This window comes from Microcaecilia unicolor, chromosome 11 (genome assembly GCF_901765095.1).
Source record: "Microcaecilia unicolor chromosome 11, aMicUni1.1, whole genome shotgun sequence".
NCBI classification, from domain to species: Eukaryota; Metazoa; Chordata; class Amphibia; order Gymnophiona; family Siphonopidae; genus Microcaecilia; species Microcaecilia unicolor.
Window position 1 is genome coordinate 41,648,971 of NC_044041.1, and position 1,153,433 is coordinate 42,802,403.

The 1,153,433-nt window shown below is 44.1% G+C and overlaps 3 protein-coding genes across 3 annotated transcripts; 1 reads left to right on the plus strand and 2 right to left on the minus strand.

Moving 5' to 3' along the window:
• Positions 1–30,338: 30,338 nt before the first annotated feature.
• On the plus strand, positions 30,339–72,183 carry RFLNA (refilin A). The gene is made up of 4 exons (XM_030219587.1): positions 30,339–30,518; positions 31,221–31,579; positions 64,034–64,143; positions 69,355–72,183. The coding sequence occupies exons 2-4, from the start codon at positions 31,361–31,363 to the stop codon at positions 69,686–69,688; spliced, it is 663 nt and encodes a 220-aa protein (XP_030075447.1). The 5' UTR covers positions 30,339–30,518; positions 31,221–31,360; the 3' UTR covers positions 69,689–72,183.
• A 64,611-nt stretch (positions 72,184–136,794) lies between these two features.
• On the minus strand, positions 136,795–165,165 carry LOC115479674 (nuclear receptor corepressor 2-like). The gene is made up of 6 exons (XM_030217749.1): positions 165,106–165,165; positions 164,776–164,921; positions 161,598–161,651; positions 155,496–155,723; positions 142,177–142,356; positions 136,795–139,371 (listed from the first exon to the last, which is right to left on the minus strand). The coding sequence occupies exons 2-6, from the start codon at positions 164,918–164,920 to the stop codon at positions 139,196–139,198; spliced, it is 783 nt and encodes a 260-aa protein (XP_030073609.1). The 5' UTR covers position 164,921; positions 165,106–165,165; the 3' UTR covers positions 136,795–139,195.
• Positions 165,166–165,301: 136 nt separating this feature from the next.
• LOC115479673 (nuclear receptor corepressor 2-like) lies at positions 165,302–832,954 on the minus strand. Its single transcript, XM_030217748.1, has 41 exons — positions 832,672–832,954; positions 675,039–675,248; positions 641,971–642,098; positions 590,925–591,108; positions 527,318–527,497; positions 512,054–512,167; positions 486,081–486,137; positions 479,820–479,872; positions 464,471–464,537; positions 453,123–453,295; positions 437,597–437,690; positions 432,280–432,458; positions 412,212–412,266; positions 407,029–407,127; positions 359,641–359,753; positions 349,854–350,026; positions 324,501–324,563; positions 292,324–292,466; positions 268,050–268,197; positions 240,130–240,622; positions 227,306–227,426; positions 225,283–225,505; positions 221,172–221,336; positions 220,627–220,766; positions 220,316–220,421; positions 215,859–215,963; positions 211,036–211,139; positions 207,364–207,514; positions 198,573–198,728; positions 195,759–195,845; positions 193,770–194,053; positions 188,819–189,185; positions 186,324–186,551; positions 184,980–185,228; positions 183,179–183,325; positions 177,856–177,990; positions 172,994–173,156; positions 172,138–172,670; positions 170,027–170,185; positions 168,729–168,868; positions 165,302–165,505 (listed from the first exon to the last, which is right to left on the minus strand). The coding sequence occupies exons 2-41, from the start codon at positions 675,141–675,143 to the stop codon at positions 165,308–165,310; spliced, it is 6,582 nt and encodes a 2,193-aa protein (XP_030073608.1). The 5' UTR covers positions 675,144–675,248; positions 832,672–832,954; the 3' UTR covers positions 165,302–165,307.
• Positions 832,955–1,153,433: the final 320,479 nt, after the last annotated feature.

Genomic DNA, 1,153,433 nt, shown 5'->3' on the forward strand with positions numbered 1-1,153,433 from the left:
CAAAAAATGGACTGCGCTAGTGTAGGCGCGTGGTTTGGGTGCGAGCAGATCCATTTTTCAACGTGCCTGTAAAAAGGGCTTTTTAAACAATTTTTCCGGGCAGTAACTCCAAATTGGCATGCATTGGGCATGCGTTGGCGCATACGCAGCTTAGCAAAAGGACCCCTAAATCTTATTTCCCCAGAGCATTGTTCCCTCTAAGCTGAATGTGAGTCCTCCACCTACAGTCCTGCCACTGGGAGGTGCTGTTTCACTATCACATTTTCAATAGTGAAGGACAGGCAAGCTCTGCAGGATTCCAGGGAACCTGTCTGTCTCAAGCAAGGAGGTTTAATTGACAGGAGACTGCGGGAGTGTGCTTGGCCCATTATCTGGCCTGAAACCAGTAAACGTAGCTTGCCGCCATACAACATAATGTATTTTAAGTGTATAAAGATGGCGGCAGCTACATAGGGAAGCACTTAAACCTGCTTGGGTGTAGACAGCTTTAGCCTTATCACATGATGCCATCTCTTGTCAATCAAACCATCTCTTGTCAATCAAAACACAATATTGAAGCACCACCTCCCACTGGCTGCAATGTAGTTGGAGGACTCCTGCTCAGCTTAGAGAGAACAATGCCCCAGACCCTGCATGAGGAGTCTCCATTGGCCTGCAGAATCATAGTAAACATATGTTGTGTTCAAGGTAGTTCTTTAATATATACTTTTTTTTTTTTTTGCTGTTGCTTTGTCTATCTAGCACAGGAAATGAGTTGGCAGGTCTCCCTTCAATCAAGGTACCTGGATTAATGAATGAAGGACAGCAGTATGGCATGCTGTGTCACTGAGGCTCAGGAGAGAATCTTTCTAATCTATTCTGTGACCACAAAACTTAGTGGGGCAGGCTGGGCATTAGATTTACAATCCTTGAGTAAATCAGGCAGCAGTCAGAGCAGATTATTTTAAAGCAACCTAACACATCTGATTCCCTATAGATTTTTTCCATAGATGGGGGAAAACTTCTGATGACATAAAATCATTTGTCTTTTAAAGACTTTTTTCATGCTAGGAAAAATATTTTCTGTACTTACTCTTCAGTAGAAACACCACATGGCTGTGTTTACTCAGTGAAGCTAATCTTTCAGGGTTTTCATTCCAGACTATGCAGATTTTTTTTTTTCTGCTGAAGTATTTTTAATTCACAAAACCACAGCACTTATACGTATTAGTATCCTGACTTGGTCGGATGTCAAGGAAGGCGTAACTACTGTTTGTCTTAAAAACTGATTATGTCAGAGATCACCGTTTCAGCCAAATATTTACAGAAGAGGCACTAAAGGAATTGCCATCCTGCGAGGCCTGTATTAAGCAAACTACGGTATACCTTAGTACATGGGCGTAGTTTGACTCTTTTATTTGGGGGGGGGCAAAGGATGGGGCGGAGCTGCGACTTCGGGTAAGAAGATAAGTCGTAAGTCGTTTGGGGGGCATTTGCCCCCCCCCCCCCCAGTCTATGCCCATGCCTTAGTACAGGGGTAAGTAACTTCGGTCCTTGAGGGCCGCAACCGAGTTTGGTTTTCAGAATTCCCTCAATGAATATGTACTAGATCTATTTGCATACAATGGAGGCAGTGCATGCAAATAGACCTCATGCATATTCATTGGGGAAATCCTGAAAACCCAACTGGGATGTGGCCCTCTTGCCCACCCCTGCCTTAGAAAGAAAGCCGCTGCATAAAGAAATGGGTGAAGCTGTATTTCTGTACTAGCAGGCATCCCTTATGTCATATTCTTTCTATACGTAGCACCCCTATAAGGTAAAGGAGAATATGTATCTCCAAGGGAGGGAGCTAGCTGGCAGAGAACTGCTCAAGATGCTTCTGGCGCACTAGCCCAGGTTGTAAAAGAAAAGGGTTCTTGTTGTCTCTAAATGTCAAAAGTCCATAACCCAAGCTCAAGCTTCCCTGGAGTGTGTGGTGGGCCAGATTGACCCTGGGGGTAGAACGTTATAAGAAAAATGAACACCAGACTTTCCTACAGGCATCGCTTATGAACTATGTATCAAATCAACACAGTTGAATAATTACAGAAAGGAAATCAAGTTAATGCATATGAACAGCAAGACCAAACGTAGCATTTCAGAGTTTTTTTTTCTTAATCAGAGTGGTGTGTTGTGCGCCCTGCAGTCCTTACAGTCTGCTCTGATGGGTACACATCAAAGCAGGCAACCACCAATTCAAAGTCTCTATGGGGTCCTTTTACTAAGGTGCGCTGAAAAATGGCCTGCGGTAGTGTAGACACATGTTTTGGGCACACGGAGAATTCTTTTTTTTAGTGCACCTACAGAAAATGCCTTTTTTTGCCGAAAACGGACATGCGGCAAAATGAAAATTGCTGCGCGTCCAATTTGGGTCTGAGACCTTACCGCAAGCCATTGACCTAGCAGTAAGGTCTCATGTGATAACCGGGCGGTAATGGTCTACGCATGTCAAATGCCACTTGACATGCATAGCTGCCATTTGCCAGAAAATAAAAAATATTTTTCAGATTCGCATAGCGGATGCGTGCCAAAATTAAAATTACCACGCAGTAACCGGGCGGTAACTTCAATTTGGTGCGTGTTGGGCGCGTGTAGGCGCCTACGTGGCTTAGTTAAAGGGCCCCTATGTGTCTCCTCAGCTTCTAGCCCAGAGCCTGGACAACTCAAAAGCAAGGCTGGTGCAACCATCAAGCAGGGCTAGGCAGCTACCTAGGGCTACAGCAACTGCAGTAAAAGCAAAACAATAGGTTTTGACAACCACATAAACTCAGAGAAAAGAAAGAAAGTACTTTTACCACAGAGAGGTTGGGCGGTATTCAAATAGTTATTCCAAGAGGGCTGGTGCTGGGGTGACCATGATCCTTGAGGGTCCAAAGGGCTAAATGTTAATGAGGAAGGGAGGGTAATAAGGCTGAAGGGTTGCCTAGGCCATCCCCTTGCTCTGGCCCTGCTTCAAAATTTATTCTGTAGGGAGAAATCACTGACTTAGAATCCTTGACTGACCATAGCAGTGATTAATGGCTACTTACACAGATGAGGGCTTTGGGAATTCACTCTTTCAGTTGTGGACCTGAAGTCAAACTGGTGGGTGGTTTCCCTTTAGTTTCCTTACTGGAAAATCTCACACCTAGAGCTTCAGCCCTTCCTCTGTGGATTTCTGCTCCTTGGCATGATGGACTGTCTCACTTTCTTTTTTTCTGTTCATACCCTATTCTCTTTGGAGAAAAGTAGATCTCCTGTCAATGCCTTCTCCCAGGAGCGGACTAAGAGTACTTTGCGCCCCCGGGCACTGAGACTACTCTGCCCCCCCCCCCCACCAAGCTGCTGCTGCCCTGCCCCTGTCATGCTGCTGCTGCCCCCTGCCATGTTGCTGCCGCCGCCACCACCAATGCCCACACCCCTGCCATGCTGCCTCCCTCCCACCATGTTGCTGCTGTCCCCCCCCCCCCCACCTTGAAGGGCCCTGTTGGTCTAGTGGCTGTGGCTTCTTCAGGGGCAGGAAATAAATCCCCTCTTTCCTGCCCACCTGCTGCCTGTACTCTGCCCGGCATGGCACCATGTTTACAAAATGATTGCCGAGACTAGACCACCAGGGCCCTATGGGGGCTGTAGTGTGTGGCAGTGGGCAACCAGGCAGAGCCTCTGGGCCCCCTAGAGTCTCTGGGCCCTTGGGCACTGCCCAGTTGCCCAAATGGTCAGTCCGCCCCTGCCTTCTCATGGTGAAAAGGAAAAGCTTCCCTCTGTGCATTGGGTTAAGCTCACACTTGATTGGCTTATTCAAAGACTGGGGGCATGGGTGGAGGAGAAAAAAGCAAACAAAAAATATATATATACACACTTGAACTGGAACAGTACTATGTGTCAATAGCAGTAGCATACCAACGGGGAGGGGGAGAGTATGGAGGGATCCATTGCCCCCTTGCACCAGTTTGAGGGGGGCACTGAAGGGGGAGCTGAAAGGTCAAAAAAGAAAAGCATGGGCCTTTATGATGTAGTATGTGTTGGGTGGGGGAGAGAGTGGAGGAGTGGCCTAGTGGTTAGAGCACTAGTCTTGCAATCCAGAGGTGGCCAGCTCAAATCCCACCACTGCTCTTTGTGATCTTGGGCAAGTCACTTAACCCTCCATTGCCTCAGGTACAAACTTAGATTTTGAGCCCTCCTGGGACAGAGAGAAATATCCAGTGTACCTGAATGTAACTCACCTTGAGCTACTACTGAAAAAGGTGTGAGCAAAATCTAAATAAATAAAATAAATAAGGGGTACAAATGTAAACATTAGCTCCAGAGTACTGGATATCCATGGTTTGCCACTGGTCTGTAACGGTGGAGTCTGTATCAGCATCCCACTACCAGTCTCTGATCCCCACAGGGATCAAAGTGCACAGTTTGGAAGTCAGCATGGAGGAAACTCAATCAGGACAGATTAGCAAGGTCTTCTTGGCCAGAGGCTAGGGCAAACAGCTGTGTCATTTGTGTGGACTTGAGGGAGGGTGGAATAGGCCAGCAGTGTGGGAGGGCTGGAGGAATGACTGCTGGGGTCAGACTGGGAAAGATCTATGCAGCTATTCATTTCCTTGCAAAAGATTTGTTTGTGTCAGTCTGATTTATTGCCCCAGGGGGAAAGCATAACCCAGAGGAGGGAACCACACTGCTAAAAGATAAACATGGAGGGTATTAACATCCCTTGGATATCACGCTCTTGTCCCAAAGGCTAATAAATTGCACTGACCAGTGTGAACAGGAAATTTCAGACTCTCTGTTTAGTTGTATCTTAAATAAACTACAGGCACAATACATTCAAGCTCTGAATGTTGCAGAACCGAGCTGTCCTTTGAACAGGGTTTCTGCAAAAGAGCCTGCAGCTGCAGGCCCTGTCAGGTGAACATGAGCCGGAAGTGAGACCCGGCTGCCAAACAGAGGAAAACATCTGGAATCATAACAACCTGAAGCTGGTAGACAGACAGAAATAATGAGCTCAGGGAGAGATTATTCTCTGCTTGATTAAATTCTGGATGGGCTACTTATATGGGGAGGAGGGGGGATGTTAACTTCTGTTTCAAATTTGTTGTCAATAGAAATCAAACAAAATAAAACATGGAAAAGAAAATAAGATGATACCTTTTTTATTAAACATAACTTAATACATTTCTTGATTAGTTTTCGAAGGTTGCCCTTCTTCGTCAGATCGGAAATAAGCAAATATGCTAGCTGACAGTGTATATAAGTGAAAACATCCAAGCATTACTATGACAGTCTGACAGGGTGGGAGGACGGGGGTGGGTAGGAGGTATGCATGGGGACATCAAAGCATATCATTGATATTCTAACAGGATGGGTGTGGATAGGTGAGGGGTGGGGTGATCAACAGAGACATACAGCTTTATGGTTTATAATGGGTTAGGAACCCCAGATCCTTGTTAAGTCCTTTCTGTTGGGTGTTAAAATATTCAATCATTCTGACTTCAAAGGTCTTGTTGTCAAAAGCAAGTAAGTCAGGTTTTTTTTTTTTCACTCATTCCTTAAGATCATCTTAATTTTGTAAGTGCTTTGCTCTCCCTTTGGTATGTGGGTGGGATTTGGATTTAGCTACCAGTAGTTTATGATGAGTTAAACTCAGGTACAGTAAGTATCTTCCTGTCCTTGGAGGGCTTTACAATCTAAGTCTGAACTTGAAGCAATAGAGGATTAAATGACTTAGCCACGGGTACAAGGAGCATCAGCAGGATTTGAAGCCAGCTTTCCTGGTTCTTAGCCCACTGCTCTAGCCATTAGGTTACTCCTCCATTCCGATGTACGTTGTAAACCTTCTACTGTCAAAACTTGACCAACTTCAATAAAATTTGGGTATGTCATCCTGAGTACTTTCGCAATAAGCCTACACTCACGCTGGCCACCTCACCTAAATCATGTCACTTTACTACCTACTGCATCAACTGTCACAATGTTTTTTTCAGTGCAAAATGATCCCTGCTGCTTCCTGAGTGGTGATCAGTTGAGCCTGTTTCTTGCAATTTCTTCTAAACATTCTACACTTACCCTCTTCCATCTCTTTTCTGAAAACTTGTGCACCAGTCTATGAGCACCATAACCTTCCTCTAGATACAAATTTTTAATAAGGATCAGATCCTCCTGACTGAAAACCATGGTAACTGTTTATGTTTAAAGCAGAATGGTGCCTGCATGTATCATGATGATAATTGCTAGTTGGTGGTGATGTCTTTAGGTGAGGTGGCCAATGTGAGTGTAGGCTTACTGAAAATTTATTCAGGATGATCTATAGCCCAAATTTTATTGAAATTGGTTAAGTTTTGGCCCATCCTGTATAGCCTGCCAAAAAAGTTCAGTGGCAGCTACCTCGCTTTTCTCTCTCCTGCCCCTGGATCCAGTATTTGCCCTTCACCCCTTGCACCCCTGGCTACGACCACAGCCCATCAACTCCCCTCTCCCTCTCCAATCTACCTTAGTATTTTTGCTGGCGCAGCAGTGATACATATCCACTGCCTGCGTTGGCCCCACAGGCTTCCCTTTGCTGCGTCCAGCCCTTGCTGACATCACTTCCTGTTTTCTCTCTGGTAGGAAGGTGCAGAGGCAAGCTTGTGAAGCCAGCACAGGGAGCGGATGTGTGTCTCATCTGTGTCAGCAAAGATGCTGAGATATATATATATATATTTTTTTTTTTTTTGCATTTGTATCCCACATTTTCACACCTATTTGCAGGCTCAATGTGGCTTACATAGTACCGTGATGGCGATCGTCAATTCCGGTATGAGAAATGCACTCTTCTCGACCCTCATGATATCTGATACACATCTTCCTCATTCGACCACAACATGTAACTTTGTATTTGTTTCTCAATCGGACTTGGCGAACGCCTTTACGGTACTATGTAAGCCACATTGAGCCTGCAAATAGGTGGGAAAATGTAAGGTACAAATGTAACAAATAAATAAATATTTGAGGGAGGGAGGAGTTGATGGGCCACAGGTAGGGGAAGGGCTAGAGACAAATGCCAGATCTGGGTGTGGAGGAGAGGGAGAGAGATGCAGGACAAAGTGTGTGTGATTGGGGGGGGTGTTAGTTTTGGAAGGCCTGGCCTTCTTAATTGTGGGCCTACCCAAAATGATAGGTCTAGCTATGCCATTGCAGCAACGGCAAGAAGCCATTTGTGCAAGCCTGCAGTTCAGTGAGAGATATGCCTTCCATGCAGTGAAATACCTATGGGTAACACAGCAGATGGATTCAGACTAGATCCTGAAAAAATAGCTTTGAATCTGAGTTTAAGGAAGGCAGGTGCATCACCTTGTACATTAGAGCAAAAGTACTTGTATTTTTAGGCGTGTTTTACTTAAGCGATAGTGTCTACTAGGGAGGGTCCATCCATCTGCCTGCCTGTCTGTTTGTCCATCTCCATCTGTTTTTCTGTGCAAATGTAAGCAGATGTGTAGGGCACTGCAGATGAAGAAAGAACAACAATGAAGAAACCACAGGTGGTGGGGAAGGCAGACCCTGCCACTGAACAAGGAACTGAGCCAATGGAGGAAAGAGAATGAAGTCATGGTGTCACAAACTATCCCCAGGAAGTTCCCCTCACATAGGAAGCCACATTTAGCCTGTAAAAAGGTAGGAAAATGTGGGATACAAATTCAATCAATCAATAAATAAATAAGTAAACCGTGGCTTCCTCCTGCCTTTTATGCTGCTCCTAGTGACAGCCTGATGATGCGAGTTGCTCTGATTGGCCCATGGAGGATGCCCTTTGGCTTGACTGGTTATTAGGAATGCTTCTTCTCTGATTGGTTCTTACTGGAGTTTCCATTCTATCTCACCTTGAACAGAAAAGGATTTTATTGGTGAAAATGCAAAGCCTAGGCCCAGGATCCCTGGTGTTCCTCATGGTGTTTGACCTGACCATGACACATGTTTGGTGAGGAGACCAGAATTTGCTTTTAAATGAGAACTGTGGGAAATATTGTTCTTAATTGTTATAATTGCTGTATTTTATAAACTTGTTGTGAACCGCCTTTAGGGACAGTTGGTATATGAAACTGAGATATATTTAAAGAAAGAAATAAGTTCTGCATGGTACTTCTTGTTTGATGTGCAAACTGTCATCCTGATTTCTGGGTTCTCATATTCATAAAATGTATCAGAGGGCAGAGTGATGGGTTAAAAGTCCTCTGGTCAGGTTTGTTTCTGTATGCACAGAATTTATTTTCCAGCTGGGCTTCTGGGAGAAATTATATATGTACAATTGATCAATGTTCCTAATCCAGATGTGCCTTCGACTACTGGCAACCACACGGTGAGAGACACCTTACCAGTTCCTTCTCCTAAGGCATGGAGGGTTAAGTGACTTATCCAGGACAAGCCTAGTGGTTAGTGCAGTGGTCTTTGATCCTGGGGAACTGGGTTCGATTCCCACTGCAGCTCCTTGTGATTCTGGCCAAGTCACTTAACCCTCCATTGCCCCAGGTACAAAATAAGTACCTGTATATATGTAAACTGCTTTGAATGTAGTTGCAAAATACCATAGAAAGGCTGTATATCAAGTCCCCATTTTCCTTTCCCATCCAAGGTCACAAGGAGCCACTGTGGAATTTTAACCTGGGCCCTCAGGCTCTAAGCTCACTTCTCTAACATTTAGGCTATTTCCTGCTCTTGATCACTGTTACAGTATATATGGAGCCCTTTTACAGAGCGGCGGTAAGTCCAACATGGGCATGGGGTGGAGGAGTGGCCTAGTGGTTAGAGCACCAGCCTTGCAGTCCAGAGGTGGCTGGTTCAAATCCCACTGCTGCTCCTTGTGATCTCCAACAAGTCATGTAACCCTCTATTGCCTTAGGTACAAACTTAGATTGTGAGCCCTCCTGCAACAGAGAAATATCCAGTATACCTGAATGTAACTCACCTTGAGCTACTACTGAAAAAGGTGTGAGCAAAATATAAATAAATAATAAACTCTGTCTGGTGTACTTGCAATTAGATGGATAGACATTAGAGAGAGATGAAGAGTCAGCTCAGGCTTTAAAATGAAATCTTTCCTCTCCATCAAACATTTATATCCATGGATTTCACTGAAGTTTCTGAATGTGAAGAATGAGCCACAGTTGAGGGTAAAAGGTGAGGGTGACTGATGACCATTTGAAACAATAAAATCTTGACCCTCCACAGATTTTATGGGGCATTTCAGCGAGAATCTTAAGGTCTTGCAGGAACTAGAAAAGTTTTATTTCTAGCAAAGACATGGAAAGCTTACAGAAAATTTTCTTACCTGATATCTAAATGTTTGTGGATTGCGGCAAGAGTAGATTGTGCAGCTGGAAAGGCTCAAATTTAACACCCCAGTTATTGGTACAGGTCAGCTACAAGTATACATTTTCTTACAGCAGCAGCTGTGCAAACTCCTGCTGCCGGGGTTTTACAAGGCTTACGCAAAGAAGTCTCACAGACAGTGCCCCTTTTGTCAGCTGTGGCTCCACCAATCCCTCACAACTTCAGGGCAAGTTTCAAAAAGGAACTGGCCTCAAATGGGTCTCCCACCACAAACAGATGTATTTCAGCTTGTCTAAGGCAGCATTCACTGCACCATAAAAAGGAAAACATTATAATCTAGGGTCACCCATCTGTCAGACAGGACTCCAGATAGTTTTGCATCTCAAATTGTTAACAAAGCAGCTCGCTAGCACACCTTAAGAAAAAGGTCTAGAATAAAACAACATATGTTGTGGGAGGACAGTTTTTAAAGCCTTTTTTTCCAGGTAAGAAACGATTTACCCAAGCAAATTGCTATCTTGAAAACTGCCCTCCTCAAGCCGTCAAAAAGCATACACAGGATTCCACAGTGTACATGTGTTTAGCTGAGTTCAGGGGATGCTTCCCCAGAGCTGTGTTTAGGATAGACTTGGAAAGCAACCTATGCACACTTCTTTCCAGCAAAAATCTGCCCATTGAAAAAGCAGGTACAAAGCCCATGAGTCTTTTATACCCATGAGCAAGTGTCAAGAGGAAAGATACACATACTTTTGAAAATTAGACATTAGGTTCAGTATTTGTGAACATTGCATCTAGATGGGCTGTGTGAAAATTGTCCTAAAACCCCAACTATCTTAGGCCTTGATATTTTATAATGTTTATGCAGTAAGAGCCGATATCAACTGCATAAGTTATTGTTAGTTTTTACCCTATATAATAATTCTCACCTCCAACGTTCTGTCTTGCTGCCTGTGACTGTGGCTCCTTCCGAGTTGGTCTGCTAGGCTCCGTAGATCAGGCTGACATCACCGTAGCCATTATGATGTCAACTTCAGAACCCGGGGAAAAAAAACATGCCTCACAGCTGATCCATGTCCACAGGAGGGTCGCTGGACATGGGTGGCTGTAGGGGGAGCAGGGGAGAGAGGAGTGTCGCTGGACATGGGTGGCTGCAGGGGGGCAGGGGGTCATTGGACATGGGTGGCTGGAGGGGGGCAGGGGAGAGAGGAGGGTTGCTGAACATGGGTGGCAGGGGAGAGAGGAGGGTCGTCGGACATGGGTGGCTGCAGGGGAGCCAAAGAAAACTGTGCCCATTTCATTTGTGTCAGAAACGGGCCTTTTTTACTAGTTTTAAATAAAACATTTATCCCCTTTCTATGCATAACTAGAGGCATAGACAAGGCCATCATGGGTTCTATGCACAGAAATGCGTTGACTGGAAGGTAGGTTTGGGGTATGCCAAGTGGTATATTGTTGGTCCTATTTACACCACATTTTCAGGACATCAAGGGATCCAGGGAAGTCTGGACTAGGCACAGGCCTGAACTACCATTCTTCTTGAATGGCGAACTGAACGTGAAGTGTCCAAGTTCAGGAAATATTTAAAGACACTATTGTTTCATGATGTTTTGATTGCTGTCTTCTGTGTGTTATCTTAAATAACTTGCTAGTGAAACTGAGTGGGAGTGCAGGTCACATGGAAGGGCACATCTAGACGCTAAGCTAACTTTTTGTGTTATGTGTCCAGTTATTTCAAATGTTATTTCTCTATATAGAATTTTAAAATAAGGATAGTTATACATGCAATGGTGAAATGTAACTGCTCTGTATGTAATTTCAACACATAAGTATGTATGTTGCTTTCTACTCCACCTGGAGTTGTAGATAGTTGGGGATTCATAATATTTTAAATAAATAAATAAAATGTCCTCAAACCACAAAATATTTTGATTGCTATTAGAAACCCCACCCCTTCTGAGGGTAATTTTATAATAGGTCACCAAGGTGGGGAGATCAAATAGGCAGCTGTTACAAGCTTAATTTATAAAGTGGAGGAGTGGCCTAGTGGTTAGGGTGGTGGACTTTGGTCCTGAGGAACTGAGTTCAATTCCCACTTCAGGTACAGGCAGCTCCTTGTGACTCTGGGCAAGTCACTTAACTCTCCATTGCCCCAGGTACAAATAAGTACCTGTATATAATACGTAAGCTGCATTGAACCTGCCATGAGTGGGAAAGTGCAGGGTACAAATGTAACAAAAAAAAAAAAAGACACCTCAGTGTGTATGGTGCTCATTTTCAAAGCACATAGATGTCTCAAAATGTCTATCTGCCAAAACTGTCCAAATAACACAATTTAATAGAATAATGAGCCAATTAGTGGCTTTTTAACAAGTGATTAGTGGCATAAATTAGATTTAATTGTGGATTACTTGTGTAAAGTTAGACATGAGATTTGCGCCTAAAATTTATGCATGGCTCAAAAAAGGGGCCACAGAGATGGGAGGGTCATGGGCATTTCGGGGTGGATCAGGGGCATGGTTTGAGTTATATGTGTAATTATAGAATAACGGTGCTGTGCACATAAATTTGTGTGCGGGGCATTTGCACCACGTTTTTGTCGGTGCAAATGGCAGTGCCTAAATTTACGTGCAACCTGTCCGCCAAACTTTAGGCGTGGCTTATAGAATACCACTTAAACAGGGTTTTTTCAGCACTGATATTATAGGCGCCATTTATAGAATCTAGCCACATGCCACTTTTGTGAGCTGTTACAGAAGATCCCTTAGGACCCCTGCTAACACTTTCATAGGTAAGTATACACTTATGTGGGAATGTGCAATTATTCTGTAAATTTACCGGTATACATGCAAGGGATAAGTAACGTGGGCACCCAGTTATAGAATTGCCCTTGCAGTATATTGGTCTTCTCAGCTTGATCCCTCAGAAACTGGTTATGAACATGGCATCCAAGCACGGAGTTAGGTTTTTTAGCATACCCCCTCTTGATGTCTAGCATGCCGCCACTCTTCCTCTCCCCAATTGGTCCTGCCATCATCACCACCTTACCTCTGCCCAGGCCTGGAACAAATCAGAGCAGTGAGGGGCCTTCTATTACAGGTACTGCAGTGTCCCAGCCCTTTGAGAGCTTCCTATTAAAAGGATGGGACACGGCAGGTCTTGAGCACAGCCCTGGTGCTGCCATGGTAAGCAAGGTAAGCGTGGTGGGAGACTCTGTTCCTGCCTGGCACCTTCTCCTGCTGTTGTGCTGGCCCTGATGGAATTCTTATCCCAGCTTGCTATGTCTCTTGCAATACCAACAGAATTAGATCATGTCCTATGAGTCCAACGTGTTCTATTCCTGTTGTACCCATGACTGCAGGACAGGGGACAGGCTTAAGTGGTAGGAAATGGGTTACCCTGAACCAGCATTCTAAAGGGTTCAACATTGGCCATCTTCTTCTAGATCTTCTTCCAGCTGTGGAATACACTACCTAAAATCCTAAAATCAACTCAGAACCATCTAAATTTCAGGAAATTATTGAAGACCACCCTGTTTAAGAAGGCTTACCTTCCTGACCCAACCCAACGTACCTCTACTTTGATACAGCAAAATCCATGGACCTTATCATCTTTTTCATTTTTTCTATCTTTGTTGTCCAATTTGATACCTATATGTTTACTATTTTACTATTAGATTGTTTAATTGTATTTTTCTGAACTGTAGCCTACCTACAGTCTTGTGTAAGCCACATTGAGCCTACAACTAGTGGGAAAATGTGGGGTATAAATGTGTTAAATAAATAAATAAATAAATCTCACCCTTCCCACTAGTCAATTAGATGTTTAGCCAGTATAAAACAGAACTGGCCCAAACCTGGCTTGGAGTGTCACTGAACAAGCTTTTGTTTTAAACTCTGATTCAGCTGTAGTCTTTGGATATGCCCTGTCTTATAAAAATCAGGACTTTAGAGCTAAAGATTCCTTAGAAATAGCATTAAAGATACAACTGAATGTCTTATAATGTGATACAATTCAATATTTGACTTATGTGGTAACCATGAAAAAAGAATTAGCATTCCCTCTCTTCCAGCATTTCAGGTACGTGCTTTGGCAATGATTCATAGAAGCAACAGAATAGGGATTGGTAGCCACAGAAACCTGGCACTTGTGTTTGAACCTCATTTCACTATGTTTAGCTCCCTATTTACTAAGGTGTGGTAAGGTTTTACAGGCACTGTCTGGTAATTGCCAAAACTAACATGTTGGAACTGCAAAACCTTTGTATTAAATGTTGCAGGTCTTCCTGCTGCTATGCATTTAATGCAGAGATGTAGCTTCCCTACATTAACTGCAGAGCAGATAATGCACATACAGTTAGGTGATCTGTTGAGGTGGTGTTAACTGCTTTGTGTTAATATAAAGAGTAGTCCCCACCCATTTCCAGTCCCCAAATGTCATTTTCTGCAGTTGTTGTTTAATATGAGGATTAACATGACACATAGGCCTCAGAAAGGGGAATGATCACATGGTACCTGCCTGGTCTAGGGTTACCATATGTCCTCTTTTAAAAGGACACGTCCTCTTTATGGACTTCTTCAGATATGTCCACCAGGATTTTTAATTTCTAGGGAAATGTCCTCTTTTTCTTTTTATGTGCCTATGACCAACACATGTACCCATATAATGAGAGAATCCATTTCTGGCCTATTAGTCGGTCTGGACACATGGGAGTGGTAAAGAGAGAGAAAAGCATTGCTGATCCCCTCTCTGTTCCCCTGCTGGTTGAATCTGAATGTTGTTTGTGCGGCACAACTTTATGCATATGTCATGCAAAGACTTTCACAGGTATCTCCGAAATCAGCCAAAGCTGTTGAGGAACATGAGCTCTTCTGATAAACACACTTGGACTCAGACTCGGTCAAACTCAAACCCAGAAGTTTTTGAAAAATAGATTATTGTCTACTGCTGTACTATAAGTGAGTCACTCTTTGATATGTGTTCATTAACTAAAGGCTACGATTAAATATTTCTTTAGCAAAGGTAGCAACTATTTTCACTTTTTCTGTCCTCTTTTCTGTCTCTATGGTAACCCTAGCCTGGTCCCACCAAAATGTTCCTGCTGGCTGCTCCCTTCTCTTATCTGCAGAGTGATGGGAGCTTGTCTTTCCTCTGTTGCTCTGCCTGTCCTTGGCTGACTCTTGCCGCCAGCATGGTGTGGTGATTAAAATCAGAAAAGCATCTCCTTCCTGTTTCTCATGAGCCAGATGCTTCAGAATACCATTTCTCCTGGTTCTTAACTAATGGATTCCTTAGGTCCTAACCATAGAATACCTGTTTTTCATTGTATTTTTTGACCTTGCCTTTGGGTCTCAATATATGTCATTTCTTTTGCTTTATATGCCCATTTGAAATTACAGTTCGTCCACATGCCTTGTTCTTTTTTTTTTTTTTTTTTAAATCCTCTTCAGTAGTCTATTTCTCAGTGGTTCATCCATTGCATGTATTAACCTGCATGGGGCTTTGATAAGGTTCGGTGGAGCAGGGCTGTGGTTTACTTAGGTGTTCCTGCCACTGAGAACCTAAGTGGGAGCTTACAGATCTTTAAAAGCTAATGTTTCCTTAGGAATGTAATCAGTCTGCAAGATTGAGATGAAGTCTGTCTGCAGAAATTGCAGGTAGAGCTCTGTTAATAGCATCTTTTGTTTGCCTAGAGTGCTCTTTTTGATGGCAGACCCCGTGAACTTAAGTTCTCAAAAGTTTACATTGTATCTTTTAGCAAGCGCACAACAAATTTTGTGCTATATCCCCTGTTCACATGCACATTAAAATATTGTCAGAACGAGGAAGTGACGTCACGAAACGGCATGGCTGCATGCTAGCTGAGCTCCGTATAACCCGCGGAGATCTACAAGCTAAAAAGCCTGTTTCAAGCGGCGAAATTATTGCAAAACGCGAGCAGAGGAGAGCGCAACACAGCGGGATTAAACTCCCGATGCAGACGGAGACGGAGAGAGTGAATTTCTCCCGCTTCGCATTTACATCGTTGGCGCGCGGAGAAAACAAAATGGCGGCCGCAACATTGAACCGCCCGGAACGGGCGATCGTGGCAGCGGAACTTGTAGAATCAGCACCCTCAGGGGAAACACACACCAATAAAGACCAGGAGGAGCCCGAGGAAGAAATGGGTCCGGAGTGGCAGAAGTGGCTGCAGGAGATTCGGGCAGACCTGAAGGCAATGCGAAGTGAGCTGGTGACTATGGGGGCAGATCTCAAAGGTGAAATAAGAGAGCTAGGTTCTCGCCTGGAGGAGGCAGAAAATCGGCTTGATGCCCAGTCAGACGCACTCGAGACCTTAGATCAGCGAACCACGGAAAGCCAGCTAGCCCATCAGCAGGTCCTCGACAAGTTAGAGGATCTGGAGAACCGTAGTCGCAGATGCAATTTGCGGTTTCGTGGCCTGCCGGAGTCCCCTGCCTACATTGACTGTGAGGATACTATACAAAGGCTGACAAGTGATCTGCTAACAGCTGGAGGCACAGCAATAGAACCAACCGCGATCCTCATTGAGAGAGCTCACCGGGCATTCAGCTCTCCACGAGCCAATCTGCCTAAGGACATAATAGTGTGCTTTAGAGACTTTAAGATGAAGGAGCAGGTGGCAAAAGCGGCACGACAGACCCCAAATTTTAAGTGGGATACATACACAGTGGAAGTGTATCAAGATCTGGCAGCCACTACATTGAAGCGCAGAGCGGAACTCAAACCAGTCACTAGAAGACTTCAAGAACTGGGGATCCGGTACAGGTGGAGGCATCCATTTGCGCTAGTATTTTATAAAGAGGGTAAAATGCAGCACATAAGAACACTTGCAGAGGCGAAAGAAGTGCTACCAGAGGAAGTCGAGATGGAGACATCAACTCCGACGACAGCAGCAAAGAGAGGCCCAACCCGGGTGATACCGCCTAAATGGCAACGAGTAGGCAATGGTCAGCGACGCCTAAAACGCCAACAGTCGGCAACAAAAGTGACCTGAATGAGAAGCACTTCACTGGGAAGCCTCGGTTAAGGAGCAACTGTTGAATCAGCAAAAAGACAGAAGTTGATTGAACGTGCGCTCAGTGGCAATGCTGCAAAAAAAAAGTTGGACCTTAGGAAGTGATTGGGTGATGTATTTTGTTTTGTTAATACTATGCAAACACCTGTTATGTTGTTCTGTTGTCACTTAATTTTATAGAAAGGTTAAAATTGCAAAGAGACAAGGCTTAACTCAAAGATGCAGGAGCCTCCGCGGAAATATGGACTGAACAGCTTACACTTCCTTCTAGAATGCCCTTAGTGATATACAGGGGCAGCTTTCTAATGAGGGGAGGGGGGAGGGGGGAGGGAGGGAAACCCTGGGATAGGGACAAGAAAGAGGCCTATCAGGATGTTAAGGGGAGGGCTCATCAGAGGAAACCAATAGGAAATAGGCAAAGAAGCATAATGACTCAGAGATTAGCAGGCAATAGAGCAACTTATTATGACATCTCATGGCAGATATTAACCTACTACTGATTAATGCCAGAGGGTTGAATATCCCGAGAAAGCGACAACTCCTGTTTAGAGAAATGCTCCGTTTGCGAGCAGATGTGGTCCTAGTGCAGGAGACCCACTTACTATCCAGACATGAATATTTGTGCTACCATAAGAAATATCCCCATATATATTTTGCGTCCAATAGCGACAACACAAAGAGTAAAGGGGTAATGATGGCATTTGTGGGTGATAAACCCTGGAACATACTTAAAGTGACAAGAGACAAGGGGGGAAGATACCTCCTGGTAGTGTTGTCGCTATTAGGACAGATCTTTACTATAGTAAACGTGTATGGGCCGAATGCACAGCAAGAAGGTTTTTTCTCAGAGTTAGACCAACTGCTCCAGAAACATGTAGAGGGCTCCCTATTGGTGGGGGGGGGGATTTTAACCTTACCATGCAGGCTCATCTAGACAACTCCTCGAGTAGCATACAATATGGCCGAAGAGATAGAGCAAAATTGCACGAATTTGTGAATCATTGGCACCTAATAGACCTGTGGCGGCAAGTACACCCAAGAAAGCGTAGCTATACCTACTACTCTGCAGTACACAAGTCATCCTCCAGGATTGACTACTGGCTAGGAGAAGCAGCGATAGCAGGATTGGCAGGGACACAGCAGATTTTACCTAGAACCTGGTCAGACCACTCTCCGGTTCTGATGCAGCTGACATTACCCAATACGCGAGGGAGACAGAAAAGCTGGCATCTGGATGATGCTCTTTTGCAGGATCCGGCTAATCTAGTTAGCATTGAAACCAATATTAAAGAATATATCCAATTCAATGATAATGGGACAGTTTCACCGATAATAGTCTGGGAGGGATTTAAAGCAGTCATGCGGGGTCACCTCATAGCGCTGAAGGCACACACTAGGAAACAGCGGATGTTAAAAGAGGCGACTCTCCGGAAACAACTAGAACAGGAAGAAGCCAGGCTTCATAGTGGTGGACCGGAACATAAGCAGGCGAGCTTAGATAGAGCTCGCCGGCTGCGGGATCAAATCTGTGATTTGGAGCTAGCGGATATCTCCGAGAGTCTTCAGAAGGCTCAACAGACTCACTACGAATTTGGCAATAAGGCTAGCCGTCTTCTGGCCTATAGGCTAAAACAGCAAGCGAACCACAACATAATTGCGAGCCTAAGGGATGAGGGAGGGGACACCCACACAGACTCTGATTATATAGAGTTAGCATTCAAAGACTTTTATGAGAAGTTATACACCAGAGGCGAGGAGACAGATCACATAGAGATAACAGATTACTTAGAGGGGTTAGAGCTTCCAAGACTGACATCTAGTGCCACTCAGATGCTAGCGCACCCCATTGAAATGAAAGAGGTTATTCACGCTATTAAGGAGCTCCCGGCAGGTAAGGCTCCGGGACCCGATGGCTTCACTGGCAAATTCTATAAAACATTTGGGAAGCTTCTGGCCCCATTGCTATTGCAAGTGTTTAATTCCCTAGAGGACAGTCCGGGGCTCCCCCCAACCTGGAATTTGGCTAATATTACGGTCATCCACAAGCCAGGGAAGGACCCACAGCTCTGTGGATCTTATAGGCCTATCTCACTGTTAGGGATAGACTATAAGATCTTCACAAAGATTTTGGCAACACGACTGCAAAAACATCTACCCTTTCTAGTTCATGAGGATCAGGCAGGCTTCGTGCATGGGAGACAGACATTCGATAATATACGTAGAGCACTACATTTGGTATACCATGCACAGGACACGCGGTCTCCATTATGCATTCTGTCACTAGATGCCGAAAAGGCGTTTGACAGAGTGAGCTGGTCCTTCTTGTTTGGAGTGCTAGATAAAATGGGATTCACTGGGCGTTTCCTCCACTGGCTTCGTCTAATCTATAAAACCCCTCAGGCCTCCATTAGAATAAATGGCAGACTGACAGAGCCCTTCAATTTATATAGAGGAACAAGGCAGGGATGTGCAATGTCCCCCCTGCTTTTTGCCATTGTAATGGAGCCGTTGGCGGTTAGGCTTAGGGCACATCCAGAAGTAAAGGGGCCACGATTGGGTAGAATCGAAACGCGGACGCTTCTCTTTGCAGATGACGTCTTGCTGATGCTAAAAGATCCTGAGACCTCCTTTCCGAAAATACTAGAGATGCTAAATGCATACGGGAAAGTCTCGGGGTTTAAGATTAATCTAGACAAATCTGAAGTGCTTGACATAAATATTCCCATTGAACAAAAATCCCGTCTACAGCAGGCAACTCCGTTCCGATGGGCATCGCGATACATTCGATACCTGGGGGTTAATATTCCCAGAGACATCAAGGAGTTATACCAGGTTAATTTCCCCGAGATAGCGAAGCGTTTGCTGCAAGACTTGCAAAGATGGGGGGGTCTACAGTTGTCCTGGGTTGGGAGGATAAGTGCAGTAAAAATGGTAGTACTCCCAAGGATACTGTATCTTTTTATGGCATTACCAATTTCCATCCCAGATAGCTTCTTACGAGGCCTCCAGAGGGACATCTTCTCCTTTATCTGGAAAAAAAGACCACCGCGAGTTAGAAGAGAAGTTATGTACCAACCAAGGCAGCAGGGAGGGATGGGGGTCCCCTCTATTACCCTATATTACCAGGCGGCACATCTTAGAACAATAGCGGCTTGGTTCACAGACACAGAAAAATTGAGTGTCAGGATGGAGCAGGGCTGGGTGGGCCCCTTCCCGCTTAGGGCTATTCCATGGCTAGCTAAACAGGAGTTAGATGAACTCATCAAGGGATGTCCGCCGCTGATGCAGTGGCCCTTGCACACCTGGAGTGGGGTGCGAGAACAGTTTTTTCCAGGACGTAAGTTTTTTCGGCACATGTACCTTAGATTTGCTCCACACTTTACACCAGGAAGGCATACCACGGCCTACTGTGGCTGGGAAGATATGGGTCTGTGTACGTTGGGCCAAATGTGGGAAGAGAATACGACAATAGCGTTTGAAGAGCTCTGCAGGGAACATGGTTTATCCTCCTTACAGGCTTTCCAATATTACCAAGTACAGGACTTTATAAAGCGAAGGGCAAGAGATGAGCTTAACTTATCAGAAACTAAGATAGAAATGTGTATGATGAGAGGGGGAGGTAAGGGGAGCATATCAAGACTCTATGAAGCATTGCTTCTATACTCCAACCCCGTAGAACATTATTTAGCTATATGGAATGAAGCCTTGAAGGAAACATATACTTTTCAACAATGGAAATTAGCATTTAAATCTCTGCTTAAGGTCTCGATTTCTAGCTCTATGATTGAGAATGGACATAAGATATTATACTGCTGGTACTATACCCCGCATCGCATTGCAAAGATGTTTAGAGGATGCTCAGCTACATGCTGGCGACAGTGCGATGGAATAGGGGACATGTTCCACATCTGGTGGGCCTGCACACACGCTCAGACATACTGGACAATGCTTCTGAAATTTCTGACTGAGGTCACTGGGATAACCTACCCAATGAAGATGGATTACTGTTTGCTACATTTTAAACCCGAAGGAGTTCCAAATCCAATACATCAGTTTGCTGGACAACTGTTTGTGGCAGGCAAGCTGGTATTAGCAGCGGCTTGGAAACAACCATCACTGCCGGGCCTTCATAAAGTCCTGCAAAAATTAGACTACATTTGCCTTATGTCCAAACTCACAGCATTACGGAATGGACATTTAATACAACATCAAAAGACTTGGCAGCTTTATGAACAGTGGTTGTCCTCCCGAGACACTAAGAGACAGTAAATGTTAGGCACGAATGAGTAGATCGAGCGGGGGGGGGGGGGGGGGGGGGGGGGGAGGAGAGGAAGGGAAAGGGTGGGAGGGGCTCTGAGAAATTGAATGAGTGGAATTAGAAATGGGAAACAGTCCAGGCAAGGTGTCAAGCAATATGGTTGTATTAAAATTATTCTCTGTTTTGATATGTTTATACATGAAAATAATAAAATAAATGGTAAAAAAAAAAAAAAATATTGTCAGAACAAGCTTTAATGCATAGGTCCCCTGAAGTTCACTTGGTCATACTGCATTCCTGGTCCTGTAAGGTGCCAGCAGTGGGATAAAGCTTGTCTTGATGCAAAAGGTATTTAGTGCTGTCTTGAGGTAAGCGGGCATTGCATTCTCCCTCCACATGCTAATTCACAGAATGCCAGCTCTACAGGTGGTGTGGCGTGGCACGCTTGAAGTTATGGAAACTGTGACCTTTAAGCCTTCTCAGGAATTCTCAGATAGACGCAGCACAAGAAGAGAATGAAAGATCCCACTGTAACTAGCTTTAAATCACTGGGCCAGATGATTTGCTAGTTTCAAGGAATGGGTCAAAGATACTTATTAACAGAGGTTACTGTGTGGGTAGCTATTTTGACATTTGTGCGTCAGCTTTTTTTCCCAGCTGCCTATAAATCTTAGCCATTAATCTGTATAAGGGCTTTGCTTAGGCCCAGGGTGGGTGTGACCCTCCTTGCCCTTCCATGTGACCTGCACTCCCACTCAGTTTCACTAGCAAGTTAGTTTAACACTGCATAAACTAATTCTCTTGCCTGAAGGGGTATGTGGAGTATTGTTATTCATTCACTGAGATACCATTAAGTTAATAAGTTACAATTACTAATGCACTGGACTAAAACTGGCATCTCTTCGTATTACATAGCTTAGCCTTGTGTATTTGGCATGGGCACTTCAGCTAGTAGAACTGGAATTTATTTAAAATCGATCTCCCTTTACCACCGAAATCATTGCCGAGTCCATGGCACCTCAACTTGAAATCGCTTAATTCAGAATCCAAAACAATACACTACACGACTACTTAAATTGTGCCTTGTTTTACAGACCTCCAGGCAACTGGAACGAAGGCCAGACCAACTTCTACTACTACTACTACTACTACTACTACTACTACTATTTAGCATTTCTATAGCGCTACAAGGCATACGCAGCGCTGCACAAACATAGAAGAAAGACAGTCCCTGCTCAAAGAGCTTACAATCTAATACACTTCATTTCAAACATATGTGTGTCCAACTCCAATTTACTAGTACTAGGAGACATCAACATAGTAACATACATACATAGTAGATGACGGCAGAAAAAGACCTGCACGGTCCATCCAGTCTGCCCAACAAGACAAACGTATGTGTATACCTTACCTTGATTTGTACCTGCCTAATTCAGGGCAGACTGTACAAGTCTGCCCAGCAGTACTTCCCGCCTCCCAACCACCAGTCCTGCCTCCCATCACCGGCTCTGGCACAGACCGTATAAGTCTGCCCTCCACTATCCTCGCCTCCCAACCACCCACCCCTCTTCCCCCCACCTGCTCCATCACCCAATTTTGGCTAAGCTTCTGAGGATCCATTCCTTCTGCACAGGATTCCTTTATGCATATCCCACGCATGTTTGAATTCCGTTACCGTTTTCATCTCCACCTCCTCCCGCGGGAGGGCATTCCAAGCATCCACCACCCTCTCTGTGAAAAAATACTACCTGACATCTTTCCTGAGGCTGCCCCCCTTCAACCTCATTTCATGTCCTCTCATTCTACCGCCTTCCCATCTCCGGAAAAGATTTGTTTGCGGATTAATACCTTTCAAATATTTGAACGTCTGTATCATATCACCCCTGTTCCTCCTTTCCTCCAAGGTATACATGTTCAGGTCAGCAAGTCTCTCTTTATTTAGAAGGCCCTAATGCAATCAACGCACAAGAATGTAAGGAATTCCTTCACCTATGGGATCTCAAATGGCCACAAATGCAAGCAACTCACGTTAAAGGGCACACACTTGATCTCATCTCACACAAACTTTCAACAGACCAGAACCTAACAATAACAGACATTAAATGGACAGAAACACCCTGGACTGATCATTACAAACTAAACCTATCCCTACACTGGCGAAAGAAGGGAGCACACCAAATCCAAGAGCACACATCATACACATCAAGAGGGCATGTAGATGCAAAAACATTCTGGCAACTGATATACAACAATGAATGGACAGCACAAACAGAATCCACAAACTACCTCCTAGAATGGGATAAAAAATGTAAATGCATACTAGATGAAATAGCAACCCTATGAACAAGAACATCACGCAAGCACAGCTCGATACCATGGTTCAACAATGAACTGAAAAAGTTAAAAACACAATTTAGGTAATTTGAACAAGCATGTTAAAAAACAAAAGACGAACACTCTCTCAACACATGGAAACAATCACAAAGAAAATACAAATATGCAATAAGACAGACCAAAAGATCATACTACAAAACTAAAATAGGAACTGATTACAAAGACACAAAGAAACTATATCAACTCGTGAACAAACTCCTAGATACCAACCAGGTCACTGCATCGAACACAGACATCCTATCTGCAGACAAACTTGCTAAATATTTCAATGAAAAAATTGTAAACCTACACAACGCGCTACTCCAAGGCAACAATGACATCGAAAACTTCCTAAACGAACTGGACCCAACCATTGGACAACACCCGGCTGACCGCACCTGGCTAAACTTCTCCCCCTTACCATCGATACTGTAGCACGGGCACTCAGGAGGTTTGCCAACACTCACTGTACACTAGACATCTGCCCCAACTACCTACTGAAATCTGCCCCTGACCGCTTCATAGCAGATCTCACATCCCACCTAAACTACATGCTTCAGCAAGGTCTCTTCTCGAAGGAAAAGGACAATATCCTACTCACCCCAATACCAAAAGACACCACAAAAAAAAGCAAATTAAATCACCAACTACCGACCAGTAGCATCCATCCCGTTAAACTGATGGAAAGCATGGTAACCAAACAACTAACAGACTATATAAACAAATTCTCAATACTACATGAATCACAGTCTGGTTTTCGCCCGTTACACAGCACAGGAACAGTACTACTCACTCTCCTAGCCAAATTCAAGCAGGAAATAGCAATAGGCAACAACATCCTCCTCCTCCAATTCGACATGTCTAGTGCATTCGACATGGTAAACCATAACATACTAATAAGATTACTCGACAAATTTAGGATTGTTGGCAACATACTCAACTGGATCAAGGGCTTCCTAACCACAAGAACATATCAAGTAAAGTCAAAAACAAACATATCATCACCGTGGAAAGCAGACTGCGGAGTACCACAAGGATCACCACTATCGCCGATCTTCAACCTAATGATGACCGCATTAGCCAAGACCTTATCCAGCCTAGGCCTTAACCCTTTCATCTATGCAGATGATGTCACTATATACATTCCTCACAGATCTACATTGACAGAAATCGCTAACGAAATCAAGATCGGCTTGAATACTATGGACTCCTGGGCAAATGCATTTCAACTAAAACTCAATAAAGAAAAAACCCATTGTCTCATCCTTTCATCCCAACACACCACAGACAATCCCACAACTATCAACAACCCAGACACACCCTCCCTGTCTCTGACAGCCTGGAAATCCTCACTACTACTACTACTACTTATCATTTCTATAGCGCTACAAGGCATACGCAGCGCTGTACACCATACACAAAAAAGACAGTCCCTGCTCAAAGAGCTTACAATCTAGATAAGACAGGCAGACAGACAGAACAATTAAGGGTAAGGGAATAAAGAGGGGAGGATAAAAGGACAGGGCACGTGAGCAGTGGTTAGGAGTCAAAAGCAGTGGTAAAGAGGTGGGCTTTAAGTTTGGACTTGAAAACGACCAAAGAGGGGGCTAGACATACAGGCTCAGGAAGTCTATTCCAGGCGTGAGGTGCAGCAAGATAAAAGGAACGGAGTCTGGAATTAGCAGTAGAGGAGAAGGGGACAGATAAGAGAGTGTTACACTGGACCGCAACATAACACTAGAGAACCAAGAAAAACTCACAACAAAGAAAATGTTCTACTCAATGTGGAAATTCAAACACCTGAGACAATTCTTCCCAAGGGAAACATTCCGTCACCTGATACAATCAATGCAGACTATTGCAATGGAATTTTTACAGGATGCAGAACAAATCCTAAAGAATCTTCAGATCGCTCAAAAGACGGCAGCAAGACTAATCTTCTGAAAAACAAGATTTGAAAGCGCAAAACCCCTCCGCAAAAAACTACACTGGCTCCCAATCAAAGAACGCATCACCTTCAAAATCTGCACTACGGTTCACAAAATTATCTACGGTGAAGCACCGGGATACATGACAGACTTGATCGACCTACCAACAAGAAACACATCCGAATCAATACGAACGTACCTAAATCTCCACTACCCAAGCTGCAAAGGACTCAAATACAAATCAACTTACGCATCTAGTTTTTCATACATCAGCACACAACTATGGAACGCAGTACCAAAAGACTTGAAAACCATATACGACCAATCACACTTCAGAAAATCACTTAAGACCCACCTGTTTAAAAAGGCATACCCTACCGACCCAACATAAACACCTGATCTCAGGGACACAACAACACTAAAGTTCATAATAGCCATCACACAACTCCTCTGCTGTACGATACCTTTACGTGGTCCTACAACATGAACCTTATCCTTCCACAACATCACCTTGTATTTGTTTACTCCAGAGTCTGCAAACAGCTCTCCGACACTATGTAAGCCACATTGAGCCTGCAAATAGGTGGGAAAATGTGGGATACAAATGTAACAAACAAACAAATAAATTAATAGTCATAATAAATAGGGAGTTATTCTATTAAAAATGTACCAACATTTAGGGGCCCTTTTACAAAGGTATGTAAGGGCCTATGTGCGTGTACCATGGGTCAAATCGGCATTACCGCCTGGCTAGTGTATGCACCTGGCTGTAATTCTGAGTTTGGTGTGTGTCAAAAACCATCAATGGAAAATAATTTTCTATTTTCTCTCACGGGGGCATTCCTGGTAGTAATCGTCAGTTGGCGTGTGCTGAACGGTTACCTCACGGGTAATGCATGAGCCCTTACTGCTAAGTCAATGGGTGGCATTAAGGGCTCAGGCCATAAATAGACATGTGCTGGTTTTCATTTTGCTGCATGCCCATTTCCTGGTCCCCCCCAAAACTCCTTTTTTTCCAGATTTGGTGGAGAAATGGTCCAGCGTGCATCCAGTATACGTGCCCACACTACTGCAGGCCACTATTTGGCACACTTTTGTATAAGGCACCAAAAACAGGCTTGCTGCCCAAAATACCAGTACAAACAAAGAAGTACCAAGGGCCTTCAAGGTTAGGGCATCAACTCGGTTATCAATAGAAATCAAACAAAATAAAACATGGAAAAGAAAATAAGATAATACTTTTTTATTGGACATAACTTAATACATTTCTTGATTAGCTTTCAAAGGTTGCCCTTCTTCGTCAGATGGGAAAAAAGCAAATGTAGTAGCAGATAGTGAAACATCCAAGTATTGTTTTGACAGTCTGGCAGGGTGGGAGGGAGGGGGTGGGTAGGTGGTATGCATGGGGACATCAAAGCATTTCATTGACATTCTAATAGAATGGGTATGGGTAGGTAAGAGGAGGATGATAAACAGAGAAATACAACCTTATGGTTTATAATGTGCTAGAAAACCCAGATCCTTGTTAAGTCCTGTGTGTAGGGTGTCAAAATATTCAATCATTCTGACTTCAAAGGTCTTACGTTCCTGTATTGTTTTAAAGTTACCTTTCAAGATTCTTACTTTGAAATCACTGGTGCAGTGTTCTGGTCCTGTAAAGTGTTGTCCCACAGGGGTGGGCACCCGACTGGCACCGGCTGTCTTCATGTGGTGTCTGTGCAAGTTAAATCTTGTCTTAAGCATTTGGCCTGTTTCTCCAATATAGCATCCTTCGTTACATTTTTTACACTGACTGATATATAACACATTGGAAGATGCGCATGTGAAAGATTCTTTTATGTTGAATATTTTTCCCTTATGAATGACTGTGGGGTCCTGTGAGATGTTTTGGCATAGCTTGCAGCTGGATCTGTTGCAGGGAAATGTGCCTTTCGCTTTATTTTCAGTCTGTGTTGGGAGTTTACTTCTGATAAGCTTGTGTTTTAAGTTGGGTGGCTGTCGGAAGGCCAGCACTGGTGGGGATGGGAATATCTCTTTCAGTAATTCATCTTCCTGGAGTAGAGGCTGTAGGTCTCTTATGATTTTCCTCAGCTTCTCCAGCTCTGGGTTGTATGTCACTACAAGAGGGATTCTGTCTGTGGCTTTTTTTTTCATTGTACTGTAGCAGATTTTCCCTGGGTGTTTTGAGGGAGGAGGCAATATTCTTGGAGATTATTTTGGGGTTGTAGCCTTTCTGTTTGAAGGATGCAGTCAGGGTTTTAAAGTGTCTGTCTCTATCCCCTGGGTCCGAGCAGATACGGTCAAAGCAATACTTGGATGTTTCACTATCTGCTACTACATTTGCTTTTTTTCCGATCTGACGAAGAAGGGCAACCTTCGAAAGCTAATCAAGAAATGTATTAAGTTATGTCCAATAAACATAGTAACATAGTAGATGACGGCAGAAAAAGACCTGCACGGTCCATCCAGTCTGCCCAACAAGATAAACTCATATGTGTATACCTTACCTTGATTTGTACCTGCCTTTTTCAGGGCACAGACTGTACAAGTCTGCCCAGCAGTATTTCCCGCTTATTTTCTTTTCCATATTTTATTTTATTTTGTTTGATTTCTATTGATAACCTTTAAGAGTGGACTAACACGGCTACCACACCTCTCTACTTAAGATGGCATCAACTCGGAAATTTATTAATCAAACCTGACACTGGTCTGTGTTTCAGCAAAGCCGTCTGCATCAGGGGTCTTACAGTAGTCACAAGGTACAGTTGTAACAATCCTTCAAAACAATTTGCCAATTCTTGAGTTATGCAAGGGCGCCAACAAAGGGCGCAAGTGTGAAACTACGAATAAACTCAAGTGCGATACACAATCTGCTCGGATAATGCAGAGAAAGAGTTTGGTGTTTCTTTGGTGTGCTTTGGATTCTCTCTGTCATAGTTTCAGAATAGCAGTACATGCAGCGTAAATGTTGGCACATAATTTGAAAGTGGGCAAACACATGGATGGAGTCTGGGCAGAGCATGAGCAGGGCATACAGTTATATGCATATAGTAACAGTAGAACTGTACATCTGGTGTGTTCTCACAGAATTCATAATCTAAACGATCACCTGATGATGAAAATATCTTAACAGAACTTCAGCGGTGCAGCTCCCAGTGTATCACAGTTTATCTACTAGAGACTTTCTTAGCTGAATGAAAGTACTGAGACGGCAAGACAGGTCAGGCTGTGTATGTGGGGGTTTTCCTTGAGGCAGCTGAGGCAAAACATGGCGCATGTCGGAAAAGTATCCACCCCCCCCCCCCCCGAGCCGGATAATGATACAATCATTAATACTATCACAACTAGACTACTGCAATGCAGTATATGTAGGATTCAAGGAAAACACACTAAAATCGCTGCAAAACACGGCAGCAAGACTGATATTCAAGAAGTCGAAATATGAAAGAGCTACTCCACTGCTCAAAATACTACACTGGCTACCATCAAGGCAAGGTTAACCTTCAAAGCTAGCAGCCTCATTTACAAGATTCTATTTGGCATGTCCCCTGAATACATGCTAGATATGATTGAACTATCCCCAAGAAATGCAAGCCCAGAAACCAGAGGCTATTTACTCCTCCACCTACCCAACTGCAGAAACATAACCTACAAAACCATATACACAGTGAGATTTAGATACCTGGGGTCCAATACCAAAGGTCATAAGAGGCATCAGAAAGGAACTGAAAACCTACCTCAAATTTTCCAAAGCCAATTACATAAACTATTGACATCCTTTCTATAAGATGTCAATGTCCTTTCTACTTTCAAACTGTAAACAAGGGCAGAGTCAGGATGGACATAGAAGATATTGGGCTCTTATTCAGTGTCTGTGCCCACATACCTAACTAGATAGATAGGACTGTACAAAAAGCACTTTAAGGACACTTTCAGTCCACCTAGTCTGCTCTGTAATCCCTCTAACCCCACTGTGCCACCGTACACCCTGTGCAGCCTCCAGTCTTCTGCCTCCCTTGCCTTCACTGCCATTCCCTGTACGTCTCCCATGGTTAGGGTTTAGGTAGGATGGCTATTCTATGGTCCTAGAAAGCAAACAGGTAAGTGATCCACAAGATCCAGAACAGCTAAAAGATAGGGCAAACAGTGTGTTAGAATTTAACAAAATGTATTCACCACAGATAAATAAAAACACTCTCTATACACCCAACATGGCCATGTTTCACCCACACAGGGGCTGAACACAAACTGTAAAATAGATACATAGAAGACCATCAATATGGATAATGTTGCTAGTGGAGGAGTAGCCTAGTGGTTAGTGCAATGGACTTTGATCCTGGGGAACTGAGTTCAATTCCCACTACAGCTCCTTGTGACTCTGTGCAAGTCACTTAACCCTCCATTGCCCCAGGTACAAAATAAGTACCTGTATATACTATGTAAACCACTTTGAACATAGTTACAGAAAAGCAGTATATCAAGGCCCATTCCCAATCAACTGGGCAGACTGGATGGACTACACAGGTCTTTATCTGCCATCACATACGATGTAATTGTGCATTTATATAAATAGTGGTTATCAATAGAAATCAAACAAAATAGAAAATAAGATGATACCTTTTTTATTGGACATAACTTAATACATTTCTTGATTAGCTTTCGAAGGTTGCCCTTCATCATCAGATCGGAAATAAGCAAATGTGCTAGCTGACAGTGTATATAAGTGAAAACATTCAAGCATTACTATGACAGTCTGGCAGGGTGGGAAAATAGGGGTGGGTAGGAGGTATGCATGGGGGCATCAAAGCATATCATTGATATTCTAACAGGATGGGTGTGGATAGGTGAGGGGAGGGTGATCAACAGAGACATTAGTCAGAAACTGAGAAATGAACTTATACATCAACTCTACAATATACATTGTCAGCTAGCACATTTGCTTATTTCCGATCTGAGGAAGAAGGGCAACCTTCGAAAGCTAATCAAGAAATGTATTAAGTTATGTCCAATAAAAAAGGTATCATCTTATTTTCTTTTCCATGTTTTATTTTGTTTGATTTCTATTGATAACCTTAAGAGTGGACTAACACGGCTACCACACTCCTCTACTTATAAATAGTGGGAAACCAAGGTTAGTAAGGACTACTCTGATTTGAAACAATAGGACAATTATTGTGGTGATTTTATTCACGTTTTGCACCTGAAGATAATGAGATTTTCTTTTCATTAATAAAAGTAATGCAGTTTTTAAAAAAAATAATTTTAAAAAGCCTGAATAAAACTGTTGCAAACCTTTAATAAAACGAGTTCCCTGCTCTTTCTCAGTTGCAGGCTTTTTCTACCCCTAAGCTGTGTCCCAGCTTCTCTTTTTTTTTTTTTTTTTTTTTCGCTTTGGTTCCTCTTTGCCGCTGTGAATGAAAACAGGAGCTCTCCCTCCCTCCCTCCCTCCCTGCTGGCTGGGGCTGGAGGACTGCCAGCGACCACTGGGTCCTGGCTCAGCTCCAGGGGGAGGGAGGGAGAGCGCGCATTAGCCAGCAGCTCCTTGATTCATAGCGAGGTGCTTGGGCTGAGCGTACACAGAACTGCAGAAGGCTCGGTGCCTGTTCCTGGGTCCTCTCCGTCCCGGCAAAGCGTAAGTGGAGTTTTGCTGTATTTCGGCCTCTTCTTTTATCCTCTAGACCCCCCACAAAATCGGCAATATTACGGGGTTTTTTTGTTCTGAACTGAAACGAATGTATTAATATTTTTTACCCTAGGATTTTCTGTCTCTTTTCTGTACTCAGCTGGCTTCTCAGATCTGGGGTCACCTTTGGTGCAGATTCATTTCTATTATGGATGTGGCACCCTACCTGCAAAGCTTTTCCTTAGGAATTTTTGTAGTTTGCAGAAAGATGTATTTGTGCATTCTTTTGTAAATTGCTCTAAAACCGCTTTGGGGAACTAGAGAGGTGGTATATAAGCCCAGAAATAAAAAAAATAAACTTGGGGTGTTTTAGTCCTGGCTTAAAAAAGTGGTGATAGGTTACTACTGGCTCCTAGCCTTTTCTCACATTACTAAATGCATTTTCTCTTTCTTATCACTCTGCCGGTGCCCGACCAGCTTCTCCATCTCCTCCTTGACTGGTTTCCACTCCCGTTCTCTCTCCAGCTCTGGTTGAAACTGGAGAATAGTTTGAAGGAGTTGCCAGTCTGCAAGTTTTTTTGCATATTTTTTTCAGAATTATGCGCTTCCCTTTTTCCCTCCTAACCTTGACATTTTTATTTGAGGAGGGGGGTCGTATCGAGCGGTCTTAGGTAGCCACAGATTTCATTTCTTGCATTTTTCTCTCTGCAGGAACAGAGAGGCTCCTGGAAGATTCCCTTCTGGAAGTCGCTTGGGGCAGCTGACAGAGCAGGGTGCTCTAATACCTTCTTTTGCCAGGGACCGGAAGCCCCTGGTAGATTTTTTTGAACTGGGTCCTACTGGTGCTAGCAATGGTAGGTCACCTGCACTTACAAGCGATGGAAGACAGCTTGAAAGAGAAGAACCGGGAAGGCTTGCTGGATAGCCCGGACTCCGGACTCCCTCCCAGCCCCAGTCCGCCTTTCTACGCCATTTCTCCAGGTCTTCTAGAGGGCAGAACTGGAGGCAGCATCAGTGCCCTCCATTACCCAGGGCATGGCTATAGGAAAGAAGCAAAGGAGGGGAAATTGGTAAGAACCTTTGAGTCTTCTTCCTGAAATTGCTTTGAAAATCTGCTAGTCATTCCTTAAGGAGAGAAAGAATAGAGGTCTTTGGTGTGCCCATATGATGCATGTGCCAGATAAGATGAAATGCACCTGCCCAATAAATATGCTTCTTTGTGTATCGGGGGTTATACTGAAACTTCCCAAATCTGTCCAGTCAGGATTTTAGGATATTCACAATGAATATACACAATATAAATCTTTGCGCACTGCTTCCATTGTATGCAAAGTAATCTCACGCATATTCATTGTGGTATCATTTCCATAAATCTGAAGAGTTTTACAACCTTGGCAGATTGTTGTAATAAAGATTAGTTAATACAGTGATTTGGAGAGATGTGCATGAACTCTGGGTATGGAACAGTAAACAGGGGTCAACAGGTGTGTACTATGCACTGCATAGTTTTAAACCCAATGGGGCATTAAGCAATGGGCAATAAATACTGAAACGGTATTATAGATTGCATTTTAATCTCTGAGGATCAGTAGCCCTGGGTGGTGACCTTCGTCCAGTAAGTAGTGATTTGGGTATGGTGTACTTGGCACTGATCTTTGAGAAGGAATACTGTGTACTACACTGGGTAAGACTGGTAGACCCTGTGCATTTTTTTCTAGCAAAAAAGGTGCCGGTACTCAAATGCTAGGCCACCCTTCAGGGGTGGGGTGATCACCGAGGGACCCACCCCACAATAGCCAGGCCACCTGCAACCGGGCACAGAATCTATGACAAAGCAGAACTGGTGTGTAGAGCCTGAGCTCTTTCATGAAAACATGGGGTCCATGGATCAATTTTAGCAGACAATGGAAAAGGTGCCGGTACTTAGTACCCCCAAGTACCCCCTCAAAAAAGCCCTGGGTAGACCTTTCACATGTAGAGTCTGATTTATCTAGACTCTACATGTTGTTGCAGCAAACTGTAATGTGATTGCCATATTAGTCCATCCTAATAATGTAGGAATAAGAGTCCACAAATAAGCTGAAGAGCAAACCTTTTTGCGGGACAAACATAATATGTCTGTGAATAGCATCCAAGGGTTATATTCCCTTCCTCAAGTTGGTGATGTGTATAAGAGAAACTTCAGCTAACTGAAATCCCTGCTACGAAATTTGGTCAACCTCAAGCAGCATCTTCATCACTAATTACACTGTGGTTCTTCCAAAATTTACAGTGCACTGCTGGCAGTCTTCTTGAACGGAGAGAAAGAAGCAGAAACCTATTTGGTGCACTTAAAATAAAAATATCATGCCTTTGTTTACTTTAAGTAAAGACTGTGATGGGAAAAATAGGAGATGAAGAGGAGGCAGCAGCCCTAGTAGGCTCGATAACACATGTGTTTATTCCCATTGTTAGTGTTGACCCGTCAGGTATGCAATATGTGTAGTTGGCGGGTTTCTGCTGTGAACAGAGAACACTGCAATTGTTTAGCAGGGTGGTGTGTAATGAACCTGGATCCAACATTACGGTTTTTCTTGTGCTTGGTTGTTTGCACTGCAGAAGACTGTCTAGATGCCTCCAGTTTAATAGAATGAATCTGTACAGTTTCAGTTTTACGATGTTGACAGCATTCTTGATAAAACCATGGATTTGAAGCAATGTGTGTGAGCTCTGGGTTCTGGGTAGTAATCAGAGGGTCAACACACAGGTACTATGCACTGGGTGGGATTAAGAGCAGAGAGGCAGAGCGATGGAGCGCATAGCTGAGGACCTGGAGAACAGATTAATTTTCCTTATCCCTTATTGATCTTGAACAAATCACTTAGCAGAAACATTGACTTGGATATGGATTGGAATGGAGCTTGTGTGGCTGACAGCTGGGATATATCCCCAGAGCAATATAGACAGAAATAACCAGACAGACAAACTATAGGCCAGTAGGTCCACATCTCGCATCCTCCACCGTATGAAGACAGAATCAAAGCAAAACTTAAATCACTTTCACACTTTAAACAGGGAATAGATGGGTGTAACCTACAGGGAGCAAGAGCTACTACTCTGGCTGCCTTGCTGGGCAGTGGATGGACCTATGCTCAGATTTGGTCTACAAACCTTTTAGGTCCAGGATATTGTCATCATGTGATTTATCATGTGCAAAGCATGCTCTTGTCACAGTGTAAATTAATGAATATGCAAGCCCGGTCAATGAAAGGTTTTCATAGGATTTTTGTCTTGGATTCAGTCTCCTACCAGAGAGCCCATTTCAAAAATAGCGTCTTGTTTACTCATGTGAGTCAATAAGTTAACATGCAGTATAATACATGTTAAATAATTCAAGCCCCATTATTATCAAGAGGGACTATTTACTAACTCTGTGCTTAACACAAATCAATGCACATTCATCTCCATTAACACACATTCATAGTTGAGGCCCTTAGTTTAGAGTTTACGGCCAAAGGTCTCGTGAGACACCAGGTGCATTTATTAAGGTGTCTGCAGGGCTGGTGTTAGGGGGTGGAAACAGGACAATTGAAGAGATGAGTTCTATGGATACATGCAAGTTTTTATTTTCATGAATTCTAGCCAACCTAAGAAAATGTTTCCACCGAATATCATTTAACTTATGAATAAATGCCTTATAATGCAATTTTTTACACGCCCTATGGCTATCTGTAAAGGTAGTCTGTTTCCAGTATGAACTCATTTTTCAAAAAAAAAAAAATGCACTGAACAGGTTTTGGAACTCACCTGCAACTGCCCGGGGCTCCCATATCATAAGGGTTCCAAACCTACTTACAGATGAAGGAAATACAGCCTGCTGGTGGGCATTGGAGCCTGTGCAAACTTTCTGTCCTGGGACTCAACATGTTTAACACTGGCCCTGTATGTCTGAGCGTACAAGTGAAATTAGTAAATATATGACATGTTTTGTTATGCTTTATTTCATTAACATAGAACTGTGTTTTGGGCTTTTATTGCCCAGCAGTTGCCATTTGCTGCTTTGGACGTCCATCTCAATCAGAACCAGCCTCTGTTGGGCAATAGTGACATAAGCCTTCATTCATAAATATCCAGGGGTTTGCCCCTGTTGTTGTATCCATGCCTTTCTCCTCCTAAACCACTAGATGTCATCAATGAGCAATGAGTGAGATTCCCTGCCCCTCCCCCTAGGCTATGAAGGTGGCCTCTGCAATAGAAGTTATCCCTATTCTTGTAAAAACACATCTTGAATCTTTTATATTAGCAATGCCTTAGGAAAAAATATCTTTCAAGATGAAAACTCAGCATTCTGCAACAGCCACATCTACTTCACATTAAAGTTAATAGGAACCAGTGCTGTGGCACAGTGCAGGCTCTGTGCACTGCCTTGAGGAGAATCTGGGATCAGCTCCCAGCTCAGGTCCTCTTCCAGGCTGAGCAAGGCTGAGGATGTTATAAAGGCATCATTCCAAGTCCCTGCTGAACAGTTGGGGGGGGGGGGGGGGAGAAGCAAGGGAGCCTTAGTCAGGCAGTATGGTCCAATAGAGTCCAGTGCTATGAAGCTGAAAACCCAACTTCCACCCTTCACACACACACACAGCACTTCTAGTCTGGGATTATGCAAAACAAGACTGGAGCACAGTATTCATTCCACTGAGCAATCTGAACAAAAAATATTATTATTTACAATAATATTAAGTTTCGTTTACTTTATTAAAGTATTTCCTTGATCACCTGAAGGCAGTTTACAATATAATTAATTAAAAAAAATAACAATAATAATAATAATAAAGAGTCAAATATAAAATAAAAGATGAAACAATGGAAGAAAAGAAGAAACAGATAAAGGTGTAAATGTCATGATAGAATTACTTCATTTTTATCGTGACTTTATTGAGAAGATGTGTTGACCTGTTGAGATCAGGTTACACATTATGACATTAGAGGACCTAAAACTTTGAGATTCTTGGGCAGCAGAGGGTATTTTCACCCTCTGGTGAAAATACTCTTGTGTTTAACTATAGATATTGAAACATGGTAGAAATCAGCTGGCAGTAAACACCGAGACGCCCATTATATTCCTAAGGGCATCTCAGCGTTTACTGCCAGCTGATTTCTACCGTGAGCTAAAAATGCTACCGTGGCTTTGTAAAAGGATCCCTTAATTTGTTCCCCTTTTATCAGCTGTACTTAGAATCCTAAGAATGTCTTTTTAGAAGTGCAGTGCGATGTTTAAACATGTAAATGGTGTTTTAAGAAAGCCACTATTTATACATTTAGATACACAGTGTGTGCACAGTTTGGAAGGGGGTGTGTTGTGGTTATGGTTTGGGCGGGATGGAAAAGTTGACATGTTATTTCTGATTTTGGAAATGGCAATACACTCATACCTAAAACACCTTAGAGGTCAGCATTTACAACTTCTAGAAGGCAGCTAACTGCTTGTTTGGACCTGGGGATTGCGTCAGTGATTGATGGAGCAATTGTGTCCATCTCTCTGGTGTTTTAGACCATTTCAAAACCATATCTTTTTAAAAGTTTTTTTTCCCTCTTGGCGCCTTAATTGGCTCTTCCTGGATGTTGAATTTTTACGTAATATAGGTTGTAAAAATCAGTATTTACATGTTCAAAATCCCAAGCAGGGGCGTAGCCAGACAACAAATTTTGGGTGGGCCTAGGCAAGAAGTGGGTAGGCACCAAGTGTCCTCCCCCCCTTCCAACCACCACCAAAAAAAATGTTTCCGCTGGCAGGAAGTGGAGAGTAGCGTTTTTGTTACCATCAGGGGGAAGTCTACAGCTGGCCGAGCTTGAGATCCCCATCAGCTACTGCTAAATGTGTGCTACTGTTGGGTGGGCCTGAGCACTAAATGGGTAGGCCCCGGCCCACCCAGGCCCACCTGTGGCTACGCCACTGATCCCAAATGAGGCCACTCTTTTTGAATGCATCCTTTCTAACCAGGCTGTTCCAGCTATACCAGCTGCAATTGGCACGTGCATTTCCCACATCCTTACACGTATTCTACAAAAACCTCTGCACTCAGTGAGCCTTGTGTAAAATCAATCGGAAATTGTGCACGTCACAATTGCTACCTAGATGCCCTAAGTAAATCCAGACTTCAGGTTTTCAGCAGATAATTATCCTAAATTTAGGATTCTAAAAGTTATGCTCTTAAATTGAGCCTGTCATTAGGTGTCTGGTGCTAAAAATCAGTGCTAAGCTCCTAAATCTTTTCCTTCAAGCTAACTCCACTCCCACTTCTATTTTTAGATTCCAAAATTCAAGCCCTCAGCCCTAATAAATTATCAAATAAACCAATTCAGGAGCCCAGCTTTCAAAATTAGAAGCCGAAGCCTTGTGGGTCCAATATTTAGCCCATGGTGGTAAGTGGCTGTTGAGCTGCTTCCAACCACAGGCTGAGCTAACCATGGCTCTGAAATGCCAGGCCATGCATGGCTCTGGGCACTGACTGCCAGCATGGACGTTAATGGGGCACTGGACGATATTCAGACTGGTGCTTGGTTAACTTGCTGTTTTGCTGTCCTAGCTTTATGCATTTACTTGGCCAGTTACAGACTGAAAATTGTTGCTAACTGGTTACCGTGTAGGTAATGAGCGTCAAATCAGTCCTACCGTCAGGGCAGTGCAGCAGCCTGGCAGTAGTTCCAAAGTTGGCGCATGCAGTTTTCCGTGGTAGAAAATAATTTTCCATTTTCTACCATGGGGGGCCATTTCCACACATTGCCACACTCTGCCTGATTACCATGGGGTTATTGCATGAGCCCTTCCCACCAAGTAATTTGGAGGCAGTTAGGGCTCATGCAGTAAAGCCTGGCCATTATTGCTGTAAATAGAATATCAATATCAAAATCCACTATAAAAAGTCAATCCCTCAATGATCTCAACAGGTTTGGAGGGGCATACACCAAAACGTTGCTTTACAACTTTTAATTATTTATTTGTTTGTTTGTTTGTTTGTTTGTTTGTTGCATTCGTATCCCACATTTTCACACCTATTTGCAGGCTCACCGTAGTGGCGTTCGCCAGTTCTGGAATGAACAAATACAGGTGTTATTGTAGTAAAATAGGTTCATGTAAGGTAGGTACATTAGGGGAACTTTAGGGAAGGTGCCTTGTTGAAGCATGAAGTTTAAGTGGGATGTGAGATCTATTATGAAGCGGTGGGGGGTGGATTTTATTAGGTGGCTGGGGCAAGTGTCCAGTTGACAGTGGCTGTTGGAGTACCTCTTGATCGCCTGGGTAACTGTATCGGTGGTGAGGATTCGGTCCGCAGGGTGTTCATCAGGGGATGGTTCCAGTTCAGTGATGTAGTTTTCGATGTCCGTGTTGTCCTGAGGTAACGTTTTGCGTAGGTTTGCAATTTTTTCGTTGAAGTGTTTAGCAAGGTTGTCTGCAGATGGAATGTCAGTATTGATTGTGGTGATCGGCGTTGTTTTTAGTAGTTTGTTCACGAGATGGTATAGTTTCTTCGTGTCTTTGTAATCCGGCCCTATTTTAGTTTTGTAGTATGGCCTTTTGGTTTGTCTTATTGTGTATTTGTATTTCTTTTGTAATTGTTTCCAAGCGTTGAGTGTATGTTTGTCTTTTATTTTTTTCCATGCGCGTTCCAATTTCCTGGATTGTGTTTTTAATTTTTTCAGTTCTTCATTGAACTACGGTATCGAGTTGTGTCTACGTGAGGTTCTTGTTCGTAAGGGTGCTATTTTGTCTAATATGTGTTTACATCTTTTGTCCCATTCTGAGAGGTAGTATATGGAGTCCGTTTGTGTTGCCCAATCGTTATTGTATAATTGTTTCCAGAATGTTTCCACGTCTATTTGGCCTCTCGTGGCTTAGGATGTGTTTTCCTGTATGTGAAGAGAACCCTTTTTCCGCCATTTTAGGGATAAGTTTAGTCTGTAATGGTCGGTCCATGGTGTTTCTGTCCATTTAGTTTCTGTTATTATTAGATTCTGCTCTGTGGACAGTTTGTATGAGATGAGGTTGAGAGTGTGCCCTTTCGTATGGGTTGGTTGCGTGTGTGGCCATTTAAGATCACATAGATGGAGGAAGTCTTTGCATTCTCGTGCATTGGTAGAGTTTGGGTCTTCTAGTTGAAGGTTAATGTCTCCTAGTACTAGTACATTGGAGTTGGGTACGCAAGTATTTGAGATGAAGCCCATGAAGTTTGACTGGCTTTCATTCCAATTGCATGGTGGTCTGTAAAACAGCCAAGCATACAAAAAGAGAAGTCCAAATCTCCCGTGAAGACAAAACAAAACACAAAAAAAGGCGGAAGACAACCCAAAACAGACCAAAAACAAGGGAGTTAGAGCGCCAGAAAAGTTTAATAGGACCCTACACGGTCCGTGTTTCGGCCAGCAGGATGGCCACGTCATGCTGTTTTCTTTTAAATGACAGCGGTTTTAGCTGCTCTAGTTTTTCGCCAGTACATATGCTCACGCTCGCCATTTGACAGCATACAGCATTTTGTTTCATGAATATCTTGGAGGAATACCTGTAAACATCAGATTCAGGACCCCTGAGGAAGGCCTGCTGGCCGAAACACGGACCGTGTAGGGTCCTATTAAACTTTTCTGGCGCTCTAACTCCCTTGTTTTTGGTCTGTTTTGGGTTGTCTTCCGCCTTTTTTTGTGTTTTGTTTGGTCTGTAAAACAGGACACAGTTTAGGTGGTCGAGCAAGGTTTTATGTTGGATTCTGATCGAGGCTATTTCGAGTTGGGTTGTTATGGATTCAGCTGTGGTTTCGATGGTGAAATGGGATCGGTATATTAGCGCTATGCCTCCGCCTCTCTTTTCCTTTCTGGTCCAGTGAGTGATTTTGTATCCTGGAGGGCATAGGTTTAGGATGATTGGGTCCTCTTGATTATGGATCCAGGTTTCGGTGATAAAGAGTAGATCAAGTTTTGCTGACATGATCCAGTCTGCTACTGTTGTTGTTTTGTTTACTACGGATCTGGCGTTAACATAGGCTACTTGAATATTGTGGTGTGGATCTTCAGTGTTCAGTGTTATGTGGACTTTTATCAGTTGTCGTTTCATAGTTTGTGAGGGTTTTTTGTGATCTTTTTTTTTCCTTCTGTTGAGGGTGACCATCAGGGTGTGTTCTTTCTTCATTATGGTTGGTATCGGTGTGATGAGGTGTGGTGTATCTGTTTAGTTTTTGGTAGTTATGCAGTATGGGTATCATGTTAATTTCTGCGAGTGGAGTGGTGAGTGTTAGGTGGATTAGCGATAAGGAGTAGATTATTAGGAGTAGTTTGACTGTGTTCATTGTGATTTCGGTTCGTTTGGAGTACAGCGTTGGAAGGTTTAATATTTTCTGAGTCTTGCTCCAGGCGTCTTATCAATATAATTGATCATAATTGTCCATAGTCAATGTCGAGAGATGATGCCCCGGGGTATTGAGATTCCTTTATTCTGAGAGCTGTATCGCTGGTCTAGCAAGGATCATGGGAGTGCAGTTCAGGGATCAGGGAGCTGAGAGCAGGAACAGGAGCGAATAAGCAAAACCAGTCCAGTGAACAAGCAGGTTTTCAAGGTTTTGCATATAAAATAACAATAGAATTAAAAATAAAGATTAAAAAATATAGATAAGAATAAAAATAAGAATAATTCTTCATCATGTTACTTACAGTTTGTTGATTAACCAGTGTTCATCATTTTTTTTTAATGTATGATTTTCTATATGTTAGCAGATCCACGTGTGTGGTTGGCGAACGAGCCGCTCGTCCTTTCGGGCGGCATAGCACTCACTGCCTGCTGACCTTCCTGGCGTTAGCTGCATCGAACAGGTCGCTCGTCCCTCCGGGCGGTGGAGCACTCACTGCTCGCTGTCCTTCCTGGCGCCAGCCGTGCCAAGCCCACGGGAGCGCTCCTCAGGAAAACTTGGGCGCCCCGTTCGATTATGCCCCTCTAGGTTTCCTTAAGTTACACCAACAGGTTTTATTTATTTTTGTTTGGACACACACTAACGTTAGTATTTTGATTAAAATTGTATTTTCACAAAAAATGGGGAGACACGTAAAGAGAGTAGAAAGTGATGTATGGAGCGTGTTAGTGAGGCCGCTATGCGGCCAGACTCACTAAGATCAGCTCGGCTGTGGGAACAGCCCATACTGAACTCTCTGGGCACCCCTTCACTAAGTATCAATCACTAATTAAAAGGTTAAAAGCAACATTTTGGTGTATTCTCTTACAAACCTGTTGAGATCATTGTGGGATTGACTTTTTATAGTGGTAAATAGAACATTGGCATTTATGCAGACATGCTAAGAAATAGCCTGAGCGTGTGGGAAAATCATGCGCTAAAAGTAGCGTGTCTTTGTAAAAGGACCCCTAAGTGTCCGCTCCACTCTAACTCTGCCCTGGACTGCCCACAAACAATCTAGTTTTGGCATAGGCAGTTACAGGGGATATTTAACAGCAATGTACAGTTAAGTGCCTCTAAATATCCCCCAGGTAACCCTGCACTAAGCAAAAGAAAGAATCCTTCCACAGGCAATGAAAATGGAGAACCAAGTTCTCCAGCTAGCCAACCAGAGACACAGTTTATTTTCAATTAAAAAGCAATATACAGGATGCGCTTGACATGCAAATCCTTGTCTTGGTGCCTTCCACTTTTGGCTTTCCATTCAAATCACTTTGAGTATCAACCCCTTTAAATATTGGCTTCATAGATTTTAATTACACAACATAGAAGGAAGCAGAGTAGAATTTTGTATGTTTAAATTGGAAATTGCTCACAGACTCGGAATCTTAAGCAAAATTTGTCCAACATACACATTCACTGGTGGCCATTGTCTGGAGGTGGAGCAGTGCTGGACACAGCTACTGTCTGCAGTGGTTGGAAAGAGAGGCAGCCTTTGCAATAACTGCACATCAATAGCTTCTCTGTATGCAGGTCTCTATGGGCTGGGGAGACGGTCACTAGTCGGAGATGTAAAATGTAATCCTAAGGGTTTTATTGGGAAAGAAAAACACTGCTAAATATTTGCATTTAGAAAGGGAGAAAAATCCCACTGCAGAAAAGATGCTTACGGTGGTGCGACATGCCTTCAATTTGGGGGGTTTCTGCCAGGTACTTGTGACCTGGATTGGCCACTGTTGGAGAGCAAAACAGAGAGAGTTCGAAGCACAGAACACAATTCAAAACACAAAAAAGCACCAAAAGCCTTCAAAAACAGGACAAGTCCTTTTATTCCGCAGAGTAGAAGAATCTTATATATCAAAGACTCAATCTTGTACATCAATGACCCAATACAGGCCATGTTTCAGCACACAGCGCCTGCGTCAGGGGTCATTTCATATCAAAAGTCCAATGTGACCATGCCCAGCATCCAAGCTTAAGGCAAGAAATAGGAACGTTTTTCACTCTCCTCCGGGCTTACATTGTTGTGGCAACCTTCTTGCCACACTCCGTGATCGCAATTTCTCTGTTCTCCGAAGACTTCGAAGTTTTCCCTTCCCCTTCTCTATGCTATTGCCACTTTTTTGTGTTTTGGCCACTGTTGGAAGCAGGATACTGGGCTAGATAGATGGGCCATTGGTCTGATCCAGTATAGTTCTTCTTATATTCTTATGTACCAAACTCAAGATAACTGGCTGATTTGAGATTTCTCTTTAAAGGTCAAACTGATCCCTCCTCAACATTGCTCATCAGGTAAATCTCTCTGATCTGTACCCATCTCCTCCACTGCTAACTCCAGACTCCATTCCTTTTATCTTGCTGCACCATATGCCTGGAATAGACTTCTTGAGCCGGTACGTCAAGCTCCATCTCTTGCCGCTTTCAAATCTAGGCTAAAAGCCCACCTTTTTGATGCTGCTTTTAACTCCTAAATCCTATTCACTTGTACAGTACCCACATCTGTTTTATCATTCCCACCTTAGTAATTCCCTTATCCCTTATTAGTCATGTTTGTCTCTCCTGATTAGATGAGCAGGGACTGTCTCTTCATGTTCAAATGTACAGTGCCGTGTATGTCTAGTAGCGCTATAGAAATGATAAGTAGTAGTAATAGTAGCAGTGATTCTCTAGTAAGACACGATTCTTGTGGGCTCTCCTTGCACGGTCACCATCCAAGTGATCTCACGATTGCTATTGCAGAGTCTCTAGATGTAGCTCTATGTGTTTTCCTTGTGCTACAAACACTAGGCCAAAAGGAAAGGACAACATGTGTCTTATGTGTTCTTCTCACAGCTTCCCTGTAATATCCCTCAAGTCTCTCCATTTTTTCAGCAGTATGAGTGACAGATCCATGTATATTTCAAGTGGATACGAATCCCAAAGGAAATTATTCTGTTTTCAAGCTGCTTGGTAAATTGAGTCTTTCATGGAGTAACTGTGGAATCACATTATTATATTCTTAGGCACATTGAGACACATATTTCCAAGCTCCCGGTGTGCTCAATCAATTTTAATGTCACTGACACTCCTGACCAGTGGCGTACTAAGGGGGGGGGGGGCGGTGGGGGCGGTCCGCCCCATGGTGCACGCCGCTAGGGGGGTGCTGCGCGTCTGTCGGCAACTCTCGTTCTCTGCTCCCTCTGGCCCCGGAACGGGTTATTTCCTGTAACGGGGCAGAGGGAGCAAGGAACGAGCGTTGCTGACAGACGCACGCCACCACCCCCCCCCCCCCAGCAGGTAAAGATGCACCGGGGGGGTGTCGTTTCGCTGGGGGGAGCTGCCCCTTTCTCGTCCTGTGTCCCGCCCCTTCCATGCCCTCACCTCCCCCCTGTCATCTCTCCTCCCCCTCCCCTCCCCTTACTCTGCTATCCCAATCCCTGGTGGTCTAGAGGTACCTCTTCGGGGCAGGAAAGAGCCCCCTCTTTCCTGCCCGGAGCTGCTAGCTGCCCTGCATCCTCCTGTCCTGTCTCGTGAGGCTGCTTCAACTCTCGGCGGCCATATTGAAACGCCAAGAGCCGGACTCACCAGGACAAGAGGATGCAGGGCAGCTAGCAGCTCCGGGCAGGAAAGAGGGCGCTACACCCGGGGGGGGGGCGCATCGGCGATCCGCCCCGGGTGTCAGCCCCCCTAGGAACGCCACTGCTCCTGACTTTTCTAGTAGTGAAGAGGAAATCTTCTGAATCACTTTCATGCAGTCAGTGTACTCTGGGCTTTCTGGGACACTTCTGAAACGAAAGTTACTTCTTCTGTGTTGGTTCTCCAAATCCTCCAGTTTATCCGACCGATCTATTTGCTGTTTGGTAAGCTCTGTGGTTTTGAGATCCAGCTCCATTACACTGGCCACCTGTTCCTTCATTCAGAGTTCAGTTTGTTCCAGCTGTTTTTCCAACTCTATCTTGTTAGCCTGAAATTCCACCCCTAGGGCCTACTACATTTACTACTGCTAATAATAATAATAATTTCTATAGTGTTACTAGATGTATGCAGCGCTGTACACATTATATGCAGGTTCTTTCTCTGTCCCTAGAGGGCTCACAATCTAAGTTTTTGTACCTGGGTAGCCCAGGTTCCTACCATTTTGGACTTAGGACCAGATGCACAAAACTTAACGAGCCAGCAATGTGGTTTTTACACTGGTTCTAGCCAGTTTAGCAAGCACAGAGTACAGCAAGACATGCACAAAAGGGTTCTCTGAGCTCTTTTCCTATCATGGTAGCAGCTAACGAAAATTGTATGCAAAGTTATTACAATGAGCTAATTACTATACAAATGTGCATGCAAAGCGAAGCACAACCATTTTCCGAGCAATGTACCCAAACAGCCCCTACCTTTACTATGGAAAATTTAACAGGAGGTCTGGAGCTATCGGTCCTGAGAGTTCTTCATTGTTGCACGTAGGAGAAGGGGAGAAACAAGATGCACCAGAGCAACTGACCATGGCAGTGAAGTGTGGGCTGGATCCGAGGCTTCCTCCTTCCGCACCCCTCTTTCATTGCAGTGAGAGGGGGCCAGTGTCCAGCACAGCAGCAAGCCAAGCAAAAGAGACCAATTGGCAAACATTTCCGCCCAGGACAGATGTGTTTGGACAAATGTCAGAATCTGTTCCGAAGGAGAAAAGCAGTCCAAAGTTGCAAAATGCCTATCAGTAAAGTTATCAGCACAGGATCTCAATACCAGACACTCCCTAAGCAAAGTTTTACGTTAGTTGATCAATACCAGGTGACAGCGGTGATTTCTTTTATCCGACTAACTCAGTGTAAAGACAGTGTCACACTCAAAGTGCCGACGCACCATTGTGAAAATGCTTTGACCAGTGGAAAAGTCTCAGCTCGGCACTCTTTAGTCTCAGCTCGGCACTCTTTAATAGAAGTCATTTCCTGCCTCCACCTGAGTCCTGGAAGCAGCTTCTTCATGAAACCCTTGGCATCGGTCCTATGTGTGATACAAGGTGGAGTTTTGAATCATTGTATTTAGTGACAGGGACTATTCTTGGATCACAGCCAGTGATTTCTGGTGGTCCAAAGAAGTTTTAATATCAAAGTTGCTATTTTGGTGAGGGCGCCGATTCTACATTTCAGATGTGCACATGTTTTTAGATTTTGACAAAGTTGATATTTCTAGGGGGACCTTTATTTAATGCAGAGCTTTAAAACTAAGAAATGGCGGATGCTCAGTAGTTAAAAAGGTTAACCACTATTGGATAAAAGCAATACTTGAACCCTATTGAATCAAGCAAAATAAGAAGGCTCAAACATGATTGTTAAAAACAGGCTATACAGAAGAAGAAAACAAGGGGGGGGGGAAGCTGAAGACATTTTTTAAAAATGCAATGATGGATTTGAAAGTACTTAAAAAAGGAAGGAGAGGAGTTTATTAATTTGTGAAATGTGTTGGCATTTGTCTATTCTTGAATCATCATTCATTTTTTACCACCCCTTTATTTTCTTTATTTTTCTCTTGGTAATTTCCAACCGAGCTACATAAATTCCCCTTTTCGCGTTATATCACCAGGTTGTTATTTTTTAAACATAATAGTGTTTATCGTTCCAGTGTTTTAGCACCTTTGGAGTTTATCTCAGTACCTTTATTTATACTCATGGCATGTGTGCATTTTTCTGTTACTGTACCCAGTGGTTCAATAATATTATCAAGTCACATTATAGTCTATTGTTCATTGTATTCATGTTTTTTAAGTGAACTTATTTTTTTTTAAGTGTTACGTCTAAAACTTATAGAACACGTGATTATGTTCTTATTTATGTATGTATCATTTTATATTCTATATTTATGTTGATATTTATATTCGTTTTATTTTTATTGTAGACTTCTGAGGCAGGCAGGATGATTCTGTAATATGTGCCAACGAGAACGTAAAATGTATATAAATTTAGAAGATAATGAACTATAAGGCATAACATAAGCTAGGGTATCCTCTTGAATGGGACGCTTATCTTGTAGAAGGAGTTCCTTCTGTGCATAATGTTGAAAGCGAAGGTTGTGGAACTGGAGTTGGATTTACAAAAAATGATTTCCCGTGGAAGAATTTAACAAACAGATCACAGAGATGCAGCAGTCCCTCCAAAAATTCAAAGAGACAGTTCGACAGACTTCTTAAAAAAGAAGTTAACGTGTGAGCACTTATTGTCTGCGGTTTAGGCATTAAGTGCTCCCGCATTGACTCTGCATCAGCTCACGCTGATTATAACACTCTAGCCAGTCCAGACCTCCTCAGAGACATGTTCTTAAAAATGCAATACTTTGCAGTTTAGTGCAAAGAAATAGGAAAAGTACCACAAAATGCTTTCATGCATTTGTGAAGTAGTCTATTGTTGTACACTAAGGACTAGAATCTATATATGACCAGGAAAAAAACACACTAAGTGCTATTCTATAATTAGGCGCAATTTATAGAATATGCATAGCACCTGGACTCATGACTAAATGTAGGCGCAACTATTTATGCCAACTAAAACCTGGTGTTAATGCCCGGGCCTAACTTAGGCACGGATCAGGCATATTCTATAATAGTGCGCATAAGTTCTAGAAACATCCACAACCCACTGATGCCACTCCCATGGCCATGCCCCCTTTTGAGATCCATGCATTAGAACCAGCACTCACCACTTTACAGAATACGCTTAGAAAATTGTGCACGTAAATTCTAATTAGTGCCGATAAATGTTTGTTATTGGCCAGTTATTGATGCCGATTGGCTTGTTCAATAATTAAGTTGTGTGGGCAGTTTGGCTGCACTGCAAATTATGCACATACAACTTTAGTCACCATATACAGAATCTGGGGGTAACTGCACATTAAGGGCTTACATCCCTCTAGTAAAAAGGTCTCTAAATCTAGTTTCCCTCTGCATGCCTCATTCCTCGAGTAATTAGCCTGATGTAATAATGTGCATGTCCTATTCTATACATTGAAACCTGTAATACACGCCACATAGTAATGCAGATCATTACATTGTACCATTAGAGTGAAAGCTCTTCGAAGAAGGGAACACGTTTTGCCATTTTATGTTTAAAGAACTTGATTAATGACACTCAGCCAACAACAGAGAAAAATACATTAAACAGCTGAATACCCATTTTCAAATAAAACCTCAACCTCCTCCCTACCATTCATGTCCATTGGCAACAAACAAAAAACAGCATGTTGACCCCTCTATAGAACAAAACAAACAAAATTAAGTATTTGATATCCTACTTCGGATTACCAAAGTCAGAGAGTCCCAAAATGGGGACCATATCAAGAAAAAAGCCTTCCCTCTAGAAGAGGTCAAGTCCTGCATTCCAGTGCACAAAGAAGAATCATAGCAGAACGGCATTGCATCAACATAGGCACATTCATGGTTATCCAATGATGCAAAATGGCCTTCTTAGCAAAGACAACTGCAAGTTTTAAAAAAGGACACAGGCCCCTGGGCAAAGATGGGGAAACCGCCTTTTACCATTGTATAGCCATCCATGAAGCCTAGGGCACCAGCTTCAGGGGAGGGGGCAGTGACAAGCAGCTGTAGTCAAAGAAAAACAGATTCTGAGAGCCACACAGACTCAAAGAACTAAGTACACACACACACACACACACACACACACAAAACAAAGTGTAATACGAGTGATCAATTATGCATGTTTACAGGACTGTGGTGTTGGCATGAGCATGATTGTTGAGTTCTATTCTGAAAGTCTTGTTTGGGGGCAGGGCAGGCAGCTGCTTGAAGGTTATTTGAAAGGAGGAATGATGCCGAAAATTTGCCTAGGACATCTAATACTGTTGCGCTGACCCTAATAAATGGGAGCACTTACTTTCAGGCTATCTTTGTGCAAATATTGATGAACAGAATCAATATCTTTTATAGTAAGACGTCTACATCTTTCCCTTTTACTTTAAAGGTAATGTTTGAGAGAAGAAAACAAGAAGCTAGGTAACGTGAGGTAGCAGATGAGTGGCCTAGTCCAACTGAAACGTGTGGGCGTTATTTCCTCCTAGCAACCTACTACTGTTACAGATCTGCCTGCGACAATGGTGCTTCATTAACTAGAGAAAGATGTAACGTGTCGTTATCTATTTCTAATCAAGTACGCAGTTGACCTTTCCTTCCTTAATGCCTTGTGTAAAATCTGGGTGTGCCTTTCAGCTGGTGTAAAACACGAAGGGCAATTCTTTTCCCATAAACGTCTATTTCCTTTGTAAAATGTGGACTATATGTGTAGATTTTTGTTCCACCCAAGGCACACCCAAACCCCTGCCACACCCTCTTGAAATCTCTGTGTAGTGTGGATATTCATGTGTAAAATTAGCTTTTTAAAATCACCACTTACACATGTACATTACATTTAATGCTTATATGCTGCATGTACCAAGGATGGATCAATCCACATATATATTTGCACCTGGAGATGCATCTACAATAACCCCCTTTATGGCCAAAGTTGCCTCTTTTAAATTAGGAAGGGATGTGGGACATCAGGATCACCAACCCCTCCGAAAGATCCTATAAGAACACATGTTTGGACATCAGCCAGTAAATATTCAACCAACAGAGGCTAGAGTTTTTATAAACGCTGACCGTCACTTGCTAAATGAGCTCCAGATATTCAATGCTTCACCATGTTCGGGCACCGGCATTGAATATACAGGGCCCTCCATATGGATGGCTGACCTCTAGCGGTAGTATCATGAAACTAACACTACAGTGTGGCCACCATTTTAAAGCAGCAGCCACTAGGGGCAGGAGCAATTGAGGTTTGATCCTGCCCCAATGACCCACTTGACCACCAGGATCTAAAGGTATGTGAGGAGGGGGAGGCCTACTTACACATGGGGAATCAGAATCGGGGAGGGGAGGAATACCTGTAATGATGTCAGGATCCTGTGGAAGGATCAGAATTTAGGAGGAAGGATTCGGTGGTGTGGGGCAGGGTTTCATGGTGTCTCAGGAGAGAGGAGAACATGTGTGTGAGAGCTAGGACGCCACTGACAGCTTCGAGTATGCTGGTTGATATTCAGTGCCGGCACCTGAAAAGATAAGTGACCAAAGTTAGGACTGCTTTTATGTAGCCCTGTTTGGTCATTTAGTTATGTGGGTACTGGCAATGAATATTGCTGGCACCTGCACAGCTCTTGGCTCCTCCCTACGTCCACCTCCAGGGCACCCCTCTCCTGTCCACTTTTCAAACAATTGGTCAAAGCTGATACTCATCAGCACTGCCCGGATAAGTGAATATTGGCGGCCGGCCCGTGGAGCACAATTTAAGCGGGCAGGAGCAATTTTGGAGGAGTGGCCTAATTGTGGGAAGCTAGGTTTAAATCTGTGTGTGTTTTTATCGTACCCTGTCTAGGCAGTTGACAGGTTAAAAGTGGATAAATAAATAAATTCCACTGCTGCCCATTGTGACCTTAAGCAAATCACCTAACCCTCTATTATCTCAGGTACCTCCTTTTGGGTACCCTGATGCCCTGCTATGACCAGCCTATTCTATAATTGCATCTGAACGCCCAGATTCCATTCTAGAATACTGGCATAACCTGGACCTGATGTGCCTTACATTTAGGCGTCCACAATTACGCCAGCCATAGACCTACTCTAATGGCAGGTGACCAAATGCAACAATAGCAAGCTTGATTTACAGTATTCTCTATGTTATACGTGTACCTGGAAGCCCCGCCCATGAACCCACCCACATTCCTCCCACATGTAGTTGCATGCTGTAGCACTTAGGTATGCTCTTACAGAATAGCGCTTAGGGTGCTTATGCAGATAAGTGCTACATGTGTCTGAATTTACATAAGCAAGGAACCCATGACTATGAGGACCTAGTTCTAGAAGTTTCCTTCACGATTGTAAACCTTTCAGGGACAGGAAAATACCTTCATACCTGAGGTAATTTGCCTTGAACTACTACTGAAAAAGGTGTGAATTAAATTCAAAATCCCTTTCCCTTCTCCCTTCTTGGGTTTTAGTTTGCATGGCACTTTGTATCCTTCCACCTCAGTATATACAGCTGGTTTTGAGCCTTCATTACAACAGTGTTCTTGTCCTTCCTTTCCTTGCAAAAGTTGCCATGTAGATTATGTACCAACCAGGGCAGACCTGCCATTTTGGGTGGGCCCAGAGTTAACCTGGGTGGGCCCTTCCCACCCCCACTCCTACCCCTGTACATACATACAACATAGAATATAGTGTTTTTTTAATGACCCAACGTCTGCCCGTTTCTCTCTGAACCTCCTCCCCCAGTTCTACCTTAGAGCCATTGCAATTCCTATAGGCAACCTGCGCCGGCCGTGCAGGCTTCTTTCTACCATGCCCCTGCCAAGGAAACAAGAAGTGACATCATTGAGGGCAGGACATGATAGAGAGGAGCCTGCAGGGCTGGCATAGGATGCCTATAGAAACTGCTGGGGGGGGGGGGGGGTCCAGAGAGAGACAGGCAGATGCCAGTTCACGAGCGGAGAAGAGGGAGAGAGAGAGTATTGAGGCACCGCCACTGAAGAGTTTTGGGTGCCTCATGGGCTGCTGATTGGGTGGGCCTGAGGCAAGAATGGGTGGGCCTGTGCCCACCCAGGCCCACCCTTATCTACGTCACTGGTACCAACATTTAGTAAACAGTCTTCCTCCTTGATGCAACTGTATTTCTGAGCTACTCTAAAACACACTAAGAAACTTCTGGATGAAAAGTGCATGCAAAGATGAAAGAAAATAAATTGAGATCTGATTTTATGAGCGCAGCTGAATGCAGTCATTGACTGTCTTCTGATTGTGTCAGTAAAGGGTAAGGGGACGGGATTTGATATACATAGGGTTACCATATTTGCGGAGACAAAAAAAGAGGACACAAAAAAATAAAGTGATGCCATAAATGAACAGCATCTTGACATCCTAGGAATAAGTGAAACCTGGCTGGATGAAAGTGGGGGTTTACCACTGGCTGAACTATGCTCAACAGGTTTCAACATCCAACATCCACCAAGACCAGGAAGACAGGGTGGAGGAGTAGCAGTATTAATTCGGGACACAATCAAACTGCGCACAATAACCGACCCCCAGCTAAATGGATCAGAATCTCTATTAGTCCAACTTGAAGAGGAGAAGCCAATCTAGCTGCTCATGATTTACAGAGCACCTCGTAACAACACGTTATCTGTGCAAGAACTCCTAGACCTGATTACTCAAGTGACCCTGAATTACCCTAGGCTGGTGATCATGGGAGACTTCAATCTACACATCAAAACCCCAGATACCACCACAGCTGCCTTTCTGGATACAATGACAGCACTAGGATTTACACAGGTGATCAATTCTCCAACCCACGAAAAGGGTCACATACTAGACCTGGTATTCTACAAAGGGGTGGATACCCCAGAATTCTGGCATAACAGTATTGAAATAACACCCCTATCATGGTCAGGCCATTTTCTAATTAAATTCTCCCTAAGTGACCACCTGAAACAAATAGCACCTCCCAGAGTTTGGAAGGAAATCAGAGACAAAAAAAAGCTGACCGCTGAGAATTTCCTAGAGGCCTTGGACTATCCGCATGTAGATGAAAAGACAACAGTGGCAGAACAATTTGACATCTGGAATACACACCTAGCCAAGACCTTAGAGAAAACAGCATCACTAAAAAAAGGTCTTATGCCCCACTCACAAACGCTCACCTTGGTTTTCTCCAGAACTTCAGATCCTTAAATGCAGAGGAGTGGAGGAATGGCCTAGTGGTTAGGGTGGTGGACTTTGGTCCTGGGGAACTGAGGAACTGAGTTTGATTCCCACTTCAGGCACAGGCAGCTCCTTGTGACTCTGGGCAAGTCACTTAACCCTCCATTGCCCCATGTAAGCCTCATTGAACCTGCCATGAGTGGGAAAGCGCGGGGTACAAATGTAACAAAAAAAAAAAAAAAGGAAAGGAGATGGCGCAAATCTCACCTGAATGAAGACAGGCTAAAATGCAGGAAGCACATGGTAAAGTACCGCCAAGACTTAACAGCAAACAAAAAACAGTATTTCTCTCAATGCATTGCACAGGCTACCAATTCAACCAAGCAGCTGTTCAGTATAGTAAACAGCCTACTGCAACCCCCACAACAAAACCAGCCTGCCCAGTCTAAACTGAACTGCAATGATTTTGCTGCATACTTTGCCAACAAAATTAAAAGTCTCCACCAGGATTTACAGGCAATCCCACCTTGAACCCAACCAGTCAACCAGGCGTGCACAAACTCACCCCCTCCTAACAGAGACAGATGGAACACATTTAACCTAATGGTAGAGGAGAGCCTTGACAAAATCCTAAGAGACCTTCGACCAACTACCTGCTTCCTCGATTCCTGCCCATCAAAGATAGTGCAGCAGGCAAGTATGGGCCTTGTAGAAGGAGCCACAAAAATTGTGAAAACCTCTCTTTCTAATGGGCAACTACCAACAGCATTAAAAAGGGCAGTGGTTCGCCCTCTGCTGAAGAAAAACAACCTTGACCAGGAGAAACTTGAAAGTTACAGGCTAGTATCCAACATCCCGTTTCTAGGGAAACTCATAGAACAAACAGTTTGTGTTCAACTTAATGAATGGCTAGAAAAGAGTAACTGGCTAGATTCATGTCAATCTGGATTCAGACCTGGTTATGGAACAGAAACGGTCCTTGTATCCCTGCTAGATGATCTTCACAGAAACCGAGACAAGGGATTTGCCTCGATGTTAGTACTGCTAGATTTCTCAGCAGCTTTTGACACTGTGGATTATGATATCTTGCTAGCACGACTGACAGAAACAGGTATCAATGGAACAGTACTTGCCTGGTTCAGATCCTATCTATCAGACAGGCAACAATCCATAATGATTGACAGCAACTCATCACCACCATGGACACTTACCTGCGGGGTACCACAAGGATCGATACTGTCACCTATTCTGTTCAATATCTACCTCAAGCCACTAGCTGAGCTGATTCGGTCAATGGACACTTAGTTCTACATCTATGCGGATGATGTGCAGCTACTCATACCCATTGAACCTGAATAAACTGATCACTTGTCTAACATCAATTCAAGCATGGGCTAAACACAACAAACTTTGCCTGAACCCAAGTAAAACCGAGCTTCTCTGGGTCCCTAACACAAGTGGATACACACCTGACATCAAAATCCCTTTTGAGAAGTATGAACTCCCCCTCAAATCACAAGTCAGGAATCTTGGAATACAGTTAGATTCAACACTTACTCTGATTCCCCAAATCCAAGCAACCTTAAAGAGCTGCTTCTACTATTTGCGACAGCTACGCTGCCTCTCTCCTTACATCGAGAAGGTAAATCTTATCCCAGTTGTGCATGCCACGGTAACATCAAGATTGGATTACTGCAATGCACTATACGATGGTCTAACTACAAAGGGCCTGCACCAGCTCCAGTTGATTCAGAATGCAGCAGCAAGACTCATAGAAGGTTGCAAGCGACGTGACCACATCACACCATTTTTGCAAAAACTTCATTGGCTACCAGTACAATACAGGGCTAAATTTAAAACTCTATGATCTTCAAGGCCCTGAAAGGAAATGGCCCTGAGTATCTGAAGAATAGGATGATCCTCCACACACCGCCAAGGACACTAAGGTCCTCCCAAGGACTTTCACTAACTACACCCTCTCCAAAAGATATTACACGATGTGATACCCGCACGCGAGCCTTCTCCGGAGTAGCCCCTACACTCTGGAATGCATTGCCTGAAAGGCTCTGCTTAACACAAAACTACCTCTACTTCAGGAAGCAGGTGAAAGCTTGGCTCTTCAACCAAGCCTTTAATGGAAGAAGTAACTAACTTGTTGGTCTCAGTCACACACACAAGGATTGACTCGGGCTGCACATACTGCAGCGGGACATGTTTATCCACTCCTACCCTAGCTGAGATAATATTTAACCATCTCTCTGACCTCACGTGCAACTTTCTTCAAATCAATCACCTTACTTTCTAATTCTTCCTACTTTCTTACTCATCTATATGTTACAACTTTGCCTTACTCTTTACTACCAATTATAATGTTCTAGTACATATTGTACTATACCATGCAAGTAGTATACCATGCCATACTTTGTATTGTTGTTCGACTATTTTTACTACTCTAATTGCCTATTGCTCATGTTTGATCTATTCTTACTGTACACCGCCTTGAGTGAATTCCTTCAAAAAGGTGGTAAATAAATCCTAATAAATAAATAAAGTTGTCCCACCCCCGCTGCGCTGTGCCATGCCACACAGTCACCTTCTTGACCTCTCAAGAATGCCAGATTCTATAAGCAGTGAAAAAACTGGTAAAAGTAACAAAAATGCATTTTCTTCCGTACTCTGCAAAATACAAAATTAGAAAAATCAAGCGCCCATGAGAAGCATATCTCTCTTTCCTTCCCTCCCATCCATGAGCAACATGTTCCCCTTTCCTCTCCTCTCCATCACCTTTTAGCTATGTGCTGTATTTCCCCTCCCCCCCATGTACGTCCCCCTCACCAATCTTTTTTCCAGCCCCCCTCCTTGCACCCAGACTCCATCCACCTTTCTTACAAATAAAGTCTCGCAAGGCCGCTGCTTGAAGTCTCGGTAGCCATTTTGAAGAAGCAGCAGGCAGGAAAGAGTGGGTTTCTTTCCTGCCTAGAAGAGGCCATTAGACCACCATGGCATGTTAAGGTACATTCAAGGAGGGCACACTGGGGCTCGAGGGGGGGGGGGGGGCGGAGGCCAGCCCGCCCAGAAACCAGGACAAATGGGCAGGCTGGAAAAAAACTCCTGCCCTGGACCCCTGAAAAGGAGGACATGTCCAGGGAAACTTGGACATTTGGTAACCCTAGATATACAGCCTTTCCATGGTTACAATCAAAGCCCTGATGACCAGCAAGCAGGTACTTATTTTGTACCTGGGATGAATAATGGAGGGTTAAGTGATTTGCCCAGAGTCACAATGAGCTGTGGTGGGAATCGACCCAGTTACCAGACCTCACTAACCACTAGGCTATACCTCCACTCATTAAGCATTCAAGTACTATAGTCCAAACAGAAACAGAGCTATGCTTATCCCCCCCCCCCCCCCCCCCCCCATGTTAGAAAGGGCTCTGGTACTACTTAATCTATAGACCATATGGTAGATGTTTCTCCTGTCCAGGTCTATGCTCCAGTTACAGATGAGGCTAACAGGATCCTGTTTGTAGGTTATTCAGACCGATCTACTTGTCAATGTAGGAATGTATTGAGAAATATTTTACCCTTGGCAGTTACATGTCCACCTTGTCTGAAATACACATTCCGGGAAGGACGGGGGTCATAATTAATACCCATCAACTGTACCTGCAACACAGCTGCAGGGCATCTTTCTAATGACATCTATTTAGTTGTGTTTATCATAGCTTTACATAGCAGGAGAAGTTATTTTACCTATAGAGCACAGGAAGACCTAGGCCTGTTTCATTCAATAGGACAGCAGTCACTATGTATTATAACTCCTGTACAATATCTAAAGGAAAGTGAAGTTTACCAGTTCCTCACGTTAATCAAATAATTGCTGGGATAATGGGATATGTAATTTGAAACAGGAAATAGTACTTATTAATACCAGGTATCTGCCATCAGTTTTTGCCTTGAATGCCCAAGCAACAGATCCCAAATGAAATACTGTATTTAGTCAAACCATCTGGTCATTATTCCTTTTGCTTCAATTAAGAACAGATTTCTTAACAGAAAGCAGTCTAATTTTAGCCAAGGAAGGGGTGAGCCCCTTTGCTTGAAACAGTAGTTTGCTTACTTCTCCCAGGACCAGTATTGGGCACCCTAAACGAGCTTCAGCCTTGCACCCCCTTCAATTAAATATCAGGCCCCTATCCTGTCACCCCCCCCCCACCCCAAGGTTTTGATAATTAAACCCATCCACAACAATCCTATAAAACACATACTTTTATTAAATATAAAAATTTGTTGCTCTTTGTTGCCCCTCTCCCCAGAAGCTGACACACTAGGAGCCCGCCTAGCCTTGCCTAGTGGTTAAGCTGCCTTTAACTTTTCCCCTTTGCTCTCTCCAACCAATGGGATTGATTCAAAATAGAACAACTTAACACCACCCATTTCAGGCATTTAGGGGTGGAGTTATCAACGTGGACTACCATTAAGACGTTATTTTACCACTAACTTATGCTATTTTAGCCCAGGACTCATTTTATACAGTGAGACCTAGTTGCTAATAACTTTGGTTAATAATAGCATGTCTTAATGTGAGTCCATGTTAAAGGCTGAATGAAACCGAGATTGAGACAGACATGGGAAGCAACTGCTTGCCCTGGGATTTGTAGTATGGAGTGTTGCCACGATTTAGGTTTCTGCCAGGTACTTGTGACCTGGTTTGGCCACTGTTTGGAAAACAAAATACTGGGCTAGGTGGACCATTGGTCTGACCCAGTATGGCTACTCTTATGTTCTTATCACATAAATGTTAACATAATTTTTTTTCTGAGGCTGTAACAGAGCTCAGTATCTCTTGCAAGTTTGGGTTTCAGGGGGATGGGGGCAGGAGCAGATCCCCACAGCCCACACGGTCCAGACCCAGGCCCAGGGGCCCAAAGGTCTGGAGGGTGGGACACTTCTCATTATCAAGGCGGACTTTGCGTAGCAGCCTACCTGTACAGTCCAGTGGTTATGTTTTTCAGGAAAATGATAAATCTGTTTATAAACTCTGCTGAAACCCTGATGTTTACCATTTATTAATTCTCTTGTCAATACCCTGTAACAATAACAATAACCTAATGTTGTACTTGTGTAAATTTAAAACAGTTGCACCTATATTGTGCTTCTTGTGAGATGGATAGTAAAACTATGTACTTGGAAGTTGCGGTGGGAAGGGGAGGACCTAGGACCCAATGATCAGTTTCCCCACACTGTTCCTCCAGACCCCCCAACCCCCCCCCCCCCCCCCAGACAGAGGCCCTGGTGGTGTAGCGCTCCCCGATCTCTGACCCCCTCCCCAGCAGAGGACCCAACCCAACCCCTCTGACAGAATAGACGGCTGGAGTGGTCTAGTGGTCCCAACCCCTCCCCCCCCCCCCCCCCCCCCCCCCCCCCCATATCTTAAGATGATGTGGGAGTGTGTAGCACTCCAAAATGGTGGGACTTCCCTACCTTAGGATCTTATTTTATACATCAGTACCACCAAGGAACTGAGAAAGCTGACTTTTGTTTGATTTCATATACCTTGCTGAGGGATGATTGTGACACTCTATTCTTTAGGCTGTAATAAAATTTGGAAATCACATCTCAGCGTTAACAGTGTAAGGAATATCCTGGGAGCAGATGTGGAAAAAGGCCTTTGAACTTGTAAAGCTGTGAGTTTGATCCTTGCTGCAAGGACTCATTAACCCCACAGCTATTGACGAAGGAGAGCATTAATTGTGGAAAAATTCTGTTAGGAGGTGTGCTCACCTGAATTGTCCTTCTGCCTGGATGGGCGGATCACTTCCCAGGTCTTTACATGCCTGAAAGAGATGAAATTCGTGAGTACTGTAAAAATGTCATCAAACAAGAAACAACGTCTTTCATGCTTTTTTTTAAATTTGTTTTTTACAGGAGGGAGGAAGAAAATGATACTCTAACCTGTTACTGTCACATAAAAATTATGTATGTGTGCCCTTTCGCTAAAGTGCTTGGTGTGAAATGTAATTGTATCTTCACGGTCTGGGTAGTTGATACTTGAAGCACCTTCTGGAGCAGGTGCTGGAGACGAGGGTCAGATGCACTAAACTTAACAAGCCAGCAGCACGGTTTTTAAACCAGTTCTAGCCAGTCTAGCGAGCAAGTCATAAAACAAGATATGCACAAAAGGGTTCTCCGAGCCATTTTCCTGTCACGGTAGCAGCTAACGAAAACGGAATGCAAATGAGCTAATTAGTATTATAATGGCAGATGCACAGCCATTTTCCGACCCATGCACCATTATAAACCTAACGGGAGGTCTGCACCTCTCATTGGAGCTGCTGTGAGCAGGACTCATGGAGAGGAGGACGCCCATCGCAAATATCGGAAGAAAAATAAACGTCCAAGTGCTCGTCAGGGACATCCTTTCAAGTGCCTAACACTTGGACGTCCTTCACTCAAAAAAAAGGACGTTGTTGTTGAGCACTTGGATGTTTTTTTCATCAGATTTTGTGATGGGTGTCCTTCTCTTGGACACTTTTTTCTTACGACCACCACCGACCCGAAATGACCAAAAGAGGGAGAGAGCGGGACCCTAGAAAGAGAGAATCGGGGATAAGGACATGCGAGGACATCCAAATCAAAACTATTTGGACGTCCCTTTTGATTATGCCCCTCCAGGTCTCACTGGTGTCAGCTAAATGCGCTGTGAATGGCTGAGAGAGTTTTGATTTGGGCGTCCTCGCATGTCCCGATCCCTGATTCTCTCTTTCTAGGGTCCCGCTATCTCCCTCTTTTGCAGAATGCCCGGCAATTTATTGGTTGTAGATGGCTATTATACACGCAGCTTGTCTGCATGTATGAAGCCGTCTTTGGCATGCGCAGAGCAGCCAGCATAACGCTTGGCTGCTCTGCGCATGCTCAGCTGGCCGACTGGCTTCCCCTCCTTAGGAAGGAAATCGTGTGCAAATGAGCTAACAGCGAGCAGCTCATTTGCATGCGATTTCCTTCATGCATGCCCGTTTTTTACTGATTCGCTAAGGGATCGGTAAGGGAAGGGCTCTTTCCGTGGAGTTATTAGGACTAGGGGGCATGCGATGAAGCTACAATGTAGTAAATTTAAAATGAATCTGAGAAAAATTTTCTTCACTCAATGTGTAATTAAACTCTGGAATTTGTTGCCAGAGAATGTTGTAAAGGCGGTTAGCTTAGCGGAGTTTAAAAAAGGTTTGGATGGCTTCCTAAAGGAAAAGTCCATAGACCGTTATTAAATGGACTTGGGGAAAATCCACTATTTCTGGGATAAGCAGTATAAAATGTTTTGTACATTTTTGGGATCTTGCCGGGTATTTGTGACCTGGATTGGCCACTGTTGGAAACAGGATGCTGGGCTCGATGGACCTTTGGTCTTTCCCAGTATGGCAATACTTATGTAGTGCATCTGGCTGTCAGCCAGTAGTAGAGTTTAAGAAAGTGTAGGATAAGCTCCTTCTGCATGTGAATATATACAGTACTTATGTGAATAAGTATACACTTAACTGCTAAAGTGCCTGCAGGGTGCCTGAGTGCTATTCTGTAATGTCGCATGTAATTTACATAGAGAGAAAATGCAAGGGGGCGTACGCATAGGTGGAGCTTGGACAAGGATCTCATTTACATGTATAACTTACAGAATACCAGTGGTGGCCCTACCATTAGGCCACCTGAGATGGGGGCCTCAGGTGGCACGCTCTAGGAATGGCATTCCCCTTCCCTCCTCAATCCTTTACCTTATTTTTTTTTTTTCAAAAGGCAGCAGCGGCAGCGATTCCCATAGGCTGCCCTGCCACCGGCACCAGCCTCTTCTCCCACTGTGGCCTGCCTCTTGACGTAACCTTCCTGTTTCCTCAGAGGTGGGACACAGTAGAGAAGAGGCTGATGCTGATGGAATTGTTGCCACTGCTGCCTTTTGGGGAAAAAAAGGTAAATGCAGGAAGGAAGGTTGAGGAGGGAAGGGGAGGAGATGCTAGACCAGACTCGGGGGCAGGCAGTATCTCATCCCTGCCTCGAGCGGCAGATTGCCTTGGGCCGCCCCTGCAGAATACTATAAGTTACTCGCATCCCTGCTGCATTTACATGCCTGCAGTTACAGCAGGTCTATGGCTATTGCCAGCTGTAATCTCAAAATGGCTGACACGACCATGGCAGTGGAAAGGACATGGGCAGGGGCGACTGGACTTTGATCTTGCCCTGATTACCTACTGGACCACCAGGAGATGGATGATAGGCCCGGGGGGGGGGGGCTTGTTCTGGGCATGGGGGGGGGGGGGGGAACGGGGAATCATTTTGTGCACGGGGGAAGAGGAGGGAGTGGTGGCTCATACCAGTTTCAGTTTTGGCTGAAACCGAGCGGCACATTTCGGCTGCAGATTCAATTTTTTTCTGAAACCAGTTTCAGTTGTCTAAATGAGGCGTCCACTTTCAGAATTGCCCCCATTTTGTGTGATTCTAGGCACTACTTCTGAGCACCTAAAATACTGTTCTACATGCTTGAATGACTTATACATTACCCCCCCCCCCCCCCCCCCCCCCCACCCCCCCCCCCCCACACACACACACACACATACCCTGGAACATTAGCCACCTTCGTTCTAAGATTCGTTCTAAGATTTGTTCTTAATCCCCCCAAAGAAGAAATGAAGGTCTAGATTGTAAACTCTTTTGAGCAGGGACTGTCTTTTCTTCATGTTCAATTGTGAAGCATTGCATACGACTGGTAGTAGTAGTAGTAGTAGTAGTAGTAGTAGTGGAGATATTATTTTACTTGTTACAAAGAAGGTATGTCAGCCCAGACATTTGCCCTGAAAGAGAATATCTGGCAGGGTTTTTCTAATATTAGCAGAATCTTACAATAAACCCTTTCATCTGGGTAAGAGGCACAGGAGGCAGATCTTTCCTACACTACCCTCCACAATCCCTCACACTCACAGTCTAAACGCTACAGGGCAGGCGGCGTTGCCCAGTTTGCCCTTGAGTGCTTTTCACAGTTTTAAATGATCTATTTGCTAAATGAGACAGCTCATTTCCACTTCTTCAGGGTTGTTACTTAGCTCTGGCTGCAGTTTCCAAAGCCTGTGAAGCAGTTTTCAGTTTCACAACTGTGAAAAGTGGTACAACAGCACAGAGAAGAAAAGAAATAGTATTATTCAGTTCCTCTGCAAGTGAAAGAAAGGCAAAATGACTGCATGCCAGTATCCATATTGTTCTGCTACTAGAGCGGGCATGTCACGTTTTTCAATAATCCTGTATTATATGTCTTATTGGGGTAATTTTGGGCCCCTGAAGACTGTTTTCTGCTTTAGTTACGCTAGGGCCAAGCCTCTTGCATTGTGCTCAGTTCAGCCTGTACAGTGTTCCTTAAATTTATGAGAAGGCTTTTCACCTAGTGAGAGGCCATTAAACTGAGTCCAGAGGCTATCATATTTCTCCCTAAAGGGACACAACATGTGCTTTGATATGGCCATAAATTAAACAAAGGTGGAATTTGCTACTAGGACTGGAATGTGCATTCCCAGCTCCCCAGGCGAGAGTTGCAAGAAAAAAAATGCAGTAACAGCTTGGCTAACTGGAAGCTGCCCTTTGCTGCCAGCAGTAAAAAAAAAAGGTACCAAGTTGGGGGCAGCAGTGGAGGAGGAAGCCCCACCTTTTTGACTCCAGCTGCAATGGAGAATGTGAAGGAAATTCCAAAACATTCCTGGTTGATGGCCTGTAATGATCTGGCTCAAAATTACCGCAGATGGCCACATGTACTCTAATATGGTGTCATGGCTTAAGACATTACAGCCTACAATAGTTGATCGCCAATGGCTGCTCTGCCATGCATCAGCGGAGCACAAGGGAAGCTCCTATAGAAATGTTAGCTGTGCTCAGTAGACAGACAGACAAACGGCCAAAGAGTGGAGGAGTGGCCTAGTGGTTAGGGTGGTGGACTTTGGTCCTGGGGAACTGAGGAACTGAGTTCAATTCCCACTTCAGGCACAGGCAGCTCCTTGTGACTCTGGGCAAGTCACTTAACCCTCCATTGCCCCATGTAAGCTGCATTGAGCCTGCCATGAGTGGGAAAGCGCGGGGTACAAATGTAACAAAAAAAAAAAAAAAAAGAGAACACAAATTTGTAATGTTCTGCTATGAGGCAAACAATCTATATACATCCCCTACAAACATGATCTATCAGAAATCACCAATGAAATCAAGCTCAGCCTGGAAATCATGAAATCATGGGCGGATGCATTCCAACTAAAACTTAACGCAGACAAAACACACTGTCTCATCCTATCATCCCAATACAACATGAACAAATCCACCTATATAAACATCCCAGACTACACCCTTCCTGTTTCAGATAGCCTGAAAATCCTCGGAGTTATAATCGACCGAAATTCACACTAGAACACCAAACGAAATCTACAACAAAGAAAATGTTCCACTCAATGTGTAGAGGAGTGTGGTAGCCGTGTTACTCCACTCTTAAGGTTATCAATAGAAATCAAACAAAATAAAACATGGAAAAGAAAATAAGATGATACCTTTTTTATTGGACATAACTTAATACATTTCTTGATTAGCTTTTGAAGGTTGCCCTCAATGTGGAAACTCAAAAGAATAAAACCTTTCTTCCCGAGGGAAATATTCCGCAACTTGGTACAATCAATGGTACTAAGCCACCTAGACTATTGTAATGGAATCTACGTGGGATGCAAAGAACTAATCATAAAGAAACTCCAAACAGCTCAAAACACCACAGCCAGGCTTATATTTGGAAAAACAAGATTCGAAAGCGCCAAACCCCTTCGAGGAAAAACTGCACTGGCTCCCAATCAAAGAACGTATTGCGTTCAAAATTTGTACTTTGGTTCATAAAATTATCTATGGCAAGGCCCCAGGATACATGACATACCTCATTGACCTACCAACCAGAAACACAACAAGATCAACATGCACATACCTAAATCTCCACCACCCAGGTTGCAAAGGACTCAAATACAAATCAACCTATGCTTCCAATTTCTCCTATTTAAGCACGCAATTATGGAACGCACTACCAAACGCCGTGAAAACAACGCAAGACCTATCAAAGTCGTTAATTCGCGAGAGGATTGTGAAAAATTACAGAAGGACCTTACGAGACTGGGAGACTGGGCGGCTAAATGGCAGATGACGTTTAATGTGAGCAAGTGTAAGGTGATGCATGTGGGAAAAAAGAACCCAAATTATAGCTACGTCATGCAAGTTTCCACGTTAGGAGTTACGGACCAAGAAAGGGATCTGGGTGTCGTTGATAATACACTGAAACCTTCTGCTCAGTGTGCTGCTGCAGCTAGGAAAGCGAATGTTGGGTATTATTAGGAAAGGTATAGAAAACAGGTGTGAGGATGTTATAATGCCGTTGTATCGTTCCATGGTGCGACTGCACCTTGACTATTGTGTCCAATTCTGGTTGCCGCATCTCAAGAAAGATATAGTGGAACTGGAAAAGGTGCAGCGAAGGGCGACAAAAATGATAGCGGGGATGGGACAACTTCCTTATGAAGAAAGACTAAGGAGGCTAGGGCTTTTCAGCTTGGAGAAGAGACGGCTGAGGGGAGACATGATAGAGGTATATAAAATAATGAGTGGAGTGGAACAGGTGGATGTGAAGCATCTGTTCACACTTTCCAAAAATAGTAGGACTAGGGGGCATGCGATGAAACTACAGTGTAGTACATTTAAAACAAATAGGAGAAAAGTTTTCTTCACCCAACGCGTAATTAAACTCTGGAATTCGTTGCCGGAGAACGTGGTGAAGGCGGTTAGCTTGGCAGAGTTTAAAAAGGGTTTGAAATGCTATAAATAAATAAATAAACAAACTTGCTAACAACCCCCTCCCCCCTCCAAAAAGAAAAGAAAGAAAGAAAATGAAACAAAACATATTTCAGTGCGCACATACCCCTAGTATGGAGAGTGACTTTGCTTGTTATTGTACCACCATGAGCAATACGATAGATATTGTGGGTACTGAAATAGTAACTAAACTATATTGATGAACTGGACTCTGGTATTGGAAAGCTCATACCTCAGTAAATTGGATAGTCTGTAAGGTGCCACTTGCCTCTGTCAAAACTATACTATATAATTCAATTGTTTTATGCATCGTATTAACGCTTTATCTATTATTCCGAATATGACCTTTGCATACTGATTGCTTAATTCTATTATGTCACCCATGTTCTTTATGTAATACTAATTGTATCTTTTACTCTGTAATAGTGACTGCCATGACAGAACAATGTTAGCCACATTGAGCCTGCAAATTGGTGGGGAAATGTGGGATACAAATGCAACAAATAAATAAATAAAATCCCAAATGCCTTCAAACTCAGTATTTAATTGTTTTCTTGTAGATTCCTTACCTTCTTCTCAATTCCACTGGACCTGAGATAAGACCTAGAATGCACCCAGTGTTTTTTGGGGAAAGTATTGAAGTTAACCCTGAGCCTATACAAGAAATTAGGTATGTATGTTATTTATACTAATTTTTTTCCAAAGAGTTTATACTGCCCAATATTCAGTGCTATTTAATCAGCCAGTAAATAGCCTTAAGCTGGCTAAGCACTAATATTCAACGGGAGATAGCTGGCTATCTCGGCTGAATATTAGCGCTTTGTGGCTAACCTGGTCACTGGCTATGTTGTGCAACACAGCCAGTTAGCGTCAATATTCATGGGCTGACCAGCTGAGTTTAGCAGCCAGAGAGACCTGCAAAAATAACAGGTCTATCCTTGGCCATTATAAGTTAGCCAGTCGGTGGCCAAAAAACACTGGAGATTCAATGCCAGTTGACGGATACGGCCCGGCATTGAATTTCCAAGTTCACTGTTGACTGGGGGAGATAGCCAGGCTGCCTTCCACTGATGTTGGCCCCAGTATGTTTTCATAAGGTCCTACTATTCATTTTTACTTAGATTATGGAAGATGTGATCCCTGCTTTCTAAAATTGTTTTTTCTCTAAAAAGCTTTCAGTTTGTATTAGTGTTTCTTTCCCCGGCTCTTCTGTTACAGGAATGTAGATGAATCTGAAGTGTCTTGTCATAATTTTCACATTGATCTTCAAAGTCTGCCCAGAAATATTCTGTCTATGATGTGCAGGGACCACTGACACTTTTCTCCTCACTAGATACACTCCACCTGCTTCCTGGTTTGGACCATATGGGCCCTCATAGCCTGCTGGCTCCATTCAAAAAGGGAAGATAGTAACGTGAAGGGGCATAATCGAATGGGGATGACCATCTCTAAGGGCGCCCATTTCTAAGGTTGGTGCCGCGAAGGGGCGGGGCAACCCGAATTATCGAAACAAGATGGACGTCTTTCTTTCGTTTTGATAATACGGTTGAGGACGCCCAAATCTCAACATTTAGGTCGACATTAAAGATGGTCATCCCAGGACACCCATCTCAAAAACGATCAAACGATCAAATCCAAGGCATTTGGTCATGGGAGGAGACAGCATTCGTAGTGCACTGGTCCCCCTTACATGCCAGGACACCAACCGGGCACCCTAGGGGGCACTGCAGTGGACTTCAGAAATTGCTCCCAGGTACATAGCTCCCTTACCTTGGGTGCTGAGCCCCCCAACCCCACTCCTCACAACTATACACCACTACCATAGCCCTTAGGGATGAAGGGGGGCCTCTACATGTGGATACAGTGGGTTTGTGGTGGGTTTTGGAGGGCTCACATTTACCAGCACAAGTGTAACAGGTGGGGGGGGATGGGCCTGGGTCCGCCTGCCTGAAGTGTATGTACTGCACCCACTAAAAACTGCTCCAGGGACCTGCATACTGCTGTCATGGAGCTGGGTATGACATTTGAGGCTGGCATAGAGACTGGCAAAAAATGTTTTTTTAATTTTGTTTTTTTGGGTGGGAGGGGGTTGGTGACCACTGGGGGAGTAAGGGGAGGTAATCCCCAATTCCCTCTGGTGGTCATCTGGTCAGTTCGGGCACCTTTTCGAGACTTGGTCCTGACAAAAAAAAGGACCAAGTAAAGTCGGCCAAATACTCGTGAAGGACGCCCTTCTTTTTTTCATTATTGGCCAAGATTGCCCATCTCTTGACCACGCCCCCGTCCCGCCTTCAGTACACTGCCGACATGCCCCCGTGAATTTTGGTCGTCCCAGCGACGGAAAGCAGTTGAGGACACCCAAAATCAGCTTTCGATTATGCCGATTTGGGCGACCCTGAGAGAAGGACGCCCATCTCCTGATTTGTGTCGGAAGATGGGCGCCCTTCTCTTTCAAAAATGAGCTGGATAGTAACATAGTAGATAACGGCAGAAAAAGACCTGCATTGTCCATCCAGTCTACCCAACAAGATAAACTCATATGTGCTACTTTTTGTGTATACCTTACCTTGATTTGTATCTGCCATTTTCAGGGCACAGACCGTAGACGTTTGCCCAGCACTAGCCCCGCCTCCCACCACCGGGAAATGGCTGGGGCACTCCTACTGAGGAGATGGGTATAGGTAGTCATCCATAAACCTTAGAAGGAACAATATCATCCAGAAAACCCCATGAAATGACAGTGTGGGACAGAAGTGGAATGTTTCTGATGTGACATATCATGTGATGATAAGGCTGATGTCTGTTGTTTATTGTGAGTAACATCCTTCTGGTTAAACTGATGCTGGTACCACCAGAAGAGTCAGGGTTATAAGCAGAACTTCCATTTATTTTGCAGAACAAATGTTGATTACAGGATGAACTTACAGTCTGGTATGTAAGAAGCAAGGATGACTTCAGTTCACTATCTTCCTAATTCTAGAAACTTGCCCATGTTTACGACTAGCATGCAAATTTATAAGTTGAGTGCTCAAACGCCAGAGCAGGCAACTTTGAGGGGGCGTGGGTGGATTGGGAACATGTCAGGCAGTTGTGCACACTGGTTATAGAATACTAGGATTTAGGCGCCTAAATACGTATAGTTAGGCGCGAGTATTTCTACCAGCCATTGAACTAGTGTAAGTGCTATGCCTAAAATTAGGCGCGAAAATATGGACTTATTCTGGTATTCTATAATGGCAGTTCTGCACACAACTGCCGTTATAGAATTCATGCTTAGCACGCATCATCCCGGCGCCTAATTTAGGCGCTCTGTACAGAATTACCATTTATAAGGACAGTTCTATAAATGGCACCCAAATTTCAATGCACAAAATTGCGTGAGATCCTGAGATGCATGCACAACTAAATTGGCTAACAACCAATTTGTGCCAATAATTGGGTGCTAACAGTTATTGGCATTAATCGGCACCAGTTTGGATTTGCATGCATATCTTGCTAAGTGCTGTTCTAGAAATATCCATGTGCAAATCTTATAGCGTGCAACTCAAAAGGGGGCGTGGCCACGGAAGGGTCATGGACAGGTCAGTAGTGTTCACAGTATTACTGAATACCGATGATCCACGCCTAACTTACATGCCTGGATTTATACCAGGTTTCAGTTGGTGTAAACCCTCACTTCCAAAGTTTGCCATGGAAATTGGCTTTAAACGCTATAAACAGTGTGCAACTCAGAGCGTTCCATGTGAATTTTAGAGAATAGCGTCCCACATGAACTTTTTTCGGCACCCAAATTTGGGTTCCATTTACTGAATCTACTCCTAAACGTGGATCTGCTCCCTTTGATAATTCTCCAGAACTCTACAAAGAAACATTCCACAGGACTGAGCCTCAGATAACTGTAACAGTATGGAATGGTGATTTCCAGGCACCTGTGTAATAAATTAAGTTATGAAGCTCAACTTAAGTTACAGGTAATGTCTTCTGACAGACAGAAAAGGCTTTAGATCTGATTACTCTTCTTTGAAAATCCAAACTTGAGGTAATTTGTGTGCAGGTTCAGCAGGTATTTCTCTGCCCAGATAGTTTATAATCTAAAGGTTACATTTAGTAACTAGCATTACGATGCACATTATTGATGAACTGGCTCCATTGCCGATAATGGAAAATGTATTAAGGTGCTTATGTTAAAAATGCTGTTTCAGTTTTCGACATGCATAAATCAGCATCTAGGCATTTAGATTGCATAAAGATCTAAATCCTGATTTTATAAAGTCAGGAAATAAATATCTGAATCTGAACAATGTACATCTGGAAAAGGTGCATGGTTTGGGCAGAGCTAGGACAGGCCTAAAAAAGGTGTATTCCTCATTTGAGAAGGAAGCGTAACCCGGGTCTCATTGCACCACTAGCTCAATTCCAAACTTCCGACCCAGGTCACCACAAGAGATTTCTTTTTGCTCACACCACTGCTCTCACTCCACACTTCCCGTACTAAACAGTCCTTTCTAGCCAAGAGGTCCGGCAGCAATGGGGAATGAAGTCAGGCTTCAAAAAGGGTTCTCTAATAGTCCAGGGAACGAGCGTACTCACTCCCTGCTCCAAAGAACAACACAGCACTCCAAGGATTATGGGGTCCTTTTACTAAGGTGCGCTGAAAAATTACCTGCGCTGGTATAGACATGTGTATTCGACATGCGCAGCTTCATTTTTCAGCGCACCTGCAAAAAAAAGCCTCTTTTTTTGGGGGGGGGGGCTGAAAATGGACGTGCGGCAAAATAAAAATTTGCGTATGTACATTTTGGGCCTAAGACCTTACCGCCACCCATTGACTTAGTGGTAAGGTCTCATACGTTAACTGGGCGGTAATCGTCAGCACGCGTACACTGCCGATTACCACCCGGTTAGCGCCATGCTGTAGAAAATTAAAAATATTTTCTGCGCGTATCGGTTGCACATAAAAAATGGAATTACCGCCCGGGGCTCGCGGTAGTTACAAATTGACGCTCGTTGGAAATTAGTAGGCGCCTACACACCTTAGTAAAAGGGTCCCTATGTCTTTAAACTTTCTAAAACCGCCAGGTAAATCATTTATAACTTCTTCTGTTCATTCAACATTTGGTCACAACAGTCCTCTTGTCCATTTAAGATTGTGTGATGCATGCAACCTCAATCACTTTCCAACTTGTTTCACTTAGTATGCCCAGTGTATTTACATTTTTATAGCTCCACCTGTCCTTTACCTGTCCTATTGGGCTAGCAATAATCCAAGGCTGCTCCTGATCACAATCCAGTTCCCCTTCAGGAACAGACTCTTTTGGCTCTTCTCCTTCTAGCAATGCACTTCTCAGAGCTGCACTCTGGCCTTGAAAAGGCTTCCCATGCTCTGGTTCCTGCTCTTGGGCTGGATTCCCCTTACCCACCTGGAGCTCCTTACTCCTTCTCAGTTGCCACTGATAGGGGCAGCAACTCTCCTTAATTCGCAAAAATTAAAAAAATTAAGACTTTTAAGGAGACCGGTGACGTTAGGAGCGTGGCAGCTTAAGATTACAAGGCTCTACAACTCCGCTTGACTGAGGTCTTCATAGTCTACAAATTAAGATTTACATAACATATAAGCATTTACATTTGTGGTATTTGTGAACCGTGGGAGTTAGCCATGCTCCCTCCCGTGGTGTTGAATATCGGGCTCCTTGTGTATAGAAGGTAGTACCATGACGATATAGATTGTCCTTAATATAAAGGTTTAGGACAATAGGAAAATAATAACAAAGCAAGTGTATCCTTAATAAAGGTGTGTCACACGTGCTGCTTTTTTTTTTTTTCCTGTAGTTACAGATAACTAACATGTTTTTATTATCTGATATTGTTTTGCTGCTTACAGATGCAACTCAGAAATTAAATACTATTCAGAAAAGCGCTACAGAAATCACATCTTCTACGTGCCCGTTCCCACAGTCACCTCATACAGCGAAACGGTCATAGCCACTCCTAACTGCACATGGCGGAACTACAAGTCCCAACTGATTTTTGAACCTCGACAGAAGCCCCGGAGGTTTCAGACCACTACCATCATCTTTCCCAAACACGCAAAGAACATTTTTAGGACAACCTTGAACTACAGCTTGGGATGTTCCAAACGGTGGTTTGCATCGAGCGTGCAGCTGGCATTGTGTGAGGAAAGCAACCCATGTGCTATCTACACGGAGAGCCTTTAATTTATTTCTGAGACCACTGGCGTCCCCCTGTATTGACATCCAAGTGGGGTGAAGGGAGGAGGGGCTGCACCAGAGACAAAGATTTGACTGAGAACCTCCTGGCAAGGCGACACCCTTTGGTCTGAAGGAGCTGCATTTGTGCAAATAAGCAGAGATGCATTGCTACTTCAGAGAAACCAAGTGCATTCATCTCACGCTGGTTTCAATCAAAAATAGATTAAATATTTCTTTTCTTGATGCCCGATTTGTTTCTTGCAAAACCTTTGGTACCTTTTGTAAATTGTTTCAGATACTCGACTTTTTATTCACAGAATATTGTATATTTTTACTGCTTCCTAGGCTTGTAGCTTAGCATGCCATGTTATTACCATAGATGCGAGTTGCTCTTTAGCATACACAGTCGTTTGAATGTTGAATCACAAGACTTCTGCACAGTGCTCTGTAGGCCCTCAAACGTATAAGGTAGCAACCAAACCAAACTGAATACGACAAACAAAAGTGCCTGGTTACAAATACAAATGCTTCTTACAAAACAAGCATTTTATAAGATTCACTCTAAAGACAGGAAAAGAGCTCAGATGCTTTTAGGCTGGCAACACTTTTGTTTGAAGCCAGGGCAAAAATGTATCTTCCATTGGTCTAAAAACCTCCCAACATTTGTAAAAAAAATACCGCCGCACAAGACAGAAGAAGTCAGCGGTGGTGCAAGAAAAGCAGCTGCACGACAGAAAAAAATCAGCAGTGGTTCAAGGAAGGCAACCGCACAAGACAGAAGAAGTCAGCGGTGGTGCAAGAAAAGCAGCTGCACAAGACAGAAAAAAATCAGCAGTGGTTCAAGGAAGGCAGCCGCACAAGACAGAAGAAGTCAGCAGTGGTGCAAGAAAAGCAGCTGCACAAGACAGAAAAAAATCAGCAGTGGTTCAAGGAAGGCAGCCGCACAAGACAGAAGAAGTCAGCGGTGGTGCAAGAAAAGCAGCTGCACAAGACAGAAAAAAAATCAGCAGTGGTTCAAGGAAGGCAGCCGCACAAGACAGAAGAAGTCAGTGGTGGTGCAAGAAAAGCAGCTGCACAAGACAGAAAAAAAATTAGCAGTGGTTCAAGGAAGGCAGCCGCACAAGACAGAAGAAGTCAGCGGTGGTGCAAGAAAAGCAGCCACACAAGACAGAAGAAATCAGCAGCGCTGCGAGGAAGGCAGCCACATGAGTTAAATGATGCCAGTTTGGCAGCAGCAGTTATTTGCAGAATCAGACATGCACATATCCCCTGATGAAGCCTATGGGTGAAATAGAAGGCCCGTTGTTTTGGTTTTTTTGATAAAGATAAACGCTATCACTGTTTATTTTCTAATGAAGATAAGTGTACTTTGCCATTAATAATTATTTTTTGTACTCACTGTGGGGAAAGGAAACATAAGAATTTTTTTTTTTTTCAAAATATCGGGAAGTTTTTAGACCAATGAAAGATACCTTTTTGCCCTGACTGAAAACAAACCTCCATGTTTACTAAGCCTTGCTATCATCTGCTGCATGGCAATCCTGACATAGCCCATTCAAAGTGAATGGGCTGTGTCAACATTAGCGCACAGCAGCCGCTAGTGCGACTTAGTAACCAGGGGGGGGGGGGAGTGTTGCCAGCATAAAGGCATCTGAGTTCCTCCCTTTACAGTGAATCTTAGAAAAATGCTTGGGTCTCCACTATGACCTCAGTTCTATAATTTCCTGAGTTGAATTAATTGTCAACTCTCTGGGGATATTAAGCTTGCGTAGCTTTTTTTTTTTAGCACCTTTTTAAAGGAAAATATGCTTATGTTTTTAGTTTGTTCTTCTGTTCATCAGACTGTGACACATGACGTTACAGGCAGCAGCTGGTGGACAGCAGCCAGACAAATCCACAACATGAGCCAGGTGGAAGGGGCACCATTTGCTGCTCCACTGCTCTTTCAGCCCTTCCCACATCAGCTCAGGTCTCCCTTGCTGCTCCGCCATCCATCCTGGCCAGAGGGCAGAGTGGCATTTAATACCATGTTAGCAGGCTCTGCCATACTGGTTGAGTCTTTTAGTATGAGCCAGGGATCAGTGCAGGTTACACCACAAAACTCACTCAGCTTGCCAGAGGGAGCCAATGTTGTATGAAATGACAATAGGGATATGCATGGAAAAATATTTTTTGTTTGTTTTTGGGTCATTTTATGACTTTTTTCCTGAATTTTCAGACTTTTTTCAGTTCATTTCAAACTTTTTTTTAAATTTTGCATTGACTCTGCACAAACTCATTTTCCTATGGCACATCCCTGAGTGACATTCCCATAGCCGCCGAGAGGGGGGCGGGGGGGGGGGGACAAAATTCCCCGGGCCCGGGCCTCCAAGGGGAGCCTGGTACCGGGGTCTCTCTTTTTCTCCTGCTTGGTCTGGACCCGATTGATCGCATCCCAACAGGAGCAGGAGAGAGAAAACTCCTGCGCTGCGGCCGGGCTCCCCTTGGAGGCTGGGGAGGACCCGGAGGAGCACCTCAGCGGTGCTCTTCTGCCCAGCTGAGCGGCTGCTTTTCCTCTCAGGTGCATGTGCGCCTGAGAGGAAAAGCAGCCGCAGGGGCTGAGGCAGGCAATTGGCGGAAGAGCAGCGCTGGAGGAACACGTTTTCTGCTGGCAGGGCCTCGGGATCCCCGCCAGCAAACCTGTTTAAAAAGGCATACCCTACCGATCCAACTTAAATGCCTAATCTCTGCAACACAACCAAACTAAAGCACGTAATGGACATAACACAACTCTTCCGTTTTCCGATTCCCTAATGTGGCTGTGCCACATGAACTTGATCTTACCGCAACACCCTGTAATTGTTCACACTGGAGCCTGCAAAGGCATCTCTGGTACTATGTAAGCCACATTGAGCCTACAAATAGGTGGGAAAATGTGGGATACAAATGTAACAAATAAATAAATAAAATAATTGGATTGTGGGGATGGGGGTGGGGGGGTGACAGCAATCTGGGAGAGTGCAGCAGCGATGGGAGGGGGGGCGGCAGCTCTGCCCCGTTCAGTCTCTCGGTGGCCCTGGACACTCCTCTTGCTAGCCAGAATGGATGGTGTATTGGAAGGGAAGTCCTGAACTGGGGTTTGCTTCTGTTGTGAAAAGAGGTGGGGATGTGGTCAGAGGGGCAACCCCCCCCCCCCCCCCCCCCATATCTGTATTTCTTCAGGACTTGGGCATTTTACAGGGAAGAAGAGTAGAGGAGCATGAGTTTGAAGTGTAGGGGGTATGAGGCAGAGCAAGAGAGAGAGAGAAAGTGCAGGGAGCGTAAATGAAGTGCCCGAGAGGTGGGGGTGTACAGGAGATAGAATTGGAGGGGAAGGGAGGGGATACTGTGAGATATGAGGTGCAAAGGAACTAGGCAGGTTATACAGGAGATGCAGTTGAGCCATGGGGAGGGGTATGAGAGAACTGGGGGTTATGGATGGTATATGAGAAAGGAGGGGGAATGTAAGGGGTAAGAGAGAGTGCTAGGGAGGCAGACTAGAGAGAGCAGAAAGGGTGCAATATTTATTAATAAATTAACTTCCTTTAAGTTGCTACAATTTTAAACTTGTATTTTCTAGACCTGCCAAACTAAGGAAAGGTCCTTGTTGGTCATGAAGTTAACCAGCTGTGCTCTGTGGAAGTTTACTCCTTTACATGCGATTTTGTACACCTTTCCATTTTACAGAGTGGAGAAGGAGGTTTTAATAATGGAATAGCAATGTCACTCACAATTATATATTGAACAGAATCGGCTCCAGCACCGATCCCCGAGGCACTCCACTACTCACCTTTCCCTCATCTGAGCGAATTCCATTAACCACCACCCTCTGGTGTCTGTCTGACAACCAGTTCCTAATCCAGTTCACCACTTCGGGTCCTATCTTCAGCCCATCCAGTTTATTTAAGAGCCTCCTGTGGGGAACTGTGCCAAAAGCTTTGCTGAAATCTAAGTAGATTATGTCTATAGCTCGCCCCTGATTCAGTTCTCCGGTCACCCAATCAAAGAACTCAATGAAATTCGTTTGGCACGATTTCCCAAAGTCACAAGGAGCTGCAGTGGGACTTGAACCCAGGTTGCCAGGATCAAAGCCTGCTGCACCAACCACTAGGTTATGCAGCTGTCCCTGTGGATCTTCAATTTTCTAGATTTTAATTCTTTCATCTCAAGTGCGAGTAGTAGTGGGGCCACATGCTCTTACAGAATATACTCTTACCATGCAGCATTGGGGTGCCTAAAAAGAGGCACCCACATAGAATTGTAAGCCGCATTGAGCCTGCCATGAGTGGGAAAGCGCGGGGTACAAATGTAAAAAAATAAAATAAAATAACCTTGCTCCACAATGTGGGCCCTGCAGCTGAATGTTCAAGCTACCACTCGATCAGTGCATAAACTGTTTGCAAAGCTAGTACATTTTGTCAAAAAAGCAGAATATTCACCAATATGGTCTATGCTCAGCTGACAATATTTGCTTTTTTCAAATCTGAGCCCAAGGCAGCTTACAAACAGATATATAATTTAAGCTGTATCAGAGGAGTCAGAAGTAACGTGCAAGGAGTGTCAGTAGGATTTGAAGCCTGGCTTCCTGGTTCTTAGCCTGCTGCTCTGATTACTAGGCTACTCCTAATACTACCAAAGATTGTGAAAACGATTTACAACCATCTTAACTTCAGGAGATCATTAAAGACTTACCTGTTTTGCAAGGCCTATCCCACCGACCCTACTTAAATACATCAACTCTGCAACACAACATAACCTTAGATCGTATTGGACATTATATATTCCTTATTATCGTTGACCCTTATTGTACCTTATACCCTAACCTTACCTGACCCCTACTTCAGTCTATATTTGTTTACCCTACCGGACTTGGCATTCGCCTTTACGGTATTTTGTAAGTCACATTGAGCCTGTTAATGGGTGGGAAAATGCGGGATACAAATGTTACAAATAAATAAATAATATGTTCCTACCCAGAGGAACCCAAAATGGCCACTCTCTACCCCCCATCTGCCATCCTTTAAAAGAAGCAGCATCAAAAACAAACAAATTCCCTCTCCTCTTATGCCTGCAGCTGACACTACAGTAAAATTCCCTGGTAGGTCCTTTTCCTCCCAGCCTCGTGAAAGGCTTCTAGGGAACCCTAAAGTCTCCAGTGGGCTAGGAATCAATCTGTCACATAAAGGGGGTCTCCTGCACCTTCAAAATGGTAAACTTATGCCAAACCAAAAAAATCTTGCTTCTTCCTTTTGTCCTCCAGTCTAGAAAAAGTTTAGCCAGGCAGGTGACAGTTTTGATAAGGGGTACAAAATTCATGCTTCCTACAAAGCTGGGCATGGTGCTATGTTGTGATCACGAAATGCTGGTTTGTGTTTTTTGAAGAAAATAAAGAGAGCAGTAGGGCAGCTAGAAGTCTCAAAACAGTTTATTAAAAGCAATCAATATAATGATAAAAAGGAGGTTCAAGGTGTATATATGTCCAGACTTTAAATATGATCATTTAACCAGCCCAACGTAAGTACATAAGTACATAAGTACATAAGCATCACCATGCTGGGACAGACCAAGGGTCCATCGAGCCCAGCACCCTGTCACCGACAGCGGCCAAAAGAACAAGCAATTTGTCCCGCCCATCCTAAAAATACTGCATTATTCCCTCGTCCATTCAATAACATTCTATGGCTTTTTCCTCCAGGAAGCCGTCCAACCCTTTTTTGAAGTCCGCTAAGTTAACCGCCTTAACTTTTTCCGGCAGCGCATTCCAGAGTTTAACTACGTGTTGAGTGGAGGAAAGTTTCCTCCGATTCATTTTAAATTTACCACACTGCAGCTGTTTTGGAGTCAGAGTGCCTCCATCAGGGGCAATTTCAAATTAGTCGGACACTCACATATATATCCACCTTATGAGTAGTACCACCTCAAAACAAAAGTAATATATAGACCTCTTATTGGTAATGCTTAAAAGCAGCTTTTTCAACACACAGCAATGTGACAAATCTATTCTATTTATACGTTTCAAAAGGGTAATATTGCTTTTTAAATATAATAAAATCAGGTTTTAAGAAGACTTGGTAACTAACTAAATAAATAAAATCATCAGTTATTTATATTACAGGTAAATTTACAGCCTCTGTATTGCTCCATGGTGCAACCTCCCCTCGAGTTTTGCTTTCAGTTCTGGTTGCCGTATCCCAAAAAAGATGTTGCAGAATTAGAAAAAGCATGATTCAGGTCTACAAAATCCTGAATGGTGTAGAACGGGTAAAAGTGAATTGAATTTTCACTCTTTTAAAAAGTACAACAACTAGGGGACACTAAATAAAATGACATGGAAATACTTTTAAAACAAATAGGAGGAAATATTTTTTCCCTCAACGAATAGTTAAGCTCTGGAACTCACTGCCGGAGAATGTGGTAATGGCGATTAGCATATCTTGGTTTTAAAAAAAGGTTTGGACAAGTTCCTGGAGGAAAAGTCCATAGTCTGATATTGAGATGGACTTGGGGGAAAACACTGCTTGCCCCGGGATTGGTAGCATGGAATGTTGCTTGGAATTCTGGAATCTTGATACTCTTTGGGGTTCTGGAATGTTGCTACTAATTGTGTTTCTACCAGGTACTTGTGACCTGGATTGGCCACTGTTGGAAACAGGATACTGGGCCAGATGGACCACTGGTCTGACCCAGTATGGCTATCCTTATGTTTTTACTACCTAGGATGTTTCTTTTTCCTTCTAGGCAACTGGCGATTTCTGTTAATTACTTATTTCATATGCTGTATCTTTGTCAAAACTCTTTTAAGCAGTGTATTCAGTACATTGCTGTCAATAGGAGTTAGTTAATCCATTTGGGACAGTACTTGTGAAGTGCTAATCAGAATGTGGATATAAATAATCTTACAACTGGGGAAACAGCTTGAGTTTTGCCAGTGCCAAGTGGCAAGCAACTTATTTTAGTATGGACTTGCAGGAAGGTTCATTTTTCAGCTTTTCAGCTTTGAACCCAGTCAGAAAAACCAGCTTAGAAATAAAACAGTTAAAACTGATGTTGGATCTTAGAGATGGAGTCCTTTCATAATGGTACAAACTGTTGTGTTATTGAGAACATCATTAGTTGTTTTTCTGCATCATGCTGTATTACAGATGAGTATAAATGCCCCAATCCTGAATCATAGTCAGAAACTGTAGTTACGTTGGGGTTGATATTCAAAGTGATTTCACTGGGCAGGAGCTATCCACTGACATTCAGTGGCACTTAATTAGATAGTGCCAAGAAATATCAACATTAACCGCCAAACAGGAAGCTGGCAATCTCGTGGGCAGCCTGGGGGTGCAGAGTCAGCACTTAACTGCCTAGGTTAACCAGGAAAATCAGACCACATAAAACATAGGAGCTGATATTCAGACCGGGGGAGGGAGCCTGGCTAAGTCCCACGGTCGGCGGTCAGCATTGAATATCTGGTTTATTTTTAGCCGGTTTAAACTTAACCAGCTAAGTCGATAGTCAAAGAGAGCTGGTTAACTTTAAACAGGCTAAAGCTATACCAGTTATTAAAGCAGCCCAATGTAGCTGCTTACAATAGCCGGATATGGATTGAATATTTGGGGATAGCCGGCTATATTGCGTGATATAGCTGGTTATCTCCTAGGCAATAATCGGGAATATTCAACGGGGGATAACCGGCTATCCCCTGCTGAATATCACCAGATAGCTGGTTAAGTGCCATCTAACCAGCCAGGTACTGTTCCTGGCCAGTTAAATGGTTTTGAATATAGGGGGATAGTCCTAGCTTTGTCTGATTTCACATAGACGGTTAAGTGCTGACTATCGCACTTAACCGGATGAAGGATAGCTGGCTACAGAAACCTGGATATTCAATGCTGGTTCAGAATTTACCCCATTGAAAATATTTGGTCTGTGGGGTGGGGAAGGTCTATTCTTCTAATCTCCTCTAATGACTCTGTCATCCCCACCCCTTCCAGTGGTTCAGGGCTGGGCAGGGCCGCCAAGAGACATAGCTGGTCCCGGGGCAGAACTGGACCTCCACAAGCTGCCCCCCCCCCACTCGCACCACCTCTCCCGTACCCTTATCTTTCTGTCTTTGCCTCCAAGGGGGGGGGGGGCCCGGACCCGACACCGGCTAGCCGCTTCCTACATTCCTGTTCATGCCGGGAGTCAGGACCCGGATGATTGCGTTAACACAATAACACACTAATGCAATCATCCGGGTCCTGGGCAGCAGGCAGAAGCAGGGAAGGACAGACCCTGAAGCAGGCAGCAAGAAGAAGCTTGCTGGCACCGGGCCCAGGCCACCTCTTGGAGGCCGGGACCAGGGAATTTTGCCCCACCTGCACCCTCCCCCCCTCTTGGTGACCCTGGGGCTGGGTAGGTGCTTCTTCAAAGGTGCAGGCTATGACCTCAGTGTGTGCTTGAACACCTGCAGTTATTTTGCAAGGTTGTCTTATATGTCAGGTAGGCTGGTAGGAGCCACCGCTGCGCTGGTAGCCATCTCCCTTCCTCCAAAGACCTTTAAATAAGATGTATTTTGTAGGATGGATCACTTTTGAAGGTCTTTGAACTTTTGAAATCTTGAGCGAGGCAAAGGATGTCACACATGCGTTAGCCAATAAGTAAGCAATCAAACTGATTGCCACACAGCCTATGGATCTGTGCTTGTTCATTTGGCCTAATGCATTTTCCATACTAGACTCTCACAGCCCTCATGTGGTATCACTTTTAGCTGTGGTGATAATGAGCAGGAAAACATATGATGTAATTTTAAATAGTCATTTTGGCATTTATTGCTTATTTAAAGGTCTGGGACGTGAAGCTACAAGGTGGAGTTGGGGTATTTACTGTCATTAATTGCCTGAAATTAATGCTTTTCAAGCCAACATCAGTTTGTTATTTACGGTTTTTCATATCTTCACCAGACACATGGTGTGTTTGTATTTATGAAATTAGACTGTCTAGAAATCAACACTCCTTGAACTGCTAACTGCCCATTAACTCCCAGATTCATAAAGGTTGCCACGTTGGCTCACCCCAAATTGGGCTCAATTCTGATTTCCACATGCAATTCAATTGGTTAACAAGCAATTAGCAGTCAATAATTGGATGCTAATTAATTAGTGAAGTTAATTGGCGTCAATTGAGATTTGCCTGTGCAGCTCGCTGGGTGCTATTCTATAACACAGGTCATGCAAATTCCATAGTCCAAAAGGGTGTGTGGCCAAGTGTGTTCTGACCATTTGCACACTGTGTTATAGAATTCCACGAAAGAATGCGGCACACAAGTATTAGACCAGGTTTCAATTGGTGTAAGTCTTCATGCCCAAAGTTAGATACAGGAATACGTGCAAAGTGCTATTCTGTAACACAGGTTGTGCAAATTCGATAGCACATAGTCCAAAATGATGTATGGCCAAGAGCGTTCTGGCCATTTACACACTGTGTTATAGAATTCCACAGAAGCTTGTGCAACTGACACACCAGTAGTTAGATCTGGTTTCAGTTAGTGTAAGTCTTCAAGCTCAAAGTTTGATACAGGAATACGTGCTATTCTATAAAGAGCACTCAGTCTGGCATGGCCTTTATAGAATCGTGCTGAACGCAAATTTTTCCCGGCACCATTTACTGAATCCGACCCTAAAGGTCATGTCCTTCTTTTACTCTAATTGTATGGAAGTATACACAATCTTTACTCATTCAACCAATGTGTCATCATTCTGGCTTGCGATATAGTTCTTTCTGCGTTCAGTTACAAAATGTAATCTGTCTCTCAGTCGAGTCCAAAAATAAGTGCATAAAACTATCATTCAGTTGTTGTCAATATAAGCCGGGTTCATGGGCTTGTGACTCCTAAGCTAGTGGAGAGCAATTTGATAAATGGGCAACTAGATTTAGGCAGCTAAAAGGTACCTATTTGAAGCTTATTCTATAAAGGAAAGTAGACGCTTGGTTTCCTTCATAGATTGCTAGTGCAACCAGGTATATACTTGCATATAAAAAAAAAGTCACCCATGTAAGGGTGCAACCTGCCCAGATTCCACCCATATGAATACCCACCTGCAAAGTACTGTTCACACTATCAAAGATATGCATATGCTTGTAGCCAGATTATTATTTACACATGTATGTGTTCTTATACACATGTAAATGACTTCAGTACTTGCCATCTAAATCATGCATTTCCTTCTATTTGTGTTCCTCACGTAAACAAACTGGTAGACTGCTGATATCATTGTCCATACTCTTGAAAAGATCATTGGATGTTGGGAGACCTCTGATTACCCTTGAGTGACACTGGCTCTTTCTTTGTGCTGTGTTTTGTTTGCTGTGCAAACTCTTAAATCATTAGAAATGCAAACTGAATTTGAAAAAAATGACCAAACAATGTCTTATTGTTTGTTGCTTGTATTGGGTCAACATGTATCATTTTGCTTTGCTTGAAGAGTTCAGCAGATGCTCCATGGATTCTAAAGAAATGTCAAATTATTTGTACATGAAAGCACACACTCTTGAAAATAAATCCTAACAGAAACAAATTATAACAGCAGCGAGGACTATCTCATCTGTTCAGTTTGTTTCCTTTTGGTGTGCTGCAGATTACAGCTGACGTCTGCTCATTGAATCATTTTCAAGGTGCAGTTTTTGTAGGTTTTTCTTTTGCTCCTTAATATTGTGCTGCTGTGGCATTTATTTCTTTGGATACCAAGAATGCAAATGACCTTGCCAGAGACTTTAGCACCACTGATCCAAAATCCAAATTTCCAACAACGGAAAGGGACTGTGCAAAGACTTGGCAGAATGAGTTAAAGCATTAGAAGGTGTGTGTCGGTCCGAATGTGTACTGTATAGTATTTCTACTTTATTGTTTAGGATGCTGATTCAAAATGCCTTTGTGCTGCCAATCTGCAGCTCATTCATCTTGATCTCATTTTGTCAGACGAATAGAACTTGCCCAACCCGATTGGCTGATTCAGCCTTTTCTGATAAACAAAGCCAGATGCCTGGTCGTAAATCAGCCATGAAATATGGTTTGATTCAGGACACCAAATTTCTGTTTATAGCAACTTGAGATCAAAGTGGGAAACTAGTGTTTCCCTACTAGAAGCCCTGCACAGCATCTCAAATTTCTCACACAGCTGGCAATGACTAACTATGGGGCCTTTAGGCGTAGTACTGCCTAATGCAGCTTAAAATGGCCTCCCGCGGGATCCACTCAGGTGTCCTGTGGTAACTGCCAAATATGCACAAGGGCCAGATGCACTAAACAATCGTTAGAGCCCTTCCCTTACCAATTCCCTTAGCGAATAGGTAAGGAACGGGCATGCATTAAGGAAAGGGAACGCAAATGAGCTGCTCGTTGTAGCTCACTTGTATTCTCTATTCCATCGTTAAACAGTCGGCCAATCGGCCGGTCGAGCATGCGCAGAGCAGCCAAGCGTTATGCTGGCAGCTCTGCGCTTGCCAAATACGCCTCCCTGTGCCGCCCGAAGATGCCGCGCTGCTCACCCCCTCCGATGCGGCTCGATCCAGAGGACAGTGCAGTTGGCTGTCATTCGTATTGTAAGCCACACTGAGCCCGCAAAGAGGTGGGAAAATGTGGGATACAAATGCAATAAATAAATAAAGAAAAATTCCCCCCCTGCAAAATTAAAAATGTCTTTTTTGGCAGTGCTTCACTCAACTGAGAGACCAGGAAGTCTCTGAGCCAATCACAGCACGTTTAGCTCGGCTGAACGCGTTGTGATTGGCTCAGGGACTTCCAGGTCTCAGCTGAGTGAAGCACTGCCAAAAAAGACGTTTTTATTATTGCAGGGGGGAATGACAGCCAAAATGGACGTTTTTTTTTTGGATGGGCCATCATCCCCCCCCCCCCCCCCCCAGCTTGGTAAAAAAGTTTTTTGAGGGGGTGTGTCAGAAGGCAGAGTGTGGGTGTTCCCTCGTTAACCAGTTGGAGCAGTTAAATTACCGCATTCTAACTGGTTAGCATATGGATAGCATTTGAGTCTTTGTAGACTACAAATTGGGTGGTGGGAAGAGCACATGTGCTAATTTGACAAAATGGCTGCATGCTAATGGCAACATTAGCGCATGGACCAAATAACACTCAAGCAAGAGACTAAGAGGTCCTTTTACTAAGCCGCCGTAAAAAGTGGCCTGCAGTAGTATGAGTGTGTCTTTTGGGCATGCGCTGGGCCATTTTATACCATGTCTAGGAAAAGGGCCTTTTTAACGGGCCGGAAAATGGAAGTGCGCTAAAATTGAAACCAGCGAGTGTCCATTTTCAGCCTGAGACCTTACCGCCACCCATTGACCTAGCAGTAAGGTTTCACACGCTACCCGCATGGTACCCATGCAGCGTGCACCAACTGCTGTTTACTGCTGGGTAAGTGGCCCGTGGTAGAAAACAGAAAATTATTTTCTACTGCAGGATTTGGCATGCGCCAAATTTGGAATTACCGCCCGGCTCACTTGCTAGCCGGTCGGTAGTGCACATAGGCCCTTCTGTGCCTCTATAAAAGGGCCCTTAAATATCAGAAGAATCACAGAAATGTCTCTTAGAACCACTATCCCCCAAATTCCAAATGGCCTGTCTCCTGGTGTGTGTTATGTCATCAGGACAGGAGAATCTGCATATAGTAGTTCAAAGAGACATTTCCGTGAGTCTTCCAACATTAGGACAAGGCGAGGAGGTCTACCAGAGTGGACGAACACCAAAATCCCATTAAAAAACAATAAATGTGAAGAAAAGTGGGAAGTGGACCAATGGCTCAAGAGACCGGGACAACTGACTATAATTCAAAATGTTTTATTATGGACTCGACACAGATCTGTGTTTCGGTCACAGGCCTGCTTCAGGAGTCTCCGTTATCTGCGTAATGGAAATCAAACTCCGGTAGAGACACTGATGGTTTTGAGAAAAACCTTTGGTAGGAGTAAAGCTGAAAGGCACTGTAAGCATATAGCTGTTCAAGAAGCTAATGAAAACATTAGCACATGGCTATTAATACAAAAAAATAGGAAAAAGCTATTTTTACAGCCAGGACCGCCAAGAGGGGGGGGGCAGGGGGGACAAAATTCCCCAGACCCGGGCCTCCAAGGGGGGGCCTGGCGCTGCAGTCCCCGGTCTCACCCACCCGCCCTTGGCTCCGTCGAGAGCCCCTCTCCATCTGCCACCGGGCCCCCTGCATTCAAATTGATTCAGCAGCACCTCACCTCTGTGTGAAAGAGCAGCGGCAGATCGCCTCCCTTTGGCCCTTCCCTCCCTGTCTCCCGTCCTCGTCTGATGTAACTTCCTGTTTCCGCAAGGGTGGGACACAGGGAAGGAAGGCCCAAAGGGAGGCGATCTGCCGCTGCGCTTTCAGCTGCCGAATTGATTTGAATGCAGGGGGCCCGGTGACGGATGGAGGGGGGCTGTCGATGGGGCTGGGGGTGGGCGGGTGGAGACTGGGGATTGCAGCGCCAGCAGCCTGAGTAGCGATTGGGGGGGCAGCGGCCTCGGGGGCAGCAGGGCCCCAGGGGCGGCCTTGCCCCAGGCCCAGCTCAGTCTCTCAGTGGCCCTGCAGTAAAATTGGCCATAGCATGCAGGAAAGACCCACATAAGGGTGCAAAAAGGCTACTTTGCACTGCAGCTTAGTAAAAAGCCCCTATGGTTGTTAAAAATAAAAAGAGGGGAGGATTATTTTTACTTTTATAATTAAATATCAACGTTCTATTAGCTTCTAATGCTATATAGAATGTGCAAAGTGAGGCATTATTCAATCATTAGATTTCTAGTTGGTGTTTGGATATGTTCAGGTTTATAAAATCATGAGGGGTGCGGAACAAGTTAAAAAGGAGTGATTATTTACAATTTACCCTTTCAAACAGTACTAGGATGTAGGAATATTTTTTTTTTGTCCAGTCATCACACAGGAAAGCTGAGGAATTTGTTGCCGAGGATCCAGTAACTGATTTTATTCAAAGTTTGGACAAGTTTCTGGAAAACAGATCCAATAACAGTTATTGGGCAGGTAGAGGTTCACCACTTCTTAGGTCTGGGAGTGAGAATGTTTTCATTGGGACCTACCAGATACTTCCATGTGACCCAGACTGACCACCGATGGGGACCAGGATGTTGAGCTTAATGAACCAATCGGTCTCACTCAGCATGGCATAAATGCTTCAATTCATGCATCTCGGCCTTAGAAGATAAAGATTGAAGAGAAACACTTTACAGGAAATGACAGAAAATGGCAAATAAAATAGATTTGCTTCTACTTTTTTTTTTTTTTTTGAGAAAATACATAATCCATAGAAGCTTGAAGTGAAATAAAATAAGATAAACCTTAAACAAAGAGGAGAAGGTATTCTGTATGAAAAAGGCATAAGAACTGTGTGCAAATATCACTTTGGGACTTTTACTAAAACTTAGCAAAGGTTTGTGTGCGCTCATTTCCATTAGCATGCGCTAAAAGCTAAGAAGCCCATTTTATACCTATGGATTCTTAGCATTTAGCTAAAAAAGCCACTTTGACTGTTGGCTTTGGTTAAAAGGGGTCACACGGCACTAAGGGATCCCTTTACTAAGCTGTGTTAAAAGGGGGCCTGTGCTAGCGTCAGCACATGTTTTTGATGTGTGCTGAGGCCCCCTTTTACTGCAGCGGGTAAAAGGCTGTCTTTTTATTTTTTTTAAATGGCCACACGGTAAGTGGCCATTTCAGGGGGAGCACTTATTGCCACCCATTGAGGTGACAGTAAGGGATCCTGTACTAACTCGGCGGTAGCCACTGGGCAAGCACAGGCGCTACAAAAATAGAAAATATTTTTGTACGGCCGTAAATGGCACGTGCTGGAGGTGGGAACTACCGCTGGGCTCCTACAGTAGCAAAAGGGCCCCTCAGTGATCCATTTTGAAATGTTCACATCTTTTTCAGTGCCATCTACAATATCTAAATCCATCACAGCCATACATGAATGGAATGAGATCCAGCTGGTTCATCAGTATGCATGATGTGGACGGGGATTTTTTGATATGTCGTCTAAATCTGACTTTGAACATTTTGCAGAAAATGTCCAAAAATTCAGTATTGAACATAGCCATTTTTTAACCTGAAAAACGGCTATCTTTTTTTTTTTTTTTAATGGTCATTTGCTAAATGTTGATGTGTTCAGTGCGTCTATCTTTTTGGACCATTTTTGGAAAAAAAAAATGTCCATGTGAAAAACGCATAAAATCAAGCAATTGGGATGAAGAAGGAGCCAGCATTCTTAGTAAACTGGCCTCAAAGACATACTACTACTACTACTTAGCATTTCTATAGCGCTGCCAGGGTTACGCAGCGCTGTACAAGTTTAACATGTTTAACAAGTTTAACATCTCAGCAGAGCTGTGGGGCACCGTAGGGGGGACTGCAGTGGACTTCACATAAAAGGTCCATAAGTACATAAGTAATGCCATACTGGGAAAAGACCAAGGGTCCATCGAGCCCAGCATCTTGTCCACGACAGCGGCCAATCCAGGCCAAGGGCACCTGGCAAGCTTCCCAAACGTACAAACATTCTATACATGTTATTCCTGGGATTTTGGATTTTTCCAAGTCTGTTTAGTAGCAGTTTATGGACATCCCAGTACACATCTCACCATTACCCCCTTATATTATATGGTGAGCCCTCCAAAACCCACCAAAAACCTAGTGTACTCACCTATACATCACCAACAATAGCCCGTATGCCTGCAAGTGTCACCTATATATAGGTACAGTAGGTTTGGGGGTAGGTTATTGAGGGCTTATACTTTCCACCACAAGTGTATCAGTTAGAATGGATTATGGGCCTGGGTCCCCTTCTCTACAGAGCATTGCACCAACCACTAGGCTGCTTCAGGGACCTGCTTGCTGCTCTAATAGGATTGATCATAACATCTGAAGCTGTCATAGAGGCTGGTATGTTCTGTTTCTTTTATATCTTTGGGGAGTGGGAGGGGGAGTCAGTGACCACTGGAGGAATAAGAGGGGGTTATGCTGTAATCCCTTCAGTGGTCATTTGGGGCATTGTTTTGAGACTTAATCATTATTAAAACAGGTCTAGACCAAAAATAACCAACTTTTAGCCCTGAATATTTTTGCTTTGTTTCATTATGGCAGAAAAACATCCAAATGTTAGGAATGCCCAAATCCTGCCCCCAACATGCCCCGACACAACTCCTTGTGATTTGGATGCACTTCATACAAACTGCATAGAAAAACATCCTAAAATGAGTTTCAAAAATAACAATTTAGATGTTTGCTTCAGTTTTCAGCCCAGGAGAAAAGAGAGAGAGAGGTCTCTTTGCTGAAGCTCTATGCCCTGATCTCCTCAGGTACTTTCTAGAAGTATGAAAGCATTTAGTTAGTGTTATAATTGATCCATATTTCAGTTACCTGCTATTGTTTGCCAATTGCACTATTTTGTTCTACTGTTCATTATTTTTTAAGAGAATAAACACAATTATTTGTTCGCCCTGTTTGTCTGGACTACTAAAGCATCCTGGTGGTTTTTGTGTTGGGGCGTCTTTAGCTGATAATCGAAAAAAAAAAAAGGCATTTTTACCGCGATTTTGGGTCACTTTTTTTTTTACCCTTTTTTTTCATGAACAAGTCCCAAAAAAGTGCCCCAACTGCCCAGATGACCACTGGAGGGAATCGGGGATGACCTCTCCTGACTCCCCCAGTGGTCACTAACCCCCTCCCACCAAAAACACCTCACTTTAAAAACTTTTTTTCCGGGGGCGTGTCAAGATGGCGCCGTGACCCGCCGTGAGCGGTTGTGCTCGAAGCAGTCTCCTGCCTTCCTTGCCGAAAAATTTATATATTCTTCTTTGAATTAGATATGCCGCACACAAAACGCAAAGGGACGGTCCGGGGAGTTCCCCTACCTTCCGGGTCATCCACTCCGGCGAGGATAGGTTTGGAGCGCTTCTTCCCCGCGGTTTCCCGTGTTAGCGGAGCGGAGTCCTTAGCGGGGGGAGCCGGTGAAGCGGTTCTCCCGCTGGACATAGAAACATCATTATCCCCGCTATGCTCTACAACTCCTCCTTGCCCAGCAACGCTTGCCAGTCGAACGGGGCTTCCTCTTGGACCCGGAAAGGGTGAATTTGAGGAGCCCACAGGGGAGCTTGACTTGACGGGGAGATCTGAAGCTGCTGGAGAGACGGAGGTGAATCTAAGTCAGATCTGGCAGAAGCTATTAGAAATTGAAAAGACCCTGAAACAATCTTCAGATGAGGTAAAGACTCTTAATTTTTCGATACAGGAAGTGAAGAACTCTATGGAAATTGTTAACCAAGATTTCTCAAAGAAAATTGAGGCCTTACAGGCAGACTCTAAGCAAATGGAAGAATTTAAAGTGGCTGTGATTAAAGATAGTATGGAGACTAGAAGAAAAATGGAACAAATGGAGAACTATAATAGGAGATTAAATCTCCGATTACTAAATTTTCCTAGAATGATGGGAGTCTCTCCAAATGATATGTTTTGCAGATTTTTGAAAGAAAATCTGAATTTTCCCCAAGAAATATTTCCTCCTTTGAATAAAATTTATTACATTTCAAGAACAATGAATAAAGTACCAGGAGAAGACTCAGTGGATTTACAAAATGTCACAGCCATCTTGGAACAATCAACTACAAGTGCGAGTGAAAGAGGAACGTTGATAGTTTCTTTTGTTTTCCAACAGGATTTAAATGCAGTAATGAGACTTTACTTTAAGTCAACTAATCGTATTTTTATAGGCCAAAAAATCTGGCTTTATCCTGATGTGACTAAAATCACTCAGGAGAAAAGGAAAAAGTTTCTGTCAATGAGATCAAAAATTTTAGAAATGGGTGGTTCCTTCCTTCTTGTGTACCCTTGTAAATGTGTTATCAGGATAAATCAAACAAAATATATATATTATATGCCTGATCAGCTTCAGAACTTCTTAGATACTAAACAAGCTTAGAGATAAAAAGATAAGAAGAATGGGAATAACGATGTCATTATTTTTCTAGTTTAAATATGTGAAAATGTGTTAAAATACTTCACTAATTCCTACCCCCCCAAATTATTATATTGTGGTCTAAGGAAGCCAATAGTAAATAATTGAATATAATTTTATTTTTCCTAAGTTTGTAAAGTTATTACAATTGTGGCTGTATTACACTTTGCAGTTGAACTTTCTGTGTAAGTATATGATAAAATAATAAAAATTCTTTAACAAAAACTTTTTTTCCAGCCTCTATGCCAGCCTCAAATGCCGTACACACCTCCATGACAGCAGAAAGTGTTCTATCCTCTGACAGCCTTTCCCTGGTTCTGATGTGGCTCTCAGATGAGTGTGACACCTTTTCTGTTATGCGACTGCAGAGTCACATCAGCAATGCATTGTGGTGGGTGTAGGGTATTGGGCTCCGTAATTCCACTAGCTTGTGGCAAATGCTCACGATGTTGGTAGTTGGTAGGCTGTACTCCCATGGTGATTTTCCCCCTGCTAACTGGGCCAGAGGGTGTCCAGTTTTGTTTCCGGTAGTCCATGAGGTAGTGGCCATTTTTGTAAGCCAGTTTTAGATCCCTTTCATGTGTTAGCCACATTACAGAACTTAGTTCTTACCTTGAATGTTGCTGAAAGAGGGCATTGTACAGCATTCTGCCAGCTCGGACCTACTGCTAATCTCAGTACCAGGGAGACTCGTTGCCAGTGGGCCACAACCTCTGGTCTGCAGTTAACTGTGAGTAAACGTGCTTATTCAAATAAAGGACGTTTTCGGAGAGATTAGTCTTCAGGTGTAAACTGGTGTGCCAATGTTATACAACAGCAACAAGTCCTAGAGGCCTGCGTGTATGCAGGTCCCTGGAGCACTTTTAGTGGGTACCGCAGTGCATGTCAGCCAGGTGGACCCAGGCCCATTCCCCCCCTACCTGTAACACTTGTGCTGGTAAATGGGAGGCCTCCAAAACCCACTGTACCCACATGTAGGTGCCCCCTTCACCCCTAAGAGCTATGGTAGTGTTGTACATTTGTGGGTAGTGGGTTTTGGGGGAGGGGGCTGGGTGCTCAGCATCCGTGGTAAGGGAGCTATGCATGTGGGAGGTTTTTCTGAAGTCCACCGCACTGACCTCTAGGGTGCCCAGTTGGTGTCCTGGCATATCAGGGGGGACAGTGTGCTACGAATCCTCGCCCCTCCCAAATGGCTCGGATTAGGACGTTTTTGAGCTGGGCGTTTTTAGTTTCCATTATCGCTAAAAAAAATAAACGCCCAGCTCAAAAACATCCATTTTTTCAAAAATACGGTTCGGTCTGCCCCTTCACGGACCCGTTCTCGGAGATAAACACCCATGGAGATAGGCGTTTGCATTCGATTATGCCCCTCCACGAATGTATTTACTGTTTGAAAGCGAAGATGTTTTTGAGGTGACTAGACAAAATAAAGATAAGACCTGGGTCTTGGAGAGATTCCTGTAGCAAAGTGGCGACTATAATTTCCTGTGAAAGAAACCTTGGACTTCTGTTTTTTAAAAACATTTTAGATATTGTGTTCTGTATTCCATAACATTCAGATAGTATTTTTCCATTTTATGTAAACAATAAAATAAGACAGAAATTAGCTGAGAAGGACAGAAAATAGCTCAAATTGCAATGTTGTATTATTTGGGAGGGAATTTCCATTGTGCAAAAGAGTATATAAGTGGCTGCTGTGTGGTTTTTAGACAGAGGCTCAGATGATCAACTGAGTGACTCTTTACCACAGTGGTCTCTCTCTTCCTTTCATAACAAATTGCTATTTGTTATTGCCTGCTTGCCTGATTGCTTTGTTATTATCTAGATTGATAAGTAATAAAAACTTTCTACTTTGGAAGAAACATAGCTTCTGTCTTCTCTGCTTTCTCTGTCTTCTTTGTTTCCTCTGCCCCCTGTATCTTGGGGTGGGTGTAAGGAGGCAGAAACCCTATTTGCCCCACAGGGCCAAATGGTATATTTCCTATGGTAAGTAGAAATATATCATAGAAGGAATTCCCATATATTATAGCCCTTCCCTGAGACTAGGTAGTTATCATAGGGGACCTTGGACTCCACTATAAACAGAGCACTTATTACCTCCTATTTAGGAAGCACTAAATGCTCTGTCATTAACTCTGCATTAGTCAGGGCTAAATTCAGTAAATACCACTCAAACATCGGCATTCAATGTTATTCTATAATGGGCACTCAACAATGAGCACCCAGTATAGAATAGCATTGAGTGCCAATTTCAGTGCCCAAATTTCAGTGGCAGGACTTATGTGTCTCCGTGGCATTAATGGGCAGGAGATGAGCCATTTTGAAATGAAGGAAAACTCTAGAATGAGAGGGCAAAGGATGAGGATAAGAGGTCATAGGCTCAGGAGTAATCTAAGGAAATTCTTTTTTATGGAAAGGGTAGTGGACGTGTAGAGGTGGTGGAGATAAGACCTGTGTATGAATTTAAGAAAGCGTGGGACAGGCATGTGGGATCTTAGGAAGAGGAAGAGATAGTGGATGATGAGGAGGGCAAACTGGATGGTCCATTCGGCCCTTATCTTCCATGTATCTATGTAATTCCCGGTGCCCAATTTGGGCACACATCCCTGGTATTCTATTATGCTTTGCTCAAATTTTAGGAATGCCCCTAACCTGCCCAAGCATCCTTCCATGGCCATGCCCCCTTTTGGGTTGCATACTATGGAATTTGGCACATATTGTTATAGAATTCTTGGCTCTGTTAGGCTCACATCTAGATTGGCGCCCAAATATCGGTGCCCGATTTTGGGCACCATATATAGAATCCAGGGGTTAGTGTGCATTAAGTATAACACGTTAGCTGGTTAACGCTTCCATGTCCACTCTCTGCCCATGACATGTCCCCTCCCAAAACTACTTCTTAAAACTTGATAACGCGTGGGTTAGCGCGGGCAAACAAGCAATATGCTGTAAAATGCTTTAACACATTTCTGTGATAGTCTGTTTGCATTACAGTAAAACGGCCCTATTGTAACTTAGCACAGTATTTTGCCTCAAGGTACAGTTGTACAGTACATAAAACTAGTCTATGACTCTGGGTACCCACCCTGCATAAACTACACTTTGGACTCTATAGTTAAAATTGCAGCTGTGGCAGAAGAAAAATATATATAACACAGCCCGGTGTCTTTCATATTGAAGAAATGTCTGTGTCTGACACTGGTAAAAATGTAAGGTCCTGTGTTATTGATGTGGTTAAACTTAAAATGAAAAACATCAGTTGAGTGTTTCCCATAAACTAAATAATTACTTTGCATCCTTTGATGGTACCTATAAAAAGCCCGAAGAGTCCAGAAGCTGAACCGTCTTTTGTTCCCATCCCTGTGCATCCATATGGAACCTTTCTGTGAAGACTTTATTGTCTTTCTCCATGGCGGTTGGGCTTTTGCCTTCCTGTTTATTTTACCACTTAGTAGGACAAATGGCTGAAATATGGGGAAAAGATTTGGCCACAACTCAGGGATCTGCTCTTTCAGAAGCATTGTCCTGGCCTTCCAAATTTAGGGTCAGCAGCTGGCTGTAGGTTTTCAGGACCTGGAGCCACTATGGCAGAGGTAGGCAACTTTGGTCCTCGAGGGCCACAATCTAGAGGTTTTCAGGATTTCTCCAATGAATATACATGAGAGGGGAAATTCTATATATGGTGCCTCAAAAATCAGCAACTGTAAAACCACGCGGTTAGCATGATTCTATAAACTACGCATAGTTAGGGTTATCATATTTGGTCCCCCCAAAAAAGAGGACACATACCCCGCCCCACCACACTCCTCCCCACCTCTTTCACACCCTACCCCACCCCCTGTCACATATCGCTCCACCCTCCCCCGCCCCATCACACCCCCATAAGGGTGTCCTATCCTCTCCTCTCCTCCCCTTACCTTACTCTACTGCCCTGGTGGTCTAGTGACCTCTTCAGGGCAGGAAAGAGCCCCCTCTTTCCTGCCCGGAGCGCCTGCATTCTGTACCCCTTTCAATGCTGACGGTCCCGGTGCCGATTCAAAATGGCCGCCAAGAGTTGAAGAGTAAGAAAAGGAAATATTGTGCATGAGACCTACTTTACCATTTATCTTGCATTTACAAAAATATTTAGGTGGCAACTTTGCAACTTGGTGCCTCAATGGGGGGGGGGGGGGGAGTGCCAATTCTATAACAGCGTCAGAGCGTCCTATGTAGACCCGCATTGGTGCTCCAAAAAGAAGGCCTGCCTAGTTATGCCAAGTCATGGTAGGCGTAAAAGGATACACCTAGATCAATCAATCAATGCACGCATCAGATAGTATTCTAAAAGATGCGCATGCTGATAAGTAACACTCCCACGTTCTGCTCATGCTCCTCCCACATGTACTTTCCGTCCCTTTTCGATTGCACGATTTTCCACTTACACATGAGCTTCACAGAATATTGCTTTGGGTAAGCACGTACATAAATGATGCCTATTCTGCATTTACACACATCAGCAGGGCTTTTTTTGAGGGGGTACTCGGGGGTACTAAGGACCGGCACCTTTTCCAGTGTCTCCTAAAATTGACCCAAGGACAACAAGTTTTAATGAAAGAGCTCAGGCTCTACACACCATTCTGCTTTGTCATAGATTCTGTGACTGGTTGCAGGGGGCCTGACTATTGTAGAGTGAGTCCCTCAGTGATCACCCCACCCCTGAAGGGTGGCCTGGCATTTGCATACTGGTATCTTTTTTACTAGAAAAATTGCACTGCACATCAGACACACCTAAACGCAGACTCACCTTATGTAGAACTGCTCTCTTAGCAAATGTGTTCCCTCTGGTTATTGTACTGGACCGTTTACATTTTTAAACACTCTTATATAACACTCTCACAATGTCCTGCTAATCCATACCGTCCACTCTGCTTTTTCATTATAATTTATATTTCTCATAATGATATCTAAGAACCTGGCTGAGATCCTGGTAGCAAAACAAGCCAACCATAAAGAGTCTGGTAATCATGCCCTGTTAATAGATTTCACATACGTGCAATAGTTATTTGTCATGGCAGGTGATGTGGCAAATTCAAGTGACATTATTTGAGAAGCAATTGATGTTGCCAGCCAGTCTTCTTAGTTACAGAGTTCACTATCTCCAAATTGTACATAAGTGCATAAATAATGCTACACTGGGAAAAGACCAAAGGTCCATCGAGCCCAGCATCCTGTCCACGACAGCGGCCAATCCAGGCCAAGGGCACCTGGTAAGCTTCCCAAACGTACAAACATTCTATACATGTTATTCCTGGAATTGTGGATTTTTCCCAAGTCCATTTAGTAGTGGTTTATGGACTTGTCCTTTAGGAAACCGTCTAACCCCTTTTTAAACTCTGCTAAGCTAACCACCTTCACCACGTTCTCCGGCAATGAATTCCAGAGTTTAATTACGCGTTGGGTGAAGAAGAATTTTCTCCGATTTGTTTTAAATTTACTACACTGTAGTTTCATCGCATGCCCCCTAGTCCTAGTATTTTTGGAAAGCGTGAACAGACGCTTCACTTCCACCTGTTCCACTCCACTCATTATTTTATACACCTCTATCATGTCTCCCCTCAGCCGTCTCTTCTCCAAGCTGAAAAGCCCTAGCTTCCTTAGTCTTTCTTCATAGGGAAGTCATCCCATCCCCGCTATCAGTGTACCCTAATCTCCCCTTACGCTCCTACCCGCAACCTCCGCTCACAGGACAAATCCCTCCTCTCAGTACCCTTATACTCCACCGCCAACTCCAGGCTCCGCCCTTTCTGCCTCGCCTCACCCTATGCTTGGAATAAACTCCCTGAGCCCATACGCCAAGCCCCCTCCCTGCCCATCTTCAAATCCTTGCTCAAAACCCACCTCTTCAATGTCGCTTTCGGCACCTAACAATTGTACCTCTATCCAGGAAATCTAGACTGCCCCCAATTTAATTGACTGCACTTTTTTGTCCTTTAGATTGTAAGCTCCTTTGAGCAGGGATTGTCCTTCTTTGTTAGATTTACAGCGCTGCGTAACCCTGGTAGCGCTTTAGAAATGTTAAATAGTAGTAGTAGTAGTAGTAGTAGTCGCCCTTCGCTGCACCTTTTCCAATTCCACTATATCTTTCTTGAGATGCAGCGACCAGAATTGAACACAATAATCAAGGTGCGGTCGCACCATGGAGCGATACAATGGCATTAAAACATCCTGTTTTCCATACCTTTCCTAATAATACCCAACATTCTATTCGCTTTCCTAGCCGCAGCAGCACACTGAGCAGACGGTTAAGTGTATTATCGACATCGACACCCAGATCCCTTTCTTGGTCCGTAACTCCTAACGTGGAACCTTGCATGACGTAGCTATAATTCGGGTTCTTTTTCCCCACATGCATCACCTTGCACTTGCTCACATTAAACGTCATCGGCCATCTAGCCGCCCAGTCTCCCAGTCTCGCAAGGTTAGTTTTGTGTATTCGGTATAAAAAAATTTGTTGAGAACCAGAAAATTAAGTTATCCACCAATACAATATTTGCAGTCACGTCTTGGAGTGATTTCAACTATATTCAAAAAATGACTGTGTAATAAGCCATCAATAATAGATGGAGAAAACAGACCTCAGAGACCCCTCCTGAAACCAACATAAAACTTTCAGGGTTAATATCTACGATCATCTGTCCAAGCAATGCCTTTCAGTAATCTTAAATGCTCATGAATAAACACTTCTCAGACAATTATTTAACTTAATATAGTTAATATTTGAGATATTCACAAAAAACGCCCACTTGTCTTTTCAAAAGACGCTCACCAGAGGCCTTCATTTCGCGCTAAGGGGCCCTTTTATAAGCTGTAGTACAAGGAGCCTGCGCTAGCGGCTGTGGCCATTTTTGCCGTATGTTGAGGCCTTTTTTTACCACAGCAGGTAAAAAGGCCAAAAAAAAGACATGGCCGTGCGGTAAGATTTCACTTACTGTGTGGCCATGTTGGGGGGGGGGGGGAGCAGAAGCACTTACCGCCACCCATTGATGTGGGAGTAAGGGGTCCCGTGCTAACCCCACAGTAACCGGTAAGCGCATGGCACTGCCCAATTACTGCCAGGTAATCCCTGGGGAAATGTTTTTCACATATGTCCGCTGTTGCCCAATTCTGCAATCTGAGGGTGGAACTACCACTGGCTCCCACGTTGGGAAAGCGGTAGTTCCGGAGTCTTGCGCTGTAAACCCACAGCGGGCTTACCATCGCTTAGTAATAGGGCCCCTCGTAGGCGAGAGGAAAAGATCTAAAGTGCTCCATTTCTGAAGACCAGATTGATGGCCATGCATAGAAGGCAGGACAGTCTGCTCATATTTTTTGTGGAGTAAAATCCAATTCCACCAGACAACAATGTTAACTTGAGAATTGTCCTTCCAATGTGATATTATGAGTTTCAAGGCAACAGAAACCAAGATGTCAAACAGTAGTTTATCATTTTCTCATTAGTGTTTGATCTTCTACCGCCACCTGTTATGTAGGCAGTAAGGGCTCATGTGCTAACCATGCACTAATCGGTTAGCACACAGCAATGTAGATATGCTAAACAAACCTACTCTCTATCCCGACCCACCTCCAGCACTAAAAATAGACTCTATTTTTTAGCGCGTGGGAAGCACTCACTGATGCTAATATTACCATGGGATCAGAAGCGGAGCCAGATTGAAGGTGCGGGGGGAGTGGAGAGAGGACCTCCCGCACCAGCGCATGTTTTAAATGTGACAGATCGCATAACAATTAGGCACCTGTGCTGGCAAAATTGTGTTTGGGGGAGCGACTGCTCCCCTGGTACCCCCTAGCCACACCTCTGCATGTGATGCCTGACCATGCCCCACGGTAAGGCATTTTAAGCTGTGGAAAGAGCGTGTTAGGACCCCTTAGATTCTGAGCCCTCCATTGACAGCTAATACTGAAAAAGGTGTGAGCCAAATAAAATACGAAATAAAGAGCTTAAAAATGTAGTATCAATAACTTAAAACATCAGACATATGATAAAACACAGCATGGCCCCATTTTGCCTACAGGCTGCATCAGGGACAACAAATCATCATTATAACACACCACATCCCTATGGAGAATGCTTTCAATTAGCAGAAAACCTATGGAATGAAATCAATTTATTCATATTAACGGGCCCTTTTAGTAAAGTGTGCTAGATTTTTGCAGCTAACATGCTTTTTAATGCAAGAAACTAACATGTGTTAAATTCAAATCATGGCAATTATTTATTTAATTATTTTTTAATTTAAAAAGTTTTTATTCCACACCATTGCACAGTTCTAGGTGGATTACATTAAAAAAAAAAACATACATAATAAAATACTCAAACTTCACATAAAAGAAAACAATCTATATATCCCAATAAAAACAAAATCCTGTTAACTTATTAAAACAAAATAAAACAACACAATTAAAAACAATAAACATTAATGCAGCAAAACCTCCAGTTCACACATCGGGGGGGAGGGGGTGCCCAGCATTTCACCTGCACATCCCACATTAAAATGTCCATTAGCATATGATACTGAAGTAGCAGGTTAATGTGGAACCACCCAGCGTCTCCTCTTTAGGACGCACTAAGTGGTCCTGCGCTAACTGAACGTTAGTCAGTTAGGACTAAATTGTATAAAGAGCGCTTCTCTATTAATAGTGTAGTAAAGAGAGGGAGCAAAATACAAACAAAAGTCCAAAAAACAAAACAAAAAGTACCAGGGGCCTTCAAGAAGAGGGGAAAATTAAACCTTTAATCATGTGTTTAGATAAGACAATCCTTGAATGGACCCGACACGGTCCGTGTTTCGGCGCCCAGCACCTGCGTCAGGGGTCACAAAGTCTAGCAGAGTGAATACAGCTGTATTTTATAATACAGAGTGTTTGCTGGAAGCAATATACTGCGCCGCCTCGCTGTCCCTTCACGTAAGATCAAGCAAAGAGATACTCTCGTGAGCGAACTACCTTCGGTCACGTAATTTATTTTATTATTTTATTTATTGCACTTGAATCCCACATTTTCCCACCTATTTGCAGGCTCAATGTGGCTTACAGAGATCTGTTATGGCATCGCCATGACAGGGTGAAAGGAACTAATTGGTGTTATAGAGAGATCAATGATGACAGAGAAGAACTAAGCAGACATTTAAAGAAAGACGTCGTTTAAAATTGGGTGGGGTGGTGAAGTGTTATAGCTAAGCTACGAGTTCTCATGGTAGGCCTTGTTGAAGAGATAGGTTTTCAGAGATTTGCGAAAGTTAGTTATTTCGTTAATTGTTTTCAATTTTGTTGGTAGTGCATTCCACAGTTGTGTGCTCATGTATGAAAAGCTGGTCGCATGTGTTAGTTTGTAGTTTAATCCTTTTCAGCTGGGAAAGTGTAGATTAAGAAATGTGCGGGCAGATCTTTTCATTTCTAGGAGGTAGGTCGACGAGGTCTAGCATGTAGGTCGGGGCATCTCTGTCCTACATGCTAGACCTCGTTTACCTCACTGATTACGTGACCAAAGGTAGTTCGCTCACGAGAGTATCTCTTCCAGCAAACGCTCTATATTATAAAATACAGCTGTATTCACTCTGCTAGACTTCGTGACCCCTGACACAGGCGCTGGGCACCGAAACACGGGTCCATTCAAGGATTGCCTTATCTAAACACATGATTAAAGGTTTCATTTTACCCTCTTCTTGAAGGCCTCGCTATTCTATTAATGGCATACAGAACTGGGTGCCATTTGTAGAATATCATTTGGAGCCATTCAGTTAGAGAATGAATGGTCTAAAAAAAAAAAAAATTAAATGGTTGCATATGTGTTTTGCATGTCAAGTGGTGCTTAGATGGCAACTCTGTCTGTGTCAACTAAGGCTGGTGCTGGGCTAGCTTGTACGGTCTGAGTCCCATATGTAGCAATTCGGTTTAGGATGGGCTGGAGAGAGCTTCAATGGAACATGAGGACAGGGCCGGGCAGACTTTTACGGTCTTGTCCCGCAAAAGACAAGACAGATTCGGATAGTTTGATGGCAACTCCAGTAGTTAGAACATAAGGACAGAGCCAGGCGAATTTCTACAGTCTATGTCCCAGAAACAACAAAGAAAGACCATAATCAAGTATATAATATCACGTTCAATGTTAATTTCATTTAGAACTGAGAATGAATGTGACTGTTAGGCAGACTGGATGGACCATTTAGGTCTTTATCTGCTGTCACTTACTATGTTACTATGTAGGATCTGCACCCAATTGTGGGTGTGAGGATTTACATCAACTAAAACCCGGTGCCTTCTCATGCCTAAAGAAGGTGTAGATCTCCCTTATTCAGTACAATTGTGTGCAAATTCCAGGAATGCAGTGGTGTACCAAGGGCGGGGCGGTGGGGGCAGTCCGTCCCGGGTGTCAACGGGTGGGGGGGTACTCTGCTGGCGAGTCCCTACCAGCTCCATCCACCCGGCAGCTGTGTGGTGCGGTGCCTTGCGTCTGCGCTGCTGTAAGAGAAGAAAATCGCCTAATCGGCCCTTTCCTCACTCTGTCCCGCCCTCGAGGAAATAGTACTTTACATCAGAGGGCGGGACACAGTGAAGGAAGGTCCAAGGAGGCGATTTTCTTCTTTAACAGCAGTGCAGAGTCACGCGAGGCGCCGGCTAGACAAAGCTGGTAGACAGGTGGGGACTGGGTCGGGGGGGTTGCCATGTTACGCTGGGGGGGGGGGGGTGCTGTGTTATGCCAGGGGGGGGGTGCCGCTGTGTTATGCTGGGGGGGGGGCCGTGTTGCCCTGCAGCCAGGGTGGGTGCAATCCACTCCAGGTGGCAGTGAACCACAGAACGCCACTGCAGGAATGCCCCTGATCCTCCCTTGCCTACGCCCCCTTTTTGGATCCACGGATCCCAGCATCAAAAGATGTGCATGTGAATTTTAATTAATGCCAATGAGTGCCAATAATTGATTATTAGTGCCCAATTATCAATGCTAATTGCCTCATTTATTGATTAAATCATGTACCCAAATTTGCATGGTCCGTTCTGAGCACCATCTATAGAATTAGGGCATTAGCAAGCAGAAAGTGCAGTGCATTAAAGCACCAAACACTCTCCATGCCCTTTCTCCCCCCATGCCCTGCCCAGTTCCACCACTTCAAAAAAAATGGCCTTAGGGGCCCTTTTACTAAGCTGTGGTAAAAGGGGCCCTGGGCTAGCATTGGTGGCTGTTTTTGCCATGTGCCATTGCAGCGGGTAAAAAGCCTCAAAAAAGAAATGACCATGTGGTAAGTTACATAAGTACATAAGTATTGCCATACTGGGAAAGACCAAAGGTCCATCGAGCCCAGCATCCTGTTTCCAACAGTAGCCGGTCACAAATACCTGGCAAGATCCCAAAAAAGTACAAAACATTCTATACTGCTTATCCCAGAAATAGTGGATTTTCCCCAAGTCCATTTAATAACGGTCTACGGACTTTTCCTTTAGGAAGCCGTCCAAACCTTTTTAAAACTCCGCTAAGCTAACCGCCTTTACCACATTCTCTGGCAACGAATATCAGAGTTTAATTACACGTTGAGTGAAGAAAAGGTTTCTCCAATTCGTTTTAAATGTACTACATTGTAGCTTCATCGCATGCCCCCTAGTCCTAGTATTTTTGGAAAGCGTGAACAGATGCTTCACATCTACCCGTTCAACTCCACTCATTATTTTATAGACCTCTATCATATCTCCCCTCAGCCGCCTTTTCTCCAAGCTGAAGAGCCCTAGCCGCTTTAGCCTTTCCTCATAGGGAAGTCATCCCATCCCCTTTATCATTTTCATCACCCTTCTCTGCACCTTTTCTAATTCCACTATATCTTTTTTTGAGATGCGGTGACCAGAATTGAACACAATATTTGAGGTGCGGTCGCACCATGGAGTGATACAAAGGCATTATAACATCCTCATTTTTGTTTTCCATTCCGTTCCTAATAATACCTAACATTCTATTTGCTTTCTTAGCCGCAGCAGCACACTGAGCAGAAGGCTTCAACGTATCATCAACGATGACGACACCTAGATCCTTTTCTTGGTCTGTGACTCCTAACGTGGAACCTTGCATGACGTAGCTATAATTCAGGTTCCTCTTTCCCACATGCATCACTTTGCACTTGCTCACATTAAACGTCATCTGCCATTTAGGCGCCCAGTCTCCCAGTCTCGTAAGGTCCTCTTGTAATTTTTCACAATCCTCCCGCGATTTAACGACTTTGAATAAAAGGGCTCCCTTGAATGGCCACATGGCCATTTCAAAGTGAGCCCTTACCACTACCCATTGAGGTGGCAGTAAGGGCTCCTGTGCTAACCCCAATGGTAACCAGGCAGCACGTGGCACTGCCTGATTACTGCCTGGTAACCCCAGCAGTATTATTTTTTAGGGAAATCTGCTAGTGTCGGAAATAGCACATGCTAGGGAAGGCCCGGCAGTAGTTCCAGGTTGCAGTGTGGGAACCCTTTAGTAAAAAGGCCCTTTAATGCATAACTTACCTGCACAAATCTGAAAAAATGCCTTTGTGCGTCAGCTGATTGCATGTGCCAACCTGCACATTGGTAGCCTATCATACTTCAGCAAAAGGGCCCCTGAATTTGTGTTTTATTGTTTATTGTGTTATTTATTCTTTGCTCCCCTGTGGTGCCTGCATCTCTGCTTCTATTTGTTCCAAAGACCACCTCCTTCTGGCATTCATAGGGATTAAATATATGGTTGGAGGTTCTATTCAATCAAGAAAGAGGGGCCCAATGTAATCAGAACAATTTCTACCATCTTGCTGCCATTTTCTTGCTTCATGTTCTGACCCCGACTCTTCCCTTTCTCTCCTGCATGGAAGAGGTACCAGCCATCGCTGCCTTTTCTTTTCATAAAGGAGACTTACTTGCTCAGCCCTTGGGATTTACAGTCCAATGATTTTACTCACACAGCGGTAATAATGAAACTGCAATACCCCATTTATCATGTTCTGTAGATGCTAAAAATGTCAGCAGAAGATTAGTCATTTCGATGTAGTGCTGAAACCAATCCGTTTCCTTTAAAAATACTTTCTCAAGAAATAATAAACAGTGATGTGTTCTTTAATTGCTCCTAAGGTTTTTCCTCAGTCTATAAGAATTCTGTAAAATAATTCCACACAATTTTTTTTTTTTACTTTTGTTCTGTGCAAGTTAAATCACTGGAGCTTCTGCTCTTGAGAGAGGAAGATGCAGAAAATATAATGCTTCAGTGAATTTTTGCGGCCAACAGACGGTTCTTTGTGTTCTCTGGTTAGTTTTGCTAGACATTAACATCTGAGAAACACACTGTAGAAATGTTTTTTTATTGACATGGCACACCACGTGTGCAGATTTTGGGGGCGATCGCTTTCCATCTTTGCTAAATTCACTTAATGCTTCCCTGAGTCAGATGCAGACTGGTCTCAATGGCACCCATTATGTGCTCCTGACATTGCCAACCCCCTGGAGTTGCATAGGGAACAGTCAGTCTGCAGGCACATTCATGCACTGTTCTTCCCAGACAGGGGCATGTTATAGCCCTAGATTCCTACTATATTTAGGAAAGGCACCTGGACACCATCTGGGAGCTGAGGAAACTTGAAGCAAAATATATTGCTGAGGGCCTTTAACATCTTCATTATCACATTATGTACCTGTTCGCAAAGGCAAGAAGGTAGAGGGAAACTTGAAAGAACAAGACATTCCCAAGGAGTTTAAACAAATCCCAAGGAAAGGCCATTCATTATGGGGTACTTTTACTAAGCCACGGTAAAAAGTGACCTGTGGTAGTGCGAGCATGTCTTTTTGGTGCAAGCTGGGCCATATTTTAATGCTAGGAAAAATGGCCGGAAAATGGACCTGCTCTAAATTTGAAACCAGCACGTGTCCATTTTCAGCCTGAGATCTCGCCGCCACCCATTGACCTAGCAGTAAGGGCTCACATGCTACACGCACAGTGGCCAGTCGGCACATACCAACTGCCGATTAATGCTGGAAATGCCACTTATGGTAGGAAATACAAAATAATTTGTCCAGGTGTTATGGGCGTGCACCAAATCCAAAACTACCACCAGGGGGGCACGCTAGCCTTGCAGTAGTCTCATTTTGGCACATGCTGCATTTGCATAGAGCCTACCGCGCCTTTGCTAACTACTTTAACGAAAAAATAATAAAACTATGCAGCACACTTCCTCATCACAATACTGACATCGAAATCTTCTTCAACGATTTGGACCCATCCTCCGAAGGATACTCAGCTGACCGTATTTAGACAACATTTAATCTCCTCAGCACAGAATCAGTTACACAAGTGACTCACAGGTTCGCCAAGACCCACTGCAAACTGGATACATGTCCCAGTCATCTACTCAAGCCTGCTTCACAGCAGACCTTACATCCCATCTAAACTTCATGTTACAACAAAGTCTCTTCTCTGAGGAACATGGCAACATCCTACTCACCCCAATTCCAAAAGACGCCAAGAAAAGCACAAACGATATCACCAATTACCGCCCAGTTGCGTCTATCCCATTAGTAGTAAAAATGATGGAGAGCTTCGTGACTAAACAGCTTACAGAATACCTGGAAAAGTTCTCAATACTACATAATTCACAATCAGGATTCCGATCCCACCATAGCACCGAAACTGTCCTAGTCACCCTCCTGGCCAAATTCAAACAGGAGATTGCCACAAGCAAAGGCATACTTCTCCTCCAGCTAAGTTTTAATATTGTATTCTTAAGTTGAATGTAATGGATTTTGTTTGTTTAAATTCCAATGTATTTTTTAATTATATCCTATTTTTTTCTTTGTAAACTACTTTAATACTTATAGTAAAAAGCAGTATATCAATTCAATTAAATCAGATTATCCAGCTATGTGTTTTTTTTTTTTGTTACATTTGTACCCTGCGCTTTCCCACTCATGGCAGGCTCAATGTGGCTTACATGGGGCAATGGAGGGTTAACTAACTTGCCCAGAGTCACAAGGAGCTGCCTGTGCCTGAAGTGGGAATTGAACTCAGTTCCTCAGGACCAAAGTCCACCACCCTAACCACTAGGCCACTCCTCCACTGTTGCTACTATTTGAGATTCTACATGGAATGTTGCTATTCCACTAGCAACATTCCATGTAGAAGTCGGCCCTTGCAGATCACCAATGTGGCCACGCAGGCTTCTACATGGAATGTTGCTAGTGGAATAGCAACATTCCATGTAGAATGTCCAATAGTATCTATTTTATTTTTGTTACATTTGTACCCTGCGCTTTCCCACTCATGGCAGGCTCAATGCGGCTTACATGGGGCAATGGAGGGTTAAGTAACTTGCCCAGAGTCACAAGGAGCTGCCTGTGCCTGAAGTGGGAATCAAACTCAGTTCATCAGGACCAAAGTCCACCACCCTAACCACTAGGCCATGCCTCCACTCTGTAATTATTATGTAATTAAGCACATATCTTTGATAGTGAGTAGTTTGCAGGTGGGCATCCACATGGGCAGAATCTGGGCAGAGCTTGGGCAGGGTTCACACTAACAGGGGTAGCTTATAGAATATTATAAGTTGGAGCCAGACTGAAACTAGGATCTGATTTTTTGCCGAAACTGAATTTGCGACTGAAACTAGCCACTTGATTTTTGCAGAAACCAAAAATAAAATTGCCCCCAACAGCAGGGCCGGTCAAACCCGGTAAGCGGGGTAAGCACCGCAGGGGGGCGCCTGCCTTCAAGCGTGCTGCTGCAGCGCTGCACCACTGTACCGCGCCGCCCTTGGTGCTTTAAATCTTTAATTTACCTCAGTTCCAGCAGCCGCATCATTTGAAAGCCCTGCCCCATCTCTAGCCTTCCCTCCCTTCGTGAGTTCGTTCCGCAGTCCTGTCTTCTGACGTCATTTCCTTGAGGGTGGGACTGCAGAACAAACTCACGAAGGGAGGGAAGGCTAGAGACGGGGCAAGGCTTTCAAATGATGCAGCTGCTGGAACGGAGGTAAATTAAAGATTTAAAGCACCAAGGGCGGCGGGGGATGGGGGCGAAGGAGAATCGCTGGACAGGGGCAGGGTGGGAGAAGAGAGAAAGGAGATGCTGGGGGGGGGGCGTGGGCACGTGGGTGCCGGAGGGGGGGCGTGCGGGCGCCAACTCATAGTCTGCAGGGGGGCACCAGAGACCCTAGGACCGGCCCTGCCCAACAGCTCCAATTCCCCCTCCACCTAACCAAAAAAGTCCCCCTCCTGAGCCCACCTACCCAGTGGCAGCCCCCTCCTGGGTCTGTCTTGTTGTTGTTTGTTAGTGGGTGCAGAAGCATCCCTACTCAGTCCTGCTCACGGCCAGTTCCAGTCAAAATGGCTTCTGAGACTTCCAACGGGAGGTCCTAGCAGCCATTCTGAATGGAACCAGCACAAGCAGAAGTGAGTCTCCTGCCCATGCTGGTTCCATCTCAAAATGACTTGCTGCACCTCCCACAGCAGCCATGCTTGATTGCCATGGGAAATTTCTACTGAGCAATGGCACCGAGCAGGAATGAGTGGGGTTTGTTCCTGCCTCCGAAGAGGCCACTAGACCACCAGGACTTCTTAAGGTAGGCTTGAGAAGGGCCTGCTGGTGTTTGGGCAGGATGGGGGAGGCAGAGAGTGACAAGGAGGGAGGGCAGGGGGAGGCATAACTTACACACATACTTCCTGATTCTAGGTGCAAGTATTTACACCAGTTTTATGACTGACATTAGTGTTTGCGCCTAAGCACATTCACGCATATATATTCAGCTATGCTAATATTCTATTCAGGAAAGTAGGTACCTAAAGTTCCCTTATAGAATAGGATTCATATAGGCCCGCTGTTTATAGAATTGCCTTCCACATGGCATCCCAATTGTTGAACGCTTGGTTGAGATGTCAATCACAGTTTATAACATTCTCCAGTATAATATTGAAGACCTTTCCTTTTAAAAGAATGAACTACTGAACAGCAGCAGGCAGAAGAAACCCTTCTGTATGAGAAATGGATTGCTTTATGTCAAAGGTCATGTGCTACTAAGCTGGGCTCCAAACTATTTTTCAGGGTAGTAATTCTCAAATCCAGTCCTTGAAACCCATAGCTAGATCATGTTTTCAGGAGATCTCCAACAAACACGAGTGGATATACCATGAAGACTGTGCATGTAGATATATTTCGTGCATAATCCTTGTGTAAAGTCTGAAAACCAGACCTGATTGTGGCAGCAAAGAACTAGGCTGGCGATCCAGTGGCTTAACAGACAGAGCAAAGGCAGCAGCCAAGCCCTGCTTAATATAGCTTCTGTTTCTGTACGATCACATTAAGGAGGTAATTCTATTACAGGGCACCACTTTTACATGCTGCTTGAGCAAATAAGTGTATAGAATGAACACTTACATACTTAAGTAACGGCAAAACACCTAAGCACTATTCTATAAGGGCATTCATAAGTGGCATAGCATGTAAATGCAAGGGAGAGGAGCGTGGGAAAGACATGGGTGGGGCAACCACATAAGTGCATAACTTATAGGTTAAGAAGGCTCATAAATGGAAGATGTTCAAATGCTGCGTTATGACAGTATTCTAGAATGGAATCTGGACACCCAGATGCCATTCCAGAAGAGGCTCTTACTGCATGGCATTGGGGTTCATAAAACGAGACACTCACTCATAGAATTACCCCTAAATGCTAAACAGCATCTACTGTGATCTCAAGTGTCTTTGCTCTGCCTGAATTTCCTTACAATGTCACTCTAGATCAGTGTTTCCCAGGTCCTGGAGTATCCCTTGCAAGTCAGGTTTTCAAGATATCCACAATGAATATGCATGAGATTGATCTGCATACACTGAGTCCATTGTATGCAAATCTCTTTTACGCATATTTATGACGGATATCCTGAAAACCTGACTGGCAAAGGGGTATTCCAGGACCGTCTTGGGAACACTGATCTAGAGAGCAGTGATTCCCAAACCTGTCCTGGAAGAACCCCAGCCAGTCAGGTTTTCAGGATATCCACAAGGAATATTCATGAGATCTATTTGGTATGCAAATCGATTTCATGTATATTCATCGTGGATAGCCTGAAAACCTGACTGGCTGGGGTTTCCCCAAGACAGGTTTGGGAATCACTACCTTAACCTACATGCCAATGTTGCTTGCGAGTTTAATTCTAGCAAAGATTTGTTACATGAGTAAGCCTGCACAGTGTTTTTTTTTACCAGACAATCAAGGGTTCAGCAAGGCTGATGGCACTTTTATTCTGCTTGAACTCACATAAAGTTTTGATGTGCTCATGCCTCACATTCCAGGTTTCAGTCTGAGGAAAGTGATTTATTCTACCTTTTCTAGATGAAGTACTGAAACAGTCACATCCAGTGGCTTAGCCACAGGTGGGCCTGGGTGGGCCAGGGCCCACCCACTTAGGGCTCAAGCCCACCCAACAGTAACACACGTTTAGCAGTAGCTGGTGGGGATTCCAAGCGCCACCAGCTGAAGTCTTCCCCTGATGGTAACCAAAACGCTACTCTCCACGATACCGGCACCTGCGCTTTCTCAGTTTTCAGCACATGCCTGCTGCAGAGTGCTAAGGTGGAAAGAAGCATTTTCACGCCAGCTGAGATATTTTTTTGGTGGTGGTGGTGGTGAGGGGAGAACACTTGCTGCCCACCCACTTCTTGTCTAGGCCCACCCCAAATCTGTTGTCTGTTGTGTGACTCACATCATTGGGTGTGTGATGTCAAAATGAAAAGTTTTTAAAAATTCTGTTTTTCAGTCATGAAAACATTACGGAGTTTCAACATTTACAATTCTTTCAAAAGTGTCTTGCTTCACAACTGGGTAAAACCACATGACAGAAGACAGTGTGTTTGGAAACTACTAATTGTTCGAAAGCATTGCTACTTTAGAAATGCCATAGCCTGATTCCCATATAAGGTAAACTCTGCTGACTTATATTTAAGTATATTTGGAACAAAACAAATGGTAATAGAAATAACTTGTTTTCCAGTCTCAGCTTATTTACTTTCTTATCTGTGCTAAGGTATTTCTGCTGATTTTCTGGGCCTTGTCCTTCCCTCCAACTGCTTGGTCCACAATCAGAAACACCATTAATGGTTATCTAGAGAATAGAGTTTCCTGTGGTAAGGATCCAGTCTTGAACCTGTTCTTCCATACAGTGAATTGCATAACTTTTGGATATCTGTTGAGTTACCGTTAGAGTTTGCCTAACTCCACTGACAGCTATTTATGATATGGAGGAAAGTCTATAGCTGAGGCCATAGGTCTTTATTCAAGGCTGCCTAGGTCCCTCTCTTGCCTTTCATTTAGGCCTCACTCTGTTTCCACAATCCAGTCATGACAATGACAGTGACAGTCTTTGGGGGTGTGCGTCAAAGCCTGGTCATGCTTCTATTTGCTCATCCCTCACATGGCCGTTACAACATCATGTACCCAAATCTAACTATGACAGCACCCATCCTAGAGGAGTGCCAGTCTTGCAATCCAGAGGTGGCCCGTTCAAATCCCACTGCTGCTCCTTGTGATCTTGGGCAAGTCACTTAACCCTCCATTGCCTCAGGTACAAACTTAGATTATGAGCCCTCCTGGGACAGAGAAATATCCAGAGTATCTGAATGTAACTCACCTTGAGCTACTACTGAAAAAGCTGTGAGCAAAATCTAGATAAATAATAGCTTTATACAAACATCTAAGGATCATATGCAGGACCAGTAAGCATGGGGAGGCTGGATATTTTGGACAATGGCTTTGCTAATTTTGGCAGTTGGGTGGTTTATTAAGATGTGGAAAGGGAATTGGGTGTTAGATTTTAGTGCTGGTGTCATAAAAATCATAGAGGAAGGTGACAAGGCTTCAAATGGCCTTCTTAATGAAGGTGGTGCTGGTCAACACTATAATTTAATCTAAGCATACTTGGGACTGATATGGAAGGCAGTGGTTTGAAGAGGCTCGGAAGTTCTCGTAAGAGACGTGTGATATGGGGAGCTAGTGTGAGGCTGAGTGGGAGAATGCAAAGGCTCATTTAGCCAAACTGAAAGATTTGCAGCTGAGCAGGCTAAATCACCAGTTGGGTCTTTCTGTCGTCATTTACAGCGTGTACATATGGATGTTGATACATACATTTTCCAGCTCTGCACTATTCTTAAGTACACATTAATTTTTGATGATCCTACTTGGCAGCTTGGCATGCACATGAGTGGAAGTTGGGCACAGCATGTGCAGGGCACACAGTTATGTGCATCTATTATAAAATATTGTAATACACGCATGTTCTGCAGCAATCTAAGCTCAAACATTTACACCAGCTCTATGGCTGCTGTAAGTGCCTTCACCTAAAATATAGGAGTTGATGTGTGCAAAAGAAGGATAAAGTCCCCACGTATTTAATACCAAAGTGGAAAAGTGAGGCAATAAAACAAAGACAATCCAATCCAAACAACAAGAGATCTTTAATACTATATTCATCAACTAGAGTTTGTGACACTAACAGATGGACTCGACACAGCCGTGTTTCGGCAAACAATGCCTGCGTCAGGAGTCCCTTAGTTCTAAGAAATATATCACTGACAGGAAATGGTGATGAACAATTATGAACAGCCAAGTCTGACTGCTGCCCAGATACGAAAAATCAAAATGTCAGTTGCAATTACAGGCTTCTACCCTGTTTCCCCAAAAGTAAGACATCCCCCGAAAATAAGACCTAGTAGAGGTTTTCCTGAATTGATAGATATAAGGCCTCCCCCGAAAGTAAGACCTAGCAAATTTTTGTTTGAAAGCAGGGCCATCAAGAGCCGGACAAGGCCGCCCCCGGGCCGCCCCCCCCCCCACCCGAGGTCGCCGGGCCCCCCCCTCCACCCACCCTCCGTCGCTCCTGGAACTAACCTTAAACGCCTCCTTTCACCTTCGCAGCAAGCAGCAGCAGGGCAGACCTCTCCTTCCTTCCGTGCCCCGCCCTCGCGGACGTTACGTCAGGCGAGGGCGGGACACGGAAGGAAGGAGTGGCCTGCCCTGCTGTTGCTTGCTGCGAAGGTGAAAGGAGGCGTTTAAGGTTAGTTCCGGGAGCAATGGAGGGCGGGCGGGCCAACCCCGATCCAACCCCAATGTTTCCCAGAAAAATAAGACAGCCCCTGAAAATAAGACCTAGCGCATTTTTGGGGGCAAAAATTAATATAAGACAGTGTCTTATTTTTGGGGAAACACGGTATTCTATAAAGAAAAGCAGGCGTCTAATTTTCCTTATAGAATAGGTACCAAATAGGCAATTTCTTGGCACCTAATAATAGGAGCTTTGTTGTTGAATTGCCCTTCACATTTAAAAATAAAAATGACTCCCTAGAATGATTCCGTTGTGGGATCCGCAGCGAAAGCTTTGATTCTCACTTCAAATTGTAGAGTTTTCTCACACGATAGCAAAACATGACATTTGCAATAGAAGCTTGTAGTTCCCCATTCTTGAAGCAAGAGCTCCCAGCTGCACCCAGGCCTCTTTTCTGAGGTCATTAATGGCTCCAAAAGAATCTTGATGGCTCACAGCGCAGCTGGGAATGAAGATGAAAGGTCCATGAATACAATCTCTCCAAAATTACACAATAATTACAATCATTTTTCTTCCTGAAAGGGGTGCATTTTGTTAAAGCATTAATGTAAGGCATGGTGCTAACTGTAGACTGGGTCTTGGGTTTTCATTGAAAAACATTCATACTAAAAAAAAAAAAAAAATCTGTGGCCTGTGCCAGCCCTGTGGCTTAGCTACAGTTCTATAGGAAAGAAAAGAGTGATTTGAGAGCCTTGTCGTTTGGGGTTGGGGAGATTGGATACATGGTAGCAAAGATAGCTGAAGCCTGAGAGAAAGGGGAAGGACTATTATGGGAAGGATTTCAAGATCTGTACAGTATGTGTGTGGGGGGGGGGGGGGAGTGAGGGAGAGTGTGTGTGTGGGGGGGGGGGGGGGAGATTAAGTCCTAGAGCAGACTTTCATTACAGGCCTTGGTCAACAAGAGATCATTTGGTTCCCGGGCAATCATCCTGGAGAAAACACAGAATTGTGCATCACAGCCAAGCTCTCCTTTCAGTAGCACATTGTGGTGACACAATTCCATGGTCGTCTTCCTGGCAATCAACCAAGACAGCACAAGAGAGGGCCTAGAAGGACTATAACTCCCCATTCACAGAAACAGAAAGCACATTCAGGGGAAAGGGTAAGGCAGCGATGAACGCCAGCTCTGCCACCCCCATGCACTGAATTATTTCAGATTTAAGGATTAACTACACAACTATTAGTGGGGTGTAGACAAAAAAATCAAATACTTGAAAATTAGAAACAATTCTGTCCACACAATTAACCACCTTGTACATCCATTAGAAGGTATATTAAGAGCTGAATAAACAACAAGCAACCTGTCCACTTCCTGCACTCTAGCACAGCATGCAGTTAATGTGCAAATTAGCACATGCTATCATGCCAGCATGGTAACTATTACTGCATTTGTGCATTAAAAGTGTGTGCAAATTAGTACATTAACCCTCAGATCTCTGGGCGCCCAAATTTGGGTATGCTTCCGAGATGCATGCGCAACTTAATTGGATATTGAGCAGGCTAACAACCAATTATTGACATTAATTGACACAAATTAGGATTTGCACGTACATCTGGCTGCGTACTATTCTATAATGCTGGGTGCCTAAATCCCATAGTTTGCAACCCAAAAGGGGTGTGCACATGGGAGGGGCATGTAGGAGTCATGAATGTTCCAAAAAGTTGCATGCAGTGTTATAGAATATTGGGTTTCTGTGCCCATCTTGGGCACCAGGATTTACACCAGGTTTCAGTCTATTGCCCAGAGTTGGGCGCAGGAACCTTTGCTAAGTGCTATTCCTTAAAGTTTGCATTCCCTTTACAGCAAGCACTTAGAGCTAATCTTTTCCGGTGCCCATTTTTTAGTGTGATTTATCGAATTTCCCCCTGTTTTACTTTAGTACAAGGGCCCCTAGGTGTCTTAGCTGGCTTAGTAGCAGTCACCATCTCTCTGTCCATGGTACTGACTGCGTCACCTCCATATAAGAATAACCAAAGGTCCATCAAGCCCAACATACTGTTTCCAACATTGGCCAATCCAGGTTACAAGTATCTGGCAAGATTCCACGATATTCCCAGACTGACTGGCCCTAATGGACCTTGAAGCATATGACTAACCCAGTGCACGAGCATAAGGACAACACAGGCTCTTTTTTCCAAACCTGGTATCTTTCAAAGGACCTATGTGGCATCTAAGGCTTATTACTATAACATATTTACAATAATATCACTTTTGTCGATGAAGGATAGATAGATATATAGATAGATATATATACTAGCAGCACATTTCCCCTTCTAAGATGGGTTTTGCATTTCAGCCCCTTCCTTTCCTACTTAAAAGGACACCAAAAGTGAATTTCTTGATTCCTGAATATTTTTCCAATAACTTGTCACTGTTGAATTTGGATTTTAGATTTAAGTGCTCAATTTTTCCAAGTTAAATTCAGGTGCATAGAAGTTTGGTTTGGGGGTTTTAACAGAAAGGCATCTATTCAGATTTTTAAATGCTGGTGAACACCACTAGTGTAATGTTTGTTCAGAAGAATGGGATAAAATGAAGGGGAAACACTCCAGTTAATGCACTTTTTTTGCCTTTGATGTGAAGATTTTCACACATTCTAAATCCCAAACCTGTGCAGCATGCAGACACTTGGAAACTCTTCAAAGAGCAGGGCTTGGAATGAGCCAAAGTTCGAAACCTCAGCCTCCCCATCAGGATACAAACAAAGAAGCAGTGACAAACCAGAAAAAGACACAGAGACCATGAAAGTTCCACAAGGAGTACCAGACATATGTGGTCAGGTTCAGCAAATGATGCCAATATGATCCGTCATAAGCTAGTATTAATATTATTATTATTAACATTTGTATAGCGCTACCAGACACACGCAGCGCTAAACACCTGACACAGAGAGACAGTCCCTGCTCGATAGAGCTTACAATCTAAAAACACAGACAGACAAGACAACCAAAGGCGAGGAAAGCACTGGGTGAGAAGGAACAAGGATAGGGGAATTGAGTAGTGGTTAGCAGCCAAAAGCAGTGGTGAAAAGGTGGGTTTTCAGCATAGATTTGTATTCTGTAAAGGACGCTCTGTAGATTTGGCCCTGAACCCCCCTGCCGATGACCCTCTCGACTCCCCTCCCGCCACCTACCTGCCGTCACCTACCTTTGCTGGCGGGGGACCCCAGCCCCTGCCAGCCGAGGTCCTCTTCTTCCGGCGCAAGGCTTCCTTCTGTTTCTGAGTCTGACGTCCTGCACGTACAGCAAAGATAGGCGATGGCGGGTTGGCGGCGGGAGGGGGGTCGAGAGGGTCGTCAGCAGGAGTGGGATCAAAGTTGTTGTTGGTGGTGGTGGCGGCGGCGGGGGTGGGGTCGTCAATGGCGGGGGGGGGGGGGCGGCACGGGGGGGGGCTAAAATGTGCCCCCTCACCTCGGACTCTGGACCCCCTCCCGCTGAAGTCTGGCTATGCCCCTGGCTGGGAGAGCTTCTTGTGCCTAATTTTGGGGGTGAGCTTTTACGCCTCTTAAGAGCTGCTGCAAATGCTTGGGCCCAACTGATCGTAGTTAGGTGCACAAATGCAGGTATTATATAACATGGTGCCTAATTTCTGGGAATGCCCCTGATCTGCCCAGGCCCCTCCCATGACCACGCCTACGTTTGAGTTGCAAGTTATGAGATTTAGGCACACATGTTATAGAACAGGGTGTAAGGGCAGATCCATGTATAAATCCTAATTACTGTCAATTAAGTGCTTGTTAACACCTATGATTGTTAGTTCTTAATTGGCTAATTAGTACGTTCGCAGATCTGGGATCTGCACCCAAGTTTGGTTGCCCAACTTTGAGTAGCCTATACAGAATCTAGTGGATTTATCTCTGCAATGCATCCAAATCACAAGAAGGTGGGATGGGGGCGGGATCTTGGCGATCCCAAAACTTGGATGTTTTTCTGCCACAATGGAACAAAACAAAAATGTCCAGGGCTAAAAGTTAGATGTTTTGGTCTAGACCTGTTTCAATTATGCCTAAGTCAAAAAGGCGGATGTTTTTCTGGTTTGAAAGTGGCCATGATCGCTACAGGATTTTTGGACATTTCTCGCAAAATGTCCAAAATCGGATTTAGACATCATATTAAAAATGCCCCTCTTAATGTTTCGAACGGCACTTTTCAACCTTGTTGTGAATCCCTCTCCCTCAAAAGTCCAAAACGCACTAGACATCTTTTGAAAGGGAACTTCAGAAGGGTTCAAATTTCATTCAAATTTCCCTGAAATCTATCCAAAAATAACAGTTTCCTGTCCTGTGTGATTGAATAACTGCACTCATATACCGTCATGACCCAAATGCTTTAATGTTTCCTGCCATTTTTCTTAACCTGCCAATCAAGTCATGCTTGTGGAACTTCTATAGAGCAAATGCAGTCATTGAAAGTCACCCTTTGGGTACATCTGGATACCACAGGAAATGGAGTTGGTGAGCTCAGGTTTAGAGCCAGACAGGAAACAACTGTCCTGGCATGGTATTAGAGGGTACTATGCCGATGACCATACTACTGTTTCATATGAGACATGTAAGGGACTAGTGTACAAAAAATTGTTAATGCTAATGTGTATTTAAATCACTCTAGTGTGTTACTTTGTGGTGGAGTGGAGTAGCCTAGTGGTTAGTGCAGCGGACTTTGATCCTGGAGAGCTGGGTACAATTCCCACTGTAGCTCCTTATGACTCCAGCAAGTTACCTAATCCTCCATTGCCCCAGGTACAAATAAGTACCTCTATATACTATGTAAACCACTTTGAATGTAGTTACAAAAACCACAAAAAAGCAGAAAATCAACGTGTAATTAAACTCTGGAATTCTTTGCCAGAGAATGTGGTAAAGGCAGTTAGCTTAGCAGAGTTTTTAAAAGGTTTGGACGGCTTCCTAAAGGAAAAGTCCATAGACTGTTATTGAATGGACTTGGGGAAAATCCACTATTTCGGGATAAGCAGTATAAAATGTTTTATACTTTTTTGGGATCTTGCAGGTGTTTGTGACCTGGATTGGCCACTGTTGGAAACAGGATGCTGGGCTTGATGGACCTTTGGCCTTTCCCAGTATGGCAATACTTATGTACTTATGTACATTTTTTCAAGTTCCATTCCCCCATAATGCTTACATGGAGTTAATGCAAACAAAATGTTGAGCTGCATCGTGTGCAAAAAAAAATCATTAATAATATAATCAATTACCACCAAAATAGCAAGAAATGTAGAAGCAGATACACTAGTTGACATCAAACATAAGTGCACATCATTAACTGCAAAACACCATCTGTGCTATTGATTCAAACACAAAAGTCAACAGTAAAGGGGATAAGCGGCATTATAATCAATATAAAGAAAGGAATAGCATTAGCTTTGGATTAGAATATAATGCCCTGATTCATCCCAGAAATCCATGAGGTAAATGAAACTTATTTAAAGTATCAAACATAAAAAGTAACTAATGTCTAAAGATAGAAAACAATTTCCAGTGTAATTTTATCAGATCATTTACATTATCACCCCCTCATTCTGCACGCTGGGTGAGAAATTGCTCACATGTTATATAATACCAGCAATTACACGCACAACTTAAGTACTATTCTATAAAATACACTTAAAGTTAGGCACAGTTCAGAGAATAGCACTTATGCCCAGGAACTGTGCCTAACTTTAGGCGTGGCCACTTGCACCAACTAAAACATGGTGCAAATACCTGTGCATAAATTTAGGCCCAGATGCCCTTATTCTCCAACTACAAGAGCAACTTAAAGGAATGCCCCCTGATCCACCCATGTCCCCTTTTTTGACCTGCATGTAAAATTGAGGTGCAGATCCCACACCAAAATGTACACATTTACATTTCAATTAAACCTACTGAGTGTCAAGAATTGCTTATTAAAAAGCCAATTATTGGCACTGATAAGCTCATTATTCAATAAATTGCACGCATGGCCCAAATTTGCATGCACAATTTTTAGCCATGTCTTTTCATAAACCCTGATTGAGCAGGGCAGAAACAGAGTCATTATTTTTACCAGTCACAACTGCAAACTTTTGACATTGAAGCTGATTAAAGAAATTGGCCTACATGGCTGTCATTTTTCTGTATTCCTCTCTTTTGGGGATTAACCGTCAACAACCTCTAGCAAATGGCCTGAGAATACATCCAAACTTTGCAGATAATGAAAAAGTTCTTCAATCCAAATACTAATCAGGCCAACCCTGCTTAGCTTCCAAAATTAGACAAAATTAGACAAAATTGGGCGCGCTCAGAATGGTGTGGGTGTAGGCATAATGAAAGAGTTCTAAGAGGAAAGGGAATACCACTGAACCTGATACTTATATCACTCTATTTGATATCCATCTGGTCCTGGACTTGCACCCAGCAGTAGAAACATTATAACTTTACATAATTTAAAAGCCCTTTTATCAAGCTGAGGGAAAAAGAGTCCTGTATTGGCGGCAGTGGCCGTTTTTCCCACACAAAAGGGTCCTTTTTACTGCAACACATGGCCATATGATGGGGATCCCTTACCGCCTCTCACTGAGATGGTGGATAAGGGCTCCTGCGCTAACCTTTAATACGACATACCATAAAGACTTTTAATTGGAACTGTAATTCACCATCATTTACCTAACAATAGGATTACTCTCTCCCTATACCGTATTGTTTAATTTTAATAAGCAATCCATGTTCAATATGTGAAACCATTTGTATATTTTCCCTTTTTTTGCCCGACTGTTCATTTAGCATTCATGTTCTATATACATACCAATTGTATATGTGTTCTGAAATGACATAAGTCATGACGGCAAATTGTAAGCCACATTGAGCCTGCAAATAGGTGGAAAAATGGGGATACAAATGTAACAAAAAAATAAATATTCTGGGCAGTAACTGGACAGCAAGCGGCAATGCACAATTACCGCCGGGTTACCACCACACAAGCCATTTCCAGGGGGTTTCCTTTCCCCCTTGAAATGGCGTGCACTCAGGGCAGAACTACCGCCGGTGGTCTCATTGGGCTGGCGGCAGTCCCAAAGAGCGAGCTATAAGCCCACGTTGGGCTTACCGCCTCTCTGTAAAAGGGCCCCTCAGAGATTGAGACTGGTGTTTTAGTGCTCTTTTCACTGTTTAGTGACCACGGGAAGAAAAATTTTATTTAAATAAGTTTGAACTTGTGTCTCGCTTTATCTTGCTGACACTATTTCGTTTCTCCAGTTTAAGTTTTGTGCGTGACAAAATTTGTGCCTATTTTCAATGCATTGGCATTGATAGGTCTTATTCACACATGACAGGATGCTTTACCATCAATTGCGGTGTTGACAGGACCCCTGACGAAGGCCTGCATGCCGAAACACAGCCTGTGTGGGCTTTTACTTGTCAGCGCATCCTGTATACTGTGCCCTGAAAAGGACAGGTACAAATCAAAGTAAGGTATACACAAAAAGTAGCACATATGAGTTTATCTTTTGGGCAGACTGGATGGACCATGCAGGTTTTTTTCTGCTACTGTGTTACTATGTAAGTATATGGTGGTGATTTCCCCCCCCCCCCCCCCCCACACACACAGAAAATGGCCACGCGGAAAGTGCTTCACTTACCACATAGCTATTTTTTTTAGGAAGAAAAGACAACCTTTTATCTGCTGTGGTAAAAGGGGGCCACAGCGCAAGTTAAAACACACACTGATGCTAGCGCAGGCCCCCCTTTATAGTAGCTTAGTAAAAGGCAGTGGCGTACCGAGGGCAGGGCGGTGAGGGCAGTCCGCCCTGGGTGCACGCTGCTGGAGGGGTGAAGAGCAGCCACGCGCCTGTCGGCTCCGCTGGTTCTCTGCTCCCTCTGCCCCGGAACAGGTTACTTCTTGTTCAAGGGCAGAGGGTGGAGGTGGGGTGGGTGGGGTGGGGGGGTTGTCGCACCGGGGGGATGTCATTACGTCGGGGGGAGGTGTCGTGCTGCACCCTGGGGGGACGGACGCTGTTCTGTCCTCCGACAGCCTCGCACTAGTTTATAACGTGATCCTAAAATGGGTGTAATGCCTTTACTGTTATTTTCAGTCCTAAGGACCATCATTGCTGCAGTTTCTCACTGCAAAGATACACAAGCAATGCACTGTGGGTAATGTAGTTCACAGGCAGTGCAACCACACTTGCTTGGCTGTGTAAGAACTGTTCCACTGGTTGTGAGGCTGCCCAGACCTCCTTTCTCTCTCTGCCAAGCTTGGCTCTTTTGTCTTCCTGCTATCATTTCCTGGCCATTCTCACTATCTCTGACCTGGGAGGTCAGCCAGGTATGACCTTTCCCTCCAATCAAGAGCCGTCCTCTAGGACCACCCCTTGCTACCCGATGACAGGCTCTGTCACCATTGGTCTCTATCTGCTCTTCCCTGAACCCGTGTGAAGCCTCATCACCTCTTTGTCCTTTCAGCCATGAAGCATTCCAACACCATCTAGCCAGAGACATGGAGCATGGATCATTTCATTCTAGACAGCTCTGTCCTGCTGAAACTCCCTGTAGCGAACCTGTTTTTTTTACCTTGAAAATATCTCCTCTCTAATGAGATATTGCACATTCCAGTCACCCAGCTTTGGACCATTTCTACCTGTTCACCTATCCTTCCCCCCTGCAATATATCTACTTCTCTTCAGATCTCCACCCCCAACAGCTCTCAAGTTAAGGAGTCTCTGTGTCCTGGAGCAGCACCTCTGAACATCTACCTGTGAGTAAATTATCTGTGATTTATTCAATAAAAGACACTTCATAAAAATAATAGAGACTTCGGGTGATTGGTGTGCCAAGGTTATACTCCAAGATATTGGGGCTTCTAGTTATCAAGCCTTAAGAATCTTGAACAGACACTGCTGCACCCGGGGGGCGGGGGGTGCGCAGCGGCGATCCGCCCCGGGTGGCAGCCGACCAAGGATCGTCACTGGTAAAATGACCCCTCAGTTTGGCAACACAAAATACACATCAAGGATCTGAGTCACTAAAGCTTCTCTCCCACACTGTGCCCCTGAAAAGACCTTGATGCATCAGGCACTAATCTGGAAAATCATGGCATGGAATGAGTTCTTCTCATGGCTCTAAATAAAGACTGTAACCACTCACAGAAGGGAAACTTGAAAATCCATGAAAGATTCATCTTGTTACTCATATTATTTATTGCAACAATACTTGCATTTTTTTTTTAGCCGTTTAGCAAGGTTTTCCATGAAATCTGGAATAAAGAAGCATGGTTGCTGTTATTAGTCCACACTGAGGGGGCAGTTTACTAGACTGTGGATGTGCAGTAAACGCAGGAGGTATAGCAAGCATCTGCACAGAATAGACACATTAACGGTTATTCTATCACCTAGGAATTCACATTTCTGCACACATTACACATGCAAATATTTAGAATACCAGTACTAATCCCTGTGATTCTATAAAAGTCACCAAGAATTGCATGTGCAAATTTAGGTGTGCTTCCGATTTGTGTGCACAATTTTTTGTTTGTTTTTTTTTGTTACATTTGTACCCCGTGCTTTCCCACTCATGGCAGGCTCAATGCGGCTTACATGGGGCAATGGAGGGTTAAGTGACTTGCCCAGAGTCACAAGGAGCTGCCTGTGCCTGAAGTGGGAATTGAACTCAGTTCCTCAGTTCCCCAGGACCAAAGTCCACCACCCTAACCACTAGGCCACTCCTCCACTCCAATTTAATAGAATGAGTCAATTACTGCCAATAATTGGCTTTAATAAGCAATTATTGCCACTAACTAGATTTAATTGGGACATCCGTGCCTAAAATTTATGCCTGGCCCAAAAAAGGGAGCACAGAAATGTGAGGGTCATGGACATTTATGGCAGTTTGAGGTTGTGGTTTTGAGTTGTGTGCATAATTACAGAATAATGGTGCTCCATGCATAAATTTAGGCATGATCAAATAGATAGGAGAAAAAACCTTTGATGTGCAGGGACCTTAAAACGTGCCCAAAATTATCCCCAGCATCATACACAACTCATATAGCTTTAACTACTTTGCAAAACATATCATTTCGATAATATGGATCTTCAGAAATAACAACAGAGGTACTGCAGAATCAACTTATCTTAAGCAGCGAAGTGTGAATCATGATTGACCCAAAATAATTTTTCAAGAATCTTTTAAAAATAACATTGCAGGAAAAAGCGAATGCTACATACCTGTAGAAGGTATTCTCCGAGGACAGCAGGCTGATTGTTCTCACTGATGGGTGACGTCCACGGCAGCCCCTCCAATCGGAATCCTTACTAGCAAAGTCCTTTGCTAGTCCTCGCGCGCACCGCGCATGCGCGGCCGTCTTCCCGCCCAAAACCGGCTCGAGCCGGCCAGTCCAGTATGTAGCAAGACAATACAAGGGAAGACACAACTCCAAAGGGGAGGCGGGCGGGTTTGTGAGAACAATCAGCCTGCTGTCCTCGGAGAATACCTTCTACAGGTATGTAGCATTCGCTTTCTCCGAGGACAAGCAGGCTGCTTGTTCTCACTGATGGGTTATCCCTAGCCCCCAGGCTCACTCAAAACAACAACCATGGTCAATTGGGCCTCGCAACGGCGAGGACATAACTGAAATTGACCTAAAAAAATTTACCAACTAACTGAGAGTGCAGCCTGGAACAGAACAAACAGGGCCCTCGGGGGGTGGAGTTGGATCCTAAAGCCCAAACAGGTTCTGAAGAACTGACTGCCCGAACCGACTGTCGCGTCGGGTATCCTGCTGCAGGCAGTAATGAGATGTGAATGTGTGGACAGATGACCACGTCGCAGCTTTGCAAATTTCTTCAATGGAGGCTGACTTCAAGGGGCTACCGACGCAGCCATGGCTCTACATTATGAGCCGTGACATGACCCTCAAGAGCCAGCCCCGCCTGGGCGTAAGTGAAGGAAATGCAATCTGCTAGCCAATTGGATATGGTGCGTTTCCCTACAGCCCACTCCCCTCCTATTGGGGTCAAAGAAAACAACAATGGGCAGACTGTCTGTGGGGCTGTGTCCGCTCCAGGTAGAAGGCCATGCTCTCTTGCAAGTCCAATGTGTGCAGCTGACGTTCAGGCAGGGCAGGGAATGAGGACGGGGAAAGAATGTTGGCAAGACAATTGACTGGTTCAGATGGAACTCTGACACGACCTTTGGCAAGACTTAGGGTTGAGTGCGGAGGACTACTCTGTTATGATGAAATTTGGTGTAAGGGGCCTGGGCTACCAGGGCCTGAAGCTCACTGACTCTACGAGCTGAAGTAACTGCCACCAAGAAAATGACCTTCCAGGTCAAGTACTTTCAGATGGCAGGAGTTCAGTGGCTCAAAGGAGGTTCATCAGCTGGTGAGAACGACATTGAGATCCCATGACACTGTAGGAGGTTGACGGGGGGCTTTGACAAAAGCAAAACCTCTCATGAAGCGAACAACTAAAGGCTGTCCTGAGATCGGCTTACCTTCCACATGGTAATGGTATGCACTGATTGCGCTAAGGTGAACTCTTACAGAGTTGGTCTTGAGACCAGACTCAGACAAGTGCAGAAGGTATTCAAGCAGGGTCTGTGTAGGACAAGAGCGAGGAGCTAGGGCCTTGCTGTCACACCAGACGGCAAATCTCCTCCACAGAAAGAAGTAACTCCTCTTAGTGGAATCTTTCCTGGAAGCAAGCAAGACGCGGGAGACACCCCTCTGACAGACCCAAGAGGCAAAGTCTACGCTCTCAACATCCAGGCCGTGAGAGCCAGGGACCGGAGGCTGGGATGCAAGAAGCGCCCCCTTCGTCCTGCGTGATGAGGGTCGGAAAACACTCCAATCTCCACAGTTCTTCGGAGGATAACTCCAGAAGAAGAGGGACCAGATCTGACGCGGCCAAAAAGGAGCAATCAGAATCATGGTGCCTCGGTCTTGCTTGAGTTTCAACAAAGTCTTCCCCACCAGAGGAATGGGAGGATAAGCATATAGCAGGCCCTCCCCCCAGTCCAGGAGGGAAGCATCCGATGCCAGTCTGCCGTGGGCCTGAAGCCTGGAACAGAACTGAGGGACTTTGTGGTTGGCTCGAGATGCGAAGAGATCCACCAAGGGGGTGCCCACGCTTGGAAGATCTGGCGCACCACTCGGGAGTTGAGTGACACTCGTGAGGTTGCATAATCTTGCTCAGTCTGTCGGCCAGACTGTTGTTTACGCCTGCCAGATATGTGGCTTGGAGCACCATTCCGAGACGGCGAGCCAGAGCCACATGCTGACGGCTTCCTGACACAGGGGCGAGATCCGGTACCCCCCTGCTTGTTGACATAGTACATGGCAACACTGGTTGTCTGTCTGAATTTGGATAATTTGGTGGGGACAGCCGATCTCTGAAAGCCTTCAGAGCGTTCCAGATCGCTCGCAACTCCAGGAGATTGATCTGTAGACCGCGTTCCTGGAGGGACCAGCTTCCTTGGGTTGTGAAGCCCATCGACATGAGCTCCCCATCCCAGGAGAGACGCATCCGTGGTCAGCACTTTTTGTGGCTGAGGAATTTGGAAAGGACGTCCCAGAGTCAGATTGGACCAAATCGTCCACCAATACAGGGATTCGAGAAAACTCGTGGACAGGTGGATACGTCTTCTAGATCCCCAGCAGCCTGAAACCACTGGGAAGCTAGGGTTCATTGAGCAGATCTCATGGAAGGCGGGCCATGGGAGTCACATGAACTGTGGAGGCACATGTGGCCCAGCAATCTCACATCTGCCGAGCTGTGATCTGCTTGGGACGCTCGCACCCGCGAGACGAGGGACAACAAGTTGTTGGCCCTCGCCTCTGGGAGATAGGCGCGAGCCGTCCGAGAATCCAGCAGAGCTCCTATGAATTCGAGTCTCTGTGATGGGAGAAGATGGGACTTTGGGTAATTTATCACAAACCCCAGTAGCTCCAGGAGGCGAATAGTCATCTGCATGGACTGCAGGGCTCCTGCCTCGGACGTGTTCTTCACAGCCAATCGTCGGATATGGGAACACGTGTACCCCCAGTCTGCGAAGTGCCGCTGCTACTACAGCCAGGCACTTTGTGAACACCCTGGGCGCAGAGGCGAGCCAAAGGGTAGCACACAGTACTGGAAGGTGACGGGTGCCCAGCTGAAATCGCAGAGTACTGTCTGTGAGCTGGCAGTATCGGGATGTGTGTTGTAGGCATCCTTCAAGTCCAGAGAGCATAGCCAATCGTTTTCCTGAATCATGGGAAGTAGGGTGCCCAGGGAAGCATCCTGAACTTTTCTTTGACCAGATATTTGTTCAGGGCCCTTAGGTCTAGGATGGGACGCATCCCCCCTGTTTTCTTTTCCACAAGGAAGTACCGGAATAGAATCCCAGCCCTTCTTGCCCGGATGGCACGGGCTCGACCGCATTGGCGCTGAGAAGGGCGGAGAGTTCCTCTGCAAGTACCTGCTTGTGTTGGAAGCTGTAAGACTGAGCTCCCGGTGGACAATTTGGAGGTTTTGAGGCCAAATTGAGGGTGTATCCTTGCCGGACTATTTGGAGAACCCACTGATTGGAGGTTATGAGAGGCCACCTTTGGTGAAAAGCTTTCAACCTCCATCCGAATGGCAGGTCGCCCGGCACTGACACTTGGATGTCGGCTATGCTCTGCTGGAGCCAGTCAAAAGCTCGCCCCTTGCTTTTGCTGGGGAGCCGCGGGGCCTTGCTGAGGCGCACGCTGCTGACGAGAGCGAGCGCGCTGGGGCTTAGCCTGGGCCGCAGGCTGTCGAGAAGGAGGATTGTACCTACGCTTGCCAGAAGAGTAGGGAACAGTCCTCCTTCCCCCAAAAATCTTCTACCTGTAGAGGTAGATGCTGAAGGCTGCCGGCGGGGAGAACTTGTCGAATGCGGTATCCCGCTGGTGGAGATGCTCTACCACCTGCTTGACCTTCTCTCCAAAAATATTGTCCCGCACGGCAAGGCGATGTCCGCAATCCGCTGCTGGAGTCTATTCTCCAGGTCGGAGGCACGCAGCCATGAGAGCCTGCGCATCACCACACCTTGAGCAGCGGCCCTGGACGCAACATCAAAGGTGTCATACACCCCTCTGGCCAGGAATTTTCTGCACGCCTTCAGCTGCCTGACACCTCCTGAAAAGGCTTTGGCTTGCTCAGGGGGGGAGAGCATCAACCAAGCCGCCAACTGCCGCACATGTTCCGCATGGTGTATGCTCGTGTAGAGCTGGTAAGACTGGATTTTGGCCACGAGCATAGAGGATATGGTAGGCCTTCCTCCCAAAGGAGTCTAAGGTTCTAGAGTCTTTGCCCGGGGGCGCCGAAGCATGCTCCCTAGAACTCTTAGCCTTCTTTAGGCCAGATCCACAACTCCAGAGTCGTGAGGCAACTGAGTGCGCATCAGCTCTGGGTCCCCATGGATCCGGTACTGGGACTCGATCTTCTTGGGGATGTGGGGATTACTTAGTGGCTTGGTCCAGTTCGCAAGCAATGTCTTTTTCAGGACATGGTGCAAGGGAACAGTGGACGCTTCCTTAGGTGGAGAAGGATAGTCCAGGAGCTCAAACATTTCAGCCCTGGGCTCGTCCTCCACAACCACCGGGAAGGGGATGGCCGTAGACATCTCCCGGACAAGGAGGCAAAGAACAGACTCTCGGGAGGAGAAAGCTGTCTCTCAGGAGAGGGAGTGGGATCGGAAGGAAGACCCTCAGACTCCTCGTCAGAGAAATATCTGGGGTCTTCTTCCTCTTCCCACGAGGCCTCACCCTCGGTGTCAGACACAAGTTCACGGACCTGTGTCTGCAACCTCGCCCGGCTCGACTCCGTGGAGCCACGTCCACGATGGGGGCGTCGAGAGGTAGACTCCCTCGCCAGCATCGGCGAAGCTCCCTCCGCCGACGTATGTCGGGGAGCCTTCCTGGGAGGTGGCCGCAGTTGGCACCGCACGCAGTGGTACCGACGCGGGAACTCACCCGGGCGATGGGCCAGCCGGCGCCACGCTCGACGGTACCGGAGGCGCAAGCACCGCCGGTACCGGAGGGGTAGGGCGCAACAGCTCTCCCAGAATCTCTGGGAGAACGGCCCGGAGGCTCTCGTCAGAGCGGCTGCAGAGAAAGGCATGGAGGTCGATGCAGGCGTCGACGTCAGAACCTGTTCCGGGCGTGGAGGCTGTTCCGGGCTTGTCCAGAGTGGAGCGCATCGACACCTCCTGAACAGAGGGTGAGCGGTCCTCTCGGTTGCCGATGCCTGCTGGGTGCCGACTCCCTCGGCGACCCAGAGCTCTCGGTGCCGACGCGGGGAGGAGACCGGTGTCGATGCTTCTTCGACTTCTTCCGAAGCATGTCACCGGAGCTCCCCGGCACCGACGAGGAGGACGTAGAATCCAGCCGTCACTTCCTCGGGGCCGAGGTCGAAGGAGGTCGATCTCGGGGGGGCTGTACCGCAGGAGCCCTCAGGGTAGGGGGAGACCCACCCGAAGGCTCACCGCCACCAGCAGGGGACTGGACAGCCCTCACCTGCACTCCTGACGATGCACCACCGTCCGACGACATCAGCAGACGAGGTCCCGATACCACCGACGCCGATGCAGCTATCCGATGTCTCGGCACCGATGCAGAGGGCCGATGCCTCGATGCACTGGCGGCCGAGGATGAAGGTCTGGACGCTGACGATGTCGATGCACTCGATGACCCCGGTGCCGATGCCGACGAAGAGCCCGAGAACAAAACGTTCCACTGGGCCAATCTTGCTACCTGAGTCCGCCTTTGTAACAGGGAACACAGGCTACAATTCTGAGGACGGTGCTCGGCCCCCAGACACTGAAGACACGAAGAGTGCCTATCAGTGAGCGAGATTACCCGGGCGCACTGGGTGCACTTCTTGAAGCCGCTGGAAGGCTTCGATGTCATGGGCGGAAAAATCACGCCGGCAAAATCAAAATCCGAAATGACGAATTTGAGCACCAAAACTTTGAGGGAGAAAAAATCTCGACCGAGGCCGAAAAGAGGCCTACCCCGACGACGAAAGAAAACTTACCGGGGCAAAGACTGGAAGTACGGGAAGGGGCAAGCGAAACCCAAGAGGGTTTGCGGAGCACTTTCCGAACGAAAAGAAACTTTTCTGAAGAAAAAACACGTCGATTTGACAACGGACGCGCGAGGTCGACTCTCCGGGGCTCGACACAGCAAAAAACACAGCCGTACCGAGTGCGGACGAAAGAAGACTGGCCGGCTCGAGCCGGTTTCGGGCGGGAAGACGGCCGCGCATGCGCGGTGCGCGCGGGTGCACGAGGACTAGCAAAGGACTTTGCTAGTAAGGATTCCGATTGGAGGGGCTGCCGTGGACGTCACCCATCAGTGAGAACAAGCAGCCTGCTTGTCCTCGGAGAATATAAAGCTACTTAGCTTCAAGTTTCAAAAACAGTCAGAACCTCTGCAGAGGTTCTTGAAAATTATTTTAGATCAATGATGATTCATATTTGGCTGCTTAAGATAAGTTGATTCTGCAGTACCTCTGTTCAGTGGCGTTCCGAGGCGCTCACACCCGGGGCGGATCGCTGATGCGCCCCGCCCTCCAGGTGCAGCGCGATACCCCCCCGGCAAAGGGACACCGGCAAAAGAACCCCCCCCCGGGTGCACACCGCTGGGGGGGGGGGGGGGGGGGTGTGCTGTGCACCGGTCAGCGTCGTTGGTTTCCATGCTCCTCTGCCCAGAACAGGAAGTAACCTGTTCCGGGGCAGAGGGAGCATGGAAACCAACGACGCTGACCGGCATCGCACCTCCCCAGGGGCGTGCACCCGGGGCGGACCGCCCCCACCGCCTCCCCCTTGGTACGCCACTGCCTCTGTTGTTACATCTGAAGATCCATATTATCAAAATGATATGCTTTTGCAAAGTAGTTAAAGATATATGAGTTGCGTATGATGCTGGGAATAATTTTGGGCATAAATTTAGGCATGGCCATTTGCACTTTTTCACCGGTGCAAATGGTGGCACCTAAATTTACACACGACCTCTCCGCTTAAGCGTTATTCTATAAACCGCACCGAGCTTTAAGAGGGGTTTATACGATACCACTTAAGCAGATTTTTTTCAGTACTGATTTTTTATATGACATATATAGAATCTATCCATATACTTATGCACATAAATATTAGTACATGCTAGTATGGCACCTAAGCCCTATGTGCAAATACCTACTTAATCAACATAGCACGTATTTGCAAGGGGGGGCATGCACAGGGGTGGGGCTCCCACTTGTATGCATAACTTACAAAATACTATAAGTTACAGGGGTACCTGCCACACTCAGACATAGGCAATTACACCAGCTCTATGGATGGCGTGAATACAAGAACCTAAAGGTTAGGCACAATGATAGCCACTTACACAAGTATTCTATAATGGAACTCAGGCACCTAGTAGCCATTGTTCAGACCACTTGCAGCCTTATATCAGTTGTGCTGCAGCATTCTGAATTAGTTGGAGCTGATGCAAACTCTGGGCCCTGTTTACTAAGCCGCACTGTTGGCGTGTTAACATTTTAAGGAATATACGGGTGTCTCAAGGCATTAGTGCATGCTAAATTTTAGCACGCACTAAAAATGCTAGCGCACCTTCGTAAACAGGGCCCTCTTTTTGGTTTGGTCAGTGAACAAGGCATTACAGTAGCCTAGTCGTGATGTTATCATGGCATGGACCACTTGAGAGAGATTTTGTAGCTGCCGCAGTTGATCGAGACAGTTTTTATAGGTTGTTTGAATTTGTGGGATCAGGGTGAGTGATGAGTCTGCAGTGTCCCAAGATTCCTGACCTGTGATTTTAGGGGGAATTCTTACATCCCAAAAGATATTTTGAAGTCAGGTGTTTGTCCATTTGTGTTAGGTACCCTGCTTGGGTTCAGGCAGTTTGTTGTTGTTGTTGTTGTTTGCCCATTCCTGAGTTGTGGTTAGACAAGCAGTCAGTTTATTCAAGGCTGTGGGTAGATTTGGTTCAATGGGTATAAGTTGTTGTCCATCGACCGAAGCAGCTCAGCCAGAGGCTTCAGGGAGACGGTATGGATCCCTGTGGCACTCCACAGTTCAGTGCCCAAGGTAATGATATGCTGTTGTTGAACAGAACTGATTGTTGTCTGTCTGAGAAATAGGATTTGAACCATGTAAATGCTGTGCCACTGATACCTATTTCTGCCAGCCTTGTAAGCATAATATTATGATCCACAGTGTTGAAGGCTGCTGAGCAATCCAGCAACACTAGAATTGAGGCAGATCCTCTGTCACAGTTTCTGTGCAGATCAAGAAGGGATATAAGAACTGTCTCTGTTCTGTACCCAGGTCTGAAGCCAGATTGACATGGGTCTAAGCAATTGTTTTCAATTAGCCAGTTTTTGAGTTGAACACAGACTGTCTGCTCTATAAGTTTTGCCAAGAAAGAAATGTTAGAGACTGGCCAGTAATTTTCGAGCTTGACCTGGTAAAGGGAGCTCTTTTGCAGTAGGGGGCGCATCACAGCTCTCTTTAGTGTTGTTGGCAGCTGCCCTTCCACCAGAGGAGTTAACAATTTTAGTAGCCCAAGGTCTATGCTCACTTGTCTTACTATCTTTGCTGGGCAGGGGTCAAGAGGGCAGGTTGTAAGCCCTAGACCTTTCAGGAGCTTTCTCTATGACCTGGTTGAGTCCCAGATGGTTGTGCATGATGGGAGAGAGGGAATGTGCTCCTTCTTATCTGGACTGTCTGTAGGTCCTGATGGAAACCTTTAATTTTGTTGGTAAAGTATGTGGTAAAATATTTGCTGGTTAGTTGTGACTCAGAAGGCTGGTTCTGTTGTGGGGTTTGCAGTAGGCGTTTAGTATCCTATATAGTTGTTTGGTTTAATTTGCAGCTTGTTTAATGTGTTTAGAGAAATATGGGGCTGTTTTTGTTTTTGGCTGTTTTAAGGCCTGGCGGTATATTGCCATGTGTTTCTTACAGTTGGGCATGTCTTAATCAAGGTGAGATTTTCACCATTTTCTTTCAATTTGGTGTCCTTGATGCGTGAAGTCTTGCATGCTCAGTGTCACTAAAACCCAGCATGCACGCAACGTGAGAGGAAGAAGGGCAGGCAATGCGCAGAGAGAACAGTGCTGGAGAAAGGCTTCAGCTGGCGGGGGGGTGGGGATCCCCGCCAGCCAAACCAGGGAACCCCGGATACAATTTGGGGGGGGGGGGGGTCCCAGGCCCCCCATAGCTACGCCACTGCTGGTAAAGAACTGAAGTGTTTAAAAGAAAAAAAGGGAGAGGGAGGGGTTGAGATGTAAGATCACCTGCAGGGAAGGAGAGGGAGAGGTGCTGGGAGATTTAAAATGGCAGGGCTTGGGGATCCACAGCAGCCACATCACAATGCACCCCTTTATTGCCTGCACCTGAGGGCAGATCATGCCTACTGCCTCACCCTTGACATGCCACTGTAGTGGATGGCATTTTTTTTTTTTACAACTATGGGACAGTAGCAAAGATATGCAAATAGGAATACTTTTGTTGTTGAAGTTCAACTCCAGCAGCCGATTCCTCTTTGCCCATTTCAGTCTGGCTGTCATCAAATATCAGCCATTCCCATTTTACAAATCCCCTTGCAATAAACATATAGAGACAGAAAACAGAACCCCAGCCTCAGATGTTGACATTTCAGAAAAAAAAAAAAATACAAAACTTTCCTGAACAGTCTCCTTTAGGCAAGCACTGCCATCTAGAGGTCCAAACGAGATAATAGGCGTAAATAAGCTCACATGCACCTTGACTTCTGATAGTAAGATGGAATAAGCGTTTTAGAAAGGATGTCCAACTCAAAATAAGGACATCCAAGATGGTATGTCACCCGGTGGTGCTAGTATTTTAAAACAGATCTGTCAATGTATTTTAATAAGAACATCGCAACAAGTGCACACTTTTATATGTTGTATTTTGGATGTTAAAAAATGGTTTGATTTCCATATGTTTGTTGTTTGTTCTTACCTTTTATCATATGTTTTTATGCATTTATCTTATACATATTTTTAAATTTTTATTTGTATATGTATGTTTTTTTATAGACTCCTGATGCAGGCCTGACGGCCGAAACACAACAGTTGTGTCCAGTCTTTTTTAACAAATAAATAAGCATTTCCAAGATCTTCGTCTCCAGGATTTGTTTTTCCATGGTCAAACATCCCACTTTTACTTGCACAGCCTGTTCTGACATACATGACAAATGTCCAGCATGCACATCCATTCTATAGACTGAAACATTCAAACTATGAATTGGGCAAAAGACATGGACATCATTGTGGCAGCATAGGTTATAAAATGGTCACACAGGTGACCATGTGGAGGAGTAGCTTAATGGTTAGTGGGCTGAGACCCCAGTTCAAATCCCACTGCAGCTCCTTCTGATCTTAGAAAAGTAAACTCTCCATTACTTCAGATAAAAACTTTAGACTGGGAGCCAGAAACATGCCTACTGTACCTGAATGTGCATTGCTTTGATAGCTTGCAGGTGGAGTAAAAGAAAATAATTTAAATAAAATGTTTTGAGTACCATATATCTCTTGACAGTTTTGCACTGGTTGGAGGAGGGAGGGGGAGACACAGTAAACCACTTGGGGATTATTGGGGTGTCTTCCCCTTAGTCCCTCCAGTGGAGAACTACTCAATTGGAGCACACTTCTGTAGCCTGGAAGTGCTGGATTCTAGGTCTGAATACCAACATTCACTCTTTGGATATAGACACCCCTTCCCCATCCGAAACCAGAGATGGACTCCCATATTATTGATCCTCCTTTATCCCACCTAACACAAATGAAGACCATACCCCCTTGCTATAAGGACATACTGCTGTTTTTCAATATCCGTATTCTGGCTTTATAAAATCAGGATTTGGACATCCATGCAATATGGACATCTAAATGTTGGTTTTTGGGTGTCTACAATAAGGGGCACTGTAACATAGTAAATGATGGCAAATAAAGACCTGTATGGTCCATCCATACTGATTATTTACTAAACAGCAATTCATCCACAGGAGAGAATGGGAGACTCATTTGGTTTCTCAACCAAATAACACAAATTTATTCAGGAAGTAATTTACAGATAATGGAGTAATTCATTCCAAAAAATGGTATTCTCCATGAATTTAAGCGCTTTCCTTTGGGATATCATTGGATTATATTATACTCGAGTTTTTCTCAAGGAATTCTATCAAACTTGGGTTCTATTTGGCCAGTATATGTCATTCATATGTTTATTCCCATTATTTCTACTACCAAAATATAAATATAAAAACAGAGATGTGATGCCAGATAAGGAATCATGAAGCTAACTAGTCAGCTCACTTTCATTCTTGGTGTAAACCACCTAAGATGATTTCAAACGTTTCCTTCAATTCATTAGACATCTTTGATCTACACTACCTATGATCTTAACAAAGATGAATTCTAAATTAAACACTAAGTTTCTCAATTTTAGAAATGCATGTCAGCGATTTCAAATATGATAACCTTTGTTAAAAATATATTTAAACATCCTTCTTTGCTCATGGTTGTAATCGTGTTCTCCATGGGGCTGGGTATCAAAGTGTTAATTCCTAAAATACAGGTTCTCGGTCTTAGTCAAAAGGCCAGGAGATATCCCCCATTTAAAATCCAGATCTTATATGCTTGGATCTTAGCCAAAATTTATTTATTTATTGCACTTGTATCCCACATTTTCCCACCTATTTGCAGGCTCAAGAAGGGTCATTCATCTTTAGCTGATAGCCCTGACTGTAAGGTTCAGCAATGATATGATCCAAAGTCATAGAAGAATAGTAATCTTCAATTTCACTCTTACATGCTCAACATGAGTAGAACTAATTATCTAATATAATAAAACGCACCCTCAACGTTCTGAGGACAACGTTCTGTGAAGCCATGAAGCCATCTGACGTCACTCCCAGGCTGAAGGGTTTGTGGATTCGTGGTGTGAAGCCTTCAAGCCAGCCAGCCGTCTCTGCCCCGCCCTCACGTCAAACGTCATGACGTCGAGGGCGGAAAAAAAAACCCAAACAAATCCGGCAGCGAAGCGTCAGGGAAGGAGGCGGCGCTCCCGACGTCTAGCCTTCCCTTCGCTGTGTTCCGCCTTCTTCTGACATCAAGGATGACGTCAAAAGAAGGCGGAACACAGCGAAGGGAAAGCTAGACGTCGGGAGCGCCGCCTCCTTCCCTGACGCTTCGCTGCCGGAACCGCCACGGAGGTAAATTTAAAAAGAAGAAAAAAAAAACAAAAAGGGATGTTGGGGGGAGAGAAGAGGGTGGCCAGTAAAGAAGAACAATGGGAGCGGGAGGGCAGGGGAGAAACGACAGCATGGATGCAAAGGGGAGGGCATGGATGCGAAGGGGGGGGGGGGGGGGAAAGAGGGCGGGCCAGGCTGGGACATGGGAGAGAGGAGCATGGATGCGAGGGGGGGGTCATGGAAGGGAGAGAGGGGACTTGCTGGAAAAGGATGAATGGAGGCGGCAGGGGACAGAGGAACATGGATTGGGAGGGCAGGACTCAGGGAGAGAGGGGAATTGCTGGATAGGGATGAATGGAGGGGACAGATGGGCATGGATGGATATGGATTGCAGGGCAGGCCTCAGGGAGAGAGGGGAATTGCTGGATAGGGATGAACGGAGGGGCCAGGTCACAGAGGAGCATGGATGGGCATGGATTGGAAGGGCAGGACTCAGGGAGAGGGGAATTGCTGGATAAGGATGAATGGAGGGGACAGATGGGCATGGATGGATATGGATTGGAAGGGCAGGCCTCAGGGAGAGAGGGGAATTGCTGGATAGGGGTGAATGGAGGGGGCAGGTGACAGAGGAACATGGATGGGCATGGATTGGGAGGGCAGGGCTCAGGGAGAGAGGGGAATTGCTGGAAAGGGATGAATGGAGGGGGCAGGGGACAGAGGAGCATGGATGGGCATGGATTGGGAGGACAGGGCTCATGGAGAGAGGGGAACTGCTGGAAAAGGATTAATGGAGGGGGCAGGGGACAGATGGGCATGGATTGGGAGGGCAGGGCTCACACTCTCTCTCATATACGTCTTTCTGACTCTCACTCTCACACACTCTGTCTCACACTGTATCACATTCACTCTCTATGTGCCACACAGTCACTCACACACTCGCTTGGTCTCATACACTCACTCTCACAGAGAATCTGTCTCTCACACACACTCTCTCTCGCCCACACACACACACTCTCTCTCACACTGTGTCTCACATACACACTTGCACACACTCTCATTGTCACACACACACTCTCTCACAAACACACTCACACCCAGACTCACTCTCTCTCTCTCACACTTTCACTCTGACTCTCAAACAGTCACTCTCACATACACTCTCCCAAACATACACACTCCGAGGAAAACCTTGCTAGCGCCCGTTTCATTTGTGTCAGAAACGGGCCTTTTTTACTAGTATACTATAATTCTTATACAGTACCTGCTGATCCTGCAATGCACAGAACTTCTGCACATTCATTTGTGGAAATCTAAAAATATCTTTGCAACATGAGAAACACACTAAAATACACTATCGTGCAACACTGTGCTTAGAAGGAAACACTCTTATATATACCATGGTCCAAGTAGCCCCAAGGACTACAGCGAGTATGGATTTTTCTCCTAAATATAAGATGTATGTATTTTGATGCAGATTTGAAATGTTGGCCATGCTGGATCGCATTAACCATGAGCAAATAAAAAGGCACATGCACGCGTTTGTCAGCAATAAGCATTTATTATTTAAACAATACAGCAGTGTTTTTACACTGCTGCCCACAATACTTGCTTTTGGGCATGTTGTGTTAAAATAACGGTGAAGAAAACCTTCACCTTCAGTAGAAGAAATCCAACCTTTCAGCAAGCTCCATAAATATTTACAACTCATCCATTTTATATACAGTCCATCCTATCATACAGCTCAAGTCAAGACAGCTATGCACAATTCAATTGTATAAAAGATAGAGGCTTCTCCTTGTACAGTTCAAACAATACATTGTCTTTGTTGTTGTTGTTGTTTGCTAGTTTGTACAAATTACAAAACTGGTTTTAACACTAACTTCAATTTTTTTGTTAATATTTATATATATATATGTATACATATATATATATATAGTTTAAGTTACCCTTATGACTGCACAATGAAGAAAATTATAGCAGATAGCCACTATAAACTGACACACGGCATATGAACATCATAAGAAAGTCTTTCTTGTAAGCTAACAGTAAAAAAAAAAAAGGAGGTGAAGGAAAGCGTGACCTCCAAAGAGAACTTTTAACTGATTATTGGTGAACCTGACTCACCATATTCCAGGGTTTTACATATAAACACTTTCTATGTTTTCTTCATATGCAGGAAGGTGAAAGCAACAGGTGCCCAGTCAGAACTAAATAATCCTTTAGCGTTATTTAGGTGCATGTAAGACCAGAGGTGCACATATATTTTGCATACAGGCACATGAATACAGATATTAAGATGTAGGCACGAGGAAATGTGACACTTTCTAGAATAAAAGACATTTCAGTCTTACACGGAATGTGCATCAGCGTCCTATTCACCAGCAGAGAAAGACATGTAAACCGTGCACATTCAAAAGGTGGCTGAGACAAAGAGCTTTTTTTTTTTTAAATTGTTCTTTACATATTTTTAAAAATGTATTTCTAAATCAATAATTACCCTGTATTGTTTTGTTTGATTATCTTGCATATGCTTTCTAATGGTTTCATTTGTCAGTGCTCTGCCTGGACTTGTTTGGCAAAGCCCAATATAAATAAACAAACATTGGACAGTACTAAAAATCAGCATATTATTTACAGTTCAAGAGACCTCTTCCATATTGTACCACATCAGCATGATACTGGCAGCCAACAAACATTAAGCACAGAGTTTATTCAACTCAGATCGTGATCGTGTGCAAAGTACTGTATTCTCCCATTATAAAAACTCCTAATTTTTTTAAACAACAACAAAATACTTTAAAGAGTTTATTTTGCAAAGGATATGGGAAGCTAGAATTAAAACTCAGCAGTATGAAATCTTCTAGTCCCGTTACAAAATGGTGTACACATCATCTGTTTCTCCCAACATGCACACGCGCACACGCGCACACACACACACACGTATATCAACCAGTTTATGCCATGCAATTACCTGAAAGTAAGGATTATAATACTACAAAATACATTTATGGACCTTTCAGTGATCCCCCTACCATGAGTATAAGATGGTTGCAAAGAGGGCCAAACTGCACTAAATAATACCATTTATTTCACCCCCTTCTTTTTCAAGGTTGTTGCCCTTTGGTGGCAGATTTTTGCTCGTCCATTTTGTATCCAGTTGTGCCATAGTGAAAATTCTGTAGTGCAATATAGTTAGTAACTGGCTATTAACCCCACTGGTACACAAATTATTTTTAGTTAATTACTCGCTTACCTAATATGCAAAAACAAACAAAAAAAAAAGACTGAAGTGGGCATGTACGGTCAGCAGTTTTAAAGAACGTTTCAATATAATGTCTTCTACTAGGCACATAAGAGATATGCTTCAATCCATGGGAACAATGATGTGTGGTGCCCTTTATATATTTAGGTTTAGAAAAACCATGTCTTTGTACAGAGTATATAGTTTGAGTTCTGACTTATAACCCAATCTAAGAAAAATAATATTTATTTTATTTGTAAAACCACTTTGGTCTGCAATGCAGTTAACGGCAGGTATATCAAGAATAAATACCTAACCTAATATGCCCATACCAGCAAAAGTGGTTAACAGAAATCCTATATGTACTGTATCTATAAAGCCAGGTACAATGTGGCCAAGCAGTACACACATGCTTTTCTCTCCTCACTAGCGCCCCCACCTCTAGAAGTTCCACGCCATAAGAAACAAGCACACAGCTTGGTTTTACCCTACTGAATGCAAGGACTCAAGAAAGGCAGGTCTATTTTAGACAAATGACAAACTGATTCCACCCAGTGGCAGGATCGAGTATGACAATAAACTTAACAAACGGATCTGATACAACTAAAATTTGAACAAAATCGAGTGAAAATGGTGAGTTTGGAAAGCTCCTGTTTACATGTAGAGATTTCAAGGTGGTGTGGCTTGGGCGAGCAAAAAATTCAGATGCTGTGTTTATGCCCCATCCTAAACAGGGAATACACATCTATGTTAAAAACAAATGCACCTATTGGTTTGTTCACCAGCTCAGAGGCATGAACAGATTTTTATAAAGTGCCCGTTTTGCCCAGGCCTTTAAATGCAGGATTAATTCTCCTCCTCCTTAAGCCCACTGTTTATTTTTGCCTCCAAATATATCTATATATATATATAGCAATTTTACAATTTAATTGGTGGCACTTAGAAATACAGGTTTTCAAAGTGGGATCAGCAATATGTGCAAGCGTTGACAGATACACACAGAAATTTCAAAATTGCTGCTTCCATATGTATGTGCCAGCACTTACACATGGAAAACGTCGAGTTGATGCGGCACTCTTTGTGCAGATGTAAACCTGTAAAATGGTTCCTTCCCGCTGTACATACCAGCAAATCAAATGCACGCCTGCACTTCCTTATATGAATTTTACAAAAGGCTCCGCATTCAGCAGTGCCTTCTGTATAACACCACCAGAACTGAGCATGTCCTCTACCTGGTCATCTGAATTTCTATCTCAACATTCTGTATAAAATGAGCCTTCAAGTCAGCTCTTTTTTCCCTAAAGTCCATACACAGCACCTTCAAGTTTCTAATATTGTGCGTTAAAGAACATGCAATAAACCTAACACCTACACATTAAACTGTACACTAAACTGAATTTATATTACCTGCCATCTGCGCAGAAATAGAACCAAGAAATGAAAAACTAAAAAACAAAAGTTGCTGGTAGTGTGATCATGTGCCCTTTTTTTTTTGTATACATGTTGCCATGCAGAAATCTTTCCCCTTCTAAGGGGTCTTTTTTTACTAAGCTGCGGTAAAAAGTGGCCTTAGCTCACCCTTACGCAGGGTCTTTCCCGCAACCTAAGGCCATTTTTACTGCATTCATAAATATGGCTTTTTTTTTGTATTAATGGTCCTGTGCTGTTATCATTAGTGTGCAGCCATTTTGAAAAATTACTGCATGCGCACTTACCGCCACCCAGTTTGTAGCCAGTAAGAGCTCATGCGCTAACTAGGTAGTGTGCGGTAATATAGCTGTACTGATCAGTGTAGCAATGCCCACTCTCCGCCCCCCTGACATGCCCCCTCAAAAAAAAAAAAAATTTTTGCATGTGGTCAGTGCATGCGCATTTGGAAGTTATTGGACTGGGCACATACCGAGGTACGCCATTTTAAAGCACATATTAGCACCTAATACAGCTTAATGAAAGATCCTAAGAGATAAGACACACCTGGGAAGGTTATCGTCCTGGTCTTTTGCCTATGACGCACTTCACCCTTTATAATGCAAGAAGTTGCAGTGACTGGACAGCAGTCATTGTTTCATGACCGATTGTAACTGATATGCTACCAAGCAAAAGGAAAAATGACAACGAATGACTGTGGTGTCCTCCGTACAAAAATATTCAGAATTACCTTGACTTTTAAAAAAATGTTTTTCTGGATAACAATTACGAAAAAAAAATTAGCTGAAAATGTTTTCTTCTAAAAACCTTCCCGTCAAATAAAAAAAATTCTATTTAGATAATTTTTTTTACTATTGATTTTAAATATGAATAATACACACAACAGTAAAAAATTAGGGCATCCTGTCATTGTGCTGATTTATTTTTCTGTAAAAATAATCAGCCATTTCCTCCATGTTTATTTGTACTGCAGACTTCACTAAACAGCTTACTGTTAGGCCAGATTGTAGGTGGCAGCAGGTACTGTCACCCAAAATGGCTGCGCGGCAAGTACAAACTTACCGCATGGCCATTTCATTTTTGGCCTTTTTACCCTCTGTGGTAAAAAGGGCCTCGGCGTGATTCAAAAACACACGCTGCCACTAGAGCGGGGCTCCTTTTACCACAGCTTAGTAAAAGGGCCCCTAAATTTTTTCTCCCGCCAGTAAATCAGGCCCTGAAAATGGACTATAAAACTCCTGTGAAGAGAAATGGTTTCCACATGTAACCTTTAAAATCGCAGAACCCCTCCAACTCTGTGGTTCATATGTTTAAACAATATCCTTTCCATGGATATCGGACCTCTCTTGACAACGCGTTGCTAATATTTAAGTCCATGCTAGGCGTCTCTGCTTCTTACCTACTTCAACACATTTCCTTGTGAATGATGAATGTTGAAATTCACAGCACAGTCCTCCGTCTGTCAGCTAAATCTTCACTGGCTTGTTGGACATTTTTAAAAGCATATCTTAAGATTTTTGAACATTTGCGGGGTTGACTTGTTTCACACATAGATAAAGGGGAAGGGGGGATACAGTTGTATTAAAAACAATGATGGGGCTATTGGACAAGGTTTTTAAGCCATTTCACCTACTGGATACCAGCCAATGTACAGTAACTGCCTGTGTCTGTAAACATGCAGACAGCATTCACCTATGTACAGTATATGAGCTGAATTCTAAACTGAAGCATTGTTGAAAATATCAAAAGAATAATGTGCTGTGTAAATTATCTATGCATCTACATACATCTAGCATACGATGCAACCAATAAGACAGATTTGCATACCATTGAGGTCGTGTGTGTGCAAATCTCTTTCATGCATACTCTTTAGGGATATCCTAAAAAAAAAAAAAAAAAGATCTCCAAGGACTGGACTTGCCCACCCTTGCCTAAGATTACGAGATATGAATTAATAATAACTTTCCCACTATGGGAATTTCTGATCTCCAGCTAACTTCCTGCCACTTCTGCACATCTCTCTCTTGGTTTGAACTGTGCTGAGCCCTGTAGCCTAATGGGAGGTTCAAACTGTGGGAGAGCTGGGAGCCCCCACCAGGGTGTTAACTACCTGAGATCCTTGTGCAACTTAGTAGGAACTAGCTATGGATGGGGAAGTGAATGGCTGGCTGTAGTGAGGAAAACAATTAAGCGACTCTTAGTGCAATTTAAGGATTACTGCAAAGAGCCAGGACTTTAATGGCACTTCTATTTCACTGTCACACTGAAATGCTGATATTACCACACTACTGCTACTGCTGCTGCTGCGTAGACATGCAACATGTTTAGGAGACACAGAGGGTGCTTGTTGTTAATACGCCTTTGCAAGCACTGGAGAAACGTTCTTGTAATTCAAAATATTCTCCAAAACAGGTACTTCTTCCTGAGCAGGTAAACAGGCTTAAGATTTTCTAACACGTAGGAGGCTCTTGTGGACAATTCTTATTAAAACTCCATTGTACATACTTTAATATACATCAGTACCAGTGATCTTGTAATATTATCATGGTATCCAGTATTTAGCAATATGGATCTGTGGTTGAACAGGAAAAAGCAAACTACCAACAGCTACAGCATTCTGTGGGAATCTCTGGGTAGCTCCATGCAAACCAGTGGTTTTCTGTGGGCACCCACAAGCTGTTCATGAATTGCCCCATCCCAACCCTTACTTCACCTCCCAATTTCTCCAACTGAGAGTCTGCAGCTTTTAATGTCTTCCTAGGACACTGAATATATTTTTATAATACCAACATGCAATCTTGGTCTGCAAACCTGCAGCAATTTCAGGTGATTCACTGTAATCTTCAACCTTGCACGGGTGGGGATAGGGGGAGGAACTGGGACATGACTGCCGTAGCGCAGAGCAGGTAAGGTGGCATGTCAGCTGATTCCAGATGATAGCAGCAGCTGGTAATTACTCTCCATAGCAGATTTTGTGCAAACTGACAGAATACTCATCAAAATGATCTGGTACACAGCGGGAAAACTTGAATTTCGGCCAAAATATGAACCCTCTGAGAAGGTACATGTGTCCAAAATGACATAAGGATGTTGCATACACAAAGGAGACACGTATAACTGCTCACACCTCCATCATCCCACAGGGATTTCAGCTTTCTTAACGCACTGAAGGAGCAGCAAGTGGATTATGTCCCCTGAGTAAATAAACTGAAATTCAAAGACCGGTTGTAGCAAGGCTCCGGACCCTTCCAAATCAATCTTCTGCTGGAGGTTGTATCCAGTGATCCTGACACTAGAAGTGGGGAATTAGGCTGGGTTTCATTTTAAGGCTTTTTTTTTTTTTTCTTCCTGTTTCAAGATCCTCTAGACTTCCAGTGAAGAGAATCAAGTTAGGTCTGAAATGCTGCTTCTGGCTCAGCTATAGGGACCAGTTCGCTGGGTTCCGTGGGCAGAGACACGTGTAGTCGGAGCTACCCTGCCCAGCCCTGCTATCCACACCGCACTGTTTTCCATATATGTTATTCGCTGTCTGAGAGCGTTTCATACTGTGAGCATAGCAGAGGCTTTGGCTCCTCCTCCCAGCCCCTGTGCTGACTGCTGGAGTTACCTTGTGGAATGGATGCTGGGGACTGGGCAGTAACTAATCCCGTTGCAAGTCTCATTGTTAATGGATTACATGGAAAAGGTGTTGAACCTAAAGGATAGTAAAAAGAAATAGGTCACTAGAAAGAACCTGCTTCGGTGAATGTACAGTAATAAACTGGTATTGTACAGAGGTGTGATAATCTAGGCAGAGACAAATCTTTACTCGGTTCCTGTAGCCATCACTTTATCTTGCAAAAACTTTTCAATTAGCTTGGGGCTTGGATCTTTTACAAGACTTCTACTTTATGCATTTCATGACATCTGCCCAAATGAAAGAAAGGTTAAACAAGGGAGTTCACTGACTGCCCACACTCTTTAGAAGGGCACCAATTCCCTTGCTTTCTAGGGCGTGTAGCAAAAAAAAAACCAACCTTTTGTATCATTTTGACTGTATTTTTTTCCTAAATTTATTTAATTTTTTAGTGTGTGCTATTTGAAAGTAACACATGCTATTAAAAAATTAAACTAAAAAAATATGAATTTCAGTGGGATGTTTTTTCCTTTCGAAGTTAAAAAACAAAACAAAACAAAACAAAACAAGTTTGTTGTTTTCCATTTCATGACAAAATGAATGCACATCCCTGTTTAGGGAATGGCTTCTTGCCTCTCATAACATGGGTCACAGGTTCTAAGACAGGCATAGTTTCAGCCGGCTTCTGGCCGTTTTGGAAGGAAACACAACGTAAAAATACTGTATCAATATCTATCCTTAATTCACCTTTTGTGATTAATGAATCTCAAAATGTCATTTTGCAAATTTCATAATAATGTACAGAAATAAAGGCTAACAAAGTTAACAATACAAAAATTAGGTGACACCTTTGAAATAGACTAACAATTAGAAAGTTAAAAGGGGACAAAAATTTCACCCATCCCCAGTGGAATTAACCTGTACCCACCCATACCCGCTGAAGAGCCATTCCATCCCCACCCATTCCCATAATTAATCTCCTCCATCCTCACTCGTACCCGCAGGAGCCGATGCTATTATTTATTTCCTCGCAGCCCTCTGTTTCCTCCCAACTCCAACAGCCTCCTGTGGTTTTTTGGATGGTATTCACTATTCAACCAATGAGTGTACCAAGCCTCAGTCTTGTGTTCTAGCTGCCTCTCTGGCATTCCAAGCCTCATTCTGGTGCTCCAGTTGCCTCTCTCAGGGGCCCTTTCACAGAGCAGTGGTAAGCCCAACGCGGACCTACTGCTCACTCCTTTGGGACTACCGCTGGACCAACGCAGCTGTTGGCAGTAGTCGCATGCCATTTCCAGAGGAAAAAGAAAATCCCCAGAAATGGCTTGCAAAGCAGTAACCTGGCGGTAATCAGGCATCATCACGTGTTACCCGGTTAGCGCCGGGTTAGCGCGGGAGCCCTTATCGCCACTTCAATAGATGGCGGTAAGGGCTCCCCATCACATGGTTATGTGGTAAGAGTACGCATGGCCATGTGTGCCTGGGGTCTTTTTACCCACTGTGGTAAAAAGGGCCCTGGTGTGCAGGAAAAACAGCCCCCCGCCGCCAATGCCAGGCCCTTTTTCCCGCAGCTTGGTAAAAGTAAAAGGGCCCCTCAGTGCATTCTAAGCATCATTCTGAAGTCACCAGAGATTTTGAATACACTCCTGCAGGAACCGCATGGCAACTTCTTCCATGCCAGCAAGAATCCCATGGCAACTTCTTCCATATCTGTAGGAATCCCACGGGTTCTGCAGGATTCCTGTAATTTATTTATTAGGATTTATTTACCGCCTTTTAGAAGGAATTCACTCAAGGCGGTGTACAGTAAGCAATCCCCATTGCCATGCAGCTAACAATAATACATTTCTGGACATGGGGGCCCTTTTACAAAGGTGCGGGAGGGCTAATGCACAGGTAGCATGAGTCAAATCAGCACTACCACCGGGGTAGTGCTTGTGCCTGGCAGTAATTCCGATTTTGGCACGTACCGAATCCCGTGGTAGAAAATATTTTTCTATTTTCTACTGCCGGGGGGGGGGGGGGGGGGGGGGAGCTCCTTGCAGTAATCAGCAACGCGGCCACATTGGTGACCACACGGGTAGCAAGTAAGCCCCTACTGTTAAGTCAATGTCTGGTGGGTAAGGGCTCAGGCCATAAATAGGCTCATGCTAGTTTTAATTTTTGCACACCTGTTTTCCGGCCCATTAAAAAAGTCTTTTTCCCAGCTGCAGTAAAAAGTGGCCCAGCGTGCCCACAAGATGCGCTTATGCTACCAAAGGCCACTTGCTACCACGGTTTTATAAAAGGACCCCTCAATGACGACATTTTTACAACAGAGTATCTGGTTTAAGAGAACAAGTAGGCGCCTACTTTCAAGCAGATTATTCACGTATGCACATAGATTACCATATTTTGTAATATGCTCTACCCAAATTCCCTCCCTGTACACGCCTACTGGCAAAGTATGCGCCATCATGTCATCATGTGTACTCTTACACCAGTGGTTATTTTCTAAGAGGTCAATCATGCATGCATGTGACCAGGTGCGTGAAAATTACTTTATAAAATTACTCTCAACTTGTCAGAAATGTATTTAGACCAATAAAAAGTTTTTTTTTTATTAACTATTTATCTGTATTCAATTGGATTTTGGTTTGCTAATTTTTATTTTCAAGCACTGAAGTAGAGCAACTTGTAAACCAGGGCACTTTATTCTTAGCTAACATGGATAAGGCTCAAAGGGTAACGCCATTAACATTAACAGAAGTGACTGGGGGAAGGGTGGGAGGGCAGAAAGTGATGAAACCATCACAGGTTGCGTTACTTAAGACACTATAAAATTTAAGCCCTCTGCCTTTCAGACACTGAAGTAGTCCTGGGGCTCTATCTGAGGCATTGCTTTACCTGTGGAGGAAGGCCTGTCCTCCCATACACGACTGGTCAAAGGAGTCTTCCTGTTACAATCTCCCTCAGAATGGACTGAAGAAACAGATGGGGGTCTCTCTCCAGAGGACAGGCCCATTGCTGGAGACTTGGCCTTTCTGCCGTTCGGTCTTGCAGCTATTTTTGGCTTTCTTCCACCCCCTAAAATAGAAAGCATTTCTACATATCAAATGAGTGTTGACTGCGTAGCCTTTTCATTATAGTAATAAGATAGCAAGCTGTTATTTCTCCATGCATTACTGTTCCTTTCCAGGAACCAAACAATGAGAAATTTTGTTAAAATGAAGGGTTATACACCTGGCTGCAGATATTTTATAAGACTTGCGGCAAGTGAGCAAAGAAAAAGGGCCAACGGGCTTCAAACATAGGTCTACAGTGTTACTAATGGAATTGTATGTCACCAGGATTTGTTGGCCAAGTTCTAGTTGCCTTAAGCATTTTGTTCTTTGGAGGGTAACAATCTTACGGCTAGATATACTGAAAGACACTACCCCATTACAACACACTAAAATGCATTAACGTGCATTTTTTTTTACACAAGTCCCAATTCAGCGCATTAACAGCAGTATCTTACTTCAATGTATCTAGCCCTAAGCTTGCAACATGCTGTATCTGCAACAGGCTTGTTCTCAGTAAGTCTGCAAGCCAGTTTGCACTTCTGGAAGGAAAGGATGAACTGCAACAGGATAGGAGTTAAAAAAAAAAAAAAAAAGATCCAACAACTAATAACAATAAGCTCAGACCAGTTATAAAATCCCAATTTCACCTCCTAAATGAGGAGCAGAAACATCTAAAGAGAAAAGTTGCAAAGAGGAAGAAACCACAGATCTTTAAAACAAAAAAACAAACCCACAGAAAAGAAGCAAAGAATGAAAATTCTGACATTTTAAAGTTAGTTGGTGCTTTGTTTTCAACTTGTTTTCTGTTATCCTTTTGTTTCTATCTCTTGACCTCATTTAAGGCTGAACAATCGCCGTTTCTTGATGAGGCAAACTGTTGCACACCAAAGCACACACTCTGGAGCAAAGATAGGAGAGGAAGATGCTTGTACAATTATTTTTTGAGCAAGGAGTAGAGGCTAACCTATAAATCTGGAAAATGATCACAATAAAGGCTAATTCTATATAGTGTGCCCATATGTTAAGTGCCAATTAGGCACGGACATTGCAGACAAGGGAAGTTAAGAACCAAAAAGGGACCGTGCTATTCTAAGACTGGGTGCTTAAGTGTTCTCACCCATAAAACTGCAAAGGTGGCATTCCCCTGGGAGTGGAAAAGGTGGATAATGGTGTTCCCATTTTTCTTATGCGCACTTTTAAGAATTCTCGCATTTACACACTCAACTGCTGCACTAAAGACACAGCCATTTACACCAGCTATAGACATGGCATAAGTGGTTGCAACAAAAGTATTGGCGCCTAACTGGGAACTCAAGGCTGGTATTTTATAACAGATTTGGCGCGCAAATGTGCCACTATAGAATACTAGCGTAGTTCCCAAATTTTTGGCACCTAGCTTTTAGCACTCTTTATTGAATCAACCCGCTAGGGTATACTAGGAGTAGCCCAGGGGTTCTCAACCCAGTCCTCAGGACACACCCAACCAGTCAGTTTTTCAGGATACCCACAATGAATATGCATGAAATAAATTTGCATGCACTACCTCCATTCTATGCAAATCTACCTCATGCACATTCATTGTGGGTATCCTGAAAATCTGACTGGCTAGATGTGTCCCGGGGACTGGGTTGAGAATCCCTGGAGTGGCCTAATGGTTAATGGGCTGAAAACCTCAGGAACTGGGTACAAATTCCCACTGCAGCTCTTTGTGACTCTGAGCAGGTCACTTAACCCTCCACTGCCCCAGGTTAACCCCCCCCCCCCCCCCAAAAAAAAAAAAACCCTTTAGATTGTGAGCCTGCTAGAGACAGAGAAGTACCTGCATATAATAAACCACTTTGACTATACCACAGAAAGGCCATGACCCTTTACACTCTAGATGTAGAAAGGGGCTCAGGACATTTTGCTTAGATGTTTATGGCTGAGTAATGCTTAAGACCTAAACAAGTAAAATTAAGGTCACCTATAAAAAATATACAAAAGCAATCACCAAAATTTCCTTTTAGACATGTTCATAACTTTTTTCAATTTTTTTTCTGTTGCTTCTTTTGATTCAATACCTCAATATAAACCCTATCAGGAGAAAAAAGGCCTCAGTAGTCACAAGCTAATGATATGGAAAGAAACAAAGTCAAGTCACTAAGACAAGAATACCACAGCAGCCCGTTGACTAAGACCAATCATTGACAAAAACCTCCCAAGGGCATTTTATTGCAAAACTTTTTTTTATTATGCGCACTTGCAATTTTTCTCTCACGTGCTTTGCAATTAAACACTTGCTTGTAACAATATACTTGCTCTTAACAATATGCTTGCAGCGAAAACAATCAAAATCCTGTGCATAACCTTCAATGTACGAGGACAAAATATAGCAGCTAAGTCTAAAAGGAAATTTTGGTGATTGCTTTTGTATTTTTTTCATAGGTGACCTTAGTTTCACTTGTTTGGATCTTGAGCTTTGCTTTATTAGTGGAACTGTTTTTTGGATTTTGTATGGCTGAGTAGTGCCATTCCCCCCCCCCCCCCCCCCCATGAACTACCAGGCAGTTTGGGGCAGTTAAAAAAAACAGCTAAAATCAAGAAGCACAAGGAACCTTCGAGAGTGGGAGCGTCACCTCAGTATTTTATTGAACAGACCTGACACTGTGTTTCACAAAACCGCCTGCGTCAGGGGTCTTTCACGCTGAAGCAGTGTCGAGTCATGTTTACAGAGGTAAAGGACCCCTGATATAGGTGGTGTCACCAAAACATGGACCGTGTTGGGTTTGTTCAATAAAATATTCCACTGATGCCCCCATTCTTGAAGACTCTTTGTGTTTCTTGTTTTTCGCTCTTCTGTGAGTGTACTTCGGATTCCCTCTCCTGTGCTTCCGGTTAAAAAAGCTGCCATCTACTATAGTTAGGTGATCTACCAGCCACCTGGGCTTCCAAGTCTGGTGAATTAAGATCCTGCTCTGCCACAGGATTCTGGCAAGCAGTTTTCTTGCCTAATGCCTCAGATGTACATATCTTTTATAACAGCCAAGGGAGCAGAGTCTGAGCTCAGACATCAATTCAAGGTCTCGCCCAAGGCAGTGCATACATAGCACTGCTGCCGTGACATAAAAGATGGTTTTTAGGTTATATTTTTTCCTAATGGAAAGGAACCTTCTGCTCTGGGTCAGTTTTTGTGCCTCTGTCATCTCTTTCCTGGTTGCTGTCGATGCAGCTTTGCATGAGCACATCTCCTCTGCAAGAGTTTTGCATCTCTGGGTTCTGTTTTGCTATCAAAGCAGCTCTGGAACCCAGCTGACTGAAAAGCCAGCCAAATGGAAAGACTCCCTAAGGGTGTATAACACTGAAATAAAGCAGAACAAAATCCTCTGGAGCGGAAAACAGCCATGAAACAAAAAGAACCGTCTTTCCTCTAATTCTTACACTCCATTAGGCAGATGTTCAGAAAAAAAAAACGCGGGCACCAGAGTACAATAGTGCCAGCCTACTGCCCGTATTTACGAGCGCACTATGTTCAGAGGCCCTCACCACGGGAAATGAGCGCGGGCAAGAACACAGCACATAGCATTCAAATACAGGCAGAACGACGTATCATCTCCCATTCCCGTCCGATGATAAGAGAACAGCGCACCTCACAAGGGCACTCTTTCCATTGTAAACTTTTACACCGGCTCAGAGCTGACGTTAGGGAGCCTGGAGTACCCAACCGGCTGGAATCCGCTGGACATGAATAAGCTTGCTAGTGGTTTCTCTTGGTACAGACAGTCCCTGCACCCGCTGCCAATCTCCCTATGGGCTTCTCCCACCTGTCGAGCCAACTGGTGAGCAACCAGCCACCACATTCTGTAGCAGTATTTCCCTAGCCCTTGCACTAAATTGCTGGCTCTGGTTACAATTTAAAGTCAGCAGCGAGTGGCTTCCTCTTCACTGTTGGGCAATCGGCACTTCTTCTTCCTCCTTCCCTCCTCCCCCTCTGGCATTCTGGGCATGTGCTCAAGAGCTGCGCTTAATGCACAACTCTTCAGCGAAAGCACCAGGCACCATCCTCTCCTTAGCTTCCAAACAACTTTCTACTGCTCAACAATAAGAGTGCACCTATATTTACATCTCATTAGCATTGAACATTAGGGAGTTGTTCTGATGCGCTGTTCCGGCGCTGTTCACTACAGCACTGGAGTTTTGAGTATTGGGGCCCATATGCATTATGAACTCTTTGTTCCTTCCTTGGTGAAATACTCATGGGTAGACCTCACAGGAACACTCCCGTAGAAACTCCCTAACACAGGCAGAGGACAGTAGGGTGTACAAAATCCTGAAAAAGCTCTTAAAACACTGACAAGTCAATTGCCAATAAACTTGTGGGTGAGAAAATAACTGGATAATTTTACAAGGCGTTATCTTTAGCTGAATTTTCAGCTGCACCTAACTGGGTATATGTTTGTAACTGAAATTTGCTTACATCTAGCCAGTCAAACTTTGCTCAGCTAGATTCAGGCCAGCTATTTGTGTGATTGGAGGTATCTGTCTAGAAAATCCTCTCTTGACCAGTTAAATCCAAAACCTGCCCCCTCTTCTGACTGACTACATTTGGGTTCCCTGTGAATTTGGCTAATTTAACAGGACAGTAGGGGAAACTTTTCAGTGTCAGATATTTACCCGAGGACAAAAAGGTAAACCTTCAGAAAACCGACCCCTTTGAAAATAGCATAATAAAAAATAGTTTCTCCTCATTTATTACATTCAGTTAAATTTCCTGGGTGGATCACAATAAAGCAAGTACTGAACTTTACACAAGACAAACCAACAAGACTTACAATCACAAATTAAAAACCATACTGTATATTAAACACACAATAAGACACAGGAGTTAATAGTCAGTAGGATTTGAGTACAAATGACTCCTACGTGCATATATCCCATTATCTAGTGTCATTGAAAATCCACCAGCTTGGTACTATCTGGACAGTGATGGGATGGTCCAGGGAGGAAAGTTACCCGGTTAGCAGCAATATTCAGTCCACTAACCAGGTAAATCTGGATAAAGTTAGGACACCGCTGTCCTTCTTCCCAATAGTTATCCTGGTCCTAGTCTGCATATCACCAGTACTCAGCATGTAATATCCAGGTATAAAACGCAGTGTCCGGTGTTTTAAAAAATGATGACTGCCAAAGGCTGAATATAAAATATAACCTCAAAGGCTAATGAAAACACAAAAAAAAGCTTGATCTTTTTTCTGAAGTATGTCTCATAATGCATTGTGACACAAACGAGGATGATTGCAATCTAGGGGATGTCTGATTGGTGACGAAAATTTAGACTATTGGGTTACCTACATTATGGCTGATGAGTGACCTCCATCTCATTTTCTCAATGGTTAATTTCTTTTCACATCCCCCAACCCTTTGTTACTGAAGAGAGAAAATACAATAACATGTCTATAGTGTCCTTCCTAACACCCTCAAGTAACAGGATGGCAATAGACTCTGAAAGAATAGCTTTATAAACAAGTCACCTAGGTGGGAAATCCAAGCAGATGCCTAATTTACAGTTACTTTACAAAGACACATAGAAGCCTATGTACTTATAAAATACCCTCACAAAACCTGCACAATTGTGCTAAATGCAAATTTGGGTCTTAAAATACAAGAAGAAAATAGGTCTTACCTGATAATTTTCTTTCCATTAGTCCTTCCCACTATTCCAGAACTTGTGAGATAGTTGTGTCCATCAACCAGCAGGTGGAGATAGAGAACTGAAAACTGAGCTGAGACATATCTCTCTTGCCATCCCAGTGCAGCTGCTCAGTATTTACGTACCACAAGCAAGCAGTAAGAATACTCAGAATAAACACAACAACCTTAAACAACTTGCTAACCCAGTCATTTTCAACCTTTTTCATCTCATGACACACTGACAAGGAACAAAAATTGTCAAGGCACACCATCAATTTTTTATATGTGTTTAAAGTTCAGTAACTACATTTTTAATCATTGTTTTATTTTTATAGCTGAATATTTTTATTGAAGACACAAGTTAGCAAAAGGGCAGCAATACACTTCAAAGATAATGAAATTAGCCAAAAATAACATGCATTCAAAAACATGGAAGGCACCATTCAAAAATATTCTGATCCTCATGTCATCTGAGCTATACCAAAATAAATCTCTTTGGCCCAAAATCTCTTCTTCTCTCATCCCTCCATTCCTGCCCTTGTGGTCCAACATCTTGCTCCCACCACTCCACCGTCTGGTCCATCATTTCTCTTTCTTCCCCTCTACTCCTTGGATCCATCATTTCTCCCCTCCCTTCTGTTCCCTCTGGTCCATGGCTTTTCTGTCTTTCTTCCTTAACTCCCTTCCATTCCCCAGGTCCAGTATTCTTTTCTCCCCCCCCCCCCCCCCCAATGGGTCCAGCATTTTTTCTTTTTCTTCCCTCCCTTCCCTTCTCACGGTTACAGCATTTGTCTCTTTCTTCCTTTCCCCCTCCACCCCCCCCCCCCGGTTTACTTTAAATTGCATCTTCAAGGAGGTTCCTTGTCAGAGGCAATAATGCACAGCTGCTGTTTGCAGCCTGCTCAGAGCCTCTTTTCTGTGAAGTCTGCTCCTGTGTAAAAAGGAAGTTGCGTAAGAAGGGGGTGGGTCACAGCAGAAAAGAGACTTCAAGAAGGCTGTAAGCAGTGGCTCTGAATTACTGCCGCTACCACAGAACCTCCTTGGAAGACACGATTTAAGGTAGACTGGGGCAGGACGTAGGGAGGAGAGTGGGAGAAATGCTGTTTGAAGGGGGAGGCACTGGACCCCTTGGTGCTCTGGATCCTTGGGCAATGCTTGGTTGCCCGCAGAACAGTAGTTGGAAAATACTGTGTTACCCTAACACTAACCAGATAAACAAACATGGGTGGACCTCTCTCATCTCTGGTCAAGCTGTAGAGAACCAGAGATATGCAGGAAGCACCATGCAAGGTGACAGTTGTTATTTGGCTCATAACTTCGCACTGACTAAACATCTCAGAAATCTCAAGAAGGCCACAGGAATACTGGGAAGGATTAATGGAAAGAAAATTACCTAATTTCTCCTTCCATTACGCAGTTTCCTACTATTACAGAATCTGTGGGATATACAAAAGCAATCCCTCGAGTGGATGGGATCCTTGCACCGCAGTCCCGAGGACCGAAGCCCAAAAACTGGCTTCACAGCGCATCACAACGTCTACCCTGTAGTGCTTGGAAAAGGTATGCAGCGTCAACCAAGTCGCCATATTCCAAATATCCACAATATCCACTGGAGATGGTAAGGTAGTCTCCACCCAGGATGTTACTGTACGCCTCATACAATGAGCCGGCAAGGCCTGAAAAGTCTGCTTCCCTGCAAGCAAATAAGCTGACATGATAGTCTCCTTCAGCTATCTAGCAATTGTGGGCTTGAAAGCCATGAAGCCAAGCTATCTAGCAATTGTGGGCTTGAAAGCCATGAAGCCAAGCCTCTGTTTCCCAAAAGGCACAGTCTGTACCATCTGTGAAACTCATTTGTGACTTTCAGATACACCATAGACGAACAGGGACAAGGCCGATAGGCCTTGGTTCCCTTTCGATAAGGAAACTTCAAGAAGAGAGAAGCGATTGGGTGGGATTACTCTAACTTGTAAGAATATCCAGAACCCACTGGTCTGATGGGATTTTGGTCCACTCCTCCAGAAACTCCTGAAGATGTCCTCCCACCAGAGGAAGAGAAGAGTGGATCAGCCTTGCATCATTGTGAATCTCGAGATACATTGGGCACCCTAGTTGACTGAAAGAAGGACTTCCTGTCTGAATGAAAGGAAGACTGGCTTGCTTGAAAGTGAGACTTCCAACCATATTGCTGATGACCAGGCTGATACTGTCTGCTGTCTCAAAATGAAGAGCCCCCTGAAGATGAGAACCAAAGGTTTTCAGTTTATCCTCCAGCAACTGCTGTGGCTTAGTTTCCCAAGTTCTTTCACCAAGCTCTTGAGATCTTCTCCAAACAGTCACTTAACTAGACATGACTTTGATGCTGCATCTGCTGCCCAATGCCGCAACCGAGCTGAAGAAGTGCCATGACAGTCAATGACATATTGCGGGCCTTAACATGTAACATGTCATAAATAGCACCTGCCAAGTAGGCAAATCCCTCTTCCAGCTGGGTGTTATAGCACCCACCTTGTGTTGCAGACTGATGATACCACTTTAGGCATATTCTTGCCATAAACGAGCTGCACATTGTTACTTGAAGGCCCAAAGAGGCCACTTCAAAGACTTGTTTCAGTGAGTCTTCTAGCTTCCTATCTTTCCACCAGCAAGGTGGTCTACTCAGTCACCACTCTAACAAGGGAGTCCATCCTGGGAAGCTGCAATTTCTCTTTCTCCTCTGGAACCAATGGGTAGAGGCGAACTATGGCACTTCCCACTCCCAGCCCTGCGTCTGGTGAGACCCATTCTGCTGTAATCAGGTCCTGAATGTCAGGATGCATTGGGAAGGCCTTAGAAGAACCTCTAAGTCCATTAATGATGAAGAAGCAGAAAGCTTCATATGCTCACTCCTAGAAGTCTAAACAAGATCTCTTAGGAGCCAGAGAGGCAGCGGGGCGAGAAACTGAAGCACCCTGCAGCAACTCCAACCGAACCTGCTTCAGTCAATAGGCCTGGAGTAAGAGCAATATAAATTCCAGAGCAAAGATCCCGAAGCAGCTAACTGCTCTGTTAGGCCCTGAAGTTGTAAAATGGCAGATGTGCTCCATGCGTGATTAGATGGAGGCTGTTCTTCACTGCTTGTCGGCCCTGACAAAATGGCTCTCCTGAATTAAAGTGTGCGTGGCCCTGCTAGAGAGCCCGAAGTCTCTGGCATATTCGGATACTATTCGAAATCCAAAGACGTGCTGCTGCCAACTGTTTCCTCCGCATCCCGTGGTATTCCCGGCTTGCATGCAATGCAACACCCTGATGCCAGTTGGTGAGTCCCAAAGTGGGCACACCACTTAACAGCTTCTGTGGGAGTCGCCATTCATCCCAATTGTCACCATCGCCACACCACTCTGTCCCAAGCGGTGAAGATCTTCCCAGTACTAAGTAGAACCTGCAGCCCTCTAAATGGCTCTGAATCAAACTTTAGTCGGACTTACCACTGCAGGCTGCTCTGCTCAAGCTGAAAGTCTCCACAAAGCTTATCCCAGATGAAAAAGTATCAGGCTGTCACAGAACGCCTAGCACCCACCTGGTGCTAACCCTACAGCCACTTAGAGGGTCTACTTTCAGCACTGCTAAGGTCCACCTGCTGCTTGTGCTCTACACTAGCACCCTCCTTCCACCAACTGAGTCCTGCTCACCTCTGGGCGAGTTTCCCACTCTCAAGCTATTCCCTGGTGATTTCCACGCTACTGGGGCCACACTCTCAGGGGTCCCACATTTCCTGGAAAGCACCCACAAACCCAACACACAAACCACTAGGATTCTTAGTCAGTCCAAGACAACAAAGCCAATAAACTAACATGTTTATTGTCACAGTAGAACAGCGAACACTTGAAAAACAGGTGAAAAAGTACAGCAAGCAATAACAGATAACCAAAACAAGGATCAATATTAAAACTATCTAACACTTGTTACTACTTGGGTAGCACCTGGGGAGTTTCATGAAATTAACTGCTCACAAGTCTGGAACAGGGTCTCCGGGCAGAAATGTTCACCCTCTGCTATCCCTGAGACTTGGGAAAATCCAGTACCTCCTGGCTAGATTTGTACTCCAGGGCCAATCAGAGTCCAGGGTACCAACTTTGAAAGTATCTGGGCAATCGTACTGCAGGTTGCCTTTCCACAAGCTTAAGTTGAAAAAGAGAACAGCTTTATCTGCAGCAGCTTTAAAGCACAAAACAAATGCCATCTGCTGGCCAATTAGGAGAAATACACTTCATGAAATTATTACAATTCACAGTCTTGAAACCCCACTGTTTCGTCACACAGGCCTGATACTCTGTCGCACGCTCTCCAGTAAACCTCTTTCCTTCTTCTTTCTTTCAAGGTTGTTGTGCTGGAAAAGGAGAGCTACACAGGAAACGGGAGAAGTGAAGGGAAGGAAGAAGTAAATTTACGAGACACCAGAGACAGGGATCTGAAAACCTCCAGATATGACTCTGAAGATTCAAGCCACCTGCAAAGCTAAACTGGGGAACAGTTGACCAACTGGACCAAGAGCAAATCACTCAGAACTAGAGGATGAAATATGTTTCCATCCACCTGCTGGAGACAGAAAATATGGAGGAGCTGGACTGGATGCCAAGAGAGATATGTCTGAGCTCAGTTTTCAGTTCTCTATCTCCACCTGCTGGTTGATGAACACAACTATCCCAAGGTTCTGGAATAGAAAGCTACATAATGAAATGTCTTTTGGCATTATATAGGGGATTATTTTCAAACAGCCCATAGCGGGAAAAAATTAGAGTACTTTTGTGTTCACACTTGTTATGGGGATGAAGTATCTGCAGGGTTGATCTAAAAAAGAAGGATAAAATCCCCATACAAACAATAGTTAAGGTAGAAAAGCAAGGGAAGTAACCAAACAAAGAAAGTCCAATCCAATCGTAAAACTGGCACTTAACCGGCTAACCACGAATATTCGCGGTCAGCGTGTAACTGGCTAGCCGCGAATATTCAGTGCGTAACTCGAGCCTCCCAAATAGCAGACCTATCTTTGGCCACTATAAACTTAACTGGCCAGTGCTGAATATTACATAGCCAGTTAAGTTTAAGTTGGGCAAAAAACCTCCAGGATATTCAATGCCAGTCACCAGAAATGGCCCAGCACTGAACATTCGAGTTTAGCGCCAACATTGGGCAGACAGCGCACTGCCTGGCGCTGGCTGAATATCAGCTGGAACATCTTTAATAAATGAACACAATATTTATTTTATTAGCCTTTTACAACTGGGTTGGAGTTTCAGTATCTACAGATATTTTCACCCGCTTTCTTCTGTGGGTACTTTTTTTTTCATGAAAAATAACGAGTGCAGGCTTGAAAATACAGTCAATATATAGTATGTACTTTCTATTGCCTAATCTAAACATAGCCCCCTGGGAACGACTTCACTCAGAGTAGCTAGATGTGCACGTGCTGTGGAATATGCAACCTGTTAGTTGCACTATGGGGACCAGTTTTTAGACCGCCAAATTAAAATGGTTACCGCACTTTTTATTCAAGCAAATTACTTTGAAAATTGCTCAGTTAGAGAGATAAACTGTCAAAGCACTGCTAAGAGACAAAGTTAGCTGATTAACCAGTACTTGCACCTGAATGTAACTCACCCTAAGCGGGTACTGAAAAAGGCATGATCTAAAATTCAAAATCCCTTCCCTTTCCCTCTGCATATTCCAATGCAGCTAATTAGCTACAGATACAGCTCAATATTCCGTTAAGTCAAACCAAGGGGCCCTTTTGCTAATGCTTAGCATGAACTAATGGGGAAATTCTATAAAGAAGGCACTAAAATTTACGTGCCAACCACCCAATAAATTATTAGAATACTGCCATATACATGCATGTTTGTACACGTGTATAAATGCCAAAAATCCATCTAAACACTATTCTGTAAATATGGTCATGTCTTACATAGCATGTATTTTACAGTTGGGCGTATATGCAATTGGAGTCTGGGTAGTGAATGGAACATAAGAATATCCATACTGGGTCAGACCAATGGTCCATCTAGCCGAGTATCCTGTTTCCAACCGTGACCAATCAGGTCACAAGGTACCTGGCAGAAACCCAAATAGTGTCAACATTACAGAACCCCCAAAGAGTAGCAACATTCCATGCTACCAATCCCAGGGCAAGCAGTGGCTTCCCCCATGTCTATCTCAATAGCAGACTATGAATTTTTCCTCCAGGAACTTGTCCAAACCTTTTTTTAAACTGCTAATATTATATCCTCTGGCAAAGAGTTCCAGAGCTTAACTATTCATTGGGTGAAAAATATTTCCTTCTATATGTTTTAAAAGTATTTCCATGTAATTTCATTGAATGTCCCCTAATCATTGTACTTTTTGAAAGAGTAAAAAATCGATTCACTTCTACTCAATTCTACACCGCTTGTGCAAACAATTTATAGAATACTATAAATTGCATGTGTGTCTCCAGCAACCAGGCATGAGCATTTACACAAGCTCTAGCATTGGCGTACATGCTCACACCTCAGCACACACGCACTTATATACCCAGCCACTCAAGCATTCTACAAAAGAAAATAGGCATCTACTTCCCTTTATAGAATAGACTCCTAAATAAAGACACATTGCTATAAAATTGTCCCCTATATGCCCACACGGCCCACAGAAATAAAATGGGCCACAGTGGCAGATAGCACGAGGTAAGCATCAGTAAAATGACCCCTAAAATTTGAAAATTCTTGCCCTGTCCCTTTTTTGGTGCAGCAAAATCTGCACAGGATTTTGTGTAGATAGATCTTAGCCAGGTGAGAGATAGGGTGGGTGATAAGAGATTTTTTTTTTAACTTTTTAGATTTATGCAATTAAAAGTTGATTTAAGCTGCATAAATCTATTGAAATATCAAGCCCCAATTGTACAAAATGCCCTTTGGATTTAGCATTTTTAACTCGTCATTGCCTCAGGTACAAACTCAGATTGTGAGTCCTTTATGGGCAGAAAAATACCTACTGTACCTGAATGCACGTCGCTTTGATTGATTGCTTTTGGGTTTGCAAATGATATCCTTTCATCTTTTATCATTTGACATACAGCAGCCAAATATAGGTAAACCACATATCTTGTTTTTATAAAATGACTTGTTTCCCTTGGGGAGCGGATGACAAACCATGCTCAATTTCACCTCACTCGTGAATCCTGCTGATCTGGTTGGGTGTGCCAGCCGAGCAGCCTTCGCCAAGAACACCAAAAAGCCCTCCCCGCACCAAAAACCACCTGTACATTTATTGCAATTTTTTTTCCACTTGTCTTAGGAAGAGAGGAGAAAGGAAGAAGAGCAATGTGAGTGGTTTAGGTGAAAATAAAAAAAGGCAGCAGCACCTTTCAGGCAATAAAAACATACCGGGATTAGCAAACTTAAATCATGAGCTTGGAAAAGAGAAAAAAATAATAATTAATGACATTAAGAAACAGCATAGGCGGGAAGGACTGCAGACCTGGCAAGGAGTGAAGCTCCTCATTCCGTTCTTCAGCAGCGGTTATGGGGACAGCAGCAAGCAAACTTGCACTGGCATTCAAAGAGTTAAAAGCAGTGGCACTGAGAGGTGAGCGCTCTTCCCATTGTTCATCATATTTACCCATTAGGGCCTTCCTAATAATTGCCTCCAACCCCATGTTGGTACTGGAATTTTCTTGAACCGCCTGGCTTCTACAACTGATTGGCCCTGGGAGACAGGAAGTAGGAAGAGGAACCAATAGGAAGAGAAGAAAGGGAGAGAAGGGGAGGGAAGAAACAAACAGTCAGCGCATTCTTGTGAGCAACAAAATGGTGTCATATGTTTTAGCTTCAGGGTGCTATCAGGCCAGGACCGTGCAATAGAGGGAGCCTATGGAAACAAAACAATTTATTGGGGGAAGGGGAGGGGGGAAGGGAGGATGTTTGCTCTTAGAAATACAAAGTTTTCAAGTTCAAGATGCAGGTTACCACTTGGGCTCAGTGTGCTCAACTTTAACAGCCTACCACACTTACATACAGCTAATACAACTGAAACAATACAAAATAAGTTTTAAAAAAAGCACAAAAAGTTGAATTAATTAACTGGTTTGGACAACTTGTGGAAAACTGTCTGGGAAAGGTTTGGAGTTTTGATATTAAAAGCATACTTGACAACAGCAGAAAAGTAGAAAGATTTCACTGTTGCTTGAAGAGCCTCCATTAATCACCAAAGGCAGTGTCACCACACAGGATGCACTGTAATACTCCCCCATAGTAACAAGCCATCAGAACTACAGATAAGCATGGCATCTACTAGACAAGAGAGGAGAAGCCTCTTTTGGCTAGAACGCCATAGTATATTTGGTTCTTGGCTGAACATTTTTCCATCTGACCTTGAAGATTGGTAAGTTAGTGGAGGGAGGGGGGCAGCTGCAGTACATCTTAGCCAGATTGTGGAATTCTATGGTTAAACTTGACAAGGCCAATTCAATCAATCATCTTTCAGATAAAAACAAAACAAAAACATAAAAGAAAAAAAGAACAGCTGAATAACTTAACCATATGGGGGAAAACCTTTAGAACAAAACTGTTGGATGAAAACACTGTCTCTCTCTCTCCCTTCACACTGTCTTGCCCTTCAACCCTGCTCAGTGTCTCTGATGCAAAGTTGTTTTTCTTCCCTTTTTTCTCTTCTTGTCTGGTATCAATCCCAGTGAAAACCCATCCCCTCTGCTTAAAATGCAGCTGTGTTTATTCCTCTTTCTTCACCACTGAAGCACCAACAGGAAATGTTCCAGAAGCAAAATGCATTAAAGAGTTTCACCCTCCCTCTGTTCACAGGGAAGGCCAACTTCATGCAGCCGTGAACTCTAACTATGGCATAATGCATTTTTTTTACAGCTTTCCTTATCAGGTGAGCATCCTCACAACTAACGTCATGTGTATAAGGTGCTGTCTTCTTGCGTACACAAGATTAGACGTAAAAGGCAACTTCTGTAAATGCTTGAACTCCATAGAAGAATTTTTCTTAGCAATGGAATACATTTTTGAAAGATCATGTTTCTACACTGTTATCCACTAAGGGGGTCGATATTCAGCTGGCAACGCTCTGCATTATGCCTGGAAATTCAATAGCAATCTATATCTGGGCTTTGGCCTTGAATTTCTGGGTCTTCGGAGCTGGCTATGACATAGCTGGTTAAGTGCAACATTCAGCACTTAAACGGCTATGGGACACTGCATAAAGACAGGACTGATTTTTATGTGGTCCTACTTATGCAGTTAGCTTGGCTGGCTAAGTGCTGAATATTGGCACTTAACCGGGCAAGTGCCGACTCTGCTCCAGCAATGCTCCCAAGATATCCAGTTTTGAGTTCAACGCTAACTGGTCATTTTCAGCATCACTAACCAGTTAAATGCTGTTGAAAATGAGCAGTTAGACCCCGAACAGGTGATTTAACTGGTCAGGAGCTATTTTGGACAGTTAAATAGTAACATAGTAGATGACGGCAGAAAAAGACCTGCACGGTCCATCCAGTCTGCCCAACAAGATAAACTCACATGTGCTACTTTTTGTGTTTACCTTACCTTGATTTGTACCTGTCCTTTTCAGGGCACAGGCCGTATAAGTCTGCCCAGCACTATCCCCGCCTCCCAACCACCAGCCCCGCCTCCCACCACCGGTTCTGGCACAGACCGTATAAGTCTGCCCAGCACCATCTCCGCCTCCCGCCACCGGCTCTGCCACCCAATCTCAGCTAAGCTTTCAATATCAATCCCAAGGTTTCTAAAATGCAAAACTAAAAGACTTATAGGGGGATACTACAGACATTTCCTGTTGGGAAACACCTAAAGGGCAATGGTGTTCTTGGAAGCAACAAACAAGTTAATTCAACTATTAGGACATCTGTCATTGGAAGAGTGTGGCATAGGCAGGAAATTTTAACAGTGGATGCATCTCCAGCGTGCCCCTCCTCCCCATCACCTTAAAATCTCTGCTCCAGTCTTTGCCTGGGCAGTGGCACTAGTAGGCTGCCTGCGGCCTGCATTGGGACTTCCTCTCTGAACCGTCCCGACCTTCACAAAACAGGATGTTGTGTCAGAAGGGTGGGACAGTTCAGAGAGGAAATCCCAATGCAGGCCTCAGGCGGCCTACGACTGCCACTGCCTGGGCAAAGACTGGAGCATAGATGATTTTAAGGTACAGGCGGTTGGGGGGGGGAGGGGGTCTGACAGAGGATGCATACGCAACACTCATACCTTGAATACGCACTTGTGGAAGAATAGGAACCTCAAAGGTCTACCCCTTGCAGCCATGACCCAAATATCTGGGGCTTTCACTGCTATTAATGCAGCTGTCGTGGACATATAAGGACCCCTTGACTCACTCAGTTCACTCACAGGCAGATGTTCAGAACAAATGAGAAAACTAGAGGCCATTAGCACCAGACTAGTGCCCACATTTGCTACTGCAAAATGTTCTGAGCCGGCGAGTGCATGAAACAATGAACTCGCTGGCTCTGAATGCAAATTGCATGCAAATGCATGCAAAACAGGGTCTCCAGCATTCCTACCTAATACTGAGCAGGCAGGGTGCTTATATGGTTAAGCCCTTATATGGTTGCTAAGCCCCAGCTAGTGCATCCCAGGGTGCTGCCATTTTGAGCTGGCGCCTGGAGAGGAGGTAGGGAGTGCTAGTCCCTCCTCTTTAAGGTATGAGGGGAGGGGGTTGGGTAGGGAAGAGGGTCACGTCAATGGTCCTGCTGGACCACCAGGGTATTTTCGGTGAGTGGGTGAGCCACGTCGAGGGTCCCACTGGATCACCAGGGTATCTTCAGTGGATGGGGGGGAGGGGGAGGGACCTGGAGATCCTCCAGGCCTTGTGATTGGCGGGGTGGATTATATATTTGGGGGAGGTTGGGGGGTCTGGGGGTCCACTGGACTTCTAAGCCCTTGTTTTTAGCAGGGTGGGGGGTCTGGAGGTCCACCGGACCACCAGGGCTTTAGGTCTGACAGTTCCAGGAGAAAAACCTGGACCTGTCAAACCTCTGCTGGAGGACTGTGCCTGGGCTCTTGAGCGCATGCCCAGGCACAATCCGCCCGCTTTACTTCCTCATGCTGAAAGCTAACAGGATGCATATCATTTGCATACTATTACCTTTGAGCATGAGGACGTTGTTTCTGGGCGCTGTTGTAATTCAAACATGCGTGGGATATGCATAAAGGAATCCTGTGCAGAAGGAATGGATCCTCAGAAGCTTAGTCGAAATTGGGTGGCGGAGCAGGTGGGGGGAAGAGGGGTTGGTGGTTGGGAGGCGAGGATAGTGGAGGGCAGACCTATACGGTCTGTGCCAGAGCCGGTGATGGGAGGCGGGACTGGTGGTTGGGAGGCGGGAAATACTGCTGGGCAGACTTGTACGGTCTGTGCCCTGAATAAGGCAGGTACAAATCAAGGTAAGGTATACACATATGAGTTTGTCTTGTTGGGCAGACTGGATGGACCGTGCAGGTCTTTTTCTGCCATCATCTACTATGTTACTATGTAATGCCAAACTCTGACACTGTTTTGTACAGTGCTGTAGTTTTGAGCATCAGGGCCTCAGTTAACCATGCCAAGTGTCTCACCAAAGGCTCCACCTTGGGTCAACTTCCTGCTTTTATCCACTGTCCTCCATAGTATCTCGAATTTCTCTATGGTCTCAATTATTTTACTTTTCTCCATGGCTTGGTCTATACCATCACAGAGATGATTATTTTTATGTCACATTTCAAAGGTTTGATGCTCTCTTTAAAATGTTTTGGTAAAAATAAGCAAACTGTTTCAGCTGGGGAGGAAGAGGGCACTTCCAAAAACAATAGCCCTGGTGTAAACATGCCGTCATTGTTATCGGTAACAGGGTTCTGACATTTTCACTGGCTCTCATTTTCAGAGTAACCATTCGGCCAGGGGTTCTCAACCCAGTCCTCGGAACATACCAAGTCGGTCAGGTTTTCAGGATATCCACAAAGAATATACATGAGATAGATTTGTAAACAATAGAGGTAGTGCATGCAAATCCTATCTTTTGCATCTTCATTGTGGGTATCCTGAAAATCTTACTGGCTGGGTGTGTCTCCAGGACTGGTTGAGGACCCCATGGATTTGGCCCTGGACCCCCCTGCCGACGACCCTCTCGACCCCCACCTCCCGCCACCAACCCTCCCCCGCCGTGGGCTACCTTTGCTGGCGGGAGACCCCAATCCCCACCAGCCGAGGAGGTCCTCTTCTTCCCGCGAAGGCTTCGTTCTGTTTCTGTGAGTCTGATGTCCTGTACGTACAACGTGCAGGACGTCAGAAACAGAGCAAAGCCTTCGCGGGAAGAAGAGGACCTCCTCGGCTGGCGGGGATTGGGGTCCCCCGCCAGCAAAGGTAGGCGACGGCGGGGGAGGATTGCCGGCAGGAGGGGGTCGAGAGGGTTGTCGACAGGAGTCATCAAAGTTGGCGGCACCGCTGGGGGGGGGGGGGGGGGGGAGGGGTGGCGTTGTCGATAATGGCTGAGGGGGGGGGGGGGGCTAAAATGTGCCCTCTCACCTCGGGCTCTGGACCCCCCTCCCGCCGAAGTCTGGCTACGCCCCTGGGGTGAAGCATCCTGGGTCTCACCAGCTTTCACTGAGCATTTCTCAAAGATGCAGGGTAATTCTGGGTAGGTTGTTACAGCCAGTCAGATTTTCAGGATATCCACAATGAATATGTATGAGATAGATCTGAAAACCAATGAGGCGGTGCATAAAAATCTCTCTCATACATATCTATTGTAGGTTATCCTGAAAACCCGACTGACCAGGTGTGCCTCGAGGACTGGATTGAGAAACATTATCTTATCTTATTTATTAGGATTTATTTACCGCCTTTTTGAAGGAATTCACTCAAGGTAGTGTACAGTAAGAATAGATCAAACATGAGCAATAGGCAATTACAGCAGTAAAAATATTCAAACAACAATACAAAGTATGGCATGGTATACTACTTACAATGTCAACACAATATGTAATAGGTTATAAAGTGATTTTAATATCAGAATAAAAATAATTACTGCTACAACTGGCAATTTATCTAATGAAACAGATTTCCCTAATGAGATCACATCAGCAAGATCCCTATTGTACAAGAAGCAAATGTTGCATGAGAAAAGCCCCCTAGGCACATGTTCTAAAATGCCCTAAATTCCAAAATACATTGTTATTAAAGATACATTGTTACTGAAAGCAGAAGTAGCCTAATGGTTAGTGCAGCAGGCTTTTGATCCTGGCAACCCGGGTCCCACTGTAGCTCCTTGTGACCTTGGACAAGTCACTTAACCCTCCCATTGCCCCAGGTACAAAACCTTAGGTGGCGAACGCTCTAGGGACAGAGAAGTACCCGCATATAAGTGTGTACACAGCTGCGTACATCTAGTAGCGCTATAGAAATGATTAGTAGTAGTAACTTAAGCTGACGAGGACCAGATTTCATGCACGCCACCAGACATCAGGAAAACTGTGTTAAGCTTTGTTAAAAAGAAATGCAGACCTACTCAAGCACGGAGAACTCAAAAGTCAGAACAGCACTAAATGAGCGAGTTACCTGCTCCAGTAGTTGCTGGCATATTGAAAATCTCAGTCCCAGGCTGTCCTATATCTAGGGAAGGAAAAGAGAAGGCAGGCCAGGAGGTGAGCTTGCGGTTCTGAAATGTCCAATTTACACCAGCTAACAGGTCATTTTATCAGGCTATTTTCAAGTGTACGTGGCTGCATACATGTGCAAATGGCCTCTTATAGATCACCAACCAGGATAAAACTACGAGTAATGCCGATGGCATGTACTCTGGCACACAAAAGGGCAGTTCGGGTGGAGCACAGGCAGAGATCATAAGTATGTGGGTGAAATATAAAATACATTAAACTATTCACATACTTGCATAATCTAGTTGAGGACATTTACACCTGCCTGATGGGCTGATGCTCAGAACCAAACATGGGTGGCTAGAGGCAATTAGCGCCAGACTAGCGCCCGAATTAGTGAGCGCAGAATGCTCAGAGGCTCTAATGCGGGAGACAATCTGCGCACCAAAGATTAAGGTTAATAGCATGCTAATGTAGTCAAACGGATGTTAATGAGGCCATTTCCCATTCCCTCCAAATGCTCAGAGAACAGCACACAAAACAAAGCTGCCCTTACCGCTGAAGAAGTAACACCAGCTCAGAGCAGGTGTTAGGGTTGTTTGAAGAGAGGATTTCTCATGATTCTTTCTTTAAAATCTGCTGGTTTTTATTTAGGGGTCCTTTTACTAAGGTGTGCCGAAAAGTGCCCCTGCGCTGGTGTAGACATGTGTATTAGATGCGCGCAGGCCCATTTTTCAGCGCACCTGCTAAAAAAGGCCTTTTTTGAGGGGCAGAAAATGGACGTGTGGCAAAATGAAAATTGGCACGCGTCCATTTTGGGCCTGAGACCTTACCGCCACCCATTCACTTAGCGGTAAGGTCTCACGAGTTAACAAGGTGGTAATCGTCAGTGTGCATACAATGCCGATTACTGCCCGGTAAATAAAATATATTTTCCAGCAAACATAAAAATATGAAATTACCGAGTGGTAGTTCCAAATTGGAGCACGTTGGGTGCGCAAAGGCATCTACGCGGCTTAGTAAAAGGGTCCCTTAATTTGGGAGCAAAAGGAAGCCCGTGCAAGCCCCTAAGCGCTGGTAGTAAGAGACAAAATGTGTGGAGTCAGAGCAAACCTGAAACTGAAAGCACACATTGGCGCCTGTTTCCTGCGTTTAAATATAAACGTTCCAAGCTATAAAAAAAAAAAAAAAAAAATTGAAACGCTTATATTTAAAGGTGCAGAAAGCAGATGTCAGTGTGCGCTTCACTTTTGGGTTTGTTAGGTGCATGCGCACAGAAGCTGAGCTTACTCTTCTGCTCATGTGACGAGTACGTTCCCCCACCTTGCTTTCACTGTTACAGCACGCATATAATTTGAATACCTTTTCTTTTGAGCACTGGTGAGCTAGGTTTTTCTGTGCTGTTCTAGTAGTATTGGTTTCTGGGGCGCTGTTGGCTTAATGCAGGAGTTCTGAGCATCGGCCCGTGACAGCTGGTGTAAGAGTTGTGCTTGCAATGTAGGCATGATTTTGCTCCCCTGTGTTAGTATTTTACAGGGACACATATGCACTTAATGTTTTAAAAATTTTTAAATATCACCTATATAAGCACATACCTGCCCTCTTACACCAGGTGTAAAATTCCCCAGGGCCCGGCACCGCAGTCCATGCTCACCTGCCCACCCTCGGCTCCGTCGACAGCCCCCCTCCGTCCGCCACTGGGTCGGGCCCCCTGCATTCAAATCACAGCGCCTCACCTCCGTGTGAAAGCACAATGGCAGATTGCCTCCCTTCGGGCCTTCCCTCCCTGTGTCCAGCCCTCGTCTGATGTAACTTCCTGTTTCCACGAGGGCGGGACACAGGGAGAGAAGGCCCTAAGGGAGGCGGTATACCACTGCGCTTTCACACGGAGGTGAGGCACTGTGATTTGAATGCAGGGGGCCAGGCCTGGTGGTGGACAGAGGGGGGCTGTCGACGGGACTGGGGGGCAACCTCAGGGGGGGGGGGAGGGGGCGGCGGGGGGCCACCGGGCCCGGCCCAGTCTCTTGGCAGCCCTGCTCATATCTGGGGAATTCTTTTCTTATTTTATATCTCCTCAATAATCACTAAGCTCAATAACTGCAGCAAAAGCCTTTGGCCCAGGAGCCAAGCACCAGAGATCCTTCTGGATACTTGCAATGATAAGGCCCTAAAAGAGTACTACATTTCACCATTATGCAGTGATTAAGACCCCCCCCCCCCACTCCCAAGAGTCATCAGTTACTTACACCAGCAGCGTAGCCACGGGAGGGAGGGGGGCCTAGGACTTCTCCAATTTGGGTTCAAGCCCCCCAAAATTGAGGCACATCTGCTGCTGAGGCTGCCGGGGTCCCCAAGCCCCCTGCCAGTGGATACGCTCCTCTGTCTGCAGCCTGGTAGTTGGTCGCGCTTTCCCTGGGCTGGTGCAGCCCTCCTCCCCCGCAAGCAGGATCGTTTTTTTTTGCGAAACCAACCACATGTGGGTGAGGCCCGTCCTCTGCATATGTGCGGAGGGTGGGCCTCTTTCGCACATTCTTAGTTTTGCAAAAACTGAGTGTGCTCATGGGGGGGGGGGGGGGGGGGACTGTAGCGGTGGCCAAGGAAAAGTGTTGCCAATTGCCAGGCCGCAGGAGCACTTCTGCAGATGGGGCATGGGGACCTCCACCAGCTCAGGTATCTGGGGGGTCACTGGGGGGGGGGGGGGGGGACGAGGGCAAACTTTTGTGCACCCCACTTTGGGCTCAGATCCGGAAGTTTGGCTACACAGCAAACCTACACAACAACCCCAGCTGGTCTGGGGAACAGAGCATCAGAGCTGGGAATCAAAGCTAGCCCCTCTGCACAGCAATGCATAGTATTTGAGCCACTGGGCTGGCCTGAGCTCTGCATCTTTCAAGCATGAAGACCTGAGAGAGTATGATGCTCAGAACTTTTGTTTTAATGCAGAGAGCAGGTGCAAGGTGCCCTTTCCCTGACACTTTTCTTAATTTTAGAAACTTGGGGCACCTATTCAAGTACGGCCCACATTTTCCACTTTCTTTTGGGAATGTTTTTAAAGCCATGGAGCACAGAACCCACCTGACCCCCCCTCCAACCTCCTCATCCAATTAGTGCCGTGGTAGAAGAAACCTGGAAAGTCTTACTGTACTCTGGCTCGCTCCTGTTGGCTGAACTAAGCTTTTTAGTGATCTCCTGTTTCTTGGACTTAACCATAGCTGAGTTGCTCTCAGTCAGCTTACTGAAGAAGGCTGGAGGCTGTGTGTTGTTTCCTGGGGATTTGGACTCCATTCTGCAAACGTTGGACAACAAAAAAGAAAAGACATAGAATCCCCAGATCAATAATACATAGAGGGTAATGTGATTCTTACTGCACATGGATTGCTGAAGTTGTTTAAAGCAAATGGCTCATAAACAGAGAGGAAAAGGGATAAAGTTTTGGTCAGTCCACCTTCACTGGTTCCTACATGGTTCACCTTTGCTCGTTCTGCTCTCCTTCCCTGTGCAGATTGGAATAGGTGGCATTCCTTGCATACTCAGACGTTTCGCAAAACGTCCAAAGTCGGACTTAGATATATCGAAAATGCCCCCTCCATGTGTCTCAGTAAAAAAAATATCTTCTGCTAAACTATGCCTTTGAACATACATTCACTGGACTGTATCGGGTGCTCTGTTCTCTTACCGCTTGCCTCCATCATTCTTTGGGGACACTTTTGCAGCCAGTCCAAGCTCTTGCTGTTGGAGGAGACCATCGCTGGGAGTCCTGCGCAGGTCCAGGATGGGGCAGGGGGCCCCTGGAAATGAGTAGAGGGGTGCCTGCATCTGATGATTTATCTGCTGAGGGTGATTGCGCGTGTAATCTTGGGTAATTACCTCCTGCAATAAGAACAAATCTTAGAGAACTCCCACAGAATGCAGGGTTCTCTCATTTGCAATTCAAATAAGCAGAAAGCCAAGCTCATGCAGAGACTAACCTGCTTAATACAAGTGCGTCTGAGAAGTGATTTGGGAAATTCTCCGCCAAAATGAAGGCACCAAATTACAGAATTGCCACCTACATGGAGAGCTGGGAGGGAGGGGTTGGGTTAACCCAGCGTGGGGCCAGAAATCCACATAAATGTGTATTTGTGAGAGGGCAAATACATCGGCGGGGTTTTCACTTACCCATGTAACTTACAGAATACTGCAAGTATTTAAGCACTCACAGTTATGCCAGTTCTAGGGCTGGTGTAAACACAGGTGTCTAGACGTTTGGGACACCAATTATTGCTAACTTAAGCTAGTATTCTACAATGGAACCTAGGTGCATTGGTTACATTATAGAATAAGTTCTTACTGTGTGGCCTTGAGATGCCCGGTTATAGAATTGCCCTCACATCATGGATTTTCAGGGTATTATACATCCAGCTTACATACCGAAGTCCCAATTTTCATCAATTCTACTTATAAGGGCACCAGCACTTATACACAACAGGACTCGATATTCAAAGCGATTTAACCGGACAGGAGTCGCCTGTTCAGGGTTAACCACTAATTTTCAGCGATATTTAACTAGTTAGTGCCACTGAAAATAACTGGTTAGTGCCAAACTAAAAACTATTTCAGGGGGGGGGGGGGGGGGGGGGGGGGGCTTCCAGGGGCACAGTTGGCACTTGGCCAGTTAATAAATAGGATGGCATAAAAGTCAGTCCTATCTTTGGGCTCCTTTTCCAAAGGCGCACCAGTGTTTTTAGCACGCCCTAGAAATACGTGTGTGCTAAATGTTAGATGCCTATATATTCCTATAGGTCATAGGAGCTAACTTTTCAAAATGATTGGGGGTGCTGAAATTTTTTTTTTTTTTTTTACAGGTGGTACATTCCCCCCTCCCCTGACCCCCCTCCTCCTCGTCCCCTGTTCCCCTCACCTGTCCCCCCGTCCCCCCTCCCTCATCCCCCCTCCACCTCCCACCAAGTTCCAGGCCCCCTTCCCTCCCTCCCAGTTCCAGGGTCCCCCCTCCCTCCCTCCCTTCGAGTTCCAGGCCCCCTCCCTCTGAATTTTAAAAGTCATCTATCTTACCTTGTTGGGGTTAGGGTGGCAGCAGCAGTAAAAAGCATGCAGGCTCGACCGCTGCTGCCGCCCTAACCTCGATGAGGTAAAATAGATGACTTTTAAAATTTGGAGGGAGGGGGCCTGGAATTCGATGGGAGGAGGGAGGGAGGGAACAAACTTCCGGTGGGTGAAATATTGGGGGTGCTCGAGCACCCACCCACAGAGTCAGCAACTATGCTATGGGTGGTCTCTAGCATTTAGCATGTGTTAATGATTAGCAAGCACTACAAAACGCTAGTGCGCCTTTGTAAAAGACCCCCTTTATGCGGTAACCTACAGCTGGTTAAGTGCTGAATATCGGACTTAATCGACTATGTGTTAGCCAGCTCTGCAAAACCAGATATTCAATGCCAAAGCATTGGTCCGGTATTGAATATCCAGGTTTAACCGCCAGTGACGGTCAACAAAATGCTGATAGCCAAATTTCAGTACAAACAATAAAAGAAGAAGGGGGTAGACCAATATTGTTTCCAAAGCAAGTGGTTTATTATCTGTTGGCAATAAAAATTTTGAAAGCTAAAATCATTTTTACTGAGAGCAATGGTGGCAAAAGTAAGAATCAAAAAAAGTAGGTATTCTGCAATATGAAGACCTCCCTTTTAAGGTATTTTCCATTACTGATAAAGCTAGGAGTTGAGGTATGTTTGTGTACAAAGAATAAATGTCCACGGTGACAAAGAGAATATCTGATAAAGTGCCATCTAAATTATCTAAGATGTTAATGAAGTGTGTAGAGTCCCTAACATAGGAATCAATTAATGTAACGTTTGGATGAAGTAAGCAATCTACAGATTTGGACAAAGGCTCCGAGATAGAGCCATTGTCAGAGACAATGGGTCTCCCTGGTGGATAGTTAACAGATTTATGTATGTAACATTCGACTGTTTTATTTGTGTGTGTATATATATATTTATTGTTGATATTTTTACTATTATTTTGTATAATCTTTTATTATATTCATTTTTATGCTATTTTATAGAAATCATATAACTGACTCCTGAAGCAGGCACATGAGACGCTGAAACGCAGGTCTTTGTCAAGTCACTTTTTGCCATTACCTTTTAATAAACCACTTGCTTTGGAAACAACATTGGTCTACCCCCTTCTTTTTGTTGTTTGTATTGTGATTTGTTGGTAGGGGGATACTTCTGCTTTTTGATAGGTGAATTTCTACAGGCATATTAAGCACGACTTGCTATACGTACAGCATTACTGAATATAGGAATAATTTAAAATGTCAAGATTAGATGTTTTACATTATTCCATAGACATTCTACTGAACTCTGAACTGATTATTTACAAGGTCATTGCTCAAAACAGCCCAGTGGTGTGTAAGAGCCAGTTCACACCAGCTCGCGAGAACCAAATTTTGAAGAATCGTGGGAGCTGATTGTTAAAGTAGGCCCTCTGTGGCTACTTTGACAAATCGGCTCCCAAAATTTGGTTTTGGACCTCTCCTGAACTCCTTTTTACTTTGCTGATGGAAATGCTGAGCCCCACTAGCCTGCTGCTGCTCCCCGCTGCTTGTTTCCAGCTCTGAGCAGCATGCAAGAACTTTTCACATATGCTCTGAGCATGTGTGAGAAGTCCTGGCATGGTGCTCAGAGCCAGAAACAAGTAGCGGGGAGTGGTGGCAGTCCATTTATTTGGCTGCAGAGCCCAGCATCCCTGCCAACAAAGGTATGCCTAGTGCGTCCACACTGGGGGGGGGGGGGGGGGGAGGAGAAAAAGGAATGTTTTGCCCCTTCCCAGTCCACCCTGGAGTCCCCTCCCCCACCACACCCGAAATTGTATGACTGGCTATGCCTGGAGCACACATTGTTAAAATTTTATCAGCACACCACTGAAACAGCCACAGAAAGTGTGTGGTAGACATGGGTAAAGAACAACAGATTGGAGGCTCTAACCAATATATTACATGGTCAGGCTGGCCCAGAAGATTTTAATTAACACTGATGAAAGTGCCCCTAGCATTGCTTCTGTGAAAGACATGAGACAAGATAATTACGCTAATGTGCTGAGCCAAGGTCACAACTCGCTGTTGACCTCTGCCGTATTGCGCTGACTGCTGGGTGTGGCACGGTGACTGCTGACCCTCAGGAATCTGATGGATAGGGTGCATGTGGCCATCTGACAACTTCAGAGACACTTAAACAAAAAAAATAATAATTATTGTTAGTGCTTCTGTTCTACATTCAGTTCTGTATTAAGTGTGCATGTGCTATAGCCCCAAACGCTGACAACCGGCAGAGACCCCTCCCAGGACAGGCAGGATTCAGGAAACTGCTCCCTTTCTGCATCATATGGGGTTACTGGACTAAGTTAGGTGGGCTTTTGCTGAGGTTATTAGAGGAGGCTGGGTGTAGGGTGGTGTGGGGCCAAAACATCTGGCAATATTGTGTCACAGTTTCAGAGTTGTTTTGTGCTTAAATAAAACTAATAAAGTTGTGAACTTAAAGAAAAAAATAAACAGGACAGGCAGGATTCAGGAAACTGCAGCAATTTCACTCATGGAGCCTAAACACACTAAACATTTGCCCACAGACCTAAAATGGAAGAAACCATTTGATGCTCCTTGTGACCTTGAGCAAGCCACCCAACCCTCCATTACCTCAAGTTCAATCTTAAGATTATAAGCCCATAAGGAAATATACACTGTATCTGAATGCAATTGAAAACGTGTGAGTTAAACCCAAATAAATAAATATTACACCCAATCCTGCTGATCAAACTGCAGTTTGGTAGCCCTGGGCTGAAGCTGAGTACAAAACAGATTCAAGGGCAACTCCAAGAGATCAAGCTCTTATAAAACAAATAGGAGGAAATATTTTTTCACTCAAAGAATAGTTAAGCTCTGGGCCTCGTTGCCAGAGAATATGGTAACAGCGGTTAGCGTATCTGAGCTTAAAAAAGGTTTGGACAATTTACTGGAGGAAAAGTCCATGGTCTGTTATTGAGACAGACATGGGGAAAGGCAAGCCACTGCTTTCCCTGGGATTGGTAGCATGGAATCTTGCTGCTCTTTGGGATTCTGCCAGGTACTTGTGACCTGGATTGGCCACTTTTGGAAGCAGGATACTGGGCTAGATGGACCATTGGTCTGACCCAGTATGGATATTCTTATGTTCTCTTAGGCGTGTGTTTCCTGTTTTCCCTGCGTCTGTTGCATTGCAGTAGCACTACAGGCCCACTGTGTTAGCATCACATTAATAGTTAGCTAGAAGATGTCTGCTCCATTGATCTGAGTGGATGCAATATTTTATAGTCTGCATGAGAGAAGCATGGGCCAAAATGCAGAAACCAAACCTGCTGTTTCACCTTGCTGCTTCTGCATCACGTCCTGTTCTGCGAACCCTCTCTCAGACTCTAGGATTGCTGCTTTAATTCCTTTCTCGTGAGAAACGTTAGGAGATTTTACAGGGCTTAATCTCTCCAATCCGTCAGGACTGTATCCACCAGTAAACCCTAGAACGGAAAGAATAAACATTTAATTACCTTGGCTCTGGCTCATCATAAGAACAGCCACAAATTAAAATAAATCAGGAATACCAGATGACAGCACAATTCAGTTATCAGAAAATATTAGGTGTCTGTATCTCAGGAAAACTCTGATGTGCAGAACTAGAACTTAGGGTTAACACTGACAAAACTCAATAATGACCCTTAAAATTGTTTTTTGGTAATAAACTTTATCCAATAAAACCCCTACTAGTGTACAGGGTAAAGAATCACACTGCTTTTGCCCTATTACATCTCACACTGTAATGCGCCTACAGAAGGGTTTGTCAATCCTCTCCCAGAGGCACACCTAACCAATCAGGTTTTCAGGGTTAACACAATAAATATGCATGAGATACATTATCATACAATGGGTCTCTAATATATGCAAATCTGTTTCATGCAGGTTCATTCTGATAATCCTGAAAAACTGACTGGCTAGGTGTTATCTCCAGGAAAGGGTTGAGCATCAACAATTTACAAAACAGTGACACTTCCATGTCATATGAACATAAGAATAGCCATACTGGTCAGGCCAATGGTCCATCTAGCCCAATATCCTGTTTCCAACAGTGGCCAATCCAGGTCACAAGTACCTGGCAGAAACCCAATTAGTAGCAACATTCCAGAACCCCAAAGAATAGCAAGATCCCGGAATCCCAAGTAGTAGCAACATTCCATGCTATTAATCCCAGGACAAGCAGTGGCTTCCCCATGTCTACCTCATAGCAGACTATGGACGTTTCCTCCAAACCTTTTTTAACCCAGATATGCTAATTGCTGTTACCAACATCCTCCAGCAATGAGTTCCAGAGCTTAACTACTCGTTGAGTAAAAAAAATATTTCCTCCTATTTGTTTTAAAAGTATTTCTACGTAACTTCATTGAGTGTTCCCTAGTCTTTGTACTATTTTGAGAGAGTAAAAAATCTATTTGCTTCTATTCGTTCTACACCACTCAGGATTTTGTAGATCTCAATCATATCCCCCCCCCTCAGCCATCTCTTTTCCAAGATGAAGAGCCCTAAAGTCTTTTGAGAGACGTTCCATCCCCTTTATTGTTTAATCAATTTGGTCGCTCTTCTTTGAACCTTTTCTAATTCCGCTATATCTTTTTTGAGATACAGAGACCAGAAATGAGTTCATTCTGACTTCCACTCAAGGTCCCATACTGCAGACTGTTGGTAAGATGTAGATCCATGAGGGAAATCTGCCAATACCTGCATCAGCAGTGTGGGAATGTTCCATTGTTTGGTGGCATCTTTTAAATTCAACACCAAGTTACATAACCTTCGTTCAAAAGAGTGCATACAGACAGAATGCTGGATAAGTTGCTTCGCTCTATAAGTACCGACATTTCTTGTGTCATACAGCAAATCGTGGAAAGAGGCAGTAGTTCTGCTCCAGTCAATGGAGCCAAAGCAGTAAATCCATGCATGTGAAAGCAGGATGTCGTTTACTGATGCATCACAAAGCCCCTCATATTTCACTTCTAGGTCCCCATTATATCTAAATAAACTCATATACAAAACATATGTTAAACAAGACTGGCAAAGAGTAAATGGGGAAAAAAAAAAAAGAATTCAACCCCCCCACAACAATTAGATGAAAAGAAAACAAAAACCCAAAAAACAAAAACAGACCAACTAAGGAAGGAAGTTAACAAAAAGGGTTAATGTTAAGAAGTGTTATTTTACTGTTGATACCTGTAGTAAAATAGCACAAACTAGTGGTAAAATAACACATCTTAATGGTAGTCCACCTTGATAACTATGCTCCTAAATGGTGGGGAACCCCCCCCCCCCCCCCCCAAGAAGCTGAAAAGATATATTCCCTGAATGCGTGACTTAAAATTTAAAAAAAAAATTTTTTAATATAATGTAGGCCACAAGCTTAACTACTAGTCCCCAAATTTCTTACCATCGCTAGTGGAGGTGGCATTTAGCGAGCTTCTTTCTCGCTTCCCATTATCGCAAGAAATTTGACGCATGATAATCACGTCTATGAAGTTGGCCGCAGTCATGGTGGTCTTACCGAGTGCTCGAAGCTCCTGCTCCTGCATTGAAAAGGATTTACTCTGATTCTTGTCCCTAGTGGGCTGCTCGCTGGCTGAGGCCACGGCCTGGTCCAGGGGCTGGTGCTGCTGGGTTCTCCCCTGTCCGCTGCCATACTGGTGAACAGTGCCCGGCCCCAGGGGCGAGAGCAACCGGGATTCTGCAACTTTACTGGGTGAAGCAGATTGTTCTATGCCTGCCCCGCCAAGCAATTTGGAGGGCAAATGACTGCCATTGTCAGTCCTAGGGCGCTCTGCCTTGCCTTCCTGTGCCCTTAAATTCTCCTTTGGTAGAACAGTGTGATCAAGCATTGATGGGTAACTGTCCGTTACAGCCACGGAACGATGCAAGGATGGTGGAAGCCCCGTTGTCCGCATTGGGGAGGTTGTTGAAGTAGACCTTGAAAATCAAGGGATTAAAAACACCATTAAAAATCAGAAATTTTCCAGAAATATCTCATCTTAATGCAGCTAAAAGTAAAATGCCAAGCTACATTGAGGGAAGGTAAGTTTCAGACCATCTACTTAAACACATCAATGGCTTTGACGACTGCCTTTAATAAAGTATATAGGACATGCTTTCAAATCTAAATTCAAGCTGATCTCTCATCTCTACATGGTATGTCTGAATGTTCCTGCATCACATCCTCAGAGCACGTGTCTCCAGCAAGGACACAAAACAGCCCATGGTGGTGAAAGAAAGGACAAAAGAAAAGTAAATACCGCAGGACAGAGGGATTGGTGCTTTCCATACATGTGATGACATTCTTCATGCTGGTGTTATGCAGCACACTGGGACGCTGTTGGATGTTTTCATGGGGACGGGGAGAGGATGACGTATGCTGGTGGCTCTGAGACTGGGTCCGGCTGCTGGTCTGCTCTGTGCCTGAAAATGGACAACGAGGCATGTCAGTATAAGGCTCTACAAAGTCCCAGGCTCACACCTGACAGGTTTACTTCTGTTATTGTAAAGAATTTTCTGAAAATCCTTTAGTCAGGAAAGTAAGAAAACAAAAACAGAACAGCCATAACCCATTGCCACAAGCACCTAAAAATGTCACTTGTGGGCAGTCACCAAAACTTTGCTCACAGGATTATGGGAGGTGTGGGCAATCACACACCTTGCAAACACAAGCCACATTACTGTGGGGCAGAAACAAGGCACACAACAGCAAACAGCACACAACAATGTGAACACAACACTCAACAGCAACCAGTGCACACCATAATATAAACAAACTGCACAAGAAAAACATTACGAGCAATAAATGACAAAACACCATAAACAGTACAAATAATGAACACAACACACGTAAAATGAAAACAGCACATCATAACATAAACAGTGCACAAAGTAACAAACACAGTGCATAAGAATGTGAACACTGCATGTGAGGGGTCACGTGATGACGCAGTGCTGAGCGGCAGCTCTCTGCCTCGGCTCCAAACCTCTCCAGGTTATTTTTTTTATTAAATCCCTCATATCATGCCTGTTGGAACCAGACTGTTTTGGACGAATGGTCCTATAAACATATCGGGAACCTGATATCAAGAAGAACCGGGGCATCTTTTCATGAGCGAGGAGAGTTACGCTCATTAAAACTCAGCGGTCTGTGCGGGATAAATGTGGCGAGATGACCTTCAATATGGCAAAAGCAACACCTGCGACACTGCCTATATTCACACTGCAGGAGGAAGCAGTACAAGAACTTACTAGAAATATCTCTGCAGTTATAGATAGTAAGTTGTCATGCATCGGTGGATAAGATTAGAGACAGCCTTGAGTGGCAGGAACAAAGCATAAAACCATATGGAACGAGTGATGCAGTAGGATGATAGATTGGGCTTTCTCGAGGACTGGCTTCAGGAGTTAGAAAGCCAATGTAAGACATTTTAAGTGCATCTAGAGGATTAAGAAAACAGGGGACACAGGAACGATTTGAGGATTGTTGGTGTCCCAGAATTTGTCACAAATGCGGAGCTGTAGCCTTTGTTAGAAACCCGTATCCCAGAGAAAGTAGGCCTGGGTGTGGGAGGTAAGGTGGAGAGAGCACACCGTGTGGGCCCAAAAAGAGATGAGGCTGCATGACCTAGGCTGGTCCTTGTCTGTATTCTGAACTATGAAGAGAAAGATGAAATTTTGGTCCTGTATCGAAAAACTTGCAGACTGGAATACCAAAGAGGAAAGGTATTTTTATTTAATGATTATTCGGCGAGTGTTACAGCTAATCGCAGAGCCTTGGCACCATATTGTTTGGAGCTGTACAATAGAGGCATCAGGTTTGCCATTCAATATCCTGCAAAAATGAAGGTGCTTGCTGAAGATAGTACCAAGGTGTATGACTCAATGGAGCAGGGGCGTAGCCAGACACCCAATTTTGGGTGGGCCTGGGCCCAAGATGGGTGGGCAGAAGAACCTCGCCCCGTCCCACAGGTGATTTGGTCTCTCCTTCTCTCGCCTGCATGCCATATGGTCTCTCAAACATCCCCCCTCTCCCGTATACCTTTTAAATAGCAGATTTTCACCAGCAGCCAGCAGCAACTAATACACACTGCTCATGTTGGCCCCACACCCTTCCCTCTGATGCAACTTCCTGTTTCCGTCTAGGCAGAAATACATCAGAGGGAAGGCTGTGGGGCCGGTGCGAGCAGTATGTAAGTCACTGCTCACTGCAGGCGAAGATCTGCTACGTACAAGGTATGCAGGAGGGACACTTGTTGGGAGTTTTCGGCTGGTGGGGCTTGGGGATCCCTGCCGGCCAGATCATAGGTATGCTGCTACTGGGCCTGAACCCAAAGTGGGTGGACCTGGGCCCACCCAAGCCCACCCTTGGCTACGCCACTGCAATGGAGGACTTAAAAGTATTTGTGCATTTGCTCCCACGTTCCTAAGGATCTGATTTTTTTTTACATTGTGATTGTTAACGTTCTGGGTTTTGCCTTACGGGAGTGAGGCCGGCATGGAAGATGACTAACATTGAGATCGCCTTTGTTTTGCTACGCTTTGTGCTTCACATGGATGCGCCTAGCCTCATCTTTAGAGATTTCTATTCCGCGCAACGGTTTTCCACCAAAGGGAAACAAGAGCATGTTTCTTCTTTCTGATGCACACTGTATGTCAGGACTGTAGTATGCTACAAGAAATGCAATTCAAAATACTGCACCAAGCATACTTAACAAGATATCAGGGGCAAAAGTGGGCTTTTAGAAGGGAGAGGCGTGCGCGAAATGCAAATGTCAGAAAGGCACACTGATTCATATGTTGGTTGAATGTGTTGAAGTGGGGGCTTATTGGAGATGGATTATGGAATCATTTAACATTATTCAACAGTCTATACAATGGCTCTATGCAGTGTTGATTCTTGGTCACGTCACCCCTCTGGAAGATCAGAACTTGTCTCCAGAATGTTGTAAGTTTTATCTATTACACTTCTGCTGACAGAAAAAGGGTTATTATGTTTATGGATGAAAGAATCTTCTCCAAATTTGCAGGCCTGTAAACAGAACACAGGAAGCGATGTGACTTGAGAGTCCGAAAAGCTGAGTACTGGAGATTTTGGCACTGCTGCTTAACCTTCTGATTTCTGTTTCAAACTGTTGAGGTGAACTAGCAGTGGGTTTGGGGGTAGGATTGGAGGCAACTAAATTAAAGTTGAAATAGTCAACACGAACTGATTCTAACTGGCCTCATGCTAACCCTCCACCTGCAGACATCGAAGAACTAGTCGGCGGGGCTGGGGGTTATGGCAGTGACCTGATTACATGGGATGTGTTTCTACAGATTCTTGGTCTCTTGCTCCTGCTCCATGTTACCAAGATAGTAACATAGTAAATGACGGCAGAAAAAGACCTGCATGGTCCATCCAGTCTGCCCAACAAGACAAACTCATATGTGCTACTTTTTGTGTATACCCTACTTTGATTTGTACCTGTCCTCTTCAGGGCACAGACCGTATAAGTCTGTCCAGCACTATCCCCGCCTCCCACCACTGGCTCTGGCACAGACCGTATAAGTCTGCCCAGCACTATCCTCGCCTCCCACCACCGGCTGGGCTCTGCCACCAATCTCGGCTAAGCTCCTTAGGATCCATTCCTTCTGAATAGGATTCCTTTATGTTTATCCCACGCGTGCTTGAATTCTGTTACCGTTTTCATTTCCACCACCTCTCGTGGGAGGGCATTCCAAGCATCCACTACTCTCTCCGTGAAAAAATACTTCCTGACATTTTTCTTGAGTCTGTCCCCCTTCAATCTCATTTCATGTCCTCTCGTTCTACCGCCTTCGCACCTCCGGAAAAGGTTCGTTTGCGGATTAATACTTTTCAAATATTTGAACGTCTGTATCATATCACCCCTGTTTCTCCTTTCTTCCAGAGTATACATGTTCAGGTCATCAAGTCTCTCCTCATACGTCTTGTAACGCAAATCCCTTACCATTCTCATAGCTTTTCTTTGCACCGCTTCAATTCTTTTTACATCCTTCGCAAGGTACGGCCTCCAAAACTGAACACAATACTCTAGGTGGGGCCTCACCAACGACTTATACAGGGGCATCAACACCTCCTTTCTTCTGCTGGTCACACCTCTCTCTACACAGCCTAACAACCTTCTAGCTACGGCCACCGCCTTGTCACACTGTTTCGTCACCTTCAGATCCTCAGATACTATCACCCCAAGGAGGCTTGATGTGACCATATGTACGGCTCCTTGTTCTTTAAGTCTCTCCTTATGCATTTGCTTCAATTTGTAATTTATTTGCTTTAAATTTGTTTTTATGTGTGTTTGACAGTTTTTTTTTTTTACATCAACAAATATATTTTTTTTAAAACTGCATGCAGTAACACTCTGGACAACAGAAATATAATTAACAACATAGTTCACAGCTTCACTAATAGCCCAATAACTTGAACATGCACACACATTAACAAGAGATCACAGTAAACAGCAGACAACATAAACGCACAATGCATAACTCCTCAAGCAGTACACAATAAAATAAACACAATAAAGTAAGGACAGTGAGACATAAAAGAGGCACAAAGCACAATCTGATAGGAAAGCACAAAGGGACTTATTTTTGCCCACAGCTGATGATGACTGGTCAGGCTGCAAGTGAAGATAGGCTTAAATTTAGTGGGTAAAACATAGCTGTTCAGATTTAACCCAGCTATCCCTGCCAAGGAGTGCCAGCTCTGTGGGTGCTTGGGCATTCCCAGTACTGAGCAAACTCCTTCACTGTGTCCGGGGAGGGGTAATTTGTGTTGAATTTAGCACTCTCAATCACTTTAAAAAGTTGGCTTCTATGACCCCTGCGCTTGGATATTACTGGCCAACTACTGTCTCACAACTTAACCATGGCAACGGGACTGGTCAAAATTTGAGCAGAATACGTAACTACATTCAGTGCTCAGTGATGTTAGATGCTCAGAGGAACTTATCTAATTGTCCAGCTCCTGAACTTTGAAGTCAGACCTTTTCAAAATTTAGCCAAGTATCATAGCTCCCATAATGGTGTGAATGCTGCAGAATAACCTCTGCAATGGAGCACATTTCATAATATCAAGACATCAATAGTCGAGATGTACCTGGTCGCCATATTGGAGCATGCTCGATGCTAGTTCCTGCAGTTGACAGCATGGCCTTCTCTCTCTCACGCTCTTTTTCACGTTCCCGGTCAGAAATAGAAGCACCTGACTGTTTGGTCGCATGTGTGGGGCCTCCTGTTATGAAAAGAACCCCATAAAATCAGCTGCCATCTCAACTGATCCAAAGCTAAGCATGTGTGGTTCTTCCTCAGCCCAAGGAGAAGGCGGCTCTTGGTGCCTGACAAACAAGATATCTATTGCTCTTATGGGGCAGCAAAGCACTATTAGTGTCACACACACACATACACATGGTAGCAGCATTTTCAACATATGAAGCATATTGAGTTGACAAAATAGAAGAGTTACTTTAAAGACGACATCTGCATTACTTGATTTCATTAATGTGCCTTTAATCATAGGGCTACGTTCACCAAAGAATAACATCTCTAATGGACTGTGGTCGCCATGTTTGTCTGCTTCAGCATACTCCACGATCTGATGAAAGAAGCATACCTCTTGAAAGCTAGTCACAGATGGATTACTTTGGATTATTTGCATATTTCTTTTGCTATGAAGTGAAGATTTACTGTGGGGCAGTTTTGAGCACTTAAGGTCCCTAAAGCAGAAGTCGAAATTAGGACCATAGCTGAACTATAGCCACGTCCCAGCTATTTTTCATTGAAGATTTCAGATATAGATAAGTCATTCATTTCATTGTGATTTTATGAACTGTGGGTTGCTGGGCACCTTGTGAGACACTTTTAGTCTGAACTACACTTCCGACATCGATTGATGGACATCTGGTCAGCACTTTGTTATTTAGGAATTTGAGATATATGATGTAGGTACTGATGTTTGCTGTTTTGGGGACATGGGTGAACTCTTGTACAGCTCAGCATGGTACCCATTGTTACGGTGCTGCACATCTTTCATACTGAATATCTCTTTTTCACCATTAATATTAATACAGTTTGCTGACCAAATTCTACTTCTTGGTAGTAGTTAATTTATCGAAGTTGAGAGTACTTTGAACACACATTAGTATTTTTCCCTTTGGAATTCTGTGGTTTGGGAAGTTTTTTTCAGTGGTAGTTTATGGCCAGTTACATTCAGGTGCTGAAGATACATTCCTGTCACCAGAGGGCCTTACAAATCTAAGTTTGTACCTGAGGTAATGGAGGGTTAAGTGACTTGCTCAAGATCCCAAGGAGCCGCCGTGGGATCTGAAACTTTACTTCCCTGGTTCTCAGTCCGTTGCTCTAACCATTAGGCTATTTATTTATTTCATAGACCGTACTTCAAACCCAAATAGCTATCATAGTGGTTTCCAAGACCCTAACTGCCAGAAAATAATCACAAAAAAACACAGATACAGAAGTATCATGGACAGGCAGATGGCACAGTTCCCCAGCATTATCAGTTTGCTCAACACCACACACAGTTTGAAAACTCTGCCTTCCGTCTTATATGCCAACTGTGTCCTTTCCCTCGCTAGATGTCCATGCCCCCATTACCTGCTGTGAGGGGTGGAAGCATATAGGACTAGATTCTATAAAAAGCGCCTAAAAAAAAAATCAGTTCTGAAAAAACCCATTTAAATGGTATTCTATAAGCCGCGCCTAAAGTTCGATGCGGTTTATAGAATAAAGGCTTAAGTGGACAGGTTGCGCGTAAATTTAGGCTCCACCATTTGCACCCATGAAAACATGGTGCAAATGCCCACGCCTAAATTTATACACGAAGCACCACTATTCTATAATTAAGTGTATAACTCAAAACTACATCCCTGAACTGCCCCAAAACGCTCATGACCCTCCCATTTCCACATCCCCTTATTCGGGCTGCATGTAAATTTGCGGGATATAAAAACTGGAAATGGAATGGAATAACTTAATCTAATGAGAGTATGGCTGATTGTAATCCCCAATTAAATATAATTAGTGCCAATAATTGCTTGTTAAAAAGCCAATTATTGGCATCAATTGGCTCATTATTCTATTAAATTGTGCACGCAAATTTCAGCGTGCAATTTTGGGCGACCTTTTTAGAATCAGGGCGATAAGAGGGTAAAACTATAACTGAGTGACACAATTTAGGTGCCCTTTATACACAACTATGAGCCTTTTGTATAATGGGAAATGAGACTTGCTATACCACCTTTCTGAGGTTTTTTTTGCAACTACATTCAAAGCGGTTTACATATATTCAGGTACTTATTTTGTACCAGGGGCAATGGAGGGTTAAGTGACTTGCCCAGGGTCACAAGGAGCTGCAGTGGGAATCGATGTCCCCAGGATCAATGTCCACTGCACTAACCACTAGGCTACTCATACACATGCCATTAATGCGCATAATTGTTGCTTTAGAATACAAGTGTAAGTTGGCATCCATGTGGCTTCATTTGGGGGCACCCGCTTATGCCAGACCTATGGCTGGCATACATGGACTCACCTAAATGCGGCACTTATGAGCATTACTTAAAGTATTCTATAAGTTACATGTATGTTGGACCCACCCAAGCCTTGCCCAGGCCCCTCCCCTGTGAATGCCTCTTGCATTTAAGTACTGATGCCCCCCCCCCCTCAAATGGCTGCGCAGCAAGTGGTTCACTTACCACACGGCCATTTCTTTTTGAGAAAAAAGAACAACCTTTTTACCCTCTGTGGTAAAAGGGGACCTCAGCGCATGTCAAAATTACGCACTGACGCTAGCGAAAGCCCCCTTTTACTGCAGTTTAGTAAAAGGACCCCCCCCCCCCCCGAGTGATTTGCAAGCTTAAATTAAAGAATAGCACTGACAGGCAGATGATCAAAAGCAAACGCCAGCGCTAGAGGCTGTTAACACCATACTAGTGCTGGCTTTTGCAACCACCCCATGATCAGAGCCCTCGAGCGCGTGAAACAACGTGCTCGAGGGCTCTTAGTGCAAGTAGCCTGCAAATGCATGCTAATCAGCGCTTAATGCATTCATCCCCAATGATCAGCATCTAGCGCGCCAAAGATGGGGTCGCTGGCTGCGACAAATCCTACGCCAGCTCCGAGCTGGCGTTAGGGTTTGCAGATCATTGGGAAGGAATGGTGAGCCCTGTCCAGCATGCATTTGCACGCTGGCAGGCCCCCATTCCTTCTACAGCAAACCTGCCAGCGAGGGCAGTTGAGGACGTCCAAAATTTGGCAGTTTCTGTGACGGGGCAGTTGAGGACGTCCAAAATTTGGCTGTTTCGGCAATGGGCAGTTAAGGACGTCCAAAATTGGATGTTTCTATGAGAAAGACGCCTTTCTCATAGAAACATCCAATTTTGGACGTCCTTAACTGGCCATTGCCGAAATGGCCAAATTTTGGACGTCCTCAACTGCCCCGTCGCTATACCTCTGACACCCCCTTGAAATTTGGCCGTCTCCGCAACAGGGCAGTTGAGGACGTCCATCTTCCGATTTAAAGATGGACGTCCTTCTCTTTTCATTGGTCTCCAGCCCAGACCTGTCAAACAAGTGCAGGAGAATTGTGCTGAGCGCATGCTCAGTCACAATTCTCCCGCACTTCTACCCCATAATCAGAGATAATTGCGCCGTTTAAATTTGAATGCATTATCTCTGATCATAGGTTTAATAGCGGCCCGCGCTGTTCCTGCGCTATTTTAGAGCGCTGTTTGGAACAGCGCGGGGCTTTTGATCATCTGCCTATGAGCGCATAAGTGTGAATGAAGTATGTCTGTTGTTGTAACAGTACTCCACCTCAAAAATGCATGAGTTTGGTATAGGTGAGTGCTGGGGTGGAGCTTGGGCAAAGCACGGGCAGTCACAATTTATGTGCTTATTTTACAAAATATGCATGGAAATAAATTTAAACCTATTCTCTAGTAGGCATAATGGCTGCACCTTCAATGCAGATTTGATTACTGCTGGATTGATGCTAATATTTTATGAAGATGCACAGATGTGTCTTTATAAAACAATTCATTTATACAACAGGCTTCCCAATCCAAAAAATCCTAATACCATTTTGATTCCACTTAATCTAGGATTTTCTTTTAGTTTTGTTTAATTTCTGGAATGTTAGAATGTGTTAAAATAACAAAGTGACATTTCATTGTGTTTTGCATCGCTCTAGACTACACATAAGCATCTTTTTTCCCTTCTCAATCTGGGCAGCCAGTTACAAAATTAGCCACAAAAATTCCCAGGACTAAAGTGGTAGCTAGTGTATCTCTGCATGAGGACAATGGTCCAAACCTTTTGTATCAGAGTTAAAATGCTGGACACAGATACTGAGGGGCTGATGAACAAAGCATACCGTGCTTGCAACGTTTGCGGTAGACTAGTTGTAGCCGGTCTAAAGCAAATGTTATTTAGCGTCTAATGCACAAAGGAGTTCGGTGTCCTTTTTACTGTTTGCCATAGCAGTTACTGATAGCTGGCAACTCCAGGGCTTACCCACTGTCCAGTTCCCTTCTCCCTTCAGCCTCTGCTTCCCGATCACCCCCCCCCCCCCCCCCAGACTGGTGCAGAGAGCCCTCTCCTCCTGGCACTCTGCTCACCTTTATTTCTCCTGGTTCAGGCTTCAGCTTCAAAAGCACCCGAGCCCCCTACCGCTGTCTTTATAAACTATGATTGTCCCCCCACCGCCACAGACAGCCGCTCGTTTCGTGAGTGCAGGACAATCCTGTTCTGCACATGTGCTAGGCACTTCCAGGGGCTGATGCACAAAGGTCGCTGATAAATTTCCGAGCATCTCATTTACATGTTGACAACCTTTGTGCATCGGCCCCTCAGAACTGTAGTAACTCATTGTTTCCTGTAGAAATGACACTGAAGTAATTATTTTCCTATGCCAAATAAGTAACACCAGCTCTGGAACCACTATATCTGAGTTGTCTGCGCTTATTAGAAGTCAAAAGACAGAGGGAGTGACTGGCTGCCACGGAGAAAATTAACCAGCTTCGCAGTGATGTCATTTCAACTGGGGTTCACTTTACCATCTGTTAAGCTATGAAACTTAAGAAAAAGACTGATTAAGGCATTCCTTCCCCCGCACTCCTACCTCTCCCTCCCACCCACCCCCTGTTGGTTAGATAAATAAAATCATTTGTTCAAGGACTGGTAAAATACTGCTGCTCAAGACTTTTAATACATCTAACATAAGAACATAACATAGTCAATGACAGCAAATAAAGATCAAGATGGTCCATGTAGGGCTGCACCTGCTGCTCCACATCAGTCACTCCTTCCACCCACCATCTTAAGGTTATAGAGAAATTCGTAACAGGTTCTGTGCATCAAAAGAAAACGTCTGTTGTCGAAAAATCAGTCACTCCAAGTTTTACCTGGGGAGAGTGGGGAGTTGCCGTGTCTGCTGCTGAAAGCCTGTGGGGTGCCAGGGATGTATGTGATCCGGTCCATGGAGGCAGCAGATGCACCAGTCTGGGGTACGAGGACAGGCAAATGGGGCACTTGAGACAGGTCAATTATTCCTGGGGGGAGGAAAAAAAAATGAAACGGGCTGTTAAGACAACCAATAACAGAGAAAGTGTCTAGAGCTCAGTCAACATAAAGAGATCAATGTAGGCACAGCAGGTTGCCAAGATCAGACTGTACATAGGCATGTGTTAACAGGGATGAACAGCTGTATTTGGTTTGTTAAAGCAAATAGAGATCATGGATACCCTTCCTCCTCTGATCACCAGTTAGGCTGCAAATTACAACTAAGTCAATGTACCGAACGAACGACATTTCAAGGAATTGCTACAGAACTGGTTGCAGATGGATGCTCATTTTTTTCTTCTTTTGTTTTCCTCCAGGTTACTACTTCGGGGATGAAGTTAAGAAGTTAGAAAGAGGCTGGATTTGATGGCCCTCTGAGTTGTCTGTTGACCTATGTGACCTACGGCTTTTGACTTATGTCACTACTTTTATGAGTAAGCTAGGTCTATCCTATCTTATAATGGAGTTCCTTTTTCTTTTTTACTGCAAACTGCCATGATCTGTTAAAGCCTGGCAGTATAGTAAATTTTAAGTAAAATATAGTCACGCATAGACTATCACCAGCCTAATGCACAGTACAAAAAGGATGTACAAGGTAAAAAAAAAAAAAAAAATCCCAAAAAACAAACCTTGTATTTTTGTAATTTGGAATGATTGAATGCTGTTCTTGAATGGCTGTCTTTCCTTTCAATATAATAGTGTTCCCTTCTGAAATTATTTTTAAACAGTAAACCACCTAGACCTCTACTCCAGAAAAGGCAGTATAGAAACTCTAAATAAATCATAAACCACTTTATTAATTTACTTCCTGCTTTCCTTATGCCCTTCACGCTCTTTTTTTATTCAAATTTCAGCTTCCCTTGGCATTTCTCTCTTGCCTATCAACACTAGGGTGCAATTATTAGCGTGCCTTAAAAAATTCAGTGCACAAAAAATTGATTTGTGTTAACCAATGAATTAAAGAATGTTAAATTTGTGTACACTGAAAAATGTGTTATTAAAATGAATGTGGGAAACAAACAAAAATGTTTAAAAAAAAATCAGAAATAAAGGCCACATCAGCCAAAAACAAACCAAAATCTTTGCCCTGTGCATATTATTAATCAACATATTTATGCTTTTGATAGAGAGAATCCTAATCGTTGTGAAAGGAGCCCTGGGGCAGTCCAGCCAAGGCTCGTCACTGAGAATACTGAAATGAATTAAGTTGAGAAGAGCTATAAAATACAGAAAAGAATCTCTGAGAAGCTTTGGAAGAAAGTTTATTACGGGATCCCGGCACTCACTTAATTGAGTTGGAAACCTAAAGGTACAGGAGGAAACCGATGGCTCAAAAAGTATGTTTAAATCATGCATTCTTTTACTGACAAACAATGGCGGACTTTTATCATTTACACAAACTTATAAAGCTCATTGCATGCAGACAAGAGTTAAGCTCTAAAGATGATCCTGTCTACAATTTCTGCGAGAAGCTGCAAGATTTATACCAGGTGGGCTGCCATTACTTTCACCTCCTGCAGTAGACCAACAACCAGACAGTGTGAGTGGAAGCCAAGTGTAACAGTGTCACACAACAGGGACCTACATCATTCTACTCAAAAAGCAAAAACACAAAAGCCGGAGAATGATGGCTAATTCTCATACTTTGAGGACCTGCTGTGTAGTTGAGAGCCAGGGACTGTTCACGAGGCGAAAGACCCCGGAGAATGTCTGCTCTCTGGGCCATGGCTGTGGCAGCGCTGTGGTGCATCTGTTGAGAGGTAATGTAGTCATTGATGATGGTTTGCCTGTTCTCCATGGCAGTAGTGTCTGGGTATCCTCGGATGAGGTAGGGGGGGTACAGATGAGGATATGTAGGGTTTGGAGTAAGATGCCTAGGCAGGTAATAAGCAGCTGGAAGAGAAAACAGGAATGAAAAAAGTCAGTGGTTGTGATCTAATTCTACACAATGTTTGAATTATTTGATATTTTTTTAATTTACTTATTTTTATTCATTTTCAGCACGTGATATACTGCAAGTGATCCCTGAGGTGACTATGCGGTTTACAATTTCTATTACAGGTACTTTGCACTGTCGCTAATAGGCTCACAGTCTAAGTTACATATTGTACCTGGGGCAATGGAGGGCCTCATGGTCTACAGATATCAGCATGAATAAAAGTGCTATTGAACGTCAATGGTAGACACTGCAAACTGTTGTGGCGCCCATTGTGTCATACTTCAAGTCGTTCTACCTTTCACATTCATTTCTTTTAGTGATACCTATATAAGGGGCCCTTTTTACAAAGGTGCGGGAAGGCTAACGCGCTGGTAGTGAGTGCCCAATCGGCACTACCGCCAGGGTAGCGTGTGCGCCCGGCGGTAAACCCAATTTTGACGGACGCTGAATCCCGCAGTAGAAAATATTTTTCTACCACAAGGGGTGTTCCCGGCAGAAACTGGCAGCGCAACCAAGTTGGCACGCACTGCATGGTCATCACATGGTTAGCGCGTCAGCCCTTACCGCTAGGTCAATGGATAGCGGAAAGGGCTCAGGCTGTAAATAGGCGTGCGCTAGTTTTAATATTAGTGCAGAGCCATTTCCTGGGCCATTAAAAAATTGCCTTTTTCCCCAGCCGCAGTAAAAAATGGCCCCAGCGTGTGCCTAAAAGACGCACCCACATTACCGCAGGCCACTTTTTACCAAGGCTTTGTAAAAGGACCCCTAAGTCCCTTAACAGCTCATCAAGATAAGAAATCCAAGTATGACTGCGGTAATTAAGAAGTCATGTACAAATAGAACTGAGACGTCCAGGTCAGGATGTCTCAAGTTCCATTAGTATTTTAGAACAGGTTCTGCTGACATAGAGCCTGTTCTAAAATACAAGGAGAAAGTGATGCTTATGTGCCATTTTAGAACCATAAACATCTTAAAATAACAATGGGGTCGGCAAGGCAACATAAACATTTATGACCTGGCACAAGCATCGGAAAGAACAGCTGCTTTACCTGCTTCAAGTGGGATTCCCCTGGAAATTCCAGAGGGGTCAAAGGCCAATGGAATGTGTCCACGGTATAAGTCAGCTCCACTCACACCTCGGAGCAAATGTTCATATGGGGACATGGGGTGATGATGGTCTGGCAGGCTGGTATGAGGAGACTTGGAATTGGTTAGTTCTCTTGGTGTGGGTGTGGTCCTCCTCTCCTGGGACACCGACTTTCCAGCAGTTATGTTTCCTATACGGAGGGTACCAAATTAGTCAAGTAAGCAACTGGAAACCAAATTTGAAAAACAAAGGATACTATCTGGGCATGACTTAAGAATTTTTCTTAGCACAAAAGAGATTTCCACACCTTTTCTTTTGTACAAGGTAAGAGTACTCTACCAAATGACAGTACAAGCTTCAAGTGGTGTAAAATTCCTGATGTGGTGGGTTCTAATTCAGCTGGGAATAGTGTTTTCCTGAGCGGCAGTTGAGTACCTCTCCACCCAGCAAAGGAGCCGCTTGGGCAGAATATACATCCACACATAGCAAATGACAACAGAAAAAGACTAATATGTCCATCCAGTCTGCCAAATAAAATGATTAGGGCCATTGCTGCAGCTCGGTCTTTGTTTAGGATTGTAAGTCACCCTTGCTAGTAATCCATGTATGCAACAGGGTAAAAACAGAATGGGATTAAATTGTACTCCCTCAGGGGGGTCAGATGATAACCCTACATTAAATCTTAGTAAGTCCTACATATACTCCATATATACACACCGCCAAGGACACTAAGGTCCTCTCAAGGACTACCACTAACCACACCCTCTCCAAAAGACACTACACGATGTGATACCCGCAAGTGAGCCTTCTCCGGAGTAGCCCCCACACTCTGGAATGCATTGCCTGAAAGGCTCCACTGAACACAAGACTATCTCTACTTCAGGGGGCAGGTGAAAGCTTGGTTCTTCAATCAGGCCTTTAATGGAAGAAGTAACTAACTTGTTAGTCCACACAAGGAGTGACATGGGCTACACAAACTGCAGCAGGACATGTATATCCACTCCTACCGCAGCTGAGATAATATTTAACCATCTCTCTGACCTCATGTGCAACTTTCTTTAAATTAACTTCTCTTACCTATCTATATGTTCTATCTTTGCTTATACCCTTCACTATCAATTAAAATGTTCTACTACGTACTGTGTTGACATTCAGGGGCATAATCGAAAGAGAAGGACGCCCATCTTCCGACACAAATTGGGAGATGGGCGTCCTTCTCTCAAGGTCGTCAAATCAGCATAATCGAAAGCCGATTTTGGGCGTCCTCAACTGTTTTCCGTCGTGGGGACTACCAAAGTTCACGGGGGCGTGTCGGCAGTGTACCGAAGGCGGGATAGGGGCGTGGTTAAGAGATGGGCGTCCTCAGCCGATAATGGAAAAAAGAAGGGCGTCCCTGACGAGCATTTGGCCGACTTCATTTGGTCCAATTTTTTTCACAACCAAGCCTAGAAAAGGTGCCCAAACTGACCAGATAACCACCGGAGGGAATCGGGGATGACCTCCCCTTACTCCCCCCCATGGTCACCAACCCCCTCCCACCCAAAAAAAAAAAAAAAATTAAAAACATTTTTTGCCAACCTTTATGTCAGCCTCAAATGTCATACCCAGTTCCATCACAGCAGTATGCAGGTCCCTGGAGCAGTTTTTAGTGGGTACTGCAGTGCACTTCAGGCAGGCGGACCCAGGCCCATCCCCCCCTACCTGTTACACTTGTGCTGGTAAATGGGAGCCCTCCAAAACCCACCCGAAACCCACTGTACCCACATCTAGGTGCCCCCCTTTACCCTTTAAGGGCTATGGTAGTGTTGTACAGTTGTGGGTAGTGGGTTTTGGGGGGCTCAGCACCCAAGGTAAGGGAGCTATGCACCATGGGAGCAATTTATGAAGTCCACTGCAGTGCCCCCTAGGGTATGTGAGGGGGACCAGTGCACTACGACTGCTGGCTCCTCCCACGACCAAAGGGCTTGGATTTGGTCGTTTTTAAGATGGGCGTCCTCGGTTTCCATTATGGCCGAAAACCGGGGACGACCATTTCTAAGGTCGACCATCTCAACATTTAGGTCGACCATCTCTTGAGATTTGGGCGTCCCTGACCGTATTATCGAAACGAAAGATGGCCGCCCATCTTGTTTCGATAATACGGGATGCCCCACCCCTTCGCGGGGACATCCTCAGATATGGATGCCCTTAGAGATGGGCAATGCCCCTCATTGTCAGTAGTATACTATGCCATACTTTGTATTATTTGAATATTTTTACTGCTGCAACTGCCTATTGCTCATGTTTGATCTATTCTTACTGTACACCACCTTGAGTGAATTCCTTCAAAAAGGCAGTAAAATAAATCCAAATAAATAAATAAATAAATGGGCTGTCCACTGATTCAGAGTAACACAGGCCATGCTGTGTATGAGTTATTTAGTAACGTACATAATGAGGTTTAATGCATGGTATTACCTTCGTGTTGACGGTGTGCAATTTCCCTCGTAGATACTGGGGACCCTCTATGCAAATGGCTGCCAAAGGCTGCCCCATGGGCTGCCTGATGATCCTCATAGGACACTGGGCTGTGGCGAGGCTTCCCTGGCTCAGGCACAATCACAGGCGCACCTTTTGTAATTGAGCATCCAGAGTTTGTGACAGGGCTGGGCTTGTTCTTCAGGCTCTCTTCATAACACACCCTTTCCAGAGTCCGAGGATCCTGCATGACATCCAAGTGGTGCAGTGTATGAAAGTTCCTCCCAGGGCTGCCAATGATGGATCGGACATCATGCTTTTTGCCACTTACTGCTGAAGAATTTGCATCATATTTTAAAGGTGTACCCTGGAAAAGACCCCATCCCCAGAACAGAACATGTTACACGCATGTACATCAAATGCCAACCTCCAAACAAACTTATTGCCTTACAGGCATGCTTTTAGTTTGCCTGCACTTCATCATATTCATATAAAAAGAAGAGTTTTCCAGCATAGAATATATACCAGTTAGTCAAGTAGGTATCCTGAATTGCACTGTGGGTAAGTCAGGTAGCCATACTCTCATTAGATTAAGTTAGTCCATTCCACTTCCAGTTTTTATATCCTGCAAATTTCCAACAGGAATCATTGCGGGTTACAATAAATTCAATCAAAATGTAGAACTTTTCATAGATCAAAATACTTATCAAATAGAAAAGTTTTCAAAGCTCGTCTAAACTGAAAATAAAGTAAATCTCTAGCACTACTGTAAGCTATCATTAAAACATGTTATGTTATATTTTACTGTTAACACCAGTTATTAGTAACTAGGTCTCATTGCATAAAATAGGATCTGTGCTAAAACAGCACAAGTTAGTAGTAAAATAACAGGTCTTAATGGTAACTACACCTCTATATAAGTAAAATTACTCCCATGGAAGGTAATTGTATAAAGGCATTGTGCATACATGTAGGTGTGTTCTGGGACTAACTGCCAAATGAACTAAGGTCCCCCTAAAGAATCGCTCTGTATTTCCACCTCAGTAAAATTTGCAAATTTTGAAATACAGAGGGATTCCAAAACAAATCACATGCAAATGAGCTGCTTGCTGCGTTTGCAAACAGCTCATTTGCATGCGATAGTGGGAGAAGCCAGTCGCTTCTGAGCATGCACAGAAAAGCCAATTGCTAAGCGTGGCAACTCTGAACATGCTACAGATGGCTTTCACACACGTAGTCAAGCGTATATACATTTTTTTTTGTAATGAACTTTTCAGCCACAGCCGGCTTGAGAATCCGTAGAAGATTAATCTGCTTTAAACATGAACACAAACGTTTCAGCTGATAATTTCTTTTTGCAGCAGCACAGTTAAGTTTCGCTGCCTTCGGGGAGGGCTGAAAAACGGCACATCCTCCTTCAGTTTTCCTTCTGCCGGGGAGGGAGACAGCTGGCTGCACTCCCTAGGAGTGGAGGAAATTAATACGTCGCTGCTGTTAGAGATAGGTTGCCAGCTCTGGGAGGCATATCCGACAAGTAAAGAGAATGAAGAACTGTCAGGACCGACAGCTCCAGACCCCCTATTAAATTTTCCATGGTAAAGAAAGGGCCTGCTTCTGTGCATTGCTGGGAAAATGGCTGTGCATCGCTTTGAATGCATATTTGTATTGTAATTAGCTCATTATAATAGCTTTGCATACAAACCTGCTAGAATCAGTGTAAAACCCATGCTGCTGGCTCATTAGGTTTTGTGCATATGGCCCTGAGTGGAATGTGAGTGGAGTTGCAATTTCTGCAAGTACATTATAAAATAAATGTGTTCATGCATATAGCATGAGTAGTATATGGGTTTAACCATGATTTCTGCAGGACTTGTGCTTATAGTTTATAAAGACACCTGTGTATCATTATAAATTAGACTGCAAACAGGTGCCTTTTTGCCTTTCATACATAAGGTGACCTTTTATAAATGTACCCCCTCATTCTATAATCACAGCACCTAAATGTAAGTACCAATTGCATGGTAAGATTATAGAATTCTAGCACTTATACATGTGATTTTAAAGCGGGATATAAATTCATGAAAATAAATAAAGTGTCAATTGGGCACTAAGCAGTGTTCTGCAAATTTGGCATGCAATTGCAAGGGTGGGGGGTGGACACATGGGCGGAGCCCACACTTATGCATATAAAACTTATAGAATACTATGGGGCTCATTTCTGAAACAGGAAAGTGTCCAACAAGCAGCACATTGACTTTTTTTTTTCTCCAAAACTTCCAAATGGCTATTTTTGAAACTCATTTTAAAGATGTTTTTCTATGCAGTGAGTCTGCAACACGTCCAAATCACACGGTGGTGTGTCGGGGCGGGATCTGGGTGTTCCCAAAACTTGCACATTTTTCTGCCATAATGGCACTAAACAAAAATGTGCAGGGCTACAAAATTTAGGCATTTTGGTCTAGACCTGCTTTTATCACGGCTAAGTCACAAAAAGGTGTCCTGAATGATCAGATGACCACTGGCAGGATTAAGGAATGACCAACTCTTACTCTCCAGTGGTCACTGACCCCCTTTCACCTCCCATTGCTGTGAAAGAAACAGTACATACCAGCCTCTATGACAGCTTCGATGTTATGGTCAGTCTATCAGAGCAGCAAGCAGGTCTCTGGAGTAGCCCAGTGGTCGGAGCAGTGCACTGTACTTAAGGGGACCCAGGCCTATATCCCACTGGGATACGCTTCTGGTGGAAAGTGTGAGTCCTCCGAAACTCACCAAAAACCTAATGTACCCACATATAGGTAACACTGCAGGCATAACGGCTATTGTAGTGGTGTACAGTTGGATACAGTATGGTTTTGATGGGTTTTGGAAGGCTCCCCATACAACAGTGAGATGTGCACCTGGGACCGTTTGCATGAGGTTCATGGCAGCGCCCCTAGGGTGCCCCACTGCTCTGCTGGGAAGTGTGGGTGGCCAATCTACTAAGAATGTTGATTCCCCTCCCCCCCCCAACCATGACATCCCAATGGCTTGTTTTAGTGTGTTTTTCCCTGAGACCTTTTTTAAAAAAAAAACGGTCACAAAGGAAAAACGCACTGAGCACAACCCCCCCCCCCCCCCCCCCAATATTCAGCACTATTTAACCGGCCAGAACAGCTGCTGACTGGTTACATACCGCTTAACCGGCTATCCCCCACTGAATATCCCCAGTGAGTGGCTAGCAGATAACCAGTTATATTGCCTGACATAACTGGCTATCCGCCATTTTTAACGGTAATATTTGGCCACATGAAAATGTGGGATATCTTTGGCCAGTTTAAAGATAACCGGCTACGTCTGACTTTGCCGGTTATCTTTAAACTGGCCAAAAATAAACCGGATATTCAGTGTCAGTCACCGGAAACGGCCCGGTATTGAATATCCGGGCTCAGAGCCGACATTGGGAGTTAGCCAGCCTAACTCTCATGGTCTGAATATCGGCCCCAAAACATCTAGGAAATGCCTATTTTTGAATCAAAAAAGGTTACCTTTCTCTTGTTCAAAAATCACTTGAGTTACGTGGTAACATAGTAGATGACGGCAGAAAAAGACCTGCATGGTCCATCCAGTCTGCCCAACAAGATAACTCATATTTGCTGCTTTTTGTGTATACCCTACTTTGATTTGTACCTGTGCTCTTCAGGGCACAGACCGTATAAGTCTGCCCAGCACTATCCTCACCTCCCAACCACCTGCCCCTCCTCCCAACCACCGGCTCTGGCACAGACCGTATAAGTCTGCCCAGCACTATCCTCACCTCCCAACCATCTGCCCCTCCTCCCAACCACTGGCTCTGGCACAGACCGTACAAGTCTGTCCAGCACTATCCCCGCCTCCCAACCACCAGCCCCGCTGCCCACCACCGGCTCTGGCACAGACCGTACAAGTCTGTCCAGCACTATCCCCGCCTCCCAACCACCAGCCCCGCAGAGGGAGCAGGGAACCAGCGGAGCCAACACCCGGGGCAGACCGCCCCTCCCTTCCTACGCCACTTGTGCTGATAATTCTACACGAGCCCTTCCGGTGTTAGTGACCACACGCACCATGGGTACAATTTTCTAACAGACGTCATAGCTGTAAACTACACAGGGTGGTTTTAGCCCATGGAATTTATGCAAACTTTCAAAGAGAAACCACTCATGTTGCTTCTGTTTGAAAATTAGCAGGTATAGAGCATGCGAGGTAAAGGCCCCTGCTTACTTTGCATCAAGCTGTGCCAGCAGAGGTGAGAAAGGGAGGAACAAATGGCATATGCAGAGTTGGAGATAAAATGCACATACGCTGTTTTCCTCGCCCCACTTCAGCAGAATCTATGGGAAATGCCACTGAAAGTGGCAGTGCTACGGAGCTGTATTCGAGAGGGGCAATTTTCAGTAAGATTTTACTGAAGGGCAAGGAAAATCTAAACACTGTAAGAAATGACATGCTACGATACCACTGGCAGCGAAGAATGTGGATCCTTACAAATCCTGTCTCCTTTCCTGACCCTTTACACAATGTTTTCAAGAATACTCTAGTTCCTTCCAGGGGCTGAAAGAGCAATGTTATTATATTACACTGTAGAGCCATGACCAATAAGGAAGTTAGTTCTGGGAGTCAGGCTTCATGGATATATACTCAAATGTCACAGGTAACCACCAGCAGGAAGGAAGGCAGTCCAGCTCAGTTCAGTTCACTTCCCCACTCATTACTACCTCAAGATCACAGTTGCAGGCTATCACCTCTCTCCTGCTGGTATTCCTGAAGTTACACAAACCAGAAAAGATCTCAAAACTCATCTCATTTCTAAACACAAACCTGACTTTTCAAATGGTGCTCACCTGAAACTGGGAGGCAGTCGCACCCCCAAAGGGTGCACAGATCCTCATATTTTTTCCCCCTTGCTATTTATGAGCTTTTGCCTCTTCTGTACCTGTGTAATTGAGCCTTCCTTCAAGGGCCGTGGTGCAATGGGGGCATCAGGCGCATGTCTCAACTCTCCACTAGGAATCTCGTGAATGGATCTCCCTGCTTCCTTCACAGTAGCTACCAAGGATTCATGAGGGGTTTTCATTTTTAAGGGGCCTGGCAGGCTTTCATGAGGCCTAACTTTGTAGGTTTCCACAAGGCCTCGTGGTGGAGTGCTTTCTCGCTTCAGCTGTTTGGCTTCTCTTCTGAGGTAATCTTCATGAATCTCCACATAGGATCGAGGGATTCCTGTAACATAACCAAACAATCACTTTTTCTCAATAATATGTTTCATTTATTACTACTGCCTTTTTGAAGAGATTCACCAAAGTTGGTGTACAGCAAACAACATAAGCAATAGACAATTACGGCAGTAAAAATATGGAAATAGCAGTACAAAGTGTGACATAGTTTTGCTATTTACAATGTCAACATAATACACAGTAAAACATTTTAATAGAAAGAATAGGTGTAAGCAAAAGTACAATGTCAACATAATACACAGTAAAACATTTTAATAGAAAGAATAGGGTGTAAGCAAAAGTGGAACATATAAACAAATAAGACAGAGTAAGAATTCACATAGATACTTTTCTCTTTGAGGATTATTTAACCCGTATCCCCCAACAACAGATACTTGTGGTTAGAACTACTCATATTATCGTGATTCCTGATGCAGGCAGTTGCACCAAAACATGGCATTGGGTCGAGTAATTCTGAACTTCCAGTGTTTGGGGAATTTTTCTTATATAGACCTGACAATCTAGTTTTTATTATAATAAAAATCTGTGTTTGCCAATTCTTGACTCCTAGGGTCTTTTAATTATTTATTTTTTTATTGGTCCATCCCTACTTCTTTTTCGTTTATAAAATAAGCAGCAAGAATGCTTGGAAATGCAAATGCACTAATTTACACCTGCTCCAAGGAAGGCATAAATATGAGCACATATTCCACTGATGTACATGCTTATTTTATTAAGTATATGCAATTCTACCCCAACGGGATGCTTACATAAGTATGCGCAAAATCATCAGCACATGTATTAATATGCAAGTATAAACTTGTGTGGTTTTAGAAAAGCCTCTTTTCAGTGTGCAAAAACAAACAAACAAACAAAAAAAGGCTTTACACATGGCTTTACACATGGAAAACCCTTTCTATCTTGAAACAGTTTGTATTCAGTTTTCAAACAAATACACTTCTCAAAAGGGGGGGAAAAACCAGAACAATAAATCATATCAACCCCAACCAGAGGTACAAAATACTTAATTCTCCCACCTCAAACTATCTCCAAACTTACTCCCCCCCCCCCCCCCAATACCCTCAGCCCTCTTACCTAGTGGAAGAACAAATGGAACCATTATCCAAGGGGCCTGAACTCTTACAGCCCCCAGGACTGCAACCCCCCCCCACCCCAAAAAACAAAAAAACAAAAAAAAAAAACAGGGATGTACAACCTCAATGATTGCTCTGCCAGTCCCATCTCAGAGAACACACAAATAGACCTCTACAACTGCTCTGGAAGTCCAAATGCAGAAGGTTCACCAGAAAACCACTGCACAACCATTCCTTTCCCCCACATGGGGACATGTTTAGAAATAAATTCAAAATAATATTACTGCATCAGCACCCTTATTTATTATATCCATGGCGTCAACCTGAGCCACATAGACTAGAGCAGTGGAACTCTTCACGAGCTTGTTGAGTTTTCACGATATCCTTAATAAATTATGTATGAATTACATTTGTGTACACTTCTTTCAATACATGGAAATATACCTCATACATATGCATTACAGATATTCTGAAAATCCAACTGGATGGGGAACACAAAGACTATTTTGAGCAGTTATGTGGCTTTTCATATAAAATATAGAAGACACCATTTCCATCAACAAAATGTGCCTCTTCTGGACATGCAGTGCGACAAGACCATGCAACATGTTCTTTTACCTTGTGTGATTGAGCCCCGCATATGGTGATGTTCCTTTAAGTTATGAGGGCTATGCCTATCTGCAGGAATGGCACGACCCATGAGACCTAAGATGGACAGAAAAACATTAGACTGTGTGAAATAAGGAGAAATTTAGATCTTACCTGATATATTTTCTTTCCATTAGTCCCTCCCACTATTCCAGAACCCATGGGATAGTTGTGCCCATCTAGCAGGAGGTTGAGATAGAGAACTGAAAAGTGAGCTGAGATATCTCTCTCTTGACATCCAGTGCAGCTCCTCAGTATTTACGAAGATAAGCAGTATGGAAAATTCAAGATAAACACAACAACCTTAAACAACTCAATAACCTACTCAATAACCTAACATTAAACAGACGAGCAAACATGTGGACTTCTCATCTCTGGAGAACTTGTAGAGAATAAGGGATATACAGCAAGCACCATGCAAGGTGACAGCCGTTATTTGGCCCATTACTTCGCCCTGACTAAATCTCAGAAACCTCGGGTGGGCCTCTGGAATTGTGGGAAGATTTAATGGAAAGAAAATTATTAGGTAAGACCTAAATTTCTCCTTCCATTATGTAGCTTCCCACTATTCCAGAACCTGTGGGATGTTTAAAAAGCAATGCCTAGAGTGGGTGAGATCCTGCTGCAGCTATCCTGAGGACCACAGCCCCAAAACCAGCTTCTCAACATGATGCAACATCCACCTGTAGTGCTTGGCAAAGTATGCCGCATTGATCACATGCATCCCCGCCTTCCAAACATCTGCCAGAGACAGTAAGGTAGTCTCTGCCTAGGATATAAATGTACGCCTCCTAGAATGAGCTCGCACAGCCTGAGGAGCCTGCTTCCCTACACGAAAATAGGCTGATGTGATAGTCTCCTTCAGCCATCTAGCAATTGTTGGCTTGGAAGCCATGAGGCAAAGTCTCTGTTTACCAAAAGGAACAAACAGTCTTTCCGCTTTGTGAAACTCATTTGTGACTTCTAGATATCTAATGAGGACTCTATCCATATCAAGTAGCTTCAAAGAAGTACTGAGCATCTTCCATCTTCTCTGTGAAAGGACGGAAGCTCCATAGATTGGTTGAGATGAAATGCTGATACTGCTTTCAGAAAAAAAGAAAGAACTGTGGGCAGGGAGACTCCCACCTCCGAAAAGCGAAGAAAGGGATCCCCCTAGAGAGTGCTTGAAGCTCTGAAACCCTATGTACCGATGCAACAGCCACCAAGAACATTGTCTTTGGCGTAAGATCTTTCAAGGAGGCCTTCCAGAGTGGCTCAAAAGAAGGCTTCTAAAGAGCCCGAATGACTAAATTAAGGCTCCACTCTGGACATGGTGTATGAAAGGGAGGCCATATGCGGCCTGCTCCCTTCAAGAATCGTACAATACCCAGTGTGCTGCAAGAGATGTCTTCCGCAGTCAGCCCCTGAAACAGGTCAAAGTTGCAACCTGAACATTTAGAGATCTCAACGCCAATCATTTCCAAAGGGCTGCCTGAAGAAATGCTAGGATATGCGTGATCTGAGCAGAGGAGGGAGATGTTCTGAGCTCAGACTACCCACCCACGAATGTCCTCCACACTATCGCATACACCATGGATGTAGAGCATTTCTGAGTCTGAAGCAATGTAGCAATGACCAAATCAGAATAACCTTTCAACACACACCCTACCATGGGCCATGGAAAAAAGACATACAGCAGATGTGTCTCTGGCCAAGGCTGCAGTAAAGCATTGATCCCCACTGAGCCCACTTCATTCCAACAGTTGAAGAACTTAGGCACTTTGGCATTCCTTTTTGTTGCCATCAAGTCCAGAAACAGAGAACTCCATCGGTCCACTATCAGTGACAACCCCGGCTGGATAGTTGGGTCCAAGGAGTGCTTGCTGAGAAAGTCCACATCCACATCGATGTGAGCTGCTGACAAGCAGAGAAGATCTGGCAACCAGTGTCCAAGTACATGTCATTGAGATCGAGGGCAGTGAGAAATTCTCCCACTTGAACCAAACTATGACTGCTCTTAGTGTCTCATTGCAAAAGCAGGACACTCAGAGGCAGCGGTTTAGACTTTTAAGAACAACGACCGGACGAAAGGTGCTTTCCTTCTTTGGGACAAAGAAGCAGAGTATCAGCCTTTGGACTGGGGAATTGGAACAAGGTTCAGAGCACCAGCAAGGAATTGATAGTGGCCTGCACCTCGACCGCCTTGGCTCCCTTTCATCAAAGAGACTGCAAGAAGAGAGGAACGACCAGATGGGAGAACTCCAACCTGAAAAACTCAACTGGGGACCATTGACTAACCAGACTACGAGCAAAGCACTCAGAACCATAGGCTGAAAAGTGTGTTCATAAACCTGCTGGAGAAAGAAAATACTGAGAAGCTGGACTGGATAACAAGAAAGAGATGTGTCTGCTCAGTTTTTGTTCTCTATCTCCACCTGCTGGTTGATGGCCACAACTATTCCACGGGTTCTGGAATAGCAGAAAGCTACGTAATACAAAAGGTGCTGAACTCATATCTCAAAGAGCAACAGTAGGAAGCCATGGTGCCACCAAAAAAAAAAAAAGAAAGGTTGAAATAGTTCAGATGATTAAAAAATGGAACTATCCCTCTTACACTTTCCTCCATCTTGGATTGTACTGTGTTACTAAGATACTAGCAAATTTTAACATTTTTGAAAGCTCTTCCTACGAAAGCTCTGCTATCACTCTGAATCTAACTATATGGGACACTACTGGGAAAGCGTAACAGTAGGTAGCCCACAAATGAGCTTCTCTGATGGAAGGACCTACATTCTGACTCACCTTCAATGCCAGAAGACGAGAGGTCACGGACCGGTAAACCCCGCGGGATCCTCCCTTCCATCACATCGTATGTACGTTTTGTACCACCACCACCTTCCTGGAAAGTACCAGAGACTCTGCTGTCCTCCTTGCAATTCTGAGTGGCTGCGACTCCACCTGAAAGAGACACAGATGTATCAGATCCACAGGAAGGAGAAAAACTGAACTGAATGAGTGTTGTGGTTATTTGGAACCAAAGATACCGAGTTATTTTGACAAAAAAAATATTAAATCACAGTTTCCTTTGGAATGAATAAATGGGTGTGGCAATATCGTCTGCTAAATCTAGTAGGTGCTGGAAGTCATGTGACTTTTGGGTGAACCTAATGAAAGCAGTGGAATGCCCATGAATGGCCTTGTTGGCGCAGGGCCAGCCCAACCATTAGGCAACAATAGGAGGTCGTCATGGGTGCAGGACAGAGTAGCTCATGTTAAAGCAAAACAATAGGTCCTGACAGAAACACAAACTAAAAGGACCATCAGCACATACTGTGTGTGACCTGTAATTTGAAAGGACGTTTGTGGGATTATCATTATTGTTGAGTTTAATTATCAAAATCCTGGGGAGGCGGGGCTGCAGGCTAGAGGCCTGAAAGTTAACTGAAAGGGGGGGGGGGGGGAGGTAAAAGGCTGAAGGTTTGAGGGCTTGCACTGGCTATTCTGTAGTCAGTCCCTAAAACAGACCAAAGCTGCAATGTGAACTTTTAGACAACCCAGTGCCAATCCTTTCTGAAGACCTGCTTGGAAATAGAAAATGCTGAGGAGGAGCTGAACTGAATGTCAAAAGAGATATCTCAGTTACCTCTGCTCAGAAGACAGCATCAAGAAAAAAACATTTCAAAATCAGATAAATATACTAAGTATTTTTTTTGTTTTAATGCACACTGTGTTGGAGTCAGACAAACACACACACGGATACAGAACGGAATGAAACTAAACAGCACAGAATCTGAAGCTTTGGCTGGGCAGACTTTCCTTCCTACTACCTAATCAGTAAGTCCTCCAAACCACAGACTGCTTTCCTCAGAAGGGCAACACACACTGTGGATCCATCAGGAAGTTTATGGAACAGCTGAATGCCCTGTGTTTATGTAACGAGCTCGAGCAGAGAAAGCTGGCAAAAGGATATAAACACAGGGCCCATCCCTGGAACAAGCATCATCCACAGTGCCAGGAACTGTTGGCGTCCAGATCCTCCTTCACTGGCACACGATGACACAGACAACTAGGGCAAAAGTTAATCAAATGCCAAGTGCTTCAGTAAGGGAACAACACTTCTCTTCTGTGAAGAATTAGCTAGAGTCGTGGAGTGAGGCAGAGACCGCAAAGGAAAATGAAAGGTATTTTTGTCTTCAGTCCAGTCCTGTTTCACAAGGTGCTTCTAGATTAAAGAAAGACTTGGAAAAATGAAGGTGCAAACCTTGGAAGGTGGTGGGCGAGTGAACTATGGGGTTGTAACAGTCTATAATACATTTATTTTTTAATAAGATTTATTGACTGCCTTTTTGAAGAAATTCTCTCAAGGTGCTGGACAAACATAAGCAACAGATAATAATAGCAGTAAAAATAAATATGGCACAGTATACTATCAGGCTTATTAACGAAAGAGAAGGGCGCCCGTCTTTCGACACAAATCGGGAGATGGGCGTCCTTCTCCCTGGGTTGCCCAAATCGGCATAATCGAAAGCCAATTTTGGGCGTCCCCAACTGCTTTCCGTAGCGGGGATGACCAAAGTTCACAGGGATGTGTTGGAAGCATAGCGAAGGCGGGACTGGGGCGGGCTTAACACATGGGCGTCCTTGGCCGATAATGGAAAAAAGAAGGTCGTCCCTGATGAGCACTTGGGCGTCTACTTGGTCCATTTTTTGTTACGACTAAGCCTCAAAAAGGTGCCCAAACTGACCAGATGACCTCCCCTTATTCCCCCAGTGGTCACTAACCCCCTCCCACCCTCAAATAAATTCTTTAAAAATATATTTTTCCAGCCTCTATGCTAGCCTCAAATGTCATACTCAGGTCTATCGTAGCAGTATGCAGGTCCCTGGAGCAGTTTTAGTGGGTGCAGTGTACTTCAGACAAGCGGACCCAGGCCCATCCCCCCCCCCAGCTGTTACACTTGCGGTGGTAAATGTGAACCCTTCAACACCCACCACAAATCCACTGTACCCACATCTAGGGGACATCTAGGTGCCCCCCTTCACCCCTTAGGGCTATAGTAGTGGTGTACTGTTGTGGGTAGTGGGTTTTGGGGGCTCAGCACACAAGGTAAGGGAACTATGTACCTGGGAGCAATTTATGAAGTCCACTGCAGTGCCCCGGCATGTCAGGGGGACCAGTGCACTACGAATGCTGGCTCCTCCCACGACCAAAGGGCTTGCATTTGGTCGTTTCTGAGATGGACATCCTTGGTTTCCATTATCGCCGAAAATCAGAAATGACCAAGTCTAGGGACGACCTAAATGTCAAGATTTGGGCGTCCCTGACTGTATTATTGAAACGAAAGATGGATGTCCACCTTGTTTCAATAATACGGGTTTCCCCGCCCCTCCACTGGGACGTTTTGCGAGGATGTCCTCAGCAAAACTTGGGTGTCCCTTTCAATTATGCCCCTCATTATGTCCTTCTTAACACATAACAAAAGTACATAATGTAATTAAGAATAGAATGTATATGATTTTCCTTCTATTTGCACAATTGAGCACCATTTGGTTTCTACACTGGAAGTTTTTGACTGATGATTACTTTTTCATCTGTGGATATCAATGCAATAAAAAAAATATTGTGCTTCACTGCAGATTTCTGAGGTCTTTTCCTCCAAAATTGAGTGCTTAGATTTTCATTCATTCCACTTGGAGGTGAGTACATGTTACTTTTTTGATATTTTGTGAATGAGTTTCTGTGTTGGAGTTATTTAACGTAATCAACATGTAAGGCCACCTAATTAATACAGCAAAGGGTATTTGACATGTAAGTCCACAATTATCTTATCAAAGCGTTAAGAAATGGGCTTAGCATATTTTAACGCAGGGCTTTCCTGTGCGCTATGCACATTTCTAATGTGACCCAAAAATAGAGCTTTTTCTTTTTGCAGATCCCACGCTAATTTTTCCATTAGCTTTAACACGTTGTGCGGTATGCCTTCCCCCCCCCCCACCCCCACTTTCAGTGTGCATTAGCAGTACAGTGTATTTTATTTATGCATTCAGTTCACACCTTTATTCAAGGCTAGTTCCATTCAGTACTAGAGGTATTTCCTGGTCCCTTGAGGGTTCATCAAGGAATTCTTTGGTTTGTGCCTTTGGATGTAGATAGATAAAAATGAATAAAAGCAAAAAAAAAAAAAAAAAAAAGGTAATGTCTTACAGTTTATTTTACCTTGATGCAGGCTCTATTGAAAAATGGCTATACTGGCTTTTATGGTTTGTTTGTTTTTTTATTTGATTAAGGTTTTATTCATTTTTATGAATTTCGTGGCCTATTGTATTGGACACCTAAGAGTACATTTGAGCTGCAAATCATTGTGTATAACTTCGTGTCCTCCGTCCTCCTGAATAGAAGAACATGTAAGGTCTCTTTTTTGGTTCGTAGTTGTTACTTCTCTCTTGAAATCAAAAGATCACACCAAACACTCACCAACACCAACAAAAAGCATCCCACCATTACCATCACAATGACCTGATGAATCTATGACCTGCCACACAAACCTGGCAAATGTGAGTACCTGCATTTCCTCTAGAACCTCTAATTCCTGTTATTACTCTATTTGTAGCTGGCTAGACAGATCCAGCTGCTAATTCTTTTTCCTCTGCCTCTACTTTTTTTTTTTTTTTTTTTTTGGCAGCTAAGGATCCTCCTTGCTTATTCTATTACTTGTTGAAATCCATTACCATAAGCTTCCACCACCCTCTTCTAGGAGATATTCGCAAGCATCCATTAGCCTTTCTGAAAAGAAACACTTCCTGACACTGCTCCTAAATTTACCTCATTGGAGCCTCAAGTTTTAATCTCTTGTTCTAGAACTTCCTTTCCAAAGCAAAAGGTTTGCATTTTGTGCACGACCTTGCAAGTATATGAATCTATAATATCTCCTCTGTCTCGTCTCTCTTCTAGGGTCTATGTTTAGTTTCCTAAGTTTTATTTTAATGGATCTTTTGTTGTAGACCCTCCAGTAGTTTGGCAGCATCTCTGCTTTTTATCTTTCTGGAGATAGAGCCTTCAGAACTGGACCTGTACAATGGCATTTATCATCTTTTTCTTCCACCACTATTTACGACTTGCTCCGTACAGCCCAGTACTTATTTGGCTCTGGCCATCACCTTGAAAATCATTGGATATATAATCACCCTAAGATCTTTTTCCTGGTCTATGCATATCAGTAACTCACCACTCTTCTTTTGTACAATATTCTTTCATTTCTCACCCAAAATGCATAGCTTTGGAGAAAAAGAATGAGGGAGCAATTCTTGAGTGCATGACGTAGTGGTCTAGATTTTTGCTGACCTTAGATATGACTCCCAATAACCAGGGCAGCCTGATCATCAAACCTCCACCCCCCCCCCCCCCCCCTCCACTCTGGGGTCCACAGGGTTCTATCTTGTCACCAACTATATTCAATATTTTTCTGGCACCTCTCCTTACCATTATCCAAGACAACTCCTGCATTCCTTTCTGCTATGCTGATGACATTCAGATTTCTGTAGGGTTACCGATTCTTCTTCTATTCAGCATCTCAACTCCTGTCTATCCAAGGTCTCCACTTGTTTAACGAACAATCTTCTATACCTCAATACCACTAAATGCAAGTCTATTTTCTTCCCTTGCTCTGGTGACACTCTACCTGCTATCCCAGTACTCAATGGGTCCTCTCTTCCCCTTACAGATTCTGTTAGAATATTACATAGTAGATGACAGCAGAAAAAGACCTGCACGGTCCATCTAGTCTGCCCAACAATTTAAACTCATATGTGCTACTTTGTGTGTAACCTGACCTTGATTTGTTTCTGCCATTTTCAGGGCACAGACCGTAGAAGTCTGCCCAGAACAAGGACCACCTCCCAACCACCAGCCCCGCCTCCCCCCACCGGCTCTGCCACCCAATCCCGGCTAAATTTCTGAGGATTATATTAGGTGTTACTTTTGATTCTGAACTTACTTTCAAACCCCAGATTGACTTTGTGCTCCGTTCACCAATTTTTGCCCTTCATAGACTTTGCTCAGTCCATCCACTCTTACTTGCAAGCCTCCTGTGCCTCCTCATTCTATTCCTGGTCATTTCCCACCCTGACTACTGCAACTCCCTCTATGCTGGACTGCCCCCTCCCTACAATGCCTCCAATTAGTACAATCCACAGCCGTTAAACTTTTGAACAACGCTTTGATCATGTCACCCCCTTCTTCATTCTGAAAACTGGCTCCCCGTCTCAGCTTGCATTTGTCTTCAAGACTCTCCTCTTGATGTACAAATCACACTCTCCTTTCGCCCCAGCATACCTCAACAAGCTCCTGATCCCTTAACTCCCCGTTCTGCTGCCTTCACTCTGCCAATAACTACTGCTGGTCTTACCCTCGCCATCCCAACTCCGTCTGATCACCACTCGTCTCCTCTGCCTTCTGTTACAACGGGCCCAAACTATACAATAAGAATCAACCCTCTGTCACTGCTTTTAAACAAAACCCTTAAGACACCATCCCTTCTCTGTTTTTTTTTCCCTAAAACTTCTTAATTGCTAAATTGTTGTAAATGCTGCCTCTAGCTGTGCTGTGTAACCACTGCTACTGATTTTGTACGCTGCTTTCGCTTTTTATGTAAACTGCTCAGATGCCTATGTGTAGGCCTTGCAGCGGTATATCAGAAGTCCAAAATAGATAGATAAAATAAATCTGATAATTTTCATGGATCAAAGTGTCAGATTGGAGGAACAGTGAGGCTTATATCACTCCAATTTGTGCCTCAAGGGGAAGGGGCGGAGGAGTTTTGGTGGTGGTAAGATAATGTTTGTCAGATCAGGGTTCCCGTACGAATGAAGGGGTGAACACTAGTGCTGGGAGGTAGTATCAGCCAGATCAGGGCTGATGTGGAAGCTAGGGAATGAGTGCTGCTGCTGCAGGGGGGTTGAGTTGCTGCAGGAGGTTGGGGAGGGATTGGACCCTAATTCACACGCAAAGATTTACACGAGGTTTCAGTTGCTGTAAATCCACTCTAAACGTGGATCCCAGCGCTACATGCTATTCTATAAATGGCCCCCAACTCAAGAGTGCTGTTTATTTTTTTTTCCACACCCAAATTTGGGTGCCATTTACTGAATTTAGTCCATACTGTCACACAAATTTATACCTGCTTCAAAACAGTGTGCATGTATCTAAGTGGGTACACATCCTATATAATAAAACGCACCTCCAACATTCTGAAGCTGACTGCATGGCTGAGGCATTCCTGCTCTCTGTATCCATCTCCTGAATTGACATCATGTACTTCCGGGTTCGTCACAAGCAGAAGTGACCAACCACACGAGGTTTCTTGGATTCAGAATGTTGGAGGTGCATTCCATTAAATAGGATTGGTCAGTTCCTTGAAGCACAGCCAGAGCTCAGCGTCCTGCACAGTAACGCTCAGACACCAGAGAGAGGGGGGGGGGGGGGGGGGGGGGGGGGGAAGTATCTCTGTCACACACACTCTCACACAGTCAATGTCTTTCTCTCTCTCTCACTCTCACACACTGTCTCTCACACACTCTATGTCTCACTCTGTATCACATTCACTCTCTATGTGTCACACAGTCACTCACACACTCTCTTGGTCTCAAACACTCAGTCTCACAGAGAGTCTGTGTCTCGCACACACTGTATCTGTGTGAAACACACTCTCTCTCTCACACTGTGTCTCACATACGCATTTGCACACGCTCTCATTCTCAGTCGCACCCAGACTCTCTCTCTCACACACACACACACACTCACACATTCACTCTCTCTCTCAAACACAGTCACTCTCACGTACACTCTCTCAAACATACACACTCCGATGAAAACCTTGCTAGCGCCCGTTTCATTTGTGTCAGAAACGGGCCTTTTTTACTAGTGTGCTTTATAAAATGCACACAAAGATGCCTCTGCTCCACCCAGACTATGCCCCCGGCAATGCCTATGTGTGATGCATGTATAAGTATATACATTTAGGCATGCAAATTTTATGAGAGACCTTTTTTGTGCATAAAACAAGCTTTACAAGCCGAAAATGCACCCCTCTGCAAACATACCTCTCCCCCCCCCCCCCCCAAAAAAAAAAAAAAAAAAAAAACTTACATAGTCCTCTTAAAGGGCCTTTTAGTAAAGTTTAGCATGCGCTAACAGACATTAGTACGCACTTAGTGCTATGTGGCCTATAGGTATAAAATAGAAGATGCAACATTTCATTAGCATATGCACTAAACTTTAGTAAAAGCGCCCCTTAGGGCCAGATTCTATATATAGCGCCTAAAAAAAACTTGCAGAACTAAGCGTATTCTATAAAATTTAGGCACGGTATATAGAAAATGCTTACTCAATAATGCAGCGCCTAAATCTAAGCGCATGCATTTACACTAATAAAAACCTGGTGTAAATCCATGTGCGTAGATTTAGGCGCACTGACCTGCATTCTGTAAATACATGCGGAAATTTTGGAATGCTCACGAAACGCCCATAAACACACCCCTTTTAAGCTACGCATGCTTATTTTGAACTTTGCGCTTTGCAATTTAGGCGCAGTTCTTTACAGAATACACTTAGCGATTTCCGCACATAAATTGCAATTATTGCCAATTAGTGCTTGTTATTGCTCGTGAAGTGCTGTTAAAAATGCTGATTATCTTGTTCCGCCAACTAAGAAACACACGTATCCAGTTGGACTAACAAGGCAATGACTCGTACGTAATAACACTTCAATGTCATGAAAATGCACATGGTGGGTGGGGGTGGTTAACTGTTGATGAAAGTTATGCATTACAGACCATAAAATGCAGCTCCAGTTATCCTGAGCTAGGGATGAACATTCATAGGCTCATATTTTGCTCATTAACATGTTTTGGTGTATATAAAATTAATTTAGTATGCAAAAGTCTATGAATGAATGCATGTGTAATCAATATGCATGAGTTAAAAAGTTTCAACAAGCATTTAAAAAGTTATTAAAATATGTGAAATGACCTTGAGCTACTACTGAAGAGCTGTGAAAAAAAAAATATATATATATAGAGAGAGAGATAGATATAATCTTTAGTTGCATGATCAGTTTTTCTTAGCAGATAATTGTAATGTCCAAGATACTATCCTGAACTATATTTTTGTTTACCCTTCCTTGCAATTAAGTAAATCTTAAAAAAAAAAAAAAAAAAAGAGAGAGAGAGAAAGTTGCGTCTTTCTGTGTCTTGAACCTTGTGTTCTAAAGCCATTGGCTACAGAGACACTCAATCATGCTCTATGAATGCATGCAACCACAAACTGATCCAAAAAGAGGCACTGAGGTCACAAGGTGAGTAATTTTCCATTTCAGTAACATCTGAATGCGTTGATGGTAATAGATATCTGGAGATAAGTTTTAATCTTAGGTACAAGTGCCCTGAACATAACCCCACGGAAAACCTTTGAAGAAAGATTTATGACTGCTTTCAGCCAGTGCAACCAGCAACATACTCAAAAACTAAAAGCCATGATAAGGCATTTCAGCTCACAAAAACATCAAATAGAAAAAAAGCATCCTAGCTCCAGACTTACCATCGTATGACAAGATGTGACCTTTTTTGCCCTCGTAAATGACGTGTCCTTTGGGAACAGCCTCCTCTCTCCCTCTCTCTGCTCTGCCAGGGCTGTCTTCTCGGATTATCCTGGTGATGGTTCCTTTATACAGCACGTCAGCTGGGGTGCCCTTGGAAAATCACCAGATCTAGATGTAATACTTGTCACAAGCAAACAGCAAGATGGTTGGGATGAGGGAGGGGGCAGTCATAAGCAAAAACATTTAATTCCAAAACGGACCCGTTTGCAGATGATCCATATTCCTGAGTCAAGACCAACAGCTAAAACCTGCAGCTTTAATTATTTACACACGCAATTACAGAGAACAATCGGTTGCATATTACAGCGGAAAGCTTCCAAATCAGGTGAGAAGGTAGAAATGCAAAAGACAAGACATAAAAGCAAGAGGCCCCTACTGCGTAGACAGTAGAAATGGAAAAGTCACTTTAGCTCGGCTCAGCTGGACTCCTGTTTATTATGGATCTGGTGAACTGTCCCCAAATTCCTGCAAGTCGACTTATTTTGGTCTACGTGCAGTGCACATGTGAATACATACATTCTTGTCAGAATGCACAGATATAGACATATGTGTACCTGGCCATGCAAATCTTACAAGACCCCTTTTCTGCCTGTAAAACAGGCTTTACTGTGTGGAAAATGCTTTCTCATCCCTCTGCAAACATACACCCTGCTGCTCCCCACCCTCCACCCTCACAGTACTCTTTATTGCTTTTGAAAACAAATGCCACTCTTCCAATGCAACCTGTACCTTACTTGTATGTCTGGGCAACCTCCTTCCACACAGCCCACTGTTCCTGCTTATTAGCTGTAGTGAGGTGGGCAGGGCACCCAGAGGGCTAACATAGGATACAATTACAGCTTGCTAAGGTCCTGGATCAAAGCTGTGGTTTAATAAAAAGCTAGATGGAAAATAACTGTTCTGCTGTAAATTAGGAATACCAGTGAGGAAAGGGATGGATTTTTTTTGGAAGCTTTTCCAGTTGCTGCCCCTCAGTTCCCCAGTAACAAATATAAAAATCATACTTGCACCTCAATGTATCATTTCACACAGCTAGAGGTAGATTAATTTCTATTAGGTGGTGAGTGGGATAGGCACAGTTAGTCACAAGAAAACATAAAGACATTCATTAAATCAGATAATCAGTAAAGATGTGAATGAAAAAAAAATAATCTTTTCATTTAGGAGGCCTTTTAAAAAGCTGCCCTAAAAAGTGGCCTGCATCGCTTTTAGCTCATGGGTTCCCACGTGCTGAGGCCACTTTTAGCCCAGCTATCAAATAATGTCTGCAATTTCTTTGTTTTCATTAATAGCCAGGCGCTTATATCCCAATTAGCACATGGCCATTACCTTGTGAACCCTTACTGCCACCTATGTTGTAGGTGGTAAGGGCTTATGAGCTAACCCAACTACTACTATTTAGCATTTTTATAGCACTACAAGACATACGCAGCGCTGCACAAACATAGAAGAAAGACAGTCCCTGCTCAAAGAGCTTACAATCTAATAGACAAAAATAAAGTAAGCAAATCAAATCAATTATTGTGTACAGGAAGGAGGAGAGGAGGGTAGGTGGAGGCGAGTGGTTACGAGTCAAAAGCAATGTTAAAGAGGTGGGCTTTCAGTCTAGATTTAAAGGTGGCCAAGGATGGGGCAAGACGTAGGGGCTCAGGAAGTTTATTCCAGGCGTAGGGTGCAGCAAGACAGAAGGCGCGAAGTCTGGAGTTGGCAGTAGTGGAGAAGGGAACAGATAAGAAGGATTTATCCATGGAGCGGAGTGCACGGGAAGGGGTGTAGGGAAAGACGAGTGTGGAGAGATACTGGGGAGCAGCAGAGTACATTTATAGGTTAGTAGAAGAAGTTTGAACAGGATGCGAAAACGGATAGGGAGCCAGTGAAGTGACTTGAGGAGAGGGATAGTATGAGTAAAGCGACCTGGCGGAAGACGAGACTGGCAGCAGAGTTTTGAACCGATTGGAGAGGGGAGAGGTGACTAAGTGGGAGGCCAGCAAGAAGCAGATTGCAGTAGTCTAAACGAGAGGTGACAAGGGTGTGGATGAGGGTTTTGGTAGAGTGCTCGGAAAGAAAGGGGCGGATTTTACGGATGTTGTAAAGAAAGAAACGACAGGTCTTGGCGATCTGCTGGATATGAGCAGAGAAGGAGAGAGAAGAGTCAAAGATGACCCCAAGGTCATTGGCAGCGTGCGGCAATTTGCCTGTGTTAACCGATTAGCGTAGGACATGCCTACTCTCTGCCCCCAAACACGCCCCCATGCGTGCCAATCCCAGAACTACCACAAACACCTGAGCGTGTCCTGCGATAGTGCCTTTTAGCGTGCAGTAAGCATTTTTTGTGTTTTTTTTTCCTTTTGTTTGATTTTTACCTGCCATTTTACAGTGCACGAAGAAAACAAGACACAAAATGACATTTGACTGTTTTTCTGTCATTGCTGCCCTGTTTTAAAGTGAGAGCACATGACTAGTAGTGAAGACACTGTTTTTCCCCTTAAAGTGATTCTCTTTCTTACTGAAAACAACATCTTGCTGTGACCTACAAAAGGAATGAGGTCATTCTACTGTACATAAGAATGGTCCAAACAATGCAATGTTCTGCCAGATCTCAAACACTATGGCGTAATCCTGTAAAGAGCCACATACATGAAATGTCCTTATAGAATACTAGCATAAGTTTGCAGTTTCACTCACGACATGTCAAAGGCTGCTGTAAGTATTTGTGCCTAGCTGCTGGCCATTAGGCGCATAACCCCTAGTATTTTATAACCTGTGTGCGTAACTCATAGCCACACCCATGATCCATTCATGCCCCTCCCACTGCTATGCACCCTAGAAGTTGCATGTGACAGATTCTATAAGGTCAGTTGCACGTGCAACTGTCAACTGGTGTCAATTAACACTAATTAAAGCTGACAATTGGCTGATAACTCCAATTAACAGCCAATTATTAAAGCTGCACGCACAACTGAACTTATTGCATAACTTTGCCCACTAAGCATACAGTTGAGTACCCAAGTTTATAGAATTAGGGGGGAAACCTCTGGATTCTATAACTGGTGACTAAAGTTGCGTGCACAAATCAGCACGCATAGCCGATCTGTGCATGCAATTTAATTGCTTAACAAACTAATCAACGCTGATAATTGGCCACTAAAGCAATTATCGGCACTAATTAGAATTTATGCGTGCAACTTTCTACGCGTATTCTGTAAAGTGGAGCACATAAATTCTAATACACGGATCTAAAAATGGGTGTGGCCATGGGCATTCCTAAAAATTACATGCACTGTTACAGAATATGCCTGATCCGCACCTAAATTAGGAGTGGCCATTTACACCAGGTTTTAGTTGGCGTAAATGACTGCACCTAAATTTTTGTCGCGGGAGCGGGCACTATGCGTATTCTATAAACTGCGCCTAACTTTAGTAAGTGCTCATGATTAAAAGTATATGAACATGCGTATCCATCTATGTTAGTATTCTATAAAGGAAAGGAGGCATCTACTTTTATTTACAGAATAGATTCCTATTAGGTGCCTAAATATAGCCAACCCTTTACATCATTGCCCTTTAACATACCATTTTTAAAATTCAGGTCGCAGTTTATATAAACTTACATGTGTGATGGATCCTCGGTAGTTAATCTGCGTTTCCAGAGGTGCTCTGCTACTGGGTATCCCTTTGGTGATACTGCCCCCTGTAGGCATGCCCAGAGATGCCCCTGGAAAACATACTAGAATCAGCTGTATTTTCAAGGCTAGGTTGAGCCACATGAGAGAAATTTGAAGGTCATTTACATGACAAAGCCTTTCAGTGTTTGTTTTCTAGTAACACAATAATACAGTAGATGATGGCTGATGCACCAAACCTTCCAGTTTGCCTTCACTTCTAGTTCTCTACTACTTTTTGTAGGTAAGTACATAAATTCCAATACTTAAAACCAAAATCAGCTCCCTGTATATCTTCTACCTAACCTCTCAATCCTGCTCTTTGCGTGGCCCTCTGTATCTGTCCCATACCTATTTAAATTCCAATACCATGAGGCCTCTACTACCTTCTCTGATAGGCTACTTTAAGCCTCATAATCTTACTTTTTGATTCTTACATTTCATACTTAACCCAGGCACTCAAGCCCTCTCCAATATTTTACCCTCAAATTTTGTAATAATCCAAACAGTCACCAAAACAAGTGAAGCAGTTGTCCAAAACATCTGGACTCCTCATGGTCATGGATAGTGTTGTTACAATCCTGGCTGGTTACCCCAGTAACTGTTAGGGATGTAACCACAGCCACTCTCTAGGAATAAAACTGATACAGCTGTAATGCCACTCTCTGTCCAATCATTGTCTCTTTACAGTGAGTGGAGGGGTAGCCTAATGGTTAATGCAATGATCTGAGAACCTGGGGAACTGGGTTGAATGCCCACTGCAGCTTCTTATGACCAAGGGCAAGTACTTGCATATAATATATGTAAACTTTTTTGGTTGTACCATAGAAACAGGCAGAATTATCAAATCCATGATCCTCTTTACAGTTCTATATGACTGAACACACATTCAATTCCCCTCTCTCTTTCCAACGCATCTGTCATGTTTTGGTTGCCACTGCTCCTTTGGTAAGCTGTTCCAGACTTCTACTCCCATGATATTTTTAAAAATCTAAGAGCCAATATTTAAAACAATTTAACATACCAGAAATGGCTCCTGGCCAATTAAAAAGCCTGTTTCGGACTAACTGATAATTTTCAGTGGCACTTAACCAGTAGTGCCACTGAAAATAACCGGATGGTGCCAACCTAAAAACTGGCTTTTGGGGGGGGGGGGGGGGGGGGGGGGGGGGGGGAAGAGAGAGACATTCTGGGGATAGAGTCAGCGCATTGCTGGTTAAGTGCCGATATTCAGCATTCCATATCTTACTTGAAACATAAGCGACAAATAAAGTACCAGAATCCAAATTACAGGTGTGCATTCGCTGACTTCTATTTGGTTCATTTGGCCGCCTAAAATATTTCTGGTGCAAATTGTTTGTGCAAATGTGTGTACATGAATTAATTTGTAGGTCCATTGGTTTGCATGTGCAAAAAAACCCAACCAACCAACAAACCCCGAAGGGAAATAGCAAAAACTTTTGAAAATGAAAACTAAACAAACATTCTTTTTTGGCCCTTAATCCAAATGTCTGGAAACATTTATGGCCACACAAGGACTCTCAATAAGCAGAACCAGTATCAATGGACTTCATTTTCCCAACTTTTATTAAGAAAATTTTAAAAACAAACCTCCTCATTTTATAACAGGTTGTCTAAATTTAAGCATCTAAATTTACAGAATACTAGCATTTACATGTGCAAATATACACTTAAGTGCATAAATGGCAGTAGTGTGACTAATTGCTACACTATAAATAAATAGTAAAATATCTTGGCAAGTAATTGCTTGAAGGAGTAGCCTAATGGTTACTGCAGTAGGCTTTGATCCTGGTGAACTGGGTTCAATTCCCACTGCAGCTCCTTGTGATCTTGGGCAAGTCACTCTTACTAAGCTGCGGTAAAAAGTTGGACTGTGTTAGCTTAGGTCCGTGAAATTGGCACACGCTGGGACATTTTTTTTTTTACCATGGCTGGTAAAAAGGCCCTTTTTTAAATGAGGCAGTAAACGGCCATGCGCTAATATTAAAAGTAGTGTGTGGCTATTTACTGCCTGAGCCCTTACCGCCGGGAACGCTCCCCACTACAGTAAATAGAACATTATTTTCTACCGCAGGAAACTGTGCATGCCAACTTCGGGACTACGGCCAGCCGCACGCACTACCCCGGTGGTAGGGTCGATTTGGCACGCGATATCCCTAGCACAGCTTAGTAAAAGGGCCCTTTAACCCTCTATTGCCTCAGATACAAAATCCTTAGTGGTCCTTTTACTAAGCTGCGAGAGAAAGGGTTCTGTGGTAGTGGCGGGGGCTCTTTTTTCACGTGCACCAGGGTCTTTTTTTTAATGCAGTGGGTAAAATGCCCCCCACACAAAAAAAAATGGCCATGTAGTGGAGTACTATAATCCAAATGTTGCATTTAGGTGCTAACATTTATGCCAACTGTAGATGTGGTGTAACTGTTATCACCTAAACTTTGACACATTGGTCCCGATTTACACTAGTATTCTGTAACGGCCATTATGTGCCTAAGTGCCCTAAGGGGAGCTTTTACTAAAGTTTAGCTCGAGTTATCTGCAGGAGTGCCCATAGGAATAAAATAGGCCCTACTGCAGATAACTTGAGCTAAGCTTTAGTAAAAGAACCCTTAATAGAATAAGTTAACAGCCTGTGTAAAGTGGCTGCAAAAATTGTGGCATTCAGTTACAGAATTGACCCCCCCCCCCCCCAATATTCATGGGATTCTCATAGAGCAGTTGTTCTAAATCTGTCTTCTGTTCTGACACACCTGACAGACAACGTTCCATCTATGTGACACACCGAACACTAAGATTCACAACTGAACAAGGCACGCCTACATATTTCATTATTTAACTGGAAGTTTAGTATGAATTTGCCTGTCCTGTATCAAAAGATTTTAGGCAACACATCTGTCCCTGATTTCTCACTTGTCATACAACAAGACAAATATACCGTATTTTTCGGAGGAATTTGGGAGGAAAATGGGGGGTGCGTCTTATAGTCCGAAGGTAGATTTGGCTGGCTGGCTGGCAGGCCGCCCGCCCTCCAAGTTCCGGATCGCCATCAGGGTTACCTCCTCCTCCCCCCCCCCCCCCGGCCCTGTCACCACTTCTCCCTACTCACGCGATCTTCCCTGGTGGTCTAGTGACGTCGGGGCAGGAAAGAGCCCCCTCTTTCCTGCCCAGCGCGCTGCTCTCCATCCTCCTGTATGCAGCCTGACGGTCTCGGCGAGATTCAAAATGGCCGCCGAGACTTCAATTCTCGGCGGCCATTTTGAATCTCGCCGAGACCGTCAGGCAGCAATGCATACAGGAGGATGGAGAGCAGCACGCTGGGCAGGAAAGAGGGGGCTCTTTCCTGCCCCGACGTCACTAGACCACCAGGGAAGATCGCGTGAGTAGGGAGAAGTGGTGACAGGGCCGGGGGGAGGGCGATCCCGAACTCGGAGGGAGGGATTTGGACAAGACGCACCGGAGCACCTAGGTTTTAGAGGAGGGAAAAAGGAAAAAAATTTTTTTTTCCTATTTCCCTCCTCTAAAACCTAGGTGCGTCTTATGGTCCGGTGCGTCTTAAAGTCCGAAAAATACGGTATATAAATATATACAAATATATATTCAAATTCTGGTGTCCACCTCAGTAACAGCAACACAAAATCCCTCCACTGCCAGAAACTGCGAAGCAATACAAAAAAACTGCCAAATACGCTACTCAGAAACTATGTAGCAAGCAGAACCTGCGGACAGCAGACCTGCAACATTTTTAGTTGAGGCTGGAGGTAGCAGTTGTTATTGGGAGGTAGTGGGGAAGCAGAAATAGGGAACAGTTACAGGGATTTGAAGAATCTGACTCTCAAGATTGCTGGTCTTCCCAGCTTGTAGGCACTGATGGCTATAAAGGAGACACGGGGCTTACTGTCTACACCAAATTTTTTTGACACACATCTCCTACATCTTGGGGACAACACTGGTTGAGAACCATTGTCCTACAGTAAGGTTTCCATGAAAAATTATTACTTTTTTTTTTTAAACAAGTAGAGCAAGTGGTCTCATTATACTGTAACTAGCCGTTAAGCCCGTTAAAACGGGCGACATTTCCAGTTACCCTCCTCGCCGCCGCTCCCTCCCCCCTCCGTGCCGGGCCCCCTGCACTGACCTGACAGCGCCTCTCACCTCCGTGTGAAAGCGCTGCAGGCAGCAGCAGATCGCTCTGCTGCTGCTTGCAGCGCTTCCACACGGAGGTGAGAGACGCTGTCAGGTCAGTGCAGGGGGCCCGATACGGAGGGGGGCGGGAGCGGCGGCAGGATGGGGGGGGAGCGATGTTCGTTTCCAGGCTCCAGCGCAGCGTCCGACAGTCCGACTCCGTTTCCCTCTCTGTCCCGCCCTCTGACGTCATCACGTCTTGACATGAGGGCGGGACAGAGAGGGAAGTCTCTACTGCGCATTTGCAGGTGAGTCGGTCACTTGCCATTTATATGTTTAATAGCATGTGATTATGATCAATTTTTAAAAAATACTAATGGATGTGCACATGTGGGAAATCCTTCAGCATACACACATGCTTCTCAGTCACAACTGTCATGATCCACAGGCCAGTGTGGTTTTAAGGTCATATACGTGCAAACTAATTGTTTATTTGCACACAGTGAAAATATATGTGTTGCACATTCTTTGTGGGAATTCTGAAAACCAGACTAGCCAGTGGGTCCCAAGGGTTGAGGCTGATAATGACTAGAGTAGAAAAGGTCATTGCATTTCTCTTCCTTGTAATTCTTACCTCTGAACATGCTACTTTCCGGGGAGGTTTGTATCACCAGGCTTTCTGATTGATTGGACAGACTTCTTGGGGAGAGCTGTTCTTGTTTTACTCCAGGGAAAGGCACTGCAAATTATTAATTTTAGAAGACAACCTTTATTATTTACATAAGTGCATTAATAAGTACATAAATATTGCCATACTGGGCAAGACCAAAGGTCCATCAAGCCCAGCATCCTGTTTCTAACAGTGGCCAATCCAGGTTACAAGTACCCGGCAAGATCCCAAAAAAGTACAAAACATTCTATACTGCTTATCCCAGAAATAGTGGTTTTTCCCCAAGTCCATTTAATAATGGTCTATGGACTTTTTCTTTAGGAGGCCGTCCAAACCTTTTTTAAACTCTGCTAAGCTAACGTTCTCTGGCAACGAATTCCAGAGTTTAAATACACATTGAATGAAGAAACATTTTCTCCAATTTGTTTTAAATTTACTACATTGTAGCTTCATCGCATGCCCCCTAGTCCTAGTATTTTTGGAAAACGTAAACAGACGCTTCACATCTACCCATTCAACTCCATTCATTATTTTATAGACCTCTCTATCATATCTCCCCCTCACTTGTACTGGAAAACAACCATCTGAATTTTTGTAGGGGTTCGATTTTGTTCACATGTATTTTCCCTGGTTTGTACTACTAGCTACTAAGGGGTCCTTTTACAAAGGCTACCTGAAAAATGGCTTGCGGTAGTGTAGGCGTGGGTTTTGGGCATACGCCAATCCATTTTTCAGCACGCCTGTGAAAAAGGCCTTTTCTTTTTTTTTTTTTTTTTGCTGAAAATGGACGTGGGCCAAAATCAAAATTGCCGTGCGTCCATTTTGGGTCTGAGACCTTACCACCAGCTATTGACCTAGCAGTAAAGAATCCGGGTGGTAATGACCTGGCGTGCATACATTGTGCATGCCCGAAAATAAAAAATATTTTTCGGATGCGCACCAAAAATGAAATTACCACAAGAGCCACGCGGTAGTCAGGCAGTAACTCCATTTTGGTGTGCATTGGGCACGCAGAGACATTTACCCGGTTTAGTAAAAGGACCTCCCTAAGGGAGGCAAACTCCCAAAATGTTTTGAGGTTCCCTCTCTGCTGTAGAGTTCACAACATGTGATGGTCAAGGCCAAATTGTAGGTTTCCACCTGTTCACGGTTCACGACATTTCACCAGACACAGAAAGGAAGGAGGAACTGAATAGCACTGGAAGTGTCCATTGTCCACTTCCTCAGAGCTCATCAGAAGATACTACTTTGGCCCACGCTGGAATTAAATATTTACTTTATTCAGATCATGTTAGTGCTGTGTTTGTACAGTGCTGTGCAATATATTTTCCTTTGGAAAGCTCCCACTGTATTCTTAATCAGTTCTGAAATGGATAAAAGAATGACTCCACGTCACACTGAATAGAGATGTGCAGCCTGATAGTCAATGGATTTATGCTCCTAACTTTGAGAGTTATATGCTTATAAATTGGCCTCTCTGAAGATTTACTAGGGCTAAGTTCACACATTTTTACTCACAACTGCATTAAACACCTAAATTTAGGAGCATTAAAAGAAGGTAAGCAACAAGTTAAGAGTTTAGCGCTGATTTTCATCACTAGGCTCATAAATGTAGGCATCCGAATAGCAGGCTTAAATTTATAACTTTTAAGCTTCTAAACGGAGATAAATAATGAGCTGAAAAGTTAATCACCGAAGTTTGGCGGAATGTAGGGCACAAATTTAGGAGCCTGACTTAGGAGCATAAATTCAGGCGCTCAGCTTTTTCTGAACATCAGGCCCTCACTTTTCTTAAGGCCATTTGAACATCCTATACAATAAAACTCACCCTCAACGTTCTGAGGACACTGACGTCACTGTCAGGTCCTCCGGGCACTTCCTTCCGGTTCGAAGCCTTTGTGGTGGTGAAGCCACCGAAAACAGTGTTGGGGCCCCGCCCTCGTGTCAAACGTGATGACGTCGAGGGCGGAGCAATGTCAGCAGGTTGAAGGTGGCATGCCGAGGTCCGCAACAATAGCAGACAAACGCCGACGGGGTGAGTAGGAAGGGGGTGAGGTCCGGAAGGAAACCGTGCTAGCGCCAGTTTCATTGCCGCAAGAAACGGGCATGTTTTACTAGTGTCCACATAACCCCTTTGCCATCCTGAGCCAATGATCAGAAGAAAGCAGGCAGCCAGAGCACTGAAGTGAATTTTTCAAGGCAATCTATATCTTCCGGTAACATCGCAAGGGATCCCAAACAGAGGATGCAAAAACTTTTCCACTGCTGCTAAAGACTAATTATTCTCGGTGGAATCTACCGTGGTTAATAGAAAGCACTTTGGGACTGCAAAAACACAAGCTGCCTCATCTGAGTGTTGAAAAGCCTTCCATCAATGCTCCATTAATGTAATTACCTGCTTTTCTAATTGGCACCCAATACTTCTGCACTATAACGAACACTCAACCAGTCCATGTAATGCAGAAGGCATGGAAGCTCATCCCCCATAAAGGAAGCACTCCTGCTTCCTTCATTTTCTGAGTGTAAGGGGTGTCAGTCAGCTTCAAAGCATATTGCATTATGAAATCCTGACACTGGCCAGACAAATTCCTTTCATACTGTTTATTTTTCTTTTGTTTTACAAATGCATTTTCATTGCTTTTCTCAGTACCACAAATTTACTGTCACAGGGAGGGCATTATTCAAAGGGAATTAGACAGGTAAATCCCTGGAGTGAGAAAACTGTTGTACGCTCATAGCTAAATTTAGCCACAGGGAATTCTGAAGTAGAAGACAAAGAGGAAACATAACTGCAGATTTCATTTTCAAGTCCCTGGATAAAATTTTCCTATGTGGATTTGGCCAGGGTTAAAGCAGGTGCCAAGTAACTGTGGAGGTCACAGAACCTCGTTTTCAAAAAAGAAACAACCTGTACAATTTCTCTGTAAAAACTAGCTTGAAGGTCTGTGGAGACTAATCTTCAAACTACCCACACCCTGCTGAGAGTAACTTCCAGTATGCACATCAGGAAGAGGAAAAGCAAACAGAGAATCCTTTGACCATGAATTTCAAGTTCTTCATGCCTTTCAAATGCTAACGCTACCCTGCAATACTCAGTGGTTAGATTTAGCTAATGAGTGGATGGCAGTTTTCTCGCCCCCAGGGATTTACCCAGGTCTAATTCCCCTTGAAAACTCTGCTCCCTAGAACTGTACATTTGTGGTACTGAGAAAAGCAATGAGAAAGTATTTATAAAAGAAATATAGTAGATGACGACAGATAAAGACCTGTACGGTCCATCCAGTCTGCCCAACAAGATAAACTCATAACCAGCAATCCGCCGATTTTCAGCCCCACTTTAGCAGCTACATTTGGCAGCATGAAGAGGTGGGATATCTTTACTAGCTAGATGATAACCAGCTAAGTTTGAATATCAACATAGCTGGCTATCTTCTAACCTGAAAAATAAACAGTATGAAAGGAATTCGTCTGGTCGGAGTCGGGATTTCCAAGTTTCAAGTTTATTAAAAATTTGATACACTGCCCATAGGAATGACCACCTGAGCGGTTTACAATACAATAATATAAAAAAAGTAAGAAAAGAACGCCAAAACTCCCAAATAGGAAAGAACCAAAAGATCATAAATATAAAAACAAACTACCACACAACATAAAACCAACAAATTCATATCATATCATCTCTTATCATATAGTATCATATCCAGTGCTAATCAATCGGGCCCCAACTGCTGAGCCAGCGAGAATTTAGGGAGAAAAATAACATATATATTCTGGCAAAATTATGCTTCAAATGCATCCAGAAATAAATAAGATTTAAGTAATCTCTTAAATGCATTTAAAGAGCTCTACAATTGCAGATATAACTTGTAAAAAGCTCTGAACTTAATCGAGATCCCATATACAAAGGAAGATAAAGAAAGCCACAGACCAGTTGTACATAACTTATCTCACTGTGAACAGAACTCTTCTTCAGTCTAGCCACCCACATTTTTTTTATCCCAACACCTTGATCTTACCTATCTTGTCTGCTGCCTATTAAAATGTTCCATTTGTACTGAATTGACACTGAGTATTATTTCTGCTATATGAATGACCCAATGTGCTCTTTAAATGTGTCTGGTACTATTGCTAAAATTTTATCTATTCACAAATTTACCTCAGTGCTCTGTGTATTAAAAGCCGGCATTTGGTCATTTTACTGTAGCTAAACTGTTACTACATTGTAAGCTCCCTACACTGCCTTGCAGATGCACTGTCAATTGGTTGAATGTCTGGATGATAACAAAGAAGTACTCAGATGCCCCCATGGAAGGAACCAGCACTGTCAGCCAGTAATTTGGTGAAAGGTCTGAGTATTGTGGGACGCAGGTTCATTATTGCTAAAACAAGCCGCACTAACACGATATCACCTAGAAACTCACCCAGTTTTTTGGGGTCCATGTTTAGTGGCAGACCCATCATGACTGACCCAACTGGAGCTTTTGCATGCTCAGAGGTGTATGGAGTATGTAGCTGTATAGGCAAACCCTAGAAGAGGAAAAAGGGAATTAGAAATTAAACAGTGAGAATACTAGGGGGTCCTACATACAGGTCCAAAATAACTGCCTTTGCGAATTACAAATTCAGAAGGAACATTTCCTGCTGGTGTGGAAGTGGAGGAACTGTAGCCAGCCCAAGGTCTCACATCTTGTTGGAATCGTACCATCATCACCTTCCTCCCTTGCTCAAGTACCTGGGAAATGGAGCCCACTGGCCTCTCCAGAACAGCAGGATGCTTGGTAGATGAGATGAGAGGGGGAGGGCTGGCTATGTTGGGTAATTTTGGTGCCCCAGACCGAGTGCTTTCATGTAAGTTCAGTGGAATCGGATAACCTGTGCACAAAGATAGTTGAAAGGGGTCACAATGTATCTGGGAAAAGAGTAGCTTGCTACTAAGAGTTATTTCACTATGTTGGAAGATCACAGGCCCTGCCATAATTGTGTGTGACAAAACAAGAGAATATCCTAACAAATACACACTGCAAAGAAGAAAATATTCAAAACAGGTGGACTGTCACTTCTCTGTTTCACTAAACTACCATCATCACTGTGGATTTCATAACTGCAGAACAAGATATATGACTAGACCTTGGTGACACCAATGTCGCTAAGAAGCAACTTAGATTAGCGATGCACCTGGAAGCTTGGTCACTACAACAAAACCCAGGAAAAAAAAATCACCACATCAATGAACACACAGGAAAATCGGTCAGAGTGTGGGCAGGTCCAGAAGCTCACCTGGGAGATTATACTGAAAGATATGGGGCTCCGAGAGAACAGAAGTTTTTATCACATCTCGTGGAGTCATATGGTAGGGTAACACAGAGGGCCACGCAGAGACGGCAAGCTGTTCTCCACTTGGTTTCTGTCCATCAGAGAATGATGTTAAATGCTCTGGTTTCTCTACAAGAAAACAACACCACACATATAAAAGAGTACTGGAGATCCATGAAATATTGAGGATAATATTAAAAAGGAGAGGCGCCTACTCTTCTTTTTAAAATACTAGTGTAATGTAGTATAACCCATGCCTATATAGAAGGCATGGACATTTACACCAGCCCTACAACTGGAGAAAATGCCTGTACCTAGATTTCTAAAGAATGAGAATAAATGATAAGAGGTCAATATTCAGCCATCGGTGTTGACTGTGTTTGCTCACTGCCGACGGCATTATTCCCAGATATTCAAAGCCGGGACCTGTGCGGGGTCCTTTCACAAAGCCACGCTAGCGTTTTTAGCACATGCTAAAAATAAGTGTGCACTAAACGCTAGACACGCCCATATATTCCTATTGGCATCTAATGATTAGAGCATGCTAAAAATGCTTTCGCCCCTTTGTAAAAGGCCCCCTAAACTTAGCCACCTAAGAGCTGAGTATCAGCGGCAAACTGCTTTGAGTTTGTCACTAACTGCGATTCAGCAGTACTTAGCTGGTTAAGAGCCGCTGAATATTATTTAGCCCCAACCAAGTGATTTAATCAATCAGCAGCCAGCTAAATCACTTTGAATATCAGGCCCAAGATTTTATTATCTACATGCGTAATTGTGACATCGATTCTCTGCGCACACTTATAAAATTGTACCCTGGGGAACACAGCCCACTTACACGCGCACGTGACAGCATACCCATGTAAATGACTAATTATCACAATTTACGTACGTTCTTAGCGACTCCATAATAAGTAACCTCATTAAATGCTGGGATCACAATCCATTTTATAATGCAATACATCTGAGAAGCATTACTTTGCAAAAAAAACAAAAACAAAAAAAAAACAACCCCAAACCATCAGAAAAAAAAAGCCATATTGAGGTCCAAGTTCAAAGCGAATTAACCTGGGAGGCTCCAGTCTCATTAAATCACTTGTGCAGGACTATCTAGTAACATTCAGCAGCACTTAACCGGACAGTACTGCTGAATATTAGCAGTAACCGTCACTCGTAGCTGGCAATTTTGTGGGTAGTCCAGGGACGGAGTCAGCATTTAGCAGCATAAGTTAACCGGATAATTAGGACCCATATAAAACACAGTCCCATCTTTGTCCAATTTCACTCATGCGGTTAAGTGAGATATTTATAATGAATATCATAATGACTAATAATAGTAACTACAACACATCACCACTTTACCTTATACTCAGAATGTTTTCTTTCTATACCTGATTGATTACTTCTTTTATGCCATTCATGTTTTGTATGTAATACCAATTGTATCTTTTTATTCTGGAATGGCGAATGCCATTATGGAATATTGCAAGCCACACTGAGCCTGCAAATAGGTGGGAAAATGTGGGATACAAATGCAACAAATAAATAAAATATTCAATGTTGGTGCCTGAACACGGCCTGGCATTGAATATATCGGCATAACACCAGCAACGGGCAAAAAAAATACTGACTGCTGCCAGCTGAATATTTTCCCAGTTTTATGTATGCAGAGCATTTTAAGCCAAATTGTAGAATTTAAGCAGCAGGAATGAAACGAATTTAGGTAGGTAAATACCTGTATCTTTAGCTGTGCCAAAGGTGAGTGGGACCAGGAATGAGGCTGGGGTGGGCACAGGTAACCAAACCCTGCATGCACTTTTAAGTTGGGGTTTTACCCCCCGTTTGCCCGATTCTGTATCGGTTGACCAAAAATGGGCATGCTAATTTGGACACAGATCCCAGATCCACATGTAAACTAATTAGGTGATAAACTATTATTACATAAGGACAGAAATACTGGGTCAGATCAATGGTTAAGGTTACCATAAGGCTCCACAAAAAAGAAGATAGAATTGAGCCAGTCAGGATTTTACTTCCACTGAAAGCAATGGAAGTAAAGCCTAGACTGGCTCAATGGTCCAACTAGCCCAATATCCTGCTTCCAACAGCAGCCAATCCAGGTCACAAGTACCTGACAAAAACCCAATTAGCAGCAACATTCCAGAACCCCAAACAGTATCAAGATTCCAGAATCCCAAGGAGTAGCAACACTCCTTGTTACCAATCCCAGGGCAAGCAGTGGCTTCACCCATGTCCATCTCAATAACAGACTATGGGGCTTTTCCTCCAGGAACTTGTCAAAACCTTTTTTAAACCCAGATACGCTAACCTCCGTTACCACATCTTCCGGCAACAAATTCCAGAACGTAACTATTCTTTGAGTGAAAAAAATTCCTCCTATTTGTTTTAAAATTATTTCCATGTAATTTCATTGCATGTCCCCTGGTCTTTGTACTTTTTGAATGAGTGAAAAAAATCGATTCACCTCCACCCTTTCCACACCACTCAGGATTTTGCAGACCTCAATCATATTCCCCTTCAAAAGGCCCCCAACCTCTTTAGCCCTTCCTCATATGGGAGCAGTTCCATCCCCTCTATCATTCTGGTTGCTCTTCTTTGAACCTTTTCTAATTCCACTATCTTTTTTGAGATGCTGTGACCAGAATTGAACACAATACTCAATTATTGGTGTTAACAAGCACTTAAGGGCAGTAATTAGGAGTTACATGTGGATCTGCCCTATTCTATGTGTGCCTAAATTTCACAGTGCACAACCCAAAAGAAGTGTAGCTATGGGCAGGCCTGGGACGTACCCAGAAATTAGGCGCAATGTTATAAAATACCTGCATTTGTGCACCTAACTGCCATCATTTGGGTACGAGCATTTACATCAGCCTTTGGCAGGCGTAAATACTCATGCCCAAGATTAGGTGCAAAATGCACGCTAAGCTATTATTCTATAAAGGACGCTCCATGCACAGCACCCTTTACAGAGTACTAGCTCAGTGCAATTAATCCCAGTACCTAACTTTGGGCACCAATTCTTGAATTCCCCCCAGTGTGAAGGCTGACCCCAGTTTTCAAAGGGGCCCCTATCCCAGGGGAGTGTCCTTGTGAAAACCAGCTTGCAGGCTTTTAAGAGCAAAATATTTGCAGGGTTTGATTACTGTCTTTCCCTAATGGGCAGTACTTTTAGGAGGCTAACTGTGTTCCTTCTACAACATTGGGAAACCACATTTAAAAGTAAAATGAATTAATTCAAGAAGATATAAAAGCCTGGAAGATCCTGGGCCCGATATTCAACTGGCGGATATCACCGGTTTGGTGACCACTGCTGGCATTATCTCCGGAAATTCAATGCCGGGCAAGGTCTCTGGAATTTCTGGGTATATGGGGCCAGCAGAAATATAGCCAGTTATCTGCGATATTCAGCAATTAACTGGCTACGGTGAACTGCATAAAGATAGGACTGACACAATCGCACCAGGAAATGCCCCCAAAATAGCTAGTTTCGGGTTCAGCACTAAATGGACATTTTTAGTGGCCCTTTCTGGTTAATTGTCACTGAAGGTGCCCAGTTAGCCCTGGATAGGTGATTTAAATGGCCAGGAGCCTCTCCTAGGCATTTAATAGCCATTTATTTAAAATATCAGGCCCTCCGTTTTTCAATTCTGACTCACTGAGAGGTCTGAATGAGGACAGCTTGAAACACACCAAAAGCATCAACTGAACAAGCTGGCAACACAAACACATCCCATTGTCATTTTGGAGACTTGTAGAAAAGGAGGCCAGTAGAGAGAAGAGAGGAAAAATTCACTACAATTTTCTTCCACATTCTGTACGGAGTCGGACTAAATACCAGGTGAGAAGTGTCAGAATGAAGAACAACATTCCAATCCTCTGACCTCTGCTTGCTCTTCTGAAATGTTTAACAAGACCTGGACTACTTTAGTTAATGGAAACAATAAATTAGCCAGGCCTACGGAAGTGTTTGATGCTCCAAGGAACTGTTACAGATCTGTTCGTGTTAACAGCCTGGGAAATAAAAGCTATATGCACAGGCTACCCAAGAGCTTACCATCTCTCTCATCAATGACTGGACTATTGCTTTTTCCTTCAGGGCTGCTGCTTGGCTGTGGCTCCTTTTCCTGCTGCTGGGACTGCTTAGTGTGAGCTGTGCCTTCCAGTGCCGACTCATGGGCCTTGGAAATCTGCTGTTCATAGAGAGCCAAGGCATGATGAGGAACCTGTGGCTTCACGGCTCCGCTCTGTAAGGATCCCTCAGTGAATCCCTCCGCTATCTACAGAGTGAAGAGAGGAATAGGTCATCCCATTTACTGACCCTGTCGTACTCAACCTTTAATGCGAAGCATATAATAAGCTCCCTCTACTGGTAGGAGGCAAGAACTGCAACTGAGGAAAATGGCCTAGAACAGTGCTTCCTAATCTTACTGGGCCTGTGACCCCATGATTGAGTTCAGATAAAATTTTGTGTCCCCTGGAGGTGCTGAATAATAATACACCTATGGAGAGATTACTAGGTCATGACCCCAAAAGCAGGCTGTGACCCCATTTGGGGTCCCGACTCACAGTTTGGAAAGCTGTGATCTAGAGTTACCAATGGAAAAATTTCCTTCTGGCCTGTCAAGGAAACTGCTGCTTCCAGACTTACAAAAGTACTAGAAGGGACACACTTCTGAACACATAAATCACTTTAGGATGCATCCACTTGGCCATATTAAATTTCATCTGCCATTTGGATGCCCAGTCTTCAAATATCCTAAGGTCATAAGTACATAAGTAATGCCATACTGGGAAAAGACCAAGGGTCCATCGAGCCCAGCATCTTGTCCACGACAGCGGCCAATCCAGGCCAAGGGCACCTGGCAAGCTTCCCAAAAGTACAAACATTCTATACATGTTATTCCTGGGATTTTGGATTTTTCCAAGTCCGTTTAGTAGCGGTTTATGGACTTGTCCTTTAGGAAACCGTCCAACCCCTTTTTAAACTCTGCTAAGCTAACGGCCTTCACCACATTTTCCGGCAATGAATTCCAGAGTTTAATTACACGTTGGGTGAAGAAAAATTTTCTCCGATTTGTTTTAAATTTACTACACTGTAGTTTAATCACATGCCCCCTAGTCCTAGTATTTTTGGAAAGCGTGAACAGACGCTTCACATCCACCTGTTCCACTCCACTCAATATTTTATATACCTCTATCATGTCTCCCCTCAGCTGTCTCTTCTCCAAGCTGAATAGCCCTAGCCTCCTTAGTCTTTCTTCATAGGGAAGTCGTCCCATCCCCGCTATCATTTTAGTCGCCCTTCGCTGCACCTTTTCCAATTCTACTATATCTTTCTTGAGATGAGGCGATGCAAGCTTCACAATCTGCATGCGTTTTAACAACTTTGAATAGTTTTGTGTCATCTGCAAAACTGAATCAACTCACTTGTTGTTCCCAGTTCCTGATCATTCATAAATATGTTAAATAGTACCGGTCCAGTATAGATCCCTGGGGAACTCCACTATTCACCCTCAACTAAAAGAAATGGCTATTTAACCCTACCCTCTGTTTTCTATTAAACAGTTCCTAATCCAAAATAGAACATTGCCTCTTACCATCGGTCCCCTTACCCTTTTCTATCTAACTCCTGTTATTCTATCTTATCTGTTTACACTCTATGCTTTCTTTTAAGATGTCTTATTGTGCATTGTGTCAACACAGTAAGTAGAAGACTATGCCATAATATGCACTGTTATTTGAATTGTGTATTTCCTGGGTCCAGATTGTTCTTGCTGTACACTGCCATGGGTGAATTAAATAAATCAAAAAATAAATAATTTACCACAGTGGATCTTATCAATCATACACATTAATGGTGTTAGGGCACATTAATGCAGTGGTAAACTTTAGCCCTCAATCATAGCCCTATACAGACATGTTCATGTGTCCAAATGTGATCAAAGTTCTCTTGTCTGGCTTATGTAGTTACTACTTATTAGAGTTTTTTTTATTTTTAATATTTTATTATTTAGAGATCAGTTGATGTTAATTTTATGTTTATATATTTTAATTTGGCAGTCAGGTGCTGTACTTACAATGGGAGGGATGTATGCCGCTCTCTGCTTCAGCTGTTTTAGATCCAGCGGTTTTTGAGGTGAAGAGTTTACCCTTCCGTCATTGGCAGTATTCAGCAGGCTGGGCCTTTGACACAGCACTCTGGACAAAAACACAGATAGACAATTTTATTTATAGGTCCAAAACCATAGTAACTTCACCAGCAAAATATTTTTAAATGAATCTTACTAAAATCTTGGTCAATTTCACACAATTTCTTAATTAAGTGATGCTCATGATATTCACAATTAAATTACATGAGATATATTTGCATGCACAGCCCCAATATATGCAGACAGACTTCATGAGTATTCATTGTAGATATCCTGAAAACCTGACTAGCTGTGCTGGACCTGAAGGCCAATTTGGGCATCATTATCCTAAATAAGGGGTCCTTTTATTAAGCTGTGTTAGCTGCTAACACAACCCTAATGCAGCAAATAATGGAGTACTGCGAGACGTGCTCAGGTGTCCAGTGATAACTTTGAAATCTGCACGTGTGCTAAACAATTTTTCAAAAATTTTTTTGAGGGGGCATGTCAAGAGCATTCCTGCGCATCTACATTACCATGCGCAAACGGTCTAGTACACAAATACCGCACGAGTCTTTACCATCTACAAAATAGATAGTGGTAAGTATTCACATGGTAATTTTAAAAAAATGGTCATGCACTAATGGCAACACTAACATATAATCATTAATGTAAAAAATAGAAAAAAGGTATTTTTACGGCTGCGGTAAAAATGGCCTTAGCACAGGGGAAAGACTTTTTACAGCAGTTTACTGAAAGGACCCTTAAGTGCATTATACCCATGTAACTAGGATTTTCACTGAAATATATGAGTCTGACCTTGATATCGCTCATATCAGTATTCCATCAGAGTTATCTGAAATACAGTCAGGTTTATGTTTTGGGAGGGATGGGAGTACGAGAAGCCTGCAAGTCAGTTTGCAAGAACAATCCTCAAATGATGCCATTTTCACCCAAGGGTTTAACTTCTTGCATTTTGCATAAAGGGAGAACAAGTTCCACACAAAACCAAGGGTGGACTGACTGTGATCTGGGCCCCCAACTTTGTTTTCAGCACCCCTCCCCTGCACACTACAGCCCCCCCCAGGCCTACCTTGAAGAGCCCTGGTGGTCTAGTGGCCTCTCTGGGGAGAAGGAAAGAACTCATGCCTGCCACCGGTGCTCCACCTGGCACCGCCACTTCTCTCAATGGCTGCTGAGACATCCTGAAGCAGTCTTGCAGGTCTCGGCAATCTCGGCAGCCATTTTGAAGACGTAATAGTGCCGGACAGAGCAGCGCAGCAGGCAGGAAAGAGTGAGGTTTTTTCCTGCTCCCACAGAGGCCACTAGATCACCAGGGACCTTCAATGTAGGCCTGAGGAGGGCCCACTGAGGCTCGGTGGGCTGTAGTGTGCGGGGGAGGGGGGGGGAGAAGGGAGACACGCACTTGGCACCCCAGACCCTCTGGGCCCTCAGGACTGTCTGGTTGCCCATATGATCAGTCCGCCCCTGCACAAAACTTTGCACAGGCAAAAAACTTGTACATTGTGGGACTTTTGCCTCATCCTTAAATCTAACATTTTTATTTGGGGGGGGGGGGGGGGTTCCTTCTCTTGCTGAAGATGCAGGAAATTAATGGCTCCTTTTACTAAGGTGCGCTAATGGATTTAGCGTGTGCTAATAATTAGTGCATGCTAAATGCTAAGAAACCCATTTTATTCCTAAGTCCGTTAGCACACCTTAATAAAAGGAGCCCTAAGTACCTGAAAAATAATGTTACAGTACAGTCTCAATTATCCAATGTAAACAGAACTGGTCCATTTTCAGATAAATGAAAAGTCGGATAACACGGAACACATTGAAAATGCATAGAAAATGTGTATTTCAAGTGCTGAAGTGAAAGCAGGATCTCAGTAGTCCGCAAAGCCAATCATTTCTAAGTGTTGCAGTGAAAACAGGGACGTTAAGTTGTATAATATGGCTTGCACGCTATGTCATATATGTAATTGGATTTTTTGGAGGGCAGAGTACACTCCAATACATGTGGAGGGTGCGCTGTGTTCACTGATACATCTCCAGTATGTGCTGAATGCAAGACCTTCATCTTTGCCCATTCATATTCGTGTTTTGGAGAGCCCACTGTGTGCACTTTGGCGGGATTTGGTGAAGATTTGGGCTTTTGATACCCACTGTTGCAGTTTTTTGCCCATTTGGGGGAATGGGGATTTTTCTCTGGGTACAGACAATTTACGGTTCTTACAGAATCCTTATTTTATCATCCTTACTTTAATATTCCCTTATCTCTTGTTTGTCCTGTTTGTCTGTCCTAATTAGATTGTAAGCTCTGTTGAGCAGAGACTGTCTCTTCATGTTCAAATGTACAGCGCTGTGTACGTCTAGTAGCACTTTAGAAATGATAAGTAGTAGTAGTAGTACAGTGGAAGGAGAGGGGGTTTACAAATATCTGATGACATCAACAACCTCAAGAAGGAATTGGCTAAAATTAAGGAAGCATCCAGGATTACTCAATTCCCAGCCAACTTACCACCACCACCACTGCCACAGAGAATGAAGCAACACAGGAATAGATGGGTCACAGTAGGCTCAAATAGATTAAGACCTGTGATACAGAAGCATTCATCCTCCCAACCTTTGCCCCTGCAAATTCAATTGCTGCACTGGATCATTATGATGTTGAGAAAAGAAGTACTGAGGTGGAACCACAGGCAAGGAAGGTAGCACAATCCAAGAAACATCCCCCAAACAATGACAATTTGGTGCAAAGCAGAAAATTCTTACTGCTAGGAGACTCCATTATCAGAGGAATTAATTTAGGAACACAGTTCAGTTACAGCACAGAGAGTGTTCCAGAAGCTCGGGGAGGGACTGAAGTCTTTGGTTCAGACTGCGGATTTTTTGTGAAGTAATTCCTACATGTGGGAAGGGAGAGGAAAGACTACGTAAAACAGCAGAATTCAATAAGTGGCTTGAATCTTGGAGTAAAGAAGAAGGTTTTAGATACATAGGAGGATGGGGTAATACATGGAAAATAATGCGAGTATGGGCTACATCTTTCTGTGACAGTAAAAAGGATCCTTTGGGACAAATTCAGAGGGTATGTTTCTAGACATTTAAACTAGAGGGTGAGGGTGACAAAAGGAAGCAAGGGAATTCAGAAAGTCACCCCCAGAATAATCACGATGCAGAGGGAAAGGCCGTCTAAATATAGAATCACCTAGCACATGGAAAGCAATGAGCACAAATGCCCATAGTCTAAGTAAAAAGGCTCAAGATTTGCAAACCCTGATGTTTGAAGAAAACTTGGATATTTCATTCCATGTATGCAATGATGGGATAGGTGAGTGTGACCCTGGTTGGGTAGCACTGGGTTCTGAGCACACATCATCATTTATATTAAGAATTAGGTAGATACATTTTTCATTTTACACCCAGATCATTTTTTTTTTTTCGGTTGATCTGGTGCATTTAACTTTTGAACCCTGAGGTTTTTTTTTTTCCTTTTTTTTTGATACATATGTATACTATAAAGGACAATAGATGGAACAAATAAGCAAACTTTATGCATATGGTATTTATCTGTTGTTACTTTCTCTGTTTCATTATATGGACAGTATTGGGCCTTTAACAGGGATTTTCATCCAATGTTTTATAAAATAGCTCCCACAGAAAGTTATTTTCCGAGGCAGGAATAACTTTGTCCATGTAGGAGCCAGTAAAAAGTGGAATATATACTACAAATATTCATATAAGCCCTGATCCCATCCTCATTCTGCCAATTCTACACCCCAGGAATGTCTATTAAGTAGAAAAAGTACTTTGGGGTGGGCATGGGGGGGAGGGGCTAATTGTGAGTACTAATGGCGAAATTGGTTGATGTCTCTCAACAGTCAATATGACTTCCTTTACCTCTCCTCTTGCACCCTCATGTATCCTTCAGGGCAACTTTTTTTTTAAATTTTTAATTCAACAAGGTTTTATTCATCCACACCCTTGTCACCTCTCGTTTAGACTACTGCAATCTGCTTTTTTGCTGGCCTCCCACTTAGTCACCTTTCCCCTCTCCAGTCGGTTCAAAACTCTGCTGCCCGTCTCATGTTCCGCCAGGGTCGCTTTACTCATACTACCCCTCTCCTCAAGACCCTTCACTGGCTACCTATCTGTTTTCGCATCCTGTTCAAACTTCTTCTACTAACCTATAAATGTACTCACTCTGCTGCTCCCCAGTATCTCTCCACACTCGTCCTTCCCTACACCCCTTCCCGTGCACTCCGCTCCATGGATAAATCCTTCTTATCTGTTCCCTTCTCCACTACTGCCAACTCCAGACTTCGCGCCTTCTGTCTCGCTGCACCCTACGCCTGGAATAAACTTCCTGAGCCCCTACGTCTTGCCCCATCCTTGGCCACCTTTAAATCTAGACTGAAAGCCCACCTCTTTAACATTGCTTTTGACTCGTAACCACTCGCCTCCACCTACCCTCCTCTCTTCCTTCCCGTTTACATTAATTGATTTGATTTGCTTACTTTATTTATTTTTTGTCTATTAGATTGTAAGCTCTTTGAGCAGGGACTGTCTTTCTTCTATGTTTGTGCAGCACTGCGTATGCCTTGTAGCGCTATAGAAATGCTAAATAGTAGTAGTAAAAACAATAGAGTAATGCATAAGAAAAAACTTGCAGATAACATGGCACAAAAAGAGGAGAACAGCTTACAACCACAAAGCAAAGAAGAATATACTCTGCTAGAGCAAATGACAAAAAAAAACCCAACAACAACAACCAGAAACACAACCTCAATTTTATAATTTTACCAGGAAACACCCCTCCCCGGCCATCCCTTCCTCCCCCACCTTCAGGGCAATTTTATACGCACATACTTGACCATGTCTAATGTAGTTCTATATGCTTAATTCACTTATAAAATTATCCCCACTATTGCGCTAAAAGCTATGTTGTTATTTTCACTGGATTACTTCTCTGCCTCTACTTCTGATCAATGCAAAACCAGCAGAGAAGACTGGAGAAGGGCCTGCAGGGCAGCTAACCAGGCTCGTGCATCAAAATGTTTCTCATAAATAGCCATCACAGGAATACTGAAAGCAAAAATGTACTTGCTTCATGTCTTTTGGCACAACTGTCCTTTGTTCCATTGTTTAATTTGGCAGAAGAGTGAAGACCTGGCAGATTTCACTGTTTTCCAAGTTCACTCCTTTCTAGGTCTCTCACTAATTGGCTAAAGCTAATATTTCTTGAACTGGTGACTCCAGTGCGTTGCTCTCTATAATTTTTTTATTTATTTAGTTCAAATCTTTTCACTAGTGGTTCATGGCAGGAGAGGAAAGGGAAAGGGAAATGGGACTTTGATATACTGCCTTTCTGAAGTTTTTGCAACTACAGTCAAAGCGGTTTACATATATTCAGGTACTTATTTTGTACCAGGGGCAATGGAGGGTTAAGTGACTTGCCCAGAGTCACAAGGAGCTGCAGTGGGAATTGAACTCAGTTCCCCAGGATCAAAGTCTGCTGCACTAACCACTAGGCTACTCCTCCACTAGCAACATTCCATATAGAAGCCTGCCCTTGCAGATCAGCAATGCGGCCGCGCAGGCTTCCGTTTCTGTGAGTCTGACGTCCTGCACGTGCATTGCTGATCTGCAAGGGCAGGCTTCTACATGGAATGTTGCTAGTGGAATAGCAACATTCCATGTAGAATCTCAAATAGTAGCAACAGAATCTCAATAGTAGCAACATTCCATCTAGAATCTCAAATAGGGAAAGGGAAAGGGAAATGGGACTTGATATACCGCCTTTCTGAGGTTTTTGCAACTACATTCAAAGCGGTTTACATATATTCAGGTACTTTTGTACCACGGGCAATGGAGGGTTAAGTGACTTGCCCAGAGTCACAAGGAGCTGCAGTGGGAATCAAACTCAGTTCCCCAGGATCAAAGTCCACTGCAATAACCACTAGGCTACTCCTCCGCTCCAGTGATCTAGGCCCCCGGGCAATAAGGGTCAAGGGACCCTAACAACCTATTAAAAGTGATTAAATGAGATTGGGGGCTACGGGAGAGTGAGTCCCCTACTGCTGAGGGGCCCTCAGGCACTGACCAATTGTCCCAATGGTCAGTCCACCTCTGGTTCATTTCTAATTACATTTAGAACTTTATTGGTGGACTGGGTTCGATCTTTATTCTCATTGGGCCTATTTCCATAAAATTTAGAAGAAATTATTTAATTACACCTTTAATGAAAAATCCTAAGGAATCAAGTCTTCTGGTTTCTAATTATAGGTTAGCAGCATCCATACCTATGTTTACTAAACTCTCAGAAGGCATAGTTTGTGCTTAATTAAACATTTGCTTGAACACAATATTTTACATTCATCTCAGTCTGGGTTTTGAACTGGGCACAGCATGGAAACAGTTGTGGGTTCAATACTGGATAGAGTTAGATCTTTATTGAGCAATTATCATAGGGCCCTTATATTGCAATTCTATCTTTCGAGTGCATTTGATTTAGTGGACCATGATATCCTGTTGTGTGAACTCAAGAATATTGGTATTGCTGGTAGAGTTTTAAACTGGTTCAAAGGTAAACAGAAGGAATTTTTTTTTTGTTTTATTTTATTGAAAAAAATGTGTTTTATCATACATAGACAATAAAGATAATATGCAAGAAAACCATTAACAAGGAAAAAGAAGAACATTATTTTCTGATGAATGGCATAATCAGAGCGGGGGTGGGGGGGTGCCTCAAGGATCACCTTTATCCCTGTCATTATTCAAAATTGTTTTGTACAACTTGGGTTTAGAATTAGAAGTTCAGGGGTTTGTTAGTCACATCTATGCGGATGATATTATTCTGATGATTCTGGTTTATCAAACACTGAATCGGGTGACCATAACCGTGGAGAAATGCTTAGGTCTTATCGGTTCCTAGATGGTGAAACTCAAGCTTAAATTAAATGCTGAAAAGACTAAATTTTTGCTATTGAATAATAAACCTCATCTTTTTTTTTTTTTTATCAGATTAAGTACATTTTTTTTCTCCAGTGATTAAGGGGTCCTTGTACTAAGGTGCATAGAAAAATGCGCTAGTGTAGGTGCATGTTTTGGGTGCGTGCAGATCCATTTTTCAACGCGCCTGTAAAAAAAAAAAAAAAAAAGGCCTTTTTAAAAAATTTTTGCTGAAAATTGATAAAAAGCAAAATAAAAATTGGCATACGTCCATTTTGGGTCTGAGACCTTACCACCAGCCACTGACTTAGTGGTAAGTTCTCACACGTTAACCGTGTGGCAATTGTCTACGTACACAGAATGATGATTACTGACCGGTTTCTGTCGCGTGCCAGAAAATGAAAATCATTTTCCGGCGCATGTAGCGGACATGCGTCAAAAATGAAATTACCGCAAGGACCACATGGTAGCCAGCTGGTAACTCCCAAATTGACGCGTGTTGGGTGAGCATAGGCGCTTATGTGCCTTAGTAAAAGGGTCCCTAAGATCTTAGGGGTCTATGTGGATCAAGTTCATTCTTCTTATTTAAAAAATTGAGGCCTGTTAGGAAATTATTTTGGGAAACTTATCAATTTAGATTATTGGTCCAGGCTCTATTATTGTCCAAGTTGGATTATTGTAACCTTATTTATTTAGACGGTACTAAACAAATGCTAAAAAGACTTCAAACAATTCAGAATACCGCTCTAAATAAACATGATAGTATTTCAGGGTGCATATAAGATTACAGTGGCTTACCATAAAAGCCAGGTTTCTTTTTAAGTTCTCATGTCTCTTCTTGAAGGTTTTAAATGGTGCTTGCCCAGAATACTTACTTCCCCAATTTTAATTTGTTCCTCTTTCTAGAAATAGAAGAGCTATTAACAAGTCGCCTTTTATCTTTCCTTCTGTTAGAGGTAGGAAGAGATTTAAGGTACATGAGATGTTGCTAGCTTATCTGGCTCCTAAAATTTGGCAAGAGACTTCTGTACGTTTTCATCAGTTTTACTCTTATCAGGTTTTTAGAAAACAGACTTTGCCATTTAAGGAAATATGTTTTGAGCTAAAATCTTGTCCATGTCATATTGCACCATTGTTGTACGATATTTTCTGTAATTCCCACGAGTATGACCTGGTATCTTTGGATTAGGAATTGCTTAGAACCCTATGGTAGTAGCAGTGTACAAGTACCAATATTAGGTTAAGTTACATTCAGGTACAAAAAGCATTAACTCTGTCCCTGAAGGCAATAGAAGGTTAAGTGAATCTTATGACATGATGCATACAGAACAGAAAGGTTCCTGGAAGTCTCACACAGTCCAGACTATGAGATTGTTCAGCATAGATCAAACCACAAGGTTATTGCAGCATGTCTACAATTAGAATACAAGCCTTGGACATCCCAGTGGACAAGCACACATTTAACAGCAGGGATAACAGCAAGGATGGGCAACCTGCAGCCTACGAGACCACGGGAAATATACACAGAAAACAGAGTTCTAGCAATTTTAAATACTGTATTTCTCAAATATTTTCAGAATAGCCATTCTAGCAATTTCCATCATTTTTAGTTAAATTTCTACTTATTTATCACAGGTCTGTGGCGCTCTGTGCATTTCTGGCTGGCTCTGACATTATGTAATGTTGCAGCCCGCCAGGGATAGTACGGATATTCATGTGGCCCTCTCTGTATAAAGGGTGTCCAGCCATAGGGATTAAGTGGGTGGTGAGGTGTAGCTGTTCGTAACTAACAGATCTTCACAGTCTGTGGACTTCTGTCAGGTATTGTGTTACGCCACCTAGAACCAACCACGAACTCCCTGCAGATCCTTCCCACTCTGCTATAACATTGCACTGGGGTCAGAACAATCCACCGACGATATGGTACACGGTTTTACTGGGTAGCAAACTATAGAGGCCTGGTTATACACAAACCTTTATAACTCTTAAGTTTTTTTGCCTCTGTGTTCAGTGCCACAACTGAGGTGCAGAGAAGTCTTGACCCAAATCACGTTACAAAAACCTGATAGCCAAGCTGAACTTAGGGGCCCTTTTACTAAGCTGCGTAAGCGTCTACGCGCGCCAAAATGGCGTTACCGCACAGCTCTTGAGGTAATTTCATTTTTGGCATGCGTCCACTACGCATGCCCGAAAAATATTTTTTATTTTTCTGGCGCACGTCAGCTATGTGTGCCAAGTGGCATTTGGAGCGTGTAGGTCATTACCACCCGGTTATCGCGTGAGACTTTACTACTAGGTCAATGGCTGGTGGTAAGGTCTCAGACCCAACGTGGACACATGGCAATTTTCATGTTGCCGCACGTCCATTTTCGGCAAAAATAGAAAAAAAGGTGCACTGAAAAATGATTCTGCATGCGCACAAAACATGCATCTACACTACAACAGGACATTTTTCAGCACACCTTAGTAAAAGGACCCCTTAAGCAGCTGGCTCTTTTCTTACAGATGACCCTTCTTAATTCTGAACTCTATAGAATTTAATAGTTAGTCATCAGCGTTTCTTTAAACGCAGACGGCCACTGCCAAAATTACGTCCGGATACTCAATGTCAGGCCATGTCTGGGTACTAGCATTAAATATCCGTGTACGTACAAGCTGCCACACAGAAAACATTTCCACCTAAGCTTATTCTATAAGTGGAGCCTAGATTTAGGCATGGTATACACTTAGTTGATATCCCAGCACCTAAAACCACGTGCCTCCATTTACACCAATGAAAACATCGTGTACATCCCAGTGCGTTGATTTAGATGCACTGAGCCATATTCTATAACTGCACATATAAATATTAGAACACCCACGAAATGCCCATTTTCCCTACCCCTTTTTGCCTGCGCGCATTAGAATTTAGGTGCAGAGCATTACAGAATACGCTTAGCAAGTTATGCACACAAATTCTAATTATTGACAATTAGTGCTCATTATTGCTTGTTAAGTGCTGTTAACAACGCTGATTGGCTTAAGCCAAGTTACGCACGTTGTTACAGAATACGCTTGGATTTTGCCACGGAACGAAAGGCGCACTATATAGAATCCGGGGGGGGGGGGGGGGGGGGGGGGGATAGGTACTTCTCCGGTTATGTGCAGACTCCGTCCAGACCACCCACATAATAGTTAATTCGGCTTTAGCAGTTAAAGGGGATAATCAGTGACATTATCTAGGTAAATGCCGCTGAATATTCCTCTCCAGGTCCTTTAAGTGCCAGTTAACCAGGCAAGAGGGTCTCTTACCCAGTTAACTGACTTTGAATATCGACCCCTGTGATGATGTACCTCAAGCCCAGAACATGCTGGAATAAACAAAACCTGGAGGTAACCCACAGCAGATATCCTGAGAACGTGCTGAGTCTTTGTTGAGTTCTGAATAACTCTATCATTCCTTCAACCTTCCCCCCAGGCCAACACCCTCACTCTCAATACATACAAGGAAGGAAAAACAAAAAACAACAACAACCCCCCCCCCCCCCCAATTGCACCTATAATGAGCAGATATGGGTTAAAAATATCCAAGCACACAAACCCACAGTAGAGCACAGAGTCTCAGAATGCTATTTATGCCAATGTTTGGACACCATGCATTTAGTATTCCCAGAAGAGTAAACAATAGGCAAAGGTGGTGGTGGGGGAGGAGGGCTAGTTAATTTTTAACCTTGACCAAAAAAAAAAAATTGCTGAAAGAGGATGGACATATGGTGTTCAGGCTGCAGCACTAATATAAACCCTCACTTAAGAGCTTGCTAATTGATTTCAGCAAAATTGTCAAATAGCGGGTTTTATATGGTTAATAATTAATGCTAGTTCTTTGTTAAAGCTTGCATTCTCACAGCTTTAAAACAAGCAGAATGGGTAGTGGGGTCAATCTCTTCATCCCCACCCCCTTCCAGTCTTTGCAGGGTCAGAGTAAGCAAGAACTTTCTTTTCATGCTCTAATCATTCTCTATATGTTTGTTTGTTTGTTTTTTAAATAACAAATCTTCTCACTATTTTATGTAAGTTGATGCCCTTTGGAATTCTTGCCAAGAGGTGGCCGTGCATTTATGAGGAACAGTCCCTTATTTTGGTTAAAAACTGGCCACCCAATGCAATTGGTTCCTAAGTGGACGAGTAAATTTCACACGCACAAACCCCCCCCCCCCCCCCCCATTTCAGTGCAGTAAAGGGTCAAGGGTGCAGTTTTTACAGCCTAGCCTACTTCATTCCATTGACTGTGGAAATTTGTCTCCTCTGCTCCTGCTCTTGCACAGAGCAGAAGGCACGTCTAAAAAAAACGAAAAAAAACCAGGTGGCCAATAAAAGCGCACCTGGGCAGAGTTACCGGCGTCTTGCATAACTCTCTCCCCTCCTGAACATTCTGTTCGGCAATGTCGAAATGTGTGTGAGAGAGAGCTTGTTCCATTTGACTTATGTTCAGCTCCACTGAAAGGGTCACAGAGGGGCACAGTCAGACAAACAACACGTGACAGAACATCACAGCAGCGGCTGCTTTTAGCTTATCCCGCAGGCGGGCGGGGGAGTGTGCGAGCAAACCAGAATGTCTCACACATGCTACCATGGTGAGGAACAACTCATGCCTCAGACGCATTGTTTGTAAGATATTACAATCTGTCTTTCCCTTGCAAGCAGTCAGCATGACGTACTGTAAGGCCTATGCACATTTATAGAACTACAGATGCAACAGACATGCAATCAATTGAGTTACTCTATGCAATAAATCTCACGCTGGCTGTCATCAGGAGGGAGCTTCCCAGCCTAATACGTGATTAGACTCCACCGAATGACCCTCAAGTATTCTCAGATGTAGACATCACTGTGTATCGCGCCTTCTCTCTGTACTGTAAACCACTGCAGCAAGATTTGATACAACTACCCTACAATTTACTGGCAACACAAACAAGGGGAGACAAGAGACCCTCACTAATGAGAGGTGATTTCAGAAGGGTTAGGTGCCACATAAATAGCTGACAATATATGTAAACTGGCACATACATTGACAGGTACAACCCTAAAGAAAGGCGTAGACAGAGCAGCAGGCATAACCCTAACCACCTTAAAAAAGCAAAGTGGATGAGCCATGCTGGTCTTTCTTTACCTGCCGTCATCTACTATGTTACATGTAAGTAGCAATTTCAGAAAAGTTGCTACTTATGAATGTCTGGTGGCAGCAGCAAGTATAGTTTTGAAGATAGCATGTTCTGAGCTTGGGCTGGTAAGACATTATTCCACATTTTAAATTAGCAAAACATCTCAGAAAATACCCCCTGAGCTTTTTACATCTGTTTTGAGTCACAATTAACCGTGGGCTGACTTCTTGAACTTGGAACAAGAACCTGAAGGGTGGGGTGAAATTAAGCTTAACATCAGCACTGAAAATCACTTTGCAAAATTAGAATTTTGGATGATGGCTCCTTAACTGGCTCCTCTGAACTGAGGCTTTGCAAAATACGTCATTTACAAAATACTGCTCACAGGTTTTAAGCAGCATTACTTACACAAGCAAAGGCCCAAGAGGGGCTGCCCTGTTTTGTACAATTCCCTTTAATAAAATTGATTTTACTGATATGCATCTTGCCAGATACACACATTTTCCACATTTGTTTTGCCATTTTACTAGTCATTAAAAAGAATTTAGTGTACCTTAAAACTGTTTAATATATACTAAATTACTGAACCCCATGACATAAAACAAAACAAGTTTTGATTGCATTTTTGTTTCATTTGAAAATGACAACCCAGGAGCAGATTCTGCACCATTTTACCTGCTCTTGTCTTCGCCCTCATCATCCTCATCTGTTTCATCGGCACTGCATGTGGCACTAGAGTCGCTGTCTGCATGCAGCCCTGTATTTTTGCTGGAATGTTTAGCATGCTTCTTTTCCATTTTCATGGTGCCTTCTGCCTTCTCCATGCTGGTTTCTGCCTTCGGTTCGCTCAGCTTTATCTTTTCTTTGCAATCTTCCACCTCTTCTTGTTTAATTTGGCCCGGGCTGGGCTCCTGAAAGGGCCCGTCTGCCAGCTCTGGTTCTTTTTTTATAGCATCCACCACCAATTCATCTGATGGCCTTTCCTCCATGGAGGCTTGGTCTGAAGCCTCTGGAGGTGGAACAGCAGCATCTTCAGCCATGGAAGCAAGTTCAGGGCAGCTGCTGCTTCTGGGTCCAGCTATCGATTTTGACCCATCTTCTCCGCTCTCTTTGGTTTCTGCTCTTGGAGAGGGAACACTCTCGGTGTCTGAGCTGTTATTTACAGCGCCTGAAAGAAATGAAATATATTACACTCTCAATTCCACTAAAAAAAATAAACAAAACATTAAACAGAAGAATTTGTACTGGATGTTAACATGTCATAAAATGGAAACTGCTCACAACCACTCTCTACAGGTACCATTGCTACTTCACCTACACCAACCCAAGAAGACAGCTCTAGTCCCGAGTTTGCCCCAGTGCATTCAGGGCCCCTTTTACTAAGCCACGCAGGTGCCTACGCACGCCGAACACGCACCAAATTGGGAGTTACCACCTGGTTACTGCATGGCCCTTGCGGTAATTTCAATTTTGGCACACGTCCACTATGCGAGTCTGGAAAATATTTTTTAATTTTCTGGCATGCATAACGGACACGCGCAGGTCATTACTGCCCAGATTCATTACCGCTAGGTCCATTTTCGGAAAAAAGAAAGAGAGACTTTTTTACAGGCATGCTAAAAAAATAGATCCCAAGAAGGCATTTTTCAGTGCACCTTTGTAAAAGGACCCCTCAGAGAGATGACGCTCCAACTTTTTGTTAGGGAAATCAAAATTACAAATCCATTCATGCAAAGATGTAAAAAAAAAAAAAAAGAATTGGAGCAATCACTTTGTGTTGACATGGATGAGGTGGTAAACTCAACTAAGAGTTGGGTTGTCAACTCACCAGGATTGTTTTGGAATCTCCAGGAGAAATCCTGGAGAAAACTCCAAGTGAATACTCAAAAAAATATATATCACAAACTGCTGAATCAGATTTATCCTGCTTCTAACTTTCTCTTTAGTTTCATATATTCTTGGAAATCACCTTCCACCCAGTGTTTGCAATGTGAAGTCTGAGGCAAAAGACACTAGGAACAGAGATACGAACTGCAGCAAGCCAAGAATTTGTGAGCTAAACATAAAAACGCATATTGTTTTTAATGGGATTAATGCATTCTTTAATCACATACTATTTTGTGGGTTGTTTTTTTTTTTAAAGATGAATAGAATTACGCACACACCTCCGCACATTCATCATCACCATGAATGTCACAGTAAAACAACAGTAAGGCTCCCAGCATTACCAGTGACTTTTATTTTGTACTGTAAGGATTTGCATTTAATTATTCACCTTTCCAAATCCAAGCTCAAGGCGAATTACAATGATTTCTCAATACTGTTTTGTTTATGTAACGAGCTTGAACTTTGTGTTCAAGAAAAATCTCACACACACACACACACACACACACACACACACACACACACACTTTCTACTGGGGCAAACAGTGAGTAAGCTGCTGTCTCGCTACCATATTAATTACAATAAACTAGGTCCTTACCAGGAAAAATTTCAAAGCTTTCCCTGCGTGAGGGGAAAGTCCATGTGCAGCTCTCTGTCTGAAAGACCTCATGCAGATTTTCCATGGTTGCATTTGCACCTACTTCAAAAGTTCCTACTAGAGCCTGTTCCCTGTTAGCCCATGTGGTGTTCCCCTTTGAAAATGTGCCTGTAGACTACAGGTAATTTAAAATTTGATTCCCAGGAGAACCGTTTTCAAAACATTTTACATGGTTAAATATTACTTTATCTGTGTACAACAGGGTTTCAAAAATTGGCCAACTTTACTGCAGGTACAAACGGATGTTCCCAAGGATACAGGGAGGTCAGGAGAGTTAACATATGATGTTCAATCCTATGGGCCCGACCCACATAAAACAGCAGATGCAAAGTCTGATTTTCAAAGATAAATTCCTTTTGGATTTAAATTATTTGCCCCCATAAAGGCATTAGATCATGTGATAACAATTTACAGGAACTGGTATAACCAGATCTTGAAGACCTAAAAAGGAGGAGGAGACAGCATTGTGCTTAGTAAGTGAACGTTTAGCATCTGAGTCAAAATCTCCCTTTACTGCTGACTTTTGAAGGGTGCATCATAGTCACGCTTTCCCTCTGCCTCAGGTCAAACTACTAGTGGAAGGGGGTGAGAACTGATATACTACCTTTCTGTGGCTACAATTGGAGAATGAGACGGGGACAAAGTTTGTCCCCGTCCTCACCCTGCTCCGTGGGTTCTGTCTCCATCCCCACCCCATCTCCGCAGGTTCTGTCTCCGTCCCGTCCCCATGGGTTTTGTCCTCATCTACAGAAGCCTTGAACAATTATGATTTTATATTTAAATCTTATTAAAGTATAAAAAGGAACAATATGATGTGCAACGATTGTGTATAAATTACAAACAGAAACAATAATAACAGCAAGCAGCTATAATAACCCTCCTCTCCACCCTCTACCTTTCCAGCTAATTTCTACTACCCAAAGGAATCCTAATTCACCCTGTTAAAATGTCCAGGGGTACAAAACACAACCCATTCTGTTTGCCCTAGAGGGGAGAAATATGTCCTATGTAGCACTGTTATGACTTTTTAATCTGTGGATGAATAAATCATCAACAACCTCAGGATTCAGCCTAGCTCTCTTGTCTTCCACAGTCCTTCCTGCAATAGAAGATGTCTTCTCAGAAGATGTGCTGGTAGCAAGATATACAGGATCCCCCATGCAAATTTTGCAAGTTGTGGCCTGAATGTTTGCTTGTTTTTCCAAAAAATCAAAATCAAACATGACACGGGGACGAAGTTGTTCCCATCCCCGCCCCGTCGGATCTGTCCCCACCCCGCCCCCCACAAACTCTGTTCTTGTCCCCATCCCCACGGTTACTGCTGGTCCCCGTCCCCATGTCATTCTCTAGTTACAATCAAAGCGGTTTACATATTATATAAAGGTACTTATTTTGTACCTGGGGCAATAGAGAGTTAAGTGACTTGCCCAGAGTCACAAGACGCTGTAGTGTGAACTGAACTCAGTTCACCAGGATCAAAGACTTCACTTCTCCACTGTAACAGGTGAATCACTAATAACATCATTGCTTGACTTCCAATATTAAAAAGTAATAATTGGATTAATCTGGATTATTTACAGAAGATAATTGGGTTAATTTGGATAATTTACAGAAAAAGTATCTTAACTACATTATCCCAACTGCAAAGGACTAAAATATAAACTAACATATGCATCTAGTTTCTCCTACATAGACACGCAAATCTGGAATGAACTACCAAAAACCATAAAAACAACCCACGACATAATTAATTCCCGTAAATTATTGAAGATCAATTTATTCAAGAAAGCTTACCATAATAACGCACCCTAATTGTCAATTAACAAGATGTACACTGGACTTTCACAATATTTAATTCTTTATTTCCTATCGCTCATATTAATTTTGACGTTTAATATTCATGATTGTTTCAAACTGAGTTATCCCGATTTTTATTATAAGATGAACTTTCCTTCCTGAATACTTACTCCATTCTGTCTCCTCTACCTTAACTATGTATTTCTTTTTTCCGGAACTGGTAATCACCATTACGGAAATATGTAAGCCACATTGAGCCTGCAAATAGATGGGAAAATGTGAGGATACAAATGTTGTAACTAACTAACTAACTAAATAAATAAATTTGCTAGTAACACGAGTCATGTCAGCTGCACATACTATAGCAGAACATTTTTATCCACTCCTACCCTAGCTAAGATAATATTCAAGCATCTTTCTGATCTCATTTGCAACTTTCTCTAAATTAGTACCTTAGGGCCCCTTTACCAAGCTGCGGCAAAAGGGGGCCTGCGCTGGTGTCGGCGTGTGTTTTGGACGCACGCCGAGGCACCCTTTTACCGCAGCAGGTAAAAGGTAGGTCTTTCTTGTTTTTAAAGAAATGGTTGTGTGGCAAGTGAAGCATTTTCCACTCGGCCATTTCGGGAGGAGCCCTTACCGCCTCCCACTGAGGTGGCAGTATGGGCTCCCATGCTAACCCGGTGCTACAAAAATATATATTTTTTTTTGTAGCGCCGAATATGACAACGTGCCAGGGGTGGGAACCACCGCCAGGCTGCTACAGTAATTTCTTTGAGTGGTAAGCCTGCATTGGGCTTACTGCCACTTTGTAAAAGGGGCCCTTATTGTCTTACTCCTGTTACTCTATCATATCTATCTTTATGTTCCATCTTTGTTTACACCCTACATTATTAAAACAATTTATTGCGCATTGTGTTGGCATTATAATGCAGTATACCATGCCATATTTTGTATTGTTGTTTGAATATTTTTACTGCCATATACTTGTCTATTGCTTATGTTTGATTTATTCTTGCTGTACACCACCTTGAGTGAATTCCATCAAAAGGAATCAAGCAATCAATAAATAAATAAAAATAGACACTTCTCATATATGTTCATTAGGGATATCCTGAAAAACTGGTCTGCTTGCAGCCCTTGAGGACTGAACTTGGACAAGCCTGCTGTTTTCTTAAAGTATTACTTACTAGAAAATAATAAAAAAAGAAATATTAAAAAAAAAACTACACCAGAAAACCTTTGAAACTGGGAGACAAAGTATCTAGCAAAATTATTACTGATTCAGTTTTGCCTTTTACATTGCACTGGTGAGTCTTCAGGTTAAGTCTTCTCAGGCAGTTATTGTTCACTGAATCTGAACCATTAACTAGCAAACCAAATTAAGCATCAGGATCCCTGCTCTGGTACTATGGCCTTCATTTATTTATTAGGATTTATTTACCGCTTTTTTTGAAGGAATTCACTCAAGGCAGTGTAAAGTAAGAATAGATCAAACATGAGCAATTGGCAATTACAGAAGTAAAAATATTCAAAAACAATACAAACTATGAAATGGTATACTACTTACAATGTCAACACAATACATAATAGAACATTATAACTGAAGTGAAGGGTAAGCCAAAGTTGTAACATATAGATGGGTAAGAAAGTAGGAAGAGTTAGAAAGTAAGGTGACCGATTTGAAGAAAGTTGCACATGAGGTCAGAGAGATGGTTAAATATTATCTCAGCTAGAGTAGGAGTGAACAGACGTGTCCCACTGCAGTATGTGCAGCCCAAGGCATTCCTTGTGTGTGTGAGTAAGACTAACCAAGTTGTTACTTCTTCCATTAAAGGCCTGGTTGAAGAGCCAAGCTTTCACCTGCTTCCTGAAGTAGACAGTCTTGTGTTAAGCGCAGCCTTTCAGGCAATGCATTCCAGAGTATGGGGGCTACTCCAGAGAAGGCTCGCTTGCGGGTATCACATCGTGTAATGTCTTTTGGAGAGGGTGTGGTTAGTGAAAGTCCTTGGGAGGACATTAGTGTCCTTGGAGGTGAGTGGAGGATCATCCTATTCTTCAGATACTCAGGGCCATTTCCTTTCAGGGCCTTGAAGATCAGACATAAGAGTTTTAAATTTAGCCCTGTATTGTACTGCTAGCTAATGAAGGTTTTGCAAAAATGGTGTGAAGTGGTCACGTCGCTTGCAACCTTCTATGAGTCTTGCTGCTGCATTCTGAATCAGCTGGAGCTGGTGCAGGCCCTTTGTAGTCAGACCATTGTATAGTGGATTGCAGTAATCTAGTCTTGATGTTACCATGGCATGCACAATTGGGATAAGATTTACCTTCTTGATGTAAGGAGAGAGGCAGCATTAGCTGTCGCAAATAGTAGAAGCAGCTCTTGAAAGCTACTTGGATTTGGGGAATCAGAGTAAGTGTTGAATCTAATTGTATTCCAAGGCTCCTGACTTGTGATTTGAGGGAGCACACAGCAGAAGGCCTCAGAGTGCTGTTGGGAGTCCAGCAATGCTCTGCTGACTGCTGCATGAACAGCACCAAGAGCAGCAATGTGCAAGAGAACAACTAAGGAAGTCTGGATCAAAAGATCAGCAAATCACCCTAAAACTCCTCAAAATCTCATTCCTTGAATCTCTGGAGGACTTTGGTCTCCCCAGCTCATCTATCCTAGAAATGCTGATCTCTTATTTTTCTCATTGAATACCCTTGTACATGAGATTGTTTTACTTGTGCATCAGATGTAAGGCGATTTAATGTAATTTAACTGTAATGTAATTACTGAATTTATCAACCACTTTTTCATTCTATGGAATGGACAAGGCAATGTAGAGAGACAGGATAATAAAATACAGAATTCAAAAATAGTTATTCGAAAATTTACATGATACAACACTCCCCTCCCAAAAACCAGACACTGAACACATCAAAACAAAACTTTAACACACACACACACACACACAAACAAACAGTAAATGAAAGATAAAAATTGAACCTACTAAAACCAACCTCTTCAACCTGACTAAAACCACTGGGGAACAGCGGAGAGCCCCGGTAACTGCAGGCACTAGTCTGGGCGCCTTGCTGGGAATCGGTGACTTTGGAAGCCCTGCTCATACCATCAAACATATAAACGGCGAGTGACCGTACTCACTCGCAAATGCGCAGTAGAGACTTCCCTCTCTGTCCCGCCCCCGCGTCAATACGTGATGACGGGGGGGGGGGGGGGGGCGGGACAGAGAGGGAAACTGCGCCGCCGAGGTTGCTACTGCTCCCCCCCCCCCACTCGGAGTCGCCGCCGCCACCCCTCCACCCGGCCCGGGCCCTCTCTTCCCTTCTGAACTTACAGATCCATTCGCCGAACGCAGCAACGCACATCAGCTGAGCTGCAGTGAGCCCTTCCTTCTTTGCCTGTGGCCACGCCCTCCTGTGACGTAACGTCAGCGAGGGCGGGACACACACAGGCAGAGAAGGAAGGGGCAGCTCAGCTGATGTGCATTGCTGCGTTCGGCGAATGGATCTGTAAGTTCAGAAGAGAAGAGAGGGCCCGGACCAGGTGGAGGGGTGGCGGCGACGACTTCGAGGGGGGGGGGAGCAGTGGTGACTTCGCGGGGGGGGGGGGGGGAGGGTGGTGACCGCGGGGGGAGGAAAACCTCTATACCAGCCCATTTTTACGGGCTCAACGGCTAGTCTATTTAGAGGCAGCCCTTCCCACGGTACGCGGCAGCGGTCACGTGCTGAAAGGGTGTGACCAAAAGGGAACGCCCCTTTGGAGCACCTACGAAGCGTGCAGCGTAAGATTCTGCTCCACTCCAATGGAGAAGAGGAAAGGAGGAGGGAAGAAGACTGCTCCAGTGCCAGTACTAGTTAAAGGCCCTATGAATCTGCATTTACCGGTTCATCTAATCATTAACAACGACTCAGAAATTACCTCCTACCAATCTTCTTACCCTCCATGCTCTTCCCCTACCTCTTCTTCATTGCTCCACTTCCTTACCTATCCCTATCCTCTCTCTCATACCTCTTTTATCCCATTTACCCTTGTTCATTTGTCCTACCACATACCTCCTTTGGTGATACAGATACTACAGATTGTATTCTCTTGCTACTATGTAAGCCGCATTGAGCCTGCGATGAGCGGGAAAGCGTGGGATACAAATGTAATAAATAAATAATTTGCACCTGGCAATAGCAATGGTATCGAACAACATTGTTTCTACTACTGAGAGTACTCTTTTTTTCCTTCCGATGTTTCTCTTTTGCCTGGGAGCCCTACCCCACCCCCTCAACTAGCTCTGTTTTCAGAAGGTAACAGTACTCCGGTGAAGGAGACGATTATAGCTGCTTCTGAATTGCCTATTAACACAGCTGCTTTGGTTGATAAAGTTGGAAGCATTCAGAACTTGGAACCCACTTCAGTTAACATACCAACTCCTGTGACATTCTCGTATCAACCTATGATTGATTCTTCTAAATCTTACCAGGATATTTCTTTAAAAGATGTTTTTGAGACCAGAACCAGACTGGATAAAAATTTGTATGATAACCTATGTTTAGCAAATTTTCTCATGAATTTGTTGATAAATGGACCGAACATGAAGAAAGGTTTAATGTTCTCCAAAAAGTGTGGAGAAATTTTGGAGACTCAAATGGTTTTTAGTCAGGCAGTAGCTGCTTCATCAATTACTGATGCATACTCAGAAAATCTAGAAAAACTCTGCTAGAGCTAATAATTTGGGGAAATTGAACTTTCCAGTTACTCATTATCTTTCTTCTATGGAACTATTTAGAAGTATATGAAAGAAGTGTTGCTGCAGCCTATGTCAGATTCAGATGTTAAGATTATGTATTATATTCCTGGAAGATTGAGAGTAGCTAACCAGGAAGGTGATCTTGATAACTTAAATACACAAGACAATCTGGATCTTACTAAGTTTTTGGAATCTTTCAAAGACAATGTTGAGAAACGTGCTACATTATTGATTTCCTTCGTTTCTGTTGATAAGAAGATGTGGAGGGGCATAATCGAACGCGAACGCCCATCTCCATGGGTGTCTATGTCCGAAAACGGGTACGTGAAGAAGCGGGACAGACCGTATTTTCAAAAAAAATGGGCGTCCATCTTTTGTTTCAAAAATACGGTTTGGACGGACCAAATGTCATGGATTTGGTCCTTTCTGGGCTGGGCGTTTTTTTTTTTTTTTGCGATAATGGAAAATAAAAACGTCCAGCTCAGAAACATCCTAATCCAAGCCGTTTGGTCGTGGGAGGGACAAATGTACAACACTGCCATAGCTCTTAGGGGTGAAGGGGGCAACTACATGTGGGTGCAGTGGATTTCAGGGGCCTCCCATTTACCACCACAAGTGTTACAGGTGGGGGGGGGGATGGGCCTGGGTCTGCCTGCCTGAAGTGCACTGTGGTACCCACTAAAAGTGCTCCAGGGACAGGACTTGTTGCTGCTGTATAACATTGGCACACCAGTTGACACCTGAAGACTAATCTAGCTGAAAACGTCCTTTATTTGAATAAGCACGTTTACTCACAGTTAACTGCAGATCAGAGGTTGTGCCCCACTGGCAACGAGTCTTGCTGGTACTGAGATTAGCAGTAGGTCCGAGCTGGCAGAATGGTGTACAATGCCCTCTTTCAGCAACATTCAAGGTAAGAACTAAGTGGTATAACGTGGCTAACACATGAACAGGATCTAAAACTGGCTTACAAAAATGTCCACTACCTCATGGACTACCGGAAACAAAACAGGGCACACTCTGACCCAGTAAGCAGAGGGAAACGCACCATGGGAGTAGAGCCTACCAACTACCAACATCATGAGCATTTAACACAAGCTAGTGGAATCGCGGAGCCCAATACCCTACACCCACCACAATGCATTGCTGATGTGACTCTGCAGTGCCCTTAACAGAAAAGGTGTCACACTCACCCAAGACCCACATCAGAACCAGGGAAAGGCTGTCACAGGATAGAACACATTCTGCTGTCATGGAGGTGGGTACAGAATGTGAGGCTGGCATACAGGCTGGGGAAAAAAGTTTGTAAAGTGGGGGGTTTTTTGGTGGGAGGGGGTTAGTGACCACTGGGGGAGTCAGGGCAGGTGATCCCCGTTCCCTCCAGTGGTCATCTGGTCAGTTGGGGCACTTTTTTGGGACTTGTTCGTGAAAAAAAAAAGGGTCCAAAAAAAGTGACCCAAAAATCGCGGTAAAAACGCCATTTTTTTTTTATTATCAGCTAAAGACGCCCATCTCTCCTTGGCCAATAACCACGCCCCAGTCCCGCCTCCGACACGTCCCCGTCAACTTTATTCGTTCCTGCGATGGAGTGCAGTTGAAGACGCCAAAAATCGGCTTTCGATTATACCAATTTGGGCGCCCATCTCCCGATTTAGGTCGGAATATGGGCATTTTTCTCTTTCGATTATAAGGTGGATAGGGTTTTGGCTGCAGCTGTCGCATTTTTTCTTAAATTTCCTTGGCTAATCAGGGGAACAACTCATATATTTTCCTAGATCCTGCTCATTTGGAGAGCTTGTGTCTACTAATGCAGTTGTATTACCTTGAAATTGCTGGTTTCATATAGGGTTTTATTTGAAGTTACCAAGCCTGCACTTGAATAGAATATACCTTATTTTTATTTTGTTTGTTAATTATAATCTCTTAACTGTTCCCAATAATATGGACTTGATGCTCCTTTTCTTCTTTTTTTTATTTCTTTGCTATTGTCTATGTTTGAAATTCATTTGCTATTATTTACTTTTGTAATTAATTTGAAATTACAAAATTTAAAAAAACCCACTGAACATCAGCATTTCTAATTATTGATGAAAAACACAAATAGTTACAGTAAGCATTTTGCAGTATTTTGCTTGTTTGGGCACATTAGCTATTTTTCAAAATATTTTTTGGAAGAGGCATGCAATGGTCAGAGAACGGTCGTGGACGCATTAACCAGGTAGTGAATCATTAGTGCATGCTAACTGGCTAATGCAGAGTTAACGCAGGAGCCCTTACCATCTCCTAAACAGGAGGCAATAAGGGCTCCTGCATATTTATACTTGTCTGACTGTACATTTGTCCTTTAGATTGTAAGTTCTTTGAGCAGGGACTGTCCTTCTATGTTAAATTATACAGCGCTGCGTAAGCCTAGTAGCGTTTTAGAAATGTTAAATAGTAGTAGTAGAGAGAACATAGAAAAAAAAGGTCATGAATAAGGGGGGGGGGGGGGGGGGGAGGAGAAGACAAAGAGTTGTGTCTTAAGAGCTTGCTTGAAAATAGAAATTGTGGGTTGGACTCGAATGTGGTGTGGCAGATCATTCCAAAATTTGAGCCCAAGGTAGCTAAGGAGCCATTTTACAAAGCAGCAGTACGCCCACCGTAGGTTTACCACATGGCAATCTGGAACTACCGCTGGCCCAATGCGGGCACCAGCGGGAGTTCCACCCCCAGCATGTGGCATTGCCAGCACTAGTGGAAATATCTGAAAAATATTTCTTCAGGGGGTTACCCGGCGGGAAGCACCACTTGTGGCCAGTTACCACTGGGTTAGTGCAGGAGCCCTTACCACCACCTCAATCTTAACGCATGACCATTTCTTTTTTTGGCCTTTTTACCTTGCTGCGGTAAAAAGGGCCTCAGTGCGCAGAAAAAAATGGCTGCTGCCGCTAGCACAGGACCCCCTTTTATCGCAGTTAGTAAAAGGGCCCCTAAAAGTGGAGTCACAGGAACTATTAACACGAAGAAGCGAGGGTGGGGGAAGATAAAGGAGGTTTTTGTCAGTAGAACCGAGGCAGCGAAGAGGAGAGTAGGGAATGAGGAGATTATTAAGGTAAGAGGGGGCAGTAGGGAACCTGGATTTGTAGACCAACAAACATATTTTGAATTTAATGCGGGCCGAGATAGGAAGCCAATGTTCTTTATGCAGGAGGGGAGTGACGTGGTCAAACCAGTGGGCATTATGTGAAAGTTTAACTGCAGTGGACTGAATTAGCTGTAGACGTTTAATTGTATCGATAATAAGACTAACTAAGATTCTGATTTTCTTGCTCAACCAAACAAGAAATTATGGCAACCTAGATTCATACAGACACCTACAATTACAATTAACACACATACAGCCTCCTCTGGTATATGGAATGTAAAGCAGCATACTTCTAGTACCAGACTGTATGAAGGCTCCCAAAAGCGGCAGAGGACTAGAGTCATCAAATAACATGAGGCTGCGCAGGACAAGAGAGAGTCATGAAACTCCATTAGTAAAAAATATTACAGAATTACTTGTACTCTCTGCAGAAAGGTGCTGAAATGCTGCACTTCAAGGGACATGCGCTCTTGTAAACCAAAGAACAATCCTGGAGGTGTCAACAAGATTCTGCTTTGGATAAACAAAGAATTACTTGTTAGTATAATTTCCATTATTTTACAGACTATACTGGGAAGTTGGAAAAAATGGAAGCAATTTAAGCCATACCTTTTGGTGGCACACTGTCCCGGGGATTCTATATATCGCATTTCAGTTTCCATGCGGAAATCGAAGCGTATTCCATAACAATGTGTATAACTTAATTAGTTAAGCTAATCAGTGCTGATAATTGGATGTTATCAATTATCAGACCTAATTGGCATTAATTAGAATCTACGCACAATACCTGCTAAGCGTATTCTGTAACGTGGTACGCATAAATTCTATGTCACATAGTTGAAAAGTGGGCATGGTTATGGGAAGTGGAATGGGTGGTTGTGGGTGTTTCTAAAATCTATGTGTGTTGTTATAGAATACACCTGCTCCACGCTTAATGTGGGCATTGGAATTTATACCAGGTTTTAGCTGGCGTAATTGATCGTGACTACATTTAGTCATGTGCAGCAGCACTCAGAGTATTCTATAATGTATGCCTAAATTAAAGCATACTTTAGAGAATATGCTTTGATTTCCACTCGGAAATCGAGGCACGATGTATAGAATCTAGCCTGGTTATGTTTAATATATAAATATGAAGTCAAAGTTATGTTTAAAAAAAAGCTGTACAAATATGGAAACCTCTAGAACATTTTCTTTCAAAATAATGGAGAAGTTTCTATATATGGCACCTAAAAAAAAAAAAATCAAGTGTAGACTAAGCATATTCTATAAGCGGCACCTAGATTTAGGCACGGTATATAGAATGCACTTAGTGATATCACAGTGCAGAGCCTAAAATTATGCACATCCATTTACACCAATGAAGATGTCGCATAAATTACAGCACAGAGATTTACACATACTGGGCCAAATTCCATAACTGCATGCGTAAATTTCAGAACGTCCATGAAATGCCCATTTCCCCGCCCATAACCACGCCCCTTTTTGCCTGGGCAAGTTAGAAGTTTGGTGCATTTTGTTACAGAATACGCTTAGCGAGCTGTGCGCCTAAATTTTAGTTATTGCTGATTAGTGCTCATCATTGCTTGTTAAGTGCTGTTATCAGTGCTCATTAGCTTGTTAAGTTACGTGCGTTGCTAATAGAATCCACTTGGATTTCGGCACAGATCTCTAGGCACACAGAGAATCTGAGGGAACATCCAGTGACATAAGGAATATATATGCTATTTCAAAAACTACATATATTTATTATATTCAAATCAATTCTATTCCATGGATTTATATTCTGCCCCATTCCAAATTAATTCTGAGCAGATTACAAATATCAGTTCAACTTCATACAGCTAGAATTTACATTAAACAGATATCTGTTTAATGTAAATTTTAGCTGTATGAAGTTGAACTGATATTTGTAATCTGCTCAGAATTAATTTGGAATGGGGCAGAATATAAATCCATGGAATAGAATTATATATATTGCATTTGTATCCCACATTTTCCCACCTCTTTGCAGGCTCAATGTGGCTTACAATACATCATGAATGGTGGAATCAAACATATAAACGGCGAGTGACCGTACTCACTCGCAAATGCGCAGTAGAGACCTTCTCTGCCCCGCCCCCACGTCAATACGTGATGACGGGGGGCGGAACACAGAGGGTCTGTACTGCGCATTGCTGAGGGAGGGACACCGCCGTCTAACGCTCCCCCCACCCGAGTCGCCGCCGCCACCCACCTTCTACCCGGTCGGGCCCTCGCTCCACTATTGAAACAGCGAGGGTCCGGGAACGCAGCACTGAGCTCTGCTGAGCTGCCGACATCGCCCTTCCTTCTTCTTCTTCTCTGCCTCTGTCCCGCCCTCGACGACGTTACGTCACACGAGGGCGGGACAGGCAGCTGCAGGCAGAGAAGAAGAACGAAGGCCGACGTCGGCAGCTCAGCAGAGCTCAGTTCTGCGTTCCCGGACCCTCGCTGTTTCAATAGCGGAGCGAGGGCCCGGCCGGGTGGAAGGTGGGTGGTGACGGCTCGGTGGTGGGGGCGCGAACTCGGAGGGGGAGGGGCAGCGGCGAACTCGGCGGTGGGGGCGGGCCTTTCAACCCCCCCTTCCTATAATAGCCCGTTTTTACGGGCTCAAAGTCTAGTTGTATAAGAAAATAGACATTTAGTATTACAGAAGGATCTTGGGTAACATTATAATGATAAAGCATGATAGTAGTATAACAAGCAAATATTATAAGACAATTCTGGATGTGTGTGGAGGAGTTTACATTTGTTGATCTTTGTGGTATACCTTGTTAAAGAGATGTGTCTTCAGTAGTTTGTGGAAGTTTGCTAGTTCATAAATTGTTTTTAAGTTGTGCGGCAGCGCGTTCCAGAATTGTGTGCTCAGGTATGAAAAGGTTGACGCATGCATTAGTTTGTATTTTAGACCTTTACAGTTGGGGAAGTGAAGATTAAGGAATGTGCGGGATGATTTTTTAGCATTCCTGGGTGGTAAGTCTATCAGGTCTGACATGTAGGCTGGGGTGTCTCCGTGAATGATTTTGTGAACTAGGGTGCATGTTTTGAACATGATGCGTTCTTTAAGTGGGAGCCAGTGTAGCTTTTCTACATATAACAATTTAGGGACTCTTTTACTAAACCGCTCTAGTGATTCCCAGCGCGGCAATGCCAACAAAGCCTATTCACGTCATCCACATTGCCTTGCAGGAATTGCTAGAGCAGTTTGGTAAAAGAAGACCTTAAATATCTAACTCTGCGAAAATGTCAAAAATAGGTGCCATGGTTCTCATCTGCAACGGAAGATCATTCCAAATTTTAGCCCCTTGGTATAAAAACGAGAACATTCCAAAATAATTTTCAAGCGGGTCTTCTTCATAATCAGAGAACTCAAAGTTACTATAGTGGGTAACAGTGTGTCGCGTCTTTTTGCCAGATGAGAAATCAGGTCAGTTGAACACATGCCACACAGTATTTTAAAAATTAAACATGTTACTTTAAATTTAATGTGTGCTTTAAATGGCAACCAATGCAATATTACCATCAGAGTAGAAACCCTTATCATATTTTCTCATACCAAAAACTATTCTAGCAAATGTTTTTGCAATAACTGCAGTCTATGCTGTAGTTTTGCTGAAATTCCTGAATTTAAAAGAATTACAATAATCATCAATTTGTGGTAATATGATAGCTTGGACAAATTCAATACTCTAACATTTTGAGGGTTAAAACTGACCTAATAGCACACAGCTGACTAATCTAAAAAATGTTCTTTTCACAAGGAAGGTCTCCTGCGATTCTAATGTTAATTTTGAGTCCAATACTTGGGATTCCCTTTCAATTACTGAAGTTTCACCTGAATGTAAAACAATATCAGAAGGAACATTAAACACTGCAGATCACCCTGGTTTTCTGTTTGTTCAGCTTTAACAAATATCTGAGTCCTCTGTTCCACCAGATCAATACCACCCCTTAATTTAGACAGGGGTCCTTCTACTAAGCTGTGGTAAAAAAAAAAAAAGGCTTAGCGCATCCTAACATGGCACTTTCCTGCAGGCTAAGGCCAGGAAATAGGGCATTTTCCATTTTCTGCAGATCGTGTTTTCTAATATTATCATTAAAATACAGCAACTGCAAATTATTAATCTGAGAACACATACTGCCTCCTACTTAGGAGGTACATGGCCAACTTCCACGCGCTACTCAATTAGTTAACAAGCCTATTAGTGTTGATAATTGGCGGATAATGACCAGTTAGCAACACTAATTGTCAATAATTAGAATTTACAGGCGTACCTTTTCAGGTATATTCTAAAAAGAGGGGTGCGTAAATTCCAGCGCACGTAGCAAAAAAAAAAAAAAAAAAAAACGGGTGCAGCAATGGGAGAAGTGTGGGCGTTTCAGGGCAACAAATCTACGCACGTGGTTATAGAATTAAGGTGACCGTGCCTAGATTTAGGCGAAGGCATTTACATCAGCTTTTCACTGGCATAAATGGCGGAGCCTAAATCTAGTAACCACAAAAAGAGGAAGGCTACTGTGACTCTAACTCAAAAGATGATCATCAACAAGTGAAGAGTCCACTGTAAATGTCTAAATATATCAACACGATGTATTAAAATTCCAGATATTCCTTTATTCTCAAATATTATCTTCTTTTGTATATATAAAAAATAGTTGAGCATTTAGCTATGGCTCGACGGTGGCCAAACCCGTTTCACTTTACATGCTTCATCAGGAGCCATGCATCAATTTTGTTATAAGAACGCTGCATGAAAGAATTGGGGTTTGATAAGATGCAATGTAATCACAAAAATATGTGATACCATCTTGTTTGATATTATAAGAAAGTTGATGCACGGCTCCTGATGAAGCATGTAAAGTGAAACGGGTTTGGCCACCGTCGAGCCATAGCTAAATGCTCAACTATTTTTTATATATACAAAAGAAGATACAGTAGAACCTCGGTTTTCATTGACTTTGGTTATCGTCAGTTTCGGATTTCGTCAATTTTTTCTGCAAAAAATTAATCTCGGATTTCGTCGGCGTGCCCACGTAACCTCGCTGCTAATTTTGCAAAAACAAAGGGCAACTCACGCGTTCTCCTGCTCAGCGTGGAGTTGTTTCTCGTTGTGTGAGCATCATCCCGCGCGTCTAACCAAACAATTCCATTGCTTTCCAGTGTTGATTCATATGGAAATAAATTGCCTTGGTTTTCCTCGGTTTCGGATTTCGCCGATTGTTTTCGGACGGATTACCGATGAAAACCGAGGTATCACTGTAATATTTTGAGAAAGTGAATGATACATACCTGTAGCAGGTGTTCTCCGAGGACAGCAGGCTGATTGTTCTCACGACTCGGTGACGTCCGCGGCAGCCCCCACCAACCGGAAAAAGCTTCGCGGGACGGTCGGCACGCAGGGCACGCCCACCGCGCATGCGCGGCCGTCTCCCCACCCGTGCGCGACCGCTCCCGCCAGTTGAATGACTAGCAAAAAGATGAAAACGCAACTCCAAAGGGGAGGAGGGAGGGTAGGTGAGAACAATCAGCCTGCTGTCCTCGGAGAACACCTCCTACAGGTATGTATCATTCACTTTCTCCGAGGACAAGCAGGCTGCTTGTTCTCACGACTGGGGTATCCCTAGCTCTCAGGCTCACTCAAAACAAGAACCCAGGTCAATTGAACCTCGCAACGGCGAGGGTATAACAGAAATTGACCTACGAAGAACAACTAACTGAGAGTGCAGCCTGACCAGAATAAATTCGGGTCCTGGAGGGTGGAGTTGGATTTACACCCCAAACAGATTCTGCAGCACCGACTGCCCGAACCGACTGTCGCGTCGGGTATCCTGCTGGAGGCAGTAATGTGATGTGAATGTGTGGACAGATGACCACGTCGCAGCTTTGCAAATTTCTTCAATAGTGGCTGACTTCAAGTGGGCCACTGACGCTGCCATGGCTCGAACACTATGAGCCGTGACATGACCCTCAAGAGCCAGCCCAGCCTGGGCGTAAGTGAAGGAAATGCAATCTGCTAGCCAATTGGAGATGGTGCGTTTCCCGACAGCGACCCCTAGCCTGTTAGGGTCGAAAGAAACAAACAATTGGGCGGACTGTCTGTGGGGCTGTGTCCGCTCCAAGTAGAAGGCCAATGCTCTCTTGCAGTCCAATGTGTGCAACTGACGTTCAGCAGGGCGGGTATGCGGCCTGGGGAAGAATGTTGGCAAGACAACTGACTGGTTAAGATGGAACTCCGACACCACCTTCGGCAGGAACTTTGGGTGGGTGCGGAGCACTACTCTGTTGTGATGAAATTTGGTATATGGAGCATGAGCTACTAGGGCTTGAAGCTCACTGACCCTACGAGCTAAAGTAACTGCCACCAAGAAAATGACCTTCCAGGTCAAGTACTTCAGATGGCAGGTATTCAGTGGCTCAAAAGGAGGTTTCATCAGCTGGGTGAGGACGACGTTGAGATCCCATGACACTGTAGGAGGCTTGATAGGGGGCTTTGACAAAAGCAAGCCTCTCATGAATTGAACGACTAAAGGCTCTCCAGAGATGGCTTCACCTTCCACACGATAATGGTAAGCACTAATCGCACTAAGGTGATTCCTTACTGAGTTGGTCTTGAGGCCAGACTCTGATAAGTGTAGAAGGTATTCAAGCAGGTTCTGTGCAGGGCAAGAACGAGGTTCTAGGGCCTTGCTCTCACACCAAACGACAAACTTCCTCCACTTGAAAAAGTAACTCTTTTTAGTGGAATCCTTCCTAGAGGCAAGCAGGACCCGGGAGACACCCTCCGACAGACCCAACGCAGCGAAGTCTACGCCCTCAACATCCAGGCCGTGAGAGCCAGAGACTGAAGGTTGGGGTGCAGTAACGCTCCGTCGTTCTGCGAAATGAGAGTCGGAAAACACTCCAATCTCCACGGTTCTTCTGAGGACAACTCCAGAAGAAGAGGGAACCAGATCTGACGGGGCCAAAAGGGCGCTATCAGAATCATGGTGCCGCGGTCGTGCTTGAGCTTCAGTAAGGTCTTCCCCACCAAAGGTATGGGAGGATAAGCATACAGGAGGCCGGTCCCCCAATGGAGGAGAAAGGCGTCCGATGCTAGCCTGCCGTGTGTCTGAAGTCTGGAACAGAACAGAGGCAGCTTGTGGTTGGTCTGAGAGGCGAAAAGGTCCACCGAGGGGGTGCCCCACTCTCGGAAGATCTTGCGTACCACTCTGGAATGGAGCGACCACTCGTGCGGTTGCATGACTCTGCTCAGTCTGTCGGCCAGACTGTTGTTTACGCCTGCCATGTATGTGGCTTGGAGGAGCATGCCAAACTGGCACGCCCAGCGCCACAGCCCGACGGCTTCCTGACACAGGGGGCGAGATCCGGTGCCCCCCTGCTTGTTGACGTAATACATTGCAACCTGATTGTCTGTCCGAATTTGGATAATTTGGCAGGACAGCCGATCTCTGAAAGCCTTCAGCGCGTTCCAGATCGCTCGGAGCTCCAGGAGGTTGATCTGCAGATCCTTTTCCTGGAGGGACCACAGACCCTGGGTGTGAAGCCCATCGACATGAGCTCCCCAACCCAGGCGAGATGCATCCGTCGTCAGCACTTTCGTGGGCTGCGGAATTTGGAATGGACGTCCCAGGGTCAAATTGGTCCGGATGGTCCACCAGAGCAGTGAAGTGCGGCAACTGGTGGAGAGGCGGATGACATCTTCTAGATTCCCGGTGGCTTGGAACCACTGGGAAGCTAGGGTCCATTGAGCAGATCTCATGTGAAGACGAGCCATGGGAGTCACATGAACTGTGGAGGCCATATGACCCAGAAGTCTCAACATCTGCCGAGCTGTGACCTGCTGAGACGCTCTGGTCTGCGAAGCGAGGGACAGGAGGTTGTTGGCCCTCGCTTCGGGAAGGAAGGCCTGAGCCGTCTGGGTATTCAGCAGAGCTCCTATGAATTCCAGAGACTGGGTTGGCTGGAGATGGGACTTTGGGTAATTTATCACAAACCCCAGCAGCTCCAGGAGTTGAATAGTGCACTGCATGGACCGGAGGGCTCCTGCCTCCGAGGTGTTCTTGACCAGCCAATCGTCGAGATATGGGAACACGTGCACTCCCAGCCTGCATAGGTATGCCGCCACCACCACGAGGCACTTTGTAAACACTCGTGGGGCGGAGGCAAGCCCAAAGGGCAGCACACAATACTGAAAGTGCCGTGCGCCCAGGCGGAATCTGAGATACTGTCTGTGAGCTGGCAGTATTGGGATGTGAGTATATGCATCCTTTAAATCCAGGGAACATAGCCAATCGTTTTTCTGAATCATTGGCAGAAGGGTGCCCAAGGAAAGCATCCTGAACTTTTCTTTGACCAGGAATTTGTTCAGGCCTCTCAGGTCTAGGATGGGACGCATCCCCCCTGTTTTCTTTTCCACAAGGAAGTACCTGGAATAGAATCCCTGCCCTTCCTGCCCGGGTGGTACGGGCTCGACCGCATTGGCGCTGAGAAGGGCGGAGAGTTCCTCTGCAAGTACCTGCTTGTGATGGGAGCTGAAGGATTGAGCTCCCGGAGGACAATTTGGAGGCAGGGAGGCCAAATTCAGGGCGTATCCGCACCGCACTATTTGGAGAACCCACTGGTCGGAGGTTATGAGAGGCCACCTTTGGTGAAAAAATTTTAACCTCCCCCCGACCGGCAGATCGTCCGGTACGGACACTTTGAGGGCGGCTATGTTCCCGTGGATCCAGTCAAAAGCCCGTCCCTGGCTTTTGCTGTGGAGGCGCAGGGGGCTGCTTAGGCGCACGCTGTTGATGAGAACGAGCGCGCTGGGGCTGTCCCTGTGCCTGACGAGGCCTTCGGGCTGGCTGGTTGTACCTACGCTTTGCAAAAGAATAGGGTGCAGCCTGCCTGGCCCGGGAAAAACGTCCACCTGCTGAGGCGGATGCTGAAGGCGCCCGGTGGGAGAGCTTGTCGAGGGCGGTTTCCCGCTGATGCAGTTGGTCCACCAGCTGCTCGACCTTCTCACCAAAAATGTTATCCCCCCGACAAGGGACGTCGGCCAGTCTCTGCTGGGTGCGGTTGTCCAGGTCAGAGGCACGCAGCCATGAGAGCCTGCGCATCACTATACCTTGGGCCGCAGCACGAGATGCCACGTCACAGGTGTCATAGATACCCCTGGACAGGAACTTTCTGCACGCCTTCAGCTGCCTGACCACCTCCTGATAAGGCCTGGACTGCTCCGGCGGGAGCTTATCGACCAGGTCCGCCAGTTGCTTCACATTGGTCCGCATGTGAATGCTCGTATAGAGCTGGTATGACTGGATGCGGGTTACGAGCATGGAGGATTGGTAGGCCTTCCTCCCAAACGAGTCCAGAGTGCGAGACTCCCGCCCCGGGGGCGCCGAGGCGGTATCCCTTGAACTCCGTGCCCTCTTGAGAGCAGAATCCACGACCGCCGAGTCATGGGGCAATTGTGGCCGCATTAACTCTGGGTCAGAGTGGATCCTGTACTGGGACTCTGCTTTCTTGGGAATGGTGGGATTAGTTAATGGTCGCATCCAGTTCCGAAGCAGTGTCTCCTTGAGGACATTGTGCAGCGGTACCGTGGAGGACTCTCTAGGTGGTGATGGATAGTCGAGGACCTCGAGCATCTCAGCCCTCGGCTCATCCACAGAGACCACGGGGAAGGGAATGCAAATAGACATATCCCGCACAAAGGAGGCAAAGGAGAGACTCTCAGGAGGCGAGAGCTTCCTCTCCGGTGAAGGCGTGGGGTCCGAGGGAAGGCCCGTAGACTCCTCTGAGGAGAAATATCTAGGGTCCTCCTCTTCCCCCCATGAGGCCTCATCCTCGGTATCGGACATAAGCTCACGTAGCTGTGTCCTGAACCGGGCCCGGCTCGAAGTCGAGGCACCGAGGCCTCGGTGTCGTCGAGCGGTGGACTCCCGCGCCGGCGGGGACGAAGCTCCCTCCATCGACGTCGACGGGGACTCCACCTGCGTGGCGGTCGAGACCGGCGCCGCAAGCGGCGGCGGTGTCGACGGCCTCGGCACCGGGCTAGAGCTCACCGGCGCCACAGTCATCGGCCGCCGGCACAGCCTGGCGCATCAGCCCTTCCAGGATCCCTGGAAGGATGGCTCTGAGGCACTCGTCCAGGCCCGCTGCCGGGAAAGACGGTGGGGCCGGTAGAGGTGTCGGTGCCAGAATCTGATGGGAGCCAGGAGACGACACCGAAGTGCCGGGACCCTGTCGCGTCGATACCTCCACAACCGACGGGGACCTCTCCTCCCGACGCAGACGCTTCGGCGTCGACTCCTCTCCGATGTCCGGATGCATCGAAGGCGACCGGTGACGGTGCTTCTTAGTCTTCTTACGATGCCCGTCACCGGTGCCGGGTGGTACGGAGGAGGAGGAGGACGATCCCTCTCGGTCTCGAGGAACCGGATCCGACAGGGTTCGGTCCCGTGGGCCACGGGCTGAGGGAGTGACCGGGGCCGACTGCCCACGCGGCCTCTCACCCCTACCCTCGCCGGAGGACCGGCGGGCCGACGGGACCTGTTCTCCTGGGGTCGATGCCATCGGTGCCGATTTCTCGGGCATCGATACCGGTACCGAAGGACCGGGCGTCGATACCGATGCCGTCGAGGTCGACGTCGAGGGGCCGGCGCAAGTTCCAAAAAGACGGTCCCGTAGAACTTGCCTCGCAACCTGAGTCCGTTTCCGGAGACCGAGACACAGAGAACACGACTTGATATTGTGCTCCGGCCCGAGGCACTGGAGGCACCAAGCGTGGGTGTCGGTCTGCGAGATTGGCCGGCCGCACCGACCACACTTTTTAAATCCACTCGGGACCTTCGAGGACATCGACGGAAAAATCGCGTCGGCGAAGTTAAAGTCGTCGATGGTGGCGGAAATCACACCTCAAAAAAGGAAAATCGACCGTGCGGCCACTAGGCCGCAACGCGGCGCCCCCGCTAGACACGAGGGAAAAAGGAGCGCGTGCTCCTACTTTTTTTTTTTTTTTTTGGAAAGGAAAATCGGAGCACGCGGTGTACAATAAACAAATAACAAATAGAAATAAACGAATCGCGTAAACGCGAACGGCTTTCCGTCGGCTGAAACAGAGAGAGCGGCGAAGGCACGACTCTCTCCAGACGCGGAAAAAAAGGAACTGGCGGGAGCGGTCGTGCACGGGCGGGAAGACGGCCGCGCATGCGCGGTGGGCGTGCCCTGCGTGCCGACCGTCCCGCGAAGCTTTTTCCGGTTGGTGGGGGCTGCCGCGGACATCACCCAGTCGTGAGAACAAGCAGCCTGCTTGTCCTCGGAGAATAAAGGAATATCTGGAATTTTAATACATCGTGTTGATTATTTAGACATATACACTGGACTCTTCATTTGTTGATACGCGCCTAAATCTAGGCACGTCCACCTGGTTTAGATGCAGTTCTATAAACCGCATCTGAATGTAGACGCAGCTTACAGAATGCCACTAGCCTCATAAATCGGATGCGCCTAGATTTTAGTCACTATATATAGAATCTAGCCCTTGGCGGCTAATCAGGTACATCACGTGATATAAACAGCTATCTGCTAATATTCAGCACATTGCTAGCTAAGTTTCTTGGCCAAATCAGTCTGCCCAAATAGGCCTATCTTTAGCGGTTATAAACTTAAACGGCTAATGCTGAATATTGGTTTGGCTGCTTAATTTTAAACTGGCCAATAATAAACCGGATATTCAACGCCGGTTACCGGAAATGGCCCGGAACTGTGGGCTGCCTCTCGCGGTCCGAATATTGGCCCCTACATGTATAAATGTCCCCAAACCAACAAGAAATGTGGACTTTTCTTAAAGTTTAAGGTTGATATACTCTTTAAATCAGTGATAAAGGATGTATGAGTGTACCCCGTCTCCCCACAACAGTAGCAGCAGAATTTACAGCAGCTGCAGGGAATTGTTTTCAGCATTCCCATGAACTATCCACTGTAAGCAAATGGGTCCTCAGTATCCAGTCGGTTTAGGCAGGATTTAAAGGAACACTTTGAAGATTTCACTTTCCATGCCTGCTTGAACTTTGATTTGTATTTACAAATGAATTCCTCTGAGACCTAATACAGTTTATATGCTGAGAACACTGGCTGGGAAAGCAGCAGATCTACAAACAAGACATGACATCCAGGCCTGGAGGACGAATAGCTAGGTTAATCCGTTCAGCTTCAATTAACTCTGCATTTCTTTCATTAGAGATTTACAACTTGCATGCATGGCACTGACCCTTAAAGAATTCCTAAGAGCTATTAATTACCATACCCACTAAAATCATTCCAAGCTCTAGAGTACCATATCCACCTTTGCCTATACCATCAGGGACCTAAGAGGGCAACAAAAGCAGAAAGAAGCTACAGAACAAACCTCAAAAATGGTGGCCCAATACCGAGCCAGTGTGCTCGTTTTTTTTTTATTTTATTTTAAAAACTGGATATTCAGATAGTGGCCGGGACTGAATATCTGGATAGAGCACTGACCAGTGGCATTACCCAGACAATGTCCAGTCTGCTAGCCAGATAAGCATCAGCACAACTTAGGTCTTTTTGCCACAAACCGGATAACTCTGGGGACCACCCCATGTTCTACTCTTCTCCACCTCAGTGTTATGCAGATAGTGCTAGGGTCCTCAAAATGATTTTCAGCAGCACTATACAAATAAGCCTTAATTCTTTAAAATTTTCCAAACAAATTGACGCTTAGGACTAGATTCTATATTTTGCACCAAAGCAAAATATGCCTAGGTGTATATTATAAAGTATGCCTAAATTTAGACACACTTTACAGAATAAGCACAAATTTCTTTGCGGTTTATACAATACGCGAGTGCCCATCTGTGAGACTAACTTTAGTCTCGAGCAGGTACACCAAGTAAAACTGGGGTAAACCCCAACGCCTAAATTAGGTATGGACTGGGTGTATTCTATAACAATGCACATAGATTTTAGAAACACCCAAGACCCGCCCATTGAACACCCATGGCCACACCCCCTTTTCAACTACGCAACTTAGAATTTACATTTATCACGTTATAGAATACACTATAACTATTACGACAGCCCTGCACGTAATTCTAACTAATGCCAAATAGTGTCAATAACTGCTTAAGTGACAATTATCAGTGCTGATTGGCTTGTTAACTAAGTCGTGCACTCAAATCCAGAATGCGACTGGATTTGCACACGCAACTTAAGTTGCGCTATACAGAATCCGGGGGTTAGTGCGCAAAGTTCTGCAAATTATAGAATAGTACCAGTTATGTGCGTAACTTAATTATTGAATTAGCTGCTAACCAGTGTTAACCAATAATTGGCTATAATTGGCACTAATACTATTTTGCAGTAATGCATGCAACTACCCTTAGTAGGTATTCTACAAAGTGAGAGGCCCTTACCACCACCTACAGTGGGGGAAATAAGTATTTGATCCCTTGCTGATTTTGTAAGTTTGCCCACTGACAAAGACATGAGCAGCCCATAATTGAAGGGTAGGTTATTGGTAACAGTGAGAGATAGCACATCACAAATTAAATCCGGAAAATCACATTGTGGAAAGTATATGAATTTATTTGCATTCTGCAGAGGGAAATAAGTATTTGATCCCCCACCAACCAGTAAGAGATCTGGCCCCTACAGACCAGGTAGATGCTCCAAATCAACTCGTTACCTGCATGACAGACAGCTGTCGGCAATGGTCACCTGTATGAAAGACACCTGTCCACAGACTCAGTGAATCAGTCAGACTCTAACCTCTACAAAATGGCCAAGAGCAAGGAGCTGTCTAAGGATGTCAGGGACAAGATCATACACCTGCACAAGGCTGGAATGGGCTACAAAACCATCAGTAAGACGCTGGGCGAGAAGGAGACAACTGTTGGTGCCATAGTAAGAAAATGGAAGAAGTACAAAATGACTGTCAATCGACAAAGATCTGGGGCTCCACGCAAAATCTCACCTCGTGGGGTATCCTTGATCATGAGGAAGGTTAGAAATCAGCCTACAACTACAAGGGGGGAACTTGTCAATGATCTCAAGGCAGCTGGGACCACTGTCACCACGAAAACCATTGGTAACACATTACGACATAACGGATTGCAATCCTGCAGTGCCCGCAAGGTCCCCCTGCTCCGGAAGGCACATGTGACGGCCCGTCTGAAGTTTGCCAGTGAACACCTGGATGATGCCGAGAGTGATTGGGAGAAGGTGCTGTGGTCAGATGAGACAAAAATTGAGCTCTTTGGCATGAACTCAACTCGCCGTGTTTGGAGGAAGAGAAATGCTGCCTATGACCCAAAGAACACCGTCCCCACTGTCAAGCATGGAGGTGGAAATGTTATGTTTTGGGGGTGTTTCTCTGCTAAGGGCACAGGACTACTTCACCGCATCAATGGGAGAATGGATGGGGCCATGTACCGTACAATTCTGAGTGACAACCTCCTTCCCTCCGCCAGGGCCTTAAAAATGGGTCGTGGCTGGGTCTTCCAGCACGACAATGACCCAAAACATACAGCCAAGGCAACAAAGGAGTGGCTCAGGAAGAAGCACATTAGGGTCATGGAGTGGCCTAGCCAGTCACCAGACCTTAATCCCATTGAAAACTTATGGAGGGAGCTGAAGCTGCGAGTTGCCAAGCGACAGCCCAGAACTCTTAATGATTTAGAGATGATCTGCAAAGAGGAGTGGACCAAAATTCCTCCTGACATGTGTGCAAACCTCATAATCAACTACAGAAGACGTCTGACCGCTGTGCTTGCCAACAAGGGTTTTGCCACCAAGTATTAGGTCTTGTTTGCCAGAGGGATTAAATACTTATTTCCCTCTGCAGAATGCAAATAAATTCATATACTTTCCACAATGTGATTTTCCGGATTTAATTTGTGATGTGCTATCTCTCACTGTTACCAATAACCTACCCTTCAATTATGGGCTGCTCATGTCTTTGTCAGTGGGCAAACTTACAAAATCAGCAAGGGATCAAATACTTATTTCCCCCACTGTATCTATAATCAATTAATAATCTAAAACTTGAGCCTGCACACATGTGGGAAAATGTGGGGTATAAATGTGATAAATAAATAAAACATATATACATACATATATCGTATAATCTACTACTCTCATTGGTGTACAATAAAAAATCTACATTATAAAACACACCAACAAGCAAGCAAGCTGTGAAACTCACCAGACAGATTCTGCCAGGGTCACTTATACAGACAACTCTGATATCAAGATAACTGCTCTTAGATATTGACCTGAAGGTTTTGGAAATATGCTTACTGAGGTAGATCTAGAAATTATTATCTCACAAATGAAATATGCCCAATAAGGAGCCATACTGCACAAGAAAACTACATTCAGATTCTAAGCATGATACAGATTTTGGATTAACCACTGGACCTTCACTCTCCTGGGCCAGTGGAAGTCATGAGTGCTATAGTAACATCTGTGAGATGAATACCACGATCACTACCTGTTCTATCACTACCTGTTCTGAACCGCTGTGGCAACTCTTCTCTCAGAAAAATCACCTGCTAATCTAGGGGTGGGTAACCATGGCCCTTGAGGGCCACAACCCAAATCAGGTTTTCAAGATTTGCTCAATGAACATACATGGGATTGATCTGCATGCACTGCTTCCATTGTATGCAAATAAACCTCATGCATATTCATTGAGGAAAGCTTGAAAACCTGACTGGGCTGTGGCCCTTGAGGACCATAGTTATCCACCCCTGTGCTAGTCCATCCTGGGGTAGGAAACTAGTTTGCCATATCAGGGGACCTGCATAGCAAAAAGAGGTTGCCTCTGTACAAAAATATTTAAAAGTCTACTAAAATAGACAGGACATAAAGAATGAGGCAAGTCTACAGCAGACATCCGTAAATATTACAATTTAAAACGTACACTATTTACTACTGCTGCTAGCAAACAAGTCAACCTTTTTCATTAATATTCTTTTGAAAGGAAATATACTCAGTCACTGTCTTTATCATATTTGCACCTGTCCATTTCCACTAAAAAAAAAAAAAAAATCTGAGCTGCAGACTTTGGCTTTCCCAGAGGAGAAGCTTGCCTGCATCACTGTCAGAGGGAATTAGGGACATCAGAAAATTTAGTTGTAGAATTACCTACTATGAAAGCAGAGCTTTCCCCTTGGTACAAAGGACCTTTATGTTGGCCTGCCAAGTCCAACTCAGAACTCCATCATCACCAAGGCAAAATTCAAAAGCTCAGCTTACCAGCAACATCTAATAAGTCTCCTGAATTCCTTATCCATCTGGCTAGTGGAGTTAATAGATACAGGAGTGGCTATGAACACCAGCCAGTACCAACTTACCCTCAGCCTCTTCTGTCATTTCTTCTTCGTTCCCACTTAATCCCGATACTTCCATGTCCTCATCTTCCGTGGCAGGAGGGAAAGCAGTTTCTTCATTTTGTACAGCCGTTGTCTTTTTCTTCTTCCGCTTTGCATTCCTTTCTTTTTCCTAGGACACAAAATAAGAGACTTGTTAGACAGAATCAGGCACCCCAAAACAACCAAGTGGGCATCTTTGCTTTTCCAAGGATACAGTACTTCTCTGGTGTGGGCATTTATGGATATTTATGTCCTACCAAGTCACAGTGAAATACAAGCTATGGTTTTGAGGATTATGATAGCTGGAATAACAAGAACACACCCAAGGTGTGAAACACACTCTGCACAGATACGTCTTGATCAAAAGCTGATAGCTGAAGTAGTTCCTTCCTGTACTAGCACTCCTGTCATGGTTACAGATTGCCATACAAATAGAATTTTACTTGGACTAAGTCACAAGTTACATAAAATACAAAAGTAAAAGGGGAAATTTTATAGGGACCTTATACTAAGCTGCGGTATACACTAACACATGCTTACCACAGCAAAAAATGGCTTACCATGGGGTGCACTGAGGTATCCCGTGGTCATTTTTGGATGCGCACGCGCTACCCATGTGCTACAAATTATACTTTTTTGCGCTGGGGATGGGTCTGGGGGCAGAGAGTGGGCATGTTTTGCGCTACTTGGTTAGTGTTCTGGGTCAGTTAGTATTTCTCATGACAAACAGAAGGTAGAATTAGAATATAAATACTTCTCCTTCCTCTGAAAGCTCCTGAATGAGGAACACAGAACATGTCCTGTTAAACTGCAGAGCTGGGAAACAACAAATCTAAATGGAGAAATAGACTGAAAAAGCGATAAGGCACGTCTAGGGTGGGGATTTGGAATCATCTGCTGTGACTAAAGGAAAGAAAATTATCAGGTAAGATAAATTTTTTCCTTTGTTGTCATCAGACGAAGATGAATCCAGAGACTTATCGGATGTAGCAAATTGGTCCTCAAACAGGGCAGGAATAGGAAACACCTGCACCTGCACTGATGCTCCAAAAGAAGCTTCTGTCTGAGCCAAAACATCCATGCGATAATGTTTGGAAAAAGTATGCAAAGAGGACCACATAGCTGATTTACAGATCTCTTCTAGTGAAAAGGCACAAGACTCCACAACATGGCAAGAGTCTGGCTGAATGAGCCTTGAGGAGAGCTGGAAGCAGTTTTCCTGACAGCATATATGAGGAAGGAATAGATTCCCTAACTCAACAGGCAATGGTTGCCTTCAAAGCTGCATTTCCTCGATTTGGACCTGCAAGGAGGATGAAAAGATGATCAGATCGCCGAAACTCATTGGTAACCTGAAGGTACTAGAGAAGAGAGCACAATGGACATCCAGAAGATATGGATTCAGCAAATTCCTTCCCATAACCCTATCTCTTAAAGGAGGGAAAATACAAAGGTTTATTGACATGAAAAGATGATATTACTTTAGGGAGAAAGGAAGGAACAGTTCAAATGCTAACCCCCGCTTCAGTGAAGCGGAGGAACGGATCTCTACAGGACAGCGTTTGAAGCTCAGAAATCCGTCACAAAGAAGAAACTGCTAGCAGAAAAAAATGATTTAGAGTAAGATCCTTCAGAGTAGCTTTATGAAAGGACTCAAAGGGTGGCTTCTGTAGTGATTTAAGTATCAGATTAAGATGCCATTCAGGAAACACACAACATCAGGATGTGCAACCAGAGAGGAATTCATAAGTCACCTGTGGTAGCAAGCTAAAGCTGCCACTTGCACCCTAAGAGAGTTGTACGCCCAACCTTTCTGAAAACCATCCTACAGGAAGGTTAAAATCTGTGGTAAGGACGGGTGCAGGGGAGAAATAGCCCTGTCCAAGCACAGAGTCTCAAAAATTCTCCAAACTCAAGCATAGGCGGATGAGGTTGAATGCTTCCTTCCTTGTAGCAAAGGTCACAATCACCTGATCCTAATAACCTGTGTTCCTTAACCTTGACCTCTCAAGAGCCAAGCCATCTGAATGTGACTTCGCAACAGGAGTCCCAGATGAGGAAGAAGATGAAATGACTGTCTACCAGCAGATGAATTAACAAATGAACAAACTTTTGGAAAAAGAAACAAAAGTGAACAGTCATCTTTACTTTCTGACAATCTGCAAGAAGAATGACATCATTCTCAAAGGACTGAGGATCAAAAATCCTTTGGCTACTACTTACAATTCTGACTATGCAGAGAAACTCTGCAAACGCACTAGTCAGAAACTAAGAAATGATGCTTTGATGTCCCCATGCATACCTCCTACCCACCCCCATCCTCCCACCCTGTCAGACTGTCATAGTAATGCTTGAATGTTTTCACTCATATACACTGCCAGCTAGCACATTTGCTTATTTCCGATCTGATGAAGGGCAACCTTCGAAAGCTAATCAAGAAATGTATTAAGTTATGTCCAATAAAAAAGGTATCTTATTTTCTTTTCCATGTTTTATTTTGTTTGATTTCTATTGATAACAATTTTAGTGGAAATAGTAAAGAAAACTCTACCAATAAGGATTAGAAGGCTTGAAATGAGATTCCAGAACTATTACTACTAATTATGGGGTTGAAGTAATTACAACTCTTGGGTGTGACGCAGGTATCCCAGCTACCTTAGAATCTAAGAAGGAACTTAATTGTTTAGGATCAAAAAATACATACTTCATTGAGTTTAGATTTAATACACATTTACAAATTTAACCAGAAAAGGGCGCCCAATTGTAAAATTTTTGGACGTAATTTAAGAAACTCTTGGCGTTTCCTTTGAGTTACTTTAGACATGTCTGGGAACGTTCTTACAGTTCAAAAAAAGTTGTTCTCTATGAAGGAAAAATTGCTTCAATATCCAATCTCTATCGGGCTGTAATATAAATGTCACTATTAATGTTGCTGCTGTTAAACCTTCATTATCATCTTCAAGTGTTTGAGTTATATTCAAGTCCAAAGTCTCAAAGGGCACTTCCGTCCCTACTTCTTGTTCAGAATCCTTTTTTACATAGGGTAACAAATAATAAATTTTTGAAATCGGAGGATATGCCTGTTCTGGAATTTTCAGAATTTCAGTTAAGTATTTTTTTAAAAGTTATAAGAGGAGCAATTGAAACCTGTTTCGGAAAATTTATTAATCTCACATGATTACGATTTCTTGAGACACTTCTCTTTTCTTTAATTAAAGAGGGAAGTTAAGATGTGTTATTTTACTATGAACCTGTTATTAGTAATTAGGTCTCACTGCATAAAATGGAACCTTTAATAAAATAGCACGAGTTGGTGGTAAAATAACAAGTCTTAATGTTAACTCATGTTGATAACTACACCCCTTCCTGAGCCCCTACATCTTGCCCCATCCTTGGCCACCTTTAAATCTAGACTGAAAGCCTCTTTAACATTGCTTTTGACTCGTAACCACTCGCCTCCACCTACCCTCCTCCTTCCTCTACACATTAATTGATTTGATTACTTTATTTTTTGTCTATTAGATTGTAAGCTCTTTGAGCAGGGACTGTCTTTCTTCTATGTTTGTGCAGCACTGCGTACGCCTTGTAGCGCTATAGAAATGCTAAATAGTAGTAGCCCACATTGTTAACTATGCCCCTCAGTCATTTAAGCTAGAGACATCTTTAGCACATGCACACTCTGACCTTTTTGACCACAAGATATAACTAACTCTAAACTACATTGCTACTGTAAAGGGTATGATACATACCTGTAGCAGTTGTTCTCCGAGGACAGCAGGCTGATTGTTCTCACGACTGGGTGACGTCCGCGGCAGCCCCCACCAACCGGAAATAAGCTTCGCGGGACGGTCGACACGCAGGGCACGCCCACCGCGCATGCGCGGCCGTCTTCCCGCCCGTGCGCGACCGCTCCCGCCAGTTGAATGACTAGCAAAAAATATGAAATACACAACTCCAAAGGGGAGGAGGGAGGGAAGGTGAGAACAATCAGCCTGCTGTCCTCGGAGAACAACTGCTACAGGTATGTATCATACCCTTTCTCCGAGGACAAGCAGGCTGCTTGTTCTCACGACTGGGGTATCCCTAGCTCTCAGGCTCACTCAAAACAAGAACCCAGGTCAATTGAACCTCGCAACGGCGAGGAAACAACAGAAATTGACCTACGAAGAACAACTAACTGAGAGTGCAGCCTGACCAGAATAAATTCGGGTCCTGGAGGGTGGAGTTGGATTTACACCCCAAACAGATTCTGCAGCACCGACTGCCCGAACCGACTGTCGCGTCGGGTATCCTGCTGGAGGCAGTAATGTGATGTGAATGTGTGGACAGATGACCACGTCGCAGCCTTGCAAATCTCTTCAATAGTGGCTGACTTCAAGTGGGCCACTGACGCTGCCATGGCTCTAACACTATGAGCCGTGACATGACCCTCAAGAGTCAGCCCAGCCTGGGCGTAAGTGAAGGAAATGCAATCTGCTAGCCAATTGGAGATGGTGCGTTTCCCGACAGCGACCCCTAGCCTGTTAGGGTCGAAAGAAACAAACAATTGGGCGGACTGTCTGTGGGGCTGTGTCCGCTCCAAGTAGAAGGCCAATGCTCTCTTGCAGTCCAATGTGTGCAACTGACGTTCAGCAGGGCGGGTATGCGGCCTGGGGAAGAATGTTGGCAAGACAATTGACTGGTTAAGATGGAACTCCGACACCACCTTCGGCAGGAACTTTGGGTGGGTGCGGAGCACTACTCTGTTGTGATGAAATTTGGTATATGGAGCATGAGCTACTAGGGCTTGAAGCTCACTGACCCTACGAGCTGAAGTAACTGCCACCAAGAAAATGACCTTCCAGGTCAAGTACTTCAGATGGCAGGTATTCAGTGGCTCAAAAGGAGGTTTCATCAGCTGGGTGAGGACGACGTTGAGATCCCATGACACAACAGGAGGCTTGATAGGGGGCTTTGACAAAAGCAAGCCTCTCATGAATCGAACGACTAAAGGCTCTCCAGAGATGGCTTTTCCTTCCACACGATAATGGTAAGCACTAATCGCACTAAGGTGATTCCTTACTGAGTTGGTCTTGAGGCCAGACTCTGATAAGTGCAGAAGGTATTCAAGCAGGTTCTGTGCAGGGCAAGAACGAGGTTCTAGGGCCATGCTCTCACACCACACGACAAACCTCCTCCACTTGAAAAAGTAACTCTTTTTAGTGGAATCCTTCCTAGAGGCAAGCAAGACCCGGGAGACACCCTCAGACAGACCCAACGCAGTGAAGTCTACGCCCTCAACATCCAGGCCGTGAGAGCCAGAGACTGGAGGTTGGGGTGCAGCAACGCTCCGTCGTTCTGCGAAATGAGAGTCGGAAAACACTCCAATCTCCACGGTTCTTCGGAGGACAACTCCAGAAGAAGAGGGAACCAGATCTGGCGGGGCCAAAAGGGCGCGATCAGAATCATGGTGCCGCGGTCTTGCTTGAGCTTCAGTAAGGTCTTCCCCACCAAAGGTATGGGAGGATAAGCATACAGGAGGCCGGTCCCCCAAAGGAGGAGAAAGGCATCCGACGCTAGCCTGCCGTGTGCCTGAAGTCTGGAACAGAACAGAGGCAGCTTGTGGTTGGTCTGAGAGGCGAAAAGGTCCACCGAGGGGGTGCCCCACGCTCGGAAGATCTTGCGTACCACTCTGGCATGGAGCGACCACTCGTGCGGTTGCATGACTCTGCTCAGTCTGTCGGCCAGACTGTTGTTTACGCCTGCCAGGTACGTGGCTTGGAGGAGCATGCCGAACCGACACGCCCAACGCCACATCCCGACGGCCTCCTGGCACAGGGGGCGAGATCCGGTGCCCCCCTGCTTGTTGACGTAATACATTGCAACCTGATTGTCTGTCCGAATTTGGATAATTTGACAGGACAGCCGATCTCTGAAAGCCTTCAGTGCGTTCCAGATCGCTCGGAGCTCCAGGAGGTTGATCTGCAGATCCTTTTCCTGGAGGGACCACAGACCCTGAGTGTGGAGCCCATCGACATGGGCTCCCCACCCCAGGCGAGATGCATCCGTCGTCAGCACTTTCGTGGGCTGCGGAATTTGGAATGGACGTCCCAGGGTCAAATTGGTCCGGATGGTCCACCAGAGCAGTGAAGTGCGGCAACTGGTGGAGAGGCGGATGACATCTTCTAGATTCCCGGTGGCTTGAAACCACTGGGAAGCTAGGGTCCATTGAGCAGATCTCATGTGAAGACGAGCCATGGGAGTCACATGAACTGTGGAGGCCATATGACCCAGAAGTCTCAACATCTGCCGAGCTGTGACCTGCTGAGACGCTCTGGTCTGCGAAGCCAGGGCCAAGAGATTGGTAGCCCTCGCTTCGGGAAGGTAGGCCTGAGCCGTCTGGGTATTCAGCAGCGCTCCTATGAATTCCAGAGACTGAGTAGGCTGGAGATGGGACTTTGGGTAATTTATCACAAACCCCAGCAGCTCCAGAAGTTGAATAGTGCACTGCATGGACCGGAGGGCTCCTGCCTCCGAGGTGCTCTTGACCAGCCAATCGTCGAGATATGGGAACACGTGCACTCCCAGCTTGCGTAGATACGCCGCCACCACCACGAGGCACTTTGTAAACACTCGTGGGGCAGAGGCGAGCCCAAAGGGCAGCACACAATACTGAAAGTGCCGTGCGCCCAGGCGGAATCTGAGATACTGTCTGTGAGCTGGCAGTATCGGGATGTGAGTGTATGCGTCCTTTAAATCCAGGGAACATAGCCAATCGTTTTTCTGAATCATTGGCAGAAGGGTGCCCAAGGAAAGCATCCTGAACTTTTCTTTGACCAGGAATTTGTTCAGGCCTCTCAGGTCTAGGATGGGACGCATCCCCCCTGTTTTCTTTTCCACAAGGAAGTACCTGGAATAGAATCCCTGCCCTTCCTGCCCGGGTGGTACGGGCTCGACCGCATTGGCGCTGAGAAGGGCGGAGAGTTCCTCTGCAAGTACCTGCTTGTGAAGGGAGCTGAAAGACTGAGCTCCCGAAGGACAATTTGGAGGCAGGGAGGCCAAATTCAGGGCGTATCCGCACCGCACTATTTGGAGAACCCACTGGTCGGAGGTTATGAGAGGCCACCTTTGGTGAAAAAATTTTAACCTCCCTCCGACCGGCAGATCGTCCGGTACGGACACTTGTAGGGCGGCTATGTTCCCGTGGATCCAGTCAAAAGCCCGTCCCCGGCTTTTGCTGTGGAGGCGCAGGGGGCTGCTTAGGCGCACGCTGTTGACGAGAACGAGCGCGCTGGGGCTGTCCCTGTGCCTGGCGAGGCCTTCGGGCCGGCTGGTTGTACCTACGCTTTGCAAAAGAATAGGGTGCAGCCTGCCGTGCCCGGGAAAAACGCCCACCCGTGGGGGCGGGTGCTGAAGGCGCCCGGTGGGAGAGCTTGTCGAGAGCGGTTTCCCGCTGATGCAGTTGGTCCACCATCTGCTCGACCTTCTCACCGAAAATGTTATCCCCCCGGCAAGGGACGTCAGCCAGTCTCTGCTGGGTGCGGTTGTCCAGGTCAGAGGCACGCAGCCATGAGAGCCTGCGCATCACTATACCTTGGGCCGCAGCACGAGATGCCACGTCACAGGTGTCAAAAATCCCCCTGGACAGGAACTTTCTGCACGCCTTCAGCTGCCTGACCACCTCCTGATAAGGCCTGGACTGCTCCGGCGGGAGCTTATCGACCAGGTCCGCCAGCTGTTGCACATTGGTCCGCATGTGGATGCTCATATAGAGCAGGTAAGATTGGATGCGGGTCACGAGCATGGAGGATTGGTAGGCCTTCCTCCCAAATGAGTCCAGAGTGCGAGACTCCCGCCCCGGGGGCGCCGAGGCGGTATCCCTCGAACTCCGTGCCCTCTTGAGAGCAGAATCCACGACCGCTGAGTCATGGGGCAACTGGGGCCGCATGAGCTCTGGGTCAGAGTGGATCCTGTACTGGGACTCTGCTTTCTTGGGAATGGTGGGATTAGTTAGTGGTCGCACCCAGTTCCGGAGCAGCGTCTCCTTCAGGACATTGTGCAGCGGTACCGTGGAGGACTCTCTAGGTGGTGATGGATAGTCGAGGACCTCGAGCATCTCGGCCCTCGGCTCTTCCACAGAGACCACGGGAAAGGGAATGCTTATAGACATATCCCGCACAAAGGAGGCAAAGGAGAGACTCTCAGGAGGTGAGAGCTTCCTCTCCGGTGACGGCGTGGGGTCCGAGGGAAGGCCCGTAGACTCCTCTGAGGAGAAATATCTCGGGTCCTCCTCTTCCCCCCACGAGTCCTCATCCTCGGTATCGGACATTAGCTCATGTAGCTGCGTCCGGTACCGGGCCCGGCTCGACGTCGAGGCACCGAGGTCTCGGTGTCGTCGAGCGGTGGACTCCCGCGCCGGCGGGGACGGAGCTCCCTCCATCGACGTCGACGGGGACTCCACCTGCGTGGCTGTCGAGACCGGCACCGCAAGCGGCGGCGGTGTCGACTGCCCCGGCGCCGGGCTAGAGCTCGCCGGCGCCACAGTCATCGGCGCCGAGGGCGCAAGCACCCCCGGCGCCGGCACAGCCTGGCGCATCAGCCCTTCCAGGATCCCCGGAAGGATGGCTCTGAGGCACTCGTCCAGGCCCGCTGCCGGGAAAGGCGGTGGGGCCGGTAAGGGTGTCGGTGCCGGAAGCTGCTGGGGGCCAGGAGACGGCACCGAGGTGCCGGAACCCCGACGCGTCGGTACCTCCACCACCGACGGAGATCTCTCCTCTCTGCGATGACGCTTCGGCGTCGACTCCTCTTCAGGGTGCACCGAGGGCTCCCGGTGACGGCGCTTCTTGTCTTTTTTCCGGTGCACGTCACCGGTGCCGGAGGGCATGGAGGAGGAGGAGGTCGATCCCCCTCGGTCTCGGGGTACCGGGTCCGACAGGGTTCGGTCCCGTGGCTCACGAGTTGAGGGAGTGACCGGGGCCGACTGCCCACGCGGTCTCTCTACCCCACTCTCGCCGGCGGACCGGCGGGCCGACGGGACCTGTTCTCCTGGGGTCGCTGCCATCGGTGCCGATGTCTCGGGCATCGATACCGGTACCGAAGAACCGGTCTTCGATACCGATGCCGTCGAGGTCGACGTCGAGGGGCCGGCGCAAGTTCCAAAAAGACGGTCCCGCAGAACTTGCCTCGCAACCTGAGTCCGTTTCCGGAGACCGAGACACAAAACACACGACTTGAGATTGTGCTCCGGCCCGAGGCACTGGAGGCACCAAGCGTGGGTGTCGGTCTGCGAGATCGGCCGGCCGCAGCGACCACACTTTTTAAATCCACTCGGGACCTTCGAGGACATCGACGGAAAAATCGCGTCGGCGAAGTCAAAGTCGGCAATGGTGGCTAAAATCACACCACGAAAACTGAAACCGACCGAGCGGCCACTAGGCCGCAACGAGGCGTCCCCGCTAGAAAGCGAGGGAAAAGAAGGAGCGCGTGCTCCACACGCGCAAAATTCTTTTTTTTTTTTTTTTTTTTTTTTTAATAAAAGAGAAAGAAGAAGAAGAAGAAGAGGCCGAACAGGCCAAAAGCGACGATCCGCGTAAACGCGGTCGAAAAAATCCGGCGGCTGAAAACGAGAGAGAGGGGAAAACACAACTCTCTCAGTCGCGGAAAAAAAGTAACTGGCGGGAGCGGTCGCGCACGGGCGGGAAGACGGCCGCGCATGCGCGGTGGGCGTGCCCTGCGTGTCGACCGTCCCGCGAAGCTTATTTCCGGTTGGTGGGGGCTGCCGCGGACGTCACCCAGTCGTGAGAACAAGCAGCCTGCTTGTCCTCGGAGAAGGCAGGTTACACCAAGCAAGAAAATAAAACTGGAACAATACCTTTGGTGCAAGTAGTCTAATGCCAAGGAATTACACAAATGTCCATGCACTACAAAAATCAATAAATGTAGAGGCCTCTTCACCTGTACTGGAAGTCATACCCTGCAAATGTATTTGCAACCTATTTGAAAAGAAGCTCTTTCATTTACAACTAAATACACTACAGCTAGCCAGGCCCACAAACCACGCTAAGCTGCTGTATTAGTCAGAATCTAGTGATATAGCATCACCAGTTCAATAATGGCTCTTCTGATCTGAAAATGGTGGTACTGCTTTCGAAAGCTAATCAATAAATGTATTAAGTCAGTCAAATAAAAAAGGTGTCATCTTATTTTCTGCTCTTTGTTTTATTTCTATTTATTAAAAAAACAAACCTAAAATTTAAATAATAATAATAATAATAAATTTTCCTCCAAAGAAAAGCAAGACATTAGAGGGGCAATTTTCAAAGTGGCTTATGTGGGTAAAACATTATCAGGCTCATTTTTGAAAGCGAAGGATGCCCATCTTTCGACACAAATCGGAAGATGGGAGTTCTTCTCACAGGGTCGTCCAAATTGGTATAATCGAAAGCCGATTTTGGGCGTCCCCAACTGCTTTCCGTCGCGGGGACGGCCAAAGTTCAAGGGGGCGTATCGGTGGCGTAGCGAAGGCGGGACTTGGGCGTGCCTAACACATGGACATCCTCGACCCATAATGGAAAAAAAAGGGGCGTCCCAGACGAGCACTTGGACGACTTTACCTGGTCGTGTTTTTCTTACGACCAAGCCACAAAAAGGTGCCCGAACTGACCAGATGACCACCGGAGGGAATCGGGGATGACCTCCCTTTACTCCCCCAGTGGTCACTAACCCCCTCCCATCCTCAAAAAATATCTTTCAAAATATTTTTTGCCAGCCTCAGATGTCATACTCAGGTCCCCCTACCTGTTACGTTTGTGGAGGAAACAGCGAGCCCTCCAAAACCCACCAGAAACCCACTGTACCCACATCTAGGTGCCCCCCTTCACCCATAAGGGCTATGGTAGTGGTGTACAGTTGTGGGGAGTGGGTTTTGGTTTTTTTGGGAGGGGGCTCAGCACACAAGATAAGGGAGCTATGTTCCTGGGAGCAATTTATGAAGTCCACTGCAGTGCCCCCTAGGGTGCCCGCTTGGTGTCCTGGCATGTCAGGAGGGCCAGTGCACTAGAAATGCTGGCTCTTCCCACGACCAAAGGGCTTGCATTTGGTCGTTTCTGAAATGGGCGCCCTTGGTTTCCATTATCGCCAAAAATCAGAAACGACCAAGTCTAGGGACGACCATCTCTAAGGATGACCTAAATTTCAAGATTTGGGTGTCCCCGACCGTATTATCGAAACGAAAGATGGACATCCATCTTTTTCGAAAATACAGGTTTCCCCGCCCTTCCATCGGGACGTTTTACAAGGACGTCCTCAACAAAACTTGGGCGTCCCTTTCGATTATGCGCCTCTATTTGACCATGTTAATAGGCCATCAGAAAACTGCTCTTCCTCAATGCAGCTAAAAGCAAATACATGCTTCACTAAGTAAGAACTTTTGACCAGAACGCGAGGAGGGGTTCTCAAGGGTGTGCTTAGGACAGGGAGAAAATAACAAGTGTAGACGGCACATCATTTCCTATGAAAAATATACTCATGCACGAAGCATGTACAAAGACGTTGTGCTTTCTATCCACCGTGAGTTTCAAGGGAATGTCCTTGTCTACTTTCCTTTTCAGACTGATGCAAAGCCATTAGCTAAAAAGTACTCTCTGACTTTGTGCCAATGCAGGCTGCTCGCAATACAAACTGCACCCTATGCTTCGAGCTTCATCTCTCTCTACCTCATGACTATTGATTTTGGAGACCACCATGGTGACCAGTTTTTAAAAGAGAAAATTCTGAGGTTCAGAGGGCAATGCTTAGGCAGGCCTCACATTAAATGGAGTTGAAAGACATACTCTTTCCCCTTCCTCAACAGCATAGTAGGGATAGGCTTTCATTAGCACACACTGAAGTTCGTTAATGCAGTTTAAAATTTAGTGCACATAAAATCAACTGAACACATACTAACCTGTGAATACCTGCAAACATTAAAAAGTTCTGTTGCTCATGAAAACATTTTATTAAAATCAATGTCTGAAACAAACTGAAAAAACATCTGCAAATCAGGAAAACATCCAAAAACAACCCACAATTTTTCAGTCTGTGCACACATCCCTACAGGATATCTACATGCCAGAAATATCAGATTTCTTTACCCCCCCCCCCCCCCCCCCCGGGTCTTCTGCTTTATGCATTCTAAAGCTTCTTGTTCCACTAGAAAGCAGCTTCCAGGGCCTAACATCACACAAATTCATGCTCCAGGAGACAATTAGAAGCCCTTGAGAAATCAAGATCTGGGAGAACCCAGAGAGGAAGATCTACCTCTCAGAAGCCCTTACTGGCACTTATGTTAACCTTCCCTTTTTTCTGATGTTCCCATTGCTGCTTTGTTTTTGCAGCCTGGTTTGTGGGGAGCTGCAACTTAAAAAAAAAAAAATGCAGCACAATAATTACGTCTTGTTTGAGAGAGGAAAGACAGAGATATTTTTAGCATGGAATAACAGTGATACAGAGGCAAAGAACGCACGTTACTATGGCAAAGGTCTTCTTCACCTCAGAGTCTTTGCTCTCTATTCATGGCTCACACTGACTGCACACAGGCTGTGTACCGTGAGAAGGAAGAGAAGAACTCACTACACAGATCCAAACCACATCTGGCATCCTCTCTGCCCCCCTCCACCAGCAACATCCTCTTAAAAAGAGTAAGAAGTCATTTATAAGGTTAAAAAAAAAAAAAAAAACTTTTGCATATCTAGAAGTGATGTAAGCAATGTCATTAATTCTCTTTTTTTTCTCATGATCCTCATCAACTCCCTTAACCCCCCCCCCCCCCCTTTCAGGTCTTTAGCACCCCTACCGAAAAGACGGACCACAAAAAAAAAAAAAAATCAAAACCATACAGTCTTAGAAACATAGAAAACTTTCACCACCACCCACGTCAAACCATCTGGCTCTTTTTCATCAGTAGATGTTAAATAGGGTTAATCCCAGTTATTTGAGTAATGAATTGGAATTGGGAAGAAGGCTGAAATGTGCAGTGATAATCATTTCTGATTTCCTAGTGCTGCCCAGCCTTGTGTAGGGAAATGCGACTGCACTCATGCCCCGATGCTCAGAAACAAACACCGGTGCTAGAGGCCATTAGCGCCGGATTAGTGCCCATATTTGCTGGTGCACTGTGTTCAAAGGCTCTCAACGTGGGGAACAGCGAGCACACTGAGGGACAGCGCATCAAGCATGAAAATGCACGCTGATGAGCTATTCCTAATTCCTCCCCAAAGCTCAGCGGGCAGTGTGTCAAACAAAGGCGCTCCTCCTGCGGCAAACCCTCGGAGCTGGCGTTAGGGTTGAAAAGAAATCACTTTCCTCCACCCCGAAAGATGTGAGGGCCTGGTGGTCCAGTGGACCCCAGAGTCCCCCCCTTCCCCAAGGATGTGAGGGGCCTGGTGGTCTAGTGGACCCCAGACCCCTCAAAAATAAAGCCCTGGTGGTCCAATGGGATCTCTGGCCTGGAGCCCCCCCCCCCCCACGAAGACTTGCACCTGTGGTCTAGCAGTGGCCCAAACCCCTCCTACCTTGGGAGGAGGAACTAGGACTCCTTCCCTCCTCCTGCTGGGCATGTCCTCAAAATGGCGGCACCCTGCCCAGTGCATCCTGGGATGCAACAGGCAGGGTCTAACTACCATATAAGGGAGAAACTATTTATTCTCAGGGGGTGGGGGTCTTGGTTCTATAGGACCACCGGGCCCTCATGTCTGTCGGGTTGGGGGGGGGGGGGGGGTCCACCAGACCTCAAAGTTTGACAGGTCAGGGCTTCTAGGTTTGTTTGGTTGTTTTTGACAGGTCAAGGCTCTCCTATGCATTTGTCTGGGCATGCACTCAAGAACTCGAATGCATTCCCAAGCACAATCCTCCCGCAGTTGTCCCTCATGCTCAACGCTATGACCATATTTAAATTTGCGTGTCATTAGCGCTGAGAATGAGGGAGCTGCTCAGATACGCTCTTTGGGCGGTATTTCATTGGTGCTGTTCAGAGTTTTGATCACCCTGCTGTTTTTAAGCACTCCTCTGGGATACCTAACAGTTAGCAAGTATCTATTTTGTTTCATTTCCCTGGTCATTAGCTCTCTATGCCTCCGTCCCCCCCACCTCGGGTATATGGTGCTATTACTGTCTGAATATGATAACCTCCTCTTGAGGTAAAGCCAGATTTTCTTATTTCTGACCCAAATGTTCCCTCCCGATTTTTTCCATCTCATTCAGAAACAAGGTTGAGATCCTGCAGCCACGATCCTTCACTCTCAACTACCTGGTGATTTTTCTTCTCTGTTATAATCCTCCTGTTCTGGTAATTGTAGTGATGGCCATACGAACTGAAGCACTGCCGTAATGGGATGGACCAAAAGATCCATTAAGCCCAGTACCCTGTTTCCAACAGTGGCCAATCCAGGTCACAAATACTTGGCAAAATCCCATGAGTAATAGATTTCATGCTGCATAGCCCAGAAATAAAGCAGTAGATTTTCCTCAAGTCCTCCTTAATAATGGTTTATGGACTTTCTTCCAGGAACTCATCCAAACTTTGTTTAAACCCTGCTACACTAACAGCTTTTATTACATTCTTTGCCAATGAATTCCAGAACTTAATTATAGATTGAGTGAGGAAACATTTTCTCCAATTTGTTCTAAATATACTACTTAGTAACCTCATTGCATGCGCCCTCCCTAGTCCTTGTGGTTTTGCAGAAAGAGTGAACAAGCAGTTCACATCTACACATTCCACTACACTCATTATTTTATAAAACTCTATCATATCTCCTCCTTAGCCATGTCTTCTCATAGGAGAGCTGTCCCATCCTCTTTATCACTTTGATTGCTCTTTTCTGTAACTAATTCAGTAGCGATATCTTTTTCGAGATGTGGTGACCAGAACTGCACATAATATTCGAGCAAGGGGCCATGTCCCATGGCTCCTTCCAGAAACCTGCAATCAGGGGGTGTTGACTCTGACCATCAATATGACATCCTTAAGCACTGAACATGGAAATCCAGGGCTGTGAATGATGCTTCTGTAGCACTCTCCTCCTCCACACCAACCAGCCAAAGCGGCGTAAGACCCAGTTTGGGGGTTGAACCAAGGACCATCTGAATGGCACGTGAGATGGTCCAAAACTAAGGGCCCTATTTACTAAGGTACGTTAGGGTTTTTAGCTCGCCTACACTTAGCGCGAGTGTGTTAACCATGTAGGTGCCTATAAGGATATTGTAGGAACGTACATGGTTAGCGCCTATAACACTGCTTAGTAAACAGGGCCCTAACTTTTGAACAAAATATTAGTTTGCTTTTGTGTGTGCAAAAGGCAACATATGGCAGGTGATATTTGGTTCCTTTCCATGTCTGTCAAACCCTTAGGTGGTCCAGTACTTCTGGACAGGTACTTACTAGTGAATAAGAGATGTGGAATGAAATATCTGCACCTGGCGAGCTTCCCAAACGTACAAACATTCTATACATGTTATTCCTGGACTTGCGAAAAACCCACAATTCCAGGAATAACATATATAGAATGATTGTACGTTTGGGAAGCTCGCCAGGTGCCCTTGGCCTGGATTGGCCGCTGTCGTGGACAGGATGCTAGGCTCGATGGACCTTTGGTCTTTTCCCAGTGTGGCATTACTTACGTAACGAACTTTCTCTACAGGTAGCTATACCAACCCACTATAGGCTTCTGATGTAAATTGGCATAGCAGAATCCTCCTTAACCATCATTATGAAATAAAAAAAGCCATGAAGGACTTAAGATAGTTTCTTACAGTTGTCCTCAACAACCAATGGGTAGAAGAGGATGGGAGAAGATGACATTCTGGCCAAGCAGGAGGAATTTTTGGAAACCTTAAACAGCAATACTGTCTCAGCACAAAAAGGGACAGGAGGGAGGGCATAAAGATTTGGTACGTCTTAACTTCAAAATGATCTAGGGGTCCTTTTACAAAAGCACGGTGAAAAATGGCTTGCGGTAGTGTAGACGCAGGTTTGGGGCATGCGCTGATCCATTTTTTTTTTAGTGTGACTGTAAAAAAAAAAAGGCCTTTTTAAAATTTTTGCTGAAAATGGATGTGCGGCAAAATGAAAATAACCGCATGTCCATTTGGGGTCTGAGACCATACTGTCAGCCATTGACCTAGTGGTAAAGACTCGTGCAGTAAGTGGGCGGTAATGACCTACGCGTGCAAAATGGCACTTGTCGAGCGTCCGTTACACGCGTCCAAAAATAAAAAATATTTTTCATATGCACGTATCGGACGCGCGTCAAAAATGAAATTACCGCAAGAGCCACACGGTAGTCGGGTGGTAACTCCATTTTGGCGTGCATAGACATTTACGTGGCTTAGTAAAAGGGCCCCTAATTTATTTCCTCTTTTCCTAGTTCTGCTTCCTTAACTTTCATTGTTTATATATATTGGAGATAAAATCAAGAGGAAAGAATCATAAAACTATCTACACTGCTTTATATAGAGTCAGCCGAAATGTATTTTGGTCTAAGTAGAAATGGCGCTACGAAGTGTGTAAAGCAATAGCAATTAACAATCTGTGCTGTTTTTAATTTAGTCATAATCACCCGCCTTCAAGACCTCTCTGCTTCTCCCACTCATCTGGCTCCTTATCGGGTGTCAATTCTCAGTCCCACACACCACCATCTGGCTATTACCCTCTGCCATATCCCCTCATCATTGCAGCCCAACCTGAGAAGTAACTGTCTGAAATATCAATCGTTACCAGACATAGGAGTAACATCACCAGAGCTCTGACACACTGTCAGACTTCTCAACCTCAGGACTCACTAACGAACGAGACTTTTCTGTGACTTCAATCGGTTATAAGGAGGTGCTTTCACAGAAGGCTGGTAGGCGAATTATTATTAATTTTTGAGCAAGACAGCAACCGTCTTTTTATGATGGCACATGTAAAGTGACACACTATGGCATGACCTTCCTGTTTGCACCTTCTCTCTCCAACCATAAGCCAAAATGATGCTGAGATGCCTTTTAATAGCAAAAATAGGAAGTGGCACATTTCACAGATTTTACAGCTACAAATGCAATGCCAAAGGTAAGTTATAAACTAAAATCTTTTGCAGTGGTGGTTTTGTGCTTTATCTCCTGTCCCACTTGCAAGGCTCACAGGTCTCATTATGAAGACACCTGGATTGGATTGGACTTATTAATTTTATATACCAAATATCTTAGGGGCCCTTTTACTAAGGCACGCTGCAAAGTGACCTGCGCTGGTGTAGGCGCGTGTTTTGGACGCGTGCAGGTCCATATTTCAGCACGACTGGAAAAAAGGCCCTTTTTTTATGGCCGAAAATGGACGTGCGGCAAAATTAAAACTAGCGCAAGTCCATTTTCAGCCTGAGACCTTACCATTGACTTAGTGGTAAGCTCTCAAATGCTAACCAGGTGGTAAGCGTCAGCACGCGTAAACTGCCACTTACCACCGGGTATGCTCCACGCAGCAGAAAGTAGATAATATTTTCTACCGCGTGTTTTGGACGCATGTCAAAAATGGAATTACCACCCGGGGCACGCGGTAGGCGGGCGGTAGTGCCAATTTGACGCGTGTTGGACACATAATCCATTATAATAAAATCTCCAACACCTTAATTAAAATACTGTTGAAACAACCAAGTTTTTTAAAGTTTACGAAAGGCTAAGTAAGAAGAAACCTTTATGAAGTTCCTCTGGCAGAGAAGCGGTCCAGCATATAAACACACTGTTTTTCTAGTTGTTGTACTCTGCCCCCTAATTCTATAAATGTGCCAAAAACATAATTGAATAACAAGCCAATCGGTGGCAATACTTGGCTTTTTAACAAGCAATTATTGGCACTAATTAACTTAATTGGCATTTATGCACGATCTGAAAAAGGGGGCACAGAAAAGGGAGGGTCATGGGCGTTAACAGAGCGTTCCTAAAATTAACACCCGTTTGTTATGGAATAACAAGGATACGCACGTAACGTAGGCACATATATTTGCACCATGTTTCAGTTGGCACAAATGACCGTGCCTAAAGTTAGGTGCGACTCCCAGGCGTAAGCGCTATTCTATAACCCGTGCCTTTCAGTGTGGCTTACAAAATAGCGCTTTTTTTTTTGTGCCATATATATAATCTAGCCCTAAACAACATCAAAACCTGGGGGTTGAAGACTCTTTTGTGACAAGAGTAGTTCCTGCTGAGACACGTATTTTAACAACTTTCCAGAAAGATAAACTAGATATCCCAAATGATAAGACTTATATACCAGACACAGTATGGTGGAGTGGAGTGGATGAGTGGCCTAGTGGTTAGAGCACCGGTCTTGCAATCCAGAGGTGGCCGATTCAAATCCCACTGCTGCTCCTTGTGATCTTGGGCAAGTCACTTAACCCTCCATTGCCTCAGGTACAAACCTAGATTGTGAGCCCTCCTGGGACAGAGAAATATCCAGTGTACCGGAATGTAACTCACTTTGAGCTACTACTGAAAAAGGTGTGAGCAAAATATAAATGAATAAATATATGGAATGTTGCTGCTATTGAAGATTCTGCATGGAATGTTGCCACTTTTTGAGATTCTGGAATGTTGCTACTATTTGAGATTCTAGATGGAATGTTGCTAGTGGAGGAGTGGCCTAGTTAAGAGCATCAGTCGTGCAATCCAGAGGTGGCCAGTTCAAATCCCACTGCTGCTCCTTGTGATCTTGGGCAAGTCAATTAACCCTCCATTGCCTCAGGTACAAACTTAGATTGTGAGCCCTCCTGGGACAGAGAAATATCCAGTGTACCTGAATGTAACTCACCTTGAGCTACTACTGAAAAAGGTGTGAGCAAAATCTAAATAAATAAATAATATGCACTGCCACAGACAACAAGTGCAGATAGTACAGTACTGGTGTAATATGCTGACTGTGTAACAGTGCCCCTGCCTTACTGAATTCCTGCCGCTCAGCGCAGGTATTTCTGGGGGTGTCTCGTCAGTGAAAACAGCTAAGTGCAGCAGAACGAAAAGATTTAGGTGAATCTCTCAGCCAATACAGCATCCTCATAAAGGAGCCCTTGTACTAAGGCGTGTAGCCACCCATGCACGCCAAACTGGAACTACCCAGGCAGCAATTCCATTTTTGACGTGTGCCCAAAACACGCGGTAGAAAATATTTTCTATTTTCTACTGCGTAGAGTTTAACTGGTGGTAATTGGAAGTTTACGCGTGCTGGTTGCTTACCGCCCGGTTAGCGGAGATCTTACCGCTCAGTCAATGGGTGACGATAAGGTCTCAGGCTGAAAATGGAAGTGCGCTGGTTTTAAATTTTGCCGCACGTCCATTTTTGGCCACAAAAAAAAATGCCTTTTTTCCCAGGCGCACTGAAAAATCGACCTGCATGCATCCAAAACACGCGCCTACACCAGCGCAGGCCACTTTTAGGTGCGCCTTAGTAAAAGGGCCCCATAATGATCAATATAGTGAAGTATGACAAAAGCAACAGAATCATTTTGTGTGTTAAAGAACTGCATCACCTATCGCAAGAAGTTCATGCACACTCACAGTACCGTTAATGCATGTAAGCTAGCTTGCTTTAGTACTACTGCAAAATCTGTATTAAAAAAATGAAAAGGGTATGCAATTGCAAAGGCCTCAAATACAAAACCTACTACGCATCCACCCAACTTCTCCGTTATAGGCAGCAAACTCTGGAACACAATACCTCGACACATCCGAACAACCAATGAACATCTACCCTTCCGAAAGCTGCTGAAAACTTACCTCTTCAAACAAGCCTACCCAAACAACCCAACTTAATTCTCGAACCTAACCCACACCACTAGCACTACCCATACTCCAATCCTCTCCCCCACGTCTCTTCCTATTGTCCTACTCTTTATAACTGGGTTATCCTTGTGATACTTTGTACAATACTTTGTATTATCTCTGTGATACTTTGTACCATACCTTGTAAGCCGCACTGAACCTGCTATCGAGCGGGAAAGAGCGGGGTATAAATGCTATAAATAATAATAATAATAAAAATATCTTAATTACCTAGTAATGCAGCGAAACAGTGCATTAACTGAATTCTTGCGTAACTACTTTCCTTCCTATCGTGGGCCATCATAGTTCTTGTGGACTTGTTAACACTGATTGATTGTTTGTTAGTTGCTATTTATCTGCTACTTACTATTGGTTATTGAAAACCGCTTTGATATTGCTTTGAAGAGCAATATACCAAATCCTCAAAACAAATAGCATACAAATTATAACAGCAATCCGTTAACATTAAAAACAAACAAAAAAACCTTAACTACACATTAGTGCGGTCCAGTTCTGTTTTGTTGTTATCGTCTGCATTAGTGTGAATACACCCATGCATGGCAAACAAAACAAAAGAGGCACTAGGTGTCTGCAGCAACAAAACAGAACAAAACCCAAGCACACTGTAAAGACCAAAACAAGTCTTTATTCACGCAAATCACGATGTGGCTACGTTTCGCCAATAAGGCTATATCAGGGATTAAGATAAACAACTACCCAGGGTTTCACAGCCTTTGCCCTGGTAACGACACTAAACTTCCAAGACGACTTGGATACAATTTCACCGTTCTATTATTCCATGATACTTATTCCCATAGATAAGCAGTCACTTTCCTCACAGTGATCATAATAAATGTTTATGGACTTTTCCTCCAGGAACTTGCTCAATCCTTTTTATAACCCCAGCTATGCTAACTGCTTTTACTGTCTGTTGTAATGTTGTTCCCATTTGTAACCTGTTCACATTACATATTAATATGTGCCTTAAACCATTCACTTATGTGTGTTAAAGGACAGTGTTAACATAGTTTAGGATGCTGGCCCCTTATCAAGTGTATCAGACAGCCCAAGACTCTGTAAGGCTCCAAGAAGACTTTTTTTTAAGTCTGACCTGCAAATCTCAGCATAATCTCCTTCAAGCAACTAATATCAATTTTCTAAAGCAACTCTTTGTCACCAGAGGTCAGAGAACGTTTAGACACATTGCCATCTGACAATGGCTTCCAGGCCAGTAATAACATCATTAACCATAGGTGGTGAAGAGCTAACTATTAGGGGAGGAAAAAATTAAAACAGCAGGGGACTAAGTGCAATCACACAACTCATTTCCATAGACAAGGAAGGGCAGAACGTCACCCTCCTTCCCAATTCCAGAACTCGAATAAATGCAATTATCATCCACTGATGAAAAGAGGCCTACACCAAGAACATCGGAGAACCCTACCACGGCAAGAGAGAAGTCCAAAGTACTCCTACCATAGCAAGAGAGAGAGAGAGAGGTCCAAAATACTTTGCACCAGGGAGCTCCACATCCGAAATCACTTCCTTTTTAAGTAAAACATGAGAAGTCAAAGCCCTGCTGAAGCGGTTTGTGTTGAGAAGCTGGAGGCAATGCACAGTGATAGCAGTTCTCAGGAAAAATGTGTTCCACTTATTATAACCGCTGGCAGTGTTCCTGCCCCTTCTGTGCTTATTTTTCAAAACTAAAGTGAAAAAGGGAAAAAAAAAACCCTCTAAAATTGGGAACAAAGTCAAATGTAGGAAAACATGAAATCTTGCCACAATGTTTGTGCCTTTCCATGCTAGACAAAGCAGAATGCAAGGAGAAATCTCACCCCCCACCCCCAAATAAAAAACAAAAAAAACCAAATCCCTTGATCTCTAGACTAGCCACTGCATATAAAGCAATCCCAGCTATTGTAAAATAGTACTGTCAGAGAAAGCTGTTTCACATCTATAAGACGCTGTGGATACTGTTCAAATAATATACTCTGTTCTGCCTTTTATGACTTCCAAAGTCCAATATAAATTCATCTTTTCCAAATTTATCTCCCCAGCTCTCTAACAGTCTTCACTGGCAGCTTAGAACTGCCCCTCCTCTCAAAATCTTCCATACCCATTCTATGCAAAAGGCACCACTCTTCACCCAAAGGCAAGGATGATCATCATTACAGCTCAAGGTCTGCAGAGAGGTTTGATTTTCAGGATATTCACTATAAATAGACTGATGCAGAACTTGTCTATGAACTGGGTTTGCTGTCCCCTTTTTTTTTTTTTCTTTTTAACTGCCTACAGACTAGCTGGGCATGGGTGTATGAAGATTTACAGCACTCTACAGCATGAGACTCTTGATCCAATGACCATCTGTATTTATAACACTTCACCTTACCTACATACAACGTGGGTAAAGCAACCCGAGCATATAAAACAGAATCTTATACAGCTAAAATTACCATGCATGCATACATAAAAGTAGGCATTAGGAAAAACATTAGCATCTATCTTTATTTGATGTACGTGTGGCATCCCCAGGGATGAGAGTGAAATTATCTTATGGAACACATGCATAAGGGCTAATTTTTATTACCGCACACACATGCACAAAGTTACTTCTGCCAAGGGCTATTACACAAAGGTACCCCAATGACCCAGATTAATTCCTATGAATCTATCTATCCATCACATATCCAGGAGACAACGATAATGACCTAGACTACATCTCCCGCCACATTCTCCCCTACCTATCCACTGCTCTATCCCCTCATCCACCACTCAAATTGCTCACTTACCCTTGCTCATCCTTGTACTACTCCCCCCATCCTTGCATCTCTACACTCTCATTCCTTCTATTACACCGATAATACCCAACTTATTTCTCTTCATCAACATTTTGTAATCCCAATTACTATGTAAGCCGCATTGAACCTGCTTTGAGTGGGAAAGCGCGGGGTACAAATGTAATAAATAAATAAATATGTAGGTGCATATCTTGCCTTTATGAACTAGATGCAGTGTATGTGATGATCTCCCAAATTCTATAAATGGTGCCTAAAGTTAGGCGTGCACTTGCACACCCAATCATAGAATGGGGTCAGTTCTGTGCTATAAAGCAGAAGCGGGACACACCCTCTATGAGACGTCAAAGGACAAAATCACAGGAGCAAAGGGTGACAAAATGAAAGTGACCCGACATGAGCTCATGTTTTGGCAGACACAGGGTGTCATAAGAAACACTCTATGTTCATATGGTCGTTTTGCCCTTCATTGTGACTGTGCATTCAGAGCTGTTTCATGAGAGACTGTACATCGTACATTGAGTGCAGTTTGTTACCTTGGAGTGCTCATTCATCTGATGCACCTGGTTTAAACATCACCATATGAACATAGAGTGTTTCTGGTGACCCCCTGAGACACGCAGCTGTGTCCGCCGAAACATGGACCCGTGTCGGGCCATTCTACAGGTGCTTTATAAATAAAAGACTTTTGAAGATCTCCTCCTAGGCTGGAAGTCATTTTGTTGCCCTCTGCTCCTGTGTCAGCTATGCTAACATAACTTAACATGAAGGATTGGCCTAGTGGTTAGAGAACCTGTCATGACATCCAGAGGTGGTCGGTTCAAATCACAACTGCTGCTCCTCGTGATCTTCGGCAAGTCACTTAACCCCTCCATTGTCTCAGGTACAAACTTAGATTATGAGCCCTCCTGGGACAAAGAAATACCCAGTGTACCTGAATGTAACTCACCTTGAGCTACTACTGAAAAAAGGTGTGAGCAAAATCCAAACAAAAATTAACTGCCTGCCGATTAGCCAGTTATTTTATTGGAGATAAGTACAAAGATCATTTTCACCATAACCAATCTGTGTTGAGGTGATCATTTTTACTCCTGCAAACCATTAAAAGCAGCTGCAAGTATAGTCTGATGGTGCAGTACAAGAGAAGAGGGAACAGAGAAGCCCCCATGAGCATGCACAGCCAGGGCCGCCAAGAGGGGGGGACGGGGGGACAAACTTCCCCGGGCCCGGGCCTCCGGGGGAGGGGGGGGCGGTGCCGCCACCGCCGCAGTGTGGCCCGCCCTCCGTCGCTCCCTGGCATTGAATTTAAGCGCCTCACCTTTGAAAGCGCAGTAAGCAGTGGCAGACCACTCCTTCCTTCCGTGTCCCGCCCTCGCCTGATGTAACTTCCGTGAGGGCGGGACACAGAAGGAAGGAGTGGTCTGCCGCTGCTTGCTGCGCTTTCGAAGGTGAGGCGCTTAAGCAGTGCAGAGAGCCTGGGGGTGGACAGAGGGCCCTGTCCCAGTCTCTCTGCGGCCCTGTGCACAGCTGGAAACACTACTGTGCATGCCAACCTCCATATATGACTAGGAGGACCATGTTAATACTGGTGGAGCTACGCTGCACAGCACTTTAGTATATTATGTGACAAGGATGGAGGACATGCAATGGTCGCTTACCATCTTTAGTTTGTGTTGCTGGAGGATTCCATCCAGATTCTGTCTTTTCTTATAGTTGAAGTAAAAGTTTTTGCACTGTGATACAGTTTTAGAGCCCACCATTCTGGCAATGGCCGACCAGTTCCGCCCATGTTCAAGGAGACCTTTAGCAAACAAATAAATAAATGATGAATATGTGACTTATGCAGATATGAATATTACACTACTATTGTCTGAGAACACATGATTCAAAGTCTCATAAAAATTAATAGAAAATTCTCTCTCAACATTATTTGGTGAAGGGAAGGCAACAATTTATTAAACAATAATGTTTACAGGATTTACAGTCCCCCCCCCCCCTTTTTATTTATTTGTTGCATTTGTATCCCACATTTTCCCACCTATTTGCAGGCTCAATGTGGCTTACACAATACCGTGATGGCAATCGCATTAAGGATCAATAAGTGATAAGGTACATTGGATAGTCAAGGAGGAAGGGTTAAGTTTTGTACAGTTCTTGTATGAGTTTCGTTGTGTTGTGGGGTTCCAGTGTTTAGGTTGGGTCGTTATGGTATGCCTTTTTAAACAAATTGGATTTTAATAATTTCCGAAAGATTGTTAGGTCGTGCTTTGTTTTCAAGATGTTTGGTAGTGCGTTCCATATGTAGGAGAAGCTGGATGCATATATTGATTTATATTTTAGTCCTTTGCAGCTTGGGTAGTGGAGATTTAGGTATGTGCGTGATGACCTTTTTGCATTTCTGGTTGGTAGGTCAATGAGGTCTGCCATGTAGATCGGGGCCTCGCCGTGAATGATTTTGTGAACCAGGGTGCAGATTTTGAACACAATTCATTCTTTGATTGGGAGCCAATGTAGATTTTCACATAGGGGTTTGGTGCTTCTCGTTTTTCAAAATATGAGTCTGGCTGCGGTGTTTTGGGCAGTTTGGCGTTTCTTAATAATTTGTTCTTTGCATCCGGCATATATTGCATTGCAGTAGTCTAGATGGCTTAGCACCATTCATTGTACCAGACTTCGGAATATTTCCCTCGGGAAGAAAGGTTTTACTCATTTGAGTTTCCACACTGAATGGAACATTTTCTTTGTTGTAATTTTCGCTTGTCTTCCATGCATCTCTCTTGTTTGATAATCAACTATGGACCCCCTTTTACATGCTAGCGGCTATCGGTGCGGTAAAGCTGACACAGCCCATTCATTTTGAATGGGCTGTTAGCATGGTCGTGTGGCAGCTGCTAGCGCAGCGCTGTAAAAGGGAGCCTATAAGAGGTAGTTACCCTATTTTCTAAAATGGCATTGCAACTCTCACAATTCCCACCTCTCTCTTCCCCTACCCAATTGCTGAAATGTGGATAAAGGCTTGGGAAGGGGATGAGAAGGGAGAAGATTCCACCACAGGGCTTTCAAGTGGTTTACCAGTCCCTAGTCAGGTTGCATCTGATGCCGTCACCTCTTCTTACCTCCTTTACAGTTAGCTTTCACACCCTGCCAGCTAATTTGTTCTCTAAAGTGGCTGAACCATACAGGGCAACCAGGACCTGACTGCTATCAGAAACACTGGCAGTTTTCTGTCAGTGGGGGGTGGGCAGAGGTACAAAAGGAAGGATGAGTTGGTAGACATCACAGTCCCTGCAGCTGCATCTCTCCATCCCGATACTTGGGTTTCCTTTTGAAAGAGGATATCTAAATTACCGTACCAGACCTGCTCCTCCACAAAGTGAAATAGCATATACAGCTAAATATTTTTACACCACCAAGTTATTGCCAACACACCTTCATATCATCTGCCTCAAATCAATTTTTTTGAGTTGGATAGAGAATAGCTCATAAAAAGGCCTTTATGAAATCAGTTTGCATTGTAGCAACCCTTCATGATACCACGTAGGAGCGCACAGCCTGCTTCCTGGACTAAGTCTTTGCCCCGCAAACCTGACTGGTGAATCTGCGGAAGTGGTGTTTACAATAAGGATCACTTAGTCATCACTGTATTAGAGTGAGGAAAGCCACTGTACATGACGGGATTCCTACAATTTTGCAACATTTGAGGAGCAGGATAAAAAAAATAACAAAATGAAGGAGGAGGAGCTGGGGGTGATCATATCTAATGACCTTAAGGTCATCACACAGGAAGATAAAGGGGTGGCAAAGGCCAGAATGATACCTTGGGGCATTGGGAGAAGAACAGCATGTAGGAAAAAGGAGGTGACAGTGCCTCTGTACAAATCTCTGGTGAACATAGCAGGAAACAGAAGGACAGCAACCCTTGCAGATACACAGGCCAAATGAACACAGCAAGGGTGGCAATAGAAAGGGCAGACGATGGTCAAATCAATCTTCTTTATTATAATATCCAAGACTGTACACGAATCGTGTTTCGGCCTAAAATGCCTTCCTCAGGAGTCTTCTGTGGTTATGTCTTGATACTTAGCTAGACTAAGATAGACTGCAAATGATATCAGATATCTGAATCCTTCGGTAGAAAGCTTGCCAAACGCTTGAACTCTCTTGAGTAGAAACAAAAAAGAGCTCAAGAAGATTGATTTGACCATCGTCTGCTCTTTCTATTGTCACCCTCTGCAGTGTTCCTTTGGCTTGTAAAACTCCGGTGAGACATTATTTAGTGGGCAAAAGGATATAAACCAGTGGAGTCAGTCCAGAGGGCAGCTTCTAAAATGTCTGTCATAAAACATATGGGAACAGACTTAAAAGATCTGAATATGCGTACTCTGAAACGCCATGCCATTACAGTTACATACTGAGCCGTCTTTCTCGACATTTCAAGATTCAAGGTTGTATTTATTTGATTTGGGTAATGCCATCAAAGCAATTTGCATATATTAAAACCTCTAAGTTACAACAGAATACAATGTGTCTAGGAAAATTACAATATAAACAAGGAAAAGCAGAGACAGGTAAACAACTAAGACAATAAAAACAAACCCACTGCAACTCACAGGATCCTAAGGCTAAAGCAGTCCAACAATTAGAGAGGAAAACAAAAAGGTTCAGCTAATAAAAGCTGATTGAAACAGGTGTGTTTTAAGTAAAACCTTAAATGAGGAGAGGGAGGGCTCTGTATGTAAAAGTATGGGCAGATTGTTCCAAAGTATAGGTCCCACTACACTAAACATCACCTTCCAAAACGTGGAGAATGGAATTACGCGCAGGTCCCACTACACTAAACATCACCTTCCGAAACGTGGAGAATGGGATTACGCGCAGCGACGCAACAGACAATAGTGACTGTTAGCTGGAATGCAAACCTCGTCCGGGAATATAGGGCTGTAAACAAGGTGACAAAAACTCAGGTAACCCTGTAGGAAAGATTTTAAACACCAAAAGCAGAATTTTATATTCTACCGTCAACCAATATTCAACTTTTCTCAACAGAGTCACACGATCATATTTTGTAGCATGAAAAAAAAGTAACTTCACGGCTACATTTTGTATCAGTTGCAGTCAAAACTTTCCTTTTCAAAAGGGCCTATGACAGCTGAAGCCAGAGGCGTCGTGCGAGGGGGGGTGCAGTCAGACTCCGCGTTGAATTCTGTGTTTGATCTCTCGTTTCTCTTTCTCTAATACAATTGGTGTTTCCCTTCTTTTCCATTCCTGAATTGCTGTGTAAACTACTTTGCTATTTACCAGTGACAGGTGGTATATAAAGTCCAATAAACCATAAACCACAGCGAAAACATGATAGAGATGTTTAAATATCTCAGAGGTATAAATGTACAGAAGATGGGCCTCCTTTAATGGGAAGGAAGATCTGAAACATGGGGGTCATAGAATGAAGGTTAATAGGGAATAGACTGGGAAGTAATTTAACAAAATAGTTATACACAGACCCTCAACTTCTATGTAGTGCGACCTAAGCATACACAACTTAATATGATTAAAAAGCCAATCAGCACTGGTAATTGCCACTAATTGGCTTTAATTAGAATTTACACACACAACTGTCTAAGTGTATTCTATAAAGTGATGCATATAAATTCTAAGACATAGATCTGAAAAGGGGGCATGGGCATGGCCATGGGAGGGGCATGGGCAAGTTGTGGACGTTCCTAGAATTTGCGCACAGTGTTACAGAATATACCTGTTAAACGCATAACTTAGGCATCGGCATGTATACCATGTTTTAGTTGGCGTAAATGGCTACAACTAAATATAATCGCAGGAAATGGGTGCTGGGCGTATTCTATAAACTACGCTTAAATTTGGGCATATTCTATAAACTGCGCCTAACTTTAGGCATAGTTTATAGAATACGCATAGACATATTTTTTCGGCCCCAATTTTTTTTAGGCGTCAAAAATAGAATCTAGCCCAGGTGTTAAAAGATGTCTCGAACAGCCTCACCAAGGAGATGGCGAAGACAAGGACAGTATCTGAATTCAAGAAAGCATTCGGACAAACACAGAGGATTTCTGAGGGAGAGAAGGGATTACAGAGCTGAGCAGTTGGTGTGGATAGATGGTAGGACAGCCCATATGACCTTTTCCGCCGTCATGAGCTATGTTTCTATGTTTAGGCCCTCATATGATAGTACAGAAAGGGCCCTTCTTCAAATCTCCAAAATAAAGGGAGAGAGATATGTGCTATGGAAACTCCTCTCAAATTTCTGGGAATGAAAACAGGAAGAGGAAGGCTTGGTATGAAAAATAATACTGGCCCTGCAGACCCAATAGAGACAGTAAAAGTTGGTAGTGAGTTTGAGTGGGGAGGCAAATCAACCAAAGGGAATAATTTCAAAGAAGACAACCCCACTTATAACTTTGAGATCCACTATTAACTACAAAACACAGTCTACAATATTTCAGCTGTGTTCGCTGAATCACATTTCAATTCCCCCTCCCCGATATTCAGGACTATTTAACCGGTCAGCAACAGCTACTGACCACTTCAATAGCATTCCAGCTAACTGCGAATATTCTGCAATGAATTTCCGGGTTCAGCACCAGCAGTGGGCTTTAACCATGTTGCCCACCACCGGCTGAATATCGGCCCCAATTAGTTTATTTGTAATAGCAAATGATATTATGCATCCTGGTTTCTATTAGCCTCAGTGATAATACACTAGTACTGAAATAACAGTTGCATCAATGTAAAAGATTCAAACAGAGAAAACTGTGTGGCATTAAATAAAATTGCTAGACTTCGATTTCCAATGAATATTATGTAAATACGAGCCTATGCGCAATGCCACAGCAGGGAAGGTGATAGAGTGGGAATGAAATATAGATTGTGCAGAAAATCACATACACCTTGCCTACTCACATATCCCCCTTAGTACACTGCATCAGATGCCAATTTCTCCTGAAAAACAACCTCCCCACCCCACACACACACAATTTCAACCACAACACAAAGTCCCCTCTGTTTTTACAGTTCTCATAAAGCATTTTTTATTCAAACATAATTCCTAAGGGGGCCAGCCCAATTTGTACTGCTGTGTATCATGGCGTGAACTTTGTCAGAAAAGGTAGGACAGAGCAAAATGATTGGCTGATTTGGCCAGACTGCCCCAGAAAACAAGACTACCAGCAGTATAGACCTTGTACCAGAGGCTTTTACTTGGAAATGTCTCCCCATTTCTCTGAGGTAGAAAAATGCTGTTATTTACACTGCAATAAGCCATCAAGCCATCACTGATTTACTCCACAGAGAGAGAGAGAGAGATCTAGCAAGCCCTGGATAGCTGGGCACATGGATTGTGATCAATGTGGTGTTGGTCTGTCGGAGCCCCCGGTCCAGCACTCAGTGGCCCCGAGTGCTTCTAAGTTCTAACCCATGAGACTTTGCTCAGAATTTTACCAGAACATTCAACCTCCTGAAACTTCTTAAGTAAAATTTCCACAGAAAAAGCCAACATAAATGGGAGGAGGTTTAAAACAGGGAAAAGTGGGGAACCACTGCCAAGCTGCAGAGTAACACATTAGATGAGAGCAGAAAGATCAACTGCACAATCCAGTCTGCCCTCATAATCCTGTCCACACAGCCCTAGATGTACCCAAATTAACAAACTAGAGAGACCCTTGCAGAATACTGCTCCTTATCCAAAATAGTTTTGTCATCTTCCTCCTCAGTACCTCACTATTTTGTGCAGATGAACATACAAGATCCCCTATTTAGTTCACACTCCGCATCCCTCCATTCTCTATCCAACCACAAGGCTCCATAATGATCTAAAAGCTCAAATATCAACCTCTCAAGGCCTCACTGTTTGTTATACACAGTCGATTAGTCCGCCAGACAGATCCAGCTACAGATACCTTCTTGACCGACACTAGTGACCCCCTTATTTGTGGCCTGCGACACCAACCTGGCCATTGTCTTTTTTTTTTCCTTCATTTCATTACTACTACTGAATTTTAGCTTATGGGGCCCAATCCTTTTAACCCCATTATCTATAATTTTGCTTTATCATGCTTCTGTTAGCTTATATAGAAGTTGAGCCCCGCCAGTGCCACCATTTTGAGGCAGCACCCCAGCCTAGCAAGAGGAGGGAGGGAGTGCTAGTCCCTCCTCCTTCTTGGATAGGGTTGGGAGGTTCACCACTAGACCATCAGGATTACTTTTTACATCTTTGGGGGTCTGCTGGACCTCCAGGCCCTTCCATGTTTAGGGGGGTGGGGGGGGGGGGGGTCTTGGGTCTACCAGACCATCAGTGCTTTAAGTTTGGCAGGTCCGGGCTTTTCTCCTGCAGGAGAAAAGCTCAGACCTGTCAAACGTCTTTCTGCAGGATTGTGCCTGGGCTCTTGAGCGTATGCCCAGGCACGATCCTCCCGCAGAAGTACCTAATGATCAATGCTAACACTATGCATAAAATTTCATGTTACTAGCGTTGATCATTAGGGAGTTCTTTCCCCGCGCTGTTCTGGCAGTATTTTTACACTGCTATTCAGAACAGCACGGGGAACTGAGCATCAGGGCAAAAATGTAATGTTTCTTATGTGCTCTTCTGACAGACCATTCAAGAGTGCACAATTTTCGCAGAGTGCACACTTTTTCCTGATCATGGACTATTGAGAAACAGCACATATTCAACATAATTTAAAAAAAAAAAAAAAAAAAACACTAAACAAAAATGAACATTCCTGGCATTGACAAAAAAAAATGAAAATTTTCTGTACACCCCCTACTGGTTTGTTATCCTCTAAGACTGCATCCTTGGTATAGTCTGTGGGAGCTAATGCTAAAATAAATGCAGGGCCCTTCATTTGGGTTGCAAAAAAAAAACAAACAAAAAAACACAAGGAATGATGCAACACATAGGTGAAGTTCTACGCAACAAAGTGTGGGATCTGGGACTGTTTACATCATATAGTGGCAACCCAGGTAGATAAGATAGTGGCAAAAGCCAAAAAGAACGTGTGGGTAGAAATGGCCAGGAGGAAAAAGGAAGCGATAATGACCCCTGTATATATGTGAAACTTAATCTGGAGTACTGTCCACAACAATGGAGACCATACTTTCAAACGCATAAACTGGGGAGAGGTGGACCGGAGGCCAGCTACAAAAGTGGCCAGTAGTCTTTGTCATAAAGCTAAGGAAACTTTTTTTTTTTTTTACGGAAAGGGTGATGTAATAACCTCCCAGTGAAGGTGGTGCAGACGAGAACTGTATCTGAATTCAAGAAAGCATGGAACAAAACACAGATGATCTCAGAGAGAAGAAGGAATTGTAGAGCACAGCAGTTGATGTGTATGGGCAGACTGCATAGGCTGCATGGTCTTTCACTGCTATCATCACGTTTCTATATAACTCATAAGTTACCGCATATTAAACCAATTTAGCATGCATTAAATTGTTACCAGGTGCACTAATGAATGCATATAACCACCCAGCAGTTTCTTTCCTGCTCTGTGGTCAGCATCCTACCTCCCTTCATCATGTACCTGGGCCCCTAAGTGTCTTTTCTCAAACACAGCTTTACAGGGTTAATTCAATTTACTTTAGCAATGAAATGACACAGGAGACTGATATATGCAGAGACATTATTTACGGCAGCTCCGATATTCCCCCGGGGGGGGGGGGGGCGGTCTGACCTTGCTGCAAGCAGGTGCCACGTGCTTGTACCAACCCCCCCTGCTGTTTTAAAGTTTTTTTTTCAGCACAGTCAGCAAATAAAAATACTCCCTGTCCTAGCCTGTTCCCTGCAGATATCGCAGAACATATGGAGAAGGGCAAACTGCCTTACAATTTTATGCAGTGAACTGCCTTAGTTTCATCCATATGCAGTAGGTAGAAACAAAAAAAAACAAAATAAAGGGGACACCTTTTATTGAACTAAACATATTTTTTTGACTAGTTTTCGCAGGCAAAACATTGTTCAGCTCAGAAATGAGCAAAAAAAAAAAAAATGACAAAATATCAGAATGTGACCATCAAAGAGTTCCAATGATAGACTCACAGAAAGGTAGGGTCGGAGGGGGGATGAACGGGTGATCAGAAGGTGACAAAGCAGTATAATTTTATAGTTTGATGATGATGTGATAGGAAACCCAGATCTCTGTTACGACCTCTTTGGTCTCTCCTGTTTCTTACCACCTCTATTCCTATCTTTCCCTGGGAGACTGTCATTGGAATGCTTTGAGGTTTAAGTAATACATTCTGAAATTGTCATGTCTACTCATTCTTCTGAACTGTTGAAAAAAAGGTTCTGGCTTTTGAAAGACAGTCAAAAATGTATTTTTAGTCCAATATAAAAAAGGTATATTTTCTTTTCTTGTTTTGTTTCTATTTACCTTTAAAGTGGGCTAACATGGCAACCACACTATTTCATCCATATGTACAACTGTTTCCTAATGTATCAGCAACAGAACGTCTATACCGGTATTCGAGATGAGAGTAGGTAGACGCTGTTTGCTGATAACTGTCAAACGCTGGTGGCAAGCCGCCGTCTGTCTCCTGTCTATCTTGTTGCTTTTTTTTTTTTAAACCCATAGCCAGCAAAAATGCATCAAATGACAAACTCGTGCCAAATGTCCTTACTTCCAGCACTGCTAGAAAACAAGATCAACACAGCGGTTCCACAAGCCACATATCCTATTTGTATATCTGCTTCCTCGAGGCTTGTACCTAGGCCAGCATGCACATGGGTCTGCTCTGGACCCTGGCCAATGGCAAATCTCATCCTGCCCATCTGCTCAGTGACAACAGTTCCTAACTCCCAATACTCAAGTGACCCCTGGTCCTACAGGAAATCTTTAGCAAGTGGTGAAGCTCTATATAACACTGCCTGGCTCCACAAACAGTACAGTGTAATAGCAGCAGTCACAAACATTGTAAAATGACAATCCCAACGCCTCTCAGAAACTTCCCACTTCCTTAATATATATATATATATGCAACTCACAATTAACTGCCTGAACAAAGGTGCTGAAAATAGTTCCTCTTGCTTTCCCCTTGTAATGCTTATATTACAAATTACACCGATTTGACCTCAGCGGCACTCCCCCCCCCCCCCCCCCCTCCCCAGTTTCATTCTCACATCGACTTGTTTGAAGTCTACGCAGGTAAACAGAGGAACAAATGCCGCTTCCGACTTTTTCCCGGCTCACAGGCCAGCAGCTGAGATCGCGCCGCCCGCACGGATTCCAGGCAGCCCTTGGATTTGCATTCCCACGCCACGGCCAAACATCCTCTGGTCTTTCCAAAGATGAAAGAAAGCGAGATCCACGGCTTAAAAAAAAACAACAACAACAACAACTTTGCACGCTACGGTGTAACGCAAGTGCGCCGTCAACGACAGAGACTTCTAAGCTCAAGTTTAAAAGCACAGCATGATGATGGCAGGTGTCCTCCTGACAGGCGGAGAAATTGCCAGGAACTAAGCTTATCTCCGATTTCCTGCCTTTGCTAGATTTCCTCCCCCCCCCCCCCCCCCCCCCCCCCGACCTGCAAGCAGCAACTCCGATCTCCTCGCCCATGAAGGAACACTTTGAGACCCCTTTCGATCTGTTGAGGAGGAGGAGGAGGAGGAGGCGGCGATGGGAATTACGAATTGTCCGCCTACCTCTTCCAGTGCAGCTCGTGGCTCCAGGCGATTTCTACGGATTCCCGGCGAGGCTGCCTGTCGTTGCCAAACGCGGCACATAAAAACTCAAAAGAGAGCCGTCCGGAGCAGCTGCGCTCCTGCCGGCCGAGAGACCGATGCGCTCTTGCTCCAGATAAATGAGCTCTAGTCTCTTCCCCGGGTGACCCACTGGCTCATCGTGTCTGAATGTGACCTCCAGACGGAGCATTAATAAGCAGCGTGGCACCGGCCCAGGTTGACAAAGGGCGCGGCCAACTTGGCACTCTTTCCAGCTCTCTCTCTCTCCTCATCTGAATGTCAGCAGAGCCAGCGCGCGAGCCAAGAAAACAAAGCTTTGCAATTTCATTTGCTTTGAAGGAGTTATTCACATGTACCAAAAAGAATAGCTCATGTTTCCCCCTGCAGCGCTACAGCACTGTACAAGGTTCGCTCAATCGACCTCAGTTGGTTTAATAGGTCAAACTTGTCCAGAAACCTGAAGTCATGTTAAGCCTTTAAATCTTTGTGTGCAAACCCTCTCCCTCCACCCCAACCCAAATCGTCTTTTTTTCTTATCTCTCTTTTCCTAACCCTTTCCTCACAGGCTACTATAGGGAGAGTTCTGGGCTGTTATTGCTAATAAGTATTTCTAAAGTGTACATAAGTATTGCCATACTGAGACAGACCAAAGGTCCAGCAAGCCCAGCATCCTGTTTCCAACAGTGGCCAATCCAGGTCACAAATACCTGGCAAGATCCCCCCCCAAAAATACAAAACATTTTATGCTGCTTAGCCCAGATATAAAGCAGTGAATTTTCCCCAAGTCCATTTTAAAAATGGTTTATGGACTTTTGCTTTAGGAAGCCATGCTAATTATACAGACACAACAATATGGGGTAATTTTGTAAACGATTTTTCATGTGCATAATTTTATAAAAGATTTTTATGTGCATAAACACCATTTAAAAATGTACCCCCCCCCCCCTCAAGGACATGCAGAGCTGACAGTACTTTTACCCTACTAGCATTTAGGCCTATTGGGGAAGGGGGGCATAGTTTGGCTAGTCAAAGTACATGCATAGGTTTAAAATACACTGGCATGCACACACTTCGGTAACATATTTACACCTGATCCTCAGCCAGTGTTAATGTAGGCAGTTGGCATTTTAGCTGTGATTATAGAACTGCTTCACAAAAGCTGCGCAAAGAAATATAGGCACGATGGGGGCAACTCTACAACTGGGGGCCTCCATTTAGGCACCTCCAGACCACACTGTAGGAGCCTATTCCATCTGTTACAAAACACTAGTGGAACCCAGTATCAGGTTGCCTAACATTTACATTAGAGCACAGGGTTCTCAACCCAGTGGGACACATCAAGCCAGTAAGGTTTTCAGGATATCCACAATGAATATGAATCTCAATAAAAGACCACTTAACTATCAATTACAGCAATTTTATTAACAAGTCTCTTATTTAAAATCTTGAGCTTTGACGTGTTGGAGCAGTATGGATTTTAAATGGAGTGCGCATAACAGAACATAAGAGTAACCACTGCAGTGGATTTTATAAAATGGACCCAGGTGCACATCTCACCATTGCTCCCTTAACTTGTCTGCCGAGCCCCTCAAAACCCACTACCCCCAACTGTACACCGCTACCATAGACCTTATGGGTGAAGGGGACACTTATGTGTGGGTACAGTGGGTTTCTTGTGAGTTTTGGAGGGCTCACAGTTTCCTCCACAAGTGTAACAGATAGGGAGAGGCATGGACCTGAGTTCACCTGTCTGCAGTGCACTGCATCCACCACTAGACTACTCCAGGGACCTGAATGCTGTTCTAATGGACCTGAGGTTAGCATAGAGGCTGACAAGTAATGTTTTTAATCACATTTTTGGGGGGTGGGAGGGACTTAGTGACCACTAGGGGAGTAAGAGTAAGTCACCCCTGATTCCCTCCAGTGGTCATCTGGTCATTTTGGGCACCTTTTTGTGCCTTATTCGTTATAAAAAGAGGTCTAGCTCAAAACGTCTTAGTGTTACATCTTGGACGGTTTTGTTCTGTTCCACTATGGCTGAAAAACGTCTAAGTGTTAGGAACGCCCAAATCCCACCCTTAGCAGGCCTCTGACATGCCCCCTTGTGATTTGAAAGCACTTCTGACGGACTTCATAGAAAAACGTCTAAAAAAAATTAGTTTTGAAAATACCGATTCAGACGTTTTTCTCAGAAAAACATAAAAAATAGATTTATGCCATTTTTTGGAAGTTTTTCTCCTTTGAATATGAGCCCAAAAGTGTACTTGCCATGGCAAGTGGCACAGCCCTGTGTTATATACCAGCACATGTGTAGGTGATCAGAAGATACATCTAACAGATTCTCCCTCCTCCATTAAACAGGTCTTGGAGGGGAGGGAATGGACCGCTAGACCACCAGGGTGGGTTATATAGCCCACTGGGCCACCAGGGATTTTTTTTGTGTCAGGGGTAGGGGGCTAGAGATTCACTGGACCTCCAGTCCCCCCATGCCCTTTTGTTGGGGGAGGGGGAGGTCCACTGGACCTCCAGCTCCCTTTGTCATTGTCCCTGAGGAGTGTGGGGGCTTGGGGGGCACTAGGCCAGCAGGGCCTCAGCCATTGGAGGGGCCAGGGGCCAGCCCGCGCTGCCTAGAATGGATTGGGGGGCGGGGAGGAAGAGCCTTAACCCTAATACCAGCTCTGAGCTGGTGTAGGTTTAAGGCGCTAATCAGCCCGTACAATTAGAGTGCAGTGCTCTGATCATATGGGCGGAATACCAGAGAGCTCATCTATATAAATAATTCTCACCTCCAATTCTTTTTTTTTTAAATGTTTATTTATATTTATTGAACATGCACAAATCGCATAGAAATAATTGTGAACAAACAGTATCAACACTTCCCTCTGCTACATCAACATTAATTTTTTGCTTTGTTTCCATTACTCTGTAATCCCCTTATATACCCCTTACCCCCTCCCCCACCCTCTACCCCCTTCCTCCCACTTAGTTAATTGTCAAGGCAGGGTCCGGCTGCGCCGACCACTCAATATATGAGTCCCATATTCGATGATACACTACCAGGCGACCTTGTCGCATCGCCGTTAGCTTAGACATTAGGTGAATGTAGTCCAGTTTCCTTATAACAGTCCTGAGTCCCGGCAGAGTTTGTTGTTTCCATGCCGCTGCTAGCACCAACTTACCAGCCACCAATATCTGGGTAGCCAGCTGATACATATATTTTTTGGACCCCTGGGGTCGCATATGCAGAAGGCAGAAGTCCATTGTCATTGGAAAGTCTGATTTCGTTATGCTTATGATCAACCTCACCACTCCTGTCCAGTACTGTTGAGCATGAGGACAGGCCCACCAAATGTGAGCCATATCTCCCAACATTTCACATTGACGCCAGCAGAGAGCCGACCCCCCTTTAAACATTTTAGCTAATCTCTGTGGTGTGTAGTACCAACTATACAATATTTTGTAGCCATTTTCTACAAGAGCATTGGAAATTGACACCTTAAGCAACGAAACAAACACTCGTTCCCATACTGAGTATTCATGAGAGACCCCCAGTAATTTTTCCCATTTATGTGTATAGTATAGAATTGGCTGTGTTTGCAATAAAAGTGCTTTATATAGCCTAGAGATTCCTCCTCTACCCCCTCCTCCGGCCATGGCCTTCTCTAATTGCGTTTCCTCCAGACTCAACTCTTCCTTTGCTCTCCTCATAATGTAATCCCTTAGTTGGGTATATTGAAATGCATTAGACGTTGGGATCCCGTATTCCTCTTGTATTTCTGCAAATGGTAATATTTCCCCCTCCTCCCACATCTGCCCCAGCTCCCACAAGCCTCCCCGCTCCCAATTCCTGTAACGCGAATCCATAGATCCCGGTGTGAATCCTGGTGCATGACGTATTGCGGTATGTAAAAAGTGTATGCGTCCTCTAAAAAATCTATTACGTATATTACTCCAGGTTGTGAGTGGCCACCTAATAATCGGTGGCATTTCTTTTATTATCTCTCTGATCTCCCGTTCAGAGAGCCAAGGGATAACCCTCAAGGGGTAAGAGCCGCACCAAGTCTGCTCCATAGCCTTCCAGGCCTTCCCACCTCCCTGCAACCACTCTGCTAAAATGCGAAGATGAGCCGCCTGGTAATAAAGCAAAAACGAGGGCACCCCATACCCCCATGTACTCTCGGCTGATGCATCACTGACCGACGCACCCGTGGCGGCGTCCTTTTCCATATGAAGGAGAAGACTCTGCGCTGCAACCCCTTAAGAAACTTGTCAGGTAGAGAAATAGGAAGCGCCATAAATAAGTAGAGCAGCTTCGGCAGCAAGATCATTTTAATCGCATTTATCCGACCCATCCACGAGATTGTTAGGCCCTCCCATCTCTCCATTTCCAAGAAAAGTTCCCGTACCCTTGCAGGGAAATTGGCCGCATACAGGTCCTCAAATCGCTTAGTAATATTCACCCCTAAGTATTTGATACTTTTGGAGGCCCACCTAAAGGGGAAAGTGGCTCGCAACCCTGTTACTTGGTCCCTTGGTATGGAGATGTTCAACACCTCGGATTTCTCCATATTAACCTTAAATCCGGCCACCCAGCCAAAATCCCGCAATGCCGCCCCAATAATTGGAAGTGATGTGCCGGGGTCTGTTAAAGTAAGGAGAATATCATCCGCAAATAATAGCACCCGAGTTTCAGTGGTTCCCATCCTCAGTCCACGTATGTCAGGGTGTGATCTAATGTAAGCCGCCAAGGGCTCCACGACCAAGGCGAAAAGGAGTGGTGACAAGGCACATCCCTGTCTCGTCCCCCTCCGCAGCAAAAACGGTGTGGACTGGCTCCCATTGACCTTAACCGAGGCCGTGGGCGCTCGATATAGTAGATGTATCCAGTGCATGAACCCTTCCGGAATACCCACCCGCTTCAGGGTTGCAAACAAAAATGGCCAATGCACCCTGTCAAACGCCTTTTCTGCGTCTAATGAAAGGATACATAGTGGCTGCTGTTTTATATGTGCAAATTGGATGAGGTGGAGCGCCCTTCGAATATTATCAAATGTTTGACGCGCCCGCACGAACCCCGCTTGGTCTTCGTGGACTAATTGCGGCAAATACTGCTGCAGACGGGATGCCAGGATCGCAGTAAAGATTTTATAGTCCACCCCCAGAAGCGAGATTGGCCTGTAAGAGCCGCACAGCCGTGGATCTTTGCCTGGTTTGGGCAGGACTATAATATTCGCTTGATGCCAGGTCTCCGGAAGAGACCCTTGTTCTCCCAAATCATTAAACGCCTTCAGCAGCATCGGAGCTACCAGGGACCCAAAAGTCTTATAAAACTTGTTCGTAAATCCATCAGGTCCTGGTGCTTTATTGGGTGCTAGTTCCTTTATTGCCTGTAAGACCTCTACTAACTCAATTGGTCTGGAAAGTCTCAGCTTGGCACTCTCTGTAAGTGTGGGCAGTACATTCCTATCCAGGAAGGCCTCAATCTCAACTTCCTCTGGACTGATATCCGGAGTATAAAGTTTTTCATAGAAGCTCCTAAAGGCTTCTTGTATGGCCTGAGGATCCGCTATGCGGTCCCCCCTGTCATTTCTCAACTGAGTGACATGCGCTTTTTTTGCCTGTTGCTTTAATTTGTGTGCCAATACCCTGCTGGCCTTGTTGCCAAACTCAAAATGAGTCTGGCGTGTCCTCTGCAGTTGTTCAGATAGATCCGCCAATTGGAGCTCCCTAATCTCTTGCCTTATCTTATGCGCTTGGTCTAGCAGAGTTTGTGCTGGGCCTCCCTTACCCTGTCTACTTATTAATTTCTCCACCTGTGCCAATTGCTTGCGCCCTAACTCCTCTGCCCGATTTCTTTCCCGTCGCACATGTGCTTTCAAGGCAATAAAATGGCCTCTCATCACAGCCTTGAAGCCCTCCCATAGCACCCCAGGGGTCACCTCCCCATTATCGTTAAATTGGATATATTCTTTAATTATCTTCTCCAATTGAAGTACATGAGTCACCTCAGCCAGCAATGCATCATCCAAGCGCCACTGTGGGGCCTCCCTCCTCCCCTCTTGCATATGTAGGACAAGGGTGACCGGACTATGATCGGACCAGGTTCGCGGCTCTATGCATTGATCTTTAACCCTACCACTCGCCACAGCATCCCCCAGCCAAAAGTCAATACGAGAGAGGGAGTTATGAACTTTGGAGAAGCATGTGTAATCTCTTTGTGTTGGGTTGGCCTGTCTCCACAAGTCACTCAACTGCCACCTTGCTATAAATGTATGAAGTAGCTCCCGTCCCTGTTTAGCATATTGAATTGATGTAGAGGAGTTATCCAGCTGTGGGTTGGGAGTAACATTAAAGTCTCCTCCCACCAGCACGGCTCCCTCTCCATGTGCCAGCAATATCTGATCTAGTCGTTGAAAAAATTCCCCATGGTCTGCATTGGGCCCATAAACATTAACTATGGTGTAGGTCTGTGTTCCCAATTGGATAACTAATAAAATATAACGACCTTCCTTGTCTCTACTGATCTTTTTAATCTGCCATGGGTGGGAGTCATTAAGTGCTACCATGACCCCCCTACTTTTGGTGCCTGAATTATTCGATGCAAAGAACACATGCGGATACTGGCGATGCCTACATAGTCTCTCATGTTGCTTTTTTAAATGAGTCTCCTGAATCAGGGCTATGTCTATTTTTAAGCGGATCAGCTCCCTAAATAGGAGCTGTCGCTTCATTGGCACATTTAAACCTCTGACATTCAGGATCGCTAGTGTTACATCTTGCATTCCATCACCTCCCATGGGCGCCCTAAGCCAGCCCGGATATGGTCTCCCGCCTTGTCATCCCTTTGTTCCTCTCCTCTTTTCCATTTGCTCCCCCTCCCCCCCGCGCCCTGTCCCTCCCTCCCTTCCACCCCCCTCCCTCTATGTTCATATAGATCCTCTCTCATATATGAAAGAGTATCCCGTAGAGGAAGTACCTCACCCCTCCACTCACCCTCTTAGTGCCATTGAACAACATAACAACTGTTCTCCCGCTATATATCAATCAAAACCATTACAAACCAGAACCAAATAGCTCTTGCAAGCCTTACATTCTGAACTTCCATTGGGCCCAGACCCAACACGTGTTAACACATCATTTATGCCCCCCTTACCCACAGTCATGTAAGGTGGCCAGCCGACTGCTGACGTTGCAATCTCTTCTGCCCCTTACCCACTCGCTGCCATTTCGAGTGGGATGCCGGGGCTCTATCACGTCTTGTTTTCCCCGGGGTCTCCGGCGGGCATTCTTGCTGTATTTCTGGGAGAACCGCTCTAGCTTCAGCTAGGGATCTTGCTTGGTGCATGCGGCCTTCCTTATAGAATGCTAGTGCAAAGGGATGCTTCCAGCGGTAGCGAATTCCAAGCTCCTGCAACTTCCTTGTTATCGGTTTCAGCTCCGCTCGCCGTTTTAAAGTGGCCAGTGCCAGGTCCTGGTAAATTTCCACCTGATGCGTGTCCCACTTGACACTTTGTAGGCTTCTAGCCGCCTGAAACACCTTCTCTTTTAATTTGTAATCCTGAAAGCAGGCTATGATGTCCTTAGGCAAGTTGTTCCGGGCTGGGCCCAGCGTTCTATGAGAACGCTCAAGCACTACTGCAGTTGCTTCCACTGGGCTGCCAGCCTCTTTCAATATAGCACACACCACCTGCTGCACTACTGTCTCACAGTCGGCGTATTCCGGGGTTTCAGGAATACCCCTAAACCGCAAATTATGCCGCCGACTCCTGTTCTCTAGATCTTCCATCTTGTCAGTCAGCTGTTGCTGGCCCAGCCGGACGTCCGCGATCGCTCGGTCTAGCGATCCCAGTTCTTCCGTATGTTCTTCCACTCGAGACTCCATCTCCTCCATCCGATTCCCCAGCTCTCTAATTTCACCGCGGAGATCGGAGCCTAGTGTCTCCAGCTCCGCCCGGACCGCCTTTACATCTGCACGGATCTCCAGTAGCCATTCTTTTAGCTCTGCGAGCGGGTCCGCTACTGTCCGGTCTGGGTCCTCACCAAAGAGGCAGGGGCTCTGCTGCAAATCGCCGTCTGATTGTTTGCCAACCCGCTCGGGCTGGATTTCCAGGCCCGCCACGCGGTTAGCCGTCTTTCCGCCTTTAAAGCCAAATTGGCTGAGTTCTGGCTGCATATTTATCGCCGCCCGGAGCGCCACCGGTTCCGTGGGTGCTGCGAATCAAAATCGCACCGGGAGGACACGATCAGCGGGAGAACTCACGCTTTTTTTACTACGGTGAGCGGGAGCTAGCTGTTTAAGCCTCCATCTTTATTGGTGACGTCACTTCCTCTCCTCACCTCCAATTCTGAAGCTCACTGTGTGGCAGGGAAACACTGAAGCCCTGTACTATTGTAGGTTGTCAGCACCTCTCACTCTCACTCATACACCCGCCCTCAGCCACGCCCCATCAGGACATAATTCGCAACTCCATTCTAATGAAGCCCCCAAGCTCCACCCACTTCCGTGAAGGGTTCGTAACTTCATGGTGGTGAAGCCTCTCCACAGCCCATGTCTCTGTCACGCCCTCGTGTCGAACGTGATGACGTCGAGGACGGAACAATTTCGGTGAAGGAAAGGAACGCGAGAAGAGAAGTTTGCCTCCGTCAGCAGAGGCTTCGGGGGAGGTTTAATGGACGAAAGGCTGGTGTCCACAGGGTCGCGCCACGGGGGGAGGGCCAGGCAGTAACACCAAGGGGGGGGGGGGGGTTCGCAACTTGCCACGGAGGGAGAAACGGAGGGACAGAGGGGGTTATGGAACTCGGCAGGGAGGGAGGATGCGTGGGGATTTCCCTTGCTAGCGCCCATTTCATTGCGTTTCGAAACGGGCCTTCCTTACTAGTTTAAATATAATTTAAATGAGCTCCACTGTATTCCCTGTGCGCTGCGCCAGACGCCCTCTGATCATCAGTGAATAGTAAATGCTGGCGCTAGTGGCCTCTAGTGCCCAAAACTTACTTTTGATCATCAGGGCACTAATGAATCTAAGCAGGATAAATTATTAACTGTGATATTCCTATCATTATCTAAATGTGTTTACATCCCTTAACAGCAACAAATGTGAAAATGTTACAGAGTACTGAAATATAAAATCAGTAAAGTACTTTTGAACAGTAGCCCAATTTCCTGGTGGCCTATCTCTCTATATAAAACGCACCTCCAACGTTCGAATGAAGCCTCTGTTAGCCAAAAGTGAAGGGGGTGAGATCGCATTGTGTCTGCCCCGCCCACGCGTCAAACGTGATGACGTCGAGGGCGGAGCAATGACACTCATCCAATCGCAACGCTCGGCAGCGAAGCGTCAGGGAAGGAGGCGGCGCTCTCAACGTCTAGCCTTCCCTTCGCTGTGTTCCGCCTTCTTCTGACGTCAAGGATGACGTCAAAAGAAGGCGGAACACAGCGAAGGGAAACCTAGACGTCGGGAGCACCGCCTCCTTCCCTGACGCTTCGCTGCCGGAACCACGGAGGTACATTTAAAAACAAGAAAAAAAAATCAAAACCATGTTGGGGGGAGCGAAGAGGGTGGCCACAAAAGAAAAACAATGGGAGCGGGAGGGCAGGGGAGAAACGACACCATGGATGCGAAGGGGGGGGGGGGGGGGGAAGAAGAGGGCGGCCCAGGCTGGGACATGGGAGAGAGAGGAGCATGGATGCAAGGGGGGGTCATGGAAGGGAGACAGGGGACTTGCTGGAAAAGGATGAATGGAGGCGGCAGGGGACAGAGGAGCATGGATGGGCATGGATTGGGAGGGCAGGGCTCAGGGAGAGAGGGCAATTGCTGGAAAGGGATGAATGGAGGGGGCAGGGGACAGAGGAGCATGGATGGGCATGGATTGGGAGGGCAGGACTCAGGGAGAGAGGGAAATTGCTGGATAGGGATGAATAGAGGGGACAGATGGGCATGGATGGATATGGATTGCAGGGCAGGCCTCAGGGAGACAGGGCAATTGCTGGATAGGGAAAAATGGAGGGGCCAGGTGACAGATGAGCATGGATTGGAAGGGCAGGACTCAGGGAGACGGGAATTGCTGAATAGGGATGAATGGAGGGGACAGATGGCCATGGATGGATATGGATTGCAGGGCAGGCCTCAGGCAGAGAGGGGAAATGCTGGATAGGGAAAAATGGAGGGGCCAGGTGACAGACGAGCATGGATGGGCATGGATTGGAAGGGCAGGACTCAGGGAGAGGGGAATTGCTGGATAGGGATGAATGGAGGGCACAGATGGGCATGGATGCATATGGATTGCAGGGCAGGCCTCAGGCAGAGAGGGGAATTGCTGGATAGGGATGAATGGAGGGGCCAGGTGAAAGAGGAGCATGGATTGGAAGGGCAGGACTCAGGGAGAGGGGAATTGCTGGATAGGGATGAATGGAGGGGACAGATGGCCATGGATGGATATGGATTGCAGGGCAGGCCTCAGGCAGAGAGGGGAAATGCTGGATAGGGAAAAATGGAGGGGCCAGGTGACAAAGGAGCATGGATTGGAAGGGCAGGACTCATGGAGAGGGGAATTGCTGGATACGGATGAATGGAAGGGACAGATGGCCATGGATGCATATGGATTGCAGGGCAGGCCTCAGGGAGACAGCGGAATTGCTGGATAGGGATGAATGGAGGGGCCAGGTGACAGAGGAGCATGGATTGGACTCACACTTTCACTCTGACTCTCAAACACTCACTCTCACATACACTCTCCCAAACACACACACTCCGAGGAAAACCTTGCTAGCGCCCGTTTCATTTGTGTCAGAAACGGGCCTTTTTTACTAGTAAACTAATAAAACCCCTAGAAACAATGGGACAGATATATCAGATAACTGACAACTGCATTTACAAGTGAATCTAATAATTTAAGATGGAAGAAAACTTTTATATTTTATTTCAATCCCAACACCTCTCTTCATTGGTTATACACTATCAGGCTTATTGTCAAAAGAGAAGGACGCTCATCTTTCGACACAAATCGCAAGATGGGCGTCCTTCTCACAGGGTCGCCCAAATTGGTATAATCAAAAGCCGATTTTGGGCGTCCCCAACTGCTTTCCGTCGCGGAGACAACCAAAGTTCCCGGGGGCGTGTCGGAAGCATACCGAAGGTGGGACTTGGGCGTTCCTAACACAAGGGTGTCCTCGTCCCATAATGGAAAAAAAAGGGAGTCCCTGACGAACAATTAGACGACTTTACCTGGTCCTTTTTTCCTTACGACCAAGCCACAAAAAGGTGCTCGAACTGACCAGATGATCACCGGAGGGAATCGGGGATGACCTCCCCTTACTCCCCCAGTGGTCACTAACCCCCCCCCTCTCACCGTGATGGTAAATGTGAGCCCTCCAAAACCCACCACAAACCCACTGTGCCCACATCTAGGTTCCCCCCTTCACCCATAAGAGTTATGGTAGTGGTGTACAGTTGTGGGGAGTGGGTTTTGGGGGGCTCAGCACACAAGGTAAGGGAGCTATGTACCTGGGAGCTTTTTCTGAAGTCCACTGCAGTGCCCCCTAGGGTGCCCGGTTGGTGTCCTGGCATGTCAGGGAGACAAGTGCACTACGAATGCTGACTCCTCCCACGACCAAAGAGCTTGCATTTGGTCGTTTCTGAGATGGGCGTTCTTAGTTTCCATTATCGCCGAAAATCAGAAACAACCAAGTCTAAGGACGACCATCTCTAGGGACGACCTAAATGTTAAGATGTGCGTGTCCCCGACTGTATTATCATAACGAAAGATGGACGCCTCAGGAAAACATGGGCGCCCCTTTCGATTATGCCCCTCCACGTGTGATTTTGTATTCTGGGGGGAAAACATCCAAAATTACTGGATTATCCAAGTCAGTCAACCAAGTCTCTGTAATAAATATCAATCCTACATCACTATGACTAATTTAGGGCCCTGTTTACTAAGTCGCGAAGTAGGTGCGCTAACCTTTTAGCCCGTGCTAACACTAGAGACACCCATAGGGTGTCACTAGCATTAGCACACGCTAAAACGTCAGCGCACCTACAGCGCAGCTTAACAAGGCCCTAAATCTCTTGACAAATCCTTCGTATTACAAATCGATCTATCATTAAAATATAAGCAAGGCACCAGTTGAACTAAATCCCTCCCTTCAATTCATAGGTTCCAAAACAGCCACAGCAATTTTGTAAGCCTTGTTTCAAATGGTACACACACACACAAAAAAAAAATCAATCAGAAAGTGTTCCCCAACAGGCTGCAAGACCCAACATAGTCTTCATGCCTTGTTAAACAGCTGCTTCAAGAATCTGTTCACTTGACTTCATGGTGGGAACCAGACTGTATCTATACTACCTCCAGGAAGTTGTCCAAATTCTTTTTAAAACCAGCCTTGATCACATCTTTTGGCAATAAATTCCACCACTTGATTGTGTACTGAGTGAAAAAAGATACTTTCTCCAATCTGCTTTAAAGCTTTTACCTATTAGTTTCAAAGCATGTCACCCAGCATTAACACTCTACCCTACTTGCAACCCATTGCACTACCTCTGAGGCCCAGGTGCACAAAACCTAACGAGCCAGTAACGTGATTTTTACACTAGTTCTAGCCGGTTTAGCGAGCAAGGAGTAAAGCGAGACATGCACAAAACATTTCTCCAAGCTCTTTTCCTGTCATGGTAGCAGTAAGCGAAAATGCTATTATAATGAGCTAATTACTAAACAAATATGCATGAAAGCGATGCACAGCCGTTTTCCCAGTGACGCACAGAAGCAGCTAATACCTTTACTGTGGAAAATTTAACAGGTAGTCAGGAGCTGCCGGTATTCCCTAGAATGACAGCTATAACAGTGGAGGGAAGGGGTGGAGGAAGAATCCTGCCCGTCAGAGCTTTGAAGATCCGGACCCTCACTGAACTGCCTCCTCATAGTGCTTCCAGCCTAGCACAAAGCCCCACCTGGCCCTCCCTTTCTCTGCTGGTTTTTCTGGAGGGGGTGGCCCGATGATCCAAAAGCACGCCAGCTCCTAATAGAAAAAGTTTTCTGCAGTGTCAGGGCAGCCGGTGCAGAGAGAAGAGGAAAGGAAGAGGAGAGATCCCGATTTCCCGGGCCTAGGATCAGGTGCCCGGCAGGGAGCAGCATGTGGGACCAGTGCAGGACACAGAAACAGCGATTCAAGGGGAACCTGTGGAGGCTGCAGGGCGAGCTGGCCTAGCAGAAGCGAACCTACCATTGGGTGCACTGGGAGGCTCCCTGCCCGGAGAAGTGAAGAGAAGATGAGGGATCCCAGGAGAGGCCAGGCCAGTACTAGGGCACTGGGAGAAAGAGTGGAACACTAATAAAAACACAAAACAAAAGGATTTCATATACGCAGCTTGACTGCGTGTATAAAAGCCATCTGTGGCATGCACAGAGCAGCCACTCTTAGCAATTGGTTGCTCTGCGCATGCTCAGCTGACTGACTGCCCTCCCCCCCCCTCCCCATGGAGGAAACTGCATGCAAATAAGCTAACAGCAAGCAATTCATTTGCATGCAATTTCATTCATGCATGCCCAGCTTTTTAAAAATCGGTTAGGATCGGTAAGGTAAGAAGTAATCGCGGGGAGTTTAGTGCATCTGTGCCCGAGTGTGCTTCCCTGAGCAACAACCTCCTACCCTCACCCCCCAATCTATCCAATTTAAAGGACAATGCATACAAAGCTCTTCTGGTATCCAGTCCAACAGCTTTTTCGTGGCAACATATTTTAATGCAGTCAAGGGAGAAGCCAAGTTGGGAAAACAGCAGATGCTAGAATTTGGCACATTTTCTACCTTAATGAGGTATTAATTCTTGCTGCCTCATTATAAAAGAAGCACTGTAAAATTAAAATATAACAGAAAATATGATGGGGCTCATTTTCAAAGCACTGAATACAAAGTTCCATAGTAACCTACGGAACTTTGTAAGTCTAAGTGCTTTGAAAATACACTTCTATATGTCCCTTAACAACTCTCCCTATGAGTTCCACAAATTTGCAGTACATTTGGGACACATCTGCATCCCAGATGTGAATGATCTCCCCTATCCCATTGGGGAATCAGGGTGACAGGTTTGAAAATATCACACTGCAAATTATCCATAACAAAAAAATAAATAATCAAGAAACCCATGGTTTAAAAAAAAACGTTTAAATCTTTCACTCCAGCTGAGGAAATCAGTAAAAGGTACCAAAAGTTAGGCAAATTCTCAGAAACACATGTACACTAATTGGCTAAATTGGTGATAACCGTCAATAAGTGGCCATAACAAGTCCTAATTGGCAGTCATTGGAAGTTATGCACATATCTGTCCTTTGCCTCTATTCTATAACCAGCACACCATAGCGTGCAATTCCAAATGGGGCCTGGCCAAGGGCAGGATATGGGCAGGTTAGGTTAGTACATAGATTAAGGGACACTCAATGAAGTTACATGGAAATATTTTTAAAACAAATAGGAGGAAATATTTTTTCACTCAACGAATAGTTAAGCTCTAGAACTCATTGCTGGAGGATATGGTAACAGCGGTTAGTGCATCTGGATTAGAGAATGACACGGAGACAGGGATGGGGATGGGGACAGAGCCCACAGGGACACAGACAAACTTTGTCATTTTCTACTTTGAAGCCTGTTAATGAACTGGACAGTTATTTATGTTTGAGTGATGCAGACAACGATATTTTGATTTTTTGGAAAAACAAGCAACCATGCTGGTCACAACTAGCAAAATCTGCTTGGGGGATCCTGTGCATTCCTGCTACCAGCACATCTTCTAAGAAGACATCTTCTATTGCAGGAGGGACTGCGGAAGACAGGAGAGCTAGACTCAATCCTGAGATTGTTGAAGACTTCCTATTTATCCACAGATTAAAAAAAAAAATCATAACAGTGCTTCATAGGGCATTTTATCCCCTCTAGGGCATACAGAATGGGTTGTATTTTGTAACCTGGACATTTTAACAGTGTGCATTAGGCTTCCTTGGGATGGTAGAAGTCAGCTATTGTTGGGGTTGGAAGGATAGAGGATGGTGGTTTTGGTGGGAGGGTTATTATAGCTGCTAGTTATTATTGTTTTCTATTTGTAAATTTATACACAACAGTTGCACAGCATATTGTTCCTTTTTATACTTTAATAAAAAGATTTAAATATAAAATCATAAGTGTTCGAGGCTTCTCCAAATGAGAACAAAGCCCACGGGGATGGGATGGGGAAAGAACGTGCGGGGATGGAGACAGGGCCTGCAGCGAATGGGGTAGGGACAAACTTTATCCCCGTGTCATTCTCTAATCTGGATTTTAAAAAGGTTTGGACAAGTTCCTGGAGGAAAAGTCCATGGTCTATTGAGAGAGACAAGGGGACGCCACTGCTTGCTCTGGCACTGGTAGCATGGAATGTTTCTACTATTTGGGTTTCTGCCAGGTACTTGTGATCTGGATTGGCCACTGTTGGAAACAGGACACTGGGCTACATGGACCACTGGCCTGACCCAGTATAGCTATTCCTACGTTCTTATTTAGGCCCGGTGTTATAGAATAGATGCATTTGCATGCATAACTCACAGTAGTTAGCCATCTTGTCCTGCCTGTTTATGTATCTTAATTGTACTTGCCCCATCAGTCACCAATTAAGATGTTGAGTAGGACAATCAAAAAGCCTTTAATAAATTGACCCAACATGGATCGTGTTTCAACGTGTATATGGCTGCGTCAGGGGTCAACTGTGATCAAGGCACTTGAAAACAAACAAAGGAAAAAAAAATCTAATTTCAAACACAGACAAAGATACCTAACTGACATCACTTGAAGTAAATCCAACAAAAGACACTTGTAGAATCAAACATCTGCAGACACCATAGTTTTCAGCAAAAACTACCAAACAAAGCTTCGGGTGAATCTCTTCGGAGAGGCGGTTAATAAATCCCAATAAACAAACAAAATAACGATTTGACCTCCTTATTCCTGATAGAGCTTCTATTTTTAGGTTTTAACCAATAAGCAATAAAACAACTCCAATGCAAAAAAAAAAAAACAAAAAAGCACACAAAAATCCCCAAACCTCAAACCAAAATGTTTATTGGATAAATACACACTAGAAAACCACATCTCTTAGAACTCTCTCACAATTTCTGTCCCTTTTCTGCACTGACTCCTCCTGAGCTGCACAAGTTTTTAGCAGCTAATGGGTCTCCATTTCCCCACCTGCTCCTCTTGCTAGTTCCACTGCACAGCTGGTGCCAACAGTAAGGATCGGAGCTGGTGGTTAGAGAACAGAGAGTGGCAGGGACAGAGGTGGGAGAACACTGAGGACAGACTTGTGAGGATTCTATACATGGCGCTTAAAAAAATGTGCGTAGAAAATATTTCCGACAAGCGTATTCTATAATCTGTGCCTAGATTTAGGCATGGTATATAGAATAAGTTTAGGCGGCAAATATAGAGCCTAAATCTATGCGCCTCCATTTACACCAATGAAAACATGGCGTATATCCCAGTGCACAGATTTAGGCGCAGAGGACCATATTCTATAACTGCGCGCGTAAATTTCAGAACACCCAAGAAACCCCCATTTCCCCACCCGTAACCACACCCCTTTTTGTCTGCATGTGTTTTAGAAGTCCGGCACAGTGTGTTATAAAATACGCTTAGTGAGTTGTGTGCATAAATTCTAATTACTGCCAATTGGTGCTCATTATTGCTTGTTGAGTGCTGTTATCAACACTAATTAGCTTGTGAAACCAATTAAGTTACGCGCGCTGTTATAGAATCTGCTTGGATTTTGGCACAATCTCTAGCTGCACTATATAGAATCCGGGGGATTAAGCAGAGTTTTTATGTACAAAACTGGGGCTTTTGAAAATTGTTCAACACAACACAGGCACGTATAGATGGTAATTCTATAAGGTGACAACTACTTTTAGGTATCGGTGATGCGCATAAATGACGGTATGCTAGTCATTTATGTATATAAATGACTTGGTATACAATACTGGACTAGCAGAACAGCACGCCATGTTTTGATGGCATGTACTTGGCCAGTGGACATATGCGTGGGTAATGCAAACAAATACACACACAAATTATAGTATTCTATAGTCTATATGTGTTTCAGCTAACACCTAGGCACAGGCATTTACAACATCTATAGGGCTAGTGTTAGTGATCACAACATAAATGTAAACACAATTTCTGCTGATGTTCCATAAAGAAAAGTAGATATCTACTTTTCTTTGCAGGATTTATGTGCTTGGGAGTGGAGTAGCCTAGTGGTTATTATCAACCAGTTTATTTGATCAGCGAGACACGCCACTTTTTCTCTTCAGGCATAAAGGTCTTTCTAAAGACCCCTTTCTACACGAGGACTCCACAACCGAGCTTAGACTATTAAGACTCCTGAGGTAGGCCTGTGGCCGAAACACAGATCTGTGTCGAGTCTGTAATAAGGTTTGATTTGTTCACCTTAGTTACCCCAGTTTCTGGAGTCATTGGTCCACTTCCCACTTTCTCTTTGTTTGTTTGCAAGTCACTTAACCCTCCATTGCCCCAGGTACAAATAAGTACCTGTATATACTATGTAAACCGCTTTGAGTGTAGTTGCAAAAACCATACAAAGGTGGTATATCAAGTCCCATTTCCTCTTACCCTAGGTGCCTTTTAATAGAATTACCTTCAAAGAGATAAATTTTATAAACATTGGGCCAAATTCTAGAAATGGCACCGAAAAACCATGCACTTATCGCGATTCTACGAACTACGCCTAAAGTTAGGCGTAGTTTATAGCATAGGCTCACATGCTGTTCTTGCGACTAAAATTTAGGTGCACCCATTTAGGCCACCTTAAAACCAGGACTAAATACCTGCGCCTAACTTAGGCCCTTATCGGGTGTACTCCATAATAATGTACATAGTTTTTTGAAACAACCACGACCTGCCCATTCCATGCCCCCTTTTCGGTTGCCCACATTAGAATTTATTCACACCACGTTCTAGAATACACCTAGGAAGTTGTGCGCATAAATTCTAATTAAAGCCAATCAGTGCTGCTAATTGGTTGCTAAGAACCAATTATCGGCACTGATTGGCTTAATCAATTAAGTTGTGTGTGCAGCCAAATTAGCATGCACAATTTAAGGCGCCATTTATAGAATTTGGGGGATTTTCTACACGTAGAGTCCTGTTGTTCACAAGTAAAAGGGGCTTTTATAAAATCACCCCAGGAGTTACAGTAAAAAAAAAAAACCCCAATGGGGGTCTGACGATAACCAAAGTCAACGAAAACCGAGGTTCTACTGTATCTTCTTTTGTATATATAAAAAATAGTTGAGCATTTAGCTATGGCTCGACGGTGGCCAAACCCGTTTCACTTTACATGCTTCATCAGGAGCCATACATCAACTTTCTTATAATATCAAACAAGATGATATCACATATTTGTGTGATTACATTGCATCTTATCAATTCTGGTCGCCGCATCTCAAGAAAGATATAGTGGAACTGGAAAAGGTGCAACGAAGGGTGACTAAAATGATAGCGGGGATGGGACGACTTCCCTATGATGAAAGGCTAAGGAGACTAGGGCTTCTCAGCTTGGAGAAGAGACAGCTGAGGGGAGACATGATAGAGGTATATAAAATAATGAGTGGAGTGGAACAGGTGGATGTGAAGCGTCTGTTCATGCTTTCCAAAAATACTAGGACTAGGGGGCATGCGATGAAACTACAGTGTAGTAAATTTAAAACAAATCGGAGAAAATGTTTCTTCACCCAACGCATAATTAAACTCTGGACTTCGTTGCCGGAGAACGTGGTGAAGGCAGTTAGCTTAGCAGAGTTTAAAAAGGGGTTAGACGGTTTCCTAAAGGACAAGTCCATAAACCACTACTAAATGGACTTGGGAAAAATCCACAATTCCAGGAATTACATATATAAGAATGTTTGTATGTTTTGGAAGCTTGCCAGGTGCCCTTGGCCTGGATTGGCTGCTTTCGTGGACAGTATGCTGGGCTCGATGGACCCTTGGTCTTTTCCCAGTGTGGCATTACTTATGTCTTTTATTTATTTATTTTTTGTTACATTTGTACCCCACGCTTTTCCCACTCATGGCAGGCTCAATGTGGCTTACATGGGGCAATGGAGGGTTAAGTGACTTGCCCAGAGTCACAAGGAGCTGCCTGTGTTGGGAATCGAACTCAGTTCCTCAGTTCCCCAGGCCCAAAGTCCACCACCCTAACCACTAGGCCACTCCTCGAGTTATCTGCAACAGGACCCATAGGAACAAAATGGGCCCTGCTGCAGATAACTCGAGATAATCTTTAGTAAAAGACCCCCCCGAGTGTGCTTCTACCTGACATATGTGTTGGGGTGTCCTGGGGCAGAGTGCAAGCAAAGTTGCAAAGTATGCATTTTCAATAAAAGGACCAGTGTTATGGAATAATTTACCTGGTTACTTAAGGTTCAGTACATCTGTGCAGCAGTTCAAAAGAGCATTGAAAACATTTTTTTTTTTTTGTTCAGGCCTTCTCTACTAACTAGTTTGAGGATACGAAGTTCATTGCTTACTCAGCATACACTGCTTACTGAGAACAATATTGCAGCAGTATGAAATTGTGGTTTTAAGTGCGTTTGTATTATTGATTGTGTATATTTTAAATTGTAAACTGCTTAGGATTAAGCGGGTCATAAATTTTATTAAATAAATAAAATACTTGTGTACATGCATACTCTACACACTAACATATTACGCCTGCTCTCAGCCAGGTGAAAGTGTACGTGGCTTCAATGCAGTCTCAGTTTCTGCAGGTTTGCCCCTAATATTTTATAAAGACACACACGACACCTATTTAAAAAAAAAAAAAAAGGCTCCTTCTTGTCCTCCAAAGCTAGATGACCTGTTAAAAAATTAAGAGGAGACATTCTTTGGGCTAGGGCTGAGAAGGTACTTGCATATGTACTTTTGATTTTCCAAAGTATGAGCATACGTTTTCACAGAAAATGTATTTGCTCAAAAACAACAGGTGCAGATTCATCCGAGTCCTTTTCTCAAGTGAATTTTCAATGGGAAAAGTTTCCCTTGGAAAACTGAAATAAAATCTGTGCATAAAAAATACTTGCATAATGGACTAACTTAACACACTTGTAACCAGCTTTTACTACTACTACTATTAAACATTTCTATAGCGCTACTAAACTTACGCAGCGCTGTACAAATTAATATGAAAAGACAGTCCCTGCTCAACAGAGCTTACAATCTAAATTGGACAGACGACCAGACAGCTAGGGGTGGGGAAATTGCAGTGGTAGGGGTGATAAGTGAGGGTGTTGAGTAAGAGAGTCATGGTTAGGAGTCGAAAGCAGTAGCAAAGAGGTGGGCTTTAAGCCTAGACTTAAAGACAGCCAGAGACTGAGCCTGAGGTACTGGCTCAGGGAGTCTATTCCAGGCATAGGGAGCAGCGAGATAGAAGGAACAGAGCCGGGAGTTAGCAGTGGGGGAGAAAGGGGACGACAGGAGACATTTACCCAGCGAAAGGAGTTCACGGGGAGGAAACTTTCTTAACTGTGTCAACAATAAGTCATAAGGGTTCAAAAGTCTGAAGAGAGTTCCACATGCTGGAGACATTTTTTTTTAACCCTTAAAACACCTTTCACTTAGCTTCAGAGGTAGACAAACCACTTTTATCTAGGTGTAATAAAATCAGCATCTCTCCATGACCCTTGTGCAAGGACTCTGAAACTTTTTAACGTTTTAAGGATTAAGTATTTCAAAATCCAAACAAAAATCCAGTAGCTATTTCTTATGCAACAAGAGAGAGAGAGAGCAAAAGTCAAGTATTTTATCCAGGTGTAAAAAAATGGCATCATTATGTATCTCCTGTCCACATCCTCAGTTTGCTAAAAGAAAAAAGCTCTTTTGAAATTTCAGTGCACTGTCGACCTCTAGGGCTATTTGTTACTGTGACAAACAATATAAAAAGAGAATTTCTCCACAAAGATGGAAATAGCTTTGCATTTCCTACTGTAGTAATAGCAAGCACAGAACTTGCTTCCAATTGATCAACGGAGGACTGAGAAAGTTAGGTTAACCTTCTGGAATCCAACTGCCACAGCTGATCTCACATTGTCCCAAAAAAATAACATACATTTAATTTCTCAGAGAAAACAAATTTTCTCCTCTTGCCTCTGCTGGAAGTGGAAGATGATCCTTTTCCAGTAATAAAAACTAACAAAAAGTTAACTGTAAAGTTACCAATCGTAGCATGAACCAATGATAATGCACCTATTATTGAGACAAAAGAGGAGGGTGCCATTCCATCATCCTCGTTATTTTGCTACAGGAAAGCAGCAAATTATATTCATGCTTTTTCTATTATTGGACAACTAGCATTTTGATCCAAGATGGTTAATCAGCACCAAGTCAGTAAGTTTAGGTTACTAATTCTCAATAAGAACTGGAATCTAGTAAACTCTGGTAATACCAGTATGGCAGAAGCAAATGGGATATGCTCATACCTCTGAAAATACCCAGGATTTAGGAGGTAAGCTGGGGAAGGCCTGAGGGTTGAGCTTGCTGAAGGGGGGGGGGGGGGGGGGGGGAACCAGTTTGCAAAAAAAAAAAAAAAAAAAGGGGGGGTTAGACCTAAGAGCACAGGGAGCAGGGTTTAAACAGTACTACCTTTTTTACAAATTAAATGGTCAAATGGGAGAACAGGGGGTAGTTCAGTCTTGCAGGCTCTTTGGTACCCTGGGAGCATCTCCTAATGATGGGAGAACAGGGGGTAGTTCAGTCTTGCAGGCTCTTTGGTACCCTGGGAGCATCTCCTAATGATGTTCGGGGGGGGGGGGGGGGGGGGGGGGGGGAAGGTACAGGGGATACTTGCTGAACTTCTTAAGCAACACTATGTTTTGGCATGGCAATGAGCTACTTTGTATACATTTGCACATGACACAGCCGATTACCATAACCTTGCTGTAATTACGCTCAGAAGTCTGCAATAACAACAATTCCTCCATGTTATTTACATTTTGCACAAAGGCCTTCTGGAAAGGGATGCCATAGGGCACCGTGACCATATTTTCACATAGTACTATGTAAGGTGAACAAACTAAGGCCAGTATTACCTTTCTTAGCGGTTTCCATCTCTTCCTCAGTCCATCGGGAGCTCTCATTCATCTCGAAGGCAGCTGAAAAAGAAATGATCACCATAAAACAAAAGAAGCATATTAGAAACTGTTAAGAGGTAGACATTCAAAGGGCTGATAAGCAGCAAAGTTAACTAGCTCATTTTAACTAACTTTGGCCAGATAATGACTCAAGATGAAACCAAATAGTTAAAACTAGCTGTACAAAACTTGAATGATTAAATGTATTTAGGGAAGCTATTTGTGTGGCTGCACTTGGAGGGGACATTTAAGGGGAAATTCTATACACGGCACCTATAAAAAAAAAAAATTTGACGCAGAAATCAATGCCAAGTGCAATCAATGAACGGCACCTAGATTTAGGCACAGTATACAGAACAGTGATGGCGAGCCTAGGGCACACACAGCCTTCTCTGTTGGCACGCGAGCCGTCGCCTCAGCCAGAGTCGCAGGCTCGGCCCTTCTCTCTCTCTCTCTCTGAGCTCTGGTCCCGCCCTCATTTCCTGTTTCTGCAAGGATGGGACCAGAGCTCAGAGAGAGAAGGGCCGAGCCTGCACGCATTTTAGCGCTGCTGCCGGCCGCCGTAACCCGTCCCTGACGAGGTAAGTCAAGAAATGACTTTTAAAATTCGGAGGGAGGGAGGAAGGGAGGGACGACGACTCTGGAACTCGGAGGGAGAGGGGAGGGGGACCCTGTGGAACTCGGAGGGAGGGGGACCCTGTGGAACTTGGAGGGAGGGAGGGGACCCTGGAACTGGGAGGGAGGGAGAGGAGAGGGGGGACCCTGTGGAACTCGGAGGGAGGGAGGGAGGAAGGGGGGACGGAAGACCCTGGAACTCAGGGGGGATGGAGGGAGGACCCTGTGGAACTGGGAGGGAGGGAGGACCCTGTGGAACTGGGAGGGAGGGGGGATGGAGGGAGGACCCTGGAACTTGGGGGAGGACCCTGGAACTCGGACCGAGGGAGGGAGGTGGCCTGGAACTCGGATGGAGTTGGGGGGGGAATGGCACTTTGTAATAAATAATTAGATTTTGGGTTGCTGTTTGGGCACTTGGTCTCTGAAAGGTTCGCCATCACTGATATAGAATATGCTTAGTTGATATTTCAGCGCCTAAAACTATGCACCTCCATTTATAGCAATGAAAACATGGCGTAAATCCCAGCACACTGGGCCATATTCTATAACTATGCGTCTAAATTTCAGAACACCCATAAAATGCCCATTTTCTCACCCATAACCATGCCACTTTTTACCTGCATGCATTAGAAGTTAGGTGCACTGCATTACAGAATGTGCTTAGCGAGATGTGCGCGTAAATTCTAATTATTACCAATTAGTGTTCATCGCTGATTAGCTTCTTAAGCCAATTACGTTACACACGTTGATCTAGCATACGCTTGGATTTTGGCACATATCTCTAGGCACGCTATGTAGAATCCGAGGGTTAGGGGTGAATTCTATAAATGGCGCAAAAAAAAAAAAAAGCACTATTCCTGCACTTAAAGTTAGGCATAGTTTACAGAATAGCCCTTATGCCCAGGGGTTGCGCATTAATTTAGCTTAGCTACCACCATCAACGAAGGAGTCGTACACATTTCCACACCTAAATATACGCATGGAGCCCTCATATTCTATAATTATGTGTGTAACTCAAAACCACGTCCCCGATCCATGCCCCCTTTTTTGAAATGTAGGATTGGATCTCAAACCTAAAATGTATGCGCATAAGTTCTAATTAAATCTAATTAGTGCAAATAATTGCTTGTTAAAAAGCCAATTATTGGCGCTAATTGTCTCGTGTACTTAAACTGCACACACAAATTTGCACATAGAATTTTTATAGAATTTGGGGGCTAGTCAGGTGGAGAGTAATTCTATAAATGAGCACCTATATTTAGGCACCAAGAACACCTTTATTTGGAGCCTATTCCATAAAGAAAAGTAGGCGCCTATCTTCCTTTACAGAATACTAGCAAAACAGGTTATATATATATATATATATATATATATATATATATATATACACACACATATACATACATACATACACACATACATATACTCACACACACACACATTACACACACACACATATGTATTAGACATAAGCATTTACATCGGCCAGAGAGCAAGGGTAAATGATTGTGCCTAGATTGTGAAAATATGCATGCAAACTGTAGTATTTCATAATTTACGTGAATAATTGGGCACCCTGCCCTGTTCTGCCCAAGCATTTCCCATGTGAATGCCCAACTACACAGTATTCCACGGATTCTATATATGACGCCTAGATTTGTATGGCTAAATTTGGGTTCGCTCCAGAGATGTGATGCAAATTATGGACTATAACATAGGTGATAGCATTTATATACCAATAGCATTTATATACCAATTACATGCATAAATGTTTCAAATAATGGAATTTACACACCTATGTACATACATACGTGTGTATATGCCAAAATTCTGCCTGAGTGGGGTAGATTGTAAGCTCTTTGAGCAGGGCCTGTCCTTTTATGTTAAATTGTACAGCGCTATAGAAATGTTAAGTAGTAGTAGTAGTAGTTATCAAGCTGCATTAGGGCTGTAACCCGTGGTATTTGCCCCTTAATGCCTGTTAAAGGGCTGTGATAATTAGGTCACCCTGTGTTACATAGTACTGAGATGCAACATATGCAAATTCAAGTAAAGTAGGATATTACTAAGTAAAAACTATACTGCAGCTTGCAGTGTGCACAAGCTGTGGTACAGCTGGTAAAACACCCCCAGCTTTTAATTTCCTGCCTAGGAGCTTCAGACTTCAAGTAGCCGGCACATATCAGCCATAGCGGTGGCCAGAGCGCCACCCCCCTCCCTCTCATACTGAAAACCCCTTGGGCTCCTCCCACTCCAAATCAGGCCCCCACCTAGTGGTGCCACAACCACTAAGATAACAACTGCCTTAGCTGCAGCTATCCTGGGATGTTCAGTGGTACTAACCAGATAGTGCTGTTGAATAGCCTTACAGACCATCTCAACACTAAGTGGTGAACACATGACACAGAAATCAGTGCTACTCACTATCTGGATAGCGACACGGAATACCTATATTTTATTTAACCATAGCATCTAGCGTTCCAAAGAAATGCTTGACTGTAGTGGCTGAATATTGTTGACTCGTGTGAATTTCTGATGCTTTTAAAGGCATTTGATAAATAACAGGACTATTGGGGTCAATGTTCCAATGGGGGCAGTGAGGTCAGTACAAAAACATAATAATAATAAAATTTATTTATAACCCACATCATCATAAAAATTCTAAGTGAGCAACAAATCACATACATAATAAAAATAACATCACAAAAAATAAATAATATCAATCACATCATCAAGACTTACAACAACAGCATGTATTTTATCATGTGAACTTTTGTTCACATGATATTGTTCCATTGCCCATATACTTGAAGAAAAAAGTAAGTTTTCAGTTCCTTCTTGAATAGTGTTATATCTTTGTACAAAGTTCAATAGGTAATAATAATAAATGCATTCAGTGTCACTACACAGATACATTTAGCAGCAGCAACTGCCTTATATGTATTTTCAGTGCAACTGCCTATGCCCTTCTGACCATTGACCCAATTAATTATAATAGCACTGTCGAGAAGCAAGGATCAGCCTCACCAAAGCTGAGCAATTGTTGGTGTCTTTTGATACCTTCAGTTAATACTAGCACTCATGTGGAAATGCCCCAGCATCCTCAAGAAGCTCTCTACAATATTCTAAAGTAGAGCTTCCCAAATCTATCCCAGGGACCCCACAGCCATTGAGATTTTCAGGGTATCCACAATAAATATATACAAAATCAATCTGTGCATACTGGTAAATGCAAATTGATCTCATGCATATTTATTATGGACAACCTGAATAACTGACTGGCCATGGGGTCCTCAGGCAAGGGTTTAGAAGCTCTTCCCAATAGGACACTCTCAGCAGAAACATATATATCGAACAATGCCGCTATAAATCGAACAACAGCAGCTAGGTTTGCAGTGACATGTGGAAGAGTAGGAGACCATCCTGTCCCAAGCTCGGCAAGAAATCCTGGTCTTTTTCCCTTGGCACATATTTGGCTCTTGCAAAGAAAGGGAGATGAAAGCTGAAATACATGGGAGGTGGTGAAACAAGGATGGAAAATTAGTAAACTTACAATCAAAGAAGAATGGAGCTTGACTGCATATCAGTGGATTATTTATGCCAGTGGTGGGCAATCACAGTCCTCAAGGGCTACAACCTAGTTAGGGTTTCAAAATTTCCATAATGAAAATGTATGAGGTTGAATTGAATGTGCTGTTTCCAATGTATGCAAGCGGATCTCATGCAAATTCATTGTGAAATCTTGAAAACTCAACTGGATTGTGACTCTCGAGGACCATGGTTGCCCACCCCTGGTCTAAGGTCACACTCGTGCCTCTAGGCAGGAGTTCTTTGTCCCTATGTCATCTCACAGAAGTGTTTGTCTAATGAAGATTCAAAATACCTGAGCTTAGGTTTCCCTTTTTTACTCCCCTTTTCACAGAACTAACAACTAGATGATCAAAAGCCCTGCGCTGTTCCAAACAGCGCCCTAAAAATAGCGTCGGGACAGCGCAGGGCTTTTCTGCATCGATGATCAAAGATAATGCATGCAAATCTAAGCAGCGCTATTATCTTTGATTATCATGTTTAAAGTACGGGAGAATTGTGCCGAGCATGCGCTCAGCACAATCCTCCCGCACTTGTTTGACAGGTCTAGGCTGTCAAACGCGTCAAACAGCATGCCGAACGAGGCTGCCGCCGCCGCGCAAACAGTCTCCCACCCTCCCAGCGACGGGGGGGGGGGGGGGGGGGGGGGGGGCTGGAGGATCAGTGGGTCTCCAGCCCCCGAAACCCTCAGAAATCGTTGATTGGCCACCTCCGGCCAAAGGATCTCCCACTGTGATCCATCGACGGGGGGGAATCCCTTACATGGTCTGTAGCCCCGCCCAGTGCATCCCAGGATGCAGTGGGCGGGGCTGGGCACCGCCATTTTGGGCGTCGACTGACTAGAAGAGGAGGGAGGCAGGCAGGCTGCGTTCCTCCTCCAACAAAAGGTAGGGGGGGTGTCACGACACCACAGCACACCACGGACCACCAGGGAATCTAAGGACACCACCGGACCTCCAGCCCCCCCCCCCCCCCGTCGATGGATCACAGTGGGAGATCCTTTGGCCGGAGGCGGCCAATCAACAATTTCTGGGGGTTTCGGGGGCTGGAGACCCACCGATCCTCCAGTCCCCCCCCCCCCCCGTCGGTGGGTGGGAGGGTAGGATAGTGTTTTTCGGGAGGCGGCGTGGGTTCAGGGGTGCTGGAGACCCACCGGATCTCCAGCCCTCCGTGAACATGGGGGGGGGGGGATCGTTGGGGGGAACCGGAGGTCCACCGGACCTCCAGCCCCCCGTTCGCGTTTGCATTGGTGGGGAAGGGGGGCCTGCCAGCATGCAACTGCATGCTGGACAGGGCTCATCATTCCTCCCCAATGATCCGCAAAATCTAACGCCAGCTCGGAGCTGGCGTTGATTTTGCTGCGGCCAGTGACCCAATCTTTGGTGCGCTGGTCGCTGATCATTGGGGATGAATGCGTTAAGCGCCAATTAGCATGCATTTGCAAGCTAATTGCGCTAGAAGCCCTGTTTAGCATGCATTTGCATGCTACTTGCGCTGAGAGCCCTCGAGTGCGCTGTTTCAGGCGCTCGAGGGCTCTGATCATGGGTCGGCTGCAAACTCTGGCACTAGTATGGCGTTAACAGCCTCTAGTGCCAGAGTTTGCTTTTGATCATGAGGGCCTAAGAGAGGAGGTGGAAAGACTAAGAAGCATCTGTGACAACCAGAAATTCATCCCGGAGATGAATATTGAAATACTGGGGATCTCCAAAGGAAGAGGAGATCTTGTGCAGAAAGGGAACAGCTGGATACAGGTCACCACATCCTGCAAAATCAACCCCCCAACTTCATCTTCTGTCTCTGCTGAAATGAAGAATCGGTTCGCAACCCTGGAGGATGAAGAACTGAAAACATCGATCAAAAATCCCAAAGCCACTGGATTGGTGGCCAATAAGAAACGAAAGGTAGAGGTGATTGGTAATTCTATCCTGAGGGGTACTGAGGCATTCATCTGCCAACCAGACACATACCCAGGGAGGTGTGCTGTCTGCCTGATGCTAAGATTCAAGATGTAGCAGAAAGTTTGCCGAGACTCATCAGGCCTAGTTAGCACTATCCTAGGCTGCTCATCAAGCCTAGTTAGCACTATCCTAGGCTGCTCATCCATGTTGGAACAAATGATACTGCTAGGTATCCTACTGAACATAACAAATGTGACTTCATGGCTCTAGGTCAGAGGTCCTTCCTGTTGAACGTAAAGGCTAAATGAGGGAAGCTCGCATCTTGGAGTTGAATGTGTGGCTGCGTGGATGGTGCCAATGCAGGCGCTTCAGTTTTCTAGACCATGGGATGATCTTCCAAGAGCTACTGAGAAGTGATGGTATCCATCTTTCAAGGAAGGGACGAAGTGTCTTCAGTAACAGATTGGCTAATGTACTAAAGCAATACTGACTGAACTATGCTGCATTTGTTATTTCGCAGAAGATTGGGATAAGGATTTCATTTCTTGTACCTTTGGCTGGAAAGCTTTTTATTTAGGATTTTGGATTACATATGACCCCTGAGGCAGGTGCTTTGTGCCAAAACACAGCCTGTGTCAGGTCATTATGTGATTGATCAACGTTGTACAATTAAAGATATTTGTAGGCCCTTGGTGCTTTTTTTATGTTTTGTAGAATGGAAAACAAATTTCTAGGTTGAGAGGCTACAATGATAGAAGCCAACTTGGATTCAGTGGCGGTCATTGAAACGTTCAAGGAGAACCATGACTGGGATATAGTTATACCTGGCTATAATCTATTCAGGAAGGAGAGGGTAGGAAAAAAGGATGGAGGAGTGGCATTATATGTTAAGAATAGTATTAAAGTGACAGAACTGCAAGATATATGGAGTAAGGAAGAAGCACTGTGGGTTAAACTAGTAAGAGGGAAAGGAAATATATTTACATTGGTGTAATATACAGGTCATCTTCAGAGTCAGAAGAAATGGACTGAGACTTGATTGATGACATTCACAAGATAGCTAGGAAAGGGGAAGTACTACTGATAGATGATTTTAATATGCTAGACGTCAATTGGGGCATCCCTGCTGAGGAGTCCTCTAGAAGCAAAGGGATCTTGAATTCTCTACAGGAAGAGTTGTTCCAGCAGTGGGTAACGCAACCAATGTGTGACTGAGCAATTCTAGGCCTGGTGCTTACAAACGGGGAGAATGTTTCTGATGTTTTGGTGGGAGATCATTTGGCATCTAGTGATCACTGAATGGTGTGATTCAATATCAAGACACAGGCGGACAGGGCTTATTCAAGATTGAAGGTCCTAGATTTCAAAAGAACTAACTTTGCCAAGATGGGGAAATTTTTCAAGGAAGAGTTAGTTGGATGGGAATAGATGAAGGAAGTAGAACATCAGTGGGCAAAACTGAATAGGAGCTATTTTAAAAGCAACGAACCTTTATGTTAGAAAAATACATAAAAGTAAGAGGAAAAGAAGGCCACTCTGATTCTCAAACGCAGTAGCTGAAAAGGTAAGGGAAAGAAAGTTAGCCTGCCCCGGGCCAAAAGGAGGTACAGTACCTTGGCCATTGTGTAGGTGGGGGGTGGGGGGATTAAGACCCATGCCCTTGGAAGAGGAGGCTATTCAAAAAGTACAGGTGCCCAAAACCAGGGTACACTTTCAGGTAGGTATACACCACGAGAAAGGGGATATGATAGAGATGCTTAAATACCTCAGTGGCATTAATGTACAGGAGATGAGCCTTTATCAAATGAAGGAAAACTCTAGAATGAGAGGGCATAGGATGAAGTTCAAAGGAAATAGGCTTAGGAGGAATCTAAGAAAATACACTTTCACAGAAAGGGTGGTAGATGCGTGGAATAGCCTTTTGATGGAGGTCGTGGACACAAGGACTGTGTCAGAATTTTAAAAAGCATGGGACAGGCACATGGGATCTCTTAGGAAAAGGAGTAGTTAATGGGTACTGAGGATGGACAGACTGGATGGGCCACTTGGCCCTTATCTGCCGTCATGTTTCCACTACCAACCTTCCATCCCCCACCACCATCCTAGTACTCTGGAGGATACTAAAGCTTAACCAGGTTTTTGTTATGTTTGTGTTCCCATAAAACAGTTTATTTTGGGGGGAAAAAAAACTGCACAAGCAAGCAAGGAACCCTTCTTTACAGAAAAGGTAACTTTCAATTACTCCATATCAATTTAACATGGCAAGTCAATTAACATCTGTCACTAGGGAAGATGAGTTAAAAGCATGAATTGGATAAATCCCTTAAGACTGTTTAGGGTGACAAGAGGTTCATGATAAAAAGATCACAGCTGTGAGGCTCAGGGGCTGATGGATACTGTACAGGGGAAATTACAGGTGACAGGAAGGAATTTCTTTCACAGCTGACTGAGCTGAGCAGCAATTTCCATATGTATGCAAGCTGTCAATTCTTCCAGAAGGAAGATACTCCTGTGGGTTATGCAGCCAAAAGACAGCTCAGCTTGTTGAAAGAGCCTCAAGAGCAACACCTGGAGCTTTCAAATCAATTCCTTATAAATGTTAAGCAACAGGACATTTTGTAGTAAAAGCACAGTGACATGACAGACAATCTAACTTGTACACTACTGCAGTGGTTCTCCACCCAGTCTTCAGGACACACTCAGCCAGTCAGGTTTTCAGGATATTCATAATGAATATGCATGAGATAAATCTGCATGCACTACCTCCATTGTGCCATGTACCTGGCTCCGGCTCGGTCCGAGGGTCTGACGGCAACGCGCGTGACCGGGGTGGCACAGCTGTGGCGGGGCTCTTCCTTCGGCGTCTTTACACAAGGCGTGTGCGTGGCTCGGGCATCCTTCGGCAGGCTTCGTCCTTCCTGGCTCCCCCCCCCCCCCTCCGTTAGAGTGCGTCCTCCATGACATCAGATGCCTTCCTCTCTTAGGGGAAAGCAGGCTTCTGGTTCAGGGCCTCAGCTACTTTTCTGGAAGTAGCACTGGTGCATTTCTTGTTATTTTTTGGTACACTGCCTACCTGACCTGAAGCCTGAATGTTGCCTGCCTGACCAATAAGCCTGAACCTGACCATTCACCTGAACGTCACATGCCTGACCTGAAGCCTGAACCTGACCATTCGCCTGAACGCTGTCGGCCTGACCTGTAGCCTGAACCTGACCTTGCTGTCTACTTGCCGCCTGCCTGTACCTGTTATCCTGGACCTGACTCTCCTTTCTGCTTAGCTAGTTCTGTTCCTGCCCAGTCCCTCCTAAGTCCTATCAGCCGCCAGAATCCAGGGGCTCAACTGCTGGGGAACGGAGGCCATCACAGGTGAAGCTCTGGGCTTTCCGACCGCTACTCCAAGAATAGAATCCACAGGCTTCTGGCCTGATAGACCTGTTCTTGGAACAGCATAAGAGCTCGCAACCAGTGGCCATCACTGGGACCAGCGTGATCGACCATGACACGTATGCAAAATTATCTCATGCATATTCAGTGTGTGTATCCTGAAAACCTGACTGTATAGACGATACAGAATGGGCATCTCACCTTCTGCTGCATTAGACAACTTCTCCCAAATCTCCACTGCAAACCCAGGCAACCAGTAATTTTCACCACTATCAGTCCAGAGTAGACTCGTCAAACTTCCCTTAATATCTGTATATGGTGCATTCTACAGCAAAGTCCCTGGACTGGCTCAGTTGAAACATTCATTTCAGCATGGATTTAATGCCATTGTCCACCTCAAATGAAAGCTCTTGTCAGGGAGGGTGGCAAGAGGTTTTACTGAACATGTAGCCTTCTTTATAAAAAAAAAAAAGAATCCACTAAACAAATTACTGGTGGTGTGTTGAACGCTGCCCTGGAGAGCTCTGTGTGTGTCTCATTTTTGGCCTGAGACCATGAAGAAGCAGCGAAACGCTGGCCATCATCGGCTTGGAGCAGGAAGTGAAGGATTACACAGCACAGAGCAGCTTAATCCATTAAGCACCACTTCTAAAAAGATAAGTGTAATTGTGTATAATGGGTACTCCATAGTGACTTAGTAGTGATCTACATCTACAACATCACTTAGAATAATTTTCAACAATAGATACTAGAAGAGGATTTAGATCTGTGGCATTATAAGGTTTTTTGGCCAGTGATGATAAGCTCCGTGAGATAGATATTAATCTTGGAGCTCTTTGAGGCCATTTTCCTTTAAATAAAGTCTTCTTTGATTTAGTGGAATTTTCGTTAATTTTTGAGCCTTCTTTTATCATCCATACTACCAGGAAAACAGATGACTGTTTTAAACTGAAAATTAATAAAGAAAACAAACATTACCCCCTGGAACCACATTCATCCTCTTGTCGGTAAGGCTGGCAGAATGACCCCAGTCTACTTTATAATCAAGCAATAACGCTTTGATGGGTAGTGCCCCAGATTCTATAAATTTGTGCATCCAAATTTATGCCTAACATACAAATTTGTGCATGGAAGTTATAGATAAGGGCAGTTGCATACACAACTTAATTTCATAACTGGCTGTTAATTGGAGTTAGCAGCCAATTATTGGCTTAAAATGCTGTTAATTGGCACAAGCAACTGCTCTTAGTCATTATTCTAGAAGTTGTGTGCCCCAATTCCATCACGTGTAACTTCCAGGAGGGTGTGAATGCGGGAGGGTTTGGGTATGCAGTTTACAGAATATAAGTACTAAACCAGCTTTTCACATGGCGTAAGTGCCCGCGCCTAAACTGTGTACTTACACTAGTATTCTATAACAGTAGTTCTGCGTGGAACTGCCATTATAGAATTTATGCTTACAGGGGGAATTCTATGTATACCCCCCCTGGATTCTATATAGCACGCCTAGAGTTAAACACAGTTCTGCGCGTACATCTAGGCGTATTCTATAACTACACACGCAGATTGTTTTAACAAGCTAAGCATTAACAGCTCTTAGCAAGCCATAACGAGCACTAATTGACAAAAATTAGAATTTGCATGCGTACATTGCTAAGCATATTCTGTGATGTACTGTACCTAAATTCTAACGCACACAGGCAAAAAGGGCCGTGTTTAGGGGCATGGAAATGGGCGTTTCATGGGCATTCCAAAATCTATACCTGTTGTTATAAAATATGGGCCAGTGTGCGTAAGTGTATGTGCAGAGATTTACACCAGCTTTTCGTTGGTGTAAATGGACTCACGCAGATTTACACGTATGAACCACGCCTAAGCGTATTCAAATACTGCACATAGATCTACTAACAGTAATTAGAATAAGCTTAGGTGTAATTGCCTAACACGTGTTAATTTTAGGCACCTAATATATAGAATTGGGCCCATGGCATGGAACTCTGGGTGCGCTATACAGACTCCGGTGGTTAGTGCACATCATCCAGGCACCTAAATTTTGGTGCTCTTTGGAGGCAATTCTATAACTGAGCACCTCCATTTAGGTTCCCCAAGGGCATGCGGTAAGTCCCTGTTATATAACAGAACCTAGGGCCCTGTTTACAAAGGCGCACTAGCGTTCATGTTCACGGAGAGGGTGGTGGATATGTGGAATGCCCTCCCGCGGGAGGTGGTGGAGATGAAAACGGTAATGGAATTCAAACATGCCTGGGATAAACACAAAGGAATCCTGTTTAGAAGGAATGGTTCCGTGGAATCTTAGCGGAGATTGGGTGGCGACGCCGGTAATTGGAAACAAAACGGGTGCTGGGCAGACTTCTACAGTCTACGCCCTGATCGTGACTGAATAGATAGGGATGGACTGGACTGTAAATTTTAAGGGGCTTCAACATTAGTTTCAGAACTTAGTACAAGAACAGTACTGGGCAGACTTCTACGGTCTGTGCCCTGAGAAAGGCAAGGACAAATCAAACTCGGGTATAAAGTATCACATACCATGTAAAATGAGTTTATCTTGTTGGGCAGACTGGATGGAATTTACAGGTCTTTATCTGCCGTCATTTACTATGTTACTATGTACCAGCTCAGGAAGTCTATTCCAGGCATATGGTGCAGCAAGATAAAAGGAACGGAGTCTGGAGTTCGCAGTGGAGAAGGGTTATCTGCCGTCTTTTACTATGTTAGTGCACGCTGTGTTGGTGCCCACAATATTCCTATGGGCACCTACACGTTAGCGTGCGCTAATTTTTAGCACACGTTAAAGAATGCTTGCACGCTTTTGTAAACAGGGCCCCTAGCAGCCTAGGTTCCATTATTGAATCCTAGCATAAGCCAGTATCGGCACACCTAACATTTAGGTACCTACACTTATGCCAGCCTTAGAGCTTGTGTTAAGGGCGGACACCTAAATGTGGATAGAATGAATATAATTTACAGTATTCTATAAGTTACCTGCTAAATGGGAGCCCTGCCTTTATCCCGCCCATGCACCTCCTCTGTGCATGCTGTTTGCAAATACCGCTTGTAAGTTAGGCAGGTAGATACAGAATAACACTCAGGCCTATTAGTGACATTTATATAAGTACAGTGCACATGTGTTGGTATACCATACATTTATGCATGTAACCCTTCCCCTAATTCAGCTGCCAAAATTTGCATGTGTAAATTTGGGCACGCGTAATAAAACTGAATGAGCCAATTAGTGCCAATAATTGGCTTTTTAACATACAATTATTTACTTTAAAATCTTATATACCGCCTAAACCTAAGCGGTTCAGAAAATACAAACATAGCTTAAAATCACAAAAAACAAAAAATTTCAATGACAAAAATACACAAAAGTGGTACTACTCTGACCATCTCAATTCAAGCAGAACATTGAATACGGAAACTAATGCCACTTGTAGTCCCCGCCTATAGGCAACAGCATCTTTGCATGAAAGCCTCCACAGTTGACACTTCAACAGTTCTTTTTAATTGAAGTGCACCAGCACTTAAGCGCAAATGTCCTGGAATCAATTATGACGTATGTGCTTAAATTTACACACGTGATCCACACCTACATTCTATGCGCATCCCAAAAAAGGGAGCATGGAAATGGGAGTCAGGAGCGGATCGTGGGGGTGGTTTTCGGTTACTTGAGCAATAAGGGGGGTTCCGTGTGTACCTTTAGGCAGGAGCATTTGCATCATATTTTCGTTGGTGCAAATGGACGCACCTAAATTTTCACATGATCTCTGGAACTTTAGACGCAGCTTATAGAATAGTGCAGTGGCTCCCAAACCTCTCAGCCAGACAGGTTTTGAGGATATCCACAATGAATATTCATGAGAGAGACTTGCATGCACTGCTTCCACTGCATGCAAATCTCTCTCATGAATATTTGTCGTGGATATCCTGAAAACCTGACTGGCTGGGGTGCCTCCAGCACCAGGTTTGGGAACCACTGGAATAGTGCTTAAGTGGTTTTTTATTCAGTGCTGATTTTTTAGGCGTGATTTATAGAATTCACCCCAACATGCACATTATTTTAAGTGCCTGGTTTATAATTGCCCTTCTCATGGATGAGCTTAAGGTGCTAGGTCAAGTATCATGCCTTTTTACCTCAGTGCTAAGTGGTTAATACCTTGTCTTCCAGTGAATCAGGTTGCTTTGAATGTTACCCAAAAATCTATTTGACCTAAGATAATGTTTGTATATAGACAGGTTGCACACAATAAGAACCTTTCTTATCCTCTGATTTTTATTATGTGTACCCAGTGATGTGCTGAAGCAGGCTCTCACAGGCTCTCGAGAGCCGTTTGTTAAGTTTTTAAGAATTTTGGGAGCCGGTTCTCCATGGCTACGTTAACAAATGGATCCCATAATGTGGGCTTGGGCCCCTCCTGAATTCTCTTTTACTTTGCTGGCGAGAGAGAGCCCACTGTTAATTTACCAGCACACCCCTGTGTGTACCTGAACACTAGATGAACAACTCATCTCTTCCCACAGAAAAACAAAGCACCAACCAACCCAAAATGCTAGAAAAAGAAGACTGTCTTTTGCAGCTGCGTGTTCTCAGGTACTGTTCAATATCTTTCAATGCATGCACTGCAGATCGAAATAATAGTAGAATATGCTAGAGCCCTCATCTAAAAGCTCCGATTGCAATCAAGCACGATGGATTATTGCACAGTAAAACACGCCTCACGGTGTTTGCATTTACTACGGCTACCTGCATAATTTTATACTCAAAATGCTCTACTGGCTGAATTAATGGCTACACTGAGCTAAACGGGTATTATATTGTAGCACACAGTAATAACATCTGTAACAAAGAGCTCTTTTTTCTTTTGTAAAATTTCAATAAAAAGTTTTTTTTTTTTAGGAATTTCACTATATTCCTAAATTTAGGAGCATTGAGTGGAAACTATGCCGGTTTTAAGGCAGAGAAAAAAAAAGTCAGGAGCTTAGTACTGATATTCAGCAGTAATTAGGCTCATAAATCTAGGCAAATAATAGCAGACCTAAATTTATAAGAATAACGTTTAAGCTCCTAAGGGGTCCTTTTACTAAGCTGTGGTAAAAATAGGCCTCAGCACACCCTTACTTGGGTCATTCCCACACACTAAGGCCATTTTTACAGCAGCTGTACAAATCATGATTTTTCCATTAATGGCATTGCTGTAATGTTGCCATTAGCGCACAGCCATTTTTAAACATTACCACAGGAGCACCTACTGCCTCCTATATTGTAGGGATTAAGGGGGTCTTTTACTAAAGCTTAGCTTGTTATCTGCAGCAGGTCCCAATTTTATTCCCAAGGGCCTTGCTTCAGATAACTCGAACTAAGCTTTAGTAAAAGACCCCCTATGAGTTCCTATGTTATCCATGGACTAACCAGTTAAGGCGCAGTAAAGTAGATGCATTAACTGGATAGCACAGAACACCCACCTTTCCACCCCTGACATGCCCTCTCAAAAAAGTACATAAAATTATTTAGCACACTGTTAGCAATTCTGCAGTGTGTCCCATGGTAGTCCATTTTTGCTGCATTAGGCACATGTTAGCACCTAACATAGCTTAGTACAAGGGTCCCTAAATTAAGATGAATTTTCACCTGAAAAAACATATGCTCTTGTTTGGCTGAAAATAGGGAACAAATTTAGGAGCTTAGCTTTGTTTTTGTTTTAAATATGGGGTCGTGAATGGGGTGTATGTCCTGTCAAGAGAAGGACCCCAGACTAGGAAGAGTGCTAGAACTGGACTTGGATTTGAGGTTAGTCCCATGGGCTGCCCACTTAGTTAGGGTGAGGACGTTGAACCCTGCTTGGGAGTTAGAAGCTGATCAGGGAAAGGTGTGCGGGTGGTGGCAGATAGGGACTAACCCTTCTAGGATCTATTTATATAATTCCCTGAACACTGGGAGCGCAAGACATCCATCCAGAAGCTGTAATAGCAAACTCATTTAAATAGGATTTGCGTAGGCAGATAAACTATGGACATTCCTTACAAATAGGACCGGAGAAAGGAGAAAAGGCCCCTGTTAGGCAGAAAGGAGGAATATCTGTTCTCCCCAGGATATTCTAGGACCAATAGGTGATGAACTGCTGGGGAATTACCAATTCACCCTTACCGTAAAGGGAGATCCATTTAAATTGTTTTGAATATCAGCTGAATTTTTAGCAGAGACATTCCCAGAGACACACTTAGGAGGACAGGTCTGCAACAAGGTGCATACTTTTGTCTTTTCAAAAGTACACATATTTTAGTAAAAAAAAAAAAAGAATCTACAGGAAGGGAAGTTCAAGTGTCTGTAAGGCACTTTTCAAAGTGAAAGTACGTATGTGCTTTCAGTTTCAAAACTGGTGCAAATTCTTTGAGTAACAAGTAACTGACTTTGCAGTTATGTGGGAGGTAAGAAAACTGCTTCATATCTCTTTCAAAAGTAGGCTGTGGGGCTTTAAACAAAGAAACAAAAAATCCCACAAACGTATATACTGAGTGCTGCTATGTGGCTGGGATGTAATTCTGGTGTTCTACTTCTGACCCAACTCTTGCACGAGAGTTTATATGGTGTCCTACCTCAAGACTGGTCTTCAAGACCTACAAATTGAGGGTGTCTTTTACTAATGGAGTGAAGGAGTGGCCTAATGGTTACAGCACCCCATCTTGACATCCAGACCTGGTCAGTTCAAATCCCACTGCTGCTCCTTGTGATCTTGGGCAAGTCACTTAACCCTCCATTGCCTCAGGTACAAACTTAGATTGTGAGCCATCCTGGGACAGAGAAATATCTAGTGTACCTGAATGTAACTCACCTTGAGCTACTACTGAAAAAGGTGTGATCAAAATCCAAAATAAATAAAATAATGGGTCTTATGGCAGATAGCACTAACCTTTAGTACAAGACCCCCTGACTTTCTTGGAGCAATACTTAGCTCCCACTAATTTGAGGGCTGCTGAGCCAAGCAAGAGAACCTAGTGGGAGATTTGGAAATTTCTGAAATAAGTTACATGTGTGTTTGTTGACTCAAAGTGGAGGAGTGGCCTAGTGGTTAGAGCACCGGTCTTGCAATCTAGAGGTGGCCGGTTCAAATCCCGCTGCTGCTCCTTGTGATCTTGGGCAAGTCACTTAACCCTCCCATTGCCTCAGGTACAAACTTAGATTGTGATCCCTCCTGAGACAGAGAAATATCCAGAGTACCTGAATGTAACTCACCTTAAGCTATTACTGAAAAAGGTGTGAGCAAAATCTAAATAAATAAATAAAGGAGAAGAGTACGTCTAGATCAGGGTTCTTAATCCAGTCCTCTGGACACATGCAGCCAGTCACATTTGCAGGATACCCACAATGGATATGCATGAGATAAATCTGCATACGATGGAGGTAGAATATGCAAATTAATCTCATGCATAATCATTGTAGATATCCTGAAAACCTGTCTGGCTGGGTCTGTCCCAACAACTGGGTTGAGAACCTTGCTATAGATACTGACTTTGGACTGCACCCACGTGAGTAATGTAAACTAAACTTTCACATATGTCTGCCTGGAACTGAAGCCCCATGTTGTGTGTGAAGTCCTTTGAAACAAACAGACTCATGCTCATGCTACAACCCCGCTACCTATAAGCCAGGACTGTACTGTTATGCTGCTGTTTTGAAAAAAAAAACAAACAAGCTTGAAACACAAAGTCTGTGGCTTGCATTAACAGAGGCTCCTGACACTTATGCAGCTGGATTGGACAGTCCTCTCCTACTCCCAAGATGTATAGTTAAAATATAGGTCTATGAATTGGTTGTAATTCAGAGAATGTTCCTCCCCAGCTTCAAGATTCCAAATGGCAGTGAATAAATAAATAAATAGAAAATTGCACCTCCCAATTGATATAAAGTACCTGCTGGTACTCCATTGCCCCAGGTACAAAATACTGCTTATACTGTTTGGAAAGGCGGTATATCAAGTCCTATCCCCTTTCCCTTTCATCTGGGTACCAGCAATAGACTGGCACCCAGATAAGTTAGGACAGTCTTTCTGCTGTCCTAGCTTTATCTGGATAGTTACAAATACAAACAGGCAAAATACCGCAACACACAAACAGGCAAAATACCACAACACATTTTAATGCATTTCTGCAGTAGCCTGTTTTTGCACTAACTGTGCATTAACCCCCTAATCCTAAAAAAGTTGCCAAAAATTGAGCGTGCAAATTTGGGTGCATGCCCATTTTGCAAAGGCAATTTAACTAAATAAACTAATCAGCAACAATAACAGGCTTTTTAACAAGCAATTATTGGCACCGATTTAATTGGAACTTACGCGCCTAAATTTTACATGCGAGTAATAAAATGGGTGTGGAAATGGGAGGGACGAGGGCGTTCCTAGCGCTTATGCACGTTGTTATAGGATATGGGGGATACACGCCCAATTTAGGCACATATATTTGCACCACATAGTAACACAGTAACATAGTAGATGACGGCAGATAAAGCCCTGTAAGGTCCATCCAGTCTGCCCAACAAGATGAACTCATTGTTATGTGCTACTTTCTATGTATACCTGACCTTGATTTGTCCTTGCCATTTTCAGGGCACAGACTGTAGAAGCCTGCCCAGCACTAGCTTTGCTTCCCAATTACCGGTGTTGCCACCACGCTTCAGTCGATGCAAATGGCCACACCTAAAGTTAAGCGCGTGTTTCTAGCATAAGTGCTATTATATAAACCTCACCTAACTTTCAACATGGCTTATAGAATAGTGTCTTTTTCAGCGCAATATATAGAATTCACTCCTAAGGGCTTAACACCCTATATCCTTATAGTCGAATAAGATATATTTCCAAACAAGCGTTACTAAACAACTGAACAGAAACATGAACGTTTACATCTTAAATTCATATTTTAAAAAAATCCAAAAGATTCTACCATCATCAATCCACAGTTAATGCTGCATTTCACACTAATCATAACATAAACCAAAGAAAAATTACCTGTAGTGAAGACGATTAATCACAGCCACTTTGGAAAGCATAAATGTGCACTCCCACTAAAAAAAGGAGCCTAAGGCTGAATCTCCATTGTCTTAACAGTGCTGGGAACTTGGAAACCACGCTCAACCAAGCACCAAACAATCACTGTTACTTAATGTACAGTCCATGCAAAAAATAAATTATATACCAAAAAAATAAACCTACTAATGTGTTTTGGAAATGGCTGTCAGGTTTTAAAACAATTACTTTCTCAGGCCACGAGCCAGTATACAGATGAGGAATAACATTCAGCCCTACCATCACAGGGAAACCAGATCCAAACCTTTCCCATGCGCAACTGAGTTCCGATTCCAAAATATGATGCAGTCAAAACTAAATTCAAACAGAGGTGAGGAAACTCATCATAATATGGTAACCAGCTAGAGTATAAAAGTACTGGCATAAAGCAAATATCAGGGAGTGAAAAAAGGCGGAGGAGGTGGGGGTAAACTACAGCAGCATGGCTGCTAGGAGCAACCATGGTCATAAACTAAATTCAGAGAGAACAAGGTGGCCGTATGTTTCTGACTCATTAGTTTTGATGGTTGTGTTTCTTAGAAAGCTTGGTGACTGTATTTCCTAAAAGGCTTGGTGATGAGACAAGGAAGCAGAGTTGACAAATCTGCGGTTTTCCCACCCAATCGGGTAGGTGTTTAAAAGCATCTGTGGGAAATTTCAACCTGTCGCAGATTTTGGACTACTTTCTTACACTCCCATGGCCACACACTGGAGGCCCTCAGGGTTGCCAGGTGGAAAATATTTTTCCAGCCTAAAGGAGCCCAAAATCCAGCCCAAAACCCGCCCAAACTCAAACCCCGCCCCTGACACCCCCGCCCCCGTGTCATCACCCCGCCCCCGCCGTCATCAACCCCGCCCCCGCCGTCATCGGCCCCGCCTTCCCCGTCACTAACCCCGCCTCCCACGTCACTAACCCCGCCTCCCACGTCACTAACCCCGCCTCCCCACATCACTAACCCCGCCCAAAAACGTCACTAACCCCGCCCACCGCGGCCGAAAAAGCCACCTAAAAAAACCGCCCGAAGCACAAAAACCAGCCCAAAAAAACGCAACCCGCCGCGGGCAAAAATTTCCAGCGGCGGGTCGCAGAAAACCGCCCAATTGGGCGGTAAAACCGCCCACCTGGCAACACTGGAGGCCCTGGAGAAGAGAAACAAAACTACTGGACATCCAGAATGAGGCTTGAAATGAGTTTCGAGCCTCTTACTGGATGTCCAATGGGAAAGGCTGTGATAGGTGATGTCACGCTAAGCCTGCTTGTTGTGCTCTTACACAGTATATACAGTCAGGTCCACTCGCTGAGGAGTAGCCATGACGAGCACGTGGGCCACGCCGGAAGACAGAGACAGATCACACTGGTGCAGACTGGTTAGGGGTAGGCATGGTGACACAACAAGGTTTTAAGTTCGGTTTTAAATTGGGCTACTGAGGAAAAGTTGGCACAGGTAAGGTGGGAGGGCTTTCCAGAGTTCTGGTCCCTATACTGAGAATATAGAATGTTGTGAAAGTTCATGTGTAGTTAGTGGGGACGTGTAAGTGATGTCATTGCGCAGATCTGAGAGTCTTGCTGGGGTAGTATGGAACAATGTATCTAGAAAGGTAAGCCGGTTCATTCAAAGTGTGAATTTTGAATACTAATAGTAGGATTTTATATGTCATGCGATATGAAATTGGAAGCCATTGTGCCTCTTTGAGAGAAGGTGTAACATGATCAAACTTCCTAAGGCAGTAGATGAGCTTAATGGCAGTAGGACAGTGTCACACAAATGTTTACGGTCTGTACCCTATAAATGGCAAAAGAAAGATGAAGATTCGGCAACTCCAGTAGTTGGGAACTAAGGTTGGTACTGGACAGACTTCTACAGTCTATATCATGTTGTTGGATAGACAGTGCAGGTCTTTATTTGTCATAGTAACATAGTAGATAAAGACCTGTCTGCCCAAAAGTCACATTCATTATCAATTCAAGATTAAATTCACATGGAACTTAATATTATATACTTGATCATGGTCTGTCTTTGGTGTTTCTGACACCTAGATTGTAGAAGTCCGCTTGGCTCTGTCCTTATGTTCCAACTACTGGAGATGCCGTCAAAGCCCACTCCAGCCAATCCAAATCCTTGTCATTTGTGGGACAAAGACCGTAAAAGTCTGCCCAGCACTGTGCTCACATTCCAAATTACTGGAGCTTCCGTCGAAGTTCTCTCCAGCCCATCCTACAATCAGACTGAAATATGCAGGACTCAGACCATACAAGCAAGCCCAGCACCAGCTTTAGTTGATATTGCCAGAGTTGCCATCTAAGCATCACTTGACATTCAAACATATATGCAAACCTTTAAGCTCTGTTTTTTTTATATCATTCATTTTCTAATTAGAGAGCCTCTGTTAATCCCACACCTTTTAGAATTCCGCCATAGTTTTTTTTTCTCCGCCATCTCCCTCAGGGGGCATTCCAGGCATCAACCACCCTCTCTGTGAATTTTCTGATATTTATTTTAAAAATTTTATAGACCACCTAAAACTAGGTGGTTTCCAATAATATAGTCATATTACTCCTGAGTCTACCACCCCGCAACCTTAATTCACGTCCTCTAGTTTTAACATTTTCTGTTCTCGGGAAACTGTTTCTACATTAATACCTTTCAAGTTTTTAAATGTCTGTATCGTATCTCCTCTAGAGAATACATATTCAGGTCTCCCAGTCATCTTTTACTATGTTAGTGCATCCTTTTTGTGGGGCTAACTTTATCTGGGGTCTTACTTAGTCAGAACAATGCATTTTAACACTAACCAGGTAAGTTCCAGAGCCCCTCCTACTCCACCTACAGACCAGATAGCGCCATGGTGGTCACAGCTGATGATCAGCTGCATTAACATTGGACACTAAAGGGGGTTAGTCTCCATCTCTTATTTCCCCTCTAAAAAAAGGTTTGTTTTGTTTTTTCACTTCTAAATGCAGCAAGTGGTTTTCATATCAGCCAACTGAATAACATGGTAAACATCTGTCGGTACCACAGCTGTATTTATTTTTTTGTTATTTTTTGTTATTTTTGTTACATTTGTACCCCGCGCTTTCCCACTCATGGCAGGCTCAATGCGGCTTACATGGGGCAATGGAGGGTTAAGTGACTTGCCCAGAGTCACAAGGAGCTGCCTGTGCCTGAAGTGGGAATTGAACTCAGTTCCTCAGGACCAAAGTCCACCACCCTAACCACCACTCCTCCACTGTTGCTACTATGTGGCCGCGCAGGCTTCTGCTTCTGTGAGTCTGACGTCCTGCACGTACGTGCAGGATGTCAGACTCACAGAAACAGAAGCCTGCGCAGCCTTCTACATGGAATGTTGCTAGAATTAGGGGGTAAGTGCTCCCACTTTAAATCCCAGTAGTTACTGCGTACTAAGGGGTACATTAATGCACAGCCTGCATAAAACATACCCTCAAAAAGAAAAGTGTTAGATTTGCAGTTAACATGCACTAAAATCTGTGTTAATTTCAAATGCTAACTCCCTTTAGTAAATATGCACCTATATCAACACTGTTTTTACTATACAAAGCTTGCTTTCTGCATAACTCTGTCAAAACTTGACCAATTTCAATAAAATTTGGGATACATCATCCTGAATAAATTTGCAATAAGCCTATATTCACTCCCGCCACCTTACATAAATGATATTACCACCACCTAGCGATTATTATTATGACACACGCAGATGCCATTTTGATTTGAACATAAACAGTTACTATGGCTTTCAGCAATGACATGTTATAGTATTTATATTCCGCCAACTTCCCCCCCCCCCCCCCCCCCCCACAAAAAAAAGGTTCAAACCCAATTACAAGAAATCAATATATAACAAACAATGATCATACAAGTCAATAACAGAAAATTATATTTTCTAAATAAATACGTTTTCAAGCAGGAAGACAGTAAATCGGGAGGATCCAATCCTTTAAGCATTTGTATCTGGAGAAAGGTTATGTTTCTCATAGGCTGGTGCAAGGGTTTCCAGAAAAGAAGTGGAAGACAGTAAGTATAGAATATGACAGTGCAACACCTCTTCGAGTGAAGCTTCATTGGCTTCCCTTTAGAGAAAGAATACATTTTAAAGCCCTCACTATGATTAATAAGATAATAAATGGAGAATCCCCTAACTACATGAACAACCTAATCGACCTCCCAGCCAGAAACAGAACATTGTAATCTCGTACCCACCTCAATTTACACCTCCCAAACAGCAAAGGTATTAAATATAAGACCTCTTATGCATCCAGTTTCTCCTTCTTGGGCAGCCAGCTTTGGAATGCTCTGCCTAGATCCATCCGAAAAATCAACCACCATTTACCCTTCAGGAAAATATTGAAGACCCACCTCTTTAAGAAAGCTTACCCGACTGACTGTACTTAAACTTTTAAACTTATCCACTTGATCCTGGGTCCTGAGGACTGTTATACCTCGGACTTTATCTCCCAATAATCTTTCTTTACCATCCTTCCTATTTTTAACCCTCCCCTATCTCTTTTCCTTTTGATTTTCTATCTTTGCTTGCCTCTAATTTTTAACTCACATCTCCTCAAAACCTCACAATTACGTTTACTACAACTTGTAAGAATCTCATCTAGACTTTGTAACTGTATTTACTATGTAAGCCGCATTGAGTGGGAAAGTGCGGGGTACATTTGTAATAAATAATAATAATAATAATAATGTTTTGAAGAAATTGCAAAAAACAGGCTCAACTAATTGCCAGTCAGGAAGCAGAAGGGAACAATCAGTTTTGCAATCAAGAAAACGTGACAGTTGAAGAACCAGGTAGTAAAGTGATGTTGTTTAGGTTAGGTGGCTAGGGTGAGCGTAAGCTTACTATAAATTTATTCAGGATGATATATCACAAATTTTATTGAAATTAGGTTTTGACAAGAGTTATGCAGAAAACAAGCTCTGTATCATTTTTGTTTTAAACAGGGTCTATAAGAACATAAGTGCTGCCATACTAAAACAGATCGAAAGTCCATCAAGCCCAGTATACTGTTTCCAGCAGTGGCCAATCAGGTCACAAGTACCTGGCAAGATCACAGAACAGTAAAACAGATTTTATGCTGCTCATCCTAGAAATAAGCGATGGATTTTCCCAAGTCTATCTTAATATGGGCTTATTGACTTTTCTTTTAGGAAATTATCCAAACCTTTTTAAAACCCTGCTAAGCTAACTGCTTTTACAACATTCTCTGTCAATGAATTCCAGAGTTACATTACAAGTTGAGTAAAGAAATATTTTCTCCAGTTTATTTTATATTTACTACTTAGTAGCTTCATTGTGTGCCCGCTAGTACTAGTATTTTTGAAAACAGAAAATAAGTGATTCACGTCTACCTACTCCACTCTACTCAGAATGTTATAGACCTCCATCATACCTCCCCCTCAGCCATCTCTTCTTTTTCCTAATAGGGAAGTCATCCTAGCCCTGTTATTACTTTCATTGCCCTTCTCTGTACCTTTTCTAATTCCACTATATGTTTTTCGAGATGCGGTAATCAGAACAGGCGCCGGTTTCTGTCTCTCTCCTGCTCCTGACAGGTCTCATGTGATCAGGTCCCGACAGAAGCAGGAGAGAGAAAACTCCGGCCCCGGGCCCCCCTTAGAGGCTGGGGAGGAGCAGACACAGGTGCTTTGGTGCCTCTTGTTTGGCTTTTGGGGGTCCCCAAGCCCCGCTAGCAGAAGCCTTCCTCCAGCGCTGTTCTCTGCTGCATTGCTTCTCCTGCGGCTGCTTTTCCCCCTCACATCGCACATGCTCAGTTTTGATGAAACTGAGCATGCATGACATGAGGGGAAAAGCAGCCGCAGGAGAAGCAATGCAGCAGAGAACAGCGCTGGAGGAAGGCTTCTACTGGCAACCCCCGCTAGCCAAGGTATGTGGAGTTGCAGCGGGGAACGGGGGGCAGGGAGGTGGGGCAAAATGCCCCCCCCCCCCAAAAAAAAAAAATTTTTTTTTAAGTGTGGCTATGCAACAGTCCTGGGGGGGGGGGGTGCCAGCAGCGGCAGCACTGCCTGGGCCCTGCTCAGTCTCTTGGCGGCCCTGGCTCAGAATTGCACACAGCATTTGAGTTGCAGTCATTTGGCCAACTTTCCTCTTGATTTGCTGCTAAAATATTCCACCAGTGTCGTTATGCTCATATTAGCCCTCTCCTCAAGTCACTTCACTGGCTTCCTATCCGTTTCCGCATACAGTTCAAACTCCTCTTATTGACCTATAAGTGCATTCACTCTGCAGCTCCTCAGTACCTCTCCACTCTCATCTCTCCCTACATTCCTCCCCAGGAACTCCATTCACTGGGTAAATCTCTCTTATCCACCCTTCTCCTCCACTGCTAACTCCAGACTCCGTTCCTTTTATCTTGCTGCACCATATGCCTGGAATACACTTCCTGAGCCGGTACGTCAAGCTCCATCTCTGGCCGTCTTCAAATCTAAGCTAAAAGCCCACCTTTTTTATGCTGCTTTTGACTCCTAACCCTTATTCACTTTGTTCAGAAACCTTATTTTATCATCCTCACTTTAATATTCCCTTATCTCTTGTTTGTCCTGTTTGTCTGTCCTAATTAGACTGTAAGCTCTGTCGAGCAGGGACTGTCTCTTCATGTTCAAGTGTACAGTGCTGCGTACGTCTAGCAGCGCTATAGAAATGGTAAGTGGTAGTAGTAGTAATGCTCTTCGTTAGGTTAAACAGAATCTCATGAAACATACCTAGGTCTGCATTCTGCTGTGGCCCTGCAGATTCCTCACTGTTAGCCTCATTTGCCATTGAGCGAGTGATCCGTCCTTTGCGCCTGCCCTGGCTATTTGCTGTTTTACGACCCTTACAGGCTAGAGCTTCTTTTTCATCGTTATCCTCTCCAGAAGTATCTTCGTTCTTTTCCCTAAATTAACAGAAAGAAAGGGAAAATTACTAATTTGCAGCGGTCAGTTTTTAACAATATATCCTCTTCTTTATTTTTGCAGATGCATGCAAATCCACCACCAGCAAGTTCAGAGATCAGTGGGAAACAGGTTTTAAGACAAGACTATCCAAATTCATCATAACCGCCTGTTAATTTATCTTACTGAAAGGGATCTGCTGGGGGAGGTCTGGAGAGCCTCTGTACAATGAAGCCAGATGTTCTGTTTAAGCCATGCATTTAATTACAACCATTACAGGCATCATGTTAAAGTGATTAAAAAAAAAAGTTACTAGAGCACACGCCCTGTTACCAATAAAGGGAAAGGAGATTAGCAAAATCAAACGTCTGTCTCTTTCAAAAATTACATTGTTTAAGTATTAAGAGAGACTTTTATTCAAAAGATGAATCAAGACATTCCTTCAAACAAAAAAAAAATGTCATTAAACTGCAGTGTGATGTACAAAGGAATGATGAAGCTATGAACATCGGTTTTCAAACTGTTGATGTCAAATTATCGTGATGAAGAGATCCCTGCAAAGGTCTCAGTGGTCAGCACCAAAGGAGTTTTACAGGAAAGTTGTTGGGTTTGTTACTGGGGAAAGACTGATAAATGTGTCATTTGCAGCTCTATTCAGAAAGTTGTGTTACTGGTTAATGTGAAAATACGCCTGTTATCCCACTAAAACTCTGCTTCCCTATGGTAATAATATAATACATGAGGCAACTGTCAAAAGAGACTTACCTGGATGAATATGCATTTAACTAGTCGGATTGCACTAGCTGAAAATTATCTCCCTCACTATAGCTAAAATTGTAATTCAACTTCCAAACTGTTAATGTTAACCACATTAAAAAAAAAAAAAAAAAGAGGAGGAGTTCTTAGGAACAGGAGAGTGCTTAAGCCAGGGAATGAAAACGGCATGCAAGAAGATTTGGTTTTCAAAACTACATGAACTATTTTAGCCTCTATCAGTTGCCTGCAGAAATTGCACTTGCAAACGTGCATGGCCCAGTGTGTACGCCCATATCTGCAGTTAATTGTTACTATATGGACAGGGAGGCAGCACACTTGTAAGATGACAGTCATTACATAAGTACATAAGAAATGCCACACTGGGAAAAGACCAAAGGTCCATCGAGCCCAGCATCCTGTCCACGACAGTGGCCAATCCAGGCCAAGGGCACCTGGCGAGCTTTCCAAACTTACAAACATCCTGTACATGTTATTCCTGGAATTGTGGATTTTTCCCAAGTCCATTTAGTAGTGGTTTATGGACTTGTCCTTCAGGAAACCGTCCAACTCCCTTTTAAACTCTGCCAAGCTAACCGCCTTCACCACGTTCTCCGGCAACGAATTCCAGAGTTTAGTTATGCGTTGGGTGAAGAAACATTTTCTCCTATTTGTTTTAAATTTACTACACTGTAGTTTCATCTCATGCCCCCTAGTCCTAGTATTTTTGGAAAGCATGAACAGACGCTTCACATCCACCTGTTCCACTCCACTCAATATTTTATATACCTCTATCATGTCTCCCCTCAGCCGTCTCTTCTCCAAGCTGAAAATGCCTAGCCTCCTTAGTCTTTCTTCATAGGGAAATCGTCCCATCCCCGCTATTATTTTGGTCGCCCTTACTGTAGACTAGTGGCTCCCAAATTAGTCCTCAGTGGCCCTCAGTCAGTTAGGGGTCGTTTTAATAAGAGTGGCCTGCGCTGGTGTAGACGCGTGTATTGGGCACGCACAGTTCATTTTTCAGTGCACCTGCAAAAAAAGGTCTTTTTTTTGGGTCAAAAATGGATGTGCAGCAAAATGAAAATTGGCACACGTCCATTTTGGGCCTGAGACCTTACCACCACCCACTGACTTAGTGGTAAGGTCTCACATGCTAACTGGGCAGTAATCGTCAGCACAGGTACAATGCTGATTACCACCTGGCAGTGCCGTGTGCTGGAAATTTTCCGGCGCACGTAGTGGGTGTGCGTAAAAAATTAAATTACTGCTCGGGCTGAACGGTAGCCGGGCAGTAGTTCCGAATTAGCGCACATTGGGCACATGTAGGCGCCTACGTGGCTTAGTAAAAGGGCACCTCAGGGTTCTGGTTTTTTCACAGTGAACATTCATGGCAGAAATCTTCAATATCTGGAGTAGTGTATGCAGGAAATTACTGAAGACCACCCTGTTCAAGAAGGCTTATGTTCCTGACTCAACCTAATTTTACCTCTTCTTCTGTCACAGCAAAATCCATAGACCCTTTTCATTTTTATTCACCCTTATTACATCTGCTGTTTTATATGATACCTTTACGTTCATCATTTTACATTGTATATAATGTTTAATTGTACTATTCTGAGCTGTAGTTTTCCCTACGGTCTTGTGTAAGCCACATTGAGCCTGCTTCTGATGGGAAATTGTGGGGTATAAATGTGTTAAATAAATAAACTATAGGTCATCCATATTCACTATGGATAACCCAAAATACAAATACAAATGCAACAAATAAATAAAAAAAAACTCCCAACTGGCTAGATGCTCCCGAAGACTGGTTTGGCATGGATTAATCGGACAAAGCCAACATGGATTTAGTCAAGGGGAAATCTTGCCTCACCAATCTGCTACGTTTCTTTGAAGAGGTGAATAAACATATGGATAAAGGTGAGCTGGTTGATCTTGTGTATCTGGATTTTCAAAAGGCATTTGACAAAGTAACTCATAAACAACTCCTGATGAAATTAGAAAGTCATGAGATATGAGGCAGTGTTTGTTCTACTGTGGATTAAGAACAGGTTAAAAGATAGAAAAAACAGGCACTAGGGTTAAATGGTCAATATTATCAATGGAGAAGGATAAAAAGTGGGGTCTCCCACAGATCTGTGCTGGGACTGCTGCTTTTTAAAATATTCATAAATAATTTAGAAACAGGAATAATGAGCGAGGTGATTAAATTTGCTGATGGCACAAAGTTACTCAAAAAGTTGTTTAAATCACAAGAGGATTGTGAAACATTGCAAGAGGACCTTATGAGATTGGGAGACTAGACACCCAAACGGCATTTACTCCAGGATTCTATATATCGTGCCTCGATTTACATATGGAAATCGAAACGTATTCCATAACAGTGCGCATAACTTAATTAATAAGCTAATCAGCGCTGATAATTGGATGTTAACAAGCAATTATAAGTAACTGACATTAATTAGAATTTATGCTCACTACTCGATAAAGCATATTCTGAAACGTGGTGTGCATAAACTTTACGCTGCATAGTTGAAAAGTGGGCATGGTTATGGGCGTTAAATGGGTGGGTCGTGGGCACTTGTAAAATGTATGCGTATTGTTACAGAATACATCCGCTCCATGCCTAATTTAGGCGTCTGGATTTACGCCAGGTTTTAGTTGATGTAATTGACCATGACTAAATTTAGTCACGCGGAGCAGTATTCTATAACGTACCCTAAATTAAAGTGTACGTTATAGAATACGCTTTGATTTCTGCATGGAAATCGAGGCGCAATATATAGAACCTAGTCCTTAATGTGCACAATTGCAAAGTGAAGCATGAAAGAAAGACTACATGATGCAAGTCACTGCCCAGGAAAAGGATCAAGGTGTCATCTTTGATGATACGTTCAAACCCTCCGCTTAGTGTGCAGCTAATAAAATGTTAAAACAAATGTGAAAAAATATTTCTTCACTCAACGTGTAATTAACCTCTCGAATTCATTACCACAGAATGTGGTAAAAGCAGTTAGCTTAGCAAGGTTAAAAAATGGTTTTGAACAATTTCCTAAAAGAAAAGTCCATAAACCATTATGAAGACGGACATGGGAAACCACTGCTTATTTGTAGGATGAGCAGTGTAAAATTTGTTTTACTTGGGATTTTACCTGGTACTTGGACCTGGATTGGCCGGTGTTGGAAACAGAAAATTGAGCTTGATGGACCTTTGGTCTGTCCCAATATGGCAATGCTTATGTTCCTATACCCCCAAAGACAGTTCGGGCATCACTTGTCTAAAGCAGATGTTCTTAACCCAGTCAGGTTTTCAAGATACCCACAATAAATATGTATGCAATAAGTTTTACATGCAGCTCTCTCTCATGCATATTCATTGTGGGTATCATGAAAACTTGACTGGCTAAGTGTGTCCCAAGGACAGGGTTGAGAACTCCTGGTCTAACACAACGTCAGCTGAAACACATACAGCACCCCTTCCCCCCCTCCCCACCCTGACTCCAGACCACAGCAACCAGGAACACCTCATCTATATTAATAATGCTCACCTCCAATTCTGAAGCTCACAGTGTTGCAAGGAAACACTGAAGCCCTGTACTGTTGCACCCTGTCAGCACCACTCACTATCACTCATACACCCGCCCTCAGCCACGCCCCTTCCGGACATAATTCGCTACCTGAATGTTCCATTGAGGCCCCAAGATCCTGCAACTTCCGTGAAGGGTTCGTGGATTCATGGTGGTGAAGCCTCTCCACTCACCCTGTCTGTCTGGCACGCCCTCGCGTCAAACGTCGTGACGTCCGGGGCGGAGCCATTTCGCTCGATCCGTGACGTCGCGCCCACAGCCCTTTCCACATGAACAACAGGAACGCAACCTCTGGCCCTGCCTGACAATCACCTCCCACTGCGCCGGCGATACACAAATGGCGCCCGACACGACCTTCCAAAACGCCAGGGAATGAAACTTGCAGATCTTGTTTGCCCTGGTATGTTACGTGCGTCGCCGTGCGAACAGGGGGGAGCAGCGGTACTGACGACCTCCGTAGGGGTAGAAAGGGGCTGCAGTGGGTGCGCACACTCGAAACGTCTCTCTCCAATCCCCTTGCTAGCACCCGTTTCATTTCGCCCAGAAACGGGCCTCTTTTACTAGTTATTTCTAAAGCAGTAACTTTGTACCTATTTGGTTTGGGGTCAATAGTCAAAGAGAGTTAATCAACTAGAAGTGGCTCTTACACAGTTAACTCCCACCGATCAGCTCCTGGACAGATATTCAGCGGCACTTAAACAGATAGTGCCACTGAATATCTGGTCCGACCTTCCTCAGAACTAGCCAGATAATGCCAGGGCAGTCTGGAGCCAAGAGTCTCCATATTCAGTGTAATTGCCAGATAGCTATTTGGGCATGTGGGCTGGATAAAAAGCTATCCAAACGTGCCAGGATAGCTCTCCACATACCGGAACTGAATACTGGCAATATCCGATAACCTCTAGGAGTCGCTGAAGAAGTACTACAGAGCAGTGCTCAATATCCTGGGACAGAAACAACACACATCCCCAAATTCCATAAAAAACACTACAAATTGCGAACACACAATTTACTTGAACATGTCAATTAGCACCAATAATCGAGATCTTAACAAGCAATTTATTGGTGCTATCTGGAATTAATTAAAATTTACACATGGGTTGAAAAAGGGGGCACAGCCATGGGAGGCTCAAGAGCAGATCAGGAGCGTTCCTTTAATTTACATGCATTGTTATAGAATAAAGGGAATCTGCGCATACCACAACGATCCATCCTAAATTCCAGTCAGCGAAACTTATACCAGAACTGGACACAACCAAACTCCATATACCTGATTGTCTTATCAATTGTTACGAATGAACTTTAACGCTACAACACTATATCTCTGATCCTGATAATGAACTCTTTATAATCTGCTTTCCTCTTATGAACATTTAATGCATTACCAACTTGTATTTCCTCATACCGGAAATGGCGATCGCCATTACGGAATAATGTAAGCCACATTGAGCCTGCAAATAGGTGGAAAATGTGGGATACAAATGCAACAAATAAATAAATTTAGGTACTGGGATTCACTGGTGTAAATGGTTGTGCCTAAATATAGTCGCAGTTCCTGGCACAAAGCGCTATCCTGTAAACAGCGCCTAACTTTAAGCACCATTTATAGGAGTAGCACTAAGCGATATATATATATATTTTTTAATTTGTATGAAGTCTTTATTAAGTATTAAAAAATCCCTGTACATAGGATACTACAGAGAAAAAGTATTTGCATAAAAGCAGGTGCAAATCTCTATACAAAGGGGTGAATTCTATAAATCACACCTAAAAAAAAAAAAATTGGCGCCAAACCTTCTGCTCCCCCCCCCCCCCCACAAGCGCTATTCTACAAGCCATGCTTTACAGAATAGCGCTTAAGCACAGGGGTTATGCGTAAATTTAGGCATGTCTACTTGCACCAATGAAAACGTGATGAAAATGCCCATGCCTAAATTCACGTGGAACCCTCTTATTCTATAATTGCGCATGTAACTGGAATCCATGCCCACACTCCACCTCTAAACATCCATGACCCTCCCATTTCCGTGCCCTCTTTTCCAGGAAGTGCGTAAAATTTAGAAGTGGGATCATGCACCTAAATTTACACATGTACATGTTAACTGATTTCAATTAGCACTGATAATTGCTTGTTACAAAGCCAATTATTGGTGCTAATTGGCTCGTTATTCAATTAAATTGCATACACAATTTGCGCACACAATTTTTAGCACTTTTTATAGAATTAGGAGGAACTGCAATTTTCAAAGGAAATGTGCACTCTTTGCCTTAGAGAATTAGTACAAAATCTGCTCCTACAGATTTGAAAATTGACCCAATAATACCCAACCCTCCATTAAATGATCAATTTTCAAAGACTTGGCCTATGCCAGGCACCTAATTTTCTGCTTAAGTGGATTTCAGCTGCCTAAAAGTAAGTACAAACTTTAACTTAAGGAGAGTCAATTTTCAAAGGCATTCAGTACTTAATTTAGGGGGTCAGGCATTTAAATTGGCCTTTTTGAAATGGACTAGGACAGTTCTTAAACTTAGGTCTCTTTGAGGGTGGCATTTGGGGGACAGGGGAAGAAAGGTTCATCAATTAACACTGATTTTCAGTGCCAATTGCTACCTAACGTAATTGTTAAATTAGGCGCCAACTGGCCTTAAGAACCAATAATAGCCCTTACGTTAATTGATGCTAATTTGCACTAATTTGTAATTACCTGCAGAACTGTACTTAAGTGCTATTCTATAAACCTAGGGGCCCTTTTACTAAGCGGCATTAAGGCGACCATGGGCTTACCGTATGCCAATCTGGCTCTACTGTCGGCCCAACACGGGAGCTGGCAGTAGTTCCACCCCCAGATGCGGCATTTCCAGCGCTAGTGGAAATATTAAAAAATATTTCTGCAGGGTTACCAGACGGTAGTCGGGCAGCGCCATGCTACCCGGTTTCCACCAGGTTAGCACGGGAGCCTTTACCGCCACTTCAATGGGTGGCGGTAAGTGCTCCCCCCCCCCCCCCCCCCCACACACACTCCATGGCCACATGGTAAGTGCAATCTTACTGCATGGCCATGTCTTATATTGGCCTTTTTACCCTCTGTGGTAAAAAGGGCCTCAGAGCGTGGCAAAAATGTACCTGCCGCTAGCGCAGGGCCCTTATTACCAAAGCTTAGTAAAATTTTGTCCCCGTGTCATTTTCTACTTTGAAACCTGATAATGAACTGGACTGTTTATGTTTGAGTGATGCGGACAATGAAATCTTGATTTTTTTGGAAAAACAAGCAAACATGCTGGCCACGACTAGCAAAGTTTGCATGGGGAATCCTGTACAATCCTAATACCAGTACATCTTCTAAGAAGACATTTTCTATTGCAGGAAGGACTGTGGAAGACAGGAGAGCTAGACTGAATCCTGAGATTGTTGATGACTTATTCGTGTACAGATTAAAAAATCATAACAGTGCTTCATAGGGCATATTTCTCCCCCACTAGGGTACACAGAACAGGTTGTATTTTGTACCCCTGGACATTTTAACAGAGTGGATTAGGATTCCTTGGGGTAGTAGAAGTCAGCTATTGTTGGTGCTGGAAGGCTCGAGGGTGGTGGTGGTGGTGGTGGTGGGGGGGGGGTTATTATGGTTGCTTTTTGTTATTATTGTTTTCTGTTTGTGATTTATACACAACAGTTGCACAACATATTGTTCCTTTTTATACTTTAATAAAAAGATTTAAATATAAAATCATAAGTGTTTGAGGCATCTGATGATGAAGACATAGCCCATGGGGATGGGACAGGGGCGGGGACAGAACCTGTGAGAACAGGGCGGGGACAGTACGGGGAACAGGACCCACAGAGATTGGGTGGGGACAGAGACAGAACCCACAGGGATGGGAACAAAAACTGTGTCCCCATGTCATTCTCTAATCCAAAGCACACAGTACACAATACAAGAAAGGAAGAACTAAGAAACTTCAAGTCCGGAATATGTCCTTTAATCAACAGATGTTCTACATTGTTGGGTCTGCAATGTACAACACATATTGATTAAAGGACCTAGGACCTGTTCCGGACTTGAAGGCTCTTAGTGCTTCCTTTCTTGTAAACATTAGGCCCATGCATGCCAACTTTTGTTCTATTCTATAATGGCAATTTCATGCACAATTGCCGTTATAGAATTGGGACTTGGACCATATTTTTGGTGCCCTTTCTAGAATCTTCCCCTTAAAGCTTAGGCACCTAAGCAGTTTTTTTTGAAACCTAATCCCTTAGAAACAAGGCACTCTGGTGGGGAGTGTTTCAGGCACGTGGTAGGAAACTACACAAGCACATTTCATTTTCAAAACTGCATGAGTGTAGCAGCAGTCATGTCTCTAACATGACTACTTTATGTTATTATTCAACACCACTCCTGTGTGTGTATTTGGTTGGATTTGTGCAGGCTGAAAAGTAGGTGTAGATGTTTTGAAGTTACAAGCCCCACTAAAACTACACCCTTCAATGCCCACCATAATTTACCTCTTTGAGTGGGAATACAAATGGAAGAGGCTTGCTAGATTCTGATTTTTGACCTACAAGTTTCCTTCAGCTCCTTTCATCTTCCAGCTCATTCAGAGGCAGGACTGGGATTTGGGGCCATAAGCCTTCATCCATATTTGGGATTTCCTCCTCCTTTCATATCTCCTCTTAACTTGCTGCAGTAACACTTTACAGCCAGAAGCAATGAACCAGAACTTCTCAACACCACCATCATAGACCCTGAGGTTGGTCATTGCAGAACAGCGACACCTTGTGATCATGACTCCTCCTTTTTCCTCCCAGGGACTGTGAACATTACTTCCACAGTATTCCAACCCCAGCCAACCCAGAGAATGGAAGACCTGAGCTGAGAATTGAACCCAGTCACTCTACTGAGCCACTGGGCTTGCTAACTTTCAATATGATGAATGAGGCTTGGCATGTTCACATTTCTGCTGCTCTTCACATTAATCAGCAACCACAAAAGAGAATGAACAAGAGATTTCCAGAAAGTGAAAAAGTTAATTTATTCCAAGAACACGTTCAACTCATTATGTGCTACTGTCAAAGACAAGCAGACTCAGCAGCTCAAAGGAACTTGCACCGAGGGTCAACCTGCACTGGGAATGGTGCCAGGCTCGGCTGGGAGACACCCACATCTCCATCATATAGTGAGGAATCACAAGGCACACGACTGACCCTGACACCACATTCCCCTTCTCCTTAAGAGGAAGTATGGGGTAGGCAAGGATGAGCAAAGAACGAAACTTACTTGACTAGATCATCCTTTTCCGGTTCTAGCTCTTGCTTGTCTTCTTCCCGCTCCGCTTCCTTCTCCTTCTCATCCTTTTCTTCTTGGTTACTACGGAGCATCTGCTGCTGTTGCTGAAATTAACCGAGAAGGTGAAAAACATTGAGATGAGAAAGAACATGGCATAATACTCAGAGTATGGGTTTCTTTCCAACACTCTGCATGGAAAACACATGTATGTATACATATAAGGAGAATTTTCACACAGTTCCACTAGTTGCATGGTAGACACATCCTGTGTTTTATTTCGTCTCCCACAATGTTTTACAGGTTTTCTAATTTTGTTTTGTGTGTTTTTTTTAAACACATTCTTTTTTTGAGGTAATTTCGTTAATGGTGCATGCCACTGAAGCAGTGATGTGCACTAATGACATTACAGGAAAAAAATGTATTTTTCCTGTCATTTTGGGTTAAAAACAATAGGAAATAACATGAAAAATGTCTTTGCCATTTCCCGTGTCATTTCAAATGAATTCACATCCCTATTACACAGTACACAAGTATACCTCCTAGTTAATTTCCAAAGGGAAGTTGCAAATGGGGGGGGGGGGGGGGCAGGGAGGTTTCCCTTTGAAAACTGCCTGAAGGTATAAAACATCCAAGGAGTTTGTACCTGCTTTATTTGTAGGCAAAAATTTCTGGGAAAGACATTATTGATCTGAAAATACCAGAACACGGTTGGGGGGGGGGGGGGGGGGGGGGGGGGGAGAGAGAGGTGATGCTGATGCAAAAGTTGGCTCAAGGCATCATCAGTCTCTTGTGCCAGCCTTAAACAGAACATTGCCTCCAGGCCCATGACTTAATTTTTTTTTAATTTTCTGAGTAGCCTCTCATAAAGAGTCTTTTAACAGATACCTTCAGAAAATCCAGATATGCTACATCAACCATGCACCTTTATCCACGGGAGGGGGGTCCTTTTTGCCAAGCTGCGGTAAATCGCTTAGTGCAGCTTACATAGTAACATAGTAGATGACGGCAGAAAAAGACCTGCACGGTCCATCCAGTCTGCCCACGATAAACTCATATGTGTATACCTTACCTTAATTTTACCTGTCTTTTTCAGGGCACAGACCGTATAAGTCTGTCCAGCAGTATTTCCCGCCTCCCATCACCGGCTCTGGCACAGACCCCGTATAAGTCTGCCCTCCCCTATCCTAGCCTCTCAACCACCAACCCCTCTTCCCCCCCCCCCCACCCAATTTCAGCTAAGCTTCTGTGAATCCATTCCTTCTGCACAGGATTCCTTTATGCCTATCCCACACGTTTGAATTCCGTTACCGTTTTCATCTCCACCACCTCCCGCGGGAGGGCATTCCAAGCTTACTGTGGGACAGGTGTCCCACAGTAATTTTATACCTCTGTATGTGGACACCACACGCTAAAAAAACATTCTTTATTTTTTTTGAGGGAAGGGGCATGTCTGGGGGTAAAGAGTGGGCATTTCTAAGCTTACCAGTTAGCATGTCATCCCTTACTGGCTTCAAAATAGGTGGCGGTAACACCTCACGTGCTAATCTGTTTTTAACGGCCACATGCTAATGGCAACATTAACATGTGCAAGTTTCTTAGGTTTTTTTTGAGACTAATGAGGAAGCCTGTTCAGCAGAAAGTTTGTCTTTAAGTGGAGACAATAAGCTGAGCTTCTTTAGCCTTTTTCTTCCCTATTGTTAAAAAGGTTTTGATAAAGAAATTTGTGATTTTGGACTTAAGTTATACTAAGAAACTTGCAACTGATGTATTTGGAGTATTCATTCTAGCAAGTTTATTGCCAACATACATTATCAACATTAACGTGTGGCCATTAATGCTGGAAATTGGAAATCAGCCATTTTCCGGCTGCGGGAACAAATGGCCTTAGTGTGCAAGAGAGACCCGTGTAGGGGCGCATTAAATCCATTTTTCCTGCACCTTTGTTAAAGGACTCCATGTTTATTTATAACTTAAAAAAATCTTTTTAATGAATTGGTAAAAGGCAAGACCACTCTTTGCTAAAACCATGCTGACTCATTTCCATTAAGCATGTCTGTATGGTCTGTTATTTTGTTTTCACCCTGGAGCGTTTTTTTAAAATTGGTATTAGATTGGTCACTTTCCACTCCTCAGATCCTGTGCCCATTTAGTCACTGGATTATGCTACAAATCCACACTGAGACATACAGCAGGCTCTACTTTGTAATACAGACTTGCACAGGAACGGGGTTTGCGGGGTTCCCATGGGGACGGAAGCCGTTCCTGTGGGGTTCGCATAGAAGCGTTTGCTGTACTTGCGCCAGCCTCTCACTTACGGAATACCAAGTTCTTTGAGTGCTGTCTTCCTCCTCCTCCTTGCTTTAACAGCACAGATGCGGAAAGTCTCCATTAAGGAGGTGGTAGAGATATAAATGGTGACAGAATTCAAAAAGCCATGGGATGAGCACAGAGGATCTCTAATTAGAAAATGGAAGTTATAAAAAACCTAAAAACTTAAATGGCTGCATGTGTGTGGATGTGTCGAGCGACGCTTAGATGGCGACTCCGGCTGTGATGAACTAGGGCCGATACGGGGCAGACTTGTATGGTCTGTCTCATTTCTGACCTACAAATGCACTCAGTCTGCTGCCCCTCACTACCTTTCTACCCTCATCTTCCCTTACGTTCCTGCCCGTAATCTCCATTCACAGGACAAATTCCTCCTCTCAGTACCTTTCTCCACCACTGCCAACTCCAGGCTCCGCTCATTCTGCCTTGCCTCACCCTATGCTTGGAACAACCTTCCTGAGCCCTTACGCCAAGCCCCCTCCCTGCCCATCTTCAAGTCTTTGCTTAAAACCCACCTCTTTAATGCTGCGTTCGGCACCTAACTCTTACCGTTCAGTAAATCCAGACTGCCCCAACCTGACTGCCCCTATCGGACTGACCGTTCACTTGTCTATTAGATTGTAAGCTCTTTGCGCAGGGACTGTCCCTCTATGTTAAATTGTACAGCGCTGCGTAACCCTAGTAGCGCTTTAGAAATGTTAAGTAGTAGTAGTATATGGCAATCTGGTTTAGGATGGGCTGGAAAGGGCTTAGACAGCAACTTTAGTGGCTGGAACCTGAGGACAGTGCTGGGCAGACTTTTACGGTCTGTTTCCCCGCAAATGAGAAGACAAAGAGGCGAAGTGGGCTTTGACGACAACTCCAGCAGTCGGAACATAAGGATAGGGCCAGGCGGACTTCTAAGGTCTATGTCCCAGAAACATCAAAGAAAGACCATAATCAAGTAAATAATACGTTCATTGTTGATTTAATTATGAATTGATAATGAGCGTAACTATTGGGCAGACTGGATCATTCAGATTTTTATCTGCTTACTATGTTACTATTAATCCTTTCTGCTCCTGGGCTGATAAGCAGACCTCAGCTCTGACATAGGCACGAGCATCAGATATCACCTGACCTATTGGTGCATGCATGTGGCGACCTCTCAGCATACACTGCCAGTGAATTAGAGACAAGTCTTACATGCGTGCACCAGAGTGTTCCAAGTTACAGCTTCTGTTCCTTTCTTGCCTGCAGTGCTGTGGCTCGAACCCAGAGAGAGACAGAGAGCCGACCAGAATTTTTTTTTTTTTAATGTACCATCAAATGTTTGCGGGGACGGGTGAGAACGGGTTAAATTCCAGAGGGGACGGGTAAGATTTCTGTCCCCATGCAACTCTCTAGTTTGTAACACTCAGTTATGTTGGTAAGTTGGTAAATTACTTAATCTGTTGGTGGCTTTGTCAGGGGTGTTCCCTTGCTTGCAGCAGAATTTGGTCCAGAATTTTGGATTATAAACCACAAGTGACACGTTGAAGAATGTGGCTCTGTGCCCTGAGGGCACTGGGTGCTAACTACAAAAGTTTGTTGCTTTTAAAATGTGCCACTGGCGAATGGGTAAGTTTCATCCATATAAGTTGACAGAGAACCAAAATGTATCTGTATAAGTTGAGTGGGACCAGGGATGTTTGAAGGGCAGGGACAAAGGTTGTGTGGATAGTGATGACATAAGTAGAAAGCATAAATAGCAGTCCTAACTTACAGTGGATAAATTATCCAATTAAGCTTAGCACCACATATTCAGTAGTCCAACTTATGTGGAAGGCTGAGTGAAATCCGCATAAAAGTTATCAAGGACAACTTATCTAGTTATCTTTATGTGGCAGCCGTTCTACTAAATATTGATCCCTCTGCTGCCAGTCCACTGGTTTTGAAATTTTTATAAAGCGGTCTCATCCTCTTTCCTTCACCGAACTTGAGTGGAAGAATAGCCTAATGGTTAGAGCAGAGGGCTAAGAACTATGATTCAAATCCTACTGCTATTTTCTGTGACCTTGGGAAAGTCACTTAACCCTCCATTACCTCAGGTACAAACTTAGGGGCCCTTTGTGGAGCAAACCCAGAAAGACAGTTACGCCTCCAAGACTGCACTCTACAATTTCCTCTGGATTCTATATATGGTGCCTAGATTTGCATGAAAACAAAAAGTGAGGACGAATGGAGAAGGAAATCCAAAATATTTTCTTTATTGGTAATCAAATAACGACCCGACACGGCCGTGTTTCGGCATCAGAGCCTGCATCAGGGGTCAAACAAATCTTCTTGGGTTGTCACTTGATGAATACCAAAAAGAATAAGACATAGGAACTTCCTTAAAACGTAAAGAATTTTAAAGTCAACTATGAAGTGCCTGAAAGGCAATACACAGAAATGATGTCAATATTGCCTAGATTTGCATGCCAAAGTTGGGTGCACTGCTAAGATAAGCTGGCAAATTAATTGGCTAATGAGCCACTGTCAATAATTGGGTGCTAACAACCAATTATGGAAGCTAATTGGCACCCATTAAAATTTGTACACACATCTGGCTGCGTACTATTCTATAAAGCATGGTGCCAACTCCAGACTTCGCTCCTTCTGTCTTGCTGCGCCCTATGCCTGGAATAGACTTCCTGAGCCCCTACGTCTTGCCCCATCCTTGACCATCTTTAAATCTAGATTTAACATTGCTTTTGATTTGTAACATTGCTTTTGATTCGTAACCACTTGTATCCAGTCGCCTCCACCTACCCTCCTCTTTCCTCTACACATTAATTGATTTGTTTGCTTTATTTTTTGTCTACTAGATTGTAAGCTCTTTTGAGCAGGGGCTATCTTTCTTCTATGTTTCTGCAGTGCTGCATACTCTTTGTAGTGCTATAGAAATGCTAAATAGTAGTAGTAGTAGTAGTAGTAGCCTAATTCTATCAGAATGTAAGGAGGTATTCAAAACAATTTGCATGCACAGTTACAGAATACTGCCTCGATGCGCCTAACTTGGGTGCCAGCATTTACAGCAGGTTTCAGCAGGTGCAAATCAGGCACCCAAAGTTGGCATGGCAATTGGCGCTAAGCACAATTCTATAAAGTGCATGCAGTTTTTTACAGTGCCGAATTTTAAGTGTCATTTACAGAATTTCCCCCTTTCTGCCTCTAGAGAGAGATGCTATCCTAAGGGTTCCATCCCTTCCCCCAATCTGTAAAGCTCAATCCTTGCTGGTCCGCACTCAGCTATATTCAGTAAATTTAAGTGCCCTGCTCTTCCTGACCACAATGAATCTAGCTATCTGTGCTCTGCTTCACCACTGAAATTAGTTACATTTCAACCTTATGTTGGTTGCATGGTCCACTGGTATATCAGGAAACCTTGCCAGAGAATTAAAGAAGCCGCCTGGGGCGATCTCAAAAAGAGACTGAAGAAAAAGCACAGCTTCAAATAAGTCTCAATTAATCAGAATTTTTAAAAAAAATCATCTTGTCATTTTCCCCCTTTTCTTGATTCCATTATGATTTTGAACACAGGTGTATTTGTGGCAACGACATGAGAACCTAGAAATGTCAAGTCTAAAAACCTAATCCATGGTAGCTGTGTGTTCTGCTGTAAGTGTTATCAGGCTAGTTGGAAACATATTAACTAAATTACAGGGCAAATAATTAGTCTTCTAAAAATAAACAGCTGTTACAATTCTTACAAAAGTATTTCCTTTATAAACAGGTACACATTAGAGCATGTCCTTTCAGTTACTCGTAGCATGTTTTAAACAGAGCTGGGTTAATATTGTCAATAATTACTTTAGGGGAGGTGCATGTGTGGGTTTTTAAACAAAGGTACTTTGTCAGTGTTACTAATATAGAAAGGATCACTTGCCTCTGCTGCAGAATTATCTTGGAAACACAATCAAAGAGAAATTTTGAAAGCACACAGTGCAAAACAGGTATGACACTGACTTATGCTATTTCCCAACAGCAGGGGTTCCCAACTCTGTCCTCAGAACACATCCAGCTAATCAGGTTTTCAGGATGCCCACAATGAATATGGATGAGATAAATTTGCATACATGTCTTCACTGCATGTATAGCCATCTGATGCGTATGCATTATGGGTATAAACCAGACGGGCTTGGTGTGTCCAGAAGACTTGGTTGAGAACCCCTGCCCTAGAATCACAAAATGAGAACCCTTAAGTCAAAGCCTGGAGTGAACCACTGGTAGGAGTTTGCCAGACCATTTGATCTAGACCTGGCTTTTTACCCCCACTGCATGCCTAGAACTGGGCCTTTGGGCTATTCTGAGGAAAGTCACAACTACAAGTCTAAGCATGCACTATGACAAAATCAAAACTAAAAGCACCTATCCGGGGGGGGGGGGGGGGGGGGGGATGAGTCAGCTGGTAACCATTATAGAGATATTTGGCTTTGGCTGTTTGGTCAGAAAGATAGCTTATAGGTCTGCCTAGTAAAGTGTTTAAGATGACAATTTCCACCATGTGCAAGTTACCCCTATGCTTTCTGTTTAAACGCATTGGAGGGAATTCAATAAATGGTGCCGTCAAAAATCTTGAGCGCTAACCCCGGGATTCTATATATGGCACCTAGATTCTGCGTGGAGATATGCGCGTAACTTGCAACACTTAACAAGCAATAACGAGCATGGCAATAATTACAATTTATGGGCGGAAATCGCGAAGTGTAATGTATAAGAACTGCGCCTAAATTGCAAAGCGCACAGTTCAAAATAAACGTGCGTAGCTTAAAAGGGGTGTGTTTATGGGCATTTTGTGGGTGTTCCAACATTTCCGCATGTAATTACAGAATACGGGTCAGTGCACCTAAATCTACAGTACATGCACGGATTTACACCAGATTTTTGACTGGCATAAATGCACATGTAGATTTAGGCGCTACAGTACGACTAAGTGTATTCTATACACTGCGCCTACATTTTAAAGATTACGCTTAGTCCCACGCAGAATTTTTAGGCGCCATATATAGAACCTGGCCCTAAGTGCTATACAATAAAGGGAGCGTGGATCCTGTGCCTAACTTTGGGTGCCGTACTCATGCGTGTTAAAAGCAGGTGAAAATGCCAGTACCCAACTTAGGGTGAATTCTGTAAATCTGCACACCACGTTTTGGAATGCTCCTGACATGCCCCTGGGCCATGCACCCTTTTCAGATACAAGCGATTGAAGTTAGGTACCGTGCTTTATAGAATAACGTGCAGCGAGATGCACGTGCAAATTTTTAAGTCTGCCAATTAACATCAATGATTGGTTGATGGCACCCAATTATTGACGTTTCCTTGCTCACTAGTCAATTTATTTGCGTACGCATCTCCGACGGGCACACAAAACTGGACATGGAAATTTGGGTGCAATATATAGAATCCGGGGGATTGGGGGGCAATTATATAACTGCAGAACAAAGTTAGGCACTGAGCACAAATTCTGTCATGGAATTTGGGCGGCCAGATTCTGTTACAGAAAACTAGTGAAATCAGCATCTATTTACCCTACAATTAGGTACACTGCTTATACCATGTCATAAGGTCATATAACACACCTTAAAAGAAGACACTAACCTTCCCCCACGATATGCAGCAGGCAGTCCTTTTGCTGTCTGCTGCCACTGTTAAACCCCTCAATGCTGGGCCATTTCTGGTGACTGGCATTGAATACCTGGTTTCATTTCTGACTGCAGCAACTTAACCGATTGAGCCAATATTCAGCGCTAACCGGTTAAGGGCCTCAATTACAAAGCCGTGCTACCGATTCCCCGTGCAGCAAATGAGAGGACGTCCATTCAATTCCTACAGGCTTCCTCTCATTTGCCATGCAGTTTTGTAAAAGAAGCCCTAAGTGCTTAGCGGTTAAAGATAGGCCTGAGATTTATGTGGCCTATTTTAACCGCTAAATGTAGTTTGACGCTGAATAGTCACGCCTAACCAGCTATGACACACAATAGAGCGGGTTAGTGGCTAGCTGCTAACTGCGGATATTTAGCGGGAGAAAATATCTGTGGTTAGGCACTAAAACATTATTTAAACTGCCAAGAGCCATTCCTGGCTGTTAAACAGTTTTGAATGTTGGGTCCTTAGGACATAACGGTGGTTGACACTGGACTCCTCAAGACCACTAAGAGTTACTCTACATAGTAACATAGTAGATGACGGCAGAAAAAGACCTGCATGGTCCATCCAGTCTGCCCAACAAGACAACTCATGTGTGCTACTTTTGTGTATACGCTACTTTGATTTGTACCTGTGCTCTTCAGGGCACAGACCGTATAAGTCTGCCCAGCACTATCCCCGCCTCCCACCACCGGCTCTGGCACAGACCGTATAAGTCTGCCCAGCGCTATCCCTGCCTCCCAACCTCCAGTCCCGCCTCCCACCACCGGCTCTGGCACAGACCGTATAAGTCTGCCCCGCACTATCGCCGCCTCCCAACCTCCAGCCCCGCCTCCGCTGAAAAACACATATGCCCTTACGATAAAAGATTGAGCGTGCCCCTGATGCAGGCAGTTTGTTGCTGAAATATACTGGGCTTTAACACATGGCAGGACCATACAAGCATTTTTTTTTTTTTTTACTGAAGATTGCTTTTAATGAATTTCAATTGACTTTTCAGCCACTGGCTGCTTTTTTCTTGTTCCCTGGATTGCTGCTGCAGCTTTGTTGTGCCTTGCTTTTTTTTTTTTTTTTTGCACCCTCAAAATACAACAAGTAAAGCTGTCTGGTAAATTCCAGCTGGCTTATAAAATCATGAAACATGTAAATTATAATTACTTTATTTCAGTGGTGTGGCCAGAAGTGATTTTCTGGCAGGGCTCTCTAGTCTTAAACAATGATGAGCATCCAGGCAGCGTGGATGTAGATACTGCTTCCAATTCTTCTGTTATTGGTCTGGGTCACTGCTGCTGACTGGGTGAAGCCTGACTCCAAATCGGAGGGGCCATGGCGCAACTCTGGCTATATCCCCGTTTTATTTGCGTTGACAGTTATTCACTGCCATCCAAGATTTACAAGAGGATATTCTGAGTACAAGGGCTGTTCTTTAGCTTTCACCCCCTACATTCTATTATTAAGCATCCCGTTAATGAGCAACATCTGCTCACTTTTGCCCTCAGTCTTTTAAAAAGAATTCTGCTCAGCTTTAACAAGAATAAAAAAAAACTATGTAGTTAAAACAAATAAAACGGATATCCCAAGAGGCAACTAAGTAACGTTTAAAAAAAAAAAATCCTCACGTATTAAACTTGGTCTGCTGTAATCAAGACAAGTTTAGCATAGCAGTTGTCTGGGTCTGCCAGAATGCGGTTATTTAAAAAACAACATCAACAACCAAATTCTTACAGTTCTGGGCTGTTTTCACCGTTAATCATCTCAAAACATTTATCTCTTTTTCAGTCAAATCATCTCTCTTTGGAAGGGTCCTGAAGACGACTCAGACACTACAGCTGCTTGTTTCTGCTGTGCCACTGGCATGTGGAGCAGAAAAACTGCCATCAGAGTTTAGCAAAACATTCCCCTCCTTCTCACCAGGCTTTATAGTCAGCCCTGATCCCTGCTTTTAAAATTTTCTTCTTCTCTGCCTCCCAAATAAGGTTGCTTAATTGGAATAACTTGTATTTTAAATTTGCCATGTGCTTTTTCAGTAGTAACCACAAGTCATGTTTTTCTGTCCCTGGAAGGCTTACAGTCTAACTTTGTACCTGAGGTTATATGGGTTAAGTGCCTTGTCCAAGGTCATAAGGAGCAGCAGTGGGTTTTCGACTGGGCTTTGCTGGACCCTCACTTTAGGGGAAAGTTATCAACGTCGGCTAATGTTAAATGTTATTTTACTGTTAAACCCCAGTAAGTAGTAACTAGGGCTCACTGCTTAAAATAGGACCCGTGGCACTAATAGGTGGTAAAATTACACGTCTTAAAACAGTAGCCCATATTGATAACTATGCCCCTCACTCCCAGTGCCTAAAATTAGCCTCTTCCTCTACAAAGAAAATGAAAACAAAAACATCCTCCTCCTCCCTCCCCCCCAAACCAACCAACCAACCAACCTTCCTGGGATAACACACAGAACAAACTATTCACGGCACCCCAGAGCCATCCTGTGGCAAACCAAGGCAAGAAACAAAACAAGTGCAGGGGGAGGGGGGGGGGGGGGGAGTCCACTTCCCAGTGCCTCCGCGCCGCCAGCATTTCTTTCCATCCCTCATCGTCCGTCGTCCCTCCACGCCACCTTACCTTTCACCTGCGCTTTTGCTTCCCTCCCTCGGGACTCTCCGCTCCCACCATAGTCCAGGGCTTTGACTTTTCTAGTCCGGGGGGGCTCGTGCTAGGGCTCCCCGCCGCCGCCTCCTCCTCGCGGCCGCCAGCTCGAGTGCTGCCCTGAGATTTGCATGAAGCTGCGGCGCGCGCGAGCGGCCGGGCGCGCGCTACCCAGAGCGGAAAGATGTTGCAATCGCCTGCCGCCGGGCCGCGTGAATCATGATCTACATAAACCGCGCTCTTCGTCAGCTGCTGGCAGCGCGAGCCGCCCTGACTAATCCCCGGGGAAGCCGATACTTGAGCCCGCCAGCGCACCGCTCTGTTATTTATGGTCCCGCTGGCACTGGGACGAGCCCGCGCCGCTTTCTTTTAGGCAGTTTGGGATAAACGGAAATGGCCGCCAGGACGGGCTGCTCGGCTACTAAAGTTCAAGGGTGCAGCAAGCACAGTTCTGGGAATGGCGTAGGAAACTTTTATGGAATGGAAAAAAGAGAAACGCGTTTGCACAGTGCGAGGGCTTCAGAGGAAACCTCGCACACTCACTGCAATTATGGAAGAATTTAAGAAAATGATGTAGAATACACATATCAGGCACCCCACCTACCATACACGAGAAAGATCACTTTTGCGTAAGTTTGGTGCAATTAACTTTTTTTTTTTTTTTTTAATTTACTGGACCAGGCACTATCTTTCCGTTCCTCCAGCTCCCCACACACGTATATATGCCTCCCAAAGGCCACCGAGAAAAGGCACAAAAGTAGCCTGGAACAAAACTCTGCGGTTTATTGACATGAATGAAAGAAAATACTGCTGTATTGCACAGGCTGAGGCTGCCTGTGCTCAAAAGCACCGCGATCATTACAGAGGCCGACTTAGACATTCGGATGTGGGGTGCTTTATTTATACGTATCCAAGCTGACTGTCCCCAAAAACTAGAGGGATAGGTCTGGTGTCTAAGGCTATAAATCGTTTACACTCAAATAAAAATCCAGTCTTGTACACCTGCATTCATTATAAAACAGATTTGCTAACCTCTTAGCCTTTTCTTTTTTTTTTTGTGGCAGGTACAATGAGTGCCCAGTGCAAAGGAATGATAACTATGCACTGCTATTTATCTGTAAAACTCTGGGCAGGGGGATGTGTAACAACTGCAAAATGACCCAGTCGTGGGCTGTGGTACATAATAAAGCAGACAGAAACCATCAACTCATGATGAACTGTATCATTTCAGGCAACTGCCCCCCCCCCCCCCCCCCAAATTACAAAACTCAAAGCCACCAGCATTTTTGTGGGGGGGGGGGGGGGTATGAGAAATGTCTCAGTGTCTTAAAAAAACCAAAACACACACAAAGAGGGGGGTTGAACTCATCAAGCAGGATTCAGGCCTTAATATAACTTAAATGACCCTAACTCTGCTTGACCAAAAATTCTGAAGCAATATTTAAGCTGCTACAGGTTAGGTAGTAATAAGCTGCAAAATATGAAAATACATGTTTTGCAGCTCATTACTACAACTTGGAATACAGCTATTCAACTGATCTATTGTCTTAGTAGATTTAATAGAATTCAGTATTATGCTGAATTACACTGGCTTACATTGAGATAAGAATCACATTTCAGTGGTGTTGCTTAATATTTTCAAATTACTCATAGAATGGCCCCTTTTTTATATGATGGATTTGATTCATATTACAAATCAAGCGTTAAAATGAGCTGCTAGAAGAAATGCATTAAGGTTGACTTTCCCAAGTCCAAGAGGAATGAAACTATCCAAAATTTATGTCTCTTCTTTATATTTGGCAGCGACACAGAATTCTTTATCCATAAAGATAACCTCAGAACCAAATTATTTTCTTTTAAAAAAAACACAAAGTTTTATTCTTGAATTACAATCTGTATAAGAAATGTGATATCAAATTTAAGATTTATGGTTATATTAAGTTGTAATTTCCAGGGTAATTGACCTTGCTTCTGATTGTAATCCACTTTGAACTCATCTTGAGAGAATATTATTACTATACACATCCCTAAAGTGAGTTGTGATGATAGCATTGGGGCCCAAACATCATGGTAAAATAACCCCAACTTTTTGCTGGGGTTATTTTACTGACAGGGGCATCAAGCCAGCAGAGCTGCCCCCCCCCCCCCCCCCCGGCTTCAAGACCGCCCTGCCCCCACCCCAGGGTTACCATATGGCTCCAGAAAAAGGAGGACGGATTGAGCCAGCCAGGTTTTACTTCCATTGCTTTCCATTGAAAGCAATGGAAGTAAAACCCGGCTGGCTCAATTACTTCCATTGAAAGCAATGGAAGTAAAACCCGGCTGGCTCAATCCGTCCTCCTTTTTCTGGAGCCATATGGTAACTCTACACAGGGGCTACCTTTTCAATTGATGGTCTGGGTTTTTTTTGGGCAGAAGCAATGTCCAGTTGCTACTGCCCAGACCTGCAATACCTTCACAACAGCAGCCCTAGCAATAGTTGCATGATATGATACTACCACTAAGGGCCCCATTCTGAAGGCAGCGAAGGACTGGTCATTGCTCCCACCCGAAGACCTCCCCTGGATGATTGTAAAGGTAGGCCTGGGGGGGAGGGGGGGACCCGGCTTTGCAGCCCGATACTCCCAGGCCACAAAAATAATGATGCTTGCAAGATAGCTCACAAGCAGCATTATTCTCTTGATCCTGGATTCAGCAACCTGTGGTACCTAGAATCAAGATGAGGTAACATAGTAGATGACGGCAGAAAAAGACCTGCACGGTCCATCCAGTCTGCCCAACAAGACAACTCGTGTGTGCTACTTTTTGTGTATACCCTACTTTGATTTGTACCTATGCTCTTCAGGGCACAGACCGTATAAGTCTGCCCAGCACTATCCCCGCCTCCCAACCACCAGCCCCGGCACTGCTTAGTATCAGCATTTAACTGGTCAACTGCCAACTCTGCCCCTGGAATGCCTTCAAAATAATCAGTTTTCAATTTGGCGCTAACTGGTTATTTTCAACCGGTTAAATGCTGCTGAAAATTAGTAGTGAACCCCGAACAAGTGATTTAACTGGCCAGGAGCCATTTCTGGCTGGATAAATTGCTTTAAATATCAATCTGTTAAAATTGTATATCAAACAAAATGTATTTGAGTGTTCATTATCATAAGCAATGCATTTTGGATTTAGCTCACACCTTTCTAGTTGTAGTTCAAGATGAGTTACCTTTGTACCGTGGGTATTTTCCATGTCTCTAATGAACTCGCTATCTAATTTTGCTCCTGAGACAATGAAGACATCAGTGGAATTTGAACCTTGGTTTCTGGGTCAGTGCAAGGCAGGGGCGTCGCTGTTATGGGGCCAGGGGCCCCGTAGATTTGGCCCTGGACCCCCCTACTGATGATCCTCTCGACCTCCCGCTCGCTGTTGCCTAAAAGACGAACCTTTACCGCATATTGATAAATTTCCCCTAAATCTACTGAAGATTTATTAATTCTCCCTTCTATTAACTGTTCACTCAGCAATCACCTGCAATCTGCAGGTGAAATAACCTCAAGAATACTACTAACGCAGGGCTAGCTTAACCATTATAGGAATAGGCTGTCCCCTAGGGCGGCAGCTTCATGGGAGCAGCAAACAGATGCAGTTGAAACAAAGCAATAGGAGTAACTTTCACAGTGTGTGAGTTTTAAAATAATGCTACATGTTGAATAGTAAGCTGCCTAAAATTTTGAGATGGGCTGGATGTAAACATTTTTAAAATAGATTAAAAAAAAATTGTAAATGCAAACAAGGTGCTTTAAGAAGGAATGTGTACGATGCATGTTAAAAATCTTTATTGGTTTTATTATTATTTATTATTATTGCCTCACCCTATGCCTGGAACAATCTTCCTTTACCCATACGCCATGCCCCCTCCCTACCCATCTTCAAATCTCTGCTTAAAACTCACCTTTTCAATGCTGCCTTCGGCGCCTTACCACTCTAGAAATATGAAATGGCCCAATCTATCCACCCTATCAGATTAACTGTTCACTCGTCCTCTAGATTGTTCACTTGTCTTTAGATTGTTCTCTTGTCTTTTAGATTGTAAGCTCTTTGAGCAGGGACTGTCCTTCTATGTTTAAATTGTACAGCGCTGCGTAACCCTAGTAGCGCTTTAGAAATGCTAGTTAGTAGTAGTATTATAGTAAATCTGCTTTGATGCCTGCACATGTATTCAAATGCAACTAATAGCCTATGGTATGGAGGAGTAGCCTAGTTAGTAGTGCAGCGGCCTATGACTGAGGGAAGCCAGAGTTCAAATTCCATTGGGGCACCTTGTGACCTTCATGGTCTACATTTGCTTAACTCTTACTATATGAAATCAATGCAGTTTATAATTCTTAAAACTATTTTTTTTAAATCACGAGCTACAGCTAAAAAAGCCCAAACTGAAAAAAAAGAATGCTCTTACAAGGTAAGAATTGGCCCCACTACTTAAGAAGAGAAGTCAACAAGCTAACAGTATGGTTTGAGGACAAGCTTGAGTTCTGGTTAACCTACAGGCTCAGCTGAAAATAGCAAAACGTTGGCGTTCCAAAGATCCCTAGTACTGACAGGAAGAGACTAACAAGCCTACATCACACACCCAATATGAATATTTAGCATATTCTCACCCCATCTGTGCCAGACACCCTAATATCGCTAGTCAGTAATGGAAATAATAAAAGCATGGCACCTGTGTAACAGTACAATCGTTTTGAGATCGTGCTGGTGTTTCTAAGCCAAAGCTGCACAAAGTAATCTGTTGATAAACAAGTAAGTTATAAGATCAGGAAATGAAGTGAAAAGTAAGAAACAAATTAGCAGAGATACCTGCTTCAAAATAAGCTCTCGGAAGCACCACTATGAAATATGCAGGTGCTTTTGTAACTGTGAATCTTGTGGCTAGCTACAGTAGTGTAAATTTTCCCAAGTCTCTCCCTCAGTATGGGTGGCCCAGTCAAGAGGGAATCCCAGCAGACCCCCCACTGCAAAGGCAAGACAAAATGTGGCAAACATTACTTCTGACAAAGCTGTCACCTAAGGCAGTACTGAGCTGGAATCATGCCCTGTGCAAATGCCTCCTGGTGCTCCTGCTCCACCCACTGCACTGCAGCCAAGAGAAGGAAACAATGGATGGGGATCAGTTTGGGCACCCCAGTGGTGTAGCGTTTGGGGGCCTGGGCTCCCTCCAAAATTGTGGCACCCATGCTGCCTGAGCAGTAAAGAAGTCAGTGGCATGCTTCTGCTGCAGACGCCAGCACTCCCATGCATGCTCACTTCAGCAGGACTAAGCATGCGCGGGAGTGCTAGCATCAGTGGCTGAAGCAGGCTGCTGTCTTCTTTGCTGCTCAGGCAGTGTGGGCGAAAGCTTGGGCAGCAGGCTGGTGGGGCTTGAGCATCCCCACCAGCAAAAGTGCAATTTAATGCTGGGGGGGAGAGAAGAAATGAGAAGGTGCCTCCCTCATGCTTTGTGTGCTTGCTCTGCTCACACCACCCTTACTACAGCCCTACCAGCCTTCTTTTAATTAAATTATCTGAACCATCCACCAGCAACTGGAGAAGCACTTAAGCTCATCATCTCCCACTGCAGTTAAGATCATATGGCTGCTACTGAGAGAATTCAGCCCAGCCAGCAGGAGGTGAGGCACTAAAGCCATTGCGGAAAAGGAGCAACTGACTGTACCCTTTCCTATTTAAGGACCGTTTTACTATGTAAATGGGCTTAGCACATCCTAGCTTGGGACTTTCCTGTGCGCTAAGCCCATTTCTATCATTTCCAGTAAAATAGGCCTTTTTCCATTTGCTGAATGTCTGATTCTGATACCCCGGAAGGGGGTAATAAGGTAACCTGGGAATAACTCAGCCAGACAAGGGGATATAAATGTGAAAATAAATGTTTTATTCACCTAAGCCCTGGGACCTGTTGCTTCACAGGCCAGGAACACCAGATGCAACAGTTTCTCTGATTGAGTAAGTCTTGAATAGGCCTCTAGCTAGTAAGCCAAGCAATCTATGGCTGGTGGGGCTGCCCCACCCCAAACACAGCCTGTAAGTTCTCCATTCTTCTGAAACTCAGGTATGGTCTCAACCAGACCTCTGCAAGGCTTGCAAGTTTTAACAAGAAGCAAAGTGGACTTACCTCAGACAAGTCACTGTAGCTAAATGTATTCAGCATAGGCTTGGGCTTCAACTCTTCCTTTCCTGGGCCTCTCTAACCTCAGCCTGACCCTGTTTTTTAAACTCCCAGATATTGACTCCGCCCCTCCTGGCTCAGTTCTTCCTGTGGTGGGACCTGGCCATTTAAGGTGGGCCAGGCTATCGGAGGGACTATTCTTAAGGGTGAGGGGCAGTGTTCTATAAACGCCCATCATATACCCTTCCCCTCAGCTCAACCATATCCGGTTGAGTACCTGCCATTTCAGGGTTCACCTCTCTGAACAAAAAGTCCACACTAAGTTTAACTTTATTAGTATAGCATGCTCTTAGTCTGCCCAACGGTTCACCTGATAGTTAAAAGGTTGAAGGCTGAGGAACCACCACATTACACGTGCATTTGACTCCTTATGCCGAGCCATCCACTGCAGGGTTTGATGGTCAGTGACCAGCAGGACGTTTTGGCCCAACACATAGTACTGGAATGTTGCCAGGACCCACTGAACCACAAGAGCCTCCTCAATCACAGCATAGTTCTCCTGTCTCAGGAACAGCTTCCAGCTAATATATGCCACCAGGTAGTCTTCCCCATTCACTTCCTGGGCCAGAATAGCCCCAAGCCCGACCTCTGACACAGCTGTCTGTACGATAAAGAGCCAGTTAAAGTCCGGGCTGACCAGCACAAGCTCTGAGCAAATAGCTCTCTTCAGAGTTTAGAAACTGCTCCCAGATGACAACTCTTGCGATCTCCGGGCCTGTTGTCCCTACCAGTTCCAGCCATCTCCAGGCGACCTCGAGTCGTCTTTTTTTTTTAGCTTGCAGGGAACCCTTCCGGAACCGATGCTGATAGGCCTCAGGGGTGCAGCCCGCCTTCTCCAAGATGGCTGCTTTTACCTCCCTACAAGTGGCCGTCCCTGTGGGATTAACATCTTGGAATGCCATCTGGCTGCTACCGGGTCAGTAAATTTCCCAGATATGCTGTCCATGACACCTCTGGTCAACCAGCAAAGCAGATGGTGCTCTCAAAATTGGTCATAAAATAATCCGGGTCATCTTCCACCACCATTTTCTTTAACACTGAACTGGAGGGGTCATTGACAGGCTGAATGTCTGGGCAGCTATCCCTGCTTGGGCCTGAGAACCCTGTTGTAGCTCTAAGAGATTCTGCAATACTTGCTGGTATATCTGTGGTTGCTGCTGTTGCTGCTACTGCTGCTCGAAATGTGCCTGATTAAATTGTTGCTGCTGGCAATCCACCAAGGCCTGGAGTAACCTTTCCATGTTTTTACTGTAAGTGGCCCGGACTGCGCAATGCACCAGAAAACAAAATAAAAGCTTGCCAGTCTGGCACTAGCTATACGCCCCCCCTAAATAGGTTAGGGCTAATCCCTTTTGCCCAGAGTCCCAGCATGGTATCTTCAATAGGCCTAGCACTCCGGAGGTCAAGGATCTGGTTTCCTCAAGCAGGATAAGCTCAAGATCCTACTCCTGACACCACATGTGGTAGTCTGTGAATAACTCAGCCAGACAAGGGATATAAATGTGAAAATAAATGTTTTATTCACCTGAGCCCTGGGACCTGTTGCTTCACAGGCCAGGAACATCAGATGCAACAGTTTCTCTGATTGGGTAACAGTCTTGAAAAGCCTCTGGCTGGCAAGCCAAGCAGTCTATGCCTGGTGGGGCTGCCCTGCCCCAAGCACAGCCTGTAAGTTCTCCATTCTTCAGAGACTCAGGTATAGCCTCAGCCAGACCTCAGCAAGGCTTGCAAGTCTTAACAAGAAGCAAAGTGGACTTACCTCAGCCAGGTCACAGTAGCTAAATGTATTCAGCAAAGGCATAGGCTTGGACTTCAACTCTTCCTTCCCTGGGTCTCTCTAACCTCAGCCCGGCCCTGTTTTTTAAACTCCCAGATATTAACTCCGCCCCTCCCTGCTCACTTCCTCCTGGGGTAACATATAACATAGTAACATAGTAGATGACGGCAGAAAAAGACCTGCACAGTCCATCCAGTCTGCCCAACAAGACAACTCATATGTGCTACTTTTTGTGTATACCCTACTTTGATTTGTACCTGTGCTCTTCAGGGCACAGACCGTATAAGTCTGCCCAGCACTATCCCCGCCTCCCACCACCGGCTCTGGCACAGACCATATAAGTCTGCCCAGCACTATTCCTGCCTCCCAACCAACAGTCCCGCCTCCCACCACCGGCTCTGGCACAGACCGTATAAGTCTGCCCAGCACTATCCCCGCCTCCCAACCACCAGCCCCGCCTCCCGATCTTGACTAAGCTCCTGAGGATCCATTCCTTCTGCACAGGATTCCTTTATGCTTGGGGTGGGACCTGTGCTCTTAAGGTGGCCCAGGCTATTGGAAGGACTTTTCTTAAGGGTGAGGGGCGATGTTCTACAAACCCCCTCACACTGGTCATGCGCTAATGTTTGCACTGGCGCACAGCCATTTAAGAAAACGTGGGAACACTTAGGGCTAGATTCTATATATGGCACCTAAAAAAGTGGTATTCTATAAGCCATGCTTAGGTGCAGTTTATAGAACAGTGCTTACCCCCGGGCGTCACACCTGACTTTAGGTGCGGCCATTTGCACCGACTGCAATGTAGTGCAAATGGATGCGCCTAAATTAAGCGCATATCCCTCCCATTTCCGTGCCCCTTTCTTTTTACTCACACGTAAAATTTAGGCATTCCAATTAAATCTAATTAGTGCCAATAATTGCTTGTTAAAAAGCCAACTATTGGCATTAATTGGCTTGTTCAACAGTTAAATTGCATGTGCGATTTTTGGCTACTTTTACAGAATTAGGGGGTTACTGTCTCCTATTTAGGAGGTGCTGAGAGCTCCTGCGTTATGGACATGGTAACTAGTTAGCACAGCGGCGATGTCAATGCGCTAGCTGATTAGTGCTTCCACGTTCATTCTCCACCCGACACGCCCCTTCCCAAAAGTTTTTTTGAAAAATACTGCGCAACAGAGAATGCTTTAGCACGTTCTGAATTAGGCCATTTTTTCTGCATTAAGCACAGGTTGCACTTAACACAGCTGAGGGCCCCTTAGTTTGTAAACCACTTAAAGCTGTTTGCCAGATGAGGCGGTATAGAAAAGATTTTATGTTTCAACATTTTTATTGATGGTACAACCAACTTGACAGTCAACATTCTCAATATACAACCAGTGGAGAACCAAACAGACCGGTTGATAAATGGATAACAAATACACCATCATACATTTTTACATTTTCTCCCCCCTTACTCCCCTCCCTTGGGCTACTCATACTTTAAAGCCAAATATTGCAACATTTCTCCCCCCCCCCCCAACAACCCCCCCCCCCCTTTACCAAATTGAACTACCCCCCCCCCCCCAAAAAAGACAATATCGTTGTCTCGCAGGGTCTTGGCACTTATGACCCTCACGAGATATTGCCCTAACAGATCAACAAAACCACTTCCCCCACCCGCTCCTCAGCCCTCCCACCTTCTATATTCAACATTGTTATTGATGGCAATTCAGGGAAAACCCTGTGCAAATAAGAGATCTCCAAAAAAAATTTTATTTTAAATTTAATGTCCTCCTCCGTCCCTATAGATTATTAATGATGAGACTGTGCCCACAAGAAGGGACTGTCTTTTCATGTATGGTGTACAGCGCTGCGTATGCCTTGTAGCGCTATAGAAGTGATAAGTAGTAGTAGTAGTAGTAATATAAGCAAAAATGACTTCTTTCATCTAAACGTTCCCTTTGCCTCCCAAGAGATCAGAATATGTATCTGATTCCTCCAATGCCAATAGGCTGGAGGGTCTGGAGAGATCCAGTATTGCAAGATAACTTTCCATGCCACTAGACATAGCTTGCGGCTCAAGAGAGTAGCGGCCCTAGGTAGAGGACGAAAAGCTCCCGGGACATCCAGCAAGAATTGTTCTACCAACCCCTGGACATCCCGGCCCAACAGTCTGGACAAAAATCTCCTAATCTGTTCCCAAAAGTGCCGAACCCTTGAAAGCCCACCTCTTTAATATTGCTTTTGACTCGTAACCACTTGTAACCACTCACCTCCACCTACCCTCCTCTCTTCCTTCCCGTTCACATTAATTGATTTGATTACTTTATATATATTTTTTTGTCTATTAGATTGTAAGCTCTTTGAGCAGGGACTGTCTTTCTTCTATGTTTGTGCAGCGCTGTGTACGCCTTGTAGTGCTATAGAAATGCTAAATAGTAGTAGTAGTAGTAGTATAGTAGGGTGCGGATGCCCACACTTTAGACAAGATGAATCTCCTCCAACTCCCATATGAGCCACCTGGATGTTGGGCATAAATGCTCTCAAAATTACTCGAAACCCACACTCTCTGAGTCTCGCATCAGTAGTTAAGTTATAGATCCCCTTAGGGGAAGCCAATACATCCCAGTGATCCAGCACAATCCCCAAATCCATCCCCCATCTAGCTTTTATAGGAGAGAAATCTTTCAGGGTCAATTCCCTCACCAGAGCTCTATGGAGTTGTGAGATTGATAGTCCTCGAATCTCCACTTCAGCAAAGAACCACCTAATCAAAACCCCCACCTTGATCTCTAGTAGGGAACTATCCAAGGAAGAGATGTAGTGTTGCAATTGCGCATAGGTTATCCCTCCAGGAACCACCCACCCGACCTAACAAATACTCCAAAGAGAGCATCTTCCCTCCTTCCCCTACCATATGCTCTAACAGGGAAATCCCTTCTCTTTTCCAAGCTTCGAAAGTGGAGTTATCCATCCCAGGGGAAAACCACCCATTCCCCCAAATGGGAAGTTGATCTGTAATATTGATATGCCCCCCCCCCCACTCTTCCCACAGGGTGCCCAACAGTACACTATATCTAAATTGCCCTGGCAAATGTGCCATCTTGCAGTGCAACAGATAATAGAAAGAGTAAGGCGCATAAAACTCTTCCTCCAAATCCACCGGAGTGTGTTCCTGAGTATCTCCAAACCAATCCCCCATATGGCGAAGCAGATACGTCTGGTTATAAAGTTTGAGATCAGGAACCCCCATACCTCCCTGTCTCCAGGATCCCACCAAAAACACCATTTTCAATTTTGGCTTCTTCCCCGCCCAGCAGAACTTACTAAATAACCGGTATACACTTTGTAAATCTTTTTGAAGTAACCTCAATGGAAGCACTTGAAGCACGTATAACCATCTGGGAAACTGAACCATTTGCAGAAGACTTATCCTCCTCATCAAAGACAGTGGAAGATCCTTCCAGCCTGCCAACACCCGACGGGTACCCTCCAATAAACTCCCCACATTTAATCTATACAGTTTCCTAGTATCAGTGGCTAGTTTAATTCCAACATAGGTAAAATAATCTACTGCCCACCTAAGAGGGAATATCTGTCCCCATAACTCTCGCACCTGGGGCGAGGATGGCAAGGCCTCCGATTTTTCCAGGTTCAGTCGAAGCCCTGCAAAGTCCCCATATTCCCGAAAGGAGTCCAATAACACAGTTAGAAATTCTCTTGGGTTTGTCAGATGTACCAGGATGTCATCGGCAAAAGCCGCCACTTTAAAACATTGTGCCCCCATCTTAATTCCCTGAATATCCGGGTTCATCATAATCTCTCTTATAAGAGGGTCTAAAGACAAAACGAGAGGGCATCCCTGTCTCGTACCCCTGCGCATCGAAAAAGATGACGATTCCCTCCCATTCACCAATATTCGTGCCTTAGGCTCCGAATATAATGCCCTAATAACTGACAAAAACTGGCCCGAGAAACCATAAGCCCTGAAGGAAGCAAACATAAAATCCCAATGAACCCTATCGAATGCCTTTTCTGCGTCAAAACTAATAAGAATTGACGGAACGGCGTGGCGTTGCATAAATTCCAAAGATGCTAAAATTCTGCGGAGGTTTTTTGTAACCGAGTGACCCTGCACAAATCCCACCTGTGCCTCGTGAAGCAGCTTAGGGAGCACCCGAGCCATTCTATTCGCCATAAGTTTTGCTAATAGCTTAGCCTCAAAAAACCATCACTAGACCCTACCTGTCCCTCCAACCGCCCCATCTCCCTCCTACCCTTCCTCTCCAAGATACTTGAGCGCGCAGTCCACAGCCGCTGCCTTGATTTTCTCTCCTCTCATGCCATCCTCGATCCGCTTCTTCACTCGACAGAAACAGCACTCTCTAAAGTCTGTAATGACCTGTTCCTTGCCAAATCCAGAGGCCACTACTCCATCCTCATCCTCCTCGATCTATCCGCCGCTTTTGACACTGTCAATCATGTCTTGCTTCTTGTCACACTGTCCTCATTTGGGTTCCAGGGCTCTGTCCTCTCCTGGTTCTCCTCCTATCTCTCCCACCGCACCTTCAAAGTTCACTCTCATGGATCTTCCTCCACCCCCATCCCCTTATCTGTTGGTGTTCCCCAGGGATCTGTCCTTGGACCCTTTCTCTTCTCAATCTACACCTCTTCCCTGGGCTCCCTGATCTCATCTCATGGTTTCCAGTATCATCTCTATGCTGATGACACCCAACTGTATCTCTCCACACCAGACATCACCGCGGAGACCCAGGCAAAGGTATCGGCCTGCTTATCCGACATTGCTGCCTGGATGTCCAACTGCCACCTGAAACTGAACATGTCCAAGACCGAGCTTATCGTCTTTCCACCAAAACCGACTTCTCCTCTTCCTCCACTTCCTATCTCAGTTGATAACACCCTCATCCTCCCCGTTTCATCTGCCCGCAACCTCGGAGTCATCTTTGACTCCTCTCTCTCCATCTCTGCACATATCCAGCAGATAGCCAACACCTGTCACTTCTTCCTCTTTAACATCAGCAAAATTCGCCCTTTCCTCTCTGAACACACCACCCGAACTCTCGTCCACGCTCTCATTACCTCTCGCCTGGACTACTGCAACTTACTCCTCACCGGCCTCCCACTTAGCCATCTATCCCCCCTTCAATCTGTTCAGAACTCTGCTGCACGTCTCATATTCCGCCAGAACCAATATTCTCATATCACCCCTCTCCTCAGGTCACTTCACTGGCTTCCGATCAGATATCGCATTCAATTCAAGCTTCTCCTTCTTACCTACAAATGCACTCAGTCTGCTGCCCCTCACTATCTTTCTACCCTCATCTCACCTTACGTTCCCGTCCGTAACCTCCATTCACAGGATAAATCCCTCCTCTCAGTACCCTTCTCCACCACCGCCAACTCCAGGCTCCGCTCATTCTGCCTCGCCTCACCCTATGCTTGGAACAACCTTCCTGAGCCCTTACGCCAAGCCCCCTCCCTGCCCGTCTTCAAGTCTTTGCTTAAAGCCCACCTCTTCAATGCTGCGTTCAGCACCTAACCCTTACCGTTCAGTGAATCCAGACTGCCCCAATTTGACTGCCCCTATCGGACCGACCGTTCACTTGTCTATTAGATTGTAAGCTCTTTGAGCAGGGACTGTCTCTCTTTGTTAAATTGTACAGCGCTGCGTAACCCTAGTAGCGCTCTAGAAATGTTAAGTAGTAGTAGTAGATAGGCCTATAGGATTGCGGCAGCAGCGGGTCTCTGCCTGGCTTAGGTAGAACTACAATATTCGCCCACGCAGGAGAGGGAGGCAACACCTCCAAGTCTATTACCTTGTTAAAGAAATTTGTTAAAGGGGAAACCACCTCCTCTCCCACTAGTTTGTAAAATTCCACCCGAAACCCATCTTCTCCTGGAGCCTTGAGCAACGGACTGTTCTTTATTGCCACCATCACTTCCTCCTCCTCAATCTGAGAGTTCAAGAGATCTCTATCTCCTTGAGTCAGAGAAGGAAGAGTCATATTATCTAGATACAACTCCCCAGGTAATCTCTCCTCAGCAGGAGTGGTATACAGCTCACGATAGTAATCAAAACCTCGCCAATGGCCTCATCAGAGTGCACTCTCTGCCCTCCCTTATCTTGAATGGTCAGAATCCTTGAAGACCCTCCCTTAGGGCGGGCTAACCTAGCCAATAACCTACCCGTCTTGTTTCCTTGTCTGTATATCAAATATCTATAATATGTCTGAGATTTAAGCACTCTCTGATGTAACAATGAGTTCAGCGCCACCTGAATATCTAGAACTTGTTGGCGATGCCTCCCCCTTCTAGAGAGGCCCCAAAACACTGCCGCGCACGACGCAATTGCGCACCCAATCTTAAGATCTCTCTGTCCCTAGCTTTCTTGACATGATAGGAGTAGCTGATTATCTCGCCCCGTAACACCACCTTCGCAGTTTCCCAATAGAGAATGGGGTCTGACCCATGGGCAGCATTAGTGTCTACTAACCCCTTCCAACAGCTTACCAAACTTTCCCGAAGGCCCGGGTCATTGTATAGGTCCAGGGGGAATTGCCATCTATATCGGCCACCTCCCAGAGGTCCCAAGGACCACTCCATCCACACCCAAGCATGATCAGAAATAACATAGGGTCCCAACTCTGCTTTTACTACTTTACTAAAATCCTTTTTCGAAACCATAATATAGTCTATCCTGGCCTGTGTAGAGTGAGCTCTAGATAAGTGAGTATAGTCTGACTCCGTTGGATGGAGCTCCCTCCATACATCAACCAAATCCATCACATGCGTCAGTTGTCTCAGTCCTTTATTAGTGTGATAGGACGCTTGTGGGTTTGGGTTAGATCTATCCAAAATGGGATCCCACACCGCATTAAAGTCCCCTCCCACTATCCAGGAAGCATTTTGATGTTGTAAAAGAAGGTTAGTCACCCTCCTATTGAAAGTTTTGCCATATTGGTTAGGGGCATAGACATTGCAAATTAAAAAGGTATGTTGTTTCATCGTCACCTCTGCTAAAACAAACCTCCCTCCTGGGTCCATCGCTATTTTCTGCACCCTATCCACCACTCCTTTCCTAACCAGAATTGCCACCCCACCCTTCTTCCCTTGGGCATCCGCTGCCACACAATACCCCACCCACCAGGTTCAGAGCTTAGTGTGTTCCAAAGTCTGCAAATGTGTCTCTTGCAATAGTGCAATATCTATACGGTTTCGCTGTAGGTGTTGCAGGATCTTTGTTCTTTTAATGGACCCATTTATGCCTCCCACATTCCACGACACTATCTTCATCATGGATGATAACAGTAAGAAACGGCCCATTTACAAAGCCCAAATAATTCCACCTGTCCCGCTCCCCGATTGCAGATTCTCACCATCAAAGAAAGAAAGAGAGAGAAAGAGAAGGACGAGGGGGGGGGGGAACCCCTGCCTCCCAGCCCACCCCCCTCTCCCTCCTCTCCCCTCCCTCCCCCCTCTCCATACCCACACCCCCCTCCAATATTAGTTCCCCCCACAGGAACAGTCACAACGCCACCCCAGCGATTCCAGCTCTGAGCAGATCCAACCCCAAGTATGAACCCTCCCATCTAGAAATGCCCACGACATCCTTACTACTCCTAGTATTCATTATCCACCCCACTCACTCCAGTCTCAAACTTCCTCAAAAACCATACCAGCCGCTCAAATGATCACGCTCCCGCCCCACCTAGACAGAATCCCCAGTCCACACAGGGATGCCTCAAAGCGGAAAAGTCATGCGTTCTCAATCCAATCAATCCTATTCCTCCTTTTCTCATTGTTATCATGAACCAGCAGGCTGTACCCTCTCCACCATAGATAAGAATTCCTGCGCCTCCTCCACTGTCCTGATAGTTTTCGATGATCCATTATGTGAGATTTTCAGGATAGCAGGGTACACAAATTTCACTTTCAGGGCAAACAATCTGGAACATACTGGAGCAAATGCTCTGCGCTGCGTTGCGACCCCAGTTGAATAATCTTGAAAACATAGGACCCCGTGGTTGTCATACATCAGTGCTTTCCCCGTACGTGTTGCCCAAAGAATGGCTTGTTTATGCATGAAGTCCAACACCCTTAAGATGACCACTCTCGGTCTATTTGAAGAGCTCTGCCGAGAGCCCACTCGGTGTGCGTGTTCAATCCATAGCAGGCCCCTGCTCCTTGATATCTGTAGTTCCTTAGTGAGCCATTCCTCTAGAAAATCAATCAAATTCTTATCCATTATGGACTCTGGTAGCCCACTAGTCTCAGATTGTTCCGTCTCGATCTGTTCTCAAGTTCCTCCAATTTTGCTTCCAGCGCTGTGACCTTTTTTTGTAAAAGAGATTGCGTCCCCTCCACCTCCGTGACTCTGTCCTCCACTGCACTTGTACGGGTTTGAAAAGCTACACACTCACAGGAGAATTCATCCAGCTGGAGTTGCAGTCGTTCAAGCTTAGAGTCTATCGGGGAAAGCGCTGTTCCAGCAGATCCTCCAGAACCGCTGACATCTCCTCTGTTATCTCCGCCACCCATTCCGACAAAACTGAAGGGCTCGCGGAGCTGGAGGGTGCCGCCATTTTGTCTCCGCTGCTTTTGCCACGTGCCTTCTCTTTATGTGCTGTTTTTGCCGCCATTGCTCACTCTCAACCTAGCCAAAGTGAGCCAGAGGGTTCCCTGAGTGTCTCTGATGCACAATTTTTAGGTATGTCTCGACGGGTGCCTTTGTAAAGAAGCCAAAAAGTGCTTAGGGGTCCGGAGGAACTCTGCCTAGAAAAGACCTCCATAGAAAATATTTTAATAAAAATAGACATATCTTACAATGGTCATTCTCAATGGCTGGTAGCTGGGATATGTCCCAAGCAGTGCAGACTGGATGACCTGACTGTTATCATTGCTTCATTTTTTGCTTTACTACGTTGACAGAAATATGGTTGAAAGGTTCAAAGGTAATCAGAGCTGATTTTATAAATTTAATTTCCTTGTAGGAAACTAAGCTAAAACTAGTTAACTTAGGAGTTGATACTGAAAATGTTTGTCCAACTAACCTTGGGAGTTAGTTGAACAAACCTTGACAGTTCAAATTTCTCTCACGAGCTGACCATCCAATTTTTGTCCAGGCAACCTTATGCCCAGGTGGCATGGTTAAACGTTAACTGGATGGCCAAGCTTACCCAGGTAATTCTGGTTGTCCCAAAATCAGGCCTAATATTAATTGGATAATCTTAACCAGTCATCTTTATGCAGATTAAATATCCAGATTAGGTTAGTCAAACAAAATTGCCCAGTTATCTTATCTGTTGAGAACCAACCAAATGTCGGCCTCTTAGATAGCAATGTTTCCAATTGATACTAGATGAGTATAATTGCACTACAATGCAAAACAATTAAAATAGGACTTGAACGGATAAACCCTGGAAAAACACTACTTCCTCTAGTACTCTGTCACCACCCCTGGCTTGCATTGTATTCGTCCCCTTTTCAACACTGACAACTAGTATGTCTCCTGAGACGGGTAAAGAGGGCAAAAGCCACCCAAAGAAGCATGGGAAGATACAATATGTAAAAATAAACTTGTGGTCTACATATACATATAACACAATATAAAAATAGACCTTAGCATTGCTGTATGTGCCACGTGGCCCATAGGAATAAAACAGGACGTTCAACATTTAGTGCGTGCTAACCTTTAGTAAAAGGGCCCCAAAGTGTGATGAAGTACTAAAGTGCAGTAAAACCTGGGTTTAGCAAATTCTAACCTGGGACTTTCCCATGTGCTAAGCCCAGATTTAGGGGCCCTTTACTAAGATGGAGTAGGCCTAATGCGGGCCTACCATGCACTAAAAGGGCATTACTGCGAGATGCACTGAGGCGTCCAGTGGTAGTTTTCTGCTCAGCACACACTAATCCTGCAATGGAAAATATTTATTTCCACCGCAAGAGGCATGCCCATGGGCGAGTAGGCGTGGCCTGTGCTAATTGGGTAACATGGGCACATTGCTGCACATTAACCGATTAGTATCGGAGTACTGCGGGAGCCCTTACCTCATAAATAGGTTGCGGTAAGGGCTCCCGAAGTACTGGCCACACATTAATGGGGAAATTCGCACGTGGCCATAGGCTCCCGCGATTCTGGCCACACATTGATGGGGAAATTAGTGCATAGCCATGGGCTCCCACAGTAATGGCCACATGGTAATGGGGAAATTAGCGCGTGGCCATTACAAAAAAATTTGGCACGGTGGCCATTTTATTGCCATGCTAAAAGTGGGCGCAGCATGCAGAAAATCCATACGCTGAAACTAGCGCCAGCTACTTTTTAGCATGGCTTTGTTAAGGACCCCTTAATGTGGGCACTTTGTAGGGCATTTCTTCCCTTTCCTTTATGCAGGTCATGCTCTAATATTATTAATGGGTGGTACCTGCAAAAAATAAATATGGGAGCAATTACCGCCTCCTTTTCAGGAGGTGCTGAGTGCTGCCGTGTTCCGCGTTAAACCTGTTTTATCCAGTTAGCACGCACTAATCCTAATGTGTTAGCTGGATAACGCAGGAATGCCCATGCTCTCCACCCATGACATGACCCTCCAAAAAATATTTTCATAAAATCGTTAGCATGCAGGATACCACACACTAATAGGCAAAACACCCCAAAACGCTTCAACACGCTTTTTGTGGTAGGCTGTTATCTGCACCAATCGCACATTAAGGGCTTAACTTTCCTACCTCATAACTCTAAAGGCACACGAGGGGTCCCAAGGGGAGGGGGCAGTCAGGCAAGTTCTGGGGGACCAATGGTGGGGAGGAGGCACTTGGGCCCCTGGGGTATTTTTGGAGGGGTTGGAAGAAGGAACTGGGAGGTCCACAGGTTTCTAAGGAAGTCTTTATGGTGGGGGACGGGAACCAGGTGCCACAGACGCCAAGAAATCTTCAAGGGGGCAGAATTCAGGGACATGTGGACTCTGGGCCCTCAGGTATTTTTTATGGGGTTGGGGGAATCAGGGGTCTACAGGGGTACCAAGGTCAGGTTGGGAAGATCCATAAATTCTGGCCTGTTATATAATACATACCCCTTTCTGTCAATCACTGCATCTTACTGTGGCACTACGTGTTTTTTTCTGACAGTGCCCACTTGTTATCACAGTGGTAATTCGCATGCCATTAGTACACTGCGCCAAAAGCAAAAATATTTTTTAGTGAATGTATTAGAATGTTGTGCATGAAGCTTGTCACATGCTGCGAGTAAGGGTGCTGTGCAGCTCGGATGGAGGGGAATACATCTGGATTGGTAAGTTGAATACTATCAGCGATACTTGGCATCCTGGTTATAACAACCAGATATAATTCCCATCATGTTTGGCTGCCTATATGGTTGGCAAGGTGAAGACAACCAGCATTTAAAGCATGGGTAATTGGGGCCCATACAGAGTGGCAGGTGCAGCTCTGGCCACCTTGTCGGGCAGACTGGATGGACCCTGCAAATTTTTATTCTGCCATCATTTACTGTGTTACTGCACTGAGGCCAGAGACAGTGAAGGTAAAATTATGTATAATCATACCTGATAATTTTCTTTCCATTAATCATAGCTGATCAATCCATAGACTGGTGGGTTGTGTCCATCTACCAGCAGGTGGAGATAGAGAGCAAACTTTTGCCTCCCTATATGTGGTCATGTGCTGCCGGAAACTCCTCAGTATGTCGATATCAAAGCTCCATCCGCAGGACTCAGCACTTAGAGAATTACACCCACGAAGGGACACTCTGCCCAGCTCACCACCGCCGAAACGGGGGAGGGGAATCCGTCCAGCTCATCCCCGCGGAGCGGGGGAGGGACACCACACCCGCCGATGCGGGGGGATCTGGCTTATCCTGCAACCGCAACCGCGGGAGGAGCTGACTGACCCTAACACCGCCGAAGCGGGAGGGGTACAAAACTGCCCTACAGCCGCACGAAGCGGGAGGGAGTGCCGGCAGAATTTTAAGTCTCAATCCAGCCCCGTAAAACGGAGGGGAGAGGAATGCAGCAGCTCACTGTAACACAAACTCGTCTTAACTCTTGAAGAATCCAAGTGAAAAAACTTGAACACGAAGTCTTTCTGAAGTAACTGAAGACTAAACTTGAACCTGAAATGCAACCAGAATAAAAACAATACAGATATCTGGGAGGGGCTATGGATTGATCAGCTATGATTAATGGAAAGAAAATTATCAGGTATGATTATACATAATTTTACCTTCCATATCATCAAGCTGATCAATCCATAGACTGGTGGGATGTACCGAAGCAGTACTCACCCAGGGCGGGACATAGAAATCCCTGACCGCAACACTGAAGCTCCAAACCGGGCCTCCGCCCGAGCAGCCACAGTCAAGCGGTAATGCTTGGAGAATGTATGGGCCGAAGCCCAAGTTGCCGCCTTGCATATCTCTTCCAAGGAGACGGAACCGGCCTCTGCCATCGAGGCCGCCTGAGCTCTTGTAGAGTGAGCCTTCAGCTGGATAGGCGGCACCTTCCCCGCGGCCACATAAGCCGCTGCAATGGCTTCCTTGACCCATCTTGCCACTGTAGGCTTAGCAGCCTGCAGACCCCTACGAGGACCTGTATACAGGACAAACAGATGATCCGATTTCCGGAAATCATTGGTCACTTCCAAGTATCTGATGATGACTCGTCTCACATCCAGATATTTAAGAGCAGAGTACTCCTCTGGGTAGTCCTCCCTACGAAAGGAAGGGAGACATAGCTGCTGATTCACATGGAAGCGAGAAACAATCTTGGGCAGGAAGGAAGGCACTGTGCGAATAGTCACTCCTGCCTCAGTGAACTGTAGAAAAGGCTCTCGACACGAGAGCGCCTGGAGCTCGGAAACTCTTCTGGCTGAAGTGATAGCCACCAAAAAGACTGCTTTCAACGTCAGGTCTTTCAGAGATGCCCTTGACAAGGGTTCAAACGGCGGCTTCTGCAATGCTCTTAGCACCAGGTTGAGATTCCACGCAGGCACCACTGAGTGCAGAGGAGGGCGCAGGTGATTAACCCCCTTGAGAAAGCGCACCAGATCTGGCTGCGAAGCTAGGGAAGCACCCTTCAGGCGGCCCCTGAAGCAAGCCAGAGCCGCTACCTGGACCTTAAGGGAACTGAGCGACAGGCCTTTGTCCAGACCTTCTTGCAGGAACGTCAACACTGAAGAAATTGGAGCAGTGAAAGGAGAAAGAGAGCCTGCTTCACACCACGCTGCAAAGATACGCCAAACCCTGGCGTAAGCAGTAGAAGTAGAGCGTTTCCTCGCTCTCAGCATAGTGGCGATGACCTTGTCTGAGAAGCCCTTCTTCCTCAGACGCTGCCGCTCAATAGCCAGGCCGTAAGACCAAAGGGGGAGGGATCCTCCATCACCACGGGACCCTGATGTAACAGGCCCTGCTCCACTGGCAACCGCAGAGGATCGTCGACTGAGAGCCTGATCAAGTCCGCATACCAGGGACGCCTGGGCCAATCCGGACCCACCAGGATTATCCTGCCGGGATGCTTTGCCACCCGGTCTAGTACCCTGCCCAACATGGGCCAGGGCGGGAACACATAGAGAAGCTCTTGTGTCGGCCATTGTTGGAGAAGAGCATCTACTCCCAGGGATCGAGGGTCCCGTCCTCTGCTGAAGAAGCGCGGCACTTGGCAATTGGCCGATGACGCCATCAGATCTAGGCTCGGCTGGCCCCAGCGCTTCGTGATGTCCAAGAACGCCTGAGCAGATAGCTGCCACTCTCCGGGCTCCAAGGTATGGCGACTGAGAAAGTCCGCCTTGACATTCATGACTCCGGCAATGTGGGCCGCTGACAGCTGTTCCAGGTTCGCTTCCGCCCACTGGCATAGACTCATAGCTTCCCTGGCTAGAGGGGCGCTCTTGGTACCTCCCTGGCGGTTGACATAGGCCACAGCCGTGGCATTGTCCGACAGGACCCGTACAGGCTTGAACACCAGTACCGGGATGAACTCCAAAAGCGCCAACCGAATGGCTCTGAGTTCCAGGAGGTTGATAGACCACTTTGCCTCTGCAGGAGACCAGAGCCCCTGCGCTGTCCTTCCCAAGCAGTGGGCTCCCCAGCCCGATAACGAGGCGTCCGTCGTGACGACAATCCACTCTGGGGACACCAGAGGCATTCCCGCAGACAACTTGTCTGTCTGCATCCACCAGCTCAGCGCCTTGCGCACTGCTGGATCCAAGGGAAGACGCACAGCATAATCCTCCGACATCGGAGTCCAGCGCTGCAGCAGAGAGTGTTGTAGTGGTCTCATATGAGCCCTGGCCCAGGGCACTACTTCCATCGTGGCCGTCATAGAGCCCAACAGCTGCACATAGTCCCAAGCCCGAAGAGGAGAGGCTACTAGGAACTGGTCCACCTGAGCCTGAAGCTTGACAATCCGATTGTCTGGCAGGAACACTCTGCCCACTTGGGTGTCGAATCGAACTCCCAGATACTCCAGGGACTGAGTCGGGCGCAGCTGGCTCTTCTCCCAGTTGATGATCCATCCCAGGGAGCTCAAAAGAGCAACTACCCGGTCCACAGCTTTGCCGCACTCTGCATAAGAGGGGGCTCGGATCAACCAGTCGTCCAGATAAGGATGGACTTGTACTCCTTCCTTTCGCAGGAAGGCCGCTATGACCACCATTACCTTGGAAAAGGTCCGCGGAGCAGTAGCCAACCCGAACGGGAGGGCTCTGAACTGGAAGTGTCGGCCCAGGACTGCAAAACGCAGAAAGCGTTGATGAGGAGGCCAGATGGGAATATGCAGGTACGCTTCCTTGATGTCCAAGGATGCCAGGTACTCCCCTGCCTTCACTGCCGCTATAACAGAGCGGAGAGTCTCCATGCGAAAGTGCCGCACTTTCAAGGCCCGATTGACCCCTTTGAGGTCGAGGATAGGCCGGACCGAACCTCCTTTCTTTGGTACCACAAAGTAAATGGAGTAACGCCCCTTGCCAAGCTGACTTTCTGGCACCGGAACGACCGCACCCAGGCGGATCAGATTGTCCAAAGTCTGCTGCACTGCCACAGCTTTGACCGGAGACTTGCAGGGAGAGAGTACAAACCCGTCTCTTAAGGGTCGGCAGAACTCCAGCTTGTAGCCGTCTCTGATGACTTCCAGCACCCAAGCGTCTGAAGTTATTGTGGTCCACTCGCCCAGAAACGAGGACAGCCGTCCTCCAATCTGCACTGGGGCGTGGACCAATACCCCGTCATTGGGTACGAGACCCTGGGGGAGGACCGGAGGGAGCACCTCCGGGACGGCGGTCTCTGCGAAAGGAATGCTGCTTGGGGGAGAAATTCCTCTTAAAGGAAGTGGGGGCAGAAGCACCCGACCTGCCCGGGCGGTACCGACGGGCTTCCTGAAACCGTCCTCTGGAGGTACCGGGACGAGCACTCGCCCGAGCCCTGACCTCCGGCAACTTCTTGCCCTTAGACGTGCCGAGATCAGTCACGATTTTGTCCAGCTCGACCCCAAAGAGCAGCTTGCCTTTAAAAGGCAATCTAGCCAGGCGGGATTTTGAGGCGTGGTCAGCAGACCAATGTTTCAGCCAAAGCCACCGCCGCGCAGAGACAGTCTGAGCCATGCCTTTAGCTGAGGCTCTCAAGACATCATACAGCAAGTCTGCCAAATAGGCTAAGCCCGATTCCAGGGCTGGCCAATCATTCCTCAAGAAATGATCCGAGGGGGAAGCCCGCTGCACCATAGTCAGGCACGCCCTGGCCACATAGGAGCCGCAAACTGAGGCCTGCAAACTTAAAGCAGCCGCCTCAAAGGACGACCTTAAAGCCGCCTCCAATCTCCTGTCTTGGGCGTCCTTTAGGGCCGTGCCACCTTCCACCGGCAATGCCGTTTTCTTAGTCACCGCAGTGATTAAAGAATCCACGGTAGGCCACAGATAGGCCTCACGTTCACTCACAGCCAAAGGATAGAGGCGGGACATAGCCCTAGCCACTTTAAGGCTCGCTTCTGGGACATCCCATTGAGCCGAAATTAAGGTGTGCATGGCATCATGCACGTGGAAGGTTCTAGGCGGGCGCTTAGTCCCCAGCATAATGGCAGAGCCAACAGGGGCTGAGGGAGAGACGTCCTCCGGAGAGGATATCTTCAAAGTGTCCATGGCCTGTAACAACAGGTTGGGCAAATCCTCCGGGCGAAAAAGCCGCGCTGCAGAGGGGTCATCCGCTCCATCCGAGCGGGGATCCGACTCCACCAAGGAATCCGCAAAGGACCGTTGGGAGACCTCAGACACGCTGCCCTCATCTACATCGGAGGAGACAAATTCCTCCAAGGCCTGGGAATCAACCCGAGGGCGTTTACCTCTGGGAACCTCAACCTCTTTACCAGAGGAGGGAGCGGGGGCAGCGTTGTGCATGAGGAAGGCCCGATGCAGCAGCAAAACAAACTCGGGGGAGAAACCCCCCAGACTGTGCACCTCCGCAGCCTGGGCAACAGCCCTAGGCGCGCTCTCAACCGGCGCTCGCAGCGGGGGAGAGACATGCTGCGCATCCAAAATGGCGTCCGGCGCGAAACTCCGCGAAGGAGCCGCGCGGGAAGAACGGCTCTTAACTTTAGCCGCTTCTGTGCCGTCGCCCAAATTAAGGGCGTTCATGGCATTAATGTCTCCAACCTCAAGGGCGGCCCAAGAAGAAGCCGTCCGAGCCGCGTGGCCGGCCAAAATGGCGGAGGCGAGGAGCGGGGGATGGGCGTTTATGGCGGGAAAAACCGCCACGCCGGAGGAAGGACCGGGACATGCATCGGTCGCGAAACTGTCACCCACCAAGGGCGAATCCGGCTTGAAGACCCCCGCATCCCCTCTAGAAGCGCTCGAGCGACCCGGGGAGCGACCCTTTGCGCCCTCGCCCTCCGACGCCATGAGCCACGAGGAGAAGAATCGGGGAACCCCCGCCCGCTATAAAAAGGTAAAATTACCTGCTGTCCGCTCCGAGTTGTAACGACCTGGTGTCTCAGTGAGTAGCTGCAATAGACGCTTAAATAAACGTCGAAATAAACGCCTTTAAGGCCGTTCAAAATTTTTTTTTTTTTTTTTTAACGGAGCCAGCGGGAGGGGGGAGAAAAGGAGGGACCTGGCACCACCAGGTTTGCACTTGCTCAAAAGAGCCCTCAACCCCAGGCACTCAACAAAACCTAAAAATTAGGCTTGGAGGCCTAGCCAGAGCTGCTGCTGTGTGTGACCACCACCTGCTGAGATAGAGAACATACTGAGGAGTTTCCGGCAGCACATGACCACATATAGGGAGGCAAAAGTTTGCTCTCTATCTCCACCTGCTGGTAGATGGACACAACCCACCAGTCTATGGATTGATCAGCTTGATGATATGGAATCTCTTTTGTTTGATTTGCTGCCCCCTTACTTTGAATTCCCTCTGATGGATATTTCATTGGATGAGAGAAATAGAGCAAACCAATGGGACTGCCAAAGAGTATGGCTACTGGCAGGACAGAGGAAAGGTAGCATCTACTTTCAGAAGCAGAAGGACAAGCATTTGCTTCTGTGGTGAGAGAGCTAGCTGGTATTATATTTTCAGGTGGCTTACTGTAGAGCTTCTCCCATTGCTGCTGAATTCTGGAAGCCTGGGCAGGGCGAGCTTAAGCCATCAGGCAAACTAAGCAGTCCCATAGGTTGGCAGCTTCTTGGCAGGGGTGGCAGAGAGAAGCTGCAGTAGAAGCAAAACAATAGGTTCTGACAACTAGACAACTCAACAGTGGTGTATCCATTCAAGGCACGCGTGTGCCTGTCAAACAGTTGATATGTATTCTCCCTCTTGCCCTCTGCGCACAGTCTAGCATCTGTCACTTCCCTTCCTGGCTCCACAAAGCTGTGCAATTCTCTAACTCCCCCCCCCCCCCCCCCCCCCCACTCTCGTCCATGCCTTAAAATCACCTCCACTCCATTTTTTTGCCCAGGCAGCAACACACATAGGCTGCTTGCGGCCTGCACCAAGACTTTCTCTCTAAACCATCCCACCCCTTCTGACGCAACTTCCTGTTCTGTGATGAGCGAGACAGTTCAGAGAGAAAGTCCCGATGCAGGCCACAGGCAGCTATAAGTGCCGCTGCCCAGGCAAAGACTGGAGCAGGGATGGGGGACTCGAGATGCATCTCCTCTTAAAAATTCTTGGCTACGCAACTCAAAAAAAGCTATAAGTGCATACTCTTACACTTTTATGCATATTTGCAGGCTATTTAGGAGTGGTGGTACTGAAGTGATCATTTAACTGTTAGTAAAATTATCAAAATCTCAGGGAAGGAAGAGCCTGCAGGCCTAAAGGTTAACTGAGGGAACACAAGGTTCTCAACCCAGTTCTCGGGACACACTTAGCCAGTCAGGTTTTCAGGACATCCACAATGAGATAGATTTGCACAGAATGGAGGTAGTGCATGCAAATGTATCTCATGCATATTCATTGTGGATATCCTGAAAACCTAACTAGCTAGAAGAGTCCCAAGGACCGAGTTGAGAACCCCTGGCATAGAATGTTGAATAGGTTTGCACCATTCCTGAGTATGGGGGTAATGAGCATATGCATAGTTTAACAGAGCATGAACTGGTGCACCATAAGGCCTCTGGGTGGTATAATCTTCTTTGAGGGCCTGCAGCGAGGATTATTCTATGGGAAGGGGGAAGGGGAAAGAGGGCAGTTAGCAGGAGTGTGCTCAGATGAAGCAAATCTGTTGTTGAAACAATTCATTTTGCTCTTCCACGGAGCAAGTAATGCATAGAACAGATCCACAGGGTGCATTTTTTTTGGATGATTATATAGCAGCACCGTTTTAAATTATAATCTCAGGAACACCAATGCAGAAGCTCACGTTACAACTTACAGAGGGATATGACATCTACGCTATGTTAATAAGCTGAATGTGTTGATAAAGCAGAAATATATTAAAGCTTGAGTTGCTTTTCTCAGTCTTGACTGGTTTTATGTGCTGGCAATTTGAGTGCTATAAATGAAATGTAAGTTTGAATTCCCACAACTATTTAAAAATCTGGCATAAGGAAGGAGGAGGTGAGAACCTGTTCAATTCTATTTCACAAACCTAACCTTTATAGTTTAATTTTTTTTTAAGTTAAATCTTTCAATCATGTTGCTCAAAATAGCCTGAAATTCCTCCACCATTAGGTTTAATTTGGTAACTGAAAGTCCCTTCCAGGGATTAAAAAAAAAAAAAAAAAAGTCGCTCTTTAAAATTCAAATCAACCTTGCATAAATTTCAAAAGAGCTTTTCCTAGGAAGACCATGCTTAGATGCATCTCTCCAAATAATAAAACACATAGAAAAATCTTGATGTCAAGATAAATCCCTCCTGTCGGTACCCTTCTCCACCACCGCCAACTCCAGGCTCTGCCCTTTCTGCCTCGCCTCACCCCATGCCTGGAACAAACTCCCTGAGCCCATACGCCAGGCCCCCTCCCTGCCCATCTTCAAAGCCTTGCTAAAAGCCCACCTCTTCAATGTCGCCTTCAGCACCTAACCACCATACCTCTATTCAGGAAATCTGGACTGCCCCTACTTGACATTTCGCCCATTAGATTGTAAGCTCCTTGGAGCAGGGACTGTCCTTTTTCTTAATCTGTACAGCGCTGCGTAACCCTAGTAGCGCTCTAGAAATGTTAAGTAGTAGTAGTAGTAAAGCTTCAAAGATATATTATACTTCAAGACTAGAGAGTGACATGGTAATGCTTACCGCAGTAATCCTACGGTTACCGTGATGATTACCGCAGCAATGGGAGAATATTTTTTAAATCACACAGCACTACCACAGTAACAGTAAAACGTTTCACAGTAGCGCCACAGGGAATGGGGACCGCAATTATGTTTATCCGACAGTAATGCAGATAAAGGCTGGCCGTCCCTCCTCGCCTCAGTGGGCCCTCCCCAGGCCTACTTTAACGCGCCCTGGTAGTCTAGTGGCCGCTTCCCATTCCCACTGCTCTGCACAGTGCAGGCGCTTCTTCAAAATGGCTGAGACACTTCCACTTGAAGAGAAAGGGGAAATGGAAATGAGACCGCATTTCTGTGGTTTTTGCAACTACATTCAAAGCGGTTTACATAGTATATACAAGTACTTATTTGTGCCTGGAGCAAAGGAGGGTTAAGTGACTTGCCCAGAGTCACAAGGAGCTGCAGTGGGAATCGAACCCAGGTCCCCAGGATCAAAGTCCGCAGCACTAACCACTAGGTTAGAAGTCTCAGCAGCCATTTTGAAGAAGCGTTGAAACTGGGCAGAGCAGCGGCAGCGGGCAGGAAAGAGTAGGGTTTTTTCCTGCTCCAGAAAAGGCCACCAACCAGCCACAGCAAGAGCCAGCCAGCCACAACCAAGTTGGTATGTGACATGTTTCAGCATTAGAGAGTGTGTGTGCTCCTGACAGCAACAGCTAATTGATTAATTTTTGCTAAAAACTTTAAATGTTGTTTCACTTTCAATACTAAACATTGTTATTTCTCCTTTAAACTATAGGGCTAAAATGTTTATTTGCAATTCCTGTTAGGCCCATAAAATGTAATAAAAGCTCCCTATCTGCTTTGAGCGAGGAGATGTAGGGAAGAAAATTAAGACTACAGGGATGGCAAGGGGACAAAGATGGAGAATGCAGGGACAGTGAAGGGATAGAGTTGCAAAATCTGCTTCACAGCAGGGATGGGGTGAGAGAATGTGGGAAAATTAGGGCCGCATCTCGGTTATAATTTTTAATCACGATTAAAAGGCAGGGCTTAACCAGCATTCGGGGGAGGGCATATGGATGGACTGGGGAGCATGCATTTCCTCTCCCTCCCCACCCCCCACATTAGATATCATATCTTTGCTGGTGGGAATGCCAATGCCCTGCCAGTTGAAGAAATCCACTGCCAAAGAGACCCCCTTCCTCTTTGTGCTGCCTCAGGAGCGAGGAAGTCAGTGGGGTGCCTCCAGCCACCAATGCCAGCACCAACTGAGCATTCTTGGGGAATGCAAGCATTGGTGGGTGGAGGCACCTCGCCAACTTCCTTGCTTCTGAGGCAGTATGAGGAGGAAGAGAGTGACTCAGGCAGTGGATTTCTTTGGCTGGCAGGGCTTCAGCTTCCCTACCAGCCATTGAACAGGTACTGCAACTTTGGAGGGGGTGTGAGCCTGTTCTCTCTCTCACATGTGCCCCCCCCCCCCCGTCTTCACCCATTCTCTCTTTCTCTCTCATATGTGCCCCCCTGCCTTCACCCATTCTTTCTCTCATGTGCTCCCTGTGCCTTCACCCATTCTCTCTCTCTTTCTCATATGTACCCCCCTGTGCTTTCACCCATTCTCTGTCTCTCTCTCTCTCTCATATGTGTCCCTCTATGCCTTCACCCATTCTCATGCTCTCTCTTTCTATCATGTGCACCCCTGTGCCTTACAGGTTATAATTTTTTTATACCGCGAATACCTTATCAGTTCAAAGCGGTTCACAATAAAATTAGAACAACAGTCCTGATAAAATAAAAATGAATTAAGAGACAAACCAAGTTAGAAGTAAGACATTCCTGAAAAAGAACAGTTTTGAGCATCTTTCTAAAATGTACATAATCTATTGTCTAAAAAACAAACTGAGTAAGTGCCATATTTTAAGTGCTTGATAGGCAAAAAAAACATATCACAAATCCTAGACCTTTTAACTCCTCTAACTAAAGGAAATACAAAAGGAGAACAATTTAAAGTTCTTCTACTTCTAAAAGACCTTGAAAATTTGAAATGGAACAACAAATATTCAGGATAATCCTGGCCTCCATAGGAAGCCAATGAAGGCTGCCTTCACCAATTCTCTCTTTTTCTCTCTCTCAAATGTGTCTCCCCCTCCCCTTCTGCAGTTCTCTCTCAATGCCCTCCCCAGCTCACCCGCATGGTCAGTCTGGCATCTCCCCCTCCCCTCCTGGATCACAGGTGGCTCTCTCTCCCCTCTCCTCCTGGTTTAAGTTTTCTTTTTCAGTAAATCTTCGCCCTACTGCAGTAGCCGTATTGAAACGTTGCCTCGGCCTGCACCAGGCCTTTCCTTCTGACCCGTCCTGCTCCCTTCTGAAAACAGGAAGTTGCATCAGAAGGGGGCGGGATGAGTCAGAGGGAAAGGCCCGGTGCAGGCCGAGGCAGCATTTCAATACAGCTGCCGCTGCAGGGCCTAGTGGTTACAGCACTAGTCATGACATTCAGAGGTACCTGGTTCAATTCCCACTGCTGCTTTGTGATATTGGGCAAGTCACTTAACCCTCCATTGCCTCAGGTACAAACTGAAGATTGTGAGCCCTCCAGGGACAGGGAAATACCCGGTGTACCTGAATGTAACTCACTTTGAGCTACTACTGAAAAAGGTGTGAACAAAATCCAAATAAATAAATAAATCTCACACGGTCTCAATACCAGCCTCTATGGCTTTCCTATACAATATTAACCATGTGACACAGACTGTTATATGTATAAATTGCGAATACAAGTCAAATTGTGGCTGCCTAGTGCCTCATCCCATCTTTGTGTGGTACTTGATAATATCACCTCAATGAGTAAGCTCTCTGAAGTTAATATTAGTTGTAAAAATCACCCTTATTTCCTCTTTTGTTGACTCTGTTATCTGTAGTAGGCTATGTGTATTTATCTTTCTGGTTTATTTCCACACACAGTTTATGGTTGTCAGAGTTGCGGTTCCTACTTATCCCATCACATTACTCATGTTTTGGCCATCAACATAAACATGAAATTCTGGTTTGGCTGGCTGAGCCAGTTCCAAGGATCACAATGCAGCATCCTGCAGCATCCCACCTCTGTTATCACCCCCAAAGAGAACTTACATCCTGAAGTCCAACCAAGCTTGCTAATGCTAGGGACCAGCAAGTGAAGATGAGCCAGGAAGCCCAGCGACCAGAAATGCAATTTTAGCTTTATAATCCGATGAGGTCTCTCTGTAAAGTAATTCTAGCTCCTAAATATGTCAGAGAGAGAGAGAGAGATCGAGGCTCATTTTCAAAGCACACAGAATTACAAAGTTACATAGGTTACTATGTTACTTTCTAAGTCTATGTGCTTTGAAAATGAGCACCAAAACATATAAGCTTTATTAATAAGCTGAATCTGTTGGAGCGACTGACTATCCTCTTGCTGCAAACCCTATAATTTAGACCAATTCCTCATACCTTATTCAACCATACATATAATTTGCCTTTGGTTAGCCACCCATGTATTTATTCCAATGACTATGTACTACCCATCTTGTCCTCTCTATATACCTGAACTGCACTTTCCCCCTTGGTTACCTATTAAGGTGTTTCACTGTATTGCACAAACAGCATTAACATCATATCGATGTTATTTGAATGCTCTAATGCATTCCTATTGTGTTTTGTTGGTATTATGCTGACATTGTATTGTATCATATCATATCTATTATATGAATGTTCTTCCATGCTGCCTATTATAGTATCATTAGTATTGTGCTAATATCTACCATCTTTGTTATATGATTGTTTTACAGTATTGTTAAATGTTTGTATTTCTGATACAGTATCATAGCCAAGCAGATAGAAAAGGTGACAGTGAAAGCTAGAAGGATGCTTGGGTCCACTGGGAGAGGAATGGCCGGTAGGAAAAAGGAGGTGTTGATGCCCCTATATAAGACTCTGGTGAGACCTCATTTAGACTGTTTTAGAATTCTGGAGACCGCACCTTCAAAAAGATATAAACAGGAGGGTGGCTACTAAGATGGTCAGTGGGATAGACTTAAAATTTTCAATTAAAAAAAAACTTCTTTTCTTCTCACTTGCAGAGCTGCTTGCTATTATAATTTGCTATATTTTTGTCCTCCTGCTGACTTATAGTCACTCCCTTCCCATCCCTCTCCCACCCACTCTTAGGCTAGCTCTCCCTATATAGGAAAACCAAAAGAGAATTATCTTCAATAAATTCTCTATTGGACAATCCTGCTCATTGATATCCCTTAACATAGTGCACCTTCTCACACTAATCTTATCAACATGACTTTCATGCAATGCAATATCTGTTGTGCCTTAGTCCCAAGGCAAACCATCTGGAACCTTACAGCTTGTCCCATCTGTCTCCAAATATCAACTAAGAAAGATGAACTCAACAAACTAAAGACAGAGGAGACCTTTTACTAAGGCACACCTAAAAGTGGCCTGTGCTGGTGTAGGCACGCGTTTTGGACACACACTGGTCCATTTCCTCAGCGTGCCTGGAAAAAAGGCATTTTTTTGTGCCAGAAAATGGACATGCGGCAAAATTAAAACCAGAGCACGTCCATTTTTGGCCTGAGACCCTACCGCCACGCATTGACTTAGCAGTAAGGTCTCACGCGCTAACTGGGCGGTAAGGATTCAACTGCCAATTACCACTGGGTAAGCGCCATGCGGTAGAAAATATTTTCTACTGCGTTTTTTGGGCACACCAAAAATTGAATTACCACCCGGGGCACATACCAACTTATTTTCGAAAGAGAAAGACGCCCATATTTCGCCCCAAATCGGGAGATAGGTGTCCGTTTCCCGTGGGCGCCCAGATCAGTATAATCGAAACCCAATTTTTGGCGTCCTCAACTGCAGTCCGTCATGGAGACGAACAAACATCATGGGGGCGTGTCGGAGGCGTGGCGAAGGCGGGACTGGGGCGTGGTTATCGGCCGAGGAGAGATGGGCATCTTTAACTGATAATCGAAACAAGAAGGGCATTAATGACGAGAATTTGGTCCGCTTTATTTGGACCCTTTTTTTCAGGTCCAAGTCCCCAAAAAAGTGCCCCAACTGACCAGATGACCACCGGAGGGAATCGGGGATCACCTCCCCTGAGTCCCCCAGTGGTCACTAACCCCCTCCCACCAACAAAAACCCACTTTACAAACTTTTTTTCCCAGCCTGCATGCCAGCCTCAAATGCCATACCCACCTCCATGACAGCAGAATGTATTCTATCCTCTCACAGCCTTTCCCTGGTTCTGATGTGGGTCTCGGGTGAGTGTGACACCTTTTCTGTTAAGGGCACTGCAGAGTCACATCAGCAATGCATTGTGGTGGGTGTAGGGTATTGGGCTCCGTGATTCCACTAGCTTGTGTTAAATGCTCACAATGTTGGTAGTTGGTAGGCTCTATTCCCTTGGTGCTTTTCCCTCTGCTTACTGGGTCAGAGTGTGCCCTGTTTTGTTTCCGGTAGTCCATGAGGTAGTGGCCATATGTGTAAGACACTTTTAGATCCTGTTCATGTGTTAGCCACGTTACAGCACTTAGTTCTTAACTTGAATGTTGCTGAAAGAGGACATTGTACACCATTCTGCCAGCTCAGACCTACTGCTAATCTCAGTACCAGGGAGACTTGTTGCCAGTGGGGCACAACCTCTGATCTGCAGTTAACTGTAAGTAAAGGTGCTTATTCAAATAAAGGACGTTTTCAGCGAGATTAGTCTTCAGGTGTGAACTGCTGTGCCAAGGTTATACAGCAGCAACATGTCCTGTCCCTGGAGCACTTTTAGTGGGTACTGCAGTGCACTTCAGGCAGGCAAACCCAAGCCCATCCCCCCCACCTGTAACACTTGTGGTGGTAAATGGGAGGCCTCTAAAACCCACTGTACCCACATGTAGTTGCCCCCTTCACCCCTAAGAGCTATGGTAGTGTTGTACATTTGTCCCTTCCACGATCAAATGGCTTGGATTAGGACGTTTAGGAGCTGGGCGTTTTTAGTTTCCATTATCACTAAAAAAAAAAAAAAAAGCCCATCTCAGAAAGGACCAAATCCATGGCATTTGGTCCGTCCAAACCGTATTTTTGGAACGAAAGATGGACGCCCATCTTTTTCGAAAATACGGTCTGTCCCACCTCTTCACATACCCGTTTTCGGACATAGACGCCCATGGAGATGGGCGTTCGCGTTCGATTATGGGCCCCAGAATTGGCAGCAACTAAGAAAGCATCCAGGACTACCCAATTCCCAGCTGATTTACCACCACCAGCACTGCCAAAGAGAATAAAGCAACAGAGGAATAGATGTCACAGAGGCATTTCACCCTCCCAACCTTTGTCCCTATATAATTCCTTTGCTGCATTGGAGTATTATGATGATTAGAAAAGAACTACTGAGGTGAAGCCAGAGGCAAGGAATGTAGCTCAATCCAAAGGACCTCCCAAAACAATGATAAATCAGCTCAAAGCAGAAAATTCTTACTGCTAAAAAAAAAAAAAACTCCATTATAAAAGTCAGGAACATAGTTCAAGGGTCCCAATCTAGTGAAATGCCTTCCAGGATACTCTGCTATCAGAAGTGCCAACCAAATACTGAATTTGGTCCAAGAAGTGAGTAAGGATTCTAATTTGGCCAACAATAGCAAGTTTAGAGCACAGAGAGCAATCTAGAAACTTGGAGAGGGACTCAAAATCTTTGGTTCAGACTGTAGCTTTTTCTAAAGTTATTCCCACATATGGAAAGGGCAAGGAAAGACTACATAAAACAGAGAAGTTCAATAAGTGGCTTGAAGCATGGTGTAAAGAAGAAGGTTTTACATACATAGGATGATGGGGGCGGTATGTGGAAGAAAAATAGAAGGCTGCACTGTAATGATGGGCTACATCTTTTTGTGACAGGGTATATTTCTAGACATTTAAACTAGAGGGTGGAGGTGACAAAAGGAAGCAAGGGAATGCACAGGTGGTGAGTGTCCAATTGAAAGGAAGCTCTGGAACGAGGGGGCATAGGATGAAAATGGTAAGACTCAGAAGTAACCTGAAGAAATACGTCTTCACGGAAAGGGTGGTGAATTCATGGAACGGCCTCCCAGCAGAAGCGGTGGAGATGAAAACAGTATTTGAATTCAAGAGAACTTGGGACAAGTACATAGGATCTCTAAGGGAGTGTCAGGGAGAGAAGATGGCAAGGATGGGCAAACTAGATAGGCCACATGCCCCTGATATTCAGCCAGCAGCAGGCTGAATATCAAAGTCCAAAGTTCCCAGTTCCCTACATGGGCCATGTTTCGCCGATATAGCGGCGTCTTCAGGGGAACTGAAAGTTCAGCAACTCAGGGAGGAACATAATCCTCCTACCCGATCCAGATTCCTTGAGTCATTGTATATACACCCAAAAAACTGAGCACTCATTTAAATATTATTTTATTTCTTGTTTTGTTGGTTTTGGTTTTACTAACATAGGTAAAAAGTACTTTGATTCCCAGATATTTAATGCCCGGCCCTTTCCAGTCTGACAGAGGGTGCACATGTCATGACACACCTACTCTAAATATGCCATTGTCATGTCCCCCACAATTACCGCACAGCCTTTGCACTTACTGTGCATTAGTTTTTGCTGTTAACTCGTGGTAAGTACTGAAACTTACAGCACTTTAATAAAAGGGCCCCACATTGAACATAAGGCATATCGAGAGAAATGTGATTCAGTGATAAGTGCATGCCGGGCAGTGGCGTACCAAGGAGGTGGGGGCGGTCTGCCCCGGGTGCACGCTGCTGGGGGGGGGGGGGTGCCGCGGCGCGCGCCTGCTCTGAGTTCGCCAAACTTCGTCGCTCGTTCGCTGTAGCTCCCTCTGCCCCGGAACAGGTTACTTCCTGTTCCAGGGCAGAGGGAGCTGCAGTGAAGCGAAGTTTAGCGAACTCGGAGCAGGCGCACGCCGCAGCCCCCCCCCCCCCCCCCCCCAGCGGCATGCACCCGGGGGAGTATCATTTCACCGGAGGGGGGGGGGAAGGTGTCATTTAGCTGGGGGGGGGGGGGCGCGCTGCACCCCGGGGGGGGGGCGCATTGGCGCTCTGCCCCGGGTGCCATCCAGGCCAGGAAGCCACTGATGTCGGGGTGATATTTTGAGTCTCTTCTTTGCCACTAACCTTGGGCAAGTCACTACTTGTGCTTCAATCTGCTCAAAAATAACCGGGTAAAAATATAAACACCATCAACACCATCCTGGAAGCTTACAGTCTGCGTGTCTCAAATGTGTCACATCATCTGCGATTCCCAAACCTGTCCTGGGGGCTCCCCAGCCAGTCAGGTTTTCAAGATACCCACAATAAATATTCATATGCAAATACACCTCATACCATATTCATTGCATATATCGATTGTTGGTACTAATACTACTTAACTCTCTCAACTAAATATATTTACATTAAAAATATGTACTTTATTCAACAAATCTAAACTGATAACAATAAAATCGTCCTCTAATCAGTTTATATTTGTTGAATAAAGCACATATTTTTAATATAAATATATTTAGTTGAGACAGTTTAGTAATATTAGTACCAACAATTGATATATGTAATTAGAGATACTATTTTGTTAGAATTATTGGGTAACCTTGTTGTTTGCATTTATACATATTCATTGTGGATATCCTGAAAACCTGACTGGCTGGGGAGTCCTCGGGACAGGTCTGGGAACCACTGCATTATGTATATACTGTATTTTTGATAAAGTACTACATTTGCAAAAGAGTTAGGAATTCTGTTTATATGAACAAAGTTGTATGCCTAAAGGATTACTGTTTAATTAGGTGACACCATGGACATGCAATATTCTAACTTACATAGGATTATATATATTAACCACCCTGAAATATCCTGGGAGTCAGACAGTTTGGCTCCTGTTTGGGAACCTCCAGCGGATGAAAAACTACTTCGAATGAATATAATTCTCTTTATATCAAAGACCAATTTATTTCAAATGTAGCAGATTATAAAGCACAGAAAACATTACAAAAGTCCCAGGGCACATGTGACATCTACACGTCCTACCTGATTCTTCCCACGGCGACGATAGCTCCTCCTCACAAGGCTTTTGTAATTTTCATTCTTCTTTGTCAGATAGTAATAAAGGACACAGTCAGCCACTGTCTAGAAAGACACCAGCAAAAAAAAAAAAAAAAAATTAAGGGGGGGAGGGGTTTGAACACCAGCCACCTTTCAGTATGCTCATGCAAGCCAAAGGGTATTTCCATGAGCAAAAACACATCAATAGAATGTAAAGTGATATGACGTCAAGAAAGCATTGGCATGGTTCCCAGGTAATTTTGATTTGTGTGATGCTGCTCTTCAGACCACAGGTCCAGTCTGCTGTCTATGTGCCATGACATATCAATCTAGCAATGCCCAGTCTTGGGACTTCCCCTCTACTAACCTCACTGTTCACCCACACAGATCTGACTGGTGTAGAATGGGTAAAAGTGAATCAATTTTTCACTCTTTCAAAAAGTACAAAGACTAGGGGACACTCAAAAAAACTACATAGAAATACTTTTAAAACAAATAGGAGGACGTATTGTTTCACTCAAACAATAGTTAAGCCTGGAACTCATTGCCAGAGGATGTGGTAACAGTGGATAGCGTATCTGAGTTTTAAAAAGGTTTGGATAAGTTCCTGGAGGAAAAGCCCTAGTCTGTTATTGAGATGGGCATAGGGGAAGCCACTGCTTGCCCGGGGGTTGATACGATGGAATGCTGCTACTCTTTGGGATTCCAGAATCTTGTTACTCTTTGGGTTTCTGCCAGGTACTTGTGACCTGGATTGACCACTGTTGGAAGCAAGATACTGGGCTAGATGGACCACTGGTCTGATCCAGTGTGGCTATTCTTATGTTCCTATGTAAAATAACTTATCTACATTATTCATCAACAGAGGATTCAATGTCAAAAATCACAAAAATAGACGGCTTCTTAGTGTCTATTTATCAATGTGCATTATCACCCAATCTTTCGCATGCATCCAATGCATCTGGAAGGTAATTCTACAATAGGCTGCCAATTTATTAGACATCAAGAATGCACCTGTTTGGAGCCTGTTCTATAAAGAAAGGTAAGCACCTATGTTTCTTTATAGAATACCAGTATAACAGATCAAATACATGTCTACGTCTCACGTATAAGCACTTAGACCAACCATAGAGGTGATGTACATCCTTGGACCTAGATTGTGAAGGTACACGCATCAATTGCAGTATTTTATAATCTATACTTGTAAATGTGCACTCCGCCCAGACTCCACCACATGAACATCCACATGCAAAGTACATGCTATACAAGATATGCATTTACTTACAGAATAGCGTCTTAAGCTGAAACATGGTCAATTACATGCGTGTGTGAACACATACATGTCTACATGACTGAATTCTAGTCATTTACAAGTGCGTAATTGCTCCCTAACTTTATGTGGCTCCTTACAGAATTACCTCCCGAAAGTGTGCTAATTTAGCATGAATGCACTTTAATTAGTGGCACATTGTGTACAATTCTGGAGACCTTCAAAAAGATATAAACAGGATGGAGTCAGTTCAGAGGGTGGCTACTAAAATGGTCAATGGTCCTCGTCATGAGGACAGACTTAAAGATCTCAATATGTATACTATGGAAGAAAGGCGGGAGAGGGGGATATGATAGAGACACTTAAATACTTATGTGGCATAAATGCATAGGAGGTGAGTCTCTTTCAATTGAAAGGAAGCTCTGGAATGAGGGGGCACAGGATGAAGGCGACGGGGGATAGCTGGGCCCGGGACAAACCTGAGGAAATACTTCTTCACAGAAAGAGTGGTGAATTTGTGGAACGGCCTCTTGGAGACGAAAACAGTATCCGAATTCAAGACAGCGTGGGACAAGTACATAGGATCTCTAAGGTAGAGGAAGGGATAGTAGATGGCATGAATGGGCAGACTGGCTAACTCCCGTGGTCAGCGCTGAGCCCGAATAGTCAATGAAGGGCCGTTTCCAGTGACCAGCATTGAATATCCTGTTTGTTTTTGGCTGGTTTAAAGAGAACCGGCTAAGTCGATATTCAGACTTAGCCAGCTACCTTTAAACCACCCAAAGATATCCCATGTTTTCCCATTATAGTTATTGAAAATCTGAAAAATCTCCTGTGGTGACTCAGCAGGTCTTCCAAAGAATCGCCCTTGTAACCATAAAACTTTCTTATGAGTATCCACCAATTTACAAATTAGGACACATGGAGGGGCATTTTCAATATGACTAAGTCCAGGTCTAGCTCAAAACGTCTTAATTTTAGTCCTGGACGGTTTTGTTTTGTTCCACTATAGCTGAAAAATGTCCAAGTGTTTTGTATAACCTGCAATGCTTGTATTCTGACATCTGACATGCCTAGATACAAGAAGTTACAATAATCCAATCCTGTTAGAATCAAGCTCTGTACAATTATTCGAAAATCATAATTAGATATCATCCCTTTGATTTTAATGATGACTCGCAGTTGAAAGAATGAGATCGAGATTATATGATCAACTTGATGCTGCCTAGTTAAATTGGAGTCTAATAAAACACTCCCAAATTGCAAAGATATGGTTTAACCAAAGACACACGCACACATATACTCACACACAACACACATAAACTCACACACACACAAACACACATATACTCACACACAAACACACATATATTCACACACACACACACACACATATACTCACACACACACACACATATATTCACACACACACAAACACACATATACTCACACACACACACACAAACACAAACACAGAAATGATTAGATGAGTCGCACTTTGCATGCTTTCCCCACCTAGGTATGGCACAGACCTGATAATCACCAAAATAAAAGTAAAAAATAATTGCTATGTGTGATTTATTTCAAAGAATACTGTAGCCATACCATATCAAAAACAAAATCATAAGTCATAAACATACATATACAACATAGAGAAAATGTGGAGACTTCAATCCAAATCCCCCGAAGCAGCATTTGGCAAACCAGGGGGGGAGGGGGCTGGTAAGTTGATTTAATTCAGATAAGTACTTGTCATCACAGACATTTTTACCCATGCTTTTTCTCATCTACCAAGATTTATTTTGATAAAAATACGTTTGCTGTATTTGTTTTGGAGCATGTGGAATTTTCTTGTGACCGATGATTGATATAGCCACACCGGGTTAAAGAATTATGACTGTTGGTGTTGGTTTCTGAGGTCTTTTTCTCCATATTTTCTATGATATGTTATATATGTGTAGGTTATGACTTTGTTTGTGATATGGTATGGTTACAGTGTTCACTGAAATTAATCACACATAGCAGTTACTTTTCACAGACCTGATAACCTATTGTACAGCTGCCCTTGCTACCATTCCTTGCGAGAGTGTTTGTCAGTCAATTAACATCAACGTTAAGTGTCCTCAGACTTCAGACTATAAACACTTCAGGGAACCATGGGCACGTTGACCTTGGTATAGAAATACAACTTGTCATTATTAATTTTCAGAATCATCTACACTGATTTATAGTAGAACAACCACTGAAAGAATATTAATCAATGCACGGAGCTGAGTAAGTGGTTTCAACAGCTATTTGGGGGTTTCACCTTTTTCAATGGAGCTTGGTTCAAGTCATTATGTCCCACCAGATAACAAGGAGTATCAGTCCTAAGGAGCAGCACAGGGCACGCTATATCATGTAACATTAACAATCCAACTTTGTCCACAGCACGAGGCCCACAAGTGCTACATGAGACCTCTCTCCGTAGCAGGGATATTAAATATTAAACGGAAACCAATAAGTAACTCAGTTGAAGGTTTGACAAAATTTGGACTCATCTGCTACAAGGGGAGTCAGGAGTGAGCCAGGCCTAGTCTGCAGCTGACTTTGGCGCTTGCAGTTTGGGCCTGTCTGATATCATGCCATTGTCCTGCCCTTAGAAACATTGCCACTGCCCCTCACCTCCCCTTACTGTTTAAGCCAGGCGTGGGCAACTCTGATTCCTGGTGACTGCAAACCAGGGGCATAGCCAGACCTCGGTGGGAGGGGAGGTCCAGAGCCCAAGGTGGGGGGAGGGCATATTTTAGCACGCTGACCCCCCCCCCCCTCCACTTTCGACTCCCACCGCCGCTAGGTACCTTTGCTGGCGGGGGTCCCCAACCCCCGCCAGCCTTAGTCTTCTTTAGCATGTTCGCTGATCTGTGCTGTGAGTCCTGACTGACGTGCATGCAGGACATCAGTCAGAACTCACAGCACAGATCAGCAAACGCACTGAAGACCGGCGCTGAAGAAGACTAAGGCTGGCAGGGGCTGGGGACCCGCGCCAGCAAAGGTACCTGGTGGTGGCGGGGGAGGGACAGCGGCAGAAGGGGGGTCGAAAGTAGAGGGGCCAGGGTTAAATCTGAGGGAGCCCATGCCCCCGTGGCCCCACCTAGCTACACCCCTGCTACAAACCAGTCAGATTTTCAAGATAACTCTCATGAATATGCAAGTGTGTGCAAATGTATCTCATGCATATTCAGACTGAAAACATGGCCCGGTTTGGGCCCCCTCCACTTCAAGAAGTGAAGCTGCCCACCCTTGGTTTGACAGGTTAGGGCCCAATATTCAGCAGCACTTATCCAGGTAGGAGCATCTCCTATCCGGAAAAGTACCTTTGAAAATCATTACTGACCACCCCAGCACCATCCAGACAGCACCAGTGCGGTCCAAGGAGCCAGAACTTATCCAGGTCCTGCTGATATTCAGAGCTAATATTTTGCTGGTTTAACTTATCTGGATGCTTATTCAGGTTCTGACGCTGAGTATCAGCCATACCCGGATAAGTCCAGTAGGCAGCTTATGTCCAGATATTCAGCGCTGGCAGCCAGGTACGGCCTATCCCTTTAAAAACCGGTCAGCATTTTAAAGCAACACGGACTATGGAGATTAAATATCCGGGGGGGGGGGGGGGGGAGTTGATTGTTTAAATTTTAGTCACATCATAATCCTTCTTTTAATATTACATTCTTCCTCTGTGCTGGCAATAATTAACATTCAGAAGTGCCCGCCTAGCTCAGGTTGGGAGCCATGTGTTGTAAAACTGGAAGCAGCCAGTCTGATCAAACCTGGTGTGCCCATGTATGCTTAAACCAGCTTCTGCTCCAGTCCCTGTAGAAATAGATGACAATAAAAACAACAGAGAGGGCAGACTCACCTTCCTATCCAAAAATGAAGCGATTAAGCCAAAGTTCTTTGGGTGTTGTATGAACCTACAAAGCCAAGAAACAAAAGGTATCAGAAGAGGTCTTTGATTTCTGCACCAGCCACATTAACTCTGTCCTTAACCAGGGCAACACAGTCCAGGACAGGGTTTGATTTTTCTCAGTAACTTATGGGAGATGATGCTGGATGCTTACAGGGAATTACAAATATAAAGGACTCATAAAATCAATTTGCAATGTCGAAAAGAGAAGGGGAAGGTGTGGCTTTATGGTTAGAGCAGTATTTATTTACTTATTTAGATTTTGCTCACCCCTTTTTCAGTAGTAGCTCAAGGTGAGTTACATTCAGGTACTCTGGATATGTCTCTGTCCCAGGAGGGCTCACAATCTAAGTTTCTACCTGAGGCAATGGAGGGTTAAGTGACTTGCCCTAGATCACAAGGAGCAGCAGCGGGATTTGAACTGGCCACCTGGCCACCTCTGGACTGCAAGACCGGTGCTCTTACCACTAGGCCATTCCTCCACTCCACTCAGCTCAGTAGGCTGAGAATCAGGGAAGCAAACCCTACTTGATGTTCCTTGTGATCTCCAGCAAGTCATTTAGGAGCCCTTTCAATAAAGGATGTTAAGCCCTTAATGAACATTTAGCACACAAAAATAGGGTACCACACAAACACGTTAAAACATTCTGTGGTGTTTTCCATGTTTCTATGAGTTAAGGATTTTCTTGCAATTCTTTTCTGAGGGGATGGCATGGCCTGATTAGCACATGCTAACTGGATAACACAGAGTTAATGTGGGAGCACTTAGCGCCTCCTAAATAGGAGGCAGTGCTTGCTCCCACCTTACATTTTCACAGGTTCCATATGCTAATGGGAACATTAGCACCCAACCTGCAAAACAGAAAAAGGACACACCCTAAAAACTGTTGCATTAAATGTGGACTTAGTGCATGGGAAAATCCCATGTTATAGCATGTTAAACCCAGAGTTTAACACCATTTAGTAAAGAGGTCCCCTAACCACTGTTCCCTCTAAGCTGAACAGGAGTCCTCCATATATAGTCCTGCCAGTGGGTGGTGCTGTTTCACATTTTCAATAATGAGGGACAGGTAAGCTCAGAAGGACTTCACAGAACCTGCCTATGCCTAGTGATTGAAAGCACAATATTGAAGCACCACCCCCCACTGGCAGCAGTGCAGTTGGAGGACTCCCACTCAGCTTAGAGGGAAAAGTTCCCCTAACCCTTCATTGCCTCAGGTACAGACAGATTGTAAGTCCTCCAGTGTCAGGGAAATATACCTAGTGTACCTGAATGTAACTCACCTTGAAATAGTACTGAAAAGGCCTCTAACTAAATCCAAAATCCCCTTTTAGAGGGATTCTCTTTTGTGGATGAAAATAGTTGGATGCATCAGAGAAATGTAAGGATAGGTTTCAAGACTCTAAGAATATCTCTGGCACCCTAAAAAGCTGCACTCACCGACAAACAAACTGTGGATAGAATATAAATATTATTTCTTGGAAGTGCAAAAAAAGGAGGAAAAGTCCTCAGAAATCATCTGTGGATGTGAACAAGTTTTCTGCTTCCCAATGTCTCAAAAGACCAAAATTTCTAATCATTGGCCATAAACCTCTCACACAATAGTGCAAAACTAACTATAAACGTATAGACACCCCTACAACAGAGTCTTTGCTCAGTGGAATTACAGTCTAGTGAAGACAGACATGGAACACAGAAGGTTTTCGAAAATATATTATGTACAGGGCCGCCAAGATGGGCCTGGGAGAAATAATCTTCAGGGTCCCACCGCTGCCATCCACCCCCTCCCACAGCAGCAAATGAGAGTGCTCTTCTGGTTATAGGTCCTTCTTCCTGCCATGTCCTGCCTCCTGTAAAGTAACTTCCTGTTTCTGCATAGGTAGGACGCGGCAGGAAGAAGGACCTGTGGCCGGCAGAGCAGTCTCTTTTGATCGCCAGCACCAGGCCCTCCATGGAGGCCGGGCCCAGGGAATCTTGCCCCCCCCCCCCCCCCCCCCGTTCCCCCCTCTCAGCGGCCCTGTGTATGCATTCCTGTGATTTATTCTAAGGCAGATGGTGCAAAGCAAGCAACTATTTTACCTTTTTCACACTAAACTTAGCCAGTGCAAAATACTGTCACAAAACTGTGAACGGTTTGTTCATTTCAGTCCAGCTATTCTAAGCAGGCAGTTATTACAGCATTATGGATGACCTTTCACTACTTCTTTAAAAGATTTCAGATGATACTGCAGCTTGACTCTTTATCGAGCTGAGCTATTGAAGGACCCCTTTTAACTCCTGCTATAAATGGAAAAAAACAGCTGGAATCTACATTTATACGTCTGTCAGATGAAAAGCCAGCTTCCTCTTTAAAATGGACGCCCCGGGGGCCCAATACATCCTACAGATAAATGGCAAATCACATCATTAACATGATATCAACAGACCACTGCTCTGTTCTTTTTTAGGGGAAATACATTCCTCTCTATTCCTCGCTCAGATGTTCTCAGAAGTTTGTCACCTCTACAGCCAGCACTACTTAAGACAGATTATTTCCCCATATAGCAGGAAAAATACATTTTATGATGCAGCCAAGAGTTCAGTCAGTACACAGTCTGGTGACAGGGACCAGTGTGAGGATATTAGATGTTCTATGTGAACCTTCAGCCCTGCATGCCCTCTCCCCACTCAACCTCCACAATTACCTTTCAGTGCCCTATGCCCCCCCCCCCCTTTGATAGTTTTATAATAAACCTCAACCTTCATGATTATCCCAACATCACCCAGTCTAGAACAATCCTGTAAAAATGCATAAAATGGTGATCACACTTTTAAATGTTAAACACTTCGTGTCACATGAACACATATAATGAAGGCATTTATGCTATATAACTAACTATATGGCTATTTATCCAGGTAAATAGGCAATTTGAAAATTACCCATCTTTCCTGCAGGTAAAGGTACCCGCTGATGCTTCTTTGAGTGGTTTGGTTTGATATATTGTTTGTCTAATTGTTAAGCCAGCCCTGTATGGGGCAAAATCAAACTTGGGGTTTGTCCCCATAATCCCCCCAAAACTACGCAGTTCATTTTGTTGTAATTAATGACACCACAAATTCAACAGCATCAATTAGTGTCTGCTTTTTCCAGATAATTTTTTCATCAGAAGCAACGTCTCTGATCCCATGAACTTCTACAAACAATGAAGCTAGAATTACCCACGTGGAGGGGCATAATTGAACGAAAACATCTATCTCCATGGGCGTTTATCTCCGAGAACGGGTCCGTGAAGGGGCGGACCGAACCGTATTTTCGAAAAAAATAGACGTCCATGTTTTATTCGACAATTTGTGAGCTGGGTGTTTTTGTTTTTCAGTGATAATGGAAAATGAAAGCGCCCAGCTCAAAAACGAATAAATCCAAGGCATTTGTTCGTGGGAGGGGCCAGGATTCGTAGTGCACTGGTCCCCCTCACATGCCAGGACACCAACCAGGCACCCTAGGGGGCACTTTTACAAAAACAAAAAAAAAGGTAAAAGAGCTCCCAGGTGCATAGCACCCTTCCCTAGTGTGTTGAGCCCCCCAAATCCCCCTCAAAACCCACTGCCCACAAGTCTACACCATTACTATAGCCCTAAGGGGTGAAGGGGGGCACCTACATGTGGGTACAGTGGGTTTGGGGGGGTTGGACGACTAAGCATTAAGCAGCACAATTGTAACAGGTAGGGGGGGATGGGCCTGGGTCCACCTGCCTGAAGTCCACTGCACCCCCTAACAACTGCTCCAGGGACCTGCATACTGCTGCCAGGGAGGTGGGTATGACATTTGAGGGTGAAAATAAAAAGTTGTGAAACATCATTTTTTGTGGTGGGAGGGGATTAGTGACCACTGGGGGAGTCAGGAGAGGTCATCCCCAATTCCCTCTGGGGGTAATCTGGTCATTTAGGGCACTTTTTGGGGCCTTATTCGTGAAAAAACAGGGTCCAGGAAAAGTGCCCTAAATTCTAGATACAAATGCATACTTTTTTTCCATTATCGGCGATAGGCGCCCATCTCTCCTCGGCCAATAACCACGCCCCAGTTCCACCTTCGCCACGCCTCCGACACGGCCCCGTCAACTTTGTACGCTTCCGCGATGGAGTGCAGTTGAAAACGTCCAAAATTGGCTTTCCATTATACCGATTTATTCGTTTTTGTGAGATAAACGTCTATCTCCCGATTTGGGTCGAAATCTAGGCGTTTTTCTCTTTCAATTATAAGGTGGATAGTAAAACAATTCTGGTAGTTTTGCGAGCATTGAGAGTGAGCAATTTTCAACACCTGTTGTTTCCATGTGCTGAAATGTATTTTTTAAACCACAGAAATGACTTTCAAAATCATCATCCCAGTATACCTTTTAATATTCAATATCATTCACGCCAGAAGAATTGCTTTAGTGCATCCAGGTCTCCTAAGGGCAGAGATCAATCTGCATCATAACCCCTAATTCATGGAGTCATTCAAATTGCAGTTAATATTGTAAATCTGGCATTAACACTGCTATTTCATCACAACAGATGACTGCAAACTTACTCCTTCTAACCTCCCTACCAAAGCGGCCTAGCCTACTGCTTTTCAAGATGGAAAACCACAACCTCAGAAAAGTGCCTAAGGGTAGTGGCAAGAGAAGCATCAAAGCTAAACAAAAGCCCCTCCCATCCCTGAATCTCAGCCATGTGATTATGTTGTTGGCACTGTGCCATTCCGGCTGTTCAGTGTGGATTTATGTCGCTTGCCATAGGAGTTGTTTCATTATTGTCATTCTTTTTTTCCTGGATTAAAACTTTTAAGAAAGATTTTCTTTTAGCAGACTGTTTCAAACCAGGCCAGCTGCCAAGTGCTATAAAACGTTTCCTCTTGGGACTTGAAAATAGACTGGATCTTGTTGCGCACATGCAGTTATTGTAAAACCTCAGTAAATAGTAATCTTCACACCCTCTCTCTCTCACTCCTCCCACCCCCCCCCCCCCCCCCCCCCCCCCCCCAGAAACACAACACAGGCAGCTGGAGGCCACATCCTATACCTACAGGAAAAGCCTTTCTAATCAAAACAAAAAAAAAAACATATGATGGAATACCCTGAGAAGAGTGGGTTTTTGAGAAATCCTTAGAGTATCGATGAGCCTTTTTCAAATGAAGGAAAACTCTGGAACGAGAGGGCATAGGATGAAGTTAGGAGGAATCTAAGAAAATACTCTTTCACGGAAAGGGTGGTGAATGCGTGGATTGGCCTCCCGGTGGAGGTCGTGGAGACAAGGATTGTGTCAGAATTTAAGAAAGTGTGGGACAGGCACGTGGGATCCCTTAGGAAAAGGAAGGATTAATGGTTGCTAAGGATGGACAGACTGGATGGGCCATTTGGCCCTTATCTACCATCATATTTCTATGGCATGGAGAAGGGAGCAAGTAATTCATATTCTAATACCTTGTAGGTATTTGTAAACCAGTATGAAATCAAGACATCAAGAGGGAATGCAGGGGATGGGATTTTTTTATTTTTTTATATAGCACTTTTCCGTGGTTGCAATTAAAGCTGTTTACATATTATATACAGGTACTTATTTTGTACCTGGAGCAATGGAGGGTTAAGTGACTTGCCCAGAGTCACAAGGTGCTGCAGTGGTTCCCCTGGTTCCAAGGCTGCTGAACTAACCATTAGGCTACTCCTCCATTCCATGTGTGGTACACAAAGTAAGGCGCTGAGTAGGTCCTCGCTAAACTAGTATTCTGCAAAGGGTTCTCTGCGCAGAGCACCCTCTTCAAAGTACTAGCTCAGCACGGATCTAGCGCCTAACTTTGGCCGCGAGCACTTACTCCTGCTGAAACCTGGTATAAATACTGGTGCACTATTAATGGCAGCTGGATACGTAAATTGATCCTATTCTATAACATCGTGCCTCAAATCCGGGAATGTCCCAGACCCACCCATGCCCCTCCCGTGGGCACACTCCCTTTTGAGTTGCGCTATAAAATTTAGGCATGCATTTTATAAAATAGTTCACAGGACAGATCCACGGGTAAACCAAAATGAGTGCCAAGTACCATCAATTACTAATTGTTAACAACTCTATAACCAGTTAGTCTGCGTGCAGATCCAGTATCTGTGCCGAAAATTGGGTGACCTATATAGAATCTAGTGCCAAAATGAACCTCATAAACTGGCTGCTTTCAAGCAATGCGATAGAGGTGGTATTAAAGATGTCTGAATGATAAATCACCAGTTCTTCTTCTAACTACAGCCTTTCACCTGTCACCACAGAGGGTAGCTTTATAACAGGCACCTAGGCTCTGAAGGCACATATGTACACGTTAGGTGTAAGTGCCAGAAGGAATATATGGGGTAATTCTATAAGTAAGGCACTAACATTTACATTGACTGCATGTATAAATGATTAGAATACCAGTACACATGTATAAAAATGCAGAACAGTGTTATTCTATAAATATATATACATATCTTATATAGCACGCACCGCGTAAATTCTAGAATACTATAAGTCAATGCTTCTCAATCCAGTCCTGTGGGCACCCCCAGTCCGTCAGGTTTTCAGAATATCCACAATGAACATGAAGGAAAAAGATTTGCATGCACTGCCTCCTTGGTATGCAAATCTTTCTGATGCATATTCATTGTGGATATCCTGAAAAGCTGGGTGTGCCCCAAGGTCTGGATTGAGAAGCACTGCTGTAAGTTATACATGTAAATCCAGAATTTAGGCGCGACTACGTATGCCATTTCTATGGCTGACATAAGTGCATGCACCAAATTACATCTATGTATTGAACCAGTTACAGTAGCAGTCTATAAAGCAACCCTGGACCTCAAGGGCCACAATCCAGTTGGGTTTTTCAGGATTTCCCGAATGAATATGCATGAGATCTATCCATTTTATGCAAATAGATCTCATGCATATTCATCTGAAAACGAGCATCTACTTTACTTTATAGCAAGGGTTCTCAACCCAGTCCTTGGGACACACCTAGCCAGTCAGGTTTTCAGGATAGCCACAATGAATATGTATGAGACAGACTTGCACAGAATGGAGGTCGAGTATGCGTATTTATCTCATGCATATTCATTGTGGATGTTCTGAAAACCTGACCAGCTAGGTGTGTCCCGAGGACTGGATTGAGAACCCTTGGCTTTACAGAATAGGTGCCACATAGGCGCCCTCTAGGCACCTATATATAGGCACAGTTACAGAATTGCCCTCCTTGTGCGTAAGTGTGCATTTTTTAAAGCATTGGGCCCATTCTTTAAGTGGATGCCTCCTTTTAGTTGCTCCAATGCCACACAGTAAGAACTTATTTTATAGTGGCATCTGGGCATCCAGATTCTGTTCTAGAATGTTAATTTACCCTGGCATTGATGTGTCCTTCATTTAGATGCCCAAAGGTACACCAGCTGTAGACCTAGCATAACTGTGCCTAATTGTGGCAAGGGGCACATAGCAGGGGTTCTCAGCCCAGTCCTTGGAACACACCCAGCCAGTCAGGTTTTCAGGATACTCACAATGAATATGCATGAGATAAATCTGCATACAATGGAGGTAGGGCATGCAAATCTATCTCATACATATTCATTGTGTATATCCTGAAAACACGACTGGCAATGAGAACTCCTGATCAATAGCATTCTTTATGTTACATGTGGGAGACATCAGACCGTCAGAGGTGTAAACCCATTTAAAATTATACGAGCAAAATTGTCACCCTTAATTGACATCAACCCAATAGTGATTTTTTTCAAAAGCAAATATCTTGCCAAAAACGTAAGTATCAATTTCTCTGCATGTGTGAGTTTTCTGTTCTGTGACTATATACAGATAAATGACAGCATTGAGTTTGATTATCTGGAAGAAATTTTTAATTGTTTGCGCTATTATCTGAGAGAAACTGGTATTTACGATTTTGGCAAACATATTTACTTTTGAGAAAATTCACTACTGGTCGTGCGCTAATGTCAGTGCGCAGCACTTCCACAGAGTTAACACAGGAGACACTATCCAGTTAGTGACGCTAACCATAACACGTTAGCTAGATAATGCGGGAACACCCACTCTCTGCTCATGACGCCCTCTCCTAAAAATATTATAAAAAAATTGATAATTCACTAGTTAGTGCAAAACAGGCAAAATACCACAAAATGCTTTGTCGCATGCTAACTGGGCATTAAGGGCTTAACACCCTTTAGTAAAAGGTCCCTACATAAAGTGCTTATTGGTGACCTTTATAAGATAGGCGCAATATATATGCCTATGTGCCCAGTCCATATAGGCACATATATTGAGAGCAAAGCCAAAAAATGATTTAATTGTTAAATGTTATTTCTGTGCATTTAACCAGACTAACATAGTGAGATATATAATACTGGGATTCCAAAGGCAGCATAGTTTAAACAATCTGAAAATTGATTCATCCTGATGAAGACAAAGGGATTAAACCTTCTCATAACAAAACCTGTCTGGCTGGATGTAGGTGTCACGGTCACTTCACTCAGTTGTTCCGATTTGTAATGATTAATAACAGAACAAGTAATTTAAAAATAAGCAGCTAGCAGAAGGCTGAGTTGCATTTCATTTCTTGACATTTCAAGAGCCAGAAGATGCATTCAGGAATTCTTGGACTGCCAAATCATATCAGAGGTATGCTAGACAGATTAAGACAAAGGGCTTTGAGGGATTTTCCCTCTCAACGAAAGAATTACAACACTTGAAAGCAGATGTACCATTGACTATAACCACATAGGAAACAGTATCATTCATATTTGTTCCAGTTTTTTTGCAAACAAAAGTATAGGTTCTGTAAATTAGCCAGCATGAGACTTGGTCTGGCAACAGAACACAAGATCATACGTCACTGTTGAGAAAGTTACTCACCCCGCAGGTCGGGTGACACTCAGCCAGTCTTTTCACTTCCCTGTGTTTAACCTTTTTCTTTTTTGCTGACTTCCCATCAATCAAAGCATTTTCTCCAGTCCTTTTTTAATGCAGCATGCTACTAAATACAGTGCACGCCATTTAATTGCACGTTGGATAAGCGCATGCTCTGTTTAACTGCATGCCGTACTTCGGTCACGTTGTTGGCACCATCAATTTCTATGGGAACAAACTTTGGTTTAGCGCACCACTGATAAGTGCAAGATTTGCTTATATGCATGATTTAAGACCGCTCCTCTGCAGGAAAGACTCCACATAAGAGCATGCACGGAATATGGAAGCAGATTGACAAAGGGGCGGTAAATTTGAAATCTCATTGGTTAACTGCCACAGGCAGAATAAGCGAAAGAATGTTGTTAGAGTGTACACTGGAGTCGTCATCGTCGTCGCGCAACTGTAAGACTTTAACACTGGCTGAACGAATAGAAGTTCTTAAAAAATTAGAAAACAAAGTCAAGCATCTATTACTAAAGAATATGGTGTCAATCCCATTCAAATTTCACGTATCTTGAAGCAGTAAGATCACTACTACTACTTATTATTTCAGTAGCGCTACAAGATGTACGCAGCGCTGTACATTTGAACATGAAGAGACGGTCCCTGCTCAACAGAGTGTATAATCTAATTAGGACAGACAGGACAAATAAGAGAAAATAAGGTGGGAATGAGCTTCTAGAAGACTGGCAAAACAATACAAATCCACACAGGAAACGCAAACGGGCAGGAAAAGCTGAGGATGTAGAAGATGCTCTTCTTCGGTGGTTTTCTCAAGTCAGGAGCAGACAGTTTCCTGTCAGTGGTCCACTGCTTATGGAGAAAGCTAATCTGCTAGCTGAAAGTCTTGGACTAACTGAATTCAAAGCCACTGTTGGATAGTTGGAAAGATGGAAGGAGAGGAACAACATAAAATTCAAGAAACAGCATGGTGAAAAACAAGACGCGAATTACTTTGATGCTGAAAATTGGGTTGTTTCAGTTCTTCCTACCATCTTGAACGAGTTTGCACCTCGTGACATTTTCAATGCTGACGAAAACGGTCTCTACTGGCGAGCGATTCCTGATGGAACACTTGCATTCAAACAAGCCAAAACTACAGGAAGTAAAACGTCAAAGGACTGACTGACGATCCTCCTTTGCTGCAATATGGATGGGAGTGAGAAGTTGGAACCACTCGTCACTGGAAAGAGCAAACAGCCCTGTTGCTTCAAGAATGTTAAGCAACTTCCTGTGTCATATGAAGCTAATGCAAATTCATGGATGACTGGGGAAATTTGGAAGCACTGGCTAAAGAAGTTAGACACTAGAATGTGGGCACAAAAGCGTCAGATTTTGTTGCTTTGTGATAATTGTGCTACACACAGTGATGATGTCAGGTTGTCTAACGTCAAGGTGGTCTTCCTGCCACAAAAACTCTACCTCTCTGATCCAACCTATGGACCAGGGAATAATAGCCAATTTCAAAAAACATTATCGGGCTCTTGTGCTACATCATTTGATGAGCGTTATGGATGACCAGACTGGCAAGGATAAACGTGCTGTTGAACTGGCTCGTAATCTATCACTGTTGGATTCCCTATAGATGCACAGTCATCCACAAAGGAAAGATATTCAACATAAAGGGATCTTTCACTTGCTCATCTTCCAATGTGGTATATATCATTCAGTGTAAAAAATGTAACGAAGGATGCTATATTGGAGAAACAGGCCAGATGCTTAAGACAAGATTCAATTTACTTAGACATCACATGAACAATACTGGTGCCAGTAGGGTCCCACGCCTGTTGGTCAGCATTTTACAGGACCAGGACACTGTACCAGTGACTTCACAGTGAGAATCCTGAAAGGTAACTTTAAAACCATAAAAGAACGTAAGACCTTTGAAGTCAGAATGATTGAATATTTTAACACCCAACAGAAAGGACTTAACAAGGATCTGGGGTTCCTAGCCCATTATAAACCATAAAGCTGTATTTCTCTGTTGATCACCCCACCCCTCACCTATCCACACCCATCCTGTTAGAATATCAATGATATGCTTTGATGTCCCCATGCATACCTCCTACCCACCCCCATCCTCCCACCCTGTCAGACTGTCATAGTAATGCTTGAATGTTTTCACTTGTATACACTGTCAGCTAGCACATTTGCTTATTTCCGATCTGACGAAGAAGGGCAACCTTCGAAAGCTAATCAAGAAATGTATTAAGTTATGTCCAATAAAAAAGGTATCATCTTATTTTCTTTTCCATATTTTATTTTGTTTGATTTCTATTGATAACCTTAAGAGTGGACTAACACGGCTACCACACTCCTCTACCTATAGATGCAGAAAGAAGCCTGGAATCATATTACACAGGCAACCATTGTGAACTGCTACAAGCGGACAAGCTTTGTTACGGATGTGGAGAGGGACGAAACAGATGCAGCTGTTGCAAACGTGTCAGATGAACAGGCTATTGACATCCCAGCTGGTGTTACTGAAGAGGAGTTTCATCACTACGTAGCTGTTGGTTACGATCTACAAACAGCTGACGACAGCACTGATGTAGAGATATGCGCCTACACGCAGGCAACAACAGCTGATGATGAAACAGATGATGAAATGAGCAGCGAGGCACATGCTGACAAAATTCAACAACCTCCTGTCACTTTTGCAAGAGCACTGGAGAGTCTCAACACTGTGTGGGCCTATCTGGAGGCCACTGGATGTCAGTGCTATGACAGTTTTTACCGTCTGGCAGACATAGTCTATAGAACTCACAGACACAAGAGGGTACACAGAGGACTATGACTGATTACTTCACTGACTGATTACTTCAAGTAAGCCTAACATCAGTTAACGTCAGTTAACGGAGATGTTTATCAGATGTCAAGCTTCTTTGGGTCACAACGCTTAAAGACAAGAATATCAAGAAGACACAACTCGATACCATGGTTCAAATTAAAAAAACTCAAAACACAATCCAGGAAACTTGAACGAGCATGGAAAAAAAACAAAAGATGAACATACACTCAATGCATAGAAACAAGGACACAGAAAATACAAATACGCAATAAGACAAACCAAAAGGTCCTACTACAAAACTAAAATAGGGCCGCATTACAAAGATATGAAGAAACTATTTCAACTCATAAATAAGTTACTAGACACCACCCCTATCACCACAACCAACACAGACATCCCACCCGCAGACAAACCTGCTAACTACTTTAACGAAAAAATAATAAAATTATGCAGCACACTTCCTCAGCACAACACTGACATCAAAAACTTCTTCAATGACCTGGACCAAATCCCTGGTGGATGCCCAGCTGACCGCTTCTGGTCAACATTTACTCTCCTCACCAGTGAATCAGTCACAAAAACGACTCATAGGTTTCCAAATACCCACTGCAAACTGGATATATGTCCCAGTCATCTACTCAAATCCGCCCCTGACTGCTTCATAGCAGACCTCACATCCCACCTAAACTTCATGCTACAACAAGGTCTCTTCTCCGAGGAATATGGCAACATCCTACTCACCCCAATACCAAAAGACGCCAAGAAAAACACAAACAACCTAACCAATTACCACCCAGTTGCGTCTATACCACTAGTAGTCAAACTGATGGAGAGCTTGGTGACCAAACAGCTTACTGAATACATGGACAAGTTCTCAATACTACACAACTCACAGTCAGGGTTCCGCCCCCACCACAGTACCGAAACTGTCCTAGTCACACTTCTGGCCAAATTCAAGCAAGAAATAGCCACAGGTAAAAGTATACTTCTCCTCCAATTCGACATGTCGAGCGCATTTGACATGGTAAACCACAATATACTACTAAGACTCCTTGACCACTTTGGAATTGATGGAAACGTACTTAACTGGATAAAGGGTTTTCTAACCACCAGAACTTACCGAGTAAAATCAAACTCAAACATATCATCACCATGGAAAGCTACCTGTGGAGTACCTCAAGGATCACCATTATCACCAATACTCTTCAACATGATGATGACCCCACTGGCTAAGTCCCTATCCAACAGAGGCCTCAACCCGTTCATCTATGCAGACCACATTACAATCTACATTCCCTTCAGTCATGACTTGATAGAAATAACCAATGAAATCAATGACGGCCTGAACATCATGAACTCCTGGGCAAATTCATTCCAACTGAAACTGATCACTGAAAAAACACACTGCCTCATCCTCTCATCTCAACATAACAAGTACAAACCCACAACCATAAACATCCTAGAACACACCCTCCCTATCTCAGACAGCCTAAAAATACTCGGCGTCACAATTGACCACAACCTTACCCTTGAGAGCCAAGTAAACTCTGTAATAAAGAAAATGTTCTATTCAATGTGGAACTTAAACAAATACAACCTTTCTTCCCGAGGGAAATCTTTTGAAACCTAATACAATCAATGGTCCTAAGCCATGCAGATTACTGCTACACAATCTATGCGGAATGTAAAGAACAACTCGCAAAAAAACTCCAGACCGCCCAAAACACAGCTGCCAGGCTCATATTTAGTAAATCACGCTTCGAAAGTGCTAAACCCCTCTGAGAAAAGCTGCACTGGCTCCCAATCAAAGAACGTATCATATTCAAAATCTGCACCTTTGTCCACAAAATTATCTACAGCTTAGTCCCAGGATACATGACAGACCTCATAGATCTACCAACCAGAAACAGAATTGGATCATCACGATCATACCTAAACTTACATTACCCAAATTGCAAAGGACTTAAATACAAAACAACTTACACATCCAGCTTCCCGTACGTAAGCGCACAACTACGGAATGGACTCCCAAAAGCTGTAAAAACAATCCATGACCATCTAAATTTCAGAAAATCAGTAAAAACCAACCTCTTCAAAAAGGCTTACCCCACCGATCCAATGTAAATCCCCACACCCAGCAACACAGCACAACTAATGATCGTACAGGACAATATACAATCTTCATTCCCTTCGACCTTCACGGTTGCCTGACACACACCTACCTCATTTGACCACAATACAATCTTGTATTTGTTTTCAACCGACTGGCGAACACCTTTACGGTACTATGTAAGCCACATTGAGCCTGCAAATAGGTGGGAAAATGTGGGGTACAAATGCAACAAATAAATAAATAAAAATAAATTAATTGCACGCTCCGGTTAACTGCATGTATTTCTTTGGTCCCAGACCCTTGCACCAGGGGCGTATCTGCTATGGGGCCACAGGGGCCTGGCCCCCGCAGATTTGCCCCTGGACCCCCTTACCAATGACACTCTCAACCCCCCTCCTCCTGCCGTCACTCCGCTATTGCACCTCACCTTCCTTTGCTGGCGGGGGACCCCAACCCCCGCCAGCCGAAGTCTCCGTCCTTCCTTCCTTCCTTTGTTTGAGATTGGTGGTTTCTGACGTCCTGCACGCACGCACGTACAACATGCAGCGTGCAGGACGTCAGAAACCACCAAACCCAAATGAAGGAAGGACGGAGACTTCAGCTGGGCGGGGGTTGGGGTCCCCCGCCAGCAAAGGGAAGTGAGGCATGACAGCAGAGTGACGGAAGGAAGGACGGAGACTTCGGTTGGCGGGCCAGCCCCCACCAGCAAAGGGAGGTGAGGCGCGACGGCGGGAGGAGGGGGGGTTTAAAGTAGTCGGGCGGGGGGGAGTGGTGGCGTCGTCGGCGTCGTCGTCGTCTTCAGCGGGGGGGGGGGGGTCAGTGCCGCCGGGGGGGGGGGCTAAAATGTGCCCCTCTCCTCGGCTCTGCCCCCCCCTACCGTTGAAGTTCAGATACGCCCCTGCCTTGCACTTAAGCGAATTGCACTGTACGTACTACTAATCCTGTTTCTACCCCTTCCACAGCTACACCATTTGTATCTTTCCAAAGCATTCTGGGCCATGGGCTGTATTAGAATGATTAATCTGTAAAACCAAATCTTCTTCTTTTTCACCAGTGAAAATAAAGCTAATTGGATTTACAAGTGCTGTGGTTCAAGATAATTTATCAATATAGCAAGTGGCCTCTAAAAATTTCACCAGCCAATGTATTTTTTTTTAAACACTGACCGTCACTGACTATATTAGGCCCCGATATAAAATCCGGGCCAAGTCTGGGCACCAGAATCAAATATCAGTGGCTCACCGGACCCCTGCAAGCCACCAGAGCTTGTGGGTCCTGACTGATATTCAGCCGGGCCTGCACAAGATTATTTATTATATGAACTCTGGCTGAATATCTGCCTGGACCCACATAACATTCAAGGGGGGTCCTCAGCCCGTCTGATCCCCCTCCCTCTCCGGTCACGATAGGCACCCAGGTCTACCTAAAATCCTTGGTGGTCCAGCGAGGGCAATGGGGGCAAGAGCAAACCCTACTCACTCCTGCCCCTAGAACTGCCCGAGTAAAATGGCTGCTGCAACCTCTACCGGTACTATCATGAGGGATCTTAGATAGGCCCAGGGGAGCCTATCGTGACTTGGATGGAGGGTCTATCCATGCCGCCTTGGCACAGGGCGAAAAAGGAGGCTGTTCTGCAGGAGGTGGGAGGGGGATTGGAAGGATGAGGAAGCCTCTAGCCTTCCCTGCTGCTACCCGGAGCTTAACCGGGCACCGGCCAATATTCAGACTAGTGGATGGTAAACTTCAACGCATAAAGTTAGGACAATCAATTTTCTGTCCTAACTTTATGTGGTTACTTAGCCAATTAGTCGACTGAATAGCGCCACTAGCCAGCTAGGTCACTGTTCTGCCCTAACTCCTCCCCTGACCTCGCTAGTTAGGGGATGGTTGATTAGAGGGAATATTTAGTGGCACTATCTGGTTAAGTGCTGCTGAAAATGACTGGTTAGCCCCAAACAAGTAATTAGGAGCCATTTCTGGTTGGTTAAATCTCTTTGAATATCGACCCCTCAGTTACTTATTGTATCATATTTGGGGGCTGCTGCTTGCACTCGCAGCCTTGTATGTAAATCAGTCTGAGGCATCTCACATCTTCCCCATACAAGGACTGCAATATGCTATCCTTAGACCAACACTAAGAAACACAGTCAAGCACATCTGTTTCCATGACAGCACAAGGGACGTCTCAAAAGTCAGAAACCCAACAGGCAGTGCAATAGCATCAAACCCAGAAGCAAACAAAATGAAAAGTTTTAAATCAATTCCACCTTGTGGAGACTGATACCTCTTTAAGGTCACCTGTGCCACTAGGCAGAAGACTTTGGGGGGGGGGGGGGGGGGGGCGGAGAGCAATGCAGCTTCCGCACAGGAGAGCACCACTTTAATGTTGCTCTAAGCACTGCACAGGGCTTTCTGCAGAGGCTGCACTCAGTTGCTGCTGTATCCTCCTCCCCTGATAGGAAGTCTCATTGAAGAGGTACTCAGCAGAACTTGAGCACAGGCCTGCAAGGAAAGCTTAGCACTGATGCTTCCTAATCATGACAAATGTACCGGACAAGGTGAAATGTGCAAAGATGGAAACTGTCCCAGTTTCATGGTCAGATCATCTTTTTCTGTATTTTAAATTATCATTACAAGGATTGGTACAGAGATTTACTCCATCTTATATTCAGACCAGCAGTCTTTGGAAGATAGATCCTTCTGTTTTACCCCCTTTATCAGGAATTTTTCCACTAAACGTTTTTGACTCATCGATAGAGGAACAGATCACCATATGGAATCGGGTACTCTTGGCACCTCCTGACAACATTGCTCCTACAAAAATATTTAAATTAAAGACGAAATATTCTCAACCATGGTATCACACAGGACTAAAATTATGTAAACGACAGGTACGCAGAGCAGAAAGATTATAGCGAAAGGGAAAGACAAAAGAACAAAAAAAATAAATGTAAACAGTGTCAGCGATATTTTATAACACAGTTAGGGATTGCAAAAACATCTTATTTTTCAAAACAAATACAAACGGCTGCAAATTCTTCTAAACAATTGTCCCATGTTATGAATCAGTTATTAAAAAAAACCGGGAATAAATACGGAGACACTATATATAGAGTCGGAAACATTAGCTAAATTTTTTACCTTAAAATGTGATAAGTTAAGAGCTCCTTTCTTAAAGGATACAGATAGGGAAGAGGTAGGTTCTCCAGCTTTGTTAGGGGTATGGCACCAATTTGAGATTCCATCTTTAACATCATTTCAAAATATGATGTCACATCTTTCACCCACTTTCTGTTCATCGGATCCGATACCATCTAGTTGGCTGAAACTTCCCTCTTTAGATTCACAAATTTATTTACATTCAATTATAACTAAAAGTCTTAAAGATGGAGTAGTTCCAAAAGCTCTCAAAGAAGCCTTGGTTAAGCCAAGTCTTATGAAATCTTCACTAGATCCGTACCTTTTGAACAATTATCGTCCAGTCTCAAATCTTCCTTTTTTAGCTAAAATATTGGAGACGACAGTGTTTGCACAGTTGTAATCATATATAGAGTCAAAAAATGTGCTACATCCAAGGAAATCAGGCTTTAGGAAAGGCCACAGTACAGAGACGGTTTTGACCTCTCTTTTAAGTGAAATATACTCTAGATTGGAACAAGGCTATATTGCACTGATTGTTTCGCGTGATCTTTCTGCGGCATTTGATCTAATAGATCATGATCTATTACTTAGTCGTTTAAAGGAAATTGGTGTCTCTGGTACCGTTCTCACTTGGTTTACATCCTTCCTCAGTAATCGTTCTTTTAAAGTTGTTCAAAATCGATCTACTTCAAACTCCCACATTATCACTTGTGGGGTACCACAAGGATTGGTTTTGTCACCTATATTATTTAATTTATATGTCAGTCCACTTTCGTTGCTTATCCAGTCCTTGGGTATCAGCTCATATTCATATGCTGATGATTTTCTTCTTATTCATTATGTGCAACCACATAATATTGATTTAACACCTATTCAAAATTGCCTTGATGAAGTAGCTAGTTGGCTAAAAAAACAGAAGTTAGTATTAAATCCAGATAAAACGATAACATCTTGGATAACAGGTCATGGATCAATAACAGCATTAATACCTACTTTATTTGGCAAGCAATTACCTACGGTACCATCTTTTAAATATTTAGGTGTTAGTCTTGACTCTGCATTATCTTTTGATGAGCAAATATCAGATGTAATAAGAAAATCTTTTTATCATTTACGGAGATTACGTTCTATTAGAAATTCATTGGATAAAGATTTCCTACATACATTAATGTATGCTTATATTATTACACGTCTAGATTATTGTAATGTCATTTATGCAGGCACCACAAAGGCAAATCTAAGACGTTTACAATTGATACAAAATACTGCAGCCCGTGTTATTTGTCGAGCAATGAAATATGACAAAATTACACCACTTTTATACCAACTTCACTGGCTTCCGATTGAAGCCAGAATAAAATTTAAGATCTACATCTTAATCTTGTTGTTAATCTTGTTGTTAATCTTGTTGTTCGCGTGAGTGTATGCACCGATACACACTCTTAGATCGCTTACAGATAACAGGTTAGTAATTCCATCATCAGTGAGGGCTAGATGGGAATCTACACGTCACTTTGGAACGGTCTCCCAAAATTATTAAGATTAGAGGACACATATACCCGTTTTCGTAAAACCCTAAAAACATATCTTTTTCAAAATACATTTGATAATGCAGGATAAAGATAAAATAAACGAGATGCTAATTCACAGTTTGAATTATTATAAATTTTTAGGTTTGGTATAATTGTTATTATTATTTGTTATTATCTTTTGTATGGTTGGTTTGCTGTGCTTTCCTATCCATTACTGGATTTCCTAGATGTTATGTTTTTTTGTGTTTTTAATGTTTCTTTTTAACATGTAAACCGTTTTGTTTTGCCAAAGCAATAAGTAACGGTATAGTAAATAAATAAACGATAAACGATTCCTTGGGCTGGCAATGTAGGGGGCGGTAACAGAAGCTAAAGGGAAGGGGAAGATGCTGGACACAAGGGAAAGGAGTAAAGAGAGATGAGATGCTGGACATGGGGGAGGTAAGGAGAAGTGAGATGCTGAAAATGGGAGGAGGGGTACAAAGAGAAGCGATGCTGGCCATCTATATGGCCGGCGCAGCAAACAGCGGTCCCGAACCGTATTATCGAAAAAGATAGCCAGCCATCTTTCATTTCGATAATACGGTTCGGGCTGGCCAAATGTCAGAGATGGCCGGCATCGGTTTTCGCTGATAATGGAAACCGATGCCGGCCATCTCAAACCCGGCCAAATCCAAGGTATTTGGTCGTGGGATGGGCCAGCATTTGTAGTGCACTGGTCCCCCTGACATGCCAGGACACCAACCGGGCACTGCAGTGGACTTCAAAAATTACTACTACTACTTATCATTTCTAAAGCGCTACTAGACGTACGCAGCACTGTACAGAGACAGTCCCTGCTCGACAGAGCTTACAATCTAATTAGGACAGACAAACAGGACAAACAAGAGATAAGGGAATATTAAAGTGAGGGTGATAAAATAAGGGTTCTGAACAAGTGAATAAGGGTTAGGAGTTAAAAGCAGCATGAAAAAGGTGGGCTTTTAGCTTAGATTTGAAGACGGACAGAGATGGAGCTTGATGTACCGGCTCAGGAAGTCTATTCCAGGCATATGGTGCAAATGTCAACTAAATGCACCACTTTGGGGCACGTAAACTGAAGTATCAATTTATAGAACTGCCCCCCCCCCCCCCCCACCCCATAGCACTTATGTGGTAATTTACAGAATAATACCTAGTGCCCGTAAGCAGTGCGTATGTCCAGGCACCAATTTATAGAATGGCCTCCCTTACGTGCACAGTTTGTAAGAAAGTGACTCCACACAGCACACTGCTGTCCATTGTAAACATGAGATGTTGCTTGGAAATTGCAACAGAAACCACACGAGACACTCGAGCAATGTAGCAGATGTAATTTCTCAACCTCTTAATGAGAACACTGAAAAAGCTGCTCAAAAACGATAATATAAGTTCTTGCACACTTTATTTCCAACCAGCAGGAAAAATGATTGGCTTCAACATGCATATGCACACATTCACGGTTAACTCACTTTTCCCGAAAGGTTTCTTTTTCCTGCTCACTCCACATGTTCATAACTTGCCGGTCCTTATACACTTTCATGGGGTCATCCATCAGGCCGTTCATATTGATGAATTTAATGCGTTGTTGCTCTGCATCGAACAGCATGGGGGGGATAACAGCCAGCTGACGCATCTGTTTCTCTAGATTCTTTCAGAAAGAGCAAAAAAGCACTTGAGTCATCAGTTGACGCAGCAAAGGAGGATTAAAGCATGCAGATGTTTCTCGGGAGAGGAGAATGTGCTGCTGAATCACAGGATTTAAAGGAAGCCTCAAGACTTTTTTTTTTTTTTTTACTGTCGGGTAATCATAAATTCATGGTGAAAGCGGGCACTGTCTTTTCATTCCCAGCAGGGGAGCAATTAATCTTCCACTTGGATATCAAGGGTTGTAAAGCACCATGAAAGTGCATGATCCAAGGCTGCAGGAAATCAAGTCAGAAGTGAGTGTTTAAGGCTTCCCCTCACAAATCAGTATTAGGGCAAAGACAGGAAAATACCAACTCAGAGTTTTAGCATCCTCACCCAACCTTAAAAAAGGGCCTTTTTAATGAAGCTGAGCTAATGTTTTGCACATAATGGAAGGGAACTCTGTAAATGGCGCTAAAAGTTAGGCAAAAAAAGACAAAGTAAGGTTGGATGAAACGTCCTCCAATCAAGACCAGAGGCAAGACTTGAAGTTCAATGGTATATACATTTTTATTAATAGCAGCAACTGTGTCCGGACTTTACATGCACGTTCTGATGCATTTATGCTGCTATTAATAAAAGTTTATTTACCATCCAGCTTCAAGTTCTTCCTCTGGACTTCATTGGAAGGCTTTTTGTCCATCCCTACTTTGTCTTTTTTTGCTTGGCTGTTGCTCACAGGGTGGTTGTCTAAAAGTTAGGCACCAGAACAAATGGGTGCTGTTAGTATTCTTTAACAACAAAATTAGGCCCCAAATCTGTCATAGAATACTAGCATTAAGTCCGCAGTTACACATCAAGATTTAGGCGCAATCATTTACACCATGTCTATGGCTCTGCATAAATGCTGGTGCCTAAAAGCAACAGATATGAGTGTAAATGCAACTCTTCTCTAAAGTGTGCTCATGAATATTTATTTATTTCCAGTATTTATATACTGCCTACACCTAAGCAGTTTACAATTTTTCTTTTTCAGGTACTTTGCGCTGTCTCTAATAGGCTCACAATCTAGTATCATATTGCACCTGGGGCAATGGAGGGCTAAGTGACTTTCCCAGGGTCACACAGAGCCGCAGAGGGAACTGAACCCGGTTCTCCAGGATCTGAAACCACTGCTCACCGTTAAGCAGTCAGAACACCCGACACGCCCATGCCCCTCCCACATTAAGCCCCCCCCCCCCCCCCGTTTACAGAATAGGGACATAAATCAGTTATGCACACAACTGCTAATTAGTGCTTGTTAATGACAATTATCACCAATTAAGTGCTGATTTAGCGCCGATTAGCTAATTATGCATGTTACTAATTCTATTCTATAATTGGACGTGCAATTGCACATCTAACTTTCAGCGCCATTTATAGAATTGGTGGGAATTAAAGCAGTCCTAAAACCTGGGGGGATTCTATATATGGCGCCTAAAAAAATGCAGTGGAAAATATTTCCGCCCAAGCGTATTCTATAAACAGCGCCTAGACTTAGGCGCAGTACATAGAATACGCTTAGTTGATGTCCTAGTGCATCCACTTACACCAATGAAAAGAAGGCGTAAATCCCACCACGCAGTTTTGGATGCAGAGGGCCATAGTCTATAACAGTGCGCATAAATTTTGGAATGCCCACAAAACGCCCATTTCCCTGCTTATAACTAAGACCCTTTTTGCCTGCGTGCATTAACATTTAGGTGCTCTGCATTACAGAATACTTAGCGATTTGTGCATGTGAATTTTAATTATCATAAATTAGTGCTCATTATTGTTTAAGTGCTGTTAACAATGCTGATTGGCTTGTTAAGCCAATTAAATTAAGCACGTTATTACAGAATACGCTTGGATTTTAGCGCGGAACATTAGATGCACTATACAGAATCCATGGGTTACTGCCTAATGTTATGTGCCAAGTGCAGACATATGGATTGGAATAATAGCACCTATGGATGTCAGAGGTGAGAATAATTGGCAATTATTTGTGTAAGCGATAGGTGCTATTCTATAAAATTACACGCCAGAGTCACTTAGCATACAACTGAAGGGGGGGGGGGTAGATGTGGGCGGAGCATGGGGGGGCTATAGGCATGTTGCCTAGCAATGCACACAATTTATAGACTATTATCATGTACACACTGCATGACGCAATTAAACATGTCAACTTGCACCAGCCATTGATTTGTCATAAACAGACGCACCAACATGGCTTCACTCTAGTATTCCACAACGGCATAGATGTGCCCTGACGCTGCTTTAGAATTGGCGCTAGGTGCTCCCCATTGTGGTGTCTACATCTTTGCGCCAAGTTACAGAATTGCCCCAAATGCGTGTGAACAGCAAAAGGGAAGGGAAGTTTCCCTTGGATTCTAGATATGGCACCCAGATTTACACACACAAATTAATTATCAATAACTTATTGAAGTTAACTGGCACCCATTAAAATTTGTGCGCGTATCTGACTGTGCGCTATTTTATAAGGCATGGCTCCTAACTCTACTAGTGCGTAACTCAAAAGGGTGATGCGGGCACGGGCGTGACAGGGGCATTCCGAAAAATTGTGCGCACACTTTGAGAATATGGACTCAGCGCACCAAACTTGGGCACCAGCATTTGCACCAGGTTTCAGCAGGCGCAAGTCTGGCGCAGGAATCAGCGCTATGCGCTATTCTATAAAGGGCATGCATCCCAATTTTTTTTTCAGTGCCCAGTTTTGAGCGCCATTTATATAACCCCCCCTGTTAAGTGCAACACCTTTGCATTAATAACTGGGCTCATACAGTTGGGGGCATTCCTAGCACTTCACGGAAGGCAGTCATGCAGTAAATGCACAGCAATAATCACTTCTACGCATTAATGACACTACTGATAATGCACCTCTGCAGTGGCGTTCCTAGGGGGGCTGACACCCGGGGCGGATTGCCGATGCGCCGCGCCCCCCCGGATGCAGCGTGGACCCCTCCGGCGAAAGGACACCCCCTCGAAGGAACCCCCCCCCGGGTGCACGCCGCTGGGGGGCGTACCGCGCACGCCTGTCCTTCGTTGTTCCATGCTTCTTCTCTGCCCCGAAACAGAAAGTAACCTGTTCCGGGGCAGAGAAGAAGCATGGAACAACGGAGGACAGGCGCGCGCGGCACCCCCCCCCCCCCCCTCCCTCCCTCCCTCCCTAGGAACACCACTGCACCTCTGAAGGTGTAGCTAAGTGCATCATGTTAACTGCTATGTTAACAGTCAACATGCAGGTCTACCTCCACGATACATGCAAGTCACACTCTCCATCCATTCCCTGTCTATACCAGTGTTTCTTAAGTCCAGCCTTGGACTACCCCTTGCCAGTCAGGTTTTCAGGATATTCACAATGAATATGCAAGAAAGAGATCTGCATATAATGGAGGCATATAATCAAGTTCATGCATATTCATTGTGGATATCCTGAAAACCTGACTGGCAAGGGGTAGTCCAGGACCGGTCTTGGGAAACACTGGTCTACACCACACCATCTAATAGGAATTCAGCATTAGCTATTTAGCATAGAAATTATGTGACTTATCAGTTAACGTGCTGCATATAAACACATACCCCCCCCCCCCCCCCAGTTCAATAAAAGTTGCCAAAAATTGTGTGCACAAATTTGGACGGTGTCCAATTTGCGTGTACAATTTAATTGAATAACGACCCAATTAGTGCCAATATTGGCCTTTTAACAAGCAATTATTGATGCCAATTGAAATCAATTAATATGTATGCGTGTAAATTTAGGCGCATAGATTTTACACACCTCCCAGAAAAGGGGACGTGGAAATGGCAGGCCATTGGGGTTTTGGAGCAGAGTGTGGGCATGGATTTGAGTTACACACGCAATTACAGAATAAGGGTTTTCCGAGCATAAATTTAGGCAGGGGCATTTGCACCATTTTCAAGTTGCCTAAGTTTTGGGGCCAGAGCAGAGGCATGATTTTCCGTTACGCACGTAAGTACAAAATACGGGTGCCACACGTGTAAATTTAGGTGCAAGCATTTGACCCATGTTTTCGCTGGTGCAAATGACGGTGCCTAAATTTACGCGTGACCTCTCCATTTAAGTGTTTAGGTCATATATAGAATCTAGCCCTAAATGCGTAGTGTACTTTAGGAAAAGGTCCCCATAAGTTTTATAATCACTTTAACCGATCTTCCCAGTGCCAATACCTTCACCTGAGCAATATTACCAGGGTCTGACATCACAAACGTGCTTCATCAGCCCATCCCATCACCATGTCCAAAATCTTGGCATATCTTAGAACAGCAATTGCTTTGCAGCCATTTTTGCCATGCTGTCCCAGTGAGACGTCTAAAAGTTCAATCTTTATTGGGAAACATCAAATGACTCGACACAGCAGCTGTGTTTCGGCGCCTACGCACCTGCCTCAGGAGTCTTAGAATGTTCCAAGGATGTTAAAAAATAAAAAACTTTCTTATATATTCCGGTAAATGAATGTCAAATTCCAAATGTTGCCAATCTAATGCCTTCACGGTCTTCACCAACAGTGTCCGTGAAAAATGCATTGAACTTTTAGACGTCTCCCTGAGTTATTGCAAAGGCCAGACCATCCTACTCCTTTCTGCTGTACTATTTTGACGTAGGATTGTGGGTTCTTCCACCTTCTGTGGTCGTTCCTTGTTCTCCTGATCTGTGTAACAGGAGAGCTTCCTAGTTAACTGAAAAAAGGTTAACCAGAAGGACACAGAAGAAACTGGTGCCCTTCCAATATTCTGTCTTCCTCTTGGCATAGATGACAGCAAATACTTGACCAGGTGTAGGAGATATAAGGAAGTACTCTAGGGCAAATAACATGAACAGCTCAGTGCCTTGCACCTGGCAAAGTGTTAGACGTTTCAGTAAAGAGCAGTTTCCAAATCCAGACAATAAAAAGGTCGCATTTCGCAACAGCTTTCACCCCTGCCTTTGGAAGAACTAGAAAAGGCTTACTGGGAAAAAAAATACAGCTTTCACAACAGATGTTTACCCAATCCCAGCTTCATTACACCAGGCAGCCATTGACCTCCCTAGCAGAGGGGAAAATAAAAAAAGAAAGCAGAACAGGAGAAAGAAAGAAAAGCTTTCTGGTAGGGTCTCACCTCTTGTTCCGAGAGTCCGTCAATGATCTCCGACACTTCGTGCTCACTGCGTGCTGCAGACATAGTCAGGCTGCCACCTCTCTGTCCCACCCTGCTGGGAAATGGGGAGGAAAGACTGAAACATGTGTCCTCTCCAAGATTGGGTTTGTCCCTCTACAGCCCAACAAATTACATCTGGAGCGCATACATCTTGTAATTCAAGATAATATTGTATATCCTATAATGTGCCCATGTAACTGGTATATTTTGGACAATCCTCAAGACCAGTGAAGACTCAACTTACAGAACACAAATCACGTATTTTAAACTAAGTATTAACATCTTCACCGGTACAACACTGGGTAGATTGTAAACATTCCTAGCATGAACTGAAATGGAGAGTGATAGTGTTCAGCTGGGGTGGGAGGGTGGGTATGCTGAACAATTGCTTATTTACAAAAGGGTCCTTTTACAAGGCGTGCTGAAAAATGGCATGTGGTAGTGTAGGCGCGGGTTTTGGGCACGCGCCGATCCATTTTTTAGCGTGCCTGTAGTAAAAAGGCCTCTATTTTTTTGCCAAAAATGGACATGCAGCAAAATGAAATTTTCCACGCGTACATTTTGGGTCTGAGACCTTACCGCCAGCCATTGACCTAGCAGTAAAGACTCTCGCGGTAACCAGGCGGTAAACCACATATGTCATTGTCTTAGCCCCTTGGTTCTCTTTTTTGTAGGTCCCAGAGATATCCTCTGAATTCCCTCTTGCTTTCTCAGTACTAGGGTCCCCCGTTATCCTCCTGTATTGCGAACTGCCTAACTCCTCTCTCCTTCTCCTTAGAAGCAGGCAGTGGGCTGGTTCTTCATCCTAGATCATATCTCTGAGCCTAAGCAAACCCTGTCACTTCTCACTACTTCTTATGGCACAACAGTTGAGCTAACCAAAGTCCTTGATTCCCTTGCAGAGTTATGCAGTGGCCAGGTAATGAGAGCCAAAGAGAAAAAATTCAAAAAGGGCTTGGGTTTTATAGCAATCCCTATATAACCTAGGCCCTAGCCTTCTTCTGGAAACTAAGAGGGTATTCACAAGTCAACACACACTGCTTTGGTACAGCCACTAGAGGTCTCTGTTATCCACCTAGAGCAGAAACTTACAAGTTTCAACATAGGGATTCTTTGAGGATACAAAAAAACATGATGTTTATTAAGGTTTTTGCACCACAAGTATTACTGCTGGGTAACTTTTCCAGTGGAATCAAATATGTCATTTGTATCACTTAGGAAACAGAGCAGAAAGGATACAAGCCAAGCCAGGAGAGGGGTGAGACAGAACTAGGAGAAGTGACAAATTTCCAGTGTTTATCCAATAAATACATATTTTTTTCATTGCAGGTGTTTCATCATTTATTTATCACTTACTATACCACTCTCTTCTGACAGATAGGTCAAAGAGGTTTACAATTCGTAAGAGAAACTTAAAGAAAGGAACTCCATAAAATATAGAAAAGGGACACTCACTCTCATCAAAAGAAGACAGTCACTACATAACAGCAGAACAACACTAGCACACTTACAGCTCAAGCCCAACTTTCTGAAAGCCTACTGGTGTTTATTGATTAAATCCTAAAATCAGAAGCAGTAGTCATTAAGACCCTGGCATCTGACATATTTTGTATCTTCACCAGGGGTGGACTGACCATTGGAACAACAGGGCAGTGCCTAAGGGCCCAAATCTCCCCTAGCCTCCATCTAATTTAATCACTTTTGATAGGTAGTTAGGGGTCTCTGCCCCTTATTGCCCGAGGGCCCGGAGCACTGTCAGTCTGCCCCTTGTCTTCACCAACCCAATTTCTTTAAAAAGAAGGCTCCATCAGAATTAATCCCCATGATGAATGCGTTACTGGTCAATACTTACAGAAAATTTGCCACTACACTCCCAAAAATTCTTTCAAGAAAATCAGAAGCTAAAGGAGGAGGTGTGTATGTGTGCGTATATCTATCTATGGGTCACACTAAGGGGCCTTTCTAATAAAGGGCATTAAGTTTTGGACTTAACACTCTTTAATGCAGAATTTTAATGTGGGATGAGCCCAAAACTAACCTGCTGCATCAAGAAGGAGCACTCTTAATGCATTTTTTTTGCAGGTTGTGCGATTTTTTGACACGGTTCCTCATAAGAGGCTCTTGAATAAGCTTGACAGGCAGTAGTTGGGACCCAAAGTGGTGAACTGGATTAGGAACAGGTTGACAAACGCCAGAGGATGGTGGTTAATGGAATTCACTCAGAGGAAAGTGAGTAGTGGAGTGGCTCAAGGATTGGTGCTGGGGCCAATTCTGTTCAATAGATTTGTGAGTGACATTGCCGAAGGGTTAAAAGGTAAGGTTTGCTTTTTTGCGGATGAAACCAAGATTTGTAACACAGTGGACACCCCGGAGGGAGTGGAATACATGAAAAAAAATCTGCAAAAGTTAGAAGAATAGTCTAATGTTTGGCAATTAAAATTCAATACAAAGAAGTGCTAAGTGATGCACTTAGGGAGCAGAAATCCAACGGAGACATATATACTAGGAGGTGAGAGGCTGATATGAACAGACAAGAAGAGAGACCTAGGGATGACAGTATACGAGGATCTGAAGTCAACAAAACAGTGTGACAAGGTAGCGGCCGTAGCCTGAAGGATGCTAGGCTGTATAAAGAGAGGCATAACCACAAGAAAGGAGGTGTTGATGCCCCTTGTACAAGTCATTGGTGAGGCCCCACATGGAGTACTGTGTTCGGTTTTGGAGGCTGTATCTTACTAAGTATGTAAAAAGACTTAAAGCGGTACAGAGGAAGGCGACAAACATGGTATAGGGCTTGCGCCAAAAGATGTATGAAACCTGAATATTTATAACCTAGAAAAGAGAAGGGACAGTGGAGATATGATACATACGTTTAAGTACTTGAAAGTTATCAATATAAAAACAAATATTTTCTAGAGAAGGGAAAATGGTAAAACTAGAAGGGCATAAATTGAGGTTGCGGGGTGGTAGACTTAGGAGTAATGTCAGGAAATTCTTGTTCACAGAGAGGATGGTTGATGCCTGGAATGCCTTCCTGAAAGAGGCGGTGGAGAAAAAAAAACGGTGACGGAATTCAAAAAGGCGTGGGATGAACACAGAGGATCTCTAATTAGAAAATGAATGGTTTAAAAATACAAAACTTAAATGGCTGCATGTCAAGTGACGCTTAGATGACGACACCGGCTGTGAAAAAGTAAGGCCAGTGCTGAGCAGTCTGGGTCCCGTATATGGCAATCCAGTTTAGGAGAGGGCTTTGACAGAAACTCCAGTAATTTGGAATGTGAGGACTGGGCTGGGCAGACTTTTACAGCCTGTGTCCTGCAAATGACAAGACAGATTTGGACAGGCTAGAGAGGGCTTCGAAGGCAATTCCAGTAGCTGGAACTTAAGAACATGGCCGGGTAGACTTCTATGGTCTATGTCCTAGAACCCTGATGGCGAACCTATGACACGCATGTCAGCACTGACACGCATAGCCATTTTTGATGACACACGGCGCCGCCGCAGTGTGGTCCGCCCTCCCTCCTCGCTCCCGGAAACTAACCTTAAAGCCTCCTTTCACGTCGCAGCAAGCAGCAGCAGGGCAGGCCACTCCTTCCTTCCGTGTCCTGACCTCGCCTGACGTAACGTCCGCGAGGGCGGAGCACAGAAGGAAGGAGGAGAGGTCTGCCCTGCTGCTGCTTGCTGCAACGTGAAAGGAAGCTTTAAGGTTAGTTCCGGGCCCGGTAGCGGGTGGAGGGGGGGCCCGGCGACCTCGGGTGGGCAGCGATCTCGGGTAGGGGGGGCCCGGGGGCGGTCCTAGTAGCAGTGATTTTTCTTGAAGTGACACACCACCCGAGTTATGCTCGGTTTTTTGGTGAATTTTGACACACCAAGCTCAAAAGGTTGCCCATCACTGTCCTAGAAGTTCCATAGAGAGACAATGATCAAATATGTTATATCACATTCACTGTTGGCTTAATCATAACCTGAAAATGAGTGTGACTGTTGGGCAGACTGGATGAACCGTTCAGGTCTTTATCTGCCATAATTTACTGCATTAACATTCAGATTAATGAGCGAAACTTAGCGCCTCTTCTTTAGGAGGTGGTAAGTGGTCCCGCGTTATATCTGCATTAGCCAGTTAGCATGCAGTAAGTGTAATGCGCTAGCTGGCTAACACTTCCATGCCCACTTTTTGACCATGCAACACCCCCCCCCCCCCCCAAAAAAAAATATTTTTCAAAAATATCTGTAACACACATCGGTGTCTAGATGACTGCATTTGCTGATTAGTGCATTTATACTGACCAGTTTTCTTAAGTCTATTTTACAGTGTCAATCTGTATTGTGTTCGTTATTGTAATGTATATTTTAATGTTTTTTTATTGTGTGTGTTTGAGTTTGAAGTGGGTTACACATAAATAAACGCATGTGTGGAAACGGTAAAACCCTTTAATGTGGTCAAGCATTAGCCTGTTCCCCCCACAATGATAGTGCATTAAGGGGCCCTTTTACTGGAGCTTAGCAAACGCTATCCCTCTGATTCTGTAAAGGTCACCAAAAATTGCGTGGGCAAGTTTAGATGCATTCCCAATTTGTGCACGCAATTTAATTGAATAACAGGCCAATTAGTGCCAATAACTGGCTTTTTAACAAGCAAATTATTGTTACTAATTAGATTTAATTGGGACCAACGTGCGTAAAGTTAGACGCAGGATCTGCACCTAAAGTTTATGCACATTCCAAAAAAGGGGGGGTGCAGAAATGGGAGGGTCATGGGCATTTTGGAGCAGAACGGGGGTGTGGCTTCAAGTTACACATGTGCTTACAAAATAACGGTGCTCTGCGCATAAAATTTAGGCACGGGCATTTGAACCACTTTTTCGTTGGTGCCAATGGCTGCCCCTAAATTTACATGTGACTTTCTGCTTAAGCGTGTATGCTATATACCTAGCCGAATTTTAAGCGCGGCTTATAGAAGACCACTTAAGAGGGTTTTTTCCGGCTCCGATTTTATAGGCACCATTTATAGAATTTACCCCTATATGCTGTATGTCATATTTTATACCAATGGGCCATGTGGCACTTAGCGCACATAAATGTCTGTTAGCGCACACTGAGCTTCAGAAAAAAGGGCCCTAAGTGCTTAATGCCCTTTATTAGAAGAGCCCCTAAGTCTCAAGTTTCCTATTTATTTAATACCAAATAGAAATACATCCGAATCAACACGATCTTATCTAAATCTGCACTACCCAAGCTGCAAAGGACTTAAATACAAAACAACTTAAGCATCTAGTTTTTCCTACATAAGCACACAACTGTGGAAGGCATTACCAAAAGCCTTGAAAACGACGTTTGACCACCTAAACTTCCGGAAATCACTAAAAACTGGGGAAATGTACATATTTATACACAATATGTGCCTTTATATGTTTTTATACTGTTTTTCTCATGGTTTTATTATGTCATTATTATATATGTCGTATCCTTGTTTTAGACCCCTGAGGAAGGCCTTTTTGGCCGAAACACGGACCGTGTTGGGTCGTAATAAACTTTTTTTTGGCTCCTACATTTGTGGCTTCAGTCTGGTCCTTCTGGATAGCTTCCGCTCAATTTTGTTACAGTTTTGTCCTTTTGCAGGAGATTTTGGACTCTCTTCGTTGTTGTTTTCAGGACCTTTTTGTCCTCTTCCGGGTCCAGACATGGCCTTTCGTCCATGGGAAGATCTCCTTAGTTTCTCAGGAGACCACATCAATGGATTATTACAATCACAACCACCATTCATTGATGAAGATAACACTGGAACAGACTCTACATTGCTAGAAAGATGGTCTGATTTGATCCTACAACAAAAGAATGCTATCAAACTGGACTTGCACTACTCATTCCTTCTAGAATACTGTAGGCAGCAGAGGATCCCCCGTGGCTTAAGGATCATGAAAGGACCCACCATTTTCCAGGATGACCAGCCTTTTTTGGACAACTGGTGTAAAATTCTGAATAAGTGTTCATTAGATCTTATGATCCTTCTCATAGAGACAGCAAAGCAGAAAGCAGAAGATTTGAAAAGCACACTCCAAACAGATTTGGAGTCCCTTGAGAAGGATGACAAACACTTTAATGACATTATTTTAGATGTTAACAATCGCAGTAAAAATTTTAGACAAGAACTTAAACGAGGTAAGATGGAAAAGTTCAGGCGGGACATTGATGATTATCGCAGTGGCCCAGTATACCCATGGGCCAAGGCAAAGGTAAAGTATCAAGTTAAGAGATCAAGGAGATCACAATCTTACGTAGGGAAACATGGTAGTCTCTATAGACATTCCAATAGAATAGATACCCACCATGAACCCAATAAAAATAGTATAACGGTTCAGGCCGAGGTACATCAAAACATGGAAGGGGCCCCTAAATCAGTTGATAGAGGGAGGAGTTGTAAGAGAATTAGAAGTATGTCTGATGATGAACCCTTCACATCTCCTCCCTCTAGCCCCACAGCACCAACCACTTCAACACAACCTTTTTTAGAACACCTCTGGCAAAAGAATTACCAACAGAGGGACAGATACACCTCCACCGTGGGGCCAATACCCCCAGCTCACAACTACTTTCCTTACCACAGAGGTCGCGGAAGAGGCAGAGGCAGGGGCAGGGGCGGAAGACCAAGAGACTTCCAACCTCGTTGGTAGATAAAATCCCTATTTTCAATTTATCTCAATATCATCTCACAGATTTAGAAAACCAAATATTACAGAGGGGTCTCTCTTTTTCCCCCACATCAAATTATGATGCTCTACAGACGCGTGTAGACCTATTCAAATTACAAAGGAGACTACAAATTAAACATTTTTTCTCTACCAATTCCGTCTCTAATATAGATATGTCTGTTGTAAAAAGGCAGTCTAAATGGGTCCCTCCAGGTCCAACTGACCCGATCATTAAAGCCTTTCATGAAGTGGTTCTAAGAGATATCACTTCTCTAGAGAACAGTGGCACTAGAATTCCTTTTTACAACTTAACTAAAGAAGAAAATAAGGCTCTACGATCTCTGGCATCTAATCGTAATATAGTCATTAAACCTGCTGACAAGGGTGGAGGCTTGGTAATTATGGATAGGACCTCATATATCTCCGAAATTATGCGGCAGTTAAATGATACAGAATTCTATGTTCCTCTTCAAGAAAATCCAACAGAATCTCTGAAAAATGATATCATCGAAGTAGTCGAATATGCTGGTAAAATGGGCTATTTGACCATTAAAGAGAAACAATTCTTAATAAATGAACACCCCACTATCCCTACGATTTACATCTTACCTAAGATTCACAAGAGCTTAGAGAACCCTCCTGGATGTCCCATCATTTCAGGAAATGGCTCAATTTTAGAGCCGTTATCTATTTTTACTGACTTTTTTCTAAGACCATACATTCCACTCATCAAGTCCTATGTACGAGATACAGCACATTTTATCAATATACTTGAGGAATATGACGGTGACTTAGAGGGATTAATGTTAGTCACCTTAGATATCGAATCATTGTACACAAATATCCCACAATTAGAAGCGTTAACTATCATTGAAGAAACTATCAGAGACAGGAAAACCAATATCAGGATCCCTAACCGCCTCATTATGACTTTAGCCACCATAGCTCTTACTAAAAATTATTTTGCCTTCAATGGAAATTTTTATTTACAGATTAAAGGCACAGCTATGGGGGCTAGTATGGCCCCTGATATAGCTAACCTTTACGTTGCTAAATTTGAAAGGTTGTTCCTTGATGACCATCCATATAAAGAAGAGATTAAGCTATACAAAAGATACATCGATGATATTTTCATCCTGTGGAAGGGCAATATAGAATTACTTAATGAGTTCCATGGTTGGCTTAACAGTTTAGACACCAATTTGAAGTTTAAAATACAATCCAGTACGGAGTGCATATCATTTTTAGATGTGCTAGTCAGGAAAGAAAAATATTGGCTGACCACATCACTATATAAGAAACCTACGGATCGTAATTGCTACTTACATTACACTAGCTATCACAATCGTGCTCTAAAAGACAATTTGCCTTTTTGCCAGTTTTTGAGACTCAAACGTGTATGTGCCAACACAGAAGATTTTTTGGAACAATCTAAAAATCTCACAGAGAGGTTTATCCAAAGAGGATACCCTAAAGCATGTGTTAAAAAGGGTTTTAACAAAGCATGTAATAGAACAAGACAAGAACTCTTACAGACTGGTAATAAGATCAAGGGTATTCCTGACATCGTATGCAACTTCCGTTTTTCATCATTTAGTCATCATTTTAAAGACATTATCAAAAAACATTGGCACATCATACAGACACTCCCTTGCTTTAGAGACATCACACCGACATTTGCTCTTTCCAGGAACCCAAATTTGAAAGATCTTCTAGTTCCATCTGCTCTTCCAACACTTGATAGGACAGTTGAAGTTAAGGTTGGCCATCAACCGTGTAATAAATGCTCAGTCTGCATACATTCATTAACTCTTCAAGAATTTGTCCATCCCACTACCAGAAAATGCTATAAACTTAATTTTAATAGTAACTGTCAAACACAAAATGTAGTATATATCATTTTATGCCCATGTAGCCTGATATATGTTGGTAAGACCAGTAGGATGATTAAGGCTAGGATTATAGAGCACCGTAGCTGCATCAAGAGACAAATTAAGACAGCACCTTTGGTTGACCATTGGATACAGGCTGAACATAAATGTGAAGATATAAAATTTTTCATTCTCAAGACCTTCAAAAGTGGTTGGAGGGGTGGAAATTTAGATAGCACACTACTAAAAGCAGAACAACGTGCTATTTATGAATTAGATTCAATAATTCCGAACGGTCTAAATAAGGAATTAGAACTTATACATTTTTTATAATATATATCTATATAATAGTATCCTTTCACTCCTCACTAGATATATATGTATCCCTTGAATCTGGCTCAAATTCATTTCCTTCAATCTGGTTAATACTTTTTATAATACATATCTATATAATAGCACTTGTTTATTTTTTACAATACATATTTATATAATAGCACTGATTCACCTTCCATTAAATTCATTTTCAATTAATTACCTTCGTTTTCATATTCCTTCAATTTGGTTAACCTTCTAAAATATAAATATTAATTTTTTAAAATATAAATATATACATACACACACAATATCATCACTCATTTATTGTCCATATAATAGAAAGGTCAACCTTTCTATTTATATGATTCTTAAAACTTCTTATGGTTGGTTTATTTTGAGATATCGTAAAAATTACTTTTTGGACGATTATCCCATACCATTGTCCCATTTTACACTCATCATTAATTGACCTAGACAGTTTGAGGTGTCATTTCATACTTTTCTGAATATTGAGGTTGTCAGCAACGATATGCTGCCATATAGAATTCATATTAATGAGAGAAGCCAATGTATTTCCTATAAATAACCGTTGAGTCGCTATCACAGATCTTTAGCGTAACGGCACTTGCCTATTTATTTAGACATTACCAGCGGAAACTTTTTAGTTTATTATTTTTATAATATACATAACGCTGTATGTAGCATTGGTTATAGTTCAGTTTTCATTTTATTGGGTATAGTTAGCTTTTATCTGTCAGCGTTTTTGTTTTTTCCAGTTTTTATTTTTACCTTTCGCCGGTTTTTAAACTCCTGGACATTAAACTATATGGGCTACATTAAATACTATATTATATAGACCTGCTCAGTTTTATCAGATCCTTTTAATTAAATAATTGGTTATATTCTTAACAAATTTGCTTGTTCCAATACATGGACATTTTTGAAACATCGAGTCCTTCAATCTATATCATCCAGCACACGTCACTAATTGACTGGGCAGTTTGAAGCGTCATCGTATTTCCTTTTGAATATTGGAACTCTAAGCCATTATAGGCTACCATACGTGATTTACATCATCAGCGACGTCAGCACATTTACCATAAGTAACAGCTGATTCGCTATAGCTGGCTTTCAATGCATCAGCATGTCTATGTCGATAGTACTTACAAACCCATTCTGATATCACTAGCGGTAAGTTTTCAATTCCATTGTTCTCTTCATAGATATTTCCTTCATAGGTTTTGCTCTTTTAACATATGGTTTACTTTAATTGCACTCGCTACTGCTGGCTTTCAATGCATCAGCAAGTCTGTGTAGATAGTACTTATAAACCCATTCCGATAGCATTAGCGGTTAGTCTTTCACCTCCTTTTTTTTGTGTTGTTTTTTCATAACTATTCCTTTTTTTCATAAGTATCCCTCCCATAAGTTTTGCTTTTTAAACACATGGTTTACTTTAACTATAATCGGTGCTTGGATCTCGAGTCCTTTCGAGAAGCCATTCAAATTACTTTTGAACATCAAAACTAATATTAGCTTGCATATACCGTGTATATTATCAAAATAACGCCAATTAACCATCATTCAAATAGCACCGTCAGTATTATTATTATTATTACCATCATTTTTATTGTATTTGAGAACACCTCTATATCAGTCAACTATGTATATTTCGTTATATTTCATCTGATAAAATTTATATTTGCAAGTCTTTACATTAAAAAGACTTCGTATGCAGCCTTAAGGTTATACTTTAAATTGATAACCAATACTCAATTTAATTATATTTCTACACTTTTGTCCAGATCATCTCACTCTTTTTGTGAGACCCTTTTTGGAGGAACACCAATATAAGCCAGTTTGAAGGTATGACTATTAATTAACACTTATGCAAAAGTTGGTGTCTGTATAGTTAATAATTACCCCCATATATGTTCATGTTTATATTTATCTTGATATCCTGTTGCCTGCATCTCTACATGGATTTTTATTCATTCATTATATCCTTTATACATATTTTTAAACATATTTTATTGTTTAGTATATTATACTGTATATTACCACACTTTTGTACCTCTTCTGCATGTATTATACATACATTACATATTCTGTTTAAACATTATTACACATATTTTTGTTTAAATATTATTTAAAACATAAATAATTTGAATAGATTTTATTTAATATAATTCATCGGTATAATTTACTTGCGATTATATATATGTACTTTAAATGTATATTTTAGATATAAAATGTCATTTTAAAGTTATCATTATTATACACAATATGTGCCTTTATATGTTTTTATACTGTTTTTCTCATGGTTTTATTATGTCATTATTATATATGTCGTATCCTTGTTTTAGACCCCTGAGGAAGGCCTTTTTGGCCGAAACACGGACCGTGTTGGGTCGTAATAAACTTTTTTTTGGCTCCTACATTTGTGGCTTCAGTCTGGTCCTTCTGGATAGCTTCCGCTCAATTTTGTTACAGAAATGTACATAAGTACATAAGTAATGCCACACTGGGAAAAGACCAAGGGTCCATCAAGCCCAGCATCCTGTCCACGACAGCGGCCAATCCAGGCCAAGGGCACCTGGTGAGCTTCCCAAACGTACAAACATTCTATACATGTTATTCCTGGAATTTCCCCAAGTCCATTTAGTAGTGGATGACACAGAAGCACTGCATGAAGGTAAATCAAAGAGTTCATTCACATAGGGCAGTGACATACCAAATAAAATTTGATGGGCCAATGCACATAGTTTGAACGAATTTCTGCTCTTTAAAGGTAACCACTGTAGATTATGAAGGAGTGGGGTAGCTTTAGCAAAGCAAGGTGATTTACAAATTAGATGAGCAGCCATGTTTTGAACAGTTTGTAGTTTTTTAAAAAGGCCGCATTTAATTCCCGCATAGATGGAATTACAATAGTCGATTTTTGTTAGAACAAGAGATTGGGTTAAGGTATGTATGGAAGACAGGTCTTGTGAAAAATGATCACAATCTCTTTAATTTCCAAAGCATATGGAAGGAACTAGAGACAACATTCGAAGGCTTGACTTCCTAAGGATAAAAACGGATCAATTGTAACCACTAAGACTTTCATTGAGGATACAAGAGGATATGTTATTTTATCAACTGTAAAATCTTTGAGAATAATCGGATGATAAGGATTTGTTATTAATAAACATTTAGTCTTCTCAGTATTAAGTTTCAATTTAAAATTAGAAGCCCAGAATCCAGTTAATGTGATACCTAATCTGATTTTGTTAATATCATCACAAAGAATTTTGGAAAACGGGATGTAAACAGTGATGTCATCGGTAAAAATAAAAGTAGAAAGACCAATACTGTCAAAGAGGCTTATTTAACAATCTCTGGATTCTACATTAGGCATGGCGAGTTGACCACATCAAACTGGGTGCACGCCCAATTTACACGCGCAACTTAATTAACGAGCCAATCAGCACTGATAACTGGCCGATAACCAATTAACAGCACTAGTTGGAAATAATTGGAATTAACGAGTACCTTTTAGGTGTATTCTAAAAAGAGATGTACGTAAATTCTAATGCACATAGCTGAAAAGGGGGTGCGGGCATGGGAGGAGTGTGGGCATGTCGAGGGAGCTACTCAAATTTACATGTGTGGTTAAAGAATTCGGGGGAACCGCATCTAATTTAAGCGTGGGTATTTACTCCAGGTTTTCAGTGGCCATGCTTAAATGTAGGCACATTCCCCGGTCCTATGCGCTATTCTACAAACCATGCCTAACTTTAGGTGCTGTTTATGTACCTATTTTTTAGATACCATTTACAGAATCTGGCCCTAAGTGTACAACACAGGTTAGGAAATGAGGTTCTTAGCTTATAAGCTGTTTTGGATAGTGGCCTATCAATTCTACCTGAACTTCTAACTTTCTTTATGCACAAATTTGGAAAAGACAATAGAAACATAGAAACATGACAGCAGATAAAGGCCAAATGAGCCATCCAGTCTGCCCATCCTCTGTAACCCCCAATTCTACCTGTTCCTAAGCGATCTCACATGCTTATCCCATGCCTTTTTAAATTCTGGAACACTCCTCGACTCCACAACCTCCACCGGGAGGCCATTCCATGCCTCCACCACCCTTTCTGTGAAATAGTACTTCTTTAGATTACTCCTAAGCCTATTCCCTCTTAACTTTGTCATATGTCCCCTCATTCCAGAGCTCTCCTTTATTTGGAAAAGACTCTCTTCCTGTACATAAATGCCCTTGAGATATTTAAACGTTTCTATCATGTCTCCTCTCTCCCTCCTCTCTTCCAGCATATACATGTTGAGGTTCATAAGCCTGTCCCTATAATTTTTGCATTCAAGACCGTTTACTAATTTCGTAGCTGCCCTCTGGACCGACTCCACCCTGTTTATATCTTTCCGTAGGTGTGGTCTCCAGAACTGCACACAGTACTCCAAATGGGGCCTCACCAGAGACTTATACAACGGCACTATCACCTCCTTTTTCCTGCTGGTCATGCCTCTCTTCATGCACCCAAGCATCCTTCTGGCTTTAGCCATCGCTTTTTCTACCTGTTTGAAAGCTTTAAGGTCATCAGACACAATCACCCCCAAGTCCCGCTCTTCCTTCGCACGCTGCAGCACTTCACCCCCTATACTGTACCATTCCCTCGGATTTTTGCGATCCAAGTGCATGACCCTGCATAATTATATACAACTTATATCACAATGCCACTCAAAAATACTGTTCTTGATAAATAATAACAGAGGGGTCAGATGTTTTGACTGCACAACTACAAACGGCCCACTTCAAATATTGAATCTACAAGGGCCACACCTAAGATATGAGCAAAGACCAAAAAACAAGCAAAACAAAAAACAGAAAAGAAGAAATTTCCTCCGAGGTTGAAGAAAGATCTCAGCCACACACTTTCTCCATACTTTATAGCATCTCCTTCACATAGAAAGCTGGCACTGCACTGGAATCCTTACTGGCTGAAACTGGAGGGAAGTCTACTCCATGATTAACGCTCAGCACTGCTCTTGCATGAGCAGGAGATCACCTCATTCACAACAGCCAGCTGCCTGCCATCCATTAAGGTCACGCATGTCACTCCATGATTTACTCTTCTGGAATGGAGACCTGCATCCACCTTACTACGAACAGTGCTTTGTCCAAGACACAGGGCTAACACAAAGAAAGGCAATTTTACAACCGTTTGGGCTGACTCAGCACAGGTTTCTAATGGTCAAATAACTTCCACAGTCATCCTAATCTCTGCACATCATGGTCTTTCAGGGAAAGGGGATGGAACTTGATATACTGCCTTTCTGTGGTTACAATCAAAGCGATTTACATATTATACACAGATACTTATTTTGTACCAGGGCCAATGGAGGGTTAAGTGACTTGCCCAGAGTCACAAGGAGCTGCAGTAGGAATAGAACCCAGTTCCCCAGGATCCAAATCTGCTGCACGTTAACCACTAGGCTACTCCTCCACTCCACACAGATGATAAGCTAAATAAACATGGAGGGTAATATTCAGCCGGCAGCAGTGAGCATTTCATTTTTGTCCCAAACTGACATTATGCCCAGATATTTAATTCTGGGCCATGTCCTGGCACTGAATATCCAGGTTTATGCAGCTGGCTGTTTCTTATGTGGTTAAATGCGATATTCAGCACTTAACTATCCAGGCGAAACTGCATAAAGATAGGACTGAGTGTTATGCAGTCCAATCTGTCCAGTTAACTTAGGGGTCGTTTTAGTAAGGTGCGCTGAAAAGTGGCCTGCATTGGACGCGTGCAGGTCCATTTTTCAGAGCACCTGCAAAAAAAGGCCTTTGGGGGAGGGGCAGAAAATGGACATGCGGCTAAATGAAAACTGGCGTGTGTCCATTTTGGGGCTGATACCTTACCGCCATCCATTCACTTAGCGGTAAGGTCTCACACGTTAACCGGGTGGTAATCATCAGAATGCGTACAATGTCGATTACCGCCCGGTTAGCACCGTGCGCCAGAAGATAAAATATATTTTTCAGCGCGTGTAGTGGACGCACGTAAAAAATGAAATTTACCGTCCGGGCCACGCGGTAGCCAGACAGTAGTTCCGAATTGGTGCGCGTTGGGCACACGTAGGCATCTACGCGGCTAAGTAAAAGGACCCCTTAAGCAGTTAAGTGATGACTCTGCACCCGGACCACTCACAAAATAGCTGCTTTTCACTTTTGTGGTTAGTGCTGATATTAGCCGGTTAAGTACCGCTGAGTATTGGCAGATAGTTTCGCACAAGCTATTTAACCAACCAGGACCCTCCCCTGGCCAGTTAAATCGCTTTGAATATCAACCTGATAGCATACAAAGGATGCTTGAACAGCTAGGCAAGGACCAGATTCTAACATGTACGTTCAGAGATTTCAGAACTAAACAGATGCCAACCTCTGTATGCAGCCAGCTGTGCTGCTCCTTCTATGCTCCCACATTGTTATACTAAGCTCCTTAGTTCTGCATGCAAGAAACACTCCAAGAACTGGACCTTCATTCACCCAACAGCATTCGTGACTTCTTCCCCACCTTCATCATCGGGAACTTGTTTAACACCAACCTCTGCATCCGTTCTTGCAGCTCCCTCTGCTTTCGGATCTCTGGGAACTGTTTCTCATAGTACTCCCGCACTTTGCTCTCCTTGGCACGCCGCCGTGGGTTGTTTTCAATGCGTTCCACCTTTTTTTCCCAGGCTTCCATCAGCTGGTCGTAGCGCTGGCAAAACTTCTGTTCCTGGAGGGGGTATCAAAAAAGAGAAATCAGTACAGCTCCAGACGAGCTGAATCCACCCTGAAGGACTGTCTGACAGAAACCAGCCAAGATGCTGACAGCATCAATGGGACATATTACAACATCACAGAGCTGCAAAGGAGTCCAAAAACGACACAAGTATTCAGATCAAATAATTTTTGATAGAAGAAATGGTCTTCTGATATTGCGAAAGCATCTGACTGTACCCAGTAACATTTAAAAACAGCCGAAGCTGTGTGCAGTAAAAATACCGGAGGACAATGTACCTATTCTCTTCCCTTCCCATATACAGACACATCCTGCTTTAATGCTATAGCCTGATGAGAAACAATACCTATCTTGTCAGCTACATATTACTGACAAATGATATTAACCCCTTAAAATGTAGATGCCAAAGAATCTCAGGTGGGAGGGTATTTAACAATTACACAACTCACAAACATCACTGTCAACATAAAACGCCTCAGTGCTAGGCGTTGTGATGCATTCATTGGTCGGGGGGGGGGGAGGGAATCCTTTGCAGAATCTGACACCCTATATAGAGGATCGTTACAAATTTATGAAGAGATTGCTGCACATGAGCGTTCAAGACCATTCACGACACCTCCATAAACCTGCATTTCCAAGGGTCTGACACTTAAAAGGATACTGCGGACAATTTTTAAAGACTTGAACAGCTGCAACCTAGGCAAGTATTTCCTACCCAGGAATCTGAATCAACTCTGAAAGCGAAAGCACAAGCGTACTTTACGTTTAAATCTACCTGAGACGAAAGTGCCCGCACACACTTGCAGCTTCTTTTTGGGTGGGTTCTTTTTCAATGAAAAAAAAAAAAAAAAACCCCGAAACGTGTGTATCTTTGAAAATACAAGTTTGTGTGTGTGATGTTGCAATCCCCACTTTAACCCTATTCCTAGATCCACTCCCTCCCCCACATACGGGTGAAAGTGCATGCATTACAGAACTACACATAAACTTTTCCCCTCACAGAGGGTGGGCCAGTTTCAGAAAGCTGATTTATACAGGCAGAATTGCTTTCTACTTATACAAATCTCTTTGAAAATTGAACTGTACAGGTCACTTTCTCTGCTCCTTTTTCATCAGCTTGGGAAGGGGGAGAAGGTGGGTGGCAAATACATTTTTATTTAGTCTGATTAAGCAATCGAAAAATTGGTTTTAATGACCATTGTTTGGAGAATTATGGACACTCCCATTCCAACTGATAAAGAGCTTGAAGCAAAAAAAAAAAAAAACAGGCCCTTATGGTAAAAGAGAAGAACAAGAGAGCGGCATTGATTATCCTGTGAATCGTGTGGAGGGAATGGAACAGAATACAAAACTGTTAAACATAAAAGACTCAAAAATATTCTTTTTGGATACAGCTGTATGTCCTCATGTGTTTTTCTTTCAAAAGCCTCCCTGGATAATATGGAGACAACTGATTTTGGTCTAGTATGAAGAAAGTATATTTTTATGCAGTTTTTTAAACAAGTAAACTAATTTAGAATATGTTGGCAGCAATTTTCAGTTGCGGTGAATTCATTTTCCAGTTTGGAAAAGAGACGGCTGAGGGGGGATATGACTGAGGTCTACAAAGCTTAGAAACATGACGACAGATAAGGGCTGAATGGCCCATCCAGTCTGCCCATCCTCAGTAACCACTAACTCTTCCTTTACTAAGGGATCCCACATGCCTGTCCCACGCTTTCTTAAATTTTGACACAGTCCTCGTCTCCAAAACCTCCACTGAGAGGTCAGGTCATTCCACGCATCCACCACCCTTTCGGTGAAATAATAGATTCCTCCTGTTTCCTCTTAATTTCATCGTATGCCCCATCATTCCAGAGTTTTCCTTCATTTAAAAAAGGCTCACCTCCTGCATATTGACGCCACTGAGGTTTGTAAACGTCTCTATCATATACCCTCTCTCTCGATTCTCTCTTCCAGCGTAGAATTCTGAGTGGTGTGGAACAGGTGGAGGTGAATCAATTTTTCACTCATTCAAAAAGTACAAAGACCAGGGGATACTCAATGAAATTGCATGCAAATGCTTTTAAAACAAATAGGAGGAAATATTTTCTAACTCAAAGAATAGTTATGCTCTGGAACTCATTGCCGGAGGATGTAGTAACGGTGGTTAGCATATCTGGATTTAAAAAAAGGATTGGACAAGTTCCTGGAGAAAAAGTCCATAGTCTGTTATTAAGATGGACATGGGGGAAGCCACTCCTTGTCCCAGGATTGGTAGCATGGAATGTTGCTACTAATTGGGTTTCTGCCAGATACTTGTGACCTTGATAGGCCACTGCTGGAACCAGGATACTGGGCTAGAAGGGCAATGATCTGACCCAGTATGGCATGTTCTTATGTACTGTACTGTCTTTCCACTGTGCTGTTTATTTTGTAGTTCCTTTCTACTTATGATTTGTTGTAAACTGCTTTGACTGTACCCTGAAAGGTGACACATAAGCATCCTAATAAACATATATCTTTATGAGGATTTTCAAAAAGATATCCATATATCTCACTATCACTGAAAATGCACATACAGGACTAAATTCTGTATATGGCACACACACAAAAAATGAACAAGTTGGGCGCAATTTACAGAATAGCATGTGGTGTCAGGATTCATGCCCAATTTTGAGTGCGAGGATTTACACCACTTGAAACCTGGTGTAAATCCTTGCGCCTAATTCTGTAACACTGAGCACAAATTCCAAGAATGCCCCTGACCCATTCATGCCCCTCACATGGCCACGACCCCTTTTTGATCCGTGTGTAAACATTAACGCATGCATCATTATTGAACAACTAAAAGATGTAGGCGTAAATTTTAATTATTGCCCAATTGGCGCCGATAATTGATTATTGGCACACAAAGATCAGTGATAATTGGCTCATTGTACAATTAAATTGCGCACACAATCTTTAGCACCATACATAGAATTAGGGGGATATAGATACACAGACAACTTATCTGTACATCTGATATTCATAGGATTGAGGTATGCAAATGACTATCTGTATTAGAGCTGAATATCACCACTATAGAAAGAAAGTTAGGCTATGCCCCTGGAAGGCCCCTGTACCTTGTCACTTTATATGGATAAATGGTACCCATATATCAACTTAGACAAATAAAATGTATTCATATAAATGGTTTTGAACATTGACTCTATTTTAATTTTTCTAAGTTATCCATTCAGCAGCATGTGAAATACATGAGAAAAACTGGCTACGAGTCTCTCATACTAATGAAAGAGAAAAGCGCCATTGTTTATGAAACAGTACTTACTTTTGTCTAAGGTTAAGTGATAATTAATTTACCATTTCCAAACGGCGGCTACTGGGAAAAACCCAGAGCTGTTTTGAATACAGTGACTGGACAGCTCTAGCTAAAGTAGTGTAGCTGCCAAACTCTGAACCCTGGGAGATTGTTCTCTAGATCCACATCTACTACAAACCTGTGCAAAGCATTCTGGGGACTGCAGTCCTATTTGTCCAATTAAAATTTAAGACTTAAGAAAATAAAAAAAATCTTCAAACCAAAACACTAAAAAACAATGGTCCACTGCGAATGTTGCTATTTCTGCAACTGATGCTCCCTGAAATACTTTCGGATACAACGTAATTTATGCGTAAGAAAGAAAACTTTCTGAATCACTCTATTTACCTGAAGCTTCATCAAGCCCATTGAGGCCAGAAAAATTCCCAAATTTCTCACCGATGAGAAGGAATAGACCTGATGATGTATTATAATATTGGGCTCAACGGGCCTGATGGTGACCATAATTAACAATTTTGTACATGTACTTGATTGCATCTTGCCTTGTGCATTTGGAAAAGTCAAGTAATGAAATCTAAAATCCAAACCTAAAATCCAACTGTCCTACGACAGATCTAGAGCCTTAGAATAGATGTGCCCTATATTCCAGACATAAATAAACAAAGACAGAAACAGGCACAGAAAGAAAGATGTTTTGTCTTGTTCCATATAAACCTTGTACAAGGGTTTACAAGGGCTAAATATAGCTCTGGAAAAATAACATTCCTCCCAAAAAACAGAGAACATTTCTATTCATTAAACGCAATGGAAACAGAACAAACCCCTTACAGAAAAAAAGGTGAACCCTCATGGAGTCTACAGAAGGCTCGTAAATCCTTCACCAAAGAAGTACAAAAGGGCATTGTTCAAGGTCTTTGTCGGGATTGTGGGAGGTCAAAATTATTGCTGGACATACTTATACATAATATTAAACCAGCTTCTGACCTCTACTACTACTACTATTTAGCATTTCTATAGCACTACAAGGCATACGCAGCGCTGCAAACATAGAAGACAGTCCCTGCTCAAAGAGCTTACAATCTAATAGACAAAAAATAAAGTAAGCAAATCAAATCAATTATTGTGTACAGGAAGGAGGAGGGTAGGTGGAGACAGGTGGTTACAAGTGGTTACGAGTCAAAAGCAATGTTAAAGAGGTGGGCTTTCAGTCTAGATTTAAAGGTGGCCAAGGAAGGGGCAAGACCTCTGATAAACTCTCCCCCCTCCCCTTCAGGAACCACTGAGGATGGCACCAAATGGTGGTCAGAGAGGTGCACCGACGACCATGCACCTTAGCACCCTAAAATGAAGCCTTTTGCTGTTGCAATTAAACATACCTCCCCAGGTACAAATTCCAGACACTACCCGAGTGCTTGGCTAAGCCAGAAACGAAGCCTTGTTCAAATCTCACCAGGTTCTCACCACCCACCATCTGATATGGACACCACACCTGCTTCTCATCATCTGAGAAAAAATAAAAAGCTTTTTCCTCATATCACAGCATGTTTACATATCTCCAGTAACGATGCTTATCTAAAAGCAACTTTTTTTTTGACTATGATACTTTCAATTTGAAACTTATGCTGAATCTTGCTTTCTTTATGTTATTTGTGAAATATACCAGGGGACTGTGTTTTAGAGAATTAAATAAAGAACTGGCACTTTTTTCACAGTAAGGCAGTGCTGTAGAAACATTTTTCCATATTACAAGGCTGACTACATAGTATTCACTGGTGCATCTATCATAATAAGCACGTCGCCCTGCAGGTTGACAAGGCCTAGAATGATCTAGTGGCAGAGTCAGTAGAGGCCAGCACTCTGATGGAATCTAAATATGTATGCCAGATATAGACAGTGCTAGCGACAGGGAGGTGCCACATTAAAAAAAGCATATGGAAAGGAATTTGGAGGTGGTTGAAGCGCTGGCATTTATATGCTTATTTATCCAAAGTGGTAGTAATCTAGAGAGGAAGACAACTGAAGAGACTGGTTAGGCCAACTGGTCTTTATCTGCCATTTGCTATGTCACTGTATTGTTAAGTAAAACTGCTACAGGAATCAGAGGCTTAATCTAGAGCCCTGAATCCACTAAAAATTAAGAGTCCCCTCCCCTCCCAGATTCGATTCTAACTGCAAAGTGAAGTGAATGGCTTCCGCAACAGTACCTCCAGTCTTGTGGGGAAACGTCATACTGCTGACCTGCACAACTTCTTCGGAAACATGCGTTTGTTATGTGTACACACAGTAGTTTTACCAAGAGGGCCCCGAAATTTATTTATTTTATTTATTTGGTGCATTTTTACTCCACATTTTCCCACAAGAGCAGGCGCAATGTGGCTTACATTCATTCAAAAGGATACAATACAATACATAGTAGGCACAGATACAGAGGGGAAGGAACATGGGATTACACGGGGAGAATGTCATGGGCGAAGCAACCGGCAAAAAAAAAAATCTGTTGACTTCAGTACAACAGGTAGGTAATGGCAATGGAATATGTGCAGAAAGACCTCCTATCCAGAAGGGGTCAACAGTGCTGAGGTCCCTGCTGCAGATAAGCTTTAGTAAAAGACCCCCTGGAATTGCAAGTCCATACATACAAAGTGGAAAATGCTGGGCAGGTTTAACCTACCTCTGATAATCTGGAGTTAATCCCACCATAAGGAAGGGCTGTCCAAGAAGCCAAGTAACTCATGAAAATAGAGAAACCAATGGCTAAGCTGAGCTCATCTTTACTGGGGCTGTTCAGGAGGCCTACCCCATCCATCTCTCTATAAATATCTCAATAGCTTTCGTTGCACTGTGGTGACTGGGTGCCCAAATACCCTCCACGGAATTTTCAATGAGTTACAACTAGTCACACAACAGATGTGGATTGAGGGATTTGACCTGAAATTTACATTGTGTCATAAAGTTGCAAGAGAATAAATGACAAAAAAAACAAACATGGAGAAAGGAAAAAGAAAAAATAGCGAACAAAAATAACAAAAAATAAAATCAGATGTGCTTCAGAGACCAGAAAAGAAACTTACCATAAAGCAGCAGCGGAAAGAAGATGATAAAGAAGGTGGCACTTGGAAACTGTACTAAATGCCACCAGGACTTTAACACAGAGAGTTTCACTCTGATTGAAACCCGTCACTAGAGATAAAAATTAGGAAGTGAAAGCAAATGTAGCTTGAGAACAAAAAAATTTGATACCCCACTGAAGATTTTCCACATCATGATTTCTGTTAGAGGAAGTGGTTCAGAAACAGCCTATTAGTAGTGATTTTTCACTAGTCACACTCCAAATAACCGTCTTCAAACACAATAACTCCAAGAAAAGGCATGCTGGAAGGTTTTCAGATGGAGATTCTCTATTGCAGTTTTAAGATATCATCATTTCATTTTGATCTTTCCTTCCTTTCTATTCTGACTTTTTCAGTGGTATTAGAAGAACAAAAGCTCTTGTAAAATCATCATATGTTTGTAAGTGAACATATCTATTGCAAGCAGTGTAATTTATCTAGTGTAAATGAAAACCACATCAACCAAGAGGGCAATTTAAAAATTGCACCTCCTTCCTGCAGGTAAAAGCATACAATGATGGCAGAGGAGTAGCCTGCATGCACAGGAGTGGTCTAATGGTTAGTGCAGTGGCCTGCAAACCAGGGGAGCCTCGTTTGATTCCCACTGCAGCTCCTTGCAACTCTGGGCAAGTCACTTAACCCTCCATTGCCTCAGGAGTAAAATAGGCACCTGTATACAATATATGTAAACTGCTTTAATTGTAACCACAGTAAGGTGGAATATCAAACCCCATCCCCTTTCTTTGAGTCTGACTGGCTGTCAGGATCTTGCGAGGCCTCTGCTTGAAGTCTCGGAAGCCATTTTCAAGAAGCGGCGGTAGCGGGGAGGTCAGCATCAGTAGGCAGGAAAGAGTGGAATTCTTTCCTGCCCCAAAGAGGCCACTAGACCACCAGGGTGCACTACGATAGGCTGGGGAGGAGAAGGAAAACCCGTCTGCCCACCAACCCGCCAGCACAGAAACCTGGACAAATGGACTGGCTGGAAAACATCTGGACCCCTGACAGTCCCCTGAAAAGGAGAGCATGTCCGGGGAAATCTGGACATATAGAGGGGCATTTTCGAAAGAAACGTCCAAGTTGCGATTTGGACGTCTTTGTAAAACGTCCAAATCCAGGGGGTGGGGAAACCCGTATTTTCAAAACAAGATGGACGTACATCTTTTGTTTTGAAAATACCGTCAGAGACGTCCAAATCCTTAAATTTGGACGTCCCTAGATTTGGACGTACTTGGATTTGGACGTTTCTGACTTTCGGCGATTTTCGAAACCAAAGACGTCCATGTCAAAAACGTCCAAATGCAAGCCATTTGGATATGGGAGGAGCCAGCACTTGTACTGCACTGGTCCCCCTGACGTGCCAGGACACCAACCGGGAACCCTAGGGGGCACTGCAGTGGACTTCATAAAATGCTCCCAGGAACATAGCTCCCTTACGTTGTGTGCTGAGCCCCCCAAAACCCACTACCCACAATTGTACACCACTACCATAGCCCTTACGGGTGAAGGGGGGCACCTATATATGGGTACAGCGGGTTTTGAAGAGTTCACTGTTTCCTCCACAAATGTAACAGGTAGGGGGGGTATGGGCCTGGGTCCGCATGTCTGAAGTGCACTGCACTTCATTAAAACTGCTCTAGGGACCTTTATGCGCTGTCACAGATCTGAGTTTAACCAGGCAAACAAAAAAAGCAAACACTGGGCCTTCAGGATTGAGAAAAATAATGAGGCGTTTTTCATTATTGGAGGCGTCTTTCTGAATACAGACGAGCTGTTAACACAACGGGAGTTCTACCCCGATTGTTTTGCTTACCTCTTGCGCAATAGTCCGCAAGTTGACCAACAGGAGTTTATTGACCCCTGATGCAGGGGGTTGTACGCCGAAACACGGCCCGTGTCGGGTCTTTATCATATTAAAGGACTACATTTTTCTCAATCCTGAAGGCCCAGTGTTTGCTTTTTTTGTTTGCCTGGTTGTATTTGTATGCTGTTTTCCCTCTCTTCTGTGACGGATCTGAGTATGACATCTGAGGTGGCATAGAGGCTGGCACGAAATTTTTAAAGATGTTTTTTGACAGTGGGAGGGGTTAGTAACCACTGGAGGAGTAATGAGAGGTCATCCCCGATTTCCTCCGGTGGTCATCTGGTCATTCCGGGCACCTTTTTGTGCCTTATTCATTAAAAAAAAAAACCACATCCAGGTGAAAACGTCCAAGTGTTCGTCAGGGACGTCCTTGCTTTTTTCGATTATGGGTCAAAGACGTCTAAGTGTTAGGCATGCCCAAGTCCCGCCTTCGCTACGCCTCTGACACACCCCCTTGAAATTTGGATGTCCTTGCGACAGACTGCAATTAGAGACATCCAAAATCGGGTTTTGATTATACTGACTTGGACGTCCTTCTGTTTGAAAAACAAGCCCAATAGTAACCCTAGCCAGTCTGGAATGCCAAGTTAAATAGTAACATATAGCAACTTAGTACATGACGGCAGATAAAGACCTGAACGGTCCATCCAGTCTGCCCAACAAGATAAACTCATTTTACATGGTATGTAATACTTTATTTGTATATCTGAGTTTGATTTGTCTCTGCCTTTCTCAGGGCACAGACCGTAAAAGTCCGCCCTGCACCGGTTTTATTCTCCAAATACCGGCATCGCCACCCAATGTCCGCTAAGATTCCATAGATCCATTCCTTCTAAACAGGATTCCACTGTGTTTATCCCACGCATGTTTGAATTCCATTACCCGTGGGAGGGCATTCCACGTATCCACCACCCTCTCCGTGAAAAAATACTTCCTGACATTACTCCTGAGTCTGCCCCCCTGCAACTTCAATTCATGTCCTCTAGTTCTACCACCTTCCCGTCTCCGGAAAAGGTTCGTATGCGGATTAATACCTTTCAAATATTTGAATGTCTGTATCATGTCACCCCTGTTTCTCCTTTCCTCTAAGGCATACATGTTCAGCAAGTCTCTCCTTGTACGGTTTGCAACGCAAATCCCATACCATTTTCGTAGCTTTTCTTTGCACCGCTTCCAGTCGTTTTACATCTTTAGCCAGATACAGCCTCCAAAACTGAACACAATACTCCAAGTGGGGCCTCACCAATGACTTGTAGAGGGGCATCAACACCTCCTTTCTTCTGCTGGTTATACCCCTCTCTATGCAGCCTAGCATCCTTCTAGCCACATTGTTTCTTCACCTTCATATCGTCCGACACCAACACCCCAAGGTCTCTCTCCTGAGTCACACTTGCTAATCTCTCCCCTCCTATTCGGTATCTCTCTTTTGGGTTTCTACACCCCAAATGCATTGGTAACTCTGAGGAACCAAGCCAGAGACAAATAAAGTGTACTGCCATGATGAGAAACAGTAATGTATGCTGTGGCCCTGCAGGAGCAGGCCAATGGAGAACCTTTTTGTGTTTTACTTTTAAAGAACAGTTTTGTGTTTATTTTCTTCCCCCTACCTGTTAATGGCACAGGACCCCTATCTCATATTTATAGTAAACTGCATTTCCTTTCACCTGGACTGTGTGGCGCTATCTTACCTGGGCTCCAGGCCCACCTTAGTAAAGGACATAGCCTAATCCGATCTCTGTGTAAATTAATTTTGCAGCAGCATTTTGTAAAATCTGTAATCGCCTCATACATGTCTTAGCACAACCTACATATAGAGAGCTGCAGTAGTCCAGTTGCTGCAACCCCAGCGCATGCCTACACACTGGTACTCCCATTATTAAATTGACTTGGGGAAAATCCACTGCTTATTGCGGGGATAAGCAGCATAAAATGTATTGAACTTTTTCAGGACCTTGCCAGGTATTTGTGACCTGGATTGGCCACTGTTGGAAACAGAATGCTAGACTTGATAGAACTTTGGTCTGTCCCAGTGTGGCAATACTTATGTACTTATTAATGGCAGGTGTAAGTTGGTATGCCTAGGTGCACTAACTGATGAACACGTATACGGGTCCCAGAGGGAATGTCTTCTACTAATGATACGGCCAGCCCCACTGTAAACTGCCACTGAACTAATGATGGTGGCAGGGGCGTATCTGGACTCGGGCGGTAGGGGGGGCCAGAGCCAGAGGGAGGGGGCACATTTTAGCCCCCCCCCCCCGGCGCCAACGATCCCTCCCCCCCCCCCCGCCATTTCCGGACCCCCCCCCTCGCCACCAATGACACCCTCCCCCGCTGCTGTCACTTACCTTTGCTGGCGGGGGACCCCAACCCCCCGCCAGCCGAGGTCCTCTCTTCCATGCAGGCTGCGCCGCTGCAAGGCTTCCTGTTCTTCTGAGTCTGACATCCTGCACGTACAACGCGCAGGACGTCAGACTGAATTCCAAATTCTGAGTCTGACGTTCTGCACGTTGTACGTGCAGGACGTCAAACTCAGAAGAACAGGAAGCTTTGCAACTTGCATCCTGCACGGAAGAAAGCACTTCGGCTGGCGGGGGCTTGGGGTCCCCCGCCAGCAAAGATCGGCGACGGGTTGGTGGCGGGCGGGAGGGAGGTGGAGAGGGTCTGTGGTAGGGGGGTCCAGGGCGAAATCTGCGGGGGCCCAGGCCCCTGTGGCCCCACGCAGATACGCCCCTGGATGGTGGTGACCTGGTGCCCTGTATAGATATCCATCTAGCCTACCCTTGAGGAAGTGCCGACAGTACCAATTGGTAAGCGCATTCATTCTCTGCTCTGGATAGTTCAGTCCATATTTCCAAAACTCTCTTAAAGTGAAGAGCATTAATATCTTAACTTACCCACTGTTTGCGAGCATGATTTCTCCGCTTAAAGTAGAGAATTAACTTCTTCCGCATTGCCTGGTTTCTAGATTAAGGGGAAGAAAAGAACAAAGGCTGTGAAAAGATCAATGCATGTTTGAACTCAGCTCAGTTCTCTAAGCACTCTAAAGACTCAAGAAGAAATAGGAAAAAGATTCAAGTGGAAGAACAGAGAAAAAGTACTTAATTTCCATGTAACTTATTTAATTTATGCAATGTTCCGTTACCGATCTGGCATCAGGGTTGTCAATACAGTTTCTGTATCACCCTTATTTCACATAAAGTCCTTTAGTCAGATTATTTTATCCTTTCAGATCAAACACACACATTTTTTTCAGGCAATTTTGTCTCTATTCTTCCAGCTCATCAGCCAAGGCTGAGATTGTCCCCTGGGGTGGGGAAAATACAATGACACATAAACTTTTGCATTTTCAAAAGTATGCCTATATTCTTCCTAAGGAGAACAATCCAGATAAGTTATTAAGTGAAAATATGTGCAGGTACTTTTCCTAGATTAATTTTGAAAGTGAAAGCATGATTAGCCTTTTATTTTGAAAATTCCGCAAAGTCCAAGGATTGAAAAATGGAAGCAAACTTTTCACATGTGTGGGCACTTGTGAAATTACCCACTAAAGTAGAGGTGGGCAACCTACAGCCTACGGGCCAAATGCGGAGAGACCATGGTAAGTATACACAGAAAACGTCATCAACCAGAGTTCTGGCAATTTTAAATAATTCATTTTGCCACTACTTTCAGAATGGCCACTCAAGCAGTTTGTTTCCATTGTTTTTAGTGAATTTTTAACTTACTTATTCATTTATATATCACAGAAGGTCTATGAACTTTGTGCATTTCCAGTTCTGACATTACATCATAATGTGACCTACTAGGCTAGTATTAACATTCATAGGTTGCCCTCCCCTGCCCTAAGAGGATTATTGTATAACAGGTTGCCTATGTGTGAAAGTCATATGGAAGCCTATTTTTAGCCTGTTTCATAAAAACATCAGTCTTTATGAAATACTAGAGGCAAAGTATCACACCTAATGTAGAGTAGTCAATCACACCTAGATTAAAGCCATAGACATAAAAGTTCACACATACATTACATACGAGCACGTATAACATAAGAACATAAGAGTAGCCATACTGGGTCAGAACAATGGTCCATCTAGCCCAGTATCCTGTTTTCCAAACAGTGGCCAAGCCAGGTCACAAGTACCTGGCAGAAACCCAAATCGTGGCAACACTCCATACTACAAATCCCAGGGCAAGCAGTTGCTTCCCATGTCAGCCTCAACAGCAGACTATGGACTTTTCCTCCAGGAATTTGTCCAAACCTTTTTTAAACCCAGATACATTAATGCTGTTATAAAATACATATGTTACTTGTGACTCTGCTCCTGTTCCACCCAAAACCCACTCCTGAAGAGGCTTACATGCAGGTCACACAAAATTATGCAACTTCATATCACTTAACATAATTTTAAGCATATAGACCTTGGGGTAATCTTACAAAACCCCTTCAACACGCATAGAAAAGCTTCTGCACAGAAAGGAGAGAATTCTATAAATTCGGTGCCAGAAAAAAATAGGCACTAAGAACCATATTATAAAGGGCACATAGAATCGAGCTTATCACGGACTCCCACCCTAACTTTAAGTGCCAGACTTACATCTGCTGAAACCTGGTGTAAATGCTACACTCAGTTTAGGCGCACTTACCCAGTATTCTATAACTACGCACGTAACTTTTCAGAACACCCCTGACACACCCATGGCCATACCCGCTTTTGAGATGCACGCTGTCGGAGTTAGGCGCCCTGCCTTATAGAATAGCGTGCAGCCAGATGCATGTGCAAATTTTAATGTGGCAATTAACATCAATAATTGGCTGTTGACACCCAACAGCCTGGCCACAAAGGGCATCAAAAATTGAATCTTGGTTTATATTTGAGACCTACCTACCTACCTCTCACCCCTTTGGTGTCCTGCATTCCTCCTATTCCCTCCCTCCCCGTGGTGTCCTTCCTCTTCCATTGCCACTGCCAAGGTCCACCCCTTCCCCCACACCAGCACAGATCCCTCCCCTCGAACTGGCAGAGCTCCCACTTACTTCTTCCCTCCTTCCCCCCGAACAAACACCCCTCTCAGATCCACCAATAGGCTCTCCCCCCCAAGTCTACCATACTGCTCTGGTGGTCTAGAGATGTGCCGGGGCAGGACTGATCACCGATCACTCCTGCCTGTGGTGGCTCCAGTCTCAAAATGGCTGCTGCAACTTCCAGCGGCAAGCTGAAGACTGCTGCTAGGGGTTAGGCAGCCATTTTTATCACAGCATCAACATGGGCAGAAGCAAGTGGGAATTGCTCCTGCCCCAACTTGCCACTAGACTACCAGGACAGTATAGTTAGGCTGCAATAGCCTATATCAAGAACTTCTTTTCAAAGATCTTGGGTGCCTGCAGTTAATTCTAAACACTCTGGTTAGGTTAATTACTGGTCACAAAAAATTTGATCACGTCACCCTACTTTTGAAAGCAGTACATAGGCTCCCCGTTGACCCATCAACCAACCTGTAAACTTCTGCTTCTAGTTTTCAAAGTCTGAACCGCCGGTGAACTAGCGTATCTATCCTGTCTTTTGATAACTTATCGTCCGTCGTACACACTTAGGTCGCCCAACAAAGCCAGCTTGTAGTCCCCAACTTCCATGAAATTAGATATGATACCAGACGCCACTCTATTTTCTCTGTCCAATGGCCCAAACTCTGGAACAAACTACCAGTTCACCTTCATCTCTCATCCTTCCTACAGAGATTCAAAACCGACCTTAAGTCCTTCCTTTCTACAGATGCTTATGGATAATGGATGCTTAGGATGGTTGTGCGAGGGCACTGGTTGCAGATCTGTTTTACACATTCCATTCCGCATTTGTGTGGTCCTTTCTGTCCTATTAAACAATGTATTTCATTCTCTCTTTCCTTACAGTCTGTGTTCTAACTCTCACTTCCCCCTGATTGCTTTTAATTATAAGCCGCCTAGACATTATTTTGATGGACAGGATATAAGCCCTTAATAAACTGGTTCATCTGTTTGGAGGGGGGGAGTAAATGGGAGCTCTGCTGGTTTGGGGGGTGGGGGATGGCAGCGGCAGCTGCTGATGAGAAGGGACACCATAGGGGAAGAAGGGAAAGGGGAATGCCAGATGCCATCAGGGAGGGAAGGGGAGGATTGCTGGAATTAAACTCTTGGGCCCTGTTTACTAAGCCGCGTTACAGACACGTTAGCATTTTTAATGCACGCTAACCATGTACATACCTACAATATCCCTATAGGCGCCTACACAGTTACCATATGCACTAATTGGAGGTGCGTTAAAAATGCTAATGTGCCTTAGTAAACAGGGCCCTTGGTTTATATTGGAATTAACATTTTTCCCTCTAAAAAAGGGGGGGGGGGGTGTTTTCTCTGTTTATATTCAGATGGCTTTATATTCACGTATCTGTAGAATTCTATAACCTCAAGTGTTGAAAACCATTTCAAAATACCAAAAATTTGAGTTTGGAGCTCAACTCTCTAATCGGTCCACCTTGTCCATAGAGTTTTAGCAAATCCAGCCCTTAATGCATGTTAAGTAATAAAATCTGCCCCTTAAACGTGTAAACACTGCTAAAGCAGTCCATGTTTGTGTGAGATGAGCAGGTGGCACATTTTCAGGCAGTTTGTAATTGGAAATAGGCGTATGATACTCTTTATTGGCTATTTTCAAGAATTCATTTTTGTGTTTCATATTGTTTGCATTTCTATTATGTATTTGTTATTCTTGTGAATGTTTTATTGTACTGTGCTTTGTTGAACGCAGAACAGAAATAAATTTTAACCTTAACACTAACTTACCCATACAGAAGCCCTGAATGACACTGCTTTTCATAAAACAGGTTTTTGTAGCTGTTCCCACTGTATATGCTGCCAAATATATCTATTTCCCCACGCCTTTATATATATTTTACAAAAGTCTCAATGTTCACACTACTTCTTTGTAGTGAGGGGGGTTCAAGCCTCAGAATCAACTTTTTTTGTCCTTTATATCACACAGATGCTTTTTGGTAAATTGGTAAACTGTTCTTTCAAAGCCTTTTTCTCTTACAAGCAGAGTCCCACAAGGCTCCATCTTGGCCCGTTTAATATCTTCCATGCACCACTTCTAACAAGGGTTACCATATGTCCAGATTTCCCTGGATACGTCCTCCTTTTCAGGGGTCTGTCGGGGGTCCAGGCATTATTTTCTAGCCTGTCCATTTGTCTGAGTTTCTGGGCGGGCTAGCCTCCCCTCCCCCCCCAAGCCCCAGGGTGCCCTCTCTGAACATACTTAACGTGCCCTGGTGGTCTAGTGGCCTTTTCTGGGCAGGAAAGAACCCCACTCTTTCCTGCCTGCTGCTGCTTCTTCATAATAGCTTCCCAGACTTCAAGCAACGGCCTTGCGAGACTTTAGTTGTAAAAAAGGTGGATGGAGTGTGGGTGCAAGGAGGGAGGACTGGGAAAAACACTGGTGAGGGGGACATACATGGGAGGAGGAGGAGGAAAACAGGGGAAATACAGCACATGGATAGAAGTTGATGGAGAAGAGAGGAAAGGGGGACAAGCTGCTCATGGATGCTTGCATTCTTGGAATTGTACATCTTTTCTAATTTTGTGTTTTGCAGAGTGCAGAAGAAAATGCATTTTTGTTACTTTTACCAGTATTTACACTGCTTATAGAATCTGGCTTTCTTGAAAGGTCAAGAAGGTGACTGTGCGGCATGGCACAGTGCAGCAGGGGCGAGGTGACTTTTTTTGTGTGTCCTCTTTTTTGTCTCCGCAAATACTGTAACCCTACTTCTAACACTGATACAATCTCTCTTGATTTGATTCCATATGTTGACACCAATGACATTCAGATTCTAATGTGTCTCAACCCAAACAATCCTATGGAAATACAGTCCCTTAACTCTACACGAGACTACTGCTATATGGCTCTCAAACAACTGCCCGATATGAAATCCGACAAAATCTAAAGTCCTTATCATTTCAGGATATGCAGACACATCCCTTATCTTTCCTATTCTCATTCTCGACACCATCGTTCCCATGCCCCCCCCTCATTAAAGAAACCTGGGGTCACATTAGATAACGCATTCATATCTCTACTGGAATAAAACATTGCTTCTATAAACTAAAGCTAACGCATTCTATTAGGCATCTCTTTGACCAACCTGCACTTCACACATTCATCCATGCATTAATAAGTAACCTAGACTACTGTAATGCCCTGTATCAAGGCATTACAGTTCCTGAAATCCAACGCCTTTCGGCAGATTCAGAATGTTGTAATCAAATTCATTAAGAGGGGAAAATAGGATGATTATTTTATCCCCTACTTCCAATATCACATTGTATCATCTATAAAACATTTACTACTTATATATAAAATCTTATAAATCAGGATTACCACTCTTCCTATTGAGAATACTAATGCCTTATATTCCTAGTTGTATACTCAGATCCAGCCAACAACAGCTACTGGAAGTGCTTACTTTTCGGCACAAAAATTGTAATCACATTAGAACTAAGATTTTCCATGTGATGGGTCCAACACTATGGAATGGGTAAAGGGTCATGGATTTGACATACTGCCTTTCTGTGGTACAACCGATGTAGGTTACATTTACTATATGCAAATACTTTTATTATTATTATTATTATTAAATTTGTACCCCGCGCTTTCCCACACAATGCAGGCTCAATGCGGCTTACATAGTAATTTGAAATACAAAGTTAATAGAATTTTAATAAAACAGTAGTAAAACAATGTAAAGTTGGGCTTAGTAGTGTATAAGTTGAGCTAGATAATATATGACTAGGATAAAAGAGGGTAGACAGGATAGGATAGTGTAATTTGGGAGAAAGGGTAAGGAAGGATAAAATTAAAATTTCTCTGTCCCTAGTAGACTCAGTCTAGTTTTATATTTGTACTTGGGGCAATGGAAGGTTAGGTGACTTACTCAGAGTCACAAGGAACTGCAGTGGGAATCAAACCTATTTTCCCATGTTCTCAGCCCACTGCAATAACCATTAGGCTACTGCTCCCTGTCCACCTAAGATTAGAAAACTCACTACCAAAATTTAAAAGTGCCCTAAAGATTTTTCTATTTGAAGATGCTTTCACCTAATTCTCACCTATCTGGCCCAATCCAAACCTTAGAATGTACTGTTGGGTGGCTAGGGCAGCTAGAATACAACTGCTTCCAACAGTGGCCAATCGAGGTCACAAATACCTGGCAGAAGCCCCATTTGTAACAACATTCCAGAACTCCAAAGAGTAGAAAGATTCCGGAATCCCAAGGAGTTGCAACATTCCTTGCTACAAATCCTGGGGCAAGCTGTGGCTTCCCCCATGTCCATCTCAATAATAGACTACGGACTTTTCCTCCAGGAACTTGTTGAAACCTTTCTAAAACCCAGATTTGCTAACCACCATTACTATATCCTCCGGCAAAGAGTTCCTGAGCTTAACTATTCTTTGAGTGAAAAAAAAAACATTTCCTCCTACATCTAGTAGCCCTATAGAAATGATACGTAGTAGTAGTAGTAATTTCATTGAGGGTCCCCTAGTCTTTCTACTTTTTCAAAGAGTGAAAAACTGATTAACTTCTATCTGTTCTACACCACTCAAGATTTTATAGACCTCAATCATATCTCCCCTCAGCCGTCTGTTTTCCAAGCTGAAGAGCCCTAACCATTTTAGCCTTTCCTCATATGGGAGGAATTCCACCCCCTTTATCATTTTGGTCGCTCTTCTTTGAACCTTTTCTAATTCCACTATATTTACTTATTTCTTACATCTGTATCCCACATTTTCCCACCTATTTGTAGGCTCAATGTGACTTACATAGTACCAGAGAGGCCTTTGCAGGCTCCAGTGTAAACAAATACAGGGTGACGTTGTGGTAAGAACAAGTTCATGTGGCACAGCCACATTAAGGAATCGGAGAACGGAAGAGTTGTGTTAAGTCCATTACGTGCTTTAGTTTGGTTGTGTTGCAAAGATTAGGCATTTAAGTTGGATCGGTAGGGTATGCCTTTTTAAACAGGTTGGTGTTTAGTGATTTCCGGAAGTTTTGGTGGTCATACGTCATTTTCAAGGCTTTTGGTAATGTGTTCCACAGTTGTGTGCTTATGTAGGAAAACCTAGATGCGTAAGTTGTTTTGTATTTAAGTCCTTTGCAGCTTGGGTAGTGCAGATTTAGATAAGATCGTGTTGATTCGGATGTATTTCTAATTGGTAAGTCGATCAAGTCTGTCATGTAACTCGGGGCTTCTCCGTAGATGATTTTGAAGGCGATGTGTTCCTTTTTTGAGATACGGCGACCAGAATTGAACACAATACTCACAATGAGGTTGCACCATGGAGCAATACAGAGGCATTATAATCAGGGGTGTGCTGGTAAATCTTTAACAACGGGCTCTCTCTCTGGACATAGCCAGCCCTGAAATTTGGGGGGAGGGGGGAATACATGCCTCTCTCTCCCCTCCCTTGTGCGGGCACGCTAGACATACCTTTGCCGAGCCCCACCAGCCAATAAATGGACTGCCACCATTCTCTGCTGCTTGTTTCTGGCTCTGAGCAGCATGATGGAACCTTCTTGCGCTTGCATGAAAAGTCCCAGCCTGATGCTCAGAGTCAGAAACAAGGAGCAGGGAGCAGCAGCAGTCTATTTACTTGGCTGGTGGGGCCAGCATCACTGCCAGCAAAGTAAAAGAGAATTCAGGAGGGGGCCCAAGCCTACATTTTGGGAGTCAGTTAGAATAGCCATGGGGAGGCCTACTTTAACAACCAGTTCCCAAAACTTACGGCTTTCGCGAGCCCGTGAGAGCCCGCTCCAGCACACCACTGATTATAATATTCCTGGTCTTATTTTATATCTTTTTCCTAATAATTCCTAGCATCCTGTTTGCTTTTTTGGCCGCTGCCACACACTGGACAGAAGATTTCAGCGTATTGGCAACAATGACACCTAGATCTTTTTGAGTGCTGACTCCTAAGGTGGAGTCTAGCATCAGGTAACTATGATTCGGATTATTCTTCCCAATATGTATCAATTTTGCATTTGTCCACATTAAATTTCATCTGCCATTTGGGTACCCAGTCTTCCAGTTTCATAAGGTCTTCCTGCAATTTTTCACAATCTGCATGTTTTTTTTTACAACTCTGAATAGTTTTGAGTCATCTGCAAATTTAATTAGCTCACTCATCATTCCGTTTTCCAGATCATTTATAAATATGTTAAATAGTACCAGTTCCAGTACAGATCCCTGCAGCACTCCATTGTTCATCCTCCTCCATTGAGAAAAATGGCCACTTAACCCTACCCTCTGTTTTCTGTCCAATAACCAACTCCTTATCCACAGAAGGACATTCCCCCTGATACTCATCCGGCGGTGGCCAGCAATTTTTTAAACGTTGATTTTCGCCAGCTAAAGTATCCCCTGATATTCAATGCCAGGCCGTGTCGAGGCACCGGCACTGAACATCAGGGAATAATTCTGGGCAGGCTGGGCACCTGGCACTTATGCAGGCCCGGCCGATATTCAGTTATGCGGTCAGCCTGCATAATTATTTTTCTTTTTTTTTAAGCCCCCTCTTTCCCTCCCTCCTCCCAGTCCCCATCAAGACACCCCTCCCTAGCCGTGCAGGCATGCCCTCCCTTTGGGCCTATCTGAGTCTCTGGTGATCCAGAGGGGTAGTTGGGGGCAGGAGCGCAGTCCCCTCGCCCCTTGTGGCGCCGGTCTAAAATGGCTGCCATGACCTGTTGCAGCAGCTCTCAGTACTACACAAAGTACCACGAGAGGTTGCGGCAGCCATTTTAGAGAAGTGCTACAAGGGACAGGAGCAAGGGGGCTGCGTTCCTGCCCCAAACGACCCCGCTGAACCACCAGGGATACAGGTAGGCCTTAGGGGAGGGCCTGCCTGCATGGCTGGAGTAGCGGGAGGGGGTGTCTTGACGCAGGCTGGGAAAAGGGAAGGAAAGAGGGGACATTGGCGGGAAGGCTTGGGGGGGGGGGCTTAGGGGCTTTCAAAAAAGAAAAAAAAAAATTATGCAGGTGCCAGCCCAATATTCAGAGCCAGCAGCCACATAGCTAAGCAGCCTTATTTAGGACAACTCTTGAGCTGTCCTTAATGAAGCCGCTTAGCTATGCCACATAAGCTGGGGCTTCTCCCCAGTGCCACCCATGCCCTGCCCACTTTTTGTTTGGGCGGTCTGAGGGGATATTCAGCAGTACTCTCCGGTTAAGTGCCACTGAATATCCCCAGTTACACGGCGGGAAGTTATTTAAGTAGGCAGGAGCCTCTCATGCTCGCTTAAATCGCTTTGAATATTGGCCCGATTGCCTCCTATCCCATTACTTTTTAATTTTGTCAAGAGTCTCTCAAGAGGAACTTTGTCAAATGCTTTCTGAAAATTTAAATTCTCTACATCAACCGGCTCCCCTTTATCCACATGTTTATTTATGTAGCACTCCCATCCCCTGGGGGGAGGCAGCATCCAGGTCACTGCACAATGGTGACTTCTAGTGGCCAGACTTAGGACCCATGTTAACTGGGTTGCAGAAGGGATTCTGATGAGTGGAACCCCCTGCCAAGATTGGCACTTTAATAACTGGGTAAGTGATTATATGGACGGTTTTCCTCAGAAAATCAGCTTGTGCAAATGCATCCACTTACTCTGAATCTGCTACTTGTGCAGGGAGCCAAGACAGACATACTGTTTTGAAAATGCAAAGTACATGCAATGTTTTACTACCCTGACCTAAACATGCCAGGGGGGCACCTCTATTTAATGAGGCTGAAAGTGTGCATAGTGAACCTAGGTATTTTTTTAGCCACAATGGGAGGAAGGAGGGGGACAAATTCTCAGATAGGCAGTTTATCAAGGTAAATGACCTTCTATATCCTCCCCCCTCCCCCCACCCATACCGAATACTGCCGAAAAGGCAAGAAGAATGAAACTGCCATGCAGAGCTAAAACAAGAGGTTCTGTTGCCAGAATTTCAATATAACCAAGAAATCTCGGAAAGCTGCTGTAATGCAAATAATCACGTCCCAGTAAAAACAAACACATTTTATTAGAGTTTTTATTTTATAAAGTATTTAAAATAACTGAACTTTATATGCATGGGACAAAAGCATAAAAGAATCAGCTGTTCAGTACATCCCAAATAAAGTAATCAGGAGACCATCGCAGAACGGATGGAAAGAGCTGGTAATCTTTAACTCACTTGGCTGCACATTTTCTTCCAATATAACAACCCCAGTGCTGGTAGGACATGAAGGAAGTACGACTGTGATGAATGTGTGCACAATTTATAATCCAGAGCAAAATGCCAGAATAAACCTAATAAAGCAATTTCACACACCTAACACAGGGCTGCAGCTATCATTTCATTCCTTCTCTACAACACGTAATATTTATTAGGAGTGGATCATTGAAGGCTGTACCAAAACAGGGTGCATTAACTAACTCCAAGGTAAGTGTTGCCCCACAAAGCTTCTTTGGCTTCTAAAGTAGCCTAATGGTTAGAGCACCAGGCTGACAATCAGGGGGGATCCCAGTTCAAATCCTGCTGCTGGGTCCTTGTGACCTTGGACATCACTTAACCTCTTCATTGCTTCAGCTGCAAACTTAAATCATAAGCCTTCCAGGGACAGGGAAATGTAACTTGCCTTGAGCTGCTACTACTGAGAAAGGCATGAGCTACATCTACCATCATTTTATTCCAAAAGAAATTAAAAAAAAAAAAAAAAGGCCTCCAAGCTGTATCCCAACACTGGGCTAAGTAGCTCCACCCCTCATTGTATTAGTAACGCCCAGAAAATCCTCCCACCTTCTGCCTGCAGCAGCGGCACTTTTCAGGGGGACACATTAGTATGAGAACTCCAATTTAGGACGAGTGTCCTCTATTCTGCTTTTTTCACCTCTTTTGTGAAAAGGTTGATGTGATATTTATACAGTAAAAATGAAGTTGCATCTCTACAATAAGTCTCTGGGACTGGAAATACTCAAATTCCCCTGTAAGAGGCCACAGGATGCCAAAATTCAAACGGTCTTGCCACCCCCAAGAAAGAGAGGAGCAGATTTCATTCTGCTGATTGAGACTGGAGGGGTTTCTGGGGTACAATTCTGCACAACGTAAGGACTAGGACTCCACAGTGCCCATACTGTGCACATACATGGCAAATCTTTGATTAAGTGACAAGAAGACCAGCCAATATGTTTGCATTGTGAGACCAGGAGAGGGTTTCAAGGGCAGACTGACCAAAAAAGGCAACCGGGCAATGCCTGACGGCCCAGAGGCTCTGGGAGGTCCTGTGCCTCTTTCCCCCCCCCCCCCCCACATGCACACACACACTACATACCTAAGCCTCAGGGCCCTACCCTTGTCCTGGTGGTCTAGTGGCCTCTTCGGGGGATGCTGCCCCCCACCTTTGTTTCCAGCACCCCCTGCATACTACAGCTCCACCGGGCCTACCTTGAAGAGCTATGGTGGTCTAGTGGCCTCTTCAGGGTCAGGAAAGAACCTCACTCTTTCCTGTCTGCTGCCGCTGCTCTGTCTGGCTGCCAAGACTGCCGAGACCCACGAGACTGCCTCAGGAAGTCATGGCAGCCATTAAGAAGCAGTGGTGCTGGGTAGAGCAGTGGTGCTGGGTAGAGCAGTGGCGGCAGGCAGGAAAGAGTGAGGTTCTTTCCTGACCCTGAAGAGGCCACTAGACCCGGTGGGGCTGTAGTATGCAGGGGTGCTGGAAGCAAAGGTGGGGGGCAGCACCAGGGGCCCAGGGGGGGCCCAATGACCCTTTCTGCCAGGGACCCAATGGCTCTTTCTACCCGGGGGCCCAGATCACTGTCAGTCCGCCCCTGGAGGATTCACAGAAGACCAGAGGGGGGAAAAAAATGATCCTGCAGAAAAATCTATTCCGTCTGAAAGAGCAAGAGAAAAGGAAGGCCATTTGATTTAGAAAAACCTCCTAGCTTCCAGGCATTTTGCTTAAGTTTATGAGTTCCGCTGCTGTTGGCAGAGTGTAAAGACACAGGCCTGTAATCCAAAACAGAGAGGAACTATTACTCTTTTATGCTCTGTAAGTGTTTTGTTATAACCTATACCAAGAAACTTGGACTTCTGAGTCCCCAGCGTCTCCGTAAAAGTGGGGGAAGGTAGCGAACAGCTATTGAAACTCTAGCAGCTGTCTGACTAATTTAAGCGAAAGACGCTTGACAAACACAAGACTAATAATGTGGTCCTTTCATGGGCTCTTTGTGGCATAGCTGTCAAACCTGCATGAGATAATTAGGGAAAAATTTAATAACGGGTGCTCTGATTGGTTGGCAGATGAGCACCACACAAAAAGTTAAGAACACTTTAGAATCTTTTATTCATTTGTGATGAAATACTTGATATAACTTTTCAACAAATATTCAGCTTTTGAAATGATTGAACATGAATCTCATTTAATAGTGAATTAAGAGGCCCTTTCACTAAGCTGTGTCAAGCACTATTAGGGAAATTCTGTAACATATGTGCTCACAGTTACACACCTTTCCCCTAGATTCTATATATGGCGCTCGAAACTGCATGCTATTATTGGCATTAACTGGCAACAATTTGGATTTGTGAACACATCTTGCTAAGCGCTATTCTATAAAGACGCACAAGCAAATTTTTTTTTAGAGTACAACTGAAATGGGGGTGTGGCCACAGGAGGGGTATGGGCGGGTCAGGGTCATTCACTAAAGGTGCACGCAGTATTATAGAATTGGGGGGATCCTCGCCTAACTTATGTGTGAGGATTTTCACCAGGTTTCAGTTGGGGTAAATCCTTGCGCCCAAAGTTGCGTGCAAATCCCGGAGCTACACACTATTCTATAATCAGCGTTCAACTCATAAGAACAGCCATACTGGGTCAGACCAATGGTCCATCTAGCCTAGCATCCTGCTTCCAGCAGTGGCCAATTCAGGTCACAAATACCTGGCAGAAAACCAAATAGTAGCAACATTCCAGAACCCCAAAGAGTAGCAAGATTACGGAATCCCAAGTAGTAGCAACATTCCATGCTACCAATCCCGGGGCAAACAGTAGCTTTCCCCATGCATGTCTCAATAGCAGATAATGGACTTTTCCTCCAGGAACTTGTTCAAACCTTTTTTAAACCCAGATACACTAACCACTGTTACCACATCCTCCAGCAATAAGTTCCAGAGCTTAACTATTCTTTGAATGAAAAAATATTTCCTCCTATTTGTTTTAAAAGCATTTCCCTGTTCTTTCTACTTTTTAAAATAGATTCGCCTCCACCTGTTCTACACCAGTCAGGATTTTGTAGACCTCAATCATATCTCCCATCAGCAGTCTCTTTTCCTTATATGGGAGGAATTCCATCCCCTTTATCATTTTGGTTGCTCTTCTTTGAACCTTTTCTAATTCCGCTATGTCTTTTTTGAGATACAGTGACTAGAAATGAATGCCATTTATAGAACAGCGCTCAGCATGCATTTTTATCGGCACCCAAATCTGGGCACCATTTATTGAATCTAGTCCCTTATGCGCATAAGTCATTAGACTAACAGCATATATGTGCATGTGTGCACACATGAATGTACATGCCAAAATTTTACCTAAGTGCTATTCCATATATTTGCATACCTTACACAGCACGTTTGTGGCAGACTGGTGTACATATTTGTTGAGTCTGGGTGGCTGCTAAGTTACGCACGTATCTCTGGCACTGAAGCACATGCGTGGGATAAACATAAAGGAATCCTGTTCAGAAGAAATGGATCCTCAGGAGCTTAGCCGAGATTGGGTGGCAGGGCTGGTGATTGGGAGGCGGGGATAGTGCTGGTCAGATTTATACGGTCTGTGCCAGAGCTGGTGGTAGGAGACGGGAATAGTGCTGGGCAGACTTATACGGTCTGTGCCAGAGCCGGTGGTGGGAGGCGGGGCTGGTGGTTGGGAGGCGGGGATAGTGCCTGGCAGACTTGTACGGTCTGTGCCCTGAAAATGACAGTTACAAATCAAGGTAAGATATACACAAAAAGTAGCACATATGAGTTTGTCTTGTTGGGCAGACTGGATGGACCGTGCAGGTCTTTTTCTGCCGTCATCTACTATGTTACTATGGATGGGATACGAGCTTTTGCCTAAGTTATAGGCACATATTTCTGCTGTTATGTTCAAATTCTATAAAGGAGCATAGTGCCTTCAGGCAATTCTATAAATGTGCCTATATTTATGCTAATATTCCAGAGGCAGTGGAACACCCTGTTGTTTGAGGGTGGGAAGGCTAGAAGCGGAGTTCATAAAGTTAGTTCAGTGAAACAGCTGCTCTAACTTTATGTGCTGAGTTAACCAGACACTGGTCTAAATATTGGCCAATGTCCAGCTGGCTTCTGGGTCACTGGACATACTTGAATATTCAATGCTGGAAGCCATGCATGCCCTGGCATTGAAAGTTCAGGGTTAGGTTGGCCCATGGCTGGAAGAGGCTTATAAGCTCCTTCCTGCTGAAGGTTGAACATTAGTATTTAACTAATGTGGGAATTACTGCTGAGCTGATAGATAGTGCACTGCACACCCATGCTAACAGTTAACTCTGAGCAGTGCCCCCCACTCCCCCTCCTCTAACTAGTGGAATTATCAGGCACAGGATACAAAGAACAGTTTTTCAAAATTATGATGCTGCAGAGGCGCAATCCGTTCTTAGCAGCAGATATTTCCGGAATGTTCTGCAATTCCTTGTCTTTACCCCGCTGGCTTGCTATAAAGCGACAGGCCTTGAGCTTCCATCCACCTTGATTCAGGCCTTGTAGTTAACCTAAAATGCAGCTACGCATCTGCCTAGTGATGCAAGATGATGGGACCGAATCTCTCCAGTTCTGAGATCATTAAATTGATTCTCACATGCCAATTAACAAAACTGAGTGCCCAAATATTTATCAAGTCCACACTCCCCTGAATTTGTGAGAGCCAAAGAGGCATATTTTCAAAGCTCTTAGCCTTACAAAATTCCATAGGTTACTATGGAACTTTGAAAATGCTTTGAAAATGAGCCCCATAGTGAGAAAAGAATAGATGAATCCTGCATGCCCCATTACGCCAGGGGTCTTCAGCGATGCCCATCTTCAGCCCAGCTACCACCAACACAGAAAGGGCACCGTGCTTTTTCAGGCAACCTTTCTTGCTTCAACTAATGCAAAACTTGACATTTAAACATGCTTTATTGCTATATACTTACATTTTAATGTTTTCATGATACTGCTTGGTATCTGAAGGTTGGTTGTATAATGGCTGGAATAAATAGGAGAAAAAGAATGTATAAATGATACAGGCTGACATTTAGAAAGCAAAACCCTGTCAGGAGCACAACAGTTGCAGCGTGGGTTTCTTCATCTCCTAGAGAGCATAATGTGAGTGCTCGCTGCCGTAATGTTAGGCTCTAAAGCACAAGCCCACGGCTCGCTTTTGTTCCTACCCAGGCCCTGCTCTTCAGAAGCCCTCCTCGCTCATACAGGGCACTGCCTAATGAGTCACTCGTGTGGAAGAGGTACAGGTTAGGAACAGCAATTGACTACACCATTCATAAACACTTGGGCAGGGACACCTCATTTAGCAAAGAAAGGCAGTGGGCAGCAAAGCATGTGGCTGAAAGGACTTAAATTTGCGATGTACAAGACAATGAAATAAAAAAATATATAATTTTAGCAGTGCATTGCATACCTCAGGAGCTGATAGCCAAAGGGATCAGGCTACCCAGCTATGGAGCTCAGTGGCTTGCTCCTCGGGATACAAATTCCCCCTGTTGTTGAGGTGTTGAGATAGGAGCAGATCAAGGGCAGACCTTAGATGGCCATAGCAGGCTAGCAGCTTCATCTAAGCCTGAGCACTGACACTGCTGGTTAAATCGAACTGGTTAGAGTTTGTCTAGCCATATTAGGCTGGATTCAGTAAATGGTGCTCAAAATTCTGCGCCGAAAAAAAAACGGGGGCCAAACAGTATTCTATAATGTGTGTTCCAGGATGGGCATCCTTATAGAATACCGTGTAGTGCTGAGATTCACATGAGCCACCTTGTAGTGTTAGTTAATCAGCCCAGGAGCACTGGGTCACCAGCCCACAGCCCGATGCTTCCAGGCTGTCTCTTAGAGGCCTCACCTATTTGTACAAGTCCCCTGTATGGGCCCCTCCCCCCTCAAGGTGTGCCCTTCTCACTCTGAAGTGTGCCCCCCAGGTCCATAAAGACCCCTGCATCTCCCATGACCAACCTCACCTGTACCGTTACAAATCGATGGTGACCTAGGGGATGGGCAAGAGAGATCCCAAGTTACTACAGCCCTGCTGGCGTTGGGATCTAAAACAGTGCCAGGAATCCATAGTGGCAGTCTTGCAGTACTACCGCTAGAAAATTTGACAGGACCAGTACAGGGAAAACTACGCATGTTCTATCTCCATATGCACTCAGCTATAAAATTACACCCTATGGGGAAAATCTAAAACTTGGCACCTTGATGCCATGCGCTGAGCATCAATTCTATAAAGGCATCTTGGTGTCAAGATTCTGTTATAGAAAACTAGTGTAAATCAGCATCAACCAGTGGTGTAGCTATGGGTGAGCCACAGGCCCACCCATTCTTACCTCAGGCCCACCCAGTCTAGTGGCCCCTAAAACACCTCTCTCCCTCTCTCTCACAGCAGCTACCCATCTCTCTCTGAACACCCCCCCCCCCTCCAATCCCCAACTACCTTTGAGCCACTCCTGTACGCAACCTGCACCAGACCTGCAGGCTTCCCTCTGCCACGTCCCACCCTCGATGATGTCACTTCCTGTTTCTTCACTGGCTGGGACGCAGTAGAGGGAAGCCTGCAGGGCTAGTGCAGGTTGCTTCCTGGAATTGGTGCCGGCGACAGCTTGGAGATAGACAGGGGAGGGAGAGAGGAGCAGATAACAGGCGGGGAGGGGGGAGAGAGAAGCAGATCCCAGGTGGGGGGGGGGGGTGGAGAGAGAGGAGCAAATGCCGGGCGTGGGGAGAAAGATGACGACAGCAGGGGCAGACAGAAAGTTTTTTAAATAATTGTATGTATGTATGTATGGGGGTAGGGGTGAGAATAGCCCGCCTGGGTTAACTTGGGACCTCTCCAAAATGGCAGGTTTGGTTTCGCTCCTGGCATCAATATGCCTATACTGAGCTTTGCCCACTTGTGCCAGGTCTATGGCTATCATAAATTGGCATGCCTAAGTGTGCCATACAGTGTGTGCAGTTTATAATATTCTGTAAGTTATGCGCATAAGTAGGTGACATGCCCACGTCCTGTCCACATGCATGCCCCCTTGCAGTTATGCACTACGGTACTTATGCGTTCGCCCTTAGAATACCACACAGTAGCACTTAGCATGTGTAGCTGCCAACTGAGGTGCCACTCGTGCCTGCAAGATGCGCATAACTGCGCGTGCCCAGTTACAGAACTGCCCTGTATATGTATAGGAGAAGGGGTAAGAAGGAGTGAAGAATGCATCAAAGAGAGTGCAGGAAATCATAAGGTGCGGCAATTTTCAGAATTTGCTCAACTAGCCAGCAACTGAATAATGGCCGGTAAAAAATGGCTACTAAATAAGCAAGTATCTCCGCAGGAACATTTTCGTTGGCCAGTTTTCAAAGTAAAAATACACGTGCTTTCCCTACGGACTTTGCATCTACTCTCACTGTTTTGAAAATTGCTTTTATCGGAGTTTCTGGCTTTTCTATGAAAGTTCCCGCCCTGTAACCGATAACTCTGCATTTGAGAAAACGCTCCCCTGACGTTATAGGCCCCTGCTATAGGTGGCTGTTCGCATGAGATTTTACAAAGGAGGTGGGATTACTGCATCCAATGAAAATGTATTTTGCTACTTCTGCTTCTGCTGTGGAGTTAAAAGAGAACCAAACTGTGGGGACAGACTTGCTAGAAGATCTTGCAAAGTGTCTACGGGTTTCCCAAGAAAATCCCCATTGAGGTCAGTTCTGTCAACCACATATACCAGATGCACAAAGGGAAATGACATCAGTCTACAAATTACTGTAAATGCAAAGGATTCTATTTGCATCCTAAAATCTCAACATGGCAGCACACCTGCTTTGGAATTCTGGATCTTGATGCTCTGTGGTGGGTCCTGTCATTTCGATGGTGAATCAAAGTGGATCTCAACAGGGCAGTAGACTGATTCCACAGTAAACCGGGAATGGTATAGATTAGAGAGAATTGCACAGGTGAATATTTATGCAGATGGGATACAGAATGTAGAAGTAAATAAGAGTTGAATAGAGGCCATACAATGACAAGATAATTAAATGTTGTGAGTGCAAAGGGAATCTAAGCTTGCTGTGTTGGTCAGTATACTTGGACTATTGGAAAGAAATATTTATAACAGGTCACCTTCTATTTTAAGCCTATTTTGTACAGACACATACAGTAGCCCCCGGATTCTATATATGGCATCCAAAATGTGTGCCCAACTAAATTCACTAACGAGACAATTAGTGCCAATAATTGGGTACTTATTGTACTAACTGGCACCAATTTGAATTTGCTCTATTGTATAACAATGTTCGCCCAAATCCTATATCATGCCGCCCAAAAGGGGGTTTGGCCATGGGAGATGCATGGGCGGGTCAGGACATTCCTAAAATTTCCACACAGTGTTACAGAATACCAGGGATGTGTGTCCAAACTGGGAACAAAAAAGCAACACTGGGCCTTCAGGACTGAGATGATAAGTCTCTTGTTTATTAATTGACGGATAGACCCGACACGGGCCGTGTTTCGGTGCACTGGCTTTTTTGTTTCTGTATTATTTTGTATGCTGTTTTACCCTCTCTTTTGTGTCTGTCCAAACTGGGAACCAGGAAGTACACTTGGTTCAGCACACACAAGTCCTGACACCTAAATTTAGGTGCAGAAATCGGCACTCAATGCTATTGTATCATTGGCGCTCATCTTTGGGTGCCCGTTAGAAAACAGCATTGAGTGACGATTTTTCCGGTGACAATCTTTGAGCACCATTTACTGAATCTAGCCCTAAGGGCCTATGGGGCTCATTTTCAAAACAAACAAAAAAAAAATACAAAAAAGTCATAAGGTGGTAGATGGGCGTTTTTCTCTCAAAAACATCCAAGTTGCGATTTTTGACACACCAATTTTTGACATTTTTCTGCACAGTTCATCCAAATTTCTAGGGGGGGTGTTTTGAGTGGGACTTGAGTGGAAATGAGCAGCACCAAAAGATAGATGCTTTTCTGCAACAATTAAACAAAATGAAAATGTCCAGGGCCAAAATTAAAACGTTTTTGGCTAGACCTGTTTCAATCACAAATAAGTGACCAAATAGTGCCCTTAATGACCAAATAACCACTGGAGGTATTATGGCATAACTCCACCTTACTTCCCCAGTGGTCACAGACCTCCACCCACCCCCTAAGATGTGGCAGTGACAGCACATACCTGGTTTGATGGCCATTCTTTTTAGAACAGCAGGCAGATCCCAGGAGTAGCCTAGTAGTCAGTGCCGTGGACTGTAGAGAAAGAGACTCAGGCCCATATCCCACTCTAACTGGTACGCTTGTGATAGAATGTGTGAGCCCTCCAAAAAAACATTAAATGTATCTACATATAAGTGGCACCTGCAAGCTTGAGGGCTGTTGCAGTGGTGTATAATGAGGTACAGTAAGCTTTTCTCTGTCCCGTACAATGCTCTGAGCACAAAATGTCTAGAAAAAAGGCGATTTTCAAACAAACAAACAAACAAACAAAAAAAAGACTTTTTTCAGGTTCAAAAATGCCTATGTTCACCACTCTTTTTTTTTTTTAACATATTAAAAATTAGATGTTTTATCGAAAATGTCCCTCCACAAGTCCTTATAAAATGCTAGGGACAAAGCAGAGGTACAGTCTGAATGGTGTGGGAGAGGTGGCAGTGTGTGCATGAACGCACATAGTTTATACTATTCACACCTTCTCTGGAGCAGCTGTAAATTTATGAGTGAAGATTTCTATGCTACTGGGGTTCATTCCGGGTGCATATTTTATAAAGAGATGCCTTTATAAAATATATAAGAAACAGAACCTCTATATGAGTGCAGAAAAGGACCTATGAAAAAATATAACATACACTCTTCATAATTCACATCAAAAACAACCACCAGGACTTTCCCACTGCTCTTATCTCCCTCACTTGATCCACTCCTACCTGGATAAGTCCCACTGAATACCAGACCCTATGTACTTATGTTTGCAGATGCTCTTTTGCAAGTACAGACTTTCTGGGTTATTTCACATGCATATATACATAAATGAAAACCTCTGCTCGAACACTCGGGAACACCTACACTCAGTTCTAGTGGGTGCGTACATTTACCCAAATAGAAGTTATAGAAGCCTATTTCCATGGGTAAAGCACCATTTTACCTCTGTACATCCTTTTGAAAATGATTCTCCAATGGCATTTACAATAACACCCTCTCTACATACATACAGCTTAACTTTGCTGCACTTTGGCAGTATGAAAAGACAGTCCAGCCTGTACAAAGCGCAAGTGGTGTACCTAGCTTGGTTGCCACCCGGGGCACAGCAAACCCCTCCTCCAGGAACGTCACCACCCGCCCTCCCTCCTCCAAGCAGTAAGGGGGTGCATTGAGCAGTCACAGAACCACAGTATAGGCCAGTGATGGGCAACCTTTTTGAGCTTGGTGTGTCAAAATTCACAAAAAACCGAGCATAACTTGGGTGGTGTGTCACTTCAAGAAAAATCACTGCTACTAGGAACGCCCCCGGGCCCCCCCTACCCGAGATCGCTGCCCACCCGAGGTCGCCGGGCCCCCCCTCCACCCGCTACCGGGCCCTGAACTAACCTTAAAGCCTCCTTTCACGTTGCAGTAAGCAGCAGCAGGGCAGACCTCTCCTCCTTCCTTCTGTGCTCCGCCCTCGCGGACGTTACGTCAGGCGAGGTCAGGACACGGAAGGAAGGAGTGGCCTGCCCTGCTGCTGCTTGCTGCGACGTGAAAGGAGGCTTTAAGGTTAGTTTCCGGGAGGGAGGGCGGACCACACTGCGGCGCTGCCGCATGTCGAAAATGGCTACGCGTGTCAGTGCTGACACGTGTGTCATAGGTTCGCCATCAGGGGTATAGGCGCATGGCTGTCAGCATTACTGCTCCTCTGCCCCAGGACAGGAAGTTGACGTCAAAGGAGGCAGGGGACTGGCAGAGCCAACAGCCGCACACCTGTAGACTGTGGCTCCATGACTGCTCAATGAACTCCCTTACTACTTGCACCAGGGGTGGACCATACCCACTGCCCCGCCCTTCCATCCTCTCTTTGACATGTTCTCTGCTTCTTCTTAACAGAATATTCTGATGAGGCAGAATACTTCATTATTACTCTACAGGGGTGAGTTTGACACTCCAAAGCCTTTTCAGCTCTGGCCATCCTCCAGCACTCATGACTAAGCTAAAGTACATACAAAGCTTACCAGCTCTACTTGGGGTCCCAGTCCTTCCAGTATCCTGTGCGCAGCCTCTGCCTTCTTCTGAAACCCCAAGAAAAAAAAAGAAAGGAGAAAAAAAAAGCAAATATTACTTTAACTACAGTTTACTCTAACAGAAGTCCTTTCTTGCTTCAGAACTAATTGAATTTTCCAATTGGTAGGTAAAGGGGCATTGCTGCGTTTATTCCTTAAGCCTGGTAGTAACACGAGGAGCTCAAACACTGGAATCTTCCTCTATGCTACTAGGAGCTTGATCCACCACATGAATTCTTTTGGGAGCACTTATCCCCTAGTGACAGTCACTGGGATTTTAGTTACATCTGTACTTTGAGAGAGAGAGAGAGACATTAAAGAGTAAGACGACCTTCCCATGATGCATCATCTTAGTGTCATGTGATCATTTGTTTGTATTGTCCTATGCTCTTCTGCAAATCCACCTCCCCCTAAACCTTACCACACTAAAAAAAAAAAAAAAAATGGCTATCCAGGAACAACTCATAACGTGCTTGGTGAGGATTAATTAAACCAGCCTGAGGAGAAAATGGAGGGTTACTGTCTGTAAAAGAAGATATTTCCAGTGCATGGTGCCCCTCTGAACAGAACCTCAGGGCTCGTGTCATTCCTAACAGATCAGTAACTCTAGGTCACTTAGTACTACGGAAGGAACGTGCTGCTACCCATCAAAGCAAAGTTTCCCCTGGTGAACCTCACCATCCATCCCAACCACATTGGCTGGCTAGAAATGGTCCTCACATAGGGTTACCATATTTGAGGAGACAAAAAAAAGAGGAAAGAATAAAATAAAAATGGTTGCTACCCTTGCTAAAGGAATATTTAATCGTAGCTTTTAGTTAACGAGCACATGTCAAACAGTGACTGACTTACAGTACAGCAGTAGACAACCTACTTTTCAAGAACTTCTGGATTTGAGTTTGACAGAGTCTGAGCCCAAGCGTATTTATCAGAAGAGTGGATAGTCAACAACATTGGCTGACTTCTGAGATATATGTAAAAGTCTTTGCATGACATATGCTTAAAGTTGTGCTGCACAACAAAATTCCTCTGAAAGATTCAACCAGCAGGCAAACAGAGAGGAGATCAGCAATGTCTTTCCCTCTATTTAGCACCCCCAGGTGTCCAGACAGATTAATAAGCCAGAAGTGGTTTCTCTTATTATGGGGTCCTTTTACTAAGGTGCGATGAAAAATGGCCTGCAGTAGTGTAGGTGTGGGTTTTGGGCACAAGCAGAATCATCTTTCAGTGCACCTGTAAAAAAGGGCTTTTTAAAATTTTTGCCGAAAATGGAAGTCCATTTGGGGTTTGAGACCTTACCACCAGCCATTGACCTAGTGGTAAAGTCTCACACAGTAACCGGTCAGTAATGACCTTCGCACGCCAAATGCCACTTGGTGCGTGTCCGATATGCGCAGCAGAAAATAAAAATAATTTTTCAGCCGCACGTATTGGATATGCGCCAAAAATGAAATTACCGCAAGAGCCTTGTGGTAGCCCTGCAGTGACTCCATTTTGGCGCACGTTGAGTGTGCCTAGATGCTTATGCAGCTACAAATTAAAAATCCTAGAAGATATATCTGAAGACGTCCAAAAAGAGGACATGTGGAGGAGCATAATCGAAAGGGACGCCCAAGTTTTCCAGAGGACGTCCTTGCAGGACATTCCCAGACAGGGGCAGGGAAACCCGTATTAGCGAAACAAGATGGATGCCCATCTTCGTTTCGATAATACGGTCGGGGACGCCCAAATTGTGAAATTTAGGTCGACCTTAGAGATGGTTGTCCCTGATTTTCGGCAATAATGGAAACCGAGGACGACCATCTCAGAAACGACCAAATCCAAGCCATTTGGTCGTGGGAGGAGCCAGCATTCGTAGTGCACTGGTCCCCCTCACATGCTAGGACACCAACCGGGCACCCTATAGGGCACTGTAGTGGACTTCATAAATTGCTCCGAGGTGCATAGCTCCCTTACCGTGTGTGCTGAGCCTCCCCTAAAACCCACAACTGTACACCACTACCATAGCCCTTATGGGTGAAGGGGGGCACCTAGATGTGGGTACAGTGAGTTTCTAGTGGGTTTTGGAGGGCTCACATTTACCACCACAAGAGTAACAGGTAAGGGGGGATGGCCATGGGTCCGCCTGTCTGAAGTGCACTGCACCCACTAAAACTGCTCCAAGGACCAGCATACTACTGCGATGGACCTGAGTATGACATTTGAGGCTGGCAAAAAATATTTTTAAAGAATTTTTATGAGGGTGGGAGGGGGTCAGTGACCACTGGGGGAGTAAGGGGAGGTCATCCCCGATTCCCTCCGGTGGTCATCTGGTCATTTAGGGCACATTTTTGTGGCTTGGTCGTAAAAACAAAAAGGACCAGGTAAAGTCGTCCAAGTGCTCATCAGGGACGCCCTTCTTTTTCCCATTATGGGTCGAGGACACCCATGTGTTAGGCACGCCCCAGTCCCACCTTCGCTACTCCTCCGACACGCCCCCATGAACTTTGGTCGTGCCCGCGAAGGAAAGCAGTTGAGGACGCCCAAAATCGGCTTTCGATTATGCCGATTTGGGCAACCCTGTGAGAAGGACACCCATCTTGCGATTTGTGTCGTAAGATGGGCGTCCTTCTCTTTCGAAAATAAGCCTGACAGTAACCCTATCCTAGTAGCAGAAAGCACTATATTATAGTGTTATTCCCCTCAACGTGTCAATCAAATGCAACTGTGCATATATACCCTGCCTATGGATTAATTCAAAGCCACTAATCTATTTATCCCAATTGATTCTGCACTACTGGTCCTCGAGGGCTGTACAACCCAGTTGGGTTTTTAGGAATTCCCCAATGAATATGCATGAGATCTGTTTGCATGCATTGCCTCCATTGTATGATTCCATGCATATTCATTGAGGAAATGCTGAAAACCCAATTGGATTACCCACCCCTGTTCTAACATGTAATTGGTACTATGCTGACATCATATTATATCTATATTATTTGAATGTTCTTCTATGCTTTCTATCATGGCATAATTTGTATTGTACTGACATTTTTTTTTTATTTCTCTTATATGATTATTCTATAGTGCAGTTAAATGTGTACATTTCTAATACTGTTTCATTAGTCCTATTAGTAAGATTCAGTTTGCTATTTCCAAGTTTACTTCAAGGATTGTATTTATAATTATGAGCTCCTTTTACAAAGGTGAGATAACTAATTAGCAAGCGCTAAATGCTAAGCCCATAGGAATAAAATGGGCATCTTACCATTTAGTGTAAGCTAACCGTTAGCATATGTTAGTAAAAAAAAACGCTTTATATTTGTCCATTTAACTATTATTATGCTGTTAACAAAATTGTAAGCTTTATGTTAAGTTGTACCTGTTGTACACTGCCTTGGGTAAATCTTTTCATAAAGGTGGTTAATAAATCCCAATTTAAAAAATAAAAAAAAATTAAAATGCTCTTCTTTAACATTTATTACATGCAGCAACAAAAATGGTTTACCGCAGGGCACGCTGAGACGTCCCACTTTAATGTTGGGATGTGTCGTGCTAAAAAAATAAAATTTATTTTTAATGCTGGGGGTGGAGAGTGGGTGTGTTCTGTGCTAATCCGTTAGCACAGCTACATTGCTACAGAAAATCTTTCATTCAGTGCTACACCACAGAGGAATAAATGTTATCCAGTTTGGTTCAATTAGTTTCCAGAGCAGCTAGTTGTGTGGGGGAAGTGGAAGGGAACAGCATATTTTTTTTCCTCAGTTTCAAGTCTGGATGCTGAAAACAAAAAAAACAAAACACAGAAGAGGTTCTATAGGGTACCATCTACTAAAGAATGGAAATTTGAAAAATCTCTATCCCCAAAGATGAAGCCAAAAACAATGACAAAAAGGGTGTTAACAATTATCACATAACAGTTTAAGACAGGCATTCTCAACCCAGCCCTCAGGATATTTCCCCCCCTCCCACCCCTCTCCCGCAAGCTGAGTTTTCAGGATACCCAGGGTCAACACACAAGAGAGAGGGCTGCATAGGATGGAGGCAGTGTATGCAAATCTATCTCATGCATATTCATTGTGTACATCCTGAAAACCAGACTCGGCTAACAGTGCACAAGGACTTGGATAAGAACTTAATGTTAGCATAGAATTATGTTAGACCAGACTTAAATTGTATTGGATTTGTGTTATTTTATGAATATTTTTATATTGTAAATTGCCTAGAATATGAGATAATGTGGTCTAGAAACTGTGTGATAAATAATAAATAGGGGGGGGGGGGGGGTTTAGAGCCTTATCTGGGTCAACATTTCTGATTTTTGTCCTCAGCAAGCTCCTATAGGCTGAAGAAAGAGAAAGGGGATAAGGGATGGGATTTGATATACCACCTTTCTGTGGTTACACTCAAAGCGGTTTACATATTATATACAGGTACTTATTTTGTACCTGGGGCAATGGAGGGTTAACCCCTGGATTCTACATAGAGGCATATTTTCAAAGCACTTAGTCTTCCAAAGTTCCATAGAAACCTATGGAACTTTGGAAGGCTAAGTGCTTTGAAAATATGCCTCATAGCGTACCTAGAGATCCGCGTCGTAATCCAAGCATATTCCATAACAATGCGCATAACTTAATTGGCTTAACAAGCTAATCAGCGTTGATAACAGCTCTTAACAAGCAATAATGAGCTTTAATTGGCAACAATTAGAATTCATGAACACAACTCACAAAGTGCGTTCTGTAATGCAGAGCACCCAATTGGGAGTGGAAACTACTGCTAACCCCTGCAGTAGCCCAGCGGTAGTTCTGGATTGGTGTGGGGCAACAAAAGGGCCCCTAAATTTATTTTTGATGTTTTCATTAGTATCTTTACGTTGGAGGTATGGTAACACATCTTGATGGGTGAAGTCAGGGGAGGGGAGAAAGAGAGTCTGAGTCTCAAGACTTCAATATTTTTGGTGTGGATTGCAGTTTGAATTTTATATTTCAATATTTTTATTGATGACATAATACAAAGGCAATAAACCATACAAATATAAACTTAAACAACGCGGTAATAACCTTTCATGTAACAGGGTTAAAAGATAGTGCAAAACAGCCATCAGATTTGTGATTTAACGACTTTTCCCCCCCAATCCCCTTTACCCCCCATCCCCCCCTTCTCAAATTGTTATGCTTCTATAGCTACATAATGATATTAGCATATATCATCCAGAAACTTCCTTGTAACAGAAGGTAACACCATGATACATATCGAAACACGGATAATATAGACAATAGGAAATCCTAATTAACAAGACCAAAACTTGTCTTTAAACTTTCTAACCCAAAGCTCTTCTTCCCTATCTCCCAAACCTCCCCTCCCCGAGCATTGCTCAAATTCAAATTCTCTTCACTGGTTCCAAGGAAGTCTATTCAAGATATGACTTCTCGCCTTAGGCGATATAGTGTTTATGTATGCCCCCCATATTGCTAGGAACCTCCGCTGCCTTCCCGGTGACAGACCCTCCCCTCTAGACTCCCATGTCAACAATTCATGAAGTCGAGTCCTCCAGTGCCAAAAGAAGGGTGGGCAATCACTAGTCCAGTAAAGTAGGATGCATTTTTTCCCCAATATGCAGGCCTTGCCAAGAAACAATTTCTCCCCCTTTGTGGTTCCCATCCAGAGTCTAGGCACACTGAATACAGCTCTTTCAAAAGTTAGAGTTATTGTGCGCCCCAGCACTTTGGTCAAGTATTTGCCAATTGCCGACCAAAATAATGATATTGACCTACATTGCCAGATCCCATGAATGCAGTTTGAATTTTATATGTTCATATTTCCTTGATGAAGTCTCAGTAAAAGTATGAAATGAATGGAAACAAAAGAAAACAATTACAATGTGCAACCATTTGAAACGACACGAAATGAACAAAAAGAACATGGAAAATGAAATGTCATTTTTTGGTCATTTCTGTCTTTGTATATGTATTTGCAAATAATACACATGAAGAAAAAAATATGAAGATAACATAAGGGAGAAGAAGGGGATAGGAGGGAAAGGAGGGAGAAAAGGAATAGATCCTGGGGTAACAGGATGCAATCTAAAAAAGTAGGTCAGAGAAATAAGCTAATTTTTGGAACGGTGTCAACGGAACCTGTTATAAATGCTGCATAGCTGTATGACCTTGAAAAATAAAAACAAACAGCTGAATTAACAACATCTTGAAATAAATAAAAAAAAAAAGAATGAGGAATAAAGACATTTGGAAGTTCAGTAACCAGGAATCTGAAGAGGATAGTACATCAATACAAAACATTTTGCCATGATGTTTGCTGTACATTTGCACTTTACCAAAGTTTTATTAAAATAAATCCAACTCAAAGTCTGCATTTTTCCTGTATTCATTTCTCCTTTTGGTGTTGACACTCATAAAAAATTGCAAATGTTTATCCTTTTAGCTCTTCTACATTCACACTTCACATTTTCTGTATAGAATTGTAGACATGTCTGCTCTCTCTTGCTTGCTTCCCTCAGTTATATTCATCTGTGGGGGGTTTTTCCCTTTATAAATAAATACCCCAAACTGAAACTTCCATTCTGCCTATATTTATCAATAAAATCATACCACTGAAAGCCCTGTGCATTGAGTCAATACCAAGCGCGAGGACATGCCGGAGTTTTTAGTCACCTTTGAGATGTTGCACAGGCACTGAGGCCACCTGGTGGTCATTTCCCACTTCTTCTGGGTCTCCACCACTACCCTGTGGTGGTGTAATTAGATCACATAGGGGCCCTTTTACAAGCCGTGGGAGGGTAGCGCATGCCAAATTGTCACTATTGCCGGGGTAGCACATGTGGCCGGCGGTAATTCCGAGTTTGGTGTTCGCCAAACCCCGCAGTAGAAACTTTTTCTATTTTCTACCACACGTGAGCCCTTACCGCTAGGTCAGTGGCTGGCAGTAAGAGCTCTGGCTGTATATAGGCGGGCGCTAGTTTTAATATTTGCTCATGCCCATTTCCCGGCCCATTAAAAAAATGGTCTTTTCCCCAGCTGCAGTAAAAAGTGGCAAAGCATGCACCCAAAAGATGCACTCACAATACCGAAGGCCACTTTTTAACTGTGGCTTGTAAAAGGACCCCATAATGCAAAAAGTCCTGCCCATACGTTTTAGTAAAAAAATGTTCTTGTAATGGACAAATAGTTCAAGAAATAAATTATGAGTTCTAAGAAATATACAAGTTTGCCTTTCTATTTTAAACCCTCTCCCAACCCTTCCCATAATCACCCACTTACCTGCCCAACCTTCAGAAGAAAACCTATTATTATAACATTAATCAATCTATCCTTTTCCTAGCATCAAGGAAACATTAACCTTTCTTTAATTTTAAAAATGTTTTTCTCATTTATTTCTTGTTGGTTTTGAAAACCTGCTAAAAATTTTAATAAAAAAGGAAAGATAATTTTAACAAAATTCTAAAAGAAGAGACTTGGAGCATCAACGACTGGCAAGAGACAATAAAATATGACAAGTGAGTTAGTTGGTAATTGAAATCTCTGGAGCCCAGGTTAAATCACAATGACACTTACCCATCTGTCATTCAGCAAACATGATCTCTGACTGGCTTTAAAAACGGTAAGCTAAGCAGGTTTACTATATTCAATGAACCAGTCACACACGCTCCACAATGATTTCAAAATCACAAACCATAATCTCCATCATCATTCATACACTAGGAGTCACAATCCATGAATTGTCTAATGCAGGTTTGACATCACCAAAATAGTGTATCTGGATTTTCAGAAAGTGTTTGACAAGTACCTTGTGAGAAACTCCTGAGGAAATTAAAAAGTAATTGTCACAAAACGCCTAGCCACCACCTGGGGTTACCCCGTGGCCACTTAGAGGGTCTATCCCCAGCACAGCTCAGGTCTGCCTGCACCTGCTGCTTGTGCTCTACACTAGCACCCTCCTCCCATCAACTGCATCACAACCATTCTGGGCGAGTCTCCCGCTCTCAAATTATCCCCAGTGATTTCTAGGTTACTGGGGCCACACTCCCAGTGGTCCCACAGTTCCCAGAAAGCACTCACAGACCCAACACACAAACCGCCAGGATTCTTTATCAGTCCAGACAGAGAGGCAATAAACTATAGTCTTTTAAAAAAAATCGAACAGTGGAACAAAATAGTGCAATCAGCAAACAATAACAGATAACTGAAATATGGATCAATTATAACACTAACTAAACATTTGCTTACTTCCTAGAAAGTACCTGGGGAGATCAGGACATATAGCTGTTCACCAGTTATCAAATATAACTGTGTTTTTTACAGGGTTTCAGCAAAGAGCTCTCTCACTCTCTTCTCCCAGGCTGAAACTGAAGCAACAGCCAGCAACTGCTGGAAAATTTCAAACTCCAAGTCAATCAGAGCCCAGTCAACAAGTTTTAAAAGTATACTGCTCACAGTACTATAGATTCACTTCTTCACTAAGTGAAACTAAAAGAGGGCATGCACTTTTCTATAACAGCTCTAATGTAAGAAATGCGCCACCTGCTGGCCAAACTAGAGAAATGCATTTCAAGAGTTAATAAAGGCAATTTTACGGGTTGAAAACACACTGTTCTCTCACACTCAAGACATAGGAAACAATATCGTATTGTGGATTCGGAACTCGTTAAAAAATAAAAAAAAAACAGAGAGTAGGGCTAAATGGTCAGTTTACTCAATGGAGTGCCATATGGATCCCTAACTGCACTGGTGCTTTTTAACACATTTATAAAATGACCTGGAAATGGGAATAACAAGCAAGTTAATCAAATCTGTAGATGATAAAAACTTATTCAAAGTTGTTATATCACAAGATGATTGTGAGAAACTGCAAAAGAACCTTCTGAGACCAGGAGACTGGACATCCAAATGGCAAATGAAATTTGATATGAACAAGTATAAATCGCGACAGGATTGTGAAAAATTACAAGAGGACCTTACGAGACTGGGAGACTGGGCGGCTAAATGGCAGATGACGTTTAATGTGAGCAAGTGCAAGGTGATGCATGTGGAAAAAAAGAACCCGAATTATAGCTACGTCATGCAAGGTTCCACGTTAGGAGTTACGGACCAAGCAAGGAATCTGGGTGTCGTCGTCGATAATACACTGAAACCTTCTGCGCAATGTGCTGCTGCAGCTAGGAAAGCGAATAGAATGTTGGGTATTATTAAGAAAGGTATGAAAAACAGGTGTGAGGATGTTATAATGCCGTTGTATCGCTCCATGGTGCGACCGCACCTTGAATATTGTGTTCAATTCTGGTCGCCGCATCTCAAGAAAGATATAGTAGAATTGGAAAAGGTGCAGCGAAGGGCGACTAAAATGATAGCGGGGATGGGACGACTTCCCTATGAAGAAAGATTAATGAGGCTAGGGCTATTCAGCTTGGAGAAGAGACGGCTGAGGGGAGACATGATAGAGGTATATAAAATAATGAGTGGAGTGGAACAGGTGGATGTGAAGCATCTGTTCACGCTTTCCAAAAATACTAGGACTAGGGGGCATGCAATTAAATTACAGTGTAGTAAATTTAAAACAAATTGGAGAAAAAAAGTTTTCTTCACCCAACGCATAACTAAACTCTGGAATTCGTTGCCGGAGAAAGTGGTGAAGGCGGTTAACTTAGCAGAGTTTAAAAAGGGGTTGGACGGTTTCCTATAGGACAAGTCCATAAACTGCTACTAAATGGACTTGGGAAAAATCCACAATTCCAGGAATAACATGTATAGAATGTTTGTACGTTTGGGAAGCTTGCCAGGTGCCCTTGGACTGGATTGGCCGCTGTCATGGACAGGATGCTGGGCTCGATGGACCCTTGGTCTTTTCCCAGTATGGCATTACTTATGTACTTATGTACTAAGTATAAAGAGATGCATGTAGAGGACAGCAACTTAAACTATAGCTACTCAATGCAGGGTTCCACATTAGGAGTCACCACCAAGGAAAAGGATTTAGGGGTCATCATTAAGATCCTCTGCTCAGCGTGCAGCAGCAGCAGCCAAAACAGTAAATACAGGTGTACTTTTTTTACTAAACCATGGCAAAAAGTGGCCAGCAGTAGTGTGGGCTCGTGTTTTTGGCGCGTGCCAGGCCAATTTTTACCGCGTCTGGGGAAAAAGGGCTTTTTTTCAATGGGCCAGGAAAAGGGCCTGTGGTAAAACTGAAACCAGCATGCGCCTATTTACGGCCTGAGCCCTTAACGTCACCCACTGATCTAGCGGTAATGGTTCATGTGCTACATGCGCGGTGACTGGTTGGCACTTGCCAACTGCTGATTAACACCGGAAATGCCACATGCAGTAGGAAATAAAAAAATAATTTATCCTGGTCGTATGGGAAATGGGACTTGATATACCACCTTTCTGAGGTTTTTGCAACTACATTCAAAGTGGATTATATATATTCAGGTACTTATTTTGTAACATGGGCAATGGAGGGTTAGGTGACTTGCCCAGAGTCACAAGGAGCTGCAGTGGGAATCAAACTCAGTTCCCCAGGACCAAAGACCACTGCACTAACCACTAGGCTACTCCTCCACTCCACGCATCAAATCCGAAATTACTGCAAAGTGGTGCGCTAGCCTGGCTGTAGTCTCATTTTGGCGCACGCTGCATGTATGTAGAGCCTACCGAGCCTTTGTAAGAGGGACCTAGAATGTTTTGAATTATTAGGAAAAGAATAAGAAACAAAACAGCAAATGTCATAATGCTTCTGGTGTGACTGCACCTTGAGTGCAACTCTGGGTATCACATCTCAAAAATATATATAGTAGAATTAGGGTATAGACAAGGGTGACCAAAATGATTAAGGGGATGGAATTATTCTCATATGATGAAAAGCTAAAGAGGTCAGCTCTACTCAGCTTGAAGAGGAAATGGCTAGGAGGGAAGGGAACGATAGAGGTCCATAAAGTCATGAGTGGAGTGCAATGGATAAGTGAAAATCAATTGTTTACTTTTTCCAAATGTACAAAGACTCGGAGCATGCAATGAAGTAGTACATTTTGAACAACTCAGAGACAATATTATTCACTCAATGCATATTTAAGCTCTGGTATTTGTTGATGGTAGAATGTGGTAATAGTTGGGTTTACAAAGGTTTGAATAAACTTATAAACCTACTGCTTGTCCCTAGGGATAAGCAGAATGGAGTCTGTGTCTACTCTTTCAGATCCTTCCAGGTACTTGTAACCTGAATTGGTCACTGTTGGAAACAGGATACTGGGCTGGATGGACCCTTGGTCTGACCCAATATGGTACATAAGAACAGCCATATTGGGTCAGACCAAGGATCCATCCAACTCAGTATCCTATTTCCAGCAGTGGCCAATCCAGGTCACAAGTATCTGGCAGAAACACAATTAGTAGCAACAGTTCTTTTGTTCTTATTCAAATGGATCTCAGTGGGAGATGCATAGATATGGAACCGCAGGCCATAAATTTAATTCAGCCCACCTCTATTTGAAAGTTCCCACTCTTTACAGTTCAATTTTCAAAGTCAGTCGTGTTGGTAAGACACAATTTGTAATCTGAAAATGGACCTCCTCAGTGTGGCTAAAAGCCACACTGAGAGGTGTGGTACCTGGAGGCAGTGGTGTGCTGGAGCCGGCTCGCACCGGCTCGCAAGAGCCGCTTGTTAAATTTTGACAGCTCTTGCGAGCCGGTTGTTGTTGGGGGCGAGCCGGCTCCATTGCGGGAGGTAAGCATGGCTGGAGGATGCCATCACAGGCCATGCTTACCTCCCCTGCCGCTCCGAAGCATGTCCAAAGATGTCCTTCGCTCCCACCCTCCCCTCCCGCTCCCCTCCCGCTCCCCTCCATCTTTTTTTAATTACCTCCGTCGAAGCGCGCGCCATTTAAAGCCCTGCTGCGTGCTGGCCGTCTCCAGGCTTCCCCTGCTTGATTCGGATGATGTTCGTGCCTTAGTCCCGCCTTCATTCTGACTAAGGCACGAACATCAGCCGAATCAAGCAGGGGAAGCCTGGAGACGGCCAGCACGCAGCAGGGCTTTAAATGGCGCGCGCTTCGACGGAGGTAATTAAAAAAAGACGGAGGGGAGCGGCAGGGGAGGGAGGAGAATCGCTGGATGGGTAGAGGGGGGCAGGGGAGAGACTTGCTGGGCATGGGTGGGTAGAGGGGGGCAGGGGAGAGGCTTGCTGGGCATGGGTGGGTAGAGGGGGGCAGGGGAGAGGCTTGCTGGGCATGGGTGCGTAAAGGGGGGCAGGGGAGAGACCTGCTGGGCATGGGTGGGTAGAGGGGGGCAGGGGAGAGACTTGCTGAGCATGAGTGCGTAGAGGGGGGCAGGGGAGAGACTTGCTGGGCATGGGTGGGTAGAGGGGGGCAGGGGTGAGACCTGCTGGGCATGGGTGGGTAAAGGAGGGCAGGGGAGAGACTTGCTGGGCATGGGTGCGTAGAGGGGGGGCAGGGGAGAGAAGAGAATTTCTGGGTATGGATGGATAGAGAGGGGCAGGGGAGAGAGGAGAGTTTCAGGACATGGATGGAGGGGAGGGAAGGGAGAGAGAAGAAATGCTGGACATGGAGGGAAGATAGAGGAAGGAGATTAGATGAGGGGAAAAGGAAGTGAGGAGAGAAACTGCACATGGATGGAGAAAATAGGCAGAAGTTGGATCCACTGTACAGTCAAGTCTGCAGAGGACCAGAAATGAAGAAGAAAGGAGGAAAGAAAAGAAATAAATGGAAAGGAAGCCCTGGAAACGGAGTCAAGGGAACAGATAGAGAGCAGCAGGATCAGATACTGGACCAGCATGATCAGAGAAACAAAGTCACCAGACAACAAAGGTAGAAAAAAATAATTTTATTTTCATTATAGTGTTTGGAATATGTCCACTTTGAGAATCAGGTGCTGAACCTTAAAAGTTTATATTTATTTACTTATTTATGGCATTTTATCCCATATTAAACATGAATTAGGTTGGAACCTGGGATAATTTAATTTTTTTTTCCTGGAGAGAGTAATGTGTTGGCCGCCGCCCCCCCCCCCCCCCCCCCCCCCCGGGGGTATAGCCAGCTCTGCAATTTTTTTTGGGGGGGGGGGGGCGCAGTGGTGGACGGGGGGGCGCAGAGGTGGATGGGGGGGGGGGGGCGCCGAGGTGGACCATGGAGAGAGCCTGTTGTTAAAAATTTACCAGCACAACACTGCCTGGAGGAGAAAAAGAACACAAAAACTACATTTTCAACTCAACATGCAAGCACACTGGTGTCAAATCCACAGGTAAAAATCCACAAATTTTGTCCCAACACCGACAGTTTGAAAATTGCCCCATTAAAACTGAGTTTAAAATTCTTCCTGTTATATTTCCTTTGGCTGTAGAATAGTCTTTGAATATTTTACTATCATAATTGCCTATTGCCTATGTCTGGGTTATATTTATCAAATACATTTTCGAAACCTTTCTAAAATTTAAGGTCATGTGTCTTAGTTCACGAGGTATTTTTTATGTTTTTGAATATTTTTGATAGAAAGAAAAAAGTGAGGAGAGTGGATGAGGATACCAAAAAATATATTTATTCGCATAAAAAGTCAAAATAAAAAATGAACAATGGTTGTATAAAATATAAACGGACCCGACACGGCCGTGTTTCGGCCCTAAGGCCTGCTTCAGGGGTCTTTGCAACCTAAATTGAATTAATAAGAACAAAATAAATAAATAACATTGATACAAATATGGCATGAACATAAGTATAATGAAAGACCTCTGAAGCAGGCCTTAGGGCCGAAACACGGCCGTGTCGGGTCCGTTTATATTTTATACAACCATTGTTCATTTTTTATTTTGACTTTTTATGCGAATAAATATATTTTTTGGTATCCTCATCCACTCTCCTCACTTTTTTCTTTCTATCTCACGGTTTCGTGAGGGTTTTTACCTCCTTTTTGTTTTTTGCTTTTAATATTTTTGAACATTTGTCTGCTGTAATTATCTATTGCTTATGTTTGATTTATTCCTACTGTACACTGCCTTGGGTGAATTCCTTCTAAAAGGTGATAAATAAATCCAAATAAATAAATATTTGCTGTGCACTGCCTTGGGTGAATCTCTTCAAAAAGGTGGTAAATAAATCCTAGTAAAATAGTCACAGCCAGGACCCTAAAAAGCTATGGAGGTCATTTTCGAAGATTGTGCATGTAGACTCCAGCATTCATATGTATAGACTTAACACACTTTGGCATTCATATGTATAGACTTAACACACGTAGAAATGCCGATTTTAGAATGTGGTGACCCACATGTAGAAATAACTCAAAGGTGGCATGTTCTGGGAGTGATCTGAACCGTCTAAAAAGCATTTGCACATTTCCCATTGTACAATGGATTATATGAATAGTTTTTAAATATCTCTCTGTCGGCAATAATACCTTCTTGGAGGCACGTAAAAGTGTCAACCATCTGCTTGTCTGGAATTTGGGTCTATTAACAGAGATGAGCATGTTAACATAATCTGGTCTTTTCATAAACATCTTGGAAACAAGTATTTCAGTAAGCTTATAAATAAATGAATTTATAAGGAGGAAAAAAAGCCTCGAGAAGCACCTTCACCCCACAAACCAGGCCGGTGGAGGGCTAGGACTTCTTCATCATCGCAAAAACCTCCTGCTGTTCTTCAACTGCCTTCCTTTTCAACATCAATTTATAGTACACTGATTATTTGTCAAACTTGCTTTTTGTTTGATTGACATAAGAGGTACTTAGCTTAAGAGACAATTCTTTTCTCTAGGGCTCCTCCATGTCTCTTGTCCCCATTCATCACTTTAGTTCAACATAATCTGGTCCCCATCCCCACCCGCCCCTAGTCAATTCCTTCCCATCCTCTCCCTATTCCCATCATATTGGTACCAAACCCCTCATCATCCCCACAGTTTTCTTTCCCATCCTTGTACCCAACCCGCATATAAAACACCTTGTAAATCCAAACAAAATGTAAAGAGCGTCCTATAACTTAACACAATAACAATATAATAGGCATTACTTTGTTAAATAGGCAAGATTTTTCAATCTTTTTATTTCAAATTTTTTATTTTTAGCTGAGGTGTTGGTTTTTTAAGTTTCCAAAGTAAGGTGTACAAGGGGACATAATATGGGTCCCATCCCCTCCCGTGCCCATTTACTTTGGATCCATCCCTCCCGTCCCACTGTTTGAGTGACTGTTTTGTGACCAATATCATGGATTTCCATGGGTTTCCCGTCGTCCCCATCCTCATGCACACCTCTAGTCTATAGAACTGATTAAGGGGGCAACTGTAAACACATGTATGTTGCAAGACTGGCACTTAGATGTGTATTTACCAGCATTGAAACATATAAAGCTCCAAGTGATGTTGCTCTTTTCTAAATGTACTTATTTGGAAAATTGATCCTTTTGCTCTATAAGACACTAAGGGATAAATTCAGTAAACGGCACAGAAAAAAAATCAGTACTCAATGATATTCTGTAATGGGCATTCAAAGATGAGCCCCCATTTATACAACAGTATTGAGCGCCAACTTTGGCACCCAAATTTGGGCAACAGGATTAAGCCCACTGAAACCAGTTGTAATCCCCAGTGCCTAATTCGGGCACACATCACCAGTATTCTAGAACACTGCATGCAAATTTAAGGAACGCCCCTGACCCACTCATGCACCTCCCATGGCCTCGCCCCCCCTCTGGGTTGCACGCTAATGGATTTCAGTGCACACTAGTATAGAATAGCATGTCGCAAGATGTGCGTGCAAATCCAAATTGGTGCCAATTAGCACCTATACTACCACTAATTGTCTCATTAGCCAATTTAATTGGGCACCCATCTTGGATCGGCGCCCAAATATCAGTGCCCAATTTTGGATGCCATATATAGAATCCAAGGATAAATGCACGTGAATCTGCTTGCATCCTTATACAGTACATATTTTACAAAAAGCTCTGCATTCAGTAGAGCCTAACACAAGGGGAACTGGGCACATGCCAACCTGAATGCCCCATTTCATGTAGAGAGGCGCACGGTTTTCAACCCTGAGGTATAATATCTTCAAAAAAAGACCTTTGACTCCACATATCACATGCCATGGCACTTTTGCAGTTACAGTATTGGGGTAACTCTATAGACAGGCACTCTCTTTCAGGTACCCAATGCTGTGAGTGAGAGCCTATGTTGTAATGTCCTCTGGGTCACAGATTCCATTATAGAATGCTAGAATAACCCAGCATGAGTGCACCTGCAGTTACACCAGCCACAGACCTGGCAAAAATGCAGTCGTGTAAATACAGCAAAGGTGAGCATAACTTACAGTACTGTGAAACCTGCATGCATAAGTGGCAGCCCCACCCATGCTCCACTACTGAGAATGCCCTCCATTTACGCACCATTATACATAGCACTTAGTTGATCTGCTGCCACTTATACGCCTGCTTATACACTTAGCCCTGAAAGAACAGGTATTCTGGATGTCAAGAGAGATATGTCTGAGTTCAGTTTTCAGTTCTTTATCTCCACCTGCTGGTTGGTGGACACAATTATCCCACAGGTTCTGGAATAGCGGAAAGCTACGTAATAGAAGCACTTCTTAGCTGCATGAAGAGAGTGTGCTCCAGGAGTCATGTTTAGGTCAGAGAAAGAACACACTGCATGTCCACTGCATTTTCAATCCTACACACTTTAGTTAACAGGAAACTGTTGTCTACAGAAAAAAATAGGTGTAAATGTTCATAAGCAGTCTGAACCCCTCTCAAAAACAGAAGTAACCCAACCCAGCTTCTGACTATTCTGACCAACCCCTCTCAAAGGAATGACACAAAAAAAAACCCCACAGGTTTCTGTTTCTAGAATCTTGAGGGGTGTCCCAATTCTCACGGGTGTTTAAAAAGCAACAAAGAAAGAGAACCGCAATGCTATTTTTCAAAATTATAGGGAAGTACATGCCTGGAAGCATTCCAGCTGTCATTCCACAAATACCTACAGGATGCTGAAATGTGCTCTGCAGTCTATTTATAACATTTTATAGGCAGGAAGTACATAAGCAGCAGTAAAGGCCAGGTGAAAATTTAAGTATTGCCATTCAAGCTCAGACATGCCTGAGATGACCTGCAACAAGCCAATCCTGTGATAACAGTAGAATAACACGTGCAAAAAAAAAAACCCTCATGCCATTCAACACTTTCAATGTGTGGTCAAGGCGCTCTGTAATCAAACAAATTCCAGAGCAGAATTACATGTTGTATCTGAGGAAGCGCTTTACAGAGGTTTCTTATCAGGAGGCGCCTAGTTAAGACATTTTAAGGCACCTATGTTAAGGCTATTTTATTCGAACAAGTAGGCACCCATTTGACTTTATGCTGACATCTGGTATTTTGCCGACATCGTATTGTATCTACATTATTTGAATATTCTTCCGGGTTGTCTATTATGGTATTGTTTGTATTGTACTGACATCATGTTTCCAAGTTTACCTCATTTATTGGATTTATGTTTATATTTGGTCATTTTACTATTGTTATATTGTTAACAAAATTGTAAGTTTTTTGTTAAACTGGGTCTGCTGTACACCTTAGGTGGTTAATAAATCTTTAAAAATAAATAAATTAAAATTTATAAAATACTAACATAAGTGGCAGGTGAGGACATTTATCTCAGATCTAGAGCTGGTGTAAATTATAGAATTTTATAATTTGCTTGATATTTGCATACTCTGCCCTCGCTCTGCCCAAACTCTACCCCGTGCATGCCCACTAGCAAATGAGGCAACATTTTAAAGAGTGAACATTTACTTTAGTCAACATTTTGTAAGAAGTTATTTATGGGCCTCATCCATACATAAATGAGTACGGGGACCTTTTACTAAAATGCACTAACATTTGCAGTTATCGCAGCTTAATGTGGGATTTTACTGCACGGTAACTGCAAATTTTACATGGTGCCTACAGGGGGCGTTCTCACTAATTTTATTACAAGTCCTGCGTTAATGTTCCCATTAGGGCATGGTACCGGTTAGGAGATTAAGGGGTCCCTGTACAAAGGCCTGCTAAAAAAATGGCTTGCGGTAGTGTTGGTGCGGGTTTTGGGTGCGCACCGATCCATTTTCTTAGAATACCTGTAAAAAAAAAAGGCCTTTTTAAAATTTTTGTTGAAAATGTACGTGTGGCCGAACGTCTATTTTGGGTCTGAGACCTTACCGCCAGCCATTGATCTAGTGGTAAAGACATGCGGTAACCATGCGGTAATGACCTACGCGCGCCAAATGCCACTTGGCGCGCATCCATTACGCGCGCCCGAAAATAAAAAAATATTTTTCTGATGCGCATATTGGACGCGCACCAAAAATGAAATTACAAAAATGAAATTACAAAAGGTAACTCCATTTTGGCGTGCTTTGTGCGCGTGTAGACACGCGGCTTAGCAAAAGGACCCCTAAGTGGGACCATTACTGACTCCAGTTACCATGTGGTAAGTGAAAGGGGCCCCACAGTGTGCGCACTTCTTCCCAGGGTACTAGGAGGAAAACGTGAGAACACTTTGAGGTTCTTTTACTAAGGTGCGCTATTGGATTTAGAACTAGATTTTATATATGGTGCTTAAAAATTCTGAACCAAAAAAACCCGCTTAAGCAATGTTCTATAAGCTGTGCCTAAAGTCTGGCACAGTTTATAGAATTAACACTTAAGCAGAGAGGTCATGTGTAAATTTAGGCACTACCATTTGCACCAATGAAAGCGTGATGCAAATGCCCGGACCTAAATTTACGCATGGAGCAACACTATTCTATAATTATGCACGTAACTCAAAACCACACCCTCAATGACCCTCCCATTTCCATGCCCCTTTTTCAGGCTGCGCCTAAATTTACACACGTAGGTCCCAATTAAATCTAATTAGTGCCAATAATTGCTTGTTAAAAAGCCAATTATTGATACTAATTGGCTCCGGGGGGGGGGGGGTAGAGGACAAAAAAATCACATGGGGAATTAAGATAGCAACCACCCCTAATTCCTCCTGTGTAATGCTGCACAAAACGAGCAACTTCCTCTAACCTAGACGCCCCTGGGAGAAGGTGTAATTCATGATGTTGATGTTGGCAAACGTAAGCATGCATTCTCCTTCTGACGTAGGGAACGTTCAAGAATGTTTTTGCTCCGCCCTAGTTCCACCCACAACATTTCCAGACATTGCCGAATGGCCATATGCACATATTCTAGTTTTGACGTGTACACCCCGGCCTTCTAAGCAGCATTTACACAACATACTATCTGAACGCCTATCCAAACGTTAATAGGGCTTCTAAAATGACTACCTTATGCTTGTATTGAGGCTGTTGGGAGGTGAACATGGCAAATACTAAATTTACCCACCCTCCCTAACCTTTTCAATTATCCACTGCGGCTCTATAGCAAAAGCATTTCGGGCATGATCTCCTACTGCCGCACAACCAAGTCCAGCAATCAGAGCCACAAAATCACTTTTTGAAGGATGTATTTTATGGGTTGCTGAGTCTCCTTCTTTACTGGACTCACCCCACTGTTTCATTCTGATACCATTGCCATAATATGAAATCTTGCATCCTGTACTGTATGTTAATAGCTTGAGCGCGCACAGGTGAACGCTAAAGCTTCATTATTTTATAGCAGTTGATGTTTCCTCAGCAGCTCACAGAAGTATAAACCAGGGTTCTACAGAACTTACTAAAAGACTTTAAGAGGGTATAGATAGAGAGCTTAATACGATCTCAGATACACAGATTGTATTTGTTCCCTACCGGACTTGGTGAATGCCTTTCGGTATTATGTAAGCCAGGGGCGTAGGCAGACTGGCGGGAGGGGGGTCCAGAGCCCGAGGTGAGAGGGCACATTTTAGCCCCCCCCCCCCCCTCCCCCCGCCGCCGACCTTCTCGACCCCCCCTCCTGCCGCCAACCTGCCGTCGCCTACCTTTGCTGGTGGGGGACCCCAACCCCCCGCCAGCCGAGCCGAGGTCCTCTTCTTCCCAATCTTGCGCAAGGCTTCGTTCTAGTCTGACGTCCTGCACGAAGACTTGCACGTGATTGGAAGAAGAGGACCTCAGCTCGGCTGGCGGGGGTTGGGGTCCCCCACCAGCAAAGGTAGGCGACTGCGGATTGGCGACGGTGGGTTTGCGGCGGGAGGGGGGGGGGTCGAGAGGGTCGTTGGCAGGGGGGTCCAGGGGCAAATCTACGGGGGCCCAGGCCCCCGTGGCCCCATACTGGCTACGCCACTGATTGTAAGCCACATTGCGCCTGCAAATAGGTGGGAAAATGTGGGATACAAATGTAACAAATAAATAAAAATAAAAGAAATCTTTAAAATATTTTGTGTGAAAAGAAGAAATTCTCAGAGGTTAGACTCACCCAAGCGGACAGCCCACTGGAAGTTAGGCTGTTCTCTATCATAGAAAATCTCCAGATGTTCACAAGAACACCAGTGAGCAAACATGCTCCCAATCCAATCAAGTGATGGCCACAATAATAACGAGCCTAACGTATTGCCTATAAAGAAAAAACTCTCTATCTATATCCTACGGATATAGCAGCTCAGGCAGACAGTCAAGTGTTAAATGCCTGATGAGTTTTTCATGTTCCAGCTCTGTCATCTCAACTGGTGTGCAAGTCATTACGCTCTGTGCCTGGTATGATTCCATGGTGTTCCTGCCCCTCAAATGGTTCCACAGCTGCTTGATCTTTATCTCGTTTTTCCTGGTTGCTTTTTCCTCTCCCCTACCCTAATCTCCACCCCCTCCCCCTAGCCTGGGCCCCTTCCAGAAATCACAGATTGACCCCTGCATTATCTCTAAGGGCATCCCAGCAAGTACTAAATTTGATATCTCCAGCGAGCTTTCCGAGACAGATTCTCCAAGGGTGAAAGCTGCAACACGTTTAGTGTGGGTCAGCCAAACCTCAAGCATATTTCCTGGAGGACATTAGGAACAATAAAGTCATGGTTAGAGGGGTGTCCCGAACTCTCTCTATCTCTTCAAGCCTGCACACACATACACGCACACACATGTAAAACAGAAATCCCTCTTCCGCTTCATTTAGCCACTATTTTTCTTTCCCTGGAAGAGTAAACCATAAGACATCTGTCTGTACATGACACACAGCTGTGGGAATAAAATGTCTGTGACCCAACGTTTGATCTTTTCTCCTATGTAAATATTTTTTTTTTTCTGCTGCCGGTGCCTGACACCCTCTTCATTTCTGCAACTCCATTTCCTCATAAGGTTAGGGATAAAAGATTCTAATGCCAACCACAACATAACCAACATGGCACTAGCCCCACTTTTCTGGACCTATGACAGAGTGTCATCAGTGGACAATGGAGGAGATTCTATATAAGGCAACAATTTAGGCGCTGATTATAAAATACGCTTAGTTAATATCTCGGTGCCTAAAACTACACGCATCCATTTACAGCAATGAAAACGTGGCGTAAATCCTTGCACGCAGGTTTACGTACACTGGGCCATATTCTATAACTACGTGTGTAAATTCTGAACGCCCACGACACGGCCATAACCACTCCCCTTTTGCCTGAAAACGTTAGAAATTCGGCGCATTTCATTACAGAATACGCTTAGAGAGTTGTGCACCTAAATTTTAATCAGTTCCAATTAAAGCTCATTATTGCTTGTTAAGTGCTGGTATCAGTGCTCATTAGCTTGTTAAGTTACATGCATTGTTACAGAATCCGCTTGGATTTCGGCCTGGATCTCTAGGCTAGTCTAAAGTAATCTATGATCTTAGTAAGTTCATTGCTTTGCACTGCTTTTCTACGGATATACACCGTTTCAAAAAATAAAAACTATGCTGTTAAAACTTGACCAATTTCAACAGAATTTGGGATACACCATACTGAATAAATTTGCAATAAGCCTACACGCATGCCGGTCACCTCACCTTTACTGCCTGTTCTTCAACTGTTGTGATGTTTTCTTCAGTGCCAACCAGAGACATAGCCAGACTTCGGTGGGAGGGGGGTCCAGAGCCCGAGGTGAAGGGGCACATTTTAGCCCCCCCCCCCCGGTGCCGCCAAACCCCCCGCCTTTTGACCGCCCCCCCTGGCGCTGCTGCCTCTCCCCTGTCCCTTTCGACTGTTGCCCTCGGCCACCGCCAGGTACCTTTGGTGGCAGGGGTCCCCAACCCCCACCAGCCGAAGTCCCCTTCAGCGCCGGTCTCCGAGTCCGGTGTGTTCGCTGATCTGGATTCTGTCTCTACGTGCAGGACGTCAGGACTCACAGAAACAGAATCCAGATCAGCAACACGCTGGAGACCGGCGCTGAAGAGGACTTCGGCTGGCGGGGGTTGGGAACCCCCGATAGCAAACGTACCTGACAGCGGCGGCGGGTTGGGGGGGGGTCGAAAGTGGCGGAGGAGGGGCGGTGGCTGGGGGTGAAAACAGGGGGGCCAGGGCTAAATCTGCAGGGGCCCATGCCCCCACCTAACTATGCCCCTGGTGCCAACTGATCGGAACCTGGAGCTTCCAAACTGGTGATCAGTTGGGCCTGTTTCTCGTAATTTCTTCAAAACATATGCTACGCTTACCCTCTTCCACCTCTTTTCTGAAAACTCCTGCACCGGTCTGTGAGAACCATAAACTTTCTCTAGATACAAATTTTTAATAAGGATCAGATACTCCTCACTGAAAACCACAGTAACGCTTCACCTTTAAAGCAAAATGGTATCTGTGCATATCATGATGATAATTGCTTGGTGGTGGCAATGTTGTTTAGGTGAGTGGCCGCATGATTACAGGTTTATTGAAAATGTATTCAGGATGATATATCCCAATTTTTATTGAAATTGGTCAAGTTTTCACCCAGCTATGCATTAAACAAGCTTTGTATACTAACATACATAGAGGCTCATTTTCAAAGCACATGTAACTTTGGAAGTCTATGTGCTTTGAAAATGAGCATCAATGTAACATACTAAGTGATGGTAGATAAAGACCTGAATGGTCCATCTGAGCACAGTGTATACCCGTGGGGGGGGGGGGGGTCCCACTGTACAAAAGTAATTACATTATCTAAGCAACACTATTACTTAGAGGAAAAGAAATATCAAATCACTTTGACATTTACTGACAATACCTAACATACCAGAATTCTAACAGTTTAATTTCAATTACCACTAATTTGCCTGCTCAGTAGTTATGAGTGCCCTGTAGGTTTTTCCAGCCTTGACCAAACCACTGGTAGCAATTTTCCTGCAGCTGTTTGCAGCGGATTCCTTCACATAGTGCAAAGATGTTCCCCTGACGGTACATTCCATGGGCATGAAACAGTAATGTGTAAAGTGAATGCACGTTCTTGGCTAAGAACCTGCCTGGCTAGGATGAGTCCTTCCAAGCCCTAAGTTCATAACCTTGAGGGTTGCTTTAAAACAGACATACTTATCATTTTATAGCACTACTGGATGCATGCAGTGCTGTACAGTGGTGATAAACTTTTCCACAATAGGCAAACTTGTATATTGTAGCCCAAAGAATATCAGCTATGTCATTATGGTTGCAATTCACATAAGTATACTTTATGTTTAAATGTTAAATGGAACCTCAGCGGTGGTACTTGATGAACCAAACTTGTATCATCAAGCGTCATCCACCAACTTCCACATCAGTCCCTGCAACAATAAACTCATACTCTCTTTGCTAATAATTTTCTGCCACTGAAAAAGTTAAGCTTCAAACTCTCAAATCACTTATCTGAATAGATGTCGTCTTGGGGGGGGGGGGGGGGGGGGTTGTAGTTTGACATGAGTCATGATTCATGTAATGCTTTATCAAGGAACCCTGTTTAAAACAGCCAGGTCCACTGCCCACCTTCAATCCCTATTTTTGCTGCGTTAGCACCTAAGAGGCTTAGTAAAACAGCCCCTGAGTTCAGTGGCGTTTCTAGGGCGGCTGACACCCGGGGCGGATCGCCAATGCCCCCCCCCCCCGGTGAAACGACACCTCCCCCTGGGTGCATTTTTATCTGCTGGGGGGGGGGAGGTGCCACGCGCCTGTCGGCTTCGCTTGTTCCATGCTCCCTCTGCCCCGGAACAGGAACCTGTTCCGGGGCAGAGGGAGCACAGAACGAGCGTAGCCGACAGGCGCGTGGCACCCCCCCCCCCCCAGCGGCGTGCACCCGGGGTGGACTGCACCCACTGCCCCCCCCCCCCCCCCCTCCCAGGAACGCCACTGCCTGAGTTTGGACCTGAGGCAATGGAGAGAAGTTACTTGCCGAAGGTCACAAAGAGCTACAATGACATTTATACTGGGTTTCTCTGGTTCTCAGCTCACTGCTCTAACCATTAAGTATCCTGGTTCAACAGGGTGACTGGCCTTCTCAGTCTAAAGCAGCAGTAGCAATTTTGATAAATGTTCTGTGTTACTGGCCAAATCCACTACACCTGGGCCCGCATTTTGACAGTTCATGGGACTTTTCATATCATTTCTCCTGCACATCCTTGACTGAACTTTTTAAACACATGCTTAATACATGCACATCTTTACTAATCACAGACCCCTAATCATAATGCATATTCAGTCAGGCAGCATTTCCTTTAATTACAAGTCAGAAAAAGAGAGTCACATTTTCAACAGGAAAAAAAAAACCGAGAAAAGAACAGTTGTCATAGAATAGCATCAGACAATGTATTACACGTTTGTTTGTCACTGAATATGGTTTGAAATGCAAGCTGGAAGGCTGTACCAGCCCCTATGAGCACAGAGTTCAAAACAAAAAGTAAATTGTCAGGTCCTTGTTCACCGTGAAAAGCCAACTGATTGCAAGAGACAAGCAATTCATAAAGTCTGTATTTGCATGAACTGATGAGAGCTTTTTCTCTCAGTAAGGCAGCGCAGAATCCTACACCTCAGCACCTGCTGACTGATTGCGAAATACCCCTGCCCAATTTTCCTTCCACTGCTGCATTTTCAAGAGTGGAATGGGCAGTCACTCAGTATTTATTTACCTACATTTATCCCACAGATGCGAAGTCATTAAAATGCAAATGTGAAGATGCATGCTCATTTGAAGGCCATTCCCAAACAGGAATGCAGAAGTGTATAGCAGCAGAAAGTCAGCTGTCATGAGAAGAAATCAGCTCTGCACATAGGTTAGCTGGGCTGAAGTATAGTAACATAGTAGATGACGGCAGAAAAAGACCTGCACGGTCCATCCAGTCTACCCAACAAGATAACTCATATTTGCTACTTTTTGTGTATACCCTACTTTGATTTGTACCTGTGCTCTTCAGGGCACAGACCGTATAAGTCTGCCCAGCACTATCCCCGCCTCCCAACCACCGGCTCTGGCACAGACCTTATAAGTCTGCCCAGCACTATCCCCGCCTCTCAACCACCAGCCCCGCCTCCCGATCTTGACTAAGCTCCTGAAGTATAGCTTTGAGATATATACTGAAATAACAACATGGCAGCAGAAAATGGAAAACCTGAGGCCCAGTACCTCAGTGGTGCTCTGCTATGAAGACATGAACACAGCTCCCAAGCCAGTTTGCTGGTCCTATGCCAGCTGAGCAGCACGGGCTACTGTGCAATCCTGACACCTAGTGGCCAGTCATAAGGTTCATGTCAGCCAGGTTCCAAGGGATCAGATCATGGCAACTGGCTGAGGATCACTGCAGTGATGGCTGGGCTGAGTTGAGCAGAAGATATAAAAATGGGAGGTAACTTATGAATGAAGGACATGGGATTGTACCCCAACAGAAGCCAATTAAGTTAACACACCTTAATCACCAGATTCAGCCGACAAGACAGCAGTTTTATTTTGGGTGGGGGATGAGAATGGTCTGGAAACTGTAATGGGCAGAAGCAACTGGAAAGAGCGGGGGTGGGGGGATATTAATTTATTCTATGCCTCCGTCAAACTCATTATTCGGGGATAGTAAAAGTCATTTAAAGACTTACCCTATTTTCATCATAAATGATCTGTACCAAGCTGCGATGCTTTGACTCGGTGGGTGGGGGAGAGATTGGTTTCTCGGGTTCTGGTGGTTTTGCTGCTTCCTCTTCCAACTGTTGCTATTGGAGGTTGAAAAGGGAGAAAAAACACAGTCATGAGGTTGATAAGAAGTGTTCAGCGCACAGAGGTTCCCTTTTCAAAAGTAACCTTTTTTTTTAAACAGAGCAGAAAGCCAACTATAAACAATTTCCTGCATTAGATAACCAAGCTACAGATATGAAAAGCACTCTTGAATATCTTCACTCACTGCTTCCGAGGAAGTAATCAAGGCAAGTTGCAACCAAACAGTAGTTCAAAGGTTTGCTTTCGAAAACACTTTCCAACAACATCAATAAGCATAAAGCGGAATTTTTGGAGCATGTGCCAAGATGTTGCAAAGCACGAATTCAGAAGAACACACAGGTTCTCTCTTGAAACATGTCTATGTAAGGCACCTGTATGGTCTCAACAGCTTGGGTACTACAGTACCTTGGGTTCTGGCCCAATGAAAGGGGACATCTGTGCACTACTGAAATGTTTTTTATGGCAATATCTGCCATTAAACTGACAAAAATTCTACAACTGAAATGATACGTGAGCTTACTGACATTTTCAGTCAGAGGAGGTATTTGTTAGAATGAATTTAATAAATTTTTGAACTGCTAAATCATTATTTGAATTATTAAATCATTATGGGGCCTTGTTACTAAGACACGTTAGGCGATAACATATGTGTAACACGGGAAGAAAGGCTTATTGCAGGTTTTGCAGTAATTTGCCTGTCAGCACGCACTAATTGTGTGCAATTTATTTTTTTGCTATTATTCTAGGCAGGGGGTGTGTCATGGAAGGAAGTGGGCATGGAACTGTTATCCAGCCAGCGCATTAGCATGGGTAGCTGGATAATGTAGAGTTAATATGGGAGCAGTTACACCCCCCCCCCCCCCCCCCCCCCAGGAGGTGGTAAGGGTTTATTTATTTAGATTTTGCTCACACCTTTTTCAGTGGTAGCTCAAGGTGAGTTACATTCAGGTACACTGGATATTTCTCTGTCCCAGGAGGGCTCACAATCTAAGTTTGTACCTGAGGCAATGGAGGGTTAAATGACTTGCCCAAGATCACAAGGAGCAGCAGCGGGATTTGAACCGGCCACCTCTGGATTGCAAAACCGGTGCTCTAACCACTAGGCCACTCCTCCACTCCAAGGCTTCCTGTATTAACTTGTTACCGAACATTAGCAATGCATTATGCTGCAACGAATCTGGGAAAGTCCCCTGTTAAGATGTGCTACGCCCAGATTCTAATTACCTTTAGTAAAAGGGTAATATTTTTGTTATCCTGTGCGATTGTGGTATAATCATTCCCAATGAAATGTCTCACAGACTGTGCAGACTCCTGACAGATAAAACCACTAGGACTCTGAATAAACACCACATACATGTCAAAGGGGCCCTTCCTTTCACCAAGCCACGGTAGGGCTACTGCAGGCTTGGCACACAGCATTTCGGTGGTAGTGCCAACTCCCATCGCATGGCATTTCCGGCACAAAAAAAAAATGATTTTTAATTTTTTAGCACCAGGTTAGAACAGGAACCCTTACTGTCTCCTAAATAGAGGGAGATGTGGAGGGGCATAATTGAACGGGGCGCCCAAGTTTTCATGAGGGCGTCCTCACACGACGGCCCTGTAAAGGGGTGGGGAAACCCATATTATCGAAACAAGATGGGCATCCATCTTTCGTTTCGATAATACGGTCAGGGACGCCCAAATCATGAAATTTAGGTCGGCCTTAGAGATGGTCGTCACCGGTTTTCGGCGATAATGGAAACCGAGGACGCCCATCTCAAAAACAACCAAATCCAAGCCATTTATTCATGGGAGGAACCAGCATTCGTACTGCACTGGTCCCCCTTCCTGTCTAGGACACCAATGGGGCACCCTAGGGGGCACTGCAGTGGACTTCAGAAAAAGCTCCCAGGTGCATAGCTCCCTTACCTTGGGTGCTGAGCCCCCCAACCCCCCCCCAAAAACCCAAAACCCACAACTGTACACCACTAGCATAGCCCTTAGGGATGAAGGGGGGCACCTCTATATGTGGGTACAGTGGGTTTCGGGTGGGTTTTGGAGGGCTCACATTTACTACCACAAGTGTAACAGGTGGGGGGGGGGGTGTGATGGGCCTGGGTCCGCCTGCCTGAAGTACACTGCACCCACTACAACTGCTCCAGGTATCGTTTATTCATTATACTATACCATCTTAAATTGTGGTTACAAAACAAAAACGGTTTACATGTTAATATAAAATCATAATAAAAACAAGCATAAAAGAACTCCATCAAACTGATAGGAAAGCAAGCTAAGACAACCAGGGGCGTATCTGCGTGGGGCCTCAGGGGCCTGGGCCCCCTCAGATTTCGCCCTGGACCCCCCCTACCGCTGCCAACCCTCCTCCTCCGTTGTTGTCGCCTACCTTCGCTGGCGGGGGACCCCAACCCCCGCCAGCCGAGGTCCGCGTCCTCCTGCCGCTGCCGGCTGCCTGTAAAGAATTCCGTCAGCTGGCGGGGGACCCCCAACCCCCGCCAGCCAAGCCGAGGTCCTTTCATTTTTTCCACTAAAGCTGGCGCCGAAAGTTTCTTCTGAGACTGACGTCGCTGCACGTTGTACGTGCAGGACGTCAGACTCAGAAACAGAATGAGCTTCATTCTGTTTCTGAGTCTGACGTCCTCCACGTACAACGTGCAGCAACATCAGACTCAGAAGAAACTTTCGGCGCCAGCTTTAGTGGAAGAAATGAAAGGACCTCGGCTTGGCTGGCGGGGGTTGGGGGTCCCCCGCCAGCTGACGGAATTCTTTTACAGGCAGCCGGCAGCGGCAGGAGGACGCGGACCTCGGCTGGCGGGGGTTGGGGTCCCCCGCCAGCGAAGGTACGCGACAGCAACGGCGGGGGGAGATTGGCAATGGCAGCGGCTGGGGGGAGGGGGATCGGCAATGGCGGCGGCGGCGGGGGGGGGGGGCTATAATGTGCCCCCTCACTCTGGCCCTGGCCCCCCCTACCACCGCAGTTCAGATACGCCCCTGAAGACAACCATTCTTAAAAATAAAGAAAACACCAATTTTACTAAACAACCATTCATAACAAATACATAACTAACATATAGTTTTACTACATAATCAATTCTACCTAGTATTATCTTTTATCACAGATTATTTTCAAACGTCTCCTGGAATAAGTATGTTTTCAAAAATTTTCAAAACTGAATGTAGGACTCTTTCAAATCTAAGATGTTTTGGGAGACAATTCCAGAGAGAGGGGGCCAAGAAAAAAAAAGCTGAATTTCTAGTGGACTCCCATCTAGCCTTCTGTGGTGATGGGATAATCAATCTGTTATCTGTAAGTGAACAAAGTGCTCTCCTAGGCGAATATGGCAGGGTAAGATTTGATAGATACGATGGAGTTAGTAGATATAGTGCTTTATGAGTCAATGTAAGGATTTTTAATTTTATTCTGGCTTCAACTGGAAGCCAGTGAAGTCGAGATAAAAGTGGCGTGATTCTGTCGTATTTTGAGGCCCTGCTGCTGCGATGGACCTGAGTATGGCATTTGAGGCTGGCAAAAATGTGTTTTTAAAGATTTTTTTTGAGGGTGGGAGGGGGTTAGTGACCACTGGGGGAGTAAGGGGAGGTCATCCCTGATTCCCTCCGGTGGTCATCTGGTCACCTTTTTGATGCTTGGTCGTGAAAAAAAATGGACCAAGTAAAGTCGGCCAAGTGTTCGTCAGGGACGCCCTTCTTTTTTCCATTATCGGCTGAGGACACCCATCTCCTTAGCCCGCCCCAGTCCCGCCTTCGCTACACTGTCAACACGCCCCTGTGAACTTTGGTCGTCCCCGTGACGGAAAGCAGTTGAGGGTGCCCCAAATCAGCTTTCGATTATGCTGATTTGGGCGACCTTGTGGCCTTGCGATTTGTATCGGAAGATGGGCGCCCTTCTCTTTCGAAAATTCACCTGAAGGGCTCCCCACAGAAATTGCCATGCAGAAAGTGCGCTATTTCTATTTTTTTTAAGTCCTTTTGCCGGCAGCGATAAAAGGAGGCCCCGGCATGTGGCAAACCCATGTGCCGATGCCACCGCTGGGGTCCTTTTAGTGCACCTTGGTGAAAAGACCCCATAGTTTTTACTAAAACACTACTATACTTTGCAACCATGCTGAGAAATCTTAGAAAAATCAGAACATTTCTTGAACCTGTTCAATTTAGACTTTTGGTATAATCGCTACTATTATCCAAATTAGATTACAGTAATCTTCTATTTTTAGGAGCATCTAAACAAACCTTTTGAAAGCAGCAGTCTGTTCAGAATACTGCAGTAAGATTCATTTTCTCCTTACATAAATTTGATCGAATTTCAAAATATTTTGAACAGCTTCACTGGTCGTCTATTGAGGCCAGGTTGCTGTTTACATGTTCCTGTATATTATATTAGCTTTTAAATGGCCCACCTGGTTTTTACTACTCCTGGTAGATATAGAAGGTTACATAACTATCAACCATTTTCATTACCATTCCCTAAGAGAGTGAACAGATTTACCCCCCTGTTTACAAAGTCGTGCGGCATTGCCGACACAGCCCATTCAAAGTGAATGGGCTGTGTCGGAAGTAGCACACCGCCAGTCACTAGCTGGCTTGTAAACAGGAGAGTTAATCTCTTTGAAAGACTGCTGGCTTTTCAAGCTCCTAAAGTTTGGAAAAATGTACTGACAGGTTTGGATATGACAATAGATTATTTATATTTTAGGAAACAACTTAAGACTATACTTTTTAGAAAATTTGTTTAATTTTATTGAAACTAATGATTCTTACGTCATATTGTATGTCATGTATTTCCTAAGGACTATACCTTGGTTTCTTGATTTTGTAAACTACTTAGAACCTATGGTTTCAGTAGTCTAGAAGTGTGATGTAATGATAATAATAATAATAATAATAATAATAAATTCATTCAAAGTTTGACAACTTGAAATGCCAAACAAGTGGGGACGTTATCAAGCTGCGTTAGGGCTTTAAGTCACATTATTTGCCCCTTAAAACAACTTAAAGTACCTTAACATAGCTTGACTTGTCTTACTGCTGTGATATTTAGGTCGCCACAGGTTACATAGTAATGAAAGGCAAACTATACAAACAAATGTAAAGCAGCTCATTGCTGTGTAAATTCTAGAACACATCTTGTGGTGTGCACCAGGTACACACCACAATAGCCTCAGCCAAAATATGGGGTTGTTTTACCATGCCAGGACCATCAGGCCTCAAAGCTGCAGCCCAATGCTCCTGTGACACATAGAGGCATATTTTCAAAGCACTTAGCCTTCCAAAGTTCCATAGAAACCTATGGAACTTTGGAAGGCTAAGTGCTTTGAAAATATGCCTCATTGTAACATAGTAGATGACGGCAGAAAAAGACCTGCACGGTCCATCCAGTCTGCCCAACAAGACAAACTCATATGTGCTAGTTTTTGTGAATATCTTACCTTGATTTTTAACTGTCATTTTCAGGGCACAGACCATACAAGTCTGCCTAGCACTATCCCCACCTCCCACCATCGGCTCTGGCACAGACCGTATAAGTCTGGCCTGTACTATCCCCGCCTCCCAACCACCAGCCCCGCCTCCCACCACCAGCTCTGCCACCCAATCTCGGCTAAGCTCCTGAGGATCCATTTCGTCTGAACATAGTAGATGACGGCAGAAAAAGACCTGTACAGTCCATCCTGTCTGCCCAACAAGATAAACTCATATGTGCTACTTTTTGTGTATACCTTACCTTGATTTGTATCTATCATTTTCAGGGCACAGACCATAGAAGTCTGCCCAACACTAGCTCCGCCTCTCACCACCGCCTCCACCACCCTTCTCACCACACATCTCACAACGGCCATCAGAGCCTCCTTCCACCCCCCAATCAAGCACCAACGCCCCTGATTCTGAATATCAGCCGGGACCAGCTTAAGAAGAGTCCACATTTCCCTCTCCCACTCAAGACCATGTTGGTCCCCCCACCCCCTCCCATCCACCCCCCAAATTTGTCAGATCCTCCCTTCCACCTCCTCCCACAAGCCTGCTTGGGAGGGGGGCTAGGAGAGAGAATTGGACATAGTCGGACTTGGAGGGGGGCCTGATCGAACTTCATGGAGGATCGGACATGGACAGAGGGAGAGGGGTATCAGCTTCGGACTGTAATTCCACAGTTATGCGGGTGTCGGTCTGATATTCAGTGCTGATATTTTTATAAAGGTCATTTATGCAAATATGTGGCTATAAATGTGTAAAACTAACTTTATCAAATTATACCCTTACAGGCCATACTGCCATTCTCCATCCTGAAAAAACTGAGATGCTGAGGTCCCCTCAACTTTAAATAATGCTCATAAATGGACTGTTCTTTCGTAGAACAGAGGTTCCCAATAGTGGAATCCTCTGCTGTAAGACCAAGTTGCTGGGGGGCACAAGGCTCAAAAAGGATTACTGCCTTGATTAGTAGCACATATATTTTTAGACAGACAGAATTAAGTGATCAACAAGTAAATTTCCTTCATAAGCTCCGCCCATGTATTTTGCACTCGATCTTTCTCGACATTTGCTCCTCGGAGGTTGGCACAGTACTTCATTCTTTGCTCCACTATCCACAGTATTTTCTGTGCAAGGCCACCTGGGTCAAGGTGGACTAAAAGGCACCGATGAGCCTTAGATCATTAGGAGATGATCTAAGGTCACTAAGCTCCTCCTCATCGGTTCTATTAAGCCAACAGTAACAAGTGTCACACCGTTTCAAGCCCCATGTCTCTCCAGACAAAAAGACACTAAAGAACCATGAAAAACTTAAGAAAGTAATGATAATGATGAGACCAAAAAGGAAGGAAGGAAACTGTAGAAACTACCCATGGTTACAGTTCTAATTAGCTGAAGTCAGTAAATTCAGTGGTGAATCAGGAAATTAAAGTTTGCCAGTAAGCTAAGACTCATTAAAGGTGGCTCATTAAAATCTGAGCACAAATCTAATTATAACTGCAATGCAATGAAGAGTGACTGTACACCATCCCTTCATGGTGTAATAATCTGCTGTTAATAACCGGGCAGCCCAGCAAGTTTTTCCCGAATCTCTGCCTTATTGTTGCTTGGTGAAATGATAAAACCTGCCTTTGGCAGGTCTACCTTGTGACAGCTTTCAGCAGAATCCAAAATTAGACAAAGAGGAAATGGCTAAAGAACCCAGGTCAGGGCCACCAAGAGAATGGGCTGGGCCCGGGGCAAGGCCGCCCCTGGGGTCGTCACCGCCGCCACCACCCCCCAGGCCGCCACGCCGCAGGCCCCACCTGCCCCCCCCTCCGTCCGCCACCGGGCCGGGCCCCCTGCATTGAAATCATCACAGCTCCTCACCTGTCACCTCACTCCATGACTGAAAGTGCAGCAGCAGCAGATCAGATTCACCTCCCTTCAGGCCTTCCCTGCCTGTGTCCCGCCCTCGCGGAAGTTACATCAGATAAGGGCGAGACACAGGGCGGGAAGGCTCGAAGGGAAGCGAATCCAATCTGCCGCTGCTGCGCTTTCAGTCACGGAGGTGACAGGTGAGACGCTGTGATGATTTCAATGCGGGGGGGCCCGGCCCGGTGGCGGACGGTCGACAGAGCCGAGGGCCGGTGAGATCGGGGAAGGAGCAGGAAGAGGAAGACTACAACTCCCTGCAGCAGGACAGGGGAGGGGAAGATTGGGAGGAGAATGAGGATCAGCTGGGATGTCAAGGAAGTTTAGAGTTAATGGACCGGGATAAAGGTGACACAATGCAGGAGGAGGAGGAGGAGGCAGAGAGAACGAAGTCTCTGCACTGGCTCAAAGACAGGGGGGAGTATAAGCACGGAGTGATTATCAGGAGGGTAAGGACTCTTGGGCTTGTTGTTTATAGTGATTGTTGAGTTTCCCTTTTGTCTTTTTCCCAGGGCCGCCGTGAGACTAGGCCGCCCCCCCCCCCCCCCCCCCCCCCCCCCCCCCCCGCCGCTGCAGCCCCCGGTCTCACCTGCCTGCTTCTACGGCTCCGGGCCCTCTGCATTCAAAGTGGTAGTCGCAGATCGCCTCTCTTTGGATCCTTCCATCCCTGTGTCCTGCCCTCATCTGATGTAACTTCTGGTTTCCGCGAGGGCAGGACACAGGGAGGGAAGGCCCGAAGGGAGACGATCTGTGTCTGCTGCTTCGAATGCAGGGGGCCCGGAGCTGAAGAGACAGGCAGGTGAGACCGGGGACTGCAGTGCCAGTGGCCTGACCCCGGCACCGGGCCCCCCTTGGAGGCCCGGGGAATTTTGTCCCCCCTGACCCCCCCCCCCCTCTCGACGGCCCTTCTTTTTCCTGCTCTATGAAAATCTGAGGCAGTAAAATCCAGACCTATGTGGGCGGTTGTCAGACGTTGGTTATCTGGCAAATGCGGGAGGTGGGTCCTTTCTTCTCCAGTACAAGCTAAAGTAGGGGGGGGGGGAGTGTGGATTTGAACTGTGATGGTGAAAAGGCAGAGAGTTGGGACTGACAGAAAGTTTGCAGCATTGTGAATGAAGGGGAATAAGGCTGCAGAACTGTGAAAGAAGTGTCTTTAAGACCAGAGTTTTGGCAGAGCAACTGCGGCCAGTCAAGGCTGTAATGAGACACAGCCGGGTACACTGAATTGAGGAGGAGGTGTAAAGGTGTTGAAAGTGTTCCTTGGACTTTATAATTTTGAGAGAAAGGAATATTTATCCTGTCAGGGGCAGTTGAGAGACCAATGTGAAGTGCCCAGCAGCCCCTATTCAAGATTCCGGCAGACCTGAAGTGCAGTTGAGGCTCACAGCTGACATCTCCTATGTTGTGTCAAATGAAAGAACATGCCAACTTCCTTCCGTGCTGGCTAGCAACTCTACGACAGCGAACACTGAAACTTGGATCACATGCTGGCAGAATAACGTGTGACGAATCTGGACTCCTCTTCTGAGAAGACAAACAAGGTCACCTTCTAAATAAAGGGAGGCTTGTAGCAACCAGTCCACAGGCATTCATCATTATTCATGCATTTATTTAATTTCTTATTCACCTTTCCAAACATTGCTCAAGGCAAAATAACTCAATAATAAAACAGACACAATAAACATCCAACAATAATAATATACAACCTGGACATGAGGTATCCAAAACAAGTGTCTCTGTGAACCATCATTGCAAGACAGTACGGAAATAAGCATATTCATTGGTGCTACAGAAAATGAATAATAGCATATTCATGACAGAGCCATGCTGCCAGTTTGAACTGCAGTAGGTATAATGGCAGACGGACAAGAGACACTGCGAGTTTCAGCCCTGGAAACATCCTCTCATCCAGCTGTCAGTCTGTTTGTGATCTTGCATCATCTACCATTACTATGAGCGGGAATGAAAGAACAGACCACCTCCCCCCACCCCCCACCCCCCACCAGTCCTCAAAAGAGGATAAATTGGCCCAATTCACTCTCTATGTTTATGGGAAAGTTGATTAGCAAATCAGGCCTAAAAATGTAGCCATGAACTTGGCATCTACTGGAAAGAAAGTGGTGCTTGAATGAAGCTGGAAGACTTCTGAACAAAGCAGCCCAGGGTCTCTGGAGCATAGGAAAGAAAGCTTCAGCCTGCCAAGTAACTTCCTTTGTCAAACACCTCCTGCCAGCCAAGTCCATGGAGAGGCTTTATTGCCATTTTTGGAATTGTGAATGATACACTGCGCTTTCTGTACAAGTTCGGAGTACGACTGTATTTAATTATCTCTAGGAGGCCTCCTAAGGACGGGGCAGGGCGGGGTAAGGGAAGTGGAAAAGCATCAAGACTGCAGAGTGGGACACAATGACCTCTCTGTTTTACTGTTCCCTGAAAGAGAAATCTCTCTTTCATGTATTTATTATGTTTCTCTCTGCGATGGGGGAGAGGGGAGAAGTCTGAGGAAGAATGGCACTGGAAGATGATGTTACCGACACACAGCTGGACAAATCATTCTCATGAAACATTTTTTTTTCACAGCAATTTTTTTTTCCGCTTATCCAGATGTGAAAGGCTTTTCCCCCTTTTTTAATGTTCTTATGGGTTGAGAACCTCTGTTTAAGAGATGAATTTTCTTTCTCAGAAACGAGTTTTGTGCTCAATGGGGAACCACCACCATTTAATCCACTCTACCTAGCTCTTCCGTCCCAAACCATCCTTTCCCCACAACAACCACTAACCAGATATCCTGGCTGCAGGGCTGGCACAGTCACACCAAGTTTTCTTATACTGTAGACATTTCAGAAACGATTTTCCCCCACCCTTCAAAGCCCCTCTGGTGAACGTGGACAAAAATGGGTATCCTGGAATAATGAAATCGCCCAATCAAAACTGCCAAGTGTTCATATATTTCAGGGGAGACTGGGAGGAAGGAAAGAACGAGGCATCTCAGTAGTAGTAGCATGTCGTCCATTACTAACAAAGCTGCTTTGGAATACTGCTGCATAAAACATGGATTTGTTTCAGGGTAAAGTAAGGAGGAGACAGCGTTAGTGTAAAGGCATCATTTTTCTTCCCCCTACTCAGCTGAAGCTGAATTATTTGTGAGAAATGCTGGCAGACTGGGAATGGCGCTGTGCTTTTTTTTTCCTGCAGAAAAGATATTGGTCAAGATTTTTCACCCAAACGACGGCTCCATCTTTCAGAGCACCCTAATTCAAAAATTACAGAGACGCTGTTGTTGAATAAGGATGGTTTGCTACTTTCCGCTGAATACATCTAGGACATGTGATTATCTCAGCCCCCATTCCAGGCACAGTATTCCGTATTGTGCTCAAGAAGATGAACTGATAAGTTGCTGCCACACATGACGCACAGCATTCTCTGTACAAAACGTCACAACAGGAGACAAAAACTAACACACACAACACAAAAGCTTACAGGGAAGGTGTACAAAGACTTTACACTGCATTTAATTAAGGAGCTCACTGGGATTACGTGGGTGACGGTAATTTTCAGTACCAGCACCCGCGGAGCTAAGCGGCCTAATTTAGGACAGCTCAAAAGCTATCCTACATTAGGCCGTTTAGCTATGCAGGTGCCAGCTCTGAGTATTGGGCTGGCATCCGCATAACTTTTTTTTTTTTTTTTAAGGGCTTCCCCCTTCCTCCCCAAGAACCCTCCCAACCATTCTAAAATGGCTGCTGCAACCTCTTGCTGCAGCTCACAGTACTACATGAAGTACCACAAGCTGCCGCTGGACCACAAGGGATACAGGCAGGCCCAGAAGGGGCCTACCTGGATGGCTGGGGGACTCTGGGGGGGGGGCTTCTTTCTGTGGGCCTGGAGAGGGGGGAGAGAAGGAGGGGACATTGTTGGGGGCGGAAGGGGGCTCAGGGGAACCTTTAAAAAATTTTTTTTTTTTTTAAATTCTGCGGATCGCAGTCCAATATTCAGCAGGGCTGCATAACTCTTATGCTGGCCCTGGCTGAATATCGGCCAGGCCCGCATAAATTCCAGCACTCATATTTAGCCCCCAATATTCACTGCCGATGCCCGGACATGGTCTGGCACTGAACATTGAGGGATAATTTAGCTGGTGGCAGTGTGTTTAAAAAAAATGTTAACTGTCACCGGCTGACTATCAGACAGACTGTTCCTTAACCATACACAATACATGCTGAAGTTCAGGACATATGGTAAAGAAAGAAGATTCTAAGTTTTGGCCTATAAAATAAGGCACCACAATAATCTGTTTACAGTATTCTTTCCAGTTACTATGGCCTAGGTGCACAAGAATCAATTCAAGAGCGTGCAGACTTCTTCAAAGACCTCTCCGACAACTGACATGGAGGGAGGGGAGGGCAAAAACCCACCAATTTGTCACATTCATTTATGTCTCCTGGTGGGAAAACAGCTTTCAAAAGCCCCAAACACAGCATCTGCCTCTATCAGCAGCAGAATTCTCAGTAAATTACGAGAGCCGACAACTGTTTTTGTCATCAAGGAGCCCATCAAACCTCCTCCTAAAGGAAAGAAATCCTTAGATCTGACCAAGACAGCGTCCTTTGGAAGGCAGTCTTTTTATTCTGTATCTCTAGGACATTACTCAGGTTGTCATTCATTTTTCACGGTGTTGTATTTTTCCGACAGTGCCTCACTATTAGAAAAGATATACATTTTTTCCCAAACCACTAAACTCCCATAATTTTAATGCAAAGTAGCGTACTTGAACAGCATGACAAAGATTAAAAGCTTCCAAGGTCCTTCCACATGGCATTCATTCAGAATCACAAATTGGAGCAATGAATTCCGGCTAGAAAGCCAACCCGGACCTCTCAAGAATACAAGAACAGGGTTCAGTTGGTACAACCTATCTCCATTCTGGATCTGGGGCAAAACATGCCAGCACTATGCAGGAAAGCATCCTATATAATAAAACTCACCCTCAACGTTCTGAAGACACTGACGTCAGTGAAGCCAAGCCACTGACGTCACTTCCTTCAAGACAGGTTCGAAGGGTTTGTGGTGGTGAAGCCACTGAAATAGCCAAGTATCCGGGCCCCGCCCTCACGTCAAACGTGATGACGTCGAGGGCGGAGCAATGGCGTCACACACCGAGGGCGGAGCAATGGCGTCACAATGACGAAGGGGTCGGTAGGTAGGTAGGGAGGGAGGGAGAATGGGGGAGTTGGGGACGAAAACCTTGCTAGCGCCCGTTTCATTTGCTCCAGAAATGGGCCTCTTTTACTAGAGTTCAAATAAAAGAAATGTTGACCATCACAAAAGTAAGGCTTATAATCTAAAGTACATACAGTATTCACCACTTAATTTCTTTTTGAAGAAATTCACCCAAGACAGTGTAGTAAATGGGCACTGACAATTAAGGAGTCAGTACCTAGATCTACAGACGTGCTTCCGAGCCACCGTAACTGAATGCTGAAGATCATTGGCGGGGCGGAGGCAGAGGGCATTCAGCAACATTTTATGTAATGAAAAATAAAAACAGATAATACTCGGAAGGATGGATGCCACGTGAAGACATCCAAGTTATCTGGATATTTTAACACGTGTTTTCAGCCACCTTATCCACATAAGTTGAACCACCACCACTCAGTAAGTGGTCCTGGACTTTACAGATAAGGTACCAGTTTACAAATACGACTGCTATTTAGGCAGTTCACTCATGCAAATAATGTTTTCTGGACAGTGGCTGAATATCACCACTATTCACGTAACTTTTGGCCATGCTCTCAAAATATCTTAGCCCCTCCTACATGTATAAAGAAAACTTTTGGCCGTATACCCCTTAATTCTATAATATTAGCCCCCAGGGGCGGACTGAGATTACTCTGGGCCCCCCCCCCCTCGGCATGCTGCTGCTGCCCCTGCCACCACCACCAGTGCCCCCATTCCCGCCGTGCTGCCTCCCTCCCACTGTGTTGCCACTGTCCTCTCCCCCCCACCACACACCTTCAAGGTCCCTAGTGGTCTAGTGATTGTGGCTTCTTTGAGGAAAAGAAATAAATCTCCTCTTTCTTGCCCACCCACTGCCTCTACTCTGCCCGGCGCAGCACCGTGTTTACAAAATGTCTGCCAAGACTTCCCACGGTAGTCTCACCTGTTGTGAGACTACCGCCGGAGTATCAGCAGCCATTTTGTAAACATAGCATAGACCACCAGGGCCCTGTGGGGGGCTGTAGTTTGCAGCGGTGGGAAACTGGGAAGAGCCTATGGGCCCCATAAAGCCTCTGGTCCCTCGGGCACTGCCCAGTTGCCCGAACAGTCAGTCCACCCCTGTAAGCCCGTAAATGTAAGCGCATGACTAACATTCACTTGTGCACGTGCCAGCTGGGCACTAAGCTTAGCGTGCAACCTGCAGGTTGGCATACAAGTGGGCAAAGCATGGGCGGGATATGGGCAGGGCCCACACTTATATGTGTAACTGATAGAATACTATAAGTTACATGTTAAAGTGCAACATTTACACTGGCAGAAGTGATAACAGCTAAATGTTGGTGTAGAAATGCCAACTTCAGCTCTATTCTACAACAGAACATGAATGCCCAGATGCTGTTATAGAATTTGGGCTCAGTGCTCTGCATTTTAGCGCCCAAATTTGGGTAACCTTTATAGAGTTGCCCCCATAATGACTTACAGAGACAAAATTTCTCTGTTTCCTGGCAGTAAATTTTAGAAGCAAAGTACTTACGCAGTTAGTATTGTATGTCGACCATATCAGTTTGTTTCTATACTGACCGGAGAAATGTTATTATAAACACAAATGTAAGATTCATAGATGCTTTATGAGAATATAAACTACCGATGGTGTCTCTTCTTTCATATTTTTTTACACGTGTCATCGCACACATATTTGACTTGCTGGAACTTGTTCAGTAACACTTAGGAGAACAGGAAACACACAGGTTCATATTTAACAACCACAGTCGATGTCATTTGTTTTTTTTTTTAAACACTGACCGCGAATGTGAATTCAACACCACAATTCATGCAGCATTAAATATATGTACAGAGCAGTCAGTGCAGTATCTATACACAGAGTAGCGATATTCAGAGCAGCGATACCTATCCAGATAAATTTAGGGCAACCTTTCACCTGGAGAAAAAGTCCATAGTCTGCTATTGAGACAGACATGGGAAACAACTGCTTGCCCTGGGATTTGCAGTATGGAGTGTTGCCACGATTTGGGTTTCTGCCAGCTACCTGTGACCTGGCTTGACCACTGTTTGGAAAACAGGATACTGGGCTAGATGGACCATTGGTCTGACCCAGTACGGCTACTCTTATGTTCTCATCTAAATTTACCTGGGTAGTTGTTCAGACAGGTCACTGAATATTACTGCCCGAACTCCGCTCTCACGCCCAAACTCCACCCCCACTCAGCACATGGCTGGTGTGGAGTGTTTCTTCATGGTGGAAACGATCAAGACCCACAATGGATATTTACCATACAGGTTGGGCAATCCCCAACTGTTCACGAGCAAAGCACATTGAAATGAACAAACATCACAAAGTAGGGCGTGTGGACCCGGAGAGAACTCATGTAGGCAAAAGAAGAATTAAGGAAAGCTCCACCAGTCTGTTTCCAAATTTTAAAATAAAGGGAGAGAGAGGGTGGCGTGAACCTTCACAATGGATCTGGTCCCTTTAGGTACAAAGTGCAGGAGAAGTTGAGCACCTAAAAACATACCTGCTTCTTTTTCAGTTTTGAGATCTGCTGCTCAACCATGGTAATCTCTCGATCTACTCTGTCCATATTCTGGATCAGCTCTTCCTTGGAGAATCTGGAGGGCAGCAGATCCATCACGCCATCAGGATGGCCGGGGCTAACAGGGGACACAGGCTCCAGCTTACCGGCTGGGCCACGTTCCTGTTGGAGGAAAAAGGAAATACATTCGCTCAATTTGCATTCATTTCACAGATACTGCCACATTTCACTAAACATATCTTTATTTTTAAATTTTCTATTTACTGAAATTTAGAATTACAACCAAGGATCGATCACTTGTGATGATATCTACAGAAAACACTAAGCAAATCTTAATGTCTCCTCATATTTCTGGATGTAAGTGTTCGAATAGGTGCCTCCCTATTTGCTCCATCAGTTCCACAGCATCTTCTGTTTCCATTTGTTTTTGTCATGCACCTCACAGGTTTAAGACCTTGCTGGACAATGAAAAACTACATGGGTTCTATTTCCAAAACGGTTTCTTCCCATTTGTGTATAAGGAAGATATTGTATGTAATTTTCCATCTGATTTTGATTGGTCCACAGTTCGGAGCACCACACCCAGCTCACTTTCCCTTTTCACAGATGACTTCAATTCAATTTTCGTCACTGCTCCTGATCTGGAAGACAAGTGCTTTCAAACGATTTCAACTGTTCTCTTACCTCAGACCTGTCTGTAAGGGTACAAGCCCCTGCCACAATATAACTAGTGCATTACAGAGATATCACTCGGGGTTTTACATGCGGAATAACAGTGATATCACTCTGGGTTCTGCATACAGAAATGCTGACATATACACATGTAGAATAACAGTGATTCACTCGGGGCTTTATATGTATAAGTGCTGGAATCTACATAGGAGGCGCTGATTTCATGATGTGCATATATATTTGCCAATGCTTACATGTGTATCTGCCCGATTTTTTTAAAGCTACATGTACACAATGAGCCACTTAAGGAACCAAGTAAAATAACTGGGGGGGGGGGGGGGTTTCCCTGAATTTTGAAGGTGGTGTTAGACACTACAGGAATTAGCACAATTGCCCCCCCCCCCCCCCTCCCCGTATGTCTTAGAGCAGGCACAAAAGTCAGCATGAAAATATGTTAATGTACTGAAGCATCTCCAACTGATCCAGTTCATGGCAGCCAGGCTGCTTCATAACACACAACATTTTGATGATGTTTCACCTGTCTTGATCTCTGAGCAATGGTTCTCAATATCTGCAGGCAATAAATTCAAAGTTCTGACCACAGTATATAAAGGCCTCTCCCCACAGCCCCAGATTATTTTTCACACCTCCTCATCCACTCTGCCCCGTCTCATAGTCTTTGTTCTTCCCAAGAGGCTTCTTTATCTCTTTCATCACCATCTTCATCTCCACCTTGATGTAACATAGTAGATGACGGCAGAAAAAGACCTGCACAGTCCATCCAGTCTGCCCAACAAGATGAACTCATGTGTATACCTCACCTTGATTTGTACCTGTCTTTTTCAGGGCACAGACCGTATAAGTCTGCCCAGTACTATCCCCTCCTCCCAACCACCAGCCCTGCCTCCCACTACCGGCTCTGACACAGACCGTATAAGTCTGCCCAGCACTATTTCCCGCCTCCCAACCACCAGTCCCGCCTCCCACCACCGGATCTGGCACAGACCGTATAAGTCTGCCCAGCACTATTTCCCGCCTCCCAACCACCAGTCCCGCCTCCCACCACCGGATCTGGCACAGACCGTATAAGTCTGCCCAGCACTATCCCCTCCTCCCAACCACCAGCCCCGCCTCCCACTACCGGCTCTGGCACAGACCGTATAAGTCTGCCCAGCACTATTTCCCGCCTCCCAACCACCAGTCCCGCCTCCCACCACCGGATCTGGCACAGACCGTATAAGTCTGCCCACCACTATCTTCGCCTCCCAACCACCAACCCCTCTTCCCCCCACCGGCTCCGCCACCCAATTTCGGCTAAGCTTCTGAGGATCCAGTCCTTCTGCATAGGATTTCTTTATGTAATCCCTTGGGGAAATTCACCCAAACTTCACTTCGTTACTAGTTCTCCCGAGCGGGTTTCATATATACCAAAGTATAAATGACAACAGCTTTTGCTACATTGGACCACAACTATGGAACTCCATGTTATTTGAACTTAGACTCGAATGCTCATTTTCTGAATTAAGAAGCAACGGTTAGTCCACTGTATCTATGCCCTTACAAATACATGATCCGGTTGCAATATGCCCGTTCCCTGCACAGCTCTTCACGACACTGTTATTCACCCCCACACACACACACACTCCCTCCCTCACCTTTCCCCACTCCATTTTCTATATTCCCGTACCCCTCCCCCTTTCATGTATAATTTAGAATTTGACATTTTAAACTGCTTGACTGTGCTACAGGTTTGATTGATGTATATCAAACCTTTGTAAATAAATAAATGACAAGGGAACTATACATATGGGGTCCGACACTCTCCCTGCAGTGATCAACAGTTTTTAAGCTGCTAACAGCCGCGAGCAGAATTAAATCTGGATAGTCAATGCCGGGGTCATGTCTGGGCTCTGGCATTGAATATCAGGGTTAGAATGGACACCAGAAGTTAACCTCGCACCAACCGATATTCAGACCATTGGCTCGGAAGGTAAAGTTAGGCCAGCCTTTTTGCAGTCCTAACTTCATGCACCTAGGGGCCCTTTTACTAAGGCGCGTCAAATTGGAACTACCGCCCGGCTACTGTGTGTCCCAGGAGGTAATTCCATTTTTGACGTGCATCCAAAACACGCGGTAGAAAATATTTTCTATTTTCTACCACGTGGCGCTTACCTGGCGGTAATCGTCAGTTTACGTGCGCTGACAATTACCACCTGGTTAACGCATGAGACCTTATCATTAAGTCAATGGGTGGCGGTAAGGTCTCAGGCCGAAAATGGATGTGCGCTGGTTTTAATTTTGCCGCAAGTCCATTTTCGGCCACACAAAAAAAGGCCTTTTCCCAGGAGCGCTGAAAAATGGACCTGTGCACTTCCAAGACACGGGCCTACACCAGCGCAGGCCATTTTTTGGCATCTCTTAGTAAAAGGACCCCTTAATCAGTTAGCTTCACCCAAGCTGCACCCCAAACTGCCCCAGGACTAACTGAGCAGTGCTGAGATGGTCAAGTCCAATAGTCAGCAGTACTGTCCAGTTAAGCTGCCACTTACAATTTACTATATCGCTTAACCAAAAATAATAGATCACGGCAGTTTATAAAATATCAACCCCCCCCCCCCCCCCAAAAAAAAATGAATAGAAAAGAACTCTATTACAAATAGGACAGTATCCATTAATTCCAAGAAATCAACACAACATAAACTCTCTCATTCACCAACCCAAGAAAGGGCTTAGCCAATAATTGGAGAGTCTGCGATTAGCACTTTATAACCAAATCAAAGCACAGATAAATTAAAAGCCAATCGAAGAAAATAACTCTTCAACAGCACCTTAAATCTGATAAAACATGTGGAAATAGCAGCTTTCTGAAACTGCCATTGACATGTTTAAGCAATCTACGCGTAAATGCAGCTATTTCTACATGTAGATGGCTTCTAAATTGACTTCCTTTATAGGATGGATCCAGATTTTTCTATACAATGACATTGGGGGGGAAAGGATGGAGGGGTGGTTTATGCATGGGGTCTTAGCCCAGTCCTCAGGACAATCCACAATAGATCTGCATGCACTGTTTCCACGGTATGCAAATTTATCTTATGCCTATCCATTGTGGATTTTCTGAAACTTGATTGGTCAGATATGTCCTGAGGTCTAAGTTGAGGACCAGTGCATTAAAGGAAAACACCAATGCATCAATTGTTACTTATTGCTGAGAGATCACTTCAATAAGACTTCAGAATTCTGTCTTCTAGTATCACAGTGAACTGTTCAATCAGAACAGAACTTGAGATTCCAATTAAAATTTCAAACATGTGGGAAGAGATATTAGATTCAACAAAGTCCTCCAAATTAACTGCTGGATTAACCTAATAGAGTTTCAAGTACTAACGCTAATTACTTAGCACTGTAGAAATACGCACGGAAACAGCAAATTAATAATGTGAACAACTTTTATCACATTCTGTCTTCAGCAACAACAATTCATCTTAAATATATCCTAAAGATAAACGGAAAATGGGATTAGTCAATTCCAGTTAGATTTTAATCATTATCAACTTCATGATGTGTATTTGGACTAAAAATGTCACACTAACTTATCAACTGCTATGACCTACCACTTCAAATAATGAATTCACTAATTTAACGTGAGGGAAAGAGATGAGGTACAGAAAAATGATGGCTTGACTTTTGACCTCAGCAGCAGAGAGAGTAGACAGGCTACACTGGCGCAGTAATATTGCACTGAAAGCATTAACAAGTCAATGCAACTTGCTACCTTAATTAGAATGGCCTGCCAACTGGAAACAAAAGGGAAATTAGATCTTACCTGACAATATTCTTTTCATTTGTACTTCCCACTATTCTAGAACCTGTGAGATAGTTGTGTCCATCAACCTGCAGGTGGAGATAGACAACTAAAAACTAAAAACTGAGCTCAGACATATGTCTCCTGGCATCCAGTCCAGCTCCTCAGTATTTACATAGTCAAGCAGTTAGGATAATATTCAGAATAAACACAACAACCTCTAACAACTCTAACTTAACACTAACCAGATGAGCAAACATACATGTACCTCTCTCAAATCTGGGCAACTTGTAGAGAATAGCAGGAAGCACCATGCAAGGTGGCAGTCATTATCTGACCCTTTACTTCACACCAACTAAACATAGAAAACAGAGAAATAGAGAAAATATCTACTATAATAAAACTCACCCTCAACATTCTGAAGACAATGTTCTGAAGTCACTCAGTCACTCCCTGAAGGGTTCATGGATTCATGGTGGTGAAGCCACAACACTGACCATGTCTCTCTGCCCCGCCCTCGCATGACGGACCAATCAGAAAAAACACCCTCAACATTCTGAAACACAAAGGACCATCACAACACCGTTCCCAGGCAACACTAGGCAACGGAAGACGGACCAATCAGAGGAAACTACGTGACAATAAGGGAGGAGCATTCCCCAGCAGAATGGCTCATTATCTGAGCAGCACGGAGAGCACAGAACCACCGCTGGAACGAGAGAAGAATATTCCTGCTGTGGGTATGTGCAAAAATAGACCGGGGGGGGGGGGGGATTTTAAATGCCTAATGCCAGTACTGAAGAGTGCCAGAGGGCCTATAGCACAGACTATATTTGGGATCGCTTGACATGGAGTCAGAGGAGCCGGAAAACAACGTGCCCGTCACCATCTGGGACGTGGGCGAACAGGACAAGCTGCGGCCCAGCTGGAAGGATTACCCGAGACCCAGCCAGCAGCAAACAGCAACCAAGGACAGCACAGCACATCCCCCAACCAAAAAACAAAACAAAACAAAAAAAGACACACATCAACAACCTGCACACACACACCGCACCCTCAGACACTCACACACACACAAAAAAGCCACATGCTAGCGCCCGTTTCATTGGTTTCGGAAATGGGCCTTTTTTACTAGTATGCATATAAAAACCATAAGGCCTATCCAGTCTGCTAATCCATGCCATCCACTCTCCCTATCACTCCCTTAGAGATCCTATGTACTTGTCCCAAGCTCTCTTGAATTCAGATAGTGTTTTCATCTCCACCACTTCCACCGGGAGGCCATTCCATGAATTCTTCACCCTTTCCACAAAAAAGTATTTCCACAGGAGACTTCTGAGTCTATCTCCTTTCACCTTCATCCTATGCCCCCTTGTTCCACAGCTTCATTTCAACTGAAAGAGTCTTGTCTCCTGTGCATTTATGCCACATAGTATTTAAATGTCTCTATCATATCTCCTCTCTCCTGCCTTTCTTCCAAAGAATACATATTGAGATCTTTAAGTCTGTCCCCATAATCTTTATAACAAAGACCACTGAACATTTTAGTAGCCACCCTCTGGACCAACTCTATCCTGTTTATATCTTTTTTGAAGGTGCAGTCTCGAGAATTGTACACAATATTCTAAATGAGGTCTCTCACCAGAGTCTTATACAAGGGCATCATCGCTTCCTTTTTCCTACTGGCCATTTGTTTATCTATGCACCCAAGCATCCTTCTAGCATTCGACGTCAAGTTTTCTACCAGTTTGGCCACCTTAAGATCATCACATATGATCACACCCAAGTCCTGCTCCTCTTTTGTGCACCAAAGTTCTTCACCCCCTAAACTGTACTGTTCCCTTGGGTTTTTGCAGCCCAAATTCATGACCCTTCATTTTTTAGCATTAAATCTAAGCTGCCAAATTCCAGGTTTCAAAAAAGTCTTTCCTCATGTTATCCACACCATCTGGAGTATCTACCGTATTGCAGATTTTGGTATCATCCGCAAAAAGGCAGACCTTACCAGACAGCCCTTCCGCAATATCACTTAAAAAATGTTAAATATCACTCTAAAAAATGTTAAAAAGAACAGCCCAAGAACTGAATCTTGCTGAACACCACTGGTAACATCCTTTTCCTCAGAATGAGCTCCATTTACCACTTTCCTCTGTTGCCTTCCACTCAACCAGATCCTAACTCCTGCAGTTACTTGGGGGCCCATACTGAGGGCACTCAGTTTATTTAATAGTCGTCTATGCAGAACCATGTCAAAGGTTTTGCTAAAATCTAAATACACCACATCCAGCGCTTTCCTTCGATCCAACTCTTTGGTCACCCAGTCAAAGACCTGCCTCTAGTGAAACCATGTTGGCTCGGGTCCTGTAATCCTGTAATCTCAGACTGGCCTCTGGAACAGTGGGAAGAACTAATGGAAAGAAAATGCCTAATTTCTCCTTCTATTACATAGCTTCTTATTTTTCCAGAATCTGTGGGATGTATAAAAGCAATCCCTAGAGCGAGTGGGATTCTGGTACTGCTGCCCAGAGGACTGAAGCCCCAAAACTGGCTTCTGAGCGTGTTGCAACGTCCATCCTGTACTGCTTGGCATGGACCACGTCAACCTTGCAAATATCTGCCAGAGACAATAAGGATGTCGCTGTATGCCTCATAGAATGAGCCCACCCCTAAAAAACTGATTATCTGGGTGAACCGCAAGAGATATCTTCTATAGTCGGACCCTGAAACAGAAAAAAGCCACAACCTGAACTTTTAGAGAACCCAATGCCAATCCTTTCTGAAGACATGTCTGGAGAAACACTAGATTGTGTGCGATCTGAACAGAGAAGGGAGAAAGTCCAAGCTCAGAAAACCAGCCCTCAAACATCCTCCACACCCTTGCATAACCTTTCGTTTCAGTCGAGCCCTCTGAATGACCAAGTCGTAAGACCAAAGGGGCACAGATCCTCCGTGAGCACCAGACCTTGCTTCAGTAGGCCATGTACCTGTTCAGCAGTAGACTCAAGTATGCGTACCATGGTCTCTACGGCCATCCAGGGCTACAAATATTATTCGACCCCAGTGCAATGTGATCCTTTTCAAAATGCAGCCTACCGTTGACCAAGAAGGGAAGACATACAGTAGATATGTCTCCAGCCAGGGCTGCAGTAAGGCATCAATCCCATCAAGCCCCATTGTTCCACTATCAACTGAAACCTCTAGCTGGATAGTTCCCATTCTCCCGGATCCAAGGAGTTCCTACTGAGAAAGTCTGCCTCCACATTCAAGGACCCCATGATGTGAGCTGCCAACAAGTAAAGAAGATTTTTCTTCACTCAACTGATGAGGGAGGTCGCCTGGCTGCAGATCCGGCCTTTCTTGTTGCTATAAGCCACCGCCATTGCATTGCCAGAGAAAACTTGGGCCGGGGCCCCAGCCAGAAAGAAAGCAAAGTCGCACAAGGCATTCTGCACTGCCCTGAGCTCCATGTGATTTATTGACCACTGAGACTCCTGTACTTTCCATGTGCCCTGTGCCAGATGGAACTTATAATGAGCTCCCCAACCTGACTTGCTGGGGTCCTTTGTCACCACCATCCATTGTGTTATCAGAAAGGGAGCTCCGATGGTCAAATTCCTCAGTGACAACCACCACTGCATACTCCGTCTGGCATCCAGCGTCCAAGGAAAATGAAGGTCATACTTCTTTGACACCGAAGACCAGTGGCTGATAAAAAGACTCCTGTAAAGGCCGCACATTAGCCCTTGCCTATGACACAACTTCTGACGACGCCATCATTGACCCCAGAACCTTGATGGTGCCCCAGACCCTAGGCCTGCCAAGACTGAGGAAAAGTTGAATCTGTTGAACCAGCTTTGACCTCCTGTATTCCATGAGAAAGATCCTCTCCCTTGCTATGCCAAATAGAACGCCCAGATACTCCAACATCTGCAATGGAGTTAGTCTGCTCTTCTTGAAATTGATCATTCAACCCAATTGCAGAAGATGGACAACTGTTTGTCGCCATAAGGCCATCCAAACAGGATGTCACACGAATGAGCCAGTCATCAAGATATGGGTGAACTCTGATTCCTGGCGCCGAAAGAAGGCCGCCGCCGCTGCCACCACCATAACCTTGGTGAATCTCATCTTTGTGCCGAGATGAGACCAAAGGGCAAAGCCTTGCACTGGAAGTGCTGGCCCACCATCGCAAAATGTAGAAACCTCTAATGAAGCGGCCATATAGGTATATGCAAGTACGCCTCCTTGAGATCGAGGGTAGTGAGAAATTTTCTCACTTGAACCAAAGCTATAACTACTCTTCGCATTTCCACGCGAATGCTGGACACTTGGAGGCAGTGGTTTAGACCTTTAAGATCTAAAACTGGATGAAAGGTGCCTTCCTTTCATAGGACAATGAAGTAGACAGAGTATCTGCCCTGTCCCTGGTAAGCCTGGGGAATTAGAATAATGACCCAGAGCACCAGCAAGAAATGTGGCCTGAACCTCGATTGCCTTGGTTCCCTTTCAACAAGGAGACTGCAAGACAGGAGTGACTGGGCGGGAGAACTCCAAATTGTAACCTTCTGGTATGAATATCCAGAACCCAATGATGTGACCTGATTTTGGTCAATTTCTCCCGAAACTCCTGAAGATGTCTTCCCACCAGAGGAAGAGAACAGTGGACCAGCCCACTGTTGACAGCAACTTGGAATAATCCCAAAGGGAAACCACTGGAGATTATTTATTGTACGATGTCACAAAAGTTATCTTATTGTGCTTTTTAAGCAGCCAATCTACACTCTGAACAGCACTATATGTGTGTCTACACCCCATGAAACACAATATTATCACTGTAGGTTTTCAAGTTTTCTAACTGCAACTTCAAACAAGCAAAGAAAATATTCTAAATCAGATTGCCAACTTTCGGAAAGAAATCAAGAACAGAGCAGATGCTGAATCTCTTGCACCATGGTGGTCCATTGTTTCTGTTTCAATCATGACCTCATCTCCTCTGGCACACAGTTTTTAATCAAGCATTGAATAACAATTTGCTAGGAGGCAGGCAGCCATACCAAATCCAAACCAAAAACCATGCAAAATCTTCAAAACGGTAAAGTTACAAAGCTTTTTCAGCATTGAAAGGGCAGCATTCCTCTTCAAACCCCTTCCCTTCTAACTCAGGTAATACCAGGGATATAATTTTAACAATAATAATGCAAACACCCCTTTCATTCTAGTATTTGGTAAGCTGTATTTTGAAGGTCACTGGAAAAACTGCACATATCAAGTACTCAGTTACTGCATTATCTATGCATTGTCCAGTGATAGTTTAAAAGCAGTGGCTCCCAAACTTTTTCGGTTCACAGCATCCTTAGTGTCTGAGCAATTTTTTAAAGCACCCCCCTCCCCCCACCCCGTCACACAGGTCTCCACCCCCGCCACCCTTTTGTCCAACATTTCTCCCTCTCTCTGCAGCATCTCCCCTTCCCCTCAACCCTTACATACAAGATTTCACACCTCTGCTTTATCTCTCCCGCTTACCACAGAGCTTAGCTGAGGAAAGGAGGATGAAGAAGAGCCCAGAGCTGAGCACAGAAGGGAGGCAACATGATGTCCCACAGCCCCAGCCTCCCTCCCTGAGAGTTGAGTAGTGAGCAGCCTGAGTCCCAGGGCACAAGCAGGCCTCCAAACTTCCAGAACGCTGGCATCGGCAGCGATGTGTAAGCGCTGCCTTCAGCCTGCACTGGAAGCCTTTTTTGTAGAGCCACTTCCTGTTCTCGCATAGGCGGGACGCTGTTCAAAGAAGGCTTCGGGGGCAGGCCAAAGGCAGCGCTTACATCACGGCCAGCAGCCTGCAGCAAGCGGGCAGACAGGCGGAGCAGTGGAGAGAAGAAGGTGAACGATACTGCATCAATCGGAGAGGATGGACGTCCATGGTAGCCCCCCTTCAACTTGGTCCAGCGCTTGGAATGTGAATTCCCATCTGCCCTGCGGCACCCCTGTGGGTTCACCGTGACACACTGGGGTACCGCGGATCACAGTTTGGGAAAAGCTGGTTAAGGAACGGTCTGAAAGATTCAGTGTCGCTAGTGCATGCTTACCGCAGCTTAAAATGACTTACCACAGGGTGTGTTCAGGCATCCTGTGGTAATTTCCAAATTTGCCCGCATTTAAAAAATATTAAAGTGGGCATTCCTGTACTAATCAGTTAGTGCAGCAACACTACCATGAGTTGATTAGTGCAGGATTAGAGCGTGAGCCCTTACTGCCTACAAAACACGTGTTGGTAAGTGCTCTCGCGCTAACTTTTTTTAATGGCTGCCTGTAAATAAATGTTGGTGCTGAGGAAACTACCTTCAATGTAAAATGGAGAAAAAAAGACCTCAATTTCCCTGGGTGCTCGGGCAAACTATGTCGCTTCCATCTTTATAGCACTCACCAGGTTAGTCAATCATCATCAGTCTAAAAAAAAACCTCGACAAATATAATTTTCTAAATGTTTTCTTTACTGGCCATCACCATGGTTGGCAGGAGCCATCTCAGAGAGCTGTGACATCTTCGTTCTTTCTAATATGAAAACACCATTGCCACGATTTTCAGACAGGAATGACTGATCATTTTATTTAGGTTTTATGTTTGTTGCTTGTGTTTTATTGATTTATTTGTTTTCTTGCTTTGTTATGTATACTAATTGTGTAACTCGCTTAGATTCTTAGATAACATAGGCTATGTGTACAAAGAACTAAAAGGTCAGGGAGCGCTAGGGAGGTAAAATTCTTAGATGCAGGAGGATGTGGTAACAGTGGTTAGTGTTATCTGGGTTTAACAAACATTTGGACAAGTACCTGGAGGAAAAGTCCACAGTCTGTTATTCAGATGGACTTGGGGGAAGCCACTGCTTGTCTCGGGATTGGTAGCATAGAATATTGCTACTAATTGGGATTACGTCAGGTACTTATGACCTGGACTGGCCCAGGATACTGGGCTAGATGGACCATTGTTCTGACCCAGTATGGCTATTCATATGTTCTTAAAATATGCCATAGTATTCCAACCAAATCAGATGGTTAGCTGCATGCTAGTTTTTCATTCACTATTTGCCCCCACCAATAGGGGGTGGGAAGAGATTTTATGTATATCTCATGCTTTTTCTACAGTAGCTCAAGGTGAGATATATTCAGGTTCAGGAGGTATCCCCTGTTTTTGAAGGTTTTATGATCCATGCTCATACCTGAGGCAAATGAGGGTTAAGTGACTTGCCCAAGATCACAAGAGTTTGCAATGGAATTTGAACCCTAACTTCCCCGTTTCTCAGACTGCTGCTCTAACCTACAGGCTATGCTTCCACCTGATACATAACGCTGTGAGCTTTCAAGAGTCTGATGACTGATTCAGAAAACAGAAAGAGGGTGCTGTGTTAGCCCTTGACTAGTTCACGGAACTAGAAGTTCTAAAAGCTTGCATTACATGTAATTAATTAATTTATTTATTTATAACATTTATACCCCACATTTTCCCACCCATTGGCAGGCTCAATGTGGCCAACATCAGTCCGTAGAGGCAATCGCCACTCCGGTAAACAAACAAATGGATTACAGTAAGGTGAATAGGAAGGATAGTAATTATAAGGGAAAAGAGGGGAAGGGTAATGGAGTCCATCAGGTCCATAGATTAGTTGTATTCCAGGAATTATGGATCTAAGACGGGTCCATTAGAGTAGGCCTTTCCAAATAAACTGGTTTTAAGAGATTTTCTGAAGTTCAGATGATAACAAATAGTTTTCAAAGATTTAGGTAATGCATTCCATAGTTGAGTGCTAATAAAGGAAAAGGTGAAAGCATAAATGGCTTTATACTTGAGACCATTACAGGTAGGATAATGGAGGTTTAAATATGAACGGGATATGCCACAAAGATTTTCGCTAATGATCAAAAAGCAATTCTCGGGAGCCAAATTTTTCCCTGCTTGTTAGAACCCTTCCTGTAGCCTACAATTTCACTGTGAGAAGGTTTAGGTTTATTTGAAAGTTAAAATTTGTAGAATGTTAATAATTATATCAACAATTACATCAATAAAACAAAACAATGCAATAAAGGTAAAGGTTACATAACCACAGGTCTAACACTTCAATTTCCTGAGTAAGCCTGCAGCGGATATAAGTTATGATGATATTTAATATTTCACGCCAGCAATTGACAAATAGATATAATTGAAAACTGGTACAGAAAGCAGAATTAAGTACATAAAAGGTCTTTGCACTTTCTGAGTGTGCTAGCTTGTCTCCAGAGACGCACTGCGATGCGTTAGGTGGCTAGATTTACTTAAAGGAAAAATTATCACTGCTGAGAGGGCATTGTTTAAGATTTTCCGCTTCAATAAACTGTGTATTGAACTGTCTTGCTCCATATCTTTTGCTACCTGAGCATTTGCAGATCCCCTGTCTATTGTTTCAATACTGCAAATTAAGTCATGGGGACACAATTGTAACTTTGTTTCATTTTGGAGATGGAAACAAACAATGAGGGATTAAGGAGAATGACAAAGCCTTGGCCAAAATCAGCACATTTTTATAAACTCCCTGTTTGTATTTCTTGAGCTCGTGTAAAACCCAACATGAAAATGTTTTCCATACATATATGTGTAGACTTTAGTCCTACTCAAGCCATATCCAACCTCTAGCATACCAAGGGCGGGGCAGGGCGGTGGGGTTAGGGTTACCATATGGCTCCAGAAAAAGGCGGACACATTGATCCAGTCCGGGTTTTGCTTCCATTGAAAGCAATGGAAGTAAAACCCAGACTGGCTCAATCTGTTCTCCTTTTTCTGGAGCCATAAGGTAACCCTAGGTGAGGTGGGTCTGCCCCAGGTGCAGGCAGCAAGAGGGTGCACAGAGAAGTCGCACAGCCATCGGCTCCGCCAGTTCCCAGCCCCTTCTCACGTCACTTCCTGTTCTGGGGCATGGGACCGGCAGTCAACAGCTGTGCGACTACTCCGTGCACCCCCAGGCAGGGGCGTAGCTACTATGGGGCCACAAGGGCCTGGGCCCCCGTAGATTTGGCCCTGGATCCCCCTGCCGACGACCCTCTCAACCCTCCGCCAGCCGAAGTCTTCTTCCTTCGTTTTGTTTCTGAGTCTGACATCCTGCACGTCAGACTCAGAAACAGAACGAATGAACAAGAGGACCTCGGCTGGTGGGGGTTGGGGTCCCCCGCCAACAAAGGTAGGCGACGGTGATGGCGGGCGGGGGGGTCGAGAGGGTCATCAGCAGGGGGGGTCAAAGTTATTGGTGTCGGCAATGGCGGGGGGGGGCTAAAATGTGCCCCCTCACCTCGGGCTCTGGACCCCCTCCCGCCGAAGTCTGGCTATGCCCCTGTCCCCAGGTGGTGAGGATTATGTACTTTGGTGGGGGGAGGGGATGAAACGCCAGGGGGGCGTAGCAGCGACCCACCCCAGGTGGCAGCCAACCTAGGTACGCCACTACATCCAACTATGCCCAAATCATATCCCTTGAAATTTCTGCATGATGTGGATCTTCATGTATAAATAGCAGCTCTCAAATCAGTATTCACACACATATGTGATATACACACATGAATATGTTTCTGCAATAATGGCCTACGTGTAAAACTTCAGAAGCCTTCAGGGTGTGATTCCTGCAGAGGCAAAAAATGCTGGCAGGGTTCAATTGTGCATACTCTCACCTACTGTAGTCAGCCATTGGCTTGATTGCCATGTCAAGTTATGATGCTTCAGGGTAATACAACAAAATGTGCTCAGTTCTGATGCACACCCTTCTGTCTAAACACCAAGACTAACTGTTTTTAAATCTACACAGAAGTTAGATACAGAGTAAAATTTAAAACTACAAGGTGCATTAATACATACAGACATTAAAAAAGTGGATAGTCAAGAAAGAACTTCCTCTAATTGGATGCTATTCCTCCTCTTTCTAATATATCTAAAATCACCCATACCTCCCTATACCAGGAATTCTGCTTTCTTTAGCGTTTCCTCCTGTTATGAATGTGCATTCTACAAGAATGATTGTCAAACTTGTCTCATAATGCTAAAAGGGCAAACTACTTGAAGAATAGGATCTCCCTCTATGCGCCTCCAAAGTTGCTAAAATCCTCCCAAAGAATATCCCTAGCCAAAACCTTCTCCAAGGAAATCATGCAATCTGACACTCGTCAATGAGCCTTCTACAGAGTAGCGCCCACACTCTGGAATCCACTCCCTGAAAGGCTTGGCATAATGCAGGGGCGGACACACCATTTGGGCAACCGGGCAGTGCCCGAGGGCCCAGAGGCTCTGCCCGGATGCCCGCCGCACACTACAGCCCACCCCGGTTCTACCTTTAAAGGTCACTGGTGATCTAGTGGCCTCTGTGGGAGGGACATGTTCTTTCCTGCCCGTTGTGCTGCTGCTTTCCCCCCTGACCGGCACTGCCGTACTTGAAAAATGGCAGCCGAGACTCCCTGTGGAAGTTTCACGAAACTGTCGAGACCCGCGAGACTACCGCAGGAAGTCTCGGCTGCCATTTTGAAAACACAGCGGCGCCAGCAGGCAGGGGAATAGCGGCAGCGCAGTGGGCAAGAAAGAACATTCCCCCCCCCCCCCAAACAGAGACCACCAGGGCCCTTCAGGTAGGACCGGGCCGCAGCAGGGGCATTGGCTGCAGTGGTATTGGGGCAGCAGCGCAGCGGTAGGGGGATGTCGGGCAGCAGCCGGGCGGGAGACCCAGACCATTCTCAGTCTGCCCCTGGCATAATGCAAGACTATTTCTACTTCAGGAAGCAGGTGAAAGCTTGGCTCTTCTCCAAGTCTTTAATGGAAGAAGCAACTACCTACAGTGGAGGAGTGGCCTAGTGGTTAGTGTTGGAATGTAATTGTATTTTACATGCATTGCCTGTCACCTATTATTTCTCTGTGATTACTCTGTGACCTCTGATGTGAATTACTTAGAGAGGTCACACAGCTATGCAACTTCCTGTGGGGGTTAGATGCAGCACATGCAGCACATGGAGCACATGGAGCTCATGATCTCTCCTAACCTGAGAGGATCTATGGTGGTGTGAGCATCCATTACCATCTAAGCACATGGAAGGAGCTGATAATACAAATGTATAGTAATATGTATATAAAAGCCTGTCTGATTATAATCTAACTACAAACTGTGAGTAAACAGATGTTTTGTTACTTCAACTTTAAAGTGACTCAGCAGTGAATTATTCAGGGGTGAATGAGAGAGAGATGAAGAAAGAAATTAACATTTCTAAAGCTGAAGCTGTGTGTACTAAAATCTGCTAATTATTTACTACAAATAATCCAACAAAAGGGTTATGGGCCCAGGGCTCAGGAATTGAAAAAGAAGAGAAATATTACCAGGCAGAAAAAAAAGGCCACATTTTTTTCTCTTAAGTTTTAAAGGAAAGATTCAGTCTGTCTCTCTCTCCCCCCACACAGCAGACAGAAGGCTAAGAAAATGGCTGAGGGAAGAAATTCACCATTTTTCTATTCTCTCAAGGTGCCTAGATTAACTGAGTTTAATTATCAGCAGTGGGAATTAAGATTCATATGTCTCCTTCGAGCAAAAAGATTAAATATATGCTTAGACCAAGACAGAACAGCTGAAAATATGGCTGAATGGGACAATGCAAACTATTATGTGAAGTGCATGCTTTTGGAAGCTCTCTCAGAGAAACAAGCCATATTAGTGGAGGGAAAAGATACACCAAAGGACATTTTATATAAACTGAGAACTATGTATGCAACTACATATGCAAAGCAGCAACCAATTTGGTTGGCAGAGTTGAATGAAACCAAATTAAGGGATAAAAGTAAATGTAATGATCACATTATGCATCTTATGTCTTCATTTCAAAAGTTAGAACTTTCTGGAATTCCCATGTGTGATGCATTGAAAAGAGCATTTCTTTTTACCTCACTATCAAAGAAGTTTGATGTTTTTAGGTCTGTAAATGAGGCCATTGAAGGGCAATCTTTTGAACAGACAACATCAAAACTAAGGCAGGAATGCATAATAAATGATTCTGAGGAGATGTGTTCTCAAAGTCAGTCAGAGAGAAATGAAACAAATTTCTTGGCAAAGAACAGAGGAAGGCGGAGCTATGGGAAAACTCCACCCAAGGGCAAGCTGATTTGCTACTCATGTGGAAAGGAGGGACATGTATCTAAATGGTGTAAGGAAACACAAAACACTCCCTCTAGCTCACCTAAGCCAATGGAACTAAAGAATTTTCAAACCAGGAAATGTATGAAGGACAAAGATAAACACAAGGGCTTTCTAATGGCAGAAAAATCTTTGACTATGGTAAATAATAATTCAAATGAAAGTACTTGGATTTTGGATTCAGGGAGCACATGCCATTTAACCAATTGTAAAGATTTCTTTCAGGAAATGTGTCCAGAAGAAGGAATTCTTAAAACTGCAAACGCAGGGACTGCTAAGATCCAAGCAAAAGGAATTGGATTCTTAAAATGCAAAGTGTCTAATGAAGTTAAAGAAATTCCTGTAAGTGATGTCTTGTATATTCCCCAAGCAGTTTGCAATATGCTTAGTGTATCTACATTAGATAAGAAGGGATTTGTGATTCATTTTGAAAACAGTAAGTGCACAATCTCTAAAAATGATGAAGTGTATGCTGAAGCTTTTATGCATAATGATGTTTATAAACTGAGCATTTCAGGTGAAGCCTCACATCTGGCGCAAGTGGGGAAGAATGATGGTAAATGTAGTCTGGAAATCTGGCACCGCCGCCTGGGACATCGTGATTCTAAGGTGATCCAGGATCTTCGCAGTGGGCAACTAGCCACTGGCATTCAGATAAGTGCAGATGCTGGTAAAATGGAGAAATGCATAGACTGTGTTACTCAAAAGGGTGTGAGACCCTCATTTCCTGCATACACAGGAAATAGGAGTAATAAAGTGCTGGACTTAATACACAGTGACTTATGTGGACCGTTTAATATCCCATCATTGGGAATAACAGATTTGTGCTAATATTCTTGGATGATTTCTCTAGATATTGTGTGGCCTATTTGCTGAAAGAAAAAAGTCAAGTCACAGACATGCTGAAGAAATACGTAGCCATGGTGAGCAATAAATTTGAAAGAAAACCAAAGGTTCTTCAGACCGACAATGGTGGTGAGTTCACTTCACAAAGCATGCGCACATTTCTAGAACAAGAAGGCATTCAGCATATCACAACAGTAGCTTATACACCAGAGCAAAATTCTGTTGCAGAGAGAAAATTTAGGTCACTTGTGGAAATGACCAGATGTATGCTGTCAGATAGCAATCTCCCTAAAAGACTATGGGGGGAAGCCATTCTCACAGCAGTGTACCTACAAAACAGAATGCCAACTAAAGGCGCTGAGCGCACACCACATGAGACATGGCATGGTAGGAAGCCAAACCTGTCACACATAAGAACATTTGGAAGTACAGCATATGCTCATATACCAAAGCAAAGAAGGCATAAGCTGGATTCCACAACAGAAAGGGGCATTTTAGTTGGCTATACTCCAGGACACAAAGGATATAGAATTTTGAATCTGAAAACTGGCATTGTTGGCATAAGACATGTTACATATTTTGATGAAAACAAAAGGGTTGATAAAGGCTGGATTATCCCAGATGAGCCTTATCATCCAGAATATGAAACTAGAACCATAATAGACATGCCAGTGTATATAAATGCCATACCAAGGCAGATGTCTGAAAGCAACTCATCTGTATCTAACGAGGAACAGGCAGAGGAAGCAGACACAGAAAGGATCATTGAAGAAGACAGTACAGTTGGAGAAGGGGAATCAATTGGAGAAGAACTCTCAGATTTAGAGGATGCGGAAAGGTCAGACAAACCTGTTGTCAGACGCTCATCCAGGGAAAACAAAGGTGTTCCACCCCCAAGACTGTCTTACCTAACAAAGTCAGCAGAAGCTCAAGAGCCCTTAACATGGGATGAGATTGAGAAAATGCCAGCAGAAGAAGCTGCTGAATGGCGTAAAGCTGCACAAGAAGAAATTGATGCATTGGATAAAAATAATACTTGGATTCTTACAAAATTACCTCCTGGCAAGAAAGCTATAGGATGCAAATGGGTATTCAAGTTAAAAAGGAATGCACAAGGAAAAGTGGAAAGGTATAAAGCCAGATTAGTGGCAAAGGGATATCTTCAAAAATATGGAGAAGATTTTGATGAAGTGTTTGCACCTGTAGTGAAACACACGACAATAAGAACACTTCTGAGCATTGCAGTCTCAAAAGGCATGCAAGTCAAACACATTGATGTGAAAACAGCATTTCTTCATGAAGATATAACTGAAGACTTGTACATGGAACAACCAACAGGTTTCATAAATACAAAACAAAGACAGCTAGTGTGTAAATTAAACAAAGGTCTTTATGGATTAAAGCAAAGTGCAAAATGTTGGAATGAAAAATTGCATGAAATATTGACAAATTTAGGATTTAAGCAAGGTGAAGCAGATAAATGCTTGTACACTAGGTGCACAAATGGACAATATGCATACATTTTAGCTTTTGTTGATGATCTGCTCATTGCAAGCAAAAGTGAGCAAGAGTACAAGGACATTGTAAAGTGTTTAAACCTCAATGTTGAGATAAAAGAACTTGGTAATGTGTCATACTATCTTGGTATAGAAATTGAGAAACAAAATGATGGTTCTTATCTTCTAAGCCAGAAGCAGAAAATAAATGAGCTTATTGAAAGTTTAGGTATGCAAGATGCCCAAGTTGTAAGCACTCCCATGATCACTGATTTTCTGAAGGATGAAACAGTAAGAGAACCTTTACCAGATAACATCCAATATAGATCAGCCATAGGTAAGCTTTTATATCTAGCTACCACATACAGGGCTGATATAGCAAATGCAGTAGGAATTTTGAGCAGAAGGGTCAGCTCACCTACCAAATCAGATTGGACTGCAGTTAAAAGGATGGTAAGGTATTTAAAGGGTACCATTGATTGTAAATTAAAGATTTCAGCCAATAGTAATCCAAAACTAATATGTTACTGTGATTCAGATTGGGCAGGGGATCATTCTGATTATAAATCCACAAGTGGATATGTGTTTATGTATGGAAATGTACAAATTTCATGGGCCAGTCATAAACAAAGTATTGTGAGTCTGTCTTCTACAGAAGCTGAATACGTGGCCGTATCGGAAGCGTGCAGAGAACTGATGTGGATTGAAAAACTTTTGCTGGATTTCGGAATAGCTGAAAAGAGACCAATCCAGATAATGGAAGATAATCAGAGCTGCATCCGACTGTCACAGAATGACAAGGTTCAGTCACGCACCAAGCACATCGCAACGAAATACCACAACGTGCGAGAGTTGGCGAAAGAAGGGGTCATCAGTCTACACTATTGTCACACCAGTGAGATGACAGCTGACATCATGACCAAACCGTTACCCAGAGAACATTTTGTGAATCTGCGTATAAAGCTTGGACTTTGTATGAATAAATAATTGCATGACAGTTATGCATGAGAAGGGGTTTGTTGGAATGTAATTGTATTTTACATGCATTGCCTGTCACCTATTATTTCTCTGTGATTACTCTGTGACCTCTGATGTGAATTACTTAGAGAGGTCACACAGCTATGCAACTTCCTGTGGGGGTTAGATGCAGCACATGCAGCACATGGAGCACATGGAGCTCATGATCTCTCCTAACCTGAGAGGATCTATGGTGGTGTGAGCATCCATTACCATCTAAGCACATGGAAGGAGCTGATAATACAAATGTATAGTAATATGTATATAAAAGCCTGTCTGATTATAATCTAACTACAAACTGTGAGTAAACAGATGTTTTGTTACTTCAACTTTAAAGTGACTCAGCAGTGAATTATTCAGGGGTGAATGAGAGAGAGATGAAGAAAGAAATTAACATTTCTAAAGCTGAAGCTGTGTGTACTAAAATCTGCTAATTATTTACTACAAATAATCCAACAGTTAGGGTGGTGGACTTTGGTCCTGGGGAACTGAGGAACTGAGTTCGATTCCCACTTCAGGCACAGGCAGCTCCTTGTGACTCTGGGCAAGTCACTTAACCCTCCATTGCCCCATGTAAGCCACATTGAGCCTGCCATGAGTGGGAAAGCGCGGGGTACAAATGTAACAAAAATAAAATAGATACTATTGGAGATTCTACATGGAATGTTGCTACTATTGGAGATTCTACATGGAATGTTGCTATTCCACTAGCAACATTCCATGTAGAAGGCTGCGCAGGCTTCTGTTTCTGTGAGTCTGCAGGACGTCAGACTCACAGAAGCAGAAGCCTGCGCGGCCACATTGGTGATCCATGTAGAATCTCAAATAGTAGCAACAGTGGAGGAGTGGCCTAGTGGTTAGGGTGATGGACTTTGGTCCTGGGGAACTGAGGAACTGAGTTTGATTCCCACTTCAGGCACAGGCAGCTCCTTGTGACTCTGGGCAAGTCACTTAACCCTCCATTGCCCCATGTAAGCCGCATTGAGCCTGCCATGAGTGGGAAAGCGCGGGGTACAAATGTAACAAAAAAAAAAAAAACCATAAGGACTAACACCAGCTGCCGTACTGCAGTAGGATTTGCTGATCCACTCCTGCTCTAGCTGAGATCATTTTCATGCACCTTTTCTGACTTCATGTGCAATTTTTCCATAACTGATTTTCTATCTAACTCTTATTACTCTATCTATATGTTCCACCTTCACTTAAACCCTATTAAGATGTTTTGTATTGTGTGGACGTTGTAAATAGCAGACTATGCCATAATGTATAGTGTTATTTGAATATTTTTAGTGCTGTAATTGACGATTGCCTATGTCCATCTTATTCGTACTGTATAACACTCTGGGGCACTTTCTTCAAAAAGGTAGTCAAACCCTAAGAAATAAATAAAATGAATAAAATCAAGCGGCATCATATAATACAATACAATATGGGAGCTTATTGTCCACATCGTACCCAAAGGTTTAGTGCAGATTACACAAGAAATCTAGGAGAGAATAAAAATCCTCCAAATTACAATCTCATATAAAAATGACAGAAAAATATCTTATCGTAAATAAAAAAAAAGTTTCAACAATTTCCTGAATCTACAATAAGAATGGAATAATCTCCCTTTTGAGAGGAGACATACGTGTTTACTTTTACTTTCAAAGTTCTGTTAAAACTATTTTGTTGACATTTTTGGCAGTCTGGAGGGGCATTTTCTATAAGACGTCTAAGTCCAACTTTGGACGTTTTGCTAAAAAGTCCAAAATTCAAGTGGGGAATACAGCCATTTTCAGAGCAGAAAATTGTCTCTCTTTTTTTTTACCTTTTAAATAGCTTTTTGCTAGATATTTTTCTGCTCTGTGCATTAATCTTTTTGGTCCATTAAAAAAAAAGTCCAAATGAAAAGCACACTGTTTCCGTGGGATTCACTGTGTTATACTTACCTGCATATTGTTATACATTTTAAGGTGTTCTGTGCAGTTATTTGAACATTTGTACTTCTGTGCTTCAATAAAAATATATTAAAAAGAAAAAAAAAGAAAAGCACACAAAATCAAGCTATTGGGATGTGGGAGGAGCTAACATTCTTAGTAGACTGGCCACAAAGACTGGAGAGCAATGGAGCACCCTAGGGGGGCACTGCAGTGGACTTCAAATAAATGCTCCCAGGTACACATCTCACCATTGCTCCCTTATCTTGTCTGCTGAGCCCCTCAAAACCCACTGCCCCCAACTGTAAACCGCTACAATTGCCCTTATGGGTGAAGGGGGCACCTATATGTGGGTACAGTGGGTTCTGGTGAGTTTTGGAGGGCTCACAGTTTCCACCACAAGTATAACAGGTAGGGGGAGGTATGGGCCTGGGTCCACCTGTCTGCAATGCACTGCACCCATGACTAGACTACTCCAGGGACCTGCATGCTGCTCTAATGGACCTGAATATAGCATCTGAGGCTGGCATAGAGGCTGATAAGGAATGTTTTGATCACATTTTTTGGGCACTATTTTGTGGCTTATTCATTAATAAAACAGGTCTAGACCAAAACATCCAACTTATAGCCCTGGATGTTTCTGTTTTGTTCCATTATGGCAGAAAAACATCCAAGTGTTAGAAACGCCCAGATCTCATCCTTAACATGCCCCTGACACGCCCCCTTGTGATTTAAAAGCACTTCTGACGAACTTCATAGAAAAGTATCTAAAAATTGGTTTTGAAAAAAATGCAGATTTATGCCACTTTTTGGATGTTTTTCTCTTTTGAAAATGAGCCCCATGGTTTGTTTTTACTTTTACTTTGGCCTATTTGAAATTAAACTGTTTTATTCAATTTTATATTTTGTTGAATTTCTATTTTTGATTTTCCACAGATTTTGAAGATATATCAACCAGTGCGTACTTTGCGTTCACTTTACTTAGGAGCCCTTTATCTAAGGCACACCGAAAAATGGCCTGCGCTGGTGTAGGCGCGTGTACTGGATGCGCAAAGGTCCATTTTTTAAGCTTGCATGCAAAAAAGGCCTTTTTCTTGTTGCTGAAAATGGACGTGCGGCAAAATAAAAATCAGCGCACGTCCACTTTGGGCCTGAGACCTTACCGTCGCCCATTGACTTAGTGGTAAGGGCTCATGCGTTAACCAGGCAGCAATCGTCAGCACGCATACACTGCCAATTACCGCCCGGTTAGAACCACGCGGTAAAAAAAATAGCAATTATTTTCTGCCATGCGTTTTGGACACGTGTCAAAATTAGAATTACCGCCCGGGGAATGCGGTAGCCGGGCGGTAATTCTAATTTGACATGTGTTGTATTGCGTTGGTGCCTACGCGTCTTAGTAAAAGGGCCCCTCAATACTGTTTTGGGGTCTCCCAACTAGCAATACAAGCTAAGGCTGAGGTCTTCAGATTTTGCTGTCCAGTGAGCAAAGTTTGAGTGAGACTCTGTCCTCTTAACATTCATATTATTTTGTTCCTTCTATTCGATATCATTTTAAAATTTATGCATACAAAATAGCCATAATGTGATCCTAACAAGCTTCATGTGACTTCGGATCTTTGCACTGTTGACTGACAAAGACAGAAAGTCAACACAATAACGTCAAAGAAACAGGGGGGGGCACGAGCACAGGGGGGGGTAATGGTGAGGGAGAAAGTCAAGGGATGGTGTTGCTCTAGAAGCACAAACACTTGACTTCAGGTTAATAAGCAAAATATTTTATGACACACCCAAAATATTAAAAGTTAGCTGCTGCAAAACTGGCTTTAAGAGAGAAGGCACCAGAGGAGATCATATCATATTTGGGACCTTAGAAGCAAAGTCATGCAAATGTATTCTTATTAACCTGCAGGCATGGACTCCATAATCAACAGTAGTGGTGCAGAGTCAGAATAATCTGCTTCAGGAGAAAAAAAAAAAACAATTACTTCATTACTCAAGTCAATGCCTTTGCAGTAATTACACTGTTTCGTGTGATTTGTTTTTATAAGCTGTTAACAACTAGCTGCTGTTTATCACTGGCCTTATTATTATGTGATCTGTATGATAACAAGGAGAGGCATGAAAGGTGGGGGCAGGAGAGCCTTGCTACCAGCATCCCCAGAATTAACAGCTGCTATGTTTCAAAAAAAAAAAAAAAAAAACCCCATTACTATGGGAAAACCGACTGGGACGAGTTCCAGGTTCATATTGTGCTCTGCATCTAGTTTTCCCCTGTGCAGGTAAGATGAGAGAAACATCCTGTGGTACCGTAAGCAAGGGAGGGCCCAGCGCCAAGGTAAGACGGACCACATGGCAGTTGCAGGTAAAGGCAAATAATATTTATTGAAGGTACATAAGTACATAAGTATTGCCACACTGGGACAGACCAAAGGTCCATCAAGCCCAGTATCCTGTTTCCAACAGTGGCCAATCCAGGTCACAAATACCTGGCAGCATCCCGAAAAAGTTCAATACATTTTAAGCTCCTTATCCCAGAAATAGCAATGGATTTTCCCCAAGTCAATTTAATAATGGTCTATGGGCTTTTCCTTTAGGAAGCCGTCCAGACCTTTTTAAAACCCCGCTAAGCTAACCGCCTTTATCACATTCTCTGGCAATGAATTCCAGAATTTAATTACACGTTGAGTGAAGAAAAAAATTTCTCCGATTCGTATTTAAGGTGTTGGGCAAGTTTAAATCCCAGGGAGGAAGAAGGCAAACTCCAAAATTCTTGAATGTGACAATATCCTTGTGTGGTTTGCTCCTGCAGGACCACAGCATACATTTCTGCCTCTCGGTGCAACAGTACACTCTTATTTATCTGTGGCCTGGCTCTCCAGTTACCAGTGCAGTCTCTATCCCATACTCTGGTCAAAATACAAAGTCTGCAAAGTTTCAAGTTGGACTTCACCTAGCTGACTGTAGTTGCTGTAGGTGGAGGAGTTGTATGCTGTGGTACGCTGCTGCTTCCTTCTGGACCTCTGTAATCCAATTCTGGCCCTGCCTTTTATACTTCCTGCAGCATAACTACAATAATCCCATCGAGAAACACACTTCCATATTCTACCTTCTTCTTTCTTTAATTTTATTAAATGTGCTCATAAATTCTCATGAGGACTGTCACAGACCGATAGGTCTAAAAATGTCCGCAAGGCAACTAACCATTGCACAATTTTTTGAGATTTTTATGTGCCATAACATGCTTATACTTATTTCTTATCAAAAATCAAGTTTTAACTTAACTTTCTTTGCTGCAATTATTGGGTCCTGACACGAACCATGTTTTGCAATACTGCCGTTTCAAGGAACCCAACTTTATTATTTCATATTGGCTGCTAAAGTCCCTCCAAGCTTTCTTTCAACTGACAATAGACAACCAGACTTCCTGGCAGCTGTCCTCTTGGTTCCACCCTTCCTGTGTCATTTCCTCTTTGGGCGGGACTATGGGACAAGTTGGTTCTGACTCTATGAAGGGGTATTCTTAAGGGGAAGGGGCAGCATCCAATAGATTCCCCACACACACCCACAACTGAGTTAGCTCTCCAACAGAACTGCCATCCTTGTACTCTAGAACATACAGTAAGCACCAGCTATGATGGCAGCCTACACCAGAACAGCTTAACATGGTGAAATTTGCAGGTACAGATTTGCAGGCAAACCACAAAAACATTGGGAACATCCCTGATGTGTGGCTAACATGAGGCAACGGCATCTTCAAGCTTTCACTTGATACACTGTGTACTGAATTCACAATAAAGCCAAGTCCTGTTTGCTTTGTGTACCAGAGACCAGGGGTGTAGCCAGTCCTTATGATGGGAGGGGGCCAGAGTCCGAGGTTGGGGGCACATGTTGAGTGCCACCCCCACTGCCACACCTCGCCTCACCCCCCCCCCCCCACCACCACCTCACACCTCCTCGCACCCTCCCTCGTGTCCTCGCACCCCCCCTCGCCTCGCAAATACCTTTGCTGGTGGGGGTCCCCAATCCCCGCCAGCCGAAGCCTTCTTCAGCGACGCCCGACTCCGGCACAGCCACATTCCTGCCCTGCTCTTCTTGCTCCTCCTGTCCTGTGCACGCTGACGATGCCTCTCAGTTTCACGTAAAGCGAGCACAGAACAGGAGGAACAAGAAGAGCAGGGCAGGAACGCGGCTGCGCCGGAGATGGGCATCGCTGAAGAAGGCTTCGGCTGGTGGGGGTTGGGGACCCCCGCCAGCCAAACCAGGGGCCTGGACATAATTTGCGGGAACCCAGGCCCCCGTGGCCCCCCGTAGCTATGCCCCTGCCAGAGACACTGTTTTCTGCTTGATTCTAGTGTACAGTTATATTTATGACCCCTGAGGTATGTGGCTGTGCCTACCAAAACATGGCTGGTCTGATTTCACTGGTGCTTTTAATAAACATTTGAAGACCTCATCCCCACGGCTGATCGTCATTTGTTTCATCCTCTACTCTTTTTTGGACTCCTCTTGAACATAATAAGTATGACATCTCAAGAAGCTATACTTCTGCTTTTCTACTATTTTTTAACACTTTACACGTGGCAAATATTTGGCTTTTGAGATGACTGTGCACAATAAGGTCAATATTCAGCCAGCGGTGGTGAGCGTTTTTGAAGGTGCTCAATGCCACTGGCCAATTTATAGACTCATATATTCAATAATGGACCGTGTCCAGGCACCAGCACTGAACAGGGTGAGCATTGATACCTGGAATTTAGGATGGTTCAGCAAATATTCAGTGCTGTACCCGCATACTGACCAAAGTTAGAACTGCTATTTATGCGGTCCTACTTGCCCATTTAGCGATGCAGTCACCGACGCTGTATATTGCTGGAGCCTGCATAAGTTCCAGGACCACCCTGACTGCCCGTCTAGGACTAGATTCTATATGTCATGCCTAAAAAATTGACACTGAAAAAGAATGCACCTAGGCATATTCTATAAAGTATGCCTAAGTTACTTTAAAGAATACACCTAAATTTCCATATGGTTTATAGAATACGCCAAGCGCCAGTCCAAATGACTACATTTAGTCACAGGCAGTTACACCAAGTAAAACTTGGTGTAAATTCAGACATCTAAATTAGGTGCGGACTGGGTGTATCCTATAACAATGCGCATAGATTTCAGAAATGCTTATGACCCGCCCATTCCGTGCCCGTAGTCACACCCACTTTTCAACTATGGGACTTAGAATTTATGCGCATCACGTTACAGAATACACTTAGACAGTTGTGCATGTAAATTCTAATTAATGGCAATTAATGTCACTGCTTGTTAATTGCCAATTATCAGCACTGACTGGCTTGTTAACTAAGTTGTGCACGCAAATTAAGAATATGACTGGATTTGCGCATGCAACTTAAGTGCTATACAGAATCTTGGGGATAGTGTTGCAAAGGTTATAGCCGATATTCCGTGGCACTGTTGAGTTCAATTCTGCTGAATATCAGTGATTGTCATGCTCAGCGTGGTCGGGCAGGAGCCCTACCAGCCCAATTAAATTGTGTTAAATATCAGAAACTAGATTTTTAACTTTTTCCTAAAAGTCAGAAAATCCAGCTCAGTTTGAATATTCACTGACAAGGAGTGCCATAATCTGGGTCCTGCAACAAACAAAATCAAGTCTGAAGTCTGTTTTAATCAAGCACAACTTACAGCAGGCATTGCATACAAAATTCAACCCAAATAAAATAAATGTTGAACTGATCCTAACACAGAAAAATCGTTCCACCTCCTTCCAGAAATAGCCTTAGGTCCAAACCACCGTACTAAATTAACAACATACCTAAATACTATGAACAATAAAATCACAAATAAAATATAGATAAGAACCAAAGGGGCCAACATCAAACATGTGACCATCGCATAAAAAGAAACAGATAATTTGATCACTTATCTATATTCGTAATATTCAATAGGACTACTGAATATGCAGACCTAAACTTCAATGAAGATGTTATCTGTTTAAAAGTTCCTGCTATTCGTGTGGTCCCATGAAACTGAATACATCAAACATATAAACGGCAAGTGACCGACTCACCTGAAAATGCGCAGTAGAGACGTCCCTCTCTGTCCCGCCCTTGCGTGAAGATGTGATGACGTCAGAGGGCGGAACAGAGAGGGAAACGGAGTCGGAGTCACTGTTGGACGCTGCCGCCTGGAAACAAACATTGCGCGCACCAACCTCCACCCTCCCCCCCCATCACCGCTCCTGCCCTGCTCTGCATCGGGCCCCCTGCACTGACCTGACAGCGCCTCTCACCTCCGTGTGGAAGCGCTGCAGGGAGCAGCACAGCGATCTGCTGCTGCCTGCAGCGCTTTCACACAGAGGTGAGAGGTGCTGTCAGGTCTGTGCAGGGGGCCCGGCATGGAGGGGGGAGGGAGCGGCGGCGAGGAGGGTAGCTGGAAATCTCGCCCGTTTTTACAGGCTTAAGGCTAGTTTACTATGTTCTGACAGTGGTTGAATACTGCTGCTACCTAGAAATATTTTCATCCCACCCTTAGAACACCTTTGTGTCCCTCCGAAATACAAATGGATACAATTTGATGTCCAACCAAAATGTATCTGTTAGCTGGTGCTGAATTTAGAAAAAAAAAATATATATATATAACTGGTTTTGAATATCAATAAGAAATTGTCCAAATTTGCATAAACGTTTACACACCTTCTCAAGTACTTTAGACATCAGTAACAAAACAGACTCAACTGATTCATTAAGGAGGGAAGTTATCAACATGGGCTACCAATAAGATGGGTTATTTTACCACAAATCATGTTATTTTAGTACAGGTCCCATTTTATGCAATGAGCCCTAGTTACACATAACTAGAGTTAACAGGAAAATAAAACACCTTAACAGTAACCCACATTGATAATTTCCCCCTTAAAGAAATGTTTCTATCACTGCTATATGTAATAACACATTAGCGCTTTATCTGTTATTCCAAATATGACCTCTTCATACTGACTGCTTAATTCTATTATGTCACCCATGTTCTTTATGTAATACTAATTGTATCTTTTACTCTGAAATGGTGATTGCCATGACGGAACAATGTAAGCCCCATTGAGCCTGCAAATTGGTGGGAAAATGTGGGATACAAATGCAACAAATAAATAAATAAAAGTGAGTCAAGTATAGGGCAATCAAGCAATTGTGACATCACTGATAATGTTGGCTCTTAGGAACTGGTCGAATGAGGCATTATGACATCACAATATCAGCTCTGGTTACCAGAGACTGAAACGCTTCACACTAAGAGGGGAAGTAATCACTGTTAAGATGAGTTATTTTAGCACAGGATCTCATTTTATACAATGATATCCAGGGCCGGTCTTAGGCCGAGGCGATCGAGGCGGTCGCATAGGGCCCCGCGCTTAGGGGGGCCCCACGCAGCGCGCCTCAGTCAGCCTCTTCCCAGGACCAGTCCGACTCCGACACAGACGGTAAGCATGGCAGGGGGCCACCAACCAACCTGGAGGGTGCCGTCATGCCATGCTTACCGCCACTGTCCGCCCTGGCGCCCTCTTCTTCTCCCCCCAACCAAGGATTTTTCTTTTAAATTTACCCTCCGTTGCCGGAATCCCACAGCAGCGTACTGCGTGCGTCACTGAAAGCGCTCCTCACCTCCCGAGTTCCCCTGACGTCTCTAGCAGAACGCAGCTCTTCCTGATTCGTTCATTCTCAGTGTCCCGCCCTCAAGAGCGGGACACTGAGAATGAACGAATCAGGAAGAGCTTCTGCGACGCACGCTGCTGTGGGATTCCAGCGACGGACGGCAAATTTAAAAGAAAAATCCTTGGTTGGGGGGAGAAGAAGAGGGCGCCAGAGCGGGCAGGCAGGCAGTTGAACATGGGAGCGGGAGGGCAAGGGAGAGAGGACCTGGGCATGGATGGCAGGGCTCAGGGAGAGAGGGGAATTGCTGGATAGGGATGAATGGAGGGGGCAGGGGAGAGAAGCATGGATGGGAGGGCAGGGCCCAGGGAGAGAGGCGAAATTGCTGGACAAGGAGGGCAGGGGAGAGAGGAGAAATGTTGGGCAGGAATGGAGGGAAGGAAAGACAAAGGAAGGAGATGCACATGGATGGAGGGGAAGGGATATAGGAGAAATGCTGGACATGGATGTAGGGGAGGGGAGGAAAGTAGATGCACATGGAAGGAGGGGAGTGAGGAGAAATGCTGGATATGCATGGAGGGGAATTGCTGAATTTAAGGGCTGGATCGGAACACTTTGAAGGCAGATGCTGAAACTGGAGAAAGGATAGGGACAGGGCTACAGATGATAGACAGGACACATAAGGACACAGGAGGATGGTGGACATGGTGAGAGAAAAAATATCAAATGGAAAGAAGACACTGCATAAAACAGAAGACACTGGGACTAAAGCGAATAGAAAAAACAAATGATCAAACAACAAAGGTAGAAAAAAGTATTTTATTCAGAATTTATTAATTAGAATATGTCAGCATTTGGAAATGTGCATCTGTGATATTTTGCATGTAAGTTTCAATTTTTATAGTATTGCTGCATGCTGAGTCTGACTTCTTGAGGTAACTTTCCAGTTCAGTATTTTGCCTTCATATCTGTTGTGTCATGTGTTTTTCATGTGTGATCAAGGTGCAGTATCCTGCTAGCGTGTAGCATTTGCAGCCCTTTTTGTTTTGTTTTTTTCACGAGGTAGTGTATTGGTGTTTTAGAGCCTGGTATAATTACAGTTTCTAATAACTGGGGTCAACCAAAAAATAACACGTCTTAATGGTAGCTCATGTTAATAACTTCCTTAGTCCTTCACACAAAAAATCCTTAGTTTACTACATTACTGAGCATAAAGCTAAGTTCTGATTTTCCATTCTGGCTTTCAATAGAGAAATTATTCCAAAGGCAGGCATGAAAAGCTTTCAAACAGCTGAAGTCACTGTTCTCTGCTGCCATAAACATAAGATAACAATCCATCATGGTTCTTGCTGTAACAAACCCACAGATTCTAGTGTCGAACGTGCGGAGAGAGAATTTCTCTCCCCTCACACATGCCACACACACCCATATGTTGAGAGATAATAATGATGGTAAACAGTTGCGTTATGATTTCAGCAAACTCATATGGGACCACATTAGATTTGGATTTAAACTGAAAGATTCCCTTGTGGCAGGACACAACTGAACAGTGTATGAACAACGGGAAAGATGTCGTGGAGGCAGCTTCCTGCGATCCCACTTTAGCTGAATGCATTCATCAAAGGCAGCTTAGCTTTGCAAACTATGAAAATTAAATTCCCATTACACACAGGCTCAATGAGAAATTTACCATATCCAGCTCACATATGCCCTGGCTGGAAATCTCTTTTGTGTGAGCTAATAAGGAGAAAAGGCCAAATCAACTGTGCACGATTTATAAGGAATCAAGGAATATTATGCAAAAAGTAGAGGACAAACAATATAAGAACAGTGAAAATTTCATGCGCAGCTTTCTGAAACAAAAAAAAAAATGTTCTATAGAGAGTGCCAAAGAGATTGCCGCCATTTTATGGGGAGGACTCAAACGGGGATGGCAAGAAAATTCACCCTGAAGCTTTCTCTCTGTATAAGAGGAAGTTTCCTACTGGTCTAAGCCATGTTCAGTAGCCTTCGGGTTTGCAGGTGGTATATAAGAAACCATAAATAAATACAATTGGGTGGCAGAGCAGGTGGGGGGAAGAGGGGTTGGTGGTTGGGAGGCGAGGATAGGGGAGGGCAGACTTTTATACGGTCTGTGCCAGAGCCGGTGATGGAAGGCGGGACAGGTGGTTGGGAGGCAGGAAAAACTGCTGGGCAGACTTATACAGTCTGTGCCCTGAGAAAGACAGGTACAAATCAAGGTAAGGTATACACATGAGTTTATCTTGGGCAGACTGGATGGACCGTGCAGGTCTTTTTCTGCCGTCATCTACTATGTTACTATGTAAATAGATGTTAATTTGCGGCCATCCACTTTGGGCGTTTCTGGCCATTGTGCACATAAACACAAGGGATAAACCCCTCATTGTATAACTTTAGGGTCTGATATTCAACCCACGGCATGGCTCTTGACATTGAGTATCCAGGTATGACTGCTGCCCCCGCTCCCAGTTAACTCACAGCGTAAAATTAGGACAGCTGTTTTGCTGAAAATCAGCAGCTAACCAGCTGTTTCCGACTCCACCCCCACCCCCAAACCACCCACAATTTCTAGCCAGTTTCGGCAGAGGTGGTTAGAGGGGATATTCAGTGACATTATCTGGTTTAGTGTCAGTGTCTCCAGATAGTCCCATACCAGGGGCGGACTGACCATTCGGGCAATCGGGCAGTGCCCGAGGGCCCAGAGGCTCTGCCCGGATGCCCGCTGTTCTCCCCATTCCCACACACTACCCTCCTGCCGCGGCCACCACTGCTGCTGCTGTTACAGCAGTAGCGGCAAAAACAGAAAAAAAAGATTGTGGAGCTGAACTGTTCCTCCTGTTCACGGCTGCCAGTCCCGCCTTCCTCTAACAATTTCCTGTTCCGGGACAGAGCCGGTCAGCTGCGAGTGGGAAGGGAACAGTGCAGCCCCGCAATCTTTTTTTTCTATTTTTGCCGCCACTGCTGAAACAGCAGCAGGGCAGCAGCAGTGGTGTCCGTGGCAGGGGGGTATTGGGTGGGAGTGGGGATAGCCCTGGTCCTGGTGTGCCAGTGGTAGTTGGGGTGTCCAGTGGGGGGGAGAGGGTTTGGGTGTTGGGTGGGGCTGAAAAAAGACTGCAACACTGGATGGAGGGGGGGAGGGTGTGATCGTACGTGAGGGTAGCGTGGAAGAGTGGGGATATGGGGATTAGGTGGGGTGATAGTGGGGACATATAAATTGAGCAGGGATAAAGAGGACCCCAGGTACAGGGTGATGGGGAAGGACAGACGAAGGATGGAGAATGGAGTGGGGAAGGGGAACAGATGCCGGATGGAAAGGAGAAGAGATGGGACAGATGCTGGATGGAGGAGGAAGGGAGGACAGATGCTGGATGAGGGGAGAGGGGACAGATGTCAGATGGAAAGAGGGAGAGGAGGGACAGACACTGGATGACAGAGAGAGAAGGGACATTTGCCAGATGGAAATTGGGAGAGGAGGGACAGACACTGGATGAAGGGGTGAGAGGGGATAGAAGCTGGATGGAAGGGGGAGAGAGGATGCAGATGTTGGATGGAAGAGGGAGAAAAAGAGGAGAGACTCTGGATGGAAGTGAGGAGACAGAAGGGTCAGATGCTGGATAGAAAGGGGGAGATAGGGGGCAGATGATGGATGGAAAGGGGGGGAGAGAGGGGGCAGAACCTGGATGGAAAGGGGGGAGGAGAGGGGGCAGATTTTGGACAGAAAGGGAAAAGAGAGAGAGGGAGCAGATGCTGGATGGAAAGGGGAGAGAGAGGGATAGACACTGGTGAGAGTTAAGATGAGATCGAGGAAGGAAGAAACAAGAGACTGGGACCAACACAATTAGAAAAATGTAAATGGCCAGATAACAAAGGTAGGAAAAATGAATTTTACTTTTAGTTTAGTATAAAGTAGCATGGTAGCTGTGTTAATAAAGAAAATGGAAATAAGATGATATCTTTATTAGACTAATTTTAACACATTTTTGACTAATGTTTGAAGACCCAACCCTCCTTTCTCATGTCAGAATAGAATGGCAGTATACTGTCCTGACCTGAGGAAAGACAGGTTTTGGCTTCTGAAAGCTAACTGGAAAATATATTTAATCCACTAAATTGGTATCATCATTTTTTCCATTTTTTGTTTTATGGGTATATGTGTATGGTGATTAAAATATGTCAGTTTTTGAAATGTGTATCTGCAGGCACGGGAGTAGCAGCAGTTAACGCGTGAGACCTTACTGCTAAATTAAAGGGTGGCGGTAAAGTCTCAGGCCCAAAATGGATGTGCGCCAATTTTCATTTAGCCGCACGTCCATTTTCAGCCAAATTTTTAAAAAAGCGTTTTTTGCAGGCGTATTGAGAAATGGACCTGCATGTCCAATACTCATGTCTACAACAGCGCAGGCCCATTTTTCGGCGCACCTTAGTAAAAAGACCCCACAGTCAGCAGGAAACAGCCCGGTGGAGGAGTCCTGGCTCAAAAGAAGTGCAGTCTCTGTCCTCACGACAGCGGTTGGGAAGAAAAAGCACAAGCAGCAAGAAACAGCTCAGCAGAGATGTGGCTGCAGTAACTCTGACAATGCATTCTTCCCTGGACTGTGTAGGCCGCAAACCGCACTTAACAGGGTTTTCATTTCCAGCAGAAGTGTTTTCAAAGTTAATCAGGTTGACATTACGCTGGACTGTGAAGCCTTTTCATGTCAGAACATAATGGGTAGACACCACTGACTAGGGCATACACACCCAACTATTCTGTAATTGGCATTCCTGTCTTAGATAAGACAAGGGAAAGAGAAGGAATTTTGGATATAGCTCACGCCTTTTTAGTAGAAGCTCAAGGCAAGGTACATTCAGGTACACTAGCTATTTTCCTGGTCCTGGGCAGCTTATGATCTAAGTTTATACTTAAGGCAATAGAGGATTAAGACCTTTTTTACAAAGGTGCATTAGCATTTTTAGCATGCACTAAAAATTAGCGCACGCTGTGTACATAAGTACATACAGTGGTGGAAATAAGTATTTGATCCCTTGCTGATTTTGTAAGTTTGCCCACTGACAAAGACATGAGCAGCCCATAATTGAAGGGTAGGTTATTGGTAACAGTGAGAGATAGCACATCACAAATTAAATCCGGAAAATCACATTGTGGAAAGTATATGAATTTATTTGCATTCTGCAGAGGGAAATAAGTATTTGATCCCCCACCAACCAGTAAGAGATCTGGCCCCTACAGACCAGGTAGATGCTCCAAATCAACTCGTTACCTGCATGACAGACAGCTGTCGGCAATGGTCACCTGTATGAAAGACACCTGTCCACAGACTCAGTGAATCAGTCAGACTCTAACCTCTACAAAATGGCCAAGAGCAAGGAGCTGTCTAAGGATGTCAGGGACAAGATCATACACCTGCACAAGGCTGGAATGGGCTACAAAACCATCAGTAAGACGCTGGGCGAGAAGGAGACAACTGTTGGTGCCATAGTAAGAAAATGGAAGAAGTACAAAATGACTGTCAATCGACAAAGATCTGGGGCTCCACGCAAAACCTCACCTCGTGGGGTATCCTTGATCATGAGGAAGGTTAGAAATCAGCCTACAACTACAAGGGGGGAACTTGTCAATGATCTCAAGGCAGCTGGGACCACTGTCACCACGAAAACCATTGGTAACACATTACGACATAACGGATTGCAATCCTGCAGTGCCCGCAAGGTCCCCCTGCTCCGGAAGGCACATGTGACGGCCCGTCTGAAGTTTGCCAGTGAACACCTGGATGATGCCGAGAGTGATTGGGAGAAGGTGCTGTGGTCAGATGAGACAAAAATTGAGCTCTTTGGCATGAACTCAACTCGCCGTGTTTGGAGGAAGAGAAATGCTGCCTATGACCCAAAGAACACCGTCCCCACTGTCAAGCATGGAGGTGGAAATGTTATGTTTTGGGGGTGTTTCTCTGCTAAGGGCACAGGACTACTTCACCGCATCAATGGGAGAATGGATGGGGCCATGTACCGTACAATTCTGAGTGACAACCTCCTTCCCTCCGCCAGGGCCTTAAAAATGGGTCGTGGCTGGGTCTTCCAGCACGACAATGACCCAAAACATACAGCCAAGGCAACAAAGGAGTGGCTCAGGAAGAAGCACATTAGGGTCATGGAGTGGCCTAGCCAGTCACCAGACCTTAATCCCATTGAAAACTTATGGAGGGAGCTGAAGCTGCGAGTTGCCAAGCGACAGCCCAGAACTCTTAATGATTTAGAGATGATCTGCAAAGAGGAGTGGACCAAAATTCCTCCTGACATGTGTGCAAACCTCATCATCAACTACAGAAGACGTCTGACCGCTGTGCTTGCCAACAAGGGTTTTGCCACCAAGTATTAGGTCTTGTTTGCCAGAGGGATTAAATACTTATTTCCCTCTGCAGAATGCAAATAAATTCATATACTTTCCACAATGTGATTTTCCGGATTTAATTTGTGATGTGCTATCTCTCACTGTTACCAATAACCTACCCTTCAATTATGGGCTGCTCATGTCTTTGTCAGTGGGCAAACTTACAAAATCAGCAAGGGATCAAATACTTATTTCCACCACTGTAAGTATTGGCATACTGGGAAAGACCAAAGGTCCATTGAGCCCAGCATCCTGTTTCCAACAGTGGCCAATCCAGGTCACAAATGCATAAGTACATAAGCACTGCCACGCTGGGAAAAGACCAAAGGTCCATCAAGCCCCGCACTCCGTCTCCGACAGCGGCCAATCCAGGCCCCAAGAACCTGGCAAAGACCCCAAATTTAATAACGATCAATGGACTTTTCCTTCAGGAATCTGTCCAGACTCCCTTTAAACTCAGCAAGGCCAGCTGCCATCACTACCTTCTCCGGCAATGAATTCCAGAGTCTAACCACGCGCTGAGTAAAGAAAAGCTTTCTCCAATTTGTTTTAAACCTACCACATTCTAATTTCATCGTGTCCCCTAGTTCTATTATTGTCAGAAAGCGTAAACAAATGCTTCACATCTGTCCGCTCTACCCCACTCATTATTTTGTAGACCTCTATCATATCACCCCTCAGCCGCCTTTTCTCCAGACTAAAGAGTCCTAGCCTTCTTAACCTCTCCTCATAAGGTAGTCGTCCCATCCCTTTTATCATTTTCATCGCCCTTCTCTGCACCTTCTCCAATTTCTTTATATCTTTTTTGAGATGAGGCGACCAGAACTGAACACAATACTCCAGGTGCGGTCGCACCATGGAGCGATATAACGACATTATAACATCCTCATGCTTGTTTTCCATCCCTTTTCTAATAATACTCAACATTCTGTTCACCTTCTTAGCCACCGCAGCACATTGAGCGGAAGATTGCAACGTCCTATCCACGATGACTCCCAGATCCCTTTCTCGGTCCATAACTCCTAAAGCGGAACCTTGCACGACATAGCCGTAATTCGGGTTTCTCTTTCCCACGTGCATCACTTTGCACTTGTCTCACGAGGTCCTCTTGTAATCTTTCACACTCCTCCCGCGACGAGACGACCCTGGATAACTTTGTGTCATCTGCGAATTTAATTACCTCACTAGTTACTCCCATTTCAAGGTCATTTATAAATATGTTAAAAAGCAGCGGTCCCAGCACAGACCCTTGAGGGACCCCACTAACTACCCTTCTCCATTGAGAATAATGACCATTCAACCCTGCTCTGTGCTTCCTATCTTTTAACCAGCTCTTAATCCATAATAATACACTGCCTCCAATCCCATGACTCTCCAGTTTCCTTTGGAGTCTTTCATGAGGCACTTTGTCAAACGCCTTCTGAAAATCTAGATAAACAATATCCACCGGCTCCCCTTTGTCCACATGTTTGTTCACCCCCTCGAAAAAATGCAGTAGATTTGTGAGGCAAGACTTCACTTCACTAAATCCATGCTGACTTTGTCTCAGTAGCCCATGCTTTTGTATGTGCTCTGTAATTTTATTCTTAATAATAGTCTCCACCATTTTTCCTGGCACCGACGTCAGACTCACCGGTCTATAAATTTCCCGGATCTCCTCTGGAACCCTTTTTAAAAATCGGCGTTACATTGGCCACCCTCCAATCTTCCGGTACCACACCTGATTTTAGGGATAAATTGCATATTACTAACAGTAGCTCCACAAGTTCATTTTTCAGCTCTATTAATATTCTGGGATGAATACCATCCGGTCCCGGCGATTTACTACTTTTTAGTTTGCAGAACTGCCCCATTACATCCTCTAAGTTTACAGAGAAAGCATTTAGTCTTTCTGACTCGTCCGCTTCAAATACCTTTTCCGGCACCGGTATCCCTCCCAAATCTTCCTTGGTGAAGACCAAAGCAAAGAATTCATTTAATTTCTCCGCTACAGTTTTGTCTTCCCTGATCGCCCCTTTCACACCACCGTCGTCCTGCAGCCCTACTGATTCTTTAGCCGGCTTTCTGCTTTTAATATACCTAAAAAAATTTTTGCTATGTGTTTTCGCTTCTAACGCTAACTTTTTTTCAAAGTCCTCCTTAGCCCTCCTTATCTCCTTTTTGCATTTGGCTTGACATTCCTTGAGCTTTATCTTATTGTCTTCAGTCGGTTCCCTTCTCCATTTTCTGAAGGATTGTTTTTTGGCTCCAATAGCTTCCTTTAACTCTGCTGCCCGTCTCGTCTTCCGCCAGGGTCGCTTTACTCATACTACCCCTCTCCTCAAGTCGCTTCACAGGCTCCCTATCCGTTTTCGTATCCTGTTCAAACTTCTTCTACTAACCTATACATGTACTCACTCTGCTGCTCCCCAGTATCTCTCCACACTCGTCCTTCCCTACACCCCTTCCCGTGCACTCCGCTCCATGGATAAATCCTTCTTATCTGTTCCCTTCTCCACTACTGCCAACTCCAGACTTCGCGCCTTCTGTCTCGCTGCACCCTACGCCTGGAATAAACTTCCTGAGCCCCTACGTCTTGCCCCATCCTTGGCCACCTTTAAATCTAGACTGAAAGCCCACCTCTTTAACATTGCTTTTGACTCGTAACCACTTGCCTTCACCTACCCAGTGGAGGAGTGGCCTAGTGGTTAGGGTGGTGGACTTTGGTCCTGGGGAACTGAGGAACTGAGTTCGATTCCTGCCACAGGCAGCTCCTTGTGACTCTGGGCAAGTCACTTAACCCTCCATTGCCTACCGCATTGAGCCTGCCATCAGTGGGAAAGCGCGGGGTACAAATGTAACAAAAATAAATAAAATAAATACCCTCCTCTCCTCCTTCCTGTACACATTAATTGATTTGATTTGCTTACTTTATTTTTTGTCTATTGGATTGTAAGCTCTTTGAGCAGGGTTTGCCTTTCTTCTATGTTTGTGCAGCGCTGCGTATGCCTTGTAGCGCTATAGAAATGCTAAATAGTAGTAGTAGTAGTAGTCTCCTTTTTTAAAGTTAAACGCTGGTGTATTTGATTGCCTGAGTTCACTTACTTCGTAGCCAATATCAAAACCGATCATATTATGATCACTGTTATCAAGCGGCCCTCGCACCGTTACCCCCTGAACCAGATCATGAGCCCTACTAATGATTAAGTCTAGTATTTTCCCTTCTCTGGTCGGCTCCTGAACCAGCTGTTCCATGAAGCCATCCTTAATTTCATCAAGAATTTTCACCTCCCTTGCGTGTACCGATGTTTCATTCACCCAGTCTATATCCGGATAATTGAAGTCACCCATTAATATTACATTGCCCTTTTTATTCGCTTCCCTAATTTCCCTTGACATTGCTGCATCCGTCTGCTCGTCTTGGCCAGGCGGACGGTAGTACACTCCTATCACCGTCCCTTTTCCCTTTTCACGTGGAATTTTAATCCACAAGGATTCCAATCGGGGTTTTGTCTCCTGCAATATTTGCAGCCAATCTAAGTCAAGGGTCTCATTTACATACTTTGCTACCCCTCCTCCAATTCTATCCACCCTATCGCTGCGATATAATTTGTAGCCCTGTATGACTGTGTCCCATTGGTTATCTTCCTTCCACAAGGTCTCAGAGATGCCTATAATATCCAGTTTTTCATTGTGTGCAATGTACTCCAGCTCTCCCATCTTATGCCTCAGGCTCCTGGCATTTACGTATAAACATTTCAATGTATGCTTGTTGTTCTGATTTTTATTACGTTTAATACATGGCATTATTAATATGTTGTCTTCCGTTTGGTCATTATTAATTTTATTTAAGTCCATCTGATCCTCTATGATTTCTTTGTCGTCCTTACTCACAAGTAACCGTTTTTTCCCTATCTGGGTGATATCCTCAAAAAATACCTTCTTCCAAACCATGCGCTTTTGAGCGACTGTCGGCCTTCCCCCCCCGTTTCTAGTTTAAAAGCTGCTCTATTTCCTTTTTAAAAGTTGACGCCAGCAGCCTGGACCCACCCTGGTTAAGGTGAAGCCCATCAGATCGGAATAGGCTCTCCCTTCCCCAGAATGCTGACCAGTTCCTGACAAATCCAAAACCCTCCTCCCCACACCATCGTCTCATCCACGCGTTGAGATTCCGGATCTCTGCCTGTCGCTTGGGCCCTGCGCGTGGAACAGGTAGTATTTCAGAAAATGCTACCCTAGAGGATCTGGCTTTGAGCATCCTTCCTAAAAGCCTAAATTTAGCTTCCAGAATGTCTCTCCTACATTTTCCTACGTCGTTGGTACCCACGTGTACCAAGACGGCCAGCTCCTCCCCAGCACTATCTATAATCTTGTCTAGGTGCCGCGTAAGGTCCGCCACCTTCGCACCAGACAGGCAAGTCACCAGGCGATCTTCACATCCACCAGCCACCCAGCTATCTACATGCCTAATGATTGAGTCGCCAACTACAACAGCAGTCCTATCTTTTCCCCTGTGGGCTGTAACCGGAGACATATCCTCAGTGCGAGAGGATAATACATTCTCTGGTTGGCAGGTCCTGGCTACAGGAGTACTTTCTGCTTCACCAGGGCAATGCTGTCCTTCTAGGAGACCTCTCTCCTCCGAAGTAGCACAGGGGCTACCCGACTGGAGGTGGGACCTCTTTACAACACCCCTGTAGGTCTCATCTATGTACTGTTCTATCTCCCTCAGCTCTACCAAGTCTTGTACTCTAGCCTCGAGAGAACGGACCTGTTCTCTGAGAGCTAGGAGCTCTTTGCACCGGGCACACACATATGACTTCACACCAACTGGGAGATAATCATACATGTGACACTCTGTGCAAAAGACTGGGTAGCACCCTTCTCGCTGCTGGACTACTGACTCCATCTTATTAATACCCGGCAAGATCCCAAAAATGTACAAAACATTTTATACTGCTTATCCCAGAAACACTGGATTTTCCCCAAGTCCATTTAATAACGGTCTATGGACTTTTCCTTTAGGAAGCTGTCCAAACCTTTTTTAAATTCCGCTAAGCTAACCGCCTTTACCACATTCTCTGGCAACAAATTCCAGAGTTTAATTACACGTTGAGTGAAGATAAATTTTCTCTGATTCATTTTAAATTTACTACATTGTAGCTTCATCGCACGCCCCCTAGTCCTAGTATTTTTGGAAAGCGTGAACAGACGCTTCACATCTACCCATTCAACTCCACTCATTATTTTATAGACCAAAGGTCCATCAAGCCTAGCATACTGTTTCCAACAGTGATCAAGGGCGGAGCGGTAGAGATGGTCGACCCTGGGTGCAAGGAGGAGCCGTGAAGCTGTCGGCTCTGCCAATTCCCTGCTCCCTCTGATGTTACTTCCTGTACCAGGGCAGGGAACTGGTGGATCCACACTAATGGGGCGTGGCCATGGGTGGGTCAGGGGTGTTCCCTTAAATGTGCGCAGTGTTACAGAACAGTGCAGATCCACACGCAATTTTTACACTGGGAGTTACACCTGGTTTCAGTTTGTGTAACTCCTTGCGCCCATATTTGCATGTGGATCCCAGCACTATGTGCTATTCCATAAAGGGTACCGACCCCAGAATGCCTGTTATAAGAGACTGTTCAGTGCTGATTTTTTTGGTGCTTTATTTTGGCTTAGCATCCAACAAACCCTTACCATTTATTTGGATTTAGCTCACATCTTTTACAGTAGTAGCTCAGGGTGAGTTACATTCAGGTACACTAGCTATTTCCCTGTTCCTGGAGGGCTCACAATCTAATTTGGTACCTGAGAGAGATGAATGGCCAGCAAGAAAAAAAAGAGGTGATACTGCCCTTGTGTAAGTCTCTGGTGAGGTCCCATTTTGAATACTGTGTGCAATTCTGGAGAGCGCTCCCTCAAAAAGATATAAATAGGAATAGAGTCGGTCGAGAGAGCAGATACAAAATTGATCAGTGGTCTCTGTCATAAAGCATATGGGGCCAGACTTACAGACCTCAATATGTATACTCTAAAAGAAAGACGGGAGTGAGGGGATATGATAAAGACATTTAAATATCTCCGTGGCATCAATGTACAGGAGGTGAGCCTTTTTCAAAAGAAGGAAAACTCTGGAATGAGGGGGCATAGGATGGTCATAGGCTCAAGAGTAATCTAAGGAAATACTTTTCACGGAATAGTGGAACAGTCTCCCGATGCTGATGGTGGAGACAAGGACTGTGCCTGAATTGAAGAAAGTGTGGGACAGGCATATGGGATTTCTTAGGAAGAGGAGGAGATAGTGGATGCCGAGGATGGGCAGACTGGATGGGCCATTTGGCCCTTATCTGCCATCTTGTTTCTCTGTTTCTACAGTAGTGTAACAAACATACAGATGTTCATAGGTTCATAACATACAGATGTTTTGTGTGTAACTGTAACAGCCATGCATGTAAATGCTAGTATTCTAAAACTTAAATGTGCACTCAGCGCACAGATGTAGGCACCAAATTAAAAAATAAGGAGATAAACGGTTATAAAGGTTTTAATTCTTTTTTTTTCCTACATCATAATTCACCATAATTGTGAGTTTCTCCAGGTATAAAACACATCAAGTAAAGATGGAAAACGTTTGGCATGATTTCTTGTCTTGAGATATTGGGCAGGACTGAAACTCATTTAAAGTTAGGCTCTTCCTTTTTATGGCAGTGGTTTCCTAGTTGGGTCCTCAGAAGCTCGCCAAAAGAGTAGGCTTTCAGGATATCCTTTAGATTGTAAGCTCCTTGAGCAGGGACTGTCCTTCTATGTTAAATTGTACAGTGCTGCGTAACCCTAGTAGTGCTTTAGAATGTCAAGTAGTAGTAGTAATAACCACACCCTACTGCACACTTCCTATCTCAGAAAATCTGAAAATCCTTGGAGTCACTATTGATCGAAACCTCACTCTCGACACCCACGCGAAGAACACAACGAAAAAAATGTTACAATCAATGTGGAAACTCAAAAGAATAAAACCTTTTTTCCCAAGAAACATTTTCCGCACCCTAGTACAGTCATTGGTATTAAGCCACTTGGACTACTGTAACGCTCTATACGCAGGCTGCAAAGAACAGACCATCAAAAAACTCCAAACAGCCCAGAACACCACAGCTAGACTCATTTTTGGAACACCTAAATACGAAAGTGCGAAACCCCTCCGAGAAAAACTGCATTGGCTCCCACTCAAGGAACGAATTGAGTTCAAGATCTGCACAACTGTACACAAAATCATTCACGCAGATGCCCCACTCTATATGCTAAACTTAGTGGACTTACCGCCCAGGAATGCCAAAAGATCGGCCCGCAAATTCCTCAACCTGAACTTTCCCAGCTGTAAAGGAATGAAGTACAAACAGGCTTTTGCTACCACCTTTGAGTACAAAAGTACACAGTTTTGGAACGCACTACCCATGGCCCTAAAAACCATGACCAATCTAACCAGCTTTCGCAAAGCTTTGAAAATGTATCTCTTCAACAGAGCCTACAAAAGTCACCCTCAATGAAACAAATCATTCCTTAAACCACCCAAGTACACCAAAACACCTCTTTCACAACCTTACCTAATACCTTCTACCTAAATTCCTCTTTCACCTCAGCTTATGATCAACTGTTTTCTTATATCATGTAATGACGTTCTCATTTCCATACTCTGTAAGCCACATTGAGCCTGCAAAAAGGTGGGATAATGTGGGGTACAAATACAATAAATAAATAAATAATATCTAGAATGAGAATCACCACAAGATAGATTTCTGTATATTTGCTCTAGAAACCAGGTGGATTGAACAGGTGCAACCTTGGCAGCCTTTATGGGCGTTGAGGGAGGATTCCTAAGGACTGGGACCCCTTTGAAGACTACATTTGCAGAGATGTACTCTTGCTTTTGACTTGCAGGGGAGGAAAAACCAAAAAGAGTTGGGTTTCTGTGTTCATGAGAATGAAGAAGGATGAATAAGTGGTTTTATACTCTTCTTCCTATTATTCTGCTGAACTGAATTTTTGTTGATTGACTGCTGATTGTAATAGCTATTTAAATGTCAGTATTTGAGTTTACAAATCCCAGGCTGTTTTAGTGTTCTTCAGCTCAGGAGCCTGTTTCCCAGAGTGACATTTCAATGTTATTGAAGTAGCATTTCCATATGAAAAGCGTTTTGCTGAAGAGCAGCTTGAGTGGGAATATTTTGTTGTTGAATGCAGATTTCAGAGATCTTGTTTCCTGCTCTGAACACATGATGCTATCAGGAAAGCATTTGATATTTTTGGAATAAATGAGATTTTCAGAAGGCTTGTTTTGCAAATTTTTTTTCCCTTTAAACATACTTCTAGGAGGGCCAGCTTGGCATCACACTCAAATAATCTTGTGAACCCATTTAAACACTTACCCCCAGATTCTATAGAGTGCACCTAGAGTTGTGCCCGCAAATCTAGGCGTATTCTGATTTGCACGCAACTCAATTGGTTAACAGGCCAATCAGCGCCAATAATTGGAAGTTAACAAGCCATTCTCGGCACTAATTACTTTACACCGCCTTGAGTGAATTCCTTCAAAAAGGCGGTAAATAAATCCCAATAACTAAATAAATAAATAAATAGAATTTACGCGCACTGCTCACTAAGCACATTCTATAACGTAGCCCGCGTAAATTCTACTGTGTGGATCCCAAAAGGGGGCACGGCTATTGGAGGAGAATGGGTGGGTCATGGGCGTTCCTAATATTTACGCACAGTATTACAGAATAACCCATTCCATGCCTAAAGTTAGGCGTGGGCATTAACACCAGGTGTTCATCGGCGTAATTTGCTGCACCTAAAATCTAGTCGTGTGGACTGGCTTAGGCGTATCCTGTAAATTGTGCCTAACTTTAGGCGCGGCTCATAGAATACGCCTAAGCGTGTTTTTGATCGGCGCCATAACGTACAAAATTGTGTGCACAGGTTACAGAATACTGCAAGTTACAAGCATAACTTGTTAAATTAGGCACTAATTGACATTTATCAATAATTGGCATTAATTGGCACTAATTTACGGTTACACGTGTAACTGCACTTAGTCGGTATTCTATAACCTTAGTGCGTAATTTCTTTATCGTGTAACTCCTAGGGGAGAGTGTATGTGGGAGGGGCATGGGCAGGTCCGGGCGTGGTCAACTTTGATGTGCACAGGTTATAGAATACTATTGGTTATACACCAGACAGCGGATAGGAGCGAGCATTTACACCAGACACTGAGCTAAGGTAAGTACTCGCATCTAAAGTTAGCCATGTAATATAATGGCAATCATGCACATAATTGCATCATCCCGGCACCTAACTCTAGATGACCTTTTAAGAATGACCCCCCCCCCCCCCCCCCCCGATGTTTCCATTATATCAAGCACCCTGGTCCTTCACACTGGAGGCAGCATCTCTATTATCTTCACAACTGAACTAGCTGCTGCTTTCTTGCTTTTTATTTCTGTGACTTGATACCGTTTGCAGTGCATTATTTGCAAACTTTATTCTCGCTCTGCACTGGGTTTGGAAAAATTGTATCGCGGCATTGTCAGCTTTGATGTACTCAATGCTGGAAGTCAGAAAGCGTTATACTCTGGACTTAAACAGTTTTCATTCAGCATCTGAGTTCCACTTCTGATATAGTGAAGGCCCATTAAAAAGGTTCCAGATTTTGTGGGGGGGGGGGGGGGGGGGGGGGGAATGATTATTTCTAATTATGGCTTCCATTTGAGGAACACCTTATGACAGTGATGGCGAACCTTTCAGAGACCGAGTGCCCAAACAGCAATCCAAAATCTAATTATTTATCGCAAAGTGCCAACAGGGCAATGTAACCTGAATAACAGAACTTTAAAAGCATTTGGCATGCCTTTGAATAATTGTGATTTTTGCTGTTGCATGCATGCTGATAACTCCCTTCTCCTCCATCCATGTGCATCTCTTTCCTGTCTTCCCTTCCCTCCCCTCCACCCATCCAACAATTGCCCTCCCCTCCATCCATCCATATCCAGCAACCCTCCTCTCTCCTGCTCTCCCCTCCCGCTCCCATCCATGCCCTGCATGTAAATCTTTTTTTATTACCTCCGTCGAAGCGGCCGCGTCTTTGAAAGCCCTGCTCATCTCTAGCCTTCCCTTCGTAAGTTCTTTCCCCCAAAGTCAGTCCCGCCCTCGCGGAAATGATGTCAGAAGGCGGGACTGACTCTGAGGGAATGGAATGAACTCACGAAGGGAAGGCTAGAGATGGGCAGGGCTTTCAAAGACGCGGCCGCTTCAACAGAGGCAATCAGCGCCGGTAGGGAGGACATGCGAGGGGACGTTGGGTGGGCGGGCCTGGAGGGAAAATGGCTGGGCCTGGGCCCGTTCAGGCCCGCCCGTGGCTATGCCCCTGGCGACGGCGCGCGTGTCAACAGAAAGGGCTGTGCGTGCCCTCTCTGGCACGCATGCCATAGGTTCGCCATCACTCCCTTATGAGCAAAAGGGGGTAATGTTCATCTGGCGGCGGTCAGTAGTTTTCTAAATGCTGACCTCTGCCACCAAAATTCTGCCTGGATATTCAGTGCCAGGCCATATCTGCGTATTGGCATTAAATATCTGGGTATGTCTGGATGGCCAGCTTAACCAGATAAGTGCCAATATTCAGCCTTTAACCAGATAAGTTAAACCAGACAGAGATAGGACTGTTATTTACGCCGTCCTATCGACTTTATCTGCTTAAGGGCTGAATATCGGCACGTATCTGGTTTCAGTTTAAGCGGTTAGAAGGGAGTTTCAGTGACACTATCCAGGTAACTGCCACTGAATATTCCCTCGGAGCTCAGCCAGTGTGAGTTAACTGGATGAGAACCTCTCTTACCCGGTTAACTCACAATATTGACCCTAAAATCGTCTTCCTCACGCAAAGCTCACTTAAGACACAGGGACTCCCAGGAAATGACAGTAGTACTTTGTGTAGCCTTAATTGGCTGCACTTATATGTATACTTGTCTGGAATATGGCTCTTATATGTATAGCTTCTGGCACTTATACGTGGTCTATGATTCTTTATACTAGCACCTGTGAGCAGTGGGTACCTGAGATTTGGCCATATCCTTGTTTTTGCTGAGGGGTGAGAGTCTCTCGTCTTCTCTTTTTATCTGTCTGTCCTTTCCTATCAGCTTTGTAATTCCATTCTTGTTAGAACATAAGAATATAAAAATAGCCATACTGGGTCAGACCAAAAGGTCCATCTAGTCCAGTATCCTGTTTCCAACAGTGGCCAATCCAGGTCACACATACCTGGCAGAAATCCAATTGGTAGCAACATTCCATGCTATCAATCCCAGTGGCTTCTCCCATGTCCATCTCAATTACAGACTATGGACTTTTCCTCCAGAAACTTGTCCAAACTCTTTTTAAAATCCAGCTACGTTGTCTGGCGACGAGTTCCAGAGCTTAACTATTCTTTGAGTGAAAAAATATTTCCTCCTATTTGTTTTAAAAGCATTTCCATATAAATTCATTGAGTGTCTTCTGGTCTTTTTACGTTTTGAAAGAGTGAAAAATTGATTCACTTTTACCCATTCTATACCACTCAATCATATCTCCCCTCAGCTGTCTCTTTTCCAAGCTGAAGAACCCTAACCTCTTTAGCCTTTCTTCATACGATAAGAGTTGCATCCCCTCTATCATTTTGATTGCTTTTCTTTTAACCTTTTCTAATTCCGTTATATGTTTGGTTGGTTTGGCTTTGTAACCCGCCTTGACCTGTGCTGATTTGGTAGTATATCAAGTACTAATAAATAATAAACGTGGCATGTCCACAAATGATCGCCAGTACTTATATCAGGACGCTGCCACGTGATGTCATTCTTTTTCTGCATACATAGGTTTTCAAAATCAATGTTTTCAATCAATCATTGCTCAAAGCCCACCTCTTCAATGTCGCCTTCGGCACCTAATCACTTCATCTCTTCTCAGGAAATCTCATGTACCCCAACTTGACATTTCGTCTTTTAGAATGTAAGCTCTTCTGAGCAGGGACCGTCCTTATTCGTTAATTTGTACAGCGCTGCGTAACCCTTGTAGCGCTCTAGAAATGTTAAGTAGTAGTAGTAGTTTTCACTGTACACACCGACAAATACATTTGCCAGCATCCTTGTATGTATTTTACAAAAGATTCTGTATTTGGCCAAGCCTTTTATAAAAAAAAGCTAGGGAATGGTGAATGTTCTCATCAATTCCTACCTCAAAATCCTATATAAATGTGATTTCACAGTTACCACATTTAGGCTGAGAAGCGGTGTGGGATGAGCATCACTCAAAGCTTTGTGGACATTTATTTTACTGTCTTTATCTTTCTTATCTGCTTGAGAGACCCACTTTAAAATACAAAATTAATCTGTCCAACCCCAATCTCAATGCCTGTGCCGTTTATTTCTAGCACTATCTATTGTTGACAGAAAAGCAGAACAAATATTGTGGATCTGGAACAGTCAGAAAGAAGAAGGTCCAGTAAATTTGAAATACGCATTTTCAGGAAAAACAAAAACGTCTCTTTCCCTGGCCAAAGTGCAAGACAATTCCTTGCCCAGGATAATATCACCAACCACGTTGTTATCAGCCAGTGAGCAGAACTGTGCCACAGGAATTTTCATTTTGGCTTGGCAAGTGCAGAAAAATGAAATGATTACTGTGGTTAATTTTTCAGTGCTAAAGACGGCATCCGTTTATAGTTCCTGCCAAGAATGACTTGAGATTAAGAGAAGGTCAGATGTTTCAGAGATAGGCAAGAGGAATGCAGCTCTCAAAAGTCTTTTGAGAAAACTGACCCCACTTCAAAGGGTCACGGATTCGATATTGTTGTGTTTCAGGCTAGTGAGCCCTTGGTTCGTAGTGGGAGTCTATGATAGACTGAACCCTAGTAAGCAGAAAACGTGACTGGCCCAAACAGGTCTACGTCCGGAACAGGACAGGAGCTAGTGCAGGCCGGCACACAGAGGCTCAGGAACCCACTCAGACACAGAAGCTGGAGGTTTCTCAGGAGCCCGCTGAGACACAGAAGCTGGCAGCCTCTCAGGAACCCACTCACACACAGAGACAGGAAACACTGTTGGAAACCACTCACACACGCAGAGATGGAAAACACTGCTGTAACTCACTCAAACAGAGACAGAAAGCACTGCTGGAACCCACTCACACAAATGGAGAAGGAAAGCACTGCTGAAACCCATTCACACAAACAGAAAGCACTGCTGGAACCCACACATACAGTGGGGGAAATAAGTATTTGATCCCTTGCTGATTTTGTAAGTTTGCCCACTGACAAAGACATGAGCAGCCCATAATTGAAGGGTAGGTTATTGGTAACAGTGAGAGATAGCACATCACAAATTAAATCCGGAAAATCACATTGTGGAAAGTATATGAATTTATTTGCATTCTGCAGAGGGAAATAAGTATTTAATCCCTCTGGCAAACAAGACCTAATACTTGGTGGCAAAACCCTTGTTGGCAAGCACAGCGGTCAGACGTCTTCTGTAGTTGATGATGAGGTTTGCACACATGTCAGGAGGAATTTTGGTCCACTCCTCTTTGCAGATCATCTCTAAATCATTAAGAGTTCTGGGCTGTCGCTTGGCAACTCGCAGCTTCAGCTCCCTCCATAAGTTTTCAATGGGATTAAGGTCTGGTGACTGGCTAGGCCACTCCATGACCCTAATGTGCTTCTTCCTGAGCCACTCCTTTGTTGCCTTGGCTGTATGTTTTGGGTCATTGTCGTGCTGGAAGACCCAGCCACGACCCATTTTTAAGGCCCTGGCGGAGGGAAGGAGGTTGTCACTCAGAATTGTACGGTACATGGCCCCATCCATTCTCCCATTGATGCGGTGAAGTAGTCCTGTGCCCTTAGCAGAGAAACACCCCCAAAACATAACATTTCCACCTCCATGCTTGACAGTGGGGACGGTGTTCTTTGGGTCATAGGCAGCATTTCTCTTCCTCCAAACACGGCGAGTTGAGTTCATGCCAAAGAGCTCAATTTTTGTCTCATCTGACCACAGCACCTTCTCCCAATCACTCTCGGCATCATCCAGGTGTTCACTGGCAAACTTCAGACGGGCCGTCACATGTGCCTTCCGGAGCAGGGGGACCTTGCGGGCACTGCAGGATTGCAATCCGTTATGTCGTAATGTGTTACCAATGGTTTTCGTGGTGACAGTGGTCCCAGCTGCCTTGAGATCATTGACAAGTTCCCCCCTTGTAGTTGTAGGCTGATTTCTAACCTTCCTCATGATCAAGGATACCCCACGAGGTGAGATTTTGCGTGGAGCCCCAGATCTTTGTCGATTGACAGTCATTTTGTACTTCTTCCATTTTCTTACTATGGCACCAACAGTTGTCTCCTTCTCGCCCAGCGTCTTACTGATGGTTTTGTAGCCCATTCCAGCCTTGTGCAGGTGTATGATCTTGTCCCTGACATCCTTAGACAGCTCCTTGCTCTTGGCCATTTTGTAGAGGTTAGAGTCTGACTGATTCACTGAGTCTGTGGACAGGTGTCTTTCATACAGGTGACCATTGCCGACAGCTGTCTGTCATGCAGGTAACGAGTTGATTTGGAGCATCTACCTGGTCTGTAGGGGCCAGATCTCTTACTGGTTGGTGGGGGATCAAATACTTATTTCCCTCTGCAGAATGCAAATAAATTCATATACTTTCCACAATGTGATTTTCCGGATTTAATTTGTGATGTGCTATCTCTCACTGTTACCAATAACCTACCCTTCAATTATGGGCTGCTCATGTCTTTGTCAGTGGGCAAACTTACAAAATCAGCAAGGGATCAAATACTTATTTCCCCCACTGTATATACATTTTAATTGTATTGATCCTGAGTTTTGTCTAGCCTTCCTCCGTTCCCACTACCTTGTGCAACCAGTCACCTATGCATGAAGGCCATGTAGGTGTCTATTTAAGCCTGTTTTATGAAGTCTTTATAAAATGCTAGACACAAAGAAGCAGAAACTGCAACTAGATTGAAGCTGTAGAAATCTACATATAACAGAAGGCTGGCATAAATGTTCATGCATAAAGTTTGCACACACATTTTATAAACAACTTGCATACAAGCAACTCTGCCTACACTCTTCAATATGTCTACACACGAGTCGTGTGTAAATTAAGCGCCTTCTTTTTCACTGCACTTACTTTTATGCATGTAACCCCAGGGCTAATTTTTTTTAGTCCTTTCCCTCCAAATTCTATACATGGTGCCCAAAGTTACATCCCAAAATTTGGCCGTGTGTCCAAGCTGCGTGTGCAACTTAATCGACCGATGAGCCTTTAACTAGCAATAATTGGGTGCTAACAACCAATTACTGATTTGATTTGATATACCACATTTACATAAAAAGTATCAATGTGGTTCACAATAAAAAATAATTTAAAAAAATTACAATAATACTTCATAAAAAAATTAAATAAAATCAGTAAATTTAAACACAAATATCATACTTTCACAACTGCCCAAAAAGAGCTTACATAAAACCATATTTTCAAAGCTTTGCAAAACATCAAATAACTATTAGTATATTTAGGGGCCCTTTTATGAAGCAGCGGTAGGCCTACCGCAGCAATGGCATGTGGCAAATCGGCCCTACCGCTATGCTTGCCCAGGAGGCTGCTGGTAATTCCACCTTCTGCCTCACGCCATTTCCGGTGCTAGGAACATTTTTTTCTAGTGCCAGGGGCTTACCTGGTGGTAATCGGGCAGCGCTGTTTGCTGCCCAGTTACCAACGGGTTAGCACGGGAACCCTTACCATGGGCTCTGGGAGTAAATGGTTGCGCGCAAATGTGCTGACTTAGCTCACGGTCATTTAATTCCCCTTTGAAACCTGCATGCCGACGCCATCGTGGGCCATCTTTTATTGCAGCTTGGTAATAGGATCCCTTAATTTCCTCTGGCAATGAATAAATTTGATCACAGAATATCGAACTATCACAGATGCCCAAAAGAGCTTACATAAAGCCAAGTTTTCAAGGCTTTATGAAACATCAAATAATTATCAATGCTTCTAATTTCCTCTGGCAAAGAATTCCATGAAAAGCATGATTCATAGTGGAAGACAGTTTGACCAAAGATAGTGAAGGAAGTTCTAAGAAAGTACACTGAGAAGAGTGTAAAGCCTTGTAGGAACATACCTTTTAACCACATCCCCATACGAAAAGCTTTAAAAACCAAACATAATATGATATTATTAATATCGTAAAAGTTATTCTTGCTAACATTGGCAACCAGTGTAATTCAGCTAAAACTGGTGTTATATGGTCAGTCCTCTTTCCAGAAATCAATTGTTCTGCAGTGTTTTGCACCAACTGTAATCTTTTCAAACCGATCTGAGACAAATCTTGAAAAAGTGAATTACAATATTCCAATCTACTTAGATTAAGAGCATGGATAAATTTCACCAAATTCATTTAATTAATAATGGTCTTAATTGACGAATCATTCTCAATTGAAAATAACAAGACTTAACCACATCACTGAACTGCAAGCTAAATTTCATTTGATCATCACAATTAGAGGAGTGTGGTAGCCGTGTTAGTCCACTCTTAAGGTTATCAATAGAAATCAAACAAAATAAAACATGGAAAAGAAAATAAGATGATACCTTTTTCATTGGACATAACTTAATACATTTCTTGATTAGCTTTCGAAGGTTGCCCTTCTTCATCAGATCGGAAATAAGCAAATGTGCTAGCTGACAGTGCATATAAGTGAAAACATTCAAGCATTACTATGACAGTAAAATAGATACCATTGGAGATTCTACATGGAATGTTGCTACTATTGGAGATTCTACATGGAATGTTGCTATTCCACTAGCAACATTCCATGTAGAAGGCTGCGCAGGCTTCTGTTTCTGTGAGTCTGACGTCCTGCACGTACGTGCAGGACGTCAGACTCACAGAAGCAGAAGCCTGCGCGGCCACATTGGTGATCTGCAAGGGCTGACTTCTACATGGAATGTTGCTAGTGGAATAGCAACATTCCATGTAGAATCTATAGAAATCAAACAAAATAAAACATGGAAAAGAAAATAAGATGATACCTTTTTTATTGGACATAACTTAATACATTTCTTGATTAGCTTTCGAAGGTTGCCCTTCTTCCTCAGATCGGAAATAAGCAAATGTGCTAGCTGACCGTGTATATAAGTGAAAACATTCAAGCATTACTATGACAGTCTGACAGGGTGGGAGGATGGGAGTGGGTAGGAGGTATGCATGGGGACATCAAAGCATATCATTGATATTCTAACAGGATGGGTGTGGATAGGTGAGGGGGTCATCACAATGAAATCACAGAGTGACAAAATCACGAACAATAGCAAGCTGTTTACCCCGTAGCATTTTGAAACCAGTGGATTGGAATTACAAGAAATCCACATGGCCACAGATTTTTCCACATTCAAAACCAATCACCTAAAGCAATCAACTTCTGATTAAAGTCAAAGATGACATCCAGCCGAACATCCTTCATAAAGATGATCAGCGGATATCAACAGCAAACAAAAAATAAATATTTAAATCTAAACTCTCCAACAACCTTGCCAAAGAAATTAAATATAAATTAAACAATAATGGAGATAGAAGTGATCCATGAGGAGCATCTCTAACTAACTCCCGTGACAAAGACGTTTCTAGACTCCCAACTACCATTTGTGAACGACTGGATGTTTCAGTATACTTGAGCTGAGCCCCAAGCTTCTCAATAGATCAGTTAACTGATATCAATTAGAATCTGTGTGCACAATTGACTGTGCGCTATTCTATAAGGCTCCACGTTTAACTCTCATAGTGCGTATCTGAAAAGGAGGTGTGGCCAGAGGCACGTTGGGGGTGTTTCAAAAAGTGCACGGAATTACAGAATTTGCCCAAAGCACGCTCAAGTTGGGTGCCGACATTTTCATCTGCTTTTAGCAGATATAAGAATGGCGCCCGAGTTAGGCACCAGATCCACTCTGAACACTATTCTATAAAGAGCACGCTCCCTTTACAGAATAGCGCCCAGCGCACAATTTTTTCGGTGTGCAACTTTAGGCGCCATTTAATGACTTTACGCACACAAATATGACTTTGCTCATTAAAAAAAATCTTTTTAAAAATGTATAAAATTACTCCCTATGCCTGGCTGGTGTAAGTCATCATGCTTAGAATATGGGCGTGTTTTTGGCATTTTACACTGGTATTCCATAAATAAAAGTACAGACTACTTTGCTGTACAGAATAGCTTCCAAGTAGGTGCATTGTAGACACCTCAATGTAGTTGACACTTTATATAGACGCAATCTTCATCCATTCTGACCCTCCAATTATAACTTATACGATCACTTTACAACCTTGTATCTGTTATTAACCGACTGGGCAAGCACCTTTGACGGTACTATGTAAGCCACACTGAACCTGCAAACAGGTGGGAAAATGTGGGGTACAAATGTAACAAATATAGAATTAACCTCTCGCTGTGGTTTTGTTATGTTTACTACTGCTTTCTGTTACACTCATCTCTGCTTAGGAATTGATTTTTGAGAGTTAAAACATTCATTTGCATTGATTTTGGACTACCCGGTCTTACGATTATGAGAAGCTTCAAGTCATCGCCTGAAATTAACGGCTTTACATCATGCATTGTCAGCATCCCCAGTGCACAAGTGCCCATAAATTTTGCATTTTCCATCTCGGTGCTTTGAATAGAAGCCATTTCATTACAGAATGCTTAAAGACCTCATTTGCAGACTAAGCCGTCAGCAACAACCGTCATTAAAGTTATGTCTCAGTCCAAACATGATGCCAGGAACTTGGTTTTCTGGCACAAGACGAGTTGAAGACAGATACCTCACTATGGACTAGATTCTATATACTGCGCTGAGATTTCCACGTAGAAATCAAAGTGTATTCTATAAACTACGCTTTAATTTAGGTGTACTTTATAGAATAAGTCGAGCACTGGTCCATATGACTACAGTTAGTCGCGGTCAATTATGCCAAGTAAAACTTGGTGTAAATCCAGACACCTAAATTAGGTGTATTCTATAACAATGCACATAGATTTTAGAAACGCCCACGACCCACCCATAACCATGCCCACTTTTCAACTATGCAACATGTTACAGAATGCGCATAGCAAGTAGTGCGCATAAATTCTAATTAATGCCAATTAGTGCTGATAATTTGTTAATATATAGAATCCCAGGATAGATGTCTGACTTCAACTCACTGAGCTCAGGCGGTTACTGCATTAAACTCTATGCAACCAAACACAGGGAAAATATACCATCAATAGCAAAAATATTTGGGAGACAAAAATATATGTACTGAGAAATGGCCCATAAAAAACGAACACTTATCTCAAAGTAATCTAGTACCGATTATAAAATAACCTTAAATAATTTTAGGGCATCAGAGAGAGTTATTACACAAGAAATTTATAGAGCTCTCTTTCAGCTTTCTCAATCATATGCTCTTCTAAAACACTGGTGCATTTGATTCACCAAAGCACGTGCAAAGTGTGATTTGGTGAATCAGTTGCATGATTTTGCACTTTTTATAGAAGGGTCTACGATTGAGAAACCTAAACATTGTTTGGATATACCATAGGAGCTGATCCTAAAGGGAGCCCTATAAGTTTCTTATGCAATAACATTCTCTGATGCCCTAAAATTATTTAAGGCTATTAATAATCAATACTAGATTAGTTGGAGATAAATTTTCATTTTTTTTAGACTCTTGCCTATCCCCATGTCTTAACAGCCCTTGGTGCTTTCTTACATTTCTACTGTTGTGTGTACTTTGACCCTGTCTTCTGCTGTTACAAGTAAATGTTATAAAATTAGAATATACACGTGTGCATGTCCACATAACTGCATATCTGCAATAATTCCTCCTAAGTGGTATTCTATAAATAAGCACCTATCTTGCATAGCAGGTATCTGAATGGGCAGAACATGGGCAGGATGTACATTTACACAAGTAGCTAATAAAATACTATGAGTGCATCTTCGGCATTTAGGTGCCTGCAGTTACTTAGCTCTGGGGCTTGTGGAAATGCTCGCACCTAACCGCTATGCCCTGCATATATAGCATAGGCTAGTATTCAATGAAGGAAAATAGGTGTCTAAGTTCCTTTACAGAATAGGCTCCTTCTAGATGCCGTGTTAAAGGTTGCTTTTTGAATTTAAAAGTGCCTTCACATTATCTTGAGGCCACATACCCCAAAATTCTATAAATGACACCCAAAGTCAGGCAAGCAATTGGGCACGTAGTTATACACAGTGTCCGGAAAAAACAGGACCTCCAACATTTTTCCAAATAACCCAAAAATGTTGTGCTGCAGCAGAAACGTCTGCTTGAAATTTGAGCTCTGGCGCATCAGCTCGCAAAACTGTTGAGCTCATAATTAATGAATCCCGCCAGTGTCACTATGCTCATATTAGCCCTCTCCTCAAGTCACTTCATTGGCTCCCTATTCGTTTCTGCATACAATTCAAACTCCTCTTATTGACTTACAAGTGCATTCACTCTGCAGCTCCTAAGTACCTCTCCACTCATATCTCTCCCTACACTCCTCCCCAAGAACTCCGTTCACGGGTAAATCTCTCTTATCTAAACACTTCTCCTCCACTGCGAACTCCAGACTCCGTTCCTTTTATCTTGCTGCACCATATGCCTGGAATAGACTTCCTGAGCTGGTACATAGTAACATAGTAAATGACGGCAGATAAAGACCTGTACAGTCCATCCAGTCTGCCCAACAAGATAAACTCATTTACATGGTATGTGATACTTTATATGTATACCCGAGTTTGATTTGTCCTTGCCTTTCTCAGGGCACAGACCGTAGAAGTCTACCCAGCACTGTTCTTGTACTAAGTTCTGGAGCTAACGTCGAAGTCCCTTAAAATTTACACTCCAGCCCATCCCTATCTGTTCAGTCACAATCAGGGCATAGACCATAGAAGTCTGCAAGCTCCCATTTTGTTTCCCAATTACCGGTGTCGCCACCCAATCTCCGCTAAGATTTCTCGGAACCATTCCTTCTAAACAGGATTCCTTTGTGTTTATCCAATGCATGTTTGAATTCCATTACCATTTTCATCTCCATCACCTCCCGCTGGAGGGCACTCTACATATCCACCATCCTCTCCGTGAAAAAAAAAACTTCCTGACATTAGTCCTGAGTCTGCTCCCCTTCAACCTCAATTCATGTCCTCTAGTTCTACCGCCTTCCCGTCTCCGGAAAAGGTACGTCTGTATCATGTCACCCCTGTTTCTCCTTTCCTCTAAGGTATACGTGTTCAGGTCAGCAAGTCTCTCCTTGTACGGTTTGCAACACAAATCCCATACCATTTTTTGCAGCTTTTCTTTGCACCGCTTCCAGTCTTTTTACATCTTTAGCAAGATACGGCCTCCAAAACTGAACACAATACTCCAAGTGGGGCCTCACCAACGACTTGTAGAGGGGCATCAACACCTCCTTTCTTTTGCTGGTTATACCCCTCTCTATGTAGCCTAGCATTATCGGCCATCGCCTTGTCGCATTGTTTCTTCACCTTTAGATCCTCAGACACCAACACCCGAAGGTCTCTCTCCTGAGTCGAGCTTACTAATCTCTCCCCTCCTATTCGTTATCTCTCTTTTGGGTTTCTGCACCCCAAGTGCATCACTCTACACTTCTTGGCATTAAATTTGAACTTGATTATTTTGCTTTTCCAGGGCAAAACTTATTTCTGGTTTCTATTGGTTTTACTTACTAAATAGACATAAAGAAACCCTCTATCTTGTAATAGTGCACTGTGCAATATACTCTCACTCTTTTTTAATATTTTTAAATATGCTAATAGTGCTCAGTGGATGGGGGTTTCATCCACAGGACTCACACAGAATGCATGCTAGCATAACCCCTTTAGTACATCATTGCACACCTCCTCCCTACCCTATTTTACGTAGTACCGAGTACTGGTTTCTATTCAACAGTTGTTGTCATTTATAGAAAAAAACTATCGCTACTTAGCTTGTTCCAGGGTATTGGCTGTGCTCAGATGTATCACTGTCCTGTGGGGGATCAATTTTCCTAGTGTGGTTAAAATCAATACTGCAGTCCCATGCTGCTCCCTAAAATCGGGGCTAAATTCCGATTGGTTTTCGTCAGCAGTTCTTCCTGGGAGTTAGATTTGCATGCAATTAAGTCAGTGCATGCGAATCTATGTCATGCACATTCATTGTGTATATCCTGAAAACTCAATGGGACTAGGTGTGCCCAGAGGATTGGGTTGGGAATGGCTGGTCTGGAGCACTGTTTCCTAAGTCAGCCCTGGAGTACCCCCTTACTAGTAAGTTTTCAGGATATTCACAATGAATATGCAAGAGACTGATCTGCATACAACGGAGGCAATGTATGCCATCAATTTCATGCATTTTCATTGTGGATATCCTGAAAACCTGACCAGTGAGAGGGTACTCCAGGACCACCTTGGGAAAAACTGGTCTAGAGAATCAAATTTAAAGTTTTGTACTCACCTATATGTTAACAGATTTTCAAGGGTGAAGTATTTTCCCTTTAAAATTCCATTCACAATACAAGGCCACAAAAGCATCTGTGCACTTTGCCACAAGGCAGCTTAATGTAAAGCCCTAGCCCTGAACGTCTTATCTAAGTTAATGAGGCCACTGAAGTCACTGACGAGGGTTTCCATCACTGCTCCAAAGGAAAGCAATTTATAGTCATAAATGTGAGCAGAATGTTTATGAAATTTCTGGTTAACTAATCATCTTTAATCTGGCTGTTCCCACACGCTGAATATTTTACCAAACGGTTGACATGACCGAGCTGCTGTCTCACTTTCCCCACAATTTGATTCCAAGTTCTGGGTGCTCTAAACTAGTCTATGAACTGCTTCTCTCCTACACATCCTGTCTGAACACTGCTGTTGTGCTACCTCCTCAGAAAGCTCTTGCAAACCCACTCCCTAGCCTCCAGATTACTCAATTAAGAATCCTACTTTTGCCAGGTCCCTCTTAGCAAACTGGGATGGCTGCCAAGGTCAACACAAGTTCCAGCCAGTTTCAGTAATAGCTGAGACCCAGCCCACTGGAAACTCTGAGAGGTTAATCCCAGCAATAGAAGAGTGTTCCCATAACAAAGCTGTACTGCCAACCGCAAAGCAGAATTATAACTGGTAATCAACCCACTAGCCTTTCCATCTATAATGACAAGGTCTGCAAGAGCCCTGATCAGCATTCCTGGTTTCTTTTACAAGACGGGGCAAGTCCTCGAAAGAATTTCTCAACTTTATTAGCCGGCAGTTCAGAGTGGATGAGCCCTTCACACTGGAGAGGTCAAAGGATTCAGTTTCTGTGGAGCTCTGTACATTCCAGTTCCACGTTCACATGGTTCTTAGGGCTGCTTTTTGTATACAGGAAAAGATGGGCCAGTTTTAGGAAACCTTGGTGCCAGGGCTCTATTAATAACACTCTTTGTCAGGGAAGGCCTCCCTTCTTACTCCTCAGTCTCCCGGGTGCACATATCAATTTCCTTCTGAATCGAAGTAGCAGGGCCCCCGAGGTGAATTAAATTTAATCCTTAGATACTAACATACATTTTGTATATCAAAATTCTGAAATATTTTCAAGACCCATTTGACAATCAAATATTAAACCTACACTGGAAATCAAAACTGGCTCAGTTTGTGAGAAAGTCACTGTGAAAGCAGGCAGTGCCCTGACAGACACAGAAGGGGACCAGTGTCTCTGACCTGGGAGGGAGAGAAGTCTCTCAAAACATGTGAAGCTTGTGAGCCCACTAGGGACAGAGAAAGTTCCTGTATATAATAAATGTAAACCGCTTTGGTTGTACAACAGAAAGACAGTATATCTATTCTCATTACCGTTTACCCTTTAATAGGGTTACCACATTTGCCCTAAGAAAAAAAGAGGTTACATGCCCCGCGCCCCTGTCGAACCTCACCCTGCCCCACCCTGTCACACACCCACCCCACTCCTGTGACCGCCCCACCCCATCACTTTGACCCCCCCCCCCCCAAAAAAAGCCAAATTCCCTCTTTCCCCCTATGAATATCCCCTCCTCAATTTTCCTGCCTCCCTCCACCCACATGACAACATTCACAACCCCTCCCTTCCCTTCCTTTACCTTAGTGTGGTGCCCTTGTGGTCTAGTGACCTCTGGTGTGGCTGTAAGACCTCTCTTGCTCCCAGCACTGATTCAAAATGGCTGCCGAGAGTTCAAGCAGCGACCTTGCAAGACTTGAATTCTCGGCAGCCATTTTGAAGCGGCACCAGGAGCAAGATAGTCTGCAGACACGCCAGGCAGGAAAGAAGGGGCTTTTTCTGCCGTGTTCCTGGCGAATCGGCAGCATGCCCACATTGGCGCACGCTGCTTGAGTACCGAACGTGTAGCACGTGAGCCCTTACCACTAGGTCAATGGGTGGTGGTAAGAGCTCAAGCAGTAAATAGCTATGCACTACTTTTAATTTTAGCGCACGGCCATTTACTGCCCTATTTTTAAAAAACCTTTTTTCTTAGCCGCGGTAAAAAAATAGCCCAGCGGGCACCAAAAACACGCACCCATACTACCTCAGGCCACTCTTTACCGCGGCTTAGCTAAAGGACCCCATAGTGTGTTAGATTTTTCTTCATTACACACTCTCACACAAGCATCGCTGTTCTCTAGAATTGATTACTGTAACACTATCTACTCAGGATTACCAAACTGGAATTTAAGAGATTACAGAAGTTACAAACCACTGCAGCTCACAATCTCCTTAAAGCGCACATATCTGATCAAGCCAGATCGCTTTAGCACAGGTCACACTAGCTTTCGATTTCATTTATAGGATCTCATTTAAAATACTTTGTCTTACTCACAAAGCATATTATTGTGAAGCACCATCTTATTTGGCCAATCTCACAATCCCACACATACCTACTCATGTTTTGAGATCCGTTGATTCACACCGTTTAGTTCTTCTAAATCAAACAGGCCTGTTATGAAAGTACTTATCATTCTGCTTTCTTCTTTTTAGCGCCATGATTTTTCGCCTACTATACGCTGTGAGTGGTCATTTTGTAGGTTCAAGTTATTACTAAAAACACATTTTGTTCCCTAACGTTTGATGGCTTGTTACTCTCCTGACATGTTGGGGATTCACTGGAATTCAGGGCACAGAGATATGTGTTTGCTCTCTTTGTGGTTTGAATGTTACTATCCTATTTCAATTGTACTTCCTATAATCCTTTTTCTAATATTGTAAACTGGTGTGATCAGAATGACAGCTCAAGCGGTATATCAAGGTTTTAATAAACATAAACATAGAATCCTGACCAAGTGAAGTTAAGCACATAACTTCTAATTAATGTCAATTGGCACTAATTAACACCCGTTATAGCCAATAATTGGTTAATGGCAATTAATAGCTAATAATTAAGTTATGTGTATAACTGAAACTATTCTATAACTTGTACGCACAACTTTGCACGCTAAGTGTAAAATTCTTCACGCAAGTTTATAGAATTAGGTGGCCAGTGGATGTGTACAGCATCTCCTGTACAAATGAAAAGTCACCATTGGGAGCAGAAGGCTAAAAAAAAAAAAAAAAAAGAGAGAAAGAAAGAGAAAAAGGACCACGACCAATAGGGGAAGACAGAAAGCAAGCGAGTTGATGTTCTGAGGCTCGCAATCAGAACTCAACAAACTTATTTTTACAATACAACGTAATTTAGTATCACTGGAAGACATGGATTCCTAATGGAAAAATAATTTCTAGTTACAGAAATTTGCTGAAACATGCCATAGCACGCCACGAAAATTATGGTGTTTCACTATCAATTCAAACATGTTACTCTCAGGGTTCTAATCATGTGGCTTTACACCAAAGGGTAAAAACAAAACTGTAAACAGACTGACAATCACCATCTCAGGGCAGCTGGTAGTTCCCTTCAAAACATTGACGCCCCAAATTTGGGATGTTTATGTTTATTTTGAACTTGATATACTTCCCTTTGCACTGCAACACATTTTACTGTCAGGTACAAACTATATCTTAGGAGTAATAGAAAAACAAACAAAAATTTCAGGGAGAAAGAAGAGGAGTGTGGTAGCCGTGTTAGTCCACTCTTAAGGTTATCAATAGAAATCAAACAAAATAAAACATGGAAAAGAAAATAAGATGATACCTTTTTTATTGGACATAACTTAATACATTTCTTGATTAGCTTTCGAAGGTTGCCCTTCCTCAGATCGGAAATAAGCAAATGTCTTATTTCCGATCTGAGGACATTTGCTTATTTCCGATCTGAGGAAGAAGGGCAACCTTCGAAAGCTAATCAAGAAATGTATTAAGTTATGTCCAATAAAAAAGGTATCATCTTATTTTCTTTTCCATGTTTTATTTTGTTTGATTTCTATTGATAACATAGGGAGAAAGAAAAAAGTCTAGAATCATCTACTTTCCCTATATCAGACTCTACCATCGTCAGTCAGAAGAGCCATCAAACACTTGAGCAAAAAAGTAGGTTTTCAAAGCTGTCTGAAATGATGCTATTGATGGAGACAATCGATAACGAAGGGGTAGTGAATTCCACAAAAGGGGAGCTAAGCAATAAAAGGCTGAATGGCGAGTGTACTCCCATCATGCTCCAGCAGGTGGAGGTATCAGCAGAAAATTAGCTGGTTGACAGCATAAAGGTCTGGTTGGAAAATAGGCGTTGGAACCTTCTACTTCTTCAACCACAAACTGTTTTAATCCCTTACCTCTTTCGCTCGGGGTCATGAATCTGCAACCACCATAACAAGCATCGCAGGGCTGGCCGGCCAGCATGCAGCTTCTACCCTCCAGTTTGGAGGAGGCAGGTTCTGGCAAGCACTGAGCACGCACAGATGCACAAGGCTCCATGCTGGCCGGCTGCACAATGCTGGTTATGGTGGTTGTAGATTTGCTGCCCCGAGTGAGAGAAGTAAGGGATTAAAACAGCTCGTGGGTGGGTGGATGAAAGGTAGGAGAGAGATGCTGGAGCTGGGGGGGTTGAGGTAAGGAAGGAGAGAAATGCTAGACACTGGGGAGGGCAGCCGGAAGGAGAGAGATGCTGGAGATAATGGGGGTGGGGAAGGGAGATAGGGAAGAGGAGAAATGCAGGAGACCCTGGGGGAAGGGAATTATATGCAGGAAAGGAGGGCATTTAAGAGTGCAGCCCACTATTCATCCGGCCCTCCGTGTCAAAAGATTGTCCATCCCGCCCTATAAGAAATCACACACCAACGAGCATCTTTCAACAGTGGGATGACATGATGAAAACGTTCAGCATGTATTAAAAGCTTAACTGCCATATTTTGCATAAACAGAAGGTATTTCAAATTGTGATGAGCTAGCCTGTTATATAATGGCTTATTATAAAGGTGTGTATGATCACAGAAAGCACAGCTTCAATCAGAAATGAATCCAATACGCCTCATAGCAACAAAAACAGGCCATGAAGACAGAGGAAATTTGATCATCAAATATCAAAAGTGACCATCAAACTTCTTCCCTTACCTTGGAAAGATCTTCATTTCCTCCACCACGCTGGCTTTGGCTAAGCAAAGGTGAGTGTCGAATCAAGTGGTCCTGCAACAATTCCAGCCGTGGTCGTTTCGTGTCTGCAAACTCCATCTCTGACTGCTTGTTCAGCTCAGACAGGTAGGAATGCGGGTCGGATCTCGCATGCAATTCATGAGATCTGCGCATGAAAGACAAGATAAGCAAGGTGTAATTATAAACATGTAAGCCGCATTGAGCCTGCCATGAGTGGGAAAGCGCGGGGTACAAATGTAACAAAAAATAAAAATAAAATAAATAACCACTGTCTAAGGGGCCCTTTCACTAAGAGGTGGTAAAACCCAATGTAGGCTTACCGCTTGGCAATCCGGAACTACTTCTGGCCCAATGCAGGTGCCAGCAGTAGTTCCACTCCTAGCATGCAGCATTTCCAGCGCTAAAACAGAGGTCATTGAGTATCACCAAGCACTGCCAGGTTACTGCATGAACCCTTAATGCCACCTCAATGGGTGGCAGTAAGTGCTCCCTCCCCCCCACCCCCCACATGGCCACGCGGTAAGAGCACTCCTAACGTATGGCTATGTTTTTTAGGGGCTTTTTACCCACTGCAGTAAAAAGGGCCCTGGTGCACAGAAAAAATGGCCGCCTCTTCCACTACCGCAGGGTCCTTTTTGCCGTAGTTTTGTAAAAGGATCCCAAAGTTAGGCTTTAAGTGAAATTTTGCACATAAGCTGCCAGATTCTATATAGCGAGCCTAGAGATTATTATTTGTATAGCATTTGTATAGCGCTACCAGATGCACGCAGCGCTGAACACCTGATACAAAGAGACAGTCCCTGCTCAAAAGAGCTTACAATCTAAATAATACAGACAGACAAGACAGTTACGGGTGAGGGAAGTAATGGGTGAGAAGGGAGGAAGGGACAAGGGGAGGGCAATTGTGGCTAGGAGCTAAAAAGCAGCAGTGAAAAGGTGGGTTTTCAGCATAGATTTGAAAACAGGTAGAGATGGAGCTAGATGTATAGGTCCAGGAAGTCTATTCCAGGCATAAGGTGCCGCGAGAGAAAAGGAGTGAAGCCTGGAGTTAGCAGTGGAGAAGAAGGTGGACAAGAGAGATTTGTCCAGTGAGCGGAGTTCACGGGGAGGAATGTAGGGAGAGATGAGAGCGGAGAGGTAATGGGGGCTGCAGAGTGGATGCATTTAAAGGTCAGTACAAGAAGTTTAAACTGAATGCGGAAGAGGGCAGGGAGCCAGTGAAGTGACTTAAGGAGTGGGCTAGTGTGGGTATAACGATTCTGGCGGAAAATAAGTCGTGCCGCAGAATTTTGGACAGATTGGAGAAGACAGAGATGGCTGCGCGGAAGACCAGTGAGAAGTAAATTGCAATAGTTCAAGCGAGAGGTGACAAGGGTGTGGATAAGGGTTCTGGCAGCGTATTCAGAAAGGAAGGGGCGAATTTTGCTAATATTGTAAATAAAGAAACGTGATAAAGAAACGTGATATTGTAGATAAAGATCCATGCTGAAATCTAGGCGTATTCTATAACAACACATGTAACTTAATTGGCTTTAACAAGCTAATCAACATAATGCTTAACAAGCAATCATGAGCACTAATTGGCAATAATTAGAATATACGCACACAACTCGCTAGGCATATTCTGTAATGACCTGCGCTTAAATTCTAATGTGTGCAGTCCAAAAGGGGCATGGGTTCGAGCAGAGAAATAGGCGTTCTCATATTTAACATGCATAGTTATAGAATATGGCCCAGTGCGCGTACATCTACGCGCAGGGATTTATGCCATGTTTTCATTGGTTTAAGTGGAGGAGTAGCCTAGTGGTTAGTGCAGTGGACTTTGATCCTGGGGAACTGAGTTCAATTCCCACTGCAGCTCCTTGTGACTCTGGGAAAGTCACTTAACCCTCCATTGCCCCTGGTACAAAATAAGTACCTGTATAGATGTAAACCACTTTGAATGTAGTTGCAAAATACCACAGAAAGGCGGTATATCAAGTCCCATTTCCCTTTCCCTATTTGAGATTCTACATGTAATGTTGCTGCTGCTACTATTTGAGATTCTGGAATGCTGCTACTATTTGAGATTCTACATGGAATGTTGCTATTCCACTAGCAACATTCCATGTAGAAGCTTGTCCTTGCAGATCAGCAACGCGGCTGCGCAGGCTTCTGTTTGAATGTAGCTGCAAAATACCATAGAAAGGTGGTATATCAAGTCCCATTTCCTTTTCCCTTAAGTGCTGGGATATCAACTAAGTGTATTCTTATACCATGCCTAAATCTAGGCGCCGCTAATAGAATACGCTTATGGGGAAATGTTTACTGCTCGCATTTTTTAGGTGCCTTATATAGAATCTGGTCCAAAGTTAGGAACTCAGCCCTAGTAAACATTCAATGAGGCCAGTTTTCGAGCACAACTCAAAGAGGCTCTTTTACTAAGCTGCATCAGGTGCTAACGCACACCGATCACAGCTTAAAATGTTGCACTGCAAGACGCACTCAGGCGTCCTACCGTAACTGCCAAATTAGCACGCTCTAATCCAGGAGCTAAAAAATATTTGTCTTTTTTGGGAGGGGGCACGTCGAGGGCAGAGAATAGGCCTTCCTGAGCTAAACAGCGCATCTACATTAGCACGTACTAGCTGGTTAGTGCAGTAATACCATGTGCATCCTTACCACCTACAAAATGGATGGTGGTAAGTGCTCACGCAGTAGTTATTTTTAATGGCTGCACGCCAATGGCACCATTAGCGCATGGACAAACAACCACCAAAGTAGAGGAACCAGGACCACTAAGAACACCAACAAGTTGAACAACGAAGTCACGTGGTCAACGGGGACACTTCCAAACATACCAAGAAGACGGCAGTAGTTGCAAACAGTTTATTCCGTCTTCTTGGTGTGTTTGGAAGTGTCCCCGTTGACCACGTGACCATGAGTTCAAAAAGTAGAAATGGCCATTTTACAGTTGCAGAAAAGACTCGTATAAGTATTGTATATTATGCCATATTTTGTATTGTTCTTCGAATATTTTTACTGCTGTAACTGCCTATTGCTCAAGTTTGATCTATTCTTACTGTACACCACCTTGAGTGAATTCCTTCAAAAAGGCGGTAAATAAAACCTAATAAATAATAATAATAAGGGCAAGCTAAGGCCACTTTTTAACACAGCATAGTAAAAGGACTCCCAAAGTTCGAAGTACAAAATCTTTGAATATCGGTCTCTGGGGGTTTTGCAATTTTAACTTGAACATAAAATCATGAGTACACCATGCTGAAAAACGCTTGAGCCAGGCATCTGGATAACACCTGCTGACAAAACTTGAGCAACTCACAAGTTTCCAGATCGCCCATTTTCTTTAGATTTCCAAGAATCATCCACTGGTTCATATGTGCAAGATACAGGGAAAAATATGAAATGAGGAGTTGTGAAATTGTCTTGCAACAACTAAGCCTGGAGCCATGTTTTATTACTTGCTTTAGTGGCAAACATTTTACTTACAGACTTTATACTGGTACGAAAGGTTTGAAAAGTGGCCCCTAAAAGTAGGTCATAAAATACCGCTCTAGTCGGTGCCTATCCTTACTTGTTATTTTTCCTATATTTTTAATCCATAGGACTTTATACCAGGTTACAAAAAGAAACATTTTTCTTTGAAAATCGACCAGGAAAAAATACGTGTCAGCGCTTTTTCCAGCTAAACTTCTGCACCTTCTTTTGAAAATGCAAAACTGTGAGCATAAATGGAAATCCATTGGAACATGTAAAATATGCACACAGAAAGCCTATATGACCTCCATAATTTTACACAAAACTAGGGTAGGCAATTTTCAAAAAAAGATTTACTAGCATAAACCCACTTCTCGGTGCCATCCAAACATGTACATTACAAAAACAGTTTTATCTATAAATTTGAAGAACACTGAGGGTATCCCAGTCTATAATAATATGGGGCCCAATATTCAAAGAGAGGTGTCCAGTTAACAGCGACAGTTACCCAAATTTTCACTCAGTTGCTATCTGTGCGGTCCATGGGAACTAGGGTAGAGGTGCCAGTCACACAATTAGTGACAATACTCAGTCCATTAACAGGAGAATTATCCAGATAAAGTCAGGAGAAAACAATGTTGTCCAAATGTTATCCAGACAGCTATTCAGAAAGTAAACTGAATATCACCACAGGTATTCACAACTCTCTCTGGATATTTAATCACCAGCTGCAATCTGAATACTGGTCGCTGCAGCTGGCATTGGCCAGCTGCCTTGGCTGAACATTGGGCATATTCTGTTCTCTTAAAGGGCACAGAAGTACTAATTTCTAAGGATATATAGTATTTTGGTATTGTTTTAGATGAGAAGTTTTCTATACGACTTCAGAAAAATTATTCATAGTAGGACCAATGAAAAGTGTGAGGTGACTGCTTGATCCTAATGATTTTCATATAGTGGTACAACTGTTATAATACATTCCAGGTTGTTTTAAGTATAGTAATGCCCTGCTTCCAGAAGTAGTCACTACAAGTGGGTGCCTCGTTGCAGGCATCCTGATGCCACATGCTGAGAGCCTCTACGCTATAATGGCATCTTCACCAGATTCATTATAGAATATTAGGCTAACCTGGTATCAGTGCACCTTACATGTATGGGGGAATTCATCAAGATGCGGTAAAAGACTGCCTTTTATCGCACCTTGACTCACTGCTGGATTCAGCAACCTACAGGATTTCAGCATTACAGGTTGATGATTCCCATTTTAAAAGAATAATGCTTCTTGTAAGCCACCACACAAGAAGCATTATTCCTGAAGTCCGGGAGCATCGAGCTGCAAAAGGCAGTGTTCCAAGTATCAGCATATCTTACAGCCTGCATTTTGACATTGGCCAGTAACTCAAGTATTCAGACTGCAAGGATCATGAAGGCTGAAGTACTACAACTACTACTACTTATCATTTCTAAAGCGCTACTAGACGTACGCAGCGCTGTACACTTGAACATGAAGAGACAGTCCCTGCTCCACAGAGCTTACCATACTTGACATTACTGGCCAATGTCAAAATGCAGGCTCATACTCGGAAATCTGCCTTTTCGATAGCAGGTCCACAAATCTGGAATAATTTGCCAGACTGTTTGAGACTGTGTAACAACAGAGATCAATTTGGTAAATTATTGAAGACATATTTGTTTGAACATTCCTGGAGTTAAATCTACATTTACCCTTTGAGCACCTGCATTTAGAATAATGATTGCCAATCTGTTTGATAGTACATTAGTTTTCTATTATATTTTTACTGTGTAAACTAAGTTGTAATCTGCCTAGTTGTAGGCAGAATAGACATTTTTTTAATAAATAAAATAAAAATAATTATGTATCATTGGAAACTGCTGAAAGGTGTAACGATCTATCAATATATTAAATGGAATGAAATTAACTACACATACTTTCAAAAGTATACATGTTATTAAATTTACTCCTGCTCAGTCGCCCACACAAATAGTGGGGGCAAAATCCATGGATAGCTTTGGCATGTGTGTTTACCCTAGCAATTTTTTTTAAACAAGTACTTTTCCCTCCCAAACACACACAAGTAGCTTCTCTTGGGAAAAAGTACACATGCTAAGATTGCATATATGTTTTGCAGTTACACAGGCTACTGAAAATTGTGCCAGAATGTTCCATATGCCATCAAAGTTTACCACACTGCCGCTCCATAGACAGCTTTAGGTGTGATAAATCAGTGGGGGATAATTTAATCCATATGCTAGGGCAGTCTGCCAGTCTCCTAAGCAGCCTACTGTGGCTATAAATCACTGATTGACTTTCAAACTTGGCAGGACAAAGGATCCTCACACCATAGGATCCTAAAATTTGCATTTTGGATAGGGCTCCAACAAAGACAGGCCTGTGGATCCTGATAGACAGATATGCAGAAAGGATTAACAAGTGGTTTTAATAACCAAGGGTATGACAGTGCAAAATGCAAACCCTGGTGTGTGTTAACATAGTAACCTAGTTCACGAAGGCAGATAAAGACCAACATGGCCATTTGGTCTGCTCAGAAGGGCAGCCAGGGTTGTACCTGTGACTCTGTGTGCCCCACCCCCCACCTTTCCCTCTGTCTTTAGGGTTGTACCCCTTTCTTTGCCTATTTGTTAATTTTTTTAATGCTTTCAAGTGTGAAAGTTATTTAAGTTTACTGTGAATGAAAATGCTCTATACTTTTACTCTTATCTTCATGCTATACAGGGAACGTCAGTATTTATCCGTCTTTTTGAATTCCACCACTGTTTTCAATCCCATCAATTCACATGGAAGAGCATTCCAGGCATCCACCACCCTTCTCTGTGGAAAAGTATTTCCTCATGTTCCTGATGTACAGCTTCATTTCATGTCCTCTAGTATTATAGCCTCTCTGTTTTTGGAAAAGATTGTTCTGTTCCTTGCATGTCCTTACATTTAATTTAAATGTATCCTATCTCCTCTGTCCCTAACATCCTCCAGGGTACACATATTCATGTCAAATCTCTTCTCATAAATCATTTGACACAGATCCCATATCATTTTGGTCATTTTCCTCTGAATGGCATTTTACTTCCTTGGCAAGATACTGCCTCCAAAACTGAACACAGTACTCCAAATGTGCTCTCAACGATCACTTTCACAGGGTCAACAGCACCTCCTTTTTTACTGCTGGTTATGACCCTCTCAATGCAGTCAAGCATCCTTCTGGCCTTGGTCACTGCTGTATCACATTGGTTCACCACCTTGAGATCTTCAGACACTCTCACCTCGACATTTCTTTCCTGTTCCGTACATATCAGCCTCTCAACTCCTAACATATACAGCTCCTTTAGATTTCTGTACCCCAAATGCATCACCCTACTTTCCTCACATTAAAGCTTAACTGTCAAGCATTAGACCAAGCTCCGACATTTGTAGATTGCTTCTCATGCATTCCACTCCTTCCAAGGTGTCCATTCTGTTGCCAATCTCCATGTCATCCACAAAAAGACACACTTTTCCTTCAAAACCTTTGGCAATATTGGTCACAAATATATTGAACAGAATCAGACTCAAGACGAATCCCTGAAGCACTCCACTATTCACTTTTCTTTCTTTTGAAATTCCATATGCCACCACCCTCTACTGCCTATCATTCAACTAATTTCTGAGTTTACCACCTTGGGTGCCATCCTCAAGCAGCTCAGTTTATTTAGAAGTCTCCTATGTGGTATGGTATCAAAAGCTTTAATGAAATCTAAATAGCCCACATCCAGTGCATGTTAAATTCAGCAATGACTTTTCCCTAGTAGGTCCCCTCAGCATTTATCTAAGCAAAGCACCTTGTAGGACATCCACTATCTTTCTACTTTCTAGATTTGCAGGTGGGATACTCAAGTCCACAACTGGTAGAATAAAGTTACCTAGTATCATCACATCCCCTTTCATTCCCACCTTTGCAATATCATCAATCAAATCTCTGTTCAGTTCTTCTTGAGTTGGAGGTCTATAGACCATACCAGTGAGGATGAAACTGCCATCTTCTCTTTCCAAAACAATCCACAGGACTTCCTCTTTTCAGCATACCTCCTAGATTTCAGTCACTTTAATACTGTCTTTCACATAGAGAGTTATCCCTCCTCCTTTTTTGCTATTTCCGTCCTTCCTGAATAGGTTATAGCTAGGAATGGTGATATCCTTTTCATGAGACTCATTGAACCACGTCTCCATAATAGGCACAATGTCCAAGTCCATATCCACCAATAGGGCTTCCAGAACAGGAATTTTATTGGCTAGACTATGAGCATTTGTGATCATAGCCTTCCTCCAATATCTAGATGGTTTGCATTTTGTAAAGTTTTTGTTTGGGTCACCTCCTCCTCTTTGTTGAGATCATCCAGCTTATAATCGAAAGTGATCGCCGGCCATCTTCCAACACAAATCGGGAGATGGCCAGCGATTTCTTAAAAGCAGCGAAATCGGTATAATCGAAAGCGGCATTTTTTGACAGCATCGCCGCTTTCCTGTCGCTTCGCCGGCGAAAGTTCAAGGGGGTGTGTCGGTAGATTAGCGAAGGCGGGACATGGGCGGGCATGGGCGTGGCTACCAGATGGCCGGCTTTCGCCGATAATGGAAAAAAAAAAAGCGGCGTTAAGCAGTATTTCACCGGCTTTACTTGGTCCTTTTATATTCACGACCAAGCCTCAAAAAGGTGTCCCAACTGACCAGATGACCACTGGAGGGAATGGGGTATGACCTCCCCATACTCCCCCAGTGGTCACCAATCCTCTTCCAAACTAAAAAAATAAAACTAAAAACCTTTTTTGCCAGCCTCAAATGCTGTACCCACCTCCATGACAGCAGAATGTGTTGTATCCTCCGACAGCCTTTCCCTGGTTGCGATGTGGCTCTCGGGTGAGTGTGACACCTTTTCTGTTAGGTGTCCTGCAGAGTCACATTAGCAATGCATTGTGGTGGGTGTAGGGTACTGGGCTCTACTCCCATGGTACTTTTCCTCCCTCCTAGCTGGGTCAGAGTGTGCCCTGTTTTGTTTCCTGTTGTAGTCCATGCAGTAGTGGCCATTTTTGTAAGCCAGTTTTAGTTCCCTTTCCTGTGTTACCCACGTTAGAGAACGTAGTTCTTACCTTGAATGGTGCTGAAAGAGGGCATTGTACACCACTGTGCCAGCTCTGACCTACTGCTAATCTTAGTACCAGGGGACTCTTTGCCAGTGGGGCACAACCTCTGATCTGCAGTTAATTGTGAGTAAACGTGGTTATTTCAAGAAAGGACTTTTTCAGAGAGATTAGTCTTCAGGTGTGAACTGGTGTGCCAAAATTATACAGCAGCAATAAGTCCTACAGGCTATATGCAGGTCCCTGGAGCAATTTTAGTGGGTGCAGTACATTTGTGGGTAGTGGGGGGGTTGGGGGGCTCAGCTCCCAAAGTAAGGGAGCTATGCACGTGGGAGCTTTTCTGAAGTCCACCGCAGCGACCCCTAGGGTGGCTGGTTGGTGTACTGGCATGTCAGGGGGGCCAGTGCACTAAAAATGCTGGCTCCTCCCATGGCCAAATGCCTTGAATTTGGCCGGGGTTTGAGATGGCCGACATAACTTTCCATTATCGCTGAAAAACAAACCCGGCCATCTCAAACCCGGCGAACTCCACGGCATTTGGCCGGGCTAAACCGTATTATCGAAAAAAAAAAGATGGCCGGCCATCTTTTTCGATAATACGGTTCCGGCCAGCTGTAGCGCCGGCGATCTATTTGGCCGGTGACGTTCGATTATGCCCCTCTATGTCTCTTCTTATTTTTACCACTGCAATGACTTTTTAAAATTATTTTATTCCACCTGAAACCCCCTTCCTCTGGTTTAAATGCCTGTCCACATGTTGATTGAATTTTTCAATTAGGCTGCCACAGAAAAATGTATCATTCAGTATAGCCCCTTGTATTTACATCTATTGCCCCAGGGACCTATATATTTAAAACCTTATTTTTCACACCAGGTTTGGAGCCAAGTGTTCAAGCTGGTTATACATTGCAGCTTCTCATCTCCTTTACTGCAAACAGTAAATGATACAGTACTGACTATGGATTTAAGTCTTCCCCCAAAATTGGGAAGACTCTTTGCACTGCAGAGATGCTATTTCTAGCCAAGTCATTTGTTCCCAGATGGATAAACACGTCAGTTTTATAAGTTTTATTTTCTTCTCTAATATCACTAACAATTTGATTTGTGTATTGCCCTCATAAAAACAAAAATCTGAGAGAGAAAATGAGTCCTAAACCAATGACTGGATTAATGTATTTCTTAACTATGACAACTGTGAGTATTTCATCTAAGACATTTTGTAAAATACACCATCAAATGCTCCAAGCCCCATCTCCTGGTGTAATTCTAGCATGTGCATCTTGTGTAATTCTAATGTCTCTAGCAATTTGTTTCCTTCTCTTTTGCCAAGGTCTCTACAATTTCCCACAGCCACTTTCCATTAGACTGTGAGGGGATAATTTTATAAAGTCATTTTTGCATATTTGTGGTCATTTACACACATAAAATACTGACAGCACAAAACCATGTGTTTTAGAACATAAAAATAACCCATACTGGGTCAGACCAGTGGTCCATCTAGCCCAGTATCCTGTTTCCAACAGTGGCCAATCCAGGTCACAGGTACCTGGCAGAAATCCAAATAGTAGCAACATTCCATGCTACCACTGACATCATTTTTAAAAATCAGTATCAGACTGGCCACCCTCCAATCTTTACGTACTACAGATTACTTTAACGACAGTTTACAGATTACTAACAGTAGATCAGCAATTTTTTTGTTTGAGTTCTTTCAATACCCTTGGATGCATGCAATCCGGTCCAGGTGATATACTACTCTTAATTTAATCTCCAGCGCCAGCATCCCTCACCAAAACCAGCTCAGGAGCTGCACACAGGTCCTTCTTCCATCTGCTGGAAATAAATACCATGAGTGTAGAAATGCGCACTGCACTTTGAGAACGCAAGTTTGTGTATTTTGACATGATGGTATGTATTTTGCCAGTAGGTGTGCACAGGGGCGAAGTTTGGGTGTAGCACGCATGTAAGCACATGGATTCTAAAATATAGTATCAACACGGATACTCAAATTTATAGTTTCCCCTTTGTTTTTGAAGCTTCATTGGCTTACGATAGCAGGGAGGATTAGGGTTACATTTAAACTATGTGTTATAACATTTAAGATCTTGTACGGTCAAGTTCTGAAGTATTTGATGTTGTTAATTAAGTTACCTGCAAGTAGACAATCATAATTGTTATGGAATTTCCATCTTTGAAAGCAATTAGAACTCATGGACAGCCATTTCTTATCAAGCTCCTTCTAACTGGAATTCATTACCAGTATCTATACAATTTGAGTCTAATTACTTTTCATTTAGGAAAACTTTGAAGACTTTTTTTTTTTTTATTATTTCAACAATTTATTACTGCAAAAGGACTTTCCGGATAACGTATGTTGTCTGATTTGTGACTATGTTGATGGTAAACCAGAATTATATGTTTACCTAGGTAATGTACTAGTTGATAGGAAAATTATTGCAATCCGCATAGAACTTGAAAGGCAAATGTGGGCTATACGTCTCAAATGTAAATATAAATTTATACCTGCTCCAGAGATACCAGAAAGAGAAAAAAATGTTTTCCAGCAAGTGGCAGAAATTCAAATTAAGGATCCCCCTCCCCCCCCCCCCCCCCCAACGAACATGAGGAATCCACTTTGGAAGATACAAAACCAGCTATAATTGATTCCCCTCCTTCCCAGGTCCCCCTGCAGTACAGGGGCTAGCTGAATGGAATTTACACTAGTGTTTCCATCATAGAATAAATTGCCTATTGGATTTTGCTGCCAGACAAATTAAACTGGGCAGTAGTAATCCTTTCCAATCCTACTTACGACCTTTTTTTTCCATTTCCTTTGTCAATCTTTTTTCACACTAGCAACTGGAGCACAGGAAGGGTGTGAAGTTATTACTCTAACCACACCTCAGTAAGGGAATATAACTGGATATGATCAGGGATTTTAGAACAAGGTATAAGAAATGAAGAACAGCCAGGGCTCAAAAGCAACTGTGGCCTTGCCAACACCCGACCAGATCAAGGGGTTCTTTACTAAAGTGCAGTCAGCAGTTACCACATTAATTAATGCTTGGTAACTGTTACCATGCTAGAATATTCTATAATTATATACTGTATATAAATCTTCTGGAATTAGCCTGGGTTACTTTCAAAGTCTTTAAGCAACTCCTGACCGTTGAGGTCTGGAAGAGGCTAAGCTGTGAACGGTGCACAAACTGTGGCCCTCACTTAGGATAACATTTGGTTCATGCAGAATGTGATCTCTTGAGTTAATGGGAACCAAAATGGACCCAACGATTGTCAAGCAGCTACTAAGAGAATTTTAAGATAGCTTCATTTTTTTTTAACATAGACATCTAGGCCAGAAAAGACTGTCCAAGTGCAGACAGTCCCCATTTCCTGGGTATTTCATAATGGTCTCATTGCTAAATTTTATTACATATTTTTATACTTTGTGACATTTTCATATCTTATTAGTTCCTGAAAGTATTTTCTTTTATTGTTCACAATGTTATGTCATATTCATAATCATATTTTTATCCATATTTAAACCCACATGGCTTCATCTTTATCTTTTATCTGTAATGTTTTTCAGATTGTCATATGCAAATTGTGTGTTTATGTATGCATTATATTTGTATATTACATTTTTACGTTTTTTAGAACAAGACCCCTGATGTAGGTGTTTTGTGACCCCAAAACACGGACTGTGTCGGGTCCTTTTGTACCAGCAACATTAAAGTATTTCCTCACAGTGCTGGATTCATCTTTTGGCCATCCTCTACTCCTGCTTGCTTACACTTACTGATGAAGAGGTTCTGTCCGGCCTTCGTGTTTCTATTTCATAAAATGTTCACTGAATACGGGAGCCTTTGGCAAAATAGTGGAAGGACACGTGTCAGTACAGCCTGCAGGAACAGTCACTGTACCCAAAAACACGCCCAAAAAAGTATCGTTACGCTACATTTTGTACATGTAAGTGCAGATATTTACTCATTTTCCAACCTACCCGTGTAAATATCAACATTTAAATGCAAAAGTAGTGGATTTTAGAAAACAATGTCCAGGACAAGAAAGTTAAGGAGCAGAGCTAAATAACCCAATTTTTTAAAAAAATTTGAGAGATAAGTACAATCAGACTTTCAATGACTGATGCAAACACCAACTCTAAACAAGCACAAGTACCTGGCAGAAACCCAAATCGTGGCAACACTCCATACTACAAATACCAGGGCAAGCATGTCTGTCTCAATAGCAGACTATGGAGTTTTCCTCCAGGAATTTGTCCAAACCTTTTTTAAACCCAGATGCGCTAACCACTGTTACCACATCCAGGAGCTATTCCTGGCCAGTTAAATAGTTTTAAGTATCAGATAGTCTGCACCTACTGCATGCCCTCTGGCCGCCTAATTCGAGATCCCTGTTATACAATTGCCACCTTAGTGCTGAGGTGGTACCATGTATTAGTGCATCTTGATAAGTGCTGTAATTTGCATTTTATTAGTTAAAATGGGTTTTCTACCATGCATTAAGACATTGTGGCTAATTTTCAGCTCCCATTCTTAACATACAGCTCACTGCATCAGCAAACTGGTAAAATGCGTAAGAGCCATTGCATGATTTTCTGTAAGGTCAGCTAGTTTTAAAAATGAAAGGTAAGAACTAGTGAAACTGCAACAGGGGAATAACTGTCTAAGACAAATAGAATGTGGAACTCAAGCATGTAAAAAGCAGGAAGTGGAAACAGCGACCACAGTTCAGCATACAGTGTGTTTTGTACAGCATGGAAGCTTATCAGTTAACTTAAGTATACAGGCCTGGTGGTGCACATGATAATGACATGCAGCTTAAAGGAGAGGTCACATTAGGTGAAGCATGTCCTAACAACTCCCTGATTAATGCTATGTACTTCTCTGGGGAATTGTTTTGATTTCCGGTGTTAAATTCCTTACATTTCATGTAAATGTTTCATGAGCTGTACAGCTAAATACAGATTGCACTGAAAGAAAGTTTGAATGATGTAGTGTACTCTGTAAATATTATTTTATTATTTAAACCTTACCTGGAATCTTTCCCCATTCTTTTGGAATACAATAACAAATGAAATCTTTACTTCCCTGAATGCATAGCTTAGGCCTGGCTGTTTAACCCATTAAGCCTAAACTAGGTCTCTGAATGCCATGCAAACTGCAGAGACAGTGAAATGTGCACTTTTTAAAAAACCTTCATGCGTCATTGAGCAGGTGTAAAAGCCAACATGGAACTTTTTTACCATACATATCTATTCCCTTTGTGAAATGGAGAACACACATGAAGATTTTAGTACTGCCCAAGCCCTGCACAGCCCACACCCCCTTGACATTTCTGCTTGTAAACAGTGACTTTCTGAAATATGGTTTTACATTTGTATGGAAATCAGGAATAGGGTTTCTAAGTTAACGCCTATAGATTACTTTTATTTAGGGGTGTAATTATCAATGAGACCTAGTTACTAATAACAGGGATTATCAGTAAAATAGCCCATCTTAATGGTAGCTCACGTCGATAGCTTCCCCCCCTAAATAGGTTTAAAATAGTCACCTTTTCCCAACTGACATAGGTTCCTTGTTTTGAAATTAGCCGCAACATGTCTGTAAAATACTGCAAAATAATCACACCTAGACAGAAAATTCTCACTTGAACATAAGAAATAGCTGCAGTCCTTAAGTCAGTCAAACAATATTAATAAAAAGATGACCTGTTATTTAAAGGAGGAAAAAGACCTCAGCAACAGTCCAGGTTCTCACAAACAAGACCCTGACATACCTTAAAAAGGTATAATCACTGGTTAAAAAAAACCTCCATGCTACAGTCTCTAGAAATTGTTGTACATAGATCAATTTCACAGATATTCCTAATGTATGTATTTCTTTAACTTATATATTTCCTTTTCCTTTTTATTTTTATCAACACCTGTAGCAGTATAATCATCTTTTTATATTTCTTTTTTTAACACCTTTCAGCAACTATGGCAAGACCAAAGTGGAAATAAAGCTCAATGGAGTCGCCCGTTTCGCTTTGTAAAAGCTTCTTCAGGAGCATGAACATAAGAGTAGCCATACTGGGTCAGACCAATGGTCCATCTAGCCCAGTATCCTGTTTTCCAAACAGTGGCCAATCCAGGTCACAAGTACCTGGCAGAAACCCAAATCCCAGGGCAAGCAGTTGCTACCCATGTCTACCTCAATAGCAGACTATGGACTTTCCTCCAGGAATTTGTCCAAACCTGATACGCTAACCGCCGTTACCACATCCTCCGGCAAAGAGTTCCAGAGCTTAACTATTTGTTGAGTGAAAAAATATTTCCTCCTATTTGTTTTAAAAGTATTTACATGCACATCACAATACAGGGGAGATTCTATATATAGTACATTTTAAAAAATCAGCTCGGAAATCAATGCCAACTAAGCGCATTCTATAAGTGGCGCCTAGATTTAGGGGTGCTATATAGAATATGCTTAAGTTGATGTCTCAGTGCCAAAAACTACACGCCTCCATTTACACCAACAAAAACATGGCGTAAATCCCTGCACGTAGATTTCGGAACCTTGGACCATATTCTATAACTATGCGTGTAAATTTCGGAACGCCCACAAAATGCTCATTACCACACCCCTTTTTCCCTGCGCGCATTAGAAGTTAGGCACACTGCATTACAGAACATGCTTAGTGAGCTGTGCACGTAAATTCTAATTATTGCCAATTAGTGCTCATTATTGCTTGTTAAGAGCTGTTATCAACGCTGATTAGCTTGTTAAGCCAATTAAGTTACACATGTTGTTAAAGAATACACTTGGGATTTCAGCGCAGATCTCTAGGTGCGCTATATAGAATCCAGGCATAAACGTTTACAAATTGTGCTCAATACATGGAGATTTTTTGACTGATGACTGTACCTTTGTAAGGTGGGTCAGGCTTTTTGTTTGTGAGAACCTGGATTGCTACGGAGATCTTTTTCCTCCTTTAAATAATGGGTCATCTTTTTATTAGTACTGTTTGACTCATTTTAGGGCTGCAGCTATTTCTGATCTAAAATACTGTATGCGCTTTGCATGAGCTGCACAAATTCTGGTAATAATAGTAATCAGTGGGGGATTTGTTCCGTGTCAGTGACCCAGAACCTGTTTGGCTGCCCATCAGACATGTAGTGAAAAAGTATGACTGCCCAGACCTTCTTAGGGCTGTACCTCGAGCTCCCAACTGCATTGTGCAAGAGCATTGTTTGGACAGCAGAGTCTCATCAGGGGGGCACCGCCCATGTGTATGCTGCTAATGCATACCAGTGATGGGGAGGGGGAGGACAGAACCAGCTCTAATGGGCTGGAATTGATTAAAGTGTCACTCAGTAAGGCCCACATGTACTAATAGGTTTTCCCCTTTTTATGTACATAGGAAAAATATTTAGCTCATATGGCTTTATATGTGTTCTGGTCATTAGTCAATCCCTTCTCCAAAGTTGCAGTTATTGTGACATTTAAAGGGGGGGAGGAGTTAAATAAGCTCTGGTAAAATATGGCATTTTACCACACCTTAGGTTACCGTGGGAGTCACTAAACTGTGGTAACTCTGTACAGCAGGCTAGCAACTCTTGCAATAAAGGAATAATTCAAATTGCAATCAACCTTGCAAGCTGTGTTATTCTGCTCTCGAGGAGCCTTTCTTAAAGAGGTCAGCACTGTTGAAAAAGGCATACGGTCCAGTCCTTATGTTCTTGTTTAAATTACGATGGTATTCATGTCTTGACTATTTACATTCGCTTCATCAGCTGCACATAATGACTATGTACACTTTGGCTCTGTTGGTCAATGGTAGGCTTACTCTAACCCATGATTGAGCCTTCTCTTGTTATGTTTGTGCTTATTGATTCTTAAGAACATATAAACATAAGCATCACCATACCAAAGGTCCATCAAGCCCAGCATCCTGTTTCCAATACCTGAGGCCACAAGTACTTGGCAAGATCCCAGCAGAGTAAAACACATTTTATGTTGCTTATCAAATAAGCATTGGATTTTCCCAATTCAATCTTAATAATGGCTTATAGACTTTACTATTAGGAAATTAGCCAAACCTTTTGTTTTATGGTAGTCCTATTATTAGGTTTCAATTTGCTGTATTTATATTTATCACTAGCCTTTGAGCCCGTAAAAACGGGCTATTATAGGAAGGGGGGGTTGAAAGGCCCGCCCCCGCCGCCGAGTTCACCGCTGCCCCCCCCCCCCCGAATTCGCCCCCCCCCCCCCCGAGCCGTCACCACCCACCTTCCACCCGGCCAGGCCCTCGCTCCGCTTGAAACAGCGAGGGTCCGGGAATGCAGCACTGAGCTCTGCTGAGCTGCCGACGTCGGCCTTCCTTCTTCTTCTCTGCCTGCCTGTCCCGCCCTCGTGTGACGTAACGTCATCGAGGGCGGGACAGAGGCAGAGAAGAAGAAGGAAGGGTGATGTCGGCAGCTCAGCAGAGCTCAGTGCTGCATTCCCGGACCCTCGCTGTTTCAATAGTGGAGCGAGGGCCTGACCGGGTAGAAGGTGGGTGGCGGCGGCGACTCGGGTGGGGGGAGCGTTAGACGGCAGTGTCCCTCCCTCAGAAATAAGCAGTGCAGACCCTCTCTGTTCCGTCCCCCATCATCACGTATTGACGCGGGGGCGGGGCAGAGAAGGTCTCTACTGCGCATTTGCGAGTGAGTACGACACTCGCCTTTTATATATATTGATTTTACTATTGTGATGCTGCTAACAAAATTGTAAGTTTTATGTTAAATTGTACCTGCACAGAAATCCGAATGATATATGATATATATTCTGTATCTTTGGCGTCCTTTACTACAGGAATGCTCAATGTCGGTCCTCAACGGCCGCAACCCAGACTTTCAGGATTTCCCACAATGAATATGCATGAGATCTATTTGCAAACAATGGAGGAAATCCTGAAAACCCGACTGAGTTGCAGCCCTTGAGGACTGACAGTTAGCATATTGTACATGTTCCTTCATGTCTGGAGCCTGATCTTCCTCTCTCCCCCTCCGTTGTACTCTGCTGTCCCTGTCCTTTTTCTAATTCCAGCCAGGAGTAAAAGGAAAAACAAAATCACAGACAAATTAAGCTGGCTTGCATGAATGCTACTTTTTACTCTATTTCAGATCAGAAGCCAAATTTCCAGCAATATAAGAGCATGCTTTAAGCTTTCTGGGTTTCTATGTATTTCTCCACAGCCAGGAGGAAAAGCTAACGCCGTCCGGCACAGTGAATCCAAAGACAATGTGCAAAATGTGCACACATATTTTTTTTCTTTGCACACAAAAAAAGTCCTTCCTAATTTGGGTGCTGAAATGTTTAACATCAAAACATGTACAAAACCAGTTGCATGAACAGGCATAGAGCTTCTTAATCCATCACTCCCTCAAGTTCACTCTCTTAATCATGGAGCCTTTATTTGTTTTATTTTTATTTTTTACTAGACCATATTAACAGAGTATCATGTGTGTTCTAGTGAATGGGAGGTGGAGGGAGGGTAAAAGAATTACATGGACATACAAAACTTACAGGCTATTCCTAGCAAGAGTATGAACAGCATACAGAGTGGCCTAGTGGTTAGAGAGCACTGGTCTTGCAATCCAGAGGTGGCCGGTTCAAATCCCACTGCTGCTCCTTGGGATCTTGGGCAAGTCACTTAACCTTCCATTGCCTCAGGTACAAACTTAGATTGTGAGCCCTCCTGGGACAGAGAAATATCCAGAGTACCTGAATGTAACTCACCTTGAGCTACTACTGAAAAAGGTGTGAGCAAAATCTAAATAATAATAAATAATAATATTTCCAAAGACCTCTCACATTCATTGCATGTACTTTGGTATCAATACATACCTCACCACTCCTGAGATAGTGTGATACGGGAGCTGTAACAGTTAGAGATGATAACTACTGGAATGAAAGAAGGTGATGTTGTCGAACTCTAAGGAGATGAAGGGACAAGCTGGAAGAGGTACGTGTCTTCCTACAACAGTGTCTAAAAGAGAGAGCTGGAAAGGATTTCAAACTAGTAAACTGTCATCAATTTCTAACACCCAAATTGGATTAGGGCAAAACCAGCTACAATGGAGCTCGGCCTCGCATCTCTTCCGGGGCTGTTCAGTTGAGCTAGTTACACTAGCCTAGCACGTCTGATGGAAGATCCAAATATTTTACGGCTGCACCTGCCTCTTAATATCATTCCTTTTCCAACTGGACCAGTAGAGTTTCATAAATTTAAGAGAGACAACCAACAATGAAACAAGTAAAAAAGAGAGAAGATGGCACCACCAAACAGAAGAAGCAGGAACTTATTCAAAGCTAAACCATGAGGGATCTTAAAGTACAATAAAGCAGGAAATAAAATGCAATGTTGAAAGCAAATGCCTTCAACTAGGAAACCGCTCTCCAGATGTCAACAGATGTTGCTGTCACTCTGTGTTTTCCCACAGTCCTTCCAGGAAAAAAAAAGAACAGCATTTCAAGTCAGCAAATTCTCCCAGATTTACATACAGGGAACTGAAGACATCCCACTCAGTCCGAGACTCCTCTACTGCTGTTTAAACTAGCAGAAATGTCAATTTATACTTCGCAAATTACTTCACTATACAAGTAGCCAGCGGTGCGAATGATGACAGATTGAATTTAAAAGTCACATAACGTTTGCCTTATCCATACACTGTGTCATCGTTCAATGCATGTTGCAAATCACAGCGTTCTATATCAAGAAAATTAACCATCCTGACAAAGAAAAACAATTAAACTGTGCGTGTGATTTACTGAATGGGATAGCGCAGCACCTGGAGTTAAGAGAGCAGCTGGTTAGAGCCTACTAAATATAATTATTAGGAATGGAACATATTGCACTTCAAATGATGCCTACGTTAATTGAAACCCCAATGGCTGTTGTGTGAGAATCAACAGTGCAGAGTTTAATCTACAGCTGGGGTGAGGGTAGACAACACAGAAAGAAAAAGGCAGCAGATAAAGGTTTGTAGGGCTACTGCTATTGAACCCAATCCCTATGTGCATTAGCATTGGCTTGGAGAAGCCATTAAGTCAGTGCTTCCTCAACCCAGTCCTGGAGGGGCACATAACTAGTCTTGCTTCAAGGAAAACCATAATAATGAATATGCATGAGAAAACTTTGCATGCACTGGATCTCCACGAGGAAGAGGGAGTCACGGAAAGCGTGGACACAGGATTTGTCCAAGGTTTGCAATGTTTGCATTTCTTTGTGTGCTGGCTGCTATTGATATATTTTTATTCTTCTCAATCAGGGTTGGAGCCTTCCTGCAAACTTACCGCACTGGACCAACCTTGTCATCAATATATTTTCAAAGTTAAACAAGCCAAATGTGTTATCTGATATGTATTATCCCTTAAGCCAAGTTTCTCAATCCAGTCGTGGGGTATCTCATAGTCAATCAGGTTTCCAGCATACCCACTACGACATCCTTATAGACCTACCAACCAGGAACACAAAAAGGTCAGCACACACATACCTAAATCTCCATTACCCTAGCTGCAAAGGACTAAAATATAAAACAACATATGCATCCAGCTTCTCTTATATAAGTACGCAAAAATATGGAATGCACTTCCAAACGTCATGAAAACAACGCACGACCTAACAAACTTCCGGAAATCGTTAAAAACCAACATGTTCACAAAGGCATACCAGAATGATCCAACCTAAACACATGAACCCTGCAACACAATCGAACCTCCTACCAGAACTGGACAAAACTTAACTCTCTAGCTCCTTGAATACTTAATATACTCTGTCATTTATGAACATTAACAGTAGACCACTCTGTATTTCTCTTACCGGAATTGGCGCTCACCATCACGATACTATGAAAGCCACATTGAGCCTGCAAATAGGTGGGAAAATGTGGGATACAAATGCAACAAATAAATAAAAATGCACTGCTTTCACTGTATGCAAATATATTCCATATCTCAGGAAGGATATTAAAGGGTTGGAGGCAGTCCAGAGGAAAGCAACCAAAGTGGACTGGGGATTGCATCAGATAACAGTGGAGAGGAGACTTGCAGACCTAAATATATATACCCTAGGGCAGTGGTTCCCAAACCTAGTCCTGGAGGAACCCCAGTCAGGTTTTCAGGATATCCACAATGAATATTCACGAGAGAGCACTGAATGCAGTAAAGGCAGTGCATGCAAATCTCTCTCATGAATTTTCATTGTGGATATCCTGAAAACCTGACTGGGGTTCCTCCAGGACTAGGTTTGGGAACCACTACCCTAGGGGAAGGGAATGGGGCTTGACATACTGCCTTTCTGTGGTTTTTGCAACTACATTCAAAGCGGTTTACATAGTATATACAGGTACTTATTTGTACCTGGGGCAATGGAGGGTTAAGTGACTTGCCCAGAGTCACAAGCAGCTGCAGTGGGAATTGAACCCATTTCCTCAGGATCAAAGTCTGCTGCAGTAAGCACTAGGCTTCTCCTCCTTCTGAGCTGTGGAGGGAGGGAGGGAATATGACACTAACATTTAAATACTTGAAAGATTTTATTTCATAAAAAAGGACACCTTTTTTTCAAAACAATGGACACTGTAGAAATAGAGGACATGATATGTTACTGCAGGGAGGCAGATTCAGGAACAACATCAGGAAACATTTTTTCAAGGAAAGGGGTGGCGGATTCTTGGAATAGCCTCCCAGACAAGGTGATGAATACAAAAACAGTAACAGGATTCGAAAGGAATGCGATACACACAGAAAATCCCTACATGGCAAAAGCAAATGGAAGCCAAATGAGCACGTCAACTAAAAACATCCCTGAAAAGCAGGTAAACTACATAGAGCAGAATCAACAGCCCTAAACATAGGCATGGGAGGGAGGGGAGTGGTAGCTACAACTCAAGACCCTAAACAAAGGCACTGGGTGAGTAAACCCAAGGAGTTATAATCCATCCCACCTTACTGCATCTGCAACTGGCACCTGACTGGTTAAATGGCACTTAACTGGTTATCTGGCAGTATTCAGTGAATATTCCCATTAGCGTCTAGGAAATAACTGGCTATATCGTGCAATATAGCTGGCTATCCCTGAATATTCAATTTATATCCGGCTATTGTAAGCAGCCACATTGAGCCGCTTAAATGGCTGGTATAACTTTAGCTGGTTTAAAGCTAACCAGCTGTCTTTGAATATTGACTTAGTCGGTTAACATTAAACCGGCTAAAAATAAATTGAATATACAATGCCGGTCACCAAAAACGGCCCGGCATTGAATATTTGGGCTGACTGCCGACCGCAGGACTTACCCAGGCTCCCTCCCGCGGTCTGAATATCAACCCCTTTACGTTTAAATGGCATCACCCTTAGACGCGTTTGGCGTTTTGTGGTGGTTCATAGAAGGGTGACATGGAGGGGCATAATCGAAAGGGACGTCCAAGTTTTGATGAGGACGTCCTCGCAAAATGTCCCAATGGAGGGGCAGGGAAACCCATATTATTGAAACAAGACGTCCATCTTTCATTTCGATAATACGGTCGGGGACGCCCAAATCTTGAAATTTAGGTCGTCCTTAGACTTGGCCGTTTCTGATTTTTGGCGATATTGGAAACCAAGGACGCCCATCTCAGAAATGATCAAATGCAAGCCCTTTGGTCATGGGAGGAGCCAGCATTTCTAGTGCACTGGTTCCCCCGACATGCCAGGACACCAACCGGGCACACTAGGGGGCATTGCAGTGGACTTCAGAAATTGCTCCCAGGTACATAGCTCCCTTACTTTTTTTTTTTTTTTTATTTCCATTTTGCTCACACCTTTTTCAGTAGTAGCTCAAGGTGAGTTACATTCAAGTATTTCATTTATTTTACAAATATAAATAATTTTTATGCAAGATGGTATATAACATTTTTATATATAATTTCATTTGATATAACATCAAAAAATACAAGTACTTTGTGATTAAACATTTTGAGAAGTACTTTGTTCTTAATATTCTATTAGATATATTTAAAGTGATATCCTTAGATTAGAAAATAGTTTACTTCTAAACTTATTGTACATAGTCAACAAAATTAAGGATTAAAAATAATATCTCATTATCCACTATACGTTTTAGATGACAAAAAATTTTTTTTATTAGTCATTGTTAGACAAGGTGTTTTAAAATTAAAAATAAAAAATAGCAGAAGAGAATAGATAAAACAATTGACCAGTATTATTAAATATATATTATAAGACTTAAGTATATTTGATTAAGTTAGTTAAATCTTTAATTTTTGATTTTTATTTCAACCAAATAACTATATATTATTGTCTAATTCACAAGGGCATTGACTTAATTAGCAATATATCAGCAATACATTGATATCATTACAATGACGTACATTCTTGCAAGTCCATTATCTCACTTCAAATCAAGAGTATAATCAGTTTGTCTAAATTATCAACTGCACAATCAAAATTCAATTAGTAATATATTTGGTTTTTTGTAATGACGTTCAATCTTTCAAGTTCATTATTCAATCTCAAATTATGAACACAAACAATATGTCTAATTACAAATTGAACTATCAAGATTTGATGTATAAACTCAGGTATCTATTTAATAGAAATCATATTACAGGTTTTAAGGATATTGTTTTATTAATTTCACTTTATTTACGACATGTAAGTGATTTCATCAATAGTTATATTATCTGTGTTTATAGTCATTTGTGAGTTTGATTGAGTTAATAGACATCACCATCTAAATAGTTTAAGATAAAGGAAGTGACGTTCAACAGCTACAGTTGACTTTTGGCGGGAGATGATGTTTCAAACAATAGCTACAGTTTACTTTTGGCGGGAGATGCTGTTTCAAACAATGCGGATATGACGCGAGCAGCGTCGTGTGTAGTAGACTTAACATCTCTATAAAAGAAAAATGCACACACCATTATAATTGATTGCCAGCGAACACAAGTATCGTTACAACTTCTGTTGACGAGAGATATATATATATCAACAACATCAGAGTCCTCTACAACGGTAAGAGACAAGAGATTTAAATTTAGAGTATATATTATCCACATCATATACATTCATAGTAATGCGTATATATTATATAAATTAGATACACTTCCTGAGGAATTAAAATCGGCTAGAATTGATCTTATTAATCTGACCATAAGAAATATTTATACAGCACAGACCATGTAGCTGAATATAAAAATATTTCATATCATTCATAATCCCTACTTTGCCGATAGATTTGCAATAAATATATTCAGTTGAAATTAGGCACCAGTGATGTTCAAAAGACTTCTTTTTATAGATATACTACTTTACTTGAGAGACTTCCGCTCGTTACATTATAAAAACATCGTGTCCCACCATTATTTCCACAAATGTTTTTTTAAAAACTAGAATCTCATTGAAGCGGGGAGACAACAGATATGTGACATATCATCTATAACAACGCACAACAATAAATTTAGCAAAATTGAAAATATTTTTTCTACATAGTTTCAATTTATTTTCATAGTTTACATATTGCTTTTACTGTATAGTTTACATATTGCTTTTTCTTTCGTTACACAGACTCTTTTTAAACTGTGCACACAGCCTTTTTAAAGGTAGAGTGTTACTGAATTTAAGCGTGCTTAATTGAATACTCCACAAGGACTTCCATTATCAGAGAATACATATATGGTGTAACAGGTAAAATTTAAAACTAGACATTAAGATCATCCTCTTTTTTCTTAATTTGCACCCTATATTAAGGTTTTATATAATATTTTTTTAAATACTATTTTGACCCTCAATTTGCATTATAATACATATATATGTACAGAACGTTTAGGTTTGTAAGATATTTAGAAATTTTGTTAATTTAAATGCAAAATACAAAAATTGTTCTTTTTAAGAAAATTTTTTGTTAAGGATAAAATTTAAGCTGATAATATGAAATTCATTGATAGATAAATTTTAAAATAAAAATTTCAAAATAAAAATTTTCTGTTAAGGATACAAATCCATGCTGATAATATGAAATTCATTGATAGACAAATTTAAAGTATAGTCATTGGTACTCATTTATCAGTTTCTTTATAACATGTACTTTCTGTGTTCACTCTTTGTGATTTTTATATCGTATTAAGTTAGATTTCTTCTTTTACAAAAACGTCCTATAAGAAATTCTGTACCATTGAGTGTAGTACATCTTTTATTTTGTTGTTTATTTTACTTCACTGTTTAAAAATATATTATTGTATATTTACATGTTTAAATTAAAATTAATTTGTTTTATTTAGACTCCTGACGCAGGCCAGTTGGGCCGAAACACAGCTGTGTCGAGTCATATCACCCTAATAAATGCATCATTTTTTTATCTTTTTCATTTTGCTTGTGTCGTCTTTTTTCTGATTTTTATATTTTATCCACCATTTCACTTTTTAGTTTTTTCTTTCCTTATCTATTTTTTCTATTTTTTATTCCTTAATTTTGTTCTCGTTTTTGCTTTTTTCTCTTTTTTTCTCTTTTTTTCTCCTTTTCCTTTCCTTTTTTGCGTCATCTTCGCTGTTTTTGATTATTGTTGTTTTGTGCGAAGACAGGTTTCTTCTGTATTTTTTACAGTCATTTTTGAAGAACGACCATGTCTTTTGACCCATGGGGAAATGTGTTGAGTTTTGATGAGGAAAGATTACAGAGACTTTTACAAGAAAAAAATTTTCTAGATGATGGTGATGCTTTGAATACACAAAGCTTAGAAGAAAAATGGATGGAAACCATCCAACTCAATAAAAACATAATACAGAATGAATTACATTACCTTACCATTTTACAGTATCTACGAATTCAACACATTCCCAGGGGTTTACGTATTATGAAAGAACCAAGACTTTTTTTAGACGACCAAGATTTTTTAAACCAATGGTGTGCTATTTTAAATAAGTGCGCACTAGACTTAATGATTTTAATAGTTGAAACATCCAAAAAGAAAAATGATGTACTACGACCATTGGTCGAAGATAAATTGAATGTACTTAAAAGAGAAGATAACAAATTTGACACCGTCATTGTAGGTGTTAATCAGAGACTTGATAATTTTAAAAAAGATATCAAAAAGGTCAAAATTAATAAATTACATAGAGATGCAAATGACTATAAGAAAGGATCTATCTATCCTTGGTCCAAATCTAAAGTATATCATCACAATAATAGGAAACAGACTCATTCCAGATCTCGACCAAGAGACCCAATAGGACCACCTATCAATAATCAACATGCTCCTACCACAGTACCACATTCCCGGAAACGCATTCGTAGCGATTCTGGAGATTTGTTTACCTCACCTCCAAGTAGCCCTATGGTCAACCATAGAGAAGAAACAGCAGAAGCTTTTTTAGACCGGATTCTACCAACTCAACGACAGAGAAACACAGAGAGAGACAGACTCCCTTCCCAACCCTACGACTATCCACGAGACTACCAATACAACAAACCTTATATATACAACAGAGGCAGAGGAAGAAGCCGAGGAAGAATGCGAAGACCTTACAACGTTTACAAATGGACTTAAACCATTGCCATAGCAGACGTGAAGAAGAAATCCCCATTTTTAATTTATCAACATTTCAATTGTCAGAATCACATATACATGTTTTGCATAAAGGTCTTTCATTTGTTCCTACGTCTCAATATGATCCATTCCAAACTAGAATAGATCTTTTTAGATTTTTTAGGAAATTACAAATCACACATTTTTTCAGAAATGCTCCTGCCACATCAGATACTTCTATTCTTAAACGCAATACAAGATGGTTCCCCCCTGGACCACCCGATCCTATCATTAGCACATTCTATCAATGTACTCTGAAAGAGATAGAAAGTATTGAGAAAACTCACCGCCAAAAAAGTTTCTATAATTTAAAACCAGCAGAATATTCCGCTTTACAAGATTTGTCTCGAAACACACATATTGTCATCAAACCGGCGGATAAAGGAGGAGGCATAGTGATCATGGATAGATCCAAGTATGTACAAGAAGTCAATAGACAGATCACTGACAAGAATTACTATATTCCATTAGAAGAAGATCCTACACATCAAATTCAAAAAGAAATTGAAGAAATTACTGTTTTAGCATGCGATGCAGGTTATCTTACAAGTAAAGAAAAGGATTTTCTCTTAGTTCCGGTCCCAGTTATACCTACATTTTATATTCTACCCAAGATCCATAAATCAATGTCAGATCCACCAGGACGACCTATAGTTTCAGGGAACGGATCCATCTTAGAACCTCTATCACAATTTGTAGACTATTTTTTGCGCCCATATGTACCCCAGATACCATCATATGTGAGAGATTCCACACACATTCTTAATATGTTAGAAGATTTTGACAGAGATCTAACGAATGTCATACTGGTGACTCTTGACATTGATGCCCTGTACACTAATATACCTCAACTTGAGAGTTTAGCAATTATAGAAAAAACATTACAAAATAGAACCATTTTAAGAAGAATACCCAATTTCTTAATTATAGCTTTTGCAACATATGCCTTAACTAAGAACTATTTCGAATTTCAAAAAAATATTTACCAACAGATACGAGGCACAGCTATGGGTTCTCCTATGGCTCCAGACGTTGCAAATTTATATGTGGCAGATTTTGAAAATAAATTTTTAGTTAACCATCCATATACATCTCAAATAATTTTTTATAAGCGGTATATAGATGATATCTTGATCCTATGGGAGGGTGACGAAAATCGACTATTAGAGTTTTATAATTGGCTCAATGGTCTAGATAAGTATTTACAGTTCAAGATACATTATGATAGGTGTCATATTTCTTATTTAGATATTCAGATTATTAAAACTCCATATAGATTAATCACACAAGTTTTCAAAAAACCAACAGACCGCAATACTTATTTACATTTCCAAAGTTTTCACAATCGAAGTCTTAAAACCAATCTTCCTTACTCTCAATTTTTAAGACTAAGAAGATTATGTACGACCCTTGAAGATTTTGAATTTCATGCACAAGAGATGTCTCAGCGTTTTATCCAGAGAGGATATCCTATTAAAGTAGTAGAACAATGTAAGAACAAAGCAAGAATACAAGAGAGAGATCAATTACTCATTCAGAAAAAGGACAAGAAGACTCCAGAATTAATTTGTACCTTAAAATATTCAACAATGTCAAATCAGATTAAGAAAATCATTCATAAAAATTGGCACATCTTAGAAACTCACACATGTTTCCAAGAATCTCGCCCTACTATTGCATATGCAAGAAATAAAAATTTAAAAGAACACTTGGTCCCTTCAACACTTCCAGAAGAAAATTTAGTCAATACAATATTTTTTGGACACTATCCGTGTGGTAAATGTACAGTATGCAAACATTGCATCACTTTACAAAATTTCATACATCCTATCACCAAAAAAACTTTTATATTGAAACATTCAACAAACTGCACAACTACCCATGCAATATACGTAATCAAGTGTCCATGTGAACATCTATATGTAGGTAAAACAAAAAGAATGATTAAAACGAGAATTATAGAACACAGGTCTTGTATTAGTAGGAACATTACGACAGCTCCGTTAGTTAATCATTGGTATGAGGCAAAACACACAATAGATGATTTAAAATTTTTTATTATTAAACACATTCAACAAAAATGGAGAGGTGGTAACATAGACAACATTTTACTCAAAGAAGAACAACGTCTCATCTATACACTTAACACCGTTTCTCCACATGGTCTTAATATGGAATTGGATTTGATTCCTTTTGTGTGATCATATATATTGTTACACATTGTTCAGGTTCCCTTTCCCATATTTTATTTGAGGTCTTTGTTAGTTTATATGAGTCAGTTGTAGCTATACTCTTATTTTAAGATATCAATTGTTGAAAGGGGTCCCAAAATATTCTTTTTGCCAACATTCAGTATTAATTTTTCTTGGCCACAAGTATTGTTAAAAAATTTTTTTGTGTATTAGCTTTGTTCAGAATATAATCTGTTGCTTCTATAAAATATATTTTCCTTGTAGGACACTGACATACAGATTTTTTATGAATTTTATCTACTCTATCATGGAATTCATTATATTCAAAAGTCCAACGGAAGTTTTTAACCATAACACATATATTACTATTTTCATAATATTCTATATAAGAGTAATATACGACATTTCAAACATTTTTAAGTAACGATTTTTAATTTTAAAATGTTCAACGTACATTTATTTTACAAATATAAATAATTTTTATGCAAGATGGTATATAACATTTTTATATATAATTTCATTTGATATAACATCAAAAAATACAAGTACTTTGTGATTAAACATTTTGAGAAGTACTTTGTTCTTAATATTCTATTAGATATATTTAAAGTGATATCCTTAGATTAGAAAATAGTTTACTTCTAAACTTATTGTACATAGTCAACAAAATTAAGGATTAAAAATAATATCTCATTATCCACTATACGTTTTAGATGACAAAAAATTTTTTTTATTAGTCATTGTTAGACAAGGTGTTTTAAAATTAAAAATAAAAAATAGCAGAAGAGAATAGATAAAACAATTGACCAGTATTATTAAATATATATTATAAGACTTAAGTATATTTGATTAAGTTAGTTAAATCTTTAATTTTTGATTTTTATTTCAACCAAATAACTATATATTATTGTCTAATTCACAAGGGCATTGACTTAATTAGCAATATATCAGCAATACATTGGTATCATTACAATGACGTACATTCTTGCAAGTCCATTATCTCACTTCAAATCAAGAGTATAATCAGTTTGTCTAAATTACCAACTGCACAATCAAAATTCAATTAGTAATATATTTGGTTTTTTGTAATGACGTTCAATCTTTCAAGTTCATTATTCAATCTCAAATCATGAACACAAACAATATGTCTAATTACAAATTGAACTATCAAGATTTGATGTATAAACTCAGGTATCTATTTAATAGAAATCATATTACAGGTTTTAAGGATATTGTTTATTAATTTCACTTTATTTACGACATGTAAGTGATTTCATCAATAGTATATTATCTGTGTTTATAGTCATTTGTGAGTTTGATTGAGTTAATAGACATCACCATCTAAATAGTTTAAGATAAAGGAAGTGACGTTCAACAGCTACAGTTGACTTTTGGCGGGAGATGATGTTTCAAACAATAGCTACAGTTTACTTTTGGCGGGAGATGCTGTTTCAAACAATGCGGATATGACGCGAGCAGCGTCGTGTGTAGTAGACTTAACATCTCTATAAAAGAAAAATGCACACACCATTATAATTGATTGCCAGCGAACACAAGTATCGTTACAACTTCTGTTGACGAGAGATATATATATATCAACAACATCAGAGTCCTCTACAACGGTAAGAGACAAGAGATTTAAATTTAGAGTATATATTATCCACATCATATACATTCATAGTAATGCGTATATATTATATAAATTAGATACACTTCCTGAGGAATTAAAATCGGCTAGAATTGATCTTATTAATCTGACCATAAGAAATATTTATACAGCACAGACCATGTAGCTGAATATAAAAATATTTCATATCATTCATAATCCCTACTTTGCCGATAGATTTGCAATAAATATATTCAGTTGAAATTAGGCACCAGTGATGTTCAAAAGACTTCTTTTTATAGATATACTACTTTACTTGAGAGACTTCCGCTCGTTACATTATAAAAACATCGTGTCCCACCATTATTTCCACAAATGTTTTTTTAAAAACTAGAATCTCATTGAAGCGGGGAGACAACAGATATGTGACATATCATCTATAACAACGCACAACAATAAATTTAGCAAAATTGAAAATATTTTTTCTACATAGTTTCAATTTATTTTCATAGTTTACATATTGCTTTTACTGTATAGTTTACATATTGCTTTTTCTTTCGTTACACAGACTCTTTTTAAACTGTGCACACAGCCTTTTTAAAGGTAGAGTGTTACTGAATTTAAGCGTGCTTAATTGAATACTCCACAAGGACTTCCATTATCAGAGAATACATATATGGTGTAACAGGTAAAATTTAAAACTAGACATTAAGATCATCCTCTTTTTTCTTAATTTGCACCCTATATTAAGGTTTTATATAATATTTTTTTAAATACTATTTTGACCCTCAATTTGCATTATAATACATATATATGTACAGAACGTTTAGGTTTGTAAGATATTTAGAAATTTTGTTAATTTAAATGCAAAATACAAAAATTGTTCTTTTTAAGAAAATTTTTTGTTAAGGATAAAATTTAAGCTGATAATATGAAATTCATTGATAGATAAATTTTAAAATAAAAATTTTCTGTTAAGGATACAAATCCATGCTGATAATATGAAATTCATTGATAGACAAATTTAAAGTATAGTCATTGGTACTCATTTATCAGTTTCTTTATAACATGTACTTTCTGTGTTCACTCTTTGTGATTTTTATATCGTATTAAGTTAGATTTCTTCTTTTACAAAAACGTCCTATAAGAAATTCTGTACCATTGAGTGTAGTACATCTTTTATTTTGTTGTTTATTTTACTTCACTGTTTAAAAATATATTATTGTATATTTACATGTTTAAATTAAAATTAATTTGTTTTATTTAGACTCCTGACGCAGGCCAGTTGGGCCGAAACACAGCTGTGTCGAGTCATATCACCCTAATAAATGCATCATTTTTTTATCTTTTTCATTTTGCTTGTGTCGTCTTTTTTCTGATTTTTATATTTTATCCACCATTTCACTTTTTAGTTTTTTCTTTCCTTATCTATTTTTTCTATTTTTTATTCCTTAATTTTGTTCTCGTTTTTGCTTTTTTCTCTTTTTTTTTTTCTTTTTTTCTCTTTTTTTTTTCTCTTTTTTTCTCTTTTTTTCTCCTTTTCCTTTCCTTTTTTGCGTCATCTTCGCTGTTTTTGATTAGAGTTACATTCAAGTACACTGGATATTTCTCTGTCCCAGGAGGGCTCACAATCTAAGTTTGTACCTGAGGCAATGGAGGGTTAAGTGACTTGCCCAAGATCACAAGGAGCAGCAGTGGGATTTGAACCGGCCACCTCTGGATTGCAAGACCGGTGCTCTAGCCACTAGGCCACTCCTCTACTGCGCTACACCTTGTGTGCTGAGCCCCCCAACCCCCCCTAAAACTCACTACCCACAACTGTACACCACTACCAAAGCCCTTACAGGTGAAGGGGGGCACCTAGATGTGGGTACAGTGGATTTGTGATGGGTTTTGGAGGGCTCGCTGTTTCCTCCAGAAACGTAACAGGTAGGGGGCCTGGGTCTGCCTGCTTGAAGTGCACTGCACCCACTAAAACTGCTCCAGGTACCTGCATACTGCTGTCATGGACCTGAGTATGACATCTGAGTATGACATCTGAGGCTGGCATAGAGGCTGGCAATCAATATTTTTAAAGATTCTTTTGAGGGTGGGAGGGAGTCAGTGACCAATGGGGGAGTAACGGGAGGTCATCCCTGATTCCCTCCGGTGATCATCTGGTCATTTTGGGCACATTTTTGTGCCTTGGTCATGAGAAAAACACGACCAGGTACAGTCGTCCAAGTGCTCGTCAGGGACGTACTTTTTTTTTTCCATTATGGGTCGAGGACGTCCTAGTGTTAGGCACGCCCAAGTCCTGCCTTCACTACACCTCCAATATGCCCCCTTGAACTTTGGTTGTCCCTGCGACGGAAAGCAGTTGGGGACGTCCAAAATCGGCTTTCGATTATACCGATTTGGACAACCCCGTGAGAAGGACGTCCATCTTCCGATTTGTGTCGAAAGATGGGCGTCCTTCTCTTTCGAAAATGAGCCCATTAGTAGTTCTTTCCTGCCTCTGAGCGGCCTATAAATTATTTCATAAACTATTAGAATAAGTTTTTGATATTTCAGAATTCAGTGCAGAAGAATATTCTGCAGAGATACCCCTGACAAAGCCAAACAACTGGCGAGCCATGGATCCATTTTGGGAATTTATACTATATATATATATATTTTTTTTTTTCTTTTTTTTTTTTTTTTATAAGTTTCAGTTTTACAAGCATAAAAACTTGTTCTAAGAAAAATTGAAATTTAGAGGTTACAAAAATTCAGGAAAATCTATTTTCATCATAAATATTCCTCTAATCAATACAAGTCCACCATAAGGGAGTTCAAAAATACAAATAAGTTGAAGCAAGTAAACAAGCAATTAACATTTAAAGAGAGTGAATAAACGCATCTAGCCGTTATTATATTACTATTGAACATTATTACTAGTTCCAACTGTCCTTTTAGATGTTATAAAAGTCTCAAGTTGAATAGGATCAAAAAACGCAAACTTTTCGGTTTGGTAGGTGACTAGGCATTTGCAAGGGAATTTAAGGAAAAATGTTGCCCCCAAAGTGAGCACTTCTCGTTTCTTCTGTAGAAATTTATTCCGGCGCAGCTGTGTTTCCCTTGATACATCCGGAAAGATGCTGATCTTTAAGCCTCTAAAAAGTTTTGCCGAATTTTTATAGAATAATCTCAGTATCCAAGTTTTATCCGGAGATAAAACTACCGTAACTATCAAAGCAGCAGGTGTTACTTGTTCAGTGTCCGAAAGCTCTAAAAGAGCTGATACATCCAACGGTTGGGTTTCTAGTTGTTGTAAGTTCCTAGATGGAATATAAAATACTTGTGCCAGAGGAGGCATGTCCTCTTCCTTTATTTGAAGAATTTCTTTAAAGTATAACTTTAACATCTCTTTAGGAGCCGTAGTGTTCAAATAAGGAAAATTAAGAAATCGAAGGTTGTTACTTCTGGAAAAATTTTCCATTATTTCCGCTTTTCGTCTTAAATTACTTAAGTCTTTCACAACTACATTTTGAACTTCCTGTAGTTGTTGAATATCTTTGGCTTGTTGTCCCACCTGTGTATTTAAATATTTTACTTTATCTTCTAACTTTTCAACATCTTGTTTAACTTTCTGCATTTGGGGTACTAAAGCTTTGCCCAAATCCATATATATATTTTTTATGGTTTTAAGAAAACACATTAATATGTAAAATTTTGGAATTACTTTGTCAGGCTTCTCATGGAAACACTGGGTTTGTGAGCCAGTGGCAGGCAAAACCACCCCTCACCAGAAACAAGGCAGAACTCTAACAGAAACAGCTAGACTTCACCTGCACTTGACCGCCCTTCCCCAGGAGTTGAGCCCCTGGGTGCAGGCGGCCGGCAGGACTTATCGGACAGGGCAGGACACAGGATACCAACCAGGCTGAACAGAGACTGAAGGTCAGAGGGGAAAGGAATATACACGGGCAGCAAGGCAGGAAACTGGGCTAGGACTCACAGACAGACAATACTACACAAGGCAGGAAAATGGACAAGCTAAAGGACAGGAACTAAAAGCTGCCGAGCAGCCACTGAAACAGGGTACAAAAACTGACAGACAAGAGACAGGACTGAAAGCTGCAGAGCAGCCACTAAGCAAGAGACACAGACAACCAAGAACTAGACACAGAAATACAAACAAGAAACAGACTAGGAAACAAGCAATAAACCTAAGCTAAACTACGCACAGACTAGCCAGAAACAGACAAGGAACTATACAAGAAACCAGACTAGGCAGAAGTGCAACAAAGCACCAACACACCAGGGACCTTAGATGATGCAAAGGCAAACACAGAAGTTTCCAGGTGATTAATAAAGCCCATCAGCTGCTGAAGTTCAAGCTGCAGGAATCACAAGGCAGCTACGGGTGCTGTTCAGACACAAACAAGAGAAGCAAGTCTGGCAGCCCGGAAGATCCGGATTTATTGAGCACATAAATTTATAAATGAAAATTACACTAAAATAGTTTTTAACATAAAAACAGACATACTAGGTCAGACCAATGGTCCATCTAGCCCAGTATCCTGTTTCCAACAGTGACCAATCCAGGTCACAAGTACCTGGCAAAAACCCAAATGGTAGCAATATTCCATGCTACAATCCCAGGGCAAGCAGTGGCTTCCCCCATGCCCATCCCAATAGCAGACTATAGATTTTTCTTCCAGGAACTTGTCCAAATCTTTTTTGAACCCAGATATGCTAATCGCTAATGTTACCATATCCTCCAGCAGCAAGTTCCAGAGCTTAACTATTCTTTGAGTGAAAAATATTTCCTCCTATTTGTTTTATTTTTTTTTTTTTTATTTGAAAGTTTTTATTAAACACAACGTAAATAATACAACAGATGTCAATGCAGCCTTCAGACTGCTCAAATACACCACACAATCAAATATCAACTCAATTTACATCCACGGCTTTTAAGAGTTTTCCCCCTGCCCTCCCCCCTCCCTCCCAATCCAACCTCCCCCCCTCCCCTGATCACTACATTCATTGCTATGGCTGAATCCCCTGCACGCCTACAGCATTGGTCCATAGTCGCTCCAAATGTGTCCACTCTTTTGCATCAGGCTTATGTTTGCCCAATCTCTTATCAGTCAATTGCTCCAGGCCCACAATACTCCTGATTCGCATCTTCCAATTGGAAATAGTGGGGCCGCTTCCCTGTTTCCAGTGTGCCGCAATCTCCAACTTTGCGGCTGCCAACCCCAGTCTTTCAAGCCTCCTTTGCCACTTCTGGCCTTGTTTCCTCCTATTTGTTTTAAAAGTATTTCCACATAATTTCATTGAGTGTCCCCTGGTCTTTGTACTTTTTGAAAGAACGAAAAATCAATTCACTTCTACCCATGATTGTATAGACCTCAATCATATCTCCCCTCAACTGTCTCTTTTCCAAACTGAAGAGCTCTAACTTCTTTAGCCTTTCCTCATATGGGAGGAGTCATTTTGGTCGCTCTGTTATGAACCTTTTCTAATTTTGCTATACCGTTTTTGAGATGCGGCATCCAGAACTGAATGCAATACTCAAGGTGAGGTCACACCATGGAGCGATACAGAAGCATTATAATATTCTTGGTCTTATTTTGCATCCAGTTCCTAATAATTCCCAGCATCCTGTTTGCTTTTTTGGCTGCTGCCGCACACTGGGCAAATGATGTCAGCGTATTGCCTACAATAACACCTAGATCTTTTTCTTGAGTGCTGACTCCTAAGGTGGATTGTATGCATGTAGATTACTCCAATAATTAAAATATTTTAAATAAAAGAACCCAGGCGAGTGTCATAAATTACCCCAAATTTGCTTATTTCTATTTCAGTGCACTTTGAGTCTCCCTCTGGTTGTGATCTATGTCTCCACTGTTTTCCTTGAACATTATTAACATTTCACAGCCTCATTGCACTGCATTTCAGTACTCTGGGCACTGAGAACAGCTAGAATGATTGTCTTTAAGCAACAGATTACTATAATTAAATAAGCCACCAAACAAAATTAAACCAAATATCCATTATTATACATTAGAGAAGCAAACACAGTGTCCAAGGAGCTTTCTGTAAGACCTTCCTTGTCTGTCAACTGGATGCATTCAATCATTCTGGGGAAAAAATACTGAGTATGTGCCAGAATACAGAGAATATTTCTTATGTTAGCAAGATGTCACCCCCAAAAAGGCTTTAATTGCAATAAGTTTCCTCTCATGGGTGTTAATTCAGCCTGATGCTGTTATGTTCTGCCCTCTCACTAGGTGATTGCCATGTGGTTTAAACTAGAATATAGAACATCACTATGAGAAGACGGGTGGTGGACTTTGGTCCTGAGGAACTAGTTCGATTCCCACTTCAGGCACAGGCAGCTCCTTGTGACTCTGGGTAAGTCACTTAACCCTCCATTGCCCCATGTAAGCCGCATTGAGCCTGCCATGAATGGGAAAGCGCGGGGTAGAAATATAACAAAAATAAAATAGATACTATTGGAGATTCTACATGGAATGTTGCTACTATTGGAGATTCTACATGGAATGTTGCTACTATTGAAGATTCCACATGGAATGTTGCTATTCCACTAGCAACATTCCATGTAGAAGGCTGCGCAGGCTTCTGTTTCTGTGAGTCTGACGTCCTGCACGTACGTGCAGGACGTCAGACTCACAGAAGCAGAAGCCTGCGCGGCCACATTGGTGATCCATGTAGAATCTCAAATAGTAGCAACAGTGGAGGAGTGGCCTAGTGGTTAGGGTGGTGGACTTTGGTCCTGAGGAACTGAGTTCGATTCCCACTTCAGGCACAGGCAGCTCCTTGTGACTCTGGGTAAGTCACTTAACCCTCCATTGCCCCATGTAAGCCGCATTGAGCCTGCCATGAATGGGAAAGCGCGGGGTACAAATGTAACAAAAATAAAATAGATACTATTGGAGATTCTACATGGAATGTTGCTATTCCACTAGCAACATTCCATATAGAAGGCTGCGCAGGCTTCTGTTTCTGTGAGTCTGACGTCCTGCACGTACGAGCAGGACGTCAGACTCACAGAAGCAGAAGCCTGCGCGGCCACATTGGTGATCTGCAAGGGCCGACTTCTACATGGAATGTTGATAGTGGAGGAGTAGCCTAGTGGTTAGTGCAGTGGACTTTGATTCTGGGGAACTGAGTTTGATTCCCACTTCAGGCACAGGCAGCTCCTTGTGACTCTGGGTAAGTCACTTAACCCTCCATTGCCCCATGTAAGCCGCATTGAGCCTGCCATGAGTGGGAAAGCGCGGGGTACAAATGTAACAAAAAAAAAATACTCAGAATACACTTCAATCAAAATCATCTTTAATGTATTAATCAAACATGGAAAAATAACTTACAGACTTACAGTTCAGATATGCTGGACAAGAGTATTGCCTTGCAAATTGGGAATCTGTGCCCAACCTGCTCTCTCTCCATGTAAAAGAGAAACTGGGAGTAATTCAACAACATGCTGAGTAGCGAAGCTGTTTATATTTGTATAGCAGTAAAATCTTGATAGCACAACACTAGTTTGGAGGGGGTTATACAGCAAAAGAAGTTTCAGTTCACAGAGGAGATATGCTGCAGACTAATTCTACAGACCCCATCGAGAGAGAAGGGGGGCAACTAGACCAGCATGCACAGAGAACAAGGCAAGCCAATAGAGTCCAAAAAGACAAAGTGAGCTGGATACTACAGGATTACAGGGATTTGTAGATCAAGGGTATGATCCTATTCTCAGCCTCCACGCAAATGGGAGGGCAGAACACTGTATGTTAAGACACTTTGAACATTTGGGTCTATTAACTAAAAAGTGGAAAACCCCAGGAGTCCATTGGCAGGCATCTATCTTTAGCATTAACTATGATCATCAGAGTTGCAGAAGAGGTCTGCAAAACTCAACCCTTTTCTTAATTTGCCATTTGGATGAGAAATCAACACAGTGGCAAGCTGGCAAGAATATTCCTTCATGTACATTCCTAGTACGGCTCATGTAAACAGTTGATCCTGAAATAGCTTTCCAACTTTCTAAAGTGCAGTATCCTCCTGGCAAGTTAACAAGGAAACCTCCTGACCCTTCCTCCACAACCTGCAGTCACAAGACTGCCGCCGGCAGAAGGCAGGGCTAGACATCAATATTATATTGTATATTAAAGGCAATAATGACCAGAAAATTAGTGTAGAGCTTTGCTGCACAAGCTACCTTCTGTCACAGCAACATACAAAGAAACACAGAAACATGATGGCAGGTAACAGCCAAACGGCACATTCAGACTGTCCATCCACAACAAACAATATATCTTTTCCTTTTCCTAAGGGATCACATGTGCCTGTCACACGTTTTCTTAAATTCAGACACAGTCCTTGTCTCCACCACCTCCACCTGGAGGCAATTCCACGCATCCACCATCCTTTTTTGTGAAAAAGTATTTCCTTAGGGGCCCTTTTACTAAGGTGCACCGAAAAATGGGCTGTGCTAGTGTAGGCGTGTGTTTTGGGCACGCGCAGATCCATTTTTTTAAATTTTTGCCGAAAATGGGCGTACGACAAAATAAAAATTGGCACGCCTCCACTTTGGGTCTGAGACCTTGCCGCCAGCCATTGACTTAGCAGTAAGGTCTCACGCAGTACCTGTGCGGTAATCGTCTACACGTGAAGAATGACGATTACCGCCCGGTTTTTGCCACGCACCAGAAAATGCTAATTATTTTCCAGCGCACGTAGCAGATGCGCCTCAAAAATGAAATTACCACAAGGGCCATGCGGTAGCTGGGCGGTAACTCGAAATTGACAGATGCTGGGCACACGGCGCACATGCGGCTTAGTAAAAGGGCAACCTTAGATTACTCTTGAGCCTATAACCTCTTAACTTCATCTATGCCCTCCCACTCCAGAGTTTTCCTTCATTTAAAAGAGGCTCACCTCCTGTACATTAATGTCACACAGGTATTTAAACATCTCTATCATATCCCCTCTCTCCAGCCTTTCTTCCAAAATATACATTTGAGAGCCTTAAGTCTGTCCCCATACGCTTCATGAAAGAGAGACCACTGACCAATTTTGTAGCCACCCTCTGGACTGACTCCATTCGTTTATATCTTTTCGTAGGTGTGGTCTCCAGAATTGAACACAGTATTCTAAATGGGGCCTCACCAGAGACTTATACAAGGGCACGATCATCTGATTTTTCCTGCTGGCCATTCCTCTCCCTATGCACCTGAGAATCCTTCTGGCTTTGATCGTCACCTTTTCTACCTGTTTGGCCACCTTGAGATCATCAGACACAATCACTCCCAAGTCTCGCTCTTCTTTTGTACACAAATATACTTCATCCCCTATACTATATCTTTCCCTTGGAATTTTGCAACCTAAGTGTATAGCTTTGCATTTCTTAGCATTAAACCTGAGTTGCCACTTGCTGGACCAGTTTTGATAGATTCCTCTGCATGTTATCCACGCCTTCCGGGGTGTCTACCCTATTACAAAGTTTGGTACCGTCTGCAAAGAGACAAACCTTACCAGACAGTCCTTCCGCAATATCACTCACAAAGATGTGGAAAAACTGCCAGCCTGAGGACCAATCCCTGTGGTACACTACTGATAACATCATTTTCCTCGGAGTAAACTCCATTTACCACTACCCTCTGTCTCCTTCCACTTAACCAGTTTTTAACCTAGTCAGTCATTTTAGGGCCCATACCAAGGGCACTTAGTTTATTTATCAGTCGCCTGTGCAGAACCATGTCAAAGGCTTCGCTAAAATCTAAGTACACCACATCTAGCACCTCTCCCATATCCAACTGTTTGGTCACCCAGTCACAGAAATCAATCAGATTTGTCTGACAAGACCCCATGCTGTCTCAAGTCCTACAGTCCATTGAATTCTAGAAACGTCGCAATCCTCCACTTTAGAAGCGTTTCCATTAGTTTACTCACCACCGAGGTCAGACTAACAGGTCTGTAATTCCTAACCTCCTCCTTACTTCCACTCGTGCATAGGGACCACATGTGCCCTTCTCCAGTCATCCAGGACCACTCCAGACGCCAATGAAGAACTGAAGAGGTCAGACACCAAAACTTCCCCGAGTTCTCTGAGTACCTTCATCGCTTTGCCTATTTTTAGTTTAGCTAGCTCCTCACAAAATGAGAGTAGATCCTGGTCTACCAAACATCCATTCCCAATATCATTTGTTTTCGGCAGTCCTACCCCTGGCCTTTCATCCGTGAACACAGAACAGAAATAACTGTTAAGAGGTTCACCTTTATCCTTATCAGCTTCTACATATACCTCCCCTTCACCCTTGGGCCTCACAATGCCATTTTGGCACTTCCTCTTATCACTTACATATCTAAAACATGTCTCCCAGTTTTACCATACTGGCTATCTTTTCTTCCATTTGTATCTTTGCTGTGCTGACAGCTTTTCCAGCTTCTCTTAGCTTTTCTACATATTTTTGCCTGTCTTCCTCTTTCTGCATAGTCTTGTAACTTATAAAGGCTAACCATTTTTCTCTTACCTTTTCAGCTACTACATTTTACAACCAAAGATTCCGTCGTTTCCTCCTACTTTTACATACTTTTCTAACATGGTTTGTCACCTTCAAAAGAGCTCCTTTCGGTTTTGCCCACTGATGTTCAAGTTCCTTCAGCTGTTCCCATCCAACCAACTGTTCCTTGAGATATTCCCCCATCTTTTTTTTTTGTTGTTGTTACATTTGTACCCCGCACTTTCCCACTCATGGCAGGCTCAATGCGGCTTACATGGGGCAATGGAGGGTTAAGTGACTTGCCCAGAGTCACAAGGAGCTGCCTGTGCCTGAAGTGGAAAGTGAACTCAGTTCCTCAGTTCCAAAGTCCACCACCCTAACCACTAGGCCACTCCTCCACTGTTGCTACTATTTGAGATTCTAAATGGATCACCAATGTGGCCGCGCAGGCTTCTGCGAGTCTGACGTCCTGCACGTACGTGCAGGACGTCAGACTCACAGAAACAGAAGCCTGCGCAGCCTTCTACATGAAATGTTGCAAGTGGAATAGCAACATTCCATGTAGAATCTCCAATAGTAGCAACATTCCATGTAGAATCTCCAATAGTATCTATTTTATTTTTGTTACATTTGTACCCTGCGCTTTCCCACTCATGGCAGGCTCAATGCGGCTTACATGGGGCAATGGAGGGTTAAGTGACTTGCCCAGAGTCACAAGGAGCTGCCTGTGCCTGAAGTGGGAATCAAACTCAGTTACTCAGGACCAAAGTCCACCACCCTAACCACCACTCCTCCACTGTTGCTACTATGTGGCCGCGCAGGCTTCTGCTTCTGTGAGTCTGACGTCCTGCACGTACGTCCAGGACATCAGACTCACAGAAACAGAAGCCTGCGCAGCCCTCTACATGGAATGTTGCTAGCAACATTCCATGTAGAATCTCCAATAGTAGCAACATTCCATGTAGAATCTCCAATAGTAGCAACATTCCATGTAGAATCTCCAATAGTATCTATTTTATTTTTGTTACATTTGTACCCTGCGCTTTCCCACTCATGGCAGGCTCAATGCGGCTTACATGGGGCAATGGAGGGTTAAGTGACTTGCCCAGAGTCACAAGGAGCTGCCTGTGCCTGAAGTGGGAATCGAACTCAGTTCCTCAGGACCAAAGTCCACCACCCTAACCACTAGGCCACTCCTTGGCAAAGTTAGTTCTTTTGAAGTCTAGAACCTTCAATCTTGAATAAGCCCTCTCCTCATGTGTCTTAATATTGAATCACACTATCCAGTGATCGCTAGATGCCAAATGATCACCCACCACAACATCAGAAACACTCTCCCCATTTGTAGGCACCAGGTCCAGAATAGCTTTGTTCCACGTGGGTTCCATTACCAACTGCTGGAACAATTGTTCCTGTAGAGAATCCAAGATCCCCTTGCTTCTAGACGACTGTGCAGCAGGGACGCCCCAATCAACATCTGGCATATTAAAATCACCTTTCAGTAGTACTTCCGCTTTCATAGCTATCTTCTGAATGTCTTCAATTAAATCTCTGTCCGTTTCCTCTGACTGTGAGGGAGGCCTGTATATCATACCAGTGTAAATACTTTTTCCATTCCCTCTTCCAAAATTAACCCACAGTGCTTCTTCCTTACCCTATATGTCCTGCAATTCTGTCACTTTAATATTATTTGTAACATATAATGCCACTCCTCCACCCTTTTTTCCTACCCTGTCTTTCCTGAATAGATTATAGCCAAGTATAGCTATATCCCAGTCATGGTTCTCTATGAACCACATCTTTGTGACCACCACTAAATCCAAGTCGGCTTTTACCATTAGATAAAGACCTCTAGATATAGAAATTTGTTTCCCATACTACTGGCATTGGTATGCAAAGCTCTCCAGATATTGCTCTTTTTTTTCCATTTCTATAAAATTATTACATATCTTACATTCCTGAGAGTTGTTAATTACTTTGAGGCTTTTCTCACACATCCCCAACGAATCTAGTTTTAAAGCACTCTTTAGTACATTCACAGTCTGTTACAGAACACACTTCGTCCCTTCTTTAACAGATGGACACCATCTCTGCTCAGTAGGTCTTGGAAAAGCATCCCATGGTCAAGGAAACTGAAGCGCTCACGCTGGCACCATCCACACAGTCATATATTCAGCTCTAGGAGACAAGCTTCCCTCATTCGGCCTATAACCTCAACAGGAAGGATCGATGAGAACACCACCTGTGCACCTGCTTCACCCTCAGTTCCAGAGCCATGAAGTCACATTTGATATGTTCAGCAGGATAACTTGCAGTATCATTTGTGCCAACATGAATAAGCAACATAGGACAGTGGTCAGTAGGTTTGATGAGTCTCGGTAAACTTTCTGCTACATCTCAAATCTTGGCACTAGGCAGACAGAACACCTCCCTGGAAATAATGTCTGGGCGGCAGATGAACACCTCAGTATCCCTCAGAAGAGAATCACCAACTACAACTACCTTTTGCTTCTTATTGGCCACCAATCCAGCAGCTTTGGGATTGCTGAGCTTTGTGCCCTCCTGCTCTTGAGATATTTTCAGCTCCTCTACCTCCAGGGCTAATTGATCTCCCAAAGGAAGCACTGGTTTTAGAAAATTGGCACATTAATTATTAGCCAGGTAGACTAGGAGATTGCCATGTCTTATTCTGAGAGTAGATTTCTCCATTAAGAACTGCTAGGTTAGCCTGGCTAGACCACTGTTTGGAGACACCATAAAGAGAGTAGTGTGGCTACATCGGGGCTATCAAGAAAGCACTAGGGTAATCTGAATGTAGTGACCGTAGATAAAATGCAAGGTCAATGAACACATGGAAGCAGTACATTTTGCACAATGGCTTTCTTAGATTTGTGGGTGGTCAGGATTATAAGAAGTATTGGTTAAAAGATCTGACGACAACAGATCTGCTTCTTGGACGAAGATAAAGACACATGAAGGGAGCCACCAGTGGACATGGTGAGGGCCAGTACTTTAACAGAGTCTGGGCACATTTAGCATATAGATATGGATGGCAGCATTGGGAAAAGGGTTGAGACATCAGGTAGAAGATAACATGGGGAGGGAGATCTGGTGTTGGGTAGTAAATGGTAATATATTTTCTTATCTGCTATACCCTTAAATTGAAAAATCTAAGCTAGGCAGACCAGATAAGCCAATTTAGTGTTTTCTGTCATCATATAGGTCACAATGAGAATGGATACTAGGCTCAGTGGACCACGGAGCTGAACTACCTTGACACTTCTTATGTTTTTATGTTTGGTAGATGTTGCTCCCCCCCCCCCCCCCCAAAAAAAAAAAAAAAAAACATGATACACTGATATTAAAATCTTTTCCTACAACAAATTTCATTGAAACAAGATGTTCCTTTGAGTCTCTCTTAATAACGTCTTAGTAACATTGGCCAACGGCAAAGTGCACATAAACAGGTGAAACAAGAATAACTCAGGAAGCATTGGGACATGTTCAAATGAACTTTGAGTGTAGAGATATATTATGGAATTTAGCCCTAATAACGATTCACAGCACTATCTATGAGCAAGTCTGCTAAACCGATAGATGGACTGGAAATAAAATGTTTTGGGGTTTTTTTCTGTTATTATCTGAACACCTCACAATAACAGAAAGTCAGAAAATCGGAAGTGGGACAACAGTGTGCCAGGAGAGGGAAAAGCAATCAACTCGGACAGAAGGCAGGTTTCAATGAATGGAATTTGAGTTTGGTCCTAAAGGCAGAAAGAAGTCTATCTGATCACACTCTGCCGACATTGATGTGGTCAAGGATAACTTCCTGTTGTCTGTTGCAGATTCTTCAGTACCCAAAATGTTTAAGCTCTGTTTATCTCCCTTCCTTGCCCTTACCATCTCTCAGCATTCAGTCTCACTGCCTGATTACCTGCCAACCGGAGTAGCTCCCTGGTGTGAATAGATCAGGGAGTGAAGTCAGCAGAACTAATTCAGGAATGAATATTGGAGTAAATAATTCATGACAAAACAAATCTGTGTGTGACAACAATACAGCAGTATAACCATACGGGTATACTTCTTGTTCTCTTTTTCATTTCTTTATCAAAGTTCTCAGAAAACCTATTATTTCCTTTCAGTGCGTTGGTAACGTCCGCTTCGCATCCTGCTGCCTCGTCAGCCTGCGTGGGTGATGCACTGTGCCCGTCCTCGATTCTGATTTCTTGGGTGAGACAGTTCTCGACCGCACTTGTACTTGCATCCGCTTCCATTCTGATGGGGAGGGTAAGGCAAGGTTGTCGACAGACAAAGGATCTAAATAGACTCAAAAGATAACAAGTTAGTATCCGCTTCGCCCGCCGAGAAGCCCACTGGCAAGGAACCCCCCTTTTTTTTTTTTGTATATATATATTTTGCATGGGGCCCTGTGGCCTATCGAGGAGCGAATACTCTATCACGGTAATATGGGCGGCTTGCCCTTTCGCCATTATCTCTAGTGATTTATAATAAATGTTACTATTATATTTTATTCATTACTATTTATGTAATTATGTATTCTCTACTTATTATTATTATTTATTTATTTATGTTTTGCATAGCCGCGGCTGTCCCGGTCCACACTGCTAACTTTTGCCATCTCCAATATGGCCGCCTCATATTCTCATCTTCAGATATGTCTCGTTAGGATATGTGCCCTCTCTAAGATGGCCGCCCTCAATAATACTACCCTCTTCAGTTATTTCTTATTAGGACTATTTGCCCTCCCCAAGATGGCCGCCCTCAATCATACAAGACACTCTGGACTGCCCTATCCAAGATGGCCGCCCCCAGAGAAAAGCATGCTGCCCTATCCAAGATGGCCGCCCCCATAGAAAAGCCTGCTCTATCTAATATGCCTGCCCCCTGCCTGCAGCATGCATACTATAGATGGAAGCCTACCTACTGCTAATTGGCTCCTGACCTACTAAAACAACACGAGGTGCTGAAAACGCGCCTCCCTTTTTTTTTTTTTTTTTTTTTTTTTTGCTTACGATTTCCCTGCTCGCCCGTCTCTCTCTCCTCTGCGCTGATCTGCTGCACTCTTGGGGCGGAGCGGGGGCCTGGATCGCCGGTGTCTGGGATGGCCGATCGCCGTGCCTTACTCGTCCTCGGGTGTTTTCTTGTGGCGGGCTGCCAGGGGACTGAAAATCCGATCCCGGAAGAGAAGACACGCGACGAAATAGCGCCGAGGGAGGCGGGCTACAATTTGTTAACGCCGCCGCCGCTAACGCCGCCGCCGCTGTTGCAGGGCAGGCCCGATCAAACGCCGCCGCCGCTAACTCCCCGCCGCGTAGAAGGTGCCCCAGCACCGCACCTGAAGCAAAAGTCGTGCACCTGTGCACCTGGAGCCCGGACGCAAAAGAGGCTGTCCGAGCTCCAACTCGGGGTTTTTAAACCCTGCTCTCTCTCCTCCCATGCCAGCGGGGTGCCTCCATTTGCGGCGGGAACGCGCCCACTCCGCTTCCTGGCACCCTGCTGGCATTAACGCGCATGCCCCTCGGTGCACGGCGCCAGGTTAGCTACGGCTCCGTGCACCTCTGGGGCACTGCGCCTAACTTTTCTCTTTTTCATTTCTTTATCAAAGTTCTCAGAAAACCTATTATTTCCTTTCAGTGCAACCCTCCTTCCTTTCATTCAGAAGAGGCATTAAGAGATGAAACTCCCCATTAAGAACATTCTCCTTCACGCCATTGAACCTGAACATCAGAACAGCTATACTGGGTCAAATCGGTGGTCCATCTAGCCCAGTGTCATGCTTCCAACAGTGGTCAATCCAGGTCACAAGTACTTGGCAGAGTCCCTGTCTTTTAACAGTGTCAGAGATAACTATCCAGATAATGACCTGAAGTACTGTTAGGTGCAGGCTGAGCCAAAAGCCAAACAGAACAATTTTTGCAAACAACCTCTGTCCATGAAGCAAGACAGAAATCCAGGCTAAGGTCAATATACCACATAGTCCACAGGAAGACATCAGGTTAGCTGGGATGGAAAAAAAAAAGAAAAGCCAGAGGCAGGAACAAGGCAGGAGAGACAAATATCCAAAGAGAAACATGAACTAGAAGAATAGAGGTTTAGAAATGAGCAAAATCATCCAATCTCTCTGAGCTATTAACGTAGCAGGATGTTGAGAAGAAAGTGAAAGTATGCTGGACAGAGCAGACAGACTTCTGAGGAGCCAGTTAAGAGGACGAATAAAGCTGGTGTTACTTCCTGAAGTGGAAGGATAAGAGAGTACAGAGGCATTCAGAACCAGCCCAAGAAACAGCTCCCTGACTAAGGATTCTGAGCTCCAGACCCAGAGGTTCAAAGGCCTGCCATGCTTCAGTGGCAGTGAGCTCAAGGTAATGTCAGAAGCAGGATGCTGGGCTGAATGGACCATTGGTCAGTCTCAGCACGGCTCTACTAATGTTCTTTTGTTTCACGGTCTGTCTCCTCTTGTGAGCTTTATCTGCACTATTAATCACTCACTGGTGCAGAGCTATTCTCCTCTCAAACCCACATTCCACAGTCCTAAAGACCCTACAGCTGATTAACTGCTCAGCAAGTCAGCTCAATAGCAGTAACTCTCTATCAACAAACTGACTGGAATGTAATCATACAAATCAGTCACAGGTTCAGCTCTAGATAATATAAACATTTTATTTTTTAATCAGACTGGTTTGCTAGATCCAAACCTTATAAGATACTGTAATCCCGTAAATCCAAACCATTAAGGGGGATGGGACGACTTCCCTCGGGGATGGGACGACTTCCCTATGAAGAAAGACTAAGGAGGCTAGGGCTATACAGCTTGGAGAAGAGACGGCTGAGGGGAGACATGATAGAGGTAAATAAAATATTGAGTGGAGTGGAACAGGTGGATGTGAAGCGTCTGTTTACGCTTTCCAAAAATACTAGGACTAGGGGGCATGCGATGAAACTACAGTGTAGTAAATTTAAAACAAATCGGAGAAAAGTTTTTTTCACCCAACGTGTAATTAAACTCTGGAATTTGTTGCCGGAGAAAGTGGTGAAGGCGGTTAGCTTAGCAGAGTTTAAAAAGGGGTTGGACGGTTTCCTAAAGGACAAGTCCATAAACCGCTACTAAACGGACTTGGAAAAATCCAAAATTCCAGGAATAACATGTATAGAATGTTTGTACGTTTGGGAAGCTTGCCAGGTGCCCTTGGCCTGGATTGGCCGCTGTCGTGGACAGGATGCTGGGCTCGATGGACCCTTGGTCTTTTCCCAGTATGGCATTACTTATGTACTTATGTACTTATGCAAATCCTAGAGCTGCTTCAATATAAGTGGAAGCAGCAGTGTAGCCACGGGTGGGCCAGGGCCTACAAACCAGTGCTCCACTGGTGCGGCCGGTGGGGATCCGCAAACCTCACCAGTTGAAGACCCTCGCCTAGCAGAAAGAGCACGTACACTTTGTGAGTCAGCCGCAGTGTCTCCAAGTCGCTGCTGCCCCACCCCTCACGCATGCTCAGTTTGTGCACATGTGCGGAGGCTGACCATGTCAGCGACTCTGGGTGTAAGTGGTCTTTCTGCCAGGCGGAAGTCTTCAGCTGGTGGGGCTTCTGTATCTTCGCCAGCTCAAGAATTTCTTTTGGTTTGAAGAGGGGAGCACCGGAGGGGGGTGAGGAAGAGATGAATCTTCAGGCCAGTAGCACAGCTACGGGGGGCCACAGGGCCCTGGGCCCCCCCAAATTGGCTCTGGGGCCCCTGGTTTGGCTGGTGAGGGTCCCTAACCCCCCCCAGCTGAAGCGTTTTTCCAGGGCTGGTCTCTGGCTCTCTGCCGCATTGACTGCCCTGCTCTTCCCCTCATGTCACTTGCATATTCGTTTTAGTGAAACTGAGCATGCATGACACCAGAGGCGTATCTGAACTTCAGCGGTAGGGGAGGCCAGAGCCAGTGAGGGTGGCACATTATAGCCCCCCCCCCCCCCCCCCCCCCGCCGCCTTCACCTACCTTTGCTGGCGGGGGACCCCAACCCCCGCCAGCCAAGGTCCGCTTCCTCCTGCCGCTGCCTTTAAAAATATTCCTTCAGCTGGCGGGGGACCTCAACCCCCGCCAGCTGAGCCGAGGTCTTTCAAGTTCTTCTTCGTCCTCCGTGCTGTTCAAAGCTCCTGAATCCAGTTTCGGAGTCTGACGTCACTGCACATTGTACGTGCAGGACGTCAGACTCACAGAAACAGCCAATTCCAGGCTCCTCCCTTTCTGCCTCGCCTCCCCCTATGCATGGAATAAACTTCCTGAGCCCATACGCCAAGCCCCCTCCCTGCCCATCTTCAAATCCTTGCTCAAAGCCCACCTCTTCAATGTCGCCTTCGGCACCTAACCATCATACCTCTATTCAGGAAATCTAGACTGCCCCAATTTGATTGTCTGCACATTTTGTCCATTAGATTGTAAGCTCCTTTGAGCAGGGACTGTCTTTCTTTGTTAAACTGAACAGCGTTGCGTAACCCTAGTAGCACTTTAGAAATGTTAAGTAGTAGTAGTAGGACAAAGAAGAACTTAAAAGACCTCGGCTCGGCTGGCGGGGGTTGGGGTCCCCCGCCAGCTGAAGGAATATTTTTAAAGGCAGCAGCAGGAGGAAGCGGACCTCAGTGAGGGAGGGTTGACGGCGGGAGGGGGGTCCAGGGTGAAATCTGCGGGGGCCCAGGCCCACGTGGCCCCATGCATGACACTTCATGCATGCTCAATTTCATTAAAACAAGTGTGTACGCAATGTGAGAAAAACAGCAGGGCAGGCAATGCAGCAGACACCAGTGTTGGGACAAATCGGCGACAGGCAGCGGGGAAGTGGGTCAAAATGTGCCTCCCCACTCTGGGCTCTGCCCCCCCCCCCACCCATGTCCACATCTGGCTACGCCACTGCTTCAGGCTCACCCACCTGGGCTCAGGCCCACCCTAATCAGCCATCTGGCTACACCACTGAGTGGAAATCTTGAAATAGCTGAATAAAAGTAAAAGTTCAAAATGGGCACAAATGGAGGAGATCTGAGTAACAAAGCAGTCAGGGTTTAATAATATCAAGTTACTTGTACTTCTGAATTATCTAGCTTGCCAGAGAAGAGCGTGCTTCAAAGGCAGGGGCGTAGCTACGTGGGGCCACGGGGGCATGGCCCCCTCTACATTTGACCCCCCCACCGCATCATCAGGTACCTTGTTTGTTGGCGGGGGTCCCCAATCCCCTCCAGCCAAACAGTCTTCTTCAGCGCCAGTCGACTCCAGCGCCTTCGTTTTGTGATCATCTGTTTCTGACGCCTTACGTCCTGCACCGTGCATGTAGCCCTGTGCAGGAGGTAAGGCGTCAGAAACAGATGATCACACAACGAAGGCGCCAGAGTCGACCGGCGCTGAAGAGGACTCTTCAGCTGGCGGGGATTGGGGACCCCGCCAGCAAACAAGGTACCTGATGCTGTGGCGGGGCAGGGCGGGTGGCGGGTTTGCGGTTGCAGCAGCGGGGGGGGGGGGGGGGGGGGGGGGGGGGGGTCGGCAGCTAAACAGTGCCCCCCCTCCTCGGGCTCTGGCTCCCCCTCCCGCCCAGGTCTGGCTACGCCCCTGTTCAAAGGTAACACAAAACAGAACATCTGACAGCCTACTTGTGCTGTGAATGCCAGTTTCATTCATTCCTGCAAATGCGGTGATGACCTCATCTTGCTGGGATATAGGTTAAGGACCTTTTCTCTGTGGACAAACTGGCTGAAATGTAGCAGGTGTGTTTCCAAATTTCAGCCAAATTTATCCAAAGAAAGGCCCCAAAATGCGAGTCAAGAGAATTTGCAGCAAGATATTTAAAAAAGCCTTAAGGATTTTGTACTGAAGAAATAAATCTATAAATCTGTGCATAAGCAACAAGTCAGGGGCGGACTGAAAGTGACCTAGGCCCCCAAGCAATGAGGATCATTGCTCCCCGTCCCCCCAGTCCTGCTGCCCCCTCCCTCTCTCCTTGCTGTCAATGCCACTGACCTTTTCCTTTAGGCCAGCTCCTGAAGCCAGAACTTCCTTCTGCCGTGGCCTGCCCATGTGGAAGAAGGAAGTTACGTCAGAAGGGGGAGCAGGCCGTGGCAGAAGGAAATTCCAGCATCAGCAGCAGATGACCAATGTAGCTGGTAGACGGGGAGCACGGGAGAGGGAGAGAGAGGGGGATGTCACAGTCATGGAGAGGGATGTCGGGTACATGGGAACCAAGTACTGGGGCTCCCTGACTGCCCTGGGCCCTTGGGCAATGCCCAGTTTCCCGTATGGTCAGTCTGACCTTTCAAAACTGTTAAAAACCTTTTTAAAAAGAAATATAAATAATAATAACAAAACAAATATTCACATGTAAGGCATAATGCTGGTACTACCAAGATTAAGGAAATGTAGAGAGGGAAGAAATAAAAAGGAAGGTCTCAGAGAGCACCCCCTGCAGGTGACCAATCCTACCTTTCACTCCCTGGCTGGAATTCGGACAGCAGTGAGGGCCGCCTTCGCTGGGGCTGCAGAATAGGTCCACGAACCGGATGTGGACTGTAATCCCTGGAATAGTGCGGATACTCTGGGAGACCAACATCCTGTGGAAGAAGAAAAACAGGTTAGCAGAGCCATCAGATTATGTGGCCATATTCATTATGAATAACCTTGAAAACTTGATTGGTTAGGAGGTCCCCAAAACTCTGGATTAGATTAGTGAAAATAAGACCATATGCCAGATTTCAGAATTTAGTACAACAGAGCTGATCAGGTTGGAGTTTTTAGTTTGGAGAAGACAGAGAGCTGAGGGGATATGATACAGGTCTATAAAATCATGAGCGGAGTGGAACGGATAAATAGGAAACAGCTTTTTAGCCTCTCAATGACTTGGTGACACTCCATAAAACTAACAGGTAGCAGATTTATAATAAAGTGGAGAAAGAGTACTTTCACTCAACATACAAGTAAGCTATGGAATTTGTAGCTGGAGAACATGGGCAAGGCAGTTAGCAAACCTAGGTTTAAAGGGGAAAGTTCTATAAATGGCGCTCAAAATTCAGTGCCAAAAAAATTGGCGCTGAAAGGTATTCTATAAAGGGCATTCCAGTATCGACGCCCTTTACAGAATAGCTCATAGTGCTGGGATCTGCACTCAACACTGGGTACAAGGAGTTACACCAAATGAAATCCGATGTAAATCCCAGCATGCAAGTTTGGTGTTGATCCCCCAAATTCTAAAACACTGCGTGCATTTTAAGGGAACGTCCCTGGCCCGCCCATGCCCCTCCTATGGCCCATATCCCCCTTTGCAGATCCTCGCAGAAACACTTAGGCACTATTCTATAAACAGGCGTGTAAGTGTGTTTTTACGTAGATCTGCCGTTTCTGCCCCGTTGTGGCATCTTGCATCTGTTAGAACACTTTTTTTATGCCAAACATTTGGCGAAGTAGAGCCTAACATTCAGTACATGTATAGAATTTCCTCCAAAATGGGTTCTAGCCAAATTCCATGAGGAAAAGCTTCTACTGCAATTGAATTGGAAGCCCAAAAGATCATCCGGAAGGTGTGGGGTCAAAAAATATGCTGAATTAAATGTTGCATTCATCCCTCCACTGAAACAGAAAACTTATTGAGCTTTTGTCCTCAAATATGAAGGTAAGGTGATAGATTATTTTATTTATTGTATTTTTATGCAAATGTATACACCATCAACCCAGAAAAAAAATCCTTCTCTCAGTAGGTTACAATGATTACACATATGGAACACATAAAATCACCTATATCAATATACTAAAACACAGGCTACAGCCAAAAAAATTCCAAACATTTAGTGCTAGAGCAGTGCGTAATGATTTTCAGCAGTACTATCTGGCCAGTGCTGCTGAAAGTAAAGGGATGCCCTAGCCAGTGGCACTTACCTAGACAGCAGGAGCTGTGAGTACATTTGAAAACTGTGCCCATAATAAACAAACTCCCAAAATGGCACAACCTACCATCCTTATCCCAATTCCTTTGGGAATCAAAAGCTTCTGAAATAATAAACAATTTACATTTCTTGTGAAAGTATATCTGCCTAAGCCTGTAATCCATGAGGTAAATTATTCCATATTACAGGACTTGCCAATTGCCTGGAATCAGCATACGTCCAGATCATCAGAAAGAGAAAGCAATGTTTTTTTTTTTTTTTTTTAACCACAGTGCATACAGGGACTTGTAGTTTTTCTTTTATTAGGGAAAAGCTGGACTACAATTCCCAGTGTGCAGTGAGGAAGAGGCTAAAACCAGGACTGGATCAGTGTATTCTAAAAAAAAAAAAATAGAATCAGTTGGAGACCCTACTGGAAGCACAAGGAAGCAGAAACATTTCTTTTAGCCACATATAAAAGAAGTCCTTCTGGGCGGGAAGAAATTGTGTTTTAGGTAGAATAGGAAGATAAGTCTCATAAAAGCAGGTGCTAACATCAGGTATTTTGTTCCAGCAATAAATTTCAAAGTGAAGATACATGCCCACCTTCTCTTTCAAACTCACCCAAAATTTGTCAACAAAAAGTACCATGGGCCTTCTTATTCAAACACCAGCCAATATTTAAAATTATTTAACCGGCTGTTAAATAGCCTTATGCCAGCTAAGCGCTAATATTCAGCATGAGATAGCTGGCTATCTCGGCTGAATATTCCACTTAAAGGTGTACAAGTCACTTAACCCTCCATTGCCTGCCGCATTGAGCCTGCCATGAGTGGGAAAGCGCGGGGTACAAATGTAACAAAAATAAATATTCCTTCCTATACTAGGCCTGTAATAAGGCCCTGCTGGCCCTCAGTATTCCTTGCTTTGCTGTCTTCAGCATATTTTTAGTTTCTCCCTGCAGCTGCATGTAAGCAACAGTGCTTTATCAGTAAATGGAAAGCACATATCACATGCCAAGGAGAAACTCAGGAGGAAATGAGGCTATGTGGTCCATATATGGCAGATACACATGAATATAACCTTGGTGGTGATGAGAGACTGAGGACCCTCCATAGAAGGAGTTGTTCCTGTCAGATAGAAGGACACCAGGTGTTTTATAATATCCTACTTGCTTGCTACATGGTTTTGGCACGCTGTGATCACGCTTTACTGATAAGGAATTAGCCAATTGCCACAAAGTGTGCATGTGCACAAAAGAGGAGAGCATGATACAATGTAGGAAATTGCTATAAAAAAAAAGAACAGAATATTACAGGAAAATCCATAAATTAGTTTAGGAGCAATCACATGATTTGGGAGAAACGAATCTTACAACAGTATATATGTGACGGTTAAGAAAGTTTTTGCTGAGCAGTTCTGTTATTCAGTCTTTGCGCCTAGCTTTTCTGTGTGACAACCTGCTCCAGAGAGAACAATTATTTTGTATTGGCTTAGTGAGATACCAATAAAGATTTTTTTACTGGTTGTGCCTATATCTAAGTCTGATTGTCTCTCTTATTTCCAGCCTCTAGGGCTGAAGTGTTTTCCCCTCCCCAGGGACAAGGGGCAGGATTACACAGAGGCTAGACCAGTCACCAGTTATGTCAAGCGACATAGCTGGTTAGTGCCAATATTCATTGGCTGGCCAACTAAGTTTAAGACCGCAAAAACAGGAGGTCTAAGTTTGGCCATTATAACTCAGTAAGTCAGCCGATGAATATCGGTTTAACCAGCTATGTTTTTAGTGGCCAAAAAAAACAGAAATTCAATGCTGATCGCTGGATAAGGCCCCGGCAATGAATTTCCGGGTTTGCCACTGACCACGGGAATTAACCAGGCTCCCTCCTATGGTCTGAATATCGGCCCCACAGTCTTTAATTTTCCCCGATAATAAACCAGATTCTCTGAAAGCTTCAATGACCCCAAGTACTTCCAAACTGACCATCACAAAAGAAACTATAAAAAGGCTTGCCCGGAAGTCATATTACACTGATTGAATACATTATTGTGGAAATTGGCACCCAATGCCAGGGTGTGAGAGCCTGTTCTATAACCACGTCTGAGCCCCCAAATTCTATGATAGAAAATTAGGATAACCCAGTATTGCTGCGCCTCACATTTAGGCACCTGCAGGTACACCAGCCATAGACCTGGTAAAACTGCGGACACCCAAATGCAGCAAGAATGTGCGAACTTAATTGTATTCTGAAAGTTGCGCATATAAGTGGCAGCCCTGCTCCATGCGTCAGGAGTCTGTTACACCATGTATATATTCTCTGGCAATATAAATTCTTGTAGGAAATTCAATAAAATTTTATTCAATAACACTCTACCTTTAAAAAGGCTGTGTGCGTAGTTTGACAACAATCGTTATGTAGAATTCTGGTATGGAAAGTGTATCTATATCTTGTTAAGCAGAGTTTCAAAGCTACTGGCGTTCACTGGCAATTTTATTGAATTTCTTACAAGAACTTATATTGCCAGAGAATATATACATGGTGTAACAGACTCCTGACGCAGGCCGGTTGGGCCGAAACACAGCTGTGTCGAGTCATATCACCTTAATAAAATCATTTTAATTAATTTATTTTTTTTGCATTTTTCTTGTGTCGTCCTTTTCTGATTTTTGATTTTGTTTATACACACATTTTTCTTTTTTTCTTGTGCATATTTTTGCATACCTCATCTTTTCAATTCTTTATTTCCTTGTTCCATTTTTTTGTTGTTTCTTCTTTTTTTCTCCTTTTTTTCTTCTTTTTTTCATTTTACCGTTATTTTGCGTCATCTTCGCTGTGTTTGATTATTGTTGTTTTCTGCGAAGACAGGTTTCTTCTGTATTTGTTACAGCCCTGCTCCATGCGCCATCCATGTGAATGCCCCTTTGCATTTACATACTATACATAGTAACACAAAACCATATTCAACACGATTTAGCTGGCTGCTAACTGGTTAAATCGCTCGGTCTGGGCTAGCAGCTAATAGTCAGCTGCACTTAACCGGCTAAGCGCTGCTGAATATCGCAGTTAGCCTCAAACACAAAGGGGCCCTTTTACTAAGCTGCGGTAAAAAAGGGCCCTATGCTAGCTGCAGGGGCCATTTTTTTGCCGCACGCTGAGGCCCTTTTTATTGCAGCGGGTAAAAAGGCCAAGAGGTAAGATTGCTCTTACAACTTGGCTATGCGGGGGGGGGGGGGGGGGGGGGAGCACTTACCGCCACCCATCAAGGTGGCATTAGGGCTCCTGTAGTAACCCAGCGGTAAACAAGTAACATGTGGCGTTGCCCAATTACCACCAGGTAATCGCCTGGAGAAATATTTTTTGACTATTTCCTCTAGCGCCAGAAATGCCGTGTGCTGGGTGTGGAACTACTGCCGGTGCCCGCATTGGGTAGGTGGTAGCTCTAGATTGGCGTGCGGTAAGCCTGCGGTGGGCTTACCACTGCTTAGTAAAAGGGCCCCAAATCCAGCTATGTTGGGGGCATTCCAGAGGCAGAGTCAGCACTTTGCCTCTCAAGTGTTATATTCGACCCTTAAGCTGCCAGGTTTACCACATAAATGGGTCTGCATAAAAGTCTGTTCTATTTTTTTGTGGTAACCCATGGCTGCTTAAGTGATGAATATCGACTTAAGCGACTATGTCTTAGTTGACTTAAAAATAACCGGATATTCAAAGCCGGAGGCCTCACAGCTCCCGGCTTTGAATATTCAGGAATAACGCCATCGGCAGTGAGCAAAACGCTCACCGGCAATGACTGAATATTGACCCCATAAGTAGATGATAACTCAACGTGTAATTAAACTCTGGAATTCGTTGCCAGAGAATGTACTAAAAGCAGTTAGCTTAGCAGGGTTTAAAAAAAGGTTTTGATGGCATCCTAAAGGAAAAGTCCATGGATCATTATTAAAATGGACTTGGGGAAAATCCACTGCTTAGTTCCAGGATAAGCAGCATAAAATGTATCGTACTTCTTTGGGATCTTGCCAGGTACTTCTGACCTGGATTGGCCACTGTTAGAAACAGGATGCTGGGCTTGATGGACCTTTGGTCTGTCCCAGTATGGCAATACTTATGTACATCCAGTCTACCCAACATATGTACACTTAATCTTGAGCTGTCCTTGCCATTTTCAGGGCACAGGCTGTAAAAGTCTGCCCGGTAGTGACTTAATTTTCAATTTCTGGAGTTGCCGTCGAAACTACTCCAGCCCAACCACATCTATCTATTCATAATCGGATCAGAAACCGTAGAAGTCTGCCCGGTACAAGCCTTACTACCTAGCTACTGGACTAGCCACTTAAGCACAGCTAAGTGGACTTGAATTCATTCTCTTTCCATTTAGGAATCCTTTGTGCTTATCCCACACATTCCGTTACCGTTTTCATCTCCACCACCTCACACTACCTACATGTGCCCTTGCAGAACAGCATTGAAGTGTCTTGCTGCCACTTGAACTTGGGCAATCTGACAGGGATCTGGGAACCAGGGCAATAAAGGTCATGGGCCCTTTACCACCTTAGAGTTTAAACTAGACAGAGGCTAGGGAAGAGTAGGCCCCCAACTGGTGTGTGCCCTTGGGCATAAGAGCCGGTGCTGTGGGTGCTTGAGCACCCCCAATATTGAGAAAATTCCTTGTATATGTCCAGGGATGAATTATTTCCACTGAGCTTAGCACCCCCAATAATTTTGAAAAGTTGGCTCCCATGCCCTTGGGCACTGCCCTATTGTCCCAATGGTCAATCAATCTCTGACTTGAGCATATAAATGTACACTTGCTCGTGAAAGTGACAGTATTCTGTACACTTACACACTTAAGTGGTGTGTAAATGTGAGCGACCTGTTATACTGCTATCTCTCCAAGACTCTATACAACTGTACACTGCCACAAGGGCCACCGAATGCAAAGCCAACATATAATATTTCCTTAATGCAGCTTTCTCTGGAAGGAAAGTACACAGAGTGTGCAAGCTTGTGGCTAGAAGATTCTTTACGCTTGCTCAATAACACCCTTCAGTTGTGCTTTTAAGATTTTTACACAGATGAGCAAGACGAGAAACAAGACACCAGAAATTGCAAGTTGGGAAGTCCCAGGTCTCAGATCTTATCACTGATGTGATAAAGCAGCAACATCCGAAAGCATCAACAACCCTGGGTTAAAAGAAACCACATTAACTGTAGAAAACTATTAACAGGACAAGGTCCCTAGAACAGTATGAAACCTCGCTTCTGTGCTGATGTACAGGACACATCGCTTCTCTCGCCAAGGCCCTGGGAATAAAAATACAGTTCAATGTGGCCTCTGATTTTCAACTTAATGCCACCTTTCACAAAGATCTCTTTCCGAAGAAGCCCTGAGCATAGTTTCATCACTAATTCAACAAAACCTTGTCACACAGGGGACTTGCTCTGGATTGACTCTTCATAATGGATCTTTCGTGATAATTTGCTGAGAGAAATAAACGCATTTTCCAACCACTTGCACCAGCTGCAGCACTCAGTAGGTCACAGATCAGATGTGCAGCAGTTCATAACAAAACCAGAAGCTATCTGTCATGCCCTGTGCTCATGGACACTGGTAATTTGAGGCTGGCGCAAGGAGAATTCTTTTTGTTTACCTTTTCCCTAAAGTTAATACATCCATAGCATGACCTGTTTAGCAAGATATTCTTCCAAAGGAGGAGGTGATAGTTTCATGCACAAATCGGATTTCTTTATAGCTTCATTCTCAAATTCTTCCCCTGGATCAGAGTAGCAATAGAGAGAGAAAACCAAAATCCTTTTTCCTTTCCCCTCCCCACTTCTTCATGTCTCAGCCACTGGACATGTGGTGGAAGGCTGTTTCTGCCTACACCATGTTCTATGCACGAGGACAAACCTGGTCTGAAAATTTATAACTAAGGTTCTGACGGAACTGCCCGACTAGCAGGTTGCAGATAGATTCATTTATATAATTTGTTTGTTTGACATTTGTATACCACAGATCGCTCAAGTAGTCTCTGTACCTCTGCACTCAGTTGGTGTAAATTTTTTTAAAATGAGCAAGAGATAGCAGGTCTGCTCCTTGTGCATCTTGTCCTAAGTCTTCCACATTCAGTGGACCACTCTCTCACTGGGGAGCCATAAAGTCCTGCTCAGCAGCAGTCTCTGTATCCGTGGACTGCAGGAGATGCGTTAATAAGACGTCATCTCCTGTTGCCATGAGACCAGTCTCCCAATAAAAGCAGCAAAATATCACAGGTCTTATTTATTTATTTATTGCATTTGTACCCCACATTATCCCACCTTTTTGCAGGCTCAATGTGGCTTACAGAGTAGGGTTATGTTAAAGTCAGTACATGATTAAAATACAGTTGATCAAGGGCTGAGGTAAACAAGGCGTTAGATGAACAGATGCTGGGTGGGTTATATGAAGTGTTTTAGGTGTGCTTGGGTTGTTTGGGGATGATTTGTATCATTGAGGGTGACTTCTGTAAGCTTTGTTAAAGAGGTGTGTTTTCAGAGCTTTGCGGAAGCTGGTTAGATTGTTCATGGTTTTCAGGGCCTTGGGTAGCGCATTCCAAGACTGTGTACTTTTGTATGCAAAGGTCGTAGCATAAGCCTGTTTGTATTTCACTCCTTTGCAGCTGGGGAAATTCAGATTGAGGAATTTGCGGGCTGATCTTTTGGCATTTCTGGGCGGTAGGTCCACTAGGTTTAGCATGTATAGTGGGGCGTCTGCATGAATGATTTTGTGCACGGTTGTGCAGATCTTGAATTCAATGCGTTCCTTGAGCAGAAGCCAATGTAGTTTCTCTCTTAGGGGCTTCGCACTTTCAAATTTAGGCTTTCCAAAGAGGAGTCTGGCTGCCATGTTTTGGGTTGTTTGAAGTTTTTTAATGGTCTGTTCTTTACAGCCTGCGTACAGAGCATTGCAGTAGTCCAGGTGGCTTATTACTAGCAACTGAACCAGGGTGCGAAGGACGTTTCTTCGGAAAAAAGGTTTAATTCTTTTGAGTTTCCACATCGATTGGAACATTTTTTTCGTTGTGTTCTTCACGTGGGTATCGAGTGTGAGGTTTCGATCAATTGTAACTACAAGAATTTTCAGGTTTTCTGAGATAGGAATTGTGCAGTGAGGTGTGGTTATGGTGGAGTAGTTGTTTGTGTTGTATTGGGAGGTGAGAACTAGGCACTGGGTTTTTTCTGCATTGAGCTTTAACCGGAATGAGTCCGCCCATGAGTGCATGATCTGGAAGCTCTGGCTGATCTCGTTGTTTATTTCGTTTAAGTCACTCTTAAACGGGATGTAGATTGTGACGTCGTCAGCATATATGTATGGGTTAAAGTTTTGATTGGCCAAGAGTTTGGCTAGTGGTATCATCATTAGGTTGAAGATTGTGGGTGAAAGGGGAGAACCTTGAGGTACTCCACATTCCGGTGTCCAAGGCGGTGATCTGGCAGTATTCGTTATAACTTGGTAGGATCAAGTAGTGAGGAATCCTTTGAATCATTTGAGAACTGGGCCTCCGATTCCGAAGTATTCTAGTATGTGTATTAGTATTCCATGATCCACCATGTCGAAGGCACTGGACATGTCAAATTGTAGTATGAGTATGTTCTTGCCGGTTGCAATTGTTTTTTTGAAGGAGTTCATAGCAGACACAAGTATGGTTTCGGTGCTATGATTTGATCGGAATCCTGACTGTGACTCGTGTAGGATTGAGTGTTTGGTCAGATAGTCCGTAAGTTGCTTCGTCACTATGCCTTCCATCAGCTTTGTAGTGAGTGGGATAGAGGCGACTGGTCGGTAGTTGGTTAAGTCCATTGAGCTTTTCTTGGCATCTTTTGGCAGCGGAGTGAGTAATATGTTTCCATTTTCCGTAGGGAAGAGACCATGTAGGAGTCTATAGTTTATTTGATTCGTGAGGTCTTTTTTGAATTGTTTGGGTGCAGCTCTTATTAGGCTGGTAGGGCAAACGTCGAGTTTGCACTGAGATTTGGCATATTTTTTGAGCCAGTGTGAGAGTTCATCTACTGAAATTAAGTCAAAATTAGACCATATTCAGTCAGCTGGGTATTCCCCGGGTGTTGGCTCTAGGCATTCAAGGATGCTTGAGTATTCAATGGTGTTACTTAGTATCATGCGTCGGAGCTTTAAGATTTTTTTCATTGAAATACTTCGCTAGGTTGTCTGCCGATGGGGTGTCCGTGTTGTTCGAGGTGACCCGTGTGGTGTTTAGGAGATTGTTAACAAGTGAAAAGAGTTTATGAGTGTCCTTGTAGTCTGGTCCGATTATGATTTTGTAATATGTTCTTTTGGTATGTCTAATGCTGTATTTGTATTTTCTTTGTAACTGTTTCCATTCTCTAAGAGTGTGATCATCTTTTTTTTTGCTCCATGCTCTTTCCAGTCTTCTGACCTGTGTTTTTAGTTCTTTCAGTTCTTCATTGAACCATGGGATTGAGTTGATCCTATGCAAGGTTCTGGTTTGGAGTGGGGCTATATTGTCTAGGATTGTTCTGCATCTATTATCCCATTCTTGTAAGAATTGGGGTGATTCTGTGGTTGTTATCCATTCGGCGGAGTATATTTGTTGCCAAAATGTTGTAGGGTCTATTTTTCCTCTCGTTGTGTAGGTTCTTTTTTTCCTGTTTTTGTAGTTTCTCTTTTGTTTTCCAGAGGAGGGAAGTGTTTGCTTTGTAGTGATCTGACCATGGTGTGATAATCCATTTTGTGTCCTTGAATGTGAGGTTCGCGTCAGATGAAAATTTGTGAGTTATGATGTCCAGTGTGTGTCCATGTTTGTGGGTGGGTTGCATTTTAGGCCAGTGGAACTCCCAGAGTTGGAGGAATTCCTTGCATTCGTGTACGTTATTTGAGCCGGTGTCTTCAAGGTGGAGGTTAATGTCTCCTGCTATGATGATGTTCTGGGATGATAAACAGGTATTGGATATGAAGTCTGTAAAGTGTATTTGTGCTTCTTGCCACGAGACTGGTCTGGAGGTAGGAGGAGATGACGTCTTATTAAGGCGTGTCTTGCTGTCCAAGGGGGAGGCAGCTTGTCGGTGCTGAGGCTGTGGAATTTAGGTGTGTTAAGGGGAGGTGCCAGGAGGAAGAGTGGGTAGGGAGGGGATGGGTTTGTACAGAGTGGGATATGATTGGGGGGCTGTTCTAAAATCTCCCTCTCATAAATTAGGCCCCCCTAGCAGCTCTGAAGAAAGGTGAAGTCATAATACATAGTACATAGTAAATGACGGCAGATAAAGACCTGTACGGTCCATCCAGTCTGCCCAACAAGATAACGTCATTTACATGGTATGTAATACTTTATATGTATACCTGAGTTTGATTTGTCCTTGCCATTCTCAGGGCACAGACCGTAGAAGTCTGCCCAGCACTCTTGTTGTACTAAAAGTTCTGACGCTAATGTCGAAGCCCCTTAAAATTTACAGTCAAGCCCATCCATATCTATTCCGTCACGATCAAGGCATAGACCGTAGAAGTCTGCCCATCACTGGTTTTGCTTCCCAATTAGTAGGGGACCCTTTTAACAAGAATACTAGATTCAACATATAGGGCTAGATGCACTAAACTCCACGTAAGAGCCCTTCCCCCACCGATCCCTTAGCGAATCGGCAAGGGAAGGGCATGCATGAAGGAAATCGCATGCAAATGAGCTGCACGCTGTTAGCTCAGCAGCATGCGATTTCCTTGGAAGCCATTCGGCCAGCTGGACATGCGCAGAACAGCCAATCATTATGCTGGCTGCTCTGCACATGTCAAAGACGGCTTCATGTCATTAAAAAAAAAAAAAGGTCGTCCCTGACGAGCACTGGACTTTTTTTTCCCTACAGACTTTTTGATGGGCGTCCTTCTTGGACGTGTTTTTCTTACGATGCAACAATTAAACCAAAACAGACCATTAATCAGAGATTCACAAGGAAACCACCTGATCACAGATTCCATCTCCCCTCACTTCACCCCCCCCCCCCAATGTATCTTCAAGGAAACCCTGAGGAGGCCTTACAGAAAAAAAAACAGCTCTTCAAGTTTTATTTGAAATTTGTAAACAAGGTCTCTGTGCTTAATTCCAGTGGAAGGGAATTCCACAAAATTGGAGCTGGAAGAAGAAAGCAGCCTGGGGTGTGAAGTTCAGACAAATCACAGCTAGAGGGGAACTTGCCAAAGGATTCCAAACTCCGGGGTCGCCAAAATTACAAGGCCAATTTTTAGAAAAATGAAAAAGCAATGAATAATAATTCCAAGGAATGACCATGTAAAACTGCCCAGACTGAGTTCAAAATCTTAAAACGCAAGTAAAAATGCAAACCTTATAAATGGTAAAGATGTTCAAAGGGTCAGGTGCTGTGTAACCTTCAACAGATGAATTATCCATTTAAAGCTATCTATACATATATTCAGTTTTGATAAACAAATGAGTGCCATCACTGAATACATGAACAACTTTAAACTGATAATTATACCTGCTAAGACACATTCAGACACGGATAGCTAAGTTATCCATTCAGTGTCTGAATTTTATTGCTGAATGGATAACTTTTAGACCCAGCTCTGTAATGCCTCTAACCCTGTCTCCACCAAAACAAATAAATAAATATCTAACTTTTGGCTATTTAGCAAATTACACAGCCAAAAGATAGCCACTCCCCCTGTTCTGCAATTTTTGAAAAAAAGCTACTAATACAGTCAGCAGTCACCGTCTACCACATTAACTTTAAACAAAGCAGGACTTCTGGGCACTGTCGTTTGAACAGCTATACTTTTAGGTGCCCATACTTTTTTGGGCACTCAATTCATTCCCATCCTGCAATAGTGCAACTCGTGACTTTTGAGCACCCAAAACACTGCTCTTAGGTGTCTCTGCTTTAGAAAAGTATTATAAAAACCCCATTGTGTCTCCCAGTATAAATAACAAGGAAGACAGCTGGAGTGCACGGAGCCGACCATAACACTGTGTCGTGCACCGGATCACCCACGCCCCAGCTGAGAGGGAGCATGAGCTGTGATAGGCTGGGAGCCGCGGCAGCCGGAAGACAGCTTTTGAACCTGGAAGGACTTCCTGCTGGGAAGGAGGGGTCAGAGACGTGGGCTTTAAAGCCCACAGGATTACTGGGCGCGTTCTCTTCTTCTCAAGGACACAGGTGAAAACAGCCTACCTTCCTACCCACCCCTTGCTTTATTTATTGTGTAAGTTAATTTACACATGTCGCAGTTTGGAGGGCAGGAATACCCGAGCCCGAGTGATTGGAGGAGCGCTAATTTATCAAGTTGCAGTTTGGTGCACGTGAGTTCTCTGCACCTGGGTTGGACGCACCCTGCTGTGCAGCGGGAGCATCTTGGGTCCAGCCTCAGACCCAAAATGGACGCGAGGCAATTTTCATTTTGCTGCATGTCCATTTCGGCAAAACGTTTTAAAAAGGCATTTTTTTACAGGTGCGCTGAAAAATGGTTCTGCGTGCGCCAAAAAAAAACCACGCGTCTACACTACCGGAAGCCATTTTTCAGCGCACCTCTGTGAAAGGGCCCCTGGGTGATTTATTGGTAGCGTTTAAGAGCTTAGAATTTGGCTCAGGTATTCTGTTTGATGGTTTGTATCAAATACAGTCATGTATTTTAATAAAGCTAGAGGTCAAGTTGTTCCATTTAATTACAAAGTAAATGTGCGGTCATTTATTAATTTGGGTTCGGAGTTCCAAGGCACTAGAACAGAGTGTTATGGTTGTCTATGTTATTAACATCACGAGTTCCACCATGCCAGTGCTGCAGCGAGTGAGTGAACTGAGATGGACACCACCATTTGAATGGCCAAACGAAAAAGCAGCAAATTGCAGTGCCGAACGGTGGTACCCAAAAAGCCATGCACCCTGCTCATGAACCTCCAAGAATGTTTATGAAGCTTAATGAAGTTCATTGTAACCTTTCACGTTTAATCAGTACCTTCTGTTGCAATTTTGGTGGAACTCGCCCCAGCCAAAAAAAGGAAACAAATTAATTAGTCCATCTCGATTCACTCACCTCCTGCACTTTTGGGTGCCCAGAACAGTGGTTCCCAAAAGTCAGCGCCCACTTTAAATACTGACCCAAAATGGGATATTTCATAGGGGAGCACAGTCATAAAAAGGTTGTTTCATGCCATTTCCTGTGTCGTTTATGGGAAATTTTTATTTCAGTCGGGTTTTCTTGGCCATTTTGTTGTTATGGGAGTGGTGTCGTTAACAGTGCATCCTCTTTGCAAATAGTGAGTATTATTTGCAGTCAGTGGGGTCCTTTTACCAAGCCATGCTACAAAGTGGCCTGGTACAGGTGTCAGCACATGGTTTACTTCGCTCTGCAGCCACTTTTGTGCAGCGGTAAAATGGCCACCATGCCACATTTTTTTTAATGGCCACATTATAATTTCAATATATATATAAATCAATCTTAAGAGTTCTCTTGTGGTCTAACATCTATCAGTCTTAGCTACAGGGGGAAAAAAACCTCAAGAGTTGCTAAAAGCAACAAGAGCAGGGCTGCTTCATCATTGGCTTATAAAAAAGGCATAAAAAAACCTCCTGATAAACTCAAACTACTTTTCTCTACATTGTGGAAGGGCAAAAATACTATGTGGAGGGGCATAATCGAAAGGGACGCCCAAGTTTTCCTAAGGACGTCCTCGCAGGATGTCCCGGCGAAGGGGCGGGGAAACCCACATTATTGAAACAAGATGGGCGGCCATCTTTCGTTTCGATAATACCGTCAGGGACGCCCAAATCGTGAACTTTAGGTTGACCTTAGAGATGGTTGTCCTTAGAGATGGTCGTCCCCGATTTTCGCAGATAATGGAAACCAAGGACGCCCATCTCAGAAACGACTAAATCCAAGCCCTTTGGTAGTAGGAGGAGCCAGCATTCGTAGTGCACTGGTCTCCCTTACATGCCAGGACACCAACCGGGTACCCTAGGGGGCAGTGCAGAGGACTGAAGAAATTGGTCCCAGGTGCATAGCTCCCTTACCTTCGGTGCTGAGCCCCCCCCCCCCCCCCAAAAAAAACCCACTCCCCACAACTGTACACCACTACCATAGCCCTAGGGGGTGAAGGGGGGCACTGCACCCACTAAAACTGCTCCTGGGACCTGCATACTGCTGTCATGGAGCTGGGTATGACATTTGAGGCTGGCAAAAAATATTTAAAATGGTTTTTTTTAGGGTGGGAGGGGGTTGATGACCACTGGGGGAGTAAGGGGAGGTCATCCCCGATTCCCTCCGGTGGTCATCTGGTCAATTCGGGCACTTTTTTGAGGCTTGGTCCCCGATGAGCACTTGGGTGACTTTACTTGGTCCATTTTTTCTTACGACCAAGCCACAAAAAGGTGCCCGAACTGACCAGATGACCACCAGAGGGAATCGGGGATGACCTCCCCTGACTCCCCCAGTGGTCACTAACCCCATCCCACCCTGAAAGAAACAACTTTAAAAACTTTTTTTGACAGCCTGAAATGTCATACTCAGGTCCATCGCAGCAGTATGCAGGTCCCTGGGGGGTGGGGGGAGGTATATGTGTGTCAGCAGAGGCATAGCGAAGGCGTGGACGTCCTTTCAAACATTTTGGACATCCTGAACTGCCCCAAATTTCAAGGGAGTGGAGTGGAGGAGCATCTTGCAATCCAGAGGTGGCCGGTTCAAATCCCACTGCTGCTACTTGTGATCCAAAATCCAAATAAATAAAGGGGATGTTGGAGGCATAGCAAAGGCATGGACGTCCTTCTCACATACTCTAAATAAAAAAAATAAAAAAAAGATGTCCCTGACGAGCACTTGGACGTTTTCACCTGGACTATTATACACGCAGCTTTTATACACGCAGCTTGCCTGCATGTATGAAGCCGTATTTGGCATGTGCAGAGCAGCCATGCATAATGCTTGGCTGCTCTGCACTGGCTTCCCCTCCTTAGGAAAGAAATCGTATGCAAATGAGCTAACAGCGAGCAGCTCATTTGCATGTGATTTCCTTCATGCATGCCCGTTCCTTTCCGAATCGGTAAGGGAAGGGCTTTTTCGGTTCAGTTAGTGCATCTGCCTGAAGGTAAGGGAGCTATGTACCTGGGAGCAATTTGTGAAGTCCACTGCAGTGCCCCCTAGGGTGCCTGGTTGGTGTCCTGGCATGTCAGGGGGACCAGTGCACTATGAATGCTGGCTCCTCCCACGACCAAATGGCTTGGATTTGGTCGTTTCTGAGATGGGCGTCCTCGCTTTCCATTATCGCTAAAAATCAGAAACGACCAACTCCTGGGGACGACCATCTCTAAGGTCGACCTAAATTTGCTGATTTGGGCGACCCCGACCGTATTATCGAAACGAAAGATAGGCGCCCATCTTGTTTCAATAATACGGGTTTCCCTGCCCCTTCCTGGAGCAGTCCTGCGAGGACGTCCCCAGGAAAACTTGGGCGTCCCTTACGATTATGCCCCTTCACGTTAACTTTTTAATGCTGCTGAAAATAATCAGTTAGCACTGAACTGAAATCTGGCGTTCCGGGGGGGGGGGGGGGGGGGGCGGAACTGGCACTTAGCCGGTTAACTGCATAAACAGGACCAGGTAAAAGTCAGTCTTATCTTTATATAAGTATTATTGTGCATTGGGCAAGGACACCTTTAAAAAAAACGACTATTTTTGTCTGATTCCTGTCCAGTGTTAGATTGATGATATAAGTCACTCAAATGACGCTCCAGCTCCCACGGCTCACTGGTGGAATTACATATGAAATACTTTTAAAGGTGTCCTTACCCAGGGTAGAATAACACTATTATTTACTTTGCTTCACCTGTAAACATATTTCACAGACACAAGTGAAGACAGACTGCAACGCTGCTGCTCAAGGTCCTTCCCTTTCTTTGGTGTTTATGAGTTCTGACAGAACAGGGGGGTTTTCCCCCTCTCCTGTTAAGTCCTATGACCCTGAATAAGGCCAAAGTGTAAGGCCCATTTAGATACAATAATCACAGAGTCTAACAAAGGGGATGAGTTCAATATTACAGAGAGCCTCCAGAAGCACAAAAGCCCAGAGGGCATATGGAAATGCAGTTTGATTTTTTTTTTTTTTTTAAAGCATTCTGTCTGCAATCTCCGTATCCCGTATTGTCTCAAAGTAAAGCGTACATCAGACTTCCCTACAAAGCTGCTCAACCTGTATTTACTAGCTGGAACTTATTTCTACCTGCAAACATGGATAAAGAAAGGAACTTAAGAAAAGGAGGCAATTATCAATGCAGGGAACAGTTTCCCCAATTTTTTGAAGGCCATCCCTCAATCAATGCAGGATACAGAGGCCAGGTTTGATTTACTGTTAACTGCACCAGCGTTTGCCAACTGCTTACAGTGCAGAATACTCCTTCAAGTCTATATTTCGTTCCCACGCTGTTTGGCGTCTCATTATCAAGCTCCTAGCAGACCTGTCGTTTTCAGGACGTTTGTCTTTCTTTACTGGATTATTTGTTGCTTTGGAATCAGCTTTCATCTACAGACCCCTGACGCAGGTATTTATTGCCGAAACATGGACCGTGTTGGGTCTGATCAACAAAAGTGAAGTTCGGACGCTCTCAATTTTAAAGGCTCCTTGTGTTCAATGCAATTTACCCGGGTAAATAGTGATTTACTGAAGTAAACTGGGTTGTCTGAAATCTGTTTTCTGCTCACCTATAAGCGGCTGCAGGGTTTTGCAATGTGCACGCTTTTAGCTGGGAAAAACAATTCATTCCCTGACAGAAGGAATGGTGTTTGGGTTGGAGAGATAGGGGTAACAATGCATAGGTACCGGCAGATACAAAAGGCTAGATTCTATATATAGCGCCTAAAAATTGGCGCCAAAACGTACATACGTAATCGGTATTCTACTAGCCACACCTAAAGTTCAGCACGGCTTACAGAATACACGCTTAAGCGGAGAGTCGTGCATAAATTTAGCTGCAGCAATTTGCACCAACGAAAGCGTGATGAAAATGCCCGCGCCTAAATTTACACACAGAGCGCCATTAGTCTGTAATTACACATGTAACTTGAAGCCACGCCCCATCCCACCCCAAAACGCCCATGCCCCCTCATTTTAGGACTACGCGTAAATTTTAGGCGCATATCCTGCACCTAATTTTACACGCGTTGGTCCCAATTCAATCTAATTAGTCCCAATAATTGCTTGTTATAAAGCCAATTATTGGCACTAATTGGCTCGTTATTCAATTCAACTGTGCATGCAAATCGAGAGCGTGCCTAAATTTGCATGCACAATTTTTGGCGACCTTTATAGAATCAGGGGAAAGTGTGCAAGGTATTTTTAGTGTGCAAACTTTACACTGGTTAGATGTAGTTTCCCTTTGAAAATTAGGTGCCTTCTTTGCATCTACATGGGCTATTTCAAAACTGACCACAAGGAAAAATTTTCCTTTCTAAGTGCTTTTGAAATCTTCGCAGCTGTTTCAGGGAAGGAGCGGACAGGGGTTGCCAAATTTAAAGCTATGCCTAAAACCCATCTTTTTACCTTGGCTTTTGGTACCTTGGGGTGAAAGAGCTTGATCAGTGGTCCCTGGAAAGACGTTCTCTCCTGATTACGTTCGTCTGTCTACAGTGTGTGTTTATTTTCTCTCCTATTTTTGATGGCATTTCTTTCCCTCTTTTTATGTCTTTATTTTGTTTTAATTTATATTTCTGTTTTGTGAACCACATTGACCTTACATAAACCATAAACGTCCAGGAAAAGGTTCTAAGATCTCAGCTCCGGTTCCTAGTCAGCAGATAGCCAAGTCAAAAAACTGTCAGCAATACTTGGGGATGAAATATGGTTATAATCAAGACTCCCATCATTTTTGGCTGCCTATATGGTTGGCTTGGTGGAGACTTGACAAACCAGCATTTAAGCATAGGTGACTGGGGCCTGCAGAGAGTGGTGGGCACGGCTCTGGCTACCTTGTTGGGCAGACTGGATGGACCATGTGGGTCTTCATCTGCCACCATTTACTGTGATACTGTGTGGGAACAGACATCCTCATCATCAGTAACCTCAGTAAGCACTGAACAGGAGAAGACACCTCCCACAGTTAGATCCCCCAGCAAGGAGGTCCAGTACATTGGCACAATAGAAGGGCAAGTGGTGTTGCTCCCATTCAATGCATATGAAGATTGCCAATTACAAGCTGGTAACTGCAGTGCTGTTTTTAAAGCGGGACTTTGTAACCTGTGCTGCTCACAGCCCATTCGTTTTGCCACGGACCAACAAGAGCACTTGAACTTCCTGCTGCATTCCTAACAGCTGTTTGGTTCTTCATAAGTTCTGTTCATGATAATATATTCCCTCACTCTCCCCCCTCCTTCCCCCAAACACCCATAGATCTTCAACAGGATTGGTGCCAAAATATTGAGCATCCTGGGCAAAATCTTCAGCCTCTCCTCCCTAATTATATTTCATGCTCATAATCTGTCCCCACCCCACCCCCCAAGACATAAGAACAGCCAAACTGGGTCAGACCAATGGTCCATCCAGCCTAGTATCCTGCTTTAAACAATGACCACTTCAGGTTACGAGTACCTGGCAGAAAACCAATTAGCAGCAACATTCCATGCTACCAATCCCAGGGCAAGCAGTGGCTTCCCCATGTCTGTCTCAATAGCAGACTATGGTCTTTTCCTCCAGAAACTTGTCCAAACCTTTTTTAAAACCAGATACGCTAACCGCTGTTACTACATCCTCTGGCAAAGAGTTGCAGAGCATAACTATTTGTTGAGTGAAAAAATATTTCCTCCTATTTGTTTTAAAAGTATTTCCATGTAACTCCCTTGAGTGTCCCCTAGTCTTTGTACTTTTGGAATGAATAAAAAATCGATTCACTTCTACTTGTTCTACACCACTCAGGATTTTGGAGACCTCAATCTTATCTACCCGTCTCTTTTCCAAGCTGAAGGGACCTAACCTCTTCAGCCTTTCCTCATATGAGAGGAGTTCCATCCTCTTTATCATTTTGGTCTCTCTTCTTTTAACCTTTTCTAATTCCACTATATCTTTTTTGAGATACGGTGACCAGAACTGAACGCAGTACTCAAGGTGAGGTCGCACCGTGGAGCAATACATGATTTAAATTCTAAATTTGTTATGAAAACAAGCGATTTGAAAAGTGCTTACCCATCATACAGACAAAAGTGTGCACTAATGGTTCTTTGAGTCCGTGTGGCTCTCAGGATCTTTCAATTTGCTTTAACTGCGGCTTGTCTTTGCTGCCTACAGAAGCTATTGCCCCAGGTGACTGCCTAGTCTAACAGTTGGGCCAGTCCTGTTCTTCAACCACAGAAAAGCTGTGTAGTGACCACAAGTAGGTTCTCTAGTACTTATCTCATCTCTGACCAGGAGACACCAAAAATAGATCCATTTTTAACAGATATGCATCAAGCTTCAAGAATCAGTTTAGTCACAGGACACAACGCAATGTGATGCACATTGGGAAGAATAATCCCAATCATAGTTACCTAATGCTAGGGTCCACCTTAGGAGTCAGCACTCAAGAAAAACATCTAGGTGTCATTGTAGACAATACGCTGATATCTTCTGCCCAGTGTGCAGTAGCATCCAAAAAAGTAACCAGGATGCTAGGAATTATTAGTAAATGGATGCAAAGTACGACCAAGAATATTATAATGCCTCTTTATCACTCCATGGTGCGACCTCACCTTGAGTATTGTGTTCAATTCTGGTCGCCATATCTCAAAAAAGATGTAGCAGAATTAGAAAAGGTTCAAAGAAGAGCAACCAAAATGATAAAGGGGATGGAACTCCTCCAGTATGAGGAAAGGCAAAAGAGATTAGGGCTCTTCAGCTTGGAAGAGAGACAGCTGACTGGAGATAATGATTAAGGTCTATAAAATTCTGAGTGGTGTAGAACGTGTAGAAGTGAATCGATTTCTCACTCTTTCAAAAGATACAAAGACGAGGGGACACTTGAAGAAATTACATGGAAATACTTTTAAAACAAACAGGAAGGAATATTTTTTCACTCAAAAAGATAGTTAAACTCTGGAACTTGCTGCCAGAGGGTGTGGTAACAGCGGTTAGCGTATCTGGGTTTAAAAAAAGATTTGGAAAAGTTCCTGGAGGAAAGGCCCATAGTCTGTATTTGAGATGGACATGGAAGAAGTCAATGCTTGCCCCAGGACTGGTAGCATGGAATGTTGCTACTAACTGGAGAGAAATAAAAACGCCAGTCTTGCAAACAAAATCCTTCATTTGTCTCCTCTCTCGTAAAGCCGCTGAGTAACAAAACAACGTGCTGTTTGCTACAATAAATGATCCAAACTGTAAAGGCCACATATGAGCCCTTGCCTATGGCACCATTTTCATCACCGCCATCATTGACCCCCAGATCCTGGACATAGTCCCAGACTCTGGTCCTGCCTTGACTAAGGAGAAGACAAATCTGTTGAACCAGCTTCAACCTCCTGCACTCTGTGAGGAAGATCCTCTCCCATGCTGTGTCGAATAGAACACCCAGATACTCCAGCATCTGCGATGGAGTTAGTCTACTCTTCTCAAAACTGATCACCCAACCCAATGACTGGAGAAAATGGACAACTTTGTCTGTCACCGCCACGCTGTCCAAATAAGACGATGCGTGAATGAGCCAGTCACTGAGATACAAGTGAACTCTGATTCCCTGGTGACAAAGGAAGGACACCACCACCAACATAGCCTTGGTAAATGTTCTTGGAGCTGTGGTGAGACTGAAGGGTAAAGCTCTGAACTGGAAGTAACGGCCCAACATCGCAAAACTTACAAACCTCTGATGTAGCAGCCATATGGGTATACTCCCCTTCTCTTTAATCCGCATATTCCTACAGTTGACTCCTTTGAGTACCTAGGTGTGTTGTTTGATTTAAGACTTACTTTTGATAAGCAGATTTCTCTTCAGCTGAGTTTTCTTTCTCTTCGTTGCTTGCGATCAATCTCTAGACACTTAGATAGATTTCCCTTTACTTCACACCTTGATGCACGTTTTTGCTATTTCCTGAGTGGATTACTGTAATACTATTTATGCAGGTATTACTTCCCATCGGATGGGCTGATTACAGACACTGCATAATGACTAGCAATGTTTAGGTCATGGGGATTATCTTTGCTGGAACATGTGGAGGAGTGGAGGAATAGCATAGTGGTTAGAGCACTAGGCTTGACGTCTAGGGGAGCCCAGTTCAACTCACACTGTTACTTCATGTGATCATTGGCAAGTTACTAATACTCTATTGCCTCACCTACAGTGAAATACTAAGTATACCTGAATGTAACTCACCTTGAGATACTACTGAAAAAGGTGTGAGCTAAATCCAAATAAATAAAAGAAGCTACTGTCCCCTTCTTCTAAACTTCCATTCAGATGTTTAACAAACCACTTTTCTTCAAGTAGAACCACAGTGGTGTGCAATCTAGTAGTCAAAGTAGGGAGCAGAGCTCCATAACATAAAAGAAAGGAGAAGTAGAGATGAGAGTGGACAGACAACAGAGCTACTGTGCCCCCTAGTGGCTTAATCCACCATATGTCTGAGAGGAGGTGTGTTTTTGAAGCGGCTATATTTGACATAAGTGGGCTTGAATTGGAGAAAGGCCAGATGTGCATTCCAGAATGTAGGACCAATTTTTTTAAATGCAGAGTTTATTGTAGTATTCAGCTGAACAGAAATGCCAGAAGGAATAAATAACCTAAGTCCACTAGAGGACAATAGAAAATGGGTGCTATGCTATGTATGAAACAGTATGTGATGCAAGGTAGGAAAGATAACCCTTGTATAAAGCTTTTATGCACCAGCGTCAGAATTTTAAAATGTGGACAGAGGACAAAGTCTCCATAGCAACTTGCAGGCAACCTACAGATGATGGCACTATTTATCAGAGATCCCTGTGGGTGCTAATCAGAATGTCCATGGGAATCATCAGTTCTTCAAAACCCTGCACTGTGAATCATAAGGAAGCCTCTTTTCCTAAGGGGAAACATGTTCCCAGCCAGCCAAATGCTTTCAGGTTGGTTTAGCACAATGCTAGCCTACGCTAGTCTGAGATCTTCACTACAGGAACCAATTCCGTACCATTAAGCACAGGTGATATTTAACTCTACATCAAGGAGGCTCTCCAACTGCCTTCCACTGGCATTCAATTATCATTTTACTTTAAAGGTCTTTTCATAAATTGGAACATGGGGTTATGTTTATAGCATCCTCATTAGAAAAAATCTCTGTAATGCTTCCTGAAAGGCCACATTAGCAACATCTCATAAATATTCTCCACACAGTGGCTTCCCTATTGGCAAGTTAAAGCTTGCAAAATCGCTTGCTTCCAAGAACAGCCTTAGAGGTGTGTTCCATGTTCTGTTACTCAACACACAGTTCACGTAAATAGCTCCAGAAGACTCTATGAACGTAGCCTGTTTCAGTCTAACATAGTATACCACGTATGCTGACAAAGTAGGGTGATGCAGGAGAGAAATTAGGTTCTCAAATAATAGAACAGTTTACAATGACCATTACAATAAAGTAAAACAAAACAGATTAACAGACTGAAGAATAAAGAGAAAAAGAACTACAGAGCCCCTCACCAGAGCATCCTCAAAGCCTCCTACTATTCACGAAAAGCTACTGTGGAAAATCTCATTTTTTTAGTTCAAAAATTTTATATTATTTTTTTTACTTATAGCAATATGTATTACAAAACATATGTAACAAATGTCCATTACGTAATATAGAATTTGTATAAATGTGAAAAAAGACATTTGTTAGTACACAACAAAACCAAACAACAAAAGCACATGTGGGTATACAAAAAAACATATGAAAGATACAGGAAATAAGGTACCAAGATTAACATGAGTAACGTCAACCGTAACTGGAAGTAAACTCAAGCACCGGAGACCAGATCCTATCATAGGCTTTCAAAGACTTATATTTTTCCACAGCCACTCATTCATATTTTGCAATTAAATATAAATAGTTTCACCATTGTATATATTCTATTTGAGATAGATCCTTCCAATTATTATTTATTTATTGCACTTGTAGCCCACATTTTCTCACCTATTTGCAGGCTCAATGTGGCTTACGTCATATCAGGTTAGAGAAAACAATTGGTGTTACAAAGAGGTAAAGGAATACAGGAGGATTTAGACATGTCGTCATTGAAAAATACATTCTGCGCCATTTTGGTTAGGTGTTGTGTTGTAGTTAGTTAAGGGTTCTCGTGGTAGGCTTTATTAAAGAGGTAGGTCTTCAGGGATTTGCGGAAGTCAGTCAATTCTTTGATTGTTCTCAGGTGATTTGGAAGAGAGTTCCACATCTGTGTGCTTACATAAGAAAAGCTGGACGCATGTGTTAGTTTGTATTTTAGTCCTTTGCAGCTGGGGAAGGGAAAATTAGGTTCTTACCTTCGTAATTTTCTTTCCTTTAGTCATAGCAGATGAAGCCATTAGGTATGGGTTGTGTCCATCAACCAGCAGGGGGAGATAAAGAGCACTCAAATTTCACAGTGCCACATAGAGGCATATTTTCAAAGCACTTTGGGAGGCTAAGTTCCATAGGTTTCTATGGAACTTTGGGAGGCTAAGTGCTTTGAAAATAAGCCTCATAGTCAGCTAGCTCCACTGCCTCTTCAGTATTTGAAGCTTCCAAAGCAGTATAACAAACTGCAATGGGAATAACATGAACTTTCCTCACAGCGAACAATGGCCCCATAACAAGGGCACGAACTCAAAAGGAGGGAATGAACACATCCTCCTGGAGGGAATAAACTCGTCCTCCTCTTTGTATTTATGGAGGGAATACACACATCCTCCTGGAGGGAATGAACTCAACCTCCTACACATGAACTGGAGGGAATGAACTCATCCTCCTATAAGTGAACAAGAATCCTGAAGACTGTTTTCCAACTTTCTCCCAAGGAAGGATTAGAACTTCAGGAAACAAGAAGGTAAGAACCTAATTTTCCCTTCCTTGTCATCAAGCAGATGAAGCCATTACGTATGGCATGTATCAAAGCAATCCCTATATAGGGTGGGAACAAGTCACACCACGCGCTAGCACTTGTGCTCCAAAACGCGCATCCCTCCTAGCAGCCACATCCAGCCTGTAATGTCGGGTAAATGAGAGCTTCGAAGCCCATGTTGCTGCACTGCAAATCTCATGAAGAGAGAGTGCTCCAGTTTCAGCCCAAGAGGAAGAAATCGCTCTTGTAGAATGTGCCTTAAAGGCTATAGGCGGAGGCCAGCCGGCAAGCAGATAAGCTGAAAAGATAGCTTCTTTGAGCCAGCGGGCAATAGTGGCTTTAGACGCTGGAGACCCTCTGTGAGAACCTGACAGTAAAACAAACAAGTGATCAGAGGTCCTGAAAGAATTAGTAACTCGCAGATACTGCAACAGAGTCCTGCGCACATCCAACAGGTGCAACTGCCCAAAGGATTCTGGAAACTCCTCCTTAACAAAAGAGGGTAGAAAAATAGGCTGGTTTAGGTGAAACGCTGAAACCACCTTAGGCATGAAGGAAGGCACGGTACGAACAGTGACCCCCGGACTCTGAAAATTGCAGAAATGGGTCTCGACAGGACAGCACCTGGAGTTCTGACACCCGTCTCGCCGAAGTAATGGCCACCAGAAAAACGGCCTTTAGTGTCAAATCTTTCTCTGAAGCTCGCCGTAGCGGCTCAAAAGGAGAACCCTGCAAAGCCTTCAAAACTAGCCCCAGGTTCCAAGTTGGACAAGGTACCCACACGGGAGGACGGAGCCGAAGCACCCCTCTAAGAAACCGTGCCACATCTGGATGAGCAGCTAAAGACACGCCTCTAACCTTACCATGAAGGGAGGCCAATGCTTAAGCCACGGAAGTGGACCGCTTGCGGGCCTGCAGGAGAGTGGAAATAACATTATTGGAATAGCCTTTGCCTCTCAATTGCGCCCTCTCAATAGCCATGCCGTAAGACCAAAATGGCAGGCGTCCTCCATGGCCACCGGTTCCTGCGACAACAGGTTCGGTACCAGAGGTAAAGGAAGGGGAGCCTCCACTAGCATCTGTCGGAGGTCCGCATACCAAGGCCCCCTGGGCCAATCTGGGGCGATGAGAACCACTTCTCCTGGGTGAAGCCGAATCCGCAGGAGCACACGCCCTATCAAGGGCCACGGAGGGAACACATACCAGAGGCCCAGAGGCCAGGGTTGAGCCAAGGCATCCAACCCGGCTGAGCGAGGATCTCTCCATCTGCTGAAAAGCACGGGACTTTGGCATTTGAGCTTGTCGCCATAAGATCTATTACGGGCTTGCCCCATTTGGCACATATCTGCAGGAATACTTCGTCTGCCAGTTCCCATTCCGCTGGATTGATTTGATGCCTGCTTAGATAATCGGCTTGCACGTTGCTCTGACCTGCAATGTGAGCTGCCGACAGAAACTGTAGATGCAGCTCGGCCCAGTGGCAAATCTGTTTGGCCTGCGCGGCCAGCGCTCTGCACTGAGTGCCGCCTTGTCGGTTTATGTAGGCCACTGTTGTCGTGTTGTCTGACATCACTCTGACAGCCAATCCTTCCAGGGTCACTTGAAAGGCCAGAAGCGCCTGAAACACCGCTTTCAACTCTAGGCGATTGATGGACCACTCCGACTCGTCGGGTGTCCAAAGACCCTGGGCCTGCTTCCCCTTGCAATGTGCGCCCCAGCCCTTCAGGCTGGCATCTGTCACCACTAGGCACCAATCGGGGAGTGCCAGCGGCATTTCTCGCCGCAGCATGCTGTCTGAGAGCCACCACTCCATGTTGAGTCGGGCCGCAGGGAGCCAAGAGAGTCTGCATTGATAATCCTGAGATACTGGAGACCATCGTTGAAGCAGGGAATACTGCAGAGGTCTCAGGTGCGCTCTCGCCCAGGGCACCAAATCCAAGGTGGCCGTCATCGATCCCAACAGCTGGACAATGTCCCAAGCTCGCGGGCGGGGCATCCTCACGAGCAGATGGACCTGATTCTGAAGCTTGCACCGCCTTTGCTCGGGTAGGAATACATATCCCGAGTCTGTGTCGAACCGTGCCCCCAAATATTCTAGAGATTGTGAGGGGGTCAGGTGACTTTTGGCTACATTGACGACCCAGCCCAGAGATTGCAGTACTGAGACCACTCTGGCTGTAGCTTGATGGCTCTCTGTTGTGGAGTCCGCTCTGATGAGCCAGTCGTCTAGGTACGGGTGAATCCGGAATGGATCCTAAGGAGCTTAGATGAGATTGGGTGGCAAAGCCGGTGGCGGGAGACGGAGATGGTGCTGGGCAGACTTATATGGTCTGTGCCAGAGCCGATGGTGGGAGGCGGGACTGGTGGTTTGGAGGCGGGGATAGTGCTGGGCAGACTTATACGGTCTGTGCCAGAACCGGTGGTGGGAGGCGGGGCTGGTGGTTGGGAGGCGGGGATAGTGCTGGGCAGACTTATGCGGTCTGTGTCCGGAAAAGGACAGGTACAAATCAAGGTAAGGTATACACAAAAAGTAGCACATGTGAGTTTATCTTGTTGGGCAGACTGGATGGACCGCGCAGGTCTTTTTTTGCCGTCATCTACTATGTTACTATGTTACCTTCTCGCCTGAGAAAAGCAGCTACTACCACCATTACCTTGGAAAAGGTTCGGGGAGCTGTGGCGAGGCCAAAAGGCAAGGCCCGAAACTGGAAATGTTTTCCCATCACCGCAAACCGCAGAAACTTCTGGTGCGGGGGCCAAATTGGAATGTGCAAGTAAGCTTCTTTCAGGTCCAGAGACGTGAGAAACTCTCCTGGCTGTACCGCCGCACTGACGGAGCGCAGGGTTTCCATGTGAAAATGCCGCACTCTTAGGGACTTGTTTAATTCTTTTAAGTCCAGAATAGGGCGAAAAGACCCACCTTTTCGCGGCACCACAAAGTAAATGGAGTAGCGGCCACAGCCAAAATCGGCGGGAGGCACCGGGGGAAACCGCCCCAATGTGAATCAAGCCTTGTAAGGTCTCCTCTACTGCTGCCCATTTGGCGACAGAACCGCATCGGGACTCCACAAACACGTCTCTTATCGGGGCATCGAATTCTATTCGGTATCCTTTTCTGATCAGGTCCAAGACCCACTGATCTGAGGTAATCTTGGCCCACTCCTCGAGAAAGAGGGAAAGACGTCCTCCTATAACAGGAATCGAGGAGGGGGCCGGCGCACCCTCATTGAGAGGGTCGCCCTTGAACTCCAGGTCTTGAGCCTGCTGCTGCGGAACGTTTGTCCGAGCAAAAGGAGTTCCTCTGCTGAAAACTGGCCACGAGAAGTGGACCCAGCAGAATGCCCCGGGCGGTACATTCTAGCTTCAGGGAAGCGAGGTCTATAAGAGGAGTGAACCACCTGACCCTTGGAGGGAGGCCGCGGCCTATCCTCGGGTAAACGCTGGGGTTTAGCATCTCCCAGGCCTTTCACAATTTTCTCCAACTCCTCACCCAACAGGAGAAGGCCTTGAAAGGGCAACTTCACCAACCTTTGCTTAGAGGCCATGTCCGCCGCCTAATGCCGTAGCCACAGAAGACGGCGAGCCGCCACTGCTACAGCCATCTGTTTAGCCGAAGCTCTGACAATATCATAAAGGGCGTCAGCCAAAAAGGACAAGGCCGACTCCATTCGCGGAGCCACTTCAGACAAGAGCTCCGCTCCATCACCGGGCTGTTCCACTGCCTGTTGCAACCATGCCAGGCAGGCTCCAACAGCATAACAACTGCATGCAGACGCCCGAATAGAAAGACCAGCAATTTCAAAGGACCGTTTAAGTGCTGATTCCAGTCTACGGTCTTGCATGTCCTTCAGGGCAACACCTCCTTCAACCGGGAGGGTAGTTCTCTTTGTCACAGCTGTGACTAGGGCATCCACCTTAGGCATTGCAAAGCGAGCCAAATGCTCCTCACTCAGAGGGTATAATTGCCCCATAGCCCTGGAAACTTTCAAAGGTCCTTCGGGGTCAGCCCATTGAGCTGAAATAAGCTCTTGGATGGAGTCATGCAAAGGAAAGGCTCGAGCAGGCTTTTTGGTACTTGCCATCCTCGGATTTCCAGAGGAGGCCACACCACTCCCAGGATCTTCAATAGAGAGGACCTGTAAGACAATCTGAAATAAGCGCTGGCAGCTCCTCGCGGTGGAAAATCCTCACCGCGGACGGATCATCTGGATCCAGTGGCCCTTCTGCACCTTCCTCTGGTTCCTCTGGCCACGAGGGCCTGCCAGACCCCTCAGAGTCACCACATTCCGACCACGGGGGGGAAAAAGGGGGGTGCACCACTCTCTGAAGAGGAATTTACCCTTCTGCGCTTCTCTTGCGGCCAGCTATCAGGGAAAAATGCCTCAGAGGGCAATCCCAGGCTTGCACCCACCGGAGGGGCAGTAAGGGGGGGCCGTAGAAAACCCCTGTGGCTGAGCTCTTTTAAGCATATATGCATTATGAAGCAATAATACAAAGTCAGGGGAGAAAAACTCGCCCTGGGCACCCGGTTCCAGTCCGGGGCTAGTAGCTCTTTGGCCAGCCTCAATTCGAAGGCCCCCTCCGGTCTCCAGACCCTCCGCCTCAGCGGGGGTCGCGCCATGTGGTGCTTTCAAAATGGCGCCTGCTGCCAGCTCCACCGAGCGGGAAGAATCATCGCTCGCCATGCTCGGGTCGGCTCTTAAGCCTGAACAGCACGTTTTACAGAGCCCCGCTGCTGATCTGCACTTGCCACACTTGGAACAGCGCTTAACACTCTGCAGCCATCGCCGAAAAAACGGCGGAAAATTCAAAATGGCGGCTTCGCGCCAAAAACGTCCCGATCGAGGGCCCTCCCTGGTGGAGACAGAAAACACTCTTACCTCACTGGACCGAGTATACAAGCTCCGGTCACGCTGTAGAAACTGAAGAAAACCTCTTGCTTTTTTTTTTTTTTTTTAACGCTGTGAGGAAAGTAGAGAAAACAGCAAAAGAGGCAGTCAAATCAACTCCGGAGGTACAGAACAGTGGGAAAGGCAGGGAAAGGCGAACCAATGTGCCTGCATCCACCAAGTATAGAGTGGGAAAGAGCAGGGAAAAGTGAAACTAATGTGCTCACATCCACTGGGGGGATGGGTAAGGTAGGGAGAGGGCTAACCTATGTGCCTTTAAAGTGAAGCTGCTATAGCCTCTAACACCCTGGCTAACAACTGGCAAGCCAGGAGCCACCCCCAGGCAGATTTTTTAAGGAGCTTGATCAAGCTGCAACCACCCTGCTTGGGGAGATAGAGAATACTGAAGAAGCAGTGGAGCTAGCTGACAAGCCTTGAGGCTCATTTTCAAAGCACTTAGCCTCCCAAAGTTCCATAGAAACCTATGGAACTTAGCCTCCCAAAGTGCTTTGAAAATATGCCTCTATGTGGCACTGTGAAATTTGAGTGCTCTCTATCTCCCCCTGCTGGCTGATGGACACAACCCATACGTAATGGCTTCATCTGCTTGATGACAAGGAAGTGTAGATTAAGAAAGGTGCGGTATTAATATTGTGAACAAATTTGGCTCTGTGGTCTTCAAAAGGAGTAGATAATGCCTCTGGGCTCATTTATTTGAAATAATTGACAAATACACGTCCATATTGAGCCCCAGTAATGTTTTAAATACACACACTCATAGATTAAATGACGTAACGAACCAGTCTGACAATTTACAAGTACAACATTTAGCTTCTGTATCTTTACTGAACTTTGCAATTTTAACAGGAGTCCAATGAGCTCTATGTAGAAAAAAAATAATAATTTTGACTTAAATTTCTTAATGATACTCTCGGGTCTCAGGTACTGGGGCGGTGAATTCCATGGAGCTGAAGTTAAGGAAAAGGATAAAGCATGCAGAGTAACAGATTCTCGTCTCACCTTCACTGTCTTGGAACCAGGAGACAATTTTGTTCCTGTCAGCAAAGGGCTCTACCTAGAATTCATGATGGCAGTAAATCAAACAGGTAAGCTGGAATATACTGCCATGCTCTGAGCTGGCACTATTCATTTATTTGGATTTTGCTCACACCTTTTTCAGTAGTAGCGCAAGGTGAATTACATTCAGGTACCCTGGATATTTCTCTGTCCCAGGAGGGCTCACAATCTAAGTTTGTACCTGAGGCAATGGGAGGGTTAAGTGACTTGCCCAAGATCACAAGCACCAGCAGTGGGATTTGAACCGGACACCTCTGGATTGCAAGACCAGTGCTCTAACCACTAGGCCACTCCCCCACTTCACTATAAAAGTGGAACCCCAGACAACCCAGGAACCAGTCACTGATCAACTTTGCAGGGCTGTGGGAGGATCACACTTCTAAATGCTGTACGCACGCACTTGCTGAAGACTCGCACCCGAAAGCTGCAGTTGCAAATATAATAGAGGTCCTTTAACTAAGCAGTGGTATGCGCGTTTACCGCAATTAAAAAGGGCTTACCGCGGGACGCACTCAGGTGTCTTGTGGTAAGGTCCCAATTGGCGTGTGCTACCCACACACTAAAATATTTTTACATTTTTTCACAAAGGGGGCATTTCGGGGGTGGATAGTGGGTGTTTCTGCACTAATTAGCACGTCTACATTACCGTGTGCTGATCAGTACAGGATTACCGCGGGAGCCTTTACCACCTACAAAACAGGTGTAAGTACTACTGAGGTAATCTGTTTAATGGCCACCCGCTAATGGCGACATTAGAGCATGGCCATTAAAGGAAAAAAAAATGGGAAATCGGCCATTTTACTGCTATGGTAAAAATGGACTGTGAATGGGAAAACTCGCGAAGGGTGAGTTAAGACCATTTTCTACCACAGCTTTGTAAAAGGACCTCAAATTTATTAAGCAAGAACCAAATTTGAAAGTAAATAATAAAAAAAGAATGAAATAAACCATATAAGGGCGCTAAAAAGGTGGTTTGTAGAACACAAAGCACTGAAAGAATCCAGGGGCCCTTTTACTAAACCACGTAGGAGCCTATGCGCACCCAAAGCGCGTCAATTCGGACTTACCGCCCGGCTACCGCATGGCCCGTGCGGTAATTTCATTTTTCATGCGCATCAGAAAAGAAATTTTATTTTCTGGCGCGCAGCTAAAATCAGGCGGTTGCTCCAACCTGACGCACGCAGGCGATTACCGCACGGTTAACGCAAGAGACCTTACCGCTAAGTCAATGGCTGGCGGTAAGGTCTCAGACCCAAAGTGGACGTGCATCAATTTTTATTTTGCCGCACGTCCATTTTCGGCAAAAATTTTAAAAAAAGGCCTTTTTTACAGGTGCGCTGAAAAATGGATCTGCGAGCGTCCATAACACAAGCCTACACTGCCACGGCCCATTTTTCAGTGCGCCTTGGTAAAAGGGCCCCTAAGTTTCCTTAAGAAATAACACAACAGAGCTCCATGATCTGGTATGTGGGTGGCACATCCACTTTCAGTATGAAAAGACAAGCAGAGTTTAGGACAATCTTTTCCAATAAAGCAACAAAAAAAAAATTTTTTTTAGGGGTCCTCAAATACTTCCGTACAATAGTTCAGCCAAAGACCACAGTGGTGCACCTCTGGATCAATTATGTTATGCCAGTAAGACTTACGCATTCACCTCCTCATTGGTCATTTGGCATGAATCTTAACCACTTTTAACTTTTTATTTTAAACTTCATTTTTTAAAAATTTTTATAAGAAACTTATATGTAACAGGTTAACAGACAAATTTAACAGGGGGGTTTAACAAGAGGATAACTACAGAGCCTCCACCTTCACTGTTTGCCATTCAGTTAATGCAGAGAAAATGTTTCCACTGCAGATAAGACAATGCAGTTAGTTATACCTCGTTCTCTGCAACACAGGGGGTTCCCAAACCTGTGCTGAGGGAATCCAAGCCAGTCAGGTTTTCAGGATATCCACAATGAATATGCATAAGATAGTTCTGCATAAAAATCGATCTCATGAATATTCATTGCACATTAAAACAAACTACTCTATTAATTATTTTTATTTATATCAAAAATATTAAGAGTGCAATATCTACAATCCAATGAACTACATAAATCACTTACTGTCACTTATTATTGTATAGAAGTTCGATGTTTTTAAATCACCATATCCAAACAGACCACATTACATTCACTGGTTAGTTATGTATAAATTCAATATTCTTAAAATGTCGAAACAATGGGTTATCTGTACTCCATGGCTATACTTTGATTAATCTTATTTCTTATTCGATAGCAGAACACAAATCCAATAGTATTAGATAAAAAGCCACAGAGATAAACATCCCAGTCTTCTCCTTTTGAAAATCTTTTTAAATCATCTGTGATGTCAACAGCTCTTAAAACTTGTTAGCAACTTCTTGATCTTGTACTCATACTCACTTGCTTAATCTTGTACTCGACATGGGTTCATGTTTCGCTTTAAGCATCACCAGGAGACAAGACAGGGGCCTCAGTTATTTAATTAATTAGTTTTACATGCTTAGCTACCCTACAGACTCGGAGAATAAGATATACACTGCATAAAAACAACAGGACAGGAAATAGAACAGTGCTACATAGGGAGGGTTGGAATAAGGTAGGGGGCAAGGCAAGAATGAACACTTACCGTGTGAGATCGCATTATCTGAATTGGGTAGGACATGGCATGTGGTGGGTAACGCGGTTCCGTTGTCCTCCTGCTCTTTGTCACAGGCTGAGTGGATCCAGACATACTGACAAATCAGCCACAAGACGCTCCCAACTCTGAATTCAGGCCTTGAGATTGGACAGCTAAAAACCACTCATTGATCAGCTCAAGTCCATGTCAAAAATGAACCTGCAAGACAGAGAAATTCAGGGAGATTATTTCCGACTCCAGTATGACAGAGCACTAATTGTATCTCCTGTTCTTCTAAGCCTCCTTTTCTATTCCTTTGAGAGCTTTCTAAAACCTAACAGCTCATTCTTGCTTTGAGTTGAGTTAATTAATAGTGTCCAGCACATCACTTCAGTTCTAACAAACGATGAATAACAGTTACCTCCAATATCCTGCTTCCAAATACCGAGATGCTTAATTAAGCTAATTAGAGATGACCTTATTGACAATATAAGCTGTTAGAGAAATAAAACGCTTGAGGAAAAGTACTCTGCCAGCGATATAGCTCCAGTATCCAAAAATATAATTGGAAAAGTATCAGTGTACACCGCTCTAATGCCACTCAAAGCAGGGCCAGATTTAAGCAAACAGTGTAGGCCTCTGGCATCAAATTTTGATAGGCACTAGAACACTGCTCCCTGCTGCTGTGCTACAATCTGTATCTGCCACTGTGATGCAGTTGTCCTGTTGAGCGGCACCACCTCACAGTAACTCAGTCTCCAACCAGCATGTAATCTCCCTGTTCAGATCATTGCTTTGGCTCCCCATCTGTTTTTACACAGAATTCACAGAAACAGAGAAAAATGAAGACAGATAAAGACCATACAGCCTATCCTGTCTGCCCATACATGCCATCTACTCTCCCTATCATTCCCTTAGAGATCCTATGTACTTGCCCCCAGCTTTCTTGAATTCAGATACAGTTTTGGTCTCCACCACGTCCACTAGGAGGCCACTCCACGAATTCATCACTATTTCCGTGAAGAAGTATTTCCCCAGGTGACTTCTTAGTCTGTCCCCTTTCACCTTCATTCTATGCCCCCTCATTTCAGAGCTTCCTTCACAGCTTCCTGAAAGACTTGCCTCCTGTGCATTTATGCTACATAGGCATTTAAACGACTTTATCATATCTCCCCTCTCCCGACTTTCTTCCAAAGCATATTGAGATCTTTAAGTCTGCTCCAATCAGTGCGTTTTTTCTAGCGAAAAAGGTACTGGTACTCAAATGCCAGGCCACCCTTCAGGGGTGGGGTGATCACTGAGGGACCCACCCCACAATAGCCAGGCCCCCTGCAACCAGTCACAGAATCTATGACAAGGCAGAATTGGAGTGTAGAGCCTAAGCTCTTTCATTAAAACTTGGGGACCATGGGTCAATTTTAGCTGACAATTGAAAACGTACTGCTACTCAGTACCCCCCAAAAAAGCCCTGGTTCCCATACACTTTATGATGAAGGCCACTGACCATTTTAGCAGCCACCCTCTGGACCGACTCCATCCTGTTTATATCCTTTTGAATGTGCGATCTCCAGAACTGTACACAATATTCTAAATGAGGTCTTACCAGAGTCTTATAGAGGGCCATCATCACCTCCTTTTTCCTACTAGCCATTACTCTATCTATGAACCCAAGCATTCTTCTAGCTTTTGCCATCACCTTTTCTACCTGTGTTTGGCCACTTTAAGATCATCACATACAATCACACTCAAGTCCCACTCCTCTATCGTGCACAAAAGTTTGTCGCCCCCTAAACTGTACCATTTCCTTGGTTTTTTGCAGCCCAAAACATCTATTACTCACCTACAAATGCATTCACTCTGCAGCTCCTCATTATTTATCTCTGTACATCTTTCTTTGTGAACTCCATTCATCTGGCAAGTCACTCTTATTTAAGTCTTTCTACTCCACTGCTAACTCCCAACTCTGCTCAACTTTGCTGTGCCCTTTGCCTGAGCATTTGAGTCAGCGCATCATGGTCTTTCTGTACCCATCTTCAAATCCAGACTACAATCTTTTTGTTTACTTTTACATCTTGTTCACATCTCATATTCTACTACAATCTCTTGTTTGTCACGTATATGTGACTTGATTGGACGGGACTGTATGCTCTATGGAACAGAGAAGGTCTCTTTTATATGTGTTTGTGTACTGCACTGTGTATGCCTGGTAGTGGTTTAGAAGTGATTAGTAGTAGTAGCAATAAATGGTAGCCATGAAAGCTGGCACAGGGCCTTTGAACTGTAGTGCACTGACAGGTCTTTCTTCCCACTCAGGTTTTTATCACCATAGAAACCCATGTGAGAGCAAGGCCAATGCAGGGCCCGTCAGCGCACAAGGGTTCCCAGGCCCCATCCTGAAATTTATGACTGGAAACAAAGTTGGTACCAGAGGTAGCGCTGTTCAACATTACAGTGGTAGAGTTAAGGGGTAACAGGAGTGGCCAAGATATGGGCAGGGAAGATCACCATTGATTGGAATACCCCCTTTGATGATTTTTGGGAAGAACTCCCTTGCTAGCTATGGGTACTCAAAATTTAAATCTGACCTTGACTCACAGACTCTACAACGGCTATATTTACTATTGCCTATATCAAATACCAACTATCCTGTGCTTTTTGTTATATATTTACTTTGAGAAAAAGACTTTCAAGAAGTTTACCACAACCCTGGGTTCTGCGGTCATTAACACCAAATATGATTAGGAGGAGGGGGCAATTTTCACTAAGCAGCCTAGTGAAAAAGATATGTGGGGACACTGGTACCTATGCAACAGCGGCAATTTTTCAAAGAAAATCTACCCTGTGTAGTTTCTCTTTGAAAATTCACTCTAATACTTATGTGGATACAAAAGATTAGAAATGTCTGAAGTTATGAATAAAAAACCACCCATGTGTGTTTGAAAATTCAATATAAGCACGTAGCATACACCCTCAACCTACATCCAGCTTCCAAAATGTCATATTTTTGAGCAGCCACTACTATATTTAGTTCCTCTGTGCAGTCCGAAGGATCTCGCCAACTAATTTCTTCATCATTAGCCAGACGGATTCGAATATGTTTTACCTCACACTTTCAAACTTCTGAGCTCATCCACACTGCTTAGCCATACAACTCCAGTGGACAATCGAGTCAACAAAAGAACCAAATAAAAATGCGTAAATTAGTTAATGAGAGACTGCCAAGAAAGTGATTACAATCAAAACACTTCTATTTAACGTTCTATTCTATTCCCAGCATTTCTAGCCCACTAATTTCCCTTAGGAATCATAGCCACTAACAAAATATCGTTACCTACCAGAGGTAATTCAGCGGATAGGATCCTAGTTGGGAAGTAGGAACAGTAACAGGCAAACTTTCACGGTCTGAGCCCTGAAAGTGGCAAGGATGGATCAGGATCACATATGCGTACTTTATACCACATTCATATCATATGCTATGAGTGCAGGTGCTGTATATCTCAGTAGGGGAGGAGAAGACATCTTAGAGTGGAACTTGGAGAGTAAAATGTTGCTAATAATACTATTGGATTGTTGGTTCAATGTGACTGTTGGGTGGACTGGATGGACCATGCAGATCTTTATCTACCAACATTTCTACACTACTATGTTACCTCTTCACTTGGAGGACAATAACTATTTGTTGGGTTAATATACAGTGTTAATAAGGTTGGCTAAAATACCAATGGGGATTATGGAGAAGGCATGCAACTGGACTGCATGCAGTTAGCTAAAAGACTTATATCCTCTGAAATCAACTCTACAGAATCTGCAGACCTCCAATTCCTCTCACACCATGCCAAAACCACTATCTGGCCTGACTCAGTGGGTGTTTAGCTGTGTCCTCTGGAGATTTATTCTTGAGGATCATTTTTTATATATTTATTGGTGGGAGAATCCTGTGGGCACAGACACCAGAAGAATAAAAGACACATCCTCACAGCTCAATCAACATCCGGTCGAGCATCATTCCAGCCTCTGACTTCTGCTGTGTAATGTCAGGGAATTGTACTAAACACTGCTAACAGCTAGAAAGAGAAAACAAACCTTCCATTGGATGACATTTCACTTTCGGTTTCAAACAACAAAAACCCTTTCTACTGGGTAGGATAGTGGTTCTACTTGCATATAACATGCAAATATTCCACGGTACAAACATTCATTATGATATTAAAAAAAAAGAGCATACACAATGAAATTAACAGAACACTTCCAAAATTAAAAATTAATTGTTCGATGTCAAACTTTTAAGGGCACCAACTGTTCTTCTAGCAAAAAAACAGATCAGAATTAAAGTATTCAATATGGCAATTAAGTGCTTGCTACAGCAGACATCAATCAAATAATCTTGTTCAGTTACTTTAGTGTAATAGGTGTCATTATTTCAAAATGATTGGGGGCACCAAACGTAAGACAAATTACCCCTCCCTGGACATTATGAAGAAGCTTGCTGAATATTGGGGGTGATCAGCACCCCCTGACACCCACAGAACTGGCTTCTATGCTTAGTGCCATCCTGTATAGGTACCACTAAAGTGAGTTATATGTGTCCACCTATAACACTATCACCCACACATCCCAAACCTTCAGTGCAACAGAGTTAAGTCACCAGGTTTCACTCAACATGAATGAAACCAGGGAGTCTTTGCAATTTCCTCCTCTGTCGCCAACTTTAATTCCAAATTACCTTTTATCGCACAGCATTCTCAAACCTGGTAAGGAGCTGAACACATGGCAACACATCAAAAAAAGATGAGAAACTTCAGGATGCGATTCCCAGGTAAAAGGCTGCCACTGCTAACCTTTCCAAAGCACAGCAGACAAATGCAGGTTTCAACTGAAACAGCAGCTGGCGTGCAAAACCAAGGAAAAGAGGAAGCCTTTTTTTAAACCACAGATCAGCCGCTGCTGATAAACTGTTTGGTTATCTTCTGCAAACAGGCACGAAGGGCTAATTTAATTAAGACTGGTTTGTTTTCTTTCCATTTCCAATCATCTTTTATAAGAGATTTAGGGCAAAAATCAGCTAGTCAGCTGTCTCAACAATCTTACCAACCATAGACCGACACACACGCACACAACATACAAAACTCTGCAGTGAAAACATCTGAAAGGCAAATCTATCTCAATGCATATTGAGGTATTTTCATCTTGCGATGATTCTCTCATTTCATGATGAGAAGTAGACCTGCCATAGAAGTTCCCATACAGTACTCTTCAACGACAATGTCCAGAAAGTTTTCCAGAAAAGCCAGTGCACTTTTTCTAGTGAAAAAGGTGCCGGTACTCAAATGCTAGGCCACCCCTTCAGGGGTGGGGGTAATCACTGAGGGACCCTCCCCACAATGACCAGGCCCCCTGCAATCAGTCACAGAACCTTTGACAAGGCAGAATTGGTGTATAGAGCCTGAGCTCTTTCATTAAAACTTGGGGACCATGGGTCAATTTTAGCAGCCAATGGAAAAGGTGCCGGTACTCAGTACCCCCAAGTACCCCCTCAAAAAAAGCCCTGAGAAGAACCATCCATAATGTGGCAATATGCCTTGGGATTCTAGGCAAAGCTGTTCACCACCCACTGTTAAATTTTGAATATCAAAGAACAAACTGTATTTAAGAGGGTAATTTTATAATTGGCAGCCAAGGTAGGGACTCCAAGAAGGCACCTATTTTTGGCCTATTTTACAAAGACAACATAGGCGGCTATGCATCATTATCAAATAACCTCGCTAAACCTGCAACAATCGCAGGTCAATTAACTTTTATCTACTTGCTCGGCAGCAGGTGTAAATGTACACACAACAAGTATGCACATAAGCACGTACTTGTAGTAGGAAAAGAAAACAGATCACTAAACTTATGAGTGGTTTTATTAAAATAGCCCTGACAATTCTGAGCAAAGGTGTCTCAATCTTAAAATCCGACTGTATGGTAGGTTTTGCTTCAGATCTCTGCTGTGACAGCTATCAAAAGGTAATACTTTGTTAATGTCAGTCTGCTTCCTGTAGATGCTAGCGCTTATTTTCCTTTTATCATTTCTTATTAGAACATCTAAAAAAGGAATTCCTTTCTCATTTATTTCAAGTTTAAATTTCAAATTAACGTCTAGGTTATTAACCCAATCATTAAATTCTAGTCATTGTTCTCTAGTAGCTCTCCAAATAAAAACAAATATCATCGATATACCTTTTCCAGATCAATAGTTGGTCAGCATAACAATAATTTGATAGGAACTTCTTTTCAAACACAGCCATATATAAATTTGCTGTAGAAGGAGCCATAGTGCAACCCATCGCTGCTCCCTTGTTTACAAAAAACCTTATTGAAACAAAAATAATTTTCTCTCAATGCATACTTGGCCAGGATCATTAGAAATTCAGTTGGTATTCTTTGCTGCATATTATTATTTAAAAGGGTCTGTCTTATAACATCTAATGCCTCTGTTTACAGGATATGTGTATACAGGGACTCGACATCCATTGTAGCCATAATGAAATCCTCACCAAAATATATTTTTTTCCAAAAGGTTGATCATCTCTGCTGTATCTCTTATATAAGATGGAATGGATGGCTTAACAGGTCTAAGGAATTCATCTGTAAGAATAAACAGCAGTTCTAATAATGATCCAATGCTCGAAACAATGTAAAAGTATTTTATTTATTTATGACCATTTAAAGAAGGGACTTATGTTTGTTTCTCCTTTTTCTGGTATATAATAGTGCTTGCTAGCATTTCTTTTTGAACACTGTCACTTTATTTCATTGAGTATTATATGTTATTATACTAATTTAGAGTAGAACTACTTTTGCAGCCAAACCAAGATCGGTGCTGCACTATAGAGGTTTTTTTTGTTTTTTTTAGAAGTTCATCATATCTAAATCAATTATTAGCATGTGGAGAGTAACTACACTATTGTATACCTTCTGTTTGCTCACAACATTGAAATTTTGTATGACCCCCAGATGCCGAAACCCGCCCAAGATGGGTTATCTAATAAAGACCTTCTTTTCAGGGACCTCTGCTCTTTCTGCGTGGTGTTCGTCTGCAGAGATTCTCTACCTGTTGTTATATTTTGTTCCTTACTGAAGGAAATCATACACAAACTACATTCAGGATCTTAGAGAAGACTGTACATGTAGAATTTATGACCGATCCCAGCAGAAATTGTGCCATGAGGTTCCCTGTCTTGAAATGCCACAGCACAAACTGAGCAATGAGAACACAGTACAGTCTGCAACAGGGAATACTACAGTCAGGACCGTATCACACTACAGCTGAGCCCTGTGCGACTCATCCACTGGTGTCTCCACCCCACCAGCTCCACCACTGCCATTGAGAGGTAGACAGTGGGCTGGGAGCAATTTGTACATCCCTCCATTTTTGCACCCTGTGCAGCTGTACCAAGGTTCAAGGTTGCATTTATTTGATTAATCGCCTAGGGCAGTGCCATCACAGTTAAAGTACAGCATGTCAGGAAAATTACAATATAAATAGAAAAGAATCCTACACTCATACAGCCTTTCGTATGATGCTGCTCACAATACGCTCAGCTGCATACAGTAGGTAGGGAAAAGGGGGTGTTACCGCCATTATGTAGGTCACTAGTAAAATCTTTGGGGCTCAGTTCTAGAGGCCAAGACTTCACTAAGAGCATCAAGAGGATAAGAGTGCTCTCTCAGAATGGGTGGTAGAAGTTAAAAGTGGGCTTCCAAATGTTATTGGACAAATACAGCAGAAGCATGACCAAGTCGCACAACATTCCATGGGTACAGCCTAGGGGTTACCTTGATGGACCGACAGTTACGACCATCACTGCCTGTGCTTCCAAGAACCAGCCCACAGTGGCAATTAGAAGCCTAACAACAGTGCTATGGCATGCTTGGATATCCAAGAAGGCTCTGAGGGCACCTGATTGTAGTTAAAACCCAAACTTTGATGAGCATGTGGAGAACATATGTTTTGCACAATGGCTTTGCTAATGTTCGTAATGGTTTGAATTAATAGAAAACGTGGTAATAAGACATTGTAGGGGCCCCAGCAAGTCCTATTGGGAAGCACTAAAAACATCCACATTTTGCCTACTAATAGCTTTCTACAAACGCCGCATATAACTGAAGTGATGAAACTCTGTACAACTCTCTTTCTCTGCCAGAAAAAGATTCCAGCCTGTTACGAAAAAGCTGATAAGCGTTTATAGTAGACCCAGAGGAGGTTATTAGAATCTGAAATCCTGCAAAATTTAGCTACAGCTAACGAACTGTAGCAGGCCTTATCAGTGCATACCTGTGGCATGTTTTCCTCTGCAGTCCGGACTGTCAAGCCATTTCCTGATAGGGTAATTACTGTATTGCAGTAAAAACAAAGCTGACCAAAAAAGGATTTGACAAATAATCATTTGAAATGAGTCTGATACAGCCATGTAATTTAAACCATGAGGTCATACATAAGAGTGAAATGAGAAAACAGTACATAAAACAATTGTCTAGCCACTACCTCGGTACCAAATTCCAAACAAGACCGTTTACCGTTCAGTACATTTCATTGGAAGGTGTAACAATGTTTTCCATTAGACTCATGAAAGGTCAAGCTTTGGTCACTTAAACACACACTATCCCAGAAAGCATGCAAGAGTTTCAGCAATACTGTTCTCCTGCCAATACAAACATCAAGGAACAAAAAATACTGTAATTGTTGGTAGGGAAGAAATTAAGGGACCCTTTTAGTAAACTGTGGTAAAGTTTTGCACTTTTGGCATCTAACCCTGAATTCGATATATGACACCCAAAACTGTCTGCCGAAATTTGGCACGCATCAGGCATATTCCAAAAATTCCATGAGCAACTTCATTGACAAATGAGCAGTTAATTGGCAATAATTGGGCGCCAATTCCGCATAGATCCGAAAATGAGTCATGGTTATGGAAGGGATCGGGGGCGTTCCTAGAAATTGCGTGCAGTGTTATAGAAAATGGCAGATCCATCCCTAACTTAGGCATCAGGATTTACACCAGGCTTCAGTTGGTGTAAATCCTCGCACCCAAAATTGGGCGCATATCCTGGCACTAAGCACTATTTTATAAATGGTGCCTAAATTTGGCTCATTTTTTTAGCCCATTTACAGAATCCAGAGGCCCTTTCACTAAGCTGCGTGACTACGCGCACCCAACGTGTGCGAAAATGGAGTTTCCGCCCCACTACCACGTGGCTCTTGCGGTAATTTCATTTTTGGCATGCATCCGATACGCACATCTCAAAAATATTTTTTAATTTCGGGCGCACGTAACGGACACGCGCCAAGTGGCATTTGGCGTACCTAGGTCATTACCGCCTGGTTACCGCGTGAGTCTTTACCGCTAGGTCAATGGCTGGTGGTAAGGTATCAGACCCAAAATGGACGCATGGCAATTTTCATTTTGCCGCAGGTCCATTTTCGGCAAAAATATAGAAAAAAGCCTTTTTTTTTTTTACAGGTACACTAAAAAATGGATCGGTGCATGCCCAAAACCCACGCCTACACTACCGCAAGCCAGACTACATTCCACACAAGGCCCTGAGAGAAGGGATCGGGGTGGTAGGTCCCAAAACCCGGTATGGGCCCCACGGGGAAGGGAGGAGGAAAAGGACTGGAAAGAGCAGCTGCTATGGCAGGCGAGGGCCAGAAGGGGGAGCAGGGATGACAAAGCTCAATACCCTTGGGTTAGAAATCAGTACAAGATTCCTTCCACCTGGGAGGGGGAGGAGGTCTCCAACCAACAGCCTAGCAGAGAAGCAGAGTTAATGGAGTGCTTGGAGGAAGGAGAGGCTGGAGAGACCAACTCACCAGGTTTGGAGGAGCCAGTTGACATGGACTGTAATTGTACTTTGGCGCAGGGTTGCAGGGACTGAAGGCGGTGGGTGGTCACAGGAGTCAATTAGCTGTGTTGTGGGCGGTGTACTGCCATTCTGCAACCACCCAAGCAGAAAGACTTTTAAAACTGAAACCCAGGCTGTTGAACTGGGGGAGAACTTGGATTTAAAGGGAAGTTTGTTCTTGTTGCTTTATTTTGGAAACTGAATGGGACTTTAACCCCCTTGAACTGAGATTTTGTGGAGGAGGGGAAATAAACTGTTTGGAACTAAAAGCTGTGTTGTCTGGAAGGACTTTGTTTGTGGACTGCTGAAGGAAGCCTACCACCCCTGAAGGTTTGCTACCGGGATTACAGATATTACAATATGAAATTAGAAAAATATGGTCCATTGGACAAGAACCATAAAAGATTTTGTGGACCAAACAAGCCATCTTAAAATCAATCCTCAAATTAACCGGCAGCCAGTGCAACTCCTTAAGCAGTGGTGTTACGTTCAGTTGAAAGGGGCATAAGAACTTCTGGATAGCCAGCCAAAGAGCACAAGTACATGAACAACTGGAGAATGCACTGGTCAGTTCTTGAATTTACTTCACACAAGATAATCTTTGCATTCTAAATTAACACAGATATAGTTCTAGGCAAGTGACTGCTAAAGGCTTCAGGGTTTACCACTTACACAGTAACAGACATAGTAACGAAGTAGATGAAAGCAGATAAAGACCTGTACGCTCCATCCAGTCTGCCCAACAAGATAAACTCATTACATATGGTATATGATACTTCATATGTATAGCTGGTCTTCATTTGTCCTTGCAAATTTTCAGGGCATAGACCATAGACGTTTGCCCAGCACTGTCCTTGTTCTAAAATTTCCGAAGTTAACGTTAAAGCCCCTGAAAAGCTCCACTCCAGCCCATCCAAATCTGCCCAGTGCTGGCCTTGTTCTCAAACTTCTAAAGCTGAAGTTGAATCTGTCCAGTCACAATCAGAGAACAGACCCTATAAGTTTGCCCAGTACTGGCTTTACTTCCCAGTGTTGCTTCCTAAGTGAATTGGTGCCTGCTAATCTCCTAATTCTATAAAGCTGGCCGCCCCACTTTCCCCCTAATTCTATATATGGCACCTCAAGTTGTATGCACTAATTTAGCCATACGGTCAATTACACGCACAACTAAACTGATTAACAAGCCAATCAGCGCCAATAATTGGCTTTAATTAAAATTTACACGCACAACTTTCTAGGCGTATTTTATAAAACGGTGTGTGTAAATTCGAATGCGCACATTGGAAAAGGGGCGTAGACATGGGCATTTCAAAAAACTATGCACACAATTGTGGAATATACCTGATCTGTGCCTAACTTAGGCGCAGGTATTGAGGCCTGGTTTTAGGCGGCCTAAATGGGTGTGCCTAAATTTTAGGCACAAGAACGGTGCATTAGTGTATCCTATAAACTACAGCTAACTTTAGGTGTATTTTATAGAATCACTCTAATCGTGTGGTTTTACGGCGCTAATTTTTAAGGCGCCATATATAGAATCACCCCCTTTAAGCTTAGGGTCAGATTCAGTAAATCATAAAGAAACTTCAGACCGCTCAAAACACAGCAGCCAGGCTTATATGTGGAAAAACGCGATTTGAAAGTGCCAAACCCCTCCGAGAAAAACTGCACTGGCTCCCAATCAAAGAACATATTGCTTTCAAAATCTGCACCCTGGTTCATAAAATTATCTACGGCGAAGCCCCGGGATACATGACAGACCTCATAGACCTGCCTACCAGAAACACAACAGGATCAACACGAACATACCTAAATCTCCACTACCCAAGCTGCAAAGGACTCAAATACAAATCAACCTATGCATCCAGCTTTTCCTATATAAGTGCACAACTATGGAACGCACTGCCAAAAGTCGTAAAAACAATGTATGACCACCTAAACATCCGGAAATCACTAAAAACTAACTTGTTTCAAAAGGCATACCCTACCAATCCAACTTAAATGCTCACACTCTGCAACACATCAAAACCAAAGTACGTAATGGTCATCACACAACTCTTCCGCCTTATGATACCCTAATGAGACTGTTCCACGAGAACCTACCTTACCACAACATCATTTTGCATTTGTGCACAACGGAGACTGTGATCGCCTCTCCGGTACTTTGTAAGCCACATTGAGACTGCAAATAGGTGGAAAAACGTGGGATACAAATGTAACAAATACATAAATAAATTGTGCTCAAAAATCAGCACGCAGCACTATTCTATAAAGGATGCTCTGGGCTGAGTGCCCATTACAGAATAGTGCATAGCGCCAATTCCCGGCTCCAAATATGGGCACTAGCATCTATGCCAGCTGAAACTTGGTGTAAATGGGTGCCCAACTCACGGCATTTAGGTGCGTAAATGGCACAATTCTTTAAAACTGCACACAAATTTTCAGAATACCCCTGACCCCTTCTGGGTTGTGCGCTATGGGATTTGGGTTATAAAATAGCATGCAGGAAGATGTGCATGCAAATCCAAATTAGTGCCAATCAACGTCAATAACTGCTAGAATCCAATTATTGACTGTAATTGGCTTGTTAATTAAATAAGTTGTGTGTGCATCTTGGGATCGGGCCCAACTTTGGGCAATCTTTACAGAATCCAGAGGCAAGTATGCAAAGTTGCGTGAACAATTTATAGAATAAGGGCAGTTATGTGTCTAACAATTATTTGATGAGATGCTAAAAGCTCTGGCAGACTGCAGCAATAATGCTTTACACCCCTAACTGTCATGCCAGTGTGGTAACGGACCCTATGCTCCTGAACTGAAATGGTGATGCCATAACAGGTCTTTGTAAGCCACATTGAGCCTGCAAATAGGTGGGAAAATGTGGGATACAAGTGCGATAAATAAATAAATAAATAAAAAACTACCAGTGGACACTTTATTAAAAGGGCCTCTGACAGTCTAGCACTGGCTTCAGGTCATGACTTCACCCCTCTCCCTTTCTGGAAACTTCTTATAAAACTCTGCAAGAAATAGAAAGCTTTCTAAAACTGATCCTGGAAGTGAAAGACATTTAAGTTATTTAAGGGGAGTAACTGTCATAATTTTAACTTCCCAAATGAGACTCAAAATTAAACCACTCTGAACTCCCTACCTCAACCAAAAAATGAAAATAGGCTGACACACTCTCTGCCTGCCAACTGTTCCGGACTCTAAGTTGCACAGTGGAGGTTTTAAATAATCTTCCAGTGTGTGCCCGATGAATAAGTGAGTTTGGCAAGCAGACAGCTCCTGTCTCTCCTTCTAAACTTGGCTGTGAATGTAGGCGTTTTCTGGCTTCCATCAGGATGCATCAACGTCACTGAGGTCATATTTTTTTTCGGTCTACATTTTTGTGACTGAACAAGTACTGCCACTGTCAAAAGAGCACCCAGTGATACTGTTCTCCTCAACAAAGATATTCTCCTCTAGGATCACTCCACAATCTCGCTCAGAAAAAAGCCTGGGAATAGTAAAAACCATCATGCCAACTCAACCCATAGGTTCATCTAGTCCAGTACAGTACAGTCTCAATTATCTGACCTTCACTAATTCGACCATCCGGCATATCCGACAGACCCCCCTCTCCCCTGTGACATCATCATGTCGCTGTTAAGAACTGCGCAGGTTCTCTTCCTGTTTTCCAGCTTCACAGACTTCAAGGAAGCCATGTTTGATCTGAGACCGTGCTGGTTAGTATTAATAAACAATACCGTATTTTAAATACAGATATCCTATGCCTATGCTTTTCATACATTTTTTATGGGGTTACCATTGTTTTCCGTATTATCCAACTTTTCCCTTCTCCGACAATGGCACAGTCCCGTTTATGTCGGATAATCGAGATTGTACTGTATCTGTTTCTATAAGTGGCCAACTGAAGTCACAAGTACCTGGCATAATCTCAAAAAGTACAATTTTTAGCTTAATAAGAGCTCAAGGCAAGTCACGTTCATGGTATACTAGGTACTGTCTGTTCCTGTCCCAAAGGGCTCACAATCAAGAAAGGCAATTCTGTTAGGTGACAGTTGTGCACAAGTATTTACAGAATGACGACACGTGCGGGACTGGTGCTATTAATTGGCTCATACGACCATAAAATGCTTGATGCTATTCTATAAAATTGGCACTTGCATAGCACTTAACCAAAGGTGGGCACACACTGCACTGCACACAGGAATGGCAACTTACGCCAGCCACTGACCTGGCATAAGTGCTCACGCCTAAACTTCGGAGCACCAAAGCTGCTTTGCACTCGTATTCTGCGACGGGTTAGGTACACTTCAACACCAACCCCCTAATTCTATAAACTTGGGCGCCCAACCTTATGCTTAGCGCGCAAAGTCAGGCATCTAATTTATAGAATAAGTTCAGCTGTGCATGCAACTTAATTTAATAATTAACGCCAATTATTGGCGTTAATTGGCACCAACTGGCAGTTGTGCGTGTAACTGACCTTAGTCACTATTCTAGAAGCTGTGTGTGCAATTTCTGTCATGTGTAACTTCTAAGGGGACGTAGCAGTGGGAGGGGCAGGGGCATGGCTATCAGTTACACGTGAATGTTATAGAATACTAGGGGGTTTATGAGCCTAACTGCCAACAGCTAGGTGAGCACTTACACCAGCCTTTGATATGGTGTAAGTGCTCACATCTACAGTTACTCTTGCATTCTATAGTGGAAGTTTCACACAGAACTGCCGTTATAAAATTTACGCTCAGTGCAAATCATCCTGGTGCCTGCATTTTAGTGCCATTTATAAAACCGCCCCTTAACTTTGTACCTGAGGTAATAGAGGTTTAAGGGGATCTTTTACTAAAGATCAGCTTGAGTTATCTGCAGCAGAGCCCATAGGAATAAAATGGGCCCTGCTGCAGATAATTCGAGCTAATCTTTAGTAAAAGACCCCTTAAGTGACTTGCCAAAGGGCATAAGGTATAGCAGTGGGATTTGAACTCATTGTTCCCTCTAAGCTGAGCGGGAGTCCTCCAACTGCATTGCCTGCCAGTAGGGGATGGTGCTTCAATATTATGCCTTCAATTGCTAGGGGCAGGAATTTTCCCTGGAGTCCCGCAGATCTGTCCTGTCCCCTCACTATCGAAAATGTGATAGTGAAACAGCACCTCCCACTGGCAGGACTGTAGGCGGAGGACTCCCACCCAGCTTACAGGGTACAGTGTTTGAATTGTGGCTTCCCACTTCTCAAAGCAATGCTCTATCCATTAGGCTATTGCTGCACTCCAGGAACAAACTGTGGCATTTCTCCAAGTCTGTTAGTCATTTCCAGGGATTTCTCATGTACATTCCACTCATTTAAGGCTATTTTCCATGATATGTCATTGATTACTGCAATTCCACAGAAACGATGCATTGATAGAAAAATGCTGAATTCCATCCCTTCGTCGTATGTTCAGCATTAACAAAATATGGCAATTTTTTTTAATTCTTTATTTATAATTTTCAAAATAATACATTCATTTAACATAAATGTAGGCAAATAAGAAATTCAAATAATGGAAAAAAATACAATTCCCCTTAAATATTCAAGGGTTAAAGCAAAGTTTTTAGTACTTAGTCCACAAAAATCTTTGGTCAAGATACAAAGTAATAATATAAGACTATTAGAGAAAATAATCTCTTAAGCAAATTAAATTGAGAGGATAGGGGACAGGTCATTGCCAGCGGTTTCAGCTTCCCTCTGGCGCATTCACAACTACGACTCCGCCACTTTCTTCAGCAATAATTAATTGTCTCTATTTGTCTGGGTCAAAGAATACATATTGAATCATATTTAAGGAGATAAGGCATCTGCATGCAAATTTTAATTTAAAAGTGCCATCTAAAGAGAGGATTCGAGGCCGCAGCCCCAAAAACTCTTTTCTCCTTTTTTGAGTTACTTTACTGATATCTGGAAAAACTTGTATCTTTGCTCTGTAAAACTGAGCTGTGATAGATCTGAAGTACAATCTTAATATATTATTACGATCGGTTTCAAACGCAAAGGATGCAAGAAGAGTCGTGCGCTCAGTGATATGTTCCAAAGATGTTTCAAGAAATTGCGTCAAGTTTAATTCTGGTGCTTCCACTGATGGAGATTTAACTCCGGTAATATAGAATGCTTTTATTATAGGAGGCAGAGCGTCTGAAGGTATTTTTAATATATCAGAAAAATACTTCTTTAACATTTCAGCTGGAGGTTCAAAACTCTGCTGCCCGTCTCATCTTCCGCCAGGGTCGCTTTACTCATACTACCCCTCTCCTCAAGACCCTTCACTGGCTCCCTATCCGTTTTCGCATCCTGTTCAAACTTCTTCTACTAACCTATAAATGTACTCACTCTGCTGCTCCCCAGTATCTCTCCACACTCGTCCTTCCCTACACCCCTTCCTGTGCACTCCGCTCCATGGATAAATCCTTCTTATCTGTTCCCTTCTCCACTACTGCCAACTCCAGACTTCGCGCCTTCTGTCTCGCTGCACCCTACGCCTGGAATAAACTTCCTGAGCCCCTACGTCTTGCCCCATCCTTGGCCACCTTTAAATCTAGACTGAAAGCCCACCTCTTTAACATTGCTTTTGACTCGTAATCACTTGTAACCACTCGCCTCCACCTACCCTCCTCTCTTCCTTCCCGTTCACATTAATTGATTTGATTTGCTTACTTTATTTATTTTTTGTCTATTAGATTGTAAGCTCTTTGAGCAGGGACTGTCTTTCTTCTATGTTAGTGCAGCGCTGCGTATGCCTTGTAGCGCTATAGAAATGCTAAATAGTAGTAGTAGTAGTAGTCTTAGGAAAACTGAGAAATCTTAGGTTGTTACGCCTAGTTTGATTATCCAAATATTCAATCTTCCTTTGTATATTGTCTCTTTCTGAAACTACATTACCAAGGGTTAACTGTAATTTTTTTTTATCTCAAGTAAAAAAAAATATGGCAAATTTAATCTGTTCCTGACTATATTATTGCACTTGCTTACAAAGTGTTCCGATTTTAAAAAAAGCTAACCTAATTGTGGTTTGTACCTGAACAGGTACCCGGCTTAGTCTGCTACACACAGTCCTGTGAACAGAGATCTCTCTTAAGCCTCAGAAGTTAGAACGACAACAAGAACAATCCGTTCCCGTTTGTTTTGGCACGTTCAGTCAGGCACATCTCACAAAGACTCAGTTTTCACTCTGAAATCAAAAACAGAACGGGGATGTAACAGAGGTTTAAAATATCATCTTGAAGAGGGTCATTTTCAAAGGCATTCTGCACTGAAAATTGATGCAGACTCGAAGCAAACATGTGTCTGCAGACTTTACCCGTAAACACTTGCTTTGAAAGCTGCACTCTCGTTGAAATTTGGACCTTTCGATTACTGCGATATGCAAGCAGCACCATCCATACAGGAAAAGCATGCTGAGGTAAGCTAAATCTGGTAATGTTAAAAAACAAAGTTCCAGTATATACACACACAGGCCACTGAAATGTTGCAGGTTACCACAGGTGATTCAGAGAAGCCACTGCTCCACACAGAGCTGATCAGACCCAGAGGGCATCCAAGGAATTTGCTTTCAACTGGCCTGCGCTGCAAGAATGATAATGGCCTGTTCATACTGCCAAACATTTTGAGAATTAATATCCCTCACTGTTGCTCTCCCTACTCCCCATTAACACCAAAACGAGCCACAGTGTCTCAGTTGTAAAGCCAAAACATTGCGGCAAACAAGAACCTGGATGTATTTTCATGGCCACTAACTATCAGACCGTTTATTATTATTTCTAATAAATTCACAGCCATACATAAAAGGGGAAGAAACGCCCTCTTTTTGAAATAGCACAGCACCACAGAAGTTGTTGTAGGCTACTAAACTTGTCTTTTCACATCACAATGACGATAGGAATGAACGTGTGTGTGTGTGTGTGCGTGCATGTTTGTAGTCAAAATATCACCCTCTAATTCTGTTTAGCTGTTTAAAAAAATAATAATAATAAGCAACAGTACAGTGGTTATTTAACTAAATCTAAATGCATATCGAATTCCTTAGCTAATCAAATAAAGGTGCATTAACGGAACATGTTCCGCTTTACTAACCAATAATAAGTAGCAAAAGGAGAAAAGAAAACAACTTTCGCATTTTTATGCAGTAAATATTGAGAATACGATACAGCATCCAGGGAACTACCAGACTCAGCAGTGGAGTTTGTTACCAAGCTGCGGCTCCTGGGAAATACGACTCCATCTTCAGGAGCTTTCTAGCTGTTTCTTCTCATGGTCACTAATTTTCTGCACTTTGTAACCCTCAGATAAGCAACTGGTTGCTTCCGAGTATGCATATACTCATATGGATCTACGCAGAACCTTACTGACACCAGTCAGGACAGAACAAGAGCCACAGAATAGTGTTAATGGAGGACAACAAGGGACATTCTGCTTATCTAATGGACTAAAAAGGTTGGAGAAGTCCATACTGCTTGTACAACACAAAGAAGATGCCTTTCATAGTCTGTTTTAGGCTCCAGTTTCCTGTGGCCTCAGTGTCCTGGCACACCAGGGACCCTCCCGCTGGATGGATGTGGCTGACATTCAGCACAGTGTTTGCACTATAGTGCTGTAGAGAAAAAGAAGGAAGTTCAAAAAAAGGTTCTACAGTGGCGACAAAAAAAGATTCCAATTCAGTGACCAGGTAGAAGCCTGCATTACACTTAAAACATGTTGTTTGGTTTACATAGTAAATACAGGTACTTATTTGTACCTGAGGCAATGGAGGGTTAAGGTGACTTGCCCAGAGTCACAAGGAGCTGGAGTGGGAATTGAACCCAGTTCCCCAGGGTCAAAGGTCTGCTGCACTAACCACTAGGCTACTCATGCATTGAGCCTGCCATGAGTGGGAAAGCGTGAGGTACAAATGTAACAAAAATATATATATATTTTCCGGCACACCTAGTGGACGCGCGTGAAAAATGAAATTACCAGAAGGGCCACATGGTAACTCAAAATTGACACGTGTTGGGCGCTCGTAGTCGCCTATGCGTCTTAGCGGTCCTAAATCACCAGCTCTGTCGAATACTCAGAAGCAGCCACTATATGGATACTGTCACAGAATGTCTGGATCGTTTTGTCCGGGGAGGCTGGCATTCGCTGTGGGCTTACTATATCGGAAGGTAGATTAACTAGCATAAATCTACCACCCAGAAACAGTACCAGCGTATCTCGAACTTACTTAAATTTGCATTATCCAGACTGCAATGGTCTTGGATACAAATCAACTTATGCATCCAGCTTTTCTTACATAAGTACACAACTGTGGAACGCTCTGCCCAAAACCTTGAGATCTATTCATAACCATCTTAACTTTAGGAAATTACTGAAAACCAACTTGTTTAAGAAGGCCTATTCCCCTGACCCAAATTAACTTTCCACTTCCTGCGACACAGAAAAACTATGGACTGTATTGGACTTCTATCACCACCCCTCTTTATTTCTTTGTTGCTCTATACTTATGTTTCTTCCATGTTGATTACTATATTGTGTGAGGTGGTGGAAACGAAAACAGTAACGGAATTCAAACATGCGTGGGATAAACATAAAGGAATCCTGTTCAGAAGGAATGAATCCTAAGGAGCTTAGCCGAGATTGGGTGGCAGAGCCGGTGGCGGGAGGCGGGGATGGTGCTAGGCAGACTTATACAGTCTGTGCCAGAGCCGGTGGTGGGAGGCGGGACTGGTGGTTGGGAGGCGGGGATAGTGCTAGGCAGACTTATACGGTCTGTGCCAGAGCCGGTGGTGGGAGGCGGGACTGGTGGTTGGGAGGCGGGGATAGTGCTGGGCAGACTTATACGGTCTGTGCCCTGAAAAGGACAGGTACAAATCAAGGTAAGGTATACACAAAAAATGGCACATGTGAGTTTATCTTGTTGGGCAGACTGGATGGACCGTGCAGCTCTTTTTCTGCCGTCATCTACTAGGTTACTATCCACTCTAAAATTTTAGAGGGTATTCCCCCGAAAGCTTTCCTCTAGGAGTGCCATCCTCGATGCATTGTGGATTGTCTTCTTTTATGCTTTCCTACAGTGAAAGCTTTCAAACTTAGAAGGTTTTTAGACAGTTCATTCTTTTTTCAATCTGTAAAGTTTTGGAACTCTGTACCCCCAGTAATACGTTAACCCCCCCCCCCCCCCCCCCGGATTCTAAAATGGTGTCCAAATTTGTATGTGATCCTGAGATCCGCATGCAAATAAGTTAATGAGTCATTAACAATCTACAACTGACTTCTAATAATCAATTTTGATATTAATTTGTGAACGATTCTATGTTTCAATCATTTTTATTAAGTGAACATAATCAGCTGTAACATTTCACATTACATAAGCAAGTTCCATAACAGCAATTGGCATATCTTCACATTTTGTATTTTTATTGATATTAGTATTTCCCCCCCTAAACTACTCCCCCTCCCCTCCCTGTTCCCTTTGTGCACGATTCTATAATGATCCACACCCAAATACTCTCGCACACAATCCAAAAAGGGGGCATGGCCAAGAGGGGCATGGGCGGGTCAGGGGCATTCCAATGATTTACGCACAACGTTATACAATTTGGGGGATATGTGCCCAAGTTCCCCACCAGAGTTACACCAGTTTTCAGCACCATTTATAGAACAGCAATGTGCTGATTTTTCCCGGCACCTATCAGGGGCAGACTGACCATTTGGGCAACTTGACAGTGCCCAAGGGTCCTGAGGTTCTGCCCGGTTGCCCGCCACCACCGCACACAACAACCCTCCCCCCCAGTCCCACCTTGAAGGGTCCTGGTGGTCTAGTAGCCTCTGCGGGGGGGGGGGGGGGTTGGAAAGAACAACACTCTTTCCTGCCCACTGCCGCTATTCTGTCCTTGGCCACTGTGTTATAAAAGTGGCTGCCGAAACTGTTAAGACCTACAAGACTACCGTGGGAAGTCTCGGCCACCATTTTGAAAACATGGCAATTGCCAGGCAGAATAGCGGTAATGTAAGGAAAGAGTGGGGTTCTTTCCTGCCTCCAAGAAGCTACTAGGGCCCTTCAAGGTAAGACTGGGAAGGGTCCACTGAGGTTCGGGGGACAGTGGCGTATGGGAGTGGCACTGCAGCTGCAGTGGTAAGGGGGCAGCGGGCAGCAGCTGAGGGGGGGGCAGATCACCCTCACTGCCTGGGGGCCCAGATCACTGTCAGTCCGCCCCTGCTTCACATACTTTCAGAAGCAACTGAAGACATTTTGTTAAGCATCTTATGAACTGTTATGCATTAACTCCCTCTACTGTATGACACAGATTTTTGCTGCCAATTGGCTTCTTATATATGTTATCCCACTCTGGATCTTTTTTTTTGGGGGGGGGGGGGGGGGGGAGGGGATAAAGCAGGCTATAAAAGCCATGGATAAGATAAGATAAGGTAGAAAAAGCCTTGATCCTACTTCTATAGAACAGCCTATTTATGGAACTGAAACGATGTCTCCATGGATAATAAAGGTACCTGACTTCACTCCAATTTTAAGTACTCCATGGATCTCTCATGCACCCCCTTCCCTTGCAGCATGGATCATACATTTGATGTTGGGATATATCTCCTTAGCTGACAGGAGAAATTAGAGTCTGATAAGGATATGCAGAGAATACAAACAAATGTTGAGAATAAAATTTAAAAACAATTTCCAAGATGGAAAAGAAAGAGGTTTATTTTCTGTTGAATTGATGTGCTGGTGCTCAGCGAAGCATAATCGGTGTTCAATGGCACAATCTCCTCTTGGCAAACGGGGCTTTGCATTACTCAAAAAAGAAAAATACCCAACAAATGAAAAATTCTTGCTTCCCTGGAGGGCCAATGGTTTCTCCAGAGAACACTTGATAAGTGAAGTACTTTCCTCATGGGCTTGAGTTTTCCCCATTCTTCAATATTCCATTCTGAGCATCACAAGCAAACATGTTTTTCACTAGAAATGTGCCTCCTTCTCTGAAAGAGGCAAAAATCCAAGTTTATTACGTTTTCACGATCTCACCCTCTGTACAGGGGCATCTAGGTGGCTTACAGTCTAAAAAATGTTAGAGGAAAGAGAGGAGGGGAGAGAAGACGCGACTGGCGGGGAAGGAGGGTCAAACTACAATTCCGATAGCAGAGCAGTAGAAAAGGAAGGGGAGCTGAGTCATTCAGGCTCATTCCAGGTTGAATAGAGAATTTAGGCATAAGAATCTGTTAATAGAAAGGTTTTAAGATCAAATAGTTTTTTTAGGGACGTCTGTTGGTGAAGACATAGTGGTAGGTGGTTCCAGTGTTCCAGACCTTGAACTGAAAAGATTGTTCACACTACTACCACTAATCATTTCTATAGTGCTACTAGACATATGTAGCACTATACACATTACATGCAGGTGCTCTGTCCCTAGAGGGCTCACGATCTAAAGACCTTGTTTACTAAGCAGCGTTATAGGTGTGCTAACCATGTACGTGTGTTAACCATGTATGTGCCTACAATATCCCTATAGGCGCCTACATGGTTAGCGTGTGCGCTGCTAAAAACACTAACACACCTTAGTAAACAGAGCCCTAAGTTTTTATTGTTTGTTTGTGTTTTTTTTTTACCTGAGGCAATAGAAGGTTAAGTGATTTGCCCAAGGTCACAAGGAGCTGCAGTGGGAACTGAACCCAGGTTGCCAGGATCAAAGCCTGCTACACTAACCATTAGGCCACTCCTCCACATAAACAATCTCTTGGAACAAGGGCACTGTTAACCAGTTTTGAAATGAGGACCTAAGTACTCTTGAAGTACAGTAAGGAGTTAATAGACAGAAGAGGTACCGGAGTTCCCCATGAAGCTGGATTTTGAATAACAGTAGAGTTTAGCAGATAATGCGTGGGGTAAGAGGATTTGTGTGCTGCTTTCAGAAGGGGGGGGGGGGTCACATGATCAAATTTCTTTGTCCCTGAGATCACTTTTATGCCAGCATTTTGTGTTAATTGTTTTCGTTATCACCCAAAATAAGAACAAGCAATTCAGCAGTTCCATCCACTGAAAATATAAAGGACTACTAACCTATAGGACTACAGAGTACCAAATGGTGGCAGAAGAGATATTTGGAAGTACATGCTTGAATGTAAGGAGAAGAACAGCAATTACAGCTATGATGGGAACTTGCACAGAAGACAGAACTGAACCTCAACACGCCTGGTGGACAGGGTTCTTCCTACTCATGACATATGGTCTATATCTCTACTTCAGGAAGTAGATGAAAGAGTGGCTTTTCTCCAAAGCCTTTAATTGAAGAAGGCACGAACAAGCTACTCTCACACACACAAAAATTAACACCGGCTGCAAATACAGTACTGTAGAAGGTCTTGCTTATCCATTCCTACCCTAGCTGAGATCTTATTTTAAACTCCCTGATTCTACACGTAACTATCTTTAAATTAGTCTACTCATTCTCTGGCTAACTCCTGTTACTCTATCTTATCTGTCTATATGTTCCACCTCCGCTTACCCTTTGTGGTTCCCAAACCTGGTCCTGGAGGCACTCCAGCCAGTCAGGTTTTCAGGATATGCAGGCAGTGGAAGCAGTGCATGCAAATCTCTCTCATGAATATTCATTGTGGACATCTTGAAAACCTGACTGGCTGGGGTGCCTCTAGGTCCAGGTTTGGGAACCACTGGTTTATGCTGTCTATTAAGATGTTTTCATGTGTATTGAGTTGACATTTTAAGTAGCTTACTATGCCATAATATATACTGTTTGAATATGTTTTCTATTGATATTGGATACATTTCTTCAAAAAGGTGGTAAAATAAATCCTAACAAAATAAATACACAAAATCTGTATTAGGTCTTAAAGGCAGCTTTAAAAACATACAGGAAAGAAGGACAAGAAAATGTCAGACTGTCACCTAACAGATTAAAATATAATGACGTGAACTTGGACACGGGATTCATGACGCAGGGCAGCCTTGAACACTTCCGCTGGCAGTTCTGATGAGATTCTTAATACCATATTTTAGTCTCAGTTTCTCTTAACAAGTGCAGGCCTGAGTTTCTGCTAATTGGTACTAATTGATGTTAATTTTATTTCAGCTTCACACCTCCTGAAGACCTCTACAATGATTTTCATACCCAACAACGTTCACTAGATATATAATAATTCCTACAGTTATAACCCAACAGATCATATGTGACATGTGTTGATGATTAAAAGGTCGGTCCAAGTTATTGAAAAAAGAAAAGGATTCTTATTCATAAAAGACAAGTACACCTCTTGCACACAAAGCATTTAGGGGTAAATTCTATAAGTGGCGCCTAAAAATTAGTGCCATAAATTTTACGCACTGAGCGCTATTCTATAAAGCATATGCATCCTTTATACAACAGCGCTTAGGACATAAACCATGCCTATCTTTATGCCCCCACCCCATTTAAATCCCACTTCTCATCTATCCTCTGGAAAAATCCTAAATGCTAGGAGTAGCTAGTCCTAGTATTTTGGGTGGGCTCAGAGTGAACTTTGATAGGTCCTTCCATGCCCCCCCCCCCCCCCCCCCGGTAGATATATAAAATATTTTTTCACCTTACTACTACTACTACTCAGGGGCGTAGCCAGCCTTCCGTGGGAGAGGGGTCCGAGCCCGGGGGGAGGGGGCACATTTTAGCCCTCCCCCCGGCGCCGCCCCCCCACCGCCGACATTGCCACCCCCCCTCCCGCCGCGAACCCGCCGCTGCTGCATCCTACCTTTACTTTTGCTGGCGGGGGATCCCACTCCCCGCCAGCCGACGTCTTCTTCTTAGTCGCTTCCCGCTCTTCAATTTGTTTGCTGACGTCCTGCACGTTGTACGTGCAGTACGTCAGACTCAGAGAACAGAACTGTTCTCTGAGTCTGACGTCCTGCACGTATAATTACGTGCAGGACGTCAGCAAACAAATTGAAGTGCAGGAAGGACTGAGAAGACGTCGGCTGGTGGGGAGTGGGATCCCCCGCCAGCAAAAGTAAAGGTAGGCGGCGGCGGGGGCGGGTTCGCCGGGAGGGGGGTCCTGGGGTGAATCTGCGGGGGCCCCGGCCCCCTCAGGCCCCACGTAGCTACGCCACTGCTACTACTACTATTTAACATTTCTAGAGCGCTACTAGGGTTACGCAGTGCTGTACAGATTAACAAAAAAGGACAGTCCCTGCTCCAAGGAGCTTACAATCTAATGGGCGAAATGTCAAGTTGGGGCAGTCTAGATTTCCTGAATAGAGGTACGGTGGTTAGGTGCCGAAGGCGACATTGAAGAGGTGGGCTTTGAGCAAGGCTTTGAAGATGGGCAGGGAGGGGGCCTGGCGTATGGGCTCAGGGAGTTTATTCCAGGCATGGGGTGAGGCGAGGCAGAAAGGGCGGAGCCTTGAGTTGGCGGTGGTGGAGAAGGGTACTGAAAGGAGGGATTTGTCTTGAGAACGGAGGTTACGAGTAGGAATGTAAGGTAGATGAGGGTAGAGAGGTAGGGAGGGGCTGTAGCTCGAGTGCTTCCCCTCAGCTTCCCCCTCTCCCTAGTCCTCCACTCATGGTCCGGCATCTTTCCCTGTCTCTGAACCCCCCTACCTCAGGGGTGGCTGCAGCAATTCACGCGGGATGCGGCAGAGGCAAGTCTGATGTAGGCAGTGAAAATGAATTGCTGCAGCTGCCTCTCAGGCACACTGGGGAGGGGTTAGGAGACGGGGACAGATACCAGGCCGTTGGCGGAGGAGAGGGAGAAAGGAGAGTGCGGTGCCACTGGGTGGGCCTGTGACCACCCCGACCCACCCATAGCTACGCCACTGCAACAGGCAGACGTTCTTCTGCCGTGGTATTGTAGTAAGCCAAGTAGAGAAGAAAATCAGTACAATTTAAAGGACTCCCAACATGGCTAAAGCAAAAAAGTAAAATAGTAGATAGATCCCTCCCTTGAATGTACAACTGATGTGCTTTAAGGGGAAAGTCTCATACCGTCACGGGGATATTTTACACCCACTTTGTGGGTGAAACCCTTCTCGTGACTGTTACAATCACAGACAAAACCCCCTCCCTTCCAAATGTGTGCTTCTATAAGTGTGTAATCTCCTACTAGTAGTACTTACAGAAGCACACATTTGGAAGGAAGGGGGTTTTGTCTGTGATTGTAACAGTCACGAGAAGGGTTTCACCCACAAAGTGGGTGTAAAATACAAAATATCCCCGTGACGGTATGAGACTTTCCCCTTAAAGCACATCAGTTGTACATTCAAGGAGGATCTATCTATCTACTATTTTGTATTGAAGTGGTTTCAGACAGAAGTAGATTAGAGTCGCATAGATTAAAGCAAAAAGGTGGCATTAAATCATTGGGTCGCTGACTCTTCATGCCTACCTTCTCTGCTTCCAGAACTGAATACCCACAGGGCAGTAAGGGCTTCTTTTACAAAGCTGCACTAGCGATTCCTGCATGGCCCATAGGAGTTGAACGGCCTTTCTCTCATTTGCCGCACCGAGAATCGGTAGCAGGGTTTTGTAAAAGAGGCCTTAAGTGCATAAGCCATATTAAAATGATCAGCTAAGCACCAAATAAAAGAAACTGCACAAGGAAGTGCCTTCTACTGGGGAGGGGGGGGGGTTATTGGATTTAGCTCATATCTTTTTAGGTGTAGCTCAAGGAGAATCAGGCACAGTAGATATTTTCTAATCCTTCAGAGTATATTAAGGGGCCCTTTTAGTAATGTATGCTGAAATTTGGCCATTGCACATTCTAACGTAGGATTTTCCTGTGTACTATGTCCAGATTTACCATGCCTTATTTTTAAATTTTAGTTTGGGGCGTTTTTTTTGCAGGTCATGCGCTGTTTGCATTAATGTGCCTGCAAAAAATTAATGAAGGTGCATGTTAACTCCATGCTATCCAGTTAGTGCACGCTAATCAGAATGCGCTAGATGGATAAAGCTTCCACGCCTATTCCCCACTCATGACACGCCCCCTGCAAAAAATATATATCTTTAAATACCTAATGCATGGATTAGCATGCGCTAACAGGCAAAATACTGTAAAACACTTTAATGCATTTTGCGTTAAGCATTTTCTCACACATTAACCCCGATTCTATAAGAGTCGCCAAAAATTGCATTCGCAAATTTAGGCAAAGCCCCGATTTTCTCATGTAATTTAATAGAGTACTGAGTCAATTAGTGCCAATAATTGGCTTTTTAACAAGCAATTATTGGCATTAATTAGATCTAATTGGGACTAATGCGTGTAAATTTACACACAGTCCAAAAAAGAAGACGCAGAAATGGGAGAGTCAAGGGCGTTTCAGGGTCGATCGGGATGTGGTTTTGAGTTATACATGTAATTACAGAATATGAGTGCTCCGCGCGTAAATTTAGGCTCAGGTATTTGCACCACATTTTCATTGGTGCAGATGGAAGCACCTAAATTTACATATGACCTCTGCACTTAAGCGTTAATTCTATAAATTGTGCCAAACATTAGACGCGGTTTATAGAATACCGCTTAATGGGGGGGTGGTTAGTGCCGATTTTTTAGGTGCCATATATAGAATCTAGCCTAGGCACGTTAGGGCTTAATGCCCTTTAGTATAAGGGCCCCTAAGTTTGTAACTAATGCAAAGGAGAGTTAAGTGCTCAAGGTCACAAGGAGCAGCAGAGGGATTTGAACCACAGCTTCTCTGGCCCTTAGCCACTGCTCTAACCATTAGGTCACTCCCCCGCCCTACTAAAGAAGCCCAGGGCCAGTCCATTAGGCCCCACTAAAGCCTGGCACTTGTTACTCTGCTCATCCTGCTGTCACGCCTTGAGGCTCCTGTGCCTCTCTGGTTCTGGATCTGTTTGCTCCTGAGGCGATACTAATATTCCATTTATTTCTCATTACACTATACTACAGAAGCATCTGGCAAATGAATAACAGCTGGCAAACTCAGCTGTGCAATGGAGGGATCCTACATCCATTTTCCCTGTGTCCTCTGCTTCTCTTTCTCCATTTATCACCTGCTACCACAAGCAATGTGTGACTGCTCATCATCACACAGGGAAGTGAAAATGGCTGCCGTAGACCTTCCAGGAACATAAGAATATTTATATCCCAAGGTTTGACAGGTGCAGTGGCAATCTGCAATCATTCCTCCCACCTCTTGTTTTTTTTTCTCAAAATATGCATTTCAGCACCTCCTCCGAGTCACACATATTAATTTTAATCTAATATACTGCACTTAGTTAAAAAAAACATCTAGGTGGTGTACAATGCACAATATTTTTCAGTACCACAGAACTTACAGCTTTTGGGGAACAGTTTATCCAAGTGTGTCTGCTGGTATCCCAAAGTTTTAAATGTAAATTAAAAACAGATAAAGTTCGGAGACTATGAGGCTCTTTTACTAATGCACTTAAGAACTTACCACTAATTCCAAAAAGATGGGCATCCAACTTTACACTAAGGACTCAATTCTGTGAATGGTGCCCAAAAAAATGTGCGCTATGCGCTGTTCTATAATTGTCGTTCCAAGTTGGGCACAGTTTATACAATAGCGCTTCATAAGTAATGCCATACTGGGAAAAGACCAGCATCCTGTCCACGACAGCAGCCAATCCAGGCCAAGGGCACCTGGCAAGCTTCCCAAACGTACAAATATTCTATATATGTTATTCCTGGAATTGTGGATTTTCCCCAAGTCCATTTAGTAGCGGTTTATGGACTTGTCCTTTAGGAAACCGTCCAACCCCTTTTTAAACTCTGCTAAGCTAACCGCTTTCACCACTTTCTCCGGCAACAAATTCCAGAGTTTAATTATACATTGGGTGAAGAAACATTTTCTCAGATTTGTTTTAAATTTACTACACTGTAGTTTCATCGCATGCCCCCTAGTCCTAGTATTTTTGGAAAGCGTGAACAGACGCTTCGCATCCACCTGTTCCACTCCACTCATTATTTTATATACCTCTATCATGTCTCCCCTCAGCCGTCTCTTCTCCAAGCTGAATAGCCCTAGCCTCCTTAATCTTTCTTCATAGGGAAGTCGTCCCATCCCCGCTATCATTTTAGTCGCTCTTCGCTGCACCTTTTCCAATTCTACTATATCTTTCTTGAGATGCGGCGACCAGAATTGAACACAATACTCAAGGTGCGGTCGCACCATGGAGCGATACAACGGCATTATAACATCATCACACCTGTTTTCCATACCTTTCCTAATAATACCCAACATTCTATTCGCTTTCCTAGCCGCAGCAGCACACTGAGCAGAAGGTTTCAGCGTATTATCGACGACGACACCCAGATCCCTTTCTTGGTCCGTAACTCCTAACGTGGAACCTTGCATGACGTAGCTATAAGTCGGGTTCTTTTTTCCACACATGCATCACCTTGCACTTGCTCACATTAAACGTCATCTGCCATTTAGCCGCCCAGTCTCATAAGGTCCTCTTGTAATTTTTCACAATCCTGTCGCGAGTTAACGACTTTGAATAACTTTGTGTCATCAGCAAATTTAATTACCTCGCTAGTTACTCCCATCTCTAAATCATTTATAAATATATTAAAAAGCAGCGGTCCTAGCACAGACCCCTGAGGAACCCCACTAACTACCCTTCTCAATTGTGAATACTGCCCATTTAACCCCACTCTCTGTTTCCTATCCTTCAACCAGTTTTTAATCCACAATAGGACATTTCCTGCTATCCCAGGATCTGCATGCAATTTTGGTTGCAAGGACTAACATCACCTAAACCCTGGTGTAAATCCCTGTGCCCCCTTTCAGATCCACGCTGAAAAGTTTACACGCACATCTTTGTAGAATAGCAACTATAAAGATGCGCACGTAAATTCCAATTTTTGCCAATAATTGATTGTTAGTGCCCAATTATCGGTGATAACTGACTCATTAAACAATTAAATTATGCATTCCATTTGGGCTTGGGCCCAAATTTGTGCATGCAATTTTGGTGCTGGGGTGGCCCAAGACAATCTACCACCCAAGGCATGGATGAGATGCTGCCCCACCCCTGCCCTCTGGCATCTCCCACCCCCTTCCCTCCTCAACCCTCTTCCCCATGTTTACCTTATTTTTTTCGGTTCCAAAAGGCGGCAGCGATTCCCATCAATTTACTTCTACTCGTTCTACACCACTCAGGATTTTGTAGACCTCAATCATATCTCCCCCTCATCCGACTCTTTTCCAAGCTGAAGAGCCCTAACCTCTTTAGCCTTTCTTCATATGAGAGGAGTTCCATCCCCTTTATCATTTTGATCACTCTTCTTTGAACCTTTTCTAATTCCACTATATCTTTTTTGAGATACGGAGACCAGAAGTGAACGCAATACTCAAGGCACTTTGGCGTTAACCAGTTTTAGCTAAGATAATCGGTTAAATGCCACTAAAAATAAATATATAAACGAGTTAACCGGCTGGCGGCCATTCCCATTGCTTTGAATGTCGGCCGGAGAGAAAGTACCTGTATGTAATATGTGTATCAAGAATCTAGTAACACTATTTCAGGTGCTCGTTTTTTCAGAAAACTCATAATATACTTCTGTTATTCACCTAAATAGGATAAGACTTTTATCCAAATCTCCAGACTGTGATTCTACTTTTGTATTAATTTGTTTCAAGTACAGAGGTTTATCTTCCCCCAGCCTATTCTAGGAACGTGCTATTGTTTGAAATCTGCAGGGAAGTACCAACAAAATGTCATGTTTGTTTTACACTGTTTCCCATGCAAAATGTAATAACATTTTGGGGCTCATTTTCAAAACAGAAAAACATTCAATAAGTGGCACAAAGCAACTGGACTTTTTTTCGTAAACATGTCCATATCGCTATTTTCAAAACTTATTTTTAAGATGTTTTTCTATGCAGTTTGTCTAAATCTCAAGGGGGGCATATTTGAGGCGTGTTTTGGGTGAGACTAGGGCGAGTTTACAATTTGGATGTTTTTCTGCAATAATGGAACATTATAAAAATGTCCAGGGCAAAAACAGGGACATTTTTGTCTAAACCTGTTTCAATAATGACTAAGTGCCAAAAAGGTGACCAAATTGACCAGATGACCACTGGAGGAATAAAGGCAGGACTCCCCCCTTAATCCCCCAGTGGTCACTGATCCCCTCCCACCCCTGTATGAGGTGAAAGTGACAGTACATACCAGGCTCTATGAAAGCTGTTGATATAATGGCCATTCCTGTTAGAGTGCAAGCTGGTCCCTAGAGTAGCCTAGTGGTCGATGCAGTGGACTGTACAGAACGGGACCCAGGCACATATCCCACTCTAACTGATGGAAAGCGTGTGCACCACAAAATACCTATTGAACCCACATATACTGTAGGCATAAGGGCTATGGCAGTGGTATATAGTTGGGTACAGTACATTGTTTTGCTATTCCTGGATGACTCACAGTACAATATTAGGAGGTTATGATGCGATGTGTACCTGGAACTTTTTATATGAAGGCTGCCCCACTGCTCTGCTGGGATGTCTGTGTGGCTAGTCTAGTAAGACTGACGGTCGCCAGACATCCCAATGGCTTGTTTTTGTGCACTTTTTTTTTCTTTAATGTTTTTTATTTGAAAATGACACTAAAAGAAAGTCAGAAAGTGTACAAAATCATATCGAAAATACCTGTCCACATTCCATTTTATTTTACTTTATTTTTTGAAAATGTGGTAAGACAATGCCTATTTGGGCGTGTCTGTGAGTGATGATTAGTATTTCATAGATCAGCATTTACTCTTGCAGATTACCCTAAGAGGTAAATGCATGACATAGTAACATAGTAACATAGTAGATGATGGCAGAAAAAGACCTGCACGGTCCATCCAGTCTGCCCAACAAGATAAACTCATGTGTGCTACTTTTTGTGTATACCTTACCTTGATTTGTACCTGTCCTTTTCAGGGCACAGACCGTATAAGTCTGCCCAGCACCATCCCCGCCTCCCGACCACCAGTCCCCACCTCCCACCACTGGCTCTGCCACAGACCGTATAAGTCTGCCCAGCACCATCCTCGCCTCCCGCCACCGGCTCTGCCACCCAATCTCGGCTAAGCTCCTTAGGATCCATTCCTTCTGAACAGGATTCCTTTATGTTTATCCCACGCATGTTTGAATTCCGTTACCAAGTGACTCTCACAAAATACTACTGCAGTTACTATAGCTGAGTGTTTTGATTCCGGAAAATCTTTGGAAGAATTTACAATGAGGCTTCAGAAATTCATTGCACCTGGGTATTCCAACCACACAAATAATTACTTATACTTAGCCCACTTTCCAAGGAAAGAAGATAGTTACATCATTGCTGCTGACTGGTTAAACTGCATTTCAGTGCCTAACCGCTAATATTTAGCGTCAGATAAACCGGTTATCTCTGCTGAATATTGCCGGTTAACGCCAAAAAGATAACCAGTTATATCGTGTGATAACTGACAATATTCAGCAGGTGCTAAACCCAATGGAAGCTATAAGTATATAAGTGTTGCCATACTGGGACAGACCGAAGGTCCATCAAGCCCAGCATCCTGTTTCCAACAGTGGCCAATCCAGCTTACAAGTACCTGGCAAGATCCCAAAACAGTACAATACATTTTATGCTGCTTATCCTAGAAATAAGCAGTGCATTTTCCCCAAGTCCATCTTAATAATGACTTATGGACTTTTCCTTTAGGAAGCTTTCCAAACCTTTTTTAAACCCCACTAAGCAAACTGCTTTTACCACATTCTCTGGCAATGAATTCCAGAATTTAATTACACATTGAGCGAACAAATATTTTCTCTGATTTGTTTTAAATTTACTAATTTGTAGCTTCATTGCGTGTTCCCTAGTCCTAGTATTTTTGTAAAGAGTAAACAAGCGATTCACATCTACCCATTCCACTCCACTTGTTATTTTATAGACCTCTACCATATCTCCCCTCAGCTGTCTTTTCACCCGGTTGAAGAGCCCTAGCTGCTTTAGCCTTTCCTCATACAGAAGTCGTCCCATCCCCTTTATGATTTTCGCCGCCCTTCTCTGTACCTTTTTTAATTCCACGCAATCTGGGTTTATTCAATATTGGCACCCACAGAGCTGAATATCAGCCTCTTCGTATGTGCTATCTTATCCACACCAAATAATTTTCAGAATGCATTTGGAGGCTAGGGGGATTCTGAGTGCTTCTTTTGGAGGACAGGATACTGTTTTGCTTTCTCAAGAGGATGCGATGCAACTTACTATCCAAACAGCCATCATCAGTCAGAAGAAATTCAAATTGATATGATAACCCAAGTGATTGAACTTTTAGTAGAAAAAAAAAAAGATATGGCCTTACAGTTTTCTCTTCTAGGTGTCCAGTATGAATGACTCAACAACACCTTAAGTTTTATTCTGTTCAAAATTTTCTAGGGATAATAGTATTATATTAGCCATCAAATGTAATCTTACACACTGCAAAATAGACATTCAAATAGCATATATCTATGACTATAAATCAGCAAAAGAAACAGAAACAGTTGAGGTGGATGTTCCTGCAATCCAATTTATTCTTATGGATCTCCTTGATTAAACGGGCAGCAATAGCTACAATAAAAAATTAAATAAAACGAACTGTCAGATTTTGACTGGAAGCAGACTTCAGTCCAATACATAAGTACATAAGTAATGCCACACTGGGAAAAGACCAAGGGTCCATCGAGCCCAGCGTCCTGTCCACGACAGCAGCCAATCCAGGCCAAGGGCACCTGTCAAGCTGCCCAAACATACAAACATTCTATACATGTTATTCCTGGAATTGGGGATTTTTCCCAAGGCCATTTAGTAGTGGTTTATGGACTTGTCCTTTAGGAAACCGTCTAACCCCTTTTTAAACTCTGCCAAGCTAACCGCCTTCACCACGTTCTCCGGCAATGAATTCCAGAGTTTAATTACGCGTTGGGTGAAGAAATTTTCTCTGATTTGTTTTAAATGTACTACACTGTAGTTTAATCGCATGTCCCCTAGTCCTAGTATTTTTGGAAAGCGTGAACAGACGCTTCACATCCACCTGTTCCACTCCACTCATTATTTTATATACCTCTATCATGTCTCCCCTCAGCCGTCTCTTCTCCAAGCTGAAAAGCCCTAGCCTCCTTAGTCTTTCTTCATAGGGAAGTCGTCCCATCCCCGCTATCATTTTAGTCACCCTTCGCTGCACCTTTTCCAATTCTACAATGTCAGTATGTCTCCCTCTTTAAAAACAAGTTTGGATCTCAACTATAGTGAAGCTTTCTAGGTTAGAAATACCAAAATCGCATTCCAAGTAGTGCTAATGGCCACAGGCATGACTGCCAGCATCTCCTTTTATTTCCAGCCAGAAAGAGGAAATCCTACCAGAAAAGTACACAAGAAAATAGAATAGATCTGTCCTAATCTATTTTAAGAGTTTTAAGTTACCAGGAATGTCTTAACGCTGAAGCAACAGGCATTTCCCTTACAGCAGCAAATTATCTATTGTCCATATACTGGCACCATGTCACCATGTCATTCTTAAAGGACTTTCCATTGTTATGCGAGTGAAATAAGGAACATTCCATAAGGAGCAGCAATCCCCTCTCATTTCTGAATAACTACAAACTGCAATATGGATGAAGCATGTAGACCATAGCAAGGTATGACTATCCCGCCCAGTAGAATGAATAGAAACTCATCTATCCTGGTCATTCCTATCCTATATAATAATTCTCACCTCCAACGTTCTGTTACTGGGACCGTGGCTCCCTAGGCTGGAGGTGGTCTGCTAGGCAGACACGTACTGACGTCACTGACGTCATGACAGCTGATTCCAAGGCAAGGGGAGGAGTAGGGAAACACGTCAGACGCACGCAGCAGAGGAACTTCCAGAAAAGATGAGGAAGGAATGCAGAGGGCACAACAACACTTCGGCTGTCGGGGGTTTGGGTCCCCCGTCAGCACAGGTAGTACACAACGGCGGCAGGGGGCGGTTTTTGGCGGTCCGGGGGAGGCGACAGGTTCGCCGAAGGGGGGGGCGAGGGGGCCGTAGCGTGGGGGGGGGGGGAGAGGAATTGCCTGCCTAGGGCCCGTTTCCTTGCCTACAGAAACGGGCCTTTTTTACTAGTATTTTATAAACAATGCATTGATGTAGGTTTGTTTTCCTACATATCCTCTCTATGAAGGCTGCTGATTAATGAAAATTGCAGAAGAGCTGGATGTCAAAATAGCGGACTGGACCACAATGCCACAAGACAAAAATGAAAGCTAGGAACTACAGGCTGGCAAGTCTGACTTCTGTAGTAAGGAAATTAATGGAAACACTTTTAAAACAGAGAATTGGATTACAGAACCTGAGGCAGCATGGTTTTACTAGAGGCAGTCTTGTCAGACAAATCGGATTAATTTCTTTGACTGCCTGACCAGAGAGTTGGATTGAGGGAGAAAACTAGATATGGTGTACTTAGATTTCAGCAAAGCCTTTGACACGGATCTGCATAGATGACTAATAAATAAACTGAGTGCCCTTGGTATGGGCCCTAAAGTGACTAACTGGGTTAGTGTTTAGGGCCCATTGGTTGAGTGGAAGGTTTAGTGGTAAATGGAGCTCACTCTGAGGAAAAAGTGTTCTGTAAGGTTTGGTTCTTGGGCCGGTTCTTTTTAACAATTTTGTAAGCAATATTGCTGAAGGGCTCTCTGGTAAGATTTGCCTCTTTGCGGATGATACCAAAATCTGCAATAGGACAGACATCCCTGATGGTGTGGATAACATAAGGAATGGTCTGGAATATGGCTGCTAAGATTTAATGCTAAAAAAAATGCAGGGTCATGCATTTAGGCTTCAAAAACCTGAGGGAACTGTACAGTTGGGAGGGGGGGGAGGGGTTAGGAACTTTTGTGCTTTAAAGAGGAGCAGACTTGGGTGTGATGGTATGTGATGATCTTAAGGTGGCCAAACAGGTAGAAAAGGCGACAGTGAAAACTGGAAGAATACTTGGGTGCATAGAGAGAGGAATGGCCAGTAGGGAAAAGGAGGTGAAATGATGCCCCTGTGTAAAACCCTGGTGAGACCTCATCTAGAATATTGTGTGCAATTCTGGAGACCACACCTTCAAAAAGATATAAACAGGATAGACTCGGTCCACGGAAAGGCTACTAAAATGGTCAGTGCTCTTCATCATAAAGAATATGAGGACAAACTAAAAGATGTCAATACTTATACTTTGGAAGAAAGGCAGGAGAGGGGAGATATGATAGAGACATTTAAATACCTACGTGGCACAAATGCATAGGAGGCGAGTTATCTTTCAATTGAAAATATGCTCTGGCACGAGGGGCACAGGATGAAGGTGAAAGGGGACAGACTCAGAAGTAAACTTAAGAGAGTAATTCTTCACGGAAAGAGTGGGGAATTCGTGAAAAGTGGTGGAGACGAAAACAGTATCTGAATTCAAGAAAGCTTGGGACAGGTACATAGGATCTGTAAAGGAATTATAGAGAGAGAGTAAATGGCATGGATGGGCAGACTGGATAGGTCACATGGTCTTTGTCTGCCTACATTTTTCTCTGTTTTCATATTCAAACACAGTTTTGCCATCAGATGAAAAACTGTGAGAACGGCAACCGACAATAATTGCACCTTTGTGAAAACCTTCTCTGTAATTGGAGAAGATGAGGATAAAAAAAATGCAAGTGATGAGTTATACAGCAGTACTTCCAGGGCCACCGAGAGGGGGGGGGACAGGGCCTCCAAGGGGGCCCGGCGCCGCAGTCCCACCCACTACCGCCACCGGACTCCTTCCACCCGAACCCCCGCCAGCAGAAGTGCTGTCTTCTGTTCTGACTCCGGCGTGCGCGGCCCACACTGACGCGCTCCTCTCAGCTGATCTTCGCTGTACTCTGCAGGGCTTCTGTGCGTCTGTGCGTCTGACGTGCAGGATGTCAGATGCACAGAAGCCCTGCAGAGTACAGCGAAGATCAACTGAGAGGAGCGCGTCTGTGTAGGCCGCGCACGCCGGAGTCAGAAGACAGCACTTCTGCTGGCGGGGGTTTGGGTGGAAGGGGCCCGGCCCAATGGCGCAGGCGGGTGGGACTGTGGCGCTGGGCCCCCCTCGGGGGGGGGGGCGACGACGACAACCTGGGAGGTGGCAGTGGGGGCGGGGCCCATGGGGGGGCCGGGGGCGGCCTTGTCCCGGGCCCGGCCCAGTCTCTCGGCGGCCCTGAGTACTTCTAATGCAGATGATAATGACAAGATGATGATAAAGCATTCTTTGTTATACAGAAGTCAAGAGTTTCAGACAGAGGTTCCCATGATCAGTACCTGCAGACCAGTGGCGTTCCTAGCGTTGACGACACCCGGGGCGGACCGCCGATGCGCCCCCCCCCACTCGGGTGCACGCCGCTAGGGGGGGTGCAGTGGCGCGTGCCTGTCGGCTGCGAGTTTGAATCGCTACGCTAAAGTCTCTCGTTCGCTGCAGTTCCCTCCCTCTGCCCCGGAACAGATTACTTTCTGTTCCGGGGCAGAGGGAGGGAGCTGCAGCGAACGAGAGACTTTAGCGTAGCGATTCGAACTTGCAGCCGACAGGTGCGCGCCACAGCACCCCCCCCCCCCCCCAGCGGTGTGCACCCGGGGCGGACCGCCCCCCCCCCCCCCCTTGGTACGCCATTGCTGCAGACCCAGTCAGAAGTCATCAGTAGCACTGCAGCCTGGGGTCTGATTGGAAAGAACATTTTATCAGACTGAACACTCCACTTCCTGCCAGTGCAGTTACTGAACACCTTTTCAACTGTGCTGAATTAATGACTCACAAACGCTCTCGCACGAGTGACCGTTATTTTCAAAATGTAGTTTTACTAAAAGCAGAGCTGTTGAGCTATCGGGATAAAATGTTAACAGTTGCATTCACTGCAGATGCAGAGTATTATTAGAAAAGGGATGGAAAACAAGCATGAGGATGTTATAATGCCGTTATATCGCTCCATGGTGCGACCGCACCTGGAGTACTGTGTTCAGTTCTGGTCGCCTCATCTCAAAAAAGATATAAAGGAATTGGAGAAGGTGCAGAGAAGGGCGACAAAAATGATAAAAGGGATGGGACGACTACCCTATGAGGAGAGGTTAAGAAGGCTAGGACTCTTTAGCCTGGAGAAAAGGCGGCTGAGGGGTGATATGATAGAGGTGTACAAAATAATGGGCGGGGTAGAGCGGACATATGTGAAGCGTTTGTTTACACTTTCTAACAATAATAGAACCAGGGGACACAAAATGAAATTAGAATGTGGTAGGTTTAAAACAAATTGGAGAAAGGTTTTCTTTACTCGGCGTGTAGTTAGACTGTGGAACTCATTGCCGGAGAAGGTAGTGATGGCAGCTGGCCTTGCTGAGTTTAAAGGGGGTCTGGACAGATTCCTGAAGGAAAAGTCCATTGATCGTTACTAAATTTTGGGGTTTTGCCAGGTTCTTGGGGCCTGGATTGGTCTTTTCCCAGTGTGGCAGTGCTTATGTACTTATGTACTTTTTACTCAAAAAGTTTTATATTAGGCAATAACTTTTTTACTTTCACTTAAGTAAATTTTTTAAAATTCTTCATTATACTTTTTACTTTTACCTAAGTATTAAAATATACATTTATTTTTACTTAAGTACTTTGACCAACACTTCCCCTTTCCATTTTCTTTCATCCCTTCCTTTCATATCACATGCATGGACTATTCTACCGATAAGCTCTGAAGGAATGACATCTGTTTTGTGCTTTCAGTGTTGGCCCTCTAATCACTTTTCTGCTGGGAAACGGCCAAATGAAAGTCTAGTGATTAACCGCATTTTTCATTTTTAATAACCACTGGGAAGACAGAGGCAGCCTTCCACCCAGAAGCGAGACAATTCCATCAAAAAGATGACACTCTCAACTGAACGTTCAACTCCGGCTGCCACTAAAGCTAACCGATTATCCAAGAATCCATCTGAAAAGCTGAAAAGAAGGATGCCTAGTAGCTCAAGCAAAGCCCTTATGTATTATTTAACATTAACATGACTCTGCTGGCAAAACTGGTGTTGGTTTTATATAAAAAAAATAATGGAAACTGACCCTCCAGGTGACAAAAAATTAATAGCAATTCCTGCTACTTCAGACATCTTGATTTTTTTTTTTAAAGCATTTTAAGAAGCCTAAGGGAAACTAAGAGGGTGGGCAGTTTGTACAAAGACAAAAAAGACAGAGGGCAGAAAGAAAACCCTTCTGTATTTCTATTACAACTCAAAAGAACACTTTGGCTCTCTCAGGGATAATCAATACTCTCTGATGCTGATCCTACTTCCCTGAAAGGGACAAAAGTGATTTCAACGGCTGATTGCTTGTTAGCAAACTTAAGTAGAGGAGTGTGGTAGCCGTGTTAGTCCACTCTTAAGGTTATCAATAGAAATCAAAACAAAATAAAACATGGAAAAGAAAATAAGATGATACCTTTTTTATTGGACATAACTTAATACATTTCTTGATTAGCTTTCGAAGGTTGCCTTTCTTCCTCAGATCGGAAATAAGCAAATGTGCTAGCAGACAGTGTATATAAGTGAAAACATTCAAGCATTACTATGACAATCTGACAGGGTGGGAGGATGGGGGTGGGTAGGAGGTATGCATGGGAACATCAAAGCATATCATTGATATTCTAACAGGATGGGTGTGGATAGGTGAGGAGAGGGTGATCAACAGAGACATACAGCTTTATGTTTTATAATGGGCTAGGAACCCCAGATCCTTGTTAAGTCCTTTCTGTTGGGTGTTAAAATATTCAATCATTCTGACTTCAAAGGTCTTACGTTCTTGTATGGTTTTAAAGTTACCTTTCAGGATTCTCACTGTGAAGTCACTGGTACAGTGTCCTGGTCCTGTATAATGTTGACCAGCAGGCGTGGGAGCCCTACTGGCACCAGTATTGTTCATGTGATGTCTATGTAAATTGAATCTTGTCTTAAGCATCTGGCCTGTTTCTCCAATATAGCATCCTTCGTTACATTTTTTACACTGAATGATATATACCACATTGGAAGATGAGCAAGTGAAAGATCCCTTTATGTTGAATATCTTTCCTTTGAATATTTTAACACCCAACAGAAAGGACTTAACAAGGATCTGGGGTTCCTAACCCATTATAAACCATAAAATTGTTAGCAAACTGAAAGCAGTACATTAAAAAAAAGAATGTAAAAAAAAAAAAAATAAATAGAATTACTGAGGAAGCAAGAGGAAGGCCTGGGAGGAAGCATGGGGATTTATTTCTTTGCTCCTGGGGACGCACATCATTATTTTTTTTTTTCTAATTAAGAAACAAAAAGAAATACTCTAATGAAGCATGAGAAAAAGATCCCTCAGCTGAGTCGTAGAAAAAGCAAAGTGAAGGTGATTATAGTTGAAATTGCCTACGGGTTCAAAATAGCTACCATTTCCAGGACCTATAGATGGAATGTGCCTGCAAGTAAATCACAGCTCTACAGGAAATCAATGCCAGCGCCCATTCATAAATACCCAAGAGACACCGCATACGCCAACTGTATTCCAGTGAACAGCGCCATGCAATTTAATTATGTGACACATTTTTTCCGAGTCATTTATTTGAGCTACCCTTTGTAATTTGCCACGAGCAGAGCAGATCAAGAGACAAGTTTGGGATGAAATGCCATAAACTGAACATAATTAATCTCCAAACTGATGTCATCTGAGGATGACAGCAAAAGGATTTGCCATTTAAGAAGTGCGGTTTATGTGGCATAAACTCACTGTTACAAACCAGTGCTGGAGTGCAGTCAGGGCTTACAAAAAAATCCATGGGCTAGATTTTAATGATGGCTGGATTAAGTTAAGAGCTGTAAATTCAGCACCACTATATGTACCGAATATAACCGAGAAAATAACATTCATTAAAGGACCTACTGATGATCAGAAGCAAACGTGGGAGCTAGAGGCTATTAGCGCCCATATTAGCACCCATGTTTGCTACCGCCCCATGATCAGAGCCCCCGAGTGCGTGCAACAACGCGCTCATGAGCTCTGATCGCAAGTAGTATGTAAATGCATGCTAAACAGGAATTTTATTATTCCTCCCCAATGATCAGCGGACAGTGCACCAAACATTAGCGTGCTGCACATGGCAAACCATATGCTAGCTCGGAGCTGGTATTAGAGTTTGGGGAACATTGGGAAGGAATGGGTGGGGCCCTAACCAGCCCCCACACACACACACACACACTTACGGCTCAGATCCCCTCAAAACTGCAGAACCCTTGAATGGCTAGAGGGGATGCCCAAGCCCCACCAGCCTAAAAGATCCGCTGTCCGAAACACCCCCCAGTGTTGACTCAGCAGCAAGAAAATCAACGGTGTGCTTAGCTTTCAGCGCCGACAATGGCACTCCTTGTGCACTACTGAACAGAATCAGGGAGGGGGTTCAGATAGCATATCTTTTGTCTGGTGGGGCTTGGGCATCCTCGCCAGCAAAGATAAGATCTTTACCTTGGGGGGGGGGGGGGGGAATCACAGAGGAAATGCATGGCCCCTCAGTCCGCCCCTGGGCCCCCTCCCCCCAAAAATGGGCTGATAGCTCCTGCCTTAAACTGGCCCTGGTTAAATGGCCCATTTCTAACCATTTAAGTAAAATCTAAGAATATGGGAATTATGGGTTGGTCGTCTGGCAGTCAACATATTACTACCTTTCAATATGAGGCCACATGTTTCTATGGTTCAGCCCAGTGGCAATGCCATGTCAATGACGAGTGAACTTGGGTTCACAAAAGAACAGCTTAATCCTATGGAGTATTCAAGTCATAATTTGCATGTTGGCAAAGCACACGGCAGAATTAAGTAGTTCTGTCCCTTCAGTATGCGCATGTTCCACAGCAGGATCAAGTGCAACCCAATGAGGGGCATAATCGAACGGGCCTCCCAGGTTTTCCTGATGACGTCCTCGCAGGTCGTCCCGGCGAAGGGGTGAGGAAACCCGTATTATCGAAACAAGATGGGCGTCCATCTTTCGTTTCGATAATACGGTTGGGGACGCCCAAATCTCAACATTTAGGTTGACCTTAGAGATGGTCGTCCCCAGTTTTCCGCGATAATGGAAACCAAGGACGCCCATCTCAGAAACGACCAAATCCAAGCCCTTTGGTCTTGGGAGGAGCCAGCATTCGTAGTGCACTGGTCCCCCTCACGTGCCAGGACACCAAACGGGCACCCTAGGGGGCACTGCAGTGGACTTCAGAAATTGCTCCCAGGTGTATAGCTCCCTTACCTTGGGTGCTGAGCCCCCCAAAACCCACTCCCCACAACTGTGCACTGGACCCTGACATGCCAGGACACCAATCGGGCACCCTAGGGGGCAGTGCAGTGGACTTCAGAAATGCTCCCAGGTGCATAGCTCCCTTACCTTGGGTGCTGAGCAACTGTACACCACTACCATAGCCCTAAGGGGTGAAGGGGGCACCTAGATGTGGGTACAGTGGGTTTCGGGTAAGTTTTGAAGTGTAATAGGTGGGGGGGGGGGGGGATGGACCTGGGTCCGCCTGCCTGAAGTGCACTGCAGTACCCACTAAAACTGCTCCAGGGACCTGCATACTGCTGTCAGGGAGCTGGGTATGACATTTGAGGCAGGCATAGAGGCTGGCAAAAAATATTTTTAAAGTTTTTTTTTAGGGGGATACCACTGGAGGAGTAAGGGGAGGTCATCCCCAATTCCCTCCGATGGTCATCTGGTCAGTTCGGGCACCAATCTGAGGCTTGGTCGCAAGAAAAAATGGACAAAGTAAAGTCGGCCAAGTGCTCGTCAGGGATGTCCTTCTTTTTTCCATTATCGGCCGAGGACGCCCATGTGTTAAGCACGCCCCAGTCCCGCCTTCGCTATGCTTCCGACACGCCCCCATGAACTTTGGTCATCCCCACGACGGAAAGCAGTTGAGGATGCCCAAAATCGGCTTTCGATTATGCTGATTTGGGCGACCCTGGGAGAAGGACGCCCATCTTGCGATTTGTGTCGAAAGATGGGCGCCCTTCTCTTTCGAAAATAAGCTGAATGGCTTACATTTTTCATAATCCACAACACTTAACTGTTGAATAATAAGATTAGGTTTCAGTGCAGCCTCTTTTGTGCAGATATTTTGCCTACATTATTTTTCAATCAAGAAACCTAATCTTGAAGCAGTAAAGTGCCAGGATACACTGATATCCTACCAGGCTATGTATGCACCAACAACAATAGCTAGGGAACATAAGGCAGCCATCCTTAAATACAAAAACAAAAGAGGCCTCTGCAGCTCAATGGCAGGGAGAAAGGTCTTTTAAGGTTCCTATGCTATGTCATGAACTTTGCAACTTGACCTTCAAACTCATTTAAAACTGGCATTTAGGAAATACCACTAAGAAAGACTGGGAATGAGCCTGTGGTAAGAAAAGTGAGATTATTTTATGGCAGGAACAAATCCTGCCGTGTTACAAAAAAAGAATGTACAGACTGTAGAGTCTTTATTCAAAGCGATTTAAGCGGGCAGAAGCCTCTCCTGAAATCGCTTCCCACTGCTGAACGGGGGGGGGGGGTTGGGGGGATATTCAGTGGTAATTAACCAGAGAGTGCCGCTGAATATCCTCCCCAGACTGCCCAAACAAAAAGTGGGCAGGTCGGGGCGGCTATGGGGGCAGCACTGGGGAGTAGCCCCAGGTTATGCTAGTGCCAGCACCTATATAGCTAAGTGGCTTATGGATCCTTTTATTAAGAAGCGCTGAAAAATGGCTTGCGGTAGTGTAGGCGCAGGTTTTGGGCGTGCGCTGATCCATTTTTCAGAGCGCCTGTAAAAAAAAAGGCCTTTTTAAAAATTTTTGCCGAAAATGGACGTGCGGCAAAATCAAAATTGCCGCGCGTCCATTTTGGGTCTGCAACCTTACCGCCAGCCATTGACCTAGTGGTAAAGACCCACGTGTGTCAAATGCCACTTGACGCGCGTCTGATATACACGTCCGAAAATAAAAATTATTTTTCAGACGCGTGTACCGGACGCACACCAAAACTGAAATTACCGCAAGAGCCACGTGAAGGCCGGGCGGTAACTGCATTTTGGCGTGCATTGGGCGCGCGCAGAGCCTTACGCGGCTTAATAAAAGGACCCCTTAATTTAGGACAGCTTTTAAGCTGTCTGAAATAGGGCCACTTAGCTATGCGGGTGCTGGCTCTGTATATTGAACCAGCACCCACAAAACTTTTTTTTTTTTACCAAAAAAAAAAAAGCCCCTGAGCCCTCTCCCACCCCTGACTATGTCCCCTCTTTCTCTCCCCCCCAGCCTGCGTCAAGACCCCCTCCCCAGGCCTACCTGTATCCCTGGTGGTCCAGCTGTGGGGGGGTCATTGGGGCAGGAGCACAGCCCCCTTGCTCCTACCCCTTGCAGTTATTACATAGGATGAAAGATTTTATGTCACCCCCCTAATTTTCGAACTGTTGTCCAAGTACACTCAAAGAACAAACATTAGAAAAGGTAAACAAAGAAAACTTAATTATACCATACAAAACGACCGAAACATGCAATTTTCATAGTCCACCATAATGGGAGAAGTCAAGTTCATAAAACTATAGGAAGATGGAATTTCAAGCAAAAACAACAACAAAAAGGAGCGATACTTCTTGCTAACTTATACTCTCCTGAAATAAGTAGGCACTGGAGCCTAAAAGGTGACAATTAGAAAACAGCACCTTTCCCTTCCAGGAAATATCTCAGCTATGACAGATCACAGAAAGATCTGTTAAATGCTAGTGTGTGCTGGGGTGATCTGGGGCCCCCGCTCAAGCCAGCTTGCTGGGATTCAGGTTTCCCTTTTCTCAGCTTGCAGCAGGCTGGGCCATTACTACTCAACCTACAGAGTGCATGGAATGTTTGGCACAGAGGTTCTTCTCTGCCACCAGCAAGCAACTCAGTCCTCAGAATATTTATCATCTACAAAAGTTAACCATTTCAATTTCAGTAGTCTAGACGGTTAGCTTTTTAAAAAATGAATCTCTATTTGTGTGATCAACAGCCCAACAAAAGAATAGTGGCTATTAATAGCCAAAGCAGACGAATCTAAGAGCCTCATTTTCTTGAGAGTTAGGAGATTAAAAATGTAATTATACAAATAATATGCAGCAATATTGTATGTCTCTACAGTCCTGAGTGCATATAATACCTTGGATCTGTGCTCTGTGCTAGGTCAGAAGTTTTAAAGGATTTGCATGTGGCATATGTAGGAAGGACTAGTGCAAAGTATGTAAGAAGGGGGTGTAAAACTGTGTCTGAAAGGAATTAGAAATATAGATTAAGACAAGAAAAAATGAGGGCAGGACTGCAAGCCCAAGCAGAAACGTGGTACTGGTCCTTTAAGAGCAGCTTTCGCATGGGAAAGGTTAGTTTTGTTAAAAACAAGGGGCGGTGCCCAAGTGTATTCAGAGAAGACAGTGTTTCAGACTGCGTTCCTGTTTTCCCCAATGCGGTTAGCTTAGCGGGCTTTAAAAAAAGGTTTGGACGGCTTCCTAAAGGAAAAATCCATAGACCATTATTAAAATGGACTTGAGAAAATCCACTGCTTATTTCTAGGATAAGCAACATAAAATGTATTGTACTTTTTTGGGATCTTGTCAGGTACTTGTGACCTGGATTGGCCACTATTGGAAAGAGGATGCTGGGCTTGATGGACCTTCAGTCTGTCTCAGTATGGCAATACTTATGTACTTATCTCTCTATATAAAAGGCAACACCAACGTTCTATGAAGCCTCCAGCCGGAAGTGTGAAGGGGGAGAGATATCCGGTTTCCCTATGAGTGTCTGCCCCGCCCTCTCTGTAACACAGTCAGTGAAGGAAAACAGAGCACGAAATCAAATCGCTGGCTCTGTAACAGTGAAGGACTCAGAGGGGGGAGGGGAGAGAGGCCAGAGGGCAGGGACACACACACTCCCACATGCACACAGAAGAAAACATTGCTAGCCCCCGTTTCATTTGCATCAGAAACGGGGCTTTTTTACTAGTATAAAATATTGTCAAAATCAGTCCCATTATGTAAATAAGAGCTATTCAACTACCAAGCTTATACAGCCTGGAGCCTGTGAGCTGTAGGACAAGGTAAAATGGCATAAGTGTTTCCATGTGTGGAGCAAGGTGTGTTAAATTGTGTATGTATGTCCCCCCTCCACCTACTGAAGGGTTCTCAACCCAATCTTCAGAACACACCTAGCCAGTCAAGTTTTCAGGATACCTACAAGGAATATAAGTGAGATAAATTTTCTTGCACTACACGTACTGTATGGAAATGTATCTCATACATATTCATTGTGCATATACAGAAAATCTGAGCAGTTGTGTCTCTGAGAACCCCTGATTTAGAATATGTATTTTTAGGGCAATAAATAGTTTGGAGGGTTTTCTATGGCCAAACATCTAATTTTATGATATTTCTTCGGTTTTATTTCTTACATTTACTCAACAGAGTCCATAAAGGTTTTGTGTGAATAAAGTCCAAAAAAGAGAATTTGCTTGCACCATCTTGAAGCAGTGCAAAGAAAAGCTATGAGGATGGTATGGGATTTGCGTTACAAGACGTATGAGGAGAGACTTGCTGACCTGAGCATGTATACCCTGGAGGAAAGGAGAAACGGGGTGATATGATACAGACGTTCAAATATTTGAAAGGTATTAATCCGAAAACAAACCTTTTCCGTAGATGGGAAGGCGGTAGAACTAGAGGACATGAAATGAGATTGAAGGGGAGCAGACTCAAGAAAAATGTCAGGAAGTATTTTTTCACTGAGCGAGTGGTAGATACATGGAATGCCCTCCCGCAGGAGGTGGTAGAGATGAAAACGGTAACGGAATTCAAAAATATGTGGGATAAACATAAAGGAATCCTGTTCAGAAGGAATGGATCCTCAGAAGCTTAGCGGAGATTGGGTGGCAGAGCTGGTGGTGGGAGGTGGGGCTAGTGCTGGGCAGACTTCTACGGTCTGTGCCCTGAAAATGGCAGGTACAAATCAAGGTCAGGTATACACATAAAGTAGCACATATGAGTTTATCTTGTTGGGCAGATTGGATGGACTGTACAGGTCTTTCTCTGGCATCATCTACTATGTTACTATGTTCTAAGGGTACATTAAATATCAAAAGGTTCTGTATTTTTCCATGTTTGTGACCTGATCAGTAAATTGAGGTTTACAAAGAGAACATGAAATTGTGCTGTTATGGGGGGGGGGGGGGGGGGGGAGGTCAGTTTAACACTTTTTATGCATCAATACCTTTGATAGCTCAAGTCAACAATTACTGGATACTTGTGTTTCACACCTTCATACAGAGCGTGAAAAGTAGCATAGTGTAAAAATATATATTAATCAAGTAAACTACAAAATAGGTCAGACATGTAGCCTAAAAACAGGCTAGATAGGACATGAAGAGCCTGAAATCATATTTTTGAAAACTACAGCCAGTCTCAGCCTGTAAACATTGGGGATTTACTTAAGTCTTCTCCTGTTCCAGCCAGAAACCAAAGCTCTTTCCCCATCTCAGGCCTAATAGTTCCAAGTTTCCATGGAAACACTGGCAGGTTTCCAGTAGACACTGGATGAGCTGAAACACCGCCTAGGCCTTTTTATAGCTCTGTTCAATAACTCTTAACCATTAGCTATTTCATGGGTAACCACCTAACACCCTTCCTTTTTTAAGCATTTCCTTCCTATTTTGAAAATAAACAAGACTAAATTCTAGTTTGGATGCTCAAATGACATGCCGCAAAATACTCCTGACAGAGTCAGAAAACCAGAGAGATCTCTTACTGCTCAATTCACTCAGATTTAAGAGTGAAAATTTTCTGGCAGAAAATGTTAGTCGTCAATCAGCAAAATAAAAATATAAACTTTGGGGTCGATATTCAGCTGGCAACAATCAGTGTTTTGTTGACCATCGCTGGTGTTATGCTCAGAGGCGTATCTGGACTTCAGCAGTAGGGGGGGCCAAAGCCAAGGTGAGGGGGCATATTTTAGCCCCCCCCCCCCGGCGCCGCCGACCCACCCGGCGCTATCGCTGACACCAGCACCTCTAACAAGTTTGACCCCGCCCCTCTCGACCCGCCCGCCATCCGTACCTTTGCTGGTGGGGGACCCAACCCCCCGCCAGCCGAAGTCTTCTGCCTGCATTTGGTTTCTTCTGAGTCTGACGTCCTGCTGCACGTACAACTTGCAGGACATCAGACTCACAGAAACAGAACGAAGCCCTGCAGATCGTAAGGCTTCGTTCTGTTTCTGTGAGTCTGACGTCCTGCACGTTGTACGTGCAGCAGGACGTCAGACTCAGAAGAAACCAAACGCAGGAAGAAGACTTCGGCTGGCGGGGGTTGGGGTCCCCCGCCAGCAAAGGTACAGATGGCGACGGCAGGTTGGCGGGGGGGGGGGGGTTGAGAGGGGCATCGGTAGGGGGTCCAGGGCCAAATTTACGGGGGCCCAGGCCCCCGTGGCCCCATAGCAGCTACGCCCCTGGTTATGCTTGAAGATTCAATGCTTTGGCATTGAATTTCTGGGTTTCCAGAGCCAGTTGCACCACAGCATTTAACTAGTTGTGGGGCATAGCATAAAGATAGGACTGACTTTTATGAGGTCCTTTTATGTGCTGACCTTGGCCGGTTAAGTGCTGAGTATCAGCACTTAACCAGCCAAGTGCAGATTCTGGCCCAGAATGCCCCCCAAATTAGACAATTTTGCTTTAAAGACTAATCAGTCATTTTCAGGGGAATTAACCAGTTAAGTGCCACTGAAAATGACTGGTTAGCCCAGAAGCCATTTCCGGTCGGTTAAATCACTTTGAATATCGACCCCCTTATGTTTAAATACTTACATTTTAAAAATTACCCAAGGGAATTGATGCCTTTACATATACAACTGCACTTGACTGTGTACAGAATTTAACGGGTTAATTGATGCATGTGTATATTTTCTAAAATGACAAGTGCAAATCTAACCCCTCCCCTATCCCGCTCCTAGGAACTGCTCCATTCAGTCTGTGTAAAATTACACATATACACAGGCTAAACATTTGTAATGTTACCCACACATTAGATGAACAGTTTTATAAAAGGATATTTCTGTGCAAAAATACTTTTGAAAGTGACCTTTTGGGCTGTAACACCAGCAAAATTACATATGATACAAAATCTTATGTTTTTGCACATTCTTAGGTTGTTTACAATAAAACGATCAAATAAAATCAATGTTAAAACATCACATGACATAATAAGATGAACAACAACCATAACAGATAAAGTTAACAAAACCAAACACACAGATACGGTAAGGAAAGCAACATCAACTACTACTACTATTATTTATCATTTCTATAGCGCTACAAGGCATACGCAGCGCTGTACACCATACACAAAAAGACAGTCCCTGCTCAAAGAGCTTACAATCTAGATAAGACAGGTAAACAGACAGAACAATTAGGGTAGGGGAATAAATAGGCGAGGTAAAGGACAGGGCAAGTGAGTAGTGGTTAGGAGTCAAAAGCAGTGGTAAAGAGGTGGGCTTTAAGTTTGGACTTGAAAACGGTCAACTATAAGAAAACACCAACCACACGTAGCATCACCCAATTCACTCTAAGCACTGAGGGGCCCTTTTTACAAAGACGCATAAGGGCTAATTGCGTGCAGCATTCATCAAATTGCCATTACCACCCAGCTAGTGTGTGCGCCTGGTGGTAATTCTGAGTTTGGTGTGTGCCAAAAATCCACGGTAGAAAATAATTTTCTATTTTCTACCGCGGGGGCGTTCCCGGCAGTAATCAGCATTTGTCGCATGCTGGACGGTTATCGTGTGGGTAACGCGTGAGCCCTTACCACTAAATCAATGGGCAGCATTAAGGGTTCAGGCCATAAATAGACACGCGCTGGTTTTCATTTTGCCCCACATTCATTTCCCAGCCCAAAGCAAAAAAAAAAACCCCTTTTTCCAGACACGGTGAAGAAATGGTCCAGCGCATGTCAAATGCACGCGCCCACAATACCGCGGGTCAGTTTTTGGCGCATCTTTGTAAAAGGGCCCTAGTCATTAAAACTAATTCATAATAATATGTTTTAGACCTTTTTGAAATTTCTTATATGATGTCTCAGAATAGAGGGAAGGGAGTTCCATAATGATGGGACTAAGAAAAAGAGATACATGTCTAGTGATATCCAAACATGCACAAAGGTAAGAACAGAGAAGCCAAGAGGGCTTGATTTTTTGAGGATTTTAGAACACATCCCCTAGCCATACCCCAATCTGCCCCGTTCTACCCCTCCTTCTCTTGGCTCCACCTCCTAACACACCTAAATTCCACAGCAACAGCACCAACGAGCTGCAGGAGATGTCTTTTAATAAAATGTCATCTCCTGCTACTGTAGGACCAGTCTGGTGATAAGACCTGTGATATTTTGCAGCTTTCGTGAGACAGGCCCGGGGCAGCAAGAGTTGACATCCGGGTTTAGCAAGTTTCACATGCTCATATTTTCTTGCCCGGAGAAAGTGTAGAAATAAGGGTCAACAACATTTTTATTGAACTAACTTAAATGTATCTTGACAAGATTTGAGAGTTATCTTCTCTTCAGCAGGTTAATCATATATTACATTAATCTAATTAAAAAGAAATCATGAAAAACTTTGTTTTTGTCCCTTATTTCCGTATATCCAAATGGACTAACATAGCAATCACAATTTCCTCGCTCAATTAATAGAAATCAAACAAAATAAAACATGGAAAAGAAAATAAGATGATACCTTTTTTATTGGACATAACTTAATACATTTCTTGATTAGCTTTCGAAGGTTGCTCTTCTTTGTCAGATCTTTTCCATGTTTTATTTTGTTTGATTTCTATTGATAACCTTAAGAGTGGACTAACACGGCTACCACACTCCTCTACTCGCTCAATTAAGAAATCTAAGGGGAGTGTCTTGGATATACTGAAGTCTTTTTAACTTAAGTGATCTAATCCCATTATAGATGGCATTGCAGTAATCTAGTCCAGAGATTACAAAAGCATGAATTAATGAGTGCAAAACTGAAAAGTCCAGAAGATGTTTAAAGGAGCACAGTCGCCGAAAAGCACAAAAAAAAACCCAAAGTTGTACCACTGAAGAGACAAGGTCCATGAAATCCAGCTTACTAGCCGTGGGTAATTTTATAAGGATCTTGATTGTGAAAAACAGCGTTATACAGCAGTAGTCATGAATCCAGTTTAACTAAGAGTTTTATTGCATTTCTCGGTGACATTTTGAAACATGATTAAGAATTGACAACTGAAACCAAAAAGATTTCAGTTCAGAATGAGCTCAATGGGGGAACATTGGTTGAGTTTCTGGGGGAAAAAAAAATCAAAGGGGATTTGCAAAATACAAAACATGGGAACCCTGTTTACTAAGCCTTACTAGTGTTTTTAGAGCCGCTAAGCATTAGCACGCACTAACCGTGTACATGCCCATAATATTCCTATGAGCGTCTACACAGCACACGCTAATTTTTAGCACATGCTAAAAACGTTAACGCACCTTCGTAAACAGGGCCCTGGGTTTGCCAAGTTGAATTAATCTGCTTCAGGACAGTATTGCCACAAATGTGGATTTTCTTTCTTTCGCTTTAAAAAATAAAAACCTTCAGACGTGATGGAAGTTACAGGGCCCTGTTTACTAGGCTGCGCTTGTACGCCCACTAGCGTTTTTAGTGCATGCTAATGCTAACGCTAGAGACACCCATATATTCCTATGGGTGTCTCTAGTGTTAGCTTGCGCTAAAAACGCTAGCACACCTTAGTAAACGGGGCCCTAACTTACAACATGTTCCTAAAAGATCCTGCTTCTTTAAGGATAGATACAGCATACATTGAAAAATATTTCTAAAAATTCTGAGGCAACACCAGGATAAAAAAAATGTTAACTAGGATTTATGTCATGCGAGTAGTTTTCATTATGAAAATGTTATGCTTCAAATCAAAACAGATTACAAAACCAAACAATTTATATATAGAGAGTGGTGCCTTCATTTTTTAAGTATTCATGTTCCCACATTCAAGTAGCTACTTAGGAAACAGCTGCTTATGTTAATTGTATGTGTATTAAAGGGAGTTACCTCCAGCTGTCTTATTCATTAGTCTTAAAAGTTGCTTTCGACCTTCTTAATAATGTTGATACATGGCTGATTTTAATCTCAGCAAACTGTCATATTTAGCCTTCAAATGAACAGCTCACTAAATACTTTTCAATTTAAGAGATTAACCCTAACAAAATGTTTCCTACTGGTTTCTACAGTTAAAGATTAAGAATGAAATGGGTAATTCAATAAATGGTGCCCAAAGTTAGGAGGCCGGGAAGATCCATATTAAATTAATATTCTGCAAAGGGCGCTCCGCAGAATACTAGCCCCTGACCCACAAATGCCCCTCCCATAGCCTCACACCTTTTTGAGTTGAACACCATAAAATTTAAGCATGCATGTTATAGAATAGGGATCCACAAGTAACTGCAAATGAGTGCCAATGAACACCAATTATTGATTGTTAATGGCTCATTAACTAATTAGTTTGTACATGGATCTGGGATCGTTACCCAAATGTGCACACCCAACTTTGGGCAACCTATATAGAACCCAGGGATATGTGCACACCACTTTTCTTGAGGTGGTGGTACATGAGGTCATGCCATCTGCAGTCGTGACACCCACTAAACACAGTAAGCAGCTAGTTGAATTTTTGTCACACTGGCTGTTTTAACATATGCTAGATATTGGCACATATGCCCCATAGTCATCTATGTGTCTTTATAACACAAGGCAGCAGAAATCACATCTACACTGCAGGTGAGGACACTTATCCCTGCTCTTAAGTAGGCGCAAGATGTCTACACATGAATTTTTCATGTATGTGAGTAGATTAGGCTATTATATAACGTACATGCATTCTTGCAAACTCTGTCCATGCATAAACAGTGGGAAATGGACCAGGCTCCCCAAGGGCAAATCACAAAGATGTTTAAGTTCTTAAATGCACAATTTTATTGATAGAAAACTTGGCACAGTACCGTGTTTCAGCCTAGGGCCTGCCTGAAGAGTCTTTGTATATATTCTGTAGAATCAAATCGCCCAATGGTGAATGTGCCAATCAGCAATAAGAACAAGTGGTCTTAAAAAAAAAAAGACCTTTGTGAGAATACAAGCATATATAATCATGCTCTCTGGGGGGAAAGGCGGATCTCTGCATCAGTAGGGTAGGCCTTACAAAACAGATAGGTCTTTAAAGAGCGCCTAAAGAGTTGATGATCATGCAGCGTTTTCACACAGTTCGGTAATGCATTCCACATCTGCGTTCCTAAGTAGGAGAAATTAGACGCGTAGGTGGTTTTGTATTTAAGACCAATGCAACTGGGATCATGAAGATTCTGTATTAATGAACTGATAATTGATGTTAATGAGCAATAATAGGCTATAATTAGTTACTTGCATAACTGCCCAGAGTCGGTATTCTATAAATTGCGCATTCAAATTCCAGAACGTGCAACTCCAAAATAGGGGGTGTGGACCCAGGAGGGGCAAGGGTGGGTCAGGAGTCTGCGAGGCAGTTACAGGCATGGGTTATAGAATACCTGCAATAATGCGCCTAATTGCCTACAATAATGTATGAGCATTTACACCAGCCATGGCGCTCATGTAAATGCTGTGGCCTAAAGTGAACTGCATAAATGCAGACTTACCCAGTATTCTATAACACGATTCCATGCACAATTGCCATTATAGAATTCATGCTTAACACACATCATCCTGGAACTTAACTTTAGGGGACACGTGGAATGGCATAATCGAACGCGAACACCTATCTCCATGGGCGTCTGTTATGATTGGGGTCAGAACCCCTCTCAAACTTACTTCTTTCCTGGGGGTCAGCTTCTTAGCTGGCTTCTGTTTCTTTTCTCTGTCCTTTCTGAGCTGGCTCTGTCTCTCTGTGCTGGCAGCTTCCAGCAGCATGGCTCTAATTGTTTCACTATACTGCACCTGTGTGTGTTGCCTGAGTTGCTCTACCTCTCTTTGGGTGTACTGGCTTCAAGTGCTTCACGGTGTTGCATTGGTGTGGGTTGGGCCTCTCTGGGTTAGTGTGCTTTTGCCTAGGTCTAGGGAGTGTGACATCATCAGGGAGGGCCTTGATAAGGAAGTGGTGTTGTTTCCTTCAGAGCCTTTGCAACGGTGGTGTTTGCTTTAGGTAGGGTGGTGCAGTGTGCACTTCTGACTTTGTGTCTAGTTTCCCTGCTTGCTTTTGCTAAGGTCCAGGTTAGTGTTAGTGCAGTGTGCACTGGTGACTGTGTGTTTAGCTTTCCTGCTTTTCCCTCTTGGTTTTGGAAGCATTGCTGTGTGTAGGGCTTTGGAAGCTCTGTTGTTGATAGAAGTACTTCAGGGTTTGGTGTTGTTAGGAACACTGCAGAGTTTGCTGTTAGAAGTACTTCTGGGTTTGTGCTATTGGGAGCATTGCAGTCTTTGCTGTTGGTGTTTGGTGATTTAGAATCACTTTTGGCTTATGTGTTAGCTTCCCTGCTTTTTCCTTGTGGCTCCCCTGTCTTCCCTTTTAGTGCTAGGAGCTCTTCTGGTTGCTTGCCAGAGTAGTGCTTGGGAAGCACCTTGTTAGTTGTATCTAGCTTGCTAGAGCAGTGCTTAGCTAGCTTGTTAGTTTTGTGTTTTGCTTATTAGTGTAGAGCTCTGCTTGTAGCTTGGTGCTTAGTAGCACCTGTGTTAGCTTTGTGTTTAGTTCCCTGCTCTGTTAGTTTAGGGCTTAGGTAGTCCCTTTCTTGAGCAGGGCTTAGGAGCTCCTGTTTAGTATAGGGCTTAGGAAGTCCTTTTGTCAGTTTACTGTTAGGAACACTCCTGCTGGTTTAGGGCTTGGGAGCACGTAGATCAGTTTAGGTTTAGGAGCACTTCTGTTTCCAGTCCTGGTCCCTATGTCATCCGGTATCCAGTAAGTCCTGTCGGCTACTCGAACCCAGGAGCTCAACTCCTGGGGGGCTTAGTAGCTAAGTGCAGGTGAAGCTGTGTGGACCAGTCCGGTGTTCCAGTCCTGTGTCCTCCAGTCCGGGGGATTCCAGTCCATGTGTTCCGGTTCGCTGGGCAGTGCCTGCAGTCCCTGCCGGTGTGCTTGCCCAGTGTTGGTTGGTGGGTTTTGCCTGCTGCTGTTGCTCCTCGGCAGCAGCCCAAGGGCTCACGTTTGCTCCAGAGCCCGGCCCCGCGGGCTCTGAACCTGAGAACCTGACAGCGTCTATGTCTGAAAACGGGTACGTGAAGAGGAGGGACAGACCGTATTTTCGAAAAAAAATGGACGTCTTTGTTTTGTTTCGAAAATACGGTTTGTACGGACCAAATGCCATGGAAACCCAACAGAAAGGACTTAACAAGGATCTGGGTTTCCTAGCCCATTATAAACCATAAAGCTGTAATTCTCTGTTGATCACCCCCTCCCCTCACCTATCCACACCCATCCTTTTAGAATATCAATGATATGCTTTGATGTCCCCATGCATACCTCCTACCCACCCCCATCCTCCCACCCTGTCAGACTGTCATAGTAATGCTTGAATGTTTTCACTTATATACACTGTCAGCTAGCACATTTGCTTATTTCCGATCTGAGGAAGGGCAACCTTCGAAAGCTAATCAAGAAATGTATTAAGTTATGTCCAATAAAAAAGGTATCATCTTATTTTCTTTTCCATGTTTTATTTTGTTTGATTTCTATTGATAACCTTGAGAGTGGACTAACACGGCTACCACACTCCTCTATTCTTTTCATGTAAAGTCATTAGTAAGGAAATCTTTTCATATGCTGAAAAAACTGAGGGCAATTCGTAATTATTTCGAGCCTGCAAAGTTTGGATTATTAGTTCAGGCACTGATTTTATCTAGGCTCCATTACTGCAATGTTGTTTATATCAGTTGATCCAAAAACTTTGATTAAACATTTATAACTCATTCGGAACACGGCTGATATATTCAGCCAGTAGGTTTGATCCCACCATTCCGTTACTCAAGAGATTTGCACTGGTTCCCTGCGGATGTCAGGGCGCAGTTTAAACTTTGCACCATTATTTTTAAGATCATGCATGACCGATGCCCCATTGTACTTATGTGACTGGATCACATTTCTTTGTAAATGTTACGTGGGTAGGACTCAGAATCAGATGCTGCTTTGTCTTCCTTCAGTTAAGCAAATCGAAGGCGAAGAATGTTTGACTCTTCAGTATCAAGTTGTCTCGGTGTGGAATTCACTGCCTCCGCAGTTTTGTGCGTTGACAAAGTATTTGGTCTTCCGAAAGGCTCTTAAAACTCTTTTATTTAATGAACATGTATGATTTAAGAATTAAAGAATAAGGATGATGGGCTATAGCTCCTGGATTGTTACTTCCAGTCTTCTTATCTCTTTTTTGTTATCCACGTTAAACCAATTCTGGTATTTGCAGAATAGAAGATTTGCATAACAGTTGTATAACATATGTGTTTTCAGAGCATCATTTTAGAAGTGGCAGAATTTATCACAATTGTTTTAATTATCAAAATCTTGGGAGTGGAGGGGAGGGGCCTATGAGCCAAAAACATTAATTGAGGGAGTGGAAGGCTGAAAGCTTGTCTAAGGCCCCTAAATATGCTTGCACCAGTCTTGCATCTGTTTTATGGCCAGAACTTTTACTGTCTTTGAAAGTGATTCATTTTACAGGTCACTTTATTCCCAGCCTCCCACTGCCTGGGCTTTGATTTCTGTTCTGAGAGAGCTAGCTGGCATATTTCCAATCCAAATGGTAAAATACCTCATTTGTTCTCAGAGAAGCACTTCGTCTAAGCCTAGAATATCTCAGAGAAGAAAAAGAAATGTGCCGTAAAGTGCAGAAAGGAATGTTTCTTGCGAAACACAGGTGGCAGGAAGAAAAGAGGAGGAAACTGCTTACCATTCTCTGCAAATATACAAAGGAGCTCAGTGGCAGCATAATGAAGTGGGAAGTAATTTGGCTTCTGACCTTGGTTGTAACCTTGACTAATGGTGTCAGACCTGGTTCTGACTGAGGTGGAAACCCCCAAAATTTGCAGGGTTAATTTAAATAAAAAGGATCACAGAAATCTTACATAATTAATAGAAATTCAATGGCACACTCTTGAATAGAAGCCAGCTCTGTGGGTGCTTGAGCACCCCCAATATTGAACAAACTCCTTGACTGTGTCCAGGGAGAGGTAATTTCTGTTGGGTTTAACACCCCAAGTTGGCTCTTATGTTGTGACCAGGGGCTTAGCCAGACCTTGCAGTGGGAGGGGGCCAGAGCCCGAGGTGGGGGGCACATTTTGGTCTGCCGCCTCACCGCCCTGCCGCTTCACTGCCACAGCAAATACCTTGGCTGGCAGGACTCCCCAACCCCCGCCAGCTAAAGCATTGTCCAGCGCCGGTCTCTGGTGCCACCGCGTTACTTGCCCTGCTCTGTCTTCCCCTTACGTCCTTCACGTTCCTTTTAGTGAAATTCAGCATGCTCAGTTTCACTAAAAGGAGTGTGCCAAACATGAAGGGAAGACAAAGCAGGGCAGGCAACACGGCAGCACCAGAGAGAGAGCTAACCTTAATATTCCCTTACCTCTTGTTTGTCATGTTTGTCTGTCCTAATTAGATTGTAAGCTCTGTCAAGCAGGGACTGTCTCTTCATGTTCAAGTGCACAGTGCTGCGTACGTCTAGTAGCACTATAGAAATGATAAGTAGTAGTAGCTGGACAACGCTTCAGCTGGCGGGGGTTGGGGAATCCCGCCAGCAAAACCAAGGGCCCACAAGAAATTGGGGAGGACAAATCCAGAGGTCAACCAAACTCCTCTAGTGTAGGGGTTTCCTGACAGATATAGAACGAGATCTATCAACCTCCTCTACTGCACAGAACCAGAGGTCCATTAATTCTAGCCATTTTCTGACTCCCTCCACGAGTCATAAAGAGGGAGGACAAAGACCCACTGTGTGTCTATAACCTATTTTGCCTCAAAGAAACAAAAATAGTTTCCAATTCTCAAATATAGCAAACGGCTCAAAATTGCTAATTTGTCTCTGGAATCAATTTAAATGCGTTCTATATTGGCCCCATCCATCAAGAGACTAATTTTGTGTCTGTAGCTCAGCTGTAGGCCACACAGGGGGGGCAACTTGTTTTTTATTGGTCATACTGTTTGTTTGTTTGTATTTATTTACTGTATTTTATTTACACATATTTATAGTTTGTTAAATTAAAGTCCTTTGTTCAAAGCGGATTACAGTATAATAGGAATAAAACTATACACACCAACTCAAAATCACATCCCAAGGCTTGAACAAACAAACATGTCTTCAATTTACTGTGAAATGGCAGTAAATCTAATTCAAGCTGAGTATTAGTTCCACAACCTGTGCTCAACTGCAAAAAAATTTTCAAAGGGAAATACCCATCAGAATGGATGATGCCATGGGTACTTCAGGACCTATGGACTTTGCATCTAAGTACGCAATGTGTATCCACTTGTTAGACTTCAAAAAGACATATTTTCTGTCCATTCTTTGAGGTACGGGTAACAATGAAACAGTGTGAGTATTTTTACCTGCGGGGAAAGAGAGCAGTTTTCAGTTGGTGATTTTGCACCAATAACTGCTTCTTTAACTAGGAAGAATTGTTAGAAATTTTTCTTTATTAGTACATAAGTACATAAGTAATGCCAAACTGGGAAAAGACCAAGGGTCCATCGAGCCCAGCATCCTGTCCACGACAGCGGCCAATCCAGGCCAAGGGCACCTGGCAAGCTTCCCAAACGTACAAACATTCTATACATGTTATTCCTGGAATTGTGGATTTTTCCCAAGTCCATTTAGTAGCGGTTTATGGGCTTGTCCTTTAGGAAACCATTCAACCCCTTTTTAAACTCTGCTAAGCTAACCGCCTTCACCACTTTCTCCGGCAACGAATTCCAGAGTTTAATTATACGTTGGGTGAAGAAAACTTTTCTACGATTTGTTTTAAATTTACTACACTGTAGTTTCATCGCATGCCCCCTAGTCCTAGTAGTTTTGGAAAGCGTGAACATCCATCCGTTCCACTCCACTCATTATTTTATATACCTCTATCATGTCTCCCCTCAGCCGTCTCTTCTCCAAGCTGAATAGCCCTAGCCTCCTTAATCTTTCTTCATAGGGAAGTCGTCCCATCCCCGCTATCATTTTAGTCGCCCTTCGCTGCACCTTTTCCAATTCTACTATATCTTTCTTGAGATGCGGCGACCAGAATTGAACACAATACTCAAGGTGCAGTCGCACCATGGAGCGATACAACGGCATTATAACATCCTCACATCTGTTTTCCATATCTTTCCTAATAATACCCAACATTCTATTCGCTTTCCTAGTCGCAGCAGCACACTGAGCAGAAGGTTTCAGCGTATTATCGACAACGACACCCAGATCCCTTTCTTGGTCCGTAACTCCTAACGTGGAACCTTGCATGACGTAGCTATAATTCGGGTTCTTTTTTCCCACATGCATCACCTTGCACTTGCTCACATTAAACGTCATCTGCCATTTAGCCGCCCAGTCTCGTAAGGTCCTCTTGTAATCATTTCTATAGTGCTACTAGACATACGCAGCACTGTACACCTTATATGCAGGTTCTTTCTCTGTCCCTAGAGGGCTCACAATCTAATGGGCCAATGATCAGAAGCAAACGCAGGAGCTAGAAGCTGTTAGCACCATACTAGCACCTGCGCCGGTATTTATTCCGTGCGGATTTTTCAGGCACCATATATAGAATCTAGCCCATAGTGCACATCACCCCAATGCCTAACACCTGTAGAGAATTTCCCTCATGTTCCTCTGCAGCCATGTGAAGTTTAGATCCGAGCTCTTCTATAGCATCTCAAGCTCCAGAGGAGCTAAAATTGGACAATACATCAACTAGGGAATTCTAAATATGGCGCCTACCATTAGGTGCTCCTTCCATGCTGAGTTTTCAGTGCAGAAAGGCTTTATAACGGATGCAAGACACCGAAATCCCACCATTGTAATGGATGCAAGGCGCTGACAAGGGACCAAAATGGCAAATCCACACAAAAACATACATACATGGAGGAGTGGCCTAGTGGTTAGAGCACCGGTCTTGCAATCCTGAGGTGGCTGGTTCAAATCCCACTGCTGCTCCTTGTGATCTTGGGCAAGTCACTTACCCCTCCATTGCCTCAGGTAATTGTGAGCCCTCCTGGGACAGAGAAATATCCAGTTTACCTGAATGTAACTCACCTTGAGCTACTACTGAAAAGGTGTGAGCAAAATCTAAATAAATAAATAAAATAATACGCACCCACATAGAATAGCATCTAAGTGTTTCCACGCGGATCTGCAAACGGCTGTAATGATGGGAGGGCCATGGGAGGGTCACGGGCATTCCCTTAAGATGCGCACAGTGTTATAGAATAGTGTGGATCTACGCCGAACTTGCACACTGGGATTTACACCTGGTTTCAGTCAGTGTAAATCCTTGCACCCAGGGTTAAGCGCGGATCCCGGCGCTACACGCTATTCTATAAAGGGCGCAGATCCTGGAACGTCCGGTACAGAATACCTTTCAGCGCTGATTTTTTTCAGTGCCGAATTTTGAGCGCCAGTTACTGAATTCAGTCCCAAATGTCAACCAATACAAATCTTGCTATCCTAACTGTGCAACATTCAGGGGTCCTTTTACTAAGGTGCATAGGCGCCTACACGCGTCCAACTTGTGTCAAATTGGAACTACTGCCCGGCTACTGTGTGCCCCGGGTGGTAATTCCATTTCTGACGCGCGTACAAAACACACGGTGGACATTTTCTACCATGTTGTGCTAACTCGGCAGTAAGCGTCAGTGTACACGCGCTGACCCTTACCGCCAAGTCAATGGGTGGCGGTAAGGTCTCAGGCCGAAAATGGATGCGCCCTGGTTTTAATTTTGCCACATGTCCATTTTCGGCCAAGGCCTTTTTTCTAGGTGCACTGAAAAATGGACCTGAACGCGTCCAAAACACGCGCCTAACACCAGCACAGGCTATTTTCGGAGCACCTTAGTAAAAGGGCCCCTCAGTTCTTAGGGCTTCATATCCTGTGGTAGGGCAAATAGCACATCACCACTTTTTCTAGATATGGGAAACAAAATAATGCTTATCTTTCTCTAGGTCAAGTAAGAAACTGATAGCAGTAATATCTCTCACGACTACAGCGGTATCAAAACCAGGAAACATCAGCAGCCACCACCCTCCTCTTCTGAAAATGAAAACCACATATGGATGTTTGAAGTCAGATGACATCTCTTGACATTGATACCAACATTCATACTGCTACCACTTCTACAACTGTCTATAGCCTCTGAACGACTTAATCCTGCTGTTCATTACCTCGAGTGAATTTCTTCAAAATGGCAGTAAATAAAACCTAATAAATAAATAAATTGAGGCTTATTCTGAGAAACAAAACACAGCTAGTAACCACCTTTACTCATCTCATCTGTGAACTCACCAGGATTTGTAACCCTGGGTTTTTCGGCCCAAACGAAGGACCACAGAATGCTTCAAATTAAGACTTTGAAAATGTTCTTGGTTTAGAGCTCGCTGACTGTATGTGAACCTGAGAAAGCATCCATTTTTTTAATAATAAAAATTATATTAAGAACGGGGCCAGCTCAGCTACTGGGCATGACTAAGAACATGAGAACATAAGTGTTGCCATACTGGGCCAAACCGAAGGTCCATCAAGCCCAGTATCCTATTTGAAACAGTGGCCAATCCAGGTTACAAGTACCTGGCAAGATCCCAAACAGTAAAATAGATTTTATGCTGCTTATCCTAGAAATAAGCAGTGGATTTTCCAACAAGTCTGTCTTAATAATGGCTTATGAACCTTTTTTAAATCCTACTAAGCTAACTACTTTGACCACATTCTCTGGCAACGAATTCCAGAGTCCAATTACACGTTGAGTGAAGAAATATTTTCTCCGATTTGTTTTAAATTTACTACTTAATAGTTTCACTGTGTGCCCCCTAGTACTAGTATTTTTGGAAAGAGTAAACAAGTGATTCACGTCCATCCATTCCGTTCATTTTGTAGACCCCTATCATAACTCCCCTCAGCCGTCTTTTCTCCAAACTGAAGAGCCCTAGCCATTTTAGCCTTTCCTCATAAGGAAGTCATCACATCCCCTTTATCATTTTTGTCGCCCTTCTCTGTACCTTTTCCAATTCCACTATATCTTTTTTGAGATGCGGTGACCAGAATTGAACACAGTTTTTGAGGTGTGGTCGCATCATGGAGCCTAGGGCAGCAGCAAGCAGCTGCAGTCAAAACAAAATAATAGGTTCTGACTGTCGCACAAACCCAAAAAAATCACCAATGCATACTTTAACCTGCAATTTTATAAGATGTTTCTGTGATGATCAAGATTATTGAGCTTAACATCAAAATCTTGGGGGTGGGTCTGCAGTTAACTGAAGTGGGGTGTAAGGCTGAAGGCTTGCCTAGGGCACCCTCCATCCCTGAACCAGCTCTAAGTAAAAGCCATATTGGTTTACAGTAGAGGAGATATTACTCATGACAGTCAAACTTGGGTCATCAGGAATGGGAGACAACGGCTTGATTATTCAGATGTAACCATTCTCTCTACCCGGGGTCCTGACATCCACAGCAGGGACGGCTCTTGGAGGAAGCAAAGAGAGGCAGGGCCATGAGCAGAGACTCACTGCAGGGCCTCATTTGCATAAGATGGTAGAGGCTGAAAAGTAAGGCAGAAAAGCGAGGCCATGAGCAAAAAGCACAGTTGCTCAATGGTAGGGCCAACCCTGATTTACAGTTACGAAAATATATATAAAGTATTCACAAAATGGGACATGACACAAGGTAAGAAAATAGGACTGGCTTAACGTGATCATTGATAATACCACTGTACATCATAGATTTTTTTAAAAATGGAAAGCTTTAATAAAACATAAAAATCTGGGAAAATGCTCCACTGTCTAAGCACTTTATAGCATACAGATTATGTGCAGGTTGTAGGGCTTTGCTCCCATTTATAATTATGAAAAGATGATATACATGGGTTTTCAATAAAATAACTAGACCTTTGAACTACACTCGCACAGAATAGTGGTTTCCAAACTTGAGCTGGGATATCACTGGGCAGCTGGGTTTTCGGGATATCTGAAATGAATTCTCGTGAGAGAGATGTGAATACACTGCCTTCAGTACATGCGACTTCGTCTCATGCATAATCATTATGGATATCCCATTGTGCACGTTTGAAACCTTACCCAGGCATCTTTTGACCAGCTTTGGCAAGAGAAAATATTGTATAGAAACAAAATGTGGAAGAAAACCTTTTGCCAAGTCTGAGGAATTTTAGCCTAATTATTCTTTTTCCCTAATTTGTTAGATCAAGTAAAAATGATTTGAATGTGAGTGATTTGGAGTCTGTGGACATCTCTATGCAGAGTGACGAAATTCAATGGAGCCTCTTCGCTGACAAATCTACCTTCACACTCTTTTAGTTTGTGGGTAAGCATTTTCTTCCTTCTTTTGCTGAAAATCTATCTTTTTACATGTTTTCCCCCCAGTCATTACCCTAAGACAAGACAGAAATTTTAGTGCAAAATTCCAAAGCATAAAGTTTTACCCTGAGGAAATGCTCAAACCCACTTATATGAGCTTGGAAAAGAGATGGCTGAGGGGAGATATGATTGAGGTCTACAAAATCATGAGTAGAAGTGAATCGATTTGTTTACTGTTTCAAAAAGTACAAAAACTAGGGAACACTCAATGAAGTTACATGGAAATACATTTAAAAACAAATAGGAGGAAATATTTCTTCACTCAGAGCCGGTGGTGGGAGGCGGGGCTGGTGGTTGGGAGGCGGGGATAGTGCTGGGCAGACTTATATGGTCTGTGCTAGAGCCAGTGGTTGGGAGGCTGGGATAGTGCTGGGCAGACTTATACGGTCTGTGCCAGAGCCGGTGGTTGGGAGGCAGGGATAGTGCTGGGCAGACTTATACAGTCTGTGCCAGAGCCGGTGGTGGGAGGCGGGGATAGTGCTGGGCAGACTTATATGGTCTGTGCCCTGAAAATGACAGATACAAATCAAGGTAAGGTACACACAAAAAGTAGCACATATGAGTTTATCTTGTTGGGCAGACTGGATGGACCGTGCAGGTCTTTTTCTGCCGTCATCTACTATGTTACTATGTTACATTGTATTCCCCATTTGTAGTCAGGCACTAGCTTCCATGGCACTGTACATCATAAGCAAACTGCAAACTTCACAGGGTGAATACACGGAATGGCCTCTCAGTGGAGGTGATGGAGGCGAAAACAATCCCTGAATTTGAAACTTTCTGGGACAAGCACAAAGGATGCCCAGTTTCAAAATAGTGAAGGGAACACCTGAGCTCAACTGTGGTCAATGGCATTACACCGGGAATGAAACTGGGCCAAATAGATGGGCTTTAGAGTCCTTATCTGCTATCACAATTCTGTTTTCATGAGTCATAAAGTCTGAACTATCAGATGTTCACGCATGTGAGTCTCAGGAACATCCTTTAGATATGCAACGTACCATTGTAGCTTCCATACTCTTAAAGCACAATAGGATACCTTGCAATCTTGAGGCATAAGGTTCCCAAATGAATGGACAGCTCAGATGGATCGAATACACAGGGGAAACCTGTGGTTCTCAGTTTATAACTCTTACTGACATGCTGAAGTAAGACGTACTAGCCCCTGCCTTAAAACTAGCTCTGAACCGTGAGGCTATAAAGTGTCTCATTATGAGCAGCATCTGGTACATCATGAGCTTCAATGATGCCCCTGAAATTCACTCACCGAGCTCAATTTATTTGAAAGAGACAAGGATGGTTGTATTTTATACTGTGTCAAAAATACAATATCCACAGAGGGAACAGGGCCAACTACAAAATAATTCTAAATACCCTGCTTAACTTGCTGACATACACGTGACCAGTACACAAAACGAAATGTAGTGTAAAAAAAAAAAAACAGCACAAACAAGAGAAAAAGAAAAGGAATAAAGCCTCAAAGCTAAACACCCCCTATAGGCCAAACTCTAACAATAGGGACTACAGCAGAAAATTATCAGAGGCCCTCTCTCGGTCACTAGCACAAAATGTAATACAGATGGCGAAAAAAGCCAAGTGGCGTAAAAATACTCCACCACAAAAATGTGAACAGTGACAGTACATCAACTACAAGCTAAGTCTGAAAACATTTTTACCCATGATGCAGCTTTGGTGAAACAATGGGCCCCTTGTTGGGTTTTTTCATCTGGTACAGGTTCGACAAACAAAACACGGAGACAAACATAGAGGGGCATAATCGAACGGTGCCGGCCAAATAGATGGCCGGCGCCACAAAGAGCAGCCACGAACCATATTATCAAAAAAGCCATCTTTCGTTTCGATAATACGGTTGGGGCCGGCCAAATGTCAGAGACGGCCGGCATCGGTTTTTGCTGATAATGGAAACTAATGCCAGCGATCTCAAACCCGGCCAAATTGAAGGCATTTGGTCGTGGGAGGAGCCAGCATTTGTAGTGTACTGGCCCCCCTCCCCTCACATGCCAGGACACCAACCGGGCACCCTAGGGGGCACTGCAGTGGACTTCAAAAATTGCTCCCAGGTGCATAGCTCCCTTACCTTGGGTGCTGAGCCCCCCCCCCCCAAACCCACTCTACACAACTCTACACCACTACCATAGCCCTAAGGGGTGAATGGGGGCACCTACATGTGGGTACAGTGGGGTTTTTTTTTGGGGGGGGGGGGTTGGAGGGCTCACATTTATCACCACAAGTATAACAGGTAGGGGGGGATGGGCCTGGGTCCACCTGCCTGAAGTGCACTGCACCCACTAAAAACTGCTCCAGGGACCTGCATACTGCTATCATGGAGCTGGGTATGACATTTGAGGCTGGCATAGAGGGAGGTAGGGAGTTGGTGACCACTGGAGGAGTAAGGAGAGGTGATCCCCGATTCCCTCCGGTGGTCAACTGGTCAATTGGGGCACTTTGAGGCTTGGTCATAAAAATAAATGGACCAAGTGAAGGCGGCGAAATGCTCGTCAAAGCCGGCCATCTTTTTTCCATTATCGGCCGAAGCCTGCCATCTCATAACCACGCCCCCATCCCGCCTTCCATACCCTTCCAAAACACCCCCTTTAACTTTGGCCGCCTCTGCAACGGAAAGCAGTTGGAGCCGGCCAAAATCGGCTTTCGATTATACCGATTTGGCCGGGTTCAGGAGATGGCCGACCATCTCCCGATTTGTGTCGGAAGATGGCCGGTGACCTCTTTCGAAAATAAGCTGGATAGTAACATAGTAAATGACGGCAGATAAAGACCTGTACAGTCCATCCAGTCTGCCCAACAAGATAAACTCATTTTACATGGTATGTAATACTTTATATGTACACCCGAGTTTGATTTTCCTTTCCTTTCTCAGGGCACAGACCGTAGAAGTCTGCCCAGTACTGTTCTTGTACTAAGTTCTGAAGCTAACATCGAAGCCCCTTAAAATTTACACTCCAGCCCATCCCTATCTATTCAGTCATATTCAGGGCATAGACCGTAGAAGTCTGCCCAGCTCCCATTTTGTTTCCCAATTACCGGCGTTGCCACCCAATCTCTGCTAAGATTCCACGGAACCATTCCTTCTAATCAGGATTCCTTTGTGTTTATCCCACGCATGTTTGAATTCCATTACCTTTTTCATCTCCACCACCTCCCGCAGGAGGGCATTCCACATATCCATCACCCTCTCCGTGAAAAAATACTTCCTGAAATTAATCCCGAGTCTGCCCCCCTTCAACCTCAATTCATGTCCTCTAGTTCTACCACCTTTCCATCTCCGGAAAAGGTTCCTTTGCGGATTAATACCTTTCAAATATTTGAACATCTGTATCATATCTCCCGTTTCTCCTTTCCTCCAAGGTATACATGTTCAGGTCAGCAAGTCTCTCCTCGTACGGTTTGCAACGCAAATCCCATACCATTTTTGTAGCTTTTCTTTGCACCGCTTCCAGTCTTTTTACATCTTTAGCCAGATACGGCCTCCAAAACTGAACACAACACTCCAAGTGGGGCCTCACCAATGACTTGTAGAGGGGCATCAACATCTCCTTTCTTCTGCTGGTTATGCCCCTCTCTACGCAACCTAGAATCCTTCAGGCCACGGCCGTCGCCTTGTCACATTGCTTCTTCACCTTCAGATCCTCCAACACCCCAAGGTCTCTCTCCTGAGTCGAGCTTACTAATCTCTCTCCTCCTCTCCGGTATCTCTCTTTTGGGTTTCCGCACCCCAAGTGCATCACTCTACACTTCTTGGCATTAATTTTAACTGCCAGACCCTCGACCATTCTTCTAACGTTCGGAGATCCCTTCTCATCGTTTCTACTCCCTCCAGGGTATCCACTCTATTGGCTATTTTTGTGTCATCTGCAAAAAGGCACACCTTTCCTTCCAACCCTTCAGCAATATCTCCCACAAATATATTAAATAGAATAGGCCCCAGCACCGACCCCTGAGGAACTCCACTGCTCACCTTCCTTTCCTCCGAGAGGATTCTATTTACCACCACCCTCTGCCACCTGTCAACCAGTTCTTATCCAGTTCACCACTTTCGGTCCTAAGTTCAAACCCTTTCAGCTTATTCACGAGTCTTCTGTGGGGGACTGTATCAAAGGCTTTGCTGAAGTCCAAGTAGATTACATCTAGCGCATGTCCCTCATCCGGTTCTTTGGTCATCCAGACAAAAAATGTCAGTAAGATTCATTTGGCAGGATTTTCCTTTGGTAAAGCCATGTTGCGTTGGGTCCTGTAACCCATTGGCTTCTAGAAAGTTAACTATCCTTTCTTTCAGCAGCGACTCCCATTATTTTTCCTACCACCGAAGTGAGACTTACTGGTCTGTAGTTTCCCACTTCTTCCCTGTCTCCACTTTTGTGAAGAGGGATCACATCCGCTCATCTCCAATCTCACAGAACCTCTCTGGTCTCTAAAGATCTATTAAATAAATCTTTCAGAGGTCCCGCCAGGACCTCTCTGAGCTCCTTCAGTATCCTGGGATGTATCCCATCTGGCCCCATAGCTTTGTCCACCTTCAGATTCTCCAGCTGTTTATAAACTCTTTCTTCCGTAAACGGCACAGTAACCACTCCATTCCCAGACGTTCCCTTGGCAGCCACCCGCGGTCTTTCTCTAGGATTTTCCTCTGTGTACACCGAAGAGAAATAATTGTTTAGCACGTTCGCTTTATCTTCATCACTCTCCACATAGCCATTCTCATTATCTTTCAGTCTCACAATTCCATTCCTATCTCTTTTCCTTTTTCCAATATATCTGAAAGAAGTCTTGCCACCTCTTTACATCTTTAGCCATTTTTTCTTCCGCTCACACTTTCGGTAGCCGTATTTCCCTCTTCGCTTTTTTGAATTTAATCCGATAAACTTTTCCGCTGTTTTGTATTTCTTGAACAAAGCCTCTTTTGCTCCCTGCTTCTCTTGTTTTTGTTTACTTTCCTCACAAAAAGTTCAGTCGCCATATTTATAGCAGCCTTTACCTTGGACCACTGTTTTTAGCATGGTTTAATGGGACAGAGTCAGCACGGATTCAGCCAAGGGAGGTCTTGCCTCACCAAGTTGCTTCATTTCTTTGAAGGTGTGAATAAACATGTCCATAAAAGTGAGCTGGTTAATGTAGTGCATCTAGATTTTCAGAAAGCTTTTGACAAAGTACCTCATGAGAGACTCCTGAGAAAATTAAAGAGTCATGGGATAGGAGCAATGACCTTCTGTGGATCAAGAATTGGTTATCAGCCAGAAAACAGTTTTTCTCAATGGAGGAGAGTGAATAGTGGAGTGCCGAAGGGATCTGTTCTGGGACAGGTGCTATTTAACATATTATAAGTACATAAAGTAGATAAGTATTGCCATACTGGGAAAGACCAAAGGTCCATCAAGCCCAGCATCCTGTTTCCAACAGTGGCCAATCCAGGTCACAAATACCTGGCAAGATCCCCAAAAAAGTACAAAACATTTTATACTGCTTATCCCAGAAATAGTGGATTTTCCCCAACTCCATTAATAATGGTCTATGGACTTTTCCTTTAGGAAGCCGTCCAAACCTTTTTAAAACTCCGCTAAGCTAACCGCCTTTACCACATTCTCTGGCAATGAATTCCAGAGTTTAATTACACGCTGAGTGAAGAAAAGTTTCTCTGATTCGTTTTAAATTTACTACATTGTAGCTTCATCGCATGCCCCCTAATCCTATTATTTTTGGAAAGCGTAAACAGACACGTCACATCTACCTGTTCAACTCCACTCATTTTTATATTTATAAATGATCTGGAAAACGGAACGATGAGTGAGGTGATTAAATTTGCAGATGACACAAAACTATTCAAAACGCATGCAGATTGTGAAAAATTGCAGGAAGACTAGGCACCTAAATGGCTGATGAAATTTAATGTGGACAAATGCATATAAATTCAAAAATGAAGGGGTTGGTATTTGATATACAGTCTATCTGTGGTTACAATCAAATCAGTTAACATATTATATATAGGTACTTATTTTGCAGCTGGGCCAATGGAGGGTTAAGTGACTTGCCCAGAGCCATAAGGAGCTGCAGCGGGAAGGGAACACAGATCCCCAGATTCTCACCCCACAGCCCTAACCATTAGGCTACTCCTCCTAGAAGCAAGGGGACATACATGTCGGCGGGGCATTATGCGCTTAACATAGAATACTAATAAGTTATGTGCTCAAATGCAACACTTACATGCTAATATTTATGCATGGTATAAGGTGATAGCAACTTAAAGTTAGAGCATAAATACTGACTTATGATCTCTTCTATAATAGAATCTGGGTGTCCAGATGCTGTCACAAAATTTATGCTCAACACCAGAGGCAGAATGACAGTGATCTGGGCCCCCAGGCAGTAAAGGTCATTGGGCCCCTGCCCTCTGCCCCCTACTGCCGCACTGCCGCTGTTCCCCTACTGCCATAGTTGCCACCCCCCTCCCGAGCCTCAGTGGGTCCTCCCTGATCCCATCTTGAAGGGCCCTGGTGGTCTAGTGGCTTCTTCGGAGCAGGAAAGAACCCCACTCTTTCGTAACCACTACTGCTCTTCTGCCCAGCGCCGCTGTGTTGGGTGCTGAGACTTTCTGTGGTAGTCTCGCGGGTCTTGACAGAGTGTTGTTCTTTCCTGCCCCCACAGAGGTCACTAAACCATCAGGGCCCTTCAAGATGAGACTGCGGAGGGCCCACTGAGGCTGGGGGGCTGTAGTGTTCAGCAGCAGCAGCAGTGGGAGAGGGGAGCCTCTGGGCCCTCAAGCACTGCCCAGTTGCCTGAATGGTCAGGCTGCCTCTGCTCAACACCTTGCGTTTTAGCACTCAAATCTGGACAATGTTTATCAAACTGATGCTTTGTGTGCAAGAGGGTGTTAACAAGCCACCAGATGACAATACATTCCTTATATCAGCTTTTCACCTTCCAAGCAAGCAAAATCTGAATTATGCAAAACACATGAAGAGCTGTTGAACGTGCCAGAAACCAAACACATCTGTTCTTGCAAACCAGGGAATTGTTTATTTCACATACAATCATGAAATATATGACTTGGCACTCCCAGGTTACAACAGACACAAGCAATCAGATTAGATATGTTTCATTTCACCTTGCTCACCACTACTTGCCAAAGCTATGATATAACATTTCACCACATGGTGAACGACGCCCAGGTACATTTTCACACATCATTGCTGAAACTCCAATGACCCTGGGATTCTTGCCCAATTGGACTTTGCTGCATCAACCCAGACATATTATATCAAGGAGATCTTACTGATCGAACGACTGCTGGACTTTGTCATCTCTTGCGTGCCTTGCTGTCCGCATAGTTACATCCCCCCCCCCCCCCCCCCCCGATATTCAAAGCTATTTAACTGGCCAGATACAGCCACTGACTTGTTAAATAGCATATCGGCACCCAACTGCTAATATTCAGCGGGAGATAACCAGTTATGTCTACTGAATACTGCTGGCTGGCATCTAGTGCATAACCGGCTATATTGCGCAACTAATATGGTTAGACACCGACATTCAGCGCCTAAGCAGATAATTTTAGCAGTCAACTAGGACCACATAAATAGCTGTATTATTTTTAACTGCTAAAAAGTTAACCACTTAGCACTGAATATCGGAATAACCAGTAAACAATTCAGCGGTTAAAAAAAAAAAAAAAAAACAGCCCGGCACTGACTATTTGGGTTTAACACCAGTGGCAGAGAGCAAAAGCGCTGCCCACTGCCGGCTGAATATCGGGCCCATACATACTTAGACTGAAAGAAGACCAGAGGACCACCAAGTCCAAATTTCTCTTGACTGCCTGTCTGTTCCCTCTATATAGTAATCCCAGTAAATAAAAAACACAAAACAATACAAAAAGTAAAGACTGCATCAGTGATAAAGTCTGAACATGTTTCTGGTCCCCTAATGCGCTAACAGCACTGTAGTTCACATCCAGGGCCGGTGTTAGGGTGGGCAAACAGAGCAATTGCCCTGGGCCCCCATGTTAAAAACAGGGCCCCAAATCTGCCTGAAGCTGAAAAGAGACACACTGCAAGCAAACTTTGGGGCCCCCTCTCTTGCTTCTGCTCTGGGCCCCATCATGTCTAGCACCGGCCCTGTTTACCCACAATAACGTCTGGTGCTAAAACCTTTCAGCTCCAGTGCAATGGAATATTGCACCTCAAGGAAACAGCGGCATTCGAACCAAAACAAACAATGGCCAAGAACGAACTTATTGTCTTCCCACCCAAGCCCACTTCTCTTCTCCCTTCACTCTCTATCTCAGTTGATAACACCCTCATCCTCCCCGTCTCATCTGCCCGCAACCTCGGTGTCATCTTCGACTCCTCCCTCTCCTTCTCTGCGCATATCCAGCAGATAACCAAGACCTGTCGCTTCTTCCTCTATAACATTAGCAAAATTCGCCCCTTCCTCTCTGAGCACACCACCCGAACTCTCATCCACTCTCTCATTACCTCTCGCCTTGACTACTGCAACCTACTCCTCACCGGCCTCCCACTTAGCCATCTATCCCCCCTTCAGTCCGTATAGAACTCTGCTGCACGTCTTATCTTCCGCCTTGATTGATATACTCATATCACCCCTCTCTCCTCAAATCACTTCACTGGCTTCCGATCAGATACCGCATATAGTTCAAATTTCTCCTACTAACCTACACTCGATCTGCAGCCCCTCCTTACCTCTCTACCCTCATCTCCCCTTACGTCCCTACCCGTAACCTCCACTCTCAAGACTCCCTCCTTTCAGTACCCTTCTCCACCACCGCCAACTCCAGGCTCCGCCCTTTCTGCCTCGCCTCACCCCATGCTTGGAACAAACTCCCTGAGCCCATATGCCAGGCCCCCTCCCTACCCATCTTCAAATCATTGCTCAAAGCCCACCTCTTCAATGTCGCCTTCGGCACCTAACCACTATACCTCTACTCAGGAAATCTAGACTACCCCAACTTGGCATTTCGTCTAGATTGTAAGCTCCTTTGAGTAGGGACCGTCCTTCTTTGTTAATTTGTACAGCGCTGCGTAACCCTAGTAGCGCTCTAGAAATGTTAAGTAGTAGTAGTGGCCCCTGCTTACATATTACCTCAAAAGCAAGAGCTATGGAGCTTTCATGTTATACCAGGGCTCTCTATACACGAGATGCCTTAGAAAACAGTGATCATCTTGACCTCATTAACATCCTGTTTTGCTTATGATACAGGTCAGAATACAGCTCTGAAGATTTCTTTTATTTGGGTGGGGTGGGAAGGGAAGGGCTGGTTAAGTTTCCAGCTCGACAAGAGTCAGGGCTGGGATCTGATGTCACACACCTTCATTCACAATTATCTGGGGATTTTCCCCCAATTTAATTCTCCTCCTAATTTATTTAGGCAAAGCATTGCCATACCAGTACTTAGCTGAAGACCACGCACCAGGGTTAACACTGCTATCATGGGCCCTACATTTCACCAGTAGTCATTCTATGGGTGCATCTAAAATTAGGCACTGATTGCATATGTTAAAGCTTATTTATTTATTTCCAGTATTTGACATACCAGCCTTCTAGAACAATCAGTACTACTACTACTACTTAGCATTTCTATAGCGCTGCCAGGGTTACGCAGCGCTGTACAAGTTTAAACATGGGGAAGGACAGTCCCTGCTCAAGAGAGCTTACAATCTAAAGGTAACAAACTATGTAGTAAGTGTAGGTATCATGAATGGGGAAGGTGGTTAGGCGCCAAAAGCAAGGGAGAAGAGATGGGCTTTGAGTAAGGACTTGAAGATGGGCAGGGAGGGCGCATGGCGTATGGGTTCGGGAAGTCTGTTCCAGGCATAAGGTGATGCGAGGCAGAAGGGGCGGAGTCTGGAGTTAGCGGTGGTGGAGAAGGGTACAGATAGGAGTGATTTGTTCTGAGAGCGGAGGTTAAGGGTGGGAACATACGGGGAGAGGAGGGTAGAGAGGTAATGGGGGGCTGCAGATTGAGTGCACTTGAAGGTCAATAGGAGAAGCTTGAACTGTATACGGTAGCGGATCGGGAGCCAGTGAAGCGACTTGAGGAGAGGGGTGATATGAGAGTATCGGTTCACGCGGTAGATAAGACGTGCGGCGGAATTTTGGACAGATTGAAGGGGGGATAGGTGGCTAAGCGGGAGGCCAGCGAGGAGAAGGTTGCAATAGTCAAGACGAGAGGTAACGAGCGAGTGGACGAGGGTTCGGGTGGTCTGTTCAGAGAGGAATGGGCGAATTTTGCTAATATTATAGAGGAAGAAGCGACAGGTCTTAGCTGTCTGCTGGATATGAGCAGAGAAGGAGAGGGAGGAGTCAAAAATGACTCCGAGATTGCGGGCTGAAGAGACGGGGAGGATGAGGGCGTTGTCAACAGAGACGGAAAGTGGGGGAATCAGAAAGTGTTTCAGCCCAAAATCAGAATACTAACACAAGTTATAGAATGCCAGCGCTTGCATGCAACATACGTTCCAGTTCTAGACCTGCCAAGTCTCCCGCATTCAGTGGGGAGACTCCCGTTTTGGCGGGTCATCTCCCGAACTCTCACCAAAGCTGAGATGGCTACCGTCGCCGCTACTTCTCCCAATGAGTAGCAGCGGTGGCAAAACAACAACAACAACAACAAAAAAAAAAGCAAGCACAGGGCTGCAGCAGACTTCAAGCATGTTCCTCTGCCCCCGGAACTAGAAGTTGACATCAACGGGGGCAGAGGACCAGCAGAGCAGACAGCACATACCTGAAAGCTGCTGCGGCCCTGTGCTTGCTTTTTTTTTTTCTTTTTTGGTCGCAACCACTGCCAAGGAGGTTGGATGAAAACAGGAGACGGCACGAAGTCAAAAAGCTGAAACCAATAGGCAAGCAGTGGCGTAGCTAGGTGGGGCGCCAGGATAGCGGCCGCTCCCCCAAACGGAATTCTGCCGGCACCTATTTTTTTCTCGTCGTGTTTCATTGAAAATGTGCGCTGGTGGAAGTCCGCTCTCGCGCCGCTTTCGCTCCCCCCCCCCCCACGCCATCAACCTGGCTCCACTTCTGTAGGTAAGTCTCTGCTTCCCCTTCCCACTTAAAACAAAGCAAGGAAACCTATCAGCTGCTGCATCCACGTTGTCATTCTTTATTGTTGGTGGCATTTTTTTATTTAATCTCGCATATATTTTCAATCATGCCGGCTTGTTCAGCATAAAGATATACCAAGAGGAAGTATAATAACGGAATAACTTTTCATAGGTAGAGTAGTAATTTGTTATAAGTCGTAATCAGTACGTCATTTGGAGGGACTGGTTATAGGGACACCGTAGCACTGTTATATTTGTGCAGAGATTTTTTTTTCCTCAACGTAAAGGCCTCTAAAACAGACGTTATAAGAATCAGAGGCGCTGAACATTCAAAGTTTCTATTTATTTATGTCATTTATATCCCACTTTAAATATGAATTAGGTTGAAAGCTAGGAGTATTTAATTTTTTTTTCCTAAGCTTACATCAAAAGAAAAAGATGGCATGAGGTAGAGTGGGCGAAGCCAAGGCAGAGTGGGTGGGGCATCTACTAAAATCAGGACCCTTGGCAGCTCTGCAGTTCTATAAACTTGTGTGCCCAAGTTTAGGCTTAGTGCACAAATTTGCACATGTAATTTATAGAATAAGGTCAGTTGCACACACAACTTAATTTAATAACTGGCCAATTGGAGTTTAATCTGTGTTCATTGGCGCTAATTGGCCACACACAACAGCCCTTAGTCATTATTCTGGAAGTTGAATGCGCCAATTCTGTTGTGTCCAATTTCTAGGGAGGGGGGGCCTGAATGTGGGTGGGGACAGGCAGGTCAAGGACGTGCCTAGGAGTTGGACATGAAGGTTATAGAATACTAGGGGTTACATATCTAACTGCCAACAGATAGGCACGAGCATTAACACCAGGCCTTAGCATGGCATAAATGCTTGCGCCTAAAGTTAGGCATGAAACTGTGGACTTGGGCTAGTATTCCACATGGAACTACCATTATAGAATTTGCGCTTAGCATGCAGTATACTGGCATCTAAATTTTGTTGCTCTTTCTTGAATTTACCCCATAATGGGCTAGAATCTATATATGGCACCAAAAAAAAATCAATACCAAACAAAGCACTTTCCATAAGCCATGCTTAAATTTAGTCACGATTTACAGAATAGCGCTAACTTTAGGCGCAGCCATTTGCACAAACTGAAATGTGGTGCAAATGTACACTTCCACATTAGGCGTGTACCCCCATTATTCTACAACAATGTGTGTTAATTTTAGGTACGCCCCCGTTACAACTATGACCCTCCCATTTCCGCACCCCCTTTTTCAGATCGCGCATAAATTTATGCACATAAATGCCAATTACATCTAATTAGTGCCAATAATTGCTTGCTAAAAAGCCAATTATTGGTGCTAATTAGCTCATTATTCAATTAAATTGCACATACAAATTGGGCACATATGCAATTTTTGGCAACTTTTATAAAATTAGGGGGAACATGCACTTACATGTGTAAGACCTATGCACTATTCTATAACCTCATATTTGTATTGTATTTGTTATCAACCGACTTGGCGAACGCCTTTGACGGTACTATGTAAGCCACATTGAGCCTGCATACAGGTGGGAAAATGTGGGGTACAAATGTAACAAATAAATAAATAACTTTTGCACACAGGTTGCTCACCGTGTGTGAGTTGACATACATATGCGCAGTGTATGGGTGAGTCTCCCAATAAGGCATGTAACATACAGAAGTTATGCACTAAAATGCCACATTTAGGTACCAACAGTTACACTTACCATAGACATGGCGGAACAGTTCGTGCCTACATTTACGTGTACCAATGCTGATTTACGCTCATATTCTATAATGGAATCTGGGTGCACAGATACTATTACGGAGTTAGTGCTCTGCCTCGGGACGCTCATTTAATGGCAACCAGTTATAAAATTGCCCTCTATGTGTTACTGTCGTGCAATGACTGATTCCTTGTCCTTCCAACCCCACAAGACTATAAATCCCTGATGGCGAACCTATGACACGCGTGTCAGCACTGACACGCGTAGCCATTTTCGATGACACGCGGCGCCGCCGCAGTGTGGTCCGCCCTCCCTCCTCGCTCCCGGAAACTAACCTTAAAGCCTCCTTTCACGTCGCAGCAAGCAGCAGCAGGGCAGGCCACTCCTTCCTTCCGTGTCCTGATCTCGCCTGACGTAACGTCCGCGAGGGCGGAGCACAGAAGGAAGGAGAGGTCTGCCCTGCTGCTGCAACGTGAAAGGAGGCTTTAAGGTTAGTTCCGGGCCCGGTAGCGGGTGGAGGGGGGGGGCCCGGGGACCTCGGGTGGGCAGCGATCTCGGGTAGGGGGGGGCCCGGGGGAGGTCCTAGTAGCAGTGATTTTTCTTGAAGTGACACACCACCCGAGTTATGTTCGGTTTTTTGGTGAATTTTGACACACCAAGCTCAAAAGGTTGCCCATCACTGCTATAAATGCTGCCAGTGCAGCCAGTCTGAAGATTCTGTTGATGCATTTAGGCCTAGGCCTAGGCCAGGCCTGAACCTTAGCCTCCACAGATGATCATACGATTCAATCCTGACCTCACCCTTGCAAATGAGAAAAACAAATCTTGTACAAAGAAGTGTTCATATTTCTTTTCTTGCTGTTGTATTTCTTTCTTTTATTTTTCTCCTGTTTTAACTCCGTCGGCAAAGTCAGACTTTATCAATGTACAGTCCGATTCCTTGATAGATATGCCACCCATACTGATGCTTGACAATGAGTCTTTCTGTCTGAATGATACAGAAAAGGCAACATCTTAGAAGGGAAAGGGAAGACCTTCTAGCAGAGCTTATGGTATTTGCACAGCGAGGAAACATGCAGAGCTACATGAAAGGAAATTTCTCTCTGTCTCTCTTCCCTTTTAATGTGATGGATTCCCGTGGCAGGAATGCTAAACGTTTCCAGACATCCCAAAAAAAAAAAAAAGGCCATTTATGGCACTGTAATAGACCACTAGCGTGACAACCGCATAAGTTACCTGACAAAAGCAAAAGTACTCATTAGACCTGAAATGTCTATTTATTATGAAAGCAGAGTGCTGTGAAGGTTTTGATTTTTTAAAGTCACTTTTCAATTTCGAGATGAGAGGGAAGCCCTGAGGCAAACACAAGTACTTCCATGCTCAGAAAGACTGTTTCAGCTTAGCTCAGAATTCCTCTTCTATAAATAAGAAATAACGTGGACGAGGTGTCAGTTGTCTGATCTGTGAACTGGGAAACTCACAAAGTAGAGCACTTCTGATGTGGGAATACCTGAAATACAGAAGGCCTTCAAGGTAAGCCAGGGTTGGGTGACTGGGGGGACAACCAACTGCAGGGGTCTGATTCATTGCTTATAAATCTTTTTCAGGCTATGACAACATGATCGCAGTCAAATAAAATTGTGTGACACCTGGAAGAGCAGAATAATGATGCACCTAATGGAGATCCTACATAGGCCATGAGCCCAAATGCAAGTTTTGTCACTCCACCACCTGGGGGTCCCCACTTACTGTTTGGGAAGCTATGGTCCAATTTAATTTTGCATAAATACAAAAATTGAAAAAAAAAAAAGCCTTAGCAAATCAGGCTAAAGTAGGTATTGTCCCACCTACACCTCCCTCCTGCACTCAGCCCCCCCAACGTTCAATTCTCTGTTACTCCACTGGGGAGTCTCTGCACCCTTTAGAGTTACAGCCATGGAGTTACAGGTCGTGGAGACGAGGACTGTGTTGGAATTTTAAAAAGCATGGAACAGGCACGTGGGATCCCTTAGGAAAAGGAAGAGTCAGTGGTTACTGAGGAAGAGCAGACTGGATGGGCCATTTGGCCCTCATCTGCCGTCATGATTCTATGTTTCTATATTTGATGCAAAGGCGTACCAAGGGCAGGGCGGTGGGGGCATTCTGCCCCGGGTGCACGCTGCAGGAGGGGTGCAGCCACGCGGCTGTCGGCTCCACTGGCTCCCTGCTCCCTCTGCTGTAACTTCCTGTTCTGGGGCAGAGGGAGCAGGGAACCAGCAGAGCCGACAGCCGTGCAACTGCTCCCAGCACGTAAGAAAAATGCACCCGGGGGGGGGGGGGGCTTGAAGGTGATGCGCCGGGGGGGGGGGGGTCGTGCTGCACCTGAGGGGGGTGCACAGCGGTGATCCACCCCGGGTGGCAGCCGACCAAAGAACACCTCTGATTTCATGATTCTACACGCACTATTATGGAATGCATCTGACCTGCGACTAACTTAGGCAAACGTATTTAGACCTGGTTTTAGGAGGATTAAATGGGTGCACCTATATTTTTAGTCGCAAGAACGATGCGTCAGCATATTCTATAAACTAACTTTAGGCGTAGTTTATAGAATCACGCTAACAGCGTAGTTTTTCAGCACCAATTTTTAAGGAGCCATTTATGGAATTTGGCCCTTTGTGTTTGCTGAGCCTTTTAGAAAATATTTACCTACTTTTCCTGTATCAGGCATCCTCTTTGTTCCTTGGCTTACTTTATATTATGCTCCCTAGGGGCAACAGGCAAAGTGCCCAGGCAGGTTGCAGGCTTACAAGCTCATTTGTACAGACTCAAGTCAGGTAAAGTATGGGGGTGAAAGTACACACAGGTAATTCCCCCCCCCCCCCCCCCCCCCCCCCCCACCGAACCCACCTACTTTTTAACAAAGATAAAGGTATATGCACTGTTTTGCCATGTGTGTACTTTAAGCACAGTAAGGGCAGGGGATATTGAACCTGAAGTTTTACACATGTGAACAAAAGTTTAGTCTAAAACCTTGAATATTACCCTCACAATGGTTTCTTTATGTAAATTTATTGAGTAAGCACTTTGCAAGTAGAAATAGCCAAGTTGAGCAACTGGGGATACTGGTTTTCATTGTACTTACCTTTCAAACCTGAGCACAAGGTGTGTTATGATCAGGTAATAGAGGCAACTTCATGCCCCAGAGAGCTTACAATCTAAGTTGGTACCTGGACCAGTACTACTTCTGGACTGGTCAGCTCAATAAAAGAGACCTTTCCATAATTTTAGTGAAGTGCATCTTCTCAAAAATTAATATTTGTTTTTAATTACAATACTATGGGGCTCATTTTCAAGAGAGAAAAACGTCTCAAATTGGCATAAAGCCAGTGTCATGCAATTTTCAAAACTTGGATATAAAACTTTTTCTCTGCAGTGCATCCAACCCCCACGAGGGCATGATGAGGCGGGATTTGGGCATTCCTAAAACTTGGATGTTTTTCCTGCCATAATGGAACAAAGCAAAAATGCACAGGGCTAAAACTTAGACATTTTGGACTAGAACAGTTTCATTCAGGACTAAATCACAAAAAGGTGCCCTAAATGACCACTGGAGAGATTAAGGCATGACCTCCCCCAGTAGTCACTGACCCCCATCCCACCCCCAAAGCTGTGAAAGAAACAGTACATACCAGCCTCTATGACCGCTTCAGATATTATGGCCAGTCCTATCAGAGCAGTAAGCAGGACACTGGAGTAGCCTAGTGGTTGGTGCTGTGCACTGTAGAGAAGGGGACCCAGGCCCATATCACACTGTAACTGGTACACTTCTGGTCAGCCCTCCAAAATCCAAAACCTACTGTATCCATATATAAGTGACACCTGCAGACATAAGGGCTATTATAGTGGTGTACAGTCGGGTACAGTAGGTTTTTGGTGGGTTTTGGAGGGCTTGTTTTTGTGCATTTTTCCCTTGGACTTTTTTTTTAATGGTCCTAAAAGATAGATGCACAGAGCACATTAAGTATTGCCATAGTGGGACTGAAGGTCCATCAAGCCCATCATCCTGTTTCCAACAGTGGCCAATCCAGGTCACAAGTACCTGGCAAGATCCAAAAAAGGTACAATACATTTTATGCTGCTTATCCTTGAAATAAGCAGTGGATTTTCCCCCAAGTTCATTTTAATAATGTTCTATGCACTGTTCTTTTAGGAAGCCATCCAAACCTTTTTTTAAACCCCGCTAAGCTAACTGCTTTTACTACATTCTCTGGCAACAAATTCCAGAGTTTAATTACACATTGAGTGAAGAAAATATTTCTCCGATTCATTTTAAAATTTACTACTTTGTAGCTTCATTGCATGCCCCCTAGTCCTGGTATTTTTGGAAAGTGTAAACAATCGATTCACATCTACCCGTTCCACTCCACTCATTATTTTATAGACCTCTATAGATGGACCCCCATCATCCTCTATATATCTATAGGGATGGTGGGGGTCCATCCAATTTAACTCTGGGCCCACCCAAAATGCTAGGTCTGACTACGTCACTGGGTCTGACATTTTTGCTCTGCTATTTTAAATGATGAAACACCTAATGTAGCTGTAGGGTGTGCTAAATATAAAGGACAGGGTAGTGAGCCCCCCAACAGTGCGCAGCACTCCAGGCTTTTATTTAGTGTGTTTATCAGATACAGAATCTTGGCTGCAGACCAGCAAAATTTCACCTAGACTGTGAGTCAGCAGGATATGAACCCTGCAACACTTCCACACCCACCACATGACTGAAATCTTTTACACTCTGCCCCAGAAAGGATAAGAGCCAGCAGACAACAGCCCAAACCACAGGTCACAGAGCAGATGAAAACACACAGTTTGAATAAGTCAAATATTGACCTACCCTTCCATGCAGATGAACAGAAAGCATGGCAGAAATGTAAGCTATAAAACTGCAGGTCATGAGGCAGTCAAAAAAAAGAACAGAAAACACAACTCAGATACACAGTAACATAGTAATGATGGAAGATAAAGATCTGTATGGCTTCCCCTCCCCCACTGCCTCTAAACTTCAACCTTAAGATGCCTTATACCCTCCCCTCACTGCTAACCACATTTTACCCGCTAAATTTCAACCTTAAGATATCTTCCCCTCCCCCCTTGCTAACAACATTTTACCTGCTAAACTGCAACCTTAAGATGCCTTCCCCTCCCCCACTGCTGACTGGGGAAATCCTTTTGCCTAGATGTGTATTTCCATTGTATTGGTGCCCAGTACTCAGCTTTAGGATAGTACCAGCAGGGAAACATTATTAGTATAGGTCTCTACATACATTGGTTACTCAGTGTAACCTTTAGAGAATTCTTTTTGAATTTTATAATCGCAGTAAAATCAGAAATTGTGTAGTTGAGGAATTATTTTTACAGCCCAGCAGACTATAGGCATGTCCCAGCAACATCTTAATGCCCCTTAGTTTTTTAAAGATAGCGGTGAAATTGAACCAGAGAGAGTCTGAGTTCTGAGTTTTTAGTGTATGAGGTTAACGGAGGAAGTGATAGGGTTGACCCCACTAGTTACAAGTATAATTCTTCCTGGTATTAGGTATTCACTATTTAAAAAATATAAAGAGCACAGGTGATGCTCAAAGAATAAACAAGAAAAATTTGTTGGAGTTGTCCTATGATCGAGAAACTTGTCCACCCTTAGAGGCGATACTTTCGTTTCATTTGGGTGAGTTAATACTCTTAGAATGTCTCCATTTCACCCCAAAAAAATTTTAATCGAATTTTGTATTTTTTATTATTTCTCTTTAAAGAATTTAGTTGGGTCAATCCTCTCACATTGCACCATTATTTTCTCTGGTTGTTGTTTTTTTTTTGTTTTTCAGTACTCAGCATCAGCATGCCTAATTGGAGGCGCCAATTTATAGAATTGCCTCCAAGATGTATTAATAGCGGATATATTAAAGAGGCTATTCTATAAACAGTAGACACCACTGGCACGTGTAAAGCCTGTTTTACACATGGAAAAATGTTTTCATAAAACTATGCAGAGTTAAGAAGTACACAAGTATTTTATAAAATACAAGGGAACACACGCAGGGTACCAAGACACATTTACACTTTTTTCAGAACAGGGGTACATTTATCAGCTTTTGTGCCCTATTGGATCTGGATTAGGGGCTTATTTTAGAAAGGTACATACTAAGGAATTCTATATATGGCACCTAGCATTATGCGTTATTTCTGCGCTAATTTTTCGGCATGGAAAAGAATTAAAACGGAAGCAAGGCGCCGGCCTGTTACAGAATAGCGCTTAAGGGTTTCCTCATGGATCTGAAAAGGGGGCGCAACGATGGGAGGTACATGGGCAGGTCAGGGGTGTTGCCTTAAAATGCGCTTCATCAAGGAACAGCAGAGGAATGAAGAATGTCTATCACCAGAAGTTTATTCACCACAATAATATTAAAACACTAAAAAGCCCGATACAGCCATATTTCGCCCTCCTAAGGGCTGCATCAGGGGCAAAATATTGACTGATAACTATATGAATATATAATGAGGCCGATATTCAGACCATAAGAGGTAGTTGGACTGCCTCCTATGGTCGGCGCTGACCCAGATATTCAACGCCGGGCCATTTCAGGTGACTGGCACTGAATATCCAGTTTACTTTTGGCCAAGTCAATATTCAGCACTGACCAGTTAAGTTTAAATCGGCCAAGGATAGGCCACCTATTTTGGCGGCCCAATTTGACCGCCAAACTTAGCTGGCGATGTGGTGAATATACACGGATATCCGGCTATATTGCGCAATATAGCCGGTTATCTGCTAAGCGCTGACCGCAAATATTCAGAATGCGATAACTGGATATCTCCCACTGAATATTTGCGGATAGCCAGTTAAGCGCTATTTAACTGGCCAGGAGTTGTTCCTGGTCAGTTAAATAGCATAGAATATTGGGTAGAAAATGTTAGAAAAATCATAATGATCGACATTCTTAATTGCTCTGCTGTTTCTTGGTGATGGATTTTGTCACGAAACGCCTAGACACCCTCCTGGGGTTACCCCGCAGCCACTTAGAGGGTCTATCCCCAGAACAACTCAGGCCCTCCTGCACCTGCTGCTTGTGCTCTACACTAGCACCCTTCTCTCACCGACTGGGTCACAACTGCCTCTGGACAAGTCTCCCGCTCTCTAATGATCCCCAGTGATTTCTAGGTTACTGGGGCCACACTCCCAGTGGTCCCACAGTTCCCAGAAAGCACTCACCACCAGGATTCTTTATCAGTCCAGGAAGAGAGGCAATAAACTAAATATTGTTTACTGTCTTTTAAAAATTGACCAGTGAAACAAAATAATGCAATCAGCAAACAATAACAGGTAATGAAATATGGATCAATTATAACACTAATTAAACATTTGTTTACTTCCTAGAAAGTACCTTGGGAGATCACAGCATATAGCTGTTCACCAGTTATCAAATATAACTGTTTTTTTACAGGACTTCAGCAAAGAGCTCTCTCTCTCTCTTTGGCCAAACTAGAGAAAAGCACTTCAAGATTTAATAAAGGCAATTTTATAGGCTTAAAAACACATTGTTCTGTCACAGATTTCCTATATTGATCTGCAGTCTGTTGCTGCCATTTTGGATTTTGCGAATCGCTTTCCTTGCTGCTTCTTTGGAGTGACTGAGGGGGAAATTGTGTTCACCTTTCAAATCAGATAAAGCCAAAAGTTTGAGTTTTGGAGCTCAGCTCCTTTATTGTCTCCATTTGAACATACAATTTTGCAAAACCTGGTAGTCACACATGCAAATGCTGGCATTTACACACGTAGGTAAAAAAGCTGCCGCTTACATGTCTGCTAACCAGCACAATCGTGTACAAATCCCCACGCGATACTGCTCTTTTTTTGCACAAATGCCTCTTTCCATTGTCAAATGCATGTGTTTTCCCCATAGCCTTATGGGGTCAATATTCAATGTGATTTAACTGGCCAGGAATGGTTCCTGATTTGTTAAATCACTTTTTGAGGGCCCAACTGCAAATATTCAGCGGCACTTAACCATATGCTGAATATCAGCACTAACTGACAAACATAAAACCAGCAATTTTGTGAGCACTTACACGATTAAGCGCAGATATTCAACACTTAACCACATAAGGTGACCATATAAATAAGTGGTTCATCTTATATGGTTAAGTGCTGAATACCGCAACCAGATATGCAATGCCACTGTCCAGACATGGTCTTGTATTGAATATTGGGCCATAAACCTAGCAGCAGACAAACTTCGCTGACCGCCACTGGTAGAATATCGACCCCTATATGTATTTTACAAAAGGCTATCTTGTTCACAATTTGCAGTGTGTTTTAAGGACTCGCTAAACACCCCAACTTGGACATCTTTACTCCAAACTAGATGAGGTAAACAGAATTCGGCTTCACATATATTTGGGGACGGGTGCAAAATATCTCCCAACCACTGGCCCATATGCCATGACAATCGAAGTACAATAAGGTCAAAGTTGCAATTGCATCACACCATATACCAGAGTTTGTAAAACATATTCTGCGAGGACCTTAACTAAGGTATCGTTTTCTAGATAGCTGCAATAAATGTATTGTAGAAAATCTTTAGCATCATATCTATGTTAGTTGAATGTTCTAATGCATGTTTATTAATTGTATCATTAGTATTATGCTAACAGTAGTGGAAACAAGCCCGTTTCATCAACAATGAAACAGGCCCTAGGAAGGCTCTCGTGTAAGCGTTTCTTTCTCTCTCCCCCTGCCCTCCCGTCCATGTCCAGCGATTCCCTCCCCTCCCCTCCCATCCCATGCCCTCCATGTCCAGCGATTCTCCTCTTCCCTGTCCTCCCATCCGTGTCCTGCAATTCTCTCCTCTCCTCCCATCCACGTCCATCGATTCTCCTCTGCCCTGCCCTCCCCTCGATGTCCCGCGATTCTCTCCTCCCTTTCATGTCCAGCAATTTGTACCTGAACATTCTCTGGCTGGCTGGCTTCCCTTCGTAACATCCTGACGTCAGCTCGCCTCCAGCGTTCCCCTCCCTCTCACTGTTCCATCCTCCTCTGATGTCATTATGTCGTTACGCAAGGGCAGGACAGTGAGAGGGAAGGGAACGCTGGAGGCTTGCTGACGTCAGGAGATGTTACGAACCCACACAGCCAGCCAGCCAGAGGACGTTGGAGGTACAAATGATTATATAGGATTGTATTTAATCTCTAGTATTTTAATTGCAGTGCTGTTAAATGTGTATATTTTTGATACTGTTTCACAGTAGTTCTATTATTAGGTTTCAATTTACTGTTTTCAAGTTTACCTCATTTATTGTATTTATGTATATTCTTGGTTATTTTACTATTGTTACACTTTTGTTAAAAGTGTAAGTTTTATGTTAAACTGTACCTGGTGTACACCGCCTTGGGTGAATCTCTTCATAAAGGCGGTTAATAAATCCCAATAAATAAATATTCACAAATTTATTTATTTATATAGGTCTGGTCTAAGAGCTTGATTAAGGGTCCCAAAGATGGGTGCTTAGCCCATCATGCCAAACACAACTTCCAACTACTAAGAAACTTATATAATACGAACGTATCAGTTTACACTGCTTTTACGTTGATCTTTTATTTCCAAGCATTCAAGCAAACTAACAGGCCAACCACACCACTTAAGACATGACGTACAATGAGAGGTTTTGTAAACTTATTATTATGGATAGAAATATTTAAAAGGCAAAAAGAAAAATACAGTGGTGGAAATAAGTATTTGATCCCTTGCTGATTTTGTAAGTTTGCCCACTGACAAAGACATGAGCAGCCCATAATTGAAGGGTAGGTTATTGGTAACAGTGAGAGATAGCACATCACAAATTAAATCCGGAAAATCACATTGTGGAAAGTATATGAATTTATTTGCATTCTGCAGAGGGAAATAAGTATTTGATCCCCCACCAACCAGTAAGAGATCTGGCCCCTACAGACCAGGTAGATGCTCCAAATCAACTCGTTACCTGCATGACAGACAGCTGTCGGCAATGGTCACCTGTATGAAAGACACCTGTCCACAGACTCAGTGAATCAGTCAGACTCTAACCTCTACAAAATGGCCAAGAGCAAGGAGCTGTCTAAGGATGTCAGGGACAAGATCATACACCTGCACAAGGCTGGAATGGGCTACAAAACCATCAGTAAGACGCTGGGCGAGAAGGAGACAACTGTTGGTGCCATAGTAAGAAAATGGAAGAAGTACAAAATGACTGTCAATCGACAAAGATCTGGGGCTCCATGCAAAATCTCACCTCGTGGGGTATCCTTGATCATGAGGAAGGTTAGAAATCAGCCTACAACTACAAGGGGGGAACTTGTCAATGATCTCAAGGCAGCTGGGACCACTGTCACCACGAAAACCATTGGTAACACATTACGACATAACGGATTGCAATCCTGCAGTGCCCGCAAGGTCCCCCTGCTCTGGAAGGCACATGTGACGGCCCGTCTGAAGTTTGCCAGTGAACACCTGGATGATGCCGAGAGTGATTGGGAGAAGGTGCTGTGGTCAGATGAGACAAAAATTGAGCTCTTTGGCATGAACTCAACTCGCCGTGTTTGGAGGAAGAGAAATGCTGCCTATGACCCAAAGAACACCGTCCCCACTGTCAAGCATGGAGGTGGAAATGTTATGTTTTGGGGGTGTTTCTCTGCTAAGGGCACAGGACTACTTCACCGCATCAATGGGAGAATGGATGGGGCCATGTACCGTACAATTCTGAGTGACAACCTCCTTCCCTCCGCCAGGGCCTTAAAAATGGGTCGTGGCTGGGTCTTCCAGCACGACAATGACCCAAAACATACAGCCAAGGCAACAAAGGAGTGGCTCAGGAAGAAGCACATTAGGGTCATGGAGTGGCCTAGCCAGTCACCAGACCTTAATCCCATTGAAAACTTATGGAGGGAGCTGAAGCTGCGAGTTGCCAAGCGACAGCCCAGAACTCTTAATGATTTAGAGATGATCTGCAAAGAGGAGTGGACCAAAATTCCTCCTGACATGTGTGCAAACCTCATCATCAACTACAGAAGACGTCTGACCGCTGTGCTTGCCAACAAGGGTTTTGCCACCAAGTATTAGGTCTTGTTTGCCAGAGGGATTAAATACTTATTTCCCTCTGCAGAATGCAAATAAATTCATATACTTTCCACAATGTGATTTTCCGGATTTAATTTGTGATGTGCTATCTCTCACTGTTACCAATAACCTACCCTTCAATTATGGGCTGCTCATGTCTTTGTCAGTGGGCAAACTTACAAAATCAGCAAGGGATCAAATACTTATTTCCACCACTGTATATACAACACCAACAAACTACTTTGCCTCATTCTAACATTATGACAAGAGGAAAAAGCCTTTTTTTCTGCAACTATTTCAATTTTAAGCGTGTATAAAGCTTTCTCCCATTTTGTGCCTGTGGGGAAAAGTTTGGTATAGTTTCTAATTAACACTTTAAGGAAGAGGACCCTGTGGTGTAATACTCCACAGTCAAAAGGTTGGCTGGATAAATAGAAAACTTGAATAGTTAAAAGAGAGGCAATTTATGGAAGAATATATCATGCCTCAAGGGCATAAGACTAGAAATCCAGAAAAATAGCTGAGCGAGACGAAAGCAGAGTATGATTAATGAAGCTTTTGCTCTCAAGTGAACATTCTGTAATTTCATAATTACAGAGAGAATGGAAAAGGTCTACCTGTAGGCAAAGACAGACAATGAAAACGCCCATGCTTCTGCACCACAGTCACTCTGGTGCATTGTACACATTGTTTCACCGGGTGTAAATCTGGAAAAACAACATTAATCTTCTCAAATGTTCGAAGACTGATAAACAAAGCGTGGCCAGATTTTCAGCCAGTGCAGTGACTGTAATGGTAAGTGCTGGCACTGGCATTTAATATGTATATTTGGAGCCACTATCCTGACATATGGCAACGCTCTATAGAAATACACGTGTAATGTGGTGTCTGAATATCGCTGCCAATATTTTCATAACTGCCTCTGCCCAATTCTTAACCCAAACCACAATTATATAGGTGTAGATATTCAGTCTGCATTATGAAGAGCGCGAGCAGTGCTTCTGACGGCATGTTTTTCCCAAACACAGTCTTTTTAAAGACTACAACGTTACATCTGAAGGATCATCTTCAACGTTACTTTGCAATATTTTGCCTTAGAGTTAGCTGTAAAACTTCAAAAGGTTTGTCGTCACCATTGCTATGCAGTACTGTACAAAGCAGACTCCTGATGCAGGCCTGACGGCTGAAATACGACGTTGTGTCGAGTCTTCAAATTATTAATAAATTGCATATTATCGAACATCCTCCAGTTTCTGGTATCCTTGGTCGCTCTCCCACTTTTTTTACACCACTGATATTCAGTCGCTGACAGCCAATGGGTTTTTTTTAGCCGCTGCCAGCATTATCCCCCGGATATTCCATCCTGGTCATGTCCTGTTATTCGCACTGAATATCTGGGCATAGGTGGCCAGTTAACACTTATGCGGTTAAGCGCAATATTCAGCACACAACCACATAAAGATAAGACGGTGTTTTATGTGGTCCTGTTTATGTTGTTACGTTACGTGGTTTAGTGCCGAATATTGGCACTTAACCAATTTTGCCGACTCCATCCCCCCGGACCGCCCAAAAAATAGCCTTTTTCAGCTTAAGCACTAATCCCTGGATTCTTTACAGCGCGCCTACAGATCCACACCGATTCTATAACAATGCGCGTAATTTAACAAGCTTAACAACCTAATAAGCACCGATAACAGCACTTAACAAGTAATAATGAGAACTAATTGGCACTGATTAGAATTTAGGCGCACGAGTTGCTAAGCGTATTCTGTAACAATGTGTGCATGCTCTCCGTTTGTTACTGTGCATTTGGGGCGATTCTGACTGTGAACGCTCCTGTTTCATGTCTATTATTTGGTTTACCAATCACAGATGTTTTAGAACTGTCAGAAATGTAATACTTGAATACTACAGGGACTCCTAAAGCAGGCCTCTGCGGCCGAAACACAATTCGTGTCGAGTCCAGTACTTTTTGTGAAATAAAAACTTCTGATGTGAACTCACCAAGTCCGTTGGATGTTTTTTCATCATCTTTGTTGTCACCTTTGCTGTGTTTGCCTGCTTGTTTTGATCTGCGCGGATCATAATCGGGGGCATGGCACGCTGTTATAGAATATGCCCAATCTGTGCCTAACATCTACATCAGGTTTAATTGGGGTAATGGTTGCTTCTAAATTTTAGTCGCGGGGACAGGCACTACACGTATTCTATAAACTGCGCCTAACTTTAGGCAAGGTTTATAGAATAGCGCTAAGCTTGAGTTTTTCGTCACCAAATTTTTTTAGGCGCCATTTATAGAATTTGGTCCTATATGGATAAGCACATACATGTGCGTCTTTTTATCAGAGTGACACCTGTGCATGTGTATACCTTGTACAAACATAATTTACATGCAAAAAAAGATTTCTAAAATTATCCTCGGTGTGGATTTTCGGAAGGAGAGACATATGTGGCCTTCAGATGGCTGAGGGGAGATATGATAGAGGTCTATAAAATAATGAGTGGAATGGAACGGTTAGATGTGAAGCATCTGTTTACTCCTTCCAAAAATACTAGGACTAGGGGGCATGTGATGAAACTACAAAGTAGTAAATTTAAAAGGAATCTGAGAAAATGTTTCTTCACTCAATGTGTAATTAAACTCTGGAATTCGTTGCCAGAGAATGTAGTAAAGGCGGTTAGGTTAGAGGGGTTTTAAAAAGGTTTGGACGGCTTCCTAAAGGAAAAGTCCATAGACTTGGGGAAAATCCACTGCTTATTTCTGGGATAAGCAGCATAAAATGTTTTTTACTTTTTTGGGATCTTGTCAGGTATTTGTGACCTGGATTGGCCACTGTTAGAAACAGGATGCTGGGCTTGATGGACCTTTGGTCTTTCCCTGTATGGCAATACTTATGTACTTAGAGATTGTGTACAGAAGTGTCTTTTAATAACTCTTACGTTGTTGTAATTCAAGAAATCACAGCTTGGAAAGAATCCAGCTTTCCCCAGAGCTGACATGGCTATAAGAATTGTGCATCATCTCAACAGATATCTGTCAGACAAGCTGACAGGATACGCAGCAGAGGGATAAGGTTTGTGCCTCTTTCAGGTGTTATCATAAACTAACCAGACATTAATCAGATGGATGTAATAGCACAAATCAAGCAGAATGTGGCTAATTTACAATTTACTAGCACACAAGGGAAGAGACTTTGAGATTAATACTGAAAATGATTTATGCAGTTAACTTCGGTGTTAATCACATGAATAATTATGCTGAGAATTCGGGGTCATCCTAACGTCCAATCAAATGTTATGCATTCCAGAAGAGGGGAAGGAAACTTTTCAGAGGGAAGGGTCAAAAGTTATGCAAATAAAGGGCTGGTCTACAAAATAGAAAATCACACTGGCACACGCCTAAATGTTTAGAATAATAACATATATGGGAGTGTGGGCCAATTTTCTGCGTAATCACTATTCTGGAAACACTCACTTAACTTACACAGGGTGTAATTGCAAGGGGGGTCATGGGCAGGTCACAAACAGGGGCCCCATTTATACGTATAATTTAGAGAATAAGTTTTGCAGGGACCTAAATATCAGGCGCACTGATACAGGAACCTAAATGCCTTGGTGCCATTATACAACAGCCTTAAATTGAAGTGACCATGTAATAGAATTGCTCCCTTAGGCATATAGATTCAATAAATGGCGCACAAAGGTAGGCGCTGGGACAATCCGCGCTAAGATAGCATTCTCCAAATGGGGCTCTGCGAAGAACGACATTCACACAATACTACCTTGGTGTGCGTTTTGTACCCAAACTTGGGCCAAAAGCTGGTATAAATGATTGTGCTCCACTGATGGCCATTAGGCGCACAAATGCTGGTATTCTATAACATGGCACTGGAACGTCCTTGACCCATCCATGCCCCTCCCATGAAATTTAAGCACACATGTTATAGAATAAGGCATAGGGTAGATCTGCCTGTAACTGCCAATTAAGTGCTTGTTAACTCAAATAATCGCTTGTCATCATCTAACTGGCTAATTAGTTTACACGCAGATCTATGATCCGCACCCAGAATTGCATGCCCAACTTTGGGCCAACTTACAGAATCCGGTGGTTAACATCGATATTCAGGAGTAGGACAATGGGAAAGGAGAAATTAGACCTTACCTGCTAATTTGCTTTCCTTTAGTCCCTCCGGACCGGCCCAGGATTGGACTGATTCGTTGTACACGCCTTCCAGCAGGTGGAGACTGAGAAACTTCTGACTCTAGAGAGCCAATAAGAGCCCTGGCCATGTGACCCTAGCCTCAGTATTTTCTCAGTCTCCAGCAGGCAGGAGGTGAGCCCATTAGTCTCTCTCTCTTTCTTTACTTGGAAAAAAAAAAGGGATTGTTAGCTTCTGTGCCTGGGGAACCTTGTTGAGAGGCTAGGAGATAAAGGTCTTTTCACATCTTTTATACTGAAGGGTCCTTTCACTAAGGTGCGCTGAAAAATGGCCTGCACTAGTGTAGGCGCGTGTTTTGGACACGCGCAGATCCATTTTTCAGCGTACCTGTAAAAAATGCCTTTTTGGGGGCCGAAAATGGGCGTGCGGCAAAATGAAAATTGGTGCACATCCATTTTGGGTCCAAAACCTTACTGATATCCATTCACTTAGCGGTAATGTCTCACACGTTAACCAAGCAATAATTGTCAACACATGTATAATGCCGATTACTGCCCGGTTAGCACCCTGCACTGAAAAATAAAATATATTTTCTGGCGCATGTAGTGGATGCACGTAAAAAATGCGGTATTTCCGAATTGGTGCGCACTGGGCGCCTACATGGCTTAGTAAAAGGGCCCCTGAGAGAATCATTAGGTTTTTATGCAATATGACATCTATATATATATATATATATATGTTAGGGATGTTTTATCTTTGTTACTATCATTTTTATGTATATGTTTTTACTCATTATTATATTTTTATATTTTTCTAGACCCCTGATGCAGGCGAACAGTCGCCGAAACACAGATAGTCTCGGGTCACTCTAGTAAAGTCCCATTGTCCTACTCCTGAAGGTCTCTCTTTGTGCTTTTTGCTTTGTTCTGTTTGACTGGTGTACTTTTGTCCCTTCTCCTCTTTCTAATGATGATATTCCACATAACCTGGACAACTTATCCACTTTAGTTTATGACTTCATATTCAGCGATCTTACGTAACAGATAGTACAACTGAAAATATGGTGTAGCAATGTGTATACGGCATCTGCTTATCATTATACAACGGTCACCTCACTGAATATTGACGTCCTCTATTTACAGATCAAGTCCAATGTGCCCTAAGCTCCTTTCAGATGGCTAACAAGTATACAGTACAAATATTTCTCAAGGCTCGGCAGGCTCCACTCCAGTTTTATCCGTCTCTTCTGATGAAATTTTAAAGATAACGCAAAGATATTTTTTTTATGGCTGAGCATGTCTAGGAGTACTTAAGAGTGAAAACAGTTTCAACTCACTGCAGACCTGTTACCTCAGATAAAAGTGTCATCATACAAAGTCATTAAAAGTAATTCTGTACACTGGTGCCTAGACACCCACCAATTACATTTTGATTGAAGAGAGATGAATCATCAAACCAGACTCTTCAAAATTCAATAAATGTATATATATCACGTGAATAGGAGAATAATATCACTTTTAATGAAAAGGGATAAAGTCCTCAGTAATAGCGCGATCAGCATTTCCTAATGCAATGCCAATAAGGGGCTCGGCAATAACGCCTCCTCTGCTCAGGATTTTGACATAAGTTGCTACAGTGAAAGGTGCAGTATGCCGTATCGACTTATGGCAAAAGCCTGAGCAGACGAGGCGTCCCTTACCAAGCCCCTTATTGCTAACTGGCATTGCACTAAGAAGTGCTGATCGCACTATTACTGAGGACTTTATCCCTTTTCACATAGATTTAAAAGTGATATTATTCTCTCATTCACATGACGTATACACACTTATTGAATTTTGAGGAGTCAGGTTTAAGTTGTAACTTTAGACACATATAGAGTACCTAGTTTACAGAGCAATGCACTTATATGCGTGATAATTGGCAGTAACATGCGTAAATGCTAGGTTCTATTCTATAAACAGTGCATTAAACTTGTTTTCTTTATATATGGTACCAAAAAAAAAAATCGGTGCCAAGAAAAGCGTTGTTCTATAGGCCGCACTTAAAGTTAGGCGCAGTTTATAGAACAGCGTTTATGTCCAGAAATCGTGTCTAACTTTAGGGGCAGCCATTTGCAAAAACTGAAACATGGTACAAATGTAATTGCCTACATTAGGCACAAATCCCCAATATTGTGTAACAACGCGCACTAATTTTAATAACGCCCCCGTTACACCCATGCCCCTCCCATTTCCATGCCACCTTTTTCCAATCACATGTAAAGTGATCTCGCGCCTATATTTATACACATTAATGCCAAATAAATCTAATTAGTGCCAATAATTGCTTGTTAAAAAGCCAATTATTGGCGCAAATTGGCTCTTTAGTCAATTAAATTGTGCGTGCAAATTGGATACACGTCCAAATTTGCACACAATTTTTGGTGACTTTTATAGAATTAGGGTGTTAGCGTGCAACTGTCAGGGGCACATACACAGGCGGAGCATGGGTGTGTCACCAGACAAAGTGCACAACAACCAGAATACTATCAGTTGCATACATTACACGTGCATTTAGACACGCCCACTGTGGCCATTGACCCAATTTGGGCGTGCCAATGGGGCTTTACGTTAATATTCTACAACAGCTTAGACGCACCCATAAGTCATTTTAGAACTGGTGCTAAGTGTGCCCATTTGTGGCACTTAAAATGAGGCAGAAATGTCTACAGTGGCCACCGTTCCATTTAAATACCCATTTAAATGATACACCCGGAATTCTGGTACACACATTGGGCCAGATTCTGTTCTGTTTCATTATCGTGCTATTGGGTGCGAGAGCTTTGGAGATCTATATGATTGTTGGTTGTCCACAGATGCTCTAAAGAGTTGTATATTTCTGCACTGAAGGGACTCCTGAGGCAGGCCTTTGTGGCGGAAACACGATTCGTGTTTGAGTCCATTGGATATTCCTTGAATAAAACTTTTGTTTTGAACTACTAGAGTCCATCAATTTTTGTGTCACCTACGCTGTGCCTGCTTTGTTCGTCTGATTTGTGCGAGGGATTTTGTTTCTCTGTTCCTGTGGTCAGATTCTACAAATGCCACCCAAATTTGGGTGCTGAAAAAAAAAAAAAACGAGCGCTGAGTGCTATTCTATAAACAGCTCTCCGAGCTGGGCGCCAGTTATAGAGCTGGGATCCGCGCCCAATTTTGGGTGTAAGAATTTACATCAACTGAAACCTGGTATACATCCTTGCACCTAAATTAGATGTGGATCCCCCAAATTCTATAATACCGCGTGCATCTTTAGTGAACGCCTCTGACCTACCCAGGCTCCTCCCTTGGCCACGCCCATTTTCAGTTGCATGCTAAGAGATTTACATGCACATCTTTATAAAATAGCACTTAGCAAGATGCACATATAAATCTAATTGTGGCTAATGCCAATAATTGTTAGCACCCAATTACTGGTGCTAATTGGCTCATTACTCAAACCGTGTGTGTAAATTGGAGACGTGTTCACATTTGTGTGCACAATTTTGAGCGCCATATACAGAATCCAGGGGATTATAGCTAACATGAAATCATCTCTGTTTTTGCCTTGTCAAAACAAACTAGTTGAAAGCATTTTTTCCGTCTACAGTATGCCCTTGTGGATGTAAATATTGCTGAAAAGGCTCCGTTACCCCTGGTAATCTGTAAAGGCTAGGTTCAATCTCTCCGTGACAGACCTTTTCTGACTGACTGAACAGTGATGTTCACAAGCTGCTTCCCCTCAGGGAATACTTTGCCTTTTTCACGGCATTCTTCAAATCAGAAAGAGCAGCACAGAGCTCAAAGGCATCCGTACGAGACGAGACGTACTGCTCACATAATGTACCAGAATAACGTATTGCCCTTCTGAAGTGACAATTTCAGAAGAGGGAGGATGGCTGGGAATTGCTATTTCTTGAAGACTTAAGAAGTATTCGTCCTTGTCTGTGAAAATTTTTCATCCTTTTCAAGCCAGGTGGGTAACCAGCAGCCTAGGTTATAGGGACCTGATTTTTTTGGACCATTGCTGTCTGGAGCTCACAGTACTACATGAGCACCATTTCTTTGGGGAGAGTGGGGTGGGGAATACTACAGCAATCATTTCTGACCCCTTTCATTAACAGGAACAATCATTTTCCAAAGAGGCCCTGGAAAGGGTCCTGTGCCTGTTATCTCTCTCTTATATCTGGCAAACAGTGGGTGCACAGGATTCAGCTGGTCATCCAGGTGTTGGCGATCTTCCACACTGATTAAAAAAAAAAAAAGCATTTATCTGTTTCTAGGATATAGGTAAATAAAGAATGATTCATCTTTTTATTTTATAGTTTAACATTTTTATTGATGACTAACCAATAACAACAATATACGAAACCAGTGAAGTATACATCATTACAACAGTCGTATCTTATTGATTTATTTGTTACATTTGTATCCCACATTTTCCCACCTATTTGCAGGCTCAATGTGGCTTACGCAGTACCGAAGGCGTTTGCCAAGACCGGTAGAGAAAAAGATACAAGGTGATGTCTTATTGCATAATTGCAAAAAAAAGTGAGATCTGTCATCAAACTTCTATAAGAGTATCTCTTTTATTCAACCAGAACCCCCTGATGCACCACCCAGGGCCGCCGAGAGACTTGTGTGTCCTCCAAGCTGACATTAAGTTTTCAGCAAAAGAAAACTGTTTCACACATTACGGGCAATTCTATAACATGATGCCTACAATTAGGTGCAAGGTAGGAGATTATTCTATTAACCAAAGGAGGTGTCTAATCATAGAATACTGATAGATTTCGGTACATATGCACAGAGGGACTTTGGTGTGAGCACTTAAGCCAATCATGGAGCTGGTATGTTAGTGCCCAAACCGATACACTCATATCACCCCTCTCCTCAACTCACTTCATTGGCTTCCGATCAGTTACCGCATTCAATTCAAGCTTCTGCTACTAACCTACAAATGTACTCGATCTGCAGCCCCTCCTTACCTCTCAACCCTCATCTCCCCCTTACGTTCCTACCCGTAACCTCCGCTCTCAAGACAAATCCCTCCTTTCAGTACCCTTCTCCACCACCGCCAACTCCAGGCTCCGCCCTTTCTGCCTTGCCTCACCCCACGCGTGGAACAAACTCCCCGAACCCATACGCCAGGGCCCCTCCCTGCCCATCTTCAAATCTCTGCTTAAAGCCCACCTCTTCAAGGTCGCCTTCGGCACCTAACCTCTACACAAGAAATCTAGACTGCCCCAACTTGACATTTCGTTCTTTAGATTGTAAGCTCCTTTGAGCAGGGACCGTCCTTTTTGTTTATTTTGTACACGCTGCGTAACCCTAGTAGCGCTCTAGAAATGTTAAGTAGTAGTAGTAGTAGTAGCACAGGGCGGAAGGAAATACACATTTCCAAGAACTTAATTAAAGCATAAACAGTCGAGTGTTAGTGCCCAAACCACTGTTCCCTCTAAACTGAGCAGGAGTCCTCCACCTACAAACCCACCAGTGGGAGGTGCTGTTTCACAATCACATTTTCAAAAGTGAGGGACAGACAGGCAAGTTCTGTAGGACCCCTGGTAACCTGACTTTCCCTAGCGACTGAAAACACAATATTGAAGTACCACCCCCTACTGGTACAAATGCAGTTGGAGGACACCTGCTCATCTTCGAAGGAACAGTGGCATAAACTACCAGATTCTATATAAGTTGCCGAAGTTGGGTGTACAATTTTGGACGCGGATCACAGATCTGCTCATAAACTAATTGGCTAATTAGGTGATAATAAATTATTGGTGTTAACAAGCACTAATTGGCAGTCACTAGTAGTTGCACGCAGATCTTGCCCTACTATTCTATAACCTGAGCGCCTAACATCTTGTACAAAACTCCAAAGGAAGCGCAGCCAGAGGAGGGGCATGGACAGGTCAGGGGTGCTCCCAGGATTTAGGTGCACGGTTTTAAAATACTTCCATTTCCGCACCTGACAGTAACATAGTAGATGACAGCAGAAAAAGACCTGCACGGTCCATCTAGTCTGCCCAACAAGATAAACTCATATGTGCTACTTCTTGTTTATACCTTACCTTGATTTGTATCTGCCATTTTCAGGACACAGACCGTAGAAGTCTTGCCCAGAACTAGCCCCACCACCCAAACACCAGCCCCAAACACCAGTAGTTGGGTATGAGCATTTACACTACCCTTTGGCTGGCATAAGTGGTTGCAGTGGCAGCTCTACCATTAGGCCACATGAGGTGGGGGCCTCAGGCGGCACTCTTCTGAAGCGGCATCCACCCTCATGCCTGCTGCGCTCTGGCATTACCCCCCCCCCCCCCCACCACCACCACCACCACCCTTCCTTTCCCGAATTTACCTTCTTGTCTGGCTTTCCAAAAGTCAGGGCAACAACGGTTCCCATACGCTGCTCTGCCACCAGCCCCTTCTCTCTTACGTCTCGCCTCTCTGATGTAACTTCCTGTTTCCTCAGAGGCAGGACAAGCCGCAGTAGAGAGAAGGGGCTGGGGCTGGCGGCAGGACAGTATATGAGAATCACTGCCACCCCAACTTTTGGAATGCCAGAAAAGAAGGTAAATTCAGGGAAGGAAGGAAGATATCAGACTGTGGGGTGGGAGGGTACAGCGCAGCGGAGCCTGGGCAGCAATTCATCCCCTAACCTCAGGGGGCAGACTCTCTTGGGCCGCCCTGAGTGCTTGTGCCCACAGTTAAGTGTGAAACTGCCTGCTAAGCTAGTATTCTATAAAGAGAGTTCCACAGAGAACTGCTTTCATAGAATTTGCGCTTAGTGAACTTCATCTCAGCACTTAACTTTGGGCAACCTTTCATGAGTTCCTCCCAAAGTGCTGCAGATATCCATGTAGCTTACAGTGTTCTTTAAGTTATATTCCTAGGCTTAAGCCCCACCCATGCTCCACCTAAGCTCCACCCATAAACACACTCCCTTGGTAAATCCACACTAGATAAGTTAAGCGGGAATTGACAGAATAGCGCTTAGCCAGAATTCTGGCAGCTGTGCGCTTATCTGCCTACATAAGCCCGTAAATGCCATTACTCCAAACATTTATATTTATGTTTATTATGATAATTATATACCACCTTTTAAAATACCATCAAAGCGGTTTGACAGTAAAGAGGAAGGACAGTGCAGGAAAGAGGAAAAACAAACAAAAACAAAAAACTACAGAGGACTAAAGAGTCCATAAAAATACCGCAACTGCCAAAGTGACCCAAGGCCCAGGAGTCACAGATCCAAGCAGCTTAATTTGGGAATGCTTGAGAAAACAAATGAGCCTTAATAAGATTCTGAAACCGAGGGTACAAAGAACGAAAAACAAAGTAAAGAAAGGGAAAGGGACTTGATATACTGCCTTTCTGTGGTTATAATCAAAGCGGTTTACATACTATATACAAGTACTTATTTGGTACCTGGGTAGGGTTACCATACGTCCGGATTTCCCCGGACATGTCCTCTTTTTGAGGGCATGTCCGGGGCGTCCGGCGGATTTTGCCCGCGCCCACGTTTGTCCGGATTTCTGGACAAACGTGGGCGCGGGTGCGGGCAGGCGCGTGCGTGCGGTGGGCGCGCGATCGGCGCCGTGGGTCGTGACCTGGTCTCCCATCCCCTCCCCTTCCTTACCATGTTCCCTGGTGGTCTAGTGACGTCTTCGGGGCAGGAAAGAGCCCCCTCTTTCCTGCCCGGAGCGCTGCCTCCCCTCTCTATCATCCTTCTCGGTCTGGCTGGGGATTCAAAATGGCCGCCGAGATTTGAACTCTCGCGAGGCCGCTTCAACTCTCGGTGGCCATTTTGAATCCCCAGCCATACCGAGGAGGATGCAGCAGGCAAGGGCAGGCAACGCTCCGGCCAGGAAAGAGGGGGCTCTTTCCTGCCCCGAAGAGAAGACGCTACTAGACCACCAGGGCTAGATAGTAAGTGAGGGGGGGAGGGGACTATGTGACGGGGGGGCGTGGCGTGGCGGAACCCGACCTGAAGGGGGCGTGGCATGAGGCGTGGCGGGGGCGGGGTAGGGGGCGTGACATGTGTCCTCTTTTTCAGAGGACACAAAATGGTAACCCTATACCTGGGGCAATGGAGGGTTAAGTGACTTGCTCAGAGTCACAATTTTCTGCAGTGGGAATCAAACCCAGGTCCCCAGGATCAAAGTCCGTTGAACTAACTGCTAGGCCTACTCCTCTAAAGAAAAGGTGCAACTGAGAAAACGGTTGCATGGCACGTGGATTCAAGTCTGGTTAAATATAATGGAGGGGTGGATAGTTAATGGCCTGAAGAAGAAAATCGGGCACATGAAGGCTTATAAGAAGTAAAAAGGGGGTTCCACAATGAAGGGTCTTAAAAGCCAGTGAAAGAATCTTATGAGCTATATGCAACTTAATAGGTAGTCATTGATGTTGTTTTAGGAGACGAGATGCACAACCATAGCGACAGGCATGGGTAAGCTACGCTCTGAAGTATTCTGGACCATTTGAAACTTTTTAAGAGCAATTGATGGAAGGCTGGCATAAGCAACATTGCAGTAGTCTAACTTGGAAGCAACTAAAGCATACAGAAGAGTCACACAGCTATTATATACTGTATTTATGTGTCCATTTTGTACATTACAGGAACATAAATGTTAGCACCTATGTTGCAGAATTGCCTCCTTTTAGTAAAGCACTTCCACGGAGGAAGGAAAAGTAAGCAACATGCTCATGATCCCAGAACAAGAGAAGAAATCTAGCTTCTGCCCTACAGGCCATGTTTGTAAATCCAAGGACATGCTGCCACTCATTATGCCTCTCACAGATGGAAACCATACCAACACAAGGCAAAAATGAGAGTGGGTACAGCAACCTTTACAGGTCTTTCTTAGGTTAAAACCTCCTAAACTTTACATTAACTTCTAATTACATCACACTTTTAACCCCAAAACTGTAAACCCAACAGACAGAGCCACACCACCTCTTAGTTAAAGAAGCGGTTATGAACAATTTCCAAAGGCAAAAGGTTACAGGAGATTACAGTCCTCATTTCAAAGTGACTTTTTTCCCCATTCTGTCCCTGTGGAAAAATAATATTTACTGAATAAATCCCTGAGGCTTAGTGCACTGTCACATCCAAGTACACGGCCGACGGCCTACGGTGAAGCACATTCTTCTTCTGAAGGAATAAATCCCCTCACGGTATAATCCTTCAATCATCATCCTTGGTTTTCTGTGCAGAACCTACACTCTTGCTCGTAACATAACAGAGCAGTCTAGCAAATATACAGTCTTAGGTATCCACCAATATTAGCAATCATATTGTTATTCGAAAGTTCTGTTATGTTTGAAACATAGAAACATTATGGCAGATATGGGCCAAATGTCCATCCAGTCTGCCCTTCCTCAGTAACCACTAACTCCTCCTTTTTCCTAAGGACAGAACTGTAAGTTTTATATTAAACTCTACACACTCAACACCAGCTTGGGTGAATCTCTTCATAAAGGCGGTTAATAAATACCAATAAATAAATAAATACATTTCTACCAAACAGCAGCTTCAAAGTCTGTTATTGATCTATCCTAGAGAGAAGGACAGGATATGGGCCAGGGTTAATGGATCTCACTTATTAACTTGTTAAAGGGCACAGAGCCAGGAAAAACATCAAACAGCAAAGAAATAAAAGGGAAAGGGGATGGGATTTGATATACCACCTTTCTGTGGTTACAATCAAAGCGGTTTACATGTTATAAACAGGTACTTAATTTGTACCTGGGGCAATGGAGGGTTAAGTGATAAATTTAAAACAAACCAGAGAAAATATTTCTTCACTCAATGTGTCATTAATCTCTGGAATTCATTGCCAGAGAATGTGGTAAAAGCAGTTAGTTTAGCAAGGTTTAAAAAAAAGTTTGGATAATTTCCTACAAGGAAAGCCCATAAGCCATTATTAAGAAGGACTTGGGAAAATCCACTGCTTATTTCTAGGACAAGCAGCATAAAATCTCTTTTACTGTTCTGGGATCCTGGCAGGTACTTGTGACCTGGATTGACCACTGTTTGAAACAGGGGCTTGACGGACCTTTGGTCTGACCCAGTATGGTAATGCTTATGTTCTTAAGTGCCTTCTCCAGAGTCAACATCACACAGGGGTCCCTTTTACGAAGCTGCGGCAAAAAGGGCCTGTGCTGGTGTTTGCACGTTTTTGATGCGTGCCAAGGCCCACTTTTACCGCAGCTTTGTAAAAGGGAGATTTTTTTTTTTTAAAGAAATTGCCATGTGGCAAGCGAAGCACTTTAGGTGTGGCCATTTTGGGGTGGGGGGGGGGAGCACTTACAGCCACCCATTAAGGTGGATGTAAGTGCTCCCACACTAACACGGCAGTAACTGATTACCGCTGAGTACACATCAGTGCTACAAAAATAAAAATATTTTTGCTGCGATGGAAATGGTGCAGGCTGGGGGAGGGAACTACTGCTGGGCTGCTACAGTAGCCCGGTGGTACATCCCTTTTAGCAAGCGGTAAGCCCACGTTGGGCTTACTGCTGCTTCGTAAAAGGGCCCCAATTAGATTTTAAAAAACAAGAGCTGGATTGAGAAGGGTTTTTTTTTCATTTCTTACCCCATCTTGGCTCTGCCTGCTTTTGGTGGACTATATGTTTACATTTTGCTTGTTTCACTGTTATAGTTTGGTGCTTCTTTGACTGTATATTCTAAATGCAAATTTTAAAAAGTTCAAATTTTATTTTTTTTAAATCTATAAACAGAAAGACATAAATTTAATAAATGGCGCCTAAAAAAAATCAGTATTGAAAAAAATAGTGCTTAGTGTTAGTCTATAAATGACGCTCAACGTTAGATGCCGTTTATAGAACAGCGCTTAGCACCAAGAACTGCAACTACTTTTAGGCATGACCATTAACACCAGCGAAACCCTGGGGTAAATCCCCATGCCTAAATTAAGCATGGATCCCCTTTATAACAGTGCACATAAATTATGATAACGCCCCCAATCTGCCGATGACCCTCCCATGGCCATGCACCATTTTTTTGATCCACTCATAATTCCAGCTGTGTACATTTACACATGTAAATTTTAATTAATGCCAATTAGGACCAATAATGCATTCAATTATTCACGCTAATTAAAACTGTTAAAATATTAAAACTGTCCACACATACAAATTTATGTGCACAATTTTTAGCGACTTTTATAGAATTCAGGGGAAAACCCATTAGGAAGTATCACCAGAAGCCTGTTGGAAATAACACGTCTTCACCTTTTTTTCAAAACCAGAGGTGATTCGTCTGAAGCTGAATATGTCCTGACAGACTATTCTACCCTAAAGAAGAATCCAAGGAAGAGAATCACTTTGGGTTTCAGGCAATCAAACAACTTAGGATCAGGACTGGCAACCAAATCTTTCCTCACCCATCTCAAAAGACACACAGGTGAATTAGATACAATGAAAACCTTAAAGGAACTAGAAATTGGAAACACCCAGAACACAATCTTAGTTGACTCTCAAAATCACAGGAAGCCAAAGTGAAGCACCCAAGCTTGGACTACGGTCAAAGCCCCATGCCCCTGTCAAAAGACGGATCCCAGTGTGCTCTGACAACTGGAGTTGTCAGGCTGGCTTTGCTAAAAGTACAAAACCTTAAACAGAGAGGATACGAAGCACAAGACAAAGTCCAAAACAGCAAAAAGAAAGCACTTAGTGACTTCAAAACAGGAACACAAATCCTTTAAATCATATAACTCGAATACCAATCTTGTGTTAATGCCTCAACATGGTCCGTGTTTCGGTGGACAGCGCCTGCGTCAGGGGTCTACAATGAATAATAAACAATAATACAAAATAAGACATGATCAACAATAAAAAATACAGTGCTGTGCGCCGAAACACGGCCCGTGTCGCGACATTAACACAATTGGTATTCGAGTTATATGATTAAAAGGATTTGTGTTCCTGTTTTGAAGGCTGTTAGTGCTTTCTTTTTGCTGTTTTAGCTAAAAGTAACGCACAACATAGGGATTATCATTTCTAAGTAGGTCAGACTTCAGAAAAAAAAAATCAATGTGTTTTTAAATTTAGCTGAGGAGTGAGAAAATAGTCTGTAGACCCTCTCTGCTCCTTAACAAGACAGATACCACGTGGGATCTGCCAGAGCAGCAATGATAGTTTTGGCATGAGAAGAGTAAGGGAGCCTGTCCGCTGCCTTTTAAATTAAGCCCATGGATAGAAGCAAAGGGAAACAGTCAAAGTGGATAAGTGAATAAAGTGGGCAACTGGCAAACTTAATAAACAGAAATAAAACAAAAGAAAAGAAGGTGATTTTACTGGGCTAACTTAATATATTTTTGACAAGCTTTCGAAGGCAGAGCCCTTCTTCAGGCCAGTTATAAGCAAGAAATGACACTAATAGCAGCTTCAGAACTAATTCCCGTCCCACTGCTGTACTACGTTTGCAATCTCAACCCACTCTGGAGTGGAGAAACTTCAAAAGTTTTTTGGGTTTTTTTTTTTTGTTTTTTAGCAAAACTGATTAAAAAAAAAAGCCAAAAGGATAACACAGACGTGTGTGAAACATCATCAAAACAGGAGGTAACAAATAACACAGGTCAACAATATTAATTCTTGGGAGAATCTCTGTTTCTCAGTTTTCAAGGCATGACAGGTTGGCAAGAAAGATGGCCAGATGCCACCATGAACTATATAACCTCTTCCACATGCCTTTTGTAAATGGAGCTCAAGATGCTTGCTATGAAAGACCCCCTCCCACCCCAAAAAATTATTCTGCACTGTCTTTTCGCATGCCCGCCCACATGGCCTGCCACCCTACAGCATCTGTAGCATGTAGGCACTATTCCCGGGAGTTTAAAACAGTAGGGTGCCATAGTGCTTCATTTATCATGTGGTTCATTACCATGGAAACCAGTAAATGCTTCTCCGTCTCCCCCCCTCCCCCAGTTGCTTTTGAACTCATAGCTGAGCACTGGAGATGGATTTCCAGCACCATGAAAGCACCCATACTTGTGTCTTCAAATGCTAAGAGATCTCCTATTTCTTTCTGCCTTGCTATTTTCAGTGAATTCAAATGATGCACATCAGAGGGCTTCAGTGGGTTGAAAAGGTTAGGAACATCTATATATATAAAAGGCAACCCCAACGTTCTGAAGCCTCCACGGAAGTTGAGGCGCCCGAGATATCCGGTGTGCCCTGGAGTGTCTGCACCGCCCTCGCGTCAAAACGTCATGACGTCGAGGGCGGAGCTATAACACTCGAGGCCCAAAACCGAAACGCCACAGGCACGGCCACGGAGGCGCAGCAAACAAAAAAAAACCAAAACCCTACCCACACACAGCGACGCCAACACCGAACAAGGCAAGTAGCTCGGAGGGAGGGGGCCCCTTGCTAGCGCCCGTTTCGTTGCCCTCAGAAACGGGCATTTATTCCTAGTTATTAAAGAAGCTATGCTGAGCTCCGTGTAAGAATTTTGACACTTGAAATCACTCCTGGTCCTCGAGGGCTGCCAATGGGTCAGGTTTTCAGAACATCCCTTATGAATATGTATAAATCTAAATACACATTAAAATAGGCTAGCCCTTTAAGTTCACAGCAGCCATATGATTGGCTGTCAATGTTTAAAAACTGGCTGCCATTTTGTCACCTAGCACTTCACGGTAAATACAAAGCCGGCTCTACAAACAGGTAGGCGCTTTAAATATGGAATGCAGTTCCACGAACTTTCTTATACTCTCTAAGAAGTTACTAACATTATGTTTGTCATCTGCTTGCAGGGTAGTACAAGTGGCTGTGGGTTCTGCCCCTTAAGAAGCACATGTGAAACAGGGGCTCACTGTTGGGCGTACCCGTCGGCCAAAGTTGTCAGCAGATAAGTTTTTTGAGCTAAAGTACTTAAGATATATACGAAAAAACACATTTATTAAAAAATGCAGTTGGAGAGGGTTTTTATGACTTATGATGATGCTCGCCAGTTTACATTAGAAAATTGATTTCAACACTAAACGCTGAGCAGCACGATACCCACTGCTAGTAAAAGCGCAGGGGTTATCGGGCATCTGAAGTCTTTTCCTCTCATAGTATCGAGAGATTTATTTGCTAGTAGTGTATTTAGATTTATACTTTGGAAGCAAATACCAGGTGGAATTTGATTATGAATATGTATACAATCTCTCTCATGCATATTCATTATTACATAAACAGAGTTATATATTCTTAAATTAGTCAAAAACCTTTGGTATAACTATTCACAAGACTAATTCATCATTTAACAAGATTTATAAAGGCTCTTACACAATTCTAATACAAAAATCATCAAAATTAACACTTGCTTAAAAGCATAAACTTTATTGCACAATATAATCCCAAATAAAATAACCTCTTAAAAACTACACCCTTCTCCCCAAAGCAGTATTACTTGTAAAGTCCAAATGCCAAGGACGTTCTTCAAAATATTCTCTTCCAGTAAAAAATCCTGTGTAACCAATCGTTCCAAGTTCCAAGATCCACCAGTCTGTAAATACTAAACTTCCATCGCACTCAACAAAAGTGCCCAGTCTTGAAATCTCAGTCCGATATTAATCTTAGAAGAGCTTCCCGCTGCTTTAAGGTCATCAAATATTACAAATAATCTATGATCCACACCACATTCTATACAAAACCGTTTGGTCTCAACACAAGCCGTGTGTCATATGGTACTTCTTCAGGCGACTGTACTACAACAAGCAAAAAAGCAGCAACACAGTAAAAACAAATTCAAATAATCCCATTATAAAACATTGTAAACATCAATTTTAATACCTTGATCAGCCTCTAACTTCGGTTGGTCATACCAAATGGTGCTCATCAGCAACATCCATGCCTACAACACTTGCGAATATGCTGGGATAAGGTAACTTACCTCTTTACACTGCCATTTACAGGCTGGTGGATCTTGGAATTGTAACGATTATACAGAATTTTCTACTGTAGAATAGACTATTTTAAAGAAGAACTTCCTTGGCATTTGGACTTTCTGTATAAGTAATGCAGCTTTGGAGAGAAGGGTGTAGTTTTTAAGAGGTTACTTTATTTGGGGTTATATTGTGCACTAAAGTTTATGCTTTTAAGCAAGTGTTATTTTAGATGATTTTTTTGTATTAGAATTGTGTAAGAGTGTTTATAAAACTTTGTTAGATGATGAACTAGTCATGTGAATAGTTATGCATGTCTGTTAGGGATATCCTGACCCACTGGCGGTCCTTAAGGACTGGGACTGAATACACAGACTGTAAAGGTTACCGCTGACTGTTGCATGCTGGGCAGGCTTAAGGCATAGTCAACTAGAAATGCACCCAGGGCCCTACAGTCAGTTTACTTCTTTATTAGGATGTATTTACTACCTTTTTGAAGAATTTCAACCAAGACTGTGTGCAGCAAGTATAATCAGATGTACGCAACAGACAATTACACCAGTAAAGATATTCAAATAACAGTACAGGTTATGGCACAGTAGGCTACTTACAATGTCAACACAATACACATTAAAACATCTTAACAGACAGTTGGAGGTGCTGGTGAGCAACACCTCTTTTCTACTGCTTCCTCCTCTGCAGTTAGAACCACACGCCTTCTGCCTTGGTCACATTTGGGGACCATTATCAAATACAGAGCTTAGGGGCTCTTTTACTAAAGGTCGTTAAACGGTTACCGTGCAACCACATTAGGGGGGGTTTTGCGATCGTTTGCCTGTTTCATTCATTAAGCTACACGTTACCAAGTTTTTCCGAATTTTTCCCTCAGGGGTTGTGGCATGGAAGCATTAGACAGCTATCACATTACATTTACCATGCTCTAACTGGCTACTACTACTAATCATTTGTATAGCGCTACTAGATGTACATAGCACTGTACATATTATATGCAAGTACTTTTTCTGTCCCTAGAGGGATTATAATGTAAGCGGCCCTTTTACTAAGCCGCGTAAACATCTACACATGCCCAATGCGTGCCAAAATGGAGTTACCACACAGTTACCGCGTAGCGGTAATTTCATTATTGGCATGCATCCGATACGTGCGGCCAAAAAATAATTTTTATTTTCTGCAACACGTATCGGACGCGTGCCAAGTGGCGGACGTAGGTCACTACCGCCCGGTTACCACGTGAGACTTTACCGCTAGGTCAATGGCTGGTGGTAAGGCCTCAGACCCAAAATGGACACTCAGCAATTTTCATTTTGCCACACGTCCATTTTCGGAAAAAGATTTTTAAAGGCCTTTTTTAACAGATGTGCTGAAAAATTATTCTGCAGGCTCCCAAAACCCGCGCCTACACTACCGCAGGCCATTTTTCAGCACACCTTAGTAAAATGACCCCTAAGGTTTTATACCTGGGACAATGGAGAGCTAAGTGACTTGCCCATGGTCACAAGGAGCAGCAGTGGGTATCGAACCCAAGTTGCCAAGACCAAATCCTGCTGAACTAACCATTAGAATAACACAGACCACTTGCCTCCTAAATAGCAGATGATAAGCGCGCTTCCAGGTTAACCTGGACCAGGTACCGCACTTTAATTTGAATATTAATGCACAACCTGCAACAAATAATAGTGAAAACACCCCTTCCAAATGCTGCATTAGTTCTGACCTTTTAGCATGTTAAATTCTGCATTATAGCGTATTAACCTCACAACTTACGCATTTTACTAGAACAGCCTCTTCATTTATAGATGTGGAGGAATGGCCTAGTGGTTTGTTGTTTGATGCGTTTTGAACACTTGAGATGTTCACATTATTTCCTCTCAATCACTCCTCCAAACCCAGATCCAAATCTGCAGTCATCTGATAGTTATGTATGCCTCAGAGCAAGTGTAAATGCTGACGACGAAAATATTTGTCAAAAAATGCATGCATTTCCATTGCAAATTACAATTTTTAAGATCTGCTCAAACAAATTAATGAGATTAATGAGACAAAGTCAACATGGATTTAGTGAAGAGAAATCTTGCCTCACTAATCTACTACATTTCTTTGAAGGGGTGAAGAAACATGTGGATAAAGGGGAGCCGGTTGATATTGTGTATCTGGATTTTCAGAAGGCGTTTGACAAAGTACCTCATGAAAGACTCCAGAGGAAATTGGAGAGTCATGGGATAGGAGGTAGTGTTCTATTGTGGATTAAAAACTGGTTAAAAGATAGAAAACAGAGAGTAGGGTTGAATGGTCAGTATTCTCAATGGAGAAGGGTAGTTAGTGGGGTTCCCCAGGGCTCTGTGCTGGAACCGCTGCTTTTTAACATACTTATAAATGACCTAGAGATGGGAGTAACTAGTGAGGTAATTAAATTTGCTGATGACACAAAGTTATTCAAAGTCGTTAAATTGCGGGAGGATTGTGAAAACTTACAAGAGGACCTTACGAGACTGAGCGTCTAAATGGCAGATGGCATTTAATGTGAGCAAGTGCAAAGTGATGCATGTGGGAAAGAGGAACCCGAATTATAGCTACGTCATGCAAGGTTCCACGTTAGGAGTGACAGACCAAGAAAGGGATCTAGGTGTCTTCGTTGATGATACGTTGAAACCTTCTGCTCAGTGTGCTGCTGCGGCCAAGAAAGCAAATAGAATGTTAGGTTATTATTAGGAAAGAAATGGAAAACAAAAATGAGGATGTTATAATGACTTTGTATCGCTCCATGGTGCAACTGCACCTCAAATATTGTGTTCAATTCTGGTCGCAGCATCTCAAAAAGATATAGTGGAATTAGAAACGGTGCAGAGAAGGGCAACGAAAATGATAAAGTGGATGGGACGACTTCCCTATGAGGAAAGGCTAAAGCGGCTAGGGCTCTTCAGTTTGGAGAAAAGGCAGCTGAGGGGAGATATGATAGAGGTCTATAAAATAATGAGTGAAGTTGAACAGGTAGATGTGAAGCATCTGTTAACGCTTTCCAAAAATACTAGGACTAGGGGGCATGCGATGAAGCTACAATGTAGTAACTTTAAAACGAATCAGAGAAAATATTTCTTCACTCAACCTGTAATTAAACTCTGGAATTCGTTGCCAGAGAATGTGGTAAAGACGGTTAGCTTAGCGGAGTTTAAAAAAGGTTTGGACGGCTTCATAAAGGAAAAGTCCATGGACCATTATTAAATGGACTTGGGGAAAATCCACTATTTCTGGGATAAGCAGTATAAAATGTTTTGTACATTTTTGGGATCTTGCCAGGTATTTGTGACCTGGATTGGCCACTGTTGGAAACAGGATGCTGGGCTCGATAGACCTTTGGTCTTTCCCAGTATGGCAATACTTATGTACTTAAGTTTATTAACATATAGCTCTGATTCCATTCTGTAGCATTACCGAAAACCCACATGAGATACCCAAGAGTTTTAGAAGTGACAGGAAAACAGATTGTGGAGTGGAGGAGTAGCCTAGTGGTTAGAGCACGGGTCTTGAAATCCAGAGGTAGCCGGTTCAAATCCCACTGCTGTTCCTTGTGATCTTGGGCAAGTCACTTAACCCTCAATTGCCTCAGGTACAAACTTAGATTGTGAGAAATATCCAGAGTACCTGAATGTAACTCACCTTGAGCTACTACTGAAAAAGGTGTAAGCAAAATCTAAATAAATAAATTGTCCACTCAGCAAACACCCAGCTCATAGTAATAAAATACATCTTGGAGAATTAATTCTCTTTGAAAGTTCCATTAATGGCACTCCATTGTATATGATGCCTGATGCTTGTATATGATGACTTTGACCTTTGCTTGATAGTGTAAGATACTCCGCCTTCCGTTTTTTTGTTCACAGAATTTTTTCTCCCTAAGTGTGCATTGTTTGGGAGTTTTTTTGACTGCTGTGAGTTTTTTCGGAAGGCAGTAGGAGCCTATGATGTTGGCCATTTCAATGGAGTCCTAATGAGAGGTTCCCTGGCCTGTTGAGGCTATTTTATATTTATATAAAAATTTAGTTTTGGTCAAAGTCCTACGTCCAACTATTGAGTGAATAAAAGAGTGACATTTAGGATTTTTGATATATTTTACACTCTTTTGCAGTTACGATAGTGTGATATGATGCCTGAGACCATGTCTATTGCCTAAATTTAAAAATTACTTTTATTGAATGGATTACCGAAAATAGTTTCGTTTTGTTTTTTTTTTTCAGGGGAACATGGGGAGGTAGGTGCTAGAAGTCTCACAGGAGGATGTGAGAGTTACTTCTTCTGCAAAAGCTAAAAATGTTTGTTTAAGAAGATTATCACACAGAAAAGGAAGGAAGGATTTCCCTATAAAAACTATGAATACCGAGACTCAGACTTGTAGAAAATTATGCTGAAAATAGGCAGAACCTACAGACTGGCAAATTTTCTTTCACACATGAAAACTGTTCTTTAAGAAGTTGAAGAAGCCACCCCTTGTGTGGAGGAGTGGCCTAGTGGTTAGGGTGGTGGGCTTTGGTCCTGGGGAACTGAGGAACTGAGTTCGATTCCCGGCACAGGCAGCTCCTTGTGACTCTGGGCAAGTCACTTAACCTTCCATTGCCTGCCGCATTGAGTCTGCCGTGAGTGGGAAAGCGCGGGGTACAAATGTAACAAAAATAAAATAGATACTATTGGAGATTCTACATGGAATGTTGCTACTATTGGGGATTCTACATGGAATGTTGCTACTATTGGAGATTCTACATGGAATGTTGCTATTCCACTAGCAACATTCCATGTAGAAGGCTGCGCAGGCTTCTGTTTCTGTGAGTCTGACGTCGTCAGACTCACAGAAGCAGAAGCCTGCGCGGCCACATTGGTGATCTGCAAGGGCTGACCTCTACATGGAATGTTGCTAGTGGAATAGAATCTCAAATAGTAGCAACAGTGGAGGAGTGGCCTAGTGGTTAGGGTGGTGGACTTTGGTCCTGGGGAACTGAGGAACTGAGTTCGATTCCCGGCACAGGCAGCTCCTTGTGACTCTGGGCAAGTCACTTAACCCTCCATTGCCTGCCACATTGAGTCTGCCATGAGTGGGAAAGCGCGGGGTACAAATGTAATAAAAATAAATAAAATAGTGCATGCCGAGAAGAGAGTACTTTCATTTAGTGCTATGCATTATTTCTTACCCAGTAATAGCAGTTGCTCTAATCTGTACATATAAATACATTTGTACATTTTTATACTTTCCGATTCAGTTAACATGCTTCCACCCTGCTGTTCTGGATATGTGGCTCTCAACATGGTCCTCAGGTACCACCCAGCCAATCAGGTTTCAGGGTACTTCAACAGAATATGCTTGGGATATTTGCATGTACTGCCTCTACTGTATGCAAATATATCCAGTACATATTCATCACTGGCACCCTGAACTCCAAACTGACTGGATGGTCCCTATGAACCAAGATGAGAATCAGGGTCTGAATCTGTGCCTAGGAATTCCAGGGATGAAGACCTTCTGTTTGAAGGTGGCCTCTGTCCTAGAGTTCCCCAGCACCAGAGTCAACTGTGACCTTATCAGCACATTTTTGAGGCCATGTATTATGCAAGGAGTATAAGGTGAACACAATTCCAAAGTAAAGTTAAAGACGGTCACCAGACTGGCACACATATTGGCATGTACCAAAGAACACCATATCTCAAACAATCAATTATTACCTGAATTGGTTATTACTCTATTTACCGTTAACTTTCTCTTTGCTTCATGTACAATTTCTCATTCATAATAGATTTTCTAAATGTTAAACATCCATAGCTACCCCAGTATATTTATGATACTGTATTGTAAAATTGGATTCTTACAACAAATTACTTTCTTATTTATCCAATACTGTTTATTGTAAGCCACACTGAACTCAAACTTGTTTGGGATAATGTGGGATATAAATGTCACAAATACATTAATTAATTAATCAGCTCTAGTGTGCCATGATTCAGTTATTCTAACAGCCTTAGGATTCCTCTCAATCCATTTTCCCACCCACTTCCCACACAAACCTCACTAACTTGTATGCCGTGGTGTTGAAAATGAGTTATTGTCATGCTTACTCTTTCAGGTAAATACTGGATCATTAGCTGCAGAATCTAAAACGTGCCCTTGTATCCATCACCAACCTCGTAAGTGCATGGGTCACCAGCTTCACATAAGGCCACCTCAGAGGTGTCCTCCTAAAGTGATAAATTGATGCCATTACTCTGGTAGAGAACTGGTATGCCTGAAAACTGGGCTCAGGCTTTTCCTTCTGTGGGTTCATTCTATGTGAGTTTTTCCCAGTTCAGGTTCTATACAAAGTAAAGCTCGGTAATCCTCTTAGGAATTCCTCAAGTTCCAACTTGAAGGCTGCCTGAAGTTAAACAAAGTCATGACACTACTCTTTTTAATATTATCATAGGCAAATAACACACTTCCTGCCTCATAACAAGAGAAAGGGCCAGACACATGAAAATGGGATAAACCCTTTAGCACCCCTGGCCCTAAATTCTCCAGAACATCAATCGGCTTCTTTCACAACCTTTCACTCTCTTCTTCCTCGTTTCCCTCCTCAGTATATTCCAGTTTTTTATATTTCTGGAATAAGACATAGTTTCGCTAATGGCCCTACCCCTTTCCACCCACTCAGTTCTAAAAGTCTCTTTTTTGCGTCTTCAGCTGCAAGTGTGATATCCATGTAATTACAAATTAGTGGAGAAGGGAGGGGGGAGATTTTAACTATTTTATTTCTTTTCATTTTTGTCTAAATCCCCAGTTGCTGCATTACCTACAAGCCAAATGAGGTATAAGTAATGTGCTATGCCATACTTTGTATCATTATTTGAATATTTTTACTGTCTATTGCTTATGTTTGATTTATTCTTACTGTACACCACCTTGACTGAATTCTTTCAAAAAGGCAGTAAATAAATCCTAATAATAAATAATCAATAAAATATTTGACGGTTTTAGGAGTGATAACAGAACAGGTTTGTCCATACAGCAAACACCCAGCTCATAGGTTAACTGAGGTCATTCTTTTTATCTACCAGTCGCAGACGTCTTGATAAGCCACAAGTGGTAGAACAAAGCAGCCGGCTATGAAAGGCACCTAATTACACGCAAGAGTAAATAAACGTATCCTGACTCAGACCTATGGCTGCATTCTACATGCAAGGATGTTTGCTCATCATTATTCACAGTCCATTAGCTGTTCAACGCTTATACAGCTAGTGTGTGTCTGAAGGGCAGACAATGTCTGTGCAAATTCTACCCAGATATTAGGTAGGCAACCTTGTAGAAATACAACAGCAATGTTTTCAAGTCCACCTCTCTGCATACTTATTTTTAAGTATCTGTACATAGCATATCATTTACAGATGTCACTGTTAAGACTTGTAAAGGTTGACTCACAGGGAAGGAGCCCCAGTGGAAGCTAAGTAATCAAAAGGTCCCATGGATTCCTTCCAGGATGGCGGCAAACTCTGTGTGTCTGACTATTGTGCATGGATGTGTGTTTGGCATGTGTATGTATGCTATGTGGTGTGTATGTGGTCTGAGTTCATGGTGTATGCATAATTATCAGAGACATGATCAACAATAGCCTAGACATCTTGAAGACATGGGCCTTCCTGGCTATAACAAGCCCTTTCCAACCGTTAACCAGCAACCATTTCACAATCAGATAAACCAGCTTCCCCCTAGAATGAAGCCTCAAAACACTAGGTGTGATACTCGACCAAAACCTGACATTTGACGACCAAATAGCAGCATTCGCCAAAAAAAGCTTTTAGGTCGCTCTGGAAACTAAGAAGAATCAGGAACTTTTTCCCAATATCCACATTTCAGCTTCTGCTCCAAACCCTAATACTATACCAACAAGACTACTGCAACGGGTTATATGCAGGTTATAAAGAACTGAGCTTAAAAAAACTACAAACTATTCAAAACACAGCGGCATGTTTGATTTTCAGGTCTCCACGTCACCAGAGGGCTTCCCCGCTGCTGCAAGCACTCCAGTGGCTCCCAATAAAAACCAGAACTATCTTCAAGATCACAACGCTTGTCTTCATGATTCTTCAAGGTCTATCTCTGAATACCTTACAACAATAATTGATCTCCCCCCGAGGAATGCCACAGCAAGTTCTTGCTCCTTTCTGACTCTCCACCACCACAAAGGAATATGGTACAAATCTATATACTCTTTTTATTTTTTTTATTTGAAAGAAGTCTTTATTGTTCAATGAAACATAACATAACATAACATACATTGCACAAACATCAAATAAGTACTTCTCTATTGTAAGTACAAAGAATCTAGTAATAGTGTCTTCACTGTGGTGAGTAACAGTTTCATCATTCAAGTCAAATCTATATACTCTTACCGTTGTTGTTTTTTTTTTGTATCTCTCAACCAAGATCTAGAATACCATACCGACTAATAGAAATATCATGGACTACTTAAAACTTTCAGAAAATGCTAAAAGCATATCTGTTCAGACAGTTCATTGACTCAGGACAATAACACTGAATTTCACAACTCCCTCCCCTTCGCAATTTTCTCCCCACCCTACCAGGAAGAGATTCCCATACCGCTTCTTTGAATCATGCCGTTCACTGATTCCTCTTACCATGATCACACATGTTGTCAATCTAGTTACCCAGAATGTCTGTCTTACTACCTAAGCTCCCACCCCCAGTAAAATTTTCAACTGATACACATATTCCTGTCTACTGAACGTTGTATAAAGTTGCTAGTATACACAATGTTATATGGCTTAAATCTTTACGTCTTTTAGACGGTACTGGCTAAATGTTAGCCATGTTATAATGTATGTTACTCACGATTGTTTTACTTACATGTCTGTTTTACTACCTAAGCTCCCACCCCCAGTAAAATTTTCAACTGATACACATTTTCCTGTCTACTGAACGTTGTATAAAGTTGCTAGTATACACAATGTTATATGGTTTAAATCTTCACGTCTTTTAGACGGTACTGGCTAAATGTTAGCCATGTTATAATGTATGTTACTCACGATTGTTTTACTTACCTCAGTTAAATGTAAGCAACTATTTAATCCTGTTCTATGTAAGCCACATTGAACCCAACATGTTTTGGGTTAATGCAGGATATAAAAATAAATAAATAAAATGAAAGTAGGAGGTGCATGAGGATATGACATTTTTTTTAAATTGCAAATATACACGTAGTCACATCCCAGAAGGTAAGTTCTTTGGTTCTAATTTCCATGTTTATTAAATTCTTCATATACCACCCAATCAGTAAACTTTCTGGGTGGTTTACAATAAAATCAGTGCTTTTTTTTGAGGGGGTACTTGGGGGTACTGAGTACTGGCACCTTTTCCACTGTCTACTAAAATTGACTCATGGACCCCAAGTTTTAATGAAAGAGCTCAGGCTCTACACACCATTCTGCCTTGTCATAGATTCTGTGACTGGTTGCAGGGACCTTGGCTATTGTGGGGTGAGTCACTCCGTGATCATCCCACCCCTGAAGGCTGGCCTAGCATTTGAGTACTGGCACCTTTTATGCTAGAAAAAACGCACTGAATAAAATCGATAATAAATGGTTTAAAAGATGTACAATATACATTAAAAGTGACACAAGCCAAAAGTAAAAAACATGTGAGCAATCAACAAAGGCTGTACTTTTTCATGTTTTGTCGTCGTTGATGATTTGGTTTTGGTTTGTTTCTTTTTTTTAATTTTGGTTTTGATTTGGGCAATTTTTAAATCCAGCCCAGGACTGCAAACTCAAAGGGAAACTCCACATGTGCTGGTCTCAGGGAAGGGTCTAGCCTCTCAGCTGGTGGAAATATACCTGGCAAAAGTATGCAGCCCCCTGACCTAGCCACATCCCTTCCCCGACTCTTTTCTGCATTATGACCAACATAGGCACTTTTACCTACCTTGAGGGAGCAGCCAATTTTAACAGGGCTTTTTCTGTGGGTAAATTGCTGCCCCCTCATGAAAAAAGCTTTGAAAACTGTCCTTTTACTGTAGGAGTGGTATGTCTTTTTCTTTCTGTCTTCCTGCTACAGCACTGCATGTGGTTAGAAAATCATGTGTTCAAAATGTTTGGACAGGATATTTCACTGCAGTATTTCATGCATATTCTCTGTGAATAATCAGGCCATGTTTAGAGACTGCTGTGTTAAAATGCTGACCTATGATGTTGTCTCTCTTGTTCATGGTTTAGTGTCACATGACATCAATAATGGTTTGTCCAAATTCTAGCCCTTGGATTATGAAAATGCACAAGTTGATTATAACTAGAATCAGTGGTGTGCTGGTAAATGTTTAACAGGCTCTCTTCCCGGTCCACCTCTGAGCTCACCCCCCCCCCCCCCTTCCACCTCTGCGCCTCCCCCCAAATTGCAGAGCTGGCTATAACCGGGGAAAGAGCCTGGGGGTGGGGGGGTGGTAATGCATAACTCTCTCCAGAAAAAAAAAATTAAATGCTCCCAGGTTCCAATCTAATTCATGTTTAATGTGGGATAAAATACCATAGATAAGTAAATAAATATAAACTTTTAACGTTGAGAACCTGATTCTCATAACATGATGTCTGTTTTTGAAGCCCTTTACCAGGAAAAAAAAAAATCTCTGCAGTATACCCAAAATGACACAAACCAAATTAGTATATAGACCAGGAATTAGGAGAACAGACAGTCTTGCCAACTCTGAAAAACAATGTGTTATCAAAATCTCAGAACCTAACAAACAGATCCCTATTCAGACACTTGGCCTTGCAGTCATACATGCAGAACAGAGATAGCCCCTATTCAAATTCTTCAGAAATTAACCTGAAATCCTAAGAAGTTAGACTCTGCATCCAGCACAATACAAGAAAAACAAAAAGAAACACATTGCAAAATAAGATAGCAAATGTAAACTCTCAAAGTGGACATATTCCAAACACTAAAATGAAAATAAAATGATTTTTTTTCAACCTTTGTTGACTGGTGACTGTTTTTCTGATCATGCTGGCCCAGTATCTGATTCTGCTGCTCTCTATCTGTTCCCTTGACCCCGTTTCCAGGGCTTCCTTTCCATTTAATTCTTTTCTTTCCTCCTTTCTTCTACATTTCTTGCCCTCCATAAGTAAAAGCTGGGTCCTCCGCAGACTTGACTGTCCAGTGGATCCAGCTTCTGCCTATTTTCTCCATCCATGTGCAGCTTTTCTCCTCTCTTCCTTTTCCCTCATCTCATCTCCTTCCTCTCTCTTCCCTCCATGTCCAGCATTTCTTCTCTCTCCTCCATCCATGTCCAGCATTTCTCCTTTCTCCCCTCCATTCATGTTCATATCACTTCCTCTCTCTTCCTTCCCCTTCATCAATGTCCAGCATTTCTTCTCTCTCTCCCTTCCCCTCAATCCACGTGCATCTCCTTCCTGTCTTCCCTCCCCTCCATCCATGTCCAGAATTTCTCCTGCCCTCCCCTCCATCCATGTCCTGAAACTCTCTTTTCTCCCCTGCTCTCCCCTCCATCCATGTCCAGCAACCCTCCTCTCTCCCCTGCCCTCCATTCCATCCACCCATGTCCAGCGACTCTCCTCTCCCCTCCACCTATGTCCAGCAACTCTCCTCTCCCCTCCCCTCCATCCACCCATGTCCAGCAACTGTCCTCTCCCCTGCCCTCCATCCATATCCAGCAATTCTCCTCTCTCCCCTGCCCTCCCCTCCATGTCCAGCAATTTCTCCTCTCTCCCTGGACCCTGCCCTCCCATCCATGTCCATCAATGGCTTCGATGCTCCTCTCTCCTCTGCCCTCCCGCTCCCATGTCCACCTGCCCGCCCTCTTCTCCCCCCAACATCCCTCTTTTTGCTCCTGCCACACTGCGTGATGTAAAACTTTTATTTACCTCCGTCGCAGTGGCCGCATCAGTGAAAGCCCTGCTCGTTTCTAGCCTTCCCTTCGTTTCCTGTCAGTGTCCCGCCCTCATGGAAAGAGGAAATGAGGCACACTGTTAGACGAACCACAACTATTCTAGAGTTATGCCAAGTAAAACCTGGTGTTAATGCCAACGCCTAAATTAGGCATGGACCGAGTGTATTCTATAACAATGTGCATAGATTTTAGAAATGCCCATGACATGTCCATTCAACGTCTATGGCCACAACCCCTTTTCAACTATGCAACTTCAAATTTACACGCAGCATGTTATACAATACGCCTAGACAGTTCAGCAAAATAAATTCTAATCAATGCCAATTAGTGTCAATAATTGCTCGTTAATTGGCAATTATCAATGCCGGTTTGCTTGTTAACCAATTAGGTTATGCGCATTGCTATGGAATACGCTTCGATTTCTGCATGAAAATCTTGGTGCGATAAATAGAATCCAGTAGTTAGTGTGCAAAGCTGCGTGTGCAAGTTATAGAATAAAGGCAGCTGCACACGTAACTTAATTGTTTAAGTTAAACACCAATGATTAGCTATTATTGGTGTTAATCGGTGCTAATAGGCACAAATTAGCAGTTACACACATTACTGCCCTTAGTTGGTACTCTATAAGATGAAAAGCAAAATCTACTAGTGTGCAATTGCAATGAGGGTGGACTTGGGAGGGATGAGTGGATCAGGGGCACATCTAGAATACTACAGTTAGGCACAAGCATTTACACCAGCCATTGAGTTGATATAGGTGTTCGTGCTTAAAGTTAGACAAGTAAACAAAGACTTACACTAGCATTCTATAATGGCAAATGTACGTACAATTGAAGGATCAGAATTTGTGCACAGCACGCATCATCCCAGCGCCTAACTTTAGGCGATCTATAGAGAACTCTCCCCATACCTCTTTCCCCCCAGACTCCTGCCTCAAATACCGTGACACACCCATACCCTCAATATCCACCCACACACTTAGCTTGTCGCAGACACTCCTCAGTTTCCATGCCCCCCTCCCCATTCCCTGACTGGACGTCTAAGAAAGACTCTCTTCATAAGAACATAAGAGAAGCCATACTGGGTCAGACCAATAGTCCATCTAGTCCAGTATCCTATTTCCAACTGTGGCCAAGCCAGTTCACAAGTATCTGGCAGAAACCCAACTCATGTAAACACTCCATGCTACCAATCCCAGGGCAAGCAGTTGCTTCCCCATGTCTGTCTCAATAGCAGACTATGGACTTTTCCTCCAGGAAATTGTCCAAACCATTTTTTAAACCCAGATACAATAACAATGTTACTACATCCTCCAGCAAAGAGTTCAGAGCTTAACATGGAAAGAGATCAAGAAACTGTTTGAAAACTTCCCATGTGGAGGCGCCTCCCGTCGGATGTTTTTTTTCCCGGGTTTAAAGCTAAGTACTCCAGTTACTGTTGAGTTGTTTTGCAATTTTTTTAGTCAACTTTTTCTCCTGATAATAATTTATTTATAGCATTTGTATCCCACATTTTCCCAACAATTTGCAGGCTCAATGTGGCTTACATTTGCCGTAATGGGGGCTGCCATTTCCGGGTAACAGAATTACAAATGGTAATGTGTTAAGTTGCATACATACATGGTAACATACATGTAACATAACATACGTGAACAGATCATGGAATAGATATATATCATGTGCATAGATATGTTAAGGAAGAATAAATTATGGTAATACATGAACGTTCCTGAGTACGAAATTGGGTTGTATCATTCTTTATGTCATCGACTATGGAGAGACCATATTCGACATAGAGATTGAAGTGGTTATGCTAATAACTGTTTTCTCTTCCAATTTATACTATTATATCAACAAGCTCTATTAATGTTGACTGTGTTGACAATTTGGTTGAATATGTAATTAGCATTACAACCTTTCTGTTTTTTACTACAGATTATTAGAATTATTTCACTCTGTAGGTTTTTCAGAGGGTTGTTGGCCCATGATAAAAGCCTTATCAGGTGTGTCCACTGAGTTGGTACCCTGGGCTATTGAGGCCCCTTTGTTAAAACTATTTAATACATATCTATCAATATTAACATAGTCACCTTATAGAGCTATTTAGAGCATATCATTTAGTTTCTTATTTAAGTTTGCTCTGTGTAGGTTTGTTAATATTTTGACCAATGAGCCTATCTGGCTCATTCTGTGGGTTGAAACCAGTGGGCAGAGCTTGATGTCATATTGTGTGACCCCAAACATTCAAAGACACGTTTGAAAACAACAGCAAACTTGTGAGATTTATGGCTGGCTACATGTGGTGTTTTTTTTTTTTTTTTTTAATTTTACAGCTTTTCATTTATTTGAAAGCTTCCCATATGTAACACAAGGGGGGGGGGGGGGGTTGTTTTAATTCTTTGGGGGGGGGGGGGTCCGGGGCATGAACCACAGTCCTGCCACGAGTTTGATTAATCTGGAGTGGCAGACTTTTTTTGAACATACAATATTGAAAACACAGGGTTAAATAAATTCCACTATAACCACTATAACGTTATTGTAACATTATTGTAATACACTGAGGCTTTTTTTTAAGCACAGGAGTCCCCACAACTCAGACCCAAGGCTCAGGCAGAGCCGGGGCCTTTCTTAAAGATGACCTCTACAAACTTTGAGCCTCCTGCAGCTCCAAAAACAAGTCTGCCACTCCAGAGCACCTCATCCATGGCAGCCCCCCCCCCCCCCCCCCCCCCCGAGGTAAAAGAAAACCTCAGGTTACATATGGGAAGCTTTCAAATAATTAAAAAAGCTCTCAAACAAAAAAAAACAACACATAGGCAGTCATAAACCTCACAAGTTTGCTATTGTAAATGTTTGGGGTCATACAATATGGCAGCTGCACGGGGGAGACGGCTTCAACTTTTTGACGTCATGCCATCTCCCATCATAAAACCTCCTTGGGGCCCATTTAGTCTTAGCTGTGTTACTGAGCCTAATACCTGGCATTACTTCTATGTATTATTTTCTTCAGATTTCACAGAACTGGGGTTAAATTTCTCAACAGCTCTTTCAAGCCGAGCTTGCTGAATCTAGGACTCTGACTCAATTGGAGACTATGCTGTCCTTGATCACCTGCTCTGCTTACCACACCCTGCCTCAGAGCTGATGCAGATGCCAAACCCAGGCAGTGTCAGAGACAATACTTCCTTAGTGAACCCTGAGTAAGAGCCAGAATGCTTAAAATTGTCTGCATGCCTTATGATGATATTGCATGAACTCCAGTGCCAACAGCCTGATCTATTTACTTGATTTAGAAGCAACAGGAGAACACACACTTTGGTGGGTGCCCTGCCCAATACTAGTATAAGCGATAATGACTAAGGGGGCAATTGGGCATCACTTGTTGGGCGCCTAGAAGGAGAACACTGGGTGCTAATTCTATAATGGTATCTGGGCACCAGGATTCCATGATAGAATACTAATGTAAGTCACCTCTACACACCTACACTAAGGCACTGCTCCCTTTAAGCTGCCAGTGGGAGGTGCTATTTCATTATCACATTTTCAGTAGTGAAGGACAGGCAAGCTCTGCATGGAACCTGCCTGCACCTATCAATTGAAAACACAGTATTGAAATAGCACCCCCCCCCCCCCCCCCCACATTGGTAGCAATGCAGTTGGAGGACTCCTGCCCAGCTTAGAGGGAACAGTGCATTAAGGTGAACAGACTTACACCATAACAAGAGCAAGCGTAAATGCATGAACCTAAATAAGGCACTTAAGCATGTCACTTAAATATTCTGTAAATTGTGCTTATAAATGTTGGTCCCTCCCATGCCCTGCCAAAGCTCCTCCCCTGTTCATTTATGCACCAAAGAGTAAATTCAATAAATGGTGCAGAAATATTAGATGCCAGGGTGATGCACACTGAGTGCAAATTCTAGAATGGCAGTTCCGTGCTGATGTTTACAGCGTACGTTTGCAGTTTCGTGGTTAACCTTAGGTCAAAGTGCTTGCATCTAACTGTTAGCAGTTAAGTGTGTAATCCCTAATATTTAATAACCTGCATGCATAACTCCTAGCCACACTTCTGACCCGACCATGCCCTTTCCATGGCCACAACTCCTAGAAGTTGCGCATGACAGAAACTGCACGTACAGCTTCTAGAATAGCGTCTAAGCAACAGCCAACTGGTGCCAATTAATGCCACTAACTGCCAATTATTAAATTAAGTTGTGCATGCAACTGACCTTATTCTATAAATTGAGTGCCCAAATTTGCATACTAAGTGTAAATTTGGATGCCCAATTTTATAGAATTAAGGGGTAACCCTCAAACTCTATATCAGATGCCTGTGTATAATATATAAACCGCTTTGATCGTAACCACAGAAAGATAGTGTATCAAATCCAATCCCCTTTCCCTTAAGTTGTGCACGCTAATTTGGCACGGCCAAATTGCGCACACAACTTAATTGATTAATAAGCTACACAGCGCTGATAATTTTATTATTTTATTTATTTTATTATTTTATTTATTTATTAGGATTTATTCACCGCCCTTTTGAAATAATTCACTCAAGGCGATGTACAGTAAGAATAAATCAAACATAAGCAATAGACAATTACAGCAGTAAAAATACTCAAATAACAATTCAAAGTATAGCACAGTATCCTACTTACAATGTCAACATGAGAGATTGTTCTTGTGTCCCTGGGTACTAAACCAATTAGTGGCAATTATTGGCATAAATTATAATTTACATGCACAACTTTCTAGGCGTAATCTACAACACGGTGCGTGTAAATTCTGATATGTGTAGTCAAAAAGGGGGCGAGGCCATGGGAGTGGAATGAGCAGGCTGTGGGCATTTCAAAAAAACTAAGTGCATGAATGAAACACACCCAATCTGCGCCTTACGTGCAGGTATTTAGGCTTGGTTTTAAGTGTCCTAAATGGGTGCACCTAAATCTTAGCCACAAGAATGGCGCATACACATATTCAATAAACTATGCCTAACTTTAGGCGTAGTTTATAGAATCATGCTAACCGCGTTGCTTTTCAGCACCGATTTTTTTAAGGCGCCTTTTATAGAATTTAGTCCTAAGCGAGTTACAAGCCTCATTAACACAACAGTGCTGACATGCACTTAACACTTATGCACACATGCGTAAATGCTAATATTCTATAAGCACGCGAATGGCACTTACATGTAGCTGCTAAGTTAAAGAATGAGGTAGTAACTGGCTTTTCAAAGACTGGAAAGCACAAGGGAAGTCAATAATCATCATAAAGGCTGTACAAGATCTTCAGTATGATGGACATTGAAAATAAGACCAGACAGGAAGAGATGATTCAGGACAAAGAAAGAATGAGCACGCAAAAAAAGAAAAAGACAGTGGTAATTTTTTTTTAATGGTTCCCTAAGGACAACAAAAGGCCCATCCACCTTCCACTCCAGCTGCAACGGGGAAACAGGAAGTAGCAAGTTTAGAAAGGTTCCAGGTCAATGACCTTGCATGACCTGGCAGGAAATTACCGAGCATGGCATGTTGTTGATCCATGCGTTGAGCAACTGTGTGTTACAAAAAGTAGAAGTGAATAAAAAGAATCCACAGGGATGGCAGTGAGGGAGTGTTTATTTACATCCTAACACCAAATGAGGAGGACACAAATAACTTTAATTTTCAGAAAACACAGGCAGCTGGAGTCCAGCTGAACCTAAGTAGTGCCCATTATTTAAAAAGCTACACAGCAGATTCCAGAAGTATAAATCAGATGAAGGATGCATCCCATTGTACAAATTACACAGCTCGGGCTGCTGCATTTGAGCTTGTTTCTAAATCAAGTCACCTGGGCTCTTAGGAGGATTGCTTCCTTCTCAGATTGTGTCAGACCTGTGAGTTCTTGTACCAAGTAGAGTGCTGCCGAGCCCGGTACTCGGACCAGGTACTGTTTGGCGGCCGGACAACCCCAGGTTTCACCTGCACTGACCGCCCGCCATTCCCCAGAGGTTGAGCCCCTAGGTGCGGGCGGCCTGCAGAGCTTACGAGATGGAGCAGGAAGCAGGGTGATGAACGTGATGGCCAGACAGGCAGCAGGCAAGAGAGTGATCCAGGTACAGGCAGAGTCAGTAGGCAGGCAGCAGACACGAGAGTAATCCAGGTACAGGCAAGGTAAGTAGGCAGGCAGCAGACACGAGAGTAATCCAGGTACAGGCAAGGTAAGTAGGCAGGCAACAGACACAAGAGCAATCCAGGTACAGGCAGAGTCAGCAACGAAGAACAAAGTAGAGGAGAAGCACACTACTGAGCAAGTAACACCTACCAAAGTAGAAGCCGACGCAAGGAGTCTAGGGAGAGCTCAGCTGATAAAGTGCTGGCGTCTGACATCAGCAAGGAGAAGGGGCACAGCCCTAGGACAAGAGCAGGAAAAGGAGGAACCGGAAGACCAATAGGAGGGAAGCAAGGGAAGCCAGGCAGAGGAAGAGCAGACCCAGGTGGGTGGAAGCAAAGCAATCAAGGAGCCTGGAAAACAGAGAGAGAGAGAGAGAGAGAGAGCAGAGCCAGCTGCATGGAAGCAAAACAATCAAGGAACCTGCAACCAGAGAAGAACTACACACACATGGCTCAGGGCTGTGCCAGTCAAGTGTGCGTGTCGACGGGACCCTGCGCAACCTGAGGACACCGCTTGCGTTGAGGTAGGGGACATGACAGATTGAAAACAAATCCCAGGCAGCAGAGGACAGCAGCACTGTGTGCCGGACATTAAGAACATCAGACAATGACTCCTAATTCAAGCAAAGTGGCAGAAATCCCAGCTAAAGCGTGAAAGGCAAGGCCGAACTTTGTTGACATTATAATTATACCCAGGGGGAACATTTCAAATAGCAGTTCCCTTGAATAGTGCATTACGATGTCTGGAAGCCCATAGCTTCGCACAGAACTGTATCTTTGCTCATCCTTTGCTGCTATTAAAGACCAGCAATCATTTCTGGCCACAGTGAGAAGCTGGAACCACCAACTGCAACGCAGGTTACACTCCCTTGCCCACTGATTTTCAAAGTCATTTATGTAGGTAACTGGCAGATATTTATGCTTAAATCTGCTTTCCCTGTTGTTCCATATCAAGTGTACCTTTCACAGGAGTCAGCTCTGTGGGTGCTTGAGCAATCCCTAATATTGAACAAATTCCTTGACTGTGTCCAGGGAGAGAAAATTTCCACTGGGTATAGCACCCCCAATAATTTTGAAAATTGGCTCCCATGGTACCTTTGGTCACATTTAGAGGTCCTTTAAGCTGCGGTAAAAGGGGGCCTGCACTAGCATGCGCATGTTTTTGACGTGCCCTGAGGCCCCCTTTTACCACTGGGGGTAAAAGGACGTCTTTTTTGTGGAAAAGAAATGGCTGTGCGGTCAGGGTCGCCGAGAGACTGGGCTGGGCTGGGACCGGGCCCCCCCGCCGCCCCCCACCGAGGTTGCCGCCGCCACTCCCCCCCATCCGCCACCGGGCCGGGCCCCCTGCATTGAAATCGCAGCGCCTCTCACCTCCGTGTGAAAACGCTGCAGGCAGCAGCAGATCACCTCCCTTCGGGCCTTCTTCCCTCCCTGTGTCCCGCTCTCGTCTGACGTAACTTCCGCGAGGCGCTGTGATTTCAATGCAGGGGGCCAGGCGTGCGGTAAGTGAACTACCTGGCACACGGCCATTTTGAGGGAGCCCTTACAACCACCCACTGAGGTGGCGGTAAGGGCACCTGTGCTAACCTAGCAGTAACCACCACCAGGTAAGCAACAGTAGTACAAAAATAAAAAATATTTTTGTAGTGGTGGAAATAGCGTGCGCTGGGGGTGGGAACTACCGCCTGGCTCCTAGAGGTAGTTCCGGATTGGTACGCAGCAAGCCTGTTGCTGCATGTCAACCCTTTAGTAAGAGGGCCCCTTAGAGAAAGTGTTTCTGGGAGTGTGTTTAGTAGATGTAAGGTTCATGGTACAATCAAACCAGTTTACATTTATTATATGCTGGAGCTTTCTCTGCCCCTAGTGAGTTCACAATCTAAGTTTTGTACCTGGGGCAATGGAGGGTTAAAGTGACTCACCCAGAGTCACCAGGAGCTGCAGTGGGAACTGAACCCAGTTCCCCTGGTTCTCAGGCCATTGCACCAACCATTAGGCTACTCCTCCACTCCAATTATATTGTATTGTACATTGCATTTTCAAATTTATGTGTGTTAGGTCCCAGAAAAAAAAGGTACCCATACCAAAAGCAGGTACAGATGTTTGTGGGCACAAAGCAGGACGTGCGTGTGAATTTGTGCTCTGAATTCAGGTGCACAGTCCATGGGTAAAAAGCACCAACAAACTTTATCCCATTAGTTTACTAATAGCCTCTTAAAGCATTAAGAAGAGGCTGGTTTCTCCCCTCCACTGAAGCTGAGGTTTTTCTCCTGATACTCCTTGAACTATTTCAAAGGGTCCCTTTTTGCTAAAAACATGAGCAGGATGGTTAAAAGTACACAAAAGTATTTTGTCCTTGGCATGGATACGTGAAAAAGAATGAACTCACTATAGTAACTATGAACGTTAAAGTCACAGTTTTGCATGCACGGAGTTAACCAGCCAGCTCCCGCTATGTGGAGCTCTACATCATTAGGCTGCAAAGCAGAAAAGCCAGGTTTCAAATCTTACTACCTCTCCTTGGTGCAGACGATCACAGGCCGCGCACTGTTCGAAACAGCGCTCTAAAATTAGTGCCAGAACAGCGTGGGGCATTAACGTCCCCCTATGATCACAGCTAATGCAAATTTAGGCAAGCTATTAGCTCTGATTGTAGGGGTACTTCTGTGGAAGGATTGTGCCTGGGCATGCACCCAAGGCACACTCCTCCCACAGCAGTTGTTTGACACTACTACTACTAATACTACTACTATTTAGCATTTCTATAGCGCTACAAGGCATACGCAGCGCTGCACAAACATAGAAGAAAGACAGTCCCTGCTCAAAGAGCTTACAATCTAATAGACAAAAAATAAATAAAGTAAGCAAATCAAATCAATTAATGTGAACGGGAAGGAAGAGAGGAGGGTAGGTGGAGGCGAGTGGTTACGAGTCAAAAGCAATGTTAAAGAGGTGGGCTTTCAGTCTAGATTTAAAGGTGGCCAAGGATGGGGCAAGACGTAGGGGCTCAGGAAGTTTATTCCAGGCGTAGGGTGCAGCGAGACAGAAGGCGCGAAGTCTGGAGTTGGCAGTAGTGGTGAAGGGAACAGATAAGAAGGATTTATCCATGGAGCGGAGTGCACGGGAAGGGGTGTAGGGAAGGATGAGTGTGGAGAGATACTGGGGAGCAGCAGAGTGAATACATTTATAGGTTAGTAGAAGAAGTTTGAACAGGATGCGAAAACGGATAGGGAGCCAGTGAAGGGTCTTGAGGAGAGGGGTAGTATGAGTAAAGCGACCCTGGCGGAAGATGAGACGGGCAGCAGAGTTTTGAACCGACTGGTAGTCCAGTGGGATGGCTAGCCCTCCACACCCGCACTGGCAGCCCCCCCCCCCCCACCACCAATACCACGGCCTACCTCATAGTTGGAGGAGGAAGGGATTAGCACTCTCTTCCTCCTCTGCAGGCGCATCCTCAAAATTGCAGCGCCCTGCCGGGTGCATCCCGGGATGCACTGGGGGGAGCTTAACTTCTTTATAAGGGTGCATCCTGGGATATTGACATATTGAGGAGGCACCCGCAGAGGAAGGAGGGGCTCCTAGTCCCTCCTTCCTCCAACTACGAGGTAGGCCGTACGGGGGGTGGCCAGTGCGGGTATGGAGGGCTAGCCATCCCACTGGACTACCAGGGTCTTCATAGTGTTTGACGTGTGGAGGGGGGGGGGGCCTGGAGGTCCAGACCTTCAGGCCTTGGGTTTGAAGGTGGAGGGCTCAGGTTTGACAGGTCTGGGAGAAAAATCCTGGACCTGTCAAACCTCTTCTGTTGATCTCCCCATTCCTCCCTTGCTGACAAACCTTAATCCAGCTCTGAGCTGGCGTAGGGTTTGCAGTGGGAGCAGCGCCCTTGTTTGGCGTGCTGCCCGCTGATCATAAGGGAGGAATGCAGGAGACATTCGTTTGCATGCAATTAGTGATCAGAGCCAGCGAGTGCTTTGTTTCATGTGCTCGCCGGCTCTGATCCTGGGGTGCAGGCAAACACAGGCGTTAGTCAGGCGCTAATGGCCTTTAGTGCCCACGTTTGCTTTTGATCATCTGGGCCCTTGTGACTTGGACAAGTCACTTAACCCTCCATTGCCTCCGGTACAAACTTAGATCAAAAGAACCCTGAGGGCAGGTAAATAGCTACTATACCTAAATGTAACACACCTGAAACTGTTATTTATTTATTTATTTATTAACACTTAGTAATCACCTCTTTAGCAAAATCTCATAGTGCAAACAGAATAAAATGTAATGCACAGATGCATCAAACAATTGAAAAAAAAAAACTAGTACAGACAGATAATCTTCACTACAGCATCAAATCAAAATCAACCATACGCCTGCCCTCATAACTGCACCTTAACTCCCTTATAAAAATGGAGATAATTTCTTTTGTGGGCAACACTCCAGGAACTCGCTGCTGGAGGATGTGGTAACAGTGGTTAGCGTATCTGGGTTTAAAAAAGGTTTGGACAAGTTCCTTGAGGAAAAGTCCATAGTCTGTTATTGAGGTGGACATAGGAAAAGCCACTGCTTGCCCTGGGATTGGTAGAATGGAATGTTGCTACTCCTTGGGATTCTGGAATGTTGCTACTCCTTGGGATTCTGGAATGTTGCTACTAATTGGGTTTCTGCCAGGTACCTGTGACCTGGATGTACTAGGCTGCATTGCCACACATACGCGATGACATCCGTGGCAACGTAGCCCAGTTAGCCCTGAGGTTCCAGCAGAGTTGAGGCCTTTCCTGCAGCACTCTTCCTGAGCTCCCTGTGAGAGACGCAGCCATCACCCGCAGCTATCCTCAGAGCCTCTCCATACCTCGAACCCCCTCCCAGGGTACAAATTCTTATATTTAAAATTACACCCATGTGTAGTGGGGAGGGGGGGTTAGCAGAGAGGTCATGCAGGACCTGTGGGGTGGAAACCCTAACCATGCACATTAGAGACATTTACAAGCAAAATGTTACGGTTCATTTGGGCATTTGTCCCAATTTTTGGACTTTTCCAGCTTAATTCACAAATTTGTTTTAATAAAACCTTAATATTCATCAAACCTTTTAACACGTTAACTGACTTATTGCGCTTTAACTTGTCAGTTAACACATATTAAATCAACTTAACTATCAAATTTATATGCCTAATCAGGACTGCAGAGTCAGTCGGTAAACTCCAGCTTCAAAATAAAAACTTACATTATAGTACATTATAATGTAAGTTTTTATTTTGAAGCACATGGTAATTTTTTTGACTTAGATCTAAAATACTGGTACAAATGGAGAGGCATTTTCGATATGATGTCTAAATCCGATTTTGGACGTTTTGCAAAAAATGTCCAAAAATTCAATGCCAAATATGATCATTTTCGAACCAGAAAAAGATCTATTTTTTGGTTCAACTATCATCCTATTTTAGACATTTTTGTGCTCAGTACATCTTTCTTTTAGGGCCATTTTCATACAAAAAATGTTGAAGGGAAAAAACGCACAAAAACAAGCCATTGGGATGTCTGGGGCCAGCAGTCCTACCAGACTGGACTCACAGACATCCCAGCAGAGCAGTGGGAAAGCCTATGAGGCATTGCAGTGAGCTTCACATAAAAGGTCCCAGGTACACATCACATCATAACCCCCCTTACATTGTATGGTAAGCCCTCCAGGAATAGCAAAAACTGTCTGTACCTAATTGTACACCTCCATAATAGCCATTATGCCTGCAGGTGTCACCTATATGTGGGTTCAGTAGATATTTTGTAGGTTTTGGAGGGCTCACATTTTCCACCACAAGTGTACCAGTTAGAGTGGGGTATGGGCCTGGGTCCCCTTCTCTACAGTCCACTACACCAACCACTAGGCTACTCGAGGGACCTGGCTGTTCCTCCAAGAAGATGCTTTTATCCCTCCAGTGGTCATCTGGTCAGTTTGGGCACCTTTTTGACACTTAGTCATTACTGAAACAGGTCTAGCCAAAAAATGTCCTATTTTGTGCTCTGGACATTTTTACAATGTTCCATTATCGCAGAAAAGCGTTCAGATCATAAGTCCGCCCTAGTCCCACCCAAAACATGCTTCCAGCACGCCCCATTGAGATTTAGATGTACTGAATAGAAAAATATCTCAAAAATGAGTTTAGAAAGTAGTAATATGGACATTTTTACGGAAAAGAACAAGAGTCCATCAGCCACACTGTACCATTTTTTGGGATGCTTTTTGGTTTCAAAAATGAGCCCCATAAGTTTTGTTTGCCAGTACCTTAGATCCAGAACAAAAAAATGTACAACCTAATCTCAGTAGGAGTCAGAGTCGGGCAGTAGAAAAATAGAGGATTCAGATTTTAAAGGTTTAGTGTACCAACTCCATAGCCCTGTACCTAATGCATACAGACCTGTCTCGAGAACAGGCAAGAAACCCACAAGTTTGGCAGGAAAAAGCTGGGAAAATTCTTACAGCTGGATGCCAAGTTACTGGGTTTCCAGGAATCCTTCTACAAAAAAAAACCTGAAGAAAGTCTTTTTAGCTCATGTGCCACAAAGCATATTTACAAAATGCCAGTCATTCGGAATCAATGAGGTAATGATGATTTTGGATGTAATCATAAAGCTGCATTTGCCAAGCCGAGGAAAGAAACCGCTCAGTAAAAGTCCCTCCTTCCTCCCACTGCTAGCATCCCTTGCAGGATAACTTCCGGCACAGTCTACACAATTTTATTTTCTCTAGCCAGAGCTTTTATTAGAAGTCTCGCCGCCTGAGGGTATTTTCCAGCGCTGCTTCTCTTCTGTTGCTGTCTTCGTGTTTCGGAGGAGGAGTCCCGTCTTGATGCAGGTCAGCTGTTATTTGCCGGCAACCTCCCTCCTGTCAGCGGATCGGCCATGGCGTGCGATGGGTCCGTTGGTGAAGTGGAGCTGCCAGGCTACGTGTGCTGGAGCATGCCCGAGTTCGCGGCCAGGTGCTCTCCATCCTCGACACAGCCGGTTCAACGAGATGCCGATCTGCAAGGCCGCGGTCGTCACCTACACTGCTTGTCTCAGGCATCTGTTACTACCTTCTCGGCTTGCTATCCTGTTCGCCTGCCTTACCGAGTCTCAGCGAGTCAAGACCTGATTTTAGACTTTTTCCTTCCTTCCTTCTCTTTTTTGCTTTCCTTTCCCTGCCTACTTATTTATTTGCTTTATGATTGAATTTATATTCCCTTCCTTCCTTCCTCTCTCCGTTCCTTCTACCTTCCCGATTCTCATTGTAATTAATTTATTTTATTAGCTCATTGTAAGCCGCTTTGGGGCTGCAAAACTGCGGCAAGAGGCGGGGTATAAATGACCTAAAATAAAATAAATAAATAAACTTAGCTGGTTACAATGCAGTTTGACTGTGCATAACTCTCAGGAACCAATGGATCAAAGCCCAGAGCCGCTGTTGTTCTGTTCAGGAGACTGGGCGTATGAAAGCAAGCGGGCAAATCTACTCATTAATTGTCACCCAACCAGCAGCTACTGATAAAATCTTTATTCCAGATAGTAAAAGCCTTCCACAATGGCAGAATCCTCTTATACAAAATGAAAGCAATCTTTGCAAACCCATTTTTTGTTTTACCTTCTAGCACTTGAGGAGGCACTGCTGTTTTGAAACAGAGAAATATCAGTATTCAAAATGAAACACACACACAAAAAAAAAAAAAGTCTTGTTTTGTGTCTGCAGTTATACCACACTAAGGGAGTCTTTTACTAAAGCTTATCTCGAATTATCTGCAGCAGGGCCCATGTTATTCTTATGGGTCCTGCTGCACACAACTCGAGCTAAGCGTTAGTAAAAGACCCCCTAAAATTATTTAGCCAACAGAAAAAGAAACATAAGATTTTCCCTTACACAACCGTACTACTGACCCCTTCTCCAAAAGGCGCACCATGAAGGGATTACAGCCATCACCGGAATTGAGAGCCCAGGGGAAGTGTCCTCTGAGACTAGCCTTCAACTCTGCTCTTTGGATAAGAGATTCGTCAAAGCAACAGCAGGCGTCTTCTCTTCCCCTCCAGGACTGTTACCATTACCTCTGTAGCACGCTTAAGCCCTACCAGTCCCCTTGGACAAGATACACAAACCCAACCCTATGGCATAATGTACAGCACTGAGGCCTGAGCCAAAACTTAACTGGTCTCACCTTTCCTTCTCTTAATACAAGATACACCTACCTCTATACATTAACATTAATTAAAGCCCTGGATCCAGTATTTTAAATAAGGAACTTCTTGGCAAGTGTCAGTCACCAGAACAAACAATTATTATACATGGGAATTCACAGTTCTAGAAATCCTATTAGTTCAGTGGAACAGAGGTTCTAATTGTGGTCCTGAAGGTTCAACCAAAAGGTCTGGTTTTCACGATATTCCCATTGAATATGTCTATATACTAACATCAACTAAGTAAATCTTCTTTCCTAGTTACAGCTCAATATACTATAAATTAGTAACTATGACTCCTGTTTATAATATCCAAATCATTTTTATTCGAAATCTTTAATACATATAAAAAAAATCTTCCCACAATCTTAACCATACACTCCTCTCATACACACCTAAAATCAAAAATTGTTTTGTTTTGTTTTAATATTTTTATTGACAAGAAGAGAACACACGTCACATCTTAGTGAGAACATGACAAACAGGAACAATTGTCACTAAACAATCAACACTGTACCTTATAGTACTACTATTACAGCATGCTTCCCCTATCCAGAGTAAAATTGTCAGAACATAGCATCGTGCACCTGTGGCTGTGCCTGGTACTAAACATAAGTACATAAGTACATAAGTACATAAGCACTGCCACGCTGGGAAAAAACCAAAGGTCCATCAAGCCCAGCACTCTGTCTCCAAGAACCTGGCAAACCCCCCAAATTTAATAATCATCAATGGACTTTTCCTTCAGGAATCTGTCCAGACCCCCTTTAAACTCAGCATGTCCAGTTGCCGTCACTACCTTCTCCGGCAATGAGTTCCAGAGTCTAACTACGCGCTGAGTAAAGAAAAACGTTCTCTGATTTGTTTTAAACCTACCACATTCTAATTTCATCTTGTGTCCCCTGGTTCTATTATTGTTAGAAAGTGTAAACAAACGTTTCACATCTCTCCGCTCTACCCCACTCATTATTTTGTAGACCTCTATCTTATCACCCCGCAGCCGCCTTTTCTCCAGGCTAAAGAGTCCTAGCTGTCTTAACCTCTCCTCATAGGGTAGTTGTCCCATCCATTTTATCATTTTTGTCACCCTTCTCTGCACCTTCTCCAATTCCTTTATATCTTTTTTGAGATGAGGCGACCAGAACTGAACACAATACTCAAGGTGCGGTCGCACCATGGAGCAATATAATGGCATTATAACATCCTCATGCTTGTTTTCCTTCCCTTTTGTAATAATACTCAACATTCTGTTCGCCTTCATAGCCGCCGCAGCACATTGAGCTGAAGATTTCAACGTCCTATCCACGATGACTCCCAGATCCCTTTCTTGGTCCGTAACTCCTAAAGCGGAACCTTGCATGACATAGCTGTAATTCGGGTTCCTCCTTCCCACATGCATCACTTTGCACTTGTCAACGTTGAACTTCATCTGCCATTTGGTCGCCCAATCCCCCAGTCTCATGAGGTCTTCTTGTAATTAACAATTAACCAATCATAACATATGCCCTCTCTTGACCTTTTTTTCTGACCCAGCACCCCCTGTTGTACCCTCCCATAGTCCCATTGCCTTGCCCCTACATCTGGTAAGGTATGCATTGTGTAATATTTTAAGCTGTATTTCATGTAGTCCCACATTAGGAGTTACCTTAAAAGCCATCACAAAGCAACGAGATAATTCCTTTTCTGTCACTTTTGTCCCCAGCATAGCGCTCCAATATCTAGCGAGCTTAGCGAAAGAGAGAGACGCTTTCCAGCTTCTGCCCACCCTGTACCACCTAGAGAGTCTGTTGTGTTCATTTGGCATCTGCATGAACACCCTGTCTAGAGAGCTAAAAGATGGGAATTGCCTATCAGAGTTCCTTAGAGAGTAGAGGTAATGCCTAATTTGCAGATAAGAAAATAAAGAACTCTGAGGGAGGGTCCACGTCTCCTGACAGTGCTGAAAAGATGAGCATTGGCCTCCTCCTATGGCTACCACCTGACCCACGTATCTGCAGCCGTTCCTAGCCCACCCCCCCCCCCCCCCCATAGAGGGAGTTTCCCAAATCCGCAGGAAAATTCGGATTCTTTTGAAACTCTAGAAATGGAGATAATCCCTTCCCCGCCACCAAGTCCATGCCAGCTTGAGTGGCCGAAGAAGAGGTGATAGCGGTTGTTTCAGCCCCCTTGCATGCAGGATATTAAAAGCGGAAGATGGGGCAACAGCATTCTCCCACACATGGGGCGGGGCGAAGACGTAAACCTCCCTATGTATCTTGTGAAGCTACTGCATGATTGCTGCCACATTGTAAAGTCAAAGGTCAAGCAAGTTAACTCCACCCTCAGCTCTATCCCGAGTAAGTTTAAGACACCCTATGCACGCTCTCCATGCCCCCCAAATGAAAGAGGATATCACCCCCCAAAAGCGTCCCTCCTCTGAGCTAGTGACCCATAGGGGCATCATCTGCAGGGGGTACAGGAGTTTTGGTAGGAGGACCATTTTGACCAATGTCACCCTACCTAGGAAAGAGATTGGTTAGTCCCTCCATCGAGCACACAAGGCCTGAATTGCTTCTAGCCTTTCACTAACATTTTTCTTATACATAGTGCGAGCATCCAGGTGAAGGTAGACCCCCAAGTATTTTAAGGGTCCCGTTGCCTGGGCCAGGGGGAACTCTGACCATCGCATGACCTCGCAATTTGACGATATTGCCATGGCCTCAGACTTCTCGAAGTTGATTTTAAGACCTGAGAAGGACCTGAAAGTTTGAATGGGGTCAATTAGCACCGGGACCCCCCGGTCGCCTGTCCCAGATACAGTGACATAGTCTGCAAAAAGGTTAATTTTATATTCACATTCACGCACTACAATTCCCTGAATCTCCCCAGCCTGTCGGATTTTACTAGCCAGAGGCTCCAATGCCAAGACGAACAGCATAGGAGACAAAGGGTATCCCTGGCGCGTGCCTCTTTCCAATGCAAAGGATGGGGTTAGCTCCCTGTTTACTAATATTTGTGCTGATGGTTTACTGTACAACGCCCAAATTCCCTGCAGGAACTCACCAAATATGCCAAATTGCGGGAGGCACCAAAAAAGATAATCCCATAAGTATTTTGTCAAACGCCTTCTCAGCATCTAAGATGGCTGGAATAGCATCTCCCGGGCTCCCACCCTTGGCATGTATGACACTAAGGGCCTGTATAGTGTTAGTGGAGGCATATCTGCCTGGCACGAAACCCGACTGATCTGAGTGTTATCGAGGAGAGTACCCGACCCAAACTACAGGCCATGATGCTGGCAAATATCTTAACGTCTTGATTTAGGAGAGAGATTGGACTATAGGATCCTAACTTCTCCTTGTCTCGCCCTGGTTTAGGTAGTACTATTATGGTGGCATGTGTCATCCTCCCCACTGTCTGACCAGGATTGCAAAGCGCCTGACACATATCCTGAAAAGGCCCCACAACATGCGCTCCCAATAGTTTATAATACTCAGGCCCTAAGTGTCTGGTGCTTTTGCTAGTTTAAGCTTCTTGATAGCGGCCTGAATTTCCTTGCCCGATAGAGGTACGTTTAATGTATCTAACTGAGCCTGTGAAAGTTGAGAGAGATGCAGTGCCGAGAAGAAATTCTCCCACCTCACCCCATCACACATGCCCGAGTCATATAAAGACTTGTAAAAATCAACAAAAGTTGCCTGGATCTCCCCCTCACTGGTCAGCAACCGCCCAGATGGGGCCCTAATGCTCTTGATCATCTGCTTCGCCGGTCTATTGTGTACCAAAGTGGCCAACAGCCTCCCTGCTTTATTCCCCCACCTATGGAGTTTATGTTTGTATAATTGTATGCCTTGTGCAGCCCTTTGATTCAGGATCTGGTTAATTTGGTCTTTCAATTCCAAGAGGCTAGGATAGGGGAGGGCAGACTTATACGGGGCCGGTGATGGGAGGCGGGACTGGTGGTTGGGAGGTGGGAAATACTGCTGGACAGACTTATACGGTCTGTGCCCTGAAAAAGACAGGTACAAATCAAGGTAAGGTATACACATATGAGTTTATCGTGGGCAGACTAGATGGACCGTGCAGGTCTTTTTCTGCCGTCATCTACTATGTTAGAAGATCTTTCCGGCTCCCTCCTCTCCCTTATTAACCGCAGCCCTGTTTGTGTGTAAGCATTTGAGCAGGTCGAGAAGCTCTCCATCCCTCTTTTTGCGTGTGCGGGCAGTGTATTCTATGATTTTACCTCTCATCACCACCTTCCCTGCTTCCCAATATGTGACCGGGTCTGTGTCCCTAGGGTCATTGTCTCCCACATAGTGCTCCCATTCCTCTATCAAAAAAGCCCGAAACTCTGGTTCCAAGTAGAGCGTGGGATTCATGCGCCATCCAGCTGCCTTCCTTCCCTTCAAAAATCTTAAATCTGTCCATACCATGCTATGATCCGATACCTCCCCTGCTTCGATTTCAGCCGCGGACACTGCAGATAACAATGAGGAGGACACTAATACATAATCCAGTCGCGAATGAACATGGTGAACATGAGAGTAAAACGTATATTCTCTATTATGCCACGCATCTATCAGATCAAGTTCTTTCTGCAAGCTGTTAATCCCCTTATTTTCCATTCCTTTAGGGTGATTCTTGGGGGGGGGGGGGGGGTTGCAGTCTATCAGTGGATCCACAGTTATGTTAAAGTCTCCCCCCATGACCAGCTGATATTCCCGAAACGGTATCAGTGCTGCCGCTAGTACAGAGAAAAACTTCTGGAAGTATATGTTTGGGGCATAAACTGAGCACAATGCTACTCCTTGACCCTGCAGCATTCCCACCCACACAACAAATCTGCCCTCTGGATCCTGAACAATCTTATGTCTGATGCAGTCCAGAGTCTTGTTTATAAGTATGGTCACCCCCCTTTGCCTGTTGTTTTAGAAGGAAAAGGCCAACTTCCCCACCCAACTTTGCTTCAGCTTACCATACTCTGAGGATGTAAGATGTGTCTCCTGTACCATCAAAATATCTACCCTGAGGTGCTTGCTGTAAGCCAAAATATTTTTGCGCTTAATCGGTGAGTGAATGCCGTCTACGTTCAAGGAGGCTACGCACAAACTAGCAAAGAAAATGTCCAAAAAATCTAGCCTCTCCATACTCATTGAAGTTTCAGTTTCAATCATGGTCACTCTAGGCAGATCACCCCAGTGCCTTCTTAAGAACTGGATTCTTTGCAAGTACTCATACCTTTCACTGGTCTAGCACAAGAAATAGTGCTATCAGAGATACGTTATACAAGAACCTGAAATACCTCATGGCCACATCTCCACACATCAAATATTTTCAGATGCTTCTCTAACATTCTCGAGTGAACACCCTCTGTGCTTCCTTTCTGAGTTGCATGGGACCCATCTACATTTTATTTACAGGAAGTGATGCCTTTCATTGAGCCAATAATCCATAATTTGAGGGTAGATGCTAGGGGCCACACTGACATGTCAAGAGACCTTTGTGATCTTAAAACTTCATATGCTGTAACAGGGGTAGCCATCTCCAGTCCTCAAAAAGTCACAAACAGGTATGATTTTCAACTTCTCCACAATGGATAAGTATGCGACATAGTGGTGAATGCAAATATGCCTCTTGCTTATTCACTAGGGATAGCCTGAAAACTAGATCTGGTGGGGGCTTATGAGGACTGAAGATCATGAAAGAGCAAAGAGTGTACTAACGGAGGAAAAGGCCATAGCAGAACGACTCAATAAATTCTTTGCTTCAGTTTACGCAAGATGTAAGAGATCTACCTGTACGAGAAATGGTTTTCAAGGGTGACGATGTGGAACCTGGAAGACATACTGACCAATTAAAGAGTAGTAAATCACCTGGACTGGATGGCACCCTAGGGTACTGAAAAAACTCAAACATGAAATTGCAGATCTGCTTAGTGATCTGTAACCTGTGGTTAAAATCGTCCATAGTACCTGACAGTTAGAGAGTGGCCAATGCAAAGCCGATTTTTAAAAAGGGTTCCAATAGTGGTCCGGGAAATTACAGACTGGTAAGCCTGATGTCAATGCTGGGCAAAACAGTGGAAACTATTATAAAGAATAAAATTACAGAACACATAGATAAACATGGGACAGAGTCAGCATGGATTCAGCCAAGTGAAGTCTTGCCTCATCAACTTGCTTCATTTCTTTGAAGGCGTGAATAAACATGTTGATAAAGGTGAGCTGGTTGGTGTAGCGCATCTAAATTTTCAGAAAGCTTTTGATAAAGTCCCTCATAAGAGACTCCTGAGAAGGTTAATGAGTAATGGGATAGAAGGCAACGTTCTGTTGTGGATTAGGAATTGGTTAATGGACAGAAAAGAGAAGGTAGGGTTAAATGGCCATTTTTCTCAATGAAGGAGGGTAAATAATGGAGTGCCGCAGGGATTTGTATTGGGACTGGTGTTATGTAACATATTTATAAATGATCTGGAAATCGGAATGCCAAGTGAGGTGATTAAATTTGCAGATGACACAAAACTATTCAAAGTTGTTAAAATACATACGGACAGTGAAAAAATTGAAGAGACCTTAGGATATTGGAAGACTGGGCATCCAAATGGCAGATGAAATTTAATGTGGACAAATGCAAAGTGATGCACACTGAGAAGAACAATCCGAATCACAGTTATCTGATGATAGGGTCCACCTTGAGAGTCAGCAACCAAGGAAAAGATCTAGGTGTCAATGTAGACAATACACTGAAATCTTCTGCCAAATATGCAGAGGTGGCCAAAAAAGCACACAGGATGCTAGGAATTATTAGGAAAGAGATGGTAAATAAGACCAAGAAAACTATAATGCTTCTGTATTGCTCCATAGTGTGATCTCACCTTGAGTATTGCATTCAATTCTGGTCGCTGTATCTCAAAAAAGATACCCCGGAATTAGAAAAGGTTCAAAGAAGAGTGACCAAAATACTAAAGGGGATGGAACTCCTCTCATATGAAGAAAGGCTAAAGAGGTTAGGGCTCTTCAGCTTGGAAAACAGACAGATGAAGGGGAATATGATTGAAGTCTAGAAAATCCTGAATGGTGTAGAACGGGTAAAAGTGAATCAATTTTTCACTCTTTCAAAAAGTACAAAGACTAGGGGGCACTCGATGCTACATGGAAACATTTTTAAAACAAATAGGAGGAACTATTTTTCACTCAATGAATAGTTACGCTCTGGAACTCATTGCCAGAGGATGTGGCAACAGCGGTTAGAGTATCTGGGTTTAAAAAAAAGGTTTGGACAAGTTCCTGGAGGAAACGTCCATAGTCTGTAATTGAGATAGACATGGGGAAGCCACTGCTTGCCCTGGGATTGGTAGCATAGAATGTTGCTACTCCTTGGGATTCCGGAATCTTGCTACTCTTTAGAATTCTGGAATGTTGCTACTATTTGGGTTTCTGCCAGGTACTTGTGACCTGGATTGGCCACTGTTGGAAACAGGATACTGAGTTAGATGGACCATTGGTCTGAACCAGTATGGCTATTTGTATCTTATTATTATGTAAGATGGCCAGCTCTGTGCTATAATACCATTAGATAATTTTATCCTTAGTACGACTAAAGTGGAGCAGCAGCCTAATGGTTACAGCACTGGGCTGACAACCAGGGAAGCCTAGTCCAAATCCTGCTGCTGCTCTTTGTGATCTTAGGCAAGTCATTTACCCATCTGTTGCCTCATGTATAAATTTAGCAGTCCTTTTACTAAGGTGTGCTAATTTACTTAGCATGCGCTAAATGATAAGAAACCCATTACATTCCTATGAGTGTCTTATTTAGCATGCACTAATCATTAGAGCAAGCTAAATCTGTTAGTGCACTTTAGTAAAAGGACCCCTTAGACTGCGAGCCCTATAAGAACATGGAAATACCAGATAGCATACCAAGAGCGGGGCGGTGGGGGTGGTCCACCCCAGGTACAGGCAGCAAATGGCTGTTGGCTCTGCCGGTCCCCTGCGCCTACTGACGTTACTTCCTGTTCTGGGGCGGGGACCGGCACAGCCAACACCGTGCGTCTGCTCCGCAGACCCCCTTGCTAGAAGGAAATTTGGTGGGGTGATGCGCTAGGAGGAGGAGCATGCGGTGACCTGCTCCGGGTGGCCAACAACCTAGGAATGCCACTGGAAATACCTACCCTACTTGAGTGTAACTCACCATAAGCTACAACTGAAAAAGGTATGAACTAAATCCAAATAAATAAAAGGCATGTCAACAAAGCCTCTGGATTTCTCCAGGGTCAATATGTTCTCTCTGTCTCTGCTTTATTTACACACATATTTTATTTCTACAATTATCTTCTTCCATATGAATCAGTCATATGATTCATCATGCCATGTAATTCTAGGTTTGGGGTAAAAAAGAAACAAATCCTTCCACCCTCCCAGTCAGGGAGGGTGGTTCATAGTGATTAAAAGAAAAACGTTCTGACCCAGACACTGTTCTTTCTCTTTTTGGGATGCACTTCATTCAACATAGTAACGTGGAAGGGCATTTTTAAATAAATGTCCAAGTCAGAATTTGAACGTTTTACAAAGATGTCCAAATTCCGAAGCGGGGAGAAGGCCATTTTCAAAAAAGATGAATGTCCATCTTTTGTTTTCGAAAATACCATGGCCATCCCGCAATTTGGACATCTTTGATTTTTGGCCATTTTTGAAAAAACGACGTCCAAGTCTAAAACGTCCAAAGTCAAGCCATTGGGACGTGGGAGGAACCAGCATTTTTAGTAGACTGTTCCTCCTGACATGCCACAACAGCAATCGGGCACCCTAGGGGGGGCACTGAAGTGTACTTGATAAAATGCTCCCAGGTACACAGCTCCCTTACCTTGTGTGCTGAGACCCTCAACCCCCCCCCCCAAAAAAAAAAAACCCACTACCCCCAACTGTACACCACTACCATAGCCCTGATGGGTGAAGGGGGCACCTATATGTGGGTACAGTGGGTTTCTGGTGAGTTTTGGAGGGCTCACAGTTTCCTACACAAGTGTAACAGATAGTGGGGGTATGGGCCTAGGTCTACCTGTCTGAAGTGCACTAAACTACTCCAGAGACCTGCATGCTGCTGTCATGGACCTGAGTATGGCATCTGAGGCTGGCAAGTAATGTTCTTCAACACAATTTTTGGTGGTGGGAGGGGGCTAGTGACCACTGGGTGAGTAAGAGGAGGTCATTCCTGATTCCCTCCAGTGGTCATCTGGTCATTTGGGGCACCTTTTTATGCCTTATTCATACGAAAAACAGATCTAGCTCAAAATGTCCAAGTTTTAGTGCTAGATGTTTTTGCTTTGTTCCATTGTGGCTCAAAGACGTCCAAATCTTAGGAACGCCCAAGTCCCGCCTTGAACAGGCCCCCGATACGCCCCCCCTTGAGATTTGGACATCCTTCCAATGGACTTCTGAGAAAGACGTCCACAATGCGGTTTCAATTATACCAATTTGGATGTTTCTGTGAGATGGACGTCCAAATGCCGATTTATGTCACTTTTGGATGTCCATCTCTTACTATGATACTATCAGGCTCATTTTCGAAAGTGACGGCAGATAAAGACCTGAATGGTCCATCCAGTCTGCCCAACAGTCACATTCATTATCAATTCAAGATTTAAATCAACAATGAATATGATATTATTTACTTGATCATGGTCTTTGGGGTTTCTGGGACATAGACCATAGAAGTCCGTCCGGTTCTGTCCTTATGTTCCAACTATTCGAGTTGCTATCAAAGCCCATTCCAGCCTATCCAAATCCATCTTGTCATTTGCAGGACAAAGACTGTAAAAGTCTGCCCGGCACTGTCCTCATGTTCCAAACCACTGAAGTTTCCGTCAAAGCTCTCTCCAGCCCACCCTAAACCGGATCACCATATGTGGGACTCAGACCATCATGGTACAGAAATAACCCTCTAGTTCTCGGAGCCAGTAAAAGATCTCAGTGCTAACTAGATGTACCAGTTCGAACTGGTAAGGAAGGGAGAAAAGAAAAGGGGAAACAAATTACCTCTCCAAGATCTACCCAAGCCCTCAGCCTTGTTCCTCAAGAAAGCAACCATTTCTAAATATAATATTCAGTAATGACATAAAAGTGCACAAGAATCTTAGAGGAGGAATTGCCTTTGTGATGTAATGGATAATTCTTCAACAGTAAATGTGATTTTTCAGATCAGCGGGGTTCTTTTCACAAGTGCATATGCTAATAAGTGGTAGACTCCAGACTTAAGGAAGAGCTCATGGAACCAGTGCTATTTAACATATTTATAAATGATCTGGAAATTGGAATGGCGAGTGAGGCGATTAAACTTGCAGATGGCACAAAACTATTCAAACTTGTCAAAACATATATGGATTGTGAAAAAAAAGTCAGGAAGACCTTAGGAAACTGGACGACTGGGCATCCTAATGGCAGATGAAATTTAATGTGGATAAATGCAAAATGATGCACATTGGGAAGAGATGGCTGAAGGGGATTTGAGGTCTACAAAATCCTGAGTGGAGTAGAACGGGTAAAAATGAATAAACACTTTTTCAAAAAGTACAAAGACCAGGAGACACTCAATGAAATTATATGGAAATATCACTCAAAGGACAGTTAAGATATGGAACTCGTTGCCAAAGGATGTGGTAACAGCAGTTAGTGTATCTGGTTTAGAAAAGATTTGGACAAGTTCCTGGAGGAAAAGTCCATAGTCTGTTATTGAGATGGACATGGGGGAAGCCGCTACTTGCCCCAAGATTGGTAGCTTTACCTCCGCATGCCTCCAAAACCAAGGCATCTTCCTTCATCTACGTTTTTTCCAGTCACCAAATATTATTAATGTAAATGCATCCCTGTTCTAGGAAGGAGTAAACTGGAAGCGACTTTTCTACCAGGATTTGCTAATTACTTCCATGTGACTGATCAGGGTCAGAGACAGGATGCTGGGATTGATGGACCATTAAACTGACTAAGCATGGGATTTATTGTGTTTAAATACCTAAATAAAGGAAAAGCAGTCAACTGTAGAGATCTTTTGTCCTATCTAGAAGAAAGTACACACAGAAGTAGAGGCTGGCCAAAAGATAATCCACCACAGGAAATGTTGCTTAAAGACACTTTATTGACAGCACCCGTTTAGGAACCCGACACGGTCTGTGTTTCGGCAGGGCAAACTGCCTTCATCTGGGGTCACAATCAAACTCTCTAAAAGCAAAGCAAGATATAGAAAAGTGCTGGTGCGCAAATGCTCATGAGACACAGAAAAAGCAAAGCGAACATGCAGTGCTAATAAAAACAGTGCAGCCTGGAAACTACGAGCTGCTTCTAGGCTGCACTGTTTTATTAGCACTGCATGATTGCTTTGCTTGTCTTGTGGTGGATGGTCTTTTGGCCAGCCTCTACTTCTTCTTCTGTGTGTGCTGACTTTGTAGAGGGTTTTCCTGTTTTGCTGTGCCTGCTATCTAGAAGAAAGCCACAAAACTCATACCCGCTGCTGTCCTCTCCTCCAACATGGGCTAACTTCCACAGCCCTCACCTTCACCGTCTCATCGAATCTGAATCAAGTGAATAGGTGGACTAGAATTAAATAAATTAAAACTGATCCAATTTAGCAACATACATCAAGAATATACGAGTGTGGCCCTGGTTCAGCAAGTACTCAGCTTGTTCCAGTTCTTCTTTTCATTAGGCAAGTCATGCCCTGAACCATCCAACTCTGACTGGGTCGTAAAAAGAAGAAGCGGTGTTTAGAATAACGCACCAGCTTCTGTTATGGAGTTCAGGATTTTCTGAGACGGGTCTCCTTGGTGCATACGATAACTAACTGGTAAATACAAAATAGGCCAGGTATACTCCCTGGAGCCCACCAAATTTCCACAGGGGTTCTTTACTTCCAGCAGGCATTGGAGACAGCGGAATTGCACCTGTCTCCAAAACACAATGTATATATATATGCATGCATTGTAAACCGTCAACATGCATGCATGCATGGATGCAAATATACATTGTAAACTGTATAGAAGAAATGGTATATAAAAATACATACATAACAAAATAAAAACTACATGCACACAAGCTTTAATGTTTAAAAGTACGACATTGAATTATGCATTTTTACAGAATTATTCTGGAATGGATGGTGTTAGGCTGATCATGATTCCTCAGCTCAATTTATCAAAATCTCAGGGTGATCCCAAGGGTCTGAAAGTGAATGGAGAAGGGTGCAAGGCTGGAGGTTCACCTAGAGTGCCTAAAACCCTTGGCTCTGGCCCTGTGTTTGCAGGGGAGGAGGGCAGCGTGTGAGGGGATGTTTTAGGGATGTGTCTGTGAAGTTATTTATTTATTAATTTATGTGTTTGTTTTTATATACCATGGTTTACAGAAAAACATTATTCCACACAAATACGAGGAAACAATACAAACCTACGGCCCCTTTTAATAAGCTGTGTAAGCATCCACGCGTGCCAAAATGGACTTACCACGTGGCGATTTCATTTTTTTGTCGCATGCCCGCTACGTGCGTCTGGAAAATATTTTTTATTTTCTGGCACGCATAGCGGAGGCGCGCGCCAAGTGGCATCTGACGCACGTAGGTCATTAACGCTCAAATTCTTTACTACTAGGTCTATGGCTGGCGGTAAGGTCTGATACCCAAAATGGACGCTGGACGCGCGGCAATTTTGCCGCACATCCATTTTCGGGGGATGGGGGGAAGAGGCCTTTTTTAAAGGCGCATTGAAAAATAATTCTGCGTGCGCCCAAAACCCACGCCTACACTACCGCAGGCCACTTTTTACCGTGTCTTTGTAAAAGGACCCCCTAGTCTGTCCCTTATTCATATTTATGCCACAACCCCAACCCAACCCCCATCCCTAACAACCATCCCACAGACCAAGGACCCTGTTTACTAAGCCGCGTTATAGGCGTGTTAGCATCTTTAACGCACGTTAACCATACACACGCCTACAACATCCCTATAGGCGCTTACACGGTTATTGCATGCGCTAATTCTAAGCACGTTAACAACGCTAATGCGCCTTAGTAAACAGGATCCCAAGTGAAATAACCAGGCTTTCCAGCGTTTACAAAAACGTAGGGTATCAGTGATTTCCCTTAACCTTTTAGTAAATTTCTTCCACTAAACAGGGTCCATTCAGGAAAGGCACACTTCCACATCTCACTCAGTATTACACCCTCTGATCTTTCCAACATACCCTTTCAATTTGAACATATTTTTTCACGGAGAGGGTGGTGGATGCTTGGAATGCCCTCCCGCGGGAGGTGGTGGAGATGAAAACGGTAACGGAATTCAAACATGCGTGGGATATGCATAAAGGAATCCTGTGCAGCAGGAATGGATCCTCAGAAGCTTAGCTGAAATTGGGTGGCGGAGCAGATGGGGGGAAGAGGGGTTGGTGGTTGGGAGGCTAGGATAGGGGAGGGCAAATTTATACGGTCTGTACCAGAGCCGGTGATGGGAGACGGGACTGGTGGTTGGGAGGCGGGGAAATACTGCTGGGCAGACTTATACGGTCTGTGCCCTGAAAAAGACAGGTACAAATTCAAGATATGAGTTTATCTTGGGCAGACTAGATGGACCACGCAGGTCTTTTTCTGCCGTCATCTACTATGTTACTATGTTGTAAAAAGCTCTAAACGGTTTATACTACCCAACAGAAGCTACCAGTGTCTCTGAAGCCAATCCTTGCAAAATCTTAAAGACTAAAATTGAAATCTTCAAATCAATTCTTTGCTCTGTAGGCAGCCAGTGCAGTTTCCTTAAAACAGGAAGAATATGTTCATTTTAATTTTAGATCTGTAATCTTTAGTGCTATTCTAAAAATTAACTGTGTGAAGATATTTTTTATGTTAGGAGGATGTGAAGGTGTGGTGGGGAGGGGAATGTGTTTATGAAAAGGGTTCTCTATGTAGGAAGAGAGTATGTGGGGGGGAGGGGATGGGATGGTGTTTGGGTGGGTGAGTAGGTGTGAAGATGCCCCAACATTTCTCATGTGTCAGTCTTCATCTGCCTTTGCATGGAAATATGTGTAACTGTTATTTATTTTATTTTTGACATTTTTACCCCACATTAGCCCAAGAGTGACTCAAGTTCAATGTGGCTTGCATAACAATTAAATGAATGATACATATTAAAAAATTACAAAAACAGATATTTGAAATCTTTTTATTAAATGTAATAATAAACACAATGCAAAAGATAAAGATGAAAAAAAGATTATATAGTAACCGCCCACCCCACTCCCTATCCCGCCCAACTCTCCCTCTCCCCCCTTCTACATCTCTCTTCATGTAAACAGAACACTGTCGCTAGAGAATAACAATAGCAGTGATTACATATTGAACAAATGCCCTTTTGCGGCAGGAGTAAGGGTCGTCCAAAAGGGAGACCATCTGCGTTGAAAGAGTAGGGCTTTAGTAGATGCTTCGTTATCCACTTCCAATCTTTCTAATCTCATCAAAAGTAACATTTGGCCCCGCCATTGCTGAATTGATGGGGTGTGACTGGAGAGACACTCGGATAGTAATACTTTCTTGGCTATAATGACGGTTCATAATACAAAGTCCCGAAATTCTGGAGGCACTGGTGGACCCAGGCGGAGGTGTACATAAACAGATTATAAAGTACAATAAATAATGCTATAACATTGGCTTTGTAAAACAAATAAAAAACATATGTGGAGAATTAACCTGGGTGCAACTGTTCTTAAGGGTAGATGGATAGAGAAGAAGATTACCTAGAGGGATCATCATGATATTGAACAGAATGGGAGACAGAGGAGACCCTTCAGGTACTTCACAATCAGGAGACCATGTTGAAGAAGTTGCACCCGATTGTTTGACGTGATATGATCTGCACTTTAGAAAGCCAGAGAACCATTTCAGGACAGCTCCACAGATTATGTGACCAGCTTCAGGATTTTGATACTACATAAGGTATTCTGCATCAGCATCAATGTGGCTTTCGTAGGGACATTATAATATCCCTATGATGCTCTTACTCTCAGATATTGATGAGATTTTGGTTAGAGGGGGGCAGGAGGCAAGGAGCGCATGCCTGGGAAGGAGATAATGGGGTCAGGCTTGGGAGGCAGCATTTTATGAAGGGCAACGGGAGTAAAAAGCAGCCTCTGGTGAATTTCACCAGATGTCAACTAGTAATAATATAATTTAATAATATATTTATTTGTTTGTCTTTTCAATTTGACAGAATGTGCAAGGCAGATTACAACAAAATAAAACACCATTTAATAACATATGCATCTATTAATACATATAGGCAGGGCTTTTTTTGAGGGGGTACTTGGGGGTACTGAGTACCGGCACCTTTTTCACTGTCTGCTAAACTTGACCCATGGTTCTCGTATTTTAATGAAAGAGCTCAGGTTCTACATACAAATTCTGCCTTGTCATAGATTCTATGACTGGTTGCAGGGGTCCTGGCTATTGTAGGGTGGGTCCCTCAATGATCACTCCACCCCTGAAGGGTGGCCTGGCATTTGAGTACCGGCACCTTTTCTGCTAGACAAAATGCACTGCATATAGGTATACAAAAAATATAACCAAATAAAATAAATCATTAATATCATATTAGGAAAACTCAAGATTGTTCCTAGAAAGCTTCTGTTTCGGTTAGGGTGACAAGAGAAGGCACTCTAAAACAAACACTATGACAAAAGATAGAACAGAGAGTAACAATTACTATCAAACACCTGACAGCTACATTAAAATAGATAGTCCTACTAGGGTGGGGAGGAGGGAAAAAAGGTGGGGAACTGGGCATCTTTCTTGTGAATTTCATGTCCCAAGGTATGGGTGTAAAAAACACAACCTTCCTTGTGGATTGTTTTGCTAGAAGGAGCGAATGAGTATGGGAGAAAATGGAAAACGTGTAAAGAATGTATCTTTTGATGGATTATTACATTTCTTCTGGTTATTTTGTTTAATAATTTTCCAAGTTGTATGTTAATGCTTTGACAATAAATAATAAAAATATATAGGCAAAAATGTAAAAATTATATATGGTCCTAATATATCAATCATCAAAACCAGAGTAACAAATTCACAGTTCATCACACTGCCATCTCGATGTTCAAATGAATTCATACAATGACAGCGGGAAGAGAACACTGCCAGGCCTACATGAAGAAAACCCATAGCGCCTTCTGACGTTAATCAAACCGAGTTTCTTTCAAAGGAGGTTCTGAGCTTGGTTCAGGACCACAAGAAGAAAACAATCTTTGGCACCGACTAAACGATACCACACACAGTTCTTGACACAACTGGAAGCAATGTGATGGGGCTTGGATACTCAACCAAATGTTTCTCCTCTGCTCCTAGTGTTGCCCCACACCCTTAAGCAAAGAAGAGCCATATTAACAAGGCAAAGTGGGTGCAGCTAAACTGACCTGCGCCCAGCATGAAGCCCTTCTTCGTAGGAAATCTCTTCATTAGAAAAATTGATGGCAAGGAGGGATTGACAATTGTGTTAAAAAGCAGAAATAAAGCATTGAGGGGGTGTTTTACTAAAGCTTAGCTGGAGTTATATGAAGCAGGAGCCATTTTATTCCTATTGGCCCTGCTGCGAGCTAAGCTTTAGTAAAAGACCCACTAAAGGAACAAGGTTTACATGTTGGGATCTTGCCAGGAATTTGTGACCTGGATTGGCCACTGTTGGAAACAGGATGCTGGGCTTGATGGACCTTTGGTCTGTCCCAGTATGGCAATACTTATGTACTTAAGTCATACCTGATGGGTTATTTTCTCAAAAAGACAAATTTGAATTCTAACCAATGTTTTCGAAAATACAAGCTGTAGGGCACTTAGCATCCCACATCTTATTTATAGCTTTGGAAGACTGACTAGATGACATTCCACCAAGAAAATGACTCTACGGCCCTTTCAGACACAGTAGATTAAATATCAGTAGGCATTAATATATTGTGTGTCAGGACTCAAGCTTTCATTCCTATGGGTGGTTTTGACACCATAACCTTTGCCCGAACATACAGTACAGCACACAGGAACCAGTAACCACTCATGTGTACAAAAGAAACCATTTCACACTGCTTGTTCTTCCCTTTAACTCTTTGGAGCTGTCCGAGACCGAAGCATTCAAAGGACAGTTCTATAATCTAGGTGCCCGAATTACACACCCATTGCACGCATAGATACATAGAATACTAACATTTTGGTGTTTAAACCTATTGAACACTAGCACATGCCCTTGTGTATTCTATAGATTTAGCACAAAATCTATAGAATACCAGCACTTATGCTTGTAAATGTATACATTAGCACTTGCACGTGTAAAACCAGGGCTTTTTTTTTTAGGGGGTACTGAGTACCAGCACCTTTTCCATTGTCTGCTAAAACTGACCCATGGTCCCCAAGTTTTAATGAAACTCTGCCTTGTTACAGATTCTGTGACTGGTTGCAGGGGGCATGTCTATTGTGAGGTGGGTCTCTCAGTGATCACTCCAACCCTGAAGGGTGGCCTGGCATTTGAGTACCGGCACCTTTTTTGCTAGAAAAAAACGCACTGTGTAAAGCTATAGAATACTAGCACCGAAGTATGTAAATGTATAGAACACTAGCACCTGCACGTGTAAATGCACAGAACACTAGCATTTGCGAGTGTGAATCTATAGAATACTAGCACCTATGTGTGTAAATGTATAGAACAGCACTTACGCATAAATCTATAGAATACTAGCACTGAAGTGTGTAAATATATAGAACACTAGCAACTGTATATCTGAATGTATAAAACACTACTACCTGCATGTGTAAAGCTATAGAACACTAGCACTTACATGTGTGAAATTATATAACACTAGCACTTCTGCATTATGCATGTAACTGTATAGAAAACTAGCACTTGCATGTGTAAGCCATAGCCTTACAAAACTACCTCACCAACACACCCAATTATTACAGTCCACCTTATATCCTGCCTAACACCTTCCTTCTCTCGTCCCTCACCTAATCTTTGTACATCACTAATTGCGTCATAGTAACATAGTAGATGACGGCAGAAAAAGACCTGCACGGTCCATCCAGTCTGCCCAACAAGATAACTCATATTTGCTGCTTTTTGTGTATACCCTACTTTGATTTGTACCTGTGCTCTTCAGGGCACAGACCGTATAAGTCTGCCCAGCACTATCCCCGCCTCCCAACCACTATCCCCGCCTCCCAACCACTATCCCCGCCTCCCAACCACCGGCTCTGGCACAGGCACAGACCATATAAGTCTCCCCACCACTATCCTCACCTCCCCACCACCAGCCCTGCCTCCCAACCACCGGCTCTGCCACAGACCGTACAAGTCTGCCCAGCCCTATCCCCGCCTCCCAACCACCAGTCCCGCTTCCCACCACCGGCTCTGGCACAGACCGTATAAGTCTGCCCAGCCCTATCCCCGCCTCCCAACCACCAGCCCCGCCTCCTGATCTTGACTAAGCTGATATCATGGAATGACTATGTCATAACCAAACTCTGTATGCCACATTGAGCCTGCAAATAGGTGGGAAAATGTGGGATACAAATGCAATAAATAAATAAATAAATCTATAGAAAACTAGTACTTCTGCATGTAACTGTACAGAACACTAGCAGTTACACGTGTAAATCTATAGATATTATCTAGAACACTAGCACTTACGCATATAAATCTATAGTATACTAGCAGTAGGTAAGTTAACAGTGATTCAAAGGCAGAACCCATGTTTAGAAACTGTATGTTAGCCCACTAGGGAGGGACAACGACTTGCATATATGTAAACCGCTTTGGTTGTACCACAAAAAGGCAGCATATCAAAATCTGTGACCCTGAACCCTGTAAATGTATAGAACACTAGCACTTATGTGTGTAACTGTATAGAAAACTAACACTGACACAGATAGATATATAGAACACCAGTACTGACACATGTAAATCTATAAACACCAGCAGTGAAATGTGTACATCTATAGAAATGTATAGAAAGCTAGCACTTGCACATGTAAGTCTATAGAATAAGATCACTGAAGAATGTAAATGTATAGAACAATAGCAATTGTGCATGTAAATGTGCAGAACACTAGCAGTTACATATGCGAATGTGTAGAACACTAGTACTTAACGTGTGTAAATCTAAGGAACACTAGCACCAGTGCATGAATCTATAGAATAGCACTTATGCGTGTAAATGTATAGACCATAGCACTTGCGTGTGTAACTGTACAGAAAACTAGCACTTCTGGGTGCAACCGTATAGAAAACAAGCACTGACACGTGTAAATCCATAGAACATTAGCAGTTACACATATAAATCTATAGAAATGTACAGAACACTAGCACAAGTAAATCCACAGAATGCTAGCAGGTATTAGCAGTAGGGAAGTTAACAGTGATTCAAAGGCAGAACCCATATTTGGAAATTGTATATTAGCTCACTAGGGACAGAGAAAGTACCTGCATATAATATATGTAAACCGCTTTGGTTGTACCACAGAAAGGCAGTATATCAAAATCTGTGATCCTGAACCACTACAGCATATTAGCACTTATGCATGTAAATATATAGGATAGTAGTGTTCTATACATTTGCACATTTAAGTGCTATCAGTTACCCGTGCAGGTCTTTTTCTGCCGTCATCTACTATGTATGTTATGTATGTTACGTGTAAATCGATAGAAAAATGTACAGAACACTAGCACTTATGTGTGTAAATCTCTCTCTCCTTCTCTGCTCATACTAGCCGTTGAGTCCATTAAAACGGGCTAGTGGGTCACTGCTGCCCCCTCCCCCCCCCCCCCGAGTTTGCCGCTGCCGGTACCCCCCCCCTGAGTCGCTCTCTGAACAAATCTCTTTTGACGCCCCCCTTCTCCTCCACCACTAACTCCAGACTTCGTTCCTTTTATCCTGCGGCAACTTATGCCTGGAACCATCTTCCCGAACCCATACGTCTAGCTCCATCTCTACCTGTTTTTAAATCTATGCTGAAAGCTCACCTTTTCACTACTGCCTTTGGCTCCTAACCACTACTCATTTGCCCTTCTCCCCCCTGTTCCTCTTTACCCTGTAATTCCCTTTCCCGTAATGTCTTGTCTGTCTGTTTTATCTAGATTGTAAGCTCTTTGAGCAGGGACTGTCTCTCTATGTCAGGTGTTCAGCGCTGCGTGCGTCTGGTAGCGCTATATAAATGCTATTAGTAGTAGTAGGTATTATCAGTAGGTAACCTAACAGTGATTCAAAGGCAGAACAACATTAGGGACAGAGAACAACATTGGTTGTACCACAGAAAGACGATATATCAAAATCTGTGACCCTGAACCCTGTAAATGTATAGAACACTAACACTGATGTACAATTCTGGAGAGATCACACCTTCAAAATAGGATAGAGTTGGGCAAGAGGGTGGTTACTAGTGTAGGGGACAGACTTAAAGATCTCAATATGCATACTTTGGAAGAAAGGCAGGAGAGGGGAGATACGAGAGAGACATTTAAATACCCATGTGGCATAAATGCACAGAAGGAGAGTCTCTTTCAATTCAAAGGAAGCTCTGGTACGAGGAAGCATAGGATGAAGGTGAAAGGGGATAGACTCAGAAGTAACCTGAAGAAATACTTCTTTGTGGAATGGCCTCAGGTGGAAGTGGTGGAGATCTGAATTCAAGAGAGCTTGGGACAAGTACAGAGGATCTCTAAGGGAGTGATAAGAGTGTAGATGGCATGCATGGGCAGACTGGACAGGTCAAATGGTCTTTGCCTATATTTTCCTCCGCTTCTATGTCACTTATGCCATCATAGAGTTGACCCAAATGATCGCACCCAAATGCCAGAGATACGCACATAAACTTATAGTATTCTATAAATTACACAAGTGTGCGTCTTGCCCAGACTCCACCCCTTTGTATACCTACCTTTAAAATATCTGCTAGGTAAGATATGGGTATATTTAGGAAAATAGCACTTAGGTGGAATTTTGGCATTTATGCACTTACATATGCATATATATATGCCATTATTCTAATAACCGACATGCGGGGTGGGCATGTAAATGCATCGAATTACCCCCTCAATTCAAGGATCAGATGAAAGACTTCCCAGGTAAGAAACATCTGAAACTCCTCTTCCTGATGACAGCAGAAGGCTTGAGGAAACATTTTGGAAATGCAGATCAGAAGACAAATTTCATAACCAGCCCAAATTACAAAAAAGCAATTTCTCCTTGACACAAATTACCATTTTTCCATCAGCTCAAGTAAAATCCTGATTATTTTACATAATAACAATAAATGATAGGAAATTGCCTTTTTTTTTTTTGTTACGGACAGGAAACGTGGCAAAAAATATTTAACAAGTTCAGAGTGAAAATGAAAAGTACATTTCAAAATTCGACAGCTAAGAGATGAGTAGTCAGGCTGCTGGAAGCGACCCAGGGCCCATGTGCTTCCTCCATACCACAAAAGGGTAAAGTACCTGTCAGAGTCACACACACACCACTTGATGCTCAGCTCGCCCAACCCCAGCATGGGGAAAGATAAATGAAAGCAAAACAGATAAGCACCTTCCGCTGTGCCGCACATCCAAGTTCCACAACCTCTATTTTTTTTTTTTACTTTAAATAGCATTTAAGACACTAATCCACTTTTCTCTGTTGCCAAAACATATGCTCTTTTTATCAGATCATTTCTTGTACACATCTTACAACTAATGCCTTGGAACCCTCAGCAACTAAGGAAAGGTATTAACAACATTATACCAGCCTATCTGTGCGCAAGAGTGGCTAGGCATATGCTGCGAGAGAGCAGCTTATTTTGGTTTAAAGAAAATCCCTCCATCCTCACCCCAACGTTCAGACGGCAGTTCTCAATGTTTTTTTCTAATAACAGCTGCCACTGGCAATAATATCTGGATATTCAGTGGCTTATCCAGATAGCAGCTGCCACTGAATATCTAGATAATGCGGTATCCAGCAGCAGCAATAACTCAGCCACTATCCAATCAGCTTATCTTCAATGCGGCTTACATGGGGCAATGGAGGGTTAGGTGACTTGCCCAGAGTTACAAGGAGCTGCCTGTGCCTGAAGTGGGAATTGAACTCAGTTCCCCAGGGCCAAAGTCCACCACCCTAACCACTAGGCCACTCCTCCACTCCATTTAGGACAGCATTTTTACGTTCCTAAGTTATCCACATAGTTCTCTGGAAAGCAGTACAGAAAATCGCAGCTACCCAGATAACTTTGGTCTCTGCTTCAACTCTGCCCCAAGACTGCTCTGGAACTATCCAGGTAGTGCCACAGAAGTCAGTGAAGATATTCAGCAGCAGTATCTGGTTACAACCATGGCAATCTGTAAAGATATTTAGAGGTACTATCCGGATAATGCAGTGGCAGTCTGTAAAGATATTCAGCGGTACTATCCGGATAATGCAGTGGCAGTCTGTAAAGATATTCAGTGGTATTATCCGGATAATGCAGTGGCAGTCTGTAAAGATATTCAGCAGTACTATCCGGATAGTGCCACAGAAGTCTATAAAGATATTCAGCGGTACTATCCGGATAATGTTGTGGCAGTCTGTAAAGATATTCAGTGGTATTATCCGGATAATGCAGTGGCAGTCTGTAAAGATATTCAGTGGTACTATCCGGATAATGCAGTGGCAGTCTGTAAAGATATTCAGTGGTATTATCCGGATAATGCAGTGGCAGTCTGTAAAGATATTCAGCAGTACTATCCGGATAGTGCCACAGAAGTCTATAAAGATATTCAGCGGTACTATCCGGATAATGTTGTGGCAGTCTGTAAAGTTATTCGGCAGTACTATCCGGATAGTGCCACAGAAGTCTATAAAGATATTCAGCGGTACTATCCGGATAATGTTGTGGCAGTCTGTAAAGTTATTCGGCAGTACTATCCGGATAGTGCCACAGAAGTCTATAAAGATATTCAGCGGTACTATCCGGATAATGCAGTGGCAGTCTGTAAAGATATTCAGCGGTACTATCCGGATAGTGCCACAGAAGTCTATAAAGATATTCAGCGGTACTATCCGGATAATGCAGTGGCAGTCTGTAAAGATATTCTGCAGTACCATCCAGATAGTGTCACTGAATATCTTTCCCAGTGACATTTATCTGGGTAGCAGGTACTACTTTCTGAATAAATGCTTTCAAATATGAATGCCACCATTTTTTCATTCTGCCCTAGAAAAGAATGCATTAAATGTTATGTGTATTTCAATAGCCTTCATTCCCATTGTCTTTAAAATAACATCTGACTATCTGTATGCATGTGTGTATCCAAGTGCATGTGAGACAATAACTTTTCATGTGTGTAATTGTGTGTGCTGTCAGCTTGTATGTGATCATTTGCATGATATGGAATGTGAAGTGTGCAGTATTCCTTGCATATCATTCTACATATGTGATATATAATGCATAGTGGGATTCCATGTACGTGATACAAAATATGTGGCATGCAAAACTTCCTGCATGTAAATCTGTGATTCTGAATGCACGGCACGCAAGCCTGTGTGTGTATTTTTCTGTTTCCATAGTCTATAAATGTGTGTGTGTGACATGCAAGATATTGTGTCTATGAATGTGTGCATGTGGCACGTTACACATGAAATAAAGCATGCATGATGTATAAGATTCCATGTCTGTGACTCCATTCTTTGGAATGGAATGTGTCAGACACTTGTGTACATGCCATATGGAATCTGTCATGTGAGCCTATGAGAAATTCTGTTTATGCAATACAGAATTTGTGGCATGATTCCATCTCCATGTGATATTGAATATGTGGTACGCAGGATTCAATGCATAAGATTCCATGTACCCATGATACAGAACATGTGTCATGCAAGATTCTGCATGTAAGATAATGTTCATTCAATACAGAATGCGTGATGTGTGAATCTCATCAGTGTGCAATAAGGAACGTGTGGGTTGCAAGATTCCACGTGCATGTGATACTGAACAAGTGCTATGCGAGATCGATTTTATGTGTGGGTAAGATCCCACATGTGAGATTCCTAATGAGTAGCACACATTTATTTCTCCCCTGCCACACACGTTCCGCACTGTGTGCACCTCTTCAGTAGGCCTGCGTGGTGGAGGCAGAAAAGCGGTGGATCTGCCACGGCTGGCGGATACTGCTAAGGACGAGTTCCAACTCGTATCAGTGCCAAGTCTCTCTCTTCGTTCATGCAGGCTGCCCCCTGGTAGAACTGTTAACAGTCCCCTGGAGCCCCCTCTCTTCCCTCGATCACACATTACACTGGGTCTCTTAACATAGAAAGTAAACGAAAAATGAGGCAACGTGATAACGAGATTGAGGACACAGAGAACTTGACTGCTAGCAAAAGCAGGACTTTCTGGTTCACAGCATGAGTTAGGCAGGCAGCAGAGCTGCTGATCCTGGAAATCACACCCAGGGATCTAGTTTTAAGACTTCAGTCTAGACAGGATGAGCCCGATCGCTTTTATTTTCCGTCCCAGCAGCACCCTGGTGGGTCCGCTGTACATAATCTCTCTAATTAACCCCCACCTCTGTAAACCACCAACCATGAACCCCCCCCCCCCCCTCCCTTACCCAGCACAACGGATCCTTCCAAATCCCAAACCTAAGTGCAGAAACCTAGCCCAACAGCTGCAACCCCTCCGAGCCCTAAACAAACACAGCGAGACACGACAGCATTGATCTTCTGTATTATTTTCCTTGCCCAGAGACATCACCACACACAATCGGGGGGGGGGGAGGCCACCGGCATTTTCCTTACCTCTAAAAAAAGAAGCTGTCTTCCCATCGGGGCTGATTTTTCATCTGAAGCCAACATTTGAAAACCCTTAAAGTGCAGGGAGGACGGCAAACCAAGTGCAGAAAAGCCAAAGATATCCCCAAATGGTTCCCCCCCACCCCAGTTCCGGCGACGGTGACGGGCGGATGGCCGGTCCCGAACGGTGCAGCGGTGTTGTCTGTTCTGTAATCCGGAGGCTGGTGTCGGTTCCACCCCTGGGTTTTCTGTGCTCTCCTTTCCAAAGATGTCTGTCGCGGGGGCTCTGTCTCTCCTCTTTGAGCCTTTTGCAAATGAGCAAGTTTGTGATCATGCTTCGCTTTCCCCCCCTCGCCCTCCCCCCCCCTGTCTTTGCTGCTTCTCTGTGATTCTGAAAGAGATTGATGGCACGGATCCAGCTCCCAGCAAGACTTACACCAAACAAATCCGCTTTCACATCGCTGCTCGGGCTTCTTAAAGGGACCGCCGCACCCAGCTAGCAGAGTTTGCAAGACCTGAAAATGACATTTGTTTGGGGGGGGGGGGGGGAGAGAGGATACAATGTGAAGGGGAGGCAGACACTCGTGCCTTCTGATGTCACTTGCAACATCACCCGCTATAAAACCTCTCACTGCCTTTGCTCCTACCACAGTCTACTGGATGGAAAGTACATACAAAGGCTAACTTTATAATAGGTAGGCTAGGTTTGGAGGGTAAGAAGGCCCCAGGTTTTAGCTTATTTTTTTTTAAGACAGATAGGTGCTTATGGGGCTCATTTTCAAAGCGCTTAGACTTACAACGTTCCATAGGTTGCTATCTAACTTTATAAGTGCTTTGAAAATATGGCGCTATGTGTCTTTATAACGTATTTTCTAAAGAACTCTGCCCCATAGGTTATGAAAAGTGTGTATCTCTTCTTTATGCGCATAATTCCTCTGGTATATAAAAGCTCTTTTATGTGCACAAAAGGGACTCCATCAGCAAAAAATCCTTGTAAAATTATCCCCATACTGTTCCCCAGACACACACACACACACACACACAAATATTCATAAAAATAGAATGTTAAGCTATTATATACTAGAGAAATTTCTATTTACCCATACTAGATCCTCACTTTGAAAAATTGGGTTGGTTTTATTTTGGGTGATGTATGACCCCTTCTCATCTAACACGCCTGTTTTTTTTACAGGCCCCCACTCAAGTTGTCAAGAAACCGTACGTGTCCAAGCTCCAGGATATGTGAAAACGAAGATCTTCATTTTATGAATTTATATTGCACGATATTTGCAAGTCCAGAAAAGCGCTGGCCGTTGACCTTGATGGGGGGGGGGGGGATTTCCATTAAAGATGGCAAATGGTAAATGTGGCAGTTTCCCTCACAATCGCACCCAAAGCTTGGATTCAACGCCATGAGTCTTCACTCACAACCACTGAGGTATTCTTCCCCCTATTTCATGTGCCCTGACAACTATATTATAATGACAGTCCTGGGTTGGTAGCCATGCACCAGGGCTCCTTTTGGAACCTTGCAAACATGGATTCTAAATCTAGCCACAAGGTGTCACCATTGTGCAATGACTATGCCTCCCCTCCCCCAGGAGGTATACAGCAGCCTTCAAGCATCCCCCCCAGCTCCAACTGAGCCAGGTAGCAGGAACTGAACCCATGAGTGTGCTACTGGGGAGAGGAGGTCACGAAAGCAACATTGAGATTTAATTTCACTGTCTTTGGGGCTCATTTTTGAAAGAGAAAAATGTCCAAAAAGTGTCATATAGCACCATTTGGATTGGTTTCTTCTCAAAACATCCAAATTGGTATTTTCTAAACCTGTTTTGCAAACATCTATGTCTGCAGTGCATCCAAATCACAAGGGGCTATGTTGGAGTGTTTTGAAGGTGGAATTAGGGCGTGCCTAACACTTGGATGTTTTACAGCCATAATGGAACAAAATGAAAATGTCTAGGGTGAAAACTTCAACATTTTGGTCTAGACCTGTTTTCAGAATGAATTAGGCACAAAAAGGTGTCCTAAATCACCAGATGACCACTGGAGGGAATCAGGGCTCCTGCAGTGTTCACTGACCCCCTCCCACCCCCAAAAAATGTGAATAAAAATAGTACGCACCCGCCTCTATGACAGCCTCAGATGTTATAGCCAGGTCCATTAGAGCAGTATGCAGGTCCCCAGAGTAGTGTAGTGGTGGGTGCAGTGCACTGTAGACAGGCGGACCCAGGCCTATACCTCCCCCTACCTATTACACTTGTGGTAGAAACCAGGGCCGCTGAGAGACTGGGCCAGACGCACAGAAGCCCTGCAGAGTACAGCGAAGATCAGCTGAGAGGAGCGCGTCTGTGTGGGCCGCGCACGCCAGAGTCAGAACAGAAGACAGCACTTCTGCTGGCGGGGGTTCGGGTTGAAGGGGCCCGGTGGCGGTGGCGGGTGGGACTGCAGCGCCGAGCTCCCTTGGAGGCCTGGGCCCCGGGAATGTTGTCCCCCCTGTCCCCCCCTCTCGGCGGCCCTGGTAGAAACTGTGAGCCCTCCAAAACTCACTAACACCCCACTGTACCCACATATAGGTACCCCCTTTAACCATAAGGGCTATTGTAGTGGTATATAGTTGGGGGTACTGGGTTTTGGAGGACTCAGCAGACAAGATAAGAAAGCAATGGTGAAATGTGAAGTTCACAGCAGTGCTCCCTAGAGTGCCCATTGCTCTCCTGGGATGTCCGTAGTACCAGCTTGCTAAAAATGTTGGCTCCTCCTACATCCCAATGGCTTGATTTTCTACATTTTTCAGTTGTGTGTGGGTTTTTTTCTCCTCAAAATGGCCTGAAAAGATAAACACACAGAGCACAAAACCTTGTTACAAATAGTATTTTCAGAAAAAAAATGGTGTTTTGCATTTTCAAAAATGGTTATATTTCCTATTCAGATTTTGGACATTTAGCACAAAATGTGCCCAGTCCGACTTAAACGTCATGCCAAAAATGCCCCTCCATGTCATTCAAAATAATCTATTGAATTGTATCTTAGAAAAAGATTCACATTTTCATTACATTTTTGTAAAAGACATAAAGCCTGTCATTTTCACTTTTGCTGAAATCCAACCAGCCAGAAAAAAAAAAAAGCCAGCAGTAATGGACTTGCAATTGATTTTTTTTTTTAAACATAATATTGGAATTTAAGTGCTGTTATTATAGTTGGGCACGGTAACTTTCAGTGGTTCCACAGGACTGGCACATCCACAGGTTCTTTGCACCCAGGGACCTGCAAACTAATTTTTGATGAAAATGTTTCACTTAACGTTTCGCTTTGAAAACATGGTGAGCTGACAGAGAGTCTTTACCCTGTACGCTTTACAGGTGTAAGAATACAGGGTGGAGTAGCAAGAAGGATGCACAAGGTTTTTAAAATTAAATCTCAGCCGTTATTTTCTGGAATCCACCCTGGCCCCTGCCCCATTGCCATCCAAAATGTTCCTACTGTTGTACTGTATACCCACAGCGAAGCAGGAGACATTTTTCAATGGGGCCTTCTCCCTTTGAAAATTGAGCCATAAATTACTTTTGTCCCATGCATATCATTCGATTCACAAAAAGAATAAAAGAATATCCCCAGTTTACCTATCCTTGCTGTGAGTGACTACTTTATTTCCAGGAGCTAAATATTTATCTGACTGTCCTATTATTAAATCATTAACAATGAATAATTATCATTGCCATCTTAACTGAGATTTTTTTTTTTCACCTGACAGATTGCTGTTGAAGTTGAAAAACAATTTTTGGGAAGCATGTGGGCCGTGACGTCTTTGGCCACAGTTGCTATCCTGAAATAGCAACACTTCATTTTCTGTGAAGTTATCACTTCTGTAATCCCAGACTAGTCTACTATGAAAGATGCAGTCAATGTGGGATCATTAGCGCCGACTCCGAGATAGAGGGAGGGCCGTCATCCTGCCATCTGACCTCAATGGAGACACAAAACTCTTTCAACAAATTGCGAACATTAAACCACCCACTGAAAAATACAAAATCGCATTCATTACATGTGGATTGATTATTGAAAAATGACAAAGAAGCAGAGGAAAAGGTTAAAGGTTACCAGGATTTATATTTCTTTTCCTCTGACTTTGTTTTAAATCAGAAAGCATGATGCTAAACTAATTTATTCAATGTGAGCTTCTACACTTTAACAGCCAACCAAGATTGAAGGCACTGGCGTTGAGATACATTTTAATTTTTGGAAATTGAGACGTTTCTGGAGTCCAAATATGGAAGTGTTCATTTTAATTGTTTCTTTATGAATTTGTTTATAGAAAAAAAAGCCACCTTTGCGAAAATCGATTACTTTCGCCTTCTCTCTTGTAAGACCTTTGCATTAACCCATAAGAGTAAACCTACACCTTACTGCTCCTCTGTGTCAAGAAAGGCTTAACCTGAGCATCTTTTTGTAGTCAATAGCAGGGGTTCTCATCCCAGTCCTCAGGACACACATAGCCAGTCTGGTTTTCAGGATACCCACAACAAATATACATGAGATAAATATGTATGCATTGCCTCCATTGTATGCAAATCTATCTTATGCATATTCATTGTGGGTATCTTGAAAACCTTACTGGCTTGGTGTGTCTTGAGGACTGGATTGAGAACCCCTGAACTATAGTGACCACGTGCCTTCATAGAAATTATTTTTGTACTGGTGAACTGCAGCTTTCTCACTATGCTCAGACTGGATCTTATTGTAAAATTTCAGAGAGAGGGCAATGGACCATAATGTTAGGCTAGCCCTGTGTCGGTGATTTTCTTTCTGGTGCCCCTAAGTCAAAAGAAATACCGTAACACAGTGTAACAGTTCTGCTTATTAAGGTCCAAACAATTAAATTGAAAGACAAAATAATATGTTGTTCTTAAATAACTATAATTACTAATGGGATGTGTGCGCCTGATGAGCACTGCAACTTGTCAAACCTTGGAATCAGATTGGACACTGCCACCACTATGTCCAACATTTCTCCCTCTCTCCCCCGTCCGTGCAGCATCTCTCCCTCCACTATTATGCAGTGGCGTAGCTACGTGGGGCCACAGGGGCCTGGGCCCCTGTAGATTTGGCCCTGGACCCCCCTGCCGATGACCCTCTTGACCCCCCTCCCGCCGCCAACCCTTCCCCGCCACCACCTAACTTTGCTGGCAGGGGACCCCAATCCCCGCCAGCTGAGGTCCTCTTCTTCCGGCACAAGGCTTCATTCTGTTTCTGAGTCTGGCATCCTGCACGTACGTAGGCGGCGGCGGGGAAGGGTTGGTGGCAGGAGGGGGGTCAAGAGGGTCGTCAGCAGGGGGGGGTCAAAGTTGTTGTTGGTGGTGGCAGCAGCGGGGGGGGGGGGGTCGGCAATGGTGGGGGTCGGCAATGGCGGGGGCGCCTAAAATGTGCCCCCTCACCTTGAGCTCTGGACCCCCCTCCCACCGAAGTCTGGCTACGCCCCTGCTATTATGGCCAACATTTCTCCCTCTTTCAGCCCTCTCCCCTCTCCATGCAGCATCTCTCCTTCTCCCTCTACCCCTATGTCCTACAATTCTGCCCCTCTCTGAGTCTCTCCTTCCCACCTCCACAGCCTGGTTTATAGTCATGTTACACTAATTCTGCTAACCTACCTTCTGTATGTGTTAATATGATGCAAGACTGAGGAAAGATGCTGCTGCTATTGACGTTACCGGCCACTGTAAAACTAGAAATTTGGAACGTGAAAAAAATGCAACATAATTATCCAAACAGAGGCGTAGATAGGTGGATCGCCAGGGGAGCGGCTTCTCCCCCAAACGGACTTCAGACTGCACTAGAATCTGTCGTGTTTAAAATACACGCCAGCACCGACACGGTTGGCATTCTGCTCTCAGCTCCCCCCGCACCCTCAACCTGGCTACGCTTCTGTATTCAAATGCCATTCTCTCCTCTCTGTGGTTACCAATTTATTTATTTATCTATTTATTACATTTGTATCCCATATTTTCCCACCTATTTGTAGGCTCAATGTGGCTTACATAATACCGGAGAGGCCTTTGCAGGCTCCGGTGTGAACAAATACAGGGTGATGTTGTGGTAAGATCAAGTTCATGTGGCATGGCCACATTAGGGAATCAGAGAACGGAAGAGTTGTGTTATGTCCGTTATGTGCTTTAGTTTGGTTGTGTTGCAGAGATCAGGCATTTAAATTGGATTGGTAGGGTATGCCTTTTTAAACAGGTTGGTTTTTAGTGATTTCTGGAAGTTTAGGTGGTCGTACGTCGTTTTCAAGGCTTTTGGTAATGCGTTCCACAGTTGTGTGCTTATGTAGGAAAAACTAGATGCATAAGTTGTTTTGTATTTAAGTCCTTTGCAGCTTGGGTAGTGCAGATTTAGATAAGATCGTGTTGATTCGGATGTATTTCTAATTGGTAAGTCGATCAAGTCTGTCATCTAACTTGGGGCTTCTCCTTAGATGATTTTGTGAACCAGGGTGCAGATTTTGAAGGCGATGTGTTCTTTGATTGGGAGCCAGTGTAGTTTTTCGCAGAGGGGTCTTGCGCTTTCAAATCGCGTTTTACCAAATATAAGCCAAGCTGCCATGTTAGACCTTTTGGGATAGATTCTATATATGGCACCTGAAAAATATGCGCCGGAAAAAAATATGCCTAGGCGTATTCTTTAAGTATGCCTAAATGTAGGCGTACTTTGTAGAATAAGCCTAAATTTCCATGTGGGTTGTAGAATACACTTAGTGCCCATCTGTGTGACTAAATTTAGTCATGGGCGATTACGCCAAGTAAAACTTGTAAAATCGTGACACACATATTAGACACAGAACGGGTGTATTCTGTAACAACATGCATAAGTTGGAGAATCGCCCACAACCCACGCATTCCATGTCCCTGGCCATACACCCTTTTCAACTATGCGACTTAGAATTTACATGCATCACATTGCAGAATACACTTAGGGCCCTGTGTACTACGATATGTTAGCGTTTTTAGCACATGTTAACAGCATGCGCTAAACTGTGTAGACGCCCTTAGAACAGCTTAGTAAACACTAGCGTTAGACAGTTCTGCGTGTAAATTCTAATTAATGCCAATTAATGTCAACAATTGCTTAAGTGGAAATTATCGACGCTGATTGGTTTGTTAACTAATTAGGTTGCACACGCAAATCCGGAATAACATCGTAACATAGTAGATGATGGCAGAGAATGACCTGTACGATCCATCCAGTCTGCCCAACAAGATAAACTCATAAGTGCTACTTTATGTGTATACCTGACCTTGATTTGTATCTGCCACTTTCAGGGCACAGACCGTAGAAGTCTGCCCAGCACTAGCCCCGCCTCCCAACCACTAGCCCCGCCTCCCACCACCGGATTTGTGCATGAAACTTAAGTCACCTAAATAGAATCCGGGGGTTTGTGTCTCTGAAAGATGTTTACCAGATAATTTAGTCCTAAATCTCACAGGCCAAATATCTCCATATATTCACACATGCTGACTGCAGCTACCCCGGGGGAAGGAAACAGCAGGCAGTATGTGGGAATCGCTGCCTCTGTTGTGCTGCATTCACCTGAAACCCCCGCCCCCCCCCCCCCCCGAGTTTGATGGGTCCACATGTTATTTGGACTTTTAAACTCTGGAGCTTTTCAGGTAACTGCAGCACAACAGCAGCAGCGATTCCCATATGCTGCCTGCCGTTTCCTGCCTCCAGGGTAGCGGCAGACTGCGTGTGTGAATCGCTGCTGCGGACCTGTTAAAACAGAAGCGGTGTTGGATAAAGCAGGCAGTCACCAAAAGAAAAGTAAACGTACCCTTGTATAGCTTCAAACTCTGGCTGTGGCATGGCCCGAGATTAACTGTGGCGTGTGCATGGCACATGCCTTTAAGAAGGATGGACTCCCATCTTCCCCTGCAACTCCGCAGCACCGCTGTGAGTATACCACAGTGCAGAATGGCACCGCAGTGCACAGTTTGGGAAACGCTGGGCTAGCCCATGATGGTCTGGTGGTGGGTGTCTTACCTAAGAAATGGTGGTCTTCAGATTTTGCACCTAATCAGGGGGCCAATGCTCAAAGCTACCGTCAGTGCAAACATATGGTTAACGCTGGGTTTGCATGCACATTATTGTCACTGAATGTTCAGAAGGCTCAAGTGCAGGTATTAACATGCATGGTACAGATGGCTGCAAATTGTACTGAAATGTATTCAAATGGATGTTAATGAGTTCATTAAGTATTCCTTTGCAATGCTCAGATGGAAGCCCTCCAGTGTGCAGAAGGAAATGATGACCTGTAAGGCTGAAAAGGTCAGGGGTAGTGTTAAAGGTTTTGAGATGAGGATTTCTTGTCAGCTTTACAGATTGAACTGCCGATTTTGTCTTCTTTCACCATTGGAAGGCGACTCTTGCAAGTTTTAAAGGCAGACAGGAAGTAACAAAGATGCCCGAGTGAAACTGAAAGTAAAATCACACATCTGTACCTGTCCTTCTGCGCCTAAATATGAGCCTTACAAAAATTCTATGAGCTAATATTCGTGAGGCTCGTAATTAGGAGCTAAAGCGTACAAAAGGAGGAAAGAGGAAAACCGAAAGTAATCCCATGTAGAGCACGGACAGCAAACGATAGCGGGAAGTTGGAGAAGGCTTGAGAAGGACCAAGGACATGAGCCAATCACCAATGATGAAAACACTGTATTGCTGATACTTGCAAAAACATGCAAGGCCCAACATGGCACCGTGTTTCGGCACAAAGTGCCTGCCTCAGGGGTCATAAAGTGTTGTTGTATCCCGAACAATGTTTGAATTCAAAAGCTGAGAATTCACTTCTATAAATATGAAACTGGTCTGAAAATATGGTTTGCAGTAGGATATGTTGTGCCTCCGATGTTATACATGGGATAACAGGAAATAATGCTGAGTAACAATATGCTTCAGTAAAGCACAACTCAATTCCTAATCATACAGAGCAAAAGATTCTGAAGAAAATCATAAAAGCTTTTGTGTGCATGTCTCAGGTGCATTCCCCCCCCCCCCCCCCCCCCCCACACAACCTCTCCCATTAGCTGTAATTTCAATGGGCATAAAATTTAAATATCACTTGCTTCAAGCATCTATTTTTTTGCGATGCTGTTGAGTTGTGGGCCTATCAGCCCCCAGGATACTGAAGGGCTCCACAAGGTCCTTTCATGCATCTGTAGTCTGTCTAAAAGGATTTACTTCTTTCTAATTATGCGGGAAGGAACTGATAATAAGTTGGTGGGGGCTCTTTCAGCCTCATTTTTCTTTCTTGAAGTGTGTCGTGATTTTCTACTGATTTCCCAAGAGGAAATTTGCATTACAATATTTGCAGAGAGGAGCATGTGTCCTGGAATCATAACGATGTGGTTACTACCACTAGATAAATAGCAAAACCCACATAGGGTATTGCTCATGAGAAAAGTAATATACAAATGAAAGATCTGTGACCTTTATAAATTGATTTCGCTCCGTTCTTCAGTTGTTCTTTCCATAGTATCTTTCCCAGCATTCTTCACTACAGAGATGAAATGTTACTCTAGACATGACGAGGATGGCACCGTGTTTCATCCTTTCTGTAAGGAACTAATAGGTCAATATTCAAAAGCACTTATCTATATAACTGTCATTGCTATTACTACTACTACTACTATTTAGCATTTTTATAGCGCTACAAGGCGTACGCAGCGCTGCACAAACATAGAAGAAAGACAGTCCCTGCTCAAATAGCTTACAATCTAATAGACAAAAAATAAAGTAAGCAAATCAAATCAATGTGTACAGGAAGGAGAGGAGGGTAGGTGGAGGCAAGTGGTTACAAGTGGTTACGAGTCAAAAGCAATGTTAAAGAGATGGGCTTTCAGTCTAGATTTAAAGGTGGCCAAGGATGGGGCAAGACGTAGGGGCTCAGGAAGTTTATTCAAGGCGTAGGGTGCAGCGAGACAGAAGGCGCGAAGTCTGGAGTTGGCAGTAGTGGAGAAGGGAACAGATAAGAAGGATTTATCCATGGAGCGGAGTGCACGGGAAGGGGTGTAGGGAAGGACAAGTGTGAAGAGATACTGGGGAGCAGCAGAGTGAGAACATTTATAGGTTAGTAGAAGAATTTTGAAAAGGATGCGAAAACGGATTGGGAGCCAGTGAAGCGACTTGAGGAGAAGGGTAGTATGAGTAAAGTGACCCTGGCGGAAGGCTATATGGTGAAGTGTCCTGTCTGCCAATTTTCAGCAGCACCATCTGGATAGTGCTTACATTTTTATAGGCAGCCCTGGATAGTGCGAGGACGGAGTGTGAGTGCTCAGCCCTTCAGATAGTCGGTGTCGCGTCCCTTACCTGTGCCGCTCTGCCTGCTGGGATGCCTCGCTCCACGAGCAGGAGAGAGCAGGGTATCGCCGGCTACGGGCGGCATGGTGGGGGAGTATCGTCTGCCTCTTGGACGGCTCCGGTCCGCCGCTATGGAGCGGTAGCGGCTGGAGAGCGCCGGCGCTGCCAAAATGGCCGGCGCTCACTAGCTGGAGAGTCTCTTCCGGGTGCGGGACCCAGGAGCATGAGGAACGCCTCTTCTGGGCTCGGATTGGCTGGTCGCGGCTAGACTCCGCCCGCTCTTTGTGACCAGCCTATCCAGAGCTCTTGGGCTGGTTGTTGGCCATGCCTTCCGGACAGCTGATGTTTGTTTCCCTGATGGAGGGGGCTACTTAAGTCAGACTCTGGCAGAACTCTTTGCTTCGGCTTCTGCTAGTGTGGATTCCTGAGTTCTGTGTTTTTGGATTGAGTACCTGCCTCGAACCCTGACTGGACCTGGACTTTGCTTCTGCCTGCCGCCTGCCTAGAACCTCTGTTTGGACCTGGACTTTGCTTTTGCCTGCCGCCTGCCTTGAACCTCTGTTTGGACCTGGACTTTGCTTTTGCCTGCCGCCTGCCTTGAACCTCTGTTTGGACCTGGACTTTGCTTTTGCCTGCTGCCTGCCTAGAACCTCTGTTTGGACCTGGACTTTGCTTTTGCCTGCCGCCTGCCTTGAACCTCTGTTTGGACCTGGACTTTGCTTTTGCCTGCCGCCCGCCTTGAACCTCTGTTTTTGGACCTGGACTTAGCTACCTGCCGCGAGCCTTTGGTTGGCCCTGGGATTTGCCGGTTGTCATCTGCCTGCTGCACATCCTGCGTCCAGCCCAGTCCTCCTTGGAGGTTCCAGTCCTGATTCTTCAGGTAAGATCAGAACTGTCTGGCTGCCAGACGTTGTTTGGCACAGGGGCTCACAGATCGTGGTATAAGCCTGATAGAAAGCCGAAGCCATGAGCTCGCCAGATAAGCCGGATCTGACTGACTTGGCCCAAGCCCTGCAACAACAGCAGGCTCAGCTTAACAGATTGTCTGGGGTACTACAAGACGTATGCTCACAGATGTCAGCACAGCGAGGACCATCTTCCGGGACAAGTAGGTCATCTCCCTCTCAACCTGCCTTTCGTCTGCCCGAACCTCCCCGGTTTGACGGGACGCCTTCCGCATGCCGCGGATTCTTGAACCAATGTCAAATGCTCTTTGACATGCAACTTGCTTCTTTCCCTACGGACAAATTAAAGATTACCTACATCATCTCGTTACTCTCTGGTCCTGCCCTGGCATGGGCGTCACCACTCTGGGAACAACAGGATCCTCTCCTCTCAGATCTTGGAGAATTCCTGCGCCGGTTCCGCATGGTATTTGATGTTCCGGGACGCTCCTCCTCTGCTGCAGGGGAGCTACTATGGATTCAGCAAGGTAACAGCTCGGTAGGAGCCTACGCTATTCGATTTCGCACCTTGGCTGCAGAACTTAAATGGAATCAAGAGGCTCTTACGGCCATTTTCTGGCAAGGCTTGAGTGGGCGTATTAAGGACGAGTTAGCTGGCCGTGAAATTCCTAGTACTCTGGATGCTCTAATCTCTCTATGTATCCGGATAGATGTCCGATTCCAGGAACGGGCACGAGAACTGGGTGCCTCTCGTCCGTCTCGAAGGATCTCCCCTCAGAGGCAACGTACTGTCTCTCCTCAGGGAGCTGCGGGTCCGGCTGCGGAGGGATCTGAGGAACCTATGGTGATTGGCAGGCACCGACTATCAGCCGTTGAGCGGGCCCACCGGAGGGACAATAAATTATGCATGTATTGTGGCAAACCTGGTCATTTTGTGAAGGGGTGTCCCAACAAGCCGGGAAATGCTTAGACCCTAGCCTTGTGGAGGGGGTGGTTTTGGGTCAGTCAGGAGCCCTTCCGGATAATTTAATGACAGTACCGATTATCTTACTTTGGCGAGAATTCAGAATAAATACCCTAGCCTTGCTGAATTCAGGAGCGGGGGGCAACTTTATTGATGCTAGCTTACTTCAGGGACTAGGAAGGCCAGTTATTCCCTGTAGACCAGCTCTGCAGGTGACTTCCATTCATGGTTCTACTCTTCCCCAGCCGATTACTCATCTCACACTTCCGCTTCAAATGCAGGTGGGCCTTCTTCATCATGAGGAGATACAGTTTCTTATATTACCTCAAGCCATTCATCCTGTAATTTTAGGTATACCCTGGTTGCGGCTGCATGCTCCCTGCATAGACTGGCCTTTGGGTGAGATCAGTCAATGGAGTACGCGTTGTTTTGAGACCTGTCTGACACCAGTGCACCCTCCTCCTACTAAAGTGCCAGCTCTACCTGGAGTCCTTCATCCCTGTGAGGCCTGTCTTCCGAAGGAGTATGAGGATTTTTCTGATGTCTTTGATGCCCGGGAGGCGGATTCCCTCCCACCCCATCGCCCTTTTGATTGTCCCATTGATTTGTTGCCAGACACGATGCCTCCTAGAGGAAGATTATATGCCCTGTCCCGGGACGAATCGGCAGCCATGCGGGACTACATTCGGGAGAACCTTCGTAAAGGGTTCATTCGACCTTCTTCTTCTCCTGCCGGAGCAGGTTTTTTTTTTGTCTCCAAAAAGGATGGGTCCTTGCGACCCTGCATTGACTATCGAGGACTTAACAACATCACAGTCAAGAACCGTTACCCTCTTCCGCTTATCCCGGAGCTTTTTGATCGGCTCCAAGGAGCTGTGATTTTTACTAAACTGGATCTCCGAGGGCAGGGCCGTGCCTAGGGTCTCTGGCGCCCCCCTGCAGACTATCAGTTGGCGCCCCCCCCCCCGTGAAAATGATCACGCCCCCCCCCATGAAAATGATCGCTCACCACTTGCCACACTGAAAGGAATTGTCAGCAATATTCTTAGAAACAAATTGCTATACATTGCAAAATAAGATAGCAGATGTAAATTCTCAAAGTGGACATATTCCAAATGTTAAAATGAAAATAAAATAATTTTTTTCTACCTTTGTTGTCTGGTGACTTTCTTTTTTCAATCATGCTGGTCCAGTATCTGATTCTGCTGCTATATGTCCTCTTAACTCCATTTCCAGGGCTTCCTTTCCATTTATTTCTTTACTTTTCTCCTTTCTTCTTCATTTCTTGCTCTATATCCATTTCCAGCAATTTCTCCTCTCTCCCTGGGTCCTGCCCTCCCATCCATGTCCATTCTTGTCCCTCTCTGCCCTTCCCTCCTCCATCCATAGCCAGCAAGCCTCCTCTCTCCCCTCCCCTCCATTTCCAGCAATTTGTCCTCTCCCTGGGCCCCCATGTCCATCCTTGTCCCTCTCTGCCCTTCCCTCCTCCATCCATAGCCAGCAAGGCTCCTCTCTCCCCTCCCCTCCATTTCCAGCAATTTGTCCTCTCCCTGGGCCCCCATGTCCATCCTTGTCCCTCTCTGCCCTTCCCTCCTCCATCCATAGCCAGCAATCCTTGCCTCCTCTATCCCCTCCCCTCCATTTCCAGCAATTTGTCCTCTCCCTGGGCCCCCATGTCCATCCTTGTCCCTCTCTGCCCTTCCCTCCTCCATCCATAGCCAGCAATCCTCTCTCCCCTCCCCTTCCCTTCCAGCAATTTGTCCTCTCCCTGGGCCCTGCCCTCCCATCCATGCCTCTCTGCCCTTCCCTGCGCACCCTGGGGCCTTTAAATCTTTTACTTCCGGTCGCAGCAGCGTCAGTGAAAGCGGAGCGCTGCCGACGTCTCCCTTCCCTTTGCGCTCTTGGTTCCCTCAGTGTCCGCCTTCTTCTGACGTCAGAAGAAGGCGGGACACTGAGGGAACCAACGAGTGCAAGGGAAGGGAGACGTCGGCAGCAGTGGCATAGCTAGGGTAGTTGACACCCGGGGTCGGTCATTGTTTAACACCCCCCCCCCAAATCCAGTACTAGGCATACCGAGAATACAAAACACTCACGACCTATAGAGCAATTTTACCATACCATAAGCAGTCGTTTCTACGAGTCACACAAGGAAAAGGAAAGCATCTTAAACACTACAGTGAGCACTAGAACATCAATTCACCTATTGTAAAACGAAACCAGACAGAATAGTACAGATCGTAGATCCTGCACAGTCAATGCCAACTGAAAGCCATGTCTTTTTCAAACACAGATACACCCTAATCCACTATAGGATAAGTAATCATAAACTTTCTATTTAGACAAAAATTAAACTGAACCCCCGATGCCAGACTCTGCATACAATGCAACACCACAGAAACAGAAAATGTCCCCTAGTACTGTGCAAAATATAAAGACAGCAGATGTAAATTTGAAAAAACTAACAAATACCAATCACCACTTTACAAATTAACAAATAGAAATAAAACATATACAGAAAATAAAATAATACCATTTTATTGGACTAATACATTTAGCTTCCAGAGGCCAAAATCTCCTTCCTCAGGTCAATACAGTATAGTGCTGTTACAGTATCCTATCCTGACCTGAGGGGGTTTTGTTCTCTGAAAGTTAAGTCAAAATGTATTAAAATTAGTCCAATAAAAAGATTACCTTATTTACATGTTCTATTTATAAACATTTATTAACACAGCTAAAATACTATATCCTAAAGCAAATAATAAAATATATATTTACAGTTTGTTGTCTTTGGTTTCTGCTTTCCTTATCTTCTTTTCACCGTCTTCCTTCCATCCAGCATCTGTCTTCGCTCTCTCTCTGCTCTCCAGTGTCTGCCCTCTCTAATGTCCCTTCCATCCACATCTGCCCTCTATTTCTGCTCCTTCCATCCACCATCTGCCCCAGTCTGCCATCTCTCTCTCCCCCTTCCATCCACCATCTGCCCTCTCTCTCTCCTTTCCCTCTAGCATTTGCCCTCTATCTCTGCCCCCTTCCATCCACTGTCTGCTCTTTCACTCCCTTCTATCCACTGTCTGCCCTTTCTCTCTGCTCCTTCGATTCACCATTTGTCCTCTCTCTTTCCCCCTCCCATCCATTCAGGGTCTGCCCTCCCTCTCACTCCCCATTCCATCCAGGATCTATCCCCCCTCTCTCACTGCCCCCTCTTTTCGGCTCCCAGTTCCCACCTGCGGCTGCCCCTAGTTCCAGATCCATTGATTCTCCCATCCACCCCTGCCCCAGGCATGACCCCATTCTCCCTCCTGCTCACTTTTCAGACCCCAGTTCCAGCTCCATGCCCCTTCTCCCATCTGTCTCCCACCCAGTCCCTTCTGCCCATCTGAGTCCCCCTCACCCCATCTGTCTCCCTCCCAGTCCCTTCTGCTATCCAAGTGCCCCCACCCTCACCCCATCTGTCTCCCACCCAGTCCCTTCTGCCCATCCGAGTCCCCCTCACCCCCTCTGGCTCCCACCCAGTCCCTTCTGCTATCCAAGTGCCCCCCACCCTCACCCCATCTGTCTCCCACCCAGTCCCTTCTGCCCATCTGAGTCCCCCTCACCCCATCTGTCTCCCTCCCAGTCCCTTCTGCTATCCAAGTGCCCCCACCCTCACCCCATCTGTCTCCCACCCAGTCCCTTCTGCCCATCCGAGTCCCCCTCACCCCCTCTGGCTCCCACCCAGTCCCTTCTGCTATCCAAGTGCCCCCCACCCTCACCCCATCTGTCTCCCACCCAGTCCCTTCTGCCCATCTGAGTCCCCCTCACCCCATCTGTCTCCCTCCCAGTCCCTTCTGCTATCCAAGTGCCCCCCACCCTCACCCCATCTGGCTCCCACCCAGTCCCTTCTGCTATCCAAGTGCCCCCCACCCTCACCCCATCTGTCTCCCACCCAGTCCCTTCTGCCCATCTGAGTCCCCCTCACCCCATCTGTCTCCCTCCCAGTCCCTTCTGCTATCCAAGTGCCCCCCACCCTCACCCCATCTGTCTCCCACCCAGTCCCTTCTGCCCATCCGAGTCCCCCTCACCCCATCTGCCTCCCACCCAGTCCCTTCTGCTATCCAAGTGCCCCCCACCCTCACCCCATCTGTCTCCCACCCAGTCCCTTCTGCCCATCCGAGTCCCCCTCACCCCATCTGTCTCCCACCCAGTCCCTTCTGCTATCCAAGTGCCCCCCACCCTCACCCCATCTGTCTCCCACCCAGTCCCTTCTGCTATCCGAGTCCTCCCCCACCTTCACGGTCACCCCATCTGTCCCCCACCCTCACCCTGCCTCGTCTTCTCCCTGCCACCCGTCTTTAAAAAGAAATTGTTTGCCGACGCGATAGCGAGCGCAGCACCTCGTGTGGAAGTAAAAGAAGCGAATCCGATCATCTCATTGGGCCTTCCTTCACTGTCCCGCCCTAGAGGAAATAGGAAGTTGCATCAGAGGAGGGCGGGACAGTGAGGGAAGGCCCAATGAGATGATCGGATCCGCTTCCTTTACTTCCACACGAGGTGCTGCGCTCACTATCGCGTCGGCAAATAAATTTAAAGGGCTGGTGCGGGGGGGGGGGGGGGTGCCAGGATGAAGAGCAGCGGGAGCGGCGGCACCCCCCTTTCTGGTGACACCCGGGGCGACCAAAAGATTTAAAGGCCTCGGCGGGGCGAGGGTAAGCACCGCGGCGGCGCCCTCCAGAGGTGGGCGCCCCCCTGCGGCGCTTACCTCGCTTACCGCATCGGCACGGCCCTGTCCGAGGGGCCTACAACTTGATTCGTATCCGCCAGGGGGACGAGTGGAAGACTGCGTTCAATACTCATGAAGGCCATTTTGAGTATCGTGTCATGCCTTTTGGTCTGTGTAACGCTCCTGCGGTGTTTCAAGATTTTATCAACTTCATTTTTCGAGATCTCCTTTATGCTTCCGTCATTGTTTACTTGGACGATATTCTGATCTTCTCTGCTTCTCCTCAGGATCATCCCAGACATGTGCGCACAGTCCTTCAACGACTCCGGGATCACCGACTGTTTGCCAAATTGGAAAAATGTGCTTTTCATCAATCCACTATTCCTTTTTTGGGACATATTATCTCTGCTGTTGGATTACAAATGGATCCTGCTAAACTACAGGCTATCCGTGACTGGCCTCGTCCTCAAGGTCTCCGGGCTCTGCAGCGTTTCCTTGGATTTGCTAATTACTACAGACAATTCATTCCCCATTATTCTCTCATCACGGCTCCTTTGACAACCCTTACTCGGAAGGGTGCGGATGTTCGGCACTGGTCTCCAGCTGCTCTGGAGGCTTTTTCTACCTTGAAGGCGGCTTTCCTGTCTGCTTCTGTACTCCGTAGTCCTGATGTCACGAAGCCTTTCATTGTGGAAGTGGATGCCTCTGCTTTGGGGGTTGGGGCTGTGCTGTCTCAGACGACTCCTTCTGGTAAGAGACACCCGTGTTTTTTTTTTTCTAAGAAGTTTTCTCCGGCAGAGCGTAATTATACCATTGGTGACAGAGAGCTGCTGGCTCTGAAGCTCGCCTTTCAGGAGTGGCGATATCTGCTGGAGGGGGCTGCTCATCCTATTACTGTCATCACTGATCACAAGAACCTGCTTTATTTGCAAGATGCCAAACGCCTGAATCCCCGGCAGGCCCGATGGTCACTGTTTTTTGCTCGTTTTACTTTTCACTTGGTGTTCCGTCCCGCGGAGAAGAATATTCAGGCGGATGCTCTCTCCCGAGCTTTTGATGTACCAGAGGAGCCTGAGGAGCTCTATCCTATGCTCAATCCTGCTTGCCTTTCCCCTACTGTGGGGGCGTCCGCCTGCCTTAAGACTCCTGTTCCTACCCGGTCTCGTCGCAAGGTTCTTCAGTGGGGTCATTCTGCTGCTTTTTCAGGACATTTTGGGTTTCGTAAGACTTATCATCTGATTTCCCGCTATTTTTGGTGGCCGCACATGGCTCAGGAGATTCGGCAGTTTGTCTCTACATGTCCTACTTGTGCCCGCACCAAGTCTTTGCCAGGCAAGCCGTGGGGTCTTCTTCAACCGTTGCCTGTACCCCAGCTACCTTGGCAGGAGGTCTCCATGGACTTTATAACTGATCTTCCTTGCTCCAAGGGCAACACGATCATCTGGGTGGTGGTGGATCGTTTTTCCCGCATGGCGCACTTCGTCCCCATGCGGTCTCTGCCATCTGCGGCGGCGCTTGCCTCCCAGTTTATCCAGCACATTTTTCGGTTACATGGACTACCGCAACGCATCATCAGTGATAGAGGTTCTCAATTCACCTCTAGATTTTGGAGATCTTTATGCTCAGCCTTTGGGGTTGCCACACATTTTTCTTCAGCTTATCATCCACAGACCAACGGCATGGCAGAACGTACGAACCAGACCCTTAAAGCCTTTCTCAGGGCCTTCACTAATACGCGTCAAGATAATTGGACTGATCTTCTGCCCTGGGCTGAGTTTGCCTACAACAATAGCTTTCATTCTGCTTCTCGGACATCACCCTTCTTCACTGTTTTTGGACGTCATCCTCGTCTTCCGCCTCCGATTCCTGTGACTGAGGTCTCTCCACTGATCCGGTCTACCCACCACCATTCATGCCACTTGGAGAGTGGTTCGTCAGCAGTTGGGAAGGGCTGCTGCACGGTATAAACAGTTTGCTGACCGGCTTCGATGTGCCGCTCCCGTATTCCAGCCGGGACAGAAAGTATGGCTCAGCACCAAGTATCTCAAACTGCGTCTTCCTTCTCTTAAGTTTGCTCCTCGCTTCATTGGTCCATTTTCTGTGCAATCTAGAGTGGGGACGGTGGTCTATCGCCTTCACTTACCTGGTAATCTTCGCATTCACAATGCTTTCCATGTATCTCTGCTTAAGCCTTTTCGGATTTCCCGCTGGCATCCTGCACCAAAGAAGATTCTGGTTCCAGACTCTGACCCGGACCCTGAGTTTGAGGTAAAGGAGATTCTTGATTCTAGACTCCAGAGAGGACGATTGTTTTACTTGATCTCATGGAAGAACTTTGGTCCTGAGGATAACTCCTGGGAGCCAGTTGGTAATATCCATGCCCCTGAGTTATTGCACGAGTTCCACTCTCGTTACCCTAAAAAACCAGGGCCGAGACGGAGGAGGGGGGCTTACGGGGGGGGTACTGTCGCGTCCCTTACCTGTGCTGCTCTGCCTGCTGGGATGCCTCACTCCACGAGCAGGAGAGAGCGGGGTATCGCCGGCTACGGGCGGCATGGTGGGGGAGTATCGTCTGCCTCTTGGACGGCTCCGGTCCGCCGCTATGGAGCGGTAGCGGCTGGAGAGCGCCGGCGCTGCCAAAATGGCCGGCGCTCACTAGCTGGAGAGTCTCTTCCGGGTGCGGGACCCAGGAGCATGAGGAACACCTCTTCTGGGCTCGGATTGGCTGGTCGCGGCTAGACTCCGCCCGCTCTTTGTGACCAGCCTATCCAGAGCTCTTGGGCTGGTTGTTGGCCACGCCTTCCGGACAGCTGATGTTTGTTTCCCTGATGGAGGGGGCTACTTAAGTCAGACTCTGGCAGAACTCTTTGCTTCGGCTTCTGCTAGTGTGGATTCCTGAGTTCTGTGTTTTTGGATTGAGTACTTGCCTCGAACCCTGACTGGACCTGGACTTTGCTTCTGCCTGCTGCCTGCCTAGAACCTCTGTTTGGACCTGGACTTTGCTTTTGCCTGCCGCCTGCCTTGAACCTCTGTTTGGACCTGGACTTTGCTTTTGCCTGCCGCCTGCCTAGAACCTCTGTTTGGACCTGGACTTTGCTTTTGCCTGCCGCCTGCCTAGAACCTCTGTTTGGACCTGGACTTTGCTTTTGCCTGCCGCCTGCCTTGAACCTCTGTTTTTGGACCTGGACTTAGCTACCTGCCGCGAGCCTTTGGTTGGCCCTGGGATTTGCCGGTTGTCATCTGCCTGCTGCACATCCTGCGTCCAGCCCAGTCCTCCTTGGAGGTTCCAGTCCTGATTCTTCAGGTAAGATCAGAACTGTCTGGCTGCCAGACGTTGTTTGGCACAGGGGCTCACAGATCGTGGTATAAGCCTGATAGTCGGTGATATTCGGCCACTAGCCCCCTAATTCTATTCAATAAACTTGCACACCTAACTTTACCCTTAGCATGGAAAGTTGTGCACACAAGTGATAGAATACTGTCAGTTATGCGTAAAACTTTATTCAATAAGTAGTTGCTAATTGGCACTAATTAGCAGCTACATGCGTTAACTACCCTCATTTGGTTTTCTGCAAATTGGGTGCATGAAATCATCTGTAATGTGCAACTGCAAAGAGGCATGGACCTGGGAGGGACATGTGTGGCTCATGGCCCCGCCTAGCACTTACGCGTACAGGTTATAGAATACTAGCATTTATGCATCTAACTGCTTATGTTTAGGCACAAGCATTTCCACCAACCATTCAGCTGGCATGAGTGCTCACTGTTCCCTCTAAGCCAATGATTCCCAAACTTAGTCCTGGAGGCACCCCAGCAAGTCAGGTTTTCAGGATATCCACAATGAATATTCATGAGACAGATTTGCATACAGTGAAGGCAGTGCATGCAAATTTCTCTCATGAATATTAATTGTGGATATCCTGAAAACCTGACTGGCTTGAGTGCCTTCAGGACCAGGAGCCAGATGCACTAAACTTAACGAGCCCTTAACAAGCAAGCAGTAAACCCTGGCCTGCACTAAACGCCATTTCCCGATCATGGTAGCAGCTAACGAAAACGGAATGCAAATCATTATAATGAGCTGCAGTACCATTGCAAGGCTATTATAATGATATGCACTAACGTTTACTGATTCCCCTTACAGTGGAAACCCTAACGTGAAGTCTGCACCTCTCGTTAGGCAGGGGCTGCTGTGGAAAAGGAAAAAAAAAAACAAGCTGCACGTCTGTGCCTAACATTGATGTCCTTCAAGGACATCCCTGATGAGCACTGCTTTCTTTTTTCCCTTCCGATGCCCCCCTCGTCCGAGGTCGCCGCCGCCATTCCCCCTCCCCCCTGCATTGAAAGAGCTTTCCGCAGCCCCGGCCCCCCCGAGGTCGCCGCCGCTCCCCCCTCTCTTGAAATGACAGCTTCCCCGCCATCCTCTGCACCCCCGTGGCCACCCCCCCGCCCCCCTGAGGTCGTCCCCGCCACCGCTCCACCCTCCACCTGCCTCCCTCCGTCTGCCACCGGGCCCTCACAGCACCTCTCACCCCCATGTGAAGGCGCTGCACCGACCGCAGCAGGCAACAGCTGATCGCTTGGCTTCGGGACTTCCCTTCTTTCCTCCTTGGCCCGGCCTCGTCTGAGGTGACCTTGGGCGGGGGGGGGGGGGGGGGGGCAATGCTGTCTATAAAGGATGTCCATAGGCACGTCGTTTTTTTTTTGTTTGTTTGTTTTATTTTTGACATCCTTGGCATGTGCAGAGCAGCCATCATAACACTTGGCTGCTCTGCGCATGCTCTACCGGCTGATCCTCTGACCGTTTTACGAGGGATTAGAGAATGCAAGTGAGCTGCAATGAGCAGCATTTTTTGTTGCATTGCCGTTCCCTACCGATTCGCTATGGAATTCGGTAGGGAACGGCTCTAACGACGACTTTAGTGCATCTGGCTCCAGGTTTGGGAGCCACCGCTCTAAGCTGAGCAGGATTCCTCCATCTACAGTCCTGACAGTGGGAGGTGCTGTTTCACTACCAATAGTCCTGCCTGTCCATAGCGATTGAAAACACAATGTTGAAGCACCGGCCTCAGATGGCAGCAACGCAGTTGGAGAACTCCCACTTATCTTAGAGAGAACTGTGGTTCTCATGTTTAAAACTGGGTTCATAAATGCAGACTTACGCTAATATTCTATAATAGCAACTGTATAGAATTCATGCTTGGCGAGCACCTTCCCAGGGGCCGATATTCAGACCGCGGGAGTTAGACCGGCTAACTCCCGCGGTTGGCACTGAGCCCGGATATTCAATGCTGGGCCGCTTCCAGTGACCAGCATAGAATATCTGGTTTGGCTGGTTCAGGGACATAGCCAGAAAACAGATTTTGGGTGGGCCTAAGCAAGAAGTGGGTGGGCACCAAGTGTTCTCCCCCCCCCCCCCCCCGCCCACAACCACCACCACCACCAAAAAAAATCTCAGCGGGCAGGAAAACGTTTCTTTCCACCTTGGCAGTCTGCAGCACACATGTGCTAAAAACTAAGCATGCGTAAGTGCTGGTATCATGGAAAGTAGCATTTTAACTTCCATCAGGTGGAAGTCTTCAGCTGGTGGAGCTTGGGATCCCCACCAGCTACCGCTAAATGTGTGCTACTGTTGGGTGGGCCTGAGCCCTAATTAGGTGGGCCCTGGCCCATCCAGGCCCACCTGTGGCTACACCACTGGGCTGGGTTAGCCAGTTATCTTTAAACTGACCACAGACATCTCACCTTTTCACACGGCCAAACGTGGCCGCTAAACTGACTTTAAAAATAGGTGGATAGCCAGTTATATCAGGCGATATAACTGGCTAACTGCTAGCCACTCACTAGGGATATTCAGCCAGGGATACCCCACTGAATATCGACGGATAGCCGGTTAAGCGCTATTTAACTGGTCAGCAGCCGTTCTGGCCAGTTAAATAGCACTGAATATCAGGTGGCCAGTGCCTAACTTTAGGTGATCTATAGAGAATTCCCCTCTATCCCCCCAAATTCTATAAATGGCGACTAAAGTACTACATGCAAAATTTAATTGGCTAACAAGCCAATCAGCACTGATAATTGGATATTAATAATTAATTATCGGTAGTAATTGGCACTAATTAGGATTTATGTGCATAGTTCACTAAGCATATTCTATAATGTGATGTGTGTAAAAAGGGTTGTGGCCACGAGAGGGGCATGGGTGGGTCATAGGTGTTCCGAAAATGTATGCTTACTGTTACAAAATATATCTGAGCTACACCTAAATAAGAGATGGGTATTTACGCCAGATTTTAGTTGGCATAAATGCCTGCGCTTAAAATTTAGTCACAGGACGGACATTACGCGTATTCTATGAGCCATGTCTAACTTTAGGTGAGGTTTATTTATTAATTTCATATTTGTATCCCACCTTATCCCAAAGCAGGTAACAATTAAATCATACATAAAATCTGTTAACAAACAACAAAACAAATAGAACACATTTCTTCATCATAAAATATTTCTCTCCCAGTCACTTAAATATTGAAAAGTATTTCAATCCTCCAAGTAAGCCTTCAAAAAATAATGGGTCTTCAGAAGCCTTATAAACTGCTGAAGATTACCACATAATCTCAGATGGCCTGGAAGGCCATCCCACAGAATAGTTCTGGTAATCGAGAAAGCACTGTGCTCTAGTGTCAGCATAATGATAGTCCACGGGTGACAGTAAACATAGTTGCTGCAATCTTTCAGAACGCAAGGGATGATTCCGTTTCAAAACATCCATAAAATATATAGGAACATTAGCATAAACTCACTGACAAATTAACACAACTTTAAGCATATCATGATACAAAACAAGCAGCCAGGGCAAATGTTTTAAAATAGGTGAGATATGTGATGATTTTGGCACCCCAGTAACTCACCGTGCCGCTGCTTTCTGGATGACCTGCAGAGCCTGAAATCTAGCAGATGGCATCCCTAAATACAGTGGGGCCGATATTCAGACCATGACACCTCTAAACCCGGATATTCAATGCCGGGCCGTTTTCAGTGACCGGTATTAAATATCGAGTTAATTTTGGCCAGTTAGATGATAACCGGCTATATTGTGATACAGGCTTAGCTGGTTATCTTCTAACTAGCCAAAGATATACCACATATTCAGGTGGCCAAATATGGCTGCTAAAATGGGGCAGAACATCGGTGGCTAGCCAGTTATGTGGAGTGGAGGAGTGGCCTAGTGGTTAGAGCACTGATCTTGCAATCCAGAGGTGGCCAGTTCAAATCCTGCTGCTGCTCCTTGTGATCTTGGGCAAGTCACTTAACCCTCCATTGCCTCAGGTACAAACCTAGATTGTGAGCCCTCCTGGGACAGAGAAATATCCAGTGTACCTGAATGTAATTCACCTTGAGCTACTACTGAAAAAGGTGTGAGCAAAATCTAAATAAATAAATATATGGAATGTTGCTGCTATTGAAGATTCTGCATGGAATGTTGCCACTTTTTGAGATTCTGGAATGTTGCTACTATTTGAGATTCTAGATGGAATGTTGCTAGTGGAGGAGTGGCCTAGTTAGAGCATCAGTCTTGCAATCCAGAGGTGGCCAGCTCAAATCCCACCACTGCTCCTTGTGGTCTTGGGCAAGTCACTTAATCCTCCATTGCCACAGGTACAAACTTAGATTGTGAGCCCTCCTGGGACAGAGAAATATCCAGAGTACCGGAATGTAACTCACCTTGAGCTACTACTGAAAAAGTTGAGAGCAAAATCTAAATAAATAAATATAAAACTATGTAAAATGTTCCCCAATTTTTTTTTTAAATAAAGCATTTATAAGTTCACTAGCCGTTAAGCCCGTTAAAACGGGCGAGATTTGTGTTTTGCAAACCATCCTCTCTCCCCTGCCCTCCCCCCCATGTCCAGCAGCCCTCCTCTCTCCCCTGGCCTCACCCCGTCCACCGATCCTCCCCTCCCCATATCCAGCAACCCTCCTCTTTACCTTGGCCTCCCCCTCTGTCCACCAACACTGCCCTCCCCCCATGTCCAGCAACCCTCCTCTCTGCCCTGCTCTCACCCCATGTCCAGCAACCATGCCCTCTCCCCCCTGCCCTCCCCCCATGTCCAGCTACCCTCCTCGCCGGCGCTCCCTCCCCCCTCCATGCCGGGCCCCCTGCACTGACCTGACAGCGCCTCTCGCCTTCGTGTGAAAGCGCTGCAGGCAGCAGCAGATCACTCTGCTGCTGCCTGCAGCGCTTCCACACGGAGGTGAGAGGCGCTATCAGGTCAGTGCAGGGGACCCGATACGGAGGGGGGGGGGGGCGGGAGCGGCGGCGGAGATGGGGGGGAGGGTGGAGGTTGGTGCGCGTGATGTTCATTTCCAGTCTCCAGCGGCAGCGTCCAACAGTCCGACTCCATTTCCCTCTCTGTTCCACCCTCTGACGTCATCACGTCTTGACGCGAGGGCGGGACAGAGAGGGAAGTCTCTACTGCGCATTTGCAGGTGAGTCGGTCACTTGCCATTTATATGTTTGATTGAGGGTTTGTAAACTTCAGTTTCTAGAAAACTGAGTAAGGAAGAGCTAACACATAGGCACAAATAAAATGTATTATACTTTATTTTTTTTCCTATTACATCAGATTAAAAAAAAAAACAAAAAAAAACTATGCACACTGTTGAACCTTTGCACACTTTACCACCATGTCCCAACCTGACAAATGATATTGCATATGACAGGAACACTTTGCAAGGAAGTGCAAAGAATTGAGTGTGCCACACATTTTTTTCTTGCCAGCGGTACTCGTAACACTAAAGCTGAGATATTCTGCTAGCCAACTTTTATCACTAACATACGGGTTATGTGCTGACCAGACGCTTCTTCAAAATCCCTTGGGGAAGTGACGACCTCATTTGAGAGCTTGCTCAGCAAAAGCACTGTTACCATTCAATAAATTAAAATAGCTGTCAGATAAGAGCTGACCGGAGAGAACCTTTTTCCCAGCCTCCTAGCACTAGTGGGTATTCATTCAAGGTAACTCTAGTTAAAGAATAAAAACAATCTCCCTGTAGGACAAGGAGTCTGCAAACATGAAAACCAGAAAGCTCAGGAGCATGTCAACTTAAGGAAGAGCGATGGAGGGCTGCCTATGTGCCTTCATAGGCCTAAAATTACCTCTTAGAGGCCAATGTTAAAGTAGTTATGTAGTTCACAGTGGATTCCAACCACTTAACTGCTTAAAAAAATTCTCTTGGCTGGTGGTTGGGAGGCGGGGATAGTGCTGGGCAGACTTATACGGTCTATGCCAGAGCTGGTGGTGGGAAGTGGGACTGGTGGTTGGGAGGCAGCGATAGTGCTGAGCAGACTTATACGGTCTGTGCCAGAGCCGGTGGTTGGGAGGTGGGGCTGGTGGTTGGGAGGCGGGGATAGTGCTGGGCAGACTTAGACGGTCTGTGCCCTGAGAGTGGTTGGGAGGCGGGGATAGTGCTGGGCAGACTTATACGGTCTGTGCCAGAGCCGGTGGTTGGGAGGTGGGGCTGGTGGTTGGGAGGCGGGGATAGTGCTGGGCAGACTTATATGGTCTGTGCCCTGAAGAACACAGGTACAAATCAAAGTAGGGTATACACAAAAATTAGCACATATGAGTTATCTTGTTGGGCAGACTGGATAGACCGTGCAGGTCTTTTTCTGCCATCATCTACTATGTTACTATGAACTGTATGAATGAAGTATGGAGAGCAAATGAGAACGGACCACTTCTCAGAAGAGGTTATCAAAACACTGGCCCTGTTCGGCAGTGGGTCCCTTTGTAAAAGTTAAGTGAAAATTAAAAGAAATTTTTTTTTCTATATTTTAAAATATGTTTAAATAAATGTATTTGAAGAAACAGTACAAATTAAGGCCCGATGACGATTGTGGGCGATTAATCAGCAGTAGTGATTGTGTTGCGTCGTTTCTGATGGTCCTTCTACTATTACGTTGAATATGAGAATTGATTGATTCTTTGATTTTGAAGACTGTGATGTAAGAACATTAGATAGATAATATTGCTGGGATATATTTTGTTGTTGTTGTTTTTAAATTCCCAGCACATAAATTAGACCATGTGAATTGCCGTAGAGGTAATTCTGTAAGTAGCTATCAATAGTTAGGCAGTATGTATGTGTGTAAATGACAATAATCTGACTACACACTATTCTGTAAGTATACACATATTTTCCAGAGTGTGTACTTTGCAGGTGGGTGTTCACATGGGTGGACTGGAGTCTGGGTGGAACATTCGCCAGGGCGAACATTTACCCGTTATAGTTTATAGTTTATTCGGTCTTTGATATACTGCTTTTACAAAAGCCTTTGGTCACAGTGGTTTACAATAAAATCATCAAATAAAATAAAATTGTAAAAGAATGTAATTTAAATGCAGGAGAGCATACAACCCTACAGCGAAAGAAGGGACGGTCTGAGGAGGCTGCTTGCTGGAATCCACATGGAAACAATAGAATCAGGAATCACTAGGAACAGGAATCAGAAATCTCCTAATTCAATTCCAAAAGTCAAATGAAAAAAACAAACGAGTTTTTAAAAGTAAATCGAATTTGAAAAAAATAGTTGTAATGTCAGGAAGTATTTTTTCACAGAGAAGGCGGCATGACATGACGACATGACGACTGGCGCTAGTAGTAAAAAAAAACAAAAACAAGCAGGCACGCGCTCGTCTCCGTCCGCTTCGCTTCCCTGCCCTCTCTGTCTGCGTCCCGCCCAAAAGGAAATGACATCAGAGGAAGGCGGGACGCAGACAGAGAGGGCAGGGAAGTGAAGCAGACGGAGATGAGCGTGTCTGTCTACCCCCTCTCTTCCTCCCTCCCTCTAGCGCAGGCAGCAGTCTTCTTCAGCTTTTCTGTGTTCCTGGCAGCGGTAGCGACGTACACGCTGCCTTCGGCTCTGCCCCAAAGCCTTCTCTTCAAGTTCCTGTTCCCGCATAGATGGGAACAGGAACTTGAAGAGAAGGCTTTTGGGGCAGAATGAAGGCAGCGTGTTTACGTCGCTACCGCTGCCAGGAGCACAGAAAGGTTGAAGAAGACTGCTGCCTGCGCCGGAGGGAGGGAGGAAGAGAGGGGGTAAACGGAGTCACGATCTTGGACCTCGCGGGGGGGGGGCAGCAGAGGGAAGATGGATGGAACTGGGAGGGGTGGGGAGCAGAGGGAAGATGGATGGGACTGGGAGGGGTGTGGAGCAGAGGGAAGGAGTAAGAGATGGATGGGACTGGGAGGGGTGGGGAGCAGAGGGAAGGAGCAAGAGATGGATGGGACTGGGAGGGGTGGGGAGCAGAGGGAAGGAGCAGGAGATGGATGGGACTGGGAAGGGTGGGGAGCAGAGGGAAGGAGCAGGAGATGGATGGGACTGGGAGGGGTGGGGAGCAGAGGGAAGGAGCAGGAGATGGATGGGACTGGGAGGGTGGGGAGCAGAGGGAAGCCTACTGGAAAGAAGACACTGCATAAAACAGAAGACACTGGGACCTAAGTGAATAGAAAAACTAAATGATCAGACAACAAAGGTAGAAAAAAGTATTTTATTCAGAATTTATTAATTGAAATATATCAGCTTTTTGAAATGTGCATCTGTGGTATTTTGCCTGTAAATTTCAATTCCTTCCCCCATATTAGCATATTCATTTGCATAAGTATATATGCAAATGAATATGCTAATATGCTCCGCCCCATCCTTTGCCCCCCCCCCCCAAATGAAACAGTCAAACTACGCCTATGGAAGGCGGTAGATAATTGGAATGCCCTCCCGCGGGAGGTGGTGGAGATGAAAACGGTAATGGAATTCAAACATGCATGGGATAAACACAAAGGAATCCTGTTTAGAAGGAATGGATCTACGGAATCTTAGCGGAGATTGAGTGGCAACGCCGGTATTTTGGAGAGTAAAATCGGTGCAGGGCGGACTTCTACAGTTTGTGCCCTGAGAAAGACAGGGACAAATCAAACTCGGATATACATATAAAGTATTACATGCCAAAAATGAGTTTATCTTGTTGGGCAGACTGGATGGACCGTTCAGGTCTTTATCTGCCGTCATTTACTATGTTACTATGAACTTGTACAATACTGTAAGTTATGTGCACATTTCCCAAATCTAAATGTGAACATAAGTGCTCATACCTAAACACATACACACTTATATACCCAGTTATGCTAGTATTCTATAAGAAGAAATAGGTGCCTACTTTCCATTATAGAATAAGCTCTAAATAGGTGTACACTAGGCAGATAAATATGGACACATATTTATCGAATTTCCTCTTTAGTGGAAAGTCTATAAAGTAGGTGCTAACATTATTCATTTAAATGTTTTGAACTCTATCACTGCACCATGTGCAGTTCTGTAAATATGCATGTATCTTACATAGCACGTATTTTTCATGGTAGGCAAACCTAGGGGCGGATCCTGGTTGGGACTCCCACTTATGCATGTAACTTCTAGAATACTATAAGTTATGTTATTTATTATTTACTTATTTAATACATTTATAACCCACCTATTCAAACATTTAAGCAGAGTACAATAGAACACTCAAAATATAGCACATAAAACATTACAATAAAATGTATCAATAAAACATACAAACACCCAGTGCCCCAGAAAATCCTGAAAACCCTCCTCTCAAGAAAATGCTTTGCAAAAGAACCAGGTTTTCAACTTCTTTTTAAACTGGGACACAGAAGAAAGCTGGTACATGGCCACTGGAAGAGAATTCCACAAACGAGGACCAGCAACCAGAAAAACTCAGTTTCAAATTTCCTCCAAACGCACCTGATGAAATGAAGGAACAACCAGTAAATCCAAATCTTGAGTCCGCAACAACCTTGTAGGACAATAGGTCTGCAAACACTACACCAAAGCCAATGGAGCAACACCCTAGCATGCCTGAAATGCCAACAACCGGAGCTTAAACTCAATGCGCTGCACTACAGGTAACCAATGCAATATCTTCAACTGAGGCGTAATGTGAATGTCCCAACTCAAACCCATAAGAAGCCATGCTGCAGAGTTCTGTGCCACCTGTAAAGCCCGTAATGTTGAGCAGGGAAGACCGCACAACAGAGCATTACAATAGTCAAAGTGAGGTAGCACATAACTCTGCAACACAGTATGAAAATTCTCTGGAGAGAATAAATTCCGAAGTTGAGACACCAAGCGCATATCTCTTGTCTGTGACTCCCCCCCCCCCCCCCCCTTCCCCTGTTCCAACATCTCTCTCCCTCCTGAGTCAACATCTTCCCCTGTCTTTCCTCCGTTCTCAGGTTCAGCTCCTCCCCTCCCCGCACATTTACCTCAAAAGTTCCTTTCTCAGAACAGAGCCACGGCACAAGCTATCTGCCGCTGACCAGAACCTTCTCTATGCCGCGGCCTGCCCCTTTCCAATGTAACTTCCTGTTTACGCAAGGGCAGACTGTGGCAGAGGGAAGGTTCTTGTCAGTGGCAGATAGCCTGTGCCGTGGCTCTGTACTGAGAAAGGAACTTTTGAGGTAAATGTGCAGGGGGGGGGGGGGGGAGCTGAACCTGGGAACAGAGGAGAGACAGGGGAAGATGTTGACTCAGGAGGGAGAGAGATGTTGGACCTGGGGAAGGGAGGAAGGAAGGCAGAGATGTTGGGGGGGGGGGGGAGGTGGCAAAGATGGTGGAGCTGTAGAGGGAGGGGGCAGAGATGGTGCACCTGAGGAAGGGAGAAAGAACGAGAGGGAGAGATGTTGCATCTGGTGGGGGGAGGGAGAGGAAGAAAGATGTTTGATCTGAAAAAGGGGAGGGGGAGAAAGATGTTGGATCCGGGGGGAATGGAGGGAGAGGGGGAGAGATATGGGACCTTTATTGCCCAGGAGCCCAGATCCTTGTCAGACCGCCTCCATTCTATAATGGAAATTAGGCATCTTAATTTTATAGAATAGGCTCCTATCAGACACCTTCTATGTGCCTAAACATAGGCACCATTTATAGATTTGCCCTCTCTATGGCTTAAGTTATGTATTTGAAATAAGGGTGGAATTTAGGTGGGCAAGGGGCTTATGCATTTAAGTCTGTCTACAGATATATCAAGGATGAGGTTATTTTCATTGATCTGACTTAAACAGATAGGATTGCCAAAAATTCATGTAATTTTACAGAAGTAACTCATCCATATAAAGATAAAATATTGGCCACTGATTGAATGTTTACTTCATAAATTTGTAAAATGCAAAAGAATACATAGACAGGAATGTTTTCCCTTTTTGGCCCATAAACTTATGTGTGTAGTGGGACCGTGCACATAAGGAAGGTAATTTTATAACAGACCCCATGTGGAAAGTCCAAATAATGTCTATTTTATGCTTATTTTGTAAAGATCAAGATCCCTTTAAATAGATTCTTCCATTATCACCAGGCCATTGAATAGTGGGTATGACTATGCAGGACAAATCCTCCCATTTAACAAAACCCTTATTTCTTCCTAAATCTATTTTGACATATTTTTCTTAAATGCTTGTCTTCAATTAACGATCAAACCTTTTGCACTTATCTGTGTCCAACATTCAGTTGTCACAATTCAAGGAACTATTGTGCTTTATCATTATTCAAGGAGCTGTCATGACCATATAGGAGCCAATGGTACTCATTTTCAAAGCAAATGGACGTCTTAAAATGCCTAAAAAGTATCCATCTGCTAAAAACGTACCAATCCTGATTTTGGAAGGTCAGAATTTGGACATTTCACACTGTAGTTTGTCCGAATATCAAGGGGGTGTGTTGTGGGCGTGTTTTGGGTGGGACTAGAGAGGGCCCAAAAGTAAGACATCCAATAGGGATTTTCGAAAGGGAAGAAATGTCCATGTCTAAAAAGAAGGATATTTTTACCTAGACCTCTTTCAGTTGCGTCCAAGTTACAAAAAGTTGCTCTAATTGAGCAGCTGACAACTGGAGGGATTAAGGCATGACCCTCCTTAATCCCCAGTGGTTGCTGCCCCCCTCCCTCTCCTCTGAAAGTGAAACTGGAAAGCAGGGTCACTGAGAGACAAAGCCGGGCCCAGGGCAAACACCCCCTGTGCCCCCCTGCAGGACCAGTGCTGCCGCGCAGGCCTGCCTCCCTCCCTCCGGACCTGCTTACTTGCTTGTCCTGTGTGTCAGGACGTTAACTCTGCTCTGCCACACAGGTCTTTCTTCCTGCCATGTCTCCTTCCCATGTTTGTGGAAACAGGAAGTACTTCACACAGGAAGCAGGAAGAGGCAGGAAGAAGGACCTGTGGTTGGCAGAGCAGAGTTATTGCGCCGATAACGCGATAACCCAGTACTGCGGCACACAGGAGGCGCAGGACTCAAGAGACCAATCTCAGCCATGCTGGTGCTAGGCGGGCCCCCCTCGGAGGCCAGGCCCTGGGAACCTTGCTCCCCCTGCACCCCCTGTCCCCCCTGTCAGTGACCCTGCTGGAAAGGCTCTATGTGAGCTGCAGTTAGACTATTCTGAAGAAAGCAGTAAGTAGGTCAGAGGAGGGGACTGTGAACCACAGGACCATGGTTCAAATCCCACTTTCAAAAATGTTAAAAATAATTCTAAACCTTTCAGAAACAGAAAAATACCTACTGTACTTAAATATATGATACCTGCAAGTCTGAAGGTTATTGAAGTGGTTTTCATTCAGGTAGAGTAGGTATTTTTCAGGTCCTGGAGGGATCACAATTTAAAAACAATAAGAGTTATAGTGGGGTTTGAACCTGTGTCCCTTGGTTTACAGCCCACTGCACTAACCACTAGGCTACTCCTCTGCTCTGCAGAGAAATCTCTCTGGTCATATTTTTTTAATTATGCCAGACAGACATTCATGTCCCTGTTTTTTTTTGTTGTTCAACAATTGGGCGTTTCACTTTGGAAAATGGCTATTGATTTTGGACGTTTTCAGTGCAAAAACGTCCACCTCACAGCCATAATTGAACAGGAAATGTAGGGGTCCTTTTACTAAAGTGCACTGAAAAAAGGCTTGCGGTAGTGTAGGCGAGGGTTTTGGGCACACGCCGATCCATTTTTCAGCTTGCCTGTAGAAGAAGGCCTTTTAAAAAGTTTTGCTGAAAATGGATGTGCGGCAAAATCAAAATTGCTGCGCGTCCATTTTAAGCCTGCGACCTTACCGCCAGCCATTGACCTAGTGGTAAAGACTCAAGTGGTAACCAGGCAGTAATGACCCACGCACGTCAAATGCCACTTGGCATGCATCCGATACGCGCTTAGTAAAAGGACCGCTTAGATGTTTTTACTGTTTGATTATGGCTGTGAGATAGACTTTTTTTTTTTGGACAGTATGAGCAGGACTTTTATTTTTTTTTAGACATAGACTTTTTTTTGTTTTAAATGCACAAATATCCACACACAAATTTACAAGTGCTCTCAAAAAGGTGTAAAAGGGCATTTCTATAAACTGGCACCTAAGCTAGAGAATAATAACATTTGTATGAGTGAGTGGTACCACTAATTGGCAAGTTCTAGCTTCTTCTGTATAACATATGCAGATATAAAAGTGAAGGTGATCATATATTCCACAGCTATGCAAAATACTGAGATACGCAGCACCGAAACTGTGAGTGCCAAATGTGTTCACAGGAACATCGTCCCCATCCCCCCAACATGACAGGGGAAGGAGTTCTGAAGTACTGATCCCTTTGACAACTGGAGCAGAGAATGGGACACAATTAATTGGCTCGTGGTGTAATGTACGGATTCTACCTAAAGAACACACAGAGCTTGTGAAAATATTCTCAGGATTGGAAATCCGTTCCAGACGCTGATCCTCAATTATCTCCTGCGGGAAAGCAAGCAAAAGGCTCACGAAAGCTGAAGAAGAGTGCAGAGGATTTCAGCTCATTTGCATTAGATATCATTCACAAAGGATTTCTGCAGCACACGACTTTCCTTTCTAAAACCTACTACTTTATTGGAAGAGGATGAACGCTTTCTTCTAAGCAAATAAAAATATCGCTGTGAGCAGAAGGTCCTTACAGCTGGAATAACAGATGTCAGATGTGGCATTTGTCTTCTGCGCTCACTGCCACTCATTTGCAAAATAGATGGACATCTGAAAAGGGCCACATAGGAAGTCTTCTAGGGAATCTGCCCATATTGCCATAATCAAAACTCACGCTCAGAAAAGGTCCAAGCTGAGAGCCACCCAGAAAAAGACATTTTGAGAAGGGCAAGGGGCATGTTACGGGCGGTGTTACGGGATCTCCTAGCGATAACGGATAGCAGAGCGAGGACCTTGGGTGGAAATGAAAATGGCCCAATTTTGACCTGCTATAAATGTGAACAAGTGAAGCCACAACCTGTCTTTGGATCCGTTTGTGCTTTTGCTGAGTTGGATAATGGAGAGGTGGATCTGGTCGTAGTGTGAAGGAGAGTGGAGGGTTCCTGAGTGGTTTGTTTGCTGGTCTGAAACCTGTCCTCCCTCATTTTCTGCCTTGTCTCTCCTCTATCTCACCTCCTAAACCCACTCACCACACTTGCTAGTCCCCACCCACACCCATCCCTTGCTGCCTCTCAGGTTCCTTTCTCCCTTTGCTCTGTCCCATGCCCAAACACCCATTTCTCCCTTCCTACCCCCTTACCTGCTCTTACTCTTTCTCTCCTTGTGCCTTTGTGCTGTGCCTCTGTGTTTGTCCACTCCCATTTTGTGAGCGTGTTGTGTGCTGTTGCTGGGTGAGTGAGTGCTGTGTATTGTCGCTGCATGCCTGAGTGCCGTGTGCTGGTGCTGGGTGAGTGAGTGAGTGCTGTGTACTGTTGCTGGTGGCAGGTCAGTGTCTCACTAGGTGATCCTGAGCTCTGTAGTCGGTGAAGGCGTGTCCTGTGATGTTAGTGGGTTTAGGAGGTTGCATTTGTGGTGGTGAAACAACTGCACAAGAAGCATGGAGCTGCTGAACGCTCTTGCACTTGAGGCTTTGCTGGGTGTGGCTGAGAGTCTAGAGGGGAGGTCTAGGTGAAGGTACCCCTATCAGAGAGTGTTTAGGCCCCAGACCCAGTTCCTGGATTACAGTGACCAGGAGTGTCTTACCAGGTATTGCTTTGATAGAGCTGCCATACAGCACCTGTGTCAGAAACTAGGGTCCCAGCTCCAGGCCAGGAGAGGCAGCCGTAATCCTGCGCCAGTGTACCTGAAAATTACAGCCTCACTTACCTTTTTGCCACTGGTACATTTCAGCCAGTGCTCACAGTCACTGCAGACCTTACCCTGCCCGCCATCTTTAACTGTCTGTCCCAGTTCCTTGATGTCTTCCTCACCCACACCTCATGCTACATCTCCTTCCCCAGCAATGTCCAGCCCCCCCAGAACAACATGACCCACTTTTACTCTGTAGATGGCTTCCCCTCAGTCCTAGGGGTCATCGACTGCACACATGTGGCCCTTAGACCCTCCAGGACACCTCTTTTCGCTGCTGTTTATTTGATTGTACACCGCTGAGATGGTTGCCGATCTGCGGTATATCGAGCTCTGAATAAACTTGAAATCCTATCACTCCATGAACATGCAGGTGGTGTGTGATTTCCAGGGGGAGACAGTGGATGTCTGTGCTCAGTACCCAGGGTACTGCCATGATGACACATACATACTTCAGCACTCAGGAATCTATCAATGCTTTCACCAAGGGGAAATCACTGGCGACTGGCTCCTAGGTAAGCAGCACTGGGATTCTCTCCCCCTGTGCCCCCTTCTCCCCACCCTCCAAAGGTGACCAGACCTTGATACACACACCCACATCTGTGATCTTTGTCTCCCCCCCCACCCTTAGGTGACATGAGGCTACCCCAGCAAACCTGGTTCATGAGCCCCATTGTACACCCCCAAAATAAGGCAGAGGAGTGTTACAATAGAGCCCATAACAGCACTCGTGCCATCATAGAAAGGACCTCTGACCATCTAAAGAATCGCATCCATCGTTCAGGTGGGGGGAGAGGGCTCCTCTACAGCCCCCAGAATGTGGCCAAAATCTTCATGGTTTGCTGCATGCTGCAAAATTTGCCCAGCAAATGAGACAGCCTCTGCCAGAGCCTTTATAAGCAGCAGCATGTACCCACATGTAATTCTCTGTTAAATTGGGATTACTGAGGAGAATAAATCCAGGTGAAGAGTCACTGAGGGGAGTGACTGGGATGTCCCTCCCTGGGTAGGAGGAAGCCCAGCCCATGGGGAGTGTTTATGGAATAAAATGCAGGAAGAAAGTGCAGGGAGAAAAGGGTCCCTGAGCTGAGTGACAGATTTGGGAGAAGTTAGGAGTTAATAAATTAGTTGCATGGGAAAGCACATGGTCTTTGGTTGCTTGCAGGTTTAAGCTACTTGATAGTCCCTTGCCATTGACCTGGAGGAGGTGAAGGGGAGTCCTATTTTAAGGGAAGCAGACCACTGGCTGCAAAGGAGAGTTGTTGCTTAGCAAAGCGGCAACCATATTGAGGAGAGGTCTACAGATGTGGGTAGAGGAGAAAGCAGTCTGGCAACCAGATGCACTAAGTCCACGAAAAGAGCCCTTCCCTTACTGATCCCTTAGCGAATCGGTAAAAAAACGGGCATACATGAAGGAAATCGCATGCAAATGAGCTGCTCGCTGTTAGCTCATTTGCACGCGATTTCCTTCCTAAGGAGGGGAAGCCAGTCGGCTAGCAGAGCATGCGCAGAGCAGCCAATCGTTATGTTGGCTGCTCTGCGCATGCCAAAGACGGCTTCATACACGTCACTCTAAAAAAAAAAAAAAGGACGTTCCTGATGAGCACTTGGATGTTTTTTTTCTTCAGATTTTGTGATGGGCATCCTTCTCTTGGACGCGTTTTTCTTACGACCACCACCGACCCGAAATGACCACCGCCGGAGAGAATCAGGGATCGGGACGTGCGAGGACGTCCAAATCAAAACTATTTGGATGTCCCTTTCGATTATGCCCCTCCAGGTCTCTCTCAGCCAATCACAGCGCGTGTAGCTGCCACTGGTGTCAACTAAACGCGCTGTGATTGGCTGAGAGAGGGGCATAATTGAAAGGGACGTCCAAATAGTTTTAATTTGGATGTCCTCGCACGTCCCGATCCCCAATTCTCTCTGGTGGTGGTAATTTCGGGCACGTAAGAAAAACACGTCCAAAAATGACGCCCCTCACAAAATCTGAAGAAAAAAACGTCCAAGTGTTCGTCAGGGCATCCTTTTTTTTTGAGTGAAGGACATCCAAGTGTTAGCACTTGAAAGGATGTCCCTGATGAGCACTTGGACGTTTTTTTTTTCTTCCGATTTTTGTGATGGGTGTCCTCCTCTGCATGGGTCCCGCTCACAGCAGCCCCAACGAGAGGTGCAGACCTCCCGTTAGGTTTTCCATGGTGCATGGGGTTGGAAACAATAGTGCATCGCATCGCATTCACATTATAATAGTAATTAGCTCATTTGCATTCCGTTTTCCTTAGCTACTACCGTGACGGGAAAATGGCTCGGAGAACTCTTTTGTGCATGTCCCGGTTTACTACTTGTACGTTAAACTGGCTAGAACCAGTTTAAAAACCGCACTGCTGGCTCGTTAAGTTTAGTGCATCTGGTAAAGTGCAGCCAGGAAGTGCCCATCCCAGGACCAGAGTGGTGCCAATGCAAAGGACCATTCTGCTGGGAGGTCAGCCCACAAGGGGTCTGGACCTGGAAAGCAGTGATGAGTACAGCCTTTGGGGATTAAAGTCTCTGGGATTGGCATGGACAGGAACACTTCTCTATACCCTTGTAAATATCCCCGGGAAGTACAGTGGTAAAGGCGTTCTCCACAGAAGGGAAGTCTGAACTTAAATTATATGAGAGTTATACAAATGAGTATGGTGAAAATTAATTCAAGTTGCTATCTGCCAGTTGCAGAAATTCAATAAAAGTTGAGTTGATCTTAAGCTCTGGAGTGCAGCGTGGTTCCTGGACTGAAGAGCTGAGTGAAACCCTGAATGGTAAAGTGTCTCCCAATTCCCCGGATTGCTAGACTCACCTCAGCTCAACTGTAAATGGACTGAAAGAAGGTGTGGAGTAAAAGTGGCCCACGTGGACGCAAAGACTGTGAGATCTGAAGTGAGTGAGGCAGTGAACATTCTTTTGTGGCCCGAGTCTGTAGCTAGAACCAGGTTAGACCTGGGTTACACACAGTTTCAGTGATAGTGAGTACTATCTTTATTTCCCAAACATTGTGAAAAATCTACTAGCACCACTCTTCCCCCTCCCTGTCTCCCCAACACCCTTCCCCCTCCACCACTCCCACCACCACCTCCCCCTGACACACCTCCCCACCCAAAACATACACACACCCAACCTATCCCACTGCCCACCTTTTCCACCACCACCACCACCACACCTCGCCTGCAGATGTCTCCTGGCCTGGCTATTCCTGTGCTTCTGAAGGTGCTGGGGGGGGGGGGGGGGGGGGAGGCTCTGCTGCCACCTTTGTTGCCACAGCCTGTTCCCTGTCCTATAGATCAGCTTGTCCTGGTCCAGGCTACTAGGATCTGCCTCCATCTCGGAGTCCGACTCTGGATCTGCAAAGTAAGTAAGAACACATGTCTCAAATGCTACAGCCACCATGTTAGGCTGTCACTCCCTCCTAGACCACATCCCTTCATGTGCACTCTGATCTCACAGGTGATGAGGACTGCCACTGTCTGCCGGCACCCTATCTATGCCCTGACATCCCACTGTGGAATACAAGATGGCCATCGTGCACTGTCCACCTCAGAACCCAGAAGGAACCACAACCACACACCCAGGTTTTTAAAGGAGACAGGACAGTGGGAGTACTCTGTAATGTCAGGGCAGGCCTGAATGCCAAAGAGAGAGACAAGTGTGCAGTTGAAAGGATGCACTTGTTCCCCTTTTGTCTTTCATGGAGGGAGGGAGGGAGGGGGTGAAGAGACCTCATGGAAAGGCAGATAGAGCAGGACCTAAACCAGTGACCAGAGGGCTCCCAGACCTCAGCACTAACCAGCATGCCACACCAATGCAGTATGTGCCAGCCTTTCAGTATAAGCTTTGGCGGACCACACCCTGAGGCAGCGATTTGCCAAACACACCGCATGTTGGTGGAGGCGTCCCTGCACTGCAAAATGTGATAAAAGTGTTGTAAAAGGATTACAATTGAAAAATTTTAAAACGTCTTTACATATTGAAGAATGGTTGCACAAATTGAGAATATATATTGGATTTTGCAATAATAAACAACTGAATTTTCTAATTTTCTAATTAAATTGTCATGTTGGTTGGAACTGGATTGGAACTAGTTTTGGAATTCAAAGAATAGCAAAGAGAAAGTAATTATTGAGGACAGCTGGGTTTATTGCATCACACTGCAGTGTTAGAGCAGGGCCCTTGCCTGTAGCAAGTTGCAAGTGTTCTCTCTCTCTCAGGTCACTGCTAGGACAGAACGGGGGCCTACCATTCCCACACCCATTGTGCCAGCCAGATAGGGAGTGGGAGATACAGAAAGCAGCACCATCGTGAAGCTACCTGTGTCCCCATTAGGGTTACCATATGGCTCCAGAAAAAGGAGGACAGATTGAGCCAGTCTGGGTTTTACTTCCATTGCTTTCAATGGAAGCAAAACCCGGACTGGATCAATGTGTGCTCCTTTTTCTGGATACAGTCACAAAAATGAGGGAAAACAGCATACAAAAGCAACCAAACAAACAGACAAAGTAAACACTGGGCCTTCAGGAATGAGAAAAATGCAGTCCTTTATTTATGATGAAAACCCGACACGGGCCGTGTTTCGGCGTACAAACGCCTGCATCAGGGGTCTTCACCGGTATGAAAACACCTTCGGCTACAAGCTTGTGCACGAAAACTGACACACATTTTTGAAAAAATTCTTGCCACTGTGGGACGGTTTGGGTTATCATACCGGTGAAGACCCCTGATGCAGGCGTTTGTACGCCGAAACACGGCCCGTGTCGGGTTTTCATCATAAATAAAGGACTGCATTTTTCTCATTCCTGAAGGCCCAGTGTCTCCTTTTTCTGGAGCCATATGGTAATGTGTCCTGCATTCCCACCCCATGGATGGACTCTGGTGGGTTCTTGTTCAGCACCTTCTACTCTACAGCAATCAGTTGGGCAAGGTCAGCCTCCCTGTGCTCCTTTCTAGCCTTGGCCTTGACATCCCGCTTCGGCTTCTGCCATTTGCGCTTGCAGTTGTCTACGTCTCAATTGGTATGGAAGAGTACATTCAGTTTGTGCACTATTTCCACCCACTCTTTTTGCTAGGTATAGGCCCCAATTCATTGCCTTGCCCCAAAATTTCCCTCCCCCATTTTATTGTTTGATAATCCTGCTGCTTAACAGAAATATTTCTAGGAGAGGCAGATGTTGAGGAAGTGGAAAGCCTTTCTTTAAAGTGAAAATTTGTGAGGTTTGGCTCAGGATGCAGCCCTCTCTCTGAAGTTTGGCCAGGCCTGGATATGTTGGTGGAGGGATTTGCACTCAGGTTGGAAGAGGAAGGAAAGATGGTTGCTGTTACTGTGACAGCCCATGCCAGCCCATGACTGATGCTTAGGTTTTGCTTAGGAGGAGGCCTCAACTCATTGGGTATTCTCCAAATGTCTTAGGTTGAAGATGGGAGCAGTGAAAAGGGGATAAAAAAAAAAAAAGAATGTTACAAATTGTACAGAATGCTGCTATAAAACTTCTTTTCAACCCCCAAAAAATATGATCATGTGACTCCATTGCGAGAAGCACTAGTTACCTATTTCATGTGGAGGGGCATTTTCGATCGGGGACGCCCATCTCTAAGGGCGCCCATCTTCGAGGATGGCGCCACGAAGGGGCGGGGCCAACCGTATTTTCCAAACGAGATGGGCGTCCATCTTTCATTTTGATAATACGGTTGGGGGCGTCCAAATCTCGACCTAAATGCTGAGATCGCCGGATTTAGAGATGGGCGCCCTCGGTTTTCCCCCATAATGGAAACCGATGGCGCCCATCTCAAAAATGAATAAATCCAAGGCATTTGGTCATGGGAGGGGCCAGGATTCGTAGTGCACTGGTCCCCCTCACATGCCAGGACACCAACCGGGCACCCTAGGGGGCACTACAGTGGACTTCGCAAATTGCTCCCAGGTACATAGCTCCCTTACCTTGTGAGCTGAGCCCCCTGAAACCCCCCGAAACCCACTTCCCACAACTATACACCACTACTATAGCCCTAAGGGGTGAAGGGGGACACCTACATGTGGGTACAGTGGGTTTTGGAGGGCTCCCATTTTCCACCACAAGTGGAACAGGTAGGGGGGATGGGCCTGGGTCCGCCTGCCTGAAGTCCACTGCATCCACTGAAACTGCTCCAGGGACCTGAGTATGACATTTGAGGCTGGCAAAAAATGTTTTGAAAGTTGTTTTTTTGAGGGAGGGAGGGGGTTAGTGACCACTGGGGGAGTCAGGGGAGGTGATCCACGATTCCCTCCGGTGGTCATCTGGTCAGTTCAGGCACTTTTTTGGGACTTGGATCTGAAAAAAAAGGGACCAAATAATGTGGACCAAATTCTCGCCACGGACGCCCTTCCTTTTTTCCATTATCAGCCAAAGGTGCCCATCTCTTAACCACGCCCCTGTCCCGCCTTCGCTACCCTTCTGACATGCCCCCGGGAACTTCGGCCATCCCGGCGACAGAAAGCAGTTGGGGACACCCAAAATTGGCTTTCGATTATACCAATTCTGGCGCCCCTGAGAGAAAGGCGCCCATCTCCCGATTTGTGTAGAAAGATGGGCGCCCTTCTCTTTCGAAAATGAGCTGGATAGGATCACTCTTAACCTTGGTTTACAAAGTACACCACTTGGACATTCCTCCATACTTATCCTACCTGCTTATTTATTTAAATATTTGGATTTTGCTCACACCTTTTTCAGAAGTAGCTCAAGGTGAGTTATATTCAGATATACTGGGTATTTCCCTGTCGGGCTCACAGTGTAAGTTTCTACCTGAGGCAATGGAGGATTAAGGGGCCCTTTTACTAAACCGCATAGGCGCCTACGCATGCCCAATGCACGCCAGTTCGGAACTACTGCCCGGCTACCGCGTGGCTTGGGATGTAGTTTCATTTTTTATGTGCATCCTCTACGTGCGCCGGAAAATATATTTTATTTTCTGGCACGCAGCGCTAACCAGGCAGTAATTGGCATTGTATGCACGCTAACGATTACCACCCGATTAACACGTGAGACCTTATCGCTAAGTCAATGGGTGGCGGTAAGGTCTCAGGCCCAAAATGGACGAGTGCCAATTTTCATTTTGCCGCACATTCATTTTTGGCTCCCGAAAAAGGTCTTTTTTTGCAGGTGCACTGAAAAATGGACCTGTGCGCTTCCAATGCATGCGTCTACACCAGCGCAGGCCACTTTTTGGCGCACCTTAGTAAAAGGACCCCTAAGTGACTTGCCTCTGATCACAGGGAGCAGCAGTGGGAATTGAACTCTGCATTTCAACACAGGTGCTTTGACCCCTAGGCCACTACTCCATTTATACCATGGTCCGCCACTAGATCTCTACAATCAGCCCTACAGGACTTGCTTTCAGTCCTTAGTTTTCGTATCATATATCCTACCTTTACACCTTCGGATGGAGTGTTTATTCCTAAAATTTAAAGAAGGCTTAAAGACATTTTTATTCCAGGATGCCTTTGGAATATAGTATAGCTGATATAGGCTGTCCTCCGTTTTGCCCTCTCCTGTCATCCCTAGCCTGGACAACACCTCCTTTTTTTACTCTCCTATCCTATCCATGATGTAATTTCCTTTCCTCCTCTCCTGTTTTATTTTGTGTTTTTTTTTTAATTAGAATAATGTAAACTGCTCAGAATGGTTGTCTGAATGGGAAATATATCAAATATTAATAAACTTGAAACTAGAAGAAGCACATCAGTGTTAGCGCAGAAGTTAGAACAATTCAGTCTAAAGACCAACTGCTGGTTTATTCTTTTTTAAAAATGTTATTTTATTAACCTAGCTTAAAGGCTTGCACAGAAAATAATACAATTCCGGAATACAATAAACCAAATAAAGTTAACATTTAAAACAAGAAATACTGACGCTGGTGTATTATAACAGTCCACAAAAATATAGAAGATCCCAAGATACTGAAGGACGCCCTCAATACCTGGGTTTATCAATCCCAATATAGTTGCAAAATCTTCTCATACATCATATCAAAGCTACTATAACATATACAAAATCTTTATTACATTTTACCAATCAACTACTACAAAATCTTTAAAACTTATTACATCTCTTATATAACCACTCTCACACATAACAATCCTTACCGGAACAATCCATACTGGTGCCATGGTATGAGAGCTGGAGTGAGTTCCTTGCAGCCCGGTGTGCCGGTAAGTATTGTTATTAATCATTGATAGAATTATGGAATTGTATGTAAACTGTATGAATGTTGGTTTGAGTAATGTACAGAGACTTCTGCTCTACATTTAGATCATTGACCCCTTGATGACGCATACATTGCGAAACACGATTCGTGTAGGGTCATGACGCAATGGGAGCTGCACACTGGAATTGTGGGTTATGGCTTAGAGAAACCTGCACATCAGGACTGTATGGAATGATTTAAGAAGTTTGCCTGCACATCTGCTGGTTCTGGAAGTTGATTACCATCAGTGGAGAACCTTGAGTCTAGTGGCAAGAAAACTGATTTAACCAAGAGTTCGAGTTAAGACCTGATTTGAGGACTGTGTGAGGCAAGGAACACAGCATGGACTTCAGCGTTATTGTGACCATGATATGATTTGAGGGTCTCGTAAAGCCGCTCGTGAACCAGCGGGTGGAGGACTGTTGTAACAAAGATTGAGTCTCACACTTTGGTAACAGACCAAATATTTATGTGGCAGACTGTATAGTATATTATTTTTAGGTGTGAAGGCATTTTGAATTTAGGGGTAGAAAAGTTTAGGGATGTGAATGGCACGTGAGAGTGGTTATGTGAGAGATGGTATGTGAGAGATGTAATATGGTTTAAAGATTTTGTAGTAGTTGATTGGTAAAATGTAATAAAGATTTTGTATATGTTATAGTTGATTTGATATGATGTATGAGAAGATATTGAAGGAGAGATAAGGACCAAAAAAAAACAAAACAAATAGAAGAATGAAGCTGTAAACCTACCATCCAGACCCTACTGCTAATAATCATTTCTGTAATGCTATTAGACCCCATAGAGGGGTCACAATCTAAGTTTTTTTTTGTACCTGGGTATAATGGAAGATCTTAAAGATTGTTTTTCTACTCTGCCTTGACCGACAAGTGTGCTCGGGGTCTGTATTTGTGATTAGAAGTAATTCTGTTTGTGTGAAAGATAAGACACAGCTCTAATTGATGTGGTATGTGAAGGGAGAGGTGGAGCCTGTTTCGAGTTCAGACTGGCCACCTGGACTGAGAAACATATGACCACATTCCCACAGTATGGCTTGTTTACCAAAACAGAGAAATTCTCAAGCATTCTGTAATTTTCCTTCGCTCCGAACATGAGTTCTAAGCCTAATAAAAAAGGGAGTTTCTGTCAGTGAAATGGGGAGCTCGTCTGTGAGTAATGTACATACTGCGCAGAGAACCATATTTCCTGATCAAAGAAACTCCTGGCTTTCGGTGTGAACAGGGCCCCCCCAGCTGATGATAAGAGCCTGGATGATGTAAGGACCAGTGATGTATATATAGATATGATGTATGTATAGTATATTATTGCTTCTTTTCCTGGTCTAGAAACTCCTAGCATTGCTTGGATGTAGGGACCACTGATGTAGCGATTGTTTCTTTTTCACTATAGATAGGTATTGTTTCTTTTCATTTATATAGCTTAATCACTGTGTATATAGCTTAATCATTGTGTATCTTAGACAATAATGAACTTCTAATAAAAGACTCATTTACCTAATATGAATCCAAAAGATTCCACAGTAATTACTGAGTAGTCTGTGTTAGTGAGGCAGGCTGTAAAGCCAGGTCAAAACACTGGGGCAATGAGGAGTTGGGTGACTTGCCCAGGGGGCTGTGTTAGGAATTGAGCCCAGGTTACCAGGATCAAAGCCCATTGCATTAACCATTAGGCTACACCTCCACTCCCCAAACCCCCTTTTTTGCATGCATATTCCACGTGGCTAATAATGCACCTGGTTTCCATTGGATTTGAGCTTACCACTCCAGAATAACAGGTCACCTTTTTTCACCACTAGGTCACAACAGTTACTCAACTATTTCTATGAAGCGGACATTGACGCAATACATGCAGTTCAAGAAAGTTAAGTTTTGCCAGACCACACCCTGAAGCAGCATTTGCGAAACATGCCGCATGAAGGTGTTGGCATCCGTGTCTTGCCATGTTTGAAAAGATACGTGCCAAAAGTTAACTTAATAGTGAATTCAAAAAGTCAAGTCAAGTCAAGTTTGCTTTCTTATTGCAATGATCTCTTTTGTACATGAAGAATTGAAAATGATTTCTTAAAGTGGTATTCTGAACATTTTTTTGAATAAACAAATTATGAAGAAAAGGAAGAAAATGCGTGTGTGTTATAGAAATGGATTGAGTTACATTATTTAGCTGGGAAACTGTGGACTTTTCAAGTGTCCCCACTAGTATTTAAGTTTCCTGACCAACTATTTCTATAGCAGCACCTATTTATTTTGGAGGACTAATATCAGATGACAGGCATTTAGAGGCCAAGAAAATTGCTAGATGAGAAGGATCATAAAAAAACAAAAAGATTTCAATGAGCTATAAGTAATTAAGTGGCCCATTTAGGAAGGCACGGTAGGGCTACCGAATAGGTAGCCTGTACCAAAACAGCACAACCGCTGGGCGCTCCACAGTGCCCGGCGATAATTCTGATTTTGGGGCATGCCATTTTCCATGCTAGAAAATAATTTTATATTTTCTACCATGGGGGGGGGGGGGGGGGGCATTCCTGGCGGTGATCAGCAGTGTGGCCACATTGCTGTGCACTGCCTGATTACCAGCAGGTTAGCGTGTGAGCCCTTATCGCCTATCGTTTATTCATTTACTATACCGTTACAAATTGTGTACACAAAACAGAACGGTTTACAATAGCAGTATAAAAAATCATACTATAAAAACAAAAAACATAAAAGAATTCCATCAAATTGATAGGAAAGCACGGCAAACTTAACACAGACGTTCTACAAGATGATCAATACTGAATAGGAGGTGGTTAGAGCTCACGCAGTAAATAGCCAGACACCAATTTTGAACTTAGCACCTGGTCATTATTGCCGTACATGTAAAAGTGGCTTTTTTGCAGCCACGCTAAGAGGTGGCCAGAGCACGCAGGAAAATCAGGTGCTACCTTTTAGCGTGCCTTCATGAAAGGGCCCCTAAACATTTACCAGGAAATTGAAGAAAGAAAGACCCTCCCAACTGAAGTATTCCTGGTTGCTGCAAAAGAAACGTTCTCCTTTTTTTTGAGTTTCCCTTTAGATATCTGGGAAAATATGAGTTCTGTTATTCAGAAATAACTGCTCATCGCATCTGAAAAAAAGAGCTTCAAAATCCAATCTCTATCTATTAAGGGCCAGATTCAGTAAATGATGGTCAAAGTTAGGTGCTGGGAAAAATCTGCACTAAGCACTATTCTATAAAGGGTGCTCCGGGTTGAGGGCCCTTTAAAGAAGAGCGGGTAGCACAGATTCACAAGCCCAACTTTGAGCGTGAGGACTCACGCCTGCTGCAGCCTGGTGTCAATCCTGATGCACAAGTAGGTCATGCAATCTCAGTATTCTATGTGCTAATATTTTTGGAATGCCATGCCCCTCTCATGGCCATGCCCCCTTTTGGGCATACTGGAGCTGGACAGACTTGCAATATATATATGGCTATTATTGAACGTTATACTTTATCCTGATCTCATATCCCTAATATGAATTATTCAATTATTTGTTTCTAATTTACCTGATTTTTAGATACCTTAATTGCAACAATACTCCACACTGAGCCTGCAAAGAGGTGGGAAAATGTGGGATACAAATGCAGCAAATAAATAAATAAATAAATAAATATATATATATATATACAATCATTTTTAACAAAACAGACACACAGAGTACATGCATGCATTTAAATTTGTGCGTTTCAGGGGCTCATGTTAGGGGTCATTTTAAAAAACATTTCTGGCCTTTTGATATGCATTGAAGGACTTCTATAAAATGACTAACTACTACAGATCTTTACTGTTGCCAACTTTTTTTTAGAGGAATAGGATCTCAGCAACCCCGCAAATTCATTGCTTACAAATTTTATCTGCACTCATGGGTTCCGTCGTCTTTCATCGATCCTGAAACAACTCTATTTGACCTAATAATCCCATTCACATATGTCTTTTTAATACATTTTTTACATATTTATATACTTTTTCACTGCTACAGCCGCCTGCAAATTACAAACTACACAAGCCTGCACTTATCTTATAATTCCCTATAGGTCCCGTTTCACCGCCAATAGCGGCTTCTTCAGGCTCAGCACGTTCCAGCTTCTATAGGCACTTTTTCACAATTTTCAGATCATCTGCAGTGCTTCCTTCAGCGGTGATTGTTTGCGGCTTTGGGTGGAGCTTATGATAGGCCTCCAACATTGCTCCCCAGACAAAAGTTATCTGCTCGATATCAGGGGCGTAGCCAGACTTCGGTGGGAGGGGGGTCCAGAGCCCAAGGTGAGGGGGCACATTATAGTCCCCCCCCGATGCCACCGACCCCCCACCACCACTTTTGACCCTCCCCCCTTACGCTGCCAACCTTCCCCTTTTGAAACCCCCCTTTCTGCCGCCGCCAACCCTCCCTCACTGCTGCCAGGTACCTGTGCTGGCGGGGGTCCCCAGCCCCCGCCATCCGATGTCCTCTTCAGCGCCAGTCTCTGGGCCGGCGCGTTGCTCCAGCTGATCTGGAAGGATTCTGTTCTGAGTGAATCGTCCTGATGTCCTGCATGTTCCTACGTGCGGCTGCAGGACTTCAGGACGACTCACTCAGAACCATCAATAATTGGTGTTAACAAGCACTTAATTAACAGTCATTAGGAGCTACGTGTGGATCAGACGTATGCCCCCATTCTATAACCTGTGGGCCTAATTTTCATAGCACTCAACTCCAAAGTGGATGTGGCTACGGGAGGGACATGGGTGGATCAGGGGCATTCGCAGAATTTAGAAGTGGTTTATAGAATACCTGCATTTGCACGCCTAATCACCATTAGTTTGGCGTGAGCGTTTACGTCAACCTTTGGAGGGCATAAATGCTTGCTCATGCCCAAACCTAGGCACAAAATGCACACTGAGCTAGGTGTTCTGTAAAGGCCGCTTATGTGGGTAGCTTGCAATATTCTGCAAATGTTGGCCACGTCCATGCCCCTCCCATGAGACTGCCCCCCTATACATTTAAACGTGTTAATTGTGATGGTTTTGTATTGAAGGTATTGTTTTTTTTTTTTTATTTATTTATAAATTTCAAATTTTTTACAAGCATCATACTTGATATAAGAAAAATGATTTTAGAGGTTACAAATATCCAAGCACAATTAATATCAATATAATTAATCCTCTAATCAATATAAGTCCACACTTATGGGAGTTCAAAATGAATAATAAAAGTTGAAGCAAGTAAAAGAAAAAGAAAAATTATCATGAGGAAGAGAGTGGAAAGACAACTCTAACCGTTATTACAATACTATTGAACATTAATACTAGTGGGAACATTAGTTCCAACTATCCTTCTAGATGTTATAAAGTTCTCAAGTTGAATAGGATCAAAAAACGTAAATTTTTCGTTTTGGTAGGTGACTAAACATTTGCAAGGGAATTTAAGGAAAAACGATGCCCCCAAAGTAAGCACTTCTCCTTTCTTCTGTAGAAATTTCTTCCGACGTAATTGTGTTTCTCTTGATACATCCGGAAAGATGCTGATCTTTAAACCTTTGAAAAGTTTTGCTGAATTTTTATAAAATAATCTTAGTATCCAAGCTTTATCCGGAGATAAAACTACCGTTATTATCAATGTAGCAGGTAATACTTGTTCAGTATCGGAAAGTTCTAATAAGGCTGATACATCCAATGGTTGATTTTCTATTTGTTGTAGACTTCTAGATGGAATATAATAAACTTGTGCCAAAGGAGGAGTATCTTCTTCTTTTATTTGAAGAATTTCTTTAAAGTATAATTTTAACATCTCTTTAGGAGCCACAGTATTTAAGTAAGGAAAATTTAAAAAACGAAGGTTATTGCTTCTAGAAAAATTTTCCATTATTTCTGCCTTTCTTCTTAAGTTACTTAAGTCCTTAATAACTACATTTTGCACTTCCTGTAGGGATTGAATATCTTTAGCTTGTTGTTCCACTTGTAAATTTAAGGATTGAACTTTCTCTTCCAATTTTTCAACATCCTGTTTAACCGTTTGCATTTGAGGCACTAAAGCTTTACCTAAGTCCATAATAAGTTTCCAAAGGGATTCAAGAGTCACTTCAGGGGGTTTAACTTGTGTTGAATCAAATGTAAAGACTCCTACCTCCATCTGTACGTTTTCTATTCGATTTGAGAAAATACCGTCTTCCGTTGATGTTCCGTTCGACCCAGCTTTCTCCTGATCTTTAATCGTCCCCGGCGCTCCTACTACTACATCTCCTTCCGGAGTTCGAATCGGTAGCGCCGCCAAGAAAGGAGATTGCTCGCGAAGCATAGGAGGAGGAGGAGGTGTTCGGGCGTCCGGGCTCAACGAGACTTCCAGCTCATGTATTCCCGACACGCCTTCAACTGCTGCGGGAAATATCAGCGAGCCGCCCGTCGGCGTGCTAGCGGTTTGAGCCCGCAGTAGGAACGACTCTATTGTATTGCTTCGAGTCGGGGTCCCAAGTCGCTGGGGGGCGATAGCCGCGGCTTTCCCCCTTCTTTTCGGCATAGTGGGGAAATTTTTAGAGAAAAACCGAAGTTTTTCCAAAATTCAAAAGGTAAGTTCCTCAGGAGCTACAAGAGTACGTCATTCCCTCTCGGCAGCCATTTTGAACTCTATGATGAAGGTATTGTTTTTAATTGTAGAATTTTTATGATGAATGTTTCTCTTGTAAACCACCTAGAATATAAGATAGTGCAGTCTATAAACTGTGTTAAGAGTAAATAAATAAATTATCTGGGTAATGGTGCTAAATATTACCATTATCAGGATATTTGTGGCAGTCCACTCTATACCCAGATATTTATGGCTGAAATCTGGATATCGCTTGGCACTGAATATCTGGGTATAACTTTAAACACCACAACTGGCGTGCTAACCTCTGGGTCTGATTATTGAGCCATTCAATAATGCATGTTATTTAACACAAGACTCACTATTCTCAATAGGATCTATTTATTAACTAAGCACCTACCTTGCATTAATGCATGCTAAAATGTTGACGTGTTTGCAAATGAGGCCCTACATTTGTTAACCTAGTGCAGTAACCCCAGTGATGAAGTTTTAATAAAGACAAGCTGGTTCTTACTCCTTTCTCCCAGAGGTGATTTGTTGTTATCTTTACTTTTAAAGTGTTCTGGCTCCACAGGGATCTGAAGGCTTCCATGAATCAGAAAGATGTATTTTAATATTTCACTCATCCAGCACCTGAGGTGACCTGCACAAGCTAGTAGAAACCAGAAAAAAGGTTTTGTGACCCAGGCAAAAAAAAATCAGAACATTACATTACATTGCATTACATTATGGAACTTGCATGTTGCAGTCCCTTATTTAGTTCAACACAGATCACAGAGAGAAAGAAAACTAGGCCATTTCTAGAGAACAACAGATTGCATAATACAACGTACAGTGCAATCCGCTTACGTGCAAGGGTCTGGGACCAAAGAAATACATGCAGTTAACCGGAGCGTGCACTTAACCATTGTGACCCAAAGAAGATTGACATCTGATAAACATATATACAGTACTGTTTATTATACGTACAGTATACAGTCTCCGTTAACTGACGTTATACAGTCTCCATTAACTGTCGTTAGGCTTACTTGAAGTAATCAGTCATAGTCCTCTGTACACTCTTGTGTCTGTGAGTTCCATAGACTACATCTGCCAGACGGTAAAAACTGTCATAGCACTGACATCCAGTGGCCTCCAGATAGGCCCGCACGGTGTTGAGACTCTCCAGCGCTCTTGCAAAAGTGACAGGAGGTAGTTGAATTTTGTCAGCATGTGCCTCGCTGCTCATTTCATCATCTGTTTCATCATCAGCCGTTGCCTGCGTGTAGGCGCATATCTCGACATCAGTGCTGTCGTTAGCTGTTTGTAGATCGTAATCAACAGCTACGTAGTGATGAAACTTCTCTTCAGTAACACCGACTGGGATGTCAATAGCTTGTTCATCTGACATGTTTGCAACAGCTGCATCTGTTTCGTCCCTCTCCACATCCCTAACAAAGCTTGCCCACTTGTAGCAGTTCACAATGGTTGCCTGTGTAACATGATTCCAGGCTTCTGCATATGCAGGGAATCCAACAGTGATAGATTACGAGCCAGTTCAACAGCACGTTTATCCTTGCCATTCTGGTCATCCATAATGCTCATCAGACGACGTAGCACAAGAGCCCGATAATGTTGTTTGAAATTGGCTGTTATGCCCTGATCCATAGGTTGGATCAGAAAGGTAGTGTTTGGTGGCAGGAAGACCACCTTGACGTTAGACAGCCTGACATCATCACTATGTGCAGCACAATTATCGCAAAGCAACAAAATCTGACTCCTTTGTGCCCGCATTCTAGAGTCTAACTTCTTTAGCCACTGCTTCCAAATTTCTTGTAGTTTTGGCTTGTTTAACTGCAAGTGTTCCATCAGGAATCGCTCACCAGTAGAGACCGTTTTTGTCAGCATTGAAAATGTCACGAGGTGCAAACTCATTTAAGATGATAGGAAGAACTGAAACAACCCAATTTTCAGCACCAAAGTCATCAGCATTGTCTTGTTTTTCACCATGCTGTTTCTTGAATTTTATGTTGTTCCTCTCCTTCCATCTTTCCAACCATCCAACAGTGGCTTTGAATTCAGTTAGTCCAAGACTTTCAGCTAGCTGATTAGCTTTCTCCATAAGCAGTGGACCACTGACAGGAAACTGTCTGCTCCTGACTTGAGAAAACCACCGAAGAAGAGCATCTTCTACCTCCTCAGCTTTTCCCGACCGTTTACGTTTCCGGTATGGATTTGTATTGTTTTGCCAGTCTTCCAGAAGCTGGTCTTTCTGCTTCAAGATATGTGAAATTTGACTGGGATTGACACCATATTCTTTAGCAATAGATGCTTGATTTTGTTTGTTTTCTAATTTTTTAAGAACTTCTATTTGTTTAGCCAGTGTTAAAGTCTTACAGTTGTGCGACTACGACGACTCCACTGTACACTCTAACAACATTCTTTCGCTTATTCTGCCTGTGGCAGTTAACCATATTCCGTGCATGCTGTGAGGAGTTTGAGAGGAGCCTGCTTCAGGGAGGGCTAAGGCAGAGGCCGGAGAAAAATGTGCTCTTGAGGAAGAGCAAATTTCACTCACAGGTTCCTTCTAGACAGAGAATTTGCCCCTAGTTGCCAAAAGGCCGGTCCGACTACTAACTAAGGGTAGGAACCACCATCCCCAGAATCCACCAGTTCCAATACAGGACTCTCAGGAAATAGAGGGGGAGGGGGATGATTGGGAGATGGTTTCTGATCAAGGAGATGAGGCACAGCTGAGGGAACCCTGTGGGGAGGAGGCTATGGAATGGGATAAAATGGAAGCAGATGATGAGGTAAGGGGGGAGAGCATGGAGGTTTCAGCACGCAGGCTCCGGCTGGTAAGGTAAAAGGTTTTATCGCTACAGTGTTGCCTCAACTATTTAAGACTGGGGAAGTGAAGTTGGTGCAGTTTGGAAGGAACTTGTGGCGGAAGCTAGCCAGCAAACTACCTGAAGACGGAAGGTGGTGCCGAGAAAGGTTGAACTGTGGTTAAATCTCCCTGGGGAGGGGACTTGAACGATGTTGATGAAATGAAATGAATGTAAAAAGCTGAAGTGGTGAACTGTCATGTGGTGAGGAAACTGGAACAAGAATAAGACCGTGTGACTAAGCCTGTGTAAATAAAAGCCTTTTACCTATAAAAGTATTGGAGCTGCTACACTTTTGTTTGACCACTACTGTTAAGACAGCTTGAGTTTCTGCTACCAGGAAGGAGCTGGAGACACTGAACAAGTCAAGTATGGCCTAGACCATTGGTCTGAATACCTGGCCCACATCAAACCTGACAAGCTAAACAGGGTCCCCTGAAGGAAGGGGGACCAGATGACAGTGCGCTTATGCAGAGTCTTTCCTGCAGAGGAGCGGTCTTAAACCGTGCATATAAGCAAATCTTGTACTTATCAGTGGTGCACTAAACCAAAGTTTGTACCCATAGCAATTGATGGTGCAAAAAATGGGACCAAAGTACAGCATGGCAAACACAGAAGAAAGCGGACCTCTGCGATGGAGAAACCAAGATAAGAACACAGTGAAGGTGACAAGATGGATGACGCCAAAAAGGCCTTTTTTAAAGGTGAGCAGAAAAATGGATCTGCGCGTGCCCAAAACATGCGCCTACACTAACGCAGCCCATTTTTCGGCGCACCTTAGTAAAAGGACCCCTCAACAGCTCATGTAAATTTTATAAGACCTCAGCGGTGCGACTTGTTTCACAAGGGCCACTCTCTCCTTGACTCACCTGCCTCTTCACCAGGGGTGTAGCCAGACAACAGATTTTGGGTGGGCCTAAGCAAGAAGTGGGTGGGCACCAAGTTTTCTCCCCCCCCCCACCACCAAAAAAAATTCTTAAGCTGGTGGGAAAATGCTTCTTTCCACCTTGGCAGTCTTCAACAGACATACGCTGAAAACTGAACATGTGCAGGTGCCGGTATTGTGGAGAGTAGCGTTTTCGTTATCATCAGGGGGAAGTCTTCAGCTGGCAGAGCTTGGGATCCCTACCAGCTACTGCTAAACATGTGCTACTGTTGGGTGGGCCTGAACTCTAAGTGGGTGGGCCCTGGCTCACCCAGACCCACCTGTAGCTATGCCACTGCTCTTCACAGGTCTACAACATTTAGAAATTCTTTCAACTTATTCATTTTTATCCAAACTTGTGATATTCAGTGGCGTTCCTAGGGGGGCTGACACCCAGGGCGGATCGCCGATGCGCCCCGTCCCCCGGGTGCAGCGCCCCCCGGATGCAGCGCGAACCCCCCCCCCCCGGTGAAAGGACACCCCCCGCGAAAGAACCCCCCCCGGGTGCATGCCGCTGGGGGGGTGCCGCGCGCGCCTGTCCTTCATTTGTTCCATGCTCCCGCTCTGCCCCGGAACAGGAAGTAACCTGTTCCGGGGCAGAGGGAGCATGGAACGAACGACGGACAGGCGCGCGCGGCACCCCCCAGCGGCATGCACCCGGGGCAGACCACACCCACCGCCCCCCCCCCCCCCTAGGAATGCCACTGGCGATATTTTTTTCAAAAACATTTTATCATTTCACTTAAAATATAGAATCAATGCTACTTAGCTTCGGCATGTTGATTCACTTGGTGTAGGACCACTAGGGGTATTGAAGCATTAAATAATGTCTAGAAGAAATATCACAATTTTGTTTTGCTAAAATACTAACTAAACTCATCATATATTCAGGAGCTTGACCACATAAAACCAAAAACACAATAGTGCACAGCTCAAATATCACCCTAGCCTCTATTGGTAACCAATGTATCTTAGCCAGTAATGGCAAAAGCATTATCAAACCTTGATGTCTGACAAATAAGGCCCAATGCAGTATTCTGTAATGGTTTTTTTTTGTTACATTTGTACCCCGTGCTTTCCCACTCATGGCAGGCTCAATGCAGCTTACATGGGACAATGGAGGGTTAAGTGACTTGCCCAGAGTCACAAGGAGCTGCTTGTGCTTGAAGTGGGAATTAAACTCAGTTCCTCAGGACCAAAGTCCACCACCCTAACCACTAGGCCACTCCTCCACTGTTGCTACTATTTGAGATTCTACATGAAATGTTGCTATTCCACTAGCAACATTCCATGTAGAAGGCTGCGCAGGCTTCTGTTTCTGTGAGTCTGACGTCCTGCACATACGTGCAGGACATCAGACTCACAGAAACAAAAGCCTGCACAGCCTTCTACATGGAATGTTGCTAGTGGAATAGCAACATTCCATGTAGAATCTCCAATAGTATCTATTTTATTTCTGTTACATTTGTACCCCGCGCTTTCCCACTCATGGCAGGCTCAATGCGGCTTACATGGGGCAATGGAGGGCTAAGTGACTTGCCCAGAGTCACAAGGAGCTGCCTGTGCCTGAAGTGGGAAGCGAACTCAGTTCCTCAGTTCCCCAGGACCAAAGCCCACCACCCTAACCACTAGGCCACTCCTCCACTCCATTCATTTTTATTCCTTTGTAACTTTCGCAACAAATACTTATTGCAACCAGCGTAAACCACATTACAGTAGTTCAAGTATGTTAGAATCAGAGGAGTAGCTAGGTGGGTCACCAGGAGAACGACCGCTTCCCCAAATGGACTTCCGACAGCGCCTATTTTTGACGCGGTCACGTTTAAAATACAGGCCGGTGCCATCAGCAGTCCACTATCCGCTCCCCCACGCCCTCAACCTGGCTACGCTTCTGGTTAGAATCAGAGTCTGGAGAATAATCTGGAAAACTCCAGGTGTAACATTGGAGCGTATTCTCTTTAGTCTCCATAATGCCCTAAACACTTTAACAGAAACTGCTCTCACTTGAGCTTCTATAATATCCAATATTTTAAGCTCCTTCTCCAAAAGATACCATTCACTGTAAAATCTTTATATGGTAGCTGATTATAGTTACTACTCGATACTAAAACCTTGGTTTTCTCTCTGTTAAGTTTTAATTTAAGTAATTAGGCCCATTGCTCAAGTGTTTCCAGACCTCTCTTAATATCTGGTAGAATTCCCTCTATATCCCCTATGAATGGTATGTAGATTGTAACATCATCTGCACATATAAATGAGCAAAAACCCAATTTGGTCAAAATAATCCTTAACGGAACCAACAAAGCATTAAACAGAATAAGTGAAATTGGTGAACGCTGGAGTACTCACTCCACAATCAGGAGTCCAAGAAGTAGACTGCAACTTTAACCCAATCTTTAACCCAATATGACTTATTCTTCAAAAATCCCTGAAACCATTGTAAAACCACATTCTTCAATCCCAAAATGACTGAGTAAATAAGTTGAAATATTATAATTGACCAGATCATATGCACTTGGCACATCAAATTGCATTATCAATACAAACAATTTCTCATCTTCCTAATAGAGATGGGTAAAGCATTCCTTACTAAAGGGCCTTGATATAATAAATATGAAATAAGAACAAAACAAAACAAAAATAAAACTGTGAGTGAAGGCATACAACTAAGGGAGTGGAGGCCTAAAGGGTTAGAGCAGCAGGTTCAGAACCAGGGAAGCCGGGATTCAAATCCCAAATACACCAAGGGTGGCCCATCCCAAAGCTGGAGATTTAGTACCGCAAACCAATGAGTGAGATTTCTCTGGCAGGCCCCTGCCATGTCTTAAGACCAGTTCCAGCATATGTACATTCCAAAAACTGACATATTCTAATCAATAAATCAAATATAAAATTGTTTTTCTACCTTTGTTGTCTGGTAATTTTACTTTTCTAATCATGTTGGACCCTGTTTCTGGTTTCTGTTTTCTGTTTTCCTCTGTCTTCTCTTAACTGTCTTGTTAGGGTCTCCTTGTCCATTTGGCACTTCTTTTCTCTCCATGTCCACTCTTCATCTTCTCTCTGTATTCCTATCCACCCTACCCAGCATCACCTCTGTGTCCTTGCCCCTATCTTGCCACCATGATGAGCATCCCCCCTTTCTGTGTCCCTATTCTTGCCCTGTCAGACATAACTCTTCTGGGTCTCTATGCCTGCCCCCCCCCCTTAACATACTAACATCTCTCCTTTTACATCCTGTCCCCCATCAGGCTAGTATCTCTCCCTCTCTTCTCTCTTTCTGCTCCTCCCTTCTGGATTCCAGCAAGTGTTCCTCTCTCTTCTCTCGCTCCTGTTCCACCTCCCCTTTGAAGGTCCAGCATCTCTCCCTCTTCCTTCGTTCCCCACCATCCTGGCATCTCTTTCTCTCTCTCCCCCCCACCTCCATCATCCTGGTATTTTTCTCCTCCCTCCCACACCCTTGCATCTCTTTTTATCTCTCTCCTCCCTCCCACATCCTGGCATCTTTTTCTCTCTCCCCCTCCCCCACATCTTGGCATCTCTTTCTCTCCCCCTCCCCCACATCCTGGCATCTCTTTTTCTCTTGCTCCCCCACCCCCCACCACCATCCTGACATCTCTTTCTCTCTCCTACCACCACCACACTAGCATCTCTTTCTGTCTCCCCCCCCCCCCCCCATCAACATCCTGACATCCTTTCCTCTCACCTTGCCATGACATTCTCTCCCTTTCCATCCCCTGCTCCCTAGCTGAGGCTGCTACCACCACCACCGGTAGCACTGAACAGACACTGCTTCCGGCCAGTGCAGGCGCCGTTCTTCTCACTTTCTCTGATGCTACTTTCAGTTTCTGGAGGCAGGAGCAACAGAAGAAAAGCCCCTGCTTTGGCCAGAAGCAGCATCTGTTCAGCGCTACCTGTGGCGGTGTCTGTCAAGCAAGTTCAGCAGACCGTGGGAGCCAGGAAAGTGAGAGATGCTAGGCCAGTCTGCTGGAGTAGGGGCAGGAAAGGGAGAGAGAGGGATTGGCAATGCGTGAGATTCATATAGTTATGTGTGTGAGCTGGAGAAGGGGCCCATATGAGTATGTCTCACACGCCAAATGCGTGTGACTTGTCATATCTGAAATCCCAGTGGAGCTCCTTGTGATCTTAGGTAAGTCATTTAACCCTCCACTGGCTCAAGTACAAACTTAGGCCCTGATGATCAGAAGCCCAGCACTGTTCCAAACAGCGCTCTAAAATTAGCGCCCCCGTGATAGCATGCTATTAGCTCTGATTATAGGGGGGAAAGTGCGCTCAGGCTATATGTTAACCAACTCAAAAAAGCCCAGATGTTCAATGCCGAAGCTCAGTCTGGGCCCGACACTGAAAATTGTTGGAATGTAATTGTATTTTACATGCATTGCCTGTCACCTATTATTTCTCTGTGATTACTCTGTGACCTCTGATGTGAATTACTTAGAGAGGTCACACAGCTATGCAACTTCCTGTGGGGGATAGATGCAGCACACACAGCACATGGAGCACATGGAGCTCATGATCTCTCCTAACCTGAGAGGATCTATGGTGGTGTGAGCATCCATTACCATCTAAGCACATGGAAGGAGCTGATAATACAAATGTATAGTAATATGTATATATAAGCCTGTCTGATTATAATCTAACTACAAACTGTGAGTAAACAGATGTTTTGTTACTTCAACTTTAAAGTGACTCAGCAGTGAATTATTCAGGGGTGAATGAGAGAGAGATGAAGAAAGAAATTAACATTTCTAAAGCTGAAGCTGTGTGTACTAAAATCTGCTAATTATTTACTACAAATAATCCAACAAAAGGGTTATGGGCCCAGGGCTCAGGAATTGAAAAAGAAGAGAAATATTACCAGGCAGAAAAAAAGGCCACATTTTTCTCTTAAGTTTTAAAGGAAAGATTCAGTCTGTCTCTCTCTCCCCCCCACACAGCAGACAGAAGGCTAAGAAAATGGCTGAGGGAAGAAATTCACCATTGTTCTACTCTCTCAAGGTGCCTAAATTAACTGAGTTTAATTATCAGCAGTGGGAACTAAGATTAATATGTCTCCTTCGAGCAAAAGGATTAAATATATGCTTAGACCAAGACAGAACAGCTGAAAATATGGCTGAATGGGACAATGCAAACTATTATGTGAAGTGCATGCTTTTGGAAGCTCTCTCAGAGAAACAAGCCATATTAGTGGAGGGAAAAGATACACCAAAGGACATTTTATATAAACTGAGAACTATGTATGCAACTACATATGCAAAGCAGCAACCAATTTGGTTAGCAGAGTTGAATGAAACCAAATTAAGGGATAAAAGTAAATGTAATGATCACATTATGCATCTTATGTCTTCATTTCAAAAGCTAGAACTTTCTGGAATTCCCATGTGTGATGCATTGAAAAGAGCATTTCTTTTTACCTCACTATCAAAGAAGTTTGATGTTTTTAGGTCTGTAAATGAGGCCATTGAAGGGCAATCTTTTGAACAGGCAACATCAAAACTAAGGCAGGAATGCATAATAAATGATTCTGAGGAGATGTGTTCTCAGAGTCAGTCAGAGAGAAATGAAACAAATTTCTTGGCAAAGAACAGAGGAAGGCGGAGCTATGGGAAAACTCCACCCAAGGGCAAGCTGATTTGCTACTCATGTGGAAAGGAGGGACATGTATCTAAATGGTGTAAGGAAACACAAAACACTCCCTCTAGCTCACCTAAGCCAATGGAACTAAAGAATTTTCAAACCAGGAAATGTATGAAGGACAAAGATAAACACAAGGGCTTTCTAATGGCAGAAAAATCTTTGACTATGGTAAATAATAATTCAAATGAAAGTACTTGGATTTTAGATTCGGGGAGCACATGCCATTTAACCAATTGTAAGGATTTCTTTCAGGAAATGTGTCCAGAGGAAGGTATTCTTAAAACTGCAAACGCAGGGACTGCTAAGATCCAAGCAAAAGGTATTGGATTCTTAAAATGCAAAGTGTCTAATGAAGTTAAAGAAATTCCTGTAAGTGATGTCTTGTATATTCCCCAAGCAGTTTGCAATATGCTTAGTGTATCTACATTAGATAAGAAGGGATTTGCGATTCATTTTGAAAACAGTAAGTGCACAATCTCTAAAAATGATGAAGTGTATGCTGAAGCTTTTATGCATAATGATGTTTATAAGCTGAACATTTCAGGTGAAGCCTCACATATGGCGCAAGTAAGGAAGAATGATGGTAAATGTAGTCTGGAAATCTGGCATCGCCGCCTGGGACATTGTGATTCTAAGGTGATCCAGGATCTTTACAGTAAGCAACTGGCCACAGGCATTCAGATAAGTGCAGATGCTGGTAAAATGGAGAAATGCATAGACTGTGTTACTCAAAAAGGTGTGAGACCCTCATTTCCTGCATACACAGGAAATAGGAGTAATAAAGTGCTGGACTTAATACACAGTGATTTATGTGGACCGTTTAATATCCCATCATTGGGAAATAACAGATTTGTGCTAATATTCTTGGATGATTTCTCTAGATATTGTGTGGCCTATTTGCTGAAAGAAAAAAGTCAAGTCACAGACATGCTGAAGAAATACGTAGCCATGGTGAGCAATAAATTTGAAAGAAAACCAAAGGTTCTTCAGACCGACAATGGTGGTGAGTTCACTTCACAAAGCATGCGCACATTTCTAGAACAAGAAGGCATTCAACATATCACAACAGTAGCTTATACACCAGAGCAAAATTCTATTGCAGAGAGAAAATTTAGGTCACTTGTGGAAATGACCAGGTGTATGCTGTCAGATAGCAATCTCCCTAAAAGACTATGGGGGGAAGCCATTCTCACAGCAGTGTACCTACAAAACAGAATGCCAACTAAAGGCGCGGAGCGCACACCACATGAGACATGGCATGGTAGGAAGCCAAACCTGTCACACATAAGAACATTTGGAAGTACAGCATATGCTCATGTACCAAAGCAAAGAAGGCATAAGCTGGATTCCACAACAGAAAGGGGCATTTTAGTTGGCTATGCTCCAGGACACAAAGGATATAGAATTTTGAATCTGAAAACTGGCATTGTTGGCATAAGACATGTTACATATTTTGATGAAAACAAAAGGGTTGATAAAGGCTGGATTATCCCAGATGAGCCTTATCATCCAGAATATGAAACTAGAACCATAATAGACATGCCAGTGTATATAAATGCCATACCAAGGCAGATGTCTGAAAGCAACTCATCTGTATCTAACGAGGAACAGGCAGAGGAAGCAGACACAGAAAGGATCATTGAAGAAGACAGTACAGTTGGAGAAGGGGAATCAATTGGAGAAGAACTCTCAGATTTAGAGGATGCGGAAAGGTCAGACCAACCTGTTGTCAGACGCTCATCCAGGGAAAACAAAGGTGTTCCACCCCCAAGACTGTCTTACCTAACAAAGTCAGCAGAAGCTCAAGAGCCCTTAACATGGGATGAGATTGAGAAAATGCCAGCAGAAGAAGCTGCTGAATGGCATAAAGCTGCACAAGAAGAAATTGATGCATTGGATAAAAATAATACTTGGATTCTTACAAAATTACCTCCTGGCAAGAAAGCTATAGGATGCAAATGAGTATTCAAGTTAAAAAGGAATGCACAAGGAAAAGTGGAAAGGTATAAAGCCAGATTAGTGGCAAAGGGATATCTTCAAAAATATGGAGAAGATTTTGATGAAGTGTTTGCACCTGTAGTGAAACACACGACAATAAGAACACTTCTGAGCATTGCAGTCTCAAAAGGCATGCAAGTCAACCACATTGATGTGAAAACAGCGTTTCTTCATGGAGAAATAACTGAAGACTTGTACATGGAACAGCCAACAGGTTTCATAAATACAAAACAAAGACAGCTAGTGTGTAAATTAAACAAAGGTCTTTATGGATTAAAGCAAAGTGCAAAATGTTGGAATGACAAATTGCATGAAATATTGACAAATTTAGGATTTAAGCAAGGTGAAGCAGATAAATGTTTGTACACTAGGTGCACAAATGGACAATATGCATACATTTTAGCTTTTGTTGATGATCTGCTCATTGCAAGCAAAAGTGAGCAAGAGTACAAGGACATTGTAAAATATTTAAACCTCAATGTTGAGATAAAAGAACTTGGTAATGTGTCATACTATCTTGGTATAGAAATTGAGAAACAAAATGATGGTTCTTATCTTCTAAGCCAGAAGCAGAAAATAAATGAGCTTATTGAAAGTTTAGGTATGCAAGATGCCCAAGTTGTAAGCACTCCCATGATCACTGATTTTCTGAAGGATGAAACAGTAAGAGAACCTTTACCAGATAACATCCAATATAGATCAGCCATAGGTAAGCTTTTATATCTAGCTACCACATACAGGGCTGATATAGCAAATGCAGTAGGAATTTTGAGCAGAAGGGTCAGCTCACCTACCAAATCAGATTGGACTGCAGTTAAAAGGATGGTAAGGTATTTAAAGGGTACCATTGATTGTAAATTAAAGATTTCAGCCAATAGTAATCCAAAACTAATATGTTACTGTGATTCAGATTGGGCAGGGGATCATTCTGATTATAAATCCACAAGTGGATATGTGTTTATGTATGGAAATGTACAAATTTCATGGGCCAGTCATAAACAAAGTATTGTGAGTCTGTCTTCTACAGAAGCTGAATATGTGGCTGTATCGGAAGCGTGCAGAGAACTGATGTGGATTGAAAAACTTTTGCTGGATTTTGGAATAGCTGAAAAGAGACCAATCCAGATAATGGAAGATAATCAGAGCTGCATCCGACTGTCACAGAATGACAAGGTTCAGTCACGCACCAAGCACATCGCAACGAAATACCACAACGTGCGAGAGTTGGCGAAAGAAGGGGTCATCAGTCTACACTATTGTCACACCAGTGAGATGACAGCTGACATCATGACCAAACCGTTACCCAGAGAACATTTTGTGAATCTGCGTATAAAGCTTGGACTTTGTATGAATAAATAATTGCATGACAGTTATGCATGAGAAGGGGTTTGTTGGAATGTAATTGTATTTTACATGCATTGCCTGTCACCTATTATTTCTCTGTGATTACTCTGTGACCTCTGATGTGAATTACTTAGAGAGGTCACACAGCTATGCAACTTCCTGTGGGGGATAGATGCAGCACACACAGCACATGGAGCACATGGAGCTCATGATCTCTCCTAACCTGAGAGGATCTATGGTGGTGTGAGCATCCATTACCATCTAAGCACATGGAAGGAGCTGATAATACAAATGTATAGTAATATGTATATATAAGCCTGTCTGATTATAATCTAACTACAAACTGTGAGTAAACAGATGTTTTGTTACTTCAACTTTAAAGTGACTCAGCAGTGAATTATTCAGGGGTGAATGAGAGAGAGATGAAGAAAGAAATTAACATTTCTAAAGCTGAAGCTGTGTGTACTAAAATCTGCTAATTATTTACTACAAATAATCCAACAAAAATCGCCAGCGGCGGGCAACAGAACGCTCACCGCCGCCGGCTGAATATCAAGGGGAGTGTTTCTGAATCTAATTTGTTGTGTGCTATTACTGAAAAAAGACATGAGCAAACTCCCTCCCCTTCCTCCTTTTCTTTCCACTTACACTGTGAAACAAAACCACAGATAATCTATGCTCAGCCACAAGATGGTCATGTTTTCATGTCCTTCCACCAAAGTCGTATTTCTTTCCACTAACAAGCTCAAGATGTTCAACTTACTTCTTTCTGTCGTTTTGCTGTGGAATCTTCAATAAGCTGCTCAACCAGCTACAATGTAACAGGCTCAGTATAAGCTCATTGTTAGCCACAACCTAACTGGCTAGGTTACCATTAAAAAGCGCCCCACACTGAGCCAACTTTAATGTAACTGCTTAGTGGTTTACTGAAAATTCACCCACAGAGCCTGCCTCTCCACATATATATATATATCTACAAAGCCCCCCCCCCCCCCCCAGTTCTCTTTTTTCATGTGGCAGAGGACATTTCTCCAGTGAGCTGAGCAGGCAGCCCAAAGTTTGAACTCACTGAGACCAGGGAGAAAGGGGTGGGGGATCTTACAGCGCATGTCTGTGTCCCCTCCCCTAGAAAACACACATGCCCACAATACTATTTGAGAAATAAAAGAGTAGAATAAAGCCACGTCGTTAGCTACATCCATAATTTTCAATTAAGAAACAGTATATCAAAAGTCATGCAATACAATGGTTAAACTGTGCTTTTGTCTATCTTTCTCATTCCCATCACAGCCTTTTCGTGTATTTTTCCTGTTGCCTCAGCCTTTTGCTTTCTTCTCCTTTTCTATCAGCTCCTTTTCAATTCTTTTCCTCTTCTCTTTTGGTTTTTCACAGAAATGTTGTCCCCCCCCCCCCCCCCTCCCGTAGACCTGCTTCACTCCTGCTGTTGCTGAGTCTTAACCCTGGACCTTAGGGCCTCCGTTCTAGCAATGGAGCCTCTGACTGCAGTTTGCAAGTTCATAGATCCTGCTGGGGCCCCACCCTCTTCAGGCTTCCTTGTGGGGGCACTGCTTATGATTGTAATTCACTGTAATCAGGACTGGTGTTGGGGGAAGGGTGACCCAAGCTTGCCACAAGTTGGGAGGTTTACCATGCAGGAGGATTTTGAGGCTTCTTCTCCAGTGTTTGCTGTAGACCCCTGTGTGTCTAACACTAGCCCTGACTGTAATTTGAGAATATGTTGTTTGAGCAGAACTCCTGAGTTATGGGATGGAGGAGGAGGAAGAGACAGGGTTGGAGGTCCATAAGAGGTTGGGGTGGCACCAGCACTAGAACCAACAGCACTTAGCAGCAGAACTAACCAAAGTCTGTCACTTATCTTCCATCTCCTTCTCCCCTCTAATTCTTACCCCTCCATTTCCTGTCCTTTACCCAATTGCTCCTCCCAGCCTTCCATATTTCTTCCACTATCTCATGTCCTTTTCCCCAGCCCTACATCTCTCCTCCTCCTCCTCCTCTATCTCATGCCCTTCATTTCCCCTTATCTTTCACATCTTCTCCTCCTAGCCCTCCATCTCCTTTTCTCTCACCCCTCCTACCAGCCCTCAGTCTCCAATTCCCCCTTCTCTTTCTATTCTCTTTCCCAGTCTTCAACCCTCCATATTCCCTTTTACTGCTTATCCCAGCCCTCAGTACTCCATCCCCTCTTCTCTCTCTCACACCTCTTCTCCCAGTCTTTGGCTTTTCATCTCCCCTTTTATTTCTCAAGCCCACTTCTCAGCCTTCCATCTCCTCTTCTCTCTACTTTTGACTGTCCTTCTCTGTCTCAGGCCTAACTCTCCGCCCTCCTCCATCTCCCCTTCTCTCTCACCTCTTCTCCCAGCCCGCAAACCTCCATCTTCCCTTATCTCTCTCACCTTTTCTCTCCCTCTATCTCCCCTTCTCTCTCTCATCTTTCCTCCCAGCCCTCAGCCCTCCACCTCTCCTTCTATACCTCATGCCCTCTTCCTAGCTCTCTATCTTCCCTTCTCTTTCACTTCTTCTCCCAGCCCTCAAACTTCCATCTTCCCTTATCTCTCTCACCTTTTCTCTCCCTCTATCTCCCCTTCTCTCTCTCATCTTTCCTCCCAGCCCTCAGCCCTCCACCTCTCCTTCTATATCTCATGCCCTCTTCCCAGCTCTCCATCTTCCCTTCTCTTTCATCTCTTCTCTTGGTTCTCCTTCTTTGTTTCATGCCCTTCTCCCGACCCTCCTCCATCTCCCCTTCTCTCAGCTCTCCATCTCCCCTTTTCTATTTCACTGTCTTGGTCTCTTCCTTGTTCCCCATCTTCCCCTCTGTTTTATGTCCCTGCTCCCAGCCTTCCATCTTCTTCTTACTTTGCCCCCCCCATCCCAGTCCATTTACTATCCCTTTATAGCCTTCATGACCTCTTTAGACTCACCTCAATTTTAGGCCTCTATTGCCCCCTTAAACTCTCAGTTTCATTTGGTCTTTCATTTTCTAACAGATTTCATGTACCCAGGCTGCCTCTCCCTCCCTTACTTTGTCCTATGGCACATGTACTTGCTGCCACCTTTCTAAGGACTGCTGAGGAGAAGGAAGGAATCAGGAATCCTGAGATAGCATCTGTGCAGTGGGAGCCTTGGAATCTCCCAGAAGCCCCAGAAGAATTGCTCTGTCTGCTTTAGTTAAGGCATAAAAGGGGAGAGGGAGAGATGGAATTTGATATACTGCCTTTCTGTGCTTACAATCAAAGTAGTTTACATATTATATACAGGTACTTATTTTGTACCTGGGGCAGTGGATGTGTGAAAGATGTCTGGCCATATACAGACTTCTGATATCTTGTCTTCAGTAATCCAAACCAATCAGGATAAAATGGTTCCTTTCCCTCAGGAATGTCGATGTCATGAAAAAAAAAAAAAATCAAAACATTCCATTATTTTTGGATAACTTTTCACTGTTAGCCCATGTAAGCTTTGCCAAGATTTATTAATACACACGACGACCCCCAAAGATTCCAGCTGATAAATTCATACTTTGACAAATTAAAGAGCAAGTGACAAAATTGCATCTTTATTTATTTATTAGGATTTATTTACCGCCTTTTCGAAGGAGTTCACTCAAGGCGGTGTACAGTAAGATGTGTTTTGTAATGTTAAATGTTATAATGTACATCTAGACAGGATTGAATTTGACTTGTAGGTCTGCAGAAAAAAAACCCATTTATGGAAAAATGACAGTAGCTCTGGTTCCCTCATCAATATTTTAGCATCCAGAAATAGAATAGAAAATGTAGCTGCACAGTACCGGATACTGCACTATTCATAATTAATTAGGCTTTGAGAGGGGGAAAAAAAAACACAACATAATTACAAGCTTCTAGTGAGAACATTCATTATCATGCTAATATGGAACAGAGCACAGTTGCAGGCTTGTTCTATTTACTCTGCACTGTTATTTTCACTTGGTGGGTTTAGCCCAGCAGACTGGCCTTTTAAAGACACTGCAAAGAGAAACGCTCCAGGCTTCATTTCTGTACCGCTCACTCAGCCCATCTGAGCGGATGAGGTCTCGCCACAGGTCCTACCTCTAAGCCACAGGAGTTACTTTTCACCTCATCTGTACCATTCTCTCAGGTTTTCTATGTTTGAGATCTGGTTTCTACACATCATGGAGTGGAGGAGTGGCCTAGTGGTTAGGGTGGTGGACTTTGGTTGTGGGGAACTGAGTTCGATTCCCACTTCAGGCACAGGCAGCTCCTTGTGACTCTGGGCAAGTCACTTAACCCTCCATTGCCCCATGTAAGCCGCATTGAGCCTGCCATGAGTGGGAAAGCGCGGGGTACAAAAATAAAAAATCTTCTAGCCTCACAGGATGCAGATCTTTACAGATTAAAGGAATATTAGCAATCAAGTTCAGTCCTCTCCTGCCCCCCCCCCCCCTCCAACACTGGATACCATTTAAAATAACTATCACACAAGAAAGAGAAAATTGGCGGTAGAACCTCAAACAAAGAGGGACATAATCGAACGTGAACACCTATCTCCATGGGTGTCTCTGTCCGAAAATGGGTATGTGAAGAGGCAGGACAGACCATATTTTTGAAAAAAATGGACATTTTTTCAGCTGGGCGTTTGTTTTTTTTTAGCAATAATGGAAACTAAAAACGCCCAGCTCAAAAACGTACTAATCCGAGCCATTTGGTCATGGGAGGGGCCACGATTCGTAGTACAGTCGCCCCCCTGACATGCCAGGACACCAACTGGGCACCCTAGAGGTCAGTACGGTGGACTTCAGACAACGCTCCCACATGCATAGCTCCCTTACCACGGGTGCTGAGCACCCAACCCCCCCCTCCCTCAAAACCCACTACTCACAAATGTACAACACTACCATAGCTCTTAGGGGTGAAGGGGGCACCTACATGTGGATACAGTGGGTTTTGCAGACCTCCCATTTACCAGCACAAGTGTTACAGGTAGGGGGGGATGGGCCTGGGTCCACCTGGCTGAAGTGCACTGCGGTACCCACTAAAAGTGCTCCAGGGACCTGCATACACGCAGGCCTCTAGGACTTGTTGCTGCTATATAACATTGGCACAGCAGTTGACACCTGAAGACTAATCTCTCCAAAAACCTCCTTTATTGGAATAAGCATGCTTACTCACAGTTAACTGCAGATCAGAGGTTGTGCCCCACTGGCAACGAGTCTCCCTGGTACTGAAATGAGCAGTAGGTCAGAGCTGGCAGAATGCTGTACAATGCCCTCTTTCAGCCACATTCAAGGGAAGAACTAAGTTCTGTAACATGGCTAACACGTGAAAGGGATCTAAAACTGGCTTACAAAAATGGCCACTACCTCATGGACTACCGGAAACAAAACAGGGCACACTCTGACCCAGTAAGCAGGGGGAAAAGCACCATGGGAGTAGAGCCTACCAACTACCAACATCGTGAGCATTTGCCACAAGCTAGTGGAATCACAGAGCCCAATACCCTACAACCACCACAATGCATTGCTGATGTGACTCTGCAGTGCGCATAACAGAAAAGGTGTCACACTCACCCGAGACCCACATCAGAACCAGGGAAAGGCTGTCACAGGATAGAACACATTCTGCCATAGGCACCCGGTATAAGAGGCTTGGAGAGGCTAAGCCTCCGCTGAGGGGTTTAAATTGTTGATTTACCTCCATCCTCACTGCAGGAGCTGCAGTGAAAGCCCTTTAATTTGTTTACCTTACTGCTGGGAGAGAAGGGGAGGGGGGTTGGCTGGAGGTGTCCTGGGTTGCCAGGGAGATATTTAAGGAGGATGACTTCCTGACCTGCACTGAGTACAGATAGCAGCAGAATAAAAGTCACCAGACACCAAAGGTAGAAAAGATCATTGTATTTTCATTATAGTGTTTGGAATATGTCCACTTTGAGAATCAGGTGCTCAACATTAAAAGTTTATATTTATTTACTTATTTATGGCATTTTATCCCACATTAAACATGAATTAGGGTGTTTTGTGGCTCTACATGAGAATTGTGATGATATGATCCCTTGTTTCATATTGTTGACGGTCTGCATTTTCCGTATGGGTGGTATATTGGTGTATTAGGTTCTGCCCAGTGTAATATTTATGGTACAGTAAGGTTCTGAGTGTGTTTTTGCACAAAGATGTGCATAGTGTTTTGCAGTTGAGCGATTGTGGTTAGTACATGCTTTGAGCAACCACTTTATTCTTTGACATATGATACATATCTAATATCTAAATTTAATAAAAGGTGACTTTTTTAATGTATTTTTTTCTGTGTTATCAGACAATTATGGATTTAAGCTCCACCCCTGGCCCCACCCCTAACCCCGCCCCCTTTAGCCTCCCCAAACAGTTGGGCCACCGACCGCCTATGCATTCTGCTGTCATGGAGGTGGGTACGGCATTTGAGGCTGGCATACAGGCTGGAAAAAAAGTTTTTAAAGTGGGGTTTTTTTGGTGGGAGGGGGTTAGTGACCACTGGGGGAGTCTAGGGAGGTGATCCCCGATTCTCTCCAGTGGTCAGTTGGGGTACTTTTTTGGGACCTGTTCGTGAAAAAAAGGGTCGAAAAAAAGTGACCCAAAATCGCGGTAAAAATGCCTTTTTTTCGATTATCAGCTAAAGACGCCCAACTCTCCTCGGCCGATAACCACGCCCCAGTTCCGCCTTCACTACTACTACTACTACTACTTGACATTTCTAAAGCGCTACCAGGGTTACGCAGCGCTGTACAATTTAACATAGAAGGACAGTCCCTGCTCAAGGAGCTTACAATCCACGACTCCAACACGCCCCCATCAACTTTACCCGTTTCCGCGATGGATTGCAGTTGGAAACGCCCAAAATCGGCTTTCGATTATACCGATTTGGGCGCCCACAGGAGAAAGACGCCCATCTCCCGATTTGGGTGGCAATATAGGCGTTTTTCTCTTTCGATTATAAGCAGGAAAGGGTCCTTTTACTAAAGCTTAGCGTCCGCTAATGGAATTAATTAGTGCGTGCTAAATGCTAAGAAGTCCATAGGTATGAAATGGGCTCCTTAGCAGTTAATATGCACTAAGGGGGTCTTTTACTGCAGGTGCACTAGCGTTTTTAATGCACACTAAATGCTAGAGACGTCCATAGGAATAAAAACTCTAGCGCAACTTTGTAAACGGGCATGCACTAAGCTTTAGTAAAAGGGTCCCAATGTAAATAAATATCCACCATGAAACTTTATTCCAGTACTATAATCTATAAGAGTTTTTGTTACTCTTTCAAAACATAGTAACATAGTAACAGAATTCAGAACGCTAAACATATCATATAAAGCAATGGATTAGAAATATGGCTGAGTTTCCAGATCTCCTGATGCAGCAATTGACGAAACAGGGGCCCCTGTCGGGAGATGGATCATATATTGAGCGTAGATAAGTACTATCTGACCGATATTTAAAACCATTTAACCGGCCAGGAATGACACCTGGCCGGTTAAATGGTACTTAGCCAGCTGTCCGATGATATTCAGTGGGAGATAGCCATCTCCCACTGAATATTGCCAGTTAGGAGCTAGCAGATAGCCAGCCAAGTTTGGCGGCCAAATATGGCCACGTCAATACCTGGAACATTTTTGGCTGGTTCAAACTGAACCGGCCCGCGCTGAATATCAACTTGGCCAGTAAACTTGTAACGAGCCAAAAATAAACTAGATATTTAATGCCGGTCAACGGAAATGGCCTGGTATTGAAAATCCGGGCTCACTGCTGACCACAGGAGGCAGCCCGACTACCTCCCATGGTCTGAATATCGTCCCCTTTACATTATTATTGTAATCACATTTTTGGCTTTTTTTTTATGATGTGTTCATGTACATTTCTGGTTATTTATTCCAATAGCATTTTTGAAATTTGATTTTTTTTTGTTGTTGTTTTATTTGGAAGTGGAATATGGAGTATTTTTAGACTGATGATTCTAGTGATAGTGATATAACACATAGCCAGTGTGAGGACGTTATAATGCCTTCGTATCGCTCTATGGTGTGACCGCACCTCAAATATTGCGTTCAGTTCTGGTCACCGCATCTCAATAAAGATATAGTGGAATTATTTATTTATTTGTTACATTTGTATCCCACATTTTCCCACATATTTGCAGGCTCAATGTGGCTTACATTTTACCGTGAAGGCATTCACCATTCCGGTACGGGATAAGTACAAAATGTTGTATTGGGATATGAATTAGAAAAGGTACAGAGAAGGGCGACAGCTTTTACCAAGCTGCGGTAAAAGGGGCCCTGTGGTAGTGTTGGCATGTGGATTTGCTGCATGCCAAGGCCCCTTTTTACTGCAGTGGGTAAAAGGCAAAAAGAAGGAGATGGCTATGTGGTAAGTGCACATTTGTTGCACAGCTGTTCCGGACGGAGCCATTACCGCTACAATAAGACAATAAGGGCTCCCTCTTGAACCCGGCGGTAACCGGACAGCGATTAGTGCAAAAAGGAAAAGATTTTCTGTCGCTCCAGAAATGGTATGCATTGGGGGTGGCAGTATCGCCGGCTCCCACGGTAGGCGGGCGATAGTGCTGGATTATCATATGCCAACACCAATGCCACAGTAGCTCTACCGTGGTGTTGCAAAAGGGCCCATAAATTAATAAATCTTTGACTGAGACTGCATTTGTTAATTTTTTTTTATTATTTATTTATTAATTCTTTTAACAAAATATATCCCACAAACAAATGAGATAAAATAGAAATTGGAAATAAAATACAGTGCAATTTACAGGTAGTAATATAAATTTAGGAAATTACTCAAGACCAGCTTATTCAAGAAAGCCTACTCCCAGGATCCAACATAAATCCTAAAGTCCTCCAAAGCAACACATTAATGGACTATTTTGGACTCTTTTTCCTTTCCCTTTTCCCTCCTTTCAACTTATTATTCTACACTCTCTGTTTACAATATATTGTAATTGATTAATAACCAGGTTGGCGATTGTCTTCTGGGTTTAATGTGAGCCACATTGAGCCTGCAAACATGTGGGAAAATGTGGGGTATAAATGTGATAAATAAGTAAAAGGAAAAAAGAAAAGTACTTTCATCCACAATATTGTAGGATCCAAGAATTTTAAGAAAATAAAGGAAAAAACAAGAAAAAAAAATCAAATCACTCGATTATCGCATACCTATACAGTGCTCCCCAGCCTGTCTATTCAGTGTTCGTTTCAGACTATACCATGACATTTATTCCTTCTTTAGCTACAAGAAAATCCTCCAGTTGCTTAGGTTCAAAAAATTGAAACTGTTTACCCTGAAATAACGCAAAACATAAACAAGGAAATTTCAATACAAAATTGGCGCCCAAGGCCAAAATCCTTGGTCGAAAGGCCAAAAAAGCCTTACGCCTTTTCTGTGTTTCTTTTGAGAGATCAGGAAATATCCTAACTTTAGAGCCAAAAAACAACATATCTAAATGTCTAAATGACAGATTCAAAACAGCATTGCAATCCATCTCCAATGCAAAAGATATCACCATAGTAGTTCTTTGTGTAATTACTTCCAATGATGATTCCAAAAAGGATGTGAGGTTCATACCATCCTCCAACTTGGTCTGGAGGAATCTTATCAGGAAATTTCCCCGTGACCAGCAGTGGAGGAGTGGCCTAGTGGTTAGGGTGGTGGACTTTGGGCCTGGGGAACTGAGAAACTGAGTTCAATTCCCACTTCAGACACAGCTCCTTGTGACTCTGGGCAAGTCACTTAACCCTCCATTGCCCCATGTAAGCCACATTGAGCCCAGCCTACCATAAGTGGGAAAGCACAGGGTACAAATATAACAAAAAAAAAATACTGGGCTCAAGTTATAGGTGGTAATGAATCACCTGGCATCCCCAGGATTTCAATCAAATATTTCTTAACCATGTCTACTGGTGAAATCAGAGGTGACCTGGGAAAGTTCAGCAGTCTCAAATTTTGTCTCCTAACTTGATTTTCCAAGTACTCCAACCGACGGTATGTAAAATTCTTGTCCTTAATTGAAATTGTATTCAACGATTCCAACATCTGAATTTTATTCTCCAAAGAGAGACTGCATTTTTTAAACCCGCCTATGCACCTCTCTCTGTGCACAGCCCTTTGCATTTACAAGCCACATGACTTGCCTGGCTTTTACCTGCGTGCAGTTATATTCACTCACCTAAATGCTAGTATTTGATCATCTTAATGCAAAAAACAGCAATTCCATTTAGGTGCTAAGGTCATAGAATTTTGGGGACTGTGTTTGTGCAGTGCTGCGTACGCCTTGTAGCGCTATAGAAATGCTAAATAGTAGTAGTAGTAGTAGTACTGTGTCCTGAAACTGATAAGTCATCATTCACTCCTGTCATCCTGTCGGGTTCACCTCATGAAATTCAGTAAAAGGTGCTCAGAAAACTGTGCCGAAAAAATCCACGCAGAGCGCTATTCTATAAGTGGTACTCCGAGCTGGGCGCTATTTAAAGAATAGCACTGAGAATTTTTGCGCCAAATTTTGGGCACGAGGATTTACACCAACTGATGTAAATCCTGCTGCGTACTTTAAGCACAGATCCCTGGTATTCAGTAATACGGCATCCATCTTTAGCGAATACCCCTGACCCACCTATGCCCCTCCCGTGGCCACGCCCCCGTTTGAGTTTCTCATTATAAGATTTGCATGTGCATCTTTATGGAATACTTGGTAGCAAGAGGCGCGTTACCAATAATTAATGGTTACCACCTGATTTTTGGCGCTAATTGGCTCATTAGCTTAGGATGGCGTGCAATTTTGCATACAGAAATTTGCACACCATTTATAGAATCGGAGGGGGGGGGGGGGGTTCTTTCCAGGAATAGAGGATGCCAGTTTCCACATTGCATATGATCTGGGCTTTTATGTGTAGGCAACACGATTCGTTGATTGCCAGTCAGCTTGAAATAATGAGAATGTGTTCTTACCGCAGAGTCCAATGAAGTAAAATGCCAGAATTGTTTGTTCTTTGTATCTGATTGTAATTTCACAGACTGACTGTTGGTTCCCAGAACTGTTTTGGAGGGGGGGAAAAAAAGCCCATATGCAATAAAAGCCAGCTGGAGCTAAGAATGTAAAGATGTATATGGATGAGCTCCAAGTATCTAGGGAACATTAGTTTTGCTATCAGGAACAGTTTGAAGAAAGAAAACAGATGAGTAATTGTAAACCCCTTATACGAAGCATATTTTTTTTTCTATATAGCTGATTTACATTTAGAAAAATATTTAGATACACCAGTAGGATTCGCTTATAGAACACTAAAGGAGGTATAAAAGCTGTGTCTGAAATTTTCCCTCCTCCTGTGCCTGCCTGTTCTTGGTGGAAGTAGTGAAATGAGAGCCTGGAACCCCTGGCTTTTTACTGTTCTTAACATCTGCTGAGAGAAAAAAGGCTCTCGGATTGACGGAATATAAGTCTTTGCTAAATAACTGATGGGCTAATGATCAGAAGCAAACGCAGACGCTAGAGGCTGTTAGTGCCATACTAGCTACCGCCCCATGATCAGAGACCCTGAGCGCACGAAACAACACGTTCATGGGTTCTGAATGCAACTAGCATGCAAGTGCATGCAAAACAGGGCTCTTAGCGCAAGTAGTATGCAAATGCATGCTAAACCTATTCCTCCCCAATGATCAGTGACCAACGTGCCAAACATTGGTGTTGTCTGCGGCAAACCCTACGCCAGCTCAGAGCTGGCATTAGGGTTTGCAGACCATTGGGAAGGAATGGTGAGCCCTGTCCAGCATGCATTTGCATACTAAAAGACCCCCCATTCCCCCCGATGCAGCAACCTGCACCCCCCCCCCCCGCAGAAGCAGGAACCCCGACCCCCCCCCCCCAGCGACACAGGGGATGGAGGTCCTGATCCCCCAACACAGGTTCAGTGGGGCTGGAGATCCGGGTAGTATCTCCCTTGTATGGTGTGAAGCCCCACCCTGCGCATCCCAGGATGCACTGGGCACAACCATTTTCGAGGTGGCGCCAGCCATCTCTCTCCTTCATTGAAGGTAGGGGGTGGGGAAGGGCCGCTAAGAACACCAGAGGTGGTGGGGTGGGGATTGACTTGTTGCCCACTGGGCCATCAGGGCTCCATTCATGTGAGGGGATGCCTAGGGGGTTATGGTGGCTGGAGACCCACTGGATCTCCAGCCCCCTCGAACCTGTGTTGGAGGTTGGGGGATGGGGGGTTTGAGTCACGGCTCACTGGGCCACCAGGGCTCTATTTGAGGGGATGCTATGGGGGGGGGGTAAGGAGGGTCAAGAGACCCACCGGATCTGCTGGACCTCCAGCCCCCTGTGTTGCTTGGCTCGGGGTGGGGGTACTTGGGGTCTGGTGGTCCCATGGATCTCCAGCCCCTGTGTTTGACAGGTCTGGACTTTTGACAGCCTAGACCTGTCAAACGAGTGCGGGAGGATTGTGCATAAGCACATCCTTAGGCACAATCCTCCTGCACTTTACCCTATGATCACAGCTAATAGCTGATCATAGGGGCAGTAAAGCCCTGCACTGTTCCAGCACTATTTTCAGAGTGCTGTTTGGAACAGCGCAGGGCTTTCGATTATCTGCCCATGAATGACTTCTTACTGTGAAAGAAATTCTTAGCTGGGCCCAGATCCAGCAATCTTCTGGGCTAGACCAGTTTTTCTCAAGTCGGTCCTGAAATACCAACTAGCCGGTCTGTGTTCAGAATAGTCACAATAAATATGCACGAAACAGATCTGCATACAATGGAGGCTGTCTGAAGGTCATTTTATAAACCAGGCTTGTCCAACCTTTTACTTTCGAGGGCCACGTTTTATATTTTGCAACATTTGGAGGGCCAAAATACCACCATCATATTTTGTCGCATGTTTCATCAAATAGTGGCAAAATAACCCCCCCCCCCAAATTCTTTTTCTTCACCGGCAGAAGAAACAGTGGGATTCCTGCTTCCCCGCCACGACTTGGCTCTCTGCAAGCTTGAGCCATGCAGTGTCAGAAGTTCAGGTTGATCTCGTGGGACTTTAAACCACAAGAGTAACCTGAACTTTTGGCACCGTGTGGCTCATGCTTACAGAGAGCCAAGTTGCAGCACTGATCCAGGAATCCCATTGTAAGCACCACAAGAATTGCCAAGTTTCTGAGGGCCAGAAAATAAGCACTTGGTGGGCCTCACAGGCCTTAGGTTGGACAAGCCAGTTATAAACCTTTGCCATATGTGAAATGTTAAGCGCTAAGTTATAGAGCAGTGCCTAACTGGCATTTACCCATGTTTGGGTGCTTTTCTGTTTGAGCACCTAAAGCTAGGTACCTAATTTGTGGTGCACTACATAGAATAGGCTGATAGGTGTGCTCATGGGCAGAGTTTCGATGAAGACTGGGTGGATCTGCGATTTATATCCATATTTAATGAAGTATGTGCAGATAATTATGCCTTCAGTCTAGGTATGATTTCTTGCGACGGACTGCAGTTGGAGATGTCGAAAATCGGGTTTCAATTATACCGATTTGGACGTCTCTGGGAGAAGGAAGTCCATCTTCCCATTCATGTCGAAAGATGGACCTCCTTCTCTTTCGAAAATGAGCCTGAAAGACTCCTAGCTGCCAATCTGTCTTTATAAAATAGATACTTCCTGCTCTTTGGAACCTAGGTGCCTAGTTCCAAAATTACCCACTTCATGACAATTTATTCATGTGGATATCCATAAAACCAGACGTGCCAGGGGGACTCCAAGACCAGCTTGAGAACCACTGATTCATAAGAATGGAACTCTATCATTTTATTTATATTACATTTGTACCCTGCACTTTCCCACTCATGGCAGGCTCAATGCGGCTTACATATTATATACAGGTACTTATTTGTACCTGGGGCAATGGAGGGTTAAGTGGCTTGCCCAGAGTCACAAGGAGCTGCAGTGGGAATCGAACTAAGTTCCCCAGGATCAGATTCTGCTGCACTAACCACTAGGCTACTCCTCCACTAGCAACATTTCATGTAGAAGCCTGCCCTTGCAGATCAGCAACGCGGCCGCGCAGGCTTCTGTTTCTGTGAGTCTGACGTCCTGCACGTATGTACAGGACGTCAGACTCACAGAAACAGAAGCCTGCGCGGCCGCATTGCTGATCTGCAAGGGCAGGCTTCTACATGGAATGTTGCTAGTGGAATAGCAACATTCCATGTAGAATCTCAAATAGTAGCAACAGAATCTCAATAGTGCCAACATTCCAGAATCTCCAAAAGTAGTAACAGCAACATTCCATCTAGAATCTCCAATAGTAGCAACATTCCATGTAGAATCTCAAATAGGGATAGGGAAATGGGACTTGATATACCGCCTTTCTGAGGTTTTTGCAACTACATTCAAAGCAGTTTACATATATTCAGGTATTTATTTTGTACCAGGGGCAATGGAGGATTAAGTGACTTGCCCAGAGTCACAAGGAGCTGCAGTGGGAATTGAACCCAGTTCCCCAGGACCAAAGTCCACCACTCTAACCACTAGGCCACTCCTCCACTAGGCCATAGCTGTAGTTGCTATCTCTCATCACTAGACAGAAGTCAGTGCACCATTCTGGGACAGACATTCTTTGGCTCTCTCAGATTTCTTTTACATTTTCCCCAAATTCACCAGTACAATAGTAATCTAATAACTGACAGAGGATAAGGCTCAAAATGGCCAAATAGTTGCCCAGCAAGGTATTTAGGGTTGTAGCATGTGCTTCAATCAAATTATTCTCATGCCTTTTTTTAGGGTTGTAACTGCTGCATTATGTTCTTGAGTCTCATTCAGTTATAATTTGGGGGCTTTTTGGTATTTTATTTTTTACCAAAGGACTTAAATGGGGAGATTCCCCTTTAAATATGTTCATCCTTCTGATTGGCTGTTTGGCCTGTGACTGTGTCAGCTGAATATTGGCCTGAATAATTCTATATTACAATACAATATACATATTTCTATACCGCAACATCAAAAGAATAAAATTATTTCAGTTCTATGTGGTTTACAAAAGAATTCTGTCAGCCATTTCTGGGAATTAACAACATAAGATTACGATCACTATTAGTTAAAATATTGAAATGCCAAGACTACATTTCTTTAAAAAGCAGAAGTTTTTACCATGTGATGAAATAATACATAACCACTCTCAAATCTGAGAAGTTGTGGTAAGGAATTCCACAAATTTACGGCTAAGTAAGAGAAAGCAGAGGTTAGAAAATGCCTACATTTTACATTTTTTTTACTAAATAAATTTGTTGAACTGACTTACCCCCCTGTTTACTAAGCCACACTGACAGCGGTCACTTTGAATGGGCTGTGTTGGCACTGCTGTGTGGCAGCCACTAGCAAGGCTTAGTAAACAGAGGGGTTAGTAGTTTTGTTATAATTTTTATTACCCACGTCACGTACATTTCTACACTGACCCTTTGTATGTCTTAATCTGAAGCACTCTTAACACATGCTGGAGAAGCCTAAGGTAGGTGAACTGGGACTGAACCATAGTTGGGTTTCCAGAACATATTTCTAATTTTTGGGAGACTTTATTGCATCAGTGTTCCTTTTCCCCTGCTTTTGCAACATTCAGCTGTACCTCATCTTAACTCATTTTTGACAAGAGCATTGTAATCCAACTGTGATTGCTGGATACAGGGGGCTATAAAATGTAATAAACATAAACAAACTATAAGCCACAAAAAGAAGTTCCAGATTAAACCAAAACAACAAAAAAAAACCCAAGAACTCCATAATAGATGAAACCCACCCGGATCCACTCATTAAAATCATTCTTGGAAACTTTTTACTTCTCAAAGCTGTTTAAGAGCAATATATGTAGCTAATGGAAATGTACATACTGTTACCCCCTCTGTCTCACCATCCTTGGTATCTCACACCGTCACCACTCAGTAATCCACATTTACCTAATGAAGCACTTTGCTCTGTGGCTAGAAACAGCTTTTAGCAACGCTTTCTAAATATTACTGATTATTTTAAGGTTTTTGCCGCTCATGCTCAATGTACAATTAAGTTTTGGAATTCATTGCCAGAGAATGTGGTAAAGGCGATTAATATACAATGAGAAAGACCATGGGATCTTATTCAATAAGGTAGTACAGTTGCATTAGACTTTCTGGAAGGCTAGAGGAGTGTGGTAGCCGTGTACATTTGCTTATTTCCGATCTGACGAAGAAGGGCAACCTTCGAAAGCTAATCAAGAAATGTATTAAGTTATGTCCAATAAAAAAGGTATCATCTTATTTTCTTTTCCATGTTTTATTTTGTTTGATTTCTATTGATAACCTGGAAGGCTAGAGTAATCTGCACGGAATGTAACACTAGTAACATAGTAAATGACGGCAGATAAAGACCTGAACGGTCCATCCAGTCTGTCCAACAAGATAAACTCATTTTACATGGTATGTAATACTTTATTATAAATCTGTTTATTGATGATTTTTTTCCAACATTACATTCATAAATTTATAACAAATAACATTGGCTATACAACCATATTCTGTCCTGTATAACATTTGTGTCCCGTCATTTCCTTCAAAGAATCTCCGTTATTTTCCCTCCTCCATCTAGCCCCTGCTTATTATACAAATATTACAACAATGTATAATTGTGGACAACCCACTTGCTAGTATTCATTAGTTGTGACATCCAGCATATAGCTCTGTTAGCAGGCAGAATCTGATCTATGCATGTATGCTATTGCCCCGTCATATTCATTCCAAGGTGCTCTTCGTCCTTCTCCTCTCTTTTTAAATGTAATGTTCATTATCTCTGTTATACTCCTACCCCTCAAATCCCCTATACCCCATCCCTTCTTCCCCTCCCCCCCCCCTTTTTTTATTTGTAGCAGAAAATCTCAAAACCTCTTATGATGTATGTCACCGTGTGTTATTATGGAATGTGTCCTGTAGGAATGTGAGGGTCACCCAAACGATTAAGTATATAGCTACGGGCTCTAGGTGCCAGATTATGAATATAGCTTTTCCAAGTAAAATATAATTCTTTTTGTCTCTTGACTCTCAGGTAGACACCCCTCAGCTCCATAATCAACAAAGCATGGAATCTATTGCGCCATTGCCAATATGTGGGAGGATCCGGTTTAACCCAATTGATCATTATGCATTTTTTTCCTATTAAGCATGCTTTATATATCAACAAGTTATGGTGAACAGCACCAGCCCCCTGTATAACATCCATTCCCAGGATAGCCTGCTCTGGTTTTATCAAAATATTCTTATGCAACAAAAATCTTAAAAACCCAAATATCTTGGCCCAAAACTGTTGGATCTGTTGGCATTCCCATATAGCATGATAAAAGGTACCAAGGGTTTCTTTACACCTCTCACATGTTGGGGAATCTATTCTTCCCATGTTATAAAGTCTCGATCTAGATGTGTAGGCCCGTAAAAGTATCCGACCCTGACATTCTCTAAGCTCTGCGCTGTGTATATTCTTAGGAATCTGTCTCATACTATTCATTAGCATTGGCATTGTTATCCTTTGCTTTGTATCCGATGACCATTTCACCATAATATGGTCCATATGTTTATGTTGTTCTTGTTGTTTGAGCCTTTTATTAAGGAGTGATATTGATATAGCTTCACTGGTAGGCAGTTCGTATAGTTTATCTATTTTATTGGGTATATCCTTAGCAAGAGATTGCTTCGGAATTCCTGTAATATAGTGTGAAATCTGTTGATATGCAAATACGTCCATTACTGTGATCGCTCCCAATCCTATTGACTCTAATTGTTTGATTTTGCCAGTTAGGTCTACCATGTCCTGTATATTATGTATTCCTTTTTGTCCCCACGTCCTAAATCGGATATTGTCCATGCCTGGGATAAAGTCTCCGTTCCCTATTATAGGCATTAACCCATTTTGATGGACATCAAACTCCCACATGCGGCCAAGTTCTCTCCATGCCAGCCTAAGTGGTTTAACCAACAAGCTATTTTTGATATGTTTCGGGAGAGAGGATTGTTTGGCTTGTAACACATATTGCAATTGCAGCGGCTTAACCCAGGCTTCCTCCATTGTTCGTGGTGTATGAAACGTTGTATTCGTTATCCAATCCCCTATATGTCTCATTAAGCAGGCTCTATTATAGCTAAGTAAATCTAGGACTCCCATACCTCCTCGCTCCCAATTGTCTAACATAATTTGCCATTTTATTTGGGGTCTTTTCTTATTCCAGAAAAATTTAGAGAGTAGACCCATCAGTCTTCTCCAATCCCTTCTCAGCAGATATAATGGTAGTATTTGGAAACAGTAAAGCCACTTCGGGAATAAGATCATATTAAATAAGCTAATTCGTCCCATCAAAGATATTGGCAAATTAGACCATCTCTCCAATAGGCGTTTTGTATACTCAAATAGGGCAGTAATATTCTTTTGGTATAGTTTCGAGGGATCCCCCGGCAGTTGTATGCCTAAATAAATAAATGATCCATCTATTTTCTTGAGTGGGCAAGCTAAGCGAGACCACTCTTCAGCTGTAACGTTTAATGGTTGGATCTCAGATTTGTCTAAATTAAGTCCAAATCCTGAGAAATCTCCAAATTCCCGAAAAAGCTCCAAAATCACTGGTAAGGATGTACTAGGTTGGCGAAGGATTACCAGTAAGTCATCCGCAAAAGCAGATATTTTAAAATGTTCCTGCCCCACATGTATCCCCTGGATCTCTGCTGTCCCTACAATATCTCTAATTAAAGGATCGATCACCAGCACAAACAGGAGAGGGGATAATGGACAACCCTGTCTAGTCCCTCTTGCTATCTCAAATCTTCCGGATGTCACTCCATTCGCCAAAACCTCTGCTAGTGGGTCATGGTATAGTGTCTTAATGGCTTCCTGAAAAAACCCCGTTATTCCATAAATCTCCAGTACCGCATATAGGAAGTCCCACCTCACCCGATCGAAAGCTTTGTGGGCATCAAAGCTAATCAGCACTGAAGGGACCTTATCAATTTTTATCTGTTCCAGTGCCAATAAAATCTTCCTCAGATTCTTCGCCACTGATCTATCTCGTATAAATCCTACCTGAGGATCAAGCACCAACTGGGGTAAAAATCTAGCCAATCTATTTGACAGCACTTTCGCAAACAATTTGGCTTCATATGAAATTAGAGATATTGGGCGATAAGATTCTGCCAAGGTTGGGTCCCTCCCTGGTTTCAATAATACGATTATCTGTGCTGTCCGCAATGAATATGGGAGTTTCCCGTGTGTTACATAAGTATTAAAGACCCTTGTTAAACACTCTCCAATCTCATCTATTAAGAGTTTATACCACTCTGCTATAAATCCGTCTATTCCCGGTGATTTATACATAGGGCTATCTCTTATACACCACTGAACCTCCTCCACCGTGATAGCTGCGTTCAATATTTCTTGTTGGTCCCTCTCAAGTCGGGGGAGATTCTGCCCCTCTAAATATGACATTGCCTCCAGTCCCTCATTTCCTGGTGTTGAATATAAGCTGGTATAGAAGGCTTCAAATATTTTATTTATATTCTCATTAGTGTGATGCCTAGTGCCTTGTGTATCTTTGAGTTGTGTAACCCATCTCCTCCCCTCCGTTCGGGCAATCATTCGCGCTAATAGTTTCCCTTGTTTATTGGCGTATTGGTACATCTGATATTTAAAGTATATCAAGGATTTTTGTGTGTAGGAATGAATTAATTGATTAAGTTCTGTTTGTGCTATCACCAACGCTTTCTTGTGGGCATTAGACTGTGTTCTCCCATATATTTGTCTGAGATAGCGCACTCTCATCTCCAGTCTTCTCATCTCGGCCTCCCTCATTTTCTTTTTATGAGCTGTGTATGATATTATATGTCCCCTCAATACAGCCTTGGCGGCCTCCCAGAATAGTACTGGATTTGACTGAAAGGTTTCTCGATTGAACTCCCCATATTCCTCCCATTTTTCCTTCATAAAAATATGAAATTGGGAATCATAGTATAGCGCCCTAGGGAATCTCCAGTAGGGAGGTCCCCTGGATTCATTATTCCATTTCATAGATATCCAAATCATTGCATGGTCTGACACCTGGGTTGGGCCTATCTCCGCCTGTACCATGTAAGTTGCCATATGTTGTGACACCAACAGGTAATCAATACGTGACTGCGTCCCATGGGCTCTGGATAAATGGGTGTAGTCACGTTCTCCTGGGTGTAGTAAACGCCAGGAATCCACCAATTCCAGCTCTGAGCACATCCAAGGCACTCCCCTGGAGTAATTCAGCGGTCTAATCCGAGAAGGGCCAGTGCTGTCCGCCAATGGATCATATACCTGGTTGAAATCTCCACCCACTATTATCGGCATCTGTTCAAATCTCTGTATTTGCCTGATAAGATTCTGGAAAAATTGCTTGTCATATTGATTTGGGGCGTATATATTAATTAATAGCAATGGTCTATTATTTAATGTGATGTGTTGAATAATATACCTCCCCTGAGAGTCAGTGACCTTATCATGTAATACATATTGAAGCCCTTTTCGGAACAAGATTGCCACTCCCGCTTTTTTGTTGGTCGTGGGACTATCCACCAGGTCCCCCACCCACCACCGGCGCAGTTTTTTATGTTCACTGGCATTCAAATGCGTTTCTTGAAGGAGGACTATTTGTGCCTTTTGTCTATTCAGTGTTTGTAATATCTTAGATCGTTTAATTGGTGATATTATACCCCCCACATTCCACGATAAGATCTTAACCATTCTTCTGTTTAAGTAATTCCAGTACGTTGGGCTTTCAATAAGTATATAACTTTTAGGTTAGAGGGACATCCCAGCTTGTCCCTCCTCCCAAATATCTGTGGTGACCCATGAAATCCTTGAGGTTTGTCTTTTCCATCCAAGTTTATTCTTTCCTGTTGACCCAATCTCCTTCCCTTTCCTCTACCTCTTTGCCCTCCCTCCCCTCCCCCATCCCCCCTATCCCTCCGAACCCCTACTCCCCCCTCTTCTAAAACCCCCATGTAGTTCTATGTAGAACCTGTCACGTATAGGTACCCCACTTCCTCTCTTTATATTGTCAGCAGAAGCAGTTTAAACATTTCAACAACTAGTTATACAGCCTTCATCAGGACATTTTACTGTAAACCACCTTCAAACATTGGAAACATCTTATAACTCAAAGAAGAAAAACTATTTTAAATGTTGTTTAACTCAAAGGTTCTAAAGTAACGTGTGTCTCCTTTAGTCTCCGTCTCTGACGTTGCAACTTTCTCAGTTCTAAGTTAGGCCTCAGGTTGGCCTATAGCAGTACTTACTCCATAGGGCCTCATAGTTTTACTTCCTCCTAGTCCAAACCTCCTGGGCCCCATTCCATGAAAATGGCTGGTGCAGTTGTATTCGGCCAGAAGAAAGTTGCCATCATCTGCTCCATTAAGCATCCAGAGTTTCTGTGCCCTATTGCTTCGTCTCTGGCACAATCTCTGTTAATCTCTCAAACATCTTTTTCATTTTCCCTGGGTAATGTCCATTTGCCAATCAATGCCTGCTTTTTATATAAGTCATTTTGTCGGTCTGGTTGATAGCGTCTTCAGGAAATCCCTGGCTTTCTCTACGGAGTCATAGTTTTTTTCCACCCCATCCAGGTAGAGTCTCAACTTAGCAGGATAAAGTAAAAAGAATTTTATTTTGCGCTCGTACAGTTCAGCGCATATCGGAGCAAAAGCACGCCTCGCCGTCGCCACACTGATCGAATAATCTTGAAAGCATAAAATTTTTTTACTCTCGTATTGCAGTGTCTGGCCCGCTCGGATGGCTCTTAAAATCGCCTGTTTCTGTCCATATTGCAAGAGTTTTAATATAACCACCCTGGGTTTATCCGTTGTTGTACGGCGTGGCCCTATCCGGTGAGCCCTCTCAATTCTCAACGGATCCTGTAAGTTATTTAATTGTAGGGTCTCCGTGAGCCAACGCTCTAAAAAACTCACCAGTTCTGCATCTTTCAAGCTCTCGGGTAGCCCAATGAGGCGTAGATTATTTCTTCTTGCCCGATTTTCAAGGTCATCTATTTTTTGTTCCATATCCTTCATTTTCTTTTGAAGCGTTTCTCTGGGTTCCTCGTTTTCTTGCATGCGATCTTCAACATCGCTGATTCGTTGTTGTATATGGTCCAGATCCAAATGGAATCCATCCAATCGCTCGTGAGCCGCTTCTGCCCTATCGTACAGAGCCTGCAGTTTTTTATCTAGCGCCGCTTCCACCGCCGCCGTCACCTCTGCAGTGATCTCGGCGGCCCACGCCGGGCACACTGTGGCGCTCTGCGGCGGCGGGCTGTCCGCCATTTTAGGTTCTGAGACCTTGCTCTTTTCTTTTTCTTTTTTCTGGATTCTAGAGGTCATTCCGCCACGGAGATGTAAGTTCCAATTCTTATTTTATTCGCCGTTCTTTCTAGCGTGCCCCAGGAACTTAGTAGTAGCAAATTGCTGTATCAAATATCGCTTTTGCAGGTTAGTAATGCAGGAAGTGTGGGAGCTCCGCTTTTCAGCGTCCGCTCTCCTCCATGGTACCACGTGACCCCTACATGGTATGTAATACTTTATATGTGTATCCGAGTTTGATTTGTCCCTGCCTTTCTCAGGGCACAGACCGTAGAAGTCCGCCCTACACCGGCTTTATTCTCCAAATACCAGCGTCGCCACTCAATGTCTGCTAAGATTCCATAGATCCATTCCCACTAAACAGGATTACTTTGTATTTATCCCATGCATGTTTGAATTCCATTACCATTTTCATCTCCACCACCTCCCGCGGGAGGGCATTCCACATATCCACCACCCTCTCCTTGAAAAAATATTTCCTGACATTACTCCTGAGTCTGCCCCCCTTCAACCTCAATTCATGTCCTCTAGTTCTACCACTTTCCCGTCTCCGGAAAAGGTTCATATGTGGATTAATACCTTTCAAATATTTGAACGTCTGTATCATGTCACCCCTGTTTCTACTTTCCTCCAAGGTACACATGTTCAGGTCGGCTAGTCTCTCCTCATACAGTTTGCAACGCAAATCCCATACCATTTTCATAGCTTTTCTTTGCATAGAGGAACTAAAGTGGAATTGAAATTTGGTCATAAAGGATGACCTCATTAATGGTTATTTCATGCAAGCCTTCCTCATGCCGCACAGCGGAGCCACAAAAACAGTCCAATATAACATCTAGCCGAGAATGGTATAATTGAGGACTGAGTCCAGCTTATAATCGAAAGAGAAAAACGCCTATATTGCGACCTAAATTGGGAGATGGGCGTCTTTCTCCCGTGGGGGCCCAAATCGGTATAATCGAAAGCCGATTTTGGGCGTTTCCAACTGCAATCCGTCGCGGAAATGGGTAAAGTTGATGGGGGCGTGTTGGAGGCGTGGTTATCAGCCGAGGAGAGATGGGCGTCTTTAGCTGATAATCGAAAAAAAAAAAAAGGTGTTTTTACCGCGATTTTGGGTCACTTTTTTTGGACTCTTTTTTTTCACGAACAGGTCCCAAAAAAGTGCCCCAACTGACCAGATGACCACTGGAGGGAATCGGAGATGACCTCCCTGGACTCCCCCAGTGGTCACTAACCCCCTCCCACCCAAAAAAAAACACTTTAATAACTTTTTTCCAGCCTCAAATGCTGTACCCACCTCTATGACAGCAGAATGTGTTCTATCCTGTGACAGCCTTTCCCTGGTTCTGATGTGGCTCTCGGGTGAGTGTGACACCTTTTCAGTTATGCGCACTGCAGAATCACATCAGCTATGCATTGTGGTGGGTGTAGGGTATTGGGCTCCGTGTTTCCACTAGCTTGTGGCAAATGCTCACGATGTTGGTAGTTGGTAGGCTCTACTCCCATGGTGCTTTTCCCCCTGCTTACTGGGTCAGAGTGTGCCCTGTTTTGTTTCCGGTAGTCCATGATGTAGTGGCCATTTTTGTAAGCCAGTTTTAGATCCTTTTCACGTGTTAGCCACGTTACAGAACTTAGTTCTTCCCTTGAATGTGGCTGAAAGAGGGCATTGTACAGCATTCTGCCAGCTCTGACCTACTGCTCATTTCAGTACCAGGGAGACTCGTTGCCAGTGGGGCACAACCTCTGATCTGCAGTTAACTGTGAATAAGTGTGCTTATTCCAATAAAGGACATTTTCGGAGAGATTAGTCGTCAGGTGTCAACTGCTGTGCCAATGTTATAAAGCAGCAACCAGTCCTAGAGGCCTGCGTGTATGCAGGTCCCTGGAGCACTTTTAGTGGGTACCGCAGTGCACTTCAGCCAGGCGGACCCAGGCCCATCCCCCCCTACCTGTAACACTTGTGCTGGTAAATGGGAGGCCTACAAAACCCACTTACCCACATGTAGGTGCCCCCTTCACTCCTAAGAGCTATGGTAGTGTTGTACATTTGTGGGTTGTGGGTTTTGGGGGAGGGGGGTTGGGTGCTCATCACCCGTGGTAAGGGAGCTATGCATGTGGGAGCGTTGTCTGAAGTCCACAGCACTGATCACTTGGGTGCCCAGTTAGTGTCCTCGCATGTCAGGGGGGCAAGTGTACTACGAATCGTGGCCCCTCCCACGACCAAATGGCTGGGATTAGGACATTTTTGAGCTGGGCGTTTTTAGTTTCCATTATCGCTAAAAAAAGACAAACGACCAGCTGAAAAACGTCCATTTTTTCGAAAATACGGTCTGTCCCGCCTCTTCACGTACCCATTTTTGGACATAGACGCCCATGGAGATAGGCGTTCGCATTCGATTATGCCCCTCAGTATCTATCAAGACTCATTATTTGGCTACATATCGGGAATTGGATTGTTTAGAAATAACTGGTATTTTGGCTTGGATTTTATATTTTGGAACTACAGAAGATGATTTGACCAGCTAAAGTAGTCCGAGCCAATTATTTGCAAGTGTTGGATTCAAATGCAAGCAATGGACATTTCTCTATAGTCCAAGGAATTTATTAGAGTTGGATTCAACTTAATAGCAAGCAGTGTAATATAAGTGGAGAGGAATATATGAGAGTGGTTTGATCAAGTGGCTGGCATTGTGAATGACATTTGAAAGTGAGTTGCATGGAAACTGAGGGCATGTGAATAATTTATGTATATAATTGGGTAACAATAAACGTATTACTGTTTGTTGAATGTTTAATTCTGTGGTGGAGTACTTTGTAATATACAATTAGCACTGATTGTACTCTTATAGTAAGCTATATCCCCCTGTTTGACAAGGATTAAATTTTAACTGCTAGACCCTCGACGATTCTTCTAAATTTCTGAGATCCCTTCTCATCGTTTCTACTCCATCCAGGGTATCCACTCTATTGGCTATCTTCATGTCATCCGCAAAAAGGCAAACCTTTCCTTCCAACCCTTCAGCAATATCTCTCACAAATATATTAAACAAAATGGGCCCCAGCACCGATCCCTAAGGAACCTCACTGCTCATCAGCCTTTCCTCCAAGCGGATTCCATTTACCACCACCCTCTGCCACCTGTCGGTCAACCAGTTTTCTATCCAGTTCACCACTTTCAGTCCTAAGTTCAGCCCTTTCAGCTTATTCACAAGTCTTCTGTGGGGGACCGTATCAAAGGCTTTGCTGAGATCCAAGTAGATTACATCTAGCGCACGGCCTTCATCCATTTCTTTTGTCACCCAGTGAAAGAAGTCAATGAGATTCGTTTGGCAGGATTTTCCTTTGGTAAAGCCATGTTGCCTCAGGTCCTGTAACCCGTTGTCTTCTAGAAAGTTAACTATCCTTTCTTTCAGCAGCGACTCCATTGCTTTTCCTACCACCGACGTGAGACTTACCGGTCTGTAATTTCCCACTTTTTTCCTGTCTCCACTTTTGTGAAGAGGGACCACATCCGCTCGTCTCCAATCTCGCGGAACCTCTCCCGTCTCTAAAGATCTATTAAATAAATCTTTAAGAGGTCCCACCAGGACCTCCCTGAGCTCCCTCAGTATCCTGGGATGTATCCCATCCAGCCCCATAGATTTGTCCACCTTTAGATTCTCCAGCTGTTCATAAACTCTTTCTTCCGTAAATGGCGCAGTATCCACTCCATTCCCAAATATTCCTTCAGCAGCCAACCGCGGTCCTTCACCAGGATTTTCCTCCGTGAACACCGTAGAGAAGTAATTGTTTAGCACATTCACTTTATCCTCCTCACTTTCCACATAACCATTCTCATTATCTTTCAGTCTCGCAATTCCATTCCTATCTTTTCTCCTTTCTCCAATATATCTGAAAAAGGTATTGCCACCTCTCTTTACATCTTTCGCCATTTTTTCTTTCGCTCGTGCTTTCGCTAGCCGTATTTCCCTCTTCACTTCTTTGAGTTTAATCCGATACTCTTTTTTGTGATCCTCTCGTTGCGTTCTTTTGTATTTCTTGAAGAAAGCCTCTTTTGCTCTTATTTTTTCAGCTACTTGGTTGGAAAACCATATAGGCTTCCTGTTTCTCTTGGTTTTGTTTACTTTCCTCGTGTAAGATCAGTCGCCATATTTATAGCAGCCTTCAGCTTTGACCACTGATGTTCCACTTCTCCTACACCTTCCCACTTCAGCAGCTCCTTTTTCAGGTATTCCCCCATTTTATCAAAATCAGTACGTCTGAAATCCAGTACTTTTAGTTTTGTGCGTCCACACTGTGCCTTCGCCCTTATATGGCCATAGTTTTGACTCAAACAGCATTGAGGATGGGATGGCTAGATGTTTGGATAACAGGCTCACTAGTTCTGGTGGTAGTATGGATTGTAACAAAAATGAGGAATAAGACATAGGACACGTCCACAGGGTTGATGTCTTAATATTTAACTCTGGCAGGAGGCCTCTCTTGATACACATCTTATAAACACCCTCACCCTCCTCCCAAGATCAAAGGTCTTGATACCCTCATCCCCAGATACCAAAGTAAGGGCTCTCAGAGGAGTAGCCTAGTGTTTAGTGCAGTGGAGTTTGGTTCTAGGAAACTGCGTTCAATTCCCACTGCAGTTCCTTGTGACTCTGGGCAAGTCACTTATCCCTCCATTGCCCCAGGTACAAATAAGTGCCTGAATCTACTATGTAAACCACTGTGAATGTAGTTGCAAAAACCACAGGAAGGCTGTATATCAAGTCCCTTTCCCCTTTCTCTTCTTCCCAACACAAAAATAAAAGGTCTGTACCTTAAAAATACTTCCAGTGTTCACCCAGGCAATGCCAAAGGTACTCATAGGCTGCCTGCGGCCTGCACTGGGGCCTTCTCTCTCTGAACTGTCCCGTCCTTTCTGATGCAACTTCCTGTTTTCTGAAGGGTGAGATGGTTCAGAGAGAAAACCCCGGTACAAGCTGCAGGCAGCCTATGAGTGCCATTGGCGCTGCCTGGGTGAAGACTGGAAGTAATTTTAAGGTACAGTGGCGGGGAGGAGTGGTGGGAGGGAAGGAATTACAGATCTTTGCTGGGCTGGGCCAGGAAGAGAAGGGAGACGTGGCAGAAGGGAGGTGGAAGGGAAATGCAGGCGCACCCTCTGTCGAACATTCCTAGCTACTCTACTGTCCCCTTACCAGGTTCCCTTGTTTACTCCTTATGCTGCTACCAAAGTCAATGGAAGAGGGAGAGAGCAGGACCTTGTCCTGCTATTGCCAACTCCCAAAATGGAACCAGCTGACCTCTCACACTACTTTGCAAAGAGGTTTGGAATACTGCAAACCGCGACTTTGGCATTGGTGGTGGTGGTGAGGGGCACCATTAGAAGATGGAGGGAGCAATTGGATACAGAGGCCCTTAACATTATGGGGATGGGAAGAGATTGAGGCACAAAAGGAATTACGTTGGTTTTGCTCAGGGGAGATTGGCACACTACAGTCATTGACTCTGATGTCACTGCAGTTCTTGGCTTTGTTATCAGATGGGGAGAGGTCAGCGGGTGCAGGGAAGAACTGGGACATGAAGGCCTTTTTTCCTTTGGGTGTGGGAGATCAAAATACTGCAGCCCTTCAGAGTCAGGAAGGAACAAGCAGAGTGCGGAGGTTCTTGATTTTGTGTTAGGGAGATAAGAAGGACAACCATCATGGCATGGAGGCTTCTTCTACTTCATGTTGGAGTAGGAATGAAATCTCCCCGGGTCCATATTCATCCATCGCAGTCAGCATTGTTTTTAAACTGTCTGTTTACCTGTCTTATCTAGATTGTAAGCTCTTTCAGCAGGGACTGTCTTTTTGTGTATGGTGTACAGCGCTGCGTATGCCTTGTAGCGCTATAGAAATTATAAGTAGTAGTAGTAGTAAACTCCAGCCATGGAGGCTGAATAAAACACAGGTATTCAGTGCCAGTATCAAGACTCAGCCAATATTGAATATTCAGTCAGACTGGAGAGTTCTGGCTGGTACTATCCAGATAGTAAAAATAGTCAAACTGCTATCCAGATAGTTAATGGGCTAAAATTAGGCCAGCAATTTGTCATAACTCTTATCAGGATAGTTATTTTGTTAGCAGTCTGAATATTGCCATTAACCAGATAATTTCTGGGACAGCTCATGCTCCACCTCGGCACTATCTGGATATGATCCAATTCCCAATGATCATCTACAAAGGACATTCCTTATATACTTTCTAAAGCAGAGGTTCTCAACGCAGTCCTTGCAACAAACCTAATCAGTCAGGTTTTTCAGGATCACCCTAATAGATATGCATGAGAGAGATTTGCATGCATACTATCTCCATTGTATGTAAATCTATCTCATGCATATTGATTGTAGAAATCCTGAAACCTGACTGGCAAGGTGTGTCCTGAGGATTGGGTTGAGAACCCCTGCTCTAAAGTGAACTTTTGGGGTGGGGGGGGGTCAGAAAAAGATAGGAAGATAAATGACCCACAGTGGCGTACCAAGGGGGGGGCGGTCCGCCCCGGCTGCACGCCACTGGGAGGTGCCATGCGCCTGTCGGCTCTGCTCGTTCCGTGCTCCCTCTGCCCCAGAACAGGTTACTTTCTGTTCCGGGGCAGAGGGAGCAAGGAACGAGCGAAGCCGACAGGCGCGCGGCACCCCCCCAGCAGGTAAAAATGCACCTGGGGGAGTGTCCTTTCACCAGGGGGGAGGGGTGTCCTTTCGCTGGGGGTGGGGGGGTTGTGCTGCACCCGGGGGGGGGGGGGCGCATTGGCGATCCACCCCGGGTGTCAGCCACCCTAGGAACGCCACTGATGACCCAGATACAACTTCAGCAAGCTTTAAGATTTTTATTTGTTTTAGAAATTCTACTATCCTGAATTCCTGGATTCCTGAATTGCTTCACAGCACTGGAGTAATATTAGAACCGAGTATTTATCTTGGCAAGAAAACACTTAGATTTCTATTTGTTGGAGAGTCAAAGATGTGCCAAAAATTAGTCACAAGAGTACACAGCTTGGGATCAAAGTGAACCTCCCCTAAGGAGAGCCTGGAAATAATGTTTGCAGCCAGAAAAAACAAAGCTTCGGTCTGATTATCCCCAGATATCTGACTACTTTCCTGCCACTTGTCTGCTCCCCCAGGAGGAATTAAGTGTTCCAGAAGTTCTCTTCTCCAGCATCTTGGAAGAAGTGAGTAAATTCAACCATTTTGGGGCCAGGGATAGCCACCTCTAGCCAGGGACTGTGCAACAAAATGTACACAATCATAAAATTATACTTGATTAAAAGTTATGTTCCCCCACATACAACTGGAGGGCAGAAAGATGTTCAGAAAGGTTTCTTCTCATCCTGACAGAACAGCATGTTCCTACTTCACCTTAACTTGTACGTGATGTACTGTATGTACATGAAAGGCCCAAAGGGGGATTGATGGGCACCTGGGAGTGTAGATACCAAAACAGCTCTGTAAAAGCTGTCAAAACCCATTTGTATTAGGAAACTGTTTTGAGCTCAGAATGGCATTTGGCGTCGTTACTTAATCACTCCGTGCACCCACAGCTGAATATTTCAACATAGCTTTCAGAAAGGCTGTATGAAGGTCAGCTTACATATTAGAACAAACTGTTTATCTGAATTCTTTTACAGTGTCATGGCTATCCTTAATCTGAAATCTAGAAGCTGCTCTGAACAGCCTAGTCAGATGTGGTTTTCATTGATGCATGTACTCTATCTGAGCAGTTCTTGCATTCAGTGATCCAGGTCATTAGTTTCAGGGTAACATGGTGAAACGTAGGCCCATGGTGAGGTTCAGTAAGAACGTTACCAGGCTACTTTGCTTCAATCCTCAACGACCACAAATTGATCTGGATTTCAGGATGTCCCTGAGGAATATGCATGAAATGTAATTGTATACAGTTCAGGCAGTGCATGTGAATATATCTTCATGCATATTCTTTACGGACATCAGACTGTTTGTGGCCCTTGAAGACTTGAAATGGACGCAGACACTTGAGATCCCTTCAAACTGTGTTACCTTGTCTGTTGTATCAGTTTACCTCTCAGGGTCTGGCAGTACCAATTATTTCCTCATTCAGAACATGGCAACGAGCAAGATATGGTTGTTTATATACTACATAATATAGAGTTGACCCTAGCAAAGCCTAGCACAGGCAACTGAACCTGACTAAGCCTTATCCAAACCAAGCTATGCCATGAAATCGTCTTTCCCGGGAGATGCAGAGGAAGTCAACCGTCCAGCATATTCAAAAGGCACTTGAGTGTAAAAATTAGAATATCATCAACCAAAATTTGGCAATGATGAGATTCATGGTTGTGGACAAACAATACAATCAATATAAAATCTTACAATCCTACCATTGCTATTCAACCTTGACTTCCATTTTGAAGTGTTTAGCTTCACTTTTGGTGATTAGTTCCGTGGAGCTTTGACTTGTGCCTCTTAACACCCAATCCACCCAATCCATCCAGGATACTGGCTTTTCAGCTCTTGTCCAGAAGAATTTGGGAGTTGGTCTTTCATTTTTCTCTCATTATCTGTGCAGGGCTACCAATCTCAGAAGGCTTGAGTTCAAAATTTCAGGACCGTATCTAACGGTCTCTGATAAATCAGAGCTAACTGACAGTGCAGAAATCAAGTTGTCACAGTGGTCCAAGATCATAGTGGTCTTTGCAGGTTTTGATACCTTTCATTCAGGTCAGATTTCCCCTTAAGCAGAATCAGCACCAGCCTGGGACCATCTTCTGTCTGGAGAATGCAATGTACTTTTAAGGGAGCAGGTCTGAGAGGAAAGAAAGGCACCCTTCTCTCAGCTGGCGAGGCATCCCCACTACTGCTGTGTCAGAGGGGAGCCTGACCCACTCCATCTAGGGACACATGAGAGGTCAGTTGGGCACTATTTCATTGTACCAATGCAAGAATTATCCAGATAATGTTCTACGTGACTTTTTGAAACGAAATAGTTCCTTTCATCCAGCATGACAAAGCTAGATGAGAGAGGTTTTCAGAGCCCATTGATGGACTCTAAGAAGTTCTTAGGTTTTCTCTTAGGAATTAAGTGGACTCAAAAGGGGTTGAAAAACAATATTGGGGAAAGGTTTACCTCTTGATGCTGAATACCTTGAAACTTGTGCATGCTTTGATGTTTTGTGTATTTGCTTCCATTGTATATGAACTGTTGAATAATCGTGTTCGAAAGCCAGCATATGGTTGACCTTTTTGGATTGCCTGTGTGTAGGTTTGCATGCTTTTCTGAAAATCAAACTCTGAAAGAAGGCACCAGGTCTGATTGGTGGGATCACCAATGACAATAAGCCCAAGTATAGGAACTCCCAAGCAAACCATGAAAGTGTCAGGATTCCAAGCAATTCAGACATCATAAACATAGGATGAAAACGCAACTGGGACAGAAGAGAGGTTATCATTGTTCAAATGACCTAAACAAAATCGCTTGAAACCCGCACACTCTATTGCCAACTAGGGAAAAAATATGTTTTAAAATGTACGTTCTGAAAAACTGTATCTTGCAGGTTGCAGCAAGGAATGAAGAGTAGCATATGTGAAAGGTATTTCGTGAGACATATCTTTTCAATGAAATGTGCATTATTCAGTGTTTGAATGAGACAACCACAGAAAAATGTAACAGCTGCGGCTTTAGGCCACGATCCAGCTTTTCTGCTGGAATCACAGTTTTATTCTCTGCTTGTGAATGCTGAGATTTCTTTACTACACAACATTACAATGAAAGGAATGCAAGCAAAATAACAATAAAAAATCAGCTCAAGCACATTTTTGCTCAGTGCTTTTTTTGTTTTGTTTTTTTTAACTCAAATGTGACAGAGTCGGGTGGTACTTACATTTTTTTTTTACAGCAAACAGACAAGATAGCTAATTATATAAGCTGTCTATTGTAGGGAAGGTTCCCCTCCCCCAGATAAGTCACATATGCTTTCAATCTTATATGAGTACTACAAGATCAGTACTCAGTAGGAATGACTGCAGCTTAAAGATGTCTATTTCATTATCTGGATTTCTTTATTTCCAGCTGCATAATCCGTTAGGAAACCTATGTACAAACGGATATTTAACTGGGTACCAACAGAATACTGCTGCTAACCAGTTAAGTTTATGCCACATGCCCAGAACATGTTTGGGGTGGGGTTAGAAATCTATCAGCGTTTCAGCATTGGATCTGGGGATATTAGAACAACATCTGAAAATAAACCTGCTTCAGATTTGCCGACCTGATAAAATCAGTTTTGGACTTTTCAAATTCTGAAACAGAATTCAGAAGAATTTGCTTTGCGAAAAGTTTGTCAAACCAAATCTCAAAAAAATTTTTTTTTTCAGATTTGTTAAATCAGTTCCACTCCCCTAGTTCGGTGAGTCTTGAGCAACTATAGTGAGACCTTTACAAACACCCTGCAGGTCCTTATTACCTAGGTATCAATTTTTTTACAGAAAAAAATTCAAGTACTTTTTATTCTAGAATCTACTTAAAAAGAAAAAAGCAGGCTGTTGACATGGTAAGTGCTTCATCTCATCAAATTACTCTTCATTTAAAGAGAGGATATTGTGCCCTTTCATAGCTTTTCAGCACAATATAACATTCCCATACTCTTTAACCTTTGGAAGGTTATTAATGCTGTCAGTCTGCTTCTGGGCTTTTAGGCAGTTCACTTTCAGTAAATGTCCTTTGGATACTGACACAGATGAACAAATCTCCCATCAAGGATGCCACATATTCTATCTGTGACAGGAAAAATGCCAAACCTCACTGTCCCTGTCAGGGTCAATTACCTTGAAGTGACTGTACATATGGCTTACTAAGGTAGAACCTGTCAGCCGAGCCAACGTCATCCCTGAAATGTAAGTGTTCCTTTTCTCTGGGATGTCGGTTTGGGAAGTGTTTCATTTGCATAGCAGAGAGCAGAGTGTAACTGGAAACAGTTCATTTGTGAGAGTCATTTTTCTTTTGCAAGATTGGGGAATTCCCAGATCTGATGGTATCCCAACAGCTCTTTTGCACACATTCCAGTACCCCCATGGACAGCCACAATGGCACATTCTCTGCATGCCAACCTAAAAGCAACACTTAGGTTACATGGTTTTGTGTGTGTATGTATGTCTGTGTGTTTGCCTGTTTGTATCTTGGGGCAATTTCTCCAAATGGGTTGTGCGTGTGTGTTTATATCTCTGTATGTGTATGTGTGTGTGTGTGATTGTGCATGTGTCCACATGTGTGTGTATATATATGTATGTCTGTATGTTTGTATTTGTGTGTGTGTGATTGTGAACATATTTATTCATTGGGATTTATTAACCGCCTTTATGAAGATTTGGGTGTGCATGTGTTCGTATCTGTGTGTTTGTGTGTTTATGTACTGTATGTGTGCATATGTGTTTGAATCTGCATGTGTGTCTATGATTGTGCATACATGTATGTGTATATATCTGTGTGTGTGTGTGCATGTTTATATCGGTGTTATATATCTTTGTATCTGTGTGTGTGTGTTGTATCTGTTGATTGCAGATGCACAGTTCTTGGTGTCCTTAAATAGGATGCTTTTCAGTCTCTCTGTGGGTGGGTGTAATATCTAGTCAGCTGTTGCAGCTCTTGAACATTCAGAATTACATATTCATTACCTAAATTACAGCATGAAGCAGAAGGCATTTGAAAAGCTTGACCGTGTGTTCCAGTTAAGGACAAGAAAAAAAAGGGAACTGAAGGAACATAATAGCATCGTGTCTGGATTTTAGCTGAATTGGAAGGATCATGAAGGACAATAGTAAAAGGTCTCAGAGTAATAGAGATGCGTCCTGAGCTCACTTGTGGCTTCTATGAGTATTTAAAGGGCAATCTATGAACTGGGTGCCTACACTTACACATCCTAGTGCTTGTGAATGTATAGAATACCATCACTTAAGTGTGTAAATAGAATAGAATAGAATTTTATTGATATACCACATTTATCCAAGGTGGAAATACAAAAAAAACCATATGTAATAAGAACACAAAGACAAATTCAAGGACATTAAAATCCATAAGTAGCAGCTTAAAGCGAGTCCATGAGTTCAGAGCATTGCAAAATCAAGAGGGCACAAAAAATGCCAACCAAAATTAATAGTCCTTCAATGATCTCTTGAAACATACAAGTCAAGGTTCAGTCTTTAAACATACAGGCAACTCGTTCCACTCTACAGGTGCTATAACGGAAAAAGCTCCAGTTCTAGTAAAGTCCAAATGGAAACATGGTAAGGCAGGTACTACAAGGTTACACTGAACCTGAGACTGCAACGTACGCATCGGTACATCACCATGTCACAGCTTGTTTCGAATAAAAGGATAAGTCTTGATACAATGCATGATGAGTGAGTAGAAGCAATTTATACAAAATACGGTACCTAGCAAGCAGCCATTTCAAATGTTTGAGATGAACTGTCACATGTTCTGTTCTAGACAAACCAAACAATAATCTTACACTAAGTCCTGAAAGTGCCAGCAGGGCACCTATGTGCCGTCCTACACTGGTGTGTGTAACGTGGAGGGGGATAATCGAATGGGGGCGCCCATCTCTAAGGGCCACGATCAGAGCACAGACCATAGAAGTCTGCCCAGTACTGGTTTTGCTTCCTGATCTCCACTAAGCTTCTTTGGATCCATTCCTTCTCAACAGGATTCCTTTATGTTTATCCCATGCTTTTCCATTACTGTTTTCATCTCCACCACCTCCCGCGGGAGGGCATTCCAGATATCTACCACCCTCTACGTGAAAAAATACTTCCTGACGTTAATCCTGAGTCGGCCCCCTTTCAACCTCACTTCATGTCCTCTCATTCTAGCGCCTTCCCATCTCTGGAAAAAGGTTTGTTTGCAGATTAATACCTTTCAAATATTTGAACATCTGTATCATATCACCCCTGTTTCTTCTTTCCTCCAGGGTGCACATGTTCAAGTCAGTAAGACTCTCCTCGTACGTCCTGCAATGCAAATCCTATACCATTTTCGTCACTTTTCTCTGAACCACTTCAAGTCCTTTTACATCCTTAGTAAGATACGGCCTCCAAAACAGAACACAATACCCCAAGTGGGGCCTCACTAACGACATATAGAGGAGCACCAACACCTCCTTTCTTCTGCTGGTTATACCCCTCTCTATGCAGCCTAGCATCCTTCTGGTGATGGCCACCGCCTCGTCACGTTGTTTTGGCACCTTCAGATCCTCAGACACCATCATCCCAAGGTCCCTCTCCTGAGCTGAACTTACCAATCTCTCCCCTCCACAGGGGCAGAGTGTGTGGCTTCCACTTCTACGTACAAGAGGCAATTCTATAACAGGGCACTTAAATTTACATGTGTGTGATGTGCATAAACATATAGAAGCTGATATTCAGACCAAGGGAGGTACTGAGGGTGACTCCCGCGGTCTGTGGTGAGCCAAGATATTCAATGCCGGGCTATTTCCGGTGACTGGCTTTGAATATCCAGTTTATTTTTGGCCAGTTTGAACTTCATTGGCCAAGCCAATATTCAGCACTGGCCAGTTACGTTTGAACCAGCCAAAGATATTATTCCAGTTATTGACCCGGTCAGATTTGGCTGCCAAACGTAGCTGTTGATGCGCTGAATATCGGCAGATAGGTGGTTATATCGCGCGATATAACCGGCTATCCACTGCTAAAAGGCAATATTCAGCGGGAGACAGCTGGCTATCTCCTGCTGAATAAGTACCATTAATGTGCCGGATGCAGTTCCTGGCCGGTTAAATGGTCTTGAATATCGGGCGATAGCAAGAAAAAGCACAGCTGGGCCTTCAGGATTGAGATAAATAAAGTTCTTTAATTCTGAAAAAAGACCCGACATGGCTTACCAACAGCATTCTGCATGATAGCGTGAATCACTGCTGCGCCTTGGGTGGCCTTACCTTGACTGGTTGGTTTTTCCAATCTTGTATTATTTTAACTATAAGAATATCTGAACCCTTGAAGCAGGTATTCTTGCACCAAAACACGGCCCATGCCGGGGTCTTTTTTCAGAATTAAAGGACTTTATTTATCTCAGTCCCGAAGGCCCAGCCGTGCTTTTTCTTTCTATTGTTTGTGTTTTGATGCTGTTTTACCCTCTCTTTTGTTACCCTATTTGAATATCAGGCGGCCAAAATATCGACATTGACATGCACACATATGCGTATAGATGTCAATGTTCTCCCTAAGTGCTATTCTGTAAGGGCATGCCTAAGGGCCAGATTCAAGAAATGGCGGCCAAAGTTAGGGCCAGGAAGAATCTGTGCTAAGCGCCATTCTATAAATGCTGCTCCAAGTTGAGTTTCTTTCACAGAATAGCGCTTAGCACTAGATTTTATATATGGCACCTGAAAAATCCATGCCGAAAATATTTCTGCCTAGGCATATTCTGTAAACCATACCTAGATTTAGGCGTGGTTTATCGAATACGCCTAGCCGGTTTATAGAATATGCCTAGCGGCCCTGCCTGCGCCTAACTGTAGTTGTGTCCAATACTGGCGCCTAGGATAGGCGTGGAGCAGGTGTATTCTGTAACCGTATGTGTAGATTTTCAGAATGCCCATTGATAGCTCATTCCATGCCCATGATCACGCTCCCTTTTTGGCAGCACGCATTAGAATTTACGCACACCACTTTACAGAATGCACCTAGCAAGTTGTGCATGCAAATTCTAATTAATGCTAATTAGTGTCGATAATTGCTTGTTAAGTGGCAATTATCAGCACTGATGGGCTTGTTAAGTAATTAAATTGCTCGAGGAAATGTAAAATAAGACCTGATATGCGCGCACAGTTTCAGTCGCGCTATGTAAAATCCGGGAATTAGTGTGGATTCAAGTGCCCAACTTGAACATGAGTGAAGTTCAACGGGTAGATGTGAAGCATCTGTTTACGCTTTCCAAAAATACTAGGACTAGGGGGCATGCGATGAAGCTACAATCTAGTAAATTTAAAACAAATCAGAGAAAAGTTTTCTTCACTCAACGTGTAATTAAACTCTGGAATTCATTGCCAGAGAATGTAGTAAAGGTGGTTAGTTAGCTTAGTGGAGTTTTAAAAAGGTTTGGACGGCTTCATAAAGGAAAAGTCCAAAGACCATTATTAAATGGACTTGGGGAAAATCCACTATTTCTGGGATAAACAGTATAAAATGTTTTGTACTTTTTTGGGATCTTGCCAGGTATTTGTGACCTGGATTGGCCACTGTTGGAAACAGGATGCTGGGCTTGATGGACCTTTGGTCTTTCCCAGTATTGCAATACTTATGTACTTATGTACCTGCTGAAACCTGTTGTAAATGTTGGCACACATCTCATACCAGACACAACAAACTCCCTGTGTTACTTAAATTACTTGAACACTTTCAATAAATGGTTACTGGTAAAAACATTTGTTAGTTTTTAATTTTGAACCTCTCAGAATGTCACCATAAGACAGATTGGCCCTCACGGGTGCCTGTCATATTTCAGCAAATATCAAGCCTTAACAAATGGCCTGCTTTGCTTTTTATTGGTGACTGATTCCACACATCCTTGAGTTTTTATACTGTGGAATAATTTTAACCATAACCATTTTATAATGTGTCCAATAGTGCTCATAAATAATAAATGTGCCCCAAAGATAAATTTAAAAGTTCATATGTGACAATTCACTTGTCACAGTTCAAAAAGGAATAATTAGCAGGCTCTTTAAGTTGCGGCCCGACAAGGTGCCTCGTTTCGAATCTTCTTCAGGATCCGGTACTGCAAAATTTTTCAGTCTGTTTACTTCACTGGAGCCTCTGGTGCATCATTTTGAGATGGAATCAGTGAAGTAAGCAGACTGAAGAAATTTGCAGTAACGGCTCCTGAGGAAGTTTCGAAATGAGGCATCTCATTGAACCACAACTTAAACATGCAGGTCATTGATAGTTGAACCCTGCTTTGCACAGCATCTTTTTCCTCTCAAACCTCCTCTTTGTTATGACTGTTAGAATTCTGCTAGTCAGGCAGGGGACTGCTTGGAACCGCTCCTGATTGGCCGTCAGGGGCTGAACTGATGTCAATCTGATCTACTGTTATGTCTGTGGCCGTGACCACCCTCAGACTTACCCTGTTTCTGGGAGTCAGTGGCTGTGCTGGCTTCTGCTTGTCTCTGTGTCTGTCTCTGTCTTAGTTTCTCTCTGGCTCTGTGTGCTGATTGCCCTACTGAACCTCACCTGTGTGGGCTATGCCTTTTCCAAGATGGCTGCCGCCGACTCCTCTATGCCAGTATCCAAGATGGCTCCCGCTGGGCTGACTTCTCTGTGTGTCAAGCCTCTGTTTGGATGCAAGGTGATGGCTACAGCTGTGCCTCTGGTGTGGAAGGGCTTTATTAATCACTTAGAGACTACAGCCCGGGCCTTTGCATTTCATCTAGGGCCCTGGTGTATAGAGTGCTCTGTACACTGTTTCAGTGTTTGCTTTGTGTGAGTGTCTATGTTTGGCTAGATAGCTTAGGCACCTTGTGGCTTGTTAGCCTGTGTATAGCTTTGCTAGTTCTCTGTGTTTGTTCCTAGTGTTAGACTAGCCAGCTTAGGCACCGTGTGGCTTGTTAGCCTGTGTATAGCTTTGCTAGTTCTCTGTGTTTGTTTCCAGTGTATGACTTGTTAGCTTGGGCACAGCTTTGTTGTTAGCTGGTGTATAGCTTTACTAGTCTCCTGAGTTGCCTAGTGTATGTTTCTTGTGTATGACTGGTTTGCCTGGGCAAAGCTTTCCTATTAGCTTGGGTACAGTCTACTAGTCCTTGTGTCTAACCTGCCGACTGCCAGAACCCGGACATTCCCTGCCTGGCTGCCTTGCCTTCGCCGAGGTGCCAGGGGGCACTCCTGGATCCTCATTCCTGCTGTTCCTGCTTGCAAGTTCCAGTTCCGGTTTTTCCTGTAAGCCCTGCCGGCCGCCCGAACCTGAGGGCTCAACCCTCGGGGAAAGGTGGTCAAGCGTAGGTGAAGCCTAGGTCCAGTGTGTTCCAGTCCAGCGGGTTCCGGTCCCGTGGGTTCCGCTCCAGTGTGTTCCAGTCCAGCGGGTTTTACTCCTGTATGTTCCAGTCCAGTGGGGCCCTCCAGTGTGTTCCAGTCCAGCGGGCTCCACTCCAGTGCGCACCCGTCCGGTGCGTTCCAGTTCCGTGTATTCCTGTGTAGAACTCCAGTCCGGGGTTCCGGTCCAGTTTTGTCTTATCTCTACCTTGGAGGGGATCTTGCCTGCCACTGCCGCTCCACGGTAGTGGCCCACGGACTCACAAACCCAGTGCTCCCGGGGAGGAAGCCTGCCAAGGTCCTCGAGCATGCGACATCTACTCAGTGGCGTACCAAGGGGGGGGGGCGGTGGGGGCGGTCTGCCCCGGGTGCACGCCGCTGGGGGGGTGCCGTGCGCCTGTCGGCTCTTCGTTTTCATGCTCCCTCTGCCCCGGAACAGGTTACTTCCTGTTCCGGGGCAGAGGGAGCATGGAAATGAAGAGCCGACAGGCACGCGGCCCCCCCCCCAGCGGCGTACACCCGGGGGGGGTTCTTTCGCCGGGGGGGGGGGGGTCACGCTGTTCCGGGGGGGCACTGCACCCGGGGGCGGGGCGCATCGGCGATCCACCCTGGGTGTCAGCGCCCCTAGGAACGCCACTAGATCTACTTAAGCTTACCTTTCCCTACCACCCCTGCTTTGGTGTTACTCCAATTCTACTGAAGCCTTACCTTTGCTCTGTCTGAGCTATTAGCTCTGTGCTTGCGTGGAGTTGTTACTCCTTTCCTTGCTTGCAGTTTCTGTTGCTCTGTCTCTGTCTGCCGGCTGCTGCCTGCATGTGTCTAATTGCCTCTCTACACTGCACCTGGGACTCTCTCTCTGTTTGGCTGTGGTGCTGTGTAGTGAGTTCATTCCTCGTCCTGTTCCAGTTTGTTTGTTTTGCTTCCCCTTCCTTCGTAGTTCCCTTTGTGCTGTGCTTGTTTTCTGCTTTGCAGGTCCTGCCCTTGTAGCAGACTGGGGGACCCTTTGTTTCTCTCAGTGGGGGTTGTTTGTTTACTCTTTCATTGTTCTCCCCCCCCCCCTTGTCTGCAGTGTTCTCTGCCTCTGGTTGCTGTGTGTGGGTTGAGCTTGGTTAACCCTTTGCCTGCAGAGTTTCTCTGCTTCTGGCAGTTGTCTGTTTGCTGCAGTCTTCCCTTTGTGACTGTTTCAGTCCTTTCTTTGCTGTAACTACCTCCTGTATTACAGAGCACAGTCCCTTTCTGTGCTGGGTGTGTGTTAGGCTCCGCACTCCGTTTTGTGGACTTTTCCCTTCCTTGTCTGCTGAGGGTCTCTGCCTACAGTATTTTTATTTTGCAGTCCCTCACTTTTGTTGTGTGCGGTCGGGTACTGCTTGACGTGTTTCTGTGTATGCTTCCCTTTCTCCTTGATTGCCAGCACTGAGGGTGTTGCTGGTCCTCCGGTCTCTGTGGGGGACCCCTCGTTTAGTCTCTTTCTCCCCTCCCTATGTATGAATCGGTTCCAGTTCAGCTGTGAGGCCTGCATGCTTGAATTCTGAGTAAATGGGTTCCCAATAGGCCGTGAGGCCCGCCTGATTGCCCTATCTTCCTTTTTCTGGAGGTGCAAGTTGGTTGCTGCATGTGTGTACAGGGCTTGGTAGCTGGGGTAGTGTGTAGTGCCTGCTCGGCCCACCCTCGGCCTAACACCTATACTAGGCCTCGGCCGGGGCTCAAGGGCTCACAACCAGACTAACACTCTTCTGAGTACTTTCTGTCTTGATCTTCATCCTGAACTTTGGTTATATGTGTCCTGTCTGGTGCACACTGCTTGTTCACAGTATGCTACTTGAAAAGGCAGGGAAACGCTGATTTAGAGGACATTTTTCAAAGTGATTTAGGTGGGGGAAAAAGTAAGCTGTCTGAACATGAACTTCCCTCAAAACTGCTAAAATTGTGCACATTCCTGAGTCCAGATACATTCTGAGAGAGTGGGAAGGGGTCAGGGGAATGTGTTTAGATCAAGGAGGTTTAATTGACAGGAGGCGGCAAAGTATGCTTGGCCCATTATCTGGCCTGAAGCCAGTAGGTGGAGCTTGCTGCCATACAAGGTAATGTATTTTGAGTGTATCAAGATGGCGGCTGCTGTGTAGGGAAACATTTAAACCTCCTTGGGTGTAGACGGTTTCAGCCTTGTCATGTGACGCCGTATCAATCAAACTTCCTTGGTTTAGATTGGGAAAGGAACAGCAGATTGGGGACTATTTGAAAAATGCACGTTTACTTTTCTGGCAAAATTCTACTCACAGAAAATGCAAATGTAAGTGACACTCGTACTTTCACTTTGAAGACTGATGTAAAGCCAAGGGGGTAAGTACCTGTGGGCTTTGTCCCAATGTTTGACAGTTTGAAAATGACTTCCTTCATAAATATTTGCATTTTGCAGAATAGATGACAGATTAAGAACTTTGTATTTCATAATATCCTTACTAGCTACAGCATTTTATTCAGTTATTTAATTTTTGTTTTTCCTCAGGAAGCTATTTTCTGAACTTTTAAAGCTGTCTTCAAGATGTTTTCTCCCCTGCCTTGATTCCCTTTATTTTTCTTTTTCAGTCTGGAAGTTAACAAGCTGCATTTGATAAGTTAATCATTACAGTCTGTAAAGATTCGCAAAGTAAATGTAAACAAGTTACATTTAAAAAGAAAATAATCTAAAGATCATGGGATGTGCTATGTTGAAAACACTTGGTTCCCTTATCTATTTGCATTGCTGAAATCTGTCGTCAGCAATTAAGCAAGCAGGACCTTCACATATTCTTTGACATCAGATAGCTTCAACTTGCTAAACTTTGCAGTTAGTGCTGTTGGAGCTGACAGGTTGGATGTATTTAGTCACATCTGTTCAAACAGAATAGCAGAATGCTTACCCTTTTGCACCTCGAGGCTTGATGGACCTGTTTTCTATTTAAACTGTGTGAGAGCTTCCTAAACAGAGAGGAAGGCTATTTTTATTACATAGTTACAGTAAGATACAGTGGCATGCATGGACAGTAAGGGGCTTTCCAGTGGTGAAAAAATGACTCAGCAACAAAGACTTCCCTTAAATTCCCTGTTCTAAGTCCCAGACCGCAACCCCAATTCCTCCTTTCAGTGACCTGGAATTACCCTTTGCATATACAATACTCTATCACCCCTCATTATTGGTGAAAGATCTTAAGAGCCTGTTTCCCTGTCAACAAACAATCCTTTCTGAGTGCTCGGTTACAAAGGAAATAACACCATAGCACAGTGTTTGTTTATATTTATTAATACACTTTCTATTCCAACTTACACTTTGAATAAGATCTAAACGGTGTACAATTAAAAGCCATTTAAGAACACCAAATAGAACACTATAGAGGCTCATTTTCAAAACACTTAGCCTCCCAAAGTTCCATAGAAACCTATGGAACTTAGCCTCCCAAAGTGCTTTGAAAATATGCCTCCATAAGTATTTATTATTATTATTTGTTACATTTATACCCCACATTTTCCCACCTATGTGCGGGCTCAATGTGGCTTACAAGTAACTGTAAAGGCATTTGCCGTTACGATTGGTAACAAATACAAGATTGTGTTGTGGTCAGATGAGGTAGATGTGATTCAGACGTCATTGGGTTGAGGGGAATGATGATAGTAGGTTGTCCAGTATGATCCTTGATTGAGTTGTGTTGCTGGGTGTGGGAAGTTATGTTGGATCGGAGGGATAGGCTTTTTTGAAGAGGTGAGTTTTTAATGATTTCCTGAAGTTTAGATGGTCATGTATAGTTCTCACAGCATGCGGGAGTCCATTCCACAATTGTGCTCTCATGTAGGAGAAGCTAGATGCAAATGTTGTTTTGTATTTTAGCCCTTTGCATGAAAGTAGACAGGAAAGTACTGAAAAACAATTGCACAAATTAACGGTAGGTATTGAGCCTGCAGCAGTAAGAGGTTTATAAGCGCTCACAGCTGTGGGCTGAGTTAACCCTGGATATTCAATAAGCGGGCATGTCCAGCCTCCAGCATCATATATATGGGTTAGTGCAGCAACCTAGAGGTTAACTAGGTACTGACCGATATTGAGACCGGTGCCCGGGAAACTCAGCAGATAAAGTAAGTGCTTGATCCTCCCAAGCTCCTCCCCCAGACTGCTCCTAACCACTGTTTCCTCTAAGCTGAGCATGGGTCCTCCACCTACAGTCCTGCCAGTGGGAGGTGCTGTTTCACTATCACATTTTCTCAATGGTGAGCAACAGGCAACCTGTGCAGAACTCTAGGGAACCTTTTTGTCTCTCGTGATTGAAAACACAATTTTGAAACGCTGCCCCCCCCCCACTAGTAGCAATGCAGGTGGAGAACACCTGCTCAGCTTAGAGGGAGCAGTGCCTCTAACCTAGCTGGTTCGTTCTTTGGTGGTCAGAGGGCATATTCAGGAGCACTAACCAATTAAGTACCACTGACTATCTGGGCATAGCCAAATCAGTGGGGCTTAACTGGGCAGGAACCTCTCCTAACAGGTTAAACCCTTTTGAATATCGACCCCTAAATTTATAGTGCACTGAAATTACATTTACCCATAATCCTTTCAGATGCAAATATTTCATTGGTTGAGAGCAAAGTACAAATGGCACTTTGCATGTTAAAATGGAAAATAGCATGAATTATTTGCTTTTGCATGCTTTATTTGCCCATTTAAGCCTGAAGCACTATTTGGTTAAACGATGCTGAATATCCCCTCCCAGCCCACCCAGCCCAATCCCTCTCCTGCCTGGTTAAACCCTTTTGAGTATTGGACCTTCTATATCTATCTTTGTAGCAGGGGCTTAGCCAGACCTTACGGTGGGGGGGGGGGGTAGAGCCCGAAGTTGGGGATACATTTTGAGTGCCGTCCCACCGCCCCCCGCCCCCCCCACCGCCACACCTCGCCTTCTCGCCCCCCCACCGCCTTGCCTCCTCACCCCCCCTTGCCTCACCTCACCTGCCCTCTCACCTCACCTGGCAAACAAATACCTTTGCTGGCGGGGGTCCCCAACCCCCGCCATCCGAAACCTTCTTCAGTGCCGGTCTCCAGCGCAGCCGCGTTCACTGCCCTGCTCGTCTTGCTTCTTGCTCCTCCTGTCCTGTGCACGCTGACGCTCCTCAGTTTCACATAAAGGAGAATCAGCGTGCACAGGAGGAGCAAGAAAAGCAGGGCAGCGAACGCGGCTGCGCTGGAGACCAGTGCTGAAGAAGGCTTCGGCTAGCAGGGGTTGGGAACCCCCGCCAGCCAAACCAGGGGCCTGGACAAAATTTGCGGGGGCCCAGGCCCCTGTGGCCCCCCGTAGCTACGCCTCTGCTTTGTAGGTATAGAGATAGAGTAGTACATCCATATTGGGATTTATCAGTGGCTGTGGTCTGCCCCTGATACAGGCAGCAAGGGGGTGCATGGAGCAGGTGTGCAGCTGTTGGTTCTGCCGATGCCTTGCCCGCTCTGATGTTACTTCCTGTTCCGGGCAGGGGACTGGCAGAGCCGACAGCCGCACCTGCTCCGTGCTCCCCCTTGCTAGGAGGAAAGGTAGTAGGGTGATGCGCTTTGGGAGGTGTGGCGCACCAGGTGGATGTAGTCACAGAAGAGAGGATATTACAGCATACAACACAAACAAAAAAAGCAACACTGGGCCTTCAGGAAAGAGATAACAGCCGTCCTTTATTATAAAAAGACCCAACACAGGCCGTGTTTCGGTGCACACGTGCCTGCCTCAGGGGTCTAACATAAAAACACAGAAATATAATTTGATTATTTTGACATAAATTAGCATATACACCATAATATAACAATAAACGGTTAAATTATAAAAACAATAAAATAACATGATGTAAAATATGAAAATGATGAATGAAGATCAAAATCTTGTCAGTGAAAACCCAAAATGAACAAACTAAAATTATATAAGAAAGGCTACCACAAAACAGATCTATACACTCCTATGCAAGATCATTAAATTAAATAAAAATGATATATTGACCTATTGTAATCTAACTCACTCTATGATAATCATAGTATCATAAATATGATAAAAATGTAATGTTTTGAATTTGTATGGAAGATATACAAAATGTGTAGGTCTACATAGGAAGAAGGTGAAAATAACTTACCAGAGTATATCTTCACAGTATATAGGCAGGGATATTCAAGCGGTCTATATAAAACGCCTATTTTAAAACCAAAAAATGTTTTATCCATCTAATAATAAAGAAAGAACGTTAACCTCTATATATTATAAACAGTGAGGCATAACGATGTGATATCTATCATTGTGTAAGTGCTACCCCACATAGTCCGGTCCGATTACCTTAGAAGCTGTTAAAAATGACGATGTGTAGTAGACCAGCATTTAAAAACATTTAAAATTTGCTAACGGAGCCAACCTATGACATGTAACTACGTGAAAGGGAAAATTGGATATTGTATCTTGATTTGATAAAACCTCCGTCAATTATAATAATACTTTCTACAATATGTCAAATGTATACTCTTATTGAAGCGGCCAATTCTAATACGTCCATACTTCATTATTATGTTATTTTATTGTTTTTATAATTTAACCGTTTATTATTATTTATTGCATTTGTATCCCACATTACCCCACCTATTTGCAGGCTCAATGTGGCTTACATAGTTGTATAATGACATTGTCATTCCAGAATATCAGATACAGTTAGTAGTGTGCAGAGATTGAGTAAGGGAGGAGAGCGGGAGTAGTTAGGCAAGTGATTGTGGGAGTGGATTTTCATAGCTGGTTGGATTGGTAAAGTGGGTCATTGAAGCTGTTGGTTTTCTTTGTAGGCTTTGTTGAAGAGGTGTTATATTATGGTGTATATGCTAATTTATGTCAAAATAATCAAATTATATTTCTGTGTTTTTATGTTAGACCGTTGAGGCGGGCGAGTGTGCGCTGAAACACGGCCCATGTCGGGTCTTTTTATAATAAAGGGCGGCTGTTATCTCTTTCCTGAAGGCCCAGTGTTGCTTTGTTTATTTGTGCACCAGGGGGATGTGACACGCCAGGGGGGTGATATGCCAGGAAGGGGGGTGCAGCAGCAACCCACCCCGCGTGGTGAACAAACTAGGAACGTCACTGCTCAGTGGTTTGACTCAAGAAACTGCATAACTCTGAAGACAGTTGTTATGAAACATTGTCAGTCTTCGGTAGGCAAGATAGCCACAGCTAGACTACAATCAACAGCTGACCAATGGTATTAACGAGCTGAGGAATTCAGATGTATCCAAGCACGAAGATACTTAATAATACATTGAAAACATCTCATTTGAACATCACTAAGAGCTGAGTTTAGATTTATAGTTATACATGAAAGGCTTTGCACTGATATAGATCCTATGACAGAAGACAGTAAGCCAGAATTTCTAACTCTCATATTCACATACATCATTTGTGTTCAGCATGTTTTACCACAATAATGCCATTATGCCTACAGTCTGACAATTGTATCCTGTCAATGCAACGTTATAAATAATAGTATAATGGGAGCATTGCTATTGTTACTATTTTTGGGATCCTTTTGCTTTATGATAATTATAGTTCAGCAAAAGCACTTCATTTCTTTTTTCAAATTTCTTTGTTCTGCTACTGCGAAAGCCACCGTTGTTTGAAACTGGGATATGTCAAATCTGCCTGTGACCATTAAGGTGTTTTTTTATTTTCTTTCCTGTGCTTATGATATTATTCTTGTCGTAAGTTCACGAGTCTGATACTGAGCAACCACAGGCCTGGATAAAATAAAGCTCTGCTCGTGGCACATTATTTATTACTTTTAACAAGCTTCCATGGGTTTCGTAAGATTCTCAAAACATGGATTTTCGAGAATGTCTTTGCCGGATCATAGACATAGAGGGGCATAATTGAACGAAAACGCCTATCTCCATGGGCGTTTATCTCCGAGAACGGGTCCGTGAAGGGGCGGACCGAACCGTATTTTGGGAAAAAATAGACGCCCATGTTTTATTCAACAATGTGTGAGCTGGGCGTTTTTGTTTTTCAGCGATAATGGAAAATGAAAGCGCCCAGCTCAAAAACGAATAAATCCAAGGCATTTGTTCGTGGGAGGGGCCAAGATTCGTAGTACACTGGTCCCCCTCACATGCCAGGACATCAACCGGGCACCCTAGGGGGCACTTTTACAAAACCAAAAAAACAGGTAAAAGAGCTCCCAGGTGCATAGCACCCTTCCCTTGTGTGTTGAGCCCCCCAAATCCCCCTCAAAACCCACTGCCCACAAGTCTACACCATTACTATAGCCCTAAGGGGTGAAGGGGGGCACCTACATGTGGGTACAGTGGGTTTGGGGGGGTTGGACGACTAATAAGCATTAAGCAGCACAATTGTAACAGGTAGGGGGGATGGGCCTGGGTCCACCTGCCTGAAGTCCACTGCACCCCCTAACAACTCCTCCAGTGACCTACATACTGCTGTCAGCGAGCTGGGTATGACATTTGAGGGTGAAAATAAAAAGTTGAGAAACTTCATTTTTTGTGCTGGGAGGGGGTTAGTGACCACTGGGGGAGTCAGGGGAGGTCATCCCCGATTCCCTCCAGTGGTCATCTGGTCATTTAGGGCACTTTTTGGGGCCTTATTCATGAAAAAACAGGGTCCAGGAAAAGTGTCCTAAATTCTAGCTAAAAACGCATACTTTTTTCCCATTATCGGTGAAATGCGCCCATCTTTGTTCGGCAGATAACCACGCCCCAGTTCCGCCTTCGCCACACCTCTGACACGCCCCCATCAACTTTGTCCGCATCCGCGACGGAGTGCAGTTGAAAACGTCCAAAAATCGGCTTTCGATTATACCGCTTTATTCGTTTTTGTGAGATAAACGTCCATCTCCCGATTTAGGTCGGAACTTGGGCGTTTTTCTCATTCGATTATAAGCAGGACATTAACTTAATTTCTGACTGTGACGATTGCTGATTATTTACTTTGACTTTGGTTAAGCAATTATATCGTTTGGTACTTGTTCCTCTTTTATTGTAAAGCACTTACTAAGGTGCATTAGCGTTTTTAATGTGCCTGTAAATTTAAGGTGCATTAAACGCTAACCCGCCTACACATTTCTGTGGGCGTGTTAGTGTTTAACGCGCGTAAACCATTTACGCGCGTTAAAAACGTTAACACGCCCACAGCACCGCTTAGTAAACATAGGCTTAAGTAACTAAATCAAATGAAATGTACACATTCAGCAGTGCACCCTTTCAGTAAACAAATATTTCCTTAGATTGCTTCAATTTGAGGCTCCAATTGGAGAGTGATAGAATAAAGGTAGACCTGGAGATTCTTGCTTCACGAAAATTAGCAAAAAATAGTTAAAAATTTAAAAAAGGGGTAAAAAAGAATTCACTTTCTTGGACCGTACTGTTACTAAGGGGTCCTTTTACATGTGCGCAGTCATTTTTTCTTTTTTGAAGGGGCGTGTTGGGGTAGAGAGTGAGTGTTCCTGTGCTAACCAGTTAATGCATCTACATTTACTGCAGACTAACTGGTTAGTACACAGTTAACGTGGGAGCCCTTACTTCCTACAAAAAAGGTGGTGGCAGCGGCGTACCAAGAGCGGGGCAGTGGGGGTGGTCCGCCCTGGGTGCACACCACTGGAGGGGTGCAGACAGCAGTCTGTCGACTCCGCTGGTTCCCTGCTCCCTCTGCCACGGAACAGGTTACTTCCTGTTCCGGGGCAGAGGCAGCAGGGAGCCAGCGGAGCCGAGAGCCGCATGGCTGCTCCCAGCAGCCAAGAATGCACCCGGGGGGGGAGGGGTTGATGAGCTGGGGGGGAGGTCATTGCGCCAGGAGGGGGGTCGTGCTGCACCCGGGGGGGGGGGGGGATGCGCTTCGGATATCCGCCCCGGGTGGCAGCCAACCTAGGATTGTCACTGAGTGGTGGTAAGAGCTCCTGTGGTAATTAAAAAAAAAATATCCATGTGATAATGACAAAACCTACTCAGTGGATGTTACAATTATTGCAATTGAAGGAGGAAAGCCTCTGTTTGTCCCTGGTCACTATTGCTGTATTTTGTGACTCTCAGGGACTAAGTTCTTCATTGCCTCAAAACCTCCTTTAGTTGTTGAACTTTTTAGTATATATCTTTCTTTAAATCAGTTTTCCATATCAATTACTAACATTGCTTTAAAGTTAGCACATAGCACTTATCTTCGTCTTCCGACGGGGGTCACGTTTCGCCTTTTCTGCTTTTATCAAGGAGAACCTCGTGCTTATGCTGACTTGTGCTCTTTGTCTTTTATCTATTAAAAAAACCCCTTTGATTTCATGTGATAATGGCAACATTAGCACACGTACAAATACTTCTATACCTCGTCTGTAGCTTCCAACATATTCTATAGGACCATCAGAGGTGAACTTCCTTAGGGCCCCTTTTACCAAGCTGTGGCAAGTAAACACTTGCCACATGGCCATTTTGAGGTGGCAGTAAGGGCTCCCATGTTAACCTGGAATAGACTTCCTGGACCTATATGTCTAGCTCCATCTCTACCTGTTTTCAAATCTATGCTGAAAACTCACCTTTTCACTGCTGCTTTTTAGCTCCCATTACTTCCCTCACCCATAACTGTCTTGTCTGTCTGTATTATTTAGATTGTAAGCTCTTTTGAGCAGGGACTGTCTCTTTGTATCAGGTGTTCAGCGCTGTGTGCGTCTGATAGCGCTATACAAATGCTAATAATAATAGTAACCACACAGTGTGCAGCACTACCCGATTAGCGCCGAAAATGACGGAGCACCAGGAGTGGGAAGTACCGCTGGGCTGCATAGTGAGCGGTAAGCCCGCATTGGGCTTACTGCTGCTTAGTAAAAGGCGCCCTTAGAGACCTATGTTTCTTATTCTCTCAGGAAGTAGGTGATACGCCCATATCATCATCAGTCCATATAATATTTTTCTTCAATTTTTATAAAACTTTTTCTGAAAAAATTTTTTTTTATCAGTGAGTGCATTCATTTCATACTTATTTTCTCTATTTAAATCAGGGGATTATATGCCAAAGTTTTTTTTCATACTTTTCATACAATTTAACTCAGGGAATTATGTTCTGATACGTGTTTCGTCTATGCTGTTTCAAGGCAACCCCTTAATTTTTCTGCGGCGGACTTAGCCTGCTGATCTTTTTCACGCTGGAAGCTACAGATGAGGTATAAAAGTATTAGTACATATACAGTATACATATATTTATTTATTTATTTTTATTTATTTGTTACATTTGTATCCCACATTTTCCCACCTATTTGTAGGCTCAATGTACAGTCTCCCTCATTCTGCCCCCCCCCTAGCCAAAGTAGTTCTCTGTCTCCCTCTTTCTGTTCCTCAGTGTCCCCACACCCTCTCCTCCTTTTCTATCACAAGCCCATGTAATATAATACTCCAACTCCCTGATTCATTAGATTGACATTATATACGACTTGTGAACATTAGCACAGGGTCATTAATGAAATGCATACAAAATTAGGGTTTTTTGAGTCCATGGTAAAAATGGCCTTAGTAAGTGGGAAAGATCTGTATAAGGGCATACTAAGGCCAATTTTTACCACAGCTTAAGGACCCCTAAGATAATAAATACACATAGATGTGTTGCTCTATATTACATTGTTAGGCTTAATAAACTGAAACCTGTAGGCCAATCCAAAGGGATATTTATTTAAAAATATAATGCTTCATTACACTTTCCTGTCTTGCTGTCGTGTACTATTACACCAAATTATAAAGCATAAACCATCAAATATAGCAATTGCTCACCAGTTTATTTACTCGTGCCTATTAACTGATGACTTATTTTTTTTCTGTACAACTACAACAGGCAAAGATTTATCATTATAATAAACATATGTCATCACAAACTCATATAAAATGAAGCATCATGAATTGCAGACTAAGCAGGGAAAGGAAATTATAGTTGATTTTTTTTCAGTTTTCAAGTTATTACATTTTTTACTTTCAGAAAAAAAATATTATGCAGTTTCAGTTTCCTCCTGCATCTTTGGGCTTCCTGCTCATTTGGAACCAGGACTGAGATCTTGTACCTGTAGCCTTCATTCACAACTACCTGAGGCTGGGCTGGGGCTTCCATTAGGGGATCTAGACAGTTGCCTAGACATCTAGGCTTCTGGGGACAGCATTTAAATTTCCTTCCCAGTCTCTGGTGGCTGTACTCCAGAGACCTAAATGGGATGTAGTGGTGAGGAACAGCAAGAAAGAGACCTACACGGGGTGAGGAGGAACAAGGAACAAGAGACTTACAAGAGATGATGGTGGGGGTGGGGGGAGAATCAGAGAGTTGGGCTTGTGATAGAAGAGGAGGAGAGGGTGTGGGGACACTGAGGAACAGAAAGAGGGAGACAGAGAACTACTTTGGCTAGGGGGGGCAGAATGAGGGAGACTGTACATGGAGTGGTAGTGGTAGGCAAGGAGAGTGAGGCTACTTAAGATGGGTAGGAAAGGGTAGAGTACGAGAATAGGGAGAAGGAGAGGGGACTTGAGATGATGGCTTGAAAGCAGAGAGAGGACCAAAGCTGGTAGAAGAAAGGGATTGGATTTAATGGATAAAGAAGGAGTATTTTTTTTAACTTAATGGACAATAAAGCTGTGAGATGTGTTGCTGGAAGATATGGTAAAAGAGGTTAACTAGCTAGCTTTAAAACGGGATTAGACCTATAAACCTTATTAGCAAGGTAGACATTGGAAAGTCACTTCTTAACCCTGGCTGGAAGAAACAAGAAATGGATCTAATCCTTGGCATTCCGCTAATTGTGACTTGGACCAAGTATTGGCATTTCTTATCTTCTTATATTATGTTCTGCCAAAGAGTTATTCTGGTTTTTTTTTTTTCATCCCAGAGCTGCACATGGGGTGTTTTCCTATTCTAATCAGGTTTTGCAGTCAATTTAATACTCATATCATGTTGAATGAATAGTTTTGCTGACCATTTTCTCAAAGAATTCCTAACATTATTGTTAGTAAATAAAAAATAATTACAAAACGTTAAGATTACACAACGCTGGAAGAAAATGGAAGAATCCCCAGAGATCGAATGAACTGAATTTCAAAGGGTAAATAAGACAGAGAAAACAAGATATAGATGATATAGAAAAGAATGATTAAGTAATATCTGTACAATAGGGAAGAGATAAAAATAGGGAAACTTGATGAATGTGCAGACAGTAGAATCAGAATGACCCTACAATTTGTACTGTAGAGTAGAAGTGATGATCTCCATGTGTGTTGTGAGGGATTAATTTGTAATGATAGCCTCTTGTCTCTAAAACACTCCATGTACAGTATCCTTCACTCCACCCCCCAGCCCATGTGATGTAATCAGTGGCGTAGCCACAGGTGGGCCTAGGTGGGCCGGGGCCCACCCACTTAGGGCTCCAGCCCACCCAACAGCAGCACACGATTAGCGGTAGCTGGTAGGGATCCCAAGTTCTGCCTGCTTAAGACTTCCCCCTGATGGTAATGAAAACGCTACTCTCCATGATACTGGCACCTGAAAATGCTCAGTTTTCAGCGCATGCCTGCAGCAGACTGCCAAGATGGAAAGAAGCATTTGCTCACCAGCTGAGATATTTTTTTGGGTGGTGAGTGGGGGGGGGAGAACACTTAGTGCCCACCCACGTCTTGCCTAGGCCCACCCAAAATCTGTTGTCTGGCTACGCCCCTGGATGTAATTCTCCATCTTTCTGACTTTCCCAGCCCCCCACCCCACCCGCCATCTTCTGTCTTGTCTCTAAAACTTAACAAGTCAAGCTTCCTTTGTAGAGTGTAAAGGCTTCTTCCAAGTCTACAATGTTGGAGGATATATGGTCTGTACTCTGCTGAGTATCTCTCCACATTGATTTACTGTCAAAACTTTGCTTAGATCTGCTTAGAATCATTAAACTACAAACCGTATACTAATTATGGTGCCCTTGAGCAACAATGTTAATCTAGAAGACATAAAACTGTAATGACTTTCCTGACATAATTAGAACCAAGAAGATAAACAGTCACACTGCAATGCAAATATGGCACATTTTTACTTTGACTAGAGTTACACAGTTGCACAAACTTTGGCTCACACCTAATAGTCATGTTAGAAAAGAATTTGAAATGATGGCACATGTGACTTGGGTGAATGTTACAGGATCATCTGAATTGATAGATTATTTTAATTCCTTCTCAGAAGAATGAGGTGAGGCACCAGGGCCATGACCCAACTAATTTTTGCCCCACATGTCATTAGCAACTAGGAAGTTTTGGGAGACCAAGGTGGAGCTGGGTATGTTTGGCCCCTTAAACTAAACAGGTGTTCTGTTGCTCCATCCCACTTTGTGACTTGGCATTCTGGAGAAGTGCCAGAAGGTGTAACCCTCCCCCCCCCCCCAACTCCAATGAAACATGAAATAAAGGAACATGAAACTGGAGAACCCAGACAACCTTCCATCAACAAACCACTTCATTGGCATAAATACAAATTTTGTGCCCCCCAGCTCTTCCTCTTCCCCCATGCCAGATAAAGCCTCTATTCAGGCTAGAAGGAGGTGAGAAATTTAAAACTCTATGTCTGACCTTCAAGGCCCTTCAAGGAAATGACCCTGAGTATCTGAAGAATAGAATGATCCTCTACACACCTCCAAGAACACTAAGGTCCTCTTAAGGACTATCACTAACCACACCCTCTCCAAAAGACATTACATGATGTGATATCCGCAAGCGAGCCTTCTCTGGAGTAGCCCCCACACTCTGGAATTCCCTCCCTGAAAGGATCTGCTTAACACAAGACTATTTCTACTTCAAGAAGCAGGTGAAAGCTTGGCTCTTCAACCAGGCCTTTAATGGAAGAAGGAATGACACACAAGGAGTGACACGGGCTACACATACTGCAGCAGGACATGTTTATTTACTCCTACCCTAGCTGAGATAATATTTAACCATCTCTCTGACCTCATGTGCACCTTTCTTTAAATTAGTCACCTTATTATCCAGCTCCTCTTACTCTCTTACCGATCTATATGTTAACCATCTCTCTGACCTCATGTGCAACTTTTTTAGTCACTTTATTTTCTAACTCCTCATTCTATCTATATGCTCCTTCTTTGCTTATAACCTACATTATCTATTAAAATGTTCTATTACGTACTGTGTTGACATTGAAAGTAGAATACTATCATGCTTATTTTCGAAAGAGAAGGGCGCCCATCTTTCAACACAAATCAGGAGATGGGCGTCCATCTCTCAGGGTCACCCAAATCGGCATAATTGAAAGCCAATTTTGGGTGTCCCCAACTGCTTCCCGTCGTGGGGATGACCAAAGTTCCTGGGGGCGTGTTGGAGGCGTAGCAAAGGCGGGACTGGGGCGTGCCTAACAGATGGGCATCCTCGAGCGATAATGGAAAAAAGAAGGGCGTCCCTGACAACCTTTTGGACGACTTTACTTGGTCCATTTTTTCTTACGACCAAGCTTCAAAAAGGTGCCTGAACTGACCAGATGACCACCGGAGGGAATCAGGGATGACCTCCCCTGACTCCCCCAGTGGTCACTAACCACCTCCCACCCAAAAAAACAACTTTAAAAACTTTTTTTGCCAGCCTGAAATGCCATACTCAGGTCCATCGCAGCAGTATGCAGGTCCCTAGGGGGGGAGTTATGTGTGTGTCAGCGGAGGCATAGTGAAGGCATGGACGTCCTTCTTTCAAACATTTTGGAAGTTCTGAACTGCCCCCCCCCCCCACAGGGACGGCCAAATTTCAAGGGAGCGGAGTGGAGTGGAGGAGTGGCCTAGTGGTTAGAGCACTGGTCTTGCAATCCAGAGGTGGCTAGTTCAAATCTCACTGCTGCTACTTGTGATCCAAAATCCAAATAAATAAAAGGGGTGTCGGAGGCATAGGAAAGGCATGGACATCCTTCTCACAGAAACATGCACATTTTGGACGTCCTCAACTGCCGTCACAGAGACATAGCAAAGGACGTCCTTCACCCATACTCTAAAAAAAGAAAAAAGACGTCCCTGACGAGCACTTGGACGTCTTCACCTGGACTTGTATTTTTCTAAGGTTGTAGATGGCTATTATACACACAGCTTGTCTGCATGTATGAAGCCGTCTTTGGCATGCACAGAGCAGCCACGCATAATGCTTGGCTGCTCTGCACTGGCTTCCCCTCCTTAGAAAGGAAATCATGTGCAAATGAGCTAACAGTGAGCAGCTTATTTGCATGCGATTTCCTTCATGCATGCCCATTCCTTTCCAAATCGCTAAGAGATCGGTAAGGGAAGGGCTTTTTCCGTTCAGTTAGTGCATCTGGCTTAAGGTAAGGGAGCAATTTGTGAAGTCCACTGCAGTGCCCCCTAGGGTGCCTGATTGGTATGCTGGCATGTCAGGGGGACCAGTGCTGGCTCCTCCCACAACCAAATGAGTTGAATTTGGTCATTTTTGAGATGGGTGTCCTTGGTTTCCATTATCGCCGAAAACCGGGGACGACCATCTCTAAGGTCAACCATCTCTAAGGTCGACCTAAATGTTGAGATTTGGGCATCCCTGACCGTATTATCGAAACGAAAGATGGACGCCACTACCTTCTCTTACATGAGCACGCAGATATGGAATGCATTGCCCACAGACCTGAAAGCAATCAACGAAATAACCATCTTTCGAAAGTCTCTAAAAACATTCTTCTTCAACAAGGCCTACAATGAGAACATATAACCTCACTAAGTCACCTCACCAGTCCAATCAATCATGAAAACCCACCTCTATAACTAACCTAATCACTCTTTTCCTTCTTCCCCCTTCCCTCCAGTACACTGTACCAACCATATCTGTTTCCCTGATATGATAACGTTAACAAATCTATGTAAGTCACATTGAGCCTACAAATAGATGGGGAATGTGGGATACAAACGCAATAAATAATAATAATTAATAATAAAATAACTTACACTATTATTCTGGGTGCCCAGATGCAGTTATAGAGGGGCCCTTATACTGAGCCACATAGAGGGGCATAATCGAACGGTGCCGGCCATCTATATGGGCGGCCATCTATATGGCTGGCGCTGCAAAGAGCGATCTCGAACCGTATTATCGAAAAAGATGGCCGGCCATCTTTTGTTTCGATAATACGGTTGGGGCCGGCCAAATGTCAGAGATGGCTAGATTTGAGATGGCAGGCATCGGTTTTCGCCGATAATGGAAACCAATGCCGGCCATCTTAAACCCGGCCAAATCCAAGGCATTTGGTCATGGGAGGAGCCAGCATTTGTAGTGCACTGGTCCCCCTGACATGCCAGGACACCAAGCGCGCACCCTAGGAGGCACTGCAGTGGACTTCAAAAATTGCTCCCAGGTGCATAGCTTCCTTACCTTGTGTGCTGAGCCCACCCAAAACCCACTCCCCACAACTGTACACCACTACAATAGCCCTTAGGGATGAAGGGGGGCACCTACATGTGGGTACAGTGGGTTTTGGGGGGGGGGTTGGAGGGCTCCCATTTACCACCACAAATGTAGCATGTGTGGGGGGGGGGGGGGGGGGGGATGGTCCTGGGTCCACCTGCCTGAAGTGCACTGCACCCACTAAAAACTGCTCCAGGGACCTGCATACTGCTGTCATGGAGCTGGGTATGACATTTGAGGCTGGCATAGAGGCTGGCAAAAAAATGTTTTTTATTTTTTGGGTGGGAGGGAGTTGGTGACCACTGGGGGAGTAAGGGGAGGTGATCCCCCATTCCCTCCGGTGGTCATCAGGTCAGTTCGGGCACCTTTTTGAGGCTTGGTCGTGAACAAAAAGGGACCAAGTAAAGTTGGCCAAATGCTCGTCAGGGCCAGCTTTCTTTTTACCATTATCGGGCGAAGCTGGCCATCTCTTAAGCACGCCCCATCCCGCCTTCTGTACCCTGCCGACACGCCCCCTTGAAGTTTGGCCGGCTCCGCGACGGACTGCAGTTGAGGCCGGCCAAAACCGGTTTTCGATTATGCTGATTTCACCAGACTTGAGAGATGGCCGGCCATCTCCCGATTTGTGTCGGAAGATGGCCGGCCTTCTCTTTCGAAAATAAGCAGGATAGGCGCCTACGTGCGCCCAATGCACGCCAAATTGGAGTTACTGCCTGATTACCGTGTGGCCTAAGTGGTAATTTCAATTTTGGCGTGCATCCGCTTCGCACATCTGAAAAATATTTTTAATTTTCTGACCTGCGGCAGCTACAAGCGTAGACCATTACCGCCCGGTTACCGCGTGAGACCTTACTGCTAGGTTAATGGCTTTTGATAAGCTCTCAGACCCAAAATGGATGCCCGGCAATTTTTATTTTGCCGCACGTCCATTTTTGACAAAAATTTTAAAAAGACATTTTTTTTGTAGGTGTGCTGAAAAATAATTCTGCGCGCGCCCAAAATACGCATCTACACTATCGCAGGCCATTTTTCAGTGCACTTTAATAAAAGGACCCCAGAATTTGCATTCAGTATCCTACATTTGTGCGATCTTTATAGAATCCTCCCCTTTTGTGCTGTAGCTTCTAGTACAATTGCTGTGTCTATATTGGTGACTCTGGTTGTGCGCTATGTTGGGAGGGGCTGACTATCAGTTAATAGCTCTACTGAATAAAAATCAGGCATCAAACCCTGCTGCCCCCACCAGCTACTAGGAACAGTTCAACAATTCTCAACATTTCCAAAGGGAAGGGCTACTTGTCTCCCTGACAGGATCATTAGCTGTTGACTCTGTGGTTCCACTAAACATTTCATCTTGCAAAGGATGACATGAGCTTTGTGAACCTTTTTTCCTGCTGGTAAGTGTTGCTTTCTGCTGTTCTAATAAGCCGTAAAATATGGCTGAGCCAACACCTCTCTGATCTCACGGATTACTGTTATTCAGTTAATGGAAGAGAAGAAGGTGGCCTGACATCAGAAGCAGCCTACACGGTCTCTGCAGTATGATTCGCTTTCATGTAGGACTGACTGCAGAGTGCTCATAAGCAGCTTCTAAAGCAAAAATACCAATCAACAGTTTTCTGTGACTGTTGGCAGCTGAAAAGGTAGCTTGGGTGTGTGATTTGGGCATTTGAGTTACTGAGTATTGCAAAACTGAAGCAACTGCTTATTAAATGTGAGTGAACTGATTCATTAAGTATGGGATAATCTGTGACATGGTATGTGATAAAGCAACAACAGTGCACAAGAGGGGGTGTGCATTTCATAAAACACACAACATGAAAGGGACACAATTAGGAGGTCTTTTACTAAAGCTTAGCTCAAGTTATCTGCAGCAGGGCCCATTTTATTCCTATAAATGAGCATAAGGAGAGGAGAGGCTAGTAGGAAAAAGGAGGTGATAGTGCCTCTTCATAAGTCTCTGGTGAGACCTCATTTAGAGTACTGTGTGTACAATTCTGGAGATGAAACCTTCAAAAAAAGATATAAACAGGATGGAGTCTATCCAGAGGGTAGCTCCTGAAATGGTCAGTGGTCTTCATCATAAAGCTTATGAGGACAGAGTTAAAGATCTTAATATGTATACTTTGGAACAGAGGCCGAAGAGGGGAGATATGATAGAGACATTTAAGAACCTCTATGGCATAAACGCACAGGAGACAAGTCTCATTCAACTGAAAGAAAGCTCTGGAATGAGGGGATATGAGAGGAAGGTGAAAATGGATAGACTCAGGAGTAATCTAAACAAATATTTCTTTAGAAAAGGGATGGTGGATATGAATTCATGAAAGTATGGGACAAACATGAAGAGAAAGAGTTTATAGAGCTTAGTTGTTAGTATGGATGGTCAGACTGGTTAGATCATGTGGTTTTAACCTGCTGTCGTCTTCTCTGTTTTTGTTTGGGTCTTTTGACTTTAATTTTAAAAGGTATGCATAGCTCAATAGGATTTGAGGTGGATAAGAATCCAAAATTTGTTACATAAGAACATAAGAGTAGCCATACTGGGTCAGACAAGTGGTCCATCTAGCCCAGTATCCTGTTTTCCAAACAATGGCCAAACCAAGTCACAAGTACCCGGCAGAAAGAATAAGTGCTGTGATCAGGGTCTGCCCCCAATTCTTTGCTACTTCCATGGTCAGAACTATGATATGAGGTGTCATTTGTACTGCAGCCAGAAGGTCACTTTGTGCTGAAGCAATCCATAATCCTGGTGCTCAGGGCCGTGCCAACACAGTAAGCGCGGTAAGTGCCGCAGGGGGGCGCCTGCCTTCAAGGGCGCTGCGCCATAGTTGTATTTAAAAAAAAAACCTTACGGGAATCAAGATGGCGACAAGAGCGGAAGTCGGGACTCGTAGCTCCTGAACCTATCTCAAACGCCTTGCCGAAGGGTTAATTTCTCTGACCTAGCGATGGGGAAGAGAAAGGGGAAAACAGCGGTTCCTACCTCCGTGATCCCGCAGTTAACTCCCGCCTCACGTCAGACGACTTTGGATAGTTTTAGGGTCGGGGTTCCTGGTGAGCGTATACCCACTTCGAATGACCTGGCCCTTCAGAGGACCGAGTGCAGCATTGAGGGAGTAACGCTGAGCCCTCCCTCCCATACTGCAGCTCCGCGACCCGGAGGCAATTCGTCACTCATGGGGTCACAACGCATGGAGGCCATGGAGTTTCCTGGACCCTCAGCGTCTGTTGAAGGAGGACCCATGAGGACTTCTACCCCAGGCAGAGAAACAGCGATGCAGGATTCCGTTCGAGAATCTGCCTCAACTGCCCAGGAGATCGGGACCGTGAGTACCGGAGGAACGAAGAAACCAGCGGTAGTTGCTATGAGTATGTTATGGGACGCTATCCAGGGAGTGAATAGCACTTTGATTGCAATGAATACTTCAGTAAATAGTGAAATAACTGATTTAAAAAAAATCTAACCAGATATTCTCTGAACAAATCCAAGCACAGAATGTTAAGATTTTAAAAAACCAAGGAGAAATTGAGAAATTGCATAATCTTACAGAAGCTTTAATTAAGGAAAGAGACGTCCAGGACAGAAAGCTTGAATATCTTGAAAATAATGGACGAAGAAATAATCTGAGATTTTTAAATTTCCCGAAATCCCCCTTGATAAATGCGGTGGATATGCTTAAAAGATATTTTAAGGATGTATTGGGGATTCCGGAGGAGGCCTATCCGCCTATAACGAGAACCCAATACATTACAGGAAGACCTGGATTACCTAAAGATAAATCTCAAGCAGACCCTCCCGCTGAATTGAATTTGACAGAGTTCCTGGAAACTTCTCTTGAATTTATTTCTGAAAGAACAACATTATTGGTAACATTCGCGCTTGAGCTTGATCGTAATAACATTCTACGATCATATTTCAGACATATAAATGATTTATTCATGGGATATAAGATACAAGTTTTCCCTGATATGGCACGTGCCACTCAGAGGAAAAGAAAAGAATTTTTGATGTACAAAGCTAGAGTCTTAAAGTTAGGGGGAACCTTTATTTTGAAATTTCCTTGTAGGTGTTGTATTACCTTTAACTTGGTTAACTACCTTTTCTTTAACCCTACGAAGTTGTTAGATTTTATTGAATCAAAAGAAAAAAGTGTTTCGCCTCTGGAGGTGAACCTGTAATTAAAAGAATGCTGTTAATATTTGGCTGTGGATATATGTTTCACCCTTCCGCTGATCAGTATTATAAAAATTTTACTTATGTTATAATTTCTTAGATCTTGATTCAAATATTGTGGACAAATGTTATAAAAAAATTTTCCTTTAAGAATTTTGGGTAATATGTATTTCCACTACATTTAGGTTTTATAGATATAGATGTAAAAGATTAATAAATAAAGAATTAAAAAAAAAAAAACCTTACTCCTCCGCTCCATCCCCAATTTCCCGGTGCTTTAAATTTACCTCACTCCGTCTCCGATGTCTGCGCAGCGTCAGTGAAAGCGCTGCCTGTCTGACGTCTCTCCACCAGCCTTCCCTTCGCTCGTTCGTTCCCTCTGTGTCCCGCCCTCAAGGAAATGATGTCAGAAGAAGGCGGGACACAGAGGGAACGAACGAGCGAAGGGAAGGCTGGTGGAGAGACGTCAGACAGGCAGCGCTTTCACTGACACTGCGCAGATGTCGGAGGCGGAGAGAGGTAAATTTAAAGCGCCGGGGAATCGGGGCGCGCACGCCAACTGATAGTCTGCAGGGGGGCGCCAACTGATGGTCTGCAGGGGGCACCAGAGACCCTAGGCACGGCCCTGCTGGTGCTTCATGTTTTGTTCTTGTCTGGTGCTGTCTGTAGCACCAGTGGATCCTCATTTTGTGGGTGGCATTGCAAAGTTAACAGTTTGAAGGTTGCTATGCTTTTAAATTTCTTCTGATGATGTGTATGCTGGGTTCCACAGGGGGTGACCTTGTTGCCACGGGAAACCACGCAGAGTCCATTCACTTTTGTAATGATGCTGAATTTGACCCAGGTGGCAAAACATATTATTACTCCTCAGGGTTGTGATTAATGGAAAGCAGCTGTTTCAATAAATCACTTAAGAGTTAACTTGTTGATGGTCCTTGTCTATCTATCATTTTACTCTGAGGTCGATTTTCAGCCAGTACTCATTGCATAAAGCTAATTGGTCAACTTTGTCTGGGTAAATCCATCAAGATATTTAACATAGAACTGTGCCAATTATCTGGATAACCTTAGGGGGTGCCGTTCAAAGTAAAATGGTGACACCCCTGGTGCTGTCTCTTTTTGCGTGAGTAAACTTTGCCCAGAGGCCCTCATGATCAAAAGCAAACTCTGGCGCTAGAGGCTGTTAACGCCATACTAGCGCCAGAGTTTGCAGCCAACCCATGATCAGAGCCCTCGAGCGCCTGAAACAGCGCACTCGAGGGCTCTCAGCGCAAGTAGCATGCAAATGCATGCTAAAGAGGGCTTCTAGCGCAATTAGCTTGCAAATGCATGCTAATTGGCGCTTAACGCATTCATCCCCAATGATCAGTGACCAGCATGCCAAAGATTGGGTTGCTGGCCGCAGCAAAATGTTAGATTTTCCTGATCATTGGGGAGGAATGGTGAGCCCTGTCCAGCATGCAGTTGCATGCTGGCAGGCCCCCCTTCCCCCCCCCAAGGCAAACGCGAACGGGGGGCTGGAGGTCCGGTGGACCTCCGGTCCCCCCGATGATCCCCCCCACCATGTTCACAGAAGGCTGGACATCCGGTGGGTCTCCAGCCCCCGAAACCCCCAGAAATCGTTGATTGGCCGCCTCCGGCCAAAGGACCCCCCACTGTGATCCATCGACGGGGGGGGGGGGGGGCTGGAGGTCTGGTGGACCTCCAGCCCACCCCAAATCCTCCCCCCAGCGTTGTCCTTAGATTCCCTGGTGGTCCGTGGTGTGCTGTGGTGTCGTGCCGGCCCCCCTACCTTTTGTTGGAGGAGGGACGCAGCCTGCCTGCATCCCTCCTCTTCCAGTCAGTCGACGCCCAAAATGGCGGCGCCCAGCACCGCCCACTGCATCCTGGGATGCACTGGGCGGGGCTACAGACCATGTAAGGGAGCGATTCCCTTACATGGTCTGTAGCCCCGCCCACGCATCCCAGGATGCAATTGGCGGGGCTGGGCGCCGCCATTTTGGGTGTCGACTGACTGGAAGAGGAGGGAGGCAGGCAGGCTGCGTCCCTCCTCCAACAAAAGGTAGGGGGGCCAGGGGGGTGTCACGACACCACAGCACACCACGGACCACCAGGGAATCTAAGGACAATGCTGGGGGGAGGATTTGGGGTGGGCTGGAGGCACCCCCCTCATTGATGGATTACAGTGGGAGATCCTTTGGCCGGAGGCGGCCAATCAACGATTTCTGGAGGTTTCGGGGGCTGGAGACCCACCGATCCTCCAGCCCCCCCCCCCCCCCCCGTCGGTGGATGGGAGGGTGGGAGAGGGTTTGGCCGCCGGCAGCCACGACGTTTTCTGGGGGTTTGGGGGGGCCTCGTTGTTCGGGCCTCGGGGCAGGCTGTTTGACAGGTTTGGGCTTTTGACAGCCCAGACCTGTCAAACAAGTGCGGGAGGATTGTGCTGAGCGCATGCTCGGCACAATTCTCCCGCACTTTAAACATGATAATCAAAGATAATAGCGCTGCTTAGATTTGCATGCATTATCTTTGATCATCGATGCAGAAAAGCCCTTCGCTGTCCCGGCGCTATTTTTAGGGTGCTGTTTGGAACAGCGCAGGGCTTTTGATCATCTGGGCCAGAATGCCTGAACAAATGTAGGCCTCAATGGAGAGGATAGAAGGTGAGAAACTGAAAACATTAGCTGGACAATGCCAACTGTTTTCAATGTCTCTCCCTCTTCCCTCAGCCTTTGAGTATCTAATGTTGTAGTAATAGGAAATGCTCAGATCCTTTTTATCCTGTCAAAACATTGACCTGAAAGAACTTTTCTTATCAAAACGCACAGTGGTTACTTCCTTACTTACTGTAACTGATAGTTTATAGTTTATTAAAGCTTGGTGGATCTAAGTGGTGCACAACAAATTAAAAACAAGAATAAGAAAAGAATGCCATTAAAATATATAAGATAGTACAGTCATTCATTCAAGAACAAACATCATCTCATCATGCCACAGGACCATCCAACTGCTCCGGACAGCCCCACCCCCTGTCAACCAAAAGCTAAGTGAAAAAAAGTAGGTTTTGTAAACAACTGTTCACCACATATATTCGCGGGAAGATCATTCCAGGCCTTAGGACTACCTTGTGGATTCCAGATGTACCTACTACTACTTATCATTTCTATAGCGCTACAAAGCATACACAGCGCTGTACACCATACATAAAAGACAGTCCCTGCTCAAAGAGCTTACAATCTAGATAAGACAGGTAAACAGAACAATTAAGGGCAAGGGAAAAAGAGGTGAGGATAAAGGACAGGGCAAGTGAGTTAGGAATCAAAAGCAGAGGTAAAGAGGTGGGTTTTGAGTTTGGACTTGAAAACGGCTAAAGACGGGGCTAGACGTACAGGCTCGGAAGTCTTGGGTAAAACAGTCTATTACAGTGTAATGAGCACAAATTACAGACTGGTGTGTAGGGAATGACAAGAGCAGAAAAATAGGACAGTTCAACTCACTGCATTCCAGTCAGGATCCCAGGATTTCATGAAATACATTTGCATCTATTGGGTCTATCGTATGCATTTTCATTGTGGATGTTCTGTAAACCAGACTGGGTTGGTGTGCCTCCTGGACAGAGCTAAGAAACATTGCTTTAAGCAAACTTATTGCAAAATAGAATAGGATATAGGTTTTTAAGCTGTTTCTGATCAAAAGAGAGTAAAGAAAAACAAATAGTTTTACAATGTCAAAATTGCTCCCATGGGAAGTAATGGGAGGTTCAGAGCTGAGACAATGTTCCAGCTCATGCGTCGGGTCTCGAGTTCAAATTTTCATATCTGAGGGCTGCCAGCAGAGGCAGATGTACCAACAGACAGAGTAAGTGTAGCAGATGCAAAAAGGAAAAATAGAAAAATAATGAGAAATATTTTCCTATTGGGTATTCTGCCACACAAATCCAGATAGTCAATGCCAGTGTCTAGACATGGTCTGACATTGAATATCCTGGTATAATGTGACAGTGGCCAAAAAACCATGACTGTAGCAGGCTTAATATTTACTCCATTGGTTTTAAATGTACTTTGTAAATTGTTGAAAGCTTCTAAGACCGGTAACTCTTTGGGGGGGGGGGGGGGCTTTTACAAAGTCGTGCTGAAAAATGGCCTGCGGTAGTGTAGATGCGTGTTTTGGGTACGTGCAGAATCATTTTTTGGCACACCTGTAAAAAATGCCTTTTTAACATTTTTGCCGAAAATGGATGTGTGGCAAAATGAAAATTGCTGCGTGTCCATTTTGGGTCTGACACCTTACCGCCAGCCATTGACCTAGTGGTAAGGTCTCACGTAGTAACTGGGTGGTAATGGTCTACTAGCGTAAAATGCCAATTACCGCCTGCGCACTGTGAGGAATATGAGGGTGAGAGGGAGGATGAAGGCACATGGAGGAACGAGGAGGCGCGAGATGGAGGGAGACTGGGTAGAGAAAGGAAGGAGTCTTTTCCCCTGGGGGATTGGAGAAAAGGAAAAGACTACAATTCCCAGCAGCCCCTGAGTAGGTCCCATGGTAGAAACAGGGACTTCAATCCCCAACAGCCCCCAGAGGAGGTCAGGAGAAGGACAAGAGAAGGGAGTTGGAAAAACCTGTCCCAGAGAGCCAGGATGAGGGAAGGAGTTCTGAACCTGCCCAATCAAGCAAATGGAGAGCAGCTGAGCAATGGGTGTGGGGAGGAACCTATGGACTGGCAAGGGGAAGAAAAGGGGAGGAACTAGAGCAAGAGGAGCCGATGGAGATTGCTGCTCTGACTAAACTGGAAGGAAAGGAGGTGAAACAGGAAAGGGCTGCTCGGGAGGAGAGCCTTGTAGAAGAAGGGAAAAGGTGGCTATCCCACGAGGGGAGCTGAGAGAACAGGTTTACCATGGAAGGGTCATGCGGGTGGTGGTCAGGGTATAATGCTGGCCTGGTTGGGAAGGGACCCTTGCCACTCTCCCTAGGTTGATTTCTTTTGAAAGGGAGAGGAGGAGGAGTGGTGGTTTTGGGCATAACAGCTATACATGAACTGCTGGGAGTTTGAACCCTTTCTGAACTGCTGTGTTTGGGGAATTGTTTTGCATAACTGCTTACATGAACTGCTGGGGAGTTTGAACCCTTTTTGATCTACCGTGTTTGGAGAATTACTTTGCATACCTGCTATACATGAACTGCTGGGAGTTTGAGCCCTTTTTGAGCTACTTTGTTTGAAGAATTACTTTGCATAACTGCTTTATATGAACTGCTGAGATTTTGGAACCTTTTGGGTTTTTTTTGTGTTGTTTTGAATACTATGCTGTTGAACTGTTATGCTATGCTTCTTGAGAAATGCTGTGGTGGGAACTACCTTTGGAGGAGCAGTTGACACAAAGGGATTACAATAAAGTATAATATAGTAACATAGTAGATGACGGCAGAAAAAGACCTGCATGGTCCATCCAGTCTGCCCAACAAGATAACTCATATGTGCTACTTTTTGTATATACCCTACTTTGATTTGTACCTGTGCTCTTCACGGCACAGACCGTATAAGTCTGCCCAGCACTATCCCCGCCTCCCAACCACCAGTCCCGCTTCACACCACCGGCTCTGGCACAGATCGTATACGTCTGCCCGGCACTATCCCCGCCTCCCATCTGACCTTGTGGATTGCCGTGCGCTCTTTAGCAGCTAAAGGGCCGAGGGACTCGAGTCTCCCAGTGCAGGAGACTTTTCCAAGAGTCTCCCGGTGGTAGAGACCTTACAGCACCAGAAAATAAAAATGTTTTCCAGCGCGCGTAGCAGACGCACGTCAAAAATGAAATTACCACAAGGGCTACGCAGTAGCCGGATGGTAACTCAAAAATGACACGCATTGGGCGCACGTAGGCACCTACCTGGATTTGTAAAAGAGCCTCTTGGATTGCTAAGGTGTGGTATAAATGTAATAAAACACAGAACATAGAATACTGGAAATGAGAATGTTGAGGTCGAGCAGCCAATTGGATTATCCCATTTCATCTTATCATACAGTTTGAGAGTATTAGAGGCAGTAGCAAGATTAGATATCACTGTCCTCGGAGAGGAAATAACAGCTTTCTTTGTCATTTTGAGCTATGTGTGTTAGGTTTTTAAGCTTCACAGAAAGCATCAAATTGGAAAAAAAAAACTGAGAATCAGTTTCTCACATCTCAGACTTTTTTTTTTTTTTTCATCTCAGAAACCTTTCTGCTTTAACACATCCTCCTGCTTTCTTGCTTCGGATATCACCCTGCCACAGATGCAAACGAGTGGATATGAGGAGAGCTGGTAGTTTTTCCACTCTTTTAAAAGGAGGTCATTCAAGTATGCTGTGTAAATCCAAAGCAGTACAAAATACCGCAGAACAGTCAGACCCCTCAGCCCTGACTGTCCATTAATCCAGGGTTCAGAAGAACACTTTGTACTGACATTCTGACTGTAATTGCCTTATAAACGATTTCTTGTAACTCACCAGCTGCATATTGAATCTCAGTTTTTCCTGGTCAGGGCATAGGGGTGCCAGAGCGGAGTTTATTTAATGACTGGCATCAAAGGAGAAAACAGTGTGAACCAAGACAGACTAAGCTTGGATGGAACCTGAAGTTAAATACTTTCCCAGTCAAGCCAGGAAACTGTTCCACCTGACAGATCATTCCCAAGGAATCATGAAATGTGACATCATCACAAATAAACATGTCTTTAAATTAACCTCTTAATGCTTTAATAGATTGAGTGTTGTGTCTTGTACTTGGCCAGTCTTAGACAGACTGGACTTGTTTAATACAGGGAGTGTAAGCAGAAAAAAAAAAAAGCAGACTAGTTCTGCGATGGTTGACATCATTCAAATGGATGCATATACTGTGTTCTTTGGGGCGTTACGTCTGTCTGAAAATAGTGACTAATGCTTAGACTTCAAAACTGGAATGCATCACTGTCTATGCATGCATTTCCCAACACCCTTCCCTCTTCTCTACCACCTCTTAAAATACAGATGTTAGGACTTCCGCATTTTGTGTGAGATGGCATATTTGCCATTTCTTCACAGTTTTTTTTAATTATTTTGCTGATGTTCTATTTTTAACTATTCTTGGGTCAACAACGATGTGGTAACAAGAGCGGGAAGCGAAGTCCCCTGACATAATAACCTTACGCTATGAAACTTGAGTAAAAGATTATGGTAGCTGTGCTAATCCACATAGATATGTGGAAATAAAGGTTATCGAACCTGCAGCCAACACCTTTGATTGGCTTGCTAATACATTTTGGACTAGCTTTCAAAGAACGGTGTAAAGTATATTAAATGAGTTCAACAGAAAAATGTATTATTCACAGCTTGTTTGTTGAAATGTATGTCTGCTATTTAACTTGAAGGAGTCATCTCTGCCTTTCCCTTTCCATTTGCTGATGCTGAAAAGAAGGGTACAGCATTTAGAAACGTGATCCAGCATTTCACGTCTGATTGCTAGACATGACTAGAACAGAAGACATTACTTAACTAATGGACTTAAGTATTCAACCTTCTCTGAGCAGTCAGATTTTGAGGGCCCAGCCACATACCACGTGTGCTGAATGAAATCATTCTGGGAGAGGCTCCATTCCCTGGAAAATGTGGTCACTTCACTAATGCTCTCAGGAATGAAAAAGGGAAACTTTCACTGACTCAGGTCCTGCAGGACAAGTCTTGTACAAAATGCCTTTCCAGTCCTGTCTGCATGCATGCAGATACCTTAGGCCCCTTGACTAGTTGAGTATTTCTTGGTCGGTTCAGGGATCTGTGGTGCAGCATTTCATGATAACATGTTAGGAAAAGCAAACAGAACAATGATAGTCCAATGGTGAAAGCAACAACTGACTCTAATACCTTAATTCTATATGTGATGCTTAAAATTGCGTACAATTTAATTGATAAATGAGCTGATTAGTGCCAATAATTGGGCACTAATAAATTATTGGCACTAATTGGCATTAACTTAAATACAAACAGATATAATCGTGCTCTCTGCACTCAGAGAGCACAATTGTATCTACTTGTATTTTCACCAAAGGTCTTTTATTAAGACTGCCTGTTCTTATTGTTGATTCGCATATTCACCATTGGATGATTTGATTCCACAGAATGTATACGAAGACTCCTGAGGCAGGCCCTAGGCCGAACCATGGTACAGTGTCGAGTCTTCTATCAATAAAACTGTGCATTTAAGAACTTGACATCTCTGTGATTTGTCCTTGGAGAGCCTGGTCCATTCCCCACAGTTCTTGTATCATTGCATTCTTTGTGGGATCTCTGTGTTCCTCCACCCTGGTGGATCCTCTCTTTATAAAATACTAGTAACGAAGGCCCGTTTCAAATCGCAATGAAACGGGCGCTAGCAAGGCTCCCCTCTGTCCCTTTGTGTCTCCGTGTGTCGGCGGCCCCCCTGCAGCCTCCGTGCGAATGTGCTGTCACCCTGGCCCTTTTGGCACGCCCCCCAGCGTCTGTGACCGTTCCCTTCCCCCCGATGTGTGTGTTGCCAGTACACCCCCTTCCACCCCCACCGATGTCATCGCTGCCGGCGCTCCCCCCTCTCCGAAGGCCCCCCCACCCCACTGACCTGGCGAAAGGAACCGATAGAGTAACGCGTGCCCCGCCCTCGATGTCATCACGTTTTGACGCGAGGGCGGAGCACAGCTACAGTGCAGTACAACGTTGGAGCTGAGAATGTGCTCCGCCCTCAACGTCATAATGTTTGACGCGAGGGCGGGGCCCACAGACTGTGATTTTGTGTGGCTTCAGAGCTTCGAACTTACGAACCTGGCTTCAGTGACGTCAGTGCAAACAGAACGTTGAGGGTGAGTTTTATATATATAGATTGTAAGTAAGTAGGTAGTTCACAGTCCACAGAAGGCTTACAATCTAAGGGGGACTTCTACTAAAGTGCATTAGAGGATATATATAGGGGCCGATATTCAGACCGTGAAAAGCAGCCAGGCTAACTTCTCCTGTCGGTGGTGAGCCCAGATATTCAAATTCCTGGTCCATTTCCCGTGAACAGCATTGAATATCCGGTTTGTTTCTGGCCACTATAAACTTAGACGGCTAAGTCAATATTCAGCTCTGGCCGGCTAAATTCATAGTAACCAAAGATAGGCCTGCTAGTTACATGGCCTGATTTGGCTGCAAAACTTAGCTGGCCAGCATTTGAATATTCGCAATATAGATGGTTAGGTACTATGGGCCTTATTCTATAAAGGTAATGCTCCTAAAATTACGCTCCTAAATTACGAGCTTATTCTATTTTGGAGCATAGATTATGCTTGTAATTTAGGAATTTAATCTTTATAGAATAAGGACCTATGCGCTCATTGTGAGTATTCAGTGGAAGATAGCTGGCTATCCCCTTCTGAATATTCTCAGATAGCCGGTTAAATGCAATTTAACTAGCCAGGAGCCGTTCCTGGCTGGTTAAATAGCATCGAATATTAGGTGGATAGTGCCCAGATTTGGGTACCTAAAATTTTCATGCAATCCCGAGATGCATGTGTAACTTGATTGGTTAATGAGCCATTAATGAGCAATAATTGGCCACAAACAACCAATCATTGATGTTAATTGGCACCAATTAGGATTTGTGTGCACATCTGGTTGTGCACTACTATAATGCATGGTACCAAAATCCCATAGTGTGCAACTCAAAAGGGGGTGTGGCCATGGGAGGGGTGTGGGCATGTCATGGGTGTCCCAAAATGTTGCGCACATTGTTACAGAATACTGGGTTTCTGCACCCAACTTGGGTGCCAACATTTATACCAGCTTTCAGTAGGTGTAAGTCTGGTGCCCAAAGTTAGGGGCGCAGGAATTTGCACTAATTGAAATTCTAGAAAGGGTACGTGCCCTTTTCAGAATCATACTTAGTGCCAATCTTTTCTGGTGCCCATTGTTGAGCGCAATTTATAAAATCCATCCTGTATATGCAAATTAGCGCACCCTGGCTTTCCGTTGGTCTAGTGGTCAGCTAGGGATGTAGCCAGACTTCGGCGGGAGGGGGGTCCACAGCCCGAGGTGAGGGGGCACATTTTAGCCCCCTCCGGTGCAGCCGACCCCCCTGCCATTGCTGACACCCCCCGCCATTGCTGACACCCCCGCCAGCCGAGTTCCTCTTCTTCCGGCACAAGGCTTCATTCTGTTTCTGAGTCTGACGTCCTGCACGTACAACATGCAGGACGTCAGACTGACAGAAACAGAATGAAGCCTTGCAGATCAGCTGATCTGCAAGGCTTCGTTCTGTTTCTGAGTCTGACATCAGAAACAGAACGAAGCCTTGCACCGGAAGAAGAGGACCTTGGCTGGTGGGGGTTGGGGTCCCCCACCAGCAAAGGTAGGCGACGGCGGGTTGACAGCGGGAGGGGGGTCGAGAGGGTCATCTGCAGGGGGGTCCAGGGCCAAATCTACGGGGGCCAGGCCCCCGTGGCCCCACATAGCTATGCCACTGTGGTCAGCACGTGCTATTCATGCGTTAAGAGCATTTTGTGTTGGGGTGGTAACCAGGTGAGGCATAGGTGGAGAGTGGCTGGGAACAGCAAACTGCAGGTAGCATATGGCACATACCATGCACTAACTAGTAGTTAATGCAGATCCACTTAATGGCTCCTAAGGGCATCCATGTTTCCTGAGTGGCCTAGTGGTCTTGGCATCTAGAAGTGGAAGGTTCAAATCCCACTGCTGATCCTTGTGATCCTGGGTAAGTCACTTAATTCTCCATTGCCTCAGGTACAAACTTAGATTGTGAGCCCTCCTGGGACAGGGAACTAGTTGGAGTACCTGAATGTAACTCACCTTGAGCCACCTATTGAAAAAAAGGTGGGAGCAAAATCCAAAACAAAAAAAAAATTGCACCCAGAGTACCACACACTAATGGACTTTTTAACACAGGAACAGCAAAAGGATTTTCTGGGTATGTCCTCAACAGTTGCTACATTACAAATGCACCTACCACACATTAAGGTTTTGCATTAAGGTGTGGTAACTACATTTAACATGCTTTAGTAAAAGGGCCCCTTACTGTCTATTGAAGAAATAGATGAAGTGTCTTTGCCAAGGTCAGGAGTTTTAGTGGAATTTGAAACCTGGGTTCTCTGTTCTCACCAGTATGTATGCTACTCCTAGTGGAGAGGGGCTGTGGGATATAAAACGAGTAATGGGGGTGCTTTGAGGCTCCATGAAACCTTTGATCTGTGGAATGGATGGTTGCAAGAAGAAAATGATGTACTGTGGCTGCACTAAAACATCCCGTCAAAAGCAGCTAATGGTGTTGGGAATCAATGATGGGTAAGTTGTGTATGTCCCATATGCTTTGGACATTCCCCAAGGTACAGAGAAGGGCGACAAAAATGATAAAGGGGATGGGATGACTTCCCTATGAGGAAAGATTAATGCGGCTAGGGGTCTTCAGCTTGGAGAAAAAATAGCTGAGGGGAGATATGATAGAAGTCTATAAAATAATGAGTGGAGTGGAATGGGTAGACGCAAATCACTTGTTTACTCTTTCCAAAAATACTAGGACTAGGGTGAATGCAATGAAGCTACAAAGTAGTACATTTAAAACAAATTGGAGGAGACCACGTGATGCGCTGAGGGAGTAGGACGTGAGTTCCAGCTCTCCGAGGTTCCTACACCCATAAAATCTAATACTGCTGCAAACTCATCGCAAAAAAGTGCCTGATCACTGGTGGGATTGTTGAATGGACAAATACTTAACATCAACGACAGCTGCTATGGCTAACAAAGGAACTAAATGTGAACGAGAGAAGCCACGAGCAGAGCTGGCCAAAATGGAAGACCAGAACTCACAAAATGGCCCAGCTTTCTCGATGGAACAATTGTTACAACTGACAGCAGCAGTGGAGAAGGCAGTGGAGCCTAAAGTAGAACGCTTTTTGGAACAATTTAAAAACTTTGAAAGCATATTGGCGGACATCAGTAAACAACACGGGAGAACTAGAGCAGAGAATATCAGCCCTTGAAGACACATCCCCAGCAATGGCAGCGACGGTGAAAGCACTGCAGGATACAGTACAGAATTTGTCTGAAAAAGTAGACGACCTGGAAAACCGATCTTGTCGATCCGATTTGCGGATCATAGGTTTACTGGAGTCAGTGAGTGATAAAATGTTGACCTCGATGCTTGAGCGCTGGCTGGCAACGGAGTTTGCAGTGTCAGATCGGACAGGGCCGCTGTGCTTGGAACGAGCTCACCGCGTGGGAAAACAACAAAATGGCCGACAACTGCCACGTGAAGTGATAATTAAAGTGCACAACTATACTCATAAAATGGAGATATTGCATTTTTATCACTTAAAAGGGGGCAAGGTTCAATATGATGGTCATCCTGTGCATAGAAAACAGTTTTCGCCGATCTGCAGTTACCTCCCTGAGAAAAATACGCGTTTCATGCTGCTCTATCCAGCACTTCTTAAAGTACCAGTGCAAGGCCACTGGCGTTCTTATGCTACGCTGGAGGCAGCGAAAGCATTCATTACAGAGCTGGAACAAGCTCAGACTGGACATTCATGAAACAGTGGGATTACATGTTGGTATGAGACTGATTAGATGCAGCAGATAAGTATAATGCTGATGTTCTTATAAGGAATGTATGCAATGTTTAATATTGCCTTGGGTGGGTGTAGGGCCTCAGGCATTAAGTGGATCCTCATATCTATCTGAGATAAGATGGATAATGATAGGGCAAGGTTTGGGAGTTTAAGGGGAGGAGGGGGTAAGGGATTGAGGTTTCTGGTTTACTGTATGAATGAAGTACAAAAGGGGAGAGGGCGGGGTGCATTAAGAATACACTGTAAGAAAGGGAGAGGTCCGGTAAATGAGAAGTCACACTTCTGGTTTTGTGTGAGAGAGGTTGGGGCCACTATGTGTTCACTGGGAGACAAATGCAGTAGCTCTGAGGAGAGGCTGGGCGCCCCGGGACTTTTTGCAACAATTGATGTCAAGTTACGGAACAAGATAATTGTGTATCCTGGATAAATCTTTAGCGCGCACGACCCGCATAGTTTCTTGGAATGTGGGGGGGATTTCGTCTCCAATTAAAAGAACAAAACTTATATCAGCCCTGAATCAATGTAAGGCAGATATAGTGTGTTTACAAGAGACTAAGCTCTCAGCAGAGCAGCACTTAAAGTTGAAAAGTAAGTGGGTGGGGGAGGTGTTTTGTTCCCCCCCCCCCCTCATCCGAGCGAAGAGGGTGAGTAGCCATTTTATTGCACAAGTCGTTGGCATGTCAAGCTAAATTGCTATTTGAGGGAGGACTGGGAAGATATGTGGGATTACAACTCAACCTGCAAGGCTGAGAGGTTATGTTAGTGGCAGTATATGCTCCAGCAGTGCCGTCGGATACTTTCTACCCTAACCTACTTGCCATTTGTCAGCAATATTCACAATGGCCCCTGATTGTGGCGGGGGATATGAACCTGGTATTGGAGCCCCAATTGGATTGCTCAGAACCATCAAAACCCGGACATGCACCATCCTCGACTATGCTTGAACATTTTTGCGTGGCTCTGCAGATGGGGGGATCCCTGGCGCTTGCTGCATCCAGAGGAAAGGGATTACACACATACGTCTAGAGTGCATCGCACTCTATCGAGATTAAATTACATCTTTGTCTCTAGGGAGATATTCACAGAAGTGGTGTCCGCGGTCATAGGACCAGAAGAGATCTCAGATCATGCGTTAGTGTGGATAGACTTGGAGGCCACCCAGCATTTTCAACAAGCGCCTAGCTGGGGATTTGCGGCTTATTTATATTCTTCCCAGGAGTTTGTGCAGTATTTGCATCAAAATGGCAGGATTTTGCAGACTTTAATCAGCAACACACTGATGACCCTATTCTATTCTGGTCCACAGCTAAGGCGGTCCTCTGGGGAAATATCACTGCGTTCGTAGCAGGGCGTGATAAACGTATAGCAAAGGATATAATAAATCTAGAAAATGCACTGCGCGCACTGAAACGAAAATATATCTGACACCCTTCACCCGAGACATATGAAACAATGACAGCCACAAGAGTAGCATTAAACAGCTTGCTACATGAGCGCACAATGAAATCTTTATTATATCGCAAACATAAATTTTATAAATATGGAGAAAAGACAGGGCGACTACATGTACAAATAATGAAGCGAAGCACAAAGTCCCGCTTTATACCTATGATTCAAGACAGGAATGGTGTGATTACACATAAACAGCAAGATATAGCAAATACATTCTATCAACACTTTAAAGCCTTGTATGCTTCAGGTGACTCAAATAAGGTGTCCCGGGAGGCCATTCAAAAGTACCTACAAGAGGCGGGCATGCCTAAGCTAGCACTGGAGGCACTGAATTCTCTTAATCATCCTTTGACAGGTCAGGAGATGTTGAGGGCAATTCGGGTGCTGAAACAACATTCTGCACCTGGTGGACGGTTTTACGGGAGAATTTTATAAAATACTGCAACTACAATTAGTGGGCCCATTGATAGATTTTTTTGAGACAGTGACAGAGAGCGAAAACTTCCCACGACAAGCTAACACAGCGCTTATTAGTTTGATACCTAAACCTGGAAGGGAGGTAACATTACCGGAGTCTTATCGGCCAATATCGCTGATAAACGTTGATGTGAAGCTTTTGTCTAAGATATTGGCAGACCGCCTGGCTCCACTTTTGCCATCTATAATTAAAAAAGACCAAGTAGGGTTTGTAAGGGGGCGGCAGTCGGTGACTAACGTGTGCAAATTACTCGTGGCGCTGATTCAGGGTCAGCAAGTAGGAGCCCCTTACCTGATAACGAGTTTAGATGCAGAACGCACATTCGATCGCGTGGGGTGGCCATTTCTATTTCAGACATTGAACTGGGTGGGGTTACGAGGCTGGTATCTAAAAGCCCTGATGGCATTGTATTCTTCTCCACAGGCGAAGGTGTTGGTAAATGGCATTTGAACAGAAGAATGTTCAATCAGTTGTGGCACGCACCAGGGATGCCCTTTGTCACCGTTACTGTTTCTTCTTACCTTAGAGCCTCTTCTATGTACAATTAGGGATGACAAAGAGATAGGCAGGGCGGACATTGGGAGTCAATCCATAAAGATCCTGGCATATGCGGATGATTTACTCTTGTGAATGTGCAACCTCTGCTAAAAGAAACTATGCGGTTATTAGCGTTGTGGTCAAATTGTCCCTTGTCAATCCTTGGCCGCATTTCTTGGTTCAACATGATGATAGCTCCCCGATGACTTCATATTTTTCAAATGCTACCGTTGTTCCTGAAAAGAAAGGAAGAGAGGTTATTAAATAGGGCCATTCAGGGCTTTATATGGAAAGGACGGCGCCCAAGGCTTTCTATAGCAATGCTGCAAAAACCAAAGGCACACGGGGGCTTGGAGTTACTGAATATACATTACCTGGCAGTGGCTTGCGCCATGAGGCACATAAATGATTGGATAACACAAAAGCACTCATTTTCCAATACTAAGTTGGAACTGAGCATGCATCCTGATGCACACATTGGTTGGCTCCTCCATACAATACCGGGGAGGTCAGTGGGGGTTTTGCATACTAATCCACTTCTTTTTTTTCAGCACGCGCCGCATGGAGGTGGCTATGTAAGAGACATCACTTTTCGGCTGTGACCACGTCTTATCTAGCGCTATATCATAATCCAGATTTTCCAGCAGACACCGATGTCTGCCACATTTCGTAGATGGAGACAAGCGGGAATACAATATCTATTTTAGGTGCTGACTGATGAAGGCAAGCTAAAAATCATTTGCAGAAATACAACAGGAATTCAAACTACCAATAACAGATCCATTTGCATACGTGCAACTGCAACACTCACGTTACAGCTCTGGGCTGGACCAACTTGACAGAGGACATTCAAGATACTCGTAATACTGCGTTGACACTGGGAGCGCAAACATTAGTGCCTTTAAGATACCATCATAGATATCTACTGGACTCCACGGAAGATTTGAACTTTAGTCATTTTGCGAAGATCTGGTCGGAAGAACTTGGAACACCAATCACCACAGAGCAGTTTAAGACATTTGTTCTGGGTACTCTGAAACACCTCCCCTTCATTCGATATGTGGAATTGCAATATAAGATCGCGCTGAGATTATATGTTTTGCCACATCGAGCGTTTCGTGCTTCCTTCGGAGGAGAGAGGAGATGTCCGAAATGCAACCAGAACTCAGCGAATCTAAGTCATATGTTCTGGAATTGCCCGGTGGTCAGCCACTTTTGGACACAGTTGCTGCAAGTTGTTTCCAACCTATGGAAATGTAAGGTGACACCTAGCCCGTTGCTGCTCTTCAACATTATCCAAGGTTGTGGTACAAGCCTGTCAGGATTCCAGCCATTTTTGTGCCAGGCAATGGCTGCTAGGGAAGAGAGTAATATTGCTCTGCTGGAGACAACCCTGTGCACCTACTTTGGTGATGTGGAGGACTCATATAATAGACCTAATTAAATTAGAGCGTGTTGGTATTAGTAACATCAACTCCAAACAAAGTGTGAGATTCCAGTGCACCTGGGAACATTTCCGGGATACATTACACCCCACGGCTCGTAGTTGGTTATTAAATCAAGCTTGACCATATAATAATGTCATTTTGTAAGATGTACGGTATAGGAAATGAAAGTTTCAGGGAGGGGAAGAGTGAGGTGGGAGTGGGAGGGAGGGAGAGGGTGGGGGGGGGGAGGGAGGAGGGAGTTAACATCTTAATGTTAAAATTCACTCATGGATATTAGTTTGTATGCGCACTCAATACTTGTTGTGTTTCAGTGCAAGTGATATGTATATCTGTTTACGGCTTGTTTAATAAAGATGATTTAAACATAAAACAAATTGGAGAAAATATTTCTTCACTCAATGTGTAATTAAACTCTGGAATTCGTTGCCAGAGAATGTAGCAAAAGCAGTTAGCTTAGCGGGGTTTAAAAAAGGTTTGGCTAGCTTCCTAAAAGAAAAGTCCATGAGCCATTATTAAAATGGACTTGGGGAAAATCCACTGCTTATTTCTAGGATACTGTCAAATAAAGTGGCTGATCTCTACTTGGGGCAAAGAGGGCACTCCGGCTGACACAGATAAGTACAGAGCAGCCATCAATGTTGTTAAGACCGCTCCAGAGAGTGATCATAATAAGAGTCACTAAATAGCAGGGAGGAGGAAGGTGAGTCGATGATTATAAATATACACGAAAGCTAAGACTCACCGCACGGTGAAGTGAAATCAGCTGTGTAAGTTTATGAGGCTCCTCCTCCATTAGCAGTGGCTATTTAATCAGTGCTATAGTAGCGGGTATTACTCTAAATAGAAGCTCTACTTCCAATCAATTTGATATTGCTAGGATAAGCAGCATAAAATGTATTGTACTGTTCTGGGATCTTGCCAAGTACTTGTAACTTGGATTGGCCACTGTTGGAAACAGGATGTTGGGCCTGATGGACCTTTGGTCTGTCCCTGTGTGGCAATACTTATTTACTTATAGCTTTTCAGTACCATACTATTTAGTCAATGGCAAGACTTTATAGAAAATAAATGCTGAGCTGAAACCGGTACATTTAACTCCAAAGTAAACAAAAAAGAGCAGCCTGCCTTCACCTTCCATATCATCGGCATTCTTCCAAACTGCACCACAATGCAGAGCAGATTCCAACATCCACGATAAAACTAAAGTGAAGATTCCAACACCAGCAAAAATAAGAATAACTAGTGCATGAAGACAAGGTTTCAGCTACTATGGGCCAGAGTTGTGGAACTCGTTATCTTTGGAACTGAGGATGGCACAAAACTATCCATAGTACTGCAAACAGGTTAAAGCTGGATCTGCACCATCATATTTTATACTGGTGGTTCCCAGACCAGTAGTGGGGGCTCCCCAGCCAGTCAGGTTTTCAGGATATCCACAGCATGTAAATATCTCTCATAGATATTCATTGTGGATATCCTGAAAACCTAACTGGCTGGGGAGCCCCCAGGACAGGCCTGGGAACCACTGTTATATACTAAGGAGGTAATAGTCAGCCAGTAGGGGTCAGTGGTTTTTAAAATTGCTGACCACTGCTGGCTCTATTGTACCAGCACCGAGCCAGATACCAACACTGGATCCTCAGGAGCTTAGCCGAGATTGGGTGGCAGAGCCGGTGGTGGGAGGCGGGGATAGTGCTGAGCAGACTTATACGGTCTGTGCCAGAGCCGGTGGTGGGAGGCGGGACTGGTGGTTGGGAGGCGGGGATAGTGCTGGGCAGACTTATACGGTCTGTGCCAGAGCCGGTGGTGGGAGGCGGGGCTGGAGGTTGGGCGGCGGGGATAGTGCTGAGCAAACTTATACGGTCTGTGCCCTGAACAGCATAGGTACAAATCAAAGTAGGGTATACACAAAAAGTAGCACATATGAGTTTATCTGTTGTTGGGCAGACTGGATGGACCTTGCAGGTCTTTTTCTGCCGTCATCTACTATATGATTATCCAGGCATTCGACAGCCTCCCAGGAGTTACTTCAGTACCACCGATATTCAGTGGCAGAAACCAGATGTAATGTAATGTATTATGGTTCTTGTATCCCGCTAACTCCCACAAAACAGTTGTCCAAAGCAAGATAACTGTCATGATGACAGCGCCTTACCATTTTGGCTCCGGATGCCAGACGCTCCAGCTCTGTCTCTCGCCGGATCCGGAAGTGCCGGCGCTCCTCCAGCTGATTTCCCGATGTCGCGGTTCTGACTCAAGCCGGTGTTCTGTCAGCTGATGGCTGTTACTGCGCCTGTAGTGCTTTGTGTGTTGGCGCCGCTCCTCACCTGCCTTCTCTCTTCAGACGGCATCCACTTCATCTGGGCTGTGTCTCTTTCGTTCTGGGCTTCGGCTACTGTTGTTCGTGGTGCCTGGTGCTGCTGATTCCTAGTACTTTCCTTGCTTCCTTGCTCTTCAGACCCTGCATGGACACCAGACTTCTCTGTTTGCTATTGCTGATATCTCTCTGTGGATTCTGGATCTTCCTCTTGTCACCTGTTCCACTTGGAAGTTCTGACTCCTTCCACCTCGCCCAATCCTGGGAAGTCCTGATGGCCACTTGAACCTGGCGGCTCAACTCCCAGAGAGCAGTGGTTGAGCCAGGTGAAGATATTGGGCTCGAAGGCTGTCTCTCTCCTTGAGGAGATTTAGGAGCTCAACGTCCTTCCTCTACCTAGGGCGTGACAGTAACAAAGACTAATGCAATAAAATGATTAGACTAAAAACTTCTTGAACAGGTAAATCTTCAAATTTTTATGAAACAGGTAATAGGATGAAGAAGCCTGAAGATCCAAAGGAAGAGGAAGCCAAAAATGTACTGCTTGATAACAGAAAGAATCTTCTAAAGCTTTCTTATACCTGACAGCTGAAAATTAGGGAAAAAGTAAATAACAAAGTAACATAGTAGATGACGGCAGAAAAAGACCTGCACGGTCCATCCAGTCTGCCCAACAAGATAAACTCATATATGCTACTTTTTGTGTATACCTTACCTAGATTTGTATCTGTCATTTTCAGGGCACAGACCGTATAAGTCTGCCCAGCACCATCCCCACCTCCCGCCACCGGCTCTGCCACCCAATCTCGGCTGAGCTCCTGAGGATCCATTCCTTCTGAACAGGATTCCTTTATGTTTATCCCACGCTTGTTTGAAAAAGGGAAAAAGTAAATGATATCGGTCTCTAGTCCTTGAAAAGCTGCTGCCAGCAGGGAAAGATATCAGTTGATAAAGGTACTTTGGAGATGACCATTCAAACATGTTAAATACTAAACAGGCCAATGTAAAAAGAATGAAGGCCTTCATGAGGAGCCAATGAAGAGAGATCAGTGAAATAGTAGCACTGGATAACTCTCCAATTAACTTAAGACAGCCGTTTTGCTGTTCTAAACTAACCGGATAGTTAATGAGGTAACACAGCTGAATAGCGACAGTGCCTGGATAATTCCCAGCTCCCAGGCTATCCCAGCACCAATCAGTGGCCTCACCAAATTTCCAGTGGCACTATCTGGTTATATGCTGCTGAAAATCCAGGGGACACGTCGGTGGTTATTTCCCACCGAATTGTGGCCCCTAAGTTAATGACATGCAATGTGTGAATGCAAAAATAGATGAATGAATAAATAAAATAAAGTTACAAAATAAAAAATAAGGAAGTGTGACCATATTTTTAATGTGCACAATAACAGGACATTAATGCTTTAGCATTAATACATCTACTTGTAGCACTGTTTACTTCTTAATATGCATCTGATATTCTGCCTTTTCCTATGGGAAGGAACAAAGCTGATCACATAAAAATAAAGACACATTTACCAGCTGTGCGCTATTTGGTGCAAGAACAGTGTAGCTTTTCTCAAGAAAATAGAGAAATTGGTGGTAGACCAAAGGTTGGGAACCACGTGTTGGGTAAAGAGAGGAATGGACAAAAGAACACAGCCATAAAATAAGCCCACCACTAAGAACAGTGGAATAGTCTAGTGGTTAAAGCAGTGGACAGAGACTCAAATAAGCCAGCCTTCAAATCCCACTTCTCCCACTGAAATGTCTTGTGGCTTGGGCAAGTTACTTTCTTTCCATTCCCTTAGATATAAATGTATGGGGGAACGGACTTGCCAACTGCATCTAATGGCAACTCACCCTGAGCTCAGGTTTGGAAAGCTGAGCAACCAAACCCAAGACTGTAGGATGACTGACAGGCCACAAATCTTTCCCACTCATCATTTTTTAAACACATGCTAAATTTTTAGGGCATGTTAAATCATTCAAACAGGCACGAAATGGGTTTTTAACTTGTGTTAAAACTGAAACAGGAAAAAAAAAATGTCCAAATTCCAAAAAGTTAAATGAAAAAGAAGAAAGTATTTTCCACTCCTCTTGTCAGTCAGCTGAAGGACACCTTAATGACACATGGGGACACACCAGGGATCTGAAAGAGGGCCACCCACGGCCAATGGTTGTGATGTACTGTTACTTGGAGAATGCAAACATTCTGAATGATCATCTGGCTTTTAACAGAAGTTTTCCAGTTACTATGGTGAATATAAATTTTATTTCAATGACATCCAGGAATAATGCCGCTGATGGCTATAAAAACGCTCCCCGCTGCCAGCTGAATGCCTAACCCCATGAGGTTTTTTTTTTGCCTACCTACCACAACAGAAACAGAAAATGACAACAGATAAAGACCATATGGCCTATCCGGTCTGTCTGTCCTCTGTGCTTATTCTATGCTTTCTTGAAGTGGGATAACATGCACACAACATTCCAGTGGGTTTTGTTCTCCAATAACACACAGCACACTGTGAGTGTGGCTTCCAAAGAAAAATAGTATTTTACTGAAGAAAATGACAAGGAAAAGAGTTACAGATCCACTTTAATTATTTTGCTGTGCTCTAACAGAGCAGAGTAAACTTACAGCCACTGCCCAGCCACAAATTATTCAGTCTCATTGAATTTGAACTGAAAAATGTATAATAAGTTTTCCTAGACAAGTATATGTCGTTTCTTCACTGCAGGAGGACCAGGGGTGTCAGAAAGTCACTGTCCGCTGCAGTAACCCTTGACCCCTTTCTCCACAGAAGAATCCCAAGCTCTATATTAGTCCCTCAAACTGTCTCCTCTAACACACTGCTCAGCGTTTCTCTTCCTTTTGCAGACTCAGCCCCAGACTCAGATGGGCAGATGATCAAAAGCCCCGCGCTGTTCCAAACAGTGCTTTAAAACTTGCACTGGAACTGCACAGGGCTTTACCGTAAGCTCCTATGATCAGAAATAATAGCATGCAAATTTATGCGGGAGGATTGTGCCTGAGCATGGGGGAGGGGGTTGGGTCGGGGTTCCTGCTCCTGCAGGGTGGGGCTGCTGCATTGAGGGGAATGGGGGTGCCTGCTAGCATGCAAATGCATGTGGGACAGGGCTCACCATTTCTCCCCAATGGTCTGCAAACCCTAACGCCAGCTCCGAGCTGGCTTAGGGTTTGCCGCGGACAGCGTGCCCTGTTTTGTATGCATTTGCATGCTAGTTGTGCTCAGAGCCCACGAGCACATTGTTTCACATGCTCGGGGTTTCTGATCATGGGCCAATGAGTTCCAGGTAAAAAAAATTCAGTTTTCAGATTTTTTACTTTTTTTTTCTAATTTTTGGACATTTTGGGTGTTTGTTTCACACATCCATGTTAGTAAAATGTTTTAAATGTATGTTTTAGAACTTTTTAATGGGTGTATTGACTTAATGAGCATTAATTTGTAGGTTAACATATGTTAAATTGATTCTGTGCATATTAAGGGTCCCTTTTACTAAGCTAACACACACCTAATGCAGGTTAAACTGGCATGCCACAAGATGTGCTCAGGCATCATGAAGTAACTGCCAAATGTGTGCACACTGACTGCACATTATAAGTCCACAAGCCATTATTAAGGTGGACTTGGAAAAATCCTCTGCTTATTTCTAGAATAAGCAGCGTAAAATCTGTTTTACTGTTTTGGGATCTTGCTAGGTACTTGTAACCTGGCTTTGGCCACTGTTGGAAACAGGATACTGGGCTAGATGGACCGTTGGTCTGATCCAATATGGTTATTCTTATGTTCTAAATTCTATATATGGTGCCTAGAGTCACGCACATAGCAGGCCTAATTTCAGATGCCTCTTTTACGTGCAGTTATGTGCTAAGCCTGATTCTATAAAGGACGCGTACCCCTTATAGAATTGTGCTAAGTGGGATTTTTTTTTCAGTACCGGTTTTGTAGGCTCCATTATACAGAATTTGGGCCTAAGTGCTTTTGTGGTAATTTTACAAAATGGCTGCACACTAATGAAAACATTACCACATGGCCATTAATACAAAAAGCAGAAAATTAACCAGTTTACGCTGTGGTAAAAATGGCCTTAACGTGCAGGGGAAACTCACTTAAGGGTGTGCTAAGGTCATTTTATACCACAACTTAGTCAAAGGACCCCTAAATATTTTAAGACATGCTAATCAACTGAATGCACAATAATGAATGCACATCCCCACTATGGTCCTCTCTCCATGACAGCAGACTCAGGACCAGAAGAGGCCTTATTCATAGTGGAGAAACAGGAGCTTCTCCAAAAACTTTCTTCCCCATTCAGGGGAAACCAAGGAGCTGAACCTGTCCTCTCTTTCGCTGCATTGCGGACTGCTGCCAGAGCTCAGTCATTATAGAAGGCGTGGAACCAGTGGCGTAGCCACGGGTGGGCCTGGGTGGGCCAGGGCCCACCCACTTAGAGATCGGGCCCACCCAACAGTAGCACATGTTTAGCGGTAGCTGGTGGAGATCCCAAGCTCTGTCAGCTGAAGACTTTCCCCTGATAGTAACAGAATTCTACTCTTCACAATACTGGCACCTGCGCATGCTCAGTTTTCAGCGCATGTCTGCTACAGACTGCCAAGGTGGAAAGAAGCATTTTCCTGCCAGCTGAGATATTTTTTTTGGTGGTTGGGGGGGGGGGGGGGGGGGGGGGGGGAAGAACATTTGGTGCCCACCCACTTCTTACCTAGGCCCACCCAAAATCTGTTGTCTGGCTACGCCCCTGCGTGGAACCAAACAAGCTTAGTGGTGATTACATGGCAACACTAGTAATTGGGAAGCAAAGCCAGTGCTGGGCAGACTTCTACGGTCGGTGCCCTGACCATGGCTGGACAGATTCAGCCTCAGTACCTGGACAACAAGGCCGGTGTCGGGCAGACTTCTATAGTCAGTGCCCGAAAATGACAAGGATGAATCAAGATCAAGAAGTGTATAAAATAATGAGTGGAATGGATCGGGTGGATGTGAAGCGACTGTTCACGCTATCCAAAAATACTAGGACTAGAGGGCATGAGTTGAAGCTACAGTGTGGTAAATTTAAAACGAATCGGAGAAAATTTTTCTTCACCCAACGTGTAATTAGACTCTGGAATTCGTTGCCGGAGAACGTGGTACGGGCGGTTAGCTTGACGGAGTTTAAAAAGGGATTAGATAGATTCCTAAAGGACAAGTCCATAGACCGCTATTAAATGGACTTGGAAAAATTCCGCATTTTTAGGTATAACTTGTCTGGAATGTTTTTACGTTTGGGGAGCGTGCCAGGTGCCCTTGACCTGGATTGGCCACTGTCGGTGACAGGATGCTGGGCTAGATGGACCTTTGGTCTTTCCCAGTATGGCACTACTTATGTACTTATGTACTTATAAGTATAAGTATGTAGTATCACGTCATAACTGATGCTATGAGTTTATCTTATTGGGAACTCTGGAAGGACTGTACAGGTCTTCTTCATCTGCCGTCATCTACTATGCTATCACATTACTCATTGCATTTAGAACGTTCTCTGTGTTAGATAATACTCTCTCCTGGAGTCTATAAATGGCATCCAAATTCGCACATGGTCCTGAGATCCACATGCAAATAAATTAGATATCAAGCCGTTAACCATCAATAATTGGCTGTTAACAAGCTATTATTGACGGCAACTGGCACTAATTTAGATTTGCACATGGATCTGACTGCATGTGATTTTATAAAGATCTGTGCTCAAAAGGGGATGTGGTTATGGGAGGGCCATGGGCAGGTCAGAAGCATTCACAAAAGATGCGTGCAGTGATACAGAATTCCAAGGATCTGTGCCCAACTTGTACATCAGGATTGGTGGAAGGTTCTAGTGCCCAAAGTTGAGCATGTGAATCTCCGTTAGGCACTATTCTGTAAAGGGCATTCATCCCGGAGCGCTCTTTATAGAATAGCGCTTTTTCTGGCGCCTATTTTTCGGCACCATTTACTGAATCCGTTCCTTTGTCTTTTTTCAAGGCAGATTTTCTGGGAGGCTGATCATATGTCTACCATCTTTTCTCTTTTAAAAATATTTACTTTCTCCTGAATCTGTCTCCTTCCATTTTCATCTCATGATCTCTTGCTGTAGAACATCTTTTTCTGCTAAAAAATTATTTACTTCTTTCCATTGTCTCTCCCAGGGTATAGGTCAGTGTTTCCCAAGCCTGGTCCTGGAGGCACGCCAGCCAGTCAGGATTTCAGGATACTCACAATGAACATTCATGAGAGAGATTTGCATGCATGCAAATCTCTTCATGCATATTCATTGTAGATATCCTGAAAACCTGACTGGCTGGGGTGCCTCCAGGACCAGGTTTGGGAACCACTGGTATAGGTATTTAGGTCAGTATTGGCCCTCAGAGACATATGCCTAGCCATAGGCGCCGACTCCTTGGGTGAGGTGGGTGCTCGAGCACCCCCAATCATTCACCCACCGGAAGTTCGTTCCCTCCCTCTCTCCTCCCTTCGAGTTCCAGGCCCCCTCCCTCCGAATTTTAAAAGTCATCTATTTTACCTCATCGGGGTTAGGGCGGCAGCAGCGGTAAAAAGCATGCAGGCTCGGCTCAGTGCTTAGTTCAGTTTTCCCTTCTCTCAGCTCTGATCCCACCCTCATTTCCTGTTTCCGCAAGGGCGGGACCAGAGCTGAGAGAGAGAGAGAGAGAAGGGAAAACTGAACTAAGCACTGAGCCGAGCCTGCATGCTTTTTACCGCTGCTGCTGCCCTAACCCCGACGAGGTAAGATAGATGACTTTTAAAATTCGGAGGGAGGGAGCCTGGAACTCGAAAGGAGGGAGGGACTGGAACTGGGAGGGAGGTGGAGGGGGGATGAGGGAGGGAGACAAGGGGGAGAGGGAATGCACCACCTGTAAAAAAAAAAAAATTCAGCACCCCCAATCATTTTGAAAAGTTGGCTCCTATGTGCCTAGCCACTGTTATGGCAGCTATTTTCTGTATAGCTCCCAACATTTCCTCATTCCTCAAGAGATATAGCCTACTGAGATAGGCACACAGTCAACTTGAATGTTCTCTTAAGACTGAATAATTGTCTATGTACTCTTTTGTGTTCTGCTAGCATTGAGAATTAGGATAACAGTCTATACTAGATTGCATAAAAACGAGCTTTTGGTAGATGAAGTCTTCCATTGGCAGTCATTTATTTTAATACCTCTCCATACCTCTCAAATGCCAGAGATGGGCAGAGTAATCACACCCAGAAACTCTATTTATATAATTCAGGTATCATCGGATTTCTGGGGCTGTCAAGGACTATGATACCTGCTCAAGTGCTGTGTTCATTTTCCATCAGCTTGTTTCCGTTGTCGTCAGGGTTGCTATAAGAAAACAACCAAACATCAATAAAAAAAAACACCCACCAGATTTTTGGCCCATTTCCCCATCATAGCCTTGAATTGTGGTTACTTTGTCCATCCGTACACAATGATGTTTCAATGCCCTTATTCAATTTTCCGTTAAAAATAAAATTTAAAAAATGTTGCATAAATGGTATTACATTGCATTTCTCTACTTAGTTGTGCCAAAACCACAGCTGGGCAGGGATCCATTTAACTGAAATCATTCTGAGCTGAGCTGAATTACTCAATAACCACCTACTCCCCCCCCCCCCCCCCCCCCCACACTCATACTATTTTGGTCCAAACTGGCAGAAGCTGGAGAACTTGAAACTCATCCCACAGTGGCATTGCCATAGAAAATGTCAATTTTCTCTGCACCTTCGGGTCTTTACTAAAGTGTGTTAAGTTGTTAACATGCAAATTAAGGTGCATTGAGGAGGATTCATCAAGATGTGGTAAAAGTTCACCTTCTAGTGCACCTTGATCTCCTGCGGAATTCAGTAACCCACGAGATCCCAGTACTGCAGGTTGCTGAATCCCACCTAAAAAAGCACCACTCTCAGAATGGCACAACTACCATTAGGGGCGCCATTCTGAGAGTAGCATTGGATGGGGTAGGAGCGATTGGGCATCGCTCCTGCTCAAAGACCCTGGATGACATCCCTGAAGTCCCCCGGACCCCCTCCCACTGGACCACCAATGCTATGAAAGGTAGCCCTTGTGGGGGATAGGAGCAGAGGCCAGGGCAGGGGTCTTGATCAGGAAGGGGGGCTCGTTCGGGGGGAGGAGGACCTAGCCATGTCATCCCAGAAGCCTTGGGTCATGGCTTTGTGGCCTGATGCTCCCAGATGGTAAAATAACTCGAGCAAAGAGCTGAGGTTATTTCCGTGCTTATGTTTAGACAGTTGTGTGCGTAAATTCTAATTAATGCCAATTAATGTCAATAATTGTTTGTTAAGTTGCAATTATTGGTGTTGATTGTTAACTAATTAAGTTGTGTGTACAAGATGAAGCTAGCAAAAGATGAAGCTAGAATATGGTAGATTTAAAATAAATAGGAGAAAGTTTTTCTTTACTCAACGTGTAGTTAGACTCTGGAACTCGTTGCTGGAAAATGTAGTGACAGCAGCTGGCCTTATGGAATTTAAAGGGGGTTTGGACAGATTCCTGAGGGAAAAGTCCATTGAACATCATTAAGTTTTTTTTTTTTTTTTGGGGGGGGGGGGTTGCCGGGTTCTTGAAGCCTGGATTGGTCACTGTCGGAGACAGGATGCTGGGCTTGATGGACCCTTGGTCTTTTCCCAGTATGGCGGTGCTTATGTACTTATGTGTGCAAATCTAGAATATGACCAGATTTGCACACACAACATAAGTCATGCTACATAGAATCTGGGGGAATGCAACTTGTGGTGTATCACTGCAAGTCACATTATGGCATTTGCATAATACTGAGACACAAAATTTGCATTTGCATATTTTGTATCTCATTACTCCCTAACCTGCAGTGACCTAAATTTGACCACGGTATTTTAAGTCAAGCAGTGTTAGGGCCAAATAATGCACATTAAGGACGAAATAGCGTGTGTTATGGCCCTAACCCTGCTTGATGAATCCCCACCGTTAACCACCATTGCAGAGATGCGCTAAGTTACCACAGTGGCATAGCAGTTTGCTTGTACTAATTTGCATATTAACCACGTATTGTGTTAGAGGGCAGGAACTAGGCAGGTCATGGCAGAGAATGGGCATGGGCTGCATAATGCACTCATTTTCATTTGTGCAGCTGGTGTGGCTTCCCTTAGACGCTCCTAATTGTGACCATGTTTGTGCATGAATTTCAGAGGACATGCTGGGCATACCCCCCCAAATTGGCACACAGCCTTTGCTCTTATTGCATGCTGATTTCTGCTGTTAGGGAGCACTAAGGGTTAGATTCAATAAATGGTGCCCAACATTAGGCTCTGGGATGATCTATGCTAAGCTAATATTCTGCACAAAGTGTTCTTTATAGGATACTAACTTAGTTGCACATTTTGCTCCTTATTTTCGGTGTGTGCACTTACATCTGCCAAAGGCTGGTATAAATGCACCTGCCCAACTGATGGCAGTAGGCACACATATGCATAGGGCCAGTCTTAGCAATTGCAGGGCCCTATGCAGACCAGTATAGTGGGCCCCTCGCTTGCGCCCGTGCCCATCCCCCCTGCCCACCTGCACCCACAACCATAAGCCACCTTACCCCATACCTTGATATGCATCCACCACTTTTCAGTAGAGAGCAGCAGACAGAGGCAGCAATTTTCATACCCCGTCTGCTGCCAAGCCCAGAGCCTCCTTGTTTCTGCATCTCGCCCTTGTGCAAGCAGGAAGTGACATCAAAGGGGGGATAGGACGCAGCGGCGAGGAGGCTCTGGGCTCAGCAGCTGACAGGATATGAAAATTGCTGCCACTGCCTGATGCTCTCTACTGAAACATGGATGCACATTAAGGTATTGATCAGGGAGCTGTTCTGAGACAAGGACAGACGTGCCAGAGATGCAGGGCCCCTAGGAGCGCAGGCCCTGTGCGACCGCCCCTGTCGCCCCTGCCTAAGACCGGTCCTGCAAATGCAGGTATTCTATAACATCACGTCTAGTACCTTACTCCCCTGTTTACTAAGCTGCGACAGTGGCTGCCGTGCATTAATGCTGACACAGCCCATTCACTTGGAATGGGCTGTGTCAGCATTGCCGCATGGCTTAGTAAACGGGGAGGGGGGGGGGGGTAAGTGAATGATTAGTTTACGTGTGGATCCGGTATCCGTGCCCAAATTTGGACAACCTATACAGAATCTGGTGGTAAGTGCAAAAATGTAACGCACTTTAGTAAAATACCCCCTTAATATGTCAATTCTGTTTTCTGTTTCTACAGATCAATATAGCTCAATAGCAGTGTTGGCTGAAAAGATAAATTAAGTGTAATAACTACCAGATAAAGTCTAGTGACAGGAAATGCAGTTCAGTATTCTACGCTGATCAGTATATAACTTCTGCTGCTTAGGAGTTTGCAAACTCATAGAAGCACATAAAGGGGTGAATTCTGGTCCATCACTACAGAGAAGCTCCTTAGGTGCTGGACATTAGGAATAGTAGTTAAATTAGGAGGTCTAAACTCGAGTTCTAAAGAGCAACAATAGGTCTGGTTTTCAGGATAACCAAGTTAGGCATACTAGACCAGTGCTTCCCAAGTCCAGTCCAAGAGTATCCCTTTCCAGTCAGGTTTTCAGGAGATCCACAATGAATATGCATGAACTTGATTTGCCTACATGCATATTTATTGTGGATATCCTGAAAACCTGACTGGCAAGGGGTACTCCAGGACCGGACTTGGGGAAACACTGTACTAGACTATCTGAATGCAATATATACATCTGAAAACCAGACCAGTTGGTGGACTTTTCTAAAAAAAAAAATCCCTGCTTTAGATGCTGCACATCTGAGCTGAGCAATATTGATCACCTAATTGCCTTAATTTGTATTCTCCTCAGGTGCAGAATTCCGTCCAACTCAATATTCCAGCCTGAGTGGCCGCCTGCAGGTTTAGGATTCAATTTGCCATTTCCAAGTTTGTCTCATTGATTGTATTTATGCTTTCATTTGGCCATTGTACTATTGTTATACTGTTAAAAAATACCGTAAGTTTTATGTCACGCTGTAACTGCTGTACACGGCCTTGGGTAAATCTCTTCAGAAAGGCAGTTAATAAATCCCAATAAATAAATAAGTATTTTCCCACATCCAACACTTGCTTCTTCAGCTTTGGCACTTTCGCAAGCTGCAAGACTAACGAAATATCTAAGCAACCGATGCTATTTCACTATAGGATCAGACCACAAGTACTGAGTGCAAAAAGTGAAAGTCTGCTTTTCATTCAGACTTTTTTTGCTTTCATTTTCCAAGTTTTAAGCGCTAACTCTGAGGGGGTCTATATTCAAAGTGATGTAACTGGGCAGTTGAGGCTCCTGCCTGATTAAGGGCCTGATGCTCACTAGTGGTCATTAGTGTTGGTCTAGTTCCCTTGTTTAGGGCCACACAATGCTCAGAGGCCCTCACTGCGGGGAAACAATGAACTCGCATAGGAACAGCGCAAATGACATGCAAATGTAATCAAAAGGATGTAAATTAGCTCATTTCCTATTTCCCTCTGATGATCAGAGAACAACACGCTTCACAAGGGCGCCCTTACCGCTTGAAACCCTTCGCCAGCTCAGAGCAGGCGTTAGGGTGTCCGAAGAGGAAGGCGACGTGTTTGAACCTGATGAACCCTTCCCCCACCCTGTGGCATTGTAACAAGGGCCGTGGTGGGCCCACACTGATCTGCTTCCGCCCAGTAAGGCCTCCCAGCTCCAGGAACCAGCAAGAGATGTGGATACCGGAGCCCCTCGGTTTTTTTCCTAATATGAGTGCAGGGCCGGCCACTGAAGTACAACACTAATCTACCGCCCAGTGCACTTCCTCCCCCTCCCCCACTCCCAATACCAGAGAATCAATGGCGCCCACACAGAGCTCTTCTGCTCCCCGGACTGGGCACGAGCACAAGAGCTTTGCTAACTGTGCATCTCTTGTGCGCATGTGCCAGGCAAATCCTCCCCCTTAACTTCCTAATGTTCAACACTAACAGCATGTCTATATTTGCATACCATTAGCACTGAACATTAGGAAGCCATTATGCCACGCTGTTCTGGCACTATTTTCTGGTGCTGTACGGAACAGCACCGGGGTTTTGAGCATCGAGGCCTTCATCAGATAATGCCGTAGAATATCCCTTCGAAGCCAAAACCAGCTATGTTGTGGACAGTCTGGGGCGGAGTCAGCACTTTTGCAGATATTCAGCAGTTAACTAGATAAGGTAACTGGACAAACTGGACGGCATAAAACATTGTCCTGTCTTTTTCCGGTTTCACTTATCCAGCTACGGGCTGAATATTGGCCCTTGACTGAATAAGTGTCGGCTGTCCGCACATGCCCCACTATCCAGATATTCAATTCTGTGGCCAAGACATGGCCATTGGCCAGGCACTGAATATTCAGACATAGTACCAGGCATTGAATATTCAGAATATTATCCTCTAAAAGCAAAAAGACAGATCACAGGAATAATTTTTTTCCCAATTATTTACTGCACTGCTGTGACTTTGGAGCATCATTGTGATAGATTGTACATGATGCAGATGGTGAAGAAGGAAGCTAACAGCTACAGTTACTATCGTGCGTTACTATGTTACCATGCGATCACCCTATAAACCCGTGTTAATAGTGATGGTCCCATGAGTATAAAATGAGACCTATGGTAAAATAACACATGATAATGTCATTAGCTTGTACTAATGTTGTAGAACCCAATAGTAACTAGTTGTAAGCCTCAATCCGATTTCTTGTGTTCCTCATCTAAAATCAGGCGTGTATTGGGCTTCATTGTTAGGAGTGAGTTAAAAGTCTGCCCAGCACTGGTTTTGCTTCCCAATTACCAGCGTTGCCACCCAATTGTCTGCTAAGATTCCATAGAAGGAATGGATCCACGGAATCTTAGCGGAGATTGGGTGGCAACACCGGTAACTGGGAAGCAAAACCAGGGCTGGGCAGACTTCTACAGTCTATGCCCTGATCGTAACTGAATAGATAGGGATGGGCTGGAGTGTGAATTTTAAGGGGTTTCGATGTTAGCTTCAGAACTTTTAGTAGAAGAACAGTGCTGGGCAGACTTCTACGGTCTGTACCCTGAGAATGGCAAGGACAAATCGAACTCGGGTAAACATATAAAGAATCACATACCATGTAAAATGAGTTTATCTTGTTGGGCAGACTGGATGGACCATTCAGGTCTTTATCTGCCGTCACTTACTATGTATGTTACTATGTAAAAGGAAAAACAACCCAATCAGCCACTGAATGGGTCAGGTTGTATTCACCATGGGACCAAAGTCCAGAGTAAACTGTGAATTTATACAATAGACTCAATTCTGTAAAGGGGCACCTATTTTTAGTAGGGCTGCAAGTTAATCACAGTTAAATCTTTGATTAATGCATTAATTATTAAACACGATTTTAAAAATTAATCGCATTGCTGCTTCTCTTGTCTCCTCCATACATCCTTCTGCTGTCTTCCACTCCTAACTCCTGTCCTTGGCGCGATCCAGTTACCTCTTGCCGAATATTGCCAGTTAGCGGCTAGCCGCCAATTTTCACTGTGAGTTTGGGGGCCACATTTGGCCAAGTGAAACTCTGGAATATCTTTGGCTGGTTTAAACCCATAAGCTCTTTAGCCTTCTTAATAGGCTTCTGTTGACCGAAAACTTAACATCAGTAACTGTAGCCATTCCTTCTATTAATCAATTAGCCACGTACATCGAACAAAAAGTAACTAAAATTATGGAGGCTGTACTGCAACTTAAGGCCACTAGCGTTCAATCTTGCATCAAGCAGCCTAGTTTGGATGCTGGTATTGCAGCTGATCAACTGTGGTCCTTCTTTCTGCTACCCACTCATGAGACTGTCAAATCCTTTCTCAAAAAGTATTCTTCCTCACGTTGCCTTCTGGATGCTTTCTGGGTTATTTATTAAAAACTGAACTGATAGGATTCACTGACCTTCTTCAAGCATGTATCTCATTTATGCTGACTCAGGGTGCTTTTCCTCAGCGGAAAGGTTCCATAATACTTACTCCAATCCCTAAAAGCACCTCGGCTTCACTGGGAGACGTAACTAATGCTTCTATCCCATTATTGACTAAGGTAATGGAGTGAATAGTTGGTACTCAGCGTATGAGTCACCTTTCCTCGTTCTTCCTCTTGCATAAATCCCAGTCAGGCTTTAGGCCTTGTTATAGTACTGAGGCAGTCTCGACCACCTTAGTATCTGATTTTAGGAAAGCAATCAGTCTAGGCTTTGAGTTTTTAGTGATGCAATTCAATATGTCAAGTGCCTTTGACCTGGTTGATCATGAGTTGATTTTAGGCATGTTGGATTAATTCGGACTGTGTGGGTAGGTTCACCAATGGTTCTGCAGCTTCCTAAAATCTAGATCGTATCAGGAGAAGTTGTCAGGTTCTCTCTCACCATCATGGTCTCCTGACTGCAGGGTACCATAGGGCTCACCGCTATCTCCAATCCTGTTCAATGTTATGATGGCTCCGTTAGGTGAAAGACTGGAGACAGCGGGGTTCTGTACTTTCATTAATGCGGACGACATCACAGTGGTGTACCTAGCATATTTGACACTCGGGGCTGATCATTTTTTAACACCCCCTCCTCTATATGAAAATATTATTTTTTGTAATAAACCACAAGTCACACAACAAGGGTGTACCTAGGAAAGGCAGCATCTTAAACACTGCAGAGAGCACTAGAACATCAATACACCTATTGTAAAACTAACCAAGACATTAGTAAAAATGATCCTGCCAACAGAAAACCATGTCTTTTTCACAAATATAGAACACCGATACATCCTCACCAAGTATAGAATAAGTAACCACAAACTAAAATTAAACTGAACCCCCAAGAGGCCAGATCCCACATACAATGCAGCACCATAGAAACAGTGATGCATGTCCCCTAGTACTGTGCAAAATATAAAGATAACAGACATAAATTTGAAAAACTTTGGTCCTGGGGAACTGAGGAACTGAGTTCGATTCCCACTTCAGGCACAGGCAGCTCCTTGTGACTCTGGGCAAGTCACTTAACCCTCCATTGCCCCATGTAAGCCGCATTGAGCCTGCCATGAGTGGGAAAGCGCGGGGTACAAATGTAACAAAAATAAAATAGATACTATTGGAGAATCTACATGGAATGTTGCTACTATTGGAGATTCTACATGGAATGTTGCTAGTGGAATAGGCACAGGCAGCTCCTTGTGACTCTGGGCAAGTCACTTAACCCTCCATTGCCCCATGTAAGCCGCATTGAGCCTGCCATGAGTGGGAAAGCGCAGGGTACAAATGTAACAAAAAAAACAAAAAAAAAACCTGACAAATACCAATCACCACTTTACAAATTAACAAATAGAAATAAAATAGAAAATAAGATAATACCATTTTATTGGACTAATACATTTTTCAATTAGCTTTCAGAGGCCAAAACCTCCTTCCTCAGGTCAGTACAGTTTTACGGTCCTGTCCTGACCTAAGGATGGAGGTTTTGGTCTCTGAAAGTTAGTAAAAAATGTATTAAAATTAGTCCAACAAAAAGATCACCTTATTTTCATTTTCTGTTTATCACCACAGTCACAATACTTCTTTATTCTAAAGCAAATAAATAAATCTGTCTTTTTTTCTACCTTTGTCGTCTCTGGTTTCTGCTTTCCTCGTCTTCTCCTCACTCTCTCCCTTCCATCCAGCATCTGCTCTCTTTCTCTCTCCCTTTCATCCAGTGTCTGCCAGCTTTCTCTGCCCCTTCCATCCACTGCCTGCCTTCTCTTTCCCTTCTATCCAGTATGTGCCTCCCTCTGTCCTTTTTATACGATGCATTCCAGCATCTCCCCTTCTCGCCATCTTTCTCTCTGTTCCCCATCCATATCCATCTTCTGCTTATCTCCTGTCTATTTGACTGTTTTCTCTCCATGTTCACTGTCATTCCCTCTTACTCCCTCTCTCTCCTATCCATAACCTCCCTTCTGTGTCTCTGTCCCTATTCCCCCATGTTCAGTATTTGCTCTGTGTCCCCATCCCTTCCCATGTTCTTCACCCTTCCTTCCTTCCTTCCTTCCTTCCTTCTTTCTCCCTCTCTCCTGCACTCCAAACCCAGGGCCAGTATCTCTCTCTCCCCTGCTTCATAGAGCTGCATCTTGTTCTCCCCATCCCCTGATCCAGCTTTTTCCCAGTCTCCTCTCCCTCATGCATCCTACCTTTCTCTTCCCTCCCCTTCTTGCTTCCCTTAGATCTAGCCTAGCATCACACTCACTCCTTTCTTCACCCCCCTTTTCCCATTCCCCTGCCATTTCTTTCCTTCCTCTCTCCACTACCCTTAGGCCTGGCATTGCAGTCTCCACCCCCTCTTCCCCTTAGATGTGGCATCACAACCTCCTCTCTCCATCCCCCTTTCCCTTTGGTCTGGCTGGCTGACATCGCTCCCCCCCCCTGGACTAGTGCGGTATCGCCCTCCCCCTCCTCATTCTATGCACGCTCTGCTACTGCACATCTTTAAACTTTGAGGCTTCTGGCAGCAGCATCAGCAATGTAAGCGCTGCCTTCTGTCTGCCCCAGAAGCACCCTCTATACAGCTTCCCGCGTAGGCGGGACGCTGTCCAAAGAAGGCTTCCGGGAAGGTTAAAGAGGGGTAACTTATATCTCATTATAATCACATTCTTTTGTCACCTATAGCCCAATCCCTGTAAAAAGGGTTTGACATTGTGACTCACACCTACAATCTCCCTACCTAAATTGATGGGAACCTATGAGGGGCTATCCCTTAAACGGAAAAATGAGAGATCATCCATTAATGCTCATGAGGTCATATGGTAATGACGGGTAAGCTAGGACAGCCTGCAACCTAAGACAGCCTGTGGCCTGGGCACTAATAGAAACTTGAGGGAGCCCAATACGAGGGTTCAAGATAAGTGAAGCCCTTACTTACTAAGGCCTTCAAGGGGGAACATGTATATTATGGGTACTACTATTACTACTACTTATCATTTCTATAGCGCTAGTTATGAACTATGAAACATGAACCATGGTTAAGACTTGTAAAACCTAAGGCTTAACAGTGCATATAGGTTGACAAGCCTGAGTGTCTCTTAGATGACTTCTTTACTGAATCAGAGCTCATGGTCTGCTAGCACCTAAGTAAACACTACAAAGGTCATAAATCGTGAGGCCCAGGAACTTATGATCTGATAAGACATTCCTATGTGCAAACGGGCCTGGGAAAGGTGCAATTATGGATGAACAGAAGCATGTGAGATTTAGTGACATGGGGTAGATGGTAAGAACAGAATGATTTCTCAGGAAGATAAGTGCTAAAGCCTTGCTTAACACAAAAGGTATATAAACAGCTGTATCAGAGCATTACATTGGGGAGAGGCGGAGGTAGACCACATGTTTGGGTCCCCCGCGCTCCCCATGAGAAACTAGCATTTGTAATTGTAAATTACTCTTGATAAATAATAAAGAAGAATTGCCTTTCTCATATTTTTGTAGTTTGGGTTTCTTTTACTCCTCCTAGTTGAGAATGGCTGGTTTATGCTCATTTGGGAGGGGATACAAGCAGCCTAAAAACACTATGTGTCAGTATTTTGGTCATTTATGCACATTACTGACACCTAAAATTAGGTGCACTTTTATATAAATTATCTCCAATATGTACCATGTACTGTTCAGCCTATTAATCAAATGTTTTGGAACATTCCTCACTACCAAATGCCATCTTTAATGCAAAAGATGCCAGCTGCTAACAGCACTTGATGTCAGGGATATACATTTGTTAGTGATGTGACCAGCAAATCTGCTTTTCCCTTTTAACCAGATCTCCTGTCAGAGATTTTCCATTTCCCATCCACCGATGCACTCATTTATTTGAAACCAAGCCCTTGCAGCTAGCAAGATCGCTTCTGGTTGAAAATGATAAATGATAACATTGTGCAAAGTCAGTAGGTGGGTTGCAGAAGGATGTAGCAATTGTGATAAAACCGATTAGAATGTTCCCAGATAATACACTGTTATTTTGTCTCAGGTACTGCCAATGTGTTAATGACTTTTATACTGATATTAAATCTCATAGGAAATCTTAAAGCAGACATGATTATTCTTCATTTCCTTTAAGAGGGCCCAGTATATGCAGGTATCACAAATGAATGTTACAGGCCACTGAGAAAGGCTGAGGCTGGTCTCAGTAGCGTGTGTGAAGTAAATATGTTGGTCCATTTTGAAGTTATTGGTTCAGTCCTCTAGATAGACTCCCTTCCCCTATTGTCATTCCACTGATTTTGCCTTCCATTGTCCCTCCTCCCTCCTGATTTGATGTCCTGCCCACCTGGTTCGCTGATGATGCTGTTGTTGACGCTGGAACTTCTCTCTGCCGCACAGCCCACCCACTGATGTAACTTCCTTCCTCAAGGGCGGGCCATGGTAGAGAGTTCCAGACCGCACTCACTTCAGAAGAACAGACCACTGAAGACAGAAAAGAGTAAGTACTGACTTGGTGGGGGGGTGGGGGGGGGGATTGGAACGGAAGAACGACATAATCAAAGTCTGAGTCTCAATAATTTGCCTTTATTTGAAATTTCATAAATACATTTTTTAAAATTTAATCATCTTGTCAATGGGGCGAAGTTAGGGTGGGGGTGGGGCTAGGATGGGGCACCACCAAATAGGTCTGCACAGGGCCCCACACTTGCTAAGACTGGCCATGGTTCTAGAGGCTGAGACTATGATTTTTAATATCACGGTGGGGTTATTAGTGCTGTTACTATGTATATTTTGCTACAAGATATACAGAGGGGTCATGTAGATGCAAAAAAGAGAAAGCCCCAGATTCAGGGAGCTTATAACCTAGCCAAGAGGCAGACATTAAGAACAGACGGACACTGAGGAGCAAACTTGACTCCTGAGGCGATGTGGCTTAGAATCAGTAATGGAGTCTGTAAATGTTCAGAGCAGATCTAGGTGCTAATACTGAGCCCTTTGACAAACTAAGATCATGCAGCGTTTAATTGTCTCTGAGCTGCTACGTGATCCAGTTTCACAAGAGGGGCATTTGGTTATTCTTGATCGGTAAACTCATATAATGGGGCATCGAGGCATGTATAGCTCTCTTTTTCTATTATGAAATTAGCACAAGTCTTAAAAACTGCATGCCAAGCTAATTTGTATTGTTTAATTACTATTAATTTTTTCTGTAAGTTCTGTTTAAAAAAAAAATTGGTCTGTACACAGACTGTGTGAATTAGTCCCATCAGGTTTTCAGGACATCCACAATGAATATGCATGAGAGAGATTTACATAACAAGGATGCAAATCTATCTCATATATATTCACATTGTGGATATCCTGAAAACCTGATGGCACTAGGTGTGCCTCAAGGACTGAGTTGAGAAGCCCTGGCTTATCAGTTGACTTTGAAGAGTAAACTTGAGTTACATCTCAGACTGTCGCTACATGATACTGTATGACATTCTAGAAATGATTGAAAATAGCTCTATTAGTAGAAGAATCAGGGGGTGGGGGGTTGGGGGAGGAAAGAGCCAGGAGCAGTCAGGAACCGAGTCACTTGGCTATTCTGCTTCCTTTACATGTTTAGTTTTTCTCTTGTAAGAAAAAAAGCTTTCAGTTCTGCTTCGGATGTCATTCTTAACCACTAAATTCTCTTTGTTAACCACTACTCTAGCCTTTGTTGTCATATGCAATAGTAGTGCAAGGAGAATGCAGAAGTATGGCCGTAACAGAGGTCATTGTGCAATGAATAATGATTTTCTCATCGAAACCCTTTAGCCCAGCAGCTTTACTGAAAGTAACGTGCCCTATCTATTGATCATGATTACCATATCAGGGGAGGGGGAGAAGGGAATAAAAACAGAACATATTGTATTATTTCTTGTGCCTTCTGGACATAGGGGAAGCCACTGCTTGCCTTGGGATTGGTAGCATGAAATGTTGCTACTCCTTGGGATTCCGGAATCTTGCTACTCTTTGGGATTCCGGAATCTTGCTACTCTTTGGGGTTCTGGAATGTTGCTACTATTTGGGTTTCTGCCAGGTACTTTTGACCTGGATTGACCACTGTTGGAAGCAGGATGCTGGCCTAGATAGACCATTGGTCTGACCCAGTATGGCTACTCTAATGGTCTTATGACATCAAACACAACTGCTGTGACCAATCAGAAGATAGGATTCCCATCTAAACTATTTCTTCGGACTCCTAATGAAAAACCTTGTGCAGTACTAGAGCATCAATCAGTTCAGTATTATTAATTATGTCCTAGGAGAACAGAGTTGAGAGGAAATTATATTACTCTACATGAAATTGGATTAAAATGATCCTTCACTATACCACTCAGTTGAAGACATTTTTCAGATTTGTTGCGGACACAGAGGATAGCTACCAAATAATCTGGACGAGGCTGATGGATGTTGAAGTTTCTGACTTGCTGGACAGTAATAGGGTAAGTTTCAGAGACAATTTCCTTGGTAAAGCAGTGCTTTTACTCTTTGTAAAGGACTTTTAGAAACTCACCCACCTTATGTATAGGTAATGTAACATGCATGCAGACTACATCCCCTGGGTTCTATAAAGGTGGGTACCCAAATTCCTGATTAGAGTGCAAATTTGGCCAAGCAATTTTTATAATAGCGACAGTTGCATGCCTAACTTAATTGTTCAATTAAGTGCCAATTGGAGTTAAGTACCAATAATAGCCCTTTAGTGACATTAAATTGGTGCTAATTGGTACTAATTTGTAGTTATGCTGGTTTGAAATTGTTGGATATTTATAAGGAGGCTCTTGAAAATATTACTATTAAAATTTTGGCCAAGGTGATAGGTACAAATGCACTTAGGCATTACTCCGTAAACATACCCCCTCTCCCCCATATTCAAAGCTATTTAACTGTCCAGACATGGCTGCTGACCATGCAAATAGCATATTGGCGCTTAACTGCTAATATTCAACAGAGATAACTGGTTATCTCCGCTGAATAGTGCCGATTACTGCCTAGCCCATAACCGGCTATATCACATGACTTATCAAGTTAACCGGTTAATGCTGAATGGCGGCATAAGCAGTGAACTTTTTAGTGTTAAAAAAACCCCTGGATATTCAATGCAGGTCACTGGAAACGGCCTGGCATTGAATATCAAGGTTTAATGCTAGTGGTATGCTCCAATATCTAGCTAAAGCTATCTAGTCAAAATTTGCCAGTATTGGGGGATTTTCTTTTTCATCCTGATTAACCATCGGATTGTAAAAGGAGAAAATATTGAACTGTTATGTTTAGATAATTTTGCAGTTTTTCATTAACATCATGAATATGAATCCTGAAAGGTAACTTTAAAACCATACAAGAACGTAAGACCTTTGAAGTCAGAATGATTGAATATTTTAACACCCAACAGAAAGGACTTAACAAGGATCTGGGGTTCCTAGCGCATTATAAACCATAAAGCTGTATGTCTCTGTTGATCACCCTCCCCTCACCTATCCACACCCATCCTGTTAGAATATCAATGATATGCTTTGATGTCCCCATGCATACCTCCGACCCACCCCCATCCTCCCACCCTGTCAGACTGTCATAGTAATGCTTGAATGTTTTCACTTATATACACTGTCAGCTAGCACATTTGCTTATTTCCGATCTGAGGAAGAAGGGCAACCTTCGAAAGCTAATCAAGAAATGTATTAAGTTATGTCCAATAAAAAAGGTATCATCTTATTTTCTTTTCCATGTTTTATTTTGTTTGATTTCTATTGATAACCAGCTGAATGGAAAAACTGCCAGGGTTACAGCTTGGTACAGACACATCTACTCTGCACCCCAGACTGGATCACTGTGGCCTCAATGCTCAAAAGCAAACGCAGGCTCTGGAGGTCATTAGCACCGTGTTAGCGCCCACATTTACCTGCACAAAATGTTCAGTGTCTTTGGAAAGCAGGACCAAACAAGCACGCAGACGAACAATGGAAGTAGCATGCTAATTTATTCAAGCTCATATTCATGAGATCATTTTGTATTCCTCCCCAATGCTCAGAAAAGAGCACCCAAAACAAAATTGCCTTATCGCTGCAAAAAATAACGCCAGGTCAGAGTAGGCGTTAGGATGTTGGAAGAGAGGATTTCTCATGATTCTTATGCTTCTCTCATGATTCTTTCTGCAAAATCTGAAGGTTTTGATTGCTTTTGCAAGTCCTTAAGGGCTGGTCATGAGAAACAGCAGACCCAAGTGATAGAACACATAGGCATCTGTTTCCTGTGTCTAAATTTAAAGCATCCATGCTAAAAAATATTAAAAATGTCCTAAGTGAAAACACACATTGGCATCTGTTTCCTGCATTTAAATATAAGCGTCCAAGCAGTTATGATCTTGCACATTTTTTTAAAAATGCTTATATTTAGGCCACAGAAAACAGACGCCAATGTGTGCTTCACATTTGGGGTTTTACCAGGCACATGCGCATAGGAGCCGAACTTACCGCAGAACTCTTCTGCGAATGCGCCAAGCACAATCCTCCCGCCGAATATTTGCATCTCTTTAGCATTGAGGATTAAGGCGTTGTTCTTCTGCGCTGATCTGGCAGTTTTTTAAAGGCGCTATTCGGAACAGCACCAGTGTTTTAAGCATCCGGGCCTGTGTGTTATTTGACAGAGTTGTTCAAGACAATTTGCAGGCTAAGAGGATATACACCCAGATCATCCTGTCTGAGTAAGCATTGTCATGTTAATACTGATGGCTCAGTCTGGTGGCAGTAATCCTCTCATTCTCTGCTGTTTCCTCAGGAGGGTAAAGATCATGCTTCATTAACCCAGCGGATGTACCCTCTGAACCAGAAGCTGTTCCTTGCACCATTAATCAGTCGCCTGCCGCTGGAGCACAATAACCCTGGAATTAATTATAGGATTTCTAGAATGCCAAAAACAAAACAAAAAGAGAGAAAGAAAGCAAGAAACACACCAGCAAAACTGAAACGAGCCATTCTTGAAAGACAAGTATGTGCACTTTAACCTTCACGGAGGAATATGTTTTATGCTGATTTTGAAAGGTCTTAAGGTAACGTCTGGTTTAAGGAGCTTAACTATCTATTGGCCAGACATCAGCTCATGTCACATGCATACAGATTTGTGTACGGCAGTTGCTCATTTTCTGAGACCTCATTCAGAGTGGAGCTCAGGCCTTACTGCCACGGACTTTTTTTCCAAAATAGACTTTCCACATTGTGAGGGTAATTCTATAAGAAGGCACCAAGAACTTGACTATGTGGAGACTATTTTACAAAGAAAAGTGGGCGCATACTTTTCTTTCAGAGGCTGACTGAATTTCGGTTTTGGTTACGGTTCTCAAACTGCCCCAAAATCCTTTTTCTGCCTGGTTTCTGTTTCAGCCAAAAGGTTTATATTAACTTTTGGCCATGTTTTCGGTTTCAGACAAAAATGACCATATGTTATTGGCGAAAGCTGAAAATTTGTGCTTTGTCCCCTTTGTCCCCCTCTCTCCCTCAGACAGGAGCTGCCCCTCCTCCCAGATCCTCTCCAAGGGCCTCCTCCCACCTGTAGGCCTCCCAGGGCCTATTTTACAATCCCTAGTGGTCTAGGGGTGTAGTTGGGGCAGGAGCAATCCCCAGTTACTCTTGTCCATTCTGGCTCTGGTCTCAAAAATGATTGCCATGACTGAGGCATTGCCCCTGCCCTAAATCTACTACTAGATCACCAGGAATTGTAAGCTGGTCCTTCGGGGGGGAGGGGGGGCTATATTTTGCCGTGTTTTTGTTTTGTACTGCCATTGCAAATAATGCAGTTATGATCTTGCACAATAGTTTATAGGCTAGAGTACTCCAAATAAATGCATTTATATAGTAACATAGTAGATGACAACAGATAAAGACCTATACGGTCCATCCAGTCTGTCCAACAAGATAAACTCATAGCATAAGGTATGAAGTGCTACTACATATGCATAGTTGATCTTGCATTTTCAGGGCACAGACCATAGAAGTCTGTCTGGCACTGACCTATCTGTCCAGCCACGATTAGGGCACAGCAGTTTCGGTCGGCCTCTATCCCTGGGCACCAGCGTTGAATATTCAGGTTTATGTGGCCGGCTATCTTATGCATTTAAGGCGGGCCCTGTTTACTAAGCTGTGCTCAGTTGGCTCTAGTGTTTTTGGTGTGCACTAAAATTAGCGCATGCTAAATGCTAGAGACACCACGGGTGTTCCGTGGTCAGTGGTGATATTCAGTGCCACTGAATATCAGTAGAAAGTCCCACACAAGCGATTTAAGTGGTCAAGAGCCTCTCCTGGCCACATAAATTGCTTTGAATATCGACCGGTACATGTGTAAATGTGTTTCCTGCCTACACTCTGTCTAGGGTTACCATATGGCTCCAGAAAAAGGAGGATAAATTGAGCCCATCTGGGTTTTACTTCCATTGCTTTCAATGGATGCAAAACCTGGACTGGATCAAAGTGTCCTTCTTTTTTCTGGAGCCATATGGTAACCCTAACTCTGTCCAAACTCCGCCCATGTGAACACCCACCTGCAAACTACACTGATCACTCTGAGCAGCAACACTCCAGGAGGCAGATGGGCTGATAGTGATGTTACCCTCATCTCCCCCTACGTTCCCGCGCGTAACCTCCGCTCACAGGACAAAGCCCTTCTCTCAGTATCCTTCTCCACCACTGCCAACTCCAGGCTCCGCTCATTCTGCCTTGCCTCACCCTATGCCTGGAACAATCTTCCTTTACCCATACGCCTTGCCCCCTCCCTACCCATCTTCAAATCTCTGCTTAAAACTCACCTCTTCAATGCTGCCTTCGGTGCCTAACCGCTTGGGAAATATAGAATGCCCCAATCTATCCACCCTATCAGATTAACTGTTCACTCGTCCTCTAGATTGTACACCTGTCTTTAGATTGTTCTCTTGTCTTTTAGATTGTAAGCTCTTTGAGCAGGGACTGTCCTTCTATGTTTAAATTGTACAGCGCTGCGTAACCCTAGTAGCGCTTTAAAAATGTTAGTTAGTAGTAGTAGTTACTGTGCTCCAAATGCTGCCTCAAGAAGATGCTCCTTTCAGTCCAGCGCACCTAGGCATCTGCCTACACTGCTTAGAAGGAAATCCAAGCCTAAACATAATCAGTATTTACACCTTCTCAACTTCAAACAAAATGTTAGGAAAAAAGTCTGACAAACCAAGCAAACATTCACAGGGCTGCTGCTGCATCACTTTGGAAGAGTTCAGGATTTCATAGAAACATAGAAACATGATGGCAGGTAAGAGCCAAATGCCCCATCCAGTCTACCCTTCCACAGCAATCACTATCTCCTCCTTTCCCTAAGAGATCCCACGTGCCTGTCCCACGCTTTCAGGGGCCCCTTTACCGCAGTGGTAGCAGTGGTGGTCGTTTTTGCCACGCTCCAAGGCCCTTTTTACCGCAGCGGGTAAAAAAGGCCCAAAATTGAAATGGCTATGTAGTAAAAGTGCATTTACCACGTGGCCACGTTGAGTGGGGGGGAAGCACTTACCACCACCTATTGAGGTGGCGGTAAGGGCTCCTGCGGTAATCCAGCGGTAACCGGGCAGCGCCAGATTAGTGCTGTGCTAATAATTATGGGAAAAAATTCCGTAGCACTGGAAATGGCATGAACTCGAGGTGGAACTACTGCCGGGTTGCTGGGTTGGGCCGGTGGTAGTTCCACGGCAACCCTTTAGTAAAAGGGCCCCTCAGTTTTGTAATTGCCTTTCCTTTTCTCAGAAAGATGGTTACCGGCAGAACTGCAGAAGTCTTGGGTAGCCTGTGGTGAGCCTCTGAACTTCCCAATATTCACCACAACAGTCAGGTGATTTTCTAGGCAGATCTCAGGGAGGCCTGTGGATTTCACTGAAGTGAGTCGGGTTAAGCTTCTTACTTAATCCCTTTTCAGTCTTGTTTGACTGGTCTTTGTGTCATTCTAGTTTTCACACTGGTAACCTGCCAGTTCAGCACTATCTTGCACAGGACTGTAACACAGCATGTTGGAAGCTGAAACACTTTATTAGTTTTGCGGATTTTAAAAATATTTTGCATGTTCCCAAGCACCATTTTATTTACTTTCATGACCACAAAATCAACAGGAAGAAGTGATTTTAGATTGTTTATGATAAATAGGAGAATATGTTTAAAAAAAAATAACATCATTTGCATCTTTCTTACATCCCAGCCCCAGTGGTTTTAGAACTGAGCTGTGAGCAATTCAATCTTAATCTTCACTTTCACGGATCACGGAGTTACCTTGAATAAGCCTTAGAATCTACCTGTGCTCAAATTACGTTTATGCTCTTTGTCTGAAACCCTGTGATTGATGGACAGCATAATGTCTGCTGTCATCATTGCTAATATTGTTATTATTTCCTAAATTACTTTCTTGGAATTAAACCGAGAAAGGGTTCATCTTGTGTGCAGAGCGTTCGCAGCTAATGGCTCTCTGGCATTTTCTTCTCAGGGAGGAACTAATCAGAGCTTGGACGGACAGCCTCCCCTGGGCGCCCTTCCAGGAGATTATGGCCTGTCTTCCTGCCAGAGATGATAAAATGTATCTGGGTGTCAGGTCCAATTCCTCTATTTTCACAGGTTGACCACTTGGTGGAATAATCACACATTTCCTGCCCTGGGTTGGTGTGAGAGCCAGGAGTGATAAGATGTAACATAATGTCTGGATTTGCTTTCTCTGATGTGTGGTTTGGACACAGAAGAGAATCCCAGTAGCGTTAATGATTTTTTTTTCTTTCCAAGACAATCTTGTGGGCCACTTTTGTGGTATATTGATTGGTCGAGGCAGAGAAAGTCTGTGCTATTTCTTCTTAATATTTCAGGCAACCTTTCAGACCAAGCTCATTTTTCACCAGCAGAGAGATGAGCACTGATGTCTTTTCTGCAGAACCAGTCACCTACAGAACAACATAACTCTACACAATCATTTAGGGGAAAGTGAAGGAGTAGCCTAACGGTTAGTGCAGCAGGCCTTGATCCTGGCAACCTAGGTTTGATTCCCACTGCAGCTCCTTGTGATCTTGGGCAAGTCATTTAACTCTCCATTTCTCCAGGTACAAAAAGAAAACAGATTGTAAACCCTTTAGGGATAATAACTGCATATAGTCAAAGGTGGTTGGTGGCCCAACTGTTTGGGGAGGCTAAAAGGGGCGGGGTTAGGGGTGGTACCAGCGGTGGGGCTTATAGCCATAATTGTCTGACAACACACCTAGCTCCGCCCCCACCTAGCTCTGCCCTTGTTGACGTGTTTTAAAATTCAAGCAAAACCTGTACAGGAAAACTAATTCAATTAAGCACAATGCTATCATAGGAAACTTATCCACTCTAGCCCATTATATGGGCTGAAGCCAGTAGGCAGAGCTTGCCACCATTTTCACTCACCCAAAACAATAGCAAAATATTATTAGAAATGAGGAACTGGAATTTCATCAGTCAGAAATGGCTGCTGACCGATAGACATCCAAGATGGCGCATTGACCGGACGCACCTGTGTCAGCTGCTGAGGTGACTCCGTTGTTTTCTGCTGGTTTCGCTGCTTCTGTGGCCTCCTTGATGGGGAAACGGAGGGGGAAAGTTAAGGAGCGTTCCTCGGCTCCTGAGACGTCCTCGGCGTTACGGCAGACGACTCTCCAGTTTCCAAAGCAGCTACCGGGACCTCGGGGAGCTTCGACCCCTTCTGCTGCTCCCGACGCATCAGCGTCGATTGAGAGCGCCAACGGGGCTTCCTTGAGCCCTGTAGAGCGCATTGCTCCGCCTCAACCCGGAAGGGAATTGCTGGCAGCCCAAGCAGGGACGGAGAATGTAGGCGTTCAGCCCAACCTGCTCGAGGGAAGGTCTGCGGCGATAGAATATGAACCCCAACCGAAAGAAGCACTTTTTCAATCAGCTATACAGGTACTTCCCTTAGAAATTGTTTCTAAACTATCTCAAGTTGGTGCTCAAATTCAACCCCTTCCTGGAATTTCTGGCGTGGTTAGACCTGCAATTGTGACATTAGAGTCACTATGGGACATGGTACATAATATTCAAATCTCTATGCAACCTACATTAAAAGAGAACACTGAAAATATAAGAATTATTTCTGAAGCTGCGCTACTCCAAGCACAGGTATCTGCGCAGCAGGCCTCGAAATTGGAAAATTTGAATACTAAATTACAAGAGATGGGAACTTTAGAGACTGTTTTGGTTAAGGACAATACTTTTCTTCATAAACGAACAGAATACCTGGAGAATCAGATTCGGAGACTTAACCTCAGGTTCCTAAATTTCCCTAAGTCTCCTCTAATTTCACCTGTTGAAATGGTCAAGAAATATATGGTGGACATTCTTGGAATGGACAAGGATTCGTTGCCCCCCATAACACGGGCCTATTACATCTGGAACCCACAGGGGGGTGATGGAAACCTCCCAGTGGTGGGGGATGGAATGAATTTAACTTCATTCCTCGAGAGCTCACTGGAGATTATTACCCAGAGGTCTACTATGCTTGTTACTTTTGTCTTGGAGCCTGACCATAATGCAATATTAAGACTTTCCTTAAGACATTTAGAAAACTTGTTTATGGGCTCAAAGGTTCGTGTTTTTCCTGACCTCTCAAGGCCTACTCAAGCTAGATGCAGGGCCCTTTTGGAACTGCGTCCTAGAGCGTTGGCATTGGGAATAAATTTTGTATTACGATTTCCTTGTATTTGTAATTTAATGCTTGAGGGCAAACAGTTTCAATTTGTTGACCCTAAACAGTTAAAAGAATTTCTTGATGCTAGAGTAGATATGAATGTTGTATGCCCTCCATAAAATAGCAGGCTGGGATCAGCAACCCCGAGGTAGCAACTGGTGGGGATTGTTTTTTTTTTTTTTTTTTTCTTATTGCCTTAGTTATTTATATTACTTGATTCTTGGAACCAATGTTTCTTAATTTGTGGACGAACAGGCCTTAAATGTCATTCCTTTTCTATTTCCTTTTGTGAATGCCTATTGCATATTCATAATTTGTTGTGAAATAATGATTTATATTAATAAATAAAATAATAAAAAAAAAAAAAGAAATGAGGAACTGCCTATCACGCGTGGTCCATGTGTAAAAAGTCAAAAGCTGTTCCAGTTGGATAGGATATGCCTTAAAAGATGGAGGACAATATATATATATATATATATATATATATATATATATATATATATACAGTATATATATATATATATATATATATATACAGTGCATTCCATTTAAGTGCATGTCACATAAGCGCATGCTCTGTTTAACTGCATGCCGTACTTCGGTCCCGTTTTTGGCGCCATCAGTTTCTATGGGGACAAACTTCGGTTTAGCGCACCACTGATAAGTGCAAGATTCGTTTATATGCATGGTTTAAGACCACTCTTCTGAAAGAAAGACTCCACATAAGAGCGCGCACGTAATATGGAAGCCGATTGGTGTGTGACAACCAAAGAGATTTCAAATTTACCGCCCATTTAACTGCCACAGGCAGAATAAGCAAAAGAATGTTGTTAGAGTGTACACTGGAGTCGTCATAGTTGCGCAACTGTAAGACTTTAACACTGGCTGAACGAATAGAAGTTCTTAAAAAATTAGAAAACAAACAAAGTCAAGCATCTATTGCTAAAGAATATGGTGTCAATCCCAGTCAAATTTCACGTATCTTGAAGCAGAGAGACCAGCTTCTGGAAGACTGGCAAAACAATACAAATCCACACAGGAAACGAAAACGGGCGGGAAAAGCTGAGGAGGTAGAAGATGCTCTTCTTCGGTGGTTTTCTCAAGTCAGGAGCAGACAGTTTCCTGTCAGTGGTCCACTGCTTATGGAGAAAGCTAATCAGTTAGCTGAAAGTATTGGACTAACTGAATTCAAAGCCACTGTTGGATGGTTGGAAAGATGGAAGGAGACGAACAACATAAAATTCAAGAAACAGCATAGTGAAAAACAAGTCACTGATGACTTTGGTGCTGAAAATTGGGTTGTTTCAGTTCTTCCTACCATCTTGAACGAGTTTGCACCTTCTGACATTTTCAATGCTGACGAAAACGGTCTCTACTGGCAAGCGATTCCTGATGGAACACTTGCATTCAAACAAGCCGAAACTACAGGAAGTAAAACGTCAAAGGACGTTTGCTGCATTTGTATCCCACATTTTCCCACCTATTTGCAGGCTCAATGTGGCTTACATTATGCCATAATGGCGATCGCCATTTCCGGAGTGAGAAATACAACGTGGTGTTGCATTAAAAAGTTCATAAGTGACAAGTGAGTTAATCAGTTAAGTAGAGAGAGTTCATATCCAGAGTGTGAAATAAAGTGGAATTGCGTTAGAGTTCACTGGTGACAGTAGGTGAAGCAATCAAGTATAATAAGTTCGGTTATATCCAGGTCTAGTATACGTTTCGTTGTCTGGTATTTAGGATGGATTGTTGTGGTATGCCTTTTTGAACAGGTTGGTTTTTAGAGATTTTCAGAAGTTTATTAGGTTGTGCATTTGCAATATGGTAACATACATTATTGTGGAAATCTTTGTGTTAATGTAAATATGTTACCATGAAATTAGTAAGTGCTTAAGGCATGTGAACTTTTAATCGCGAGATTAATCACGATTAAAATGTTTAAGCGCCCAGAAGCCCTACTTTCTATAAAGTCTCTAAATTCTTTTTTCAGTTTCCAAGCAAAAGAAACTCTTGGTCAAGCTTAATTTTGTGTCATTGATTTGTGATTACTGCCACTCATTCCTTTTGCAGGGAAAGATGGACAGTCTGTTCTTCTACCCATGTATGCTGCTACTTAGCCAATCAGGAGGAAGAGTGGTGAAATGAATCACATGACCTGTTCTAAAGGTGAAGTGACTACCCTGCTGGAAATCTTAGAATCTATTAGAATTTGAAGTGTTGAAGGTGATTCAGTTAAGTGCATCTGTCAAAGGGAAAGGCTAGCTCTGTGCAACTTGCATGAATAGTTTTAATGGTCTATGTGGTCAGTCAAAAATGTGTCATTGTGATCTCACCCTTAGTGAGTGTCACCCAATATTTTGCATTGTGAGGGCAATTCTATAACTGGGCACCCCTTGATTGGCTGCCACCTGGAGTGGGTCACTGTTGTGCACCCCCCCGATGCAGCATCATTCCCTCCGGGTGCAGCGTCATCCCCCCCCCCCCGCCCCCGGCTTACATCACTGCAAATTGAAAGGAGATTGAATAGGAATTGAAGATATGCTGGTGGTGCAGACCAGAAGTCTGTATTATAAAACCCATGACTGGCTAGAAAAAGAAGAATGTGGTTATTTTGTGTATAAACATTTACTTTTTTTTCTTCCCTGAATGTGGTCAGTTGCTCTTACTTCCTGGGGTGCTAGGAGCAGCTGCACAGCTGTTGGCTCTGCCGATTCCCTGCTCCCTCTGCCCTGGAACAGTAAGTAATATCAGAGGGAACAGGGAACTAACGGAGCCGACAGCCACGTGGCTGCTCCCTGCACCCCCCTGCAGCGTGCACCTCGGGCGGACCGCCCCCATCGCTCCACCCTCGGTTCGCCGCTAGCCCAGAGGGCCCCTGGTAGAAGCTTATTCTACAAAGGAATGTGGGTGTCTACTTTCCTATTATTAAATACTAGCGTAACAGTGAAAATAATATGGGTGTGAACATTTACGCTAGCCTCTCTCCACCGAGACTCCACATCAGTGGCATAGCTACGTGGGGCCATGGGGGCTTGGCCCCCCCCCCCAAATTTCCTCTGAGCCCCTGGTTTTTCTGGTGGGGGTCTAGCACTCTCCTTTTAGTGAACCTGAATTTCACTAAAAGGAGCGTGCAGGACGTGAGGGGAAGACAGAGCAGGGCAGGCAATGTGGCGGCACCGGAGACTGGCACTGGACAACACTTCAGCTGGCGAGGGTTGGGGACCTCCGCCAGCAAAGGTATTTGCTCCGGCAGTGGGTGGGGAGCGGCAGGGCGGTGAGGGGGGAGGCAGTAGGGCAGCAGACCAAAATGTGCCCCCCACCTCGGGCTCTGGCCCCCTCCCACATGAGGTCTGGCTACGCCCCTGCTCCACATATGTGTAAGATACTTGCATATTTACAGAATCGCGCTAGGTGCAACTTTGACATTTACGCATGTATGTATGCCATTATTCCAATGACATATGCACATAATTGATGCATAACTGTGATCTTGCTCTTTATAGAATTGCTGTGAATCTGCCCAGTGTTTCTGGGGCATTCTTTGCTTTCCTGACTGGATGCGGATGGGGGAGGGAGAAAGAGAATTCACTATCACTGCATTTCCGACTATAGGATTACTAAGAGATACTGTTGTAAAGCACATTTTGGTTGCAGGCCCTGTGGTTTGAAAACAGCGCTGTGGTTTGCATAGGAGTGGATTCCAGGGGTCAGGGCATGCTGTATCAATAACACATACTGAGACCCCCCACAGTAGATGGGAGGAAGGGATGGGAGGGAAAGCTAGGTGACTTCACACTGATTGCTTTTACCTCCAGCTGACTTTAGTAAGGGATGAATCAGTTCTGCCTTGCAAAACAGCCCTCAAAACAGACTTGGGAGAAAGCCAGTAGAGGGGAAGAGAAAGAGCCACAAGGACTGCTTAAAGGGGGTTGAGAAGGGCACAGGATATTACAAAGAGCCAGCTTAGCACAAACACTTCATCTTATACTGTGGAAGAATTTGTAGCCATAAGTGGGCCTAGGTGGGCCAGAGTCCACCCAATTTGAACTCAGGCCCACCCGAGATTGAGCACTCTGGTTGTGGCTGGTGGAAATCCCCATACCCCATCAGCTGAAGACTTTTTCCTCCTTGGGCAGCCAGCGCACCTGGCAGCACTTGCCTCGAAGTGACGACACTACGGCCTACCAGCGGTGAGTGCTGCCAGCTGCCATTTTGAAGAGTGCTAGCTGCCCAAGGAGAAGGAAATCTTCAGCTGGAAGGGTTTGGGGATCCCCCGCCAGCTCAGGTATTTAATATTGTGGGTGCGCGGGCGGGTGAACGGGGAGGAAGGGACGGAGAGCAGTTAGTGGAGTGGGGCCAGGGGAAGAATTCTGTGCCCACCTGCCTTGGGCTCAGGCCTACCTACAATTGGCTGTGTGGCTACACCCCTGGTTTTTAGGCAGTTTCCAGTAGGTTTAGATTGGGGCAGTGGCATAGTAGGACTAAATGGGCCCTGGGTGGAAAAATAGAGATGTGCCCCCTATAACACCTTCTCTTTCAAGATAGTGGGGACCCATGGGGGGAGGAACCCCTTTAGAGCTCCAGTAAACAAACCATTCAAAAAGCAAACACATTCCAGACCTATATAGAAAGTAGAAATTGAAATGGAAGATATTAGACGCACATTTCCCAAAGCTGATATATTACAATTAATACATTTGGAAAACAAATTACTTTTTTCTACCTTTGTTGTCTGAACATTACTTTAGTCCCAAAGTCTCTTTTCTGCTTTTCTCAACGCTCTTTTCACATTACATTACATCAAGAACTTCTATTCAGCAATAACCTGATCAGTTCCATGCGTATAAGATATTTAGAAAGAGAACCAGAACAATCATCTGGGAATTTACAAAACCTAAAAGCAATACCTCAAATATAATCATTTCACATACTTCTACTATAATAAAACTCACCCTCAACGTTCTGAGGACACTGACGTCAGTGAAGCCAAGCCCTGACTTCCTTCAAAAAGGTCCAAAGGTTCGTGGTGGTGAAGCCACCAAAATCGCTCCGGCCCTGCCCTCGAGGGCGGAGCAATGGCAGAACAACGAAGGGGTTGGCAGGGAGGGAGGCAGGGGGGTGTGGGAAATCGCTCCGGGCCCCGCCCTCGCGTCAAACGTCATGACGTTGGGGGCGGAGCTATGGCAGAACAATGAAAGGGTTGGCCAGGGAGGGAGGAGGGGGTGTTGGCGACGAAAACCTTGCTAGCGCCCGTTTCATTTGCTCAGAAACGGGCCTCTTTTACTAGTTTTAAATAAAACCATCTTCAGTTGTTTACAGAAGGACCACAAATGAGACAGACAGTGAACAGAAGACGGAAGAGAATTCCATATTGTTGCGGCTTGATACGGGATTGAAGCCAAAAATTGTTTATGATATTTAACCAACTTAACTGTAGGAAATAACAAAGATATTTGCCCCTCAAAAGCTGTTTTTTTTTCTCTATGTTGAAAACCCACCCAATAAACAGGAATATTTCTTTGTAGAGTCTGATAAACCATGGTACACAACTTAAAATGACATCTTGCTATAACTGGGAGCCAATGAGGCATATTTTCAAAGCACTTAGCCTTCCAAAGTTCCATAGGTTTCTATGGAACTCATAATAATGAGTAATAGATACATCCAGTCTTAAAGAAAAAAATCACTCTTATAGCTAAATTCTACATTGTTTGCAACCTCTTCAATAAAGTATTGGCGTACTCCACGTATACTAACTACATTACAATAATCTAATTTCAATAATAATAGTGATTGTACTATAATTTTAGTTTTCTTAATAATAAGAAAGAATGTTTTAGTACCTTATTAATTTGATTAATCATTGTCAATTTACTATCCATTTCAATTCCTAAAATCCTGGGGCGTCGTGTCTTACAGTTGTGCATGAAAGTTATAGAATACTATCACTTACGTACACAACTGTCTACCTTAGGTGCAACTATTTACTCCAGCCTTTGATATAAGTGCTTGCACCTAAAGTTAGGCACATGCATGCCGACTCCATTCTATAATGGCAATTTTGCATGCAGTCGCCATTATAGAATTGGTGCTTAGTACACATTTTTTACATCCAATATGTGGCACACTTTCTTGAATCTACCCCAAAAATACTAGGACTAGGGGCACACAATGAAGCTACTAAGTAGTAAATTTAAAACAAACTGGAGAAAATATTTCTTCATTCAACATGTAATTAAACTCTGGATTTCATTGCCAGAGAATGTGGTAAAAGCAGTTAGCTTAACAGGGTTTGAAAAAAAAAAAAAAAAAGGTTTGGATAATTTCCTAAAGGAAAAGTGCATAAGCCATTATTAAGATGGACTTTTGGAAAATCCACTGCTTATTTCTAGGATAAGAAGCATAAAATCTGTTTTACTGCTTTAGGATCTTGCAAGGTTGTGACCTGGATTGACCACTGTTGGAAACTGGATACTGGGCTTGATGGACCTTCGATTTGTCCCAGTATGGCAACACTTATGTTCTTATTTGTACACTTAGCCACAAAAATGTTAGGATTTTGTAAATTTACACATGTAAGGAGCGTGTGATTGCAGGTGGCCTGGCTGGGGTTGGGAGAGGTTCTTGATTTTTGTGCATGATTTATAAAATATACATATATACACACACATAAAAAAAAATTGGAAAATGTGTACATGCTCAAATAGCGAAAAAGTACTTGTATATATGTACTGTCCATGGGTAATTTATACACATACCTGCTGCACAAGTTAGATGATTTGTTATAAAATTACTCTTGTTCAGGAAATGGCAGCCAAGAGACGATATTAATAATATTATGGACTGATATACTAAGCAGAGATATGCACATAGGAACAATCTGGATTAAACACAATGGGCCAGATTCTATAAATGGAGCCTTACAAATCAGTGCTGAAAAACCATGCGGTTAGTGTGATTCTATAAACTTCGCCTAGTTAGGCATAGTTTATAGAATATGTTCACATGCCGTTCTTGCAATTAAAATTTAGGCGTACCCATTTAGACCACCTAAAACCTAAGTTAGGCGCAGATCAGGTGTATTCCATAACAGTGGGCACATTTTTTGAAACACCTACAGCCCACCCATTCCACTCCCGTGGCAACGCGGTATGCATAGAATTTATGCATACCATGTTGTAGAATACACCTAGAAAATTGTGTACGTTAATTCTAATAAAAGCCAATTTGTGCCGCTAATTGGTTGTTAAGTACCAATTATTGGTGCTGATTGGCTTGCTAATCAATTAAGTTGTGTGCACAAGTTAAGGCGCCATATATAAAATTTGGGAGAATGTAAACCTAAGGTGCTAGAAATGTCAAAGCCCTTATCAGAACTTGATTTTCTTTTATCATCTGTACAAACTGAACCACACATTAGAACTTCAGCCATTCTATGCCAACAAACCACACAAAAGATTACACACTAAGTCTCTCTTTTGGCTTTATATCCATAGCAAAGAGATGAATAATAATCTGTTCCAGACAGTTACCATTCCCACGGCTTCCTCTCATGAATTTAAATTGCTTTCTTGAGTTACTGCTTCTGATGGAATCAGTGTGCTTGATTTTTCACTTTTTCAGGTGACATTAGGATGCAGCAGTAGAACATTCTTGACTTTCCAAAGTACATTTGGGGGCTTATTTTCGAAAGAGAAAAACATTTATAAAGGGCATAAAGCAGCATTTGGATGCTCAGGGCCGGTCCTAGGGTCTCTGGCGCCCCCTGCAGATTATGAGTTGGCGCCCCCGCGCCCCCGCGCCCCCGCCCCCTCCCCCAGCATCTCCTTTCTCTCTTCTCCCACTCTGCCCCTGTCCAGCGATTCTCCTTCGCCCCATCCCCCGCCGCCCTTGGTGCTTTAAATCTTTAATTTACCTCCGTTCCAGCAGCCGCGTCATTTGAAAGCCTTGCCCCGTCTCTAGCCTTCCCTCCCTTCGTGAGTTCATTCTGCAGTCCCGCCCTCGAGGAAATGACATCAGAAGGCGGGACTGCGGAACAAACTCACGAAGGGAAGGAAGGCTAGAGACTGGGCAGGGCTTTCAAATGATGCGGCTGCTGGAACGGAGGTAAATTAAAGATTTAATGCACCAAGGGCGGCGCGATATAGCACCGCAGCGGCACCCTTGAAGGCAGGCACCCCCCTGTGGCGCTTACCCGCTTACCAGGTTTGACCGGTCCTGTGGATGCTTTGCTTGCCAAAATGTTCAAATCGCTATTTTCAAAACCAATTGTGCAGACATTTATCTATGCAGTTCGTCTGCAGTGCATCCAAATCACAAGGGGGCTTGTTGGGAGTGTGTTGGGGGTGGGATTAGAGTGTTGCTAACACTTGGACATTTTTCTGCCAGAATGGAATAAAACCAAAACGTCCAGGGCTACAATTTAAACGTTTTGGTCTAGACCTGTTTTAATAACAACTTAGCCACAAAAAGTGCTCTAAATGACCAACCAGCTTATTTTCGAAGGAGATCACCGGCCATCTTCCGACACAAATCGGGAGATGGCTGGCGATCTCCTCAACCCGGCCAAATCGGTATAATGGAAAACCGATTTTGGATGGCGCCAACTGCTTTCTGTCGCGGAGCTGGCCAAACTTCAAGGGGGCGTGTCAGTACGGTAGCGAAGGCGGGACGGGGGCGTGGTACGAGATGGCTGGCTTCGCCCAATAATGGAAAAAAGAAAGCCGGCCTTGTCGAGCATTTCACCGGCTTCACCTAGTCCCTTTTTTTTCAGGACCAAGCTTCAAAAAGGTGCCCCAACTGACTAAATGTCCACCGGAGGGAATCGGGGATGACCTTCCCTTACTCCCCCACTGGTCACCAACCCCCTCCCACCCACCCCCCCAAAAAAAGAAAAATATTTTTTTGCCAGCCTCTATGCCAGCCTGAAATGTCATACCCAGCTCCCTGACAGCAGTATGCAGGTCCATGGAGCAGTTTTTTGTGGGTGCAGTGCACTTCAGGCAGGTGGACCCAGGCCCATCCCCCTCGCCTGTTACACTTGTGGTGGTAAATGTTAAGCCCTCCAAACCCCCCCAAAACCCACTGTACTCACATGTAGGTGCCCCCCTTCATCCCTAAGGGCTATGGTAGTGGTGTACAGTTGTGGGGAGTGGGTTTTGGGGGGATTTGGGGGGCTCAGCACCAAAGGTAAGGGAGCTATGCACCTGGGAGCTATTTTTGAAGTCCACTGCAGTGCCCCCTAGGGTGTCCGGTTGTTGTCCTGGCATGTCAGGGGGACCAGTGCAGTATAAATGCTGGCTCCTCCCATGACCAAATGTCTTGGATTTTGCTGGGTTTGAGATCGCCGGCATTAGTTTCCATTGCCAGCCATCTCAAACCCGTCGATCTCTGACATTTGGCCAGCCCCAACCATATTATCGAAACAAAAGATGGCCGGCCATCTTTTTCGATAATACAGTTCGGGACTACTCTTTCAGACACCGGCCAAATAGATGGCCGGCCATCTATTTGGCCAGCACCGTTCGATTATGCCCCTCCAAATGATACTGTAGGAATAAAATAATAATTTTTTTATTTTATTTATTAGGATTTATTTATTTATTAGGCTTTAATTACCACCTTTTTGAAGGAATTCACTCAAGGCGGTGTACAGTAAGAATAGATTCAAAAACAATACAAAGCATGGCATGGTATACTATTTAGAAACTATTAAATAAACCTATGCCCTGAATATAAGGTAATAGTTTGGCACTTATATCCAAAGTCACTATATTTATAAATAATGTAGCCTCATAAGACCAGGGTACCATATATTTAGGACACCAACTGAAATGGCTAACATCATTGGCTCCACCGCCAACCGAAAACACCTGCAGAGTAAAAACTCCCCAAATCTTAACAATAGGAGAAAAAGTCTGCAGTAAAAAACGGAGGGGGAGGTTTTAAATGTGACAAATTTTGCTTTAAGTGCTCAAACTGTAACCCACATTTACCACTCTAAATATGTGTAAGTTGGAAAACTCATTTAGAAGTCAGAATGTCAAAAAAAAATCACAAAACAGGAACAAAAACTGATACTTAGAAGTGCCAAAAAGCATCGTTCCCAATACATTTCTAAGCGAATGTTCTAAACAAGATGTCCCAAGTCCGCAAACATCTTCAATCAGACATGTACATCTTCTGTTAGTTAATTTTCAATCTAGTGTATATATCTTTGATTTCTCGACAGTTATAGGAATCCCTCTGTTTCGCTTCTTCATCAGGAGAAAAAAGATAACAAATGGAAGTAAAATTTACTTCTCCTTTCATTGGGGCGCAAGGGATCACATCTTCACCTCATCCGCTTTGTAGCAGTTTACATTTTAGATACACAAATGGATTACTCTGTTTTGAGCATGTTTTGGGGACAAGTGGTCTTACAAGTGAAAATAATAAAAATAAATATTTGGTTTCATGCAGATTTCTCATTTGTTGAAACATAACTAAATGGGCTATATTGCAGTCCATTGGTTTTCTGACATTTTGTTCCTGTGATGACTTATACTGTGCCAAAACTGAAAACGGTTATTTCTTCTTTCTGGATGATAATAACATTATGGGAGCAAGTCGATGGATATATCTAAAACATTTAACAATGTTGAGATTAGCATATATACCCAACCAGTCATTTAAAAGTCTGTACCTTAATGATGCCACATGTTCAGGAATCATAGCCATAAGTATAGACAGATATTCAAACATTATCACATGTGCGTACCAGAACAGGCATCCATACACACATGGCAAAAGAAAACAACAACTTCAACAGAGCACATCCATAATGTATTTTTTTTATTTCTTCTTTTCCATCTTCCAAAATTCCAGACAGCAGATGTACAGATCAAAGCAGTTCAAAATAAATGAAGTCAGAAGCAACACAATTTATACCTAATTGTTCAACCACCCTTACATTTCACCTTTGGGTTTAAAAAGCAATACCATGGACAAACAAATTAAAACTGTCAGTTTTAAGCAAATGCCCCAAATATATAATACTTGGTAGCAATAATGGAACAGTGATGGAATATTCACATAGTACAATAGGAGGCAGCCAACAGATTTATTTTCCACTGAAAATAATTAACTTTGTATGAACTTGGCTGCTAATAGTTTGCTGCATGCATTCACATCCAAGCAGATTTTAAGCAGAAATAAATATATACAATAGAACTGGAACATTTAGATTGAATCTGGACTTCTACATGAAGGTAGTGCTTCCCTCATTATTCAATACTTGTCTTTTAAATAGTAGTAAAAAAAAAATATCAAGTGTATTTTTATAATATACCACTGCATTCCACATAACACAAGGAGCATGTTCCCACATATCATCTTTCTCTTTTCATCTATGCACAGGAAATAAAGATTTTAAATGTTCCCAGGTTTCAATCTATTTAAGGTTTAAAAAAAAAAACTTTGTAGTTAAAAACAAAAACTGTGAATGTTGAGCATCTAATTCTCAGAACATGGTGCCTGTTTTGGTGGCCACTTACTAGGTGAAAACATCTCTGCATGAACACAATGCGTGCTAGGGTGTCCCTATAACCAGTCCTTTAAAATGACACATTACGATTTAGAACTAATTACCACTCTAACCTATGAAAATGTATTCCATTGTGATACGTCCTCTGTGTACATCTATATGCTGCACAAGTCGGCATGTTTCTAACTATAACTGAGATAAAACAACAATGAACAATGACAACATGGATACAGCAGCTGATAGTGTGCGTTGTTCTGACCAATATGGTGACTGCATGGGGGGGGGGGGCTAGCTTCACCCTTTTGAAGTCATGCCGTCTCCTGTCATTACACCTCCTTAATAGAGACAGTAGGTAGAATCTAGCCAATGGAAAGGCAATAAGGATGGAGCACTGGAAGGCAGCTCTAGTCACAGAAAGGGAGGTGAAATGGAGGAATTTTCTGTACTGTAGAAGTGAAGTTTCTTTATTTGGTACAGTGGCGCAGCCAGAAGTCCATTTTGGGGGGGTTCCCAAAGGTGGACTGAGGGGGCCCGATATTCTCCCTCCTCTGGAGCACAATAAAATATTACTTATGCTGGCAGGGATGCCAGGCCCCGCCAGACGAAGATATCTCATGCCTGAGTTGCGCCTGTGCTGAACAAGCAGCATTTAATTCAGCAGATGCGCTTCAGTCACTAATGCCGGCTTCCTCATTCATGCATTAGTGGCTGATGCGCACCTGCCGAATTAAGTGCTGCTCATTCACCAGGTGCAACTTCGGCTAGCGGGACTTGGCATCCCTGCCGGCAATGAAAACAGAGGTGACCTGAACCAATGGTGAGGGGGCCCGGGGCCCTGAGGCTCCCCGGTGGCTATGCCACAGTTCTAGAGGGAGTTGGAAGACAAATGAGCCCACTCCAGAAAAAAGCCACAATATATTTCTATACGAGAAGCAGCTTCAATAGCTGCAGTAGTGTAGTATACACACACTGAGTCACTGTAACATTACCTTTAAGGAACTGCACTTTTCAAACTGCCTTCCCCCCATCTCTTCTAATCTCAGATCCACAAAAAGCACACATACACATACCAACACACAAACATGCACACCCCCCATAAGCAAACACACATGAGCACACACGCAAGCATGCATGCGCACATGTCAACATACAAACACCCACACCCACGCACAATCGTACACACACTCTTACCAAGACCCCCTCCTCCTACACACATGCATTTATGTGCAGAGGGTTTGGAAAGAATTCCATAATCAATGCTCCTGATGCTTTCCCCACTTGTTTTTACAACACGAGAAAAGAAGTTACAGTTTGAATTGTGCAGAGCAGAGGATTGTGCATTGACTTCTTGGGAACTGAACAAAGCCATGGAGAATTGTGGCTTGATGATGCTGAAAACTGGTCTGCTTTGATTCCTTCTTTTTAAAAAGTAAACAGTCCTTTTTTTTTTTTTGTACTAAGCAGCAAACATTTTGCTGATGAAGGACAAAACCTGTGTAAGATGCTTGAATTGGTTAAATTGGATTAAAGGTAGGACCTGAACACACACTGCGCCTAATTAATGGCAAACAATGCAGGCTCCCCTGGAGAGGTTTCACTCTGTGCTCCTCTAGATAGGTAAACGCACTAGTATATTATAAATCTGATGTTCCTTGACTGTATACATATCAGGGTGTACTTTTACCTTGAGCAGTAATTTAATATTGAGAGTGTGTGACTATTTGATTTACTGTTACTTGATTCTGTGATGAACTGTACCTGAATATGTAACTCAGCTTGAGCTTGGATTTGGAAAGAAAACAGGATTTATTTGTTTGATCTTTACTTACAAGGTCACTTTCTTTACTGCATTCTTTTATTTTAACAGCCCAGAACACAGCAGCCAGACTCATCTTCGGGAAACCAAAAAACGAAAGTGCGAAACCACTACGAGAGAAGCTACACTGGCTCCCACTCAAGGAACGCATCACTTTCAAAGTATGCACACTAGTCCACAAAATCATTAACAGTGAAGCCCCAGCCTACATGTCTGACTTAATAGACCTACCACCCAGAAACGCCAAAAGATCATCCCGAACTTTCCTAAACCTCCACTTCCCAAATTGCAAAGGCATAAAATACAAAGTGATGCACACATCAACCTTTTCCTATATGAGCACGCAATTTTGGAATAAACTACCACGAAACTTAAGAACGACCTACGAACTAACCAACTTCCGCAAACTACTAAAGACTCATCTCTTTGAAAAAATCTATCAGAAGGATCAAAGCACATGAAGTCCACACACACAGTTGGCAATGCATCAACACATTCTCTTAATACTCTTATCCCCGTAATTCTACTACACCCAGCCCTTTTCTCTTCTCCGTTGTTCTCTCCCCCTTATCGATACCTGGACATTGTTTTAACTCTACTCCTTACAATGTAACTATAATCATGTTATAACTTATTGTACTTCCATCGTTACAGTGTATTGTAAGCCACACTGAGCCCGCAAATAGGTGGGAAAATGTGGGATACAAAAGCAATAAAATAAATAAATATTAACCTCACATTCAGTCAGGATGCCATATATTTCTTACAACTCCATCTCCCTTGTGGTGTAGCTTGACTAAAGAGTTACCATTGTGATGCTTAGTTGACAACCTATGACAGGGAAGGATGCAAGGAAAATAAGAATGTGGAAATTTCTTTTAAGAGATTTGCAGACCCATTTAACCAATCCCCTGCAAATTCCAGGAGAGGATTCCTGGCTTAGATTGTTTTTATGTTTGATATGAGAATTAATTTTAATGATCTAATTTTTTATGTTTACATCATGATGTCAGGTCTCATTCACACCAGCTGTCGAGCAGGTACAAGAGATTATGCCCATGTTCAAGGTGTGTTCTCTGATATGTAGGAGCCTCTGAAGGCATCCACCCATGGCACACTGTTATAAAATTTCCTTACATAAGGTCAAGACAGTTAAATATGTTTTTTTAGCACCAGGAGTAAAGAGTTTTGCTTTTCTTCAGATGCCTTTGTTAGACTCACACAACTCTTTCAAAAGTTGGTCCAATGGGAAATTTGCAGTTGATCTCATAAAATTTGAATCAGATGGTTTTTTATTAGCTATGTGTGTGTGTATTGGACTTGCCAGCGAGTCTGAAACAGATTTTAATGATTTTGTGAAAATTCACTTGGGACCTTCATGAAATCTGAAGTGGATTTTTAAAAAATCACTTTAAATGTTTTTATTTATTAGCGTACACAGCAAACACATATTCAAACTTTGAATTTACCACACAACCACCCACATCATTTCCAAAAATCATTTCCAAAAAGGACTGGGGCATGAAATGAAGCTACAAAGTACTAAATTTAAAACAAATCAGAGAAAAGTTTTCTTCACTCAATATGTAATTAAGCTCTGGAATTCGTTACCAGAGAATGTAGTAAAAGCAGTTAGCTTAGCGGGGTTTTAAAAAGGTTTAGGCGGCTTCCTAAAGGAAAAGTCCATAGACCATTATAAAAATGGGGAAAATCCACTGCCTAGGATAAGCATCATAAAATGTATTGTACTTTTTTGGGATCTTGCCAGGTACTTGTGACTTGGAATGGCCACTATTGGAAACAGGATGCTGGGCTTAATGGACCTTCGGTCTGTCCCAATATGGCAGTACTTATGTAACGTTTCTCTTCTCCCATGGGAAAAATGACAGATTTGCATATCTGGGGTAAAGTGGTGTGGTAGCCGGGTTAGTCCACTTTTAAAGGTAATAAACAGAAATTAATCAAAACAGAGAAAACAAAATAAGATGCTACCTTTTTTATTGGACTACTAATACATTTTTTGATTAGCAAGGTAACCCTTCTTCTTCAGATCATAAATTAGCAAATGTTGACAAATATCAGAATATATAAGTGAAACACAAAAGCATTCCAATGAAAGTCTTGCAGGAAGAGGGTGGGTTGGGTTAGTTGACAAACAGGGAGAGATGGGTGACTGATAAGAGGGTAAAAAAGCAGTATAATTTTATGGTTTATAGAGGGATGGAAAAAACCCAGATCTTTGTTAAGTCCTGTTTGGTGGGTGTCAAAATATTTCAAAATTTTGACTTCAAAGGTCTTACGTTCCTGAATTGTCAATGTTTCCTTTTAGTATTCTCCTTTTGAATAAGTCATCTAGCGATGTTACTGTTGTAGGAGGAAAAGCCTCAAACAAATGATAGGTTACTCCTATCATTTGTTTGAGGCTTTTCTTCCTACAACAGTAACATCGCTAGATGACTTATTCAAAAGTAGATATCTATGCAATGTGATTAGTTTGGTGAACAGAGTGATATTCTACAAGCTCTAGTTACACTTTTAGTATTCTCACCATAAAATCTTTGATGCAGTGTTCTGGTTTTATAAAGTGCAGTTTTCACAACGAGCTCCAACCAGGCTGAAATCCGCCCAGTTCAGGTTGAACAATGAATTCTTCACCTTTGCAATGGGCTGCTTGGTTACAATCCATCCTGCAAGGGCACGGAATGGTAAACATGCAGAATGGCATAAGAATACCATTATACCATGTCTAATGTGCTTTTGTGTGTGCGCTGTCACTGCAGATGAGGTAACGACCAAGGGCATATACAAAATTAAGGTCAAACAACATTTAGACAAGTTTGCAACTCAAAGACAAACACATTTAGTAATCATATAAGATTACATTACCTCATTAACAGTCCTACTCTGTATGGATGCTTTTATGCCAACAATAAATCTCATTGCTGAATTGAACTCCTAGGTGCTAATTAATACTACCAGTCTAATAACAGGTTAGTGATGAGAGCAATGAGCAGTGGGATTCTGAAACCTAAGACCCCTTCAGGTATCATAATAATATGAAAGCAACACAGGCACCCTCACTGAACTTTCAACCCTGAGCTCCCCCCCTCCCCCAAGCAATTAACTTTCAGACCCCTAGACACCTTCTGAGATTTAATAAACAGCAATCAGAAGCAGCACAACTTTCAGAACAATCCCGTAAAAAATGTATAATTAGACATTACACATTCAGGGCTAGATTCTATAAATGGCACCTAACAAATCGGCGCTGAAAAAAAAACGCTTAAGCGGTATTCTATAAGCTGCGCCTAAAGTTTGGTGCAGTTTATAGAATGAACGCTAAATTGGAGAGGTCACATGTGAATTTGGGTGCTGCCATTTGCAGCAATGAAAAGATGGTACAAATTCCTTAACTAAATTTACACGCGAAGCACCATTATTCTACAATTACGCATGTAACCGAAAACAGTGCCCCATCTACCCTGAAGCACCTATGACTCTCCCACTTCCACACCCACTTTTTCAGGCCGCCCGTAAAGATCCGCGCCTCACTGCACATGCTTAAGTCCCAATAAAATCTAAATAGTGCCGATAATTGCTTGTTAAAAAGCCAATTATTGGCACTAATTAGCTCTTTATTAAATTGTGATGCAAATCAAAGACGCGCCTAAATTTGCCATTTTTGGCGACCTTTATAAAATCGGGGGGGGGGGGGGGGGGTTAGGGGCCTTTTATTGAAAGGGTGCTAAGCCCTTAATGCAGGGTTGGTGCACAAGAACAGGCTACCGCACAACCTGCTAAAGCGTTTGCAGTATTTTGCCTGTTAGCATACAGTAACCACACATTACTTATTTTTAATTTCAAACATTTTTATTGAGAACTCCACAGAATATACAATCTCGTTTATCACAATACAGACAACCAGTATACAACAATCATTGCTGACTTTTTCCTTATCATACTATTAACCCTCACCCTTCCCCCTCCCCTCTTTTAATCAACTCTGAAGACCCATTAATGCGTGGAGAACCTTAATTCTTAGGCTCCCCCCACAAGACCCTTCAAACCCTACCTACCCTCCCCTTCCCCCTCCCAACCTCCCCAACTGGGTGCAATGCCCAGCTCTAACACAAACCTATGACCTCACCTGCTCCAGAGGAGCCGATTAAGAACCCAGCTACGCGCCCAGGGCGATAATATGTTCAAATAAGCTCCCCAGATTGCTAGGAACCTCTGCTACCTCTCAGGAGACAATCTTGCTCCCCTCGCTTCCCAAGTCATTAACTTGTGCAATTTATTTCTCCAATGCCAGAAGGAGGGCGGGCAATCCCAAGTCCAATTGAGAAGGATGCATTTTTGACCCAAGATACAAGATTTTCCTAAAAAAACAACTTCTCTCCTCTTGTCCCTTCTTGCCATAAATGGGGCTACAATACTTATTTAAAAAAAATATATTTTTGGAGTGGGTGAAGAGTGAGCATGCCTGTGTTGTCCAGCTAGTGAGTTAGGCGTGGAGGAGTGGCCTAGTGGTTAGCATGGTGGACTTTGGTCCTGGGGAACTGGGTTCAATTCCCACTGCAGTCACAGGCAGTTCCTTGTGATTCTGGGCAAGTCACTTAACCCTCCATTGCCCCTGGTACAAAATAAGTACCTGAATATATGTAAACTGCTTTGAATGTAGTTGCAGAAACCTCAGAAAGGCAGTATATCAAGTCCCATTTCCCTTTCCCTATTTGAGATTCTACATGGAATGTTGCTACTATTGGAGATTCTAGATGGAATGTTGCTATTCCACTAGCAATATTCTATGTAGAAGCCTGCCCTTTGCCCTTGCAGATCAGCAACGCGGCTGCGCAGGCTTCTGTTTCTGTGAATCTGACATCCTGCAGGACGTCAGACTCACAGAAACAGAAGCCTGCGTGGCAAGGGCAGGCTTCTACATGAAATGTTGCTAGTGGAGGAGTAGCCTAGTGGTTAGTGCAGTGGACTTTGATCCTGGGGAACTGGCTTCATTCCCACTGCAGCTCCTTGTGACTCTGGGCAAGTCACTTAACCCTCCATTGCCCCAGGTACAAATAAGTACCTGTATATAATATGTAAGCCGCATTGAACCTGCTATGAGTGGGAAAGCGCAGGGTACAAATATAACAAATGATTAGCAGGATAATGCAGGAGCACGTAGCAGCACTAATGAATGCTTAAAAGGCACAACTGGTAGTTTTTGAATCAGTGCTCACCATCCCCGCTCTAAAAAAAGAACATATTTTTTAGTACGGGAGCGTGTTTGGAGGTGGAGCGTAGGCATGCCCTGTACTACTTAGGACACACAGGCAAATTTCCACGCGCTGCCCTTAGCACGTGTTTAGTGCATGAGCACTTAGCGTCTACAAAATAGGTGGTGGTAGCTAGCATAATTTATTTGCTAGTATCAACTTTATGAGTCTATCTCCCCCCCCCCCCCCTCCAATAGAGATATTGCAGCACCTGCAATCTTAGCACATGCTTTGAATGTGACACGATATAAGCATACTTAGGGGCTAATTTTCAAAAGAGAAAAATTGCCTCAAAAATGGCATAAAGTGGCATTTGGACGTCACGAGTTTTGAAACTTGGATTTGAGACATGTTTCTCTGCAGTGTGTGCAAATCCCAAGGGGGCGGGATTGGGGTGTTCCCAAAACATGTGCCATAATGGAACAAAGCAAAAACATCCAGGGTTAAAAGTAAGACGTTTTGGTCTAGACCTGCTTCAATCAAGCCTAATTCACAGCAAGGTGCCCTAAATAACCAGATGACCGCTGGAGGGATTAAAGCATGACCCCCTTACTTCCTCAGTGGCCACTGACCCCCCCCCCCCCCAAAGATGTGAAAGAAACAGTACATACCAGCCTCTATGACAGCTTCAGATGTTATGGCCAGTCCTATTAGAGCAGCAAGAAGGACCCTGGAGTAGCCTAGTGGTCAGTGCAGTGCACTATAGAGAAGGGGACCCAGGTCTATACCCCACTCTAACTGGTACACTTGTGCTGGAACATGTGAGCTCTCCAAAACCCACCAAAAACCTACTGTATCTACATGTAGGTGACACCTGCAGGCATAAGGACCATTGTAGTGGTGCACAGTTAAGAACAAAAGAATAGACATACTGGGTCAGGCCAATGGTCCATCTAGCCCAGTATCCTGTTTCCAATCCAGGTCACAAGTACCTTTCAGAAACCCAAATACTAGCAACATTCCATGCTACCAATCCCAGGGAAAGCAGTGACTTCCCCATGTCTTCCTGAATACCAGACTATGGACTTTTCCTCCAGGAGCTTGTCCAAACTTTTTTTAAACCTAGATACGCTAAATGCTGTAACTACATCCTTCGGCAAAGAGCTTAACTATTCATTGGTGAGTTTTGGAGGTCTCCCCATACAATATAAGGGGGTAATGGTGAGTTGTATAAGTGCAACATTTTATCTGAGGTCCACTACAGTTCCCTCTAGGGTGCTCCACTGCTCTGCTAGGATCAGTGGCGTATCTAGGGTAGTTGACACCCGGGGCCAGTGGCGTAGCAAGGGTGGGGCGGTGGGGGGCGGTCTACCCCGTGTGTCAGCAGGTGTGTGTGGGGTGTTCCGCTGGCACCCCAGTCCCCACCTGCCTACCAGTTCCGTCGACAGACGACCCTCTTCTCCTGCCACCCGGCACCTGACTCAGCCTTTAAAAAAATCTGTGAAGCAGCGCAGCGCCGCACGACTGTCTGCTCTGCGTGTAAAGGAAGCAAATCACCTCGTCGGCCCTTCCCTCACTGTGTTCCACCCTCGCAGAGGATCAGAGGGTCGTCTTTTGACAGAGCTGGTAGGCAGGTGGGGACTGGGGTGCCAGCAGAATCAGATTTAGACGTCGTATTGAAAATGCCCCTCTTAACCTCCATCTCTCCCTGCCAGTTTTGGGGCACAAAGCGTAGAAGTCTGCCTGGCACTGATCCTACTTGCCAACTACTGGAGTTGCTATTGAAGCACACTCCAACATTGATCCTGATATGTCTATGCCATTTACAAGACCCAGACCATAGAACTGTACCCAACATTGGTCTTACTTCCCAACCTCTGGAGTAGCCATCAAAGTTCATTCCAGCTATGAAGTCATTTAAGTTTTGCTTTAATTTGATTCCATCCTTTATCATATCGGGATCCTCTGTGTTTATCCCATGCATTCTTGAATTTCATCACTATTTTTGTCTTCACAACCTCCTCCAGGAGGGAATTCCAGGCATCTACCACCCTTTCTGTGAAAAAGTGTTTCCTGATGTTGCTCTTAAGTCTACCAACCTGCAACCTCAATTCATGACCTCTAGTTCTTCTGCTTTCCCATCTCTGAAAACAAACTACACAAACTTTGACTTTTCAGTAAACACGTGGCATAGCCACTGGTGGGCCCAGTTGGACTCAGGCCCACCCAGTAGCAGCACACCTATGATGTAGTTGGCGGGGAGCCTCAAGCCTTGCCAGTCGAAAACTCCCAATAACTCTCCCTCCCGCGTACATTTTAAATAGCAGATCTTTGCCGGCAATGAGAAGCGACTGATACATGTTGTTTGTACCAGCCCCACAGCCTGACATACTTCCGCCTATGCGGAAACAGGAAGTTGAGTCAGAAGGAAGGCTGTGGAGCCGGTACAAGCAGTGTATCGGTCGGTGCTCATTGTTGGTGAAGATCTGCTATTTAAAAGGTACGCAGGATGGGGACTGAGAGACTGTATGGCATGCAGATGGGCAGGAGAGACCAAATCACCTGTGGGGAGGGGGAGTGGCGGAGTGTGGGTCTTCTGCCCACCCACCTTGAGCCCAGGCCCACCCAAAATTGGGTATCTGGCTACGCCCTGCAGTAAACTTGTGTTTTGTTGTGACTTTTAAATTTTATATCTATCTCCATCCTGATGTATTCAATGGGGATAATTTCTTATACATGGAGGGGCATTTTTGATATGATGTCTAAGTCTGACTTTGGACGTTTTGCTAAAAATGTCCAAAATCCAAATAGGAAAGAAGGTCATTTTCGAAACAGAAAAAGTCTATCTTTTTTTTTTTTTTCAAAAATACTGTTTGAACAAGGTTTTGTGCTGTGGACGTTTTGTTTTTTTGGTCCATTTTCGAAAAACAAAATGCATAAGTGCAAAACGTAGAGATTCATGCCATTGGGATATAGGTAGGAGCTGGCTCTGTGGGTGCTGTGGGTGCTTGAGCACCCCCAGTATTGAGAAAATTCCTTATATGTGTCCAGGGAGGGGTTACCTCCACTGGGTCTGGCACCCCCACTAATTTTGAAAAGTTGTAGGAGGAGCCAGTATTTTTAGTAGACTCGTCCCCCAGACATCCCAGGAGAGCAATGGGGCACCCTAGAGGGCACTTCTGTGAACTTCATAAAAATGCTCAGGTACACATCTCACCTTTGCTCCCTTACCTTGTCCCCGGAGCCCTTCAAAACCTACTCAAAACCTACTAACCCCACTATACACCTCTACAATAGCCCATATGGGTGAAGAGGGCACCTATATGTGGGTACAGTAGGGTTTTGGTGACTTTGGGAAAGGTCACAGTTTCCACCACAAGTGTGATACGTAAAGGGAGATAGGGACCTGAGTCCCCCACTCCATAGTTTACTGCACTGACCACTACACTACTCCAGGAGCCTGCATGCTGCTCTAATAGACCTGACTTTAACATCTGAGGCTGATCAGTCATATTTTTCTTCACATTTTTGGAGGGGTGGAAGGGGATCAGTGACCACTGGGGGATATTGGGGGGGTTACCCTTGATTCCCTCCAGTGGTCATTTGGTCTTTTAGGGCACCTTTTAGTGCCTTATTCGTTATAAAAACAGGTCTAGCTCAAAATGTCTTAGTTTTAGTCCTGGACGGTTTTGTTTTGTTTCATTATTTTATTGTCACATTTGTACCCTGTGCTTTCCCACTCATGGCAGGCTCAGTGTGGCTTACATGGGGCAATGGAGGGTTAAGTGACTTGCCCAGAGTCACAAGGTGCTGCCTGTGCCTGAAGTGGGAATCTAACTCAGTTCCTCAGGACCAAAGTCCACCACCCTAACCACCACTCCTCCACTGTTGCTACTATGTGGCCGCGCAGGCTTCTGCTTCTGTGAGTCTGACGTCCTGCACGTACGTGCAGGACGTCAGACTCACAGAAACAGAAGCCTGCGCAGCCTTCTACATGGAATGTTGCTAGTGGAATAGCAACATTCCATGTAGAATCTCCAATAGTAGCAACATTCCATGTAGAATCTCCAATAGTAGCAACATTCCATGTAGAATCTCCAATAGTATCTATTTTATTTTTGTTACATTTGTACACCGCACTTTCCCACTCATGGCAGGCTCAGTGTGGCTTACATGGGGCAATGGAGGGTTAAGTGACTTGCCCAGAGTCACAAGGAGCTGCCTGTGCCTGAAGTGGGAATCGAACTCAGTTCCTCAGGACCAGAGTCCACCACCCTAACCACTAGGCCACTCCTCTTAGAAACACCCACATCCCACCCTTATCACACCCCAACTACTACTATTACTTAACATTTCTAGAGCGCTACTAGGGTTACGCAGCGCTGTACAATTTAACAAAGAGAGACAGTCCCTGCTCAAAGAGCTTACAATCTAATAGACAAGTGAACGGTCGCTCCCTTGAGATTTGGATGCACTGCAGAAGAACAGCATAGAAAAATGTCTGAAAAATAGGTTTTGAAAATACTGATGTGGATGTTTTTGTCTGAAAAAGATCCAAATGCAGATATATGCCACTTTTGGGACATTTTTCTCTTTTCAAAATGAGCCCCATAGCCATGACTTGGCAGAAAGAAGTAATACCATTCTGGCTGATTTGTGGGAAAATTGAAAAAAAAAAACCATGATTTGTTAGGTATCTCTGTAATGAACTTACTGCCTTTTGCCCCTGAAATATTGGGGACTCTGAAGGGGCTATGCAGAAGCTAATCTACATTATGATAGGACAAACCTCCTAGATTACAGATAGGCACTTAAACTGTTTTTGAGCACAAGTGGACTTAATTCCTTCTGCCAGTGCAGGGCAGTGTAACTTATCGACCTATGATTTTGCTCGTAATCAGATATGATGCATCCGTTCATCCAGGGCAGCTCTTTAGTTGTGTTCTAGGCTCAGACCAGTGGCGTAGCTACGTGGGGCCTGAGGGGGCCGGGGCCCCCGCAGATTCACCCCAGGACCCCCCTCCTGGCGAACCCGCCCCCGCCGCCTACCTTTACTTTTGCTGGCGGGGGATCCCACTCCCCGCCAGCCGAGGTCTTCTCAATCCTTCCTGCTCTTCAATTTGTTTGCTGACGTCCTGCACGTAATTGTACGTGCAGGACGTCAGACTCAGAGAACAGTTCTGTTCTCTGAGTCTGACGTCCTGCACGTACAACGTGCAGGACGTCAGCAAACAAATTGAAGAGCAGGAAGCGACTGAGAAGAAGACGTCGGCTGGCGGGGAGTGGGATCCCCCGCCAGCAAAAGTAAAGGTAGGCTGCAGCGGCGGCGGGTTCGCGGCGGGAGGGGGGGCGGCAATGTCGGCGGTGGGGGGGCGGCGCCGGGGGGAGGGCTAAAATGTGCCCCCTCCCCCCCGGGCTCTGGACCCCTCCCCCACGGAAGGCTGGCTACGCCCCTGGCTCAGACAATAGCTGGCAGTCTCATTTCTGTGCTTGTCTTTCTTTTTATGGCTTTCCCCTTGTGTCTAGTTTTGGATGCTGTGCCTGATGTTTTTATTGCTGAAGTTGGTGTCTTTCTTTTCATGTTTTTTCCCCTGTGTTTGTTTTTTGAAAGTTTTTATGATGTTTATTACTTCTGCTGATGCCCGTTTTATTACGTATGTAAATTTATTTTAATTATGTTGTGATCCACGTAGTTTTATATGAAGCATACAGATGTAATAGATAAATAAATAAATCTCTGTATTTTCCATTTTTCTTCTCAATCCTAAAGCCTTTCTACCATCTTCAGAATTTGTAATAATCTGCCCTAGATGCTACTACTACTTATCATTTCTATAGCGCTACTAGACGTACGCAGCGCTGTACACTTGAACATGAAGAGACAGTCCCTGCTCGATAGAGCTTACAATCTAATTAGGACCGACAAACAGGACAAATAAGAGATAAGGGAATATTACAGTGAGGGTGATAAAATAAGGGTTCTGAACAAGTGAATAAGGGTTAGGAGTTAAAAGTAGCATCAAAAAGGTGGGCTTTTAGCTTAGATTTGAAGACGGCCAGAGATGGAGCTTGACGTACCGGCTCAGGAGGTCTATTCCAGGCATATGGTGCAGCAAGATAAAAGGAACGGAGTCTGGAGTTAGCAGTATGAAGAAGGGTGTAGATAAGAGAGATTTACCCAGTGAACGGAGTTCCTGGGAAGGAATGTAGGGAGAGATGAGAGTGGAGAGGTACTGAGGAGCTGCACTTATAGGTCAATAAGAGGAGTTTGAACCGTATGCGGAAACGGATAGGAAGCCAGTGAAGTGACTTGAGGAGAGGGCTAATATGAGCATAAAGACACTGGCGGAATATTATTATTATTATTTGGTTCACTTGTATCCCACATTTTCCCAGCTTTTGCGGGCTCCATGTGGCTAACAAAGGTACAAGAAAATTACATAATACAGCAGGTTATAATAGCTATATAAAAAATTTACAAATACAGTAACATAAGCTTCTAATTAGGAGAATACGGATGGGAAAACAGAAGCAACAAAGGGAAGCAGACATAAGGCAAAAAGCGGGAAATCAAACAAAACAGAAATAGGGGTTTAAATAGGATTGTGGGCTTTGGGATAGGCTTTACTAAACAAATAAGTTATATTAGTTGTGCAGCAGAATTTTGAACAGATTGAAGAGGAGAGAGATGGCTAAGTGGGAGACCTGTGAGAAGCAAGTTGCAATAGTCTAAGCGAGAGGTGATAAGAGTGTGGATAAGGGTTTTGGTAGTGTGCTCACAAAGGAAAGGAAAGTGCAAATTTTGGTGATATTATAGAGAAAGAAACGACAGGTTTTAGCAGTCTGCTGAATATGTGCAGAAAAGGAGAGGGAGGAGTCGAAGATGACCCCAAGGTTACGAGCTGATGAGACAGGAAGGATGAGAGTGTTATCCACAGAAATAGAGAATGGGGGAGGAGGAGAGGTTGGTTTAGGGGAAAAGATAAGAAGCTCAGTCTTGGTCATGCTTAGTTTCAGATGGCGCTGAGACATCCAGGCAGCAATGCCAGACAGGCAGGCTGATACTTTGGCCTGGATTTCGGCTGAGATTTCTGGTGTGGAGAGGTAGATCTGGGAGTCATCAGCGTAAAGATGATACTGAAAACCATGGGATGAGATCAGAGTACCAAGGGAAGAAGTATAGATGGAGAAAAGAAGAGGTCCCAGGACAGATCCCTGAGGTACACCAACTGACAGTGGGATAGAAGTAGAGGAGGATCCACTAGAGTATACACTAAAGATACTCTGGGAGAGATAAGAAGAAAACCAGTAAACAACAGAGCCCTGCAATCCAAGTGAGGACAGCATATCAAGGAGTAGGCTGTGATCAATAGTGTCAAAAGCAGCAGATAGATCAAGAAGAATGAGGATAGAATAAAGACCTTTGGATCTGGCCAGGAACAGATCATTGGAGACTTTAGCAAGCGCTGTTTCAGTTGAATGAAGGGGGCGAAAGCCAGATTGAAGTGGATCAAGAATAGCTTAAGATGAAAGAAAGTCAAGGCAACGGCAGTGAACAGGACGTTCAAGTATCTTGGATAGGAAAGGGAGGAGGGAGATGGGGCGATAGTTGAAAGGATAGGTAGGGTGCAATGAAGGTTTTTTAAGGAGTGGTGTGACTATGGCATGTTTGAAGGCATCAGGAACAGTCGCAGTGGAAAGTGAAAGATTGAGGATATGACAGATAAAAGGGATGACAGTAGGAGAGATAGTGTTAAGTAGATGGGTGGGAATAGGATCAGAGGAACAGGTAGTTAGTTTCGAGGAGGAAAGAAGATGCGATTCTCAAGTTTGTCTCTTAATAGTGGGCAATTTATACGTAACAGGTAACCAATGTTTTTTTAAAATTATTATTCCTACTTCACACAGGATAGAAATTGTAATCCCACTTCCTTTCCCTTATCGTATACAACGTCTATGAACATTTGCTTCATAAATATTCAAGACTGACTCAACAGTCCCTAGCAATGGATTTATCGGACTTCCTTTATACTTTTCCTTCCGCTGAAGTGCCCTAGAATTTACTAGTCTCTGGAGTTCTACTACACAGAAAAAGATATAACATAAGAAGGAAACAAGAAAGAGTAAAAAATTGCATTGACTCCTCTACTGTTCCTTAAAAGAAAGGAATGTGTATGTTGAAGCACTCTGAAAGAGAACACTTTGAGACATCTGACTTCACTGCTTCTAGGCTGCTCAGATGTGCTTGTGTGTTATATTACTAAAGGTTGATCACTCTAGCAGTCACTGGGACACAACACAGGAACATATCTACCAGTGGTTTTGCTGCCTCAATAATCCCAACAGTCCAATTTGATCCTAGTGATCATTATTTTTTCTTAGAAAAGATTACCCTATTGAGATTGCCAAAACAAACAGAGAAGCAACAGATTCAGACTATAAACAAATTAAAGTGACTTTATCTACAGGAGTTCCTCGGAATAAATACTTTGCAAGAACTTCTACTATAGCCACTGTTCTTATGACTACAATCTCTTTTCCTACCAGGAACAGTGCGTGTTCCCTTAGCACCATGTCACTATTAGTTATTCCTCAATACAGATATCTTCATCTCAGTTTCAACGACAATCAATATTCGCAAAGAATGAGAGTAAGATAAGGGACGACTCTGCACATCAGCTATTTGGAGTTCAGGGCTAACTTTAATGGCCTAGATCTACTCCGTCAGCATCTTCATATTTCTTCTGTACTGATTCAGAAGGACAATCAAGTAGCAATTTATTTGCATGAATAAGGAAGGAGCCTCCATCGAGAAGTGGTCAGGATTTAGGACTCCCTGCTGTAGATAAATAAAGGTCACTTACGTATCCGGACTACAGAGTCAATTCACCGACAAGCTCAACAGGATATTTTGACTTTCTTGAATAGAGAGATGTGGTAGCCGTGCTAGTCCACTTTTAAAAGTAATCAATAGAAATAGTATAAAATGAAACATGGGAAAGAAAATAAGATGATAGGATGCCAGTACCAACCAGGATGTCACCTCTGTGGGGCAGCACTTTACAAAACCAGAACACTGTACCAATGATTTTATGGTGAGAATACTAAAAGGGATCTTTAAAACAATACAGGAACGTGAGACCATTGAAGTCAGAATGATTAAATATTTTGACGCCCACCAGACAGGACTTAACAAAGATCTGGGTTTTCCAGCCCATTATAAACCATGAAATTTCACTGCTTTGTCACCCTCTTATCACCATGCATATCTCCCTGTCCCTCATTCACCCGGTCCTCCCTGTTCCTCACCTAACCCACCCTCATCCTGTTAGACTGTCACTAAAATGCTTTGATGTTTCACTTATATATACTGTCATCTATCAACATTTGCTTATTTCTGATCTGACGAAGAAGGGCAACCTTCGAAAGCTAATGAAAAAATTTATTAAGTTAGTCCAATAAAAAAGGTATCATCTTATTTTCTTTTCCATGTTTTATTTTATTCTATTTCTGTTGATTGACTTTATTGAAGAGATCCTCAATATGAATTTCTGATGCTGCTCTTTAGACATTGAAGAACATCTCAATTCACAAAGAGAATGTAAAGTGTTCTGTCTGATGTTTCATTCTTTATTCTCTGCTACCTCTCACAGCAGATGCGCTGACATTTTCATGGACTTGGTTGTTCCTTTATGCTTACCTTCCAATTCCATTCCATCTGAGAGTGCAATGATTCTGGCCTCTATAGAATTGATTCCATCTCCTTCACAACCTCGCAGTTGTACCCTTTGCAAATTACTCCATTTTTCAGCACTGCTGACGCACCAGGAGGGCCAACTTTTTCATCCAGACCTTATGTCTCTGCCCTTACAGCCTGCAAATCAAGTACTCTCCAGTTTATACTAGGGCTGGGCTGTGATTTGCAACAACATAGCAAATGTCAGTGACATATCCCATGTCATTAACCAATGAAAATGAGCAGAAAAAAAACACATTACCCCTCGTTCCGTAATCTTACATGCTCAATTTTATACTTACCTATGACTCTACTCAATTTCCTTTTGTTTAGGTATTGGAATTTGGAAGAGAAGCTGCCTGTGTGTTTTGGGTTTCCAGAAGAGTTTCTGTTGAAAGGAACACTGAAGTATGGACAAGAGTATTCACAGATAAGTGGAACTAATTTTCAGCAGACTAAGCCCTATTCCTTGGAACGAAGACATTTATACAAAAGGGAATTGAGTAGAGTCATAGCTAAGATTTTTCATGTTTGTACTTGTTATATGGTATTTGCTTTTTTCTGCAGTGGTTTTGTTTCTCTGTTTCAGAGTTGTTTCCCACTGCAGTTTTTGTATTATACCATTAAACCGATGAGAATAAGCCCTTAGGGGTTATTTACAGTAAAAGTCTACGACTTTCCCAGGGCAGTTGAGGCTTATTTTGTTTAAAGACTTAAAACGATATATAGCGTTGACTCTCTCAATTTATAGAGTAAAAGAGTTTATTAAATTGTTGTGGAATATTTTGCTCATCCATAGAGAATTAGTGGTTATATCTTGAAATATATGCCTTTTGCAAAGACAACTATGGTGTCAGCTGGCTGATCTCTTGGATTCAATTCTGTTATGAATGGCCAGATATTCCTCTCCTCTCCACAATCAAGTCTCATTACATTACTACTACTATTACTACTATTTAACATTTCTAAAGCGCTACTAGGGTTACGCAGCGCTGTACAATTCAACATAGAAGGACAGTCCCTGCTCAAAGAGCTTACAATCTAAAGGACAAATGTACAGTTAGTCAAGTAGGGGTCATCAAATTGGGGCAGTCTAGATTTCCTGAAAGGTATAGAGGTTAGGTGCCGAAAGCAACATTGAAGAGGTGGGCTTTGAGTAAGGATTTGAAGATGGGTAGGGAGGGGGCTATCAGACCTACTTCAGCCACAGTATCCCTACTGAAGTCTGCCTTACTTAATACAATCTGCAAAGTGACTGCTTGGTCCTATCTTCATTTCTTTTCTCTCTGCACATTATTATTTGGATCAAGCTTCGGCATACATTGTCTGCACTCAAACTGTGCTGTGTGTTCTACCAGTGGTGTTTGTAGGTCAGCTGCCACCCAGGGCACAGCACCCCCCCCCCCCCTGTGAATCACGACACCCCCCCAGTGCACCATCATCACCACAAACGCATTGCTCTTACCTCCTGGGGATGCAGGGAGCAGTTGTGTGGTTGTCGGCTCCGCTGGTTCCCTGCCCCAGAACAGGAAATAACATCAAAGGGAGCAGGGAACCGGGGAACCTATGACTGCTCCCTGCACCCCCTTGCAGTGTGCTCCTGGAGCGGACCGCCCCACCCTTAGTACAACACTGCATTCTACCCTTCTCAGCTAACAACTCTTCCACTTGACTGTGTGGGCTGCTCCTAAAACTAAGGCAATTTATTGTCAAGTAGGCTTAAGCTGGTGATTCAACGTCTTGTGTGCCTCACTCAGTCCTGGGTTGCCCATGAAAAAAGCAATGTTGCTTACCTGTAACAGGTGTTTTCTGAAGACCATAGGATTTATTCAGCACTCAGTCCCTTCCGCCTTCTCATAATTTTGAGCTTTAAAACTAACTCAAGAGCTAAGGAGACCGCTGCACGCATGGGAAAGGCCATTCATGCTTAGAACTTGACAGTAAAGTAGGCCCCGATGCTCAAAACTACTGCACTGCACTGAGCAGCGCCGGAGAAATAGCGCTGGAACAGCACATCTGAACATTTCCGTAATGCTCAGTGCTAATGAGATGCATATATAGGCATGCATTGAGGATTACTAAGTTGTTTAGAAGTTAGGGGGAGGATGGTGCCTGGCGCATGCTCTCAAGAGTTGTGCGCTGAGCACAGCTCTTCACCGCATTCCCAGAATGCCAGAGGGGAAGGGAAGAAAGAGGAGGAAGAGGTGCTAGTTACCAGACAGTGAAATACCTTTATCACTGGTGCATGTTCTGAAGCACACATTGACGTCTGTTTTCTGCGCCTTTAAATATAAGCATTTCCATTTTTTTTTTAGCTTGGAATGCTTATATTTAAATGCACGAAACAGACGTCAATGTGTGCTTTCACTTTTGGCTCTGCTCTGACTTGCGCACATTCATTTCTCAGCCAATGCTGGGGCTTGCACAGGCTTCCTTCTGCTTTGAAAACAAATCAATACCAGCAGATTTTAAAGAAAAAAATCATGAGAAATCCTCTCTTCAAACACCCTAACACCTGTTCCGAGCAGGCGTTGTATTTTGCAGCAGTAAGGTGACTTTGTTTTGTGTGCTGTTCTCTGAGCATTGGGAGGGAATAGGAAATGACTTCATTTAAATCTGTTTGACTACATTAGCATGCTATTTGTGCTAATCCTTGGCGCGTTGGTTGTTTCCCATGCTATAGCCTTCTGAGCATTCTGTGCTAGTTAATGCAGGTGCCAGTCTGGTGCTAATGGCCTCTAGCGTCTGCGTTTGAGCATAGTAAGTGGAGGGGCATAATCAAACGGGGCCGGCCATCTCTAATGACGGCCCCGTAAAGCGGCGTACCCGACCGTATTATCGAAAAAGATGGGCAGCCATCTTTTGTTTCGATAATACGGTCGGAGCTGGCCAAATCTCAACATTTGGGCCGCCCTTAGAGATGGCTGACATTGGTTTTTGCCAATAATGGAAACTAAAGGCAGCCATCTCAAACCTGGCCAAATCCAAGCCATTTGGTAATGGGAGGAGCCAGCATTTGTAGTGCACTGGTCCCCCTCACATGCCAAGACACCAACCGGGCACCCTAGGGGGCACTGCAGTAGACTTCACAAAATGATCCCAGGTGCATAGCTCCCTTACCTTGGGTGCTGAGCCCCCCAAAACCCACTACCCACAACTGTACAACACTACAAAGCCCTTAGGGATGAAGGGGGGCACCTACATGAGGGTACAGTGGGTTTCGGGTGGGTTTTGGAGGGCTCCCATTTACCACCACAAGTGTAACAGGTGGGGGGGGGATGGGCCTGGGTCCACCTGCCTGAAGAGCACTGCACCCACTAAAAACTGCTCCAGGGACCTGCATACTGCTGTGATGGAGCTAGGTATGACATTTGAGGCTGGCATAGAGGCTGGCAAAAAAATGAATTTTAATTTTTTTTTTTTGGGTGGGAGGGGGTTGGTGACCACTGGGGGAGTAAGGGGAGGTGATCCCCGATTCCCTCCGGTGGTCATCTGGTCAGTTCGGGCACCTTTTCAAGGCTTGGTCGTGAACAAAAAGGGACCAAGTCGGCCAACTGCTCATCAGGACTTGCTTTCTTTTTTCCATTATCGGCCGAGGCCGGCCATCTCTTAACCACACCCCCGTCCCGCCTTCGGTACACTGTCGACACGCCCACTTGAACTTTCGCCATCCCTGCGACGGAAAGCAGTTGAAGCCAGCCAAAATCGGCTTTCGATTATACCGATTTGGCCGGCTTTAGGAGAAGGCCGGCCATCTCCCGATTTGTGTCGGAAGATGGCCGCCCTTCTCGTTCGAAAATAAGCAGGATAGTAACATAGTAGATGACGGTCTATCCAATCTGCCCAACAAGATAAACTCATATGTGCTACTTTATGTGTATACCTGACCTTGATTTGTATCTGCCATTTTCAGGGCACAGACCGTAGAAGTCTGCCCAGCACTAGCCCCACCTGCCAACCACTAGCCCCGCCTCCTAACCACCAGTGCTACCACCCAATCTCTGCTAAGCTTCTGAGGCTCCATTCCTTCTGAACAGGATTCCTTTATGTTTATCACACGCATTTTTGAATTCTGTTACCGTTTTATCTCCACCACCTCCCGCGGGAGGGCATTCCAAGTATCCACCACTCTCTCCGTGAAAAGAGGCCTAACTGAGAAACTGAGGAGACCACTGCACACATGGGAAGGGCTGTGCATGTTCAGAACTTTACAGTAAAGTCCTGAGTTCTGGACGAGCAGTTTTGTCCTGGCAATCAGCTTACATAGCCCACTCGTATTCCTTGTTCAGGCCTCTAAGACTTGTAGCTTCTAAGTCTTATATCCTGACATATAACCTCGGTACACCAGTTCACACCTGAAGACTCTATCTCTCTGAAAGTCCGTTATTTGAATAACACAATGTTTACTCAAAGTCAACTGTAGATCAGAGGTTCTGCCCCAATGGCAAAGAGTCTCCGTGGTACTGAGAACAACATTAGCTCAGAGCTGGCTGCGTACATCTAGTAGCGCTAGAGAAATGATAAGTAGTAGTAGTAGTAGCTGGTTGAATGGTGTACAATATCTTTTTCAGCAAGATATATTCAAGGTAAAAACTAAGTACTCTAACAGAGGGTAACGCAGGAAAGGGTTCTGTACTGTCTAACAAAACGAGCCTACCTCAGACTAAAGAGAACAGAAAAAGGGCACACTCTGACCCAGTGAGCAAGGGGGAAACCACCAATGGGAACAAAGCCTGACAACCAGCAACAGCACAACCAATCATATAACAGTTCTATGCAGACAGGCTAGTGAAGTCACGTTGCCTGATAACTACACCCCCCCACACACACACACACACACAATGCAACACTCATGTGACTCTGCAGTGAGAATGAATGACAGAAAAAGTGTCACACTCACCCCAGAGCCACATTACAATCAGGGAAAGGCTGTCAGAGGACAGAACATGCCTTATCAATGCTGCTGTCTATAGAAAACATCTATTACAGGTAAGCAACACTGCTTTATAAAATTACCCCATATTGTGTAGGTGCCAACTTTTCTGAATGCCTACTTTAATGCATATATATCTCCAGGAAATGCTCCTACCTCAGCATGTAAATCAAACAATTACCCCTACTGAGGGCAATTTCCAAAAGTTATATAACTGGGCAAAAAGCTCTTTCCCCCTTATCACGTTTGCCTATGTCCAGGTTATCCTTGCTTTTCACTACCTTGGATGAGCGTCTTCAAAAAAGTGGTAGATCAATCCTAATAAATAAATAAACAGGCTATTTGCTAATTGTCCACCCTCCCAGCAGATATAATATGCCCTGATAATCTGTGTAGCTGACAGGATCACTTGTTTATTTGTGACTGTATCTGCTCTTTTTTCGACCCCCATCCCCCCACCCAGAAGCTGTAGCCCATTACGAATACCTAGTCTGCCTGTACTAATCCCACTTCAAACTAAACAGTCATTCCGAACATACCGAACGTTTTGGCAGAAATTTTCATTAAAATATATTATGTTTATGCTTCTAAAGCTGTTTTATTGAAAAAGCACATGGATTTTCTACTGAGCTGCCTGTGTTTCATTACGATATCATCTCGGGTTACATCATTCTATCCAGGGAAGTATGTGGCCTCGACGCAGAGCTGATTGATCCCTGACTCTGAATTATTTACTGAAATCAGTGCAAAGAATAATTCATTAGATTAACAGGAATAACTGCGGGCCAGGAATGATGAAATGCTGCCATCTGCACAAGACAGAGCTGGAAATAAAAAATGGGATAACAATGTCTCTCTGTGCAATCTGGTGGCAAGCTCTTAAAAGGGACGAGGAAAGCACAGCAAACAAAACCTAATGAGATAAATGCATCTAATAAGAAATGGTAGTCATGAAATGAAGATAGCTGTTTTATTCTCTATCATGGCAAACAGATGTGTTGTCAGTTTAAAGGCAATTCTGTGACTGGGTTTACAGAGAAGTGGCACTTAGTTCATAAGGGGCCTGTGAGACCCCAAGTGAGGGTTGGGAGTGGACTCATGAAATAACGCAGCCGGACAAACAGGATGAACACAAAATAAGTATTTATTTCCAGGAATTGCCAGGGTCTGTTCCTTCACAAGGCCTGAGACATAGTGTGGATAAAACAAAGCTATGAAGTAGGCCTCTAACGACTGGCCTAACACAGTTATGGTTGCCAGGGTTGCCCCACCCCAAATACTGCCTATAGTTCTTGGTTCCTCCCCGAGGTCCAGGTCTGGCTTCAGCCAGACCTCAAATCAAAACGTATAATATTCTGTCAAATAGTAGCAATGGATTACCTCAGCCAAGTCGCAATTATAGAAGAGTAGCTTCAGCGTCCGAAGCAGGTGATTCAAGTCTTCTCTATCTGGGCCTCCTTAATCTCATACTGGCCCTGTCTTTTAACTCCCTGGCATCGCTCCGCCTCTCCTGGCTCACTTCCTCCCAGCGCGGGACCGTGTCCAGGCTATTGGAGAGACTGTTCTTAAGGTGGCCCAGTCTATCAGAGGGACCTTCCTTAAAGGGGAGAGGCAATGTTCTGTAGACCGCTTCACAGGACCCTTTTACTAAACTGCATTAGGCGCTAAAGCTTGACTTACATAGATTAAATGGCATACCGCAGGATGTGCTCATGCGTCCTGCAGTAACTGACAAATCTGCATGCTAAGACTGTGTTACAAAATATTTTTTTGAGGGGGCATTTCAGGGGGTGGAGAGTGTGCATTCCTGCACTAACCACTTAGCACATTTATGTTACTGTATGTTAACCGGTTAACTAGGAGTAGCCTAGTGGTTAGTGCAGTGGACTTTGATCCTAGGGAATGGAGTTCAATTCCCACTGCAGCTCCTTGTGACTGTGGGCAAGTCACTTAACCCTCCATTGCCCCTGGTACAAATAAATACCTGAATATACTATGTAAACCGCTTTGAATGTAGTTGCAAAAAACCTCTAAAAGGTGGTATATCAAGTCCCATTTCCCTTTCCCTTACCGCCTACAAATGGGTGGCAGTAAGTGCTTACATGGTAAACTTTTTAATGGCCTCATACTAATGGCAATATTTGCGCATGGCCATTAACACAAACAATTTTAAAAAGGCAATTTTTACGGCTGCAGAAAAAATGGCCTAAGAGCGGGAAAAACTTACCTAAGGGCAAGCTAAGGCCATTTTTTACTGCTGCTTAGTAAAAGGACCCCTAAGTGCACTATACAATATTCTGTAAGATAGCTCTTAAGGGGGTAAATTCTATAAATTGCACCTAAAAAATTTGTGCATAAAAAAATACTTAAGCAGTATTCTATAAGCTGCGTCTAAAGTCTAAAGCACAGGGGTCATGCGTAAATTTAGATATGTCCATTTGCACCAACGAAAATGTGGTGCAAAAGCCCCTGCCTAAATTTATTCGTGGAACCCCCTTATTCTATAATTACGGGTGTAATTGAAATCCACAGCCATGCTCTGCCCCAAAACATGCATGATCCCCCCATTTCCATGCCCCATTTTTGCGGGACATGCGTAAAATTTAGGCATGGATCACGTGCTTAAATTTACATGTGTACCTATTGATTTCAATTAGCACCAATAATTGCTTGTTAAAAAGCTAATTATTGGCACTAATTGTCTCATTATTCAATTAAATTATATGCGCAAATTGGGTGTGGGCAATTATTGGCGACCTTTATAGAATTAGGAAGTAAGTGCTTTAGCACATAACTGCAAGGAGGAGTTCACATGGGCGGAGCATAGGAGGGACATGGCTTGTCTCCAATATATGTGTGCAGCTTATAGAATACTAAAGGTTATGTATACTACATGGCACACTTAGGTATGAACATTTATGCCTTCCATTGACCTGGCATAAATGTTTATGCCTAAATTTAGGCGCGCCAATGTGGGGTTATGTCAGTGTTCTATCCCCTCGATATTCCAAAGCATTTAACTGGCCAGGAGCAGCAACTGGCCGGTTAAATGCCCCATACCCGGCTATCCACGAATTTTCAGTGGGACATGGCCAGCCATGACCCACTGAAAGTTTACGGTTAGTTGATAGCTGGTTAAATCACACCATATTACTGACTATCCGCCGATTTTCAGCACATTACCAGCTAAGTTTGGCAGCCATATTTGGCTGCATGAATACCAGAGGTTTCTTTGGCCGGTTCATACTTAACTGGCCAGAGCTGAGTATCGGCTTGGCTGGTTAAGTTTGAACCGGCCAAAAATAAACTGGGTATTTAATGCCAGTCACCTGAAATGGCCGGGCATTGAATATCTGGGCTCAGTGCCGACTGCGGTAGTTAGTTGGACTAGCTCCCATGGTCTGAATATCGGGCCCCATAACAGAATCAGGGCACCAGGAGCCATTGTAGAATAGGCGCTCCCTATTTTTTTCATTTGTTTCTTTTTTTTCTTATGTTTTCAACCTTGTATTGTTTTTGATGTTTTTATGAACTATTTTGAATGATGTTGGTTTATCAGTACAATGGTCTATAAAATTTTTACTTAAGTAAATAAATGAGGTGCCCTGTTATAGAATTGCCCCTTTATATCCTGTGTATCTCTCTTTTCTTTGTCATTCCTCTTCCCACCTGCTCAACAAATAGGGCCGCTGAGAGGGGGGGGGGGCAAAATTCTCCGGGCCTGGCCTTCAAGGGGGGCCCGGTGCTGGGGTCTCTCTCTCTCTCTCTCTCTCTCCTGCCCCTGACGAAACCTGGATGATCGTGTCCTAACAGGAGCAGGAGAGAGAAAACTCGAGCGCCTGGCCCCCCATGGAGGCTGGGGAGGAGCAGACGCTTTGGGCAAGGACTGGGGTTTGGCAGGCCCACCAGCAGAAGATCTCTTTCTCCAGTGTAGGGTTATCATTTTTTGTCCTCATAAAGAGGACACTTGCCCCGCCCCTTTCACGTCCCCTGCCCCGCCCCTTTCACGTCCCTGCCCTGCCCCTTTCTTGCCCCCTGCCCCGCCCCTTTCATGCACTCGCCCCACCCCTGATGCATATTCCCCTCCCCCGGTCACCCCCTCCTCCCCCCATCACCTTCCCTCCCCCGTCATCTCCACTCCCCCCCCGTCACCTCCCCTCCCCTTACTCTACTATCCCTGGTGGTCTAGAGGTACTGTGAGTCTGGCTCTCGGCGTTTCAAAATGGCCACCGAGAGTTGAAGTCTCACAAGGCTGCTTCAGCTCTCGGCAGCCATTTTGAAACGCCGAGAGCCGAACTCACAGTATGCCGGGCAGCTAGCAGCAGCGATCTGGGCAGGAAAAAGGGGGCTCTTTCCTGTCCCGAAGACGAAGAGGTACCTCTAGACCACCAGGGATAATAGGGGAGAGGAGTCCCGCGCCCGCCAGCCAGACCGTTTGTCCAGAAATCTGGACAAACGAGCAGGCTGGCCAAATCCGTCCGGATGCCCGGACATGTCCTCAAAAAGAGGACATGTCCGGAGGATCCAAGATGGCGTTAAGGGAGGACGTACGCTAGTTGAGTTCCCGTTTTACACCAGAATGCCTGAAGAAGAAGGCGCGCTCCCCAGAGAATGGGGAAGAGAAAAGGCAAAGCCGTGGTGCTGTCCTCCTCGAACACGGCTGGGGTTCCCACCACCTCTCAGTCTATTTTGGAGAGATTCGGGGTCATAACGTCGGGGATATCGGTTCTTGCTTCGGGGAACAGCAAGGCTTTATTGCCGAATTTCAGTGGAGGGAGTGACTTTGAGTCCCCCTGTTGGCACGACCCCTTCAAGACCCAGAAATAGTAATGCTTCGCTATGGAGGTCAATAATGGAAACGCCCGAAGTGGGTTAGGATTTTCATGTGACCCGAGGAGGTCCTGGCGCAGCATTGACTCCGGATAATAAACCAAGTGGGGGATTGGAGAGTGAGCTCTTCCCCCCAAAGATATCTGGAATGGTTTCTATGGAGAAATTGGACTTGGTGAAGCCAATAATGTCATAAAGGACATACTATAGGAACTGCAGCAGAATGTGAATAACTGTCTTCTTCAGATGTTTAAAATTTTTCACTATGTGGGTTAAAGAATTTATATTAATACTTATCTAACAAAGTGGAAGTCAAAGATATAAAAAGAGACTTTGATTACGGAAATGGCTTCTCTATGAAAATTAGGCAATTTGGTAATGAAGAATAGTTATTTTTCTTGTAAAAATTGGAATTTCTGGAGAACCAATTAAGGGAAAATAAATTGAGAATGATAAATTTACCTATAATATCCTATATATTAGCTACTGAATTCTTGAAGAAATATTTCTCTGATACTTTGCTAATACTTTCTGATAGCCACCTTTTGGTGACTAAAATTATATTTCCTTTAAAATCTTCTTTATCAGAGAAAAGAGATGTAAGTTTAACTGACATTTTGGAAAATTCAGAAGTTATAGATAGAGTTATTATTAGCGACTTTCGTCTTTGATTTAGATAGGAACAATGTTTTGAAATTGTACTTCCGATATATGGTTTTGGGTTCAAAGATGAATATATTTCCTGACACATCAAGGGAATCGCAGACTGGGAGGTGTGAAGTCTTGGCTTTTCAGCCAGGAATCATTGCCCCAGGTGGGACCTTCCTAGCACGATTCCCTTGTAAGTGTTTTATTTTCCTTATTACTTATTTGTTTGAACCTAAGAACTTATAGAGTTTGTGGAAACAGATGAAGAATCCTCTGCAGCAACTTCCTTCAGTTACCACTGTACCGGCTGCAATAACCGATTAACCTTCCTCCCTCAGAAAATGTGAAGTGTAAGATTAACTATTTTGAGTTTTTCTTATTTTCTTTAAGATTGTTTTCCTGATCTTGGATCTTCCAATTGTGGACAATTATGTAAATATATATTGTTGAGAGAAAATGTTTTCCTTTTTATATTAATTTCTGTATTTCCTTACATTTATGTGATAAATGTGAATGTAATTAAGTAAAATGATAAATAAAATAATAATAAAAAAAAGAGGACATGTCCGAGTAAATCCGGACGTATGGTAACCCTACTCCAGCGCTGCTCTTCACTCTCTGCCGCATTGACTGCCAAGCAGCTGCTTTTCCCTCAGGCTGCGCATGCTTGGTTTGAAACCAAGCATGCGCGACGTGAGAGAAAAGCAGCTGCAGGGGCAGGGCAGGCAATGAGGCGGAGTGAAGAACACTGCATCACTGGAGGAAGACTTCTTCTGCTGGCGGGGCCTCGGGATCTACGCCAACCAAAGTATTTGGAGTTGCAGCAGGGAGGGGTGGCAGCGGCGGCCATCCTGGGAGGGCGGCGGCTCTGCCCAAGGTCCGGCTCAGTCTCTCGACAGCCCTGTCAAACAATTAGAAGTCAGTATTTTGATAAGGCTGCAAAATAGTTCTCAGTTGTGGACTCTTGTGGTTGTCACACTCTGGTAATGCAGCATGTCTGGCGTAGGAAAGAAATAAGTATAACTGGTATCATGGCAACATGAACATCATTTTTCACAGTTTATTCAACCTTTTCACACTGAGATAATGTGCTGAATATAAACTGCCTCAGTGTTGGCTCTGTCTAATTTATGGAGCCACACCTGTCTCTGGGGTATGGAGTTTTGTTTGTGGTTCAAACCCAGCAGTTTCCTTTTCCTCCTCTGAGCTTCCAGATGAGTCATAACTCGTTTTACTCATAATTACTTGGGGTTTGTCAACTTATTTAGCCCAGTCATTGAGTGAGACTCTTCAGCCAGGGGTCATGGACTGTGACTCCCTCCACGATGTGGTCATGTGGACCTCAAGTGGCCACCAGGTGTTACAGAGCAATGGATGAAGCTCCATTTTTGTCGCTCCTCCATTTGAGGGCTGTGAGTGCCACCTCCACAGCATACTCCCGACTCCTGCTGGCTCAGGACACAGAGTCCTGGCCTGGGAATCAAACCACTGCCACTGAGCCACCAGATCATTGGATCAGGCACAAATTTTGTTTTGAGAGAAAATGACATCACCATTTCTTATTCACAGTCCATGTTAATTTCACATTAAACATAATTTGTGATCTTTCATGTGAGACAGGTTTCTTTTCAAACGTTAACTTCTCAGATAAGCTGCTTATATGCTAAGTAAATAATCATTATGGAGTGAGTCAAAAAGATTCTTTACTAAGAAGCATCACTGCCAGTGTTTTTTTTATAAACAGATCTGCAGAACGTGGAAAGAAATGTGGTTTCCAATGACATTTAGCTCTTACGTAGAAGCTTAGCTGGTTTTCATAAATTACTTTTATATATTAAAAACCTTACGGTCAAAAAACATTTACGAAGAAGTTTAGAACTTCTCCATGGCCAAAACATCGTGTAGTATTTTTTTTTGGTGCCTTCTTATAGCTTTTGCCTCTCCTTGGTTAGTAACAGGTAACAAACCCGCCCAAAGAATTATGAGTGAACTAGTCCAAAAAATGTGTAACAATTGAAGATTATAATGTGATAGTGGAAGCTCATCAGTAAGGGCTCATCTAGCCCAAGAGCTAAACATGAACTTGAATTTGCCATAGTAATAGGCCGTTGAATGTTCTCTCCTTACATCACAGAAGCTTCCACTCAAGTGATAATAGTGTCTGTGAAAACATATATATCATTCAAACAGTTCACAAGCCTTATTAAATGTCCATATTAAATATCCTAACTGGCTGTTAATATCCTTGTGTACCTTCCCATTTTATTGGGGTTTTATCTGTTCTCTTGGGTTAGTGGCAGATGCGTTACACCCCCTCACCATAATAGGAAATTCTTTTTAAAAGTGACTTTAGTTTGCCTTAACACATCAAGCAGTCACCAATCAGAGTGCTCCAGTTTTCTTCAACCAAACTTCAGCTTTTGGACGTTTCTGCAGCAGATTCCACTGGCTTGCAGATAGGGAACAAAAGCCTCTCATTATATGTTTTCAATGCAAATCTCATTATGAATATAATTTTTCAGACCCCTCTTGTGGGACATCACAGGGCATACTGCTTGTGGTTGCTAAATAAATTCTGCTTACATTGCCTAAGGATAAAAGAAATACTTCATTCAATGCATTTACATACTATGAGCCCCAAAGACTAGAATAATTTATTGCCTAATTATCATAAATCTTTAAAATGATACTTACCTCAGTGTTTGCTAATGACTATAATAGTGTTAATTAAAAAGGATATGTGTATTGATTATCTTATAATAGTGGAATTATATGCAAATTAATGCTTTGAATTTTTATGATAAGTCAATATTGACCTTTCAGGACTCCATGGATAAATAAAAACAATCTTCAGCTCAAAAGATTTGATTTAGTTATAATTTACTCTATAAAATCCTTCTCTGCTTTACTCATTTCTCCTGGGCTGGTCTACTGTGCATTGCCCTTTCCACTATCAGCAAGTAGTAGAATACACCTCCCATGTTTTCCCTGCAAACCTGTGAAAGATGAACTACAATCAGACATGAAGCCCTGGGCACAACTGGAACAAGGGCTGGGTACTTCTCACAGTTCTCCTGGAAGACAAAGAACCTTGAATTATTACTATGATTGTTCTTCGCGTCCCATGACTTACCTTACTCGTTCAATCATATGCAAATATATTCTTGATTTTAATTTATATGGACCGCAGCCGACACTCACTGCATACAGACAGTTCTAAAATAGTAGCTCAATTCATGAAACCCACTGCTGAAATCTCTCTTAATTTCTCTAAAGGACTTCATGTCTAAGCTAAATTTAAATATAGTTATGCTCGATCTTGCAAACGATGAATACAGTTTGTGAGGACTGGCTTGCTGGCCTTATTCAGACGGGCCCAGTTACATCTCCTACTTAAGGGGCCCTTTTATTAAGCCGTGTAAGCGTCTACGAGCGCCCAATGCGCACCAGAATGGAGTTACTGCCCAGCTACTGCATGGTTCTTGCGGTAATTTCATTTTTGGCGCATGTCTGATACGCAAATCCGAAAAATATATTTTATTTTCTGGTGTGCGTCCGTTACACATGCCAAGTAGCATTTGACGCACGTAGGTCATTACCGCCCGGTTACCATGTGAGACTTTACCACTAGGTCAATGGCTGGTGGTAAGGTCTCAGATCCAAAATGGACGCGTGACAATTTTGATTTTGCTACACTTCTATTTTCAGCAAAAATTTTTAAAAGCCATTTTTTTGCAGGTGCGCTGAAAAATGGATCTGCGCATGCTCAAAACATGTGCCTACACTACCACAGGCCATTTTTTAGCGCAGTTTGTAGCGCCGGATATGATGGGGCTGGTGAGGGGAGGAAGTTGTAGTCAGTGCTTAAGGGTGACACCTAGTGGCCAGACTGAAAGCCTTTAACTGAAGGGTTCGAGAATAAGCCCTGACGCATGGTCCATGATCCAGGACCATTGCTGTAATGACCAGATTAGAAGACCGATGCAGAAAACTACTGCAAGCCTTTTTGGGTACCGCTTGTATTATGAGCACGATAGTGACCGCATTTATCTGCCGTCATTTACTACGTTACTATGTTATGTTATGTAATGTTATGTTACAACGCAGGAAGGAGTTGAGCATGGGTGTTAACTTGCGCTGAAGACATGGCCACACACTCCATTAAACTGTGTGGTAAAAACTTTTCACCAGGTCCAGGCCAGTGTAGAAGGGTTAGCAGAGCAGATTTATGCCAGTTTTTGTCATTCAACTACCTTTTTTTATTTTTTTTTGCAACCAGAAAGAAGTGCCTGCAAGTTTAAAAGACTGATGGGAGGTAGCAGATCATGTGTGTTTGTCCAAAGAAAAAAAAAGTATGAACAAACATCAGCGCCTATTTTTGTGCGTGAAAATGTCAGCCTCACAAAAATTTTCCCATGGATTCAATAAAAATCATCAAAAATTGCGTGCATAAATTTAGACACAGTCCCAGTTTAAATGTGCAATTTAATTGTGTAACAAGCCAATTAGTGCCAAGAGTTGGCTTTTTAACAAAGCAATTATTGGCACTAATTAGACTTAATTGTGTTTTACACGCGTAAAATTAAAATTTACACGCGGCCCAAAAAGGGAACATAGAAATGGGATGGTCATGGGCAATTTGGGGTGGAACAGAGGTGTGGTTTTCAGTTATGCACATAGGGCTCCTTTTACTAAGCGGTGGGAAGCCCAATGCGGGCTTACCGCTTGCTAAGCAGGAAGTACCGGCGGGCTACCACAGCAGCCCAGCGACACTTCCCACCTCTAGCGTGCCATCATATCCGGCGCTACAAAATTATATTTATTTTTGTAGCACCGGGGTGTTCCCGGCGGTAATCGAGCAGTGCCGCTCGCTGCCCAGTTATCACCAGGTTAGTATGGGAGCCCTTACCGCCACCTCAATGGGTGGCGGTAAGGCCCCCCCCCTCACAATGGCTGCTCAGCAAGTGCTTTACTTGCCACATGGCCATTTCCTGCAGGAAAGAAAGACTTCCCTTTTACCCACTGCGTTAAAATAGGGCCTTGGCACATGAGAAAAGCACGCGCCGATGCCAGCGCAGGCCCCCTTTTGTTGCAGCTTGGTAAAAACGGACCATAGTTACAGAATAAGAGGCTCCATTCATAAATTTTGGTGTGGACATTTGCGCTATGTTTTCATTAGTGTAAATGGTCATGACTAAATTTAGGCACGACCATAACGCTTAAGCGGTATTCTATAAACTGTGCTGAAATTTAGGCACAGCTTATGGAATACCACTTAAGTAGGGGGTTTTCAGCGCAGATTTTTAAAGTGCAATTTACTGAATCTAGCCCTTTACGTGCAAAAACTTTTTGTGAGGCTAATATTTGTGAGCAGAACAGGTGCCGATGTGTGCCTGTACTTTCATTTATGTTTGGAGGTGTGCACAAGAAGCCACGCTTATTGTGAAACCTTTGTGAACATGTGCCTGGCCGGCTTCCCCTGATTAATGCACAAGTTCTGTTCAAAATTCTGCTGCATGACTAATATTCTGCCAGTGTCACTATGCTCATATTAGCCCTCTCCTCAAGTCAATTCACTGGCTTCCTATCCGTTTCCACATACAGTTCAAACTCCTCTTATAGACCTGTAAGTGCATTCACTCTGCAGCTCCTCAGTACCTCTCCACTCTCATCTCTACCCAAATTCCTCCCCAGGAACTCCATTCACTGGGTAAATCTTTCTTATCTGCACCCTTCTCCTCCACCGCTAACTCCAGACTCCGTTCCTTTTATCTTGCTGCACCATATGCCTGGAATAGACTTCCTGAGCCGGTACATCAAGCTCCATCTCTGGCAGTCTTCAAATCTAAGCTAAAAGCCCACCTTTTTTATGCTGCTTTTAAATCCTAACCCTTATTCACTTGTTCAGAACCCTTATTTTATCATCCTCACTTTAATATTCCCTTATCTCTTGTTTGTCCAGTTTGTCTGTCCTGATTAGATTGTAAGCTCTGTCGAGCAGGGACTGTCTCTTCCTGTTCAAGTGTACAGCGCTGCGCACGTTTAGTAGCGCTATAGAAATGATAAGTAGTAGTAGTAGTAAGTTCGGCGCATTTAAAATGTGCATGTCATCAGGTTCCTGCATGGCGTGGAATTTAGTTCATGGTAGAAGCCACACGCGCAGTCATCCGCATGTGGCTCTACTGCGAGCCTTTCTATAGGGGCAGTGACAAATGAAAGCCCAGGGTCCCAAGTCCCAGTCCTGTTTCTGAGCGAGCTGAAAGTGCAAAGGAGCAGGAGACTGACAGATCAATAAAAATAAACCCAGTTTGTGAACTGGAAGCATTTCATCTGTGTGTGTTGAATCTATCATCAGATGACAAAATATTAAGCAGAAGAAAGGCAGAGTAATGCATTCATTCTGGGTGAGGAGGATGTCACTTACAAATGTAATAGTCTGATGGATCCGCCATGCTTACTCCCAAGAGAATTTCTTTTGTCAGTGAGATATAGTCAAGTATGTGATAAATAGCAGAGTTAAAATATTAGCTTCTCTTGACTGGAAATCCATTTTACAAACAATCAACTTGATTACATTAAACATACACTCAGTCCTTCAATATCTTAGTGACAAAGTGAAGATGAGATGGGAAAGACTCATGATCCATAATGTTCATGGTCATCATCACACGATGACCTCAAGCTGAGACCCTGGACCAGTTTGTGTGATTAGCATGAGCTTACCTATCAGGTTACAGATACAGTGCAAGAGGATGGGAATTGGAGACACCGGGCAACCTTGTCATCCAAGATATACTAAGAGGAGAAGTTACCAAGCTGTCCCTCATTTGTCCCTTAACACAATTTATTTATTATTATTTATTGGGATTTATTAACCACTTTTATGAAGAGATTCACCCAAGGTGGTGTACAGTGGGTACAGTTTAATATCAAACACAATAAAAGAGGAAAACTTTGAAACCAGCCAATTGAAACCTATTAATAAGACTACGATAAAACAGGATCTAAAATATACACATTTAACAGCACTGAATTTTAAATAGCAGAGATATAATACGATGTAAGCATAATGGTGATGGAATATCTAATAAGCACATAATTAGAACATTCAAATAACATTTCTATGATACTGATGCTTTTCTACAATACAGTTTAACCTAGGGTCCTTTTTAGGGTTACCATTTTGTGTCCTCTGAAAAAGAGGACACATGTCACGCCCCCTACCCCGCCCCACCACGCCTCATGCCCCGCCCCTGCCCCGCCCCCTTCAGGTCCGGGTTCTGCCCCTATTCCCCGCCCCCCCATCACATAGTCCCTTCCCCCCCATCACATACCCCCCCTCACTTACTATCTAGCCCTGGTGGTCTAGTAGCGTCTTCTCTTCGGGGCAGGAAAGAGCCCCCTCTTTCCTGCCCGGAGCGCTGCCTGCCCTTGCCTGCTGCATCCTCCTCGGTATGGCTGGGGATTCAAAATGGCCACCGAGAGTTGAAGCGGCCTCGCGAGAGTTCAACTCTCGGTGGCCATTTTGAATCCCCAGCCAGACCAAGAAGGATGATAGACAGGGGAGGCAGCGCTCCGGGCAGGAAAGAGGGGGCTCTTTCCTGCCCCGAAGACGTCACTAGACCACCAGGGAACATGGTAAGGAAGGGGAGGGGACGGGAGACCAGACCCACGGCGCCGATCGCCCGCCCACACGCCCACCGCACGCACGCGCCTGCCCGCACCTGCGCCCACGTTTGTCCAGAAATCCGGACAAACGTGGGCGCGGGCAAAATCCACCGGACGCCCCGGACATGCCCTCAAAAAGAGGACATGTCCGGGGAAATCCGGACGTATGGTAACCCTAGTCCTTTTACCAAGCTGCGGGAGAAAGGGCTTTGCGTTGACAGCGGGGGCCATTTTTCCTGCATGCTATTGCCCTTTTTACCGCAGCAGGTAAAAAGCCCCCAGACAAACATGGCCATGCGGTGGGGAATCCTTACTGCCACCCATTGAGGTGGCGATAAGGACTCCTGCGGTAACCCGGTGGTAACCAGGCAGCACGTGATGATGCCCGATTACCACTGGGTTACCGCTGTGCAAGCCATTTACGGGGGTTTTCTTTTTTTCCCCCCCAGAAATGGCTTAAGCTTGTGGCGGACCTGCCGGTGGTGGTTGCGTTGGGCCAGCAGTAGTCCCGATTTAGCGTTTGTAAAAGACCTCCTTTGACAAAACAGTAGGACCCCCCTCAATAGCTGAGGGGCCAAATGCAGATATATAGATGGGGACAAGATGGGTGGTACAGAGTCAGTTGGGATAAATAAATGGGTGGCTAAACTAAAGGCAAGTTCTTTGTACAGTTAATCAAGATATAAGGAACTGGTCTAAGTTACAGTCCAGCTTATAATCGAAAGAGAAAAACGCCTATATTGCGACCCAAATCGGGAGATAGACGTTTATCTCCCCAAAACGAATAAATCGGTATAAGCGAAAGCCAATTTTGGACGTTTTCAACTGCACTCCGTCGCGGATGCGGACAAAGTTGATGGGGGCGTGTCAGAGGTGTGGCAAAGGCGGAACTGGGGCGTGGTTATCGGCCGAACAGAGATGGGCACATTTCACCGATAATGGAAAAAAGTATGCGTTTTTAGCTAGAATTTAGGACACTTTTCCTGGACCCTGTTTTTTCACGAATAAGGCCCCAAAAAGTGCCCTAAATGACCAGATGACCACCGGAAGGAATCGGGGATGACCTCCCCTGACTCCCCCAGTGGTCACTAACCCCCTCCCACCACAAAAAATGATGTTTCACAATTTTTTTTTTCACTCTCAAATGTCATACCCACCTCCCTGGCAGCAGTATGCAGGTCCCTGGAGCAGTTGTTAGGGGGTGCAGTGGACTTCAGGCAGGTGGACCCAGGCCCATCCCCCCCTAACTGTTACAATTGTGCTGCTTAATGCTTAGTCGTCCAAACCCCCCAAATCCACTTTACCCACATGTAGGTGCCCCCTTCACCCCTTAGGGCTATAGTAATGGTGTAGACTTGTGGGCAGTGGGTTTTGAGGGGGATTTGGGGGGCTCAACACACAAGGGAAGGGTGCTATGCACCTGGGAGCTCTTTTACCTTTTTTTTGTTTTTGTAAAAGTGCCCCCTAGGGTGCCCGGTTGGTGTCCTGGCATGTGAGGGGGACCAGTGCACTACGACTCCTGGCCCCTCCCATGAACAAATGCCTTGGATTTATTCGTTTTTGAGCTGGGCGCTTTCATTTTCCATTATCGCTGAAAAACAAAACGCCCAGCTCACACATTGTTGAATAAAACATGGACGTCTATTTTTTTCGACAATACGGTTCGGTCCGCCCCTTCACGGACCCGTTCTCGGAGATAAACGCCCACGGAGATAGACGTTTTTGTTCAATTATGCCCCTCAGTGTGTGTAGCAACGTAGTCCAGGTGCAGAATGGGTGTACAGTTGGTCACCCTATGTAATTTAAAGAGCTCTAATGCAGCATGACTTAGGGGCTCATTTATGAAACAGAAAAATATTCAAAAAATGACACAAAGTGGCAGATGAACTTTTTTTTTTTTTTGCCAAAATGTCCAAATTGCTATCTTTGAAACTCATTTCTAAGATGACATTCTATGCAGTTCATATGCAATGCGTCCAGATCACAAGGGGGCATATTGGGGGTATGATTTGGGAGGTGAGGGGGCACATTTTAGCCCCCCCCCGGCGGCGTCAACCCCCCCCCCCGCCATTGCTGACCCCCCCGCCACCGCCACCACCACCTATGACCTCCCTGCCGACGACCCTCTCGACCCCCCTCCCACCGCCAACCCTCCCCCACGATCGCCGTCGCCTACCTTTGCTGGCGGGGGACCCCAACCCCCACCAGCCGAGGTACTCTTCTTCCTTCCTTCTGTTTCTGAGTCTGACGTCCTGCACGTTGTACGTACAGGATGACAGACTCAGAAACAGAACGAAGGAAGAAGAGGACCTCGGCTGGCGGGGGTTGGGGTCCCCCACCAGCAAAGGTAGCAGACGGCGACAGCGGGTTGGCGGCGGGAGGGGGAATTGAGAGGGTCGTCGGCAGGGGGGTCCAGAGCCAAATCTATGTGGCCCCACATAGCTATGCCCCTGGTCTAGACATGTTTCAATCACGCCTAAGTCACAAAAAGGTGCCCTAAATGACCAGATGATCACTGGAGGGATTAAGACACGATCTCCCCCTTTTCCCCTAGTGGTCACTAACCCCCTCCCACCCCCCAAAGATGTAAAAGAATAGTACATACCAGCCTCTATGACAACTTCAGATGTTATAGTCAATCCTATTAAAGCAGCAAGAGAGAGGGGGACCCAGGCCCATATCCCACTCTAACTGGTACACTTGTGGTGGAAAGTGTGAGCCCTCCAAAACCCACCAAAAACTTACTATAGCCACATATACTGTAGGTGACACGTTATAAATGGTTTTTGGTGGGTTTTGGAGATGTGTAGCTGGGACTTTTTATGTAAAGTCCACTGCAGTGCCCTCTAGGGTGCCATACCGCTCTGCTGGGATGTCTGTGTGGTCAGTCTATTAAGAATTCTGACACCCTTCCCCCCCCCCCCTCCCCCAATATATCCCAATGGCTTGTTTTTGTGAGTTTTTCCCTTGGATTCTTTTTTTCCCCAAAAATGGTCCAAAAAGATGTACTGAACACAAAAATATCTAGCAAATGGCTATTTTTGAAACAAAAAATTGGACGTTTTTCTGGTTTGGAAATGGCCATGTTCACTATTGAGTTTTGGTCGTTTTCCACGAAGCATCCAAAATTAGATTTAGATGTCATATCGAAAATGCCACACCACATTTTTCACAGCAATATTTAAGTTGACAAGGGTTACATATTAATGAGAAGCAAAATATGCAAATGCATGTTTTGCATATCATTACTATGTAAATGCCATAATGTGACGTGGTGATACACCAGCTTTTAGTTGGGTTATTTTACTGCTGTAAGTATTGGGCCTCAAAGCTCTGGCCCAATGCTCCCAGGCCAGCAGAGCAGGCCCCCACTCCTGTCTTAAGGTCCTCCCCCCAAAGGCTCTGGCTACCTCTAGCTCCAGAACCCCCCCTCAAAAAGTTCCTCATCACCATCCCCCAAAAGACCCACTCCACCCTCCAAAATGCACAATCCACTCCTATCCCCCAAAAGGGCCTATCCAATGATTGGTGGTCTAGGGAGTCTTTAGGCAGGATCAATGCCCAGTCACCTCTGCTCAGTCCAGCACCATTCTCAAAATGGCACCCCTAGTGGTAGTCTCATGCAACTACTGCTAGGGGGTCATGTTTCTTTATAAGGGGCACCATTTTGAGGATGGCACCAGACTAGGAAGGAGTGACTGAGCATCACTTCTTCCCAAAGACCCCCGTGGACCACCAATGGTTGATATGGTGGGCCCTTTTGGGGGGTGAGAGTTGGGAGGGACTTATACATTTGGGGAGGGGGGTCAGGCTTTGTGGGAGGTGGGAGGGGCTTGTGCTTTTTGGAATGCTGGAGCTGTGGGGGCTAGAGCCTTTAGAGTGTGGGCCTTAAGCTAAGGGAGCCTATTCTGCCAGCCTGGGAACATCTGGCCATGGCTTTGCAGCCCAATTCTCCCAGGCTGCTGGAATAAGGTTGTTTACAAGGTGGCTCACAAACATCATTATTCTTTTACCATGTCTGATGTTTTTACTTTCCTGTATTTAATATTGTTAATACAATTTATTGGTTGCATTTTTTGTGAACATCATACAGTTAGGTGTATCTCACATTAGGGGCCCCTTTTACCAAGCTGCAGCAAAATGTGGCCGGCGTTGGCGGTATGCTGAGGACCCCTTTTACCGCAGTTAGTAGAAGGGAAGTCTTGCCTTCCTGCATGAAATGGCCGTGTGGCAAGTAAAGCACTTGCAGCGCAGCCATTTTGGAGGGGGAGGAGAGCCCTTACTGCCACCCACTGAGGTGGCGGTAAGGGCTCCCACATTAACCCAGTGATAACCGAACAGTGCGCGGCACTGCCTGATTACCGCTGAGTGTACTCCGGTGCTACAAAAATAAATACATTTTTGTAGCACCGAAAATGACGGCGCGCTAGGGGTGGGAAGTACCACCGGGCTGCTGTGGTAACCTGGCAGTACTTCCTGTTTAGCGAGCGGTTACTTCCTGTTCCGGGGCAGAGGGAGCATGGAAACGAAGGAAGCTGACTGGCGCGCGGCACCCCACAGTGGCGTGCACCCGGGGCGGACCGCCCCCACCGCCCCCCCCCCCTTGGTAAGCCACTGGTATTCCGTTTCTACACAAAGCTTGCTGAATGCAGAGCCTTTTGTAAGATACATGTACAGCAGCAGAAAATATCCTTCCGATTGTATATATGGCGACTGGAGTTCTATGCGCAAATTGGCACATGTAGCTGATTTGTGCACGGAACTTAATTAACAAGCCAATCAACACCGATAATTGGATGCTAACAAGCAATTATCAGTACTAATTGGCACTAAGGATTTATGCACCTAGCTTGCTAAGCATATTCTATAAAGTAATGCCTATAAATCGGACCGCCTTACTCTCAAAAAGGGGCGTGGCCATGGAATGGGCACAGGCGGGTCATGGGCATTCCTAACATTTATGCAGAGTGTTACAGAATATGCCAGATCTGTGCCTAAATGTGTTGTGTGTGGTGGAGGAGTAGCCTTGTGGTTAGTGCAGTGGACTTTGATCCTGGGGAACTGAGTTCAATTCCCACTGCAGCTCCTTGTGACTCTGGGCAAGTCACTTAACCCTCCATTGCCCCTGGTACAAAATAAGTACCTGAATATATGTAAACTGCTTTGAATGTAGTTGCAAAATACCTCAGAAAGGCAGTATATCAAGTCCCATTTCCCTTTCCCTATTTGAGATTCTACATGGAATGTTGCTGTTGCTACTATTTGAGATTCTGGAATGTTGCTACTATTGAGATTCTGTTGCTACTATTTGAGATTCTACATGGAATGCTGCTATTGCACTAGCAACTTTCCATGTAGAAGCCTGCCCTTGCAGATCAGCAATGCAGCCGCGCAGGCTTCTGTTTCTGTGAGTCTGACGTCCTGCACGTAGAAGCCTGCCCTTGCAGATCAGCAATGCGGCCGCGCAGGCTTCTGTTTCTGTGAGTCTGACGTCCTGCACATAGACGTGGTGGTATATCAAGTCCCATTTCCCCTTTTATATACCAGGTTTTAGTTGGCATAAATGGCTGAGACTAAATTTGGTTGTGGGATCGGGCACTACATGCATTCTATAAACTGTGCTAAGCGTGTTTTTTTTTCTGTGCTGATTTTTTTAAGGATCATATGTAGAATTCTCCTTATATGTGTACTTCGCAGCATATACATTGGGAACAGTCATTTCAGAAAACACTTGCACAAGAAAACAGCTTCACGCGGGGCTTTGAACAGGTAAATAATGGCAAGTCGGGCATAAGCAGTGGCCTTTGCAACCTACATGTGGAAGTGGCAGTGGTAACATGCATAAGAATCACAATTCACAAAATTGAATGGCCAAGGGGAACCAACTAGCTACTAGGAAATGGCATTCCCTACCAAAGCCACTCAGATATGTTACGGACTACTTGAAATTTCATAAATTGTTGAAAGCATTCTTATTTAGTGAATTCCTCGCCACTGTTGGTGATTATTATTCTTTTAGTTAATTTGTTATTCCAAAATGAGTCATCTTACTGCTTGGGTGTTTTTATCTATTATTGTTTTGCATTTTTGTTATAGTTCTCTTATTGTAATTTGCTTTAAAAGGTTGATGTAAGCCACATTGAACCTGAATTTGTACGGGATAATGTGGGGTACAAATGCCATCAATAAATAAATAAATAAATAAGGAACCGCGCTAGAAAGCTCAAATTTTTGGCCTTTTCAGGTGGTTTTGAATTTCCCCCTCCAAACGAGCAGGACCCTAATTCTTCTGCATGCCTAGGAGCAGGCATAATTGCCAGTGGGAAAGTGAATATGTATTCCCATGGCAAAGCAGGAAATCCATGTATACTTTTCAGGTTCGGCCAAATGCAACCCAGAACACGACCCCTTCAAGATGTGCATTCTGCAGGTGTACAAGCGTAGGCAGCATCTATTTCAAAATCACGGCTTACACACGTGCGTCCATTTATGCATGCAAACTGGCTTTTTAAATGTATAAATGATGCCTAACCCCTTCTAGAATAACCTCCTGATCCAAACTAATATGGAAAATAAAACATCTGAGCCAAACTAAGAGGTTTTTCTTCATTTTCTTACAGGAAATCAGCAGCCAAAACTGTGCATTTTTCTTTCTTAAGCAGTATTTAAATTTGAAGAAGCAGATAATGTCCAGCTTGTACTGGACAGCTATTCTTGGGTAGGAGTATGGAGAAAAAAGGGGGTGGGGGATTCCTAAGGTGTTGACGTACGCCTACCACAGTTTATGCTATTCACACATATGCTTGCTATTTCTTATATGGTTGTTATGACCGTAGGGGAACACAAGGCTGGTGTGTGACTCATTTCCTTCCTGAGAACTGAGAGTATCATTTCCAGTAACACAGCAACACAAAGCTGACATGATTTGTGGTCTGTTGTAGAGTTTCTCAAACCCTATCTTGGAATATCCCCTCCCCCCTGCAGCCAAATGAATATGCATGAGATAGATTTGCATGCAATGGAAGTAGTGCGTGCAATTTTACAGCACCTGATTTAACCCTCCGGTTAGTGTTGGGCCCTGTCAGCAGGTCCGCATCTAGAACCATGGCTGACCTGAGGGAGGCCCCTCCACGATCACTGATTTCTAGCTTTGGCATTACATTGAATGTCGATCCCACACAGGAGTGCCACTACCAATCAGGGCCGCCGAGAGGGGAGGGACAGGGGGGACAAAATTCCCCAGGCAAGCAGCGGCAGATTGCCTGCCTTTGGCCCTCCTTCCCTCCCTGTGTCCCGCCCTCGTCTGACGTAACTTCCGCGAGGGCGGGACACAGGGAGGGAAGGAAGGCCGAAGGCAGGTGATGTGCTGCTTGCTGCGCCTTTGGAGGTGAGGTGCTGTGAGTTCAATGCAGAGGACCCGGACCGGTGGGGGGGGGGGCGCCGACGACCTCGTGGGGGGGGGGGGGGCTGGGGGCGGCCTTGCCCCGGGCCCGGCCCAGTTTCTTGGAGGCCGTGCTACCAATGACAGGGTGGACTATGAGTGACAGCTTCCTACCCTGCCAGCTGGGAAGTCTGGGAGTCGACCTCTGCAAGTCTATGGAGTACTGAAAACAAGATTGGTCAGGACATCCATGAAAACCATCATAAGATGCTTGTTCCAGATTGCACTGCTGAGTATTCTGCACTGTCTGTACAACTGAGCTACAGACTGACTGTACTAGCTGCAATACTTGTTCAATGGCATTTTAACATATGAATATTCAAAAACTTAGTTGAGATTTACACGTGAGGAAAAGGGTTATGCATGCAAGGTGGTTGTATGCACGTGTGAATTTTCATTCATCTCGCATTTGGGTGCTGCCTCACACCACCCTCTCTCTGCCCCTTCACTATCCAACATACATGAAGTTTAGTTCATTGAAAAAAGGTATCCTAGGTGTGTGGTGGTGGTGCGTAGCCAGACTTCAGTGGTAGGGGGGTCTAGAGCCGAGGTGAGGGGACACATTTTAGCCCCCCCTGCCGCTGCCGACCCCCCCCCCCCCCGCCATTGCTGACACCTCTAACAACTTTGACCCCCCCTGCCGACAACCCTCTTGACCCCTCCGCCCGCTGTCACCTACCTTTGCTGGCGGGGGACCCCAACCCCCGCCAGCCGAAGTCTTCTTCCTTCGTTTGGTTTCTCAGTCTGACGTCCTGCAAGTACAACATGCAGGACGTCAGACGTGCAGGACGTCAGACTGAGAAACCAAACGAAGGAAGAAGACTTTGGCTGGCGGGGGTTGGGGTCCCCCGCCAGCAAAGGTAGCAGGCGGCGGGTTGGCGGCGGGAGGGGGGTTTTGAGAGGGTCGCCGGCAGGGGGGTCCAGGGCCAAATCTACGGGGGCCTAGGCCCCCATGGTCCCATAGCAGCTACGCCCCTGGTGGTGGAGGTGGTGAGATTCAAGGTGTCGTTTTTGAATTAAGCATGTAACTTTTAAAAACTATCCGTCCTATTTAGCACTTTTTAACCGGTCAGAATGGATGCTGGCTGGTTAATTAGTGTCTAACTGGGTTAGATGTCATATCGAAAATGCCCCTCCACAGGTGTCTAATTCTAGGCACCCATTCATAGAATTGCTCTCTTCACATGCAGGCAAAATTGTCATTAATTCAGGTTAAGTATAAAGCCTTACTGTGCTTTAATAAATAGGCCCCTTAACCATCAGGCCATTGACAAGAAAGCTTTATATTCCACTTTGCAAGAGATTAAGTTATACATGTGTTTTTAGTCACATTAGAGCCCATTATTCCATGTCAATTTATGTGCATATCTTGTGTTTGGAGCTGTGCTGAAAGATTTACTCCTTAAATTATGTGTCTTTAGGACACTACACATTCTAGAAAAACACCAGCCTGGCTTCTAATTACAACTTGGGACTCTTGTCCAAGAACACGGAGATCAGATCACTTAGCAAGTCCTAGGAATTCAGCAGTGAGAAGAACCAGGAGGCCCTGAGTTGAGTCAGAAGGTTTTATACTGTTTTTCCATCTCGGAGAATTGAAAAAAAAAAGTTTAGTTACAGTGCAGAAGTTAAGTTGGACTTCCTGTTTAGCCTATAATAATGATTATTTTGGCTCAGGGAATCATACAGTATTTGTCTGCTTGCTAATTAAGAAATGGGCTATTTCTGTACAGATGAGATCATTGAGCTTTCCTACACAGGATTTTCAAACTTGACGTGGTGACCCTACAACCAAAAAGATTTCCAGGACAGCTACAATGAACATTCTTGATAATGACCTGCATATACTGGAGACCTGGCTATGGCAAATTTATTTCATACATATTTATTCTGGCTATCCTGAAAACTAGACTGGTTAGGGGATACTCCAGGAACAACTGGGAAAACTCTGTAAAGTATAAATCATTTCTGCTTTTTTTTTTTGTTACATTTGTACCCTGCGCTTTCCCACTCATGACAGGCTCAATACGGCTTACATGGCCAATGGAGGGTTAAGTGACTTGCCCAGAGTCACACGGAGCTGCCTATGCCTGAAGTGGGAATTGAACTCAGTTCCTCAGGACCAAAGTCCACCACCCTAACCACTAGGCCACTTTTGTGTTCCTGGGTTAGTGGCAGAGCTGGTGGAGGGGTATTAGGCACCCTATGGAAACCTGCAGCTTTGCCCCCCTCCCCTCCCAATTAACCGGGAGGTTAATTGGTAGATTTCCAGCCATGATTTTGGATTTATGACATTTATAATTTTGATTTTTGCAATTTTATATTTTGTATTGTTATTTGAGCTATAATTCTTGAAATTATTGTTTTCGGTTTCTTGACTTTTTGTAATCCGTGTCAAACTTTATAGGTTATTGCAGAATATCAGTAAGGCGTAACATAGCAATATAACAAGTCCCCGATCCCTCTTCCCCAACAAGATGTTCATAATTAAACTCAACAATCATGATTACCCCAATATCATCCTTCTCAGAAAAGTCCTGCACAATGGGGTGAATTCAATATAGAGGGTCCAAGAAAGCACAAAGGCAGACGGTCTGCAAACTCCAAGATGGAAAATAAATGGAGCAGATCGTTGACAAGACAAAACAAAACGTAATTTATTAGTAAGAACCAATGGAATATACACACAAATAGCCCAACACAGGCCGTGTTTCGCCCAACAGGGCTGCTTCAGGGGTTACACAACAGTCCTTCACTTTCAAATGTAATGAACATATATAAAATGTCCTGCAATTGACTTGATTTGAAAAAACAGCTGGATCAGAGGTGCCAAAACATAGAATGCTGACTTGATGTCAGTCCGACAGTCTCTTATCTCAGCACTTTCAGAGATAAGAGACTGTCGGACTGACATCAAGTCAGCAATCTATGTTTTGGCACCTCTGATCCAGCTGTTTTTTCAAATCAAGTCAATTGCAGGACGTTTTATATATGTTCATTACATTTGAAAGTGAAGGACTGTTGTGTAGCCCCTGAAGCAGCCCTGTTGGGCGAAACACGGCCTGTGTTGGGCTATTTGTGTGTGTATATTCCATTGCTTCTTACTAATAAATTACGTTTTGTTTTGTCAACGATCTGCTCCGTATATTTTCCACCGTAAATTCAATATAGGTCACTAAAAGTTAGGTGCCAAAATACTGGGCACTAAGCTAGTATCATATAACGGCAGAGTTGCGCCAAATCTGTTCTAGAATACTAGCATAAGTCCTCAGTTATGTGCCAGACTTTGAGTATGACCACCTATGCCATGTCTATGGCTGGAGTAAACGGTGGCGTCTAAATCTGGCAGTTGTGTGATAGTCGGAACGCCCCTGCCATGCCTGTGCCCATACAACATTAACACCCCCTTTCTATTACATAAGAACATAAGAGTAGCCATACTGGGTCAGACCGATGGTCCATCTAGCCCAGTATCCTGTTTTCCAAACAGTGGCCATTAGCGTGCAAGAAAAGTTAGATGAGCTGGTTATTGAATGGGGGTTATGCACAAAATGACAAAGTAGCACTAATTAGTGCTTAACATCTTATTATTTTCATGTCTCATCAATTATTTGTCATTTTAGTGCCAATTAGTTAATTATATATGTAACTGGCCCTATTCTATTATTACCTTAAATATTATTTGAGTTGAAATAAAATATGTTATATATTATATTTCTCTATAGGAACAGAATGTGTTACAGTTCTAATATAATATTTAAGAATAGAGGGAATTGCTCAGAACATGTGGTTGCAACATGTGCCGTATTTCTAAGTTTTAAGATATATTTTGATTCTATTCTCCAATTACCTATAAGGTAATAAGATTTACAATTGCAAGAATAAGGGAGAATTAAATATTATATTTGTGAAATTACATTAACCTGCACTGCAAGGTTTAGGAACATGTGCTCAGAACATAAAAGACCATATAGACAACTTTAAAAAGGTTTATTTACAATACAGGTAATGTAATAATGTTGCAAGCGAGAGGTAGGTTTTTTTAAGGGATCTTGGTTACAGGAGAAATTTGCGACAAGATAACAGATCTAAATCATAAGTTAACTTACAAAGTCCTTGTTGCAGAATTGTTGAAGCTGAGAGAGAGTGAAGAAGGAATCCTCTCTGCTGAGGATGTCTTTTCTTGCAAAGCTGTGGTTGTTGCCTGGAGAATTCTTGTCAGGGTGTGTGTGTGAAGTTCAGCAGAGAGAAGCAGGTCCCAAGAGCAGCAGATCCCAAGAGAGCGGGCTGGGCTGTTCCCAGGCTTTTTATAATGTTCTTATGGAAAACTTAGGGGCTACTGATTCCTGGGTATTGTAGTTTGCAGGGAAGCATGGTCACATGTTTCCTGGATATCTGCTGGCAAATGGCTTATTGTAGCAAATGGCTTTCTGTTTATGTTTCATTCTTTTAATAGGTGGAGTTTCACAAACCCCAGACTCTGTGGCTGCTGTCCCTCTTTGAGTTTTTATTATGCTGATGCACAGATATTCACACCCAGCCAGTTTCTTTGTTATCAGTAGTCCAGGTAGAAGGGGGATGTGAAATGAAAGCCAGACCAGTTTATCTGATTCTGTCCCAAAAAGTCTTTGCAGGTGTATTTTTATATTGGTATCTGATCCAGCAAAATCAATAACTCATATCATGCTACACTATAACTGCACACCCAATTGTGCACCTCACTTTGGCCACTAATTATAGAATTTGGGAGAATATGAACATCAAACTTTACACAAATGACAGAAGATAAAAATCATATGGGCCTATCCAGTCTGCCCATCCATGCCACCTACTATTCCTTCCTCTCCGTTGACATCCTATGTACTTGTCCCAAGTTTGCTTGAATTCAGATACAGTTTTTGTCTTCACCACCCCCACTAGAAGGTCATTCCACAAATTCACCACCCTTTCCTCGGGTTACTTTGAGTCTATCCCCCTTTCACCTTCATCCTATGCCCTTCACCCCAAAGCTTCTTTTCAAATGAAAGAGACTCACTTCCTGTGCATTTATGTCACAGAGGTATTTAAACGTCTCTATTTATTACATTTGTACCCCGCGTTTTCCCACACACTGCAGGCTCAATGCGGCTTACATAGTAATTTGCAATACATACGGGCTCATTTTCAAAGCACTTAGCCTCCCAAAGTTCCATAGAAACCTATGGAACTTAGCCTCCCAAAGTGCTTTGAAAATATGCCTCATAGTAACATAGTAGATGACGGCAGAAAAAGACCTGCACGGTCCATTCAGTCTGCCCAACAAGATAACTCATATTTGCTGCTTTTTGTGTATACCCTACTTTGATTTGTATCTGTGCTCTTCAGGGCACAGACCGTATAAGTCTGCCCAGCACTATCCCCGCCTCCCAACCACCAGCCCCTCCTCCCAACCACCGGCTCTGGCACAGACCGTATAAGTCTGCCCAGCACTATCCCTGCCTCTCAACCACCAGTCCCGCTTCCCACCACCGACTCTGGCACAGACCGTATAAGTCTGCCCAGCACTATCCTCACCTCCCAACCACCAGCCCCGCCTCCCAACCACCGGCTCTGGCACAGACCGTATAAGTCTGCCCAGCACTATCCTCACCTCCCAACCACCAGCCCTGCCTCCCAACCACCGGCTCTGGCACAGACCGTACAAGTCTGTCCAGCACTATCCCCACCTCCCAACCACCAGCCCCGCCTCCCGATCTTGACTAAGCTCCTGAGGATCCATTCCTTCGGCACAGGATTCCTTTATGCTTATCCCACGCATGTTTGAATTCCGTTACCGATTTCATTTCCACCACCTCCCGCGGGAGGGCATTCCAAGCATCCACTACTCTCTCCATGAAAAAATACTTCCTGACATTTTTCTTGAGTCTGCCCCCCTTCAATCTCATTTCATGTCCTCTCGTTCTAACATCTTCCCATCTCCGGAAAAGGTTCGTTTGCGGATTAATACCTTTCAAATATTTGAACATCTGTATCATATCACCCCTGTTTCTCCTTTCCTCCAGAGTATACATGTTTAGTTCAGCAAGTCTCTCCTCATACGTCTTGTAACATTATAGAATAGAAATTTCAAAATCAGTAGTGAAACAATGTAAAGTTGGGCTTGGTAGTGTATGATAAGTTGAGCTTGATAATATATGACTAGGAAAAGAGAGGTTAGACAAGATAGGATAGTATGATTTGGGAGAAAAGGGGTAAGGAGGGATAGAAGTAAGGAGAGATGGAGAAGAGAAAGATGGGAGGTCGGTATCTAAGTCATATTTCCCCTCTCTCACCTTTCTTCTAAAGTATACAGAGTGAGATCTTTCAGCTGTCCTCAATTGCCCTATGACAAAGACCACTGACCATTTTAGTAGCTGCCCTCTGGGCTGACTCCATCCTGTTTATATCTTTTTGAAGGTGTGGTCTCCAGAATTGTACACAATATGAGATCCAAGCAGAGTCTCATACAGGGGCATCATCACCTCCTTTTTCCTACTGGCCATTCCTCTCCCTATACACCCAAGCATCCTTATGGCTTTTCTACTTGTCATTGCCTTTTCTACTTGTTTGGCCATCATCACATATGATCATACCCAAGTCCCACTCCTCTTTCATGCACAAAAGTTCTTCACCCCCTAAATTGTACCACTCACTTGGCTTTTTGCAGCCCAAATGCACGACCCTGCATTTTTAGTATTAAATCTTAGATCCCTCCTTATGTTATCCACACCGTCAGGGTTGTCTCCCCTACAGCAGATTTTGGTATCATCCACAGAGGTAAGCCTTACCAGACAACCCTTCAGCAATATCGCTCAGAAAAAATATTAAAAAGAACTGGCCCAAGAACTGAACCTTGCAGCACACCACTGGTAAAATCCCTTTCCTCAGAGTGCCATTTACCACAACCCTCTGTTGTCTTCCATTCCACCAGTTCCTAACCCAGTCAGTCACTTGAGGGCCCATACTGAGGGCACTCAGTTTATTTGTTAGTTGTCTACATGGAACCATGTCAAAGGCTTTGCTAAAATCTAAATATACCACATCTAGTGTTCTTCCCCAGTGGCGTACCAAGGGGGGGGCGGTGGTTGGGTGCTGCGCGCCAGTCAGCTTCATTCGTTTCCATGCTCCCTCTGCCCCGGAACAGGAAGTAACCTGTTCTGGGGCAGAGGGAGCATGGAAACAAACGAAGCTGACCGGCGTGCGGCACCCCCCCCAGCAGCGTGCACCCGGGGGGGGGGGCGGGGGGTCGCGCTGCACCGGGGGGGTGGGGCGCATCGGCAATCCACCCTGGGTGTCAGCCCCCCCTAGGAAAGCCACTGTTCTTCCCCAGTCCAGCTCTCATAAGTACATAAGTACATAAGTAGTGCCATACTGGGAAAGACCAAAGGTCCATCTAGCCCAGCATCCTGTCACCGACAGTGGCCAATCCAGGTCAAGGGCACCTGGCACGCTCCCCAAACGTAAAAACATTCCAGACAAGTTATACCTAAAAATGCGGAATTTTTCCAAGTCCATTTAATAGCGGTCTATGGACTTGTCCTTTAGGAATCTATCTAACCCCTTTTTAAACTCCGTCAAGCTAACCGCCCGTACCACGTTCTCCGGCAACGAATTCCAGAGTCTAATTACACGTTGGGTGAAGAAAACTTTTCTCCGATTCGTTTTAAATTTACCACACTGTAGCTTCAACTCATGCCCTCTAGTCCTAGTATTTTTGGATAGCGTGAACAGTCGCTTCACATCCACCCGATCCATTCCACTCATTATTTTATACACTTCTATCATATCTCCCCTCAGCCGTCTCTTCTCCAAGCTGAAAAGCCCTAGCCTTCTCAGCCTCTCTTCATAGGAAAGTCGTCCCATCCCCACTATCATTTCCGTCGCCCTTCGCTGTACCTTTTCCAATTCTACTATATCTTTTTTGAGATACGGAGACCAGTACTGAACACAATACTCCAGGTGCGGTCGCACCATGGAGCGATACAACGGCATTATAACATCCGCACACCTGGACTCCATACCCTTCCTAATAACACCCAACATTCTATTCGCTTTCCTAGCCGCAGCAGCACACTGAGCAGAAGGTTTCAGCGTATCATCGACGACGACACCCAGATCCCTTTCTTGATCCGTAACTCCTAACGCGGAACCTTGCAAGACGTAGCTATAATTCGGGTTCCTCTTACCCACATGCATCACTTTGCACTTGTCAACATTGAACTTCATCTGCCACTTGCACGCCCATTCTCCCAGTCTCGCAAGGTCCTCCTGTAATCGTTCACATTCCTCCTGCGACTTGACGACCCTGAATAATTTTGTGTCATCGGCGAATTTAATTACCTCACTAGTTATTCCCATCTCTAGGTCATTTATAAATACATTAAAAAGCAACGGACCCAGCACAGACCCCTGCGGGACCCCACTAACTACCCTCCTCCACTGAGAATACTGGCCACGCAATCCTACTCTCTGCTTCCTATCTTTCAACCAGTTCTTAATCCATAATAATACCCTACCTCCGATTCCATGACTCTGCAATTTCTTCAGGAGTCTTTCGTGCGGCACTTTGTCAAACGCCTTCTGAAAATCCAGATATACAATATCAACCGGCTCCCCATTGTCCACATGTTTGCTTACCCCCTCAAAAAAATGCATTAGATTGGTGAGGCAAGACTTCCCTTCACTAAATCCGTGCTGACTTTGTCTCATCAGTCCATGTTTTTGTATATGCTCTCTGGATACTCTCTGGATACCCAGTAAAAGAAATGAATCAGATTCGTCTGACAAGACCATTCCCTTCTGTTAACCCACTTATCTGAAACGGGTATTGGTGGTTCTGTTCTTACCTGGTTCACCTCTTCCCTTGTTCATTTATATTCGGAAAGAACACAATTAAAGTCAGCATTCGAGGTGCCATTTTCTATGGGATTAATGTCCAGTAAAGATCTTTCACTCACTTATATAGTTTAACTGTAGAAATTCTCTGAATTTTACAAGCTATGCAGGGAAAGCATCATTAACAGCATATAATAGCAATGAATTCATAGCATTTGTTCCTTCTCGGTTCTCATTACTGTCAGTCCTCTTTACACAACAGTACACTATGGCCCTTTGCTAATTATAGCCTCCATCATTTCGAACAGTTGTTTGGTTCCTGAACAAAGCTTCATGAGCATTGAATCTAGGAATAAAATGAGTCAGCTGAATTAATTTCATTGCTTTTTCACTAGTTACACACAGAGGAACTTGATTTCACCCAATCTAGAAAAGAAAGACTCTGTAGTCAGAAAAAAACACCCCAGAAGCTGTTAAAGCCTTAGGAAGTTGGCCTTGGAATGAAAAAGCAAGGAGTGGTCTGGGGGTGATGACCCAGAATCAGTCCCTTGCTCCAGGGCTGGCATTATAGAGTAGCAAATAGGGCAATTACTCAGGGCCCCCATACCATAAGCCTGCCTCAAGCTGAAGGAGGCATAGGCTGAAGGCCAGCTTTTGGGCCCCCTCCCCGGTTTCTGCCCTGGGCCCCTGAATGTCTAATACCAGCCCTGCCTGGCTCCTTGATCAGGCAAGAATTGCCATGGGAGCAGCATTCATCCTGTCGATCGTTATAGAAGAAATCCTAGTGATCACTCAAGAGCCAATGTTCTCTCTAGGATCTGTCAAGAACCACCAAAAGTGTGTTTACCTCATCAGATGTGCTCTGGTCATCCCATGGTTTCAACCGCAAGGGGCCTGGTAGTCTGCCAGAGTTTCCAGCCCTGTGCAGTTTAACCATGGACTGGCTGGAGCATGTCTAACTGGGCCAGTGTTTTTGATGGTTTCTCATTTACCTTAAAGCAGGGTTCTCAACCTAGTCCTCTGAATACACCTAGCCTGTCATGTTTTCAGGATATCCACAAAGAATACACATGAGATAAATTTATATGCACTACCTCCATTTTATTAAATCTATTTCATGATATTCATTGTACATATCTTGAAAACCTGACTGGCTGGGTGTGCCCTGAGGACTAGGTTGAGAACCATTTCTAAAGAGAGTCACTTATCAGTTGACTTAAAAGCATGTTTTGACCAAGGAATCATGCATTGCCCATGCTTCTACAGCACAATGACTAGGCCACATGAGAACATAGTAACATAGTAAATGACGGCAGATAAAGACCCGAATGGTCCATCCAGTCTGCCCAACAAGATAAACTCATTTTACATGGTATGTGATACTTTCTATGTATACCTGAGTTTGATTTGTCCTTGCTATTTTCAGGGCACAGACTAGACGTCTGCCCAGCACTGTTCCTGTACTAAAAGTTCTGAAGCTAATGTCGAAGCCCCTTAAAATTTACACTGCAGCCCCTCCATGTCTATTCAGTCACAATTAGGGCATAGACCAGGAGAGAGAATTAAAATGGGGAAATCACTCCCCACATGCCCAGCCATGACAAAGGCCTACAGCACAAGAACCACAGTTGAAATAGCTCTAATTGGGCTCCACACCCAAAGAAGCAGGATGAAACTGCTATGTGGATCCCATCCCTTCCCCCATGGGATTCGGTTCATTTTGAAGGAGGATGTGGGGTCATAGATAATCTTTCTATATTTCTGATATAAAAACATGAACAATGTTTTAATATTTGTAACAAAGTATGTATTTCTATACCATATTGGTTGGGTTTTTTATTACTTTTGCAAGTCCAAAACTCCTACCTCATCTTATAATTGGTGCTGACATAGCCCAGGGCCCCACATCAAACTCACATAGAACTTCCTCTCTCCAAAGCAAAGACATGAGTTGGCCCTCAAGGCAGATGTTTTTCAAGCCAGTCCAGCTTCCATGATATTTCTCGTGAATATGCACGAGCAAAGGGAAGGGATTTGGGTTTTTCTCACACTTTTCCCAGTTATAGCTCAAGGCAAGTTACATTCAGGAACAATAGACAACTTACAATCTAAGGCCCCTTTTGCTAAAATGCATTAGGAAATGGGATTAGCACTTCTTATCATAAGAACACAAGAACATAAGCATTGCCATACTGGAACAGACTGAAGGTCCATCAAAGCCCAATATCCTGTTTCCAACACTGGCCAATCCAGGTGACAAGTACCTGGCAAGATCCCAGAACAGTAAAACAGATTTTATGCTGCTTATCTGCAGGTATTAATCCGCAAATGAACCTTTTCCAGAGACAGGGCGGTAGAACTAGAGGGCAAGAATTGAGGTTGAAGGGGTGGGGGTGCAGACTCAGGAGTAATGTCAGGAAGTATGTTTTCACGGAGAGGGTGGTGGATACGTGGAATGCCCTCCCACGGGAGGTGGTGGAGATGAAAACGGTAATGGAATTCAGCCGATACGGATGTCGACCCACATGTGGGAACGGTCAGCCTGCTGTCCTGGGAGAATACCTACTACAGGACAGGTTAAGTTACTTGTCCAAGACTACAAGAAGCATCAGTAGGATTTGAAACAGGCTTGACTGGTTCTCAATCACTGCTCTAACCATTCGGCTTCTCATTATGAATAGCCTGAAAAACAAATTGGCTTGAGGGACACTGCTCTAGGCCATCCCTCAGTGGGCTCATGGAAGGATGCAAAAGCTTGTACTGAACAAAACAAAAGAGGAGAGGCAGTGTGGGCTCTGTGGGAGAGGGTATGGTGAACATAGAGCAGGGGCGTATCTGAGGTTCAGCAGTAGGGGGGGCAGGGGCTAGAGTGAGGGGGCACATTATAGCCCCCCCCGGCTGCCGCCCCCCCTACCGCCGTCAACCCTCCCCTGCCGCCATCAACCCTCCCCCGCCTACCGCCGTCACCTACCCCCGCCGTGGTCCGCTTCCTCAGTCCGAAACTGGAAGGGATGCAGGCAGGCAGTTTTCAATAGCATGAGGATGGAAAAACTTCTTAAAACAAGACCTCAGCTGGGCTGGCGGGGGTTGGGGGTCCCCCGCCAGCTGAAGTAATATTTTTAAAGGCACCGGACCGGAGGAAGCGGATCTCGGCGGGGGTAGGTGACGGCGGTAGGCGGGGGAGGGTTGACAGTGGTAGGGGGGTCCAGGGTGAAATCTGTGGGGGCCCAGGCCCCTCTGGCCCCACGCAGATACGCCCCTGACATAGAGACAGTATGAGAGACAGAGATTGAATTTAGAGACAGAAAGACGGTGAGTGCATCAACATGGATAGACAAAGAGAATAGGCAGAACACAGAAAAAGTTGCACACAAAGCAAAAGAAACTGTATCAGATAAAGTAGGCGAAATATGTCTGGGGGAGGGGGAGGGGGCAAGGCACAGAGAGACAGAAATTACACTATTGGTATGCTGGCGGCCTAATGCCATTACAGCATTTAGATAACAAAGAGCATTGCTCACTTATAGCGGGATCATCTCCTATTTGAGACCATCTTAAATTTGGCTCAGTACCTCTTTGTTTTCTTTTGTTTTTTCACTTTTTATGCTTTTTGAAATTCTTTTATTAGAGAATCACAATATGGCAGTTAACACTAGAGGTTGACCAAAACCAAGCTTTTTGGTTTCAGCCAAAACCAAATCTGGGGCCAAAACCTGCTGCTCAGTTTTGACTGAAATCGACCAGGCCCTGCCGGCCAAACATCACCCACTCCCCTCCCCAGCTGCCACCGCCACCACACAGAAGTCACAGAACCTTATCCTATATAATAAAACGCACCTCCAACATTCTGAAGCTGACTTCATGGTGGCTGAGGCATTTCAGCTCTCTGTATCCATCTCCTGAATTGACATCACGTACTTCTGGGTTCGTCACGAGCAGAAGTGACCAACCACATGAGGTTTCTCGGCTTCAGAATGTTGGAGGTGCATTCTATTAAATAGGATTGGTCAGTTCCTTGAAGCACAGCCAGAGCTCAGCATCCTGCACAGTAACGCTCAGACACCAGAGAGGGAGGGGGGAGGTATCTCTGTCACACACACTCTCTCTCTCTCTCTATCACAGTCAATGTCTTTCTCTCTCTCACTCTCACACTATGTCTCACAATGTATCACATTCACTCTCTTGGTCTCATACACTCAGTCTCACAGAGAGTCTGTGTCTGTCACACACAGTATATCTGTGTGAAACACACTCTCACACACTGTGTCTCACATATGCACTTGCACACACTCTCTCTCTCACAGACACACAATCGCACATTCACTCTCTCTCACACACAGTCACTCTCACATACACTCAAACATACACACTCCGAGGAAAACCTTGCTAGCGCCCGTTTCATTTGTGTCAGAAATGGGCCTTTTTTACTAGTATATTGTAAAACATATATTTGATAGTTCCAACAAAAATAATTCCAAAGTAATCTCACTCAACTACAGGTCTAATGTCAGGAGGGATCGGACTCAACACGGCTGTGTTTCGACAGTGAAGCCTACGTCAGCAGTCAGACAATCCAGTAAAGGTGTCAGATATATTTTGTAGAGAGCTTCTATTTGTAGTAATCCAAACTATAAACAATAGTAACCAGTGTGTCAGCATATGGACTGTTGGTTGTGACTTCTTTTGGAAATTTCCCTCATTATGAGGCATGTTTCATGTTTACTAAAGTGCAGGGCTTTTTTTGAGGGGGTACTTGGGGGGTACTGAGTACCAGCACCTTTTCCATTGTCTGCTAAAATTGACCCATGGAACCCAAGTTTTAATGCTAGAACTCAGGCTCTGCACACCAATTCTGCCTTGTCATAGATTCTGTGACTGGTTGCAGGGGGCCTGGCTATTGTGGGATGGGTTCCTCAGTGATCACCCCCACACCTGAAAGGTGGCCTAGCATTTAAGTACTGGCACCTTTTTTGCTAGAAAAACACACTGCTAAAGTGCAGTATGGTTCTGTGCTAAGCCTTTGCAGTAAAAGCAAGGGGCATGTCCAACGCCAGCCCTGCATTTACAACCCAGCGCAGCGTCAAACTGCATGGCACTTTCTGTGCCACTTGCAGTGCTAGATAGCCCACACTGTCTAGCTCTGCAGATAATGTGGGGTGGCCCGTGTAAAATAAATAATACCAAAGACACCTGCTCCCCACATACACATTCACCTCCCCCATCTGATACTCCTTGCCTGGCTTTGGGTATGGGGAGAAGGCTATGAACTTTTGATGATTGGGGGGGGGGGGGGATAACATTGGGAGGATTGAGGCATTTAACCAGGATGGTTGGAGAGGATTGGAGACTTGGATTGGGGGAGTGTAAGGTTTGGATGCCAGGAAGAGCGTAAATTAGATGGTGGTGGGGAGAGGGGTTGGGAGATGTTTTGACAGGGTGGTGTCCACAATAGCAGGCTGCTGAGGTGGTGGTAAGTGCAGCTGTACTATCAACAGTTGTGAGAGCTAACGTAGTTCAGACCCATGCACTAGATTTCACCCATGGCCATGCCTCTGCTCCACCTCTTTCACGCCTACTCAGTACACTGAGCAGCTAGTATGGATTTTTGCCACATTGGCTGTTTTAACATAGTAACGTGGTAGATGACGGCAGAAAAAGACCTGCAGGGTCCATCCAGTCTGCCCAACAAGATAAACTCATATATGCTACTTTTTGTGTATACCTGACCTTGATTTGTATCTGCCTTTTTCAGGGCACAGACCGTAGAAGTCTGCCCAGCACTAGCCCCGCCTCCCAACCACCAGCCCCACCTCCCACTGCCGGCTTTGCCACCCAATCTTGGTGAAACATGTGTTAGAGGTTAGCATGGGTGTGTGCTAACATCTAACACACAGTAGAATCTGCGCCAGCTCCATAATGCAGATTAGTAAACTTGGCCCTTTGTGTAAAATGGAAGTATGCATATGCACACATACAAACATTAGGATATACAATTATGCATTTTGGAAGCAGACTTGGTCAGTACAAAAGAAATATTTTATTAGTAGTGAAATTTAAAATACACCCGACATGGCCATATTTTGCCCTGAATGGTCTGCTTCAGGGACTAAACAATACCTTATGGTATATAACATTCAAATCACAAAAAGGCAGTATAGGACTCTCCAAACTCCAGGAGGGTCACTGTTGAAGCAGCATATCAGGTTTTGTTTTGCCACTGGAGCAGCCCATTCAGGGTGAAACACGGCCGTGTCGGGCACATTTTTTATTTTCACTACTAGTAAAATATTTCTCTTGTTCTGACTGAGTCAGCTTCCGTGTTTTCTTTCCTACTGAATCTAACAATATGCCTGCCAGTTTGCTTTTTGGGACCAATTATGCATTTTTGGCAAAACTGTTTTGGGTAGAATTAAAGTTCTTTCTGCTACTTCCAATGTGTGTTGGTCTGCTTTCTGTTCTGCTGTGCTTGCATCGCAGATCTTCTGCCTCTCTTGTTTGCTACCAATTATGAATTTACAGGATTGCTCTTGTAGGGATGGTGTTGAGACAGTCATAATGATTGAGTTTTACAATCAAAAATATTGGCAAGGGCCTTGGAGCCAGAAAGTTAATTGGGGAGGCGTTAGGAAGATGGTTTGCCTAGGGTAGTGGTTCCCAAACCTGGTCCTGGAGGCACCCCAGCCAGTCAGTTTTTCAGGATACCCACAATGAATATTCATGAGAGAGATGTACATGCAGTTGAGACAGTGCAAGCAAATCTCTCTCATCCTGAAAACCTGACTGGCTGGGGTGCCTCCAGGACCAGGTTTGGGAACCACTGGCCTAAAGTGCTCAATACCCTGGCACTGGCCCTGAGAGCTATTGGACTATTTTTATTTATTTATTTATTGCATTTGTATCCCACCTTTTTGCAGGCTCAATGTGGCTTACAATACATCATAAATGGTGAAGATATAATAGAAAAATAGACATTTAGTTTACAGAAGAATCATGGTAACATGATAATGATATAACAGGATAGTAGTATAACAAGCAGATATTATAAGGCAGTTCTGAATATCTGTGAAGGAGTAGTGTATGTTTACATTTGTTGATCTTTGTGGTATGCTTTATTAAAGAGATGGGTCTTCAGTAGTTTTCAAAAGTTGGATAGTTCATAACTCATTTTTAGGTTGCGCGGCAGTGCGTTCCATAACTGTGTACTCAAGTAGGTGAAATTTGACACATGCATTAATTTGCCTTTGCAGTTTGTTCATCTATGTTCATCTGTGTTTCATACTCTCACTTATTATGGGCTCTTGAGTTACCGTAATATAATAATGTGTTGCAAAATGTTGCCAAGTGAGACTCAATCACAGATCTTTTTCTTCTGACCTTGCAAATAACCCAGGTTCCTGCCTTTTAACATTTACAGAGCTATATAAATGGAATATATTCTTTCTGGAAGAGAACAACCATGTGAAAAATGTTTAAAAGTAGGGAGCATGGAAATACCCATATTTTTAAATTACTAAAGTAAGCCCAGAATAGTGATACACTCCAGAGTATCAAAGTATTGTATGACTGCATATGACCAAAAGCTATGTGACGTGGAGGGGCATTTTTGAAAGAAACGTCCAAGTTGCGATTTGGACATCCTTGCAAAATGGTGAAATCCAGGAGCGGGGAAACCCATATTTTCGAAAAAAGATGGACGTCCATCTTTCATTTTGAAAATACCATCAGAGACGTCCAAATCCTTAAATTTGGACGTCCCTAGACATGGAAGTTTCTGACTTTATGCAATTTTCGAAACCAAAGACATCCATGTCAAAAACGTCCAAATGTAAGCCATTTGGTCATGGGAGGAGCCAGCATTTGTAGTGCACTGGTCCCCCTGACATGCCAGGACACCAACTGGGCACCCTAGGGGGCACTGCAGTGGACTTCATAAAATGCTCCCAGGAACATAGCTCCCTTACCTTGTGTGCTGAGCCCCCCCAAACTCCCCCCAAAACCCACTACCCACAACTGTACACCACTACCATACCCTTATATATGGGTACAGTGGGTTTGTGGTGGGTTTTGGAGAGCTTGTTGTTTCCTCCACAAATGTAACAGGTAAGGGGGGGTATGGGCCTGGGTCCGCCTGTCTGAAGTGCACTGCAGTACCCAATAAAACTGCTCCTGGGACCTGCATGCGCTGTCATGGACCTGAGTATGACATCTGAGGCTGGCATAGAGGCTGGCACGACATATTTTTAAACATGTTTTTTGAGGGTGGGAGGGGGTTAGTGACCACTGGGGGAGTAACGGGAGGTCATACTCGATTCTCTCTGGTAGTCATCTGGTCATTTCGGGCACCTTTTTGTGCCTTATTTGTAATAAAAACACGTCCAGGTGAAAACAACCAAGTGTTCATCAGGGACGTCCTTGTTTTTTTCGATTATGGGTCAAAGATGTCCAAGTGTTAGGCACTCCTGCCTTCGCTACGCCTTCAACATGCCTCCTTGAAATTTGGACATCTCTGGGAGAAGGACGTCCATCTTCCGATTTATGTCGAAAGATGGACGTTCTTCTCTTTCAAAAATGAGCCCGATAATAATCTAAGAAATCTTGTCAGTAAACCAGGTGTAGTGAGCCTAGGGTCCTATTAAGGGGTGCCAGCTGTAACTCCTAGACATACTACTAAAATAATCTACTTGTACTTACCTATGACATCACTTGTTGCTAGAAAGAAGGAGCTTCCATAGTGTCCAGCATTATAATGAGGGGAGGAAATTAGTTTTGGAGGGAAATTCCCAGTATAAAACCCTGTGCTGCCTTCAAATTGCTGTCCTTGGCTCCTAGCCTCCCTGGCCGAATGACCTGCATGTGAAGAGATTGGCATCTAGCCCAGAAGCCCTAACCATCTAAGGCAAAACATAGACCGGTGAGTCTGACGTCAGTGCCGGGCAAAATGATAGAGACTATTATAAAGAACAAAATTACAGAGCATATTCAAAAGCATGGATTAATGAGACAAAGTCAACATGGATTTAGTGAAGGGAAATCTTGCCTCACCAATCTACTACATTTCTTTGAAGGGGTGAACAAACATGTGGATAAAGGTGAGCCAGTTGATATTGTGTATCTGGATTTTCAGAAGGCGTTTGACAAAGTACCTCATTAAAGACTCCAGAGGAAATTGGAGAGTCATGGGATAGGAGGTAGTGTCCTATTGTGGATTAAAAACTGGTTAAAAGATAGAAAACAGAGAGTAGGGTTAAATGGTCAGTATTCTCAATGGAGAAGGGTAGTTAGTGGGGTTCCCCAGGGGTCTGTGCTGGGACTGCTGCTTTTTCACATATTTATAAATGACCTAGAGATGGGAGTAACTAATGAGGTAATTAAATTTGCTGATGACACAAAGTTATTCAAAGTTGTTAAATCGCGGAAGGACCTTACGAGAATGGGAGACTGGGTGTCTAAATGGCAGATGACGTTTAATGTGAGCAAGTACAAAGTGATGCATGTGGGAAAGAGGAACCCAAATTATAGCTACATCATGCAAGGTTCCATTTTAGGAGTGACAGACCAAGAAAGGGATCTAGGTGTCATCGTTGATGATACGTTGAAACCTTCTGCTCAGTGTGCTGCTGCAGCTAAGAAAGGAAATAGAATGTTAGGTATTATTAGGAAAGGAATGGAAAAGAAAAATGAGGACATTATAATGCCTTTGTATCGCTCCATGGTGCAACTGCACCTCGAATATTGTGTTCAATTCTGGTCACTGCATCTCAAAAAAGATATAGTGGATTAAGAAAAGGTGCAGAGAAGGGTGACGAAAATGATAAAGGGGATGGGACGACTTCCCTATGAGGAAAGACTAAAGTGGCTAGAGCTCTTCAGCTTGGAGAAAAGGCGGCTGAGGGAAGATATGATAGAGGTCTATAAAATAAAGAGTGGAGTTGAATGGGTAGACATGAAGCGTCTGTTTACGATTTCCAAAAATACTAGGACTGGGGGGCATGCGATGAAGCTACAAAGTAGTAAATTTAAAACAAATTGGATAAAATGTTTCTTCACTCAACGTGTAATTCAACTCTGGAATTCGTTGCCAGAGAATGTGATAAAGGTGTTTAGCTTAGTAGGGTTTAAAAAAGGTCTGGAAGGTTTCCTAAAGGAAAAGTCCATAGACCATTATTAAATTGAACTTGGGGAAAATCCACTTTCTGGGATAAGCTGTATAAAATACTTTGCACTTTTTTGGGATCTTGCCAGGTATTTGTGACCTGGATTGGTCACTGTTGGAAACAGGATGCTGGGCTTGATAGACTTTTGGTCTGTCCTAGTATGGCAATACTTATGTATGTATAAGAGACAGAGATACGTGGCTACCCTAGTCAGGTTAATCTGTACAGAGAAGTCTAGGAGCATTTACAATGATTTAAGCTCTGTACTGTAATTGGGACAGTGGGAACAGGGAACCTAATGCACCCACTCAAAGGAACGCGGAGTAAAGGAGAAGCTTGGCTCAGTTGGACATTTCCAGCAGAGAGACCAGGACCTCTTATCATCTATCCAGAGTCCTGGAACAGCTCTTGAGACTGAAGAAACAAGAGCCACTTACAGCAAAAGTCTCCCGAGTCTCTCAGTATGTCAAACAACAAAGAGTTTTAAGTGGCCATCTTCTCTGAAACATATTTATATTACTTGCTACACTGTAAATAAAGAGAGTAAGGAGAGGATATTCATGTAATCTTACAGGGAGTAAAGGATACAAAAGAGATAAAGAGCCTTTGTGAATACTGTCTTGTTTACTGCCTCTGCAAAAGTGAAAGTCTCTGCTGCCGTTATTATACTACTACTACTAGTACTTAACATTTCTAGAGCGCTACTAGGGTTATGCAGCGCTGTACAGTTTAACAAAGAAGGACAGTCCCTGCTCGAAGGAACTTACAATCTAATGGACGAAATGTCAAGTTGGGGCAGTCTAGATTTCCTGCGTAGAGGTATAGTGGTTAGGTGCCGAAGGCGACATTGAAGAGGTGGGCTTTGAGCAAGGATTTGAAGATGGGCAGGGAGGGAGCCTGGTGTATGGACTCAGGGAGTTTATTCCAATTTATTCCCATTTAATAGCCAAAACAGCCTTTCAATATATCACTTTCAATATATCACTATATCAACTCTTGCCAGTGCAAGAGTTGATATAGTGATATATTTGTTTGGGAACCCTTAAACTATATTCTGGGAATTTTGTGGATTATTTTTTTTTCAGTAAACATTATTTTAGAATGTCATCACCATTTAAAGCATATTTTGTGTGCAATGATGGGATTGGTAGGTGTTACCCTGGTCGGGTAGCACTGGACTTCTGAGCACACATCACATATTTATATTATGAGTCAATTTGATTCGTTTTTGTTTATTTAATACCCAATCACTTTTTTTCTTCTTTTTCAATGAATATGCATGAGATCTATTTGCACTCCAGATTTACAGAGAATTCATTAAGTTTCTCCGACTCGTCAGCTTCGAATACCATTTCTGGCACCGGTATCCCACCCAAATCTTCCTCGGTGAAGACCGAAGCAAAGAATTCATTTAATCTCTCTGCTACGGCTTTGTCTTCCCTGATCGCCCCTTTTACTCCTAGGTCATCTAGCGGTCCAACCGATTCTTTTGCTGGCTTCCTGCTTTTAATATACCTAAAAAAAACTTTACTATGTTGTTTTCCCTTTTCTCCTCAGCACTATATACCATTGCTGATACATTCAATGTGACAAAGATGACCCAGCTGTTTGTAGCTCCTTCCTGGCCCTCACCAATGTGGTTTGGATGTGGGTAAGGGTGTCTGCTGATCAGAGAGCAAACATAGTCTATGCGCTACCTATGGTTATCAGCAAGTTTGTACTTGGCAGATCACTAGTGCTAGACAACATACCTATTATTTACACAACTCTGTGCTGTGGGGCTCTATGGTAAGGGGGGAGAAATGCGTGATGGGCATCCTTACATGCACAGTTCCATATATGGATAACCACCCCATATATGGATGGGTCAGCACATGGACATCCTGGCATATACATAATGGGTCCGCACATGGACGACCGTCACTCATGGACGTCCATGACGTGCATGGACCATCATCGTGCGTGCAGAGCCTTATCTGGATGAGTACGTGTTCACATGTGTGGAGCCTTCCTTATATGGATCATTATCAAGTGTGCAAACTTCATATATACACAATAAAATATGTATGCTCCTTATATTTCCCATAGCTACATGTTCCGCAAGTACAGTGCATGTAGTTGCGGACATCCAGATATGGGAAATATAAGAAAAATTCATAGTGGAAAGTATAGTAACAAGGACATGTTTCTCACAGAACTGCCAAAGGACGTCCATCGTACAGGCAGACACTTGCGGTTCTAACGTTAAGTACTGGTCGAGTAGTATTCCCAGCACTTCGATGTTTGCTTCTTGAGAATATTCTGTTCAATCGATAGAAAATGTGTTACTTACTATTGGTTTGAATGGGCTAGTTATCGTCATGAATTTCGTCTTTTCTCTGTTAAGTTTTAGCTTAAAAGCCGTGACCCAGGATTCCATCAGATCAATCGCTCATTTGATGTCTCCTAGCACATCTTGGATGTCTTTAACAAAGGGAATGCATATGGTTATATCGCTTGTTTCGATGTATGTGTTACAACCATTCTCTTCCAGTTTGTGGCCTAGGGGTGCCATTAGAATATTAAATAGAGATGGAAAGATGGGGGGAACCTTGAGGCACTCCACATTCTGGGGTCCATTCTGATAACAGAGATCCTGACATTTTCACTTTGTAGGATCTGACATTCAGGAATCCCTCAATCCAGGATAGTACCATGCCCCCTATACCTAGATTGTCTAGCATATAATAACAGCCTATGGTCCACCAAGTAAAATACCGAGGACAAGTTGAACTGGAGGATCATGACCCTCCTGCCCTTGCTGACCTTCTTTCTCAGCTCTGTCACCAACGATGTTAGAACTGTTTTAGTACTGTGACTAGGGCGGAAGCCCGATTGAGAACTATGCAATATTGAAAAATGCATCATATAGTTCATAAGTTGTTTTGCAGCTATGCCTTCCATTGCCTTGGTAAGTAAGGAGATGGAGGCCACGGGTCTGTAGTTAGATACTACATTCCGTGTGATCTTCCTATTTTTCAGAATAGGGGTTAGGATAATGTTTCCCTTTTCTTTTGGGCGTTGGTCCCAGTGAAACATAAAGGTGATGTACTTTGTTAGGCTAAGTAGGAATGTATTAGGGATGCTCTTCAGTAAGAAATTCGGACAAGCATCTAGTATACATTGGGATTTGGTGTATCTATTCACAAAATGACTGACCATAGTGTGAAAGATGACCATGATCTATCTGCTGGCAGGGGATCCTCGGCATATCTTGTCACATCTAGGTATTCCCCTACATCACTCGTTGAAGTGGGCAGTCTTCTTCTGCTAGTGGTGACTTTTTGCTCAAAGTAGTTTGCTAACTCTTGGGCCGAGGGAGATTGTCTGTTGTCTGCAGTCAGATTTGTGTGTCCAACAGTCCATTAACTAGCCTGAAAAGGTTTTTGAAATCTATTTGAGCTCCACCTGCATAGCCTTCATAATATTTATTTATTTATTTGTAGCATTTATACCTCGATCTTTCCCACTCGGTAGCAGGTTCAGTGTGGCTAACAATGAATAGGTGCTAGGTATTACAAAGATAACACAGTGTATAGTTACAACGTTTTACAGGGATAACAAGTTGAATAGAGAATGATAAAATGGGGAAATGTGGGGGAAGGAATGAGGTAAGGTTAATGTTAGTGGTGTGGATTTGTGGTGTAGTTTAGGTACGTAGTTTTGGCTTTTTGGATCAGTTTGCGCCACTGCACTCTGCTTTCATCTGATTTGCAGAGAATCCACAGTGAAGACCTCCTCAAACTGCAAGTACATTTACACATAAAGGGATAGATTCTACAAAGTACCAGAAATATGGATGCGAAGCGCCAATTCTGTAATAGCGATTGCATGTGAAATTGCCATTATAGAATAGGGCGTAAGTCAGCATTCACACCTAACTTTAGGTGCGAGGACTTATACTATGTCAAAGGCTGTAAATGCTGGTGCCTAAAGTTAGCAGTTATGTGTGTAAGTGATAGTATTCTATAAGTTATGCATACAACTGCAAGATACACTCCCAATGCCCATGCCCTCTTTGTAATCTTGCGCTGCAGCATTTAAGCACTATGAGCCCGATATTCAGCCAACAGCAGGCAATGCTTTTGCTGTCCACCACCAGCGTTAAACCTTGATATTCAATGCCAGGCCGTTTCCAGTGACCTGCATTGAATATCTAGGTTTTTTTTTTTTTAACACTAAAACGTTCACTGGTTATGCCGCTATTCAGCACTAACCGGTTAACTTGATAAGTCATGCGATATAGCCAGTTATGAGCTAGGCAGTAATCGGCACTATTCAGCGGAGATAACCAGTTATCTCTGTTGAATATTAGCAGTTAGGCACCAATATGCTATTTGCATGGTCAGCAGCCATGTCTGGACAGTTAAATAGCTTTGAATATGGGGGAGAGGGGGTATGTTTATGGAATAATGCTACAAATTAGTGCCAATTGGCACCAATTAATGTCACTAAAGGGCTATTATTGGTACTTAACTCCAATTGGCACTTAATTGAACAATTAAGTTAGGCATGCAACTGTCGCTATTATAAAAATTGCTTGGCCAAATTTGCACTCTAATCAGGAATTTGGGTACCCACCTTTATAGAACCCAGGGGATGTAGTCTGCATGCATGTTACATTACCTATACATAAGGTGGGTGAGTTTCTAAAAGTCCTTTACAAAGAGTAAAAGCACTGCTTTACCAAGGAAATTGTCTCTGAAACTTACCCTATTACTGTCCAGCAAGTCAGAAACTTCAACATCCATCAGCCTCGTCCAGATTATTTGATAGCTATCCTCTGTGTCCGCAACAAATCTGAAAAATGTCTTCAACTGAATGGTATAGTGAAGGATCATTTTAATCCAATTTCATGTAGAGTAATATAATTTCCTCTCAACTCTGTTCTCCTAGGACATAATTAATAATACTGAACTGATTGATGCTCTAGTACTGCACAAGGTTTTTCATTAGGAGTCCGAAGAAATAGTTTAGATGGGAATCCTATCTTCTGATTGGTCACAGCAGTTGTGTTTGATGTCATAAGAACATAAGAGTAGCCATACTGGGTCAGACCAATGGTCCATCTAGCCCAGCATCCTGCTTCCAACAGTGGCCAATCCAGGTCAAAAGTACCTGGCAGAAACCCAAATAGTAGCAACATTCCAGAACCCCAAAGAGTAGCAAGATTCCGGAATCCCAAAGAGTAGCAAGATTCCAGAATCCCAAGGAGTAGCAACATTTCATGCTACCAATCCCAAGGCAAGCAGTGGCTTCCCCTATGTCCAGAAGGCACAAGAAATAATACAATATGTTCTGTTTTTATTCCCTTCTCCCCCTCCCCTGATATGGTAATCATGATCAATAGATAGGGCATGTTACTTTCAGTAAAGCTGCTGGGCTAAAGGGTTTCGATGAGAAAATCATTATTCATTGCACAATGACCTCTGTTACGGCCATACTTCTGCATTCTCCTTGCACTACTATTGCATATGACAACAAAGGCTAGAGTAGTGGTTAACAAAGAGAATTTAGTGGTTAAGAATGACATCCGAAGCAGAACTGAAAGCTTTTTTTCTTACAAGAGAAAAACTAAACATGTAAAGGAAGCAGAATAGCCAAGTGACTCGGTTCCTGACTGCTCCTGGCTCTTTCCTCCCCCAACCCCCCACCCCCTGATTCTTCTACTAATAGAGCTATTTTCAATCATTTCTAGAATGTCATACAGTATCATGTAGAGGGGCATAATGGAATGGCGCCGGCAAAATCGATGGCCAGCCATCTTTGTGGCCCGGCGCCGTAAGAAGGCGGAGCCAAAAGTATTTTCAAAATACGCTTGGCGCCAGCCAAATCGCTCACTGGGTTTAGAATAGGATCACCGGCGGATTGCCAGGTTTAGATGAGATGGCCGGCTCCGATTTTCAGCCATAATGGAAACCGGACCCGGCCATCTCAAACCCGGCGAAATGGAAGGCATTTAGCTGTGGGAGGAGCCAGTATTTGTAGTGCACTGGCCCCCCTGACATGCCAGGACACCAACCAGGCACCCTAGGGGCACTTAAAAAATCTTTAAAAAAAAAACAAAATTAGCTTCCAGGTGCATAGCACCCTTCCCTTGTGTGCTGAGCCCCCCAAATCCCCCCCCCAAAACCCACTGCCCACATGTCTACACCATTACCATAGCCCTAAGGGGTGAAGGGGGGCACCTACATGTGGGTACAGTGGGTTTTGGGGGGTTTTGGAGGGCTCAACATTAACCACCACAAGTGTAACAGGTGGGGGGGGGGGGATGGGCCTGGATCCACCTGCCTGAAGTGCAGTGCACCCACTAAAAGCTGCTCCAGGGACCTGCATAGTGCTGTCAGGGAGCTAGGTATGACATTTGAGGCTGGCATACAAGCTGGGAAAAAAATATTTTAATTGTTTTTTATTGTGTGTGCGGGAGGGGGTTGGTGACCACTGGGGGAGTAAGGGGAGGTGATCCCCGCTTCTCTACGGTGGTCATCTGGTCAATTGGGGCTCTTTTTGGGACTTGGTCCTAACAATGCATGGACCAAGTCCGGCTGGTGAAATGCTCGTTTGAGCTGGCCTTTTTTTTTCATAATAAGTTGAAACCGGCCATCTCGTAACCCCGTCCTGCCCCCTTCGCTACCCTACCAACACGACCCCTTGAAGGTTGGACGGCGCCGCAACGAAGAAGCAATTGGGGCCGGCCAAAATTTGCTTTCAATAATACCGATTTGGCCAGGATTGAGAGATTGCCGGCGATCTCCCGATTTGTGTCGGAAGATCGCCGGCGATCCCTTTCGAAAATAAGCCTGCTAGTGCCATCAGGTTTTCAGGATATCCACAATGTGAATATATATGAGATAGAATTGCATCCTTGTTATGTAAATCTCTCTCATGCTTATTCATTGTGGATGTCCTGAAAACCTGATGGGACTAATTCACACAGTCTGTGTACAGACCAATATTTTTTTAAACAGAACTTACAGAAAAGAAAAATAGTAATTAAACAATACAAATTAGCTTGGCATGCAGTTTTTAAGACTTGTGCTAATTTCATAATAGAAAAAGAGAGCTATACATGCCTCAATGCCCCATTATATGAGTTTACCGATCAAGAATAACCAAACGCCCCTCTTGTGAAACTGGATCACGTAGCAGCTCAGAGACAATTAAACGCTGCATGATCTTAGTTTGTCAAAGGGCTCAGATTAGCACATAGATCTGCTCTGAACATTTACAGACTCCATTACTGATTCTAAGCCACATCGCCTCAGGAGTCAAGTTTGCTCCTCAGTGTCCGTCTGTTCATAATGTATGCCTCTTGGCTAGGTTATAAGCTCCCTGAATCTGGGGCTTTCTCATTTTGCATCTGCATGACCCCTCTGTTTACCTTGTAGCAAAATATACATAGTAACAGCATTAATAACCCCACCGTGATATTAAAAATCACAGTCTCAGCCTCTAGAACCATGGCCAGTCTTAGCAAGTGTGGGGCCCTGTGCAGACCTATTTGGTGGTGCCCCATCCTAGCTCCACCCCCACCCTAACTTCACCCCCATTGACAAGATTATTAAATTTTAAAAAATGTATTTATGAAATTTCAAATAAAGACAAATTATTGAGACTCAGACTTTGATTATGTCGTTCTTCCGTTCCAATCCCCCCCCCCCTACACCAAGTCAGTACTTACTCTTTTCTGTCCTCAGTGGTCTGTTCTTCTGAAGTGAGTGCGGTCTGGAACTCTCTGCCATGTCCCGCCCTTGAGGAAGGAAGTTACATGAGTGGGTGGGCCGTGCGGCAGAGAGAAGTTCCAGCGTCAACAACAGCATCATCAGCGAACCAGGTGGGCAGGACATCAAATCAGGAGGGAGGAGGGACAATGGAAGGCAAAATCAGTGGAATGACAATAGGGGAAGGGAGTCTATCTAGAGGACTGAACCAATAACTTCAAAATGGACCAACATATTTACTTCACACACACGCTACTGAGACCAGCCTCAGCCTTTCTCAGTGGCCTGTAACATTCATTTGTGATACCTGCATATACTGGGCCCTCTTAAAGGAAATGAAGAATAATCATGTCTGCTTTAAGATTTCCTATGAGATTTAATATCAGTATAAAAGTCATTAACACATTGGCAGTACCTGAGACAAAATAACAGTGTATTTATCTGAATGTAATCTAATATCTACATGCTTTTATTACCTGCCTATACCAAACAGGTTCTAGAAGGTGTACAATATTAATTTGATTAAAATGTAACACAAAAAGTTGAAAAAAAACTTACTCTAGAGAATTGCAATATTTCAAGAACAAAAATATCTCTCAAATTTACAGTACATTGGGGGGGTCCTTTTATCAAGCTGCGGGAAAAAGGTCTCTGCGCTAATGGCGGGGGCTGTTTTTCACATGCACCAGGGCCCTTTTTACCACAGAAGGTAAAAAAAAAGCCCCCAGACACACATGGTCAAGCAGTGGAACTCTTACCACATGGCAATATGGCGGGGAGCCCTTACTGCCACCCACTGAGGTGGCGCCATGGGCTCCTGCGCTAAACCGGCGGTAACCGGGCCGCGACTGGCAATGCCCATTTACCGCCGGGTTATCACCGCGCCAGCCATTTCCAGGGGTTTTCTTTTTCCCATGGAAATGGTGCACACTTGGGGCAGGATTACTGCTGGTGGCTGTGTTGGGCTGGAGGTAGTCCCGAAGAGTGAGCGGTAAGCCCCGTTGGGCTTACCGCCACTCTTTATAAGGGCCCCTAAAAGAAGAAATACCTCCTAACAAAATCTTGTTTAAAAAAAAGTTTTCAACTTCTTTCCAAAAGGAGGATAAGGCAATTCATTCTTGAGATCAGTAGGGAGATCATTCCAAATTGCAGCTGATTGATAAGAAAAAGAATTCTGTAATTATTTTTTATAATAAATCTCTTTTATTTATTTATTTATTTATTTATTTGTTTATTTGTTTGTTTGTTTGTTACATTTGTATCCCACATTTTTCCACCTATTTGCAGGCTCAATGTGGCTTACATAGTACCGTAGAGGCGTTCGCCAAGTTCGGTAAAGAAACAAATACAGGTGGTATTGTGGTTGAGTAAGGAACATATGTTTCAGTTACAATGGGGATCAAGGAGAGGAAAGATTATGTAGTGTCCATTACAAGCTTTGGTTATGTTGTGTTGCAGAGTGCAGGCATTTATGTTGGGTCGGCGAGGTATGTCTTTTTGAACAGGTAGGTTTTTGATGATTTCCTGAAGTTTAGGTGGTCGCAGGTTGTCTTCACAACTTTTGGCAGTGCGTTCCATAATTGTGTGCTTATATAGGAGAAGCTGGACACATAGGTTGCTTTGTATTTAAGTCCTTTGCAGTTTGGGTAGTGGAGGTTTAGGTATGTTCGAGAGGAAACCTTAATAATCCATGATCACTTGCTCTAAAAGTGTACATTGACATCAAAGGCTTTAACATTAGGCATAGATGTTCTGGTGCCTGACCATATAAAGATTGGAGGATGAAACAAGAGAGGTTTTTTTCTATTTTAGACAAGAGAGTTTAAACATAACCGTTGCCTGAACTGGTAGCCTGTGCAGTTTGACCAACAATGGTGTAACATGGTCATATCTCTTAAGTCCAAATATCAATCTTGCCACTGTGTTTTGAATTTGGATGGGAACCCCTTAGGTAGTAAGTAGCCATGGACTTGCCACAGTGAAGAGAAACTGGCAAACATCTCCTTTTTAGTTTAGCTTTCTGTTTACACCCCCCCCCCCCCCCCCCCCATGGGTGTAAAGACTTGAGTATGTAAAGATGGATCTTTCTCTGAATCTGGGTTAGGCAGACAGCAGACTGAAAACCTGCCAAGAAACCTAAATCTGCTCAACCCCTTTCTAACATTCAACCCATGAAAAGCTGAAACCTTACACCAGATTAAAGCACTTTCCCATGGAAAAATCAATCAAAACACAGCCCCTTTATAAGACAATCCCTCTGCACTTGTAATGTGAAACATCATAAATCTTGCACCTTCAATGTGGCAAACCAATAATTTACCAGCTGTGAAATCAACTCAAGACTCGATAGCTATCCAAATGAGAACAGAATCTCCGACTTTGGCATGCCTTGCCACATCTTATCTCTTTCTTTGTCTATCTGTCTTAAACCTGATCTCAGGTTCTTCATTAGCCCTCTAATTCTATAAACTTCAACACACAATTTTACATTTAGAGGCATATTCTATAAATAGCACCTAAAAAATCGGTGCCGAAAAATTTAAACGCTTAAAGTAATTCTGTAAAGAGTACGTGTCCTTTATAGAATCATGCTTAGGTATAAACTGCACCTAACTGTAGGCGCCTGCACTTAGGCCTGCTATGAACAGGCTTAAATGCAGGCGCCTACAGTTAGGCACAGTTCAGCCATATTATATATCAACGCGCATAACATTTGGGAACGCCCCCAGAAATGCCCCTATCTATGTCCCAAATATGTATACACGTTAGGATTTATGCGCACATAGTTATAGAATATAATATCCCTGGGATTCTATATATAGCGCCTTAATTTCCGAACAGAAATTGAAACATATTCTATAACAATGCGCGTAACTTAATTAGTAAACTAGCTAATCAGTGCTGTTAATTGGATGTTAACAAGCAATTATCAGCACTAATTGATTTATGTGCACAGCTCGCTAAGCGTATTCTGTAACGTGGTGCGCTTAAATTCTAAGTCGCATAGTTGGAAAGGGGGCATGGCCATGGGCGGAGTATGGGCATTTCTAAAATCTATGCGTATTGTTATAGAATTCACCCGCTCTGTGCCTAATTTAGGTGCCGGGATCTCTGCCAAGTAAAACAAGGCATAAGTGGCTGTAACTAGAAAGGTGCTCAGCCTATTCTATATACCACAAGGAAATTTAAGCCTAGTCTAAAAAATATAGGTGTACTTTATAGAATACGCCTAGGAGTATTTTTTTTCCATGCAGAATTTTCATGCAACATAAATAGAATTTAGCCCTATGCATGTAAATCCTAATTATTGCCAATTAGTAGTGATAATTGGTTATCACCAGTTTTCAGTGCTGATTGACTCATTACTCAATTAAGTTATGCATGTAAAATTGGGTACACACCCAATTTAATGTGCGTAACTCTTAGCACCATATCTAGAATTTGGCATTTAACGCACAAAGTTGTGTAGCTAAGTTATAGAATGTCAGTTTCATACATAATATAATTTAATAATTAGCTGCTAATTGGCATTGACAACCAATTATTGGTGTTAATTTGTGCTATTTGGCACTAATTAGCAGTAAGGCGTATAACTGCCCTTAGTCAGGATTCTAGAAATTGAACACACAAAATCCATGACCTGCAACTACAAGGAAGGGAGGCATGAACTTGGGAGGGGCATGGGCAGGTCAGGGGCATGCCCAGCACTTATGCGCACATATTATAGAATACTAGCAGTTACCGCCCTGATTCTATAAAAGTCACCAAAAATTGTGCGTGCAAATTTGGGTGCATTCTCAATTTACGCGTACAATTTAATTGAATAATGTGACAATTGGTGCCAATCCTTGGCTTTTAAACAAGCAATTATTGGCACTAATTAGATTTAATTGTGACTAATGAGTATAAATTTAGGTGCAGGATCTTGCACCTAAAATTTACATGCGGTGGGCATTTCAGGGCGGAATGGAGACATGGTTTTCAGTTACATGCGTAATTACAGAACATGGGTGCTCCACGTACGTGAGTACTTGCACCGTGGTGTTTTTTTTTTGGTGCTAATGGTGACCTCTCCACTTATATAAACCGCACCAGGATACCAGTGCTGAATATAAGGATTTCATTTAAACACTGTGGCATGCATTTTCTTTTCTTTTTCCTGACTCCAAAACATTTCAGTGGCAAATTATCCCCCCCGTTTACTAAGCCGTGCAGCAATGCTGACACAGCCCATTCAAAGTGAATGGGCTGTGTTGGCATTAGCACACTGAGCGCAGCTCAGTAAACAGGGGGTATGTCTTAAAACTCACTTTTGAGAGCCTTTGGCCCTTAAAATCTCTATTCTTGTTCTTGATGTCTGAAAACTGGCATTTAGACATCCAAATTGCATGGACACCCAAATCCCGATTTTATAAAGCCAGGATATGAACATCTAACACTGCAGTACATCCATATGGCAAGGGGGTGTGATCTGGGCATGTTGTGGGTGGAATTAGGGAGAGGTCAAAATATAGACATCCAATTCCAGTGTCAGAGGGGGAAGGGACATCCACATCGAAAAAGATGGATGTTGTTATTTAGACCTGGTACTTGTCAAGTCCAGGTTACAGAAAAGTGCTCTGACGGAGTAGCTGTCCAGTAGAGAGATGGAGGCATGACACCTTCTTCAACTCCTGGTTGTGAAACTAGCAAGGGATGTGATGCTCTATGACAGCTTCAGAAACTATAGACCTTCATGGTACTAAAATCTTTTTAAAATTAACATGTCCCTAGACCTCCAGATGGAGTAGCCTAATGGTTAGTGGCCTAGTGGTTAGGGTGGTGGACTTTGGTCCTGGGGAACTGAGTTGGATTCCCACTTCAGGCACAGGCAGCTCCTTGTGACTCTGGGCAAGTCACTTAACCCTCCATTGCCCCATGTAAGCCGCATTGAGCCTGCCATGAGTAGGAAAGCACGGGGTACAAATGTAACAAAAAATAATAATAAAATAAAAAATTAGTGCAGTGGGCTGAGACTCATGAGATCCAGTGGCGTAGGAAGGGGGGGCGGTGGGGTGGTCCGCCCCGGGTGCACGCCGCTGGGGGGGGGGGGTGTCGGCTCCGCTGGTTCCCTGCTCTCTCTGCCCCGGAACAGGTTACTTCCTGTTCCGGGGCAGAGAGAGCAGGGAACCAGTGGAGCCGACACAGCTCCCAGCAACGTGCACTTGGGGGGGAGCGGCCCTCCCACCCGTCCCCTTTCCTATGTCAGAGGTAAGAGTGGGCTCCGGGGGGGGGGCTGCACGCCGAGGGGGGGGTGCGCAGTGGTGCTGCACCCGGGGGAGAGGGTGCGCAGCAGTGACCCGCCCTGGGTGTCAGTCGCCCTCGCTACGGCACTGATGAGATCCGGGTTCAAATCTCACTTAAGCTCATTGTGATTTTCTTTTTAATTGTGAGCCCTCCAGGAACAGAAAAATATCTACTGTACCTGAATGTATAAGAAACCTACAAGCCTGAAGGCTATTGAAGCAGTGTACAACCAGTTACAGTAGGTACTTTTCTGTTCCTGGAGGGCTCAGCCCACTGCACTAACCTTGCCTTCACAAGACGGTCTCCGTGTCCATTTTATAATATGGATGTTCCTCTGCTGCCACAAAGATGTTCATGTCTCTTGTTTTGCCTCGTTCATAATTTGGACATTTCAGTTTGTAAAATGGATGTTCATGCTGGACTTCTCCAGCACGTGGATGCCCATCTCACTTGTATTTTAGGACAGGCTGTATGTTCTAAAATACATGAGAAATGGACGTCCATGTGTGATGTACTGACTTGGACATTCTTATTTTTAGTTGGACGTTCTTTCTAATATCTGTCTCCACAAGTCTTCACATGCATCGTATACTCTGGAGAGATTTTACTTGAAAGTCATGTTTTATTGCTTGAGCCAACCTTTCCTTGTGTGGTCAGGGACTGGTGGAGAATCAAGAGAGGATCTGCAGACATTCGAGAAGTTGACAGCACAGAAGTAGGGCACCATAGATACATAAAATAGAATTTAGGAAGTAGTGGAAAGTTGGGATGAGAGGATGTCCCTGAACACATTCACTCATTTCTTTCGAAACCAGAAGGGGGGGGGCTGAGGAGTAGGAGGCGTATAGGCGGGGAGGGAGAAGAGGGGGAAATGGGAATAAAAATGATGGATGCTATGAGAGAGGGGATGTGGTTTGATGTCTCACACTGGTTAGATACTATGGGGATCTTTTACAAAGCATCGGTAAGCCCAACGCGGGCTTACCGAACGCTAAATCGGGACTACAGCCGGCCCAACACAGCCACCTATGGTAGTTCTGCCCCAAGCGTGCGCCATTTCTGGGAGAAAAAGGAAACACCTGGAAATGGCTTGTGTGGTGGTAACACAGCAGTAATCAGGCATCGCTGTTCACTGCCTGGTTACCGCTGGGTTACCATGGGACCCTTATCATCACCTCAATGGGTGGTGGTAAGGGTTCCCTGTCACATGGCCATGTGGTAAGAATTCTGTTACCACATGGACATGTTTCTCTACGGGCTTTTTACCTGCTGCAGTAAAAAGGGCCCTGACGCGTAGGAAAAACGGTCCCTGCCGCTAGTGCAGGGCCTTTTTTCTCACAGCTTGTAAAAGGACCCCTATGGTTGTACCAGGTTGCAATATATGAATTATGGACAAGGTCAATAAAAAAATATAGGGACCCCTCTACTAATGCATGCTTAGTGTGGGGAAAAAACAGGCTATCACAAAACACATAAAAGCATTTTGTGGTATTTTGCTGTTTGCCCGTGCTAAGTGTGCGTTAACTATTTTTTTTTTACTATTTTCCAAGAGGTGTCAGGTCATGGGTATTCCTGCTTTATCCAGCTAGTGCACACTGACCTTTAAATGCATCCACTCTGCAGCCCCCCATTACCTCTCCACTTTCATCTCTCCCTACATTCCTCCTCGTGAACTCCGCTCACTGGACAAATCTCTCTTGTCGTCCCCCTTCTCCTCCACTGCTAACTTCAGGCTTTGCTCCTTTTCTCTCGCGGCACCTTATGCTTGGAATAGACTTCATGGACCTATACGTCTAGCTCCATCGCTACCTGTTTTCAAATCTATGCTAAAAACCCACCTTTTCACTGCTGCTTTTTAGCTCCCATTACTTCCCTCACCCGTAACCGTCTTGTCTGTCTGTATTATTTAGATTGTAAGCTCTTTTGAGCAGGGACTGTCTCTTTGTATCAGGTGTTCAGCGCTGCTTGCGTCTGGTAGCGCTATACAAATGCTAATAATAATAATAACTTGATAACGCAGGTTAACACATGAGCATTTAGTGCTTCCTAAATAGGTGGTAAGTGTTCCCGTATTTTTTTTTTTTTAGAAGTACGTCATGCTAATAGGAACTTTAGCACATGACCTAAAAAAAACACAATGAAAATGCCTGAATTTAATGCCTTGATTAATCTGGGTTTAGCATGCAGGAACTTCCCATGCTAGAATGCGATAAACCCAGATTTCACTGTACCTTAGTAAAAGGGTCCCATAGTTCTGAAAAAAAATATCATTCCCTATGTTTTCTCCATTCTACAGACCTAGTCTATAGGCCTTTGTTCTCTGTGGGCCAAAACCTGATCTTATTCAAAATGCAAAGTCAACACTTTCTCTGATTCCACTTGATCCTTCGTTACATTTTATATAGACATAGATCCAGTTTTTCAAATCCCTTTCTCGGGACCCTCACCTCCTGTTTGACCAGTTCTATGAATTGCAAAGCGCAAATGTCATTAGTAATAACACCAACTCAATCACAGCAAGCCAGTAAAATTTAGGAAAATTATGGGAAAGACATTGTGAGCTGATACACCAGAAGCCCTCTCCTTCAATAAAATTCATGGGCGTTGAAGGGGTCAGACCTGTGAATGAATGCTCTGGCGATGACTGATCATGTCTGCAGTCAGTGAGATTATTCTTCGACATAGGGCAGTGTCAGCATTTAAAATAAGTCCTGAGACACACCACATTAGCTTAAAAAGGCAGACGCTCTCAGTTAATGTAATTGACCTTAAATGAATTTGTCCGATTCACTTTAGTGCTGTGTGAGAGTCAGCTTTTTCCAAAATTACAATTTCCATTTGACTCATTGGCACATGGGGAGAACATTAGGTTCTCATTTTTCTTGTGCAAATGGTCCATAGCACAAAAGCTAATCATAAATATTTTCTTCACTCTTTGTTCTCTCTTCCATTTAGATTGTGAGCTGGATGTAGAAAGCCTCTTCATTAAGACTATTGTGTGCATTAAGTTTTTCCCTCACTTCAAGAGTCCTTCTGGGCTGGGCTTAGAACACATAAAATAAGCCAAAGATAACTAACAGGATTTCTGATTATTTTCTACTCTTTTGGGATCAAGTAATATCACATCAAATAAGATGTACAATGACCCTGCTCACAGGATTATGAATCAAAGCTGAACTACTTCACGACTGTTAAGGAAGCAATTGCCACACTGCTGGGGACAGCACTCTTCAGGCTATGTCTTGACTATTTTTAGTCTGGCTTAAAAAATATCGGGTCAGTGTTCAGCGGTAACAAACTTTTCTTTTTAAACGCTGGCAGCAGGATATTTTTTTTTAAAACAGGCATATTCATAGCCACTATTCCCTTAATTATATATATATAGCACTCAAAATTGTGCACGCAATTTAATTGCTTAACAGGCCAATTAGCGCCAATAATTGAGTGCTAACAATTGATTATTAGTTCTAATTGGCAATCATCAAAATTTACATGCATATCTTTATAGTCACTATTCTATAAAGATGTGCGTGTAAAGTTTTCCGTGCAGATCCGAAAATGGGCGGGTCAGAGGTGTTTCTAGGATTTGCGCAGTGTTGTAGAATTCAGAAGATCTGTGCCTAATTTAGGCCCGGTGATTTACACCAGGGTTCAGTTGGTGTAAATCCTTGCACCCAAAATTGGGCATAGATCCTGGCATTAAGCGTTATTCTATAAACCACACAACTCTGAGCACTGTTTATAGAGTAGCACATATGAACCTTTTCCAGAGACGGGAAGGTAGTAGAACTAGAAGACATGAATTGAGGTTGAAGGGGGCAGACTCAGGAGTAATGTCAGGAAATATTTTTTCACGGAGAGGGTGGTAGATACGTGGAATGCCCTCCCGCGGGAGGAGGTGGAGATGAAAACATGCGTGGGATGAACACAAAGGAATCCTGTTTGGAAGGAATAGATCTATGAAATCTTAGCGGAGATTGGGTGGAGACATCAGTATTTGGAGAGTGAAACCGGTGCAGGGCGGACTTCTGCGGTCTGTGCCCTGATCGTGATGAGAATTTGATACAGCTGGGAACACTAATTGTACATCCCTGTTCGATCATCTGAACTGCATCCTGTTTTATAGACCGCCTGGTAACTGGAACGAAAGCCAGCTTACTTTCACGAACTTCACCTCAAACACTTGTGTAAACAGCTCCAATACATAATACTAGGCGCCATAAACCTTCATCTAGAAGACCCCAACTCCACCAATGCATGTGAATGCAAGGACTTCCTACAGTCCTGGGATCTCAAATGGCCTCACATGCAAGCTACCCATATCAAGGGACACACACTAGACCTCCTAGCACACAAACTGTCCACAGATCATAACCTATTAATAACAGACATCAAATGGACAGAAAAACCTTGGGCCGACCACTACAAACTGAACCTATCCCTAGACTGGCGGAAGAAGGGATGAAACCATACACCAGCACACACAACCTACACCACGAGAGGGCAAATAGATTCACAAATATTCTGGCAACAGATATATGACAATGAATGGAAAACATGTACGGACTCCATACACTACCTCAACCATTGGGAGGACAAATTCAGAAGCGTACTAAACGAATTAGCACCCTTAAAGACAAGAATATCAAGAAGACAAAACTCAATACCATGGTTCAACGACAAATTAAAAAAACTCAAAACACAATCCAGGAAACTTGAACGAGCATGGAAAAAAACAAAAGATGAACATACACTCAATGCATGGAAACAAATACACAGAAAATACAAATATGCAATAAGACAAACCAAAAGGTCCTATTACAAAACTAAAATAGGACCGGATTACAAAGATATGAAGAAACTATTTCAACTCATAAATAAGTTATTAGACACCACCCCAATCACCTCAACCAACACAAACACCCCACCCGCAGACAAACTTGCTAACGAAAAAATAATAAAACTATGCAGCCCACTTCCTCAGCACAACACTGACATCGATAACTTCTTCAACGACCTGGACCTAATCCTTGGTGGATGCCCAGCTGACCGTATCTGGTCAACATTCACTCACCTCACCACTGAATCAGTCACAAAAATGGCTCATAAGTTTGCCAATACCCACTGCAAACTGGACACGTGTCCCAGTCATCTTCTCAAATCTGCCCCTGACCGCTTCATTGCAGACCTCACATCCCACCTAAACTTCATGTTACAACAAGGTCTCTTCCCCGAGGAATATGGCAACGGTTGAAAGTGAAAGTGCCTTGTTGCTTTGTAGCTTTTACTATATGAGACGTGGGGTAAGGAATAATATATTGTAGAGGAATATATTCGAGTTATTCCCCAAGTTTTCCATGTCATCACTGTGACCCCTGACGCAGGTGCTAGTCACCGAAACACGGCCCGTGTCGGGTCTTTTTGTCAAGGCTCATTCATTAAAGAACTGTGTTCCATTTTTAAAGGCCCATGGTGCTGTTTTTTTGTCTTGATTTATCCTTGCCATTTTCGGGGCATAGACCGTAGAAGTCTGCCCAGTACTTGCCCCGCCTCCCAACCACTGGTGCTGCCACCCAATCTCCGCTAAGCTTCTGGGGATCCATTCCTTCTGAACAGGATTCCATTATGTTTATCCCACGCATTTTTGTATTCCGTTACCGTTTTCGTCTCCACCACCTCCCGCGCGGGAGGACACCTGGTGGCTGGATTTAGAGCCTATGACACAGGGTTTTGGAAAGAGTACTCGTGCATGGCTCCTAGCCTTGCTGCAGAGACCAGACTAGGAAAAGCAGGAGCCTGGGTCTTAACATAAAGGGCCTGAGTAGTTGTGAATAAAGGATTCCAGTGCCACATCCCAGCTCTGGTTCTAATTGAGCTAAAAGGAAAATGAGGAAGGCAGACCTATCAGGCCAAAATTAAAAAAAAAAAAGAAAAAGATTGAAGACCTCAGCTGGTCTTTGGCTGAGTCCTGGTTTTAGATTTCCTTGAGCATTAATATATTGCTCAATACTCCACACAACTGAACTTTTGTGCAGTGTTGAATGCACTGTGCCCTGCTAATGCTGCATAAGGTCATTACTTTACAGAACTGCAGGTCGAGTTCACATTCTATTGATAGCTGCTGTTTCAGATCTTTTGGCACCAATCAAGTACTGTATTCACTGAGAAATCAAAGAGAATGATTCACAGTGCCTTTTCCTGCTGCCTTCCTTACTCTCTGGGCTTGCTACATGAATAGCTAAATAACCAGAGACTGGAACATTTTATTGGATGGGAGACGTGTACTAAACTGCTGTCCTCTAATCACTTTGATGCATGTTATAAATATATTACTGCATTCTCTGTATTATTTAACATCCATTTCTTCCTCCAGAGCTCAGAATTAGGAAAGTGCTGCAGGTTCCCATGTGCAAAAGGAAAAACTGTTTGGTTTTTTTTTTATTGTTGTTACTTTCTAATGGAGAGTTCTTGGTGGTATCCTGCCTAAGATTTCCGAAAACTATCATCAAAGTTTAAGTCAGAGCTTCCCAAAGCAGTCCAGGGGATCTGTCAGTCAGATTTGCAAGATATATACGAAATAAAAATACATGAGATTTATTTGCATATACCAAGCCTCCAGTGTATATTATTTTAGCTAGTTATTTAGATTTTGCTCACACCTTTTTCAGTAGTATAGTTATCGCAGTATTGTATAGTAAAAGGTAAATACAGGTTAGTTAAATGTCACATTCTACTTTTTTAATAGTGGCACTTTAAATTCACAATTTTCACAATTCTCACAATTTTTTGAATATTGACTGCTTTTTCAATGTTTTGATAATGGACACTAATATAAACACACTCTTGCACTTGCACATCCCGAAACACGGGACCAAGTCAAGTCCATGGTATCTGGTCTCTGGTAATAAAGATTTTTTTTATCCATCTACCTCTGGAGTTCTGCCTGGTTTGGTTGCCCTGCGCCCCTTCCCTACTCTGTTGGGCAAGCGTTCTTTCTATTGGGAATCCTTTCTTTCTGTGTGTGTATATACACACACATGTGCACACAAACCCCCTAACTGTAGAAAGATTTCCATGTGCAAATTTGCAACTAGTGCACCAATTTGCACGCGCAAGTTATAGAATAAGTCAGTTGCGTACATAACTTAATTTAATAATGAGCTGATAATTGATGCTAATGAGCAATAATAGGCCCAAATTGGCCTTATTTATTTACTAGTAAAAAAGGCCCGTTTCTGACACAAATGAAACGGGCGCTAGCAAGGTTTTCTTTGGCTCCCCTGAAGCCACCCATGTCCAGCGACCCTCCTCTCCCCCTGCGCCCACTGCAGCCACCCATGTCCAGCGACGCTCCTCTCTCCCCTGCCCCCCTCCTGCCACCCATGTCCAGCAACCTCCTCTCTCCCCTGCCCCTCCTCCAGCCACCCATGTCCAGTGACCCCCTGCCCCCCCTTCAGCCACCCATGTCCAGCGACCCTCCTTGCTCCCCTGCCCCCCCCTCCAGCCACCCATGTCCAGCGACCCTCCTCTGGACATGGATCAGCTGTGAGGCATGTTTTTTTTTTCCCGGGTTCTGAAGTTGACATCATAATGGCTACGGTGATGTCAGCCTGATCTACGGAGCCTAGCAGACCAACTCAGAAGGAGCCACGGTCCCAGGCAGCAAGACAGAACTTTGGAGGTGAGAATTATTATATAGGATTTACTTACTTACTTATTTATTGGTATTTATTAACTGCCGTTATGAATGAATTGTCAGAAGTTAGCAGTTGTACACATTCTATAAACCGCATGCTCAAATTCCAGAGCACACAACTTCAATGGGGGGCATGGGCGGATCAGGGGCGGGCCGGGCAGTTAAGTTCAGGGTTATAGAATGCCTGCATTTACATGCCTAACTACCTTATAGCAGAGGCGTAGCCCGACCTTGATTTGGGGGGAGTCCTAAGCCCAAAGTGGGGGAGCACATTTTGCTCCGCCTTCCCGCTGCAACCCCACATACCTGGACTGGTAAGGATGCCCAAGCCCCGCCAGCAGAATTGTTCCTGCAATGATATTTTATGCCGCACTGCCTGCCCCGCTTTCCCACCCTGCTGGTGGGGATTGAAAACCCCTGCCAGCCAAACCAGCAGTTTTGGGTTCGGGCCCAAGCCCCTCCTTGGCTATGCCACTACACTATAAATAGGCACAAACATTTATGCCAGCCATTGATTTAGTGTACGTGCTTGTGCCTAAAGTTAGACATGCAAATATGGTCTTATGCTAGTATTCTACTATGGTAGTTTCCCACACAATTGCAGTTATAGCATTTGTGCTTATTTATTTAGATTTTGCTCACACCTTTTTCAGTAGTATCACAAGGTGAGTTACATTCAGGTATGCTGGATATTTCTCTGTCCCAGGAGGGCTCACAATCTAAGTTTGTATCTGAGGCAATGGAGGGTTAAGTGACTTGCCCAAGATCACAAGGGGCAGCAGTGGGATTTGAACCAACCACCTGTGGATATCAAGACTGGTGCTCTAACCACTAGGCCACTCCTCCACTTCAGGATGTGCCTTCCTGGTGCCTAACTTTAGGTGACTTTTGAGAATTATTCCTAGTTTAATATTTAAAAGAATTATCTCCAATTAAGCATTTTACAGGATCATTCTGGAAGGGATGGTTTGGGGATGATTATGACGAGTTTATTGATCTAAATCTTGAGGATGGCTTACAGACCTTCAGGTTACTTGAGCAGAGAAAGCACAAGGCTGAAGGTTTGTTTAGGGCACCTAATACCTTTCAACTGCCTCTGCCTGGTTTATGAGCGGATAATCAGAAGCAAATGCAAGTGCTAGAGGCTGATAGAGCAATACTAGCGCCTGTGTTTGCTACCGCCCCATGATCAGAGCCCCTGAGCGTGTGAAACAGCGCGCTCGTGGGCTCTGAATACAACTAGTATGCAAATGCATGCAAAACAGGGCTCTTAGTGCAAGTAGCATACAAATGCATGCTAAATGTATTCCTCCCCAATGATCAGCGAGCCGAACACCAAACATTGGCACAGGGTCCAAGCCAAACCGTACACCAGCTAGGAGCTGGCGTTAGGGTTTGCAGACCATTGGGAGGGAATGGTGAGCCCTGTCCAGGGTGCATTTGCATGCTTGCATTTCCTATCTCTGCTTTCTTGTTAGTCTATGGGGGCTCCTCCCCTTCCCAGCTGCGGCAGTGTTCATAATATATTGTCTAGTCAGCCAGGGAGCCTGGGCTATCTGTAGGGATTGCCTCTGAAATTGCCAGGGATCCCATTCCCCCCAATGCAGCAGCCTGCGCCCACTCCCACAGGAGCAGGAACCCCAACCTGACCCCCCCCCCCCCCCAGCGACACAGGGCTGGAGTCCCCGACACAGGTTTAGGGGAGCTGGAGATCCGGTGGGGCTAACCCCCCTAACATCCCCTCACATGGAGTCAATCCCCCCCCCCCCAACCTAGTCGTCTAGCAGCCCTTCCCCACCCCTTACCTTTCTTGGAGGAGAGAGGTGGCATGCCTCCTCTTCCATTAGCACCGCCTCAAAAATGGTGGGGCTTCACACTATATAAGGGAGTTCTAGGGAGTACTAGGGTCTGGTGGTCCCATGGACCTCCAGCCCCTGTGTTTGACATGTCTGAGCTTTTGACAATGCTCCCACACTTGTTTGACAGGTCTGGGCTGTCAAAAGCCAAGACCTGTCAAACACAGGGGCAAACAGCTATGAAAACTTGTAAGGCTGTTGCCAAACATCCAATCAACTAGGTTCCTGGGTAATACCTAGCTACCATCATCCCCAGCTAGCCTCTGGGAGTTGTGGTTTATGCCTTCTATTTCTTTTCTTTTTTTTTCTCTTCCTTTTTGCATTCAGGAGGGAGTGAAGGGGTTAGGCTAAGTGCTTTGAAAATGAGCTCCATAGTAACATAGTAGATGACCGCAGAAAAAGACCTGCACGGTCCATCCAGTCTGCCCAACAAGATAATTTCACATCTGCTACTTTTTGTGTATACCTTACCTTGATTTGTATCTGCCATTGTCAGGGCACAGACCGTATAAGTCTGCCCAGCACTAGCCCCGCCTCCCAACCACCAGTCCCGCCTCTCACCACCGGCTCTGCCTCCCAATCTTGGCTAAGCTTCTAGGGATCCCTTTCTTCCGAGCAGGATTCCTTTATGTTTATCCCACGCATGTTTGAATTCCGTTACCGTTTTTATCTCCACCACCTCCCACGGGAGGGCATTCCAAGCATCCACCACTCTCTCCTCAGGCACAATCCTCCTGCACTTTACCCTATGATCAGAGCTAATAGCATGCTTAAATTTGCATGCTAGTATCTCTGATCATAGGGGCGGTAAAGCCCCATGCTGTTCCAGCGCTATTTTTAATGCGCTGTTTGGAACAGCGCAGGGCTTTCAATCATCTGCCCATTAGAGTTTCGGATATGACTTTTTGTCCTAGAAAACCAAGATTTGCCTCCTAATGAGATCCCTCTGCATCAGAGACTTTAGACTTTCACTGCAGGGTCACACAATGCTGGTGGATATATCTCAGTTTATAAATGCTTTCAGTGCAGTGCTGGGCTCTGCCCAAGGAGAAATTCATATTCAAAACATTAGCAGTCCACGGTAGAAATACATTTATCTCTCCTTTTTTTTGTCAGCAGAGTCCTGACTTTGGCTTTCCAAGACGATCAAACTGAGGAAAAAGATTAACGCTCAGATTTTAAATCCAATAATAAGAAACAGAAACTGCGCAGATATCTCATGCCAGGCCTTGAGTATTAAATCCCAGACAACAACAGACAAACAATGTTGTCTAAGGATGTAAGAGGATCCCATGAGCAGCTCTCGGGTGCTCCGAAAACAATCAATGATGTAAGTGCTGATGATTCTCATTGCTGATATCCATTTATTTAACTTCAAACAGTCAAGTGTCATTGACAAAGTACATCTGTTATTGAATAGCACCTTAATGAGCTGGACCTATGGTAATACAATACCACTGATACCCCTGAATTCCAGTACTGGTTCCTCTCACTTCCACTTCCTTTAAGCCTCTCTATTCATCCCCCATTCTCCCTTGAAAAAATAAATTCTGACATTACTCAGGAGTCTTTCTTCCCATTCCCTTTCTGAAGACAGGCGTAAAAGCCAACCCCAGCCTCTGTAAACACATGTACAAAGGCCATGGAAAAGAGATAAGGACTGCACAAAGTAAGTCACATGGTTATAGGTCTTGGTCTCAAGAAAGCTAAAACCTAGGCTTGATCATAGGGAAGGTCAGTGACTTGTTCGAGGTTTCAAGTGTAATGGAGGAGGTAAAATTAGAACCACGATCTCTGGTGTTCTTCTATACCTAAAATACATTTCTGATTGGTAGGCTTGAGAGGTCCAGATGCAAGTACATAAAATCAATTCTATGGCTGTACCAAACGTTACATACTCCTCCAACAGTGTCTTCCTAAGCACATAGAGCAAAGTTAAAGGATCCCTGGTAACTGGCTTAATAGTCTTTGAACAGTCTCCGAACATTCATACACAACACACACTTGGAAAACCCAAGGGGAGGCTGGTGGTGTTGTATTAAAAAAATACCCATTTATGGGCTCTCCTCAGCAGCAAAGAAAAATGTACAGAAGCAGAGTGTACAGAAGAGACCGCGCCTTCGGTATTGCGTTCAGTTCTGGTCGCCATATCTCAAAAAAGATATAGTAGAATTAGAAACGGTTCAAAGAAGAGTGACCAAAATGATAAAAGGGGATGGAACTCTTCTCGTATAAGGAAAGGCTAAAGAGGTTAAGGCTCTTCAGTTTGGAAAAGAGACGGATGAGGGGAGATGTGATTGAGGTATACAAAATCCTGAGTGGTGTGGAATGAGTAAATCGATTTTTGACTCGTTCCAAAAGTACGACGACTAGGGGACACTTGAGGAAGTTACATGGAAATACTTTTAAAACAAATAGGAGGAAATATATTTTTTCACTCAACGAATAGCTAAGCTCTGGAACTCTTTGCCAGAGGATGTAGTAACAGAGGTTAGCGTATCTGGGTTTTAAAAAGATTTGGACAAGTTCCCGGAGGAAAAGTCTATAGTTTGCTATTGAGACAGACATGGGGAAGCAACTGCTTACCCCAGAATTGGTAACCTGGAATGTTGCTACTAATTGGTTTTCTGCCAGGTACTTGTGACCTAGCTTGGCCTCTGTTTGAAAACAGGATACTGGGCTAGATGGACCATTGGTCTGACCCAGTATGGCTACTCTTACGTTCTTATGTAATAAGACACAGAGTCCATAAAAGCAAAGTAAGATCATGGCAAAAGTCTCATACCTGCACACAGTTACAATGCCCCTTGGTCTCCTTCACAGTATGCTGTTGCTCTGGTTCTCCTGCCTCTCTCAGCTCTCCATGACCTCTTTCTTTGAATGGCTGTTGCAACCTAACAGTTAAGACCAGTGCAATTTTTCTAGCAAAAAAGGTGCTGGTACTCAAATGCCAGGCCACCCTTCAAGGGTGGGGTGATCACTGAGGGACTCACCCCAAAATAGCCAGGCCCCCTGCAACCAGTCACAGAATCTATGACAAGGCAGAATTGGTGTGTTGCAGTGTTGCCAGGTGGGCGGTTTTACCGCCCAATTGGGCGGTTTTCCGCGCCCCGCCGCGGGAAATTTTTGCCCGCGGCGGGTTGCGGTTTTTTGGGCGGTTTTTTAGGCTTCCGGGCGGCTTTTTGGGCGGCTTTTTGATTTTTTTCGGCCGCGGGGGGCGGGGTTAGTGACGTTTTTGGGCGGGGTCAGTGACGTTTTGGGCGGGGCCGATGACGTGGGAGGCGGGGCCGATGACGTGGGAGGCGGGGCCGATGACGGGGAGGCGGGGCTGATGACGGGGAGGCGGGCCCGATGACGTGGGAGGCGGGGCTGATGACGGGGAGGCGGGCCCGATGACGTGGGAGGCGGGGCCGGTGACGGCGGGGGCGGGGCCGGTGACGCGGGGGTGGGGGTGTCAGGGGCGGGGTTTGTGTTTGGGCGGGTTTTGGGCTGGTTTCTGGCCCGGATTGGGCTGGAAAAAAAATTTCTACCTGGCAACCCTGGTGTGTTGAGCTTGAGCTCTTTCATTAAAACTTGTGGTGCATGGGTCAATTTTAGCAGACACTGGAAAAAGTGCAGATACTCAGTACCCCCGAGTACCCCCTCAAAAAAAGCCCTGGTTAAGACAGACTTTGGGCAGCTCCTGTACTCTTCCTCTTCAGATTCTCAGACATTTTAAAGTATAGGGTATGGTGTGTGTATATACCCTGGCCTTCTCTCCTGCTCTGTCTTTCTGTGCAGTCACCTCACTCCATTCAATGTCCCTTCTCCCTCTTTCCTGGGACTCAGCCCTCCTTTCACTTCACCACACACATGACCTCTCTGCACTGACAAGCAGGAAACACCCAGGACTTTTCCAGTCAAGGTTATCAGCATGCAGTCTCACCATTCCTGGGTTCCAATTCCTTCTCCCCATGAGAGATGTGGAACTAGCAGCAGTCTTCTACTTTGTTGAGATTTTCCCTTCTGATCTCTTTATCTGCAATCTGTGTATTCTGTAGTTTATGAGGCCCTGCAGCCAGCCGCTAATCCATGCTATTACACCCATGTTCATGTGTTGCTTTGTCCCATCCCCCACTGACAGGAGGTCTGCCTCAGAGGGGGTTGGGACAAAGTGGCACTTCAGCCTGGGTCTGTGCTTAAAGGGTCCACCCAGTGCTGATGCTTCTTTAAACTTCAGCTGGCCCAAGGAGGATGTGGGGGGGGGGGGGGGGCAGGAAAAGGATCTTACATGTGCCAGAGCTGTATCGCTGCCCCCAAAATACTGCCACCTATGCCTAGTCCAGTGCAGGGTTGCCAGGTGGAAAATTTTTTTCCAGCCCACTGGAGCCCAAAAAACAGCCCAAAAACCGCCCAAACACAAACCCCGCCCCTGACACCCCCGCCCCCGCGTCATCACCCCCGCCCCCGCCGTCATCAACCCCGCCCCCGCCGTCACCGGCCCCGCCTCCCACGTCACCGGCCCCGCCTCCCCGTCATCGGCCCCGCCTCTCACGTCATCGGCCCCGCCTCCCCGTCATCGGCCCCGCCTCCCACGTCATCGGCCCGCCTCCCACGTCACTAACCCCGCCCAAAACGTCATTAACCCCACCCAAAAACGTCATTAACCCCGCCCCCCCGCGGCCGAAAAAACCGCCCGAAGCACAAAAACCAGCCCAAAAAACCGCAACCCGCCGCGGGCAAAAATTTCCCGCGGCGGGTCGCGGAAAACCGCCCAATTGGGCGGTAAAACCGCCCACCTGGCAACACTGGTCCAGTGCTGGGTCAACCCTGTTGATGTGAAAAAAACACCTGATGTAAAACTTTTGAAGATGGCTCTTTAAAATATAAACTTTTCCACTTGCTGAACATGTCAGGCTCAATGACACCAGTCAGCTACATTGTAAAATTACATTTATCCAGAATATAGAATAGGCCTTCTTTTGACACTTGGCTGTCATACAATCCATTTTCAAAGTGGAAACCTTCGAAAGCTAATCAAGAAATGTATTAAGTTATGCCCAATAAAAAAGGTATCATCTTATTTTCTTTTGTTTGATTTCTATTGATAACCGTTAAGAGTGGACTAACACGGCTACCACACCTCTCTATCAAAGTGGAAACTAAAGTGATTTACTACTACAGGTCATAATGTGCTGGATTTTTGTGAATCTGAAATTTCAACAACCAATGACTAGCCCTGTAAAGCCATCAGTCATAAATACATAAGTACAGCCATACTGGGATAGACCAAAGGTCCATCAAGCCCAGCATCCTGTTTCCAACAGTGGCCAATCCAGGTCACAAATACCTGGTAAGATCCCAAAATAAGGTGGTGGATGCATGAACGGCCTTCCACTGGAAGCAAAGTCAGCAAGATAATTCAACAAAGCCTGAACTCAGCTGAAAGGATTTTTAGTTGGAAAGAAATGAGGTGAAAGCCAAAGATAACTGAAATCTATGGCATTGTAACAGGAAGCATATCCACAATGAATACACACACGCTCACGTGTAGGAGGAGTGGCCTAGCGGTTAGAGTACCGGTCTTGCAATCCAGAGATGGCCAGTTTAAATCCCACCACTGCTCCTTGTCATCTTGGGCAACTCACTTAACCCTCCATTGCCTCAGGTACAAACTTAGATTGTGAGCCCTCCTGGGACAGATAAATATCCAGAGTACCTGCATGTAACTCACCTTGAGCTACTACCAAAAAAGATGTGTGCAAAATATAAATAATAGATTGGGTCACCAGTGTAAGGCACAGTTAATGGGTCCCTTAAATATGTCTGCATATAATGATAAAATATAATTAGCATGTTTCTCTGGGTTATTTTAACATGTATGTGAAGTACAATGTCTTTGAATACCTTGTAATTTTTCTATAGTCCCTTTCAGATACTCTTTTGCTTATGCTGGTCCTCACCTCTGGAACCCTCTTCCCTATAATTTTAGGTTGGAAGCTTCTTACCCTACCTTTTAAAAAACTGGTGAAAACCTGGCTTTTCATGCAAATCTTCAGCTCATAGTTCTCACTATGGTCATGTCTTATTGTTTTAATTTGTGTTTTTAATTTAAAGATGTACAATGCGTAGTGGCACTTTTATGGAGCAATAGGCAGTATAGCAAGAAAAATAAATAAATTAAGACTATTTGGATATTTGGACAATTAAGGGGTATAAAAAAAACATTTTCTTGTATAAAATGGGGTCCTTTTAACAGATTTAGTGCACACTAACTGATAAGATGCAAAGAGAAATATAATAGGCGCCTTATCGTGTAACATAGTAATGTAGCAAGTGATAGCAGATAAAGGGAAATGGAAATTAGACTTGATATGCTACCTTTCTGTGGTATTTTGCAACTACATTCAAAGCGATTTACATATATACGCCATTACGGTACTTTGTAAGCCAAGTTGAGCCTGCAAATAGGTGGGAAAATGTGGGATATAAATGTAACAAATAAATAAATATACAGGTACTTACTTTGTACCTGGGGCAATGGAGGATTAAGTGACTTGTCCACAGTCACAAGGAGCTGCAGTGGGAATTGAACTCAGTTTCCCAGGACCAAAGTCCACTGCACTAACCACTAGGCTACTCTCCCACTAGCAATAGTCCATGTAGAAGCCTGCCCTTGCAGATCAGCAATGCAGCCGCACAGGCTTCTGTTTCTGTGAGTCTGAGGTCCTGCAGGATGTCAGACTCACAGAAACAGAAGCCTGTGCGGCTGCATTGCTGATCTGCAAGGGCAGGCTTCTACATGGAATGTTGCTAGTGGAATAGCAACATTCCATGTAGAATCTCAAATAGTAGCAACAGAATCTCAATAGTAGCAACAGCAACATTCCATGTAGAATCTCAAATAGGGAAAGGGAAATGGGACTTGATATACCACCTTTCTGAGGTTTTTGCAACTACATTCAAAGCGGTTTACATATATTCAGGTACTTATTTTTTGTACCAGGAGCTAAGGAGGGTTAAGTGACTTGCCCACAGTCACAAGGAGCTGCAGTGGGAATCAAGCCCAGTTCCCCAGGATCAAAGTCCACTGCACTAACCACTAGGCTACTCCTGAATGGTCCATCCAAACAGTCACATTCATTCTCAATTCTAAATTAAATTAACAATGAACGTGATATTATACAGTATACTTGATCATGGTCTTCTTTTGTTGTTTCAGGGACATAAACTGAAGAAGTCCGCCCGGCTCTATCCTTATGTTCCAACTACTGGAATTGCCAACAAAGCCTATTCGAATCCGTCTTGTCATTTGCGGGACACAGACCGTAAAAGTCGGCACTGTCCTCATGTTCCAAATTACTGGAGTTTCCATTGAAGCTCTCTCCAGTACATTCTAAACCGGATTGCTATATGTTGGACTCAGACCGTACAAGCCAGCCCAGCAGCGGCCTTAGCTGATACATCAGCGCACCTTAGTAAAAAGCAGCCCATACAGTATTACATGCTTAAATGGGTTTTTACAAAATTATATCACCTCTAAAAGGCCATGCAGCACAAGCCGGTACAAGCCCTATGAGGAAAGACTAAAGCGTCTAGGGCTCTTCAGCTTGGAGAGAAGGCGGCTGAGGGGAGATATGATAGAGGTCTATAAAATAATGAGTGGAGTGGAACGGGTAGACGTGAAGCGTCTGTTTACGCTTTCCAAAAATACTAGGACTATGGGGCATGCGATGAAGCTACAAAGTAGTAAATTTAAAATGAATCGGAGAAAATGTTTCTTCACTCAACATGTAATTCAACTCTGGAATTCGTTGCCAGAGAATGTGGTAAAGGCGGTTAGCTTAGCAGGGTTTAAAAAAGGTCTGGATGGCTTCCTAAAGGAAAAGTCCAAAGACCATATTGGACTTGGGGGAAAATCCACTATTTCTGGGATAAGCAGTGTAAAATGTTTTTGTACTTTTTTGGGTTTCTTGCCAGGTATTTGTGACTTGGATTGGCCACAGTTGGAAACAGGATGCTGGGCTTGATGGATCTTTGGTCTGACCCAGTATGGCAATACTGCTCCTCCTGTGCTCAGCGTCAGCGTGCACAGGAGAAAGAAAAAAAGAAGAGCAGGGGGCAGGCAGCGAATGCGGCTGCGCCGGAGACCGCACTGAAGAAGGCTTTGGCTGGGGGGGGTTGGAGACCCCCGCCAGCAAAGGTATTTGTGAGGGGGCGAGGCGAGACAGTGGGGGGGAACAAAGAGGTGAAGTGGGGGGGGCGAGGCGGTGAGGCGGTGGGGGGTGAGACTGTGAGGCGTGGCAATGGGGGTGGCGGCGGGGCGGCACTCAAAATGTGCCCGCAACCTCGGGCTCTGGCCCCCTCCCACCGTGAGTTCTGGCTATACCCTACTATCACTACTACTTATCATTTCTATAGTGCTACCAGACATATACAGTGCTATATAGTAAACATGTAAGAGATAGTCCCTGCTCTACAGAGCTTAAAATCTGTTCAAGACAAGACAAACAAATAAGGGATTAGAGAGTTTCATTTCTTATGGGAATGTTGAAAACAACATGGGTATTGAACAGGTGAATAAGAGGGTAAGAGTTAAAAGCAGCATAAAAAAGGTGGGCTTTTAGCCTGGATAGGAATAGGGCTAGAGATGAAGCAAGGCATACCGACTCAGGAAGTCTATTCCAATCAAGATGGAAGGAATGGAGTCATGAGTTGGCAGTGGAGGAGAAGGGTACAGATAAGAGTGACATACCAGATGAAAGGAGGAAGGGAGGTAGGGAGAGATACTGAGGAGCTTCACAGAATGAATGTGCTTGTAAGCCTGTAAGAGGAGTTTGAATTGTATACGGAAAGAGAGAAGGAGCCAATAAAGTGACTTGAGGAGAGGGGGGCTTTGTGAGTGTAGCAACACTGGCAGATCCAGACCCTTAGCCCAACACACCGTGATCTGTTCAGAGTGGAGGAGTGGGCTAAGAACCAGGGAAACCAAGATTCAAATCCCATAAACGCACATCGCTTCGCACAGTCTCAACTCAGTCCATGGTGTGCACCCAACCAGTAAGGTTTTCAGGATGCATGATATAGATTTGCATATAGTGGAGATAGTGCATGCAAAGTTACCTCATGCATTTTCATTTCGGGAACACTGAAAACTCAGCTGGGTGGGTGCGCCTCAAGGACTGGGTTGAGAAACACTGACTTAACAGTCCATTGCTTCAGGTGGAAAAATAGATTGTAAAAAAATACGTAAATATAATCCACCTTGAGCCCCTTCTGAAAAAGCATAAGATATAACCTAAATAAAATTAATTCTGTAGGTGTTGTGTTCTGCTGTAAACACCAAAAGCCTTTCCCCAATGTACAATAATATGTTCTATAAAAACTATGCTGCACCCCAGACACCCAAATCCTTACCCCAAAACAGAATGATCTGTTCTGTGTGAGCTACCCCAGATATTTAAACCCTTACCCCTAAGCACAACAATCTATCCTGCTGGCACTGTGTTTTACCCCCACTCTTGGACCTGGACCTGTGCAGAATGATCTAATCTGAAGGAGCTGCATTGTACCCCAGACAACCAGACCCTTTATTCCTATGCATGATTCATTCTGTCCGAGTCATCCTGCACCGCACATACACAAACCCTCGTCCCAAAGCGCAATGATATACATAAGTATTGCCATACTAGGACAGACCAAAGGTCCATCAAGCCCAGCATCCTGTTTCCAACAGTGGCCAATCCAGGTCACAAATACCTGGCAAGATCCCAAAAAAGTACAAAACATTTTATGCTGCTTATCCCAGAAATAAGCAGTGGATTTTCCACAAGTCCATTTTAATAATGGTCTACGGACTTTTCCTTTAGGAAGCCGTCCAAACATTTTTTTAAACCCCGCTATGCTAACCGCCTTTACCACATTCTCTGGCAACGAAATCCAGAGACTAATTACACATTGAGTGAAGAAATTTTTCTCCGATTCAATTTAAATTTACTACTTTGTAGCTTCACTGAATGCCCCCTAGTCCTAGTATTTTTGGAAAGAGTAAAGAGACGCTTCACGTCTACCCTTTCCACTCCGCTCATTATTTTATAGACCTCTATCATGTCTCCCCTCGGCTGTCTTTTCTCCAAGCTGAAGAGCCTCAGCCACTTTAACCTTTCCTCATAGGGAAGTCGTCCCATCCCCTTTATCATTTTTGTCGCCCTTCTCTGCACCTTTTCTAATTCCACTATATCTTTTTTGAGATGCGGTGACCAAAATTGAACACCACATTCAAGGTGCGGCAATCAGACTTTCTATTCCAACACGATTCATTCTGTCCGAGTCACCCTGTCCCATAGATACATGAACTCTCACCCTAAAGCACAACAATCTATTCTATAGGAGCTGTGCTGTCCCTTGTTTGTCCCGACCTTAGACTGTATTATCCAAAAAAAGTCTATGACTCATCTGCACACTGACAGTCTTGTTCATGTGCTCCTTAGAAGTGACTGTGTGCATTCAAATGTGACAATAAAACACAGATTCATTCCTTCCTGTCAAACGTCTTCATTCTTAATTTGTTTTATAAATTATTGCCTTCCATCTGCCTTTGTCTGCAACAAAACTGTTCCGAGGCCCTCATTAACAACCTTATTTACTGGAACTGTAAGAGGCTTGTACATGGCTCAGGGTCATACTGTGGAAATGAGATGAATCTTATTTATTAGTGATCTATGCATGTTTATTATTCCCCTAAACGTTTGCAATCTGATCATTATGGTAGAACCTCATGGTTAAGTCAGGGGACATATCCATGACCGCTGTGTAGCTGCTAGCAACAGCAACTGCCCTGGCATTGTTGAGAAAGCTGGTAGCATGCCAATAGCATAGAGAAGGTTTCCACATTCATGCAAACTGGTACCAGACTGTCGTTTACCTTGGTATAAAGCAGCATCTATTCTGTCTGTCTAAAAATATATGTGCTACTAATCAAGGCAGTAACCCTTTCTGAACCTTGTGCCCCCATCAACTTGGTCTTACAGCAGAGGATTCCACTTTTGGGAACCTCTGTTCTACGAAAGAACAGTCCATTTATGAGCATTATTTAAAATTGAGGGGACCTCCGCGTCTCAGTTTTTTTAGGATGGAGAATGGCAGTATGGCCTGTAAGGGTATAATTTGATAAAGTTAGTTTTGCACATTTGTGGCCACATATGTGCATAAATCACCTTTATAAAAATATCAGCACTGAATATCAGACCGACACCCGCATAACTTTGGAATTGCAGTCCGAAGCTGATATCCCTCTCCCTCTGTCCATGTCCGATCCTCCCTGAAGTTTGATCAGGCCCCCCTCCAAGTCCAACTATGTCCAATTCTCTCTCCTAGCCCCCCTCCCAAGCAGGCTTGTGGGAGGAGGTAGAAGGGAGGATCTGACACATTTGGGGGGGGGGTGGATGGGAGGGGATGGGGGGGTCCAACATGGTCTTGAGTGGGAGAGGGAAATGTGGACTCTTCTTAAGCTGGTCCCGGCTGATATTCAAAATCAGGGGAGTTGGTGCTTGATTGGGGGGTGGGAGGAGGCTCTGATGGCCATTGTGAGATGTGTGGTGAGACGGGTGGCGGAGCCGGTGGTGGGAGGTGGGGCTAGTGCTGGGCAGACTTCTACGGTCTGTGCCCTGAAAATGACAGATACAAATCAAGGTAAGGTATACACAAAAAGTAGCACATATGAGTTTATCTTGTTGGGCAGACTGGGTGGACCGTACAGGTCTTTTTCTGCTGTAATCTACTATGTTACTATCTGACTTTAGTTTTTCAAAAAGGCACAACATTGGGCACAGTGATTCACTGTCAGGTTGTGAACTCATGGATGCATCAGGAATGGGAAGAATCTTGCAGGTAACAAGTGACTCAGAGCATATTATAGGTGATTTCATAAAGTCATTTTTGTATGTATTTGGCCAAATATGCATTGATATGACCTCCTATAAAATACCAACCTGGCTAAAATTACACACCATAAATTGCTGGTGTGTATAGAGGCGGGGTTTAGGTGGGCAAAATTCACAAGAATGTACGGTAATTTTAAAATACGCCAATCTACGCATGGACATTTACACTTGCTCCAGGGTAAGTGTATCAGCACCTGAAAGGTAGGTGAAATGTTATGCTAATATTTTATAAAGATGCCAGTGTGTCTTTAAAAAAAATAGTTGCTTTACCCTCTTAAAACAGGCACCCTGTTCACAAATGAGTGACCGGAAATCAAGTGAGTCTGAGTCCAGCCTCTCCTGGTTGCCCAACAGCTGTCTCTATGCCACTGGCTCCCAAATATATTTTATTGGCAGCACAGCCAGGTGGGGGTTCAAGATATCCAAAATGAGAATGTGAGGGAAAGATTATAAAACTGGGGAGAACTGGCTTGGAGGGGATAGGGGCATAGGCACCCCGTATAAGAGGCTTGGGGAGGCTTAGCCCAAGCCCAATCTCAAATTAAAAATGGCAGCATACAGGCCAGTCCAGGTGCTGGCATTTTTCCCTCTCCCTTTCATTCCCCCTCCCTGAGGTCCATGCCTTGATCGCTGCTGGTAGCAATACTGGCAGCGATTAAAACAGGCTGCTTCTGGGCCTTCCCTCTGATGCGCCCTGCCTGCATGGAAACAGGAAGTGGTAGTACTGCAAGCTACTGTGAGAGGTCATGGCAGCCATTTTAAAGAAGAACAACAAGGGGCAGGAACAAGGGGGCTATGCTCTTGCCCCAAATGACCCTGCTGAACCAGGGATTCAGGTAGGCTTGGGGGAGGCCTTGCCTATAAGGCTGGGGGGGGGTCTTCCATGTGGGCTGAGAGGGGGGAGGGAAAGAGCAGACATTGATGGGGGGAGGGTTGATGGGGCTCTTGGGCTTAAAAAAAAAGTTATGCGGGCCAACTGCCCCCATATTCAAAGCCAGCACCTGCATAGCTAAGCGGCTTTACTTATGAAAGCTCTTGAACTGACCTAAATGAAGCCGCTTAGCTATGCGGGTGCCGGCACTGAATATTGCCAGCACCTGCATAACCTGGGGCTCCTCCTTGTGCCACCCCCAGTGCCACCTATGAGCTGCCCACTTTTTGTTTGGGGGGCCTGAGAGAATATTCAGCAGCACTCTTTAGTTAAGTGCCACTGAATATCCCCAGTTAGGCGGCGAGAAGCTATGTAAGTGGGAAGGAGCCTCTCCTGCCCGCTTAAATCGCATTGCATATCGGCCCGATTGAATATATATTACCTGCAACCACTATGCTGACCTTTCTTTTTAACATTGTCAGACAATTATGGACTCGGGTTCTGCTTCAGCCCCGCCCTGGCCCCACCCATATTAGCCTCCCAAACAGCAGAGCCACCGACCGCCTATGGGTAAGGGTGAGAAGAGGATGATAGTGACTGGCTGGTGGGAGAAGTGGATGTGAGTTGACAATAGCGAGGATGCAGTTGGGGAAGAGCATGTTGAAGAAAGAGAATATGTGGTGTGCAGAGCAGAGAAAATGAAGAGGAAAGATGGTCTGAAGAGGAAAGAGAGTGTCGGGAAGCAGGATTTTAATTACATGAGTCACTTTGTCTCTTTGCTCAGGATATCAGCCAATTTAATGGCTTTCTTGGTTCTCACAGTGAAGACTTTTTGCCAAACTGACCCACCCTTGAAAAACAATGAAGATCACTGGTGTAAGATAATGCATTTGATGTAGAAGAATCATCAGGTGCAAACTATATGGAATGTGAACAGTCCTTGTTTATAACTGAGCACAGATCACAGGGAGCACCACAGATTCAAGACAGCCTCAAGTACAATCTTAAAATCTGCATTGGACAGATGGAGGCAACTCTGTCATTGGACCGTGGAAACCAAGCAAAGAGAAACACAAAGGGAAAATAAAGGCCAACTCCACATCTCCATCAGCTGCAAATCTCATTTGCTGGCCCAGGATTGGTCTTCCATCATCTTTAGAGACATACAAGTAACTCTTTTACTAAAGGATGTTAAGTACTAAGGAAGTCATTCCTTCACATATGTGGCTGTGTACTCATGTAAATAACCTCCTATAAGATACCATGTAGCGTAAAAGTATGCTCCTTGAAATGATGGTATGTACTTTGCCAGGGCAAACTTTGGGCGGACTTGAGCAGAATTAGTATGTACTTGCATAGATTCTGAAATATCTTGATCTACACTCATAAGTGCATAAATTATGTACAGGGCCACCATGAGGGGGGGGGGGGAATTCCCCGGGCCTCCAAGGGGGGCCCAACGCTGGGGTCAGGCCGCCAGCACTGCAGTCCCCGGTCTCACCTGCCTGCCTCCTCGGCTCCGGGCCCCCTGCATTCAAAGCCGCAGTCGCAGATTGCCTCTCTTCTGGCCTTCCCTTTCCTTTGTCCCGCCCTCACAGAAACCGGAAGTTACATCAGACAAGGGCGGGACACAGGGAGGGAAGGCCAGAAGAGAGGCGATCTGTGACTGCCAATTTGAATGCAGGGGGCCCGGAGCCGAGGAGGCAGGCAGGTGAGACCGTGGACTGCAGCGGCAGGGGGAGCGACGGGAGGTGGCAGCGGCAGGGGGAGCAACGGGGGGGGGGGGCGTAGGCGGGGCGGCCTTGCCCCGGGCCCGGCCTAGTCTCTCGGCGGCCCTGATTATACACCATCATTTACACCAGCTCTGGAGCAGGTGCAAGTGATTGTACCTACATTCATGGTGCATTCTCTGCCACATAGGCCAGTGTTTTATGAAGACAGGTACGTGCCTACTTGTCTTTATAAAACAGCACCTACATAGTTGCCTACCCAGGGTGCCCCGTTATAAAATTACCCTCTTAGGACTAGATTCAGTAAATGGCGATGAAAAAAATGCTTAAGCGTTATTCTGTAAGCCGTGCCTAAAGTTCAGCACAGTTTATAGAATAAATTTAGGCACTACCATTTGCACCAATGAAAATGTGGTGCAAATGCCCGTGCCTCAATTTACGTGCGGAGCACCGTTATTCTGTAATTACGCACATAACTCAAAGCCATGCCCTCATTCTACCCTGAAATGCCCATGACCGTCCCCTTTCTATGCCCTCTTTTTTGGGCTGTGCGTAAAGTGTAGGCACAGATGCCATGCTTATCGTGCATAACACCCAATTAAATCTAATTAGTGCCAACAATTGCTTGTTAAAAAGTCAATTATTGGCACTAATTGGTTTGTTATCTTATTAAATTGTGCACGCAAATCAGGACTGTGCCTAAATTTGCACGTGCAATTTTTGGTGACTTTTATAGAATCACTAGTAAAAAAAAATGCCCGTTTCTCATACAAATGAAACGGGCGCTAGCAAGGTTATCATGTAATGGTGATTATGTTTTTAAGGGAACCGTTAGGAGGTGAGTTGTGGTGCGAGTTCCACGCTTCCTTCTCTCTCAGCTCTGCCTCTGGTCCCGCCCTTGCAGAAACAGGAAATGAGGGCGGGACCAGAGGCAGAGCTGAGAGAGAAGGGAAGTCAGGCTGAAGCGCCGAGCCTGCTCGCCTTTCACTGCTGCTGCCTGACCCCGAGGTAAGAACTTTGAAATTCTGGGCGGCACGCAGGAAGGAGAGGAGCAGACAAAGGACTGGGAAAAGAGGGGGGCAGCGCAGGTCGGGCTGGCTGGGAACTTCCATTCCGGGACTTCAGGCGGGTCAAATATTGGGGGTGCTGGAGCACCCACAGCACCCATGGAGTCAGCGCCTATGCCTCCATGTCCAGCAATTCTTCCCTCCCCTCCTCTCCATGTTCAGCGATTCTCCTCTTCCCTGCCCTGCCATCCGTGTCCCTTGATTCTCTCCTCTACTGTCCTCCCATCCCATCCATTCTCCTCTGCCCTCCCCTCCCCTCCCCTTCCCTTCCCTCCCTCCCTTCCTCCCTTCGCGATTCTCTCCTCCCCTCGATTTGTACCTGAACGTTCTCTGGCTGGCTGGTGCATGCCAATAGCATAGAGAATTGTTGGCACTAATTAGATTTAATTGGGTGTTATGCCCTCTGACGTCATTATGTTTTGGTGCGAGGGCAGGGCAATGAGTGGTTATGGATGTTCAGGCATCCAGACGTAGAACGTTGGAGGTGCAATTTATTATATAGGATGAGGTTAATGCATGAATTAGCACACACTAATGCTTAATGTGATAGCCTGACATGGACTAATTCTAGTATTAACTGCATAGAGTGGAAAGGGATGGGGAATTGCACATTAATTCTTTAAACTAGCAGGCAATACCTGCTCAAATAGGGTGGTTTTTTTTACTTTTCAGAGGATTTCATTGAAATCCCAAGCAATAACAATCATGAAAAATATAAAACATCAAACCAGATATAAACATAACCAATATAGGGTCTTAAGCTAATACAGGAATAAACATCCTAGCCTACAATCACGAACCATTTAAACCAAGCTTAACAACAAGATTCGAAAGAAACTGCAGATCACCTCTAGTCATTTAAACAAACCAGAAAGGAATCCCTCCCATCTCCAAGTCCTTAAAGCCCCCCCCCCCCCCCAGAACAGGTATCTCACACACTTCCAAAGCTAAGCACCTGCCCAATTGGGCAGCAGGATAGATCATATGCAGTGCCACACTGGCAATTAATAAGTACAGCAATAATAATAAGCAATCAAAGCTTGCAGTGTAATTAATAAGTACAGTGGGATAGAAAAGGATGCCAAATCATTTCCCATTTTGTCAAGATGTGTTTGCAATCTGCAATAAACATTCCTTCTCGTAGATGTACAAAAGGTTGGTCAAACAATTCATCAAGGATGAGGTTGATTCCATTTTCCAACACCCAGCTAGATTGAACATAGAAGCATTAAGTGCATGGCAAACCACCAAGAACCCCCCCCCCCCCCGGGTCCCACTGATTCAAATGAAGTGTCCAACGCTGCAGTGTATGTGGTATGGCCTTGCAAAAAGCCTTTGCCTTAAGGAAATGCCTCCAAATATGCCCCATAGTCCCTTGTTCACCACATCGTCTCCAGCAACGTGGGGAAACAGCTGTGAAATATGGTGAAGCAGCAAAGGTGTAGGAGGCCCATTAGTTCAATGGGTTTGCAGAAAATTTGGGTGCCAGGACTTATGCCTGCTGAAACCAGGTGTAATTCTCAGCACCCAATTTGGGCACACGTCCTTGGTAAACAGTGCAGGCAAATTTTGGGAATGCCCCCGACTCGCCCATGCACTTCCCATGGCCACACCCCCTTTTGGGTTGCACACTATGGGATTTGGGCACACATTGTTATAGAATTGCACATAGCAAAACGTGCACCCAATTCCGAATTGGTGTCAATTAACCCCCGAGTATTGGCTTCGTAACCTATTTAATTGGGCAGACATCTTGAATCACTCCCCAAATATTGGCGCCCAAAATTGGGAGTCATATATAGAATCTGTGGGATACTCCCTTAGCAGAGTGCATCCGTTTGTCTTCTGAGTCCACTCCCTTGAAAGAATTAATTTTGAGTTTCATATTTATATGGTATATTTGTTAAGCATCATCCAATAAGACTTAGGGTGGCTACTGTAACACAAACTGTCATCAATCTATATAAATGAGAAGTGACCGACTCACCCGCAAATGCGCAGTAGAGCCCGAATGTTGAGACAGCAAAAGTCCAAGCCCCGCCTCCACTAGTTCCAGAACCAGAAAGGAGGAGGAGTCAGAGGCGGGGCAAGGGGCGGAGAGAACACAAAATAGCCCGAACGTACATGGAGAGTACAGGGCATGGGAATCGGAGGGGGCGTGGAAATCGGAGGGGGAAGGAGGAACGATTGAAGGCCCCTCTCCCACGACGTTGCCGCCGCTGCTCCCACCCCCCTGTCACACAGTAACACCTATAGAACAGACACGGCTGGGACCACAATCAAGTCAAGTGCGACGGGATAAGAATTAGTACGCTGCGCGTGACACAACTGCGAGAGCTTCGCCAACCCACGTGACTCTTCCATTCATACTTCCACAGCCGGCCGGCGCCCCGCCTTCCTCACCTCTAATTTGCGGAGCCCCGAGGGGAGGAGCCGTGGTGGCGGTGACAACTGACGTTTCACCCCAAGAAGCGTGGCCCCAGACGCGGAAATCGAGTGCCGCGGTTTCGGGAGAAGGACATGGGGTAGGGCATGGGGGAGCAGGGTTGGTGGGGGGGAGGGCAAGGGAAAGAGGAGGGTTGCTGGACATGGGAGGAGGGCAGGGGAGAGAGGAGGGTTGCTGGACATGGGGAGAGGGCAGGGGAGAAAGCAGGGTTGGTGGACGGGGGAGGCTAAGGGAAAGAGGAGGGTTGCTGGACATGGGGGGAGGGCAGGGGAGAGAGCAGGGTTGGTGGACGGGGGAGGGGGGAGGCCAAAGGAAAGAGGAGGGTTGCTGGACATGGGGGGAGGGCAGGGGAGAGAGCAGGGTTGGTGGACGGGGGAGGGGGGAAGCCAAAGGAAAGAGGAGGGTTGCTGGACATGGGGGGAGGGCAGGGGAGAGAGCAGGGTTGGTGGACGGGGGAGGGGGGAGGCCAAAGGAAAGAGGAGGGTTGCTGGACATGGGGAGAGGGCAGGGGAGAGAGCATGGTTGGTGGATGGGGGAGGCTAAGGGAAAGAGGAGGGTTGCTGGACATGGGGGGGGGGGCAGGGGAGAGAGCAGGGTTGGTGGACGGGGGAGGGGGAGGCCAAAGGAAAGAGGAGGGTTGCTGGACATGGGGGGAGGGCAGGGGAGAGAGCAGGGTTGGTGGACGGGGGAGGCTAAGGGAAAGAGGAGGGTTGCTGGACATGGGGGGATGGCAGGGGAGAGAGCAGGGTTGGTGGACGGGGGAGGCTAAGGGAAAGAGGAGGGTTGCTGGACATGGGGGGAGGGCAGGGGAGAGAGCAGGGTTGGTGGACGGGGGAGGCTAAGGGAAAGAGGAGGGTTGCTGGACATGGGGGGAGGGCAGGGGAGAGAGCAGGGTTGGTGGACGGGGGAGGGGGGAGGCCAAAGGAAAGAGGAGGGTTGCTGGACATGGGGGGAGGGCAGGGGAGAGAGCATGGTTGGTGGACGGGGGAGGCTAAGGGAAAGAGGAGGGTTGCTGGACATGGGGGGAGGGCAGGGGAGAGAGCAGGGTTGGTGGACGGGGGAGGGGGGAGGCCAAAGGAAAGAGGAGGGTTGCTGGACATGGGGGGAGGGCAGGGGAGAGAGCAGGGTTGGTGGACGGGGGAGGGGGGAGGCCAAAGGAAAGAGGAGGGTTGCTGGACATGGGGGGAGGGCAGGGGAGAGAGCAGGGTTGGTGGACGGGGGGAGGGCAGGGGAGAGAGCATGGTTGGTGGGGGGGAGGGCAAGGGAAAGAGGAGGGTTGCTGGACATGGGAGGAGGGCAGGGGAGAGAGGAGGGTTGCTGGACATGGGGAGAGGGCAGGGGAGAAAGCAGGGTTGGTGGACGGGGGAGGCTAAGGGAAAGAGGAGGGTTGCTGGACATGGGGGGAGGGCAGGGGAGAGAGCAGGGTTGGTGGACGGGGGAGGGGGGAGGCCAAAGGAAAGAGGAGGGTTGCTGGACATGGGGGGAGGGCAGGGGAGAGAGCAGGGTTGGTGGACGGGGGAGGGGGGAAGCCAAAGGAAAGAGGAGGGTTGCTGGACATGGGGGGAGGGCAGGGGAGAGAGCAGGGTTGGTGGACGGGGGAGGGGGGAGGCCAAAGGAAAGAGGAGGGTTGCTGGACATGGGGAGAGGGCAGGGGAGAGAGCATGGTTGGTGGATGGGGGAGGCTAAGGGAAAGAGGAGGGTTGCTGGACATGGGGGGGGGGCAGGGGAGAGAGCAGGGTTGGTGGACGGGGGAGGGGGAGGCCAAAGGAAAGAGGAGGGTTGCTGGACATGGGGGGAGGGCAAGGGAGAGAGCAGGGTTGGTGGACGGGGGAGGCTAAGGGAAAGAGGAGGGTTGCTGGACATGGGGGGATGGCAGGGGAGAGAGCAGGGTTGGTGGACGGGGGAGGCTAAGGGAAAGAGGAGGGTTGCTGGACATGGGGGGAGGGCAGGGGAGAGAGCAGGGTTGGTGGACGGGGGAGGCTAAGGGAAAGAGGAGGGTTGCTGGACATGGGGGGAGGGCAGGGGAGAGAGCAGGGTTGGTGGACGGGGGAGGGGGGAGGCCAAAGGAAAGAGGAGGGTTGCTGGACATGGGGGGAGGGCAGGGGAGAGAGCATGGTTGGTGGACGGGGGAGGCTAAGGGAAAGAGGAGGGTTGCTGGACATGGGGGGAGGGCAGGGGAGAGAGCAGGGTTGGTGGACGGGGGAGGGGGGAGGCCAAAGGAAAGAGGAGGGTTGCTGGACATGGGGGGAGGGCAGGGGAGAGAGCAGGGTTGGTGGACGGGGGAGGGGGGAGGCCAAAGGAAAGAGGAGGGTTGCTGGACATGGGGGGAGGGCAGGGGAGAGAGCAGGGTTGGTGGACGGGGGGAGGGCAGGGGAGAGAGCATGGTTGGTGGACGGGGGAGGCTAAGGGAAAGAGGAGGGTTGCTGGACATGGGGGGAGGGCAGGGGAGAGAGCAGGGTTGGTGGACGGGGGAGGGGGGAGGCCAAAGGAAAGAGGAGGGTTGCTGGACATGGGGGGAGGGCAGGGGAGAGAGCAGGGTTGGTGGACGGGGGAGGGGGGAAGCCAAAGGAAAGAGGAGGGTTGCTGGACATGGGGAGAGGGCAGGGGAGAGAGCAGGGTTGGTGGACGGGGGAGGCTAAGGGAAAGAGGAGGGTTGCTGGACATGGGGGGAGGGCAGGGGAGAGAGCAGGGTTGGTGGACGGGGGAGGGGGGAGGCCAAAGGAAAGAGGAGGGTTGCTGGACATGGGGAGAGGGCAGGGGAGAGAGCAGGGTTGGTGGACGGGGGAGGCTAAGGGAAAGAGGAGGGTTGCTGGACATGGGGGGAGGGCAGGGGAGAGAGCAGGGTTGGTGGACGGGGGAGGGGGGAGGCCAAAGGAAAGAGGAGGGTTGCTGGACATGGGGGGAGGGCAGGGGAGAGAGCATGGTTTGTGGACGGGGGAGGCCATAGGAAAACAAAAAACTCGCCTGTTTTAACGGGCTTAACGGCTAGTAAAAGTATATCAAATCACAAGTACAGACAGGCACAAGCATGGACCAGGTGAAAACAATGTTATCTGTTTAGTTCAGTGAAAAATGAATTGTAGAACAAGCAGCTTACCAAGAGGTCCTTTTACTGAAAAAATGGCCTGCGGTAGTGTAGGCGCGTGTTTTGGGTGCGAGCAGAATCATTTTTCAGTGCACCTGCAAAAAAATGCCTTTTTATTATTTTTGCCAAAAATGGACGTGCGGCAAAATGAAAATTGCCGTGTGTCCATTAAAATTCTCACGCGGTAACTGGGCGGCGATGACCTATGCATGTCAAATGCCACTTGGCACATGTCTGATATGCGCAACCGAAAATAATTAACGCCAAAAATGAAATTAACGCAAGGGCCACGTGGTAGCTGGGCGGTAACTCAATTTTGGCACCAGTTGGGTTTGCGTAGATGCTTCACTCGGCTTAGTAAAAGGGCCCCATATGTGAAACAGAGGTCAAAGAGCATTTTAATCTATGGCCCCAAATATCTACTTACCACACAAAGGCTGAACTTTTTTTTTAAATGCTCTAAAAGTAGTTCTACAACAATAATGGAAAATATAGAACTCTAAGTGCACTTCAAATTCCAGTAGTTGTTTGTGGATTGCTTTGAGCTAATGTACGTTGGAAGAGCCGAACGGAATCCTATTAGCATTAACCATGGGCAGTTTAGACATGCATCCTGATGGTGTTATGAAATTTTTATTCTGATAGCAAGTAGATGGTAGTCCAGAATCCTAGAAATGATTGAAATTCAGGCTTAGTTTGCCATTGAATAATTTAGAGCAGGACGTCTTAGTCATACGCTTTAGTAAAATGAAAAAGAGGCTCTTGATAACTACTTATTCATTACAGAGCCTCCCATACATGATGTGTGTATAGACACTAGTGAAGTTCACTGATTGCCTCTTTCTTTGAAATCGCATTTTGTGAATGCAATTGGTGAGGTCAGCGTGCAAATTTGGAAGCGGCAGGATATGCTTGTAATGCTCCAGGCCAATAGCAGAGGTTGGGTTCTTTAGGAAGTTTTGGCCCCACAACCATGCATTTAAAACGTGTTCATGGCATGCCCTTATGGATGATCAGCAAGCAAGTTAAGGGTGGCAGGGGTCAGTGGGAAAGGACGCAAGGCTGGTTTGCTTAGAGCAATACTCTTCCACCAGTATAGGTAGTAGAAGCGTCAACCCTGCAAGTTTCAAGAAGTCAAGCTTCCACTGTTCGGGATAATTAATGGTTTTGCCTTTGCCTTTATAAAAAAAGAAAATCTGGAGTATTCACCAATTAATGTATTTAAAAAGAAGGACTGCTAGGCACAAGGGAAAAGGCCTACTTACGTCTTCTCAAAATATCCATAAATATTTTGACTGTATCTTTAACCCACATATTTTTGAAGGAAGGATTTTCAAAACAATTTAGATAATGGAATGCTATTCACTGACAAACAATGTAACATAAGCATATATCAGCATCAAAGGTTTTAGCTTTTATTCATACGTCCATGGAAACATGGCGAAATGATGGCAGATAAAGACCATATGGCCTATCCAGTCTGCCCATTCACACCAATTACTAAGCTCTACAATCCCTTCCTCTCCCTCAGAGATCCTCTGTGCTTGTCTCTGTCTGCAGTAAGACTTAAGAATTTGACAGGAAATCATTCTAGAACCCTCTGAACTCTGTATCATTTCTGCTACATTTTTCTGCTATTGTTCCTAAGTTAATGCACTTTCCGGGGAGCCTAGAATTGGCCAGAGGGGAAAATGCAATCTAATTTATGGTATCCCAGATGCTATAGCCATTTACATTCTGAGTAGGCACCACAACTTTGCAGTTAAACCATAAATTATGGAAAACCATGCATCTTACTGACAAGCCCCAGGCTTAACAAAGCCACAGCTCAGGCTGGGGGTTATACAGTACAAGCAAAGGACCCAGTGTGGCAGCTCCTGGTGATTCTATGGCCCTTGATGACAAGGTACTTCATAGACTTTGCTAGCAACGTAAAGATGGTGGATCGTTATTCATAAATGCGGTGGCTCTCTGTCCTTTAATTAGAAAGGGATTAGTACATTATTTAATTATATGAATACAGTCAGAAGTTCTAATGCCCACCCGTGGCTTTTGGCAGAGTCTGGAGGTAGTGTTTTTGAGATCTGGGGGAAAAGATAGGGGATTCCTCATACCGTAGTTACTCCCCATTACTGGCAACTGATGGGTTAACTTTGCAGGAAGTTTGCTATGGAAGCATTTGCCAGTTGAGTTGAGGCTACAGACCACAGGTGGCAGGATACGAGGAAGAGAACAGTGCAACCTAGAAACCAGTATAAATTCATTCTGCTTGGCACTTTCCTGACTGGTGATGACAGCTCCCAAATGTGAAGCTAATAAACTCCTTGGAAAGAAAATATCTGTAAATTAGTGTACAAAAGCGTTATTTTCTCTACTGTAGCTTAAAGTGACATGACGGGAATATATGCAAGGCAAAGGCATTCTGCTCATTTACCCTAAGTACTACTAAATTATTAAATTGTTCAACCTTGATTGGCACTGCACATCTTGGCAGTCTGATGCTTTTGCTGGTACTTTCCTGGATTGTGAACCTCCTCCCCCTTGTGCTCTGAATAAAGAGATAGGTGCAATTTCAGGTTTCCCAAATGTTACAACTGGAAGAGTGGCCTAGTGGTTAGAGCACCAGTCTGGGTTCAAATCCCACTGGTGCTCCTTGTGATCTTGGGCAAGTCACGTAACCCTCCATTGCCTCAGGTACAAACTTAGGGGCCCTTTTAGAAAAGTGCAGGAAGGCCTGCACACACCAAATTGGCACAATCACCCAGCTAGTGCGTGAGCCAGGTGGTAATTTCAAATGTGGCGCACACTGAATCCCACCGTAGAAAATAAGTTTCTACCATGGGCCACTTACCCGGCGGTAAAGAGCAGTTGGCGCATTGCATGCTTACCACGTGGGTATCGTGTGAGACCTTACTGCTAGGTCAATGAGTGGCAGTATGGTCTCAGGCTGAAAATGGACGTGCACTGGTTTCAATTTTAGCGCACATCCATTTTCCGGCCCCTTAAAAAAAGGCGCTTTTTCCTAGACGTGGTAAAAAGTGGCCCAGTGTGCACCCAAAAGATGCACTTACACTACCGCAGGCCACTTTTTACTGTAGCTTAGTAAAAGGACCCCTTAGATTGTGAGCCCTCCTGGGACAGACAAATACCCAGTGTGCCTAAATGTAACTCACCTTGAGCTACTACTGAAAAAGGTGTGAGAAAAATTCCAAATAAATCAAAAATAAAGTGCTAATGCTGATCTTGTTCCCCTGCCTTCACACAATATGATTTCCTCACCCATTTCCCCTCCCCTACCCCCCCAATCAAAATAAGCAGGCAACTTACACCCATGACTAAAGAGAATCCTTAGCTCTGCTCACTCTGCCTGGCCACCACTTACACACAGCCAATAGTTTTGAAAATATGCGCTGTTGCGATGGAATTAAAAATGAAGGAACAAAAAAAGAACAGAAATAGGAACAGAATGTTCCAGGGAAAGTAGAATGTGAAGGGATATTGATTGCTGATTCATCAAGGGGCCCCTTTATTAAGCTGTATTGGGTGTTATCACATGCCTAACACAGCTAAAACATGGTGTACTGCAGGATGCGCTCAGGTGTCCTGCGGTAACTCCAAAATGTGCGTGTGCTAATCATGCACTGCAAAATATTAAAAACAATTTTGAGGGGGCATGTCATGGATGGAGAGTGGGCATTCCTGCGCTAACCAGTTAATGTAGCTACATTACTGTGCAGGAATAAGAACATAAGAATAGCCATACTGGGTCAGACCAATGGTCCATCTAGCTCAGTACCCTGCTTCCAACAGTGGCCAATCCAGGTCACAAGTACCTGGCAGAAACCCAAATAGTAGCAACATTCCAGAATCCCAAGGAGTAACAACATTCCATCCTACCAATCCCAGGGTAAGCAGTGGCTTCTCCAGATCTGTCTCAATAGCAGACTATGGACTTTTCCTCCAGGAACTTGTCCAACAAACCTTTTTTAAACCCAGATACACTATCCGCTGCTACTACATCCTCTGGCAAAAAGTTCCAGAGTTTAACTATTCGTTGAGTGAAAAAATATTTCCTACTATTTGTTTTAAAGGTATTTCCATATAATTTCATTGTGTGTCCTCTAGTCTTTGTACTTTTTGAAAGAATAAAAAATTGATACACTTCTACTCATTCTATACCACTCAGGATTTTGTAGAGCTCAGTCATATCACCCCTCAGTCATCTCTTTTCCAAGTTGAAGAGCCCTAACCTTTTTAGCCTTTCCTCATATAAGAGGAGTTCCATCCCCTTTATCATTTTGGTTGCTCTTCTTTGAACCTTTTCTAATGCCTCTATACTTTTCTTTGAGATACAGTGATCAGAACTGACAGGCAGATGATCAAAAGCAAATGCTGGCACTAGAGGCTGCTAGTGCCATACTAGCGCCGGCGTTTGCTACCGCCCCATGATCAGAGCCCTCGAGCGGGGCTACAGACCATATAAGGGAGCAAATCCCTTATATGGTCTGTAGCCCCGCCCAGCGCATCCCAGGATGCACTGGGAGGGGCTGGGTGTCGCCATTTTGCGGCGGCGTCAACCTAAGGAAGAGGAGGGAGGCAGGCTACCTACCTCCTCAAACAAAGGTAGGGGGGCTGTGAGGGGGTTCTTTTTCATGCTGGACCACCAGGGATTCGACCGACAACGCTGGGGGGGAGAGTCGGGGTGGGCTGGAGGTCTGCCGGACTTCCAGCCCCCTCATTGCTCGCTGGGAGGGGGGGTTTGGCTGGCGGCCACTGGACCACCGGGGACCATTTTCCGGGGGTTTGGGGGGTCTGGAAACCCATCGGAACTCCAGCCCTCCCTGAACCTGGGGGGGGGGGGATCGTCAGGGGGACCAGAAGTCCGCTGGACCTCCAGCCCCTGTGTTTGACAGGTTTGGGCTTTTGACAGCCCACACCTATCAAACAAGTGTGGGAGGATTGTGGTGAGCACATGCTCAGGCACAATTCGCCCGCACTTCTACCCCATGATCAGCGCTGCTTAAATTTACATGCATTATCTCTGATCATAGGTCTAATAGCACCCCGTGCTGTTCCAGCGCTATTTTAGAGCTCTGTTTGGAACAGTGTGGGGCTTTTGATCATCTGCTTGTAATTCAGTACTCAAGGTGAGGTTGCACCATGGAGCAATACAGAGGTATTATAGTATTCTCAGCCTTATTTACCATCCCTTTCCTGATAATTCCTAGCATCCTGTTTGCTTTTTTGGCTGCCACCACACAATGAGCAGAAGATTTCAGCGTATTGTCTACGATGACACCTAAATCTTTTTCTAAAGTGGACCCTAGCATCAGATAACTAGGATTTGGATTATTCTTCCCAATGTGCATCACTTTACTTTTGTCCACATTAAATTTCATCTGTCATTTGGATGCCCAGTCTTCCAATTTCCTAAGGGCTTCCTGCAATTTTTCACAATCCGCATGTGTTTTTAACAACCTTGAATAGTTTTGAGTCATCTGCAAATTTAATCACCTCGCTCACTGCTCCAATTTCCAGATCATTTAATAAATATGTTAAATAGCACCGATCTCGGTACAGATCCCTGCAACGCTCCACTACTCACTCTTCTCCATTGAGAGAAATGGCCATTTAACCCTACCTGCTGTTTTCTGTCCAATTCCTAATCCACAAGAGAACATTACCTCCTATCCCATGACTCTTTAATTTTCTCAGGAATACCATGTGAGCCCTTACCACCTACAAAATGGGGGGGGGGGGGGGAGGGCTCATGCACTAACATTTTTAAATGGCCATGTGCTAGTGGCAACATTAGCACATGGACATTAGTACAATAAATAGAAAAGCAGCCATTTTATGACTGTGGTAGCCTTAGCATGTGGGAAAGACTCGCATAATTTATTTACTTTAATAATTTATAGTTTAATAATAATTTAATAATAATTTACTTCCGTAAATTATTAAAGACTCATCTCTTTGAAAAGATATACCACAAAGATCAAAACATGTAACAACCTCCAAATATACCCAGAAACGTCGTAATGCGTCTAATGTCTTATAATGTCTTCTGCAATACCACTATCTTATATTCATGACCATGTAACCCAAACTTCTTCTGTAAAACCAAATGTATATCCTCTTCTTATTTCCAGTATCCATGATGTATTGTAAGCGACATTGAGCCTGCAAAGAGGTGGGAAAACGTGGGATACAAATGCAATAAATAAATAAGGGCACGCAAAGGTCACTTTTTGCCACAATTTAGTAAAAGGACCCCTAAGTATTCAGAGTCAAAGACAGGCCTTTCCCATTTTGTACCTTTGGGGAAAAAAATCTTTACTGAACATGGCCTTTAAAGGTAGATTCAAAAAGCTGTGGTACCATTTTAACACGTGTCTGACTGCAGTTCCCATTTTCATCACTAGGACCTACATCACTAGAGGACCTATCAACTAATAACACATGGTTTTTGTATTAAAATGGTACCACAGCTTCATGAATCAGTCCCATGTCAATTAGCTTAAAATAATACCCAAACTGTTTTCCTCTATAATGTCAGGGAAAGACACTTGACACAAGAATTAATAGTGTTGAACATGTGGGTAACAAATTCTTGTGAACTCTGCTGGGGTGGGGGGAAGGGGAAGGCTCTCTGATTTCTTTCAGAAGTCTTTGAAATCAGGGACACACCTCGTGTGTCTGTGCAAACTTTCAGGAGCCAAGGAAAATGTACAAATTATGTCCAGGGGCTGCTGCCAGCATGCTTCTGCATCTTGTCAGAGTTGATATATTATTACTGCAGAGGGTGAGGCCAAGACCAGGAATGTTGGCATATCACCCCCCCCCCCCCCCCACCTCAAGCTTTCCCGCCCTTTAAACTGTATTTAGTGCTGAGTATGAATTCTCTGAATTTATGACATAGGGTTAGTTTGCCAGGCTAAAATGTTTTCCCAGGGCTGAAACATTTCTTTTGGATGAAACATTCATAGTGTGCCTCTAGTGAGTTTACCCACCTCTTCCAACTCATTTAAGTTAATTTTTACAGTAGTTGTATGTATGTGTGTGTGTGTGTGTGTGAGAGAGAGAGAGAGAGAGTGCATTTGTGTACATGTATATGCGTGTGAGCGTGTGTAGTAAGTGTGTATGGGTCTGTGTGTACATGCATGTGTATGTGCAGGGCTCTCACAGATGTAATGAAACGCCAAAAGATCAGCCCGCAAATTCCTCAATTTGAACTTCCCCTGCTGTAAAGGACTCAAATATAAGCAAGCATACGCCACTACCTTCTCATACAGAAGTACACAGCTATGGAACGCTCTACCCACAGCCCTGAAAACCATAGACAATCTAACTAACTTTTGCAAGTCCTTGAAGACACATCTCTTCAACAAAGCCTACAAAATGAACTCTTAACGACACAAATCACCACCCAACTCATTCAAGTATCAAAATGCAATTCCTACACCACCCTATCTAACACCTACTTCTCTAATTCCTCATATATCTTCTGCTTATACTAATTGTATACAAGATCCTGTCATGACCATGTCATAACCACACTCTGTAAGCCACACTGAGCCTGCAAATAGGTGGGATAATGTGGGGTACAAATGTAATAAATAATAATAATAATAATAATGTTGCTCTTCAGCTCATGAAAAGTTCACAGATGTAGGGTAAAAGGACAACTGCCCTGGGTCCTGTGCATTGGCAAAGGTTTGGCTGTATTTTAGCATCATGGCAAGCAATGTTCCGCTCACCTGTGGAAAGACCTCCCACCACCTTCGAACAATCTGGTGCTAGGCCTCAGTCTCTAGTGGGTTCAGACCTCAAGCTGTTCGGAATGACGACAAGCAGAGAGAAAGTGGTTAGAAGCCCCCACAATGGTTATCAGGAAGGGAGCATTGATTTCATTTCCATTATATAAAAATGTGAAGTAGCCCCCATATCACCTTGAGGAAACTATACACTTGAACAGATAATGCCAGTGATTTAGAAGAACCTTCAGCTTCTGCAACTTTCAGATCCCTAATTCTCCTTCCCCAAGATTTTGATAATGTACTAATTCTACAGTTGTGATCAACCCAACATGATTCCTTCCAAGAATAATCCCATATAACCAGTGCTTTTTTTTTGAGGGGGTACTCGGGGGTACTGAGTACCGGCACCTTTTCCATTGTCTGCTGAAATTGACCCATGGACCCCAAGTTTTAATGAAAGAGCTCAGGCTCTACACACCAATTCTGCCTTGTCATAGATTCTGTGACTGGTTGGCAGGGGGCCTGGCTATTGTGGGGTGGGGCCCTCAGTGATCACCCCACCCCTGAAGGGTGGCCTGGCATTTGAGTACCGGCACTTTTTTCACTAGAAAAAATGCACTGCATATAACACATAATTGAACATCATATCTTTAAATATCAAACTTTATATCATGTAAATTGTTTATATATATATACATATCCTTACTATCCTGAACAAATTCTTTTGAACCTAGGAGCCAACCCAAAGCCTTCGGAAACTCTCACTTTTCCTGCTGCCCTCCCTCCTCCATTATTTTACTCACTAATGTTCATAAATGAGCAAGAGAGAGGAGGAAGAATCCTCCTGTAAGGTCTGCAGTAGCTGTTTATTTATTGAGACCAGTGGCATAGCCACAGGTGGGCTTGGGTGGGCCAGGGCCCACCCGCTTAGGGCTCAAGCCCACCCAACAGTAGTACACGTTTAGCGGTAGCTGGTGGGGATCCCAAGCTCAGCCAGCTGAAGACTTCCCCCTGATGGTAACAAAAATTCTGCTCTCCATGAATGCTCAGTTTTCAGCATATGCCTGCTGCAGATTGCCAAGGTGAAGCGAAGCATTTTCTCACCAGCTGAGATATTTGTTTGGTGGAAGGTAGGGGGGAGAACACTTGGTGCCCACCCACTTCTTGCCTAGGCCCACCCAAAATCTGCTGTCTGGCTACGCCCCTGATTGAGACTCCATACCCATCCTTCTCCTAATTCTATAAAAGCCACGAAAAGTCGAGTCCAATTTGCACATGCAATTTAATTAAATAAGCTAATTGGCACCAATAATTGGCTTTTTAACAAGCAATTATTGGCACTAACTAGTTTAATTGGAATTTATGCTTAGTAACTCTCCTGGTAAATTAAGCTGCGACATTTTACCGTGCATTAATAACTAGCCCCTTAAATGGATTGAGTCGAAAAGACTGTTCTTGAATGAATGGGTTATGTCAATCACTTCATTAATACAAATTCTGCCACTCCTGGAAATTTCGATATTTTAGTCCATGGTGGAGGTCTAGTCAGCCTTATACAGAGACCGCCAGGATGGGACAATGAGGAGAGAGGCTAAATATTTATCTGAAATGGCTGGGACCAAGCTCACTCCATTAACATAACTCATGAAGGCAACAGAACATCAGCTGAAGCCTGTGATTTTTTTTTCAGATAATGGGTCTTCAGATAGAATGTACTTTGTCTAATAAGAAAATAGTGTAAAAAGGATAATTCATGTTTGCATATTTATTTGCTTTGCCTCTTAAAAAACTAATTTTACTATCCTAGGACAAATCCACTATTTCTGGATTGGCCACTGTTGGAAACAGGATGCTGGGCTGGATGGACCTTTGGTCTTTCCCAGTATGGCAATACTTATGTACTTATGCACTTAATTATGATATCGCCTATGAGGGTAATATTTAGCATGTGGCGGTGTCGCGACCCTTACCGGCGCCGCCTTGCCCGCTGGGATGCCCCTCTCCGCGAGCAGGGAAAAGCGGGGTATCGCTGGCTATGGGCGGCGTGGGCGGAGAGTTGTACCCGCCTCCTGGGCTATGCCGGTTCGCCGCTTCAGCGCGGTGGCGGCCGGAGAGCGCCGGCGCTGCCAAAATGGCCGGCGCTCTCTAACTTGCAGGTCTCTTCCGGGTGCGGGACCTGGGAACAGAGGAAACGCCCCTTCAGGGTCCAGATTGGCTGGTCGCGGCTTGACTCCGCCTTCTCTCTGGGACCAGCCTATCCGGAGCCCTGGGGCTGGCTGTGGGCCCCTCCTTTCTATCAGCTGTTGAGTGTTCTCCAGATGGAGGGGGCTATTTAAGGGCAGTCACTGGCAGTGTTCGTTGCTTCGGCTTCGACTTACGGATCCCAGTGCTCTGTGTTTTGGGAGTGCCTTCCATTTGCTTTGAACCTCTGATTGAACCTGGACTTTGCTTTTGCCTGCCGCCTGCCATTGAACCTCTGATTTAACCTGGACTTTGCTTATGCCTGCCGCCTGCCTTTGAAACCTCTGATTGAACCTGGACTTTGCTTTTGCCTGCCGCCTGCCATTGAACCTCTGATAGAACCTGGACTTTGCTTTGGCCTGCCAACTGCCATTGAACCTCTGATTGAACCTGGACTTTGCTTTGGCCTGCCGCCTGCCATTGAACCTCTGATTGAACCTGGACTTTGCTTTTGCCTGCCGCCTGCCTTTGAAACCTCTGATTGAACCTGGACTTTGCTTTTGCCTGCCGCCTGCCATTGAACCTCTGATTGAACCTGGACTTTGCTTTTGCCTGCCGCCTGCCATTGAACCTCTGATTGAACCTGGACTTTGCTTTTGCCTGCCGCCTGCCATTGAACCTCTGATTGAACCTGGACTTTGCTTTGGCCTGCCGCCTGCCATTGAACCTCTGATTGAACCTGGACTTTGCTTTTGCCTGCCGCCTGCCATTGAACCTCTGATTGAACCTGGACTTTGCTTTTCCTACCACCTGCCTTTGACCCTCTGATTGAACCTGGACTTTGCTATTACCTGCCGCCGGCCTTTGAACCTCTGGTTGAACCTGGACTGTGCTTCTGTCTGCCCTAAGCCGATCCTTCTTGGGAGGTCTCTGGCCTGATTCTCCAGGTAAGATCAGAACTGTCTGGCTGCCAGACGTTGTTTGATCCAAGGGCTCACTTTCGTGATACAGGCCTGACAGAAAGCCGAAGCCATGAGCTCGCCAGATAAGCCTGATCTATCTGACTTGGCCCAAGCTCTCCAACAGCAGCAGGCCCAGCTCAACCGATTGTCTGGAGTACTGCAGGATGTGTGTTCCCAGATGTCAGCACTGCGAGCACCGACTCCCGGGGCAAGTAGGACATCTCCACTTCAGCCTGCCTTTCGTTTGCCAGAACCTCCCCGGTTTGACGGCACACCCTCCGCATGCCGCGGATTCTTGAACCAATGTCAAATGCTCTTTGACATGCAACCTGCCTCCTTTCCTACGGACAAACAAAAAATTACCTACATTATCTCATTACTCTCCGGTGCGGCTCTGGCATGGGCTTCTCCTCTCTGGGAGCAACAGGATCCTCTCCTTTCGGAACTGGGAGAATTCCTGCGTCGGTTCCGCATGGTCTTCGATGTTCCAGGGCGTCCCTCCTCTGCTGCAGGAGAACTACTACGGATCCAACAAGGAAGCAGTACGGTTGGAGCCTATGCTATTCGATTCCGTACTCTGGCGGCAGAACTCAAATGGAATCAAGAGGCTCTTACGGCCATTTTTTGGCAAGGCTTGAGTGGGCGCATTAAGGACGAGCTAGCCGGCCGGGAGATCCCTAGTACCTTGGACGCTCTAATCTCTCTAAGTACTCGGATTGATGTCCGCTTCCAGGAACGGGCACGAGAACAAGCTGCCTCTCGTCCGCCTCGCAGGTTTTCCCCTCAAAGACCACGAACTGTCTCTCCCCAGGAGGCGGTGGTTCCAACAGTGGAGGCACCGGAGGTGCCTATGGTGATTGGCAGGCACCGATTGACAGCTGTGGAACGAACCCACCGGAGGGAAAATAAACTATGTATGTACTGCGGGAAACCTGGCCATTTTGTGAAAGGGTGTCCCAACAAGCCGGGAAATGCTTAGACCCTAGCCTGGTGAAGGGGGTGGTTTTGGGTCGTTCAGGAACCCTTCCGGATAACTTAATGACTGTACCTATTATCTTACGTTGGCAAGAATTCAGGATAAACACCCTAGCCTTGCTAGATTCAGGAGCAGGAGGCAACTTTATTGATGCTAGGCTGCTTCAGGGCCTAGGAAGGCCGGTCATTTCCTGTAAACCAGCTCTTCAAGTCACTTCCATTCACGGCTCCACTTTACCTCAGCCTATTACTCATCTCACTCTCCCGCTCCAGATGCAGGTGGGCCTTCTTCATCATGAGGAGATACAATTTCTTATTTTACCTCAGGCCATCCATCCTGTAATTCTAGGTATACCCTGGCTGCGGCTGCACGCGCCTTCCATAGACTGGCCTTCGGGAGAGATCAGCCAATGGAGTGATCATTGTATTGAAACCTGTCTGACACCAGTGCACCCTCTTCCTATTAATGTGCCAGCGCTACTTGGAGCCCTCCACCCCTGTGATGCTCAGCTTCCGAAGGAATACGAGGAGTTTTCTGATGTTTTTGATGCCCGGGAGGCAGATTCCCTCCCGCCCCATCGCCCGTTCGATTGTCCCATTGAGTTGTTGCCCGGCACTATGCCTCCTCGAGGGCGATTATATACTTTGTCCCGGGAGGAATCTGCTGCCATGCGGGCCTACATTCGGGACAACCTTCGTAAAGGATTTATCCGTCCATCCTCTTCTCCTGCCGGGGCGGGGTTCTTTTTTGTCTCTAAAAAGGATGGGTCCTTACGGCCCTGCATTGACTATCGAGGACTTAACACCATCACAGTCAAGAACCGTTATCCCCTTCCGCTTATCCCGGAGCTTTTTGATCGACTCCAGGGGGCGGTCATCTTTACTAAGTTGGATCTGCGAGGGGCCTACAACTTGATTCGTATCCGTCAGGGGGACGAGTGGAAAACTGCGTTTAATACTCACGAAGGCCATTTTGAGTATCGGGTCATGCCCTTTGGACTATGTAATGCTCCTGCTGTATTTCAAGACTTCATCAACTTCATTTTCCGGGATCTTCTGTATTCTTCAGTCATTGTTTACTTGGACGATATTCTGATCTTCTCTGCTTCACCTCAGGATCATCCCGGGCATGTCTGCATCTGTGCTCCGGAGTCCTGATGTCACGAAGCCTTTCATCGTGGAGGTCGATGCCTCTGCTCTGGCCTGGGGGCGGTGCTGTCCCAGACCACTTCTTCTGGTAAGAAACATCCTTGTTTTTTTTTTTCTAAAAAGTTTTCGCCAGCTGAACGTAATTATACCATCGGGGACAGAGAGCTGCTGGCTCTTAAGCTCGCCTTTCAGGAGTGGCGGTACCTACTGGAGGGGGCTGCGCATCCTATTACGGTCATCACTGATCACAAAAACCTGCTTTATTTGCAGGATGCCAAACGCTTGAATCCCCGGCAGGCCCGTTGGTCTCTATTTTTTGCTCGTTTTTCTTTTCATTTGGTGTTTCGTCCCGCAGAAAAGAATATTCAGGCAGATGCCCTCTCCCGAGCTTTTGACGCACCGGAGGAACCTGAGGAGCTCTATCCTATGCTCAACCCTGCTTGCCTTTCTCCTATGGTGGGGGCATCCGCCTGTCTTAAGACTCCAGTTCCTGCTCGATCTCGTCGCAAGGTTCTTCAGTGGGGTCATTCTGCGGCATTTTCGGGACATTTTGGGTTCCGTAAAACCTATCACCTTATTTCCCGTTATTTTTGGTGGCCCCGCATGGCCCAGGAGATTCGGCAGTTTGTTTCTACCTGTCCTACCTGTGCTCGTACCAAGTCCTCGCCAGGCAAGCCGTGGGGGCTTCTTCAACCGTTACCTGTACCACATCTACCATGGCAGGAGGTCTCGATGGACTTCATAACGGATCTTCCCTGTTCCAAGGGCAACACGATCATCTGGGTGGTGGTGGATCGTTTTTCTCGCATGGCTCACTTCGTTCCCATGCGGTCCCTGCCATCCGCGAAGACTCTGGCTTCCCAATTTATCCAGCACATTTTTCGGCTGCATGGCCTGCCGCATCGTATCATCAGTGATAGAGGGTCACAGTTCACCTCTAAATTTTGGAGATCATTATGCTCTGCTTTTGGGGTGACCACACATTTCTCGTCTGCTTATCATCCTCAGACCAACGGCATGGCAGAACGGATAAACCAGACCCTTAAAGCCTTCCTTCGGGCCTTCACTAATGCTCGTCAAGATGATTGGACTGATCTCCTGGCCTGGGCTGAATTTGCATACAACAATAGTTTTCATTCGGCTTCGAGGACGTCACCCTTCTTCACTGTTTTTGGGCGTCATCCACGTCTTCCACCTCCGATTCCTTTGACTACAGCTCCCCCACTGCTCCAGTCTACTCTCACCACTATTCATGCAACTTGGAGGACAGTCCGTCAGCAGTTGGGGAGGGCGGCTGCTCGGTACAAACAATGTGCTGATCAGCGTCGCCGTGCCGCTCCCGTATTCCAGCCGGGACAGAGAGTGTGGCTCAGCACCAAGTACCTCAAGCTTCGTCTTCCCTCCCTGAAGTTTGCCCCTCGCTTCATCGGGCCCTTTTCTGTGTCATCTAGAGTGGGGACGGTGGCCTACCACCTGCACTTACCTGGTAATCTGCGCATTCACAATGCTTTTCATGTGTCTCTGCTTAAACCTTTTAGGACTTCCCACTGGCATCCTGCTCCAAAGAAGATACTGGTTCCTGATTCTGACCCTGATCCAGAGTTCGAGGTAAAAGAGATACTTGACTCTAAACTCCAGCGGGGTCGATTGTTTTATTTGATCTCGTGGAAGAACTTTGGTCCTGAGGATAACTCCTGGGAGCCAGTGGCTAACATCCTTGCCCCTGATTTGTTACACGAGTTCCACTCTCGTTATCCTACTAAGCCTGGACCTAGATGGAGAGGGGGGGCTTACGGGGGGGGTACTGTCGCGACCCTTACCGGCGCCGCCTTGCCCGCTGGGATGCCCCTCTCCGCGAGCAGGGAAAAGCGGGGTATCGCTGGCTATGGGCGGCGTGGGCGGAGAGTTGTACCCGCCTCCTGGGCTATGCCGGTTCGCCGCTTCAGCGCGGTGGCGGCCGGAGAGCGCCGGCGCTGCCAAACTGGCCGGCGCTCTCTAACTTGCAGGTCTCTTCCGGGTGCGGGACCTGGGAACAGAGGAAACGCCCCTTCAGGGTCCAGATTGGCTGGTCGCGGCTTGACTCCGCCTTCTCTCTGGGACCAGCCTATCCGGAGCCCTGGGGCTGGCTGTGGGCCCCTCCTTTCTATCAGCTGTTGAGTGTTCTCCAGATGGAGGGGGCTATTTAAGGGCAGTCACTGGCAGTGTTCATTGCTTCGGCTTCGACTTACGGATCCCAGTGCTCTGTGTTTTGGGAGTGCCTTCCATTTGCTTTGAACCTCTGATTGAACCTGGACTTTGCTTTTGCCTGCCGCCTGCCATTGAACCTCTGATTTAACCTGGACTTTGCTTATGCCTGCCGCCTGCCTTTGAAACCTCTGATTGAACCTGGACTTTGCTTTTGCCTGCCGCCTGCCATTGAACCTCTGATTGAACCTGGACTTTGCTTTGGCCTGCCGCCTGCCATTGAACCTCTGATTGAACCTGGACTTTGCTTTGGCCTGCCGCCTGCCATTGAACCTCTGATTGAACCTGGACTTTGCTTTTGCCTGCCGCCTGCCTTTGAAACCTCTGATTGAACCTGGACTTTGCTTTTGCCTGCCGCCTGCCATTGAACCTCTGATTGAACCTGGACTTTGCTTTTGCCTGCCGCCTGCCATTGAACCTCTGATTGAACCTGGACTTTGCTTTTGCCTGCCGCCTGCCATTGAACCTCTGATTGAACCTGGACTTTGCTTTGGCCTGCCGCCTGCCATTGAACCTCTGATTGAACCTGGACTTTGCTTTTGCCTGCCGCCTGCCATTGAACCTCTGATTGAACCTGGACTTTGCTTTTCCTACCACCTGCCTTTGACCCTCTGATTGAACCTGGACTTTGCTATTACCTGCCGCCGGCCTTTGAACCTCTGGTTGAACCTGGACTGTGCTTCTGTCTGCCCTAAGCCGATCCTTCTTGGGAGGTCTCTGGCCTGATTCTCCAGGTAAGATCAGAACTGTCTGGCTGCCAGACGTTGTTTGGTCCAAGGGCTCACTTTCGTGATACAGGCCTGACAGGCGGTCTGCAGTTTTTAAGCTGTTGACTGCCACAGGCAGCACTGAACTTAGATATTCAATTTCAGACCTGAAAAACATCTCCTTTTTTTTTTTTTAATGGCCATTTGCTAGACATTGTTGTGCTCAGTACATCTATCTTTTTTGGCCACTTTCAAAACAAAAAGTGTGAGTGAAAAATGCACAAAAATAAGCCATTAGGATGTATGGGGAGCCAGTATTTTTAGTAGACTACCCACACAAACATCCCAGCAAAGCAGTGGGGCACCCTAGGGGGCGCTGCAGTGGACTTCACATAAAAGGTCCCAGGTACACATCTTACCATTACCCTATTATATTGTATGGTAAGCCCTCCAAAACCCTACCGTACCCAACTGTACACCATTACAATAGCCCTTATGCCTGCAAGTGTAACTTATACGTAGGTACAATAGGTTTTTGGTGGTTTTTGGAGAGCTTACATTTTCCACCACGAGTGTGATATAGGCCTGGGTCCCCTTCTCTACAGTGCACTGCACTGCTCTCTAGACCAGTGGCGTAGCTATGTGGTGTCTGAGGGGGCCTGGGCCCCCATAGATTTGGCCCTGGCCCCCCTGCTGACAATCCCCTTGAACCCCCCTCCCGCCACCAACTCTCCCCCGTCGTCGCCGCCCGCCCCGCCGCCTCATCAGATACCTTTTTTGCTGGCGGGGGTCCCCGAACCCCGCCAGCCGAAGAGAGTCTTCTTCAGCGCCGGAGTAGCGCCTTCGTTCAACAAAGTTCCTGGTGCGATCAGCTGTTTTGACGCCTTATTTCCTGCACCGTGCGTGTAGCCCCGTGCAGGACGTAAGGCGTCAAAACAGCTGATCGCACCAGGAACTTCGTTGAATGAAGGCACTACTCCAGCGCTGAAGAAGCCTCTCTTCGCCTGGCGGGGACCCCCGCCAGCAAACAAGGTATCTGATGTGGTGGCGGGGCAGGTGGCGGCGGGGGAGGGTTGGTGGTGGGAGGGGGTTCAAGGGGGTCTTCAGCAGGCCGGCAGGGGGGTCCAATGTGGCGGCAGTGGTGGCTCGGGGGTGGGGCGGCTAAACAGTGACCCCCAACCTCGGGCTCTGGCCCCCCCCCCTCCCAGCGAGGTCTGGCTACGCCCCTGCTAGACTACTCCAGGGACCTACTTGCTACTCTAATAGGACTGGACATAACATCTGAAGCTGCCATAGAGGCCAGTATGTACTTTTTCTTTTACATCTTTGGGGGTGAGGGGGGGGGGGGGTCATATCTTAATCCCTCCAGTGGTCATTTGGGGGCACCTTTTTGTGACTTAGTCATTTTTAAAACAGGTCTAGCCCAAAATGTCCAACTTTTAGACCTGGACGTTTTTACTTTGTTCCATTGTGTCAGAAAAATGTCCAAGTGTTAGGAACGCTGAAATCCTGCCTCCAACACATCCCCTTCTGATTTAGATGCACTGCAAATGAACTGCATAGGAAAAACATCTTAAAAATGTGTTTTGACAATAGTGATTTGGATCTTTTGGCAAATAAAACATCTGGATGCCGTTTTGTACCTGTTACGATTGTGGCCGTGACCTCTCCCAGACTTACCTTATTCTGGTGGTCAGCTTCTGTGCTGGCTTCTGTTTCTTCTTTCTGTGTTGCTAGAGCTGGCTCTGTGTCTGTGGGCTGGCTGCTCCCAGCATGAGTCTAATTGCTTTACTATACTACAGCTGTGTGTGTTATCTGAGCTAGCTGCCTCTGTGTGCTGGTTGCTTCCAGCGTGGCTCTAATTGCTCTGCTATACTGCAGCTGTGGGGGTTAAGCCTGAGTTAGCTCTAGCTCTGTTTCAGTATGCTGTCTGCCTGGGTCTGATAGTGGTGACATCATCAGGCAGGGCCTTGATAAGGAAGTGGTGTTCCTCCCTTCAGGGCCTTTGCAACATTTGCTTAGTCGTTTGCTTTAGGGCCAGGTTAGTGGTAGTGCAGTGTGCACTTTTGATCTGTGTTAGCTTCCCAGCTTTTCCCTTGTGGCTCCCCTGCTTTCCCTTTTGGTGCTTTGGAAGCACTTCTGTGATTGGTGCTTTAGTAGCACTTCTGTGTTTGGTGCTTTAGAAGCACTTCTGGGTTTGGGGCTTTAGAAGCACTTCTGTGTTTGGGGCTTTGGAAGCTCTGTTGTGTTTAGTGCTTTGGAAGCACTGCTGTCTTCTGTGTTTAGCTTCCCTGTTTTTTCCCTTTTGGCTCCCCTGTCTTCCCTTTTAGTGCTAGGAGCTCTGCAGGTAGTTTGGTGCTTAGGAGCACCGTAGTTAGTTTAGGGTTGTAGAGCTGTTGTGCTTGGTGCTTAGGAGCACCTGTGCTAGTTTATGTGTTTAGGTTCCCTGCTCTTTCCCTGTGGCGCCCCTGCTTTTCCTAGTGGTGCTATTGGTAGCACTTCTGTTAGTATAGGGCTTAGGAAGTCCTTTTGTTGGTTTATTCTTAGGAACACTTTTGTTGGTTTCTGTTTGGAGTTCTTCTGTTGGTTAGGGCTTGGGAGCACTTATGTCAGTTTAGGATTTAGGAGTACTGCTGTTTCCAGCTTGTTCTAGTCCTGGTCCCTGTGTCATCCAGTAAGTCCTGCCAGCCACTCGAACCCAGGGGCTCAACCCTTGGGGGGCAGTGGCTAAGTGCAGGTGAAGCTGTACGGACCAGTCCAGGGTGCTCCAGTCCAGTGTGTTCCAGTCCGGTGTGTTCCAGTCCAGTGTTCCAGTCCTGTGTCCTCCAGTTCGTGTGTTCCGGCTCGCTGGGTGGTGCCTGCAGTCCCTGCCGGTGCCAGTGTGCTTGCCCAGCGTTGGTTGGTGGGTTTTGCCTGCTGCTGTCGCTCCTCGTCAGCAACCCAAGGGCTCAAGTTTGCTCCAGAGCCCGGCCCCGCAGGCTCTGAACCTGAGAACCTGACAGTACCACGTTCTGGATGCTTTTCTGTTTTGAAAATGAGCCCCTAAATCACTTTAAATATGGACTGCTAACCATGTTTATTATAAAAAGTATTTTTTTTTATCTTACCCGCATCATCTACAGTGATGGACAGGATACACCATTATATAAATATTAAAACTAAACAAACATACCAGCAGGAACATAGACAATGTGAGAAAATAAAAAAGATGTATTTATCAGAGCAGGCAGAGCCAACCAAATGCCACATCGGCTGAAAACCCTTAAGCACGTAAATGATGCACACAGCAATAATCGAGTCAATAGGGCAACATACCTATTCATATTTATAGCACTCTGATAGAACAATTGGCTACATAACCGTATTAAGTGTTACAGCCATGTCAGCTAACTTAGTTGTTTCTTTCGGCATGACAAATAGCCATTTCCACTTAGGCATAATTAGGGTATCCACTTGTATTAAAAGAAAACTTCCAAGACCACTACTATATAGCTCTTGGTGGCCACAGTATTAACAAAATTCACACTTGGTTTGACCTTCCAGCGTATCACAGTCTTCCTCAGTTTTCCCAAAGATGCCGTTGAAAAATCTTCTGTGTGAATTTCACTTATGAATCATTGTCTTCAGTAAGGATGAAGCACTAGATTTCCAGATACATTTCAAATGAGCTGTACAGTGAATCAGAAAGCACACCTCGAACATTTCAAACTGAATGGAGAAAATATTGAATGCACTGTCCTAGATAAGAGCTGATATGCCACCAGCATCATAAAAGTTCAATGTCATGGCTTCCCATAAGATATCAAGTGCTCACTGCATAAGTGGGGTTTTTTTCTTTTTAACGTGCTGCATCACCAAATGCAGGAGATTTGGATGGACAAGTCAATGCCAGAGACATTCCGGAAGTATCTATATAAAAGTGATATTTACTCACTATGAGGGTGCCTAAAATTAGACACCCACCCCCAGGGCTGGCATAGTAGGCACGATGCTGCCTGAGGCAGAGCTAGCATGACGCCCCCCCCCCCCAGGCCGAGATGCCCCCCCCTCATCACTGTGACGTTCCAAACCTGGCAGCGGCAGCAATTCCCATACGCTGCCCTTCTGCCACCGGCACCTGCCTCTTCCCTTTACTGTGGCCAGGGGCGTATCTGCGTGGGGCCACAGGGGCCTGGGCCCCCGTAGATTTCGCCCTGGACCCCCCTACTGCCGCCGTGGGTACCTTTGCTGGCGGGGGACCCCAACCCCCACCAGCCGAGGTCCGCTTCCTCCTGCCGCTGCGAGGTTTTTTAAGTTCATCGGGATTCGTCCTCCGTCACTCTGTGCTGCTGTTCAAAGAAGCTGCTAGCTGAATGCAGTTTCGGACTGAGTCTGACGTCGCTGCTGCACGTTGTACATGCAGGACGTCAGACTCATGTACAACGTGCAGCAGCGACGTCAGACTCAGTCCGAAACTGCATTCAGCTAGCAGCTTCTTTGAACAGCAGCACAGAGTGACGGAGGACGCATCCCGATGAACTTAAAAAACCTCACAGCGGCAGGAGGAAGCGGACCTCGGCTGGTGGGGGGTGGGGTCCCCCGCCAGCAAAGGTACCCACGGCGGCGGGGGGGGGTCAGAAATGACGGCGGCTGGGGGGGGCTATAATGTGCCCCCTCACTCTGACTTCGGCCCCCGCTACTGCCGACTTTCAGATACGCCCCTGTGGCTGCCTGAGCGAAACAGGAAGTTACTTCAGGCAGCTACAGTAAAGGGAAGAGATAGATGCCAGCGGCGGCAGGGTAGTGTATGGGGAATCGCTGCTACTGCCGGGTTTCGCACATCACTGTGATGAGGTAAAATACCACAAAGCCTCCCCATAAGATGCCGCTCCTGCAGAGTGCCACCTGAGGCCGCCCCTGCCTACCCCCCAATATTCAGCCAGCAACGGTCAACGTTTTTTTAAACACTGACCTTGCCAACTAAATTAAGTTCCAATATTTAGTGCCAGCCATGTCCGGGCACTAGCACTGAATATTGGGGGCTGAATGTGGGCGGGGAAGCTGGGCGCCAGAGCTTATTCAGGACCGGCCGATATTCAGCCAGGGCCGCATATGAGTTATGCAGGTGCCGGCACTGATTATCAGACCAGCACCCACATAACTATTTTTTTGTGCCAATGTCATTCGGGGGGAGGGGGGAGGGACTTAGGCCATCACAGCAGGGGGAGTAGGAGGGAGGTGGCATTAGAGAGGCCAGGTGGGGGATTGGGAGGATTTTAGGCACAAAAAATAATTATGCAAGTGTTGGCCTGATATTCAGTGCTGGCACCTGCATTGCAAAGCGGCTTAGTTTACGACACCTTTTCAGCTGTCCTAAATTAGGCCACTTAGCTATGTGGGTGCTGGCATTGAATATTGCCAAAACCTGCTTATCCCCAGGCTCCTCCCCAGTGCCGCCCCTGACCTGTCCACTTTTTAGTTGGGCAGTCTGTGGGGGTATTCAACAAGATTCTCCATTTAAGTACAACTGAATCTCCCCACTTAGGCGGTGGGAAGCACATTAAGTTCTCCTACCCGCTTCAATCACTTTGAAAATCGGCCGGCTATTCTATAAGGAAAGTAGATGCCTTTATAGAATACTAGCTTAACTGGATACGTACCTTGTACACATGACATATATGCAGTTAAAAATGAGCGGTTACCCCAGCCACAGAACTGAAGTAGACGCTTGTGCCTAAATGCCAGAGATGTGTATAACTCAACGGTGTAGCACAGGTGGGCATAGGCCCACCCAGCAGCAGCACAGCTGTGATGTGGCTGGTGAGGATCCTCAAGGCCCACCAGCTGAAGACTCCCAGCATCTTTCCCTCCCCTCCTCCAGGTGATTGGGGATCTCTTAACTTCACTTCCCCAACCTTCTGGTACCTTTTAAATCCTTCAGGTCTTCGCTGGCAGTGAGCAGTGACTCAACCCCCTTGCTTGTGCCGTCCCTAAGCCTTCCCTCTAACGCAGCTTCCTATTCACAGGACCAGGAAGTTGCATCAGAGGGAAGGTTTGAGGTCTGCACGAACGGCAGGTATGAGTCGCTGCTCGTGGCTGGTGAACAACTAAGGGATTTAAAAAGTACCAAGGGTTGGGGAAGTGATGAGAACATTGGTTGTATGGGGGCAGAGAGGAGAGAGAATACCTGGTCAGGGGCAGAGTTATCATGCCCACCCTCTTTGGGCTTAGGCCCACCCAAAATTGAGTGTCTATCTACACATCTGGTATATTATTCCATAAGTTACATACATAAGTGTGAGTCCCACCCAGACTCTATGTGCACACCTGCCTGTCAAATATGCACTAAAGATATGCGTGTATTTTCAGAATAGCAATTAGTTTGATTTTTGGCGTTTGTTTACACTTTCAAACAACAACAAAACCAGGGGACACAAGATGAAGCTAGAATATGGTAGATTTAAAACAAATAGGAGAAAGTTTTTCTTTACTCAGCGTGTAGTTAGACTCTGGAACTCATTGCTGGACAATGTAGTGACAGCAGCTGGTCTTACGGAATTTAAAGGGGGTTTGGACAGATTCCTGAGGGAAAAGTCCATTGAACATTATTAATTTTTTTTTTTTTGGGGGGGGGGGGGTTGCCGGGTTCTTGAAGCCTGGATTGGCCGCTGTCGGAGACAGGATGCTGGGCTTGATGAACCCTTGGTCTTTTCCCAGTATGGCGGTACTTATGTACTTATGCCAATATTCTAATCAGTTATTTATTTATTTATTTGTTACATTTGTATCCCACATTTTCCCACCTATTTGTAGGCTCAATGTGGCTTACATAGTACCGGAGAGGCCTTTGCAGGCTCTGGTGTGAACAAATACAGGGTGATGTTATGGTAAGATCAAGTTCATGTGGCACAGCCACATTAGGGAATCGGAGAATGGAAGAGTTGTGTTATGTCCATTACGTGCTTTAGTTTGGTTGTGTTGCAGAGATTAGGCATTTAAGTTGAATCGGTAGGGTATGCCTTTTTAAACAGGTTGGCTTTTAGTGTCTAGTAGGCTTTGGGATGAGTGCCTTTTCTAGAATAGTGCCTAGTGGAGATTCCCACGCCCAAAGTTGGGCGTGAGGACCAGGTTTACATCAGCTGAAACAGCAAGTTGGGAACAAATCCCAGCAATTCTATGATACTGCTCTGATCTTCTTAGAATACCTCTGACCTGCCCATGCTCCTCCCATGGCCACACCCCCTTTTGTGTAGGATTTGGGTACCCAGGCTAATGGAATAGCATGTAGCCAAATGAACACACAACACCTAATTGGTACTATAACATCAATAACTGAGTAGTAGCAGGCTTGTGGAGAAGTAGCCTAGTGGTTAGTGCAGTAGGTATTAATCCTGGCGAATTGGGTTCAATTCCCACTGTAGCTCTTTGTGACTCTGGACAATTTATTTAACCCTCCATTGCCCCAGGTACAAAATAAGTACCTTTATATACTATGTAAACTGTTTTGATTGTAACCACAGAAAGGCAGTATATCATGTTCTCTGAATTGCACCCAAATTTGGGTACCCTTTATAGAATCCAGCGATCTGTGATTAAATTTATTTGTTTAAGTGGACTGAAAAGTTATTTGTTTTGAGGGTAGGACTGCCTATTCAGAAGTCTTTCCTAAAACAGAGGGGTCAGTTGAATGTTGCTCATATAGGTAAGTGGGTAAATCAATTCTCTTATCATGATGTAAACAGCCGACCTTCTGAACGCTGCTCTCTCAGGGTTTTGCTAATGCCATTCTTCCTCTTTTCCAGTAGAACATGAAACACATTGACCAAGGCACAAGTTTCAGAGAACTGAAACACCAGGGATTCATCCCTTTGAAGAACCCATGAAACATATGCTATTAATATAATGCAAACTAAACAATTCACTTTTGAGAAACAAGAACAGGAAATGATATACTGCCTTTCTGAGGGTTGGTTTTTTTTTTTTTTTTTGCAACTACATTGAAAGTGGTTTACATAATTCAGGTACTTATTTTGTACTAGGAGCAATGGAGGGTTAAGTGACTTGCCCAGAGTCACAAGGAGCTGCAGTGGGAATTGAACTCAGTTCCCCAAGATCAAAGTCCACTGCACTAACCACTAGGCTACTCCTCCACTAGAACGCTCCTTGTTAAAGGAAAGAAATAATCAGTGATAAGGGATGTAACAGTTTAGAGCTTAAATCATTCTGTGCTCTAAAAGGTGTCATTTATGGGAGTTTTCAATTAGTTTATGGTTTTTTAAAATGTTCAGGGGCAATGTGGATAATAGTGGAGCTAAATGTACACACTATTAATGACATGGGGAAAAATACAACATTTTAGATTTTCCTAATATTTCATTTCGAAAATTATATGAAACAACACGGGAGATGTGGTTGCTATGTCCCATGTTGTTTGAAACGAGTGCAAATCCCTACTGTACTCCGGCTGTTAACTTTTATAGAAACTGTGAATGTTATGAGGCAGATTAAACTATTTACTGGATTCGGTCGACCCCATTTCCATCACACCTTTGACATAAAACTTGGTGGTGATGGTAGTGGGGGGGGGGGGGGGATGTTTTTGTTTTTTAATCACTTTTGATTGAAGATAGGATATTACACCAGTGCTTTCAGCAAATGTATTACACTTTGAATTTTCATTGAAGCATGACTACAAAATACTATTTTTTTATTTCTATTGAACCTAATGCAGAGTACTGAACATTAGTATTTGGTAAGTTAGACTCAGTTTGCCTGATATTCAGCGCTATTTAACCGGCCAAGAATAGCTCCCGGCTGGTTAAATAACCTAAAGCTGAATAAACACTAATATTCAGTGCGAGATAGCCGGCTATCTTGGCTGAATACAGTGACGATCCTAGGTCGGCTGCCACCCAGGGCAGATCGCCGATGCGCACCACCCCCCCCCCCCGGGTGCAGCACAACCCCCTTCTGGCGCAATGATACCCCCCCCCCCAGCGCATCAACCCCCCCAGGTGTAAGCCACATGGCTTTCGGCTCCGCTGGCTCCCTGCTCCCTCTGCCCCGGAACAGGAAGTAACCTGTTCCGGGGCAGAGGGAGCAGGGAACCAGCAGAGCCGAGAGGCGCACGGCTGCTCTCTGCACCCCTCCAGCAGCGTGCACCCTGGGCGGACCGCCTCCACCGCCCTGCCCTTGGTACGCCGCTGGCTAAATATAAGTGCTTAGTGGCTAGCCCAGTCACCAGATATGTTGCGCGATACAGCTGGTTAGTACTAATATCCGGTTAAGTTTAGCAGCCAGTCTGAGGGGTGTGGGAAGCCAGGGAATGCACCGCATTTGGCAGCTGTGCTACCGGACTGCCAAGATTGCAGGGCGGCAGTATGTTTTGCTGTGCTATCAGCAGTTGTGAAAGCTTGCACATTGGACCTGTGCATTACCTGTCATAAGATGTATATAGATATAGGATGTGGAAATGTATAATCTTTAGAATTAGAGGTATTCAACCATAGCACCGTTCTGAATTTAAGAAGGAAAAAAGGCCTCACAGAGCTCCTAGATTATAGTTATCTATCGGAGCTGAAACGGATCTATACTGACCCTCTGGTCATCATTGGCCAAAAACCTTCAAAGCAGTTAAGCAGTCCTGCCACCAAGACCCTGACGCAGCGAGACGAAACGCTGGCCATCGTTGGCTTGGGGCAAGGGGAGAGAAGGAGCGAGTGGGAATCGTTGAATTTCCTAGTGCAAGCAGTTTCAAAAGATGTGTTCTTTTGAACCATACATATTCACTATACCACCGTGTTGAGTAGCTCGTTTGAGCACCATAATCAGACAGAAATCTTTAATAATCCATACATTAAGATTATTGTGTGAATGAGATTAGAATACCACACATTTTTGAAGGTTTTTGGCCAATGATGAACATAGAGTCAGTATAGATCCGTTTCAGCTCTGATAGATAACTATAATCTAGGAGCTCTGTGAGGCCTTTTTTCCCTTCTTAAATGCAGAATGGTGCTATGGTTGAATACCTCTAATTATTTAAATAGTGGAGATGCCCCGACCTACATGCTAGACCTAGTGGACCTTTCACCCAGAAATGCTAAATGATCTTCCCGCACCTTTCTCAACCTACACTTCCCCAGCTGTAAAGGGGTCAAATACAAACTAACACATGTGTCCAGCTTTTCCTACATGAGTACGAAGATGTGGAATGCACTACCAACTCACTTGAAAATGATCAGCGAATTAAATAACTTCCGCAAAGCTTTGAAAACCGATCTCTTTAACAAAGCCTACCACGAGAACCCATAACTACTTGAACACAACCCTTACACTCCTTTATTCAGAATGTCTCACTGTACAGCTGCGTAACCAGATCCTCTTCTTTTCTTTTATCTCTTTGCAACACCAATTGTATTTCTTCCCTGCTATGGCGATGCCATAACAGATCTTTGTAAGCCACATTGAGCCTGCAAATAGGTGGGAAAATGTGGGATACAAGTGCAATAAATAAAATAAATATAAGTGATAGTATCTAAACATTACCTGTCATAGCCCAGCCACTCCTCTGCCCACTCCTGTCATGCCCAGACCCAGCCCACTCCCATATTAGGCAGCTAATGCCAGGTTTTTAACACAGCAGCTGCGTTGTTAGCGCAGTAGACAGTAGCAATAATCTGCACAACTTTCTACTGTGCTGAAAACCCTGTGTTAGCAGAGCCCCGAAATTAGTGTCTCTGAGAATCTAGGCGCACACTTGTGAACTCTGTCTATGTTCCAATGCTGTGCACATCTACTGGCAAATACACACCATCATGTTGGCACGCATAGTTTTACACCGGTCAGAATTTTATAACAGGACATATAGGGGCCAAAAGAACTTTATAAAATTATCCCTTGATGTCAGTATGTCCCATGCAATAGTAAAATAGTAGATAAAAAGAGGTTTGAGCATGGAATGTGTTCTCTCCTGAAAGGTTTTCCTCCCCCCCCCCCCCCTTATTTTCAGCATCAGTAAGAGGTCCTTTTACTATGCTGTGGTAAAACATAGCCTTAGCGCACCCTTAAGTGGGTTTTTCCCCATATGCTAAAGGCCATTTTTACTGCGGCAGGAAAATGGACGATTTCCTGTTTTTTCTATTAATGGCCATGCAGTAATGTTTCCATTGACGGAGGGTCAGTAGATGAACTTAATAATATGTATCTCTACTGACGTACCGTAGAGGGGAGTTTGTGGTTCTAAAACATTTTTTCTTATTCTGTGTAGGGTTCAGTCCTTGAAACAGCCCTAGAATAGGGCGAAACGTGCATGTCGGGCGTTAACATCAACCCCTGGGTCCGATACATCTAATTAAGATGAGAATTTGATGATAAAAATATTAAATACGAAAAAATCACGAATATTGTGAACCAATGAAGAACTATGTGCAGGTCCCATTGCCATTAACAAAGACTGGCAATGTGCACAACTGAGGTCACCAAGAAGTGGATATGTACTAAATGATTGATGAATGAATTGTGGTGGTAAAGAAACATGGTGGTGGGAACGAATTACAGTATCCCAGTAGGGCACAGCCATTAAAAAGAATTACCGCTGGAGCACTTACCGATAGAGCTGTACTGAATATTCATATTCAATTAAATTTGATTCAGCCCGAATAGTGCCCCAAATAATATTATTCACATTCAGCCAAATAAGTGATTTAAATTCAAATACAAATAATCCGGAGCTCTACTGTGCTAAATCCTACTGAAATCAACTCTTGAGTTCTGATTTCACGTTTCTTCTTTTATTATTTGTTATGTTAAAGCTCAATGTCCACTATTCGTATTCGGTATTCGTGTTTGGTCGAATAATATTTTTCATTATTCATAGTTGGCCAAATAGTAAAATATGTTATTTTGTACAGCTCTACTTACCAATACCTATTTTGTAGATGGTGAAGGCTGAAGCGGTAATTCTTTGCTAACCAGTTAGCATGTGGTAATGCAGATGTGCTAACAGATTAGCGCAGGGATGCCTACTCTCTAGCCCTCCACCAAATTTTAAAATTTTATTTGTTGCATTTGTATCCCACATTTTCCCACCTATTTGCAGGCTCAATGTGGCTTTTAGCGTGCAGTTAGCATGAACAGATTTGGAATTTACCACAGGATGCCTGAGTGTGGCCCATGGTAAGCCATTTTAAGCTGCAGTACACATGTGCAATGCATACCGCTGCTTAGTAAAAGAACCCCTAAATTACTTTGCTGTTTTAGGGGCCCTTTTACTAAGCTGCATAAGGCTCTACATGAGCCCAACGCACACCAGAATGGAGTTACCGCATGGCTCTTGCAGTAATTTCATTTTTTGCGCACCTCCAATACGCGCGGCCGAAAAATCATTTTTCTTTTTGGACGCACGTATCGGATGCATGCCAAGTGGCATTTGGCGCGCATAGGTCATTACCGCCTGATTACCACGTGAGAGTTTACCGCTAGGTCAATGGCTGGCGGTAAGGTCGCAGACCCAAAATGGCTGTGCGGCAATTTTGATTTTGCCGCACGACCATTTTCGACAAAAAATTCAAAAAGGGTTTTTTTACAGGCGTGCTGAAAAATGGATTGGCACGCGCCCAAAACCAGCGCCTACGCTACCGGAAGCCATTTTTCAGCGCACCTTAGTAAAAGGACCCCTATGGTTCTCAAAGCACAGCAGTAACCATATCTAAGGGTTTCTTGTTGACCTTCCAAACAGGAGGATGCCTCATCTTCCAAGGACTCCTTTACCATGCAAATAAATTATTGGAGCCTCTCAGCTGGGCAGAGCTCCAATCCACCCTGCTAAATTGCCTCCAGATGGTCTCCTCTCTGCCGTCCACTCGGACTGATCTTCTCACTACTAAGAACTCATCCAATAAGTCAGTAAACTCTGGATACAACATGCTTCATATCACATCACACACGGAATGGTAGCTACGGCATATACGTACGAGATACACTTTCCAGATGTTTCCTGTCAGGGCTAACATCTCCATTTGGCATTGGCTTTGCATTTATTGATCGAATGAGGAATTTTTTCTGGGAAACAGAAACTGTTCTGGTGATCCTCAGGAGCTTAAAAGCGAAATGTTCTGAATTGTTGACTGCTTTGTCAAGGAATGAGGGCAGAAAGACACATTATTATTAATAATCTTCTCCACATACCATGCAGTTGACTATATGCTACTACTGACAACCAATCCTTAACAGAAAAGAAATATTTATGGCACCATGAGAAAGGTTTTGATAAAAACAAAAGAGCTGCTGTATTGGGTCAGATCAGGGGCTCATCTAGCCCAGTATCCTGTTTCCAACAGTGGCCATTCCAAGTCACATGTACCTGGCAGAAACCCAAAAAGGGGCAAGAGGCCATGATACTTAATTGCAAGGATAAGAAGTGGCTTTTTCCAGGTCTACCTTAATAAGTGTTTATGACGTTTTCCTCCAGGATTTAGTCCAAACATTTTTTGTAAACCCTACTACATTAATTGCTTTTACCACTTGCTCCGACAATGAGTTCCAGAGGTTAACTACTTGAGTGAAAAAATATTTTCTCCTATTTGTTTTAAATGTGCTACTACGTAACTTCATGTCACATACTTAAAACAAATAGGAGACAAAACACTATTTCACTTGGTGTATAGAAGCTCTGGAACTCTTTGCTGGAGCAAGTGGTAAAAGCAGTTAATGTAGCTGCATTTAGAAAAGGTTTGGGCAAATTCCTGGAGGAAAAGTCCATAAACTGTTATTAAGGTAGACCTGGGGAAGGTGTGAACTCCTCCAAGACAATAGTCATGTATTTCAACTTCCTTCAAAATGTTGATGCTCAGAAAATGGTGGGTCAATTGCTGAACACTCAGAAAGATCAAGTTTAACCTTGCTACATTTAGGGACCCTTATACTAAGCTGCAGTAAAAGGGGCTGTGCGGTACTGGCAGTGCATGTTTTTGTGACACATGACGGCCCTTTTACCACAGTAGGTACAAAGGCCAAAAAAAAAAGAAATGGCCGTACACTTGTCGCGTGGCCATTTGGAGGGGGGGGGGGAGCACTTACTGCCACCCATTGAAGTGGCAGTAAGGGCCCCCATGCTAATCCGGCGGTAATCAGGCAGTGAATGGCGCTGCCTGATTACCACTGGGTAACCCCCTGCGGAAATATTTTTTAAAATATTTCTGCTGGAGCTGGAATTAGCACGCGCTGGGGGTGGAACTATCGCCAGCACCCGCATTGGGCCGGCGGTAGTTCCGGGTTGCCAGACAGCAAGCCTGTTGTCATGTGGCAACCCTTTAATAAAAGGGCCCCTTAACGAGTCTCTTTTCTAAGAAGAAAGAGTTCATCTTTACCTTAATCACACTAGTTCGAGGACCTGTACGCTCTTTTCACTTGAATTCTCATGTCTCTTTTGAGCAACCAAACGTAACTTCCGAGTCTGAGAAGGCCCTGCAAGCTCTATTATTACCTGTGGCTGAATACCTCAAGCTTGCAGTTCACCTCTGAGCTCAGAGACAATTAAACTAACATCGTCTCCAAAGTTTTAAACTATGGAGAGGAAAAGAAACAAAAAGGATTTAAGACACACTAACCAGACAGATGGTAAATACAAGTTACTATTTTTTTTTTTTTTATTTAAACCCAATTTGGGGTATAGAAAATGTGGTATTTTTAACACATTAGATTTTTTTGTTGCATAAACATACATTCAAACATAAACTAACAATTTAAATTTCTCTAACAGGTGCAGTAGTATTGTCTATGAAACCATCAGATAAGTATTGACCAAATTATCTTATTTGCTCTCTTACTCTATAGCTATAACTTTCCTTTGTAGTGTATGTCTCAAGAATTGATTCTTTTGAACAAATTTATGTCTTTCAGGTGTGAACACCCAGATTCAGTCTCTAGAACAGGTAAGTTAGATTAAACTCAGTGAGTTCTCAATGTCCTTTCCTTAGCTGTGCACCGAAGTGCAGACTTATCTTTACTTTGGTCTTTCTTGGATCTTCTTTCTTCTCCTTGCTTGAATTTTGGAGCTCAGGTTCTTTTCTTCCAGTTCAGGAACCTAGTACTACTACTACTATTTAACATTTCTAGAGCGCTACAAAGTGTACGCAGCGCTGTACAAACACAGAAGAAAGACAGTCCCTGCTCAAAGAGCTTACAATCTAATAGACAAAAAGTAAAGCATTTAAATTTAAAATATTTAAGCAGTCAAGCACAAGAGAACAGTCACAGAAGGACTGAAGATGTTGAAGGGTGGTCAATGTGATTAGGTGTAACTCTGGTTGGAGTAGTGGGAGAAGGTGATAGAAGAATAGAAATGGGTGAGGTAAAAGTAATGAGTGGGTTGATAGGGAGGTTATATAAGACATGTCACTCTAGGGGTGGGTGGGTAGAGGGGTAGGGTGGGCGGGACTAAGTCTAAAGCAGGAGAAGGTATTCTCTGCAGCCTATCTGTGAGATGGAAAATGCTCTCTGAAGCTGCTGCTGCTATAAGTTGTTAGTTTTCTCTCCCTGAAAGAGATCCAAGCCACACCCAAACTGTCAGTGGAGAGGGGGAGGGGAGGAAATGGCAGTGCTTGATGAAAAAGAGAGCTCAGTTTGATAGGAGATATACTATAGGATGTGCCTCACACTTTAAAGAAAATCAATAAAAAAGACTTTCTTCCTGCCTAATTTATTTATTTATTGTTCACTTATATCCCACATTTTCCCACTCATGCAGGCACAATGTGGCTTACAAACATTAAATAAAATACAGAATAGGAAAACTTAGAAGAATATACAAGGAGTATGCAGGGGGAGAAGCATCTAACAGGGTGAACTAGCAGGGTAGGAGCCAGGGAGGGTGCATCAAGCAGCGGTATAAAGTGAGGAGTAGGTCTTGGCAAAGAAGTAGGTCTTCAACAACTTCTTGAAGAGGGCGTGGTCCGCTTGAGTTTTAAGGTGTTGCGGGAGAAAATTCCAGTGCTTAGGACTCCAATAGCGGAAAGATGAGGCGAAGATCCTCTTGTACTTGACACCCTTACAGTTTGGGAAGTGAAGGTGGAGGAAGGAACGAGCAGCAGGGTTGGCATTCCTGGGCGGGAGGTCGATCAAGGGGTGCATATACTCCGGGGCAAACCCATAGATAATTTTATGGGTCAAGGAGCAGAGTTTAAAGGCAATGCGCTCCTGAACAGGCAGCCAGTGTAATTTGAACCGTAAGGGTTCGGCATGTGCAAAGCGTTGCTCTCTCAGGATGAGTCTCGCAGCAGTGTTCTGAACTGTTTGGAACTTTTTCAACAGAGAGGCCTGGCAGCCCGCGTAAATTCCAATACCAAGAACAGCCCTAGCTGGTGTACAGGGATAACTGTGGGTTTCTAACTAACAAACTAAATAATAATTTTGCAGCCCTAAATAGTTCTTCTATTCTTTTACTGTGTATCCTAACTAAGGAAGGGCACTCTTCATTGAATCCTGCAGTCACACTGCCCACAGCAACTCGGTCTCTCTAAAAGCATGCAATCTCCCACACTAGCACACCAGCAAATCATGCAGAACACACAAGTTGCAATACCCCAGGCCCAACCTCAAGCCTTGGAGACCAGTTTTCCTAGTGGCTTAACTGGGATTAATCCGCTTAAACTTGTTTCAAACAATCATGCACCTGGTCTCTCTCTCTCTCTCTCTCTCTCTCTCAGTCTTAACTGCAAAACATTTTAACAGCACACAAGGAACAAAAAAAAAATCAGGTTTAGATTTTTTTTTCTCTGCTCAAATTCAACACCTTTCACTTCTAGCTCACTTTACCTTCACTCAGTGCTCAAACACTTGCAGAAAAACTCACTTTCAAATACTTTCTGGCTCAGAAATTCTATCATGCAGTCAGAGCTCCCTTACACACATC

Excerpts from the sequence above, each read along its gene's own strand:
- LOC115479673 (XM_030217748.1), bottom strand. The coding sequence starts at position 675,143 with ATGTCTGGATCCACTCAGCCTGTGACAAAGAGCAGGAGGACAACGGAA. Across the intron at positions 464,538-479,819 it reads TATCATGAAAACATTAAAAT|AAACCAGGCAATGCGGAAGA; the intron begins GTAAGTATATAG and ends CCCTTAATCTAG. Across the intron at positions 194,054-195,758 it reads GCGGGGCTCAATCACACAAG|GAATCCCTCGATCCTATGTG; the intron begins GTAAAAGAACAT and ends GTTATGTTACAG.
- RFLNA (XM_030219587.1), top strand. The coding sequence starts at position 31,361 with ATGGTAGGTCACCTGCACTTACAAGCGATGGAAGACAGCTTGAAAGAG. Across the intron at positions 31,580-64,033 it reads AAGCAAAGGAGGGGAAATTG|ATTCCTTACCTTCTTCTCAA; the intron begins GTAAGAACCTTT and ends GTTTTCTTGTAG. Across the intron at positions 64,144-69,354 it reads GAGCCTATACAAGAAATTAG|ATGCAACTCAGAAATTAAAT; the intron begins GTATGTATGTTA and ends TGCTGCTTACAG.
- LOC115479674 (XM_030217749.1), bottom strand. The coding sequence starts at position 164,920 with ATGGAGTCCAAATCCCCAGGAAACAACACACAGCCTCCAGCCTTCTTC. Across the intron at positions 155,724-161,597 it reads GCCAGCAACTACTGGAGCAG|GGCCAATCAGTTGTAGAAGC; the intron begins GTAACTCGCTCA and ends CCTGTCTCCCAG. Across the intron at positions 142,357-155,495 it reads GGAGCTTCACTCCTTGCCAG|GGGGTGGAAGAAAGCCAAAA; the intron begins GTCTGCAGTCCT and ends TTTCTATTTTAG.